We start from the raw sequence: 1153433 nt of genomic DNA, 5'->3' as shown, positions 1-1153433 counted from the left end.
TAAATATGATTTACATTGGGACTCCTCCTTCGTCTGCTTTTTTTTTTTTTTTTTTAATTGCTGCTACTGGACATTTGACTACACTTATAATCCAAACTCCACAAGCTTATGTAGGCTTATATTCATAGAGTAACTCTCATAATTTGACCACACAGATAGATAAATATTTTTTAAAAATCTTCTTTCTATATTAGATCATCAAATAACATTCAGATTTAATAAATCCCATGTTGATTTCAAAACTTAGAAAATCATAATCCTAGTATATATACTTTAATTTGTATGTAGTAATTTGTATAAAGTAATAGAACTTAGATGTACAAATTTTCAGTAATGATGACACAGAACTTTGTATATGTAGTTACAGTGAGAAGATATTTAGGCTGCTGCCAATTCCAGGTTTGCTGCACAACATTTGTAAATAGCTCAGGAAAGCACACTTAAGGCCTATGTATCCCTGAGGGGTCCTTTCCCACTAGGACACCATGAGCTATGTGGCATCAGGTACCTCGGGTTAGGTAGAAAGAGCAAATGTCTGCAAGTTCACTTCTTCTTAAAGTAAGGTTTGATATCAACTTGTGGTTGATATCAATGATATGAGAAATAGGATGTTTAATAAAGTTTGTTTTGATACTGTTTGATTAATATTAGAGTTTTGGGGTCACTCTGCTAGATTACTATAGAGTTTTGGGGTCACTCCTCTGCTAGATTACTATGGTCTGGTGCTCAGGTCACATCAGTTGGCAGGAGGGTGTCTTAATGTTCTTCACATGCAGTCTATAGATGGTTGAAGATTCACATTGGAATAGTGCATTTGTTTCTGGATAAAAGAGAAGCACAGCAACCTCTCAGGTTGAGAACAGGTACCAGGCAGCATTGAGAAGAATTCAGTCAATAGCTTTCATTTCAATAGAAACAGCCTGTTAGGTAGATGAAATGGCTAAGGGTTTTATGATAATGGTTATATTTTAAAAAACAAGTCTCAGACAATAGTTTTCTCTGTGCAGTCACATAGCCATACAATCTGGGTTAGTGACATTTGACTGAATTTATTTTGTGTGAATTTGACTCAGACTAATAATTTTTTTTAAATGGTCTCCAAAAGTAGTTAAAAAAAATCTTTACAAGTGACATTTGGGAAAGTGCCCCAAAAGATGCTCCACCAAAACTATCTTATTGTTTGTATTTGCTAATATTTGTCAACTAGAAGAAAATTGAACTAATTTTCAAACACTTTGCTATTTCTTATTACCAAATTTTATTCTCTTTGTTTTTAGGCCTAGCCAAAAGCCAGAAGAGATTAAACATATAATATAGCCCAAAGTTTCATAATACATGAAATGTACAGTTTATTACTTCCAAGGATCTGTAATATTGTTCCAGTTTTCTTAATAATGCCTGCAGCTGACCCTATTAAATAGTGCTGCACCTGCTAACATTCCTTCCCAACTCTGCCATCCCACTGGCCTTGGGGCCTTCTCAGGATTCCCATGAAACCTAAGATGTAATTACCTCTTCTTATAAACTCCCAGAAAGTTCATAGTGTTTATTCATTTATTGAACATATATTCATTGAGCCCCAGACATGGGGCATACAGCACTGACCAAGACGTCAAGTTCCCTGCCCTCCTGGAGCATTCATTCTAGAGGGAATTTAAATTAAACCAGTCCTCCAAAGACTGTGAACCTGAACAATATTCAATAATAGTCATATTCAATAATCTGCAAAACAGCTGATCCCAAATCCATCTCAGATCCTATTTTCTTAGAGTGTGGGGACTCAAAAGGGACTAGAGATTGGAAATCTTATCTTTTTTTTTTTTCAAGAGAGAAAAATAGAAGCTTTTATTAATTATGTTAATACAAACTGTCTCAAAGTAGCCACAGGACAAACAAACAACACAGTAAAAATATGCTTAATGTACATGTATACAAAATTTCTTCCAATATTAGAATTCATCAAGACAATAAGAAATACAAGTAGTCGATATAAGAGTTTTTATTCAGAAATACCAGGCTGGCTATTTGAATTTTAATATATGTCACCATGTTCATTTTAATATCTATCTATTTATCTATCTATCTATCTATCTATCTATCTATATCTATACACACACACACACACACACCACATGCATATATAGTAAAAACTTGTTTACAAAATCACAATAGTTAAAAAAGGGAAAGTGTTCAGTATCGAACTTAATGGAAATACATTTACTATCCACCTATGATGCTCTTGTGGCTAATTTATGGTGCATTTGTACAATGAAATACCAATTAGTTAATACAATAAAAAGTGCTTTCCTGTGTGTACTGATACAAGGTACATTGTTGAGTCAAAAAGAAAATTCAGAGCAGCAGATATATTTGTGAACATACTGCCTTTGTGCATGTTACATTGACTTGTAAACAACTAAAAATGAATTAAGTTTTAAGCTTGAAAGAGAATATTTGCATAAGAGTCCAGAAAACTCACAATGGTTGGGATATAATAATCGAGAAAATATATACTTTTCATTGCACATTCTCTACTATCTTCTAACTTTGATAGCAATTGTGAGTATTGTATATTAAAAAATAAATCAAATACAAAGATTGGAAGAAATACTAGTTTTCTCACAATATAGAGAAAAAGAATAAGGCATGTTGACTCCCAGGTAGGAGCAACACTGAAAATTAAGTAAAGGAAACAGTAATCATGATCATATTGAAATCATCCACTTTTTTATGATACCCAGCCTCAATAACACAGGTTCCAATGAGCCCGACTTAAAGCCTTAACATGAACAAATGCACATTTCTTCTATAAATCATAGCCCTATTTAGACTTGTCTTTTACTCCACACTTTGTACTGTAGCAATTGGTTTCCATACTTATTCTCATATTTTAACACCTTTCTCCTGCTATTGATTTCTACATTAATATTTCTTTTTTTTTTAATTTTTATTGTTGGCTGTTCAAAACATTACATAGTTCTTGATATATCATATTTCACACATTGATTCAAGTGGGTTATGAGCTCCCATTTTTACCCCATATAAAGATTGCAGAATCACATCAGTTACACATCCATTGATTTACATATTGCCATACTAGTGTCTGTTGTGTTCTGCTGCCTTTCCTATCCTCTACTATCCCCCCTCCCCTCCCCTCCCCTCCCCTCTTCTCTCTCTGCCCCCTGTACTGACATTCATTTGTTCCCCTTGTATTATTTTTCCCTTTCCCCTCACTTCCTCTTGTATGTACCTTTGTATAACTCTGAGGGTCTCCTTCCATTTCCATGCAATTTCCCTTCTCTCTCCCTTTCCCTCCCACCTCTCATCCCTGTTTAATGTTAATCTTCTTCTCATGCTCTTCAACCCTACTCTGTTCTTAGTTACTCTCCTTATATCAAAGAAGACATTTGGCATTTGTTTTTTAGGGATTGGCTAGCTTCACTTAGCATAATCTGCTCTAATGCCATCCATTTCCCTGTAAATTCTATGATTTTGTCATTTTTTAATGCAGAGTAATACTCCATTGTGTATAAATGCCACATTTTTTTTTTTATCCATTCATCTATTGAAGGGCATCTAGGTTGGTTCCACAGTCTTGCTATTGTGAATTGTGCTGCTATGAACATCGATGTAGCAGTGTCCCCGTAGCATGCTCTTTTTAGGTCTTTAGGGAATAGACTGAGAAGGGGAATAGCTGGGTCAAATGGTGGCTCCATTCCCAGCTTTCCAAGAAATCTCCATACTGCTTTCCAAATTGTCTGCACCAATTTGCAGTCCCACCAGCAATGTACAAGTGTACCCTTTTCCCCACATCCTCGCCAGCACTGGTTGTTGTTTGACTTCATAATGGCTGCCAATCTAACTGGAGTGAGATGGTATCTTAGGGTGGTTTTGATTTGCATTTCTCTGACTGCTAGAGATGGTGAGCATTTTTTCATGTACTTGTTGATTGATTGTATGTCCTCCTCTGAGAAGTGTCTGTTCAGGTCCTTGGCCAATTTGTTGATTGGGTTGTTTGTTCTCTTATTGTCTAATTTTTTGAGTTCTTTGTATACTCTGGATATTAGGGCTCTATCTGAAGTGTGAGGAGTAAAGATTTGTTCCCAGGATGTAGGCTCTCTATTTACCTCTCTTATTGTTTCTTTTGCTCAGAAAAAAATTTTAGTTTGAGTAAGTCCCATTTGTTGATTCTAGTTATTAACTTTTGTGCTATGGGTGTCCTATTGAGGAATTTGGAGCCCGACCCCACAGTATGTAGATCGTAGCCAACTTTTCCTTCTATCAGAAGGCGTGTCTCTGAATTGATATCAAGCTCCTTGATCCATTTTGAATTCACTTTTGTGCATGGCGAGAGAAAGGGATTCAGTTTCATTTTGTTGCATATGGATTTCCAGTTTTCCCAGCACCATTTGTTGAAGATGCTATCCTTCCTCCATTGCATGCTTTTAGCCCCTTTATCAAATATAAGATAGTTGTAGTTTTGTGGATTGGTTTCTGTGTCCTCTATTCTGTACCATTGGTCCACCCGCCTGTTTTGGTACCAGTACCATGCTGTTTTTGTTACTATTGCTCTGTAGTATAGTTTGAAGTCTGGTATCACTATACCGCCTGATTCACACTTCCTGCTTAGCATTGTTTTTGCTATTCTGGGTCGTTTATTTTTCCATATGAATTTCATAATTGCTTTCTCTATTTCTACAAGAAATGCCGTTGGGATTTTGATTGGCATTGCATTAAACCTATAGAGAACTTTTGGTAATATCGCCATTTTGATGATGTTAGTTCTGCCTCTCCATGAACAGGGTATATTTTTCCATCTTCTAAGATCTTCTTCTATTTCTCTCTTTAGGGTTCTGTAGTTTTCATTGTATAAGTCTTTCACCTCTTTTGTTAGGTTGATTCCCAAGTATTTTATTTTTTTTGAAGATATTGTGAATGGAGTGGTTGTCTTCATTTCCATTTCAGAGGATTTGTCGCTGATATACAGGAATGCCTTTGATTTATGCATGTTGATTTTATATCCTGCCACTTTGCTGAATTCATTTATTAGCTCTAATAGTTTCTTTGTAGACCCTTTTGGGTCTGCTAGGTATAGAATCATGTCATCTGCAAATAGTGATAATTTAAGTTCTTTTTTCACTATTTTTATGCCTTTAATTTCTTTCGTCTGTCTAATTGCTCTGGCCAGTGTTTCGAGAACTATGTTGAACAGAAGTAGTGAGAGAGGGCATCCCTGTCTTGTTCCAGATTTTAGAGGGAATGCCTTCAATTTTTCTCCATTCAGAATGATGCTAGCCTGAGGCTTAGCATAGATTGCTTTTACAATATTGAGGTATGTTCCTGTTATCCCTAGTTTTTCTAGAGTTTTGAACATAAAGGGATGCTGTACTTTGTCGAATGCTTTTTCCGCATCTATCGAGATGATCATATGGTTCTTATTTTTAAGTCTATTGATGTGGTGAATAACATTTATTGATTTCCGTATATTGAACCAGCCTTGCATCCCAGGGATGAATCCTACTTGATCATGGTGCACAATTTTTTTGATATGTTTTTGTATCCTATTCGCCAGAATTTTATTGAGGATTTTTGCATCTAGGTTCAATAGAGATATTGGTCTGTAGTTTTCTTTCTTTGAAGTGTCTTTGTCTGGTTTAGGTATCAGGGTGATGTTGGCCTCGTAGAATGAATTTGGAAGTTCTCCCTCTTTTTCTATTTCCTGAAGTAGCTTGAAAAGTATTGGTATTATTTCCTCTTCAAAGGTTTTGTAAAACTCTGCTGTATACCCATCCGGTCCTGGGCTTTTCTTAGTTGGTAGTCTTTTGATGGTTTCTTCTATTTCCTCAATTGATATTGGTCTGTTTAGGTTGTCTATATCCTCCTGACTCAATCTGGGCAGATCATATGATTTAAGAAATTTATCGATGCCTTCACTATCTTCTAATTTATTGGAGTATAAGGATTCAAAATAATTTTTGATTATCTTCTGTATATCTGAATGTCTGTTGTGATATTGCCTTTTTCATCCCGTATGCTAGTAATTTGAGTTCTCTCTCTTCTTCTCTTCGCTAGCATGGCTAAGGGTCTGTCAATTTTGTTTATTTTTTCAAAGAACCAACTTTTAGTTTTGTCAATTTTTTCAATTGTTTCTTTTGTTTCGATTTCATTAATTTCAGCTCTGATTTTAATTATTTCTTGCCTTCTACTTCTTTTGCTGTTGTTTTGCTCTTCTTTTTCTAGGATTTTGAGATGAAGTATGAGATCATTTATTTGTTGGTTTTTTCTTTTTTTAAGGAATGAACTCCAAGCAATGAATTTTCCTCTTAGAACTGCTTTCAATGTGTCCCATATATTCCGATATGTTGTGTCTGTGTTTTCATTAATCTCTAAGAATTTTTTAATTTCCTCCTTGATGTCTTCTATAACCCATTGATCATTCAGTAACCTATTGTTCATTCTCCAAGTGATGTATGCTTTTTCCTTCCTTCTAATATCGTTGATTTTCAGTTCCATTCCATTATGATCAGATAAGATGCATGGTATTATCTCTACTCCTTTATATTGTCTAAGAGTTGCCCTGTGACATAATATATGATCTATTTTTGAGAAGGATCCATGTGCTGCTGAGAAAAAAGTGTAATTGCTTGATGTTGGGTGGTATATTCTATATATGTCAATTAAGTCTAGGTTATTAATTGTGTTATTGAGTTCTACAGTTTCCTTATTCAACTTTTGTTTGGAAGATCTGTCCAGTGGCGAGAGAGGTGTATTGAAGTCTCCCATGATTATTGTATGGTGGTCTATTAGACTCTTGAACTTGAGAAGAGTTTGTTTGATGAACATAGCTGCACCATTGTTTGGGGCATATATATTTATGATTGTTATGTCTTGTTGGTGTATGGTTCCCTTAAGCAGTATGTAGTGTCCCTCTTTATCCCTTTTGATTAACTTTGGCTTGAAATCTATTTTATTTGATATGAGTATGGACACTCCTGCTTGTTTCCGAAGTCCATATGAGTGATATGATTTTTCCCAACCTTTCACCTTCAGCCTATGCATGTCTTTTCCTATCAAATGAGTCTCCTGTAGGCAGCATATTGTTGGGTCTTGTTTTCTGATCCATTCTACTAGCCTGTGTCTCTTGATTGGTGAGTTTAAGCCATTAACATTTAGGGTTATTATTGAGATATGGGTTGTTCTTCCAGCCATATTTGTTTATTTATGTTACTAAACATGGTTTGTTTTTCTCTTTGATTATTTTCCCCCCTTTACTGTCCTACCTCCCACTGTTGGTTTTCATTGTTATTTTCCATTTCCTCTTCCTGTAATGTTTTGCCAAGGATGTTTTGAAGAGATGGTTTTCTAGCTGCAAATTCTTTTAACTTTTGTTTATCGTGGAAGGTTTTAATTTCATCTTCCATCCTGAAGCTTAATTTTGCTGGAAACACAATTCTTGGTTGGAACCCATTTTCTTTCAGTGTTTGAAATATGTTATTCCAGGATCTTCTAGCTTTCAGAGTCTGTGTTGAAAGATCAGCTGTTATCCTGATTGGCTTACCCCTAAATGTGATCTGCTGCCTTTCTCTTGTAGCTTTTAAAATTCTCTCCTTATTCTGTATGTTGGGCATCTTCATTATAATGTGTCTAGGTGTGGCTCTCTTATGATTTTGCACATTCGGCGTCCTGTAGGCTTCTAGGATTTGGGATTCTGTCTCATTCTTCAAGTCTGGGAAGTTTTCTCGTATTATTTCATTGAATAGATTGCTCATTCCTTTGGTTTGAAACTCTGTCCCTTCCTGTATCCCAATGACTCTTAAATTTGGTCTCTTGACGTTATCCCATATTTCTTGGATGTTCTGCTCATGGTTTCTTAACAGTCTTGCTGAGCTGTCTATGTTCTTTTCAAGTTGAAATACTTTGTCTTCATTGTCTGATGTTCTATCTTCTAAGTGTTCTACTCTGCTGGTAGTATTCTCAATTGAGTTTTTAAGTTGGTTTATTGCTTCCTGCATTTCTAGGATTTCTGTTTGTTTGTTTTTTATAACCTCTATCTCCCTGTATAGTTGATCCTTTGCTTCCTGGATTTGTTTATGTAATTCATTGTTGAAGTGATCTTTCATTGTCTGATTTTGCTTTCTGATGTCTTCCTTGAGACTCCAGATCATCTGAAGCATGTATATCCTGAATTCTTTATCTGACATTCCATCTGCTGCAGCTATTACCTCTTCTAACGTTGAGTTGACCTGCATTGCTTGTGGTCCTTTCTTTCCTTGTCTCTTCATACTGTTCGCGTTCCTTTCTACTTGGTGAAACTGTTGTGCTATTGAATTTTCCCCCTATATATTTATATTGGTCTTGTATAGTTGCAAAGTCTCCCTCACAGGCGCAGGCAGCGGCTCTGCCCCTCCTCCAATTGGGGCAATGTGCCTACCATGCTGGCAGTACGCTGGGCCTGCTCTGCCGGTTGGTAGCAGGTCCACCTACCTTGCAGGCGTGGGCGGCGGCTCTGTTCCTCTGCGGGCCGCTAGGCTTGTTCTGTCAGTGGTCGCAGTTCTGCCTACTTTGCAGGCGCAGGCAGCGGCATTGCCCCTCTGCAGGCCTCTGGGGCTGTTCTGCCAGTGGGTCGCAGGTCCGCCTACCTTGCAGGCACGGGGGGGGGGGGGGGGGGCGCGGCTCTACCCTTCCTCAGGCCACTGGGCCTCTTCTGTCTGTCGGTTGCAGGTCTGGCCTGTTCTGTTGGTGGTCACAGTTCCGTCTACCTTGCAGGCACGGGGGGAGGGGGCGGCTCTGCCTCTCAGCAGGCCGCTGCTCCTCTTCAGCCGGTGGGTCGCAGGCCCGCCTACCTTGCAGGAGTGATTGGAAGCTCTGCCCCTCCGCGGGCCACTGAGCCTTTTCTGTTGGTGGTCACAGTTCCGCCTACCTGGCAGGCGCGGGGGGTGGGGGGTGGCTCTGCCCCTCAGCAGGCCGCTGAGCCTGCTCTGTGGGTGGTCACAGTTCTGTCTACCTTGCGGGCGCAGGGGGAGGGGGCGGCTCTGCCTCTCAGCAGGCCGCTGCTCCTCTTCTGGAAATCTCATCTTGCTTGCAATGGGTAGAGGACACAATATAGTACTACTCTCCCTTTTAGTTTCACGTTAGTTGAGGGATATGGACGATTGTTCCCTAGATAAAATAAAATGAAATGCAACAAAACAAAAGACAGTATCAAAACAAACTTTATTAAACATCGTGTTTCTCATTACAGTTCTAGGTACAATACAGGCATACTGCATAGACTGTCTTCGCCTTCCAGGATCTTAACAACAATTAGTTTATCTGAAAACACAACCCAATTATGCTTGATTGTGAGTCCTGGCAACGCTGAAGAGATCTGAGTATGGAATACAATGACTTTTACAGTTTATTTGTGCAACATTTGTCCCTGCACAGATCAAATTACCTGAAATTGACCATTGGCTATAGCACCCTTGTCAGATGTTTTTATAGTAACATCAAATATGGCTTCTGTATAGACTTCCCTCTGCAACTGTCTCTAGATTGAATTCATAACTTAAACTAATACAAAGAGTTTCTTTCTTTTAGCTTAGTTTTAATTCCCTGTAAAACAGACTGTCAGATAATTTGAGATTTTATAATGTTGTTTTCAATTTTTTTTTTAATAAATTCCTGGCAGTTACATAAAATCTTAAAGCAAAAGTTGCTTTTTTGGTTCTGAATTTCCTACCTTTGTTAATACAATAATCTTTATCTATCAAAATAGGAAAGAGAGGCATTTTAAGAGAGAGAAACAGCTTGAGATAAAGTTGTGAGCAATTTTGCTATATAAATGACAACAGGAAGATTTTGCCAATGGATAAATAGGTAAAGACACTGATCAAACTACAAACTTCTATGAAGATTCAGGTGTGGGAGTGGCCACTACTCACATATCTCCTAAAAGTTTTTGGGAAACTATAAAAGCCTTGTAAGTATATGTTGCTGGGCAAAAATGTAGGGACATTGGAAAGAATTTTTGAAGGTTGACAATATCTAAGTTTTAAATTTATGGCCCTTTGATCCACAACTTGAAATTTGCTCGTTTAGACATTTAAGTCTTAGAAGAACTGTCTTTTACCACTTCTAAGTCTAAACTCTACCTGCACTACCAGAGTACCACATTAGCTCCTGCCATTGGCAAGTGGTTGAAGGTTTTTCTTGGATGGTGATTTTGCAAAGAACTTTTCTTTATTGATCTGGCCGTGTGTAACACAAAGCCACATTAAGTCTCTCCTCTGGTCAGTCTTTGCTCTATTAATGTCTCCTCATTGGCGGTCTAGAAGACAGACATTACTTTACTGGTGCAAGAAAACTGTCTTACAGAGACAGCTGCCTTCCATAGAACTAGGCATCTGTGAGCTTGTGGTCAACCCAATTATAACACAGGCTAGACAGGGCACCTTAGGTTGGCTCTGGTGAATGGGCCAGGAAGAAAAACGATAAATCTTTATGATCAATCCTGTTTGTTGGACAGAAGGGAAAAAGACCCCTAACCCTATCCCAATTTTCTTTTTCATTAGCCTCTTGATACTATATCCTGAATAACATTGAAAGTAAGCAGGCTATAAATATTGTACAAGTCCCCAATACTAAAAGCTGATAAAGTTTATTGTACTTATAAAATAAATAGAAGGAAATGCTTTCAGTTTCCTCTTTACAGGTCTGTGGGGAGATCCCAGGTATAATTTATTGCTTCAATTTAAAAAATGTAGCCTCTCTTTCTTGCTCCTTTTCTCTGTCTTATATTTAATGTCTCAAACACAGCACATATGTAATCATGTACTCAGATATTACCAAGACTTCTATTTCAGACTCTTATTTTCATTGCATCTCTTTAATTACCTCTTTAAAGACAATTCTCTCATGACTTTTCATTTTTTCTCCATTTCTTTTCCTATTCTTTCATGACTCTTTTAGTCATTATAGAAACTGCTCTTTCATTGTGTCTAAGCTTCCCCCTATTCTGTTTCTACTCCTGAGTAATTGCCTACATACTCATGCTTTCATGAATTTATAAGATTAACCATGGCCAGTACTCTGAAACTACAAATAAAAACTGTTTATTCTGGTAATGCTAACCCAGACTTTGTTATTACTTTATATGAAGAGGAGTCTTCTGAGTATATGATGACTAGAATCTGACTTTCAAATGCATACAAAATGCAGAGGTGGGGTTAAGTCTCCACCCCCACCCCCGCCCTAAAAACTCTCCTTTTGGATTAGTCTGTATTGTTCATAGGTTCTGGAAATCTGGTCTTTCACTGGACATAAAAATGGCAAAAGCTGTGGGGATCATCTGGTATGATACCTTCTTTCATTTACACCATTTATGGGTCTATGATTTCTGAGGTGCTGCATTTTGAAAACAAGTTTAGACTTGAATTAACACCCTGTATTTTTGGAATCGATGTGCATTTAAACTTTCCTTAATTAATTACACTTCACACAATATCCTACCAGGAAGAGGTGGCAGCAGTATCTTAGTTTCAGGATGCAATGGGAGAGAATAATGCTGAGTTCCTTTATTTATCATAGAGACCAACTGAAAAGGAAGCCATCCAACATTAGACACTTCAGAAGTTCAAAGCTTTGCCAAGCAAGGCTAACAAAATGTAGAGGTGTCTTTTCAAGAAGGTTTTTATATTCATATATGGAAGGGCATATGCAAAATAATAAACACTTTAGAGCATTAAGGATTACCTTATTTACTATTATTTTAAAATAATAATACCTGATATTTATTGGGGCCTATTATGCCACAAAAGTTGAGATGCATTACAAATATTTTCTATTTTGAATTTCCTAATAAAGCTGCATAATAAACCATTACTTCCAGTTTACAGAAGAGAAACATGGTGTTGAGTAGGTAAAGTCACTCCCTCAAGGTCACCTAGGTAATGAATGGTGGAAACAAGTTTGTATCTCAGCTCGTCTTGACTCCAAATCTGTGCTTTAACCAAAAGTAACTTTAAAAGTTCTATTTTGAGTCAAAATACAGTCTTTCTGTGGTGACTGTTTTTAAGATAGATAAACATTGCAGAGTTGTTTGCTTTTTCATATTTTGGTTTTTGTTGCAGTAAGAAAAATCTAGATAACACCTTGCCATGCTTGGTCTTTCATTAAAAAGGCATTATACTCTCGCACAGCTTAGAGATGATATAAGCAGAAAATATTCATAACTAAACACATTATAAGCTGACTATATTAGTATGCAGAATTTTATTTTTATTTCTGAAACTTAAGAAGCAATTTTCCCCCCTTAACTTTGGAGGTAGAAAAATCTCTGTAATCTACATCAAAATATTTTGTTTATCTAGTCCAAGGGATAGCTCTGCTTAATGATGTTCTTATAGATGTATGAATTTAAGTGAAAAAAAAAGCTATTTAAATTTAAACTTTTGGTTTAAATAGTGTTGTTGGTCTCAAACAGCATTGTTGAGTACAATATAAGTACAATATTTCTTGATAAATTACCAAACTTCTAAAGTAGGCAGTCAGTGATTTGTGCAGTCTGGTCCAAATCTATTTTTCTTCCCTATAACACAGTATTATACTTCAGCCAAACTAGTTTCCAGAACAGTTTTCTTTCATTTGGAGTATCTTCTTTCTTGCTAATCTCTCTCTCTCTCTCTCTCTATTAATGAGAATTCTCTATGGAGAAAGAATGGAGAGAATAGACAGATGTAAATGTGTGTGTGTGTGTGTGTGTGTGTGTGTGTATTTGTAAGAGGGGATGTATTAGGGAAATTGACTCACATGATTATGGAGGCTAAAGATTTTCCCAACACATAACTTCAACATAGAGACCCTGGGATGCTGGTAGTCAAAGCGTGACTCAGTTGAAGTCTGTTTTTTAATGGGTCATGCTTTTGAGTTATATCTAACATTTCATTGCCAAGCCCAAGGTCTCCAAATTTTGCTCTAATATTTTTTTACAGAAATTTATAGTTATGGATTTCACATTTAAATGTATATTCCCTGTTGGATTAATTTTTCTTAAAAGCATACACTCTGCGTTTAAATTAAGGAATATGAAAATAAGCATCCAATTATCCAGCAATATTTGTTCAGGAGACTATATGTTCTCCATTGAACTGCCTTTTTGTCTTTATCAAAGACCAGATAACTGTGTGTGTATGTGGTGGTGATGGTGGGGGGGGGAGGGGTGTCTTTTTCTAAACTCTGTATTTTGTTTTATTGATCTATGTCCTTGCTCTTTCAAAAATCCCACACTGTATTGGTCACTATACCTTATGTTGAGTGTTGACATTGGGCAGCATCAGTCTTCTGACTTTGCTTTTCTTCAGTATTACAATGGCAATTCTGGGTCTCTTGCTTTTCTATATAATATGGTTTGAATGTATCTTCCAAAATTCAAATGTTGGAAACTTACTCCACAGTGCAACAATATTGAGAGGGATATTGACTCTCCAGCTAGGATAGTAGATTTGTCTTTTTCTACTTGTAGCTCAATCAAGTTTTTTCCTCGTGTGTTTGGATACCCAGGTACATAGACATTAAGAATTATTAGGTCTTCCTGGAGAACTGACCCAGTTACCACTTATAATATCTCTCTTTAGCTCTGTTATTTTCCCTTTTTCTGAAGTCTGCCTTATCTGAAATTAATATACCTACTTCTACTTTCTTATATCTTTCTCTACCCATTTATAGGTTAAAAAGCCAATTTGTGTGCTTATATTTAAAGTAGATTTTTTAATGACAACATATGTAATTGGGACTAGTTTTTAATTACTCTATCTTTAGTTGATGTGTTTGGGTCATTCACATTTTTTTTTTCATTTTTAAATTTGTTGCTTTTAGTTATACATAACAGAATTTTTTTTACATACCATACATACATGGAGTATAACTTATCATTCTTGTTGTTGTACATGATGTGGAGTAACACTCATGTATTCATATATGAACACAGGAAAGTTATGTCCAATTCACTCTACTGTCTTTCCCATTCTCATCCCCCTCTCCTTTCCCTCCATTTCCCCCTGTCCAATCTGGTGAATTTCTAATCCACCCACCAGCCCACCCATTGTGAGTCAACATCCACATATCAGAAAGAACATTAGCCTTTGGTTTTTTGAGACTGGCATATTTCACTTAGCATAATGGCCTTCAGTTCCATCCATTTACTAGCAAATGCCATAATTTCATTCTTCTTTATGGCTGAGTAATATTCCATTGTGTTTTTGTACCATATTTTCTTTATTCATTCATCTATTGAAGGGCAACTAGGTTGCTTCCATAGTCTAGCTATTGTGAACTGAACTGCTATAAACATTTGATGTGGTTGTGTGACTACACTATGCTTATTTTAAGTGCTTTGGATAGGTACTGAAGAGTGGGATAACTGGGTGCAATTATGGTTCTGTTCCAAGGTTTCTGAAGACTCTATATATTGCTTTCCTGAGTGATTGCACCAATTTGCAATCCCACCAGCAATGTATGAACGTACTTTTCCCCATATCCTTGCCAACATTTATTGTTACTTGTATTCTTGGTAATTGCCATTCTGACTGGAGTGAGATGAATTGACAGTATCGATTATGCTTATCCAGTGTAGTTCTAATTTGCATTTCTCAAATTGCTAGTGATGTTGAACATTTTTTTTATATTTGTTGACTGATAGTATTTCTTCTACTCTGAAGTGTCTGTTCAGTTTCTTTTCCCAATTATTGATTGTGTTATTTGTTATTTTGATGATAAGGTTTTGAGTTCTTTATATATCCTAGAGATTAATTCTCTGAGTTGCAGGTGGCAAAGATTTCTCCCATTCTATAGGCTATCTCTTCACATTCTTGATTTGAAGAATTCTTGATGTGAAGATTCTTTGCTTTGAAGAAACTTTTTAGTTTGATAATGTCCCATTTATTCTTTTTAAAAATTTTTTAGTTATTGATAGACCTCTATTTTATTTATTTATATGCGGTGCTGAGAATCAAACCCAGTGCGTCACACATGACAGGTAAGTGCACTACTACTGAGCCATATCCCCAGCCTCCCATTTATTCATTTTTTAATTTTACTTTTTGCACTTTAGGAGCCTTGTTGAGAAATTTGGTTCCTAAGTAAACATGATGGAGATTTGGACCTACTTTTCCTTCCAGTAGGCATAGGGTCTCTGGTCTAATGACTAGGTCCTTGATCCACTTTGAATTTTATGCAGGGTGAGAGAGAGTGGTCTAATTTCATTTGGTTACATATGGATTTCCAGGTTTTCCAGTATCATATGTTGAAGAGGCTATCTTTTCTACTATGTATGTTTATGGAAACTTCATTTAGTATGAGATAACTGTATTTATGTTGATATGACTCTGTGTCTTCTATTCTGTTCCATTGGTCTTCATGTCTGTTTTGGTGCCAATACCATGCTGTTTTTGTTATTAAAGCTCTGTAGTATAATTTAACATCTGGTATTGTGATGCCTCCAGCTTCACTTTTCTCACTAGAGATTGCTTTGGCTATTCTGGGCCTCTTATTTTTCCAAATGAATTTCATGACTGCTTTTTCTATTTCTATAAATATCATCATTGAAATTTTAATAGGAGTTGCATTAAATCTGTATAGCACTTTTGATAGTATGGCCATTTTGACAATATTGATTCTGCTTATCCAAGAACATGAAAGATCTTTCCATCTTCTGAGGTCTTCAATTTCTTTCTTTAGTGTTCTGTAATTTTTAATTGTAGAGGTTTTTCACCTCTTTTGTTAGATTGATTCCCAATTCTTTTTTTTTTTTTTTTTGTGAATGTGATAGTTTTCCTAATTTCTCTTTCAGTTGATTCTTCATTAATATATAGGAATGCATTTGACTTGTGGGTGTTAATTTTATATCCTGCTATTTTGCTGAATTTGTTTATAGTTCTAGAAATTCCAGGGTTTTTTTCCCCAGTCTTCTAAATATAGAATCATGTCATAGACAAATAGAGTTCTTCTTTTCCTATTTGTATCCCTTTAATTTCTTTCCTCTGTCTAATTGCTCTGGCTAGAGTTTCCAGGACTATTCTGAATAGAAATGATAAAAGAGGGCATCCTTGTCTTGTTCAAGTTTTCAGAGGGAATGCTTCCAATTTTTCTCCATTTAGAATTATGCTGGCCTTGGGTTTAGCATATATAGCTTTTATAATGTTGAGGTATGTTCCTACTATCCCTAGTTTTTCTAGTGTTTTGAACATGAAGGAATGATGAATTTTGTCAAATGCTTTTTCTGCATCTATTGACATAACCATGTGATTCTTTAAAAAAAAAAAACCCAACACATTAGGGGTTGGGGATATAGCTCAGTTAGTAGAGTGCTGCCTCACACGCACGCACAAAGCCCTGGGTTCAATCCCCAGCACCAAATAAATAAATAAAACATTAAATTGTATGTTTTATTTATTTATTTGTTTTTTATGTGGTGCTGAGAATTGAACCCAGTGCCTTGCAGGTGTCAGGCAAGTACTCTACCACTGAGCCACAACCCCAGCCTGTGATTCTTGTCTTTAAGTCTATTGATGTGATGAATTATGTATATTCATTTCCGTATATTGAACCAAAGTTGCATCCCTGAGATATAAACCCCACTTGATCATGATTAATATGTTTTTATGTTATTTGCCAGGATTTTATTAAATTTTTTTTCATCTATGTTCATCAGGGTTATGGGCCTAAAATTTTCCTTCCTTGATGTGTATTTGTCTAGTTTTGGTATCAGGGTGATACTTGATTCATAGAATGAGTTTGAAAGTGTTTCCTCCTTTACTACTTCATGGAGTAATTTGAGAAGGATTGGTGTTAGTTCTTCTTTGAAGGTCTTGTAGAACTCAGATGAAAATTCATCTGGTCCTGGGCTTTTCTTTGGAGGCAGTTGATGGTGTCTTCAATTTCATTGCTTGAAATTGATCTGTTTCAATTTTCTTTGTCCTCCTGATTCAATTTGGGTAGGTCACATGTCTCTAGAAATTTGTTGACGTCTTCAAGGTTTTCTATTTTATTAGACTATAAATTTTCAAAATAGTTTCTGATTATTGTATTTCTGTAGTATCCATTATTATATTTACTTTTTCATTGTGAGTTTTAGTAATCTGAGTTTTCTCTCTTTCTCTTCATTAGTATGACTAAGGGTTTATCAATTTTATTTATTTTTCAAAGAACCAACTTTTTATTTTGTCCATTTTATTAGGATTGTGTTTTTTGTTTCAATTTCATTGATTTCTGCTCAAATTTTAATTATTTCCTGTTTTCTACTGCTTTTGGTGTTGATTTGTTCTTCTTTATCTAGGGCATTGAGTTGTAGAGTAAGGTTATTTATTTGTTGACTTTCTATTCTTTTAATGAATGAGCTCAATGTAATGGACTTTTCTCTTAGCACTGCTTTCATGGTGTTTGAGAGATTTTGATATGTTGTATCACTGTTCTCATTTACCTCTAAGTATTTTTTTTTTGTTTCATCCCTGATTTCTTCTTCTATACATTGGTCATTCAATAGCATATTATTTAGTCTCCAAGTGTTATATTAACTTCTTTTAAAAATTTTATCATTGATTTCTAATTTTGTTCCATTATGCTCTGATAAAATGCAAGGTATTATCTCTATTTTTTGTATTTGCTAAGAGTTTCTTTGTGCCCTAAGATATGATCTATTTTAGAGAAGGATTCATGTGCTGCTGAAATATACAGTGTATACAGTCATTGGTCTATGAAATATTTTATATATATATATATATATATATATATATATATATAATCTAAATTATTAATTGTATTTTTTATTTCTATAGCTTCTTTATTTACTTTTTGTTTGGAAGATCTATCCAGTGATGAGAAGGTGTGTTAAAGTCACTCCGTAGTATTGTGTTGTCTATTTGATTCTGAAAGTTGAGAAGAATTTGTTTGATGTATGCAGATGCTCCATTATTTGTGCCATAAATATTTATAATTGTTATATCTTTTGATATATAATTACTTTTAGGAAGTTTGAACTTTGTTCCCTCTGACTAACTATGGCTTGAAACCTACTTTATTTGGTATGAAGATAGAAACCTCTGCTTGTTTATGAGATCCATGTGAGTGGTATGTTTTTTTTCCCATTCTTTTACGTTTAGTATGTAAATGTCTTTGCCTATAAGGTGAGTCTCTTGGAGACAGCATATTGTTAGGTTTTGTTTTTTAATCTAGTCTGCCATCTTATTTCTTTTGATTGATGAGTTTAGGCCATTTACATTCAATGTTTTTATTGAGATATGATTTTTATTCCCTGTCATTTTTATTTATTTATTATTTTAAATTTGAATTTGTTTCTCTTTGGTTGACTATTCTCCTAGTCAACCTTTTGCAGGTTTTCACTTTTACTTTTCATTCCTTCTTCATAAAATATTTTATCAAGTATGTTTTGTAAAGCAGGCTTTTTAGTTGTTTATCATGGAAGATTTTTATTTCATCATCAATTTTGAAGCTTTATTTTGTTGGGTATGGTATTCTTGGCTGGCATCCATTTTCTTTTAGAGTTTAATATATATTATTCCAAGTCCCCCAAGCTTTGAGTGTCTGGGTTGAGAAATCAGCTGAGATACAAATTGGTTTCTTTCTAAATGTGTCTTGTTGTCTTTCTCTGGCAGCCTTTAAAAATTGTATCCTTATCCTGTATATTAGGCATTTTCTTAATGATATGCCTTGGTGTGGGTCTGTTGTAATTTTGTATATTTGATGTCCTGTAAGCCTCCTGTATCTGATTTTTATTTTATTCTTTAGTTTTGGGAAATTTTCTGAAATTATTTCATTGAAAAGATTGTGCATTCCTTTCATTTGTATTTCTAAGCTTTCATCTATCCCAATAAATCTAAAATTTTGTCTCCTCATGTTATACCCTATTTCTTGAAATTTTGGTTCATGGTATCTTAACATCTTTTCTCCATGGTCAACTTTAGTTTCAAGATTATATATTTTGTCTTCATTGCCTGAAACTCTGTCTTGCCAGTCGTGTAGTGTGTTGGTGATGCTTATCATTGACTTTTCAATTTCCTTTATTGATTCCTTCATTTTGAGGGTTTCTGCTTGATTTTTTTTTTTTCAGAATCTCTATCTCCTTATTGAAGTGATCTTTCACTTCCTGTTTTTTCTCTCTGATATTACTCCTTATATTGCTCTTTACCTTGCAGTTTAGTTTAACTATGTACAATCTAAAATTCTTCTCTGACATTTCTTCCACTGGGGTAGTGATGAATTCTGTTATTGAAGTATCTTGGTTTGTTTGAGTTGATTTGTTCCCTTCTTTTTTCATGTTGTTTGTGTGTCTACCCATCTAACAGTATGGATGTGAAGCAGTAGAGTTTCTACCCTGTAGACTTATAGTGTCCTTGAAGGTTTCAAGTGTCTTACCATTTAGGGAGAGACAAATAATAACAACCAATGCCAACATTATACAACATTAAACCAAATAATTCCTGCTATGATGTCTACAACATTGTCACAATAAACAGAAATGATATGATCAGTTATTGCCTACAATAAAAACAGTAAGTTTGAGAAATGATTTACAATTTAAAATGGTAGACAAGAAGAAAATAGAAGTGATGTAGGATGTAATGATTATGAGGGAAGAGGAGAGAGAATAGGAGTAAAAAATTAAAGAGTTAAAGAGAGAACAACAGAGATTGGTTGTTACCAGAATAAAAGAAAGAAAGAGATTCAAGGGAAACAAATAAGTGAGATCAAATAATATATGAAGTAAAAACATAAAAAATTAAAAATTAAAAAAAAATACAAAACAAGACTGAAATATACTAATCAAACTTCCTGGTCCTCAAAAAAAAATACTGATCCATGAAAAATAACCATTTGAAAAATGCTGGCAATGAGAAAAGATAAATAAAATAAAATAGATTAGTATGTATAAATATCCATGAACCATTAAGGTCACAATTAAGCAGAGAAAAGGAAAAGTTGGAGTTCAAAAGATTCTCAGCTTCCTTTCTCCATAGTTAGGTGGGGTTCTCTGGAGTTGATACTTGTTTGACCCTCAGGGTGGGGTTGCTATGGTGAGAGAGGTATTCTTGAAAACAGAACTTTTAGAGTGAGGGGTTAAGCTTAGGTAGGCTCCAGGCTCTTCACTGATGCAAATTGGTCTTGATATTTTAAATCAGTGCACCTCTAGAGCCCAGCAATTGCCCATCCATGCTGGAAGATTGCACCCAGGATTTCCTCTGGGTTCCACTTGTGTGGTGGAGGAGCCAATTCTTAGTCCACTATGTCACCTTTAGCTCAAGTTTTGTGGTCTTGGGTTTGGACTCCAGTCTTTTCCACCCACTGCCCTTTCAAATTCCTGGCCAGGCACATTTCTCCCAGCTAGTCCTGCAAGCAGATGGATTAGAGGGAGAGCTGGGTGGGTGTCTGCAACCAGTTGTCCCCTGTGTAACCCTGTTTCCATGTTTAATTTTCTCCAACACTCGGTCACACTCTATGTCATGCAGTGTGCATTTGCCAGGCCTGTATTTCAGGCCAGATTTGAGTTTTCTAGGGCTTGGCTCCCTCAGCTGCTTGTCCCTGTGCTGTGTCTGCAGAATGGTTTCTTCTTCTGTCCTCTGAAGGCTGCTGAGAGTGATGTGGTTTCATTTTCACACAAGGCTTTTGTGCAGTGCACCTTTCAGTTTAGTTGGGCAGTGTCTCAGATTTCTAAATTCTATGTACCCGGACACACCTTAGTTCTCCTAAAAACGCAGTTTCCTTTAATTCCCTTTTCCCTCCACTATGCTCACTGAGGGACCACTCTAGCTAATGCCTCCGGCTATGGCAGCAGCTATGATGCTGGAGATTTCATCCTCATTTTACTATATCTAAACTCCTGAATCCCTGATCTGCTGTGAGTGTCCAGTATTAAATTCCAGTAAAGTCCCCCCCCCCCCCCCCCGCCACACACATACCCTTTTTTTTCACTCACCACCTTGCTGAGAAGCTGCCTGTCTGCTATCTTGGTATCATGCCACAAAGCAGCCAGGAAAGCAAAAACCTGCTCTATTCCACCATTTTGAAACATCCTGGGTTATTCACATTTAAATTGTTTATTGATATATCTAGATTAACATCTGACATGTTTATAACTGTTTTCTATTCTTTGTTCTTTTATTTTCTTCCTGTTTTGTGCCTTTTTATTTCAATTGATCATTTTATATGATTCTAATCTCTTATTGTATTTAACTTCATATAATTTTTTATTATAAGTTTCCTTTGAGTTTACAACATATATTTACAACTACTCTAGATATACCTTAAAGCAACACTACACTGCTTCACAGATTATGCAAGTAACTTTTAACAGTGTATTCTCAGTTTTTCCTTCACATTTCTTATGAAAACCATTTCTGTATTAATTTCATATGCCATGGTTGTGTAAAACATTCTTCTTATTATTACTTAACAGTTATCAAAGTAATTAAGAATATATAAGAAAGCTTTTATTCTATCTTTATTTCATCTCCAATGTTCTTTTTCCCTTTATGTTGATTGAGCTTTCTGACTTATACCATTTTCCTTCTCTTTAAAGAACTTTTAATAGTTCATGTAGAACAGGCCTGCTGTCAATAAACTCTTTAAGTTTTTGTTTGTCTGAGAAAATATTTTTCCTTCATTTTTATAGGACATGTTCACTGTACAGAGAAATCTATATTGCAATTATTTCTTGTAATACTTTAAATTCATTCCTCTTTTATCTTTCTTGCTTGGTTTCTGATATAAAGTAATAATTTTTACTTTTTTCTCTATAAGTATGGTGTTCCCTTTATATCTTTGACTTGCTCAAAATATTATTTTTCTTTGGTTTTATGCAATCTGAATATATGTCTGGGTGTAGGTTTTTTTTATACATATTCTGTGTGGTCTGAATTTCTTGATGGGTGGTTTGTTGTCTGTCATTAACGTTTTTAAAGTTTTATGCCATTGTTAATTCAAATATTTGTTCTATTACATTCTTTTTCTTCTCCTTTAGTATTCCAATTATGTATTTTTATACCTGTTGAAATTATCCAGTGGATCTTGGATTTTGCAAAATCATTTTGTCACTTTGTACTTTAGTTTGGATAGTTTTTATCAACATGTCTTTGGAAGTTCTTTGATTCTTTCTGCTTTAGTCAGCTTTTTCACTGCTGTGACTAAAAGACCTGACCAGCACAATTGTAGAGGAGGAAGTTTATTTGAGTGCTCATAGTTTCAGAGGTCTTAGTCCATAGAGGCCAGCTCCATTCTTCAGGGCTTGAGGTGAGGCAGAACATCATGGCAAAAGAGTGTAGCAGAGGCAAGCCAGCTCACATAATGATTAGAAAGCAGAGAAAGAGAGGTCTCCACTCTCCAGATACAAATATAGACTCCAAAGCCATGCCCCCAATTCCCATCTCCTCCAGCCATACCTTACTACTTCATTTACCACTTGATAAATCCCTATCAGTGGATTAATTCACTGAATGGGTTAAGACTCTCACAACCCAATCATTTCTCCTCTGAACCGTCTTGTATTATTTCACACATGAGTTTTTGGGGGATACCACATGTAAACCATAACAGTCTCCTCAACTGTCCAGTCTTCTAGTGATCTCATTTTCATTTCTGTTATACTATTTTGTTTTTAATCCTTAAAGTTTTCCTCTCTGCTGGCATACCAATCTGTTCTTATATGTTTTCTACTTTTTCCATTTGAGTCCTTAATTACATTAATCATACATATGTTAAATTCCCCATCTGTCTGGTATTTCCAAAATATGCATGGTGTCTGAGTCTTGTTGTTATGCTTGCTTTTTCTCTTCAGTTGGTATTTTTACTTGCCTTTTAATATGGTATGCATTTTTTTTTTGGATGTTGAAAGCAGACATAATATTTTAGGTAACATATTGAAAACTAAGGTGAATAGACCTTTGAAGTTAATTAGGCTAGTGATTATTATTATCTGCTATGGCTACAGGTGTTAAGGGTTTCACATGCTTCTAGTGTGATTATGTCTTTCTCCCTGTTGTCTTTAGGTATGCCTAAACACTCCTTAAATAGAACATAAATTTTATAGCTGTAGAACTGTAAGATTCCATTGTTACCATACTGTAACCCTGTGGGGTTCTCTTTAAAACTGTAGCTTTTGGAAGTTTCTTACTTTCATAAAAGTTTACACTCTTCTTCTGGAAATTCATCAAAATCATCTGTTAAACATTCCAACCAGTTATAGCTTTAATGGCTTCCACTCCAGGTAAAATAAATTTGGTTGTAATTCTTCATATTTACCTCCAGACTTCAGGGTAACACTTCACCCTATGACTTCAATATTTTGATGGGTCCATTTTAAGAAAAAAACATCAATTTTTAGTTTTTAGCATTTTTTTTCCTATTGTGAGGATGGAAGTAACCACATCCAAGTCATTTAAATACTGAAACTCTAATCTCTATTTTTATCCCTCGAAGAGTCCAGTATGATGTATTGTGTCAGCAAGTGTTTGTTAAGTATTTGAGTTAGAGAATAAACAATCCCAGTTTAGGTAAAGATGAGCAAATTTTCACATTTTTCTTGAGAACTGCTTACTAGAAATAAAATTTGAAAACACTGGAAAAATGTAAAATAACTGTGGTTCTCTGTGTTTTTTAAGACTTATTTTGGGTGATTTGGATTAGTAAAAGGCAGAAACTGGGAAATTTCTTAGAAACACAGTTTTCTAAATTGGGAAACCAACATACAATTACATTCCTGTTTTCAAAACTTGAAGCAATGCATAAGCATATAGATTAAAATATAAAATATCCCCTCCACCAAAGTTTGCACTTTTACTTGACTATTAAGAATGCTGTTTGGGGGCTGGGGTTGTAGCTCAGTGGTAGAGCACTCATCTAGCACGTGCGAGGCCCTGAGTTCAATCCTCAGCACCACATAAAAATAAATGTCTACCTTAATCACTCTTTCATTTGAGAGATAGTTATTGTGTTATTATTGTGTATTAGTACTTTTCTAAGTGTTAGGAATGTAGCAGTGGGCAAAACAAAATTCCTACACTTGTAGATCTTCTCAATTAGTAGAAGAAACAGATAATAAACATGAAGAAAATTAATATATAATGTATATCAGGAATGATATGTTTAATGAATATTTGCAGTTATAGAATATATTCAATAGCCATTCATATAAAGTCTCAGAAAAATAGGAATACAAGAACCTTTCTCAATTAATAAAGAAAATTCCACAACTATAATCGTATTTTGTGGTAAAAGACAAAATGCTCTACACCTAAGATTAGGAACAAGGCAAGGAAATAAATTCTCACTGTTGTTATGCAAAGGTGTGTTAGAAGTTCTATTGGAGTGTAACATGAAGAAAGAGAGAGAGAGAGAGAGAGAGAGAGAGAGAGAGAGAGAGAGATCAGAAAGAGGCAAAATGGTCTCTTCTGAAAAATGATAAGATTTTCTATGAAGAAAATCTCAAGAAATGTAGAAAAACAAAAATAACAGTCTTTGCAACTAATAAAAGGGTTCAGCAAGGTCACAGAATCCAACATTAGATTGTACTTTTGTGTGCTAACAATGAATATAGTAACACTAAAATTAAAAGTACAATACTGTATATATCAGCTCAAAAGATGATAAGTTTAGGTGAAAATCTAAGCAAACATAAGCAGGGCCTATATGATGAAAACTATACAACACTGATCAAACCAAAGGAGATGAAGTAAATGGAGATGTACCATGTTCATGAATTAGAAGAAAACATAGTAAATACATCAATTTTTTCTATGACATATACACCATTGATTTTATTTTAATCCCAATAAGATATTTTTGTAGATATAGACAAGATTATTCTAAAATTTACAGGGAAAGGCAATGATGTAAAGTAAGAAAAAGAAGCATAAAGAGTAATCACTCTAATTTTAAGACTTATAGCTACAGTGATCCAGACAGTGTGGTGGTGGTGGAGGGATAGACACATGAATTATTCAAACAGAATAGGAATTCTAGAAATACATGTACAAACATTTTAAAACAGGGCTGTGTATATAGCTCAATTGGTAGAGTACTTGCCTTGCAAGAACAAGGGCCTGGGTTCAATCTCTAGCACCACAAAAAAAAAAAAAAAAAAAAAAAAACCAAGAACATTTTAAAACAATCAAAAAGCAAGAAAAGTACCTTTTCAACAAATATTTTGGAGCAAGGTTAAAAAATAACAACACAACAACAAACTGGACCTAAGTGTCACATCTAACAAAACTTAAAAATGAATCAGAGACTTAAATGTTAAATGCAAAAGTATAAAACCTTTAGAAATAAGCATATGAGAAAATCTTTTCAGAATGTAGAACTACGCAAAGACTTCCCAGACTTCACACAACAGCACCATTTTAAAAAATGATGAATTTTATTTCATTAAAATGTAACTTTTTTCTCTATGCAAGATCATATTAAGTAGATGAAAAAACACTAGAGACTAGAAGAAAATCTTTTAAACCACGTATTTAACATGTGCTTCCTAACATATATAAGGAACTCTCAAAATTCAAGTCTAAAAATAAATAGTATAATTGGAGCACAGGCAAAAAGCACAAAAAGGTATTTCATCAAAAAAAGATTTTCATAAGTTAATAGTACATGAAAAAATGCACATCATTGAACATTATGGAAATGTAAATTAGAGCCACAATGAGACATCAACACATACTTATCAGAATGGCTAAACTAAAATATAGAGGCAAGACCAAATGCAGCAAGAGACTGGAAAGTTTGGATTTCTCATTCATTGCTGGTAGAAATATAAAGAGGTACAGTCACTAAATTTTGAAGTCCTAAAAAACTAGCAACTAATGTATGACCCAACACTTGCTCACTTGGGCATTTACAGATAAATGAAGAGATGTTTACATAAAAACCTTTATAATGATATTTATTGTAACTTCATTCATAATAACCTAAACCGAAAACAACCCTGATGGTGAGTGGTGAGCAAATTGTATTAAATTCATCCCATGGACTACTTTGCTCAACAATAGAAATAAATGGAAATGCATCATATTTTAATTATATGAATATCAATATATTCTCATTGTGATAATTTACTGCAATTTTTAAAGAAACTAACATTTGGGCAGGGGAACAAGTAAAGAACCCACAGAATCTTTTTATATTCTTTTTTGCAATTGCTTTTGAATCTACAAGTATCACAAATTTTTAAAAATTGTCTTAAAAATGATGCAACTTTTATAAAATGGATTCTTTCTTCCTTCCCTCCCTTCCTTCCTTCTGCCTTCCTTCCTTTCTCCCTCTCTCTTTCTCTCTCTCTCCAACTCTAAAATGTTAAGTAGTCATAAATTAACTTTATTGTAATTCTATCCAATATCATCTGTCCTACCCAAGGGTAACACATACTCCTTGAGGAGATGAATGAAATTTCAGGTAATATGTAGTACTGAATACATGGATACATTCAGTACACATTTTATTAAATCATCTGGATATTTGGGACAGTGGTCCTTCTTGGTTTACCAGCATAGATAAACTTCAATTGCAAAATCCAACTCAGTTCCTTTATCCTCTGCAGTTCTGCAGCATTTCACACTATTGGCCTCTTCCTCCTCCTTAAAACTCTTTTTATTGACTTCTGTGACACAATAATCTTTTGATTCTCTATTTCTTTTATCTTATGACTCATTCTCTAACATTTCAACTTTCCAAACTCTAAATATAAATGTTACTTAAATTATTTTATTTGGCTTCTTTTTCCTCTCTTTAATTTCATTTATAATTCCAAACATATTTTTGACTTTTTTATTAAAATATATTTGCAGATGGCATCATAATTTTCAGTTCCAGGTCACACCTAAATTCTCAAGCTTTTATTTATAGCTGTTTGATGAACACTGCCATCTTAACTTTCCTTCTAACTCAACAATTCTTGAGTAGAACATAAAACCTTTTCTCGTTGTGTTACCCATACATCTTTGTACTTTGTGCTCCCGCTTTGATAAGGATCCCACCAGCTTCAATAACAGGAACTCCCTATGTTCAGTCTTGACAATGACCAAGAAAACTTTTTGCCCAAGTTTTGCCCTAGGAAAGTGGCTATCTCTTTTCTCTTGAGAAAAAAGAAATCTCTTCCAGTGGATTCTGTGATCTCTGTGCAGATTATGGAACATGCTTTAGAGATACTATCTCTGACTTCAAGACAATGCCTGTACACCTTCCCACTTGTTTTGAACATCAGGAAAGTCCCTAATGTCCCACCTCATACCATGTTGGTCCATTTGTTTACTCATTGCCATGGTAACCCACTGCGCAAAGGTGTATCCTGACAGCACCTCAAGTCAGTTGCTCCAGAGATCTCTAACTTGCTGACCTGGGGCTCCTATATAACATGTGATTTTTCTGCAGAACCTGCTTAGTTGATCTGACACAACTATCTGGGAGACCTTATGGATAAAATCATCAATTTTATCCCATCAGGTAGACGTTTCTAAAGACTGCTCTCCATGGATCCTTGGAGTTCCCAAGAGAACTGCTGCCCACAGCAGTAACCTGCTCAGTAACACTTCCTTAAATTGACATTTCCACTTTTCTGGTTTCATTCTTCTCATATGTTCTTTTAAGCGCTCTTTGAAAAATAGGATTCATGAATTCTCTACTTATCTCAGGCTTTGCTGTTTAGGGGAGATTAGGCTATGAACCACTGTCTGAAATACAAAGGTAAGTTACTTGCATTTTATTTACAGATAATGAAGAATTACTGAAAAATTTACCAGCTTAATTTGGAAGAACTGATAAATTTTCAGGGTTTAGGATGAATTGAATAGTGAAAATAGAAGACTTTTGTACACCTTTTGTACTACTTTTGTAGTAGTGCAGGGGTGGGTAAAGAGAACCTTAACTATTGCATAAAAAGGTGGTGATGGTAATAGGATGTTGTATAGGCCTTGGCATGATTTGATACTGCTGGGGTTTGGAAGGTTGGAGGAACAGGCCACAAAAATAGTTTTACAGCTTCATGCCTGAGTGTTATTAATTGAATTATGTTCCTACCACACCCCAAATTCTAACCTCCAGTACCTCAGAATGTGATTGTTTTTTTAATAGAGATAGTAGGTGTACTTTGTTAAGATGAGATGATTCTGGAGAAGTGTTAACCCCTAATCTGGTATGATTGTTGTCCTTATGTAAAGAGAAAATGTTGACATAGATGGCACAGAGGGAGAATATGTGAAGGTGATGATAGAGCATAGAGTGATACCCCCACAGGCTTAAGAATGCCAAAGCTCATCACCCCATCACTAGAAGCTAGGAGACAAGCATGGGATAGATTCTGCCTCATGTCACTCAGATGAACTGACCCTATTAAAATCTTGATTTTAAGCTTCTAATCTCTGGAACTGTGAGACAATAAAATTTTGTTGTTTAAGCTATATGATTTATGACACTTTTTTATAGTGGCCTTAGGAAACTCATAAACTTATAGTTAGATGACATTAATACAAGTAAGAAAATGAAGAGAGAGGGAACTCACTGAAACGAAGAGAAAAGTGGAAACAGGTCTATGCTTCAATTTTTGGCATACCTGATTCATTTAAAGATAAATGTAAAAGACGTGATTACAAATGGAAATTGCTGTGTGAAAGGGTAGGAAACATGATCCCTATTTAGTTGGAATGGAAAGCATTATGTGAAAAGGGCAGAACTCATCTTCTGCATGTAACTAATGAATCTGCACTTGAAAAAGCATGCTCACTCCTTTAAGCCTTAGGTGGATAGAGAGGAACCAATTAGGAAAATTGAGTGAAATTCAGATAAGGAATTTGTGAGAACGAAGACTAGCTTTGAGAAAAGATGAAAGGAAAGAAATGTACTTAGCTAGACTAAGTGATGATTAAGTGGAATTTGATGATAAGGGACGCATATTTTAAAGGTAAAGCTTCAAAGAAGAAATAAAATGATATAAAGAGAAAGATGAATGCATTGTACTAATTTTACTATAAAAACAGGAAATTGTATTTCTAACATGGAGGTGAGAGAGACCTGCTTAACATGACAACAAAGAGAACTCATGAGTTGTAAAATGAACAAATTAGGTAGAAACAATTTAAAGTTTGGAATAGAAAAACAAATTTACATTAAACAAACTAAAGGAGAAATAAAAGGAAAAATATGACTGATAATTAATATTCAAAATTTATACAGTTACCTATTAGGAAAAACATGTTTAATTTTAATCATTAAAATGTAGTTTACTAAAGTATAGTTGACAAGATGCTCCATGACACTGATTATCAAAACATGTAAAATAAAACTATATTTTATTAGATTGGTAAAATTTTTAGTGATGTAAGATACTTTATGTTAGTGAAGGTATATGGATACTGGTATTCTTGTATATTACTGAGAGAATTAAAATATGTCCAACCTCTTTTGAGCCAATTTCAAAATTATTTTCAAATTTAAATATACCTATACTTTGACCAGCCAATCAACTTGTAGGAACTTATTCTACAGTAAGCTTTCATGAGTTCATAAAGAAATATTACCATATTTTACTGTGTAATTGGGTAGAAAAATTAGAAACAACTAAATGCCACTATTAATAGAGAAATAATTAAATGAATGATGATAGTCTTGAATAGAATACTATGTGATCATATAACAATGAGGTAGATTTCTGTGTAATTTTTATGACTTAAGAAGATACTTATAATATATTTTTAAAGCATAAATAGTGAAGGATGAAATGTTGTCAGTTGTAAGCAAATAGAAATATATTCATTAAAAAGCCATAACTCTGGTAAGTTCAAGTATGGATGATTTATTTTTATTTTGAACATCTTTGGATCTTTTGAAATGCTTTCAAGGTGAGTGCATTACTTTCATAATCAGACCTTTTCACAATAAGATAAAAGAAATCCTGGTTAAGAAAAAAGAATAAAGAAAAAGCAATGGTGTTATGGTTTGGATATCAGATGGCCCCCAAAAGCTCCCATGTGAGATAATGCAAGAAGGTTTGGAGGAGAAATGAATAGATTGTGGGAGTCTTCACCAAATCAGTGAATTAAATCCTGATGGGATTAACTGAGTGGTAACTAGAGGCAGGTGGGGTGTGGCTGGAGGAAGTGGTTAATTGGGGGCGTGGCTATGGGTATACATTTTGTAACTGGAGCTAGACTCTTTCTCTTTGCTTCTTGACCACCATGATGTAAGCTGATTCCCTCTGCCACACACTCTACCATGATGTTCTGCCTTATCTCAAACCCTGAGGAATGGAGCCGGCCTTCTCTGGACTAAGATGTCTGAAACCGTGAGCCCTCAAATAAATTTTCCTCCCCTACAATTGTGCTGGTCATATCCTTTAGTCACAGCAGCAACAAAGCTGACTAAAACAAATGGATTCCCAAGTGCATAAGAGAAATTTATACTGATAAATTTCTTAGAGAAAAAAAAAAAGAACAAGAAAGGCAGATAGACAGTTTCAAACTTCTTTGGAGTTTTCATTGAAATTTTGCAACAAACTAATTTTTCATTTTTTCCAGGCACAAGCTCAAATTAGATGCTGAAAAGCTGGAAGCAAGTCACTTAACCATTAGCAAGACTTGCAAAAGGATGAGCTTCTTCGTTTCAATACTACTTTCATGTTTTTCTGATTTATAAACTGCAGTCATGTGATAATAAAATCTTGCTTTATAAAAAATGTTCAACAAGTGGCTGGGGATATAGCTTAGCTGGTATCATTGGTAGAGTGCTTGCCTTGCATGCACAAGGCCCTGGGTTCAATCCCCAGCACCACACACACAAAAAAAGGCCAATAAGAAGAAAGGCATTTTCAGGTGAGCCTGTTCCCTCAAAACTATTTTTCACAAGGCTATCAGTCTTTATATCTTAGAAAAAGATTCATATTATCTGTAATTAAGCTATGATTTGTGTGTCTGGCACTTGCCCTCCACCCCCTTAGTCATGGCGAAAAGTTGTTTTCTTCCTGGCTACAGATATGAGCACATGTCCAGGGTCTGAGCTTTAATTGCACCTCATTTTCCTGATCACAGTACTTATTTAGGGATTGCACTGAAAAAATCTTAGACTGGGCTCCCCACAAATGGACCTTGAATGGGGAGGAGGAAAAAGTGATTTTTTAGGAAATATTTCCAAGAAAAATTAGAGAAAAGAAGGGAGGAAGAAAATCAATGGATGTGTAACTGATGTGATTCTGCAATCTGTATATGGGGTAAAAATGGGAGCTCATAACCCACTTGAATCAAATTGTGAAATATGATATATCAAGAACTATGTAATGTTTTGAACAGCCAACAATAAAAAATTAAAAAAAAAAAAAAAATAAAGAAAGAGAGAAAGTCATGCAAGGCTGCAGTATGGAGAAGAGCACTGTGAAGGTGCTATGCCAGGGTTCCAGTGTTCACTAGGAGGACTCAGTACACCATTGTATTGAAGGACGGTGCTTTTTTTTTTTTTTTTCCCAGAGAAAAGATACAAAGCAACATCAGCATAGAGAAAAGGAACCTAGAGTGAAGTCCAAAGAACATGAGGATTAAGCTTTTGAGGGTCATCTCCCAGAAGAGTCATGTAAATATTTAATTCCTACAGTAAATGAATTCTGACAGTTTATGCAATCTTGCCAAATCAGAAAAACTCACTAGAGGCTCAGTGCTCAGGGCTTTTACTGGAGGCTGGTCACGTTGGCATACTCAGTCTATCATATCCTCAAATTCCAAGCTACCTAAAGGAAAGCAGGTGTTCAGCATAAACCCCATTGTTTGTACAAACAGGTTAGGTACAATGACTTTTTTATCAGCAAATGATGGAAAACCTTCCAAAATCCACATTCCCAAAAGCCAGCCAGGGGCAAACCTTTAGCCAGTCTTTTTAAGACTAGGTTTCAGTCTTGCTGTTAACTCCTTTTTCCACAGGTACTTTGACTCCATCCCATAGGAAAGCTGTAAAAACTGGACCACAATTCACTTTTGGGTAAGCCAACTCGGATGCATTTCCACACCTGTCAGTCATTGATTAAAGGATACCTGCCAGGAACACAGATTTCCAGGCACTTAGTGATCTGTGTGTATAGCTAAGCTGGCTCCAGCTTGCCTGAAGGCAAGTCCTCTAACAAAGAGATGCAGGTGCTGGCTGGAGTGAAAGCTCCCTGGGAGATTCATGCATGAAAAATGGCCCTGGCCCAGAGAGGATATAGGTGAAGTGCTAACAGCATCTATTACAGATATCCATCCTGAGATTTTATATACTGAACCAAGGATAGAGAAACCATCCTCTTAACACGTTGGCATATGTGAGCCTCAGCTGCTTGTAGTTGTATTCTCCACCATGTGCAGAAGACTTTTTGCAGTGACTGACAATGAAATCTGCACTGAGAGAAAAGCTGAGAGAAGACAGAGACAAAATTCTGACCTTGCATCTGGTTTTGCTTGAAACCACAGCTCCATTTTTTTTTTGAGCCAATATACACTCCCTTCTTATTTTTTTCTTCTGCTGATTTAATTTTTAGTTTATTTTTTTTATGACATGCAAACACTTGAGAGCCTTTTTTCCATATACAATATAACCTTTATATTATCTAATGAAGCTAGCAGGTCATAGGTACCCAATTCAAAGATGTTTGATGTTGATTTCCTTTTGAAGGTAGAAATGTGAATTAATAAATTTGGGATAACTAAGTTATTTCTGAATATAAATTTTGAAAAACTACAATCAAATTCATCATTCTCACCTCTATCCCCATCCCTCCCTCCCAGTTTTGGAAGACTCATAAGCTAAGAATGGTTTTTACATTTTTAAATGATTGAGAGAAAAATTAAAAATATTTTGTGATAAATAAAAATTGTTTGAAATTCAAATTTCTGTGTTTGTAAATAAGTTTTTAAATTTCATGAATCAAATATGTATGAAAATTTGTTTTCTCTTATGTAATAAGTACCCACACAATATCCTTGATTTTGCCTCTTGGCCAGCAAAACCTGAAATATTTATAATTTGGACCTTTTCAAAAAGTGTTTGCTAATCCTCACCCCAGAAAACAATCAGAGTAGAAAACTGGCACTTCTGAGGGGAGGAACTGTGTCTTCTTATGATTATTTTAATAATCTTATATAACAGTACTCGGACAAGTTATCTGTAAATAAAACATCTAGGAGATTGAAGTGACAAAACAAGATGGCACATAAGAGGAGGGGGCTTAATGATGGGACTGCCCATCACTAAATGGAGCACTACAATGGCTGTTTGAAACAATTCATGCTAATATCTGCTTGCCATTTGAAGCATAATAAGTGATAAACCTCCTCCTCATGATAAAGTGTAGAAGAGCTTTTTGACTATTGAGGACACGCATGAGCTGTCCAAATTTGATTCTGACAGCTCAAAAGTTAGAGATTTAATTGCATTAATTAGCCAACATTTCAAGGTATGTTTGAGAATACTAAGCTTCTGAACTATTCATACTCCAGTATGCATAGTTTTTCTGTGATAATCAGATGATGTTTTTGTTCAGCTATTACAGGGAACGGGAAAAGCAAGCAAAGAGAAAGCAGGGGCATAAACTAGAAATTGTGACTACAGAGTCTGAAAAACTTTGGAAGAAGGTGGCCTGTGTGAGATACTCTATTGGGTGGGCTTCCTGGGAGCTGGGCTTAAGAGTGAGATAAAGGAAAGATGTGGTCACTTGTAAGATGTGGTAGAAGAACTCAGGAAGATATGTAGAGGGTACCATGAAAATTTGTTTCATTTTACAATTTTATCTAGGTACCAGATCTTTTCATATAGCTATGAAATACTTGTTGTCTACATATAATTAGGAAAGCAATGAAAATATATTATTAATGTCAATGTTGAAGATGCTTTGATGGACAAGTATTGTGAAATCGTTTAAGTTGTATCATAAACATTTTTGTAATTGTTATGTCCTTTCTTAAAGGACTACATGGAACTAATCATTTGTAAAGCATTACTGCTGGACTATTTTAAGGAAAACCTCTTATTATGTGATAGAGAATAGAAACAAGCTAGTAAATGATGATACCAAACAACTAAGCCAAAGATTCCTCCTCTCTGCTCTGTCACACGCTGCAAGGACCTCTTTGTGATCCGTAATGAGGAAGGACCCTAGGCCAGCTTTTCAAGAGGCTTTCTTTGGCTTAGCAAAAACTTACTGTTTAGAAACCTTAAATTGAGAAATTCACTAAGTCTTAGATTCAAACTTCAGATTTGAGGATTCTGTATAGTTCATTCAACACATACACAAAACACACACATATTTGTACATAATGTGAGTGTATGTACATATTCCCAGTCATTTTCTAATTACTGTACTCCAGTTTGGATATAATAACGAGCAAAATAGACTACCCTGTGTTACCATCAGTCTACCTGCCATCATGTTCCTGTATGTCCCTTCAGTCCCCAACAATTCATTAATTTCTAGTCATCAATGTATGCTTATTATTTTGTTTATTCCCACCATTTTCTTATTCCCATCCATTAAAAGAAACTATGAAATTGGGTTCAGTATAGTGAAGATAGATACATTTAAAACAATCATTTCTAACATAAGTAACTTCCCCAAATTCGCCCTGGATTTTATTATCATAGCAAGGGTTTCAGCACAGCCCTCATTCTCAAGGCTGTTCTTAACCACTGGGAACAAGGACTTCCTATAAAATCACTGATTATTGTCAGGCAATATTCAATTATCACACAATTATTTGTCCTCAAAGACAGTTAATAGATATAGTGACTAGGCAAAGTAGTTCCACCTAAAACACAGTACTAACTCTGGAGAGGTAGAACTGATGTGAAGGTTGGTGGAGTTGCATATCCAGAATGAAAGAGATTTTCTTGAGCAGCAGGGATGACCCACATTGAAGAGTCATGAAAACCAAGAATAAACAGATTAATGCCATATGTGGAAAGTCCTGAAAGTCATGCAAAAGAATTTGAATTTAATGCAGTACACACTCAAGTGTCTGAGGTCCTTAAACTTATATGGTAGTTTGTAGAATGCATTCAAGTTGTGAGATCTTTTGATAGACTGGCTTTGGGGTATTGCATTTGGTAGATTCAACTCCCAATTCAAGTCCTATGAGCCAGGAACCAGAACTGCTAATGTCTAAGGGCAGAAAATGAATGCCTCAGCTCCAGATGATGAAAATTCACCCTTCCTAACTTTTTGTTCTATTTAGACCCTCAACCACTTAGAGGCTATCCACTCATATTGGTGAGAGAGAACTTTTTTTATTCAGTCTACTGATTTAAATGCTAATCTCTTTACAAACCTTCACAGACTTACCCTAAATTAATGTTTTATCAGCTACTTGGGTGTCCTTTAGCCCGATCAAGGTAACATTAAAAATTAACCATCACCATCACAGTGTACCAAATGGGAGGAGAGAAGGAAAAATAAACAGATAAACTTTGAGTACATACACACACACACACGATGTATGGATGCATATTGAAAGTAAGATGATGGGACAAATGAATACATGTAGATGAAGACAAGCAGAAGGCTAAGATAATAGCCTTGGTGAAACCCACAGCTTGGTTGTGGAAGGAGGGAAAAGATCCATCAGTGAAAACAAAAGAATCCTTCACAAAGGTTATAGAGCAAAGAACAGTACCATGGAAACCAAAAGAAGACTAAGAAGGAGCAGGTGCTCAACAGTGTCAATGCTATAAAGAGGAGGATAAAAACTGAGGAGAGACTGGAGCTATGTCAGAGGTTACTCATGACATTTAAAAGAACCAAAATGAATGAAAGGGATAGGAGCAGACTGCAGGGAGGACTTAGGCAGGAATGTGCAGGCAATTAACATAGGTCCTTAGCACAAGAGGTTTGGCACCCAAAGAAGAGAATTTGTAGTGTTACAGTACAATGCATCTCTATTTCATAAGACAATAGAAAAGTAAAATTCATCCAAGAGAATTTCACTTTTCAAATATTACTGGAAACCTCTATAATCTTTGGTGGAAGATATATCAGTGGTAGGAATGTGACTTTTTACTCCTGCAAACTGAATTGTATAATTCTCCATTGCCTTTCCATCAGCATTAACTTTACATTTTCCTTTTCTTGACATCTTTCTGTACTGACAGTAGGAAGAGAGAGAGAGAGAAAAAAAAAAACATGCTAATCAACTAAGATAAAAGTGGAATTTCTGAGTCTGCTGATCTACATGATTTTTCTGGCAGCTTTTCATTGGTAACAGAGTGTCTAATGTTCAAGGACAAGAGGATTCAGACCGTAGGGTGCCTGCCAACTCCCCAGAGGACAAAAACTCCACTTTTGCATACATATAAATAAGCCCAGAAATGGGTTGAAAGATAAGAAATGGTGTGATATGATAGAGCTCCACAGTATGCAAGAGATCCTGGGCTCTCCAGACAGAAGGGAAGTTTGGACAGCTTATGGCTGGAGTAGATTATGACATTAGAAAGAAACCACAAGGAGGCATGGTATATTTTCTGGTGTGCTGGGCTGAGAGCAGGTTGCTTAATTGTGTAAAATGTAAGACCAAATAGGTCTTTCTTCTCACCTTTCCTAAATGTTCATGCTTGCAACGGGAAAGTTTGGCACCAGTTTCTGATCATTTCAAAAGGAAAAAAAAAAAAAAAGGATAATGTGAAGATGTATTGATCTTTTGAAAGGTCAGGAGCAGATTCATAGGTCAAGGTACTACTTCGGAATAGCTAAGATGAGTGAGGGGAAGATCCACAGGAAGAATAAGAAAATAAAACAAAGGGATGTCCCGTACATAAAAGCAACTACATTTTGTTGTCTTTGCTTCTATAGAATAACATAACATTTTATATGTATGTATATGTGTGTACATGTATGTGTAAAATATAAGTTCATGTATGTACATATGTACACACATATGTGACCTTATCTTCATTTACTTTTAAAAGCCAAGTTCAGAAAATAAATTCAGTCATTCCAATGACTGAAATAATTACAAATATATTTCATCTTCATTGTGAAGCTTTGAAGTCAGAAAAAGACAAAGATGTACAGAGAAGGGCAAAGGGGATGGAAAGGGGGGGCTAAGAACAGAAGTGAGACAGACGGGATGGTGGGGCTATAAAAAGAAAATAGGAATGGAAAAGGAAAAGGAGGGGGATAGAGAGAGGGGAAGTGGGTGTGGAGGGAAATGCCAGAGCCTAAGTTAAACACATGTTCAGTGGGCATCTATGTTTCTAGAATAGTCTGAAGAACTAAAAGAGAAGAGAAGCAAAGGAATGGAAAAGAAGACCTGACAAATCAAGTCTCACAGGTTCTGAGATGAGTCTGCTAGTTGGGAAACCATTGCTCTTTTACATCCCAGTCTCCCTTGGTTGAAGCATTAGAATAAGCCTGCTTCTACATAATTCACCTTTAAAATGAGGACTAACTAGCAGTTCAAGACAGTCCTTTCAGAGTTTGAAATACATTTTCTTTTTTTTTTTATTTTCAAAGTTGAAAGCAAATATTTCAAATATTTGTTGGGATATTTGAAGTTTCTTTTGAAGAGTGGAAGAATTGGCTGCATGTTAGAAAATGATCCTGGAATCTTAGTGAATCCAGATATCATCAGAGGAGTTAACTGCAGTTATGTTGACCTCTTCCCCCTCTTGGTATATTCAAGTGCTGCCACTCTTTTTGTGCTTTATGTATGTGTCAGTGGGATTAAGATCAAACGAGATCCATCCTCCCTATAGTAAAACTTGCCCTACAGCCCATACCTTTGTGTGTGTGTGTGTGTGTGTGTGTGTGTTCCAAATTTGATGTGGTTCCATAATTTGGCCACTGCGAATTGTGCTCCTATAGATATGGCATGCATCTATTTTTATAGTATAATGGCTTTAATGCTTTAGGATAAATACTGAAGAATGTTATAAGCTATAGCTAAATCTCTGTCATTGCTTTTCTTGAACAGTCCAACAAGATTCTAGAGAAAGCATTGTGATCTCTGGCCTACCTCACCTAATTCACCTCATCTGAAACTTGGACAAAAATCTACTAGTATGCTGCATGCCATATTTCAACTCTGCTCCTTACTAAAATAGATGTAGGTATTAGTCTATGCATTACCTGGTTCTTTCTAAAATGGTTACATTCAGGCTGGCTATAAACTTCTGAAGTATTAAATGTACATTTTTACATATATTTAAATATATTCTCTTCATTTTAAAAGCTATTGTATTACCAATTCCATGGATATAAAGTTTTTTTTCTCTAATAGAATAGATGACTTTCACAAAATGTAATAAACATGTGCCCCTTTTATTTTTGCACAATTCTGATCTAATACTATACATCTCCAAAATAATATCTAAGAAAATTGGATACATATATAACAGTCCATTCAGAAAACTGCATATATTTATATGTACATTTGTTCTTTATTGCTCAATTCTCTCTTGGCTACCGGGAGCCAGCACAGCAGTCTTGTAATGTCACTCTTGGCTAATGGAGTTAGCACATTGTATTGCAAATATTCTCAATCAATGAAGACTCTTCTATAATGCCCTATGGTGAATTTATTCTAAAACACGGCTGTTTTCTCAGCTGTGGCTTCTCTTCTTGCAACTGTATTGCCTTCTGGGCAATCGTTTGTGACTTTGATCTACACTTGAGGGTCTTCTTTAGAGGGACTTTAGTACTATTATGTGAATTGTAATACACAGGTTTCCCAGAGGCTGTCCTAGTCACCTTCAAGGAAATGATAAAAAATAACAAGTAAAAGACAACGGGAATTTGACATTGTTAGGAGAACTTTAGTATTATAAAGATATCATACATTATCTTTTAGCTTATAGGATTGACCAACAATTTTTCATTATATACGGAAGGAACCATGAAAAGGCCTAAAATGATATCAGACACAGTTTTTAAAGAAAAATGAAGACACACTATCTTCTTAGGGACTAAGTTACAATGATGTGCTCTACTTTGGTGAATGCTGACTAAGCGCTTCCACTGTGGAAAGGCATTCCCCATCCTCCATAGATTATGTTTCTAAGCAGATGTTGAAAAACTGTGGCCTGCCAGGCAAATGCAGCCCACCACAAGATTTTGACAAATGAAGTTCTAAACCTGGACCATTTCTTTATGTCTTTTCTATGGCTACTTTTCCACCAAACCAGTAAAACTGAGTAGTTGTGGCAAAGACCACCTGGCCCACAAAACCTGTAATATTTACCACCTGGCTCTTTATTTAAAACATTTGCTAACCCCTGCTCTAAAGGGTGCTGATTAGTGCTAAAGAAATTATTTAGTGAAGGGAAATAGAGAACGATGTTGTAGCTCACATTCTGAGTGCCAGTGGAAATTCAAGCTTTGGGGAGCCTTACCTAACATGCCCCAGTATGAGTTGGGATTTTCAAAGTTACTAAGTTCAACTCCCTACTAACTGGAATATAGGTAGGGAATTTTGACTTTCCTCTTCACGAAGAGGTCAAGCTGGTGAGCAGAGTGAAGACTGTAAACACTTAGCTGAGGTAATGATCTGTCCATTTACAAGAACCAAGGAAGAGCTTACTTATAAATAAGTGTAATTGAGACATAAAGAAAAACATCACTGCTTATGCGGGGGTTTGATATGTTAATTGTAAAGCATTCTTCAGTCCTAATTTATTCATTTCAGCAGGGCCAGCACTTGGCAATATGTTCCCAGAGCTTCTCTGGACAATTGAAAGCAGTAAAACTTAGCTTCTTTTATGTCTTATAACTTATGTTAATTGATGTTTTCCTTCCCCCAGACACTGAGTCACTAAGAATGTACTTGTGTTCTATTTTAACAAAAAGATGAAGTTCTCTTGGCTGTCTTGTGTCACCCTGTAATTCTACAGTGTAAAGTTTTCATTGGTTTAGAAGTTAAGAAGACTCATGGAACAATTCGGTCTCAATTGCTGAAGATAGCAACACGTTGAGACATGTATAGAACCCTGACAGTGTTATGCTGGGCAACAGCTCCTGGTCAGCCATGAACTCACAAGGGTAAACCACTGGGCCTCTACCGTGTGGGTGTTGATGAAGCACAGTGCTTGGTAGGTCAAGTGAAGTGCATGAGATGCACTTTTGACTTTTCAATTTTATTGACTATTTTTCAATTTTATTGACTATTCAATTTTAATTAAAATTCAATATTTTCAATTTATGATCAGTTTATTTAACCTAATCATAAATCTAGGAGCATTTCTATATACAAACACACACACACACACACACACACAGATACCCGTTAAATGGTGCCTAGAATATTTTTAGCATTTTAACTTTAAGAAAAAAAATGTTATTTTTGATAGTAATTACAAATTCACTAATTGAGTTCATTTTAGAGAGTTTTTAATTTTAATTACAAATGAATTATAAAAGTAACAATCTCTAAATTAATGAGTGTTTCCTTTTTTTTTTTTTTGTGCTGGGGACTGAACCCAGGGCCTATGTGCATGCAAGGCAAGCACTCTACCAACTGAGTTATACCCTCAGCCCAATGAGCATCTCAGTAGGGTTTTAAGTCATTCACAGAAAAAAAGTTTGAAAAAATAAAAGAAAGAAAATAAAATGCCTACATCATTGACTCATGATGTATACAGCATTCAGTCTTTCTGGGGTCAGTCAGTATCTTTAGTTACTGATTCTGTCCATTCTTTATTGGGTCACCTTATTGTGTTTTTAATCATGCAACATATATTTTTGGCTTCAGGTCTTACCACAAAACAGACCAGTTTCTTCCACAGGCTAACTGAGATGAAAGACTCCAATACAGATGAGGAACAGAAAAAAAAAGGTAAACCTAGATAATACAGTCATCTTCAAATACTTGTCTGGTAAATAATTATTGGTGTCTCTAGTATGTCAGTCATTGTGCTAAGTTCTGGGAGTCCAAAGGTAAATGAGAAAAATAGGCTCTGATGGAGCATTTGGTCTGGCAGGACATTATATGTGATAAAGAAATGAACAATCAGACAAATAAAAATAATTGAAAATTAAAGTGAATGCCAAGAAATAGAGCAGCATTATGCTAATATTAAATATGAATGAATGCTGGGCTGCCACTTCAGATAGATTAGTATGGAAAATCTTTCTGAGAAAGTGAGATTTAAAAGACCTCGTCACAGGAAAGGTAGGCGGGGACAAGTGTGCCAGACTAAAGGAACAGTATGCGCCAAAGACCAAGGGTGGGAGGTATTGAGGTACTGAAAGAAGGCCAGTATAGTTGGAGTTTTGTGAGCCAAGGTCAAGAGAGATGAAAGATGCGGCTGTAGCATGGGACAGTGTTGGAAAATTCTGAAGTAGAAGACCATAGAAAGATTTCAAACAGATGGTCTATACGATCTGATATACATCTTAGGGAGACAGATCTTTCTGCTACTGAAATGGAATGTGAGGGCACAACAGCACGGGAAACAAGGAGATGGTTAGGAAGCTTTTGTTGTGTTCCAAGTGAACTTCTTGGGGTCCTAGACCAAGATGAAGAAGAAGAGATAAAGAGAAGTAGAAATATGCGTTTTGCAGTATAAAGTGGACTTATGACATCTATGGAGGGCCTGTCTGTCGAACCTTTGAGGACCTTCCAAAGCTCCTGAAGAGTTTGTATGTGTTGTGGCAGGGGAAGGGTGGTGGGTTGCTCTTTATTCAGCCCTTCTTGTTGTTGTTACTCTGTTTCTTTTTTTTAAGTCTTGGTTTTGATGAATCAAGGTCTATTAGAGACAGAAGTCCTCTGTTTCATTAATTTACTTCCCTAATTGAAGAAAGTATGACTGTATGAGCATATTGATTGGGGGAGGGAGTTAATATATTTGTATTTTTAAAACTGTTTGATTGCATGGCATCATTTAAAGGAATTGCACATTCTATCTGAATAATGTGAAGGCTTTGTTCATGGTGGTCTGCTTTCATCTGAATTGTCTATTCAGAAAACTACTCAGACACTTTGCATCTCTTCTTTATCTTTTATATTCACTTCATATGCTATACAACTGCAGTGCATCTATTTTTTCTTGTCTCACATTCTTCTGGGAAAAAAAAATTGGGCAAATAGTACAAGGTTCATGGACATTTATTTTCACCTTCTTGTATCTATCCATTTGCAGGAACTATAAGATAAAGTGATTGATCAACCATACCTGTGAGACTTCTTTCTCTTGCTCATACTTTAGGAAATTTTTGCTTAAAGAATCTGGTATAATATTTGCATCAATTTGAAGACTTGTTTAAACTATATGCTTGCAGGTATAAAGAATAAAAGTTCTGCAGCATATGTTATGGGTAAAAGTATGAGATGTTCAGAATATTTGTGTGTATTCTGCTTCTAATATCCCTGCCTTGATAAAAGTGGGTGCCTGGTGCTGTGCTTGACATTTTGCTGATGTTGATGTTTGATAAATGTTCATTGAATCAGTGTTTCTTACAGTAATGATCACATGAGGATACTTACTAGCTATCTTTTCATGGTAATGCTAATACTATAAAAGGCCTTCTAATTTAAAAAGGCTAGAAACAGAAAATAAAATGTAGTCTATCATGTAATGGAGTAGTAATCTTCAAAAAAGAAATGAAGAAACCAGACATTTTTCAAGCTCAACAACTACAAAACAACGTAACTTAAGAGTAGACAAAGAACTTACACAGAAATTTCTCACAGACAATAAACAAATGGCCAATAAGCACATGAAAAGGCGCTCACTATCTCTAACCATTTAGAAAATGCAAAAGAAATCCATAACGAGATTCCAACTCATACCTATTAGTATGGCTACTGTTTAAAAAGTTAAAACAAAGAATAACAAAGATTGGCAAAGATGTGGAGAAATTGGATCCTTTGTTCAGCTTTGATGGAATGTAAAAGGGTGCAGCCACTGTGAAAAATAGATTTGTAGCACCTCAAAAAATAAAAAATATAATAGTCATGTGATTCAGCAATTTCATTTCTGGGTATATATTCAAAGGAATTAAAAGTTGAGTCTCAGAGAATATCCATATATCCCAATATTCATGTTTGTTATAGTATTATTAACAATAGCTAGGTTGTAGAGGCAATTCAGATGTCCACTGATGAATGAACTGATAAGCAAAATGTGGTATGTACATTTAATGAAATATTAGCCTTAAAAATGAAGGAAATTCTGACATATGCTACATCATGGGAGAATCTTACTATGTAAAGTGAAAGAAACTAGTCAGGAAAGGACAGACACTATATTATTCTATTTTATGAAGTACCCAGAGTGGTCATATTCATAGGGAAAGAAAGAAGAATAGTATTGGGTAATGGGGGAGGTCAGAATAGGGAGCTACTTCTTAATGTGTACTTGAGTTCAGTTTTGCAAGATGAGAAGTTTCTGGAGCTAGTGTTGACAGTTTCACAACAGTATGGATGCACTTGATTCTGTTGAACTATATGCTTAAATATGGCTTAGATGTTAAATTTTATATCATCTGTATTTTACTACAACTAACAAGTTGAAGAAACAAAAAGGAATGAAGTACTGATGTATGCCAAAACATGGACAGACTTCAAAATCACTATACTCAGTAAAGGGAGCCAGTGACAGAAGAACATGGATTATAGGAGAGGTACAGTATCCAGACAGAAAGTACATTACTTGTGGCGAGGAGCTGGAGGTGGGAAGGTGTAACTAGGAAGCTGCCAAAAATAGGTATGGGGCATCTTGGGGAGAGGGTAGTGAAAATTCCTAAAATTAGAGTATGTTGATAATTTTACTTTTATAAAAAAGTGAGTGGATTTAAGAAGTAAATTAGTACTCAAGAAAGCTGTTTTTTTTTAAAAAAAGATTGGGAAGAATGACTTGCACTATTTTATCATGCTACTCACCTCTTAGTAATCCTAATTTGTTCTATGTGAGTTTTATAGTCTCTCACACACAGCACTTAGGAGTCTAGAGAGCATGTTCATATAATTTATTTTTATATTTTCAGATAAAGAGGTGTAAACTCTTATCTTTAGCCCCATGATGAAACAAAGGCTAAGAAAAAAAAAATATATATATATATATAGCTAAACCAGGATCTTGTAGTAGATGACTCAACCTAGATTGAAATCCATTTGACTCCAAAGCCACTACATGCTGCTTCTCAATGGAGGATGGTTTTGATCTGTGGGACACATAAAATATATAAAATAAAATACAAGAACAATTTCTTGTTAAACCAGAAGAAATTTGGATTAATGTGTTTTGGATGGTGTTGCAAAATCAATTGTTCTTTTATTCTTATTCACAGAATGTGTGAATTTTCCCATATCATAGACATTTGGTGATTTCTTAGAGAGCCAGTGGAGGTAGAACTTTAGTCAGAGAGAACAGGAGATGCAGATGGTTAGTGATCGAACAGTTGACAGTAGGAGGAGGCACTGGCAGGGCAGAATTCATTTGAAAGCACCAGCACTGAGGACTGGGGATTTTGTATGCATGAAGAGAGTCCAGGGGAAGGATTCCAACCTCAAAAATGTACTCTGGGAGCTAACAGGGTCATTTCTTTTCCAGAAGCTTAAGGTGGGAACTTTGTAATAAAGACACTGATTTCCTAGAATATGCATAAAAAGGAGGGTCTGGGTCACAACAGAACAAGTCATCCTCATTGGTGGAAACTGTGGTTGAGATTCAGATATGGTACTGAGATAAAACTGATTTCATGTTCATATGCAGATGTGGGGCATGATAATTGCAGCACAATTAATAGTGGTTTTTCCTCAGAGATAGTGGTAATTTTTACCTATAATGACTTCCTTAAATTAGGAAAAGAGGAAAGCAGAGCTAAATATTGTTTGCTATCCTTTATTTGTACTTTCTAAATTTATTACCTTAATAAAGAGGGTTTTTCTGTTTTGCTTTGTTTTTTGTTTTTGTTTTTGTCATCCAGTTCTTTGGAGGAGATTCCAGATTCCTGGGAATAAGAAGTAACTGGAATTCAGTTTCTTTTAAACTTATTTTTCTCTACCCTGAAGCTTATATAAAGACAAGAGGTGATAGGCACTTTGTTTCTCCTCTCCATATGGGAAGAAACTATTTCATTTTTATTGACTACTTCTTATCCAATCTTTTGAGTCTTGGTAAAAAGATCAGAAACATTGCCAACTAGCAGATCTCAAGATTTAATAAGAGAAAGACAAGCTGCAAGAGAGATCCTGAATCTTTTTTCTTTTGTGAAAATGGCAGTACCTTGCTGGTGGCAGAATTCATTTCCTGATGAGCTGGAGTGGTGAAAACATTGCTTGTCATAGGGAGTGCAGGGTTTATAAGGTACAGACAGAACCAGAGTCAAGTTTATGAAATAACACATAGACAGGAAGACTATAGAGAAAAAATAAAGAAAAGAAAGGAAGGAGTCTATCAACCAGGAATCGGCCATGTGAAAAAATATTTAAAGCGGCAAATTCTTGCAAATACATTACCACACAATTAACTAACTCTTTAAACCTGACATGCATTTTTAAATGTTTTTATTAGTGCATTATACTTAACGACATAGTTGGATTCATTCTGACATAATCATACATGCATGGAATTGAATTTGCTCCATTTCAGTCCCCAGTGCCTTCTCTTTCCCTCTCTTCCTCCCATTCATTATTCCCCTTCCGCTACTCTACTGGTCTTCCTTTATTTATTCATTCAGTTATTTGTTTGTTTGTTTATAATTTGTGCCTTACAGATATACAAAAAGGTAGGATTCATTGTGGTGTATTTATACATGCACATACTGTAACTTTGTCACTTGTTTCATATTTCCCATTTTCCTCCTTCCCCCGCTTCTCCTTCTTCTACTCTACAGATCATCACTCTATCCTTATGACATCTGTCCTCCACCCCTTTTTCTCTTATTTCGCTGTAATCTTTGCATATAAGAGAAAACATTTGACCCTTGATTTTCTGAGTCTAGGTTATTCCACTTAGCATGATGTTCTCCAGTTCCATCTATTCATCAATTAAATTCATAACTTCATTCTTGTTTATCACTGAGGAAAATGCCCTTGTGTATATACATCACCTTTTCTTTATCCATTTGTCTGTTGACAGCATCTAGCCTGGTTCCATAACTTGGGAATTATGAGTTGTGCTGCTATAAACATTGATGCTGTAATCATTGATTACAGTATGCTGATTTTATTTTTTTATTTTTTGGATAAAGACTGAGGAATGGGATAGCTACATCATCTAATGGTTTCATTACTAGTTTTTTGAGGAATCTTCATGCTACTTTCCAGAGTGGTTGTACTAATTTTCAGTCCCAACAACAATGTAGGAGTATACATTTTCCCCACATCCTCACCAGCATTTATTATCGTTTGTATAATCATTGCTATTCTGACTGGAATGACATGAAATCTCAGTGTAGTTTTGATTTGTATTTCCCTGATTTCTAGGGATGTTGAATATTTTTTCATATGTTTGTTGGCCTTTTGTATTTCTTCCTTTGAAAAATATCTGTTTAGTTCTTTTGCCCATTTATTGATTGGCTTATTTTATTTTTTTGGTGTTGAGATTTTCAAGTTTTTTTATATATTCTAGATATTAATCCCTGTGAGAGAAGTAGTTGGCAAAGATTTTTTTCCATTCTGTAGGTTTTCTGTTTATACTCATAATCACTTTTTTTTTTTTTTGTAGTCCAGAAGCTTTTTAATTTAATGTGGTACTGCTTACTGATTCTTGGTTTTACTTCTTGGGTGTTATGGGTCTTATTAAGAAAGTTGGTGCCTCTACCAATATAATGGAGTGTTGAGCCTATTTTTTTCTTCTAGCAGTTGCAAATTTTCTAATAAAATTCTTACGTCTTTGATCCACTTTGATTTGACTTTTACGCAGGATGAGAGATAGGGAACTAATTTCATTCTTCTACATATAGATATCCAGTTTTCCCAGCACCATTGGTTAAAAAGTATATTTTTTCTCCACCATATACTTTTAGCACTTTTGTCAAGCATCAGATAATTGTATGTGGGTTTGTGTGTCTTCTAGTCTATTTCATTGGTCTTATGTCTGTTATGATGTCTATATCATACTGGTTTTGTTGCTGCAGCTCTGTAGTATAATTTGAAATCAGATATCTTCTTGTTTAGAATTCTGGGTCTCATATTCTTCAAAATGCATTTTAGGACTATTTTTATTTTTTCTAGTTCTGTAAGGATGTCATGGTGGCTTTGTTGTTGTTGTTGTTGTTATTGTTTGTACCAGAGATTGAACTCAGGGGAACTTGACCCTAAGCCACATTCCCAGATATTTTTTATATTTTTATTTAGAGACAGGATATCACTAAGTTGTTTAGGGCCTTGCTAAGTTGCTGAGGCTGGCTTTGAATGAGGATGACATTAAATCTGTATAATGCTTTTGGTAATATGGCCATTTGACAATATTAATTCTGCCTATTCAAGAACATAGAAGGTCTTTCCATCTTTGAATTTCATCAATTCCTTTCTTCAGTATTCTATAGTTTTCATGGTAGAGATCTTTCACCCCTTGGTTAGAGTAATTCCCAAGTATTTTACAGTTTTGAGTTTATTGTTCACACATTTTAATTGTACAATGTATATGTGTGTTGTCAAAGCACATTTATAAACTCTTGAAAATTCTCACTATTAAGCTATTCTAAAATTTTTAATCAAAATTAGACAACTTGCAGTTTTTATTTTTTTCATTATTTACTTGTTACTTGTTCTCTTCTTCTATATTTTGTAATGAAAAACACCCACTAGCTAGGCTTATGACTTTTTTTAAGCATTCATGCTTCTGCTCTGTTGGAAAATTATCTAAGTTTACCCAAGATTATTCATTGTATCTCACCTTCTCAGAGGGAACTTTTATAAATGGGTAAATTCTATGTGGTAAATGAATACAAGGATGCATTTATAAGTCAGTCATATCAGTAGTAAAAGATCTATCTAAAAACTCCTATAAAAGTCTAGACCAATCAAGGCTAGAATATGGTATAATTGTCTGTCTGGCAAAGTTATAGTTTAGTCTCCTAGAATTATCTAGTTTTCCTGTGCCTCCTTCATCTGAAGAGTGTCAAGCTGGCTGTATTATTTACTTATGGTTACAACAAATTTACCACCTAAAACAACATACTTTTGTTATCTCACAGATTCTGTGGATTAGGACTCCAGATGTGTTTTAGCTGGATTATCTGCAAGGTAGCAATTAAGGTATCAGTTGGGCTGTGGTCTCATCTAAGACTCATCTTGGGATGGATCCACTTGTTGGCTTATGTGGTTGTAGATGTTCAGTTGCTTGTGGACTGCTAGGCTGAAGGTCTCAATTTCTTGCTGGCTAGAGGCAGGAGGCCATTGTGACATTTTTGCTCCATAGCTGTCCAAATTCAGTTCACAACATGGCAGCTTGCTTCTTCAAAGCCAGCAAGGTAAAAAGAGTCTTCTAGCAAAAAAGACATTAAAATATTATATAATGCAACCATGTGCATCCCATTACCTTTGCTGTATTCTATAGATTGTAATAAAGTCACTGATCCCACCCCCACTCAAGGAACAGGGGACTCTATACAAAGTCATGAATTTCATGCTATCACATGGGCCACTCTAGTTTACCCTTTTCCTGAAAGTAACAGTGCTGCCTAATTTCTTTTCAGTTGTTTTCTCTCACAGAATGACGTTCAATGCAGTTAGAAATATTTTCTTACACTCTGAAACTTAAAAGTAGACCATTTATCACATGAATCATGACAATGATAGCTTGATTTTAGCTTCAATGCATCATATTCATTATGCTCATTATGTGTTGTCCTATTTCTTCAATTGATTTGTATTTTTTATCCTTTTAAAAAATATCCAAAAGTTATCTACAGCTTCCTTTCTTCTAATTTATAAGAATATCACTTTTTCATGTGTTTTGTTATAATTTCTCTTCATTTGGAAATTGACTCAGCCTTCAGCTTCCTCTCTTTCCATTGGGTGTCTTTCCTAGTTCTCCCTTTCAAAGTTAGGTCTACCTGAAAAATCACTTCACAATCCTTTCTCATAACTGACAGCCCCATCACTTTGCTATTTTGCCCTGACTTCTCTCTCCAAGGTTGTTCAGGTTGTTCCCCTCAAAAAGAAGGATTGTGATTATTCTATGTAGCTCCATAAGGCAGAATGAAGATTAATAGTGGGAAGTAAAAGGAAGAAAAATTGTAACTCAGTTTGTGGAGGGACCTTTCTAATAACTATAACTTGTGACAGTCCCTGGAAGTGCCCAGGTAGGAGCTGGCCATTTGTCAATGTTCCTTGAGAGAGAACGCCAGCATTGCAGTGTCATAACTTAGAAAACTGATTTCTTTCACATCCCTCCCAACCATCATCTAAAAAGGGCATTTTTTTCAACTGTTTCTCACACCCCCCATCTTCTCCAAAGTCTAAGAAAAAAAAGTGAAATAAAATAAAATAAAATAAAAACTTCCATGGCAGAGCTACCAAATCACCATCTTCAGGATGACTGCATTTCTCTCCTCTCCTCCACCCACTTTGACTTTGCAATATTAGACTGTCTTTCCAGTGTACATGGACCTTTCTGCTGTTACTAGTAGTGCCGTTCTCAGTACTATAATTAGTCCTAGCTGCATCTCTAAATCTCATTTTATTTTCTACCATTTTCTCTATCTAGCATGAACTGGCATGAAAAAATAAAGCACCACATTGACATTAAAGAAACTGAAGGGAAGCCTCATCTTATTCCCATGATTTCTCCAATTTCCCATCTACCATTTCATCAAGTTCAAATACACTTTTTTGCATATCTCTACAATTTAGTTGAAAGATGACATTGTGTCATGACTTTGCACTGGGAAAAATAACCCTAATTTATTGGGTTAAAGGTTTTTTCCTTGATTTAAACCATTTGACTGTATTCCTCTCTCTCTCTCTCTCTCTCTCTCTCTCTCTCTCTTTGCTATAACCAGTATCTACATGTCTGTCATGTTTTATTCCTTTGATAATGCTCCACGATGCTCAATGTCTTAACATAAACTCAGCTGTTCTAGCCACCTTTTGTACTCTGTATGATTAAGTTCAGAATTTGATATCTAATATCATATAACAAGAAAACAGTAGAAATTTTTCCAAAATAGTAGAAGACACGAGAATAAGATTGGAGCAGGTTTAATATTGTCTACCTTTGAGAGAAACATTGATACTATGTTTATCTTAAATAAATGTGAAGATTTCAAAGGTGGAAATTATGTGCTCTTGCAAAGATTTAATACATGGTATGAAAGACATATATGACCTAGAATAATCCCGATGAGCTGTGAGAAGGTACTTGCCCACACAGTGTCAGAATGACCTCAGTTGTTAATTAGCCACACAGGACCTGCCCTGGATGTTAAATGTTAGACTCATAAAGGTTTTCATGGCTAATGTCACATCCAGATTGTTATTGCTAGTACATTCATGCTCTTTATCAGCCTAATAATTCTAGGATAAAGGATATCAGGCATGAAATATACAAATGCAGTAACTGGCATACCATTGGCATTCAAGACAAATTAAATTCTTCTCTCTCTCAATCCCCAAACCACTCACTATCTTTCTATTTTTTGCTTAAGCTCTTTAGCAATAAATAATAAACATGAGATAAAATAGAAATGACAATCCTATCATTTGCATTCTTTAAAGATGGAAATAGGAACTGAACTACTTTTGATAGGTTTATATCCTGCATTATGTATTTGAATGTAGAGGCTCTGAAAGGGACCTACAAGACAAAAATATTATAGCAGCCTTTTTATGATTTTACAAAATCATTAAAGCTGAAAAAATCTGTTTGGCTTATCAAATTTAATTTATCTTGCTCCCATTTTTTCAGAGTTCTTTTCTTTCCCAGGAGTCAAATTTACTTTCCTGTATTCGCTTAATGTTTCTGTTAAGTGAACAAAACAACAAACATACACAGCATCCTCCATGACACCTACCACACACATACCCCAGACACACATTTGCTCACCTATCTGTAGATCTATGATTATTTCATACTTGATTTCTTTTATACCCCTGGTAAATCAGCATATTAATTTATTTTCAAGGCTACTTATATGATTGAATAGGTGAAAGCTTAAGAAAAAGTTGTGATTTATGTATGTGTGTTAGCAGGGGGTAGGGAGGTGGAATGGAAGCAGGAGTGATGCTATAATCAGCCTTGAAGAAAGCTAATGTCATGGGGCATACTAGCCCCCACAAGCTCCAATAACCATTACATTTCTATTCTCCTGGTGGCTGCAAATCTTGGTGAAGCTTTATCTTTTTTTTTTTTCTTTTCCTAGCAGGCAGAAGATTTGAAAGTGAACTCCTGAGCTGAGAGAATAAATGTCTTAGGCAATGAAGAAATATAACAACATGTGCCTACTGCTCAATTATTTTGAATAAGTTGTTTTCTCCTCACTTTAATCTGGTGCCATAGGAGTTTAACATCTTGGAATGGAGAAAGATAAAGTTATTTTATCGAATAAAGTGAATGGTGTAGTCTGGGAGGATAACAATGAACCAAAATAATAAGTGGGAATAGTTGCTAAGGGGGAGCCAAGGTCAATAGCAAGTGGGTGTCTAACGCTAGCAGGTGCCTGTGCATGTCAGCACCTCCACTTCTTTTTGCCTTCACTCTTGTTTGCAGTGAGAAGACTGAGTGTCAGAAGGATGGCCACAAGGTCGTTGGGGTGATGGGAGAATGAATGAGAGACTGAAATCTCAGTGTTCTACTCTAGTCTTGGTATCTAGGGATCTTTTTAAACCTTGAGTATCAGGGACTCTGAGTCTATAAGTCAAAGAACTTGGAGAGGAAGCTTCCACTGTTTTATAAAAGAGAGAAATTTTTGTACATCTATTCTATCTCATTTCTTTCCCCCGATTCCTTTCCATTTTTCCATTTTTTGAACCCTTACATAGTATTTATCTATCCCAAGGCCCTCCATTGGGATACTGCACCCAGGTATACTACCACCGCTCTAATGCCCAAAATTCCAAATGGCCCCTCCCTTTCAGAGCTAATTTCAACTAACACCCAGATTCAGAATGCAATTCATTTCATTTGTGCAGGCATTCAATTACACTAATTCTCATTAAATTATTTAAAAAGGGATTTAACTGTTCTTGGGATTATTTGCACTTTTGAACTTAAGTGAAATGCCTGTTGATGGTCTGGTTCTGGAATAGATATTGGAGGGAAGGCTTTTTGCTAGGTTATGGGTTCTGCCCACTGCTCCTCTTCCTTTAATGAATCATCTTTAGAATGGCTTAGCTTTGCTTCATCTGACTACCTTTTTGAGTCCTTATAAATTTCTGCATTCCATGGAATACAAACAACTGTGGGTGTAGGTTCATGATCAAATACACAAATGACATTGTGAAAATGGGTAATTTTCTCTTTTTATAGACTACCTATTAATTTACTCACACATTACTTCAACTTTTAGAGATAGTGGGAACTCTACCTATACCTATTGAGTAAATACTCTATGCTGATAATAAAAATGCAGGAAAGATCTTCTCAGAAGACTATTAAATTACAGTTAAATAAAAGGAACCAGAAACTATTATCTTTTCACTGTTATTGTTTTTTAACAAATGTCTCATTTTATTTTCATTCTTTAATGTATTTTATTATTATCACTGAAAGTTTATAGTAAATATAACTAAACACGCTCAAATATGTTATATATAATTATCTATTGGACATCACATGCATAATGTGGGATAAGCTGAGGTTTACGTAATCCTCAAAAAAAATGTTTTCTGGTCCTTATTCTGTATATATTTGCCCTTAGGTAATGTGTCATTGATTATAAAAAGCTAACTATATATTAGTCTTCTAGAAAACAATTCCATACCTGCACATCTCTATAAAACAGGTCTACAGAGCTCATTTAAAGATGAAGCAAGGCTTAGGCACATATTTGGTGCATGTCTTACCACTGGTTTAGAAATCACTAACATACAAATTAAGTATGGAAAGTGATATGTACTATTTGTAGATTCAGAAATCATTATAGCAAAGATCTTCATAAACTAGTCATCACGGCACACAACTGTAATTCTACCTACCCAGGACACTGAGGCAGGAATACCACAAGTTCAAGGTAAACCTGGACAATTTAGTGAGACCTGTTTCAAAATAAAACTTAAAAAGGTTTGGGGATGTAGCTAAGGAGTAAAGTACTCCTGGATTCAATCCTCAATATCTCAGAAAATTCTTTGTATATAGTGAGATGTTAAAATCAATCTCTTTTAAATTCACTCTTTATACCGAGTCCCCAAAAAGTCAGGGACAGCTGGTTATGGTGTCTCACACCTATAATCCCAGTGGTTGGGAGGCTGAGGTAGGAGAATTACAAGTTCAAAGCCAGCCTCAGCAATTTAGTGGGGCCCTAAGCAACTTAGTGATACCCTGTCTCAAAAATAAAAAATACACAAAGGGACTTGCGATGTGCTCATTGGGTAAGTGCCCCTGGGTTCAAACTCCATTACCAATAAATAAATAAATAAAAACAAAAGGTCAGGAACAGAGCAAATTTGGCAAATTCCTATTTCATAGTCCAAAGTGAGGTAATAAGCCACCTTTTCAGGGTTTGCAAAGTAGGCTTGAAAATACTGGTTTTATGATCTTTTGTTGACCATATAAAGGGAGACAGAGAGACCAAAAGAAGGAAAACTGGGTTGGTTGAGAAAGGTTTTTCCTAGAAAAATGTTCAAATTAAGTGAATTTACTAACTTCGGCTCACCCAAGGTAGAGTATGGAGCTTCATCCACAGTTCAAAGGTGTGAGGTGAGGAACTTCATTAGACCAGAATTTAAGTGTTTTTCTGTAGTTTGAGAAACAGTGAACTTGTGTCTGAGACTCAGGCAGAAAGCTCTGCCTCTAGTTGATTGTTCTTATCAGAAGCAAAGAAGGGTAATGGTGGCAGGGTCAGTCTGCATGTGCCCAGTGTGGGTAAGTGCCAAAGATTCAGGAATATTTCCCATGAATTTGGTATGGACTCTCTAGGAGAATTTGCATAAGATACCTTAGATCCTGCTTAGAGTTGTCTGAAGAGTCGGGAGCTCTCAGCCAATAAGGCATAGAACTGATGGAGGGAAAACAGATCAGTTTTGGGGAGATGCATCTGTACTCTTAAAGGAACTTCAGGTGGAAAGCCTCAGCAATTTAGAGGAGGAGTTATCTGAGCAATCTGCTGTATACCTGAAGCAATCCACAGTGTCAGCACAACTATGGCCTCATGAAACCAAGGGCAGGTTGCAAGAGCAAAGATAAAGCAATGCCTTTCCTATACAACCTCAGACCCACACATGTGTGTACACACAGATATAAACACCTTGGCAGTATACACTTTTACCCCCAGAGGAGCCAGCAGCCACAAATGACTTTTCAAATCATAAGATAGTAGTAGACATGAAGTATAGTAATGAATTAGCGAATTTTGAAAACAATGTGTTTTAGAAGATTGGTAATTTAATATAAAAGCAAATCATCAAATTGATTAGATAAATAAGAGAACTGTTGTCCTTTCACATCCATCACAAATAGGTAGGATTTTTGAAAATAGAAAACTTCATGCAATACCCTAAACAATTAATAATGGGAATATAATGTAACAGGATTTTTCCTGCTAATCAAGTCTGCTGCCAAAAATCTGAATTTGCAATTCCCATTTATTTCCTTAATCATTACAAGAAGTAGCAGGCAGTAAATTTTTAATAGAATTTCTATTTGCTGAAAAATCCCCTGGTCTATATACAGGAGTACAGCAGAACCATTTACACTGAGATCTGTTTTTATACCCTCAGCAGAAGAGGATGATGTAAAAGCCCTTTGAAAAAGGTCAGATGTTGCATATAACGTTCTTGTTCTTGCACTAGCTTTCCTTGTGGTGTCAAACTTTTAGTACCACAGGAGCACTGTCTCCTTCCCAGCAGGAAATGATTTTTGTTCCATGAAATGCAAGTGATTTTCACTGACTCCGAGAAAGTACTTTTTTGATTCAACCATTACCAATTTGAATTGATCTGATTCAATTATGTTTGCTTGGGCACTGCTTACTGATGGGTCAATTGCAGACTCATATCCTAAATATGTGTCACAAATTTTAGCAAATATTGTTTTAAGTTGTTATAAGAGTAGGATTACCAAATGAATAATCATTTAAATTATTTTAGTATAATCCTAGAGTTTTGATATTTTGAGGGTTTATACTCCTGAATAAAGATTTTCTATTCTGCTCCCTTTTTAGGTTTCTGGATGAGCTTGATACACACACACACACACACACACACACACACACACACACATATATATATATACAACACCATATATAATTATATATAATTACATTATTTACATATAGTACATGCAATTATGTATATAATTTTACACATAGTTATATTAATAGTTATAGTTATTTGTTACTTCTTAGCCTTGTTAGGTTTATTTTACTACTATATGCTCAAAAATAAAATACAGAAATGAAATTTATTGTTGAGACTAAGATGATTTTATAGTTACTAATTTAAATGGCCTGTGTTCATAAAAGTCTTCATTATTGAATTAATTAGTTGTTTTAAATTAGATTTAATGAAATTATTAATAGAAAACATTTATCAATTCTATTTCAAAGTTTTGTATAAATATATCATTTTTAGAAGCTCCCACTGCTTTCAAAAACTGAAAATTACTGATCTAATTAAAAGTCGAATAAACACCTTTTTGCCATTCATACTTTAACACTCTGGGCTTATGATCAAATTAATTATCTGTATTTTAATAAAAAGATAGTTAATTCTCGAATTGCTGATTTATAACTTATTAACATAAACACATGGATTTAGGAACTTATTAATAATACCTGCAAAAATATGTTGGTTAAATATTTTGATAAAATAAGCAATGTTACAGAAGGCAAAATATTTTCATGTGTGTGTGTTATTTATTGTCAGTTGACATACAAATAGGAAATGTTCATTAGAAATGATATCACCTGTTCACTTAAACAATTCCATAAGTTTGATATTCAGACACAATAATGAATGAACAATTCAAATTAAGGAGTCACCAAAGTGATAACAGAATTTCTGGGTTGTTAGATAACTCACAGGTCATCCAATCTAAGCTCTCATTGAGCAATAGAACATCTGTCACTGCTAGTTCTAGAGTTCTTGGTGCAATACAAATAAGTAAGTGACTTTGCTGTCAATGAACTTCGATGTAGGAAATGAGGTCTAAACATGTGAAATTTAAGTCAAGATTTAAGTCACATTTGAAAAAGCTACTAAAAACAATGGTCCAAGAGGGTATATCATCAACCGTCAAAATAATTAAACAATCTAAAAGTTCTTTTCAGAGGAGGCCATCTGATCTATCCTATAGATACTTATATGGAGGAGAGTTCCATATAGATTCTTTAAAACCTGCAGTACATCTTTTTGATAATTCATTTTAGCTTTGCTTACCTTAGGTGTTTTTGTGGCATATCTAGGTGTCTTGGTGGCACTGTATTCCCAGTGATTCAACACATATTTCAGTATATCGTAAGAATTTGTGTGTTGTTCAGAATAACATTAAACTCAGCTAAAAGATCTTTTTTGGTTTATTTGAAAAGAGGAGTCAGGAAAATGTGACTAATTACAGTTTAGATCTGTTTTTGAAGCATGATGTTGTAGTAAATAAGTAGTTGGCAATGACACTGTGAACGGTGATGGTGTTGCAGTGGGGCATGATCAGGTTCTTGTGGTCAAGGGTTTTGAGCACAGACTCTTCTTCCCGCCTCTTTGCTCTCTTTTCCTAATTAATGAATTATGATAAAACAACCTCTCTTTCCCTCTTTTTCTTCCTCTTTTCCCATCATTCACCTCAACAGAAGGAGATTTTGCTGGATTTTTGCAATGTTTCTTCTATTGCCTCTACTTTCTCTTCTTATCTAGTGCTGTTTCATGCAGTATCTATTGCAATTTGATATCTATTGTTCCTTGCATATCTATTGTAATGGACATGACTATTTTACTGCAGTGTAAAGGAATCTGGGAGTTGAAACTATAACTGGATCTCTTAAGGCACAGTTGTGTATCAGTATACTAAGAATATCTTTCTGAGCTTTGCAAGCTGAACTTCCAGTCACAACCACGTCCCCCTTCCTTATTTTGTTCACGAAATAACTGTTTTGTAAATCCACTTTTACTTCCAACATTGCAGTGCTCTGTATTAAGAGATTAAGAAATTATTCTTCAAAATATACAAATTACCATGTAGTCTTAAAAAAGTAAAGAATAGTAGAGGTTGTCTAATCTATCCCTCTAAGTATAAAATGGGATGAGAAAATTCAAACCCAGAGCCAATGATCATAAAGAAGAGTGTCGGTACCAAGATTAGGCAAAGCCACCTGGCTCCAGTTTAGTGTTTATGCTTTGTCATCAAGATACTAGCATTTTTCTTTCCTAGTGGTGTTACATTGTACAAACTCCAACAATAGCTGTAGAAACACTCCAGCACTCCAACACAGAATAAGATTTTCAGTATCTCCATCACCCATTCATGTTAAAAACACTGGAGGATCTAGGGATTGAAGGCACTTACCTCAACATCATCAAGGTCATTTATGACAAACCCATAGCCAACATCATGCTGAATGGAGAAAAAATAAAAGCATTTCCTCAAAAATTAAGAACAAGGCAGTCCACTCTCACCACTCATATTCAATGTAGTCCTCGAAACATTAGTCAGAGTAGTCAGACAAAAAAATCTATTTTGAAGAAAAGATGTTCTAGCAAATCATGCTGGGAAAACTGCATAGCTATATATAGAAAAATGAAACCAGACCCTCTCTCTCTCACCCTGTATAAAATTAAAATCAAAATGGATCAAAGGCTTAGGAATTAGACCAGAAACTTTACAACTGAAGAAAACATAGGGTCAACATTCCATCATAATAGATGCTCGCTCCTGCTGCTTAACAAGACCCCCAAGTGCAAGAAATCAAGCCAAGAATCAATAAGTGGTATGCCATCAAATTTCTGTACAGCAAAGGAAATGATTAAGAGCTGAGGAGAGAGACTAGAGAAAGAGAGAAAATGTTGGCCAGCTACTCCTCAGATCAGAGATTAATATCCAGAATATACAAAGAACTCAAAAAGCTTAACACCAAAGAAACAAATAACACAATCAATAAATAGGAAAAATAACTATGCAGCAACTTCTCAAAAAAAGAAACATGAATGGCCAACAAATATGTGAAAAAATGTTCAACATCTCTAGCAGTCAGGGAAAAAATGCAATTAAAACTACACTGAGAGTTCATATCACTCCAGTCAAAATGGCAATGATCAAGAACACAAACAATTAGAATGCTGGTGAGGTTGTTGGGGAAAAGGTATACTTGTACATTTTTCTTGGGACTGCAGACCAGAAAAACCACCCTGGAAAGCAGTATGGAGATTCCTCGAAAAACTAGGGATGGAACTACCATATGACCCAGCTATCCCACTCCTTGGTATTTTTAATATCTAAAATTAGCATAGTACAGTGATACAGTCACATCAATGTTTACAGCAGCATAATTCACAATAGCTAAATTATGATGCCTGTCACTAGATACATGGATTAAGAAATTGTGATATATGTATATGTGTGTGCATGTGTGTATATATATATATATATATATATATATATATATATATATACATGCACACACATATACATATATACTCACTCATAAAAAGAATGAAATTATGGGTTTTGCTGGTAAATGGATAGAAATGGAGAATATCATACTAAGTGAAATAAGTCAAACTTAGAAACTCAAAGGATGAATGTTTTCTCTTATATGTGGAAGCTAGAGTAAAATAAAGGAAAAAGGAATGGAAGGATAGGATAACATAAAGAACAAAAGAGATTAATAGATGAGCCAAAGAAAGTCAGGTAAAGTAGAGGAGAGTGGGAGAGGAGAGGGAGGATGGAAGAGGGGAAGGAAAGGGGGGATCATAAACTGAAATTGAATTCCATGCATGCATGAGTTTGTTGGAATGAACCCAAATACTATGTTTAACTACAAAACTCTAATAATAATAATAATAATAATAATAATAATAATAATAATAATATGATTCTGGTACAAACTCAGATAATTTGATATACATATATTTTAATTGGGAATAGAAAATTAAAACCAGATGTAAATAGGTATTCTTTAACTGTTACAAACAGACTTGTTTGAGCCCACAGTAGGTAACTCTGAAATAAATCTCAAAACTTGTGAATCATTAATGACTAAGAGCAGGAATAAATTTTTTTTTCCCTAAAATTTCCATATGCTTGTTCCCCTGAGTTGGGGATGTAGGTAGGAACTTGCTCCCTCTGATTCGGGATGTAGGTAGGAACTTGGTGAACATAAACAGATTCTTGGTGTAGTCATCATTGTAGACAAGCCAGGAACATTTTTTTCCTCATTCATTTTCCATAGCACATCATGGTGGTTTAGGATAAAAACCTTCCTTTCTTTTTCTTCCTTTCTTATAGCTTCCATTTTCCATCAGCTTTTGCACCTGCCTGCCATTTCCTAAATGCCAGTGTGATTAATGAGTGCCAAAGGTAGCAGATGAGGAGGTAAACTTTCCCTGTCTGCACTTGCACATTAGCCAGTAGGATTTGCTTATTCCTTTCCATAACACTCCACTCAGTTGATCACTAAACAGTCAGACACAATGAGATAGGCTTTTGGTACTTATTCAATATAAGGATCTGATTCAGAGATTACTCAAATCTCAGCTGAAAATATTGTCTGTGAATTCATTTACTAATCTCACCTAAATCTCAATCATGAAAGCATTTTTGAATCCCACCTGTGACACAAAGCTTCCATAGCTCATCTTTTATGTTTTTGTCCCAGACCTGGTCATTGGAACTCTATTAGAGATGATGAAATTTTACAATAGATCTTCCCTAACACCATAACATAAAAATTGGCTTCATTGTGCTATAGACCAGGTTAAATTCCTACCAGATTTGTAAAGGAATACATCCACCCAATTGTGTGAAGGAGCTTTGAATTGTGGTGGGCATACAGTCCCTGAAAGAGTTCCCAATTATTCAGGGTCTTGTTTTTCAAATCAGAAAATCAGTGAGATATTTAGATTGTTCTTTTCTTCCCATCTTAGCTTTCCCTTTAGTCATTTTGCTTTTCATTAGAACCCAGTAGGTGATCAGGGGGAAAAGAGTAAAAATCAATTCTGTCTATTCTGGTGGTAATAGATAACAAAATAAGCCATTGCATCAATGGGGAGAGTGTGGAAGTTTCTGGTTATGATAAGACTGATCTGTGCATCCTTTGTCAAGGCTTACCCTATAGCTGTGGAAAACTGGGAACAGTGTATAAACAAAGAAATTTTCATATTTGCAAAAACATTTTTTATTTTGATTTCTACTTTTCAAATCATAAAATCAGTACGAATAAAAATCCAAGCATTATAGGTAGTTATGAAATAAAAACAAATCATTTCCCTCTTCCATAGTCCCACTATCCAGAAGTAACCCCATTTTAGGATATTTTTATTTTTTAGATCTCTGATTGAGAAGATATATTGCTTCAAATAATGTACTTATATACCTACTATTTTTTTTAGCAATTTTAGATAGTCATCTCTTATCTCTCCATCATGAAACATAAAACATTTGGACTGTTTATATTATTCTATTCTCTTCTCCTTTTGTGCTTATTGAATTTTTTAAGCTCTCTTAATGGTTACTTTTATAAAAGTATTTATTTAAACTTTGCATTTAAAGCTATACATAAAATTTTCTATAAATACATGTTTAGTGTGTGTACACATGTATCAATTAAATAGCTATCATTTACCTACCTACTTATATCTACTATAGTTTTTTTTTACCATCTGAGGTAAAAAACAAAAATGGGTGTTCATTATCTGTTTTGTTTATGGAGTCAATTACAATAATTGAAATTCCATAATTGTATAAATATTATTCATTAAATATGAAATAGCATGAATGGACCTATGGACAAGGCAATGTTTTCTTTGGATCAAAAAAAAGGAGCTTCTTGAAGAATATTTATAAAAAATTTTTAGTCTCTACCAATTGTTCAAAATCATGCCATATTTTGGTTTGTTTCACATGTATATTATGACTTCTGCACTTTCACATGCAGTTTTTTAAAATTTAAAATTTATTTATTCTAATTTGTTATATGTGACAGCAGAATGCATTTCAATTCATTGTACACATATAGAGCATAATTTTTCATGTCTCTGGTTGTACACAAAGTAGAGTTACACCATTCGTGTCTTCATACATGTACTTAGGGTACTGATGTTCATCTCATCTTTCCTACCCCCATGCCCCTCCTTTCTCCGCCCTTCCCTTTGCCTTATATAAAGTTTCTCCATTCCTCCCATGTTCCACCCCCACCACCCCCATTATGGATCAGCATCCACATATTAGAGAAAACATTTGGCGTTTGGTCTTGTGGGATTGGCTAACTTCACTTAGCATGATATTCTCTAACTCCATCCATTTAACTACAAATGCCATGATTTTATTCTCTTTTTATGCTGAATAATATTCCATTGTATGTATGTATATATATATATATATATATATATATATATATATATATATATATACACCACATTTTCTTTATCCATTCATCTCCTGAAGGGCATCTATGTTGGTTCCACAGTTTAGCTATCATATGCAGTTTTTTAAAAATTTTAGTTGTTTTTCATGTTTTTACTGTTGTTAAATGAGTCATACAATTTCACTTTCATTACAGATTACTATTTATACTGGTTGCTACAGGGAATCCATTTTCTTATTGAAAACATCTGTCTTAAGATCCTTTTACACCTGTTCTGATTTAGCTTACCTCCTTTGTTTCTCAGTAGGCATGCCAGGATTTTCCCCCTTTTGTACCCCTGGTTTAATCCCAAGGTTCTAGAAGTCCACATACTGTTCTTAGATTTTTCTTTCAATTTTCTCCAGTACTTCCACAAGCAATACTTGTCAGAAATGTTGAATAAAGGTTAGGAGTATTTGCATGCCTTAAAAATGTCGTGACTTTTGCCTTCTACTTTGCTGATGTTTTCACTAAGTATAGCACTTATACAAGTTTATAGAATATATACGTTTTAAAGCAAATTGCTTTTGGTATCCAGTGTTGTTATAGTTTAGATGGGGTATCCCCCAGAAGCTCACATGTGAGACAATGCAAGAAGGTTTGAAAGAGAAATGATTGGGCTATCTCATTCACCTAATCAGTTAATTAATCCCTGGTGGGATTAACTGAGTGGTAACTGGAGGCAGGTGGGGTGTGGATGGAGGAAGAAGTTGGCTGGGGATGGGGCTCTGGGGTATATATTTTGTACCTGGAGACTGGAGACTCTCTCTCTCTCTCTGCTTTCTTATTGCGTTGTGAGCTGCTCTGCCACATTCTTCCACCATGATGTTCTGCCTCACCTCAGTCCCTGAGGAATGGAGCCAGCTGTTTTTGGATTGAGACCTCTGAAACCGTAAGCCCTTGAATAAACTTTTCCTCTTCTACAATTGTTCTGGTCAGATCTTTTAGTCACAGCAGTGAAAAAGCTGACTAAAACAAGTGTTATTGATTAGGAGTTGGATGATAATGAATTTATTATTTATTTATTAATAACACTCTCCCTTCTTTTCTTCTTGAAAGTTTTATAAAAAGTTTTCTCCATCTTTAAATCTGAATTTTTTATTTGTCTTACTAATCACTGGGCCAGTCCTGGATCTGAAGACTTGGATCCTACTTTAGCTCTAAATTAGTTTGAAACATGTTCGTCTCTTCCATATTCTCTGTTCCTTCTTTTTAAAACATGCATTAGGTGTGTGCTGGATGCCCTGCAGTGATTGCCTACCTTACAACTTTTCTTTAATTATTTTTAGTCCATTATAATTATACATAATAGTGGGGTTCAGTGTGACATATTTATACATGCAGATAATATCATTTTCTCCATATCATTCCTCAGTACTTTCTCTTTTCTTCCCCTCCTTTCTCCCTGGATCCCATCCTCTACTGCTCTCCCTTCTGTTTATTTTTTTAAACTGGTACTGTATAATTATAAATAACAGTGGGATTCACTGTGCTATATTCACACATGCACATAGAATAATTTAGTCAATATCATTCCCTAGTGCCTCTTCTTTCCCTCCCCTCTTCCCTCCCTTAGATCCCTCTCCTCAACTCTTCTATTCCCTTCCTATTTTCATGACATCTTTTGTTTTTGTAATTCCTTCTTTTAACCTAGCTTCTGCATATGAGAGAAAATATTTGATGCTTGAGGTTCTTCAGTTTTAGCCATTTACCATCAAAAGACATCATTTCTTTCTTCTTAATGGCTAAGTAGAACTCCATTGTATATAGACACCACATTTTCTTTATCCATTGATATCTAGGTTGGTTCCACAACTTGGTTATTGTGCATTGAAAGCAAGTACCACTGTAGTATGCTCTGCCTTCCAAACTGCTGGGATTACAGGCCTGTGCCACCACCCTGGTGGTTTCATTTCTAGTCTTTTGAGGAATCGCCATACTGATTTTCGTATAGGCTGTACTAATTTGCAGTTCCACCAACAGTGTGTGAATGTCCCTTTTCTGCCATATCCTCACCAGCAATTACTTCATTTCCATTCTTGATGATTGCCATTCTTAGAGTGAGATTAAAATCTTAGTGTAGTTTTTGATTTGCATTTCCCTGATTGCTAACGACATTGGACATTTTTTTTTCATATATTGGTCATTTTTGTTTCTTCCATCCATGATGTTTGTTTTGATCATTTGCTCATTTATTGATTGGTTTATTTGGGACTTTTTTGGTGCTAAGGTTTTTGAATATTTTATTTCTGGATATTAATCCCCTGACAGAATAGTACCTCCCAAAGTTTCTCCCATCCTGTAGATTTTCTTTTCACACTTTCACTTACTTTGCTGTCCAGAAGCTTTTTAATTTGATGCCATCCCACTCATTGAGTCTTGATTTTATTTCCTGTGCTTCAGGAGTCGTTAAGGAAATTGATGCCTGCACTTGTATGTTGGGGTGTTGCTCCCACATTTACTTCTAACAGTTGCAGATTTTCTAGTCAAATTCCTAGATTGTCAGTTCATTTTGAGTTGATTCTTGTGAATCAGAGAGAGAAAAATCTAGTTTTCATTCTACAAATGGTTATCTGGTTTTCCCAATGCCATTTACTCAAAAGGCTTTCTTTTCTCCAACACATATTTTCAGTGCTTTGTCAAGGATCAGACAACTGTCTCTGCGTTTATCTCTGTGCCTTTATGTCTGTTTTTTAAAATATTTTTTATTTGTTCTAATTAATTGTATATGACAGTAGAATGCATTTTCACATCATACATAAATGGAGTACAACTTCTCATTCTTGTGGTTGAACATAATGTAGAGTTATACTGGTCATGGAATCATATTTTCACATAGGGTAATAATATCCAATTCATTCTACTATCCTTCCTACCCCAATACCCCTCCCTTCACTCCCCTCTGTATAATCCAAAGTACTTCTATTTTCCCCTAGTCACCCCTCCCCTTATTGTGAATTAGCATTCACATATCAGAGAAAACATTCAGCATTTGGCTCTTTGGAATTGGCTTATTTCACTTAGCATAATATTCTACAGCTCCATCCATTTACTGGCAAGTGCCATTTCATTTTTCTTCATGGCTGAGTAATATTCCATTGTGTATATGTACCACATTTTCTTTATCCATTTATCTGTCAAAGGCACCTTGGTTGGTTCCATAGTTTAACTATTGTGAATTGGGCTGCTATAAACATTGATGTGGTTTTATTACTATAATATGCTGATTTTAAGTCCTTTAGATATAAACCAAGGAGTGGGATAACTGAGTCAAATGGTGGTTTCAATTCAAGTTTTCTGAGGAATCTCCACACTGTTTTCCTGAGTGGTTGCACCAATTTGTAGTTCCACCAGCAATGTATGAGTATACATTTTTCCCCACATTCTGGCCAACATTTATTGTTGCTTGTATTCTTGATAATTGCCATTCTGACTGGAGTGAGAGGAAATCTCAGTGTAGTTTGATTTGCAATTCTCTAATTGCTAGATATGTTGAACATTTTTCATATATTTGCTGATTTATTTCTTCTATGCAGTATCTGTTTAGATCTTTAACCCATTTATTGATTGGGTTATTTGTTTTTTGGTGTTTTTTCAATTCTTTATATATCCTAGAGATTAATGCTGTGTATGAGGTGCAGGTGGTAAACATTTTCTCCCATTCTGTAGGCTCTTTCTTCACATTATCAATTGTTTCCTTTCCTGTGAAGAAGCTTTTTAGTTTGATTCCATGCTATTTATTGATTCTTGATTTTACTACTTATGCTTTAGAGGTCTTGTTAAGAAAGTCAGTTCCTAAGCCAACATGGTGAAGATTTAGGCCCACTTTTTCTTCTATTAGTTTCAGGGTTTGTGTTCTAGCGTCTAAGTCCTTGATCCACTTTGAGTTGTGTTTTCTGCAGGGTGAGCAATAGGGGTTTAATTTCATTTTGCTACATATGGATTTCCAGTTTTCCCAGTACCATTTTTTGAAGATGCTATCTTCAGATGTAACTTTGTCTAGTATGAGATAACTATATTTAAATGGGTTTGTCTCTTTGTCTTCTATTTTGTACCATTGGTTTATGTGTCTGTTTTGATGCCAATACCATGTCATTTTTGTTACTATGGCTCTGTAGTATGGTTCTGGTATTTTGACGACTCCTGCTTCATTTTTCTTATTGAGTGTTGCTTTGACTATTCTGGGTCTCTTATTTTTCCAAAAAAATTCTTGATGGTTTTTTCTAGTTCTATGAAGAATGTCATTGGAATTTTGATAGAAATTGCATTACATCTGTATAACACTTTTGTTATTATGGCCATTTGGACAATATTAATTCTGCCTATCCAAGAGCATGAGATATCTTTTCATCTTCTAAGCTCTTCTTCAGTTTCCTTCTGTTCTGTAGTTTTCGTTGTAGAAGTTTCACGTCTTTTGTCAGGTGAAACTTCCATAATGAAAACTACAGAACAGAAAGAAATACTTTTTTTTTTTTTAGGCTATTTTGAATGAGGTTGTTTTCCTAATTTCTCTTTCCATGGATTCATCACTGATGTATAGGAACACATTTCATCTTTGGTGTTAATTTTATATCCTGCTACTTTCATGTCTGTTTTTATGCCAATACCATGCTGCTTTTGTTACTAGAGCTCTGAAGTATAATTTGAGATTGAGTATTATGATACTTATAGCCTTCTTTATTGCTCAATATTTTTTTGGCTATTTGGATCTTTTATTCTTCCATGTGAATTCCATATGTGTCTTTCCTAGTTTTATAAAGAATGTTATTGGTATTTTGATGGGTATCACATTGAATCTGTGGATCACTTTTGGTAATATGGTCATTTAAACAACATTAATTCTTCCTTTGCAAGAACATATCTTTCACCTTTTCTATGAAATTTTCTATCCTTTTGTATGTTGCTTTACATTTGGGGAAAATTTTTAAACTCTTTAATACTGCCTTGTCTTTGTCTGTTTCCTGTTGCTATTTTAAAAAATACTCAAGGCTGGGTGATTTATGAAGATAATGAGGTTTATTTAGCTCACAGCTCTGAAGGCCCAAGAGCATGGTGAGGGCCTGATGGCAGATGACACCCCATGTTGAGAGCATATGCAAAGAGAGCATAAGAGAGATTCAGGAAGGCTTACCTGCTTTACAACTACTTACTCTGCAGTCAATAATCCAGTCCTGAGAAACCTGACAACGTCCTGTGAGACATGACCCAGTCTCTTGAGAAAGACATGAATCCATTCCTGAGAGTGGTACTAATGGCCTCCCACTAAGCCCCACCTTTTAAAGGTTTCCTCACCTCTCAGTAGCTTTACATTGGAGGCCAATCTTGTAGTACATGAGCCTTTAAGGGACAACTTATATCTAAACCATGGTAAGTCCTTTATATAAAAAAATTTTGGCAATCACATTTTGCATTTTCAAAATCTTTTTCTTATACTCAGAGTCTTTATTATGACATAGCAGTCTATTTTTACTTTATGTAATTAATAACTTCTTGAATCCCTCTGAGAATGCAAAATAAAATATTTTTTAAGTTCTGAACTAGTCCTGCATATTTTGGGGTCAGTGATTTTATTTTAATTATCTTATGCATATATGTGTGCTATTTATTTTACTCAAAATCTAAATTCCATCAATACTAAGCCACATTCTTTTTCTTCACCACATTAAATATCTCTAATATCAGGATTAATAGTACCTCATAGCTTAATTGGTAGTGCTTTTTTTTTCCTTTATTGTTATAAAATATGTGTTCTACAATTGATAATATCTTAGTTATAAACAAATTAATTGGCAATCTGTGGCTGATTATTATTAGTCATAGATGTTTCATTAGCTGCCCTGGGCTGCTTAGAGAGAGATTTAGGTTTTCTCATTTAGGGATTTGAACTCTTTGCACCTTTCATTTTAGACTGCACAAGTAGAGCAGGCCACAGGTATATGTGTCCCTGACAAACACATACCTAGTGCCAGCTGAAGAGAGCTTTACTCTGGGATGTAAGGCTCACACAAAAAAAGCCTGGTGGATCACTTAATTTTAATTTTTTTTTTGAATTTTTTTAAATGCGGTTTTGATCCTGAGAATAAATGCTTCTAATACTGAAGAACAGAGGTGGTAAATTGGGCATTAATTTTCATTACTATTCTCCAGAGAGATTATCTTGATTTTTGCTTTACTTCCTATTCTTAATCTGGATACCAATTAATTGTCCTTATGGGTGCCAAATTCTACTAGATCCGATCTAAACTACAACATTTTCTTACTAGTGCTTAGACTCTTGTTTCCTCCACGTTGACTTACCCATCAGGATAATCATATTATCCTGTGCTCCTTCTTCACTTAGGTCTCTGTCCTGGCTCTTAACCTTGTCTGTTCAGATCAATCATGTGGGGAGCTTTAAAAACACTGTTTCCTGGATTCTGGTTTTTCACTTCCAGAGATTTGTATTTTTGGGCCAAACTGGCTAAATCTAAAATGCAGCAAAGATTGAAAGCTATTTGCTTTAGAGCGGCTTTGAAACCTAAAACATTAATAGGAAGCAGCATAAAGTATTAGTTACAACTTCTGTTGCCAAAGTGCCTGATTTTAATTCCAAGTTCCACCACTTAATATTGTGTGACCATAGGCCACTACATTTCTCTGTACCTCATATTTAAAATGGGACTATCACTGTTGTTGTCTGCAAATTAGGCCACAACTGTGTTATGACTCATAGGGTTACATGGGTTAAATAAGTTAATTTTAAACGATACCTAGATCATAATGTTCCAAGGATGTAAAATTAATATACAAACTACTGAACATTATTCCTGTCTCTTAAAGTCTTACCTTCCCATTCTTCAAAACTTCAAACCTTACCTTTTCTGTGTTCGATGTTCCGTTCATCACTTTCTTCACTTACATACATATCCTAGAATCCATAGTCCACCACTTAGCTCCTCTCTTTTTGGCATCCTTCATTCCCTAACCATTTTGTCACTTTGACACAAATCATCTACTGAATCATCCTTCAATTCTGCTTCTGCACTCCTCATGTGGACTATTGAACGCTGATGAGAAAAATGGTGTCATTACAAATTTATGGTCTGGTACCCTACCTACTTAGATTCTCAGCATCACTCTGTGACTTTGTTTTTCACACATCCTTAGTGGACTCTTCCATTCCCCACAGTGATTCTTCCAAACCTCATCACTCTCTATAAACAACCTAGTAGATCTACTTTCCATTTTTGCAAATATCTTTGCCCCTGGTTTCATCAAAAAGTTGGAGACATCATCTTTCTACAGATGTTTGTCCACTCAGCCTTTCTTCTTTTCCTTCCAGTCTCAAGTAAGTCTTCCAGTCTCCTGCTCAAAGAGAATTTATTTATCTGTATTCCTGGTCTCTTCCCCACCAGCCCCCATGACGTTTTAACATCTCTTTTTATTGGATTCTTCCTCTTAATGTATAAGCATGTTAAAGACTCTAGAGAAGGAACTCTTTGTCCCTCCAAAAAAGGATTAATATCCAGATTATATAAAGATCTTGAAACACTTAACACTAATAAACAACCCAATCAATAAATAGGCAAATGAACTGAAAAGATAGTTGGATTATTAAATGCTGTTGATAAAAATAGTGTCAATACAAATTTATGGTTAAAAGAAGTAGTATGAATGGCCAATATTATATAAAAAAATGTTCAATATCAGGGAAATGCAATTCAAAACTACATTGAGATTCCATCCCACCCTACAAAAATAAACAAACAAAATAAATGCTGGTGAGGATGTAAGGTAAATGGAAACTTTATAAGCTGTTGGTGGGAATGTAAATTAGTACAACCACTATGAAAACCAATATGGAGATTCTTCAAATTGAACTACCATATGATCCAGCTAAACACACCAGGCTATACGCCTAAAATCAAGTCAGCACACTATACAGATGCCTGAATACCCATGTTTTCCATGGCACAGTTCACAATAGCTAAGTCATAGAATCGGCCTAGATGCCTGTCATTAGATAAATGGGTATAGAAATATGGCATATATACATATGGCCTATTATTCAGCCATAAAGAGTAGAATCATGTCATAGGAAAATGGCATTGGAGATCATAATATTGAGTGAGATAAGTCAGTCTCAGTCAAATATTGCATGTATTTCCTCGTGTGGAGTCTAGGAGGATTATGAAAATATGAAAGTAAAAGGGTGACTATTAGAGAAGAGGACAGGGATCAGGGAGAGGGAAAGAAGGAGTCAATGAGAATAATGGAGGAGGTGGGCATGATTAAAGTATGTTATTTGCATGAATAAGTATGCCACAATGAAACCATTAGTCTGTGTGATCATGTGTATGCATTTTAATATATATTAGGCACATATACACCCCAAATTTTACCATGAATATTCAACAAAGTATAATTGTGACCAATATATTAACTCTTTTTCTGAAAAAATTCAGACCTTCGAAGAAAAAGGAGAAAGAAATCCTCATCTAGAAATCATGATTTTTGTGGCCTTCACTTCATAGCCAAATCACTCAAAAGAACAGTACAAATTTACCTCCTTTCCTGTCTTAGTTCCTTTCACTCATCATTCCACTGAAATTACATGTCTGTGGTCACACTTCAGCAAATTTCTCTGATGACAGAACTGTCAATTCCAATGAATTGCTTGCAATTCCAGTCTTATTGGGATTCTCTGTGGCAGTAAACAGGTCGTCCACTTCCCTCTTAAAACTGTTTTCTTCTTTGGCTTCTGAAACTTCTTTTCCTTCTGGTTTACCTTCTTGGATATTACTTTTCAGTTTTCTCTGTCAGTTTCTCCCCCCCCCCCCCATTTCTGTTAGTATGTCATGGTTTGTGGAGTTTCCTCCCAGGTCTCTCAATTCTGTTTGGGACTCTATTGCCAACAGAGTGGTTTAGGAGAACAGAAACTTTCTAAATGCTTGGGAGGCAGGGTAATCTGCAATCTGGGATTAACAGTGGATGATAGCAGACATCACCAGGTCTGGATCAGAATCAACAAAAATATATGTGTCTTGTGGCTAATACAATAGCAGAGTAATGATTCTGCTATGATATATTTTGGTAACTGGTTTCCTTAAGAGGGCCATGAAACATTATCTACAATTCCATCCCTCATTTTCCAACTTTCTGTAAAAAGGAGGACACTGTTTATGAAGGGAGAGGCTCCGACTCTGGGTGACATAGTAAATATAGTTGGGAGAGCCCTATTTGCATTTAAAAATCACTCCTTAACACTGCTCTTACAGAAAGTTTTCCTTCTGTTTCTGAGGGATATGATGGTGAAAAGTTGAGATTTGGGAAGCAGTGCTTACTAGTGTAGTGAGTAAGCATGTAAACCTCAACTAGAGAATTCCATTATGACCCTACTGGAATACCAGGTTAATTAGCCAAAGAAATACTGAAGGCAAATGAGATGTCTCTGAGCCCCTACTTCTACCTACAAGGGTCAAGGTTTTCAGGATCCCAACATTAATTGACTTTTCAGTCTTTGTTCCTAATGCCTAAACATTGTTGAGCAAGTCTTTGGACAGGAAGAGAAATGAAGAGCTGGGTGACTCACCCCTTCAACATTTGCAAAGTTAGTGAGAGGGATCTACAGATATCCTGATGCTGGAGAACTGGTTCATTGAAGCTTTAATCAAGAGTTGTTACTTGTATCCATTTGGGTTTGATGTGAGCTGGGGTTTCTCAGTGAACTTTTCATTTTAAACTCACTCAGCTAAAAGCTGAAAAATCTCCTCAAATCTGACTAACATTGGTCAGGGTAGGGAAAAAAAAAAAAATTAAGTGTGACAATTTCCTGCCCCTGACTACAGGCCACTGGAGAGCTGCTGAGGCAAATGGATCCCAACAGCCCAAAAAGGCAGCAAACTCAGCCTGTTCACACGTGCATGGTCAGAACATCCTCATGGGACTGTGATAAAGAATGTCCCCCAGGCCTGTTGGGAGTCCACCCAGCTCCAAAGACTAACTTCCCCATCCCCCAAGAGAGCCGCCCAATGGTGAGCCCTGCTGACTCTCATGATCCTTACCCACCAATCAGACTACTAACTTCCCCATCCCCCGAGAAGAGCCATCCAATGGTGAGCCCTGCTGACTCCCAGGATCCTTATCCACCAATCAGAAAGCACCCCATGCCAACTGTCAATCCGTTAAACCGTTAAACTGTCATAACTGTCAAACCATCCCCAGCTCTATAAATATGCAGAGCTATTCCTCAATAAACGGCATTTTCTCCAAAGGCGAGCGTTGTTCGTTCTTTCAAGGCCCAGTGGGAATGTAGTAGAAGATCTGCATCTTTCCTGGACAATTTCCGAGAAGGTCCATGCTGGGCAGTCTTTCAAGTTTAAATTTCTCCCAGGACCTACTGGGACCTCTGAGTGGAGGTAGCAGGACAGGGAGAAGGAAGTGGCTTTTTTTTAGTGAGTCATTGGAGATAATCATTTTCAAATTGTTCATATACATCCTGGAGACTAACTTGCCTAGACTAGGGTTAGGTGACTATTTTTTAAAAAATATTTTTTAGTTGTAGATGGACACAATATCTTTATTTCTTTTTATGTGGTGCTGAGGATCAAACCCAGTGCCTCACACATGCAAGGCGGGCACTCTACCACTGAGCTACAGCCCCAGCCCAAGAGTTATGTGACTATTGAGACAGAATTTTCTGAAATGAGAGCGGTTAGTGATCAGTGGTTAGACATCAGTGGGATAGCTGTGGTCAGAAATTGAAAGCAAGCAGGGAGTTCTACTGTGAATTGGAACAAAGTGTAACCTGTTCAAACAAAGTGTTAGCCTCACACTCTTAGAAGCATGAAAACTGGGGCCTTCCATGTATTTCTTCATTATGGTCGGTCTTCTGATGTTTACAGAGAATCCAAGGCATACACTATGACATTCTGACTCTTTTCTAGAGGTTATATCTCCTAGACTGCTCAAATGAGCTCCAAGATTCTTTACTCACAGTCTTCTGATAGGAAAGTCAAATCCATGCACAGTACGTAAGGCCTTTTAAAATCAAAACCCTGAGATTCTCTGCAGCCTTAGGTCGCATCACATTTGTAGTTTCCCAAACAGTGCCCAGGCAATGATGAGCGTGCCATACAAAGGTTTTGAAGATAAAGTCTTCTGACTGAATAATACCTGTCTTTGAAGAGCTAGCCAGGGCTACAAAAACTCTTCTTCCCCAGACATAACAGTTACTATTTATATTTCTATAATAACATCCATGAGACTTTGAGCTCCTTATGCAAGAACCATGTAATTCTACTCTGTATCTACAAAACCTAGCATAGTCCCAGGTATTCATGAAGTACACAATATCTGTTAAATGCATGAGTGAATGGATGAATAAACAAGAAGCTAACAAGCTTGTGTAGGGCCTAAACCAAGAGCATTTTGCAGAACCAAGACCAGGACTGATAATTAAATATAGAAAGGTTTAGCCCCTTCTTGCCTCAAAACCCTGCCACAAATTCTGTTACATGAATCCTGCTTTTCTTTGTTTTGCATTGAATATCTATAGCTATATATAAAGTGAACGCCTGGTGAGTGGGTGGATGGTGGTTTTCACTCTTATTTAGTGGAATGTGAATATGTCAGAATCACAGAAAATAGAAAGAATGAGGTTTATGCAAAGCTGTCAGTTCTCATGCCTGCTTTTTAAAATCGGAGATGGTGCCGAGATGGTTCCAACTTAATATTCACATCCATTTTATCACATCAAATATGATCATTAGCAAATAGTGTTTGAATGGTAGCTATTTCCTGACTGACAATAGCCATCCTGTGGTACCCACTTCCCCATATGCTTGGGACTGATACAATTCTGATAGTCTAGAAAACAGTGGGAGGAAGGAAGTAATTAAAAGTGAAGGGGAAACTGGGCGCAGGGGGATAGCAACCAATTTTATCTCACACAAGAATATCCTACATTTATTCTTTTGAAAGTTATGGGTGGGGACAGAAATACTATTTTTAGATCAATTTTATATCCTCAAGTTGGCATGTAGTCTTGCCCATAGAATGATTGTCAGGAAACCCTGAGGGTGGGCACTAGTATTTAAAATAAGCTTAGGTTGTAAACTAAGAAAACAGGAAGACATTAGCTCTGAATACTGTGGCTGCAGAGGAAACTGGAAAAAACAGACAGTGGTAAAATTGTAAGTTCAGTATCCCAAGCCTATTATAGATTACCTACCTCCCACCTACCCCAAGCAACACTTCCCCGTCACCAGCAAATTGCTTTACTATATGGAGCAGGATGGGCATGAGTGGGTGGGAGGGAGGCCTGGCTTTCAGAATCCTTAAGCACTGCAGAATCTTCTCTGGCAGCAATATCACCCACAAATAGAGACTAAAAGAAGGTTTTCAGCAATAGTTTGTGAATACTGGAAATTCAAAATAAGAAGACTTTAATTGCATTCTTAATTTTAGGACTGTCCAGTTTCAAAAAGTGAGTGTTCATCAAATTCCTGTCCTGTTCTTTGTGAGCATTTGGTTAAATTGAATTTCCCAGCTTCCAGTTAGGTACAATCATATGATGGGTTGTAACCAATGGAATATGAGCAGAAGCAATTGATTCCATCATCCAGAACTTGGCAGGGTCTACTAGTCTCTCTTTCCTCATCTGCACACTAAATGAAGAGGAATCTGAGCCTCTTTAGGAGGAAAGTGTCAGGAAAGATAGGGACAGGGTCCCTGTATGAGGTATTCATAAGGTGGTCTAGCAAATCCTTTCCTCGTAAGTCATTTGGGGTTTGTATCTTTCTATAAAGCCATAGAGACTTGGGAGTTTATCTGTTATAGCAGAGATACAGCTATTGCTTCCAACCATGTTACAAAAATGATTTATACTGTTTCATATATCTTGTCTTTCCATGTTCTCTGTCTCTCTCAGAAGCATCTTGTTGGCATCTCCCTCCCATTTGGGACATGCAAGCAAACTTTCATTGGGAATGTAAAAAACTTACTTGTGGCTAGAATAGTGATGACATTTAAATAGCCAAGAAATCAACAGAGTACTTTTTATTTTTTTAGAAAAAGGCAAAAAAAATATTGAAGGAACATGATGAGCAATGCATTTAGTCATTGTGGCACTCTTTTTCATAGATGTGCACCTGTAATTTCAATTAAATTTCCAGATCCAAATGCATGCAGCCATCGCCATGGTTGCTGAAAGCTCTGGAATTTAACTAGCATAACAGGGCAATTTAAACAGCTTTTGACTCTCAATTTAAAGCTGGGATGTTGAAGTAAGGTATTAGGCAAATACATAGACAAATAATGAAAGTTATATATCTGGAGTATTATTATGGAAGTTGGAAGTTGGATAAAGACTGGAGAAAACACAGCGAGTGAATCTCCTCAAGATTCTATTGAATATTTGAATATTAATGTAGCTATGTAGCCCTCTTATTTACCCAGGTGCTAAGTTAGGACACAGCAAGAGTCACCTCTGAAAAGCCTAAGGGCTCCCACAGGAGCCCATCACTTGCTGTCAGTATAACTTTTCTTCTGCTTGTACCCAAGGATAAAAGGGAAATTCCTTGGTCACCTGGCTCACTGAAAAATTTCCTTACATTTCTGCTTCCCATGTAGCAACTCTGGCTATGTTATAAAAATAAAGACAAAAATCCACTTAAAAAAGAGTTAATCAGGAATATAGAGTGAATGAAATAGGTGTACTTGCCCATGTAGTTTTAGAATCCAGAATGTTGGACTTCAGGAATGTAGCCACTAAGAGATTCCACCGGCCAGCTGGGGTAGCAAAAAGGAAACTCTGTTGACTCATCCTTGCCTGGGATGGCTGGTGACTTCTTAGGGACAGAATAAACAAATTTCAGGTGCTACTCTCTGACCATATTTTCAGGAAGATTTCCTCTGAGCCTTCTGAATGACCCAACCTCAGGACATGGTGGCCATGGTAAACAATTACTAAACCGTGACTTTGACCTATATCTCTTTCCTCCCTTAAATTTTTAAAACTTGCTTTTGGTTTAAGACCTTCCATTTCCTCATAAACACATTCTTTTCTATTGTTTTCTAATAAATTTTCTATTATCTGCTTTTTTTCTCCACCTTGGAGAGACCCTAGACAATGATTCTACCACAGGTTGAAGGAAACATCTCTTGAGTGATGATTTGAAGAAAAGGTTTTCCAAGAAAACTGCCACCCATCATAAATTATACTATTGTTCACAAGTACATTCTCTTCCTTCTAAGAACCCCTGCCTGTTGATGTTAAGCTTGCCCATGTGATGTGCTTAAGCTAAGGGAATATGAGCATGTATTATGTTTCTACCTTCCAGAAGCTTTGGGAGGCATTGTGAGGTTCTTCCAATTATTTTGCTTCTTGTTTCTGCTATAAAAATGGTACAAACCACACAGAGATTTTATCTTTATTCTAGACTAAGGATTATAAAGACACATGGAGCAGTGCCAAATGGAATCAAGCAGAGATGAAGCATCTGCAGCCATCACTATATAGTGTGGTCTGTTGCCACTACAATTTGGGTTAGTTTGTGGTTGCAGCAAAGCTGATTAAAATGCCACTCAGGACAATTAGGAATAGATTTTTTGAATGATTGGTGAACTTTATTGGCCCAAATACTTCATATTTTGAGTTAGTTGTTACAACTGCACTCACTCTAATATACTAATCTCTGCCACCCCTTTAATAGCCTAGGACACTTATTAGTTCCTGGAAAAGAAGGATGATGATGATAATGATGATGTAGAGGAAAAAGTCCTTGCATTCTCAAACTGGCTAGGATTAAAAGGAACTGGCTTGAGACTTCTCCAAAAATCTGGAAAATGGTGAACACCCAGCAGCCTCATTTCTATAAGTCAGCACATCATAGGTAGAGTAGGGTAGTTGTAACGTGTATCATTGTAACAGCCACTTAAATAAACGTTATTCTTCTTTTTGCTTTTATCCTAATTGGCTCCCAGATTGGCTATGTACTGCTTCCTTTTTTTTCTTCTTAGAAGCATAATTCATAAGCAACTACATCCTTGCAAGTTGGCACAGCGACCTGAATATGCTCCTTCCAATGACCTCCATATTCTCTAAGAAGCTTCTTAGATTTTCTAGGTCTCACTGAAAATTTTTGAATTATTCTCTAAGAATTAAGCATTGGTTAATTTTTCTACCTGCTTTTTTCTAGCTTCTGCTGCTGTTTAATTAGACTTAGGATAAGTTACCCTAAGTATGTGAGCATTATTTTTTGGTATCTGTTTTTATTAATTACTTTTAAAAAATCTTTCTCCTTCTTATGTATCCAAGTTAAACCTTACCTGTACCATTATGATACTGGAAGACAATTCTCCACAAATGCTTTGTGTTTTTAGCACACCTTGTGAGCATGAGAATTGATAGCTTTTTGTTCTAGACTGTTTTCAGGAATGTTTGTATAATAAGCAGGCTTGGAAAAAAGAGATGGTGTTTTGCTTCAAAGCAAAGGAAATGCCTGCTTGCTGTCCATTGTGATAATTTCTCCTCTAGGGCAGAAGTTGGGTGGACTTGCTCATAGCCCACTGAAAAAGACTGAAGTTTCCTAGGTTCAATGTTCCTCATATGTGACAAAAGCCAATTTTGTCTGCCCTACAGCATTCATCTGTAACTACCTGTGTCAGTCTAGGGATCTTAGAAGAAGGACACTGAGGACTGGCACAAACATGAATCTCATACTACCTGTTGTGCTGTAAGAGTTCTATGTCTTCTGCCAGCATCTATAAAATTATGCAAGCTAACTTGTTAGTTTGCAAATAGGGCAAAAGCTTGCACACTTCACAATACTTAACACATACCATCTTCAATAGACAATAATTAATTTATCACAAATTAATACCGATAAGTATACTCATTTATATTTATCATATATAAAATATTTCTTTAAAATGGTTCTAAGACACAATATATTTATAACATGAACAAATGATACTGTGAATTCCTTGTTCAATAAAATGTTAATCAATTACTACTTGAAGTAAAAAAGGATTGTATATTATTTGCTATAAAATCTTCAACATGTTTATACATCTAGTTACTTCTGATACTCTCAGTAGAATGGAGGAAAGTCAATATTGGCCTCAGGTTCCCCCCAAAGCAACCCAAGTCTAGTAGGTATTTCCCAGAAGCAGACATGCTAGTTTTACTAAGAGTATGTCATTTCTACCTCTCGAGGATTAGGGATGGGGCTTTGTTATTCTCAGCAAATATTGTGACCTGTAGTCTTGACTGCACTTCATGAATAACCCCATAATACTCATTCTTTAATATCTCATTCAAAAATGTTTTGTTATAACCTCCTCTTTATAATGAAGAATGAGTCCCTTGGAGGGCAAATTTATAAATGAGAAAATTACAGTCAAAATGTAGTAAATGATATAATACAATTAAAACCTATAAAATCACAAAGAGGGGCAACCAAGTCTAAGCACTAGAGTATGAGGTATGTATAACACCAATACTAATATTCCAACAAGATTTGGGAGATTTATCCACTATTATTTTACTTCTTTTTGACTCTTTATTCCTTGATTTTTACCACGTTAATTAATATAGCAATCCATTCCTTTTTTCTTCATCCTGACACCCGACTTCAGTTTTTCACATCATCCTTGTACTCCTATAAAAACTCTCATTTTTGGCTTATGTCTCATAAAATTTAATTCCACACATTTTAGTTATATTCTCTGTCCTAACTTTCCTGGTGCTGCACACAGATTCACTCCATTTAGCTAGGACAGTCTGGGGCAAGGCATCTGTATTTCCCAAATCTCCCTATCTGGGCTCTAATGTGAGTACATTAAAGAACCCTTGCTCTGGGTTTTCCACCACTCTCCAAATATGAATTGCAATGTATTATGCAAATCTGTCAACACATCCTTATAACTGACTTGCCCAGTTAGTTTTTCTCCACCTTAGCCCAGATTCCATTTTCTCCTAGTTTGCATTTTGATTTTCTAGAAAATAGAGGAACCCTGATCAGGACTATGTGTTATTCTGACTAAGAGTTAACACTGTAATTTCAAAGATAGAATTGTAATCCAGGTGCTTCATGTCTTTGAAAGAGAGACTCAAACAGACTCACAAGGCATGGGCAATCAAAAGCAGTGCTAACCTCTGTCTGTACTAGTCTCAGTGGAGAAGAAAAACAGAGTGGGAAGGAAAGAGGGAAAGATTACAGCTGTCTACCCCTTCTAGTAGAGTAGCACACAGAGAGTAAAGAAAGGACTGGGAGTTGCCATGGCAGCCTGAAACCCCCCACAGAATCTAAGTCCTGCCTGTCCAGCGATGGGAGCAAGAGTTCCTTTCTCAGTCTTAGCAAATATTATGGTGACTTTATAGGCTGGAGATATACCTTTGTAACAGAGTCACAGGTGTAGAGATGGGCCCTCTTCATTTATGTAAGAAACAGAACATTTCTACTGAGTACAATGAAGCATCCAGTAGCTAGGATGCTCCAGCACAAGAAATCTACCACTTTCTTAAAAACATGTAACTATAAATCAACCATGCTCTTATGTTTCAAACATTTTTACATGTAAAATCAAGCAGATGAGTTATAGTCAGATTTGCATTTAAGTCCTTTACTTTTTTTCTTAACATTTTTAAAAATTTTATTTGTTTTAATTATTTATATAAGTCCTTTATTCTTCAAGCTAATTTAGGAAATGATCCCCAAACCAGAGAAAGTATCATAATTCAATGTTATTTGTGGTATTTATTTGGATATTTAGGTGCCCTTCCAAGCACTGGCTAGAAGATCCCTTTCATTTTAAGTTGCTGATGGAGTCCTGAGTGGGCTGGGCATTTCCAAGGATTTCTACCTTCATACTGCTGGAACCTGAGACCTGAGGACTGCTGTTTGATTAATTGATTAACTGATTTAATTCATAAAATATTTATTTGGTGCCTTTTATGTGCTAATAGTTATGCAAAATGGTAGTGATATAGAGACACCATCTCAGTGAGCTTTTGATGTTGATGAGAAGACATGTAGTTACAATTTTGAAACATGTTAAGTGTCGTAACCATTGCAGAAGCAGAATCGGTATGTGCAGAGGAGAGAATAGAAATGTCTGTAGAGGTTAGGGGAGATTGGAGTCAGCAAAAAGGATATGGAGTCTCAGCTCAGTTCTGAAGGATCTAGTAACATTTTTGTCAGTTTGAAATGTTTGGGAGCTTGTGTCAAGCAGCAGAAATTACACAAGCTAAAGTATAAAGTCACGGGGTACACATGATGCATACATTTCTAAAGACACATTGGGGAGGAGGCTGCTGGTATAAAAGACTAGAAAGAGTCAAGGGCCAAATTAAGGGGTTGGGGGGGGCTTATGATTATACTGAAGAGTTGGAACATTACTCTGCACATGATAGTCAAGTTTTAAAACAATAAACTGCTTTGATCAAGTGGTGTGTGTGTGTGTGTGTGTGTGTGTGTGTGTGTGTGTGTTTAGAAACATTTCAGGTGCTTGGAAATGGAAATAGTGGAGGGGCTCTGGCATAATTGCGGACAAAGTGACCAGTTAAGAGGTTAGAGATGATGGCATCCTAACATAGATTATTGCTGGGTGTTGGAGATAGAAGAAAATATTTTTGTAAATTGATACGTCTAGAACATTTTGTAAATATGACAGCAAGAAAGAAGGGGGTTTTATGTTTTGGGTGGAGTACTGGTGTGAAGAAGATCCCCCAACAAAACATGGGAAATTGGAAATGATGTGTTAATTTTGAATGGATTGAGTTTTTGAAGTACTTTGGAACATCTGGAGAAATGTCTGATTGAAAGCTCTGCATACAAGTCATACCTCAAAAAGTGAGATGGTATGAAGACATAAATTTGGGGTTTGTGGCTGGAGATAGAGTTATAGATCAGATCTTTCAGGGGGTATATTGAAAGGTCAGGTACAAAATTCTGGACTTGGGTTTCTCAAACTTAAGTGTATGTAAAAGTCTCTGAAGGATCCTGGTAAAATATAGGTTCTGATTCAGTAGCTCTGCAGTGGGGACGGATGTTTATCATGTCTAACAAGCTTTCAGGTGATGCTTCTTCTGTGGCCTTTCAGACCTGGCCATGAGAAGCAAGTCTAGAAAACATTAATGTTTAAGGATAGACAGACACTTAAACAATGAAGAAGTAGTGAGAGTTATGGGGGGCGGGGCTGGCAGGGAGGAGGAGAATTATCATGGAATAAAAGTGAAAAGAATTTCCTAAAGAAGAAAATGTACAACAAACTCAAACTGCTGACAAATAAGGTAATAACGGACTGATAAACATCAACTGAAACTAGTAATTTGAAGGTAATTATGAACTTTTGACAGAACAGCTTTTGTACCAGGAAGGGGACAGAAGCAAATTGTAGCAGGTAGCTAAGTAAATGTTAGGTAAAGAAATAGAGATAGTGAGTATGAACTGCTTTTTGTAAACAAAACTTGGCTGTCAATAGAAAGAGACAAATTTAAGGATAATTTAAGGACAAAAGGTTGAAAAAAACATCATTATTTTTAGAGCATTAGAATTATACACAGTAGTTGAGTTCCTCTTGACAAAATCATGCATGCATGGAATTTGATTTCAGTTCACATTCCTCCAATCCCCCCCCATTCTGACAGCATCATTTTTAAGATGTAAAAGGCATGAAGTTTGTGGTAGGCAAAATCATTTCCAAAGGTACTTAGTTGAGCAATTAGATTAAGGATCTTGAGATGGAGAGATTATCCTGGACCCTCCAGGTATGACTTATGTATCACAAGGGTCCTTAAAAGTAGGTAGAAGGGTCAGGGCCAGAGAAGGGGATATGGCAACAAAGGTTACAGTAGCTAATTTTGAAAAGGGACTAAGTACTAGAGAACATGGGCACCCTTTAAGAACTGGAAAAGGCAAGAAAGGCATACTTGTCTTAGAACCTCTGAAAGGAACACAGCATCATTGATACCTTGGATTTAGTCCAGTGAAACTTCTGTCATCCTTCCAGAATTGTAGGAGAATAAATTCATGCTGTTTTAAGCCAATGTGGTAACTTATTGCAACAGAATAGGAAACCAATGCAAGTATATTTCACATGCTTAGGAAAAGAACTTTGGAGAAAAGAAAGCAATGTCTTTTCCTGGCCCTCACAAGGTTCCTAACTGACATCCCTGTAACAAAGAGACTAACAAGACAAAAGCATAATGGAATATATTTAACTGAAGTTTTATGTGATGTGACAGTCTTCAGAAATGAAGACCCAAAGATGCAGAGAAAACTATATTTTTTTTATTGGTTGTTCAAACATTACAAAGCTCTTGACATATCATATTTCATACATTAGATTCAAGTGGGTTATGAACTCCCATTTTTACCCCAAATACAGATTGCAGAATCACATTGGTTACACATCCACATTTTTACATAATGCCATATTAGTAACTGTTGTATTCTGCTACCTTTCCTATCCTCTACTATCCCCCCTCCCCTCCCCTCCCATCTTCTCTCTCTACCCCATCTACTGTAATTCATTTCTCTCCTTGTTTATTTTCCTGTTCCCCTCACAACCTCTTATATGTAATTTTGTATAACAATGAGGGTCTCCTTCCATTTCCATGCAATTTCCCTTTTCTCTCCCTTTCCCTCCCACCTCATGTCTCTGTTTAATGTTAATCTTTTCCTCCTTCTCTTCCTCCCTGCTCTGTTCTTAGTTGCTCTCATTATATCAAAGAAGACATTTGGCATTTGTGAGAAAACTATATTTTAATGGACACTCATGCAGAAGTATGGCTGCAGGACACAAAGGGTGTGATCCAGTGGTGGTGGGCTGGGGGAACTCTGCAAGTCTAGTTTGTTCAGGTTCTTCTTGGCCTCCAGACCTATGGCAGAACCTTTTGGGGATTAGGGCCTTATGACCTTATAAGATAGGTCAGAAATCCTTTTTATGGCCATGTTTCAGGAGAGAAAGAGTGATTTCCAAAGTGCCATATTTTAGGGTAGGATGTTCTGTGCCCTAACAGAACCATATAAGAATGAAAGTGTATTCAAAAAGGATAAGTGGTAATAGAGGCCCCTTCTACTATGGAGGTGTGAAGAGTTTTCTCCAAGACTTCCCATCAGGTGTAAGACTATAGACAGAATAACTACATTACCCTCTCACATACATCCTTGTCTGTAAAAGGGATGCCAAATGCCAGGTTCAAGAAGATAAAATGAGGTAACATTTGTAGACTGTCTAGGCCACAGGAAGAGGGTGGAGTGTTAGTTCTCTATCATTTAAGTGCTTTCAGGAGGAATGTTTTGCTCTGAGTAGGATGTGACAGCTGCTTCCTGGTAACTAAACACCAAAAACAGGACCCCCTCAGTGATTTCCACATTAAATTGAGTTTTGCTGGGAACATGAGAAATTGAGGGTGAGATGATCCCAACCCTGGGACTTCTCTGTTTCTTCCCCAAGCAGTTCCTAGGATGAACAAAATTGAAGATAATCTGGTCACTTAGCTCCTTTCTTTTTGCCTCATCTCCCTCTGCCTAAATGCTCATTCTTCCTCATTGGGTTCATGTTAATAAGAGGACTATCTACTCGCAGCTTCCCAAGACCTTTGCCTCACCTATACCAGAGAATCTGGTACTGGTATGCAGGAGACCGCCCTGCGCCTCTAGTTTCCATGGAGACCCTATTTGATGTCAATGGCGGCTCCAGAGCCTAGGGAAACCTGAGCGTGTATTTAAACGAGTGAAAGTGGGGGAAGGGGACTTAAGACAGGAGAGGAAAAAATAGGAGTGAGGAGGATGGAGGAGGTGAACCCCCATGATTCAAGGGATCGGGGAATAGAAAAATCTAGTTAGATTATTCAATCACCTCACGCTTAGAGGAGAAATCGAAAAGAAGGCAGCAGGGGGCAGAGGGGTGTTTATTTCACGCAGGAGAAATATATTCCAAAGACTCTTTTCTGATATCAGGGCAGGGGAGTGAATTACCCAAGCATCTGGGAACCCCCTTTTTTTAGGGGTGGTTCCTGGCTGATAGTGCCCCTCGCTTTCGTTTCCAAGAAGCAACTGAGGACTTCCACTTCGCTGAGTATCAAAGCTTAAAGATTCTTTGCTGCTGTAGGAGGGACCGCACCTCTTATCTTTCACTCTCTACCCCTCCCCCTACAACGGAACTAAATAAAAGCCCTGAAAAACACGAGTTCCAAAGCTTTGGGCTCTGGAGAACTGCTACTTATCAGCTGACTCTCCAGCAGGAGGATGGGGGTTGGGCAGAATATATGCTAAGATTGAATTGCTCTGGGATTCAGATGACGTCAGCCTGGATAAAGGTCTGACCCAGTGAATGTTAAATGTGGCTGAATGACTGAATCCTCAGAGGGGATCGATGGCAGCAACCTCCATGAAAGGATCATGTGGCTTCTTTTTTCTTTAAAAAGGAGTCTGCGGCTCTGCTGATCTCCTGCTGTAACTCCCAGAGCCCTGGTGGAATCTCAGCTTTCTGCTATAATCACTTGAACATTACTTACTGCCCTAGATAACTTCGAGTCACGTGGAGTTTGCACCAAAAAAAAAAAAAAGGCAATCTTTTGCGGCGGGCGGGGTGGGGGTGGGAGAGATTGAAGCCATCTGAGTGTCTGCCAGTCTTGCAAAGTAAAACCTATTCAATTTAATACATTTTCTGAGGTTTACTATGAGCCGTTGTGTGCAAAATGTCTTTCCTTCAAGGTGCATACAGTCTGATGAGATAGGCAGATAGCTTATAAATATTTGATAGTGCCAGGGACAGCAGTAATAGATGTTGTGGAAACTCCAAGGAAAGTGAAATTAATAAAAAACACAAAGAAAAGAGCAGTTTATATTAGATGCCTCTGAGGTCTAGCCTTTCATAAATAGACACAGAAGACAGAAATACAGGGGAAAGCTCTGTAGAGGTAGAATAAAAAAGAATTTTAACGCATTGCCTGTTTGATATAAAATGTCAATTCTGTGAAATAGACTATCAAATGATATTTTGAGCTAATTTTCCAATGCTCTCTATGATGATGTTTTCTATTGTACTTATGAGGGACTTTGCTTGTCCTTTATTTTATTTTTGCCATTTGTCTAACCTACCCCACATTTTGGTATTGGACATTTAAGTCTTAATTATCTCATTGTAAAATAAACCCAGAAGATAGATTTCTGAAGAAGAATGCTTTAAAAAATATTCAGGCCACGTAAGAACCATATGAATATGAAGGGCCTTTCGAATATTTTTAGTTGAGACAAGACTGAAATAAAGGAGATATTCGTGCCAGTCAGAACTCATTTTTCAAGTCATGACATTTACAAATGGAGAAGTACTAGCTAGCATCACAAATGTTGGAGAAATTTTGAAATACTTATTGCTTATGGTCTGTATTCAGCCCTTCTAGTTTTCATTACACAATTAGGAAAAGTTCAGGGAAAAATTAAATGACATAGAAGTCAAAGGCTAATTCTTGACATTAGCCTTCAGACAGAAGAGATTTGGGGTAATGGAAATAAAGGCAGTTATTTCTAAAAAGCAGAAGAAAAGAAAGACATATATATGTGCTCAAACTAGTGGTAGTTTCTTTGTCATGATATTATTTACTAATGTTTTGAACTCTCACTTTGCTAAGGAACATACATACCTATAACGAAAACATTTCCCCAGAGATTTGGCAGTAGAAGGATATTAGCAATTTTTAGATTTAAAAAAATAATTATAAAAACACAGAATGCCAAGAGTTGACTCATTTTCATTTTTAAACTTTCTTCATCACATGATTTACCACAAATCCTTTGGCCTCCTAATTCACTTCCTTTAAGTCAATTCTGCAAAGCTTTTAAATAATTAAAAATAATTTAAATATTTTAAGAATAATTTTTAAAACCCTCTGGGTTTTTAACTTCAAATAAACACCCCCCACTCACAGGTACCCCATTCACCATAACCCAATTAAATGTACTTATATAATAAATTTATGTAATAGTAGTCAATATTGCATGACAACTGCTAGAAATGAGTTCTGCAATGATGGTCACTTGACATCATTAATAGCTTGAAGAAGAGAAAGAGAAAACAAAATCAAAATATAAAAAGAAGATGTCTCCTAAATAATAGAAGATGGAGAGGGAAGAAAAAGAGTAGCGAAAGAGGTTAAAGGGAAAAACTAAATAGAACAGAGTGTTTTAAGCACTAGATAAGTAGGCTTGGACTTTCCAGCTGACTCTCTTCTTGATTTAGGATGGCACTTTTCAGAGACAGAAGGAATCTGGTGATCATTCAGTCCCCCTTCAATTCACAGAGAAGACAGTGGTCAGAAGACAAATGACTTGTCTGGTATCAAAGTTGATTAGAGATGAAGCCAATATTCGAACCCAGGTTTCCTGACTCTGGCCCAGTGGAAGGTCTGGTGTCTCATTTCTTCCATCCATCAAGGCTGCCTGAATCCAAAGTTTCTCTGAAATTTAAATGCCTTTTCATATTTTCTTTAATATTTAACAGTTTTTTTTCTTTGTGTGTGTTGCTTCTTTACAGTTTATAAAGTGCTTTATTGGATTTAACCTTGGTACTAATTCTGAGAGAAGTACATATCAGCTATAACATGGCCCACATGGGACTTACCTAATTTTGATTTAAGATGTATTTTTTTTCCCTCACAAACACTTATCCAATTCTTATCTGAGAGTACTAAGGTAAATTATAGGTAAAAAAGACTGCATTGTTCCTACTCTTCTCTCTACCATAGCACCAAGGAAGAACTCATTGTATCCTTAGAAAATACAGAAGGAGGAGGATGGATGGCCTGACAGTGGAGGCAAGTAAGAGGAAAGTACTGCTGTGGGTGGGGAAAAAATGCAATTTGGTGCTGTGGCTGATGGGTAAATGTGTTCACAATAGTAGATACTTAGGATAGAAGAGACACTACCTCTGGTTGCTCCTGCGATGATAATCCTAATTACTTCAGGAAAGTTCTACTTGAATCTGATGAATTCAGTTCCCAGAAAAAGAACCAGATCTAATGTTGGGGAAAGGAGCACCTCCTCCCCACCATGAACTCACTTTCAGAGGCCCGGCCATCCAAGGCAGGATGGTTTCAATCACTCTGCCATCCAGTCATTGCTGACACTTCTTGGCAGCCAGCCTGCCTCTAATGGAATGTGTCCTGCAGCTGGGAATTAGGTCATCAGTAATTCACTTAATAGCATTTTATGAGTTGGGCTCCGACACAGGAGAGCGATCTGGCCTTACCAGCAGGAGCTTTCCTTGATGTTAGGGGAAGGAGGGAGGAAAAGATACCATGGCGAATAATGAAACACTATATTTCCAGAAAGTAATGGGTGAGGGTAAGAAAACCTGCGTGTTTCTTTAGACTTTCTATATGACCAGACCAGACACATGATCTTGGGCAGTCATTTCTTATTATGGACTTCAGTTCTTCCACAGTCTCATTCAACTTTAACATTGTATGGAAAGTGCAGGATTTGTCAGGTTGCTGCCTTTTTCCCTGATGGTCCTCTAAAGAAAAGAAGATAGGTAATCTTTCTTGTCTGCTACTAGTGTGCTCTAAAAAAGGAAACTCCAATTAGTAAAGTTTACTAATTATCTTGGTGTAAGTATTCTCAACATGGCTGCTCCCAAGATACCAATAGTTTAACAACTGGATAGTAAAATTTCTGACAATTAAACAATTGTCAATCATGAGCTGGTGAGCTGTTCCAATACTCCACTAGTTCTCCCCACCTAGAGAAAGCTACATCCATGAATAGTCTGTCATATGTAGACACAAAGCTGGATTGTCTATATACTACAATGTGTAGTGTGTGTGTGTGTGTGTGTGTATGTGTGTGTTCTTGTTTAAGTTTTAATGATAGTAATAACTTCTCTTCTTTGATTCTATCCTAGCTGCTATTCTTAATGTATTTGAAGCCCTATTAGGCATATGTGGAGAATTTTCATTAGAAAGATGTCCAAAGACTAGGAATGGAACCCTCACGTGACCTGGCTATTCTATTCCTCAGTATGTATTCTACAGAAATAGTCACCATACTATAGCAATACATGCACAGCCATGTTTATAACATCATAATTTTTAAAACCAAACTATGAACCAGCCTAGGTGCCCATCAGTGAATGAAAAGATAAAGAAAAAGTGGTGTATACACATATGGTGTTTTATTCAGGCATTAAGAAGAATGAAATTTTGTCACTTGCAGGAAAATGGACAGAACTTGAAAACATTATGTTAAGCAAAAAAAAAAAAAAAACTTGGAAAGTCAAGGGTCATATATTTTCTCTCATATATGGAAGCTAGAGAGGAAAAGGAAAAGAAAGGTGAAGGGGATCTCATGGAAATCAAAGGGAGATCAGAAGAGTAGAGGAAAGGGATTAGAGGGAGGAAAGACAAGAGGTGAAGGGGAAATATTAGGGAATGATATGAACTAAATTATCTGTTATATTGTGTGCATGTATGAATATGTAACAATGAATCCCACCATTATACACAATATAATGCACCAATAAAAATATGGAAAACAAAAATGTCTGTACTCATACAACTTCTCTTGAATTCCCATTTTTGCCACCACTACTCTAACTGTTCCCAGGGATGTTCAGACAGCCATTGAACTCTTTATTTTTGTCTGACCCCAGGACCCCATAACTTTTCTGTTAAAAAAACCAATGTGTACCTCAAGAATTGTTCAGAAGTTTCACTACTATACAGGGCTTGCAAGCTGAAAAATAATCAGAGTTCTTTCTTCTTTTCACCTTTTCACTTGATGTGAGAGAAGCCTTTCTTCTGGGTCCTTGAACTTTAATGTGCAAAATCTGCAAATTCCAAGAAAATTGGGATGATTATGGCTAAAATTAGCACCTAGAGTGATGGCTGATTTAAAAAAAATGAGTCAGTTCCATTTTATTCTCTTAACTGAATAGGGCATTTAGAAAATATTCAATTAACAACTATCTACTGAATATTTCCTACATGGTCTTAGCACTGAAAACTATTATGATATGTAAGAGAAAACATAAGCTATGATACCAACCTTCAAATTTACAATCTGGCTGGGGAGATAAGATTAACATGCACAAATTAATGAAAATCAGTTAAAAATATTTTATAATTAAGTGTTTAATGATGTGGCACAGACTGTAAGGGAAACAGGAGTTTGGAGAAAAGTAAAATTACTTGAAGCAAGCATTGTCCAAGAAAACCTAGTAACTAATGAGGCTAAAGCTGCTGGTGGTGTGAGGGTGGTGCCTGCATAACCAAGTGAAGGTACAGGACAAGCCAGGGTGGGGGAACTGCACTTACAAGGCTGGTGACAAGTAGGAGGAGGTGGAAACAGGAAATTGTAAAAGGTGAAGAAAGAAGTGAAACCTCTGGACTAAAACTGGCAGGATATGTGTGGGAGTGGGAGGGGTATGGAAGAAGGATGAAGAGCATGTGCACATGGACAATGGCCGGATGTATAGCCATTGAAATCTGACCTACAACCTCTCCAGTCACCATCCCAGGAAACAAAACCACAACCTCTGCAGCAAGTTTCCAGAACAGTCAGGACTCCCCCACTCCCACCCTCACTGCTTCCAACTCAGGACCAGTGAGAAAATCCATGCATACTCCCCAAACCAAGCACCCTACCTCCAGTCAGTCTGCATCCAGCTTGCATTGCCAGCACCTTCCAATAAGAGCCTACTTGAAGCCCTTTCTTTTTCTTTCTTTCTTTTTTTTTATGATAAAGCCTTCTCATTCCCCTGTCTCCCTTTGAGATGCTATCAAACACAAGTGATGGTGCTTGAACCTCTTGCTATGTAGCATACTGTGCATAAATAGCCTTTGTTCATTTTCATTTGGGTGGTCTTTGTTTATTTTCACAGTGGCAAAGATCACACCCATAATAGTTCTGCTTTCTCCAGTTTTTAGCATGAGTATGCAAACTCTCTTTCTCTCTCTCTCTTTCCCCACACCACCCATCTTCCTCCTTTGCACCCACTATTTACACTTTATGTAGGCTTCTTTACTAATCTTCTTAGAAAGCCCATAAAAAAGACAGATGTCAAGGGCTATTTCCTCCATTTCAGAGATGTCAAGAAGCGTCTGCCAAGGTAGCCTATGTTGAGGACATTTGTATGCATTTCCTTTGGATCTAAAGTGGTGGTCTAACGACTCAATCCTATTCTGATTTGATTCTGATTAAACTTTTTCTCAGCAAAAGACCTTTTATTATCAATCTTTAATAATGCTCCCATATTTTAAAAGATTTGGGTGAGCATTTTTAGATAATGATTAATGCTTTTCTAGTATATTTTAATTTGAGATAAAAATAGTTGATCAGATTTTCTTATCAACACAAAATAACCTGCATTGCTGTCATGATAGACAACTTATTTCCCGTCAAATCAAAGAACATAGGCATTTAGTCAGTTCTATATGATCTAATACAAACATGGATTCTATTCCAATGTTCTGAACTTCTGAACCCATCAGATTCCATCTGTATTAATACTTTTTGTTTGTTTGGTACTAGGAATTGAACTCAGGGGCACTCAACCACTGAGCCACATTCCCAGCCCTGTTTTGTATTTTATGTAGAGACAGGGTCTCACTGAGTTGCTCAGCACCTTGCCATTGCTGAAGCTGGCTTTGAACTTGCAATCCTCCTGTCTCAGCCTCCTGAGCTACTGGGATTATAGGCGTGCACCACTGCACCTGGCTCCATTAATACTTTTGATAATTTATTATAATGCTGGGAATCCCAAATTGGGAAAGATCCTTAGATGACATTATTATAATTTTGTTTGATTTTACAAATTCCTTAAGTCCAACCCTTTACTACATACTCCAAAAGCCAAACTTTTGAGGCTTTACTGGTAGAAGATGATTATTTTGGATGTATAAAACCATTTGATACCTCTACCTACATTACATTAATGGGCCAGAAATTAACAGACTGCTCTACCAATTAATTCTTTCAACTTAACATCCTCTTCTTCTCATGATCACCATATGAGCAAAGACATACCAGAGACAGGTGAGCAGAAAGACTCAGCAAATCACTCTCCAAATCGCTCTTAGGAAGAGGTGATAGGACTTGATACAAAGTCTTCTGTTGTGGTGACTTTTTCACAGCATGTATGATCATGTTAACTGCAATCACAGGAGTTGGGACTTCCTCACAAAGATCTTCTTATTGAAATTTGCTTAGTCATCTAAGTCTGTGGAGTGTATTTAGGGGTGTATATAGTAAGGTGATCTAGTCTGTTGAAACAAATACATCTGTTGTCATCAGCTTTTTTGCTGCTGTGACCAAAAGACCTGACAAGAACAATTTTAAGGAGGAAAAGTTAATTTGAGGGTTCATGGTTTCAGAGTTCCCAGTCACAGACAGCCACTCCATTTCTCCGGGCCTGAGGTGAGGTAAAATGCCATGGAGGAATTGTGTAGTAGAGGAAAGCAGCTAGGAATGTGGCACCAGGAAGCTAAGAGAGAGCTCTCCTCACCACAACAAAATATAAACCCCAAAGGCACACCCCCAATGACCCAGGTCCTCCAACCACATGTTACCTGCTTTTGGTTACCACTCAGTTAATCCCTCTCAGGGGATTGATTTACTGATTGGGTTAAGGCTCTCATAATTCAATCATTTATCTCTTCACATTCTTGCCTTGTCTCACATATGAGCATTTGAGGGATACCGCCTATCTAAACTAAAACATCCAAATTGCACATGGGCTCTACACAGTGAAAGTTTATATCTTGCTCAGCCAACAGCCCAAGGTTGGTATTCCGTGTTAGCAAAAGGCCTTCTCCATGTGGTAACGGAGGAACTCAGGCTTCAGCCATTTTGTGGCTCCTCCATCATCTAGGGTTTTGCTGTCTTCCATGCTGAGTACGGATGGGGGAGAGAGTATGGAGGAAGTACATCTCCTTCTTAAAATGCCTTTGCTCTGAAATAGCACATACCCCTTCCATTCATATTCTATTTGTGGGACAAATGCAAGGAAGGCTAACTTAGTTTGTCTATGGGCCAACAACGAGAAGAAAATAAAAATTGAGTGAACAGTTAACAATCTCTGCCTCGGGTATTTGTGGCCTCTGCCTGCTTCTTGATATTATTTAAAGAAATTAAACCATGAGTGGAGTTACAAAGAAACCACTTCCTTTCCCCTATCTTGTGGATTTATTCCACCCTTCACTGTCATTATCTTTTGGGGGATGACCATGGAAGTTGGTGAATGATCTCTAATTTTCTCTAGTGTGCTAGGTTTGATAAAAAGAGGATTGATAACTCTGATGTAAAATGACCGCCGTCCATTCTCTCCTGGGGGACCTCTCAGTGACTGCTGTCTGCTACTGTGACAGCTGTTCTTGGCAGAAACGCTTTCTGGATCAATTTTTAATTTTTTTTTATTTTTAATTTTTTTCCCTGAGACCCCTCCACAGTGTAACAGTTCAGGATTCTGATTGCAATTCTGCCTCTTGAGGGCTAGCTCATGGCCCCTGGACTTTTAAATTCTCCCAAAACCTAAAGTACATTTAGCTTAGGGCTCCACTTTAGTGAAATAATAATGTAATGGTGCAGGAAACTGTCCTTGACTTTTGTAATCATAGACTCACAGGCCAATCCCCAGGACTGCTTTGAACTTGCTGTGGTTAGTCATTCCATAGTTAGCAGTCTGCGCAGAAAAAGGATTGGATAACTGGATTGTCTCTTTCTAAGTTCTAAATGATTGTCAAGAGCCTAATATGCCTTTGCTAGTAAGGGAGACATGATTCTATTTAAAAATAGACACTCTCATGATGGGATACAAATGATGTGAAAGATGGATAGCATGCTATCCTTGGACAAAAGTCACATCTCTTTATTCCTCAGATCAATAGCTTTAGATACCTCTCATGTTTTCTATATATGAGGAAGACCTTGTATGTAATAATGTATTTAAAGATTCATTTATCAATTCTACACAGATTTTGAGCTTCTACTGTGCTTCAGGTACTGGGAATATAATAGTAAACAAGTCAGATTCAGTCCCACCTGTTATGTAGGATGTTATTCACAGGGGTCCTGGAGAATAAAACAAGTGTGTCAGTCATGTGTGGATTGTCTGGGGCTTTGGAAAGCTCCAGCTCTAAGCTGTGCAGGTCATCTCCATCTTCCTCCTTTGAATCCCTTTATGTTTCATTGCCTAGACTTTAGAGTAACCCAGAGAATCGTTTTCCTGAGGAAATTGGTTTCAGTTTTAAATAAGGCAACTTATTTAAAGCACTTAGCAAGCTCTCAAAATAGTATATAAGACAATTAAATGGTAGCTATTAATGTTAGCATTATGCTCTTTAGGAAATCATGGGGACAAAATTGGTCCAGCTGTACTGTTTCAAATTGCTTTTGTTCTTGGATAAGCCTATCAGGCATCAATAACTCTCATGTGTTTCTCTTGATCTCTTCAAATCATTTTTCTAATTTCCTACCTCAGGCTGCAGTCATCTGTCCTTCTGGACAGAGGCAGGAGATGAGCAGACTTGATGTAGTTCCATAGCTAGGTTATTTAATGAATTACATAGGAAAGCATATCTGGGGTTAGAATGCTGACGACACTATGTAACAGTATCCCTGGCCTCTGGCGACCAGGGCAAATACTGCTGCTTGGCATTCCCCTTAATGACTTGTAGAACATACAAAGGTTCAGAGTCTGGGAGATGGAAAATTGTGACTAAAACTGATTATTTTGCTGCTATTTCTGCATGCTCCATCTTTTTCTGTGTTGTACCTGCTGCTATACCCAGGAAAGGAAGGCCTCTAAATAAATAATTCATGAGGATTACAACCTCAACATGAAGATGCTATGCAATTATCACCAGGGACCAAGATCATTGATCAATCTAAATATTCAGTGAGGCTTCTTCTGTGTCCAGCGCTGCACAGAGTTATTGCAGAAGGAAGCAAGAGAAATTTATAATGTTGTCTCTATCCTTAAAGAATTTATACCTTTCATGTGGAAACAAGACAAATACACACAAAGAATTTGCAGAACAATTCAATTCTAAAGTGTTTGGCATGATGAGAATGGCAATTTTAAGCTCCATCTTGGCCTTCTAGCTGCCTGCAGGGAGGCCCTGTAGGGCAATCCAGGTGCACAGGTATACAGGCCAGGAGACCTACATACAAATTCTCTCTGCACTGTTTAATGAACCATATGACCTTGAGCAATTTACTTCATTTCAACATTTCAGAGACTTCATCTGTAAAATGAAGAAAATGTTTTAGCCCCGGGTTTGGGTGATCATTGAATGAGTTAAAATATATTACCTGCCTGGTTGTAGTAGATTCTCAAAAAATATAGTTTTCTTTCCTAAACTCACATGACTGCTTATCCCAAGAGAATCGCAGAGACAATGTATTTAAAACGAGGTGCATCATCCTCTCCCCACCTGTCTACATGCTAAGACTTGGTTTTCTATTTGACTTCCAGTTTCTCTCCTGTTTGTGTTTGTGGCAACATTTCTTTTCTAGTTATCAGGTTTGAAACCTGCATGTCATCTTTGGCTTGAACTCCCTCATCTCCCCATCTATTCTGTTTCAAAGCTCTATCTATTTTTTCCCCCTGATGTCTTTCTAATCCAGAGTTCCTAGGGTCATAAATGGGCTACAAGAAATCTACAAACTGATAGTCTATGAGGAGAATGACTATAATTATTATAAATTCTTAAATGGGTCTCTATTCAAAAATTTTAGAGACACAATCATTCTTACTATTTTCCTATTTCTATTCTATTTCTTTTGTTACCATGTAGTTGCAAGCTTTTTTAAAAAATCATTTCTGACCCAAATACAATAGCCTCCTAACTCATAATCTTCCAGTCTAATTCATTTATAACACTACTATAGATATCTCAAAACATGTTTCCAATCAGTCCATTGCCCAAATCAACAATTTTCAACATTTCCCAATTTCTTTTGAACACACTAAGAGCTCTTAAATTACCTCTCTATACTATCTTTGGAATTTTTATATTCTGCTACTCCCTCTCATACTCCATGTTCCAGAAAATCAATTGCTCACTATTCTTTGAATATACTATAAAAATTAGTTAGAACTTTTGTAATGCAGAACACTAGGGGAAATGATCAATAACTCATCAGTGGACAGAAAATGTAGATTTTCAAAAGATTAATTACAAAGTTTCCCTCCAAGTTTCTCTCACTCTCACACATATATTTGTACCCTTGACTCCTTTGCAAACCCATAACTCATAATATGCATTAGAGAGGGAATGCTCAGGGAAAACCTGCCCTGGTCCCACTCATGCTTAAAGAAAAAGACCACTTCTGGTGCTGTTTCAACATAATATCACCCCAGAATTTCTTTAAAACCCAAGTTTGTTGACCCAAACTCTCCTGCTTGTAGCAGTTCCCTGCATTCTTTGGCAGATTTGACAGTCTATAGTAGATAGTGTTTGCGTGTCTGCTCCCTGCTGAAGCCACTTCCACTTCCCTGAGGCCACCCTCTCCTATCCCAGCTTGCAGGATAGAGGGTCCACTGGCAGCCATATTTGCACCATGCTCCTCCCTGCTTCCTGATCTCAAGGGCCTGGAGAGTGGGTGATACCTGACTGGACCTGGGCCAATCAGCTTCCTACTTAGACATTTGGAATTGAAACAGCACTCATGATACACAACTGGCACTCCAAGATGTAAGTGGAAGAGCTATTATACAGATAAAAATTACTCTACACTGAGAAAAAAGAACAATGCAGATGACCTGAAAAAAAAATAAAAATAAGAGTGGAATTCTCCTAATGTCTTTTTATTACCTTATCTCAGAACTTTGGAGGGTCTGGTGCTCCCCTTTCTTGGTTTCTTTGGGAGATATTCCTGTCACTCAACAGAGCCATGCCCTTTACACCTTTTTATCCTTAGACTATCTTGAGTTGGTTTCTCATACTGGCAATCAAAGAGTACTAAGTAATGCAATAACCTGGTTCCAGAAAGGATATTTTATATTCCTTCCTTCATTCACTGAGGACATGGCAATGGAGCATCTATTATATGCCAAATGCTTCTCTGTTATACTTTCTGAGGAGTTTATAAAGAGAAACAATGAGGTAATTATGATATAATAAGAAATGTTCTATCAGACACCTTCACAAAATAATAGATATGATAAATAAATGGAGGTTGAAGGGAGGGAACGTAGCCCAATGGTGTCTTAACTAACCTGAGCTATAGGTTCAACAAGTGAGGAAAGGAAGGGTTGTCTGGGCAGAGGGAACGAAGTGTGCAAGCAGAGCATGATGTATTTTGTCATCTGCAGTCATCTTCTTACAGCGTATGTATATTACATGGTTTCATGCAGGGAAGGGTGAAAGATTTTAAGTCCTGAGCCAGATGTAGAAAGAATAATCTGCCATAATATGGATTCTCTCTTTAAGTGATAGAGGAATCATTGAAAAATTTAAGCAGTAGCTTTAAGACCTTATTCACTGTAGCTTAACTATGTCAACTTGGAATGGCATGTTCCAATATCTAACCAAGTAGGATCATGTAAAATATCTCAGAATTTAGGTGAAATTATACCCATGTCTTTCTGGAGCAATTACTTTTGATATGTAGGGAAAATTCTTATTCCTCTGTTTAACCAATGGCTTAGTTATGATTTCCCTTTGACATGCTCTTCTCTCTCTCTATCTCTTTCATTTTCTCTTTATGTCCACCCATATTTTTTGGTCACTTTAATAATTCTGCATTTTAATATCTTTTATGATTTATCTTTTCATATAAATCTATTTCTAATTATTTTACAGTAATTATTATAATTAAACTTTCATAGTAACTACATAGAAACTAATCTCATTACAATTAGAATTGATATACAGCTGAAAGGGATATAAAATATTTTATATGGCAAGTCAAGGCCCAAAAGATCTCCACAAAATAGAGTGCTTACTGGGCTCTACGATAATTCAGGTTAGTAGTGATAAAGGGTAAATTCTCATACTTAGGTTCTAAAAAAATCAAATACTCAACAATAATAGGAAAGACAGTCCAAGCAGGAAAATTGTTAGTTAAAGGTCAGGTCAATGGAAGTCAGCACCACGTGGTCCACCTTCTCCAAAAGCAACCATAGCATCACGATCCATTAAAAGACATTTATCTGCTTAGAAGCAAGAACCAATGGTCCCACCCATATTGTTCCTTGCCTGATGATATGAAACATGGAACCTCATTTAGGCTCACCACATTTTAAGAAAGATAAAGAAAAAAAAATATCTTTACATGTTCAGACAACTATGACTGAAAGGAGTCAAAAAAAAAAAAAGTGAGACTTCGCGATATTTGCTTGGAGAAAATTCAGTTGTTTTAAAATGTTCAGAGAACTGTCATGTGGAAGAGCAAGAGGGGTCAGCTTGTTCTTCATGGCCCTAAAGGGAAACTGTGTGGCCTATTGATCTGGAGGGGGAGAATATAGGTGCATAGGTTTTGGTTGAGGATAAGGGACAATTTTCTAAAGACAAATCTGTGTGATAATACTATGAACTTCCTTGGACAGCGTCAGAGTTTCTCTGTTTGTAGAGGTATTCAAGCTCAGGATGTGTGACTACCTATGAGATGACTACAACAGGAATCTGAGTTTCACTATTTTCTTTTGGCTTAGATTCCTGGTTTTTCTTCTTCTTTTATTTTCCTGACATTTCTTTAGGTATACTATTTTCACAAAGAAGAATACCTTTCACACCATCTTCATTTTCCTGTCCTTTGAGGAAAGAGACAAAATCCTCCAAATAATCTTTCTCTCCATGAAATAATGAGTTATACTTTATATAAATCCATATTGTACTTATTGCCCTTTTAATATGAGTTCTTTTTTTTTTAACCCTGGAAGACAATTTACAAGCAGTATTTCCTATCCCTCCTAACTTCTCCAATTTACAAAAAACAGGGACAGTCTCATCCCCTCTAAGGCAGGAAATAATGAAGCCATGCTTTGGTCCAGAACACAGACCCAATTCAATTTTGCAAACTGTCCCAACAATGACTCTTTTCTCTTCTGGTCCAGGATAGCATCCAGGGACTTACTGCATTCAGTTCTTCTTTCGCTTTAGTCTCTTCCAGGCTGGGTTCTCTAATGCAATAGCCAAAAAGCACATGTGAACATTTTAAATAAAATATCTTAAAGTTTTATTTCTCAAACCAGCCACATTTAAGTGTTCAACAGCCAACAGCCACACATGACTCATGGCTACTGAATTGAGGGAAAAGTTATCCAATAGAGGTCATTGCTAACAATACAGAAATTGGATACTGATTGTCTTCAGAGTGACCCTCAAGCTGGATCAACCAGATGATTCCTCATGATTGGCCTCAGGTCATGCATTCTTTGCAGGAGTATCACAGAAACAATGCTCAGTTTTTCTCAGCGATTCACATAAGGGCATATTATTGCTCATTAATAACTCTGTCAACAATGCTTATTAATTTCTGCTCTGTATATGACATTATGACATTATAACAAAGCTTTTGATTATATATATGTCTATATATATATATATATTATATATATGTATATATATGTCTATATATATATATATATTATATATATGTATATATATATATAAATATACATATATATGTATATATATAAATTCTTACATACTTGCTTTTAGAAAATGTAAAGACAACTTGCTGACTTACATCTAAAAACTCAATTTGGTTTTTGTTTAGGATAATATTGCATTTACATTCATTTGGGAATTTTGTCATCTATAAAATCTAATCTCCTAGCCAAGCATGGTGATGTATGCTTCTAATCCTAACAGCTTGGGAGGCTAAGGCAGGATCACAAGGTCAAAACAACCCTAGCAACTTATGAAGGCCCTAAGCAACTCAGCAAGACCCTGTCTCAAGATAAAATATATATATGTATGTTTAAGGGCTTAAAATATATGCATATAATATGCATAGCTATGACTATGAAGGCAGACTCACCTGGGTTAGAAATCAGCTCTAAAAGGGCTGAGGATGTGGCTCAGAGGTTGAGTGATTCTGGATTCGATCCCTAGTACAAAAAAAAAAAAAAAAATCTAATCTCCTTTTTCAGGAATTTAGCATGCTTGTCCTTACTCAAGCCTTATTTTATTTTGTTGATAAAATTCTTCTGTTTTTCCACTCAAGTCTTTTCCACTCATGTTCCTTAATTTCATTGATTAGTACATGTTCAATGTTTTTATTATTATGACTCTATAGATACAGCTTATGGTTTACTAATGAGTTCTCATCACATTTTTATCCACTTGCAACTTTCTTTTGTTCTGAAGTTATCAACGGCTTTATATAATTCTTTGCATGTTAAGATACCCACTAGCTAAGTCTTCCCACATTCTCTAGCAGCTGTAGTGAACATCTCTCAAATGACAACACGGGGGTGTAACTCAACAGTAGACACCTGCTTAGCATATATGAGACCTTGGGCTCAGTTTCTAACACCAGCGAAAAAGAAAAAAAAAAAAAAAAAAAGAAAAGAAAAAACTTCATGTTCAAACCTGTCATGTACCCAGGAGTTCTATTTTTTTTCCTTCCTTGAGATAATTCTTTTTTTTAAAAATATTTATTTATTTATTTTTCGGTGGACACAACATCTTTGTTTGTATGTGGTGCTGAGGATCGAACCCGGGCCGCACGCATGCCAGGCGAGCACGCTACCACTTGAGCCACATCCCCAGCCCCATTGAGATAATTCTTGAGATAATGCTTTCTAGAGTCCCACTCTATTTAGACTTGCTGCTCCACCATCCTGGGCTCTCCCTTCCCAGTTACCCTGGGGTGGTCATTGCCTTAGCACTGTGGGTCCCCTGTCTCCTGGATTTCTTGTCTTCTTGGTTTTAACTCCTGTTTTTATAGAGAACACTCTCTAGTACTTTCATGACAAAAACTTTTATTCTGCTCCTGCACTTCATGTGAGGAAACTTTGTAAAGGAAAAGCTTAGTAAAGAATTCTAAACCAAACATGTTTCACTGAAAACATCAAAGGTAGGTTTCTAACGTCTTCTGGATTCTTGCATGTGGTTGCTAAGGAGATTGAAACTTCTCTTTTCTATGTGATATGTTTTTCTCCTTAGAAACTTTAAGAATTTTGTTTTTACTCTTACTGTACAGAATTTCCATGATAGGAGTATCTTTTTTTTTTCCCCCCTATTACTGTGCTGGGGATTCAGTGGACCCAAGACCCTTGTCTTTTTGCTCCAGAAACTATTCTTGTATTGTTTCTTCAAGAAATTGTCCCTCATCATATCCCTTTTTTTGTTTTCTGAGGCATTTACTAATTAAAGTTTAGATATGGTGTGATAAAATAAATGTGGGTTCATTCAACAAATGCTAACCTAGATTATTGAATTTGAAAGTATTCTTTTTAACACAGAGAATCAGTGTGTTCTATAGTAATAACATGGAGTTAACACCAAGAGGTAGTTTAAACTGAAATTATTAACATGTATGTTTAAGGGTTTTAAATATATGCATATAATATGTGTAGCTATGGCTATGAAGGCAGACTGGCCTGGGTTAGAAATCAGCTCTACCATTCTGTCTCTGCTTGTTTGCACATCTATAAGGTTGAGATGATTATGGTGCTTGTGATTACTAACCAAAAATTAAATGAGAAAAAGCACTTAAGAACTTTACTCAATGTCTGACATATATAGGTACTTAGTAAACATTATGTGTTGTTACTGATGGAATGATAGTTATTAGGAAGAAATTGATGATGCTCAGAATACTTTGCATTAGATTTTGGTTACACAGAGTGCTTCCATGTATTTCAAGACATCTTGGTGTTACTCTATAAGACAAGAACACTGCATAAAATGGGCTATTTGTTTAAATTTAGAATAGCATGTCTTATATTCTTATATTCAAGAAAGCCTTTTTTGCTGCCATGTTGATGAATAGTTTAAGAAGTTCCTTACCAAACTATGTGATATAGTAGTTGTCACAGTTAAATACTCATTTAACCTGTGAAGGAAGATAAGTAACTGAATAAAGCAAGGCAGATGAACCCAACCCCCCCCCCACCAAAAAAAAGGTGATATTAGAAGCAGGATAACAGATAAAGAGGGAACCAAAACCAAGAGCAGGAAACTAGGAAAGACCATAAAGAACCATTGGGTTGAGATGCTGTTTTAGTGAAAAGTTCTGTCAAAGTGACAAGAGATCTTCCCTGGAATATTCTCTTAAGCAGTCTCATGGGTCAGTGTCATTAGAGATAAAAACGAGTAAGCTGATGGTAGGTAGGAGCACAAAACTGTCAAAAGAGCTTTGGTTTCCGAGGTCATTTTATAGTGCAGCTAAAACCAAGAGGGAGATGCATACGTTGTCACTGGATGCTGCCTCCACAGTGTGTGGAACGATGGATTTTCCAGGAAAGCATCTTGTTAATAGCAAACGATGTTGTTCTTTATGCTTATGAAACATTCACTGAGTAATAACAGAAGATCTCTAACTATAACCATATCTGTCTAAGATCTTGTGGATCCTGGGTACCTTGATTCTGTTATCCAGTTGTCTAGGTGCCTTGGTTTATCCTGTTCCTTCTGAAACCAAGATTAGAAAGAAAGGATGACACAAACCATGGAATGACTTCTGACTCCAGATTTTGAGTAGTGTGATATTGATATTAGGTTATCTAATCATCCCACAAGCCCCTAAAGTATTAGTTTCTATTAGAGTTTATGAACTGGAAAGGGACAAAATCATTTACTAACTGTAATTCTGCCAAGAGTACTGGGTTACATCTTCTAACCTCTCCAAGATTCAACTTTCCAGATCTGTAAAACCATTTTATTTCTCTAGATGAGTGGTTCTTAAGCCCTTTAGGTCAAGTATCTGATGAGAATCTAATAAAAGGCACAAATTCTATCCATAGAATTATGCTACTACAATATTATGCAATAACAAGAAATACCCCCCACACACACACACACAGGAGACCTCCTCTTCAAAGCTATATTAGCTTACTAATTGATTGATCCAAAAGTACAAAATATTTTAAAAATGGAGTGGCCACATAGAGCACGGGCAGGCACAATCCATCATTGTGTAGTTTCTCTTGGGCCCAGACGTCTAACCATGGGAATGATCACATTATGTGTGCAAGTGAGGACATTACTTAATCCAAAAGGGGAAATTCTTGCTGTGTCACTTTCCTTTGCATTTGGGACTGGAACCACTACCGATAGACTCACACTAAAAGTCTGTGAGCTTCCACTCAAGGATGTTTTCACGAAGAGTTGATCCTTCATTCTTGAATCAGATAGCATCAGCTTAGCCACATTCTTATCCAGGGAAAAGGTAAAATCAGTGCTATTATTTTCACATTCAGCTTTCAAGTATTCCAGTAGTTATTTCCCTACACACACACACACACACTTGGCACATAGTTATTTATTTATTTATTTTGGTAGCAGAGATTGAACCCAGAGATATATAACCACTGAGCCACATCCAATCCTTTTTTTTTTTTTAATTTTTTATTTTGAGACAGGATCTCACTGGTTTCTTTACAGTCTTGATAAATTGCTGAGGCTGGCTTTGAACCTGCAGTTCTCCTGCCTCAGCTTCCCAAGCCACCGAGATTACAGGCATATGCCACTGGGATTACAGGCATGTGCCACTGAGCCTGGCTTGGCACGTGATTCTAAAGGGTTCACAGACACTCCCCTCAAATTTACCCCATGTGCTCCAGGTTAAGAAGTCCTGAACAAAGTGACCTTTAGGATGTTTCTGACCTCTAACATGTTATTAACTTAATATGCTATTACACGCAATACTAGCATTCCTTTAGACCATAGTGACAGGACTTGGTGATGGAATGAGTGACTTTCATCTTTATAGCTTTCAGGCCAGCAATATAACATTTTCCTTTAAATCCATTTTTTTCTCTGTTTTAATGGAAGAGTTGACAGAATCTTGCAGCTCTCATGAAAAGTTCAGAACAATTTCACCTTTCCCTCTTGTTCACATTAGAGATCACTATGTTCCAGAATAATATTTCTGAAATTCAAGGTGAAAGACTTGGGGGAGTCATTGTAAGCTGATATCAGCTAAGAGCTAAATAAATGTCTGTATTGTGGCTTATATCTCCACTTAATTTAACCTACCACTCTGTCTTGAGAAAAGTGAAGTATCCTATCCTTTATGTTTCATCTGAAATTTTATCTCTGCAAATTCCTGTTAAATCAGAAATTGGTTTCATGTTCATGGTCACCATCATTATCAGTTCATTTAATACTGTTCAACTAAGGATCCAGTAGTGCCCTCATGGACCTGTTTAGCCATTCGTTCCAAAAATAATTTATGGGAATGTATAACATTCTCTGAGCATTTACTGTGTGCAAGGCACTGTGCTAAGACTCTGCAAATACCATCTCCTATAATCCAATTTTTATTGCTTCTTTTCAGGAGTTGGAAAATCATCTTCTGCTTTACTGTGATGTGGAACCAGCAGATCATAACTGTTTGTGAGACAGAAGTGAGTTTTATTTCTTTGAAGTCTTGAGGTCACTCCTGTTGCCACTGCAGTGGACAATTAGGACAGAGGAGTTAAGGATAAAGGCCATGCAGCAACTGTGTGGCAGGAAGGATTACTGGTGTCTCAGTAGAACCAGGAGGTGACTACTTGAGCCTCCAACAGAGGATACATGAAAACCTTATGAGTGGAGAAAGATCCAGGAAATAAAATTCATGAGTGCCTACCAAGTATCATGCTTAGTGATATATGCTTTCCTATATCTCATTCTCACTTCACCATATGGAATGAGTGTTGGTACCTCTGCAGAGAACATGAGGCTCAGACAGGTTATGTGGCTAATGCATATGCAGCAGAGGTTCTAACTAGGTATGTTTGTCTTCAGATCTAACCCTTTCCCATGCCCCACAATGAAGAAGAGAGAGGAGGAGGAATGCATAGTGGAGAGGGGAACCAGGCCTTCACAAAAGCAAGTGGACAACAGCAGTTGAAAACATGGGCCGAATATGATCCACTGCTCAGAACTCTTGACTTGGATACTAGGTTGAAAGGAGGCTGGGCTAAAAACTTAAGTGAGGACATTACTTGATCCAAAAGGGGAAATTCTTGCTGTGTCACTTTCCTTTGCATTTGGGACTGGAACCACTACGGACAGACTCACACTAAACATCTGTGAGCTTCCACTCAAGGATGTTTTCACAAAGAGTTGATCAATTTTAACATAAGCTGACCTGTTTCTACATTTGCTTTGAACAAATTTATTATTTGAGCATTAGCACTGGCTTAATGGGCATCCTTTTAATGACAGTTTTTTGTTGAGCAAAAAAGAAGCTAATTAAAAATAATGCAAATATTCAATGTATGCACAGAAGCATTTGTATTTCAGTGGATTTAGACTGTAAGCCACATTCTTTCATGATATATTCTATACAACTTTTTGATCAGTTAATCATTTTTTAAAATGCACTTGAGTCTTCTCTTAGTATTTTAAATACTAAGAGTTTTTAAATACTAAAAGTTAATATTTTAAATACTAAATAGTTAATAATATATATATATATTTTTTTTTTTTTTTCAAGGGATGATAAAACCTAAGGAAGCTAGTTTCTGAAAATCCCTTCATCCTTTGCAAAGGAAGTCTTTCCAAAGAGGGAGATTCTTCCTATTATAATTTAGAGTCTTTAAATCAAAGTAATGAGAAATCATTTTAATTAAGGAAAACCCCCAAGTCTTCCCCAACAGCTGGTTTGCTTACAAATAGGAAAAACTAAAAATGAATCAGAGAAAAAGGGTTTACACAATTTCTAAAATAACTTGATATATTTAGAAGTGTGACTCTGTGTGTGTGTGTGTGTGTGTGTGCATGTTCTTGTGCAAATGTAGGAAACCAGAAAACCTTTGTGAGAGAATTTTTGGCTATGTTATAGTTTTCACAGTCATCAAATGTCACACGAAATAAGCAGCACAGTAGTATAGTTCTACATGCAGTATTCTAGCATGTCTGGTTGTGAGCTCCATGTTGGCATGCATAACAGTGTGTGAAAGTAAGGATTTAATATTTTTAAAGTCATGACTGTATGCACAGATATGGTAAGATATACAATAGTGTTTTAGGTATTTGAGGTATATGATAGTGGGTGACTAGTCATCACTGAACTAGTATATTAGGGAAGTGCAATTTTAGGCAGGAATATGCAACCTTTCTTCCACTCTATAATCAGTGGTGTTATCTGGAGGTTTGTCCACAGAACAACAGGTGGTACCTAATGTTCAAAGTCAAAAAACAGTTACTATGGAGACCAGATGCAAATTTAGATCTCCACATCCACTCTGTGCTACATATTTTTTTAAATGTGTTATAATAGAAATGAGAGAACTGAAATATGATTCACATTAATGTCTCTGAGCCCTAAAATATTAGCTGATAGTGTGAGATATTGAATAAGTTACAACTTCTCAGCCTCTTCTTCCAGTCAACTTTGCAAAGATGATGAAATCAGAGAACGTTTCTAAGAATTTTTACGTTTTCTAATTATTCTAAATTCCTTTTTATTAGCATGTGTTAAAATCATAGCAAATCTGTTTTTTTGGAGCATGTAAAATTCTACAAATGTATAGGTAATGAAAAATCAATTTAAAACACTAAGTGCTTATGATACATAACACAAAATACAGTGAAAGAAAAAAATTCAAGTCACTCATCATTTCAAGACACAGAGAAAATAAGCATTAATATCTTTGTGTTTTTCCTTCCATTCTTCTTTCTATAGAACACTATTTAATGTATGCAAAATCATACTATATGTACATTGTTATAAATAAGCCAATAGATTTAAAATACTTAATGGGCATCCTGCTTTTGTGTGTGTGTGTGTGTGTGTGTGGTCGTTGTTTGGTTATTTATTTATTTATTTATTTTGGTAATGCAGATTAAACCCAGAGGAGCTTAACCACTAATTCACATCCTCAGTTCTTTTTTTATATTTTATCTAGAGACAGGGCCTCACTGAGTTGCTTAGGGACTCACTAAATTGCTAAGGGTGGCTTTGAAAGTGGATCCTCCTGCCTCAGGCTCCCAAGCTGCTGGAATTACAGGTTGCAACACCATACCTGGCTTAATGGGCATCTTTTTAATGACAGTTTAATATATGAGTATATGGACAGAATTTAAGGTGCTTAACCTTTTTTTTAACAATCAGGTTTGATATTTTTTGGGGGGGGGATAGTATATAAGCCCTATAATGACTATATGTGTATATAAACTTCATTATATTTCAGATATGTGCTTATAAGTAGAATAGCTAGGTAAAGATTGCAAATTCTAGAGGGAAAATAATACCTTTGAGATAAACAGGAACAGAAACACACACACACACACACACACACAGAGAGAGAGAGAGAGAGAGAGAGAGACAGAGAGACAGAGACGAGACAGAAACTTTTTAAATTACAAATAACAGAAAATTGGGAGGAGGGATGGAAGAACCATTGTGGTCCATATAACTGAAAAGATCTGAGAAAAGGCTGGAGTTTAGGTATGGTCAAACCATTAATAATGATAATAATCACTAACACTTTTTTGAGCAGTGACTCTATGTCAAGCTCTGTTTAAGTACTTGAAAGAACTAATTCATTTTATTCTCATAAGATTTCATAACAAAAATAGTATAAGTCCTATTTTACAGCTCTATCTCATTTTCACTCTTTTCATCTCTATTAATTAATCCCTCAAAGATTTTCTTTCACTAGTTGCTCCAGATTCATTCTCTCAGGCCCAAGTCCAGAGTACAAATCTTGCCTCTTTTCTAGTTGCTCAGGAGAAAATTCCAAAATTAACTATTTGGCCCTGGCTTCTATATTGGCCTTGGCCTTTATTATTGACCCAGTCACCAGGAGAACATGAGGCACTGATTGGTCAGACCTAGACTGACCTCCTACTCAGCTGGAGCTGAGAAGGTGTTAGCTGTGCCAAGTACGTGGTCTCAGAAAAAAATGGAGATGGGATAATTCCCCTAAAGATCTAAAGATAAACCTGTGCTATTTTTAATAGTAGAGTGAATGGAAAGCAGATAGCCAGTTTTACCACAGAAGCCAATTTCACTATGATGAAGACTAAGAAATGTTTGATTGCATCTAGTGAAATAAACAGTGAAAAATAGCTATCTGTAATAAAAATATCTCCCTGGTTCAAGTTTCTGAGAGTAGTGATTACTGTTTTTCACATTTATAGTACACAACACTAGTTTTAGTCTGAAAGAACTGTTTGGATGTGAGCCATATTTAGATAAATTCTACATGCAAAAATTTGAGTATACATGTAAAAAAAAAAGAAATTTAGAGAAATGCTAGTGGATTAATTCATTCCGGTTTAAAGAAAACATGATTATTTTCCTAAGCCTACACTATCTATATAAAAATACTATTTAAATAAAAGTCATCTTTTCCCAACGATAGATCAAAATATAAGGCTTTTCCCTCCCTGCTTTGTCAGTAGTCAGGAGTGTGGTATAGACTGCAACTATTGTACAATTGGAATAATCAGCCACAACAAAAATGGTGAAGAACCAATTGTGTTTACGAAGCATGTCTGGTTATAAATCTGATGTTCTTTGCTATGCAATGGAGGTAATGCAGGATAGGAGAGAAAAAAAATATGTCTGAGCTGTACATGGATTGCTATGGAAACAGCAGCTGACCAATCAGTGGAGAGTAGTCAGAACATATGCCTCCTCTCCTCTGCAGACTTGATGAATTGATGTCCTGATATTATACTCCTTTTGGCTCTGATGCCACTTGTAGGGGTAGTTCTTCAATGTCTAAGTATATGACACACATCTGTTATTTTAAAAATCAGTTGTAAAAATTCTTAGTTTTAAAATTGCCACCCTTCATGTGCAGACCCTTACATAGGCAATTTGATATCCCTGTAAAACATTCACTCAAATTCTCACACATCCTCCACTCCTTAATTTTTTTTACTTATCATATTTCCTTATACCATCAACTTACTTATATCCCAAACTACCTCAGTCTAGCTGGCATATAGCAATTTCTACAACATCAAGAAATATATAAATGCAAGTCAAGTTAAAGCTCTATCTAATTTTAGGGATGATAAAAAGACCAGTTTAAAAACATGCTTTATTCAGAAGAACAAGAAGGTTCAATGACTAGAAACATGAAAAAGGAAATATTATATTTCCCTATTGAATTCAAGAAATAAAAACAACTCTGCTTCTCAGGAAAACTCAAGAAAAATGAATAATGAAATAAGTTAGAGCCTTTGGAAGCAAAGCCTGATTTCTAAAAATGAATGCATTATACATGTGCAATAATCTGCAGATGAGTCCTATTGGTTAGGAAAGGTGTTTGTAGATTTCTTTCAGGTGGTGAAGCCTGGATCTTCAGTAAATGTCAGGCTTTCTTGGCCTTAAATGAATTCCTCATGGGATGAATGTTCCCTGCCATAGCTTCAGTGAGTGGGAAGGGGTGTGGACTTTGATGAGACAGACAAAAAACGGGTCCTCTGGTCTTTGGTCCTATTGTTGCATGAAAAGATGTAAAAGACTGGCTTCTGTTGAGCAGACTGAATAAATAATGGCTACTGACATTTAAACCTATCTCCAGATCACACAGTAAATCTGTGGGGGTTGGGGGAATGATCTAGCACAAACCTTGAACTATATAATGTCCAAGGGATTCACTGGGAGAATAATGGATAGGTTTGATAACACAGTCCATGCTCTTATTGTATGGGCTCACTGAAGAAATAGACATCCCAAAAGACAATTCCTTGTGTACATAAACTGAGACTTCAAAAAAAAATCTGATACACATTTCCATGACTTTTTTTTAGGAATTATTCAGGGAAATGGGGATACATCAGTGCATAATGAAAGATTTCCTGACCTCATGTGGTACCCATTCTAGCAAGGGAGGTAAACAATAGAAGTAAACAAATTAAGCAAATTAATTGTTCAATATATTATAAAGTAATTTTTTTCTGTCATGGTGGCCAGTAGCCTCTTAATTATTATAAAACCTTATCTTCCTTGATTTCTTCAAGCCATTTGATATAATTGAACCCATTCCCCTTATTCTTTCGATTTTCACCCCAGAGATGGGCACATGTTGTTTGCCTACCGAACACCAGATATTGTGCTGGGTGCTGGGGAGCTAACCCAGGGCATGGTGAGCTTTACTACTACTCTGCTAGTAGTCCTGTCTTTCCTCAAGGCATTTATATCTTCCTCCACCTCTTTAGCAGGCCCTTCTCTTCTGCTCTATACCATAAATATTAAGGTATTTCTACGTTTTTGCCCACAGTCTACTGCTTGATCCACATGCATCTCTATGACCTCATTGATTTCTGAACCTTCAACTATTATTTATATGTTACTAACTCTACCTCTGATTTTTCTCACAGTTATCCATTCATTTAAAACTAGTGAGCATTTCCTCTTTCCCAAGCACTTTGCAGAAATTTGGAAATCCAGGCACACATAAATAGGACGTGGTCTAGTGGAGAAAGACAAGAAAGCAAGTAAACAAGCAAATGAATGAAAATAATTATGCATTAGAATGATTTACATACAGAAATCAAACAAGAAGATGAGAATGAGAGTATAGGAGACCTACTACCAAATAGGATTGGTAGGGTGGATTCTCTGAGGAAAAGGCATTTAGGAGGAAATTGAATGATGAAAAGAAAATAGCCTTGTGTGAGTCTTCAAAGGAAGATTGTTCCAGCTGAGTGGAATGGCATGAGTTAAGGTCCTGCCATGGGAAAATATTGCTTACTTTATGACTGGATGACAATTAACATGGGAGAGAATGACCTGAGATGAGTTCGGGGAGGTACATAGTTATAAGACAATGTAGGATCCTGAAGTCTCAGATTTTTATTCTAGGTAGATTTGAGAGTCACTGAATCATTTTAAACAGAAGATTGATGTAGTCTGATTCATTTTATGCTATTACTCTTGCTACTAAGAAAGTGGGATTAATTAAGAGGCTGTTGAAGTTCAAATGAGGGATGCTGGCAGCTGTGCTAACTGATGGAAGTAGATGTGGATGGAAGTGAATTGATTTGATAAATAGTCATCCCTCCAATTCACCTTGCTCTCAGTAGCATTTGTTATTCTGGATCTATTTCACAGTGACACTTATTTGTCTAGACTAGAAAGTTTGATATCATCTGCAACAATTTCTTCCCTCACAACCTTTGTCTTACCCCAGTGGTTCTACCTTGGGTATGGATTCCACATGGGTGTCACTTAAATCCCTGCAGTTCTTTCATCTGCTTCATGGATTTTTGTCCTAGCTACTAGATCTTTACTCTCCCATCCATCCTTTACCATGCAGATGGAAACATTTGACTCAAAAGCTTAATGTGATCATTTCTGTCTTCTGATTACAAATCTCTTTTGTTTTCCAGTGCCTACAGTTTTAAATATACAAACACTGCAGATTGGAATTCAGTCTATTTTCTGGTGTCATTCTATTACACACTAAATTGTTTCTTTCACAGTAAATCCCATGCCACTCTCTAGATCCCTCCATCTTCACATTTGAAACATTTTCTCTGCACAAGATCTGGAATTTCTTCTTCTTCTCTACCTGGCAAGCTCTGATTCCCTCCTTAAGGGACCCACCTGGACTTTTTCAGTCAGTGGCACTTGATGGGTCTCTACTACCATCCTTTGTTATAACATTTACTATCTTTTATAATTTGTCAGTTTATGTATCTATTTATCTTGTTAGATTTGTGTTTTGGTTTAGGTATGAAGTGTCCCCCAAAAGCTTACAGGTGAAACAATGCAAGAAACTTTTAGAGGTGAAATGATTAAGGTATGAGAACCTTAACCCAATGGGTGAATCAATCCCTGGTTAGCAATGTGGAGTGTGGCTGGAGAAGGTGGGTCATTAGGGGCCTGCCTTTGGGGTGTATATTTTGTACATGATGAGTGAAGTCTCTCTCTTTCTGCTTCTTGATCATGTCCTGAGGCCCTTTTCTCCACCAGACTCTTCTGCCATTATATTCTGCTTCAGAATATAATGAGGAATGAATTTGGAATGGATTTGGAATGGATTTGGCTATCTATGACGTTTTCAGTGTTTCCTATCATTTTTAGCCAATTTTTAATTTCCTATAATTTTTAACTTTTTCTCCTTTAAAATTATTATTGTTGGATATTTTAGTCATAGCAGGAAAACAGCTGACTAAAACAATATGCATTTGTCAAAACGTGGTCACAGGACACTTTCATTAGATTCACCTGAGACAACATATTCAAAATATAAGTTGCTTGTCTCTTTCCATTCTCTATACATCAGAATTTGTCTCAGTGGAACTTGAGAGTCTCTATTTCTATAAATCCCCAGGTGATTCTTACATATACTAAATTTTGAGAAGCAATGCAAAAAGCTGTGAGCTCCTCGAGGGCAGGACCGACCATATCTTATATTTCTCTCATCTCCACCACCTAATATACAGGCAGGCTCAGCAGATGTGGTTTTGAATAGATACTGATTTCCAACTAATATATATTATTTATCTGGCATACCATTATTCATTTAACACATAATTAACTCTGATTAGTACTGTGTTATTAGCAAGATTCTAACATTTTGGTTTTTTGTTCAGACCATGTGAAGATTAAAAACATAATATAGCATTGCAAGGAGAAAATTAGACTTTCGTTCTTTCACATAATGTTAAAAAGAAAAAGAAAATATTACTTAGCTTTTTCACCACTGTGACCAAAAGACCTGAAAAAGAAGAGTTAGAGAAGGAAAAGTTAATGTAGGGGTTCATGGTTTCAGTGATCTCAGTTCATAAATGGCTGACTCTATTTCTCTGGGTCCAAGGTGAGACAGAACATCATGGCAGAGGGTGTGGTAGAGGAAAGCAGTTTAGGACATGACAATTAGAAAGCAAAGAGAGAACTCCCCTCGCTGTGGACAAAATAGAAAACTCCAAAAGCCCCTCAATGACCCATCTCCTCCAAACAATTGCTACCTGCCTACAGTCACCATCCTGTTAATCTCTTATCAGGAGACTAACGCACTGATTAAGACTCTCATAACCCAATTATTTCATCTCTGAACTTTCTTGCATTGTATTACACATGAGCTTTGGGGGAACACCTAATATTTAAACCATAAAAAATACAGATCTCCATTTATAGTTAGGAATGATGTTTTCAGCGTTTCCTATAATTTTTAGCCAAGATATACACAAACAGAGATAAGAATAGTTAAAGTGTCTGTAACAAGTACCCATGTTCAAAAAGTTCCCTGAAGCCTAGCTCTCCCCTAGAAGCAGAGCACATTGCAGCCCTTGGAATTACTATTACTTGCAAATAAAATTCAGTTTACCTCTCTCACTTTGTTGGTGCTTATACATATAAGATGACTTTCTCTGAGACCATTCTTGCTTTATTCATTATTATATATATATATATATAATATATATATATATATAATATATATATATTATATATATATATTATATATATAAATTCATTATTTTATATATATATATGTGTGTATATATATATATATATATATATATATATATATATATATATTTCTCTGGGTCCAAGATGAGGCAGAACATCATGGCAGAGGGTGTGGTGGAGGAAAGCAGTTCAGGACATGACAATTAGAAAGCAAAGAGAGAATTCCCCTCACCATGGACAAAATAGAAAACCCCAAAGGCACACCCTCAATGAACCATCTCTCTCTCTCTCTCTCTCTCTCTCTCTCTCTCTCTCTATATATATATATATATATATATATATATATGATGTATATATATGTATCATGGTGTGTGTGTGTATGTATGTATATATATCATGACTTTCTTAAACTCTAAAGGTAGAAGTTTTTATTTTCTCTGAGATTACCTTTGGTTTGACTCAATTCTGTAATAGGATATTTTGCCCTAATCCTCATGTCCAGCCCAGTCTCTCATATATTCTCTACCTTTCTGTTCCTACTCAAGGTGTCTCTAGTTGCTATCTTCCACATCTAATTAACTAAATTCCCAAGTTTTACAGAGGGGTTAGTGAAGTTGAGGTTAGAGGCAATAGGGAAAGTCTGAGCTACAAAAAGTAGGGAATGGGAGACCCAGGTCTAGAAAGGCCTGGGAAAGGACACAGTAGGAATGTGGATATTCTTTGTCTTAGAACACACTGGGACAATGGTTAAGGCAGCAAGCTAGGGTAAGGGAGAGATGGAGAGGCAGGACTTGGGTATCACCAACATTAAAATTTGCTTTCAAGGCAACTGCACTGGAATAATCAAATCTACATCAAATAAAATACATAACAGTCACTAAAAATATAAATATGTTTAGTCCTTTAGGACAAGAAGTATCTGGAGGCTTACATTCTAGTGCATAAGAAGATAAATAGGATGGGTATCTCAACAAAATCCTTAGTGTGATAAAATTGTCCATCAGGACTCCAGTATCTTCTTTCCCTCATTCCCTCCCCTCATAATATATCCCATATGCTTCTCTATGAATCCAGGTCTTCCTGCTTTTTTTCCAACCTAAGCAGGGTAAAAAGGGGAATACAACTTTTTATTACTTTGAGCAAATCAAATATTCAAATCTTTTCAAGGCCAACAACATGATTATCCAAGTCTAACAGAGGCAAGAAGGTTCTCATTGAAACAAGCACAACCCAAAGTCTCTTCAGCCTGTTATTGCCTGAAACTCTAATAGGAACACAATTTTCTTCCATGGATAGCATTAAAATCATTGCAAAATATTCATGAAAGGAAGAAAATTAATCTACAACATTTCTGCCAGTATATTCCATATACTCTTAAATTATTCATGTATTATTTTTACAAATATGCAATTTGGGTATTTTATTCACAAATTTATGTAAAATAGGTGGTGAGCATATAGGTGGTGTTTGTCATGCAATAGTGAACATATTTATGTTATTAGTGACCACTGTGAATATTGCCTGATAGACTAAACTGATTATAATTGATAGATTTTACTGAAAGTGAATTTTTGTGTTGAATCCTATTTTCCATTGGTTCTGGTTTCTATATTATTTATTTATTTTTGCCATGCTGGGAATCAATCCCAGGGCCTCTCATATGATTTTCTATTTTTAAATGAAAGATTTAATTTATTTTTATTCTAATGGTTTTCCTACCTAAGTAGTAAAACAGTGACCCAGGCTTTGTCACCTGGAATCCAATCATCCTAAAACCTTCTTTTAGTAACTAAAAGAAGATATGAGAAATTTTGTATTATTTGGATAGATTCTTGTAGACAATTAAAACATCTGGATAACCAGCTGGATATTTCTTATTTAATTGTAGTGGTTTAGTGTTGAGTTAGATTAATGACTTCAGACTCTTCCTGCAAAACCACCTGGGTTTGAGATTTCCCTCTATATTATATGCTAGTCATGAAGAAAAACATGAATGTTATACTTCACTTATTCATTCAATAAATACTTATTGGCTGGCTACCTAAAAATTTAGCTGTGGTGTATACAATAGTGAAAAGAAAATTCCCACTTCTCATGTAACTTATATTTGAGTGAGGAGATAATAAGTAAAACACTAATAAATGGTATCAGATGACCAGACATACATGAAGAAAATAAAAAGAGGGGGAATGGGAATCTATGATTGCAATCTGAGAGGGGTCAGAGAAGGCCTGAGAAGGTAGGATAGAAAATAAGTCCAAAAGGAGGTGCAGAAGTAAATCCTGTGACTATCTGGAATGAAAGCTGCTCCATGCAGATGAAACAAACAGTACAACCGCTCTCAGATGAGATGTGCCTGGTATGTTCAAGGAATAGTTAAGTGAAGCAATGTGGAAAATAGTAAGAAAGTCAAAGAGGAACCAAGAGGCCTAGTATCCTTGTGGACTTTTTCCTTTTGTTTGCAATGATACCAGAAGTAATTGAAGGGTTATGAACAGGGTGATAGAATCTGACTTCTATTTTCCAATGATCAATCAGCTGTTAGGACATAGTGGGTAAAGAGCTAAAGCAGGGAGGTCAGAGTTAAAACTTCATCTTATTCTGTTCAGGCTGCTACAACAAAACACCATAAACCGGGTGGCTTACAAATGACAGAAAATTTATTTCCCCCAGTTCTTGAGACTGAGAACTCTAAAAGTATTGGTAGATTCGGTATCTGGTGAGAGCACACTTCTGGGTCAGACCCTATAGTCTTCTTTCTGAAACCTTACAGGGTGGAAGGAGCAAGGCAGGTCTCTGGGACTGTAGAGAGTTAATCTTTCTGGAATGAGTTCAGGGAGGAAGGTGGCTAGAGAGGAAAGTGGAGTCAAAAAAACTTTCAGCCTCCTTATATCAAAGAAAACATTCGGCAGTTGGTTTTTTGGGATTGGCTAACTTCACTTAGCATTATCTTCTCTAACTCCATCCATTTACCTGCAAATGACATGATTTTATTCTCTTTTATTGCTGAGTAATATTGTGTATATATGCCATTGTGTATATATGCCACATTTTTTTTATCCATTCACCTATTGAAGGGCATCTATGTTGGTTCCACAGTTTAGCTATTGTGATTGTGTTGCTATAAACATTGATGTGGCTGTGTCCCTGTAGTATGCTGTTTAGTGGGATAGGGAGGGGGAGCATGGGAGGAATAGAAGAACTCTATAAAGGGCAGAGGGGTTGGAGGGGAAGGGAGGAGGCATTGGGTTATAAATGATGGTGGTATGTGATGACCATTATTATCCAAAGTACATGTATGAAAACACAAATAGGTGTGAATATACTTTGTATACAACCAGAGATATGAAAAATTGTGCTCTATATGTGTAATAAGAATTTTAATGCATTCCACTCTCATAAATAAATAAATAAATAAAACTTTCAGTGCCATATGGGAAATAAACTCATTATTTATAAAATAACAATTTATAAAATAAACCCTTGAATTTGTCCTAGTATCAATACCTTTTTTTGTCTTAAAAGATGGAAAGAATAGAGGGGCGCTACAGATATAGCTCAGTTGGTAGAGTGCTGGCCTAGCAGGCATAAGGCCCTGGGTTCAATCCTCAGCATCACCACCACCACCCCTGCCAAAAAAAAAAGAATAATATCACCTTTATAAGATAGTAGGGATAACCTAATAGCAAGAAAAATTTCATCCTCCAGTAAAGAAAAATAATTCTTATCTAATGTGCAAATGGCAAGTTAGCATTAGGATGATATCCCATAGGAATAAAAAGAAAGGCAGAATTTCTTGACACAGGCTTTCAAATAGGCTGTTTAAATGGGGTTGTGGAACCTTGTGGAAGTTATTTTCTCATTATTTCTGTGTCTTTCAGTATACTGGGAACCAGTGTCATGAGATGAGACTGAAGACGGGGAAGGAGGTGGTAGAAGTTTTAAGAAAAGAAGATAAGAAAAACAGATGGTGAGCTGGGGCTGTAGCTCAGTGGCAGAGTGCTTGCCTTGCACACATGTGAGGCACTGGGTTCGATCCTCAGCATCATATAAAAATAAACATATAAAATAAAGACATGCTATCCTTCTACAACTACAAAAAAGAATTTAACAAAAAAAGAAAAACAGATGGTGTTCAACTTACAATGGTTTAATTTATGATTTTTTTTAATATTATAATTGAGTAAAGGAAATCACATTCAGTAGAAACCACACTTTGAATTTTGGATGTTAATTTTTTCCCAGGCTAAGCATATGCAGTATAATACTAGGCAGGGACAGTGAACTGTAGCTTTTGATAGGCCATGAGATCAACAGGGGAATCAAGAGTCCATAGTGTACTGTGCTGGTGCACTATGATGTTCAGTAGATTAGGTGCATTAAACACATGTTGGCTTTTTTTTTTTTTTTACTTACACAATTTTTTCAGCTTATGATGGGTTCACTGGGATACAATCCCATCATAACCAAGGAGCGTGTGTAACCATCTTGTAAAGTGAGAAACTAAACAGAGCAGAGACATAAGGGCTGTTTGAGGATAACAGTGAAACATTTCATGTGTTTTTCTCCAGTAATAGATAGCTGCAGGAGTGAGATTAGGAGTAAAAGGAGAATTAGAATTAAGCTAGGATGAAGTTCTGTTAAATTAAAATCATGACAGAGAGAGGGAAAGGAATTGAGAATGTGTGAAAGTATACATATTCTAACAAACCATGGGATTTAAGCTGTTTAAGGAGGGAAGTGAGGACCCAAGAGGGATGAAGTGCAGTGAGGAACTGGTGATCTGGTGATGTCCAAGGAATGTTTCAGTCATGGTTCTAGAGACAATGAGCTGCAAAGATAAAAGTGACAGTGACAGCAGTCTGTAGAGCTGAAAGGGGGTCATGCAACTGGGATGGCAAATTAGGCCTGTCTATGTGGACATGGAAACTGTAATGAATAGTGATAGGAATAAGGTCAATGATAATGACCATAATCTAAGAACTGAAATCTCCCAGGGACTTATTTTGAAAGTTAAAGTAAGTGAAAGAGAATGAAAGCTACCATTCTCTTTTGTTCACATTTTACTTACAAGTCTTTTTGAAACTTCTGAGGCTCATTAAGACAGATTTTACTTATCTTCCCTATGCAGGTTCCTTCCTTTCCCATGTCCTGATTTTCCAAAGTCAACCATATCCCTTCCTTGAATCCTTAGTTTCTCCACCTCTTGCTGCTGCTGCTGCTGCTGCTTCCTCTTCTTCTTCCTTTCCCCTTTCTCTTCTTCTTTTTCTCCCCCTCTTTATCTCCTCCTCACACCTCTTCCTTCTTATTTCCTCCTCTGCCTCTCTCCTTCCCCCTCCCCCCTCCTCCCCTTCTTCTTCTTCTCCTCCTCCTCCTCTCCTGTTAGAGTCTGTAAACAAGTCAGGATGGCTCCTGGCATTTTGCCAGAGGGAGTAATTTATGAAGTAACTCCAGCGAGCCATTAAGTGTGAAGATTCCTTATTGGTTGACTGCTGTATCTAGTTTATGCTAATTAAGATAAGCTGTGTGGAATGTATAAATACCTCTGTTGTCCTACAATAAACGGCTCCTACTCCTGCCATATCAATCTACACAAGTTGTTCGTCACCCCCTGGTTATTTTGCTGCAGCCGGACTGCAGCACTCTCCTCCTTCTTCTCCCCCCTTTCTGTATTGATAACACCTCTCCCAATACTCTAATGCTGTTTCCCCCTCTTTTTCTCCATAAACCCTCTGCCCATATCTCAAGAGTCATTGTGGGAGAGTGAAGTGTGGGTTATCAGGATCAGGAAAAAAGAGAGGAAAAGGGGGTTGACTGTCTAATTTGTATCATTTCCTGGAATCTGTTCTACTCAACTATCCTCTAAGATCCTTTCAGACATGGCCATGGTGTATTTTCATCTTGGACATGGTATAAAGTTGCATGTATGAGGCTCAGTATCAAAACATTACCTGAATAGATACAAAACGCTCCATGATATGCACAGGTAGTTAGAGTAAATTTGATTACTCATTCTAAAAAATGTACTCAAAGCTTCTAAAATGGATGCCTTTCTGCAGAATAACAGCAATAATGATGATTACTATGGCATCTACTGCAATAACAACAAATGAAAAATCAGTTCCTTTCACAACTGAATTGAGCTCTTAGGCTTTGACTACAACATAGCACTGCTTAATAATCAGTAGAAGCTGTTATTATCTACCCTACCCATGGTTTGTATAGCATGGAGCTTGCCAATTATCATTTTAAAGTATTTAGGGTGTAGACAGTGACCCTAATTGCAAAGTATTTGAGGAGAGATAGGAGGTGATTAAATGACAACTAACAAATACCCTTTCCTAACTCCTGAGTATGGTGGCCAGTAGCTTTTTTTTTGCCACTAGTCAACATTTTTTAAATTTGTTCTGCTTAGTTATACATGACAGTAGATTGTATTGACATATCACATGTACATGGAGTATAACTTCCTGCTCTTGTAGTTGTACATGATGGGGAGTTACACTGGTTGTATATTTATATATGAACACAGGAAAGTTATGTCTGACTCATTCTACTATCTTTCCCATTCCTATCCCCACCCCTTCCCCCATTCCCCCTGTCCAATCCTGAGAACTTCCACTCCTCTGTTCCCACCATCTATTGTGAGTCAGCACCCACATATCAGAAAGAATATTCAGCCTTTGGTATTTTGGGATTGACTTATTTCACTTAGCATAATTGTCTTTAGTTCCATACATTTACTGGCAAATTCTGAGTTTATGACTGAGTAGTATTCCATTGTGTGTATGTACCACGTTTTCTTCATCCATTCATCTATTGAAGGGCACCTAGATTGGTTCAATAGCTTAGCTATTGTGAATTGAGCTGCTATAAACTTTGATGTGGTCTTACCACTATACTATGCTGATTTTAAGTCCTTTGGGTATATACCACAGAGTGGCATAACTGGGTCAAATGGTGGTTCCATTCCATCTTTTCTGAGGAATTCCATATTGCTTTCCAGAATGTTTGCATGAACTTGCAGTCCCACCAGCAACATGTGAATGTACATTTTTCCCCACATCCTCACCAACATTTATTATTACTTGTATTCTTTTTTTAAAAAGTGTATTTATTTTTCAGTTTTTTTAGGTGGACACTATATCTTTATTTTACATTTATGTGGTGCTGAGAATCGAACCCAGTGCCCCACACATGCTAGGCGAGTGTACTCAAGTGGTAACTTGAGCCACATCCCCAGTCCTCACTTGTATTCTTGATAATTGCCATTCTGACTAGAGTGAGATGAAATCTCAGTGTAGTTTTAATTTGCATTTCTCTAGTTGCTAGTGATGTTGAACATTTTTTATATATTTGTTGACTGATTGTATTTCTTCTGTAGAATATCTGTTCAGTTCCTTTACCCATTTATTGATTGGGTTATTTGGTTTTTTGTTGTTAACTTTTTTGAGTTCTTTATAAATCCTGAAGATTAACACTCTATCTGAGGTGCAAGTGGCAAAGGTTTTCTCCTATTTTGTAGGCTCTCTCTTCGTGTTCTTGATTATTTCCTTTGCAGGTAGTAGCTCTTGATACCTGAAATATCTGGGAAAAAAAGATATTTCTTTAAATTATATCACAATCACAATCACAGTTAAGCATTTACATTGTTTTTTCCCCTTGTTCCTAAGACTTGAACTCACTACAGTTAGTTTGACATTCTTTGGTATCAGCTCATTAAAAACAAATAATAGGCTGATTGCTTATATGGTTTGAAAGCTTTTTTTTTTCTCTCTCTTTTCCAGGAACTAGAAATCTTCATTCCCATGGATAATCTTCCTTTATTTCTCCAGCATTGTTACTGCCTCTTTGTAATACACACACACACACCGCAACTCATTAGTCAGACTCTAATGTGAGCCATTCTTGGGTTCACCCTTTCATTTATGGTTTTATTCTCATCAGAACTAATACTGAGCAGAATTCTTTTTATCTTTTAAAAAATTTTATTAGTTCATTTTAGTTATACATACTATTGGGGTTCACTTTGACATAATTACACAAAGATGGAATATAATTTTCTCCAATTCATTCCCTGCTACTTCCTGAGCAGAATTATATTTGATCAATACTTATTTGGCAGATCTGGATGATTGACTATTGTTGGTGTTGTTCCAACAAGTATATAATCCTGATCTTGGCATGTACAGATTTAGTGTCCCAGGGCCTTTTCCCCAAGAGGTTGGAAAATGAAGATCTTCAAATACATTTTATGAAAGACTTGGGCTGATGTTCACTGATAGCATTCAATTTAAAAGTGGAATCCCTGAATCTTTTATGGGTTTATCTATATCTTTGCTACTGAAAATGTGATTTATAGACTACTTGTAAATCACCTAAGATCTAGTTAGAAATGCCCACTCACACCTTGGAAATCTGGCCCCATCCAAAATGTACAGAAGCAGAATCTGGATATTAACAAGATGCCCAGGTGATTCATAAGAATGTTAGAATTTGAGAAGTTTCAATCTATGCAATTTCCTTAGTATATATGGAGGAATGGAAGGAGAATCCATGGTAAATATACAATAAACATTCATAAAGCTAATTCATTTACTCAACATGTATTTATTGAGCACCTTCCATGGGACATTCACTGTGCTAGGAGCTAGGGACCCAACAAAGAATAATTCAGACTCTGTATATATGGGGATTGCAGTTACACATATACTTTGCTAGGAGCCTGCACTAGATCAGGCAATATAGGACTCTAAAGAAGCTGAATTCATTTGCCAAATATTTATAAGCAATAAGTACATACACAAGTGCTGTAGGAGCTGTGAGAGTCACAGAGGTGAAGGCCCTATGCTTAAGGAACTTACATATGGTGGCAAGATACTTTCCCATCTCTAACAATCCAATTAAGTCAACAAGATTTACATTCACAAAACAATTTTGGAAAAATGCAAATATAATAGCATGATATGAACTGGGAATAATATTGTAATTAGAAGAGGGAAAGAATAGTACTACTCATTGGGTTAGGTTGCAGGATGAAACTTGAGATATTCATGGCGAACTTCAGGAAAGATTTCCAAATGGATTGTTTAGAAAATAAAATTAAAAAAAAAAATAAAGCTAAATTTGAAAATTTAGGAGGATTGAGTTTCTTTATAGGAATAGGTGCAGGTAGATCTATTAGGAAGTCCCATGTGGTGCCTCTATTCAGATATTAGCTTCAAAGGTCAACCCAAAGGAATATGAAAGGTTTTAAAGTTTGAAGAGATATGATAGAGCCAATAGCCTACTTCTGACCCACATCTCCAGGTGTAGAAAGGCTATCCCAGTGAAAAGGCAGAGGTTTAGAGGTCAAGAAACCTAAGGTTTTTATTTATAATACTTTGTTCAAGTTATAATGTGAGAACAGCCTCCATATCCCTCATAGCCCTCCCTGGTATGGGATCAGATGATTTCATTTCTGCCTCCATTTCAGAAACCATATGATAATCTCCTGGCAGTGCCCCTTCCTCCTCCATTCATCTCAAAAGAACTTCACACACCCAGCATGACTACTTCTCTTGGAAGGAGAAAAACCAAACAATGTGTTTTTCTGGTGTGGTGGCTTATAAATTCCCACAAAGTACCTACAACAACCACAAGTCCTGAAATTTTCAGGATCATTTTGTGTTCATGCATTTTGTCACAAAGTTTTCCTAAGTACATTTTTTCCCCCTATGTAATGAGGTGGGAAGAAACTGAGCTTTGAAATCGGGTGGATATGAGTTCAAATTATCAGATCATTCACCTGTCTTCTGTGAGTCTTAATTTCCTGGACTGTAAGTGAAAATGTTCACTTTATAAGAATTGGAAAGATTATGAATAACATGTGAGAAATTCAATTATACTACACAAGGAATATGCCTATTATATGTATATAATATACCTACTATATGTATGTATATGCCATATATAGAAACATACAGTATGTGCTTCATGTATACATTTATATACATTTTCCCCTTAACCTCTTTATAATTTTCCATTCTGTTGTGCCCAGTACTGAATCACCTTCATATAATTCTCTACACACTTTCCAACACCGTTTTATTCACTCTTATTTTATTCTGTGTGATCAAGTTTCTTATGGAAATCAAATCCGTCATAGAAAGGTCACACATACCATGGAATGAAGGTAAAGATGCCTATGAAGCATATCTTTTCCCCTCCCCTTACCTATTACCATCTATGCCCTCAAAAAGAAACTAAAATCTAAGCATAGTTAAATTAGCTTTATTTTTGTTCTCCTTTCTTTTTTATGGGACAGGAAAGTGGAATAATACAGCAGGTGCTCTATAAATTGAACATGTGAATGACTGAATAATAATGCCATCTTTATTTACTAATTCATAAAGCAAACTTAATCTTGTACTGCATGTCAGCCACTGTAATATGCATGAGGTGACAAAAAATTTAAATTGTTCAAAGTTTACACGTAAAGGAAAATGCATTAAGTATAAAAAATACATTTCCTGCCAGGCACTGCATTAGGTGTTAATCAGAATTCACTGCTGTCTTCAGGGTATTTATGTTCTAGCATCTTGGACCAGCAAACTTGATACGACCTGGGAGATGACTAGTGACTAGACCTACTGAGAAAGAATCTGGGTGATTCAGATATACACGAAAGGTTGAAAAGCACTAGTCGAAGGCATTTCATAGGTACTTATCTTAGAAAACATTGTTCTGAGACTCAGGGATCTGAAAAAGCCTTAAATTCCACCAGGCACCAAGAGTGAGGGCAAAAGGTTGGCCAGCATGGAAAATTACTGCTGGAGAGATAGGAGGTGACTGGAAACCCAGGGCAGAACACTACATGACATCTTGATATAAATTATTTGTTTTCTTGTCCATGTTTCCTAGCTCCTAACTCTCTTACCCCAAGGCCCTAGAAACTAGAATTTCTCTTTTCCAAAGCAAATAATGGCATCTCTAAACTTCAACCAACTCTGTCTTGGAACTAGCCATAAACTGGAGAAAGAAAAAAAAAATTCTCTAACCTATCATTCCAGAAAGTTCTTGTCTCATACTCTGGAGGGAGGGATGCTCTATAAAGAGGCCAGAACAATTCTGAAACTGACAGGTCTCACACTGGGTTTCCCCTAAAATCATCCATGCTTCAGTCAGGGCTATGTGAATGAAGTCTCTTGGAAAACGACAAAGGGCAGGGTTTAGAGGCGTTCTGAAGAGCTGAACACATGGAAACTCATAAGAAGGTTAATAAGAACACATTCACATGCTGAAGAGTGGCACACACCAACTCCATGGGCACAGAAGCATCAGCACTCTGGATGCTTCTAGACTTTGTCCCCTGTACTCCTTCATCTGGCTGCTTATTGGTATTCCTTAAATTATTCTTTATTTGATTGTCATTAATGCATGTGATTTTTTTTATAATAAGCCAATAAATATAAGTACATTGTTTCTCTGAGTTCTGTGGTGGGCTTCAGCCAATTAATCAAACCTGAGGACAGGGTCATTGGAATCCAAATTTGTAGCCAGTTGATTATAATGAGTTCTGGAGGTCAGGACTGGTGCTGGTTTTGAAGTGTAGACCCAGTTGAGGACTGAACCCTCAACCTATGGGATCTGATGCTATCTCCAGGTTGATAGTGTCAGAACAGAAGTAAATTAGAGGATACTCAGCTGGTGTCCACTGCAGAATTGCTTGCTTGCTGGTAGAGAGAAACCTCTGCATCCTCTGGGATCATAGAAACATTCTGTGTTGATTGTGTGGGAGGGGGAAGCAGAAGAAAACCAGACACTCTCCTTTTTCTGATAAACAACTAAGGATAGGCAGCTGGGTGGTGTGGGGAGGTCAAGGCATCAATCAAGATCTCCTGCCTTCCACACTGGTGGACACATCAATATCCTCACAAGGGTGTGTGTTACATATCTACACCCTCTTCCACAGGATTACTTATGTGTCCCCAGACATAACATTATAGCTAAATCTTTACACACTTGAAACTAATAAATTAAGTCTAGTGTTTTCTGTATATGATTGGGTATAGAGGAAAGATGAACTAACTCAGGCAAAGCAGTTACTCATAAGGTCTGCTTCTGTGTTTTGTACCTTAATGAAAATCAAGAACACAAATGCTAGACCAAGTCTCATACTTTCTAATATATGCATGTATGTGTACAGAATTTTTCAATCTGCTCCCACCACAAACACACTTGCATATGCATTTTAAACCTTATAAATATAGACTAATATTTATGCCAGCACTGCTTAGGTTAGAAAGTATGACTTCAGTTGCCTTAGAAATGTGTTGTATTTTTAACTACTTCAACACTACCCATTCTCACCCCTAGCTGTTCTTTTCTCCCCTTGCTTCTTCCTCCCTCCAGGAAAGCTCTCTTGCTATCCCGACGTCTGGCATATATGCTTGATAAACAGAATGAATGAAAGACTGAGATCTAGACAGATAGAATACCTGGTGCAAAAGGAGATGGCTTAGAATTTATAATTAGAAGCCTATTTAAGCTTCCTTCATAGGACTGTTGAAATTCCTTTCAGGGGTGTCTTGACTTCCTTGAAATTGAATGTCATTGAGGATTTTTTTGCCCTCTTGTTTCCTTGGCAACAGGTTGGTGATGCAGCAGTGAAATCCACTGTCTCCCTGGAGATGCTGGTGTGGGCAGGTGGCAAACCACTGGTAATGGCTTCAATGGAGACTGAACTTGACCAAATATTTTCCTTTCAGCCCTTCTAAATGCATTATACAAATCAACCCAATGGAAGGGCTTTCCAATATAATTATTGACAAAACTATCAGTGAGAGAAGTATTCATCCTGCTTTCTAAAAATCACTTACCTTTGCACATATAATTTAATACTGAGTCTTTAAAATGTAGAAGTTTCAGGTAATTGTATACATCAATTGTATGTCAGAGAAGTACTTGGAAAAAAATGTTCTGTGTTAATAAAAATTCTGAGAGAAAGGGGCAAGGGATCATGGGTCAGGGCCCTTTTCTCTGGATTTATGTCAGGCATACGGTCTCTTTGGGCAGACACATCGACAGCCACTCTCTGCCTCTCCAGTGTTCTGAAACAAATCATGCCTGCAACCTGCAGAGAAAACGTGGAGAGACTGTAAACGGATCTCATTTGTCAGTGTTCTCTTCTGTTAGACAAGGGAAAGGGGGCAACTAGAGAAGAAAGGTCAGCTGGGGTGGGAGAATCACTTAGGAGAAAACATAGGGACAGACAGACATGGCTGTTGATGATGCAGATGAACAAGGCAGCTGAGATACAGATGGACCTACTGCCAAAGAAGGGAGGACTTAGATACTCAAGCACCCAAGCACTATGAGAAAAGCCTTTATGTAAACATGATAAGCAGAGGGAGATTTGGACAAAAAAACCATAAAGATGTTAGTGCCATAGGTAAGGAGGGGGGTCAGAATTAAACAAGGAAAAAAATTACAGTTGGACTTATTGAAAAAGTATATTTTAGAATGGAATTGATTTCTTTTAAAAAATTATTTAATCTGTTTGCAGAATATATGTTGATAATAAATTTAGGGCAAAAGAAAATGATAGTGTTTAATCTGAAGGGCATGCATGGGAAAAGATTGCTGAGAAAACATAGTGAGGGGAGGAGGTGGTGTCTGAGAGATAAATGGGTCCAATTATTCAAAGGAGAAACTGGAAAAAGAAAGATGAAGAAGTCAGATGGTCAGGAATGGGGATCATAAGCTTTCAAAGGAGAGTGTCTATTATGGACAATTCAGCTGAAGAAAAATACACTAAATGTGTACAGTAAATATGTAATAGCTATCATAAAACATCCTAAGTTGTATTATAAAAAATTATGAATTTCACATTGTCCATATTGTGGCTCATGAATGTTCTGGCTGTTGAGCTCCTTAGGAAGACCAGAAAAATGTGCTGTTAACTTGTATTTAATTCTTCCATTGCTGGTAGTCTGTTCAGGTACTGAGGAATAAATATCATGTGAAAAGACATTTTTATACAATATTATTTTTAAGAATGCATTCACTGACCTAACCTTTGATTCCTCCACTGACATAAGCAACACAGCTCAAATGAATCAAAATGGTAGTTTTCCTTCAAGAACATAGTGCAGAAATACGGAGAATAAAAAGGGACAATGTAAATTCTCTCACAGATGGACTTGTTGGTTGATTGTGCTGACTTTGGAGTCAGGTAGCCTAGGCTGGAATCAGTAATCCAAATTTTAACAAGTAAGTGACCTTGAGGGAGCTAGTTAATCTATCTAGGCCTCAGCATTTCTACCACTAAAATGGACTAATAATATCTACCTAGAAAGGTTCTTCTTAGGATTAAATTGAGAAATGCATCTAAAACTTTCAACACCATTCTTGGCACATAATGGAAACTTAGCTATTATATTTTGTGACAGTCAACATAATTGAATCTAATTTTGAAACCCAAATTAATTAGTTTAACTTTCAGTTCAAGCACCTATGTTGAGTAAGTTGAGTAAATGCCTCATTTCCAATTTTATATCTGATAGTATTTCTGATACCACCTCATATGTAAAACTGGGCTTGTTAAAGCCTTCAAATTTCAATTTTTTATATTAAAATGTTAGGCAATGATAGATTTAAATTACTTTTCTTCCACCCTCCTTTGAATATTTCCCTTTTAAAAATAATATGTAAATTTACTTAATTTAGTGAGTTTAAGTTATGCTAGATTTAGAGTAGCTCTATCTTTTTAATCAAATGATGGCTTTTTACCCAGATTCACTGACAATTTTCAAATCATCATTTTAAAATGTGGCCTGCAATATTCTTCCTGCTTTCTGTATTTTCCTTCCTCTCTCTCTACATCTCTCTCTATCTCTTTCTCTCTAGTAACCTATATGGATTTTGTTGAAATTAAATGGGAATAGAAAAGGGGATAGAATTAAACCCATGTTGGCCAAGAATCTTTTGATGCAGAGCAGAGGCTAGAAACTTGACGCCATAGGAGTAAATGTTCCAGGTCCTGCTGACCCCTCAGCAGCAGCAGAGCCTGTGGATGAAGTGGGGTACCTGAATCAGGAGAGCAAGGAGAGGCCCACACTGATCAATACACTGATAGAGTAGGAACAGGTCTACAAGGCAACAGGAATGGCGGCCATGGTGGGAAACGACTCAACACCAGAAAGGAAGGTCAGAGCCTAAGGACGGCTGGTGACATAAATGGATCCTTACCAGAAACCCAGGTAGGCAGGCAGGTGTGAGAACCCAAGAGGGGGCAGCCTAAGAAGGAGGGGAAGAAGCCAAGTAGACAGGAGCAACAGCAACCAGGGAACTGCTGGTCTCTTGGTTCTGCAGCAGAGCTCTGTCCTACACAGCAATTTCTTAGATACTTTTACTGGAAAAGTAGTAAGAACCGCTCAGGCCTTGAGGTTAGACGAGGGAAGTCAGTCACCTAACTGAAGAGAAGAAAAGAATAGGTAGTGGTTTAAGACAGACGCACCCAAAGCCTATTTGATGAGATAAAAGAGATGAATCACCAAGATCAAAGAGCATCCATCTAATCATATACAAGGCTGTGGCTTTAGGACTCATGTCTAAAAGGGCCACCAGTCTCTAGAAGTCATTGCTGTGGAACGAGTTTTGTTGTATTATGATGATGTTGACAGTGATGATGATGATGATAATCCAAGAAGTTTTCTACCTCTAGGCAAAATATCTTAAGGTTCTATTTGGCTATTTCAAAAAATTTTCAAACTTGTATTTTTTTAATCCTAAGGACATTCCCTGGGGAAGGGATGCTTGATAACTAGAAATGTGGGCCATGCTCAGGTGGCTCTGCGGACACTAACATTGACTTATGGTTGCAGGGGCACTGGTGTCTCAGGTAATAACAGTGCCTGAGAAACACAAGGACAAAGAGAGGTTAAAGGAGTGAGCCAGGTACTGTGGGAAGCACCCGAGAACAAAGCCTGTTGACACAAGAGGAACTCGGCTCACCTTCTTCAAGGTCTACCTCTATACATAGTCCTCGCACTTCCAGTTTCCTTCCATTGTAGCAGAGTTGGCTTTGCACTTTTAAGTGGATGGATAAGCAGGCCTTGTGTGGAAGGGATTCCATGGAGGAAGAGGAAAAAAATAAAGGACAGGCATCTTCTCCAAGGCAAAACTACTGAGCCTTCAGTGAGTGGGGAAAGAGTGGGGCAAAAATGTTGGACAGTGTTCAGTTTGGGGAGCCAGGAATGGTTAAATCACAAGTGAGATATTTGTTATGTTTTCATATGTGTCAACTCTTTGATACTTTGTTAGAGTGTTTTAGTCCTTTGGGGCACTGCATTTGACTTTAAACCCATTCAGCAAAATTTGTTTGTTTTGGCATTTTTATAATATGTTCAAGCTGAAAAAAAAATCAGTTGAATTTTAAATTACCTAAAGACTATTTCAGCTCAAAGTAAAATGTAAATCTAAAGAGGAATTCTCTTTAGAAGAAACAAACTTATATAGAGAATAAATTATTAAATGACCTTTTTCCCCCAAAACCTTGAAAGAGCTGAAGTGGTTTTCTGATATATAAGAAAGGGAGACTTGCTCTTTTAGGAAATATTTGTCCCTTGGTCAACAAAAAACACCAAAATAACTGCAGTTACAGAAATGCTAAACAAGTATCTACCCAGTGTTCTTTTAAAAAATAAATGCTGCCAAGAAAGCATTCATCTAAATGCAGATGCTTCTCAGTTAGAAACCAAGGGGTGAATTGTAATGTGATTCTGAGCCAGAGAAATCTTCCTTCAAAGGGCTGCTCTGGGGCAGGGCAGGGGTGGGGATTGGACAGATATATATATATTTCTCTATAGGGATTTGTGCCTGTACTGTGTATTCTTCCTTATAATACTGGTAAAATTTTATGCATGCAAACATGTGAATATGTGTCTTTGAAAGTGTGTGTGTGTGTGTGTGTGTGTGTGTGTCCTTGGATCTCCGGATCATTGAGCTGAGTCCTCCAATTGGTAAGAACTACCGACTGGATTTTCATTTCTCACAGTAAAAACATTTCAAAGAGGTAAATAACTAAAGAAAATCAGTGGAAATCCCTTCAAGGCTGTGCTTGTGATGACCTGTATTTTAAATAATTTAAAACTTCTAGTAGCTATATGCCCAAGAGAAGTGAAAAAATATAAGCCGGGCGTAGTGGTACACATCTGTAATCCCAGTGACTTCGGAAGCTGAGGCAGGAGGACTGCAAGTTCAAAGCCAGCCTCAGCAACTTAGTGAGACCCTGTCTCAAAATGAAAACTAAAAAATGGGGCTAGGGTTTTGGTTCAGTGGTTAAGGGCCCCTGAGTTCAATCCCAGAAAAGAATAAGAAAACATGGCCACACAAAATCTTGTACATGAACATTCATAATACCCCAAAGTGAAAACAATCCAAATGTCCATCAGCTGGTGAATGCCTAGAACCATATAGTATAGCCATAGAGTGGAGTGTAATTTGGCAATGAAAAATAAAGTTCTGATAAATATGAGTGAACCTTGAAGGTATTATGCTAATGAGTTAAGATAGTCACAGAGGACTATGGATTATTTGTTTCCATTTATATGAAAGGTTCAGAATAGAAAAATCTATAAAGAAGGAGTGGTCATAACCAGGGAATATACCAAGGTGGGAAACAACTGCTAATTAATATAAGGTTATTTGTAGGTGATGAAAAAATTCTAGCCTTAGAGTGTGGTGATGGTCATGCAACTTTCAAAATATACTGAAAACCTTGAACTGCACATTGTATTTTTAATTAATTAAATTATTATTATTAGTAGTAGTAGTAGTAGTAGTACAGGAATAGAACCCAGGGGTGCTTAACCACTGAGCCACATCTCCAACTCTTTTTATATTTTATTTAGAGACAGGATCTTGCTGAGTTGGTTAGATCCTTGCTAAATTACTGAGGCTGACCTTGAACTCAAGCCTGCCTCAACCTCCAGAGCTGCTGGGATTACAGGCATGTGCCACCTCGCCCAGCCTGAACTGCACATTTTAAATGGGTTGGTTATAAGGAATATAAATTAAATCAGAATTTTTAAAAAGTGAATGATTTAGGGTTTGGGAAATATAGTTCTCCTGGATGTAAGCTGGTATGATATAGTAGATAACAGTGTGGGCTCTGGAACCAGACTTCCTGAGTTAAAGTATCAACCCTGTCACTTAATAGCTATGTGATTTTGGACAAGTTGCTTCTTTACTCTGTGCTGCATACACTTCATGAGATATTTTTAACAATTAGATGAATTAATGTAGGTGCTCATAACACTACCTCTTAATTGGCACAATAAAACATTTACTATTATTTCATTATTATCTTTTCTGAAATTCTGCGACTTGGAATCTGAGAACAGGGTCACGTCAATGGGTAGGATGGGATAGTTGTCTAATAAAAAAGTTGTTATTTCATTGTACTCATTCTGGCAGGCTGCGACCTCTAGAGATACAATGGGATCTGGGAAAGTAGGACATCTATTCCTTCACCAAGTAGAACTTCTTCCCTTCTTGGATTCGTTGTGGCTTTTATTATTATAGTTCACAAAGGACCTTGGGTGTTGTAATCACAATTCTAGAGTTTTTAGGATTACTTGGACACATGTCAGTTTATAAGGTTATAAGGTTATAGTCCCCACTTCAGAGAAAGGCTTAGAAGCAGCCAGGAAGCTGTGTAGCTCACTAGGTACCAATCCAGTGAACCTGGAAATGTGCCCTGATTGGACCTTAGCTCTAAAAGTATTCACATCCAGATACAGCTGTGTTACTTGGTGGTCTGCAAGACTCTTCTGCTAACAAGGAACTTCAGTAAAGTTCTATTAACAACATAGCCCGTGCTCAACTGTGCCATGAAGGGTGAAGAGAAGTTGTCTTCTGTGATTTCAGTAGATTATTACTCAGGGAACAGTCTCTGCCCCACCCCAAGGCTAGTGGGATGTTCCAGAATTTACTAGAGAGATTAGAGTCTCAAATCACAGCAGGATATCTGCAGATATGTAATAAACCATATGATGAGATTAGTAAATCCAGAGCACTAAGAACTGGGGGAAGAGAAAGAGGCCCAGACTGACAAAGGAGCCTGGTTGGATACCACCATGCTGGTCTCCAGGGCAGGAGAGGACCAGGTCAATAAGGTAAGTGGAAGAAATCCTATCACACAGGCAAGTGTGACAGAACCATTACAATTGGGGTACTTAGGTTATTGTAATCTCACACTGTCACACTAATGGAGCCTAATACTTACTATATGCCAAAGTCTTTCAAAGTCCAAGAGTTTAGTTGAGGCTAAAGCTTCCCAAATCACCCCCACATCATCTTCCATGTAACGAAAACTTCCTAGATTCCTCAGGGTTCTATCTACCCCCAGTACCCTGCCTTTTCCTTGTTCTGTTTACTTGTTAGCTCCAAACACTGGGTCATGGGCTTCTTGAATACCAGGACTGTCATATTTAAATTTTTTCTTCTTTTTCTTTAAGATTCCCTGCCCCCGCCCTCTTTTTTTTCTTATTAATTCCTGGGTCACCCTTACTTAACTGAACTTCTTATTCTTCTACTAAGCATTCAGGAAATCCTTGCTGAACGAATGAATCACCAGTTGAGGATAATTTACGTATGAGAATCTTATTAATCAGATCACAAACAGACCCTGGTATTAAAGTGAGATCTACAGAGCTGTCTGTTCCAAAGCACCCATTTCCAATCAGTTCAGCCCTTCCCTTTGCCTGGCCTCCTGTTCTCTATTCCTTTGTACCCTCTATAACCCCTTTATACTTCCAAAAATGTTTCAGCTATGCTCAGATCTTAAAAAGAAAAAAAGTCCCTGGGGAAAAAAAAAAAAAGGGCAGAAAGAAAAATGTTGCTGCACATCATTGCTTAACTAATCCAGTACCTTTTACCTCAAGTTCTTCTCAGTTCCACTGACTGATTCGTCTTCTTTCAATCAACCTTTAAATATTGATGTTTCTAGAATTAGACTGTTTCATTTCTTCTCTTTCTAGATCTTCTCTCCTGGGATAAAGTGGAGACATTTCATTTTAGCCAAAGAATCATCATTCTTAAGAGTCTATTTTTAAATTTCAATTTAATGGAGTCAGAATAATATTTGGTTTACAACTAATTTTTGCTACTCTAGCTGTTTTAAACTATATTTCATTTGATCTTGCCCTGGAAATTACCACTTTTTCTTTCTTCTTACACTTTAAGTGTAAGGTAAAAGTTGGGAGAAAGAAGAAATAAAGACTGAAGTTGGAAGCTGGTTGGAAAAGGATATTAATGCCATAACATAGAGTCTAATTTTGGGAAAATGTCAAAAGGACTGGTGGGTGTAGGCTAAAGTTTCTTAAGAAGACAAGTCTCATAGTTAAAAAGTCTGATTCTAAAAAAAAATAATAATAATTGCTGGTGTGTTTTAAATGGATTAGTACCAGTAAAGCTTGAGTCAGGGGGACTGGATGATTTTGAGCTGACCCTGGTAATTTGGAATTGGTATAGGTGGGGGAGATGGATTTAAGATATTTCTAAGGAAAAACGTACAAGATCTATGACCTCTAAGATATTGGAGATAACAATGAAAAAAGTAAAAAATGACTGGGGTTTTGGGATTGGGTAATACATAAATGATGTTGGTGTACTGATAAGATGAAGAAAGAGGATGCTACATCTGACTTGGTGGTGTTACTGAAGCCATGGCTCTAGCTCTTTTTTGGTCAGTGTCTCACATGGACCAGTGGCAGCTAATTAGTGCCATTAAAAGTAGGTAGGGCTTCAGGTTACATATAATAGAAATATTTCAACTTTTCAACTTTTTTTTTAAACAAAAGAGTTATACCTCTTTCCACATTAACCAGGACCTCAAAGACAGCACAAGAGAAGTAACGTGAAAGTCAAAATATTTTTCTGAGTCCAAGTGAAAATATTCTCTTGAGTGAAATAGAAAGTATTCCATTTCTTTGAGCTCATTTTTTCCTAATCAATAATTGGAAAAAATAATACCTCACAGAGTGATGATGATAATTTAAATAAAATGTTGAATGTGAAATGGATTTGTAAGCCACCAAACAAAATAGTTGGCTAGAAGAAATATAGTGTCAGTCTTAGGAATTATTTAGGCTTAAGGTTTGAAAAGGCAATATCTAGAGTTAAAAGTATGTGCCCGACAATCTGTAATAACTGCATGTTGATAACCAGGATGAGATATAGAAAGAAAATTCATCCACTAATCCAAATAGGTCCAATGTGATGTTACATTCTTATAGTTCAAAGGCAGATGGTGTGTCCAAGATGGCAGAGGTCTTACAGATCATATAGTTTTCTTTACCATGGAGAGGTATGTGCAACTTATTCAAGGGCACAGAGACCAGTGGTAGCCTGAATGAGATCCATGCTTCTTAACTAATCCCCCAGTTCAGGATTCACAGCTACCCTTGCTCTTTTAGCCAAAGAATCATCATCCTTAAGAGTCTATTTTTAAGTTTCAATTTAATGGAGTCAGAATAATATTTGGTTTACAACTAATTTTTGCTACTCTAGTTGTTTTAAACTATATTTCATTTGATATTGCCCTGGAAATTACCACTTTTTCTTTCTTCTTAAAAAAAAAAAAAAAAGGAGAATAATGGAAAACTTCTAATGATGCTTCTGCACCTAAGTCTGTGGAGTGGGGGATGAGAGAAATAGCTTTGCCCTGACAAGGGATATTTGCCCATTCTTGTAGCAACTGAGAATTTACATCATGTAAAGTTTCAAATCCAAAGTGGCAGGGAATTTCCTTTCTCCACTTTTTATGCCATTTCTCCAAATTGTTAGTACAAATGTAGTAGTTGTATTATAAAATTCTGGTCTTTGCTATGATCCTTACCATTCCCAAAGTAACCATTTCCCAGTTCCTTCTAAACAGACTCTTGATAGGACCAAGGTCAGCCTGCCACCAGGCTGGGTGAGGAAGGCATGTGGAATGGAAAAGACCTCTCATGGGTCCCACATACCTTGAAGGTCTGTCAGGTGATTCACAGAGGGAGACCTCTTGTTCCATTCTCAACAATGATTCATTTAGGCCCATTCTACTTTGAGGGATGAAATCTGCTTTAGGAATGTGGGAGACGGTGAGTCAGGACATGAACTAAGTTCTGATTAGCTAATGTTCACATTCTGGGGGCAGGAGCCATGCTTGATTTATCTTGATCTATCTCAGTGCACTGCTTATAGGAGAGTACACAGTACAGTTGTGCATTGTTTAATTTATTGAGATGTAATTTATAGAATATGCGCAAAGTATAGTTATACAGAATGAATAAATGTGAAGAAAACCAGGACTTCCCGAGATATCCAGCAGCCAGACTATAAAAAGCCAGCAGAATTCTTTCAGGCTAGAACATTTATTGAGCACCCCATAAATTCTTGTGTGTTTGCTTGCTGATATTCTTGTTGAGGACTGTCCTTTATTTTTCTTAAAGTTCTAATACCAATGGAAATATAAGTGTTCCCAAGACTAATAAGTAATAGTAAAGTTTAACTTTTACTGAATACTTACTACGGTTCTATGCTATGCTAAGCATTTGTGTGCCTCTTTTTATGTGATCTTTACAACACCCCTTTTAAAGGAGGCACTATTATTAACTTTACTTTAGAGCTGAAGAAACTGAAGTTAAGAGAGGTCATACAATTGGCCCAAGGTCAAGAGCTAATAAGGAGAAGAGCAGGGTTCGAGTCAATGTCTATAGATTCCAAAATCTCACTTGTTTCACTGCACCAAGAGCTTTCTAATGCTCCTCAGAGAAAAAAAAAATAAGCATCTATATTTTCTTCAGAATTGAGGATACTGAATCTTGCATTAGACCAAAGGAATTGTTAATAATAAAGTATTTATAGCACTTAAAGAAGAGGAGCTGGAACCCAGGAGAATATTAGCGCTCCTCATGGTTTTACTATGAACCAGTTTTGAAATTTGAGATTATATAGAGTAGGATACTTATGGATTTTTTTTAAAGCCTTCCTTCCATTTTAGGATGCCTGACATGAGTTTGACATATCTGTCTACAAAGCATTTCCCTGAATTGGAGGATAGCCAGCAAATAAGTACTTACAGTTTGCATTAGAAATTGTTCTGATATAAACATCATATAATACTGGAAGTAGAAGGTGGTAGGTGGGGTTGAAAGGAAAGGACTGATGATGTATTTTCTTTTCAGATTTTCAAAATGCAAATCACCTATATATAGACACCTAAGATCCATTTAATATATGTGTATTTGTCTTACCTGTAATTTTCTGTACTCCTGAGAGGACCTATCAACACCAGCATAATTTAGATAACAGAATCTGCAGGCTTCAAACTGGAAATGAATGGACTTAGACAACTACAGATGGAAAAAAGACAAATGCTACTCCAAATAAACAGATGGAATTGTGCCCTGAGTGTTTTTGCAAGGGGAAATGGAAACAAGAAAATATTTGGGGGTAGGATTTCAGAGGAGAAGAAGAACAGACAAGATCACGAATTTGAATATGCTGAAATTGAACACTGCAATGGTGGTGAGATAGGCAGGTGGGAAGACTCGCCTCATCCTCTTCTGTACATTCTGCATATACCTCCTGGTTGCTGTGGTTGAAAGAAGCATCCCCACCTGGAAACCCAAAAGCTTCAGATTCCTGGGTCCCTTTCATGGCTTAGTGATCCTAAGGAAGTCAATCTGTTTCTTATTTATGCCTGTTGGATAATCAATGCACACAGGAGCTTGGGGACATCAATACATTATCTGAATGTGAAGAATCTTGTCTTGTTATGCTGCAAAGGTAGTGAGTCTTGTTAGAAACCTGAACTTGCAATGGCTTGATGTTTAATGTGTGGCAGATCAAGTGGTAGTTTTCAACTTCTGCGTCCCTAAAATAGACACACATGCTGATCCCCTCTGACAAAGGCCAGAGAGCTCAAGGAAAATAAAGCAATTTGATAAAATTTAGCTTGGTAAAACTAAACAATAAGGTACAACATAAATTCCACATTGTATTTAGAATAAGCCAACATATAGACCATGTTTTTCTATTGGTTTCCACAACTGTGTGGAAAAAAGAGGGAATGACATAAACTTGAAGTTTCTCTCTTATATCAATGTTTCTTAAAGTATCCACAGGGTCTCTCATATCAGTTTTCTGAGGTATCAAGAATACAGATTCTCAGGATCCATTTTACACAGATGGAATCATAATCTCAGTTACAGAACATTTGTATCTGGTTTTTAATAAGCTCCCCAGGTGATTTTTATGCACAATGAAGTGTAAGAACCATTGCCTGAGACTGTTAAGTCCTCTAAGATGGGAATGGAAATGCATCCATCACTGTAGCCCTCTCTGTGTATTAAATACAATACGTAGTCAAGTAACATCAGTTGAGTAAACAAAAGCATAAAGAGGGAAATTATTCCATCCTTAATCCTTCTCCTAGCATGTTTTCATAATCAGAGGCTTTGTTAAGCTATTGATGGGATGGATAGGCAAACTTTAAGCTATACCTCCTGATGGGAGAAGCTTTATATACAGGAAATACCCCTTTCAAAATGATCCAGAAGGACTTTCAAGAAAAGCCTCTAGGGAACTAATTAAGGAGCCACAATAGACAGTCTGCTGAATTAGATCTTCGGTAAGCCACTGAACTCGAGCAAGGAAACCTCATACCAGGAATTACCATGAAAACCCCCAAGTCAAAGGGTCAAACTAAAGACCATAGTCAGTAAACTGGTAGCTGGAAGGAATGAGGCAAACACCCAGTTTTTAAAAAGCATTAATTCCCTGTCCAGAGCAAGAGAGAAAGTAGGAACTTGAGACACTTCTGAGCCTTATGCACTTTGGGTGGTAGGGCTCAGGGTTCTGAGGGTCAGGTGTGTGTGTGTGTGTTAGGGGAGGATCTTAATTGAGCAGAATTGTCTGAACACTAAAATGCAAAGCTCCAGGCAGTTTTTAAAGACTTTTACAATTTGTGGATTTGGTCCTTTGGAATAAACACCTGAGGTTTGCTCAGGGCAAGATGGGAAGAGGCCTCCCTGAAGAGTTAATTGTTACAAATTGCTTTTTGTGATGATCATGTAATTACTTTTTTTTTTTTTGTTCTAATGTTATTTGTTTAAGCCACACTGTAGTGTAACCAGGAGTGAACTATGTTCCACGCTGTTATCCCACATGTTGCCATATGCTATAATATTTTCCAAACAATTCCTTTCTTTTTCAGCTCAGGTAGAACTTTTGGACAAACCAATTTAACAGGAGGAATTTAGGAGATTCTCCCAAGAGTTACACCTGTAGCTGCTAAAACTTTATAGGACAAGTGGTGTATAAATGGCAGGGGACCTGTGACAGTCTGATCACACCTTTGCTTCATCCACCACTGCACAATGACATTCTGGGAGATGTGCCAAAGTGAGTGATGTAATTGCTTTGAAATAAATTATAGAGTCCCAGCTTCCTTCTTCTGCACACTAATGGATCATCTTTGACATCAGTTCTCTAAAGCCTTGAAGAGCGTGAAAGAAACCCTAGAAAGCAGTAGGAAGTCCCCAGAATTTCTTTAAGAAGCAAACAATCTGACCTGGTCTTGCAGAAACCACACAGATCCGAGCCAACCACTGCCAAATAAAGGAGCAAATCTCTCTAGATAGAAAAGCCAATTAAGAATGCAAAGGGAAATGATGAGGCTCTTATCACCCAGGATCAAAGGTGTCTTTTTTGTTGTTGTTGTTAAAATGCTGACATCTCTATTGTGTTGTCTCAGCATAAGTACCTCTGCACTAGTGGCATTAGGACACAGAGAGAATCATCTGAGCGCAGAAAAAACTCAGTGAGACATGGCAATCCAAATTTGCTGAGTGTGTGTCCTTCTCTGCTTTTCTCTATCTGGGCTCAAAAATGTCTGTTCAGATTTCTGACCAATGAATGGGTCCTAGAAGTCATGGTTTTTCTGTAGATGGGAGTATAGTAGTTGAGAAGACAGATAATGGATTTGGCAAATGTGCTGGTTGCCAGTAAAATGGGAGATAGAAAACAGATACTATGAGCAGGTGCACTTGATCACTGTGGTGCATCTTCCTAATTTATATTCCTGACACATAAGAGATTCTTACATAGGAAAAAATAAATAAAAAGTACTAAATTATCTTATGAAGATGTACAAAGAAAAATATTCATTTGAGATACTGGAATGATGCTTAGCTGCATCTTGAACTACTTTTTATTAGCTACCATTGATCAAAGAGTTTACTGAGTACCAGGCACCAGTCTATGCATTTTTCCCTTAATTCTCACATTTCATCTTCACAATGACTTTTTGGGGTAGGTCTTCCTTTGGGATATTATTTTGCACTGACAAGTGGGAAAACTAAGGCCTAGAGAAGTCAAGTGAGTAAAAATCTAATAAACAGCAGAGACAGGACTTGTCCCAGGCAATCAGATCCCTAGGACGGATTTTTAATTAGTTAAAACACTATGCTACCCATTATAAGAGTGCCTTTGCAAAGTGTTTGTTAACTACAAAGTCATAACCATATGTAAAATATTCTTGCTGTTAAAATTATTAAGTTGTCTAGCCTGGCATGGTGGTGCATGCCTATAATCCCAATAACTCAGGAGGCTCAGGCAGGAGCATCACAATTTCGAGACCAGCCTCAACAACTTAGTGAGACCCCCCCCCCTCCCAGGAACTTAGTCAGACTTTTCGCAAAATAAAAAATTAAAAAAGACTGGGGGTGTGATTTAGTGTGAAAGCACCCCTAGATTTAATCCCCAGTACCCACAAAAAAAGAGAAAAAATCATTTATTTTTGTGATTCCTAGAAATTGTATGATAGACCTATTAAAACTTAGGCACATGAGAAAATATGGGAGAGATCAACATATTTATAGTGGTAACACATATTCTCTAACCTTAGTCAGTGAGAAATAGAAGATCTGGCTGTGATTTCTTCTCATCTATTATGTATTTGTAAAAAGTAAAATAGGCTCTAGGAGTGTATCTCAGTAGTAGAACTCTTGCCTTGCATCTGTAAGACCTTGGGTTCAATCTCCAGAACTACAGACAAAAAGAAAAAAAAAAAAAAAAAAAAGACTCCATTCAATCTGCCCCTTAAAGTTTTTTTACAACTTACTGAAAATAAAAGGATGTATAGTTATGGATAATGACAAATATGTTTATATTATTCAATGTTTTCCTTAAATCATTTGAATGATTCTGCATGAAGCCATAATGATAGGATCTTCTTTGAGAGAAATTGCTTATCTTCTTGATTTTAAGATGCAAATTTCCTGCATTTTGATGTTTTTTAAATTAGTGGATGCCTTCTAATCAATGTGAGCATTTAATGTTGAATCTTTACCCTCCTTCTACCTACAAGAAGCCATTATTAAAACTAGAGTATATCTTATGGTCTTAAAATAGAAGAAATGCTGTAGTATTTTACATTTTTGTTAAGATTTATAAGACTAGGTCTATCTATATAGGTGGCTCACTGTTTAAACTGTTAGATTTGCCCAACTAGCACTTAACCATGACAAAAAAAAAAAAAAATACTGAATATCACTTAAAATACATTTTTAAAAATCAAATTGTGTATCTAAATTTGAGTTTCTAAGTACTATTCCCCATTAAAATTGACCAGGGCTTATTATAGAGGTGGTCAGAGAAAATACAAGATGGAGTTAAAACACCTTGCTGGGCTTTAAACTAAGAATTTAAGAGAATATAAAAGAAAGCGATTGAAAAAATAATGAGAAACTATCAAAAGAATAAAATGGCCAACTGGAAAGGGCTCTCTTTGGTAAAATATGTGACATTTAGTGCCTGAAATATTATGATGATTCATTATAATCAATTGAATAAAATAAGAATGGATGAGTTTATATTGATGATAAGGAAAGACATAAATACAAAATAATAGAAAACAGTAGACGGTTATATCATAAAGGTACAAAGAATGATAGAATTTAAAAATCACCATTATGCAGTCATCCATAGTAATCAGGTAAGACTAATGATTTGTGAAAGTTTGATGAGAAAATTTCTATCCACAGAGTCTGACAGGAATAAATGGTAACTTCATAATGAAAAAATCTGACACATGCTGTCTCAACCCAGTGACCAAAATTAACATCATCAACAATGGGACAGCCGGATGTCTTGTGCTTCCTGATGTTATGCACATGGAAAAATAAGACATTTCTTACCCACTACATCTGCTGGAAATGCACAACCTGCCTGAAAACCAGGGGAAATATCAGATTAACTCCAAACAATTGACCTGTGTTCTAAACATGTTGATATCATAAACGATGATGAAAGACTGAAAAACTATTCCAGATTAAAGAAAACTAAAAGCACATTACAACTAAATAAAGTGTGTTATCCTGGACTGAATTCTGAATTGGACATGGTGGGACCAGGAGGGATTGTTATAAATGGACACTATTGTTAATAAGTGGCAAATTTTGATAATGAACCCTGTAACAGATAATGGTACTGAATAAATATCCCATTTCTCCAATTAAATAATTGTACTATGCTTTTGTAAGAGTATGTCCTTGTTTTTAGCAAATATTGAGATATTGAGGAGTAGAAGAACATGATTTCTAAACTTTTTTTTTCAAATGGTTTAGGAAAATGGTACCAATTGTATGGAAAAAGATATAAAGCAAATGTGGCAAAGCTTAACTGATAAATTTGTATTAAGAGAATATAAAAGTTACTTTTATTTTTCTGAAATATTTTCTCCAACCTTAAAGTCATTTCAAAATAATAAGTTGGGGGAAATTTTACTTCTTTTTATGTTCTGTTTGTTTTTTTAAAAAGCATTTTTTGTCATGGGCTTTTGATAGAAGACCAGCTGGAAATTTGAAGTAAAAATGTAATTAATCGCTGGATGTGGTGGCACAGGGATATAAATAATCCCAGCAGCTCGGGAGGCTGAGGCAGGAAGATGGCGAGTTCAAAGCCAGTCTCAGCAAAAGCCAGGTACTAAGCAAGTTAGAGAGACCCTGTCTCTAAATAAAATACATAAAAGGACTGGGGATGGGGCTCAGTGGTTGAGTGCCCCTGAGTTCAGTTCCCGTATCGACCCCCCCCACCAAATGTAATTAATAAAAAATTTAATTTGTATGTCAGTGTTCAGCCCTACGTTTTGAAAGACATTCTTGTGTAAAAGAAAGTTGTTAGGTAAAAATAAATCTATTGGAAAATAGGTTTTTACATAGGACTTTGAAATCTTGTAAGTCTGCTTTTGGAATCATGAACAATATGTATATAAAGGGGGGGGGGGAAGAAGGCAAGGAAGAAAGAAAGAGAAAGAGAGGAATAATGAAGGAAAAAAAGAAAAAAGGGCTAGGGCTGTAACTCAGTGGAAGTGCACTTGCCTTGCACGTGTGAGGCACTCGGTTGGATCCTCAGCGCCACATAAAAAATAAGCAAATAAAATAAAGGCATTCTGTCCATCTACAACTACAAATTTTTTTTTTTTAATTTTAAACAACAAAAAAAGAAATTAACCATTTTGAAATGTAAAAAATTTAAAGAGTAAGCAGAACAACTGGACTATCAGATGGTACATGTTCTAAGCAGAAGGATTAAAGTTTCCCGTGAGGGCCTTTGATGACAAGCCAATACAGAAAACCAGAAACTGAGTATAAATCTTGAGATGTTTTTGTCCATTAGAAAAATTTCTGGATGGTTGTTTGACAGATGTCCCATGCTAGAATCAGAATTAAATTAAACATGCATTTATAACAATTAAAAGTTATATATTGCTATAATATAATAATACATATTTGGATTTCTTTAACATTTGCCTGTTTATATTTTCCCAAATAGCCTATCAATTTTGTATATGGGTTGACTATTCAACTCTGATCTCATGATAAAGTTTAATTTTAAAGGAATGGCAAAGTTGGCTGTAGCATATACAATGACCTGGGCCCTCAGTTACTTATGATCATAGTCAAGGAAACCTTATAAAGACACAATCTTTAACTAAGTTAAAGTTACCAGATTTGCATAAAAGATGCAAAATGTTTTTCTTTCAAATTCCAATCTAAAAAACATGGGGAGAGGAAAGAATGTCATTGATGTAATTGCCTCTCTCTGTAAATGTGCTCCCTACATCAGAGAGAGCAAATAGATTTCATCTGACATCTTGGTTCCTGTTCATTTATTCTGGCTGCTTAAGACTCTGTGTTCCAGAGGATTTTGTGGCTACCTGGTGACTGTGCAGAAAGGGAACACTGATGGAGGGCAGCAGTGTGTGTGTCTGTATGTGTAATCCCTGCCCTCACATTTGCTGGACCATTATCTGTTACCCCAGGCAAGGGTCCTTCTCGCTCTCTTTGGTACATGTCTCAGGGGCACACTCACTTTCAAGCAAGATCTTGAAAGACTAATGCTGGTATACGCAAGAAGAGGTCTCTTTTAGTTCTTCACACTAACCTGTGATTATGGTGCGTGTCTCTGGGACCACTCAGCGTATCAATCCATTAAACAGATTCATCCACCCATGAGGCTAGATCCTTATGATCTAATTTCTTTCCAAAAGCCCCATCTCTGGATTTTTCTGCTTTGGGGGGGCATTCCAGATTCAAGCCATACCAGAAGATAATACATTCTCAGAAGTAGCTGTCACACAGCTCATCTGTTCTGAGGGTCATGTGAGAGGGAGAGGTGAGGACTGATGAGCTCTTGGCCATCTCTCCTTACTGCATATCTGTGGATCAAGCCTCATTGTTTCAGGAGAGCTGAAGACCACAGGTTATTAGCCCTCCAGTACCACAAGTGCAAACACAGTCTTAGGTGGGTTCATGGGTTCTACTCAGATCTCCTAATGTTTTTTAGTTGAATAGTGAACTTCTCCTAGTCTGGTTCCCCCCCACCCCACCCTGGGATTGAACCCAGGGCCTTATGCATGAGAGGAAAGCAATATACCACTGAACTACATTCCCTGCCCCCTAGTCTGATTTCTTAAAGCAACTATAGGTGGCAGAAAAGGTGTGAAGCAGCCTAAATTGGATTCTCATTAATTCTAGATGTAGCACTTTATCCTTTACTAATTCAGTTTTCTAATTGTAATAATGAGGACAATACTACATGCTTTGCATCTTACACCTGATGGGTTGGTTAGGAGAGTCATGTGAGCCTGTGTGAAAGTACTTTGAAAATAATTAACAGCTGTAAAAATGTAGAAAATTATTAATGGCATCTTATATTTATTAAGTACTTATTATGTGCCAGGTACTGTGCTGGCACTTTATGTTAATTAGCTCAGTTAACCCTTCTGTAAACCTTGGAAATAGGTCCTGCTATTCACATTTTATTGGGGAAGAAATTGAGTTTTACATTGATTCTGTGCATAAGAGTAAGCATGCCCCAGAGAGATTTCAGGCTTGAGCAACCTGATCCTACAGTCTCCATATAGACATTCTTGCCAGCTCTCAGTTATTATGGGAGATGCCAAATTAATGAATGAACACTGTATAGCTGGGCAGGAGCCCATCCTTACCTTACTAATGATGCTCAGGTTGAAGCTTGAGACAGCATGAAATTAAAATTAAGCACATTGGTAGTGCAAGTGGAAATGGGTGGAGAAAGTAAGTCTTGGAGAAAGAAGCAGTTCTCAGATGGCTCACCAAATCCCTTGTCTTTACATATGCATGAGCACACACACTACAGCCCTGAGTATTTAACCAAACTAATTTCTAACTCATATTCAAGGCTTACTACAATGGCACTGATTAATCTATTAGCTGCCCTTGATAATGACCTGAGGTATTATTGCTTCAACTGCTCTCTTTCTGCTCAGAAGCCCAGGGAGGCTCTCTCCCATGTTCTTTTTATTGCCAAGAGTTTACTGGAAGCCTGACAGTCAATGAACCAGGATGCATAAGGGCAAAGTTTGAGGCTGGCATAGAAACTGGAGAGATGGCAGCTGCCCTGGGAATCTGGGCTTTTGTTTATAAAAGTGAATCTGAATGCTACTTTCACCCTCCAATATTCCCTGGCAGAAGCCTGAGGATGAGAGCAAAAGGTAAAATGAGTTTTACAAACAGAATGAGAGGGGAAATGTGATTGTGTATATTGTGTGGAAGCAGGAAGAACAGAAGAGAGTGCCTGCCAATGGTGGGGGAAGGGCTTTACATTTATTGTTGATGTGGCAGCTCTCCCAGCTCCAAGAGGCTGGCACTAAGAGAGCTTCTCCTACACAATGCTATCCTGTAATGTCTCCTTCCAATATAGAGATCCAAAAGGAACTAGCCATCCTGCTGAATTGGGTGCTGGCTGGAGAAGCAGTAGCTAGAAATGAAAGTCACTGTGCAGTGAGATAAACACACACCTCTGTGTCATCTGGTTTGGAAAAAAAATCTCTGCAGAATCTGTCAGGCCAGCATGAACAGCACAGGTATAGCACCTATTCTTCCATGTCTCCTGGTCCTAATCTTTTCCAAAGGGATAAGACAACAGAGGTGACAAAAAGGGACTTGAGGTCCTCTGGCTTTTCTACTACAAGATGGGGAGACCTCCCCAAAACATCCTGAAGCTCAGGGCACATGGATTGGGTTTGTGATGTACTAGGCTCCATGCCAATCACTCAACATCCATCATGTTATATAATCCTCAGAACAATCTTAAGAAATAACTGTCATTATCCCTTTTTTTTACAGATAGGGATAATAAAGACTCAGAAAAAGTCAAGAACTGGCAATGGATCATAGAAAGATGCAGAAATAAGGTAGGCTTAGAACCTATTTTGTCCAAATCCAGAACTTGAGGACTTACTCATATAGCTTGCACTGGAACTTCCACACGTTGGGCATGTTCCAAGGAAGAGTAGCTAAGAAGTTGGACTTTTGTGGTTCCAGACTGTGTGCTTCTGTGTGTCTCTGTGTGTGAAAGCATGTTTATTTTTATTCCCTTTCATTTTCTTTCTCCCAGTCCCCCACCTCTTTTACCTACCCTAGCAGTTGGTATTTTATTCTCGGTTCTCTTGCTACCTACTTGAGAAACTATTTCACACACATGCACTGGGAATTCAGTAATTTAACTCTCCCTTGAATATTTGCATTTTAAAAGAAATAAAGAAAGATTGAGACACTGGTAAAATGTACCAGTCTCCAAACAGAAGTAGATCAATTTGTTTTCTAGAAAAAGAGAAAAAGATATTCCGAGGACCATGAATCCCACCCGTCCATGTCTAAGGATGGGTGAACACAAAAACCCACAGAATAAGCTTGCAAGCACATGCATTGAGCGAGGGAGGAAAGACCCTCCAGCTTCTCTATGACATTGCCAAAATAAATGTTTGAGTTCTCAGAAGGGAGAATCCTCTTAAGTCCTGGGGAACTAGGAACTTCCTGCGTTAGTGAGGCCCAGGCCCAGTGGGGCTGGTCCCAGGTGAGGGAGCAAGGTATGAAAGTGATCTTCCCAGTCAATGCCACCTGGTGCTGCCACAAGTCCAAGGTAAGCAGGCACAGTCTTTGTCTGCACACATCACTCACTTCATGTCAGCTTCTGATTCACAAGCTCAGGATTTCTGTAGAATTCAAAGTAGCAGACCCTGAACTACAAACTTCACAGTGAAGCTTAGGAACCACTACCTGCCCTCAGCCACCATGTAGAATACAACAAACTCTATGAAAGCTAGATTTTTTTCCTACTGCTGTGTTCTCAGTGCCTAGGACTGTGCCTGGTACCTAGCAGGTGCTCAATAAACATTTTTTTCATAAGAAAAAGCATGAATACCTAGGTTTGTTGGAAAATAGGCAGCTTTAATATGTACAGTCTCCCATTATCATTTGGCTGGATATTCATAGTGAAGTAAATGGATTCCTATTCCTTGACCACACAATGGGTCATAACCACAGTTTGTACCATACTAAGGTCAATGCAAAGGATAGGGTTGCCCCATCTAGGATCATGTTCAAATTTGTCCAGGAAGATCGCCACAGTGATGAGCCTCTGATTTCTTATTCCTTTGGGCTTCAACAGTGTGGTTTCTCCTGCCTGTGATGATGATGTATGGCTCACTCCAGGCTCACACCTTGAGCTGACACTTAAGCTATACTCTCAAATGGAGCAAAACTACCATGGGTTCCAACCTCCTGCCTTGACAGCTCTGCATAACTGGCCCATTAAATTCTTTATCTGACCACCTACAGTGACTCTTTGTGCTAATTGCACAGCATTCTGTAACCCTTCAGCAGCCTTACTCCATCTTAGTTTTCTGTGACCTATATATACCATTGTGTAAAGGTATGATGTGGAACCTTAGTGTTCATAGATAATAAAAATTAAGATTGTAATGGAATAAAAGGATTTTTGATATGACTATTAGGTGACCTCCCAGTTTTTGGTGAATGTCCACTATCCAAAGTAGTGTAACTTGTAAATTTATTGTTATTCAATATATCCTGGCATTGTAGGAAGACACAAATGTGTTTGGTCTATGTTAATGGCATAGCTCACTCACAACACCTTCCCAGAACTTTCAACCCAGATCTTAGTTATTCTACCTTCGGAGTTTCTGATGAGAGTCATAGCATTAAAATGGGGTTTCCTTTTCACTTATTTATGATTTAGTGGGTCCTGTTTACCGTGTGGTCTTCTTGGTGCTGCAGATTGGACAGTGATTGAAACAGATGTGGAGTTTGTGCTCTGCGATGTCACTCATGCAGAATAAAGGACTTCCGTAGTAAGTTCTGTATTCACTTTTCCCACTATGTTTGGCCAATCATGTAACCAGACACTTCATTTTACCCAATAACTAGCATTCCAGAGATGGCTGAGGTGGAGAGGGTACTGGCCATCCACTGCTGATCCTTTCTACAAGGAATTGGGAGAACTCCCCACTAAGGAAATTGGAGAGTGATTTAGAAATGAAGGAGAAAGATGCTTCTGAGAGGTGCTGGCATAAAAGGTTCTAAGAAACAGAGGAGGAACATTCAATAACACCTCTAATTCTGTGCTGTGAATTAGTTTGTCAAGTTCAAATCTCAGCTCTACCTTTTCTTAGCTCCTGGCTTCAACAAATTTCACAACCTCAATAGACCTCAACATCTTTACTTGCAAAAATATAGGGATGATACTTTTACTCACCCCACACGATTTTGTGAAACTCGAGGTCCAGTGTGAACTCGTAGTGGAAGCTGGACAAATGACAATTACTGTTCAGCTTTTAAAGAATGAGAAGGATCAGTAATGAAAGGGAGATGAGAAGGTCTCCAAAGACAAACCTCAGTTCTGAATTTTTCCAAAACCAGATCTTAGCCTTCTTCTTAGATGTCAAAATATGCCATTTAACTCAGCTTTGGGTCTCATGCCCCATTTTGATCTTTTCCATTAGATAATGCCTCTTGACATTCATGGTACATAAAAGCTGACATGAACACTTTAGAAATATGTATGTCTGAATTCCATCCTAAGAGATCTGATGTAGTGAATCTTAGGTAAGGCTCAGGGATCTATATTTTAAGATATAGATGACACTTTGAGTGACTTTTTATGCATGTTATAGGTGGATCCTACTTTGAAAACCCTGCAGAGAACTCCAGTGCCAAGATTATATAAACAAATGTGGGACACAGAAGTGGCAATGCATCATCAACTGAAGGTGTGACAGGGGTTAATGTACATAATGTGTATTTGGGAGATGCCTGACTCAAAACTATATCTGGAGTGAGTGGTCTGATGGGCTCAGGCTTGGCTATATTTTTAACTTCTCGATAAAGTACCTCTCAGTTTGGCTTTCTCTATCTACATGCTTTGAAAGCCCAAACATATTCTCAAATATCTAAATGTTCAATAGTTAGATTGTAGCCCGGATATTTCTTTCTTCATTTCAGTGTTTCACACTCACATAGATGACCATAATTGTCTAAGTCTGTACCACAATTCTAGGCTGAAGCAAGTTATTTCTGCAATCAAGTAACTATTCACAAATAGCCAATTTCACAAAATTAGCAAGACAGGAAACAAGCAAAAGCAGACTGCCATAAGTAGTAATGTTTCCACGTGGATAATTGCTAAGGACAATCTCTTCTCAGAATGTCAATGTAACCAGAGGAACCTCTGGAGAAAAAGGAAGAGGAACAGTAACAATGATTTTTTAAAAAAATTAAGTAAATGTAAAATCTTGTAATCTCACATAAAGTTAGCTGTACAAGGCCTATTGAATATCAATAGTATATCAATTTAAAGTATATTGGAAATGCAACACTATTTAAGCCAAACTGAAGATGTGTTCTAGGAAATGACCATTTGTGTCTCCAGAATACCAAAATGGCCAGTTGAATAGTAAAAATCAAGCCCATCAGGGTTGTTTGTTCTTTGTCGTTTTTTTCTTGGGCTTTTGTCTCTGACACAGCTCTACATGTGTACCTTCTACTATATATTCCATGGACTATTCCCCAGAGTAAAAAGAAACTTGGAATGGCAGCATGCATAATGGTGTCAGTGTGGTAGATTGTCAATCGCTGATCTCCAAGGGCCACACCTCTTTTTTTTTTTGGTACCAGGATTGAACTCAGGGCACTTGACCAATAAGCTACATCCCCAGCCCAATTTTGTGTTTTATTTAGGGACAGGGTCTCACTCAATTGCTTAGTGTCTCACTTTTTGCTGAGGCTGGCTTTGAACTCAGGATCCTCCTGCCTCAGCCTCCTGAGTTGCTGGGATTACAGGCCTGTACCACTGGGCCCAACAGACCACACCTCTTGATATTCTACTATTGTGCAGTCCCCTGCCACACAGAATTTGAACTAACCATTGGTTTGGCTAGTGAAATGTTGGTAAGCATGACTCCAGCAGAGTGAGACTTGATATTGGCACTTTGGGCTTGTCTTCTAGAACATTCACTTTCAGAAGCCACTTGGCAGATTATAAAGAAGCTCAGTGATGATGGTGGAATAATGAGAAGAGAAGTGGAGAAAGGCCTTCGAGGACCATCTGTGATACTCCAGCCCTAGCTGGGATCCTATATGAAGATAGCCAGTTGAGAGACCTCCCTTCCACAAGGAATACAGAATGGCACAGCTGAGCTGGCAAACCCAGAGAACTGTGAGGAATGACACATTGTTGATGTTTTAAGCCATTGGTTTCTGAAGTAACTGTTATATAGTAGCAAGTAATTAACATAACAATTGGTACCTAGAGGGAGGGTGTTTCTGTAACAAAAATCTAAACATATGGCATTGTTTAAAAAAAAAAATACCTGGGATTTTGTTTTTATTGAGGTATGATGAAACCAACAGAGTAAGAGACAATTCCCATCCAAAAGAAAATTTTTTATTCAAGGCTCTTAAGATCAGGTGGAATGCCATTTAATGCAAGGCCACATGAGAAAGTACCAGGGTCTCTTAGAAGGCAAAAGGAGTTGGCAGGGAGAAGGGACAAGAGCCTTTATTGTAGGAAGGAATGAGTGGGGCAGGCTGAGCAGAGTGAAGTCCTTGAGATTGTCTGCTTCGAATCACTGTAGTAGGCTCCAGGGTACTGACACTGTCCTGAGTGGAATGTTACCTGCCCCTCAGGTGATTAAGGCAGGGGGTGACAGGTGAGAGCTTGATAAAGCAGGTATCAGGAAGGTATGGGTATAGATTAATTGGTGTTATAGGCTGAATATCTGTGTCTCACCAAAATTCATATTTTGAAGCCCTGATCTCCAAGGTGATAATGACACTGGCCTTGGATATTAGGAATAGGTGCTTCTTCCCCAGAAACACTGAGGCAAACATAGAAAGCAAGTTTTATGTAAGAGACGGGGCTCCATGGCTGGGTGTCCATGGGAGAGGGTGCATCTTGCTCTTTTATAGACACCAGAAGCCCTCATTTAATTATTGCCTTCTCTTTCTTCTTAGTATATGTGCCTGGGAGCAGGGACGTGAAGGGACACGGAGGTTAATTGTTAGCAACCCCGGAGTACTCAGGAGCAGATAGCAAAGGTTAACAACACATTGTTCTTTCTTTAATAACCAGTCCCTATCCTTTCTCTACTGACCCCATCCTACACTGACTGCCTGACCTTTGTCCCTGCCTAGGCCAGGCAGAGCTGCAGGCAGATTGCTTTTTTGGCAAAGAAAGTATGTGGGTTGGAGGGGACGGATTGCGGTCAGCACAGTGGGACAATTTTATAGAATTATTCTCTTAACCTTGTGTTCCCATCATTCTCATCTATCCATCCCCTTACAATAGTATTTGGACTTTGGGCCTTAGGGAGGTAATGAGATTGAAATGAGATCATGAGGATATGACCCCAGAATAGGACCACTCATTAAAGGAAGGGACTAGAGCTTTCTCTCTCTGCCATGTGAGGACATGTGAGAGACCCCATGCCAGGAATTAGATGAGGCAAGCGTCTAGATTTTGGACTTCCCAGCCTCCAGAAATATAAGGAATTATAGCTGAAAACACAAAATCTGTGCTTTGTTATAGTAGCCGGATAGGACTGAGATAGTCGTTTTCATTTGAAAGGTGTGGCCTCAGGAGTTTCTTGCTATCTCTAGAAATTAGCAACCTCTGAAAGGGGCAGTCTCTCCAAGGTCCCTCAGGCCCCAAGATGTCAAATCATTATAACATTTAGAATTTTAAAAAAATAATAATTAATAAAACATTGGGAACTGGATGGAAACTGAAGAATGAGGGAACTATGAGTAGAGCCTGGAAGAACAATAAAATTTCTATAGAAAATTGGAGAAAAAGGGACCTGTGATATATATTATAGAAAAAATGAAGGGAATTTTCACTGATGGTAACTTAAAAGATAGAAAATATAACTAATAGAGTTGAGAATTTAGCTTAAGCGAGTTCCAGGCAGAATACTATATGTGCCAAATGGTGTTTTCGGTTATCTGTGATGAGATATTGAAAGTGAAATAGAAACTGAGGAGAGTACTCTTCAATTTTCAAGCAGAATTTAGAGGAACTATTTCCAACGCACAACTTTCTGGATTAGACAATAATAACTGCTTCTCATTTCTAGTATCTCCAGCTGGTAAAATATTCAAAGTAAGAACTGACCTCATTACCCCGTGTAGAAAAATAAAATTGCTAAGTCAATCAACTCACAGAATTGTGAAAAATGGGAAATCATTTTTTTGCTTGAAAATACATTCTTCAGGCCAAATTTTGTTCCACCAGCTCTTTGTAAGTAAAGTTTTATTGATACACTGTCACATTTATTTGTTCATATATCATATGTGGCCATTTTTGCAATACAAAGGCAGAGACTCTTTGATCCACCAAGCTGAAAATGTTCCTTATATACAACCTTTATAAGAAAAGTTTGCTGTCCCTGTTTTAAGCCAGTAACTTCATCAGTGGTTTGTTATACAGAAATAAAACAAGTGGTAAGTTCTCATTAAAAGTGAGTTACAATAGGACAGAGAAATGGAAGGAGAGAATTGGAGATAGAGGAGAGGGGAATGCCCAGGGAAGACAGACGAGAGAGGAAAGATTTGATGGAAAGAATGGGAAGAATAGAAGAAGGATAGAGAAGAGAGGAAGAGGTATAGATCTTCTGTGGAGTGTGTATTACAGTCAAGTAATGTCTGACCTGGAATTTTTTTGGTCAGTAGCTGTGACGTTATTTGTTTTGTGGGTGCTACTGTTTATACTACAGCCAGTGAAACCATCAGTGCTTCTTAGCACAACCATTTTCCCTGAATTGGTGCATCCAAACTACATTGTTGTTTTTACAAGTGTGTATTATGCTCAACTAAAATACTAATGACCCCAAACTATCTTCAGCAGGGAATGGACACACAATCAAGCAAAATCACCAATGAGGTCTTTATGAAAAGCCTTTTAAAAGGAGACAGACAACTAGTTTTTTAACCTCCATTTGTTTTTGTCATTCACTTGTTCTCCTGCCTGGAACATGGACATGATTTGCATAAATATGATGTTTATCTTGAAACCACAGCAATGGAAGTTCTGTGCTAGGGATGGTGAAGCAGGAAGAGAAAACAACCTTGGCTCCATAAGATGGTCATGTCAGCCTTGAAATTTATGCCATTCTTTTGTGGGTTTCTGTTATTTACAGCCTGAATAGATCCAAACTAATATAGGTAGCATCTTTCCTTTTCTGTGTTTTCTAGTCCAATCTTCAAAAGTTCATTATATTGAAAAGTGAAGAATAGGGTTAAACATGAATGCTGCTCTCTTTCTCTCTAACTGTAATTTAGTGTTGATCAAGCAGCTTGGGCTTTTATCATTTTGGAAGTAATACAAAGTAAGTTCATTCTTCTGATATTTTGGCTTTGGGGGAGTGAGATATAGAAATTAAACTTAATTACTGGAAAATTATATTAGGCTTCTTCAACTAATGTATCATAAATTGCCCTAAAATTACCCATCCTTCATCCTCCACTATCAGGGTAGATTAAAGATTTTTCCTTTTTTTTTTTTCATGGAAAGATATATGGTACCACTAAATCAAGAACCCTGTACCTGTTTTACCTCCCCCTCCCCAAACCTATAAACTGACTGATTGAATTCTGCAGTGACTTTCAAACTAATCTTTGCCTCTAGGGTATTTTCTCAACACCAACCAATTCTCTAACATCAACTTGGCCCCCAATGGTTCAAGTCAATTCTGATACTCATTATCTGGAGTTAGCCCAGACCCCACAGGTTAAAGGCTCAGTCACATAAGACTTCTATTATGGCAGACAGCAGTCTTAATGGCTACCCATACTTCTGATTGACAAGTCATTAATCAGAGGGTCCTACAACTTCCTCTTGCTTAATTTGCTAGAATGGCTCACAGAACTCAAGAAAGCACTTTGCTTATGTTTACTTGTGGCAAGAGGATGTGTTTCACCAACCTGAAAGCTCTTTAAACATCTTTATTCAGGAGTTTTTTTGCAGCTGGACATAGCACATACCTGTAACCCCAGTTACTCAGGAGACTGAGGCAAGAGGATAACAAGTTCGAGACCAGCCTTCTCAACTTAACAAGACCCTGTCTCAAAATAAAAACTTAAAAAAGGACTTGGGGGGTCTGGGGTTGTAGCTCAGCAGTAGAGCACTTGCCTAGTAAATGTGAGGCCCTGGGTTCGATCCTCAGCACCACATAAAAATAAATAAAATAAAGATATTGTGTCCAACTACAACTAAAAAATATTCTTAAAAAAGACTGGGGATGTGGTTCAATGGAAAGGATCCTTGGATTAGATCCCCAGCACCAGAAAAAAAAAAAAAAAGTTTTTGTAATACAATCTATAGCCCTCCTTTTCTTCCTCAGAGTTCAGGAGGTGTAGCTAAAAATTTCCATTCTCTAATCATGTGTTTTGTGTTTCTGGTGAACAGTCCTCATCTTGAGACTATCTAGAAGTCCCAAACTAAGTTGTCTTATTAAAATAAATTCAGGCACGATCAAAGGGACTCCTTATACATAGCAAAAGACACCTCTATCATCAAAAAATTCCAAGGGTTTTAGGACCTCTGTGCCAGGAACAGGGAACAAAGACCAAATATATTTCTTATTATACGACATTTCCCTATTTCTTTTTTCTCCATCTTGTTAGCCATAAATCCTGGAAATACAGATATGTGTTATGAAATCCTCATCTTGTCAAACTTTCTAGCCATTGTCATTTTTAAACAGCCCAATTTGCAGTAGAAAGGACAGATTTTCTGTCTAACATGAAAACTGTCAGTTCTTTACATTATGGAAATGATTCTTTAGGTTAAAGTAACTGTGGCCCATTTCACCTTTTGAACATAGCCCTGTCTGCTTATTTTAAAAGGGATATTTCTCCTTCTCCTTCTTCTCCTTCTCCTCCTCCTCCTCCTCCTCCTCCTCCTCCTCCTCCTCCTCCTCCTCCTCCTCCTTCTCCTTCCCCTCCCTAACCTGGGGTAAGGGAACAAGATTACCTTTTCCCATCCAAGGCTGTTATCTGTCCTTAAGCATACACCCTGCACAGGAAGTTGTTGCTGGAAGACCTTGGGGGGGTGGGGGTGGGTACTATATCTCAAATTAACAAATGAATATCAGCACACCATCAGGGTGCATCTGGGACCCCCTGTCAGGGCACACCTGGAAACATTCTTTGATGAGTTTCTTTAAAAACCCTCTGTTCTTCCTGATGGTCAGAAACACAGCCTCTGGGATTGGAGTTCCCTTTGCTAGCAAAGAAATAAGCCTGCTTTTTTCTTTTTCTCAAAACCCTGTCTTCCTTATTAAATTGGCATCAGGGACAAGGACTGAGCTTTTGGTCAGAGTAAAATAAGGATCAGAGGATATATACTCATGAGACAAAGGTTTGGGTCAACTAAGCTAACTGGAGTTGTGCTATCTGGATGAGACAATATAGAAATCTGAAACTTTGAAAACAAAAGGCCTTCCAAGGACGGTTATTTGTTAAAGCCACTTCCAGGGAGCTGTTTGGACCTCAGGTAGATTTTACTTGTAGTTCTCTCCTATATATCCAGAGTTACCCACACCTCTGTCTGGGCGGGAACTTTGTCTCTCTGCTTTCAAGCACCCTCAAGAACAGCTGCCCACCTTGACCCCTATCACCCTGTCATTAATCCTTATAATCAGTTCTTTGGTCCAATTGGTTAGCCATGACCTAATCTGACCTCAACCACCATCAACTCCTATAGCAGAGCATGAGAGAAATTCACACAGTGTCTGCACTCCAGTTATGGCAGTTATTGAATCTGCTACTACTAATATTCAACAGCAATACTGCCAAGAAAAACCAGCATGTGATCATATACATGCACTCATGCACTCAATTGCAGACACACACATGTCCACACCCAAACTGGCAACACTTAAATCTTATAGGTTTTTGTAAAACTAATTGATGGAAAGTAGAGATAATTTTTATCCTTTTTTAAAAGAAAGCTGTATTGCAGGGCACAATGATGCATTCCTTTAATCCCAGTGACTCAGGAAGCTAAGCAAAAGGATCACAAGTTAGGAAGATCCTGTCTTAAATAAAAACATAAAAGGTCTGGGGATGTAGCTCAGTGGCAGAGTGCCCCTGGGTTAATCCCATTACCAAAAATAAAATAAAACTGTATTGTTAATATACAGCATTCTCAGTCAAAAGTTTAGTTTTAGGAAACAAAGTTTTAAAAATTATTTCTGTGAACCAGGCATGGTGGTGCATACCTGTAAGTCCAGTAACTCAGGAGGCTGAGGCAGAAGAATCACAGGTTTGAGGTCAGCCTGGGCAATTTAGCAAGATCCTGTTTCAACATAAATTATAAGCTGGTCTGGAGATGTACATTCATAGTAGAGCATCTAGTGGTTCAATCCCTGTTATCACAAAAAATAAAATTAAATAAAAATTAAAAATTATTTTTGTGGGTACATCTACCAAAGCATTTAGTTCTGATAATTATAGAAATCAGTAAAAAAAAAAAAAAAAAAAAGAAAGAAAGAAAAGAAAAAAGTTGATTTTTTACCCAACTGCACAGAATGAACAGCTATTAGTTTACCAAATACTCAACTCCTGACTGATGAAGTGTTGTAGAGACCCAGCCTAGAAAAGCTAAGGAGAACAAAAGGTGATTAAAGCACTGCAATTTGTACACTATAAAAATATGAAATTTTAAAACTAGGTATATAGTTATGTAGAATTCAAGAAAGAGAAAATAGATTAATCTACTTGCAAGATACGAACATGACAAATTAAGAATAGACAGTCCAAGTATTTGGAAGTGGATTGTAGCTAATCCAAAAATTCACAGGTAGGTATATGTCTAAGCCAATATATAGGTGCAAAATAGAAAAACAACAACAACAACAACAAAAAAAAAAAACCCAGATGCTTTTATTATATCTTTGCTTATATGTAAAATATAATTTCTACTAGTGTTTTGCTTGCATTAATGTTTTTAACTAGAAGGCAAATTAAAAGGTTCATATAAATGAGGCAGAGAAAATGAAAATATAGGAGAAAACAGATTTTCTAATAAGGCAAAATAATTAAATAGGGTTATAAAATGAATGACAACTAAAAAAATGAAGACCAATTGCTTTAAAAATTTGTTGCTAATAAGATAAATTAAATAGACAGAAACTAATGGCAATGAGCAAACTTGTAGATAAAATCTCCAGGAGTTGAGTATTTCTAAGCAGTTGAAATGGAGTAAATGCATCTAAATCACAAAAAGATTTTTAAAAAGGAAGAACCAGCACCTATCTGGAAATCTTGTCATCTGTAGCTTTACTGAACTGATCAAATACTGACAATTTACTTTGTTTCATTTTCTGCCATCGTAATGTATAGTTACTGAGCAATTGATTGTATCATTGTGCAGTTGGTTGATTTGGTCATTAAGATGGATGAAATGATTGGACCAAGTGCTTCATGGTCTGGTGATCTTGGTCACCTTGATAATGTATTGACTATAGAGAAGCCTGGTCACCAGGCATTCTCCTCATCTTCAATTGATATATTCTTATCATCCATATACTGTCCTTATATCTGTTTCTATGCTGTCTCTATATTTTTTAAGTCTCAGAGAATGAATTGCTGCTAAAGGAATTCTAAAATTAACACAACCAACAATGTAACTATATTAAGACATACAAATCTGTAAACATATTGTAGATAATGAATTCATGAATACCACCTACAACTGAGAAGCTTTTTTAAAAACGGCTGCAAGATAAACTTTGCCTGTGGAATTGTTAGATTAAGGTTTGTAGATCTTGACATATTTTATGCCATTCCTCACTCCCAACTTAATTTTGGATCAAATTTTAAGTGTAAATCAGATTCCAGCAACTGCAGGGTGTGGTGGCCTATTTCTTTCTGCACTCAACAGTGCTGCAAACCTTTGGGCTTGGTCTCATCCCCCATCCCCAATCCATATAACTGACAAGGCCTTGAATCAATTCATATCCGTAGACCTAAGCTGTGAAGATGTAGCTATGGCGACTGGACTTCTTTCATGCCCTACAACTGCCTTTTCCTGTAGTCAGACCCAATCACTTAAATTCTAGGATGAGCCCTGGATGCTTATCTGGCCCATGTCTTGATACTACCACTGATATTGGCCCTATTGTATTACTTTTGCCTATCTTCCTCCTTTTTGGTTTATGACCAGTTGTCCTGAGATGGGCATCCCCTCTGGATGCCCATACCCACTTTCTTCTGAAGTACATCTGGCTAGGGCCTGAACCCCACCTGGAACCTGTCAGCTCTCCACCCCAGGAACTGGAATCTTGCCCAAATTGAGCCTTCTGGCAGAGATTCTGCAACATATGGGCATATCTCCCAGATCATGACTGCCACCTGCCTGGCTCCCAAGGGCTCACCCACTGCTGTGCTCTGTCCTTCCACATTGGACCTGATGCTCAAGATTGCCTGACCAGTGCCTGAGCTTACTCCATGTTTTCCAGCTGGACATTTTTCTTCTCTTTCAGGGACCAACTCTTTAGTTTCATCTTCTTGGCACCTGCTTCATGAGTCCTGTTTCTAACATCTAACACGTTTCTCATGTAAAAGCAGACACCTCAATCTAATGGAAGAAACATCAAAATGGGGACCATGAAACAAGCATTTCTAGCTTTGTCTCAAACACAAATCATTTTGACATTCTCCATCTCCGTTACGTAAACTATAAAATGAAGGGTGTTGGAGCATAATTCCCAAAGCTCCTTTTAGTTCTGATCTTATTTAACTTCACAGGAAGTCTTAAGTTTTGGGTTAGAGATATGAAAAAAATTGTAAAATGAACATACATATAATTGGTCAGAATTGTTTGCATTAGGAAGACTTAAAGGTCAATATTATACATTTCATTTTGGTTCCATTTAATACAAAATTCATGATCTAGAAGAGGAAGTAAGCAGCACACTAGTAAAATTTACAACTTTTAAAAATTTTTAGTTATTTTAGTCAAAATAATATAAATGGACTTAAAGAGCTTAGAAAGATAAATAGAAAAGATGAGAATTGTGAAAGATTTTAAACATTGAATGTATCAGAATAGAAAATTATTCAAAACAGATGCTATGTAGGCGAGAAAGACAGCAGGAACCAGGTCCAAACTATCTTAGGACAAGTTGGGTAAAATTTTTGAATTAAGAAAGCAATGGAGTAACATAAGTTAATAGCCAATACTAATTGGGAAAAATATAGCAGTAATTAGTCAGAGACACCTGATCTTATCCCCAAAGGTAGACCAGAGCTGTTTTTGAAATTCCCATACCACACCCTCACTTTTCAAATATGGACATCACACAAATACACACACACACACACACACACACACACAGAGCACAATACTTACTTTTCCAAACTCCCTGTTGTATAGGTATTATCACCCAACTGAGTTCTGACCATCTGACCAGTGTCACATGTGGTAAAGTCTTCTTGAGGGATAGGCTTGACTTTCTTATAAAAGAAACAGATATCAGTTCTGCTCTTTCCCCTCAAATCTACCCAGAAAGCTCAGCAGTCATTTATCATCTAATTAGGTGTATCACCAATAAGATTGGGGGTGAAGTAGGACCAAAGTTAAAAATAAATAAATAAATAAAAGCTAAAGATGTTAGAGCCATCCCAGAGTAGAGAGTCTGGTTTCTAATGATGCTACCTACAAGATAAACAAGTGCAAAAAAATCACTACTACACACTTTCTTTAATATAAAGAAGTTTAACTCTTATTTTTAAAGTCATTTTTTAAGTAAGCCTTTTTGTTGCTGTGACCAAAAGACTTGAACAGAACAACTTGGAAGGAGAAAATTTTATTTTATTTCATAGTTTCAGTGGTTCAGTCCATAGTCAGCCATCTCCATAGCTCTGGGCCTGAGGTGAGACAGAATATATCATGGCAGAAGGATGTGGCAAAGGGAACAGCTTTAGACATGACAACGAAGGAGCAGAGTGACCCCTGCTCACTAAGGACAAAATATGAAACTTAAACGCGTGCTCCCAGTGACCTACTTCCTCCTGTCCTACCTTACCTGCCTATAGTTACCACTCATTAATCAATACCAGCTAATTGGATTAATCTATTGATTAGGGTACGACTCATGATCATTTACCTCTGCATTGTCTCACATAAAAACTTTTGAAGGACACCTCAAATCTAAACCATAACAAAAATGATTAATTAGATTTACTTAATCACACCTCTAAAACCTTCGTGATATATCCTATTTGCTTCTGGTTTTATACTCACACTTACATAGTACAAAAATTTTGCCTTATAATGATCAATCCTATTTCAATGATAGAGTATCTACAGTTGCAGATCTGGGGCAGGAGAGCCATATTTGGGCAAATTGTATTTGTTTTAAAAAATTAAAACTAAGAGAAAAAAGTTTTCCCATGAACTAATGAGTTTAATATTAGTGCACTAATCTAGAAGTAAACACTATAATCCTTTTTGAAAATAGATGAAAAAGTGTTAATCTCAAAGAACCAGCATCTATTCACCAAGAACAAATCATGCTAGTTTCCACATTTCTTTCTTGGATTTAGGCATTAAATATTAAACAATGAAAATTCATCATTTAGTGATGATTTACTGGATTACCTACTGTGTACTGGGCCGTGTGCAAAGAACTGGAGATTCAAAGTTAAATAAAATTAAATTCCTTCCCTTGTTAATTTCTTAGTTTCTATTCATTGACTAAAATAAGAAGGCAAATAATGTATGATAAGTGCTGGACAGAAGGCTGCATGAGAAAGAATAGTAGCATATAAGACATGGTGTCCTGAGGAGACTGGTCATGTTTCACTTTACAGTCTGTTTGTGTTGTTACTTAGACAAAAAAGAATTTCATCACTAAACAATTATGGGAAATTATTCTGTGAATTGAAATCAGTGGGTATAAAGGTATGGAGATAATTAGGACACAGAGCTCTGTAGAAAGTGAGTAAATTACATGTTTAGGGATGTCATTGAAGAGGTAGGTAGGCAGGCTATATGAAGATCAGGCATTTGGATATTATCCTGCAGTGAATTGGGAATCACCATGGGGTAGTAAGTCAAGGAGGCCCATGATCTGGCAGGTGTTTCTAGAAAGATGATTCTGTTTGTAAGCAGAAGAAAGATTAAAGGAGGGTGAGACAGGTGAAGTAATTAGAAAGCTATCAAAAAATGTCAAGAAATCAAGAAATGAAAACTTGAAGTTTTGACATCTTGAGGGTTTTGAGAGTTTGTGAATGGAATTAAAGAGAAAGAGAGGGTTTTTTTTGTTTTGTTTTGTTTTCAAAGAATATTTCTATCCTGGGCAAGTGGGTGAGCTGTGGTCCTAAAAACCAGAATAGGAATTGCAGGAAGAGGTACATATTTTGGTGAGAGAACACAGGGGGGAAGATTAGATGTTCATTTTGGGAGAATGAATCATGCATATGGAGATCTGCATTTGAAGCAAGAGGTCTGGACTGAAAATAGAGAATTGACAGTCATACATAGAGATGGGGTGGTGGTGGAAGCTGTGGGCACTGCTGAGAATGCCCAGGCAAGTGGTGACTGAGAAAGATAAACCTGACAAGAAGAAGGAGAAGACATCCAGAGATAGAGAAGCAAAAGTATGAGAGTGAGAAGTCATTGAAACAAAGATGAGACTAAAGAAAAATGAAACAAAGCAAGAACGGTGAGTCTAAGACTTCTTCTCTTCAGAGAAGCCTTGTTAAGGTAAGAAATGAAGTGTGTGTGTGTGTGTGTGTGTGTGTGTGTGTGTGAGCAACTATGAAGTTCCTAGTAAAACTTCCTTATTAAACCCAGTGAAGTAGTAAATGTAAAAGGTAACTTGCTGCAATCGAAGAATTAGTGAAAAGGTAAAGATGGTGGGAAAAAGGTACAAAAAGAAAGCTAGGGTTGAAGGAGGATGTTTTACTAATGAAAAAAAAAAAATGGAAGAGTCTTTGAAAAGATTAAGCTAAAGATTCAGCTCAGAGGAACAGGGTGAATGATATAAGAAAGAGAATAAGAGAACCAAGGTCTCTGAGCAGTGATGAGAAGACGATAATTCCTTGTCCAGGTTCTCCTGCTTCCACATCCGAAGGAGGCAAATTAGCAAATGAGTGGAAAATGGGTGGAGTCTCTGCCTGTACACATCTACTTTGCAAGTAGGACTAAGGACGTGGTATCAGTCATCTAAAATGGAACGGCAAACCCAAGGAGGAGGCCGAAAAAATCGAAATCTGAAATATTCCAATTTGTAGAAAGAGCAGAGTAGGAAAAAGAAGGCACTGCTTTTATGTGTATAGGGCAGGGGGGTGGAAATAGAAGAGTCAAGTTGAAAAGAAGAAAGAAAGGAGGCATAACTGATGAACCTGGAGAAAGTGATCAGCTTTGCATAGTAGAAATATAATCTTTTTCTTTGACATGAGAAGGAAATAGTGACAATTTCTGGACTTAGTCATGCATTTCATTAATAATCTCTCCAGAGTATTATGGACAAGGTAGAGAAATTTGGATTGGATGCAAAGGCAATTCAGTAGACAAATACCTTATTGAATCAATGCTGATTAATGGTCTGAGGCTTGTATGGAAGGAGAATTCTATTTGCATGGCCAAGAATTCTGTCCTTGGCTCTGTCCCGTCAGGCATTTTCCTTTTAATTCAATGCCTTGAACAGAAAAATATAAGGCTAACTCATCAAATGTGTGGATGACATGAAGCCAGAAAGGTTAAAGCTGACAGAGATATGAGATGACAGAATTAGGATCTAAAGAGTTATTGACATGATGAAATGATTGGTTGAATCTAATAAGACGAAAATAAATAAGAACACATAGATAGTGTTTTACATAGTTAAGAAACACAAATCTTTTTTTTTTTTATTTCGTTGATTTATTTATTTATTTTTATTGGTTGTTCAAAACATTACAAAGCTCATGACGTATCATCTTTCATACATTTGATTCAAGAAGAAACACAAATCTTAACAATAGAATTAAACAACTTCAGAGTGCAGTAAAAGGTGTTTACTTCAGCAAAATCACATGTAAACAAGTGTTTCAAAATCCTGGCTAGAATAAATTACTGATATACTAGACATGGCCCTCCTGAACTTCTGTGAACCAACTGTTATGTTTTCAAAAATTTGAAAGTCAGTTGTTAAACAGAGCCCTTATTAAAAATTTCGAATTAGATAAACTCAAAATTAAATAATTTTAATACAAATGAAGGTAATTAAAACCCAAAGTACATTACTTCCAATTATTTTATTATATTTTTCTATTTTCTGTGCTCTTAGATGTCTATTGCATCTATATGGTGAAAATACTGTATAATGTCGCTTTGTTGTGCGTATCTTTCCAGCTCTGCATTTGGTGACACCACATTTGTGACTTGAAATATACCATGGTGGGAGTATTTACATCTTAGAGATTGGAAAATGCTACAAATCACATCTTCCCCCATCCCCTGAGAGCCAGTTGTTAAACGTTTACAGCACACCACTGAATAATTTTACAATTAACTGGTATGATGATGGGGCACACGCATGCGCGCACACACACACACACACACAGAAAGAGAGAGAGAGAGAGAGAGAGCTCTTGCAGTTCTGTGATGTATTAATACTTATTTTCTAAAATTATGGCAGTGGTATACTCACTCTTCCCATCAAATCCTTTCTTACCCCAAATATAATTATTAGTTATGGATGCTGCATTTTAAGGAATAGAGATGAATGGTAGTATGTTGAAAAGAGATAAGGTAACCTCCAAAGTAGAGGAATTCAATATCTTCTTAAATGAGCTCCAAAGTTGCTTACCATGCAGAAGACTCAGGGAAGAAGAATGAATTGTATTGAGAAACTTGCTGAGATAATGTGTGAAAGATTTTGTTTGTAGTGGCCCCAACGCATGCAAACTGGACTAACAAATGAACCAAGCAGGGACACAAATAGTTTCTATAGGAAAGAATATCCCGACAGTTGTCCAAAGTTAAAAATGAAAAACTTTGAAAGTAACACACTTTTCTTCAGCACAAGATGTTTTAACATTTGCTAACATCAAATGGGGAGCTGTGCCCAGGATCTTATAGATGTTGTCTAACCTGGAATCTTTGAAGTTCAATGGCATGCAATGCAAATGACTGAAGGCATGCAGGGACCAATTTCTGTGAAGCTAATTATTTCAAGGCTTATTAAGAGGAAGCCCACATCCTCATTGTCATTCAGACCATTAAACACATCCACTTTGATGGAAGCCCAAAGATGACAATTTACTAACTCCAGGGAAGGAGGATCCTGATACAACAGATATCAGGAATGAGATAGACAAAACTTTAATAAAAGTCTCCCTTGGTTTAAAAAAAAAGATAGAAGTAAAAAAGAAACTTTGGAGTGATTAGTTAGTGGCAGGAAGAGATAAAAAATATGACATTTTTGAAGTTCAATTAAAAACAAACTCTAACTTTTCAATGTTGTATAATCCATAGAAATGGACAAAGATAAACTAATATAAATACAGTATCACTTTCCAAAAACTCATCATTTATATGTGGATTAGGGAGACTATACTATGGACTGAAGAGTAGTGCAGTTGAAGATGGGAGAATGATCACATGCCTATTTTGCTTGGAAACTCAGAGAGAGGTACTCTAATCCACAAAGAATTTTAAGATGACTGAATGGTTGAATTTTAGAGAAGTTTGGGATTTTGAGATGAAGGAAGTAATAAAGAACTTGGTACATAGAGCTTGGCAGTAGAGAACTGAAAATTAAAAAAGGAATTTTGGAGGAATGATCAGATACTAGAAACAATTTAAAGGAAAATCAAATGAAGAATTGTTGGGAATATTTATCCCAGAGCCTTAAGAACTAAGAATGGAGAAGTTTGTTCATGAAAATTAGGTGGACAGTGTACATTAGCATCTCCAAGAGTGCTTCAAATAACTTCACCATAAAGAATATTTGTATAAAGAAAAAGGGTAGACTTGGATTTCAGACATAAAAGGACATAGGCTGTTAAGCAAAAAGGTCTTTTTTGGACTTGACATAATTAATCATAGTGGGTGAAACAAAGTATATGGGGAAAAATAACCCGAGAGACTGGATTATAGGACATACTGTCATCTTTGAAAACACTATCGAAGTCAGTAAATCTATCAGTGCTTCAAGTAAAGACAAGCAAATTAATATGAAACTATATATCTGAAATCTCTCTTATCCAACCACTACATATTGCTTAGTATATGAAATCTCCTAACCCTGCTGCAGTCTGTGGAAAATAGCGTATTTTAGAAGGAGGTATCAAAATTGAAGAATTACCATGAGACTCTAAAGAACATACAAGGTGACAGATGTAGGGATATAGTCATTGAACAGGACTCCTCCTTTAGTTGCCATGTGATGGCACCTGGCATTTAATGGAACCCCAATGAGGAGCTTTATGTTTGAGCCCACCAGGAAGGCTGCATTTCATTATTTCTCCAAGCCATGTGCACTCCAGAAGGAAGTTTAGAATGGCACAAGTTCAGGATATAAAGGAAATGGTAACAGCCTATGTCAAGGCTGTGTAGAACAAATAACTACTGCAGATTGAAATAATTGAGTACGCTGAAAATCAATGCTTAAAATTTGGTCCCATTTTCTACCTTTACTTTTTTCTCTTATTTCCTTTTTTTCTCTATAATCTCCCCATTGCTAGCTCATTCATTTTCTTTCCTAATTATTTACTGAAGACTTAATACTCTGTACTTGATCCTAGAAACCAGAGAAGATTAACCAAGAAGTAATGTAGCCTTTAGGGTTCCTCACTTGGATGGGCCATGTGCCACATGGGTGTGCATTTGTATAAAACTTGAAATGGTAAAGTAATACAAATCCATTAAGATTGCTAAGTTTCTCCACTAGGTTTTGCCCTTTGCAAAAACCTCATGTCAGGTTGTATTGAATGTCTGTTGGTAGTTTGAGGAACCAGCGCAAAGATGAGGAGTTACACTGGTGTTAGTGTAGGTTGTTTTCAATGGAATATATTTATATTTCTCCTAGGAGCTTTTATATGGAATGATCGATCACTCACCATCCTGGAATAGGAAAGGCATCAAGAAACAGTGTGACAACTTCCTAGGCATGTCAGTCAGAAGTGTAGAGCCAAAGGTTGAATTACAACATGAATATGTCCTATATCACCTGGCCCCCAAGTCACATGGTTAAGATGATAAACAAGGTGTGGAATGAATGAATCCAGAAACTAGTTGTAAGAAAAATTTCCAGTCATCTGCTGTGTAAAATTTTAAATGGGGGAGGCTGGGGTTGTGGCTCAGTGGTAGAGCGCTCACCTAGCGCGCGTGAGGCCCTGGGTTCGATCCTCAGCACCACATAAAAATAAATAAACAAAGATATTGTATTAAACTATAACTAAAAAATAAATATTTTTAAGAAATTTAAATGGGAGAATCAGGTCTCACTGAAACCTGATCAAAACCAAGGTTCTTTCCGTCAGAAATAAATTTGATAAGGTAACATATACAATTATAAATATTTCACGTGTATTTTTCTCTTTCAATAACAATTGTTCAAAATAGAATTTCTCAGAATTCCCATGTTTTTGTACTACTGCTCTTGCCCTACACAGCAAATACATCCGTTCATAAAGATTCATGTTTTAAACCTCCAATTCTGAGTAATAAAAGCAAATCAATCAACTATGTTAGAAGAAAGATGATATCATATTTCCATTTGCCTTTCAAAACTTATATTACAAAGCCAATGTCATAGAAAGAGGTGATCAAAGAGTCAGTAGCTAAAAAATTGTTATAGAGATGTGTTAGATTGTTATTATAAAATATTATATTTCTTGAATATTGTGATATCAGTTGTAGTTATTAATTTTTAAAAACATATAACTTGTGATTTCTTTCCTTGTTTAAATAAATATTCATTGTATGTTTAACTTATTCTTTCTCTTAAGGAAGTCCCTCTGAATCATATAAGCTTGAGATCCCACAAAACCCTTATATGCCCATGCTGGAAATTTCAAGAACAAATTTAAAAACTAAGACATGGTATTGCCACCCAGAAATATGCCTTCCAGGGAAGAAAGTAGATAAACTATGGTAAATAAATGATGACAATACTGAATGGGGACTAGAAAAGAGGCCTGTGAAAAGTTATGTTTCCTTCAGTGACCAAGCCAAATGCAATTTTGTGATTTCAGACTCTGATAGTGTGCTGGTGGGAGAAGTTGGTATAATGTAGTGTGGGATTTTTTTCACATCTTCTGCTTAATGAATAAGCTATCGAGTTAGATTTGTTCACCTGCGTAACCACAAACTTCCTCTATAGCAAGGTGTCAAGTCTTAGATTATGGGCTACATGCCTCTCATCTTATCACCTAGTGCTGCTAGCACATGGTTCCCTCTCTTTGCTCTGGAATATTAGCTACTCAGAGATTCAGATGGCCTTTAGGGTATGCTGGAAGGAGAAATTACGAGAGGACTTGACATGAATCTGGACATGAAACTGGAAAGATAAACACAGATTTAGAGGATCTTCAAAATTGTCCAGTTTCTGTCTTCAGAAATCTTTTCTGCCTAGAGGAAGTAGGGTGAATTCTGGCATCAAGGTCTCACTGAAGTGCTATCAGCTTAATTAAGATGGTGACATCATATCATAGAGGCAAAACTCTCCTTGGAACCAGAAGCAGCCATGTTTGCCTGGGAGCCTTTGGCAGGCTTTGTCTGGTAATAGTATCCCAGACTAGCCTTCCAGATCCAGACAGAAAATATTTACTGGATATCTATTATGTGCCAGCCACTGGGCCAGGTGCTAGGGGTATGAAGATGAATAAGAGAAGATCCCTGCAAACAAGGATTCACAGTTGAGTGGTAGGTACCAATAATAATCTATGCTCTGACTGGATGCCATGGTACCCAGGAGAATTAGAATTCCACTTCTGGGGTTCAAGGAAGGCTTTTAAGAGAAATTTATGATTTATCTGGTTAAAGCTTATTCCGTTTTCAACATTCATAAAGTAGGTGAGTTTTTTTAAGTATGTGAAATAGAATGGCCTAAAGAAATTGAAATAAGATGATTTGTTCGTTGGACTATTCACTATATTGTGAAATATAATGTGAGCTCAGGTTGACGACATAGTTGGAGTAGTAAAAGATGCTTTATAGGATTGAGCTTGAGCCTTATTCCTCAGACTATTCTTTCTCAAAATATGGCACAAGATTATTACTATCAAAATATCTGAGTGTAACTATACACACTGCAGATTTTAAACCCAATCTCACATCTATTGAGTTCAATTATTTGTTAAAGATGTCCAAAGGATCTGGATATTTAACAAGATCCTCAGGAGACTCTATGTGCAATAAAAATAAGATACTAATTATGACATAAGGATCCAGAGAGATTTTAAGTATAAGGAGGAATATTATTTTAAGTAGATCTATCTGGGTGGAAGGTAAAACTCAAAAATGTGGATATACACAAAATAGTGAATAAAAAGGCTATTGTATTAGTCTTGGCAAGGAATACTGAAAGTTTGAGAGAAGGGAATGGAATAAGAAACAGAAAAGAAAGATTTGAAACAAAATTTCAGAGATGAAGATGGAAAGAATATTTTGGAGATAGTGAACACTGGTTGGTAGTGGAATGTTGGTGGTGATGAAGAAGAAGGATGTGATGATGACTCAGTGAATGATGGATGAGGTAGCACTTTACTAACACTGAATCTACAGAAAGACAAGAAAGATGGCTTCTGTCAAGGTCAGCTTTAGTTTGAGATTATAGTATCTATCAGACATCTCTATGCATTTCAATTAAATACTCCAATTGAATTCAAGGAATTGAATACCCAGTTCTAAAGTTCCTACTGAGAGAGACTTCACCCTCCACTATACAGCTCACTACCAACCCAAGGGACATAGTATGCATGAGGAATCTATATTCATGGTTGGTTTGGTGCTAACAAATATAGAGAGTTGTGCTCCAAATAGAAGGCTCTGAGTGCTCTTTAAGAGTACTTATGTGTCTGCAGGAGAATTAAAAATTTCCCTGTACACTCTTAGTATCATTATTGTTGCATCTTGATTTATGTAGAGCAAGGATCTAATTTTGTGGTTTCTGCTGCCGTGCTTCTTCACCTTTTAGATGCCCACAAGGCATCCAGGTGTGGATGGTGCCCTGCTGTAATGGTGAAGGTGTGGAAACCATATGCTTTGTTAATTCAACAACTGAGAGCTAAGGATTTTTATTGGGGCTTTGTTTCTTGTTTTATTCCATTTTGGCAGAAAGATTTATTCAGTAATGTCTTCCATGGTGTCCTACTTTAAATCTTGGGTCTTGATGAGATATAATTTTCTGATGAACCATTGTCATGGATTTTGAATTATAATATGTCCATTCAGGATGTTTGAGAATAACATATTAAGAAAGCACAGAATAGAAAGTACCCTGCCCCTAGAAAGAGGTTTGCTATTCTGTGAACAGTTCTACCTATGAATACTTATGAAATCACTCTTAGCTGTCTTTAGTTGCAAAAGTATTTAAATAATGACCTGCCAGTTGAATTTAAAAATGCAATTTTAAGCAGATGACAATTACGATTTTTTTCTCAAGCATTTTGGAGAATAATTTTGCCTTTAGCTTTCCATCTGATTGCTTTTTTTTTTTTATCCTGTCTTTGGGTTACTTAATCTTTAACATTTTAAAAGTTTATTCCTTGGTCTTCTGATTTCAGTAGCACATGGTAGCTCAGAAAATGAATTATTTTGGATAGCTCCAACAATCACCCATGGAAAGACAATTCTGTGTCTTGTTTCTTATAATCTAATGCTGTCTCACACTTGGTCATTTCAATATTTCTATTAAATGCACAACTCATCACCTTCCTCATAAAACTACCTCCCTTTCTGAAACTCCTCACATCTGTTTTTTGAGTTCTTATTCTCCAGGCTACCTACGTTAAATCTCCATACAATTTTTGGTCCTTTCATTTTCCTTTTCTCCTAGGTATGTCCTGTGAAATAAAGGAAGCAAAATATACAAAACACACAATATGTGACACCTGGAACATACAAGGTCCTTGAATCTAATCTTTTGTACTGGGTTGATTTATGTCCCTCAAAAAGCTATATCCACTCCCTAATCCATAGTACTACTGAATGTGCCCTTATTTGGAAAAACTGACATCTTTGCAGGTGTAATTAATTTAAGAATCTTAAGAGGAGATCAGCCTAATGGAGGCTAGAAATACTAAGTCAGATAGAAAGACTTTTTTTTTTTTTTGTCATTTTAAGTCACCACATTTGTGGAAATTTGTCATGGAAATCCTAGGAAACCAGTATATCCCCTAAGCCTGTTTTTTTAAAATTGATTTTTAAAAACTGATACATAAACACATAAAAATTGTACATGTTAATAGAGTACTATGTGATGTTTCACTACATATATACATTGTGCAGTGTTTAAATCAGGTTAACTATATCTACACCGTCAGAGATATATATCATGTCTTTATGGTGAAAACTTCGGAATTTTTTTTTCTAGTTTTTGAAATGTACTGCACATTCTGTTTATCTACAGTCAGCCCGCTGTGCCATGACACACCAGTCTCTTGCTCCTCTCCAGCTGTAACCTAATACCTGTTGATCCTCTTTTTCCCATCCCTTCTTTCCCTTACCTCCTTGGGTAACCACCATTCTACTCTCAACTCATGAGATCAACTTTTTAAGATTTCACATAGAAGTGAGATCATGACATCTTTGTATTTCTGGACTTGGCTTATTTTACTTAACATACTGAGTTCCTATTTATCCGTGTTGTTACAAATGACAAGATTTTGGTTTTTTTCTTTTTTTTTTTTCTTGTCCAATCTTTAAGGTTCCTCTTAATCAAAACTTAATCCCCACCCCCAACCTTTTTTCCTACTACTGCCCTTCACAGCTGCCCCTCACTGGCACAGGGACTGTCCCTTTATCATGCAGGGATTATTTGTGTGGTTGGCCTTTTCAAATGGATCCCCTTTTCTTCTCTAAAACTCATGTGTCTTCCCTACTTGTTCTAATCATAAAATAAAAGGCCAGTCCTAGTAGGCCTGGTTTCTTTCCTGTTCTGAATTTTTATAGCGCACATTTGACACTGAATCATGTTTTGTTTAAATAGCATGTTTTGCTTTTCCCATAAATGTGTATCTCCTTGAGGGCAGGAGGGTTTTTCAAATTTACTAAAGGCTGAGTAAGTAAATGAAGTCAGCAAGTGTTGACAGAGGATGCAGGAGTTATGGTCAACTGTCTTGTCCAACCCCCAACCCCCATTTATATGCTGAAGCTCTAACCCCCAGCAATCTATGGCTGTATTTGTGATTAGGACCTTTAAAGAGATAATTAAGGTTAAATGGTCTTTTTCTTAGGGGTAGGTCCTAATTCAATCTGACTGTTGTCTCTATAAGAGGAATAGGACATTCAGAAACAGACACCAGAGGTGCACAGTGCTCCCAGGAATGGCCACAGCATGTAGGCAGCAAGAAGGCGACTGTAATCAAACTCAGGATAGATTTGGACACATACTTCCCTTCTAGCTCCCAGAGAAAACCAAGCCAAGTGGCACAGTTAGTCTTGGATTCCAGACTCCAGAACTGTGAGAAACTAAATTTCTGTTGTTTAAGCCACCCAGTCTCTAATGCTTTTTTATGGTAGCCCTAATAAACTAATACATCAGGTAAAAGTCTAAGGCTAAGAGTTTTAAAAATCGCAGAGTATGATGGTACACACCTGTAACCCCAGCAATTTGGAACACTGAGACACAACAGAAGGATAGCAAGTTCAAGGCTAATCTCAGCAATTTAACAAGGCCCTAAGCAATTTAACTGTAAGCAACCCCCCAAAATAGTTAAAAAATAAAGAAGAAACATATTTTCTATCTGAACCATTGACACTCTCTTTTCTTAAATGCTACTTCTTTATTTCTTGGAGATTAAACCCAGAGGCACTAAACCACTAAGCCACATCCCCAATCCTTTCTGTTTTGAAACAGGGTCTCCCTGAGGCTGGTCTCAAATTTGCAATCCTTTTGTTTCAGCCTCCTGAGTTGCTGGGATTTACAGGTGTGTGCCACTGCACCTGGCTCTTTCTTTCTTATTTCTGTTTGTTAGTCATTAGGAAAGCTGAATGACTTCTGGATTTTGAAAACACTATCAATTTAGTATGAAGTTCAAATAGATCCCAGAGTGGAACTGGAACCTGGCCTTCATCTTTTTCTAGAATGACATTATTGACATAGTCAGGAAAATAGCTGATAATCCCACTAATTAATCTGCCAATATAAAACTTTGTAATGTTCAGTCATGAGGCTTAAGAATATGTATTTTCTGAGACTGTTGGTAAAGACATAAACATTAGTGAATTCATTATGTAGTTGCCTGGTAGGGATTAATACAACCATGGCTGGTTTTATTTCCTTATTTTACATATAGTTATAAAAGATATATATCTTTTTTTCCAAGATCCGATCAATGTGTGCTTTACTCTTCCATATTCTTTTGCCATCCCATGATCTCCATTGCCTAGAGAAATACTTTGGAATTGATTTCATATTACTTGAAAAGAGTTTGGGATAGAATTATAGAAGTTCCCAATAGTATGTCTAGATGTTGAGGATCCTACACACTGAGGCAACTGAGAGTTTGAAGGAGTTGACCTTTGATTTGAAATAGATGGGAGCTCTCAATTGGATGAAGGTATCAGTTTGTTTATGAGGCTTGGGTGGTAAGGGTTGGGCCTAATCAGTAGACTTTGATTTCATTTCAACACAAAAACTTCTACTTGATATTTTAATCTCTTAAGGACCAGAAGTAATAAGGTACAGAAGCCTATTGAGTGGTGATGCAGTTTGAGTGGTAGAAAGGATATTAGAGTCCTAGTGTTACCTGTTATCAGTTGGGTGACCTCATCAAGGCACCTAAATTTTCTTTGCCTTCTACCCCATCAAAATTGAATAAATGTTTGCACCTCTTTCACAGCATGTTAGATGGTAAGGACACAGATAAGGAAACTGATGCCAAACTGCATGGTTTAAGGTACTTAGTCAAAAAAATCCATCAATGTTTGTGCCTGGTTTTGAGTCCAGTTTATCTGTCTTCATTATATCACATCATTTCCAAGGTTCCTTCCAATAAATAAAAGGGAAAGAAAGTATAGATGGGAAGGCTGAGATGAGTACAATGAAAGAGAAAGAAATTGACCCCACTCTTAAATTTGGCCACACAACTAATGAAATTATCTGATCAATCATGCTATATATGCCTGTTTAAACTCCAAAAGAAGCAATTTCTTCTCTTTTACCCACAGCCCCCACTCCTTTGCTCCTTCTTCACTTTCTAGCCATTAGCAGGAGGATCCTAATCCACAGCTGGAATGTCTCAGTTGGGAGCCATTTCTAATCCATCCTTTGCCCTCTTTTATCACTTAAATTCATGGAAGATTTCTTTTGAAAGCTCAGCTCTAACCAGGCAAATTGCAAAAATTAAACAACCATTCAACTCAGAATGGATTTCTAACTTTTATCATAAACTATGAAAACTTAGATGCAAACTGAAAAGAAAAGATCAACTGGTCTGAATCTGGGAGAGTCCTACAGAAAATTGATAATCATCAGCCTCTGTTTATACCCATCAACTCTGCATGTCTTTCTGAGTCTGTTCTGGGGTGGGGGGGAGGTGTATCTTGAATTTTGTTAAAATGCATTAAGCACCCATTGTGCTCAGTGATCCTGAAATATGCATGGTAACAAGCTGTCTGGTTGCCACCTATTAAACAGCCTTATGTCTAGAAGAGACTAAAAAGAATATGAGCTGTTTAATTAGAGGTGCTTGTCATCACTAATGAACAACGAGAAATAGTTTGAAAAGTTCTTTGAGATAGTCATTTGAAAACACCATCAAACTCCCAGGAAAATAGTCTGGGGTGAAGTTGCTATGCATTAAGAGAGGAGAGCTCTCTTGTGCTTTGCATACATTATATTATTGGGTTCTATAACATGTTGGCAAGGCTGACGTTATGATCCCCATTTTACAGATGAGAAAATTAGGTGCAAAGAGCTTCCAAAACCCAGACAGTACTAAATATCTAAAAATTGTGTTATATGAACTTTACCAATCATGTACCCCCCTCCCAAATTATGAGAAACCACAGAAGGAATTGAAGTTGGTTTCATGTTATGTCTCTTATTTTATTTTTGGTACTGGGGATTGAACTCAGGAATACTCAACCACTGAGCCACATCCCTAGCCCTATTTTTTTTTTTTTAATTTTATTTAGAGACAGTTTATGCCTCACCTTGCTGAGTCTGGCTTTGAACTCCCGATCCTCCTGTCTCAGTCTTCTGAGCTACTGCGCCCAGCCCCATGATGTGTCTCTTCTATTTTTCACAGGTGACTTTACTTTTATTCATCTTGCCCAAGTTGTAAAATATCACCATCAATATTACACAGAGCTGCTGTTCACATGTGCTCAGCTGTTTCAGTAAAGTAAGAAAAAACCCACAATTTTCAATTAAGTGTATCAACATTGAGGAAAAAAAATGTGATTTTAGATATAGATGTTGATTCCTAAACATTAGCTATTATTTCCAAATTTCAGTCCTTAGAATGTTTAAATGCTATATATTCGTGTGGAATTCTTCAGAATATTGAAGCATGTAGAAGGTGTAGTCATGTATACCTAGGATTATTACATGCTTGTATTTGTCTTAGTTTATGCATATACTGAGGAGAGTATACATATAGTGTATTTTTAAGGGAACTGAACACTAACAATTATTAACTGGGTATAAAATATAAGTAGCAGCTGATTAGCTGTTCTTTGCTTTTATGGTATTAGGAAAAAAAGGAGAAGAGATGGAGGGAAAAATACAAGCTTTCATGCACCAGGCCCCTATTCCCTAAAACATACTCCTTCCTATCTCTTGAACTGGCTGGAATATCCTGCACTGCTCTCTCCCTACCACCCTCCCAGTGCAGTGGGAAAGTCGGTGGGTAATTGGGTCCAGATTGGAGGTGTTTAAATATTCATGAGGCTGGCAGGGGACTGGGAGGGGGCGACTGTCTCGAATGGGGTAGGGGCTACAGGAAGTGATTAGTCATTGAAAGCTAGTGAACAATTCTGAGAAAGAGACCAGGAGAGAAGAAAAATCAGGGACCTGGGGCGGGTGGAGAAGAGGGAAAAGAAGAGAAGAGAGAAGAGGGAGGGAGGAAGAGAGAGAGAGAGAGAGAGAGAGAGAGAGAGAGAGAGAGAGAGAGAGAGAGAAATCGAGAGCGAGCATGTGCGATGAGCAATAGCTGTGGACCTTACAGTTGCTGCTAACTGCCCTGGTGTGTGTGAGGGAGAGAGAGAGAGAGAGGGAGGGAGGGAGAGAGAGCGCGCTAGCGCGAGAGAGCGAGTGAGCAAGCGAGCAGAAAAGAGGTGGAGAGGGGGGGAATAAGAAAGAGAGAGGAGGAAAGGAGAGAAGGCAGGAAGAAGGCAAGGGACGATACAACCATGCTGTGCTGTATGAGAAGAACCAAACAGGTAGAGCTAAAGATTTTTACTTCTTGCTGTTGTGAAATTACCACAGTACAGTATTTCCCTGTAAAGGCAGAAAAAAAAATATTTTAACTGCTTCTGCTCTGGCATGGTGCTCGCGTTTCCTTAGCATATGGTAACTGATGGTTGCATCCCAGCTTTTATTCTTTTCTGCCTTTCATGCTCTGGTTTTGGAATGCTGCTACTAATTAGGATAAATGTGGAAAAATATGCCCGTTTGGCTAGAAATACGATTGCTTTTTTGACTATTAGTAAATGCTCAGCGTTTTAGGTCTCTGGTTTCGAGGGTGTGGATGTAGAAAGGGGTGTGGGGAAGACGTGGGCTCTCCTACAAGATAGGAAGGCGATCCTTTATATTATTTGCAAAAAAGCAGGGTTGAGGGAATTATATTCAGGGTTGAGTATTGCCGGTTTGGTCGTTCAATTTTCTCACATGTGCTGCGGAAGATGCCTTATTTCCTGTGTGCATGAGCTTCAAAGGGGCTCAGGTATTCATGGAAAAAGCATGTGCACATTTTATTTATTTATTTTTCAATGAATGAATGAAACTATGATTTGGGATTTTAAAAAAGAGAACCTCAAGACCACTGGGGCTGGGGGAGAAATTGGTTGTGTAGAAGGGGAAAATCCCCTTACTAAGATCAGTAGCCGATTGTGCACCAGCTGGTCGGAGAAGAGGGTGGACCACGCCCCTAGGAGCTTTGAGCTCCGATGGGATGGGAAAGACAAGCCGAGCCTGGTATTACCTGTTGGAAACCAGGTCTTTTTCCTTTTCCCCTTCCCTTGCTTTTCTCCTTGGATTATCAGTGACCAGAGACATGCTAGCACCCTGGATAATAAGCATGGTGACTCATTTTCATCAGGAAGAGGGACACATCCAAGATTAGAAAGAATCCAAATCTCTTCCTTCCCTCCCCCACTGCCTAGATTTTTCTTCCATTTCCAATTGCTCACTTATTTCTTGAAAGACATTTTAGAAACTTGATTGGGGGTGAAGATGGGGAGGAATGACGAGTTCGGTATTCCGCAGTAACAGACAGTGCAGTGACATTCCCCCAAAGAAGCCTTCTAACATTTGTTGGAACACGTTTGAGTGATTTTGGCAAAGATTAAGGAGAAAAATGGGTGTGGGGTGTGGGTGTGTGCATGTGTGCGTGCGTGCCTGTGTGTGTGTGTGTGTGTGTGTGTGTGTAGTATACATGCCCATTGCCGGGGTGTGGGGTGGGGTGTGGGTGGGGGGCAGTCTTCCTTAAGGAAGCCCTTTGCAGATTCATTGCTTTAGGGCTGGGGTACAAGAGATGGGATTTGGGTATTATTCCTGAGCAGGTATTGGAAATTGGGCAATTTGTAATACACTCCTTGAATCCGAAGGGGGTGGAGGAGAGTGGAGAAAAAACAGCCTGCCAGCCTTGAATTTAGCCAGCGCCCTGGAAGGAGGGGTGGGGAGTGAGGATGAAGGAGAAGGTAGAGGAAGAGAGGAGCAGAATGTAAGAGCAGTGGGTGGAGAGGCAAGGCCAAAACGAATGAATGAATGAATGAATGAAGTAGAAGACATCCTTGGATGTTTGGAGAAAAGTCAGCTTGGGGGGTGGGGTGGCTATTTGCAGCATTTCTCTAAAGCACTCTTTGGTTCCAGAGACTGATGCTGCCATTGGATCATTTTAAAAACTAGGACATTTCCTTCCCTTGTCTTCCTTCATTTTAATATATAAATATAATAGACACAGGTGTCTGGGTTAAGCACACTGTCAAAAAAAGGTTCTAAGGTTACCCCACTGCTGAGCTGGGGAAATAAAATTTAGGAAGGCGGAGCCCTAAGGAAGCCAGTGCTGTTCATTAAAAAAGCTTTAATGCTGTGGAAGAAAAATATACTGGTTTACAACTTGTTCCCATCCTATTTATACATATGCAGGTATATGAATATCTTCTTTGATAAAGGAAAATAAGATTTTTAGAAAGGAAATTGGGGCTAATGGAATTCCCTTCCCAAAATGAGGGCAGCCACTTTCACTCAGGTTCTATCTTGTCAACAGCCCTAAGAATTCACTGATGTGCAAAGTGATGAAGATGAAATTGTGTGTTTAGGTAGTTGTAGAAATTTGCATGTAAATGTGTATAGTATCCGCATACTTCATATGTAACAGTCATGCATGTACTATGTGGTTTCCATGCCTTCCTATGTTTCAGCATCATTCATATGCAAAAGAGCAAATGAAAGGTATAGAAATGGTCCTTTTAATGCATACATTATATAAATGTGTACTTATGTGTGAAACGGTCACATCTCCTATATAACACCGTTAGGTATCATTCACATTTGTTAGTGTTTGAGATACTATTAAATCAGACCGAAGGAAATGGTGTATTCAGGGTGTGGGCTCACACTACACTGACTGACATTTTATATAGTGTGAATACTTAAGTCTCACGCAGGCTTCCTGCTTGTGGGTGAAATGATCTTCTATCATCATTCATGGCAGAATCCAGTGGTGTCCATCCTTCTTCTGACATCTGTTCATCATCCTAGTCCTTAACAGGGAATAAAACAAGGGCACAGACCTGCAAAGGTCTAAACTCTGCCACACCCATGAAATCCAGCAGAAACGTGGGAGGGGGCTGGAGGGCTTGCACTTCCTTCCTCTTCCACTTGAGCAGTATAAAGAAGCAGTCTCAGATTTCTAAGTTGTAATACATTGCCAATGGGTAAGGAGAAAGCAGAAGTGGTCTATATTAGCTATTAGTTAGCACTCTAGATTTTTATAGCAGAAGAAGAGAAAGGGAGTCGGATGGACATGAAAAGATAGTAAAGAAATGGGCAAAAGAGAAATAAAAGAATCCTGGGGATTTTTATTGGTTTATGATTTTCAAATATCTTGGGGCTTTCTTTAAATTTAGCTCAATTACCACACATATTGCAGATGATTGAAAACTTGTAAGGTGTGAAGTATGTCTATAAAGCAAGAAAACTGTGAAATTTTTCCTTTGTTTAAAAACAGTGACTTTAGTTTGTAACTGAAGTATAAAGAATACACTGCAAGCAAGGAACCCCTCTGTTCCCCAGTCCTTAACCCTGCTGATACCTGCTTTTTTCTCCATACAACAAATAATTCTTATTTTTGAGAGGGTGATGTGTAGTTGGAATTCAAACCTATCTGCAACCCTTGCAGGGTGGGGAAGGTGTAGAAGGACACAGTCTGGCTGCCTGGTGCAGACCTTCTTCCTAGTGATGAATTGGATTCCTCCTAAATCTCTCTGAGCCACACCCAGTGTCATCCAGGGACTTAGTGAATTAATTAAATGGAGGCATTCTACTTAATATAATTGAAGTTGCTCATTTTTAAAAATTGTGGTTTCCACCACACATTTCCAAATTTAAACAGAAGAAATTACTTAAAGAGCATTTTTTTTTTCTACCCAATTATTTGATCTCACAGAGAACCCTAGAAAATTTGTGGTGATTCTAGAAATGTGTTCATTTCTGTAATTCTTCCTAACCCATGCCAGGGTGAATACACAATGAGCCCTGATCTCTCCTGCTGAAAGAAATCTGTGGAACTCTGTTCCCTGTGCCTCTCTCCCCATACAGAAGCAACTGGAATGAGAAAACAGGGGGTTAATTTTCTTTCTTGCTGAGCTGGCGGAAAACTACAGAAACCTTCTTTGATGTTTCCTGCTAAAGGGAAGCTCCTGTTCACCAGGAGGGCTCAGGGTCTCCTTCCCCTCCATCATGGTGAAGTTGTCAGTGATATGCCTGAGGCTGAATTCATCCACAGACTGCAGTTTTACCTGGCCCATAAGGATAGGGTGGGGGTCTTTCAGAGAATAATAGAACATATATATTAACCCAATGTTCTCCTTGTTCAAATTGATAAAGCAAGACACATCGAAAGTCGCCCTCTATTAATAGTTCAAAGAATGCAGGTAGCCAGTTCATCTCAAGGGAAGGCACAGCATTTAACTCTTCACTTCCCTCCTCACTAGAATAGAGGCATTTGGACCCCCCAGCAGAGTCTGTTGTGAACCAAAGAAGTGGAACATGCACAAGAATTCTTCCTTTTGAATTTCTGTACCATTGTAATGAACTTTTCCTAATGTGCTTGGAGATGTTGGGAAGAGCACTTTGCTCTTGGGTGAGCCCTTAGTTGATGCCACACATTGATTCTGTGATCTTGAACAGATGAATCACGTGGTCCCCTTGGGTTTTTGTTTCCTCCTGACAAACGGAGACTAAAAAATAAACAACAAAACCCATCAAACCCACCCTGGTTATCTTAAAGGATTTTTATAAAGATTAAACATAATTTACGTGAAACCAAAGATCAACTGTAAGAAATTTTTCTCCAAGGTTTGTAATGGAAGGCTTGACAGAATCACCAGTTTTTTCAGACTCACGTGGTGCCTACTTAGTGTGACCTTTTCTGTTAGAGATTAGTTCCTCCTGATCCTGGGTGAAGCTCTGTGTACTCTTCTACTCCTCTTTTATCTGGGGCCTGACTCCCTCCTGCCCTCCTCCCAATTCCTTATCACAAGCTGTATTAACTCTTCTCCCCACAGCCCATGAATATGCTCATCTCTTTTATCTTTAAAGATCCTCTCCTGACTCTACATCTGGATCTGCACAGGGCTCCATCTCACCCTCCATGTAGAACAAAGTTCCTAAAAGTGCTCTACACCTTCTTTTTTTTTTTTTTTCATGGCTCCCTAATAACTCTTCCACCAGCTTTAATGAGGCTTCCCTGAATCCCACTGAGACATTCTGAAAGGGCACCACCCCAGGGCGACCTCTCAGGGGCATTCTTGTCCACTCCCCTTCCTGAAACTCTTCTCACTGCACTCTATTGAAAGTTCTCCTCTTTCTCCTCTCAGAGAGGACCTACAAAGACTGCTTTCCTGGTTTCTCTCACTCTCTTCTCCCCAAAATATTAATAATAACCTCCTAGACCATAATCTTGATCTACTACTTCTCTTATTTAACTAATATTAGAAGATCTCATCCATGTCCAGTTGTAACCCCCTGTGTGATTTCCAAATCCATAGATCAGACATCTGTCTTGAGCTCTTGATCCATATGAAGATACCTTGAAGTATTTCAAAGACACCCAAGTTCAGAATGTATGAAACCAAATGTGCTGTTCTCTGTTATGTACCCCTCCTGGTCTTCCTTACTCCACTTATTACTAAAACACTGTCCATCCAGCTTTAGCGCTCTAGGAACCTGGGGGAATCACAAATATACTTCTTTCTTTCAACCCACACATCCAGTTATTAATTCTTGACTCCAGTTAAAAAGATTTTCTAGTATTTTCTCTGCTTTTCAACCCTATCTGTTTATATAAACAATTTGATTCACAATTTCTTCTTTCTCATCAAGGCAATAGCTGTTTCTCCATGTTTTTGTCTTCCTATTCTCCTCGCACATAACTCTGGAGTTATCTTTACCTAATGGTGATCTGGTTATACTACTTTGGACATCCTGTGATTGTTCAATTTAAGTGCAAGCTAAAATACATGCTCTTCAGCATGGAGGCACAAGCTAGTCTTGTCCCACCTCCCAGGGCCCTCTTCGAAGTCCTTCTCCTACTCACCTGTGACACCACATCAATATTTCCGGCCTTTGCTCACACTTGACTGTCATCTGCCTACATGACACTTCCCTCTCAGCCTGGACAATTTCCATTTCTTCTGGAAGAGTTAGCTGTTTGAAACCACTCTTAACTTCCCAAATGGTTTTCTCCAACCTTGTTTGTGTCCATACTATATTTTGTACTATCTTGGTGGCCACTTATTTTACTATGTAGAATTAATTTTTTTCCCCACACTGTGAGCTACTTGAGGAAAAGGACAAAATCTTAATTCTTTTTCTATCCCTGGTCCCTATCATACTGCTTGATACCTAAAGTAAATGGTTTTAATGATGAATAATCTGTTTGCTGAATGAGTATAGAACCAGATTTATAGCCTTCCCCCAAGATATGGCATATTTAAACAGAATATTAAAACTAATAGTTTTTTGTTTTTTTTTAATCTATTGGCATGAAATTTTCAAGTGTAGCTGATCAGCCAATCAGGGTGGCACATACCTGTAATACCAGTGACTTGGGAGGCTGAGGCAGGATGATTCAAGTTGGAGATCAGCCTGGGAAATTTAGCTAGGTGCTGTCTCATGATAAAAATTTAAAAAGGCTAGGGGTGTAGCTCAAGGGAAGAACTCTGCCTGGCATGTGTGAGGCCCTGGATTCAACCCCCAATACTCCAAAATAAATAAATAAAGTGGAGCTGATCATCCTTGACTCTTGTTATTGACTTGTGACAACTATGAAAGCAGGCAGAACAATGAGCCCATTTGTTCACTGTAGTCCTCTAGACTGCCTTAACTGGTGTTATGTGGAAACCTTCCTTCCATGTCTTTGACCTTCATCAACTAGAGTGATAGGCCCACCCTTCCAAGCTTAATGGAATCCTCATTTAGATACAGGACTACTGCACTCTTGGATCCTCAGGTATCCTTCCTTTGGAGCCTCAATTGTTTTGCTCCAAAATTATTACACATGACCCTGAATCAATCTCTTGTTGCTTTTAGTTGATTTGTTTATTGATCTCAAAAACTTTTAAAAATGCACATAGGGGTGAGTGCTCAAGAATTAATTTTGCCTTTAGATATTTTTTCCTCCCACTGAAGTATCCACATAATAATACCCATAAACATCTTGCATAGGAAGTAGGGGAGGGTGAATGTTAAGCAGTCTCTCAAAAGTGTGCTAAATGCATGAGAATTAGATCAGTTTTGTCTTCCTTAGGATTGAATAAACTAAAGGGATTTGGATGCCAAAGTAGGCCTCTTGTGCCTATATATGGGGAAAATTGCAACAACAGGTTTCCATAAAATACCCTTTGCCAAACATTAAATAGTGTGTTTTCTCTGACTGACATGGCCATGTCCTTAAGAAGAGCAGCAAAACAAAGTGATGTAGAGGTGAAGTTCGTCTTTTAACTGCTAAAGTTGTGTAGTGTTCCTTAACTGCTATTCCTTTATTCTATATCTTGCTCAATGCTCCCAGTCTCTTTGGCACTGAGTTTTCTTTTCCTTCTTTCCTCCCCTCAGATCCCAGTGAAGTTTTTCTGATTAAATAATTCCATTTCATGCTAGTGTTTAGTGGATGGGGCTATAGAAGGAGAACTTTAAGAAAAGCGTGTTAGGAACAACTTTCAAAATAAGTGTTTAAATCAAAATGGGTACTGTAAGTTATGTCTAGTACATAGTAGATTCTCAACAAATATTTGTATGAGGGATAAGTGTAGGAAGAGAGGGGCCGTCATCATGGGTTATTAGAGGAGATGTCCTGGGACAGAAGACCATTCCTGTGTATTTATTCAGAGCAGGCTTTGTATAAATGTACACTCAAGTCTATTGGTCCTTTTCACAAAGTGATGTGGTTAAAATTATAATTCCCTCTCCTGCCTGCTTAGGTCACAGTGACATACCCGCAGTCTATTTGGGTTAGTATGGCAATATGATCTCCCAAATTTCCTATCCTTAATTACTTACAGTTCTTGTTTTCTTAGATGTTGTTTGTTTAATGTCCTGTTTCATGTCTTTGTAGTGGAATAAACCCTTCCCTTGGGTTCTAGACCTGGCTCTGCCAATTGCTTGTCCTGTGGTCTTGGGTAAGTAACTTAATCTTTCTGAGCCTCAGTTTATTCATCCATGTAGTAGGCACAAGAAACCCTCTAAATCTTGACTTGCCTTTTTTACTAGGTTGGTAGATGGCTTCATTATGAGGTAAAATGAAGTGATTAAAAAAAGTGTTTTGCAAACAATGTATTTTTCAAAAATAAGGTATTATTAATTTTACATAACAATTCCTAAGGTACGCTTAGCTTTATTCAAAGAAGAAGTCCCTTGACTCTCTGTAGAGGATGTTCTTCCTCTGTCCCCACCCCTCTCCTATTCTCTACAAAGTAAAACCACCATGCTGATGGGTGGGAGCGTAGTGCATTTTGATCATTTCCCTTCAGAAATTTCAGTGACAGAATTTAGATAAGAAAATATTCCAGTTGTCATTAGCTCCAAATTTCATTATGAATATCTATTGTTTTCCTTTTTACCCCTTTCTGTTTTACTCTTTCCTTTACATTCTGTTCTTCATTTGCTAAGTATGCTGCTTGTCCCCACCCCCCACCCGCACTTCACCTCCAAACTGGGTTCTCAGCACTAAGATTACCAGGCATGCTGTGCTCACATCCATCACATGAGGGCCCAGTCAGGCAGAAGAGTGGAGAGGGAAGGGAGAGCCTGTTGGGAGATTGAAAATGGAGATGCAGCCTGGTTGGAAGCATACTCCAGATTATTACCTGGGCACCTTTCATCACAGTTTCAGGGTTCCTCAATGCATTAGGAATAAACCTTTATCAGAAGAGGATAAAATCTTAAACCTTGTTAAATTTAACTCTAAAACTCATAAATAATTTTCTAAGTCCTCAGAATCTCCACAGAGGATATTTTAATTCTCCTGTATCTCTGCTTATTATTGGGATAAATTATCATCTTAATACAAATATTGTTTTTTCAAATTCTCATACAAGCAATGGAATTGTGCAATCCCAAGAAACTGAGTTTTAAATACACAGATAATATTTGGAAATATATTTAAATTATAATAGTTAGATCATTAGTGTGAGAGATTTTATTTGACATAACCAAACATCTCCCTTAAAATATTAGTATCATACTTGTTTCTCAAAAATACTATTATGTAGGGGACTCTTAAAGTCTGCAATAGAAAATTATGCTAACTGGAAATTTCTAGCTGGTGCCCAGAAGGAAATGATAATTTATATAATTATATTGGTAGTTAGAATGGTCTAATATATCACCTGCAAACCTTCACTGTAACCACCTCTCCCTCTTTTCCTCTCTTCATCTCTGTCTCTCTCTCCATACAGACACTTCTATTTTTTATATGTTCTTTGATTCAGGACAGGTTACAGAAATTGCCATTCAGGGTTCATAAAAAGAATCAACTGAAAGGAAACTAGAGATTATATAAAAGGAAGAAATTCAACAGCTAAGCCTGTGGGAAACAGGGTAGATCTGGGAACCCCAATGGCAGGAATTAAAAAACTGTCTGGGGCCTTGCAGTTAAAAGACTCAGTAACTAATAATCCTAGATTCTCTTCAAAACAATCAAAAAACAATTCAAAACTAACAATCCTAGATTCCTCACTTCAAAATTCTAAGTGAGATATAGATAGATAGATAATAGAATGAATAATAATAAGTGAATTTGAATGGTCCTGCTTGGGTTAGCTACTACCTCTGGGCCAGTCTTTCCTGATTGGAAGAAGAGCTAGGTCACATAGTTTCTGGAAACCCATACCTGTGAATCTATGAAAGGACAAATTGGCTGACAAAAAGTACCCTGTGGAATATTTCTATACATCCATCTCTGTTTTCAATTTGTTATTACATACTCTTACTATTGGTAGGGTTCAAAATGGAAGCAGTAATCACACAAATAACTGAGCTTATATACCTTAAAAAAAAGAAGTTTAGGAAAAATCTCTAAACCTGGAGATGGTAAACGCTAGATTTTTACTGTTTCCCAGAAACCTAATTCTGGAAGGTACCACCTGACTAAGAGAAGCTCTAGCTGTCATATACTCTTGCTCATTTGGCACAAAGTAGTTTTGTTCTTTTTTTTTATTTGTAAGATCAATTTCTGTAAAAAGATTGGGCAATAATTGGAGTAAAATAGCTCCACTCAATTTATATGAGAGAAATGCTACTCCTTGATATTAGTCATTTCATTTTGCATGTTCTTGAATTAATTCCAGCAATCATCACCATATTTATCTATTTTTAGCAAATTGGCACTTTGTAAAATTTTGAGCTGTTGTCTCCATATGCACCAGTTTGCTCTAAATGTAGAATGTTGGTAATTAGCCTTACATCCATTATTTGTAATCTCAGTTCCAATAACTATTTAAAATGCTATTTTTAAATGAAAACTGTAAAAACCCTAATATCTTCCCATTAATAACTACATGAAAGAGCCAGATGAGGTAAAGGAAAAAAAAAATAAATGGAATGATCTTCAAAGGCTAAGCAAACTCAGGAATTGGCTACTTTTAAGAGTGGATTTAGAATTTCTTAGTCCCTATAACTAGCTGAGGAACTAGGCTTGAGAAGAAGCTCTTAGGATGCACATCTTCTGCCCATTCTTACTTTGCCTTGGTTCAGAGACCAATTTTCCTGCTTTGAGTATAAGCTAAGAATTGAAAGTTCCTCTTAATGACCAAAGTAGATCTTAATGACAGCTGCTTCCGAAGAAATGTATTCTGTAGTTCTACTCAAATTCCTCCATTATTTACAGGAAGGAAGGAAGATTTCTCTTTAAAAGAAACTCCCAGTTTCTAAGTAGTTGAATGGCAGTTCAACTGCACATGTTGCATTAGTTAGGTGGCTTACTTTGATTATCCAAAGTGACTCTATTCAGGGTACTAATGTGGGAAGAAGAATAGGTGTTAGGTGTATTTGGGGTGCACATTACATTTTAAAGTTCTTTCTTTTAATCAATGAAGAAAATAAATACTTCATTGGAGAGATGAGAAAGATTAATGATTCATTGCAAAACCCCCTCCATTATATCTTCATCTCGACATTTGAAGAGATTTTTCCCCCAAGTTTTATTGGATAAATATTTCTAAAATATTTTGAGAATTTCAAAAAGAAGGGGAGAATGACATTGATCACTCAAAAAATTCACTATCTTTCTTTAGTTAAATCTGAGTTGGGGACTTGATTTATTCAAACATCCTTTTTTCTTGAGAGCATTGTTTGAAGTAACCCCAATGAAATAGAGGGAAATGTTTTCTTCATCATCTGGAAAATCTCCTCTGGAGACTTTAGGTAGGTATTGCATATTCACTTGACAAAGCCTTTCATACAAATCTTCTTAACGCAGTGTTCCTCAGGGTTAGGATAGCCTTTGATTGAAAGATACAAGGTGATGGTTTTTTGATAACTCAGCCAGACTTAATTTTCCATATTGTTGAACAATTATTTGGAGAGTTATATGGGAAATTTAAGAACAAGCTGGGTGCATGTCTCTAATCTCAGCAACGAGGGAGGCTGAGGCGGTTCACAGGTTCAAAGTTAGCCTCAGCAACTTAGCTGAGACCCTGTCTCAAAATAAAAAATAAAAAAAGGTGGGGTTGTGGCTAAGCACCCAGTACCCCACCCCTGCCCCCAACCCCCAGAAAAGAAGAAAACCTACCAAAAGACTTAGTTTTTTGTACATTCTTTCCTCCATCTAGAACTTCATACTTCATACCTCTTAGGTGAAACCAGTAGAGAAGATAAATTGAGGACTTCTCTAACTGGAAAAGGGAGGAAGCAGCTACAGATATAAAATAAAATCACTCAGTTTGGAATTGGGCCATAACCCTCTAGTAAAAACTGTCACAGGAACGTTAATGACCACAAATGGCTCAGACCCCACTTCTGAACACCATCTGGAAAACAAAATATGCCCAAGAGAAATATTATTCAGAAAAAAAATTCAAGAAGTTTGGGTGCTAGTATACTTAAATATACTTAACTGTAATTAGAACTAAATTCAATTTTTATCTTCATTTAGTGGGAAGACATTATTGATTCTTGGCCAAAAAAGAGAAATGCCAATTTTGTTGTCACAGCTATTGTTTCATCGTAAGCTAAATAATATCTTTCAGCAATTAAGAGTTTTTCTGCAATCCTCTACAATTTTACTACATTGACAGTCCAGTGTCACTGGAAACTGACTTTTTGTGTACATACTTAAGTTTATTTTATAAACATGTCTTACAAAAATTATAAATTTGAATCGCTTTGGGTGTATAATATGTATCTATCAGTAAAAATGAAAGGAAAATCAGTAGAAAATCAACTTTCCCATTATTCAAGTTTTCCAGATGTTAAAAATGTTATTTTTTTTCTATTCTTTATTGTCATCTCAAAAAAAATCACACTAATATCTTCTTTTTTAAAAATATTTTTATAGTAGATGGACACAATACCTTTATTATATTTTTATGTGGGAGCAAAGCCACACATGCTAGGCAAGCACTCTACCAACTGAGCTACAGTCCCAGCCCCCTATTATCTTTTTATTTTTTTGTAGATTAGATCTGACTTCCATACTCTTCACAATATCTTTTAGATCTAATAGCGCATTCCAAGTTTCCCAGCTTTTAACACAGAAATAATTAGTTTTTTTTTTCTCTTACTAAGACAACAATACCAGTTACCATATTCTTTTTTTTTTTGGTGCTGGGATTGAACCTACTGTCTCTAGCATAGCAGAGCTCCATCCCCACCTCCTTTGCAATGTCTTTTACACTAATCTTTTCTATCTTCTATAAACCTTTTCAGTCAATATTTCAGAAGATAATAGACCCCAAGTCCCTACAGTACTGATGCATAATTGTAATTAACTAATTAACCCTCTCTGTTACATCTGATTGATAATATTTATATACCATGCTTGGAAGAAGAGAGTATTATCATTTACTTTTTTGTGATCTGTGATTCAGATGAGAAACCCCTGGTGAAAAATGTGGTTAGTTACCCAAATTCCCTGTTTTCCATATCAAGTCTGCACATTGCCTATTGATTAATCTAATATTGAATTTGTCCCTTTTCCAAAATTTCAAGGGTTTTTCTTTGTTTACAGAGTTAATTTAAACTTGCACTTTCATAATTGTTTTTCAGAGTTACCAATAATCTATTTTTACTTTCTCTTCTACTGGGTCTGGCCTTGATTACCCTGTGAATTCAAACAAATTTAGTCTCTTTGGGTTGTCTTTTCCTTTTATGAATAACAAAGGTATTGAACAAAATTTTCTCCAAGGTTTCCAGCTCATAACATAACAGATTCTATAGAAAAAGTCATCTCTTTGTTTTTGGGCATTCTGCCCCAGGCAGACTTGGTAGGGATTTAAGTATGACTTTTTCCTATAGATCTGTACATTGTCATTGTCACTACCTTGGAAAGTCCTTTTTATTCTTAGCTCAATCCTATCCAAACCAAGATGCCTGAGAGAGAGCTTTCTCATTCATGAAGACTTTCCTGATTGCAGTGATCCTTTGTGACCTCTTTCCCTCCTAGATCTTCTGTAGTATGTACTCCCTGTCCCTTTCCCTTGCCATTTCATCAATCAGAGCCTTACCTAATCATCAGTTGTATTTATTTGTACCTGATTCCCACAACTAGTTTGCAAACTCTTTGAAGGTAAGGTATCCAGTACAGTGTCTACCTCAAGAAACATGACTGAAATATTGATTGATGTCTATTCTTTGATCAGCTCTGTATTAGACTCTGAGGGATTATCTGAGACAAATAGAAGGCTTAGTGAACTCTCAGAAAGACAAGTAGAACTATCTTGCTTGACTTCTCTAGAACATTGGGCATCATTAAAGATGGCTTCCCTCTTGAATTTATTTATTTCCCTGGTGTTCATACACCCATTTCTGTTGGATTGTTCATCCTAAATTGTAGGTTACATACTTTCTCTCAATCCCAATTTGGCTTTATTTATTTCTGCCAATCTCTGAAAAATTGGTATTACTAAGGCTTTTGCCATTATTCTCATGTTTGTAATAAGCAATCTCCATGAATAATCTAACCCATGGCCAAAACTCTCACATGGAATAGTGGGTCTCAAATTTTCTAGGTTCTCCAGCCAAATCTACTTCTGAGCTCTAGAGCTTTGTATATAACTATCCCCTGAAAATCTCTTCTGATGATCCACAGTAACCCCAATCTCAACATTTCCTAAACACAAGTCATGATTTCATATTTCCAGATCTCTTCTGTGTCATACAATCATCTAATTCAGAAATAGAACACTGGACTCATTTCCCATATCTTCCTTATATCGTTAGATGCTACTACTTTCCTCCTAGTTGCTATAAGAGAAAAAACAAACCCCAAACCTTCGTTTCTCCTTTTCTCTCATCATTCTTCTTTTCTAGTCATCTCGAATGTAATCTAATGTCATGGAAACTCATGTGATAGGCTCCCCTTTAGTATCCCTTCTTCTACCTTTAACCCCTTACTAATCAGTTTGCCCTCAGGAGCCAGAACAATTTTTTTTTAAGTGTCTATGATCTTGTGTCTCTTCCTATTTAAAAATCTCTAATGGCTTTCCATTTCACTTAGAAACAAAACCAAACTCATAATTACCAAGGCCTGTAAATTCCTACATGATCTAAGCCTTGCTCCTCTGACTTCTTCAAACCATACCCATCTTGGTCACTGAATGTCCTGTCCTTTTTAGTTTGTAAAACCTATCAAGCATATTTCTTGAGCACAGGATCCTCTTTCTGTAGCTCTTTACTTGAGAGGCCTACCCATCTCTGCAGTGTCCAAGCTACTTCCTGAGACATCACACTTTTAAAAAATTTTCTTTGTAGGACTGTTTACAATCTGATTAAAACAAAACGAAACATTTGTTAATCTATTCCCTACTTCCCTCTTCCAACTTCAAAGGCCCACCCCTCTTCACACCCTATTACAATTATGTTGCTTAATGGAATGACCCAAATTATTTCACAGTTTCTTTCCAAATACTGTTCATTTTACCTGATTACAGTCTTTCCTGCACTCCTTTTCTGCTTATTTCCAGTTGTTTCCATGACATGTCTACAGTTGTTTTCTTCTTTGTACCATCGTTGTGTCATACAGACTCTAGTATAAGTATCCCTGTATGTGCATTCTCCTTTAGAATAGGATTCATGTTTCACTTGTTCACTTGTTGCCTACATGCAGTTCTCATTTGGTGCTTAGCACACTATAGGCTGTCAATAAATAGTGGAATAAAGGGAGCTTACACAAATGAGTGTACCAGTGTCCAGTAAGTAGTATGTGCTAGCCAAATTTGATTAGAACTAAGGCAAAGGTTTTTTAACTCCCACAGTCAAATCATAGTAGGTGCCCATTTTTGGCACAGTCCATAATGGGGCACCTAATAGCTATCTCACCCAGAGCTAAGACCACACAGACTTGGATTTCACCCAAGCAGTGCCACCTGGGTGTTTCAACAAATAACAACCACCATTTTGTAGAATGATATTGATCATGGTCAGGAAGATAGCCATACTTGACACTATAAAGTACTAACTACCTGGGCTGAAGATAAGTAGTAACTTTAAATATGCAACATTGTCTTCATAGCCAATGATTCTGCCTCCTGAGCCAGGTGGTGGACATCCAGACGTCCACCCCTTTCCTCACATTTAAAACTGCTGTTATTATTATTTGTACTACTCTCTTGGGAATTCTGGTACAGTTTCCTTCTTGTTAATAATGTAGCTGCAGGTACACTGTGTCTTGATGTTCACTCTTTAATTTCTAGTTAGGAAAATTATGCACCATAATGCTCAGTTGTTGCTTTTCCTGACCCTTCTATGCTAAGGAGGCACCCTCTGTCTACTGTTGTTGTATTTACTCCAAACTGATAATAAGAAGAAAAGATACTAGAAGATTTTTCATAGCCATAGAGCAAATGGCCAGGAAATCAATGATTTGCCAACATCTACCCTATATCTGTTACACACAGTGATGTGATTCCTGGGAAGTAGAGCTGAGAAGGAATTTGGCTCTCCTTTGGAATTCTAGTGAGGGAAAAATATCCTAATTGAATTTGCTTTCTTTGTAAGAATAGTTGTGAGTATCAAAAAGGGAAAACAATGGTCTATGATCATTAGGTAGCTAGGTGCTATTGAATTAAAACATTAAATATGGCTTTTATTTGTTTTTTGGTCTGGATGGGAAACATACATTACTTTTTATTTATTTCTTCAAGAAATTATAGTGTAAGTTTCAAACTGATAACTTGAAAAGCAAACTTTGGAAACACATTTCATTTTTAGATTGTGATAGTGTTCAGTCCAAAATCAAATTTGGGAAGTACCAAAAGAATATAATTTTCCAGTTTAGGGATCAGATGATCATAAGGAAAGCAAAATGAAACAAGACTATCTAAAAAAATGTGAGTCACTTTTCTCAGTTGTACATTTATTTTTATTTTGGTAATTATGTGGGAGGTAGGGAAGATGCATGAGTAGTATGGGTTGTTGATAAAGTAGATTAGAGAGGCGGGTAATTGACACTGGAGAAATTGGTTTCAAGGGTATGGTAGAACTTTGTGAGACCCACCAGACATGAAACAACCAGTGCAGCCATTTCAGAAGAAAGTCCATTTGCCATCTTACTGATCTAGCTATACACTATTTTAATTTCAGTTTTCACACTTTCTATTTGTCTGCTTTCTCAACAGAACCCTTCTAGAGAGTGCAAAACCATTTCCACATCAAGACTCTGGAGTCCTTGGTGTACAACTATAGACATTGCAGTGTCAGGCCACCATAAATTTTAAGTTGCCAATAAGCACATGATCTTCCAGGAATAACCAGCAAATCTGGGTTATTCTAATTAAAGCACATTGAAGTCAAATTTTCTGGAACTAAGAAGAGAATATCCTTCTGATTCCAGTGAAATGTCAACAAGTTAGGTGTATTTTGGTATAAGAATATCAGATTAGACCAGGGGATGACAAAATATTCTAGCCATTTTTCCCGCATATGAGCTGTTACTACCTCTTAATATTAAAACCAGTACCATTGCCAGGTACTGGCGCATGCCTGTAATCCCAGCAGCTGGGGAGGCTGAGGTAAGAGGGTTTTTCTGGGTTTTCTTTACTGTTCTCAAGTTCAAAGCCAGCCTCAGCAAAAGCGAGGTGCTAAGCAACTCAGTGAGACCCTGTCCCTAAATAAAATATATGCCCCTGAGTTCAATCTCTAGTACTCCTCAAAAAACAAACAAAAAAATAGTATTATTTCCTCCACTGGAGATGTTTCTTACCTCCAATTTGCCAAACTATAGTCTAATTTCAAAAATTGTGTTGAAATATCACCTTTTTCATAAAATTATTCAGATATTTTCCCATTCCCTATTGTTTCATATTGCATTCACTATAGTAACCTCCCTTGAAACTTCCCCTCCTCAAGTTGTTTATGTGTTTCTCACTCTCTCTCACATACATATGCAAACAGATACATACATGTAAAACATATGTGTGTATATGCATATGTATGCTTGTGAATATATATATATATATATATATATATATATATATATATATATATATATATATATAATCTCACAAGGATATTTTTTATGTATTACCCTTTCCTGTTTTCTTAGAGATTGTGTAAGTTTCACTCCTGGGTTTTCTTTCCTATTCTAGACGGCACAAGGCACTGTACAAAGATTGTACTTATTGAGTCTACTGTTAAAACCACTATTATTTTATCTCCCGGGGATAGGTTGTCATCCTCTTTGCTGAATACATAGTGATAATTATCATTATTGAGTGGTAGTAGATAAAAAGATTTTAGGGATTATCTAGGATTTTTTAAAACTTCTTTTTGGCTACATAAACTTTTTGACCCAAGATGAAACATTTCTCAGAATCCAAATATATCAAATAAATAAAAGATGCTGCTATGGCTAAGGCAGACTTGATGGCCCAGAAATCTGTCTAATCAGCCATATCTTTACTCCTCTGAGACCCGCTGATGATGCCTGGAAAACAGTTTTTAAAACACTGATTTACATCCAATCCTTCATGGTGTGAATGTTGGGAAGTTCTGGGCTCAAGGTCATTCAACTCAAGGGCCAAACTAGAATTCCTTCCTGTATCTGTGAAAGAAGATCATGCTTTCATTTTCCGAATGTATGAATCCTTAAATTTTCTAAATTTAAGTAGGCATCAATGAGCACGGTTCTTTCATACATTAAGACTAGATGTTATTTTTCTCTTTTTCTCCTTTTGGCTCTTATATTAGTCTTTTTCATCAAGACTAATTACTGGAGAACATATTTTTCTTATAAAATATTGTATAGAAATCATTTATTCATGCAACAAACATTAATCATCTACTATAAGCTAAGAGCTATGTCAAGTGCTGAAAATATAGAGATAATATATTTTAAAAGAAACAATTTCTACCCTAATGTAGATTATAACATAGCATGGCAGACTATGTGTGGCACCTTAAAAGTCTGTATTTTAAAATGTGCTCTAAGTAATTTTATTACTCCCAGGTGTTATTTTCCTAATTATTCAAGGTTTTTTTCCCCAGGAATAACACAGTAGTGTTTCTTTTGTATTGATGGAATATGCAACCAGCCTTGGAGGTTGGAGGGTGAACTTTGTAAATAAAAAGACGTTCACAGGTCTAAAACCTTAAACACCACAACTCCAAAAGATTTTAGGTGATTAAATGTGTTAATACATGTTCAGTACTTCAAACTTAAAACTCTACCTGGCATGTGGTAAGCACTTCTTGTTAGCTATTGTTTATTATTGATTCTGTTGATGACCATGTTGTTGTATGCATGTTAAATGAATCATGTATCTCAATCTCTCTTTGTAGGAGTTCTTAAAGGACTAATTTGTGGATTGGGTGTAGTATGTGTGTTTTTGCATATCTTTGTATATGTGTGCATAGTTATCTGAAGTTCAATGAAATATTAACTGAGGAGTGAAAATTTAATGCAACTGACTTAAACCTCACATGCTCGGTGCTCTCAACACTCTGTAGGGCTAATATATATTGATTGTTGGGTCTGGAATTCAGGTATAATTAGTATTTCTTACAGACATGGCACTGCAGGAGAAATAGAAATTTGGTCCTGCATCAACTTAGAGCTGAAGAGGCTCATCCCTCCCAGGAAGCTGGAACGTGGGCATCTCAGCACCTACACTTGGCTGCTTTGAGTCGTCAAAGAATGATGCAAAGGCACAATGAAAATTGCAAATTATCCTTAGTGGTTGTGGCATCCAGTCCAAGGACCCTTATTCTAATCAGTGAGGGGACTCTCTTTGAAGCTTTCCTAGGCCCACCTTTACTTGGTTCCTGACTGTGTCTTTCTCATCAATGATGTGAATTCAGACATTATCCTAATTCAAGCTAGGTTCTCTGCCTGCACTCTAGAATATTACTAATACAATCCTATATTCAAAAATCTAGCCAAAGGTACTAACATTTCTTACTTGGATTATTGCAATTGACCAGGGGATATTGCACTTGTGTTTCCTCTGTAAGAAATGCTTCTTTGCAGCATATGCTCCCTTACCTTCTCAGATATTTATTCAAATCTCACCTGGTAAATTTCATCAAGAAGACTCTCTCATTGCCCTATATAAAACAGCACTTCACATCTTCAGTTCCTATATGCCCCATTTTATTCTCTTTCATTTATAGCCCTTGTATGTATCTACTTTAGATACTTATTTAATCTTTTCACATTTGGCATGTAAACTCCATGAGGTCTTCATATCTCTATTAATGACTTACATTTCTGAGAACTTAGTACAGTGCCTGTTACATATCAGCTGCTCAATAAATCTTTATTGAAAGATTGAATGCATGCACTTAAGTTCTGTTCAGAAGTATAAGGAATAAGCCAAATATATGCCGTAGCTTATGAATCATTCCATCTTTCCCCATGTCTATTCTTGACCAGCAGCATCTCATATATTTCTTTCAGTGTAGCTGTCAGTCTAAGATATGTGATGCAGTGGGTTTCCAAAGAGTAATAGAAGGGGAATTTTGTCCTGCCTTCCACTATAAAATGCTTATTTATTTCTCCTTTTAACATTTTAATTGTTTAAATATTCGGGGAGGATTTTCCTGCTGTGGTAAATTTATACTCATTAAATTGTCAAATGTGACTGTATTATTTATTTATTTATTGCAAGCACTCCTGGGGAAATGCTTGCTTTTGCCACTGGCACCATCTGGCTTTGACTGATTATTGCATTTTACCTGATAGTCTTTGGACAGGACTATCAGGGTGATAAATGGGTGAGAAGGAGGGGATTTCAAACACTGGTTGAAAAAGGATAACAAACCTGTAGCAATAAGTCAGACACTATGAGGCATTCTAAGCCCTGAATAAGATAGAACATCCAATCCATGTCCTATTTGCATTCCAGGTTAATCTTCAAAGAGTCGACATGGCAAAAAACATTCCAAGATAAAACGAGCAAGATCTTCTAGAAAAGATTTAAGTCTCAAAGCTAAAAGAAAAATCCTTTATGGTTACTGAATATGCTGCCTTTCCATGCCATTGTGGCTGTGCCTAGAATTCAGCATGTTTCTTAGCATCAGTGATTTATAGATGGAGATTAAACAAACAAACAAACAAAAACCCAACCCTTCAGAACAGTTTAAGACAGTCTAAGATGGGGCTGGGGATGTGGCTCAAGCGGTAACATGCTCGCCTGGCATGCTTGGGGCTCTGAGTTTGATCCTCAGCACCACATACAAATAAAATAAAGATGTTGTGTCCACCGAAAAAAAAAAAACCTAAAAAATAAATATTAAAAAATTCTCTCTCTCTTAAAAAAAAAAAAAAAAAGACTTTCTAAGAGAAAATTTGATTTGTGGGAACCAAAGGATAAAACTAATGATGGCAAGTAGCGCTAAGTCAGGCACCAGGTCCTGAGATTGTCACCGGAGCTCACATCAAAGCCCTGTCTCCACCAGAGGCTTCATTCCAGACAGAAGTCAGGCTTCAGGGTTTCTTAACATGTCTGATTCTAGTGAAGAGTCTTGTTGAGGCAGGAAGGCTAATGAAGCTATTCAATCTTTCATCTTTCCCCAGAGAGAGACATCTTTCAAGTATATGTATGGCCGGCCCCAGTGTTATCTTGGTTTATCAATAGATCACCTATCACTTTCACAGTATGTCTGAGTTAGCAGTGATTTTTAGAAGTCACCTTGCCTACGAATTACTCATTTATTCATCAAGAAATATTTATTTGGTGACTACTACAAGGGACATAGATTAAAACATGGACCAGACAGGGTACGTTCATTCCTCTTTATGACATCTTTCTTAGGTTGAAGTTCAGTCTTTGATGCAGTATCCTCAGTATTTTGTGTGATGCTGCTGTTCATCTGCTATAGCATTTCACTTAAAAGATTAGTGAGGCCTGGCCAAATTGTGTTTATTCCTTATTCAAAATGTCAAATAGAATCAGAGTAGAAGTGCTAAACAGTTAATTTGGTGAACTCTTTCAGCTTTCTCTTCTTTACCAACCCTTTTTTTCTTTTCTTTCTTTCTCTTACTGGAGATTGAATCCAGGGGTACAATATCACTAAGTTACATCCACAGTCATTATTTATTTATTTATTTTGAGACAGGGTCTTGTTAAGATGCTGATTCTGGCCTGGAACTTGGATCATCCTTCTGCCTCAAGTGTGCACCCCCATGCCTGTTTATCTTGTAGTTTTTGACCTTTCTCAAATTCACTCTACCTGATCATTCTCCATGCTTACGTGGAGATAGGACTTAAATACCAAATTTGGATATTTTTAACTCAATAAATATCAGATTATTAATGCCACAAAAATATCCCAAAACCTCAATATATTTCAAAATAATGTTCCTTGTTATTAAATGAAGCCTCATCAATTCACTTTATATTCATTTGTATAGAAAAATTCAAGCTTTGGAATAAATCCAAATGGTTTAAAATGAAATTCCTACATCTGTAAAACACTTAGAAGTAGCTTAAGGAAAATATTTCTTGAAGCTTTTCAGCATTGGTCTTAGCAATACTTAAGGTATTATGAAGTGTCACGAAATAAAAAAAAAAAGTCATGTAAACATGAAAAATGCAAATTATGAAATTTTGGGGATCTTTGAGACTTCTAGTTTGGGTCTAAGATAATGATCAATTGTCATTTATCAGAACTTTGGTTTAGTGAAAATTCATAAAAATTTAAATGTTATATTAACTTTCTTAATTTCAAAATATGTTACTAAAAACCATTGTATTATTTCTCTTGATAAGATTATTCTTAAACCATGATCTAAGAGTCTCCTATTATTCTCTCACCGTCAGGATCCAGAAACAGTGCCAAGGGTAAGTCAGCCTTAGATAAACAGATTGTCTGGCCTAGGCCACCAATCTGTCCAACATTTGTGACCTATAAAGATTTTTCCTGCAAGCAGCTCTGCTGGTGTCAACTGTTATATATGCACAGTGGAAACTTCCAAAGCTGTTATTTCCCAGGTTTGTTTTGCTTATAAAACTAATTGCTACTACTATGCTAGGAAATTCATTTTCTTTTTCCTCCTCCTCCTTCTTCTCCTTCTCCTTCTCCTTCTCTTCCCTATTTACTGGATCCTATAAAGGCTTAAAAAACCTGTGCCTTTTGTTCAGGGATAAAAGCTACAGGAGAAGACCTCAAGATTAGATAGAGCACACAAGCTTTGCACTATATACCTTGGTGATGTAACAAAGACTCAAGGATGGTTGTTATAGGTGGCCAAAGGAAGGGAAGTCCTACAGGATCCTGAATTAAACATAAACCCTCAGAGAAACAATTGCCTAATTAAGTAGACTATCATCTCTCATAGAGAACACATAATTAAGATGGGCCCTGAGTGAAAGATCTCTCCATTGAGAGTTGTTTGCAATTGAGTGCCATATTATATGTCAGAAACCCTCTTCTCACCCTGTTTTATAAATTAAGTATCTTCTCTCAAGAACCTAAAAAAACAATGTGTTTTTCTTGAATCCCTAAGATGGACTTAAGTCTATTAGGTGATATGGGACATATTGTGATGGGAGTAGGTCACTATCACCATGGAGGGTACTATGTTCTGAATGTTTATGTCCCCCAAACATTCATCTGCTGAAATCCTAACCCCAATGTGATGGTAATAAGAGGTGAGGCCTTTGGATGTTGATCTGGTCATAAAAACAGAGGCTTCATGAATGGGCTAAGTGCCTGTATAACAAAACCTCACACAGTTGTCTTGCCCCTTCCACTATATGAGAACACAAGAAGGCTCTGTCTGAGGGCAGAAAACAGATAAAGTTGACCAGACACCAAATCTGCTGACACTGTAGTCTTGGACATCCCAGTCTCTAGAACTATAAGGAATAATCTTTTTTTTTTTTTTTTTTTTTTTTAAAGAGAGAGGGGGGAGAGAGAAAGAATTTTTTTATATTTATTTTTTTCGTTTTTGGAGGACACAACATCTTTGCTTGCATGTGGTGCTGAGGATCGAACCCGGGCCACACGCATGCCAGGCGAGCGCGCTACCGCTTGAGCCACATCCCCAGCCCCAGGAATAATCTTTCTGTTGTTTATGAGCTACCCAGTTGTGGTGTTTTGTTATATCGGCACAAAGGGGTGGGGGGGGAAGGCTGGTATTTAGGAAATATGTACAAACTGAGAACTAATACTCAAAGCAAAACAAAAGCAAAGCAAAGCTGTCTATAATTAAAGGATACAGGAGCTGTGAGAGTCCGTGAGGACTCACTGGGGGAGGCAGAGGAACCTAAGAGCTCTAAAGATGAGGACACCAGGAGAGCATTCAATACAAGGAGAGAAGAGAGGGCACTTCAGTGTTGTGGGATGACAAGGAGAATGTTCATGGAGTGTTGGGGAGACCATCGTGAAAATAGTGAAGAATGCTCGATGGGAAGAACAAGGGTGGAAATGGGTGTGTAGGATTGGGTCTAACCCCACCCCACCAAAAAAAAAAAAAAAAAAATCGCCTGATGTGATAAGAGATTTTTGCCTTTGGTACTTTTGGCTAAGGGATGACATGATGAAAGGCATTGTGGTGGTTATGCACGCAGGATTGCACGGGGAGACTTGAAATGAGGATGCACGGATGAGGAAATGAAACCTTGGAGTAGGATCTTCATAATTGGAACTTAAATGGGAAGCAAACTGAAAATGCTTTGAAGAGAAATGGGTCATTTTCAGTATTAAGGAATGTGAAGAAGAGTCTCTGTGAATATGTCTGATGTGTGACCTTTCCAATTCGGCTAACCAATTGACATGTGCTATACGTGGTCTGATAAGGTGACTCATAGAAGCAGTCCTCATTTTTAGTTGGTTACTCGAGGCTCTTCTTCATATATCCTTCTTTTTCATTTTCATTTGATTCTTAGATTTGATTCTTAGATTGCTATTTCTATTACCTAACCTTATTTTCTGTTTCTGACTCCTTCAGGTGTACCCTATCAGATATCCCTCTTTTACCTCCGAGAGTGGGAATCCTCTGCTCACTGGCCTCTGCTCTCACTCTGGTTCTCTAACCTTGGACACCATCTCTATCTAGCATTGAACTCCATTACCCCATTACAAACCCACTGAACACTCTGAGTCAGGCCAGTCCCCCTTACTTGCTCTGTGATGGGTAGAGAAGTGAACATGATTCTAATATTTCTAACTTAGATTTTGTCAAGTGGAAACACTATTGGTGGGATGGACAAAATTGAAAGGAAGAATTGATTTGGTAAGGAAGACAATTGTTCACATTTCTAGCATGGTCAGTATGAGTGAAGCATTCAGAAAGGAATGCTTAATTGAAGGTTCAGAAGTAAAGGCATGGAGGACGGGTGCAAGTGACTCAGTGGGTTATAGGGACACACTCATGGCTTCGGTTGAGGGAGAGTTAGAGAAGAGCTTGGAAGGGCTTATTCTCTCTTCAGTGGCAGAAAATATTTCATTGAAAGAAACAGAAAGAACTCGGTATGGTGGCCCAAGCCTATAATACCAGAGACTCTGGAGCCTGAGGTAGGAGTTAAAGATCAGCCTTGGCAACTTAGGGAGACTGTGTCTCAAAAAAAAAAAAAAAGGCTGGGAATGAAGTTTCGTGGCAAAGTGGCCATGAATTCAGTCCCCATTCCAAGGAAAGAAGGGATGGAAGAAATGAATAGTTAAGGAAAGAACAAGTACAGGAATCAGAGAAGCACATTAGGAGAAAGCTTTAAATTAGAACGGTCAGTACGATTAAATCAGAGTAATCAAGATAGATGAGAATGAAGAAGAGGCCATTGACTATAGGAACAAGGGGTCCATTGAGATAGCCTCTGAATATGCAATTTAGTGGAGTGGCAAGGATGAAAGCCAAATTTTAGGGGTTTAGGAGATTGGGGTGGCAGGACTAGAGACAACTGGCATAGACCACTTATCTAGAAATTTGTTGTTTGTTTAGGTACTGCTGCTATTGCAAAATATCACAGATTGAGGAATTTATAAAGAATAGAAATTTATTTCGCTCCATTCTAGAGCCTGGGCATTCTGACCTTAAGATGCCAGTAGATTTGGTGTCTAGTGAGGATTCACTCTTTGTTTCCAAGCTGGCACCTTCTTGCTATGTACTAATGTGGCAGAAGGGTAAAAAGGGACAAATTCACTCTCCTATACTTTTTAAGAGCACTCATTCCATTCATGAGCGCCGAACCCCATGGGTTAACCATCTCCTTAAGGCCCCTTCTCTCAATATAGTTATATCTGGGAGTCCTACATTTTGGAGAGACACAAACTTTTGAACCATAGCAGTATTGAATGGAGGAAAAGAAACTAGATGGTCTAAAAAGAGCTGCTCCTGAATAACCTGGTCTTAGAGTATGAAACCTGGCCCCAAGGTGCTATGAGACTGAAGGAACAGACAGATCCAGATTGCAGAGAGCACTGTACTGTTGACTTACTGGAAAAAGTCTGGTCCTGAGAGGCAGCAAGACCAGGTGGATCCTTATGATTTGGGTAAGAAGAAGGGAACTTATAAAGTGGTCACACACAACATCCATGGTGGAGTGTCTGGTTTATCTTAAGCTGCTATCAAGGACATCGGGCACATTTCTGGCACTGATAGAACTAGAGTCAGGGTTGCAAAGCCATACCACTCTAAAGATTCTTTTGTAGGATGCTGGGGATCTACCTAAGGCATGGTGTGTAGGGGTATTCAGGAGCAATCATGGAGGTTACCACTCAAGATGGCTGTAGTCCTGTCAATCTGAATTCCTATAAGGGTGCTATTTTTCAAGCTATGGAGAAACCTGTGTTAAAGCAGAGGAAAGAAGAGTAGAAGGAAACCTGAACAAGGAGGAAGTCATTGTGGCATCAAAGAAGAGAGAGGTTCAAAAACTCAAGATTTCAAGAGGGTTCCTTGTGAAGTAACTATACACAAGCTTGAAACAGAAAGGAAAAAGAGCACAAAGATAACTGTGTTAGTTGGGGGTGGTATAATTCTAAGTGTCTTACTAAAAGGCTAAACCTTATTCACTTACTTATTTCAGTGAAGAGCTTTGATCAGTTGTTCAGAGTAAAAATGGGGAAACAGAAACATTCAAGGGAGGGTACTAAATGACAAAAATGGGGATAAGCAGGACTTTCCCAACTGTTTTATGGATACTTTGACTTGGCATCTTCTGGAGAAACTTTCAGAAATTATTTGTGGAGGACAGACTGCAGTTCTAAGGCCTCAGATCTTGCAAAGGTACCGGAGTCATCAGAGTCCTGCTGGGAGGTGGAGCCATCTTGAAAGCACTTCTTAATTTGGGAGCCTAATAGGAAGCTCCATTGCCTCTCATCCTGTGGTCATTTTAATCTTCACATCTTTCATAATATTACTTTTGCTAGGTATATTTCCAAGGCAAAGAGTAAAATTTACCCCATTATGCACTGGTGCAGGCTCTTGGTTCTGTAGTCTTTATGGTTCTATATGTCAACCTCTACCTTAGAGAGTCAGCATTAGAACCTTCAGATATTTAGTTCCTAGAGTTTTCAAACATGCACATAAATAGCCAGATGCTTGCTTGCTAACCTGACTTCTTGCATAACTTAGACATATTATGATTTTAATCTAGTCTCACACTTTAAAAAGACTAAAGGGGGAAAAAGTGTGAGAAAGAAAGTAAAATCCAATTCTGTCACACTGGGATACCTTTTGTCATTTGTAGCCCACATACAGGAGGCCCTCAGAGAAGGAAGCAGAGACACTAGTGGTGGGGTTCTGGGAATTATAGCATGATGAGCTTCTGTGAAGTTTCTCTCTCTTTCTCTCTTGTTTCTCTCTCTCTCTCTCTCTCTCTCTCTCTCTCTCTCTCTCTCTCTCTTATGCACACACTCACATGCAATCACTCACAAACCAAGAGAGAGGGAGCTGTTGTTTTATTTTGTTTGAAAAGTTACACTATTTCATTGACTGGTTGGTTAGTAGGTTAGCTGAGAACTTATTTTGTTTGGCAAGAAAAAAATTTATTACCGGTTACCTAGGGTGAGAAGTTCAATGCCACAATATTGAGTTGAACTCTGCCATTAAGAGTCAGCATTTCCAATTGGGCACGGTGGCTCACATCTGTAATCCCAGCAACTCTGGAGGCTGAGGCAGGAGGATCATCAGTTTAAAGCCAGCCTCAGTAGATTAGTGAGGCACCTAGACATTTAGAAACTCAGTGAGACCCTGTCTCAAAATCAAACATAAAAATGGGCTGAGGATGTGGCTCAGTGGTAAAGCGCCCTGGGTTCAATCTCCAGTAACAACAACAACAAAAAAGTAAACATTTCCTACACTCATTTCATATTACTTTTACTTATTCTTGCCTCTCTCTACATCCCATTTTACTTAGCAATGCAGAAAGAAGGCTTTGGTTCATCTGTTTTCTTCTCTGATAAACATCTGAAAAGAATATTGTAATTTCCTTTGTTTTTATCTGACCTATGCTTTTCATAAACACATGTAATCTATCCTTTCCTCCCTGCTGCGCTGTTCTAAAATTGTTCTCTGAGGTCCCTAGTGGCCTCTTTATTTCCTCCAAAAAGCATGTTTTTCAGCTTTCACCTAACGTTTCCACTTCAACATGTACACCTTCTTATACACCTTTTCCTGTTGCTCCTATTTTGTATTTTGACTCTTTCAATTCTTACTCTGTTTCATGAGGCTGACTTTCACACATCAACTTTCTTCTTTTAGTTTCTAAATATAAATATTTCCCAGAACAAGATCTTAGTCTTTCTGACCTTTTATTCCTAATTATCTCATCAGAAATCTTATCCACCTTCTCACATTTTCATAAATACTCTCAAGTTTATGTTTCCTGTACTAAGATGCTTCTAATTGCTTACTGGATGTGTACTTACATCTTACTGGATATCTTTTCCTTTGAAAAGCTTTATAATTGAAACCAAGTCCATAACCTTTTTCCAAAACCCTGCTTTTTCTTTGAATTTCCCCTCTTTCTTGAATTTCTTCTGGTCTGAGTGATGGTTCTGTTTTAAAATTCCAAGCCACATATTAACTGTACCATCCATTTAATTCCAAGTATAGCCTGCCTTGTGTTATTTAATTTTTTCATTTCATTTTTGTTTTTATCCACATATAAATGGTAACAATTCAGAAGGCAAGAACTGCATTTTCTACATCTCTGTATTCCTGATTCCAATCTAGTGTTCAATAAATGGTTATTATTAAGATCTTTAACTAAGTTGCTAATCTTTTTGTACATACAGGTCTCACAGATAATTTTTGAAAGGGTTAAAAGATTTAATGATAATTAGTACATAAGAAGATTTAACTTTGGTACAGACTACCATCTTGAGACAAAATGGGAGTTAATAAATTTGCTGATAGGATGATTTTTGAAATTTATTATTAATAGTAGATTCTGCACAATCTTGTGCAGAACACTGAATGTGTTCTGCTATTCAGAACCTCTGAAAGAAGAACTACTAGCTAAAAAATGTATGGGGCAAGTTGTAGGATCTTAGAGTTGGTTAGGCAAGCAGCTAAATGAGAGCTAAGGTTGAGCTAAAACTCTGCGACCAGGTTTCTACAAATCATGTGGAAGAATACTGAACATGAGGGAATATATTTGCTTTTATTTTTATAAACCAAAATATGGGGTAGTTTTTATACCTCTTAGAATTAAAGAGATGGGAACTCGATGGGCTCTTCCAAACCTCTTGTTTAAAGATAAGGTCCTCCCTCCTAATCATGTATGCTAGATTTTCCAACCTCACCTTTGAGCCTTATATCTAAAGCCCAGTTCTGTGCTGGCCCTAGAGTATGGTAATTTCTCATATATATATATATATATATATATATATATATATATATATATATATATTAACATTTGTCTTGTTCATGTTTAATAGATTTTCCCAGGAAAAATACCAGACATTTCTAACTTTTCAATTACTTAGTATTTGAAAAATTAAAAATTGACACCAAAGAATATTTTCTAAAATATATGAACAACACAGGGAGGAAATGTTGGTTTTCTTCTCTCTCCTGTACATTCTTCTTATTTTAAATCTACTGTATATAGGCATTTATGCATGACTTCTGTGATAAGATAATTTTGCCTTTTGCTAAAGCTGGAAAACTGTGCTCAATTGATTGTCTTGGGCTTGAAGTTTTCTGTTTTGGTGTAAAACATTCCATCTTTCAAGCATTGTATTGCCCTTATTTTAATTTATTAGTTGCCCTCTATATGTATAAAACAGAATTGGATGGCACTTAAGCATGTCATACATTTGGTCATCTAGCCACCTATAGTAGATGAAACAGCGATGTACAAGTCTGTGTGGAAAGTTTTTCTCTGGAGAAAGACACTTAAGAAATACAAACTGTCTTTATTGAAGAGCCTCACTCTGCCCAGGAAGATTGGAGAAAATGATGAGCAAACCCATTACTACTACAGCACACTTCTCTTACAGTCTGTTTTTTTAAAGCCCTATTTTACTTTGAACACTGTTTCTGAGTCAAAAGAGCGCTTCAGCAAAATCTGCCTTCCTGGGGGCAAGACCAATCTCACAGTCATACTTTCAGGAAGGCAGATACTGCTGAACATTGCCAGGACAAAAGATGCCTTTTTTTCCCCCTGCAGCAAAAATTGCTCAAATTGCTTGAGAAAGAGACACAATATGATGTTTATCCCTGTTTACAGATGTTTAACCAATGCCCCTTCAGAGGGTCATATGACTACAAACAACATCATGGTAATTATATCCATCGCTGCAAAGAACAGATGTGTAAATTGGTGGTTTCTTGGGGGGAAATAATACCAAGTCCACTTTCCAGAAATGTACACAGTGCCGTACAGCTGTAACATTCTGTGTAGAGGTCCCTTCAGCGTCTATAATTGAATGTGCTTGCACTTAAAGAATATAGAAACTCTGTGGGGCATGTAGCAAAAAAGTCCAGGGGCACCTAGAAAGTGAATTAGATGTTTTGATGTGTTCAAAAATTCCTGGTGATCTTGGACAAATCTCCACATCCAAAGAAGGTGGTAACAAATCTTCAATTCTAAAGTTTTGCAGGTAAGAAGTATGTAGTGAATAGAGATGGAACTAGGAACTTCTGATACCCCATTATGCTTCTGAGACTGGTGCTTCTTAGATGTAAACAAGACTTCAAGGGAGCTAGATTATATCAAATTGATTGTACTTTTGGTGTGTGAACACCAGAATATTCCTAAACTTACCACAGAAAGGTCTGGAAAGATAAGAGTTCCAGAAAACTAGAATCCAGTGTCTCCTATTTCAAAAGTCTGTGCTACTTTGGAGACAACAAAAATAATTAAATTAAATAATTTATATTAAAGAATTTATTGTACTGTGGATATTTGCTTTTCCAAGGATGTATGTTTATATGATTACATGGTAATCAGTGTTAACTCTGAAAATCAAAAGGAAACAACATCAACTAGCTTATTGCATTAGAATAGCTTATTGAACAGGGCTGTTTTCACAAATACGTATATCACTGAAAGTTTCACTGCCTTCTTTCTGTATAAATTTTCTTTTGCTCTTAAACAACATCCCCTTGTATGCAGAATATTATACAATGATCCAGTGTGTGCCTAAAGATGGGATTTCTTCAGGGCTATCTCTACTTCCAGGTGTACTGAATCTGCTAAAGAACAAAATGCATCCTATAATTTACTAAAATGTGATAAAACACTAAAAAGTGAATTTGCATTTACATTACATATTATAATATTCAATGACATTATGCAAAACTCTGGAGTTTTGCTTCTGGAGCAGAAAAAACATAATCTGTTCTTTTCAGGCTATATTCTTCCTCATCTTTTATGATCCCATACTAGCTACACAGAAGCACCAAATCATATCTCTATGATTGAAATGTAACAGAGGAGCAATCTAGTCTGCTAATCTGAATCTTTCAGGCCCAGAATGGAAGGATAATAAATTGAGACCTGCCAAATGCCTGAGGCTAAAGCATGCCTTTTGACACTAATGATCTAATTCAGTTATCTACTTTGTCCCAAATTCAGTCTTCTCATTCTCTGTGGTCCTGAGGACTCAAGGGAAAACAGAAGGTGATGAGGGCTAGTCCCAGCTATATCACTGATTGGTTCACACTCTAGGTGTGTTTCCATGGCTATGAAATAACATGATGTAATGGTCTTGTCTAGGCCTTGTGTCTGTGTTCAGTGGGGCTATGTATGCTGGAATTTAGCATAGAGTTTCTTGGTCATTTGTGTGTGACAGCTGCCTCTGGGTATCCATGACTTTAAAGTCAGGAGGCAGTGTGGCAAGAGTAGAAAATTCTGACTTACTCAATATAGACATTTTCAGTAAAATCAAGAAAGCTACATTGTGGCCCAAGGACCACTTATAACAAGAGCCCACTAGGTCACCAATTAAAATACATTTTGGATGCTTTACACTCCTCTCCCTCAATCAGCATCACTGGAGGGAGGGATCCAGTAGTCTATTTTGTAACCATGGAAATATTATCTATCTTCTCCCATTTCCCAAAAGTAAAATTGTTAGTATCTTAGCGGAACAACCTCTTAACAAATAGCTTCTTAGAAAAAAGCAGGCCATTTCCCAGGCACAAATGGATTGTATTTCAAAACTAAATTGTTAAACATGAAATGCAAAACTTTCCCCACAAAAACAGAAAAAAAAATGGTATTAAAATTTCTAGCTCTATTTGACACTAAATGTAGCAGAGATTCTGCATGTTTGCCATGGAAACATAGGAATAAATAATGTTACTGGGTTTTATAGAGTAATAGGGTCATTTCTTATATATAATTTCGTTTGAAAACACACACACACACACACACACACACACACATATATATATATATATATATATATATATAGAGAGAGAGAGAGAGAGAGAGATCACATACACATTTCTGTTTTTGGTTCTATCTGTGCAGTGAGAATGAAAATTATATCAACAGTCTTGTTCATTAGGTTCCTTTGTGTCATAATGAGATTCTTAAGAGGGATAGACTGAAAAGGAAATTTCCCATGTTGATTTGGCAACATGGAGAAGACACACTATTGGGAGGGAAGGAAGAAGGGCAAGGAGAAAACAAAAAGGAGGAAATTGGTGCATTAGTGGAGCAGGTGATGAGTTGAAGTGTATGTGTAACAGGTCTAGGGAGAAAAGCTTATTGGGTGTCTGTCACCCCCAGGGAAAGAAAGGAATACTGGGTAAGAGATTTTTAATGATCCATGGTTACCACCAGACTATGAAATTGACCTCAGGCCTCTTGGTTACTGGTCATTTGTGGGGTAGGAGGAAAGAAGAATGTGCAAATCACTTGGCAGTTCATTCACTTCCTCCATAACAGTTCATTGAGTGCCCTCTGTCTTTTGAACTATGCTAGGGATAGATGCTAAAATGGCAGATCAGACAAAATTTCTGTCCTCAATCAAGTTAAATCTGAGTGAGAAGCTAATAGGTCCAAGGATGACTCCAGATACAAATTAAAGTCTTCAGTAGTTAATATTCTTCTTATGTAATGAGGTTTGCAAAGTTGTTCTTTGGTTTCCTTGTCTAAAGGCCAAATCAGGCAAAACCAAAAGACAGCCCCAGCATTTGTTTTTCTCCATTAGCTACCCATACCTTGATGTTTCAACCTGGCTGGCATGCCTCATAGGCTGCTCTTCTCTCCTACCTCTTGGTCTTCCATGATCTAGTCTGCAGTCTTCCTTCAAATAAAAACACATTTGCTTTTGGCCCTGTCTTCAAATTGTTCATCTTAACCAAAAAGAGATGTTACTAAATTTCTCTCCACTGGTACCATTTGCATTTCATGTTTTTTCTTCTTCTTATTTTTTCTTTTCCACAAGCTTGGAGTCTATTTAACCTTTGGTGGGTGGTAGTGTACACCTCTTGTCATGGGAGAAGAGGTGTCTCTAAAGAGTCCAATAAGTTTCTGGAGAGAAGGGGGAAGTCAACTCAGGACCAGCAGGGCAGGGTTCTTGGGATACTTGAGGTAAAAGAATTTTAGCACACAGCAGATGCACAGAAGTTTATAAATGTTCAAGGGAGAATGGGGGCAATCTCTCTCTGTCTCTGGGGGTGAAATAAGAAAAGTATTCAAGGGAGAATGTGGGCCATCTTAAGAGTGAGAGTCCTGATTTGGGGGTTCGTTGCCATTCTTTTAAAGGAAACTTTATGAGGGGCGGGTATGGAAAGGATTGTAGGAATGGTATCTGTCCTATAATCCCAAACCTGTTTTTTGTGGTCTGGTCAGTCTCAGGATCCTTAGCTGATGTGCTCCTCATTATCTGATTGGTAGTGCTGAAAAGTCCCCTAAATTATTGGCTCCTCAAGATATCGTATCTCTCTTGACTTAATTGATTTATTGGGAGGTTAATTAACAGTACACAGGTAGATTTACGACTGGAAGGAGACAGGCTTAGGGGGTGACAGACCTAGAAAAGTATGCAAAACTTCTGAATTAAAATCTTATTTTCTTGTCCTTTATGTCTCCTTTTTACCTATGTCTTCCATCTTACCTCACGCTGACATTTTTCTCTGACAGTCTTGGACATTCAACAAAATGTAATTATAAACTAAAAGCTCTGCCTGCTGCTTCAGATTCAGGGACACCCTGAAGTCCATTCTTAAACTTCAGCCTTAGAAAACTTATGCATATAATTTAAAACAACTGACACGAACGTGGGTGTTTGGGGGAAACAACATGATAGGAAGCAGAGGATAGGATTTAAGCAAATTTTCTTCTTTTTTCCAAAGCAGGGCTAGTTTTGACTGGTCCCTCTCCCCACTGTTTCCGCTCTCGTGCGCCCCACCAGACTTCTTGGTCTCTCTGCCCCAACCCCAGTATTTTTAATTCCTGTTTCAGTCCAGCAGCCCCTTTTCGTTTTCTCTTTCACAATCCTTCTGGCCCCTCTTCGCGGTGATCTCATCCCTTTGTTTCTTCTCTGCGACTCTCGGCGCCCCCACCTCCAGCTAGCCTGTGGGCTGCAGGAGTGGCGGGCGTGGTCTGAGAGGCTGGGACCTTAGGGACGTGGAGTGGCGCACACAGCGCATCGGGCGGGCCCTCCACCAGCTGCGTCAGTTCCTCCCGCAGGCAGCGCTGGACCTGCTACCTGCAGAGCCCCTCCTCCAACTCTTCAAGTGCAGGGGGAGGTCTCTTGTTCCTCCAGAGCAATCGGGAGTTTGGTTTTATTTTCGCAACCTCCACAAACTCTTGTTTGGGAGATAATTGCTCCTTCCTGTGGCTTGGAGAACAAAAGCTTCAGTCTATGCCCCAAGCCGCCCCTTGGTAGAAGAGCAGCGAGGGACAAGGAGCAGGCGCCTACTTTGGCCCTTCATTAGGTGGTTCGCCTGCATCAGCAGTAGCCTGCTTCCGCGGACTGAGTCCTGGGCGGTGTCAAGGTTACACAGTGGGAGGAGAAAAAAGAGAGAAGCTGGGTCACTTGCAAATTGGCTTGTCTCTCCAATTTTTCCTTGCCTTGGAGGCTGCAAAGTGCACATTAGCATTCCTGGGCTGGGGCTGTTTGCATCATTTCTCCTGTGCAGCGAGATCAGAGCAGCAGGCAGGAAGGTTTCTTTATGTCAGCAGAAGCAGATCTTTGAAAAATAAACAGGAATGCCTTGTCATTAGAGAATAGCATAGGAGAGAAAACTAGCTAAGGAGTCAAGGCTAGAGGATCCATTTGGAAAACGATGATCCTTCGTAATTATTATTTTAGGTTTTCTAGGCTTCTTCCTTTGAGAATTCCATTCCCCATTATGAAATGCAGGCTCTATAGACAATTGCAAACTATTTCTTTTTTTCCGGGGAGGGCAGTAAATGAAGCAGGTGGAAAGAAGTGCTATGACTCTACATGTAACCAAATTTAGACTTGGTGTGAGATTTCTGCTTAGTCTGGAAACGCGTGGCACCAGCATGCATTTGTTCATTCACTCAGTAATATGAATGAGCATTGAACATTCACAATGTGATGGGCTGAAATGACTTCACGTCCACGTGAGAAGGAAGCCAAAAGGAAGAAATAAGAGCCAAGATGTCAGGCAGCCAGCTTCAATGGCTCTCAGTCCTGGATGCTGGTGACTGCAAGGGGATCTGGGGTCTCCAAGGAGCTGTAGAGCAAGACAATACTGCATTTGCCAGGTATGAGAGTAGAAAGCTGATGGGAGTTAGAATTATCTTTCCCGGTTTTCTTGCTGAAATAAAAGCGAGTGTGGCAGAGGATAACAGTGATTTATATATCTTATTTACTTATTTAGCAGTTTCCTTCTTCCCCTCCAACTAGAACAGTATATTTCATTCAGATTTTCTACACATACTGACAACATGGCTTTACAAATTGTCAAGTAGGACATTCCTTTAGAATCCTTCACTCTTTCATCATAGAGGCTTAGGGGCAAATGTCGCTTTTTACAGACTAATGAATCATGCAATCCTGCATTCGGACAGGGTTGGATTTAGGTGTCTAAAAGATAGTAACGTCTTTATGATGAGATGGGTCATTTGCCAGTTCATAGGAGCATGAAAGTAGAGGCATCCTGAACTGTACAGACTCAAGTGTCTTGCCAGCATGGGAGCCTGGCTTATAGACAAGATTTTGTTCTTTTGGTTTGGTGATCCATTTGGAACTGGCCCATTCTCTCTCTCTCTCCCTCTCTCTCTCATACACACATACATATCTTTATATATGTACACGCATGTATGTATATAACTAGTTCTACATGCAAATATATTGTGTATAATACTAATTATATATTTACATATGTAATTGGGACATGTATGTGTGTGTGTGTGTGTGTGTGTGTGTGTGTGTATATATATATATATATATATATATATATATATATATATATATGATATTAAAATGTAAGTGACAGTTGAGGCCAAAGTCCATAGAGGAGACCCTGTCTATTCCAGATTCTAGGATTAGATCACAAATAACTTCTTAGATGCTTTCTTTTTCTAGGAAATAGGAAATCAGAACATACATATGCACACAATCTAAACTTCTATATTTTGAATGTTTGAGCCCTAAATCATCTAGTCAACTCTCTTAGAGTACAGTGGAACAAACTGAGGCCCTGAGAAGTGAGGAGATATCACAGGTTGCAGTCAGTTTGGGATGAATCAGGGATACAGTCAGGGTCCAGGACTTTTACTACTTACTTGCAGCTTCTTGTTTCTCCAAATTTCATGGAGAGGAACCTTTGAATTTGTTCTTTCATTTATAGAACCATTCAAAAGAAGCTGTGGATTTCCCACAACAGGTATGGTTAGTGATGTGGCCAGCATATTTCACATACTAATGTGCAAAGGATTTGCTAAAGACTGATCCTAATTCAGTTGACTTTGAACTGAGTGAGAATTTAGATTGCCAGCCCGCCCTGCCTTACCCAGCCTGTATAGGTGCTGCTGGTCCACACAGGGAGCAGCAAGGCTGCAGAGGGCATCTTTTCTCCTCAGCTTTCTCTTCTCACTGATACAACAGCCCTGGGGATTTAAGAATCTTTTGTTATTCCTGTTGCCAGGTCACTGTGTGCCCTTAGCTGATCTGGATGCTGTTCACTGCCTGTCCTCATCTAGACTTAGATTGTTAGAAATAGTCTCTAGAGATAGGTGTCTTGAGCTGGAGGGTGTGATCTTTTGTCTAGTGACATAGCACCATTTAGCTTGGTTCCACAAAACCTTCCACACATAAGCAATTTGCTCAAATCTGGTGGTTAAGAAAAAAGAAGAAAAAGAAAAAGTCGTTTTCTGTTGCACAAGTGTCCTCCCAGCTGCACTCATTTCTCTCCTTCTGGGAGAGCAGCTGGCATGCTTGCTGCTCGCTCATAGGCCTGGCCCTTCCACTGGGGCTCAGCAACGATTTTGTGCATTTCCCACCACTCAGTTCTGTCTGCATGTCTGTATGTTGCATCAGGATTTGTGCATCATCTGAGTTGAACACATTATTATCCAACTACAACTAAAAAATAAATATTAAAAAAAAAAGAGAGAGCGATAACAGGGCAAAGGCTCTTCTAAGGCAGGCACACTTCAGTGTCATCGTCTTCTCATTTAGTTCTTTGCAGCTTGCCCTCCCCCAAAATGCCTCTGCTGTGGTTCTTTAAGTTTCTCTGTGAGCTTGTTTTGAGGCTTTGAAATTGTCACCTTATCTCAGAAGTTTATTCCAAAATTAAATGCTCATTTCCCATGCATGTATTAAGTTGTGGTTTTTTTTTTTTTTGGGGGGGGGGGGTTAAATTTTTTAAATAATTTTTAAAAATTGTTCTAATTAGTTATACATGAGAGTAGAATATATAAAACAGTGATAGAGATGTTGGGCTCTGGAGTGAGTCTGCTGAGACAGTCAGCTCATAGCTTTACCATTTATTAATTTCAGAAACTCCTCAAGTATTTATTCCTTATCAGTAATAATAAAAATAATAATACCTACATTAATCCAGGCAATTTGGCCCACACCTGTAATCCCAGAAATTCAAGAGGCTGTGGAAGGTAGATGGCAAGTTCAAGGACAGCCTCAGCAATTTAAGAAGACACGTCTTCCCCCAAAAATATAATAAAATAAAAGGACTAGGGATGTAGCTCAGTGGTAAAACACCCCTGGATTTACTACCCAGTATCAAAATACAATAAAAATACCTACCTTATACATTCTTGTGAGATTTTATATGCAAAGCTCAGTGTCTTTTACAAGGTGATCAATAAAAACTAGCCCCTATTATTATTATTAAGACAGTCTTGGGGCTGGGGATGTGGCTCAAGTGGTAGCGCGCTCGCCTGGCATGCGTGCGACCCGGGTTCGATCCTCAGCACCACATACAAACAAAGATGTTGTGTCTGCCGATAACTAAAAAATAAATATTAAAAAAAAAAAAAAAGACAGTCTTCTTTCCCTCAAAGAATTTATAGACCAGTAGAGTGTTTGGGAACTAATGACATCATGAACTATAATACAAAAAGAAGAATATTTTAGAGTGCACTTGGAATTTAACATCAAGGTACACTCTGTCCCAGAGGTTGGCAAACTATGGTCTGAAAGAACAGATTTTATCATTTTTAAATGGTGAAACAAAATTTTAAAAAATAATATTTTGTGGTACCTCAAAATTATCTGAAATTTAAATTTTACTATTTATAAAGTTTTATTGGAACACAGCCATGGTCATTCATTAAGTATTGTCCATGGCTTATTTCACACTACCACCATAGTTGAATGGTAGTGATAGAGACCATATGGCTCAAGACATTCGCAGTTTGGCCCTTTGCAGAAAAAGGTTGTTCATTTCTGCTCTCTTCAATTGAGACAGAGCAAAAAAAACCTCTCCAAACAAAGAGATGAGGACTGGGAAAAGTCATGAAGTTTGTATAGTCTTTAAACAACACATAAGCTAGATAGCTGCATGAGGAGGCCATGTTGTCAGTGAGGACACAGAACCAGGCCAGTGGGGAGCACATGAATGGTGTATTTTTACTTGGCTGAAGTTCAGGGCATATTCATACGAAAAGTAAAAAAGACATATTGGGTCCATCCATGAATTTCTTAAATGCCAAAGCAATTAAAATCTTCTTAGCTTGCTTAACAATAAGAACTGAAAGTTTTTTTTTTTTTTTTAAGTAAAGGAGGGATATGTATATTATGATAAATCATAACTATTTTAACTTAGTATGGAAAAATATACAGCATTGAGTGAAAGACAGATAAAATAAGAGAGCTTCTTTAATTGAATAGTATACTATTAATTTTTAGTGTCAATTTTAAGCCTTAGAATATGGAAATAATGCTCCAAGGCAGAATTTCAGCATTTGGTGAAAGACATGTCTTTGTCTAGGTCTTTCCTGCACAACTGCTCCATCAGGACCATCAGCCACTCTAATATTGCCTTGATTCTCCACAGTGATTTACAGCTTCTGTTGCATATTTCTAGACTTCTTCTGTTTCATGACATGAACTATTGCACACATTAACCAGAAGCTGCAGAGCAGCTTTGGTTTGTTAAACTTACTGGACTCTGATAGGATTTTTAACTGTTAATTTGACTTGGGGAGAAACTAGTGAATTCTTTTAGCTACAAGTCAGTATGTTGCTTCAACCATCTGTGGTTGAAGATGATTAATGGAACCCTCTGGCAATCTTTTATTCCTAGTTTTGAGCTGAAACAGAAATGGGAGGAACCACTAGTTTCTGGAGAGTAAACCATAATCATGGTGAGAGTGTGGCATCATCCTGACTTCCCTCATCTTGGGCACCCAGGAGAGCCTTCAGGCTTTCCGCGTGCAATACATCAATGTGCAAACACATTGTGCCAGGGACAGATTGGTGCCTTGTGTGTCCCTTTGAGTCATGTGACATTGCATATGAGATTATGGAGCATCTCATAGTTATTTAGACATCAGAGGAAGGAAAATAGCTTTCGCTGACATCAAGACCCCAGGATCAGACAATATCACCCTATTTTACCTAATTCAGCCTAAGTGTTCTGCCCAAAGACTGGGTTATCATAAATCCCTGGAAGGCTGCTTCAGATGAATTAATTCAGAAGTTGTAAAATATGCTTATGTAATCTCAGAAAAGGATAAGAGGGAATTTTCTCTTGTTGATGGCTTCAAAGGATGCAGAGTTTTCCCCTGTAGGACCACAAAATGGGAGGTGTTCCAGTGTTGGTGCCACAACGAGCAGTTACTAAACAAACAGTACTTTCCTCCAAGGAGCTATGTGGCATAACTGCTATGAGCTGGCATCACATCCTTGGAATAGTTCTCAGTGAATTTCCCTATCTGCCTCACTACAGTTGTGAGAAAACAGAGATAGCTGGTTCAAGGGTAAGGACATGTTTAATTCAGGAACTTGGGCTGAATGTAAATCCTCAGACTCAGGAATAGATCACAGAACCTGCCCTTTACCACCTGCTCAAACCCTTCCTTGTGATAAGAACACATAAGGGTAACTAACGACTTCATCTGTTTGCTTTCCTCATTTAATTAAATAGCCATAATTCCTGACCTAAGACCCCCTCCCTCCCTCTTCTCCCAGTATTGCATTCTCCATTCTCTGATAATTTCTCTCTCCTGCTTCCAGAATTAATAGGAAAGTTGGTCTCTGGGCTGTTCTCAACATCTCAAGTGTGAATCTTCCCCATCAAAACCTTCACAAGGAAAATAAATCACGGCCTCATCTGGTGATGAGGTCGTGATGCCACAGCCTCTGCTTTGGAAATTTATTTCTACTTTTCTTTTGTGAATAGATTTTGAAGAAGAAGAGGAGATTGGGGTGACAGCTCTGTGTGTTTCATCCTTTACACACTCTGAATTAGCATTGGCGGGCACTGGCAGTGACAAAGTTCCACTCTGAATTGTCCCATTCTTTGCTCTTCACCTGGCCCGGGAGCTTTGAGGAAAAACTTGCAGAGATTACATCTGTCTCAGCCTAACTTGGCTTCTTGACTTCTTGGCTTCTAAGACTCATCCTACTTCACGCATAACCCATTTAAGCATTTTGCACTCAAATCCGGGCTCTGCCACTTACTAGCTGTGTGATTTAGAACAAGTTATTTAATGCCCCATGCTCTTTTTCCTCTGAATAATAATTATATCCATCATAAAACAATGTTTTCATGGGGCTGGAATTGTGGTTCAGCGGTAGAGCGCCCCCTTAGCATGGGCAGGACCCAGGTTCAATTCTCAGCACCACATAAAAATAAAGGCATTGTGTTGTGTCCATCTACACCTAAAAAATAAATATTTAAACAAAGAGTTAAAAAATATTGTTAGAATTAAACCAGTTAATATATAAAAATATAACTAGTAAATATGTTTTGGCATAAATATATAAATCATAATAAAGTACTTAGAAGAGTGCTTGATACTTAGTGTGATATAATGTTTCAATTTGTTATTAGTAGTATGTTCACCAAGGATATGGGGGTATTTTGCAATCATTACTTCTAATGTTGTTTTAAGGGGGGGGGTATATTGTTTTTCAGATGTACAAACCCTTGAAACATCTCTTCATGGAGCTGTCAAAGAGAGAAAACTAAAATATTTATCAAATAATTCATCCAATTCCTAGTCTCCAGAAAGTAGTAATTTTTACTTAATTTGTATTATCTCATTACATGCATTTTACAAATTTTATTTTCTCTCAAGAAAATTTTGCCCAATAGATGTTAGTATACTAATATGAAGGATGAAGAAATTGAATTCCTAAAGAAAATAAGTAATTTGCCATTGGCTCTCTCTTCCTCCCTCTGCCATATATATATATACTGTGTACCTGAGCCAAGATTCAAACTCAAATTGTTTAACTCCCATGTCATGTCAGGAAACATGTAACTGATGAATGTCCATGACTGATGATGAAGAGAAAACTGAATTCCAGAAACAAAGGGAGTGGCAAGAAAGAAAGAATAAGCACAGTATCAACGTGAGCAACTAGAACAAACTTAGAAGAGTTTTTTTCCTTTTGGGTACTGAACCCAGGGATCCTTTAGCACTCAGCTACATCCTCAGCCCTTTTGATTTTTATTTTGAGACAGGGTCTTGGTAAGTTGCTTAGGGCCTCACTAAGTTGCTGAGACTGGTCTTGAACTTGAGCTTCTCCTGCCTCAGCCTCCCAGGCACTGGGATTACAGGCATAAGCCACTGCGCCTGGATGATTTACAGATTTTTGTAGGTTCTTGTGTATTTACATTAAATAATTCAGCTGCGTGGGGATGAAGATTCAATTAAAATTATAGTGTATTCATACTCAGAATTATATGACCTGTACCCAACATCCCACTTCACTCCCTCACCTGCCCTCTGTCCTCTGCCTCAGCCTAACAAAGAAAAATTTTAATTGATTTTTTTTTCACATATGGAAGAATCTAACAATGTATCTTCTCAAATTGGGGAGAAACATACTTGCTCTTTTTTTTTTTTTTTTTTTTTTTTTTTTGGTGAGATTTCCCAAGTATTGTTCTAAAAGGAAAACCACCTGGTGTCTGATATAGAACATTAAGGTATGTGTAAAATTATTTCTGACAGATGGCAGAGCCCTATAAGATCATCCTACCAGCCACTTCAAATACAAAGGTTTATTTTAAAAGATTTCTGAAGGTACTTCTTTCCTAAGGCCTGAAATAAAGACTGGTTCTGTTCTGTTAATTCTTCCAGCAAGGCACTAGGGCACCTCTGTAATCCCAGCAGCTTGGGAGGCTGAGACAGGAGGATCTTGAGTTCAAAGCCTCAGCAAAAAGCCAGGCGCCAAGCAACTCGGTGAGACCCTATCTGTAAATAAAATACAAAATAGGGATGGGGATGTGACTCAGTGGTGGAATGCCCCTGAGTTCAATCCCTGGTACCCCCCCCCCCCAAAACAAACAAACAAACAAAAGTACTTCCAGTAGTCTCAGAGTTTATGTTAGTAATGCTATTTATTCTATGATACTTCCTGAATATTTAGCACTGAATTTTTAGTTTGATTTTGTTAGGTTCTCTAAAATGTAAGAGATTAGAGACTTAAATTTAAGACATATTCTCCTAACTATAGAGCTTTCCACCAATCTGTTTCCTCATTTTGCAAATATGATAGCACATTTACTCAGTCTACTTCACTGTAATTCCTTGAGGAAAAAAATTAACTTGAAAGTACATCATAGTGTGTAATTCACGGGTTTAAGCCCTTGTCATTTTTTCTTTTTTGGAGTCGCAAGTTCTTCTCCATTTCTCTCACCAGAAGACATTATAATAACTTGCACTCTGAAGATAGCATATATTTATTTTTACTAGATATTAGATACATGACACTTAGGTACTATTAACTAGCATGTGGGGGAGCACTGGCCATAGAGTTGGGAATCTGAGATTATAATGCTCTTTCTCCTTAAGAACAGATGCTTCTAAGCTAGTCCCCCACAAATGTCTGCATTCATAACTCTTACCAGATATGAGGATTACCAGACATAAATATATAGAGTAGCTTTTAGAAACTATATAGGCAATTGTTTTACTGGATGTGTAAGGGATATATCTGGGTCAGCGCTGGGTTGATAAATAAAACAGTAGCTAAATGAGGGTTGTTTTTTTTTTTTGTGGAATGAGTTGAGTGTCAGGTGAAGTTCATATTTTGAAAATAAATAGACTTTATCACTAAGCTGGTGGAACATGTGGAGGTTTGAGGGTTGGATAAAGGTAAAGATTGAGAGGAAATCAGTTGGCAGAAGAAAGGACTGTGATTTAACCTTGACAATGTAATCAGATCACCACACTTCGTAGGGATAGGAACAAACTTATTCGAATATTGTGGCATATTTTAAGATAGTTTTCTGCTTATCTCTTTGAGGAGAGATTGCTCAGTATGACCATAGAGTTAAAGAACATCTCCCCTCCCAGGTGAGGATGTCAGTTGATTACGGGGTGAGTGAGGTATAATGACCAAACTTCCTTTGGTATTTATCTTACTCACATGTCTTAGCTTAGTCTCTTGATGATGTAGAAGATACTCTGAGAAGGATAATCATAATGACAATGATGATGATGATAAAAATAGTAGCATGTACTCCTTTTCCAGCATATACTATGTGTCAGGGACTGTGCAAGTATACTAATTTGTTTACTCTTTACAACAACCCAATAGGATCTTCCTGTTATTCTTCTACTTTACAAATAAGGAACCGGAGGATGACTTGTTCAAGGTCAAGAGTTGGTGAGTGGTAGAGTTGGGTTTCACACCTCCACATGTCTAACTTCATAACCCATGCTCTTAAAGAGCAAGCACTATTGGCTTTCTACCTTGTACTTTAAAAGGCACTGATAAGGAGTAGGACAGAAGACGGGCCTGTCATTTGGAAACTGGATAGCACTAGATCTTCTGTTTTCTTAGGTGGCTTGATTATGAAAAACAGAGTGATGTGTTCCACTCTCACAATTATTTCAAGGATTGAATTTAAATGCCAAATGCATATACTATCCACTCATAAATGTAAGAGGTTAGAGAAAGATGACTGCTAGAGAGAGTCTTGATGAAATTTCCCAGCACCACAGCAGAACAGAGCAGAGATACCCAGTTTACTGAAAGCCTCCCGCTTATAGGCTCTGTGATCACCAATGCCATGTGGCATGTAGTCTCTTAACAACTACCAATAAGTACTTTTCAAGGGTCAACTGGGTCCTGGAGGTGTTTTAGCAATTAAAGTTTTGAGGATTGTACAAAACTGACAGGGTTTTTTTTCTCAGAGTTTAATAATTAAAACTTTCATGGAAAGTTTTAATTATTAATGAAATAAAAACATATGACAGATGATTGGAAATACCAAAAAGGAAAAGCAAGGCAAGTTGTGTTGGTCAGGTTTTCATCACTGTGGGCAAAATACTTGACAGGAACAACTTTGAGAGGAAAAATTTATTTGGGCTCACTTTTGGAAGTTTGGTCCATGGGTGACCTACTCCATAGTTCTGCACCTGAGGTGAGGAAGAACTGTGGCAGAGGAGCATGATATGGCCGAGAAAAGCTGCCATCAGCTGATGGCAGTCCAGAAGCAAGACAGCAAGGAGCCAGGGACAAGATATAATCCCCAAAGGCATACCCCCCAGGGACCTACTTTCTCCTATCATGCCCCATCTGTTACAATTACCAGCAGGAATCCACTCAAATTATTAATCCACTAAACAGCTTGATCCATTGATTAGATTATGGCTTGCATAATCTGATAGATTTGTCTCAACATTCCTGCATTAACAACTTTTGGGGAGACACCTCAAAAACTATAGCAAACTATAACATAAGCAGACCAAGGGTGGTAATATCTGGGGAAAGGTGTATGTTAGAGAGGGTGAGGAAGGACTCTTACTCATTGAACAAAATGTACCAAGCAAGCACTTGCTGACTCAGAATATAATTTACAAAGGGGCTTAATTACCGAAAGATAGATCAATGGTCATGTTTCATATAATAGAAGGAACATAGTGATTTAAATAAATATTTATCTCATTGTATCTTGTATTCGTGATTGTCCAATAAGAGACATTTTGTTGGGTCTTATCTGGAAAGAAGTTTGTTTTATTAACTTCCACAGGCTTAGGGGCTCCCTTCCTGCTGATTGGCTCTGACCGTCTCTAGCACTTAGTATGTGTTTTGCTCTTGGTGTCTCATGGGGAAGGATTCACCTCTGGTGATGGTACAGGGGGCTGTCTGCTGGTAGGATGCTTTTCTGTTTTTTTTTTTTTTTCCCCCAGATGTATTGGCTGCCTGCTATTCTAGTCTTCCTCCAGTTGTCAGCCGAAGCCTCACAGTACCTCTCATGGCCTGGTCTGTGATGTCAGCCTTTTTAGCAGCCTGATGGGGAGTCCCTCCCTTTTGTTTCAACCTCAGTAGCCACTACAGGCAAAGTGATCTGAGAGCTGAGTTTAGTGTCTCCCTCACCTCCCCTGCCCTTCTCTCCTTTGAGTGTGCCACCTCTAGAGGTTGTCAACATAAGCTTCTGGCAGCAGGAAACATCAGAAGAGTGGTTTCCATTGCTCAAGAGCAGAAGATCCCTTTCTCCAAGGGCAGATTCTCACCAGGTTTTTACCTGAGTGTCAGTGACTTTGGTCCTTGCTTTAGTTAGACACCTTGTAACTATGCCTACCATACCCAAAGGTTATCTGGAAGAGCTCAGTCAGATTCTGTCCAGAATGTGCCCTGACAGATGACCAGCATAAATATCTCAACTCTAGGCTCTTCCCAACCCCAGTTTGAGGAAATGGGTCTTTTTTTTTTTTTTTAATAACTAAAGGACCAGACTCCCCAATCTATTTTTCTTAGACCTTGGAGAATACACAGATTAAGTATTAATAGAGGGAAATAGAGATTCTTCAATAATTCCCCATGAAAACTAATTTTATTGATATGAGTCTATCTAATACATAGAAAGATGAATGTCAGTTGTCTTTATCTTTGTTGTTTATATCTTTGCTATTTCTAACTGCTTGTTACTGTTATTATTAATGGCATGTCAACAGTTTTGTTAAGTCTCTCCTGTTGGACCCCTCGAATTCACATCTATAATTGGAAAAACATTTGTTTTAATCAGATGCTCTTGAAGTTTATCATTGGGAAGTGAAGAATTTTAATAAAAGTTAACAAAATTAAATCTCAGTGCATGCTTCGGCAGCACATATACTAAAATTGAATGATACAGAGAAGATTAGCATGGCCCCTGTGCAAGGATGACATGAAACTTCCTGAAATGTTCCATATTAAAAAATCAATCAATCAATCAAAGAAATCCCAACTTCTTTGCCTGTCCTGTCTGTTTTGTTTTTTTTTTTTTTTGTAGTAGGGATTGAATCCGGGGCACTTAACCACTCAGCCACATCCTCAGCCCATTTTATTTTTTATTTAGAAATAGGATCTCACTAATTTGCTTAGGCCTTGCTAAGTGGCAGAGGCTGGCTTTGAACTTGCAATCCTCAGCCTCCTGTTCCATTTTTGTGAAGTGATGCTACTTTAGAAGCTGAAATTTTTGATTCATTAAGCAAATATTAATTGAGCACCTGCTGTGTGTCAGTTACCATTCTAGAAAATGGGGAATCAGCAGCAAAATAGATATCTTTCTTATATACTGAGTTTTATATGTTAGAAGATGTCCATTGTAATGTGCTTTTTACCTTTCTCTTTTTGTCTCTGTGGAAAATAGGTTTGCAAATATACAAAATAAACTGAAAGAAAACTTTTCTGAATGGAAACTGAATTTTTCTCCAATAGTGTTTTATAATGTGCTGAATATACTGTCTCATATTATTTTGGAAGTATGTGAGCCATACAGGTTAAATAAGAAATATATGAAAATGGACCAAAGACTTATCTTTTAATCACTAGCTATTTCCTGAAAAATTAACATTACAATTACATAGGATATTTGGTTTTCTTATGTAGTCAGTCAATCAATGAACATTGCTTGTCCACTATTATGACTCTGAAGCTGTAATATGATGCTATACATTTATTTAAAGGGGATAAGGATGGGGTGCTGTGGGGCACATCTGTAATCCCGACTACTTGGGAGGCTGAGATAGGAGAATCACAAGTTTGAGGCCAGCCTCAGCAACTCAGAGAAACCCTGTTTCACAATAAAAAATAAAAAGGGCTGGGAATGTGGCTCAGTGTCCCCTGGGAGTTCCTTCACTACCCCTCTGTCATCATTTTCAAGTTTCCTTTTCTGCTTCTCATTCCATTCATAGTTAGACCTTCAAATCAGACTTGGTGTTGAGGGATCCCTATGTATCCCAGATGTGACTATTCATCTTTTTAAATAACACCTGCTTTCCTACATTGCCCAGAAACATGCAAAGATATTTCATCTATAGAACTGGAGGAAGTTTATCCATCCTCCATTTTTTTCTTTCATTTATTAGGGACACTCTACTGTATTTCTGGTCTTTGACTAGGTTCAAACAAAGTATAAAATCTCTACTGTACTTGGATATTTTCTCTAAAGTATATAGAAAGAGTATCAATGATGCTTAAAAACAGAGTGAAATTATGTGGATTTTAACACACTAAATTATTAACAAAAAGTAGAATGAGCCATAACTAGATGCTGGCCAGATTTCATGTATATCCACCAACACTTTATTCTGCTTCTCAGGGTACGTAAAAATCGGATGAGCATGAAAATGAAAACATGCTTAAGAAAGCATTCTTAGGATATCTTTGCCTCTTTAATTTTGCATCTCAAAAATGTCTTGGGTTCAATTTGACAACAATTTGGTTTACTAAAGATATTCTTAGAAGAATTGGTATTTGTCAATAATTTTAAAGGCATTTAAAAATCAATACTTAAAAAAAAACATTGGAAGTGCTATAATAGTATTATTTTTAGTAACAGCAGAAGAGAGAGCGCCAAGTTTTTCTTTGCTTGGAAGGTCGAGGTATTCCTATGATAATTGGAAAAATTTAAACGGATTGAGGTATCCCAGGAAGATGAATGATGTTATTTTTAGTTCTGAAAGTCATGGGGTTTTGCCTACTGCTCTTTGTAACATAATGGATGCAAATGTTTGGACATTTTAGAATAAAACTTAAGTTGTCTATTCCTTCTTTCTGCCCAAAGAGAAAGGAAACATTAACCAGAGCAACAAAACTGCATATTCAAACGGATTTTTCTGGATTTCTCATCTGTGATTATTAAATGTCAATAAAAATTATCATTCTTTTGTCTAATCAATTTAGAAATTTAACTAGGTTCCAAAATGTTAGGATAATGGTACTACTTCATCAGACCAATGTTCACCCAAGATCTTAATGTTTTTCTGAAAAATCAAGTGCTCATGTAGTTGGGTTTCCTATAAATTTCACAAATTACACAGCTTGTAAATACAACATTCATTAAAAAAATTAAACCTTAGCAATAAAGATTCGTGAAATGATCATGGCAATTCATAATGATACTCTTTCTACATATGATGTACTACATCTAATGTCCCCTTCAGGGGACATTCACAGATAGCGAGAATTCCATGTAAAATCAAAGAATCTTGAAATTCCCTCAGAAAACATCGGAGCTTAGCACAAAGTTTATCTGTGGCAAGACTGAGTTAAAAAAGAAATCAATATTTACTGAAACTTATGAGCTGAATCTCTAGTCATTCAACACTGATCCCTTTTCTGAACATCTTCCATTTGGAACTCATAATTTTGGACTATTGGTCTTATTTTACAAGTTGAGAGTAAGATCAGACATCTACTATGAATTTCTGGAAAATTATCGATACATTACTATGAAGTTATTTAAGTGTACTTAAGAAAGAATCCTGCATGGGTAGAGACAGCATCCATCTCCTCACATGTGAATGTGTGTTTGTGTGCGTGTGTGTATTGCATGTGCATTCCTGTAGTGCTTAGCATAAAAATTCAGAATTGTCAAATGAATAAATGAATGAGAATGTTGATATGATGCTTTATGGATTTTCTGCTACAGGAAATTCCAAACTATTCTAGGTGCAATAAAGTTGAACTTGGAAGGTAGGTGAACTTAGAGAAGAGAACCTGAGTTCAAATAAAAGTTAGGCCACTGACTCACTCACTCTATGAATTTTGGAAGTCATTTAACTTTTGAGAGCTATGTATTCCCCTTTTAGAAATTGAAAGCATTGTGCTGAATTTTCTGGTGATCTCTGGTTCTCTGGGCTTAAATGTCCCTTTTCTTCTCTTTCTTGAGGGGAGAAGTTTTAAGTATCCCCATACCTTGCACTACCCCAGCAACCAATCTAGGGAAATGCTCTTTTTCTCCTTGACTCCTCCCTTAACAAAATACACTTCCGGACCAGTTACTTTAAGTACGACAAAAAGATCTTTACCAGAAGAATAGCCTATAATTTAAGCCTTATTAACATAATCAATTACAAATGCAAAAGAGACACACACATACCCAACCCAGTCTTGTCTGCTTTACATCCACATTTTATACCCATCTCCCCTTTCTACTCTGTTCCCACCACTCCTTTCCCCTTTCCTCTTTTTTTTCAATCTATCTGGAAAATATTTAGAGTGTTGGTTGTCTTTTTCCCAATCAGCCCCTAATATCTAGTTTCTTTAAATCTCTAATGAAGTTGAGATCCTCCAGGAGAAGCTGCATGTCTGTGGAGTACTTGGAACATCTCCTTGAGTGGACCTACCTACCTACCTTTTTGGGTACCTGGATCTTATGGAATTGGCTTCACTTCTCCCTCCTGACTGTAGTTGGTCTTTCCTGATTTTCTCATCTTCTTCTCTTGTTTTCTTTATATTCCTGATTAGCAGTCAAATTATTGGATAAGCATCCAAGTCTAGTCTGAACTTTTCTAGATAGTCATTTTAACAGAGATGCTATAGACACCAACTTAAATCCTGATCATCTGTAAAGTCAAAGTAGCAGATGCTCTGTGAAAGAGGAAAATTGAGAAGAGCTTTTGCTTTCTCTGTGTAGTTTTTAAATTATATGCAGATTCTCAGCTTTCTTATTTTTGTATTTTCCAGCTTTTTAAAGTGCTTCATCCTCTTCATGTTTTTATAGGGAAAACAAGGCTCTAAGAATTCTTGAGTTACTAGAGGGTCTTTTCTGTACACCTGCTGACTCTGAAATAATCTTTTTTTTTTTAACCTTTATGAGGAGCAGCATTTGTATTGGAGAACCACTTGGCATCAGTGCCCAAGTACAGATGTCCTAACGTATAAGATAGTGTCTCATTCAGAAAACTCAAGATAGAATAAAATAAATAACAGCATCTTGGCTCCGTGCTCCATTCACAACTGTTAATTTTACAGGGTTATGATTCCATCTCTGAGCAGAGAGCTCCTGGCAGAGACAGCTGCTCCTATGCCCCAGATTGTGCTGTGTGCATCCCAGTAGGAATCATCAAGAACAGCAGGATGGCGGCAAGGTGGTAGTGTAGCAGAGGGAGAAGCAGTTGCATCATGGGGCTGGGAGGAGGGGGATAGGAGGGGCTTTTCCAAAGTGCTTTCCCCCTACCTTTCCCTTCTTTGTGTGGATACATGTATGTTTAACTGAAGAAGAAGGAAAACCTATCTTGAATTTTACTGAGAAAATCATCAATCCTGTACCTTGTTTTAAACAATAACAGTCCTGTGTGCTTGTCCAAAGAATGTCGAACAGGACTACATCATGATTAGCAGGATCTGGGTCACTGGGGCACAGCTGGTATGGCAGGTGGAAAACATACTGTGTTTTGGCTACTGTGGTTTACCTCCTTAACTGCAGCTAAGGCCAAGTTCAAGGCCAAGGCCAAGTTTGGGACTAAGCACAGGACATTATACATGATAAACACTCTTTTACTAGTGGCCTTTTGGAGGAAAGATACTGGTAATTGCTATATATCTCAGTAGCTAGAAGAGTGTTCACAAACCAAGAAAAAGTTAAATGTTTAAAAGTTAAAGGAAGGAATTAATGGGTACTGTCATTAGCTAGCTGGATCACCAAGATAAGCAATGGAGCTATAGAGAAATTTGTGTACTTGTGCAGACTTTTCTTCCCCACTACTATTAGATTGTACCTTATTTACCTTATATTATTATCTTCTGATTTATTTTCCAAGTGGAAAACATCATTTGCAGCACATGTAAGGCTGCAAATATTGCCATCCAAAAATTTTGCATTCTATACATCCACAGTGAGCACCTATAATCCAGGGACTTAGTAGGCTGAGGCAGGAGGATCATAAGTTCAAGGAGAGCCTCCGCAACTTAGTGAGACCTTGTTACAAAATTTGAAAATAGAAGGGTCTGAGTATGAAGCTCAGTGGTAGAGCAACCCTGGATTCAATCTCCAACATTACACACACACACACACACACACACACACACACAGAAACACACACAAGCACACAATATTGCATTCTAGTCTCTTGTCTTTCATACTAGGTTGATTTTATTATGATAATGAAAGCTAATTTTAGGTTTAACATTGCTTTGGGGATAAGAAATTGTGGTTTAGTAAATCTCTACTGCTTTTTGAAAAATGGAAAAAGCAGCTCTCACTTTTTAATTTAAAAAATAACAACAGTTTTCTATATTCAAATTTCAAAGGTTTGATATGTTTATTACTGATGTTGGACCACACATAGAAGAAAGTTAGATATCATTTTATGACCAGTATTATGAATTGTCACATTCTGCACAAAACCTTCAAAGTCCTGGAATTCATTTGTATTTTGTATAAAATCCTGATGGGATTTACTACGTAAACCTTTACTGTACTATTTTTAAAAAATATTAATTTCCTTATTAAGTTTGAACTCTTGAGGTGAATATAGACTTTTACTTAATTTTTTAAAAAGTTTTACAATTTTAGTATCTCCGAGAGCAAAAAGAGTTGCTCTCAGAGATACTAAAATCCTAATCTTTCAGAGCTCTTTGGTGAGCCTACGGTGAATGAGATTTGAATCTTGAAGGTACATCTAAAGCCAAAGTGTTAGTTTGGCAGTGGAGTAACATTGAGCTGGAGAAAGGAAGTAAGTATGAAATAATGCCAGTGATTCTGGAAGGTCAAGGGAATCCCCATAAAATACTGTGGGAGAGAGGAGCCTTGACTTGAACATCAGAGTGTTGTTGATTCCCTAACTCCCAGTATGGTGCCTGGCACAGGATAAATGACTCAATACAGATTTGTCGAATGTTGTGACTTGAAGGAAAAGCACATTACTCGAACTTCTTTTTTTTCTCCCCCCCCCCCCCCCTTCTTTTCTCCACGAAGGTGGAAAAAAATGATGAGGACCAAAAGATTGAACAAGATGGAATCAAACCAGAAGACAAAGCTCATAAGGCCGCGACCAAAATTCAGGCTAGCTTCCGTGGACACATAACAAGGAAAAAGCTCAAAGGAGAGAAGAAGGGCGATGCCCAAGCTGCTGAGGCCGAAGCTAATGAGAAGAAGGAGGAAGCCCCCGCTGCCGACGGGGTGGGGAAGAAGGAGGGAGAAGGCCCGGCTGCCGAAGGGGCCCCAGCCAAGGCTGACGAGGCCGGCAAAGCAGGAGACACCCCTTCCGAGGAGAAGAAAGCGGAGGGCGCCCCCGATGCTGCCCCCGAGCAGGCGGCCCCCCAGGCGCCTGCCCCCTCGGAGGAGAAGGCCGGCTCTGCTGAGACAGAAAGTGCCGCTAAAGCTTCCACTGACAACTCGCCGTCCTCCAAGGCCGAAGACGTGCCCGCCAAGGAGGAGCCTAAACAAGCCGATGTGCCTGCTGCTGTCACTGCTGCTGCTGCCACCACCCCTGCTGCAGAGGATGCTGCCGTCAAGGCAACAGCCCAGCCTCCGACGGAGACTGCCGAGAGCAGCCAAGCCGAAGAGAAGATAGGTGAGCTATGCAGTGGGCGGATGCTCCAGGGCATCCATTCAGATGGCCAGGCCCCCCTGACTGTCAGGAGAGAGGGGAAACTTCTAGATAGAATTAACTGGGAAGCAAGGGAGTTGTTTAATTTCCCCCCCAAATTTCTTCTCCAAGGCTGAGATAAAACTCAGAAAGATCTGTATAGCAGCCAGGGCTAGAGAGAGCTTAATTGGATTGATATAAACAGTCAAGCTAGATAATTCTGGTGAAAAGAAAATATTCTGTGTGCTGATAGACTTAGTTTAATAAGTAATTACTGAGGCTACATATATTTTTTATGGATGGGGATTAGCTAATGTGATTAATTGGCTCCAGGAAGAGAGAGAGAGAGGTGTGAATATAGCCAACACTATTGAACCAGATTATCTAGTGTGTGAATTGCCCACAGCAAAAACATAATCTCAGACCACTTTTCCCTATCCTACAATATGTTTCTGGGCATTCCACCCACCATCAATTGGTAAGTAACGTGTATTAGTGTGTGTAGGCTCAGAGAATGTTAATTGTGACATTAATTGAGGTCAAACATAATTACGCAAATAAGTCTGTTGATATTGCCAAAAGCAAAAGCAAAAAAAAAAAAAAAACAACTCCAAATACGTGTTGCGAAGTCAAACGTAAATTATTATTTTCCTTTTGAAGACACTATTTTCTTTCATATGCATAAATAATTCAATGTTGACTATGATTATTGGATTCTCTTTGGTTTGGAGCTGTAACTCAAGTTTGAGGGTTTCCACTATTACTGCACAAAAAGCCATTGCAGAATTGGAATAGAATGGAACTTTCTTCTCTGGAGACTAGATTTGTCCCTCACCCTAACAAATTCACAGTGATGAAGGATGTCAACAGTCTCCAAGGTCTTTCTCTAGTTGGCCTTTCAACCCCAAAGATCCTTAGAGGTAAAGTTTTTTTCTGTACCAACTTAAAAGTTTGGATTTACCGCTTTAGAGCCTCAGAGGTTTAATCAACCATGTGACCAAGGGTCCAAATATAGACTAGACCACAGTATGCCCTTGGGAGAGGAACTACTTTATGAGATTGGTCTGGGATATATTTTGGCATTTTGCTATCAGATGGATCAGGAAATTAACCACTGACCATTTGCTTTGATAGCCATTTCTCCAAATTAGATACTACAGGATGGCAGATAATCAATCATTCTAGATATTTTCAGTTCTATTTATTTTATCTTACCCCTAAAATCCTGTAAGAATCTATAATGTATTAGTTATCATTGTTATTGGCATACTCTCATACTCTAGCTCCAGAACTATCTCATGCTTCTTTTTACCAGTACTTATTTTAAATCTTTATTGTAACTATGTACCTGCCCCAGGGGCCTGACCTTGTGGTTAAGAAGATGGGAATTTTTCCCCAGAAAAGGTAAGGTATGTGATAAAGAATGGGTTGTTCGTTTTAATCTACTCAGCAAAATAAGTGGTGTTAATTCCTTTTCTTTAAGGGTTGAGCTTCTTGTCTGGAAAACATTCTGCATAGGGACAATTATGTGTCATGTCATTATATAAACCTTGGAAATTAATTATGCCTTTAAATGCACAACATAGTTGGCATTGCTCAGACCATATTTTCACCAGGATTTCTAAAGTTTTGAGTATATATACAAAGACATGATGTGATTTTAGGAATCTATCCTTGACTGAGACTGATAGCAAGAAGGACCTCTTGAATCAATGAAAAGTCTAATATGTAATGTAAGGAAATTTCATTTTGCTATTTTTCAAGTAATGATTATTGTAAATGGACTATTTTACGGGTAAGTGCTTAATAAATGTCAAAAGTTGAATCAATGAAAATTAATTAGATTTAATTTATAGAAAATAATTTTTGTTCACCATTCATATATTTCTCCTATACCTTTTAAAAATTTTATTCAGTTATTTGATTTACAATGTGTCTGATCACTGTAAGTAAATAGAGATAATACCGTGTTCTAAATTATACAAATTCCATTTGAAAATTATCTCAACTAATGGGATTGTGTAACACTCATTGTAAGATGATCGGAAGTGTAGCTGAAGTTCAACTTGAAGGCAATCAGCAAGGGCAGTTTATTTATATTGTTTCTTAGCTTTGGGTAGATATTGTCCTCCTGGTTAGATTCCAACATGCTGTCTATAGTTTCTTTCTGGACTGAGTTATCTATTAGCGTTGCCTGCTATATATGACAAGCACAAATTGCTTAGTTGTGGTGAATAGCACAGAATCACAGAAATTAAATCTGACAAGGAGATCTATCACTTCATATCAGTCCCAAATTTCCAGAGGCTCTGTGTCACATTTCCTCCATCTCCCATTCAGCTTCATTCTCACCCAGGTTAAAACAGCAATGCTTGCAATTGGGCTATCCTGTTTGGAAATGGATGGTTACCATGGGTTGATTTAGAATTCTATGGCTACCTAGAGGGGCACACAGAGAGAGGCTAAGAGTGTACAGTGGAGGTGGCAGCAAAATAATTCAAAAGAAAGAATCTAAGAAAATAATTTCTACCAGTAAGAGGATCAAACAGTTTGAATCAAATCTGATCACTGCTTTAATTCATATGGAAATGATTTGTAAATTATAAATATGTCATGTATTTTTCTTCTTTTAGTATTTGTGGTCTAGTTATAACTGATGGATGCCATTTGCACTGAGGACCTTTGGAATTAGTTCATTTTCTTCTTTTTTAATATTTTTGGTTTTAATATAAACAAACATATCTCCCCTTCCTGTTTTCACCACTCTGCCCGCCCAGCTTTATATGTGCCTATCACCAAAAGATTTCAGTGTGTTCATTTTTTTGGTATTGGGGATTGAACTGAGGGGTGCTTAACCACTGAGCCTCATCCCCATCCCTTTTTTATATTTTATTTAGAGACAGAGAGGGTCTCACTGACTTGCTTAGGACCTTGCTAAGTTGCTGAGGCTGTCTTTGAACTTGTGATCCTCCTGCCTCAGCCTCCTAAGCCACTGGTATTACAGGTGTGTGCCACTAGCTCAGTGTGTTTCTGATGATGATTCCTTTATAGAAAGAGAAGCATTTAGAGTATCTGTAGGACACTGCCCCCTTCATCCATGAGGAAAGAATTTTTGAGCCCCTTTTAGTGATTATGTCCTTTGAGTCTCCTGCTGAGCAGTGTGCTCATTGGCTCTCCATGAAGGAGTTCTCTACTGTGTCTTCTCTAAGACAGCCTATTGACTTTCCCCCGTAGAGGACTCCAAAATGGATGCTGTGGCCATATTCAGGGATATAGTATTCCAAGGTAACCCTTCCATGTGGCTGTCAACAAGTGATGGTGATTGGGTATTTGATAGGTGCTAGTTGGAAGTATAACTCTGAGTTACTCTAGATGTCCTGTGGGTTGATATTAGCTGCATTTTTTATTTTCATGGTCTCATTACATCTTTCAAATAGGGCTCATTAGTAATGATCTGGGGAGGAGGAAATTTTCTGTTTGCCATTCTCTATTGTAATAGAAAAATTAGTATCTTCCTCCTTCCTCCTTTTCTTTTTCTTCCTTCCCTCTCTTCTTCTCCTTTTGTTTATGGTCCTTCTCCCTTCTATTTTTCTTTCCTTTTTTTCCCTTCCATTTGTAGTAACTTTCTGCTGTGCTAGGTATTGTTGTCACAAAAATGAATATGATGTGATCCTTTGATCTTAGAGGTTTCTCATTTGGTTGTGGAAATTAAAGAGATAGCTTTTAAAACTATCCTTGATAACCTCAATTAAATTATGCAAATAGGTGTGGAATACCTCTGTATGCTAATATACTTCAGGACAAAATATGAATGAGTGCTTCAGTGGCCAAGGTGCAGTTTTGATCTATGCTATTAAATAAGTTTTATGTAATGTGTATCACAGTAGCCAAATTACTAGCATAAAGAAGATATGCAAAATCTAGAATGATAATTATGTGTAAAAAAAATGAAATACCCAGCCCACATTTTTGGGTCTAGGGAAATTCTTTATGTTTCCCAGAACAACATTTTTCTAATACCCAAAGGAACTATTCACCTCTTAGCTTTCCAGAAAAACAGCTCCATTTCTACTGAGCTGTGTGTTTGATGTGAGATTTCCCAGGGATATTTACACTTATTTGGCAGGGTGCCTCATAAACGGTTTTGATTTGAAATGTGGTTTCAACCACTTCCCAAATTTATACGCAACTCATAAAGAGAGAACATTTGAGTTGTGAAAGTCCATAAATGCTGTTTATAAAACATGGGCATCCTGTCAGATACTCAGTGGTATGCTGCTTAAATACTGTTGATTATTAAGCTTTTACGGAACACTTCTATATTGCTAATCATTTTTATTGGCTTTTCTTGAGAATAATCCAGTGTCATTTGATAATATTTTCCTTACTATTTTTACATTCTGAAGGCAAAGTCATTGGGTGTTCTTTCCAAAGACACAGTCCATGACAAACCAGAGGTCAAATTGATGGACTTCTAAATCCTTACCTTAACTTTTGCCTTGATTTAAGTTGTTGTTTTATCTCAATTGCTGCATTTTTCTTTCCTTATCTTGGTAATTGCAACAATTTCCAATTATTTCAGGGAGATACCAATAGGGACATTTATAGGGCGTTCTCCATTCTATAATGTTCTATAAGGTATGTAGGGGAAGAACACTAGACAGGAATAAGGAGATCAGGATTCTGGGTATAATATTTCTGCCATCCAATTGGGACCTTAGGCAATGTATTGCTTCTCTGGGTGTCATCAAATGGCAGGATAAGATAGTTAATTTTAAAAGTATTTTAAGGATTAAAATGTAAAAGTCCAACTAGAGGTAGCATTTAATGAGCTCTTTATTAGGTGCTAGGAATTATCCCATTTCATTGTCATAACCACTCTGTGGTATAAATAATGTAATTTCCCCTTCTCCACTTAAAGATGAGGAAGTTGAGGATTATGGATGATGTGGCACTTAATCATTCTCCATGGCTAAGATGTGTTGAACCAGAAAACAAATAACAACAGTCTAGTGGCTGAGTCACATGCTGATCTGTGACAAGTGCTGTTCTGGAAGGAACAAAAAGAAAAGAAATGTCTGAAGACCGCAATGTCATGTTTTAATCCCAACTCTTATCTGTGAATTATTAGCGTTCATATTTACAGATAGGTATCCAATAACTACCATCATCCTGGATCATAATTCACTCACAGTTCCATCATCTCAGAATTAAAAGGAATATTAAACTAGTTCTGATTCTTAGGTTATCATTTCAGAAGTGCTTCCAGTGCTGTTTTATTAGACCTAAAAGAGCTATAAAGACCAGATGAAATTGATTGTTCTTAACAGAAATATTACTGATTTTGCCAACTGTGCCTGGAGGAACTGAAAATTAGAAATTGAAAACTTAATACCTCAAATGGATGAAAGTAATTTTATTTATTCTACACAATTTCTACCCTAAATTCAGCTTATTAGAATTAGTATCTTTTTTATTTTCTTAGTCAGACCTACCTACCCCTCTTTGGCACATTTCCAAAGGATCTGGAAAAGCTTATGATATGCGTAACTAAAATATTAAAGAATAGTAGAAAAGATAATTTGGAGAACAGTCTTTATTTCTTTAGTTAAGAAAGGAAGCAAGCACAGAGAGAATGAAGAAATTGGTTTTAGAGTCATGAAATGCATTTTCCTGTCTTTTTTTCTTTTTTTTTTCTTTTGGGGGCACTCAACCATTGAGCCACATCCCCAGGCCTTTTTGTATTTTATTTAGAGACAGGATCTCACTGAGTTACTTAGCCCCTCACTTTTGCTGAGGCTGGCGTTGAACTTGTGAGCCTCTTGCCTCAGCCTCCCGAGCTGCTGGGATTACAGGCATGTGCCACTGTGCCCAGCAAAACTCACATTGTTGAGGGTTTCTGTTTATTCTTTCATTATTCATTAAATTATTTCTATCACCCCATAAAAGAAGCTAATAAACAGAAGGGCATGTAAGTAGCCTCCCCGATTTTAAAGTTGTGAAATTATATTTGGCACTGAGAATCAAACAATATTTCTTTAACACATAGAATGTTTTTCAGACATAATTGGTACTCATAAGTATTTTACTTTTTTCTCTACATGTACATGCAACTTCTCTCTCTCTCTCTCTCTCTCTCTCTCTCTCTCTCACACACACACACACACACACACACACACACAATTCTAGACATATTTTTAAAAAACAGAGAAAAGGAAGAAAAAAGAGCCCAAGAGTTGCACAATAAGCCTGTGGCTAACCGTGGAGCAAGAGCAGAGCCCTGAACCTAATGGACTAGAGAGTGTTGAGTGGTCATTGCTCTTGTTTTGTTCTCAGTCACAATTTCATTAAATGAAGAATGAACACTTCCTGGAGCCAGAGAGAGTGGAAGAGAAGAAGGAAACCAATCGTGTTGCTTAAAGCTACTAGAACTATGTCCTTGAAGATTTCCTCAAATTATCTGGTTTAAAGCATAAAGAAGTGGGGGATTTGAAAGGCTGTGTACCTTTTGCCATCATTCTTAGTCATGTTTTAATTTTATGTTGAAAGAAAATGGGTAGCTGGGCTGAGCATGGGGCAAATGCCTGTAAACCCAGTGGCTTGGGAGTCTGAGGCAGGAGGATCACAAGTTCAAAAAACAGGCTCAGCAACTTAGCATAGCCCTAAGCAACTTAGTGAGACCTTATCTCTAAATAAAATATTTTAAAAGGGTGTCCCTGGGCTCAAAAGACAAGGGAAAAAAATAAGAAGAAAGAAAGAAAGAAAATGACTAGGTAGGTGTGGTGGCACACACCTTTAATCCCAGCAGCAACTCGGGAGGCTGGGATAGGAGGATCTCAAGTTTGAGGCTCAGCCTTAGCAATTTACAGAGTTCCTAAACAATCAGTGAGATCCTGTTTTAAAGGGAAAAAGGAAAAAAGGACTGGGAATGTAGCTCAGTGGTAAAATTCCTCTGGGTTTAATCTCCAATCCTACCCCCATACAACAAAATAACTAAATCAGGCACTGAACCTCATTTCAATTCATGTGGTCAAGAAACTTTGAACTATGATTTTCTTCATAAAAGCTTTTACCAATTATCGGTCTTACAACAACAAACCTTGGCTCTCTAAGAAATATCTATTTGGGGGTTTATTTGAAAGAGCTTTCATAGTTGTTTTCATAATGTTGATGGATAGTATGTTTTTAATAGATCCAATATCTTGCAGAATATGTATGGAGCCATAGCTCTGTATTTTTAGCATAACAGAGTAATGTCACCTAAAATCAAGAGATTTGGGTTCTTGATGAGAGTCTGCTGATTTCAGGTCAGGCTTTCTCTTTCTTGGCCTTAGTTCAGATACTGTAAAGAAAGTGTGTTTGCCTAGTTCTTCTCTGCCTTCCTAGTCCAAGAGGCAAGCTTGCTATGGAGACCAAGTAGGCATCTTTGCAGAGTGGGGTATTTGGTGTCTCAACCACCTCACTTACTGTAGTTTCTTATTTTCTTATTTATTACACAGTGGGTTTGGGAGAAGGGGTTGATAGTAGAGAAGTTGGGATAGAGTGGAAAATAATCTAAGAAAAGTCAGCTCTAAGAAAGCAAATAGTTTCACGGGAGGCCCAACAGACAACAAGGAAATCTGAATGGCGTTCCTTGAGACATTCATTTTACACTAGCAATGAAAATAAAGAATTGAAAGTTATATTTTCTGATATGGTTGTTCTCCTGCTTATATTCTTCTTAATCCTGTTTCTGAAATGCAAGTCCACAGCTATGTTGACCATAATTGGCCATTAGAATTTTCACTTTCCTCTTAGACTTAATGTTATTAATTTACTTTTATTAAAGTAAATGAATTTACTTTTATATTCACCTAATTTCATTAAGTAATTAAAACATGAAGTAATTAAAACATCTTCAGGAGCTTATAAAAACTTAGATTCTTGTGGAGCAAAGGAAGCATCTGGAAGTCATCTGATAAGCTTTTAAAAATCTTGTCCCTAGACTGTCATTAAAACATAAACACTATATGAATAGGTATAATGCAACTTTCTTCTAATTCTTTTTTTTTTTTTTTTTAACTTATATTCACAGTAATAGTATCCTCAACCAGTTGTGAAACTGGATAGCAGGCCTAAGTGTTTCGAATTGGGCTTCCATACATCCTGAGAAGAGATAGCACAGGTGATAGACAAGCTACATGTGGCTGCTCATCTTTTTTTTTTTTTTTCTTTTTTTTTCTGGATGGTGGAAGTGGGGTTATCAGGGATTGAACTCAGGGGCACTCAATCACTGAGACACATCCCCAGCCCTATTTTGTATTTTTTTATTTAGAGACAGGGTCTCACTGAGTAGCTTAATGCCTCACTATTGCTGAGGCTGGCTTTGAACTTGTGATCTTCCTGTCTCAGCCTCTCAAGCTGCTGGAATTATAGGTGTGATCCACCATGCCCAGCCTCATCATTTCTAATACTTATTTTTAGTTTTCAAGTTGCAAAATCAGGGATGGCAGAAGATAAAATATTTCAGTTTGATCATCTCACATCATGTGGCCAAGAAGGGGAAATGGAGTTCTAAAAGTATTTTTAGGGAGGAAAACATACACAACGAAGGCTATTTACCTTCCTTAGAAATCATGTTCAATACAAGGGTACTTCTCTTGTAGCAAGGCTTCCCAAGGCTTTAGGATATCGGAGAAAATCTAGAAGAACAATGAGCTACACATTTTCTTCACCTTTTGGGCAATAAGAAATGGGAATGGGAATGAGAATGGCTCCAGGAATATCTTTCTGTTTGAGAGTGTTTGGAGGGTGTCTGTGGAGAATAATTGTTCTTTCTCTGCTGGTTCAATCTACAATGGGATAGGGAAGACCAGAAGTTGTGACTAAGACCATCAATGATGAAATTTATGGTGTTGAACAATTAAAATTCTATTTAAGCTAATTAGAGGGAGATGTCTTGGTATAAAGGTTTCATCATCTGAGTCTTGAAGGACAAAATGTAAGTAATGAAAAGGGATATCATTTATCACAAAACTTGAGAAGCCACGTTTTATTTGAATTAATAAAAAAATACAAATAATTTAAAAGTCATAGTTTAGCAGGAAATATTTAAAATTAACACTCTGTGGAAAAAAAATGGCTCCATGATCTGTTTTGTTGAATATTGAATCTCTTGCATCTATTTCAATGACTCGGAGATAGGATACAATCAATAAGTATTTGATGAATGATTTAAGAAGGAATACGTAGTATCATTCAGTAGAGAAAGTCCTAAACTTACCCAAAGACTGGATTCTAACCTTAAAATTTTGTGCAGACAAATTCTTTAGGTTCTCTGAGTGTGAGTTTACCCTTTCATAAAACAACAAAAAATATTTGACAGATAATATCTCAAAATCACCTCTACTTCTAAGAGTTTGACAAAGCCTGAGTTATAATATCTCACTTCGTATGCAGATGCTAAGTAGCAAAGGGAAGCAGACACTTGCTCAAACAAAAAGGTCCAGTGCCACCAACCTTTCTGCTAGTTTGGATGCTGAGAACAGAAGCTCTCTGGAAACTCTGAGCCATAAGTCTTCCCTGTGGTTGCCAGAATTCAAACCAATTTGGGCTTCATAGACCAATGTGAGCATTTTGCATCATGTTTAGAAACATATTGAGAACTAGAGGAAAGCAAGGCTGCTCCCTTCTAAAAGCAGGTAATTAATTTCATTCCCGCCCCATGAGTGACCTGTGGGTGGCTCTTGTCAGTGTGTGACAGGTACACCCAGGGAAGGAATAATCTGCCAGTTTCCTTGGCTCCTTTCCCTCATCTGACACATTCAAGTAATCTTTACAAGGTGTGTCAGAGTCTACCCAACCTGCTGCTGCCCACTATAGGATGAATTTCCCAATCAACAGTGTTGATTCAGAATGCAGGCTTTCTTTCTCACCCCCATTGTCTATTCCCCTTTTCTGCAGTAATGCAAATATAATTTGTGTACAGCCTGTGAGCCATTCAGATTATAGACCACAGCAGAGTGGAAGATTGATAAGATTCTTCCACATGCCTATACTGCAACTTGAAATAACTCATGTAATTGGTAAAAAGACAAAAAGAGCTGAGCGCTGTGGCATAAGCCTATAATCCCAGCGGCTTGGGAGGCTGAGGCAGGAGGATCATGAGTTCAAAGCCAGCCTCAGCAATTTAGTGAGGTCCCAAGCAACTCAGTAAGACCCTGTCTCTTAAAATAAAATGAAACAAAACAAAACAAAAAAAGGGCTGTGGAGTGAAACTCTATTCTGACTTAAAGCGTTAAGAGAGCATAGAGTTTAGCAGTGTGGCTGCAGCATTCACTCCATGGGGGTAATTATATTTTTCTAGGATGAAAACCAAGTGGAAGAAAAACTTTTAAAGGCCCTGATTTTATTGTCTGCCAATATCTGTGGTGTAAATACTCCCGTCGTGGCTGATTTCAGGCCACTGATATGTTGCCACTGAACAAGAAGTTAGAATGTGATGTTAGCAATTTTTCCTTAGAAGTCAACGATTGGGCTAAGTGTTTAGAATTGGGCTTCCACACATCCTGAGAAGAGATAGCGCAGGTGATAGACAAGCTACATGTGGCTTCTCATCATTTTTTTTTTTTCTGGATGGGGTGGTGGGGTTACTGGTAATTGAACTGAGGAGCAACTCAGTGAGACCCTGTCTCTAAATAAAAAATACAAAATAGACAATGATGATACATGAACAAGCTCTGGCATATCTGAAATCAATATATTTTAATGATTTAATTAATTTTACATTTGGTAACTCATAAAATACTAAAATAGCAATCATCAACTCCCAAATAATGTTTTGGTATAGAAGCACATAAATATCCATCTATGAACTGCATAATTATGTACATAGGTGTGTGATACCATGAAAACTAGCTTTAACATTTGCAATCATTTATATTGAGCATCGTTCACTTGTTCAAATGATTAAGGAAAAGGGTAAAATTTAGAATTACACCTGGTATTCAGCAAGAAAAATAATTGCTTCTGGAGCCTGGACACATTGTCCTCAAAAGTGTGAGCTAAGTTGCATCTTTCGAATTGGATTGAAAGTTTCTCCCCCACCTTTTTTTATACCTTTATTTTATTTTTATGTGGTGCTGAGGATTGAACCCAGTGCCTCACGTGCACTAAGCAAGCACTCTACCACTGAGCCACAACCCCTGCCCTGAAAGTTGCTTTATTTTAATTTTTTCAGAGGTGAATTCAGGATTCAGTTTGAATTGCAACCATTGCTGACTTTTCTAATTTCTAATGCAGACAAAGAATTACCTCTTTTCTTTCCTTATACTGATTTTAATGGTAGGAGAAACATTGTAAAATATTCACAGAGGGTGGGATAAGATTAGTCAGCAATTACTGAGGGCAGAAGTCTTCCAAATTGTTAGTCTGATTGGCCACCATTAGATTGAGTTAATTATCTATCTATCTATCTATCTATCTATCTATCTATCTATCTATCTATCTAATCCATATATCTATATTTCCATCCCTAAAGCAGAGATGCTCTGATGTTATGGTTGAAGAAGACATGGGGGTAGTAGAGTAGGCTAGAGATGTCCAAAGCCCCTTTTCCTTTGCTTCTGCCCCTCCCCTCTAAATGAATCATCTCTGAGCTCTAAGTTACATTTTGAAAACACAAATTTAAGAAATTTCTCTGATACTCTCTGTCTACATATGGCCAGAAAGATGATTAATGTCAGTTAATCTTATTTTATATAAACTGATCTTCACAATAAGTATTACATAGATTATGTGTCTTATTTAGGCCCACAGAAAACTGACCTGTATTATAATCCTATTGTTCAGTCATGGATAGGATTGGTCTCAGTCACCTCCAAATGTTGTATTAAGTAATAAGACAATATCCTATGTTATTTTAGTTCTAATAGTATGAAATCCATGCAAACTTTACTTTCTAAATATTTTACAAATAAAGTAACAGGATAATGTACTTTCTAAAATCTTATTTTAAAGCCATAAACCAGTGAGTTTTGAATTCTGTTCCTGGAGCCCTTGAGTTCCATGGTGTAGGATTTTGGGAACTGGGTTGTTCTACAGAGGCCAGGTTGGCAGGAATCTGGGTCCTCCACCATCTCACAATCCTCTATACCCTGTCTAAACTATTTCTGGATCTTGATAAAACTTTTACATTTTTAACCAGTACTGTTAAAAATTAACTGCTCTAAACTCAAGGCCAAATTCAAAAGATCTTAAATTTTGGAATGACTCATTTCAGCTAAGCTATTCAGAACTCATCTTTTCATGTAGCCATCTTCTCTGTCCTTAGTTTGAATTGCTTATTTTCCAAACAAATGGTCTTCCCAGATACAGTATAGAAATTGTTCAGATTCTAAGAATTTGTTTACAGTGCAAATCATATGCAAATGGAATTTAGGGGATTCACCCTGGGTTACTAACCAAGACTGAGTAAATTACTATATCCATGACTTCTGGATCTTTAAGAAAAAGAAACAGATTAATGATACAATAATATTTTTAGCTGTATTCCAATTCACAATATAATTACATAAACAAAATATTATTTCTTATAGTATATTATTTAAGGAATTCTACAGTATAATTTTAAAATACAAAAAAAAAAAAGATTTCTAGAAATTTAAAGCCCAAATCTATCTGAAAAAAAATTAAAAAAAATAATCTGTCATCTGTTTTCCTCTCACTCTTTGGTCCCAGTAGACTCTAGGTGTTTGTGTCTGTCTGAGAAGCTGCCCCAAAGGAAAAGACTCATAGGCAATGGGGCCAGTTCCTGTTTAACTCCAAGTATTGACATCCTAAATGTCACTTCAGTGATTCACATCACTATGTGACACAACCCAAATGGACAAAAATAGTTCCAATAACTTTAGCTCTGTGTTTAAGGATCTCCATATTCTTAGGATTTCTGGTAGACTTCTCTGAAGACCACTCATCCAAAGCCACAAATCTGTACCCATATGAATAAAACCTACTAAAGTTTACCTCTGAACTGAATAAGATCTAAATTTTCACCATTGCTGATGAGGCACCTTGTGATCTGACTTCTTCTTTCTGATTTTAGGTTCTTCTGCTCTTCCCATCTGCTCTCCTCACTAGCATTATTAGCTTCCTTAATATCTCGGAAGCACTCAGTTCATTCCTATCCCAGGACCTTTGCACTTGCTTCCTCCCTTGCTCTCCTCATGACTGCCTCTTTGCATGTAGGGTTCCATTTGAATGTCACCTGATCTGAGATGACTTTCCTGACCTTTTGGTCAGAACAGAGCCATGCCTGCCCACCTTATGAAGTCTACCACAATAACCAATTTATTTTCTCTGTAGCATTTTTTAAGTCTAGAATGACTGTTTATCTCTGTGAAGTGTTTATTGTCTCTCTGTCACAGACTTTCTGTTCCTTAAAGGTAGGAGCTTGACATCTTTTAGCACAGTGCTCTGAATAGAGCTTAGCACATAGAAGATCCTCAATGAACACCCACTGATTGACTGGTCGTATCAGTTTCTCCAGTGGAGAGATTTCTCTTCATAAATAGCTTTGAAGGGAAGGAACAACTTCATTTTTCGAATGTGAAACCTGACTTAAAGGAAGGGTTGTCTATTTTTATTTGCTTATGGCCCATTTCTTTTAAATGTTATAAATCAGCAACTTCCTTCTCATGACCTATTTCTAGATATTTCCCAGGCACCCAGACACTCTGAGTATAAAGGAGGGTATTTGACTCAGAAGAAAAATTGGTCAGAATAAATAAGTGTGGGTTCCTAGGAAGAAGCAGGCAGGGTGCGGATGGGGACTGTTAATGAATTAAAGAGGAATGGGGTACAACAGGGGAGGAAGAAGAGGGAGGAGAAAAATGGGAGGAACCAGAAATGGAAGTATCAGAGGAAGTAAAAAGAATAACAAAGGAGCAAAAGGAGAAAGAAGGCTAGTAAAGAGAAAGTGGAGGTGAGAGGGAAGAAGTTTGAGGCATGGGAGAAGCAGGGCCAGAGGGGCAGTGAAGAGCAGGAACAGGCAGGTGGACGAGATGCACGCAGGATCCCCCAGAGCTCTGCTGCAACAAGCTCCCTGGCCACCAGCAGGGCAAATTTACCTTCCTCGGTGGTAACAGCTGATAGTTTTTAAGAGATCTTCCATCACTAGCACTCGCTCTTCTTGGCTTCTCAAACAGCAGGCCCTGAAGGGCTCCTGGCAAATGGATTTTCTGTCTTTGAGCAGATCTAAGTGGCAGATGGGGCCCGGCTCCCCAAGGAGAGACCCCCGCCCCCCAACCAACACCACACACACACACACACACACACACACACACACACACACACATTTGAGCCCTCTGCAGCATCAGTGCCCAGCCAGCCCCGCCTCACAATCCAAGAGCCACTGCCTCTGCTTGCTTCCAGGCAGGAAAAGAGGAGTCGAGCTTCATTATCCCCATATTTATAAGCCTGTGTTTTTACTAATGTATTGTGGATTCCAAGGAATATTTGAGAAATACTTTTTTACTTAGAATGCCTCTTGGAGAAGCCGTCTTGGAATTGCACAGTCCTGGGTTCAGTTCCAGGTTTCTCGCTGCAAGTTCGAATGATTTGTTCAAACCCCAGTCTCTTTATCTATAAGATGAAAATAAGGAAGTCTGCCTTGTGCAGTTGTTAGGATTTAATGGTGTAATACATCTGAAGAATTGGGTACAGAGTAAGCCCTCGACTAACATCATTTAGTCTCACTTTTCCTCTGCTGATCTGAAATAATTACTCCTCATACTGCTATTACCTCTTTCCATACAGGATCGTCTGATCAGATCTTCAAAATGGAGATGGTAAAAGCAAGCGTTGTCTCTCTTCCACCCATAGATAAAATAGTTAGTCAAAAAGCTTCTCTCATCCAGTAAATAAAGAGATCCTGAGTGAAGTATTTCAAAAAGTATAAAGTACTACAAAAGAAAATTTATTATTCAATGAATACTGTAATAATAGAATTACAGCAGCCCTGGGTTTAGTCAAATCTCTTCTTTGGCAGCAATGCAAGAGAAAAATCACAGGTGTTAGAATTAAAACTATAAGTATGAAGCAAAGGCACTGTCCCTAACCAGCTCTATGTCACTAGCTGAAACATTAGTTTTATCATCCTGAAGTAATAGAATACCCTCATTGCTGAACCTAATGGTTGTTGGTATTAAATAGATTACATGTAAAGTGCCTGCTATGGTGTTTTATTGAGCACATAGTAAGTGCCTAATAGAAAAATCACTATTGTTTCTCTTCCTTTCAACTGAAGCTATTGGAAAACTTTCTTTCCTCCTTGACTACATCTCTGATTTCATAACAGAAACTAATGTGCAAATATGACTTGATTTATGACCGGCAAGAGAGACACATAATGATTTGCAGTCTCTTCTGGGAGTCAGAGACGATTCTATTTGGCCTGCTTTGTAGCTCAGCAACATTCCCAACTCCTTACATTATCAGTAATGATTGAACCTGGATGTTAGCCAAGGCCACCAGGTAGTGATGTTAAGATTAATTTAGGCTTCATATAATTGGTCCCTCAGAAACTGCAGTCCAAGGATTCGATAAAAAATGTCGGGAACCCTTAGGGGATACAGCTAATATACTCTTTCTAGGTAAATACTGGCATAAACTGTCATTGGCATAAACTGTCATATCTTGGATTTTAATCTTACAGTCTTACAACTGAAAGGAAAGTTATAATTGCCTAAACCTGGAAATTGGAGGGTTTCAGAAAGGTTTCATCTCCTGAAATAATTTGCAACATGTTATACTGTGTGTGTGCCTAGAGAGGATCTTCTTAGGAGAATGTCCCTGTCTTTCATCAGACACCCAGCTGGGACCATTACTCATGAAGATTAGATCAACTGTATTTGAACAATCTCTAGGAGAGGTTGTATATGTGTGTGTTTGTGTGAAAGATGAAGCTTGTTCCAGGATTCAGGATGCATGGTCTGTCCATGGTCACATATTAATTTAGAATCAGAGTAGAGAAGATGAATCCAGATGTCCCAAGGATTTTATTTGACTGTCATTGAAATAATTTGTATTAATTAATCTGTATCATTCCCTTTGTGCACTAGGCATTAAGCAGGATGTAGCTGTATAAAAGTGATGAATATCTTTTATCATAGATGTTACAACCTGGTTGGAGAAAAAAAGTAAGTCTCTTAAGACTAAAAGAGAAAGAACTCAGGGCTAGTCAAGATCAATGTAAGTTTGTGCCTGCTTGCAAGCTGCAGTCTGTAATTGGGGAAAAGTGATTCAGAGGCCAGGATGGCAGGTGGGGCCTGAAGGAAAGAAATGGACATCATTATGGAACAGTGGTGAGCGGGGCAGCCTCAATAGCTTGTGTCAGTGAGGGGAGGTGTGATACGTTGCACCTTGATGTGATTAGAGCCTTCAAAGAGGAGGTGGTTGAAGTTATTATATTTGCTCCTAAAATGATTTTGATGTCTTTATAAGGTCTCTACAAATGACCATCCACACTAAATTCAGTCCAAAGATTAATAATAATTGTACTTTATTTATTCAGCTGATTTTAACAGCATTTCTAGACTTACTTTCTGATAAATTTACAGACCAAAAAAAGTAAGAATTAAACTGCAAGACAACGTTATAGTAGGAACCAGTCGCAGTAAGTTGTTCCTACCCTATCACACATTGTCTCTGGGAGTCCTTCCTGGAGAGATTGCTGGTGTGTGCCTGCCACCCAGGCTCCGCAGCTGGGAATGGTATTACACTGGTGCCCTCTGCTGGCAGGAGATGGGAAGTTCAGCAAGAAACAATGGTACCCTGGTCTTTTCAGAATCAGGGACTCTAGGCCCACAGCAGCCTCCAGGCAGGATTCATTTAGTACTATTTATTGTCCTCCCCGTCAGGTATGCTCTGGCATCGTGCCTGAATTCATTAACTGAAAGGAATAATTGGATTTTTATGGTAAGGAGGTTGTCTGCCGATTTTTAAAGGTAATGCAGAAAACAGCCCCCCTTTACGCTGACAGTTTGCAAGTTGGACTCCCCTTCCTTGAACTCACTACCAATGCTCAATGTAGGGGGTGCCATCTTGATACTGCACAATTGTCTTGAGAGACTTGGGGGAAACTCTGAAGTCATTTCTTAATTCTGTTCAATTATCATTTTTTTTTTAATGGTGAAGAAAGCACATTGATATTCATTACTGATTTTCTTGGCTCAAATAATTAGAATTAATGCCATGGTGTTAAATTAGATTTAGAGTGTCTGCTCTGGTGTTCCTTTGGTTCCTTGCTCAGCTGATTTTTCTGCCAGAGGTGAAAAAAACATTCATTTGTAATTAAGAAAGAGATGGGAGAGTGCTGAGAAAGAAACCAAAGGAGAAGAGTTGTGAATTCTCATGTGTGTAAATTGGTGGTAAACTTCTAAAATAACATGATGGGAGCAGGCGTGAGGTGGAAGAGGATGGATTGAAATGGTCCTCCCCAGTTCTTCATTTTTATTTTATTTTTTTTAAGGATCAATAATATGGACATGGAGGTCTGCTTCTGGTTTCCATAACAACCTGGCTTATTGAAAGGCTGCAGGCACCACAAATCCCCAATTATCAGCCTTCCAGGGCTTATTAATGGGGCTGAGGATCCCAGTGAGGCAGGGAGCTCATTGTTGGCACGTGCCTGGCGGCCTGGTGGGAGGGTAGAGGCTATGGGAAGCTAAGCTGCGTGGAGAGACAGTGGCCATTTGTCCCCTGTCACTTCAGGGGGGTGCAGTCATTCAGAAGGCATTCTCAAGAATGTCTCCTGAAGCCCCAGTGGCTGCTGCCTCTGTTGCAAGCATCCCAGAAGTACAAGTGGAGACTGTTTTTTCCAGTACCACCCTAAAAGCCATCCATCTGGAATAAATCCATGTGAATATATTGCATACCCTGAATGTTTATTGAGCTCCTATAATTAATTGAGTCTTCCTCACAAAAACAATGGTGACTCTATATTTCTAATATTAACTCGAGCCTTAATTAAAATGTTAAGCCAACCTAATACATATTTGATAGCTTCGAATTACTCAGTCTTTGATCTGGTGTTTGCTTATTAGGTCCTCACATAGAGTAATTAAAATGGCAATAATTATACTGATGAGGAGAAAAGGGCAGATAGTTTTTATTTGTGCCAGTCTCTGTGCTAAATACTCTACAGGAAGTTTTTTGTTGACTTCTCACAATGATTCTAGGATAAGGGGTATCCTGGACTCATTTTTACAGATGAGGAAACAGGAGCAGGAGAACTCAAATGGCATATTGTAGGCCACAGAGCTAGCATGAACGAACACAATAGGGATTCATGTTTGTTTCCTCTTTATAATTACTTTCATTCTCCCTTTGTTGTTTAACATGAGTGTCCTTGAAATAGAAAAAAACAAAACAAAACAAAACATTTTTACAGTAAATCCTATGTGATCCACCGTAATTGGGGAAATGGAACATCCTGCTTAATAGAACATTTTGATTCATAATTGCCATCTATATCATTATTGAATTTCCAGTTGGGAAAGATTTGGGATATGATAAACCATACACTAGATTAGAAATACAGCAATCACAGTAATAAAACGTTTCAGGACCATTATACAAATGTCAATTTTTATTATAAATCAGAAGGGTTTGTTGATAAAGACTTCTTTTTGACAGAATGCTAGATGCACTGTTTTTATAACATGGAAATATCTGCCTTACCATTTTGAATATTATGCATTTCAAAGTACTTTCTATGTAAACTGCCACTGAGGTTCAATGTGATCAGAAAAGAAGTCTTTGAGATCTTTCAGAGTAAAGAATATTAGTGCTGGGAAAATCTTAAATTCACTGCTTCTCAACCAGTCTTCATTAATCCTCTGGATATCACTAGACTATGCTCGTTAAAATTTGAACCTGTACTGTGTGAAGAATGGAAGATGACATCTCTTTGAGGTGGTTCAATCCAAATGTGTCATAAAGCACAGTGGAAGTAGATCTGCATTGGCAGAATTTTCATCATAGTTGCTCAAGCATCAATTTTTATGATTTTAGTCTCCAGAATTGATAATAGAATTGGTTTACAAGAACCCCCACCTTTTTAAGGATTAGGAGAAGTGACAATAAAGACAGTTTTAGTTAACACTGAGTATATCATTTCAGCAGTTTACATGTGTCATCCTTTACCACAACACTATGAGATGAGTACGATACCTGCAATTTTTATAGATGAAGAAATCAAGGTATAGAGAGGTCACCTAACATGCCTAAGGTATCACATGGGAAATGGTAGGTTTCAGATTCAAACTCGGTAGTCTAGCTCCCAAGTCTGGACTAGGGTCTGTAATCCCCACTAGGGTTGTCCATATGCACATCTCCAGCTTGCTTCTTCCTCTTCTCTCCTGTTCCCACAACAAGTCCATCTACACTTCCACCTTCAAGGGAAACAACTCCTGCCAAGGTCACAAATGAGATTGCTAAACTCCAGTGGATAGCCCTAAGGCCTCCTCTCCTCTGCCCAGCATTGGATGGTTGGTCACTTGGTTCTCTCTGAAACACTTTCATTACTGCTCTTCCTGTACATTAGCTATTCTTGATTTTTTTTTTCCTTACCAACTGAATAGTCTCTTCACTTTCTTTCATCCTTCCTTCTTACCTCCCTGCTTTCTAAATTTTTGAGTTCCCTACAATGTTGTTCTTGGATATCCCCTCTCTGTGTACATTTATGTCTTTGGTGACCATACCCAGTTCATGGCTTTAAATATCACAGCATGAAAAACCCAGGGTTCTATCTGTAGCCCAGAACTCTCCCCCGACTCCAGAGAACTGCCCCTTTTACATGTCAGCCTGTATGTATGACAGACATCTCAAACTAACCATTTTGAAAACCAAACTCCAATTTTTTCTCTAACCCTGCTCCTCTACCAGTCTTCCTCATCTCAGAAAAGGTCGAATCATCTTTTCCTTGTGCTTAGGCCCCATAGGGCTTAGAATTATCCCTGATTCATATTTTTCCTTTTATAAGAAAATCTTTTTTGCCTCAGACTGTTTCTAGAATCTCAGCACATCTTGCTTTATCTAGCACCCATAAGACTTCAATAACAGCCAAGTCCTTAAAATGTCATGACCCTCTTTCCACTAGGGGACCTCTCATATTTTTATCTATCTATCTATCTATCTGTCTATCTATCTACCTACCTACCTACCTACCTACTGTCTATTTATGGTATAATATAAGCTCCATGAGGATCCCGCATTTGGGGCTTTAGTATTGTCTGGCACACTGCTGTATCCCCAGGAACCTGAACAGGTAGACAAATGTCAGTAGACATTTGTTCATTTAATAGGCAAAGAAGTTACCTAGCAGATAAATATGTCAGGCAGCACTGTTGGTTGTGACTATTTAGAATCAAAGTAGTTGATTCTGATGTGGCAAAGGTGGCAAAGGTGACCCTGAATCACTCACATTCGATTGGTTTCTTCTTTATCACCACTGAAAAAACTTCCTCTCAGCCACCTGGGCAGATGTTGCCCGATTGCCCTTTGCCCCTACAAGTTCTCTGGTGACCCACAGAGTTCTCATCCCTCCTAATGATGGGAAGAAGTTGGCAGTGCGCAGTGACAACAACTGGAGTTTTGTCTGTGGCACTAGGGTATCCAATCTGTGAGGCACTAGCCTCACTGCTTTGCAATCTCACCTGCACAGAGGACAAGCCATGGGGAGGAAATAGTTTCATCTCTTAATCCAAACCACTGGTAGTTCTGCCCTGGTTATTAATAGATAGCAGAACACACCTCTGCTTGCAAATGAGCTGCCTTTCTTCATGGTGAATCACTCAGTCAAAGCTTCAATGTCTAATAAAGAGTCTGGTGTATTGAAAGTTTTGTGTTGTACTGTAAATTGCAGTTAATTCAGCATTTACCTCTAGCCATTTTTATTTAGTATGTTGAAATTGCTCACATGTTGATTATAGCTTAATGTTATGGGGACATGTTTTCATATGGGAGCTATTTATAAAACTATAACTAACACATAAGAACATGTTAATATATTAAAAGCAACATAGATAGATAGGTAGATAGATTGATTGACTCAGGCTCTGTTGGTCATGATCAATCAGAGTCTAAGAATTAAATTTCATGCCATCTACTTGCTTGGCCCATTTAGAAGATTTTTGTGACCCAGAATAAAGCTGTTGGGTCTTGGATTCTCACCATGATTTGTAAAGCATTGAGAGACAAACAATAAATCTAGTCTGTGTAACTATAGACAAGCTTTGGTGAAGAAGGGCTGCTCATTATTCCCAAATGGCCTGGAGGTCTCTGTGGGGTGTGTTTATGTGTGGTAACCCTTAGGAAGTGGAGTGGAAAGATGTGGGCAGTGGGTGGGGTGTGGTGGCACATGCCTGTAATCCCAGTGGCTGGGGAGGGTGAGGCAGGTGGATTGCAAGTTCAAAGCCAGCCTCAGAAAAAAGCAAGGCGTAAGGAACTCAGTGAGACCCTGTCTCTAAATCAAATACAAAAATAGGGCTGGGGATGTGGCTCAGTGTCTGAGTGCCCCTGAAATCAATCTCTGGTTACCCCCACCTCCAAAAAAAGGTGAGCAGGGAGGGGAGAATGGGAAGAAAACTAGGTGAGTGAGAAGATGGGGGTGCCTATGTCACCTGAAAATCCCAACCAAAAGGAAGGTCCGGTAGTAGAGGACCAGGACACCAGCAAGCCACTGTAAAGTTCTCCACTATGGATTGGAGGACTCTAACAACAAGAGTCTATATATGAATAAGGTAACAATTTATATTTGTATACCCAGTGATTTAACCCTAAACCAGTAACCCTTCATTTCTTATTCACCCCTTCAACGTTCCCACTACCATCTTCCTTCTTCAAATGACTGCCCACTGTCACAGATGGCATGGGATAATGGGAGGAACAAGAAGGGAGGAAAGTGCTGTGATGAATCTGCTGAGTGCTTGTAATAGTGGCAGTCATTCTTGGAGACTAGAATTTCCTTCTGAGACTTGGGTGGACAATTGCTGATTGTGTCTGTTTACCGTGGTATGCTTTGGTTTACTGTGGGCAGGAGATTAGAATGGGAATGTAATTGTTCCAGCTCAGCTATTCATCTTTAGCAACCTGTGTCCTGACACCTGCTGAGTGTGGCAGATTTGTACCTTGTCTCCACGTGTAGATGCGCATGGGCGGACATGCTACCCTTTCACAGAGACAATTTTGTTTTCTCTTATTGCGTCCCACATTACTCTAACGCCCTCTGTGCCACCACCCCAACCTTCCTTCCTCTTCCGCCACCACTATGCTCCCACCCAGATCTCCTGAGAGTCGTTACCACTCAGCCCATCAGCCAAAGTTAGTGGGTTTCCATGGTAACCAGGCAGCTGGTGTCTAGACACTCTGAGAGATGCCTTGCAATTGAGCTGCAAATCTAACTTCTATCACACACCCTGCTCTCTTCCCTCCTCCTCTTTCCCTCCATTTCCTTTTTATTTACAGCAGGCATTAATGCCAACACTGGATGGAGTTTCCTTTTGACAGGCCATTAAAGGAAGGAGGGGAAGAGAGAGAGGATAAAAAAAACCCAAATTTACTGTCTTGTCAGATCAGTGCAATGAGAAGACAACTGAGGTGACAGACTCTGATCTGGCTTGTTATTTCTTCCTCATGAAGGATTTTATTTAATTAAAATATTTTAAATTAGAATATAGTGCCATTAGTCTACTGGGAGTCTTAAGCATCTTTAAGAGCCAGTAAATACATTTTCAGGAGAGGGCTTCAGCTGATGGCACGGAGTTCAGGTAGAGTTTTTTCACTGTTTCCAGGCAATCAATGTAATTTCCATTTCTATGTTGCTCAGGGGAATTGCTCGTTTTCAGTTATTACTAGATGGGAAACTATGGAGGGGAATATAGTTGAACATGAGTAAGGCCCTTTAGTGACATCTCAGATCTGATAAAGTCAAGTTTAAAGCTCCTTTATTTCTCCAGAGAGAGAACAGCCATCTGACATTCAGATGTGGCCTGGTGCTCACAAGTCTGCAATAGCGTTCTCCTGTGGATGTAAACAGTTTTATGAAATACCAACATCAGACAAGGGTGCTTTGTGTGGTGCATCATGACAAAACATGACCACCAATATCATTTCTGAGCACAGACTAAATATGAATATTATCCAAACACAACATGGCCAAATATTTCCTTCGTCTGGCTAATAGGAATAAAAATGCTTTCTTCATGATGGCTTCTTTTTAGATGATATTTATTGGAATGATCAATTGTAAAATTACTCATTTCATGACAGTATTCCAATGTAGTACTGTGTTCTGCTCCCTTGAATTCATCTCCCAACCACCTAACACTCACACCAAGTCCTTCCTAATCCTTTCTGAGAAGTCTTGTGGTTCTCCATGGTATATGTTCATCCTGGCTACAGACTATCAATAAACCCAGTCGTGTTCTACTACATATGTGCTCCTGGTGGTCTCTGACTAGAAGGTGTTAACACTCCATATAATGTCTTTCTATATTTTGTACACTAAAGTTTACGTCAATAATAAAAAAATTTTCCTCACTTTCTCTCACATCTGAGTATGTGCTATATTATCTTTACCCCCACATTTATTATGATACCTCCCTGAATTCACTGATTTGCCTTCTAAGATCTCATAAGACCTTAAAAACAAAATTAACTCATTTTTTTCTGTGTTTATTATTTATCCATCTTTGATCTCAATAATTAGACAAGGTAACTTGGGGGAACTGGATGATTTGGAAAGCTTTCTTATTACTCTTTTATGACCCAAGTCTGCATCGATAATGACATATGAATCAGACAGCAGACCTTAAACATGCCCAGGCAAAATTATAGTGCTAGTATGACACAAATTTTAAATTTAGTATACTTTCATTTAAATTACAAGGAAAATTATATCCTGTTTCATAATCAGTCGTATCAGAGAATTTGTTTGGGCAGCAACATCTCCTTCCTTTTTTATCATCCATTAACATTAATTAAGTATTTTAGCTCTCATTATTCATAGCGGAGAAGTTTTGAAGAGGGCCACCTTGGGAGCAGAAAGAAATGTTAAGAAATGACTGAGTTGGTCAGTTACTGGTGTCTTCTCACATCCTGAAGTGTCAAGTTGGTGTAATATGGTCATGCATCCCTCTAGGTCCTACTGAAGAGGTCACTCATCACCTCTTTTTCAAGTTTAGTTCTATACCTGGCTTTGGAATCAGTATCATCTTCATTCCTAGGCAAGGGCAATTTAAAGACCCTCACTCAGTTGTCTCAGCATCATGTCAACTTGTGCCCATTAATAATTGGTCTCTTAATTGAGAACAGTTCCACAAACTAGACTTCTGCTTAGTTTGCATTACCTAAATCCCTATTTCATTCATTTCTTTATGAGATTCTGCTTTCTCTGAGACTAAGGTCTATCTTATTTTCACTCATCCTATTACAGACAGAAATATTGTTCTTAGATCTGGGATTAGGAACCCTTTTTTTCTTACTGGTAGGTTTCCCTAAATGCCCATAGTCGTCTGCATTGGCCCCTTCCTATTTGCTGTCATCTGCCAGGCTCCAATGCTTGTTGCTTATGGACTACCACTGCAATTTACCTCCTGCTGGACTATTGACCTTAACCATGTACTTCTGATGTACAAACCCCAGCCACTGCCACCTCTTCCCATTGCTTACTACTGTCTCCATGCCAAGCAGTAGTTTTATAGCAAACCTCTATTCCCTGTGAATCTGGCATGTTTTTCATTGGCTTTATCAGTACATTTCTTATTTATTTATCTACTTATTTTCTATTTTATGGCCTCATTCAGAGAGATGTGCCTTGGAGAAAGAAGAATCAACAGATACAGATGCATATGGAGAAAGGGGATTTTAAACTTGGATCTTTGGGAGAATGATAAGGTCAATCTTGTTATATTTGCAGTGATAGTGATCAGATGATGATCAGTAGAGATTAAAATATAGTATTGAAGCTAGGAGTGGAGCCAAGGATATAGAGACATATTTGACAATGGCATCTGGAACTTGATGCATCTGACAGAAGGAATCATTAAAACTTTGTGACCAAAAAAAGTAATATGCTTATAGTGGTGTCTAAGGATTAAGAATATGACAGTGATAAATTTACTTGCTATCTGGGTAGAATTTAGGACTGACGTTATTAGGGATTATAAGTTTTTTTGATAAAAAATCTATAAAGATAATGTAGAATTAAATCTTGGATTATGGTTGTATTAGGAGACAGGGAGAGAAAAATCTAGCTTCACAATGGCTACATAAATGAATGAATGAATGAATAAATAAATAAATACATAAATTCCAGAAAATAGCAGAAATAAACCCAGAAAATAGTCTTCACTGAAATCAAGAAAGAATAATATTTTAAGAAGATGTCAAAACCAAAGTACATCAATAAGTAAAATGATTGTGTTCAAGCTCTTTCCTCTTGTGTTTCAAGAGGAACCCCAGGTCCCAATATCATAGTGTCTGAACAGGGTGGTTTATTGTTACACTTTTATAGGGAGAAAAGACAAATTACAGGTGGTATGCTTTATAACTAGTACTGTTTTGCAATCCAGGGAAACCTCATCAACTGAACAGGATTATTCTATATATCTAGATCATTTCAAAAGGACAAATAATTCTAATTTCAAATGAATATTCAAGAGACAAAAAATGAGAATGTGGAGAATCTCTGTCTGTTTTTGTAAGTTTAGGCAAAAGGGGACAGGTCAATTTTTCATCTTATTATAAGTAAAAAAGGATGTCATCCCTGAGTCTTATGGGAGTCCTGAGAAAGGGTAGGTAGCAGATTGTATGGAGAAGATGTTCTCTACAGTAAGCCAGTTCATGGAGTACCCTTAAGAAAGAACAGGCAAAGAAAGATGCAGAAATATGGTAAATGAGGGTTTGGAATAGAATTTTGTTTTGGAAAGCATTGTTTGAAAAATTGTATGTTAAAGTCAGCTGACAGAGAAATAAGGAAGGTGAGGTAAAGATGGCATAATTGTTTATTCTTTCATGAAATTTCAAAAAGAAAAACAATGGGTCTAAAGGCTTCATGAGGAAAGAGGCTATCTTTGGATTTTTGAAAGGCAATCTTGGGCAAGAGGAACTATATTGATATATTTGCTCTTTTGTTACAGAAACAACTCTGCAAGGCTTCAGGAAGGTAAATTTCAGTAGGATATCTGGAATAACTTACATTCCAGCTAGAGCTGGAATGCCCTGTTGCAGTGGCCAGTGTCCATCCACTAGGGTGTCATGGGGGATTCCTGAGTGGATAGCAGTGGCTGGAGGATCTCCAAGATGTCTTTTTACTCTAAGGTTTCTGTATATATTAGGTTTACTTTTAAATAAACAGAGTTTTGAAAAAAGGAAGATAATAGTAGGTTGTTTCTAGGCATGAGGTATATTTTGGAAAATGGTTTTATTAAAAAAAATAGCGGGTGAAGAACAAAAGACAAGGATGATTTTGCAAATGGCAGTTTTATATGGTGGATAGGGTATTTACAAACCTGTAGTTCTAGCCCAGATAAGACACAGACTCAGACTCCCCATGAATCTTTATTCTTTCCTACTTATTGTCCCAATATACCCAAAGAGCCAAAGCTATAACATTTTTTGTCACTGAATATAAGTAAGAACTTGGAGATCTTGACTAAAAAAAGAAAAATCGGTACAAATATTAATAGTACTTTTCCAATATAGTCTGGGTTGTGTTCCAGTGAGTGCTATTGATTCTTAAAGCTTACTCAATGGCAGCCCCATAATTTGATAGGCCCTAGGAAGTCAAAGCACACAATGAGTAGAAAATGAATTGTCCCAGTAAGAGATGGAGATTGCATTTATTTACCCACATGAAAACATATAATACACACATCCTTTATAAGGCTTTCTTGTTACAATAATATTTTTAAAATTATCTTCAAAACCCTTTATAGTTAAACCTTATTGTTGGCTTTTTAACTGTCTGCCAGCACAGTGATGCCGAGGGTAGAATGGGGAAATTATATACATGTATATATATACAGGTATATATGTATGATTTTATTATGTATATAAATTATATATATATCCTTTTATATATGTATACTTTTATTTCTTCTACTTTAGGATATAGAAGTGATTTCTTATCAATTCTTAAACATGACAGCATTTGTAATAATTTTAGCTACTTACGTACTTTTATTATCCAATAATTTTTTGCCATTTTATTTATGAAGCCTGTCATAATTAGTGATAACTATTCAGGCTAAATTACTAATTCCAGAGGTCCTTTTTTTCTATTTTTTTTTTGTGTGTGTAGAATACAAAAAATTGCCTCCCACAATTTGAACATAACATAGTGAAATTTGATAAAGCAATAATCTTCAACTCTGGTTTTGCAAGCCTCCAGAGTAACTAAAGTGACTTTTGGTGACCCTTGAAGAAAAATTGTATTGAGTTACCTTGTATTTCACAAAGAAAAATCAGAATGGAAGAAGGGAGGAAGGGTCAGAAAGGAAAGAGGGAGTAAAGTCACGCAGTGTATTTAGGACCGCTGGGGAGAGATTCAAGTTTAAGTCAGGGGAACCCGCTCATCCCCAGAGGTCGTGAAAGGCAGTCTGGTCTTAGGGAAGGATTGCTGAATTCCAATTTGCTGTGTGACTTTGGGCAAGTCACAAAAAATGCTCTGTCTTCGGTTTTTCTCATAGGGAATGGGGGCTGAGATCAGAGATGATCTAAAAGGGCTCCTTCAGCTTCCACTAATTACAGGAACAATTTTATGTAATTTTATGAACAATTACAAGCCAAGTCTGTGACAATGTATACAGATTCAGGATTTTTGTCCTGAATTATGTAGTTTATCCATTTGCATTGATAAAATTAGCAAGACAACTGCCAAGTCTCTGGTTTTCTTTGTGTTGTGTAGAAAAAGCTGTAAGAGAAAATTAAACAACAAAGATAAATAATTGTCTGCCTAATCTCAAGTTCTACCCAAACACATCATGGCTGGGCATGGCAAGGCATGAGTAGAATATGACTAATGAATGCAGAGTTTTTATTTTAAAAATTTAAATGTTACCCAGACAATAGATATTCTCAAGTAGGAAATACTTTTAGGCAGCCATAGCCTAAAAATATGGGTAGGACTTTGTAGAGTTAGAGTTATGTCCAGCTTTGTCTTTGTGACTTTTAACATGAAAACAGATAATAAAAGGATTTTATCCAATATTAAATTATAGGATTTAACAAAACCACATTTACTTTTGCTCCAGAGATGAATATTGGAACTATCAGCTTTGCAATAAGGAATGTTAACTCACTGTATATTAAAACAGTACAAATGATTAACTGAATATTTAAATGGAATTAGTACAACTATTAAAGTTCTTTCAGATTCAAATTTCTACACTGAAACTTTTATAAATGATCACTAGATAGGTCAAGAGTGACTCTTTGAAATGGCCTAATGCCTAAACAATCTACTTCAATAAATGTGAAAAACTGTGAGAAAGAAAATTAAGAGAGAAGGTTTAATGAAAAATAACAAGAAACATAATTAGCCTGTTTAATTTTTCCTCTTCTCCTAAGTATGAAACTAAATAATAAGGCTAAACCACATGATATCTGAAATTTTAGCTTCCTCCTAAATGCAGCTCTAGATTTATAGAACATTCTTTTGGAAGTTAGGTGAGACAGAGTGAGATGCTAACTTCAATCATGTCTGAAAAAAAGAGTCCAAAAGGAATTTGAAATTTCTTTCCCAGAAACCTTTTTAAGAGGACAGCTACATCCTTAAATTATCCTAACTTGATTCTTCATATTCTCCAGGGATCCCTTTTCGAGACAACCCAGAAATGAGCGAGTATTGTGTATAAGTAGAGACAAAAACCTCACCAGAGCAGTCTTCCCCAGGGATGTCTCCCTTGACAGATGCCCTGTCCACAGATGCTGCAAGATTTCCTGGAAATGGAAAAACCTTCCCCATAAAAAGCTGAACAATCTCACTGAACATACTTTTTTTTTTTTTTTTAATTTAAGGGACTAATTATCAACAGGAAGTCTTAGTCTTTTTCAAATGAAGAATTCTATAATAAAGGAATTTTTCTTAAAATTGGATGTGATATCTTAAGCCTGGAGAATTGCCATTCCCTGAGTAACTTGCCTACTGAGTGGATGCAAGATTTACTACACAGCTGGGGGTAGGCGGTAATTTGGCTCTTGCCTTCAGTATGGTAAGCATAATTTTCTACAAATGGAGCTAAGCCAAGGGATAAGGTTATTTCCTTTTGAAATCAACTGACTGCTGTTGTTTGGGTGTGAAGTAGAAATTGTTCTGTCTTTAAGTGGAGGCAGTAGCAGAAGAGACTTCGCCTTTTTCACATTACTGTTTAGCAGCCTTGGTTCTTGTATGACAGGAATGCTGACTCTTTTTTTGGTGGGGGGGGTGGTACCAGGAATTGAACTCAGGGACACTCAACCAATGAGACACATCCCCATTCTTATTTTGTATTTTATTTAGAGACAGGCTCTCACTGAGTTGCTTAGTGTCTTGCTTTTTGCTGAGGCTGGCTTTGAACTTGTGATCCTCCTGCCTCAGCCTCCTGAGCCACTGGGATTACAGGCATGTACCACGGCTCCTGCTGACTTTTCTTCTTTGCTACTCTTAAAGTCTGGCCAGTGAAATCATTGCCTTTGAAATCATTTCTGGTCTTTGGACCCTAACTTCATCATAGCCTTCTCCAAAAAGTTTTTTTTTTTTTTTTGGGGGGGGGGGTTGTTGTTGTTCTTTTTTTCACTCTACAAGCAAAACCTTTATAAGCCCAGACTTTTGTGTCTTTAACATGAGAGACTCCTTAGTGCAATGCTTGACACATGGTAAACATTAAACCAATATTAGTTCCCTTAGAGACCCCCCAATAAGAGCCAGTACATTTGGCCATTTACTTAAACATGTTACTTGAACATTCCTTGTTTAGTACTTTTAAATCAACACATTTAATTCTCATAACAATCCCATGAAGCCAGGCATGGTGGTTCATGCCTGAAATCCCAGGGACTCTGAAGTCTTGAGGCAGGAGGACCACAAGTTCAAAACCAGCCTCAGCAATTTAGCAAGGCCCTAAGCAACTTAGTGAGACTCTGCCTCAAAGTAAAAAAATAAAAAGGTCTGGGGATGTGGCTTAGTGGTAAAAATCCCCCGAGCTCAATTCTAAGTACCAAAACAAAACAAAACAAAAAACCCTCAAAAACAAAAACAAAACAACAACCCCATGAAGAAGATACCCATATTACTACCAATTATATCTAAGGAAAATGAGTAGTAAGAGATTTAGTAACTTATCCAAAGCCATGGTGTCAGAATTAAATGCAAAGTCTTGCTCTAGAATCAATTCCTTTAACCACTGTCCTCTGATCTAAAAAGAGTTATGCTTCAAGTAGATATCTATTTTTACCTTCTTTTGTAGCTAAACAATTTTTTATAAAATTAGTAGTTATGAAATCAAAATTAGCAAAGAAATGGAGGATTGTAAGCAGATGCTTCCATGACCATGAACCAGAATAATCTTGGGATTTATTTTTCTAATTCAAAATTTTGAAATGTAGACCAACTTTTGCTATTTCCTTCAGTCATAATAACTAGTCATCACTTTTTCTGCTTGGGATATATATATCCCAAGAGTGCTTTTGATATATAAATAAATCTTAAATATAATATATATATATATATATATATATATATATATATATTTAAGTCCTTAGTATAAACCCGGGGCCTCACGTGTTAGGCAAGCACTTTACCACTGAACTACATCCAGAACACTTTTTTCAATATTTTTATGGGTGAAAACATTAAATGTCCATCATCTGATATGTATGATACTGGGAGTCAGGGGTATTATAGATGCCTCTAGATATCCCCAACCCCAGGCATGTTTTAGGCACTTGGAATTTGTTAGTGAAAAAAGTTGAAAAATCTCTGCTTACATGGAGTTTAAATTCCAGTGTCTCCTTTTGCAACATTAGTTCATAATCAAAGAAGAATTTCAAAAACTAGCATATAATGCAAGAAACATAATTTCTGTATGAAGAGAAGGAAGTGATTAGTTTTGCCTAAAGTACGTTTGATGTTGGAAACATCATTTGAGCTGGGTTTTGAGGGATGATAAGCAAAAATCCAAATGATTCAACTTTAGAGATTTACTATATAGTAAAGTAGTAGGCTGGCTGGTCTGCCTCTCAACTACAGTCCTTAAACTTGGTTTAAGGGATTTCTTTGGTCTAAATCCCTAGAATCAGACCCTAAGGTGGAAATTCCTGTGCAAGTAATACGTTGGTGGAGCCTTTTAAAGGAGTAAGCAAAGAGGATAGCACAGAGGAAGAATCCAGGCAAAGGTGAGAGTTCAGGAGAAGGGTAGTCCTGCCTCATCCTACAGAGAGCCCTGAAGCATGAATTCTATCATAGAAGTTGTTTAGCTCAAAAGCAAAAGGAGTCAGAGGGGACATGATCTCTCACACCTAACATTGAAGCGGTTCTCAATTCACCTCCCCTACCAAAGGAGGCAGATGTGAATTGTTGGAAGGCAAACCTCCAGCAGCTGGGGAATGGGTGCCTGAGCCTGGTAAACTAAGATCTGAGAGGATCACCAGTAGCATTGGCTACATCTAGAAGGGAGGGTGACGAGATATAGAAAATATTTGAATAGCAAATGAGAAAAGAGATAATATTGAATTGATTTTTGGGGGAGGCCATTTATAAAGTCTGGGATAGTATTTATTTTTTACTCATTCACTAAAAAGTCTAGAATGAAGGTAATTTAAATTTAGCAAAATAAGAAAGGTAACACTATGATCTAGAGACTCTGACTTGAAATTAGTTCTTAAAGACAAAATCTGCACTGTGGAATTCCTCATAGACCCCACAATCAATTTTACCCATGGTCAAGTATTCATATTAATGTTACTTATTGACCTATTAGACAATTGAGTTATAAAGCCAGAGAGGTACAGCTAAGATTTTCTCCCAGCTAGGACCCTCATCTAGGACCTTATGAAGTGGAAAAGAGATAGAGAGTTGAAATTATACCTCTGTTTGTTGTAAACTTGTCTTCTGGATGTTAAACATATTTAAGCGTGTAGAATTTACATTGACTCCCCCAGAATTAAATATAAGTAAATTCATCGTTTCCTAAACCAACAACATAAATTGACTATATAATTTGATTATTTCACCCTAAGTCCTTGGTCAAAGAATACATGGTAATGAATCAAATCATAAACCTTTTTTCATGTTCAAAGTGATGTACAGATATTAACTTCTTTACCATGCTAATATGAAAAAAAAAAAGCTGTTACTGGATAATCACTTATTTTAACCATCCTAACAATGAACTAAAGTCCCATATAAGTCTCAATTTTTACTTTATTTTGCAAGTGTATGTGAAGATATATATATATATATATGTCAGCAACTTACTTATATATTAATTTTAAACAAAGGTTTTCATGGTTTATGATGTCCTTGGTTTATGACTAAGCAATTTATTTTATGGCATCCTTTGGACAAAAGAAATACTTAACAATTCTGCTTACCAGGTAGTCTCAACTTTCTCATCAAAAAAATTGGACATATTTAGAATATCTCTTACATCTTTTTAAGCCTCAGGATTCTGTGTTTCTACCATATCTGAAAGTTTTTTTTTTTTTAAAGTAAATCTATAAAATATTCCCACATGTGCCTGTATGCATACGTTGTGTGCACGTGTTTAAAATTCCCTCCCTCTCTCGTTTCAAAAGAAATTTTCAAATCATTGGAAGGCAAAATGCTACAGGCCAACATTCCTAATGTGGTACTGACCATTTGCAATCAACTATTGGCAAGCTCACGAGAATTTGCAGAGACTAAGAAAACAGATCTCCTGGAACTTAAATCTGTAGAAGTCTGTGATGAATTTTGAGCACATACTTCTGTCCTGTCAGATAGGATTTTGAACTTTATTTAAAAATATATAAATGGTCCACAGGAAAGATGAAAGCAAAAATTCCTAGGTTAAATTGTTTCTGATCAACACTATTAGTGATACTTGATATGGCAATGTTATCTTTCTATTTTTGATGTGACATTTCTCAAAATTTCTGTCACAGGTGCCATGATTGTTTATCATTGTGTTGACTCCACATTATTCCTTTCATCTCATATACTAACAGAAGTAATGCTTGATACAACCAGATCCAGCTACACCTTGGCATGTAATTTATCCAGGAAGAAGAATGTGGGATAAGTCTATTAACAGTTATGCTGGAATGACAATACCTCCAAATTTTTGTTTTGATTTTAACTTTTAGTAGTTGACTTATTCATTGTGATTATGGTAAGAAACATGGTAAATTAATAGGCTAAGAGTATAGTTAAGTGACAGAGCACTTGGGTAACTTATGTGAGTCTCTGGGTTTAATCCCCATCATTGAAATAAATAAAAAGATAAAGTTAACATAATTTAATTTTATATATTTACTTAATCTTATTCAAAAAATTATTGATGGCTACAATGTAAGTCACATAAATTGTAGTTATTGATCTTTCTGTGGGTCTCAAATGGGAGAAGAAGATAGAACACTAACTTTTGACGATTTGGTAGAAACTCTGAATAGATAATGTTTAAGAAGTTTCCAAGGATATCTGTCAATCTGTGCCTTCTTTGGCTTTTGTTTGGATGGCTTTTAAAGCTGTGGTTCTCATCTTTCAAATAAAACCATTAATTTTTGTTATGTGAAATGAAACCCCCACATTGTCTTAAATTCTATAAGAATAGCTTTCTTTAATTAATAATCAATTATATCCTTATTTTCTGAGTCAGAGACTTTACAGAAATATTCTGGGGTAAAGAATGATTAAGAAACTCTTAATCATTTGTCTGGGAAATAAGATCTTTTCTCCTTCGGGAAATTGCTTTTTTCCTCCTGACACAAAAATGTTAAATATAATAATTCAAATTAGGCTGAGTGGATTTCCCAAATCCATAGGTTGGACGATAATCCAACAAACTCTGAATCCCACAGATTGGATTAAAATCTCAGTACACTACATCCTGTAGTTTGAATTTTACAAAGTATTTTCTAATGTCTTTCTACAAATTCCAAATAACCTGCAATAAATGATACGGCCATTAAAGAACAGACTTTAATAACCATATTATTTAAATATGAAAAAACTGAAGCAAACAAAGGAAAACTAACCTGTCTGGGTCCATATGCTTAGTTGCTGGGAGACTCAAGGCTACAATATAAGTTAGCTTGATTATCCTAAGCATTTGACAAGAGAAGTCAAAATACAAAAATATGTTTCAGATATCACTTGGGACCCCATTATTCATCCTCTGAGTTTTCTTCTGGGTTAAAATTTGTTTTAATTATTCTTTGAAATTCTTAAGTGTTTTGTGATGTAAGTGATAAGTTTATTATCTTCCCAAGGCTCAGAAAGCAAGAGTGGAGGCACAGGGGTTATTTGGGCCATTATCTCAACATCAAAATTATATATGTATGGGCCCAGGATTTTGAATGTGATTTAAAACATGAAATTAGTGATGATATAAGAGTAAATGTGGATCCCAGTATAGATAACAGTGGTCATCAAAGACCATGACTTGGGTTCCAGTCTGATATCTGGTACATGACTCAAGAGAAAGATCATGTAAGTAACAAAAGGGCTGTATGTGAGTCAACTACCAAATGGCTTTTTGTTTTCCTCTAAGCTTTTGAGGTGATGATACTTAATATTCAGGAAAGATGAAAATAAAAAGGGAAAGGAAGCAAACAAGCAAACTCTCAATCCCAGTGGTGATTGGTGGAGGATTGTGGGCATGGCCCCAGGATGATAGCAGCTTCTATTTAATCAATGTTGACAAGACTGGGGAGAGCTGGGCAGGTCCCAAGAGGTAATGTTTTACTCGGAAATCCACTCAACCTAATTTCAGTAATGTAGGGCTGTGAAGGGGCCTGGACCCAAGCCAGGAAACAGGGCCATTAGAGCTCAGTGTGGGCGATGGCAGCTGGGAACACCGCCATCCCTCCAGCAACACTGCAACCAGGCTGCTGCATATGCTCTTGGTATTTGCTCCCCAACAGAATGCACAGACATGCTATTCTCACCCTTTCGAGGAAATGAATGGAATGCATAAAGGCAAGAGCTGCTTCCAGAATCTGTTTCAGCAAGAATCAGAGATTGAATGTGACATAACTTTAAAGGACCACTGTGAAGTTGTCTACCCAAATCTCTTTGTCTTTTAAGAATGTAATTGAGCTGTGTCAAATGCATATAAAAATAACTTAGCATCTTTATGGACATCTTAATATGTCTTTATTTTTCTTAACAATGATAGTTGTGGATCAAGAATGTGAAACTGCTAGGGTTTTCCACTTTTCAAAATATATAAGATTCATTTATAACTCAACTTTGCAAATTCAGGAGAATGATTATAACCCAACTTTGCAAATCCAGGAGAAACTATACCCCTTTGGGCTGAGTTCTTTTTTTCTAGCTATTCTTTTTTTCCTTTGCCACTCTTTCTCCAAAAAACAGGGCATCATTATAGTAATATTAGCATGGAAAATCCAAGAAGGTAGAGATTTTGATTTCATATTTTCATACACCACCACTGTATTTTTCAGTTTGTAGAACAATATGTGGCACACAGGAAGGCTCCATTCTTTTCATTAGAAGAATAAATAAATGAATGAATGAAGATATTTTTCCTTCTGTTTTTAAGCATCCTTCAACTCTCAAGCATGAGGAATACATGATTTTAATAAGATGTGAACACTCCCTTTTTATGTTAACAATTGATAAAATTTACAGGGCTTCCAGCAAACATGGTGATTTCTAAGAGGTCTTTGGGCTTGGAAGAGTGATGTTTTCCCAAAGCTAAGATGTCATAACATGGTCAGGTCATACCTATTTGTCATACTCTACCATCATCTGTCCAAATTGACTAAATATACTTTTTGAGGCCAAATGAAATTTGTATCATTTAAATCATGGCACATCAAGAAGGCAAATTAAACAAGTTTTTGACCCCGTAGCTTAAACTTCTACTATTAATAAAGTTATTTTCTCCTGAAAATATGATCATGTTTCATGTGAAAAAATACCCAATTTCTTATATTTAAAAAAAAAATGATTTTCTTCCTGGGCGAGGTGGTGCACGCCTGTAATCCCAGCAGCTAGGGAGGCTGAGACAAGAGGATCGCAAGTTCAAAGCCAGCCTCAGCAATAGTGAGGCACTAAGCAACTCAGTGAGACTCTAAATAAAATAGACCCCAAAATAAAATACTAAATAAGGCTGGGGATGTGGCTCAGTAGTTGAATGCCCCTGAGTTCAATACTGAGTTCAATACCTGGTACCCCCACCCCCCCGAAAATGTTTTTCTTTTTAGTGTAAATCACTAAAACACATCAGCACTTTCTGTTTTGGATACAGTGTGCCTCAGAATTAGATTTTGAAGGATTGACTTTGCCCTGGTGAAAACTGATTGGGGGAAGCCATCATTAGGTCCATGACAGTAATGACTCTTAACAGTCACGTGGCATATATGGGTACAAATTACATATTTATATATATTGTGTGTCAGAGCCTTGCTGCTGTAACAAAATACTATAAACTGGATGGCTTTTGAACAATAAAAAATGTACTCCTCATGGTTCTGGAGGCTGGGAAGTCCAAAGCCAAGATGGCAGCTGAATCAGTTTGTCAGGTGAAGACCTGCTATCTCATGATGGATCCTATCTCATGTTCTCTATCTCTATCTCTCCAGGTCTCTATCTCTCCATGTCTCTTTTATAAGACACTAATCTCAAACATGGATGCTCCACCTTTATGATCTAATCCTCCTCTAAAGGCCCCATCCCCTAATACCATCACCTTGAGGATTAGAATTTTGACATATGGATTTTGAAGGGACACAAAACATTCATACCATAACACTGTGATTTACTTAATCTTGCATTTCCTGTAATGTCTTAGCCAAAATGACACTATTAATATTAGGTTTTCATGTTTACTAAAAGTAAAAGTACTATTCAGAGCTAACCTGAATAAGGAAGTTTAATCTACTCATGGACTTGCTGTTTTTTTGCAGTTACATCAGCAATTCCAGGTCTTTCTCACTTGCCAGCTTCAGGCCTGGTTACTTCTGCTCCCTTGTTCAATGTCCCTTGGCACGGAGAATCTCACTTCAGTCTCTTAGCTTCTACAGCCTCTTAAGTAACAACTGTCACAGAGGGAGGTTGATCCTCTAGATGAGGAATGTGGTTATTTACGCTAATTGGATAGTGGTAATTGGAGTGACAGCTGGCCTCAGACATTCATCTGTCTTTGACACTCACCATGATGATCAAAGTTTTTGCACAAAATACTGAAGATTACATATTAACCCATCTCTAACATTTGCAAATTATGCAATTAGTGCCAGAAAGTGCCAAGCCCAGATTTCATATTATGAAAGACTAATCAGGGCTCTTCCTTCCATTTAGAACTGCTTTTAACAAGGTCAGTTTTTAAACTAGGCTCCAGGTCTCTGTGTATTCCTTATGCTGGTTCCCACTCTGAGTCCATTTATCCTTGTTGGACTGATATAAGAGCAGGGGAAGCAATTTAAAGTAGAACCTGTCAGCATGGCTCTGCCCTAGGTTGGAATTGCTGCCACTTACTATCAGTGTGACCTGAGATAAATTATTTAATCTCCATGTACCTCAACTTCCCCAGATGTAAAACAGGGTGATTAAGAAAGCTTTGAGGATGAAATGAAATGGAATGATATAAACACACTTATAACTCTTCTGAGCACTCCACCCTTACGATCCAATCATCCCCCAAGTCCCCACCCACCTTTAGGTGAGGATGAAATGAAATGATACTAGTATACTTAGAACTGTTCTGAGCACATAATAGGGGCTTTACAATATTAGCTATAGTTATATACAAAGATCAGGAATGTCATGATTTACAGTTCTTTCCAGTCATTGAGGCTGCTAAAAAAGGACAGTTTAGAAAATATAGACATAGAGCCAGGTGTGGTAGTGCACACCTGTAATCTCAGTTACTTGAGAGGCTGAGGCAGGAGAATCAAAAGTTCAAGAACAGCCTGGGCAACTTACCAAGACCCCGTCTTGAAATAAAAATAAATAAATAAATAAAAGGACTGAGGGTGTAACTCAGAAGTAAAGCATCCCTGGATTCAATGCCAATATACCCTTCTCCTGCCCCCACCACACACAAATGTACACATACAGCTATATGGCCAACAGGATTTATTATCTATAATGACTTATTTAGAATTGACATCAATGAAAGAAGAAGCAAGTTAGCACCATGGAGAAGTTTTCTCCTTCATTCAAACTCATATGAATCTATATATACACAAATAGGATTCTATTTATAACAAGTTCTCCTTTGTCTGAGTCTAAACCTTTCCCAAACTCATATTTAGTTTCCCATTGAGTAGTTGTAGCTGGAATAAGTATAAGTTCACACGTAACGATCGTTTCCTTCATTTATATGTAGGGTTTTTTATAAACATCATTATGAGTTCTTACCTGACCTCACCTTTTTGGTTGTGAAAGATTAGTCCTTTGGTCCTTTGAGTGTTTTGCTTTTCTCCCCATAAATTCTTGGTGGCCTACCTATAAAAATTTCACCGAATCCACTGACTTAACCCACTTTATTTTCGCCAACTAGTCAACCCTTCATCTAAAACAAAGACAACCCCTCTGCTTAATGTTCAATAATATCAAGTAAAAAAAAATTGCTCTCAACTCATACAAAATAAAATGTATACATAGTTATAGGTTCAGTTGAATTGAGTTTCATATGAATGATTGACATTTCCTTTTTTAATCATCTAATTGAATTTCATTGATTTTAATTTTATGGTTTTTATATTTTAGAACCATTTTTTTAAATCTCAGAAGTTTTATATGTCTCTAAAAGCTCATAGATTTCAACTATTTGGAATCTGGGTGCTAAATTGCTGAAATAGGTTTGTCCTTGACCCTTGCTGCTTGAATTTGCCCACCTGCTCTAATGAGACAACTTGAACAAGTAGACAATCTGAGCATTAGTTCTGGCTGAGCCCTGAGCAAACCAAAAGATTTATGTATCTGGACTTTAATTTCCTCATCTATAAAGTGAGGATGTGTCTTCTATCCGTTAACAAATATTTATTGAGGCTTTTCCCTGTATTAAGTCTGTCTGCACACTGGGGATTCAAAGTGAACAAAAGTAGATAATGTTGTTGCCTTACAGAGTTTATGGTTTAGTGAGTGGATGATTTTAAAGAGCCCTTTCATTGACAACACTTTATGATTATGAATTTTATTATCTGTTAAAGATATATTATGGAAGATCTCAGAAGAGAAATACTTCCTATCTTTTCCTACTGCCTCTCCTCCACACAGAGAAGAATGCCTAGCATGTGGCAGGTGCCCAACGACAAATTGAACAAATAAACAAATAACCATATGAAAAACACTTCAAAGCATTAAAGGGAAAGCATATGTAGCTATTGAAGCTCTTTTAATAGGGAACAGACAGCCATGACTTTCTGTCCTAATGGAAGAGATTTGTACCAAATTTTACCTTTATCCTAGGCCCAGGCAAAAGATAACAAGAGAAAGTGAGGGCATGTGGAAGGATCTGACCTGATTCCATTTGAACAGGGACAAAAGCATGGCTTTATCTCAGAATCATCTGAATTTCTGCTCTTCTGTTTCTCCCCTGTGGATTTTCTTCCTTCTTATTCCACAAATATAAACCCAATACACTTTCCTTTTATTCTTCAGTTTCCCAATCTTCCCTCACATCATACAAAATGGTTCCCAAGTTTTTGTTTTAGTCAGAGAGATGTGACTCCTTGTCCTGCTCCTACAATGGATTCTTCTAAATGCTTCAGGACAGTTTAATTCAATATTATGTTCCTCTTTTGGTTTGGAAAATGGCTCTAAAAATGTTGTTGTTGTTGTTGTTGTTTTGGAGCTGATAAAGATATTAAACTACCTTGGGAATACTTGTGGTATCCAAACCTTTGGGTAGGGCAGAGGAACAACTCGGATTCTCTGAAAGAACTTCAGATTGCTAGAGAAGGACCTCACTGAAATAAATCTAGAAGCTTTCTTCTGGCAAAAATATATGATTGATGAGCACACCAATGTTCTATGATCCCTGACGAGTACTGCTGATACGTAGATATTATGATGTTTAGAAAGAAGTTTTAACCTAGAACTTGTATTGGCACTTTGTTGTTCAAGAGTTAATAATTATTAATTTGGAAAGCTACAGATTTAAAAAAAAAAAATTGCTCTAAGCAGTAGTAGTTATCATCACTAGAATAGCTACATGTTGAAGATAGCTCAGAGTGAGTTATGATCCCTACAAGATAAATAAAACTTTAGTGACAAATGAATCACTGTGAGGTGAAATTGCCTGTCATAGCTTCTTACATTTTTCACTAGACCAGACCAGCCTGGTGTGAGCCTAGAAACTAAATATATTTTCACGAAAGTAAGCATTTCCTTCTCCTGAAGATATTTAAAAGATAAAGGTGTTCCAAAAATGTGTCTAACAGTGGTGGTCTTATTCGAATATAAATTTTTATCTTCACTTGAATATAAACATATAGCTGACTGATTTGAGGAGTAAAACTTTTTTTTTTTTTTTATGAAGTCCTCTATGGGGCCCCATTTCTGTAATCACAACATTGTCTCCCAAATATATTTTATTTGGTACTCCTAGCTTAATCTTTGAGCATATCTGTATTATATGTCTTTGTTTAGTTGGCTATAACTGATTACAGTGAAAGGGCACAAAGCAATAGAAGCAAAGGAAAAGTTACCTGGGGTAAAGATTGGCAGAAGGCAGATACAAGCTTCCAAGGGTTTTCAAAGCCTATCCATTATCTTCAATTAAATACAAACTTGTTAGCCTAACAAGATTCCATCGACTCCAGTTTATCTTTCTAAGAAAAACTGAAATCATTGAGCCTTCAATGTGGTTTACACTGAATAGTTTTTCTCCTTCTGAGGTGCTGGATTTGTTGTATTAAGTAAAGGGTACCTACATGACCAGTTCCCAGTATGAATTCTGGACCTGTAGGCTCAAGGGGTTTTTTTTGCAAAAGAAAAAACCAACTCAGCCCACTCCATTTGATCTCTATGTGACCAGCACTGCCTATTGGCCACCCCCAGCTCCAACAGAAGCTGGAAATTCAAGTATTTTACTTTGGGGTCATTATAGTACTAGAAACAAGGGGGCAAAATAGTTAGAATGAATTCTCAGTGCTCCATATAAATTATTTGTCACCACTGTCTGACACTTATGGAGCAAGAAAAAAGATTGTTTTTGATTTCCCATGTGAATATCACATATGTTGGTACTTTTATTGTAAGACTAAGAGGTTAAAAACACAATAATTTTTTTCTGAGCGGACCACTTGTCCCTAACATTATGCTTTTTGTTCCTGAGCACTTCTGTATGTGCCACTGAACAGCTTCCTAGAAGTAAACTCTTCCAAACATGGAAATTGTATTGATGAATAACAATGATCTCTTTTTTATCCTAAAGTTCTTATATAATGGTATAGGAAAGACAGTGGAGTGAATCTGATATAACTTTCATGTGTACATATATGAATATACCACATGTAGAACCTCAAGACTGAGATCCTAGTTAGAATAAGATGAACTCCATGTTTGTATAAATCTGTCAAAATATACTCTACTGTCATGTGTAACTAAAAAGAACAAATTAAAAAAAAAAAAAAAAAGAAATGCACTGTGCCAATGTACAATCCAATGAGACAAAATACTAACTCTTTTTTCTCTCGCCCCATCTTGCTTTCTTCCTCAGAAGCTGTAGATGAAACCAAACCTAAGGAAAGTGCCCGGCAGGATGAGGGTAAAGAAGAAGAACGTGAGGCTGACCAGGAACATGCCTGAACTTTAAGAAATGGCTTTCCACGTCCCCACCCTCCCCTCTCCTGAGCCCTGTCTCTCCTGCCCTCTCTCAACTCCACTCTGAAGTTTCCCTTCCTGTCCTGCTCACGTCTGTGAGTCTGTCCTCTCCCGCCCACTAGCCCTCTTTCTCTCTGTGTGGCAAACATTTAAAAAAAAAAAAAAGCAGGAAAGATCCCAAGTCAAACAGTGTGGCTTAAAAATTTTTTGTTTCTTGGTGTTGTTATGGCGAGTTTTTGGTAATGATGATCCAATCATTTTGGGAAATTCTTGCACTGTATCCCAGTTTTTTGATCTGGTGCGTGTGGCCCTGTGGGAGTCCACTTTCCTCTCTATCTCTCTGTTCCAAGTGTGTGTGCAATGTTCCGTTCATCTGAGGAGTCCAAAATATTGAGTGAATTCAAAACCATTTTGTTTTTCTCCTTTTCAATGTGATGGAATGAACAAAAAGGAAAAAAATTCAAAAACCCAGTTTGTTTTAAAAATAAATAAATAAAGCAAATGTGCCAATTAGCGTAACTTGCGGCTCTAAGGCTCCTTTTTCAATCTGAATATTAATAAATCATGAGAGTAATCAAACTCCAGTGGCTCCGTGTTTCTGTTCCATCTCCCTTAGTTGCTGTAGTAAATTGGGATCTTACATTTCATCTTTTCTCTGGTGTCTCCATCTGACCCCAGCAACCTTGATAAGGAAAACACAGATGAAGCCCAACGTTCTGGTTAGTACTGATGACTTCAGGCCTGGATGAAATAGCTGGGCGCTGCAGTAGCTTGCTAAGGCTGCTATAACAAAGTCCCACAGACTGGGTGGCTTTAACAACAGGTATTGATTGTCTGAGAGTGCTGACGGCTGGAAGTCTCAAATCAAGTTGTTGGCAGTGTTGGTTCCTTCTGAGGCCTGTAAGGAAATGATTGGTTGTAGGCCTCTCTCCATAGTTTATAGATGTGTATCTTCTCCCTGTGTCACCTTGCAACTTCTCTCTATGTATGTCTCTGGGTTCAAATTTTCCCTTTTTCTAAGGATACCAATCATATTAAATTAGGATCCACTCTCATGGCCTCACTTTTACTTCATTACCTCTATAAGACCCTGCCTGTAAATAAGGTCACAGTCTAAGGTGCAAGGGTGAAGAATATCAACATATGAATTAGGGGAGGAGTTAAGGAAGTTCAGCCCCCATGAGACACACTAAGACTTGATTTTCATAAAGTAACCACAGAGTATTTTCAGGGTTCAGAAAAAGTTTGTCTTATCCAATGAAGACTATTCTAGGTTTTGCTAGGTTAAATATTACAGCTATATACATAACTCTTAGACATCCCCAACTTTTGTTTACATGTCTTGTTTTAACCCAAACGTTGCGCCAGTCTTTTCTATCTTTTTCAGTTTATGAATTTCTACTGGCATTATAACCCCATGCCAGGCATGTGTCAGATTCTTGACTGGTCATAATCATTGCACCTGCTGATGGTGGTGGTCCATAAAGAAAAGAGTACCTGTAGTACATCCACTGTTAGTTCTTTTCAAATTTCCCTCCATTTCCAGTTTTTTAAATACCTTCTGTTAGAAGGTAAATAGTTCACCTGAGAAACACAACAATGTTCCTAAATCCAGAAGAATCCATGCTGTTCATTCCTCCCTAATTTCCTAATTCTATCCTGGTGCATAAACAGGTCATGTTCTGCCCTGGCCCTGGTCTCCTCCCATGGACATAAATGACCAAGAAATTCCCTTCAGCTTCCTACACTCATCTGCACTTAGGATTTCTAAGCAAGGAAGAGAAAACCAAGTGAAACAAAAGTCCTCAAAATCGCAATGACAGGAGGTAAAACTTATAGCTTGATGTCTCTGATCAGCTCTGATGTCCTCTGAAACATGAGTCTTCCCTGGGTCAAGTTCTCTCCTTGGCTACCAACACAAAGTGAAGTTTTCATTGGGGGAAGTCACTATAAAGAAAAGTGTCAGGAAGCATCAATACCATATATTAAAGCAACAGTTTGACTTCATTCTGAGTTGGTAAGATTTCCATGGGAGTCTTTGGAGCAAGTGTCAGAGGCTCAAATTTCATCTAATGAAAGTCTCACAAGATGTGAGTCAAGGTGTGGGAAAAGGGCATCCCTTGGTGTGGCTGGCAAGTAACCTACTGCTTTAGGAATTTTATTTTACCTCAATATTGATATACATATGTATGTAAATACATACATATATGGGACATATAAATGTTTAATGTCCCAAATCTTTACCTTAAAGCAGCCTTTCTAAACTTTTTCCAATGAATTCACCTTCACACCAAAAACATGAGCATACGGTTTTAAAGCATGTATTAACATACACTATTTAGTGGCTTTCCTTCTTGTGTCAGAGTTGAGATTTTATTTTTCCTTTTGTGTGTCTATTTTTTTTTTCATTTGTATAGTCTCAATTTCTTAATAGAATCTAAAATGTGGGAAGTAGACATTATAATAATAACATTATAATAATCATACCAAAAAAGATGTCAGTTCACTTTGAGGCAAAATAATGTGACTCAAACTTATACCCAACACGTTTAAAATCGGGGTATATCTGAAAAGTATAAACCACTCAAGACATGGAAGTAAAGATTCTAAATTCTGCAGCAATGTAGGTTGTTGATACTGAAACATCTGCATCTGGATTACTTTGAAAAGTAAAACTAGGTTGAGGACAAGTACAAAGGGCCTCAACATAGACAGGTGATGCTTTTGAATGGAAATAAGATCACATCCTGAGCATCAGACCCAATATCTTATTGGTAGCAAAAACATGCCCTTGTCTGCAGGAAACAAGGTCTTTTGACCAAGTAGCAGTATTTGGATCTAAAATGTTCAGCCATGATGCAATACAATTTGAGTCTTTTTGAAGATAAAGGGATTTCTAAAATAGAATTCTTTATTCCCATCACCCTACCATACCCACTTTGCTGATCCTCCAATTATTTCCATCCTCTCTACTCAGTGGTTTAGGTCAGAAATCCGGAATGTAGCCTGATTTTTCTTTTCTTTACATAACATTTGATTCATGAGCAAACCTGCTTCCATGAATGCTAGAAGAGAATGATAATGAAACTTGGGCCTACTGCTCTGGACACTCCTGCCCTTCCCTTGACTAGTGTAAGGTGTTCTAAGTGTTCTTCCTCAGAAGTTGCTTCCCATACATGTCTCCTAAGAGGAGTTAGGAAAGGATTGGTAAATACCCTCTCCCAAAAACCTGGGTTAAAACACTTGGAGGTCTCAAAAATGCATTATTCTCAACAAGGGCAGCACCACAAAAACCAATAGTACAGTTGGCAAGGAAGCCTGGAACAATAGAAAAACCAGCTTTCTGAAAGATTTCCATAGAGCCTTATCAAGATCACCATAGGTTCCATTAACTTTTTATTTTTTTTCCTTCATCTTGCCATACATTGTCTCTTTTCATGGAACCACAGCTTCTGTTTAGTTGGATATAAAAAAAACTTGGTTGGTGACCTTTCTAGCAAAATGCAGCAAATGAGCATAAGAAAGGAGGGTTTCTTGACATGACCCTGTAATCAACAGAGATTAGGGAGGTTGAGGCAGGAGAAGGACAGCAAAGCAACTTTAAAATGTTGCCATTTAATCTCCTATCACATAAGACTAGGCTATGGAACACATGGCCTTAACACAAGAATTTTTAAAAATAGTTTTATTGTTTAACTACTCAAATAATGCTATGTTGTTGTAGAAAGGTAGAAAATATAAATAAGAAAAATGAAGATAAAAATAATACATCTTACCACTGAAAATTAAGAGATAAAGATGTAGCCTTATATAGTGTGCCTGCTTATCTTTGTCTCTTGCCATATATCATTCACTTATTTATTTATCTATATTCATATATATATATATATATATATATATATATATAGACATCTGTTTATTTCAGACAACATTGTATGTTTCAGACAAAAATTGGTTCATGCTGTGCATTTTATTTTGTAAACTGTTTTAGACATTCAACAGCAAATTGCAGGAATCTTACATCAATAGATACACATTTACAACAATGCATTTTAATAGCTTCACTGGTTTTATAATGTATTTATAAGAGAATTTATTTAACCAGACCCCTAAAAAATGGAAATATTGGATCAAAGGGCAAGTGCTTTAAAGATTTTCACATAGCTTGCCATATCAGAGGGAGAGGTCTTTAAAATTCCTGGTTACCAGTGCTGCATCCTAGTGTCATGCTGAGCCCTGTTGAAGCCTGAGACAAAAGAAAACTGTGCGACACAATGTATATGACCAAAGTATTACCCCATAGTTTGAACCCAGTGGGAAAGTTATAAAAGCTCTACATTCAAAAGCAAAACTATATATAAAATCTTGTGTTGCTCAATCTATTGACATGCCACTGTCAATGCCCACAAATCTGCCAGCTGATGGACACAGGGCTGCATTACTTTGCAAGGCCCTGGAAATGGAGGCTGACTAGAAAGGACTGGTCCCGTTACACAATAAAGCAGAAAAAAAAAAAAAAAAAAAAAACAGACAACAAATGATCTTCATTTAAAAAAGTTTTCTAATAGGGTCTTTTCGCATTGATTTTGATTTTGAAAACATTGCATTCAAATACTATCTTGATTACTAACTTTTTTGGTATAACCTTCAATTTTGCACTTGAGGCAAGTGTTTCTCTTGCTTCCTCTTAATCCTACTCCAGCTGCTTGTGAAAGAAACGCCAGAATCATTGGTTTTCAGATGTCAAGGTTTTGATATGGTTTGATGTCCCCCTAGTGTCCATTGTACTTAAAGACTCATTCTCCAGGGTGGTGATGTTGAAAGTTGGGTCTAGTAAAAGTTTCAGGAGTGAAAGGCAGTTCCCATGGAATCCCTTGATAGTTCTCAATTGGTCCTTTGATTTCTATTGTTATGAAGGGATCAAGTCTGGTCCCACCCAGCTCTCTGCTCCTTGTTAAAGATGTGGTCATTTACTCCTCCTACATGGGTTTCCATCATTGCTATCTGCACCATGAGGTGATGCAGTCACCCATGGTGTATATAGATCAGCACTGTGTCCTTTGAATTTTCAGCTCCACAAACTGTTATCTAAATAAGCCTCTCTTTACCTCATAGTAACCTATTTGTGATAGAGATGAAAAGCTGACTCGACAAACATTTTTTTGATAGTTTTTAGGCAGCTGCGATTATGTGAGGTCTTGGTGATACCAGGAATCATAGAGCTTGAGATTGAATGAGGATATCAGAATCTGGGAATTAAATTGCTAATATCCCTAGAAAGTTAAAAGGATGAAAGTAAGAAGTTTCCCTGCTTTCTAGAGAAGATATTGCTATGGAATGAGTGTTCATACCCTGGTAATTCAAATGGTGATGCCTGATTCCAAAATGAGGGTATTGGGAGGTGGGCCTTTGGGAGGTAATGAGGTCAGGAGGGTGGAGCCTTTGTGATGGGATTAGTGCCCTTGTTAAAAGAGGAGATGTGCCTCCTATCTGCTTTCTGCCAAGTTAGAAGTCAGAAGGTAGATTCTGAAACTTGTAAAAGAAGCTTCAATAGAACCTGACCATGCTGGCACCCAGATGGCAGGCTTCCAGCCTTCAGAACTGTAAAAAGCATATTTCTGTACTCATTTGCAGCCCCACCAACAATGTGTAAATGCACCTTTTTCCCTACTTCCTCACTATCATTTATTATTATTTGTATTCTTGATAATTGCCATTCTGACAGGAGTGAGATCAGATCTCAATGTAGTTCTGATTTGCATTTCCCTGGTTGCTAGAGATGTGGAACAGTTTTTTCCTGTGTTTTCTGACTATTTGCATTTTTTCTTTTGAGAAATCTATGTTTAGTTCTTTTATCCATGCATTACTTGGGTTTTTGGGTTTTATTTTATTATTTATTTATTTAGGTTCTTCGTATATTCTGGGTATTATATTAATTCCCTATCTGAGCAGCAGTTGGCCAGGATCTTCCATTCTCTAGGTTCTGTCTTCATACACTTGTTTCATTTGGGGTGCAGAAGCTTTTAAATTGGATGCTTATTGACTGGATCCACTTATTGATTCTTAGTTTTATTTCTTGTGCTATAAAAGTCATCATAAGGAAGTGGGTGTCTGTGCTAATATCTTGGAGTGTTGAGCCTATATTTTCTTCTAGAAGTTACATAGTTTCTGGTCTAATTTCTAGGTCTTTGCTCCACTTTGAGTTGACTTTTGTGCAGTTGAGAGAGATACAGATCAAGTTTCATTCTTCTACATACTGATATCCAGTTCTCCCAGCACCATTTATTTAAATGGCTATCTTTTCTCCAATGTATGTTTTTGGCTCTGAAAAGCAGTAGGGAGATTCCTCAAAACCCATTAGGAATGCAACCACCATATGACCCAGCTCCATCTATCTCATTCCTTGGGATGTATACAAAAGATCTAAATTCAACATACTATAGGGATACAACAAAATTCACAATAGACAGTGTGAATGTCCCATCAACAGATGAATGGATAAAGAAAACATTATATGTGTGTGTATATACACACACACATACACAAAGGAATTTTACTTGGTCATAAAGAACAATGAAATTATGGTATCTCCTGGCAGATGAATGGAAGTGGGGAGCACCATGCTAAGTGAAATAAGCCAAATCCAGAAAGTCAAGGGTCAAATGTTTTCTCTCGCTTGTGGAAGCTAGACCAAAATAAGGGGGAAAATAAGTGGGACTTGCAGGGGATAGGGATAGCTCATGAAAATAGAAGAGAGATCAATGAAGTAAAAAAGAGGATTGAGAGAGAGGAGAGATGGGTATTGTAGTTTAGGTATGAGATATCCCACAAAAGCTCATGTGTGAAACAATGAAAGAAAGTTTAGAGGTGAAACAATTTGGTTTGAGAACCATAATCAGACCAATAATCAAACCATTAATCTCCTGACAGGGATTAATTTGGTGGTAACTATAGACACATAGGGTATAGCTGGAGGAGTCTGTCTCTGAGGGCAGGCCTTTGGGGTATATATTTTGTACCTGGTGAGCAGAACCCTCTCTCTGCTTCCCAATTCTTATGTCCTGAGCTGTCATCCTACCCCATGCCCTTCTGCCTTGATGTACTACCTCACCTCATGACCAGAGCAATGGAGTTGACTATCTAGGGACTGAGACCTCTGAAACTGTGAGCTGAAAATAAACTTTTCCTCCATTAAAATTGTTCTTGTTAGCTCTTTTGGTCACAGCAGTGAAAAATCTGATTTAAACAATGGGAAAAGGAAGGAATGGTGGAAAGAAAATAACCAAACTATCCTATGTACATATATGAATATACCACAGTGAATTTTACCTCTCTTCTCTCATATATATGTATATATATATATATATATATATATATGCACGTATATAGTATATATATAAATATTATATATATCTATATATAATATAGCATTATTTTAACAAAATTAATATTTAATATATATAGCACTAATTTTTTTAAAAAAAATAAATAAGCTGGACATGGTGGTGCATGCCTATAATCCCAGAGACTCAGGAGGCTGAGGCAGGAGGATTGCAAGTTCAAGACCAGCCTCAGCAATTTTGTGTGGCCCTAAGCAAAATAAAGAATAAAAAAGATTAAGGATGTGACTCAGTGTTTAAGCATCCCTGGGTTCAATCCCCAGCAACAAACAAACAAAAAACCCTGTAAATAAATAGAACTAAGACTATTTATTTAGTATTTATATTTAGTAGAGTATAGGAAAGGGAATGGGGGAGGGAGAAAAAAGAGGGAAAGAGGAAGTATTGGGGATTGAACTGGAGCAAATTACATTTCAGGCTTTCATAATTATTTTAAAACAAATGCCAATATTATGTATAACTATAAAGCACTAATAAAAAAGAAGAAATATATTGCTGTTGTGTATAAGCTGCTAAATCTGTGGTACTTTTGTTATAGCAGCTCAAACTGACTAAGAAAATAGAGACTATGAAACAACTGAATACAGACAACTCAGAGTAGTTAGAAACTGGTTTGGACGGTGGAGGCATGAAGAATAAGTTCTTCCTAAGTGCTCTAAAAATAAATTACAAACAAGAACAACACAGGCATAACAAACCCAACCACCAATTTATGATGCCTGATAGTTATTTTACCACCAATCAGGGTTGCATTTGTCTGGGAAGAACTTGGTTATGAAACTGATCTTGGTCACTTGAAGAATCATGTTCCTGAAGAAGGTGATTAACTTGGGCCTCTTATAAATCTGAAGATTAGTAGGTATTGTGGAGGCTAAGTATTCATTAGCTCACCTTGAAAGCAAATTTATATTTAAGCTACAGATCAGAAGAAGACTGATATTTCATTTTGTACTGAGAAATAAAAATATGTCTCTGTGTCTTTCTGTCTCTCTCTAAATAATATCAAAAGAAAAGCATGGGAGGAAAATAATACTTAACACTATTTTTAACAGCCAGAATGTAAACAAAAGGAGGAACATTTATGTCTTTCTCTGTTTGTCTACCTCCCCCTACTCCTTTCCTCTTCTTCCTTTAGCAAAAAAATGAAGGAGATGAGGGAGTCTTGGTCTGGAGGCACTGGGGTCAGGGCTCCTTAAGCAAGGACAAACATGGAGATGCAGCCTGACAGAGGCAGCACCTGTGTACCAGCTTTAAGATTGGCAAAATTCGGTGAAATCTGTAACCGTCTCCTCTACCTGGGGAGGGCTCAGCAGCCTCCTACTTCATATCAGAGATCACCAATAGTGTTCTGCTGTGCTGCTCCCTTCTGACCTGCCTCTGGACACCCTGCTAGCTTACCCCTGTGCATCTCCTCTTCTCCTCCATGATGTAGTCAACCTTGTCTGCTTAGAGGTCTCCTGCTAGACTTTAAAGTCCTTAAGCATTAGAATTTTGTCCTGTATGGTTTTATAATCTAGTTACCTGTGAGGATCTGAAAATAGCAGACATATCCAGAAGAAATGCACAAATGAACAACTGAGCAAACAAACTTCTAATTCCTACCAACCTCTCTCCTTTTGTCTCCCTTTGACTTCACAAACTCCCATAGGAGTACCAAGATACAACTCAGGCCCTTTGGGAGAAGTTTTTCACTGAAAGTTCAGAACCCTCACATATCACACCTGATGATGAACTTGGAGCAAGTGAATCTGATATATTTCATTCACCCCCTACATGGCAGCTGAACAATCCAGTCACAGTGGCTTTCTCACTGTCCTTGTTTGCTCTACTCCTGATGCACTGTGGGGCCTCCATGACTTCTTTTCACATTTGCACTTGCTGTTTCCTCTCCTTGGAAGGCCTTTCTTCCAATATCCAAGTGGCATTTTTCAGGTTGTTCCACAAATACTGCCTTCTCATTGAAGCCTTACATGCCCAACTCACTCAATATTTTCTCTCACCTTTTCCAGTGGAAATATTTCAAATAGAAATAAGCCTTGTCTCCATTTACAATACTATACTTCTTACTCAATTATTTTATGTGCCTGTCTTCCATCCTTTTAATATAAGCTTCATGAAGGTAAGAACTTTCCTGTTTTGTTTGTGTCTCCAACTCTTAAGGCATGGAATGCAGAGGATTTCAAGAAATAGCATCTGAATGAATTTTCCTCAAAAATGCAACCACAAATTTCTTTTTTAATTTGATCTTTGAATTTGGCACACATTTTTTGATGTTCTCACTTTTAAAATTAGTTTCTCCCAACTATAGCCTTCATTCAGGGATCACATCCTTCTACATTTCTTAGCAGGGAACATCCTGGTTCCCCACTCAACACCTTTTCCCATTCCTCTGATAAGAGGATTTTTTTTTGTGTGTGTATGTGTGGTGCTGGGATCAAACCCAGGGACTTGTGCATGTGAGGCAAGCACTCTACCAACTAAGCTATATCCCCAGCCCTGAGAATATTCTTATTCTATTTAGTTTTGATAAAGCTTATCTTAATTCTCCTTTCACCTTCAGGATAAAGCAGACCTAAGAACCATGCCTGGAAAATTGGACCATCACATATCTTTGCTACAGTGATTGCTTTAAGCATGGGCATATGATTTAAATCATGTCCTCACCTGGAGTTTTCTGACAGACCTGGCAGGAAAACAAAAATAAAAACCGAACCATTTCATCCTGGTAAATTTCTAAACAAATAAATGTGATTCTTCCACAAATAGGGGCTGTTTGCTTACCATGTGGAAATAAAGGGAAAAAGACAAAATTCTGCTAATATCCTTGGTCCTAAAGACTTAACGGTGCCTAAAGCAAGTATAATTCTTTGGCTTCTTAGTTATATGTGTTAATATCATTTTTGATTAAGCTTGCTTAAATTGTGCTTAAATGATCCTTAACATTATAAGCCCCTTGTTTCAGCTCCAATATCCACACACTCTTGAGTGGACCTCCTCTGTGTGATATGCCTATTCACCTGGTCCTGGTTTCTTGACTCCTGGACAGGTTCACAGTGTGACATAAACATGATGTGTCTTTTTTGCCTTAATGTGTGTACATGTCATCACCCTCCGAGTGGTTAATAAGATTTTTTCAATATTTAGTCTACAACTGATGAGAGCATGGACAATCATTGTGTTCACAGAGGACAGAACATATAGTAACATACACTTAAGGTTCAAAATAAGGTGAAAAATTACCAATAACACAGTTTGGATTTTCAAACTTAGAGTGGAAATCATAAGGCACATTTAGTTTTAGAAGGACAGGATATGGAATACAATCTAATCTTAAAATCATAGGTGTTTTATTAAAAAACATAACCTTAATTTACATCAGAAAAGCATATGGTATAAAAATAATTATACATTTTAATAAACATGAATCCTTTTTTATTAGAAAATTATGTTGAGCAAATATTTTAAAATATTTACTCTGGATATAGTACTGTTATGCTACAATAGAGTGGGTGTTGAACAAATTGAAAATTAGTATGATTTTATTGCCTAGGGTAGAAAATACTATCTATGTACATATATATACACATATAAGTGTGCATATTTATACATATATGGATATATATGTTTACTTTTTATATACATGGATATAATTTGATAAGATGTAGAAAAATTAGATAATAAATATGAAATTGAAAACAAAATTAAAACAAAAATACTAAAGCCTCACTTTAACATTAGTAGCACAGAATCCAGTGTCTTTTGTACCCATCCTGGATCCAAAGGAATTAGGAAACAGAAAGAGCTTATTTTAGCAGGATAGCTCTTAAAATCAAGATCATTAGCCAGTGCCAAGTCTTGCCCTGGAAGGGTGCTTGGTTGTGTTCTTGAGCAGGCAGTCATAGTGTGTGTTCCTGTCCTGTTCCTGGCGTTTTCTCCTAGTAGTCTGTGAGCTGGTTGGAACCACTGCATCAAGCTCTGTGCTGTTGAGTCCAAGTCCTCATCTGGACTGTCAAGTCATGACCAGGACAACCAATGGGCTCACTTCTTTATACATACTCAATTTTTGTTTTTATGGCTACTTCAGAGGAGTCTAAAAGCTACTATAGGTTCAAGATGTCATCAGCTGATTCCACAAAAATGAGTTACACATTTGTACTGCTGTAGACAGGAGATAACAAAAGAAATCATACATCAAACAAGACAGAACAAGGTCGTGATGGCTATGTAGAGGACTACACTGAGCTGGGAAGCAAGCAAAGATGAACCTTAACTCTGTAGCCATTAAGGAAAGCTTTCTAGAGGAGAAGAAATCAGAAAAACTTAGTCTTCAATGATATAGAAGAGTTTATCAGAGGAAGAAATATGAAAAAGATATTCCAGCTGCAGAGACCTAAGGACTCCAAAGAGCTGGGTTTGACTGGAAATGGCAGGAGGTCTATATGTCCAGCAGTTAGAATACTTATGTTCTCAGCTTTGTATATGGAGGAGGCTAGAAAAAAAATGTTACAGATACCTGTAAATCATTTAGAAAACCAACTAAGGACTTTAGACTACTGCATACATAACCAGTGGTGTTCAGGGACTCAACTGCTAGATATATCTGTGTTAGATTTCCAGGGGCTGGTAAACATGTATGGAAAATAAAATTTATGTCCATTTTTACTGATTGAAGGAATTCAGCAATTCCTTCAATTACTGGTGTAGCTATCAAATCAGAAGTACTAGTAGTACCTGTGATCACCCAAATAAATCAGGCATTTTTGTTTCATATTATAGTTATTGCAGATATCTAGAAATAATATTTTGATATTTACTTCTCCAAAATTTGGGTACTTAGAAGATCTACTGCTGTTACCTTCTTATTTAATGGGTTCTTGAAATCTTTCACTGTGGTAATTGTTCTTCACACAAAAAAAATTTATATTAGAACAAATATGAGAATAAATGCACATGATTTTGTGATTTTAAAAAAAAAATTCTGAGAAGGATGATATGTTTTTTCTAGTGTAAAAGAATCTGCAGTTTTTCTAGTGTTGGAGATATTTTAGAGACTGGATTTGTGCATGAGGAGGAAAACTGTAACACGGTAGAGTACAAAGAAGCTGGGAAGATGGAGGCCTTCGTTAGCAGGCTATAGTTATTGTTTAGCTGAGAGATGATGGGGGAGGAACAGTGTACTGGGAATAGAGCTTAAAGAAGAAAACTGGAGGAAGTGGGGAAAACAAGAGGAGTGTTGAGAGCCACAGACAAGTCAAGATGGCGCCTGGCACTCTGCCAAGAGGAGTGGTTTGAGAAGTAACGCCAGCGAGCCATTAAGATGATAGAGATTCCTTAATGACTGACTGCTGTGTCTAGATTATGTCAATTAAGTTAAGCTGTGTGTAATCATTAAGATGATGATTCCTTATTGGTTGACTGCTGTATCTAGCTTGTGTTAATTAAGATAAGCTGTGTGTAATTAGTTAAGTATATATACCTCTGCCGTCCTGCAATAAAGCGGCTCCCGCTGTGTCAATCTTCACAAGTTGCTTGTCAACCCCCCCCCCCCCCCCCCCCGTTAGTTTGCCCAGCCAGACTGCAGCAGAGGAGGCAGTGGACATAATAGTTGCCAATCCCTGAAGTGGGCACCTTTGTTCTAGGAAAAAGAAACACAGCAGTATGCTAGAAATTGGTGAGCTGAGGGGAGAGCAGGGCAGTGTGAACTATCAGGGCAGGAGGGGCCAGTCCTCTGGTCATTGTAGCCCTGGTGAGACAATATATTATCCTAAAGGGACAAAGAAGACACTTAAAAACTTTAAGCTAAGAAGGCAATGTCACTTGATGTGTCATGTATAAAGAGAAGAATTAAGGAATAAAGAAATGCAACTGGGAGGCCAACAGAAGGATGGTGGTGGAGAAAGAAGGAAGAAGTTAAAAATGGGATGATGATTAATTCTGTCAATTTGATTAGGCTACCATATGCAAATAAACAGTTTAACGTTATGGGTGTTTCTGTGAGTGTTTTGGATAAGATTTACATTCAACTCCATGAACTATGAGTAAAGTAGATTTCAGTCTGAGATTTCCTTAGAATAACTTTTAATGTCTGCATTTATACCAATATTCTGATAATGACCATTTAGGTAATTGCTAAGAAGATAAGGCTTTTTCTACAGCTTTTCTCTTCTTCTGAGCCCTCACCAGAATATCCCTTTACAGTCTATTCATGTCAATATAGGTTTTCTCTAGTGTATACTTTAAAAACTCTTCCAAAACTCTTTCCCTCTGCTATGGTTTAAATGGGTTTCTCCCTAGAGGATTCACACATGGGGGCTTGGTCCTCAACATGGTCCTCTGAAGGAATTACATAGTTCTGTGGGACACCAGTTACATCCTGAGAGAATGAGTTGTCACAAAAGGGCAAAACTGGCCCCTCTTGGTTCTCTCTAGCTTCCTGAAATCTGGCCATGTGCTCTCTTTTTTCACATGTGCCCCCACCATGGTGCTATCTGCTGTGCAGTCCTCTTCAGAGGTGAGTCATACCATGGGTGTGGACTTGGCCACACCATTGGTGTTCTTTCCATCTTTGCAACATGGCCAGGCTGAGAATTTCTTTTAAAAAATTAATTTCTGCTTCCCTTTCATTTATAAATTCTGTCTTAAAATTGTTTCTCCCTTCTTGCAATTTATTATAAGCAAGCAAGAGAAGCCATATCACACTCTGCATACTTTTTATCTAGATATCAGTTTTCTTCCATCAAATATTCAGTTTTATCACACATAATCTCCACCTTCCATAAAACACTAGGACACAAACAAAACTCAGGCAAGTTCTTCATCTTCAAAAAATATTGCCTTTCATCCAGTTTCCAGTAACATGTTCTTCATTTCAGTCTGAGATTTCCTTAGAATAACTTTTAATGTCTGCATTTATACCAATATTCTGATAATGACGACTTAGGTAATTGCTAAGAAGATAAGGCTTTTTCTACAGCTTTTCTCTTCTTCTGAGCCCTCACCAGAATATCCCTTTACAGTCTATTCATGTCAATATAGGTTTTCTCTAGTGTATACTTTAAAAACTCTTCCAGCATCTACCCATTACACAGTTCCAAAGTCACTTCCACATTTTTAGGTATTTTTTATAGTAGTACTTTTATGCCTGGTCCCAATTTCTGTCCTAGTCCATTTGGACTGCTATAAGAAAATAAGTTAGGCAGGATAATTTCTAAATAGTAAAATTTCCTACAGTTCTACAATTTGAGAAATCCAAGATCAAGGTGCCAACAGATTTGGTGTCTAGTGAGGGACCATTCTCATCAAAGGCATTTTCTTGCTGCATTCTCACATAACAGAAGAGCAAACAAGATCTTTTAGATTTTTTAATCATTTTTAAAATTTTTAATTTAAATTTGTTATATATGACAACAGAATGCATTACAATTCATATTATAATCCTTTAGACTTTTTATAAGAGCACTAATCCCATTCATGTGGGTGGAGCCCTCATGACCTTATCATCTCTCAAAGGCCCAACCTGTTAATACCACTGCACTGGGGATTAGTTCTCAACATATGAATTTTGTGGGTACACACATATTCAGACCGTAGCAGATAAGTTAATTTGGAGATTCCTATAATACATTTAATTGGAGATGTCAGGTAGAAGGATGTTTTGTGAATCTCACAAAAGAAAGATCAGAACTGGAGTTATAGAATTTGAGAGGCATTGATACACACATAGTATTTAAATTGACTTAAAGAAAGGAGAGAAGAAAGGGCTCAGGACCAAACTCTGGGGTATTCCTGCTGAGGAACCCCAAGGAAAACATAGACGCAATAAAAAGAAAGAAAGAAGACCACAAATGTGTGAAATTTTTGAGAAAAAGAGTTTTTCCAAAAGGAAATAATGGTCAACTTTATGAAAATAAAATAAAACTCTACTTTATCGATGTATAGTTTACATGAAGTTAAGTGATCATATTTTAACTATCCTGTTCAGTATATTTTACAAATGTATATATACCTTTTGCAACCCTTATCACAGTTCAAGTGTAGAAAACTCCCATTACTCTCCAAGTTTTTTCTCTTTCTACCCTTTCTCATATCTTTCTTACATTTATTGGAGAGGACCTGTTTTTCTTCATTCTTTATTTGGATTCAGAACTGACACTGTTTATTCCATTTCTCAAGACTCTCAAAAATCTTTTATGTTTGTCAGCTTTCTGTCACTGGGACAAACACCTGAGATAAACAACTTAAAAGGAGGAAAGGTTTATTTTGGCTCACAGTTTCTAAGGTTTCAGTCCATGAAACCTCTGTTGTTTGGGGCCTGTGGTAAGAGAGAACAGCATGACAGAAAGTGCATGGTAGAGCTAAGCTGTGTAATTCACGGTGTCCAGGAGTCAAGGAGAGAGGAAGTGTCCAGTTTCCAACATTTCCTTCAAGGGCACCCCCAATGACCTAACTTCCTTCCACTAGGCCCTTCTTCCTAAAGACTGCACCAACTCCAAATAGTGCAATAGGTTGGCAACAAAGACTTCAACAATTGAGGATTTCGGAGACAATCCGGATCCAAACTATAGCATCTCTCCTTGCAGAATATTTTAGACACACCCAATCTAGTTTAGAGGTCATCTCCCAGGTTTAGTGGAGGATGACCATAATATATGGTTCAAATGCAATTACTGAGAAGACTTAAGTGTGTATCAGTCCACCTGAAGAATGGCACTACTGCCCTCTTTGTTCTTGGCATCCTGTCTGCTAAATCTTCCTTAGCACAGGTCAGCCCTTAACTGAGAGCATTCCCAAGCTGAATCATGTATCTCTGACAAAATTTCTGGATCATTTGCAAATGGCTTGGTCTTTATTTAATATAAGAAAAATAAAGGATATTTGGATTTCCCAAAGATGGATAAAATTTATAATGCTGCTCACAGAGAAAAGAAAAGAACATGTTCTGGTGGGCCTGATCATGTTGAGTACTTAAGAGAGAGTAAAGAATAAACCCAGAGTATCATTAATGTTAATATTTTCACTTTTTCTTTTTGAAACCTGTTTTGATAAGTAAGCTCATTTATCAAATAAAAGCAAAAGGGTTTTTTTTTAAAGACAAAAATATCTTTCTTTACATTTTTGTAAGGAGCTAAAGAAGGGAACATCTGCAGGGATGTGCGAATGCATTCTTATTGTAAGTAGGGTAGCTTCTTCTGCTATGCCAGCTTCAACTTTACCACTGCTGAAGCAATCACATTGCCCTTTCCCTTCTTCCCTTGCCAGAACCAGGCAGAGCTAAAGCTGCCAGTTGCTGAAATTGTGTGAGACAAGAGCTCTGTCCAGCTCAGCTGCTGATGAGGAAACAAGAGCAGATGGAAGGCTCATGATAACAACTACCAACCTTCCTCTCCTCCAGAAAAACACTCTCTTTGGGATTTGGTCATGTTGAGGACTCCTAAGAATTAATGCTGGGAGAATTTGTCAGAATTTGAAAGAGTGGAAGACACAGGAAATGGCTGTAGGATTATAAGACTGAGATTTTAGAGAAATGCCAGTGGCAAGGAAGATGGATGGGAATGTGTGATTGCAGTTATATTTGACATTAGATAAACAACTTGGCTGTTTGCCTCTTTAAGCCCCATTTATTACTACTTAGACTGAATCGATTTCTGCATGGCAAATATTGACTCATCTTTCAAAAGCCCCCACTAAAATGTCACCTCCATGGAGAAGCCTTTCAGACACTCCCCAGGCATTAAGTTGCCTCTCCAGAGCCCACAGAGTACACAGTGCAGACACTGTTCATGCTGCTATGATAATATTTCTCGTGCTGTAATTTGCTGGTTATATATTCTCTCTCTTTGACCACTGGATCACTGAGAAGAAAAAAGCAGTGCTTTTGAAGTAGTGTTTTTGAAGACCGGATTCCAGGTCCAGCTCTGTCACTGTAACACTGTGACTCTAGCAATGACTTGGTTATACTTAACATAGGGACAAGAATAATCTTGTTGGATTGTGCAGGAATTAAATAGAAAACATACCTCAGAGCTTGGTACACAGGTAGTACACATGGTTTTCTCTCTTTATCTTGTTAAGAACATGTGCTCCTTGAGGGCAGGAGAGTGGGTTCTTGGAATCTCTGGTTCCTGGTATCATGTAGGTCCTCAATAAATGTTTCTTAAGCTAATGAATAGTCTCACCATCTATATCCCTTAGCTGTATGAATTCACTTCTTATTGCTGTCATTTTTTGAAATTATTACTCATCTCTTTTCTATAGGCTATGGGCTGCTCATAGGCAGTGGGCAATTCATACATTGTACCACCAGAACTTTCTTTTTTTTTTGGGTGGGGAATACCAAGTATTGAACTCAGGGAAGCTTGACCACTGAGCCACAACCCCAGCCCTTTTGTTTTTTGTTTTTTGGTTTTTGTTTTGGTATGTTTTAATTTAGAGACAGAGTCTCACTGAGTTGCTTAGTGCCTTGCCATTGCTGAGGCTGGCTTTGAACTCGTAATCCTCCTGCCTCAGTCTCCCTAGCCACTGGGATTATAGGTGTGCCAGCACACTGGCACACCAGAACATACTTACTATTCAGAATCTTTACAGCTTTTTGTCTTCTGGTCCCATAGTGGGATTATACTTGATCTCTTTTTCATCTCTGTGGAGTAATGTGACTAGTCCTAGGTACTGAATTATAAGTAGCAGTGACTTCCTGGCATGAGCATGTATGTGCCCAGGTGAGACACCCAGATTCTCTTTTTGTCTGTCATTGCAACTGAATGTGCTCAAGGTGGCAGCTGGCCAATGGTTGGTGTCCTTGAGTGACTACAATGAGCAGAGTGCTCAGGCCCTAACTACAATCCAGAAGGGATGAGTGGAATAAATAAGAATAACACTTGACTGATTTAAGTCACGAGATTTGGGGGATGTTCATTATCCCAGTCTACTCTTACCTATCTTGACTGATATAGGCAGCAATGAGTAAAATTTCTAGCATTAAATTCAACAAAGGACATTATTGGAAACATATTCGTTAAATGAATTTTATGATATTTTACTACATTTTTCAAACTTAGTGCTAACAGAATGTGGTGACTGGAAGAAAATATTATACCAGTTTAGAGATGAGACAAGCAACTGGCAATTGCTCTGCATGAGAATTTTAGCAAGTCATGTAAACACTTTCATATCAGAAACAGAACCCACTGGTTTTTCCCTCCCAATAAGCCAACTTTCTACAAAACCACACAGGAAATATTGGGAATTTAAAATTCACATTAATAAAAACTGTAAACTTAGGAATTCCACGATTTATTTAGAAGTAAAAAGATTTGCACTGGTTTTGAAAAAGCAATTCAAGGTTTGTTAGTTTCTGACAGAGATCTAATGAGTTATAGAAGATCAAAAACAGGTGAGATTAATTTGTGATAAAACAGTTGTGGAGTCTTCATACAAAAATGAGATTTCAGAGCAATTATATAGCATTATATTTGAAAAATTTGCTTTGATGAGACAGAAATTGTGCATTATACAGAACAATTAGTTAATTCCTACCAACATTTCCCAGCATTCTGTTCAGATATCACCATTGCTCAGAGCTAACTCTTCAGTCTGCTTTAGGGCTGTTGCACATGGATCTTGCCCTGGCATTGAACTTCCATGTTAGCCTTTCACTGTGTTATAATCGCCCATTTTATTCATTTTATTCCTTCTGTATCAAACACTAGGACACTAAAGGTAGGGACAAAATCTTCTTTGCACAGACAGAATCTAGCATCGTGGCTGACAAATAGACATGAAATAATACTTGTGAGTGGAACGCAGTGTTGTTCAATGGCTCAGGGAAAAATTCTGTGATGTATAGAATACAGATGAACTGATTCAAAACACCTTGGTAAATACCTATGCCACTTCTGCCTTCAAGGGGTTTATACAGAGATGAGATCGTGAAGGAAAAACATTTCTCACTTTCCTACTCTACCAATGGCAGAGTTCCAAAGAGATGCCCCATTGAGCTTTGTCTTAATAATGTAAAACATGGATGGTCTGAAACTCAAACATGATTTTTGTATTTTTGTGAAGGTAGCTAAAGAAAGGGAAAGTAAAGAGCACGAATTTTTCTGCTAGGCCAGAGGGCAGAAGGTATCACAAGCTACACACCAACTGACTTAACTGATCCTGACAGCACGTGGGCCATTAATAAAGGCTCCTAGCCTGTCGCATGCATGTTCAGGCTTAAAAGCCCTATTCCCCCAGGGCCATTATAAGGAGGACAGGTCTGCTGCAACATATGTGTCTGTTGAGCCGACTTTGGCTGATCAGCACTAGAAATGCCAGGGCTGGCCAATGACCTGAATGCAGGGGCAGGGGCCTTGAACAGCTATACTTTAGAAAGAATAGAAGAACATTTCTATATAGGAAAAAAAAAAAAAAACAGTGTGAAAGAAGAATACATAATAAGACATATTTAATAAGAGATTAGTCTATCTCTGAGATTTATGTGTTTTGCCACATTAAATTACAAGCTGAAGTGAGCACTATAAATTTAGATAATCAATGCAAGAAATGAGACTTCAACAAGGACCCTTGAACTAGAAAGTTCTTGTTTTCAACCACTGTATTATTTGTCTTCCTGTGCCATTTGTGGTGATATACAAGAGGTTAGAGGTCTGAAAAGAACTGGCAGAGAGAGAAGACTGGGGAAGAAATTTGAGATTTATTTGTGGTGAGAGGCATTTTATTTTATATCTGCCTGTTTTACTCTGAAATTGCCTCAGTACCTCTGAGCATTTCATTATTCAGCCTCTTTGTCCATTTATAGAAGAGTGTACAAGGTTTAATGGAGTCCCTTGGCTTTTTCCTTTGAAATATTCATAGGCCTTTAGCAGTTTCTTTCATGTTCACCTTCTCCTCCATTGGGAAAGAAAGAAACCTTGAAGGAATTAGAGGAGAGGACGCTGGTGCAGCAGATAGATGTTGGAGTGCTTACTCCAACTCAGGGAGGAGAGACGAGAAAGATAATGGTTATCCACCAAGGAACATATCTACTGTTATGTTTTGAATATGAGATGTCCTCCTAATATTCCTGTGTTAATGCAAGAACTTTCAGAGGTAAAATGATTAGATTGTGAGAGTTATAATCTAATCAGTCCATTTTATTTTGAATGGAATGAGTGGTAACTTAGGCAGGTGGGTTGTGGCTGGAGGAGATGGGTCACTGTGGGCATGCCCTAGAAGAGTTCAATATCTCTGAAGCCACTGTCCCTTTCTCTGCTTCTCAACCATCATGAGGCAAGCAGAGCTCCTCTGTTATGCTCTTCCACCATGATGTTCTGTCTCGCCTTTGGCCTAAAGCAATGGAGTCAGCTGACCATGGACTGAACCTCTAAATCTTTGAGCCCAAATAAACTTGTGCCTCTAAGTAGATCTTGTTGGGTATTTTGGTCACAGGGATGCAAAGCTGACTAGCACAGAAATTGGCACTGAGAGTGGGGTCTTGCTGTGACTAACCTAATCATGTAGATCAGAAGACTTTGAAACAGATTTGTGGGAGGAATTTGGAAACATTTGGAAATGCAGTCTGGAGAAACAGAAATTAGAAGCTTAGAGGACCAGGGACTTGAATCCTGTATACTAAAATAATTACACACATAGACACACACACACACACACACACACGCACACACACACTCTTAACTCCCTTATATAAAATGGCATATTATTTGCATACAACCTATGTATATCCTTCCTATACTTTAAATAATCTCTGTATTACTCATAATACCAAAGGCAAGGAACATGCTATGTAAATGTAAATATTTGTTGTACTATATTGCATAAGGAATTATAACAAAAACAAAATTCTGTACCTGTTCAGTATAAGCAAAATTATGATTTTTTGTGTATTCTTGACCAATGCTTGGTTGAATACACAGAAGTGGAATCCATTAACTAAAAGCCTTTTACTTGATAACTATATACCCAGTATGAATCCCTTTCTAGTGCAGTCTGTTTCTTCTAATAGCTACACTTTACTAAGTACCTACTATGTGCCAGTTACCATGATAATCTTCTCGTGTAAATATAATTATCTCTAAAAGATATAGAAATTGAGCCTCCTAGACATCAAAGCACTTTAAGTCTTTATTAGAAGACCTGAGAGTTTGAAATATACTCTGACATCAAAGCCCAAACTCTTTTGCCTTTTCTGGCTGTCTTATTAAAGGAAATTTGAGAGTTCCAAACTTTAATACCATTAAAAAATTGATAAACAAAAATTATTTTTGAACCAGAATGAGCTACTCTAATTTTAAACATGGGGGGATCTTTGCATAATACCAATTAGATGAATACATTAAAAATAAATTGAGCATAAACTGAATAAAATCATAATTGTTCTTTGTTTGCTTATATAAATACTGTATCATGTAATTGGATTATATATCATGTTAAATGGGATAATTCCTAGGGGAAGGAGCTATGAAACTGCACTGACATCTACAATGAAAAAGCTAGACAAAACTGAGAGATGCAATAAACAAACAAGATAGGAAAAGAGTGGCTAAAAAATGAGATTAGTCACTAATGCTACTTCTTTGGATCTTAAATATTGTCCACTCTTTGCCTGAGAGTTCTTTCATTTAAAATAATGAAAATCTATGTCAGATTATAGGACATTAATATAACATCTATTTCTACTTACTGAATGTATATTTATTGAGCAGTGACATCCAACGTTTATTAACTACTTATTATGTTCTAGGCACTGATCTAAATATTTCATTTGTATTATCACAGTTGATCCTCAGAGTGATATGAAGTAGATGTTATTTTATTACCACTTAAAGATGAGCAACAAAGCACAGAGAGGTTACATAGTTTGTTGAAGGTCACTGAGCAAGAGACAGAAATAGAAGAATAGACTCAAGAATAAACTCATTGGGCACATGGCACCCACCTGTAATCCCAGAGGCTCTGGAGGCTGAGGCAGAGGATCACAAGTTCAAAACCAACCTTAGCAAAGGCACAGTGCTAAGCAACTCAATGAGACCTTGTCTCTAAATAAAACACAAAATAGGGCAGGGGATGTGGCTCAGTGATTGAATGCCCCTGAGTTCAATCCCTGATTACCCCACCTCCACCCCCCAATAAAAAAGAATAGACTCAGGAAGTCTGTTTCCAGATCTTAATCTTTAATCCACCATGGAACTACTTCTGGGTATGAACTAGGCCTCAAGATGACAAAAATACCTGAAAAATTCTCCCATGGATCTCATAGTCTCTTAAGAAAATAAAGCTTGGCCCCAGACCTCTCACCTCTGATCTCTTACCCAAGCTCCCAAATATTCAGTTTTATTTTCACATTTCAGTGAAGATAGGCCCCAGAAGCCCAGAAAAAAATGAACTCATTCCTTATAAGGGGCTAATGTTAAATGACTATAGAATTTCTTAAGTATAATATGTTAATTAATTAAATATAAAAGCTCATTAAATTATTTTACACCCTTCTCTTATAACTCAATTTCTAAGCTAAAAGGTAAAAATCAACATTAAGTCTAAAAATGAGCTCTGGTTTTATCTGAAAAACCATTTGACTTTCTTGGCCTGATAGGGTGAAAAGACAGTAGTAAAAATAAAGCTCAGTTCTGTCAGAAGGGTGGAGGGTTCCTGCTCACTGAGATAAGAAAAGCAGAGCTGATAAATGGTGCAGCAGATTAAGGGGCTTGATCATAAAATATTTCTATTCCTTGTTGATATGTATTTTTTTCTCTGTATGCAAGGTAACTTTTCTTGCAGAGGCTTTAAAACACAAAATGGTATTACAAAATCATCCTAGCTGATTTCATAATCTTCCTTGTGACCTCAATCAACTAGATCACCAGGCAATTTCTCCCCAAAGGTCAAATAAATATAATCCTCCAGTTTTCACTCTCTAAAGTCTGAAACAGAGCTGAACATAAGCATCAGCCATCAACTGCATATACCCCACTGCGTCAGAATCTGATAAAACATATCAGGATTAGGGTCTAAAAGGAAGCTTTGAGATCTAAATGAAACTGAAACTTGAATGTCATCCCTTCTTTCATAAAATATTTTCATCTCACATAATCAGCACCTTTACACTTGTAACATACTCTCACTGCCAAACTGTGTTGATCTCATCTTTTGCTGCTCTTTAAGTTAAAATATTTATCTGCAAAGAGTACCCAAAGCCTGTTCTTACACATCATTAGCAACTATCTCACCATACTCTGGGAGCTCTGTAGTCCTTTGTCTCCAGTAAAAGGGAGCTAATACACAGTACATCAGATTATTGTAAAGATCACGTGAAATAATTTATGCAAGAATGTTAATAAAAATGCCTGGTATATTTATGGATAAAAAATGGCTGCTGCTCTTGATCACCTCCTTGTGTTCAAGTCCTCTGCAGCATGATTATGGAACACCTCCCCATGATGATGCAATCTTATTCCCTGTCTAGGTACCCTAGACTGGCCTTGTACCTGCTTTGTCCAATAGAATGTGACAGAAGTGATGGCTTGACTTTCAGGTTTTTGCTCTCTGTTGCTCTGCTGCCCTTTTCATGAATCAACTTGGGCTATCCTACTAGAGGAATATAGGAGAAACATGGAAAAGAACCAAGGTTGTCCTGGGACATATCTCAATAGCTATCCAGTACCCAACATGAGAGAATCCCGCCAACTTCAGCATAGCCAGTACCCATCTTACTAGGCATGCATGAGTTAAGCCAGTTGTTGGCAGAAGAATCAGGAAATGGTTGCTATTTTAAGTTCTTAAATTTTGGGTGATTCATTGTGAGGTAAGAGCTTACTGATACATTGAAGACTCAGGGGTGTAGCCCAGGCTTCTACAACTTCATAATCTCCTAAACTCAAACCTAGGATATTTGTTTAAAATTTCACATTTCTTGGCTCTATCGCAGACTGAATCAGAACTTAAGGGTAAAAGCATCAGAATCTGTATACTTAACAAATTTCTTAAGTCATTCTTAATTATAGATAAAAACCAATATTATAGGGAAACTTTCTCAAACTTTAAAGTACATACCACAATTTGAGTGAATTTATGTCATACCTTTACAAATAAAAGTCCTGAATCAAATAGCAAGATTGAATAGTAAAGTTCTCAGACTTTGGTTCTCTAGCTTGGCTGCACACTAGAATCATCTGGGACTCTTAAAAATAAAAAAGCTAAGCTTGGGTCCAAGCCCCAGAATCTCTCATTTAATTGGTATATGGTGTGGGCTGGGCATTGGGATTTTAAAAAAATCTCCCCAGATGATTCTAATGTGTAGCCAACTTTGAGAACCACAACTCTAAATTTTGCTCTGCAGTACAATTTCCTATTTAGAAGAGAAAAAATAAAATTTGAAAATCAAACAAAACAGGTGTGTGTGGCATGGTCATTAAGATTCCCTATGATGGTCCAAATTACCTGCTCTTCAGGAAGCCTTGTAGCCCAGTTGACAACAATTATAAGCACACTGCTTTCATCCTGATTTAGATTTAAAATTGAATCATGGAACACAGAAATTTGGCCAAGTCTTTCTTAATTGCAAGTACATTATATTCTCCCATAAGGTTGATTTGGCAGATATGCTACACACATATATGTATTTAGATGTGCTTACTATGAAAGTATATTTCACAGTCCAGATGCTTAAACTTACTGTTATTAACTGGCTGGAATATGCATTTAATGACAAATGTTATTGATTGAATGAAGAACAATCATACCATTGTCCTGAGTGATTTTAGTCTGGGTTGACCTTGGTCCAACTTTTCAAACACCATCATGAGTAGAAGCCTGGACCAAACTGCCAACAGTAACATTAATGCAATGTGTTGATGCAACATATGGGCCGTCACTTCCCCTTCCCTCCATTATTTGAAATTAGATTAACACAATTTCCCAGCGTAAGCAAGAATCAGAGGAAAAAACATAGCATAAAAGTTTGATGCTTAAAATTTTTGCTGATTATTTGGCTATTAACCAAACACTTTTAAAGCTATGATTTTAATTGCTCAATCAAGCAAAGTCTGAAACAATCCCTCTTCTACTAGACTGGTTGTTTCCTGCTGAGTTTTGATTGTGAAATCAGAATTTTAAAATATCAAAGCTTATAATTTCCTTACCTGGGATGGGTATAGCAATATCACCACCACTAAGTACAAAACCATTATTGAGCACTTACTATGTTCCAGGAACTAATGTCTTTATAAGTATTGGATTATGTAATTTATTATTATAATCATCTAGTATGGTATGGAACTATTATTTTTGGTATTTTATACATGAGGAAACTAAAGCACAGAAAAGCTGAATAATCTCCCTCAACAAATAGATAAACAAATGCAATGGAGCTGAAAACTTAGGTGATGGACTCCAGAGGTCTTGCTTTTAACCACCATCTTACAGGGCTCTACTCAGCATGCAGGATACTTTTAGGACACTTTCCAGAATCAGTAAAAAGCATTGAATAGAAACTTGGATAGGTTTCCAATTCTGCCTCATTTTATGAATAAAAAACTAAATTCCAAAAGTAGCAGATTTTATTCCAGGTTACTGTTGAATGAATCTGGCAGGCATGAAATTAGGATCCATAATTCCTTAAAATGCACTTGAGGAATGGAGAAAAGTTGGTGTATAGGCACTAAAGTTATAGCTGTTCTATTTTGCAGTGGACTGGATTTAGATAACAGTAATGTTCTGTATATTTCCAAAAAGCTAGAGAAAAGGATTTTTGAATGTTTTCAGCACAAAGAAATGTAAATGTTTGAAGAAACTAGCATGATATTCCTAATTTGAAAATTACTCAATGTATATATATAAAGAAATGTCAAATGGCACCCCATAAATATATGAAATTTTATGTATTCTTTTAAAATATTATTTTAAAAATAAATTGTCAGGTTACTTATCAAGACAAATCTAATTATTCCTTCTAATTATACTAAGCTACATATTGCTTGTGTGAAGATATATACATATCAAGGCATACAAGCCATACATAGTAAGAAATTCCTGTTTAAATATATGTTAGTACAATTTAAATTCAAGATTGCTTTTGAAAAGATTCATCTTTACGTACTTACATCAAAGTTCTAAATTAGAATGAATACTTCATAGGAAAAGATCTTTAGAAATATGACTTATTTTGTAGCTTTCAATTATGTTAGAATTTGGACAAATATAAGAGAAAAAATTCACAATTTAGCTTATAAACATTAATGAAGAATATAAAGAATTATTCTTATAAGAAATACAAAACTGTATTCTCTCTTCTTTTACAAAAACATAGCATGATGAGCACACGTTGCTATTTTTTCCAGTAGGCTTATCTCAGGTAGAATTATTTTCCATTCTTACATCATTACAAAACCCAATACAATGCAAAGGGTCTAATTTTTAAAATACTACCTTTTTATTTCACCCATCAAATTATTTTAAGTACCTCTTCCTAAAAACCCTACTAAATGAATGTATTCCTTTTCCATCATTATATTATTCTAGTATTGCTTGGTTAACAAAATAACAGAAATCTAAATGAAATAAGGCAAATCAGAAAAAAAATATGTGTTTCCTTGTTGCAGAACACAGGGGTGAACCACTGGAAGTCATCAGAATTATGGGCCATGCCTGAGAATATTCCAACACTGCTTTCTCTTGTCATAAGCCGCATCTTCTCAAGGTTATTTTTTCACATGGCACTAGACCAAAATGCTAGAAGTAGCATCAGATTGTAAGTTTTACCAATGTGTCAGACACAGAATGGCAAATACTATGTGATCTCACATGTCTGTGGAATCAAAAAAGTCAAACTCATAGTAATAAGGAGTGGAATGATGGTTATTAGGGACTAGGGGGATTGAGGAGACATTGTTCACAAGATAAAAAAAGTTCAGCCTTGGCATTCAGGTAGTTCTAATTGGATTCAACAGGAGGTATAAGTTCAAGAGATCTACTGTACATCATGGCAACTATAAGTAATTAAAATATTGTATATTGGAAAATTGCTAAGACAATAAATGTTAAGTGTTCTCTCTATAAAAGAAATGATAAGTATATGAGATAATGCATATAATGAACTCAATTTCAAAATGTTTTAAAATACTAGAACTTTTGAGTTCTAGTATCGAGTAAAGCACGATCAGTGGGCACTCAAATAATATTAGTATTAATAATACCTACCTTGACATTTTTGCTAAGATACTTCCTCTATTTATTATTCAGAAGGATTAAAAACTACACTTGATCTCTTCAGTACAACTCCTTAAAACCATTTCTTCTTGGCTTCTCCTAAAACCATCTCCTCTTAGCTTTTACTGCTGAAAAGAACACATTCCATCTTCTTTAAGACTTCTCCTTCTCCTGTTCTTTAATGTGAATGTGACCAGCCATTGGCCTCAGTTTTCATCCCCACCCAGGCTGTACCTCCTCCCTGAGCACTCTTCTCCTTCTCTCTTGGTTCATCTACACCCTGGGGACCCATGATTCAAAACTGCACCATGAGATTAGACTCTCTCCTGACCTATATCTCTGTGTTTAAAACCACCCAATATGTACCTGGATGATGTTCTTTCTTCTGGTTTGGAAAAAATAGGATTCAAACTAGAACTTTTGAGTAGGCAATAGTGGCAGGTGTTTTTTGTTAGGGACAACTAAAGCTTCAACCTGAGTTGTCTAAAATTAATCACCTGCTCTCCCTCACATTTATCTGAAAACCAGACTATTTCAGATCCCCAGAGTGATGTCCAGTGGATTCACTGGTCCTACCTGCTTGTAGGGACCCAGATTCCTTGTTTCAAAGATTTAAAGATTTAATACATCCATTTTAGGATACATGCTTTTTTACTTTTTCCCAGGCACAACAATACATTTATATGGAACTGTGTTTGTAAATTTACACAAATGGACACACACACACACACACAAATTCATACACACATGGTTGGAAGGTAGGATGGCAGAAGGGTGGAACGGCGACAGGGGCACAATATTCACATATTTATTTAAATGTGAAAATACTCCTCTGACCACCTTCACACTCTCTAAGAATGATGTGTTTATGTAAGTGTTCACAGATTGTGCTGCTGTGTCATGAAATCATACTAATGTGCCAGAATTCTTCCAATTACCAGGTAGTCACACATCTTCTGCAGATTGTTCTACAAAGGTATATCACTGAGAGAGGAAGGGTGCTACTATCCAACTGCCTTCTGGAGACACAGAGCCATCTGCAAACTAAATTATTGGAGCAGTTATCTAGAGGAAGCGAAAACCAGGGTGCACTTTGCTGGTGAATACCATAGTAAATTCTAGAGGCCAGCCCTGCAGAAATCCTCAGCCTTGGGGAAGGAAATGTCCACTCCAGGGGGCATGTAGCAAATAGATTTAATTTTATATTTTATACAACTATTATTTCTGAGCCAAGGTTTGTTTTCTCTCTGTGGAGGTGCATATTTCCTAAATTTAATTTCTTATAAGCAGAAATATATTGCCTTTGTTTTGCCATCCCCCTTAGATACAGAAAAAACATAAAGGAGGGAGGCAATTTTTATTCATACTTCCCACCCTAAAATGCAATTGTCCTAATATTAGTAGCATTTCAAATTCCTCTAGAACATGGATCATTGCCTATACAATTGAATGCCTAATTATTGCTATTATGTTATGAAATTCAAAAAACCTGCAAGTATATATTCTGTAATAAAAAGTCCCCATGAATTAGCATATGTTCTATGTTTAAAGTTAAAACTTTTCACCAGGCTTTCCACTTTACATATAAAATTTTACATTAACTTTAGAAGCCTGAAGTTAGTGTGGCATAGTAGAAAGCCTGGGAGTCAGCACTTGCCTTTTATATTTCTTTCAAACTTGGTGCTTCTAGCCTTGGCCAGGTTACCTCTCTCACTTTTAGCTTCTGTTGCCTGTCTGTAAATTGTGATGGCAATCCTTTCATATCAGGTCACTTCTAGGGTTAAATTAGACACCTGCTAGAGGAGAAATGGGGAAGTGACTCCTGCTGGTGTGGCTGGCTGAAATCAAACAGGCTGAGATGGCTTTTGTGCTGGCACAGCAGGGGCGCCTCGAGTGCTTTTTGCAGCACAGGTAATGGTCACCTGATTTACCCTCAACTTTTAATGTCTGAGCCTTGCTCAAAGTTTTTTCATTTTCTCATCTCTGAAATTCTCACATCTGCAAACTCCTCTGTTATTGCTGTTCCCAACTCCTCTCTAACCCCCGTGATCGCAAATTTTTACAAACACCCACGGATGACAGTGCAGAGCCCCAATACACACACACACACACACACACACACACACACACACACACATTCTCTCCTCTCTCTCTCTCTCTCTCTCTCTCTCTCTCTCTCTCTCTCTCTCTCTCATGCTGACAGATGACTCCTCCACCCCTACCAACTGGTCATGGTTTGATGTTTTCAAATTAAGCAGAAAACATAAAAAGACAGGAAAGGTGAGGCCCTCTTAACTCACAGAAGAGATTTGGGGGTTGACCGGAAGGGGCCAGGATCTCAGTGAATCCTTTTTCTCACGGTGGTCACTCATATTCTCATGGAGTACTGAGACCACAGAGCAGACAGATTGGAACTGTGATTTCTCATCCCACTCTATTCAGCATTAATGGCATAAAATCCCATTAGTGCACTCTAGGGGTTCATTTCAAAACAGACAATGGCTTCTGAATCAGCCTTCCATGCATAATCATCTGGCGATGGGGAAATTACACAATCAAAAATTTAGCAAAGGCCCATGAAAAGCAGCTGTGTGAGGTCATGCCCATATCTTGTTTTGTAGGAAAGAGGGGAGCACTTAAAGGCTAGAAAGATCAATTTTTGTTTCAAAACCATAGCTGAATTCTCAGGATCAGATCAGGAAAGAGAGTCTAAATTTTTTATTTTATTTTATTTTATTTTTTTGAAGAGGGAGTAAGAGGAAGAAATCTTATTATTATAACAATTTTATAAGTAGGTAAAAAATCTTATCTCCTTTAGAAATTCTTTCATTCCCTACCATCCCTTATAAAAGGAAACCCACCCAGATTTCCTTTTATTTTGATCAAGATTCAAGTCCAGGAAGAGTCACCCACATCCCTGTCTTCAGTCTGTACCCTCTGCTCAGCTCTGGATTTGCTTTTCCAATAGTTGTCAGACATTATCACATGGTTTTCCTTTAAATCTGTGTCTGGTATCCAAATATCACTAAGCTCCTCATCCTTCACTTCCTGACACATTTATTGGTACATTACAGAGGACTCTTATGCTTATAACATGTATTCACATACATTATCTTGATCCCTACAACAGAGTGTAACCAATTCTCAGTGGGATGACTCTCAAATCCTTCTATTTCTGTTTTCTCTGTCACCACCCAGCTTAAAATCTTATCATGCTAAAATGAGGTTATTGCAATCTTTATTCTGGTCTTTGTGTCTTCCATCATTCTGTTCTTCAGTTTCTCCTGCTGCTAGAGTAATCTTATAATAGTAATGCTTTGTTTAGCTCTCTTTTGATTAAATGGTTTAAATTATTGGAATATGAATAGATTGAATTATTTACCATACAAAATTAAAAGCCCTTCCACCTAACAGCTAAGGATCTCAATTAAAAAAATAAAATAAAAGGCTTAAGTTACTTTGTTTTTTAATTTTGATTTTGTTCATCATTTCTCACCTGTGTCTATACTTCTGGCTGTAAGGAAAAAACGTTCTCTAAAAAGTTCACTTGTCCCCTCTTCCTGAGTAGCCTATGACCCTACAAATCTGACCACAGCTTTTTGGACAAGGAGTAGATCTCTGGCCCAGTTAGACCAATGAGATCATCTATCCAAGGAATTTTAATTAATTAATTGTTTTTTAAAATTTTGTTTTAATTAGTTATATATGGCAGTAGAAAGCACTTATATACTTTGATGTTTCATACATAGATGGGATATAATGTCTCATTTTTCTGAGTATACATATTGTGGAATTACATGGGTCATACAGTCACATACATACATACAGTAATAATGTCTGTTTCATTCTACTATTTTTCTTATCCCCACATCCTCTGCCTTCCTTTTCACTTCCCTATACCTAATCTAAGGAGAATTTCAAGAATTGACTTCTGATCTACTGGATATTTTTACAAATTGTTCAGGAAAGAAGAACCAGGACAACTTTCTATTTTGTTTCAGAAGAAGAAAGAAAATACCTGCTTTCACCCATACAAACCAACTCAACAAATTAAGAGGAGTTTAGGGACATTGTACTAAATCCTCAATTTCCATTTGGAAGTACCTTGCCTCTCCATTGACTCTTCAAAAACCTAATTTTCAAGTTATTTTAATGATGCAATCCCATGACCCCATTTTAGTGGTTCTAGAGGTCTAGAGTGAAACACACATTCCAGATACAGTTCCCTGAGAAGCTTGGGAAGGATAACTATGCTACCTCTCCTCCTGCATCTTGTATCCCAAATTGGCCACTTCTGACTGCCAGCTCACACAAAGAGTGCTGTCCATGGTCTCCTCAAGATCTCTCTCAATCTCATTTCACATTTCAGTGTGCTCCTGCTTATTTAATATGTGGCGCTTTGGATATTTTCCCCAGATGATTTAGTTTGTATTGATTCAGACCAAAACTCATTTTCTCCTTATTTTCATGTATCCTTTTCTGTGCTGCAGAACAATTCCATTTTCTTTTTTATCTTGCACACTAGAGAAAACCTGCTGAATTATGTCTATCAAGTGTTTGGCCCCTGGACATACCTGTAGTTATACCTTGGACCAGTTTTGAAGTTGGCTTATGTAATCACTTCTTCATCAGATGCCTCAGGAAGATACCTAACAAATCCTGTTCTGATTCTGAGATTCATTACTTGTTGGGTTTTTTTGTTTGTTTGTTTCTTTGCTTGTTTGTTTTTTTTGGTACTGGGGATTGAACTCAGGGGCACTTGGCCACTGAGCCACATCCCCAGCCTTAATCTGTATTTTGTTTAGAGAGGTCTTGCTGAGTTGCTTAGCACCTCGCCTTTCTTGAGGCTGGCTTTGAATTTAGGATCCTTCTGCCTCAGGCTCCAGAGCTGCTGGGATTACAGACATGTGCCACTTCACCTGGCTAGATTCATTATTTTTGAAACTTTAAAAGACACTTCTATATTTGTTAATTCAAGTTGATCACACAGTAGCCAGAGATTTATTCAGTGATAGAGGTGATGGGAGAAGACTCGGAGTAGTAAATAATAATTCTTGTAACTTTCCCTTCTAAATGTCTTTATTTCTGTAAAGATCATGTTATAATTTCTGATGTGGTCAACCACTTGTTCTGCTAAAGGCAGTTCCCAGCTCTTACAGACCCTGACCCTTGCTGTAGAGTCTGGAATTGAAATATTATTCCTAAATATTTCCTGACTTCTTGGATATAGGGGCTTGCCTTTCTAGTCTAGTGGTACCTGTTAGGTCCTCCTAATCATGAATGTTCTTCCTACTTTTTTCTTAATCTGTTCATAAACTTTTAATGAGCTGATGTAGTGGTGCATGCCTGTACTGCCAGTGACTCAAGAGGCTGAAGCAGGAGGATTACAAGCTCAAGGAAGCCTCACCAACTTAGCAAGACCCTAAGCAACTCAGTGTGACTATGTCTCAAAATAACAAAATAAAAAGGGCTGGGGATGTGGCTCAGTGGTAAATCACCTCTGGTTCAATTCCCAGTACATGCCCCATCCCCCACAAAAGTCTTATGCTCTTTTGTGACCAAAAGCTTTCTGAAAAGTAGTCATGCAATAAATATATTGGTGTATTTTTGCAAACCCTTGTCTTTAGTCTCTGGAAATCAGATTTCTACTCCATGCCTTTGCTATGTTAGCCACAGTTGGACAGCAAATCCAAGCTCAACTGCTTATCCTTTATTTTATGAATGGGGAAAATAAATTTGAACTGAAATATAGGGAGTAGCAGGTATGTGTGGATTATGATAGTGGTAGACTTTCTTAGGGAAAGTCTTGAGCTTCTGTGTCTGAATCTTGTGAGCTACTCTAGTGAGTTCCTGTTGGGACCTTGTTGCTTAAACCTTTCTTGGAGTTTATGGGATTTCAATTTCAGGTATTTGAAATAATCTTAAAAATATTTTAATATTATGATCACAAATTTTATTTCCTTTGCCCATAAGGGCTGACAAATGATTATGGAAAAACCTCCTTCAGGAGAGCACAAAACTTAAATAACAACAAGTATAGTCAGATATCCAGGATGGAATTCTGGTTATCTCACTTATTAGATTTGTGACCCTTGGAGGAAAATAAAATAAAACTTGCATGTTCTTTCTAGAGTTGTGGAGATGATCAGATTAATGGATACAGTGTGTCAGGTTATTAACACATAATAAGTGTCACCTGTATTTATTACTATTACTGTATTAGAATTATTATATACTACTCTGCATCTTCTTCCATCACTCCATCACTGAATAAATCTCTGGATAATGTATGATCATCTTCCTAAGTGTAGGTGCTACTGTTGCTTTAAGGGCATCACGTGCCCTGATAAAATTCTATAACTTATCTTAGGACATCATTCTGGTTAATATTTAGTTCCACTTGTCTGATCCAAAAGAGTCTACATTTTTGTTAAATTCTAGTAAATCAATTAGCAGATGACTTTATTAAAGTCCTTTGGAAGACTTTGTCAGTTTTTTACAATGATTTGAGTTAATAATATATTTTTTATCTTATATATTTTATGAGTCCATTAAATAAGAGAGAAAGAGGGGAAAAATTAGGGAAGGATGTATCCTGTTCTGTGCTGAACAAATTTGGTAGTTGAAAGAGACATTATAAGAAAGGGGTAAGGGAGCATCATAAACAAGTTTGATATGGATACTTTTACTAATAATGATAATGGAATTCCAGGGGAACTCAAAGAAAATATTTTGGAAGATTTTGGTTGGAAGGTTGTAGTGATTGCTGATTCTTTCTATCAATTTGGATCATATTTTGGGGAAAAATTAGCATTTAATTTGATAAACTTCAAGTACAGCTGATTGCCCTTAATGATGTTCAGAGGCCTTATCCAGTCAGACGAAGGTCAATAGAACTAAATGACTTGCCTCTGTACACAAGTAGACTTCATTTACACCGTGGTGTCTCCTGTATCTCCAGCTGCTGGCCCACACTACAAATTTTGGGCTTTCCAATCTCCCATAATCGCATGAGCCATTTCCTTATATTAAATCTCCGTACATACACAGTTGTCCCTCAGCTTCCATGGGGATTGATTCCAGGACACCCCACAGATACTCATGTTCCTTACATACAATGGCCTATGTTTGCATAGAGCCTAGAGACCTTCTCAATTTACTTTAAATCATCTCTAGATTACTTATAATACCTGATATAGTGTAAATTGCATGAAAATAATTATTATACTATATTGCTAAGAGAATAATAACAAGAAAATATTTGTGTGTCTTTAATACAGAAGCAGTTTTTTTTTTTCCCCTGGAATATTTTCTATCCACTCTTGATAGACTCAAGGATGCAGAACCCACAGATATGGAAGGCTGACTGTGTGTGTGTGTGTGTGTGTGTATGTGTGTGTGTGTTTGCTTCCTATTGGTTCTGTTTTCTCTGTAGAACTAAGACTGAAACAGGTGAGAATGGAGGGAAAATTACTGAGTAGGAATGTAAAGAGCTTTACGTGAATTAATACTTAAGAGTTGAGGGGTGATATGATTAATTCCAGGGATGACGGGGCTGTGTTTTGTGGACTGGAAAAGAATATGATTCTGAGGCTCCCTCTTCACCCACGATAATGGAGTCAAAAGAGCTGCAGGAGTCATAAGCTCAGTCTCAGTTCATAATTCTCCTATTGACTTAAAAGATACAGGATCTCCTGTTTGGATTCACACTTGACCTCTCGTTGGTGCAGAGATGATTTTCTTTGAGTGTACATGCCTAATAATGAACCCTGGAGGTGAGCTGGAGAAATTCTGAGAAAGCTGTATATAATACCGACAGCACATGTCTCCTTTCATTTGATAAGGGGGTAAAGGGTCATGGCCTCAGACCTGATGCACAGCCAGTCTCCTAAGTGCAGGGAGAAGAATAAGGTTGGCAAGATACCTGCCCTCATGCAGCTTGCATCTTCTTGGAGGGAAATAAAAAATAAACAAGTAAAACTTATAAATATTAAGAAAATTTCTGATGATACTCAAAATTATGAAGTAAATAAAATAGGCTGATTTGTTAGTGAAAGGGATGATGAGAAAGGATTCTTTGAATATGATATTTGATCTAAGACTTTTGAGGGATTTGAACATATATTATGCCCCTCTGTGCAGAGAAGTGTAAATGTTAAGTAGAAGGAAAATATAACGAAGTTGAGAATTTTATTCAGTACATATTTCTTGTAAGAAAATTATCTAGAGAAACTAAATTTATCAGGGGTTCAAGTTGCCTTTCTCCTCAGGAAGCAAAGGAGGAATGGCTGAATGGAGCCATTGTGTCCTGTAACCTTCCTAGATTGGCTTGGTATAGGAAGGAACAGAATGCCTCAAAGTGACTTCTAACAAGGATATGGAGTAGCCAATAGCAGCAGAAAAAGAAAAATAAAGGGATGAGAGGCAGCTCTCTGGAGTAGAAAGAGCAATGTTTGGAGGGAGCTGGACATTGGAAAATTTAGAAGAAAAAAAAAATCACTGAACAGAATATTTGAGAAGGGTCCTTGTGTTGAATGGCACAGATCTAGGATAACCATATGTCTACATTTGCTTGGTTTGTTTTGATTTTTGCTGGTTGGCCTATTATGATTTATTTTTTAAAATAAGTTTCACTCTTTCAAGACCCATCCAGATTGGGTAATGGATTATAAACTTACATTGCTATATAAAACCTTTCAACTATCTATATAAAAATCCAAAGTGAAAGTCTATATCTGTTTTCAAGTTTTGTAGAGCTAAATGTATGGTTCCTTTGAATACTACTATATGTGAGATTGGACTATTTGGGGGCCTAACTAATACTGTGGCTTGTAAAGTTGGAATTTGTCTAAGTTTATTTGATTTTTTTAATAGAAATGGTTTATGGTCTTCCTGCTAGAAATAAATAAGAGCAATTTTATAAAATGAAAGTTAGCTATATAGAGAAATTTATTTCTCTTGCTTTTATCTTATCTAAGATTTTATATAACAAAGAACTGAAGCTCACTCAACTTAAGCAAGTAAGGGAAGTCTTTTGGCTTTCATTATATTTCCCCACAGTCTTCCAAGTACAGAATGTGCCAGCCTTTACCATAGTTATCTACTAAGAACTATGCAAGTTCACACATGTGCCTCCGTGTGTGATATCAATGTGCTATGTATATTGTGTGTCATGGACATGTATATTGCAATTGAAGGTCTTAGGGGGAATAAACTCTACTAAGATGACAAAAAATGTATTTAGAGGTTATTGGAAGAAGGGAAAGTGGAAATGTTGCTAACACTTATTGAATACTTACTGTGAGGCATGGAGCTTTGCTAGGCATTTCACATACATTAATTAATCTCATAAAGCAATCTGGCATTCTATTAATATTTATTTTTATAAGTGAAAAGTAGTTTAGAAGTTTAAGTAACTTGCCTAAGCTCATGTGTGAGCACAAAGCTGAACTTGTTTTGAAAGCCTGGAAACGTCTACAATATAAGGCCAACTATGAATAATATGATATGATGAAGACCAAGTAAATTAGGTGCCTGTAATCCCAGTGTTGAAGATGTAGCTCTGTGGTAGAGTACCCGGGTTCCATCACCAGTCCCTAAAAAGAAAGAAAGTATGGAAGAATAGAAGAAAAATTAGTAGAACAGAGAAATGATAAAACTATCCAATATACGTTGAGTTTATTAAGTGTCAGACACTGCCTGAACACACAAGTTTGAAGTCATTTCATCCTCATAACCATTCAATGAGGTGAATACTATTTTTATCCCTGTTTTTTGGTTTGTTTTGGTACTAGAAATTGAACCAAGGGGTACTGTATGTCTATGCTACATGCCCAGTCCTATTTATTTATTCATTTATTTGTTTATTTATTTATTTATTTATTTAATTTTGAGATAGTATCTCTCTAAGTTGTTGAGAGCTGGTCTTGAACTTGAAATCTTCCTACCTTATCCTTCCAAGTTGCTGGGATCACAGGGGTGGTAGTGTCACATCACCTGGCTATTATCTCTGTTTAAGGATGAAAAAACATAGAAGTGTAATTTGCCAAAGGCCATCCAAATAACCAGTAGTGAACCAAGATTTGAACACAGGAAAACTGGCTTATAGGGAATGTACTATAAAAAAGCAAAGGCAGAGTTCCTTCAATATTCCCTATTCTTGTCTTACATTCATGTTAACATCTTGCATAGCCATAGTACACTTACACAAAACAGTAAATAAATGCTTTCAAAAGATTATTAACTAATATATTAAGTTTATTTGGATACCACCAATTTTTACCCTCTCAATCTAGGAGGCCATCTTGCATTTAATTGTTTTTATTGTCTTCTTAGTCTCTTCCAATCTGTGACAACTTGTTATTTTATATTTTTTTCAAAAACATGACATTTTAAACACTCATTTGCCGCAGTCTGGCTGGGCACAAAATCACGAGCCACTCAAGCAGGAACAAAGTTTATTTTTTGAAACTGCCGCCAATGTCCGGTACCGCCCGGGAAGATTTTTTCCACCCACGCGGCCTCCTCTCGGACCAGCGAGCGAGCTCCTCCCCCGGAACTCCCTCCTACTGTACTTCCCCAACCAATGGGAACTCTCCAGGAGTCCCGTAGCCAGCCTAGGTGAACAGCAGGAGTCCAATATCCATATGAATGCAAATCTTAACATAATCATATCATCTCAATGGCTAGCTGGCGTCACCTTTCAACCAAAAATGCCATGCATCATATACTTGGCTCTTAGCATCTCCCCCCTTCTGTTTAAGTAACAAGCAATCTGGCTAGGGACCGTGCCTGTTAGGTTTGTCCAATTCAACATATGGTTCTTACCCGTCATCGGAAAACTGACTTTTAGGCGTCAGCCTCCTGTCTTAGGTTGATACCACTGCAATTGGATCATACCCGTCACTGACTACCGGTCCAGCATATAGCCATACTTGTGGATAGGCCTATGTACCAGTGGGGGGGTGAGGTTCTTTGCCTCACCTCTGTTGGCCCCCAAAATTGGCCTTGGTGCTGGTGGGGGGATGAGGTTCTTTACCTCACCTCTGTTGGCCCCCAAAATTAGACCATCACTAGTAGAAGGGAGGAGGATACAGAAATGTCATGACACCAAGTCAATTAACGGCTCCTAGGAAAAATTACATCACTGGTGACACATCAGCAAAGATACGCTAGCACTACCATAATTCTCTGCATCAACAAATAGATCACAAAGCATACAAGTGATACATAGTCCAGGCAAGTTCTGTAAGCAGTTCAAAGCAGAGGAATCTATCAATATGTCCATATCCTCCCAAAATAAAGCATACAAGTGATACATAGTCCAGGCAAGTTCTGTAAGCAGTTCAAAGCAGAGGAATCTATCAATATGTCCATATCCTTCCAAAATAAATCGACTCATTGATTGAGCATTACTTGTTGAGTTATAAATCATTGATGTATCAGCTTACACGGTTTGTTGTGATAACTCTCAAAGAAGTTGTAGTTTTGGTTTTATCTTTGTCTTCACCGGCACTGGGATGAAAATAGGAATTTTGACAATGATGCTAAAAAAAAAATATGTAACATTTCAACAGGTACTAAGAAAACAATATTTAGAACAATTTACATTATCCTGAACAGAATTATTAAATATAATGAAAAGGAAAGGTGAAAGTAAACAAACAGATTTGTTAACCTTCTATTTGTTCATATATTAGAACAATCCTCAACAGCTGTTTACCCAGATTAAATTAAACTATTAAAATCACGTGAATAATAAAATAAAAAAAAAATTTTTTTTTTTTTTTTTTTTTTTTTTTTTTTTTTTTTGGATCCATGTGCATGAGCGCCCCTCATATGTGAAATATGGACATACGCACATACAGACATACAACACAAAACAGAAGTGTGCACACATAACATATAACACATAAGACAATAGTAAAGGCCTTGTAGCTTTACCTAGGTGAAATCTCCATTGCAATGTTCAAAAACTCCACAGTCAAAATATAAAACTGATCAGAAAAAACATTAACCTAGGTCTGTATGAGCTCAAAAATAAAATAGAACTTTATGATGTGGGAAAAAGCAATAATAAAATAGATATTGAAAAAAACATCCTGGTTAATCACTGTCACAGATGTAAGAATAGCCAAGCTGGAGATCTGGATATCAGCTGTTATGGATTTGAGTGGAATCATCTTCCTTTTGATCTGTAGGAGCTGTTTTAGTTAGTCTTTCTGGAATCCAAATCGGCTGCTGTTCTTCCTGTGGAAAAACACAAACAGAGCCCCGACTCCAGACTATCACTGGGTCAGGACCTTTCCATTGTCCTGTTAGAATATCTTTCCAAAGTACCTTAGGCTTATGTACATTTTTTGGATACAAATGTCTTTCCGCAGCACTAAGCCCTGATGAATCCAAATTTAAAAAGTTTAGAGTAAAAAGGGTTATTTTAAGTTTATCTTTGGGGGATATATACCCCTTTCCAATTCCCTCCTTTTGTTTCAATAAGTACATTTTAATAGTTTGATGAGCTCTTTCAACTATGCCTTGTCCTTGTGGATTGTATGGAATTCCTGTTATGTGAGTAATGCCAAATGATGAGCAAAATTGTTTAAAAGAGGTGGACGTATAACCAGGACCATTATCGGTTTTTAACTGTTTTGGAACGCCCACAGTGGCAAAATTTTGTAAGCAATGAGCTATAACATCTTTAGTTTTTTCTCCAGCATGAAGGGAGCCCATCAGAAATCCGGAAGAAGTATCAACTGTAACATGTAAATATTTTAATTTTCCAAATTCTGGCAAGTGTGTGACGTCCATCTGCCAAATATGGTTAGGTATCAGTCCTCTAGGATTGACTCCAAGATTAACTTGTGGTAAAAATGTCACACAATTTTGACATTGTTTTATTATATGTCGGGCTTGTTCTTTAGTTATTTTAAAACGCTTTTGTAAAGTATTAGCATTGACATGGAACCTTTTATGAAAATTTATAGCTTCTTCTATTGTGGAGAAAATATGTATGTCATGTGTAGTTTTATCTGCTAACTCATTGCCCAAACTAAGGGCTCCAGGCAATCCTGTATGTGCCCTGATATGTCCTATAAAGAATGGATCTTTTCTGTCCCAGATTAGACTTTGTATAGTAGAAAACAAAGAGAAAACAGTAGAAGAAGGGGAAATCCTACCAGCATCTTCAAGGGATACTATAGCATTAACTACATACTGACTATCAGAAAATAAATTAAATACAGAATTTTTAAACATCATAAAAGCTTGTAATACTGCATTAAGCTCTACCTTTTGAGCTGATTGTTTGGGTACTAAAAATGTAAAAGTTTGATCAGGGGTAACTACTGCTGCTGTACCATTATTTGACCCATCAGTGAATATATTTGGAGCATTCATGATAGGGGTTTTTTTTGTCATCTTTGGAAAAACTACAGGATGTTTAGACCAAAAAGACAACAAAGGATTAGACGGTAAGTGATTATCAAATGAAACATTAGATTTACACATGATTATTGCCCAAGTATTTAACTCATTAGCTAACTCATCAATTTGATCTATAGTATATGGAGTAATAATTTTATTGGGAGAAATCCCAAACACTCCCTTGGCTGCTTTTATTCCTTTGAGTATTAATTGTCCTACAGCCTCAGGATACCTAGTAAGAATAGTGTTAGGAGAATAAGATAAATGTATCCACAATAATGGGCCTTCTTGCCAGAATACTCCTGTAGGAATATTTTTTGTTGGCAGTACAATAAATAATAAAGGCAAACTTATATCAATTCTATCCAAATGCATATTTTCCATATATGTTTCAATGATTTTTAATGCCTTTCTTGCTTCAGGCGTCAACATGCGGGGTGAATTTGGATCTGATGGACCTTTTAGAATATCAAATAAAGGTCCCAACTCTCCTGTTGGTATGCCTAGATAAGGCCTTATCCAATTTATGTCTCCTAATAACTTTTGAAAGTCGTTAAGTGATTTGAGTTGATCTACTCGTATTTGAATTTTGGGTGGACGGACCATGGTTGAGGATAATAAAACCCCTAAATAATTAATTGGAAGATTTAATTGTACTTTATCTATTGCTATCTCTAGATTATAATTTTTTAATAAATTTGTAAGTGTGGCATAACATTCTAGCAATGTGTTTTTATCTTTATGTGCCAATAACACATCATCCATATAGTGAAATATTTGTAGTTCAGGATTTTGATTTCTAAGTGGCTGGATTGCTTTGTTAACATAAATTTGACACATAGTTGGACTATTAGCCATCCCTTGAGGGAGTACTTTCCATTCATATCTCTGATCAGGACCTTCATGATTTAGTGCAGGGATAGTAAATGCAAAATGTGGACTATCCTCGGGATGAATTGGAATTGAAAAAAAACAATCTTTAATATCTATAGCTAAAACATACCAGGTTTTTGGTAAAGCAGACAATTGGGGAATCCCTGATTGAGCAGGTCCCATAATAACCATCTCATTATTAATGGCTCTTAAATCTTGTAATAATCTCCATTTACCAGATTTCTTTTTAATGACAAAAATGGGAGTATTATGGGGAGATACGGAAGGTTGTATATGTCCCTCCGCTAATTGTTGTTTGACCAGGTCATGGGCTATTTGTATCTTTTCTTTAGTCAGGGGCCACTGAGGAACCCACACTGGTCTTTCTGATTTCCAAGTAATTTTGATTGTCTCAGTGGCCCTTTCTGAAAACCCAATCCATGTCTATTTGTTTTTTGATCTATTTGAATTGGTGCTGTCATACCTTGTTCTTGTTCTCTTAATCTTTCTTCTTTCCTAAAGCCTTGTCTAGCCCTAGTAGTGGGCGCATTAGGATTGATGTTATTTGTTAATGTCAAACCTAATTGATCTAGGACATCTCGTCCCCATAAATTTATAGGAAGATGATCCAATACATAGGGCTGTATAGTTCCTTCACATCCTTCAGGATCCTTCCAATCTAATACCATTGCACTTCTATGGGGATTAGTTGCCACTCCTAGGCCTCGAAGCGTTTGAGTGGCTTGTTGTAATGGCCAGTGTTTTGGCCATTCTTGACGAGATATTATGCTAAGGTCTGCACCTGTATCAAGTAGCCCATTAAAGTCATGTCCTTGAATATTTAGTTTTAGCATTGGGCGAGAATCTAGATTTAAAGACAGCATAGCCCAATCTACACCTGTGGAGCCTAATCCCCTGGAACCTCTTTCTACAGTACGACTGGAAAATTTATCATGTAGGCTGGGTATTATTAATAACTGTGCTATTCTATCTCCTGGTGAAATTACTGATATACCTCTTGGAGAACTAGCTATAATTTTTATTTCACCTTCATAATCGGGATCAATTACCCCAGGACTTATCATAAGTCCTTTTAGTGTTGAAGAACTGCGTCCCAATAATAAGCCTACTGTTCCTTGGGGAAGAGGTCCTTTTACTCCTGTGGGAATGATTTGAACTCCCATCTCTGGAGTTAGTACTGCTCTGGCAGAGGCGCAGATGTCCAACCCTGCGCTCCCTCTAGTTTGTCTGATGAGGGATTTAATGGATAATGCGTCCTGGGCACTACCTTGATGGTGTTGCTGGGTTCCTCCACTGCCCCGTATATTTGTGGTTTTGGGCCCCGGAGCATTGGGCCCTCCAGCCCGTTTTTTGGCAATGGAGCCTGATGTCTTTCTCCACGATATCGTGGGTAAACACTTGGTCCTTGTCTGTTTTTTGATAACGGAATACCTTCTATGGTGGTTTGAGAACGGCATTCATTAGCCCAATGTTTCCCTCTACGGCATCGTGGGCAAATACCCGGTATTCTATTCCTTTGATACCTAGCCTTGTTAAACCCTCCTCCTATGGGGCAACTCCTTTTAAAATGTCCTGTTTGATCACAATTATAGCATGTTTTTGGCCTGGCATCTAAAGCCTGTTGTACTGCTGCTAAGACTTGCCCTTGTTCATTAATGTCTCTACATAATTTAATATATGTGTTTAAATCTTCATGTTTCCATGGTCTGATGACCTCTCTGCAGCAACGATTTGCTTGGTCATAAGCCAGTTGTTTTATAAATGGCATTGCCTGTTCTGTATCTCCAAATACTCTAGATGCTGTCTGAATAAGCCTATCTACAAATTCAGCGTAAGGTTCATTAGCTCCTTGTATTACCTTAGATAATTGTCCTTGTAAATCTCCATGCCCCTGTAAAGTTTTCCATGCCCTAACTGCGTCTGCAGCAATTTGTGCGTATACGCCAGGATCATATTCAATTTGTTGCCGTTGACCCTCATAAGGTCCTTTTCCTAATAACATCTCTAGATTTCTTTGAGGGTAACCGGCTGTTGCATTTCGCCTAGCTGTCTCCATGCAAAATTCCTCATTGGCAACCTTCCATAACAAATATTGTCCTCCATTTAGCACAGATCGACACATGTTAGCCCAATCTGCTGGCGTCATGTCTAAGTTGGTAATGGATTCGACCATGCTCACAGTGAAGGGTGCTTGCGGCCCGTAGGTTGTTACAGCCTCCTTTAATTGCTTCACTGTTTTGAAATCTAAAGCACGGTGAATTCGTTGCCCTCCTGCCTGCTCAAGTACAGGGCATGCTAATCTTTGGGGTCCTGCCTCAGGATTCCGTCCATCAACTACGGGAGTTGAGGGCCGCTCAGCTGTAGATGGAGCTGTTGGTTGAATTACGCCCTCTGGTGATAGAACGGGGTTAGTAGCAGCCTCCTGTTGTAATTCCCCGCCTGATGGTTGTTTTTCCTCTAAGCTTTCTTTCTTCAAATCTTCCTCTGTCTGACTAGCTTGAGAGACCTTCTCTTTCGCTTGACCTAACATGTTTTCTACCATAGTCTGGACCTCTAACAATTTACTTAACAGTCTTTCGGTTTGTTTTTTACTAGTTTCTAATCTACTATAAAGGTAACGCAACCCAATAAGATAGCATAAAACAAAACCGAAACAGAATGAAACAAAAACCGAACAAAGAATAGTTGTATCAATTTTCTCTTTCTCAGGGCCGAACAACTTCAAACCTTGAGCCAACCAATTTTCCCAGTTTGCCTGAGAAAATTCTAGGGATAGGCAGCTTGAAACAAAAACAAGATAAATCAAAACGAGAACACATTGTTTTTTGAAATGGTCACCCATTTTGTTGCCTTCCCTCAGGGGCGAGCAATTTTACTCACCTCCAAACTTCAGGCGTTCCCCGTGCGGGCCACCAGTTGCCGCAGTCTGGCTGGGCACAAAATCACGAGCCACTCAAGCAGGAACAAAGTTTATTTTTTGAAACTGCCGCCAATGTCCGGTACCGCCCGGGAAGATTTTTTCCACCCACGCGGCCTCCTCTCGGACCAGCGAGCGAGCTCCTCCCCCGGAACTCCCTCCTACTGTACTTCCCCAACCAATGGGAACTCTCCAGGAGTCCCGTAGCCAGCCTAGGTGAACAGCAGGAGTCCAATATCCATATGAATGCAAATCTTAACATAATCATATCATCTCAATGGCTAGCTGGCGTCACCTTTCAACCAAAAATGCCATGCATCATATACTTGGCTCTTAGCACTCATTAGTCAGTTATCCTGTAAAATATGTCTCAATTTTGACCTGACTGCTGTTTTCACAAATATTCACTCAATAGCAAAAACTCCACCACTTTCATGATATTTATGCCCCAGATGCATAACATTTGGTTGATATCTTAGATTTCTCTACTGTAAAATTGTGTTCCTTTAAAATTGATAAATATTTGGGGCATATGCTTTCAGACTATATTCTCAATAAAGAATCTGCTTTTCGCCACTATTCTACAGTTCTTCCAATCAGAATAATTCTTATTGGGGAATTCAGAGACATTCCCACAGAAAAGAAGGCATTGGCCAGGCAGCTTAGGAAACTGAGGAAGGAGGTTCACAATTTAAAAGCCAGCCTCAACATTTAGCAAGTGCTAAGCAACTTAGTGACACCTTGTCTCAAAATAAAAAATAAAAAGGACTGGGGATGTGGCTCAGTGATTAAGCACCCATGGGTTCAATACCTGGTACAAAAAAAAGTTATTAGACCTGAAAATAAATCAGATTTTTAAAAAAATTTATTTGTTCTTTTTAGTTATACATGACAGTAGAATACATTTTGATATTCCATTGTGTATATATACCACATGTTTATCCATTCATCTGCTGAAGGGCATCTAGGTTGGTTTCATAGCTTAGCTATTGTGAATTGAGCTGCCATGAAGTTTGATGTGGCTGTGTCACTATTGTATACTGATTTTAAGTGCTTTGGGTATATACCAAGGAGTAGGATAACTGGGTCAAATGGTTGTTCCATTCCAAGTTTTCTGAGGAATCTCCACACTGCTTTCCAGAGTGGTTGCACCAATTTGCAGTCTCACCAGCAATAAATGAGTGAACCTTTTCCTCCACGTCCTCACCCACATTTGTTGTTACTTGGATTCTCGATAATTGCCATTCTGACTAGAGTAAGATGAAATCTTAAGAGTAGTTTGATTTGCATTTCTCTAATTGCAGAGATGTTGAACATTTTTTTTCATATATATGTTGACCAATTGTATTTCTTCTTCTGTGAAGTGTCTGCTCAGTTCCTTTGCCCATTTATTTATTGGGTTATTTATTTTTCTGGTGTTAAGTTTTTTTGAGTTTTTTTATAAATCATGGAGATTGATGCTCTGAGGTGTAGGTAGTAAAGATTTTCTTACATTCTGTAGGCTTTCTCTTCACATTCTTGATTGTTTGCTTGAAGAAGATTTTTTTGTTTCATATCATCCCATTTATTGATTTTTTAAATCTTACTTCTTGAGCTTTAGGAATCTTGTTGAGGAATTCAGTTAAAAATAGATTTTAATAGGCAGAAATGAGGTAGGAGAGTTTCCTGGCTAGAGAAACAGAATAAGTAAATGCTCAGGTCTGAGTATGACATTGCAGTGCCATATGGGGGAACAGGAAATGTGGGTCAGAAGATGCAGAGGCATGAATTAATTTTCTGATGGAGCCATATGACCTTTTCCATAGCCTCATGTTCCTCAGGTTCCAAAAGAATGTGATTCAGGGAAGAGTCAGTCATACTTCTTAGAGCCCGTACCTTCATCTGTAAAAGAACATCAGATTATCTCTAAAGTCCTCACACATGAAATGTTATGTTTTTGTGTGAATTGGCAACATATTGATTCTTTCCATTCCGGTTCCCATGGAGACCTCCAAAGTCCATAGCTTAGTGTTTTCAAAAATTGATCCCATAAAGCCACTTTATCTTTTCCTTTCATGAAATAAATTATCTGATCTTCTTATGCTGAAGAGGAAGCAGGAAACTGATGAACAAGATCCTCCCTCTCCTGAACCCTCACCCGAGTCTCCTATTCAAAACAGGCAGAATATGGGAAGGAAGTTGGTTTATCAGGGAGAAAGATGGGCTCAAATTTGGAATGGCTCCATTGAAAGGTGTATTCTTTAATCAAATGAAAAGTAAAGGATTAGATGTCAGGACTGAATCACTTTATGTATAGTCTACCATGGGTAGAATGCAGTAAAGCCAAGGACCAGGAACTGCATCTTTCTCCTTGTGCAGTGAATTCAAATAAATTGAAGGTAGTAGTATATAGAAAAGAAGAGAAAGCTTATGGGAGGGAAATAGGAAAATTGGGAAGGGGCAGCAATAAACTGAAGGGAGCATAGAAAAAGCATTACTTTTGCCATGAATGCAAAGAGCTTTTAGAAAGAGCAGCTAGATCCCTCTTCTAGGCATTGCAAAGAAAAGTAAAGGGAGGGTCAGATGGGCAGTTAACAGGGCTTCTTAAAGTCACTCAGTCCTATTAGAAAATGGAGCTTTGTAGACAGGCCATATTGATAACAACAATTTTATATTGCCTTCTTCTTATTACTGAATGCCACTATACTTTATTAGAGGTTCCTAGACTGATGTCAAAAATTCAGATCAATGCAAGACAAACTGTAATGGATGGTCTCTGGGTTCTTGATTTTCCCCCCAAGCTTATATTGCAATCATTATCTGTGTATAGTGATTGGTATTTTTAACTCCCTAACGTAGAAATATACAACTTTGAAAACTAGCTAATTCTCTGAACTTGTTATCTTAGAAAGGCTTGTTTTATTTTGAAAACTAGTTAACAGTTTGTGAGTATAACCCTTTTGATTTTTAAAACTCTGTTGTCATAAATAATGTCACAATTTTTTGTGTCCTCTGGGTTATTGGTATTGGAGATATTTTATTTTATATCTGAATTACTTCAGAAAGGATTTAAGATAGCTTCAAAGATATGTGTCACACAACAAGATAATATAAATTAGAAGCAAATGAGAAAGAGACATTAAACAGTAGGTCAGAACATAAATTAGAATCAGAAGTGTAGGTAATTCAAAATAGCTTCCTATTCTGGTCTAACATACATTTATATAAATTCTAAGACTAAAAGATGCTAGCAAAAATGACTTTTTCTAGGTGAGGAATAGGTTTATTTGTTTATTTATTTATTTAATAGAAAGACATTTCTCTGAGACATTTTATTGCAAAGTATGCCACAATATTATAAATGAATTCTTTAACAATATTCTTATATTTAAGCAATGCATTTCCTAAGGCTGCTTCCTAGAGAAATCCACAAGAAAAGTCTGGTAGAAACACATAAGACACAATGGAGAAGAAACTGACCGGTGGGGTCTGGAGAAGGGTTGCTGATACTAAGTTCATCCACTTTTCAGCTTTCTGCTGACTTGCCTTCATCCAGAGGCAGATTCTTATGTTTCTGGACAGGTGAGTGTACGGTGCCCTCAGGCTTCACCTGCTCTCTCAACCGGGCTTTTGATAGATATTGGGTAGCAATAATGCTTTAGTCAGAGACATTTGTAATTGTAGAGTACGGAGACCTATATAAGTCACAAGGAAAGAATGCAGACATACAGAGAGTGCTGTCATAATTCAAACTGAGAAACAAAAAATAGCCCGACCCTATGGGAAATACATCCGGGAACTGCAAACAAACAAGGCAGCTGCTTTATCTTTCTCCCTCTGGACTTATCCGATCATTTCCACCCATTGTTTATTTAGGGTCTGATATTTGCTTCTCTTTATAGAGGCGTCACTACCAATGGCCCAAAGCAACCTCTCCAGCTCTCAGAATTAACAATCCCAGCACCCACAAATAATCAACCTCATTCACTTGAATTGTACAAACCCAAATCCCAGTAAAGGAAGATGGCCCAGCACTTCTTTCTGACATCTGTAGGAAGCTGGATACCCAAGGTTAAAGAGATAGTCTCTGAATTAGGTGTTCTTTGGTCCAAAGAATGTTGTGGGGGTTTCAAAACATTTGGTACAGATCTCAGGTATGAACCTTTCACACAAGAGCTATAAATGATGAGAGGTTCTGAATGTGAACATACTACCACTCCCAATGTGGGAAGTTACCAAGTGAGCCCCATGTCATAAAAACAAAACAAAACAAGCAAACAACAACAACAAAACAAAACAAAAAAAACAGGTGTTTGAAATGTTTTCTAGATAAAGTAACTTGGACCAAACTAATACAGAGTAGTTTTTGAGGGCAGGAAGAAAGAAGGGTTTGTCTGATAGGCCCTTTTCTTTTTCTTAGACAAAATCAGTCCCAGAGAGTGGTAATTGCCCCACTCTTTTAATTCATGTTACCCAGGTGCTTGGTGGAACTGATTACATGCTCTGTAACTTCATTTAAGCTCAAAAGCAATGGGAGTGACCATAGTCCTAATTTGTACAAATTGTGATTGCAATTCAATCCTTGACTCATTTTTGCAAAATGGACCAATATCTAATGCGTAGTTATTTAAAGAGAAAATCCTTGTGTCTGGGGGGAATTGGTGTGTGCATGTGTGTGCATGAGCACGTCCATGGTCCCTGTGGTGTCCTCCTTTCTCTTATCTTTTTGCAGTTCTTTCTCTATGTAGCAACTGGGGGAGGTGATAAGGGTGAGGGTGGCGAGAAAGGTCATAGATTGACCTTTTCTTTCTAATCCCACCCCGTTGGTCATGTGGCAAACACAGGACAATTTACTTGTGCAAACTGTAAGATTTAGGATTAGCTTTTCAATCCATTAAAATATTTAAAAATAAATGGATCTATAATTTAATCAGAGGTTTTTCTAAAGTAGGTTATGTGCAAGCTCATCCAGTAGAGCACAAAAAAAATTATAATTTCTCTTTGTGTATTTTTAAATCAGCCTTTTAATGAGCTTAAAATTGTACATGTTTTGAATTATGTACGATTTATTAATACAGAAAGACGGCCACATTCTTTATGATTAAGTACATGTTTCAAGACACATCCTCAAATTATATATATATATATATTTTTTTTTTTTCCAGATTGGCTATGTGATCAAAAATTTGGAGACCACTAGAATTGAGATCTCAGTGGACAAGTATTATATTTTTTTTTATTTCTATAGAAAGGTGAACATTTCCCCTTTAGGGCCTGCAGCCAATTCTGACTCTAACTTCCTCATAGGGCCTGTTCCCATAGCACATTACATTATTCAGCACATTGTGCTTTCAAACCACTCACCCTTTATTTAAATATTTAATTTAGTATGGAACAGTAGGAGACAGATTGGACCATGGTAATTTATTTATGTGTTTAATTTTGAATCAGAAAGTATGGAACAAGAAGGCTATGATCACCACGGGGTGGAGATCAGCCTCTGATGTCAGTGTACCTCTTTATACAGCCCTTTGGAGTCCTTGCTAAAACAGAGAAGCTTTGAACAGGGAACCAGAAAGGCAGGTGTCTGCTTCCTGCAGACATTGCATTTGGTCAAGTGTACTCATGCCCTGGAGTTGTCATCTAGGTCTTCCATGTGTAGTAGAAGTCCTTCCTTTGTAGATAATCAGTGGCTGATGAACTGTAGGGCTGGGCATCAAAGAGGACTCAAAGGTGACACTGAGTGAGTGCAAAGGCTGGGAAGGGAAGGGCACGATACTAAAGTGAACATTTCACTCTTTATTCTTACAAAGATCCCACAAAGCGGGTGTTGTTATTTATGCCCATTAGACAAGCCACTGCCCCAGATTGCTCATCCTTAGAAGGGCATATTGCAAGTAAGTGTTAGAATTGGGATTTGACCTTCTAACTTTCTGATTCAAAGCCCATGAGCTTCCTATTGTGGCATCTTTTCTTGGATAAATTAGCCCACATGGGATCATTTGGTATACCTCTAAACTGGCTCTGTATGCAGCTCAGAAGGCTGAGTGAGCCTGAGTGATCCAGGCAGACCCTACTGGACTCAGTGAAGTATGTGTTCAGGCCGTTAGCACACATTTTTTGAACATTTATGATGTGCCAGATACTACTATGTGCTTTAGTGACAAGGTGGTAAACAGAAAAAAGTCCTTACTCTCAGTCTAGTTGAAAAGAAAACCATAAAGAAGCAAATAATTCTATAAGTAAGGTGTTTTTTCCCTATCATCTTAACTGAAATGAAAGGAATGAAATAAGATGGTATAATAAGGATGCCAAGATGCTGTGCATTGAGTGTAGTCAGGGACGACCTGCCTGAGGAAGTCATATTTGAACTCAATTCTTAATGATAAGAAGAAACAGGCTTTGCAAAAAGCTACAGAACAACAAACCCAAAGCACCTAAGAAAGGAACAACCTTGTGTGATTTAGAAGAAACAGCAGTGTGAGTAGAGCACAGAGGGAACAACAGGTGAGAGAAAAAAACAGACAAGGTCTTGAGTAATGGGGAGATTTATCTCCTGAACTTAACCGTTTATCTTCCTAGTGGGGAGAAGATCCCTGACCGGGCGATAAGCCACCTCTGGGTTGAAAAGCCAGACATGGGGGCACAGCAGCCTCTCTTTTTTTCTATATAAATTCCCAGCTTCCTGTTTCTGGGCTCCTCGCCAATAGTCTACTTCCTGACATGTACGATGACATCTAGTTTTCACCATGTCACCCCAGGGGTAAGAACTAGGGCAAAGAGGAGGTAGTATGTTATTTGTGTAAGTAAAGAAGAATCCATTCTGCTCCAGAAACTTCACGTTGACATCTAGGATAATATAGTGGATACAGACCTTATAAACTTTAATACATAGTGTGATTCATCTTTTTTTTTTACTAACATTCTGGCTGCCATTTGGAGAATGGGTTCGAAGGAAGAAAACAACAGTAGGAAAACAGAAAGCTGTGACAGCAGAACAGGCATATGTTTTGGTGGTGGCAGCAGAGTTTAAAATATTCAAGACCTATTTGGGTGATCCAGGTGACATAGCTAGTTAATGAAATGAGGGAAAGAAGGAAGGCAAAGTTGACTCTGACTGTTGAATTGAGAAATTTTGTGGAAGGTGGGTCATTTCAGAGATGGAGAAGCCTAGGTAGGTGGTGAGGGATTAAGCTGAGGGACACAATGAAAATTATCATTTTTATTTTTATTTTGAATTTTTTTTAAAAAAAATATTTATTTTACTTATTTTTATGTGGTGCTGAGGATTGAACCCAGGGTCTCACACGTGCGAGGCAAGCGCTCTACCACTGAGCCACAGCCCCAGCAAAAAATTATCATTTTTAATATATTAAGCCTTATTCAACAACATCCTTGGTACAGGACCTCTGTTAGTATTATAAATATTTGCATGCTTTGGGGAAAAGTCGCATTTCTTTATTTGCCAAAGTCAAATGGAAAGATGGTTCATTTCCCACGTATCAGAACTTTTTGAGGTTCTGTCTATCTCCTTTGGGATTATGCATGGATCTCGGGGGACTTAAAGGCATTCACAAAGTGTTTTTTTAGTGAGTGATCTCTATTCATCTCCTTGACCAAACCCACATGGGAGTTATACCAAGGCAGGGAACTCTATAAATAATGGGCCCTCCTTTGCCATCACACTAACCAGTAGGGCCTACACTGCTCTCATAGCTCAGGCTCCACGTAACTCAACACTCCTTTGTTCCTGAGGTTTAGCCATCCCTAGGGCATTGTGTGGAATAAGAGTACAGGTCTATCAGTGACACCTTTATCAGTCTATTCTTCCCTATCCTGTGTCTAGTTCTTTCCTCAGAACAGCCACCTCTTCCTATCCAATATTTGGAGACAACCTCTTCTCAGTTCCCTGTCTCCATGGTCCCAAGTAGACCAGGGGTTTCAGGCTCTAATGCCTAATATGGCCACGCAGGTGAAAAAGTTGTTTATGGTACAGTAGGGCTAGGTGAGTATGGCAGAAATCACACAGCCATTTGCCCCTTCTAATGGTAGTAACAGCTCCTCAACTCCCACCAGTGGTTGCTGTTTAGATCCAGTGTCTCCAAATATTCTACTTGTTCTGGGGGAGCTATAAGTTTGGACAGCTACATAAAAATTTCCTGTTGTGGGGCGGGGAGGGATAGTCCAGAGGCTAAATTCTGCCCAAAGTACTTGAATAATTCTAGATTTTCTAAACCAAATAAATAAGGCCTCTTGCTTCTCTAGAGATGGGGATAATCAGACCCAGCTACTTTCTTTGTGGGAGGGGGGCAACAAACAAACAAAACTTCTGCATTCTGTCCACCTAAAATCAAGGAAATAAGATATTGCTATTTTCTCAATCAATATTGTTTTGTCGTATTGTCATTAATTATCATTATTTTACTATCCATCAAATAAAAGCAGTTTATGCCTGGCGCATAGCTCTCAATACATGATTGCAATTACAATATTATTAATGTTGTCACCCATCTGTATTCTATTACAGAGTATGTTAGAGGGAGTGGAATCCCAGCGGGATACCAGGACCCTGTGTGTGTGTGTGTGTGTGTGTGTGTGTGTGTGTGTCTGACATTTGCAGAACTCTGATCTCCAACCGCTTTGAGGCTGTAGATTGACAGAAGCGTTACTGCCACCTGCAGTTGAGTTCACCAGGCAGCTCGAAGCCACACCCTCAGGGTAGGGATGCGATGCTAATCAACCTTCTCTCCCCAAACATGCACATAACCTATGGGTCGGTTCCATCACGGTCTGACCCCCAGGTGACCAAATAACCCTGCCTTTTAGATTCCTCTTGACCTGGCGACAGGGTGACTGATCTAGCTACCAGAGAGAGAGAATAGGGATGAGTGTGAGCGAGCGCGGGGACCACAGGACGACCACAGGGGTTAGGAAGGAGGAGAGGGGAGCAGGGGAGATGCAAGGGCTGCCGGGTTCCCAGGGACTCGCCCAGCTTTGCCTCGTTTCCTTCTCTAATCAGAAGCAGCATGACTCACTCCTTTGTTTCTGGAAAAGATCTATCTGTATTGGCCTGAGGCGGAATTCACCCCTCCCGCACTCATCAGGGATCGTCTGCTTATTTGCTGCGCTCATCCGAGGCCGCCCGGGACGCGGTCAGAATCTTTACGCAGGCTGTCAACCGCTGTGATGGGTGACACGGAATAAGCGGCCGTCGCCTTCCAAGCACGTTCCAGTGTGTCTGACAGGAGCGCTTGCCCATTGGAGCGCTCCTCCGCCCCCTCGTGGCAGGTGCGAGCATCTCAGCAGCGGCTACACCACCGCCCACCCGCAGCCTAGGAGCGTCACTCCTGGGCGTTTTTCAAAAGGAATGTTTTTACAGCTTCATTCAACCTCTGGGGTTAGGAGATATGGTTCCCAGTGTTATTATTAATGAATGAGAATGTGTGTGTGTGTGTGTGTGTGTGTGTGTGTGTGTGTGTTTGAGAGAGAAAGAGGGAAGGGGAGAACAAGTATAAAAGAATGTTGTTTGTGGTGACAGGATAATGGGGAGGAAAAAAAAGGAATAGGAAAAATGAAAGATTAAAAAGCAAAGGAGGAAGTGACAGTGATGAGGGACTAGAGTGACAGCGGAGGACGCAGAAAGAATGCAGGGAGCAACAGTTTGATGGGAAATGGGAGGGGACTTAACGCTTGCAAGAGAGGGGAGGATTTGACATCTGTGAGAGGTAAAGTTTCATTTTGGTGAAGTGAACCTTGTGAACATTTCAATATACCTCTCTCCTATTTTACATCCCATTTTGTTTGGCAGCTGCTAGAAATGAGTTTCCATTTTTCTGTCTTGTTTTAATATTCTCTTGTCTCCCACATCACCAAGATCATTAGAGGCAGAAACAATTATGCCGTAGATTTCCCCGCGTCTGACAGAAGCCTCCGTGCATGCTGGCATATTAACTCCCACCTTGCCCAGCCGCCATCAGCTACATCTGCTTTTGTTATTCTGATTCATATTTCACGTGCCTACTTTCTCTCTCTCTCCACTGACCTCTATGGACTCTCTTGTCCTCTGGGAAATAGACTAGTAGCTGCTCAGAATCCAAATGTATGTGACAAACATTTTTGCAAATGCTTCTGCCACTTTCTCATCAACAAACAAGCAAAACCAAGTCCCAAACAGCAACAAATAGACACAAAATTTTGTTAGTTGAATCACATCTGTAACTCCTGACCTAATCTCTTTAATCTTCTCTAAAAGAACAAAAGCAGAGAGATTTTGCAGGGTATGTGTTAGTTTCAGCTCCCTGCAAGCTGTGAAAAGGTTGAAAGGAATTTTCTATACCCCATCCTTAGTTACTATTTTGCCAACATTACCCAGTCTTGTTCCAGATTTGGGGAGGCGGGGTCACATTTAGAAAGCCTGGGCAGGATGATAAAAACTGTTTTGGCAGAAGATGAATCATTGCATATGGGCGTGGGCAGTAATGCCCAAACTCATTTGCCACAACAAATGGTTTCATGAAAATGTTTTGGTCAATACAGTTTATTTTGCCATATTGAGCAGTGTTGCCTATCTGTATGATTGTGTGGGGGAATTGGACATCTCCCTGGTCAGTTTTATTTAGTTTACTCAGAGGAAGCTCTCAGGGGAGTGGCCATCTTTGTATTTGATTTTCATTCTGGGACATGCTAGGGATATTTGAAGATAGGAATTCAGTTGGAAATAGACTATTTTTCATTTTGGTCAATGGATTGTGATGCAGATAAGCAATGGGAAGAAAAAAATGCTTTCAGACCTTGAAATACAAAACCTTTCTGTAAAATGGTTATTATCAAATGAGGGGAATTATATTATTCTTGTTTGATAAGTTGTCATGAGGTTCAAAAGATTTGATATATATGGAACATGCTTTGGAAACTTAAAAGATGTTCCCCAGAGCTAAGGCAAAATGGTGCCACAGGGAAAAATATATTTTCCACTGGTGTTAACCAGTTACCTATGTTCTCTATCTCCCAATCATTAAATACTTGTTTATGGGACTGGGGATGTAGCTCAGGGGTAGAGTGCTTGCTTAGCATGCACAAGGCCCTGGGTTTGATTCCCCAGTATCACCAATAAATAAACAAATAAACAGTTTTTTAAAATTTATTTATTTATTCTAATTTATTATACATGACAGAAGAATGCATTTCAATTCATAGTACAAATTTAGAGCACATTTTTTCATGTCTCTGGTTGTACACAAAGTAGAGTCACATCATTCATGTCTTCATACGTGTACTTAGGGTAATGACGTCCATCTCAAAAGAGAGGGCATCACAAAGCATGCATACATTCTGTGAACCTATGTCCTTATGATAACCTCTCTAGCTGTATTTTCTATTGATAGTAGAAATGTGATGATAAGTATGTGTGTGTCTGTAAAATCTCATAATGTCTACCTTCATCCCTCTCACACATCCACCATTGCTTCTTCACCTACACACAGAATTTATCACATTATAGGACTCGGTGAATTTCCCACAAATTTGGATTGAGGGTAGAGATGTATGTTTGTACAGTAACTATCATCCTAGGATTAAAAAAATGTAATACCTCAGATGGACCCACAGTCTGGGTGGTTTAAACAGAAATTATATTTCTCACATTATGAAGGCTGGAAGTTGGAGTTGGATATGTGGGTGGATGCAGTATCTCCTGAGGCTTTTCTCCTTGGTTTCTGGACAGCCACCTTCACATGTCTTCACATAGCCTTCCCTTTGTGCATTTCCAATCTTAACCCATTTTCTGCTATTTCAAACTTATAGTGAAGAGCAATTTATAATACACACACACACACACACACATATGTATGTATGTATGTTTGGCTTATAATTCTGGAGGATGAGAAGTCCAAAATTGTGGGGCTGGAGTCTGTCAAGGTCCTTTTTTGTATACCATCCCTCTTTCATAAGGAACCCACTCTTATGAAAACAGCATTAATCTATTCACTCTGCCCTCATGTCCTAATCACATCTGATTAGGCTCCTATGCCCAATTTTATGCATTCAGAATTAAGTGTTCAACATATATTTATTAAAGAATACATTTTAACCATAATACTTCTGTTCAACATATATTTATTAAAGAATACATTTTAACCATAATACTTCTTTTGGATCATCATTTAGTTCTGAAAGATTCAGTTTCCTCTTCTGTAAAGTATACCTAGTAATAGAAACAACCACACAGAACACATATGAAAATTAGGGTAAATAATAGAGGTAAAGCTTGAAAATAATTTATCTTCATCACCAACATCATCATCATTAATTGTTTCTTTAAACTCTTTCCCTTGCTTCTTCCCATATACTAATTGACCTCTAAATGAAGTTCAGCTCTACTCCTGATTTGGGTATCTGAATGATGTTTGTCGTATTCTTTTGTGCTAATGAGAACAATTTTTTCTTCAGTGTGGTTTTTCCTCTTCTTCTTGTCCCCACCCAGCTTTCAATGATGGTGAAACTGTGCACCTTTGTGAAGATGCAAAAAGCATTCTTGTATGCACCTTGGCAGATCTATCATCTCCTCTCCATTAGAGTCACTGTTGGCGTAACACATACATGAGTCATAGCCATTTCTTTCAATAGGAAATGTTTATAAGTAGCCATGATTCATCCCACTTACACCTTTTTAAACATAACATCTCAGCCTGAAGTGTAAATAGGAGAAGAGGATAAAACCTTGGTCACCTGCATTCATCTGCATTTCCAGCACCTAGCATAGTACTTGGCAAATGATGACTCAGAAATATATATTAATGAATGACTAAATGAACCATGTGTAACCAAGATACTACTGAAAAAATACTAAGCCTATTTTTCAGCGACAGGAAGTAAGTGGGAGAAATTTCTGGTAAAGATAATGAGGGAGAATAGCATGGAACCTGAAGCCAAAAAACATGATAAGGAGGAAGGTATATATGTGTGTGAGTGTGTGTGTGTGAGAGGGACATTCTGAAAGGGAGGGCAGGAAGTAGAGATCAGAATCAGAAACAAATCCTTTAAAAGGAAAAGGAAGGATTATCTGGGTGTGGTGGCACACACCTGGAATTCCAGCAACTCTAATGGCTGCAGTAAGAGGATCTCATGTTGGAGGCCAGTGGCCAGACTTGGCAATTTAGCAAGATCCTGCCTCAAAGTACAATTTAAAAAGGCTGGGTGTGTAATTCAGTGGTAGAACACCTCTGAGTTCAATCCCCATATCTGCAAAATATAAAATAAAATAAATGGAAAAGGAGGGATTAGGATATTGCATATGGCAGAGGGCTTCTAGTAGTTGCCTTTTCCATTCATAGAGGGTGTTCTTAGCTCCAATGTTTTACTGATCCCAATTCTACCTAGACCCGGCTCCAGGCAAATCTGTTTGAGCAAAGGGCAGCACCGTGAAAGTGTTATTAAAGTATTTTATTTGCATCATGAAAGGACTGACTTACCAGATCTTTGTTAAATGTCTGTGTGAGCCCAGAAGACAAGAGGCCTGGAGCTTGCCCTGAGGAAGCAAGTGGCTCAGCATGGTGCCCAGCACTAGGCTTTTCTTCCTGGGGATTTGACACCAGCTCAGACATTTGCAGCTCCATAGTCACACCTCTCCAGAGTCTTTTCACTGCTCAGGTAGATCATCTTGTTCACTACCACATAGTGACCTTATATCTGACCTTACATCCTCATCTACCTCACACTTTTCTGGTCAACCCTCCCTTTTTAAGCTGAATTTCACACCTTGCCAACAACAAGTGGTGCTTTTCCATCGTCAAATTGTCAGTATAGGGTTATCAGCAATACTTTCTTTAGTCCTCATCACTGTATATACAAGCACACCATGAATTAGTTCTATTGTTAAGTACATGATAATATTTTAGGGTGTATTTTTTTGCAAAAAGGATAATGTATTCAGAAACTGTTCCAGATACAGGAGGTTTTAAGTGGGACTAAATGCAGCAATTAATGCTAATGAGTCTGCTGTTTGCATGCAGTATTCTTGGTGTTGGAATCATGCATCACAGAGTGTAGAGCCTCAGTTTGTTCAACAGATGCTGATCTTAATGGCCACATTCTCTTCTCATGGATAAGTTAGCTTTAGTTAAATGTACCATTAAAAATAACCATTTAAAATGGTAATGAAAACTAATTGCAACCACCAGGAATTTTTGTTTTAACCTCTGCTTATTTTCAAAAGGTCTTTGGGAAGATGAGGAGCCTATTGCCTATGTATGGTGCTTCAAACCGTGGAAGTAGATCTAATTTCTGTGCACAGCAGCCCAGGAACTGTAGGCCTACACTATTAACCCTAACCATACTTGAAGACTAACTCTTATTTTTTTTTAATCTTTTTTTCCTTCACAATTATTTAGGATGTGAGACAAGAAGTGGGCAATTAGGATACCTGAGAGTCCAACTAGTTCATAAGCAAATTTATTGTTTTCCTGATAGTACTATTATTCTACCACAAATTGGAATTAAAAAGAGAAAAGTACCAAGATGTTGCTATTTAGGAATAAGAAATCTTCTTCCAGAACGAGAACACTGACTTAGACGTGGGTTCTCACTTGGAAGATGGAACTCGTAACACAAAGTATTAATAGATGCATATAAGAGTCTTGTGTTTTTCTTGTTTGTACCACTAGTTATACTCTGAGACAGATTCTCCAAATCTAGAACATGCGTGCATGGTGAAACTGCAGGGTAGACAGAAGGGACTTGGCATCTTGGCAGATCCCTGTGTATTTAATGGATATGACCCATGCCTTTTCTTGACCCATGTGTTTCTTGGCTGAGCTACATGACTCACTTGTCCTGGCTAATAGGTTCAGGACAGTTGACTAGCTAGGGCTGGGGAAGGGCTTAATGGGGAGAAGCTGACCAGACCTGGGAAGCATATTTATAAGGAGCTTTGTTAAGTGTACAATGCAACTATCTTGCACTTAGGAAACATCTCCATCTAGAAAAAGTTCTCAGTCATTTTCCCTGGTGAATCCTCCTGATTCTGAGAATTTTACTTTTGTTTGCTTAGCTTTCCTTTGAGGATTTGCTCAAATATTAATGCTATCTGAAGACTCTACAATCCCCCGATTGCTAGTAAAGGCTATGGGTTTGTATATTAAGATTAAGGAGGAAAACTCTCCAGTGTAGTTTGGGCTAGTTGTCTAAAAGTCATAATATAATGAAAGAACTGGGAAGTTTGTTCATGTGCTAGGGATTTGGAGTGTTCATAGTTTCTGGATGGAACTTGTGGTTACAGAAGATTTTCTAGTGATAATTGCCTGACAGCTTCTAAAGACTCAAACTGGAATTGCTCAGAGCCGTAACTTAACCTGAGCAGTATTTTTCTCCATTCTTGAGTTTCTGATCAGGGTCTGCCTCCTGTGTTTGCTACCACTAATTTGAACTTTTTTTTTTTTTTTTTTTTTGGTGGTGGGGAGGGGACAGAACCTGAAGAACTATACAATTAGTGGATTTCTTATTTGATCTGGGGATGGGGGAATTAGATAGGGAAAAAAGCAGGTAGAATGATGCAAAGTAAAGATGGCACAGTTGGTCAAAATTTTATGGTCTTGTACAATAAAAACTGAAGTTTTATTCTGAAAGCAAATGACTAGTCAGCAGTGCCTCCTCGTTGAGAACAGCTACATCTATAAAATCAGATTAAGTTAGATGTTCTCTTCCAATGTGTGTCCTTAGAAACAGTTCCCAGGGTTCACAAGAAATCCTGGACAAAGGCTAGGACACAGATAACATGTTACGCCAGTTGGCCAGTAGCTAGTGTAGAAAGTAGAAAAGAAGAATTCAAAAAGGAAAGTGAAGAGGTCTTTTCCTATCCATGACCATTAATACTCCAGTCTTGGGTTTCCAGGCAACTAAGTTAAGTTTTTCATGTTTGAGTGACAGGTTTCAGATCGGTTTTTTTTTTTTTTTTTATGTGAGGCAAGGATCCATCTTTTTGTTTCACAGGCTTGGCTTCAGAAATCCTCCATAACTATGATCAAATCAGAGTGATTGATAGATAAGAATTCCACATCCAGTAGATTCATTGGAGGAATTGAACACAACTCAATTTTATTGTGACAAATGTTGGCTAAGGCTGTGGTATGCCCTGTGCTAGCTCCAAAAGAATCACAAAGGTGAAAAAGAACAGGTTCCTTCCATAACAAATTAGAGTCAAAGACTCACCTCATTTTCAGTCTTCACAAGCTGCTTCAGACATACTAATAGAGAGAGATGTAAAGGGAGTAGAAAATGGGGATGTAATAGAAAATTTATTTTGAAGCACTATTGATAGGGAAGCCCAAGGATGTGCTGACTTTCTAATCCTGGATCTACTGTGACTTAAAGGAAATAAAATCTCAGGCCATCTGGAAAGAGGTTTCAATTTTTTTTTTGTAATGAAAAATACATCATAAAGATCTTGGTTGGCTTTTGTTCACAAGCAAATTAACTCTAATTCTCTGAAATTTTCCAAGAGATAGCTGTTCCTCTGTTATTCATGTTGGACACCTGATAATTTATGTTTAAGAGCAGACTCGCGGTGTGCCTCTAGGTAGTTTATGACTCAGCATGGTGGCTGGCAGCACTAGAAAGTTGGCCCAAGTGATTAGCAGGTTGGGGCTTTGAATCTCATGATGTCTTCCTAACCTCTGGGCAAAGGAGAGGAGTTAGAGATTATATTCAAGCATGTGGCTGATTCATTCTGTCATGCCTCTGTAAGGTTTCAAAAGGAGCCTTGAACAACAAAACTCAACTTTCCTAGTTAACAATACACTGATGTCACACATTAGAGTGCTAGGAGGGCTTGTGTCCTAACTCCCTGGGGAGAAGACAATGGAAACTTCCCATTTGTAACTCTCCCTGACCTTGCCTGTGAGTTTTTCCCACTGGCTGCTTCTAATGTGTTTTGTTTTTTGCTATACTAGAATTAAAATTCTAAGTATACTACTTTCCTTAGTTCTGTGTCATTCTAGCAAACTCCTGAACCTGCAGGGGTAGTAAGAAACTTTTGAGTTTGTAGTCAGCTGGTCAAAAACCAGGGTTATCTAATCCAGAAATGCAGCTGGTGTCTGAAGTGAGGGAAGTTTTGTTTGATGATTGTGACTTTAACCTTGAGTTTGAGTCGGGTAACCATGTTACAGAAAGGCATTTTCAAATTTTTTAATAAAATTCAAAAGTGGGGAGACTGGGCTCTTCATCTGTCTCTTTGAACCAGAGGGGACAGTTTGCTTTTGAGATGCTTTTCTCCTTATGGAAGCTGAGTATGATTCCTCCCCTCCCTCCTCCCCATCACCCCAAATTGAGATCCATTCTCTTAGAGGTGTTTCAGACTTGCTTTGACTTGGAGGAGTAAAACCTCAGATTCTTCAGTCTCTTCTGATATACAATTAGCCAACCTCACCTCTTTCAAACATAGATTGCTTGTTTCTTGTTTTTCTCTTGCCATCTCCTGTCTAATGCTATAGGGATTCTATGAAGATTCTAGAAACATTATGTGAAGATAGTAGCTCACAGCAAGAGTAGAAAACAAACTGTTTTTTTACAAGTAGAAATAATAGGTGGTTTAGGGAGGTAAATTAATTCCTCCTGCCACTATCGCATAGGAGCTCATTAAAACTAACCCTTAAATTATATTGTTATATAATGTATTGTGAGCATGTACGAATATATAACAAGAAATCCCATCAGTATGCATGCACCAATAAAAAAAAGTTGGAAAAAAAAAAAAAAAGCTAAACCTTAACAGTGACTCCTGTAATGGATACTTTAAAGAAAGGGTGTACTCCCTAATGTTTTGTTGTTGCTGGATTTCATATTTCAAGTTCTCAGTCAAATTCTCACTCACAAACTTCTTTAATGTTTTAATGAAGCTTCCCTGTGGTAATTTGTTATAATCTCTTAAGGAAGAGGGAAAAGGGGGAATTCAGAGAATCTCTTTGCTGAGCTGAAGACAATTATTGTAAATAGTGTGTTTACTTCTGGGTAGAAGAAATGTTAGAAAGCCTCCAAGTGATTTTTCAGTATTTTGTTTACCCCTCCCTGACTAGATGCTCACTATCATTTCCTAACTTGCTCATGAAAAACCTTCAAGAAGCAGTGTAGCCAACCCCAAGATCACTGACACAGGCCAATGCAGACACATCTCCTTTTCACGTTTATTTCATTTTGTTTTAAGTTCACAGAAGAGCAGAGCATTCATACGTGTAAAGTAACAGAAGAGAGAAACAGAATTTAAATACATTTAAAAAGAAAAGAAAAAAAAAAGCTTTTTTTTAATTTTGATTTTTTTTTAACACACACTGCGCTTTTTATTTTCCTTCAGAGCTAGTATCCAGGGAAAAAAATCCACCCAATAAACAAAAATAAAATACCTTGAGCAACAAAAAACCCAAACCAAAAAATGGCCATGTGTTTGTATCATCAAGGGAAGATCAGTTCATGTCTACAGGGCTGAAAAAAGGAATATATTTATATATATATATTTATATGTATATAACACTGTTAATAAGGAGAATTCTAACCAAGGGCAGGATTTTTACACCCTTCAGTAGAGCAGAGAGAAGGAAAGGATGAAGCAGGGTGGGGAGAAGAGGCTGGAGGTATCCTCTGCTTCTCTCCCCCTGCAACCTCCTCCCTTCAGCCTCCTCCCTCCCAGTGAATACTTAGGGAGCAGAACTTGGCCACAACTTGCCAGGAAGAAACCATTCACATTCTCAAGACTTAGAGAAGTGGGTTCATAAAAGACTCCTGATATCCTGGGATCAGTTCCTGAAGCTAGTGGTTCCAAATGTTTTCTTCATTTGCAAGAAGCAGATTTTTACTGTGCCTGGCTTTACATAGAGAGGGCTTATTCAAAGAAGAGTATAGCTGTAGGAGTGGATTCAGGAGCACCACCCAAAAGAGGTAAATGTGACATAACTGTGGAAATGGGGAGTTGTCCTGTGGGCCAAGGGATGGGAGCAGGGGTGGGGGATGGGGGTTATTCCCACTTCAAGAGAGCTTCATGAGTACCTTAAGCCCCAATACATCCTTAGCTACACCAAGTGATGCTAGTGCATCACTTGGAAAATCATGAATAAATCCTGCTCTTCAGTGCCGGGACACTCAAATTCCTTCAGTTCTTTCAGGCATTAAATGAAAAGATCACTTTGGACAGATGCTAAGCTGAGCGTCTAGGATAGTTTGGGATAAGTGAGGCTATGCTCAGTCCACCCCACAACATGGCATAAGAAAATAATTCCTCCTTCACTGCCTCAAAAACCATCCTTCCTGTAAAACCTCTTCTCAGAGAGCTTGACTTTCACATTTGATTTCCGCTTTTACGACAGCTTTTTGTGTCTTCAACCGTGGCCTTTCAAAATGTGTTTATTTTGGTCTTATTTTCAGTTTATCTTCTTTAAACAGCACAGACCTGTACTTTTTAAAAAAACGAGGCCTGTTTGCTCTCCATCCACCTGCCTGATTTCACAGCTTGTAACTCAAGTTCAGGAAACTCATCCCATGAGAAATTCTCTCCCAAACAAAATGTATTGTCTTGTCTGTTTCTCACAGACCAGCCTATTGAACTTGCCTCAGACCACATGCTTACTGCCATCAGCACAAGCCAAGAGTTTCCAAGGACACACGTTTACTATAATGAGGCGCTTGGCCCAGGATGAAAGAAAACCGATGTTTCCTTTCATATGCACAACTTCCTCATTTGTTACATGCATAATGCCCAATCTGGCTATTTTCCTTCCTATGAAAGGTCATTAGGATATAGTTCAACAGTTAGATTTTATAATATTATAAACAAGGAAACAGCCCTAGATATTTCAAAGCCCTCAGTTTATTCTGAATATATCACCTCTCTAGATCACTAAGAAGTTTTGGTCAGAAGAGGATTATAGAGTCAGTCCCGAGACCCTGTTCCCTAGAAAGTTTTAGATTTTGAAATGGAGATGCTAGGATGAAGGTTATGAGATCAAACTGGAGATGACAAACAGCAGCTTAGAACGAACGGTTAGGTGAGCACAGCACTGAGTATTAAATTCTTATTCAGGATCCAAGTTTAGAGGCAAAAGGGATTCTAAAGATGTCATTCAAATACCTCACTTTCAGGGTGAGAAGACCAAGATTCAGGAAAGTTAAATGGCTTGCTAGTGTCATACAGCTCTTTTATGACTAGACCTCGGTTTACAGAGCAATTTTCCTGACTCCCAATCCAATACACCTCCACTTTCAAGTTATCACTTATCTTAGGAGGCAGAGAGCACTTTAAGTCTCATGTTAATGTGACCTAAATTTCTTTCAAGAACAGTTCTGGTAGAACATTCATGTGGTTCCTGAAGTCATTTTTTTTTTTTTTTAGGGATCTGTAATCTACCAATTGTTCAGATTATAGGAAAGGGATATATATATATATATATATATTTCTGTTAAACACATCAGGCACATCAGAAAGACTGTAAGAGATAATGCCTGAGAGAGAGACTCCAAAACGAAGTGATTCTGTCCTTTATTTGTAGAATTCAGTATAGATGTGTTGGAACACAAGAGTATTAGATAAAGCAAAGGCAGTTATTTTTTCGAAGATGACTCACCAAGATATTTCTCAAGGATGTCACCTATTTCTTCTACCTAACAATTTATTAGAATTCAGATGACAGAGAAGCTTTCCCAATGCTTTTATTGAGTGGGTAACAGAAACTGGGTAGTATTGTGCTCACCAAGGTATGGCTGACTTCCTTGGATTTGGGGTGAGGGAGAAATAACCAGATGCCTGAGAGCTGATGAAATAGGCCCAGGAGCCCTCAAACACTCTCTTACTCTTTACTCCCTTGCTGGGGGATCCCGTGAGAAAATGATGGTGACAGCTGGGAGAATCTGCACTTATGTCTTGAAGGAACAAGAAGGTAACCCTTAACTGTGACTGCATCATCATGGAAACCTGTAGGTGCCCCTGTCCTCTACTTCCTTTGGCTGAGACAACCTTGCGTTTGGGCATTCTGTTCCTACTTCTTCCCATTTTGACCTGTGACTTGCTTTGGTTTTACTTTATTTGATTTTTTTTCCTTTAAGATTTATGGGTTTAGCTGAACTTGGCCTCTGCATGAAAAATGAAGTTTACATCGTTTGTATTATGTACATAAACTAGTGATTTACATTGATTTACACATGATTGGTCCCTAATTTATTAATCAGCACACAGTATGTAAATGCGCTGAAAAGAAATCAAGATTTTAAAATACGTTTCCCACAATATCCATAAACATTCGCTGGTGTAAATGTTAAACCTAAACCTAATGTTAACACCAGCTTCCTTGCCAAGAGGAAAGTGATGTACTTTGCTGGGTGAAAACAAATTCTTTTTTGAATTTCAGTTGGCGACATTTGAACAGCATAGCTAAATGCAAATGAGAATAGTTTACTTCTCCTCCACTAGTATGCACATAAATGTAAACTCCATTTTGCATTTAGTGAGATGTTTATGGATAGGGTGCCAACCATGATGGGAAATTTACATTACTGGGGCAATTGGTCTTTGGAGGAGAAATATTTTAAATACTGAAGAAAGAATGGGGTTTCCTAAACTAGATTTGTGCTTCTTAACTCAGGGTCTTATCTCACTATTTTTGTGGTCTGCTTATTTGTCTTAAAATGTTTAATAGTTTTTAGGCCAGATACAGCATTACACTCGCTGTAGAAATTGATACTTACTGGGGACCAAGACTAAATCCAGGCTAAAAGCTTACAAAGATGAAGAAAAAAATGAGGACATGGTTATTCCCATAGTATTTGATCTGTCAGCAAACAATTTAAAAGTGGGAAAAAAATGGGGCTCCATGCCTTTCCTTATGAAACATAGCTCTTTTTTTCTTTAAATAAACCAAATTCTGCACTTTCTTCTTTTAAGTTTAAGCTGTTATTCTAAATTTTTCTTATAATACATACATTATTGTAAATATAGCATCTGTAAAGATAAGATTAAAAAAAATACATACACACATATATTATTTTTCCACAAATAATTCAAAGCCTGCAAAGAACAAAATGAGGAATTCAGGGAGACGAACCCAGAGAAATGGTGGAGCCCTAATCAGTTCAGGATTGTGCCTGCAACTCTAGATAAGAAGGTTAACAACTTGGTGGGTAACAACTCAAATCATTTTATGCTGAGGAGTTTTGTCTTTATGTGCAAAGGAGGTAAGTCCATTTTTGGAGGGGAAACAGATTTTTATTTCTGCCCTCCAAGAACATGAAAATCACGAGTACTTTTACAAGGTCTCTATAAATAGCCCCAGTTGTCTGATCACATAATAATAATAATAATAATAATAATAATAATTATTATTATTATTATTATAATTATTATTATTATTATTATTTTTAAAAAGCCCATAGCAAGGGAGAGTTCAAGTTCAAGAATTCTTCTGGAAAAGGCCAATAGAACAATCCTTCCCAACAGAAAACACATCCACTTTTCCATATGCCTTAGTTCTTTTAGGACAGAGGGATTTTATATCTTAAACAAACAAAAACAAAAAAGTCCTCCAATAAAGCAAGGACTCTTGATGAAGAATTGAACAGAGAGTCTAATTACAATTCTGCAGTTGTGAAACCTAGGCTAGTTCTCATCCTTCAAGAAGTCCCTGGGTCAAGGTAATTTCCACATCACTGAAAGTTGGGGCTAAGGATCTTATTTTGTGAATGGTAGAGTTTCACTTTGTATGAAAAGCATGCAAAATGTATTAGCCATTAACATTATTAGATGCTTTCCACTTCTCTCAATATGGTATTTCCAAATAATTGGTGTTTTTCAGTGCTTTGATTATCAAAGGACAAGATGCTGGGGGTTGGGGGAGGAAGTTATGGCAATATGATGAACTCAATTCCAAGAAATCTTGTGTTGAGACTTTCTCCAATCTATCTTTCCCTCCATTCCCCAAGTTACTTAGAGACATTGTTAAACTTATGAGATTTCTAGGGCCAATGATGAAAGAGGAGCAAGTAGCAAAGTTTTGCAAATCCCAGATCCTGCTAGATATAGGCAAATACCATATTTTGAAAATGTATGTTTAATTTATGGTCCACCATGTTAAAAACCAAGAGAGCAATGGCCAAGACATTTCTTCCAATGGACATGCTCCTTCCACTAACCTGGTCCTTATGATAAGGTAGAAACAGTAAAAAGGCCTGCTGGGCATTAAAGCTTGTAATATGCCACAGGCTCTGTTCCTGAAACTGATAATGAATGGTACTGAAATCAATTCCTGCTCTTTTTCTCTTCCTGTATCTTTCAATCACCATGTGCTCTCTTGGTTTCTACTTAAGGGTATGACAGCTTCTTCAACCATCAAAGGTAATAACCTTTGTTCCTGTACAAAGAAGACCAAATTGTTAGAGAAATCCCTGATTGTCAATAAATTGATGCTGCATAGGAGTATGGCTCACTTTCCCTGTATTTGACTAGCTGCCTTCTTGGATAAGAATTTCTGCCCTATCTCACGATCTGCCATAAGTACTCTTACTGCCATGTCCAATTTGTCCTCTGTTTTCAATTCTAAACAGCAAAATCCTAAAAGAAGAATGTGATATGCATCCAAAACAAACCATAGAACCACCTAGAAGAGATTTTTAAATATTCTCAGATCTGTCCCTCCCTCCCTTCTTTTCTTCCTTCCTTCTCTCTCCCTACTTCTCTCTTTCTTTCCTTCCTTCCTCTTTCTGCTAATGAAGTTTTTCATTTAATATCATGTCTCAGCTATTATCAAGATTTGAAAACTTGATGAGCTGCCACATTTGTTCTGTGGGACTGCTTTCAATAATGACCTCAACAATAATCCTCTTCCCCATCATGAGCTGACCATTTCCAGTGCATCCTATAGTCTAACAGCAGTTGGTTTCATGTAGACAAAGAAGTCTATATGCAGAGTGCCAGCTCTCCCTGTAAGACCTATGGTGATGCGGTAATGCCAAGCTTTGTGGTATTCAGACACTTTCTGCCTAAATTAATTACAAGTTGCTCAGATCTTCTGGTGAAGAAATGAGCTCTTATTTCAGTGTGAATATCCAGATGATTCTCAGAGACATAAATTTAAATAGAGCAGGAGAGGTGAATATAATGCAATTTCTAGTGGTCTGGTCTAGGATAATGATGAATCATCAAGAAGAGTGGTGCTACAGCCAGGCACAGTGGCACACACCTGTAATCCCAGCGGCTTGGGACGCTGATGCAGGAGGATTGGGGGTTCAAAGCCAGCCTCAGCAACTCAGTGAGACCCTGTCTCTAAATAAAATATAATAAAAGGGCTGGGGATGTGGCTCAGGGTTAAGTGCCTCTGGGTTCAATCCTTGGTACCAAAAAAAAAAAAAAAAAGTGTGGTCCTACAGATATCAGTGGAACAGCAGCAGGGGGATGACATGCATGGCTAAATCAAGAGTTAGCCAAGAACATCAGAACAAAAATCTGCAAAGGATCTTAAGGAGTGAATTCCCTTTTGGTATAGCCAATGTTTTTTCTTAATGCTCTGACAGTATCTTCAGAACATGGGATGGGATTTGGGCATCTGTCTACTTTGCCTGTCTTGCTCACTCTCACTGTATTGATCTGAAAGAGGAAACAATCTCTGCTCAGGGGGATCCATGGGGCAAATTCATGTTATTTGAAGGTTAGGGAGGAGGCAAAACAGGATTGCTTAGGATCTCCATGTGGCTCATCATTTTCCAGATGGGAGATAACACTTTCTGTTTCTGGGGATTTGTTCAATATATGTTGATCAGCCCTGCAGCAGAGCAGGGCTCAGCCTGTTAAACACCGGAAAACATATGAATCCCTCAAACTCATGAAATAAGAGTGAAATCAGAAACCTTCTCTCCTAGGCCATTTCATCCCCATCACTAATTTTTTTTTCCCCACTGTTTGCTCACCCCATCAATGGTAGGCACTTTCATTTACAGTGATATTCTGAGTGACTCCTGACTAGATTCTGATGATGGGATTGGGAGGAATATGGGGTCCTGCCCTTGGAAGGGGCACAACTTGGTTTGAATACACACTGATGTCATGTGACAGGCGTGGACAGGGGAGGCCTCTGCTCCTTGCCTCCCTCCCTGCCATCTCCCCCAGCAACTGGTTACAGCCGCATCTCACAATTACAATGCAGGACAGTATCTACAGCACGATGAGTCTATGTACACATGGACCATTCCCTTGGCATGCTTTAGAGAGAGACACACACACGCTCACACACATGTACACCCACGTGAGAGGGAGAGACTTGAGCACACGCACACAGTGGAGAAAATTAAAATGGCACTTCCTAGCATTTGCGGCGTGATTGGTGCTCAGGGGGCGGTTGGAGGGGGTGAAGAGAGTTGGGGTGGGTGGGCAAAAAGGGACTATTTGGAATGAGCATGGGAGATAGAACACTCTGGAGGGAGAGGGGATGATCTCAAAAGTTGGAGAGATAGCAGAGGCAAGAGAGTCCGATAAAAGGCTGAACATAAGACTCTATGGAGAGTCTGAAATGGCTACAGGTCAGCTTGAATGGAAAACACAATAGAAAGTTATGGAAGTATAACACCAAAGGCAAGACCTTATTTTTTTCCCCACAGATGACGAAAGATGAAGGAAGGAAGGATAAGTGTGCGTGGGGGAGTCAGTCTCCATCTGGTACTTCTTTACTTGTCCTGTTTTTACAACATCTGGATGTCCTTAGCACGGCATTCATTTCCTTAGTAGATATACACACATCCTGATAGAGCTTTTCCCACCCTGATCATACCAAATTTTTATTGATGGACTTTAAAATTGTTTCCAATGTTGTATTTTCGTCTTCATTTTCATATTTCCCCCCTTCATTTATAAACACACAAAGTTGTGAAATAAACAGTCTCCCCCCATCGCGCGCTCTCTCTCTCTCTCTCCCACTCTCTCTCTGTATCCTGTGTGACGCATTTTTGTGTGTTTTTTAAATTATTTTTAAATTTTTATTCTATTAACATTTGCTGAGAAGGCAGAGCAGAGATGCTGCCAGCAGCCACAGTGGTACGGCCAGACTGATGGATCCATTTATTCCTCTCACCGACCCAGGTCCTGCAGAACAATAAAAGGAGAGAGAGAAAAGAGAAGTTACATCTTGACCAATCCAGGTCACAGCTGACTGTTGATGTTGTCGGAGGTGAGGCCTAGCCAGGACTGAGGCCACAATGTCAGTGCTCTTACATGCAGCCCGGGAAGGGCTGAAAACCTTTCCTATATCCTTGTCCTCCTTGAGGTCCAAGTAAGTTAAGAGGTATCATTTGTTGAATTGCCTCTACATACAAAGTGCTCTTGCTGAAGCAGTCCTTAAGCTGGCTGTCACTGCTGTCTGGCGGTGCTACAGGCTCTTGTTCACCCAGCCTCCTCCTGCATGCTCTGCCCCAGGTGATGCATTGGCGAAGGTACTTCACCAGCCCGTGTGGGCTGTTCCTGTCAATTTTTCACAGCATCAATAAAACCTGGAGCTGCCCCCTGACTCCCTTGTTCCTTGGGGGAGAAGCACTAATTATTTGTCAGTTGGGAGGGGCATTGTAACCAAGAAACTTTATGGATGGGTGGCATCTTATCAAGGCAGAAACACTGTATAGTCTTACGAGGAAGCAGGGATCATCTTGCCCAGATTCTTCACTGATCTTTTAAAAATCAAAACCTACAAACAACCCACCCAAACCTGGGGGGTTTAGAAGCAGGTTCAAACCTGGAGCAGAACTGATTTGAACTCACCCAGGATTGAGCCTGGCATGGCAGCTGTATTCCCTGCTGCCACCCGAGTGTAACTGGGGATGTGACTGTGGGTCTGAGAGGGAAAGCGGGAGGAAAGGAAGGAGGAGAAGGGGTTTGTGTTATGGTGGCAAGAATAGGATTGGGGCAGAATTTGTGGATTCAACTTAGGAGTGTGTCTCCTAAGCTTTGTGTGTCCATCTTCTCCTTTTGTGTTGTTCTGTTCATATTCCAATAAAGGAAATAAAAACACTTTCACTGCAGAGACTGGCTTTAAAAGCCACATAGCTCCACAATGATATTCAAAAAAGAAACTGGTAGGACTGTAATTTTAAGTTTTTAGAATACATATGCAGATCAATGTGTGTGGTAATGTGTGTAAATCTGTGATTTGCAAGTGCAATGGAAGCATCTTCTGGTATGTGAATTTCCCCAAACTGTTTACAAACATACCAGATTGAAGGTAGGCTAACAGGAAAATGCTGAATTCAAGAATGGCCTCCTAATCTATGTTTTATGCAAATAATAAAAGCAATAGCAATAAAACAAACCCAGCAAATGATTATGCAGCACTCACTACAAGGTATTGTTATAAATTCTTAATAAATAAAAGCACACAGCTGTGCTATGGGATGGGCATTAGAATAAAACACACTTTCCAGTGAAATAATGGAGGCAGAGAGAGATTAAGTCCATGGTAAAAGTTGATACCACTTGTCAGCAGAGAAGCTGAGGTTTCTAACCTGCATCTGGTTCCGAGGTGTTGCCTGACACCAGGACACTGTGTGGCTCAATGGCCATGTACTCTGGTGAGTCTCTGTCAAACATTTGAGAAATGAAACTTGGGCTTGATTAAAATGACAGCCAGCACAAACAGAAACTAAAGGGGGAACATCCATTATTTTTGCAAAAAATGATTTTGAAAGAATATTTTTGGCTAAAATGCCTTCTTGAAAATATTGACAATATTATTTAATTTAAAAATATGAACATGTACAAATTTGGAACAGCATAAGTACTATGTAAAATGAGCTTATCACATATAAAGCTATGAAGGCACAACAAAAACAAATTAATCAACCAACTAATTGTCTGATTTTCTGATTAGCTGTGGGATCATATTATCAAAAGGTCTATTTCAGGTTCAAGATTATATATGCTGCATAAGGCACCTGATTAGCATTTGTGGACTAGTGCTGGAGTCCAGGTGTCCTGAGGCTCAGCTCATTGTCCTTCCCTATCCACCTTCTCCATGTCTTCCCCCCTACACCTGATGGACTTTGAGAACCTTCAAACTCTCTTCAAGAAAACTCCCCAGTCTCCTGGCCTGGCAGCAATGTTTTAAACCCTCTGCATACACAGGGCGAGATGAGATTATTGGCACATTTGTTTGCAGTATTGCATCCGTGAGGCTTTCAAAACAGAAAAAAAAAAAAAAAAAAAAAAAAAAAAAAACAACAAAACCAAAACAAACAAACAAACAAACAAAAAAACTACACACACATTAAGGTCCTACAGATTAAAGCAAAAGCAATTTCTGTTTTGCCTCAGGGATAGTGTGAAAAGGGTTTTCAGAAAAAGTCCAATTTTGCTTATTTCCATAATCTAATTTGTAGCATTAAGTCAGGCTCAATTGTTTTCCTGACATCTGGGAACTGAATGGTATCTGGGGAAAGCTAACAAGACTAGTCTTATCATTTTATTCAAATGGGAGTAAATATTTAAGAAAGCAAAAATTACAGCGTGGGAGACCGAGGTAGGAGCATCGAAAGTTTGAGGCCAGCCTCAGCAAATTTAGCAAGACTCTCAGCAAGTTATCAATCTGAATAAGCATGCTCAAACGTAACATTCTTACTAATGAATCTATATATACATATATGTACATCTATATATATACACACAGAGAAATATCTACATTATAGTTATATATACACTTATATTATTGGTCTTTTAGTACATATAATACATAATTACTTGTTACCTTCATATTTTATTCTGTATTATAATAGGAAATTCCAATGTGATTATGTTAATAATCTTTCATTTTATCCTTCATAATGTCATTATATATTTGAAATGCACCGTGTGAATTTGTTTAAAGTATCTTCATTTCTATCAATTATTATTCATTAAGTGCCTTCATATAGCTATTTGATGGCTTATGTGACTTGCTCTTGTGATAATTGATTTTGAGAGTAAACAGACTTGAGAAATACCAGGGTAAGCGCGTGATAGTTGGGGAATCATCACAAGTGCGTATGCAATTATGGATATATATGACTGCATAGGAGACTACTTCAGTTAATGGCTATTTCAGGGAAGAATAATCAGCAAAATCATTAATTATGTTTTAGTTCATAGTTACAAAATTTCTGCTTATTTGTGGAAATGCAAATGATAAATCTTATTTCCCATGCCAGATGGCCAAGCTCAGCAAGTGCTTTCATATACTGACAGATATAATGAAAGCAAGAGTCTGCAAACATAAATTAGCCTTAAGAATAGATGGGCAAATAGAACCACAATATAAAAACTTGCTACATGTTTTTCACATAACAGACAAATATCATGTCTTGATAGTTAACCACATTGTACATATGTGTTATATGTTTGCATGTACACGAAATGTGTGGTTTCTGATAAATATTCATTACATGGTAGCATTATTATTATTATTGACACAGATGTTCAAGCTACAAAAATGAATAAAATACCAACCTGAATTAAAGGTATTGTTTTGTGAATGGGGTCAAGGCTTTAATGTTTGACCATCAGGGCCACAATGCAGCTGCAGCAACACTGTAAGCCATGAGTCAACACACTAGGTCAAGATTCTCAACCTGGTAAGGTAAGTGAGACTGTGCCAAGATGAATACTGGATTGTGCTTTGCCACATCAATGCTTAAAAAAGGGCAAAATTTGTAATTCAGGGCAAGATTGATAAAACATCCAGAAATTGAGGGTTATGAGAATTTTTTTTTTTGACCAGTCTCTACACTACAAATCTGATGTAGGATACTCAGTCAATTCATTTGTCTTTCAGCAAAATCTCAAAGAAAGGACAGGTGGTTTTTCACCACCTGTTTTGTAGTGTGTGTGCTTGCAGATACTTTGTAATTCAAATTGGACCAACAGTTTTTTGTTGCTTCTTCTGAGTCCTTAGGGCCCATTTCCTGGATTTAGGACTAGATTTATTCAAAGTGGTCTTCAACATGCCATCAATGATCCTTGGGAATTCTTTTCAGCCATGAAGGAGTCAGAATTAGGCATATTTTATTCCTACACACACATACGCACACACGCACACACACACGTGTGTGTGTGTATATATATATGTGACTGAAAATAAAATAAAAGTATAAACAACTTATAAAACAATTGTTAAACGAAGGAGAGCAATAATCTACAGAATCTCCCAAGTATGGATCTTTGATATTATCTAGGTGTGCAAATTAAGGCACGCTGGGGTCCTGGGAAGCCATGTCGATAGGGAAGAATGAGAAGACGGACTTTGGCGCCACCTGCTGTCCATTTTCTGCCAGTACCACTTCATCTGGGTGATTGAATTTTGGATTAAAGTCTATAATCACCAGGGTGGAGCAAATTAGAGGAAGGAAAATACTGATTTTCTCTTTGAGCCCTGGGTTTTAGGATTAAATCTGGGCCATTCATGCACTTTCTCCACCCTCTATAAAGTGAGATTTTGGTGGACTGAACTAGTCTCATAGTAAATCTGGAATCATAACATCTTTCCCATCAAAATGGCATCATATATATGGCACACCCAGTTTAAAAACTTTCAGGTCCTACTTTTGGTGACATTGGAAGTTTATCTTTTTTTTTTTGTCATACTAGGGATTGAACTCAGAGGCATTCAACCACTGAGCCACATCCCCAGCCCTATTTTGTATTTTATCTAGAGACAGGGTCTCACTGAGTTGCTTAGCCCCTCACTTTTGCTGAGGATGACCTTGAACTCCCAATCCTCCTGCCTCAGCCTCCAAAGCTGCTGGGATTACAGGCATGTGCCACCACCCCTGGCTGGCAGTTTATCTTGATGATCTTTGAAATTAAGAGAAAAATACTATGCCTATGTCATCATCCACATCAAAGCCCTAAGGTATCACATAACAGCACTAGGCAAGTTAGATTCAAATGTAAATGGTAATTTGGTAATCATAGCACTGGGGAGAGAAGAGCAGAAGAAGACAATAGTTTGTGCCTTTTTGCCTCAGATAATGCTCTTCCCAAGTATATATTCCTGGCTGCCTCTTTCCTGCTGCCTTCTGTGAGAACAGGCTAGAACTGGCCATAAACAAGGTGCTGGACCTTTTGTGGGAGTAAGCACCACAGTCCTTATAATCTCTGTGGCTTCTGGAGGCTGGGAAGGCCTGGAGCCCACAAAAATGATTTCTCACTATTGTAAGTGATCTTGGTTGTCTCATTCCTTTTTGAGATTCAGAGAGGAGGACACCTTCCTATGAGACAATTACCAATCAAGTGTGTGACCACAGGACTCGAGGAGTGTGGTGCCCGGCCACATATGTGCCTCTGTGGCTCTGGTCTGGGGTTACAAACTTTTGGGGATTATCCATTGTGCAGGGGGCACTGCAGACATAGTAATTGTTTGCATTTTGGATCCATTTATGCAGCTTTGATCTGCTTGCCCTGTCCTTGTAGAGATGAGTATGTGCATGATATGTCACATGGCTGGTGGCCATGGGACAGTAGGAGGGCATCACAAGGCTTTCCTGGGAGGACCCACTAGCCCAGGTGTACTGCAGCATCATGAGGCTTTATAAAGACCTGGGAAAATGATGAGAGAGGAGGAAATATTCACCGCTCACGTGTTTCATTTTAAGAGATATCTGGATATCTACTTGATATCTAGATGTTATATTTAGCAACATATTTACTTGAATATCTGACAGACAGGTGACTGTAAAATAGACTTTGGGTGTCTTCTAAGAGCACTTGTCATTAAGCAGCTACTATTAAAAAAAATCAGCTCTGCAAGAGCTAACCATGGACAGTAAGGGACAAGGGGAGAGCAGGGTATAGAATAACTAGCTGGGTTTCAGGTATTTAAAAGTGAATGAGTATCAAAAGCAATACAGGGGTTATGGGTTGGACCAGGGAATTTTTGTAAAGAAGAAAACTTACTACTTGGAAAAACAAATAGTGCTAAATGTGCTATGGAAATTATTATTGCAAATTACTGAAGTGAAATAAACTCAAGTATATAAGACCACAATATATTCCTGTGAAATCTTAATTTTAACATTTAGAAGGTAATTTGAAATAAAAACCATACCTTTTTGCTTGAAGTGCACGGTGGTGCCAATTTCTAAAAAAGAAACATTTTAGCGAAACAAAACCAAAAAGTTTTATCAATTGAAATGAACGTAATGGTAGTCTCGTACTCTCCACTGAAAGGAGAATGAGAGAAGACAGAAAGAACACTTTAGTGGAAATAGAGATTGGTAGAAATTGAATAAAAGGCAAATAGAGACTGCTATGTTAAAACAAATGTTGTGCAGTTGGACGTGGCAAAAGTAGTTTGCCAATATGTATTCTTGATGCTACATGTTGTGCAGGTAGACAAATGTGAGGACCCTGGAGTATGGAATGTAAAAGTACCCTTGACTGCAATTTAATGCAACCATAGACTGTCTGGTCCCCAGCCTCATCCTACCATTTTGCTCTCGGTTCATGCCACTCAAGTCGATTGGCCTCTTGCTCTTTTAACAGGAAAGTCTATTCCAACCTTGAACCCTTTGCACTCATTGTTTTTTCTGCCTGAAATGCTTTTTCCTCAGGTCTCACAGTCACTTCATTTAGATTTCTGCTGAAATCTCACCAACTAGGGAGGGATTTTCCCATCACTTTTTCAAAACTTGTATCCTCTGTTATTTCTCTATTTCTTCAAGGTGCTTGACTCATCTAAGGACAGTGATCTCTACCTGGCATCACATTCCACATTTCCTTCTCTGCTGGTTTATGGTATGTCTCCTCTGTTAGGATACATGCTCCCCGAGGGCAGCACAGTGTATGTCTTGTTAGCCACTGAATCCATAATGCTTAGACTAGACCCTGGTGTGCAGTAGGTTTCAATAAATATTTGTAGCATGTGTCAATAAATGTCAAGGTTAAATCAGATCATATGGATAAAATATTTGGATTCCCTTTTAAGTATCTTTATCAAATAACCCCAAATAATCTTGCATCATTAGAAATAAATATGTAACCTTTCCTTATCCCTTTGAATCTGAGGACCGACTCAATGATTAGTTAACTATAGTAGCCCAAACTGGCTGTAGGGCCCAGACATTGTTCTCTGTGAACCTTAGGAGATAGCCCTGTACAACCGAGTAACATGATTTCACTAAAGATGAAAAGTGATGGGCTCCTCAGCCAGAGAAAGATGTTTTAATTGGACATCTGGTCACCCTACAGTGCTGCTTGAAATTTGTTCAAGCTTTCTTGTGGCTTCAAGGGTAAAGATCAAAATCCTTATCATGGCTCCTATGGCTCTCCCTAGCACCCCTGTCTTCCAGCCTCATCCACATCTATCATTTTTCCAACTCTCTCCTGTGTTCTCTCTGGCACGATATTTTCTCTGCCATCGGGCTTATGGCCCAGTGATATCTCCACTAGTAATCTCACGCCTCCTTCAGAACTGGGTTCTCACTTCCACAGGGAAATCTTCCCTTACCTCCCTGATAAAACTTTATTATAAGTTCTGCTTCCTATCATAGTATGCACTTCACTTAACTTCAAATGTGCTTGTCTAATGCTTTGATTAATGTCTGTCTTCCCCACTGGACATGGAGTCCCTGGAGGCAGGGGCTGTGTCTGCTATTGTGGGCTGTTGTAATCAAGCCAGTGCATGATGGACACTCTGAATGCACAGTGGTCCAAAAACAGAAGATCTAGAATCCCTGAAGCATGAGAAGAACAAATTTATGCCAAACATCCTTCTAACCTAAAAACATGGGAATCTGAGGAGCTAAATTATTTATACTGATTTAGCACTGAGAGACCAGGTCTGTAAAGACTCCAAGGTTCAGTGCAACCTATGAATCCCCTTCCTCATACATTTTTCATCTGTCCATCCAAAGTAGGTCACAGAAGTATAATATTTTCTGGCATTCTTATGATAACTATAAAGAACAGAAAGATTGTCCTAGTGTCTCAAGTCTGAAAGTGTTTGGCTACAGTGTAGCATTAGCAAAACTAGTGCCAGTCAGACTCACAGTTCCTAAGAGCTGGTGGTGTCTGCAGGTAAGGACAGTTTCCCTAAACTGACCAGATGTGGAAGAGGATGTTTTTCTGTATTGTGATTACTGGTGGAGCTTTGAGGATGTTCAAATATGTTAGCACCTGCTTTTCTGTCCTTGAACTATGCTACTTGAAGATATTCCAGTTGACAGATGCAACACAAGGCAAGTTCATACAGGACTGAGTAAGAATTGTCCTTCCCTGGCAGAAGCCAGCAATGGTTGCCATAAGTACCCTGAAATGGGAAGCCAGGATCTCTCAATATATAGAATACTGATGTCTGATATTGACAGCCTTCTCTGTAGGTCTCATCATCCAACCACAAACGTTTCAACTGTATTTCAAACATACTCCCACTAATTTTCTTTCTTCATACCTTTTTGACACCTTTACTTTGAAATTAACATATTTCCTTCAAAATTGTTGGAAAGGCACAGCTGAGAATGTGCTCATGTTTGTATGAAGAAATTGAGGCCCAGATCACACAGATAGCAAAAGGCAGAACTGGGACTGAAATTCACTATTCCCAGTTCTCTAACTAGAACCTAGTACATTTTTCTCTCATACCCTCTGGCATTTTTTTGTATAAAAGCGAGGCCTCAGCTGGGAGTGGTGTTACAAGCCTGTAATCCCAGCATCTCCGGAGGCTGAGGCAGGAGGATCCTGAGTTCAAAGCCAGCCTCAGCAAAAAGCCAGGCGCTAAGCAACTCAGTGAGACTCTGTCTCTAAATAAAATACAAAACAGGGCCGTGGATGTGGTTCAGTGATTGCATGTCCCTGAGTTCATTCCCAGGTACCAAAAAAAAAAAAAAAAAAAAAAAAAAAGCAAGTCCTCTATAACTCTAGCAGTATTGCTGGGACATTTGAATGATGCAATACTGGACAAAAAGGGTCTGCTCTTGTGCAAAGTGCAGCTCTCCTTTCTTGGGCCAAAACTCTTGTCTTAGTATCCTTGAGAATTTATAGGGACCATTCAGGCAACAGATTGATAATCTTTACTCAAAGGGGTCTAAATCCTCAATGGAACCTTTTTCAGATAAAGACCACCAAGTTCCCCATGCTCTCTATTAGCTCCACAGGCTTCAGTGGAAACAATATTGCTTTAGTCAGCTTTTAAGAGCTAACCAGAACAATTCAGAGGAGGGAAAGTTTATTTAGGCTCACAATTTCAGAGGTTCAGTCCATGGTGGGTCAAATCCATAGCTCTTAGGCCCAGGTGAGGCAGAACTTTATGGTGGAAGGGTCTGACAGAGGAAAGCAGCTCAGGCCATGGTAATTAGAAAGCAGAGAGAACTCTGCTCACCAGGGACAAACTAAAAACCCCCAAGTCACACCCCTAGGGACTTACTTCCTCCAGCCATACCCTACCTGCCTACTCTTAACCAACCAGTTCATGAATATCAGTGAATTGATCCACTGATAAGTCAGAATTCCCCTGATCTAATAATTTTACATCTGAAAATTCTTGCTCTGTCTCACACATGAGCTTTTGGGAGACACCTCATATCTAAACAGAACAAATGTCAAGGGATTATGCAGGAACTGGGTCAGGCAGGGAGGCCAATGATTCTGCTTAAGCTAGAAAGCATCTCTTACCCTCTTTTTTTCCTCAGTTTCATTTTCTGTAAAATTAGTTTAGTAAAGCTAACCCTTAGAAATCTGTGCCGTGGATTAGATAAATTAATCTATATGCTCTTCTTGGAATGGTGCCAGACACCTAGTAAGTGCTTACATAGAGGTATTATTGCCAGTTCTATGGTAAAATATCTTCTACAGAGGATTATTAGTGCAATTTCTGTGGCAAGAGAAAAAGATATCCCAATAAATTAAGCCATGATAGTGCAATTCTAAAACATCAAGAGCATGCACATAAAAATAAATCTGTTGTGGCACTAGGATACACAAAACACTAGGGACACACACAAAAAAGTGATAAAAAGCAGATAGCTCAGGCAGAACTTTGTTCAGAATAGAAGTGGCAATGTGCCCCGATGACCCAGTCACTGGAATGGGTTGTAATCTCTAGATGATATGTTAGAGGCAGATATTTCACAATTGAATACAAAGACCTACATAAAATAAAGATTTAAAAACATTCTCAACTACTTCACTCTATAGAGAAATTATTATCAGAAAAAAATTCAGGGAGAATTCAATTTCTCCTTGAAATATTTTAGAAATACAAATAAGTTATAAGTTAAATTTTTGGCACTTCTTGGTTATGTGCTGCCATCTTGTGGCAATACTAAGACATGTTCCTATGTGCTCTCTGAAGATATCATCTCTGTCCACAAGATGGCAGTAAGGAGAGAATTTTTTTTTTTTTTTTTAAGTGTCAGACCTAAAATATTCTTCAAGGAGAGGTATTTCCTGTTATTATAAACAAACAACAACAACAACAACAAATATTTTGGTCCTTAACAACTGAAAATTCTTCAAATGAAAAGGCAATTTTATGTACTTGAAGAAAACTGCATTGCCAGGGATGTGATTTGGAAGGAATTCCCTGGACAAATTCATTAGAACATACCTGGAGCCTATGATTTTTATGCCTTTCATGAAAACTTTTCCCTACATATTGATCTAGCTTTAGTAAATACACTTAACAAGCCATCCTGGTACTGCAGTTTTGAAGTATAATATAAACAGAAAAGTCTGCTGCAGCATCAATGGACAAAAACATTAGGGATTCTTATCAGCTTAGATATTAGCTCCTGATGAGGGGGTATGAAGAAGAGAAATTAATACTAGAAAGGGAAAATATCTTGCTGGATTTGTTTACATTAATATTTGACTTTTGACAGTCATATCAAACAAACCTGCATCACCAAAAACAGTTAGGGGGTATAGCTTGGTGGTAGAGTGCTTGCCAAGCATGGGTGAAGTCCTGGGTTCAATTCCCAGAACTGAAAAAAACAAAAACAAAATAAAAACCAGTTGATTCAACCCCTCACTAGCACAGACAATATGTCTCTCCTGTTACTGTGTCCTCAGCTTATCTCTCTAGTTGAGGGTGTATCTGATAGATTTGCTGAACAAATATATGAGTACATGAATGAACAATGGAATCTGTTACTACTTCAGGAGCTGCCCTAGGTAAGGTTCTAGGAAGGGTAGATTGTCCTCCTCCTCCTCCTCGTCGTCCTCCTCGTCGTCCTCCTCCTCCTCCTCCTCCTCCTCCTCCTCTTCTTCTTCTTCTTCTTCTTCTTCTTTCTTTTTTCTTCTTTCTTCTTTTTTTTTTTGGGGGGGGGAATCTTAGTGCCTTAACCCAAAAGCAAGACTATTGTTGGAAATTCAGACATTTGAAGAATCACATGGAGCCAGAAGTTCCTATCATCATGGTCCCCTTACTTCCTTACACTTTCATTCTGTTATATTTCTTTCTCTTTAACTCTCTCTTTCTCCTTCTCTCTCTCTTTTTCTTTCTTGCTCAAAATTTATGCCGGTGTTGCAAAGGTGAGAGATGCTTCATTGGAAGCTCCAGAGTTTATATTTTGGGAATTTTCTCATTGTCTTGTGAAACTTTCATATCTTTGGACATGGGAAATTTTGGGATGTTTTTTCTTCTCCTCTCTTGGAGAGGAGGCAAGGATTGGTTTTCAGTGTTTTGACTCTAGATAATGACTCTGGTCCTACTTACAAGCACTCATTCTTATCCATGGGTAGAATATTAGAGTTTTGGGTCTTACCTTGGTTGCAGTTGTTCTAATTCCAGGGTGTGTACTTTAACATAAATCTCTCTCTCTCTCTCTCTCTCTCTCTCTCTCTCTCTCTCTCTCTCTCTCTCTCTCTCTTTTACTGGCCATAGCCATTTAAATAAGGAAATGTTCTCTCTTTGTGTGTAATAGACACACTCTGTCTATAAGGTCAGTCCTCTGACAGGTTTGAATGACATATTAGTTAGAGGACTTAAAATATTTAATGGTGCTTTTTTTTTTTTTCTCTGAGCCAGAGCAAGTCAGAGTGTGTGCTTGTGGGACAGGTGTGTGTATGGGGGTATGCTAAATCCAATAAAGATCCCATCCTCTAGTTACCTGGAAATTGTGTGTGTGTGTGTGTGTGTGTGTGTGTGTTAGAGAGAGAGAGAGAGAGAGAGAGAGAGAGAGAGAGAGAGAAAGACTGAGTTAAACTCATTAAGACATTTAATAAAAGAAACAAAGGAGGTTATTTGATCTGCTACTGTTTCTTGCCTCACTGTTACTGAGGACCTGAAACATAATCAGTATGAAGTTCTTCCATGGAAATTTATGATTTTTTGTCCTCTGACTTGATTTTGTGGGGGGCAAGGTTTTGAAAAATAAGACCTTTATTACTATGTATTATTATAGAGGCTTAAAAGGGGGACAATTTTATTAATTCAATTTTCAAAATCATACTTTGAAAGTTATTAATTTTTTTCCCAAGGGTTTCTCGGCTCTACTCAGAGGCTTTACGGATTAGCAGCTTCTACTTACAAGTATGATTACTTTTTTATTTTTCCATAGAAAAAGATATGGCCTGTGATTCCTATTTGTAGCATTAAAGCTTTTGATTTTCTCCCATGTATGATACATTTTGAATAAATCCTAATGCCTAACATTTCTAGAATAATGTTCTCTGAGAACCACAGTCATCATGGTGGGTGTAAAAGTCAAAACAGAGAAATGAATCTACATCTCCACATAAAGTTATACGGGTGTGCCTATTACGTAGGTGGACAATTGTCCTTGTGACTGAGAGATTGTATCACACTGGCTGAGAAAAACCAGAACTCCTAGCATTCTCTCCATATTTGAGGAAAGAAATTGGCTTCCCTTAACTAGACTTGGGCCAAAAAGGAATCCCACACTTGACTTTCAAATCTTCAAAGGGATTTTCCTCATATAGTCGACTGACCAAAAATAGACTTCAGCTGATTGATGCTGTTTTAGAGCAAATGATGACACAGATATAAGTAGAAGTATCAGAACCTTGAAACCATGGACACATATGCTCATTGTTGAATGAATAAATGAATGACCTTGAGCAAAAAATTAATGATGGTATAATTTCTTGTTATAAAATGTGAATAAAATATTTGAGCCTCACTTCCTCTCACCTATTGGATGACCCAAGCTGTATAAACCAAAGTTCTATAATGGAGAGAATGAGGGAAAAAAATGATTTTAGATTTTAAAACCCATTGTATTAAAAAGCAAAAAAAAAAAAAAAAATCTACAAAAGGGAAACTATTATTATTTAAATTTTGAGAAAGAATATCAGCACTCACACACCTGAAAGAGGGATCCTTCTTGGGAATCCTAGAGGTGATCCAGAAAGGCTTTTGTGAAGTGAGTCAGGCGTAAGTTAGGATCTGAAAGAGCTGGAAGGGGCCTGTCACTGTGGAGAGAGCCCTGGGCCCAGGAGGGCTGCCCCTGGGCCTGCCTCTGCTACAACCTTGAGCGAGTCACAGAAACAGGCCCAGCCTCAGAGAGGGCGAAACGCATGGAACACTCTACAGTACACCCACGTTCAGACCTTCAGACAAAACATTCATGCTAATGATGTTATCTCTGCGGAAAGGGATTGCATATGATCTTTATTTTCTTCTTTATAGTTTCATACATTTTCAGATCTCCTGTAATGAGAATGTATTACATTCATTATCAGAATAGAAGACAAAACAAAACAAAATTTAAGACCCTCTGCATCTCAGGAAAAGCAAATAACCTCTTTCTGATTGGACAACATTCCAAGGAAACTGAAGTTTCTTTCTCATGTTTTAGCTGGCCAGTATCATACAGTAAAATTAAAAGAAGCTAAAAGATGGGGTGAGGTCTAATTTCTATGAGGAACAGGGACTTAAGAGCATGAAATATCAATGCAATAAAAATGTGTTATATAGGTTTATGAGGTCCTTCCGACCATAAGCTTGGCGTATTTGTTAATTGTCCTATAGAATACCAGAATTACATGGCTTGACTTTACCGGCCGTGGGCTCTGCACGGTGGTGCTATGGACTGTTAGAGAAGATGCAGCCTCACTAAGCACCCTCAAGTGGACCCAGGACTTCATCAACTCTCTTACACCAAACCAGCTGAGTGTTTCCTATTCAGCCTGAGAGGTTTAATTTTTAATAACCAATGAATTAAAAGTGTTTAAGAATGCCCAAAGGGTTAAAGTTTAACAAAGGAATTCCTCTGGACTACACTATCTGAAAGTATGTATAAGATTAGGGGAAAAAAACCCCCCACAACTCTAGAAGTTAAATTCATTTGAAGCAGTTGTCAGTATAGCACTCAGGACCAGGTGTGCATTTTCTGTCTTAAAGAAGAAGTAAATGTTGAGTCCCTTGGGCCTACAATGTACCCATTACGCCTGCAGGTACATTCCCGGTCCTCTGCCCTTGCTGCAATTAAATAAGACATCAGCTAATTCACTTAATAAAGAACTACCTTCCAGTTCCAAACTTTGTTGTTGTTTCTTAGCTCTTAAAACAGAAAGCAGATTATATTTTCTGTTTTAAAATATACACTTTATCTATATTCCACACTTTATCTATATTCTAAAATATAGATAAAGTGTATATTTTAAAGCTTTTCTACCTATTTGACTTGCTAAAAAGGATTAAAAGCACAGGTTTAGGTAAGTCTCTAGAGATTTTTGTCTTTTTCGGTTTCACTCCTCACTTCCTGTTCCTGAGCTCTAAATTGTGAATTTCTCAGATCCATTTTAAAATACATCATGGATTCAAAATCCTAAGGGACTCAGGACCGTCTTTAATCCATGTAATGTGTGTTTTCATTTTGTATGTTTCAAAAAATCAAAAACATTCAAATACCATGAAACTAGGTAACTGGCCTGCGGAATTTGAATGCAGAGATAATAAGTGAATTTGTGAGATTTCCTAGGGTTTTAAAGCTCCTGGAAATAGGAAGATAAGGGATTAAAGAATGTTGGTATGCTCCCAGTGACCCTCGCATGTCCTCTGTGGCATCAACTACCACCGTGCTGCACTTGGTAAAGGCATCTGCCTGGGGCCCTTTGCAGTGACTTTGTTCCTTAGAGTTCTGGGATGCCTCAATGACAAGACTGGTTTATCTATAGCTGCTACCGCGTCACTGGCTCCAAACCTAGCGCTGCCGCCTGGTTCTGGTGCAACGCTCTGAGAGTGCTGATGGCTCTTTGCAGCTGACCATTCCTGCCACGAAAATAAAACCTACCTGAAACTTCTCTGTTGAAAGACTGTAAATTTTCTCTAGATATTCTGCTAGATAACACACTTTCAGTACAATCCAGCAAGCTAACCCTGCATAGTGCCACCTACCACACAACACTTGGTATGGACAAGTGTCTATACATTAAACCAACACCTGCTCTTCCTCCTCCTGAGGTGTAACAGAGGTGGTATGCCTGACCCCTCACTCCTGCCTGCCTGCCTGCCCTCCATTACCTCCCTCCCTCTTTCTTCCTTCCTTCCTTTTATTTTATTTTATTTTTTTCTTCCACAGACAAAATGTAAAAGAACAGAGTAAGAAACTTAGGGCAAAGTCATTTTTTCTAGATTTCAGACATTAATTAGATTTTATATTGAATCCCTATAAGTTAGGCTCTTTCTGGATTCTACACTTTTGTATATACTAGAATATTCTGCTCCTCTTTCCCTTCTCCCCTTCCTGCCTTGTACACTTCACTTTCTCCTAGAAGCTTTCACTGAATCCTGCTCTGTTTCCCTCAAATATCTTGCAGGTACCCTAACAAGGATGTAGCAAAGCTTGTTGTGGTGGCTTGTCCATCTTGGCGGTGAACTCTGTTAGTACAGAGTTTTCCTGTGAGTACAGTCATCCCTGAGACCCCGATCAGAGCAAATTCTAGGATAACATTTGTTAGACTGAATGCATGGTGTCCTCACAATATTGTGCTTTGCCAAATAAATGTAACCTGCGCCCCAAATTAGTTTTAACTCCATTCAGAATGAAAGCTCTTTCTTGTGTTCCTAATGTTAGAAATCATAAGGAAAAGAAAACGTCAACTCTAAAAGAAACTCTACAAAGCACAGGGAAAAGCCAGTGGAGAGTACACCTAAGAAGTCACATTATTAATGAGTTAGCGTGGGAGGGTTGAATCCCCAAGGGACACCAACCTCCAATGAATGAACCACTCTCTTTTGCGACACTGCTACTCTTAGCAGCTGTCAATAATGAACTTACCTGTGGTCTGGAACTCCAGGTTTTACATATATGTATACAAATTCCCAAGGTACACTAGCTTGCAATTCAACAGAGAGGTGCAAGGTACTGCTTGGTTTTTGTTCTCCAAACAATTGCTGCTTCCAATTCTTACAAAATCCACACATCTAGTTGAGAAAGTATGGTAAAATGGCCAAGTGACTTTTCAACATAGAACATGGCTGGGGATGCTTGGAGCTCTGTGATCTAAAGAGTATGGAGATTTGAAGCTCAGCCATCTTTTCTGCCTCTACTCCCTGCAACCACAGGTTGTCACTCTTGCCCCAAGGTGTTCTTGAGCAGTTAAAAGTGTCCTCCTAGAAATGCAAGGCCTACAAGGTAGGGGATCTAGTCAGAATCTTTGTATGGGGCAGATGAAAAATAGGATGCACAGATGATACTGAGGATACGTTAGTGGTAATGTCTAGGTGCTAAATGTGCGTATGTGTTACAGGAGATGTGGGAAGCATTTTCTTTTACCATTAGCACAGTGATAAACAAAATAGTGTAGTAAACTATGGCAGTGTGTGGGTCCCCAGCGTCCAATTAGGAAGCATGATAAATGACTTGTAAGGTCTCTCCCCCCACTGATTTGTGGTGGATGTAAGCTGACAATTCTCAGTGGAGTCCTGGTGGAGTAGTCTGCCTACTCCCCTCGTGCATCTGGTGCATACGGACACCTTAAATTGGAATTCCAATCTCATTATGTCATGCTGTGTTCTGACTTGGCAGGTGTGTTTCCTCACAGCAGTGTACAAGGGGAGATGTAAGGTGGCTCCATTTACGCTGATTCTTTTCCCCCATTGAGGTGCTCCTTTAATTTAATACCTACAAATAACTTGTGATGATGAAAGAGCGTAGTGAGGGACAGAGTGACTGTGTAAGGGAAGTTGTTACTAAGGTTAATTTGTATCTTGCCTCTTTAGAAGTCGATATTTCCTCCCGATAGATGAGACAATGACTTTGTGGTGCCTGCATGGCTGGTAACCAGTGTTTAGCAGTGCATGTTAACACGATCCAAACTTTTTCCTTGATTTTGTTGGAAGGATGTCAGAAGGAGATGTATATGGAATGCAGGGTAAATGTGTAAGAAAATGTAGAAAAAAGAAAAATCAAGAATCAGAATTATAGCTGACAGAGAAAGAGGGTGCCAAGGGACAGTTTAAACTTGAGGCTTGTATTTTGAGAGGTTATGATATGATATTTGTCAGGGGCTGGGACTGCAGTGATGACTTAATACTTGGTAAACATGTATTCCTTTTATCTTTTTGACTCTAAGTAGTACCACTTCCTCTAAGGTCTCTCGATCTTCCTACCTTGTTCCTGAACCCAGAAATAAGCTCCCAAAGAAAGGATCTATCCTTGCTATAACCAGAATGCTTCTCACAGCAGACTTCAACCTTCATGCTAAATAGCATATGGTGCAAGCACCAAGTCAAGCTCCATTGGGGGTGCGCTCTAAAGACCAGAGGAGCCTGAGTCAGCTTTTTCTGTCCATGGAAGATCTCAAGTCTTCTTACCCTTTGGGGCAGTGTGCCAACATTTTCCATTGCAAATCTCATTGAGCTCTTCTTAGGCAGCTTTATTCCTTCTAATTAAAAAGACAAGACTGCCAATTACTTAAACTTAATCCCCAAATGTAATTGTTACTTTGAAAAAATTTTTCCATAAAGCTCATAGAAGAGCAATATTTCCATCAAATTAAAATTTAGTAGAAGCTCAGATTTTTTTTTTTAAATTCATTTTCAAATCCCTGCTGGCTCTAGAAGTCTAAATAGCATAGCAAGGCAATGAACACAGGAAGATCACCAGGAAAGTCTCACTGGGGTAGGCAGATCCAGACAAGGAAAAGGCACTAGAAAAGAATCCCATTACTAAAATTTCTCCAACCTTAAAATTGACACTACAGGATTTTTTTTTTTTTTTTGCCATTTTGCTTGAAGCTAAATGTAAATTCAGAGAAATAACACTTCCAAGCCTGTCGAACTTTTAAAAAATGGTGTGAATACATTTCAGATGGATTCTTATTAACAAATTTTAACAAAAACAGTTCAGGAAACAGAGCAGAAGGAGGAGTAGGAAGGTTTGGAAGAGTTAAGACCTAGAAATGGGAATGACCTATTACAGTTGGGTCTAAATCATTGGATCTACAATGAGTGTACTACTGATTCGATGTGAAATACTGGTACAGCCACTTGATTTCCCCTACTAACAAAAACCAGGAGGAATTCAGACTACTGTTCTCAGTGAAGGAGCAGTGGACCAAGTATTAAGTCCGACTTTTCATCATTTTCGTGTGTATTAATCAGGGAAATGACACTGCTGTAAATTTGTGTTGATATGGCTGTATCAGGTATACATAAGACAGATAAGATATACTTATCTATCTATAAGTGGAAAGAAGATCCTTATTTCTGTTGGCAATGGGAAAGGAGAGTTACAATTAAAAACTGAAACTGTTCCCAAGATATGCTTTCTATCTTCGACCAGAAAAAAGGGCAGATTCTTTGAGTTGAATACTATGGATTACTGACATGTGGTGATGTGCATGATGGGCAGTTGCTAAAAATGTGTACATGCCACACAATGAAGAATGCTGAAATTTTACTGCTCCTTTTATGTGCAATATTATGATACTTGGTGAAAACAATGAAAAAAATTTTTTTATTTGTCTTTTGAATTCTAAACTTCATAGAAATGTGAGCCTTTCAGACATTCTTAGACTCCATAATATATCAAACTACAATGAAAACACACTGAATTTATATCTAGCTAATGTCCATGCAAAGTGGCACAGGAATATCTCTAAATACAGTATTTTTAAAAATTAAAAGAAATATGTGTATCTGAATATGATTATTTTAAATTCAATGCACTTTTTTTTTCTAGGAACTTAAAGTTCTCTTTTGTATTTTATTTAAAATACCACTTTGAGCTTGTAGGCATGGAAAATATAATTTCTTTCCCATTTCACAGTTGGAAAAACTGAATTAGAGAGAACAATGCTAGTAATTATCCATGATTAATAGAGGTGTGTATGCAAATCAGTCTGAATAAGTGTGTGAAATTAGATGTGCTGATGCCAGATAGCTCTGCTCATGTTTTTAAAAAGATGAATGCTTTCATATAAATTTCTGGGAGTCAGGCATACATCTCTCTCTGTTGAGCATATTTGAAAATGGACTTTGTAAAAACACATGGACATTAAAGTAACTGTTATGTATTATGAATATTGTAATATATAAAATAAATTAGATGGATGTTTAAAATTCATTATATAGATGCGTATCTAATGAACATTATGAATGCATACATAATGGTTATTTATAATGTAGTATAGATTTATGTGTGTGCCTGGGTATAGCAAGTTGTGGATTGGAATCTGGATATACTTTGATCTTTAAAAAGTGTGGCAGAAAGTTCATGTTATTTTTTGAGGGTTGTAGGAGTCAATTGAGTTATACATGCAAAAGACCTTAGAACTCTATTGGTACATGAGAAGCCAACTAAGCGGGTTAACTATTGTTATTACTGCGAATATGACCATTGTTGGGCAAGATGAAACTCCTGTTATATTAAAGGGCTGAGAAGAGGCATTTTCTCATTGATTCCCAGGATGATATCCTACAGAAAATAAATGAAACTGTAGAAATTATCCAGTGATCTTTTTGGCATGAGATAGGTAGGCTGTCCTATCCATTTTCCCTTCCATCCCTTTGGAATATGGGCTTTAGAACCCATTCCTGGGAGTGCTGAGTGAGGACAGGGCTCTCCCCTCCTCTGACTGTAGATAGAATCTGGCTGTTCTGATGCTAGACCTGTCCATAAGAACACCTGTCTCCCTTTAGGAGGAAACATACGGGACTGCAGATTTATGCAAGCCTGGTTTGTTTGTGGGTTGGATTTGAATTTTTTTTTAAACTTTAATTTTGGGGGGTTTTGTTTGTTTTCAGAGAGAGCTTTAGACAGCTGTATTAATCATGCAAACCCAGCCATGTGCAATGTGTTTTATCAATGGAAAAACAGGGACTGAATGGCAAGCAGCTGAGAACAAACCTGGTGCAAAGCCTGAACCTGGAAGATAATCTCAACATTTCCCAGATCCATTCGCCACACGGGGTTAGTGATTGGAAAGGCTGTTCACTTGGGATAAATAATCAGATGGGAGGCAAACAAGTGAGACACATTCCAGGGTTTTTTTGTTTTGTTTCAAGAGGCAGTGATTGGAGAAGGATGGGCTGATAGAGCCCAGAGAGCCACCAGCTCAAGGGAGTTTTTTGGATTGATAATTGTGAAAACAAAACAATGGTGATTTGTCCTTGTCCTTTTCCCTTCTTTCACTTGATTTTTAACTTTCTAAGGTTGGTTTCATCGCTTCACCTGAATTCGTGGTCTTCCTCAACATGAGGACATTGCTAGGTGCACTTCTGTTATGAAGACGGGCTATGCGCCAGTAGGTTGATGGGGAGGAACATTATCATTGCCCAGTATTCAGAGCCCCAGGAAATGATTTGAGTCAAACAAAGCGAGAAAAGTTCCCTCAGACATTAGAGTCGACTCTTTCCTCATTTTACAATTCAGTGGGTTTTCTGCAGCGATATAGTCAGGGGTATTTATGCAAATATATGCAATTCAGCACTCATTTTAGAATAAGTAAACCTGAATTAAAATTAATGGGGAAAAACACCTATCAGAAACAGATCAGGAACAGAACGCTACTTATTTTGCTTGCTTATTTTTATATGTATCTTTTAAATTAAGGAGCAGGGAAGCACACTGTTTTTGTTGTGTTGTTGTTGTTGTCATTTTGTTTTGTTTGGGTTTTGGCACAGGGGAAAGGACATTTGAAGATTTCTAATTGGCCACAGCCGATACACATTACCCTTTGGTATAATTCCAGTATTATTATTATCGCTGCAGAAAATCAAGCAATATGATGAAGGAAACCCAAGGGAAATGCATTTGATTTATTGAGCCTGGTTTTTGTTTAATCACAGCTTGAAGGGGTTTAGGACTGCATTCTGGCTGTGACTCTACAGCACATTCCCAGCCAGCTTGAAGAGCCACAGAGAGTGGGGATGAGGGAGGTTACTCTCCAATGAAAGATGATAGTAATGAAGCAGCTGCAATGTAATATATATTTCTTTTAGGTTGGAAATGAAGAGAGAGGATTCTCTTTTTATCACGGGTGGGCAGAAAAGGATCTTTGTGACTTTCTACTTTCAAAACTTTCTACTTTCTACTTTCAAATTAGTTGGTTCAAAATTCTTCAGGCCATTTCTGTTAACCAACTGCTTTGAGGATGACACTTAGTGCTCCATGTAGATGATGACAACATATGATATTTGATCCAATGAAGGAGTCTGCACTGTAGTGGTAAACACCATAAGGCATGCTTTTCATAGCTATTTGGGTATAAATTGACACCCTAAAGAATTAAGCATTATATTTTTAGCTTTTATTTAAATGGAAAACTGGGTTTCCCTTGGGTTGCCGTCTTGATTGGAAACAGGAGGAAAAAAGTGATTATATTCCTGGGAAGTTAGAGTCCCTGTAACGAAGAGAGGGGGACATCTTCAATAGCAACCTCTCACATCTGCTATCCCAAGTCTTAATGAACAGCTTTTCAATTTCCACTAGCAGAAGCCCAAAGTATTAGTAGTAAGAAAACTAAGTTCTCTAAAATCTATCAAATCTAAGAAAGCTAACTACAGTCTACCTACAACATAAAATCAAACTAGGGTCATTCTCCAATCAACAATGCAGTTTGTGGGAAATAAAAAGTTCAACAAAATCCCACATGCTCCATCCCTAAACAAGACTGTTTTTCAATATCTGACAGCTGCCCTTTGAGAGCAACATCTGGCCTCACTTTGTTCAGTGTTACATATATCATAATGTATGATCAGATAAATATTTGAGTTTGTAGCTGCAGAACTGCTCTCACAAAGGACACCTAGAGTCATCGTGACACTGTACAAAGCTCAACGTGGATGGGGCATGACCTCTTTGAAAAACGTTATCCATTGGGACAAATGTGTATGTGTGTGTTTTCCATATCAAGATACTTGCACGATGGCAACATGATAAAATGGTGTCAATCTTGGCAGCAACACCAGAAGACAAATGTCTTAAAATAATTGTGGAATGTCAGGAATTCAAAGATGGGATATTTTCCACGAATACTAAGTTTCATGTCAAGTCTAAAAAAACAGACACAATTTTAACAGTTTTATTTTTAGGAGCTGGGATAAGACATAGATTTCATTAATGTTTTAGAAATTTTTGTTTTTTTTAAAAAGAGCTCTTCCAAGCTTGTATACTGAAAAATGTTTGGACTCTTCTCACAATTTAGGAATCATTGTTTTATTAAGCTATGTTTTGGATCCTGTAAACCTTGCAATACTTACTTCAAATATAATTAAAGTTAGTTTTCATATATGCGAGTGCACACATATGCAAAACATCGTATTATTGACACTAAATATCTGTACCCAGTTTTGCTCTAATTTTTAGGCTGGACAAATGTTTAATGAAATATGATCCATCTTCAAACTTACAAAACAGTAGCTTTTTACCTTTAATTCTGAGCACATTTTCTTTATAGTGTGTATGATAATCTTGTTTAATTGGATTTATTTTTTCCACACTAGGCCCGGCATGGCCTAGTTTCCATTTTTTTCTCAGGTCTTTGAGTGCTATTTGCAAATCACTTTTCTGGAATTTAATTTCAATGGTAGGTTGGTTTCATTTCAGATTTTTTTTTTGTATTATTTTAATTTTATTTGCCAATTTGCCTTTAAATAGCCTTAAGCTAGAAAGTCGTGGCTGCAACTTGCATCTAAATGTGATGTAGAAGGCAAAATTTAATTTGGGTACATAGAAAGTCTTATGAAAAGGAATACAGAATGACTACTTTAGTGTGTGTGTGTGTGTGTGTGTGTGTGTGTTTTCTAAAGTAGTTATGTTTAAAAGGAAAAACCCGTGAGTTGGCCAAGAGTTTAAGAAAAAGTAGTGTCCTAATATTCTGGTTGAGTGTAACCTTTGTTAGTATATAAGTTCATTTTTATAAGTAGTATCAGTGACTTAAAATTCAGATAGTATAAATCTCCAAATGTGAGTTTGGATGGTGGGAGGATTTGTATTTCTGTGGGCTAAAGAGCTACAGAATTTAAGTGGCTGTGTTCCAAATTATGAGAGTTCATGGTTACCTGTAATCAATTCTGACTGAAGAAAAAAATCTCTCTCTGACATTTTCTTCCCAGTTACTGAAGTTTAGGCAGGTGGCATACCTGTTACAAACCTGTCAACTGGTGTGGGACAATGGATTAACTTTATTTGCAATGGTTAAGGAAAAAAATAATATCTATTGGATGCACATTTTGGAAACATATAATTCTCCTTTATGTCTTTTTCTCATTATAGATGTTGGAGAATGACCCAGCAACAGAGCTACAGTGATAAAAATCATACTGACCTTGAATGGGGTGGGGGATTGTGGGTAAAACACGCTCTGAAGGGGAAAAAATAGTAAACATCATGGAGAGTTTAAAAATATCGATCTTATCTATTTCTTTCTCATGTTAAGCTACTCAAACAATTAGAAACCAGATGAATTTCCTTGCCTGTAGGATCATCTCTCTCATGAAATATTTATTTGTTCTTTCTGTAACACTAAAGTATCATAGACACGTATTAATAAAATTAAAATTACAAAAACATTAAAAAATATGTCTACAATAGGGAGACAACATCATATTATGGTAATTTTGCATTCTGGATCCTTCTGTCCACTGGCAACACCCACGACCAAGATTTTAGCTATTTTAGAGAATTGGAATAGAAAGCATTCATTGAAGTAATCAAATCCAAGTACTTGGTCCTGAGTCCCCACTCTTTAGCTCCTAACAGATGGACCTCTGGGAGCTACAGACTTCTTTGGATCAGCTCTATAGCCCATATCAGCATTAGTCAAGCATATGGAAACTTTATTTTGTGAAATACTAATTCAAGTTTTCTCTCAGGTTTTAACTTCCATATCAATGACATCAGTGCAAGAGTATACCTGAGCAAGTATACATTTCTTGGAATTATATCACTTTATTTTTAGACTTTCTTAATCCCAACCTCCTGTTATAATATAATTTCATCTGAAATTTGTTCAGCCAATCAAACTTCCTTGATCACACACCCTGTTGAGGAATAAGGAGTACTTTTCTATTGAAAACTTGGTTCCTAAGCTTATGGGACTCTCACAGTCCCATATTGGAGCTACCAGTGCAAACTGAATGTGCAGACAAGAGTTCAGGCTTTCAGGTACCCTTTGCATAGCTCACTAAAATCCTAGGCTTAACTCTAAATCCTCCCTGAGGTTCTTGCAGAAAGAATAAATGGCACCTAGGGATAGGATGCAGTACTTGCTACCCCTGAACACTGCAATGTAACAAAGTAGCACAAACTTTCTGCATCCTTCCTAGAAGTTTGTTTAAATAATGACCAATGAAAAATGAAAATTAACAAAAACCCAAACCATATCAAGATAAGCATAGGTACATATTCAAATTTGATCTGCATGCCATCATATACCATAAACCAAAAAATACTCAATTTTAGCAAGGTCTTTGGACATTGATACATCTGGACACTGAGCCAAGTCAGTGACCTCTCTCTAGCTGAAAGTTGTAGCTTAAATGTGAAAGTTTCCTAAGTGCATTAAGATGGAGCAAGTCAATAATCGCCCAGTGAACAATTGTGTCTTAGTTACACGAGTGTCAAGTAGAAAAATGGTTTAAACCTTCACTGGTTATTTGGTATTAAGTTTCCAGCTTTGAAAATAAATAGCTAAACTGCTTTCAGCATTTATGTAGCAGTTGGAGACCGCTGTCCCATATTATACTCTTTCTACTGTATTTTATTTTTATTATTACTATTATTATTTGGACTGTTTAAAGGACTCAGCTTCATATTTTCTCATCAGACTCTTCACAGCTGGGTAAATGCACTCTGCCCTCATTTCCACAAGACCATTTATATTGCTAAACCATCTCACCCACTCGACTTTCATCGCCTTTCAACTGCTTCCCAGCTTGTTATCACTCTCTTAGCTCCACCCTGTTATCATCATTTCGGGCTTATCACACCCCATTAATTAGCCTTATTCTCTTAATTCTCTCCTTCTGACTTCTCTTTCTTTAGGTGCTCCCCCATTCCCACTTTTTATCCTTAATCTTCCACCATGGTTCTTGCTGTTTTATAGTTTAGGTCAGGGTTTATGGGTTTCTGTAAGAGTATAAAGTGAAGTAAATACCATTTAACATGAAAAATTTTCAACTTTTGATTTTCAAAAGCAAGGGAGGGCAGGAATCTTGGTGGAACATGCTTCTCCTTGGGCTGTGAACACCTGAGGAGGTGTCAGGAGCAGAACTCCTTTAGCAAGTCTCTGAATGCTTAGTTGTTTTTTTTTTTTTTTTTAACAGAAAAATGGTGGCAGGAGTGTGGGGTGGGGTGTGACTGGCTGATTCTGCTGAATATCATAAGAAACAGCCAGAAGGGGATTAACACTTCATAAGGAAACACTTGAATTAAGACAATAAATGACCAAAGAGGGGAAAAAAAAAGCTGCAGTCAAGGGAAGGTCGGTGTTTATATCAAGGTAATTTACTAGCTCAAACAAGATTTTCTTTTCTTTTCCAATGGGCATAACAAAGGTACAGTGGTCTTTCAGGAAGTTAACCTATTTGGTGCCTATGCTTGAAATGAAAAGTAGTGCAACTAAGTGCCCACCCTTTTCCTTTTATCCACAGAGAGCCTTTTTACGAGGGACTTTGCAGCTAGTCCTTCAAACAACGTGGGGTTAGTGTTCAAATAGCAGCTCAGATTGTTGTATTATGTGCCATCTAAAAGAATCTGGTTAAGAGGCCTCCCGAGTCTTAACTAGCATCATTGAGTGGTGTATGTTTATCACCAAGCCCCTGGAATAATAACTAAGAATGGTTTCCGAAGAAGAAGGGGAGGCCCGTAGTGTAAAGACTTACTATAGTGTTGGGTTGCTGAGGTGGCATTTAAAATCTAGTCAATTATAGGTTTACAAGTTCATGATATTTTAAAATTAAAAAGAAAATGAAAAAAATACCTCCTACACACTGATGTGGAATGGTCCAGTAGAAACCAATATAGTAGGTTGCTTTGTATTTTTATTCCTTTGTTTTGATCAGTAGGACTATCCTTTACCATGTGGAAATAACCCCCTGCTCAAGCAACTAGGCTGGAATATTAGTTGAAATACTTAGCAAGCCAAAAATAAAATGAGTCTGATAATCTCAACCTGCAGATGAGAGTTAATGGGAATGGAAGTGGGAGGTGGCCGAAGCAGTGCTCTTGGATCTGAAGGGACCACAGTAGTATTAGGCCAGTTAGAAAGGTCTCATGAAGGGAAAGAAGACATTAGATGTCTCCTCCCTTCTAAACTGCAAGCCGTATCTCCTAACATTTTTGCCTACATACATAAATAGCTTTGGTCTTCTAGCATCATTGAATGGTGTGTGTTTATTACCAAGCCCCTGGAATAATAACTAAGAATGGTTTATAAAGAAGAAGAAGAAGTCCAGTTTCTAACTGGACTCTGGAAACAGATTACCCAAATTTAAATCCCAAGCTCAACCTTGCGTAGTTGCACTAATGACATAACCTCTTTGTGTAATGGAGAAACATGAGTGCATAGCAAGGTTGCCATGATTAAATGAGGTCATGTATGCAAAGTACAGCACATACTGCAGGGTACCTTGTAAGAACTCGATAAGAAATGATGACATATTAGTCATCATCTTTATTCTTCCTCCCTATTTGTAACTCAACATAAGCAGTGAAACAGATAAATCTATCACCTTTGTGGGTTACAACTTGGTCATCAGTGTGGGAACATGGAACTTGTTATGTTACATAAGCAGGCAATAGAACTTTTCTTGCCATCACCAGCCGTCCTAGTCTTCATCTACATTATGCACATTCCCCTATCTGACAAAGACCAAGCTGAATCCTTACCCATACGCATTGCACCACTGGATTAATGCATTAAAAAAAATATATATATAAGGTAACATTCTGGGAATGAAGACAGAACTAAAAGGCACTACTGAAGTAGTCTTTAACAGAATGCTAGAATGTGAGAAGAACAATTGAGAAATGCTTCCGCTAGTTGAGGATGAAATTACTATGATTGCAATGTATTCTTACATTCTCATTCAATTATTCTGACCCCTTTGGAGACTGGTGTTTGATTAGAGTAGAGTGGTACACATATGAGTTGCTGAGGACAAGTGGTCACAAATGACACTGCAAAAAGTCAGCATGTCACTGGGACCGACAGGGCTGAAAATGTGCTGACCACCAACAAGGATGAAGAATCGCAGACTCTTCAGGGTACTGGCTCTGAGTCTACCTGCTGCTGCCTCTGGCTGTCAGGAGCTCACCAGCTGCCCCATCTGCTGCAGACTGCCTTGGTCAGCAGAGTTCCCTGCTGCCCGCACAGTGCTTCCGCCAGGGTCCCCGCTACAGACAGCTTCTCATGCCCCTGCTCATGGAACAGTCGCAGCAGGAACGCTTGCTCACTGTGCTCCTTCCGTGAACCCCGTTTACTCTGACACCAGGCAAAGGGCCACCACACGTACATTTACCCTGATGTTTTCTTTCTTCCCATCCCTTCCCTTGTGCTCTCCTTTCCTTCCTTCCTTCTTTCCTATCTCATTCTCTCCCTTCCTCTCCTTTCTTTCTCTCTCTCTCTCTGAACAGTGCTCCCATAGAGCCTCATCTTCAAAGGCTCCAGCTACACAGCAGACTGTAACAACGTGCTTTCCACAACTGACTGGTGGCTGTAGGACTGGCAGGGAGTGCCATATTTGTTACAAGAGAAGCAGCTGCTTCCCCCTAAAAACATCCACAATTAGGCTTTGGGTCTAAGAAACAGGTCAGATGATTGACTAATTTTCTGTGATTCTCTTAAGCTCCTTTTCACCTCAAAGTCTAATGACCTTTCATATTGTATTCTTCAGCAAGTATAACACCATAAGGTGGGAAATCAATTCTGAACTAAATGCTGATCACGAGCTGCCTATGCATGCTTCTAAATGCAGAACTGATACCCCTGTGGGCTGTGGTGTAGAGGGCAGCGTGGGCCCGTGAGGGGTGGAACATCATTAAACAGGGCACCGTGCACTTCTCAAATGTATAACTGAGGGTGATTTCTTCCAAATCACCAAGGGCATTATGATACAATTGCCTTATTCCCTGCTTATCAAATTATAATCAGAAGTTATGTAAGTTTCTATTCTTAATTTTAATAGTTTAAGTCCTTCAAATGGACTTTTGTGTTAGGTCAATTACTTCTACTAATATTTTCATTATCTTTGACCCCACCCATTCTCTTTCTCTACCTTCCCCAACTATTCCATTATTCTACCTCACTTCGTCTCTCTCTCCATATACAGGCAATATTTTGTTATTTGAAATATATTGTTATCATACTTCATATTCTCAGTGATGAGAAGAAAGCATTTTAATGCAAATGTATCATCGCTCACTCTCTGCAGTCCATTTTCTCTTTTTCAATCCCTATAAAACTTTTCGTTAAGTATATATTATTCGACTTAACTAGGTCACCTTAGATATGTCAGTACCTTGAATTTATAGATGAGGCTAGGTTTTTGCCCCTATTTTTGAAATCCCTAATATCAGGAATGAATGGGTAACTACATTTCTTAATACTTATCTTCCCAAGTGTCTTGTGGATATTGATGTTCCTGCTGAAGCAAAGAACACTGATGCTTGGTCTTTGGAGACAAGCAAACAGGGATATGAATTTTAAACTTCATATTGAGGCAACATTTGTATAGCTATATCCTATCAAACTGTCATAGACTGACGTCAATTGGAGTTATGAATGAGAAAGTGAAGGCTGAATTTTGGGTAGTTTGTGGTTGTTGTTTTTCATAAGTGGAGCTGTATCTGGAGCAGTTTTAAAATGGCTTTAGCTCTGCATTTCAAGAGAACTCTCACTTAAATTGATTTTCTTCTAAGATTTTTTTTTTTCCACGAAGGCTCATCTAAACGGAATAAAATAAGATGAAGACATCTCTCCTGGCCATAGTATTTCTAGTTTTTCCCAACTGAACTTGTGCAGAAAAAAAAAAAAATTAGCAGTTTGTTATTCCAAAAGAATAATAGTACATTCTTTGGTCCAAATGAACTTTGTTTCTCAGTATGTGCTAACTTTTTTGATTGCTTTACTTATTCTGATGAACCTGTTCCTATTCTAAATATATTAATTTCCCATCCATCATCTTTCTGTTTCTCAGGGGGCATTTGCTTCTATACTCGTAGCTTCCTGACCAACAAGACAGGGATTTAGAGTCTTCACTACAGCATGCTGCTCAAAAGTAAGACTCGAAGGTGGAGCTTCCTACTAATATTAATAACTTGGAAATGGCTGATTCCTCCTTAGTCTACTCTCAAGATCTTTTCTGCTCTTCATAAATGTTTCCTTGCCTACACTTCTCATCTCTGTTAGGAAAAACATTGGACAAGTAATGTCTTTTGCTGTCATATTGAATCCTTTATGCAACCATTTTCCTCCTTTGCATTTTATATTATGCTTTAATCATTAATACCACCCTTCCTTTTGAGTTGTTAAAAATATACTTCCTTTTCCAGCTTCTCCCTTCTCTCAACTGCTTGTCCATCCTCACTGAATATTTTGTCTTCAACCACTCTCATCACTGATTTTTTGTAACAACCATCAATTTTCAGTCTCGTACAGCACCTCTGTTTCTTAAAGAGGCTACCACCAAAGAAATATGTGCTCTCTGAATATACTAGCAGTTTAGCCAACCAGGAAGAAACAAAACTAAGGGGGAGGGGAAGAGAAAAAAAAAAACAAAAAACAGGACACCTACCAAAAGTAAGAGAATACAGACAGAAATTCTTCCATTTGAAAATCTTGTGTCCAGGAATTGAGAAAACTGTGCTTTTGTTTTGGTGAGTATATTCTTATTTTTATAATGTTTGCCTTTAATAACAAAGGGGTTGAACTCCAAATTTCCACAAGAAAACTCTACCCATGTAATTATGTCAAGCTGGACCCTGCTTTGGCATACTTACTGAAAAGGACTAGGCTGGCATTGGTGACCCCCAGCTTGTTGGCAGCCACGCAGGTATAGTTGCCATAATGCTCCTCAGTGACATTGGTCACCGTCAGGGAGGACTGGCCCTCCGTGCTCTTGATCTCAAGGCCATTGGCGCTGTTTATCCTAAGAATTCAAATACAGGAGAGTTAAAAGGAACACCGATGAAGGTTTTAACTTTCTTCCCCATCTTTATATTGGAGGAAGAAGAGAAAAGAAACAAAATTTGTTATGCCTAGCTCAATTCCTCATCTTAATTGTGCAATCCCTATTGTCAAGATCAATGTCCCTCAAGAGAAGACTCTGGAATGGTTGACTTTCATTAGGCTTAAATTTCTGCTATCTGAGAGAAAGGCATGCAGGTGGAAATGATCCTTTAAACCAGCTACTTAACTTTTTATATTTTAACTGAGTGCTTTTGGGCTTCAGTTGAAGGGTTACAGGCCCTAAAGCACTTGATAAAGAGATACTGAAAAGGAAGAGCCAAACAGAATAGGTCTTCATAATTACAACTGAGCTGTTTTGTTGTTGGGCTTCTGAGGCCTCCAGCACCACCAGGTGGGGCACTGGGGGCGTGGCAGATTTGGTACATACCTGGTGTCGTCCCGGTACCACTCAAAGTCAGGCGCGGGTACTGCAGAAGCCTCGCATTTGAGTGAAGCTTGTCGGCCTGTGGTGGCTTCATTGCTCTTGGACTCTGTGATGGTGGGAGGATCTGTAGGAAGGACAGGCACATGTGTTTACAGGAGAACCAAAGGGGGACAGGGAGCTCCAGAATTTCCATCCAGGGAGGAATCAGAAAGGACCCTCTGATTGGAGCAAGGTAGAAAGGGATTGTCTGAAAGCTCCACTGATATGAATCATGTGATCAGCTAAGTGGGTCTGACCACTACAGAACTCAACAAAAATAAGAGATGATTAAAGAAAATAGACCTGGTTTTCCTAAATGAGGCACTCAGCAGGGTGCTATGGAAATGGAACCTGGGATCTCTTTCTCTCTCATCTAATCAATTCTTAATTATTCTAACCATGGATTATAATATTCATATTGTATTTTTGTACATAAATCAAGAAGTGAGACTGAAAAACATGGGATATTAAACATATGATTTTACCATTTTTCTTTTTTTTTTCTGCCATCATCCTCATTATTATCACTGTGGTTTGAGATGGTCTGAGTTTGAGGAGTCTGATGAAAACAATAGAGGCCTAAAGTCTGTTCAATCCAAGGCTAACCTGGTATTTTTGAAGCAATTAAAAAACTAACAAACAAACAAAAATCTAAGATTATGTGATTTCTTCTTTTTTCCTATGTGTGTCCTGATTTCTGTGACCCAGGTAAAATTTGCTTTTGTTTATGGGGTTTATCCTAATGCATAAAGGACTTCTTGGTGTATCAGTTATATAATTGCTGTTCTATTCTTGAGTTTTTCTGCCTATGACTGGGCCTGTGACAGTCTTGACATGAACTCAGAAGTGCATCTGAAATTCTGGTTTGCCATGATTCTTTCAAACATTCCTATGAAGGTAGAGCAACTGTTTACAGGCCCATTCGAGGAAGACAGTGTGTGAGGGGAGAGATCCTGGGCCTGGTGATGCTTTGTGGATCTTCAAGGAGAAAAGTACTTTTCTGCTCAAAGGTCATTAGCCAGAAAATAACATATGGGAAAAAACAGACCCAAACAATCAGTTTAGACTTTGTGAAAGAAAAACTTATTTAAGGCACTTTACAGTCAACTTCAGTGTATCAATTTCATTGAAACTATATTTTGGCACCTGGTCCATCTTATTTTTGGAAACTATTTCTGAAGTTTTGTGACTATAGAAGACCGAGTTAAAAAGGATTGTACAAAAGCATCAGGTTCATCTATGATTTCCAACCCCATGTCATTTCCTGTCAGCTTGGAAGTCTTTAAATCACCATCAGAGAGAGGCATGAGAGTCTGTTTGGGTCAACACTGTCAGCCTGAATGTAAACCGGAGTGTCAGAGTAGGGGTTTTTTTGTTGTTGTTTCACTTTGAATTTAATCTGTTCATTTTTTCATATAGGCACAAAATGGGAAGATGATGTAAAAAAAGAAGCCTAGACAGGAAAAGAGGAGTCCTGGAATGTCTCTTGGCTGTGTGGACCTCCCTCTACACCCTTGATTTTTGGGGCCTTGGTCTTATTACCTTTAAAATGAGGGAACCATGCTTTAATGATCTGTAGTAACCTTCCCAGACACAAAATATCTCAACTCCAGTAGAAACAGCCTCTCCTTATAATTGGACTGTTGGTATCATTACCACATGTTTTCATAGCCTTAATTCATTTAACCTTTAAATTACTAACTTTCCAAATTATAATCCATTAATGTGTTCTAATGGGTTAAGAGTCAGTATTAGCAGTCAGGAACATTAAACCTGAAATCTGAATTTTGACTCTACCCTTAGCCAGAACTTGGTCTGGGTAACTGTCTGTACTGATTTAAGCCTTTTTTTTCCCTCATCATTTTTTTTTTTAATTTGTTTTATTTTTTGCAGTGCTGGGAATTGGGCCTTAGGGCCATGTGCATCCTAGGCAAGTTTTCTACCATTGAGCCTCACCTCCAGCTTTATGTTTTAAAAGATGAAACTACTTAAAAGGATCACAACAGTTACATGTGAAAGTCATTCTGTGATTGGTTATAGAGGTCATTAGAGCACATAGGCTCAAAGGCTAATGCAAGAATTGCAGGTAGTTACACTGGTGGGGAAAGGAGGGCTAAAGCATATTAGTAGAGGTCATGAGCTCAGATTGAAATTTGATAGACTTGAGCTCAAATCTAGACTCTCTCCCTCATGTTCTTCCTCATTTTCAAAAAGTTTAGCACTTTTCTCAGAGTTGCTTTAATACCCTCATCAATAAATTGTTGGAAACAGGAGCAAGGAGGACCATTTGGAAGCTGCTGAAGGAATGCAGAGCTATTTTGCATTAGATTTGGGAAGATGCTGAATGGAGGGAAAGATCGGAGATATATGAGGCCTCAGAATTGATTTTTTCACTATATGAGCTGCCTCTGATGTCAAAATTTGTAGCACAGTGATCCATTAATGTTGACTGAAGAGAGTTTTTTATTAGTGATTCTATAGGTTTGCTCAATTTTCCCATTTCAAAATGGGCATTCAATAGTGCTTGCAAGTTTCTATAGTTACGTGGTTATAACTGATAAATTCATAATGGTGACTATGGCTTCACTAAACCAGCCCTGAACCTGGGTAAGACTCCACACTTCCTACCACCACCACAACTCCTACCACATTCAAATGGTCCTCCTTGTGCCTGGTTCCAACAATTTATTGATGAGGGTATTAAAGTGACTCTGAGCAAAGTGCTAAACTTTTTGAAATGTGGAATGTGGAATGCAGGTACCAGAGGTATAGTTTGTGGAGAGTTCTTTCATGTTCTGGGTCCCAGAGCAGTATGTGAACAGGGACTCAGGGGAAATGATTTTTTTTTTCCAATTGAAATATTTGGGAGGAATAAATTGGGCCTGTTTGGCTCATGGCTTCTCCTTTGTCCTTTAGAGCCAAGTTCTAGCAGGAACAGAGGCTTTCCTCTGTTTCTCTAAGCTAGAAGTCTGTCTGGGCCCCTTCTTCCTGTTTGCAGGTGGGTGGGCTTCCCCAGCCCAGGGCAGCCAGATCTAGGGGGGTGGATAAGTCAAACCCACTAAGCTACTACCTCTAAACATGGGGCATTTGTGTCTCACATATTCCTTTACTTATTTCCCAATTTGTTGTGAACCTGAATGGGTAAGTGGCATTCATTAGCCCATCAGAGGTTCCAGCATGCTGTGGCTGGCAAGAAACTAGGTTGAACACTTTTAAGGGCATTAATCTTGAGAAAGGATGACACTGGTCAATTATCAAGGCCAACCACTTGCTTCTCTCTTTCAAAACCTAGGAAGTTTCTTGTGCTAAAGTAAATTCATGAATACTGATAGGCGTGTAAAGAGCTCATTGTTCCTAATATTTCTCAAATGACACTATGGTGCAGGTCTGTTCTTTCATGGCTTATTGGAATGAACATTTCAAAATTCATTTGTAATGAATTCTGTATAGATGAGGCTAAGAAAGATTATTACAAATCATATTGCAGCATGCCTACTGTAGTTAAAATAATAGATGTCCTTGCTCCAAATATGGTTATAATAAAAATGAGGCTTCATAAAAATGCTGCACAGAGATCCATTGTTATTCTTTACGTGACTTTGGAATAGCTTACAATTGTCAGAGGACTCTTCCAGTTTTTATTACTTCAAAATTCCAGGTTCTGAAAATATTAATAAGGGCTTTCTTATTCTTACATCACCAATAACAAGATTCTTTGAATTAGAATGAATATGATAACAATAACAGTGGCTTAAGAAATAAAATGTCACTCACTTAATCTTCTTAATTTTGGGAATAATCGTGTAAAAGAACAAAATTTGAATGAAGGATATAATTTACAGCATTCACAGGCATGAACAGCACTGTACTAGGCTTTAGAAATCCTCTTTATTCAAATAATTGCCACAGCGCTGTCTCATTAACCCCATTTGACAAATGAGAAGACAAGCATACAGAGGGTTAAATTTTTCCAAATTCATAAGGCCAGTGTTTGGAGCAGTATGGATTTGGACCCATCTATCATGTTCTGGAACCCATGCTCTGAACCTCTCTGCTCTAAGTCCATTTGAATGAGCTTTTTTAGTCAGCAATGAATTCCTAAAAAGGAAAAAAAATGCCATTTAAGAGAGGACACTGATAGCTTGAAAGGTAAGTGTTACATATTTCTACTATTCACAGGAAACAAAAAAAATGTCATAACATGGACTGACATAGTAGATACAATGCCACTTTAGAATTTAGGAGATTCAGGCTCCATTCTGCACCTCCCTGTGCCACTTAGGTGGTTACCATAGACATGTTTTCCTGCAGTCCCTCACCTGTGAATAACAGCACCTGCCTACTTATCTCACATACAGGTTTTAAGGTAAATATCAAATGATATAAAGGTAAATATCAAATGCCATACCCAGGAAAGCACTTTCAACATTGAAGTTCTTCCTTCCTTCCTTCCTTCCTTCCTAACTTCCTTCCTAACTTCCTTCCTTCCTTCCTAACTTCCTTCCTTCCTTCCTTCCTTCCTTCCTTCCTTCCTTCCTTCCTTCCTTCCTTCCTTCCTTCCTTCCCTTCTTTCTTTCCTCCTTTCTTTCTCTCTTTCTTTCTTTCAACTACTGTTACTCAGGTATTTTCATGAAAGGTGGGAGGGCTTGGGAGTTAGACCTGGGTTAGAGTCCCAGGTCTGCCTCTCACAAGTTCTTTGATTGTGTGGCAGAGAATGCTTACATTTTCTGAACTTTGTTTTTGTCCTGTCTATATGGAAATGATATCGATTATCTTCCAAGGTTAGTGTGCAGTAGTGTAAGAAGGCGGCAGAAGTAGAGGGTGCAGGCAATAATAAAGGCTCTGTCCTGCAGAAAATTTAGAAACAGTAAGACTAACAGTAAGACTGATTCAAGTTGTCATTTTTTTAATTACTTACTATGTACCAGCAATACTAAATTTATTAAAAGGTCTATAATAAAGTTGCTATTCCTCCTCTCTGAGGCAGACCAGGCCCATTACACCTCTTCACTTGGTTGGCTTCTGTCAGTGTGATGATTATAGTAAATGTATGTGGAATCTCAGGATTGTCTTGGTCCTCTGAAAGTTCTCAGAAAAATCATGGTTCTTCTCCACAAAGTAAAATTATGGTGGAAATTTATAACACACTGGATGAATTTTTTTTTTTTTTTTTGCTGAATATTTCCTCTGAAGATCTCATAATAGATTTTAGGATGTGTCTTTCCTGTCACCTTCCAAAATGCAAGAATAAACTAAAGGTCAGCATGGGGACTGGATAGGTATAGTTATGACTACCTAGAGAAGGTGACTATTCCACATTATCATGTTCAATAGTGAAGAACTATTTTCCTAAAGTTTCCTCATTAGGTGATTTTGGAATCAAAGCCCTGAAGAGTCCAGTTAAAGTATCTATCTACTATCTGGAGACAACTGGTATCTCCAGGCTTACCTGTGGATTCAGTAGTGAATACTCTGCTTCCTCTAAATAAGCAGCTATCAAATACAAGCTTGGGCTGTAGAAGCTCCTACGTCTCATGTCTCCCACCATCTGTGCTCATTGGCTTGGTTAACTCTGGACAGCGGAATGAAGCAGAGTTGTGTGAAAAGGGAGATAAGAACAGAAAAAAGAAATTGTGAAGAGTGATAGTGTGGACCTACGTGGAGCGTTATGAAAAGGCAGAAGAGGGGGGAAAAGATGAGCAGACCAATGGGGGAGGGAATAGACTTGAGAGCTGGAAGAAGCTTTTAGGAAGAATTTCTCTGGAAATAGGAAAAAGGTCCATTAAAGGGAGAGTCCAAATAAAACTAATAGCCTGTATTTATTGAGCATTTGCTATGTGCTAGATATTATCCGAGGGATAGTGGGCACTGGGGTGAGACAGACTCATAAGTAGAAATTTTTAATGCACTGTGGGAACTGAAATTGAGGGATTATACCTGGAATCTGCAATGAAAGGACAGACTCTTCCCTAGGGCAGGTAACTGGAAAAAATCAGCAGTCATGCTCTGGGGAAGATACAGAAAGCCAGGAGTCCTGTCTATTTCATAAATTTTACTAAGCTTATTTAATTGAAGAGATTTTGAGCCAATAATTTAGCTTTCCATAAATTCCAAGACCTCCTACCACTTAGAAAATAGATTTTGCCTGTAAAATGGCTATGTGCTATGCTGTAGACCTACCACAGAGAAGGGTTATCACAGAGAAGTAAAAAGAAGAAACTGTAGGATCCAGCTTGTGAGCTCAACAGGCGGAACTGTTATGTCTCTCTGGTTTACGGCGCTGGCCTCTCAGTGCCCTGGAACAAACATCTGTTGGCAACTGAGCAAATGAATCAATGGAGTGGTGGCAGGAGAAAGTTACCAGTGTGGGATTTTAAGTGGTATTTGGGGGTCTGTTCTTTCTAATAATCTCTTTAGCCAGTAGTTATCTTAGCCGTCCTGATCCCTTCACTCTATGCCTAAGCCTGTGTTTTGAAAAGGAAGAGGAATCAGGAAGCTTAACTGAAGCCTCAGTAGTGATCCTGGATACATCTCTGGATATGCAAGGGTTTTACCAGGCAGTCTGCCTCCATAATTTAATCTTGGGGACTTCCTCTACTTAATACAATAATGTTTAGATGAGCTGTTTGAACATGACAACTGGTGCAATGCCTTGCTCCAATATAATGTAGATGTGGTTTATGAAGTTTTGGTAAAAAGGTGATTCCAAAAGAAATTGATATTAGAATGTTCTTCCTGAATTATAAACAGTATCATTTGTGAAGTTTGGAGAGATGTTAGGGGTGCAGCGTTTACTGTGTGTTTTTGCTACCTCTTTGGTAAATATCTACTGAGCAATTTTTATAAGATCAGGTATGTGCTGTGTCCTGCTGGCTAGGGCATATTGGATGTTTGATTAGACTCATTATAGCTTTCCATATAATGTGTTATGATGTGTCCTTTTAGAATTTTCAGGTTCTGTCCTTATTCTTCTGTGGTTCACTCCTCACTAGCAAAAGCTCACATTTTCATAAAAGTCTTTTCTTGAAAATTATCAGTATTTTCTTCTGTCCTAAATTACACTTTGGGGACAGTGAAGAAGGAGCAATGTCAGACTAATTGCTCCAATAATAATAGGGCCCAGACGGCTAGCTTTGATCTTGGGAACCATCTGCAATCCAGACCACTTTGATGTTTCATACAATGGAAGCATAAATATTTTCTATTTACTCCGTGATTGGACTTTCAGAAATCTAATTAAGTTGAAGGTCAATTAAGAGAAAATGAAATCTTCACTCCAAAAGTCAGGAAAGAGGTGGAAGATGATGGCATGGTTATGTGTACATAAAAGAAGCTAACTAACCTAATTATAAACTTATATAAACACCCAGAGAAATTGCCTTTCATGTGAAAAAAGGACCTAAAGCATTTTATAACATTGAGATCATTAATGTGTCTTTGAAACACACCCAGTACTAGAAAAGAATAATAATACTGGCATTTCAAAACTCTATTACTAAAAAAATTGGAGACAGCTAGGAATAAAAGCACATCATAGATCATCAAATGCCGCCTCTTGCTCTTGGAAATGAAGACCATAAATGTGCATAGCACAGCTGTATCTACTGGATTCTTCCATCTATAGTATAAAGATTTCACTATTTTAGAAAGCTAAAAGGCTGGAGCAAGACCCTGGGTATTAGAACACCCCAAGTGTAGGCTCAGTGTTATGATTGGATCTGGAATGTCTCCTAAAAACTTACATTTTGAATATATGATCCCCCAGTGTAGCAAGGCTCAGAGATGGAGATTTTGGGTAACCACTAGGGCTGTGACCTGATCACTGGCTTTATCCATTTGCTGGATCAATCCTTTGATAGTTAAATAGGCTAATGGATGATAACTGTAGGTGTAGGTATGGTTAGAGTAAGTAGGTCACTGCAGTAGATTACTGGAAGTGTGGCCTTGGACTATTTGTCTCTATCGCTCTCTCTCCTACCTGGCTGCTGTGAACTGAGTAGCTTTCCTCCACCATGCCCTTTTGCCATGATGTTCTGCCCAGAGCAAAGGAGTCAGCTGACCATGGACATCTGAAATCATGAGCCCAAAATAAATTTTTCATCCTGAGTTGTTCTTATCAGGCATTTTGGTCACAGTGACAGAAGGGTGACTAACATACTGAGTCATCTCATGCAGGGCTCATCAGCTCTCTAGCCTCAGTTTCCTAATTTTGTTTTTGGGTGTGTGTATGATGAGTCACCTTTTATTTTATTGTTTTTTTTCCACAAGCATTTCCTAATTTCCAAATTAAGACTAATAATTTTTATCTCATAGGTTTATTATGAAGTTTAAATAAAAAGTAAATCCTTTAATTCTAAGATGTTCATAGTAGGTAAAAAGAATTGATAATTCCTCCCCTTTCTCTCTTCTTCTTGAGAGCATGTTTTGTTTTTTTTTTTTTTAATTAAATGGACCTGAGGCTCATTCCCTATTCTTATATTTGCTTTCCATGTTCTTTTTCCATGTTGCATTTCAACTCCTTAGGTTTCAGTTTCTCAAATTTTAAAGTGGAGTCAAGTATACCTATCTTGCCAGGTTTTTGGGGAAGAATGCATAGAATTTATACAGATGATGGCACAGAGGTGATTGTTATGGAGGACGTGAGATGACAGAATGCAACTCAACATAGTCTAAAGCACACTTTCAAAGGTGGGTTTAAATGCTTGTGCCTGTGTGTACATGTGCCTTTGTGTGTTATGTGTGAATATGTGTGCATATGTGTGTAGGTAGGGTATATGAGGGGGGGTATGTATATATGTGAAATTCCTAGAAGGGAAGACCTGTCAGGATATCTCTTCATCCCTGTCACTAACCACAATTGTGTGATGTAGAAATGTAAATTTGAATGATACAGAAAGATACTCCTAACTGAATAAGGCAAACAAATTCTCTTTATTCCTTTGCTGGTGACACACATCTTATAGATCCTCCCTCTCTCCCTCCCCCTTTTGAACTACATCTAAGGATTCTTTCATCTAAGAAGTTCAAAGTATGCTCACTTACCTATGCATCTTAGTGAAATCTTCTTTTCTAATGCCTGTACTTTGGGACAAATAGATAACTAAAATTAACTTATCAGGCATCCCTGATAGCCATCAGGAACACATGGCATCTGACCACAGTGGCTTGAATTTGTTTTCAAGAAGGTCAATTAGTTAAATAGCAGAGGATAAAATATAATCTTGGCCTATTACCTTTTGACAAACAATGCATTAATATAGAAATTCTAGCTAAAGCAGACACAAATGGTTGGTTTTTCCAAAGTAATATGACCTTGGTGTCCACAAAGGCCAGAATAATGAGTGCCAGAAATGCTAGTGTTGTCTGATCATGTTTTCTTAATTCTGCAGCCCGAGTAAAAGACAAAGGCTATTGTTAAATGTATTATGGGTTATATTTAGAATTGGTAGAGTTGATTTATCAAATTCAAAGGCCAAATCCTGCCCTTGGATGTGTCCGATGTACAAATGTGTATCCCTGACCAAAAGAGCATCCGCTTGAACTGTGACGCTCTTTAGCTAATGGAATCTTTCGAGTTTGCTGGAGGTGGAGGTGCATGTCCTGGGCATGTAGCACCTGCTGCTGTGGCCACCATACTCACAGTTCACAGTGACCTTGACTTGTTTGACATCCGCTGAGGAGACCTCATTGGCAGCTTTGCACTCATATTTGCCTGACTGCTCCCTGGTGATGCCAAGAATCTCCAGATATTCTTCTTCTCCTTCAAATTCTCTTCCTGAAAAAAAAAAAGTTTGCATGATTTATTTTTTTAAAGTTGAAATCACAGCAGACTGTCTCATTTTTCTTTTTAAAAGCAATAAACTGACATGACTTTTCAATACTTTGACAATATGCTTTTTCTGAGGTTATATTTGACAGACACAAACCCTAAGACAAAAATCTTGTAAAAAGTGATTAAATGGGAACTGTTGTTGTAAGATGCTGATAAAGGAGTGGAAAAAGGGAATCTGGAAGAGAAGGAAACCAAACAAGAGTGTGATACCAAGCTGAGTCCCCCCAAAAGCAACCTTGAGTCGATCTTTCAGGAAGCTCTGGGGACAACACATGTCCCACTTAAAGACATCTTGATCATGAGGTACAAAGCTGGAGTGTTTATATATTCATATGCACCAGTCATTATTTAAGGGTTTGGTATAAAGTAGTAGTTGCGGGGAGGTCCATACAAGTTGTCAAGCACTCTGAAGGGTGTGGGTGAAGCACTGACATCATCAATTATACTTTTAAACTTCAAAGTAGCTATTAGAAGGAGAAGTGGCTTCCTTTTGTGAAATCACCACTCTGCCACTTTATATGCAATTTTTTTTTTCACAAGGATCAAGTGCTAAAGCCTGTCTTGTTATTATGGGTTCCTTGTTTTGTATAAAATAATATCATCATTGAGACTTTCAGGCCATGAGTTAGATCCATGAGAATGTGCTATTGATGGTACGTTTTGCAACAGATTGTGGCACCTGGGGCTGGGGACATAGCAGCTCTAAAAAGATCTACAAAATTGGCTATGTCCATTTTAGTAAAGAAATTTCAAGACAAGAAAGTTTGTTTAAATTTTCCTCACATGGATCATAACTGATTAAATAAAATTTCTGAGTAGATTGAGAGAAAGAGGGATGAGGAAGTGGAAGGAGAGAGAATGAAAAAAGGGAAAGAGAAGGTGGAGAAAAGAGAGATTGCACAGCAGGAAGAGCTTAGCCAGAGCTTGGCTAAAAAGGCCTGTGGACTTCAGTTGAATTGAAATCCCTTCACCTCCAGATTTCAAGACTCCACTGCTTATTGGGTTAAGATAGAGCAACTGGAGAGGGTGTTCAAGAATACAGTCCATCACCATGATGGAATCTTGCTCCTGGTCATCCTACATTAAATGTTACCAATTAATAGCTCTGCTGAAATGTCACAAGCTGTTTTCCTTTTCTAGAAATTCCCTGATGGCCAAATCAACATAACAGCCAGCCAGCATGGACATGAATTCACTGTCTAAATACGTCAGCTAAGCTTGTTAACTAGGCTCCCAACAGAACATAGGACCCCTTTGATAACGTTCTATAACTCAACTGTCAGGAATACTCTAAGCATTAAGTCTCTGTCAACGTCAGTACCACTAGTTTTGAGGAAACTTGGCAATTCCAACAACTAACAGGCAATCGTTACATACAATTATTTGGTTCTGAAATTCTGGACAATCTCTAGTACATTCTTCAAATGAAAATGTTACAGAATTGGCCTATGGTATAGAGCTGAATATTATTTATAAAAGGTTTAGTTATTTTTCCTATCTGTGTTCTTTTTATTTTTCCATTTTCAAGCAAGAAGTCAGATCTAATTTCATGTTATAGGAGTGAAATGCATTTGGAAAGAAAACAGAAATCTTGGAGTAATAAGCCCTTTTATTAAATTAACTGGGCAGGATTTGGGCTTGGAGGGAAAAAAATCTTGTGTGTTTACATACATTTATGGACTAAGTCATGCTATTTGTTCGATGCCACCGGTCTTCTAGCTGAACATCAGTACTCTGAAGACTAATGGCAATGTTGACCATCAGTTTTTATTTAACAGGCTGAAATAGGTATAAGCTAATTAGAAACCTGGAGTGCAGAAGTGGAATAGATAGTAAAGTAGCACTATTGATTTTGAGAGTAATGCTAGATTATAATGAGAAGATGTAAAGATGATTCAGAGTATTTTAGGATTTCTTCCTTGCCCTCCTCCATATCCATAAACCTTATTTGTAGGTATATAGTAATTTTGGTATGGCAACCTTGATGAAGTAATACACGGATGACTTGAATTAAGATACATAGCAGATAGGAGTCAGATCCAACAATTCATACAGCTTAAGAGAATGGAGCTAGATAACCAAAGGTGGTCGGCATTTCTGGGAGAGATGCTGTCATAAAAGCCCATTCCCTTTAAATGATTCTAATAGAGCCCCACTTCGTTGGGAGAAGAAAGGGTATGTAGGAGCACTCTGCTGTTAGGGAAGAGGCTCACTGGCCATGTCCTGAGGTTGTGACTGTGGTGTATAGTTATCAGTTCAGAAATCAGCAGAGGCCCCTGTGGACACAGGCCTGATAAGATGCCATCTTTTTCCTCTCAGCAATGGCAGTTCTTATTTTAAGGCCTGGAATAGATCACATTAATTTTGAGACAGAAAATTCTAAAATGCACTCAGATTCTCCTGCTTTTTTCCCCTTTGCCCCAGTGTGCCTGTGCCCATAGTTGTACCTATTCTCCAGTTCTTTCAAGTAACTTTGACTAGGATCTGGCCACCATTTCCTGGACTCTCTAAACTTAAAAATTTCAGGCCAGAAACACATAACCTGTTGTGGAAGTTCTCTGATGACTTGCCCTCTGACTACAACTCAGGTCCTTTCTGATTTCTATTATTTCCTAACCTTGTTTAAATATTGACTTGAAATGCAAATTTCATTATTTTGGTATTTTAAACATCTCAACCAGTTTCCACCAGCTTGCTCATGTAGTGGAATGTTATATTTATTCTGGGATCTAGTGTTTAGTTTAAATCTCCCTTTGCTTAATGTGCTTGGGTGTCTCCTGGCAATATTCAGCTACCAGCCTAAAGAACTTCTCATCCTCCCCCGTGTCTGCACCTTTCAAACTCTTGTGCATAATTAGCGTATGCCCTCTTAGTCACCGTTTACTCAAGTTGTACATATTAGTTCCTTTAATATTTCTTTATAAGTCAGAAAGAAGTGCCTAGAGCTCATGGCAAGAGAAAAATGCTCTCTTTGGCATTCCCTAATGTGGAGAAAAGTCAGCCAGGGTAACCCCAATTAAAGTCTGCCAGGTGTTGCCTTCTGAGTACTATGCCTCAGAGGAACACATTTTGGTGAAATCTGTAGTTTGAATCCAAAATGTTCATTTATTGAGATTCCAAGGTCAACCAGGCATTCCTAAGCAAGCATTTATTTGGAATTAAATTCATTTCCATGGTGCTTCTTTTTCTCTTTCTTTTCTCTTTCCTCTCTTTCCCTCTTTTCTTCCCACTGTCTTCCTGTTTCTCCTCTTCTCTTTCTGCTGCCCCACCCCCGCAGCTACTTATTTATGTATAAGCTTTCTGCTCTTAACTTTTAGGAAACACCATGCAAATTCATTAACCTACTAATATTTGCTCCCCAAACAGAGCACTATTCTTGAAAACTCCCCAGGACATGAAAACTTCTCTTTTATTTGCATTAAAAAGATTTGTAAAACAATACTATTACCCTAATAATCATTAAGATATCTGTCTTTCTTTCCCTTTGTTTGAGATGCAAGAAATACAATTGAGGGAACTTGCTTAATTTGAGTATTTCATTTATAAATGTAGAAATCTAAGGACATCAGGAAACGGATACATTTTTCCCCCCACTATTCTGAGTTGAGACTTGTAACATCTCAGTACATCAATGTTTTGCTAAAGGAAAGATGTGTTTGGAATGGCACTGACATTCCCTTAACTCAACTAAATTTGAATATTTATGTGTAAGCAAGTGGCTGTAAACACATTAGCTATCAACACAAACACACGTAATTTAAAGAAAAGCAAGAACTGAAATTCATCCTGCAGGGTATGTGGGTGTGTATTTGTGTGTTGTATGAGTCTGTGTTTGGAATAGAGAGTCAAGAAAGTGAGCACAAGCAAGCTATGAACTTCTGCCTATAAAAATAAAAGAAAAACAGAATCACAAAATCAATGATGCCATTTGAAGTTTCCTGGGCAAATTTCAAATGCTGTAACAAGTGTCTGTTCTTACAATATGTTTTATGTTCTTTTCTTTCCTTTCTTCCTAAGGACATGCTCACCTATTTCTGGTTTTGTTCCCTTGCCACTTTTCTGCATAGCATGGTCTACACGCAAATCCTAAGAAGAAGAAGAAGAGGGAAAGAACAGAGAGAAGACTCTAGAAAGGAGAGCTGTGATAGGGTTCTGTTTGTATCTCTAGCCAGGTCTCCCTCCAGATCCTTTGAAGATTTTGTTTCTCAGCTTTATATTTCACCTGAGACATCCTTTAGTGTTTGACAAGGTTGCTGTCCAAAGGTGGAACCCACTTCTCATCCCCGCTTTTCATCACTGAAAGGGAGGGGTGAGAAGTGGTAAGTGATCCTGATAAAAAGAAGGTGGAAAGGGAGCAGCCACCTTTGCCAGAGCAACAATCATAGAAGAATAAGGAAAAACAGCGCATTAAGGGAGTAAAGGAAGAAAAACACAGAGGTGGTGCAATGAGGGTGATTTTTAAGCCAGAGGAATGGAAATGAAAGGAGGGAGAGTTCCCTAGAGAGAGAGGCATTGAACTATTAAGATATTTGAGGTGCAAGAGGAAAGTCACTCAGATAGAGCAATATTCCTTATGGAAACAATAAGATGCAGCAGGATGTGAATTTGGTATATTGACCCATGCCTTCTGTAGCCTGGAAGGGTGTAGTTATTACCTAAAAAACAGTGATAAGCCAGAGAAAATTCGTAACTTCTTTGGCTCAATGGATGTGCATGGGCAAAAAATGAAAAACACTCTGGCATTATTTTTTCCTGGCCTCTAGAAAGACCCAGTTCACTATGATTTGCAGTTTTGCTTCATAGGTATTTTTTTTTTTTTTTTGCTAGCTGACATAGTTTTAGTTCAGCATCTGACCTGGGACTGCCATCTGCACATTATTTCAGTCTTGGCATTCTTTAATAATACTAAACCTTTACTCTATACTTGTTATCAATGATTATATATTGTTCTGCCCTTCTAAATGCAATGCTTGAAGTTTAGGTCCACTATGTTTAGTTCTTTGAGGGAAACTGCACAAAGAATAGCTATGATTACATTGTAAGACTTTCCCACTGTAGGGACCTCATCTGGTTTTGCCCATCACTGTATCCCCAGGATGCAGGACAATGTTAGAAACCACTGAAAATTCAAGAAAACAGTGTAGAGTCAGTGTTGCATGAGCTACCACTTAAACACTTCCCAGGAACTGTGCTAATTCACTGAGTAATAACACTCAAGATACATTATCTTATTTAATTCATGATGCTTGGGGGTTTGCTTACAGATGTGGAACACAAGGAAACACACATTTATAGTAGACAAGGAACTTTCCCAAGTTTATAATGATAGTCAGGGAGATTTGAGGTTTAAACCAGGTCTGTGGACATTTGGAGTCCATATTCCTAACTAGGCATGCTGTCCTTATCATTGAATTGCTGGGAAAGGCTAGAGTTTGCTGAATTCTAACTTCTTTGCATCTGTTCTATTTCTTTCTACAGAGTATAAAGTGGGAAGCTGAGAATGGGGGCACTTGGGGAATTTCCAAAGCATTGCAACTCAGTTACAGATAAAGGAGGTAAAAAAGAAAGACTTTATCTTTTTTTTGTGGATTGTCCACTTCATTGAACATCCTTATTGAGAGAATCAAATAAAGCAATAAATGAGAAAAAATTGGTATTTAAAAATTTAAGTCTCCACTCATTTTTTTAGGAGCTCCTCCATTAGCAATATAAACCCATTGTTGCACAAAAATGCTGACATTCTCGAGTATGAAGAAATATATTCTATTTTTTTTAAAGTGAGAGAGAATTCTAATATTTACTTTTTTTAGTTATCAGCGGACACAACATCTTTGTTTGTATGTGGTGCTGAGGTTCGAACCCGGGCCGCACACATGCCAGGCGAGCGCGTTACCGCTTGAGCCACATCCCCAGCCAGAGAAATATATTCTAAATGTGGTGTGTTGGTTGGGAGCTAGTGACTTCCTGGTGCAAATGCAGTTGGTATTACTTGGGAAATTAAGAAGTGCTTTTGTTTTGTTTTGTTTTTTTTTTTTTTTTTGAGTGAATTAATGACTGTCATTCTGGACATGTTTGGTATCAGGATTTCCTGGAGATATTTTGTTGAGTACTTTCAATAGAAATATGGGGTTGATAAGAGATTCAGGTTGAATGTGGATTTGAATGTATTTTCTGCACATCAGTGGTAATTCAAACCACTAGATATAGCATTGTCAGGTGTTGGATATGATTTGAGTGTGTCCCCTAAGGATTGGAAGATTGGTCTCCAAAGTGGTGATGTTAGGGAAGGTAATGTGGTACTTTTTTTTTTTTTTGCACCAGGGATTGAATTCAGGGGTGCTTGACCACTGAACCACTTCCCCAGCCCTATTTTGTATTTTATTTAGAGATAGGGTTTCACTGAGTTGCTTAGTGCCTCACTTTTGCTGAGGCTGGCTTTGAACTTGTGATTCTCCTGTCTCAGCCTCTGGAGCTGCTGGGATTACAGGCATGTACCACTGTGCCTGTCTGGCATAATGTGAAATCTTGAAAAGGGGGAGCCTCATGGGAAGTGATTGGGTCATTGTAGGTACTGTCCTTAGAAGGACATGTATTTATATGGGACCCAGATTAGTTCTCAGATTAGTTCTGGATGAAGGGTTGTTGTAGGAGAGGAGCCTCTCCCCCCCCTTCTGTTGCCATGTGATCCCTCCCTTTTGCTCATGCTCCTGCCATGATGCCATCTACCAGGATCTGTTATAACCTGGGGGCCCTTAGCAGAGTGGTTGCAATGCTGTTTGGACTTCCAGCCTCCACAATTATGAGCTAAATAAACCTCTTTTCTTTATACATAAGCTAGCCTCAGGTATTTTTGGTAGCAGTGGAAAATGGACAAATACAAGCACTATGTCATAAAGCAAGCACTCACTGTCTTATTTCACTTTGACTACCCAAAGGGCATGGGGTAGAAGATGCAAAGAGGTAAAACTGAAAAAGAGAAAAAGAAAATATACCAAAAATACTCAAAAGAGTTTTGGGAGAATAAAAGAGAAATAAGGATTCCTGCAGTTGTTGGTTGTTTTCCAGCCTACCTCTTAATAGGGGAGGTAGGGAAAGATTTGAATTGCTGGACAGAGGTAGCAACAACCAAGATCTTTTGCTATTGTCATCAGAACTGCGGGGTAACACCTGACTTGTCATTAGTGATTTTGCAATGGCTGAGGATTAAATATCAAGAGAGATGAGAGCAGCGATTGCTGTTTTCGAGAGTCACATAAATCTATTGGCATTTTGTAAGTGAGTGTGTTAAACTCAGCAGGGCAATTGCATTGTGGAAGGATTGCTAGGCAGGGTTTTGTGGCTGCCAGAGAGGCCTTTGAAATGTAATTAAAACACAGTAGAAGATGATAACCCCATTTGGTCCTCTACTCTTTCTTTACCGGTCCTGATGTTGTTGTGATCTCATTTGGGCTCACCCCAAAATCCCAGTTCCGCTTCTTCAGGTAGGCCGTGCTGAATGAGCTGTTTGATCCAATTTAGAGAACTGCTCTTGCTTAAAGTCAATACATAAGTAATGAAGAGAAAAATAAGGGTGAGTGTTGGGAGCAGAACAGGAAAAGAAATGGTTTAAGCATGAACTAAAGGGATGTTCTTAAAACATTTCTATTTAACACGAGGTGGGCAGCCTTTGGTGACCAGTCAGGGTCGACACAACCATAATAAGGGGTCTGGCAATTGGCTTCTTGATTTAAGTCCAAAATGCATGAGCTAGGAATTGCCTTCTCGATGTTCATTTTGGATTGCAGGCCTTTGCTTACCAGCACCCCCCCCCCCCCCCCCGCCCTCCCTGGTCTTGGCCCAGGTTTTTCAGCCTTTCTGGGAAGCTGATGGATCCCAGTGGGGTGGGGCCCAGCTGCAGTGTCAGGAGCACACCTCCAGGGGGAGTGGGAGCCAACCCGAGAGCTCCTGCCTGCTCTTGAAAGCAGCTGCTCTCCCAGGCTGGGCCCACAAGCTCCTGAAAGGCTATGAGGCCAGTGGGCCAAAGCTTAATAGGAAAACAGCAGCGATTTGTCTCCACTGCTATTTATGTTTCAAGAGCTCGACAGGCTGTCAGTGCAAGTGAGGGTCGCTAAATTTACTGCCTTTCAGATTACTGCTACAGTCTCGGACTTGACAAGTCACTTCATTTAAAAAGCGCTGCATGAGGATGTTTCCTCTACTTCTTTTTAAATAAAAACAAAAGGAGAAGAAAAGGCCACCACAGAGGTTTGAATGGCTGAAATGAAGAGAGTTCACAAGAGGGTCTTAGCCTGACCTGTGGACAGATGTTGGAGGGAAGGGGCTGCTTGCACCAACTCCTCACTAATTAAAGAGGCGCTGGGTGATATTTTAATGCCCCGTGCCATGGTATTTTAATGGAGAAGATTGGGGGAGGAATAAATTCAGATTTTTTTTTTAATCTGTTGGATTTGAATGTTTAAAGGACATTCAAATGGAGATTCCTTCTAAACAATGACACAGAAATGAGGTATAAAACACCTTCCTCTGCACTTCATTTCTTTACCTATTAATTCATTTTTTTGAGAACTTTAAAATCAGGAGAAGATAACTGTAGGCAAAAAGAAGAAATTAGTCATCAAGCAGGTGAAGGGGATGGAGACAGAGTATTTCTGACCATTGAGTAAGATATTATCTTTCAATATAAAAAGGCCTGAATACTTTAAGATGTATATGCAAGTTGATTGTGATATGAATAGTAGAACAGAGATTCCTAGTATAATTATAAAAACTCATTTGGCAAATATCTACTGCAACCACGTCCCAGCCAGCAGGACCAACCAGGAAGTGAAAGAAACAGGAAGGGGCAGAAAGATGTAAACTCTCAGGGAACTTATGTTCTCATCAGGGATAAACATTACAGACAGCTCTGGAAGCCTTTGACTTCATTTCAGATGGAAGTGAAGGAAACAGATTGAATGCTTTGAGAACAATATTTGAATTTTGTCTGCTAGTTTTAAGACTATTAATCATATTTTCCTCAGCCATTTAAAATGCTTATGTTATTTAAAACCTGATTTTTTTTTCTGACTCTCTTTTTTTTAAAATTCTTTTTATCTGTTCCTGGGTCAGTATGTTACTGTTTTAATTATCACAACTTCATAATGCATTTTAATTACTGATATGAATAGTTATTTCTCAGGATCTTCCTGATTTGTTCTACATATGTATTTCCTATGAATTTTGGAATTATTTCACAAATGAAACAAATGTAAATAATTGTTATCTGTGATCGTGTTTATTTTGAACTTATAGATTAATGTAGTGAGATGAGATATATCTTCACAATCCTGATGTTTTTCTCTTCAGGAATAATCAATCACATTTGCATCGTATTTACTTACCCATGAGTGATTTTTCCCCTTGTAGTTTTATGTTAAGTTTATTATGATAGATGTTATATTTTCTTATTTCTAGTTAATAGGGTCCCTTTTGCTGTAATTTAACTGATATTAGTCATATTTAGAAAAAACATAGTTGTATGTTATTGTAACTGGCTACCTATTCAATTATGTTTTTCTCTTATTGTGGCTGAAATGATGTTAGAATATTGTTTTTGAAAAAAAATAATACCCTCCTGTCATTCACAAAAGCACATTCAGATAAATCAAAGGACACAAGATTAAATATTAAGCCATAATACTACTAAAAGTCAAAGTCGTGTTTTAGCTTTGCTATAGCTGAGCTGAAATACCTGACAAGAACGATTTAGAGGAGGAAAAGTTTATTTGGGGCTCATGGTTTCACGGATGTCAGTTCACAGAGGGCCAACTCTACTGCTCTGGGCCTAAGGTGAGACAGCACACTATGGTGGAAGGATGCAGTGGAGGAAAGCTACCCAGTTCATGTCTGGGTCAGGAAAGGGCAGGGGAGGCAGGGAAGATGTATCTTTCTAGGGCACAACCCCAGTGACCCATCTCTTCCGGCCACATCCCACTGGACTATAGTTACCACCTACTCATTCAAAATAGGATGAACCTCTTATGTTATAATACAATAAAATCACAGACACCTCTGAATATTCCTGCATTAACAGGAGCTTTGGGGACACTCCATACTCATAAGAGTTTGATAACATCAAGGAAAAGAACCTTTTTAAGCAACCCATGAACAAACCACAAAAAAAGAGATTGATCATTATGATGGTGAAAAAGTAAAAATTTCTCCACAGCACAAAACTCTGGCCATCAAAGTTAACATATAAATAACAAGACCAAAAAAACTGCATTTATGGTTTATATGGAACAAAAGGAACAAATTTCTTAAAAAAGTTGAATTTTTGAAGCCAATAGGATGATCTACCCTTTTGGGAGATAGTTTGGTCATATCTACTAAATTGGAAATATGCATATTATCTAGCAATTCCATTATTGTGTGCAGTGATATTCACTACAGCATTGGAAGCAGTCACATCAGAGCTAATAAATTTTTGTACTTTCACACAGTGGAATATTATACAGAAAAGAAAATGAATAAATGACAGCTATCAGAGGCAACATGAACAACAGTATGACTACTATCACATGAAAATTATAGATAGGTGAAACTAATCTGTATTTTCCAGGGAGGCTATGTAGTTGAAAAAAAATCACAAAGCAAAGCAAGAAGAGGATTTTCTTTAAAAAAATAGTATTGTTATACATAGCACTCATTAGATGTTTACTATGAGTCATGATGTTTATATAAATTAATTCACTTAAGACAATTTAATTCATATAATGTCACATTACGTTATCTAGTCATAAAAACATGGAATGCTCTGTATAATATGTTCTTTGTGTTAGAAAAGTTATAGGTACACAATAATGCACATATATGTATTTATATATATGACATTTAGTACACTTGGTTGTCTATGTATGATGTCTATACAATGTCATTAAAAGTTCTACTATTGGGTTATAGGATCAGTAATATCAGAAGCGAATAGTTCGGGAATTGCCCTCATATTGTGCTACCTTACCCTGCTTGAATTTTTGACACAGATCATATATAACCTTTATAATGAGAGATTTTTAAAAAGTGGAATTGAATACAACAATTTTGGTATAGGAAAAAGATATACCTGCCCGAGTAGCTATATCCCAAGGGAAAGTTTCTCACAATGAAAAAGAAAATCTTTGAGATTTTTCTATTGCTGGCATAAGAAAGACAAATTAAGGGAAATAAGACAGCAATTCCAAATGACAGGAAGAATACTGGCAAGCAAGCTGATATTTTATAAAATTAGAACAATTTTCTAATTAAATGGACATTCAAGGGTTTTAGTGACTGCACACAGGCATTGTGCTCTAGCCTACCTCCTGTGCTGCCCTCCTGTAGCTATTCAAGAACAGAAACTGCAGGCTTGGTTCACTTAGCCCCAAGCAGGGAGACTTGATCTGGCCAACTGTTAGAAGCCCTTTCTCCACTGTTGAGAGAGGTCTGGATCTTAGAGGTGGCAGTACCTGTATGTACTCAAATCCATTTTTCTTACCCCTTCTTCACCCTATAGCATCAATTTACCTGATAGCGCTTTGGTCCTTGCCACTGGCAGTCAAATTGCACTCCTGTTCCCGGCAAGGGCTAAAGTTGGGCTGAACCATGAACTTGACCCTCATCTGGTGGTTACTATACCTTTCCTACAAGGCTGGACCCTTTTTACCATGCTTTATTCCTGACTAATGGACTGTAAACCTTGATGTAGCACAAAAAATCACAGTGCCCTGCTATTGTCATGTCCCTTTAAATACAGATATTTGGGGAATGATCCCAAACTGAGTTTCCTTAATGATACAAACTATGAGTCCTACAAGAAATGGGAAGAGGTCTGTGGTGGAGGTAGCAATAAACAATTCACCCTCTGTTCTAGTTCATTTCTTCTTTTACACTCCCTCGGCCCAAGAAAAGTCAGCTTATCTTTCTGTCTCATTGGGAAAGTTTAGTTTCCTAGTGGCTTAGCACCTCTCCCCTCAGTAGGAGTTGCTAAGAGGAATAAATCACAAAAAAATATTCTCTCAAACAGCCTGGGGGATTGAACCCAGGGCCTCGCACATGCTAGGCAAGTGCTCTATCACTGAGCTACATCCTCAGTGCTCAAATGCATATAATTAATAGAGTCTATATGGAGAACTTTTACGGGTGGAGAGAGTAGGTGATAACTAATACCTGCCATGTGAAAATATCAGACTCAGTACTTATTTTTCCTTGTTACATGGAGCAGAACTTTTTGGATCTCAACCAAGCACTTAAATGTACTCAATCATTTATTTATATCAGAGAAAAAGGTTGTGTAACTTCTCAGCTGTGTACTGAAGCCATTTCATCGTACTCTGGGTAGCTGGCCAGTGTGCTTGGGAGGTTTCGCCCCCGCCTCCCATCTCTGTCACATAAGCCTTCAGTGCAACCACATAGCACAACTGTCCAGAGATTCAGTCGCTAATGGATTTCAACCCAGGACCTGTCAAATGCTTGTTTAAGACGCTTGATAATTGCAAGGCATATCTACTCACATACTACTATCCATTTATTTAAGAGTCCCTGGATTCCATCCAAGGATCACGTATTTAGAATGCAAGCCATTTGGACCATAATTATTTCAGCACTTCCTAGAAATGGCTTCACTGAAGTGAGACCACAGCTTTTCTATAAGGACTATCAAAAATATTACCCTTTTAAACACATTTTCTATGAATTTCATAAATTTCAGTGAAATATATTGTCTAGCACACTGATCAATCTTTTTTTTTTTTTTTTTTAAAGGACTCTATACACCAGATATTTTTCAGGGAAAAAAAAAAAGACTCTTCAACTGACTTTTTAAACTTTTTTTTTTGTTTCCAAAGAATAGCTATGTAAATCAATGTATTTTCCCTTTTGCTTTCACTTTAGAAAAATTATGCAAATATATTGCTCATATGTAGTGATTAACTCATATCAGGATCTGGTCAGCACCTTTTCTAGTGTTTCTTAAAGTGTGATCCATAAATCCTCTATATAGGAATCACAATGGGAGCTGCTATCCATGCAGATCACAGACTGTGACCTTCATAGACTTGACGAATCAAAATATCTAGTGTTAAGATGTAGGAATCCATGTTCATAAAGTCCCCAAGGTGATGGTCAGGGACTCCTACATTTGGTATCCATCTATCTGATTTTTAGAAGTCTGACATTCAGATGAACATCCCTTTTCTTTTATCAGAGAAGTTCAATTCACTCCAGCTTGCAGGAGTCAACTTGGCCTGGGGTCAGGTGAGACTGAAGGAAGAAAGTTAAATTATATTGAGGGGAATGCACAAAATTCTGTATTGAGCTAAATTTCCATTCCTGAACTGACAATTCAGCCTGTGTTTGTTGGGTACTACTTTGTATCACATGGCTGCTTACCTATGTTAGTTCATTCTTCTGTATAAGTTTACTTTCTCTTTCTTTACAAGTGAAACAAATGAAGTTCAGTAAAGTTAAGTAAGTTCCTAATATCATATAGATAGTACATGGTCTAATGTTTTAGCCAGGCCAGCATGCCTGTAATCCTAGTGACTCAGGAGCATGAGGCAGGAGAATTATAGATTCAAGGCCAGTCTAAGCAACTTAGCAAGACCCTTTCTCAAAAAAAAAAAAAAAAAAAAAAAAGTAATAAGGGCTGGGATGTGACTCAGTGGTAAAGGGTCCTTGGGTTCAATTTCCAGTAATAAATAAATAAATAAATAAATAAATAAGGGGGGCAGTCTAATGTTTTAATCCATTATCCTATATTTTCAAAGATTCAATTATGTTCCTGTGATTGACTACCATCATACCTACAAATTCTAAACAGTTCCTGACAAATTCTAAAAGTTCTTGACAAAAGCCTGTGCAGACTATCTTCTTGCCTGCTTAGAACTCCAAAGAAAGCCTTGGTCTGAACTCCCAAATGTTAGCTGTTCTTTACTTTCCTTCCCATCCTATGATCTCCTCTGTATTGCCTGGTATGATCACTAGACTTTCATATTATAGAAGTCATTGAGAATAGGTCATTTACATGAAAAGTTGACCATGGAAGAAAGTGCACATCACCTTTCCTTGCTCTATTATACATGAGTTTTGTCATAGAGCACTTTTAATGGTTGTTTAATCTATTAATGTACTTGAAGAACGATAGGTGGATGGTGGCTGACCTTGAAGAGTTGGAAGATTCCCAAAGAGTAAATTAATTTATAACAAATGAGAGATTTAAAATTTCTTTAGATCATGTCATGTAGGATTCAGAGATATCCCACCGCATATTTTTGTTGTGTTGTTGCAGAATTACATTGAGATTATCTGTGGCAACCCGAAGTGTGGGTAGGGAAGGGGATGCAAAGCACAGGCTCTGTGTGAAGAGATTTGACAGGTTGCCAGGAAGGATAAATTGCCTCACAGATATCAATCTTTAAAGCTTAATTATTTTTCCATTAAGACTCCTTTTACAATGCAAATATTAATGCAAGTGGCTCTACCTTTTATCAGCTAATGTCTTAATTCTCGATTAAAACCTACGGGATTTCTCAGGCTGCAAGCAATCAGAATGGGTAGTTGTGGGAATTGGTTTTTGAAAACCTGGCAGACTAGAATGGAAGTGGAGGACACTGTGAGGGGAAGGTGGAGGTGACAAATTCAGATGTCACATTTTGCACAGCTCTGACTTAATTTGTATAAATGTTTGGGGTAACTAGGAAGTGAGTAAATACTGTGACAGAAAATCATTGTCACTAATATGTGAGCCTTGATGTGAAATTAAATGCAGGTATAGATAAATAATTTATATAAATCTTATGTGCATTTTATACACACACACAGACACACACACACACACACACACATACACACACCAATCCTAGAATGAGTACAAGGCAAACTATAAGTCTTTGGGTGCATTTGAGGTAAAGCTAAGTGGACTTTTAAACTTGCTGATCCAATTCTTGATGAGGACAATAATGACCCACTTTTTCAGATGATAATTGGGAAAGTTCTAAGCAGGAGGTCTTGAAATATGTTCAATAAATTGCTAGGTTTTCAAAACTCATCTTTCCCTTCCTTGTGTACTAATTTAAAATAATGTTGGTTTCTGGAAGGCCAAATCTAATTATATCAATATCTTAACATATCATGTGCTCAAGCAGTTTTAGTTTCCTGGTTGTTTAAAAAAAAACTTTCAATTTCAAGGTGAATGAAGTTAAAACTCTTAAATCATCTCCTTTTGGCATGTGATTTCACAAACAGGCAAACTTAGAAGTGGTCCTTGGCAGAGCTGCCTGACCCAATGTGTTGAGGGGCAGAGGAGACCACAGAGAAGATGTGAAGGATGGACAGCATGAGGGAGAAGTCCTGAAGCAAAGGAGAAGGTAACAGAGCAGGGCATAGGGAGATCATAGAAGCCAGGCACATCACTCCACGGGGAAGAATAAAAACAGAAAGTAAAAGCTACCAGGATTGCAATAGCCTAAAGTAGAGTCACACACCTCTCCACCCCGCAAAAAAGAAAGAAAGAAGCCTTGCTGGTACTCAGGATGGGCACACAGTTTGTTTAGGCTGGTGGATCCTGAAGTGTCTTCACTTTATAAAAGGCTGCATTTTGATATGATACGGGATGATCTTTCTGAGAGGTGGTGACCGGGCATTCCACAGATCTGAGAATAAGTGAGTAGACAAAAACAAATGATTGCAAAGGTGGCTGGGTATAGAAAAGCTTCAGATTCCCTGAAGTCTGGAGCTGTCACTCCTGAAAACGGAGTAATAAGCTTTAGTCCTCTTTAAAGAACTGGAGACCCAAACACATTTCAGGGTTTTTAAAACCAGTATTTGTGTTCTGAAATAATTCCAGGTGGCCTATGGGCTTTAGATTCAGATGTGGGCAGGTGATCAAGGTACTTTGATTAGAGATAATGAAAGACGTTTTGTCTCTAATTTCAACTCTTATCTAGTGGAATGTCTACCTAGAGACAGAGCAGAGCCATGGACCATTGCTGTGGGAAATGGGCCACACCCTAACTGCATGGCTATGATGGTGCTAGGTAAATGGTGGAAGGAGCATGACTAAGTTGGATGCATATTAATCAAAACAGATGGAATTTCAAGAGTAAAAGGCTTGAGCTCTCCCTCCACCAATTCAAGCCATTGGGAAATCTTTCTTCTACATCAAAGTAGTCAAAGTCAGAATTCATAAAGCAATGTAAGAATGAGAAGTACTTGAAAGAAAAAAGGAATGTGAGTGGTGTATGTATGTGTGGTGCATGTGAACATGTGAGTGAAAGATACGTTCAGGAATAATTGGAGAAAAGTGCGTGGCTGGGTTTAGGTTAGTAGGAACATGCAATTATTCCCTAAGCTAGTGGAAATACATTTTCTCTAGGGTTGAAGACACTTGAGACAAGCATTTAAAATGATATTTGGTTGAAGGAAATTTCTAAAGTAATTTCATCAGATTTAAACAAAACCACGCAGATTTCATCTCTCTTTTCTGGAGTAGATACTACTAAATTTTCCAAATGATAATCCGGGACACAGATTCCCAAAACTGTTTGAATGGCAAATCTAAATTCAGAAAGCAAAATATTTGATTATGTGATTTTGTGCTTATCCTTCAGTGGATTGTTAGATTTTAATTTAGAAAAATGGTGCAGACACCAAAAATAATTTAAGAATATTTTATGGGACAACCTTCAATCAACAAAATCTTACTAGGCAATATAAATATCTCCATATAAACTAGGAAAAGATTACCAGCATTCCATTTTAGTGTCTTAACAGCTAATGTCAGTTTCAGGAACATCAGTGTTCCTTAACACATAGTTTAAAAGTCATTCAAATAATTTCTAGAAGGGCAAATCAATGCAACTAAACTCAAGGAATAAACTAAAATCAAGTACTTTAAAGGGATGATTAGAGCGTGGCTGTTGCATAGATCCACTGCCAACTGTCCAAATTTGATAGTGAAAAGCCAAATAAAGGGCTGAATCCATCGTGTGTGTGTTTGTGTGTGTGTGTGTGTGTGTGTGTGTGTGTGTGTGTGTGTGTGGAGAGAGAGAGAGAGAGAAAGAGAGAGAAAGAGAGAGAGAGATTACAAAAATAGGAAGGATGGTTCTCCTTTTGTAGATTTCTTTTTAATGTATATGTACCAGTTGCCCAGTTGCTTTTGAGTAAAAAGCAAAATAAAGAATTTAATTTGATAGCAGGTATATGTCCAACACTGCACAGGAAAGATACAACAAAAGAGAACAATATAAAACTAAGAGTAAAGGTGATGTGATAGTTTAGGAAATGATTATTACATTGATAAAAATAAATAATGACTTAAATTTGCTCCTACTGTTAACACTCATTACTTTTAGATAATCTAGTTCCATACTTTTGACTTTTGAACAGTGTGCAGAAATGTTATATATTCATTAAATGTTAATTTCTTTTAGCCCTTCTCTTTCTGTTATATCTGTGTCTGAGAGATTTACTTGTAAAATGTAAGATTTGAAATTTAACACAGATGTCTTCTCTGAACAAAAATTTTAGATTATGTCACATATGTATATATACAATTATACTGTCCATATAATTATGTCCCAAGGCTGCTGTTTATTCTTTTCCAAATTTAAATTGGAACCAGCAGAACTAGAGAATAGGGGCTGGAATCTATGTCACAGGGGCCAAATTTGACCTGCTGCTTGATTTTGTACAGCTCATAGGTAAGAACGAGTTCTGCATTTTTAAGTGATTAAAAAATTTCAACAAAATAAGTATTATATTGCACATGAAATTTATATAAAATTCAAATTTCAGTATTTATAAATGACATTTAATTGGGACATATGCCTGAGTACTTACTTCTTGTCTGTGACTGCTTTCTACTGCAATCTAGTTAGCTGTAATGGGTGTTATATGACTTCAAATTTTAAAATATTTACTACCTTTTTGCTCTATAGAAAAATTTTGCTTATCCCTGGTATGAAGGGACAACTGCTAACTTATAAATCTGACAAACTATTTTTCATTGAATTGTTATTTTTAAAATTGGGGATTATAGTAGAGGATAAGAAAAGCATATTTCAGAAGTAACAGTCTATGAGCTAAGTATCATTTAATTATTTTCCAATAATTATAATATTAACATCTATCTGTTCAGTTATACCTTTTGTCATCCTAGATACCCTTCTAAAACTGTGGCTCCAAAACCAGGAAAAATCTCAGGGGGAATTCCTTAAAGAGGCAGCCTCTCAGGCCTATTTGCAGAAGTCCTCAGGCAACAGGTCCCAGACAATCCCAGGAGTCTTCAACACTCCAGGGTTGATTCCAATGTACATGTACACTGTTGGAGCTTTGCAAAGGCAGCTCAGTTCACCAATTCCTTCACCCTGGCCTTAGGAAACCAGCCATGCTGTAAAAAAAAAGCTTTAAAAGCCCTCAGTGCTGGTATGAACTGAACTATTTTATCTTGCATCCTGAGACTTTCTAGGGAAGAGATTGCTGCTCTTGCTGTGGAGTTATTCTCAGGAGAAATGCAGTAAAAGTTAGAATCAGACTAACAGCCTTACACTTGTTTCTCTCTAAAAAAGCTGAAAAGGCCCCAGGCATTTCTTTTGCCTGTGGGAGAGAAGGTGATCACAGCCCTGTAAGTTGTGCTGTGTTTCAGGTCCCCCCAGAAAAAGCCATTATGTAAACTCACACATAAATGCCCAACAAGATGGGAGAGAAATGCATAAGAATCAGTCAATGAGGTTTCAAATTAATAAACTAGAAATTATATTTCCAATAGCTGAAATGTTTCCCCTCTGAGAGCCATATTACCCCAAATTCACAATAAACCTCTTTCTCATTTTATTCTGGCTGGGAGTTCTTAAAATTGATAGACCATGGAATGCATGATATTCTCACAGGGACTGGCGACCTGGGATGGCCACGTGGTTTAGACCCTGAAACATGGAGGGATTCATTTCCCCCTGTTTTTAAATTGGCCTCTTTGCCCTGGTCAAGGCTCAAGATGCAGCTTAAATCTATTCAGCAGGCATTGAGAAACCATGGCTTTGGGGAATCAGAAGACAATCATTCTTAGAAAAGTGTGGTTCTCAGAAATCAGCCTTTCACTGGAAATTCTAGAAGTCTGAGAGACACTAGAAGGTCTCAGGAAAGACAAGAGACTCACTCAAAGGGAAAAAACATTAGCTGAAGTAGTGCTGAAATAAAGAGGAATACAAAGATAAGATGGCTTGTTTATATTGTTTTGGTGCACAGAGAACAACTCCATCCAAAGAAAACCAAAGTGTATCTGTGTGTGTGTGTGTGTGTGTGTGTGTGTGTGTGTGAGAGAGAGAGAGAGAGAGAGAGAGAGAGAGAGAGAGAGAGAGAGAGAGAGAGAGACCAGTGTGAGAGAGAGAGGGATCTCCAACTTTTTGTTCCTTATTGTTTTTCTCTAACCCGAGGGTGCCCCATTGCCTGACTTTCCTGGGGTATGGTTTGTAAGATTCTAGGAAGAATTAAACATTTATGTGACAGAGCAGAGCAGGAATAGCCTCTGCATTATACAACCTAGGAAAAGCATGGCACACACCATCAATCCTTGTGCCTCAGGCTATAAAGTGATCACCAGCTGGACTCAGAAACATCTCTACACCATGTAGCAGGGGCCCTGGCGGGAAAGAAGAGAGAGTTACAAACTGCTTAGAACAAGTGGACGGCTTGGCTAGTACAGTTGAGAGAGTGCTGGGTCTAAGAGAGTTAAATGGTTCGTGTCTAGCTGACAGATCTCAGCAACTCCCTTTTTATGTTCTTTTTCTCTCTTAGATTTCTGTTGATTTACACACTCAATTATTTTTGAGGCTCTGAAAATGAGTGAAGAATTAAATATAAATACAAAGATAAAAGAGCCCACAGACTGGGTGAAGAAATGATCGGATGCATAATTCTTGGGTAGGCTTGTGCGTGTGTGTGTGTGTGTTTATATGTGTTGCACACATGTGCACACAAATGAGGAAGGGGAGGAATCAAGAGGCAGGCACCCCTCATTTCACTGATGAAAAGTTTACTACATTAAGAGATCGCTGGCATTCTGGATTCACAAAAACCCTTTTGTAGGTGTTGTTCAGAACATAAGGCAGCCAGGGTTCAAAAAGGGGGAACAACAGAAGGAGTACAGGAGAAAACAGGAAGTGGAGGTCCAGAAAGGAGAGGTCTAAGAGCCAAGAGAAGCAGAGCAACAGCAGGTGGAAAAGAGGACAGACTGAGATCCCGAGAACCGAAAGGTGGATAGGAAAGTTTAAACGCTGTGTAAAAAGAAAATAAAGAAGAAGGAACACAAGGACTTATTCGGTGAAAGCTATATGCTTAGAATTCTCACAGGAATTATATTATGTAACCATCTTGAAAACTCTGCAATACAAGTATTTTTATCCCAACAGATGAGGTAACTGAGGCTAAGAGTTATGAAGTATTTGGTCTAAGATCACACAGACAGTGAGTCAGGAGAAGAGAATTAATATTCATTCACTAAATAAATATTTGAGAGCTCATTGTGAACCAGTCATCTGCTAGGGAATTCCACACATACTACTTTGATCAAGGGAAAATAACATTGTGATATATATGATATCCATCCATCACTTTCTGTATACAACCATTCCTAGTTATGGATGTAGGTGAGAAACAGATATCTGAATTAGTTTTTTAAGCTTATAAAACTAGTAAGTGGTGGAATTAGGATTTGAATTCAGCTCTGCCTAGCTCCAAAGTCCATACCTTGTTGTTTGTGTTCTGTGCTGGACAATCAAACCTAGTGCCCCATACATGCCAAGTATTTGCTCTAACACTGAGCTACAACCCAGCCCCAGTCTGTGCTTTTTAAATAACAAGAGCAGAAGTTCTATTTTAGAAACAACAAAAAGGATTAGAATTAAATGAGACCTATGTCCTGAGGTAGCACAAGTATACACAGTATGAGAAAGGAGAAAGGAAGTATCTTAAATACAAACTATTTGGTGATTAGATTTAAAAACTTTTGATAAACCAAGAGATCTAGAGAATTTATTTTAACATTTCGATTATATTTTTTGTATTATTTTATTGTTTTTATTTTACAAAATAATCAAGCTTGGAGAGTGTAACAGAGTACTGGCTCTGGATTCAGGGAACTGGAATTCATAGTCTGTCGTTAACTTTGGGCAAGTCATTCAAAAATCTCCAAATTTCATTTTCTTCATCTATAAAAGACATAACACCTGTCTTCATAAGATTGACCTCATAAGGTTGCTAAAAAGTTCAAAAGCAGAAATATATGCAAATTACCAAGTATTATACATATGTAAGTAAATGCACATAGTTAAGTTTAATAGCTCTCTTGTTGTAGGCTGCTGGAGAGCCTCCAGCTTGCTTCCCCTCTGTCCTTTCTGCAGAGCATCCCAGGATTTGACCTTCCACTTAGGAATCAGACCATGAAGGTGCATGCCTGAAGGAGCTGACCTCTACCAATTTACAGGATGTCAGGGTCCCCATGCTCTTAGAAATATTTTACACTCTGAGCTTCCGCAATTTTGTAGGTTTATTTTTCCCTCTTGGAGCCTTTCCATATTTTTTTATTGTATATTTAAATCTAATCAAGCTTTGAATATTGCTTCTGAATATGGCAAAACATTGACTTATTTTGTTTGATGCAACTGAGTTGGAACTTTAAGATTTTAGTGCAAAGATTATTGCAAAGAGCTCATGCTAATCCCCATTGTCCAGAAATATATTCCTTAGTTTGTCTGGGCTCCTTCTATGTGACCCTTAAGAACCAGCCCAAATGCCATTGGCTTCATGAAGTCTTTGTTAGCATCTTTCCTTCTCCTGTCTCCTTTTCCTAACCTCTTGTTCAAAGTACCTGTATTCCCAACCCCCAGGTCTTTTAGGTCTCCCTACACTCTCAAAGCATTGTGTGCTTAAGTGGTCGTGACCTAGATTCAGGTTGAACTGTCATCATTGGTACACATTAAGGTCTTCCCAACTACACTAAGATTTGTAAGGTCAGTACTCCAAGTCTATTTATTTTTATATTCCCCCCATTCATTCACTGATTTGGATGTGTCTGTACATTCAATCCAATATATTATTGAATGCCCACAACACACCACACACTGTAAGAGGTGCTGATGGAACTTGGTGGTGAAAAAACCAATCCATTTTCACTTTCATGAAGTTTCCATGTCAAACGTATGTATGTGTGATTATTCGATTAAGTATAATTTAAAACTGTTCAGTGCTGAGAAGGCAAGATATCTGGTAGACAAATTTCATCTGGTTATCAAGGTGATTCAGGTCATTTGAGAAAAAGTCACTCGCAGTGAGATCTGAAGGATAAGTAGTTTGTTACTTAAAGAGAGGTTTCTAGAACATAGTAGGCACGTAAGAAAATAATAGTTGTTGTTAAATAAAAACAGATAAATTTAATGAAATAGATTTTTTTTTTAATTTAAGGCTTTGTTATGGTTTAGATATGAGTTATTACTCAGAAACTTATGTGTGAGACAATGCAAGAAAGCTTAGAGGTGAAATGTTTGGGTAATGAGAGTCTTAACCTAATCAGTGCATTAATCCTTTAGTAGGGATGAAGTGGGCAGTAACTGTAAGCAGATATGTGGCTGAGGAGGTGAGTCACTGGGGGCATGCTGTTGGGATCTGTATTTTGTTCTTGGTGAGCTCAGCTTTATCTTCTCTTCCTGGTCTAATGTCCTAGGCTGCTTTCCTGTGCCATGCCCTTATGCCACGATGTTCTCCCTCAGCTTGGGCACAGAGCAATGAACCAGCTGTCTATGGACTGAGATCTCCGAAACTCTGAGCCTCAAATAAACTTTTTCTCCTCTAAAATTATTTCTGTCAGGTCTTTTGTTCATAGTCGCAAAAAAGCTGACTAAAACCGGCTTTCTACCTCAGGTTCTTCTTGCAACAACCATGTGAGAGAATATTGTTCCTTTAATTTCTTTTTATGACAACTTCAAAAAGGATAGATTAGGAATTGGACACGAAGTGAAAGGTCACACTAAGTGTCTACTGCTTTCAGACCTAATCACAAACTATTCTAAAGATCCTCTCCCAAATATTCTTCTGAGGAAAAATGTTGTCTCTTTTCCTTTTTGTCAGAGAAAGCAAGCCAAATAAAGCTAATCTCACATTTGAATTTTATTCCAGTTCAATTCTTTTTTTGTCTGTGGTGCTGGGGATTGAACCCACGCCTCACACATACAAAACACACACTCTACTACTGAGGTACATTGTCAACTCTAGCATTATTTGTTCTATCTTCACCTCCAAAACAGATTTTCTTCATTTTTTTTTTCTATTTCAGTACTGAAATATTTAACTGAGTGAGATATCAGAATTGGGGTTGGATAAGTGGTAGCTGAACTTCATTTTCACAAAAGAGTGGGTTATCAAAATTGCTGTACTCTAGTCATGTCTCTACAAATAGAAATCTATAACTTCAGGTTATAGAATAATTATACTATTATCCCAAATATCACTGTGCACTGTGCCTGTCACATAGTAGATGCTCAATAAATGATGACTTGTTAATGGTGAACTTCAAATGACTTTCCTCTGACAGGCTACTGTTGCTGTGACTGAAGATTCATTAGGGATGGGGTCACTGCCGGGGTTAAATACTGTAACCAAGGACAAAAGCAAAGCTTATCAGATTATGGGAGACTGTCTTTGTTGTTCTGACCCCATCAGCATTATTTCCAGGGTTCTGGGGCTTAACAACAAAATAGGCCTTTTGATTGCATTAAGGAAAATCCTGGCTTCTTTCTATATGAAAACAAACATGGAAGAGTGCAAATATGTATATATTTTGAAATAACTTTGCAAAATATGATCCTGGATGAGATGTACATGGCCATGTTTTTCAATTGAAACTTCAGAACAACATCCCCAGTGCTGTAACAACCACAGGCTGACAGTACGTTTATATAAAGGCAAAATCCTTCCCTAACTTCCACAAACAGGTAATTGATTTCTTTCTTTCATTTTAATTCTTAGAGCACTGAGGAATTCCTTTCTGTTCCCAAATATAATGAGAGCTCTGTTCAGGAGATTTGCCTCGGTAGCTAATTTTTTATGCTAATCAGTCATATGGTTATCTCCATTTTAACACCCCTACTGCTCCAGATCTTTTGCATGAATTATCTCCATTAGCCCTGTAGAGGATTTCAAACTTACTCAGTAATGCCTCAAGTTTCTCATTCACTTTTGCTAACAGAAATTGTTCTGATAAAGAAAGCTAATTGATTTTTTTTTTTTTTAGGCAACAAATGATACCCATGGTTTGCGTAGGTCTCATTAACTTTACCTTGATGGAGGTTTAATTTCCTTCAGATATTTTACACATGCTGACCATACATTCAGACTTACCAACCAGTACTGTTGAGAAATGAGCGTGTGTTGGGAGTGTTTAACTGTACAGGGGACCAAGAAGCCAAGGGCTCCTGCCACAGGGTATGAAGTTACTATTGATTTCTCTTTTACCCCTTTGCTCTGTGATTTGATTTTGTTGAAATTCTGCCACATGTTCATTCTCTGGATCAAGTCTCCTCATCACAACTGAGTGCTGTGACATTACGCTGGTTTCTGCCATCATGATCTCACTCTTCAGATCTCCTCATCCAGAACCTCATGACTGTTCTATGTACTTCTACCCCTTGGCAAATTTATCTGCCCCTCTTCCATCCCATTTTTTTTTTTCTTTTAACTCCATTAGGATCATAAGTGTGTGAGCGAAAACATACTGGGATTCTATAACACCAGATAAGTCCCTGAGTTAGGATTCGGAGGAGAAATGGATCCTTCCCTACCATCAGGAGAGCGATTTTAATGAATCTTTTCATATACATATTCCTCCTGAGAACTGTCCGCACTCTCCCCTCCCCAACTCACCCTTCCAATCTGGAAGCTCCCCAGCAATAAAGCAGAAGGAGGCAGTCTGAGAAAGGTTAGGCAAACACGACAATATTACTGGAATAAGTAACATATTGCTCATTAAACATTTAAAATCAACAGTTGCTTGCTCGATCTGCCAATATTTTGAGAAATGCCAGTTTTACTGCTAGGTGCCACTTGGCTTGAGCTGCTTAATTCATGATTTGTGAACTGACATCCGGAATAACAAAACCGTATTCCAGTTAGAATTTGCCATCAAGAGGAAAGCTGAAATATCACAACACAAAGCTCCCTGACTGTTTCCTTCTCCTTCCTGACTCCTCTCCTTCCTCCCACCCTCGTGCCTCTGCCTTCATCCAGAAACAAATGGATGTGTTAAAACAGTGAAATGTGTTTGCGAAAGATAAATAGTTTATCTTAAATATACTGTTGTAGTGTCAAACTGAGTCTCAAATACATGTACATATTTTATTCACAGACATAACATTTCAAAATGAGTAGGTTTTTTTTTTCCTTTTTCAAACATTTATACATGAATGCAATGCTTACAAAAAATAAAAACAGAACGACTACGTAGCTCAGATCTTATCAGCATTATGTGCCGATCTCATCAGGAACACGAGCCCAGAGTGTAGTGTTTTGTTCCATAAAAGACATCAGTTCCTGACTGGCGACAGAGAGAAGTCTCTGGATTTTCAACACATCTCTCCCCTTTTCTCCTATTTTAATGTTTCGCTCTATTTTTTGTTTGCTGCCACAAATGTGTGATATTCTGGCTAAGACTTCCAATCATGTGCTTATGCTCCCTCTGTGAACTTCAGCAAAGAAATCTTTTGGTCAGTAGAGGCATTAGTAGCTATGTGTCAGGTGCTCTTCCATTTGGAACTGCAAAAATAAAGAAAATGTGGTTCTCATCCTTCCATCCTTAAGCATATGGAAAGCTACTGGAGAGATAGCAAAGCAAACAAATAAATGATGGTTTGCAGTAATATGCACTGTAATGGGTGTTTTGATCTTCTACCACAACTCAGGATTTTAAACTCAACAGAAAAGAATGTGTGCCATCAGGCCAATGTGCTTGGTCTCCCTGAGCTGTAGCGACAGAATATTTCTGTCGCATGTATGAGGTATGAGAATGCCAATGATGGCATGCTAAAATGAAGATTCTCAGCATCCACAGGGTCGTGGAAAGATAATCAAGACTTAGAAGGGTAATCTCATAGAGAAGTGAGACTCAAAAGACTGTCCTCAGAACAATAATGTTGCCAGCATGAAGCAGCCTGGATAGAAGTGGAGCAAAGAAAAGGAGATGCAAGATATTTTGTATCAAACTAATATCTTTGTTCATGGGATATAACATTGTAAAACAAAGCACATTGATGAAACGCTTTTGTTCTGGTTATAAAAAGTAATAAATGAGGGAGGAACAAAGAATGCATCCACCTTAGACATTAGGAATTGATGAAAGATTTACTTGAGATTTTGAAAACAGGTTGTTCTAATAAAATCAATAACAATGTGTACCAATTTCAGAAGTGAGAATGACTTGGGAAGGGATCTACATGTGGGGCGGCTACAAAAGATTTGGTGAATCCAATTCATTTTTGATGAAGTACAGGGTCAACATGAGTTGTCAAAACCTGCTTCTAAGTGTTGGCATTTGCACCATCTGCAAGTTGAATGTTTCTCCAACTCTGCAGTATCCACGTCTCAAAATTTTGATGAAAGTTACATGACAGCAAATTTATGATAGGCTCTACATAATCACTTTCATGCTTTTGGGGCTGCAAGTTCATTCAAGTTTGTGTCATTATTACCATTCTTGGGCTCACAGAGGACAAATTTTATGATCCAAGAAGTACAAGTCCAGCCAAGCAAGTAAATGGGTTCAGATTTATTGTGAAGATACACTAATCTACCCTTTTCTGTTGCCCAAGACACAGATCTACAAATGTGTGTCTTTAACAAAATTAATGGAAATTGTCAATTTCAAATTACTCAAGCCATTGCATACTTGAAATATCATAAATACACAAGTGAAACTCAAAGCTATAGCTCAAAATTTATATTGTTAACTAATTTTAAATCCCTCTTTTATCACTGAAGCATCTATTACTTACTATCAGATGGGAAAACTAACAATCTGGGTCTTATATGTTTATTCAGAGCTTGTACACACCATTATATTGTTAATCATAAATGAAAAGCTGACATAAGGATGTAGGAAGTGGAAATGTAGTCATTCACTCACCCATTCCACTAACATATCATCAGTGCCTATAATATGCTCCACTAAGCATGGGCTCTACAAATGGAGGGCAGTGTTCCTGCCCTTCAGGGGACCACATTTGAGTGACAATTTTGAGACTACACAGCAATCCCTGAACAATTGAAAATTGGCTGATTGGTTAAGCCAATGTGCAGATGAGAAAAAAATGGCATCTTATTAAGAAAGAAAATAACTTTTCAAAAAAGTAAAATTATAAATCATGAAATAAACACTTATTACCACAGATATAGGCTTTCTTTTCTGATTTTTCATTAAGAGTTTTTATGGCAATCCATTTATTATGATCAAAATCCTGTATTTGACTTAAAAATGTTAACATAAAACATTAAGCATGGTGCCTATGAAATGCATTCATTTCACATTTTAAAAATGCTCTCATTGGAACCAAGAGCCACCAAAGAAGCACATAAATAAAAATAACTAAAAGTTCTGACAAATTTGAAAATTGTTACTACCCAAGGGAAAAACTCTAATACTCCAGTCAATAAAAACTGGGAGAGGTGCATGCATGGACACCAGTGATTACTCTGGTAACCATTTTTGTGTCACTCATCTGTAGACAGCTCCACTGACCCAGAGGGAACAATGTCTTAAGCCTGTCTAACAAAACTCTCCCCTGGAAGTGTGAAACCTGAATGGAGACTCTCAAAGAATGAGATGAGTTTCAGTAATGGCATCATGCCCTATAGAAAATCCCTACGCAACTCCTGCTGAAGACTTCTGCCTTACCGAGGACACATTATTCAGTTTTTCCTTTTAATCTGTGACCTGTCCTGCAAATTCCCAATACACTTTCTATTTCTTATCTTAGGTAACTTGGTTTCTGTCGCTTACAACCAAGAGACATTAACAGAAATAAATGTTTGACAACTAACTTTCCCTCCTGAAATGCTCTTGAGAACAGCTTTTATTTCTCAAGATCTATTTATAGCCTCTTTTTTGATAAAAATTACACCAAAAATTGTGTTTAATTACCAAAACTTCTATATCATTGGGAAAATCTAAGGTCAGAATTATTAATGAAATATATTTAATCACTTACTAGCTATTATGGGATGGATCTGAAATGTTCCTCCAAAGCTCATGTGTTGGAAGCATGGTCCTCAATGCAGAGAATGGACTTTTAGGTAATGATTAGATCTTGAGGGTTTTGACCTCATAGATGGATGGACTACTGGGAGGTGGGAACTTGTTGGTGGAAGTATGACATAGGAGCCTGCCTTGGAAGAGTTTATGTTCTCCTTGGCCCCTTCCCTTCTTTTTTTCTCCGCTTTCTGGCCACCACAAGGTGAGCAGCCTTCCTCTACCATTCCCTTGTGCCCTGATGTTTTGCCTCACCTTAGGCTCAAAGAAGTGAAGCCAGCTGACCATAGACTGAAAAACTCAGAAATCACAAGCCAAAAAAATTTTCTTTCTCTTAAGTAGTTCTTTTTAGGTATTTTGGTCAAAATGACCCAAAGATGATGAATACACTGTCAAATGGAGAATGTTTTTAATGAGTTGAAAATTGGATCAAATGATCATTGTTGTATTAAAGCCTAAAATTTGAAGTCACTTTATTAAAATGTTGATAATGCTTCATGTAACATTTCCAGTGAGATTCTATCACCATTACACCCATGTTATTTTTTTTTAAATTGGTTGTTCAAAACATTACAAAGCTCATGATATATCATCTTTCATACATTTGACTCAATTGGGTTATGAACTCCATGTTATTTTTTTTTTAAATTTATTTTTGTGTGTGGTTATGTATGGACAGAATGCCTTTATTTAACTTTTTTTTTTTTTTTTAGGTGGTGCTGAGGATTGAACCCAGTGCCTCACACATGCTAGGCAAGTGCTCGCCACTGAACCAAAAGCCCCAGCCCCCTCACACCCATGTTATTAGTGTTGTATTTGAACTATTGACATTTTAATAGTTTCCCCACTTGTATTCATAAATGCTGCTGCTACAACAGCTGTATGCCTGTGTTCACTTAAAGAATTATGCTTGTAGCCATTGTTGTTTGACAAACTGTAAATTCTTGAAAAGTTCCCCAGCATCAGTAAATAAAATTGTTACTCCTGTGCCTTCTTCCATTGCAGACCTAAGACCTACTTCAGTGTCTTCTTTCATTGAAGAATGGGTCTGTTTGGAAAAAGCAATCCATGTTTGGATTTACTTGGGTGTTACTTGTCTACCTTATATTTTTAATATTCCTTTTGCCAATGATTGTGAGCCATTCTGCATTGTTTTGGGCAGGCCTTGATTTAATGTGCATTGCTATCATTTATTTTATCTAGTTTGTTAATGGTCTCAACCTATCCATCTGTCTATGAATCTGTTGAAATATCTTGCTTTTATTCTGTCAATAGAGCTAAGCACAAATATCCTTTGCTGAGCCTTGACTGGTTGTGTTCTTCGGCTTGGTAGTTGTTGATATTCACTTATAACTTAAATGTGGGTTCCAAAATAACACTGCTTCAGCCAGATGGGACGTGCGGAGCATGCTGAATAAAATTTATTGCCATAAAAAAGTAGAAAATATTGGTCCTCCTATAAAATGTGAGATTTGATTGTATCACATGCATCCCTACATTCACCTAACAAACATGTATTTCTTACCACAGTGGATGGCACAGTCAAAATTTCCTTTCCAGAAGGTGCCCTTGTCTTTCAGCTATTTGAGAACTATGGTTAGCTGGTTGGATTTGAAGCTTCTTCTGTTGGGGGATGGAATCCAAGATGTGTAGAAATTCCTGGCTGGTTACAATTTCTTTGTTCCCAATTGATTAATGATTGACAGATTCCAGGTTTTAAAAGCTCAGTCTATTTGGTTTTTCTGACGGTGGGACAACTCTGCAGTCATGCCACAATCCAGAGTCTTAACATGTACCAGGGTAAGTTAAGAGTTTTCCTAAGGCAATATCTTTTTTGGGTCTTTCTCCTTTCCTATCCTACTTTCCCACTTACAGAATTTTCTTAAGCAATACTCCTCAATAAATTGTGTATGCCTAAATCCTCATCTCAGGTTTTGTGAACTAAGGAATATAACCAATGATAATTATCTATTTTATGCTGGGTACTAGACAAAGGCTAAAAATTTGAATAAAACATTTTCCTTTTCCCCAATGACTCAATGTTTTCGCCTTTGTGGATTTATCCAAATGGATTCTGATACAATAGTTGCTGAATAATAAATGATTTGCTTAATTCACAATTTCCGATTTCTCTGAATCCATACATTGTTACATTTGATACACTTATTTTTATTCAAAAGGCTGTTATATAATAGAGTTTCTGTAAATAGAGTCATATTTGAAATGGCATAAGGGAGATGCTATTAAAAGCACTATTTTAATACTTTTGTAAACAGAATAATTAACAACTAAAATTATCAATTTTGAAATATGAATTTTCATAAACCTCACTACTATAAAGAAGATGCTGCTTTACTTGGTACTGTATTGATATCAAAGAAATTTACAGGAACCTTCTCTCCCTTGCCTTCCCCCATTCTTATTTTTGGACTTTCATCCTATTTTTATAGTTATAACATTTTGACCTCATCCTGCTGAGTTTACTTCATGCTGATCAAATTCAGCTCTTTTCACTTGTTTCTTTATGCTGGATGTGAGGGTGGATTGCTACAAGGAAGAGTTTATATATGCAAATATGTGTGTGTGTATTATATTTAATTCCATAAATCATTCCATCTATTTTCACCAGAATGAGTAGGCAACTAGCAGGGGATTCAGAATATCTTGATGGAATGGAGATTTTTTTTATCAGTCTTTATTTGATTGGAACAGATTTGAGTTAAAAAAGAAACAAATTATTAAAAGAGAAGAAGAGCATGAAGGTAAGGACGTGAAAGGATATGTACAAAGGCAAATAGAAGAAAAAGTAATGGGGAACAGAGAGTGGGAACCAATATAATACACAAGAGGAGCCTTCTCACTGTCCAGTGTAACTGCTTTACTAAAAGTTTGCCCTTTGCTTGGGATGGTCTTCAGGGAGGTTGAAACCATAGCCCTGGTGGGCATGTACTTTGTTGAACTAGGGATAGGAAATATTCAACATTCAGGCTGAATAGGTGGATTCTCCATGGGCTTGAGGTCCTGGGTATGGTAGTGGGCCTACAGTTTATATGGTATAGATAAAGTCTACAGATAGAGTATATATGAAAACAGGTTCAAGGAGTAGCTGACTGGGTTTCCAAGCAAGCACTGAAACTCCCTCTGGGGTTGCAGAAATCTGAATCTGAATCTAGTATGCCATAGTAACCCTGACTGTCTTCCATTAATGTACTAGTATAGTGTCAATGGTAGGGTATTATAATGTAGAATTTTTTTTTTTAAAGAATAGTACAAAAGAAGGATGAGTCAGGGCTGACTCACGTGTTCAAAGGTATTTTAAAACCTCAGGTGATGCCATGAAAGATGAAAGAATTGAATAAACAGAATGAAAAAATGGGACACATGACATTAATAAGTCCAAATCTGAGAGATTCAGATAATTTCTTAAATTTTGCTTTAATAAAATAAGATTACTCTGTATGATTGTGATATAATTAAAATTCTACAAAAACAGTTCTGAATAACAGAGAATGGAATAATTGGAAAATTGACTTAATGGTTGGGTGTCAGAGTGATTAAATTTGATTTTTGCAAAGGTATGGAAAAAAGAGAGAGCTCTATGTATATCTAAAAGATGTAGTAATAATGGGTGAATGGAACTAATCTTCATAATAGGTAAAGAGAATGATTTTGGAGGCTGACATAAGCAGTTTTTAAAAGGAACAGATGTTCTTAGAGAACAATCATAAACATCAAGATGACAGATAAGCAATATTATCTTGAGAAGAACAAATGGTGGACATCATTTCCGATAGTTTTATAGTGGATGAAATCATAAGCAAGTAATAAAGACCACTGTTACAGTTGAGTTTCAATTAATATAAAATAGATGTTAAAATTCTAATTCAATTCTAATTTAATCTGAAATTAATACTATTGATTTGGCAATTAGTGAAGACTGATCATTAATGATTGGAGATCTACTCTTGGCAAACTCTTAGTGAGGCTATTAAAAGGTTCATCACTGTATGGAAGCTGACTATGGAGAGGTTGCAGATGGCCCTAGATTTAAAGATATTGCAAATGTCAGTGAACTGCAAATAATGTAAGGATTGCTAACACATTTACAAATGTGAGCAGAAAACAACTAAAATAAGATTGAGCTTGGAAAAGATACATGCTTTAGCATAGGATAAAACAATCTAACAGACACTCATATTCACTAAGAAGATGAGCCTAGAGATAAACAACACTGAAAAAAGAATAAGCATGAATGATGATAAGAAACACAAATATATTCTGCATACAGCAAATGTAAACAAAAGATCTGCTGTTTTAGATGTTGACTGTAAGGAAGCACTCTGTAAAGGTCAGGCAAATAGATTTTAAAAAAGAAATGTTATTTTACAGCATATGCAAAATACTAAGTAAGGCATTCACAGAAGAAACTATATTAAACATGTAAAATTTAATTAAATATATTTACTATCCAAATATAAAAATTGAGTAGATTCAAAAAAGAGAAGAGCAAAAACTAATGAATAGGAGAAGCTATAAGAATGTTGCAACTTCATTTAACGAGTACTTAAATTTAACATCTTCAGTGTACAAAGCAATGTGGTTGATATTCTAAGGGAAGTAGAAAAACAGATTTGCATTTGTCCATTACTGTCTTTCAGTGTTTTATTCTTCTTTGGGAGAGAGACTTACAAACAACAGATTCTGCCTTGTGTTCAAGAATTTTGAGAATAGCAAATGTGGTGATTTTCAAAAGGACAGTGAAGTAAGTAGAGATCAAAGATTCATTATGATTATGAAATTTTTTTAAGTGCTTGGGAGACATGATCTCAATTCCTTTCAGTATATTACAATTCCATGGTTTTCAATTCTAAAGAAAAACTAGAATACTAGAGGAGAAGCTATGTCATATTGACTGAGGTCATATTGACTAAGAAAAGTATTTTACAAGATAGATTAAAGGAGGTAGGTTTAATATTAACTCTTGGCTTGGGCAGCTTGTCTGAATCCAAGCTGGACTCATGCATGCTATGACCAACAGAGGTCGATTGGAAAGAAGAACATATTTTTAGGTGGATAACTCTCTACAGTATAATTAAAAGTATTTTCTTATCTGATTTAGATACTTTGTTTAACCAAACAGGATATTAGAAACAACTTAGAAAAGCAAGGCTTGAGTTACAGCCAAAACTTAATACTGCTGCTAGGGTCTGAAACAGTGATTCCCATTGTGCTGGAGGGTCTGAAGACCTAGCTGCTCTATAATCTCAACATGAGATGAGCATGTAAAGTGTTTTTTTTTTTTTTTTAACTCTCCAGTGCTGGGGATTGAAACCAGGACCTTGGGCATGCTAGGCAAATACTTTAACACCAGCTGTAGCATGTAAGTTCTTATAGCACTTGATGAAGAGCTATTTTGGAATTTCCATCTGCAACAGGGCTTTGTCCAGATTTTACTTTAATGGAAAATTAATTTTGCTAAGTCTTTGACAGAGACTTCTTCTTTGAGAGCACAGATTCTTCTGTGATTTAGAGAATCAGGAGTTCTAATACCTAAGGGCAATGAAAGATTCCCAGCTCAAGAAGAGAGACAATTTGCCCTTCCACTGCACTTTTGTTCTAATTGAGTTCTCAAAAGTTTGGATGATGCCCACCCATATAGGTGAGAACAGATGTTCTTTACTCAGTCTACTGATTTAGATGCTATTTTCTTCTCCAAATACACACACATAAAGAAATTAATAATGTTTATTAGTTTATTAGTTATCTTGGCATTGTTAATCCAGTCAAACTTACATATAAAATTAACCATCATACCAGGTAAGTATGCTTACTCAAACATTCCTTCTCAATTTTTATGTTCATCTCAGTGTGGTTCATTTCAGTTTACCAGTTAGCCCTGGATCAGTCTATGGGCCACACTTTTGAGTAGCAGTGACATAAGGGACAACACACAACATTAGAAATTAGAACAGTTAAAATGTTTACAGAGGAAGAAGATGACACGCCAAGTCAGTAAAGGTCCCAAATTCAACTCTAAAGTCTTCATTGTTTCCTTTGATTTGAAATTTTGTTAGCATTTTTATTGCTGGATTTTGCCTAAACAAAATTGTTAATACTACTTTCAGTTCTGACCTTTTGTTCCTTTAGCTAACCTGGTCCCAATCCTTTTTTTCAGAGGTTATCAGAAACAGAGGGGGATGATGGAGCTTCTAGTATAGACTAAAGCCACATTACTACAAACCCATTTCACTTGTGATTCAAGAAGAAAGGGAGCAGTTGCTTCTAAGGATGGAATGTTTGAAGATTAAGAATGCATCATCATTCCTTCTATATTTTGGAAATCAGAAACCACCTTTAGATATTACTATCAAATATTTCTGTTCTAATGGTTGAATGTTTCATTGCTATCTTATGAAAATAAAGTTTAGCAATAATGTTCCCTTGGATAAATATGCTTAGCTTTAATTATTTTTTAAAACCATTCTCCTGTGACAGAGGTCAAATGCAAAATGCCATATCAGCATCAGTAAAAACTAACATGTAAGGCATTTTACATATTTTGATATTAGAACAACAAGTGTTCTTTGACCCCTTCTTGACCTTAAAACATGGTACAAAGGAACGGTCTACAGAAACTGGCATGGCCTCCATAAAAGACCCATTTTTTTTTCAATCAAGATGTTAGCAGATTCAATTAGTTTTAAGACACTCTTGATATTTTCTAATATTAAATGTGTAGACTACAATGGGATGGATTATGACTTTAGGGATGAATACACAAGAGATACTCCTATCTTTTCTATGATGTATATTGTTTGTATAATTTTATACATCTACATATTTTTTCAAATATCAGGGCCTGTAAGAAAAACTTGTAATTTTTACCTTGGAAGATAAAATCAAAGTAAAGATAGAATTTATTCTAATAAATAGCAACAAACAAAATTCTATACATATTAAAACCACTTCACAGTACTTGATAAAATGAATGCAATGCTTTAACGAGTGTCTGCCATTTAGTAATTTTATTCAACTCAGATGTTGCTCTTTGGTTTTGAATTAAGTAGAACAACTATATTAAATGAATGAATGTTGGAAGGTAAATATTTTAGATACGTTTAACCCATTGTCCAAGTTGCAGTCAATTTTGAGAAATAGGGATAGGATATGGGTTAAATATTTTCTGAAATTTTTTTATTTTTTACAGAAAATAGGGTTTTAATGAATTATCAAGTCATCAAGCATTTGGTATTCTTACACAGCAACAATATTTTAAATGACATCATGGGTGGATAGGAAATAGGAATTTATAGCAGGTGATCTAGGGGAGACAAGTGAATTACATATTCTGCTTTACAAGTCACAGATCTACTTTACCTGGTTACAGTGATCATAATTATGCCTGGAAGCCACAGAGTAAAGCATGCATTGCTATTTCTAAAGTAATAAGTGCTTTATGAGTGTATTTTCCTCACTGAATCTAAAATATTAACCTATTTAATGAGGAGTAATGGCAACCATAGTCTCCATATCTCAAGGTTCTTCACATTGCAAAGGCGAAAGAACTGAAGTCTCGATGCCCCATGGATCAGAATTTTTATATTACTCTTTGTTCTTATAGCTGTAATCATTAAAATCTAAAGGTTTGTGGTAAAATAAGGGATGGAGGGTTTTAGTCATTTTTTGTTGTTGTTGCTGTTGTTGTTTCTGAGACCCAAAGACCTAACAAGAACAATTAGAGGAAGAAAAGTTTATTTTGGGGCTCATGGTTTCAGAAGTCTTAGTCCATAGGCTGCCAACTCCATTCTTTGGGACCTGAGGCAAGTCAGAATATCATGGTGGAAGAGTATTGCAGAAGAAAGTGGCTTCAGACATGGCCACCATGAAGCAGAGAGACTAATGTCAACACACAAAATATATACCCCAAAGACATGCCCTCAGTGACCCACCTCGTCCAACAACACCCTATCTGCTTTTAGTCACTACTCAAGCTAATCCCATTAGGGGAACAACCAATTCAATGATTGGATTAAGGCTTTTATGACCCAAATCATTTGATTTCTAAACCTCCTTGCATTATGACACACATGAGCTTTGGGGGAATACCTCACATCCAAACCATAACATAGAATGAAATTCTCTTAATCATTACTGAAAATTTTATCTTAGATGAAGGGCCATGCACCAGACGTATGGTTTATAAGTGGATTGTACCAAACCCAAAGAAAATTATATCAGACTGGATACTAGGATGGTATCTACTTGGTGATTCCTGGACTAAAGAAATTCTATACTTCTTTGTTTTGACTGCAAAGTGTAAATATGAAATATATAAGTCAGTCTAAGATCTAATAACAAGCACCAAATACATAGTGAATGTTGGTTTTCTCTGTAATGAAACTATATTTGTATGGTATTTTGGCTCACTCGACTGAGCTCATTTAATTTGCCAGGAGAAGAACATGCCTTGCTTCTGAAGCCCGGGTTCCAGCATGAATATATGTGAAGTTCAACGAAACCTAAACTGCAGGCTGGTGGCAAGCCCATCTGACCTGCAACCTGCAACACAGTCACATAGCTGAGCCTTGTCTAGGTCAGTCAAGACAAAGTTAGCTGGCAAATCTATGAAGATGAGAGGAAATGCATATTTTTGAAGGGGGTTTGTTACACAACATTATCATGGAAAGAGATGCCAGAAGCAAGTACTGGCTAAGTAGTAGATTTTTTTTTTTTTTGAGTTGGTGCTGGGGTTTGAACCCAGGACCTTGTGCATTCAAGGCAAGCACTCTACCAACTGAGCTATGTCCCCAGCCCAATAGTAGATATTTTTAAGGAAAAAAAATAATCTAGTTATGTAATTGGATTTAGGTCAGGCATTGACAAGTAAGAAAGATTTGTCCTTATAAATGCTCACTCAAAAATCGTATGCATATACATGTAAATGTAGATGTGTGTGTAGCTATTTATTTACACAATTTTGTTGATTAGGAAAGCTGCATAAAAATCATTATTTCATTTTCTTGTCATAAGCCATGCAATACTATGGCAAGGTTTAAAGAAGTAAAACTTCTGAAGTACTAATTAATTATCTTGTCATTGACATAAATATAGTAAGAGCTCCTTGTATTAATACATTTGTGATTATCTTCCTATCACCACCCTCAGCTTTTTCTGCTGTTTGTAGTCCCATCTGTTCCAAAACCCAGATTTCATTTAGAAAGTACTCAATTACTTCTTTCACACTTTGCTATTCTACAATGCATCTAACCTCAATCATGCTCAGTGTCTTTACCATAAATCATCCCTCCTGTTATTCAGAGTTGCAAGTATCCCCATTTTTCTCTCTAAAATAAACATCTTCCCAACACATTTGAAAACAAAGATGGGGAATATACATAAACTGACCCTAATCCAATCCAACATATGGTCCATGATTTCTGAGAGAACTAGACTTTCACAATTACTGCTGGATCTCTTGAAATTTCTAACCCTTCTTTTTGGAGTTTTGAAAAATCCACATAAAGAATGCTTAGTTTGAACGAATCCAACCTATTCCTATCTATCTCTTCACACCTCTTTTCCCCCTGTTCTGCCCTGATCTCAGAATGGAGGTATGGTAATGTAGAAAAGAAGAAAGTCAACTATGTGGCAAAATTGGATGGGTGCGATTATTTAGAATGAAATCCTGTCTATTCTAAGTCTGTGGCTAGGAAAAAAAAAAGTGAGCTCTGAGGAAAGACACTCCATACTGATCCTTTGATCTCTAAAGATTTTAGTCCCTTTTAAGGTAAGTCTCTGTCTTACACCAAACAGAGGACAGACAGGAAGAAAAAGAAAGGCAATAGGGCAGCAGTATGACTCATTTATACCCTTTGCCGAGACAGCTGGCTCCTCTGAATAATCTCATTTCCCCTGAAGCACTCCCACCCTATGCCGGCTGGGTAGGAATTTATTTAGGATTTTCCCATCCACTCTGGATACAGCCAACTGAAACTGAAGGACTGAACCTGAGGATGGCCAAGTCTTCTTGTGTCGAAAACCCTCAGTGCAGTTACCTAATATTCTACTTGAAGACCATGTTACTTGTTTGAAAATACATGTAAAATTGGAGGTTGAATATCTGTGTAATATCAATACATTTAATGCTGGCTATTGTGTTGGTGAATTTTCTCAGTCCTATGCACTGCTAGGGATGTGTGTATTCACACCTGTGTATAGGGGTTACTAAAGATGAAACTTAGACTCTGAGGCCCAAACTAGAGTTATATTTACATAATCTCAGAGACTTAAGAAGGTATCAAACTATAAAATCTGTGAGTAGATCCAAATCCAGGCAAAGATGATATTTCTAAATGAAAAAAATCACTAAATTAAATCTCAGAAGGTTTTCAGTTTTGGCCCTCAAATAAACACAGCCTTGGAGTGTCAATGAAATGGCCTTAGAGAGTGAAATTTAGTACAAATGGCAATGACCTCAGAGATTAATATTCTATAATGACACATGAAAATCTTACAAGAATAATTTACTTCCTTACTAAATATGAACTCTCTAAATATGAACAACATGGCACTAGTAATTCGTTTAAAGCATCCCTACCAAGCTATTGTCTAAGACATAGTTCTAAAAATTGAATAGTATGAAAGAAATTCTGTCCATGCTTCCATCAACTACTAACAAAATGTGAAAAACACACCAATCATATGAAGAACATCTTATATTACATTTAAATATAGCTGCAGCGGAAAGGATAATTGTAGGTACTCCTTGGGAACTGGCAGGAATATACTCTTTTGCAACTCTTCCATTTGTTATTGTTTGCAGACACAGTGCATACCTAACATTTGTTTTATGGAAACAAATAAAAAACTCAATAAACAATATATCCCTTCATCCTCCACAGCAATAAACTTCCATTTTAATGAGATTTCTATTCAATACTGCAATTCTGATTTCTCTTCAAGTTGACTAAAATAAGTTTTTACCTTAATTCTTAAATCTCAAAAGCATTTGTAACTCTACATACAGATTCAATACAGAAAATGTTAATGTGTTTTCTCTAGGACATTTCATGAACTATTTCTTCAATGTATATAGAGGATATCAGGACATCAACCAACTAAAATAGTCAATGACCTAACAGATTAACAGTTATATAACTCTATTTGGTAATGCAAAAAGAATGCCTAACTTCCCTACTATATCTAAACTTTCTACAAAACAACATCATCCTGGTAGTTCAGGTTGGGCATCTCTTTCATAATACATTAGTAGTTTGGGATGAAGATATTTCTTACTTTTCTAGTCAAGAATAAGATGTTCTCAAAGTGAGTGGAATGATTAATAATAGAATATTAATGCCAGTCCCCAAATTGGAAAGGGGAATGTCTACTCTTTTTTTCCCTCTGAATTTCCAAAGCACATCTTTTCCTATTCTTTCCTGCTTCAATTTTCACACTTCTCCCTTTTCTTTTTCCCAGAAAATAACACCAAACAAATGACAATGAAACCTCAGTAAAAGAGAGACACGGTTAACCTTTCTGTACTCACATGTGAGTGACTGATAAAACTTACATTATGTCATTCTTGAAGGGCTTCTATATGAAAAGCAATTCATACACCCAAGGCAGGATTACCTAGTGGTGAAAACCTGAGCAGCCTCAGGCTTAATTTAAAATGAAGACTTTGCAAACTAGTTCTCTGAATTGCAAAGATCTGACAGGAATTAGTTCCAGGCTTATAAAGATAGGAAGCATCACAGACCTTAGGGAACTCACCCAGTTTGGCCCTCACCAGAAGCAGCCCAGTACAGTATGCTATAAAGGTATCATTGTTTTCCATGTAGCCCTAGAAAATGTGAAAATTTCCCTTGCTCTTTTCTATGTGAAAAGAATTTATGGAAGGCTTAGGTAGCAAGAAAGCAGACATTTTGAATGGGGAATATTTCCTTTAAGACAAAAATTATACAATAGCTGTGTCTTCTATCTACTTTGCTCTTCCAACCCTCTTACCCCAAATGGTACTTCTGGTATGAATGGAAGGAAGATTGGGATGACCAGAGGCAGATTTCCTAGGTATCCAATTGTCACATTTTGATGGCATGATTTTAATCTTCCTCCTCCTTTTTATCAATGCTTGTTGCTACAGAATTTTGTAGCCCAATCCCACTTTTCACTTTGGAATTACCCATATGGTTTTCCATGACAATCAAGAAATTAGTAAATGTGAAGAATAGAAGGTCAGTGGGTTTAGACAAAGGGGAATGAAGGGAAGGGAGGAAGGATAGGAATAGGAAAGACAGTGGAATGAATCAGACATAATTTTCCTACGTTCATATATGAATATACCACCAGTGAAACTCCACATCACGTACAATCACAAGAATAGAATCCTAATTAGAATGTTATGCACCATGTATATGTAATATGTCAAAATATACTCTACTGTCACATATATCTAAAAAAAAAATAATAAAATACCAAAAAGTTACATGTTCAAATCACAGCATTTTATGATAGTTCTTATTTTTCCTTTTATTTACTGAGTCATTCTAAAAATAATTATTCTAGAATCATCTAATGGAGGTTCCCACTCCCTCAGAGATTTTGGTGATATGTTGGATGATTGAACAGTTTTTGATGGTCAGTTGCAAAAAAAGAAAAAAGAAAAAGAAATTGGTAAATGTGATGCAACTGAGATTTAAAATGGTTTTGCACATTGGAGCTTGTTCTGTTCATGCTCCCAGTTCCTGCCAAGAGAAGAGACAAACCTTGGACTGGCTTCATGGAAGAACTTGAAAAGATCTGAAGCATGCCAAATCCTCCTGGTAAAAGTTTCCTTAGATCAGTTGACCTCCCCCAACATCCAAGTGATCTTAGATAAAATTAGCAGAACTACTTGGTCAACCACATTTGACACAGAACAAAATATGCTTAATGTTGAATGTCAAATTAATTTTTGTAATTTTTTTTACCTCAAAGTGACAACATTCAAGCAACAGGTAATGGATAATCTAGTGCTTCAGGACCACTCCCTGACAAGGCCCTTTTGCAAATTCCAGAGGAAGATTTTAGTAATTTGTTCAATTTAGTCATATGATTTTTAAAATTTGCAAAAATCTTGGTATTCTAGTTACAATAGAGTACAACTGTTGCCTCCTTCCAACTGTCTTTTCTTCAATAATACTTCTTCTAGTAGTAGGTGGCATTTTAGTGGCTCCAGTTATTTTGTGAATTGTCCTAAACTATTAGTTGAGTTGGTACTGCATATAGTGAGGTAGAATAGAATTTAATTGAGATTATGATTCATTTCTTGAAAATTATTAGCACCTAGTAGGAATATCCTTTCTTCCCAGGTGTTATTTTGCTTAGCATTGAAGAGACAAAGGTAGTAATATTATATGAACATTATTTTATATCATCCAGCACCAGATTTAAATGAACAGTAAAGGTCAAAGTTGGATATGTACAAAGCCAGAAGTCAATAGAAAATTGTTCCAAACATCAAACATGTAAAAGTTATGCAGATTAGCTCAATAACTTGGGAAAACTATTTGAAAGAATCTGTGTACTTAAGGATCTAGTAATATCAGTTCCAAAAACATAACTCACAGAAGTGGTTTCATTTGTTCACTAAATGACATTCAAAGAATGTTCTTCACAGCATTATTTATAGTAGCCCCAAACTAAAAAACACTCAATATCTATAAATAATAGAAAAAGATTTTTAAATTGAGATGTGTTTGCATACTGAAAAACTACAGCACAGGAATAAACCATATAAACTACATGTATATCACAAACACAAAATTGAGTGAAAGAAGCCAGGCACAAAATGGATTTCTACAGGTATGATTCAGATAGTGATTCCTCCTATGGGAGTGGTAACCAAGAGGCACGGGGGAGACTCTCCAGTTCTTGATCATGATGTCAATTTCATGAATGTGCATTTGTGAGAATGTATTGAGCCACACATAGTCACATTTCAGTATGTATGTGTCTTACAAAGATATCTGAAAAATTATAAACAGAGGATTCCACTGTCACCCAAATGGAAATTCTTTCCTATAGGAAAGAATAGGAGTCTGTCAGAGTACTACAGTCTTCATGTATGATGGTTGTGAAGTTAAACGTGAAATTTCACTCATTTGAGAAATTTTTAAGTTTCTTGTTAACTTTATACAAATTAAGAAAATCAACAAAGATAGTTACTCTTAATTTGCCACTAGAATGGGAATGTTGGCCATAAACAAATTAATGAGTGCTGTCAACTCAAATAGTAGTTAAAAATAATCACTGTGCAAGAAAATTCTCAGTGTTCTTACATCTTAAAGCTCATAAATAAAAGAATGTCAGTAGACATTTCCTTTTCCCTAAGTTGATAACAATTCTAAACATTTGCATGATATTACCAATAAGAGTTGCAAAAATCAAAGGACTTTTAAAATAATCAATATGAAAATACAATTTTTGATTAATAGTAGTAGAGGAAAATTAAATTCTCTTTCATTTCCTCTATAGAAATTATTATAGAGGCATAGTCTTATGAAGAAGCAATCAAAATATATTCAACAAAAGAGTAAGGTTTAAAATATTAATTATATTTTGGACAGTTAATTCATAAAATAATGATCATATTCTCTTGATTTTATGTTTATTCTATAAACCAGTTCTTAAAGTTTATAATTTATTGCAACTTGTATTTTTACTGTAAATAAAAATTGATTTTTATATCTGATTCAATTCTTCTTTTTTAGAAGTCTTGCAAGATGTAAGGTTAGATTGCAGAAAACATAGATGCCCACACAGGGAATGGACATGTGTACTTCACAGCTATGTGTACCAATTATAATGCTGTCTCTTGGTAAGTGGGCTATCATCATATCAAATTCCTTCCAACCTTCTGACTGCTCTCCTATACCAAGACCAGGCCTTTTTTCCCCTCATTTTCTTTGTTTTTGTTTTTTTCCCTCTACTACCTTTCTTTGTTCTTTCTCACTCCTAATTTAGACAATCCTGTATAAGATATAATTTAAATTAGGGAAATAAGCATGGATAACTTAGATGCTAAATTCTTCTCCACAAATTTAAACTATTTTTCTTCTAGTCCAATTGAACAAGGTTCTATGTTATACCTACCTTCATCCAGGACTCTTGCCTGGGTCTTGGCTCAAACCAAATATTTCCCCATCACCTACAATTCCTCACCTAGTACCTGGTTCTGCTCCCATTTTATCTATTTCCATGAAGCATCTATGGGCAAAGGAGAGAAGCAGGCAAATGAGGTATTTGCTGACCATTCATGAGCTTGTTTAAGACCTTCAAGGTTTTCTAAATGAAGGAGTAACCTCAAATTGAAATTCTATATGAGTGCAAAAAAAAATGAGTTTATTCTGAGCTCTCTACCTTCATGCTAGAATTCGAGGAGAGAAGAAACACAATTAAGTTAAAAGTAAAGGCCTTCTTTGATAAGCTATTTTATTTAAACTACCTTCTTCTGAGTTAAGACCACTAACTCAGCATTCAGACAACTCACTGTTTGTGAAAAATGAGAAGCATCTGTACATATTTTTTTCCTACGAGGTGCTCAGAAAAAAAAGTCTCAAGTCACTGAAAGGAGGATTAATTTGGTTGTAATGAAACTGACACACAGGAAAAAATTTAAAATCAATCTCATGCTTAAAAGCAGAACAACAGTGCTGGTGCCTCCATATTTTCTCCCTCTTCCCACTGCTAGCTTGTGACCAGTGAACACATAATATGCATATTACCCACAAATCTCTCCTCTATTTAAACTGAAGAAAAGAAATATCATGTTTTTAATCAATCTATTTGCACTTGGTTGTCAAATCTGACAAAGGCACTTTGATTTCCTTTCATTATTCTCAAAACAGCTAAATGCATATGAGCAAAGAAGGAGAATGAAAGGAAGGAAAATTAAGGGTTAATCTACCTTCCTAAATTCAGACAGAAGTAAAAAAGGGAGTACTGTGTTTATTCATGGCCTATAAAAATAATCTGTGCTATGCTTCCTTCCCACTGACAATTGCCAGAATCATCAGGTATAAATACAGGCTTTTGTCCTTTCTCATAGAATCCATTGTTTTTCTGTGATTCTTTATTTTTTTCTGTTTTATTAGCCTAGTTCTTGTCATCAAAGCAGGCCAGTCTCTTGACTGAATTGTGGGGTCTTTGAGGCTTCGTAGAAACATCACTAAGGACATCAGGGGTATAGCATTTTGATATTGTGGGTCAGCACTCTTCTACTGACAGTGGAGAGACCAAATCCTCATCAAGGAACCAGGCCAATGGGTCAGCTGATTATAAGTTTCAGGCAACAAGGGTGCTCATCTGGGAGTGTAGGTCTCTACAGGAAAGCAGAACCCCCATTAGTTCCACAGGTTGGCTGATCATTGGAACTTCCTGAGTATGATTTCTAGAGGGAATGAATAGTGGTACAGAATTCCCAGCTTATCTTGAATTTCATATAAACAACAAAATTTTCAGTGTAAGTTCCCCTTTGGGGGTAGTACATCAAGAGATGATATATTTCTTTTGAATGATTGTACAGAATGTAAAGGAATTATATAACAAGTGTGTGTGTGGGGGGGGGGGGGCTGGGCTGTAGCTCAGTGGTTGAGCACTTGCCTTGAACGCGTGAGGCACTGGGTTCGATCCTCAGCATCACATATAAAAATAAATAAATAAACAAAATAAAGATTTAAAAAAAATATATAACAAGGCGTATGTGTGCTTAATCCATAAAAAATGAGGCAAATTTGTAATTCCCTTCCAGTGTACTTATTCCCGGAAGAATACAAAATATATCCCTAAGACCACATTTATCATTCTGTAAAACCCTCAGTATTTTTTAATTCATTTGTTTTTTTTTTTAATATCTAAAGGGTTACCTCTTTAAACACCAATTTTACATTTGACTTCTTGGAATGGAAATCTTTCTTAAATACCTAGCATATACATTCTAGTCATTTCCAAAGAAAAACTCCTATTAATTCAACTTGTTTCCTTAAAGAACCAGCAGGAGTATTTAGTATTGTATAATACATTGATCTCTTTAAAATTCATTGAATAATATTTTGGGCTCTTTGACTTTTACTTAGTATCTTTACACTGCTATGAGTTTTAAGTTTTTGCATTTAAATTTTTTTCCTTTTTTTCCCCCTGGTCAGGCTGTTAACTATTATTCTTGGCCATTTCTCATTTTTCTAAGATTCTTTACCTCTTTAATTTATTTCATCTTATCTGCTAAAACTTAAAACTAAGTCACCAATGCATTAAATCTAGTTCTTGGGAATGTACAAAACTTTTAAATAAAAGGCCCCATAATAAAGGTCCTAACAGAGTCTTTCTATGAAAAAGTGCATTCGTACCAAAATTAATGGCCTTAGCTGCTACAATAGATGTCACAAAAGTACTTTTCTGAAATTGACTGATACCTGGTTCTAGGTAGGTGTAGTTATAAGGTAGCCTGTACCTAGGAAGATAGATGAAGAGTAATATGTTCTTTCTGCGGCTACACTACACAGTAATTCCTGAGATAAAAATGGCGTGAGGGAAGAAAAAAATGGAACTAGTAGCTGCAAGGCAAGTGGCTCTGGATTCAAGAGACAGAAGACACTGGGGCATTGTGAACTGTTAGAGGGCTTCATCTGGTCTACCTGTCACTGCCTGGTATGACCTTGTACCATTCATTCAAACACCTGTGACTTGTTTTTTCATTTGTAAAATAGTTTTGATAATTAATAACACCTGTGAGAAGGAAAAAAACATGGCTTCTGCTCTCCTCATTTTTTCTAAACTGGTCACATGTGAAGCTGCTTCCACTATTTTTCCATGGAGTCCACACTTCACTACCCTTCATGGAGGGACTTTCTAATTCAATGGAACAGAACCTCAGCTTTTATCTTCACAGTTAATCAGTGTGGGATTTCTATGCCTTGAAAATATGTTTCTAAGTTCCATGTCTCCCTGAATTCTGTGCTCATTCAGGGAAGACCTTTTGCCCTACCTGGAAAGTCCCTGAATAAAACCTGCTCTCGGGTTTCTATATGGTCACTTCATGACTGCTTCTATATTGTCACTCCCTGTCCCTGCCACTGCTAGGTAGGGAAGTGCAGACCCTGGCATTTAGATGTGGAAGGAGGATGAGAAGGGATAAAAACCTTACTGTATGACTACAAATCTAGGCTTCCCACTGGCGCCCCCTGACAGACACTCCACACTGGGCGGGGTTGAGCTCTAGAAGTGTAAGAGTGTGCATTGGTGATGGGGGAGCACAACCTCCTCAGATACTTGCCCAGGTATTATCATCATCATCATCATTGTTATTTTTTGGTTGTGGGGATTGATCCCAGAGGTTCTTTATCCTGAGCTACATCCTCAGTCTTTTTAACTTTTTTTTTTTTTTTATTTTGAAACAGCTATTATTAAAGCTGATCATTTGTCCTTTCAGTTGGCCAGGGCTGTTGTTGTATATAATTTTCTCCATAGCAATCTTGTAGGGAGGAAGGCAGAACAGCATGAATCTCACTACACCCCATCCAGAAATCATATTATTCTTAGAGGATTATGGTGATTACATGATAAAAAAGTGCTTGACACACAGTAGGCCCTTATTATTTAGTTATTTACCTGTCACTTCTCTCCACCAAAAGAAGAGGGAAGGAACTGAATGAAATGGTAGGAGATGAAATGGTAAAAGTGGTAAATCACTGTGTTCGACCCAATAGGGAAGCTGGGACAAATAACTAATAAATTATTGTAAAGGCTTTTGGAAAGATAAAGTCTATATAAATGCAAAATAATAATATCAAGGAAGGAGAGACGTCAGTTGAATATAAAGGAGACAGCTTTTATTCCCTTACAAATATCTTGGTCACCATCAGCAGCAGTGGAGAAGAAAACAGAAAGAAGGGTATGTGACAGTTTAATAGTGTTTTGTTAAAAATAGAACATGCTTTAAGAATGTCTGGACTTCCTTTAAAATGAAAAGATGAGCACTGACTCACTGCCTGCTAGAATAAATTCAGAAGTGCCTCTAGCAAAACTCACTGGCTTTCCCACCTCCAAGCTCTAATGTTAATTAACTTGGGAGGGTAGATTTTATGTATGAAAGGAACAATGTCAGGAATCCATGCTGGCAGGCAGAGTGCCACTTCACGTGAAGCAGTGTGCACATGTGGCCAGCATAGCCTTCCACTCTGAATTCAAATCCCACTCCAGATCCAAAATACTAGTCCATAATATTCTCCTTGAGGAAGCCCAGGGGTTTAAATAAGCTCAAGGGAGATCTTGCTTAAGGATTTAGAAATCTGGAACAACAAGGAGCTTCTGGATTTTTCTGTGACTGTTTGGGGGTTTAGTGTTTCTCTAGAGTTTGGATAATAAATACTATTAAAAAAAGAAAGAAAGAAGGAAAAGAAAAGAAAGTTTTTATTGAAAAATGCAAGAGAATATAAAAAAGAATCAACACATTTTCAACAATAGGAGTTCTTAAAACCTTTAAAATGTTAATGTGTACTATGAATTTCCCAATGATAAAGCAGTGGTTTCCCAAATATATTTTATCATGGGACTGTTTTCCAGAGCATTTAGCAGGACAAGTCATAGTTACACTTTGGGAAACACTGTTCTGGGGACATTTACAGATATTTTCTTTTTGGGTTTCCTCAGGATTTTCTGGAGAGTTAAATCCAGAGAAGAGCCAAAAAAGTTGCAGTCTGCACTAGCTATTTAGGTTGCATGTCAGAACATGTTGGTAGCAATATGATTCTCTAAATTTGTCCTAGGGTCTGCATGCAATGAGTACATACAGTTACCTGAAAGAGATTTTTCTGAGTTTAACAAGCATAATTAGAATGATATTCACCTGGGATTCAGCCAACTACCATCCTCCCTTGCTGTGCTGGCACCATGCATGCCTCACTTAGTGGAAAACTCAGACATGGAAATGGGGAACTCAGTGCTTCCCTGTTTGAAGGCTGTGGGAACTGGCCATGGTGACCACCCCACCAAATAACTAGAGCCAGGCAAGGGAGGAGCTAGTGCATGGTGAGTTCTTTTTAACCCCTGTGAACAAACACCCTTCAAGTATGTGCTGCAGGAACCGAGGACCTGTCAGGCAATGGTCATTTGGAGCTGTGCATCAACGTGTATAGCACGGGAGTCTCAGATGACACCACAATATAAATTGAAGCAAATCAGTTCAGTATCCAGAACCCAAAGGAGAGAATTATGCTGAAATCGTGGAAAAGGATAAAGAAGCCTCATTTTAATATGTTAAACACACACACATAACTAAGGCAGCCAATCTGAAACAGAAGCAGATGTATTCAGGGTACAAAGAATAACATTTTTAGCTTGCTTGGGTTCCTTTCAAACAGTTATTCTCAACACTGAGAGCTTTCTGAGAAATGCATTTATATAGGTACAAAGCATGTGTCTCTGTGGCAGCAGGAGTCCTTATTTGCATCAGATTTTCTTTAGCACCTGTTTGTTTCAGAGGGTACTGCCTTCCTAGGATACACACCAGAAAAGGAATTATATGAAAAACGATGCCTTACTTTGGAGAGAAGAGGCACAGCAGAGCATTCACAATTCCTATCAATAATGAGTCTGCTTTCCTTGAAGAATAATAAAAAGGTACTTTAAAAAAATTATTATTATGAGAGTTGTGATTACTCTTTTATGCACAATGGCATGATGTCTATTTTTAAGCCTTGTCCTTGGAACACAATAAGCATTCAATAAAAGATGTAGCCTGAACTCTTCCAATAACTCAATCCTGCACATCCACTAAATCTTTTGTGTCAGATTGCCATGAAATCTAAATGTGATGCTGTTTTACTCTGTTGATTAGAATGATTTTGTATCTATCTCTATACATAGTCCAAACATGAACTTTGCACAATCAGCAACAATCTAGATTCTTAAATATCCTGGGAAGGGGACATGGCATCTGGCTCCACTTTAAATTGTGCTTACTTTTGACAACAGAACTCTCTAAAAATGACATTTGAGTCTATATTTATTCACATCTAATTTATTTCAGAGGGACAGACCCAGTTTCCAAACTGAAAGATGGTCTTCCTGATGACCATTAGGAATAGCCTGCTTTCTTAAGATGTGAAAACAGAGAGAACAGGAATGGCCTCTGTGTATTATAATCCATCCTGTCCTCAGTTGGTTGATCTAAGCATAATACATAGTTTGGATGTGGAATTGTACCTAAAGATTTAATCCTAGAATGTCTATTTCTTTACATATCTTCTTAAACTCAACAAATCAGAATGTTCCAGTGTGGGTTGTGATCTCAAAGATACCACTTTCTGTCTAAGTGCAATTTTTTCAGGTGAAGAAACTGAGGCAGGATAAGAAGAGCTTCACCTAAACTCAAATTACCATTAGATATGAAAGCCAGATTTTCCTAGGAATTCTAATGCTGAAGCTTAGCAACTGCAGATTTGGAGCTCATCTATGTTTGCTACTGTTCTGCATCATGGAAGGATAGAAGGATAAATGGGTAGGTATGCGTTTAAAAGGAGAGATGTTTGCTGCTCCCATTTATTTGATTCTTGTCTCTTGTCTTCTGCATTAAAGCAGAAACAGTAAGCAAAAGAATGAGGGTGAACTGGACAAAATATAATATTTTTCTAGTTGCCTTCCTGGGCCTTGGTGTTGATATGTGGATTCTGCATCTGGATGAACAGAGCTGATTGGGGCTCATGAACTTGGAGTCAGATACGTCTGGAACAGCCTGAAACATTATTTTTTATTTATTTAGAAATATTCTTTGCTGAAAAGTTTTGCTTTCTCCCCTATCAATTGTGACAAAACAAAACAAAACAAAAATTTCCATTTCTTCCACCCACTCATGTTCTCCTCATCCCTTCTGTATTATCCCTCTTTGCTTTACTTGTGAATAGCAGGCACTCTGTAAGCCTGGTAAGAAAAGCTAAAGCAGCAGGAGCATGATAGTGGGAAGAGACTCTGTCCAGCTGCTCTGGATAAGCCTTGGGAGGTTTTGCCACTGGAAACAATCTGGGTCTGAGAGCGTGAGCTTAACCTGTCAGAAATGGCAGCCAAGAACAACTTACATAATCACTGCCTTTTGCCAATTTTGCAGCAAAATACCAAAGAGGAAGGCATGTGAGGCAGTAATATATATTATAATACATTTTTATAGGTTTCAAAGTGTGTCCTTGGCTGCCTTTTCTTCTCATTCTACCTACTTTGCTTGTGCTGTAATTACTCCCTTGATGTGGATGCGTCCCAAAATAGTGTTTCCAGACTAGGTCTCTTTGCTGAGCTGCACATACCTATTTTCAACTATCTCCTACACATATTAACCTGATGTCACACCAGCATTTCTAAAAGCAACATGTCAAAATCCAGACTTTCATCCCATTTCTGCAAACCAGCTTGTCCCCCTGTATTTTCTGCTTCAATGTGTACCTAACTTCACTCAACAATCTAAGCCAAAATATTATTAAATTTTCCTGGATTTTCACTTGCCATAGTAGCCAACATTCAACTAATTACCAAATAAGATCTTCTACATGTCACTCCAACAAATCTACCTCTTCCATTTTCCATTATCATGGCTTTGCTCAACATTTTATGTTATCTCAGGGGCAATGAAATTTAATCCATGGGCATATATAGAATACTGTGCCTTATATAAGGAGTATAAAAATCTCTTAAATGAATATGGGTTGTTTGCAAAAGTTGTATATATTTAGGAAAAAATAAATTCTCAATAATTAGGATTGTGATCTATAGACCACAGTCTCTAGCAAAGTCAATTAAATTATAAATCAGTAACAAGATTTAACTCGGAAAAATTCTGTCCATTTAGAAACTCTAAATAATCAACAGAAAAATATCAAAATGTGAATAAGCAATAATACACATCAGTTTTGTGACTTTTAGTGGGTAATCTAAGTCCTTAAGTATCATCATCATCATCATCATCATTATTTTGATACCAAGGATTGAACCCACGAGCACTTAACCACCGAGGCACATCCCCAGTCTTATTTTTGTATTTTATTTAGAGACAGGGTCTCACTGAGTTTCTTAGGGCCTTGCTAAGTTGCTGAGGCTGGCTTTGAACTCCCAGTCCTCCTGCCTCAGCCTCCTGTGCACTGGGATTACAAGCATGCCCCACCATGCCTGGCTTTAACTATTATTTTATAAAGAAATAAATGTTATTATTTATAAATAAATAAAATCAGCATGTAGTTTTAGAACTTATATAAAGAACAATTTGTAAAAATCTCCTTCTTCTGTAAAAAACTCCAGAAAGAGAAAAGAAAATGATAATAAAAACTTGAGCTCAAATTAGTGGAGAACAACAGGCAACTAACAATAAAAAACCAACAAAACTATTTTGTTCTTTAAAAAGATTAAGAATTACCTGTTAGGAGTACTCAGGAAAAAAAGAAAGAAAAGGAGAGAAGGAAAAAAGTAGAAAAGACTACGCAGATGCTAGTCAAAAAGTGGATGTCATCCCATTGGAAAATTGGATGTTATTTTAAAAATGAAGCACCATCGTATATATTTGAGAAATTACTTATTGGAAATTTAGAAATATTTATGTCAAATACTTTTTCTTTTCACTTTTTTTAAATAAAAAATATACAACATTATAGTTGTACACAATGATGGGATTTATGTTATATATTCATACATGCTTACAATGTAATCATATAATTTGGTCGATATCAAAACCCCTCAGCACTTCTTCCCTCCTTCTTCTTATCATCCCCTGCTCCCTTTCTTTCCCCTACTGATTTTCTTTGATTTTTAAAATGAGATTCTCACCTTCTACTTTTCTTTTCCTTTTTCCTCTCTACCTTCTACATTTAAGAGAAATGTATGTCAATACTTTTTAAAATACAGATAAAAATTTCAAATGCCTAAAACCATATAATTTAGAAAAATGGATTCAAAAGGAAATAGAAAATATTCATAGTTTTATTGCCCCTTAAGAAATTTACATGTTGGCAAAAGAAACATCACGCTCAGATAATGATAACAAAGTTCTACTAAATATTGATGAAAATAATAATAGAAACAATCCAAATTCACCACACCCTTCTTACATTCTTATCACAATTCATTTTTTTTTTAGGCTGGCAAAACCTTAAAATTCTCTCCTAGCTTGAGTCCTTGTCTTCTGTCTCATCTATCCCAGATCTACCCCTCACTTTCAGTGTGATCTTTCTCAGATGTACATCTGATCATGCCAATTTCTTAGGGACATCCTTTCCGCGGCTCTTCATCAACACCAGGGCAAATGCTGCTGTTCCTTCCTATGGTGTCCTGTCTCCCTCTTTGTCTCATCTCATACCTGCCTTTCCAACCTCAGCCCCATTGTTCTGTTCTTGCTCTTTTCCAAATGGTTCACTTACTGGTTCTCCGCCTTCACAATCTCATCTTTTAAAATAAGATTTAGTTGGTACCTTTTATGAACCACTACCAAATTTTTGCTATGTTCTTCACAGACCTATCAAACCACATTGAGCTATGATTTCTAGAAATGTTTGTCTTTCTCAAGATACTGTGAATTCCTTGAGGAATCTGTGGGTTTGCATGACGTTGTACATGTCTGGGCTGTTGTGGGTCATAGTTTACTTCACGGCATATCACAGATGAAATGCCTTTTGAACAACTTGTCCTAATCATCAAGCAAAAATCCTCTTTCTATAGGAAAATATATTCTAGGGTACAAAGAACATCCCAAATTACACTTCTGGAATACAGCCTACATCTAGGTTAGCCTATGTCTTTATTAGTTATGAAAATTTTTTCATAAGTTTGGAATTTATAATAGAAGAATCACCTTTCTCTCATAAGTACCTCAAAAATAGGAAGCTCACAGTTGGTCTAATAGAGATGATTCTGGGAAGTATTCTTTAGTGCACACACTTATAGTATCCTGAAAAAAAATCAATGTTTTACCTCCTCCCTGCTGAGTTTCATTTCACCATACAGACCTATCATTATAAACCCCCAAATATACCTGTTCGGTTTTTCATCTGTGAACAACATAACACTGATTTCAATTAAATTCCAAAATAGGTACCCCAGAGTCCTCCCTAGAATTTTTAATATTTGGCCTTTAATATAAATTGATCCTTTGCTATTGAGTCAGTAACACAAAACCAGGAAAAGGCTTTGAGAGTTATTAAAGTCACAGGCTGCTCAGCTGCATGGGGCATACTTGGGAACATGTGCTGTAGAAAATATAGACTTACATAGAAAAGTCACTGATCTACAAAACATGGGAGGCTCAGCACATGAACCTGGCCAAAGATGCCAACGTATTCATTCCCCGCACCTGCATCAATACCTTCAGTTCTCCCCAAATGAGGAGGTCTCATCTTGTTTGCTCCTCAGGGGCATCTTCTATTCTAAAATGTCAAGGAACTAAAAAAAAAAACCTTAGGACATTTTGGTAGTTGGAAATTACTGGGCATTTGTTTTTGCAAAATGTTGGAGAGATGGCATGAGGTTTCAGAACACCAGAATGCCAAGGTCATAAGGCTAGGGCAGAACTAGAAATAGCAAACATGACTTTTGGCATTCATCTGACCACTGGACCTTGGAAACAGGTGCTGGAACCTTATGGAGAGCCGTTAGAGTTCCCATTCAGATTACAGGCTTTTGCCAATGTGAAAGGGAAGAAAAAGAGATGAGATTACTAACCCAGGGAATTTCACTATGTGGCTCTCTCTTTCAATCTTATGCCAGCAGTGTGTTTAGTGGTGGAGTTCTGTGACTTATAACATGTGTCACTTTGTCTCTGGGAAAACAGAGGTAACTAAAAGAAGTTACTTGTATTTATGTGGTTTCATCTATACAAGACCAGCGTTTATTAAACATGGTACTGAGATCACACTTGATTTCCCCTCAGTTTTCTTTTATTGTTTTTGCATGTAAGTCTTGGGGAAAATGATATTGCTCTAGAGAGCAAATGACTTAAATGAATCAGATGTTGTCTAAGTGTAGGTATTGCTAGGAGACCAACTTTATTATTAGTTGTTATCGTAGGTATTGCACCATCTAGTTTTCTGCAAACTAGACTTCAAAGAGCAGGCAGTTCACAGCTCTGTAATCCAAAGGGAGTGACTGCATGGAAGAGCAGAAGGAGCTTTAACTTTGGAATCCCATTTCTCTCCTACTAGCTGCATATCCAGGAGCAAGTTACTTCAACCATCAAAGCTTTAATTTATTCATCTGTAAAGTAAAGCTTATAACTTTGTTTGCTGAAGGCTTTAAATAAATTACTATGTTTAAAGAGTCTGGCACAATTTTTGGCACACAGCAGGTGCCCATTGCATGTTAAGTTCTATTCCTTACTTTATACACATATTCTCTGAGAGCTCAGAGATAAGATGTGGTCCAATAAACAGGTATTACAAATTAAACTGAATTAAGGACAGCTAATTATACCTTTGCTGCTTTGATTTCAGAGAATGTGCAACAAAACTTTGGGGACTTATTTGAATTCTTAGTCAGGTTTTAGAAAGACAATCCAAATAAAAAGGTAAACAAAAATCTTAATACTTTAATGTTAGCACCATTAAAGTATCAAAATAATTTGAATATTTAAAACAAACTCCACTTCCTTTAAAAACAAACAAAACAAAAAACTACACACAAGAAAGCCAAATTAGCACAAAGTGGACCCCAAATAGTTGAGAAACAGCTTGTGAGTATACTATACACTCAATAGTAAAACTTTTTCACCGAAATGACTTAGTTTATAATCAAAGCAAAAATCAAAGCTTATGTGAAGTATGTTGCTGAAGAAAAAGAAAGCATATTTACTAATTAGTACTCAGTTAAGTTGGGGGCTTCTCAAAGCCTTTGTAGCCTGAAGATCACCATGGCACGTCCTAGACAGTTTCCAAACAGATAATATCATCTAGTCTTATGTCACAGATAAATTCAAGTACATAAAAAAAGGGATATTTAATGTTAAGAGGTTAATACCCTATATTTAATTCATGGGGAAATATTAAATGTTGGTGTTTAACTGTAAGTGGGAGATAAGACAGCTTGTAAAATATTTTCTTAGGAAAAACATCACCTGAATAATATTCAAAACCTATCCTCCAATATCCAACTGAATAATTTTAGTGCACCTTATATCTTACGAAAGTAAGTGGTAGCAGGTTTATTTAATTGTAAACTTACCATTTCTAATCTTGCAGTTACCTTGCTGACACAAATTCTCTGGCATGTCTATCTACCTGCTAGCCTCAGAAGAGAACACTGCAGACGGCCAGATCTGTGAAAACGGGAGCACAAGAACCTACCTTGGTGTTTAACAAAGGAAAGGATGAGGCTGACTCCTGTTCTGATCCTCTGAAAGCATAATTCTGAAGTTGCTTATAGCCTGACCTTTTTTCCCCATGATTTTTCAGATATGCAGGCTCTGATATTTATACAGAACTTATTTCTGCTGTGATCAGAGCACAAAAGAAGAAGGTAGGAGGAAAATCACAAGGGGTAGAATTATTATTCTGGTTGCTGTTAATATTGTATCTCTTTTAGTACAAAAAAAAATCACTTTTGAGTCATTTAGACAGGGAATTTTCAAGAAATAAAGTACCTGTGTCAGGCCTTTACTGCTTTCTTACAGCTTGCCTGCCTTCACCTTCAACCTGCCTAATGATCACCCTTGCCCCCAGGCACTGAATCCCTCCAGTCCAGGAAAAGAGTGACATAAGGTACTGTAGTTCACTCTTTAGGATACCAAACCATGTCAGCCTTGTTGTTTGTTTTGCAAATGATGACCTTCTTTTTAAATTTAAATAGCATAACTTTTGCCTTTTTCTCAAAGACTCCACTTTGACTCTAATCCTGAAAATACCTAAATTTTAATGTTGTACCTACTACCTCCTCTGTCCCAATTGCCTGTTCTGGTTCAATATCTACTTAGGCCTTGTTATAAAGTCTTTTCCTCTCTTCATTCCCATCTTAGCTTTGATCCCCTTTTGGCCATCCCAATGACACAGATTTTTGATGCCAATTGTTTTCTAGAATTCTAATTCGTTGTCTTGGGTTTAGGGCTCTGATTCTCTGTCTACCAGCCCAAATAACACATGGTTGCTAGGTCCCCATCTGGCTTCTTTGATTCTGTGCAATCCTACAAGTGGTCCTTTCATGTTTGTCCTTGTCACAAGATACAGTGTAAGAACAAGGTGAAAGACCTCCAAGTGAATGTCAGATGCCTCGGTATAAACCAATGTCAAACATCCAGGTGTTTATTTCTGTGTTACAGTCATTCATGTAGCTTGCAACAATACATGTCTCCTCTTTAGCAGTAATATAAGATCACTCACTGCCTCATCCCACCCTTTAGTACATCTATTTAGGTTCTCTTTGTAGGCGATGGCTGGATTATTATTTTTTTAAATCACGAAATGCATCACCTCTTTAATAATTTGAAGATCTTCTTTTCCTATTTGATTTTTAAGAAATGGTATCACAAAGATGAAGCTCAAAATATTCTAAATAGCTGAATTGTATCTGTGTTTCATCAATTTTTGGGGTGGAGGGAGGATGCGGGAGTAGCAAGAAACCAAAGATAAATATATTTTAATGGGAAGTTTATTTCTTAGAAAGGAAGTGAGTTTATTCGAGTCTAGCTGTTTACATAAGTTTAAAGCACCTGTGTTTTACTCTTCTAAAACAATAAAAATCTTTGTTCTGTTTGCATGAATATGTTTATATAGTTACTTTTTGCTTGTCTTTATTATTCCTGGTTTACAGTGGAGGGGGCAAAAGCTTGGAGAAATTAAGTGAAATGTTTAAAGTCCCAAAGGCAATAAGAAGCAGGATCTAGGTATTTCATAAAATCCTCTCTTCTTTCCACCAAACATTCCTCATGATTGCTCCCCGTCCCCCAACACATATACCTAGGAAAGAGAGTTATATGAATTCTTGTTCCTAGGAGTCTGAAATATAGCTCAAAAATTCTGTTATTAATGTGAAATTTCTCAGTGTTTCATGGTTTATAAAAAATAATCAGACAAATTTTGCCTTATATCCATAATATATTAGTGTTTATTAGAAGATGTGCAATGTCTTCTCTACCCCCCATTTGATTTCTGATTTTTTAAATTTTTGAGATAATAAAAAAGAGACTCACAGTTGTAAGAAATAATACACAAATCCCTGTATGCCCTCTACCCAGTTTTCCACAATGGTAACATCTTGCAAAATCATAGCACAATATCAAAACCAGGATATTGACACTGACAGAGTTAAGAAACAGAATTCCCATCACTATAGGGATCCTACATGTTACTCTTCTATATTGAACTTGTCCCAATTCTCTTCTTTACTCTGGAAACCAGTTTTAAAGGTATTATTTTGTTTGTTTCGGTTTTGTCTTGCTTTGATGGGGTTGTTTTTGAGATGGGGTCTTACTGTATTGCTCAGTCTGGTCTTGGACTTTGGGGCTCAAGTGATCCTTCTGCCTCAGACTCTGGAACTATAGGCTTGGATCACTAGGCCCAGCCCTAATTTGTTCATTTCTATAATTTTGTCCTTTAAAGAGTGTTATATAAATGAAATTATAGAATAGGTTTTTTTTTTCAATTCAACAAGTCACTGGAGAATCATTCTGCTTATTGACATATCAATCATTTTTTTTCCTTCTATTGCTGTGTAATATTCTGTTGAAGGGATATACCACAGTTTATTCACTACTAAGTTGTTTCTGGTTTTTACCTATTATGAATAAAACTGCAATAAACACTTGAATATTTGGTTTTGTGTGAATATAACTCTTTTATTATTCCGGGATATTTGAAATATTTTCCAGAGTAATCAAGTCATTTTACACTCCCACAAGTAATGTATGAGTGATTCACTTTGTCCTCATTCCTGTCATCTTTTGCCACTGCAATATTTTTAATTTTAGCCATTTTGGTAAGGTATGTAGTATTATTGTGGCTTTAATTTGCATTCTCCTAAAGGCTGGAGATGTTCACCATGTCTTAATGGGCTTATTTAAGTTCTCTATGTCCTTGTTAGTGAAGTGTTTCTTCACTTCTTTTGCCCATATTCTAATTGGATTATTTTTTTTTTTTTTTACTGTTGAGAGTTCTTTATACACTCTAGATATCAGCCCTTTGCCTAATATACAGTTTCTCCCTCTCTGTAACTCTCATTTCATTCTTTTTACAGGGTCTTATATAAAGCTGAATTTTATTTTATTTATTCTTTTATTTTGATGAAATTTAATTTGTTAATTTTTCCTTTTATGAATCATGCTTTTGGAATTAACTCTGCAAACTGTGTCTGGCCCCAGATTATGAAGATTTTTTTTCTCAAAGTTTTATAGTTTTTACATTTAAATCTGTGATCCATTTTGAGTTAATTTTGCATAAGGTGTTAGATCTAAATCAATGTTTGTTTATCTATTTATTGCTACACATAAATTTGTAGATGTCCACCCATCCAGGAGGGAGAGGAGCTTGATGCAGCTGGGTGGGTGCTGAGAGCCATAGCCAAGTAGGAATGACACATGGCAATTTCCTTGCCAGCCTACCCAATGTTGCTTAGAGGGAGGACTCTCCATTGTGGAAATGGGCTTGTCTTGGACCCAGGTCATTTGCAGTGACATTGCATGAATGTTTGAGAGTTTTGATTTGAAAGGTGACCTTGCTCAGGGATTAAGGCGGATCCGGGTTTAGGGTGGATCCAGGTTTAGGGTGTGGATCCTGCTGGGAATAGGGCCTATCCTGCTGCCTCAGGCACCCGCTCCTTGAGTTCCTGTTGAGTTCTCCGGGATTCAGAGGGTATTTGGTATGCAGAGCCTGGTGGAGTGTGTGGATTTTCCCAGAACGTGCGTGTAGAGTGCTGGTGACAGTTCGAGAATAAAGAGTTGCTGTTTGAATCTACAAGGTGTGTGGTGGCTCGGTTATTTTGTGCCCAGCCAGACTGCGGCAGGTGGGTGAGGAAGTCCAGGCAGTCCATATGGAGTACACTGATACCCAGTGCCAGGGGTGGGGTGCTATTCTTAGCCAGGAAATATGAAAGTCCCAGCTTCTTACGTGGCCTGCTCTGGCACCACCTTGGCAAGGTATTGCAGTGCCTCATCACAGCCAATTAGTGTAGAAACCTAGGTTCTGTTCTGTTCTTGACATTTCTGGGCATGAACAGAGTAGTAGCCAGGTATTGCTATGGTATCAGGTTACTGGCTGAAAGTTTTTTTTTCTGTTTTTGTTTGCCACTTTCTTTATTCTTTAGCTATAGAGAGCAGGCTTCAGTTAGGACTTTCTTTGTCAGTGTCTATTGGCACTTTGAATTTCAGCTTCTTCAGCTCCAACTCTGGGATATATAACACACACACAAAATAGCTGGGATTCAGCTCAATGCTACACCATGTACTCAGCAAGTACAAGGCCCTGGGTTAGATTCCCAGCAAAGCAAGAAAAAGCTCCTAAATAAAATAAACAAAATTACAAATAAATAAACATCACTCCCCTTCAGGGGTTTATGACCATGTGGTTCCTTGCATTCCAAGGTCTTACCTAGTTTTCTTTTCAATCTTTAGTGTTTGGTTTTATATGTAAAATCCAGGGTCTTCATTCATATTTATTTGGAAGAATCAAGAAAAATATGTCTGCTTAAGCTTCACAGAAATGGATTTCCCCTAATTTTATTTTTAAGTAAAACTTGATGGTCTTGAAAATATATCATGTTTATTCAGGCAAGCTAGCTATGTTATTTTAATATGCTCTTCAAAGTCCATAACACAAGGCTATAGGGAGGACAGATGCTTGAATAAATTACAGGATTTTTATATTGATGATTAAAAAAGAGAGGAGAAAACAAACAATAAACAAACAAAACCCAACCAAATCAGATCTTCATCAGTTGTATAATCTGCCCACACGATGACCCCTAGTGGAGAGAATATAATTGGTACCATTTCCACCCCCCGCTGATTTCATATTCTTCTCTACTTGTAGTAACTCATTTTCCAGTGTCTTTTCTCTAACTCACTCAGACATATTTGCATCTCCAGCTCACCTGATGGTGTGACAAAGCCATACCCTTCTGACCTGCAGGCTGCTGTCAGTCAAATAGCTATAAATGCCTTGTGGGAGTGACTTGTGCTGCAAGTGTAGCTGACTAGCAGTATCTTGCATTCAATGGCCTTCAGCATCCCCAAGGAAGGGACTGCAGACAGCAGAAGAATGCACAGGTGCTTTAGGTGCTATATAAAAAAAATGCCCTGGAAATGTCTTTCTTTAACAAAGCTCCTTTGAAGCTTGGTCTGAGTTCTATATTAAGAAAAGAAAAATACATAAATACAAGAACTTTACTCTCTGTTGATGAGGAATTTGTATTTGACATGAAAGTGGAATAGAAAGCAGGGTAATGCATAGTTTAGGTGGGCTCTGCCACAACACATCAGTTTTTCCATAAGGACAGATGCTGCCTTTTCATTTATGTTTTCTTTGTGCCTAGCACGGTGCCTTGCACAAAGTAAGGGCTGAAATTTGTTTAAAGTCATACTAAGTGATAATCACACTTTAAACCCTGTGTGGATGTTGAAAAGAGAATATCCAGGGAACCAAATTTTGCCTATCCAAAAGCATAGTTGAGACAAAGAAAGAAAGAAAGAAAGAAGGAAAGAAAGAAAGAAAGAAAGAAAAGATGAGAAGATAAAGAGTCCAAAAACTGTTAAGACCAGCAAATTTCATGAGACAATTATGTGACTGAGGCAGCTCAGGAAATACAAAAGAATAATATGAATTTATTTACAGAATGAAATCCCTGAAAGACACTGAAGATTCAGAGAGTCACAAAGACTATTTCCTTGATCAACTTAAGTCAATCTCCTGTGACTTTGACCTTGCTTTACTGCCTTCCTTCTCCCAATTTTGTTGGGTCTGGACAGCCTGGGTTTAGCATGCATCCTGCTAAGTCAGTTTAGAAGGAATCCCCTAACTCCCCATTTCTGATCAAATTTGTCATCCTTCACCATCCCAACCTTGATACCTGATTCCCTTGGCCTCACCTTCACCAAGAATTCTCTTAGCTCTGTTTAGCAAGAATCCCCAGATCCTTGATGCTTCCTTTAAGTAAATTTGCATCCATCCACTGTCTTCCCCATCCTGCGAACTGGACCTTAACCTGGTCCCTAGCTATCAATCCCCATTTGTTCTTGTATTCAGAGTTGAGTTCAATTTGTTTCCCAGATTGCAGTGTCTTGACACTGTTTTAATAGGCATATATATATATATATATATATATATATATATATTAAACAAATCTAAATTCAGAAGGCTAGGGAGGCAAACTCTTTACTCCTCCTTCTCTGTTATTATATTTCTTTCTTTTACTTCTAAAACTGAAGAAATAGCATATTTTTCACTGGCAGATAAGACAAGTCCTTGCTTTACTCTGACATGTCCTTTTTAACTGCAAACCACATAAAAACCAATCTATTGTGCTAAAAGAATGGTATATTAAGTACTGTCAGGCACCTAGATTTCTGAGCCTTCTACATTCTTCCAAACTTCTCAGGATTTCTATTGCACTGCTGGTAAGATGGAATTGGGAAGTACATTTTTAAACTTGAAAAGTCTGTATCTTGGGTTAGACTCCAAAGAGAAAGAGCGAAATCACCTCCTTGAATTCATAGTTGTATTCAAGAGGAATGGGGAGGGGCATAAAAGGAGGGGGGGTATTTACTTCTTTTATTTACCTGGAAGGCAAAGGCAGTGAAAGGCTGGGGTCTTGCTGTGATATAGAAACTGGCTGAAAGAGATGCCCTCTTCTCCTTTCTTTGCTGAAAGTCATGTAAGTTAAACTGCAATTGGGGCACCAGGATGCTAAGCCCTTCCATTTCCTTTGCTTTTCTTCGACTGACTGTGACCAAATACTCTGGAGGAGTTTGACATTCCTCACTTGGCTGGGACAACTGCCTTGTTATTAAATATGGCCAACTCAGCTCACTTATATTGGGCAATGTCTTGTTGATGACTGAAGTGATAAATTTAGAAGTGGAGAAATGAGATGGGGTTTCTATAGTGTCTGCTTGCCTAGTTGTAAAAAGTTTTGCTGACTTCAGAATTTTGCTGCTGGAAGAGACCTTAGAGATCAACTAGGTCAACTCCTCCCTTATTTTATAGGTAGGAAAAAAGGACTTTAGGAAGGTGAGGCAATGTGACTTAGACCTCCCAGCTAATTAATGGCTAATGTGGTTGTGGATCTGCATCTTCTTGCTTCTGGCTCTTTCTTCTCCATCACTGTGTGTAAAGCTTCTCATGATGCAGCCTTTAATGCCAGTCTCAGGGAAGAGATCACGGAATGGGAAGATATTACACTAGGTACAAGCCCTAGACTTTTATGCTAACTCTGGCCCGGAGAGAGGGCAGTCAACGTTCAAGTAACCACAAATACCTCATGATGACCACCCTGTTTTAAGTCATTATTTGGCAGGGTATGAGTGAGATTTTGTTATTTTCCAGATGAATGAACCACATCTGGTAGAATGTTAAACCACAGTGTAGAATATTAAAGCTTAAGGTCCAACATCAATCATCCAACAGAGAAGTAGACATGAGCAGGCACTGGAGGCATAGAGGATGCTCAGCCCTGCTTTAGGAGTATTTCCAACCTGCCTCATCTCTTCAAAGCCTACTGCTTAATGGGCTAGATCAGCCGTAGTGTGAACAGTAGAGGAATTCATAATGAAAAAGCAGCAAAGCAAAGCAAAGCAAAGCAAAAGCAATGGAATGCACAAGAGATTCTGCACCCAAAACATGAACTATTTATGTAATAGAGTATGAAAGTTAACACATCTGAAATATACAATAGGCAAGAAGAAATTTAATCTTCTATAAAATATCCATCAAATATCACCTCTTCATCTCAAGTGTAAATTCCCATTAACAAAGATATTGTAATTGTCCTATAGCTCAGACCAAGAGAATAAAGACCCATTCAATCATTTATAATATTTTCCTATAAGTAAATCAAACTCAGAAAAATATCCATTATGAATCTCCTTTATCTTCTTTTTTGTTTACTAATTTTATTTATTCATTATTTCATTGAGGAATTCTACTTTGAAATCCAACATTCCAGGTATTATAACCAATAGACACTTAAAAATAATTCTAGGGTAAGAAAAAGGGTGAATGTAATTTCATATATTTCTTGGGTCAACAATCCAATGAAGCAGACACTAGCCTCATATTGCAGATAGGAAAGCTAGGGTATTTTAAGTCACTTCCTCAGAATTAAAACCAAGTCTGTCGGTCTGTCATGAAAGCATTTTGTATGCATGCCATTATAATTTTAGAGCCTTGGGGGTATACGAATAGAAAGTAAATGTCAATATTTTCTTTGTAAAAAGTAATTTCACTTTTCTATGAATCAGATCTCCAATGTGTTTATTATTAAAACTCTAAATAAGAGGCCAGTAGTTGTGCAAAATTCCAAGCAGAGGAACAAGGGCCACTGCTAATGATTTTCTGAAACTTGCCTGGGGCTTACAGCTGGGAAGAAGGAAATGATTGCATCCCTAGGCACATACTGACTCACTGCAGATGGTTTCAGATATTTCCTGGGTTGGTAAACTTAAGGGAAAAATAAAATATTAAGGTGAAGATTGAATTAGGACATTAAAAAATGCTCAATAGCCTTGAGCAATCCACGGACACTTGCTTCCCTACTTCTGACTTGCAACCAACCTTTCCTTTCTACCACTTTAGCTGATTGTTTATTACTTGCCTTTGCTCCTATATTGTTGCTGACTTCTGAAATAAAATGTTTCAATCTAGGGATCATAGAACCTCGGCAGCAATAGGCCCCATCTTTCAGTGATTTTCTTTTTATTACTTTCCCCGAAGTCATTCCCAAGTATTGCTATTACCACCTCATCTTCTATCCTGAAACTAAAACATATTTCCCTTTACTTTTTTCCATTCTCAAAACTCACATAACCCATGCCTCTTTGTTTTGTACCATCCCAAAAGGTCACTATATATTCACACATTCTCTTATCAATTTATTACATTGCTCCCTGCTATAATTTGGGTCTTGAATGTCTCCCAAGAACCATGTGTTGAAGGCTTGTTCCCCTGCCTTTGGAGTTATTGGGAGATGTCAGAACCTTTTGGAGGTGGGACCTAATGGAAGGAAGTTAAGTTCCTGGGGATATACTCTTGAATGGGATATTGGGCCACTGATCCCTTCCTGTTTCTCTCTCTTTGCTTCTCAGCTGCCATGAGGTAAGCAGCTCTACCCATCACACCATGAAGTACTGTGCTGCTATAGGCCCAAAGCAACAAAGAACCATGGATTGAACCCTCTGAAACCATGATTCAAAATAAGCCTTTCCTCTTGGTAAGATGATTATTTCTGGTATATGTTACGGTATTGGAAAACTGACAGATATTTTCCATTGCATCACTTTTTAAAAAGAATATTTACTTTCAAGTTCATCATAACTATTAGGTATCTGAATGCTTGCTTCGGAGAAGAATTAAACCTTCAGTAGGGAGATGGGTTAATTTGTTGCCTCAGATACTCAAAATGGAATGGAATTTCCTTCACTTTTTCCATTTATACAATTTGCCTAAGAAATTATAAATCACTTTATTTATTTTATTAAGTACAGTACATTAACCTTGCAAATATGCTAATGACTAAAAATCTGCTGCCTCGGCAACTTCCCTGAATATAAAAATTTTCTTTGTTCATCAGAGAGATTTTAATGATATATTATTATTTCCTAACAGCACCTCCTTTTCCAAATTGAGGCAATCTTCAAAATGTAAGTACTCTTCAATAAAAGCGGCATAAGAAGCAGAGCAGAACCCCAACCAATGGTGTGGCTATGGGCAGGGGTCAGGTTCAGCTGCACTTTTCTATCTACTGACCTCTTTGGCTTTATGATCCTTTAGGTCAGTGGGCATTGACTCTTAGTGAGGGACAAAGAAGTTTTACTCTTTCAAGGGCCATTAAGACCCCTGAGCTATTGGTTACCAAGAGAGATTACTAGCATGTGTCCAGGATAAGATCACGTTATTTTGAGCAATGCAAAGGTTAAGGATTATTCTTTCTGGCTGAGGTAGAAAACACCCAAGTGTAATCAAATGCTCAAAGATTTCTCCCAAAGCTGAGAAATAAATGATGTTATCTGGTATGATATTACATGTTTTCAGTAAAAACAAATCCAGATTCAATCATTCTAGCAAGACTTCACAAAATCATGATAACGTCTTAGATTAGCCTGCTAAATTTTGAGGTGGGGGAAGAACATTCTACTTTCTCTCTGGCCAAGACTCCTTCCTACTTTCATTTCCCCTAGCACAGCTGTGATGGAAGGCACAGGGACCTACCCTAAAGTCAGCTCAATTATTCTGGCCCTGACTATGGCTTTGGCTGAATGATGATGAACTGCTTGCTCTCTGTGGTTGCTTTGCTCAGGGTAAATCCCCAGACAGCTTTATTTTAAAATTAGAGACAAGTTGTTAAAAGAAAGAGTTTGCCCTCATTTCTATGGTGCTTATAGATCAGACAGATGAGAGCTACTCTTACATACCTACAAAGGATTGTGAAATGAGTTAAAATTGAGGAGATTAGATAATAGATACGATTTATTTAGTGCTTTCTATGTACCAGCCATGGTAACAGACTACTTGCATGCATTATCTCATTTAATCCCATACCAATCCAATGAGGAAGAGGTTAAATGATTGCCTAAAACGATCGCTATAAAACGAGCAGAGGGAAAACTCAGATCCAATTCACTCAAGCATCTAATCTTAACACTATCTACAACATCTGTGGAGATGCATAGGGACAGGTGAATTACCTGCTACAGAAGAGCCCAGGCTTCCCTAATTCCTGTAGGATAGACCCACAGCACTTGAAAAGTTCTGATCTCCCTCCCTCTGTCCTGCTAGATGCGAGGTTGTCAATAGGACATTCTAAATTTAGCTTCCTGGATCTAGAAATTAAATGCCAACAGGATCTACTCAGACTCTGTATACCTGGGTTTGTTTGGACCTAAGGGAAAAGGTCACAGGTGACTTTTCTTTTTTGTGCCTGCTACATTCATAAATACATGGTCTATAGTTAAGTGTCTCAGCCACACCAGCTGAGAGGGAAAGAGGGGTATAAATGCCTCATAATAGGCTCAGAGTTTTGCTGGTCAGTGCTTTGTTTCCCACTGTACTTCTCGAGTGCTATTTTGGTGTGTGTGTGTGTGTGTGTGTGTGTGTGTGTGTGTGTGAGAGAGAGAGAGAGAGAGAGAGAGAATATAGGTGTTGACATATTGTGTGTGTATCATTGGAGTTCTGGGATGTGAATAGGCAGCATTGCCTTTGCTTATTTCTTTCTTTCCTGCTCTTGAAAGTGCTACAAAACAGGTTCAAACACTCACATATATGTATGTTTGCTAAAGATTCAATGATTCTTGAAAAATGCAAACTCCTTAGCAAGGTATGTGTAATGTTTCATTACTTATCTTTATAAAATCATTTAAAAGAAGGAGAATAGCATAGTGTTCTAAAATATGGGTCCTGGATATAAGCATTTTACATTCCAGCTTCCCTACTTGGTAGCTGTGAGACCTTATAAAATTAAGCCCCTGCCTCAAGACCCTTATTTTCAAATTAGAGTAGCAGTTATTGGCAGGGTTGTCATAATATTTTATTATTATTATTAAGGTTAGAAATCCTCCACATAGTGGCTGGGGTTGTGGCTCAGTGGTAGAGCACTTGCCTTGCACTTGTGAGGCAGTGGGTTCGATCCTCAGCGCCACATAAAAATAAATAAACAAAATAAAGCTATTGTGTCTATCTGCAACTAAAAAAAAAGTTCCCCATATAACATATTATCTACCCTCTTAACAAAGTTTAAGTGTACAATACAGTACTATTAATTATTGGCATGTTATAGGGCAGATCTCTAGAAAATTTTCATCTTGCATGACTAAAATTCTACACTCACTTAAAAATAAATCCCCATTTCCACCTCTCCACTGCTCCCATTAATGTTCATTTTACTTTTTCATTTCTATGAATTTGATTACTTTAGATATCTCATATCCGTGGAATGATTTAGCATTTGTCTTCTGTAACTATCACTTAGGCCTCAAGGGCCAATCCTAATGTAGCATCAAACAAATTTAAATTTCTCTCTCTCTCTCTCTTTATGGACTAATACTGTCCTACTGCCTTTACAGTCCATATTTTCTTTATCCATTCATCCATCAGTGGACATTTTAGTAGTTTCTACCTCTTGCATATTATGCATAATGCTTCAGTGTACATGGCAGCATAGATATCCGTTTAAGAATCTGCTTTAATTCTTTTGAATAAATACTCAGAAGTAGGATTTCTAGATCATATAATAGGTTTGTTTAAGAAGTTTTAAGGATCCTTCTTACTGTTTCTTGTAGTAGGCATACCATTTTACTTTCTCACCAATAGTGCAAAAAGGTCCCAATTTCTCCACATCCTCCCTAATACTTGTTATTTTCTTATTTTTTAATATACAAAAGCCAATTAATTTTCCTTGCTGGTTAGTGATGTTGCTCATCTTTTATATACCCATGGGATATTTGTGTGTCTAATTTATAAAACATGTCTATTCAAGTTCTGTGCCGATTTTTAATTGCTTTTATTTTTACTATTGAGTTAAATATTCTTAATTTTTAAAAGGCTAGTATTGTGACCTAACATAACATATTCTGAATAATATTCCATATGTACTTTACTTGTCTGGAATGTTCTGTACATGTCTGTTTTATTTGAACTATAGTGTTGTTCAAGTTCTCTCTTTATTGATCTGCTATCTGAATGTTCTATCCTTTATTGTAAGCAAGGTATAGAGATCCGTATTATGTTGCTATCTATTTCTCTGTTCAGTTTTATTAATGTTTGTTTCATGTATTTAGGTGCTGATACTGGGTGCTTATATATTTACAATTGTCACATCTTGCTGTGACTTGACATTTTTATCATTATACAATGTCCTTTTTCTCTTGCCAGTTTTTGACTTTAAGTCTATTTGATTGACAGAAGTATGACAACCCTGCTTTCTTTTAGTTATCATTGGCATGCAATATCTTTTTTCATCCTTTCACTTTTAGATTGCATATGTCCATAAACCTAATCTCTTGCAGATTTCATGTTGTTGGGTCTTTTTTCACTCTGTTTTTTTTAAATTGGTGAATTTAATTTATTAACTTTTAAAGTAATCATTGACAGGAAAGAATTATTGCCACTTTATTATTTTCTGTCTTGTAACTGTTTTGTCCCTATTTCTTTCTCTTACGTTTTCCTTTGTGTTTTGTTGACTTTTTTGTTGTTATATTGACATGCACTGATTCCTTTATCATCTTGGGACTTACATCTGACAACTTATAGTTACAGCAATCTACTTTATGATGATAACAATTTATTTCAATTGTATATGAATCTTTATACTTTTTCTTTTCCTTATGTATGTTATTTTATTGATGCCACAAATTATATCTTTAATATTATGTATCCATTAATGTATTTTACAGCTTACTTTTATACATTTAAAAGTTCTATACCAGAATAAAGGTGATTTATGCACTATCAATATGGCATTAGAGTATTTTTTTGTCAAAAATATATATTTTTAGTTGTAGGTGGACACAATACCTTTATTTTATTTTTATGTGGTGTTGAGGATCAAGCCCAGTGCCTCATGCATGCTAGGTGAGCATTCTACCACTAAGCCACAACCCCAACCCCAGCATTAGAGTATTTTATATTTTATTTTATATGCTGCTTTAATCTGAATTTAGGAATCTGAGTCAGAACACACATTCACATGTGTGTTCATTTACAAGTGAGCTTTCCTATACTTTAATGGTTGTTTTTTGTAGCTATTATTTTTACAGTGTGGTATTTTTAATTTGTTCTAATTAGTTATACATGATAGCAGAATGCATTTTGACATATCATACATAAATGGAGAACAATTTCTCATTCTTCTGATTGTACATAATGTAGAATCACACCAATCATTGTACATAGGATAATAATGTATGATTTATTCTAATATCCTCCCTACTCCTATATCCCCCTCCCCTTCCTTCACTCCCCTCTGCGTAATACAAAATGCCTCTATTTTTCCCTACCACCCCTCATTGTGAATTAGCATCCACATATCAGAGAAAACATTTGGCCCCTTTGTTGTTTTGGGATAGGCTTATTTCACTTAGCATGCTATTCTCCAGCTACATCCATGTACCTGTAAATGCCATAATTTCATTCTTCTTTAAGGCTGAATAATATTTCATTGTGTATATATATATCACATTTTCTTTATCCATTTACCTGTTAAAGGACATCTAGGTTGGTTCCATAGTTTGGCTATTGTGATTTGGGATGCTATAAACATTGATGTGTGTATTATGATGACTTTAGGTCCTCTGGATATAAACTGAGGAGTGAGTGGGATAGCTGGGTCAAATGTTGGTTCCATTACATGTTTTCTGAGGAATCTCCATGTTGCTTTTCATAATGGTTCATATGTTTTAATCTGTTTAGCATTCTTTTAATTCAATTTTAAGTAGTAGTGATGAACTCCCTCAGGTTTGGCTAATATGGGCAATAATTTATTTCTTTTTAGTTTTTGCAGGATAGTTTTGCTGGATATAATATTTCATTTCTTATATAGGCTTTTCTGATAGGAATGGCTTTTCTTCTCCATTATGCCCAGTGAACTCCTACTCAGCTTTACAGAACAATTCTCAATGTCATCTTCACTGTTAGTTACCAGAGAAAAAGTTTTTCTTCTATAATTTTCAGAGTACTTTTTAAAAATTTTATAATAGGAATCATATAAAGTTACATTTTAATAGATTTTAGCATCATGTTATCACTAAACTTCTTCAGGAGAGTAATCATACCTGTTTATTTGTATTTCCATTCATGATTCCTGTACTTTCTGTTATTTGTCCAGCACCTAGCAAGGTGACCAGCATGAACTGCTCATTAAGATTTTACAAATTCAATTATATAGGACCATCATGCTGCTTTAATCTGAATTTAGGAGTCTGAGTCAGATTCACATTAGCAGGGCATACTGAGGTTTGCTGGTATGTCCTGCTTATTTCCTAATCAGAAGTTTCTGGTCTTGATGAAAATTTTCACCTGAAATGAAATGGTGAGTTCCTTGCCTCTGTTATAACACTTTTTTTGTAGCATTATACTAATTACCTTATGCCCCTTCAGTAACTGACATCTAATTTTTATTTGGATCAGAACTTCATCAACACATAGGTTCCATTTTTCTCTTTTCTTCTGGTTCTCTTGTATTCCTTCTAAACATGGCTTTCATTAAATTTAACAAGTGTCAATGGACTTGTTTTCTAGGCCTCCAGGATAACAGTGAATGCATAGCGTAAGAGAAAATGTCGGACTGGAAGAGACCTTACAGACTCTCCAAATTATGTCTTCTTATTTCCCAGAGGGGTACAGTAACTTATCTGTAGTTCTTTGGTCATTCAGAGGCAAAGGAGATATTGCCTCATTGTGGGTTTGGGTTAAGTCACTTTTGAGATCATTCCAATTTACATAACCTAGGTTGATGAGGCAAAAACATCATTGTCCTCCAGAAATTCCTTTTACAGTCTGTTAGAAGATTCGGGAGGAAGATAGAATATCTTCTAAAAATGCTTGCATTAGAAATTATGCCTAAATAAATGTTGGTTAAATTAAAGTGAACCAGAAACCTATTTTATTTAGTCTTTGCAATTAAAAACCTTATAAAAAGAGCTCTACTTCTCCCTTAGTACTGTACTATGCTGAGATGGAGGTTAGAGAATCAGAAGGTCTTATTCTAGCCTTTCTCTTTGTGTGCTCCTTTTCATGAGACAAGGAATCCATGGAACCACTGGAGCATGTCCTCCAATAGCCAGTATCTATTCTGTAATCTTTGAAACCATGTAGTAGGTAAATGGGCTCCCGAAATTCTCTGCCCTCATCATTCCTAGTTTGCTTTCTGATTCTACCTGTACTTCATTCCTAGTCCATTCTTTGAGAGTGGGTCATTTCCCAGGTCTGTATGTTCCCAAGCCCAGGGGGTGAACAGATGACAGCTGTTGGCGGTGAGTGTGGATGGAAGTTGGAAACATGGACTAAGGTGCCCACATATGTGTTCACAAAGCTCCTTGTGCTGTGGGATGAAGCCAACTGTGAAAAGAGGAGAGTGATCAGCTATGAACCAGGATTGAGAATTTAGCTGTCACTATCATCGTATTCTGGTACTGAACTTGGAAGTATCTAGTAATTCTAAATTCAAACCTGGCTTCCCTGCCATTCTAAAAAAATTTTGTAAGTTAGATGATAGAATATTTTTAGTTTGGTTTATAGCTTTTAAATATATAGTTATAGATTATCAGCCTCCATTTTTACTTTTGCTCAAAGACTCACAGTGTTAGGATACAGCCCACTCTGCTTTGGTAAGTATTAAGTATTGTGAAAAAAACCCTACATTTGTTTTGATAATTGCAACCTGTATAACAATAAAAGCATTTGAGAATGATGAATCAGATACATTGCAAAGTTTTGGGATGTATTTAATTTGAATTAATCTGAAATATACCTTGAAGTTCTTTTTAATTGAACTCTGTTATTAGCTCTTTATGTAATATTTCCCTTTTTATTCTAAAGTGAAATGGCACAGATTGAGTGTTCCAATTAATTGGGCCAATCAACATTTTTCTGAATAATATTATTTGTGAATCTATAGAAGATGTTGACATGCTTAGTTCAGGAAAACAGGAAGATGATGGACTGAATCAATTAAATGGTTTTTAGAATGAAAAACAGAAGAATTCAATTAGTCTACCTGGGGAGATCTTGCTGTCAAAAGGGCAAAACTTTGAAAGAAAAATGATCAACATAAATGATAATTACATGAGATGTAAAGATATTAACAGACAAGGATCACAGTACATTCTAGAGTTCATTAAAAAAAAAACAGTGAGCAACTGCAGATTGAAGATGATCAAATTATGCTTTTCCATGTCTGAATACATCACGATGATTCCACTTTTATGTTTAACTACAATGTGCCAATTTAATAAATAAATAAATAAATACAAGGAAGACCAGTAGAGTAGAGAAGGGAACTAGGGGAAGGGAGGAGGAGATGGAAAGGGGATGTATGGGAGATTGAGAATAAGCAAACATATATGTATTTACAATTATGTCAAAATGAACCCCACTATTATGTATAAGAATAATGCACAAATAGAAACATAAAAATGGTTCAAATCTTTGATAAAATTAAAAGCAAAATCTAAAGAAATGTACTTGTGTTAAGATAGGTTCTTTGAATTTCAGCCATTTCTATAAGTATATTTTGTATAATAAATACAATTATTTTCTCAACGACATAAATATGTTTGCCTTTAAGCATGTTGAAAATTTGACTAGTTTATGCAATTGGCAGCATAGTTACTTGGAAAAAATAAGAATCAGTTTAAAAAAAAACATTAATAAAACTTAAGAACCTTCCTTCCCTTCAAAAAGAGAGAAAAACACTTGTAAGAGATCATGCTGAACTATTGTGAGGAATTGTGGGAAACAGGTGCCTGGAGATGAGCTGATACTACCTCCATGATTATAAAGAGGAATTTTCTGTTAATTCTGGGCACTGGATTTAAAAACAAATGTGAGCTTTGGAGTATACTTAGAATGGGATGGAAAAATTCTGATATTTCTAATGCAGAGATTGAGGAAAGTCATTAGATCAAATGCTATCCTCAAATACCTGATGGACTGCTATTGTGGTTTGTATCCAGGAATGTGTCCCCCAAAGCTTCTATGTTAATCAATACCTCAAAGTTTAGAGGTAAAAAAGATTGCTTTATGAGAGTTGTAACCTCATCAATGAATTAATTTCTTTCATGGATTAATAATTTGCATTTACTATTGGGCAGTAACTATTGGCAGGGCTGTGGCTAGAGGAGGTGAGTTGCTGGGGATATGCGCTTGGGGACTACATCTTGTTCCTGTCTGCTTTCTTTGCTTCCTAGCTGCCATGAACAGAGCATCATTCCTCCATCTCTCCTTTCCACCATGATGTTGCTAGAAGCCTTGGAGCTGCCCAACCATGTAGGGAAATTCTGAAACCATAAGCCAAAAAAACTTTTTTCCCTCTAAGTTGTTCTTGTTAGATATTTTATAGAAGTGATGAAAAGTTGACTAACAACTACCATATGCAAATGGAAGTAAACTTCTTTGTAGTTCAGAGGACATCTGGGCAAAGATAAGGAATTCACAGGGAGATGATTTTGGACTCGATATTCTTGAACAAGTTTCTAGCATTGAGAGTTCACCTACAAAGTTCCATGAGTACAGAGAAAATGTTCCATAGACAGACCTCTGTCTGTTCATAGTTAGATACCTAGTGTAGTGGTTCTCAAACCTCAATGAACATCTTGTGGAGACTTTTGAGAAAATAATCATGCTCAGCATCAAATCACCAGAGATTTGGATTTAGGAGGTCTTTTTAGTGTGTGCTGCTCTGGGGTCCTGAAAAATTCCATAAGGAGGCTGAAGTGCATCAGGAGGTGAGGACCAGTTATGCTGCAAAGAACATGTACATGCTAAAGGCTTGTTAAGTTCTTGAACCTGGAGTTTGAATTTGCTCTTCTCTCTGCCTAAAACACTATTCTCCAGACTTCTGAGAGTTTTGCTTCCTCACTTCACTCAGATCTTAAGTAGGCCCATCTTCCATATCTTCCTCTTGCCTTGCTTACTTTCTCTTCTTTTCTTTTCTTCATATTTACCCCTATCTGAAATTCTTTTCTGTTAGTTGTTCTCTTTGCCACTGTAGTATAGGTTACAGTCACTGTGAGAGAATAACTTTGTGCTATTCCCTGCTTCATGGTCAATGGTTGGAAGGAAGTCTGACATCATGTGTGATCAGCACATACTTGTTAAATCAGCCAATAGACAAGTGTGTGAATGAGCGCATATTTGTTGGTTGAGTGTTTGACAGATTGAATGATTCTCCTCACTGATGGGGAAGATGCTTGAACCCAGGCTTGATGACCATTATTTTTTTTAAAAGATGTTTTGAGAGATATCTTGCATCATGGACAGTATGCCATTTGATTGATCTCAAAAGTTTCTAATCATTCAGAGATCAGATAAGGAATAGTGAAGAAGAAGAAGAAGATGAGGAGAAAGTTGGCACAAAAGACAACAGAATTAAAAGGGATCCGGAGAGCACTGGAGTGAAGTAGCCTGCTGAGAAGTTGCCTATGGCAGCTGACTGTTGAAATAGTCACCACACTCTAAAATAACAGATGTGCACTGAGGGATCTGCTACCTTCTGCCTCCTACCTGCTTCCCTAACAGCAGCTTGCTACCTGGCCACCCACTCCCAGACAGTCCTTTCTCCTACTTCCCAAAGGGAGGGCTGGCTTGACTTCCACCTAACCAGGGTTGTATATTGTTTCATTTCTCATGGAAAAGACTTGCACTACTTCTTTTCATAGTTCTTTGGCTTTCCCTCTCTCCTACTCAGGCACTCCATTCTTACTCATTCCACTTCAGTCTCATGCAACTTCTTACTCTCCTTTAAGCCTAGCAGGCATACGCCTACCTTGGACTTTTGCACTGGCTGTAAAACTGTATGGAGAGGTCTTCCTCCAGAAGGCCACTTGGCTCTCTCCCAGCTCTGCATCAAGGCTTTCCTCAGATTTCACCTTCTCAGACTCTAAATTTGACAAGCATATTTAAAACAGCAAATCTTTTATTTCCACATACTTCTGTGGCCTTTATCCTGCTCTATGCTTTTCATTTTTCCATGTACTTGTTAATATCCTTTTGTAATTTATTATGTCTAATTGATTAGCATTTGCCTTTCTGAAATACTTTCTCCAGCTAGAATGCTTATGAAGGCAGGCAACTATCTATGGCTTGAAATTGCATTCTTATGTATAGAAACATGTCTAGTATATATACATGCTCAATAAATGGTCTCTGCATTACAAAGGAATAAATAGCAAAATTAAACAAAATCAAGGAAATGATTCACTAACGCACATAAAAGAACTTAGAAATGCCTTGACCTTTGGACTTCATCTTCCACCCTGTATTCCTGCTTGCTTCCATTCTTCAGTGATCATATTCAACAACACTCAGTTAAGACCAAGCTGCATTAGAACACTTCACTGAGCTCATGAAGGAGGCAAAAGCAAGAGAGGCAGTCCCAAGTAGCACAGGATGTGTCTACAAGGAAACACATTGACAAAAATATCCTCTTTGCAAGGAGTGTGGGTTAGCAAAAAGGCTTACACTACATTTCCTTTGCTAAAAATGTAAATGTGAGAAACTTAATAGCTTTAATTGCTTAATGGAAATCAGGGATTGTGAGAAAGATGGAAAGCTGCCTTTGAAATGTTAACTGCATATTGTGAATCTCTAGAGATGTTTTACAGGGTTTATTGAATTATAGCTAAGTGAGAAGACCCCTGGTAGAAAGGGCTGCAGAGTCCTGCAGAGGGAGTGCACAGGATAAAGATGAAAGGAGAGCATGGGTACAGAATACTTGGGGAACTTGACCCCTAGTGTAGGTACCATACTTGTAACTGTGAATGCAGGTTGCAGGCCAGGGTAAGGAAATGGAGATTCAAAAGGAATGATAAGGTATTTCCATTTGGTTAAGAGGGGTTCAGAGGCAAGGATACAGGGGAGAAGACCTGTATTATGCATGATGGAGTGTTGACATGCCTTCTTTTTCCTTTTTGACTTATGGTTTATAGTGTGAGTTTTTGATATCCACAGTTTTACACCACAGGAAGTTGAACATGGCTAGTTAGGGAGATCTTAGTTTTAAGAATAGTCTATAGAAATTTTGGCTGGTTTATCTGAGTGCTGAAAATAACAAGATAAAGGGGTGTCCCTAGAACCTACTAGGAGAAGCAAAGAATCTTAATCTTCTAGTGCAGCAAATGGGGATATAAATATAATACATTAACTCAGCAACAAGGAATAGAAAGCAGTGGAGACTAGTTGAAAATAAACCAAACAAACATCAAAGTCCCAAACAGTCAGGAGGAGCAGCATGACAAGTTCAAGAAACAGGAAGTGTCTTTAAGGATTGGTGAGAGCTCTAAATCAGGCAAAGCTAAAAACTATATCTAGAACTCTACTTGTAACACCATCTACCATCCTCAATCCACCATCCTCAAATAGATGGCTTTTGAACAAATCAAATATTTTGTACCGAAGTGGAATGAGTGAGAAAATAAAGGAATCTCTGTCTTAGTTTCTTAGTGGCAACTCTGAAGAGAAAAAAGTCTCCAGATCTACCAGGCAGGCGGATGAAAATATACACAGAAACAGGAGCTTGGTTTCTTTTATAAAGGTCCTGGAAGAGAGTCAGATAATTTGATGTTCAACATAAGCTCATACATTGAATCAGTTGCTTACCTTGAGAAAAGTAAATTTCATTTGTTGAATAGGCCATAAATATTTTCCTATTCAAAGATGCAATAAAATTCTTAATTGATTTTATAAGTACCCCTCCTGAGATGTCCAGGGGTAGTTCTAATAAAATTGGGAAACTTCAAGATGACTTGAAAGGACTAAGTGGTTCCCTTCCACCTTCCACCCTCTAGTTCTCTGAAATTCTGTTCTTTGTTTCAATCTTTCATGATCAAGCATAGTTTTATTCCAGTGGTCATCTCAAGAACACTAGAATTCCTAGAAGGGCTAATGTCCAAAGCATAACAACTGCTTATTATCCAGAGCTGTATATTTACAGATTTTTTTTTTTTCACTTTGTGCTTCCGGAGATTGAACCCAGGGCTGCTCCATTACTGGGCTACATCCCCAGCCCTTTTTATTTTTTTTATTTTGAGATAGAGTCTCTCGAAATTGCTGAGGTTGCTGGTATAACCATGTGCCATGTTGACTAGCCTACCAAATTGTTTTATTTTTGAGTGACCCATAAGGTAGGTTTGTGAGGTATTGAGACCTATGGGTACTTAGAATTTAGAGTGGGAAAAGGATTAACTTCATTACCAGCAGCTTGGGGTAGGACTCTACACCAATTTCATCCATTTTACTGTTTGGTATGTTGCTGTAAAAGAAAGGTAAAAGTAATCCTTTCTCAGCATTTTAAAATAAGAAAATAACCTCTGTTAGTCAAAATTACTGATTTGGTTCTGAGAGTCATAATATAGCCTTTTTGTGTTTCTAAGGCTAAAATAAAAAAAAAAAAAAAAAAAAAAAAGGACACATAAGAAAAACATGAGTCGTGGGCCAGGCACAACTTTTGCTCCTTTTGCTTTTATTGCCTGAGCACTTCCTTTGGAAAAAAATACTAAGAAATTTGATAGTAACCATATGGCTCTGTTGTGGCCAATTTGCTTCTAGGGAAAGGAACTTTTTTTTTTTTTTTTTTAAGTTAGAGTAGACTCGTGGTCAGTACATTCCCTGATAGATCCATTTGGGAAAACAATACCACAGTAAATCAAAAGATAGTTATGACAAGGAAGAAAACCTACTCTAGCAAAATGGTCCTAGCTTTCATTATCTTTATTTCTTGATGTTGGATCAGCCAACAGTTCACCATCCAAGCGCACCATGAGCCTCTGTGAACCTTAGGTAGAAATAGCTTTAAAGTGCAGCAAAGGTTACCGGATGCTAACTTTCCCATGTTCAACTCAGATAAGAGCAGATTCATAATAACTTCTGTTTTTCAAAGTTCTTTCACTTAACACTCTGAAACCAGGGTTTTTTCCCTGGATTGTTCTATGGAAGTCAGCTGGTCCTGCACATATATACACATGGAATGAGGAAGCAAGTTTAATAATCTTAATGAAGTGTCCTGTTGGCTTTTTTTTTTTTTTTTGTGTGTGTGTGTGTGTGCCATTATAGTTTATAAAGATGATAAGAAAATCTTACATAAATTGGCCGGAAAGAAATAGTCTTAAATTGAATTTAGTCCTAGGTTCCGTCTCTTCTCGTAGGAAATGTGATAAGGTCATTGTTGACTGCAAATGATGAGCAACCCATTTGGGTGTTTGTTCTAAATATATCACTGCCAGTATCACCCTTGGCAGCATCCTCTTCTTCTTTGCACCTGGGATTCCCTACCAGATGGGGAGGGAGATCATTACTAACTGGGAGGGGAGAATTGATGCTAACACCCACAGCAGCAATTCAGTCAACCCGTTCATTACTCTTCTTTCTGTCCAAACTCCCAGCAGCCTCCAGTGAAAAGCTTGGCCATGGCATGCTGCAAATCCCTGGGCCCCTCACTAATGCTTCACTTTTCACAGAGGTCATGATGAAGCCAAGCAAGACTTTCTTTGCCCGCCCCCAGCTGAGTGACCTGCTTTCTCAGCAGCACGATTTCTCTAATGAGATTGTTTCACAAAGAGAAGAATGAAATCAAGTTTCAGGGGGTTGGATCAAAGTGGTTCTTATTCTCTGAGGCATAGGGTCAGACTGCAGGTACAAGCCAGTGTGTGGACCAGAGAGGGTTCTATTGAGAGCACCATGTTTCCTTATCACAAACCACCTTTAAAATTATGGAAAGGATTTACTATGTAAATACTGGAACAAATTTCCAGGAAGATTCAGGGAATCTGACATATATCTACTCTTGAGCATTTAGCTCATTCTACATATATGTATTATATGTTGACTGACTTAATGACAAGCTTATGAGGTAAGCTATTATTAACCCAAGTTTATTTAAAAGAAAACTGAGGTTCAGAAACATCAAGCAACTTGCTTCAAAACAGAGTGATAGTATATAGCAGAGTGGAGATTTTAACCCAGTTTTATCTGTCTATAAATACATAAGCTCAAACCCTATGCTATATAGTAAGTCAGACGCTTAGCACAGAACTGAGCACTGCAGGGGATGAAAAGATGAAACAGGACAGGTCATGGCTTTAAGTAGCTTACAATGTAGTTGTTGAGACAGTCATGTACTAAATTATAGAAAGACAGTATGGGAAAAAATATGAAAACTTACTGTATCACATGGGTACAAAGGAAATGTTTTGATAATACCAAGGTGGGAGTAAGATAATAATAAAATAGTTTTCATTTATTATGTTATTATGAATCTGATAACAAATTATGAAGTTGATACTATGATTATTCCCATGTTATAGATTATGAAGTAGTACTTTACCCTAAATCAATGAGAAATGGGAGAAAGAGAATTTGGTCTGGAGCTTCTGACCATAGTGTCTATATTCTTGCCTTTTACATTATACTAATTGAGTGGCAGGGGACAACTTTACAGAGAAATGGTAATTTTAGTTGGGTATGCATTAATACATTTTTATAAGAAAAGTTTGTGTTAGAAAGTAGGTAGAAGTTATTCCAGGCAGGAAAAAATAAAAAGGTGTGCAAATGCAAAGAAGTGGATTAGGATAACAGAGTAGACTCCAGGATAGCAGGGTAGGCTCCAGAATCCCTGGATAGTCAATTGTGAATAGAGAGCAGAAAGTTCATTGCTAAACCTAAAGCCTAAAAAATGATCACATAGATCCTGTTTTATAACTTATCCATTATGAAAATCATAAAACAGTCAATTTTGAGGAAGAACTGTGACACATGAAATAGTCCTCTAGACCATTTCTTGATACTCTGTTTTTACTAGTATATAGTCTTTCCCAACACAGTAACCATTCTTAAAAATCATCTATCTCCACACTCATACATTGCTGGTGGAACGGCAAATTGGTGCAGCCAATATGGAAAGCAGTATGGAAATTCTTGGAACACTGGGAATGAAACCACCATTTGACCCAGCTATCCCACTCCTCAGTCTATACTCAAAGAACTTAAAAAGAACATACAACAGGGAAAAAGCCACATCAATGTTTATATCAGCACAATTCACAATAGTTAAACTGTGGAACCAACCTAGATGCCCTTCAGTAGATGAATGGATAAAGAAAATGTGGTATATGTACACAATGAAATATTATTCAGCATTAAAAGAGAATAAAATCATGGCATTTGCAGGTAAATGGATGGAGCTGGAGAATATAATGCTAAGTGAAATTAGCCCATCCTCCAAAAAACAAATGCTGAATGATTTTTGTGATTTAAGGATGCTGATTCATAATATGCTGCAGGGTGATGGGAGGATTAAATGAACTCTAGATAGGGCAAAGGAGAAAAGGGGAGGGAGTCCAAGGGAGGAGGCATAAGGGCTGGAAAGACAGTGGGAGGCAATGGCCATTATTACCCTAAGTATATGTATGAAGACACGAAGAATGTGACTCTACTTTGTGTACAACCAGACATATGAAAAAATGTGCTCTATATGTATAATATAAATTATAATGCATTCTGTTGTCAAATATAATAAAAAATTAAAAATTTTAAAAAATTTTAAAACTCATCAATCTCATGCTTCAGTTTTTTGAGAAATATTCATCTCACTAAAAATATTTTCAATTACTAATGTTCAAATCTCTGGATAAATAGGAGAGTGATGGGCAAGAAACATACACTTCAAATAAAGAGATAAAGTACCAGCAAAAATAGCTCCCCATGCTGAAGATTAGGCACACAATGGAGATAGGTGGTGGGCTGGCTGCTGGAGGAAGGAGTCAAAACTAACACTTGAACATTCCTTCAAAGGCTAATAACTCAAGGGTGCTATGGAATTGAATGTGTCCTCCCAAAGTTTATGTTTTAGAAACTTAATCCCCAATGCAACAGAGTTGATTGGTGGGAACTTTAAGAGGTGAGGAGGTCATGAAGAATCTGCTATTATGAGCAGATTAATGTCACTATTATGGGTGTGTGCTCTTTAGTTTTAGAAAGGATTTGTTATAAAGGTGAGTTTGGCCCTCACATTTGCTCATGCTCTCTTGCCCTTTTACTCCTACCATGGGACAGTGCTGCATAAAGGACCTTAACTAGATGTGGACCACTTCACCTTAGACTTCTCAGCACCCAGAATTATAAGAAATAAACTTTACTTTATAAATTACCTAGTCTGTGTTTTTCTGTTATAGCAACATGCAATGGACTAAGACAAAAGGGAAGAAGAAGAAAATACAGTTGGGAAATGGAGTGATTTTTGTCAAATTAAAATTAACAAATTAAAATTTAAAAAATTTTAAAATTCATCTATCTGTAAGTGAGAAGTAGATGAGGAAGCCAGAGCATGGAACTCACAGAAGACAGTAGTTTAAGTCTATATGATTATGGGGAGGCTCTGTCATGACCCTGCATGCCCAGATGAGTTGGGACTCTAACTAGGAAGTGGATGGAGAACCAATGAAGGTTGTTCATGGGATAGTGACAGCAGCAGAGAAGCAGAGCACAAGAATTTGACTCTAAAGTGCTAATTTTGAATGGCTGAAGGATCCAAAGACTCGTTGGAATTCTACAGCTCCAGCTCAAGTAAGTGATAATAACAGTGACAATGCAAATGACAGTATGGGCTGAGAAAGGTTACAGAAAGAAGATCAAAAGGCTTTTTTCAATGACTGAACTTAGGGACCAAAGTAGAAAAAGGAATCAAGATAATGCTGAATGAATAGAAAAATAATTATAACCATGAAGAGTGACCAACTATATAGAAGAGAAGAGCTATGTATCATGTTGACATTGAGGTATTTGCAAAATGTCCAAGTAGCATGATCAGCAAGCAGGAAAAAACAGGTCTGGAGCTCACCACAGCCTACTTTTAAGCTGTGGTCTACGTGTGCATGGGAGCAGCCTGGGAAGGGTGTGAAGAGAGATCAGTGGCAGAAACATGAAGACTATATTCAAATGTCATGGAGATGAGCGGCCATCTCAAGTGAAAGCAGACATTTAGTAAAGTGTGATGGGAACAAGGAGAGGAGAGTTAGCCTCAAAGCTGCAGTGATATCAATGAGGATGTGCCATTTGGTTTTGGTACTCTTACAGGGAGGAAATAGTAGACCATTTGGAACATTAGTCAGCATGTAGAATTAATATAGGCCAGGGACACAGAGGCAATAAATGTAATTCCTTCTTTTCACAATGTTGGCATTGAAAGGAAAGAGAAAGATGAAGCAGTAGTTTGAAGAACTAGCACTGTTAAAGGAAGCTATTTACTAGGAAAACATAATTCTAGCAATGACTTTTGAAAATGGCTTTGCAACTCAAAAGCATGAATCTATTTACCCTAACATGGTTCTCCAAAATGGTTTCTTGAACATATAACTTACACTGCCTTAATTATTAAACTAAATAAAATCCTGTACAAAACACAAGTATACTATATTTTATTTGAACCTCTGGACCTTGAGAAATTGGATGTTGTATTATGTAAGACAGCACTACTTGATGAACTAATGTTTTTAGCAAATAGACTGTGTGTTTTGACATTATGTCAGGAAATTTTGTTTTATTTTCTGACCAGATCACTATGTCTGGCTTTCCATCCATATGTAGAAGAATTACATAGAATTATGTTAATAATGGTTCTGGGTTTGTCACTGATCAACTTTGAAGCTTGGGGAAAATTAATTGATTTCTCTGGGCATCTATTCCATTTTCTAAAAATAAAGATTCCAGACTCAGAATTCTCTTAGGCATATTATAGCTAGAAAATGTTATGCTTCTCTTTCTTGCTATAGCTCTCTTGAAGGGAAGGTTTTAAGAATATTGTGTACCTGTGATGGGTAGGATTGGAATATTGGTAAAGGTTGAAGGGAAAAATAGTTTCAAGAACTGTGCCCTCAGTTGTTTATCTGGAAATAAAGACATGAATAGGTTCAAATATATAGAATTCACCAAATGAGAAAAAAAGAATGACAATCTCTGGAATGTTTTATATATAATCAGAGAGAGAGAGAGAGAGAGAGAGAGAGAGAGAGAGAGAGAGAGAGAGAGAAGATAATTTGATAAATAAAATTTGAGAGTACAGTGTTTTTTGTGGTCATATGGCAATCTCAGACATGATCTTCTTTTGGATTATAGAATAAGAATCCATGAAGTATTCTCCCAACTTACAATCATTTTGCCAGATACCTGACAGCCTCTTTAGCTATAACCTATCTGGGAAGTGGGATAGAAGAGGAGAGAGGGAGGAAAGGAACAGGTGAAGTAAAGCTCATTTGATATTTGCAGTTTGAACAGTGCACAATATCAAATGGAAGAAAGATTTGACTTTGAGGATGATGAATGAATTTGAGGCAAGAGAGATGCTGAGAGATGACTTCTTTGCTGAGAGTGATAATGAGCCTTTTGAGAAAGTTAAGTGGAAAGAACTACAGACAATGGCAAACTGTAATCTTGCCTTGGTGGTCCTCAAAAAGACAGTGGATAGAGCAAGTTCAAGCCCTTTTGGATTCAGCAGAATGGAAGTCCACTATGCATGGGAGGCTCTGCTGTTTTTCTGCCACTTGATCACCTACCTATCCCCTATCCTGCTGCTCCTGGCAAATGATTTTAGAAGTCCTCATTTCTGGGAGTTAATTGGGCAGTTGCTACTTTGTTTCTGGTTTTGAGACATAGCTTTGCACCTACTGTATTTTTTATGAGAAGAGACTCCCATATCAGAGTGGCAGAATAGGGGTATGTCTTTGGGGGAGGAGAACAGAAAGAGACAAAGATTTTTCTCATCATCATGACAATTTCAAGAAATAGAAAAACGTTTAGTACCTGTAAAAGCTAGCATGGTGTCATGACACTTCTTGGCTGTAAATAGCACTCTTTCAGAACCCGGAATGTAATTTGAGGTGTCCTGCTAACCCCCTCCCTCTTCCTGCCCACTACACATGCTGCGATACCTGTCCTGGGCAATCCTGTCAGCTGTGACTTTGTGATCTGACCAAACTTTCACTATTTTGGTATTAAATTGGATTTGAACTTGGGTCTCGATTCAATTCAGTTCAATTAACATTTATTGAACACCCACAAGGCGAGGTCATTAACCTTCACTGTGAGTCACATCCAAACCTCTTTCAACAAGCAAATTGAGCTGGAAGTCGGAGAGAACCACCTTTTCTTATAACACTTCCAGTGTCTCCCAGTATTTTGCTACTTAAAGCATCACAGGTTTGAGGTACAAACTCAGTATTACTTGTAGGCTGGGATGGCTAACTGACTACATTCACTTGGATCTTTATTTGAGTTGGGAGTGTGGGTTTTGCCGAAAATTCTGTAGGTCATATTTGAACTGTAAGTAAAAACCAGCATGCACAAAGAATTATTGGTATTACTGGCACAAAATTAAATGCATCTTCACTTTGAGCTCTGCATGCCTTTATTAATTTAGTGTTCTTTTTCCCCCCTATTTGTTAATCCATTCTGAAAATGCAGAACAAGTATGTAATCATGGGAAAAGCATCCTTATCTACTTTATAGTGGTCATGGGACTCTTAACTAATTATTGATCCTATATGAGTTTCTTACTTTAGTAGGAACTGTGTTCTGTCATCCTTTCTTTCCTTTACAGTTCTATGTTCGTCATTAAATGATGTTCTTTACATATGTTATGAGAAAGTTCTGAAATATAAAAAAATGATTTGGATGTGTTCATTCAAATGTGTTTTAAAGGTTTAGTTTGCTTAAGATCATGACTTAATAATATTATCAGCATAATAATATAATTGGGAAAATAATAAAATTTTCCTAATGGAGATCAGTGGTCAGGAAAACAACAGATGATAGTTTGACAGCCCCTTTGACAGAAGATAGGCAGTGATGATAGAAGGTCATTTTTGCTCTAATCTTTCAGGGAGTTGATGAAGATCTATCCCTATTCCCCAGAGTGAAGGAGGAAAAGTAAGACTTATAGGTGACAAGGGAAAGCACCAATATAAAATATTAGCCTTTAGGAGTCTGAAAGGAAGTTTTAAGCCAGAGAAGAGGTGAGATCCAAAATTCATTTTTTTGATTCATTCATTAAAAATTATCAGGTTAAGGCCATAAGATATTCTGGGCATATATATAACCAAGCACACAGCAGAGTTTCCAGACTAAGTTCAGCTAAATTGAAAGAATTCTGACTCCATGAAAGATAGTTGGGAAAATGTGCAAATTAAATCTGGGAAACCTCAGAAATTAGATATAGTCATATCACAATAGGTACTGTGAATACTAGCTACTCATAATAGTTGTCATTTAGTTAAGTATATATATATTTCATTAGTTTAAACTTTTCTTCACGTTGTATCATTTTCATACAATCACGAATTATACTAAAGGCATCATTAAACTAGTGTGCATCATTAAGAGTTTATTTTAAGAGCTGAAACATTATTTTACCTGAAAATATATTTGCCCTGTCATCTGTCTGTCTATCCATTCATCTATCATCCATCTGTCCTCTCATCTCTTTTCTCTGTTTTATGCACAAATTTTTTTGAGGAAAACCTATTATTTTATCTATCATATTATTAACAGCAGCACCTGGTGTCAGCTTGCTGGATTTCAAACACAATGAATGAAGTATATCTTTAATGCAGTGGATTTTTACATGAATTGCAGTTTTAAAAATTGAAATATGGTTGCACAAAAATGTAACATTCAGAATGATTAAGATATTTTACAATACAGTGGTTAATCTCCTAACCAGCCTCAAATTTATGCATTCTTGGATAACAACACCCTATCCCTCTATAAGAGGGATGCCCATATGATGCTGAATGGTATTGGCCAGTGCTATATGGCTACCTATTTCTTCCATAGTAAATTTGTATGCTTACTATGAAATGGTTCTGTATATTACCAAACTTCTTTCTTGCAGTTGTATTACAAACAAATAATTTCACTTCATATTATGTAGACTACTGAAATACCTGTGAAAGAAAGATGTCTATTTAAACTATATTGAATACTTTGCAATGTTTCATTAAAGGAAAGCTACTTTATGTTTTTTTTTTTTTTTTTTTTTTTTTTTTGTGTGTGTGTGTGTGTTACCTATGGACAAGATAACTGCAAAAGAATGAAAGCAACTAATTATAGAGAAAAATAGTGCATTCAGGTTACTTTACAAAATCCTTTAGGTTTTCATTGCACTTAAAAGAATCCAAAACAAGAAATTTAAGGTAATTTATGATGGGTATAGGTTATGAGAAAAAATGACACAGAACTCTAGTAAAACAGACCCATACTCACAAAATTCACTTGATTCTAAATCAATAGATGAGGGAATGAATATATACTCATTTGTGAACATTAAAAATTTAATTGTTTATAAAATATATTTTTTATGATTTTCATATTTGAATTGACTTTTCCAATAAGTTTCCTATTATACTCTTTCTATATGTTTCTTTCTATAGTGAGTATATCCCAAGTCCAGGACAAAATATCAAGAATCATATTTATCAGAGAAGGCATGTTGAATAAACTGTAAACTATGTTTAGGCTCATATAGCAGAGACATATGATTCTGGCTAAATAAAATATGAATCCAATCTTTCCACGGTAGAATTAATCCTAAATAATATAAATTTCATTTACAAAAGGTTTTAAGAAGGAGTTCCCTTACATAAAATGCAGACACAAAAGAAGATGCATAACACACACAAATTTAATTGTCTAGACACATCTTATTATATGTGAGCATGTCTATATAAAAGGATTAGTAGTGAGTTCCAGTAGGTTAACAACTGCAGTCACATAAGGCTAGCAAAATAAACCAAATTGTATAAATCTCCTTCAACTTAAAGTATATTTTATGCTTACGAAAATGTCTTTCTTATGAGATAGTAAATTAATCCATCTTAGTACTGGGTCATTTTTCTTTGGATGCCTAACACCAGAAATGCAAATATTTGGTAAATATTAATCAAAGAACACAGAACTAAATAGTGTTTATTCTAAATGCTTCAGTGGCTTTCAGATGCTGGATCTAAGACTTGGGATTTTTAGGAACAAAACAACAAAAGGAAGGCTCTTTGAAAACAGGAATTGAAGTTCACATAAATGACTTGATATCTGTCAAAAATTAATTTATTGAATAGGACTAGAAATGTTCCATTAATAAATAACTGTTTCTCACAGATAATAAATACATTCAGCATCGAGGTGTATGTTTTCAGTAAAGCCCTGGTCTTAGTTTCCTCATCCTAAGAAGACATAAATCAAAAAGTAGTGGTAGGGATGTATCCTAAATTAGAAAAGAACAAGCAAGCCATGACATGTTCAGGATTTAGCATTATGCTCCTTTAACTATATTGGATTGCTACCTCAAGGATAACGTTTTATTTTATTTTTAAAACTATTTTTTGTTTGATGTACTCCCATTATTAATTTTTGCTTTTTTAAAAATTGAAATGTTTATGGAATACATTTTTTATGATACAATAAAAATAATTGTCAAAATCAATGTCAAGGAGCTATTTCACTATGTTTTCTTCTAAGAGTTTTATGGTTTCAGATGTTATATTTAAGTTTTTAAGTCTTTTTGAGGACATTTTTGTATATGGTGTAAGACAAAAATGCAATTTCCTTTTTTTTTAAAAACAATATGGATATTCAATCTTCTCATTGCTATTTATTGAAGAGACTTTCCTTTCCCCATTGTGTATTCTTATTGCTTTGCCAAAGATTAGTTAGCCATATAAGTAAGGGTCCTTTCTAGGCTCTCTATTCTATTCTATTGGTCATGTGTCCATTTCTGTGTCAGTACCATGCTGCTCTGATTACTTTGTTTTAAAATATAATTTGAAATCAGGGCATATGTGCCTCCATTTGTTCTTTCTCAAGACTATTTTGGCTACTTAGTATTTTTTGTGGTTCCATAGGAATCTCTTTTATTAAATGTATTTTTAACTGGTACAAAAACCATAAAGGTGTACAGATTAATACACATTAGTGGGGTAATGTGATGTTTTCATACACATACACATTGTTTAATGTTTAAGTGAGGTTAAAAATATCTATTTCCTCAAACATTTATCATTTCTTTATAGTAAAACTTACACAATACTTTCTTCTAGTTTTTTTTTTTTTTTGAAATGTACAGTTCATTACTGTTATCTATGGCTACCTAACTGTGTAATAGCACATCAAAGCTTCTTGTTCCCATCAAACTTTCCCTTAGTTCAAACGGAACACATTTTCCTTATCCCTCCCTCTCTTCCTACTCTCCTCACCCTCTGGTAACCACAATTCTACTCTCAACTTCTATGAATGCAGACAAATTTTAGAATTATTCTTTCTAAAATGTTTCTGAACATTAAAAGAAACAACAAAATGAAAAAGGAAATCTATGAAATGAGAGGAAAAAATGACCAATCATATCTGACAAAGAGCGAATGATCAAAACATATTAGAGATCCACCAAACCCACCCAACTCAATAGAAAGAAAGCAAACCTTCAAAGACCAGGATAATGTACAGTGGACCTGAATAGACAGTTTTCCAAAGAAGATATACAAATAGTGAACAGATATATAAAAATATTCTCAACATTACTAATCATTAATGATTACAAACAAACTTACAATGAGATATCATCTTACACCTATTAGGATGGCTGTCATCAAAGAGACAACAGATAAGTGTCAAAAGTTTGTGTAAAAAAGAAAACCCTTGTACATTGTTGGTGAGAATGTAAATTGACATAGTTGTTACAAAAAAAACAGTATGACGATTTCTCAAAAAATTAAAAACAGGATCCTAATTAGAATAAGTTATACCCTATGTATGTGTAATATGTCAAAATATACTTCACTATCATTTATATCTAAAAAGAACAAATAAAAAAACAACAGCAGACTTCCAAAGATAAAAAAACAAAACAGGATTACTATATGAAATGGGAGGATGTTATGCTAAGTAAGCCATTAATATTAAGAAAGATAAATACTGTATGATATTACTTACATGTGGAGAAACAGAATACAATGGTGTCTGTGAGGGGCTGATGGGAGGTGAAAAAATGGGAAATAGTGCTCAAAGGTTATAAATGTTTAGCCATAGAATGAGCAAGTTCTGAGGACTTAATGTTCAGCTTGAATGGTGATATAATTAATTAAGCAGTATAACATGTATAGAGATCAAATCATTGCATAGTATGTCTTGAACACATACAAGCTTTATTTTGAATTAAATATTTTAAATTAAAATTGTTTTGTTGCATTTTTCCTAATGTGTAATAACTTGGTATTCAGTAAATTTTAGTAAGATAAATATATTTATCTTGTAAAAATATCTTTATCAAAGGAGAATAGTATTCTGTCTAGTTGATAAAATAAGAAATAATAGACACTATAAAAAGACAGGCATGGGAGGTTAAAAAAGGAAAACAAATAAATTTGCAAACAAATTTAGTGTCTCTTTTGAGTCCCATCATAAATGTTATCCAGCTTCAAGTGTGTCTTTATTACTTTCTCTTTTATAGGAAACCTGCATCCCATCATCATTGAGGGTCAAAAGTCTATCAGTATTCAAAGAAGCAAAAGTTGTCTACTTGGAAAACTTTGTCATCAGACAAAGTCAGACTACAATGATTGAGTCAGTTTCTCCCCTATCAGCTGATAACAATCCCCCATTGTTACAGAAGCAATTGTGGACAATCTGTGCTTAAAGAGAATATGAGAGTCAGAAAAAAAGTTATGTTCCCTTGTGTACAAAATTTGAACTTCAATGCTTACATTTTCATTCATATCTTAATTTTGTGCTTTATTTTACAACCATAAACATAATGAATCCATCATTTCAAGTTTTACTTTGACCTAGAAACCCCTGATGTGCTAAATTTGTTAAAATGCTTATTTCCAGGTTCCACTTCTGGAGTTTTGATTCAGTAGATCTGTGGTAAGGCTGAATGTGTGAATATTTTTAAAGATTTCCAATAAGTTTTCATGCTAGATATCTGCAGCCACACTTGGGAAACTAGACAGAAACTATCTTGAGTATTTACCATCCACAGCTTTAACAAACCATCCACATACAATCATCAACATTAGTGCTTTATTAGATCAATTTTATAGTCTGGTGGAAGGAGAGAAGCTCAAATAAGAACAATACAATGAAATAATTAAAAAAATACTTATTAAGTTTCATATGTGAATGATATAATTTAAGAAAAGCTGAGAGGAAGAAAATACCATTTTTAATTATAAGGTTCAAGAGATGAATTCATTTTGAAGTGAGATTTGAAAGGTGAGCATTTATGGGGGAGGATTTCAGTATTGGAAAAAGGTAGGAAAAAACACCTGGAAAAGAAGGATTGACCTGTGGTGCACAGGTGAGCCAGTTAGGTAGGAATAAAGGACCTATGTCGAGGAGTATTAGAAAGAGGACCTGGGGTGGTCTGCTGAGCTAAGAATTGGTTTATGAGCTTATTCCGACTGTCCCATGATTTGGTTCTGAATTTTCTTCAGAAAACTTCATGTGTACTGACTCTTCCTGTCCACCCACTGCACACACCTTTCTGGGGAGTTGGAGAACTGGCTATTCTTTCTTTTATAGGAAAGTCAAAATGAACCTCTCTATTCCCCTTCACTGAGGTTTGTGCCCTCATAGAAGAAGTTGGATACCTGTTTCTTGCTGCTGTGCTCCTGTTATTAGACTGACTGTCATCCTCTAAAATCAGTTAGACCCTGAGCATATGAGTAGCAGTGTCTGCTCTTAACTCTCTTGGATCTTACTTCTTTAAGCTCCCACCTTGGAAAATTTTCTTAAATAATAGGCATCTGTAAGTCCTCATTAAGCTGTTCTCACTTAAGTGGGCACTTACCCAAAATGCTGTGTCACCTTCTTAGGTCTAATATGAAGCTGGAACTAAACTGCACATACAGAAATTCAGAGCTTTCTGCTTTTCATCTGCCCTTACCTCTGCCCCTGGAGAGCTCTGGGCAGGATCTGGGGGTGTGGGTATCTCTTAGAAGAGCCCACTTCGACAAGAACATCTGAACCAGTCCTCAAACAAGTCTTTGGGGAAATTCCCAACTGCCTTCTAACTGCTTCTCTTTCTCCCTGAGGGAAGATACATCTCTTTGTAACAGGCTTGTTTAGGAACAATTTCCCAGCAGCTATCCTGGTGGCTCCAAATCCAGGGATTTCGAAGAAGGAAATGATATCTAACCAAACTTACAGATTTTCAGAGCAGTATTAAAAACAATCATTAATACAGTTTTCCCACGGTACTTAATGAGGATGACAGCTGGTGGTAATGATAAATTTCTGACTCTACAATCTTGCCAGAGGCTCTCCAGGGAAGGAAGCTGCTGCTGGCTGGAGGCATTGAGAGTTAGTGTTAAACTTATGTCCTTGCTTATGTTGCTGAAGAGATGAAGGACTGAAGGTGAGGTATTAGCTCTCATTGAAACTAAGAACATATCGACCCTAGGCAATTAAAGACAATCTCTTTGGATACATGCATTGTTATCAATAACTCCTCAGTTTTGCCTCTTTGAAATTCAGCCTCATGTTTCACAGTGAACCCTTGGGCGATTGTCAATTTGAAACTTTAAAGGGGACTTCATCCTCCAAATATTTAGCTCCCTTCAACTTCATCTCCTTATAATTTCCTTGCTCCTGATGGAAATAAAAATGGTGGATTAAAAAAACTCTGCTGTCCCAGTACACCTGGTTCTACCAAGCCTGAAGTAGTCTTAGCTACCTTTTCTGGAGAGTGGAACACAATGACAAATACATTGCAACTTATCTTGGTTATTAATTATAATTGCTCTTTGTGTCATTACTCACATTTTACAAATAAAGAAATTGAGACCCAGAGAGTTAAGATCCTGTTCAAGGTCAAATGTCTCGAAAACAGCAGAACCAGAATTGGAACCCAAGAATAACTCCAGAACCAGAGCTCTAGTGCCTCTCTCTGATCCACTGAACCCATGCATGTTCTTCACCACTGTGCATTTGCTCACACTGTCTGCACAACCTGAATAATTCCCCACGGACATTCCTTTCCTTCTCTATATTTTATAGAAGTCTATATATTTTTCAAGGTTGATATTAAATACCATTTTTTTCTATGAAGTTTATCCTAATTTTCCTTTTCTTTTCTCTACACACCTATAACCCCATATAGGTTCTGTGTTTGGGTACTCTCAGCACCTTCCTTACAATTTGTATGTTCTTACCTTATTTTTGCCTTCAATATTTGGCTATTCAATGTGAACTCTTCAATTGTGGTTCATCCATATACCTAAAAGGCTTCCTCCAATAGTTTTCACATAATGGGTTTTCTCAATGAATACTTATAGAATATAATTTGCTGAAAGAATTCCTAAGATTAGTCTGGGTCAGGGCTCAGAATAAGCATTTGTCCAAATCAGGTCTTCATTTATGGGGACCAAGGATCACATGCTTCTGTCTCCCCATTCAGAGGACTGAGAGTTGGGATGTGAGTGTCTGGGCCCTATAAGGCTTCTGATATTATCAAGTGGTGGGGGAGGATAGGCAGGAGAAACTAAATTACCAAAGGTCACACAACTCTGAAGCTTCAAAACCACTGAAGTGTGATTCAGATCACCTTCACACCAGAGCAGAATTATTTTTACTACATCATGCTGACACAAACAGAACGACTAGTGACATTTAAAATATCGTGCCATCAATTTTTCTCGTCCTGGAGTCCAACAATTTTCCTTTGTAATGTACCTGGAAACTTCAGAAGAAATCAGATCTTAGCTTTCAGAAATACAACGATTTAGCAGCTTTTTAAAAAATTTAATAGAGTCTGCACTATTATAGAGACTCTGCTCAAGTAGATACCTCTCAATTATTCACAGGTGGATCATCAAAAGCAAATTTTGCTTTTGAGTTCTTATTGACATCATTACCTATTCAATACAGTTAAATCTCTGTTAAGGCAACTTTGGTGTACTTGTCTTCTGAAGTTTTAAAATACAATAAGAGTTTGAAGGAAAGACTCTTTTAAAGTCAAACTTTTAAATAGAATATCCCCTGAAAAGTCTGCTTACAAATTTAACACATTTTGATTGTATAAAGCATATTAGTCAGTATAAAAATTAATGCCCTAAGAAAACTTCCCATTTCTAGGTATGACAAAGTAATTGACATTATGATAAACCTCCTGTTGAGAAAAATTATGCTAGGACTTAAAAAAAAACACAATAATGCATGATCCCACTTATATGTGGTATTAAAAGAAGTCCAACTCAGAGAAGCAGAAGATAGAATGGCGGTTCCCAGGGGCTCAGTGGAGAGAGTATGATAGACCTAGGGAGATATTAGTCAATAGGTATGGAATTTCAGTTAAATAAGAGGAGAATCTATTGTACAATTATTAACTATAGTTAATAATGATGTATTGTATGCTTAAGAATCCCTGAAAGACTTAATGTTTTTACCACATAAAATAAATATGTGAGGAAATACTATGTTAATTAGCTTCATTAATCATTCCACAAGTTATATCAAATATCAAAATATCATATTGTACACAATAAATATAAGCAACTACAGGAATAAATTTAATTTTTTTTTAAAGTTTAAAAACCTACAAAAATCATTGAATGTATCATTGAGCAACCAAAGTAGTTAGATTTGGGGGCCAAAGAGTCTGCAAGAAGGCAGCAGTCCCTAAACTGAAATGTGGTGCTATCAAAAGAGCCAGGGCTTGATAGGTCACAACCCTGGGATCTGCAAGAAATATTCCCCAAGGACCCATGTCCACTTTCAAGATGGGTATGTGAGGGCAAGATGCTGAGAAATCAAGCAGAAAACAGCTACTCGCAGCCTAGGAAATCTAAGCAGAGAGGGTACTAAGAGGTGAAAATTGAAATTAAGCTTGCTAAGGGGCCCTGTGAACTAATACCCCAAGTGAAGACATGAATTAAGAAAAATAAGAATGAAAATATAGGTCTAAGAAAGAGAAAATTAATAATATGATAGCATACAATGTCAACAATTGTATTAAGTACAAATAAACGAAACAGTGCAATTAGGATACTGATTTTCAAATTGGTTACCAAATTATTAAGGAGAATTAATTAATGCCAAATTATGTGCTAGTTCAAAGAGATACACCTTAAATATAAGGGTACAAAAAGATGGAAAGTTAAAAAAGAAAAAAAAAAAGAAGTTGAAAAAGCTACAACATGCAAATGTTGAACAAAAATGTTCAATATTTAACCTAGGATTAAAACCAAAAGAGAGCAGCGTTTACTATTAGAGGTAAAGAAGTACATTTTGTAATAATAAAATAATAAGCAGAAGATAACACAATGGAAAAGTAGGATACACCTAATTTCATACTTTCAGATTATATAAAGCAAAAATTTTCAGATACAAAGGGATAAATAGAAAAATTTACAATCACAGAAGAATAGTTTAAAACCTTTTTCAGTAGGTGGTAGAACAGCCGGAAAAAAAAAAAAAAAAAGATACAGAAGATTTGAAAAACTTAATTGAATAGTGACCTAATTGGCCTAAAAGCAGTGTACAGTATTGAAGAATAAAACATATTTTTTTAAAAGTGCACCTAGGACATTTACAGAAATTTATCATATCCTGGGCCATAAAGTAAGACTCAGTAATTTTGAAAGAGCTACAATCTTTCAGAGAGTATGTGATCTGACTGCAATTAAAAAAAAAAAAAAATCTAGGACTCAACAATGGAAAGGTAGCTAAGAAAACTCCAAATATTTCAAATAACGAACACTTTTCTAAATAAGTCACAGGTCAAAGAAAGAAATTACAATGGGAATTAGGACTATTTTGAACAGTGTAAAAATAAAGCAAGACATATAAAGTCTTGAAAGTGAAGCTAAACTAATAAAGTAAATTTATATCTTTAAATAAATGTATCAATAAAGAAAAGGCCAGAACTCAATAATACAATTTTAATTTTAAGTAATAATAAAATGAATGACAAATTAAATCAATAAAATAGAAAATATATAATTAGTAATAAAAAGAAAAGAAACAGTAAAAGGTAAAAATTAATTGAAGTCAGGTATACTATAAAGAAAATAAAGCCTATTATTAGTTCTATGGAAAGACAAATAAAATTGATAAACTACATGTAAGATAATTTACAGAAAGATAATCACCAAAACTGTCAGGAATGAATAGATAGACAATACTAAAAAAAAATAATGACATTAAGAATATACTATGTGAATGTTGTAAACAACATTGTGCAAATTAATTTGGAAAACTGAATGAAACTAAGATATATCTTGGAAAATGGTTAATCAAAATTTACAAGAAATGTCAGAAAATATTTACATTAGATTAGTCTAATATATGTTTAAGGAAGATGGTGCACAATTAAAATTTTCCTAAAAAGTGTGAAGGATCTAATTATAAGGTTATCTGCTGTCTTTTCTAGTAATATTATACTGACGCTCTCAGATAATGAAATAAGGCAAGAAAAGTAATTGAGGCTATGATAATTGTAAAGAAAGAAATAAAGAGTCATTATTTGCAGAAGGCATAATAATGCAAAAGAAGTACCTACAGTTCTGAGGGGGAAGATGTCAGAAATTGTTGTACTTCTTTCCTATCACATATAACCATATAAGAATATTTTGCTCATTTACCTTTTTATTTTTTATTTTTTTTGTACTAGGTTTTGAACCCAGGGTCAGTTTACCTTTTTTATGTTTTATTTAGAGATAGCATCTCACTAAGTTGCTTATGGTCTCATTAATTTGCTGAGGCTGAATTTGAACTTGCAATCCTTCTGCTTCAGCTTCCCAAGTTGCTGGAATTATAGGCATGCATCAGTTGTGCACCACTGAGCCTGTATCATTTGCTTTTTAACTGTTTTATTTTCTGCTTAATCTCTCATCCCGCTTCCTGATTCCCTGCTATCATATTATATCAATAAGAAACTTTATAAATATGTGTTAAAGATTTATTTATTTTATTTATTTGTATATTTTTTTATTTACTATTGTCTGAGCCTGTCTATTTGCAATACCTGTAAATTTTCCCAATCCATCTCTGGCATCTGGGCTGCCAGGTGCAGCTAGCCCAGAAGCATAGTTTGACTGTGGACAGCTCACATTGGGTGTGCTATTGCTGAAGGACAGTGCCCTACCTCCACTCCTTCACCCTCAGGCATTCATGTACTTAGCTCTGTGAGATTATGCTGATGGGATGAAACTGAACTGCAGGCTCATCTTGATAGACAGGTATGGGGATATTACCATAGGAAGCATGAAAAATCAAGTTCTGAATGTGCAGGGACTTTTTCAGTAAGAGGCTAGAGAAGTTGAAACAGATACGGCAAATAGAGAAAGAGCCCTAGGAAAATGCAAGGGTGTGATATGTTCCTCTTAGATGCATTAGCTGCAGCACCAAAATAGAGCCCTCATTTGTACTAAAGCCAAACTCTTTCAATGTTGAGGACAAATATAGATTAGAATAAAAGGGCAATGTGTTTTTAACCAAACATATGATTTTAAGATGGGTGGCAAATAAAAGGCATTCTCCTTCCGGAACTCAGCATTTATTAGATGCTACCTTTATGATAGTCTTTTATCAAAGAAGATACTGGTCCAGTCTTCTAAAATAGCTACGTAATTATTTCCTCCTCAGTGAACTAAATCCTGTTAGAAGATTTGTTTCTGTTGATTCCAGACTCCATGGGTCCACCTAGTCCTAGTATCTTATGCTAGGCAGTTTGTATTTGACTTTTGCATCACTCTTCCATTTTTCTGCTTAGTAATGTTTTGGTGGTAAGCCTTGATCTCACACCAGTACTTGTATCTGAATAGGATTTCTCTGGTTTCCTGTATCTCAAAAATTAAAACCTTTTCTACCCATGTTCCTGGGTTAGTCTTGATTCTCTTTTTACTAAAATATCCTGAAAGATCATGTTCACATCTCACTCAAGAAAACAAAACAAAACAAAACAAAACAAAAACAAACAACATAGTGGTTAATAGTTATATCAAACTTTATTAATTCTTTTACAAAAATATATTATGCACCCACTGTACATAGACACTCTACTAAGGACAGGGGATACAACTATAAACAAATGCAGCACAGTATTTGCTCTCAGGAAACTTATAAGTTGGTGTGAGCAACAGGAATTTTCAAAAGCTATTGTATTAACCCTCAATGGGAAAAGAAGAGGGATACTAGTAGGTAGGTAGCTGTGTGTGTGTGTGTGTGTGTGTGTGCATTCTGTGTGTGGATGAGGTAAAACTTTCTGGAGGAAATGCTATCTAAACTGAGATGTAAGGCATAGGTCAGAAGTTTCCTATAGTTGCTGCACTTATGGCACCACACTATTCTGGGCAAGGAGTGTGTGAGGTTTTGAAGTTACTGACAACATAAATCCCCGGCATGAATGCTAAGGGTCCTGAGAAGGTCACTGACCTCCTTCACTTAATTATGGGGCCTTTGCAAGGATTGAGATACTGTGTTAAAAACCCCACAGCACTTATTGAGCCAGTGTTAGACATTTTTTGTATGTGTGTTTTGGCAGAGAGCTGGGGAGGTAATTCAATGGTAGAGTGTTTATCTAGCATGTGCAAGGTCCTAAACTTGATCTCTAGTATCTCAAAAAAAAAAAAAAAAAAAAGACTAAAGGAGTTTTTGTAGAGAATTCAAACTGCTGCCAAAGATAAAAACTTAACCTGAGCTATGTAACAGGCTCAGCAGGTATATGACTCAGTTCATATATAAGCTACCCTGATCTTCCTTCTTGTCCAAAACTTTACCTGGAGACATACTGCCCTTTGGGAAGAGTTTGGGGCTGTTCCTGTTATTATTTTTTTCCACTTAGCTGTGCTGGGAAAATTACAGCTTAAAGGGGAAGACCTGGCAAAGTATTGGGGTATTGAGATCATTAGATTGGGACCTGCACATACAGAATATCCCGCAACTCTGTTCTTGGATATCCCTTCAACCTTAACCTCTCTTCATAGGTTTCTTGAAGAATAAGTATCCTTCAGCTTCCAGAGGCTATCTAGAATCTGAAAATCTGTTTCTCTGCAACAGGTATTTTCAAAAGCATTTTTGAAAGCCCATTTTATTTAAATATACCTCGAACAACCAGTTATGATCAGAATTAATACCCAAACCTCTTCATTTCTCCAAGTTTAAGGGTAACCTGATGCTGTCCCTGTGCTCATTTATGAATATTTTATTGAAGTTTAACTCAAGTTAACTAAATAATTTATGTGGGGGTAAAGATACCCATGACAAGTATGAGAATTCTGGTCTTTTTATGTGAAGAAGCCTAGAACTCATAAAAGGTCAAAGCATGTATCAGACAACCAGGGAGCTGCACTGATGATAGATGGGGGGGGGGGGTTCCTTCCATGTCACATGCATCCCCAAGGGCCACAAACACTATGCAAATGGCTTGTGTTGGAAAACAAAATCTATTTCCTTATGGAACTTTCATGAGTACTTTGTGAACATAGAGTATCTTACTATTCAGTGATGCTTGGTCAATACTGTATTGGGTTTAAATTAAATCCTGCAAATCCTAAGGTCATATAACCAATATATCTATTTTTATCTGTGTCCCTTGTTTGAGATGACTTAAACTCAAATACATTTGTGGTAACCCAATGAAACCACTTGATCCTCAAAGGGACCCTGAGAGCAATAATTAATTCATCAGTTTTCTTGCTATCACTATTGAGTTCAATACCAGGTCAAAATAGTTGGGGAATCTGTATTATACGTGTCAGCCTCAAATGCCTGCATAGTATAATTTCGATGAATGTGATGATTATTTTCCATCTCAAAGACCTACTGCTAATCTTATAGTTTGGTGTATACAGCAAGACCACTTTGTGCCATTTTATGGTAGCCATCATCTGCAGAAGAACTTTCAAAAATATGCTCTCCTGAACAATATGACTTCCATCTGTAACTAAATTTCCATCTTGTTATGGAGAGTCTTTATCAACTATCCCCATGTCCCCTTTATATTTTGTCCAACACTTTCAGATGTACACTGCTAGGTTTCTAAGAACTGGAGTGAAAGAGGGAGAAAGCTCTTCTGGTCCCTGAATGAGAGAAGATAGGAGAAAGTTCTCTTCTTACCAAGAGTGCAACATTAATTACTTCTGAGCCTGTTATATTTTTTGAAATGAACATAATTAAATTTTATCTCTTAATATAAATATATGTGTAGATGTATACATATATACCTTGGCTTATTTTTTAAAGAATATTTTGTTTTTTAGTTGTGGTTGGACACAATAGCTTTATTTTATTTTTATGTGGTGCTGAGGATCGAACCCAGCACCCTGCACGTGCTAGGGGAGCACTCTACTGCTAAACCACAACCCCAGCCCCTCTAGGCTCATTTTATGAAGAATTTGAATTGTTACATAAATGTATTGTTTTAGCAGTTGAAAAGTACCTTTCTTGATATCTTTTTAATTTTAATTTTAATTAATCTTTTTAATCATTGTAAGAATAATGTAACTTTAAGGGGGGGAATGATTATCTGTCAGTAATGTGATGTTGATTTTAACAAATTTTCACTCTGTTTTAATTTTCCACCTAGATTACAGATGATTAAGGTGTGAGGATCGTTTCTGTATGACACTTTGACAGTCTCAAAACAGTGTTTTTCAATGGTGGGCCTTAGAAAGTTTCAGAGAAACTCTATGCTGTCATCGTTAGTGCTTCTCTTCCAATTTGCTCAGACACTGTAAACCCTGGAGGAGAAGTGAAGAGGAAATGGAGGGAGCAGTGAGGTTGATATAATGTCCCTGAAGGTCAGCCAGCAAGCTAGAGGGAAGGACAGAATTAGAACTCACACCCCTCAATTTTCCAGACTGTTGCTTAGCCCACTGTACCCCACTGCCTCTGACGCAATGCATTAATATAGACTGTGGAACACAGATTGCTTGAACATATGGCAGCGAGGATGAGAAGATAATATTCTGTGTCAGGGTTCGTTTCTGCAGATGGGAGGCTGCAAAGGCTGTTTTTCTACCCAGGATTCAGCAAGTGAAGCGTTAAGCGCTTTTCTTATTTTCGTCTCCAAACGATACAACTTTTCCCCTTGAATGAGATCAATTTCTGGGCATTCCTATTGTTAGGGGAAGCTCATGGAAGTGAGGCCAGGAGAGCAGGTCTTCCCAGAGGCTCTGGTGAGGCATAAATAAGACCCCTGTGGAGCACACAGCATTGTCCCTAGAGGGGTGTCTAGTGATTGCCAGTTTCCTCTCTTTCCTCAGCAAATCACATCCTGAAGTTAGAACACAGATTTTGGAATTGTCTGCTGATACAGAAGTTTCCATTGTTCTTATCAGTAATCTATAATGTTCTATGTTCTGAATATGGCCACATTCTTTCATTACTATCACTAGATGCCACTAATAATCTAGTGCACTGGGAAATGCAATGGGCAAGTTATTGTGCATTTTAGCCCTAGATTTTTTCTGTGAGTGTTTGCAGAAGCAAAAGAAACCAGAGCACAGGAAAGATTATTCAACACATCCAGTCTGAAAGTGTGAGGGCTTCAGTTAAGATTTAGGGCTGTGCCCTTTCAAATTGTTGGGCATACCAAGAAGAGGAAATGGCAGGATTTAGTGTCCCTCTCCTCTACTTATGGGTAGTAAGTTGTGCAATATGATAGAGTTCAATGGAAGAGTTTGGCTGCAAAAAATAGAGGGTTTTGTAACTAAAAGATAGTTTTACAACTCTGATTTAGGAAATGGCTGGTTCATAAGATAAAATGTAGCAGTTCAGAACATGAGTGTCAGTTATAGGCAGAATATAGCTCTGCATCTAACTCACCCTTACTGGTCCTTACTTTCTGTATCTATGGCAATAAGGAAATAATTGTGCCTACCCCCACAGGCTCATAATGAGGTCTAAATCAGGTAATACATGGAAATACTCTATATTTCTACATAAGACAGTAAGCACTCACTACAAGGAAGTTGATATTATAATGTTAGTGTTGCTGTTTTTTTTCCCCCTATTAGCATTAGGTCTATTCCAATAGGGTGAATTGAGATTCCTATATTAAACCCTTACTCATTGAAAAGGAGCACAAAATATTCTGGTGGCAAAGAGAATAGAGAGAGAGAGAGATACGCCAAGGGCCGATGGTATCTGAGGATCTGAGTCATGGTGGCTGGCTCAATATGCCATATTTGTGTTCATTACTGATATGAGCTGGACTTTGCCCTCCCCTAAAATTCATATTTTGACGTTCAAATCCTTAGTACCTCAGAATGTGGCTGTATTTGGGAATGAGGTCTTTTAAGGGGTAATTAAGATTAAATGAAGTCATTAGGGTGAGCCCCAAGCCAATATGACTGGTGTTCTCCTAAGAGGAAATCTGGATCCAGAAGCCTACAGAGGAAAGGCAATGTGAAGAACCTGGGGAAGGCACTAGAGCAAGCTTAGCTCAGAACTGTGAGGAGCTGAGTTTCTGTTGTTAAGCAGCCCAGTCTGAGGCACTTTGTTAGGGTGCCACAGCAAGCACTGGAGAATTCATATTTTAGTTTAATTCAGATTGATGGCTTTTCTTCACCAATCACCCTCAGGGAAAAAAGATGAAGTCTGGTATTCCCCTGGAATTTCATCCATGCTTTTCCTTCTCCCTAAGTGAAGTGTTTCTGTCATATATTGGGATCTCTTAGGCACCCCCAAATCAGCATTTTTGCTTTCTTCACTGACATATTTCAGTCAGCTTTTCCCCCATCTCTTCTCCTTCCAGAGTAATTGTAATGGCATCTCCAATATGCTTCCGTTACGTTCAGCTGCCCCTGGGGCCTGGCATATTCACCGCCTACAGAAAGGATTTAGAGAGAGCTAGCAATCCAGGTTTCTACCAGACAAAATAATGCTGACTAAAATAATACCTCTGGAATAACCTGAAATCAACTGCTAAATAAAAGGCAAACAAACAAAATCATTAATTATTTTCCCTATGGAGGGTATGGTATTTTTTAATCCAGTGCACCCCAAATGAAACGGCTATCAAAGAAAGTTCCCCCATTAGTTGTCAATTCACAGCAACCTCAATCAGGCGGCAAACCTGAGCTGCCTCCCATGTACCAAACTTGACTGCTGTATGCCAGCCACATTAAACCTGTCTGCCATCAATCCCTGGGTCTCCTTTGCAGAAGCAGCTTAACGAGGTGAGGGAGCTGGCATCACCAAGAGACAAATGCTATTTCAGAGGAACTGGGAGAAGCTGAGGAAGGAGCAGTAGTGGAGAAAAGCTAGATATAGGCCATTAAGCAACAGGGTTTTTCTCATGAGCTCTTCTCATGTTGTCATTTCCATGCAGATGGGTTTTTCAACCTCCTGAAGTCAGAAGAGACAGTGGAAGATGAGTGACTAAGCACCTAAATCACAGCAAGCTGGCCACCCTCACACAAGTTTTATCTTATCGACAAATTGAAGGACACTGCCAATTCTCATTTTTCTCTTTGCAACTCCCAGGATGAGCTACAGTTTCAGGGTTGGGGATTCTTTTGGAAATCACAGTGAGAAACACGAAGAAAAGCACAAGTTGTTTTCCTCCTCTTAGACCAGTCTGGCTGGAAGCAAATTCACAATGTATGTCACCATGGGGGAGCTGCTGGAGCTGTCTACCCCATGCTGTCAAGGTGGGGGATCTCAGCCTCTGGCAACAGGACCAGAAGGAGAAGCCACTCTGTAACTAAACAGAAAACAACAGTTCTTCAACCAATACCCTGAGCTAGCAAGAAGAGCATCTTGTCACATGGGACAGGGTGACCTTCTCTTGCCTCTCTTTTCCTGGAAGCCAGGTTCAGAGATTGCATAAAGACTGCCAAAGTTCTGAATCTGGAGGGGCCCCTGGGAATACAAGCTAAACTTGGATTTGAAATGCTTCCCTCCTGCTGTTCTTAAATAACATTGACAACAATAACAGGTATTTATACCAAGAGAGTCCTTCAGAACTTTTATTAAATCCTTTCAAATATACCCTCTTGCTTCCATTCAGCAAAGATAATATGCTTTGTGACAAGTGCCTAGGAGATGACTACACAGCTTTTGGCTACTGGAACCACCTGTTGACTAAAATAACTCCCTTATTTATGTCCTGACTCTGACAGATGCCCAGCAGAGACACTGACCTGGAGATTTTTTGACCCCACAAAGCAGTTTGCTGTGTTTTTAAAAGAATAAACTTGACAAGAAGACCTTAGTGAACAACATGTTCGACCACACACCTGACATGTGAATTAGAATTGTAATCAAGTGGCCACGCATCTCTGTCCAAAAACCTGGGATGAAGAATTATAGAAGTGACTACATTCTGTTTATTGACTCTCACTGAACATGATTTCCCTTTATGTGCTAAATAAAGCTCTCTAAAATTAATTCCATTTAACCTACCTCTTAGCTCAAAAGCAATGAGTATAACATTGCTTGTACAGAACATGGCCAGTGTTGGAAGAGTAACATTTTCTTCTTGTCTTTTATTATACCATTTGGGATATTTCTCTAATGACTCAACAGGACATAGTGGTGCTATGAATGACCTTGGTGTAAGAAGATCCAGGTGTGTATCCCAGCTTGATCAATTACCACCTTGTAAATTGGGAGGCCTATCAATCATACCATCTATTGGTAAAATGGGAATAAAACTGTATGTCCTCAAGAGAGTTGTGAGAGTTAAACAGGATAATAGATGTGAAAGGAATTTGTAAATGGAACAGCTGCATATACATAAATTGTTTATTCATATTTTAACTTTTAGGTTACTCCTTGGAAAATTGTGCCAAAGTGGGTAGAAAAGGAAAGGGGCAAGAAGATAGTAATTTAATTAGATCCACAGGACATTGCCTTCACGTGGGTAGATGGGGCCCCCAGCCCTTCGGATTTCAGCACATTGATATGTGGTAACTTAATATGCAAATGTGAGCCTCAGAGGGTACCCAGTCTCCACATGTGCCAATTAATCAAAGGAAACAGTATCATCCTCTAATTCCACTAATTAGAGGATCATCCATAAGCTACCAGGATTCTAAGCTTCTGAGGTTTAATAAATTTGCAATAAATTATAAGTAATACATTAGCCAGGGACTAAATTACTATTGAGCAATCAGATGAGAGAAGGGCTCTGGTTATCTATTAAGTTTTTTTTTTTTCCCCTCTAATTTTCTTCTTCTTATTTTCCATCATAAAAAAAGTTCTGAACACCTTGATATGTGAGGTCACAGAATCCCCATGCATCTTTGTAACAAGTGATCTAGAAACACTATGTAAGTACAACTATTAAATAACATGACTGGGATTTTAACAAATGTACCATAGTCAATTCATCCAAATGGTGCTTGCTTTGAAAGAGTCACTTTGCAAATTTGTACACTTGTTCTAATGATACCACCATGGCTAAAAGTAGGATATCCTTTGACAGCTGCTTTTATGCACTCATTTATTATTCTGAATATTCTCAGAGGTGGCAAATTGTCCTCTGAGGGTATATTTGAATTTGGAGTTAACTAGAAGATGTTTGGATATACTTTGGTTATTATGGCAGGTGATCAAGCAGAAGAATCCTTCTTGTGGTTATTTGAAGGACCCATCTCGTTACTTATATGGCCCTATGAGAGGATAGAGCGTGATAGAACAAAACTGCAGCCATAGATTTTACACAAGCATAAAACTGAATTTGAAGCCAGGATCACTGGCACCTGCTTGCAATTCTAGCTACTCAGGAGGTTGAGGCAGGAGGATTGCAAATGTGAAGCCAGCCAGGGAAACTTATTGAGACCATCTCAAATTTTTTTAAAAAGCGGGGTGGGCTGGAGATGTAACCCAGGGGTAGAGTGCCCCTGGGTTCAATAACTAATAATGCAAAAAAAAAAAAAGATTTTGATTGAGGATTTAGTGGCTACATCTACCTATTTTAGATCTATTTTAAATTTGTGTAAGAGGCTTTTAGCTTCACTCAGAGCACATATATAAGAAATTGAGGCCTTTGTTCATACTGTTCCTATACCTAGAATGCTTTTTTTTTCCAATCCAAACTATGCCTATTTTTTAATGCTGGTTTAAATGGCATCATAACTATAAAGATTTTCCTGACGTCTATAATCAGCAGTGTTTGCTCTATTCTTTGAACTTTCATTTTACCTTATTTGAAAATAATTTAATGGTATTTCTTACTTTCTGTGTTTTATTGTGCTTAGTTTTACTTCATTCTCATCATTTCTTTTTTTAATATTTATTTTTTAGTTGTAGTTGGACACAATACCTTTACTTTTTATTTATTCATTTTTATGTGGTGCTGAAGATCAAACCCAGGGCCACGCATGTGTGAGGCAAGCACTGTACCGCTGAGCCATAACCCCTGCCCCTGTTCTCATCATTTCTTATAGGTAGTTAACTCTTTGGGTATGGGGCTTGTGTCAGATTCATCTTAGAATCTCACATAGCAGCTAGGCTAGGCTTTGGATATTATAACCATTTAATCAAAAAGATCAAGTTAATCAATTATGGTGCAGTGCATTTGTCATTTTATGTGTGTGTGTGTGTGTGTGTGTGTGTGTGTGTCTGAATATGTCTAAAAAGTACCTCCTTACATAAAATATTACTCTTTCATTCTTAATGGACAGGTGCTATTAAGTATTTCTTTTAAAATTAGAACAGTACAAGAAGGCTCTCTATCCACCACTTCTATTTTGTATTATGTTGGAGGTCCCACACAGTATTATAGGACAAGAATAAAAAGAAATATAAGGACAAAACAGAAAGAAACAAAACATTCATTATGCACACAGATGATAACATTTTCTATATACAAACTCAATCTATACATTTTTGGAATAGAGGGAGTTTAGAAAACCGGATGGTTGAAGAATGAAGAAACAAAATTAATTGCATTTCTATACAACAGTAAAAAATCAGCTTGAAAAAGAATATTTATTTCTATAAAGAAAACACTAGCAATATCAGCATTATCACACATGTAGGGATAAATGTAACACAGTATTTGCTGGACTGTTATAACTAAAATCATAAAACATAACTGAAAGCCATGAAAGAAAAACAAATGAAAAGAATAACATAGTGTTATGATTTGAATCTGGAATTTCCCCAAAGGCCCATGTGTTAAGGCTTGAACCCCCAAACAACAGTTTCCTGAGGTGGGATTTCTTGGAATGATTGGCTCATGATGGCTCTGACCTCATCAGTGTACTAATGCACTGATGATTAAAGTTTGATGGCATTATTGAGGAGGTGATAGAAAGTCTAGGAGGCAGGGCCCAGTTAGAGGATGCAGGTCATTAGGGGCATAACCTTAGGGTATTTCTTTTCCTTGTCCACCTTTCTCTCTCTCTCTCTCTCTCTCTCTCTCTCTCTCTCTCTCTCTCTCTCTGTCTCTCTTTGTAACTTCTCAACCCCTATATCATACTACTTACTGTTCTGTAGCACTCATTTCAAATCTGACTATTTGTCTCTCTCTCTCTCTCTTTCCTCTCTCTCTCTCTCTCAGCTGCTATAAGCTGATCAGTTTTCCTCTATCACATACTTCCATCATGATGCTCTGCCTCTCCACATGCCCAAAGCAACAGACCCATCCAACCATCAACAGAAACCTCTGAAACAAAGCAACAAAGAGCCAAAATAAATTATTCCTCTTAAATTGTTTTTCTCAGGTATTTATACAGTGATGAAAAGCTCAATAACCCAGATACTCATGAATAAGAATACCTCATGTCTACAGATGTCTGTTTTTTTTAATTGATAAATAGATTTACTATGCAACCTTTTTCTTGTTGTTGAACTTGATAAACTGGTTTTAAAATTTGTGAGTAAGAACAAAGGGCCTAGAGTAACTCAGAAATACCAAATGGGCAAAAGTAAGAATCCCTACTGGCAAAAAGATTCTGTGAAAGCTCATATTTATAATTGTCAGGTTCATAGCTGCCTCCACCACTGTTACCCTTTCCCTATCATCTTCATATCATTAGTTGGTACCATTAGTTTAGTGTTCCTGATATTTTATTAGGTATTTTATTTCATTATTTCAATTAATCCCCAATTATACAGTGAGCTAGATATTATTAATCCTTCATAAGATCTGTTGGAACTGAGGCTCAGCACAGGGAATGAGGTAGACTTGTCATAGCTACTAAATGGCAGTCAGTTCCTAGGTTCAAATGCAAACCCATGTGTTTCCAAAATGTAACTTCTCAACCCCTATATCATACTACTTACTGTTCTGTAGCACTCATTTCTAATCTGACTATTTTTACTGTCATTCATTCAGTTACAATAATAATGGGTACCATGACTTCTCTGAAGCAGTTTGTGGAGATGTTTTAAAGGAGTAACAGAAAAGGAAGAATAGAGTGAATATATATGTATAACTGATTACTGACAATACCTCTGAGAGGTTGGAAGATGAGACACAGAGAGAATATGAAGGACATACTGAAAAATTGAGGGCAAAAGGATAGCAATGAAGTAAGACAAATTAAAACCAGGGAAACAGGCTTGGGGGGGGAGGTGGGAGGAAGGATCAGGAGAATGAGCAGAAAATAATAAGACCATCCTTAAGAATTTATTTTTTCCTTTCCCCAGAAGCCTCTTTCCTCACCTTGGAATAGGTGTTTCATCTTTTGAAATGAGTTGGATAAATAAGAAGAAAAGGTTGAAAAGTAATTTCAAGTCCACGGAGCAAACCCTAGGATAGATTGTTTTTCCCTTGCAAGCCTTTCATCCAGAAAGCTTTAAGGTCTTGTGGTTTTGGCAACAATTATAGCAGTAATAATAACCCTGCCTCGCTGGTGCTTTCCTGTTGGCAGCATGTCTGTTCCAATCAGTTTGTCATGCTAGTATCTTCAGGATCACACACTAATTTGCATGAATCCATTTGTTAGTCTACATAAGTAAAGGCTCTTTCATGCCCTTGAACCTTAGTGTATTTGAGGCTGTCTATCTTGGACATCTGCACTAACCAGGTATTTTTAGGACAGAATAAAGAAGTTCTTAATTTGATTTTTTGTGTATATTTGAATATTTTAGCTGTGCATTTGAATGTATATATCACAGATATATGTAGACATTTCTATGGGGTGTGAAAATTCAGATTGTTAGGGCAGGAGCATGACACTTTTGTACTTGTAAAAATTCTTTAAAAATAGGATATTTACCTTCTTATTAGAAGAGATAATTTTGGTACTGCTGGTTAGCAGGTGAGATTGGTGAGAGAGCTCTTTCTTCTCTAAATTCAGTGATGTATGTGTTACCATAAGACCTATTATCTATATGTATCATGTGGTTTATATAATAATCCCTGTGCATTATGATTCCTTTAATCTTTTTTTTTTTTAATTTTAATGACATGTTATGAGTGTTGTGGATGGGAGAGAGAAGAAGAGTGGCGGGAACCATTCACTGAGCCTTCCAAGGCATGTTAGGGCCAGAAAATTCTAGTACCTATTCAGATCCTTGGAAGGCATGTGAATTAATGGTGAAGTAGACAGGTAGTACAGATGAGGCTGGGGGAGCAGCTATGAAGCAGTGATCCTGGAGTGAAGAAAGGGATATAAAACAGGCTCCTCACTTTTCATTTTAAAAGTTCAAAATGGTGCCTGTACAACTAATGAGGAATATATTATGATGAGGCAAGCCTGTACATGTATTTATCCATTTTCTCAAAAATTTCACAATAAAAAGAGAGGTCAAAAAAAGTTGACATGTTTATATTACAATGTCAGGAAAGACTATTGTTAGAACTTTCATGATAAAGCTGTTTCAAAGGGCTTTATCTTATCTTCAAAAGCCCTCAGAGGAATATTTTCTGATGCTTTCAAGATACTTGCTTTTATATGAAAACAAGTCCTCTTAATTTCAGTGAAAGGATGGACCTAGTACTAGTGAAGCTTTCAAATCACTTCTGGCTTCAAGTCTTGTCCTGTTAATTACTGGTATTTCACTTTTACTGAACTTCAAAAATATGCTACATATTACCTTGTTAGTTCTTCCTAAAAGTTAGCAAAAATCATAAAATTCTTCTTAGTCTTTTGGTGACTTCAACATTTAGTTAACTTGGCTATTATTAACGCTCATTAAAGTAAATATCACCCTGGAATTTTTTAAACCTATAATACATGGACTTTGTCAATCAGAAAATCTATATCTATAATATGCTTAATAAAAAGTTTCACAGTATTTTACATAGTAGGTACTCAATAAATATTAATTGAGTGAAGAACAAATTATTCATATAGGTTTAGCAGAAATGTGACTTCTGGAAAAGTAGTTTGCATTCCTACATTTTCCCTTGGGATTGCATTTGCAATTGAATTTGAGACTATCTGCAGTATCATTTGAGAAGGTATATTTTCTGAAATAGTTTTATGTCTGTACAACAATATATGTCTTAAACATTATATAAGTGGATTAGATAAAAATGAAGAAAATAAGTTCAGGAGTACAAATTTTATTTGGTTTAGAACACTAATAGGAAGGATCTAAAGGGAGAAAAATCTATGAATTTTTGGCATAACTATAGACTTACTTAGCTTCTCATTCTTTGAACAAACTTCAGTTCATAAATAAAATTCAGAGAATTACTAAAAACCATGTTGCCAGCATTCAGAACGTTCAAAGAAATAGTAAGTTGAAAGGAAAGTTAAAAAAAAAAAATTGAAACTAGACTAAACTACTAAGGGTAGCTGCAAAAATAAATCATTTCACTTTAAAAGAAGAGTGTAGGAAAAAGGAAAGTAGAAATAGCAAATTAATAAATCTGTATGCTAAATTTTCCCTATTACTATGGCTTCAGTGAAGCCACTGGACTTATTATTCTACCTGAAGGGATAATGATACATTTTAAAACATTTGCATTAAGATGAAGAGCACTGGCTTTGAGATCAGAGAATCATGTGATTTTGCACTAATCAACAAATTCATATAAACATCAGCTTACTTATTGGTAAAAATTTGAAAACAGATAAGTGATAAGATTATTTTGAGAAATTAGCAGGAGAATATATATAATACCCTTAACATATAGCACAATAAAATTTGAATTATGTGTTGTTTTCTGCCAGGGCAATTAACAAAAGCTTATCAGAGAAGGGTGAAAAGAAAGGGTATTACTTACTGGTAAAGAGGATAGAATGAAAAAAGGGATTGAGGCAGGAGAAGGACATGTTGTAGTCTGAATGAGGTATAGATCTTTGAAAGAGAGAAAGGGGAGATACATCTAGAAATATGGGATATCACCAGATGGTGGATGGTGTTAAATGTTATTTTAAGGAGTTTGGATCTTATTCAATGGATAATAAAAAGCGATTAAACATTTTGGAGTAGTAGAATGACATGATTTAAATTGTACTTTAGAAAGATTAATTTGGCAGCAATCTATAAGGGCAAATTAGAGATGAGAATGGCTAGATGTGGGAAGTCCCTCTAGGAGAATAAGACCACATGTTAAGGAACAATGGGGTCTTGAATTAGAATGGTGGTGGTGGTGAAAGGAATTATGCAGACAGTGTGAATTTGGCCTATGTTTTTTTAGGTGGAATTGATAGGATTTGGCTTTGGTGGAGGACAGTAAGAAGCCAGAGAGAAACAAGTCAGAGCTATTTTGAAAGTTACAACCTGGGCATCTTGGACGAGTATTTCTGGGTCACTAAAGGAATTTTATCATTGGATTGTGGGTTCTGTTTAGGATAGTTTTCTGTTTGTGATAAGAACATGAGAGCCACTCATGTGAATTTTATGATCAAACCATTGTAAATACAGGTGTGGAACTAATGAAAGAGGTTGAGATATAGTCTTAGCATTTTTCTGATTTACACAGATGATTGACACACAGGACTGAGGCACAGTTTTGGTGGATTCTTGCATTTAGGAGATAAAAGGGGATAGAACAAGTGGCTGAGAGCATAATATTTCCTGACCAATCAATTTCAGTAGATCTGTTAGGGTATGAACCTGATGAAATGAAATTCAAGAGTGACAGAGAAGGGAGATGATGGTTAGAGACAGTGAATAGACTCATTTTAAGAACAAATTCTTCTTCATTTCTCTATCTTCCTAGTTATCCTACTTTTCTGGCCACAGAGATTTCTAAACCAACAAACCACTGGCTTTTCTTTGGTCAGCATCCTAGACAAACTTTCTGCAATATGCTACATTATTGAGCTCTTGACATTCTTAAATAACATCTTCTGTGTAAATAAAACACAAGTATATATTTGTAATCCTTATATTTTTCATGAGCTCTAGCTATTATTTCTAACCCTCTATGTAGTCATTTTTACATATCTTCACTTGTCTACCTATCTCAGATGCAAACTAGGCAGGTCCTAAGTCCTCTCTTCCCAAAGCAAATTTTCTCCTTGGTTTTTATCATTTCACAATTCTGATCATTACAGGTCAAAACTTTTTTGAAAACTTTGATTTTCCTCTTTTTTTCCACATCAATAATTAATAAATTATTTGTCTTCTGTCACCATGTTTAACTCTCTTCATTTTCTTTGTCATTACTCTAGGGGCAATTGAAGTCTTCTCCAGACTATATTCCTGTCTCCCCTCATTTCAATCTGTCTTATTTGTGGCCATTATATTAGTCTCCTTAAAGAGAAATACGATCATGTCAAAATTGTTGGTGGCTTCTCACTGTCTACTTAATTAAGGGAAAATTTATAAGCCTTTCCATGAATACTCTCCATAAAATATCTCCAGTTTTTCAGAGAGAATAACAACTCTTTTATTTGGGTTCAAAACAATTAAGAGCACAAGGACAAGATAAAGAAAGACAGAAAGGTATGGAAGGAAGAACTGGTTTAGCAGCTGCAAAACTAAGGTGACTAATTTTATTGGAGACAATATATATATGGGATAATAAACTCAATCTGAATTAGAAGTAGCTGAGCATAAATAACCAACAAGAAGGGTTATCACCGTTGAAGGGTCTTCTATTTAAGGAAAAAAGATTTCAGAAACAAATGGAAGAGTATGATATAAACTTGAACTAAGCTTCCAAAGGAGATAGATCTATGACAGTGCAGTATTATTTTTTCATATTGGTTATGATTACTCAGTACTAGGTATTACCCTTTAAGATGCATATAGAAAAATTGCAAACTTAAGAGGAACTTGATGTTGAATGAAGAAAATGGAATACTTTCATATTATATAAAATATTGTTGAAGGAACTGATGATAATTGGCTTGAAAATAAGATTTACCATATTCTGAGATGTCTTTTAAAATATATGAAGAATGACTGAGAAGAAAGTTATTTTAACTTATTCAATATGGACAAGACCAGAACATTAAGACCAGTGGGTAGAGAGAAGAGAGATTTACATTCTTTTCTACACTCAGGGTAGAAAAGATGATGCTGTGGTTAGGAGAAGGTTTGTGTGTCCCACAGATCTTCATGGGTTGAAATTTCATGTTCACTGTGCAATATTAAGAGGTTAGAAACTTTGCTGATTGTTGTGTTTATAGGTCGGTCTTTGGGAAATGATTAGTTTTACATAGGTCATTGGAGTGGTGTCCTCATGATTGTATCCTAGTGCTTTTAGACGAAGAGGAAGTGAGATCACACACAGACACACACACACACACAACACACACACACACACAGGTGCTTTCTCTCACTATATCATGCATTGGACTGCCTCAGGACTCTGCCAGCAAGAAGGTTATCACCAGATTCAGGACCTTGCAGCTGTGATCCAAAATAAACTTCTTTTCTTTATCATTTACCTAGTCTATGGGACTTGTCATCCTTCACCAAGATCTTTTAACATTCTGATTTGTAATCTTCCAGCAATAATTTAATATGAAGTTTTGAAAAACAATAGTGCCTAGTAAGAAATTTCATTTCTTTTATAATAATGACAACTTATAGGGAGAAATTAAATTCAGAAGTGCAGGATTATTAACTATTTCTACTATGTAAATAAATTCTACGCTTTAGGAATTACCCCTAAGGCAACACAGAAAAAAAATGAGAGGGTGAAAAGAAGTTCTTAAAAAATGTGAAGAGTAGTTATAAAGAAAAAGGAAAATAAATAAAATGAAATATATATGGCAGGCTATCATTTATGACCTCACAATGGCCTTGCTGATGGAGACTTGGGTTGTCGAGAAGTTGAATTCTACCATGGTACAAGGAAAATTAAGATGTTGCCAAAACTGTTCTAATTTTTACAGTAAAGAAAAAACTGGTGATAGCCAAATTTAATTGGAAGCAAAGGAGACCAGTAAGGAGATGAAGTCAACTGTTTTTAGAAATTTGGCACAAAAGGAATAAGAAATTCATTTATTGATAGGACAGTATTTTAAAGTAGAAAAAAAAATCAATAAAACTGAGCTTTATGCATTTAAGGCAGAGAACTAATTATGAATAGAGAGAAATTGAAAAGGCAAAAGGAGATCAATACCTGGGGGCTGAAGAAGTAGAATATTTAAAAGATAGGAAAAGTACACACAGGTGGAGGATTTAGACTTGGGGAAGAAGGGTAAGGAAGAGAGAGAGGGAGGAGAAATGGCTAGGTTGGTTCTGTGGGAGCTTCTCCATTAATCCTAGAACAATGCTTAGCTTAGACCAGTCTTTGTTTTAGGAGGGCTAGTTTGAAGAGGAGCAAAGGGAAGTGAAAATGCTGATGTTCAACAACTCTAGCTGATGCGACAGAAAGAGGCTAGAGAAGCCAAGAATACTGTGGGATTTACAAATTTGAAGTGAATGGCAAATGCTTGTCATTTCTAATATGAAATGCATGTGAGATATTCAGAAAGAGTTAGGTACAAGTTCTTTCCAGCAGTGAGGATTCAGTTGATATTAGAAGCATGGCTGTGATGATTCTATGTTTTTCTCAGGAAGTATCATAAGACCCAGGAATATAAACAGAAATTACACAGTGGCTACTATCCAGATTGGAGGCTTAGAAAATAGTTTCTTGATATAACCTTGAACTAAGCTTCCAAAGGAGATAGATGAATTCTCATTCCCTAAAATCTCCAGAATAGAATAAACAAGGAAAGTCTTTTGAGACCTGTGATTCCATGAATAATTCTGATCATCATACATGAGGTTTCTCTACTCTAAATCATGGTGTATATTTCATCAGTGCAAATATTTAGCTTTGCATACAACAGGTGTTTAATAAATGTTTGCTAATTCTAAGTGTTAATAGGCTTTAGAGAGATTGAAATACAGTTAGCAAGGCTCGTGATTTTTCTGCTTAAAGATGTCTTTTTAATCATTAGTGTATTTATTTCACCATTTCCCTTACATAGACTATTGTTAGTCATATGTTGAGCTCTAAATTCAACTTGTATTTCAACTCACTTTAAAATTTAGAAATGCACTGTACTTCTTAGGTTTGCTGTACAAAATACATGAGATGGCTCATTAAACTCCTAAAGTTTACCATAAGATTGGGAGTAGTGTTGACATGTGGAAAAATACCCTTTCAAATTTTCAGACTGTTAATTCTTTGCCAATTCTTTTGTCCCTTAAATAACAATCTCTTTATATATATATATATATATATATATATATATATATATATATATATATATATATATATATTCATTTAAAGTTTCATAAAATACTAAAAAATAGATTGTGTGTTTTTTAAAATTAAAATTAGCTGTTGAAATCTTGTCTTTTTAATTTTGAAATTTTCCACAGTTCTCAGGACTTCCAAACAGATAATGTTTTGCAATGCCTCAATATTTTTTTTCCTGTATAAAAGAAAAAAAAAAATAAGACCTATAGTGATTCTTAGTTTGGAGTTTGCCTTTCTTTGAATGTAAAATGAAAAATAAAAAAAGAAAGAAAAGAGTCTCAATTTCCACTTTGAGATTACAGATAGTAGGAAACATTTCTCTATGAATTTTTATACACATTCCCTTCAGTTCTGGTTTTAAACAAGCACAAAGAAAAATATTGAAATACAGCAATTTGGCCGACCCACTTTGGAAGTCTCAGGTACTTTGCATATTATTGAGATCTTTGGGTTATTATCTGTACCAAGTCTTTTGAGGTTCATCCACCTCTATTTTCCATTTAAAGGAGACCTCAGTCCTTGTGACTTCAGAAAGGACAAGCCCCAAGGTCCCAGATGCATTCCCCTTTTATCCCCTAATCTGAGTCATCTCACTCACCTCCTAAGGCCATGTATCTTTTGCTGTTCTCTGTTGCATGAAGTGGCCTTTATGCTTCAGAAAATTTAAAGGTCATTTTCCTTTCTTTGAAACCTCACTACATTTTGTTACTTACAGTGTTGGTTTCAGTGAAAGAAAACAGAGAGGTGAATTGTTATTTCACTAGTGATAACCAGAGCTTTGAGGAGTACCTCCAAGAATTGTTTTTGACCCTGGGTCACAATGCCAGTATCCCAGACTGAGCTCTTCAAACTATAATCCAACAATGGCATGGTATTCTGATGTGAAATGAATGTTGTACCATAAGAAATCGCTGCATTATGAAAAATATATATAAAAGGAAGAAAGGAAGTAACCTCAGTGATCAAATAGAATGAAAATAAAAGGTCCTGCCCTCCAAAACTGTGTTTCCAGAAACATGTCAGGATCCAATAATATCTAATATCCAATAAGTCTTTATAGTAATATTCTTTCTTATAAGTTATTAGATATTTATATAAAGTTTGCAATCAAAAGAAAACAACATGTATTGCTATAAATCCCTTTTTGCTTGTTTTAGCTTCTGCTTGTTTTTATTTTTTGCCACCGTTAATAGTATGATCTCACAAAAATAAATAAATAGATAGATAGATAAATAAATAAACGGTATCTTTTCTAAAGCTACAAAATACATTCTCCCAAATCCATTAACCCTGTAGATTTTGTAGAATTGCACTCCAATCCATTATTTTATAATCATATTACATACTTCAGTGCTGCTTTTCATCCATTTTCTGACATCAGCATGTTGCTAGCCATGCAAAATGAATACTGATTGGATGACATCTACTTGCTATGAATTCTGATTGGCTCGTTGTTCAGAAGCATGAAGGTCACTTGAATTGTTTTGTGCCTCAGTCAATATTGTCCCATGTTCTCTTGCAGAACTGATTTCTGAGAGCATTATTTAAAAACAACAACAAAATCAGGCAACAAAAAAATAAATCTGCACATCAGAATTCTAACCAAGAACCCTGTTTCCTTCCAATTTCCAAGGCAGAACTCCAGCTATGAAAATTACATTATTCTTTTTATGGCACCTTCCTTTCAATGGTCCTGCAAAAAAACCTTTGCATAGACGCAGAAGGCGGCAAATCTATGTGGATTTATTTGGTGTCTAGCAATAAAGATGACAGAGTCACTAACAGTGGCAAAATGTGAACTGGAGGTTCAAAGCATACCTATCTTAATCACTTCCATGTTGTTGGTCAAATATTTTTTTCTTCAGAAAAGAAGGGCAATTTGGAGACATCAATGCTTCCACACTTTATTCATCTTTGAAGGAAGTAGAATCTATAGAATAAAACTTAATCATCACTATCCATCCATTTTACAGATAGAGAAGAGATAGAGTTGAAAAATTCAACTATTACTGATGAAGGATAGGCAAGAACACCTTTCTTCAGCTGAAGGATGTGCAAAGATGGATTTTTGTGTATAAAGAAATTTATCGACAGAAAGTCAGGAATGGGAGGCAACTGTAGAATCAGATAGCACAACTGTTCGGTAGGCGAGTCTGCCAAGTTCTCCAACTTCCTAGGTTAGCAACTGAGTTTCCAAATCATTTGGAGGCCTGTGATTAGTCCACACTTTGTTTCACACGACAGTGATTATTTATTTAAATATTTATTTACTTATTTTGAATAAAAGGGGAAAATTCTCCAAACTGCCCCTGATGCTTCTGGTTCAGAAGTCATCAAAACAGCTGAGAAGTGAGATCCAAGAGGGTTTCAGGCTCTCAAGTTCCCATCTTCCACACTGTTTGAATAGTTTTTTCGAGTTTCAAAATCTCTTCCTGTGTTTCTTTCCCCCTTATTATACATTCTCTCTCTTTGCCTGTCTGCCCCCTCTGAGTTGCCACCCCACTCATCCCTCCAGCCTCTCCAATTACCAGCAGTACTGATTGTATTTCTCCTTGTTCGCCTTTTATCTCTCTCACTGTCTCAGCCAGGGCTTTTCAGGTACCCAAGACTTTTTATTTTTAACTGCTTCCTTCTTTTCTGTTTATCTGCCTGTCACTGTATGCTTGTCTCAGCCTCCTCCCGTGGGTGTATCATTATCTCTTTTCTCTGTTTTAACCAATCATTGCCCAAAGAGACTTTTTTTTTTTCATTTTTCTAAATCCAGTCTAAGGCAAAGTATAAACAGCTTGCCAGAGAGGTCAGTTGCGATTCTATACAAAAGTGATACTATAGAAAGTCAAACTTTTCTATGTTCTACTTTGTCTTTGCTGCCGTAACACCAAAATACAATAAAAAAACAAATCCAAATTAGAACTTGGCTTTCTGAGACACAAAAGAGAAAATGGGGATGGAACATCTGGGTCACTATAGGAAAACTGTAATATCTAAGGTGGCATTTAGCAGTATCAATGAAGAAATCAATGGCCAAATTACAAAGTACATTCTCTTTTTAGGTTTTGTGCTCTGCAGTGCACAGAATTCTGGTCATCATGTGTCCAGTCAACAACTATTTACAGATGGGCCTCTATAAGAAATACTGCCTGGGATAAGGAGTTGACCTATAGTCAGGACAATGGACACATGGGGAAAAAGCAGATAGTAGAAGATTTTCATCAAAGAATTAGATTAGGGTACAGGTTGAAATGGATGTATGTTTAAAAGAGGTCAACAAAGGATAACAGGTACAGCATGAAAAAAGGATAGCACCTTATGGAAACTGCAAATTATTAGGTTAGTTAGGTATGGCTGCTCACCTTTCAGAAGGGGGACAGGTAAGAAATGTGATTCCACAGATAGGTGAGGGTAAAACCAGAGAATTCTCTGTGTTGGCACAGATGTGGTGATGTTAACACTGAGGCAATGGGAAACTATGGACCGTGTTTAAGCTGAGTTGACAGATGACAAATCTGTGCTGTAGAACAATCATTTGGGAGCAGTATGGAAAATAAACCAGAGGAATGTCAGACAGGAGAAAGGAGACCAGTTACGGGACTCTTGCAGTAACCTAGACAAGACTGAAATTGAAAACAAGCAGAGAAAAAAAAAAAAAAAACAGTTTAAGAGGCATTTAAACTACAAACTTAAGACATATGTTGGATAGGGAAGCAGATAAGTGGGGAGATTCTGGCCTGACACCCTCACTTCTGGCTGACTTATGTAAATATGGGAGTACAAATGTGTTCAAAGTGAAGTGGACAAATTCAATTTTGTGCATATTGAATTCGAGTTTATGTGGGAACTATAAATGAATATTTTCATCAAAGAATTATATTAGGGTACAGGTTGAAATGGATGTATGTTTAAAAGAGATCAACAAAGGAGAATAGGTACAGCATGAAGAACCAGTTATTTTCATGCATTTTACAATGGTTGGACACATATTAAGGGTCAACTATATGTAAAAGGAGATTTGGGAGTTAAATTATATTGTTAGAATAGGAAGAAGGAAAGATGCCTGTCAATTCATTTATGTATTCACTTATGCATTCAATAAATATTTATTATATGATTACTGCTAGGAATCCAGTAAGTTAGGAAGATTGATAAAGCCCTGCGGTAATGCAAATTAATTTCTGGTGTTGCTCCTCTGAGGAATAAACACTGTAGTGCAGGAGACATAATTCACTATAAAGAGTGCTACAGTAAAGGTGTGCGTGTATCACAGTGGCAGCATGGCGAAAGAGGGAGTGATGCGAGGGTTCTGACTGGTTTGGGGAGATGGCAAGGAAGCTTAGGGAAAGTGATCAGCATGTACAAAACAAAAGTGTGGACAAAAGTACCGAAGTCGGAGTAATTGGAAATGAAGCTAAAAATATAGACTAGGCTCAGATTATAAAAGGCCTTGTAAGCAACAGTAAGGAGATAAATTTTGTCCTAAAGGCACAAGACCAGAGAGTTTTCATTCATTCATAGACTGATTTTGGTCACTTTGGAGAGGAAGGATTGGTTATACAGAGATTGGTGATAAGAAATATGTAGGGTAATTTAGGGTTTATTGTAATAGCCATTCTTAAATACCCTGGCTTAAAAAAAAAAAGTCAGTACTGGAAATAGAATGTGCTAGGGCAAGAATATAAAATGTGTTACTGCCTTACTGGTTAATTGATGAGTAAACTGAAAGGTTGATGGCCAGTTAAGGACTACACATGTGATCTATGATATGAAGCAGGAAAACACAGCCATATCTCACTCAGTGATGGGATAAATTCAGAGAAACTTGCTGTTAGTTGATTTTGTCATTGGAGAGAGAGAGAGAGAGAGAGAGAGAGAGAGAGAGAGAGAACTTACACAAATGAAGACATATATCACATATAACTAAGCAATATCATCTTATGGGAGCACCTTCTTAAATAGGTTCTGCCATTGACTGAAACATGGCCATGTAGCATATGACTGTATATGACAAAATTTTCACCTGTGTTAATTTGTGAGATAGGATACATGCTTACTGGACCAGCAGATCAGAAAGCAACCCAAACCTTTATTTTTGCTACTATGGGCTTTCTTTGGTAACCAGCTTCTAAAATGGTCCCAATGACCTTTGAGTCCTGGTATTCACTCTTTGCAGCCATGTTGTACTAGGGTTGGTATGAGTCACCAATAGCTTAGGCAGAAATGATGGCATGTCACTTCCAAGATTAGGTTGTAAAAGACAATTTCAGTCTTAAGTGCTCTCTTGCTCATGTACTTACTTTTCTTGGAGTACACATGTCCGAGGGAGTCACATTATGATAGGCTCAATCGGAAGGCTTGTGTGGTGAAAAACAGAAGACTCCTGCCAAGCTTCAACAACCCTGAAGATTAATTTGGAAGTAGATTATCCAGTTCCTATCAGTTCTTCAGAGACTGTATTTTCAGCTGTTCGACTATAATCTCATGAGAGACTAATGCAAAACCCCACAGCTAAAGTGCTCCTGAATTTTCAGCCCACGGACATTGTGAGATAATAAATCTTTGCGGTTTTTAGCCACTAACTTTTGAATCATTTTGTTGCTCAGCAATATATAACTAATATGATTGCCTTTGGAAGATATGAGCAAAAGAGAGAATTGACAAGTCTGCAAAAAGAAACTAACAAAAATAGTGTCCAGAAATTTGGGGCTTTGAAAGCCATAAAAATGAACTGTTTCTTGATTCTAAATGGGATTTTAAATGACTTAGAATGACAAAGAGAAAAAAAATCTGTAACTTTATTGAAGAAACTCAGGGAAAAATTCATCTTATTGGAAGGGGCTCGATAGCTAGAATTAAGTTAGTTGGAGAGAGAATATAGGAATTAAAAAGTCAAACATGCTTCAGAACAATTTTCTAAAAGAACAGTGGGCATAGTTATTAGCACATGTTACTGACTACAAGGAGATGGGTCAGAAGTCTACTAGGTTTTGAGGGAAATGTGTCTACAAAACATTGTGACCTCAAACTAAAAAAATCAGAACTTTGGGGAAAAATACAATTTTTGAATTTGTATGTAGTTGAGAAATTGGCTGATGAATTTCACTGTTAGATATTTTGAAAAATATCTTGAGCCACTATGGGAAAGAGGTGAACTGTTAAAGTAGCGTAGCCTCTGAGAAGAGCATATTTCCAAATTCTCACTTCAGATGTGATCAGAGAAGTGATGAGTGAGTGATAATCCCTACCTGAAGATCTAGGAGCCACTGAGAAACAAGCGGGCAAGAACACAAAATCAGAGGATTAGCACCAATCATGCCTTACCATCTGATTGAAGGAGAGACTTTTAAAACATGCAGCGGAGTACTGGAATTGCTTTAGAACAAGAACCAAAATGTATCTTCCATTCATCTTTTTTCCCAGCAAAATAGTTTAGTGAAATAATCCCATCTCAATTCCATCAATATGTCTCTCTCTCTCTCTCTCTCTCTCTCTCTCTCACACACACACACACACACACACATGCACACACACGATTATGATGGTAGAAGGGAGAAAACAGACAAGTCCTATTTAATTTCCTTTTTTGCTGACAAGGAGGAATTATACCTGGATCTCATGGGTATGGCTGTGCATTTTGGGTATAGATGTGGAACTGGAGGTACATGTAGCTATTCGTTTTATTCCTTGAGGGAGAAGTCAATGGCATTCCATGTGTAAAAAGAAGTATATAGCTCTCTGGAGGCCAAAGGCTGACCAGAGCAGAGAAAACACTTTATAATTGCCATATATCATTTCATTTTCTGCATCCTGAGTATAATCAAGGCCACATTCCTGAGCGTCTTCTGCAGGTGGGTAGCACCATAAGGATAAGTTCTGGTTAATGAATTGTGAATAGAAGTAGAGTATTTATTTCTTCTGGCTGAGGTAGTTATGAGCTAGTGCATTCCCTGCCCTTTCCCTTTTCCTTCATCCCAGAGACCCTTGGGACCATGTTTTTAAAGAGGAAAACTACAGTGTGAAGAATGATATACATAGGATTATAATGTGAAGGAGGAATAGGTTTTTATTGTGTTGAAGCAATGCTTGCTTAACATTGAGCTATCCTGTTGATGTAGATATTCCCTTATCTTCTCCAACCTGCATAAGAACAGTAAAAACATCTACAATTGAATGTTGTGTTGGTAAACATTCTTAAAATATAGGAAGCATTAATTAGATAAAATTTAGTTTTACAATGTTTCATTTGTTGAGTGCTTTCTTGTATCATTTATAAATTCATGTACATGTTATTATATGACTATTAGGATCATTTTATCATATATGAGTTCTGTACTACACCTTCACATAATGCCTCTACTATGGGACCTTTAATCTAGGCATATTGTGAAATCAGAAAAAAAAAATGCTTGAAAACCAGAATTCTATCTAAATAATTGCTCAGAATAGCTGCCCTATCATTGCATTCATAAAAGCTTTCAAATTCTACAAATTCTTCCAACAAGTCTGTTATGGTTTGGATGTGGAATGTTTCCCAAATGTCCATGTTAGAGGTTTGGTCTCCAACACAGTACTGTTCTGGGAGGGATTGGATCATGAGGACTCTGACCTCATCAGTTAGCTAATCCATTGACAGCTGAGCAGACTCCTGGAAGTGGTGACAACTGGGAAGTGGGACCTGGTTAAAGAATGGGTCCTTGTATGTGTGCCTTTGGGAATGACATTTTGTCTCTGGGCCTTTCCTCTCTTTCTCCCTCTGCTTCCTGGCTGCCATGAGTTGAGCAGCTGTCCTATGGCATGTGCTTTTGCCATGATGTTCTGCCTCACTTTAGACCCAAAGCAATGGAGCTGGCCAACCTGGACTGAAACCTCTGAAACCAAGAGACAAAATAAACCTTTCTTCCTTTTAAGTTGTTTAGGTCAGGTATTTTGGTCACATCATGAAAAGGTGACTAATAGAAGGCCAGAAATTTTACTTTCCTTCTAAACTTTTCTCTATACAGGAGTGATTATAAACAACAACAACAAAACTCTCTGTGTGTGATTTGTCTGACGCTTAATATGCATGTCCTATCCAACCATACTCTAACTGAATGATTTTCTATACTGCCAATATATCCATTGTCCTTTCTCCTCTGCAAATATGAGGAGATGCACCTCATTCAAAAGCTTTCTCACTCCAAGGAAAACAGATAAAGACAAGCTACTAGAATGGGTAAACTCTTTATTCCTTAATGTTAATTGATAACAAGATTATATGAAATATTTTACTACAAATGCCCCCAAATATTATGTAAACAATTTATTTTCTTTCTGATCTACTGTATTTCACTTAAAATTATATAGTTCACTTTCCTTAAATGGTGTCCAATTTAGTTCCATATGTACATTGAATTAACCAACATGGGCATTTGGGAAAGAGTAGTACCAACGTAACAGTTGTTTCTCAAACTTTCTCTGGAACCAAATTTAAATATGATCTATCAAAGCAAGGTATAGAACATCTTCAGAGAAAGAGAGTTGTGGTATCAATTAATTGTGGGTAGAGATAGTCTGAGCCTTGAAGAGAGGGCATAGTCATGAAATGAGAGAACTAAAAGTTTAAACACATCAATATTTTATATACTTTTCTGATTATTTTCATTTTTCTTGGTAAAACAACATGGCCAGTATTTTATAAGTCATGATTTGATATGGGTTCTTGTAGTTGATTTACAAAAAATGTGGTCTGGACACCCTTTCTTATTTTCATCATCATCATCTATTGTGCTCTCTTTCCTATGTAGTTATGATAGTATTAAAAAATGTATTTGAAACCAATTAAAATCCTCCCATCCTTTGAGATGACTCCCCTTCTCCTGCTATTTTCCCTCTACTAAATAAAACCATAGCATTTCTCCAAAGAGAAGTACAGTGATATTAAACACTGACAATTCATTTCTTAAAGGGCATTCAATTTTCACACTAAATGAGTTGTTCAGAAGATGAGTTCAAGTTATGTGGCAAATATAACCCAGGAAAATGAAAAAAAAAATCATGGGAGAGAAGAAACAAAAAGGAAAAAGTGAAACACGACTAGCTTATGCTGTGCATACACTAAAACAGAATAAACGCTAATTGCATTCCCAGTGAATTTCTCTTTCAAGGAAACAAACACAAATATAGTTTGTGTTGTCCAAAATACCACATTCTTGGAAGGGACGTAGTTCCAAGAAGATATTGGTAATTAGACCAATATTAGAACTCAATAAATAGTACTTTAGTTTGTATTAATGATAAAGCTTTATACTGCAAATGAAGTGATACCACACTAGTGTTATATTTGATTGCTAACTTTCAAAAGAACAGGTAAGTCTTCATTAAATTCTTTGTCAATCTGTAATAATTAAAAAAGAGTTGAATCAAGTAATTGGATTCATCTGATTTATCTCCTCTGTATTGCTAAAGAAAAACATATTTGTCTATATGCTAGACTTTCCTGGTACAATCTAGTATGTCCTTAGTGTTAGTGATGCAGGCCTATTCCTTCTGCCTTGCCTTGCCTCCTCTTCTCTTGTCTTCTCTTTTCCTCTGCTCTCCCTTCCCTTTCCTTCTCTTCCCTCCCCTTCCCTTCCTCTGCCTCCCCCTTCCCTTTCTCCCTTTCTCCCCTTTCCCCCTGCTCCTTCCTTCCTTCCTTCCTTCCTTCCTTCCTTCCTAGTACTGGGTATTGATCCAGTAGTGGAATTACCACTGAATTACATCTCTAGTCCTTTTTATTGGTTTATTTGAGATAGTGTTTCCCTAAGTTGAAAAGCCTGGCCTTGAACTTGTGATCCTCCTGCCTCAACCTCCTGAGTTTCTGGGTTCATAGACCTACCTGTACCCCCATGCCTGACTTTTGTAAAAGTCCACTTTTTAAATCCTCATAATTTGTCATGATAAGTAAATCAATGAGGACATCCAGGCTGATGACTTGATGAAGAGCAAGTTAGAGTGACTCAGAATAAACTCAAGATCCTAGGAGAGGCACCTGATTCTAGGCAAATGATGAAATAGAGAATTCTATGAAAAAAGAGGGCTATAATGAAAATGGAAATAAGTTTTTGTGCAGGATTGACATTTAGGATAAGATCTGGAGAGGTTCCTGAACTAAGTGTGTTCAGATGCATGAAATGAGATTGGTATGAAGATCAGGAGAATCTAGTTCTTAACCAGCTTCTGCACAGCAGATAGTGGTTTTAAAAATATTTCTCCATTGATTCCTCCTTGAAATGTAATCCAGTCAGTGAGATAGAAATCTCCCTGCACTTGAGTCTTATTTGTCATAATTATGCATCTTTAGGGTTTCATAATGACCAATTTAATCACTTTGCCGTTTGGAGGGCTATAACAGCCAATCATGATAATAGGTTTGGTATTTGGTAGGAACCATTTAACACCCAAGAGCTCTTATTCTGAGCCTCTTGATGCTACTTCAACTTGACAGGCAGTTTCTGATTAGTGCACATTGCAAAACCTTTGGTAAAAATGCTCATTTCTTTTGAATAAACTCTGTGACCTAGTAGTAGGCATCTTAGCTTGCACACAAGGTCACCATGTAAAATAAGTTGTCTTCAAAACGCTTATGCTCCTCCCAGTCAGTCATCCATATTGACAGTCTGAATACACCAACCAGCTTCCACTTCCTCACGAATTTCAAATGTAGCCATTTGATGCACCTGATTTCCAAAACTAACATTACTATTCTCATTGGGTAATTTTGGGGAAAGTCTCTGACTATATCCACTGAAAACATACCATTTTTTCTATCATTAACTGCATTGGCCAACAACTGGTTACACTAAGGTGAGCACAACATAATATCTTACTGTAGTAGTTCTCAATCTTGAGTGGACATAAGGATCTTAGGAAGGCTATGCTTTCAAATGTAGATTCTTAGGGCTTGTTTTAGTCAGTTGCTTTTTTTCTATTTTTTTTTTTTTATTGCTGTGACTTGATCTTTAAGTCCAGAACAATTTTAAGCAGGAAGTTTATTTGAGTGCTCACGGTTTCAGAGGTCTTAATCTATAGAAGGTTGGCTCCATTCCTCAGGGCTCCAGGTAAGGCTGAACATGATGGCAGGAGAGGGTGGCAGAGGGAAGCAGCTCACATCATGGTGATCAGAAGGCAAAGAGAGAGACTCCACTTTCCAAATATAAATATATACCCCAAAGCCATGCCCCACTTCCCACCTCCTCCAGCCATACCCTACCACTTTAGTTACCATTCAGTAAATCATTGATTGGGTTAAGGCTCTTACAATCCAATCATTTCTCCCATGAACTGTCTTGCATGGTCTCTCATGTGAGCTTTTGGGGGGTATCTCACATCCAAACCATAACAGGGCTCATTCTCAAAATCTCTTATTATGTGTTGAGGGCTCCAGTAGGAAATGACATTTGGCAGGCTCTCAATCACTTTTTTTTTTGATACTAGAGATTGAACCCAAGGGCACTCAAGCACTGAGCCACATTCCTGGCCATTTTTTTTTTAAATTTTTTAAGACAATTGCTTGTTGAATTGCTTAGGGTCTTGCTAATTTGCTGAGGCTGTCTTTGAACTGGTGATCCTCCTGCCTCAGCCTCCCAACCCACTAGGATTACAGGTGTGAGCCACATGACCCAGCTCTGGATCACATTTTGAGAAACATTGCACAGGGTCAATTATTGGTGGATTGTGGATTGACCACTACAAACAACTCAGTATTTTACCTATAAGTATTGATAAGATGGTTTTCCTTTTATTTCTTTCTGCTGCTTTTCCACCATTTCCTCTAAACTAAACAATCACATTTTAAACAGTATTTTGTTAAAGAATGTTTGAGTGTGTTTATTTACTTGGAAAAACAGAAGGAGAAATACACAGGGCTTTTCTGCTTGCATAGCATAACTTTAAAAATGAAGAGAGATTAGGTTTTGCCAAGGCCATAACTCACAGTATAATAGTTTGAGCATGAGAAGTTTGGTTCAGATATTATCCATAGTACTTATTAGCACAAGTTGCAAAACCTTGGGTGAAATGCTTGTTTCTTTTAAATAAATTGTGTGACCCAGTAGTCAGCATCTTAGCTTGCACACAAGGTCACCATGTAAGAGAAGTTTTCTTCAAAATGATTTTAGAACTTAGCTATTTAACCCTCTAATTTGTAGTATCCTCATCTATAAAATAGGAATGGTAATATATAACTTATAGACTCCATAAAAGTTGTTATATATTATGAACACATATGTGTGAGTGTATGCACACACACACACACACACACATACACACATACACAAACACATGGTCTTAGTAAAGTAACTGACCCATAGTAATCTTATATTTTCATTCTAATCACTAAGCATTTATAAATAAATATTAATATTTTCAAATGTTTCTGTATCTATCTGGGAAAAATAAAACATAGCCTCTAGTCACTTTCTCTAACCTAGTCTGCCTTGTAGGTGGAGTAAGAGTAGTAATAAACCAAAGAAGGGAAAATGCCATTTAAAGACAGGCAGGCTGTTATTCTAAAAGCAATACCATGGGATTGTATTGCAGGTGGCTAAATATGCTGAGGTTGGTTCATGCCTGGCAACTTCATTGCAAGCTCAGATGGCAGGAATAAGTCAATGCCATGCTTTAGGGTAAAGCTCATCTGGTACTGTCTTCCCCACTTATATTGTTCTTATATATTTTACCTGAATGTTTTTTCCCCCACAAATATCTCAGTGAGTTGTTCTGCAAGGACACAGCAGATAATACAGCTGTGAGAACAAAGTTATTTTCTTTGCCTCCAGTATAGTTTGAGAATATAAAATGTGCAAAAACACAATTTCATTATGATACACTTTACAAAATATGTTAGCTAAAGAATAATACATTGGATTCTTTTTCCCACAGTAGATGTCCTTGGCCCCCAGCTCCAATGCTGCATCAGTGTCAGCCTAGTGTGACACTGACAGGCACCCAATCAGGATGGCACCTGCAGTTAATGAGAACCAGGGAGTGGGTGAGGGTGATGTGGTGACTATTTCCCTAACTGCAGCTGAGTGTAATGCGGTTTTTCCCTAACTGCAGCTCTCCCCAGGGTAAATTTGTTTGTTTGTTTGTTTGTTGTGATGCTATGGCTTCTTTTATTTTCTTGTTTTATAGTTCTGAAGATGCACATGTGTGTGCCTACAAATGAGCAAGATGATCAAAATCACTCTTCTTCCTCTATTATTGAATTAAAATCAGCATGCAAATCAGATAAAACTATTGAGTAGATTTGGCCATTTAAAACTTCAGAGTCAAATCTTCTCATATAATACAAATGAATATAAAAATGATTCATCTTACAAAATGTTTTTATAGAAACATTTAAAAATGAATTTATATTGTTTATTAAACAGCCTTTCTTCCCTTGTAGAGAACTGAGAGATAATGTTGACATAGTTTATAAGGATAACTAAAGAGTCATGATAGAGTATGTTATGGTTTGGATATAAGGTGTCCCCCAGAAGTTCTTTTTAATGCAGGAATATTCAGATGTAAATGATTGGACTACAAGAGCTGTAACCTAATCAGTCCATCCTACTTTGAATAGGTAGTAACTGAAGGAAGAGGGGTCATGACTGGGTGGGTCACTGGCCCTGTGCTATGGAAGGGTACAACTTCCCTTTGGCCCCTTTTCCCCATCCTTTTCTCTCTCTGCTTCCTGATCCCATCACAAACTAAGTATTTTCTGCTATTGGCTCCTCCCCCGTAATGTGTGGTCTCATCTTGGGCCCAGAGCAATGGAGTCAGCCATCTATGGACTGAGAGCTCTGAAAACTTGAACTGCAAATAAACTTCTCCTCCTCTAATTTGTTCTTGTTGGGTGTTCTGGCCACAGTGATGCAAAAGCTGACTGAAACAGACTGGACTGAAGAAAAGCAAACTTACAACAAAAACAAAGGTATCTTGAGATGGATAATGAACAGCTGCCTGATATGACTGCTTGCATATCTACCTGTAACTTTAATTAATACTGTGGGGATAACAGTGGCCTCTCTCAGCCAGCTAGTTCTCTCCCATTAGAACTTGAAGGACTTGGGAGAGCCCTCTCATCTGTTTCTCTTTCTGTCTTTACCTGGCTGATGCTAGATGTACGGGTGGTGGCGATTTTTCTTGCACTGTTTTCAGGTTTGTAAATCTTGATGTTGCACACAGACATCTGCCTTGAAAGCTATATATGCCTCATTTTTTTTATTCTGTAAACTAGGAATAATTTTATATGTCCCCTACATACTATAAGTGGTTTTTCATATTATCTACAAGTCGTATATTTAAGACCTGCACAGAGATTTTTTGGAGAAGGTGATAAACAAATTCTTGGAAAAAGAAACAGACAATAACCCCTCCTAAATTTTTCTAGTGACAGTTTGAATAAGCGTCACAACCCTGTGCTCATCCCTACTGTAAAATCCAACATGTCCTCTTGACAGGCTTGAAAAAAAAATATTTAGGGAAAATTCATCTTTTGTTTTCATTCCTACTGCTGTGTTATCGCAGTGGTGCTTTTCCCTGATCTTACTGCTTTTGGGGACAGAATTTAATATTTTGTAAAGGAACCAATTCCTCAAAATTTTTGATTACTTCACTTTTCCAACTGATTATCTGAATAAGGTTCAGATAATCTTATTAACATTTAATGACTAGGCAAACTAATTCACCTATTTCTTTTTGGAAATTTGTTCATAACTTGTCTCTTAAAAGATTCTAAATCATGACAGTTCATGCTAATGTGATTTCTATTATAATGATTATTTCCTCTGTGTTCTTAAAGAAACAGATTTCATGTCTTATCAGAGATGAACATACACTTTTTACCTTTTGTCCTCAAAATCATGACACTTCTGTAATGGTGGTTTACAAAAATTAATGTAGAAATTGAGTTATCTCTGTAAAATGTAAAATGATTGGGTTACTCCATTCTCCTTATATTCCTAATCTCTTTCCCTTCTTTTATTTGAAGGCAATATTTTTATTCCTGATAAATGAATGAATCAAGATATGAATGTTGATTTTTTCTCAGCAAACACAAGTTATATCTGAAAAGAATGGTGCTATTGTTTCATATCAGTGGATATTTTAGAAATAATTCAGAAATATCTTCCAGAGAATAGAAATGAGGTTTCAAGTCCTAGAGCTTCCAGATGGTGGAAGTTGGGATAAAGTGATTTCAGTTGCTATTTTGTTCTTCACCCTGTGATTTAAACCTGGCTTTTGGAAATGACCTGGGACTAGCCAGCATCACAGCAATGACAATAGCAATGAGGACAGTGACTTCCGGGATGGCAACATGATACCAGCTCCCCAGGTCTCCTGCTCTTAATGGAGGCACATTCAGAAAAAGAAGCAATAAACTTCAGGGCAAGAGGGAAGAAGCAGGATGGAATTTCATGAGCCTACTGTCTGGGGAATTAGGAGGAGTGACTCAAAGAACAGAAATGGACCTCACTATAAGCAAGAAGAGGGCTTTCACACTATGATAAATGCAACCACCACCCTCTGAAACACAACTTATTTGATAAAATCAGCTATAAAGTTATTCCATTATAAAAAGTCAGGGTCCTTCTGCCTCTTCCATAAAGCTTACTTTTTTTCCTAACGTGTTTTAGTATATGTCTGTCACTGATATATTGTGTGGCTGAGTAATCACTAGAGTGACCTGTTAAACCACTGAAAGATGGCTTCATTTTAGCATGTAGTAAGTCATTAGTGGAATGTATTGGAATTTCAATGGATAAGAGAAACAATTTCAGGTAGAGTCAATGAGATTGGGTCCTCCCTTTGGAAGGTGTGTTCATACAAGAATTAAAAATAAAATTTGACTAGGGGTGACCTTGGTCTTTCTTTAGCTTCAATATATGGTTCTGAAAGGAATGGCAGCCAATTTTAGTAATTATCTTTGCAGTCTACATGGATTGAGATTTGGTTGGTAATAGGTACTTGGAGACATTGGGAGAGAATCCAGCAGAGATAACTTTGCCTAACTCTTTCTGAAACAGATGTACCAAGTTTGATATGGGTGTAAGTGAGAATGTGGTTGCCTATATATGACACAAAGCCCATGTTTTCAGAGACAAGTGCAAATAATGGTTCATGTAACCTACCATCTTTGGTCTTGCTGGATTAATAGTTTTTCCATTCCACAGACTACTAGTGCCTTCTCTGATGAGGACATACCAAACTCTTAAATTATTGAGTTTACACTTTTGTTGTTAGTGAAGTAAAAGAACTATATACATTCCAAACTGCATTCAGAAGATGGTTAATTTTAGGCTTCCTACCCTGCAACTACCTATTTATCAATCAATGTGGCAGCAGATTTATGGAAGTGGGAGAAAATATAGGTTGAACATACCTAATGTAAAAATACAAAATCTGAACTTTCCTAGCATTGATGTAATGTCACAAGTAGGAAATTCCACACTTGACCTCATGTCACAGGTTGCAGTCACAACTTAGGTGAACTAAAAATATTGAATGAAATTATTTTTGGTCTATGTGTACAATGTACATATGAGAAAACATAAAATTATTTTCATATTTGGATTTGGCTCTCCTCCCTAAGATATCACATTATATATATGCAAATATCCTAAAGTTTGAAAAAGTGCAAAATCCAAACTAATTCTGGTACCAAGCATTTTGGATAAGGGATACTCAAGTAGGAAGTTGTATACTTTAGTGTACCTGACTTTATATGTTGTAGTAATGCAGAAGTACCATTCAGTATTAAATTGAGAGAAACTATAAATATTACAGTTGATCCCATTGTCTTATGTCCAAGATCAAATTTCCCCAGATAATGGGGAAAACTATGATGGGGAAAACTATGCATTTTAAATTTTTCCTTGGCAGCATCAATGATTTGTCTCTGGGGACACATGAATAATCATTAGAGAAAGCATAGCTTAAGACATAGTATATTAACAATCAGAACCCTAGACTGAAAAATACCTGGAACTAATTAACTATATTGCCAACCAACTGGTTAAAGGAACACTGCATGTTTAAATTTAAAGAAAGCATTTGCCGAACCATTCTCTGTAAGCAACATGGGATGCATGGCCTGTATCATGGAAGAGTGGATCTGTAACTGATTAAAAACTTTTCCTAAATAGTTCTGATTAAGGGATTGATATTAATTCAAGGGGCATAACCAATAATATAGCAATCAAATCTAATAATAATCTATTAAGCCAATTAAAATCAACAAACCAAGAATAGCAGAAATAATAAAGATCACATATTGGATATTGATTACATTTTAAGAATACTTAGATGGTAGAATAATATCCCAAAGGTGACTTTGACTTCTGAACTACATATGTACCATATTTCTTTCAATGGAGGTATTCAGGGAATTAGTGTTTTGTTTGGTCTGTCGTAACAAGACCTCACCATCACTGCCTTACCAAAAGACTCCAAGAGTGAAAACAATCTATTAAGATCACTTGTAACAATAAATATAAAGTTTTCCCCTTATATTGGTAGCCTGTATGTGAAGTTGACTGTGATATCATAGCCACTGGTATGGCTAGGGGGGAAAAAAAAACAGAAAAAAATCTAAAGTCCTCATGAAATTCATTATTTGAAGTTAAATTCGTATAATTTTTGCTCATCCTTTATTCATTTCTGACTTTATTACTATTTGCTCAGAAAAGGTCATTGCCTCCCCATCCCTCAGATTCCATTCAACTTTCAAGAAAAACATACCAGCTCTACTCCATGTCAAGGAAAGGATGGGTTAAGTTCCTGGGCGGTCGGGCTCCAGGCTTCCTACCCATTCTTCTTTCCCGGAAATAAAACCAAATTGGGATTCCTGGCTTTTTTTCCTGGCAGGAAAGAAGAAGAGCAGGTATGCCAGTAGGTCTATGTATAGGCTGGGGAGTGTGCACTTGGCTCTCTCCCCGTGAGCAACAGGGTTTGGTCATTTTTATCCAACTAAGCAGATGACTGACCCTAGAGTATGGAGAAACTACAAGGTGAAATTGTTAAAATGTAGATTCCTCTGAACAGGCACTTTACAGAAGAAGAAATACAAATGATCAACAAATACATTAAAAAATGGTCAACAAACACATTAAAAAATGTTCAACACCTCCAGAAATTAGAGAAATGCAAATTAAAACTACACTGAGATTCCGTCTCATTCCAGTCAGAATGGCAATCATCAAGAATACAAGAAATGATGAATGCTGGCAAGGATGTAGGGAAGAAGGTACACTCATTCATTGCTGGTAGGAATCCGGATTGGTGCAACAATTATGGAAAGCAGTATGGAGATTCCTCAGGAAACTTGCAATGAAACAACCATTTGACCCAGTTACCCCACTCTTTGGTCTATACCCAAAGGATTTTAAATCAGCATACTGCAGTAACACAACCATATCAATGTTTGTAGCAACTCAATTCACAATAGCTAAACTATGGAGCTAATCTTGGTGCCCTTTAATAGATGAATGGATCAAGAAAATGTGGTGTATATATACAAGGGAATATAACTCAGCCATAAGGAAGAATAATATTATGGCATTTGCTGGTGAATGAAGGGATCTGGAGACTATCATGCTAACAGGCCAATACCAAAAACCCAAAGGCTAAATGTTCTCTCAGACATGCAGGGGGGGTGGTGTAATAGCAGTTCATTGGATTAGACAAAGGGGAATGAAGGGAAGGGAGAGGGTATGGAAACAGGAAAGACAGTAGAATGAATCAGACATAACTTTCCTGTGTTCATGTATGAATGCACAACTAGTGAAACTCCACATCATGTACAACCACTAGAATGGAATCCTAATTAGAATAAGTTATAGTCCATGTATGTATAATATGTCAAATACAATATACTCTCCTGTATAGCTAAATAGAACAAATAAAAAACATGTAGAATCCTGGACCCTATGCTCAACAGATTATGTTTCAGTAAGTCCGGAGAAAGGCTTGGAATTCTATATTTAAAAAAAAAATATACACCTGAGTGGATTCAAGTGTATGTTCCTTCATTTGCTCATTAATTCAACATATATCTGTGGGCAGTAAACATGCTCTGGTCACCCTTCTAAGATAGAGGAATGTCACCAAGGGTACAGCAGTGGATTAGACGGCATAAGCAAATTCCATCATGGGATTATGGAATTTATATTATATTGTGGAGCTACAGATAAAAATGTCATAAATAAGCAAATAATAAACTTTCAAATAGTGACAGTGCTACAAGGAATTAAAATAGCACAGTGGAAAAAGAGTAGTTGGGAGTGTGTGAGCAAAGGTGATCATGGACAACTTTCTTTAGGGAATTAATATTTGAGCTGAAGATAGATGTGGGTGTATGTTTGTGTATGTGTGTGTGTGTGTGTGTGTGTGTGTGTGTGTAGGTATTTAGTAGTTTGAGCACAGCAGGCACAGAAGCTGTAACAAGAGCACAGGCCCTGAGGTAGGAAAGAACTTAGTAACCTTGAGTAATACAAATTAATATAGTGCAGCTACAGCAGAGTTTCTCAACAGTAGAACTATTGGCAATTTGGGCTAAATAAGTATTTGTAGGATGGGACTTTTCTGTGCATTGCAGGATTTTAGCAGTGTCCCTGGCCCCAACTCACCATATATTGGTTGTACCCTCCCAGTTGTAATAACCAGAATTTTCTCCAGCTGGTAGCAAGTGTTCCCTGGGAAGCAATACCATTCTCAGCTGTGAACCATTCCATTAGGGCACAGAGTGGGAGGGAGAATGATAGGTGACGGAGTGGATAGAGGTCCGCTAAATCATGGAAGGCCAGGATAATGCCTGGATTGTTTTCCTTGGGATTCTGGAAGCCCATTGGAATCATTCATTTGATCTGGGGGAGTGATATAACCTACTTTACATTTTTAAAAGGATGTTCTAGTGACTGGAAGGGAAATCGAGGGGCATGGAAAGTAGAAGCAGGGTACCAGTAGTAGCCCAGAATAGAGATGATGGGTTGAAATGGTGCTTAGCAGAAAAGATGGTGTCAATATGTGAGATTCAGGAAAGGGAAGGGAAGGAACCCTTGAAAGACATACGGTGGTCACTAGACAATGCTTAGGGAAACAACGTTCTTGATCCTCGAGGTTCAAATCATGATTCAAAGGACCAGCATCATCATTGTCACCTGAGAGCTTACCATCCCACACCCCCCAGAGAAATCAGAATCTGAATTTTAATAGGACCCCCCCCAGGTGACTGCTCTGCATAGAAAAGTTTAAGATACACAAATCTAGATTAAGTTATTGATATTATTCATAAGCAAGTCCATTGAGAGGAAGAGGGATCTGTCCAAGGTTGTACAGATAATCAGAGGCAGAGGCAGAACCAGAGACTCAATTCTTCCATCTCCTGGTTCAGTATCCTTTCCAGTAGCTGCTTGGTAGGTTAACATGTATCTCCTCTTAAGAGTCCTTAATTAGAGAGCTAGGAATTGTAAGCTTGTCCATGAATTCTCATAGGATAAAAAAAAAGTCACCCTTCAAAAAATAAAAGATTGACATTCCTCCAGGGAAGAAGAATGAAAGAACCATGGTATCAATTTAAAGCAAAAGAGCATTTAAAAACCAATTACCAAGCTGTGTTGCTGCTGCTCACAGGGCTGGCATCTTTTCCCAGCTCAGTGTGTTAACATTGAAAATACAAAACAAATCCCTTGAAAAATGATGCCAGGATTGGGGTGTGGGAAACAACGATGAGGTTTTGAGATCATCCCCTGCTCAGAGGGCTCCTCAGCTGCATATGCAGTGACAGAAATCTTCCAGATCACAAGCAGCAGGATTTGCAACTTGAATGATTTTCCCCCTTTATATAAAGAGAGATTTGGGGAAAATCGAGAGTCAATCTGTGTCCCCCTTGTTTTGATCATCCTCTTCTTTGGCTATTCCAGGCTTGCTGCTTTCTCATCCCCAGGGACGTGAACCATTTGTCAAATTCTCTTCGCCTCAAAACCTAAAGCAAAAAAACAGCTACTGCCCTTTTGGCAGCTCCTGGAGAGCTAATATGCTGTGCTTATCCCAATATGTGGGACCCATCATATCATAAACTAGAGAGGCTGGTTTGGAAGCTGAGCTTGAGGGGAAGAAGGATAAGCAAAGTGACTCAAATCCTCAAGGCTGCTTGTAATTTGACAAGACACCAATCTCTCTCTCTAAGCTTTGGAAGTGCCACGGCAGCCCTGTCTTCTTAGAAGCCTGGGAGTGATTTGGTGAACCACTTCTGCCAAAAGGTTTTTCCATTTTCCTGGAGTTGGTGGATTTATAAAGGGTAGATAAACCAACTGCCATATGATCACAGGGGTTGGGTGGGCAGAGAGACTGCCACAGGCTCACATGGGAAGGAGGATAAAGCTGAATGCCATTTTAGGGCTGAAGTGAAACTGCACCTCTCTGTAGGGGACTGGCCCCTGCAGCATACAGCTTCTGTCACTGCACAGCTGTCATCTGCCATTAGCAGGTTTCTGACAGGAACATGTGGAGTTCCCAGTGCTTCTCCCCAGCAACGGAAGCCAGGCAGCAATACAGGTGTGTGTGTGTGTGTGTGTGTGTGTGTGTGTGTGTGTGTGTGTGTACAACAATAAAAAAAGAAAAAGGTGAAATTATAGATTATAGATTCTGAATGCAGATGTTTACACAAAAGAGGGAAGAGGTCAGAATTTGAGCCAGATTTTCCCTTCTGGTATTAGGGACTTTGGCTAAGTCATTTTATGCCTCTGGTCTTCATTTCCCTTGTCTGTCAGCTGAAAGTGGCAACATCTGTGATTTACAGAATCCTTGATGTGTCTCAGGCACAGGGGGCTAAATCACACCATGGGGACTATCTCACTTCATTGTCATAAACCACTTGATGACATGGAAACTGTTCTTACCTACTGTATTTATTTGCTTATTTTATACACGCAAAACTGAGACTCAGTGAAAATTCAGTAAAATTTTGTTATAATGCCCAGGCAGGGCATGATGGAGCCAGTTTCCCATCCCTGTCTGTGTGACTCTGGAGTCACTATGCATCAGTACCATGCCTCTTCAAAGGCTGATGGCCACTCCATCATGCATCTGTGTGTTAACCAAAGTAACCCGGTGCTACCCCACTGTGAGCTATTGTCACCTGAAGAACTCACATTCACTTATTTATTCACCAAGTACCTGCTGCAGACCTGGTTCTGGAGCTGATTCTAGTCTATGAAGCTTAGTTAGCTACAACATAAGGATGGAGGGAGTGAGAAATAAAAGATATTGCTTCTTCCCTCAAATAAATGACATTTTTTTCAAACATTGGTAAGAAAATTAATGCATCTTTTTGCAGATTCACAACACTGAAGTTAAGGACATCCCACACACTTGCCAAGTGAGACTAAAACAAAACATGGATGCTGAGCTGTCCTGCCAACATTTCATAAGAGCCTCACTTAGTAGTAACCATGAGACCTCCTTTTATCTCACCTTGTCTCTCTCCCCATGAAATTTCAAGACAATACCTGAAATGATTAAGTTTAAATGCTGAAACAGTTATCTCAAATTACCACATTTTCCCCAAAGTTGTAATTTAATAGACATGGTCTAGGCACTATATCTTAGTAAATGATGGTTTGTCTAGTGTTCATCACCTGGAAATATTACTACTGGTGGCACTTCTGTGCTTCATTGGTACAATTATAATTGATGTTCACAACGATTACCCTGAGGCAGTGCAAGTTCCTGAAGTGCTTTGTGGATCATAAAAAAAAAAGCTTCTTTTGGCATATTTTTCACTATAATTTATAATAACACAATTCTTTGAATATTAGTCACAAGTGATAACGTATTTGCTGACATCATTGATCAGAGCACCTCAATTCCCCAGGTTTCCTCATTATGCCAGACAAGTAATTCAGTACAGACGTTATGTTCAGTATCCTCTTGTTTCTTCCCAAAAGCGCAAGCCAATTTTATAACACTTTCTGGCTATGAACAACTCTGAGGGGAAATTTCTTGTATTAGTTGCCTGTTGCTAATATAAAAAAATACCACAATTTAGTGGTTTAAAACAATACAAGTTTATTATTATATAATTCTAGAGGTGAGCAGGCAGAATGGATCTCCCTGGACTAAAAAAAAAAAAAAAAAAAGTGTCAGCACAGCTGAGATCCTCCTGGAGGCTATAGGGGAGAATCTGTTTTCTTATCATGTCCAGCTTCTAGCAACTGACTGCAGTCTTTGGCTTTTGGCCACCTCCTCTGCATTTATGCTACGAGTGTAGAATCTCCAAATCTCTCCACTAATTACGTTGCCTTTTTCACATTTCCTTCTTTGTTTGGACCTTCTTGCTTCCCTCTGATGTAAACCCTTGTGATTACACGGGGCCTATCCAAATAATCTAGAATAATCTGCTCGTCTAAAGATCTTGATCATATCTGCAAAGTTCATTGTGCCATGTAAGGTAAGGTATTCACAGGCCTTGAAGATTAGAATGTAGACATTTTAGGGGACTCATTATTCTGTCTTATGGGATTACCTATAGTTACTGGAATAAAGCTCATAAGAAGTTTTACTGTCAGATTCTTGCCTTCCCCTGGTCAAGGCCAGCAGGAAAGGGGCAAACCAGACAAGCACCCATCTGGCTGGAGGGGCCTGCCATTGCTTATGTTTGAAGATGGGAGTTGCTCAAACTTCTCTTTCTTAAAGCTTTGATTTAAAAATTGGAAGAATTTGGAGTTTAAACATGAAAAATGGAGAATATTTTCCTGGTGCTAGACAGTAGAGAGCACAAGTGGAGACTGGGCAGGAGAGATGAGGAGGCAGAAAGCCAGACTGAATGAACATTGGATGCCATCTGACAGGCCTTTGAGTATGCATATTTGGCCACCTTCCTAGCAGCAATGTGCACCTCTGCATCTCTCTGCACATTGCAAGAGGAGCGGGAGAGCATCCCTTGAAGTGAAAAAAAAAAAAAAAAAAGTGTACCAAGAGAACATGGGAAAGTCAAAACTAAGATTGTGAGAGAGAGACTAGCCAAGGGGCTGGGGAGGTTATAGCTCTGTGGACAAAATGTCCAGACAGGAAGAAAGTACACACAGGTCAAGCAAACCTGGGCTTCTGTTCTTCAGCCATAGACAAATGTCCTCTCTACTCACCTTTTGCCCTTAGCTCGCTTTGGCTGCTTGCCTCCGAATTATGTTGGATATTTCTCTTTTACCTCATATTTGGGTGCTTCAGAAGCCTTGTAATTTGCAAAACCATTAGAACTTATATAGGACACCTGACAAATATTTTATAAGCAATGTTTGAAAAAACAAGATCCATAATTTCACCATTTTCTGTTTCTTTATTTCATGCTGGGGATTGAACCCAGTGAACTTAAACACTGGGTCACATCCCCAGCCCCTGATCCCTTTTAAATTTTTTATTGTGGGACTGGGTCTCACTAAGTTGTTTAAGGCCTCACTAAATTGCTGAGGCTGGCTTTGAACTTGCAATCCTCCTGCCTCTGCCTCCTGAGCCACTACGATAACAGGTATGTGCCACCATGCCTGGTGATTTCACTGTTTTCAAGCCTGGTTAAGACATAAAAACAGGGCTGGGGATATAGCTCAGTTGGTAGAGTACTTGTCTTGCATGCACAAGGCCTTGGGTTCAACCCCCAGTATCTAGAAACAATTTGCTACAACTCAAATACTCTAGATACTCTTGGAGGCACAGTCACTGGGAGTTAGTGATTTGTACATAGACCACATATTTTTTTCTTTAGAAATTTTAATGGAACAAGAATAATAGCAACTATCTTTGAGAGTTTAACAGTCAGGTATTATGGGAAGTGCTTCATCAACATTATTTCTTTAATTTTTACAAGAGTAAGGAGAAGGTCCTATCATGCCTCCATTTTATAGGTCATTATTTGGCTGAAGGAAGTCATCTAACCATAGTCAGACAGCTAGGAAATCATGAATAAAATTCAAACCCAGGTTAGCTTACTTCCTAATTGTACCCTCTTAGATATAATGCATATTTCCTCTGTGTTTACCTAAAAAAGAACTTTGTCTTTATAGATAAACTCAGAAAATTACATATCACATAAAATGTCTTTTCCATAGACTATTTGAGTAGAAAGGCAAGATTTGATAACATTTGACTTAATTATGACAATCAATGTGACTCCCCAAACTTTGCCTTTCAATAGTCATTTGGGTTTATTCCACTCAAATCTTGTTATACTCCAACTTTCTCTGCAAAACAGATTTCAATAGGTTGAATAGTAGTCCTCAAAATGATATGTCCAATTCCTTAATTCTAGTGCCAGTGAACATTATTTAGAAAAAGGGTTTTTGCAGAGGTACTTAATTAAATAATATCAAGAGAGACCCTGAATCAATGACTGTTATAATAATGAAAGTAAGAAAAGGGAGATTTGAGACACAAAAGAGAAGTCCACGTGAAGACAGGCAGACAGGAGATCAGGTTCCACAGCTAAGGAAAGCCAAGAGCTTGAAGATGCAAGGAAAGGTTCTCCCCAGAACTGTTAGAGGGACCCATCAACTCCTAGATTTTGGACTCCTGGTCTCCAAAATAGCGAGAGAATACATTTGTATTGTTTAAGTCACCAAGCTTGTGATAATTTGTTGTGATAGTTCCAGGAAACAAATGCAGGTATCAAAATAGTTTGACAAATAATACTAAAGAAAACTGAGGGATTCCTGATTACAACTAGGTCTCAGAAATTTCTCATGATATAAACTGAGAATTCATGAGGCATTACAGTATTTATTAAAAAAATTTAAAAAGTTCAGTTGGCATGCAAGGTTTCAATATCACATACAATGTGGTCCTGAACGGTTTATTTTCCACTTCAGGAATGGAATGGAAACTCCCCATACTCTGAGAGTGAAAAATTAGGAAAAAAAAACCCAGCTAATATTTCATCATAATTAATGTTCATCATTGTAGTGACACAAGCAAAACATTTTAATTAAAATTGGTAACAAAAATAATATCAAGTTCAAATCATACCAATAATCTAACAAATGTGTCTGTGTGTATGTTTGTGTGTGAGTGTGTGCAATTATGTGTATACATCTTTATGCCACTTGTTGCATGTTTGGTTTCTTATGAAAGGTCAACAAGAAGAAAAGTGTATACAGAGGCCTTACTACTAACTGGTGAAGGAATTAAACCCTGGAAATTCCCTTGGCTATCTGGTCCTGATAAGTGATTCATATTGGGTCTCCTATAGAGCTATAATCTTGGGTTGGGAATAGGTCCTGAAAATTTAAGGAATTACTCAGGGTGAGTGGTTTGTAGTTTCTACAAAAATCAGTCATTATTAATGAGAGTACTTTAGACACGATGGGCATGGCATAGGCATCCCATCATTGACAAACTAATGAAGTTCTTTCTAGTTATAGTAGTAGTAGTAGTAGTAGCAGTAGTAGTAACAACAACAACAGTAAAGTTACTGGTGGTAATAGATACCATGGTGAGAAAAGACCTAAATAACCATTTGGATTTGTTCAAATCTCCTGGAAGTTCTCTTGTAGAAGAAAGAACCCCCCCCCAAAAAAAAAAAAAAAAAAAAAAAAACTGGCTCCTCGTGTTTCTGTATTTATTGAGAACCTGTTTGAACTCAGAAATGAACCACCTCAAGAGGCTAAGATCAAGAATGACTTTTCTGGATCTGCTAAAATACCTCTTAGCCTCTCTCTTCAGGAAGATCAGATCAGAAGCAAGATGCAGTACTTATGGGCTAGCCAGAGTCGTGGCTCTTCATCCCTCCCCAGTCACCAGTCTCCTACTCCTCCACAGCAGGATAGATAAGATTATGGGTTATCCCTGCTGCCAGACATTTCCTTGGCAGAACCACACCTTTGACAAGGAACAGAGCTGAGTGAAGATTCACATACATTCTCAAAGGCTTAGCAACATTGCACACTGCCTCAGCAGAGCCCCTGATCCACTCTGACATGCAGCAGCTGAGTCAGCCTGCTGTGAAGAGCTTAGAATACTTAAATGTTCCTGGGGGAATTATCTCCTCTAGCAATAATCAGTAACAGAACTGCCAAGGCTGGAGAGTTACAGCTATTCACACATGTGTAAAGCAAATTTTTCTTTCAGTCTGGCCTTGGTGTGTCACAGGAATAACTCAATGGCATGTGCTTTGGATCTCCTCCTGTTTCTTTGGCTGTATAGAGAAGACTTTCAGGATTGGCTCTACCGACAGGGCATTTGGAATTGGGGAAGGCAAAAAGCAATAGGGTACATTTGGTTTCTGGATTAAGACTGCATATTCTGCATTTTAGAGAGAATTTAACTCTAGGGTACACCTAATCCTCAAGGAAAAAAATGACAACAGGGCAAATCTGTGACTACAGAGCTCAAAGTAAAACAGATGTGTCATAAATTCAAGCGGCAAGAATTATGAGGGCAGATATAAGCTGTGGACTAAACTGTGTTCCCAAAAATCTGTATGTAGAATTCCTGATCTACAGTGTAATGGAATTTCTGGTGGGGCCTTTGGAAGATAATGGGAGGATCAGTGCTCTTTTAAGAAGGGATGCCAGATAATTTGCTTACTGACTCCACAAATATAAAAGAAGAAGGAATGGAAGCATCCAGGGAAATGGCAGCCATCTATAAGCCACTAAAGAGCTTCCCCAGTAACTGACCAAGTGGCCATACTGATCATGGACTTCTAGCCCACAGTACTGTGGGAATATAAATATCTGTACTTTAAACCCAAGTCTATGGTATTTTATTATGTTAGCTCAAGTTGATAATATCTTGAGTGACTTTTTTTTTAAATAAGTGTGCTTATTTTATTATTTTAAATAGGTTGGTTTATCGAGATCATTTCATGTGCAGTAAACATAATTACCACAATTAAATACTTTACTAGAAAAGAAATCTAACTCTGCTGGGAAATTCATTCATCTTCTCTTAGATGGCTCCAAAAGAAAGTCTGTCTAAATTGTAGAATTACCTAAAGAATTGCCCACTGACTACTTCTATGTCCACAGCAAGTGATCCTCAGTGATGGGCAGCTAAATCCTCAATTCCATGCTATCATTGAAATGATTTTTGTTTTAAGGTAAAATTCTGGACTACAAAATCTGTTGCAATTTCAAACAATTTCCCGCAGGTTTTTTGGTGGAATAGAAGAGAACGGAGTTCTTGTGAATAGAAAACATTTCTTAAATTGTTCTCTGAGGACTTAAGTTGCTGTGCCTATTTTCCCATCTGCCTTTCAAATCCCTCATGCTCTGATCTGGATCTATCTTCCACAGCCAAAGCAGCACAGAGCTTCAGTAACCAGGCCGGAAAAAAAAAATTATATATATATATATATGAGACTGATGTCATTCAAAGACTGACATTTCAGTTTTTATTACTAGAATACCTTGAAGAATTAGATCTTATTTGCATTGATATTTGCTAGCTGAATTATTAAAGTTTTTTTTTCTTCTTCCCTTCATGAGATTTTAACACTTCTGTCAACAGCAGACAGTCACAATTTAGCAATCATGTGACTTCAAGGAGCCTCCTGTGCTTTTGAATTGTTGACCAACTTGAGACAAATACCTAATTTGATTCATAAAGTGAATGCAAATGACACATAAAGGAAATGACAAAGTATTTCTTTCTTGTTTTTCCTTTTTTTCAAAGAAGTTTATTTTTCACAAAGTTTCTTAAGTGACATGGGGTGATTTTATTGGCATGTCTTTTGTGAGCAGTGTGACCCTATTTGAATCACCTATAGAGGTTTCTCTGTTTTATTAGGATGAATTGCAGCCTTAGTGTACTGGGAGACTTGCAAATGAATATGCCAAGAGAATGATGAGAATTTCAGAAATGTGTGCACATTTTAAGTGGTATGTTAGCCTTAAACATCATTAGAATGTAGATAGAAAAAGACAAAGTGGGAATTTTCTGTGTAGTTCTTTCTTTAAAACTCTTCATCTAAAGTGACAGAAATTCTAATCAAAGAAATGTGATAACATATTTGTATATCAAATCGTTTTATACACACACACACACACACACACACAGACACACCCGGTCTTTGAAAGAATCCCAGTTACTCTTACACTTGTGCTTGGTAGAAAGAGCACACAGCCCTCACTATCTCAGAAAGACACATTTTCTTTGGTGCAAAGGTTCTCTAGGTTGATTGTGCATCAAAGTAACCTGGAGAGCTTGTTAAAAAATACAAATTGTTTAGCTTCATGCCCAGAGTTTCTGATTTCAGTTAAGTCTGGTGTGCAGTTTGATAACATGCATTTCTAACAAGTTCCTAGGTGATGTGATGCTGCTGGTTTGTGGACCATTCTCTAAGATCAACTGTTGCAGACTATTGCGAGACTCTATAGTTTTACTCTTTTTTTGGTCAACCAGATGCTTTGCCTCTTGAAGTGAGTTCTTTCTATCATTTAACCAAAATGACTATTGTAATTTAGGTCTACATTTTGCTTTATGGAATCTAAGACAATGGTAACAATAAATAGCAGTTGAATATGCTTATTGACAGCAATTTTCTTATACCTTATCCTACTTGATTTTGGTAGATGAGTAGCCATTCCATTATTTATACTTTACAGATGAAAGGTAGAGAGTTCAAAGGATCTGCCCCAACAGTATAATATGGAGAGCAGGGGCTCGAACTCAGGTTTTCTAATCCCTAATTCTGCATTCTTTCTCCCTCTCAACGCTTTACATTTGTGGAGAGTTTTACACTTTTCAAACTATTTTCATATTCATTTTCTTATTTGATCTCTCAAAGCAGCAGCACGAGGCAGGCAAGCCACATATTATTGTCTACCTTTTGCAGATAAAGCTATTATAAAAGATGATGAGAAAAGTGCCTACTGTCATTCAGATTGCATCTCTTCATCCAGTAAGCTAAATTTTTCCTGAAATATTTAGCAGCGGCATATGATGTAGCAGGTAGAGCATTAGATGTTCTCTTTTCTGGTGATAAATATTCAGTGGCACAGTACAGTACCCAACCCCCATCTCTACAACATTGCTTTTTCTCTTTTCCTAGGAAGAATGCATTTGGAGGGAAGGAATGAAGATTAAGATTACTCCTTGATAGAAAAGTGGGAAATGTCTTCAATTTCTACACTTCAAATGCTAAGAGAAACGGCTTTCTCTTAACTCAAGATCCTTCCTTACTATCTCAAGGCTTTTCAAATTTCATCTTGCATACAAACCACCTGGGGGTCTTCACAGAGTGAAGAGTCTGATCTAGTAGGTCCATGCTGGGACCCATATTCTATATGTCTATAAAGTTCTAAGGTGATGACAAATTTGATGGTCAGGCAATAGGAAGAAAGAATCCTATTTCTCAAAACCATTTTATTTTTATTTTAATCTGTACTACTTCCTGATCTATTTCTAATAAGTTCCTAGGTGATGTGATGCTGAAATTAAAAATTAAAAAATTATAACATCACTTGGTGAATTCTACATACATTGTGAGACTTACCTAGTTGTTCTTTTTGCTAGGACATCTACATATCTCTGTATCTAGCAACTTATTTTGTCCAGCAGATCTTGAATGACGCTCAAACTATGGGACCAGCAGCACTCCCATTACCTGAGCGCATGCTATGAAAGCAGAATTGCAGGCTCCACCTCAATCTACTAAATCTGAATTTACATTTTAATAAGATTTTCCAGAAAAGTCTCCCGGCACATTCGAGTCCTTTCAATGTTTTGTCCTGTACTTACAGTCATCATTCTGCTCACCTGGCTGGCCATCTGATTGATGGGGAGGATTTACTTCTATAAGAAACTTGATTTCACCAAAAGAGATGATTTAGTGTGGCATGAGCAAGAAATCTGTATTTTTAGAAACTTTGCCTCTTCTCTGGATAAATCTGATGATCAGCCAATTTTGGAAATCCAGTTGACTAATTTTGGCAATGCCAGTTCCTTCACAGGTGGCTACCTTCAGAAAAGGTGTTTTATAAAGATGCATAGGAGGCTTTATAAACAGCTCTACAATGAATGTTTCTTTTCTTTTTATTTTTTTAGGTTAACTAAACCTGTGCACTATTACTACCTGCAAAAATCAGGTGGACTTGAAACTTTTTACTGTCACACAAACATCCATATTATAGCTCCCATTCACTGGAGTGACAGTGCTGACAGCTTTGTCAACACACATATAAAGAAAAGTCCTCTCCCAAATACAGAAACCTGCAGCAGACATGTCAGAAGGTCTTAAGGAAAAAAAATATCCTATATTTTAGAGACACATATGACATAATACAGCAAAACTATGGAGGCTCTGTTCTTTAAATGTAAACTTTACACAAGTTTTAACAAATATTACAATAAGTAATTTAGTATTCATACTACAAATATTTATTGGGCACTAGCTCTGTGCCTGGTACAAAGATGGAAACTGTCAACACGAAGATGTCTGCTTTCATGAACAAAATAGATTGCAAAAAATGTAAAGAAAATTTTAAGACTATAACTGAATGTGATAACTCCTGGGAAGGAAAGTAACAATTACTGATAACAAAAGATTCGTAAAAGAATGTCAAAAGTTTAGATAAAAGAATATGAAAGTTTCATAGCACCCCCATAGCTCAGTGGATAAAGATGCTAGATAGATGGGTATCAGCACTTCAAGGTAACTTTCTTTTGTACTATTTCTATTCACTTTTGCTTTATCAGTGTGTATTTCACTTATCCTTTGTGAGCTATTTCTCAGTAATACTTTCTTATTTTTATAAAGTTCTTAATTAACTCCATTAAGCACTTAAAAGACGCCAAGCAATGTCCTGAGAATATACATATGAATAAGGGAAAGTTTCTGCATATTTAGAGATCTTACAAACTAGAGAAAAGACAAATAAATGTAATTTCATTAATTGTATAATATTTCTTCCTGAAGGAAGACTCATTTTAAATTCTTGCAAGAAGTTATGCTGGCAAAATGATGACATGTGGAAGAATGAATCATGTTTCAAGTGGAAAACTAGGAGGTATGAACAAAGCACATTCTTAAAATATAAGTATTATAATCTATCTACTGCATAAAGTTGGGCAGTTAGAGATTTAGGGATAGGAGAATAGTTGAATAAGGGCTTTAATGCCTTGCTAAGTAGTTTGAACTTTATTCAAAAGGCATTGGGAAATTGGGAAATTAGGCAGGAAAATTAACTTGACTGTTTTTAATATTGAAAAATAGAAGAAAGGGGTCCAATTGGAAAATTAATGAAATACAGGTGAGAGAAAATATTGGCTGACCTATACTGTGACAGTGTAAATGAGGACAGGTGAATGGATTGACAGTTGTTAAAATAATCAAAACAATGTGTAAAACGAATCACTGCTGGGGAAAAGGAAGAGAAAGAAACTAGGATCACTCTCACATTTCTGGTTTGGACAACTTTTATCCATTACCATAAATCCCTCTTGGAATGAATCCTCTGGGCCCTCTGCTTCTGACAACCATGTCTTGATTCATGGGACCTGTGACTGTCCCTGTTGGTAGGGACCCAAATCAGATCTACTTTGGCATCTTCTGAAGTATATTAGGCTAGGTCCAAGCTAACATCCACAGTCAAGTTTCCAGGGCCAAATGTGGGCAATCCAGAAGAACTGTGCAACCTAACTCAACTTTCTCCATTTAGGTGAGCCATATCAATGTGATGTGAATCCTGTTATTTCTTCAGTGGCTTGTTTGAATCTCAAGTAACTCAACCTACACTTAACTTGATACATTTTAATAGGTATATATTTGCTCATTTCAACAATTTCATGATCACTTTGATCTTGTTAATACATTTGACTGTATATGTATAATATTATTATACATGTTATATGTATGTGTGTGTGTGTGTGTGTGTGTCTGTATGTATTTCTTTTCTGTGTAGAACCCCTCTGTTACTATTCAATGGCTCATTTCTGAACATTGCAGGTCTTTTTTTTTTTTTTTTTGGAAGATAGTACAATCTTCTTCATCAGTCTTGGAAAAAGATAACAAGTGCTGTAATTTACCCTCATAAGTTCTATAGCTATAGTTAATAGCCAGACTCTGGGAAAACTTCCCCAAGGAGAAGGATTGACACATAAACAAGCCACACCAGAAAATCTCTAACAAGTCACTGTTTTTATCATTTCCTTGTGAAAAAGACACACTGAAAAAAGAACAACTTGGGTGGGTGTGTTGATATGTGATACATTATAAGAAATAAAATATTAACATTAGCCTTGGTGATAACATTTTAAAATCCCCCTGGTTGTTGTGTTGGAATGGAGGGTAAACTTGAAGAAAGAAAAAATTGAGGTTGTTTTGTATCAAATTATCAATCTCCTTCAAAATTATCAATATTGGCATCTAAAGTGTAAATAACTAATAATTACAATAAATATGAACAATAATATCAATTATAATTAACTTTGCCATCATACTTTTATTTAATTATCATGAAAATTCTTTGATTTTAATAACTGTTTTAAAAACAAGCTACTTGGAATATTGGCAAAAACAAAGTTATGTGAGGTGTGGGCTTGTATTACTGCTATATTCAGTCATGTGTAAAGTTCTAATTAAGATACTCCCTTTCCTGTATCCAACATTTCCCAATAGCCTGCAGCGCTGAAGTCCAAGGTAGTCCTTCAAGAACACACTAGGCTAATTCATTTCTCTTTGGACAGAGTACTCTTGATATTTGGTGACATCTGGAAAAGGGTAGGAATGGGGCATGAGGGCATTGCTGGGGCATTTGCCAACCTTTGCGAGAAGAGTCAGCACATTAGGTTGTGGAGATCTCCACTGTTTAAAGGGTGATAGTATAAGTTTCTGTATTTCCAAGATGTTTTAGTTTGGGGTAGGGTCAGCCAGTAATCATGCAATTGAATTTGTAATCTTATTTTGTAAATTACACATTTGTTTTAATGAGAAGTTACTTGAAAAGAATTTGCATTTACTTAGTTGGACTTTATGGAGTCATCTGTATAGGGAAAGAATATGTGTTTGACCTAAATTTAAGATATACATACACAAAGTAGCTGTCCATATATTTGTTGCACAGAGAAACTATATAGCAGTATATAATGTTTATGTATGTACATCTATCTATAATGTAGTATATACATTATTACATATTGCCGTATATATAGTGATGCATATTGGTGTACTGAAAATCAATATACAAGCAAAAAAAAAAAAAAAAAAAAAGAAAGCATACATTTTACCTATATATATTTTTTTGCCCTTGGGAAAGAAAACATGGGAATATTAAAAAGCAGGAACAACTTTTTTGTGTGTTTAAAACAAGAGATTGAAACTTGAAAATTACCATAACAAAACAGTAGCTAATATCCTCATTTCCCATAAAGATGTCCATGCAAATTCTTAAATGAAGTATGTCTTTATATATGCTGTTTTTCCATTCCTAAGATATCCTTTCTTCTCCTATTTTCTTGGCCAGGTCCTATTCATTCTTGAGATCTCAGCATAACAGCCCCTCAGGGGACTCTGCTGGCCTTGCAGATTTTGCTATATGGCCCTGTTTTATGGTTTTATTGAATGCTATAATTTTCCTTTATAATGTATGAATCTAATTAAAGGGTTACTCATGCAATTATTAGTTTAATGCTCTGTTATCTTGTTGAACTATAAGCTCCATTTGTGCAGGGACCATGTCTGTCTTACTATTCAATGTGTCTTTTTACAGAATGTGATTTTGCAGACTCTGAGTTCTCTGAGTATATTCAAGAGCTAGCTTTTCTCTGGAAGATAGAGCTTGTCCTCTGTTCTTTTGTTGATTTGAACATCATAGAAAATCAGCTTATTCTGGGTGTGAATCAGAGGTTCATTATTGTGGGAAATAATTTCAACCAAATGAATGATCTGTGAGATGGAGATCAAGATTAATCTGAATATAATTTTGTATTGATGGATGACATATCTTGAAATCAACATACAAGCTGCTGAGGTAAAAACAATACATTTTCTTATTTTATCTACTTTTTAAAAAAGAAAATGGGAATAATAAATGGGAATATTAAAAATTTTAAATGCAAGGATAAAATGAAGGCAATTAATAGAACAAGTTGAACCATTATTCTCCTTTGAATTGTGACCATGTGGTCAATAGCCTTTATCAACAAAGTGCCTAGGTTTGACTCTTATTCATTCATATGCTACCAAGATGGACTCACAGAACCTGCTGGAAAGTTCATATGAGAAAACCCCAGAGAAATTATTTCCTAGAACTTAATGCGTAGATGATATGTTCTACATGTTAACATGATGTCCTAGATTCTAAAATGCTAAGTGGAAAGGCCAGGTAATAGGTACTTATAATTTGTAGTTTTGAATTTAACTAACATAAATGAATTCAGTTTCATGAAATATATTTGTCTCAAACCCGTGTAGCCAGAGACTATGCTAGTAAAATGAGATGAGCTATACAGATGGAAATAAGACAGAGCATGAATTGAGTTCAAGAGAACCATTAGTATAGGATTCAGATGTGAAAAGGAATTGAAAGGACAATCTCAGACCAAGCGATTAAAACCCAGGGTTTAATAAGAAAATGGAATTTCAGACTCCTTGGGTATTCTTGGCTTCTCCTAGTACAATGTTCTCCCACTCACTCCATCAAAATACAAAATATTTTCTAAGTAACACTGCTATACTCTTTGTGTTGATGTCAAATATGGCTTCTGGATAGAGAAAATTACACAATACTTCCTGAGTTGTTCTCAGTTTAAGGGGATAATCCTCACTATGCCTTTTGAGCTTTCCAGGTCTAAAATGCTACTGAGGTTGTAAACACTTTGTAGAAAAACTGTTTCTGTAAGCCTGAGCAAACCTGACATCACATGATGAACACTGGAGAAAGGGACTATCTTATGATGGTAAGAGAAAGATTTAGAAACAAAGTTAAATGAAAAGGGGAACAGCACTGCTCACAGAAGAGAGATCAAACACTCCATAGAAAATACATGTTATGGTGCAATTGCCCCCTGGGAGTCACAGGATTATGAAAGTCTAACTTAATTAAGGGAGAAAATAGGTCACATTTAATAACCACATGCATGACACATCATTTGGACTATGTAAAATAACTAACTAAGAGGAGAAAAAAATAAGAAATAAGAAGTATAAGAAAGACAAGCACAGAAAGTATCAATTTCTTCTAGTCCTGGTCAGGTAAGTGCATTGACTTTGTACATAGAAGAAGTTCACCAATCTTCTAATTTCTCTTTTCAGAAATACTTGCAATATACTTGAAAACAAACTGCAAGTATCAAAAGAAAGAAAAACAAAATAGCCTAGCCACAGTTCAAAAATTAAATAAATAAAAGAACAAAATTCAGAGATAATAAATATCCTTTTCCTTATTAAAATAAATAAAATATATCATGCATCTTTCTTCCTTTTCTCTTTCTCATGTCATCAAATGATATGGAATCCATGCATCAAATGTGTGGAATCTTTTCCCTTTCAGGGCTTGATGTCCCTGTGGGGTTGAGCTAATTACAGGTAGGTTTTTTTTCCCCCCTCTGGACCACAGTCCTACTCTGCACAGTGGAAGGCACAATTAATAATTGAACAAAGCTAGTTGGATTTTTCTTTTTCTCACATGACCACAGTTTGCAGTAGGCTTTGCTGTCACACAGGGACCAAGTATCTTCCTTGGGTGTCTCCAAGAAAAGGCTTTGCATGATAGACTGAAAAGGATCACCCAGTTTCCAAATTTTGAAAGGAATAAAAAACCCACACACAAAACATCCAAGTTTCCTTTATAGAATGGCACAGGCGAGTTCTCTCTCCTGTCACCAGGAATATGATTGTGATCATGTGGTTATTTAGGCCAGATGTGAAAGAGATGAAAGAATAAGCTTGGGAATTAATAGCCATTGTAATGGGAACAGTTTGTCTTTGAATCTGCAAATGCATCAGGATGCTAGTTTTGCATGTGCCAGAACAGAATTTGACCCACAGAGAGTGTCTAGATAGATAACTATAGAAAAAGAAAGTTCTTTTCTTCAGATGTCTGAAGGAACTTGATGGAAGGCATATGCAAGGCCCTATGGGACCAATGGCAAATGTAGCAAATACTCGTCCTGTGTCCCAAGCCATGGTTTTGAGCAAGGGTCTGTAAAATCTAATGGGCCAGACAGATATAATTTTAAGCTTTGCTGCAAACCTAAGTTTTGCTGTTTTAGTAAAAAATAAAGCCATAGACAAAATGTAAACAAATGGGTATGGCTGTGTTGGAATAAAACTTTGTTTGTACACTGAAATTTGAACTTCATATTTTTTTGCATGCTGAAAAATAGGATTTTTCCCCAACACTTACCAATTTAAAAACCTTTCTTATTTACAAGCAGTACATAAATAGGGCAGTTTGGCTTTGGCCTATAGGCTGTAGATTGCTGACCCCTGGTATTGACTATTGGCAATCCTTGAGAGTACATCAAATTTTCTAGTTGATTTTGCAGACTCTGAGTTCTCTGAGTATATTCAAGAGCTAGCTTTTCTCTGGAAGATAGAGCTTGTCCTCTGTTATTTTGTTGATTTGAACATGATAGAAAATCAGCTTATTCTGGGTGTGAATCAGAGGTTCATTATTGTGGGAAAGTTTATTAATCATGAATCCTAAACTCCTAGACAGGCTGGCAAAGGCCTTGAAGCACTGGTTCCGTCTAACATTTTTTTCTAAGTCAAGAGACAGGAAAGAATTCATAATTTGTTCTGGTAGCAACTGCGTTTTTGCCTGAAATTATTATTTACTACTCAATATTATACCAAAAGAAATAATATCCTTCTATTAATGTAGCTCATTACTTGACCATAACATGAATACAATTTATTTTCCTACTTTTTATTCCCTTTTTCCTGTTTTTGATCTATCACTTTGTTCCATAGAAAAGATTAAGAGATTATATATAATATATTTATATAACCTTTTAAATTAATTATAAATGGTAAGACAAAAATTAAAGTAATTCCAAGCAAATCAGGTGAAAATAGGAGTGTGGTCTGTATATGAATTTGATACCATAAATTACTATGTAGATTGTGTAAAAATCAATGTTATTAATATGCAATTTACATATAATAATTTACATTCTATTATAGATGGATCATAAATTTGACTCTGAGTTTGCTAACAGTCAATTCAATGAAGGACTCATGATCATTTATGAAAACTCATTGGATCTATTTATAAAAAAAAAAAACATTGTTTATGAAAAGAGTCATAAAGATATTTAAAACAAAGGGGAATTTTCTCAAAGGGACATTTCAAAATAAAATTACATAAGAATATTAATAATTTATCTTTAGCAACATCAAACACATTCATATTAGAAGTTATCTTTGATAAAACTGTAAAATATAGGCCATTTACATTTATCCCAAATTGGTAATCAGAGAAAGATGCTGCTTGGTGCAGTGGTAGGTGGAATAGATTTGGGGCTAATACAGTGACATCCAGGTACAATGTTCTCCAAAGGTTTTTAGTTCATTTCAGGGGAAAGATGGATGATATCTTCAATCTTTCATATGTGTCTTTTTCCCCGTGTGAGGTATAAAACAATTTTGACATTGATTTCCCAAATAAGTATGTCAAACATCGCTTGCATATATTATCAATAAATGCTGAGTTGCGAGTATTAACAAGAAAGAATTTTGAGTGACAATTTCAAGAATACTTGCCGAAATACATAAGTTGGTTCAATCTTCACCTGAGAAATTAGGTATAATGTCACAGGGGACCCCATGTTCTCAAATTATAAAATACAGAGATTTGTAGAGACATTAAAACAAAACACTACCCTGGCCTTTTAGAAATATCTCAATGGCAGATATATGCCGTTTTATGCCTAGCTTTACACGGTTTTAAGGTGTTTATTCCAAAACGAATAAATTATAAATTAAATTCTAGATATTTTATGAAGAAACCATAAGAGAACATGAGGCATAAACTGATTTAAATTTGGGGGCTATCTATCAAAATAAAAAGACATTTTATAGGAATAATTATCCATAGGTCTTCTTTCTGAAATAATGAAACAACAGGCACCATTCTATAATGACTACAATACTTGGAAAGGTAGTTTTCCATATAAGAAAATATAATTGGTAGAGTAGGGTAGTATACATGTAGTTAATCCCAAATAATTTGGTAAAATACTCAAATACTCTTCAAAACCCCAGAAGTTTTTTGAACCTAGTTGATGTGAATGTAGAAAGGAGGGGTGTTTTGTGGGGAGAGGATTCGGAGGACATTTCTGGGAAATCTTTTTCTGATGTTCCTGGATTAGTGTCAGTATCTGGCATCCATGATAAACTCATGCAGCTTGGTCCATGCTAGAGATGCATCACAGAACCCGATGCCAAAGACAGAGCAGCAGAAGTCACAAACAATATTATTTTATTCCTGGCTAATTTCTTCACAAAGTAATACATAGTAAAAACTATAGTTAAAAGCAAAGCAAAACAAACTTACAGAAAGCTCTGTAATTTTAATTCAAATAAAACATTGCCCCAAGACACTCAACCTCCAAACTGACATACATTTTAGATATAAAATCAAGTCACTTAATACTCCTATATTTTTTGCCTTGGAAGTATTCTATTAAAAATGAAATAAGATATATGTATATATACATGTGTATATGCATATTAAAATATGTATATATGTATGAATATGTATATACATGTATTTACATATATATATATATATATATATATATATATATATATCTGTATGAATATGCATACAGACACAAACATAAACACACATACACATTTTCAATTCTATGATTCTAAACTTATAGAAATGAACACATTAGCAGGTAACATAAGGACTGGAAATAAGACCTTGTTTTGATTTTCTTAGCATTTTAATAACAAGATGCATGCTTGTCCTTCTGATCTAACAGAATGTTAAATAGAATGTGGCATCTTGAAAACTGGAGGGTTGCTTACCGGTTGGTGTAAGGTGTCTCCAGGTGATAACAGGTTCAGGGCGGCCATTGGCCATACAGACCAGGGTCACATTGCTGCCCTCATTCACAGTGACATCCGAGGAGATGTTGGAGATCTTTGGTGGAACTGTAAAGACAAAATCAAATAGAATATTTAACTATGTCAATAAAACAGGCATGTGGCATTTTCTGTGTTACTGAAAAGGCAAATTTGAGCTTTAATTTCTTAATTTAAACTTATATGTTAAGTAGCCAGGGATCTTTTAAGATCCTTGTAGATGTGCTCACCAAGTCACCAAGGTGACTTTATAGTACTAAAGCTGTACTATAAGGTTGAGAATATCTCCCATTATGACCATCTGAATGCTGTAGAAAATACCCAGAGTCATACATTGAAAATGTTGTAGCTATTGTCTGATAAAAAAATATTTAAATATTAAAAGGTATATACATTTATATAAAATAACAATAATTTTTTTTCTTAGCACTATTGCTTAAATGTATTACCTATATATATATATAAATAATATAGTCCAATTTCTCCTCCAAATGCCAAGGAGAATAAGCATTATTTAGTATAAGATTGCATCACTTTTCTTTAGTAAAATGTGGTACTTATCACTTAGAAACAGAAGGAAGCCATGGGTTAATCAGTACATTAGAAATCTTGTAAATATTTTTTTAGAGTGTTAACAGACCACATGATATACTTTAGAACATAAAAATTAATTAATAAGGCATATGTCACAAACAAGTAGACACTGGAAAAAGTCTATACTACTACTATTCTTAATATTACCATCACCTCTACTACTAACAATTTAGTGATAGATAACTTTAATTAAAGTTATCTAAACCCCTAGGTTCTGTACATGTATCATCTTAATAAATTCTTAAAATAAAGACATGACATCCTATGAGGATTTTATTTACAGGAGGGGCACTGAGGCATAAATGAGATCTGGCAAAAAGCAGAACAGGAATTTGAATCCAGGCAGACTTTAGGACCCATCATGCTCTCAGGCACTTCCTGAATGAAATTCCATCTTGACAATCCAGGCCACCAGATGGCCGAAAATGACAGAAATTACTTTTTGGTGATGTGAGAGATGAGTCCCCAAGGGCAAACAGTACTGCTGTCTGATTCCTTCATTAGTGTTCAGGGTGGCAACATTAGGTTCCACGTTGCTAGGCTTAAGTGGCATGTGAATTATTCACAAATTTCATCTCAGAGGTTATGTGCTGATTACAAATAGAAAGGTTTGTGGTCGGACTGTGATCCCCGCCCCCTTTTTCCTTTTTACTCAGTTGCTCACACTGTCCCTGAGAGCATGTTTCTGAGAGAAGATGAGAAAACATGAAGGGGTTCAATAATAAAAAGAATCTTATTTTTCTAACTCTTTCTGGCCTCTATGGACTCTGTATTCCTGACCAACAAGACTTTTTTGTTGTTGTTGTTTAAAGAGGTAACTGCCCTGATAGCCATATGATCCCTGCAAATCCTTGAAGGGATATTGATGGTACTTGGGCAACTGACCAGTTCAGAATATCACTAGAAGGAAGTGAAAGGAAGACCCCCCCTTCTTTTAGCATTCTTTTCAGTGTTTTTTTTAATTAAAAATTTTAATTCTCAAAATTCACAATTACAAAAATGAAATAAGCAAGACACAGACTGGGAGAAAATATTTACAACACAGTGTTATTTTTTAAGACTTCTGAGCAGAAAAGAATGACTCCAAATCAAACCCAATGGCAGAATATTCCCATTATATAACAACCTCTATTTTAGAGTCTCCATTCCTTCTTTTGGCTATTGGGGTTAAGGATCATTTTTTTATATTGATACAATGACTTGCAACATATTCTGCAGACTTTTATAATGGGGACTTGAAAGTTCATACCCATTTTATAAGGAAGAACATGATATTCATAACAGCTTGTCTAGGGTGATTCCTTCAAGAACTATGGCAAGACTTATAATTCAGACTTCCTGAGTGTATATTTGTTCTATTGCTTAATAGTCACAGTTGCTAATATCCAGCTGAGTGAGCCAGTGTTATGGAAATCTCCAAATCAACTGCGATAAAATATAAATCTTTGATAATGTTCAAAGACTAAGGTTAAACATCTTAGGTGTCTTCTTTAGTAATCTAAAATCTGTAACAAGAAGATATATAGTGATTATAAGAGCCCATGTTAATGGTAATCACTGAATTGCACCAAAGATACAGTATAAAGAGAAAATATAGCTGTTTTCTGATCAAAAGGGGATTCCAAATCCCTAACATAAAAACATGCAAATTTATACAACAGAAAAAAGTCTATAGTTGACAGAATTATCCCCAGAGAATTCTTCTTTATTTTAAAATTTACTGTTACCTCTTTATTTTTTTAATCAAAGAAATATGAACTAAGGATTTTGCATGGACATGTCAAGCTAGTTAAGCCATTTGCTCAGTCTTACATAGATAGGTACTAGTAAAATTGGACATGAAATTTAGAATAATTGATGGCAGGGTTATTTTTAACTATATTGTTTCTCCTAATTTAGATCACTATACTCAGTCCTGAATCTCAGAGATTGGAGAGGCAGCAAATGTTGAACAGTTAGAAATGTAATCACATTGTCTCTTTAAATCCCTCTTGTCTCTGGGTCACTTCCATGGGTCTCACTTCTTCATTATTTTCCTACATTACTTTGTACTGACTTCTTCCCGTAAGCACTCATATGTAGTCTTTTTACTCTCAAAATAAATCTCTCTCCAACTCCACACCAACTTTCAACCTCTCTTTCCAAGTTTCATGAAGGAATTGTTCTGAACCACATCTTCATCTCCCATTAACACTTTAATCTCCAAAAATGTGGATTCTCTCTTAATGCTTCAAAGAGACTGCTCTAAAGTAGTTTACCAGTAGCCATACTGTTTCTAGGTCCATGGGCAATTTTTGTCTTTTTCCTATTTTTTTTTAAGTATTTAACTCTGCTGATCATCACCTCTTTCTTACAGTTCTTTCTTTTCTTGTTTTCTAGGACACCAAACTCAACTGCTTTTCCTCTACCCTTCTGGTCAGTCTTCCCAATTTAACTGTTGGGCTTATCTTATCCCTTTCCTTAAATATCTGCATATCCTCTTTCTTCATGTCAGTCTATATATTCATCGAGTGATCTTACCTACTTTAGAGCTTCAAACTAGTCATGTCAAGATGACTTCTAAATAAGTATTTTCAACCCAGATTTTTCTTATAATCTTTATCTCTATATTTCCAAGTGACTAGTCTATACCTTCATCAATGCCTCACAGATACTGAGTATCATCATCTATATTCCCATGAAACACTTGAGTTATTTTTTTAGTGAATGGTATCATTATGCACAGATTTACCCAAATAACAAACAACAATAACAACCCATAAGGTATCTCCCTGACTGCCCTCTCTCATTGCCCACACATAAAAATTAGTCCCCAAGTTCTGTGGTATATGTCTTTTAAATATCTCTCAGATTCATCCGTTATTCCCAGTGCTTACTCCCACCATGCCATGTTTTAGACATCAGCATTTTTCATTCATCCGTTTGTTCTTTTGGCCTTTCTTCCTTATTTTGCCTGAATTATTGCAAAGAATGAAAATGGTTCTTTTTCTCTAGCCTTCCTTTTCTCTTGTTCACCAACATACATTCACCACACTACAACCAAGTGTTTTTCCTGAGTTATAAATTTGAATATCTCTTGGTTAACCTCATTGCCTTTAAGATGAAATCCAAACTTCTTAGTATGGCTTAACAGGTCATTCATGGTGACTCCTGCTTACCACTCTTCTTCCCTTTCCATTACTTCATCCATATCTGAAGTCAGACCAAATAGTTACTAGTTCTTGAAATGATCTACTCACTTATACCTGGCATTTGACATTCTGTTTTGCCTATATGGAGTATCCTCTTTCAACTCTTCATGTGGGTATCCCCTTTCCCCACCCAGCTTTCAGTTAGTCAGCTGATCTTCTTACTTTCCTGTCACTCCACACCACCCAACATGACATGAGGAACAAGGTGCTGTGTTACATGTTCTAAATTTGGATCCTGTAGTTCTCTACCACCACACTGAATCATAGCTGCTGTACTACTTACTTGTGCCCTTTACTAAAGTTCAAGAGACAGAAGGAAGGGTCTCTGTTTTCCAAATGACTGAATCTTAGAGAATGTAGTGCTTGGAACATAGTAGTTGTTCAAAAAGAATTTGAAAAATTCCAATCCCCATGAATAACTAAAAAGAACAAATAAAAAGAAAAAAAGTAGCAAACTGAAAAGATTTTTCACAGCAAAGAAAACAATCAAGAACATGAACAAAGACCCTTCAGAATGGGAGAAAATCTTTGCCCAATCTTTGGGTTATTTATTTTTCTGGTGTACCTCAAATAAGGCATTAATTTCCAGGATATACAAAGAACTCAAAAAACTTAACACCAGAAAAACAAATAACCCAATCCAAACATGGACAAAGGAACTGAACAGACACTTCACAGAAGAAGAAATATGAATGGTCAAAAAATATACAAAAAAAAATGTTCAACATTTCTAGCAAATAGAGAAAGGCAAATTAAAACTACACTGAGATTCCAACTCACTCCAGTCAGAATAGCAATTATCTAGAATACAAGTAACAATACATGTTGGTCAGAATGTAGGGAAAAACCTACACTCATACATTGCTAGTGGGACTGCAAATTGTTGCAACCACTCTGGAGAACCACATGGAGATTCCCTAGGAAGCTTGGAACGGAACCACCATTTGACCCAGTTATCCCATTCTTCCATCTATACCCAAAGGAATTAAAAACAGCATACTGTAATGACACAGACAAATCAATGTTTGTAGTAGCTCAACTCACAATAGTCAAACTATGGAAACAAAGTAGGTGTTCTTAAGTAAATGAATGGGTAAATAAAATACATGTATACACAGTGAAATATTACTCATTCTAATAAGAATGAAATAATGGCATTTGCAGGCAAATGGATGGAACTAGAGAATATCATGTTAAGTGAAACAAGCCGATCCCAAAAAACTAAAGGCTGAATGCTCTCTCTGATTTATGGATTCTAACCCAAAACAAGTGAGGTTGGGGAGGGGAATAATAGAAATCCACTGGATTAGACAAAGGGAAATGAAGGGAAGGGAGGGGCAGGGGAATAGGAAAGAGAGTAAAATTAATTGGTTATAACTTTCCTAGCTTTGTATTTGAATACACAACCAAGGTAACTCTACATCATGTATAACAACAAGAGTCGGATACTAAATTGAAAAAGTAATATTCTATGTATGTATACTTTGCTAAAATACATTCTACTGTCATGTATAACTAAAAGAACAAATAAAAATAAAAAATATGTAATGGCAATATAACTATTTACAATGAAAGTATATGTCAGTTGATGAATGTACTCTAAAATATCCATTGTTTCTCAATTCTATAAAAATTAAATGGATGAAAAATATTTATGGAGAATAGCCTGAAGGTTATGCAGTTCATGAAGTCATTAAGTAACTATAGAATCTACTTTTGGAATAAATCACTGTTGGTAACTTCAAAAACAGAAAAAAAAGAGGAAAAAGAAAAATTCCAATCCCACCCCTCCTTCCCTGCACTGAAGATATCTCAATGAATTGTCAAAAAAGTACAAACTTTCTTTATGCTCAGTAAAATTCAGTTTTTATCAATATTTCTTTAGCTAACTCTCTAGTCATATATTTAACTATCAACTTCTGTGACTTAATGAAAAAAATAAACCATGGGGCAGAGATAAGTTTATATATTTCAGGCACATATGAAGCATGAAGCATTCGATGTCTAACTTCCTTAATGACAGATTTTTTTAAAAAAATTTAACTAGTTATTTCCTTTTCTATGAGGAGCCATATATGGATAGAGATAACTTCTTTATTCTAGTGGTTTACTAGTCCCTTCCTACTAGTTAGGAAATCATGATATTTAAATTTAAAACATCACTGGTAATATCAAGGTGACAATTTAAAAGTTTCCTCCTATCACTTCCTAAAATCTTTACAGAAAGTCTGGAAAGTAGAGGTTGTTGTTGTTGTTATAATTACCACTACTGCTGCTGCTACTACTACTACTACCGCCATTTTACATATGTGGTCAGAGAGGACAGAATGGGTAAAAATCACATTGCAAATTACAGCTAAGGTGAAAACATATACTTTGTATATTTCCCAAATTTGTTCTTTTTCTGTACCCCATTCATTTCTGCAAGAGTGACACAAATAGTATTTTTTCACTTTATGTAATTCTGAGCAAGAATAAATACCTAGAAAGTTACTATTTAATGTGATAATCTTATATGTATCAACAAATGTAAATTGTTTTTCAAAATCACTGTAATATTGATTTATGCTCCGTTCTCAGGTTATCCTAATATTTTGAGTACTTTTTCTTTCTGGGCTATCTCTTATAACTCTTATTAATAGGATGTTAGTATGATTTATAATATTTTCCTACATGCAATGTCATGAACCATTTTCTAATGTTTTCAACCTATTGGGTTTCAGTGATCTCTCCAATTTGTCTGGATGATTTTGTTTCCCTTAGTGACTAATAAGTGCTACATACACTTAATGGAATTGACCTTTGATTGTAATGTTGCAATTTTTCCAATTTGTTCTTTGGCTTTTAAATTTTGGGGGAATTGTTTTTCTTTTGCAAAAGTTTAAACCTTCCTTGTTGTTATATCTATTAATCTTTCTTTGTGTTTTCTTCTGTTGCTTTTGTGCATAGATATATACCTTTCTAACATACGAATAGATTAATACTTATCTCTATTTTTTCTTTTTCTTTGACTTGTTTCTTTTATATTGAACTCTTCAAATCACCTGAAATTTACTTGTGTATGAGAGATAATCAGACCCCCCCAAAAAATTATTAAGGAAATTTCCTCAATACCATTTGTTGAATAATTTGAAATACATACAATATCTTGATTTTCAAAAACCACCCTATAATGTGCTACCAACTAGCCAGTGGACTATTTCTGGGAAACCATAAAAAATTAACATGCCAAGCACTTTTAGCAACATAGCTTTAAAAATTAATCTTTTTAATTTTTTAAGTGATAGTCTGCCATTGAAATACATACAAATTCTGTGTTAAAGAAATTTGCATTTTCCTTAATTGAGTATGAATTTAATGGTGGTTTCTTAAATAATGCTATATTCAATGTGAACTTAAATACATGGATTACTTCAGCTGTGCAATGAACCAGCCTTAAGTAAGATTCTGCCACAGTCTGGCTCTGCCACCCATATTTTCACTTCCCTCTTCGTTTTGTAATTATATTTACCAATCCTGTACCATATTTCCAGGGTTTGTCTTGAGTTTGGGGGAGCCAGATCTGTGTTATATGTTTGTACTGTTCAACTCACTCCTTCTTTTTGTTAAGATTAAATATCTCTTATCTATGACAAGAGGTAGAAATGTAGGCAGAGTCAAGGACAAAAATAAAGTAGATACCTATTGTTCTACTACCCAGAACAGATGCTATTTCTTCTGGCAAAACACTTTTCCCACAGCCATTGGTTTATTGGGACTGTCAATCAAGTGACCCACTCTCCCTTTGCCAAAGGCTGGATGCATGGCCTAAGCTAGCCTGTTAAGTATCTCCTCCTCTGTAAAATGGTTTTTATTAGGAATGACTTGAGAGACATTGAAACAGATTCAACCTGTAGAAGACTGTACTAATTGTCCCAATTCTGTGCTCCTCCCTGGATCCTCATCCTTTGTCATGCCTATGCTCTCCTGCAGTAGGTGGCACATACTTCTCTATATGTGGAGCATGTAACTTGCTTTCATTAAAAAGTGAGCGTGTGGAATTGAAGAAGTTTTGTAAAGTGCTGGCACAACTGGATTCACTTACTCTTGTACCTCTGCAATTGCCATGAGAAGAACATGCTTAACTTAACCTCTTGGTACAGGAGGAGGAAAGGAGATTGCTAGATAAAATATAAGGTACATAGTTAAATATAATGAATATTCTTTTTAAATATAGGTATGTTCTAACTATTGTATGAATATTAGGAAAAGGAGTGAATATTCTCTTTAATACAGGTATGTTTCAACTATTGTGTGGGACATGATGACACTGAAATATTTGTTGATTATCTGGAACTCAAATTTAACGGGGCATATTATTTAGTAAATCTGATGACCACAGGAGCAGAGTCACTGCCAGTGAGATTGAGCCTAGATCATTTGAGTTTCACACTTAGGAGAAATAAAGAACAACTATGATTTTTATGCTCCTAAATTTGAGACATTTGTTCAGCATCAATAATTAGTAATATACATCATGAAATGGCAACCACTTTACTAAATTCTATAAATTGGATCTCTAGAGGTGCATGGCTTCTTTGATTCCCAAAGAAAGATTTTCTGTTTTTACTTTGATTCTATAAATTCTCCCATATTCTTTCAGTGAATCACTAATTTTTCCCATCCAATTAGCCAATCAATTTTTGTTGCTTAAACCAAAGAATTCTAATTGTGACAAATTGGGAAAGAGTCATTAAGGGAAAATGACAACTTTCCTTGGAATAAAATTGTAGACATCACTGCTTAGGTACCCCTTTGGCTTCCAACGACTAATTTAGTTGCTTGTTTATCATTGGTTCTTCTCTATCTGTACATGTTGCTTTAAAAATAATGCTAGGCCTGCAAAACCATCTAACCCCAGCTGTGTATGGTTTAATGCCTTTATCCTAGGTTCCTATCCTACTAACCAACAGAAGGAAACCAATAGGAAAGAAAAGTGGTCAGTTGGCTCCTTTTCCTAACCTTCAATAATCAGCAGCTATTGAATTTAATTCAAAATGCCATTTCTAATGGAACAAATTAGCAACAATTTGGTCCCATTAGTTACTGTTCTTTCAAATTTGGGGTAAGGTACTTCTTTTACTGTATGTGTGTGTGGTGACAGTAGGATGTTAAAAAAAACACTATTAGCTCCATAATATCTAACTTTCTCTTTGGTATAATGAAAGAAGCTTGAACCCGGTCATTTGCATATGTAACAGGCTTTGGAACAGTATGGCAAGTCTACATAAGTATTGGATTCAGAACTCCACAGGATGTTTCTTAAACAGTGTTTGGCTTTAATAATCATGATCCTAGAATTCAACACTAAATAAAATATATAATATAACACATAAATGCCATTTTGTGAAACATAAAACATCCATCCAGTCTGACATTTTACTTCTGAAAATGCCCCCAAAACATGATTTTGCTGTGTGGTTTGAGAATTTCCAAGGATGGTTGATAGGATTGAAAAAGGTAGCAGGAGTGCTACACTAGATTGAGTACTGGGAATTTTGATTCTTTCCTTCCCCTATCTCACAATGTAACAGAATGTTCTATGATATTTGTTTTTGAATCTCCATGATCAGGCATATTGTAAGTGCTTAACTGATTTGAAATGAACAAATTAATAACCAGTTATTTAAATCTCTCTGAATCTCAGTTTTCTCATCTGGAAATTGGAGGTAATGTACAAAGTTTATATTAGGCAATATTATAGGATTGATATTAGGGCCAAATAAAATAATGCATGTGAACTTCATCTGTAAATTCTATGAGATTCTACAAATGCAGCTATTAGATATCACATGTTAAAATTAGCTAATAAACCAGTGTTGGCTAAGCCCTTCATAAGATAACAGGATAAAATTTTTTATGCATTTCTATGCTAATGGCATTCTAGTTATATTTTTGCAGACCCTATTATTGCTAAGAGGTATAAGTAATTACTTTAATTCATAATTAATGATTAGTACTGGCATTAACAACAAGTTATCCCCCAAATAAGTATTGAATTCTTTTCTACTAATGGGTAGAACTATGCCAATATGTTCAGTCCTTTAGTCAACATTTATACATTTTATAACTATAATTAAAAAAGATTCAAAGATTTGAGAGTGTACAGCCATGAGTGAAATAATTTTCACCATAATTTTTAGAAACAACTGACTCCTGGGCTCCAAGAAATAGTTCTTTCTACAAAAATTGGTCATCATTACACAGTTATAGTAAAAGTATCAGTAAAATATAGGTTTTCTTTAATTTGTTGTTTTTGTACACATATGTGGCCAGGTGTTTCATGGCTATAATTTGAGTGTTTGAAGCTTTAGACCTTGTGGTAGAATTAAACAACTAGCAGGGATCATTTCTTTTCCACTAGTACTAGCTTTCACTACTATGAGGATCCATTTATAAACAAGAAGCATCAGCACCTGAAGTCAATATTTGAATCACGTTCTGTGGGAACCCATTTAGATACAAATATTATGGTGAGTAGGGAAGTATGGAAACTATAGGTTCCTTGGGTGTCAGGTGAGGCTGAGGTTAGAAAAAACTCATTGTACGTGACAGTTACTCAAATTTCTCTTCCAGGAATGATTATAAATGCCTTGTTTGTGCATGCATTAAAGCTGAACCAAATAAGTTAAGGTAATAGGGATAATATGCTAATTATTTGGAATAGATAAAATGTATGTATAAATCAAAGTGATGCTAGGTGCCATGTGTATGATAATGTTGTAAATACAAGGATATTGGAATGGAGGAGCTCATACAAATGACCTATTAGAACATTGCATTGTCAAAAAAAGTAGTCACCTTCTTCTAGTCCTCTTTTAATCAGACAGGCAACATTTCTGACCGGTACATGCAACTAAAGTTCATGCCTAAAGCTTCTTACCATAGTGCTCTAAGATGTAACCAACATTTTACTGTGCTGGACAAAGATCTAAGGTGGGCAAGTCATACTCTTTGGGGCCTTTGAGCCCTACCTAATCACATTCTCAAGTGGCCCTCTGAGTACTATTCCAGAACACCAGCTTTACAACACAATGGCCCCTAGAAACTCATCAGGACAGCAGCAACCATCAAAAAGGAGGGTCAATTTGGGTTCAACAGCTCTAACCTTGGTAATCAGGGGACAGAAAAACATTATGCAGCTCACTTATATACCACTGAGTATTGGATACATTCTTATGGTGATATATGTGTGGCATGGGTATCTAAAAAGAGTCCCTTTGTCTATCTAAAGAGAAGGTTTGTTAAGTTATAATTTTTCTATATTTATTAAATGTTCAGAATCACTTCAAATGTAAATGTGTGGGTTATTTTAGAAAGACGACAAATTATCCAAACACCAGGATGTGCATTCATGCCAGCTGAGGGTGTCCTTTAGTGCTGCTTCAGCAATAGGTACACTCTGTGGGATGTCAAGAGACTGTTCCTGAAGATGGGTCATTGCCTTGCTAAATAAGTGCAAATGGAGCCATTCTGACTCTGCTCATTGAGACTGCAACCCTGGAGCAAGTCAGCAGCTTCTTAGAGATCTCATATTCCCAGATCCCTATTCCAGCTGTTTGGATATTTGCTTTTGCTAATCTGGTTAAGCTTCCAGATGCTGATTTAACCAAGAGGTGGGCTGAATGGAATGGCTCTCTTCCCTTTACAAAACATCTTCTCATTTCTTGTACTTGCAGAACAGGCTTTAGCTACTGTCCAACCAGAGCAGATGGTTTTATTTGGCAGGAACAGGGGTATGGAACAGAGGGAGGTTCAAAAATATTAGGTTACCTTGGGTAGGTGGCAAAATAGCAACTGGATGAATTCCAAGGTCTGAAAGTGGAACCCTAAGAATTCATCAGAGAAAAGAGAAATGTGTCTTTCTCTCGTTTGCATTATAAAAGATGTATTTCTCTGTATTAAAGGCAGTTGTTTAGTATAATTCTTAGACTAGATGAAAATTCAAGTGGTATTTCTGGCATCTACTAAAAAAACCTACCTTACTCTAGGACAAACCTGCAAAATTTAGTTCAAAACCATGACATACCCTTAAAGGCTATAAAATATTTGGTGAGCAAACAAAATATTTTTTTATGTTCCATTAATTCTTTAAAAAAATTGAATATATGAAAATAGTGTTCATACCATATGGATGAATACCTTAGTTATGAGGAGAATATTATGAATGAGAAGGCTTAAATCAAAATCAGAGACTTGAAATCAAAGAGAAAAGAACTGTGAGAAAATAGAAAACAGAAGTATAAGTGTTCAAAGAGAGTATCTACTATCTACTCTATTATACTTAAGGATTATACAAAAATATGTTTTTTTCCTTTTCTTCTTCTTCTTCTTCTTTTTTTTTTTTTAGTTTTTAGTTTTTATAACAGTAAAGGGCCTGTGCTACTCTTGGGCAGAGGTAAGGAGGGGTGAAACAATGACAATTGTTTTAGATCTGCCAGTTTTATTATCTCAGCAGAAGTGCCAGTATGAAGTTATCATGAAAATAATAATAGTCACTCTAACATTTTCAAAATGCTTACCTTTCATCCCATTTCTTTATTTTATTCTGGGAACCAGAAATATGTAGGATAACCGTTGTGCTTGTAAGAACCCCTTAACTTAATGATTTCATGCCCACATTACTCACCTAAATTCTATTTTTCTAGTTGCTTAAGGCATGTAGTGTTCTTTGCATGCAGGGGAGGAGGTAGATTCTAACAGAAACCAACCAGGGTGAACTAAAGCATGCCTAGAATACAATGAAAATAATAAAAGTTGTTTCCTGCTACTGCTCGAGGGCCAGAAGATAGAATATTTAGACAAAAAAATGGGATTGACAGGAGGTTTTTAGAATTTCTTTCTTTGCAGTGCCCCTGTTCAAAGCTTACCATGAACCATTTTGAATAGAATATGGAACATTCACAAAATTTCCTTCTAAACAAATAGGGTTATTATTATGAATTAATTAATACATTCATGCCAATTATAATTTTTCCAAAATTACACATAATGGTAGAAAACAGAGTAGTTATTACAAAGGTTAAATGTAGCTAGGGGAGATAGAACACTTTCTGCAATTTTAAATAGGTTTGAAAATTCCAGAGAGGTAGACAGGTTGGTTGGGCAGGATTTGGGGTGAGTGAGGAATCAAAAATAAAACTTTGAATTGATGAGCAGGAGTTAGATTTATTCTTCTTATTTTTGCTTGCCCTCTTTTGGAGAGGCAAACGAGCATTAAAGAATGAAAAAAGACACAAACAAGTAGAGAGTCAAAATAAATAATAATAATGTTAATAATAATAATAATGTGTGTTAGGTGGCATAACATTATACGGTTTACAAAACACTGGGGCGTGTCTTGTCTTATTTGGTCCCTACGTGTCCCTGTGTGATAGCTGAGTCAGGTATTACTGTCACCCTCTCTGGACCACTCATTGTTTGGGTAACTGAGGCTCAGAAAGATTTATTTCTTGGCCAATGAAGAGTGAAAGTACTGAGTTTACAGCCAGTTCTTCTTGTTGTGTCTAGAAGGCTAGGATGTTTCACAGACTGACATGTGAGATGCCAAGATAACCAGGGCAAAGCCAGAAATAGGAAAGTCTGGGTGGGAGAGGTAAAAATGCTGCTGAGTATGTAGAGGATATGGGAGTTTTATTTATTGAAGTAAGGTTTTTCTGCAATATTCAATTCTAATATTATGGGGAATAATTGGCTTTTTGGTTTTGAGTATTTTTCTAAAAATATGGTGATAATATTCATATCTATAACCCGAAGAACATGAACAGTTCTCCTATGGTAACTAGATCCATCTCTGCAAGTCTGTTTCCTGCCTTTCATGTGTTCTTTCCCTCAGTTGGGCCATCAGGAAGTGGGATTTCTCTTTCTCCCTCCTCTTCTTGAAACTCACAAGGGGGAACACGGCGGTATTGGTGAGTAGGGATATTCCATTTCTGCTTCCATAAATGAATCCCAAATGGGGCAAATCTCTCATTAATCTTGAGCTAAATGTGAAGTTAGACATAGAGGGACTTCAGGTCCCACCTGTTTGTTTAGAGCCCTAGGCATGTTATGGAGAAAATGTCAAGGATTTCTCTTCTCTTGCTTCTGCACCCTGCCGTGATGTTTTATTCAAACCTCCATGTCCTAAGGAAACAAACACTGCCTATCAAAATCTTGCCCACCTGGCTCCCGGTCTCACACATAAACATGCACAACACCTGTGTTTAGGAGAGCTGATCAATTCTCAGGAAAAGCAGTCTCTTGATAACTTGCTGTGGGGGCCAGAGCACTCGAGCAAATGATTTCTGAGGCAGCAGTGACTGTGTTTGTATCCATCTCACAAGGCTGGTGCTTATACAACACGATGTGTTCACTGACCCTTCCAGCAAGAAATGGTTTTAACTACCACTGGAACTCTTGGCTCATATGGGGAAAAAAATCTGACTGCTGGGAAAATAAATCTGGGTGTGTTGGGGGTGGGGGAGCAGGAGTTGATACAAATGCCCCCACGGAGAACAGTTCAGAATCAGCAGCTCCTCCACTATGGGAGCAAGAAGAAATTTCTCTTGCTAGGTTCTGTTTCTACTCTGTATTTAGTATCACCCTGGTGGCCAGCAGGGATTGCAGCCTCTCCACAGGCAGAGACTGCAAATCTACAGAATGTGCATTCAAAATTCCTTGGAAACTGAGCCTTAGAGGAGGAAAGGGAGATGCTTCCACAGTCTGTTCATTAACCTGCCACAGCCACATGAGGCAGGGTTCAGAGCAGGATTGAAGACACAGGGTGACAGTGGTCATGCAATTGTACATATGTTGGCATAGTTTGTCCTCTTGTCTCCCTGGTTCAACTGACTAAGGTACCTGACAAGAAGTCTCCTTTGTTCTCAGTAAGTCACAAACTCCATGAGACAAAGACACATACTGCTGCAGGGAGTAGGATTCCTGTTTTTATAGGTAACAAGCAGCTCGAGGTGGACTGAACCAGACCTGATGGCTATCCAAGAGTATTCTTGATTTGAAGCTCACATCTCTCAATCTGTCACTCTACTTACCCTCCCTTGGGTTTTGGGTAAGTCATTTAACCTGACCTCTGGAGGAGAACTTGGCCATGGGAGACTTGGGCCATTGAGAGCATTTCATTTCCATGAGTCAGACTTCCACATACCTGTCACACTAGCATGAAAGCAGTGCCTAGCTTAATATGGCTTCTCATTAATGGTGTGATAAGGGAGTGAAGGAAAAACGTACTGAATCTCCAGTACCCTCCGTAAAATTACATGGAAACAGTAGTCAGGGCCACTCATGATGACTTTGCTCTCTTGGCCTTTTGCTAATGCCTTCTTCCATTAATTATACAGTCATTGAAATCTCCTAACAGTAAAATACCCCAAGTGGCTCAACTTCAAACTACAGATTTCTAGCTGTTTGCCCTTACTCTAATGATTAGAGGCTGTGGGAGAAGAAAATATCAGCCTCTTTCCATATCATGCAAATCAAATATATGCCCAGAGTAGACAAGTTTTAAATTTCAAAGAAAAACTTTTCCAACATAGTTAGCCTGCACACAATGTTATGAAAGAAAAGGAAAATAATGCAAAACATCACCGCTCTATTAAACTTTTCATAAAACTATACAATATAGTAGGCTCTACCTTCTCTGGCCCCTCTGAGAGCTTTGGGAGTCAGATCAGGTTTCAGCTATAAGCCAGCTGGTGCCATCCATTTAGGAAAACAGCAATGTAAGTGAGCAAGATTCTAATCACTAAGTCTAATTACAAAGTAGAGTAAATTATTATAAATGTTTTTTAAAGTGTCTTAAAACACTGTAAAAAAGAAAAATTAACAACCAAACAGAAATACACTATGCTGATAACATTATTTGGGATTAAGACATTCACGTGTGCAATGTTAGGTTATGTCTATCCCTGACACCTGAATCCAGCATTTGCACACTAAAAACTTTACAACCTTTCTCTTTTATTTAATCAGATGCTAAATGGTTTGACTCAGACACCTTAGTTTATAGGTCCTCATGGGACTATGAGAACATTCTACTTAACACTAGACTGAGAGTAACGTCAGATTGCTACAGTAAAGTGGTAACAGGGAAGGAATAGGGGATGAGAAAATGAAAAATATGACCCTTTATTTGGATGTGTTTCTATTTAACATCCTTCATTAAAATATTTCAAATGCTTTACATTCTCCAGATCAATGAAGAAAATGAAGACAAATACATTAACATTTAATCCTTGGCTTCCAAACTAGCTATCTGCCCTGACATTTCTTAAATTAGTCCTGTTTATACTCTGTCAGGGAATTGTGGGCCTCATCCTTTAGTCTGTCTGCTTCCTGGAGGGATGAATGTGTGCACTTTTAACTTTCAATGCACTTCAGAATGGCATTCTGAATTTATGATTATGTCCTTGGGGGTTATGAGGAAGGTTCTTAGTGTTCACCAAGTATCCATGTGAATCACTATATTTCCCAATCTCTTGGGGGTAAGTTTAGAACCATATAATTCTCTGCTCTGTCCAAGAAAATGTTGGGGAAAGTGAGGTCAGTCATATGCATACCTATCCCTTAAAAACCAAAATCAACAATAAACAGAAAAAAAAGTGCATTGCTCAGCCTTGTGTCACCTTGTCACGAAATAGTGGTGGATATGTGACCAGATGGCATAAATGCTATGTCACCCAGGGCTCTTTGACCAGGAGTGGGCATGATGAGCCACGAGAGCTAGGCAGTGCCTACTGGGCAGCCAATATTAATTACTGTAATCAACAAACATCATTAAAAGATCAAAGTATACAACCTTTATTTAGAATTGCACATTGGAAATGGGATTTGATGTCCTCTCAATGTCCTTCATATTTCATGATATTTGAATGAAAACTTTCTTCTCCACTTAATGGAGACTTTGATTGGTAGTTGTTAATGACTACAATAATTCATCTTCCAGTCTATTCACCTATTTCTTTTTAATTTTCTGATGAAGTGAAGCTTCTTACCTGACATCTGCCATCATCTATAAGGGGCACAGGAACTTTTCTGCTCTGTGATACTGAAACCACGGTGAAGAATCAGACATTGAGTCTTCGCCTAATGCTGTGTCTCACTTTTGTCTTTCTTTACCACCTGTTAGAAGTTTCCTATGTGTGCATGACTGGCCCTGACTATAAGCCTTTGGTGGTAAGAAACTGGAAGTGCTTCCTTTCAGATCCTTGATCTATAAGTCACATATCCTAGAAATTTGGTATTCTCAAGTTTGATTTTCATAATTGTTAGGACTGAGATACATAATGTGGAAAAAATTACCCTGTAAAATCCAAGCAAAGATGTGTAAAAGAATACTGTTTGAATTAACAAAACAGCATCTCTTATCAAGGGAGTCACAACCTATATTCACAAATGTAGAGATCATGAAACTGTATCAGGTATTTCTAGAAATTGTCTGAGGAAACATTCTACTAAACATGCTGATTTTGTAGTGTAGGTATTATAACAAAGTTTCTCTTCAATTGCATATGCTAGTAAATAGCACAGCTGCTGGAATAAATGAGCCCTAGGTTATATTTTTGGCTTTTCCTCTGTCTTGGTATCTTTTGTACCTGCAGGGCTTTTTTTCCTCCCCCCAGCTAGAAGAGGAAGATAATGCCTCAGGAATTATTTAGGGAAACTATGTTACATAATCAGTGCAAGGACTCAGGGACCACTGTATTTGTCTCTCTTACAGAAATACAAAATTACACTTTATCAGAACAAATACTGGTTCTCACATGGGTTGAGAACATCCTCAGCTTTCCCATAGTGAAATGGTTCTGTATTTGCATTCTGTAGGTCTCAGTATTACACAATCACTTCTTCATAAGAAAAACATAAAGGGAGTTCACTGAGTATATTTCCAGTACAGGAGTTATTTTTAAGGTCAACCAGGGAGAAGTGCAGGATAATAGTGAATGGGACAGTCTGAAAATGTGTGGCTCTGAATAGAAAATAAGATCTGACCCACATAAGCACACAGAGTTATGCAACAGCAGCTCCATTCACTACACACAAGGCTTCAGGAGACCTAGATTTTGAGCCCCACACTTCCTGTGCCTCTTAGTAGGGCTCCTTTAGGCTAGGGAAATCTCTCCACACCTCAGTGGCTTTACCATTAAAAAGATTAAAAATAACACACAACAATTTTTGCATTTTCCAGAGTGGATAAGAATATTAACTAAATCATTTAGGTAAAGTATATTTGGTTTATACACTTCGAATTAGCAAAGGAACAACTCAGCGATATCTGAAAGCATACCAAGGTGGGAACCATCTCTTTCCCCTATATATTTATGGTGAATAATTTAGTGGCTAGACACTAGGCTTCAGAGCTGGGCTTCAATTCTGGTTCCTCAGTTTACTAATGTTAATCTTTCTCTGACTCAGTTTTCTCATCTGCTGAATGGGAAAATTAGCATATCTCACAGGGTTTTAAATATTAAATAAGATGATGCACATGAAATATTCAACATAATGCCTGGAATACAGGAAGTACTTAGAACAAATGTGGCTGATCTCTGAATATGCTAGTGCCACCTGATCAGACAGGTGAGTTAAGTCATTTTTCTGGAACAAAAGAAGAAAAAAATAAATAAATGAATGAACTAATGAAGACCAGAAGAGTTCTTTCTGGAAATATCCTTTTGGGAGGTAAAAGGTTAAAAAACCCCAGCAACTTCTATTTAATTCAAAACATCTCTGTAGCATAGCCTAAAGCATTTAAACAGTAGTTATTTCTTCACAAGTGGAGTACCTGGAATGTTTTCTCTCTATATCTAACTCATTCTCTCTCTATTTAACTCACATTTTCAGGTGAGTTCAAGCCTGGCTCCCCTTCTCTCAAGTATACACTACAGCTGCTTAGCACTTCCACTTATAATGAAAGGCTATTCATTTGGCAAGCCTAAAAGTAAGAGGAGTGCAAGTCCAAAAGGCAAGGGATGGCAGATTAGAAATGTTGCTTAAATGCTTGTCATTTTCTCTGTACCTTAAGACTGAGAACGTTCTTCATACTGGGCAAGAGTTACAGTTGATTGGGAAATCACGGTTGAATAATTTCTCTTTTGTGCAATTAAAATACCAACCATAAGGCAGCATTAGAATATTTTGCATAACATTTACTTCAGGTTTTCATGAGACAGGAGGGAAAAAGCTACTTTGATGCAGTTCCAAGGTCTGTCTTTCTACCCTGCCAGTGTTTGAAACAGCCTATATTTAAATGTACAGAGGTGTCTTCTGAGAACCACAGGCAAGGAGAATTGTAAGTCTGTAACTGGAAGCATCTTTTGGGGCTGAGAAATGTAAGCTATTGTGAAAGCTCAACAATACATGTTGAAATAATTAAATCTTTTGGAAATGATTGAACTGGATGTTTTCCTATAAGCAAATCTACATTTGCACACCGAATTCTTTTTATGGAAACATGTTGTTTCTCCCTCCTGTTTAGGTAATTAAAAGTAGTCACCTGATGATCATTCATTATCAAACATTTTCGCACATAGAAAAAATGTTTGGGGGCTGAGACCTTTCTTACAAAATTCCATCCTTCAAAGGCAGCCTTCTTCCAAAAGCTATTATTCACTCTCAGAGAGTTGGTTTAAAAGCATTAATTCACACCTCAAAAACGTGTTCATAGCACAGAGATCCTCTCCCTTGGTGGCTAGGCTCCAGTGCCTGCGATTCATGGAGATGCCATGTACCATCTTGAAAAGCTGGACCATTGCCAGTAGCACTAGGGTTTGAAGGAAGAGCTGTTGCTCCTTAGAACTTTGCTTCTCTTATGAATATTATTGTCTCAATTTATTTTAATGCAAAAGTTAGAGAGAAGGAGGGAATGAAACACATACGGAGAAGTATCTAACAGCTCTGCTGGTTTGGGCTTCACAAAAAGAGGCACAGGAAAACCTTTGAGAGTTTGGAGCCTGCTGTGTGAGAGAGATAAAAGTAGAAACGGCAAATTGGCTGCAACACGAATGGCAGGTGCATTTGTTCACTGGAGGCAAGTTGGAAATTTAGTTTTCAATGACCAGCTTGCCTCTCTAAGGTTCACCTTTCAAAGTCCTCCCTTTAGCCCTCAGCTTACATCACCAAAGCCCTGTCTCATCTTGAGTCTCATGCTTCAGGTAACAACTACTCTTTACCTTGCTTCTTTTTGGAAAATTTGTCCTAGTCCTCTTCTCTACTTATTGGAAGTGGGATTTAGATTTAAAAGAAGTAAGTGGAAAGTTTGTGGAACAGTGGAATGACATATCTAAAGACAAAGAAAATCTGTGTTTTGTATGAATGATTTTGTCCTACCTATGTAAACACATGGAAGGGAGAGAAACTCTCAAGTAAAACACCTTGATTCTGACCTCACTCCAGGGTTTCTATAGATAGAAGAGAATTCAAAGTTTTTCTTTTTTTTTTTCTTCTTCTACTGTCAGGATAAGAATTAAGAGATGCAGGTCAGGGGAGAAAAGTTCAGAATGGGAAGGCTGATGAGAGCAATTTGTCTTCATTGAAAGGAGATGGAGGGAGGTGATAGTTGTCTGACTCCCTGTCTCAGACAAGCAAGGAGAAATGACTGCTATCAAGATAAAGCTCATCAGGACAAAAAGAAAAAAAAAAAAATCATTCCCTTCTATATAAGAACCTGAATAACCTGTAGATGCACATGACTACATGATCTACCTGCTAAACCTTGTTTATTTTTGTAATCTGCCATTTTTCTTCTTCTTTTATTGGGATGGGAGTGGGGGGAGGTACTGGGGACTGAACCCAAGGGTGCTTAACATTGAGCCACGCCCCAGTCCTTTTTAAAAATATATTTTATTTAGAGACAGGGTCTCCATAAGTTGCTTTAGGGCCTCACTAAGTTGCTGAGACTGGCTTTGGACTTGCGATCCTTCTGCCTCAGCCTCCTGAGCTACTGGGATTGCAGCTTGCGCCACTGTGCTCAGGGTATATTTTTATTCTCTTGGTTCCTCATCTCTGAATTCCATTATTATTAACTATGTTAGCAATTACACAAAAGATAATGATAACTCTTAGATCAAATAGTAATAATGCCCTTTTGAACATATTTGGTGTACATGGAATTAATCATAGAAGTATCTTCCATGATAACTTTATTTGGACTTTATAATGTGTCTAGAGTATACTAGGTACATGTTTTGAAGCTCTATTCTAGTCAATAAAATGACAAATTGATCCAGGAAAATAATCAAAAGAAGTGTTTATAAAAAAACTAATGATTTTTTTAATTTCACAGTTCCTTGCTAATGAGCAACAATATATCAAATATGTCCAAGGTTCATTTGAAGATGGGCAAAACACATCTGATCTCAGAACAGTCTCTCCCCTCATAGGAAATCAAAGGCCTAAGGCTTAGGTAAATATAATCCATATTCAAAATTTAGTCTTTTTGCAAATGAATGGCTGAATTTTGAATGTCCCCCTCTTATGCCTGTTCTTAGAGTGGGAAAAAGATGGCAAAACTTAGGTGTTGCACTTTTAAAATGACAATTGATTATGCCATAGAGATTTGTACCATAAGGAAGAAGCAGGAGAAAAGGCAGTAGAAGCTAATGCTTGATACCAACCCCACACCTCTTGATATTCTAGTTATGAAATGAAACATCATTTCATTTTAATTCAACCAAAAAAATGCAAAGTCACGCAGATATCATGGTGCCACAAAAATATATGAAAGTAAACTTTTGACTTTTAAGTGAAATACCTAACCTGATAGAATGAACTATTTGGAAAAATTCTTGAATGTCAGGTAATTTTTCTCTGTGGCTATTGTACTTGGATTTACATAGAGGATGAATTCATGCTTGAAGTAAACTATGTTCCTTATTTACCTTTGTCTTAACGTAGACCTCAGCATACTGCTATAGCAGAACCAACATTTTCTATCTTATATAATTAATTTAGATTGAAGTTAACTGAACATTAAGTTTATGTGATGAACAAGACTTTTAGTGCCTGAAAATTTCACCTACTATTCTGAAGTATTTATGACTCTATGAAAGATTAATATTACTTATTCTTAGGTCCCCACTCTGATAACAATACATAACACTGCTTTGTAAATATTAATTTATTTAATCTTATTTACTTCTTTAGGAGATAGGTACCATTCATATTCCCATTATATAGATGATTATATAGCCTGTGTTAGAATTCTAGGTCTGCTGTCTATTTTCCTATCAGCATATGCTAGTCTACTAATAAGCAGGTCTGAATCAGCTAACCTTGCTGCAGGCTCTCTTTCCTTCTTACCATTCTGTATGTGTCTCTCACCAACATGCATGCTTGGTAGCAAAGGATGACCTTGCATAACAAAGAGAATAATCTTTGACTTGAATTTGCATAAATACCAATGTCCTCCCACTATAAATTCTAGAAAAGTTAGGCACCAATACCTTTTATTCCCTTAATTTATCCCTGACCTTATTGTAAATTTTGTACATGTCTACATAAATTCCTCCTGGAGTATTTCTCAACCTTGGCTCTTTTGGCATTTTTGGACTGGATAATTCTTTGTATTGAGAATTGTCCTATGTATTTACATGATGTTAACCAAAATCACTGTCCTCTGTTCATTGGATACTGGTAGAATCCCCACAGATGGGACAACCAAAATCTTTTCAGACATTTCCAAATGTCTCTGGGGGACAAAACTTTGCCTATGTGAGAGTCACTGCTCTAGTGCTGGACAGTCTAAGGAAGGATATGCTGATCTACCAAGGCTACTGGTAAATGGAGATGGTGTGACCTGTCTTTCTCAAAGGTAATGACAGTTCGTACAATAGAGCTCTTTACCCTAAAATCTAATTACTCATTTGTCTCTGGTCCAATAGTAAAATTAACTATGGAATCAGGTTTTTAACAGCTGGAAGAATAATATTGAATTCATTCCTTGAGATGCTTCTTCATTTAATTAAAAGTGATAAATGATGGTTTCACCTAATATCATTAGTTTTTACTTATTAAACTTTCATTTCTGGTCACTGTGTTCTTTTTTTTTGAGTAATAAATTAATTTAAAACTTTGTATTTTATGTGCTTGTATACAAGTTTCTAAGACAAGCCTTCTGTTTACCTTCTACCTTGTAGAATATGAAACATGAAGATTCTGGCATGGTAATACAAAATTATTAAAGTCAATTTAGTCCAAGACATATGAAAAGTGTGCTCCTAATTCTCTCCTCTGCTTGAAGAAGGAACGAGTATCTACCTAAGTCAGATACCACCTTAAGACAAAGCAACAAAATGATATTTCCTGGGCCTGAAAGCAACATCACAGCATGAAATGCTGTCCAACAAAACTTACCAGAAGCACCACTATGTTAGCTTGCTGCTATGTGGAACTACCTGCAAGTACCTCCTGGCCTGTTGTGTTCAAATGGCTGTATGTGATTGGAAGAAAAATGGAGATAATCCATTCTTATTGTATTCCTTTGTATGCTTTCGAAAGTTCCTCGACTCATCCTGCCTGGGCTCTCTTTACCAACTGAAGGCAGAGGTAACATATCCCACTTTTAATTAAGGCATTACCGAGTAAGAATGCTATATAGATAGCTGGGCAGACAGACGTACTCACAGAAAATATTCAGGGTTGATTACCTGGCAGTGTGTTGTGTACCAAGAGAAACGCTGCTTTGCTTTCAGGATGGAAAGCAATGGGAATAATAATATGTAAATTGATGTATCAAGATTTCTGAAGGCTCAGCATTATTTCCCCTTGCCCAAAGATTTCACCTCGCTTTATTAACTATTCTAACAACCCTGCCTTTTTTTTTTTTTTGTTTGTGTAATTCTTGTTTCCTCCCATTTAGCACATAGAAAAAAGCATTAGTAACACTCTTGGTTTTAAATGAACCCTATTAATATTCGCTTCTGCAAGGGACTCTGGGATAATTTTGATAAATGTGGCCATGAAGCTGATCTGACAGAGCTGAGTGTGATGTTTGTGTGTTCATGGGGAACTGCTTCATACACAAAAGGGGGACAGACTGAAATAGGGAGTCTGGCAGGTCTCTATTTGTAAGCCACAGCTAGCAGCCTAAAATATAAATGTAATTTTACTTCAATAATGAATACAAAACAAAACAAGCAATTCTTATGAAGATGAAATAAACCCCACTAGTTTCTGATTGGGAGGTTACCCACATCTGATGGTCCTCAGTTCTCACAGTCCCACTTGGCCAGACCTGAAGACTGCCCCGGAAGGATGCGAACAAAACCTGTGCCTATGGGAAGAGGAGAGGTGAGTGTGGGGGCTCAGGCTGCAAGGAGACACCTCTGTTTCTCTCTTTGCCTACTGATTCCCCTTAGCAGTGGAAGTTGCCCGGGGAAACACTGGATGCCTTATGGTGCCGATTAAATTTCCAGAATGGAAAAGAAAAAAAGAAAAGAGAGAATAGACAGGCTGCCATTTCTGAAAATCCTTTATAGCAAATGTCAGAAGTTCTTGAAAATAGGATCATTTCATATACATGGGTTGCCTGAGGTGGGCCTCACCAAGGGTGTTAACTCTAAAATGGAATACATAAGTAAGCAGTGAGGTATTGAAGGATTATGAGCAGCATAAAGACAGCTGTTCTAAATGTTCAAAAGGATCTTCCACTCTAAGCAAGATAAAACTCTGAGTATGGGCACACAGAATAAAAGAGAAACAGATTAACATTTTACAACTGCCTTTAAATATTGCTCTTTTTCTCTGTGGTATTCTTTTATTAATTTTTATTATGAATGTTGGTCTATTGTGGGAACAAGGATTCATTTCCTCGACATAAACTTATACAGAGGATCACTGAGTGTGTTTGAAGAGGAGGTGTCATGAAACTAGTAGAGGAGGGAGTGAGGGAGGTAGTGGTGATGGTTGGAGGTTTGGTATGATATTCTGGGGAGCAATGGCAAACCTGGGAAAATGTGAGAGGGTGAAAACAAATAGTGCAAAACCAGACAGCTCGGAAAGATTTTTCTTGGTGGTGGTGGGGGTGTTAAGAAAGTATAAAGTGTGAAAATTCTTACTAAGTTGGGTGTTGAGAATTTCTGAGAAATGGAATGAAAAGGATCAAGACAAAATGACTATCATTTATTGAATATGTATTATATATCAGTCCTTGTTTTAAGACTATCTTACTCACTTACCCTTGAGATGTTTACGTAATGATACCTTCTTTACATGTAAACTGAGAATCAAAATGATTATGTTTCAAGGAAAATTGTCACCTCTCTTAAAGCAAAAACCCAGATTCAAGTTTATGTATCCTCAAAGCCTCACAGTTCACAGGGTTGAAGCCCACGTCTGCCCAAATTCAGAGTAGAAGCTCTTTACTCCACTTGATCATGCTGCATTTACTTTGACCCTCCTATTAGGAGTTGGGAAATAGAAATCCTGCTGTATGAGTTAAAGTCAGCATGCTGGCTACTCAAGCCTTCTCCATTCATACCACTGTCAGTCTTTTGCTAAAGAGCTATATAAGGCAACTTAGTTAACATAACATTCCTTAGAATTTGAAGCACACACCAAAGTGATATCTTGAAGCTAACATGACTTTTATTCTGGGCTACATTGCCTTTGGGGTGATGCAGCTCTCCTATTCAAAAATGGGTTCCTGGGGATACCTGGTAGAGGCATCTCCATCTGGGTGGTCCAATCAGATTCCAGTAAGCCCCATAGTAGACTGCCTGGAAGTAGAAAAATATGGAGTGGAATCTCAGCTTGGGCTATAGGACTTCACCTTTGGAAAAAGAGAAATAAGGCGGAAATAGAGCCCTTATAGTCTGTGGAGCAATTGTTCCTACACAGAACTCCAGTCTAATTGATTTAGACACCATGGCTAATTTTTGTTCAGACATCTGTTAGCACACATTAGTGGGTGTCATTAGGTAGGGCGGCACAGAGTAAATGGGAGCAGAGCTCAAAGGCCCTGGTTTGGGAGACTGCAGCAGACGGAGCAATTACAACAGACAGAATCTATCAACACCCCAGCAGTGTTAAATACTTCTGTTGGGGCAACTCTGAAAGGAACCAGTAATGGCAAAGGAGTCATGGAAGTTGTGCAGTGGAGTCCGATCCTTTTCTGCATTTGCTTAAATAATAAGTGTTTTCAGAACTTCCAAGGCCCAAACTAGGTTGCTATAGAGCAACAAAACCAAAACACACATGCAATAAAAGGAAACATTAGCAGTGACCTTTTTACTGCTCTCCCCAGATCTCATTCTTGTATATAGACAATATGCAGTGGCTATACTAGGGGCTCTCCTATACACAACTCGGGTAGTTAATAAATGTCTGGTTAGGTCAGAGTGGTCCAAATCATCTCTCACTGAAAATGACTGAGAAGTAACTCCTGTTTTATTTATTCTTTCTTATGCAGCCAGGCTCAGATACTTAACTAATGTTGGAATGCAGTTCCCATCCTTTGGGACATGTTTTTCAGTTGAGCAAGTCAGAAAAATCATCTGATGCCCTCAAGGAAATCCTCCCCGAGCTGGTCTATACTGATGACTACTCTCTCAAAGAATACATTTAAAAGATTATGATCCTCTTTCAGAAGCAGCACAACGTTATGCATTGCAAATAAGATGGAGAAAGAAAAGGCTGTGTCTAAGTCCAAAGCAAAAAAAAAAAAAAAAACAAACAACAACAACAAAAAAAAAAAACAGGCAAATATTTCTACAGGTGATATAGACTTAATCTTCCCCTCACTGCTCCTAGCAGCCTTTGTAAAATATGACTCTAATCATTTCACTCCCTTTTTGAAAATCTTTTTTTTTAAATTTTTTATTGTTGGCTGTTCAAAACATTACATAGTTCTTGATATATCATATTTCACAATTTGATTCAAGTGGGTTATGAGCTCCCATTTTTACCCCATATACAGATTGCAGAATCACATCAGTTTCACATCCATTGATTTACATATTGCCATACTAGTGTCTGTTGTATTCTGCTGTCTTTCCTATCCTCTACTATCCCCCCTCCCCTCCCCTCCCCTCCCCTCTTCTCTCTCTGCCCCCTCTACTGACATTCGTTTGTCCCCCTTGTATTATTTTTCCCCTTCCCCTCACTTCCTCTTGTATGTACTTTTGTATAACTCTGAGGGTCTCCTTCCATTTCCATGCATTTTCCCTTCTCTCTCCCTTTCCCTCCCACCTCTCATCCCTGTGCATTGCTGGTGGGACTGCAAATTGGTGCAGCCAATTTGGAAAGCAGTATGGAGATTTCTTGGAAAGCTGGGAATGGAGCCACCATTTGACCCAGCTATTCCCCTTCTCGGTCTATTCCCTAAAGACCTAAAAAGAGCATTCTACAGGGACACTGCTACATCGATGTTCATAGCAGCACAATTCACAATAGCTAGACTGTGGAACCAACCTAGATGCCCTTCAATGGATGAATGGATAAAAAAAATGTGGCATTTATACACAATGGAGTATTACTCTGCATTAAAAAAATGACAAAATCATAGAATTTACAGGGAAATGGATGGCATTAGAGCAGATTATGCTAAGTGAAGCTAGCCAATCCCTAAAAAACAAATGCCAAATGTCTTCTTTGATATAAGGAGAGTAACTAAGAACAGAGTAGGGTCGAAGAGCATGAGAAGAAGATTAACCTTTTTGAAAATCTTTACCTATCCTAGTCTGCAAGGTAAAGTCAAACATTCTTATCAGGATGTTCCAAGTCCATCATTCTGGTCTCAACTGATTATTCCAGGTTGATATCTTCAAATTGTTTTCCATGTTCCTTTTATTTCATTGGAAAATGAGATTATGTGCTCTTTCCTGAACATCCCAAGCATTTCTATACCTAAGCATTTGTTTCTTTTTTTCCCTTGCCTTCCCAAACAGCTTTGTCTTACAAGGCCCCACCCCATCTCCTCTTTAGAGAAATCTTTCATATTGCAGAGAAAGAACCGAACCGTTCCCTTTTTGCATATCAAATGGACTTAGTTCACATTTTCTTATTTGTTATTGAACGTTATAAGTTTTTGTCTACTTCTGTTCTTCCCTCCCCTCCACTTTCCTCCTCAGCATCCATGCGCATTGAGTCAATCATGTCAGGGTTATATTTTTAGTCATCTTTGAATTTCAAACTATGACACAGTGCTTGGCATATGGTAGGCCCTTAATAAATATCTGCTGAAGGGATGAATTCATGAATAAATTTGGCCACTGAATATAACTGTCTTGGTAGCAAATGATGTAGTGATTCATTGTTAGAGAAGAGGATCAATGATTGGACTTCTGAATGATCATGTGTCTTTCAACTTCCAAGTGGTGGCAAATGTACACTTTGGAAAAACTTTGTCAGGTATATTCATTCTTTGCATAAGATAGCAAAGAAACAACAACCAGAGTGTCCAGAAATATCACCAGTCTTACCACGAAAAGAATATTTGGTACAGTAAAGTTGTGAGAGCTAAATGATGGTGAATTATATCTGAGTCCTTGAAAAATGATGAATGAAAGTGGGGTGATAATGGATAATGTGTAAAGTACCACCAAAAGCAAAGCTCTGAAGAGTGTCACTTAGCCCTGGACTCTGAATTAGAAATACCAGAAGAAATAAACACAATCATCACAGGATTTCCTGTATGAATAAAATGAACAGATATGAATCTAGCCACAGCATTTCTATGAGCTGCTTTTATATCCACACTACCTTAATGAAAAAAGAGGGGAGAATCAAAGTGAAGAATTTATTTAGCACTTATGTATTAGAAAGTGTGAATGTCCTTTCATGTTGTATTATACAAGGTATTGTCATCATTTCCTTTTTAATGATAGTAACTGAGGTCTAGTGAGATGATATAAACCATCCAGGTCACAGAGCTAAAGATGCAGTAAAGAATCAAAGCAGGTTCCCCTTTCAAGGCCATGGCTTCTTTCACTATATAGTAACTTTGTGTTTCTTTTCTCCCTTACAATGGGAAGCAATATATGATGTAGAGAGGATATAGAAATTAAAAATAAAGAGGGCCACCACACTAGTGGAGAAGGTATAAAAGACAGTGCAGGAATGAGTGAGGGGAGCTTTGCTACTGTAGCTATTACAGGAGTTGATGCTATAAAATTCAGCTGAGCACAGAACCTTCTTCTGGTTTAGTATCAGACAATGTCTAGGAGACAGTAAATACAGTATCTGTATTATAGAGGATTGAAATGCTTTACTGGATCTTGTTGCCAGAGGTGTCCATCTGTCCTAGATTTAATGGGGTTGACCAGGCTTTGCTATCTCTGCTTTCTGCCAAACAGAATCAGAAGGCATCAGTGTTAGTAATCTGGGAGCAGTTTCTGGCTACATAAGTGGCTGTTAGTAGAATTTATGGATAGTAAAGCATGATTCGGGGCCAGCCTGTAGCAAATCCAGGGAGCAGGCAGTTCATCTTCAGTAGCATCTATGTTCTTAAGTGTTCCCTTTTCCCAGTTACCATTAGTTGGGAAAGAAAGTATCTGAACCATTCCAGTAATTTATAGTACATTTTTTGGTGGCACCTGCCCCCTGTCTTCTCCACCCTTAATAAATGGTATTTTCCTGTTAAACTCTGTCTTAAATGCTGTGTCCATTAGGTAGTTACACTGAGTTACTTAAATAATAGGATAGTTACTTTTGTTGACATTTATTAAGCTGCTAACTTACATTTTCTTTTGTTGAATGGGTATAAGAATTTATAGCTGCCTCACACATGACCAGACTTATATCTTCCTGTATCAATCAACCATTTATTTGTGATGATGGATAGTTCTGAATTTATAATAATACAATTATAAAATCCATTATCAGCCTTCAGAAATTAGGTAAAAAGATACAGAGGTTTTACTTTATATTTCTGTTTCGCATACATTTTAACCAACATCAATTGCTGAACCAAACAATTGAGTTAGGCACGACTCATGAATTTTCACTTGAAGAGAAGCCAAAGGTCTTATTCACTTACCCTCTTGGACAGGGTAGAGATTCTTTCTCTTTAAAGAACAGTTAAAGGTTCCATGAATCCCAGGATCATTATTTTGCAGGATGTCCTCCATTTATACACTGAACCCTATCCTCAGATTCCCCTGCATTGGGACTTGGAACCTGATGATATGGATTATATTGGGGCATCCTTTAGCTCTGGTTTTCAGTTGGGATGGATCAATGATGAACATAGCTGAAAGATTTGGAAGGGTGGGGGGGAAACCTCGGCATTTATTCCCATTTATTCCCCTGGCTTCCCACATCACAGCATCTGCTTGGGCTAGCTATGGGCTTCCACTACAAGCTCCAGTTCTTGTCAGAGGCTTTTTGCACACAGCTTCCTGCTTCTCTGGCTTCTAATAACTGCTCCCTCCCTTTTCCCTCTTCAGTGCTAGAAGTGCTAAATAACCCAGGGACACTGCACTGTCCCCTCTGACTTCTGTACACCTTGCTGCCTGCCCAAATATTTTTTTAAAGTCTCTTAAAAACTCCTTTGAAATTATCCAATTTAAGTTTGCCATCTGTTTTCTGCAGAGACCTCAACTGATAAAGCCCTATAGCTCAGACTTACCTTCATTCTGAAGCATGAATATGGTCATTGGAGAAATTAGGGGAAAAATGCAACCACTGAGTCAGAGGGTAGTAGATGAGTGGTTTAGCCTAGAAAATCACCAGGAAAGTAGATGAATTTCCCATGCCAGATACTAGCCGTTATGATGTAGCTCATATTCTCCCACTAAAACATGTTTCCCAGCCAAGGTTTTAATAGCAAAATAAAAGGTTTGGAGTCAGCTTTTCTCTCCCCAGGCCAAGGGCATATTTCCCAGTTACCTCTAAAGTGACTTATTTTTTAATAGATTCAAAATATGAGTTGCTATGAAATTCTTTTTTTCCAACAACCACACAATTCATTTGTATCAGAGTGTGATCAGTGACATCTTGTGAAAGATAAATTGAGCTTCACAAAGCTTAGGGCAGGGCTTATTAGCATGCAGCATTCCAAAAAGACTCCCAGAAACAACTCTAGAATTCCAGGAAAGAGTTAAATAATAAAAAAAAAAAAAACAAGCACAAAGTAATTGAAATAATGATATAATCAAAGTTTCTTCCATGTCTTCCTCCAACAGAAACCTGGTGGCAGTAGCAGTGAGGGACATATTTGAGAGTCTCATTTTCCCCTCCAGAGGTGCTAGAATCTGCAATTAACAAGAAGAATAGAGGGTAAAGAGAACTCTGGTACCTGGCAGAGCAAAGGGTTGTGAATCATCATGGCCAGCCCAAGAGCAGCAAGGTGAATGACGGTGACCTCCCTTGTCAGGTTTTAGCCTCCTATACATTTGGCACGCAAAACAGGGGTTTAAAATAGCTTTCCTGCAGGTTCCATGTGACTCATCACTGGACCCAGACAGCACAAAAGGGCTGATTAGTGAGGCAATAAAAAGAGGATCTTCTCCTGAGATGACTTCCAAAAGCTGCTTCTTGCAGCACAAATCTCCCTTTGAAAATGCAGAACTTGCTGGGAAAGGCAGTAGCATTCTCCCCTTCAAATAGTTGAGTTTTGCTTGGAAATCCTTTAAAAAAATGGAGAGGATTAACTCCCAGCTACAACACTTTTACGTTGGAGACATCAGTAAGTAAGAATTCAAAGAAGTATATCACCTTAAAGCCATCACCCTGTCCTTTCCAACAGCCTTGGAAAGACAGAATCTATTCCTCTCTATAGAAAGAAGAAAGTTTTGAGATATGGCTTCTTGACTAGCTCTGGTTGCCAGTAGAGTCACAGGAATATTACTTCTAGTTAGAGTGGCCATGTAGGATGTGGCTAAGGCCCCATTTGTATCAGGGATCCCAGTGGGAAGGCACTGGCAGGGGATGACTGCTGAAATGGTACAAGGAATCAAGGAAGGATTATTGAATTTTCCTGTCCTGATGGAGTAAAATTGCTCTCTGTGAGAATATAAGTGGAATAGCTGTTGTATCACCACCAACTGATTCAGAACCTCAACTGTTGAATAAAACAATGAGAAGTTTTAAGATGTGAAGTAGAAGAAAGAAAGTAGAGGAAGATAAGATCTAAAAGAAGATAATTAAGTACTAGAAAGAGGAGCAATGGGCTGGTGACTTGCTACTCAGGCCATAGTCTGTTGCTCATGGGTATCAAAAGGTCAGTTCAGGGGCTGGGGTTGTGGCTCAGTGGTAGAGCGCTCCCCTCACACATGCAAAACCCTGGGTTCGATCCTCAGCACCACATAAAAAATAAACAAGTGAAATAAAGGTGTTGTGTCCAACTACAAGTAAAAAATAAATTAAAAATAAAAAAGGTCAGTTCAAATACTTCAGCACCATTTACAGCAGTTCAACAGTGGATATTTCTCAAGGATCCCCTGATGAACAGCTTATGATTATGCACAAAATCCTTGGTGCATTTGCCAGTAAATGGATGGAACTGGAGAATATCATGATAAGTGAAATAAGTCAACGCCCCAAAACCCAAAGGCCAAATGTTTTCTCTGATACGTGGATGCTAATTCACAATAAAAGGGATAAGGTTAGGGAAGAATAGAGGTACTTTGGGTTAGACAAGGGGGAATAAAGGGAAGGAAGGGGGAATGGAAACAGGAAAGCTAATAGAATAAACTGGACATTGTTATCCTATCCTATGTGCATATATTATTACAAAACCAATGTAATACTACATCACGTATAACCAGAAGAATGAGAAGTTATACTTCCATATATGTACAATATGTCAAAATACATTCTACTATCATGTCTAACTAATAAGAACAAAAACAATTATTGCTGCATAGAGTCAGAAATAAGAAAGGAGAGGAAGAGGATGAGAAAAGAAGAAGAAAAGGACAAAGAAGAGAATGAAGAGGAGAGTGAGACAGTGAAAGGGGCAGGAAAATAAACAGGCCAATTAAAATTTTAGAGGAAAACATTAGAAACATTACATGTGGCCTTTCATTTCATTTTTTGTTCCATCAAACCACTAGGGCTATAGTTTTCACAAATATACATTTATTTTAAATGATGGAGACAATTCTATAAAATTTATATTCTGTATAAATTTATTATTGTTCCTCCCAGGATCTTATACAAAAACCCATAATGGTTTATGCTTTTAGGTTCCTAGTAAGCAGACACTGTCCCATGGAGGCCAAGAAGTTCAAAGTTAAAGCCTGATAGGGCAACAAGACAAGATTGTTTTGTGTGCTTAACCTCCACTAACAAGAAATTACTCACCTGCTAGTTTCTAGTTCCCAGGCATTCAGGCTCAATTACCCAGGAAACTTCTTTCTGAAAGGGCCTGCACTCAAGCATTCCCATAGCAAACAAGTCAGTGTGATGTCACTGAAGGTGCTCGTGTGCTCCCAAACCTATTTCACATCTCATTGCTTAGCTGGATGAGATTTGATTGTACATGCTCTCTGGTCTTTCTAACCTGGTGCAGAGAGTCAACCAGTTCTGAAGCAAAACTCAGTTTTATTAAAAGAAACAGAGTGTAATACAAAGTGAAAAGACTGGAGATGAAATCAGGGTAAAGCATCTCTATTTACAAGTCCTTCCTGCTCTGAGCTAATGGAGAGAAAAGGAGGACATCTGCTGTTAAGCACCTGGCACTGGCCATAGTCTGTTGCTCATTGTTATCAAAAGTAGAATTCTTAATTCACTCTTGAACTATAGATCTTTATATGATACCTGAGCACTGTATGTCCCAGTTCTGGATTTGCAACCTATGCTGAAAAGGTCAGTTTAAGTTCCATCATATCATGCTTATCAAGCTCCTGGCACAAGAAAGTATGGGTAAAGACGGCCCAATCTACTTAGGATTCTTTTCAGTGTTCTTATGATCTAGGCAAGGAGACATGCATGTGCACAATGATGGCACAATAAATAGACCACACAGTGGAATATAACAAAAGATTTTTGAGGAAGAAGGATGCTGGAACAATCTCTTTGATGACATAACATGATACCTTGCTTTAGGGATACATAAGGTGGACATAAATGCTTTAATGAAGAGGCTAACAGGAAATTCTAGGTTAAGGAATACCTTGTACAAAGGTTCAAAGGTATTGAAGTCAAATGAATTTTCAGATGAAATCAGGGTAAACCATCTCTATTTACAAGTCTACCCTGCTCTGAGCTAGTGTAGAGGAAAGGAAGAGGTCTGCTCTTAAGCAGCAGGGTTAAAGTTCTTTTCAAAGCAACAAACACACATAACTGAAACATGAAGAATGTAGGTACATATAATAAGAGATATAATATGAGGCTATAAGAAGTTCATGAATGTCAGGCCAAAGTGTGGTACTTAGTATATAAGGTGAAGTACTTAAATGGGAAGGGGGTATCAGCCATTGGTGTGTCTTAGAAAGACAGCAAAAATAATGAGTTGGTGTGTAGGCTGGAATGTTTTAGATTAAAAACAATTGGTAAGCCTCATTTTCTTTCAGTTCTCATTTAATTCAGTTTTTGAACATTGTATTCATCTCCTATTGCTATTATAACAAATTGACACAGACTTGGTAGCTCAAAGAGGCACAAATCTTATCTTATGTCTTTATAGATCAAAAGTTCAGAAGAGGTTTCCCTGGGCTAAAATCAAGGTACTGGCATGGCTGTGATCTTTCCTGAAGCTCTGAGAAAGAACCCATCCCTTGCCTTCCCCAGATTCTAAAGGCTGCCTGCATTCCTGAGCTCCTGGCCCCCTCCCACCTCCCACCTCCCAAGCCAACAGTGTAGCATCATCAAATCTCTCTCTGACACTCACTTGTTGCCATATATCTCCTTCACAGATTCTTTTAATGACTCTCATGCTTACATCAAATCTGATTATATTGATTGTGATTACATAATCTGGGATAGTCTCCTCATATCAAAGTCATTAGTGTAATCACAACTGGAAAGTCCTTTTTGCCATGAAGGTTAATGTATTTTAAGTTTTCTAAGATTAGGACATGGACATCTTCAGCATAGGGAGCATCATTCTGCTTACAATAGACATACTTAGGTCAAAGAATAAAATACAAAAGGAGAGGGTAAGTTGGAAGCCACAAATATGGGCTCTGGGACCTGTCCCAGATGTCAGTTATCACGCTGACCCTTACCTTATCTCATAGGTGAATCAAAATAGAGAGGAAGGGCTTTCATCAGAACTTTATTGTCCTACCTATATACTCAACCATTTTGTAGTGCTTCTGGTCAACAATGAATAAAGATTTAACAAAAATATTAAAGGTTACAAGAACTTAATGACAAAAATACTAAATATTATAAGAACTTAAGGTAAAAAATAACTTTTGCAAAAGAATGGATTGAACATTTGAAAAGTTGAAATAATTCTTCTGTCCTTGAGAGAAAAATTATCAACATATATGCTGTAATTTATAGTCACATTTACCACTGTGTGGTAATGTCCTGCTAGGAGATCACAGAACAATACTGCCCTGTGTTTAGGGTACTCCCTTCTACTGCTTGACACTCTGAAAGACTTGCATTTTTTTCTCATTCTCTTTTGTATTTTTCATGCTTCCAGTACATGGAGATATATTGTGAAATCTGAATATGGATGGTAAAAGAATGCAATACAGTGATTCTTGCCCTGGCATGCAGGCAAACACCACATTTATTCCTGATTTGCTGTGCAATTAGGACCAGATTAAAAAACATTATCACACCTCAGTTCCCCTGTGTGTCAATCAGGGACTAAATAGTATTCATTCTCTATATGCTATTGACACATTGTTTTATGAAAAGAAATCATATGCATGCAAATATTTTGAACAAAGTTAAAAACTGATGGAGGTTACTGTCTATTCATTGATCATGTGGTATTTGTCAGGCATGACGGAACTGTGTCCCCAGTAACAATATGGAGCCTGAAGCCAAGAATAGGCAGAAGTGACCTGGAAATAAGAACAGTGAGTTGTGATCATTGCATGAGAAAGGTGCATGAATTGTGTATTCACTTTACCTTATTTAGCAGTTGATTGATTATGAACAAGTGTGAAGATTTGAAAAGTCTCTTTAAAATGACATAGAAACCTTTTCTGTACAAGTCAGACTTAAGGGGTGAGGTTCTCCTCCCCAGCTTTTGTAATACACTATGCTCTAACACCCTCACAAAAATGGAGATAACTACATTTGACAGTTCCCTCAGATCACAGTAACGTATGGAGAGGAACAGAGCTCTTCAAAGCTCAGGCAGACCTCATTTCTCAGTCCTGGCTAACCCTGGGCCCTAGTCCAGAATGTCACATTTGTAATTCTTCAAATGTATGTGGAGAAAGTAAAAACTGATTGGAGAAAAAGTGATATCAAATCCCATATGCTTCCTTTCTAAATCACTTATATCACAAATCTGCTTTGTCTATATGTCAAGAGAGGATTTTTTGAGCTGTTTGCAAATTCCTTGTAGATTCTGAAAAATTTTTTCGCCTGTTCTTACATCATCACTATTTTCAAATAGTTTGCAAATTGGTGTATAACTAACATTATAACTAAGCGAAAGATGAAAAAGGACACTCTTTCTCTCTCTCTCTCTCTCTCTCTCTCTCTCTCTCTCTCTCTCTCTCTCTTTCTTTCACAGTTCTTTAGATTCAATAGGACTATTGAGGCTGCAGCTTTGCCAAGCTTGGGGGCTTGCTTTTTATAAAAAAAAAAAAAATGTTTTTTGTTCCATGATTATAAAGAAAGATATTGGGTCTTAATCTGCATTGTGATACTGATTTTCTTTACTTATTTTCATCTGTGGTATGTATTCCTTCCACAGAAGAAGAGCATAAACTAGGAGACGAATTGTCTTGTAATAATAATATAATGTTCTTCAGATCAAAACACAGCTGATCTACTTGACTGTGCTACAGTTATTAGGCCCTGTCTTTCTCATGTTAGTGACAGGTCAAATAGGGTCAGCCACATTCCTGCCTATACTCTTCTGTGAACAAATATATATCTTGAAAATCTCATTTGGGCTAAAAGTGAAATCGGGTTTAAATCTGGAGCTAAAAATCTTATTTAGAATAGTACCCACAACTAAAGAATATAATTCAGACAGAAAAGCTGGACTAACTAACCCAAATACAACATACTTGTACTTTTTATTAACAAAAAGCAGAAAACACAAAATGTTATACAGTGATACAGTCAAAAGCAGATAATCTAGGTATACGAATAAGTCTAATGAACTCTCTAAGCATAGAAGGTATTTTGTAAAAACTTCCTCTATTTTCTGTATTTGTGTTTTTGTTTTGTTTTGTTTTGCTGTGTCATTGTCTGCTTCAACACTCAGAGACTCAGAGTGCTCACAGATACATTTCTTTCTGTTATGGGAGGAAAGGTAACCACGAAAAAAAATCCTCATTAAGATTTTGATATAGATACAACATCCCCTGAGAAATTTTTTATTCTTTGATTTGCGTAATCATGAACAAATCCTTAGAACCTACTGTGTTGTGAGCTTTATACCAGACATGGCACCTATAAAGTGAATGGCAGAGAAATGACCTTCTGTGCACTATAAAGGAATGTGTAGTAAACAGAGCCATGAAGAATTATGGGTACAGCCTCTGTGAAGTCAGCCCACATCATTTGTACTAAAACCTGGCCCTCCCTTTCTGTTGCACCTCTCATGACTGCTTCTTCGCAGCTTTGCCACTGAAAGTCAAGATCCACTGTAGACTATTCTAATTGTGATTGTTGCAGAGCCACTGGTCCCAAGGGACCTTCACTTTGGATATTGCTTTTTCTTATTGATGCTTTAAGATGAAACAACCAACCAATCAACCAACCATCCAACCAACAAAAAACTCTGATGAGTCAGCCAGGTAGTAGATTACAGGTAAAATCATTTTGATGTATGAAATCTTATTTTGGCATTTTAGCTATACATGTATGGGCAATTTGTCTTCATGTAGTGTTGTATTTTGCTTTTATCTGCCTGGAGTCTTTTCTTTAAAGAATTGTACTCATCTGATGGGGCAGTCTGTCACACAACCCTGCCCTTCCACCTGTGCTCTCTAAACTACAGGAGGCCTCAATATATGTTTAATCTACTGAACATGAAATTCGGCTTTCATCTGAAGGGGTTCTGTGCTGCAAACTTTGAAAAAAAGAAAGTTTAAAGACATTGGATTTGATGATCCCTAAGTCCCTTCCATTTTTAACAGTCTTCAAAGTTAATCCCTAAATCAAATTTTATACCAGAAATACAGTAACTTACTCACAGAAAATAACCGTCTTCTGTGATTGCTTTTACTTAATCCAAGCCTGTTGGTCAAATTTGAACACTGGGAATCTTTTACCTTTACATAAAAATGGAAATAAGAAAACTTAATTTGGGAGTCTGTGTTAATGTTTTAGATATTCAGATTCAAAACAAGGACCAGAAAAAGCACAAACCAAATTATGTCACTGCAACATAAAAGGTAAACAGAGAGGCATGATAAAAATGACTGAAGAAAATGTGTTCCCATGACACATATAAATCTTCAGCTTCTTAACTACTAAGAAAGGAACTAAACACCAACTTATATTGTTCATCAACAAGCAAAGGGTTTTCTGTGGGCTTTGTTGTCATAATTTCCAACAAACATTGGCTCCATGCCTATGCTGAGTTGGACACCATGGTAGATACCTGTGATATATAAAGCACTATGACACATCCCCTATCTAGTTCAAAATAGACATGAGCTTACACATAAATATATCTGTAAAGCTGCAAGTGATGAGCCTCCACAGATGAAAATATCTATGTCCAAACAGGAGGGCAATTCATTTAGAAATGGCCCACTGACGCTTTGAATGATTTAGATTCCATCCTAAAATCTTATTTTACTTCTAGGTGGATTAGAGAGGTAAATATGTTTCATAGAGTCTGGTTAGCATGCTGCAGAGATAAAATATCAAACCTCTTGCCTTACTCCACTCTTATCAGCCATTCATAGTTTCAGATGAATTAAAATCAAGAAAAATACAATTAGGCAAAGATGTGCTCCTTCAAGCGGGCTTCACTTATATCCCTCTTGGTATTTTGCTTATTGAATAGGAAGAGTTGTGAGAAAAGGTATCTAACTCCTGAGAATTCTGAAGATGACATTGTTATCAACTTTGTTCTATTTTTCTGAGCTATCTTCCTTCTTCCTTCAGCATTTCCCACACCAAACACCACAGTTCACCTCGGGACGGAAACAGCATAGTGCCACCTCAGAGGTCATGGGCTGGGACTCCTTCACAAGGCAGAGCAAGTGTCTTCTAATAGAGGAGTTTTCACTGAAAGCTCAGCTTATTTAACCTCAAGGTCTTATACACACAATTAGTTAAACAAATGTAAATGAGGTCTTTTAACTAGGTGTCTGGATTTCTACTGCTGGACTTGGCTGTATCTCAACTGTAGATGATGAAAAATTATCTGCTCCCTCTGTAATGAAATGCCCCTTGCCCTGTCATGTGGGTGCTGGTGTGACTCACTGGCAGGGTAATAAGGAGCCCTCACCCATTTAGCCCAGCATGCAGCCTTCCTGCTGGAGGAATGGCTGGCTTACCATGGCCATTCTGTGATTTATGTGACATAGCAAAGTCTTCAGGCAGAGAATGCTGCCAATAATTACTGGCTGTGGAGGACTGGGAACATGCAAAGAAAGGCCTTTGGGGGGTTTTCCTTTGCCTCTCTTCTCTCTTCTCTTTTCTCCCTTCCTGACCTTATGCTTTCCTTAACTCCCTTGACTTTCTTTCCCTCTCTCCCTCTCTTTTGCCTAAGTCTTTACAGCAATGTACTTGTTTACTAGCTGAGTTGTAAAGGTAACCAAATAAAAGCTGAATATGAATTTTTTTTCTCCTTCCTTCCTCTCAAAGTACAGAGTTGGGAGAAAACAAAGATACATCACATTTTGAAGAGGCAAGGCAAATACTCAGTGAAACTTTAATAGCTAAGAAAACGTAAATGCTAGTGAATAGATAGTTTCCAAATCTACAAGACAGGATGGGGTCTCTTGAAAGAAGAAATATTAAAAAAAAAAATCATACTTTTTTAAACCATTCATTGCATAAAAAATGTAAACACATAAAATACCTCAATAGGAAATAAATTTATTTATTTAAATGTTTACTTTCTAGTGGACAGAATTAAATCAGGAGACAAGGCTGCATGGCCGTAAGTTGCTGGGTAAATGTAAATGTATAGAATAAGAGGTGGCTTGGACACTATGTAGTATATCTTATTTTATTTGGAAGCACACAATGCATTCTCACAACAACTATTTAATATTATGGTTTTTTTTGTTTGTGTGTGTTGGGGGGGCGGGTGGGTGTGTGTGAGAATGGGAGCTGCTTTGTTCCCAGGATGGCCTCAAATTCCTGGGCTCTACCAGCAATCCTTCTGTCTCAGCTTCCTAAGCAGATAAATATTATAGTATGTACCACCATATCTGGCTGATATTATTATTTCTATTTTGCAAGTGAGATGACAGAAGCTTTTCTGGTTTAAGAACATAGCTAATTAATGGAGTTAGGATCTTAACCAGGTATCTCTGCTCCAAAGCCCATGTTCTTTCTAGCAAATCACATAAAACAGAGAATTGGGTACAGGTCCCTTAAGGGAATATAATTTTAAATGAAAATTATGTGACTAACTATGATAAATTATTTAGGTCCCTTTTCTTGAAAGGGTGAGGGAAGCAGCCTGCCTGGTCAGGCCTTAATCATCCCCCATGCCCGAACTATTACTAATCTCATCCTCTTCAGTCTAAGTATAAACAGCATCTCAGCAGAGAGGATTTCTATGACACACTATTGAAAACTGCAAACTGCTCCCATTCCAAAACTCCAACTCCCCTGACCTTCTTTTCTTCCTTTTTCTGCATAGCACTGTCACCATAGATATATTGTGCATCTTTCCTGTATAACTTCTCCACTGGTTGGTTCCTTGTCTGGAATCTAAGTTCTATTGGTGACAGTGTTCAGTTCCCTAATCGTTCATACCCACTGCTTTGCCCTGGCATCTAGAAGGCACACAGAAGATGCTAAACCAATGCTCACTGAAAATATTAATCTTTACTAATTTGAGGGCAGCAAAATTGTAAGTAGAAGGCTATTCTACCAATATCCATAATGTATTTCATTTGTTCTGGAGAGATGGGGTGACTATATGCAAAAAGGAAACTGAGTTAAATCTAATGACCATAGTCCTCCTGGGGAGGAAACCAGGATTGAAATAGTGGTAAGGGAGATTTCAGTTTATCTGTGTTATCTGGATGTAAGAAAAATGTGCTCATGAACTACTTATAAGATCAAAAACAAGGTAAATACAAAGGTGTTAAGAAGGAATTACTTCATTATGTCATTGTTACTCTTATTTTCCCCAATGAAATTTGCTTTTAACAGGCTTTACATGTGATTGGCACATTCCTAATTAACAGACAACTGATTTTTTAAGACAAAAATAGTGTGGTAAGCAGAAAGCTACAATATAATTAAAGATAGAGCAAGAAACATTGATATAAGGTGTGTGTTGGGAATACTCTTTTATGTCCTTTCAGCAAATTCAACCAACCAATATAGTTTCATTTGTTCTCCAAATCCTACGATATATAAAAAGCTTTGTGTTACAACTTTCTCTTTTTAGAGTGTAATAAAATAATAGTAATAGTGATAATACTAAAGTATAACTGTTAAACAGATATATGAGTCACACAAATCACATATACCTGATGTGTGCAAGTGAATGTGGATAAAATTTAATCTCAAAATGAACCTACATTTCTTGGATCTGAGATTTGTGTAATTTTACTGATTTTGGAAAAATGTTGACAATTGTCACATTAAATATTTCTTTTGCCTTATTCTCTTTTTTCCTTGTGAATTTTATCATTTCACTTTCTCACATAGATCTAGAATGTTTTCTTCCATGTTTTTACCTATATATTTTCTGTGTTTGTGGTCATTTGGAATAATTTATACTGACCTATCTTATTGTTCATTGATTCACTTCTCCATTGTATCTCTCTGCTGAGAAGGTCATCAGATTAATTCTATCTTGATTAATTCTAAACATTCTCCTTTGTTTTTTTTTAATACTTTCCATCTTTCTCTTGAAATTCTTTCTCTTCATATATGTTGCTGATATTTCCCACTAAATCCTTTAACATAATTATCATAGTAACTGCACTGATATTTATGACATTCAAATTGTCTCTGGGCCTTTTTCTATTGACTATGGTATCTTTTAAGATGCATCCTATTTTGGGGGGGGCTTGGTAAGCAATATCATGCTTACTATAATATTTTATCACATGCTAGAAACTACATATTACAGAATAACATAACTGAAATAATGTATTTGTTCCTAGACAAAGGCCTATGTTATCTATTTTTGGACTTCCAAGATCAAAAGTTGGATCAAGTTAATCTGCAGTTAATCTGAATCTGGGCTTTATTGTTTTACTTTCCTACACTATACTTCTGCTATAAATTTCCCAAATTATAGACTGATAATGCTTTGATCTTTTTTTTTTTTTGAGTCATAGATTTATATCAGAAAGTGGATACATACTTAAGGGAGAATGTGGGCTATCTCAGGCAAGAGACATTTGGAGGAGTAAAGTAAGAAATACACATTCAAGGGAGAATGTTGGTTATCTTGAAAGTGATAAGCTCTGGGGGTAAAGCAAGGAATACCCATTTAAGGGAAAATGTGGGTCATCTCCAGAGGGACAAACAGCCTACTACTTTGATCTGAATGCAAGATCTACAGTGCAAGAAGGCTCCACCCATACACAGGACTCATCTCTGATGCAGGGAGATGGAACACAGATCTCCTGCTCATCCTACCATTATAGATGGCCACCCATTTATACTTAGTGTGAAGCACAAAGTGAAGAAGTGACCTTTCTTTTCTTATTGTTCCTCTTGTGTTTCTTTCTTTCTTCTTTCTTATTCAGACATAGATTTGTCCTGTCTCAGTTGGATAAGTATAACCTAACACATATGATTTTTATAAAATTTATTTCAAAAAATATACTCTTATTTAAATAATGTACTAATTACTTAAATTACCTTTAGAACCCTTTGTGTGTGTGTGTGTGCATGTGTGTGCAGTTTTCGGGAGTGAACCTAGACGTGCTATGCCACTGAACTACATCCCTAAAACTTTTTATTTTTTTTTAATTTTGAGACAGGGTCTCATTAAATTGCCAAATCTGGTCTTAAACTTGCAATCTTTCCTCAGCCTCCTGAATCACTGGGATTAGAGGTGTGTGCCAGCACCCCCAACTTCTAGAACTTATTTTATTGATTTTTAAGATCTTGATAACATGGTACTCAAGGCAGTAGACATTTATTCACTAAGCCTTCTTCAGATATTAATAATTAAAGTATGTAATTAAGTTGGGTAACACTTTGTTCTGAAAAGAAAACAAGCATTCACAAAATAGTAAAATTATTTTCTTAATATTCATAAATGTATCAGTGAATGAATAGTTCTTCAAATGGTGAAAGACTTTAACAATAGAGGAAGAGATTCTATTCATGTACTGTGAAGTATTTTTAAGGTTAAAAATAATTTAAATTCATTAACAATTCTTATATTGTTTATAAATTTATTTTGTTATTTATTATGTTTCCTTGTGTCCATAACTATTTGTGTGTGTGCACACATAATCACTTGCATTCAGAGAGTAAGTTTTTTTTTTTGTCTAATTTAATCTAACTACTAAATCTGAATAACTGTTTATGGTGCCCTGATCCTTAGATTTGACAGACCTCATTAAGAATTTTACAACAGAAATTGCTGCAGTTTCTAGTATCCATTTGAATTAGGCACAGAACAATTCTAGAGATACTTTAGCAATTAAGCTGTTGGAACACACTTAAGAAGCAAAACACACAAAATACAGCCTAAGCCTTTTTTTTTCTTTTTTCTGTATGTAGGGGGAGTTATCTCATCCATTGTCAAAAGCAACTCAATTCTTGTTTCCAAGTAATTGGCTCTTTAATACTATAGCATAAATAAGCAGAATAGCTGTATATCTATCTTTAAGAAAGCTCAATATTGCATAGAAAACAAACACAAATTAGAAAACAATGTTATTATATTGAAATTAAAACTACACGTTTTACTCTGAAAGATATTAACTTATAGAATTAATACTGAAAATTGTTTCAATGTATTAATATGTTTAAAATTAACTACTTGATCAGAGTAAATAAAGTACAGTAATTCTTAACAATTACTCTCAAATATCAATTAGGAAATAAAATATATACATATCATTTCATTAAAAAGAGCTTATAAAGCTTTAAGAAGGCGTCTATTGTTAAAAAAAAAAAAAAGGACAATTTTCTCTTCAAAAATCTGGACACTCTATCAAAACTTTTGTTTTAAAATCTTTTTTTCTCCAAACGTCTGTTTTTTTTAACCCTACTCTTCGATGCATCCTTTAATCTGCTATTATTTCCTTTGCTGTCTCTCTGGTGAAGTTCTGCATAAACACAACAGATTAGCAGTGCTGTAAAGGTGTGAATTACTGGATTCTAGTCTTTTGGGGGCGAGGGGATTACTGGGGATTTGAACTCAGAGGCATTCAGCCACTAAGCCATATTCCCAGCCCTATATTTTATTTTATTTAGAGACAAGAGTCTCACTGAGTTGCTTAGCACCTGAGGCTGGCTTTGAACTCACAATCCTCCTGCTTCATTCTCCCAAGCTGCACCTGGTGGCTTCTAGTCATCCCCCTACCTCCCATACCCCATTGTCTCTTCTAGGGACTTAGTCTCAGATGAATAGGGTTCTAATGAGAATCAGAAATTGGTAAAATAAAATGTCATTAATAATTCCTAGAGGGTTAACCTCTTTCTCTTCAGTGTCATAAGTGTTTGGAGTTTCCTCTAGAAGATAAATACAAAAACTTTCCTAAGCACAGATTATGGATTTGTACCATTTTCCCCTCTGTGGCAAGCCAGGCTGATGACTTATTGAAAATATTATTCTTAGTTTTAAAAAAGAAGGAAAGCCATACCTCAGATATAGTAACTTAATGTGTTTTTAAAATAGATAAAATAAAAATAAAAATAATCCCTAATATTCATCTTAACTGAGCACCTACTAAACATCAGACAACAGAGTACAGACTTGAAAATATATTTTTTTTTCTGAACGTCCACACATGCGCACATCACAACTATAATAGTTCTACTATTGGATCTTTTTTGTTTTTTTTTTTTTTTTTAATAAAACTTGCAGTAGTAAATCAGTCAGACAGGAATATAATTTATACCAAGTGTCCCCAGTACCTCTGGTCATAAACCACTGTGTACTAATCCTTAAGGCCAGTTTTGTGATTTTTAGAGATCCATTGCCTAATATACTAAATGTAAAGTGAAAAGTAAAAAGTAGTGTAAATTAAGAATGATAGTTTTTAAATCATTTACCATGTATGAGCTCATTTTTTGGGTCAACATTTACCTGATGTTTAAGAGTGGGATTCAGCAATAGCACTTTGTCAGATATTACTCAGAATACATGGCCAAATATGAAATGGCTTCTACTAGACATGTGGATAGCATTTTGTTGATTTTGTGACTGGGCCCGTAAAAGATTCTGTGAACAGCTGTTCGCTCAGGCTACATGAGCAGTATGCTGAAAGCTGTTCTGAGCCAGGCCCATGCCAGACTGAATAAAGGAGATAATGATGAGTTTTAAAAATTAGACTTTTTATACTTTATGATATTTATCATTTCATGAGATAGTAATATTCAAACAGCTATATCTCTATGTTTTATAACTATGCATTTAAGTTTCTATTCTTTATCTCATCAATAGTTATAATAATTATTATTTGCTATAACTGTCTAGTTATAGCAAATCAAAATGATTTTCAGCTGAATGGTACAGTACAGTTGAAGAGAACCATACATCCATTCATTGGATTATTCTTGGAATACATGCAAACTAGCCCTGGGCATTACCCTCACTTTAAGCACTTTTAGCACAAACAAGTCTTGTTATTATCAAGTTATCTATCCACTCTATTTCTCAAGGTTTTAAATTATAAAATAAGGACAACCGCAGCACCTACATCACATATTTCACAGGTACATAGAGAGCAAATCCAGCAAGTACTTTGTCAAAGTAACATATCCAGACAGTTATTTCTCTGCCAACTCAAATTAAATACACCCAGGAGAACTGTTCACTATCTTATTTATAATCCCCTGTGTCCAAAGAAGTAGCATGTTAGGAAAATAAGCAAACAAACCAAAATAACTTCTGGAACATGACAGACCTGAGTTTGAATCATACCCTTTCATATATGTGTTGTGTAAATATGGCTGAGTGATTAATTCTTCTGTCTCCATTACAACATCTGTAATAGAGCTGATAATATTCACTCTAGAGGTTTCATGTGAGGTTCATTGTTATGAATGTGTATCTGGAACATATTGCAGTGTCTCAGTCTGTTCAGGAAACTATAACAAAATACTATCGATTTGGAAACTTATAAACAACAGAAATTTATTTCTCACAGTTCTGGATCTGGGAAGTTCATGGTCAAAGTTTTGGCAGGTTTGGCATTTGGTGAGGTTTGCTATTTGTTTCATAGATGTCGTCACATGGGGGAAGTAGGAAGAGATCTCTCTGAACCTCCTTATGAAGACCCTAGTCCCATTCATGGGGGAGAGCCTAATCACCTTCTAAAGACCGTATCTCTAAATACTAGCCAACTGGGAATAACATTTCAACATTAATTAGGTGGGCAGAGCACAAACACTCAGTCTGTAATAAGTAAGTTATTTAAAGCAGGAACTACGCATTAGACTACACTCTGTGCTGCTAAGATTGCAACACACTGGAGACATACCTTCAGTTCACCCCCTCCTCTCTTTTTAAAAAATATTTTCCCCCATTTTTTAATTGCTGCATTATAGCCATACATAGTGGTGGGATTTGTTATTTATTTGTAGATGCACAAAATATAATGAATTTATTTGGCCAATATTACTCCCCAGAACTTCTTCAGTTCACTTTTAAACTCTTCATTATTCTTCACATAGAATTTGAATATTTTTGCCAGATAATATACATTTTAATCTTTCACAAAAAATATGCCCCATTCCATTAAAATTTCAGTCTGGTTATCTTTTTCTTGATGCCACTCCTTTGACTGCCTTTGAAAGCAACCTACTTCAGATTATCTTTTCCATCAAAGACCCCACCCACCATTTATACCAACACCCTGATAACCTTATTTTTAAAAAAATCTCATAGCAAATGATGATTTACATTCTATCAATTACCTAAAAATTATTTATCTCATACACCTACCCTAATATCTCCTCCTAATCATTTCATTTCCACCTATTCATTGTTGTTTATCTAACTTCTGTTTCCTTCAAGCTGCATTCCTCTCAGTTTTTCATCCAACACACCTCCCCCTTTCTTTCTACACAATAATTATTTTCTACTTGATGTTTCTAAAACTTTGGCAATTGTCCTCACAGATCCCACTCTGTTCCAGAATCCCTGTTCTCTTACTATTTAGAAAGAGAAGCTGCAGCAGAGTTCATATGTCTGGTTTAGTATGGCAGTTCCTACCCTCATATGTCCTCTACAGTTCAACTAGAAACATCGGGATCTCTGTTCACTGTGCAAATCCCACAATTTGTGTCAGTCTTCTACTTGACTAGATCTATTTCTTTAATGTCATTTTTTCTAGCATTGTCTGATGATGTCTTAATGTCGGAGCTTGGACCTGCCTGGCGATCATGCCATCTAACTGCCTCCCATGGTAGCCCATCATAGAGATGCCTCAGAAATATTACCGAAGTCGATGAAGACAGAGAAACAAAAACGTGATGTTACTGGCTACCCTGCAAAACACAAAAACCTACAATTTTCCTTTTATCCAAATCAATTCACCATCTCATGCCCACAGGCACTCAAGCAGCAAGGCTACACAGCTTATATGCACTGCTGTGAAATGTAGCCCTCATACAGCAGCCAGAGGTATATAAATATGCAAATCATAGATGTATACAGAAACAGCCTTCCAGTCGAGAATACCAGCTGTCACCGGCCACAAAATTACTCCAAGGACTTGGCATTGGTGAACTGGCAAATATCCCCTGGTTATTGCTGCCTCATCAATCCTGGGCCTTTTGGCAGGGCAACATTCTTGAACAGGTTTATTCCCCTCTTAACTCAGTTAAAGAACTTTCTTTTTTTTTTTTTTTTAAGATGATAAAATAAGCTGCTATAAAATTTGATCTTAGTTTCTGATATAGGAAGTTTATTGTTCATCTTTGGACATATAGTTTGCTGTATCTTGCCATTGCTTTAAAAAAAAAATTTAAAATTATACCCCAAACCTGAATAAAACAAAATGAAAACATCGAGCTAATCTTTCTTTCTTTTTATTAAAGAAGAGTTAGGGAACATTCTGCTGAGAAATGGGTGATGAGCAATAAGCAATATGCAGAATTTAGTAGTCAATTTTATACTTCAGAGATTGTTGAGGACTATTGACCCTCAAGTTATCTCAAGTGATTATGAAGTGAAAATGGAAGAGGGAGTATAATAAAAAGATAGACTCAATGCTGACAAAACTGGGGTACCCCAAAGTCTAAGAAACCCTAGTTAAACAGGAAAATGAATAAGAAATTTACTTCTCAACAAACAACAAAGAATGGTTTACAACCATGGAGGCATTCCGAGAGAAGTAAATATGTCATCGATTTTAAATAGCAGTATTATCCAGCAGAGAGCAGATCAATGAAAGTTGCATAGGTTTTCAGATGCTTCAGGATATTAAAGAACAATCCCATTTCCCCCCTCCATAAACCATTCCATCCAGAAGAGTAATTTAAAATGTGCCATAAATCATTATCTGCTCACCAACCAATCAGCATTCGGGAAAGTTACATCTCCCCACATTTTTCTTCCTTGGAACAATCTGAAATGCTCTCATTTTTGCTAACTTATAGGCCTGCCTGGTCCAGCTTTTCTGACTGGATATGTGATAGAAAATAATAAGTTTTCTTTCAGATTTAATATAGCAAATATTAGGAGAAAAAATGAAGCATTTTCTTTAGAAAAAGTATTCAGTGATTATGAGTTGGATGATGTTCATTACATCCTGGTAAATGATTTGATAATACTTATTGCTATTTCAAGCAGAGTGAGCAGGTATAGATAATTACAAAGATTTGCTCCATCCATACAAAGGAAGCGGGATAAAAAATCACAATGTATAAAAACTAAGATTGTCATCCACAGTCTGAACATTCTTATGTGATCCCACTCTGCCTTGTGAGCCTGGATATCACTCTTAGAAAATGAGACTCATCATCCATTGCCAGGTATTCTATGAAGTTTCCATTTTCTGAAGCTTTGTGTGGTTTCAAGATAATCAGTCCCATTCTATGTACTATGGGAACTTTGTGCTGGTGGAGGAAAGGTGTAATCAAATACTTGTGTTAAAAAGTAGTATACAACATGTTTTAAGGTAGAGATAAATGTGTTTATGAGCTAGAGAAGGAAGAATTTGCCTTTGGATGGTAAAATCAAGTAAGACATGACAGAGAAACTACATATAGTATGCTGGGTGACATTTTATAAATATCTCACTGGGTATTTCTTTCTGTGTTCAGCTTATTTCACATAATGTCATCTAGGTCCATCTATTTACTTCTAGGACAGAATTTTTTTCTTCTTTGTGGTTGTGGAATATAATATTCCATTGTGCATATATATATATATATATATATATATATATATATATATGCCACATTTTTATGCACTCAAGGGTTGATGGGCAAATAGACTGATTCCATAGCTTAGCAATTATGAATAGTGCTGTAGTAAACACAAGCATGCATATTTCTCTTTAGTATGCTGAAAATTTCCTTTGGCTATATAAACAGAAGTGAGATTACTGGATCATATGGTAGCTCCATCTTTAGTTTTTTGAGGAACCTCCATACTTCTCCATAATGGTTGTGCTAATTTACATTTCTACCAACTATGTATAACAGTTCCTTTTCCCTTTTCATATGTGGCACCTAAACAAAGTCAACCTGAATATAGAGTAGTTATTACTAGTGACTGGGAAGGATATTGAGGGGGAAAGGGTGGATAAAGAGAGGTTGAATTTGATTAATACATGGTATGTATACATGTATGGAAGGAAATATCACATTGAACTCATTAATATGTACAATTAATACATGTTCATGTATTAATTAAAATACATGTACATGTATTAATTGTACTTGAAATTAAAATAATTACCTAAAGGAAAAAAAAAAAGAACTTCCAATTGAAATTCATTGTTACTCCTCTGCTTAAAATCTTTAGTCAATTTCTGTTAATTTAGGAACCCTATACACCTTCACTGAAAAAGAAGACAAACCAAAACCAAACTCCACCATATTTGTAGGGCTCTTTGTATCTCAGCAGCCTGCCTCTGTTTCTCATCCCTCATCGCTCACCATGTTCTACCATGTTCTAGCCTTTACACAGTCTCTGGTTCTGCCAGGAGTACACTTTCTCATATTCTGTGCCTGATTGACTCAATTTTCATAATTTTGGGGAGGAGTTTGATCATACAGGACCTAGTATATACACATTGGAAGAAGTAAGTTTAGAACAATATGTTGGGGGAGAACCACGTTAAATTAGACTATTCTGTCACTATTGTGAACTATAAAGAATTGAGATAAGAGAGTATCAGAGCTACATCTCACAAATATCTAGAAGTTGTGTTCAGGGCAGTTTAGAATGCAAAAAGGTAAAAGCAATAGATTGCACTTTTTTTGAAAAAAAAAATCTGGGAAAGAGGTACTGAGGGTCTAATTTAGAGAATGTAAGAAAGCATGCTTCACAAAAATGTAATCATTGATTGAAAAAAAAAAGATATAGGTGAAATGGAGAATTTAGAAGTAACCTGTTTCAGGAAGATAAATCATGTCATTACCAGAAATAAGGATATCAGAAAAAAATGAAGAAATTCTTTGGAGGTAAAAATTAATTTTGACCTGAGCACAATAAACATGAAGTGGCTGACGAGATAGAAAGAAATGTTTAATAGTTCTTTCTGGGCTAGAATTCAGAACATAAAGGGCGAGGTTGACAATGGATACTTGGAATTAAAACATAAAGATGTTATAGTCAAAGATGAGGTCATTAGTGGAAGATCTCAAAAATAAGGAGAAGCATGTACAGCTCTGGTGAAATGCAGAAATATGAAGATCACAGAACTCAAGATGAGTGAGTTTAAGAGGTAAAAAATAGGGATAGTACATTATTTCAGAAATAAAGGGAAAAGAGATTGCAGGAAAAGAGGGACTTTTTAAATAGTGTAATTAAATAGGGGTCAAAGAGAATAACATAAGACTGACAGGCAGGGGCAGTGGGAGGATGAAAATAGGGAATATGGAAAAAGAAAAGTAAAGTTATTTTAGGCAATTGAATTGAAAACAAATGATGAATGAAAAGATGTACAGAAAACATGAGGATTCAAATGAGGTTAGCATGAGTTCGTAGGATCCTCAATAAAATGTCATGGTATCCAATTTCCTAGCATAATTTAATACTCTGTAAAGTAGAGAAGAAAAAGAATTATAGGAGTCACTCATGGATGAGAGTCTGGAGAGTTCAGAACAAGATAAGATCAAATAAACTTGAAGTTTTGGTGCTGTGAAGGGGATCACTGAAATGTCACATTACAGGCTCCAGCTTAGGAAGACAAGGAAGTAAAGCCAGCAGATGGTTATAGGAGCATCCACAAGGTCCTGATTAAGGTTTTTTTTTTTTTGAGGTGTTTAAAAATTTAAATTGGAAACTTTATACATAAAAATGCTTCTTCTACAGTTTTACTTGAATTGAGGAGATTGGCAGAGTCTTACTGACACAAAATCTCTGACTTCATTCCTTCTCCCCAAGACTTTGTAGTGTGTATGTACCCAGGTGCATGCAACATTATCTTTATACTATGTCTTTTAAAAAGAATATATCCTTGTAAGGCATGATAACTTAATAACTTAAGGCCTACTTGCCTTTGATGACTTTATCAGTTTGCTTCCTCCATTAAAAAAGAAAAGAAATGAGAAAAGAATATGAAAGCTCAGTAGAAGTACTTTGGATTAGACAGAGTGGAGTAAAGAGAGGGGAGGTGATAAGGGGGTAGGAATGATAGTAGAAGGAATCAGACATTATTACCCTATGTGCATATATGACCATACAACCTGTGTAACTCCACATGATGTACAACCAGAAGAAGGAGAAGTTATACTCCATTTATGTATGATGTGCCAAAATGCGTTCTACTGTCATGTATACCTAATTAGAACAATTTTTTTAAAAAAGAAAAAGAATATGAATGCTCATTTTAGAGTATGATGGAGGGCTGAAGGAAAAATAAATTAAAAGGAAAAAGGAGGAAGAAAGCATAAAAGAAATTTAAAAGAAGTGTTTTTTCTTATAGTTTGTCCATTCAATAATCATATTTGTTATTTTTTAAAAAAATATTGCACTTTATCTAGCTATAGTATATGCACACAATGTACACATAAGATTAGAAGCAAAATAATATAAAATTTTATCTATGAAGCCAAAACCCCCCAAAGCATTGTAAAATTATTTGGTGTATTTCATTCTACCTTCATTTTTTTCTAATGGATATGTGAGTGCATATGATGTGAGTGTGTATTGACTACAGTTTGCAGAATGAATGCTGGAGGTTATGCTGTTTAGAAAACTGTCACTTCATTTGACCATAAGTTGCATAGATTTTTATCATTTAATAAAATATTTTCTAAAATATACTGGTTAATGGCTGTTTAGCTGCATATCTCAAGAGCTTTTATTTGGAAGAAACAGAGAAATATCTCTGGCTGTCTAGTATAGAAAGGAACTCATTGTAGCTCACACCTTTGGGAAAGAGGCACAGTGAAAATTGTGCCTGAGCATCTTGTTTGTTATAGGGGCAGGACCACTGGTGAATAGAACATAAGATGCTGCAGTTCCCACTAGCAGCAATACAGATCCAAGAATGGATCCAGCCTTACTGGAGTATCAGTGACCCAAACACTCCCACATTAACCCACTGCTCCAGTTGCCACCAGTTACATGCATAGATTTTCTTTGATTCTCAGTTTCTTATATTAATAATGTTGATTAATAATTCTGAATCTGGGACATTGAAATTTTAAAGACTGCATTTCATGGCTGAGCCCTAGTTTCAGGATATGTAAACTTTATTTCAGCTTTTACACCTAGCAGTGATGCCTGTATCCTGACAATGTCGACAAGGAGATAAATTTCCTAATGTAAGGAAGAGGTTTAGATTCTGAGCAGCCACTATAATGTTCACATTAATAGTAGTTCTTAGGAAATATCCCCAATGTAACTTCTCAAGTCCTTCTTCTCAATATTTTGAACATCTTCCTTTAATATTTTAAAAATAATTCTGCATTGGCCACTTGGTACAAAAATCTATTTTTCTTTTTACATATTCATGGAAGACAAATTACTGGGTCAAATGATGGATATATATTTAAAAACTTTGATAGACATCCCTACTTTCGCCTAGGGAAAGTTTCTACTAATTTACACTCTCGACAGGGAGATAAAAAAGTGTCAGTTTTCCTATTGATTTGCCACTTCTGGATATCCTCTTTTTGTTAACCCTTTCCCAGTATTGCTAGCTTAAAAAATAACATTTTGTTACTATTTTTCTTTTTATTTCTTTGATTATTGCTGAGATTTTAATAATTTCCTATGTTTTTCTATTTCCATGTGTTCTTTTTACAGATTGGCAATCAATGTCCTTTGACGAATTTTAGCTATATTTTCTTTATTGATTTTTCTTTATTTTCTGTATTAATTGCAATCTGCTCATATATCAAAGGTATGAAAACTTTATCTGTTACCTATTTTGTGTTTCAGTAACTTTGCTACTTCTCTTAACTTTATATATTTTATGTACATACATATACTCAAATTTATTCAGGACTTTTGTTTGCCGTTTCATTTACTTTTATGCCAAGCAAGCCTTCCTCACTCTGTTGAAATATATATTTATTGAATCTTTTAGTCTTTGGCTTTATTTCTATAAAAATTTTAAGAAATGGGGTATCAATTTTTATGAGTAAAAAATAATAATTCGTTAAATAATAATAATAACTTTATTTTTTTCTTCAATTAATATATTCAAAACCATTTCTGAATCATACTTTCTTCATGATTTAAAAAAATCTTGTATTATATGTGACATTATTAAATGTGGTAGCTTTGGGCCTTTCATTGGTATCTACTGAGGTGATCATTCTTAAATCAAAAACATACTGTTTTGACATATATGTATTTTATTTTTCTTTTTGTTGTTATTACTGGGGATTGAATCCAGGAGCACTTAACTACTGAGCCACATCCACAGCCCTCTTTTATTTTTTTATTTTGAGACAGAGTTTTGCTTACAGCTTTGCTAAATTGCTGAGCCTGGCTTTGAACTTTCAATCCACTTGCCTCAGCCTCTGGAGTCACTGGGTTACAGGGAGATATATATAGGCCTGGCTTCATAAATATTTTGGCATCTAGTAGAAATCATCATCCCTAATAAAGCAAATACATTTCTAAAAAGTTTGCTTTTTGTGACCACCTATTCTTCATCAGTAATGTGATATATTTAAAATAATTTCAACAAAGTCTCCCAAGTAATTTTTAAGCACATGAAAAATCCCATTTATCTTAAGGAAAATTACCATGTGTATATTTTAACATCCTTACATCTTTAATTTTATTTGTGTTGCCATTAAAAAATTATTTTGTTCCATTAAAAAAAATCTAAAAACTTTTTCCTTTATTCTCTAATTTCTGCATTTAGGTTTTCTACCTTGCTTATTTAATTCTTCCTTTCTTTTTTATTTTTATTTTTTTTAAGTAATGGGGATTGAACCCAGGGGCACTTTACTGCTGAGCTACATTCCCAGTCTTTTTTGGTTTTTATTTTGAAACATGCTAAGTTGCTGAGGTTATTGTTCAACTGCTGAGCCTGACTTCAAAATTGTAATCCTGCTGTCTCAGCCTCTCAAATTCCTGGGATTATAGGCATATACTACTGCACCCTAATTTATTTGTAAATTTTTTAATTTTTCAGTTTTGTGAGTGTACATTTTAAGTTGATTTTATGTGTTTATTATAACTAAATTAAATATTATTAATTTTATGTATTTCTTCAGATAACCAGACAACATACATATTAAACATTTTTTAGTGACAATATTTTTCTCGCTAATTTATAAGCATTTGTTTAGTTATTAATCATAATTGCCTAGAGATATTGATAAGTTTATTTCGTCCTTCAACTTAACTGAATCTTTTCATTTTTATTTTCTTTCGACTGCATTGAGCAGAATCTTCAAGCTTATGTCAAATAAAAATAATAATTGTTGGTATTCCTTTTCCTAACTTTTATTACTATGAGTTTAATTGTCCTTTTCATGTTAAGAAAAATATGGTCCATACTTACCAGACTAAATTTATTGAATATTTAAATATTGAGAGGTAGAGTTATGTTACAAGTATTTTATTAGTTATTGGTATTATCTCATGTTTTTCCATTTGACTTTTAATGTAATATTTAAAATATATTTTTATTTTATCAGTTCTTTTTAGTTATACATGAAAGTACAGTCCATTTTGATATAATTACAGAAGCATCAAATATATCTTATTCTAATTAAGACCCTACTCTTATGGATGTCTATGATGGTGGCATTCAGGGTGGTATATTTAGATATGTACTTAGGAAAATTATGTCAGAAGCATTCTACTGTCTTTCCTTCTCCTATTCCCCTTTGCTTTCCTTCATTCTTTTTTGTCTACTACAGTGAACTTCCACTCTTCTTCTCTTCCTGCTTATTTTGGGTTTGCCTCCATAAATCAGAGAAAACATGTGACCATTGTTATTTTGGGATTGTATTTGTACATATTTTTATAGTATATTAAGCTTGAAAATTCCATTTAATTATGCTATAAATAATATTATTTTGGATTCTGTTCACTAATTTTATTACTAATACTTGCCTTAATTATTAGAGTTTGTTTCATTTTATTTTGAAATAATTTATATTTACAGAAAAATTACAAGAATTTTACAAAGAATTCCCATGTACCCAGTGACTCCACCCAAGTTTTATTATTGCTCCATCATATCTTTTTAGCATAAAGATCCCATGTAGAATCATGTATTATACCTAACTGTAGTACCTTTCCAGTGTCTTTCAATCTTTACGCAGTTCCGTTATCTCTCCTGACTTTCAATGGCACTGATATTTATGAAGATTGGAGGACAGAGAGTTCTGCTCTAAAATGTCAGCTTGGATATGCCTAATGTCCTGTCATACTTAGACTAAGCATTTGAAAGAAATATTACAGAAGTAATGCTGTGTTTGGATTGCTTGCTCTCTTCTGGCACATGATGCCAGTTAGCATTAATGATGGTAGTGTATACACTTTGATCACTTGATTGGTAAAGTCTCAGCTAGGTTTCTCTACTTTTCTTACTATTCTTTTCACCCTTTGTTTGAATAAATACTTTGTGGGGAGTTACTTTAAGATTATTTAAAAATTGCATTCCTTATTTTTCTTTTACTTGCAACTTTTAGAATCCATTGATATTTTTTGTCTGCATAAATTACTTCTGTGATGATTGACAAATGATAATTTTCAATTTTCATCATTTCTTCTACATTTATTAGTCACCATTCTAACAAAGAAATTTATATTATTTTTATTTAATATCTAGCATATAATTTATTACATATATATATATATATTACATGTATATGCTATCATGTAATATATGTATCATATTATATTATAATCATTATTTTGATACCCAAATCATCCTGGACTTAGCTGGTAGAAATCTCTTTGGTACTTAAATATGCAACATTATATTTTAAGTACTTTTTATTTTCCTGTGTAAAATATGCTCTATACTCATATTATTCCCACCTTCATCCAGCCCTGAATCACCTATTTCTCCAACTAATCTTTGTTCCTTTTCATAGATAGTGAACCACATCTGGGTGCTAGGTCCTAGGAACACTCGTGCTACTAGGGTGTCAGTGTTCCTTGGCCTCTCAATGGTAGGGCTATGAAGTACATACACATATTTCTCTCTATCATCCCCATTAAAATAATAAGCACCTCAAGAATGAGCACTGATAACTCTAATTTCAATCCCAAACCACAGGGTTTCAGATTCCTCATTCTTCATAGTTATGCATTTCTTCTCAACAATAAGAACTTATTCCAAAACATATTTATTTACTTACTTACTCCTTTTGAATGTAGCCAAAGTCCTAACCTTACTTGACTTCCTCTCCACTCAGCCACTTTCTTGTTTGGGACCTGGGTCTTTCAGAGATACCAGCACTCAGAATTCCTCCTTGTATAGTCCCTGACACATGTTGGGCTGTTTTTCCAAAACAATCTAGCCTGCCTAAAAGCTTTTTGAATAAAAAGAAAAAAGGAGACTTATTGTGTTTTGTATATTTAAGTTGATTGTCATTCACGTAGACCTAAGACTGGAAAAATTTTAGAGAGCCCATCGATTATATAATTGTCCAAAATAAATGCTACTTATTTATAGCAAACTGATATAATTAAAATGCGCATGTTTGTGTGTACAGTATATTTGTATATATGCTCATATATATGTGTGTGTGTACATATATGCATATATGTATTATGGTAAGTATGTGTATATATATATATATATATATGTATACATATATATGGAAATATATATAGTGTGAGTATATATATGAGTACAGATAATGAACTCTTTCTTGAGCTTTTAAATGTGTCAAAATGCATTCTATCATCATTTATAACTAATTAGAAAAAATTTACATTCCCACCAAAAATGTTGCCTTTCATAGTTTTATAGTATCCTACTAATATGAAAAATATAAATGTTCTATATATAATTATGATTTACAGTGGCTTATGATGCTATTTTTTAAATATTTGAAAGTATAGATATATTTATTTCAATGTTCAGGTAAACTTTGTAAAAATGAGCAGATCTCTGAGTTGCCATGTATGATATAAAGAAAATGTAAGTAAAAATAATTTGTCATTTGTACTATACATTGTTATAATATCTAGCAGATTCAAACCCAATATGGAATAAATATCTATCTCCAAATCTGTCTAATAACCCTCAAAATTCTAACCATAGGTATTAAAATCTCTAGTGCAGCAATGATTAAAGATTGGAGTACTTTGCTGAATGTTCATTAGTCTCTGTCTTCAAGTAGATTTCTTTTTCACATAAGTCCACAGTTTCTTTCTGAGACCTCTCTGGTGCCACTACTGGAATACAATAACTTTTTCTCTCTTATTTTTTCTCATCTTTGAGATGACAGTTGTCTTCAAGAAAGACAAATGTAGTTTGAATTGTACAGTGTGTGGATATAAACTCTTAAAAATGGGCTACAGATACATAGAGAAAGCTTTGAAATGAAAAAAATAATTAGGAATAGATGGGATTGACTTGGATAAAACTTGAATTCCTTCCTCAAGGAGAATGTCAAGTTTAGGTCAAGGAGAGGTCTCAGCATGAGAAAATATTCCCAAATATTTTCTCCTCAAACATCACTTCTTCTTATTAACTATCGTTTTACTGTGATGGATAGTGATGTCTTTTAAGACTAAACCTGATCTATTAACAGCCAATCAAGAGGCTATTGTCTGAAAAATTAAGCTCTAGAGTAGGAAAATTAGTATACTTTAGCACATAAAGTCCAATGATAATTCCAGCTAATTACTAGGAATCTCATTAATCAAGAGAAATTACCTTAAGAACAAATAAAATTAATGAAGATTTCAAATTCTTATTTTATTAGAATACTTAAAAATGAGAAGAGCTACAGGCTAAATTTAATAACAATGCAGTGGAAAAACTTGTATGGAATTTTATAGGCAATGATCAATTATTTAATTAATAATCAATGCAACATGATGTTTATTAAGGAAGGAAAGAATAGGAGGGAAGGGAGAAAGAATGAAATAACAACAACAACAACAAAAGAAATAAAGAAAGGGATTGAGAGAGGAAAAAAATACCTGCTTAAAGCTCTGTGTAATAGATTTTGGTATTAGCATCAGAACTTCTTAACAGAATTGTAAAACTGGCTTCTAAAAATTTGATCCTAGAAATACTAGGTTGTAGACTATTCCTCATGAAAAAATTAATTCATGCTTATTTGAGTTTTAAATTAGTAAATTAAAAGAGCATTTATAGGGGCTGGGGTTGTGGTTCAGCAGTAGAGCGTTTGCCTAGCACATTCGAGGCGCAAGGTGCTGGGTTTGATCTTCAGCACCACATAAAAAACAAATAAATTAAATAAAGGAATTGTGTCGTAAAGATATTGTGTCCAACTACAACAACAACAAAAATATTAAAAGGAAAGAGAAGCTATAGGCATTGCAACTGTATTTCGATATAAATGTTCTATGATTAATGAGATTCAGGAAATGTCACTTTTTAAGGGTGGGAATTTGAAAAGAAAAACAAAGCATGTTGGTTCTAAAAGAAGTTTCACTCTCACATCATTTCACAATTACATTGTTTTAATGATGGCGATTATGCAACAAATATCCTGACAAATAATCAATATATTTCCACTAGCAATGTGTATGATTTGATTCATAGTGTGAGAAAAAATTCTGGGTTATTATTAATCCTAAGTGAATTTATTTGTAAAACATTTTAAAATTCTAAAATGTTAAAAAAAAACCCTCCAATATTAGTTTTTTCTACATTAGACCATTTTGAAAAAAAAAAAAAAAGCTAATAAATTAGAATGGCATAAGAATAAGGCCAAATTCTCAACAGGGATATGATCATTTCCATATTATATTTATTTATGTGTGTGTGTCCATATCTAGTATTGATACCAATCCATGAATTATATAGTGCAAGTCACATACATTTAAGGTAGGATAAAAGTTAGTATAATGAATGGAATATTTAAAAATAAGATTCACATTTTAAAATAATCCTCATATCATAATTTTCTTGGTATTTATATATACATGGAAGTTGTAGAATTATACTTATTTTGAGGGCTACTATTCTCAGGGCTAAAGCAACCTGATTGATTACTTTTTTTTAATGAATTCACAGGTTTATTTATAATATTATTATTGTAATCCTCTATTACCTGCTGTACATACTTTTAAATACAATTTGATGCAGTGTCATATGGGAAAATGAGCAGTCAGTCAGCAGTAAATCCCTTTCATTGATTGCTTAGATCCTTAGAATAGTAGTTCTCGATTTTTTTGTGTTTGTCTGAATCACCTACAAAGCGCAAGTTTTGCTCCCATCCACAAGGATTCTACTTCAGTTGTTCTGGATGTGGTTCTCAGGCATCTGCATTTTAACAAGTATAAAAAACTATAATGTTGACTTGGCTGCAGGTTATCAAGGATCCTATCTAGAGAAACATTGCCTTAATACATATGCTTCCATATCAGCATGATCAGAAAGATCAAAATCACAGGACAGTAACATTTGAAGAAAAAAAATGAATAAATTATTATTGAAAATAATGCCATTGATATTCATTTGTTTATTTTACTGAAGTTAAGGGTGGTGTTTTTTTAATCTTTGATCTTGGACTCCATAAAGCTGCTGGCATGGGAACCAAAAAAATCTGGCTTCAGATAAGGGTCTCTCAATTTATTAAGTATATCAAATACATGTTTGTATTTAGGTACCCTTGACTTACACAGATGGAATATTTAATATCAAGAAATTAGAATGGATCTCAAAGGCAACTATAAATTTTGTTGACGCAAAGCTTTCTTTAGTTAACCTTATGAGGAAAGTGTGTATAGCTATCATTTAGACAAACACAGAGTCTAGCAAAAATCTCAGCATATTTATTTCAACAAGGATATTCTATGTGTGGTGACCCTCATGAACCAGTATGACACAATAATTTTGTTTTCTGCTTCAACACCTGAAAAGGGACAGTTTAGGGAGAGAGAGAAGATTTTCATTCCAGAGGGCTAAGTTATGTAAGCATCTTTGAGGGCCTAAAAGGGAGTGTGAAAGTTAAGGTACCTATTGTTCTATCTGTTCTCTGTCTCATGTCTTCATGTCTAAAAAGATGAATTTTAGGAATATTTGGAGTGGTACCACTATCTGAAAATGAGTAAAATTATGCAGTATGGCTTCCCACATATATTTTTTTCTTTCTTTTCCTCCATGTGATATTAAAGAATACAAATCTTTTGGTACAGTGGTTCCCAAAATCTGGTCCTTACATCAGCAGTATCAGCATCACCTGGGAACTTGTTATAAATGCAAATTCTCAGACACTACCCAGATCTACTGAATCAGCAATCCTATGGAGATTTCACCCATCTAAAATTGAACAAACACTCTAAATGCTGTTGGTATGAACTTTATTTTTGACTCAAACATCTTTAATAAATATAGGTAAGAACTTCAAAGGGATATAGGTCTACAAAGCCTTCTAGAGTGCCAAAGAAGTAAACCTGAGCCCACTCCAATCCTAAGAGAGTCAAAACAGCTGTTTGACTCTGGGCGCACTCCAGCACAAGGGTGAGCCTTACAGAAACATGGGAGCAGCAACAGCACTGTCTTGTTCTCCAGCATCACCAACATCATCACCATCTATTGGGTTACAATACATGGTCTCCAGACATTAAGCTAGGTGGTCTACCTAACTTTTTCTTATGATAAATTTAGGAGGATTTAAAATTCCTAATTTTAATCTCCACTTCACATATGGCACAATCGGGCTTTAAGGAAATCAAGTTATTTATCCCAACATTTACATATTTAATATGAAGGAAAAAAGATCTGAATCAAGCAGTGTAACTGCGGAGTCATGATTCTGTAATGCTATCTCAGAGCTCCTTTGAGTTAAGGGTGTCCTCATCATTGATTAAAGAAAAGAAATTACATGGATTTGCAGAAACCATGGAGGGTGATCAAGGAAGGACATTAAAGGTTCTTAGAGTTTGAAGGAAAGGGCTGTGGATCTGGGAAAAAGAATGATGTCAGTCATACATAGAAGTAGAATCTTGGATGGGGTAAAAACCATATATAGATGATTCACAGAGTAAGAATCAGGGGGAATAAATAATGTGAATGGATGAGTCCTCTGACAATTTCAAAGCTGAATATAAAAGATAAGTGGCAGACATCGGGTGCTAGGGGTCACACATGCCAATATCTATACAATTGTCTAAAAGTTTCCTTTCAATGACACTGGCTCCAGGAAAAGACAATCCTGTCTTCATACCCCTTATAAATACAGGTTTTGTTCCTCATTGCTTCTCTCAAAGCAAGAAACTGTAGTATATTTATACAATGGAATATTACTCAGCCTCAAAGAAGAATGAAATTATGGCATTGGCAGGAAATGAAGAATATCATGCTAAGTAAAGTAAGCCAATCCCCCAAAACCAAAGGCCAAATTTTTTCTCTGATAAGTGGATGCTGATCCATAATTTGGGGGGCAAGGGAAGAATGGAGGAACTTTGGATTGGACAGAGGAGAGGGGGAGAAAGGGAAGGGGTGTGTGTCAGGGAAAGTTGGTGGAATGAGATGGACATTATTACCCTATGTATGAGTATGACTCTACATAATGTACAACCAGAGAAATGAAAAGTTGCATCCCATTTGTGCAAAAACAAAAATAAATTATTTTTTTTAAAAAAAGCAATATGTTAAAAGAAGAAAAAAATATATTATCTTGAATCAGATAGATGTGGGTTTGAAACTCTGTCCTAAGCCAATAGGGAACTTTGGATATTTTTTATTGTCTCTGAACTTTAACTGTTTGAATATATGTGTGTGTATAAAAGTTTTAATATACATATAAAATTATTTATATCTACTTAATAGTAATATGATAATTAAACAAGACAATAAATAGCACTTGACAATGTAGCTCTTTTCCAACCCTTAATATTATGTTAACTTAATTTTCACTAGCACTTCCATGGTATGAAGGTAGGTATAATAAGATCTAACTGAGCTCTGGTTTTAACCTTATTGCAAAGGCCATGTTTTGTAGCTTAAAAGTACACAGGTAAATAAGAAAATAAATAAAATAAAAGAAGAAACTCTGTGTATCAGCTCAGACTTAAATAAAAAACCCTTATAGTAGTTCTTAAAAAATTATAAGGGAAGATTCCTTTCTATTAGAAAGTGCTTTAAATTTGACTTCATATCTGCTTGGCTCTCAACTGCTCCCTGAATTATGTGTGATCTTGAGCAAAAAACTTACACTTAATGGTTTCTTTTCTCATCTCTTCCTCACCAAGAAATATAATAGTCAGATCATTGAATTTTATTTAGTATAGGACAATACAAAATATCTATTGTGGTCTCTCTAGGATCCTTCTAATGACAATAAAAGCTATAAAGATACTAAAATTGTATTAAAAAAATCTCAGAGTTAAGCAGGATTTTTAAAGCATAGAACATTATAAATAAATATATGAATGAAATACAATAAATACTAAGAAAGAAAAATCACAAGATAGTATTAATAACAGGCCATTAGATAAAATTTGTTCTGAAGAGCCTTAGTTATCACTTCTCCCTTTACCACTTAATCAGGTTAAAAAAATTCTCCTTTTGAGGTAGGAGTGTGTGTGTTTGTACATGTGTGTACCTGTACGTGCTCCAAGGGAGCTGATAAATTAACACCTCGATGTGTTTACATATTTCTAGTTACATATCTTATTAAATGTTGTCCCAGAGATCTAAACCCTGGTGTCTCTCATTACAGAGCTCATGCACTCTTCACTAAAGTACAAGGAAAGTGTGCTATGCTTTGACTGTGATTGGGACTTTGCAAACCAGTAGACACACCTTTTATTAGGAATAAAATGAAGTTGTCAGCCATTGAAAATGGACCAAGATAGCAGCCACCTGACTAAACCACTCTTGCATCAGCCAGTCTCTGATGTATTTTATTCTAGTTTCAATCTATTAATCAGACAATCTGGAAGAGCAATAATTTAAACACGGCAATAATCAATTCCATAACACATTAATAGAAGCTACAGTCAAACTTTGCCACACCACTGACTGCACTGGAATCCTGACAGGAGCCCTAGGGCCATGCCTAATTTGCATTAAATTTACATAAAATTGTAAATCAGGAATACACAAACACAGCCCTAATATTTGTTAGCGTTTAGATCTTTCCTGATAGATGGATTGAAACTGCTGGTGGTTTGACTTTACTTTGCAAAAAAATTTTGCAGCTGATCAGCTTTGTTTTCATTTTGCAATTATGAGAAAAGGGACTCAAGGGAGCTATCCTTAAGGAGCATGCATATGCCATTTAGAGTTTGCATTCTGTAAAACCCCGACTCAGATGTGCCTGTGGAAACCCCAGTCTCAAAGCAAATTGTCCCTAATGACTTTGAAGTTCCTTGTCAGTGGACTTGGTCACAAGTAACTTGTTATTTAGTGAAGATACAAATCACACAAAGCTGGACCGCTGATATCAAGGCCTGTGGGGACCATTATTGTTCTAAAATATTTCTTTCTTTTTTTTTTTTTTGTTTTCTTTTCTTTTTTTTTAAATTTTTTATTGTTGGCTGTTCAAAACATTACATAGTTCTTGATATATCATATTTCACACTTTGATTCAAGTGGGTTATTTTCTGTCATAAAAACAGATAATTAATGAAAAATTTTAATTAGGATAAGGAGAGGTAAAACCCAACTCTCTTAAGTTTGGTGAAACACAGGTACCTGGTAGGGTAGTAAAATGAACTTCCTGTGGTTCTAAGCACTCTGTATGTTCCTACGTTCCTATTTTACCTTTTTTTTTTAATAGCTGTAAGTTTTGCTGTATGTTTTTATATTCTGAACTAGGAGAAACCCTTCTTGTCAAAGGTACTGGCTCACAGTGGCAAGGGTACTCTCTCTATTCTCTTTAGCCCTCTCACTTAAAATCCATTTTGTAGAAGGAAACCAGATACTTAAGGGCAATCCTGCATTTGGAAGTTTTTCTTTTTTAGAAAGAATTTTGTAAATATTTTATATATCATGCTTATTATCCAACTGCATCTCTTCCTTACCACCTTATATCCCACTCTTATCTTACCTTGCACGATCAAGTAAACTTGGGAGGTCTTGGGCTCATGCTGTGTCTGAACGGAGCATGTGTAGGAACCCTCATCATAGACATCCACCTTCTGTATGCGGAGGCTGTATTCCAGAGAGTGGCGTTTCTCCAGCTCAACCCGGGGATCCAGAGACCACTTGTCATGTCCAGCAAAAATGATACCAGAACGGTTCAACCAGGCCACCTTCGAGTTCTTGTCTTCTACAACACATCTGACAGAGCAGAGTAATAATGTTAGTGGCTTAACCATAACTGTAACTGCTTTCATTCTCTGCATGATTTGACTCAACAAGATCAATCAAGAAAAATAATTATATGCATAATGAATCACTACCATGACATTTCTTGGGGTCCTTAGTAACTTCACTGTTTCCTTTAAGATCTAATTACCATCCAACGGACGAATGTCATTATATTAGATTCAGCTCAGCAATAAACAATCTGAGTATTAGTAATTCAGGCCAATAACATTAAATGAGTATTGACTTCCCACTGGATTACCTTCAACTTGTTTATGAAAAGGTCATTCATTCACACAGAACTCCATTTGCTCAAGTATTTTTGAGAATTATACAATGATATCATGTCACTTTTGCTCCATCTTGTATTCTTTCCTAAGTAGTTCATAAAGTCTTGCATGATAGTAGTCTCAAGTTATGCTCCACTGCTGCAAGAACAAGACTAGATTTCAGAGTTCACTACTGACCCTTAGGAATTTGCAATACACTCCAAGAAATAAGAAGTGTGTAAGTCCAAGGACAAGTGCATTCGTGTTGTATCAAGAAAATCAACGCAAGCATCATCTGGCCCAAGTCTAGTTCTAGCTGCTGAGAACAGCAGGTTATCTAATGACAAGGTACTTTTCTCCCAGCATTTCTGGTCGTATTGAATGAATGCAGTTTTTCATGGGAGATGAAGAAACAATTTTGTAAGTCATTCCAGAAAAGATGAAGGATAAATGTTTGTCAAAATGATTTTTTTTTAGTAAACTGAAATTATCCCTTTCTGAAACTCCAAAGAAGGGGGCAAAGAACACAGGTTAGCAGAGAAGGGATAATTACTTCATGGTGAATAAAGTTCTTTCTTTCAATTTTCCAGCAGAAAATCTGACAATGAAAAAAAAAATCAAACAAGCAATAAATAAATTAAAAAAAAAGTGAGGAAGAAAGAAAAAGTCTCTCTGTGTACCCCTTGGCAAGATTTATGATTGTCCCACAGAAAGATGGTTCCAGACCCTGTTCACAGCTACACAGCCAACTTCTTGACACTCTGGGTGTGAGGGAATGGACAGAAAGAGTCAAGAGTATGATGGCAGAACAATTAAAACACCATATTCCCCTGTGTTTCCCAAATTGAGTCAAATTCAGATTCTTTTCTCAGGTGAAAACAGTCAGGCATAGAGATTCCTCACCCATGCATAGAAAGGAAATCTGTACATAATCCACAGACTGACCACAGAGAGACTTAGAGGCCAATTTGTGTCTCTCATATGGAGGAAAACTGTTGAGTCTTTTTAAATAACTCATCTATGGTCCAAGACTATTTTTTCCCACTATTTTCAGGTGAATCCTTTTTTTTTTTTTAATTTCAAATAAGAATTTGACATAAGTTGTGTGTCAAGATACACACATCTTCCTTCTCTGCTTTATCTATTTGTTTTATTAACATAGCTAGATTTAAGTATCATTTAGTATCTCCACCTCCCAGAATGTGTTTCTCAGCCATGTCAATATTTTTGTGAATAATTAAATGTGTTTGATAATTTGGAGGTCCTAGGAGGAGAAGAGAGCTCACTTTGCAGATGCTTACTGCTTCTTTTCAGGCTTGATTTTACCTTTTTTGCTCTGCTCTTTTGAGATATCACTTCTCTATCCTTGGTGGTGTTCCCAGCACCTCTCAACTTAAGGGCACTTCTGAATTAATCAACAGACTGCTTCCTGTCTTTTAGACCATTAATGACATTTTTGAATGTAAAATTATGATATTTTTCTTTTCTATTGAGGACAAAAATATACCTGTGCAAATGTATTTTAAATCACCAGCAGGTTTTCCTTTGTGCTTTCTTACCTACACAGCTCAACACAGCAATGACCAGACTTGCTACATCACAGAGAAGTACCCTGAATATCCTTAGCTCAGAATATGGCCTTGATATGGTCATTTAAAAAAAAACCAACATCTAATATATTTGACACAAATATGGTCTATAAATTAAACAAAGACATAGATTTTTATGTTATTTACCTGAATATATGAAAAATGTAATCTGCAATAATATAGGTTCTAGGTAAATACCTGTCATGTCAACTAACAGGGTCACACATGCAGATAAAGAATATAGGGTATCTTATATTCCATGTTCCCATCTTAAAAACTACCCTACAATATACACAAATCAATTGGGTGAATTTCTTTATCAGCACAAGGTAGTTTCAGTCAGGCTTTTAAGTTCCTTTGACATTTTAGCAATTATTATCAATGGAAAAGTTAAAATTGCATAGATCATTATTCCAAATTATTCTCTGAGACTGTTCAGATTTATCTTACCTAAGAAAGTAATTGACTATTTCAGAAAAATTGCCAGACCCATAAAAATGCATCTACTGCAACAATGCATTATGTGCAAATTTTGTCATGACAATCTACAAAACACCTTATTTTTACTTTTCCTTTTATCCTTATTTAATTTTTAAGTCTATCTTTTACTTACAAACAAATGGAATATACTTTTTATTGATTTGTATTTTGCTAAACTCTAACCACCAGAGCACAATATAATGCTTAAAATATCACTTCTCCAGATATTTTAGGGTTCTTTTTTACGTGGTGAAAAGTTCCAAAGTAAATGTGTTGTCCTTATAAACTAGAGAATAAATCCCTCTACAATATTAACTAAAACTTATTGAAAAATGAGCAAAAGAACAATGTGATTTCAGAACTATTCTATTATTAGTTTTACCTTTTTAAAATCTTGATTTAAAGTGGTAACTTTTTAAACTATAGGAAGTATTTAATCCATAATAGAAAGATGATAAAAGTCAAAGTAGTCTCAATTTGAAGGAGCCTATGTTTCTCTTTTTTTAATTAAGAAAAAATAATAAGTCACACAGGTTAATCACAGATCGCCAGGCTGTAGGGAAAAAAAGAATGGTTGATCTAAATGCAGACCCAGGCTCCCAGCAATCACCAACTCAACAAAAAGTATCATGGGCTTGCATTAAGAGGTGAGTTTGCTCCCAGGTGTTAGGCAGGCCTGCAAAGTAAATGAGGACTCTAGGGCCATGCTAGAATAGTACCAAGATAATAACGAAGCATCATCCACATGGAATGCTACTCCAAGACTGGGTAGTGCAGTTCAGAATTGTATAACTACTGATTTTTATCTCCCAAATCAGTCTGGGCTAAAGCAGGAAAAGTGTAAAGAAATGTATTTTTAAAATCTGTAGGTATAGCCAGGAGCAGTGGTGCATGCCTGTAATTCCAGTGGTTCAGTAGTCTGAGACAGGAGCATTGCAAGTTCAAGACCAGCCTCAGCAACTTAGCAAGACCTTAAGCAACTTAGTGAGATCCTGTCTCAATAAAATAAAATAAAAGGCCTGGGGATGTGGTTCAGTGGTAATGGGCCCCTGATTTCAATCCCCAGTACCAAAAGTAAAATAAAATAGAATAAAATGTTTGTGTTATGTGTTGCATGACTTAATAGATTGTTTGTTCAAGGAGTTCACAATGTTGTAAATTATTCTAAAATTTAGAACAGACTACACCCTGAAGAGGGTGGGTGCTTGTGCCCCACAGAAAGGATCAGAGAATTTCCTCTCACTTTGGATGGGATTTCTTGCAGGTAGCTGAGGATGTAGGATTATAATAGAGACTGCCTCCTCTACAGAAAATCTTGTATGCCCTCCTTTTCCTTGGCTCCTTGTCATTCCCTTATAATACTCTGTATTACACTGGTTATTTCTATTCAACTTTACTTGTAGGTTTATTAAAGACAGTGATCTTCTTATTATTAACCTATGGAGCCCTCACTGATTAGTGGCCTAAACATCATCTGTGCAATAGATACTTGCAGAAATGTGGAACAACTACACCAAATTTAACAAATTGCTATTAGGTCATATATCAGATATTCACCACTTGTCTAATAGGTAAAAACTATATTGACACTTATTTTAAAATTGTTAAGAAATCATTAAAATTATCTGATATGAAGAAAATTTTAAGAGAATTATTAAGTGTGGTATTGAAGTGAAAATGAAGAAGGAATAAATGTGCTCCTTGTCATTACAAAGGAAGTTTATCTCTGGAATGTGAGAAACCAAGAAAAGGAAGATAAAGCACTAAATAAGTGTGCAGAAGGTTGCCCACTTTGACTATGAACCCTCAAGTACCAGGTGGGTTGCCTACCTTAACTATAAAACTATGTTGTTGTTGTTATTGTGTGTGTGTGTGTGTGTGTGTTTAATCAGCTTTAAAAATAACAGGAAAGGTAAGCAGACAAAATTTTAACTTCTCAATTCAGTATATCTGAATCCATAAAAGTGTCATGAAAAATTGATGCACTCGTAAAAATCTTGAGCATTGGATCTCTGCAAACACTTAACACCAAGTATATTATGCAGAATTGTATGAACAGGTACATTGACAATTCCACTCACACTGCATAAGACTGGGGATTATAATTCTAAAATGATGAATATAATTGGAGGTAAAAAAGAAATACTAAATTCAGTTTGCACTAATAGATTACTTAATAGCATATTTACCATCAGGGTCCATAAGGAAAGTAATACACATCGACTAGATATTAAGCCTGTTCAATTGCTACTAGACAGCTCTTCACATTTAACAAGCATTATTGGCTAAAAACATACTAACTTAGCATTAGTATTTATCCAGACTTATCTTTGTACAAATTTTCTGTTTTTCTCAAGAGTAGAATCTTGTATGTATTGATTGGTAAAAAAAACAAAAACAACAAATATATTTGACTTAATCTCTTACCAGTTAACTATATTCCTTCTTTTAAATTATAGGTTCTAGGGGTAGTGTGCCTGGATGGGTAGAAGAGATTTTTTTTTTTGTTTCTTAAATTAAGAAAGGATGGTTAGGTAAGAGATCCCAAGTGCATGTAGTTTGTGCCTCCACTGACATTAGCAAGGCGTGGTGGCATTTATCGTTTGTCAAAACTAAGGAAAGAGGTGGTGCTACTGTTATCTAGGGGGTATAGGCCAGGGATGTTACCAAACATCCATGTCTTTTTGTGGAGACAAAAATAGATTTAAAATTTTGACATCCAGGGATGTTACCAAACATCCATGTCTTTTTGTGGAGACAAAAATTTTGACAAGGTCAAGGTTGAAAAATTGAGGTAGGTCTTGATCTCTTGGTTTAAATATCCAGAGTCACAGGACAAACATCTATTATGCAAAGGCATTTTTTTCATAAGCATGTGCTTCTTGCTGTATGAGATCTTTGATTGCCAATAGCAAAGTCTCTGAACTGTTAAGTCAGGTTCATGATAAAGGCACTGAGGCCTAGGGATGCTTTGGTTCTAAGTTCATATTCTATTTGAATATGTAAAATAGCTAATAGGATTTTAGATATTTCCAACACACACACACACACACACACGCACACACACACACACAATTATGTATGATTAAGGTGATATACCAATTACCCTGATATGGTCATTATGTGTTGTATGTATGTACTTAAATCTCCCACTGTACCTCATGAATATATACAATTATTATGTGTCAGTTAAAACTAAAAGTGTATTAAAATAAGTCAGTAGTTAAGGAATCATGCCCCTTTTGCTATTTAATTTTAGCATCATAATTTTAAGATAATATACACTTGTACAGTGTTGATAGTGAAAGGTAAGTTATAACTTGCTTGGTTCCTAATTTAATGCCTGAGAAATCATTTAACCTTAATGTTTCATTTTACTCCCTCTATAAATATGGATCAGTAAAATCCAGGACAGGTAAGGGAAAATTGATTCAGTTGTGGAAAATTTTGATTTTTTTAGAAATTATTAACTTTTTTGTTCACAAGAAAACTTTTTTAAAATTAAGCTTTATTATTTTTTCCACGTTTGCAAATCTCTCTCTTTTGTAAAATGTGGAAGATTCAAGATGTGGATGGGAAGGAAGTCTTCAAGAATGTGTTGGCCCTTTATTTTTATACTGTTTGCTTTGAAACTTCAATTCTACAAATAAAACCCTTAGTGAATCAGCAAAACTATCATAGAATCATTTCATTCTAGAGGGAAAGATAATTGGTCTGGGAAGTGATGCTATATATTACCAGCATTAAAGTGTGGAATCAGGAAAATTTCTAAGAAGAGGATGGCATAAACTGTCATGAAAATATCCCAGGCTCAGATTCTGAGTTAGAAGTCCTTTGTCTGGCTTTGCAACATTATTTTAAGTATAATGAATTCCAAGAACTATGCAAACACTTTCAAAAATACCAAGTTAGCTAAGTACCAAATTTATGGGATTTTGAATTATCAATCATTCTGAATCATCTCTGCTTCATTACCATGTCCTAAGATTAGACTCAGTAAGAAAAAAAAAAGAAAGAAAAAACTCTGGGGATTCACTGCTGACCCTCAGGAAGTCCTACTGGTCTTTGCTGCAATAGGCAGTTTCAGCTCCCTGGCTCCCTGACTCCCACCTTTACTTTTATATTTTGAGGAATAAAGTATTTTAAAATTAAGATACATACTTTTTTAAGACAGAAAGTTATTATACACTTAATGAACTATTAGTATAGTGTAAAAATAACTTCTGTGAACCAGGAAATCAAAAAATTCATGACACTTGCTTTTTGTGATGGGCTAGAATTAAACCTGCAAATCCTCTGAGATATGCCTGTATTAATGATATCTAACATTTACCTAATGTTTTATTATAATGAAAAGCTCAGAAATATCACATTGTGATATTACAAGACTGTAAAAGAATAGGGTAGCATTTTTTTAAATTTTGGTACTTAGAATAGCTGTGGCTTTGAGAGTTAAGGAATTATATTATATGATGTGTGGGTTAATTTTAGACATACAGAGCAGTAACTGGCCTGATGATGTCTGATATTGTTGAAGAGACTCTAGTTTTCTACTGCAACATGGAAATAATAACTATTTTGTAAGATAGTTGTGATTATTGAATAGGCTAATATATTTAGAGAACCTAGTGAGCTTTAGAAGAGTCTAACATTTTTCCCCCATGTCCCTCCTTACTTAGAAATTTGAATATTCATTCTGTAGAAACTCCAATTTTGAGCTAAATTTAGCAACCTCTATATATTATAGTTAAAACCAACCCTTGCTTATCACATCTCTAGGGAAATCTTTTAGGGGTCTGGTGTTCATATACCTGATTCCTCCTTCATCCCTTCCTATAAGCAATAGATCTCATAAAGCTCAATAATATTTAACTTGAATCCAGTATGATGTGGACTGGTTATATAGCATAGCAGTTTAAACTGAGGCTCAAATTCCAACTCTGGAACATCTTAAAAGGGGCATTGGGATACCTGTGCATAGACAAGACTCTAAATGCTTCATGTCTTTCATCAGATGCAGTTTGTTTCATAAAAGGCAGAGCCTACACATGAATGTCTCTCAAGGACAGTCTGAATGCAGGACAACATCCAGTCTGTGTTGTGCTTTGTGATCTTCAGAGATCTGCTGACAGAATTGTGGTGCCACCTGGATTGAATATGGCATACTCTATGCTTTGTATGTTTTGTGGACCCTCAGGTTGCAAGAATAGGCCTATCTATTCCTTCTCACGAGTGCCAATTATACTCTCAATGAAGTAGGAATAATCCCCAAACCTTTCCTCTCCACTGAACTACAGATTCTCCTCTTTCCACCCCATCTGGTTGAGAGAAGATGAGCAGTAATTTTAATCTTGCTTTTGTGTTGATTCTCCCTATGAGTCTCCATTCTCTGAAAAATCCCTTTATTTAGAAGGAAAAAATGCTGCCTTTAGTTGTATCTTTGAAAGAGTAAAATTAGTCTTAGGATCCTGGCTCTGATATGTAGTTTAAATACTCACTCACTATGTAATTAAAAACAATTCCACAGCTATTTGAAGAAAACTCTGTTACCTTTTGAGTCATTACAAAGTAAATATCAAAAGTATGCTAAGTTCTAGAAGGGAAAAAATGTGGTCTGTACTATGGTTGGGTTTATTCTTTATCTCATTCCAGCAGTAAGGAGAAATAAAAGTGCTCACAATAAATTATAAAGCACTTAGGATGAACATTCTGATGTATGAAACTTGGTTATAAAGTCTGAAGACTGTTTTCCATAAGCCTCACTTGAAAACCTAGCCCCTTACTTTATAGTCTTATCATATAGAGCATTATGCAAATGGTATCATTGGAGCAGAACCATATTATAATATGACTCATCATTACATTACGTGCATTTAGATATAATTTAGATCAAATTGTGCCTCTAAGACATGGACAACTCCTAGATACAGCAGGCATACTATTTCACAGTCAACATATAGAAAGTATGTATATGAGAAAATAAATAAGTAATGGTACTGCCATCAGAGCTACCATTAGAAAAGGGCTTTGATGTCTAGTTTTCCTTGACTGTTAAAGATACAGGTAAAAGAGATAAATTTAAAGGCAGATAAATATAAAGAGCAAAAAAGTATTCACTTTTTAACATGCATTTTGTATCCACAAGTATGAAATAGGAGATTCCAGCAACTGCAAATTGAAGGAGATATTATCAAACAGATCCATCATAGGTGAAGGAAATACAGTGGTCCTCTCCCCCAGCTGACAAGCAGCTGATAGATCACTGATGATTGCATATAAATCACAAGGACACAGCTCACATGGAGAATTATAAGGATTTTTCTTACTTCCATGTTTGATTTTTCTATCACCCACTTTCTACTCCACCTCACTTCCTACTTTTCCTGTCTTCAAAATCTTTTTTTCCCCCGGGGTATTGCCTTCTAAAGGATAGTGGTCTGAGAAGGCCTTCACCCTGTGCGACAACCTATTTTAGTGTTGTTTTGTTTTTCTCCTTTCTCTTTTTCTCCTATCTCTCCCCATCACATCCTCCTACCCCAATGTAAACCTTTTTCTAAAAACATGTTACTCTTGAATAGACCAACAATCAGTTCATAAATGGGAGTTGGAGCCAGATGATCAAAAAGAGCTTTAGAAGTTACTGAAAGAATTGGAATAAAAGCAAGAGGTGGTGAGTTTGAATGAAAGCCTATCTGGGAGAGCTCTTGTAACAACCTTGGTCTACTCAAACTGTAGAAGGATAGAAGTGCCCAGAGTCCCCAACCTACATAAAGCACTGACCCTGTAGCATAATAGAGTTGAAGAGAGAGAGATTTGAGAGAGTGAGAGAAGAAGTCAAAGGCCATTGCTCCCGGTCATGCTACATGTAAGTTAACTCTGACATTTCATAGCCAGTCTGAGTTCAAGAGAGAGCTGTGGATGCTTAAGGTTCAGTTCAAGGTATGAGTGATCCCTAAGAGGACCCCTATGACTCAAAAGCCTTTCTAGCCTAAGGGGATTCATACTCTGCCTCTGACTCTTTGTCCTAAGGCCAAACTAGCTTTGAAAATTTATTACACAGAGGCATCTTCCCTCACAGTGATTCCCCAAAGATGGTGGTTAAGTGAAAAGACAGGGAGATGAGAGCAAGAGCTGAATCTAAATGGTAATTAATAAGGTATTGTTTTAAAATTGTTCCTCATTTCTTCTGGATTACTCATCAATACTTATGGTCAAGACCTATTGACACAGTACCAGAAACTCTACTGAAATCTCAATATGTGCTTTAGGAATCTGACCTGCCTAGCAGCATGATTTATATCGACTAATTAATAATGTCCACTTTCCGTCATAGATGTCACATTTGCCTGATTCTGTTGGGACCACTCTTAGAAGCACATTGGTTATCAACTAATTGCCAAATCCAATGGGCTTATCTTAAGTATTTAATCTCTTCAAAGCTTTGTGTATCATTTAACCTTTCTTCATTTTCTTGTCTCTCCTCCTAACTCCCATCACTTCTCAATTTCCATAATGTTCACCTCTTTCTTTACTCACCTTTTATATACTGTTGCCCTGCAGGATTGTACATTTCTTCTCTCCTGACCTCATGGAGTATTCTATTATATTTCTTCAGTATTGTGGCTTTAATTACACTTCATCTGACTTGAATTTAAAACAACATACCCACCTTTTTCATGTAAGTCTCTGAAGGTACCTCAAATTCAACACATTCTGAGCTGAAACTTACGATATTCCACTTTTTTTCTTCTAATACATGCATATATTTCAGTTAATGGAATTAAAATTCATCTGTGCCCCTATTTTAGTAGCCACTGAGTTATTCCTGTTTCCTTGTCCTTTTTATTTCACTTATGCAATCAAATCTTACTTTACAATTTTGGTCCTAAGATTGATCTCTACAATCCATCATCATGTCTACAGCTATGGATCAGTGCCTTGTCATCTGTTATCAGTATCACTGCATAACTCTCCACCTGGTGTTCTGGCCTGCAGCGTTGTTCTCCTGCCCACAGCTACTTCATCCATCCTTTATATTGAGCAGAACATACATGATGCTGACCACACAATCCTCTTGTTTAAATGGTCATGGTCTTTTTACCTGTTAAAAGTTCCAAAAGATCTGTAAAAATATAAATCAGCTCAACCTACTTTTCCAGCCTCATCTCTTGACATTATATTCTCTCTACTTTAACTTTGTTGAGGTTCCAATCTCACTGTTTCTGCCTCTTTTTTTTCTTTTCTCTAAAATGTGTTTTGCATCTGTTGACAAGTTCCTGCTTATGATACAAAAATCTACCTCAGATGTGTCTTCTGTCGTGAAGCATTCTCCAAGTTCCCTAGTTGTTTTCAGCTTATGCTAGCATTTATATTCAGTGTTTTTCTGCCTTTCATTGCTTTTTTAGAGTGAGCAAAGACCATGTCTTCTCAATCTTTTGCATCTCTGTTGCCTGTAAAAAAAAAAGTCTGACGCAAAAAGTCGCTCAATAATTATTCAATGGATGAATAAATGTACCAAGAATCTTTCACCTCTCAGCTCACATTCTTAGGGATGTTCTCTTCCTAATAAAACTTTGAAGGCTGAAAAATTCCATGTGGTTCTGAAAGCGGTGATATGGTGACCAAATGAAAATATTTTCCCCTTATCCAAACCAGGCATCTCATTTCCTTTTATTTGAAGCTATCATTTTTTTTAACTTCTCTTTGCCTGGAAAGAAAATGATGACATCTTTTATACATCTATGATATAATAAATGTGTAAAAATAAATTTTAAAAATGTGCAGTGGAAAGTGTATAACTCAAAAATTTCTAAAAATGTGCTATGGAATAAAAAGAAAAATTGTTTCAAATACACCAGTGCCCCTCTTTGAGTTTGGTTGATTCTACTAGGGACCTTGATATTATTACCTTGTGGTGTCTCTTGCCCTAGTGACTCATATTTACGGAACAGAATGAACACTTTTTAATCCATACTGAGTCACATTAAAGAATAACCACCTTGACAATATAACCTACTCTGAATTTACAGAGGATTTGAGATTAAATTATAATCAATTTTCTCACTGCTCATCTTTAGTGAAATAGATCAATTTGGTCTCATAGAACACTTAAAATTTTTCTTTCTTCATTTCATTTGACTGTGAAATTAGCAATTATTTTCTGCTTCAAGATAATAATACAATCAAGAAGAAAAACCAAAAAAGGTAATAAAGAGGTACATCAAGTGGAATTTTCTCCACAGATCTTTGTTGTCTGGGAGTCAACTGAAATTTAGGCATATAGAGTCGCCCAGTTGTAGGAGGCACTGTACTTATTCAGTAAAAACTGTTTCATTTTTTTTTACTATTGGTAAATTTTGTCCTACATTTATTATATTATTATTATTATTATTATTATTATTATTGGACAAACTCACCATCCTGGATATCAGTGTCTAACCTGCAATCAGGATTGAATAAAACTTCCCCAAAATAAGAATGAGAGTAATTTTGTGTGTCTACCTGATGGGGCTAGCCAGTGCTCAATGCATGATTAACCTCAAACATAGTATCTTACAAAAGAAAATACACTCTTTTATACACTCTTCTAGCTCCAGAATGTAGCCACTACAGCTCACCAAGATATATTCTAATATTAAAATCTCAGCAATATTGATTCATGTAGCTTTAGTCAAAGGTAGATGACCTAGTTTCTGTACTGTATTAGTTATATATATTCTATCTTAAGACTAGGATATAATAATCTAGTAGTATATAAATAATTTATTTTGTTAATATTTTCTGTATCACTTATTCTCATTCCATCTTTTTTTTTCCAATATTCTTTGTTTTCAGGACACAAATCAACGTGAGCAAATGGATTCTTCAGATAACTTTCCCTTTTTGCTCTTATACAATAGAGATCCTTAATCTTTATGAACAATCACCTGTCTGGAAAACCATGTGCCATGTCACATGATGTTTCATACAAAAATTACATTTCTTTTAGACTATAAAATTAAGGAAGTCAGAGTTCCTAACTTCCCTGTTCTAAGTATATCAGTGCAGTACTGACTTGAGTGCACAAAAATCTTGCAGGCATTTAATAAAACATTCTCTAATAATAAAGGTAATTTCAAAAACACCATTTTTGATGGGTATTTGTCTGTAACCCCCAAATCATCATTGATAGTGAATGAGGGTAACAAAAGAGGAATTTAGGAAATCCACCCTGAGAGGTCAGAATCTGAGAATAAGAAGTAAAAGAATGTATTGTTCACTAAGTACAAGACTTCCTATCCAAGAGCCCAAGCTGATTTCTTTCCTAATAATTGAGTTCTATATAAGAGTTCTGGGTCCACAGAACTCTGTGTGAGCACTGGCCAGAGAGTCCAATCTGAATATTTCAAAAATTTTTGGCAGTTTTCACTTATGGATTTCTCCTAATTAGCAGCCCTTAGCAACAAAATGGCAAGAGGAACATAAAGCAAGATCAAAAGATACATATTCAGTGCAAAACAGCTCATTCTATTAGCCCCAAGCAACATATAAGTGAAGAAAAGTCTCCATTGTGTAGTAAAGTATGTTTCTAGGAGGCTAATGTTGTTAGATGCAAATCTGCCCAGGGCAATGTTAAAATAAATCTCAACAAGCCAAAAATAAAAGCAAAGCAGTCTTGCATTTTATGTTCCTCCCTGCAATTCACTGAGTCTTTGCCTGTGATTGGGGGTATGAGGCAGTGGCTAGGGAATCTACTATTATGGTGCAAAAAAGAGTAGAATAGATTGACAATTTTACATCAAATACTAGCCCTTTCTATCACTTTATTTTCTCCCAAACCCATTTTTTTAAATAATAGAGAAACTCAGATATTGAGGTTGCACAGGACTGAGATATTATAGGTAACATTGTATTTATTAGAGTGTGATTGTTTCTAAACCACATTGAAATAAAATTCTCTACGTGTCTCCAAATTTGGTAATAGAATTAACTCTCTTACATTATTCCACAACTCTAAACCTGTGCACTGTTCCTTTTTAGGAGGTGCTGCTGGTAGGTGACTACGATAACATCTCCCCAAAAGATATCATAGCTACACATCATTCCTGCTTGATGTGATGAAAAGCTGAAATGGACATACTATAAGCCAAAATCTGCCTTAATTATCAAATACACTTTTACTTGCCATCCTCAAAAAACATACTTACAGTCATACTAATAGTACAACATTCAAAAAGAACTGCTTTCTGGGTATCCATCCAGTACTTAAAAACATATGCCTGTTATAAATAGGGCAGCAAATGTGCTTGACCATCAGCTGTATGAGCTTAGAAGAACCAACTGTTCCCTGAAGTCTTTTGAAAGTTTGGAGTGCAGGATAGTAAGTAAGATGGAGATATTTATGGAGCTCTTGACTTGGGAAGAGATATTTTTCAGTTTGACTAGAAAAATAAGTTGTGGCACAGCTGGTGATGTACAGTCCAGAATAAAGGGACAAGTATTGCCAGACAATCCTTTGAGACTGGTATAGACACAGCAGAAACATGATGTGAATGAACTAACTGCCACAAAGACCTTGCAGCTTCTCATGTAGTCAGCTGAGTGCCAGGCACAGTCCCTGTTAGTAGGAACAGTTTTGAGGTCAACTGTGGGACAGCCAGATCTGGAGTGCTGTAGACCCAAGCAGGCACTATCATTGAGAAATGTTAGTACAGTTAGTAAATGTGTTCCTTTGATCAATTGTAAGTTTTATTTCTTTTGAATGGGGACTAACAGAAGGCATTTCCTTGTGGGTTCATGAATTTTCACTAAGACAGAAGCTCATCCTTCATTTTCATCAAAGCAATAAGAATGTTCCATAGGTTTACTTAGAATAACTATTGATTTCAAAATGCCCTTATTTTGGAGCTTGGGCCTGTAACACCTATGTAAAAGTAGATTATGTAAAAGTAGTATAGTTTACAACCTTAGAAGTTAATTGTTTCTCTTCCTTTCTTCTTTTCCTTTAAGCACTCAATTTTTTAATTTATTTTATTTTTATTGATTTTTTAAATATATGACAGCAGAATGCATTACAATTCATATTACATATACAGAGCACATTTTTTCATATCTCTTGTTGTATATAAATTATATTCACACCAATTCATGTCTTCATACATGTACTTTGGATAATGATGTTCATCACATTCCACCATCATTTCTAACCCCATGCCCTCTCCCTTTCCCTCCCACCCCTCTGCCCTATCTAGGCTTCCTCTATTCCTCCATGCTCCCCCTACATACCCCACTATCAATCAGCCTCCTTATATCAGAGAAAACATTCCACGTTTGTTTTTTGGGGGATTGTCTAACTTCACTTAGCATTATCTTCTCCAAAGCCATCCATTTACCTACAAATGCCATGATTTTATTCTGTTATTGCTGAGTAAAATTCTATTGTGCATATATGCCTCATTTTTAGAATCTATTCATCTACTGAAGGACATCTAGGTTGGTTCCACAATTTAGCTACTGTGAATTGTGCTGCTATAAGCATTGACGTGGCTGTGTCCCTGTGGTATGCTGTTTTTAAGTCCTTTGGGTACAGACAAGGGAGAGGGATAGCTGGGTCAAATGGTGATTCCATTTCCAGTTTTCCAAGGAATCTCCATACTGCTTTCTAAATTGGCTGCACCAATTTTCAGTCCCACCAGCAGTGTGTATGAGTGTAACTTTCCCCCACATCCTCGCCAACACTTATTGTTATTTGTCTTCATAATAGCTGACATTCTGACAGGAGTGAGATGAAATCTTACAGTAGTTTTGATTTGCATTTATCTAATTAATAAAGATGTTGAACATTTTTTCATATTATTGATTGATTGTATATCCTCTTCTGATAAGTGTCTGTTCAAGTCCTTGGCCCATTTATTGATTGGGTTATTTGTTTTTTTGGTGTTTAACTTTTTGAGTTCTTTATACACTCTAGAGATTAGTGCTCTATCTGATGTGTTAGCACTCAATTTTTGCCATATGTTATGAAATTTTTTAGTACATTATTGCCCATACATGAAGACTGTTTCTTTTCTGTTTCATTAATTCTGCTAATTTATCAATTAATTTGGCTAATGACATTCATTCCCTTTTCACTACTCTCCCGATAAGTCTTTTCAATTAACAAGATACATTGGTTGGCTGCTTTAGAATGTGTTTTCAGCAAGATTAAGGTGGTACCTGTAATGGATGTTGGCATAGAATCAAGAGGACTCTAGCAACAAGTTGGTAGCATGTGAAAACTACTCTGCTTCTGCGGGCCAGTGCTGATGAACAGAAGGGATTTGTTAACAGAGCCAGCTCCTCCTCCAGTATGTGAACTATAATTACTCAATGGGATTTACCTGGACAGATGCCATCAGCTTTTGATGAAGCCTATTTTCTTCCTGAGATAAGACTTCCTAGCTGAATAATAAAACAGAGAATTTCATTCTAATCTGGAATGTGGAATAGCTATGGCAGAGATAGTGAAATTATTCAAGTATTCGAGATAGGTACAGGGATTCCCCCTTAGAGATGTGGATCATGGGGCCACACATGATCAAAACTATCTACTATTTTAATGTTAGAGAGCATGTGGTTATGCCCTACCAAAAGGACACATAGTATGAGGGAGAGCAAGATGTGAGAGAAGAAAAAATTCAGCTTAGCTACCTGGTCTAAACCAGCCACATGGTAAATCCTTTTCCTGAAACTCAATGAAAGTATATGGAGATGGACATTGAGCTTCCAAATTATTATAATAAGAAAACTAAAAACAATCTTGGAATTAGAATGACTTATAAGCTGAAAGAAGTTATTCTTTTAATTATTATATTTAAAATCTCTATACTATAATTTTTAAAAATATATTTATTTATTTATTTATTTACTTTATGTGGTGCTGAGGATCAAACCCAGTGCCTCACATGTGCTAGGCAAGTGCTCTACCATTGAGCTATAGCCCCAGCCCTATACTTTAGTTTTTAAATAGATGGTTATTATGATTAACCAAATCAGCCTGGGAAGTTTGCAGTTGTTAGAGCTGGATATTAAAGAAGCTCTAGCACAGGTTTAGGATCTCCTGGGAAATAGTAGAAAATGGAGAAGATAAAGAGGAGAAAGTTGATTGGAAAAGAGAACAATTAAGGGAGTTAACTATGCTGTCCCTTTATGGAAGTTTCTCACAGTCCCTGGGTACCTAGAGCTGCCATAAATTGAGACTTTGGTATTCAAACTTTGGCTTTTTGTGTTTAGTAGATTCAGATAGATGGAGAAGACAATGAGTAGTATGTAGAAAAAAGTAAAAGAGACAATCTGAAGCAGAAATGCACAAAGACTCAGTGTGAGAGAGTGAGAAAGAAGGAAATAGAGAAAGAGAGAGACTGACTACAGAACAATTATTAGAGAATCAGAGAGACAGAGGTGATATAAAATGTCAGAGGAAATTCTCTAGTAGACATTCAGAATAGCTTTTTGTTTTAAGTAAAAGATACAGAAAAGAGACATAATAATGCTTGTATTCAGATGCTGTGATTCCTGCCCCCCTCCTGCCCAACTTCATCTCAAGCTGCACCCTTTCTCCCACCTTCTGTAAAATATCAAACCTGAAGGATCAGTCAACAATGAGTCTAGAGATATAAGGGTATTTACATTGTATGTTTTTTGGCCATAAAATAACATCTGCTCTGCATCAAATATTTAGAAAGGACAGAGAAGGATTGATAAATAAAACCAATCATAACATTAACAATGATTATCTCTGGCAATTTATCTTCAATTCATACTCATAAGTACATTTCATTGGAATCAAACTGACATTTCAATTCATGTTTTTTAAACTCTGTCTGTAAATTATTGTATTTAAGGCATGTTAATCATAGAATATTATAATTTCCTGCTTACCTATGTACCTTTAGTTCTTAAATACATTCCCTTGAAAAACAGAAACTTGGGACAACCCATGTTAATGCCTGTGTAGTAAACCATGGATGAGCCTAGACTTTGATGTCCACTCACTCTTCTCAGTAAAATTAAATTTAGCTGGGTTGTTTTCCTAAGCTAGCAATGACTATCCCTCATTACCATTCTCAGGATTCATAAGGGATTCTGAGGCTGTTCCTAACTAATGCTTGGCTAGGTTCCCAAGGTACATTAGCCACTGTATGGAAAGATTCAGAAGTTGGTATAGTGTAATGTCCAAGAATACATTAAGGAAGTTCAAATCTCAGCTACACAATACATCAGCTATAATAATTTATGCAAACTATTTGAACTCTCTCAGTTTCTCCTTTGGATTGTTTTGGAGCTTAATAAATTATTACATTTAAATGTCTTTAATTATGTGGCATCAAAATATATTATTGATGACATTATCATTATTATATTTACTAGTCACAAAAATAGGATGAGGAAAAATTGGATATGAAATTTGTGTTTTGAAACAGGTAGGTTAATATTTGCAAAATATAAGGAGCAATGGGTAGGGTCTCAGGAATGTTAAATCTTAGGAAAACCCTGATTAAGATGTAATTTGATAAGTTGAACTTCTAAATGAAGAAAGAAAGTAAAAGACCACATTGAAAATGCTGAATTTATCTAAGCTCTGTGCTCCAGAAAGCAAGAATGATTAGGAAATCTCCAATGCTTTTGTATTCCAGGAAATGGTCAGCCCCAAAGGACTCAATGCCCTCATATAATGAGAGGAGACCCACCTTTATCTTTCCTCATGACTCCCATCTACTCTGATGACTCCCTGCTCCACAGCTCCCAAGACTCCCTTCCGTTCCTTTGACGTTTTCTTCATTAATGAATATTCTTTTTATTGCAATAGCTTGGGTAATATAATTCCTGTAATTGTCTGGTGCCCTTTGATTTTTACGTGTGTCACCAAGTTTGCATGCCAGGTTACTTTTGGGAACCTTGGTCTGGGAGCAGTGCCCATAGCAGTCTTGGGTGTTCACTGATTAGGTGAAGGAAGATAGAGAGGGGAACTTTCATTCCTTTTTGACTAAGGGCTTGCTCATTATGTTATCTCTGAGTTCACAAAGTATATGTACTTCAGAAATGCATTTTTTCTGGTGCCTTAGGGACTGCTATTAGAAAACCAGAGATCCCTGAGTATAATAAAATCCTGGGTTGTAATAAAATTAGACACTTAAAGAAAGCTATAGTACCACTTTTTACACTCACATAGTTAAGAGAAATTGTAACTTTGCTTTTATAAAACACTAAAAATAATATCCTCAACATTTATAATCTGTGATACCCACCAAATAAATCACGATGAAAATAGTGAAAGTGAACCCCTTGGGTAGATTTTAGACTCTAATCGGTTTGCCTACACTGTGGATCATTCCTCCATGTGGGTCATAAAGTTAGGAATTGTGCATTCCTTGTCTATTCAGTTTAGTTATTATGTCAGCAGGATGCAGAGTCCCCTGCATTTTATTATGTTTTCATTTTATTTTATGCTACTGGGTTAACAGTCAAGTACCACAGCTCTTAGTATCTAGGATGACTTGCAAATGTAGATGCTTTTCAGTCGTATTTTATGAAGTGGAAGGAACTGTTTTGCTTATTATTCATCTCTTTATAATTGTGTGCAGGTTTTGTGGGATTTGGGAAGAACTTTAAAAAGAATTTTTAGTTTAGCTTAGTTAGATTCATGAAATGACAAAATGAAAAGAAAATGTGGGTATGTCATTATTTTAAAAAAATGAACCAATGCATTTGTATTATTTTTATTTTTGTTGAATTTATTTATCAAAGATATGCTATGCATGAACATCATGACTGAGCTACATAGCCAGCCCTTTTTATTTCTTTATTTATTTTTGAGACAGGGTCTTGCTAAATTGCTGGGGTTGGTCTTGAACTTGTGATCCTTTTGCCTTAGGTTTCCTAGTAACTGAGAATACAGGCATATACCACCTGCCCAGCAATATTACTTTTAATTCAGATTCAATGCATACCAAAGCTGGAAGGGCCCTAGTAATAAATAGTAAAGGCCAATATTAGTGGAGAATATATTTTGAGCCAGGTACTACTCAAATGTATTTACATGTTTTACCACATTGTGTATTCTGATAACCACATTTCCCAGAAGAGGAAAGGGAGTTACATAGATCAATTACTCAGGAATTGCTCACAAATCATAGTTAACAAATGGCATCACTGAGAGTAGAATCTGGCCCACTGTGAACTGTTTGCTCTCTTTATCTGTGTAGGACTATGATGCTGGAACTTTTCTTTCTTCATGTTTTTTTCTTTTTGCCTCTGTACTGTGGTCAGTTTCCTTTTGTTCTCTAGTACATTTTTCTCTTTTTATTTAGTCATTTTTATGGAAAATATCATCCAGTAACTTCTTAACTAAGATGTATGAGATTTAAATTATTTTGTGAATTTTATGTCTATTTTTTAAATATGAGAATAAGACAAAGCAGAGCTTTATTTTGTAGGGAAATCTACATTGAAAATTCTTTTCCTCCAGATTTTTGACAATATTTTCCCTTTGAAATTTAAATCCCAGTGTTGCTATTGACAAATCCAAAATGACTACTGATGCCTTCAATGTGATTTGTTTTTCTATTCTTTTCCCTAGTTGGATGCTTTTTGGTTCTTCTCTTGATCCCAGTATTATGAAACTTCATGCCTAAAAGCCTTGGGGTGCAGTTACTTTTCTTTGATTATATTTTTCACTCTCTCAACCTGAAAACATATTCCTTTCAGTTCAGGAAATTTTTATTACTATTTCATTTTCCTCCCTTCATTTTTCTCTTCAATCTCTTTCTGTAATCACTATTACTTGGATGGTAAATCTCCTAAACTACTGTTCTCTCTCTCTCTCCCTCTATCTCTCCTTCCTCCGTCTCTCTCTTTTTCCCTATCTCCAGTTCTTTTGTCTTTTGTCTCTATTTACTGGTTTTCTCAGCAGTTAATACCAATGAGTCTACTGAGTTTTTCACTTCTACCATCATATTTTTAATTCCCATTACCTCTTTGTCTAAGAATATTAATAATAATTAAAAGCTTTCTCCTGCTCAAATCCTCTCTGTTTTCTTCAAGTTGCTTTTATCTGTTTTTTAGTTCCTCTCTTGACTATTAGAGGCATTTCTTAGGTTTCTGAAAATCTTCATAAGCTATGGGGAGGCAGAGACAGGAGGATCAGAGCCAGACTCAGCAATGGTGAGGTGCTAAGCAACTCAGTGAGACCCTATCTCTAAATAAATTACAAAATAGGGCTAGGGATGTGGCTCAGTGGTTGAAGTGTCCCTGAGATCAATCCCTGGTGCCTGTCCCCCCAAAAAAATATTAAAATGGGGAATAGAAAATGTAAGTGCATTGGGCTGGGGATGTGGCTCAAGCAGTAACGAGCTCGCCTGGTATGCGTGGGGCTCTGGGTTCGATCCTCAGGACCACATAAAATAAAAAATAAAGATGTTGTGTCCACCGAAAAACTGAAAAATAAATATTAAAAAAAATTATTAAAAAAAGAAAATGTAAGTGCATTCTGTGACAAATCTTTCCAGGAGCTATGACAGAAGTTTGAGTACTGTGAGGCCAACTTGCTAGAGATGCCATGCATAAGTTCACTAACAGTCCTGGCCAAGTTCAGTCTTCTAGCCATCCTTGCCAAAGTACATGACAAGTGATGAAGCCTCCCGAACCCTTCAGAACAGCCTACTGTGGGCTGAACAGTATGGAGCAACCTCAGTCAATACCACTCAGACCAACAGATTCACTTAGTCAAGTCCTGTCTAAATTTATGGATTTAGATATAGAACAAAGGATTGTTGTTTGAAGCTGCTAAGATATGACTATTTTTATGTAACAAAAGTTAACTGAAACATTAGACTCATAAAGGAGCTATCATAGAAAACTGATCTATAAATTCCTTGTAAATGAAAAATAAATGTAACTTGCACGATGATTTTAAAAATGGTGATTGGATCAATCAACAAATATATGAAAAAAATGCTCAACACCTCTAGTAATTAGAGAAAAGCAAAAGATTTTATCTCACATCAGTCAGAATGGCAGTTATCAAGAATAAAAATAACAATAATTGTTGGTGAGGATGTGGGGGAAAAGGCACACTCACACATTGCTGGTGGGACTGCAAATTAGTGAAACCAATCTGGAAAGCAGTGTGGACATTCCTTAGAAAACTTGGAATGGAATCACCATTTTGCCCAGCTATCCTACTCCTATGCCCTGAAGACTTAAAAAACAGCATACTACAGTAATACAGCCCTTTCTGTGTTTATGGCAGCACAATTCAGGTTGCTAAACTGTAGAAGTAACCTAGATGCCCTTCAATAGATGAATGGATAAAAGAAACTGTGGTATATATACACAATAGAATATCACTCAGCATTAAAAGATAAAAAAAAAAATTATGACATTTGCAGGTAAATGGATGGAGTTGGGGAATATTATGCTAAGCCAATCTCAAGAAAAAACAGGGCCTGAATATTTTCTCTGATAAGTGCACTCTAATCCTTATGGGGGGCAATGGGATAAGTGGGGGGACTTTGGCAAAGGGGTTAGGGGGAGGAGGCAAAGGGGTAGGAAAGATGGTAGAATGAGATGGACATCATTACCCTAGGTACATGTATGATTGCACAAATTGTGTGACTCTACTTCATACACAACCAGAAAAGTGAAAAGTTCTGCTCCATTTGTATACAATGAATCAAAGAGCTTTCTACTGTCATATATAACTGATTAGAATTAATAAATTTTTTAAAATGGTGATTTGGATGTTCTGGGTGTGTGGATGGAACTCCGTGACTTGGGTGGTCACTGCAGCGGAACTTGGGTCTGCACTTTATAAAAGAGCCACTCATGCCTCTTTTTTCCCCCACTTTCTTTCTCCCTTTCTATCTCATTCTTATTTTAAAAATAAACTTTATTTTTTAATATCAGTTTTAGATTTGTAGCAAAATTGAAAAGACTATACAGAGTTTCCATAAACAGCACATCTTACATTGGTGTGGTGGTATTTGTCAAAATCAATAGGCTAATAGCAATGCAATATTATTAACTAAAGTCCATACAGTACTTGTATTTCTTTTGTTTTTATGTAGAACCTTTTTACTACTCCAGGTTCCTACCCAGGATACCACATTAGCTGCTATGTCCCCTTAGATTCTTCTATGCTGTGACAATTCTCAGACTTTCTTTGTGTTTGAGGACTGATAGTTTTGAGGAGTAATGATCAGGTGTTTTGCTGATTGTCCTTCTACTGAACCTTGTTCAATGTTTTTCTCATGATTACACTGTACTAGGGTTTTGATTAGGAAAACCACAGAGGTCAAGTACCATTTTTGCTATATCCATTAAGTAGGACACATCCCATCCCTGTGGTTGCTGAGCTTAATCACATGGCTGAGGTGGTAGTCAGGATTTTCCAGTATCAAGGTACTCTTCTTCCTTCCATGCTATACTTCCTGTAAGAAAGGCACCTTGTGCAGCCCACACAGAACAAGGGAATTATACTCCAGTTCCTTGAAAGTGCAATAGCTAAATAGATTATTTGGAATTCTTCTGCATGGGAGATTAACCTCTCCTCAACATTAATCTATTTATTTATTTATTTATTCATTTTTATCAGCATGTACTCATGAATATTTATTTTATGGTGTCTGGTTTTTTAGAGATTTTTCTTTGGAGTTAGTCATATTCCTCAAGAGATTTGCAGTTTTCTACAGATCAGATATTTGGCTGCCTATATTCCAGAGATTTGGTGGAAAGTTCAGACTGTGTTCAGTGATATCTTAGTATTTAAAGTAGAAATATCATGTACTCACTTTCACCAATATCTAGAAATCCCGAAGTACAGAAAGCCTATGTGCCCATCTCCAGAGAATGAACTTAAATTCTTCTGCTTTGATTAGCAAGACAGAGTCGCCTACAAGTATAGGGAAAGGGTGGGATCACAGATTTCACTGACTTTTAAAAATCATTCAAATAATCTTCCTTATCTGTTGCTCATCCCAACCCCAATTTTCCCCCACTTCCAATTACATGTGGTGCTGCCAGTTCCTGAGATATTTGGAGTTTTGGGGAGATGAATTGCTTTGGTTCTCAGTTTTCCCCATTACTGACCTAGGCTTCAATATTTTTACATCTGCTAAATGAGTTTCACTCATCCATCTGACTCACAGCTTCCAAACTCGCTGGGCTCCTCTGTCTTGTTCTCCCCATCTTTGTATGTTCCTCTTTACAGAATATTGAGCAAAATTGGACATTTTTCCAATCATCTTTTCACAGATTTGCTCAGGTTTGTAAGCTAGCTCCACAAGACCAGAGGCTGTGACTCACTTTTGCACACCCATCACCCACATACATCCTGATAAAAGTAGTTGATAAGTACCAATTGAGTCTCATTTAAAGGCAATGAAGAGGCCCGTTAGGACTCAAATACCACTCTAAATCCAAGTTATTTTTTAGTTTTTACATTATATTAAACTTCCATCCTTCATCAATTATAAAGTTTGTATTTTCAACATTTAAAATAAATGGAACTTATCATCCATCAGATCATGCAGACCATTGCTTGTCAAAAATTGTATGTGCTTTCAAATGCCCTGAAGATCTCTTAAAATGCAGATTCTTGTTCAGTAAGCTTGGGTGGGATTGAGACTGTGTTAGTCCAAGAACTGCAAATTTGTATAGCAAGGTTGTAGATCACTGAAATGCTTAGTAGTGAATTTACAGTACTATATTTTCTGGCTTTATAAAATGCCATTTCATATTTCATTTCTGTTGCAGAGGTACTATTTGCATAAAAAAATATGTCAATTCAGGGCTTGGATAGCCACAGGTTAAGTTGGTCTAGAGAAAGGAAAGACTAGAGAGACTAGAGGCTTAGGTCAAACTATGAGGTGAGTAAAAATATAGTCTTAAATGTGAGAGTGGAACCAGCTTTAAAATATATATTGTTAATAAAACTTGATTCTACTAAAGCATAAGATTATTATCAGCATGAACACAGCTGGGACAAAGAATTATTACATGATGATATATATGTATGTATGTATATCTACATTATACCATAACTTTATCAAGCTGATTTAAGGTGGCTTAATTATGTATGTAAATAATATTTATGAAAAGAGAAAAGGAAACCAAAATAAAAAGAAAGTTCTCATAAGAAAGATGATATAAAACAAATATTGAGATTAGTGTACAAAATAAATGCCATAATTTCTATAGTTAATAGCAAGATTTTATAATATATACCTCTGAGCTGTCAGCACAAAGATGAATACATAATCATTTACATAAGTCACTAAGGCTAAAAAGGCAATTTTTTTGTTTACTTTTACAAAGGAGGAAGTCATGTGATGTTCCATATAATATTTTAAAAAATAATTTAAAGGACAGGACTTATAAGACAATCTAGTTAATATACATTTGTTCAGGCATATATTTAGATGCTAGTGATAAAGGGATAAAGACAAACTGTCAAGGGGCTCACAATCTTAGAGCTAAGAAGGAGAGTGGAAACAGCTTAAAATATATATTCTTAGGAGCTAAGAAACTTGAAGATTCATTTAAATAGACATGCAGGGTAAAAGGAGGAAGAGATCTACTCAGTAAAATGGCAGAAGGGCATGGGCTGTGTTCCAGAGTAAGAAATAAAACCATGACTGTTCCTCTTTTTCTTTCTTTTCCTTTCACTTCCCTCCCTCCCTTCCTTCCTTCTTTTCTTCCTTCCTTTTCTTTATTTCTTCTTGTTTCTTTTTCTCCTACTGACCATAATGCAGAGTCCACTTAGATTAAGATCTTGTATTCTTTTGATGGGGGAAAGAGGATTGATTAGAAAGTTCTAACAACACACGTGTGGAAACTAGTCTCTTTGGGAGACTGAGGTTCAGGGATGAAGGATGGGACTGGAGACCCTGGAGCCCAGCTCTCCTCACTTGAAGTGGAGTCAGAGAAATAGGCTTCTGTAGCGCCAATGTGAGGACAGTCCCTAAAGCAAAGATCCCAGAAGGCTGGCCCTAGGTTCTACAGCAGTGAAGAAGTTAGATGAGTGGTCCTTAAACCTGTTTTTTGATTCCCAGATACCTTTGAAAATATGACTGAATTTATTTACCATCTGCATAGAAAAACTTCTAAATATTCACTCATGCAAAGATGGGGTTTGGGCTCAGAGCTTTAAGGATATCACAGACTTTTTAAAGCTTTCTCTAAAATATAAGTAAAACAATCTAAATTTGATGTATGTGTCAGACTATCATCATAATATGAGTCTGGAAACTATTTGCATACTCTTATTAACTCCCTTTACTTTACTTCCATGCACATCCAGTAACCTTCTGATTATAGAAGGTCAACATGTTCAGGTGAATGACAGACTTGGTTCCATTACAGGAACCCTGGGTTAAGAACACTGTGGCGAGGGGCAATCCAATGGCGCAGAGTCCAGGAGGTCACAGCCTCTTCTATTTGTTTATCCCAATCACGTTTTATTTGCGTGCACTTTTCTCATTACTTGAACTTACTGGCCTTTCTACACACCTTTTCACCCCCAAATAGTTGCTTAGAGTAAAATACAAAACTGAAATCGGAAATGCTGCATTCTTGCTTAGCATTGAGACCCCCATTTAGCCAAGGATAAGCACATTATCAATGTTCAACTATTGGGCCCAGCAACAAGTTTGCAACTTTTCTGACCTTGCCAAAAAAGTACAATTATGAACCTCATAGATTGTAAAAATATGTTTATTCTTGAGTCAGTGCCTAGGGTAGAAAATTTAATTTACTACTCAATTTTAACTTTATCTTAAAACTTTCTTAAATATTAAGAAGAAATAACAAACTTCTCCCACAGTTATGAGAATGACTGGCAACGTTTGGTTAGCAAAGTATATTTCATTCTCTTCCAACTTCTTCAGAACCTAAAAATTGTAGAACACATTTATTGAGATGCTCGGATAGCAGCAAGCATTCCTTTACATGCAATGCAAGTATCAACTTGGTGAAACATCCTTCCAACAACTCTGTGAGGTATGTACTATTATTATGTCCACTTTAAAGGTAAAAAAAAAAAAAAAAAAAAAAAAAAAAAAAAAAACTAAAGCACAGATTAGTTAAGCAATCCACCTGTGATCACACAGCTAGCAAATAATAGAGCCAGGTTAAAACTCAGGTGGATTGGCTCCAGAGATTGCACTGTTCATTATTTCAGATGAGCACATTATCAGAGGCTATATTTCTTCCAGAGGCTGTTGCTACATAAAAATAAAAATATGGGTATTAAAATATTGGAAACAAGATAAATGTGGGAACAAAAATAGGAAGCTGATAAAATATTATTTCCATTCAATGGAATTCTACTCCATTTTAAAAATGTAGTTCATATAAATAAAATTAGTGAGTTTATAAAATATTCACAAATACTGCTGAATCAAAAGGCAAATAAGCTGTATAGTAAAACTCATTTATACATCCCCCCCCACACACAGAAACACACTCACAAATAATATACACATCAAAATATTAATGATGGTAATTATAACATCATTTTTAAATAGGTGATTTTCATTTATTTTCTCAAGAACACTCTTCCCATTTGTTCTAGATCTCAATTTAAATGTCACCTTATCTAGAAGATCTTTTTGGCTTCTTATCTCAAGTAGATACCCAGTCACTCTTTTTATATTCCTGTAGACTACATATTACATTTTGATGTTAATTATCATTATTGTTTGTATGCCTTTAATTTCCCGTCATTTGCAAGTAATCTTCATGAGTGTAAAAACTATGTCTATCTTATTAATTTCTGTATTCACATAACAGAAAGTCATGTAGGTGCAGTTATTTATTGAATGAATGACAATGAATGCATGGTATCTCTCAAAGGTAACACACATTTAGAACACGTGACTCTACTATAGTATACTACACCTCTCAACGTCAGTTATACCAAAGGAGGCTTGTGGATTCTCTCTTTCTGCTCATGCTCACATTCCCTGGTGTTATCCTAGTTAATTGTCCCATGGGACACATGGATGAGATGCTCCCTGTGCTGGGAAGGTTAAACCTAGTAGATTTGACAAACTTTAAAACAAATAACTGTGCAGTGATAAAGGATACACAATGATAGAAATTGAAGGCAGTCAGAGAAAAGACAAACTTTCCTAAGTAAATTTCTAATCAATAGAAGCCAAATGGCTCAATTAAAACAATATCAATAAATTATAAGAAACCATTCTCATGATAAAATTAATCATAGGAAAAAAGCAGTAAGTTATTGACATTTAATCTTGTCTGTCCACTTATAAATAGCTATAACCCAAGGTAGAGGGACCCCCTTATCTTTTGGATGACAGTGATCCATGTCTTTATAGAAGCTTTGAGAAAGTGACCCAAATATCTTTTCCAGGTGTGGGCCACAGCTGAAATGATTTTTTTTTTCCACAGAGAAATAGTTTATCATTTGTACTTATTCTGAACTTGTCTTGTGCCTTTGATGTTGTATATGGCAAGAGAAGTCTAGGTCTTCAACTTTGATGACATTTGAACAATAGGCAAAGCTGTGCTACATGGGAAACTCTATGATGGGAGGGAAGTTGGAGGATGAAGCCAATTATGAATTGACCATGGAAGTTCAAGTTTAAGCCCATCTGCTTCAATCACTACACTATCTCCTTTATCTCTTTCATTGAAAAGATTGTGCTTCAAAAGTGATATAATTTTACTGGGGTGACTACAGAAAACAATGATATATTGCATTTTCAAAAAGCTAGAAGAATGAAGGCTGAATGCTCTTATCATAAATAAGTAAAAAAATGTTTGGGGAAATAGATGTGTTGAGCCTGATTTAAACATCACACCTATACAAACATGTATTGAAAAATCACATGATACCACATAAATATGTTCAATTTTTATGTTTTTTTTTTGTATCAGTAAAAAAAAAAATAAGGGGTTGGGGGTGTAGCTCATTGGTAGAGCACTTTCCCTGGGTTTGATCCTAAGTATAGAAAAAAAAAGTTTCAATAAAATAACAAATAATTTCACAAAAAATGTGATGTTTTACAGTATTCTAATAAACAAATTAAGGGAACAATTTCTATTTTAAATTACTAACTGTGTCCTTGATATTGGGTTTGATATAGCCAAACCTAAAAGGAAAAATAGAGCCACTATCTCCTTTAAGATACAGTAGATATTAGTAAAATTTTGCAACCATCATATAGCGTATATTCCTTGCCTTTGATGCTCTGCAGTAGTCCCATAAATGTTGAGATCACTTTATTCATTGGATTCCAGATAATATAAGGTATGATACTAAGGAACTATGGGAATATAACACTGGAACAAAAGGTCAATCCCTTTCATATCACCAAGATAAAATATGGAGAAAGAGATCAAATCACCAAGGAACTGTAAGAACACAGTTTTAGAGAAAGAAGTTCTTTATCACCTAACATGGTTAACCTTCCAGGCATAAAAGTAGCACATATGAAATTCTATTCATACACGTGACGCATGATGATCTTCTCATCTAGAAAATGCAATGAGATCTCTTGGCGTTGTTCCACTGATGTGCAAGAATGAGAAGTACTTGAACAGCTATGACAGACTAAGATCCTCAAAAGTTTCTAAACCTTTATCCATTGAAACCTGCTCAGTTTGAATAGAAGATCTATCTATTCCATATCCTCAGAGAACTAAATAAATTGTTGCTTCTCACTGTTGAAAATTATCTGTGGGCTCTGAGGCCTTGTGAGATGCTTCAGAAATACACCACCCAATCACATTTTTGTTTTAGACTGATACAATCCTCAGGAAATTATGCAGAGTATGGTCTTTGTTTCAAACCTTGTGAGGTTTATTTGCATTAAATCATTTGGGAAAAACCAAATCTAAATATATATCCTTAGCATTTAAGCATTTAAAATTCATTAAAATGTAAATAACTTTGAAAACATTTTAGAGACTGATTTTTACCACCAACCGTATTTATAAAAGTAAATTACAGTTGGGAACATGTTTCTGGCCAGGAGAGATTTAAAAACGCAAAGTGAAAATGTAAAAGTGTAGGGAAAATATTCTCCAATAAACTTTAAAACTGTAGAATGGTGGTGGTAGGGTAAGATGCAGTTAAAGAAATAAAGCTGTTGATAGCAGTCATACACTGCTACAGACAAGGATATGGTCAAGGAAGAAAACACAATTGGGTCATAAATACTTAGAGGTTTAAAAAAGTACTCATTTTCCACATGCTAAGGGTTATTGTTTTCACTTGAAAACTCTATCTGCTAAACTTACACAGGAAAAAAGAAATGACTGTTTTTTTTTTTTTTTTTTTTGGTGTTGTTTTTTTTGAGAGTGCAAATCCTATAACAGTGTCTGGAAGGATGTGTAAATATTGAGGTTTTTTTAAAACTATTTTTAGATATTGATGGGCCTTTATTTTATTCATTTATTTATATGTGGTGCTGAGAATTGAACCCAGTGTCTCACACATGCTAGGCAAGTACTCTTACTACACTGTACCACAACTCCAGCCCCAAATTTTGAGTTTTTAAGGAAGAAGAGTTAGAAAATAAATTCCTCCCTCTTGCATTTCAGGGTCTCCCCCCCCCTTAAGAATGTCTGTCTCCTAGCCCCTACTTTTTTCTCTCCCACTGGAACGTGGAAATAGCTTCTCTCATAGGAAGCAAAACAGAGACAATCTCTTTTCCATGTCTTAAGTTATCACTGAAATGTTGTCATGTAAAGGAGTTTTAACAAGAAGAAAATATGAATATTTTTTCATATATTTATTGACCGAACATATATCTTCTTCCGAAAAGTGTCTGTTTGGCTCCTTAGCCCATTTATTGATTGGGCTGTTTGTTTTTTTTGCTGTCAAGTTTTTTGAGTCCTTTATATATCCTGGAGATTAGTGTTCTATCTGATGTACGTGTGGCAAAAATTTGTTCCCCAAATGTAGGTTCTCTCTTCATCTCATTGATTATTTCTTTTGCTGAAAAGAAGCTTTTTAGTTTGAGTCCATTCCATTTATTAATTCTTGATTTTATTTCTTGTGCTTTAGGAGTCATTAAAAGAGAATAAAATTATGGCATTTGCAGGTAAATGGATGGAGTTGGAGATATCATGCTCCAATCCCAAAAAACAAAGGCTAAATGTTCTCTCTGATAAGTGGATGCTGATCCATAATGGGAGGGATATTGGAAAAATGGAGAAATTTTGATAGGAAAAAAGGGAGGTAGGGGTGGGGAGGGGGCATGGGGGCAGGAAAGACGGTGGAATGGTATGGACATCATTACCCTCAGTACAAGTATGCGTACATATGGTGTGATGCTTCATTGTGTTCAACCATAGAAATGTAAAGTTGTGCTGCAATTGTGTTCAATGAATCAAAATGCATTCTATTATCTTATATACCTAATTATATATGATATACACACATATACAAACAGTTGGTCATAAATAAATATATTGATCACATTAAAAAATAATAATTAATCTCTTTTGGTCTATTTTTCCCAAGAATAAACCAATAGGGAATATTTTTTGGAATATCTTGTTTGCTTTCTCTTTCTCTAATATTCATAGGCTTTACCCCTCCATCGCCCCCCCACCCCACCCCCACATTATTTTCCCTTATATCTTCAGTATGCTGTCTCTTTTTGGTGTCTTCATTCATTTCTTGCAATCCTTTCCTGGATAAGAGTTTTCATCCAGATTCAATTTCCTTCTTTTGTTGTCTTTCACCACATTGTCTACTCCTGTTTTCCAATACACCTTTCTTTGACTTTCCTCAACTTCACTTCTCTAAACTCAATAGGAATTGTTTTTCTACAGGTTGCCTGTATTTGCTGCCCTATTTCAGCTAGAAAAGCAATGAAGTGGAAGAACACTGTGTACTAGTTCCCAGAAATTTTGATCTGAACTCACCTTCAATCTACTACTCATAATGGGCTTTATAAACTAGGGCAGTCCAATAAATAAAGAAAGAAAAAAAAACTTAGCAAATTGTACTTTGATGGTATTTGTTTTGGCAACAACAAAAACCAGAAATTATTTATAATTAGTAACTGAAAGAGAAAAGACAATGAAGGTTCGGGAATTAGGATCAGTGGCTGCACTTGTTGTCCTTTCAGGGCCAATAATATCTCTTCACACACCAAGAAATGTACAGGTATGGAGAAAATGTGGCAATAAAATCTGGGCTCTGTGTCTTTACTCCTAAGCTGCAGCATTTTATAGCCATTTGTAGTTCCTAAGGATGAGGGAAAAGGTTTGTTCTTTGGGAGTTTGGGGTAAATGAGACTTTGGACTCTGAATACATTCAACTGAAGCTTTTAAACTTTTGTGTATGTTTAAAAGAAAAATCGTGACACAAGTTGGGGAGCTCAAACATGCAGCTCACACATCTGAAATTCAGACTGAATTTTCTGCTTGGCAATGTGTAAACTCAACCTGAATCTCAGCCACTTCAATATGATTCATGACCCACCATAGCTGACGCAATGTAGGTGGGGAGATTTGAGGGCCTGAAGAAACAAAAACCCAGGGAAGACAAGCCCCTCACAGATGATCTATCAGTGTGACAAGCCCAGAGGATGTGAATCCTTCTTCGAAATTTTGGTTAGAAAGAGATCTGATGGATGAGAGAAAATAGCACCATGGGTTATGTCATGTGTGTTAAGTGCCTAAACCAGTGTGTGAGCACTATGCTGGGTATTTGAAGACATGAATAGGAGGAGCTTGATCCCATGAAAGGTTAGGGATCTATCCAGGAAGATGAGGAAAGTAGGCTAATAAATTCTACTACTTGCACATGATATTTGTCTGGTTCCTAAATCTTTCTTGCTCTGAGAATATTTAAAGATTTTTTTTTTTTTTTGGTGAAATAGAAATCTAGCTAGGATGAAAATTGTTGGTTTCAATCTTAATTTATTTGTTTCTTCAAAATTCTCAGGTGTCTGGATTGATCTGATTTATTTACAGGAAGTACAGTGATATAGGAAGCATCTCCAGAATTGTCTAGGGATACCTACGAATAGAATGTTAACTGTAGAGTTCTATTATCAAACTTACTGTATGACAGTTCTATTAATTTGAATATGAAACAGGTATGGTTTATATGCTAAATTATGCAGTGGCTCATCTGATTATTTTGAAATTTTTTTGTGGATTTGGGTAATTATATCCGAGTGACATGTATGTGCCTTGGTCCAGAGATGTGAATACAATCTTCCCACCTCTTTTCAATTGATAGACACCCTCCCCACATCAGTCAGGTAGCAGAATTCAACTATTATCATTTCTTTAATGAAGATAAGACATTTTGAGTAAATCAAAAGAGCCCCCAACAAGTGGGAGAGAAGGCAGGAAAATGTTATTCTTCCCTAGCCATTGCTCCCTTACTGAGAATTTAACATCCACATATCAGAGAAAATATTTGGCCTTTGGTTTTGGGGGAGTGGCTTATTTCAATTAGCATGATATTCTTCAGCTTCATCCATTTACCTGTAAATGACATAATTTTATTCTTCATTAAGGCTGAGTAATATCCCATTGTGTATAAATACCACAGTTTCTTTTTTTCATTCATCTGTTGAAGGACTCCTAGATTGGATCATCCATAGTTTAGCTATTGTGAGTTGAGCTGCTATAAACATTGATGTGGCTGCATCACTGTAGTATGCTGATTTTAAGTCCTTTGGGTATAAACCAAGACTAAGATAGCTGGGTCAAATGGTGGTTCCATTTCAACTTTTCGGAGGAATCTCCATACAGCTTTCCATAAGTATGGCACCAATTTGTAGTCCCATCAGCAATGTATATCTTTTTCCCCCACATCCTCACCAACATTTATTATTGTATGTATTCTTGATGATTGACATTCTGACTGATGAAATCTTAAAGTAGTTTTGATTTGCATTTCTCTAATTGCTAGAGATATTGAACATTTCTTAACATATTTGGGGTATGAGGGTAGGAAGGATAGTAGAACAAATCAGACAATATATATATATATATATATATATATATATATATATATATATATATATATATATATACATATATACACACACACACACACACACACACACACACGACTGGTGTGATTCTACATCATGTACAACCAGAAGAATCAGAAATTATAGACCATTTATGTATAATGTGTCCAAGTGCATTCTCCTGCCAGGTCTAACTGATTAGAACAAATAAAACAATAAATAATTTTTTAAAAAAAGAAGGCAGGAGAAAAGGAGAGCAACACATGTTCAAATTATTACTACCAGAATACATTTGCAAGCTTTAAGTCATCTCCAAGAGATTTGCAAATTCACAAGTACCAAAATACTCACATTTAAAAATAAAATCTGAGAAACAAACTTCCTTTAAAATACACCTTCCCTCATGGTAAGAATTAGTGTCTCTAGAAAGACTGAAAACTGAGTAGGCAAGTGTTTTCTTTTCACTGTTTGTGGATGTTTATTGTACAGATGTTGGCTCATGAAGAAAGAGTAGTGAAACAACATTTTGATGTCTCTTTCTTCATAATGGAGATACATTTTTAAAAATGGAATATTTCTATATTTCTGCTTTTTATTCATTAGGAGAGTTAATTTAATTTTTAGCAACATACATTTCCTCTAAAACCAGTATTTTTAAAGATTAGCTTTATACATCACTCTAGATGTTTTAAAACTTCACTGATAATTGTTCATTAAGTTCCTCAAGACTTAGTCATATTTTCATGATTATAGCTGGACCCATGGAGGGGATCCAGATCCTTGGAGTGTTTTTATTGTTTTTTTTAGTTTTTAATTTGAATCTCTAGTGTGATTGGTTGTCGTTGCCAAATGTTAACATTTACTCATTCATTGAATTGAGATTTTTTGAACATTTTCTGTGTTTGAGAAAACGTAGTATATTTGGGGATACCAGTGGTAAGGTTATAATTGTTACCCCAACAAGATCATAGCATAGTGCAGGAAGAATTACAGTGAGTGAACAGGTATTGTGTTCTATTCTCCATATAGACATAGCTTTATTTTTTCCAAGAAAACAATGAAGATACTAAGAGTACTTCACCAGTTTTATAGAGGTGGAGAGAAAGAGCAGCAGGATTCAAACACAGGAGTTCCTGACTACAAAAGCCATACTTTTTTTGTTACTGAATGATGTTACCAAGAATTGGCAGATCAGTTTCTCCGCTTTCTTCTTAGCGAACAGATTAGTGAACAGATTAGCACACATTCCCACATGTCCATGGGTGAGAGAATAATTGTATTTGTTCATGTTATTCACCCTCAAAACAAATGTTGATTGCCATAGCTCCTATATTTGCATTGCAGTATGTATCATGTGATATAAAGCACAAAATTTAGGAAACAGCTGTGTGGCTACCCATTTTGATTATATGGTGGGACATCACTTCAGTATGGCAAAAAACAATATCATTTAAGTGATCATTGTCACTATATTTAAGGTCTTCCCCATCATCTTAATTTCATGAAGCATTTTTCCCACTGTGTGCTATGAAAACAGAGATAAGATACAGAAAACATGCTTTTTCAAAAAAGATGAAGAATTAGAATAAGAACACAATGCAGAAAAAGGGGGAAATTTTTAATTCTCACTTTCCTGTGACCTCTGCAAAGAAAAAGAACATTAAAACAACATGTCACTAATATTTTTGCTCGATGCCATTCATATGTCACCTGAGTTAACTAAAAACCTTTCAGCAATATGACAACATTGCTGGATATTTGTCAAAAATAAATGTTCAAGGTAGTGAAAAATATAAAATCAGAAATAGACTGAATTTGGTGGGTTCATAGATGTACACGCTACAGAAAGAGTGTGTAAAACTAACTATAGACAATTCATGATACTCCTTGAAAAACTTAACAAAATGTGAATTCATGGGACCTTGATATTTGTTTATGGGGAGTGTTAATAAAAATTTATTTGACAATAGAAAGGACTGTCCGATAATAGGCTAGTTACACAATATAATTAGAAATACTGAACTTTCTTTTGCATACATAACAGTGTGTGATAAAGCTCTGGGTAAATCACGAACATAAGAGTGCTCTGCTTTGCACTTCATAGAACATCCTCAGGCCAAAGAAGACAAATAGGAGGGATTCTGATTAAATATTTGCTCAGAAAATACCCTCTGATAATATACTGCCAATTTCCTACCTTGTGTAAATAGCATCCCCCTCTCCCAAGGTAAGTAGGTCTCTGCTATACTAGATTTTATTTACAGAAAGGAACTCTGGCCACAAAACACACAGCAGTAAGTGAAGGGTATGTCCCAGCTTGTCTCAAAACATCATCAATGTGACCTTTGGCAAGGACCCAGTAGAAAAGCACTTTGCCTAAAGGAAATCAAAAACCCTTTCCCTATAATCCTGCTATGGTGTTAATGCACCAAGCCTTGCTTCCAGCGGCCATAGCACAAATCACATCATTTGGCTTGGTCACTAGAAGGATGGATGCCAGGTATGTCTGTGCACACATAAGTATATGCAGTGTTTCCATGGAAATGCTGCTTGTTCTGTCTGAATGGCCTTGGGGATGCTTCCAACCCTGCTGGGATGTGCCATCTCTTTCTGGAGGTCTGCCCAGTGGAAAGTAAAGCCTTAAGAAATGAACTGGACTCTGGATTCTATGTGTTCATCTGGAGGGTGATTAGAGGGACTGTGTTATTAATCCTGCTTAAAATGTTCATGGCATTCTAGATGCCAACTCCAGAAACATCAGCCCAGTGTTCTTGTTTTGCAGAGTCCAAACATAAAGATGACAAGCTTTCCCAAGCATATCAGAGAGCATTCTCAGTAGTTTCAAGGACAATATTTTAAGGAGATAAATGTTCTGGGTAATTGTGCTGAAAACTACACTTTCTAGCCCATTTCATGGCTGCCCTACCTAGCTGACTTTCTTCCTTCTTCTACTTCATATATCTGTCATAGCTTCCAGTCCCTCATTACTTTTCTCCCTTACTTGTTCCCTGGAATCCTTTGGAAGGTTATTTGACTGATCAAGAGTCCTCTTAGCTGGGTGATTTAGTAGACAGAGGCCAAGATCGCAAGCATAATAATGGAAAGCTTAAATTGATTAAATCTCAAATGAGCACACATGTACAGATATAGGTAATGGAAAAGCTTGTCCTTTCAAACATAGTGCTGTTGTCTCTTGGTTGGAAAAAAAACTATATAAACATGGATATAGATGCTGCCATTTAAAAAAAAATAAGTCCCCCGAAATGCAATGAGAGACCCTTGCAATTTTTCTTTATTTTACTGAGTGTATGGAAAATATAATTTGAATAGAGGTGTTTCCTTATGCTAATGATGGGACTAAAATAATTTAATATTATTTTTATAATTATTTTTATATTCTATTCTTACTGTTCTTTTTAAACATTTTGTTAATATAATTTTAATGACTTATAGAAAGTACATGTTTTTATATACAGTTACAGATTTTTAAATATTAATTTCAAAAAATCATACACTAACCTAGAAACTCTAAGTATTTATCCAGATACAGGTCATGTTGATTTAGATACTTTTCTTCTTCTCCTTTCATCCTGTCCCTCTCTAGCCCCTCCCAATCCTTCAGCTTCTTTAATTGAGTCTTGCTCTAATGAATGTGTATAGCTTTTTAGTCATTTGGGATCAGCTTACTTTAGGTGACAACCCTTTAAAGACCCATACTTTTACCACTTTCAGACTTTATAGGTTGTAAAGACCCATGTGGTGACTGCAAAGATGGTGCCCAGAGATAAGCCACGTGGTACATCTATTATGGGTTTAGGGACAAACATGTGACCCAATCAGAGGCAGTGAAGAGGAATGAGACAATTGAAAACTTTTTTTTGACTTTTGAGAAAGAGATATTTTTCTCTTCCCCAAGGGATTTAAATCACAGAAGATGAAAGGTCTGGAGCTGTTCCAGGCTTCTTGTGACTATGAGTAGAGTCTAGTGGGAAAAATGTAACAGAGGAGCAAGTAAAAGAGGGCATAGAGAAAAGGGTCAAGCTACACTTGGAACTAGTCTGACCACTGTGATCTTCATATACTTGAAACAAGAGGCTTCCCCATTGCCCAGCAGGGGGGGAAACTGTCCAAATGGCTCTGAATTAGTGTCCTGTGGGAGCTTTGAAAAGAAGCATCTTTAACCTGGTAGCACATATCATTTTCCACAGGACATTTAGCAGCTGTTATAAGCCTCACTGGCACCACTTGGCAGCAGGGACCAGGAAGAACAGAACGCCGAAGGTCAGATTGTTTTACCTCACTGATGCGCGCCTGCTGGATTATTTGTAATAAGACAAGGTTGTTCATCTTTTCTTCATGAAATAGGGACAAAGACTTGAACACAAATAGAGTAGTCTAATTTTCCAGTATATAATGTGATCCACATGAACTTCTTATGAATATAAAGTCTCCAAATCTTTAAGGGGTTGGTGAGCTGTGTGTGTGTTGCGGGGTGTGGAGCAGTGTTCTCTATCATTTCATTTCTCTGTGAATATCCCTTTTTTCCTTTTTTTCTCTCCCTTTAGTTCTCTCCTCTACATCTCTCATGAAAGTGTACCAATTTGTTTTTAAGTAGAATAATTTAAAAATTTTCAATCAATTAGTAAGTAATGCTTTGGTAGGAGTCAGTGAACTAATTCATAGTTTATATTGACCTTTACATGGATAGAGATACACACACACACACATACACATATGTACATATATGTCTCCAGATACACTTGCTTCAATCACCCTATAATCTTCACCTAAGCAAAATTTCAATGCTTCCTATCAATGTATTCTCTATTCCTCCACAACATCTCTTCATTCCCCTTCTATGTGGCTATAAATGTACCATAGAAAAGAACTTGACAAAACAGAATGAGATCTCCATGGTAAGTGGTTCCTCAGATCACTTAGCCAAAATTTGCAACATAACCAAGCCTCTTCTCTGTATTTGAATAAGGCATGGGCATTTTTATAACAGGAAGCTTCTGGATGGAGGTTTGGAAGAGCAGCAATTGCCTTCTTGTTCACCTGCTACAGACCACACAGAAGATGAATTCAAATTCCGGCTCATTTCCACAGCCCATGGGACTTTGGGTAGTTGGCTTAAACTTAATAGGTCTGGTTCCACATTTAAATTGAGTAAATAATGCCTATCAATCAGTTAAACATATATTTTGAAAGGATAGGCATTATTCCAAGGGCCCACGATTTACTTTGATTAAAATAGCCAAAATCCTAATTTCATGAAGTTCATATTTTACTTAATAACACAGTTGAATGAACTAAATGGTATAATTTAAATAAACCCAAATCATAGTAACTACCACATGCTAAAATTCAGTATGTGGTATCCAAGGTGAGCTCTCTTTCTTAATTGGGGCATTTCCAACTCTTTTTTTTTTTTTTTTCTGTTATAAATCGCTCAGGTCTTTTACAGGCTTTTGAAAAAGGTGGGTAGGAGATTAGACTTTGGAGTGAGCCAGAACATGATCTGAACAAGACAGAACATCACCTAGAAGAAAAGACTGGGACTAATTTGAGTTAATTAGTTCCAAGCCAAATAAAAGGGGAATCAATATAGTTTTTTTTTTAAAGAAGATAAGAATTTTCTTAAATAAACTATTTTCAAGCCACCTTGCCTCTTCTTTTTTAAAGTCCTCTTTATGAGATTTACTAGCACATGCTACAACCAAAATACATTCTATGCCCATCCACTTTCTTTCATTCCACTATCCTAGTATACATTTCTACTATCCTAGTATAAACTACCACTAGTTCTTCCTTTCCAGCAGTCAGAATTACCCTTTAAAAGTGGGAATCAGATCCCCAATTCACCAACTCCAAAAATCTTCCCATGACTGACAGTAAGCTTAGAATAAATCTAAATCTTACCATGGTCTACAAACCTTGACATAATCTGGCCTTAAACTCAGTCAGGCCTTATATTCTGCCCATTCGCAGCCTTACTTACAAGCACCCTGGCCCTCCTCATCAGGCTTGTCTCTGCCTTAGAGCTTTTGCACTTACAGTTCTCTTTCCTTACCAGACTTACCCATCCCAGTCCCCTGCCTTGATATTTTCATTGTTTGCTCTTTCGAAGTTCAAATTACATCATTTCAGAGGTGCCTCTGCCTGTCCAATTGCTGTCTTCACATCACCTTATGATTTAGTTCCTTTGTGATAATAAATGCCCATCTTTCTTGTCTTTATCATAAGATGAATGAGCAGACATCTTATTGGTCTTGCTCTTCAATGCATTCCCAGTAGACACTAGAGGATATACTCAGTACACATTTGCTGAGTACATGTATAAAGTTCACTAAATTAATAATTTCTGGACATACTCATTGATACTTCTCTCTTAAAAATTTGAGAGCTCTCAATAATTATACAAGAATGCTATGAATGTACTGTTCATGATGTCTGAGGCTCTCCAGGCATCCAGAAAGCACTTACATATTGCAAACATGGATGTTTCACTTGGTCTTCATAAGAGCCTTGAAGGGGCAAAATTCTCATCAGATAACTATTTGAAGGTTAGGTAAGAAATCTTCAGAAGAAGTAAATTAATTACTCAATAACTCACAGTTCATAAGTGGCAAGGGGGATTCAAATCCAGTCATTCATAGCTACCCAACTATAAGTGAAAACCTGCCAAAACTGGTAATATTAAGAGAGGATTCAGTGAGTACTTACTATGCACTATGTATTACCTATGTTACTTTTTCAAATCAGTGCTATGATGTAGGACTCTTATTTTTCAAATGAAAAAAAATTCCAACTGAGAAGGGTCAGGTAGAATTTGAACCTAATCTTGTCTGACTCTGGAGACTGAACTGTTAACTAGCATGGAATAACATTTCCCTCACCCAGAGAAAGACAGTATTGCATGCCAAGTCACAGATGACAGGAACCACCAGTCCAGGCCTTTGCTACAAGCTGGGTGCAGCCCTACTGCATGGCCAGTACATTCATCTTGGTCAAATGACAGTTGTATTGTGTCTTAACTATGGAAACCAGGAATCACTCTGCTGGCTGACCACCAAATCTCTGTCAAGTAGGGAAAAAACAACCAGAAGCCTAAACTTTCATTATTGCATTAGTGGTACCTCCCTCATTTATTTTATAAGCAATAAACTGTGCTTGTCCGTTGTTTCATTTAGGAAGTTTCAAATGAGATTGAAGATAATGCATCCCATAATTTCTCACCCTTCCATGTTCCAGAGGCTCAGGCAGACTGATTTCAGGGTGAAATTTGCACTCTCTTGATTGATGATGCTAATAAAGCGCCTTTATTGTGATATAAATAGCCTTAAAAATGTCCTAGAGAGTCAATATTGGTGCTTGATGGCCTCGCACAAGCAAGGTCCTTGTCTTAAGCAGCACTGAAGCTTAATGAGTTATGTTTTTCAAAAAGTTTGTCATTGCATTTGGATGTTGATTTGTGGGGCTACAAGGTGGCGAGAACCACATTAGTGACACAGATGGAGAAAATTATTTTAAACCAACCCATTTCTTTCACATACCTAATATATCAATAATTTTAATACCCTGCTGGATGAAGCAGCTTTGGGAGGGATTGGAGCATGTGTAGAACAAAGTGCATAGGTATTCATTCAACCAGACCAGTGACCTTGTCCCCACCCACACTTTGGTTGTATAGGAGATAGCAGACACTTCTTGGAAGGTAAGCCTGTGTTTTCAAAGACCTTCTCTGGGCACAGAGACACATGCACATGGATCAGACCTTCCTACACTCACAGAGGTCAGTACAGGTAAAATAGGAGAACACAGTACTATAACTCAGGAGACTTCAAAGCCCTTGGGTTAAACTGTGATTGTTGAATTAAATTAACCAATTTTTTTGTGTATTGGGAATAACATAAACCCAAGGTTATGGCCTTTTGTAAACACATCTATTGTACATCTTTGTTTTCCCTCAAACCCCTGCCCTTCCAGTTTCAAAAGGTGCTTTAAAAAAATTTTTTTTAATCACTTTGCTTTTTATTGTTTTTGCCAGTTTTCCCATTGTAGGCAAGATCATCTCTTCTTGTCCACTTTTTCTGGCCTTCTTGGCCTTTATCCACCTGTGTGCATGTGGTTGGCCCTCATGTGCTTCTGTGCTTATGGAGACAGGATCAGAAGATGACACATGAAGTAAGGTGAGGTCTTAAGATCAAACTTTGGGTTTGCTTACCTCATTCTATTAGTTTGTAGAAGCAGCCATAACAAATAACCATGAACTTGGCAGCTAGAAACAATAGAATTTTTTTTCTCAAAGATCTAGAGGCCAGAAATCTAAAATCTAAGTGGTTTCCAAGGTCCCAAAGGTTCAAGGGGCAAATCCTTGCCTCTTCTAACTCCTGTGTTCCTTCTAGCAATCCCTGGTGTTCCTTGGTCTACAGAAACAGCCCTCTGACCTCTGCTTCCTAGTTCATAGAACTTTTCTCCCCTATTCAGGGGAGAAAAAGACTTCCTTGTCTTCTCTTTTGTCTCTTATTGAAATGTCTGTCATTAGATTTAGGGCACATCCTAATTTAGGAAGACTTCATATTGAGATCCCTATCTTAATTACATTGACTAAAAATCTTTTTCCAGATAAAGTTACATTTTGAGGATCCAGGTGAGCATTTTTTTTGGGGGTAGGAATTATCATTTAAACTCACTACACCATTTATAGATTTGGATTATAATTAACTAAAATACATTAATAACTTTATTAAATCAATGAATAAACATTTCATTTGGCAATGATATAAATATTAAGACTAAAAAAGTATAAAGATTTAGCTATTTGCTAAATTTGATAATCTAGAATCTACCTAAACTAATTTCCTCTTTATTCTTTTGAAAAAATTACCAATAACATATGTTCTTTTAGAAATAGGTGTAGTCTTCCATGCTGGAAGAAAAATTCAGCAAAGTTTAAACTGATTTTTTTATGACTATGCCAGCTAATCAATGTATTCTAGAATTGATTGATCTTCATAGAGTGTGAATCAGGACAGATAAATCTTGAATACTCATAAAGTCTTGTATATTCTGGAGAGGAGGCCATAGAGCTTTGTGTTAGAGAAGATCAAGCAGATACAGCAGATATTAACTTAGATAATGATGTCTCTTTGAAAAGAAAATGAAAACTTTCAAAAGCAGGGATGGTACATTGTTGCCTATTGATAATGAATATAAACAGATCCAATGAGCCCCCTTTAATCAAGGCTCTCACAGGAATAAACATAAAACTAAGAAATAAATTTGTAGAGAAAGAGTTTAGGAAAATAAAGCCAGACTATTTTAATAAGGGAATCGGACATATAGAGAAACACTGCTTTTCACATGAATCCTCTGAGGGTCTTGTTAAATAGCAGATTCTAGTGCAATAGGTCAGTGGTAGGTCCTAAGATTTCATATTTCTAACAGACTGTCAAGTAATGACCAAAGAACACGCTGAGTAACGAAATGGAGAGGATCAACGGGGTTGGCAAATAAGTATAGAGTCACACAGGCTACACATTATATGCCTTTTAGTCATTCAACATCCCCTCATTGTGCTCCTGTTCTGTACCAGTCACTGTGGTAAGTACCAAAATAAGTGAAACATAATTCATGCCCTCCAATGTATCTCTCTCAGTCAATTGTAGTTTTATTTTATTTTTTTTTTCAGTTATAACATTATTCAGCATCAACCTTGTTTCAAACGATATCAGGGAAATAACATAAATGCACTATTTTATAAATACAAAAAAACATGAATTACCTTTAGAAACGTTTAAAAACCAGGTGCAGTGTTGCACACTTGTAATTCCAGCAACACAGGAGGCTGAGACAGGAGGACTGCAAGTTCAAAGCCAACCTCAGCAACTTAGTGAGGCCCTAAGCAACTTAGTGAGGCCCTGTCTCAAAAAAAAGGGGGGGGGGCTAAGGATGTGGCTCTGTGGCTAAGCAGCCCTGGTTTCAACCCCTGGTACCAAAAGAAAAAAATGTTTTTCCAAAACTTTTAATTTGGCTCTCTCTTAAAGGATAAACCCATCATCGGTGAGATGAGTGTCTTCAGGCACTGTTCTCAAAGAGATGCCATGGAAATACAACTCTTGCTTGGATCTAGAAGCATCAGAAAGAACAGCACTGTGGGTTACAACCTGCAAATCTTGGCAGATGTAGTGATGAACAGGAATGACTCATAAAGAAAAGATGATACTCCCAGAATATATTCAATTCATAGAAAAATGATAACTTCTTGTTTTTTTGTTCAATTTAATTTCATGCATTGCCAAAGAGATATGCTAGAGTAATAATTCTAAATGTTCAAATCATAACTAGTACAAGTGCCTCTTTTTTATTTATTTATTTTTTGGCCTGGGTTAAGGCTGGTGAGTTTATGGGCAAGGCAAAGTATTCATGGTTGCTGTTGAATTGTTTTGAATGAGAATCCACTGGAGACTTTTTTGATTATGACAGTGGTCCACATGTCTATACTCTCCACTAAAAATGAACACAGAGCATTATATGCACATGTATAAATTACATACATTATCAGAAGAGTCTTTAACGAGCTGTCTAAGGAATCTGATATATTTTCTTTGCATTGGAAGATTGTTATGGCTTCTAGATGTTTCTTTTTGTTGTTGTTGTTTGTTGGTTGGTCTGAAGGTTCAAACAAAGTTGTAGCATCATGAATTCTACCTAGTAAATTTTCAATTCTCACAAAAGGGCAACTATTATGCACCATGGCAAGCATGTTTCTAGATACAAACAATCAATTTTGAAAGGGTAACTGTTCATATTCAAACTACTTGTTCAGAAGCATTCAAGACCACAAAATATTTAGTCTTCTGCTAGGTACAAATCTTCCTGAATTGGTAACTTAGGGTTTTAAGGCCAACCTGGAGTCAGTCCTTCATTGTGATGTTAATACAGAGGAAAAATGCATATTTTAATGCCACAACCAAATCTCCCAATCTAAAGTAACAACTAAATTCTGTCTTTAGAATTTCAATTGCATCGCTTCACCTCAAAAGTAGACATAGTGGTCTGAAATGTTAAGATTTGCTATATTTTCAATAGTCAAATGAATTAGTTAATTGCCACATAAATGCTACAGGATTTAATATACAGCTTTATTGCCAGATAAATTATCTGTCAACCTATAGACCTTTATTTTCCTTCTTAAAGGCCTATTCAGATCAATATATTACAGCACATATGGAACGTATTTTTAGATCTACAATGCTTCTGATGGCTCTTGCATTAGGAAATGGGAAAGATGTGGCTAGAGACAACAAGCTCACTGCTTTCTGTTCTCCCTGTAGCAAAGTATTCTATGACTCATTTCAGTATAGAGAGGACAGCCTTGTCCCTGTGGACAGAGTTTCTATGGGGATACAGTATCTTGCCTGTGGTTCTGATAGTCTGTGCCCTACTTTTCACACACTAGAAAAAGAGCACAATAGCAGAAGGATAGCTTTATCTATCCAAAATATCACCAACATTCCTTCAAGTTTCTGCAAATTACAAATGCATGTGATGAAACATGCCGAAGAGACAAAATATTTCTAAGCGCTAGCTTGGACTTCTCAGAATGAGAAATGATCTTAGATCATAATGGCTTAAAGTATCAGATATGATGGAAAGGGTTTGTGTAGTTCTGACTCTGAACAACACTTGGCAAATTAGGATGTGCTGTTTAATTTCTTTGAGGTTGATTTATTTCTACTACAGACCTGGACATTGAAACAACTTGTGGAAAAGCCAAGTGTAATAACTCTGATGCACCACCAGGTGACAGTGTTTCTAAAATTAATCTGATTCTAGGGAACTCAAGACTGGTTTTTGTATGTGGGGCCACATTTTAACAAGCCAGTGAATGGACAATCACATGATTGCTTTTAAACAGTAAATCAAATCAGGAACTAAATTTATTTTCATTACAATTATTTCAAAGTGAAGAGATCACACACCCAACTATCAGAGGAGAAAACTTAATCTTGCCCTGAATCTACCACAATTAGTGGATCATGCTATCTATCATCAAAGTGATTAAACAGTTTGCAGAGTTGATATTCAGAAACCCCACTGAAATTCTGTATCAGATAAACTGAATTAGGGAAGGCAAAAGACAATTCATATTTGTTATATGATGGCAACACAAGAATAACATTGAGATTTTAAGACAATAGGTAGAGATCAATTTATAGCAACATATACATTCATAATATTTCATCCAGAAGATGCATCTGCTCAAGAGTATACATTAACTAATACAGATAAAATGAGTATTTTTGATCCATTTGCCAAAGTGGTCATAATTTTAAGAACGTAAAACTAGAGAAGGGAATGATCCCAAATAAAATAGGAAATTCAAGTTACTGAAAAAAAAAAAAAGTAGGAAGAAAAGGAAAGGAGAAAGGAAACAGGCTTAGGGCTTAATAACTAAAATGAATTTACCTGGTCTGAATTGAGGAGTCATACAAATGAATCCCACTGAGCTAAAAAGCCAGGAGGTGTCCCTGCATCTACAAGGAAAATGCTATTCACTGCCCATCAGGTCAGAGCTGGTTGCTGAAGTTCTGTTTATTTCCAGTAAAAATGTCTCATCTGTGTTGATTGCCAAGGTGACTGAATTTCATTATGTGATATGAAAATTAATTTAGAGTACAGTGGCAGAGCTGAGATGTACATTCAGATCCTCTGATTATAATAAACAGGGCTGTCTCCATGATATGCCAACCACCAATTGCATTCTACTTACATTCTGGGGCAGGTTGAAGAGAAAAGCATAGAACGGTGCTGGGAGAAGAGTGAGAAGAAACAGAATGAGGGAGCTTTAGAAAAGGCTGTATTAGTAAAAGAAGGTGGAAATGTATTTAGAGATGGAAAAGGAAGGAAGATTCTCAGCCTCTTACTTCATTTCTATCCCACTCCTTCATTTCCTTGACACACTTCTCTGCTCTGTTCATTTCTACTCCCCCCGCCCAACCCAATCCCAAGTTAAGTCACAAAACGTGGCAGGAAAGATGAGTCCTCAATATTGCTTACTATTGCTGAGAGGCAATACAGCCATGGCACCACGGCTGATCATGAGATCAGCCTAGTTCACACATGTGTAAAAAGACCTAAGAGTTCACCCCATGTCTTAGATTCTGTTCCCCAGGACAGTCAGTGAGACGCTAATGTTTGGCTATAGAAGTCCTGGAACTAGAATGGTCCTTGATATTTGAACAGCCGATAGGAGTCTAAAGGGAGCCTGTAGGCAAGGGATACCACTTACCAACCAATCATTGGAAGTGGACTGTCTTCAGGGAGAGGCCATGATTTGGTAAGTAGGTGTCTCTAGCTGAAGGTAATTCCCAGACAAGAAATCACCTGAGTAGTCAGCATCCGCAACAGCTGGGAATGAGTTCCTTATCCAGAAGAGGGCATGAGAGCAGTGGTCTGTGACACTCACTACTGCAACCTGGATTCCCTCAGTGAGGCAAAGTGCCCTCACTGGTATAATCGCACCTGGTTGGTTAGGACTGAATTAATTCTTTGGGACTTAAGCACATTATCAGAGGCACTAATGACTGCAGGAGTTCAGTGCATCCATTCCAGACATTTAAGACTTGTTAATCTCAGAGTGTAGCTAAGGATTTATTTTACATTTGCTTATAACAAATCATAAATTAACATGGGAGGAATGAAAATGGTTACTAGGAATGTTCTACTTAAGCAAACCCAGAAACTACATATAGATTTTAGGTTCATAAAATTAAACCCAGTCAGGAGAAGTGATGTATACCAGAGATCCCAGAGACTCTGGACACTAAGGCAGGAGAATTGCAGGTTCAAGGCCAGCCTGAGCAACTTAGTGAGATATTGTCTTAAAATTAAATAAATAAATAAGGGCTTGGGATGTATGTCAATGGTAAAGCACCCCTGGGTTCATTCCTCAGTACTTCAAATAAGTAAACCCAGAAGGTCATTTGTTCCAGTCTCTGTTCTGAAGCCTTGGTCCCCTCCCTCACATAGTAGGTAACCGCACATTCCTTGCCTGTGTCCCTCCAAGAAAAGAAGGTATCTCTACCAATAAGGCATTCCACATTCTGAAAATTCCAATTGCTAGAATCTCAATTTAACATAAAAAAGAGCATTTCTCTCCACCTATGATGCTTATGCATCCATCTTAGTTCTCCTTTTAGGGATGATGATACCCACATTTAATTTTTCTGCATATTATCCCATCAGAGAGATGAAGACAGCTTATAATTCATAAAATGGTTTAAAGCCTTCTCATGAGCTTAGTCTTTCTTCTTAGAATATTTTGCAGTTTGACTAAGGTCACAGAACAAAACTACTTTCCCTCTGAAGGACATTGGATTCAGATGTCACCCTTTTTGGAAGGAAGCTTGAAGGTGGCATCAGCTCATTGGGCTACTACATCATGGTGAGTGGCCCACAATCTCTTCACCCAGTTTGTGTGTTCCCTCTAGCCTTCTGCTTCTGCTTCAGGTTGGGATCCCCCTGACCAGCAATATTTCATTTAATTCTACATAACTTTAACCCTAGATAATTATAATCTATAAAATAAAATTTATTGCTTTGCAGCATGATATGGCATTGATTGTGCTTCTGTACTTTCTGTTTTGCCTCTTCAATAAGTTGTGAAATTCTTGCAGGCATGGCCCTCAAAGGGCACATGGAATACAATGAGTAAAAAAAATGGTAATAATAGTTTCTCATTTCCTTAGAAATTAGTAATGTCATTTATTTTTCTATAGGAAAGAACCATTTTATGCCAGTTTTTGAATATATTAGCATGCAATAATTTATTTGATGCTCTTACATTTAAAAATTTCTACTATAATATAATTATGGCCACTTTTTTACCTATTAGTGATTTATTTTTTGCCATGTCCATTGTATTTGATCAACCATTGCACAGGCTTTCTATTTTATTAGGTTTTATAAATAAAATAAAATAAAAAACTTAGCTTTTCAATTTGAATATCTTCTCTATTATTTTCTTATTTATTTCATAAATGTGTTGCCTTATTCTTTATTTCCTTCCATTTTCTTTGAATAAACATTTTTTTCTCCATCCCAACCTTTATAACTTAATACTTAAGCTCATGAATTTTTACTCTTATTTCTTTAAAAACATATTTATTCATAATATATGCCAAAACTTCCTTCAAAACTCACTTTGGCTGAATCTTAAAACATGTAGTATCTTCATGAAGTTCTGGAATTCCCATTATGAACTCTGCTTTGATAAAATATTTATTTGGAAGTTTGTTTTTTAGTTTCCATTCACATCAATTTTGGAAGTGAGGAAGCATTGCATTGTTATCAGAGCTACTTTTTGATACTTATTATGTGGTTGATTTTTTACATGAACCATTTATGCTTCAAAAGAATATATATTTTTCAAATGTTCTGTGTGGGGATCTATAGGTTTTCACACTTAAGGTGATTGATGGCATTGTTTAAATCCTCTTTATCATCAATGTCGTAGACTTTCTCATCTACATGTTTTAAGTGAGACTATATTAAATTTTCCAGTATGTTTATATTTGCAAATTATTTGTAAGATGGTCAAATTTGTCTGAATATAATTTAATTTTTTTTAATTTTCTTACATGCTAGTTCAGATGAATTCTATACTGTTGAAAAAAAGCCTATATAGACACATTTCATATCATATTTATTCTTATTTGAATTTTGTTTGTTTTTTGTCTGTTTTTTTTTGTTTCAACCTTTCTGTATCCTAAGAACATCTGTAGTTTAAAAAATGTCTATAGCTATATCTATATATAGTCACTCAAATATAGATGCCCAGTTGAACTAAATATGTATAAAAGTATAGTTGGGTTTAGAAATATGAAAAATGGTTTATCTTCTTTCAGCAATTTGAAGATGATACTCCATTGTCCTCTCATCCACTTTGTTACTGATGTTGGCTTCAACTGAATTGATGGATCTTTTTAGATACTTTATCCTCTTCTGTTTGGTTTCTTTTTAGATTATCTGTTTCTTTGGTGGTCTTTAGTTTCACTATAAGATCCCTTAGTGTAAACTACTTTTGTTTAATTTGCTTGGACTTTGGCTATTTATATCTTAAGATCTAGTCCATCATCCATTTGCTTTCTTATTTCCAATTTTATGTACTCTTTAAAAAAAAATTCCTATTAGAACAATTTTCATTCTGTATTAGTCAAGATTATTCACTGAATTAAAGAGAGAGAGAGATTTAGACTGTCTCACATCATTGTGAGGGGCCTGGAAAGCAAAAATTAACAGGGCACATCAGTAGTTTCCAAATTCTGTCAGCATCAGTGTTGTAGTCATGAGTATGAAAGAATTCTGTTTCCAGAATCTCTTGTCAGATGTCCATTTTCACATCATGGCCTCGGCAATTTCTGAAGACCCTAGTCATTTCTCTTATGACCTCAAGTAATTGGATGAAGCCCAAACATGTTATGGAGGTGAGTCTGTTTTATTCAAAGTCTACTGATTTCAATGTTAATCATATCTAAAAAACACCTTACAACAACATCTATAAGGTGCTGAACCAAACAACTAGGCACAAAGCCTACTCAAATTAACACCATAAAATTAATCATCACATAATCTATCCTTTGTAGAAAGTATAAAAAGTTTATAAAGTGATTGATATTTAATATTGGATATCTCTTTGTTTTGATATTATAGCTGATTTTTTCTGATATAACTTCCAATGCATTAGTTCTACCTTTAACTATATTTGTCTAATCTGTAATTTAATCTAAGCATCAATTTTTTTTTCAACTGTAATTTTTCTTTCAACAAATTGTGATTGTGTCTTTTTCAGATAAACATCTTCTTTTATTATGACATATTCTTTTACATCACCATAATCATTTAAATATATTTGTAAACTTTTCAATTACACTATTTTCTCTAACTTTTACTATGACTAATTTAACATGGTCCAGTCTAGGGGTCTAATTTTTAAAGCAGATTTTTTTTTTAAAAAATTGACATGGCGATAAGAATTAGTGTTTCAGTTCAGTTAACAGAGCTTTAAAAAACCCTTTTCATAGGGAGTAGACTGTTTTAACATCCAACTTAATTCAACAGTGACTCTTCTGGCTTCCTAATTGCCAATAAAGCCTGACTCCATATGACTATGCTATAGATAATTCATCTCTTGTCAGATATCCTTTGTCATATTATAACCTCAATTCAAGTTATTCTCAGGCTTTGAAGGTCCTCCTTATATTTCTTACCTGAAGATTATAATTTCTTTCTTTTGACTCAACTACTTTTTACTATTAATACTGGATTGGGAACCTAACTTTTTGTGTAAGTAAATTAGGTGCAACATGGCTTAGCAGCTAGTATTACTTGCCAAAGTGAAAAAGAACATAGAGATTTTAGCTGCCAAAAAAATGCCACTATGAGCTAATACTATCCATTGCCTTTTGGAGAAAGTGGCTCCTTAAAGGCAGGGAAAAAGTCTTAATCTTGCTGTCTCCAATAGTACCACATCAGTTGGAAATCTGTGTTGCATGAATGAATAAATAGCAATATGAACAAAAGAGAAGAGTTGGCATGATGGCATATATTTTTCAGGGTAATATAATCTGAGAAGAGTAATGATGGTGGTTCTCAGATACCCAAAGAGTTGTCAAATGGAAGATATTAGAACTTTATATTAGAACTTTTCCAAGTGGGTCAAGTGAGCAGAATCATATCCATTTAATGTTATAGGCAAATCAATTTAGGCCTAAAGGAAGACATTTCTCATAATTTTTATTATGTAAAAATGAAATGGCCTGTTCTTGAAGCATTGAAGAGACTGAAATACTACTTATTTGAAGTCTTGGTGGTCACATGAATCATAAAAAATGTTAGAGGAATATGACTTTCAAGAGTCTCACCAAACTTGGGATTCTAGGGTTTCTTGGTAAAGAAAGGTCAAATTGGATCATTATCTCCCTCAATTTTAACACAACTTGTTTCCTTTACTTCTGATGTAACTGATTTAAGTTGAAAATATGTCCCCTCAACACACAATTATTTTTGCACATACTTAAATGTTAACCTTGATATATGTTCTTACTATCTTATTTTCTGAGATTGGTACCATTATTTCAGATTTTTGAAAACTTAAAATTCTAGGTCTGACATTTGGTATGTTACGTGCTCATATACATTCCTGTTGCATACCCCAGCTGTGATTTATGTCCTTGTATAATCTCTTGGCAGAATTGGTTCTTATACCTAAAGAAATTTCCTTCAGGTGAACTCAGTTTTATTAAAATTATATTCATTTTCCTCCATTCTGTCACCAGTGTTGTCATGTTTTATTACCATCTGTCTATGCTACATATATTCCATTTTTCTAATCAATAGTTTTATAAGGTAGTCAGAAAATTTGAGTTCAGTCTGACCTAACTTTGTTTTTAGTGACTCTCTCTTGAGTTGTAGAGATCACCACTCTCTTTTCTCATAATTGAGTTAGCAATTTGTTCATAACTTTTAAGTACTGACAACAGGCCTATATTATATGGTTTGGGCATCTGTTTCCTTACTCTTTAAAAAAAGTGAGGACCCAGTTTTCCCATCTGATCCATTATTCTTGATTTTTCAAAAATCCCAAATAAGTCTCTATGATTTTATTAATAGGCACTGGTGCATATTTCTCCTGGACAAGGGTAATTGAACTCACTTAATTCTTTTTTAAAAATATTTATTTTTTAGTTTTCAGTGGAAACAACATCTTTATTTTATTTTTATGTGGTGCTGAGGATCGAACCCAGCGACCCGCGCATGCCAGGTGAGCACGCTACCACTTGAGCCACATCCCCAGCCCGAACTCACTTAATTCTCACTTCCAAGCACTACAAATTTCTAATATTTTAAGGCATTTTTCTTTGATATGTCTAATTTTTGATATTTTTTATACAGAAACGTGAGGTTTTTCTATTAATTAAGAATGGTATCCAATTGGAATTTGTGCACTCAGGGCACAACAACAGAAAACAATAACAACAAAAAGCAAAGAATGGGAAATTGTGTTTAATTCATTGATTACCACACAAATCCATTATTCAGTCTATGTCCTTTTAAATGGAATAGGGAGTCACTTTCTAGATTTGCAATACTACTTAGATAATGTCATACAGGTGATCCCTGTTCACTTATTCTGGCTTGTGATTACCACTAAAGAGCTCAAGTCAGTAGAATCTACAGCTAGTAAAATAAACAAACTCCCCCCCCCCTTTAGTCTGTTTTTAAGCCCAAACTGTACATGTTGCTACACATCAAAGACATTGGTCATATTAATTTTATAGTCATTCCTAATTTCAAATAAAAGAAGCAGTTTGGGGCACAAATCAACGCTCAAGAAGATGAAAACTTTAATAAATTCCAGGCAGTTCCTAACTCCATGGGATGTCATGGATATATAAACCCTAGAGAGTTAATGACACTAGAAGCAATGATCAGCCATCCAATATCTTTGTTCCACATTGTCTCAAAGATTGAATTTACTTGCCTTTTAAAATGCATCTGTCAGAGTAATTTAACATGTGGTTGGTAAACAGAGAGGGGTCTATTCTAGACTCAGAATAAATGAGTAATGATATTGGACAATAGTACGCACTATGTTTTCAAAAAATGTAGCAAACTACTGATTTTGGACAACAGCGCCTACTCTCTGCTATCTGCAATCACAAAAGTCAATAGAGAAAATGGCACAGGCTATGAAAAGAATAGTTATAATAGGAGGCCCACTGCTATGCTGGGACATAGCCATGGAGCAACTGATTGCATAAGATCATCTATTCAACCCTTAATGAGCTGTTCTTAGTGCTCCCTCCAGTTCAACCTTCCACTAGTCACCAATTATATATACAGTTAGCAGTTCGAGTACATATTTACTTCTCCAGAGAGTGGGTTCATGGGCAGAATTGCGGTGAACAGATCGCAGTATGGCAACTCATGCCCTCCACGTGAAACCTCCAGGAGACCATGCAGCACAATTAGATTTTCTATGAAAGAAAATGGGGGAAATAAAAAAAAAAAGAGGATTGGAAAACAGTATGGGGAAGGGAGCTGGAAAGCAGGGTAGGTTAGGAGTGGCAGGTGCGTTCTATCTTTGCTGTCCCTCACAGGAAATTACAACAAATCCAAAAGGCTTGCCCTGTGACTAAAGAAGCATTTGTTCCCGACCATTAAACCTGGCTTGCTCACTAGAAGGATTTTACAGTCCCTTTGACCATGCCGAAAATCTGAGGATGGAGATAATCCCTTTCACTCCTCTTTTTGTTGGTCTGCAAAACCATTTGAGAGATTGAACTTGGGCATTTGTCAGTGAGGCCTAATGCACATTTTGCTCTCTTTCAATGGGTATTCAGCAGATTTCAGATCTATAAAAATTCTACTTAGTTGTTGCCTATTTCTGATCTAGGGGGGCTGGGAGGTTCAGCGTTATCTGAGAGGTGCCAGCTGTTGCTATTACAGACAGCATTCAATGGTTCATTTATCTGAATATGTACTGTTACTTGGCAAGATCTTGGACAGGAGACTTTGTTGTAATGGTGATGCACTTCTCTTTTGATGGGGCTTTTAAATAAATATCCTTTAAAAAAATCTCAGAGTTACTGGAAGCATTTCTTATACAGACTTCAGCAGCTGAGAGATACAAAAATTCCTCACATATCCACATCCCTACTAATATTCACATACTGTAGAATGAGCAAATATCTTCCTAACCATAACATTGAACATTATTCATGATTATGTAAGTTAAAAGCATCAACCACTTTCATTAATCTGATTGCAATTAATATGTTCAATTATTCAATGACTTGTGAAATGTTGGAACGGAATGTATGAAGCAGATTCAAAAGTATACAGACTTCATTAAAGTCATTTAGTGTGTTTTAATTAGTAAATTATACTCTTCTGACCTCATGAGTGTGTTAGAATTTCACACACTTACTTTTCACAGCAGGAGTCTGAGTTTAGTCATCTTTCATTTAAACTAACACAAGGAATCAAGGCCTAGGGTTTACTTAAGTAAACAAATTATTTTTGCTTTAATTTCTAATGTATAAATAGATCTCTAGTTTGTAAAATAGCTAACTATCTTTCCCTATTGTGGATCCTAGCCATTGACTAATAATTGGTTTCAACATCTGTACCTGTTGACTTAAAAATTCTTAGGTATTTTGTTTAAAGGAACCCTTTGAATCCTCAGAATAGGGAGCTATTTTGAGCAAAACTATTGTAGAAATTTTAATGAATGAATGCTGTAGATGTAATAATTCAAGTATCAGTTACTTAGGGGCAGAATTGAACATGAAAATGGTGTTTCTAATATCCATTAAAAAAAAGAAAAAAAAGGAATATGCCTGGCCAAAGAAAGTCTAAAGATGAAGAAAAGGGGTCAAAGTCTTCATGGGGCTGAGGAGCAAGCAAAGGAGTTTGAAGTAAGTGAATAGCAATAGAGGTCAGAATTATCAAGGATGCAATGAGACAAGACATACAGCTATCTACTTAAATGGTTGGAAAGTGCCCTTAGAGAGGGGACAAGTAGTTTTAATTTGATCCAAGAATGGTAGACTCAAGTTTTAAAACATAGAGGAAAAAATATGAGGATGTAATGGTATAATAAAAACTACTAATTTGGAGAGAAGAGAAACCTGCTGAATAGGTAAAAATCTAAATTGCAAAATATATTAAAGAAATGTACTTTTACTACTTTTGCATATGTAAAGTAAACTATAGCTAATCACACATTTCCAGGTGGTGTCTTGCTAGAACAGATGAGTCATTGCACAGAACCTCTGATTTGGGGTTGGGGAAAATTGCCACTGCCTAATTTCCATCCTTAACTAGTGGTTATAGAACTGCTTGCCATGGATGGTCCATTTTAAATCCTATTATTTAGAAATCCTTCCTTACATTAAGTAAAGGTAGGCCTCCAGGATACAGAGCTGAAATTCAAAGTTATTGGCATCAAGAATCTAACAATTTAGTAAGGCAGAAATTACCAATTCTGTTTAGACCACACAAGAAATGTGCATGGGGTGCTTTTCTGTTGCAAAGGAGGGGTATTTATTTACCTTCATCTGAGTAGGGATGAAGAGGGTGGAGTGAGCTGGGTGCCCTGAGTTAAAGATATGTAGGGGCTAACTTAGTACATGAAGTAGGAATGAGTATTTCAAACTAAGGAAATAATATGTTCAAATACCCAGAGAGACCTGAGATATGGTTGTGGTCAGGGACCACATGTAGTTTGGTATGGCTCTAAAGAGAAAAGCTTTTCTGTTCTTTAAATCTTCTTTTTAAATACAAAAATGTCTATGATTATGCATTAATTATATGCATTAGTTCATTCTCTTTCATACATAGATTAAATCCTAATGGTGGTCATTGAAATGACAGATCCTGTGAATTAGAGCCTCTAGAACATCCAGAGATCAAATCCAATGTATGCGTTTGAAAATAGGAAAATAAGACACAAAACAAAATTTATTGTAAATATGTATACACACAACTTATCTAAAGTTATAAGCATGTCAGTCAAAAGACAAGGACTAAAAACCAGTTTCTACATTCTATTATTTATATGCTATGGAGAACAAACAATATCATTATTTAAAAAAGAGCTTCTTGGTATGACCTTAGTTCTGCAAATAAATAATAAGTATTTAGGAGATAAGAAATAGTATCAGTGTTTACTTTTCTGTGATATGATTTTTTAAAAATTATCTTTTCTATTGTACAAAAGGTCTACATTAAGCATATACAAGTAGTCAGAAAAATATTAAAACCAGAGAAAGAATTTTTCCCTCAAAAAAAGTAAACTTGGACTTGGAGTCCAGCTCAGTGATAGAGTGCTCACCTAGCATGCACAAGAACATGGTTTTGATATTTGGGATCACACACACACACACACACACAAATCGATTGTTTAATCATTAAACTAAGTTAAATAGAATTAAGAGCAAAACTGAATGCTTGAACCCCCTTAAATGCCTTTGCAAAATTCCTTGGAATTTGATTCCAAGCTCTGGTTGAGCTCCTCCAAAGCAGAAGCCCCTGTAATCTTTCAGTCCACTCCCACACCATCTGACATCTGCAAAGGATTTCTCAGTCTATACCTACATGACATGGCTAATGACTCAACCCAACTATAGGAAAATAAGAGAGCTTCCATATTCAGGAGCACGGCTCTGCAGGGTTTCTCCTGAATAATGGCTCTAAATTATGCCACAGGCTATGGAGAGCTTGTTTTTTTCCTAAGAAAAGATGACTTATCAAACTGTGCTATCTCTCTAGTAAATTGACTAGGAAAAAGAACTCAACGAGATGAAAATAGTTTTGATGCTGGCAAGGCCACACACATACCCAAGCATGGTTCCAGTGATTAAGGAGAAAGAATAAGACCAATCTGGAACCTTCAAATTGTCCACTCACCTTAACACAACAGTGCAGTTTTTCAACTTTGGTACATTAGTGTAACTTATTGTTTTGTCTCTTTTGCATAGAATTATGAATATATAAAAAAACTAATAGTTGACTTATTACAGAACAATAAAACCTTTTGTAGGATGGCAACTATAATGTGTTTACCAGTTCATAGAAAACTATGTGAATGCTATTATATTATTTAAAGGAGAATCAGCATTGGATCTATCAGATTATGTGTCTTTTACTTTTTGTGTAGGGCTGAAAACTAATACCAGGAGTCAAAGGGCACCCTAACTCGAAACCTCTTAATTAAACCTTTTGAAATTTCCTTAATCATAGTTATAACTCTTTAACTAAAACCTACTCTAAATTATAATATGTATGGTAGTGAGCAACTACAAAGTTAGCACTTTGGCTAATGACATTTGTTGTGTAAATAAAAGAAAAGAAAAGAAATAGATTTTTTAATGAAATTGTTTCAAATAAAATTTTGGTAATAGCTTTTAATTTTGTAGCATTAAAATAAATCAAGGAACTAGAGGTCTAGTAAACTAAGTATTCTAAATCAGTGTCCACTTATTCAAACAAAATCTCCAATTTGGACAAATAATCAAAATATGGACTAACTTACAACAATAACCTATGAAATAGCAACCTAAGGGTTTTCCTGAGCCTATGTACCTTGTATAGTGGTTATGAGAATGAACAATATCATTGAGAGTAAGGTAATTACTTGTTGGTTTATTATGTATTTTCAGACAATAACAAAACATGCCAAGAGCAATGTGACTGAGATAAATGACAACAATGAGCTTTGTCAGGATAAGTATCAACCACAAATATATACTAGCCCACCTTGAGGAACTGCAGTACCAAAGATTCAATTATGTTTGTTATGCTATTTGATGCATATGTAGCTTGTCTAATTTAGAAAAGCATTTTTAATAAGAAAGCTTGGAACATACAAAAAAAAATATGTCATTATCTTTAATTTATCTTAAGCCATCCATTCACTGCCAAAATCTGTTGCCTGTGGTTTAAGATGCATTCTTCACATTCATTTTCCAAGATTAAATAAATTGATCTTTTCAAACCCAATCTTCTCACTGAGTAAACTTCGATATTTCCTATTGGTCCTACTGACTGTAATGGTTCCACAATGCCTGATTGGTCCAGAGCCTAACTGTTTAGCTTCACCTAATGTCAGTCCTTTTCCAAACTCCTACCCACACTCAGCCCCACTGGGCTTCTTTCAATTCCTCAAAAGTACCTGGTTCCCTCTTTCTTTAAGGCCTTGACACACACCCTTCTCATCATCCCTATTCATTTTGCTTAGTCAGCTATCCTCATCTTCATTAAAGTCTCCAAAGTCACTGCCTAACAAAGTACAGAAATGCAGCTTAATGTGCTGACACATGCCTCTAATTCCACCAATTCAGGAGGTTGAGGCAGGAAGACGCAAGTTCAAAGCCAGCCTCAGCAAAAGGGGGGCTAAGCAACTCGGTGAGACCCTGTCTCTAAATAAAATACAAAATAGGGCTGGGGATGTGGTTCAGTGGCCAAGATTGCCTCTGTGTTTGATCCTGGGTACCCTCCACCAAAAAAAAAATAAATAAAATAGAGGAAAGCAAGACACCCCACTGGAGACTGGGGAAGAAAAACAAAATCATAGCTTTTATTTCTACTTAGTTTATCTAAACTTCAAAGTAAATTATGCTTTAAAAATATTGAAATATCCCAACAGTAGGAGTTGGGATAGTAGGAGTTTAGGCAATTTATACACAAATATAATGAATATTTGGAGTCTATTGTACCAAAAAATGTTTCAGTCCACTGCCTCAGATCTAAGCTTAACTATCTTCATAAATGCCTTCCTTTACCCATCAAACTAAGACAAAACCTCATTCTGTTAATATCCATAGCACCACATATTTCTAAGTGAAGCATTATGGTAGATATAATTTCCCATTTATTTCCCAGGATGTTTGATTAATATCTATTTTCAGTCACTAGACTAAGGGCAGACACTGAGGTCTATTTTTATTATTTTTCCCTTCATAATGCCTAGCATGCTGCCTGATTTATTGTAAGCAATTGATAAATATTTAATGACTATAGAGTTGTATATGGGCACAGCTGTATATATATTTGAAACATACATGTATGTACAGACACATATACATTTATATTTTAGTCAAGATAAAAGCTCTTCAAATGGAAGCTGTAATTTTTTTTCTTCTATATTTGCAACCAATAAACCCTTCTTACATTTCTCTAGTTCCCTTTCCATTGATTTTTGTCAACTAGCTGTGTGTCATATGTTTATTTACTACAGACTTGTCAGGACAAAGCTCAAATATCAGCTGGGTCTATGATGCCCACAGTAATTGCAAAATTGTTTGCTGTAAAACAGATTAAGAGGCCCTACTCAGCAAGTATGGAGCCAAGTTCTTCCCTGGTCGCTTCAGGAACATGTGGCAGGGCTCTGTAATGTGATGGATAACATATGAAGTGCAGAGGGCTGCCCATATGCTGCTGCGATTTTCCTGTACAGGATGTGCTCTTTGGACTTAATAATGGTGATTTAGGACACTGGTGAAAATTCCAGCTCTCTTTAGGTCTCATTCAGAGTCCCCAGGCAGGGGATGGCCAACCTATAATCCCACACTGCAGGAAAGAAAATGAAAGAAGGGAATAGAGACCTCCATGACAGACTTGTATTAAAGCTGATCAGATTAGTTTGTACAACTTGTTACAGTAAGGAATAGATATCACTGCTGAAATCTTGAAAGTTGGGTAAAGGAATGTAGAATGTCACATAAAGCCCTTCTAATTTGGGATGGGGTTGCAGAAAGGAGTGCTGGTTATATCTATTTTCTATTTGAGCACTTATTGATACAAGTAACAGTGAAACGAACAGTACACACATTGGGATTTAGGCAGGATGGCACAGGGAACAGCAATGCACACATGGGGACGCCTGGATTTTGGGGGGGGGGGTGCTGGAACTGTGATGTTATGGGGATAGTGCCACTAAATATTACAAGTTACCAGGTATTACTGATAGAAAACAAATGATTCAGAATGGCACTTTTTAAAACAATATAAGTAAAATAGCAGCTTTTTGGAAGCAGAGGCAAGTATGATGAGATGACACAATTCCATACCTAAATGGAATGGTTAACAAAGAAAGCAAATCACAATTCAGATATAACCAAAGGAAAGGAAGCCTCTGGAAAAATATGATCAGTAGTCTCAAGTGGAAAAAGGCATTGTGTGAAAGGTGGAAAATTAGGTACCCTGTGGAGCCTTAAAGAGAGGTACTGAGACCTGTGCATAGATGTTTCAAAAGTCAAATTCAACTTCTTCTAAGGAAGGACTGTTTCAGGATTTGGTGATAATTGGGCGGGCAGCCTGAGGAAGAAGGTTAAATATTGTCCACTGGAGGTGGTCAGTCATAGCCCAGATAAGTGGTTTCTGAATCTTTCAGATTATCAGAATCATTTGGGGATCTTTTTGACTGCCCAGACCCAAGATCCAAGGTGATTCTTATGACAAGGCAGGTATGCAACTTCAGGGCTAGGTGATCATTCTGTGATGGTACAAACAAAATTCTAGCAGGAAGGGAAGGTCATTTCTAAAACTCCCTTCATCCCTGAAACTGAGATTCTACCTATCTTTATAACGTCGAGTGACAGAAATAGTCAAAGAACTGACAAAAGAGAAAAGGGCATCACGGAAGATTTGAGGAGCTTCATGATTTATGAGGCTTTCAGAGGAAATTTTATTGATACATATAACCAGCAGTGAAGCTTGCTTCCTTGGGTCCTCCCGGGTTCAGCACTTTATTCCCTAGTTATGTTTGCTGATGCCCCAGTCATTGGCAATAGCGGGGATAAAGATTCTTGCTGATCACTTCAACCAATTCACTTGGTAATTACTGTCCTGATGGCAATTAGTTCATGATCTAAAAACAAAAAGGGAAAACATATCTCAAAGGAGAAGGACATAAAAGGTAACAAAGTAGAAATAAACAATGGAAAGGACTATTTTAAATAAAATATGTTTGGCAATATTTTGGTGATTGGTATGAGTGTATTGGACATGAAGACATACTCCACGAAGCACTGTCAAATGTCATTGCTCATTAGGAATATTGGAGAGGTTTGTTAACATGCATATTTCAAGGCTACACCCAAGAGATTCTGATTAGTAAGACTTTGAACGAGGCCAGAAATTTGTATTTTTAATAAGCGGGAGCTGCTTCACAAGCCACATTTGGAGAAATAATTCTTCACAGAGATTTCCAGTGGAATTTTCTGCAATGATGAAAATGTTCATTATATGTGCTATTTGGTGATGTAGTGGCTAACCCTATTTGGTTCTTGAGAACTTGAAAAGTAACTACTGCAGATGACAAACTGATTTTAAATTTTATTTAGTTTTAATTACTAAATGTCTGAATAGCCACATGTGCCTGGTAGCTGCCATATGAGTTCAATTTAGAATATACTTTATTTTGGGACAAGGAGCCTGCAAGTTTTTTGTTTATCTTTCATGATGATAGTAAGTAAGCAAGAAATACTGTACACATCTCCATAAGAATAACATCAATGCCATTTTTGGCAGACTACTTCTATCTAAATCATGAGTAAGTATAGCAGTATTATTTTATATTAACACTCAGAATTATCAGAGTAAACATTTTTTATTTCTATACCAGTCTGTAAATGGCAAGTAAAGCCATAGTCAAAGGGTAAACTAAAAGGACTGTCTGTGGTTACCTCTACTTATTTATACTTACAACTCACCAAACACCTGGCAGTGGGTATGCCATTAGACAATGTGCCACCTCATCATTATGACTGCTCTGCCTATGGTTGACCAGGTTGCTGGGAGCCATTAGCCAAGTAGGTATGACAATTTCCTTGCCAGCGTACCCCATGTTGCAGTGACATTGAATGTAGGTGACCTTGTTCAAGGACCAAGGCGGATTAGGGCGTTCCCGGTTTAGGTTCCAGGTTTAAGGTTTAAGATTATTCCTGCTGGGAATAGGGCGTATCCTGCTGCCTGAGTTCCCCTTGAGTTCTCACGGGATTTAGACAGTATATTTTGGAGATAGAAGCCCAGTGGATGTGGATTTGGGCAGAGAACGTGGATTTCCCCAGAACGTGATTGTAGACGGCTGGTGTGAGTTCGGGAATAAAGAGTTGCTGTTTGAATCTACAAGCTGTGTGGTGGCTCGTGATTGTGTGCCCAGCCAGACTGCGGCATTTGTGCCCAGCCAGACTGCGGCACCAGGTCAAGTGTGTAAACCCGGACCCATGTTTAAAATGCCCCTGTCATGGGCTTACATAATTCCCCAAACCCTTAGATCTCCCCTTCCTAATCAAATACTAGGAATGCTGACTGCCAAGAAAGCCATGACAGAAGAAATTGAGATTATATACTGTCTCATGGATGGGATTAGTGCCAAGAAATATTCTAAATCAAAGAGTCATTGCACAGTGTCCACCTACCAAGAAGACATGACACAGCAATTCCTTTTCAAAAAGTAGTTGAATTCCTATGTCAGCCTTCACAGGGATGGAAAGCTTTGTCTTTATTGGACCTGTTTTGGGGAAGCATTTACATAGAAAAACTATGAAATGCACGTGTGCGCATTTCACACAGACACACACACACACACACACAAACACATACATACACACAGCCTAAATAGATGGAGATTGGCAGGCAAGGGTAGGGAATAGTGGATTTGGATGGGGGGATGAGAGTGCATAATCATGTCAAAATAACTCACCCCCAAGCAGAAAAGAAAATGAAGGGGAAGTAGGGCAGAAAAGAAAGAACATTAATGGATCCTCTGCCTCCTTTGCCCCTAGAGACAAAGGTTCTTTCTGCACATTCACATTAGCATTTTGGCATATGAAAATGAATTCTAGTGCTAGTCTATAATAAATTACAGCTTTTCTAACTAAAATCCTAGACAACCTCATGTGGCTGGTAATAAGCGGTCTTAGAGAATTGTTTTTAGAAATTCTGTGACTGGCTGTATACATGTTCTTGCGCCCGGGCTGGTACTGACAATGTTCCATGACCTGTGTGGCTTGGGGAAGTTGCCTGGATCCTAGGAGAGCCTCCCCTAGAACACTGGTCCTGGCCTGAAAACAGGGAGAGAAAGAAATGGTGGAACCAACAACTTTAAATCTTTCCCTGATGATGGTTGGGTATGGTGAGGGCTCTGTTAGCTCACAACTTTGTTCTTAAAGATTCACTTTGCAACCAGAGCTGGGAAATTATTCCCTATTATAATGTTTTCTAAAGCTCTCTTCTACATTGCATATCTCAGTTTATGAGCTTTTGATGGCCTAACTATTTTGATTGTCGCATGTTATTGGTGCAGAAATGGAAGTTCCTATTGTTAAAGTCATATAATGTATCAGTAGTAGATTCAGAATTAAAATTTTGGCTTTTCTAATGCCTAAGTCCAGGCACATTTTACTACACCACACTATACCTTGTTTATAATACCATCTTTCTAAGGAATTGCTCAAGAGAGGTTTACCAATTTCATTAAAAATAAAATAAAATAAACACTAGTATTTTCTGGCTTGTGTGTTAATTCTGCTCATGGAACTTTACCTTTCTGTTTATTTTCTTTCTGTCTATAAAGTTTAAAATATTTATCTATTTATTTATTTATTTGCATTGCAAGGGTATAATTTTGCTGGATGCCTCAGCTTTGGTAAATCTCTGTGCCCTCTAGTTCTGGAAAGACTTCTAGGTTTTATTTTCCCTCTCAAGACGCTCCCTGGACAGGATCAATTGTGGCTGCTATGAGTTGGCCATCATCCTACATGTTCCCCCATCCTTGAACCTGCTGCTTGCTGTGGGAACAACCGGTGATTAGAAATTTCCAGTCTCTGTAAAAAAAGGAGGAGTTTAGAGACAGAGGGATAACATCAAAATGGAAAGAAAAGGAACAGCAAAAAAAAGAGCCATGCACATATACTTTACAGTCTTCACCATAGTCTCACGTTTGGAAATAAGAATAACACATGCAACCCAGGGAGTCTCTGAGTTATCTAGATAGACCCATAGCTAAGGTACAAGTCTGTTAGGAAAGGTTTCTAAGCATTACTGTGTTTATTTTGTATTTTAACATTGTGCCCGCTAACTTCTCAGCTTGAGTTGAGTCTTTTGAATCATGCATATGCCAAATATTCATATGTAAGTTAGATAATAGTGTTTTTTAACCCAACTATGCACTGTGCTTCTTAAATCCCTTCTTAAATCATCTGGTTTTCACAGATTTTTTAACATCCACTAATTCCCTCTCAGGATGGATACAGCAACTGTGTGCTTTAAGCCTTTGAAACTTAGTCCTTTCTCCTTCCCTTTCACTCCTGACTCCATCACATAAGAATTGTGCAAAATACTAAATAAAATAAGTGAGGACAAAGAAGAGGTTTCAAGGTGATGATCTGGGTGTGGGAAAGATAATTTTATAAAGTCTGATCTAATATGAAATTGACATGTGGTCTCTATTTCAACCAATACATACAGTGGGGGCTTTGTGTGTCAGAACCTCTCCTTGTCACTTCAGATACTAGTATGAACATAATCATTCTCTGTCCTCAAGGAATACCTACCTTCATGAGGGTGATATGGAGAATAGCCTCAGTGTCAAGCACATGATATTAGGAAGCATGCAGGAAGCTGTCCTCAACCAGTAGTTAGGTATCAGGGAAGGCTTCCTATAGGAAGAGAACTAACCTATTACTTTTGAATTAGATGACCTGCAACAATCTACCTGCCTCTCTGCTATAATCCTCAGTTGTAACTTTATAAAAGATACCAAGTAGCTTTAAGATGTAAGCATTTCCTGAATGGACTACCTTCCTTCCACATCTTGGTCACTCAAAGCTTTGTCCAGGCAGAAAGTTCACAGGGATGGTCCTGGTTGAAATTCTGCATGCACCACATGCAGACCAATCTAGCCTCCTTGCCACTTTGGCTGGGGGCAGGTGCTCTTCTCTGATGCCTGGGTGGAGGTTGTCAGCAGTCCCCGCTGACCTCTTCCTAGTCAGAACCCAGCTCTGCTTTGCAGTTGTGCCCCATCATTGCAGCTTTCTCCTCTCGTGTTAAATCAATAGTTTATGACATGTACAAGGGAAAGCTGTAAATTTAATTTTGTCCCCTGCAGTGCGATTTCTATCTTGTTTGCTGGCAGCATAATGAATGTGTTTGCCCTCCAGACCCCCCACCCAGTGGAGCAATTGGAGGATAAAGAAAAAGAAAATAGAAAAGCACAATTAGGTAGATGGATTAAAACCAGAATAATCAGAAGTTGAGATAAAGATAGGCAGATGTCATAAATATATGTGTGTGTGTGTGTGTGTGTGTGTGTGTGTGTGTGTATATATATATATATATATATATATATATATATTTTTTTTTTTTTTCTTCCAGAAATCCATCAAAGAGCAGAGCAGATGATACTCAAGGAAAAATTGGGCTTTATCTGTGCCTAGCAAAATGAAAGTAGTACCTGATAGGTTGGTTTTGATGAGGAGGGAAGTGTGAACAGAGCAGGCTGGACTTAGTGAGCTGTACTACTCTACCCCACGGGTCTCATCTGTTTTCCTTTCTTTTCTCCCACATTCTCAAGCTACAATATGCCAAGTTCGTTATCACTAGAAGCCTGCAGTGTTGATCCTTGGAATATCTTCCTCTGGCCCTGTGCATGATTGGCTTCTTATCTTTGAGCTCTCAGCTCCCTTCCCACCCCACACAGGTGCTTCCAATTCTTTTAGCTCTATTGTAAAATTGCTAAGCCTTTAAAATTATCTCAAACATCTTGTGAGATACACACACACACACACACACGCATATATACCATATATACCACATATACATACATGTACACATATGTGCATTTAAGTATGTAAATGCACACAAATTTCCATATATGTATGTTTGTGTGTGTGTGTGTGTGTGTGTGTGTACACACACAATTATTAAAGGCAGGGAACTTTTGTGTTTTACCCTCTATCCATCCCTAGTGATTGTCATCATAGTACCTATCATATGCCATTGCTCAATGACATGCTGAATTAATGAATGAATGATGTATTGAAGTAGTAGTAAGTACTTACTTAGGAGGGAAAAAAACACTTGCAGAAGCCTTCAGTCATTGGAAAGCCCCCAGGTATCTTATCATATCTGCCCTTAATACAGCACATGCCCTGAGTCAGGCACTGTTCTAAATTCTAATACTCACCTTCTTAACCCTTACAAAAAACTTAGGAGGTAGGTTCTATTATCATTCCTATTTCTTAGATGAGGAAACAGAGGCCCAGAGACATTCAGTTGTAAGTGGCAGAAGTAGTATTTGCACCCAGTTTGACTCAGTCTATGTTCTTAGAAGCTATGCTGTACTGGCTTTCAGCTTACAGTATTGTCCTAAGCAATTACAGATACTCAGCACAAATAAAATACCACCAACATATGGCTGTGTGTGACTGTGTTTATGTATGTATGTATTATGCATGCATCTTTTTGCAATTACATTTGACCAGAGGCTCCAATGACACACAGTCATTGCTACTAGAGAAAAAGTCTATAGACATTTAGAGTCCATTTGCTGAGTCCTGTGACCTGATGTCACATCACTGAATCTATTCAGTTCCACCTGTAATTTATGCAGTTGTATTGCTTGCAAAAGAAGACATCTTTTTTAATAACATCATCTGGGCTGAGAGGTTATTATACAAATCCACTTCTTAAAAAGGGTAGAGAGAAAGATGTGTCCATGTGCAAACATATGAAGATAAATTGAAATGAGAAAGGGTCCTGGATCATATGAAGAGGGTATCACCTTTGTACCTTGTCCATATTCCTCTCAATTTGTCCATCCATCCATCAATCCATTGAATACCTCTATGTACCGATCACTGTGTAAGTTATGTAAGTGAGAGATGTAAGTAGTGACCAACACACACACTGTCCCTGTCCCATAGAATACCTTGTGGAATGTTCTGTTCTCAACACTTCCTGGTCCTTATCCCTGCATACAGAGTGAGTATGCAGAGCCAGTATATATACAGGGCAGAGAGAAATCTGTGTGCATTTGTAAAGACCAAAAGCAGAGTAGGGATACAGGCAGGATCATCAGGAAAAGAAGCATGTAGCTTTGAGTGAAGGAGCATTGAGAGCAAGTGTGAAGCCAGGAGATGAAAACAAAGGGCTGTGGAAGGGTAGAATCAAAGAAAGAATGACAACTTTGTCCTGGCAGTCTTAGCAGGCTGAGCTCACATTCCTAGGATAAATACAACTATACACCCTCAAGTACTTTTATTTTTAAATTTTTATTTTAAAAATTTTTATACCTTTATTATATTCATTTTATATGTGGTGCTGCAGATGGGACCCAGGGCCTTGCATATGCCAGGCAAGTGCTCTACCGCTGAGCCACAACCCCAGCACCATCCTCAAGTATTTTTAAAAAGCCTTTTAGGGTATATTGTTGGAAATAAACAAAATTGTTCAAATTCTTCCTTTTTCTAAGAAATACAGAAGACTCCTCCAGTACTGTTTGATTCAGGGAATACATACTGAGAGCTGTTATGTTTTTACTGACCCATGGGTCTGTCAGGTATTAAGAGATGCTGCCCCTGGAGGGCATCTCTCTGTGCCATGGTGGGAGGCACAACTATGGCTGCATTTCCAGAGAATCAAAGGACCTTCATTTACATTTGAAATGAGAGAGAAAAACACCATCATCATCTCATTGTCAGTTATGCTCCAATCAACCCACCCCCTCTCCATGACTGCCAAGTTGTCCTTTGATAGAAATTCATCCCAGAGATAAGATGTAAAATTTTAATGAGATTATTTTGACATTTACAACCTCTAAGAATGTCCCCCAAAAGTCTTGTGAAGGAAGGCATTTTATTCTGCTTTTTCTCTGCACATATCTGATCCTTGAGCATTTAATTTATTGAGTCTGACACAGATTGATTGGGATACCCCTGGTTTTGCAATATATTTTGCCCCTATCCTATATGTTGACATGGAGTAGGGCAGCTTCAACTACATGGACCTCTCCCTACTGAAGCCTAAAATTTCATCATTAGTGATTAATGCTTAGGGGAAATCAAGAAGCCACTATGGATCAGATTTTTGTACAAAAAGTTCTTAACTAACAAAAAGCACACCATTCATTATATATCTCTAAACACTAAATCTAAGTCTGCTTTCTTACTATTGTCAGTTTTTCTAAAAAAATGGAAATTATTATTTTCTTATTTATTGGTTCTTTTTTTAGTTACATAGGACAGCAGAATCCATTTTTACATAATTATAAAATCATGGAATATATCTTGTTATAATTCAGTCCCCAGTACCTCTCTTTCCCCTCCTCTTCCCCAATCCCTACTCCCTTCCCTCACTCTACTTATCTTTTACTCACCTACCCATAGTTATTGTTTAAAACAAAGATTGTTTTGAAAACCACAGAGATGTGAGTCTGTAAACTAATTTGTTGATTGAACATTTTCAATCTCTAAACTTAGGTTGTGGATAAGGATGAGAAGAAAAGAAAAGTCATGAAACAACAAAACTTAAAATTGCTTTTCATCTTAACTGCCCCTAGTTACCTACAGGTGCAACAGTCATTCCTCAAGACATATTTTATTTTCCAGTTTACATCTGGACAAGTAGACAGAATATAAGAGGTGAACTTAGGCAAGGGCTCGCATGTGGGTGGAGGTGGTCACCACAAATTCAGTTCCCAAACCCTCTTCCTAAGGAGGAGCCTGTCACTGACATAGCCAGCTCCACTTTGTCCCTTTCTGATGCCATTTGCTTTTTTGGGGGGGTGGGGTTGGGGTTGGGAGCTGTCTTTAATTTTATTGATTTTTTAAAAAAATAAATGACAGTAGAATGCATTACAATTCTTATTACACATATACAGCACAATTTTTCATATCTCTGGTTGTATATAAAGTATGTTGATACCAATTCATGTCTTCATTCATGTACTTTGGATAATGATGTCTATCACATTCTACCATCCTTGCTAATCCCTTGCCCCCTCCTTTTCCCTCCCACACCTCTGCCCTATCTAGAATTCATCTATTCCTCCCATGCTCCCCCTCCCTACCCTATTATGAGTCAGCCTCCTTATATCAGAGAAAACATTCAGCATCTGTTTTTGTGGATTGGCTAACTTCACTTAGCATTATCTTCTCCAATGCCATCCATTTACCTGCAAATGCCATGATTTTATTCTCTTTTATTGCTGAGTAAAATTCCATTGTGTATATATGCCACAATTTTTTTATCCATTCATCCACTGAAGAGCATCTAGGTTGGCTCCACAGTTTAGCTATTGTGAATGTGCTGCTATAAACATTGATGTGGCTATAGTATGCTGTTTTTAAGACTTTTTGGTATAGACCGAGGAGAGAGACTATACTACAGAGCAATAGTAACAAAAACAGCATGGTATTGGCACCAAAACAGACTAGGTAGACCAATGGTACAGAATAGAGGACACAGAGACTAACCCACAAAATTACAATTATCTTATATTAGACAAAGGTGCCAAAAACATGCATTGGACAAAAGATAGCCTCTTCAACAAATGATGCTGGGAAAACTGGAAATCCATATGCAACAAATTAAACCCCTATCTCTCACCATGCACAAAACTTAAAGTAGATCAAGGACCTAGGAATTAAACCAGAGACTCTGTGTCTAATAGAAGAAAAAGTAGGCCCTAATCTCCAACATGTGGGATTAGGCCCCAACTTCCTTAATAAGATTCCTATAGTGCAAGAATTCAAACCAAGAATCAATAAATGGGATGGAATCAAACTAAAAAGTTTCTTCTCAGCAAAAGAAACAATCTGTGAGGTGAACAAACAGCTTACATACTGGGAGTAAATTTTTACACCTCCCAGATAGAGCACTAATCTCTAGAGTATATAGAGAACTCAAAAAAGCTAAGCACAAAATAAATAAATAAATAAAATAACCCAATCAATTAATGGGCCAAGGACATGAACAGAGACTTCTCAGAAGAGCATATACAATCAATCAACAAATATAAAATATATATATATATATATATATATATATATATATATATATATATATATGCAAAAAGCTCATCATCTCTACCAATTAGAGAAATGCAAATCAAAACTACTCTAAGATATCATCTTACTCCAATCAGAATGGCAGCTATTATTAAGACAAACAACAATAAGTGTTGGTGAGGATGTGGGGGAAATGGTACACTCATACATTGTTGGTGGGACTGCAAATTGGTGCAGCCAATATGGAAAGCAGTATGGAGATTCCTTGGAAATCTGGGAATGGAACCACCATTTGCTTTTTAAACATTTTGTCTTCTGTCTCAATCTTCAGCAATAACCTTGGATTCCAGGAACTACATGGTTGATAACCATCTTTGTGACAAAAATGGAAAGTACCCCTAAACAATGACAAGGCTTGCAGAATTAGATCACCCCATGATGAGGTTCCAAACCCTAATCAGGAGCAATTACCCCAGGATGGAAATAAGGTTGTCCCTTAAATATGAGCAAATGATCTCACAATGGGATCCAAATTATCTCTTCAAGAAATGATGACCTTCCCAGAACTTCACAGAACCATTCCTGAGATAATGATCAACCAGACCATGTTGGATAAGGATGATCCACTCTCCCAGCTATACAAACCTGCTGGCATGAAAGCCTCCAGCCTGTGCCTTTGTCCTCCTTTTCTGTAAATCCTCAAAGTTTCATTCAGTCCCTTACAGACATATCTTTGGTCACTATACCCTATATATGTTCTTCCCAGCATGATCATGCTGATCAAAGTTCCTTTCCTGCTTTTCACCAGTGTTCGTCATTTTGATTGGCATACTGGGATGGATGTTATAGCTTGGTCTGTAAGGACCATTGGGGCCTGGGCCTTTGTCTCCAGTAACACCAGCAACATTTCCTTTTCCTTCCTTCCTGGCCAGTATGAAGGATGTATCAATGACCAGCACAGCTCTTATGAGTACACTCAAGAAGTCCAGAGGCTAGGAATGCCACCAGAATGATCCCTACTGCTAAAGCCTTCACTGTTGATGACAAAGTCTCTTCAAAAATTAAACTCACCTTTATAACCTTCAAAAGAAGCCCATCTTAAAAGAACATTCTCCAAAGACAATTCTATTTCTTTAAACCTATTTCATTCTTTTATAGGACCAGAAGAATCACTGAAGTTTTCATCTGAAAAGATTTTAAAAATCTAATTTATTTTTTCCCCCACTCAGGCTATTGATTACTGTGGGTACTGTGAAACTAGACTCATCCATTTTTAACCTACCATTCAGTACACTTAAAACATTGAATGTGAGTATGTGTAAGGCCAGTGCCCCAATAACAGGCTGTGAATGCTACTGATAGCAGACACTGCCACTGATAACTGGTGCGATTAACCCTCATCTGTGAGAAATCATAATCACATGGCCAACTTCCTTGGTAATCTTTAATCCATTTGTTGTGTTTGTGTGCTTTACCACAGTGCTTACATTTGGAAGGAATTAATGTTTTTAAGTTCCTTATTAATAAGTCAATATAATAAAAGTATGCATATACTTAATAGTATGCAAAACTAAATAACATTCAGTTTGGATTTTTTTTTCTCAATCTGCAAAAGTCAAAAATAAAGTAACAGAAAAGTCAAAATGCTAGCTATGTTTTGTTTTGGTTTTAATTAATCAGAAGAAATTAATTGGAGATAGGGTCACATTTCATTGAATTGTGTGAGAAAATGAAAACCATATAACAAAATTGAATTGTATTAAGTAGGCAAGCAAGGCTGATCCTCAAAAAATGCTTACTCTTATCACTGCTTTTATTATTTTAATAACATCATCCCATCGCTTTTCTCCACAAGTCAAAATCAATTAACTAATCAGTAGATGAGCCTGACCTGATGGCTTCATTTTTACCTGTAAGTTTGGACTAGGAACATGTTTCATTGGGGAGTATTTAGTAAATTGCAAAACTTCTTGTTATACTTGATCATGGATATAAGATTTTCACTTTATCTCAGAGTCATACCTGAGCCCAAAGAACCAGAACCCATGGGAAATCCTGCCCTCTGAGGAACCATGATCCAGTAAAGGTCCCAACAAAAGGAACTATAAGAGGTGGGACTATAAGGAGCAGGCAGAGAAGAGAGAACCAACTCCTATAGAAGATAAACGGAGATCATTTATTTATCCGTGTCTCTTTGGAATTTAACACAGTATCTACCCAGTTCATTTTAATTTCCAGAAAAAAAAAAAAAAAAGACTGCATGGAATGTAGTAAAAAGGAATACATGATTTTTTTTCTTTATATACAATAAAATTTATTCTTTCAGTGCACAATTCTATTAGTTTTGACAAATGCATACAGTCATGTAACTACAAGACTACAAGCGCGAGTCAGACAGAATAAAGTTGTCATACCCTAACTCCAAGTAGGTTCAACAAATATCAGTTGCACTGCTACCTCCTGGTGAGTCACTGGGCAAATATCTAGGTACAAGCCAGTGACAAAAGAAAATATGGCCTCTGACCCTGCACCCTTTACAGCTGGTTGTTCATATGTTCACAATCTCTCCAAATTTGCCCACAAAATTTTATACCAGAGACAACTGGTGAGAAGTAAAGCTGACATTTGGCAATTTTTTTTTTTTTTTATTTTACATTTTTCTTTCTACTTACATTTTCTAGTTGCAAGGTTTGGGCTCCTTTAACCTAAAACATCCATGACTGACTTCTGCTAGAGATAAGAATATCCATAGGAACTGAATACAAATATCTGGAATGTTTTTTTTTTTTATATTGTTTCTCTCCAAACAACTGATATTTTTTACTTTAGCTTGTGATAGAGAGTTGAAAATACAGTAAGGATAAAAACAACTTCAAACCCAGGCTTAAGAGCATTTGAAAACTCCCAAGGAAGATGGTAGCAATATTGTTAAGAGGATCTGGGATAGAAATGTAAGCACCTTGTTGCTCTCAATTATTCTCTCAAGAAGGCTTGCTTCCAGAATCATTAGTGTTATCGATGTTGTGTGTCATGATTCAAGCTTTGCTCAATAACCTAAGAGCGAGGATCGGTTTACTTATATTGGCATTGCTGAGTGAAGTGTTTCATCCCCCTCCTCATGACAGGAAACAGAACAAAGTCTCCACATACTGAAAAATAGGAAGGGAAATGATTGAAAGTAGGGAAAAGAGTCCCCCCTTCTCAAATAAGACACAGAGTCAAGCAAATTGTAAAGAACACTCCTGACTAACTACTCACAATGCTTAGGGTCCACTTATCTCAACATACGTGAATATTATGCTGTCTGAAAGTGCAGGTGAGTATTCTTCTTTCTATGATGAAAGTTCTTTGAGGTTATGAGTATTGTATTCATCATGGGAATCCTAGCACAAAAATAGAGCTAGGTATAGACTGGCATTCAATAAATATTGAATGAATAAAAGAAAACGGACCTCTTCTTGTAGCACAGGCAACCTCTATTTGGGTAAATCCCACTACATTTCCCTTAATTGCTTCTCCCAAACCTCAGTACAGCAGAGCATGATATATGCTGTGGCCTTTTTAGTTCATCAATTAAATGGCTGAATAGCTGACCAAATTGCAGATAACAAAGATCTGTTAGTTAAAACATTAATAGTAACTCTAGAATTTATAGTCCAAGTTCAAATGCCCACTAATACTTTAGAAGCTAAAAGATGTGTAAATTATCATTTGCTACTTTCTGTTACCACTGTCTTTATAGCAGGGATAGATGTAGTTAAACCCAAAGACAGAACATGCACACTGGTGTGCAAATACACCCCCCACACACACACACACACACTAGATTTCTATAATGTATATGCCTTTGGAATCAAAGACTTTGAAGCACCAAGAATTTGGATCAGTGGTTTACAGAAGCATTTAAAAGGCTAATGTTTTAGATGAAAGTTAAAATATAGTTTATTTAACAGTTGATATTATGTCTGGCATAACAGATCAAATGGAAAAGGGGAGAAGCGTTGCTTTTCATTTACAATTGGGGAAGCAATCTGCAGCGTCTTTTGCCTTCTTCCTCATCTTCCATCTCTCATTGTTCCGAAGATGCATTTCACACAGTTACATTGTTATTGGACAATCTATTTCCTACCCCTTTTGAAAAAGTACCCAGCACTTTGATTAAACAGTTTTTGGTCCTCACATTCCCATACTTTTCAACTGTGACAGTTTAATTTCCAGACTCAGAACTTTTCCAAATCAGAAAATGCCAGATTTGTGCATTGTCACAGGTGAAAATCAAAGCAGTCTCATTTATTTCCAAAAGCTGTTTAGTTGCCTTTGGACATTTTTAATATTACAACTCAAAAGATTATTTCTTACAGCTTATGACTACAGTATGAACTACCTTTGCAATTAGTTCTTATAAACAACCTAACTCAACAATAACAAACAGCCCTGTTAGGACTCTTGATAGTGACAACTTGCTTTCATAGGGTGCCTTTTGTTTGAGCTGAATCTAAATACACTTACAAGCCATACTCTTGGGTATCACCTCATCCATCTTTGGGAATGTAGCTACCTTAGGATAAAAAGTAATAGTTGTTCAACATAGTACCGGACTATAGAAAACCACATTAGCACTATTATTCTCTCTTCACATCTCAAAAGGGATATTATAAAAATAGCAATTATAACTACTGTGTCTTTTATTGTACTCACTCTTTTGCCTTACTCATAGACCAGATGAATTATTCAGTAAAGAAAATATGACAACTTCACTGAAAAGCACCCAAAGAATTAGCCTATACAACTATTGGCCATCAAATTCAGTCATAAGTCATATTTGCCCCTCCTCCTTCACTTCTATAACCATGATAATGAGAAAGTTTTCACATCATAAGGAGAATTTTGTGACTACCTTTTAGATAACTTTCTTATGTCTTTGCTTCTCCTCTACATAGACCTTAGTGAATCTCAAAAGAGGATTCACTCCGTCCACATCACATTGAGTGGCTCCTTGCTGCCTGTCACATCATATAAGCTCAATCATCTTCCTTTCGAAATCACCATCATTTTGCTCATATGTTACTCTTTTCTATCCTTGTCTTTGAACTTGACTGCATGTATGAGACTTTTGCTTTAACCCACTTGTCATCACCTAGATCCTTTTTTTTTGGCACCAGAGATAGAACCAAGGAGTCTTAACTACTGAATCATATCCTCAACCCTTTTTAATTTTCAGACATGATCACACTAGGTTGCTTACAGCTTCACTAAGTTGTTGAGGCTGGCTTTGAAATTGTAATCTTCCTTCCTTAGCCTCCCAAGCCACAGGGATTACAGGCATGTGCCACCACACCCAAATACCAGATTATGTATTTGTTATCTGCTTTCTGCATTTTTTTTCCTTTGGTATGGGGATTGAACTCAAGGGCATTTGACCCTGAGCCACATCCCCACCCTTGTTTTGTATTTTATTTAGAGATAGGGTCTCACTGAGTTGCTTAGAGCCTCAAAATTGCTGAGTCTGGCTCTGAACTCAGGATTCTCCTGTCTCAGCCACCCAAGCCACTGGGATTACAGGCATGTGCCATGGCGCCTGGCTCTGCATTGGTTTATGCCAACCTGTCTACAGCCTATATTCTCAGATGGCCCTGCCATCTATAAAAGGACATATCTAAATTCCAAGAATTCTTCACTAACCAGTATGTTCTCCACTGGAACTGTCTGTCATTTAACCTACATGATCAAGCTTTTCTCACAGTAGGTCAGCATTAGTCTCAGGACAGGAAGGATTATGATTCTGTAGTTACTTTTTAACTTTCATTATTTAGGCTATTTTCTGAAAAGCCAAAGACATGCCTACTAATTTATTTCACTCTATGAAAGCAATGCTGGGAAGTGAGAAACCGATGTGATTCTGCAATCTGTATTTGGGGTAAAAATGGGAGTTCATAACCCACTTGAATCAAATGTATGAAATATGATATGTCAAGAGCTTTGTAATGTTTTGAACAACCAATAAAAATTAAAAAAAAATTGATCAAGTGATCATATGAGAGGTGTATGCCCATGGAAAATAAAGAGGGAACATCTGTGCAGTGCATATGCATACCCATATAGAATTGTACACACAAATACTCTCTCTGTTGCGCTCTCTCTCTCTCTCTCTCTCTCTCTCTCTCTGATACACACACATACACACACACACACACACACATTTTAGAGCTGTTCTCTTAATGATTTTAGAATAAAATAGACTGGGTCAAAGTTGGTGTCCTATTGATGCAAGCTGACGTATTTGCAGGGTGGCTCATGATACAGACATTTTGTGCTAGGAGGCAAGCCAGGGTTCCTTGTACTTCTGGTACCATGCAAAGAACATTGTGCTAATACTTACAGTAACTCCAGTGAAAAATCTCACTGAAGGGTATGAAAGCCTAACACCTAAACCCAAACTTGTTTTTCTGCACCTTTGTGCAACAACATAGCATTATAAAAGTTAAAAGGGAGAATGTTTGGAGGTCACCCAATTTAACCCTTTACTTGGTGCACACACCCTTGATAGACTTTTTTTCTGGTAAGATTAATCCTCTATCTTGAGAGAGCATGGTAAGAGGCTCAAAAATACCTGCAATACTTTAAACATTATCCTCACCAGCAGAGCCAGAATAGAGTGACTGGCATTTTCAGACATTTTATTGAGTACCATATATGTGCAAAAATTGTACTAGAAGCAGTAGTGATTGGAGCAATTCATAGATGGGTGAGAAATAAACTTTGCTTTCAAAAAAGGTAAGAATGTATTAATACACAGAAAAATTATGAAGAGAATAAATGGAAGGTAAGGTTAACCATAGTACTATATAAAAGTAGACAGCCATGTTTAAAATTGGAACCCAATGCAGCATTAACAAAGACTATTGCTTACTAAAGAACAATTAGCACTATTGCATTACCTTGTCCAGCATCAACTGCTGCCATAATTTTAATTGTCAAAGTAATGAAATGATGGACCAACTAAATAAGCAGACAACTAACTAATCAATCAAGCCACCAAAGGTTCTTTGTTAATTTTAGAAATTATTGTCATCAAAATTATATCTCTACCAGATAATAAACTACATGATGTTGGAAACCATATCTAATTTTTGCTTGTTTGTTTTAATCAGCTGTTATAACTAGCAACATATGTAATATCTGGCACATAGAGGGAGTCAGTAAATACTCAGAGGAAGAATAAATCTAGTGCCCTTTTTTTAAAGGAGAAGTAGGTGTGATGATTTTACCAAAAAGAGCAGAGAGTAAAAACATCTCATGTCTATAAGTCACCTTCAGATAGTATGGATACTAAAGAAAAATCAGAAATGAATGTTAGAAATCTCCAATGATCCCATGAATAGCTTAAGTTTAGTACCAGGTTTCCATAATTTTGTATTCATATTCCTAACCCAATTATTTCATTAAAAAAGCTTTGGAAATGTTATTGTTGTGCATGATATTTCTTATATAAAATCATACTTGGAATCCAAGTTATTTAAAAGAGATAAAAGCAAATATGGCAAAAATTGTAGCTCTTTTCATAGGAAGCATCTTGAGATCTCTGTAACACTCAAGGTCCTTGGGACAGTTTATAGCCATTGTCCGGAAAGAGTCAGTGAGTGCTTTAGTCCAGTTCTAAAGTACAGTATTTATATTCTCATGTTTCAGCTTTGTGTAAACAGTGATTATAGAAAGGAGCAATAATTGCCACAGCTGACATTTCTGGATGGTAATATGTCCTGAAGATTTAGGATAAGGATTGTTTGGATTCCACACTTTATAAGTAATAAGGGGAACAAGTGAAAAATCAAAGGAGTGAGATGGAAGGTAAAGGAGGGGACATGAATCTATACACAAGAATGTCTCACAAGGCAGGCAAGACACAGGCCACTAGAGATCCAATAAATGTAAAATAGGTCTAAGATTTCTAACAATGTGGACAAAGGAGTGTTGTTTGCAATTGACAAAGTGAAATGTCACAATGTGAATAAGACCAGGTGAGTACAAATAAAACAAAGTAAAATAGAATACCACTTCTCAGAATTATCCAGTGATGAGAAGTTTAGAAAATCTCATGAAAGTTTATATAAAAATTAATCTCATGGGAGAAAAAAGAGAAGGAAGCACTTTTATCAGATTTTCTTGCAACCTAGATGAGATTGGCCTCAAAAATATCACTGAAAACCATCCATCCATCCATTTATTTAGCAAGTATTCAATGAGCATTTACTATGTGAAAATAATATCCTAGTTACTAAGGGGATGTAAGAGGCAATAAAATATTGTCTCTGACTGGTAGAAGTTCAAAATCTAGATTTAGAAGATCACACTTCTATAGTTAGATACTAGAATAGCAGACGACCAAAAGGATTTATCAGAGATACTAAAGTTAGATCAATGGGCCATCTTGAACATTGGATTGAGGAGTTTACATTTTAAATGTGAAAACACTGAAAATATGCATGTAAAAGAGAAAAGATTTGAAGCAGGCAGATCAGTTAGGAGGCAATGATAAGTTTAGATCTTTTTACCTAAACCAGGGAAGTTGGAGAGAAAGAATGAAAGACAGGATGCATTAGAGGGAGGATACTATGAATGCTAAGAAGGAAGAGGATGGGATAAGACATGTAGATAACTGATATTCTGCTCCCCTAATGATGGCTTACCAAAGGGGGAGGGAACATTCTTGTCACTTGGCAGCCCAAGATAAGCCAACTTTCTCATCTCTTTCTCTATCCTAGACTCCAAAACAGACAATCACAAAAATAAATAAATTTTAAAATTAAATAACTAGAAGATAGTAAGGTGCAGTTTTAGACAAAACTGCAGTGCCATCTTGATAAAATCTTCTATCCTAAGCTCATTCAAGTGCAATTTACTCTCACTGTCTTTTCTTTCCACTGTTTCTCTCCTATAGCAGTCTCTGTCTTCGGGATTTTATCATATTGGATTTTAATCACTTTACCTTCTATAAGAATGTGTTCTATTCCAGTGCTTCAGAAGGGTCTCAGCCACCCAACTTTGATTATTAAAAAATAAAAATAAAAAAAAGTCTGTGGACATTAGTGGCCATGTTTTCCTGAAGAATGACCCCTATGATCATACAATGGTTAAAGTTTCTACAAGTGTTTAATCAGGCAGGTGAAAACAAGGACTGCCAGAGGAAGACTTCTTTCTGCCTGCTTATGCAACTCCCTGCTGCCACCGCAATCCCCACAAACCACAAAAACCTTTACAGACATCTCTGGGAATTAGTTTGATCTAGCTCTGCTTCCTTGAGAAGTCCCCCTGCTGAAATGCACTAGTACTAAAGCTGGGGCATATAACTTTTGTACTCCAACACTCCCATGGGAAAACACTGTCTAAACTGAATACCTGACTGTTAGAAGATGAGTTTAAGAAGAAGGAAAGGGTTCAAAAGGATGTAATTGATTAGGTGAACATGTTGACACTTCCCAAGGATATTAATGTCAGAAAATTGTACCCAACTAATTGCCACTAGAAAGAAATACTTTTGAATTCCTAGCCTCTTTATATAATTAAAAAAAATAGCTAGCTTAAACTTGACCAAAGGAATATTATTTACTCTAAGTACATCTAACATATTTTTAATATTATATCAAACAGCATAGGCTCAAATGATCTGGAGATCATGTTTTCAAATGACAAATATTTTTAAGATCATAACAGCATTCTCAGTCTCTAGAATGTCAGAGATGATATGCACAATGAATATATAGGTGCCATTCGCAGTGAGACATTATACAGATGTGACTCTGTCATGGAAAATATAGTGCACTTAGAGCAACAGGCATTATACAAATAATTACTCAAGTGAACATATGACTCTAACTACAAAGCAAAGACAAGAAAAATATAGAATGGTATGAAAGTACATTATCCAAATGTAGGAATATGAAGATTTGAAGGTTTAGCTTTCTTGTCCAAGGTGTTTCATTTTTTAAAATTTAATTTTTTTTTTGTAGATGAACACAATATCTTTATTTATTTTTATGTGGTGCTGAGGATCAAACCCAGTGCCTCACACGTGCAAAGCAAGCACTCTACCACTGAGCTACAGCCCCAGCCCCTCCAAGGTGTTTTATATTATCATTTTTTTCTTTTAAAAGTTACCATTAGAAATTAGTTAAACATGTTGAATACTGATTATGGTTAAGAAAATAACTATTCCATAGAAAAATTTCAGGGAGGGTGAAGAACATGGGTAGTGCAATTGAAGACTGTTCTTGGTTATAATAGAAGAGAAAATTTTATATATGACTGCAAATGGATAGGCAACCAAAGAAAAATTGACAGATATCAGTTTATAGAAACTGAAATACTTGGGAGTGGAAAATGAGAGTGATGAAACAATCTATGGAATGGGAGAAAATATTTACAAATTACACATTTGATAAGGAATAATACTGAAAATATATAAGAAATACAAAATACTCAATAGCAAGAAAACAAATGATCAGATGTAAAAATGGGCAAGAAACATGAATATATATTTCTCAAAATAAGGCATGCAAATGTCTAACAGATGCATGACAAATTCTTGGTATCAGTAATCATCCGGGAAAAGAAACCAAAACCACAACAAGATATCACATCGCCTCTGTTAGGATGGCTATTATCAAAAGACAAAGGATAACAAGTGTTGGTGAGGATGAGGAGAAAAGGGAACCCTTTCATACATACTGTTGGGCAGGAATGTAAATTGGTGTAGTCATTATGGGAAATAGTAAAGAAGTTCCTCAAGAAATTAAAATTTTCACTATTTTATAATCCAGCAATCCTATTCATCCCAATGAAATGGAATCAGCATGTTGAAGATGCACCCCCATGTTTCTGACAGCATTATCCAACATAGCTAATGTATGGAATGAATTTAAGTGTACATAAATAAATAAATAGTGAAGAAACTATGGTATGTGTCACCAATGAAATGCTATTCAGTCATAAAAATGAATCCAATCCTGAAATTTATGACAATAAATTTATGACAATAAATTAATGGATCTGGTGGACATTAGGCTAAGTGAAATAAGCCAGAAACAAAAGGATAATTACTGAGTGAACTCACTTATAGGAGAAACCGAGAATCAGAGAGGAAAATGGTGATTATCAGAGGCCAGGAAAGTTGGGGGGTGGAGCAATTGGCAAGTTGACCAAAGAATATAAAATTACTGTCAGATAGGAAAATAAAGTCATGAGATCGATTATATAGCATGGTAACTATAACTAATGATGATATATTCTTTAAAACTTCTAAAAGACTAAGGTTAAATGTTCTCACCACAAAAATGACAAAACATATGCAATATGCAGATGTTAGTTACCTATATTTAACAATTCCACTGTGTATCATTAATCCATAAAAGTTTTTCTGCAATTGAAGAAAATAAACAGTGAAAGAAAAAAAAATTAAAAAGGTATATAGCCACACAAATCATTTTATGATGCAATAAGTTTATTGTCCTCATAGTTGAGGAAGGAGAAGGAGTAAATACAAGATATGACTGAATTTGACAACTAATAATTTTATAGGATAATTATTTTAGCACATACAAAAGTGATCATGGTTTTTTTATTGAATCATATCTTTAGCATTTAAACTCCCTTGATCAACTAACATCACAAAAACATAACTATTATTATTATTATTATAAACCTCCTCTAAAGATTTGAAGAGAGTATAATAGTTTCAATTTGGTATTGTTTGGGCCAGTGCTATGTTAAAAAGCTATTTCTTTTTACATCAAAAATGGTCACATCCCTAGGATGAGAGAAGTGACTCATTGACCTTATTTGTAGAATACTAAGAGATCTATTCAAATAAAAGACAGCAGATGAGTGCTGTTAAAGATCAGCCAAGAACAGTCCAAGTTAATTTTCATAGTATTTTTGCTCTAAAGAATTATTTTAACTAATGGTCTGTCATTTGTGTAAAAATTTCCCAGTTACCCTACTTCATCCACTATAATTTATCTGTAAAATTTAGAAATACCTCCTTATAATAATTCAAACACACTTACTCAAATCATTGCATTAAAACTCCCTTGATCCTTCCTTCACTGGTGGTGTGTTAATATAGGACAGACCTCTAACTCAAAGAGAAAGTTGCTACTCAATACATAATGCACCACTTCTCAGCCCCAAGTGAGACAGTGATGATGAGTTTTGAACTGGTATAATTATTTTTTTAATTCAAATCTACATAGAGTATTTACATCTGTGATGACTTAAGGTACACAAAATGCATCTAAGTATGCCTTTCACAGACAGTAACAGAGACCCTTGCAAAGGTCGCATGCTGATAACATTAGTCTGATGGATGCAAAAAGTAAAATCTTTTACATAGTCCTAAATACCTGACAGCCATACTTTCACAAGGCATTTTCAAACAAATCATTTTTATTGCTCTACACAATATACTAGGGCAGATAGCCATTACTGCTCAAGTACCAGGCTCCCCTTTCCTCTCCTCAACCACTGTGGCTGAAGAGCATGATTTCCCAACTGGGTACACATCTGATTTCCTTAGGTTACAAATTTAGATTTGCAGATCCTACCAGACTTTTTGAATGAAAAGCTCCTTGTGTAGGACTCCTGAATCTGTATTTTTATAAGATTCCCTGGGTGACTGTGTTTCAATCTAGCCAATGATTGCATTTAGGAACCATTGTTGTGGAGCAATCCTGGAAGAAAATTTAAAAATGAAAAGATACACGTTTTATTAAAAATGAATAGAACATGTTGTGTTTCAGTCTCCATGGGAATTACTAGCCTGATCTGTGCAGGTATGCCTCAAAAGTGTTATGTTTAAAAAGTTATTTTAAATTAATGGAACTGGAAATCTTTCTCCCATAGAAATATATTTGTAGATGCTGTTTGAGTCCAAGAGCATTCATGAACCCCCCTCTAGGAAATGATGCTTTCTAATACCACTGCCACAAGGCACTATTTCAGTGATTCCTAAGGTTCTTTTCATAAAATATATTCTCTACAGGCAAATAGATATCACATTCTAGAAATTAATTGCCTCATTTATTTGCTCATTAAAACAATCAATTTTTCATTAAAAATATATCGAACTTCATATGTGTTAGGCAGGCATGAGAAACAGGGCAGTGAACAAAACAAATAGTCCAGGCTGTGTAAAACTTACAGTCTAACAGAAGAGCCAGAAAATCAAAGCAAGCAATGAAAGTATCAGAAGTGCTGTGACAGTATGCTCTGGAGATGGTGATGGCACCTGAACCTGTGGAAAGATGTGTGCATATGCATATGAAGAGGGAGTAGAGGAAAGGTTAAGGAAGCTAAGGATGCTATAAAGTCTTCCCTAATGTCATTCTGAAATAGAATGGGAATAAAATGCACTAAAATTATTCACCTGTATTTTTGTGGTTATTCTTTGCTTGTTTGTTTTTTAATTGTAATGTCTGAGTTCCAACTAAATCTGAGATAGAGGAAGGGTGTTGAGCCGGGTCAATATATATGTTTATATATGCTGACAACAATATATATCACTTGAGCTTTTATTTTATACTAGGCACACTGCTACACATTGATAATACAGAGAGGAAAGGCTCATGTCTTCACATCACAGTGACTGTTGTAAATTTACTGAGCGAGATCTACAAATGAAGAACATGGGGATTGGGGAAGTAACAACATAAATCTAATAGTGATCAGCATATTTATATTACCATAAAATAAAATACCTTTTATCAGCAGCACCTTTGAGTAACCAAACTTGGTGTTATCAATGGATTTTGGATTTAAGTAGATGTGAGTTATAATATATACTATATGTTATGTAATATATATATATATATATATATATAATATATGGCTAATATATATTATATATGATATAGATAATATAATATATATTATATAGAGATACATATGACTATCTTATGTGATGTCTAGGGACAGAATGATTAAATAGTAAAAGTAAAACTAAACTAAACTCATAGACAATATTCTTTTAAGGAGACTCCCCATATTTAATATAAAGAAACAAAATATGCTTGCATCTCATGCCCAGCATGGCCAAACATACATTGGGCAGTGCTTTTTTTTTTTTGGTCAGAAAGTCAATTATTCAAATGGTTGTATGGAAGGCACAGCATGAATTATTGCAAGATATGTACAAGGAGGACCTTGAACTTGAAGAGCATTTTGCTTGTGGGAACAGAGGAGAGTATCAGGAGAAATAAATATGTACACAGGTTTTAATGTAGTGTAATGGGTTAGTGAGAACATATGGGCCCTGGAATGCAATGGAATTGGGTACACCTAACAGTCTCAACTTTTTGATTGGGTCATTTTAATGCCTAGGTTTCCTTATCTTTAAACTGATGAAAATGACAGCATTGACCTCTGAGGCTAGAATTTCCCATATGCTGTTTTTATCCAAATAATAAATGACAGTTGCTATTTTAGTATTATTATTGGTATCATTGTTATAGTTTAGTGATGAGAAAAATTTGTGCCTAGAAGACATAGAAAGAATTGTAACATTAAAAAAAATTAAAAATAAATAAAAGAATTGTAAAGCTGGCCATGGTGTTGCACGCCTGTAATCCCAGTAGCTCAGGAGGCTGAGGCAGGAGGATTGTGAATTCAAAGCCAGACTCAGTAACTTAGAGAGGCCAAAATCAACTCAGTGAGACCCTTTCACTAAATAAAATACTAAAAAGGACTCAGGTATGTCTCTGCGGATATAGTGCCCCTGGGTTCAATACACCGTACCCCCCCCCCTAAAAATTATAATATCAAAGGTGGATGAAAGAGCATTATTAATAAGAACAGCAAAAAAGAAAAATATACACCAAAATCTAGAATACACTCAGGAAAGAACTAGTAGAACACATGAGAGGTGGAAAGGGAAATAGGTCTCTGAGCAGAAGGCAAGTAATAGGGGGCTGGGTTGATTGAATCTCTGTATTAGAGGCTCTTAAAATACTTGTTTATGGACATATGAGCCATTCTGTACAGTAAATCCTTGACAGGAGGAAAACATTATCAGATGATCTTTTGAGTATAAACTTTGTAGAAGTACAAAGGTTAAACCTGAAAGAATAGAATGTAGAATCTGGGAGACCCCTTATAAGACTGGGTGAGCCTCAGAAATGATTAGAAGGCAATAAAGTCTCCTTCCTCATAATCATCATCACAATTATCTTCATCATAACCATCATCATCATTATCACCATCAGTAGCAGCTGCAGTAGCTAAATTTATCAAGTATTGCATGCTTCAACTAATTTAAACTCTACTATTGTTTACTACTATTATTTTCAGATTACATATGAGAAAACAGAGACAAAAAGAGGTTAATTACTTGACAAATCTTAGTCGAAACATAAGAATTTAAACCTTGGCAATCAACTCTAGAGCTTACACTCTTGTTTTTTGTTTGTTTGTTTGTTTGTTTTCCTTTTGAATTAGTGTTGAAACCAGGGGGAACTACCACTTAGCTATATCCACTGTTCTTTTAAAACAATTAATCATTTAAAATAAATTTTTATAAACTATGTTGAGTCAGGGTTTCCCTAAGTTATCCAGACTGGCCTCAAATTTGTGATCCTTCTCCTGCTTCAGCTTCCCAAATCACTGGGATTACAGGAGAATCTGTATCCCACTAAACCTGGCTAGAGCTTGCACTCTTGATTGCTGTGTTAAACTGAACCTCAGAGGAAAATTGAAAAGTATAGTTTCAAATGATAATTCATAGGATTAGGTAAGAAAATTAGAAAGTAAGGGGAGACAAGAGTCAATCAGACACTTTGAACTAAAGTAACTGAAATTTAGAGGTGACTTTAAAATGTGAAATTTGAGACAGTAGTGTTCATTTAATAGCAGAGAGGTTTGGGAATTATGTTTGCAGATATTGACAGATGCATCCATATAAATGTAAAGGTAAAGCAAGTAGAAGAAGAGTGGAAGACAGAGAAAAAGAGAGAAAATATGAATGCTTTAGTCACCTTGTTACTGCTGTGAACAAAAGACCTAATAAGAATAATTAGAGAAGGAAAAGTTTATTTGGGGGCTCATGATTTCAGAGGATTCAGTCCATAGATAACTAGCTTCAATTCTTAGGGCCCAAGGTGAGGAATAGCATCATGGCAAAAGAGTGTGTTGGAGGGAAGTGGCTCAAAAATAATTAGAAAAAAGAGAGATATTTCACTCACTAGATACAGAATATATACCCCAAATACAAGCCCCCAAGGACCCACCTTTTTCAGCCACACCCTATGTGCCTTCAGTTACTGCCAAATTATTTCCTGGGATTAATTCACTGATTGGGTTAAGGCTCTCATACCCCAATCTTTGCACCCCTATACCTTACATTGTCTCATACATTAGCTTTTCGGAGACACCACACATTCAACTATAATAATAAATGTACCAAATAAAATTTAGTCTTGAAGAGATGAATCAACAGACTCCTGGTTTCCAAATCTTTTATATGAGTTATCCATCAACATTATCTGGAATACAACCTCTTAACCATGTAACTTTATAATGGATCAATCTATCTATCTACCCACCTACTTATCATCTATCTTTCTATGTCTATTATATATCTTTATCCTATCAAACATTTATTACAATACCACATATATCATATCTATTAAGCTATGGAAAAACACTATATCACCCTTTTATGTTTCAGTAGATTATGTTGTTACTACACAGCTGGAGATAAGTCTAAAATCATTGGCTAATTTTGGACTTCATAGCATAATTTAAAGGCTGGCGATTAGTTAAGAAGATGAATTGCAGAGGAGGATATATGTATAAATTAGTCTTATTTATTAATAAAGTCCTCATCACCTTCACTAAATAATATTTTTGACATTTCATAGTGTTAGTCATATCTTCTCTTGATAGTTTTCCCCTATTCCTCTGTGAATTTGAGCCCCCATAACAAAACTAAAGTAAAATTCTAAACCAGTTGTGAGAAGTTCTGGTTTTCAAACTTATGCTAAAGTTTGAACATTCACATTTTTCCACTTATCACTAAAAACCTATCATTGAACACATATGTCTTTTGTTACACTATTTATATATTTAGTGTCTACAATCTCTAGATAAAAATCTCTAACATTTAAAATCTACTATGAAAAGTGGAACTTCTTTGTATTTGTCCTAAATATTACATATTTTCTAATTTCCAGAGATATCCTATAATCCTCTTTTCTATTAACAAAAGGTATTATCATAGATCAAGAGAATAAAACATACAGAGACAAACCCACCCAGATACTGTCATCTGATCCTTGATAAAGGCACTAAAAAGAAGAGACAGCCTTTTAAGCAAATTGTTCTAGGGAAATTGAATATCCATATGTAGAAGAATGAAACTAGGCCATGCCCAAAATTCAACTGAAAATGAATCAAAGACATAGGAATTAGACCAGGATTCTTGCAACTACTATAAGAAAACATAGAGTTCACACTCCCACATACAGTCACAGGCAATAACTTCCTCAAGAGAATTCCCAAAGCTCAGGAAATAATATCAAGAACTAGTAAATGAGATGGCATCAAATTAAAAAGTTTCTGCACAGCGAAGAAAATTAGTATGAGGGGAGAGCCTACAGAATGGGAGAATTTTTTTCCCATCTGTGTAACAGAGGATTAATATTAAGAATACATAAAGAGGGCTGTGGTTGTAGCTCAGTGGTAGAGCACTTGCCTCGCTGCTTCTCTCTCAACAAAGGAAGGTTTTTAAACATTTTCTAAATTACATTCATTATGCACGCCACTAGTAGGACTAGTGTGAAAATAGGAAAGCCAGTGATTTTGTCATTATTTATCTAATTACTCTGAAGGAACATTGGTGCTACTCAGAGATTTATTGATCTATTTAATAAATAAAGGAAGCCAATGTTTTAATCAACCTCTCTGATTTTTCTTTTTTTTTTTTTTTTGTCCTAAGCTCACTGACCATCAAATTATTCATTAATGATGATTAAATGGTTCTTTAATTTCACTAAAGAATTCTCTCCCTTGAAATATGAACCTATTTGAGCTTCAGATACAATTGGTTTCTAACAGATTCAGTGACCTGAAAGATTGTTACTGGTACATTTTGAGTGCCTTCTTCCACAAATCTGGCATGGTTGAGGCTTTCTGTTGGTAGTTGATTTTTTTTCCTCTTTCTAACAAGAGATTCTTTGACTTTGTGGGTTATTCAGACAGCTAGCTTGTTTTACTTTTACAAGTCCTCTGTCTATTTCATCCTCAGAATATATTTATCCTGAATTTCTAGTGAGGTATTTTAAATGTTTCCAGATTCCTCATGGTTTGTTGAACTTTGCAGAATTTCCCTTCTTATTTTTATTTTTTTCAATTCCCACATTTTGGCACAATTTCCTTTCCTGAAGTTCAATAACTTGATGATAGGTTTCTTCATTTCCCCCCTCACTCGAGAATTTTGTGATTTTTTTTTTTAATAACACATTTACTCATATCCCCAGCACTAGTTCTGGTTCAAATCTAAGGATCATCTCCAGACATTTTCTTTTCTCTTGCGTCTAAACACCTGCTGTAGAGAATGTAGTCACTTATCCTATCTGGAAAACTCATTGATTCTTTTTTTTCCCCTGCATTAAGATATTCAGAACCTCCAGATAAGGCCAAGTGCCGCCCCTTCTTGTTACTGATGGTCTGGGGTCAAGTTCATTTTTTTTTTTTTTTTTTTTTGGAGTGATGGTGTCATGTGTATTCCCATGGCCACATTTTATTACTTGAGTATTTCCACATGTAGCAGTTCTATCCTCTAGTGTTTCTTAGGTGCTCTAAGGATTTTACCCTACTTTCATTTATAACCTCCTTCACACATGCTGCTTCAGACCCCTTTTACACATCCCTATAGATTCTGCAGGCCACACGCATTATGCTTGCATTATGCTTTATCTGCTAACTTCTCCCCTTAACATCACCTAGTTTTAAGAAGAGCTATTTCCACCAATGTTTTTAACAGATGTTGAATGTAGTGCAGTGCTTTAAAGCATTCTAATTATCCATTGTCATTGTTTAGCAGTAAATGAATGTTCGGGCTTTTTAATTCACTGTCATGGCAGAACAGTGTTCTAGGAGACAATTATTTCTGTAGCCCTTTCCTGCTCTACACTCAGTGCTATTACTTAGTGCAGAGAATGGGGAAGTTTGGGTGAAGGGTAAGAAGGAGAAAAAGGAAAAGGAAAAAAAAAATCTCTCTGGTTTCTCCTCTAAAGAAAAAGTAATGATTTTCTCCTGGAAGGAAATCAAAGGCTGCATGAAATGTCTGGCCCTTTAAAAAATGTAAGCTGATTTTTTTTAATGCCAGGCACTTTTATCCTTGTAGCTTAAAGGCAAAGAATGAATGAAATGTGGAAAATGAAGGACATGTGACAGCATCAAAGAGGCAGAGCAAAGCTTGAGAGTGAGTGCCTGGCTATGGTAGGCGAGGGTGGGCCTTTTTAGGCAGACCATTAAGGCAATCTGGCTGCCAGATGAAGTCTTTATAAAAGGGCAGAAAAGATGTATAAAGTCTTTTTGATGTTTCAAAGGGAACCCTCTTTTACACCTACCCCTCCCCTTTCCTCCATCATCTTATCCTGACCACTGCCATCCCATTCGCAAGACAAACCACAACCATCTGTGGAAATGTTTTGTGTTATAGAGTATTTGGATTTTGGCTTGATCTCTATCTCGGGGATACTGGGGCACTTTTCATTTCTGCTGGGAGAAAATGGTGAATTGGTAGAAACCTCTAGGACATTTTGAGAGGCTGTGGTTAATCAGAGTGGAATTAATCAAGTCCTATTTACCTAATCAAGATAAGGATTATTTCTTGAATAGACTTAATTATATCACATTGGCACTGTTAGGGCATCATGACATAACCCCTCATTTTTTAAAGAGGAAACTAAGCTTCAAGGACTCACAATTAGTTCAATGAAATTAGAAGACTGCAATCCATTTCTCTACACTGTTGCTTCTTACACCATATAATCTCTTTTTTACTTGGAGAAGACTTGAATTAGCATCTCCATTTGTGTTTTTTCGTCTTTGGTATTTGGTTGTATCCCTCCATGTAGCAAAAAAAACAAACAAACCTATCTGACCAGCAAATTTTGTAGCAGCTGGGCATCGCTCTCAGTATACTCTACTCTGTGGCTTTGAGCATAACTGGGACAGCATGAAAGACAGGCTTGTTAGTCAGGAATATATTTTGCATAGTGATGGTAGAGGGGGTAGCAGGGAAAAACCTGGGGGCTTGGATATGGTGTACATGTTCTCGGATACAATAATTGTTACCACAGGGTGTATATTGTGTCTTTATGTTCATTTTTTTCCTAAGTTAAATTTCTTGAACTCTCTTAGATTCTCCAGATCTAGATCAACTGTTTGGTTCCTTTCACACTCTTTCCATTTTGCACTTTGTATATAGGTAGTACTACATGAATTTGGCTGAAAAATCTAGCGGAGTACAATGGTAAATAGACCAGCTTAAGGAGAAACCAAATACCTCCTGGATTCAAGCCCTAACTGCCAATATCCATCTGTGCAGCTTAGAGCAAATCACAAATGGAATCCTGGCCCAAAAGAGGGGAGAAAAATGGAAGGTGCTTTTTGGTATCAACTTTCTCAAAGAAAGGGGGAAAAAGAAGATGGAAGAGGAGCAGGAGGAAGAAGAAGAAGGAAGAGAAGCAAAGAAAAAACAAAAAAAAACAGCCTTTTTTTTTTCCTTCCTTCTTTGCCTGGTCTTTGCTTTCCACTCTTCTTGGAACATTATAGTGATCTTTCTATTACCTCAAAATGTCAGCAGTACATTTTTTTCAAAGTGTCAAGGACTAAGAGAACATGAAAGCTTTGTGTTCTTCCTATTTCTTTCCCTCTTGAGAGAAAAACTCTTTCTTCATAGACACTGCACAGTAACTTATTGAATTACTTCCCTCTGCCTCTTCCACAGCATTCCTCTTTTCCTAGCATACACTTCTTCATGACACCTGCCCCAAAGGTACATGACACTCAGAATTGTTTTTTTTTTTTCCATACCGTAACCAGGGGTATACTCTTAAATTCCATGCAAATCATTCTAACACATAAAAAGAGCTGCATGTTTTCTGGGGGAATATCTTTACAAGTCTGTTGGTGTCCCTTGCTGATGTCAAAAGTCATACCTACTTGTCCTCAAGTATCTTCCCCATCTTGAACACTTGCTAATGGGAGTTCTTTGCCTCATTTTGTGATCCTGCCATATAAAAGGAGAAGCAGACATAGAAAATCTACTGCCTCAAAAGGAATTCCTGGTAGGATTGCACCTTTTCCTGACACTCTCTAAGAAAAGTTAACTTTGAGACTATCCTGGGCATCTCCATTGATTAGAAGTCTAATATACCCTATGACCTACTTAGGAATGCTTGGTATCCACCTCTTTCCTGGGGAAAGCCCCATAGAAGCCATTAATCTGTCAAGTCTCTGGGCTTCTTCCTCCTTGGTCTAACACCCCAGGCCTTCCAGAAGCTTCTCATTGAAAGCTACCCAAACTTATTTCATTCAGTGACTTTCTAGTCTTCCTCTAAAAGATCTGTGGAGTAAAATGCAGTCTCTCTCTTGGCTTGCAAGTTCTTAGTAACCCTGATGGATGCACATAGGCCCCTTTTATTCTAACTTAAGGATGTATTACAAATAATTTGTGGAAAGCAAGGGATAAGAAAAGAAGAAAATCAGCTGAGTTCATCCATTGAGCTTCTATGATATTCTAGGCCTGAAGAATTCAGGGATAAATGGTCAATAATACCTTTCTCTAAGAGGCACCTAGTCTAACAGACAAAACTCACATACATGCAACAGATGCTTCAACTCAAAGGTGAGTGAGAAATGAGTAAAGCATAACATAATAATTAGTGGATTCTTCTCACTAAAAGCTTAAAAATTTCAGAATAGTATGGTCTTTGCAGTCTGCATCTCATGGCTACTGTTTAATCATATATTTTATTCATTTGTTCAATAATTATTTCTGTGCACCTACTACATGCCAGCTTCATTTTAGATTCTGGAGGTGTAATAAGGAAGATATCTAATTTCTTAGCATATATTCTAGAAGGGGAAATGGATATCAAGCAAGTAAATATATAGTTCCAAGTCATTATATGTATGTTCAAGAAAACTTTCATAAAGATTCATCATGGGCAGTGAAGGCATCTCACTGGACATGCATTAAGCTGATATTTCCATGGAAGCCTAAATGAAGTAAAGTAGAGAGACATAAAACGTGGTCTAAAGAAAAATTTTTCCTACATAGAGAGGAACAACAGTCAATTTCTGTTGTTAAGAGTTAGGTTGAAATTTTGAGATCAGAGGAAATGCTGCACAGATATCGCAGAGCCTGTCAAATGACCACATTGGGCATATTGACACCATGATGAAACTGCCAAATGCTACACTTCAAGGCTTCCCTTGAGTCTGGGTGACATTCAGGAAATAATGTCTGAGCAATGCCACCATCCCAGAGAACAAGCCTATTTTTTTTTTTTTTTAGATCTCCAAAGGCAAAACCACTTTAGTACCAGAGAATGTCTTCAACAGAAATGGAATCACAGGACATGAGGCTTGTAACCAGAGCACCCAGAAACTTCTAAATCTGTTGGATCCAGAGTACAAGGTTTTCTTAGAATTTTTGGTGTGAGTTTTTAACTATCCTATATTTTTGTGAGGGGAGTCATGATTCCTTTTTTTTTTTTTTTTTCTTTTTGGAAATCAATACAGAATTTCAGTTTCCTTTTTCTACTTTGTGTCCTATGTGGTGACATCAGACACCCCATGTAAATGCTGAGTATAAGGGACATTGGCCTGTATAAGAAAGATGACAGGAAGAAGCAGAACAAAAAGAAGAAATAATTATTTTTTAACAGAGAACTATGGAGAAGGGTTTATATTTTGAATAAAAGAAATATGAAATTCAAAAGCCAAAACAGACATCAAGATGAGCCCCAGGTACAGTAGTAGAAACACATACAAAGATATACATATATACAGAGATGCATAAAGAAATTTCTTCACTTCTAAATCCTTATAAATCTGCTGGGTAATCTCCTCATCTCACTCCAAATCCTAGACTATGTAACTGGCACATAAGAGACTCAAACCATTATACGTGATACTTAATTAAGAATCTATACTTTCAGTGAATGACAGATTTACCTTCTTCTTCCCCCCTTTTTATTACAGGCAGTCCAGAGATAAAACCTTCAAGTTATGAGTAATTATACCCCGCTGAGAAAAGTGATAGAGTGCTCCACTCAGAAGGACTTATCAAGCCCTGAAAATGTGGAGTCAACACTTAAGACTTTTTTTTTATTATTATTTTCTCCAACACTAACAGTTTTCCAGAGGGAGATAAACAAACAGTATGTACCAGCATTTTAATGGGAATAAACAGGACTGCCTCATTCACATTTTACTATGCTGGCTTCATGTTTCCAAACCAGTGGGAGATGTGAAAAGTGTATGAGTCATGGACAGTGGAAAACTACAAGGAAGGTAATATTTTCTATTATTATGAGCAGAACTTTGTAATAAATGAGATCATAACATTTTGTGAACAGGACTTCTTTAGGGGTTTAGAATATTCTTTCAGATGATGCTAGGAATAGAGAACCACTCTTAGATGCCTTCTGAGGCTTATGATGAGTCAGATAGGTAGCCTATCTTGAACAAATTTGGTGGGGCAAAGCAGAAGAACAAAGAAATTTAGTCTCTGTAAGAATTAGCTACATTGCTTGCTATAAATGCAATTCATAGACTCTTTTCATATATATGGCTTTGACAGGTTTGGCATGAGAGTCAGGAATCTGCATTTAATAAGCAAGCAGCCTAGAAGATTCTAATGAAATAGTCTAAGGGACACTCTTTAAGAAACACAATTCTAAGGGATATGTAGATGGGTTTTAGGAATTTTATGAATTCCTGATATTGAATGAAGTATTTATTGTGTGAGTTCTTATGACTACACATTTCCCCTGCGCTTCTTAAATGGGTCTTCAGTCCAAAGAAGATTAAGAACCTTGGGGACGGAGGGACAAGACAATTTTGGAAAACTGAGAATTCCACTCAATTTTTGGATTATAGCCAGCCTCATTGAGTCCTAAGGCAATACAACAGTTGGCCCAGGAAATGGAAATCATTTTCACTGTTATTTTGATTTTCTGATATAGCTCTGCTAGCTTGAATGATTTTCTGTGCCATCCTAGTGACTTGACATTCCCGTGTGGTATTTCTGCAATTAGTCAATGATTTATTTCAGAACCTTAAAGGGACCTCTATAAGAACTTTTATGGGGAACAATGTGGAAGTTCCTCAAAATAAATAAGTAAATACAACTAAAAACAGACCTACTATCAGAACCAGTTATCCCAGTTTGGGGTATATAGCCAAAGGACGAGTAGAGATATTTGCACATCCATATTTATTACATTACAATTCCCAGTAGCTAAAATACTGAATCAACCTAGGTAGCCATCAACAGATGAATAAAGAAAATGGCATACATACTTCCTGCAATATTATTCAGCCATAAAAAATGAAACTCTGTCATTTGCAGTAAAATAGAACTGGAGGACATTAGGTTATGTGAAATATGACTGATAGAGAAAGACAATACCACATGTACTCTTTCTCATAGGGAAGTTTAAAAAATAATTCACATGAGTGTAGAATACTGATGACTGGAAGTTGGGGTGAGTAGCATAAAGGGAGGCTAGGTTTGATAAATGTATACCGCACACATGTGTGGAAAAATCAGACTGAACTGCATTAAAATGTACAGTTAATATATATTAATCAAAAATAAAAATAAAATCTAAGTGTTCCCAAATCGCCATGTTTTCTGAACTATGAAAGTTTTCATGATTAGTGAGTAACAAATGCCAAAAATAAACAAATAATATCCCTGGATCCTGTCCATCCATATTTTGATTACTGGGTTCAAGGACAAGATTTAACTCCTGCAGCACTTAAACATTAACTTGATGTATGATCTCCAGTAAAGTACATATTAGCCACAAACCTCAGCTTCTCTATGTCAGGGATACAAATATCTGTCTAAATTTATGAATTACAGGGTTGAAAATGAGATAATAGACCATGAACTAACCTTAAAAATAGTTTAAAATATCCTATTACAGCAAGGTATTATTTATGAAAGTCAAATATTAGTGTGGCTTAATGATTGTTAAACCCATGAGAGCACATGTCAGTGTACTGGAAATTAATACAATGATTCATGAGGCAAACAAAGGCTTACACACAGCTTTCTAATTGTTAACTATCTGTGAAGGGTGGTTTGGGAACCACCTCTCACTGTGGTGGTGAGACAGGAATAAACCTAAGAACTGGAATAAATGGAATAAGAGCAGATTTTTTTCTTTTATTTTTAATATTTCTTTTTTAGTTGTAGTTGGACACAACACCTTCATTTTATTTATTTATTTTTATGTGGTGCTGAGGATCAAACCTAGGGCCGCACACCTGCAAGGCAAGTGCTCTACCACTGAGCCACAACCTCAGCCCAGGAGCAGGTTTAAGAGGTGAAATCACATATCAATCAGCCCTAAACCCTGGTACTCCATTTTCTTAATCACTTGCTTCTGTGACCAGGCATCTTCACCAACTCTTGTATTCCATTAATCCCTCAATTTCTCCATCTTTTTCAGCAAACCTTTCCTTTTCCTTCTTTCTGCCAGGGTCTTTGTCTTTTCTACTTTCTCTCCTTTTATCCACCAATATGCTGGGGGAATGGGATTAGAGAAGGTGAATTAGAAGATCTTAAGGAATATGAAAATATTATCAATAAGTGAAGCCTAGAAAAACATAAAATTAAAGAAAGAATTAAATGGATGAGTCAACAAACATAGGAAAATGAATAGAGTTTCTGCCCCTCTGAAAATCATTTCTGCTAAAACTTTGTTCATGGTTAGTGCTATGCTATTCTCTCCTGGTTTCCAGTGGTTTCTCTTATGAAGCAATTAGGCTATTGGAATCCATGATCTCTAAGGACCTTTTCAGCTCTGAAAGGCTGGCTGATGAGCAGGGAGCTGTCCAAGCTGCAGACTAAATTTCCGGACTAATTTCCTTTACTTGGTAAATGTAATTGGATTACACTGGTACCAGAGGTGTTTCAACTACCACTTAATTAGATAACTTTTGTAGTGATATGCCAACCACTGCACTGTGATGAAACAATCCTATGGTAGACGAAGAGTTTCATATGCAATTAAAAATGAGGATGAGGGTAATGTTAATATCTTTATTTGTGTAATGTCTCTTTGTTTACAAGGCACTTTTGCATACATGAACTCATTAAATCCTCATTAAAAACATGAACTAAAGTCACTTTTCCTACATTTTGCAAGAGAGCATGCTGAACTTGGAATTGTTTGATTTGTTCAAAGATAAACAGGACACTCAGGGCAGTCAGACAGTCCTCTACCCAGCCCCAACACACACAAAAGAAAGTGAATCTACGCCTAATTTCCTCATTTTCTGTTTTTCAGGTAACTGGAGAACTTGAACTCAGGAAGGATCCTCCTCAGAGTTTCATCTATAGAGTCACATGTCACAATAGATATGTCACACAAGCCTCGGAATCTTTAATTTTATTAGAGAATTTTATATAAAAGCATTCCTTTGGGGAAAGTTTTGTAATGAGAAAAAAAATTCAGATTTAAATGAAATGGCTCCCATCTGAAAGACTTGGCGAACCTTGGAAAAAGAGGTCTATTTGCAAACAAACAAAAATACAATGTTTATTGTAATCCAGGTGCCATGCTAGATGACGGCTGATCCTATTTTGAAACAATATGCCTTATTTTGGGACTGGAACTAGCTCAAGTTCATGTTACAAACAGAAGCTGGAGAAGACTAGAAAGCCTAATCCCCAAATGTAAAAGATATTCTTAAAACTTTTTTGCCCATAACTTCTAAATATGTAAAATATCGAGGTGAAGTGACGGACAAAAAACAACAAAAGCAAACATTAAAACCCCAACTAAACCCACAAAATAGTAACTGTAAGACTTTAGTGGAACTGAATTAAATGCCACACTCTCATCTGCTCTACAGAGGTCTTCTCTTTGCTGACTATAGTTCAATCCCACACCCACTCTAAGTCTTGCAGGTGTTTGCCAAATCATGCTAAGTTTCAGACACAAGGCTCAAAACCATTTGTAGCTACTTCCAAGGTGTAATTGGACTGGCCATCCTAAAGCTTAGCAGTTCCCCTCTTACAGGACAGATGTAGGTCAGGGTAAAAACACATCACTTTGGGAAGAGGTGGGGAAAGTAGGAGAGGTAAGAGATGTGAAGTGTGATGGTCATTAGGAAATAGCTATAACATCATTCTGCCTAAATAGGATAAAAAAGATCAAAATGGCCAAATGCACATGACTCTCATGTGAGACCTAGAGAGAAACGCAGAGAAGAGTCTAGGACAATACAGATAGTGAAATAGGCATGCAGAGAAAAGCCATCTTCTTTTTCTACTTTCCTTGTGGAACTCAAGCACCATATTTCCATTGAATCAAACTGCAGTGCTAATGTAAGCCCATCCCCACCTTTTCTCTCCTCTCTAATCACTGCCTTAGACTCCAAATAAGTACTTGTTCAAGATACAGGTTTGGTAAGATAAAAAGATTACCAGAGATATGCAAAGCTAATTAGCTTGGCACTCAAGTACATTTGGGTAAATAATGAAAGCAGATCAGAGGGAATATATACCTCCATTGGCCCATCTCTCTAGGAGCCCTCTCAGCCCTCCCCTTCTCTGAATCCCTGTAGAACTCACTGGCACTGCTGCATTTCCAAGGCTCCCTATTAAGGGTGTTGGTTCACTGAGAAGCACTGAAGGAACATCAGAGGAAGGGCGAAGAAAAGCCAGTGTATTGTCTTCCTTTTATTTGGCCTTGGTCACTGCTTTGGCAGTGGCTATGTCTCCTCTGCAAATCAATGCCTTAGCTCCAGTCACCCTGATTCCTCTCACAGTCTTTCCAGTTGATGCTCATTCCTGGGTTGTCTCAGTACCCTCTGACTGGCTTATCAAAATTCCGTCACCTGTGTAACACATTTTTTTGTATTTAATTTTCTTTATTTAAAAGTGGAGTGATCTCTTTTCCTGGCTTTATCTTCACCTGACCCAATTGTCTTTTTTTTCAGGCTTTTTGTTATTTAAATCTGTTTCAATATTTCTAGTTAAATATTTTTGTCATAATAGTATTAATCAATATACCACAAATATAATTAGGTAGTCAATATGTACTATCCAACTATGTCTCTAAACAGTTTTGTTTAAATTTTTACCAAATTGAGATGACAATAAATCAATATCAGCATATAATCTACTACAATTGCTATTGTCTGGAACATGAACAAGGATCAAAATGAACAGGAAGAAAGATGAAATAGCAACCCTCTAATAGTACCTATTCATTTGTGGTAAAAGCAGAAGGAAAAACAAAAGATAACAGGAGGGAGGTCTTTAAAAATTGGGAGGGGGATACCTCTAAAATAGTGTTTCTCAATGTATTTTTCATAAATAATTATGCATGAATCACTGAGGTTGCTTGTCAACAATTTTAGATTGTTCCTTGTTCCTACTCTAGTTACACTGATCTTTGGTGTGTTGCTTCCAATAATCTATTTTATAAACAAATTCACTGTCACTTAGTTTATTTTAATACATATTAAGTTTTGAGAGCCATTGCCCTAATAAAGGAAACTAGAATGCTATTGACTGTTAGAAATGATGGCTGCAGGAATAGTTTGCTAGGTGGAACAAAGCCCATATTTCAGCAATATGAACATTTGCATAACAGATACAGCCACGATGTCAGTTCCTTTCACCCCATGTTCCCACTGCCTTCCAAGGACTTCCAAGAGTATTCAGTTACATCTTTATAGCCAGGGATCATTACCTAAATTTTGAGATGCTACTTTTAATGGAGGCTATTAGGAACTACTAAAGGGGACGAATTTTAATATTTAGTAATACTGGTGTTAGGCTTTATCTTATTATAGCAACTAGAATAATTCCTGGTTCTAGTAAGTTCTTCTCAATAATATTAATTATCTTATTCCTCTTTTTATACACAGAACCTAATACAATGCCACACTATCAATACATACATCCATATATATATATATATATATATATATATATATATATGGATGTATGTATTGATAGTGTGTACTGATATATATATATATATATATATATATATATATATATATATATATATATATAGTCAACAAGTCAGATGATGAGAATTCCACTAAACCCATTCATTTCATGCAAATATATCAGTGGTCAGAGGGAAATATTTGAGCATCCTCTTTCAAGTAGACAAGGCGAAGTAATGTATTGGTTTTAGATATATTGATTTTAGATAAACTATAAAAGCAATAATTTTCATGTTCCAGAGATTTTTATTAGTTCTTTTACTTGGATAAAAATTTCAATTTTCTATAAAAAGTGTAGGGAACGTGATGGCAGAGAAAGAATTTAGAAACAAAATCTTGCAGGAATTTTTCTCCTCTGGAAATCTATCTCGTCATTTATAGCCAAAATATAAAACTAGTGCTTTCCCTGGGTACAATGTTAAAGAGGCAAAGAGTATGGGTCTTTTATAGTCTCACCTTGCCACTCATTTTATTTCTTTTTTCCAGAATTCCTCTTTTTGGGAGTACCCTGAATGTAGGCACTGAAGATATCATATGCTTCTTGGGTTCCCTCATCTTCTCTGGATAGCTCCCTACTTTGCTGATTAACTCCTGAAAGTATCTCATTGCTAGGTTATTCACTGCCACTATTTCTCATTCTGTTATTCTCTTCACCTGGGGGGCCAATCTTTGTGCACCTATTTAAAGGTCCATTAAACAAAAAGGAGGCTAGAGTCCATTTAAAGTTCTCTTCCAAATGATAAATGCTGTTTAGCAGTAGTCTCTGATAAAAGGGGATCCCCTCCTCAGCTGTAAAACAAAAACAGAAACTCCCACTCATTTCTCACACACATGTATACACACACAGACACACACACACACACCATCTGGGTTCTATTGCCCACTCCCTGTTGCTACCCTTCTCTCTGTTCTTTGTTTTTTTCAGGATGGGTTTTGGGAGAGAAACAAAAGAACTGCATGAATGCAGCATCCAGATAAGACATTTATAACTTTGTCCTTGTCACACCTCCTCCAGACATCTCGCCTCCAAAGTTCACACAGAGCCAGCTGCTTCAAGATGCAGACATCATTAAAAAAAAAAAAAAATACAACACCAGGCAATCATAGGTTACAAACTAGTTTGAAGTATACAAACTTACCTTACTCAGCTTTATCGGAGAAGTTAGAACTCTCTCAACTCAGCATATTAAGTTAAAGATTGCTTAAAGCCCTGTGCCAACTCTTCAGAGTCTTCCCTATTCTACTTTCAAGGCAGGGCAGCAGATTTTGTAACCCAATCATTTGGATTGTTCTCTTTTCCTGTCATTATAGTCTTAATCCCTTTATTCTAGTGTCAAGCTATCTATTTCAAATTACTTTTAATAATGAGATCTCTGGTTCTTCAGAAGAACAGTGGAAAACAGAGCCAGAGTATGCAAACTGACCTTCTACAGATATGTTCTTTGGGAAGCTACTGAGCACTGATACAAGATCCAGTCCTTGTTCCCAGTGACATTTTGTCTAGTGGCAAATACATGAAAAGTTGTGTGATTATAATATGAAACATAGTTCGGTTTACATAGGTATAGATATAAACTGTATATGGCAATTAACTGGAACATGAAGGATAAGTTAAATTTCTCCAGTCGGAGAAAAGAGTACAGGTTATTGCAGGAGAAGAAAAAGTGTCATAAATGGCATAGGGATACAAACAGAAATTGTTCAAGTAAGTGGGAGCTGTTTTGTGTGGATAAAATGCATGAGATAAATAGAACAATGAGGAAAGATGAGGCTGAAAAGAAAACAGTCAAAATGAAATGCTAAAAATGAGCTGGGCCAAAAAAAAATATCACTTGAGAAAAGATAGCCTATTCAACAAATGCTGGCAAAACTGGAATTCCATATGTAGCAAAATGAAATTAAACCTTATCTCTCACCTTGCAACAAAAATCAACTCAAAGTGGATCAAATACTTAGGTATTAGAACAGCGATCCCATGCCTAATAGAAGAAAAAATAGGTCCAAATCTTCACCATATTAGCCTAGGATCAGAATCAATAAATGGGATGGATTCAGATTACAAAGCTTCTTCTCAGCAAAGGAAACAATTAATAACGTGAGGAGAGAGCCTACAGATTGGGAGAAAATCTTCACCACATGCACCTCCAATAAAGCATTAATCTCTAGGATATATAAAGAACTCAAAAAACTTAACACCATAAAACCAAATAACCCAATCAATAAATGGTCTGAGGAACTGACAGACACTTCACAAAAGAAGAAATACAATTGATCAATAAATATATCAAAATTGTTCAACATCTCTAGCAATTAGAGAAATGCAAATCAGAACTACTCTAAGATTTTATCTCACTCCTGTTAGTGTGTCAATCATCAAGAATACAGGGAACAAAAACTGTTGGTGAGGATGTGGTGAAAACTGTATACTCATGTGTTGCTGGTGGGACGGCAAATTGATGCAACCACTATGGAAAGCAGTATGGAAATTCCTCAGAAAATTGGAAATGGAACTACAATTTGACCCAGCTATCCCACTCCATGGTTTATACCCTGAGGACTTAAAATCAGCATTCTATAGTGACACAGCCACATCAATGTTTATAGCTCAATTCACAATAGCTAGACTATGGAACTAACCTAGGTGTCCCTCAATAGATGAATGGATAAAGAAAATGTGGTATATATACTCAATGGAATGTTAATCAGCTTCAAAGAAGAGTAAAACTATGGCATTTGCCAGTAAATGGTTGGAGTTGGAGAATATCATACTAAGCAAAATAAGCCAATCCCACAAAACCAAAGGCCAAATGTTTTCTCTAATATGTGGATGCTAATTCACAATAAGGGGGGGGGGGGCACTAGGGAAGAATAGTGTTACCTTAGATTAGGTAGAGGTAAGTTATGGGAGGGGATGTGGGGATAGGAAAGATAGTAGAATGAAACAGACATTATTATTACTGTATGTATATATGTGACTACATGACCAATATGATTCTGCAACATATACACTCAGAAAAATGGGAAATTATATCCATTTACGTATGATATATCAAAGTGCATAAATGTATTCTCCTGCTATGTATAACTAATTAAAGCAAATTTTAAAAAATGGGCTGGGGTTGTGGCTCAGTGGTAGAGTGGTTGCCTAGCATGTGTGAGGCACTGGGTATGATTCTCAGCACCATAAATAAACAAATAAATAAGTAAAGGTCCATCAAAAAGTAATACAAATTTTAAAAGAAATGCTAAAAATGCTTGCACTTACTTGACATGGTGGTGCCTGCCAGTAATTCCACCAACACTGGAGACTGAAGCAGGAGGATCACAAGGTTGAGGTCAGCCTCAGCAATTTAGCAAGGCCCTGAGCAACTTAGTGAGGAGTGGGAATACAGCTCAGGGGTGAAGCAGGCCTGGGTCCAATTCTCAGTACCAAAAAAAAAAAAAAAAAAAAGGCATGCATGTCTTTTATGAGCATTTCTGTGAGGCTAAATTCAGGGAGATGAGCAATGGTGAAGACCGCAGCTTACAGTTGTGAGATTAAAAGGGAGAAAACAGATCTGATGTTCCTTTGGGAGGCAGAACCTCCAGAAGTTGGTGACTAATGTGTAATGTTGGTTAAGGGAGAAGGATGAGAACCTCAGAATTCTTCCACAGTTTCAAGTGTTGGTGACTGAATGAAAGAGTTTATTATTAACCAAGATTGAGTACTCCAACAAAAAAGAGTTTTTCAGAAGAGATGATGTTTCAGTGTGCTATTTAGGGAAGGAGATTAAGAGAAATTTCCACCATGATGTTAGAAATCTTGGTGGAAATTTCTATAACAAAATTAGAGTGCTAGAAAAATTAGCTTTGAGATATTTGTGAATTATCAGTATTTTTTTCAGGGTAAAAACTACATGAAAGGTGAAGCCAAGTGGAAAATGGTTGACAGGAAAAGTTGGCCACGCTGACTTTTAAGTGCTCTATGATCAATTTGTTCTTAAAACTTCAAAACTTAGAGCCCATGTGGTGAGGCACACCTATAATGCCAGTGACTCACAAGGATAGCAAATTCAAGGTCAGCTTCAGTAATTTAGCAAGGCCCTAAGCAATTTACCAAGGCCCTGTCTCAAAGTAAAAAAATAAGAGGTGGGGGTGTGTGTGGCTCAGTGGTTTCAATCTTGGTTTGGCTCTCTTGGTTTCAATCCTCAGTACATCCTCCCCCACCAAAAAAAAAAAAAAAAACAAAACACCAACTTTAAAAGACAGTTCACTTGTCACTTCCTCCAAGATGCCTTCCTGATATCCCTCCCACCAGTTATGTGTCTTTTTTCTCTGCCTTTGTGCCTCATTTGCATTAGCATTACATAGAACTTGCTGTATTATGTCCATATGCATTTATTTTATCCCCACTGAAGTAAAGTCTTCTTAAGACTGGGACTGTATCTTATTTAATTTTGTGGTCCTAAAGCATCACGGTGTTCAGCACAGAGTAGACGTTAAATGCATGTCTACCAGAATAAATGAATGAACAAGTGAGAAAATGGATGAATGAGTAGAATGAGAAGAGAAATTTTTCAGACAGAGAGGTAGTCTAGGAACGGCCAGGGGAAGATGAACTTTCTAGGCTAGCAATATGGAGGGTCCTTCTCTAGTTGAGTAGAGTGAGAACTCTACTAAATTAGGCAAATATTATTTAATTGGAGACTTTAAAAAACAACAACGGTTATTTCAGGGGACATAGGTAAGAAATTGGTGCTTTGATGAGTTTATGGAAAGAAGAAAGTGGTTGCAGAAACCATTTCCTATACTCAGATAAATTTGGAAGTTAAGGGAATACTTATTGGTGTTTAGGTGTTGATATTGGGTGATTGAGCTTATATTTTGGGAAAAAAAGGAACTTGAATATGCTTGACAAATGATTGCACATGAGGGAATCTGAAAATTATGCAAGCATGTAGAAGAAATCAGGAGGTGAGGAGAGATACATTATTACTGTTGTGTACAACCTCACTTTTTCCAACACACACATACACACATACACATGATGGTACAAGCATAGCAGGTATTTCTTAACTACTTGTTGACCAATTAACAAAAGGCTGGGGAGTTAACATTAAATGCCAGACAAGAGAAAGGGTACCATTTTCTACGGACACCCTGACATTTTGAGAAGTTTCAATCACATAAGTGTTAGAAGGGGGATAATGTATGAACTGCTGCTGTAAGAGATGGGTTTTTAGCCCCAAGCCCAAATTGAAGGTAGCATCACGTGGGTATCATTCCTCGTACATAGAAATGTGAAATGTACTATTTCCAATTCAAAGTCCAATGCATTTTATCTGGTTTCCTTTCAACAGTAGATTTTTTTGGAAGTAAGTAGCTGTGTCATTCTCATGTACTGTACAATTCAGTTTGTCACAGACAAACTCTGGCTTTCTGGCCTGGCTTCTCTGCAGACAATCAGCTCATGACCCTAAGCAGGAGACACATAGCCCTGTGACTTCAAATGTTATTTATCATGAAATCACCCAGTTTGCTCGAAATTCCTGCCAGAGGAATTGATTCAGTGGCCTTCTGCAGCTGTGAATTCAACAGGTTAAAGCTGACATCTTGGGAAAAAGTGTTCATTTGTTCTAAATTTACCACCCACTAATGCCATAGAGTGACCCTTTGTTCTTCTCTGAAGCAACCAAGGAAAAGCAAGAGAAAGCAGCAGCTAGGCTCAGGTGAGCCTGGTGCTGCAGTGTTTTCCCTTTTCTTGTTCTCTTCTATTTGTAGGTAAATAAGCATCCAAGCTCCTGTCTGAGAAATTCAGCCCAAGCTCCCACCACCTTGTCAAACTCTTCAAGGGAAACATTATTGCCTTAATTGCTTAAGCCCAATTTGCATAACATGGAGTTCTGACAGCCACAAAAACAGGGATGCAAAAAGGAGATTAACAAGTGAGGTGCATGCTTAGCCAACCCTGTGCAGTTTGAAAGCGAGAGCAGAGAAGAATTCATCTCATCGGATGGGTGGGTTCTCTGTTTCATCAGCTCCCTGTCCCTCCCCCCTGTTCCTCCCTCTCTCCATCCCACCTTCAGGTTTGTTTGTTTTTCATTTGCATGCATTGGTTCCTAGCCTGTGCCCAGACTGTTAATTGCCATTCCAAAGCACAGCCTCCCTTTAGGCCCTGGTAATGCTCAGGCGGCACCAGCCAGTACAGATTTAAAAACAGCCTTGCCTCTTTACACCAAGCGCATCCAAACATTCAAAATGTTAACACTTCTCAGAAAGGCGGGGATGGTGTCTTACTCATCTTTGTGCCTTTAGTGTCTTTTCATAAAAGTAAATTGATTTCTCTTTGGAAGAGTCACAAATAGTCACCTCATCTCTGTGACTCTCATCAGGACCCTCCTGTGCTTGGCTGCCAGAGCGCCCTGGCCTGAGGCGACATCTGTCTGTGCCATGCTATTATGGAGCCCTTCAGTGAGTCCCTGTTGCCTACAGGGTAGCAGACCCCTTAAAAGGCCTTTGACATAGATCCAGTCACTCTTCTTTACTTTTCTAAAAGGAAACTGTTCAATTTACTAAGGCACTCACCCAGGAGATACAGAATTGAAATGCTGTGTTTCAATGCCACTCTACAACTAGCTGAAGCTGTTCAAGTTCCCTGAACTTGTAGTGACTCCTTTCCCCCACTCTCAGACCTTGACTGAAGCCTTCCCTGACTGGTAAAAAATGACTGTTAACCAAATGCAGGGAGACCAATAAGCTCATTCTGTCCTATACAGGGTGCTGGCTTTTCATCTTTAATTAGCATAAACACCAGGAGTTTCCATTCCATCCTTAGAGAACTTTAGAGCTCCCCCTTAGGAAGCTACTTAGTGTGTGACCTGACAAGCTAATAAACTCACCTCCTCCCCTCAGGTCTTCTATTCATTCTGTAGTTCTTGCAATTCAGTGTTTGCCCTAGCCCCCATGTCTTTATTACTTAGCACTTTAGCCAGAACTCCCCTTGTTCCGCCCAGCCACATTCTTTTCTTTGGCTCATTCCTGCACATATTCAATGCTAGTTCCAGTAATTCCTGTTCCAGAAAGCCTTTCCTACTCCCCTAATGCACTGCTCCAGAATACTGCTACTTTTGTCTTATGGCTGCAAGTCCCCTCACCTTCACCTACTCTGCAAGGTAAGCATCCAAGCCTCCAGTTAAGTACCACTCAAGGTACCAGAAGAGAAGATACATTGATGTGTGTTCTTTGTTGCTGAAATATACAAACACAATTGATTTTTGTGTATTGATTTTTGCAGCCAACCACTTTCCTAACTGTTTTGGTACTCTCTAATAGTTTATAAATCCTCTAATTTTATGTAGAGAACCATATTTTATAAAAATAGGAAGAGCTTTCCTATTCCTATTCTTGCTTTCCAGTCTTCAAGTCTTTTATTTCTTTTACTTGTTTTGTTGTGCTGAGTATGGGCTTTTCAGTGAGATGCTATGATATAGAACATCTTTGTATTATTACTGAATAAATTTCATCATTAAAGATCTTCTAAAATTTTGAGATTTTCTTTATGAGGTATGGAAATTTCCTTTGATCCTAATTTACAAAATGTTTTTATGATGAATAGATATATTTTATCAATTACCTTTTTGTTTATTTTTTAAATTAATTTATTCATTTTAATTAGGTATATATGACAGCCAAATGCATTTTGATTAATTGTACACAATTGCAGCACAACTTAAAAACATTTCTATGGTTGGACATGATGTAGCATCACACCATATGTGCAGTCATACATGTACCTAAGGTAATGATGTCCGTCTCATTTCACCATATTTCCTGTTCCATGCACCCTCCCTACCTTCTCCTTTGTCCAGTAAAAGTCCCTCCATTTATTCCCACACCTTCCTGCTCCCAGTTATGGATCAGCATCCACTTATCAGAGAGAAGAACATTTGGCCTTTGTTTTTTGGGGGATTGGCTTAATTGGCTTAGCTTGATATTCTCCAAATCCATCCATTTACCTGCAGATGCCATAATTTTATTCTCTTTTAATGCTGAGTAATATTCCATTGTGTATATATACCACAGTTTCTTTATCCATTCATCTATTGAAGGGCATCTATGTTGCCTTCGCAGTTTAGTTTTGTGAATTGAGCTGCTATGAACATGGATGTGGCTGCATTACTATAGTATGCTGATTTTAAGTCCTTTGGGTATAGATCAAGGAGTGGGATATTATCAATTATTTTTATATAAATACCCTCTCAATGTTCTACTCCACTGTAAAAATCTGTGCTGATTTTAAATTTCTTTTGGTCCTATGAATGCAGTTTTTTAATCATTTTGAATATGTAGGATTATTTAAGCCAGTAAGACTCAAATAGCAGTATCTTTTATGTTACTGTGCTTTTAGTAAGTGTGTACCAAGTTTATATGTGTGGGGAACAGAAGGAAGCTTTGATTTTGGAGAACTAAGATGAGTTAAGGTAAAGACCAGAGAAAAGCAAACAGTGATCAACCAGTTAGTTGGAATTTTTGTCTTTAGTTTGGGATCCTAAATTCAACAAATACATTTTGGGATTTTTACCTTTCTAAAACTGTTGTCCTGATGGGAAACTGTTTGAGAGTAAACATGTCCACATTTTATTTGTGATAATGATGATATTGTTGATGATGATGGTGGAGAAAAACAGGAGGAGAAAAAAGAGAAGGAGCAGGATTTGTAAGGTGTAAGGTAGTAGTAGTGGTAGTGGTGGTGGTGATTTATAAACATAAATTCAGTCATATAGACCAGCAATAGAAACAACATCTAATAGTCAATAATCAAATGAAAAATGGAAATAGATCATTAAAATGTCCTTTTTTTTTTTTTTTTTTTGCATGTGTATGGTGCTGGGGTTTGAGCTCAGGGCCTCATGCATGCCAGGCAAGTGCTCTACTAATAAACTACATCCCTAGTCCCAGATCATCAAAAAGTAATAATCACAAAGCAAATCAAATCAGTTTGTTAAAGAGATGTCCACAGTCTTATATGTTCTTTATAGCATTATTCACAAAATTCAAGGTATGAAATCAATTTAAGTGTCAACTGACAGGAGAATGTTTTTTTTTTTAAAAAAGATGGTTTTATAATATATGAGTTATATATATAAGATGAGTTAAGGTAAAGACCAGAGAAAAGCAAACAGTGATCAACCAGTTGGTTGGAATTTTTGTCTTCAGTTTGGGATCCTAAATTCAACAAATACATTTTGGGATTTTACCTTTCTAAAACTGTCCCCCTGATGGGAAACTGCTTGAGAGTAAACATGTCTACATTTTGTGATAATGATGATGTTGTTAATGAAGATGGTGGAGAAAAACAGGAGGAGAATGATATATTTTATTTATATATATATATATATATATATATATATATATATATATATATATATATATATATATATATATTGGAATACTGTTCCACCTTTAAAAAAAAAAAGGTTATTGGTGAGAACAAAATTAGTCCATCACAGAAAAATAGCAACATGTTCTCAGCCATACATGGAAGCTAAAAATTTATTTTATAGAAAATAGAGAGTAAAATAGTCATCATTAGAGGTTGGGGAGAGAAGGGAAGGAAAGGAGAAGAGGGTTGGATAATGGGCACCAAAATACAGTTGGGAATAATAAGATCTCATGTTCTACAGCACAGTAGGGTGCCTACAGCTTACAATTTATTCCATATTTTATAAAGAATTAAAAGGAAGAAATTGAAAGCTCTAAACACAAAGAAATTATGCAAGTTTAAATACAGGGAAATGAAAATTGTCTTGATTTTTATCATTATGTATCATATGCATGTATAGAATGATCATGCTCCACTCCATAAATATGTACAATTACTGTGTATATTTTTTAAAGTAATTTTTAGTCAGAGTTCATCTCAAAAAATAAAAAAAAAGAGACCCATATCACTTCTTTTTCGATGAGAGCTATGCTATCTTTCCCCATTTACTTTCAGAAATAAACAAAGGTGAGGATGGGCAGCAGAAACTTGATGGTTGGAAACCTTGGTTCCATGGGTTAAAACTTGTGTCCGTATTCTGATTGTGCTTCCCTGCATGTAATAGAAGAGAAGTCAGGTTACAATCAGCTTCTTATTGTGATAAAGACTATGAAAAGAATACTAAGGAAGAAGGCTTATACCCAATCCAATGACACAGGATTTTATTGCTTGACACAGTTTGTTGAGCAGCCATGAGGCAATTCACAGTCTACTACTTCTGGAAAATAATGAACCATGTGTGCTGTGATATCAAATAAATGGAGTTGGAATTGAGAGAATGCTTAAGATCAGCCAATTGGAAAAATGTACAAAGTTCACTCCTAGGTGCAAAACAACTCACGTTTGACTAGAGTTACCATCTCAACACATTTTAAATATGCTAAAAGTGAAGGGTTCCCCCACCCCTTTATGCTAATGCTACAATAATTCCTGACAAAGATCAGAATAACAGTAAAAGTCAATTCTGAACAGACTTAAGAAGGGATTGACAAACAAGTCTACACAGACTGACATTCTTCTGAGCATATTCACTTTATAATTTTGCTTTTGCCATTTATTCTATTAAGCTGAGATTTAATTTAAAGCACTTTATTTAAAGACACAATACAACTTCAAAGAAACTACAAAAGTAAAATGAGCTTCAAAAACACCATTCTGAGTTGATTAGATATGACAAATATTTATTTAAGCATTTAATGATCATCTAACTAATGTTTAAAGCTTACAAAAATCATCAACACAAGCTTTAGAGAAGTTTGCCTAATTGCTTGTTTCTTCTAGCATCCTTCCATGTATGTCAATTGGATGAGTGTAACCTGTGTGCAGGTGTTGGGGTAGCAGGTAATGGAGACAGCAGATTGCAAGGAAATGATTTATTGGCCTTTTACGGTACTGAGTTATGTTGCTTTACTGCAATAAAAGTATAACCTATATAAAGAATTTAGCTTGCTAGTCTTGTCATTAAGTGAGAAATCCCAGTACCATAAGAATTTGCAATGAATTACTTTTTAGTTTATACATTTAAAAACTATATTCAAGGATCCTGAAGCTTCACTATCCATTACCAAGTCTCCTTTTAAAAGATCTGTGGATATATAACCAAGAATTGGGATTGCTAGATCATATGGTTATTCCATTTTTAATTTTTTTTGTGAAAACTGCATGTTTTCCATAGCACCTATATTATTTTGAATTGAAATCAGGACTTCAAAGAGCTCTTAGCACTACTATGCTCACTGCAGCACTATTCACATCAGACAGGACTTAGAAATAAACTAAATGCCCAATAACAGGTGGATGGATGAAGAAAATGTGGAAATGCAGTATAAACATACAATTGAATATTACTCGGTGTTTTAAAAAGAGATCCCACAATATGGGACAAAATGGATGGACTTGGAGGACGTTATGCAAAGTGAAATAAACCAGCCATGAAAGACAAGTACTGCATGATTCCATTTCCATGAAGTATCTAAAATAATCAAATTCAGAGAATCAAAGAGGAGAATGGAGGTTGCCAAGGGCTGGGAGTGTGGGAATGAGGGTGGGGGGTTCTCATCAAAGAGCATAGAGTATCACTTAAGCAAGAGGAATAAGCTCTAGCTATGTGCTGTGCAGCACTGTACTTACAGTCAACCACACATTGTACATTTAAAAAATTGTCAGTGTCAGTGTTTTTACCAGAATAAATTTATTTTTACAAAAAGAATTGTGGGACATTTTAAAACATAGAGAATTCATATTGAAAAACCAGAGGATGATGAAATTATTAATAGATCAAGAGCCACAAATTTAAAACATACAAATTCATCCCTAAACTTTTAATGGAACTTGATGGAAAATTATGGTTCAAAATAAAACTTGAAAAAAAGGTTATAATTATCTCAACTAATGTGTGCATTAAGCTCAGCTCTGCAGATCAGGTCCTATTCAAACAACTGATCATACTACCAATTGCCCTATACCTCAACTCTAGCCCAGAGTGAAAGTGCATTGTTGATCTCCCTGTGAGAAAATGTTCCTCTGCAGAAAAGCCAAGAATCAGTTCTGTTGTGTGGCATAAGGCCCTGAGTTTCTATTTAGAAGGTGAGCTCTCGTTTAAAGGGTAAGCATGCGACTTTAAAAATATATGAAGGAGCTAGCAGGGAATAGACATGACAGAGTCATCCCCACACAGTAAAAAGAATAATGAAAAGAGGAGAAATATTGAATCTCAACAGACTGTGACTAAATATTTTTTAAAGTCTTAGAAGAAGTAGAGGGTAATAAAATAACCAAACTCTCCAAGAAATGCTAATGGGACTTTAAAATGACACTTTGGGTCATCCTTATTTATTTGTTCATCTGTTCATTCAGTGAAGACTTAACTAAGAACTCGGCATGTACAGGGTATTATACTGGACACACGGGGCATAGACGGATCAAAAATAAGGGTTATTATTCCTGCCCTGAAGAAGTTTATAACATTTGCTGTCATAAAATGTAACAAACAAAAAATAGTATAGGAACAAATAAGGAGAAAATTGCTGAGGGGTTGCTTTGGCCAACTGTTGGGATATTCTCCAATATCCATTCTCTCTCTCATCTATAATGGATTCTTAGTAGGTTCTTGGTCACTCAAGAGACTCTCTTCCTCAACTGTGTCTTCCTTGCAGTCGAGTGTAAACATGAGGCCAGTTTTCAGTGTAAGTGCCAGAGACATGCATCCACTTCAAGTTTGCTGTTTAAACTATCAAGCACTGACTTCCTAGGCACCTTTTTAGGCCCTGAGGCTATAAGGTGAGAAGGAGAACAATAGCTGATTTCCAGAGATGGAGATAATTAATCCAGATGCAAAACCACTTTCATTAGGCTGCCTACTTCTGAACCACTACTTGAGAGGAAATGGACTTCTATAGCATTTCGGTCCCTGTGTTTGTTTGATTGTTTTCTTTGTCTTCCTGGCATATTAGTTAGCCTGCACCCTAACTAATCCAACTACCATGCAATCTAAAAGGTAAGTTTACATAGAGAAGATTCCTTGAATTGACTTTGAGCAAGATGATGGGCAGGAACTGTCTAGACTGTGGCTATATATGTGCAATGGAACAGTAATCAGGATAAACCATGGTATATAAGAATAATGCAGTTGATTGATACAAAAAGGCTTCAGTAAGAAAGTGGTGAATCACAAGGCTTGAATGACTGTAGAATCAGATACACAGCATTGCAAAGGACTCCAGGGATCTTGTGGTTTATTCACCTTCCCTGTACATGAATATGACCTATGGAATCTGGAATAACTATGCATCAGTTGTTTAAACAGAAAAGTCACTACTTTCCCCAGGTGTGTACTCCTTTTTATATAACTTTGGACAATAGAAAATTATTTTTGAGATTAATCTAAAATCTACTTATCCATGTTCTCCAAGCAGTGGTTCAAGTTTTATCATGCAAAAGCCAGAAAAACAAGTGTAACTTCCCACTATATAACATCCCTTTATATCTAGGCTTGTCATGTCCTTTAACCTTTTTAGTTTCAAATAAACTTTCTCAGGATTTTAAGCTTACCCCTTACTTCCTATGACTTCAGGTCTGTAGTTATCCAGATTATTTTGCAATGGACCTTTTTCAGTTTGTTGCTGTCTTTTTGTATCCAGATACTCTAAGTATGTTCTGATAAGGACAGAGAAGAAAGTGACATTCACTGTCCTTGTTCTAAGTACTGTACATCTTGTAATAGAGCACATGATCAAATTAGTTTATTCTTTCTGGTAGCACTGCTTTAATACCTAAAGCCAATTACTCTTACATCTTGTATGAGATAATATGAACATAGGAGAATCTAGTGGGGAAAAATGTTGTAATAATATAATGCATGAAGTGAAGAGGAAGGGAGAGATACAAGAAACTGTTTAGGAAAAACAAAATTAGCAGGCAAAGTAATGAATTGGATGTGAATAGTAAAAAAAAAAAAAAAAAAAAAAATACTTCCCTGAAATAACCATGAGTTTAAAACAGGAAATTTAAAAAGTGTTGGAGAGGAGGTATTCAAAAGGGGTGGATATTATTTCAGTTCTGTTGAAATATTCACAGCTAGTTTCTGCTTTACTTGATGAGGAAAGGAGAGAAATAAACTACTTTGGAAATAGATCATGTTCGGATGCAAAATGGGACAGGAAGAGGAATGCTTGTTCTTATGTACTGTTCAAAACCATGATGGAAGAAGAACAGATGGTTTGTTGGTTAAGATAAGCACTTAGAGTGAGGCTGTTCTTATTCCAAACACCCAAGTTTCTTGAATCTGCAATATGACATTGGAAATATCACAATCAGGAAGCTTTCAAATGAGATTTCTGGCACTTCCTGAGGCAGTTGTATTCTCCAAAGACTGTTTTAATTAAGACTCAGGAGATTAATTCTCACTGCTGGTGGCTGTTGTGGTATGAGCCCACACCTTCACCAAACAGATAAATTCATGCAGGTAATTGAGCCAAAACAGTTTAATATCAAGTCCCAAGGATTTATAGCTGTTTTCATCACCAACCCCATACAGCTCAAGACAATCCGCTTGCAAAAGCAAGAGCTAACCTTTCATAAACTGAAGAAACTGATGAAAGCAGTCACATTATCAAAGAGAGAATGGCAACATCTAATCAAATATATCTGTGTCAAATTCTAGCTCTTCTAACAATGACTGCCTTTGAGCAATTTACCTAATCCCATGAGCTCCAGTTTTATAATTTGTTCACAAATGCATGGAATCTGGTATTTCTTTCAGATCAATTAAATGCCTACTATGTTCTACACTGACACAGAGCCAGTCCCTACCTTAAGCAATTTACAGTCTAATGAGAAAAGTACACTGGATCACAGTTTTATCTTCACTTATTTTGGAGTGCCACCATATGCCACGCACTATGATGAACATTTTACATTGTGCTTTCTTATTTATTTCACATAAAAGTTTTATGAAGGTATTAACATCTTCAATTACAAATGGTAAAACTGATGATTAGAAAGGGTAAGCCATTTGCTCAGATTAATGCTTGAAACTAAGCATTTCTAATCCTGGCACCTTTGTTCCAAACCTTCATACCACTTTGATTGCATCTGCATACTTGCTGGGATAGAGAATGCATTGGGGACCACAGGAACCCCTGAAAAGTTCCCAGGTCAGACCAAAACCTAGGGAGTCCTTCACAGGGCTTGAGGGAGGCTTCATTCCCAACTGTTGTTCCAGTGAAAGGATAGCGCATTTTAAAACTTGGCATAAAACATGTCTAGTTTTAAACTCTTTCAATATGTGAAATTGCTACTGTACAGCCAGGCAATAAAGAAAGGCAGTAGCTGTGAAGTCTGAAATGAAGAAGGGGGGGCAAAATGTGGGGAGTTGGGGAGGAGGAACATGTATGTAGTCATCTTCCAAGAATGGGAGGGCACAATAGACATTAGAAAAGGCAGATTCATAGACTGGAGCAAAAAGAATGAAGATACAAACTTATGATGGAATCAGAACAAGACAGAAATAACATGATTCAAAAGTCAACATCCTACCTGTAGAGACTACTTATAGAATGCAAAGATTATAGCATGCTCTACAAAATGAGCTCTATTTATAAGGTACAGAAAGTAGGTTTCTTCTGATTATTTACTACCAGAATATGTTCACAATTTTGCTATATATCTTAAAAGACTCCTTGCCTCTACCAAATCTCCCTTATCCTCTCTCCCCACTTGTCAACAGTTTAAATATAGATTTACCAAATTCATTTTCAGCATTTATGTACAGCACTGAGGTCTTCTCTGTGCCCAGCAGTCCTGTGTGAGTTTACTTATAAAATCTCATGACCAAGTTCTTCACTACTAAGTAGGCTGCATTTCCCCTCTGCATTCATTTGTGTGTGTGTGTGTGTGTGTGTGTGTGTGTGTGTTGCTGGGGATTAGAACCCAGGGCCTTGTGCCTGTAAGGCAAGCACTCTACCGACTGAGCTATATCCCCAGCCCTTGCATTCATTTTTAATTTACTCTGAATAGGTTCAGAGATTTTATCAGTAAAAATTTATGCTTCTGCCCTTGAGTTCTAGCATCAAAAACTATATACAGTCTAAAAAATTTAATTGTGGTAACAGAAATTAACATGAGTTCTACTTTTACCAGATTTTAAGTAGACAATGCATTATTGTTGTCTAAAGCATATTGTTCAGTAAAGCTCTAGAGCTTATTTATCTTGTTTAACTAAAATTCAAGCCCATTGATTAGTAACTCCCCATTACCCCTGTCCCTAGTCCCTGACAACCAACAGTCCACTCCTTGATTTTTATAAATTTGATTATTTTTGATATCTCATATAAATAGACTCATGAAGTACTTGCTTTTTTTGTATTTAATTAAATTTACCAGAATGTCCTCAGTGGCCATCCATGTTTTCTCATATTGCAGAATTTCTTTTTTTTTTAAAGTTGGATAGTATTCCCATTTTTTGTATGTTTAAGTCCTGTGTCTGTTCATCTGTTGATGGGCATTTAGTGGGTCCTCACACCTAGTAATTGTGAATAATCCTATAATAAACATGGGAGTGCTAATTTCTCTTTGAAATTCAGATTTGAATTCTTTTTCTTATGTACTCAGAAATAATAATAACTGGATCATATGGTACTTTATCTTTAACTTTTTGAGGAAACTCTATACTGTTTCCCATAGTGGATGTGCCATTTTACATTCCCACCAACAGTGTCCAAGAGGTCCAGGCAACAAACCAAAAATAGGCAAGTAAGACTATATTGAACTGAAAATTTTTCTGTATACAAAAGGAAACACTCTACAAAGTAAAAAGACAACCCATGGAATGGGAGAAAGTATTTGCAAACCTACACCAAAATACGTAAGGAATTCATTCAATTCAAAATAAACACACCCAATAACCAGATTTTTAAAAATGAACTATTGACTTGAATAGACATTTACTCTGAAGAAGATTTACTGCGGGCCCACAGATATAAAAAAAAATGTTCAGCATCACTACTCATCAGAGAAATTCAAATCAAAACTACAATGAGGTTCACCACACACCTGTCAGAGCAGCTATGCTCATAAGCTAAAAGACAATAAATGTTAATGAGGATGTGGGGAATTAGAACTACATACACTTTAATAACGTATCTTGTTATTTTGCCCTTCATTTGCATATGTATTATTGTGTATATATGTGTGTGTATGCATACATGTATATGTAATATATATAATATATGCAAATATATACAATATGAAATGTGCATTATGTGTGTATGATATGCACACTCACACACAAACACACAGAGAAAATACACCTTTAATAGGAACAAAAATCCAAAGGAAGAGTGACAAGTGACTGAGGGAGCTAAGATTAGAACTGAAGCTAAAGATGGGAAAATATATAATGGGGGATAATTTATCAGTCATTGGAAAAGGGAGTGTTGGGACTTTGGGGCATTTTGTGTTGCCAAGCATTAGAAAAGGTAGGCAGTTTGAGGCACCGATTCCTTATTCCAATCATGTGTCAGGATTTGTTGTATTACGGAGCAGCCATTATGGATTCTCGAACATCATACCTTTAGGAGTTTCAGGATTTGTATTTATCAAACTGGAACCGAGGAATGAGATAAGGGATTTGGGGGCCACTTATCTACTGCTGTAATCAAGCAGGATGGATAGGAAAACAATTCTGACATAGTCAGAATAAGCAGCCATTCTGTAGTCAAAAGAGCATTAAATGGGATTCAAGTAGCAAGGTTCCAGTCCTGGCTGTGAGACTAAGACAAAGGGAAACAATGAAAATAATGCAAGCATTTATTCCAAATACATAAGCTACTTGTTTATGTTATTTCATTTTATCATAAAAAGACCTATATAAAATATAATCCACCCCATTTTATACACAAGAAAATTGAGACTCTGAAAGTAAATACTTCCCTAAGTCAACACGTCTGATAAACTAATGGAGGCAAGTTTTGGCTCTCAAATGTCAGAATCTGAAATGACAGCCCTCCCTTCTCCCACCTCACTTCCTAACTAGCTAAGGAGAACATTCAGCCATTCCACTTATTTGAATTTCCACGTTTTTCTGTAGCATATGATAGCTTTGTTTCTATCAGCAATCTCCATATACATATGTGTACTTCATGCCCATGTGTGTCTTTATACCTGCTTGTATGAGAGAGGCAGAACCATCATGGGTACAAATGTCACACAAATTTTGGGTATGTGAGATCCATGACAGAGCTGTGACTACTGAGGCACCAGAAAAAGCTCTGCTTTCGTATTCCCTTCACCCCCACTCTGACCCTGGTCAGATTCCAAGGAAACATAACATTGCAGAAAGCATCTGAAAACCTCCACGTGTAACACTTTGTAATCTTAAGTGTGTGTATGTGTGTAGGGGGGTGTGTGAGCAGGTAGAGGGTGACTAAACATTGACATGATCTTTTTATACTGATCTTCCCTAAAGATTTCTTGATCACAGATTCACAGTGTGAGAGTCATTCTAGAGAGTTGGTGAGCATCTATTACTTATAGGTGTGAGAACACTACTCACCTCATGGCTTCACCTCCATCACCTGGTGTAGGTGGCTGCTTCTCTTTGCAGGAGCAAGAGAGAATCTACAGTTGGGGACTTACAAACCTACTGATCTGGGTTCAACTTCTGATTTCAACACTAACAGGTTGAGAATCACGTTGCCTCTCTGGACCTAGTTCATCATTTGTAAAATGAGGGTGATCCCTAAGACTTTTTCCAGCTTTGACTTTCTATAATGTTATGCCTATTCTTAATAAAAAAAACAATTAGATACATTCTTACTTCCACAGTGCTGGCATCCAATGGGCTGACAGTTCACCTGCCGTGGATGAAATTACTTTTTAATAACCACTTATTTGGTGCTCATTTAAAAAATTTTAAGTTTCCCCTTCAGGGTATAAATGCATTCCTATATCTAGCTATTTAAATGTGAGTAGGAAAAGGCTTAAACATAATTTTCCATCCTAATTTTGTTGGCTGCACTTTTGGTCTGGGTGTGAAGTCTGTTAAATAAGAGCTGTGCTTGAGAGTTTGGTGTTGTGAACAGAGTGTAGAGCCGGGAATGGGAAAGAAAGAGAAGAAAGGCCAATGTGCAGCACTTTAATGAGGCCAGGATGGGTGATGCGGAAGAGTTTAACATCTCTCATGTCTCTGATGCTCTTTTCTCTCACCTTTCATCCTCTCCCCATTTTTAAATAGCACTTAAATGTCTGTGGTTTTCCCATGAATATCCACTTTTTAAAATGCATAAAATTCACAAAGGGTAAAACATTCTTCTTTACTGTAGTAGACAAAATGCAAAGCAAGCTAAATAAAAACGATTAGCTCACATTAATGTTTAAATGCTTAACATAAAATGAATATTGGATTTGGTTGAGACTGAAACGTATTGATAAAATTTGGTGGCACTAAAAGTCTAAACTTTTAGTGGATAAGTAATAGAAATTCCAAAATCAGAATGACATCCCTAGTAATTCTAGCCAAGGAAGGATAAAAATAATGGTATTTTCTTTATCAAATAGTTTTTGAATACTTACTTATACCAGAAACTGTTTTTAAATAACCAGAAATCAATTGCAAATGTCTCTACAGTGATCAAAATTAGGAATCAATGTAAATGTCCAAAAATAAGACCCTGATCTTCTGTGGCTTATTAATTCATTAAAATATTATAAGCCATTTAAAGGTAGAATATTTAAGAATATAAAAAGTATTGAAAATATTTAGGATATCATTTTAAGTAGAAAATCAGGCTAGAAAATGGTTTGCATTTTAGTATTTCAACCATATAAAATATGAATTCATATTGAAAGAAATTTAAATAAAAAAGCAAAAGAGTTTTATTAAAGCAATGATATTATGAGTGATTCTTTTAGGATTGTATTTAATGTTGACACCATTGTACATGTGTTTCAAAATAAGACAGGCCAAGTTCCCTAATGATACCTGTTTGAATTTGACAGTATTTAATGACATGAGTGTCTTCTTAAGGTTCATGGTGATTCTAGTCCCACAATGTTGCTGCCTGAGGCCTGACCCTTTGTGCATACAAACTTTATAGAAGATTGTATAACCCTTTGGAAATGTCTGATGCTTTCACAGCTCTAATTCTTCCTCTAGGAGAATATTTTAAAGTGGTTCCTTCACAGATTTCATAAATTTTCATTTTCAAACTTTTCCCCTCCGTCTATTTCTAATGAACTTTTCTTAAAAAAGAAAAAGAAAAAAACCTTCCTAAAGTTCCATACTGCAGAACTACCTGTGGGTATGATTCCCCATGTGAGTATGTCAAATTTAATTAGATTGTGCTCTCTGTTACTTAATGACTCAACCAAGCTTACAAGTCCAAGATCATAACCTCCCTAGTAGGCTGCTGAGTTAGTTATTTCAAGGAACAACTATTCCTGTTATCCAGCCATAATTATTTTACACCATGCCCAGGAAATAATAAAAATAATAATGCTCACTTAATTAGACCCTTCACCCCAAGATCCACAAGCATTTTATAAGACTTCTTTACTTAGTCATTCGCATCACTCATCCAAGAAACAGTTCAGCAATATTAAAAAAATCACATTTCTATGGACATTTTTTAAAAGCATAGATTATTCCTCAGTTCCTTCCTTTTCTTCTTATAATAACTTTTCAACCCACTGGCTGTAATGTAATCTGGTAGAAGAATCTACAACTAGGTAACACAATAAATATTTGGTTAAAAAATAAATAAAGACAAACTGATAAAGGGGATATATTTTTCTGAGTCTAAAAAATGTTTTTCTTCTGAATCTTCATAGTCTGTTCACTTTCTAACTCACTAATGATTATTCTGGTCTATAATGTGCCTATTAACATGTAACCAAAGAAGTAACACATGACAAAAATTTTGTGACCCAAGAAAAAGGCTTCTTAGCTTTATATTAGTCAAAAGACCCACCCAATGGAATAGGCCTCTTCTACCCCTGAATGTGAGGTCCTTGAGCTCATCTATCTTGAAGCAGCATTAAGGTCTGTGATAGTACCAGCCTTGGGGTGAGCATGTGAGTGACTCTGTATTCTCACCACCATATAACCAGTCCCTAGGATACACTCTCTCTTGCCTACAGTAAGTGCTTAGTATTAATAAATGTGTGTTAAATCAATGAATCTATAGTATTTTTACTGTTCAGAAACAAAAAACATAGAAGATATAAATATTACACATAATCTCAGATTACAATTTACTTTGCCCAATAAATGAGTCTTTGTATTAATTTAAGCAAACAAGCTGTAAATGGTCCTTCTGGTGATATTTGAGGGAATTTGAATATTGAAAATTTCAACAGTGGCCCCTGAGAAGATTAGGTGCAAGTTCTAAGTTCCACTACTCTGAATGTGACCTTATTTGGAAGTAGGCTCTTTGAAGATGTAAGAAAGAATCTCCAGATGAGATCATCCTGGGTTTAGGGTGGTTTGTAAGTCCAATGACTGATTTCCTTATAATAGAGGCAGACAGAATTAACAAGAGACAGAGCTAACATGGCAGTATACTGTACCGCCACAAGCTGAAGATCTCTGCAAGTCACCAGAAGCTAGAAGAGGAAAGTGTGGATTCAGAGGAAGTATATCATCAACACAACTTGATTTCTCACTTTGGTCTCCCAATCTGCTGCTTTAATCCACCCAGTATGTGGTGATATTTTATGGCAACCCTAATAAACTGTTACAGACCTAATGGTAGATGGTATTAAGGAATATCAGAATTATTGCTATTTGTATCAGATGTGATAATGACACTGAGACTAGTTAGAAAAATATATTTAATTGGATGTCATTATATAGAGGTAAAATATGACATCTTTAATTGACTTTAAAACATATCATAAGAAGTAGGATTATATGGCAAAGTGATTATAACTGTTAAACCTCGGGTTGGATATTTGGAAATTTATCATAATATCGTCTCTATTCCATTTATTGGGAAAAAAATAAAATGCTGAAAGTAAATATTCATCTAAACTCTCTTAAATTGTGGTGTTTGGTTCTTTCACTAAAATAACAATCAGTTCTCCAAGTAGACACTTAATTTTACAAATCATCTTCTAGTGTCTAAAAGAAAAGCTCTAAACCTCATAATTTTCCTTTGCATGAGTGACTGACTTATTTAATCTTTTCACAACTATGCTCTATGCATCTCTCTTTCTGATTTTCAAAATCAAACTGAAAGCTCTTCACAGTACCTCCTCAAATTTTCCTTTTCCTCAGGTTAAAATTATTGATTTAACCAGTGTACAATCAATAGGTTTCTCTCAAATTCTACCTCTATTCTCTCCCAAACTGGATAAATTTCTACTTAGAACAGCAACCATGAACTTCCTAGTCCTCTCCCAACCTACTTTTATGCTTCTGGACTTTCGGCACCAGGCAGTGTCAATCTCAGGCTTTATGGTCAAGTCCGCATATGACAGCCTGTCTCCCCTCAGCTTCAGAAAAGAGCAAATTGTCTATCCCAGAGGAGCAAGAACAAAGTTTGACAAACTGCCATTTACTTCCCTTCTACAGGAAAATGATCCCAACAAATGAAATTTTCTTTTTGATGCTTCTTGGTTTCCTTTTATCCCATTGCTGATATTTGCTAAAAGACACAGAGCCATTAATGTGTTCCATTTATTAACAGAAGCTGTTGTCATAATAATCTCCCTGTGAAACCATCTCTCTGGCCTATAGAACTTACCTGTTGATTACTACAATATCACTGAAGACCCAGGAGTACAGAAACTCATGTTGTCTGGAGCCAGTGACATTTAGTATTGGTTTTTCTTCATCTGTTTATGGCCCATATACTCATAGAACTATGCATTAGCTGAATCCCTTCAAGGGTTATTGTTCATTCTCTCTCTCTCTCTCTCTCTCTCTCTCTCTCTCTCTCTCTCTGTGTGTGTGTGTGTGTGTAATGTAGACCAGATGGTCTTCAAGAAGCACATAGTCAACTTGTTATATCAGGAACATTCCCTCTTCTGACCTCTTCAACAGTGGATTCTGAAGAACTAGGTTCCACAAGTTCCCTCTTGACTGCCAATCCACATATAATCACTGAGTTGCCTTTTGCAGCTCTTCCTCTCTTCTCCCTTTACTCAAACAAATTCAAATTTACTCAAATAAGAGTACACCATTGTTTGTTTTGTCCCCAGAAAATGCAACTAGTGGTTTGTCTTGATTATGTCTATCAGTATCACACAAGGAATTAAAGGGGTTCTGCCTTAGGGTGAGCCATGGTTTTACCATGGTGTTCCAAATTTCTCTCAAACAAACCCCCCATTCATAGTGAAGCATCTAAATCATCAGAGCTACTTGTTAAGGATTCATGAAATTAATTTTCTGCATTATGAACATTTTCAAATATAACCTATTCATGTGCCTGTAAATCAGATCTACTAAGCTTCACTTGTATTACTCCTTACTTAAAAGAGTCTTCTCATTTTTCTGGTCTCAATTTATCCATTCTTTGTCTAGTCTTACCTGGCCACCAATCTCAGAAACATCTCCCAGTTACATTCTCACTATGGCACTAATCTGAATATGTACTTAAATATTTGTGTCCTAATATTTACTTTCCTTACATGGCTTCATGTTACATATCATTTTTTTCATTATTATATACCTACAACAGTACCAGATACCTATCAGGTGGTTAATAAATATATGTTAAATGGATGATATATAGCATATATAATTACAGGTTTACCTTACTTCACTGACATCTGATAACTATATTTCAGTCCAAACTATTTTTTCTCTGAGAAAAGAATTATTCTTCCTCTTCTCCATCTCTATTTTTATTTATCCTTCCATAACTCTTATTTTTCCTATTTTCACCACATTCCTTCTTTCTTATTTTTCTCTCTGTCCTCTGCCACTATATTGGATTTTATGGATTGCAGCTCACATAGGGAAGAGATGCCTCCATCTGGTGTCAATGAAGCATTCTATCATTTGACTAATCCATATTAATCATATATGTATTTCAATTAAACATGTTAATGTATGTTTGTATGTAGTAAGTACAAGCTGATTTATTTTTATTTTTTAAAAGGAAGTTTAAACTAGGCCATAAAGAAGTTGTCTTATAAATTAGATAAATCCTGTTGAGAGAGAGAGAGAGAGAGAGAGAGAGAGAGAGAGAGAGAGAGAGGACACCATTCTTGTTTTATTCTATAAAAATAATATTTAAAAATGTATCCCTATTGATATGGTCCATAATTATTCCTTAACTCACCAAAACTCTACCTGAAGAGGTTGCAAAGTGTTGGAACAGACCACCCTTCATAAAATCTCCTTTGATAGTACTACATGATAAGTCAATGGTGCTGAGACTAAACAATTCAGTAAACTTTCTTTACAGATATGCCAGTGTGGAAGAGAACCCCAAATGCACAATTCCCTCATTAGTACCACAAGAATAGTTACAATTTTGGTTCTAGAATAAGAGGCTAGACAATTCCAGGTTTCATCCCTACAAATCATATTATCTTTGATGAAGAACTTAATTCCCTGTATCTCTATCTCCTTATATCTAAAATGGGAGTAGTAAGAGTGTATACCTGATACAGGGGATCAATGGACCTGAAGACAGATTAATTTCAGCAGTAAGTATATAGAGGACATGCTCAGTACACCATAGCTATGGATATTGCTATGATCTCCATCAGTTGTTACATAGTGGTGGTCATTTTGTTCTTATTAAATGGTCAAAGAAGAGAGGGGACAATTTTAAGTACTGTCAAGTGGATAACATGTCAAATAAATCAAATGTGGGTACCAAAAGCAGCCTGCCTGAATTTATACAAGGAGATTAGCATTAATCCCCTCTTGACTCAGGAAGGAACCTGGAGGCATTAGGGAGAGCAGGTGGTATATTCAATATCTCATCCAGCATTCCCACAGGCTCCTTCAAATAACTTTAGGAACTACTTGGGGAACATATACTCATATCACATTGCTCTAGGGAATCAGTGAACCCACTTGGATTTTTAAAAAATGTAAAACAAAATTGACAAATTCAAAGCTAAATAATTGTCATATTTCGTAAACATTGAAATAAATTCAACAATTAATTTTCTCTGATTGTTGTTCATTATTATGGTTTGTAAGCTTTTTCATTGGAATTTTGCAAAACAACAGACACCAGAACTTCTCTTGAAAGTGTTTCTTTAGGGAGAATTATAGTCGTATTCTACCAAATTAAGATATTCAGAGAAAAATGAGCAGAAACACTAGGCTTTCTCTCAAATCCCCCAAATAAGAACACAAGATTCATTTACTTATTTAAGAAAAATAAAGGCAAATCTAGAAGTCATAATAGTACTAATGAATAAAATGTGAATTCAGTTCAACATAAAAGTCATAGAACTAAAATTAGCTGGAAATACCTGCTTATTTTAGATTTTGATTTACTATTAGATGTCATTCAGTTGAACTCCTGAACTAAATATGTACAGTTAAGTGCCAACATACAAAACTTGCATTCTAAAAGTACACTTATATTTCAGTCATTTGGACCTGGGAGCAGGTTTTCCCTGTTGAAACACATTTATAATTTGTTGTTAAGTTCATCTGTCAGACCACAAACACCTCTTTTACATAATATCACTATGACACAATTAATTAATATATCACAATTATTTAAAAAGCCATTTGGAATATATTATTATTTCACACATTGGAAAAGTAGGCAAAATTGAAAAGGGATCAGAGATATGACATCTTTGATAGTTTCTGAAAAAGATTGAAGTACCCTTTCAAGGCCTCTGTAAATTTTAAGCCAAGTTCTCTTTTACCATTAAATAATTTCAGATTCACAAGTGGCACAGGTATGTCTTCAGAAGCATTTTTAAAGATTATTAGGTACTGATTCAAAAATGCAATGGAGAGAAAGTCACTGAATTAGAGTGAAGTGGGTAGTAGGAGAGGAGGATCATAAACAATCTTATAGAAATGTTTGGAAAACAAGAAAAGTGATTGGGAGGAAATTATCAAAAGTTAGATGTGCAGATTTGTGCATAATTGTTTGGCAGAAGTATAAAGCAATGTTGGGGCAGAAACAGTGTACACCTTTTCTATGGGTTGTCTACAAGGTCACAGGGATATCTCCTGGTGACAGTTTGGTGGCCAAATACAAGTTGGGGGAATGCAGGTACTGAGCAGTGGCAGGCTGTCTTGTGATGCCTTATTAAGTCTTTCAAGCTTGTGTGCAGAACCCTTTCCTGTCATTGTCCAGTTAATATGCAAAATTTCTGGTGTCTAGAAAAACTCATCACTGGCCAATCCTCTCTAACCATGTATCAGGCACTGGGTTTCAGCTTCTTAGAACATCATGAGATTATTTCTTATAGAACAGCAAACACTATGTGGATGGTAAAAAGAAGGTGTTTGCTTTTATATTCAGACATACTATAGTGCTATGGTTCATAGAGTTCAAAACTTGTTTGATTTTTTTGGTTCCTGTCTGACAGTAGACCCAGCAGGGAGTCCAGAGAGATGCTCTCAGAGTAACCTTTTCACTGTAATGCAATAGTGCTGTCCCTCGTCCCTAGGCTATGTCACCTTCAATTAAACAGTGGCTCAATCAGTGTGAAGACAGCCTTCATATTGTTACCATAGAAAGGTTTCTCCTTTGTGACTAAGCCTTTCCAGCTGTTGAAATGTTCAGCAACTGCTGCCTCAGCTCCTTGGAACCCACTTGGCTTTGGTGCGCCGATGCATTTACTGTACTGGTAATTAATGCCGTTAGCTTTGTAATTAAAAAAAAAAAAAAAAAAAAAAAAAAAAAACTTTTTGCCTTTGCCTTTATACTCAGGGTGATAATGCTGCAAGTAAAAATTAATTAAAATGAGATGAATCGCCTTCAGTTCAACGAAACGGAAAGAGAAGTGGAGGGCGGGGGAGGAGGAACCTGAAGAGTTTGTAGCCTTATTAATGAAGCAAACTGAGGAGGTCGGGCTTTAAATTTCTCCTGACTCCATGCTTTGTGTTAGAGTCTGGGTTAATGAAGCCAAAAATGATCAGTTGGTGAAGGAAGAGACCGAAGCTACACTTTCCCTTGATTTGGCTATGGGTCACTGTGAAGACCACAAACATGAACGCCCATGTTTGTTTAAGACCCTCCCCTTTAATTTTCATGTACTAGACTGCTTGAAGTAATGGACTGTGAAATTGGCTTTTATATTATTATTAATTAGATCTGATGGCTATTATTTTAAGTTTGATTCAGTGAAAAGGTCTGCTTCTTTATACAGGAGATAGTCCTGACAAATTCAGTCATTGATTATAATAGAGTTTGAGTGAAAAAATCTGATTCCTTCCATTCCAAAGCCAAGGACTAGGAAGAGCCAAGTTCCTTGCCCTCTATTCCGATTTTTCTGAATTTAGCTTTCAACTTCTATTTGAGGGCTACAGCTTCTTTTAAAACAGTGTAATGTGCTAAATGTCACAAAGGAACTGTGATCCATTAATCAACAAACATGGGCTTAATGAGATCCTAGTACATACCTTAGGACTTCATTAGGATCTCCGGGAGGTCACAGAAACAGTGAAAATTATGACACTTTTCTCCAAAGAACTCATGCACTCAAATGCTAGAGAAATAATGCTAAGTAAAAACCACTTAGAAATGACTAACTAAGGACTAACATGTTTGGTAAGTCCAATTGAAATGAGAGACACCATGGGCCTAGGTCAGTAATGACCTCATGGAGAGAATGAACCAAAGAATAGGGGCAGTAGAAAGAACACAGTTATGGAGAAAAGAATTTTCACAACAGCTTAGAATATGCCATCTTTATATCTCTCAGTTGCCAGTAAAGGGTTTATACTGTGAGCAGGTAAATAATGATTGAATTTCTCTGGCTGTCTTTGGAATTCTAGCAATATCTGGAAGATTCTTCTGATTCTATTTAGGATTCTATCAATTCTTGCACTTCAGAAATTCTACCTGGTTAAGCCTTATGTCTCAGATATGCCTCCATTCCATTTGTAGCCAGAAACATGTTCTCACACCTTATAAAGGGGAATCATACATTTTACCTTTCAAAGTCAGAATTTTGTTGCATGTACCAAACAAATATACAGAAACACACATCACATTAACAGTATTCTGTATGGATTTTAATGGTATCAAAGAGGAGAAGCTGGTAGCTTTCAAATAATCTCTGATAAACATTAAAAATAGTCCTCCAAATTCCACAGCCATTCCATATTTGGGGGCTACTTCACCAGCATCACCAGGTGACAATTTTCCAAGAAATCGGTAAGTGTGATTATATGACTATTTCTTCTTTCCTCTCAATCTTACAGATGGTGAAAGTTAGATAACTTCACTTAAGGACAACATTGATTTCTTTCTTTCCTTCTTTTTAGTAAAATCATCCGTACAGTAGTTCCACCTTATCTGCACTTCACTTGCTATGATTTCCCTTACTCTGAGTTGACCAAGATGGTGTATATATATATATATATATCCTTACTCTGAGTTGACCAAGATGGTGTATATATATATATATATATATATATATACACACACACACACACATTACATATACCAAGACATTATATATACTGCTTAACCATTAGTTACATGGCAGCTTCCTTGGTTATTAAGATGAACTGCCCCAGCACTGTAGTGCATGTGTTCAAGCTCTTACGTAGTAGCCTAACACATGTCATTTTGCCTACATCATTCACATCCTGTCATCTCATATGACTGTCATCTCATGTCATTATAGTACAATGAGATATTTTGAAAGAGATCAATTGCATTAACATAACTTTTATTTATTACAGTATATTGTTATAATTGTTCTATTTTATTATTATATCTTGCTGTTAATCTCTTACTGTGCCTAGTTTATAGATTAAACTTTATCATAGGTATGTATAGGGAAAAAAAAAAACATGGTGTGATTAGAGTTTGGTGTTATCTGAGGTTTCAGGAATCCTCTGGAGGTCTCTGAATATATGGCCTGTGGATACAGGGCAACTGTTTTCTTTGTACAGAGGGTTTTGTAAAACTTCCCTTTGGCCTAAGATGATTAGACAAAATGTTCACCTGGTTCATGCAATATCAAGATGGGAAGCCTATGGACAGCCAGGTCAGCTCTATGGAGTTTGCCCAGATGTTTTATAAAGGTCTTGACTGAGGAGCATCTGCAATTTCCAAGTGAGAAAAATCAATCCTAGCTCCAACTAGTTCAGCCTGAGAAGGGACAGTTTGAGGAGTTTTTCTTTACCTTTTCTTCTTCTATTTTTTTTTTTTAAAAGCAGCTGGGTAGATTTGCTGCCAGAGGCAAGGAAGGACCTGGTCTCAGATGAGCACAGGTCTTAAAGACTGAGAAAGTAGAGCTATTAGGTTAAATGAACCTAGCTGGATTTTGAAGGATGTCAGATGGGTTTGTGAGCAGCCGTCAAAGTACTGAAACTAGAGAGAAGTCGCTACCAATTGGAAACATTCCTTTGACACTTTTGTAAGGAATTAGTAAGCAGGGGAAATTTATTTAATGACTCCCCCCGCCCTAACCTGCCTTTATGATGTGTGTCAATGTACTGTCATGTTTTGTGGCACTGACAAAACTAAAATGCACAGTTTATCTCTTTCTTAGCTGCTTTTAATCATTCCTTAGAATCCTGTAGAAGAGGAGGCTGTCATTAAGAACACTAAAAGCTTGCAAGAAAAAAAAAATGTGCAGCCACATTTTAATTAAGAAATGATGGACCAGATTATACTTATCATATAAGAAAAGATGGTCTTGAAGTGATGAAGCAATGTAGGAGAAAATGGGCCGGAATAAAAATGATAGTAAATTACCAGTTTAAGGAGATTTACCGATATCCTATGACCTCTATGAATTCCACATTGCAGTTCGATTTTGAACAGTCACATGGTTTACTTGTGTCTCCCCTCCTTGTTCCAGAAGGTATAACAACATGCTCTGTGAGCAGCAAAAAAAATTCTCCTGCTGACAGACTCTCTACTTGAAGTGCTGGACTTACAATCTGGTTCAAGCAAAGAACTGCTGACTGGCAGCTGGCACCTGCACAGCTACTGGCACAAAGACTTTCCGACTTGGCTCTGAGAAACAAATACAGTGATATCAGGGATCTTGGAGTTGCCTGCCCAGGACATATTCTGTCTCAATGCATATGCTTCCTGTAACAGTTCAGTCTTTTTCTAGTGTGTGTGTTGAATAGGGTCTTTTACTCAGTTTTCACAGGTATGATCACAGATCCTATGGATTGGAGAATACAGGCTCATTCATTTTTCATTTTAACTTCTCTTGGGATATGAATGTTAAAAGAAAGAAGAATGAACAGAAATACACAGAGAATAATTCATGAAATGACCAAATGCTGCCTAATAGATAATAAAGTGGAACTTGGCAAAAGAGAGACATGGTGAAGGACATTGGAACCAGCATGGGGACTTCATTCACTCGTTCATTCATCTATTTATTTATTTAAAAAATAAAAACTATTGGCACCAAAGGAAAATTATTCTTGCTTAAAATTCAATCAAACTTAGCATTAGAGCTGGCTACATTAGAACCTGATAGTTTCTAAACTAATTTTATTCTAAAATATTAGCTGAAAGATAACAAAAGCAAGTTCTTTTCAGAAAAAATGAAATGTATTTTGTCTTCCTCATTTGAAATTTTAATCCATGGCTATTGGATTGAGGATATGAGTACCTGGATTCTTGATCCTGCAGATGGAAACAGTTATTTTTCCATCAATTTTAATTTTAAAGTGCAATATACATTCCCAAATCATGTTTCATGCAACATGTGGACTCATTGGTATACTTTAAACAAAAATATGGTTTTAGAAAATGTAGAACATTTATAGAGATACTAAATACTCTGAGAGGCCCTGGAAGAAAGATTTTAAATCAGCATCCACCAAGCTTTTCAGCCATGAACATATAATTTTTAATGCGTCACAATTACATTTCTGCATAAAAAAAATATTCTAGGAGACTGAGATCGCACACACACATGCATGAGTACACAGAAATGTAGAACTCAGAAGAGAAAGGGAAGAAGAGATGAAAAGAAGGAAAGGGGTGGAGAGAGCAAGAAAGAGACCATTATCATGCCCTAAGCCTGAAATAATTTAGTCTCTAAAACTTTTTTAATACATTTTTTTAGTTATAGATAAATGCAATACCTTTATTTATTTTATGTGGTGCTGAGGATACAACCCAGTGTCTCACATACATGTAAGGCATGTGCTCCACCATTAAGCCACAACCCCATCTAAAACTTTCTTCATATGTAGTAGTGAAGTAATCCTATGTCAGTAAAGGAAAGGAAAATAGCATTTAAATACATACTATGTATCACGATTATTTTTGGTGTATTGTATGTTATTTGATGAAATTACCCAGAATAGTTATGTAAGAAAACAACATTTATTTTTCTCTGAAGAGATCAGAATAAATCCAAGATATGTCCTTACTATACAGAGAAAAGTGTACTCTTGCATAACTCCTGTGACTTCTATATTCTGTTCTTACACTTAAATAAAGACTGAAGGTTAAATCTTGTCTGCATGTCTTAACCTAGATACGATGGGATTTAGACTAAAATAACATGAGCTTTTACTTTTCAGTTTTCATTTCCAAACACCAGTCTTTCACACATGTGTTAAAATATGTGAACATATCAGCTAAGGTGTAGTAAGTGCTCAGTTAATGCTATTTGGTATCTTGCTTGATAGTACAGATTGATAGCACATTTACACCTGATTGTGTTCTTACACTTTATATTGATCATCATCAAAAGCAAAGGTACATACAAAAAAAAGCCTGATTTATGGATACAAAAAGAAAAGAAAATCTGTGTAGTGAAATTTTTGTTTTCATTCTATTCCTTTTCAAAATATATTTTTATAGTTCAAGAGGCCCATTTTGCTCAGAATTGGATTTTCTGAAAATTGTTCATTTATTTTTTAAATGGGCTATTTTCTATAAAACACATAAAACAAAAATGACCTGAGTTATACTTGTTAGAAAATTGGGCAAAGAATTTATTTCCAGTTCAGTAATGGCTAGCACAAAAGCTTGACTATATAGTTTTGAAATTCTGCTTTGAGATTCACATTAAACCTAAAAGAAAAGAATGCCAAATTAAAAAAAATAAATAAAGAAAACTATTCTCCATGCTTAGTTCATCCTTGGCCTTTATCTTGACTCACTGACAGCTGATGCCCACCTTCACTTCACTTCTGAGGTGTTAAATGACATAATGATGGGTACTGGCTTCTTACTAGTTCCAGGTTAAAATAGGTATAATGAAAAGGTCCCCCAGGATTGAAAAGGACAGCAATTGATGATTATAACTGGACAAGTAATTGTACACTATTTAATACTTACTTAACAGCTTTTGAGCCCATATATTGTCTGCAATACAATATTAGGGAAAAGTCCATTGTTTAGATCTCCTTATCTTGAAATATTTGAATGAGATGCAATATATGAATTCAAGAAATGTTAAGACAGATGTTGCTTTGAGCTAGACTGAATATGTCACTACATTTAGATGGGTCTTGGATTCTTTATCTGCAAAACAAAAGAGCTATACTAGAAGATTTATAAGGTCATTTCTTATTTCCAAAATGCTTTGCCTCTATAGTTTAAACAATATATATATATTCAGATATAATGTTTAAAATAAGCCATTTCAAAGTCTGGAAGATGAAACTGAATACATTAAGATGACTTTCTGATGATGACATTGAAAACATGTCCATACAGTTATAATTTAGTTGGATACAAGGCCTAGCCTATTTTAACATGCTAATAAACTTTACTACCCACTGTCTACTACAATACTGAAGCAAGACTAATGTGATTCTCACACCCTTATTAGTAATAGCACATATAGAACCCATAAACAGTATATTCCTTTAATCTTAGTATGTGCAACTCTGTTCAGTTTTCTGGAAAGTAGGCATATTATTTAAATCATTAGTAATTTGGTAAATTTCTTCTTTCCCTTTAAGGTGAGTGTGAAATTTTAGCAGTACATACAAAGTAAAGAAGCATAGAATGAAGGGCTGAGGATGTAGCTAAATGGTGCAGTATTTCCCTAGTACATATCAGGTTCTGGGTTCACTCCCCAATACTGAAAAATACTAAGAAGGAGAAGAGGAAGAATAAGCATGGAATCATATTCCTACCATGGTGCCAAGTACACAGAGATACTTTTATATTAAGATGCCCACTTCTTGGGCTGGGGATGTGGCTCAAGTGGTAGCGCGCTCGCCTGGTATGCGTGCGGCCGGGTTCGATCCTCAGCACCACATACAAAGATGTTGTGTCCGCCAAAAACTAAAAAATAAATATTAAAATTCTCAAAAAAAAAGATACCCACTTCTCTCCCTTTTATTTATTTTCACCACAATTTACTGAATGCTTATATTCATGCTAAATCTTCACCATAATACTTAAAGATGCTGCTGTCCTGTTTTATATATGAAGAAGCTGAGGTTTGGAAGGACAGTAAATGTCAAGATTTCATAGATCTTGTTAACTGGAAGGGAAACCAAGCCATTCACCTACAAAACACATGCTCTTAATTAGCAGAATTGAATGAGACCCCAAACCAAATTCTCCTGTATACTTCATAATTGAGAGAGAGAGGACAGGGGCCGTCAGATATCTAAAGGCCGGTATAAACAAACCTCTCAAGCCAGTTTTCTCAGCCCTGGCACTATTAATACTTTGAGATAAACAATTCTTTGTTGTGAGGAACAGTCCTATAAATTAACAACATCCTTGGCTTCTATTCACTAGATGAGCATAACATCCCTAAACAAGCTGTGATAACCACAAATGTCTGTAAAAATTTACAAATATCACCTGGGGTGAAGGAAGGGGCAAAGTCATCCCAGGTTGAGAATCTCTTCTAGAGGCATAATGTATTTACTATGATCACCTGAGCAGTCAGTCGCCAGTAGAATTCCCCTGCCCATCGCAAGGTCTTTGGCTTCCTCAAAGATGCACCAAACATTTGGTCCTTCAATAGGCTAATCAAGGATTTTCAGTCATTTCATCAAAATTTGATTGTACCTCACATTTTGGAAAAAATGTTGATTTTAGAACAGGAACATAAAATAGCTGTAATTTGAGGGGGGGGTGGTATTTGTCCCCCCCCTTTTTTTTTCCTTGGTGTTAGAGATTGAAGCCAAGAGTACTTAACCCACTAAGCCACATCCCTACCCTTCCTGCCTATTTTGAGACAGAGTCTCACTAAATTGCTTAAGACCTCACTAAATTGCTGAGACTAGTTTTGAACTTCCAATCCTCCTGCCCCAGCCTCCTGAGTTGCTGGGATTACAGGTATGTTCCACCACACCCTGCTTGCCCTTTTTAATATCCCTACATAAATATGATCCACTTTTGTACCCATCCTGATTACTGCAGAGAGTTAGTCATATGTGACTGTGGTTAGTCAGCATTTTCTGAGTTCATTTGTGTGGAGCACTTGCCCCGTGTTCACAGCTTGAGTGCTGTCTGCATGAAGGGGGACATTGGGTGCCGCAGTCCGGCTGCAGCAAAATAACCGGGGGGTGACGAACAACTTGTGTACGTTGATACAGCAGGAGTGGGAGCCGTTTATTGCAGGACAGGAGCAGTATTTATACATTCCACAGAGCTTATCTAATTAGCATAAACTAGATACATCAGTCAACCAATAAGAAACCTCCACACTTAATGGCTTGCTGGCCTTACTTTACAAACCACTCCCTCTGGCATTTTGCCAGGCGCCATCCAGACTTGTTTACGAACTCTAACATTCCCCTGGCAAAATGCCGGGTGTTATTTTGACTTGTTTACAGACTCTAACAATTGGGAAGAGAAAGAAGCTATTTAACACCTTCATATACATCCACTTAAAATGGAAGTATAACTCCTTGTCCATTTGTCATGTCAGTCTATTAACTCTTTTGCCTATAACTAACAAAATCAGAGCTTCCAGGAGATTCCAGTTCACCTGCCCTTCTTCTAAACTTAATTAAGATAAACCTGAAAAGACATTTAATATGTATTGGTATTTTCTGACTTCTGTGGGAAATGCCCTCAATATTAGAGTGAAATGATTATTTTTTCTTTCTGCCTTTCTTTTTTTTTCTTCAATTGAACTATGAAATAATTCTTCCTGTGATCTGAGCAGCAGACTGGGTTCTGTGCTTTTATTTTCCCATCATTCTATGCATCATCAAGACCACATCCTCTAACCATAATCCAACTGACAATGTTTTGATGATTCATGAGGCGAGAGTGAATTCAGCTTAGTTCCCTCCATGTGGCTAGGCACAGCTATGCCTTTAGAAATATCAGCAGCACATAAGCATTTGTGTCATGACACCAGTGATAGTAGAAGTATAGCATAAAGGGAATTTATTCCAGCTTTTCTTCTGTGAGGGTTGCTGACCTCACAATAGGACTGTGAATATATAGAGTCTCCCATGGGGAGAGTAAAGGGGATGACTTGGGGTCCCAATCAATATATGTTACTGAATGGTCAACTAGGGACACACTACACATATATACTCACTTAGCCATGTGTCTCTGTATTCATTAAGTTCTCTTAATAATCTATAGAAAACTGAAGTGACTTCATAGATCACAAGGCTTTGGAATTATAGCTTGAGTTTTAAAACTAGAATATACTATCTAGAACATACATTTTTAAAAAAAGGAAAGAAAAGATTGGTGAGTTAAAACAGAAAAATCAGGGATCCTATTCTTAAATTTATAATTAATCATAAAATAAATTACAATACTGGAAAATATATTAGTTGATACAATAAGTAAACATATTATACCCTAAGTAAAAATAACTTAAAATTTTAAATGAATGAAGCTTAACAGATAAATTAATTTGCAGGAAGCCTAGGAGTAACAAAAGGATCAAACAGCAAAAACTGACCTCATTCCTCCTCATTACTGGTGAGATAGTTACAGAATAGAATTATTTTAGAAGAGTCATACATTTTAGATTTAGGATGATTTTTAGAACTCATTTTTATTTTACCCAAATGCAGAATATATTTAACAGTCATCCTGACAAATGGTCATCTGACCTCTGCTTGATGTCTTCCAGAGGTAGAAGCTCACTATTTAAAAAATCCATCATAGTTCTGTTGGTCGTATCTACTTGTGTTATGGAATTCTGATCTTTCTACTCTACCCCTCCATTTATCTCATACTCTGTTTCTGACCTTTGTTATCAATACAGAACAAATATAGCCCGCTACCTGCAATGTCACTTCTACATGAATTTGGAGACAGTCTTATCTGAACTTCCGTTTCTAGGTGAAATTTAATTAGTTAAATTACATTCTAGCTTCTTTATGTAAACAAGTTTATGGTCCACAAACTACTATACAGATAACCCCTTTTTTTGGACATAGACTAGATAGATATCATTGATTCCTTGTACATTATTTTCATCTTTATTATCACAGTGTATGTGTATTAAGCTATATATGAACTACTTACCATATACCATAAGAAATTTTCATGTTCTTGTAAAATCTTTGTACATACAAAATATTCTCAAATTATATGATTGATGATTATTATAAAAAAGTATAGTTCTGAGAACCAGTCAAAATTTGTTAAGAGAAACAAATATTCTTTCACCTTTCCCTTGTGACCTAGACAATATGAAGCCTTTATTGGACAAAAAAATAAATATATCTCATGCATGTTATTAATATGATGTATGGAAACAAGGCTTCTTGGGGTTTCCAAAAAGTATCATGTCATTGGACCTTTATCTCCTGCTTTTTGGGAGCCAAAATAAAATGGTGGCAGATGAGGTCAAAGGGTCAAGAAGGGGAGGGAGTCAATTCAAACTATCAAGATGCAAGAAAAGACAGGAAGAAAGAATCGGTATTATTAATGTACAAGAAAACTAAACATTTATATGAAATATGATTGGCAAAATCTCACCCCTTTATTTAAAGGAGAAGAAAAACTTGAATTTAAAAGTTAATTTCAGGGGCTACTCTGACACCAAGGAGGGGGCGGTGAGCTGGCCGCTCCCAGGACCCGGCAAGAGCAGACTCCAAGGCAGCCTGGCTGGCCCGCAGAGATGGGGTCCCTCTGAGATCTGATGTCATCAGAAAGCAGCGGAGGAGAGAACTTCATTGATACCGAATCGGATACAAAAACATATCAAAAAAATTGTGCACCATGATCAAGTAGGATTCATCCCTGGGATGCAAGGCTGGTTCAATATACGGAAATCAATAAATGTTATTCACCACATCAATAGACTTAAAAATAAGAACCATATGATCATCTCGATAGATGCGGAAAAAGCATTCGACAAAGTACAGCATCCCTTTATGTTCAAAACTCTAGAAAAACTAGGGATAACAGGAACATACCTCAATATTGTAAAAGCAATCTATGCTAAGCCTCAGGCTAGCATCATTCTGAATGGAGAAAAATTGAAGGCATTTTCTCTAAAATCTGGAACCAGACAGGGATGCCCTCTCTCACCACTTCTGTTCAACATAGTTCTCGAAACACTGGCCAGAGCAATTAGACAGATGAAAGAAATTAAAGGCATAAAAATAGGAAAAGAAGAACTTAAATTATCACTATTTGCAGATGACATGATTCTATACCTAGCAGACCCAAAAGGCTCTACAAAGAAACTATTAGAGCTAATAAATGAATTCAGCAAAGTGGCAGGATATAAAATCAACACGCATAAATCAAAGGCATTCCTGTATATCAGCGACAACTCCTCTGAAATGGAAATGAGGACAACCACTCCATTCACAATATCCTCAAAAAAAATAAAATACTAGGGAATCAACCTAACAAAAGAGGTGAAAGACTTATACAATGAAAACTACAGAACCCTAAAGAGAGAAATAGAAGAAGATCTTAGAAGATGGAAAAATATACCCTGTTCATGGATAGGCAGAACTAACATCATCAAAATGGCGATATTACCAAAAGTTCTCTATAGGTTTAATGCAATGCCAATCAAAATCCCAACGGCATTTCTTGTAGAAATAGAGAAAGCAATCATGAAATTCATATGGAAAAATAAAAGACCCAGAATAGCAAAAACAATGCTAAGCAGGAAGTGTGAATCAGGCGGTATAGCGATACCAGACTTCAAACTATACTACAGAGCAATAGTAACAAAAACAGCATGGTACTGGTACCAAAACAGGCGGGTGGACCAATGGTACAGAATAGAGGACACAGAAACCAATCCACAAAACTACAACTACCTTATATTTGATAAAGGGGCTAAAAGCATGCGATGGAGGAAGGATAGCATCTTTAACAAATGGTGCTGGGAAAACTGGAAATCCATATGCAACAAAATGAAACTGAATCCCTTTCTCTCGCCATGCACAAAAGTTAATTCAAAATGGATCAAAGAGCTTGATATCAAATCAGAGACACGCCATCTGATAGAAGAAAAAGTTGGCTACGATCTACATACTGTGGGGTCGGGCTCCAAATTCCTCAATAGGACACCAATAGCACAAAAGTTAATAACTAGAATCAACAAATGGGACTTACTTAAACTAAAAAGTTTTTTCTCAGCAAAAGAAACAATAAGAGAGGTAAATAGGGAGCCTACATCCTGGGAACAAATCTTTACTCCTCACACTTCAGATAGAGCCCTAATATCCAGAGTATACAAAGAACTCAAAAAATTAGACAATAAGATAACAAATAACCCAATCAACAAATGGGCCAAGGACCTGAACAGACACTTCTCAGAGGAGGACATACAATCAATCAACAAGTACATGAAAAAATGCTCACCATCTCTAGCAGTCAGAGAAATGCAAATCAAAACCACCCTAAGATACCATCTCACTCCAGTAAGATTGGCAGCCATTATGAAGTCAAACAGCAACAAGTGCTGGTGAGGATGTGGGGAAAAGGGTACACTTGTACATTGCTGGTGGGACTGCAAATTGGTGCAGCCAATTTGGAAAGCAGTATGGAGATTTCCTGGAAAGCTGGGAATGGAACCACCATTTGACCCAGCTATTCCCCTTCTCGGTCTATTCCCTAAAGACCTAAAAAGAGCATGCTACAGGGACACTGCTACATCGATGTTCATAGCAGCACAATTCACAATAGCAAGACTGTGGAACCAACCTAGATGCCCTTCAATAGACGAATGGATAAAAAAAAAAATGTGGCATTTATACACAATGGAGTATTACTCTGCATTAAAAAATGACAAAATCATAGAATTTGCTAGGAAATGGATGGCATTAGAGCAGATTATACTAAGTGAAGCTAGCCAATCCCTAAAAAACAAATGCCAAATGTCTTCTTTGATATAAGGAGAGTAAGTGGGAACAGAGTAGGGACGAAGAGCATGAGAAGAAGATTAACATTAAACAGGGATGAGAGGTGGGAGGGAAAGGGAGAGAGAAGGGAAATTGCATGGAAATGGAAGGAGACCCTCAGGGTTATACAAAATTACATACAAGAGGAAGTGAGGGGAAAGGGAAAAATAGTACAAGGGGGAGAAATGAATGACAGTAGAGGGGGTAGAGAGAGAAGAGGGAAGGGGAGGGGAGGGGAGGGGCGGGGGGATAGTAGAGGATAGGAAAGGCAGCAGAATACAACAGACACTAGTATGGCAACATGTAAATCAATGGATGTGTAACTGATATGATTCTGTAATCTGTATACGGGGTAAAAATGGGAGTTCATAACCCACTTGAATCAAAGTGTGAAATATGATATGTCAAGAACTATGTAATGTTTTGAACAACCAACAATAAAAAATTTAAAAAAAAAGTTAATTTCATGAGCATAAGATCAGAATAAAGCCAAATGGGGAAAAACAACCCATTTGGTTGGCGGGATCAGTTACAGAAGTTGCACTGAGTACTGTCACTGTAGGTCCATAGATTCTTAGACTTTAAACAATCTGTAAGACCCAAATTATTGTAAGAAAAAAATATGGTTATATTTATTTTTCAGAAGTGAGAAGGCAATCATTTCATCAGTCTCAAAAGAGTCCATAAAACAAATAATGCTAAGCATTAAATAATACACCAGGCCTAGTGAACAAGAAATCTTATGTCATCTTTATAAAATTTGTTTTCCTTAACCTACACATATTTTTTTTCTTTTTTTCCCTTTAAATCATGCTTCATACAAACTACCTTTCCTTCAGTATTTCTTTATGCAAAAAATCTTAATGTATATATTTCTTTATATTAAAATAAATAAAGTTAGGACACAAATAACACCATTCTGGTCCCAATTACTTCTCAAGTTGCCTAGCCACAGACATAAGGACCATCTGTGATCAGTACCTATCACCACTATCACTTTGTGTTCTAGGGGTATCAGGAGAAGCTTCCAAATATGTCCTCTCACCACCATCACTATTATAGAAGGAACATTCCAAGGGAAACCTAAGGGAGTTGAAGATATCACACTAGGAAAGAAATAAGAGATTGGCATTCATCACCTTTCATCTTTATATATCACCTTTGGCAACTTGCAATCCCGGAAATTTGATTCAGCTACTATGAAAGTAGGATTTGTCTTTTGACTCAACCTTGTGGGTGGGTTTTCCACTGCTCCCTCAAACATTCAGATGGCACATTCCCTCTCGTGTGTTATTTTGTTCGATTGCTTCGATCTCTGAGGAATACAGGAACAGAAAACGACCAAAGGGAAGAAAGGCAAAATAAAACAAATTGTCAAGGAAAAATATCCAAAAACCCATCACAGAGAGAAGGGAAAAATCGAGGTCTCCACAGATGAGTGCTTTTAATTAGGAAGAGGGCTGAACAGCAAAGAGCTTATGCTAATAAGCAGCCTCTTTTAATCAGCTTATTAAAAAGAAACATTTTTAACAGCCAAAATAGTTTCAAAAATGGTAATTATTAGAAAAGCATTAGCAGGTTGATAGTGGGGGAAGGAAAAGGCTGGTCATGAACTGAAATTAAAAAGCTTTCTGGCTACTCTAGAAAGGCTCAGTGGTGCTAGGAAGTGGGACAGCATCCATGAGGGCATGTTCTTTTTCAGTTCCATCTCTTTTCTTCTATAAAAGACTCTGGCTTTTCTTTTCTAGATCCCCTGCTTTCGCATTATTCCTTCTTTCTTTTGGATTATTTTTTTTTCCTCTACCACCCTTTAATCATTATAACATATTCTTTCCAAATACTTATTCTCTTCCTGCCTCTTTGTTCTAAAGCTTTGGTTCTACGTATTTCCTCTAATAAATATGTTTTCCTTGTGTACTGCTCTTTGTAGCCTAAACATATTCAACCTATCTTACTAGAATTTTAATACACACACAAAAAAGAAATTATTCTAAGGTTGATTTCTAAGGAATATTTCTAGCACTTTCATTCTGTCCTGCCTCTCAGATATAAATAATTCTCCAAATGGTTATTGAATTCTATTCCAATTTAGATTAAAATGTCAGGATCCCATACTCTAAAGTAAGTAACTGAGTTTACTCAGTCAAGGTCAAATCAAGGAAACATAACACCCTGTGAGTTCTTAAAAGAAAAGACAATTAATGTATAAATTTGATGAACAGATGATGGGAGAAGATGAGAAGTCAACCAGGGGATGCAGTGATCAGTCACTGCAGGAAGCAACTCCAAGTCTGTAGTTGGAGATGCCAACAAAGGAAGCAGTATTGCCTCAATCCAGGACAAAACCAGGAACCATGAAAGCCTGCCCTGGGATCTGGAATCAGAGAAGAGATTCAGCAGCAGTCCAAAATACCATCTGAGACAAAAAGGACGGAGAAAGACTCCAGCTTGTCTCTTCCTCCTACTCTCTAATTTTCTACCATGCCTCCTAGATACCAGTAAAGGACCAGCTTATCCCTGGGATTCAAAGTCTGTGGGGTCAACCTCCCAATGCAAAGACAGAAGCAGGACAGTGTGAGGTTGAATATGAGGACCAACAATGCTTTGACCAGTTCTTTTGCATTGAAAGAAGCAGGTTATTCTCTCTCTCTCTCACTCTTTGTTTTTCCCCATTTTTCATCTTCCATATGTTAGCAAATTGTCAATACCTGAGTTGAAATAGGAGTCAATAACCTATAAGAGGTCCAAAATATAAAATATTTGGAAACTTCTAATTTCTCATAGTCTTAATCTCTTGATGCATGTTGTAGCTTTGAACTTGTACCCTGAAACAACCAGGGTTCAAGAATTCTTCTGCTTGTAGACACAATATATTTCCTCTGTATCCATATAGCTTGAAGATCATCAGCAATAAAAAAAGAGTACTTTGTACCTGCAACCCTTATTTATTTCACAAATAGCATTTTTACTGTATTAAATGTTTACAGGGATGTGGTAAGAAGATATAGAGGTGTACATGGAAATACCATCTAACATTCCATTACTTGGATATCTGTTTCTTATTTAAAAGCCAGACTTAATTTATTAAAGTTTTTAGAAAATTAATAATTATGAAATTTGTATTCTTAATTATAAACCTTGTGACAAGTAGAAAAGCAGAACAGGGTAACCTGATTTCAGTGTAACTGTCTATGTTGCTTGATAAATCATCTTTCTTTCTCCCTACTCAATTTTCTTACGCTTTTCCTCTGGAAGATTTCATAAATGTTTACCACTCTGCTTCAAAGTTCATATCCCCGTCACTTTCAAAGCAAAGGCTATAGGTAAAAATAAATAAGTAAGTAAGAAAATAAATAAAATCCTCTTCAACTTCCCTTCCTTCTACTCAAACTCTTAGAGGTTTATTCATCTTATGCTGGAGGAAGTACTCTATTCCTTCTCGCTGGAGTCCGGTGATAATCTGGGACTTAGGTCTTATCCTCTTTCAACTCTTCTGACAGTAGTTTTATATTAGTTAGGTTCTTTCCTTGAAATTTTCTACTTTATCTCTTTTTAAACTATAAGATCACTTCATTTTCCCTTTATAATATGGTTATTTCCAAATTTGTGTCCATTGACCCCATTCCTCCACATGTAGACAATTATATTTTCAGCTGCCTCCCAGGCAAGTGTGTGTCCTCCCACCACAGTGTCCTCAATAGAGACATCGTCCCCTCCAAACATCCTCTGCTTCTTTTCTCCTCACCAACTTAAGTTTCAAAATAAGAGCCTTTCCTTTTGTCTGGTATATTCTTTTATTTCTTTCTTTTTGAATATTCTTATTTTTAACCCTGGGTAGCTTAATCCTTCATGTCATTTACCCCTTTGCCTCAGTGACACTAACCTAACTATACCAACTAAAACTACTATACCATGGCAATGACACAGAATCCTGTATTAATAATCTGCAGAACATTATTATCACCAAGATGTTGTAATTCATTTGTTATCTATGTTTTCTATCCCCTCTCCATTACAATATAGGCTCCCCAAAATGAAAAATTTAGACTTACTTATTGCTGACAGAAAATTGGTATTTAATAAATATTTCTGAATGAATGAATAAACAATGAACACCTTATTTTATTAATATCCAACCAGTTAAATACATTTTGTTGATTTTATTTCAGAAATATACTTGCCCTGATTCACTTTTAGTTGAGGTCATTAACTTTTTTTTTTTTTCTTCCTGGACTCTTTCAAACAGTCTGAGCATTCAGCCTCTTTTTGGGTAAAACCTCTTTTATATTACCTTAAAATAATAGCTGTAGGTTATAAACTAAAGTGTGTCATTCAAATTCATATATTGAGGCTGTTACCTCAGAAGGTGACTATATTTGGGAATCAAGTTTTCAAAGAGGTCATTAAATTAAAATTAGGTCATTAGGATAGGACTTAATCAATATGACGGGTGTTCTTATAAGATAATCAGATTCAAACAGAAGCACACATACAGAGAAGGCAATGCAAAGACTCAGGGAGAAGATGGCCATTTATGAGTCACAAAGAGATGTCTCATAAGAAATCTACCCTGCCTTCACCTTGATCCTGGACATTTAGCCTATATAACTGTGAGACAATAAATTTCTGTTATTTAATTCACTCAGTCTGGTGATACTTTGTTATGACTATCCTAGCAACTTCATGCATATTATAAAACAAATAATCTGATCATGATATTTAGTTTTTCATGTTTTCTTGTTACCTAAAAGGTGAAATCAAATGTTTTTGACAGGAATGCAAAGCTGTTTGAAATCTTGTCCATTTTTCCCTGTAGCTGTTAATTCCTTTCTTTTTCCTCTATGCTCTGTATTCAAGCCATATATAAAATTTCTCACTTTTCTCCAAACACACCAGACCATTTTATGACCCTACATTCTAATGTGTACTGTTCCCTTAGCAAAAACGTGCTTTTCCTTCATTGGAGAAATTATAACAATTCCTCAAAACCCCCAACCTGCTATAACCTCATTTGTGACACCTTTTCTGTATCTCCTTAACAAAATTGTTTTTGTACCCTGTGCTTTATTGTAACACTACTGCATCACATTTCTTATATGTATAGTCTATATGCCTCCCACTGGACTCTCAATTCCTGTAGGGCAAGGAACATATCCTATCCATCACTATATCCCTGTAGCCTACCTCCTGCCTAGAACAGAATTTGTTGAATGAATAAGAAAAATAAGTTAGTTAATTCAAACACTTGAGACATTAGCCATTTTCCTGGAAGTTCTCCCATTTTCTCAAAGGAAATCAAAACTGAGGCACAGAAGTATTGATTCAAAGGGGAAAAAGGGGAGAAAAGAAAGAAAAATGGAATGTACTTCAGAAATGATATGCATACTGAGCCCTCTGGCCTTTTTCAATGTGTTCTTTCTTCTTTCATTCCATGATTCTTTAAACTAAAAAAAAAAAAAAAAAAAACCTCACAAAAGTAGGCCAAAACGTAGGTGGCCTGCATTGTTGCTTCACTTGTTCCCATAGAAAGAGCAAATCAAAGAATATTAGAATTGCAAGAAATGGCAGAAACCATCCAATCCAAATTCTTCACTTCCACCATGAGAAAAACTTTAAGTCATATAGGTTTGACTTGCTTAAAATCACCCAGTTAATAAGTAGTAGAACCTCAATTCAAGTTTTCTAAACAAGGCCAGTTCAATGTCCCATTTCCACATCATATTTCTTTTTCACACCTTTGTTAGCTTCCAGAGTTGAAAACATGTTCTTTCTACCATCATTTTTTTTTCTTTCTCTTTTTTCAAACATTCTCTACACGCTTAAATGTGATTTTATGATAAATCACTGCCCCAGTATATTTATGGGAGTACATGGCCACATGGATAGATATTTTTAAAAATATTCTGCATCTACAAAATTTTGCTTGATACAAAATGTCAGGAGTGCAACTCACAACACTTAAATGCCTGTACTTTAAAATCTCCATACCTTTTCTGCATAACAACCATATTTTCATTGTTATGTTTTAATGCGAATGACTATAGCAGGCAAATGCCAGTATTCACAGCCCTAGTCCTAGTTTGTCTGAGAAAATTATGCCAAGCGTGCAGTGCCATCTGCTCCTGTAGCGATGCCATCCTTCCATTTCTCAGCACCGTGATAAACAACCCAATTGCATGTCATTCTTTGAGCTTCATAAGCACCTTGGGGCAAGAAAGGAGGGGATGTGGTCTCCTGTGTCACATCCAAAGTGATACATAGAGCAGGGTGGGGCAGGAGAGGCACTGAGTGAACACTTGGACTAGTGACAAATGGAGGGCAGCTCTAAAGATCCAAAACACCCACAGGACAGAAAGATTTTCATGTGTTTTATAAATGTCCTGGTAGTGATGGTGATAGGACAGAAAAGAGGCCAGATAGAGGTGGGGATCATGTCCATCTCAGAACATTCTAAGAGTCAAAACAACTTTCCCATCCCCAGATTTTTTTGTTACTGTGGTCATCTTCCCACTAATAAATGGTCAAGAAATGGATATATGATTTGAAAACAAATTGGTGAAATTATAGAGAAAAGGTTGGTGTTAACAATTCATGATATTTTCACTTAGACACCCTATTTTCAGGTAGACATAACAAATTGGTCATGAAATTCTGATTTTGACAAAATAATATGAAAGTTGAGAGTATAATTCTGGGAGGGACCATTAACTAATATTTAAATTGCTTCTGTTAATGCCCCTCCTTCTGGTGAGTGAATAAAGCAAACTGTTATATCACACTGATATCCTCTGAGACACTAATAAATAGTTTTAAGAAATATTTTTAAATGTTAACATATCAAGAGGTATGTTGCTGACTTGGGAATGAGAATCTTGCCCAATATGGCATAGAAGAATATGATTATGAAGATATTAGAGATGCTTTGAAGAAATTGTGGAAATAAAGTAGATGACATAGAAATGAAAATGTTTGGGGACGAGTGTAAACTTATGAGTGGGTGAACTTCAGGGAAAAGTATTTTTGTGGATAGAAAACAAGGGGAAATATCAGGGCTGGGGTTGTGACTCAGTTGGTAGAGCACTTGCCTCTCATGTGTGAGGCACTGGGTTCGATTCTCAGCACCACATATAAGTAAATAAATAAAGGTCAATCAACAACTAAAAAAAAATTTAAAAAAAGGTTTAAAAAAAAAGAAAACAAGGGGAAATATCAAACCAAATTTTAGCCTGGAAACAAATATGGAATTAGAAACAAGAGACATTAGTAATTAAGGTCTATCTCTCATTTTTTGGTCTACTTAAAGTACAAATGAATTACAAAGTTAAATCTAAATGACAATAAAAACATGACCTATGGGAATTTTTGTCAGGCTAAATTGACCCAACTGAGAGAGCTTGATTTAATTTACTTCTTCCCTCAAGTTAAAACAAAACACTGAAATGCCTCTCACACAGGATGGGTTTGAGTTATACTGTCCAGTAAAGAAATGGCAGGAGAGTACATGACAAAGCAAGTTTCCTACCTAATCTTTGGGGCATACCATTCTCAGAAGCTTTTAGAAATTAGTAGATCCAGAAGCGTCCCAGAAAATCACTATATTTTAAGAAATAATATATAGTGGACAGTGACCTTGAAGACATTTTGCAGGACATATTCTTTAAAGGTGATGCTATTTATCTTCTGAGTGGTGGAAGTTATCAAGCTCTGTGCCAGGTCATATGCTACATAGTATAGCTGCAACATTATAGATAGGATCGATATCCTTCCACCAGAAGCTCAAAGATCAGAGAGAAAGCTTTATGCACATGTAACTAATTCACTTGGGAGCAGGGAAGGATTGCTATACTTTTGGGGAAAGTTATAAATGGCTTTAGAAAGGCAAGAGGTTGTCAGCGTAGAGGGCCTTTAAAGATAAGTGGGATTTCAACATCTAAAGAAGGAAAGGAGGGCATTCCAAGCTGCCATGATATCATCTGGACAAGAACTATGGGTCAGCATAAGCCTTTTAGTCCACAGGCCTCCATTTGCAGATACAAGCTTGACTTGGCAAAGTCCGGCTAAGGAGATATGGCTGAGCTCTATGTCCTAGTTAACCTGCTCATTTTTAAGCCTAGCCACTTGGAACTACTTAGGTAGGTCTTCAACCTTCCCCTGGTCCATGCCTCATGGGGGATCCTTGAGCAAGAAGCCAGGCCAAAGATACCTGTGAATACATATAGTCACGAGTCTGTGTGTATGTCTTTGGGGTTGAAATGTACACAATCCCCATCATGTCTTTTAAATGGACTAAAACTTAAATGACTTTGGATATTGAGAGAGTCAGGGGGATGTATTGATCCAACATGTATCTAAAGTAATATTCCATGACTTCAGGGTTAACAATTCATTTGTGTCCCTGTATCTGATATTGCTTTTACCTTGGTACCTACATGACAAAGCAAGTTGTCTACCTAATCTTTGGGACATAGCATTCTCAGAAGCTTCTAGAAATTAGTAAGTAGATCCAGAAGAGTCCCATAAAATCATTATGTTTTAAGAAAATCAGAACTGGCCCCTGTGGATCACACTTAACCAGAGATATGAACAAGTATAAATCCATAGCACAGGTTCACTGTGTTCACAGATATTATCATTGACAAAAAATCATACTATCAATAACTTCTATTAGCATTTATAACTTATAGAATGCTTCCAAGTACATTTTCTTATTTAATTTCCCCCATGAGCCCTATAAAACCCATACATAAACAATGGACTTGAGATCTAGAGAGGTAACTGACATGGCCAGGATCACTCAGCTGTTTTACAGCAATGCACAGAACAACCCAGATCTTCTAAATGCTATGCCTTTTATTGCCCCAGAATGATGACTTGTGCCATGTAGAATTCAATTCAGTAAAGTAAATGATAGAATGCTTGGCAGCAACATCTAGTCTGTATTTCCTCCCTAATCTTAGTTTAAATACAGATAATCACAGTCTTGCTATCTTCCCTATGAGCACTTATTTCAAGGCAACATCTTTGTTGCCTGAGATACAATGCCAAACCCAGAGTACCATGAGTTTCTGGGGCTTTCTAGCTACACAAGAAGAATGATTCCACAATGACTATGCATTTGCTTACACCTCCCTTATCAGGGGATTTTTTCACTGTATTCTGATTTCCACTCATTTTCAATTCATTCCTTCATACAACAAACAATCTAAGAAAGAACTGTTACTGTATAGAAATTAAACAAAAATTGTTACCAAGAGTGGAGCAACTAGTAATAAAACTATTTGAAAAAACAAAAGGAACAGCAAGCTCATTGCTTGTCCACATGCCTATCTAACTCAGAGATGAAACAAAATGTTCAGAGAATGGATGACTGACTCATTCCTTGGCTGGAATCCCTTGAAGGGGCAGAAGGTTAACTGTCCATGTGTCCACATCTGTTACTATAAGTTCCATCCCCTTCTGGTTAAGATATGTTCAGCATCGCTACTAAAATATATGGTCTCAAGAAAGTTTTCCCTTTTACAAAATATGTCCCTGCTATTTACACAGATTAGCTGAAACAATAAATGATTGGAATAAATTATTGTTAATTTAAGGTAGAAACATCTGACTTGAACAGCAATTTAATTTATGATTTATCTGATGAACACCTCATTCAAATTTCATAAACTCTGGAATCTGAATTGCTAATTCAGTCACAAAGTTTAGTGCTGATTTTGGGGGGAGGCCATGGTTAGTACAAAGCAACAGCAAATATCTCAATTTCACCTTTTGTTGGAAAAACTGTGTAACAAAAGTTGGTCACTGGTGCTAAAGTTACTCAGAAAATGGGTAAGCCATGAGGTTAGTCATATTAAAAGTAGGTGAATTAATTAGCAAGGACAGTACAAATACAGGAATAGGCAGGTGAGATAAGATAGTGCAGGTTGAGTGGTATAGGAATCAAATTTTCATTACTACAACAAAATATCTGTGGCTGGATTCTAAAAAGAAAAGAGGTTTATTTTGGCTTATGATTCTGGTGGTTCAAGGTAGAGGGGCACTGTCTGTTGATGGCCTTGTTGCTGTGAGAGTCCCAAGGTGGTACAGGCTATCACAGGCAAGTGACAGGGAGCAGGCTTGTGTCTATGTGTCTGTCTTGTGGTCTCTGCTCTTCTGATAAAGCCATCAGAAGTACAATCCTGGGGTCTCCTGCATGGTTACTTGATCTAGTCCTAATCACTACCCCAGGCCTCACCTCTAACACCAGAGCCAGATCAAACTCCCAGCCTCTTCATACCTCACAATAGGGCTTAGATTTTAACACATGGACCCCAGGGGGACACACTTAAAGTATATGCAAACTAGAGCAGTTGAGTCATTTCCTTTATGTCAAGACTGTGAGGGCAGCTCTTTAAAGGAACTGAGGGAGGCAAGGCAAAGAGCTCAAGCAACAATACATAAGTGACATATTACTCAGGAGGATTCTTATAAAGAGTGGGAACTTGGGCTGAATGACATATAAGAACAATTCCAGTGCTTAGATCCTGTGAAACATCTCAATTTGCTAAGATTTTAATTTCATCTTATGGTAGCTTTTTTTTTGTTTATACATACCAAATCTAGTACTTATCACTTAAAGCATGTTGTGCCTTTAACTTTGAATGAATGGTAAATAGCATTATTTGTTAAAACTTAAGTCGTCAAAGCTGAAAAACTCATTCTGCTTCTCATATATTTGACCAATAGTGACAAATCACCAGCTGTAGGCAGCCCAAGTGGCCAATGTTTATTAAATGTCTCAGTCAACCCTAAACCTCATGAATTGTTTAACATACAAGAGAGACAAAAAGCCAGTATTTCTCCTTGTGTCAGCCATCATTAGGAGTTTCTCTGCTCTTCTTGCTGCTAGCTAGGAACAACATTAACATTAATTGTTCTAAGCATACGGAGACTTTGGTGGCTCTGTATACACAGTCAATCCTGTGCCATGTCTACAAATGCATACCCAGTCTACAAGCACAAAGAGGGAAATGTGAGGGCCACACCAATGGTACATACTTGGGAGGGCAGGACAGTTGGCCGAGTATTCTGCACCACTGGGGACAATTCAGATGTGGTAGAGAAAAAACCCAGGAATCTCACACACTAAGAACAGAACCTTATTAAATCAACTGTGCAGATAAAGAGATACTTTTTAAGCCATATATTTTAAACTAGTCTTAAAGGAATTGGTTCCAGGTACCAGTGACCTGCAAAAACAGATGCTTATACAGGCTTTGAAGCTGTTAAAAAATTGTATCATAATTTTCTTTTTCATGATACCTCTCTCAATAGCTCATGGAAATACATCAAAAGGTGAGGGTAGTGATGTTCACCTGGAACATTTCTAGAGGCTCTTGCAATTGTATAAGTCCTTGTGATTCTAAGTGACCAGATATTTTAACAATTACTTTGGATTTTTTTTCCAAAGAAAATATTTTAGTATCATGAATAGAAATAACTCAAGGAAGACCTTTACTTCAGTAAATACCTACCTAACAGACTCTCCATTTCTGGCTCCACAAATATCACCCTCAATTTAACTTTAAGGATTTTTTTTTTCTGCTTTACAACAAACTCCGACTTTATAACACCCGTTGTCAAAGATTAGAGGCAGACTACAAGGTGTTGAAAGCATAAGTACTTCCTAACAAAGACAGAGGTCTATACTGTCCCACACCCTGACCATCTCAAAAAAAAAAAGGCCTTAAATATTGATCCAATCTATTTCTTTCCAGAGTTTTTTAATCAACATGACTTTGAGCTAAGCCATCAGACCCAAAGCTGTTCCAGTCTTGGAGAATTACCAGAGCTATGGAGCACAGGATATGGATCAGCCCTTCCCCTGCTTTCCTCCTAAAAGGAGGGCTAGAGATCTTCTTAATATGTTACTATTGCAAGAGGTCTAAGAAATGGATACATTTTCAAATTGAATAAATGCAGAAATAAAACACCCTTCACCATCTGCACATACAGACCAGCCATATAATGTGATTTATAGTAATCAGCTGTCACCCATGGAAATACAGAAAACGGGAGGTGGTATTTTCCATTAACAACATGCAATCTCCAAACAAAGAGTCCTGTGTTGGTTGTAAACATCAGCTAAACTCCCTAGAGAAACACATTTTTTTTTTCTAGAACATTGCATATATGTGATACATACAGCATAGTTTTATTACTATTATTTGTCTTTTATCTTTCACATCTTTGCAGATGACAATTTATAGCAACCCAAAATAAGACTGTAGAGGCAAGAGAAAAGAGCTCCAGATAATGTTAAGTGGAATAAACCTTAACAATTCTCTCTCACTTGTTCCCATAGCTGAAGCTATTTTGCAAGAGGGCCTACCTACATCCTATTTGCAGTTGTGAGATTTTTTCATTCGTTGTTTTATATCAGAAATCAGCAGTGGTTCTGCTTCAATTAACTTAGAAGTATCAAAATAGGAACAAAAATTAAATAAAACTACAAAAGTTGTAAATTTATAATTAAGGACGGGACAGGAAAACAGAACAGAGGCAGTTTGATTCAAGGTGTTAAAAGGTTAGAACAATAGCACTCCTCAAAAGGGCCCAGTAAGATCATTTCCGTTCCTCAATAACCCTAACATCCTATGAAATGCACACATATTTTCAGACCATCAAGTTCTTCTCAATTTAAATACTAGGTGCATCTTCACATTACCTCCTTTCTTTAGAACTCCATGTTCATCCTCCACTTTCTTTATTTTACCAGTATTGACTGCACATACCCTTTATGTAGAAATTTAATGTTAATCTAAAGGGTCATTTATCTTTTTTTGCAATTTTATTTATGTTACTGGTGCATAATTATGCACAATAGTGGGATTTGTTGTTATATATTCACATATGCACACAATAGTATAATTGAATAATTTATATCAATATATTTTGAATACACATGGTATATTCCCTGAGAATATGGGTCAGTATATGTCATATGGTATCTCAAGTCTCTCATACTTCCTAGCACAGAGGTGGTAAAAAATATATATACATATATAATATATATGTATTTATAGGCATATATATGTATATATATATATATATTTTACATAAGCCAATTAAATTTTTTTCCTCCCATTTATTAATACTATGGTGGCATGATATTATACCTACTGTTGCAATTTGCTACTCTTAGTTAAATCCCCAAACAGGGATTCCTACAACTAGATGCTGGAGAATGTAGGATGGGGAAGCTTTAAAACAAATAGAAAAGAAATCCGTCTAGGAATCCAAATCAATTTGGGCTTTAGAGGGAAAACGTGTATTTCTAGGAAAAGAAAATTTTGTATATTCCCTTGTCTGCATGTGTGTGTACTGATGATAAAACTTATGTATCCATTTTATAACATGTAGTCCATCCAGAAATTAGGACTATATTTAATTGTTCCTGTATTCATTCATGCAACACATAGATTTATATAGAATCTAACTCCACTACTGCCTACTTGCTTTTCAGAAAAAGAAAAGAACTATGACATAATGTGGTCAGAACAAAAATGGGAAGTGAATAGACTTTAATGGAGAAAAAATAAAATAAGAAGGTAGAAGGAGAAGGAAAAGGAGGAATGTTTAAAAAAAAAAAAAAAAGAAAAGAAAAGAAAGTGGCGGGAGTAGAAGCCAGAGAAGAAGGCCCAAAGTAAAAGTGGCATTTGGGTGTGTTTCTCTAGTCCTGCCTCTCCGGAATAAACAACCCCTGTTCCTGCTTATAATACCTTTTCCTTTCAGTTTCTATCATAATACAGTTCTGCTATGACTCAAGTTTTAAGCAAGCACCATTGATTTCATCAGAACTAGAAAATCCCATCTTCTACCAATGAGTTGATCGAAACCTCTGACTACAATGTGTTTAGTGGTTTTGCTTCTTAGTTTTAACTTTTTTGGGGAAAAAATTCAATACTCACACTATTTCCCCAAGAAGGTTGCCAGAATTCCAGTTCACCCATAATGTATATTTATATAATCTTACCTTTAAAAAAAACTCTTAACTTTGTCAAGAATATTGATTTTCTTTGATTTTCATAGTCAATGCTATCCAGTCTCCCAGACATCCCCTGTCTGTTTGCCTGGAGTGGACTTTTGATAATTGACTTATCCCTATGCTTCTTCAAATTGGAGAATTCTTTGAATTTGAATTCTTCAAATTCTCACAAATTACTGAAGCCAGATATCAGAAAAACATCTTTCTCTTTCACTCTTTTTTTTTTTTTTTTTGAGAGAGAGAATTTTTAATATTTATTTATTTATTTATTTTTTAAGCGATACAACATCTTTGTTTGTATGTGGTGCTGAGGATCGAACCCGGGCCGCACGCATGCCAGGCGAGCGCGCTACAGCTTGAGCCACATCCCCAGCCCTCTCTTTCACTCTTGCATCTAATGTATATGTCTGCATACAGTACTTCTACACGAGACAGGAGATACGTACTTGCTCTACATTTCCATGTTATTTTACAGAATACTTCTATACTTGAGTTTTTAAGCCAAGGCCTTCCTCTTCTTGACCCACCTACCATCCCAGGAATGATGTTTATTTCAGTAACATATTTATTTACTGACACAACTACTGAAATGGAAAAGAACTGAACAACTGAGTGCACTATTAACTAAAGAAGAAAGTCTAAAAGTGTGACTATATTTTACCATAAGTTACAAAAACAAATATTGGTCAGAGAGATGCAAAGAGAAAGGAGGAGCAGAATGCTTTAAAGATGAATTTGTTGATGAGTTAGTTACAGCATGAAAGTTTTTGGTTACAGCAGGCACAGTATAAGAGTCTACAAACTAGCACAATTTGATTATGTGCCAGAATTCTCTTTCAACAGTCATTTCCAAATATGTATATTTATAGACAAAAAACCATAAAATTTGCATATGGCCTTCCCAGTGTTTGAGCACTTAACTTTAACTAGAGAAGTGAACATGAAGCCAATTTAATTTTTTTTCTTCCTATTTTTAATACTATAGTGGCACAATATTATAACTACTGCTGCAATTTGCTACTCTTAGTTAAATCTCCAAAGGCCATGCAGAGATTCCTGGGACATTGGAGAATGTCTTAGAGTTGAGCTTCTAAGACAATTAGACAAGAAAGCCTTCTAGGAATCCAAATCAACTTGGGTTTTAGGGGGGAAATGTGTGCTTCTAAGAAAAAGAAAATTGTATTATTAACATGGCCCAGAGGTGAAACCACACTTAAATGAAAGGTACTGAGAGGTTTGGGTGTTTATTTTATTTATTTATTATTGATCTGTAACCATTGATTAATAATGGAAATAGTCAGACACCAATGGGTTGTTTATATTTGACAATTTTCCTTCTTTTCGGGTTTTCCTTTTTCTTGCTGGTCTTTCCCTGTTTATCCGATCTAATGCAATAAAATGCGTAATTAATTTCTAAACGCTTCCGTTGAGCGGTGCAATTTGTCAAGTCGAGTTGTTAATAGAATTAAGCTTTTTATCAGCGATTAGCAAAAGAAGGTAAAAAAAATTAATTACGGAATTGTATGCCTCCCTGGTTCAAAGCCAGGTTTTGGATTAAATGTTCGATAAAGGTTTCCTGACACGTTATAAAACATTTAGCAAAAGCTGCTTCCCCTAGTGCATTTAAAGCCTGTCTCTGTGCAAAACCTACCAGAAAGGTAAGTGTATTGGGGCTGACCTTTTTGCACCCCAGTGTGGAAAGATGAATATCACTTTTATAAAATACTAAGGTTTTCCTCAGTCTGTCTGGGAGAAGGGACAAGCTATGACCTTGCAGGTGGTTTTCATCTTTAATTTTTGATAGTGTGACTTGCAGCTTGAGTGAAGTTGAAGAATTGGTTGGAGGGAGTAATAGAACAATCCATTAATGACATGATTAATACATGATATAACATGCATCTACTTGAAATGACAAGCAGCATAACCACAAAGGTAGTGTGAAAAGGGTGGAGAGTAAAAAGTTCCAAATTTACTAAAACATCTAACCCAGATGAAATCTCAAATATAATCTGACCCTTTCTCCTATGGCTGATAGTCTCTTTCTTTCTTTTGTATGTCTTTGTCATCTCACTTTTCTCTAAAGTGGAATAATTGGATCCATTTCATCCATCACTTTCTCCACTCCGAGAGAGACAGGATGAGATGGAAGGGTCAGATTCTGACATCCATGGAGTCATTTTCACAAGTGGCAGGGGTTCCTCTTCCATAGCAGTAGGAACCAAGCCCTATCAAACATTTTTCAATGGCGGTACTCTAGAGCAGCAAGCACTTCTTGCCTACTTTTTATATCTGGAGTTACTGTAATTTGGGAGACCTGCTTTCCAACACCATGATGGTGGTGCTTCTGGTCAAGGTCCAGGGCATAATTTCCATGGAAAGCTTTGAACTCTTCACTGGAAGTACACATGGTGTGGGTTCTATGTTTTAAATAGAGACAGGAGTTTAGAAGCTGTCTACCAGTTTTAGAGTCATGTCTCCTGTCCCCTAGTTTCCTGGTCAGCAGAGAGGTCCCAGAAAACTTCTACAGACATACAGATGAAATCAGTACACATTTATGAATGTAGTGTACTATTTCTATGAACAGATTCCCTATCCCTCCTTCTGGGATAGGGAATCTCCTTCCTTCTGGGATAGGGAATCTTAAACGGCGAAGGACTGAGAGACCCCAAACACAATATATAAAGCTTTTTTTTCTATTATATATGCTTTTTGTTTTCTCTTATTCTTCTTAATCTTATTTCCTTTCTCTTCTGGCTTTTTTTGCTTTCCAAATTTCTTCAGATAATTTTCTTGAGTAGTCACACAGGGCTCAAATTTTAAAAAGCATTTAAAAAGCACTGTAGTATGACAATTTTATGCACTAGAATTTAATTTTAGGAAAAAAAGTGTTATTGCACTTTCTTATATAAAGATATAAACTTTTTCTAAATATTAACCATCAAATACAAAACAAATAATAGCAGCTAAACAGAATCAGCTTAGATTTGGTACAGAATTCATTCCAATTGTAGAATTGTAATGTGATGTCATTTTCCTAATTGTTTAAACACCATGACCCCTATGGAGAATTTTAGTCTCACTTATCTCTGTAACCTTATTACCCATAAAATTTCTGATAATAGTAGGTATGCTATAAATACTATTTAAATTGGTGAGAGGTTAAATGAATGTCAGTTATTCTTGGTGTCTTTTTTGCTTTTCCTCTTCTATTGAATTTTTTTGAAGAGTATTCTTTGCTTCCTTAGTAAACATGGAAACACATTTTAACTTTCCTTAATAACTCAAAATTTTGCAATACCTCATTAAGTCTGAGTAATATTAATTAACAATATGAAATGAATACCCTGGCAAATGACAGGTAAAATGGGAGGAATTTAAACTGATCCTTATTGACCCTAACTTGTCAACCTACTTGCTTTTGATCAATTCTCTGATTTCAGCTTGTTTTCCTGCCTTGTATTTCCTTCTAATAAAAGGATGAAGAATGTGTAATTCTATGGTCTCCCAAACTAAATTTAACATGGTTGCCTTCTATAAAACTAATGAGTGAACCTAAGGATAAATCCATCTTCTCTAAATAGTTTTCTAACCCTCATTATAATCTTTTCTACCATTTGTATCCATCTGCTTTGAATTTTCAAAATATCTTTTATTATCTGAGTATTATCAACAACATTTAAATATGGAAGTTCCATTCCTTTCTGTCTTTTTCGTTTGACTGGGTAAAAATCTTCATTAAGAAACTAATAATAATATTTGAGAACTCTAATCTTTAAAGGTACTAAACATAGTATAAGGGATAATTTTTCCCAAATTTCTTTTTAATTATATGATTTTTTTTTTACAGAATGCCAGAAGAAAGTGATGTTTTTAAAAATTATGTTTTATAATTGTGCAGTATAACCAAGTGATAGAAATCTCTTTCAAATAAATGCATCATATTCAAAGTAACAGGCAGGTCTATAGTTTGAATCAATGAAGAAGTAATGGCCAAGAGAATTTATAAGAAAAAATCATGTTACCTCTTCTTTCTGATGGTGAATACATAAGAGCAAAAAAAGAATTACTGTTTTCATTTGAGTATATGCATTTAAAAAGATCTTTTATTGCATGTGTTATATTGTACAGATCACTCAATAGGAAAAAAAAACAGAAATAAAATATCTCTGTATAAATTTGTACTTTCTTAGCAAAAGGTTATGTATTCATATTTTTGAAAACTATTAATAGAAATTTCTTTTTAAGAAACCTCAAACACAATTGCAGTTATTCTCTTCTTATTTCACTAAATATGTAGATATCAGATTTGGCTTTATTCTACTCAACAATTGTCTGTTTTACTAATACATATCAGTTCATTGGTACTATAATACTGTTCAACATATTCAGTTACTCAAACAACAAAATTTTTCAAAATTGTTTAGTTGCTCTGCAGTGAGCTGATAGATTTCACAACATACATTTATCTATCTGATGGCTTGTCAGACTTAAAATGCCAAAGCTATCTTTACCAACTAAGCACATGTCTCAATCAGTCGCATTTACTCAAAACACATTTTTTAGCTTACTTTTGAGACATTGGGCCAGATATAGTAGTTAAAACTCTCAGATAAAATGTGATTTGTATGTTCTTTTGTTCCCATGCCAGGCGTCTTCAATCTTCTTCTTTCCTTTTTTTCTATAGTCCTTTTTCTTCATCCTCCACTGGTGATTTCCCAGGTATGAGATGTTGCTTGAAAATTTATATTTCAGGTTTTCTTTTCTTTTTCTTTTTGCCTCACATGTAGGGTCAAATCTTCATTTACATTCAAGAAGATAGTCTTTGGTGGTTCTTTTTCCATGGAAAGGAATAACAAACTTTTTCTCCTCCTAACATTTTCGGTAGGCTCCTTCTTTACCTTGTATAGCATATTTAACTTTCCAAAGGGCATAAAAAAAAAAAAAAACTCACTTTATCTCAATAGATATTTTTTGAGACCACCTAGTGATAGGTGTCTTTAATATTAGGAGTCTTCTCTCCTCTATATTAAAACAGATTAAAGTTTTTTTTTTTTAATTGAACACATGATCTCTTATATGTATGTATATTTTCAAATAATATGTATGAACTGCTATACCAATATAGTATAAGTTATGCTAATATACTATAAGTGTAAGATATATAAAATACAAATAAAAGATCAAAATAAAAGTGAATGTTTTCTCTGCTATGTGGAAGCCAACTCACAATAAGGTGGTGGGGTGGGGAAAATAGAAGTTCGAAGGATTAGACAAAGGGGAATGAAGAGAAGGAAGTGGGGTTAGGAATAGGAAAGACAATAGAAAGAATCTAACATAACTTTCCTGTGTTCATATATGAGTACACCACAGTGAATCCCACCATCATGTATATCCACAAGGCTGGGACCCTAGTAAGAATAAGAAATATCCCATGCCTGTATAATTTTATCAAAATGGACTCTACTGTCATGTATAACTAAAATGAACCAATAAAAAATATAGAGAGTTTCTAATAATGTCTTCAAAATCTCAGTACATCATCTTTGGATCCTCTTTTAAACTGCAGCATGATCATCCAGGTCATTCGCAATGGCATTTAGACAGCTACAGGGATAGATGATCACTTGAGAGGCTGAGGATTTGCGTGGGGTAAGTCATTTTGATGGGTGTAGCAATATGTCTTCAGTTCCAAACTCTGTTCCCTTTTTCTCTAGCCTAAATGAGATCAACATAAGTAAGGCTCAGAGAGGTTAAAGGGAATCAGCATGCCTGTGTGGCTTGGAGTAGGAGAAAGAGAACCTGGGTCCAAAACTCAATATCCCAGGCATCCTTTCCCGAAGGAGATCTGGCCTTCAGTGAAGCACTTCTCCTTCAGCATTTGTTGATGGAGAAAGAGGAGCAAGATTATGCATCACCTGGGGGAGTATGCAGCTGATTAACATTCTGAGCATGGAAAACAGTTTGTGCACAATTAACTTTTCTAAAACATATTCCAACGCTTTCATATTATACTTTGTGAAGTGTAATTCTATCCTATTACCCTTAGCCACATACACCTTGGTATCAGAGTACTGTAAATTATTCCTTTGCCACCTTAGTGTTTATAACTTTCTGATATAGCACTTGTAGATAGTGATCATGCATATTCCTTCCTAGTTATCACAGGGAAACTAGAGCTATTTTATTCTTCTAATCTTTCTGCATGCATCCAAAAGTTCTTTAATCATTTTGTTGTTGGTTTTTTCTTTCATTTCTAGTTATCAGCATCTTTCTGATCCTGGGGCACTCAAACCTAGAAGGAGGATGGATGCTAGATAGCGTCTCACCTTACTGTATAAACAGGAGCTACAGGCTGCAGCCTCCCTGTTTGGTGATAGCATGTGTCTGTTTATGAGGCCAGTGCTCTTATGCATTTTTATTATCTTAGCATCACATTGAATTATCAGTATGTCACCCTGCTATTTAGAAAGCTGTCATCTGATGCTCTCTTCTTCATAGCATTCTTCCACTTTATCTCAGTCTTTCTCACTGCTTTGAATTCCATTTCTTTCCAGTCTTGCTATGTTCCAAGTTATCTGTGGTTTACACTATTTCCTGTTGAGGAAAAATTATTTATCTAGGAAATTAGAACAGTGCCGTATATCCAAGTTTTTTAAGGACTCCATTCTTTAGAAGTTTCTTGCTAATAGGGGTTCACAGAATTTAGAACTCTTCTTTTCCAAAATGCTCTAAGTTAGGTCAGTCTCTCTGTCACTTGAATAGGTTGCTATTCTCCATCTGGAAATATACATTAATAGATATTAATTTAGAAAGGAGTGAATGTATGCATTATATTTAGAGAGAGAGAAGACAGAGGGAGATCAGTTAAGAAAATAATACTCTATGAGAGTGATCTATATAACGCAAGAGTAATTTAAGAAGGTTACAAATACTAAATTACTTCCCCAATCAGTCTAATGGATCCCCTTCTTTATCATTTGCTTATCATTTTTCTGACCCCAATTCAGGAAGAAATACTCATATTTTATTTGTCATTTTAAATCAGTTAAGACTAAATGCAAGGACTACTGTGCTAAAAGAAAAGGCATTCTGGCCTCTCTTCCATTGCCTAGGCAAACAGAATCAATAGCAAACACCTGTTGTGCCTGCTGTTATTGTCTTGGTAATGCTGAGTCTCATACTGATTTTAAACATGAGGGAAGTAGAAAAAATAAAATCATAAATCCTCTATTGTGACATATAAAGAATCCAGCCTTCTTGGGGGGTGGGATAGCTTTTTGGTTTTAGGTAATAAATGATACAAATGCTGATATATTTTATCCCTGATATCTTATGGGAGGTGTTGAATCCTTACACAAAAGCATCTCTTTGTTTGAATGCTTTGTCCATTTTTGTCAGTACAAGATGTTCAAGCCCCTAGGATTCTGGGCTTCTGGGTTGGAAGCATACGAATCTCAGTTCACTCTGGTGTTCGCTGTGGTTTGCTGATAGATGGCAGGCACTTTTTTGGTGTACCAATATACAGCTACTAAAACTTTAAGACTCTTATATCAAGAAAGCAACATTGCACAGAAAAGGAGGCAGTAAATTCAGGGCATGAATCATTCAGCACCTGTTGCTGGGGGAACAGGAAAAGAGTTCAAGAGGATATCATGTGTGTCAGAACAAAGAGAAGTAAGGAAACAACATTCACAAGGGAAGCATGAAATCCTCAAAATCAAGGCAAGCTGCATAACTGGCAACTTTCTGTACTTAGAATAGTTTTCTAGGACCCTTGTAAGGAAGGTGCAGGGAGGGAAGATTTAAGATGGATGGATGGAAGATTTAAGATGTGTTCATGGAAACTGACCCTGTGAGAAGATTCAATGATCATGTTTTGTAGGCTTTTAAAGCAAATCTTTTTTAGGGAGAGATTTTCTGGGTTGAGCTCTGTCATTATACCCATCCTTACTGGGAAACTTGTCTACTCTGTGATGATCAAAGTGAAGATAACACTCTATAAGACAGGAAGAAAAATAATGTTGGTATAGGATCATTCATTTAAATTGTGATTGACAAAGACAACAGAGAATGTGATCAGGATAGAGATAGGAAAGTAGTCATGACAAACTACCTATGAACCCAATTGTACAAACAGATTAACCTACCAAAAGAAAGATGGACATGTTTATAGTGATGTATCCTTGGTAAGAAACTATATATTGAATGACAGGTTTACATAATAATTTCAGCTTCACACATATGAGACACATATCAAGATTGCACACACTTTTATATTGCTTCTATTGGAAAAACATTTTAAAGCCCAGATGTAAAACTGTGACCTTGCATTTATAAGGCTCAATCCAAACAATGATTGCAGCCACTAAGATTAACCTGCATAGAAAAACTTGTACTCTTGTTTTTGCATCCTTTGACTTCTAAGAAAATATGGCAGTGAGGTTGTGAGGTCAGGACTTTTGCTAAAAATTTTAGTGTCATCTGTGGGTTCTTTACTCAAAAGACAAAGGTGTACACTCAGCTGTTTCCAAGAATGAGAACCAAGAGCAAATAAAAATACAGATCATCTCTAAAAGGCTGCATCTGAAAACAATGGTGTGCCACACAGGCTGGCAGTGAAACAAGACTATGTATCAGCCTGTACTTGCACTTGGCTGTTGCCACTGTCTGTGCCATTTAAGGTTGAATAGAAGTATATCACCTGTTAATATTATGTTATCTGCTAAAGTATCACCTGTTAATATTAAGTTGTCTGCTAGTTCAGCAAATCCCTAATTAGGTGTACCAGCTCATCAACTAAAAGCAGAACCCTAATTAGGTATGTCAGCTTACCAAATAAAAGCAGAAGAATCTAAGTATATTCTGCTGACCCCCTGATCTCTTTTTCTGTCTCTGAGGGACTCATGAAAATGCGTCCTCTCCTGGGACAGGGATATCAGAAAGTCCTCCCTCGGTTTTTCTTTCAGATTACATTCTTAGTCTGGACATTATTTCAAGTTGGAGAATTGTCTGGATTTGATTGTTTGCCAGACTTGGGCAAAGAAGTAGCTTTGTGACACTCCCATATGCAGGAGGAGGTGGCATCCAGGACACCAAGTCATGGCTCTAGGGCAGCCCAATCAATTGCTTCACAGCTCACTTTCCAAGGCCAGGCTCTTCAGGAGGCTCACAGGAGCTAAGAGAGAGTGTTCAGTGTTTCTGCTTTGCTGTGTCTGTCAAGGAAACCAGACTAGGAAAGGATGGAGAGTTAGGAGAGAGAAGAAAATGGAAATAATGGCAGTGATGGGCAGCTAATGGACTCACCAGTCCTACTCTGTTTTCGGGCCATTCATTCTCCAGGTCTCTATTTTAGAATCACCCATTTCTTTGGCAATATTCCTGGAGCTTTAACAATAGTTTTCTAATGTCCATATATGCTATACCTGTATTGCTGCTTCTCTGTATATTGATTTTCAGTCAAAGAAGATTGGTTTGAGAATAGTGTCCCATTTTTAAATAGATTTATAATGTTGCACATATTTTACTAACAATCCTCTTTGACACGTCTGATGAAAAACATTCTTTTCCCTCTAAACTTACATAACGCTTCTGACACCAGATGTGTGTTTTTCCTCACCAAGCAATTCTGATCCTCCGGATACCAGCTGGGTGTCCTATAATTTAATTCAATTGTGACACTATCTACCTGGAGTTAGCATCAGACCCTGCAAGGTAAGGGCTCAGTCCCACAAGACTGGCTCCACCTCAGGTGCCAATTATAAGTCTGGGCCTCCTATAAGTTTGGCTGACTACTAAAAAGCCAGGAGTTCCCAGGATTCCTTTCTCAGATTCAATAATTTGCTAGAATAGCTTACACAAATCAGGCAAATGCTTCACATTTATTTGCCAGAATATGATAAACAACAACTCTGAGGGGCTGGAGTTGTGGCTCAGTGGTAGAGTGCTTGCCTGGCATTTGTGAGACCCTGGGTTCGATGCTCAGCACCACATATAAATAAATTAATAAAATAAAAGATCTACTGACAACTAAAAAAATATCAAAAAGCAACAAAACACAAACAAAAACTCTGAGACTGCCAGAGAAAAGATGTGAACAGGATAACTCAGAAAAGAGGTACAAAAAGCTCCCAAGACCTGTCCAAGTGAACTGCACTCCCAGAATCTCAACATGTATGTCAACCCCAACCTGGAAATTCATCAAACTTGCTAGTTCAAGAATTTTACAACAGCTTCTACTCTAGCACCAACGCCCCTCTTTTCCAGAGTTCCCTATGTTGGGGTGAAAAGTTCCAACTGCTTAATCACTTGGTCTTTCTGATGAGCCGCCCTATCCTGAGGCAGGGCTCAACCTAAATTACCTTATTAGCATAAACTAAGATATGATCAAAAGGGGCTTGTCATTCCTGGGCAAAAGACACTCTATTCCTCAGGAAATCCCAAGGGCTTGAGGAGCTGTGTGCCAGGAACAAGGGTGACAAAGACCATATACATTTTTTATAATACTACCTTGTGAAAAAGCATATTGTCAGAACAACAGAGCTGTGGACTTTACTCTTGCTCTTCTGAGGAAGGGCCTTTTAAAGAAAGGCCACCATGCATGTTGGATTTTTTTTTTAATTGGCCCTTATTGGAAGTACATATGGTTTTTGAGAGAATAAAGGACTCTATGGCCGTTAAGACTCAATGTGGTACTGCATTTGGTGCTTTATATCATAACAGGTTTACATCTGTCCTTTTGATGATGTAGTAACTTTTCAAAGCTGCGTATAGAAGGCTCATAACTGGCCATCTGCTTCCTCATCAGGAGACATTGGATCACATGTACCCTGCAGCACGTGGCTTTGGTTTATGTGTCCCGCTGCACTGACCACAGTAACCTAAACACTTGTTCCAGGATGACAGACTTCATCAGAAGGGCACTTTCTCCCTCACTGCCTTGCCTTAAACTAAAGTATGTCACCTGTCCAGAGAGGTGGCATATCATATTCCCAAGGGTGAGAAGAAAGGATAGGATTTAACTATATAATCATCTTGGGGCAGTTAGACTTGTAGGTTTCTAGAAATATTTCTGTGTTGAAACATCAGGATCCCATTAGGGTTCCTTAGTCGACTTATGATGTTGGCAGTTTTGTTCCCCTAATTTCTAGACCTGGACCAGTCTTCTAACAAAAGCTGTACTCTTCTACCAAAATGACAGAATAACAAAAGGCATTGTTGCGTTCTTATTTACATATTTTTTAATCCTTGGTTTAAATTTTAAATTTATTTTTCTTTAAATACCAGCAAGAATTAAAAGAGGAGGTCTTTTGTCTCCATTATTTTGTTTTACAGAACATAACCAAAGTATTTTATTTTCTGGACTTGAGAGCTCGCTGACTATTTTGTCCCCATGGTCAAAATTATTTAAAGCTTTATACTTACCTTTAACACCCATTCTCCTCTCTATCCAACCTGTTCCCTCTCTCTTTCCCCACACAGGAGAAATTGCAGGGAAATACTACTTAACTATCACACCACGTAACTAATTAAAAGCAAGATGCTTGTGTATGGTATGCTAATGAGCTATTAGAGATCTAGCATGCATTTGTGACAGGACATCGGCTTCTATTCTACCCTTCACCTGGTTGTGGATTTCCAGTTGTCAGTTAATGATGATGAGATGGGAATTGATTATGCCACTTGTGAGCCAAGAACTTTAAGAGAGGGCAGAAAGGTCAAGCAAGGGAATCACTCAGAGAAAGCAACACCTGAGCTGAAACAAAGAGCATAAAAACCTGAGTGATTTACAGGCAAGCACAGAGTGTGCAGAGTGCATGGTCAAGTATTGTCGATAAACAAGGAACTTTCATTATTATTTCTGGTGGGCCCAGCAATGGGAGGTGAGGATATGGGAAGTGAACTATTGATCAGCTACTTATATGTATGCCACTGTCCAGATTTGAGTATATTAGCTTAGAAGTCCCCAAAGATAGTCTGAAAAGATTGGCATTTCATATAGAAGTTGGGTCAGGGTCATACAGAGAAGTGTATATAGAGAAAAGCAAATTGATACAGAAAAAGAAGCAAAATGGAAACCACAAGTGTGTGTGTGTGTGTGTTTGTGTGTGTGTGTAATCATATAACATAGAATTACTAGCATCTGATTGTGGAAAAGATGACAAACAACAAACAGGAATGTTAGCATGAGGCAAGAAGATAACAATGCCAATGCTAATGCCAAGGATAGTGGTGACCAACTCTCACCAAATGTTCCTCTCCAGGGCAGCAGGCATCTGCTAGCACCTGGCACCTCACATGTGTTATCCCATTGTAGAGGGCATTATAATCATACCCATGTAGGCTGCTAGAACATAGTGTCTCTAACCACTGTCTCAGAGTAGAAAGTTAAAACTAAGGATTTGTGAAGCAGAGCAGGAAGAATATGCTCCCACTCCACGTACTGAGCCACTGCAAGGGAGGTATGGCAGCTTTTGCTATTGGTGCCTGCTGTATCCAGAATATGAAAGGTACTCATTAAAGAAAAAAACTAAAACAATGTCATATTAGCCGTCAAAGTGAATGGGAGAGTGCTTTACTTTTTGTAAAAATAGAAATGGAAGTCAAAGAAGGAGAAATGGTTCTGACGAATGGGAACCATGCATTTGGCATCTATTACTTAACTTGAACAGTCACTAGAACAGCCACTACCTTGGTTAATTGCTCATTATGTTAGTAAAATCTATTTTACAGTCATCATGTGATTTTTAATAATAAAAGTATAATCTTCATCTGAGCTGGACATAGTGGCAGAAGCCACTAAGCCCAACAACCCAGGAGGCTGATATAGGAGGATCACAAGTTCAATGCCAGTCTTAGCAATTTAGTGAGACACTATCACAAAAGTACTGGGTATAGCTCTGTGGTAAAGTGTGTGTGTATATGTGTGTGTGTGTGTGTGTGTGTGTGTGTATATATATATATATATATATATATATATATATATATATATATACTGAAATACATACACACACACTTCATCTGCAGAAGAGAACACTGTTTTTTAACTCAGTATTTATTTTTCCCTTCTTCCTATACAAGAGAATATCTATATTATGAAATGAAGCAATTAATCTACCAAAAAAATCTCCAGGCTGCAGCCTTCCTTGCAAATGGAATGGCCAATGAAATATAAATAAAAGTCAACATAAAGTGACTCCATGTAGGTGTGAGAGCCTCCATGTAGTTATGTTTGAATGTGAACATAATGGTAGGAACTCCAAAAGTTTCTTTAAACTATGAGGATGGAAATCATACAGTAAAGACGGCACAGTAAAACGATACACCAGGACAATTCTTATATAATTTCATCCACGGATATCTATTCTGCACTATTTCACACAAAAGGAAAATAACAATAATATTTTATGTGAGTCATTTTATTTGAGTTTTCTGTAATATGCATCTAACTCTATCTAAAACATCCATTTTTTCAGTTTCTTCTTACAATGCTGAGGTTAACAGTAGTGGTTATTTCAAAATGTGTGTGTGTGTGTGTGTGTGTGTGTGTGTGTGTGTGTGGTGTATCATTGGTAAGATATTGCCATCTTCTCTTATACTTGATGCTAAAGAGAAATCCTTGATAAGCAGAGTGGATACGAGAGCTATGAATGCCCCTCATGCCTGGCCACCAAAACTCTTTTTCTATGCTGTAATTCAAAGATGAAACATAAATTCATACACTACCCTTCCTGTAAGGCTTGACTTTGCTTTTTGTTTTGTTTCGGTTCTTCTTTCTCAGATATTACCTGAGGAGTAGGAGGGAGTCCAGAGGGCCACAACACTTCTTTAACGTCCTTAGAACTCTGCAATTTGCAAGGACATCAGACAGAACCCACTGCTTTTTGTGAAACATGGGAAACATAGAATATCTCCTTTGTGGATAGATCTCAATATTTTGTGTGTATTTAAGGATTTCTCAAGTTCTTTTTTTTCCTATTTCCTTTCTTTCATTTTTGTTTCTTTTGATTGTACTCTTAATTTTTAATAATTTTAGAAATGATTGCACATTTAAAGAAATAGTATACTTCTCTTGAAAGAGGCAGGACAAAGTTCTGCCTTCTTACCAGGAGGCAGAAATTTCTGTAGAGAATATAAATGGAAGGAATTTTTCTTGGGATGAGTCCAAACAGATGGGAGAATCTATGTAATATCAGATCAGCTGACTGGCCCAGGAGCCATGAGATTTTGGTTAGTATACCCACATGCTTATCATTTTCCTGGTAGGTCTAGAGAAGCCTTCCTAGTGTGGGGTCAAATAGCTCAGGAAACTGTTAGGTGAAGCAGTGGTCCACCCTTTCATCATCACCTTTGTTCAACCCTCCATCTTTCAAAGCCTGAGGTGGTTAAATGAGTCTATCAGTACTGCCTTCAAGATAACATACAAAAGGGATAAGCACAAGATTTTAATAACTGGTGACTTAAATTTCAGTGTTTCTATTGTACAAGCTATGTGGCAGTACGCTAGAAACGAAGCATCTGCAAGCCCTTTCCCTCACTTGTATAATGCTAATGGCAGTCTCTTTTATGAAGTGTTAAATATAGTGTGCAACACAGATATATTTTGTTCACATTTACAATCTATCCTTCTTTGGAAAGTACTTACGACTATACTCACTGTTGGATACTTGGCACAGTATATATTGCCTGGTGCACAATACCCAATGAACATTTTCTAAAGTTGAGCATAGCATAATGATCTAATGAATGAAAATCACTAACCCTAATGGCTTTGCTGTAAGTGCTGGCCAAATTTAATCTGTCCCGTGCCATTGTGCTCTCCGACTAACAGTGAGCTTATTGGATTGTGCAGCCACCATATCAATAAGTTGATCATATAATTTATCATCTAAACCAGAACACTTTGGAAAGTGAAGAGTGATGCTATTAACAGACTACTACTAATTACTATGGGATAACTGTTGTACATACTCAGGTTCATTACTCTCATTGTTTAAGGCAAGGAAATTGCTGACACATTGTACAAGTATACTTTAAAACGTGCAATGGATTATTTTCTGAACATCTCGAGTTGACATTGGTTAAGTTGATTCCAAGATAATGTACCCCCAGAAGCATCAGGGCAATTTAATTGCTGGACCCCTACAACTGGGTCTAGCTGAGGAATTTTTTAGTCTTTATAGAATATTGGAAGGTTCTGGAAATCTTTGAGCTGTGACTTTTATGAGGGCTCCCCATTTATCTCATTCAAGCTACAAATGCAGAGTGTCTTGTTGCAGGTGATTTTAAGGCAAATCCAGCCTTTCCACATACCACCAAACACCTCACTTGAATCATTACATATGATAAGCAGTAAAAATACAGCAGATTAAAGTCAGGGAAATTCCAAGTATAATTCAAGCTGTGTTGATACCAAGCTCTGATACCTAGAGAGAACCTACCTTCACAGACTTTAATTACTTCAAACATAAAATTAGAAGATTGAAATGGATACATTATATATTCCTTTCATAACTAACATTCAAGGAGTGTTTCCTTGAACTCTTAAAAAGAGAAATGTAGAGTGCCTAAGTACATTTAAGATAATGATGTTACTGTAGTTGTACTCTATAGGGCTGAGGGCCATGAAGGGAATGAACCCAAGAGTTAAAACAATGAAACCATAGAAGCCAACTTTTCTGACATATGACAAAGTTTACTTTCAGTATACAAATATAAGGTATCATACTATTCCCATATTTTTTAGCTGCAAAATTACTCTCTAAAGTATAAATTAACTGTAGGTTTTGTTGCTGTTGTTTTGTCTTTTTATTTTTTAATCTTTCAGAAGAGGAATCAGACTCGGAGGGGTTAAATCCTTAAGATTGCTAGGACTACATATAATTCGGTTCCTCTTATTAGTTTGTTTAAATTTTAGATTTCTTCAGTTGAAAAATAACAATAAACAGGATTATGTTACTAAACAGTCGGGGCCAGATGCTCTAGGAATACTGAACAAGAACACTCAAGTAGCAGTGGGAAACAAATGGAAACCCTTCTCTTGAAATTTCCCACATTATATCATAGAAGTATAATCTATTTCACGGACAGGGCATAAAACACAATTCGCTGAGGGACAATGTGCCAAGTTTTAGTTAGTCTAAAAGACAGGCTGCACTTTCATCACTGTTCTGTTGGAAGAGTAATCCAATGACATGCAAATTTATTCTTGGGCTCCTTTCTACTCCTTTCATTCTTGAGCTTTTAGAGAAGAATACTAGAAACTAAGGACAGAAGAAAGCAAAAAAGGAATGCTTATGTGTTCTATCTGAATTGTACATGGAGAAAAATGGGCTGGCATGCAATTTTGGAAGGGAGAATCAATGGTGATGATATGAGGATTGGACTTTAGGAATGTCGGTATAGGAAAAGGTCACAGATGTAAAGACAGCTGGAATTACGGAGCTCTTTTTCTTTGTTTCTTTGTATTTGGTAGCATTGACCACCTAGCTATGCATGTTTCTCATGACATTACAATCTCACAAACAAGTAAGTATGTATATAACAAAAACAAATAAAGGAATCTCATCTGTGTATAACCCTTCTGCCCAGTGAAGTACTTGTGTAAGGACAGAGACTTATTCAGAGTCCTGAGCCATGATAGAATGAGACCAGTAATTTAATATTTAGAGAAAGATGGGAAAAAAAGACAACAACAACAACAACAAAAACTATAGCACCTTGACTTTGAGTTGGTGTTCTGTCATCAGGCAAGATAAGTCTCATTGGTTGGTAGAAAGGCTACCTGGAATAATTTTATTGGACTTGTTTATCCTGAATAACAGCTCCAGGGTAGCAGCTGAGTATAGCTCCTCAAGGTAGTCTTATGGTGTCTATTGGCTAATGAGGAGTTACAATTTCTTAATTAAAAATTAACATAATTTATTTTGCTCTATAATTCTTAAACACAGACCTTGATATACATTGGTATTTTTTGTCTCTATTGATCATTATGTTTTCTTACCTTTGATTTGGTTTCATTATTAAAGATAGTAGATAAAGATAGAAATGTAGAGTGTATAAGTACACTATATATCACTTATATAATACTTTATTTTCTCTGATTATGGGTCGCACAGATTCAGAACACAAAAATAATGCCAAGCCGTATGTATAAGAATCTGTCCTAAATAAGTAGTTTTCTTTTTTTTTTTAAAGAAAAAAAAAAAGAGACTAACATAATTGTGGGGGGGTGGGGAACTAAAGTTTTGGTTGGTTGTTAGATTTAACTGTCTTAGCTTTATTAAAAAAAAATATGTTTAGTTTTTTACTTTGTCTCGGAAGCAACATTTTTTTTTTTATATATAAACAGCCTTGCAGAACAGGTGAGTTTATTTTGAGGTCTTTATGACATGCTAATATGTTCCCTTAGGTTCCCTGAGCCCTTTTTGGTGTTATTAACTGCTGTCATTCATTGTTTAAACACTATTTAGAATTGCTCATTGTTTCCCAAAAGGTCGTCAAAGCACTTAATAATTTCAAAAAGAGATAAGCAGGAGAGAAGAACTTATCTGTACATCAAAGGTGGGTTCCTGTGTGATCTGCTACACCAGCCAAGCTGCTGTCTTATCAATCCTCTCTCTACCTTACCCTATCCTTGACTAAGCAGCACTTCATAACGATGCCCATGATTTCCCATTCTCATCCTGGCTTCTGAATCGATTTTCTGCAAAACCTCTGACCAGTCACAGACACTATCTACTTCTTTTTTTTTCTTTTCTTTTCTTTCTTTCTTTTTTTTTTTTCTTCCATCAATTGGGGAAAACCCACCTCCACTTTGGAAAAAAGAAAGGCAAAAGGAGTAGAATATTCAGGTAAGATTCATCTCAAGAGACAGGGTAGGCATCCACCTTAAAAAGGGAAATATGAATGCCCAAATATTTGTAGGTTTGTAGTATCAGCCCAAGAACAAAAACATTAATTACTGATTTTCTGGAATGTGGAATATGGTCTTATTTTGAATATGTATATGTGTATGTTTCTCATTCTCTTTCTCCTGTCTTCTTCAGAGGGTCCTAACTATCTATTGTGGAATTGTAGGTGTCTGATCATGGACTGAGAGTCAGACAGATGGACATCAAGTGTCCTTCCAAGTTTAAGATTCTTCTCTATCTCCTTTCTGTTATTTTCTATGTCCTTTCTGCATTCTTATTAAACATCATTTCTTCATTACGAATGACTTTAAAAGGCTTATTTGCCTTACTTATCACATTTAAGAAATTATTTTCAAAATTCACATTTCCCCCTGTCCGCTTTTGAGCTTCTCTCAAATTTGCATACTTTGCTTACATGCCAGAATATAGAAAACATGAAGTTTTCATTTGAATATGATTAAAAATAATTGTTATTCTATTGTGTAGCTTGTAGTTGTATTTTTTCTAAATCATCTTGCTACTTCTGTTATTAGAACTTACATAAGGGAAGAATAAAGAAATGACAAGAGATCTCCAAAACTGAGAATACAAAGGGTGCAGTGTTCATAAAACCATTGCTTTTCTATGTATTAAACTCTACTTGAACAATACCACTGTGCTATTTGTCTACTTTGCTTGCTTTTTATACCAACCTTTCTATGCCTAAAATATGGTACACAAAAAAACAAAGATCTTAACCATGTACTAATATCAGATATTCATTTTAAACACTTACTGAGCACATACTAGGTGCTGAATTCATAGGTTTTTTCCTCTCCCTGACAACTCATAGCTGTGGTTTATATGTGGTTTAAAATGATGAAGCATTTCCATTAGTTCCCCAGTGAAAAAATTGGTGGAAGTTACAGTTAAGTGATAATATCATTCTAAACGGAATTAAATCAGGGAAAGATACAATGGGTGAAGTTATATAAACCTTAAGCTTTTGAACTACATATAAACACACATGTGAGGAGACAGAAAAACAAACTTGGACAAAAGGTTTTAGTGATAACCAGGCTTTGATGGGCTATTTCAATATTAGAGTTAAATGATTTCATGCATTCAAACAGACAATTTCTTGGATGACCTTAAGGACATATTTCTTTATATACTAACTGCTCTGTAATTTAAGACTTTTTAACTTGAGAGAAAAAGATGTAAACAGAGAATGATTTATAACTAGTAAATATCTGTGGATTGGAAAGAAGCAAATTATATAAACCTGCTCTCTTAATATTAGGGTTGAGTGTACCTCTTAAAACCCTCAAAAATAGACATCTGGAAAAAAAACCAATCTGTTTTATGCATGGTTTGGCAACATAGAGAACTTAAATATAACTTTTCCTTAGTTAAGGTTGAAAGGAATCATAGTTCAAAAATTTGGGAAGTCTCATGAATAAAGGATATACAAGTTATTACTATAGGAACAGGGTCTTTATGGCAGATTTAAACTTAAAGGATGAAGTTCGTAAAGAAAATCCATAAGAAACAGAGTCAGTCCAACCATGTGGAGTATTCCGAGTAGGGTGATTCTTATTGAAAGCATTCTAGATAATCTGCTAAGAGGCAGTCAAGTAGAATGTCCATGGCAGAATGGGTTCATGCCCAGCAGTTTCCAAGGAGGCGCTCTGAAATGGCTAGGACTCCAGTGCACCTGTGTTTACCAAGTTTTTGATGGTCAGGGTTTGACAGTTCATACTTACTTACAAGTTAGTACTCATGAAATGTTAGTAAAGGCAGTAGTAACTGAAGAATCTGCAGTTTGGGAAGCTTGTTCTGTGGTTCAATGAATATTTGAGGAATCATCAGAAACCTGGCCCCTCATAAGAGAAATCAAACAACATTAGACCTGTACACAGAAACATATTATCATGCACCAGTAGACTTTCATGTGACTTGCATGGACTGATACTATCTAATTATTTTTAGGCAATATATCTTGATTCAAATAATATATTGAACTTTCCATATATGTAGCACTACTCTAAGTAGGAGAATTTCTGGGGCTATTTTGTCTCATCTGTTCAACATTTGCTTTTCACTTAACAATTCATTTGCTCTCCTTGATTTTGTATATTTGCTAGAGCACAACCACAGTCTGCCTACTCACCTGAATATGTCAGAGGGGTAATGACAGCCTGGTATCATGGCAACAGCTCACCCTGTGCAAAGGCACCAATAGGTCATCATGATGGACCCAGTCAATTCTTATTTTTATCATTTAGAAGAAGAAAACTGTTTTCTGTTTAATATAATACATTGTCCTACCTTTTGGGCATTTGCATGGTATTAGTACTGTGATGTACAAGATGTCACTACAATGTTTAATAATCACTGTAATCCTGTTTAATGTTATTTATCTATATGAGATATTGTGCTGACAAAACTGCACATTTAGAGAGAGGGGCTGAAAGCAATAATCCTATAATAAAAGTGAAGTGTATTAAAGATGGAAAGCATTATTACCACAGGTAAAATCCTTGGAGAGTGCTGAACGTTTCTCTTATTTATAATTTAGTCCCAGCAGGACAACCTTCTGTGTGCTGATTATCAGAGCAATTCTAGCTTTGGGGAGCAAAAAAAGTCACAAACACACCCAGAAGCTGAAATAAGCTTTTCCTTTTGTGTGATTTGAGAGCTATTGTCACTCTGTGGAACTCTGCAAATTATTCCATTTGAAAATAATTCAGCAACTAGATTATATATTGTCTACATTTCCTCTTCCTGCTCTTTACTACTAAGGACATTTAAATGAAACTATTAACCATTTTTTTTACTGCTTATTCTCCACCTGAAGTTATTATCCTCAATTCATGATATCATACTCATCTGCAAAATACCCAAACAGGAACATGTATTCAGATGGGGGAAATAAACAAAAGAAATGGAGGAATTTGTAAAGCAGAAAGAATCAGGATGAGAGAGGTCTCTGGGGAGACATGGGCACACTTATGGCTGTTTTCACCTCTAAGTTGCAGATTTAACTTTAGCTGATTTGAATTACCTGAGGGTTACTGCTGTGGTGACATAATTGTGACCATGAATAAAGGAACCTCTGTACTGTTGCACAAATACTTAGCAAAATTAGCTCCTTCAATGACAAAATTACTCATATTTGGTTTGAATCAAGTTAAAACACAACACCTAACACCAAGCCTGGCACTTGGATGTTGTTCAATAGATTGTTTTTGAGTAGATATACAACAAATACAACTTTATTAAAGTAAAATGGATGTGTGTTCAATTAACTGTCTTTTGAAATACTTTTGTATTTAACCAAAGAACACTAACTCATCTGCCTCAAAGAATATAGGTGGCTGTTCCAAGCTACAGTCACCTGTTCCAGGGGCAGCCAAGGAAAACCCTGCTCTTTTGATGACCTGGGAGAATGTATGTGAGACTTCATTCTACAAAACGGTTTTGTAAAGCAGAAAGAAAGCAAATTATTTTTGGTTTATTTGTTTGTGGTTTCGCAGTACTGAGGATTGAACCGAGGGCCTCCTTCATAGGGCAAATGTTCTACCACTACATTACATCCCCAGTCCTCTCAACGATATTTTGTACCTGGTTTTTACTTTTGCCATAAGAGAATTTTCATTAAGATTCTTTTTTTGCTTTTGCCTGTCACTTGACAATTTGAACAGGAGTCACTTTTAAGCCTTCACCAATTTTTAATCCTTTTAAAATTATATCCAAGTTTATGTGTCCTTAAGAAAAAGAGGTAGAGAGGGAACATAGAAAGAGTGAGGGAGCCTACTGCCTGGTCCTCAGACAATAACTCTTAGGCCTTAATAAACTGTTGGTCACAAGTGTCTCTTCCAGTGGAGAAAGAATCCCAAGAGAGCACTATCTACAGCAGAATGATCTCCTTCTCACTAACAGTCTGATTTCTAATGAGCTCTTTTCAAAATGACAGCATGTCCTTAGACTAGCTTTCCTGGCTTCCCAGAACATGGACTTCTCTCCACATGTAAATATCATGTCTTTAGTTAACTATAGTCCGACTGAGACCCAGTGTAGAAGAGCAGAGAGCCTATTAGTAATTGCATCTGTCTCCTGTGAAACATTCTCTGCAGGGATTTTTGCTTCTGCTCGTCTCAAATCTTGGAAAGTGATATAAATTTTTCATGTTTTTTATAAAGAATTATGTGCTTGCCTAAAGAAATGATATTCTTGGTTATTATAGTTTATTGCTTGTAATTATTGTAGAAATAAAATTATGTTCAATAATACTGTTACATGTAGATTGCAGACTGCAGAATATATATTATCCATATTGAATTTTGGAAATCTGTTTTTATATGGTACATGAACATTTCATCTAAAATGGTAAGCATTTTCCCCCAAACTCCAAAGTTAATGATTATTGGATTCTGCTGCAAATGATTTCTGTATATACTTGATAGATCAGCTGCCCTTACCATTTTTCTAATGTCATCTGTTTTAATAAATGTCAGGAATGAATTCTAAGCATTTACCATTATTTATGGCTTATCCTGGTTAGGAAGTGGATCACTCAGAAATGTGTAATTACTCAGAATGATTAGTCAGAATATAGACATTCATTCATAGCAGATCTTTATTTTATTTATTTGTTTACCTATTTATTTATTATGCAATGATGAACATCAAATCCAGTGCTTCACATGTGCTTCACATGTACTCTACCACTGAGCTGCAACCCCAGCCCAGGATCTTTAATACTTAATAAAAAAATTAGTGTTATCAGTGATAATCCTAACCTTTTGTCATAGTATAACAACACAAAACACAGTCTACTAGAAACATCCACACCAAAAGAAAAAATAGTGATGACAGCATTAAAAGAATATATAATAGCAAATTAGCTATCATATTCCTCATCTAAACCATATTGCTTTTCAGCACGGCAGCTCTGTATGGAAAGCATGGCAGACATTTTTACGCCAGGGATAAAGACACGGAGGCTCTGAGAAGTGAAGTATTTCAGGATCATATGACCCATGAGTAGACCAGGTGGGAACTGGACCCAGTTTCCTTGAGTCCTATTCCTCTGCTTTCTTTTCTGTTCTTAAGTGGAGAAAGAGGGGCATTTTCAAGAGGTTGGTAACTGGAACTTTCAATTAATATGCACCACACTGTTCTCCTTTCCTAAAGTAGCTTGGCTGTAGGTCAGGATTCGATCAGCTGAAAAGAGACCCAGTATTGGCACCCATTTCCATGGTGCTAGCCAGGAATTTTTCAAAATGCTGTATTACTGGATGATACTTAGGCCTGGAGTGTCTAAATAAACTTGCATGGACTTGAAAATAAACATCTTTTGAGAATATGGCACACTTACAAGAGAAGGCAGCTGAGAGCATTTGCTAGGTGGCTGACTATTGCCCAGTGGCTTCTCTTTCTTTTCGATAGCCTTACTTCATTCTTTCACAATTCTTTTTGTTCCTCTCTAGCCAGTGGAAGTGATCACTCAAAACGCATTCAAGGAGTGAATTGGGAATGACACATGCCGCTTCTCATGAAAAGCCCTGAAAAATATAATATTTTTTTTTTTTTTTTGGACAAAATCCCCTACCTAATGAGTAAAAAGAAATGGCTCCGTTCTCACTAAACTGGAAGTCACTGAACACAGAAAAAAGAAAACACAAGAGAAAAGTAAAAGGAAGAGGTATAATAAAGACAAAGAAAGAAAGAAAAAAACAGATGTGGTAAAACTGTTGTTAGCTTTCAAATGGTTCAGGCATGAAACCTGGGGGACTCCTGAAGGAGGGAGAAGAGAAGGGAAGTAGACTAAGGGTATTTTGTGGAAGAGATTTTTGAGGAGGCTTGAAATGAGAAAAAAATTGATATTAAAGATGCATGGAAATTGAGTGAAACAGAAGCAGATGAGGGCAAGTTCTATCTCCTTTGAAATGCTTACAATCTATTTTTCAAGTTTCACATGGGCTGACATCTTGCTGATTTCAAAGAGAAGTGCTGGGCTGGGGTTGTGGCTCAGTAGCAGAGCGTTTGCCTCACCCATGTGAAGCACTGGGTTCAATCCTCAGCACCACATTAAAAAAAAAAGATATATAAACAAAATAAAAATTAAAAAAAGAGAAGTACTTATTAAGAAAGTTGGTGAAGTAGTCCATTTCCTCAATATTCATGACTAATATCATTTTGTAGTTAGATGAGAAAGAATGATAGCTATCATAGCTGATGAACGCAAACAGAGGAGTTACACTTTATCTCTTCAATTGTCAGATTCAGACATAGCAGAATGTACATTAAGCCATCATTTGAAAAAAATAGATGTAATAATACTAAATGTGAATATGGAAAAATTTTGTAAAATATAAAATGTTACCCCCCAAATAAGATGCTATTACTATTATTTTTAGCATGGATACATATCTAAGGCTGTGCCTCTTCATGGTGAATAACTTCTCTGTTAAATTAAAAGCCACTAATTATATCTTATGAGAGGAAGACAATTTTCTTTCGAGTATCACAGGACTCTGTCCTCCATATATTATCCCTTCTACATTTAACTTTGAATTTTTGTGACTACTAGGTATGTCTCCATATTGTCTAAGACATTGTTTAGAACTAACCAACAAGTGATAGTCACACTTAGGTCTTGAGAGGTGCCAATCTGAATACCTCCATCTTCACATTAACAACTTCCTTAATTAACCTTCTGACATTAGCAATGAGAAGCTTCACTGTCATTGTAGAAAGGCATGCTACTTAAGTGATTATGCATGTACTGCTACTTTGTTTATTTTCTATAAGAAAATCAAGATGCTCTTTAAAAACATCTTCACTTTTCACTAAAATGAGGATAATTTTGATAAAATTCCATGATCAGAAAACAGAGCTCATGCTGGGAAGGACTTAACTGAACTTCTGACACTCTGGGTTGATGTTAGGAGGAATAGAGGATCAGATGAACAGAGAAGTTAAGGAAGGGCAAGGATTAGAGTCTGTTTCCCCCATACTCAGTTTTACAAGGGCAAGAAAACCATGTGAATATCCAGAATATATCTTTGTAAGTCAACGCTTAATAGCCTATCATTTGGGGATTTGAAAAAAAAATCTGTTATTTTAACCAGTGGCAAATAGCTCTATTTTAAATGTAGTTTAATCAATATTTGTCTGTCGTTGTAACATTTCTTTTCTCTTAATATGTTCTTTCTTTATAAGTACCTCTTTGTGAAATCAGAAGTTAAAAGATATGACTTCCATCAATGTTGTGAGTAAAGCAGTAATGAGGGTACATTTTTCATGCTCCTTAATCTGTATCTCACAATATTTGTATACATATAGATGCCTTTAGTGACTGCAACTTAAATCTTGTGCCATGTGGGTTTTAACTGTATGCTAAGTAGACAATTCCAGAACAATAGCAACAACAATGTTCTCGTATATAGCTAAGCCAAGAATGTCGTGGTACCTCTTTTGATCAATAGAAGGCTCCCCAGTACTCAGGAATCCCAGTGGTGTTCCTATGAAATCTGAGAGGCATGTGGCCATTTTACAGTTGACACTGAGACCTAAATGGATACTAATGTCTTGCTTTCAGCCAAGACAGCCCATGGAAAACTCAATGGCAATGCTGGGTTTGGCTTCATGTCAAAGCCATTTTCAGTACATTTTTCCCTTGCTGCTTCTCTTCTAGCAAGGTGATTATTGCTGTCCTCCTGCTTGTGGCTACCCATGACCTCATCACTACTCTGTAATAGCTAGCCACCATCTAGATACATCCTTCTGCTCTCCTCCCTTAGCCAGACTGTGGTCCTGGTGGCTATAGTAATAATAATAGCAGTGGTTCTCATGACAACTTGGATTTGATGACCACTTTAAAACTTCTATTGCCCTTAAATGTTCATCTTATTTAATCAGTATGACAACCCCAAGTTTAACAAACAAGTAAATCAAAATTCAAAGAAGTTAGATCTTGTATTATAGGCAATAAACCCTAGAGGTGTTGAGTGAGGAAATAGAGATGGTAGAAGTTCAGGTTTTCTGATTCAGAGTAAATGTTCTGGACATCAAGAATCTTATATTAGTAGAAATGAGGGTATAAGAGGAGAGTGATTACAGGACAGAAATATCTTCAAAGCAATTAAATCATGAGACAGAGGCCAACTGCCTGTAGAGACAGCCAGGCATACTCCTTCTGAGGGTTATCTATCCAAATAAATTAGGTGAAGTAAAATAAACAGTTTACATTTTGGTAAAGCTTATAGCCTATTTAGATCATTTGCAAGGCTCCTCAATAAATGAAGCAATCTGAAGGACAATTTCCTTGGTCATTTTAACTGAGAAACAATATGTTATGTGTTATAGGGGATACTGAGAATGGATACTGACAATGGAAGATGGGGTGCAGAGAGACATCAAATACCAAAATAATGATTAATAATAAAATTAAATTTTAAAAAATCAAAGGCATTCATGACAAAATACGTTTAAAGCCTATCAGAAGACTGTGGAACCTATCACCAATAAGATAAAATAAATCAACAGCAATTAAATGGTTAGAAAACTGAGAGATATGTTAAGAAAACTCTTGAGAATAGGCTATGCCATGATCCTACTCCCAGGGGGAGATGGAGATGGCTCCAGTCATCCAAAGACAAGCTTCAACAAGACTCTTAAGAGAGCTTTATGCTCAGTTGGGGGATACACTGGATATTTACCTGACTTCAGCTTGAGCACTCAGAATAGCAAGGACTGAACTAAAGATGGAGTTAAGACAAGGTGATAACATTATGCATTCCACAGGATTACCAATGATCTTTGGGTATTTCCTATATATTAGACATATGTCTCACATGGCAGAGAGCCAAAATGAGGGACTCTTAGATCTTTGAAAAATAGATCAACCTGTAGAAGAAAGAAGGATTAAGAAAAAATCAGCTGAAATCATAGAACTGGATTACTAGGGCTTCAGAAGGAGCCAGACATCCCTGGAAGAGGGAATACATGCAGTATGCTAAAAAGACCTGCAGGTGAGTTTTCCTGAGAAGGAAGGGATCTCCTGAGAACCTCTGCAGGTTTCCATGAGAGAAAGAGTTAAGCATTTTCTGTAAATTTTTCTAAAAAAACTTTTTTTAACATATAGTCTTATGATAGTATCCATAAACTGTTTCCATCCCTCCTCACCTCTCTTCCCTCCTCCCAAATCTCCAAGTGAAAGATTCAACATATATATATTATCCATAAATATATATATATATATATATATATATATATATATAGAGAGAGAGAGAGAGAGAGAGAGACATAAAGTAATGTAAACATATAAATATAAAAATATACATATTCAAAATATTTATCATTGTATGTATTTGTGTGTATGTATATGTGTGAATATATATACATAGAACAATATATAAATATATATACAAATATTTACATATAATTATTATAATACACACACACACAAAAGATAAAAAGATAAAAGGGAAAAAAAGTAGCTATTTCCTGGGAAGGAGGGGAAAGGTGAAAGAAAGAAGCTGGTACCCTCTTTTCCTTGACTAAAGTAGACCTTAATGTGAGATAGAATAGAAACCTTTAAATAAAAAGAAAACTATTAACTAACTAATGGAGATTGACAATTTAAGTTTTAATCAAGTCTGTGCTTAGTGCTTAAAGTTACCTGAGAGGTTTTTATTACCTAACATTGTCCAGAAAATTCTGGGGCAGGACAGGGGAAAACTATCCCAGTGAATAAATTTTAAAGAGATTATGGAAATCAAAACAATAGAAAATAATAAGTAAGTAAATATGGCTTTTCTGAGGGCTAAATGTTGTAACAGTATTAACCTAATGAAAACTGGAACTTTCCTCCTCAATCCTCTCTGGTGTTGGTAACTTTTTTTTCACTATATAGACTCAATTTACTAAAGATTGTGTGTGTGTGTGTGTGTGTGTGTGAACATACATATACATAGGTACATCCATAAGTATATATGTATTTTCACTCAATATTTTATACATACACATGCCACTACATTCTGCATTTAATTCTCCATGGCTGTCACACTGCTGAATATAAACCAGCTCATCAGCAGGTCACTTCTATCTCATGGGTTCCAATGCAAAGAGCCCAGATGACCACTTCTTTGGAGTCCCTCTAAAATGATCAATACAATCTGACATCCAAATAATTTCAAAACTAATCAAGCCCATTCAGAATTGCACAACACCTAGTTATCTGTTCATCAGTACTATTTGAAGAAACATAAAATATGATAGTTATGAACATTTAATAAGCCATGACAAGTATGTATTCCAAATATTCTTTATGCTATAATAAAGTGTATTTGCTTAGTAAATGGCTCCACAGTCTAGCTATTTTCCAAAACAAATACCAGAAGAAATAAAGAAAGCAACAGTTTTTGTCTCAAAGTAAAGACCCACATTCTCTATTCCTGGATAGGGCCACTTCAAAGAAGGATCCTTAGGTTTGACTCAGCCCCAGATGGGCTGCATGGCTTGGGAACATCCTTCAACATCCTCATCTCTATCTGTACCAGATGATCTTTACAGATGTCAATCATTGCATCACTTTCTGGCAATGACCTCCCAGGCACATAGAATAAAACTCCAACTCCCATTAGTCTATACCTCTAGAGGAGAAAATGTGGACTATCTCAGCAGCCTTACCTACCACCAGCCTCCACCTTCGCCTTCCTCCTCTACATACATTGGTGAGCCTGCCAGTCCTCTCAGGAAACCCAAGCTAGTCTCTGCCCTGGGGCCTCTGTGATTGTTCTTTTCTTTCTCCTGGAATTCTTTGCCCCCAGATTTTTACATGGCTTATATTCTCTTTTCAGGACTCTGATCTAATATAATCTCCTGAGTAATGTGTATTTTTTTAAAATAGTACACACTTCCCCAAACAATTGCATCCCTAGAGCCCTTCTACTGCTTCAATTTTCTTCCTAGAATTTCTCTAAAAATCAGCTGATACTATGCCTTGTCTTCTCTCACTAGAATGTAAGTCATGAAAATAGTAACTTTGCTTCCATTCCATGACATTCCCTGTATTCTGAAACAGGTCAGATGTGTAGTACTTAACTAGATATCAATAGAAGGTAAATATAAATGGTTTCCCTTTTACTCTCACTCCCCTCCCCGACCCCATACTGCACATAAGTATTAGCTGTAAAATCCCACCACCAGCACCACCCCAGAAAAAGAAAGAAAGAAAGAAAAGGGCTGCACATTTATGTGAGTCTATCAATAGGAACTGGGAGATACAGCAGTGTATGTGCTATCCCATAGAAGCTCCACTGGGGAAAGGGATAGGAGGGGTAAAGTTCTTTTAAAGAGAAAAGGAAAGCAGGCTTCATCTCTGGAGCTTACAAAAAGGAGGGCAAGGACTGTGGGGGAGCCATTCTAGGTCTGAGACATGACCCAGAGGGCTTAGCTATAGAAGGCTTCCTGTGGTGCCCAGCAGTCCCAGCCTAACTTTGAAATTCCAAGAGGAGAAGAGGGGCATTTGAGGCAATGTCCTTTTCATGTCCTAGGAAACAGGGGAGCTTTGTGATGCATATGGAATGTACTCTGCAGCCCTGGCAGACATCCTGCCTTGGGAATGACTTTCTTACTTAAGCCAAAGACCTTGAAATGGAGACCTCATGTGTAAATATGTGCAAATGTTGAACTAAATTTATCCCATAAAATTTTTAGGAAACAACCTTGCCATGGATACAAGCTGTTGAATATATTATCTGCTGGGGTTAACAGGGTTTCCTTCTGCAGAAATAAATAAATTAAGAGGAAGCACTGAAGGGTTGACTACTCCAGATTTGTCTTTAATAACATTCCATTAAAAATGACGGAAAGCCGCAGCTCTCACAGTAATTCAGGCTCAGAGCGATGCTGTTCTCTTTCAGGCTCATGTCCTCAGTCAGATGAGGCCTCTGTGGTTTTAATCACTTCTCTCCCTCTAATTCACCATCCCCCAGCATTTTTTTTCCTTTTCTTTCATTTTTTTTTTTTTGGTCTGTATTTCCATCTATCTGACTATGGCTCATTTACCTTGATTAGCAGAGGAATTGGTATCACATTTTTCAATAAAGACTAGTGATTTTTAAACTATTTAGTTCAAAAGTAACATAAATCATCTGTACCATGCAAAAATAGGGAATTGGGATTAAAAAAAATTGATATCAAGTTTAGTATCTAACTAGTTTATTGCACAAGCACCTAAGGTTAAGTATTAATACCAGAGATTTTTCCCTGTTCTTTCTTCCTTACCTTGATACCAGGTTGATAATCTAGAAAGGTAACATAAAAAAAAAAGTAACTAAGGCTTAAAAGGTTTATAAAAAAGGCTGCCTCTACCAGCTGTGACTCCCTCATATCCTATCGCTGCCCAGCAAGGAATGAGATGGAACATTCCAGTCTCTCACTGTTTGCCTTGTAATAGCTACTCAGAACAAGAATTGAATGAAATTTGCAAGTTTTTTTTTAGATATTTATGTGCCATTTGCTTTTTTAAATAAATGGTAAGTTTACAATGTGTGTGTGTGTGTGTATTTGTGTGTGTTGTGTGTGTGTAGAATGAGAAAGGGGGAATAGTGTGTTGCACACAGGGAGGGTTATAAATTTGTGTTTGGAGATAACACCTTGGTGTGGGATTGTTTGCATTAAGGAGGTGAGGTCAGAACTGCTTAGTGCTCCTCTGTGATTTTCTCACCTAAAGCTCTACCAACATGACCCTGTAATAAGAGAAGATGCACTACCAAGCAGGAAGCCTTAATTTACAATCCACACAAATCCCTCTATCAAAGTGGGTTGAGGGCACAATAATTGGGCTCTCACATAGTATTGGTGCTGTGTATTGGTGAGGAGCAGCTATTTGTAAAAGGTTTATTCTTCTTTGTGTGCACTATATCTAGCTCTATCAATTACTATAGTTTGATGGATTTAACATTTTCCAAAGACAAAAAGTTCAAGACTTAAAATATTAAGGACTCTGAAAGTAAATCTACTAGAAAAATAAGCCTGAAAAAACAACAACAACAACAAAAAAAAACGAATGTAGCTTATGGAAGAGATTCTAAAACATCCCTTCCTTATCAGATGGAAAAGATAGCAACTGAAAGCAGTGGCCATTTATCTAACTGTACCATATTCATCACCCTCATATCTGAAAGTCCCACCTTCAGTGGGATCATTTCATGCTCCAGCCACTCACCTCACAATGCAGATTTCTCTGACTGCTCTTACAGAGCTCATAGTTTGCCCTCAACCACAGTGTTAATGGGAAGCCTCCCTAGCTAAGAAAACTACACAAGCCTCAGACTTTATGTAATTCCAGACCTGCTGGCTTAGACTCAGGAAGTGTGATATTTCCACTCCATTTCTAATAACTTTGACCTTGAGATAGAACAGATAGGGTTCCTCCCCAGAAGGAAGGCAGAATTATGTAGGCTACTATGACCAAGTAAAACAAGTAAAAGAAGCAGATATGTTTCTTCTCATCCTTTGAGGGTGAAGGTAGAGTCTATGGTCTTGGTGGTTTCATTTATTTTGTCTTTCTGGGGGTGGGGCAGGGGAAAACAATTTTTTTTTTTTTAATGCAATATTGGATGAGGTGCACATACTCTCTTTGGATTGGATGTACTTCCTGTCTTCCTGTCCTTTTGCGTCTTCTGCTTTCTCTGTTTTTCCCTCTGCAAGGAATTCTCAAAGAAACGACAGATGAAAGGAGGCATCTATTTGTGGGCAACACAGAACAGTTTTTGGAGAAATGGCAAAACTGCTGTTTAGCCTGTGCCCTACTCTGACCAGCATCATCACCAGCAATAAATTAAAATGTGTGCTCATCATTTCCCATGTGGTTATTTTCACGTTATTGATTCTCCACTACAGATCTGTAGAGTGAAGGTTGGTAAAACTTCTAAATCTTTAAAATCTTCTAAACTTTAAAAAGCAGATTGAAAACTTCACTCCATTATGCTATTCTCACCCTCACCAAGTCTGAAGGTTTCCTGTGATGAAGCCCCGAAAATACCAAGAGTTTCAATTTGCCAACTTCTCCAAACATGTGGTAGCTAATTTTTTTTTTTCCCAAGCTGCTCTGATCTTTTGGGTCTTCGGCACAGCAGGATTCTTCTTCCTGGCATAAGGCAGTGAGAAAGTTCTTTTTCTCCCAAACCACCTGGTAGAATATCTTTCATAAGAGAACCTTGAACCATAGCTGTACTCTTTCATAAGATGATCTAGTGTTTAAGGCATGTCAGGATCAAGAAGAGAAAAACAAATAAACAGTATGACAATTCATTTAAGTATAAATGAAGAGTAGTTCCAATTTTCTATGAACCTTTAAACATTTCACACATAGTAAAACCAAATCTGTGCTTTCCCAAGTCTTAAATCACATGGGCTTATTAGTTGGGGTTAAAACAACTTAGTTTAAAATATGGTGTGCACTAAGACAAACTAAACACAGAGAAGCGTGAGTTTTATTTGTTTATATTTTATAAGATTGTATGAGAGAAACAATCAGTATCATGGATAGCCATCTGAGACAGCTTAACAGAAAAGAGAACTCACCATCTTAGGAGAGAGAAAACAAAATCAGGCCTGCTATCTCCCTGTAATATGAATAAATGTTTCTCAAAAATTGAGGGAACTCTAAGATGAAAAAGTCAGAACTTCAGTAAAAGTCTTTGTTTTCAGGAAACTCACTTAATTTGGTTTACTTGTTCAAACTGCAATTCTTACCCATAATTAACTTAGAACAGATGTTATTTTTCAGGAAAACAGAATGTCCACTAACATTTATAGGATATCCTAGTTTGTCATGACACAATTAAGGAAATGTCCTTTTAAATCAATAGCCAAATGATGAAGCAAAAGCTGCTGAAGGAAGACCCACTGACTTAGTGATCAATTTCCTCGATCTTGCTACTTTGTTCCTTTCATTTTATTTTATTGATACTGGGGATTGAACCCAGGGCTGCATGCATGCTGGGACACACCCGACCACTGAGCTACATCCCCAGTCCTTTTTATTTATTTATTTATTTTTTTAGTTTGATTTTGTTTTATTCACTGATTTCCCGGGGGCCGGGGGGGGGGGGTGTTGATGCCCTGGGTACTCTCCCACTGAGCTACATTTCCAGCTCTTTGTACTTTTTCAAATTTTGAGACAGGTTCTCAGTGAGTTGCCTTAAATTTGAATTTCTCCTGCCTCAGCTTCACGAGTGCAGGGGACTATAAATGTGTGCCACTGCAACAAGCTTTTTATTTTATTTTTGAGACAAAGCCTCAGTAAGTTGCCCAGGCTGATCTCTAATTTGCAGTCCTTCTGCCTCAACCTCCTAAGTAGCTGGGATTGCAGATGCATACCACCATATAACCTCCCAAATGGCTGGAATTACAGAGTTGCACCCCAAAACCCAGCATTTTGTTCCTTTTAGTTCCTAACTTCAAGTCAGAAAAATCTTCTATTTGACGTTTTTGAAGTTCAAAGGATTCAATGGCAAAATCCTATGAGTGGAAAAATATCACCCAATATTCACTTGATGCACATTCTAACAGAAATATTACTTTCTAACTCAAACTTCACTGTTTTTAATTTTCCAATTGACAATATAAAAAAATTGATTCATTATACTTATCAGTTTGCTACAAAGAAGAGAGGTTCATTCTGGCTAATTTAAGAAAGGAAGATTTATCATCAAGACATGCAAAGACTGAAGCTAAACCTTGCCTAAAAATCTATTGAAGACTAGGCAGCTGTATAAACTAGTTACTTGATACATCTCTGTCTCCCTTCCTCTCTCTCTCTCTCTCTCTCTCTCTCTCTCTCTTTCTCTTGCTCTTGGTCTCTCCCTCTCTCTCCCCTCCTCTCTTGATCTCTGCATTTTTTTTTGAATCTTCTCTTTTCATTATAGCCTGTCCTCATATTTCCTAGAAAAATAACAGAGGCAATACTTTAATTGATTAGCAAGTCATGAGTTACCATAATATGTAGAGTTTTTCACATCACCTGATCTCATGGACACTAGAACAGCATCTTTGGGTTAGGTATATAACTCCTTCATTGAGACAAAAAATAAAAATAACCAATTCAAACAATCTATGGTGATTTTCATGGGAAGGGAAGAAATGAATAAATAGCATTTTACTTTGTAAAAAAATACTGTATGTGTCAGATTTTCTGAATCACATGTCCTTGTATACTGCCCCTTGCTACATGATATGATGGATATATTAAGTTTTTACTGCCTGTACTGTACCATATTTAAGAATGAGTAAACATAAATAATTGAAGCCTATGAGTTGAAAACTTCCTATCATGTTCCTGAAGATTTATGCAAAATTATCTGGACATAAAATACTTTCCTAATTGGTTCTTATGCCTTGAAATTCTCCATGATATAATCAAGCCTATTTTCTGCTATTGCAGAAATAATCTAAATAACAATAGGCCACTTCCCTTTTTAAAAAACTCTACTTGCACTCAGAGTCACATCTAAACTTTGCAATTTCATTGAAGATACCTTTTCTCCGACACTGAACTTTAAAAAAGAAAAGAGTTCTCTGTGTGTGTGTGTGTGTGTATGTGTGTGTGTACACTTGCACACATGTGTAATGCAAATCAAAAGCTCACACATTCTAAGCAGGCACCCTACAACTGAGATATATACCTAGCCCTCATATCTTGATTCTTTTTTATATCTCTAAATTCTTGCACCCATTTAGTCCAACAGGAAACTCTTAGTCTTTGCCCTGGATACTAAGGACACCCGCGAAATTATCATGTTTAATTCTTTTTTCAGGTCATTCTCCCTGCTAAGCATGTTTCTCTTTGCCTCTTTACTGAATCTAGCCTACTTACTCTTTTTACATATATGCTCTATATTAAAAGTCTGTACTTAAGTAATTAGTGTTGGCAGAAGGTATATTGGAAACAGAACTGGAAGGTAGATTGGAAATATAATTGTAAAGAAAACACTGAGCAACTTAGATTTTCTGGGGGCAGAGCTATGCCTTTGAGGACTCTTTCATATGGTTTCATCATATGGATAGATTATATTCAATTTGGCCAAAACTACTGGCCTAGGAGTTATATGATCTGGCTTTAATCCCACATAACCTTGGGCAAGGCACTAAACTTCCTGGGGTTTCATTATCTCCATCTGCAAAATAACTGCTTCTGCCTAGATGACATCTGAGGTGTCTTCAATTGCTCATTCTAGGAAGCCATGAGAGATGGTTCATTCTAATTATGAGTTGGTTTCAACTGATTAGTTACAACCAACATTAGGTTGAGAAATGACCTGAATTACACATGGGAATAGGGATCTAGACAAAGGCTTACTTCAGATCCATAAGAAGGCTTCAGTGTTCTTTCTTTTCTCCTTCATGGACCAGGTGTTTCAGATGCCTCTCTGTAACTTTCAGCACCCACCATGGATTAATACTTTTTCTAAGGTACTTGAAACATTGGCAGAGGCCTCCAGTTGTGAAGTAGACACATCCATTTGTAGACCACACTTCAGAAATTACATTCATCTAGTTTTCTTGGGAAAAATAGTCCTTGACTCACGTATGAAAGTGCCTGGCAGAGCTCCCATTATTGCAGAGCAGCTTCCAGGGAACAGCTCTTTTGACTACTTTTGCTCTTTATGGCTCTTCTTATTCTGTTCCTCATCCCTGCAAATTTTAAGGCTTTAAGTTCACCACTCAGTAATCTTTTTCAAAGTGAGTTCTGTAATGCAGACTCTAGTTTAAAAAAAAAATGGATAAATAAAATTCCTGAAAAGACCTATAGTTTGTCACCTTTTAAAATATACGATTTCTGTGAGCACTTTCCTTATAAAATGACATCACTCATAAAAGATATTCATACAAGAGAGGCCTTCTTTTCTTCTGACCTGCAGAGCAGTGAGTTAATTTAAAATTTATCTTTGATAATCTCCCCTACTTCTTTTATTTATTTCATTTCTGCAGTTTAAATAGAATATACAACTTATAATTAAATACAAGTAGGAAATAATATCATGCTGACAAAAGATCCTAATCTCCCTAAGATATTAATAGTCAGGGCATCAAGTCAACTCATCTTTAATCCTGAGTCTCACTATGAAACAGCAGTGTATTAGAAAGAAAAGAAGATGATGCAAACCATAAATCCTCAAAATGGTGATACCAGGACACAAACAGTGCATACCTATATAAATAAATCTTTAATGTCGATGAAAGACATTGTATGCATGTGTGTTCCTACCTCAGAAGGTGAGAAGAAAACCTTACTAGGAGACAGAAAAACAGGTTTCTAATCTCATCTCAGCTACTATTTAAATATAAGATCTTGGATAAATGCACCCATTGTGTTTCCCAGAGTTGTTCTGAGAAATCAATAGGGCAAGGAGACCGTTTGAGTTTATAATCTATAGCCGCCTTTACAAATGTAAGAATTTCTTTATAGCTCCTTTTTTCATCCTCAGTATTAATGGTTTAGGCTCCTGACTTCTGATCCACTGTATAAAATTTAACACCAAAAAAAATCATTTCACAAATTATCTTGTTCTCCACATTCATTTTCCAGGGAAGATAACTGAAGCTCACAAGTTTAAATGGTTTGCTCACGTAATTTCTCTGTTGACCTAAAAGTATTCATTCAAACTATAGCGAACCTAAGGGCAAGTAAGGCTAAAGCTTAGAATAATACAAATGTACAATTACCCAAAGGCTATCACATTAACCTTTTAAAGTCCATGTCCTATGGGAAGGTTACCTCTTAAACCCTTGTGTGTGTAAAACTTAACAAAAGGAGGCAGAAACTCTCCATTTTCTTTCTATGTCGTAAATGAATACCAGCCCATAGGTCCTCATTTGTAACATTCTCACCCTTTTGTAGGCACTATCATATCTCTAATGAATGCTCATTTACACCATTTTGTTTTATACTCTCTGAGGTCAGTATACCTCTTATGGATGGCCACTGTTACTGGTTCTGCCACCAAGATGATTTCTCTTTTGAGGTACTTATTACTGAATGCTGTCAGACTGCAGTCACATCAGGAAACAATATGAAGGATGTAGCTAATATCCATAGATAGATACTCCTTCATTTTTAATCTAATAGTGGCTATCAGTTGTTATGAAGACTGTGCCCCAACTGAAAAGCTTTTCAAACTATGATGATATATTCAAATGTGGAAAAATAATGCTTTATTTTCTTTTTGCATTAAAATACATTTTTAAGGTGAGATTCGAGCTAGAGAAACAATTAGAAATTTAAGTATTTTGAATTTGAGAAACAATGTCCCTGGTTCAATGGAATAAAACTGTAACAGAAGTTTAAATTTGGCTATAAGCTCTTCACACAGAGGTGACTATTAAGAGAATTCAAAATTATAATCATATTAGAAAAAATATGGGATGGTTTGATGAGCAAAATCATTACCTATTATTCCATGAAGAGAATAGATAATATATAAAGTTGATAAATCTATTAACAATAGTATAAGCATTATAGTGAGACATTGAATTAATCAGCATAATAAATGCAAAGAAAAATGGTTAAAAGTAAAAAGTAGGATTCTGAGATGGGAGTAAGACAGGAATCGTCCTATATTTTAATGTTTTGAGGTATGTCTCTGTATTATTTTGAATGGATGCACACACAAACACACTAGAAAGCACATCTTTTCTCTTCTTGGGTGATTTACAACATAAACTTGGAGCTAGACACATACACAACATCTTCAGTATATAATGACTGATTTCTTCATTGGTTATTTAGTTCTATAGTTTGGGGGATGAATAAATGAATGACTAAATATACAACAGAATAGAAAACAATCATCATCTTGAATCTATACATTTTGTCCATGTGCCTACTAAAACAATGTAAGAATGCAGACCCCATGGTAGGCAGTTGAGGTGCAACCACTTGACATTAAGCTGGACATTGTCCACAACAATTCCATGTAATGGATTATTCACATGAAGATTAGTGACTGTTATTGCTTGAATTTCATAAAATAGGCTGAAAGTACAATGTTCAGGGAAATAATATTTTTATGCAATTTTGAGTCCTGATTTTTCTGTAATTATTGCAAATGTTGATTGCTGAGTCTTACTACAGTTTGCTAAAGCATTTGAATATTCTAGAATTCAGAAATAAGAAGCACAATAAATAATCACTTCTATTTTAGAAAAGTCATTTTATAGGAAATGAATAAAAGCATATGAAAATCAATCTGCAGTAAAGAGAAATCCTCATTAAAAAAAGAAAGATTTTTTTCTTTGGTTACCATAGTGGCAGTGAATTTTAAATACTATTCATAACAGATTTTAGCATTATAGTAATCAGTGTTTCCTATTGTACTTCAAAGTATTAAAAGTAACATACAATGTTACAAGCTTAGATTTCCGTTTAAATTTAAATATTAAGAAATGTTATGAATCAGAGGTTAATTATTATGTTCTGTTGGTAATATCTAACATGAGATATTATGGGGTAGCCATTTCACCATTAACATCAAAAATCATAGGTAACCTGCACTTAAATTTCAAGCCTGCACTGGGAGTTAGTGAGGGAGGGGGACAGAGAATGTAAAAGTTCTATTTGTCACCAATAGAAATGATAGTATTTACACTGATTATAGGCCAGAGGAGTTATTGTAGTTGCACAGTTTTTCCAACCACCGTCTCCCAAAGCTCAATTATAACTCATTGTAATGAGTATCAGAAAGGTTAAACTAAACTAAGAGAGTTAGTTTTGTCCCCTGGTCTTAGGAGGTATAAGAATGTCATGTGTCAAACACAAAAGATTGATGGAATACTAGAAGAAGGAGGGTGATTAAATAGGACTTGAGATCATATTGCCACAGTTGAGGGAAAAGGAAAAAGTGACCAGAATTGATATTGTTCATTAGTCTATTCAGCGGGTCATACATCTGGCTAATGCTAAGGACAATTTTAATTCCCAGTAGAAGTATTCAGAGGGTCATACATCTGGCTAATGCTAAGGAAAACTTTAATTCCCAATGGAAGTAATTCCCAATAGAAGTAATACTAATGCCTCCTTTCCCTAGCTTCTATTTCTACTGGAAGAACTTCCTATATAGTAATACCTTGCTGATTTGACTGTCTGAGATTGAGTGTTTCAATATTGGATGATTTTCATGAACCCATATTTCCTGAAAAGACAGAGCTAATCTATTTTAAAACTGCAAGCTGCAGTAATGTATTTTTCCTACATCTTGAAATGCATTGTGAGATCATTCTAGGTAAGTGTTGATATTCTATAGAGTTGAACTTTTTATCATGTGGTCAGGCTCAAAATCTAGATACTAGGAAGAGAGAAAGGTAAAGGAATATAGAGGTGGTAGAAAGGGTCCTGCAATCTTTGTTCTTTATTTAATGTTGTTAAGAATAAAGAAATCATTGTCTCATCATATCAAAGGAGATACCTATTCATTGAGAAATGAATAAGGGTTATATATTGACCTTCCAAGCCCTCCCCGCAAAAAAAGAGGACTTTTGCTATGTAGGTGCACAAATGAAACACCATGTGAAAAAACATAACACACTCCCAAAGTTTCAGACGTCAGATTGACAAGGAGACCCAGAGCATCATTTGTGTATTTAAAATATCACATTAGGAAATCGACATATTTGCTCATGTAGATTCAGGTGGGACATTAAGATCCAGTGTAGAATAAAGCACATCATTCCTGCTAAGTTCTTTGTGTGCCAGAGGAAGTGAACCATTCAGGCCACATGATTCAATGAGTATGAGCATGAGTGTGATTATTGTAGCCAAATCCTGTGTGGAGGAGCCAAATCAGTTGGGCCTGAAATGAACAGATAATGCAGCTGCTTTCTACTCCCTTAGCTAATTTCCCATTATGTTTTTACAATCTAAATGTAAAAACTTTCCTCTTAGGTCCATCAGACAAGACAAATCTATTATATTTTGTGGAATATTTTAACCTTAAAGGCTTTGCTTTACTATGAAAACATCCTACAAACAATACAGCCTAAAAAGAATTTGAAAAGGGTAGTAAAGAACGACATTATTTGACTATAACAGTATTTGCTTTGTCTGAGTAAGTTAATACCCATAGTGTTCTTTAGATGTCAGAGGTATACCAGAATAAGAATTTCTTTTAATGAAATCCATAAATATCTACTGAGGTTCTATCATTAGACCCACTGGGAGATTCAAAAGTGTTGAAGACAGCCCTTATGCCAGGGAGATCCTTGTAATCCATTACCATGAGCAATCTGGAAAATAGTCAAAACCTTTTATTTTGCTGATCAGAAAATGGACCTAGAGAAGATAGTAACAACCCCAGATCACAGTCTCAGAGGCAGACTGGAAAGCCATGTCTTAGATGTCCTTGTAGGATTCTTTTGCTCATATGTATTGCATTCTTTGTGAGGTAAAACATATAATAAGAAAGATGTTGGGATTCTAACCAGAGTATGCCCTTCCCCCATTTTGTGCAAAGTCTACTTACATAACAAAATTCTGGGACTGAATGTCTTATGAATTTAGTGAAGGGACTGAATCCTGTATCTGAATTGAAAATGAGAGAGTTTAGATATGTGGATAGAAATATCTAGACAAAAGAAACTATGATGGGAAGACTGTGAGGAGTTATGAAATTATAAAACCAAGTCTGCAAGGATTATTAAAAATCTTCTAACAAGGGTCATTAGAATCCTGAGGATATCATTTCACTTCTTCAGGACTGGGTATCATTGGGAGGGGCAAAGAAATTTACCCTTGGTCACAAATGGTTGTGAGAACCTTAGCAGACATCAGAAGTATGTCACATTTTGTCCTACAGAAAATACTGCGTGAAAATTCAACTGCATATGATACATAAAATCTTTATGTTACTCCTTGGTAGATAAAATGACAATTTTTCTTTTATAGGTGATAATATGCAATACAATATTTTCTATTGATTTATTTTAAAATCTAAATGCTAAGTTTGGGTTTGATCATATATTATGCTACATTTTAATCTCTTTAACTTATTCTTTTCAGAATTATCCTAGAGGCATCTTTCTGGATAGATTAAATGGAAATACACACACACACACACACACACACACACGGGATTATCCTAAGATTCAGTACATACATTTATAAAAGTCAGTTAACTTCCCTTATACATTGTTTTCTTTACATATAGTAAGAATAAAATAATTAAAATCTAACTTTTCAGAAGTTAAGTATGTGTCCTTTGAGCTCACAAAGGGGGCTAGAAGCATGGCATTTTAGTTTTACTCATGCTTTCTAATGTTAAATTCATTATTTTTCTTCAGTGATAAAATGCCGACCACCACCTCCTCTTCCAGAATCCACAATTCTATGGTCATAATAGATTTCTTGCTTCTTGGCTCTCTCTCATTTATCTTCCTTATGTGTGGCGTGTCTGGCAGCAAATAATCTTCTAAAAGACATGCTTCTTCAACAATGCTTCGACTTATGTTCTATTTCTCTTTATCATCTACCTGGGAATCTATCTATAAATCCATCCAGCTATCCATTGTGCTTTTTTTTTTTTTTTCAGACACAGGTACCAAAAATATAATACAACAATTGACTTACTATCTCTTGGAAGCTAAGGAAGCCTTCTGTCTGATTCTTCTTTTCTGGTTCCAACAGAAATCCCTGCAGAGCCACCTGACAGAAGGGAGAGACCCACCTTCTGTTCTTTTCTCTGGTTTTCTGCCCAAAATCATGCCCAGTTTTAGCAAATAAATCATAGACTTAAAACCAGCAGTTTTTTTCAGCTGGTTCCAATATGTCTGAATATGTTTGAGGGATATATGTGATCTAAAGGGAAAGAACGTGAAGTTAGGAGACTTTTCTGTTTTCTGAGGAAGGGGGTGGTTGGGAGAGAATCCAGAGGCACAAGGGATCTTGAGCAGGACTGTTCAACGGGGAATGTATTTATGTGCTCTCTTCTCAATCCTTAAAGTTGTAGTCATTAATCTATGGCATTGGGAGAAAAATAGTTCCATAAAGTGTTCCTTTATCTACCCATTGAAATAGGCTTTATTTGTTTTGAAACTAATTTCAATGCAGAGTTTCACTTATTTTTTTTTTCTTGTTCTTCTTCATGTTGAAAATATAAGTAACTTTTAAGTTGGGCTTACTTAAACACTTACAATTTTTAAACCCAAAAGAGCCTATCTAAAAATATGAGCTTATTTCCTGATATACCTAGTTTCCCCCTCGTAGGCTAGGTTCTTGTGGGAAGGACCAAGAACAGACACAGTGTATCTTGATAGAGGTTCTCAACATTAAGCAGTGTCTATCCTTATAAATGGCTATCTGCCAATCACTATGACTTTGAAAAATAAAATGGCTATGAGGAGTAGGGAAAGAATGGAAGCAAAACATTAAAAAAAAAAATTAAATAGCAGAAGTGACAACCATATGCAAATGACTCAGAGCAGAGTCTTACTGAGTTATAGATGCAGGTTGTCTTCGGTCTCCATCGTCCAAATGTTCTGCCCTTTCAATATCCATAGGGAATGAGCACCCACAGACCTTGAGCTGAAGCACTGGGAGAAGCAGAAACACCAATGACTGAAATCTAAAACGCCAGCTGTGGATGGAGGAAGGATTAATACTGACATGCAAAAAGGTCACTTATGTATAATCTCTGACAGGTAGAGCCTATAGTAGACAGCATGTCACATACTGCAAATAGGATTGATGGAGAGCAAGTGCTTGGCAAATATTATGAAAACACTGCTAAAAGACAGCAGAACTACACAGGACCAGGGTCATTCTTTCCATATCCAATGATTGAGAAAGTACGTAGTGACAAAATGGTGCTATAAATTCAAAAGTATTTTAAATGAACTCAAATCTTACTCATTATAACTTTAGTAAATAATGGCAATACATCTATTAGTTTGGCTTGCTCTTTATTCTACCTACAGCTATTTCTACATATGTATATGATTTAGAAACTCTGACATATATTTTTAACTCTAGATATCAAAACCACTGAACCAGATCACTATTGGTCTCAGCCTAAAGGCAGAGATTCAGAGATCACGCACTCTGGCTGGTTGTGCATGAGGCATGTAGAGTCATGAGCAGCCTATAGCTCAGAAGAGAAACACATGATCTGTAGAGAAGTCCAGTCTAGCTCTGGGAAGGCACACAGGGCCCTTAGCATGTCTCGCAGAACCAAAAGCCAAGACAGAAACCAACAGCTTGCTGCAACTACAACCACAAGTCAAGAAAGCATTGAGCCTGACAGCTCAGGAAAATGACCCACTTCCTGCCGACTCAGACAAAAAGGCTTCACTTAGGCCTAGGGAAAGTGTCTCTAATAAGGCCATCCGTTAACCATGTCGCCTGAGTCCCTCGCAGCAATTCCTCATCCCCTCCCTTTCCACCTCCCACCCCGAAGCCAGCCATTAAGGCAGCAGGAACTGAGGAAAATGAAGCTGTTGGGCTCAGTAAATATTACTGAGCTCCACAAGGAAACACCGTCCCATTATTTAGACTCCTGTGTCCAAGGCACTATTTTGATCACATCCATTTAGTAGAGAGGTGAAGAAAGAAAGCAGACTGGTTGCTCAAGCAGTAGCTGTTGTTTCTCCATGCCCTTGCCCCTGCAAAACCATCACAGAGAGCAAAAGAGAGCTCCGTCTTGTTTCCAGGGGCTTGAACCTGGAGTGCATGCAACATAAGAAACCACAGAATAATTACACAAAGGAAGTACTGGAAAAGGGTTTGGGGATCTTAGAATTTATTATCTGCTCTCACATTGACTTGATCTGTAACATACATAGAGTCAATTAAACTTCAGCCAACGATCTGTCACATCTAAAATGAATATGATACTCTGCATCTCATCACATAAGTCTGTGTGTGATATTCACAAGACAAAAGACCAATCTAATCTCTGGAAAAAATATTCTCATTTTGGGAAAATTACTTAACTCTTTCAGGTCATGTGAACTCAACTTAAAAAGAAAAAGAAATAAAATAAATGAAAGAAATATATTTTAATACCTGATTATTCATCCAGTGCTTCAGAATATTATTGTATTCTAAAATGAGAAAAGTTAATATCTTGAGTACATTTTTCACATATTTGGGGAATTAAAATAACCTATTTAATATTTGAAAATGAAAGGGAAAATTTTGGTATCACCTATAATCAGGATCATTTCAATATAAATACATCTATTGAAATGAAAACCCAAGGATAGAAATATGCAATAAAAAGCTACACCCGTAAGCCTGAAACCTAAAGTACAATTTCACCAGAGTGGAAGGATAAACCATTAAATTACTTGTAGGCTATAGATGAAAATATGAACCTCTGACAACCAAACTGATTACTAATGATAATGGACAATGAACTTAAGAGAAACATTAACTCAATTCTCTGTACCTGAAGTCCAAAAACAAAGAAAAGGAAATAAAATAAAACTGACAACTGAGGCATAGAACATGTACTTATGATCCACTAAACAGGCTGGGGAAGATGATAGGAAATTGTGGCAATAACATTTTATCATATCCTTATGTCCTAGAAAGAGGTAGATTATCTACTGATTTTTAAGACTATACTTCTACCCTTAAACGGTTTCTTGAGAAAGCTGTCCACCTTGAAAGGAGTAGGTGTTTCCAATAATGGCCTGAGATTTATGCATTTCTTTGGATGAGTCAATGGAGATATAACTGGGTCCCATTCCTCATACATATATTCATAGCAAAAAGTATTCTTGCCAAACCATGAAATTAAGGCTTCAGAAGGTGAATGGAAAAAAAAAATAGAATAAAAGTATAAAGTTATGAGTTTAGAAATTATAAAGACAGATAGCAAGCAAGATTATTTCCGTGACACAAATCTATCATGACAGAACAGGCAATCTGATTTTAACATGCAGTTCTGCCCTCCTCCCCAGTCAGAAGTTCTCGCAAAGGAATGTGGTTGATTGCTACTGTGTAGACATTGTGAAAATTCAGCCACATTTGCATCACCCAGGTAGATCCTCTAGCTAAGTTCCCTTCTTTGAAGCAGACACTGCTTAGGGCTCCAAATATTAAATCAATACTTATTTATAGTAGAGACCATGGGTATCTGTCAAGAAAGAAGTGTTCTAAAATGAAGGTACTGATAATTATGACCTAATAATGTAATAGAAAAGGTCAATTTGCTTTGGTAATCATTCCAAGTACATTCATGCACAAGTAGTGGTCAGTTTGTTTATCACAGGACATTTTCAGAAAAACTTTCTTTCCAAAAAAACATGCCTGGGGTGGCCCTAGGCAAAATCATACACAAGTACCTATTTTTCACTGTGACTCACTGCACCTCTGCAAATATGCTCATTTTACCTGCTTCTCTTTCCATTTCCTAGTTTGCAGGTTTCATCACTCAAAGTCCCTAAATTTTTTTTTTGAATTGTTATTTATGGCAGCAATCACTTCTATAAAATCCTCCCTCTACAAACCAGTTTTTAAGCATGTAAAATATCTTTATTCTGCTAATTTTCTAAAGTCAGAATAGGAAGGACAGTGAGACGAATCAGACATAAATTTCCTAGTTCATATATGAATACACCACAGTGAATCTCCACATCATGCACAACCTCAAGAATGCCTAATCCCAATAAGATCTACTGCATGTATGTATAATATGTCAAAATACATTCTACTGTCATGTATAACTATAAAGAACAAATTTTTAAAAAGTAAATTGGGAAGGATAGCATGTGAATGCTTAACGTAGTGCCTGATATGTAGGAGATACTCCATAACATTTTGTAGACTGTCAAAAAAATACTTTTCACTAAAAAATATAAGTAGTTTTTTTTTTTTTTAATTTGGTCTGCTTGGCTATGTGTTTTACCATGTGTTTGCTTTGGTGAAATGTAATAGCCATTCAAACCTACTGTTTTCTTTTTAAACCATTCTTTTATAAAGCATTTTATAGAAGGATCACAGTAGGAGATCAACAACTAGTTGTTTAATAAAAAGAATATTTAGATGGGTGGATTGCTGGATGGAGAACTGACATCACTCTAGGGTGGAGACTGACATTTTTGTAGCACCACATTGGCAACATTCCCATGAGGGTATGCAAGATGGAAGGATGAGTCTACAAGCTCTTCATTTTGTCACCCTATCAAATAAATATGTTCTTTTTCTAAATCAGAAAATCTAGAATTTTAAACTAAATGTGTTCTATCAATGATCCTAAATTCTATGTGATATATATCCTGTGGAATTTTGTTTTTGATTTACATAAATTCTGGAATTAACGTGTGTCAATGAGCATAGAAAAATGAAACAACTAGAGATATCTTCTCAATCTCACACAAACGCCTGGCTTTATCCCGAAGGAGGGTAAATAGTAAGTGAAATGTCAAGTTTTCTTTGACTTGAATTAAGCAAACTACAAAAGTCACGCATCTTGTAGAAGACATCAGGGAGAAATAAAGATTTTAAGAAAAGTGCTATATGTCATTGAAGTTTAGAAAAGAAATTAAAGATGTGAATCATCTTGTTTGTTTTAAGTTGCAAACAATAAAGAAGTAGACTTTTAAAAGGCTGGTTAACCTGGCAACAAATAATAGAGTGTGTTGCCATGAGTAGAAAAATTTTGGCATGTAAGCATAATATAAGCAAATCTCAAATAAATGTTGTTTGTGATTTAGTATCCATTGTGTCTAGGAGAGGAACAAATAAAACAAGAAAAAAATGTTTTTTGACTCCCCTTAAATTGAAGAGTGTGTAACTATTCCACACTGGTAAAAACTATGTCAACAGATATTCAGCAACATCTCAGTGATTCAGAGCATCTTCATGATCTGAACATGGCCTAGCGTAAGTGCTTGTGAAGTACATGGAGAGGTTAATCAAAAATGTTACAGTCACTAACCCTGAGAGCAAATAATCTGTACGTGCAGATTGGCACGGGCATACTCAGAGCATAACAGATTTAACAACTGGATGCACAGAACAATTTCTTACATGGTGTGTGATATTTGGGCTGTTATCCCTTATATCATTGTGAAAAGCAAGTGTGAACTGATGGAAGTGTTCAAACAGCCAAGGAAGTTGGAGGAATGGTATCACCGAAATGCATGGCTTGGGTAATCTATGAGGTGTATGATAACAGAACAGAACTGGCATAAACCCTCCCAAAAAATAATTACAAAGAGGTCAGAAATGATTCTCACCTTAAAAAATGTGTCATGATGAGGGGTTGGGGCTGTGGCTCAGTGGTAGAGTGCTTGCCTAGCATTCACAAGGCACTGGGTTCGATCCTTAACATCACATAAATGTAAAATAAAGATATTGTATCCACCTAAAGCTTAAGAATATTTTATAAAATGTGACATGGCTGTGATCTGTTTATTTGGTTGAATATTCTAAGCAACTCAAAAAAGATTTTGAGTTACAACTATGAGCTACATCCTGAGGGCCAGCTCTACCCTAAAGAGCCAAGAGTTAATTAAGTGAGAAGCAGATGTGTTAAAGATTTAATATAACATACTTATATCACAGAAAAATGGATATGGGGTATGCAGAAGAGGGAAAACAAATGATATGGGTATTGGGGTTGAAAGTGAAGCTCATGCACATGGAGGTGTCTCCTGGTATCTGAAAGCATGATGAATGTGAAGCATCGCATTAGCATCATGGAGATGTGAAGAAGGTATTGGATTAGGCAAAGGAAACTACAGGGAGTATGTTGTGAAAGGACAGGGCATCCACCAGGAAACAAGTGAGGCAGATATGCCTGAGGTCAAAATATGAGGAATGAGTGTGGGGGTGAGAATGGGGAACTATGGGAGGGGAAGCTCTGCAGGAGGCATGGGCCAGTATGACACACACCATGTACTCATCCAAAATGAAGACAAAACAAAGCATTTGAAGCAGATGAGGTCAGGTGTGTATTTTAGAAAGATTTCTTTGGCAGTGGTAGGGGAAATGAATTTTGCTGTGAGCTGCAAACATGAAGAATATCAGGAATCCTGATCTAATAGCCCTAGTGACTGCTGAGCAAGACCCAAGAAAAGGCAATGGTGTTGATAGAATATGCATGTGATGCTGAGGTAGAGTGTATGGAAACTTATGCTGTGATATTTTTGGTGGGGAAGTTAAAAAATGGAAAGGAAACAGGGAAGTGTCACTTTTCTGATTCTGAATGAGTTCCTCGTAACAAAAGGAAGGTAATAAGCTGAGTTATAGGTTCTAGTATAATGAAAGAGGGAATACACCACTTAAAGTACTTTTAGAATTTAAAGATGGTACCAGATATTCAATGCTAATTTGATATAGTGATTTATCTTTTAAAGAAAGATCAAGACAGAACAGCCTCCTTTTTTAAAGCATGTAGCTTAAAGTTCCTTCTCAATTCCTATGGTAGGTCCAAAAACCCTGCAGACAGTGTTCTAATGTGCTTAAATACATTATAATTTATTCATAATATATCCTATTTATGGTTCATAGTAGTTACTGGAATATGAGTGAGATTTCATTTAAGGAACAGTGCATTTACACAAATGGGTTAATAAGAATGAATAGAAATGTGAATGAGAACAAGAGGACAAACATACACCTTCTAATGAATCTAAAATCTTGGACCACACATTGTCTTGTTTACTTTATTCCACCTCATTCATCTTGAATAAAGGATTGATGGAAGCTCCCACAGTCTGAGCCATAATGTTCTTGAATCAAAATGAAGATGACTCATGCACAAACTAACACTTCTAGTCTCATTTCCCATGTCCGCTATAATCTTTTATCTCCTTCAGGTTAAAGTAAATAATTGACCAGCATGCAAAGAAAAATGAGAGAACATTAATATGAAATTGCAAACATCTGAATGCAATAAAAACAAATACTTCTTAGTTTCACAAAAAAATATTATTTCTCTTCTTCATGATTTTGTATGTATTTCCAAACTGCCCTCATATTTTATATTATTTATACTGAAGAGTGGAATTATCTAACCTGGTGTAGACAACAGAAGGAAATGTCTTTCCAAGAAAAACAAAAGTTATAGTAGTTTGAAGTGTGATATAAAAACAAAACTTCTCTCACCACTCAGCTTATAGGAAGGGAGGGATGTAGGAATGGAGATGAGTGGAGTCAGATTACAATGTTTAGAATCAAGAGGTGGCCCCTGTTCCTTTCTACAAGATTCTACAAGGGATAGTCATTTACTGGAAGAGTTGGGAAGGGTAAGATTAGAATCCTGTATTCATGTCTGTGATCTTGGCAACTTGTAGCAAAATTCTGAGCACTTACCTAGTGCTTCTGAAATGTTGATTATTTAGATGGTTTTTAATGGGAATAAATGCATGAAGGATTCTTCACACTGGCACTTAGAGGACTTGATGCTGGTAAAAAGTTAACGAGAGTTTTAAAAGTGCTAGGTCTGTAACCTGAAAATCATCCCTGGGTTTAGTGGAAGAAACATCCAGAAGATTTTTGCTGTCCAAACTCTATAGCTTCAGGGAAAAGAGATGAGTTGGAAAAGGGAACTATAAAACAAAAGTCATAATATACGATAATAGGATCACTGTTTTCTGCATGTCTCTTGTCCTATTTTCTGAAAGCAGGCACATTTTGAGTGAAAACAGGTTTTATGTCCCTGCAATAAAGAGGTATAACTATAAAAATATATGTCATATCAGCAAGCATGTCTCTAAATAGAATGTTTTACCAAGTCTCCCAAGAGGCATCTGAGGCCCTTTAAATTATAGGGTATATGAGCTTCCCTGCAGGGTAGCCTTTGAACTACAACTCATTGTCAGTCCAAAACCAGAGTGGGAAATGAACCTCTCAGAAATGAAGGGTGTGTGTTCTTCGCTCTCAGCATTTCTTGGTTTCTCCCTTAAAATGGAAGCCATCACCAAGTATGAAAAGAGATGTACAAACAGTATGGGTCAAGTGAAGCTTGATAACTTAAATTGCATTTATTTAGGAGTGGGGGGAAACAAGAACCTTCTCTCATCTTAACCTAAAGCTTCACATTTCTTTCTGCCAAGTTTGACCTAGGGCAAAGCAATCAAAAACTGCCAAGAATCTCATAAATGGACAGAGCAATGTAATATGAAATTCAGAAAAGCAGATAATCTAAAGATCATCTCTATTTGGATTTTTAATAACATTTTCAGCTGATTTACTTTCTTAATTATATTTTTCTTAGGTTAATATTAAAACTAAATTGCAATCCTTCAGAATATACTACCTGGGTAACAGAGGCCTGGAAATATTCAGGCCTTCAGAAGGAGACAACTTGGGTATTCATTATGCTGGGGACAATTCCCAAAGTGAATAATACAAAATAGAGTGCATTTAGTATGTGTTCTTGCCTTCTGGGACTGCTCTTAAACTTGGTGATAGTAACAAGGAGATCTCATGGGACTTTCTGCTCTAGACTGGACTTCTGAGGAAAGTCCTGACTCACAGAAATAGTCATGCATTATTATTCAAAATAGGAAAACACTGGAGACAACTTAATATCCAACAATAAAGGACTAGTTAAACAAATTATAATACATCAATAAGATGAGTTCTTGTACTATTAAAATAGCATTTATAGAAAATTTTAATGACTTGGGAAATAGCTTATGATATACCATAAAAAGAAAAAAAAATCAGGTTATAAAATTGACTATACAGTATTATCACCATTATATGGTTAAAAGCATAGAATCTGGCTGTTATATTCAGAGAATGAGTGTGTCAGCTATTTGATATTAAATCTGGAGTGAATTTTATTAACTTTCAGAGACTCAGTCTCTCTATTTGTAAAGTGCATATCATATCCCACAGGGATGTTTTGAGGATGAATAGATTTTTGTTTTGTATTTTGTGTACTATTGATGGAACCCAGGATCATTCTACCACTGAGCAACATCCCTAAAACCACCTTTTTAAATTTTTTTTTTTAATATTTTGAAACAGTCTTGCTAATTTGCCAAGGCTGGTTATACCTACTGCCTCACCTCCTTCATAGTTGGGATTTATAAACATATGCCTCTGTGCCTAGAAATGATAAAGAGATGCTTAATGTATTTTTAAAATGACTGAAACACAGGAAGCACAATAAATGATGTCACTTTTACTTGTTTTAAATCAATAGAACCTTGCTCATACTATTTCTTCTACCTAAGAACCCTTCCCCTGTTCTAAAATTTACCTATGATCCAGCTTTTCCTCTAAGATCCAGCTCACATTATCACTAACACAAAGTACAAGCCTTTTTCTCATGATCATCCTTCTCTAGACAAAATTAATCATGTCTTTCTTTTTGTTGTAAAAGCACTTCATTAAAAATCCTATTCCTGCATCTATGCCTCATGATGTTAATCAATGTGTATCTCCTTCCCCATAAGAACATGGACCCTCAAGATGAGGGTTGGGCATGTCTTGTTCCTCTAGCACCCCTACAGACTAGCAAATAGAGTACACAAAAAGGGTTCAGTCCATGCTGGCTTGATGAGTGCAGGAATTCAAGCCAACCTGTATGAGTGAAGCAGGAAAGAATGAATGATGGAATAGTGATTTCTTTTCCTGTCATTTCCAAAGGTTCTGGCATACTAATTTGACCTAGAGGAAGACTATTCTCAGTCTATATTTCACGATTCCAAATACTCAAAAGTCTTTTTTGTTTGTTTGTTTATTGTTGCCTTTCCTAAAACATAATAACTTATCCTGATAACTGACACAGGGTAGTATAATAGAAGAAAATATGAACTTGAGTCCAAAGCTCAGATTCTCTTGTTAACAATACCACCATGACCTTAAACAAATAATTTCATCACCTTGAACACATAAAATGGGGATGATAATACACACTCTGCCTCCATCTATTTTGCAGGGTTATTTTAAGAATCAAATTAGAAAATGCATGTGAGAATATTTCCAAAAGGCAGCACAAAAATATAAGAAAACATCATTATTTTTTCTGGTAAAGCTTTGCTCATTTAGAATTTAGAAGTTTCTATTTATTAACAATCTATAATTCTTTTAAAATTCTAAGGGCAACCTTTCCATATTTCCTTTTGCTTCATTGTACAGAGAAATTGTTAGAAAGATGGAAATGCTTGAAATTATTGAACGTGTTCCTGTGAAAATCAGGAAAGTGAATCACATTAATATTTAAATATACAAACTCTCTTCACCGTTCTATTTATAAAGCATCAATTAGCAATTATATTAAGATGCCCACATAATTCCAGTTTTGTTGACAGCATCCTTCTACTTTATAGACAAGGTAAGACACAGCTAGGTCTAAGTATGTTATTGCAGATCATAAGTATGGTTTGAGAAAGGGATTGAAAATTACTTTCTAACCCAAAATTGTCCAAGAGAACTTTCTGTCAAAACAAAAGTGTTCAATAATCTGCACAGTTCAAGATAGGAACCTCAAGCCATATATGATTTTTAAATGCTTGGAATGGGGTTTGTGAGACTAAAGAAATTATTTTTAATGTAATTTATTTTTTTAAATATTTATTTTTTAGGTGTAGTTGGACACAATTTATCTACTTTTATGCGGTGCTGAGGATTGAACCCGGGGCCTCGCACGTGCTAGGCGAGCTCTACCGCTGAGCTAAAACCCCAGCCCCAATGTAATTTATTTTTAACAAATTTAACAAATTTGTAACCAGTCACAGTGTTTAGAGTGAAGATCCCTTCCACATGCAATTCAAATATAAACTAGATTTGCTCCTTAGCCAAATTAACACTTCAAAAAGAATAATAATTTATTATTTTATAATGGGAAAGAAAACTCCCACACAGACTCTTAGCATGCCCAGTCTCTTTTATCCCCCCAACCATGGGAAGAACATTGTGGCCACAGACTGCTTAAGGGAGCATAGAATCAGAACAAAGAACTTGATTGGATGATTCAAATGTATAATGACATCCAATTACAATAACCTGATCAAAGAAATGAACTGGTACTAATGCTACAATACTTAGTCCAGCAGGCAAATTCTTTCCTTAGGTATCTCTGCCTTTGCTTTGGTGACCTCCTTTGCCTGGTCATCCCCTTGTCTGTTAGACACATCCTTCCTTCTCCTTTCCTCTAAACTTAAACTTGATGTGCACTGGCAGAAAGAAAAGTTTGTCTCATTTCTTTGGATTTGCTTCCCATAACTCTCAGTCCAACACACACATCTCCCCTTTTATCAGCTAGAGAAATGCTAGGAAGGCACAGAAGGGAAAGAATATTTATTTTAACCCTTCTGATAAGGAAAGAACTCAACCTGTCTGGGAGCAGCCGTTCCTTCTTTTCCTTCAGACATACCGTCAAGAGCATCTTAAGGTCAGACTGTAAATCATGTAAAATATCTTTATCTTTTCAAGGCAGTTTTTCGCCTATATTATAATCAAGGACAAGAGAAGTCACAGAATTCTGGCAATGTAAGTCCTTTCAGTAGCAGGTGGGAGTGAAACTTTTAGCTACTAAAACTGGCTACTGAGACTGCTCCATAGAATGAAGCCAGCTTTTGGGAGGGGCTTGCTCTCAGTCAAGATGAGGCCCTTGGCTTCTCAATTTGGCGAATGGATAAGTTTGATATTCATTAAAATGACAGGCTGACAGAGTGAGGCACAGGCAACCTTTACCCACTCATCAGCTGTCCAGTTCTGAAATGCTCTGGACTATTTCGATCCTCTAGGCTTTCTGTATATATAGCTTTTCAGATGTAAGCCTCAAATCTGCCCAGCAAGATTCCAGTTATTCTAGAACTGGCCTTTTAAGTTGTGATTCTATATTTACTGAATTATGAAGAAGTTTCCCAGTTAAAGAAAAATGCCTCAAGACATCTGAGTAGCTAAAATGGATGAGGCCCAAAGATAATAAATTTATGGATTTTCATGATCTAAGGTCACTTAGTCCAACTTTCCATTTTATGCATGGGAAAATTTGGGTTCAGAAAGGTGAAGTGACTTGACAAAGAACATAAAAATACTGTTTAAGTGAACTGTTGACAGTTATAATTTAAAACAAAAATAATGATGATAAATTGTTTTTCTTTCTATGGATATAGTAACTAGATTACTAGAACAAGTTACCTGAAAGGCTGGATGATCAAATAAAAATGTAAATATAAGGAATTAGTAGTTGTCATTCCAAAGTTACTGACAATGATTATTTTTACAAATCATGATGCCATTTCTGAGACTGGAAAAAAATCATACAGATAGCTTTAAATGCCATTCCTCAACCCCCAGTATCTCTGGTTGAAATTATTAGACACTTTCATATATCACTACAACTATGCAAGATTAACAGCAGCTTTAGAAGTTGCCTGGACTTCAGAATAAGTAAAGAATTTCACATTATTATTATTTTTCAAATCACAGATTCCTTGGTGCCATTCCAGAGTTTCCTGGTTACAGTCTGGAAATCTGGTTTAAATAAATTCCCCAAATGATTCTGATACATTGTTTGAGAATCACTGTTCAGAATATTCAATACCATTATATCAATATCAATTAAAGTTATTTATACATGTGGTTTTTTATCCACTAAATTTTAAAATAGGGGGCAAGGCTTAATTTTATTCCTTTTCTTTTTCTAGTCAGACTTTATCCCTATTCCATGCACAATGATCTGTATGAAGGTTTAGATCCAAACAAACAGACAGTTTGAATTCCAGCCCTGCTACTACTAGCTACATGACCTGGAGGAAATTAGAAAACTTCTGTGAGCCTAGATGTTCATATAATTGTGTATACTTCAAAGGTTTGTTGTAAAATATAAATAAGCTTATACTTCAAGCAGACAGCTAAAAACACAATGAGTTTTTGATAAATCAAGTGATTGCTGTAGTAGAGATAGTAGTATTAACAGTGAAAGTAGTAGCAGTGGTAATTTTAATAGTGCTCATCCAATGAGTACCTCTTGGTTTAACTAGGCAGAATCTGAAATAATGTCTAAAACAACTCGCTACAATGATGTAGAAAAAAATTAGACTCTGAGCAATAATGAATGTCTATATGAAGAAAAATCAGTGCGTGCCAAGTTAATTTAATTTTCACCTTAGACAGAGTAGCAAGCCATTCAGGAAAGGGGAAAGCAATAAATGCAATCTATCAATCAATAATATTTTTTTTCAGTTCCATTTGGCATTCTCATTAATAAGCAAAAAAAAAAAAAAAAAAAAAAAGGTATAAATCTGGGCAGCTAAACCATTTGCTTAATTACTTTAAATTCCCCTGTACATCCAGATTTTCCTTTTCTCATGCCCTCAAAAAACAAACAATCAGGAGGAAAAAAATAAATTTCAAAAAAACCATCCTGGCTGGCTACACAAGATGTATTTATATTGAGAGTTTGGGTGCAGATGGCAGTAAAATAGGTAAATCAGGCAAAAGGGGCTGTTTAGAAATGTTCTTTAGTAGCCCTCACTCTTTTTGAACTTCTCTTGGACTTCTCTAGAGCCTATGACATAAAATATGAGCATCTGTTCACTAAGACCCAGTCTGGGGACTCTTAACAGAGCCAGTCACTGCCTAGAGCTAGAGGTGACTGCTGGTAGCATGCTCATTGTCTCTTGCTGCCTTTTTCACTCTGAATTCTTTACTCCCCCTGGCCCCTGCATTAACTCCATATTCCATTTAACTTTTACTTGTCTATGATTTCCTTTGTCTTTAACCTCCTCAAAATTTCACAAGCATTTTCCACTTACATCAGAGCATACAGGACTTGACGGCTATCTATCTGATTCTCAAGGAAAGGTATAAACTTGCCTCATATACACACCAGAGTATGCCTTTCAGGAAACCAAGGTCAGTTGAAGGTGTGCTATGGTCTGGACGTGGAGGGCCCCTGAATGCCCATGTGTTAAGACTTGGATCCCAAGGTGGTACTATTGGAAGGTGGTAGGACTTTTAGGAGATAGGGCCTAGTGGGAGATCATTAAGTCACTGGGGTGTGCAACTGAAAGGGATTGTAGGACCCCACATGTCCTCTCTCTTTCTCTGCTTCCTGCCTCATGATGTGAATACGTGTCCAGTCACATACTCCTGCCATAATATGGTGTCATCCACTGCCCCTACCCGAACTGAGCTGATCCAGGCAGGAGTCATGCTTCCAAACCTCCAAAACCCTGAGCTAAATAAACCTTTTCTATTTATAAGCTAATTGCCTCAGGTATTTCATTGTAGTAATAAGATGCTGAGATATGAAGGAAGCTGTGACTACCCAGCAATAAGATATTAATGAGGATTTTATTCAAATTATCTTTTTAAAAAACAAATTCAGTCTGTTTTTGCAAGGGTGTGTGTGTTGATCTGTAGAAACACATCTGACAGAATGCATGCATTCTACCATGACATTGCTCTCTGACAAAATTTTTTATCTGAAACATAATTTCCAGTGATAATCTTGACATCAAGAATTCAGTAACAAAAAATATTAACCTTCAATTCTTTGGAAGAAAAGCACATTCTGGTGAGAACCCAACAGTTAAAAACACCTGTGTGGGTATTTTCTTTCCGACAATCTCAGATGTGCTTCACCCATGGAGGCCTGACCATGGGGACAGCATATTACCCAGGACTTTCTAACTGGTTCTTCAGTTAATCACTATGGCTTTGTAATACTTGACACTATTCTGCTGGAGTTACATGAAACAAAATGTGTCCTTCTGCTGATAAACTTTGCTGCTGGTAGTTATATTTTGGACTATTGCCTGGATAATTACACGTGTAACTCACATTAGCAGCACAGAGAGGCCTGAGGAGAGTGCATCAGCTAGCATGGCCACATGGAGCCTGTTCCTATAGCCCTATGGCCCTGCCATCATAGGTCACTGAAGAGGCAGTTGCAATAACTCTCACCCAGTTCTTCTGCCCTCTCAAAAATCATCTGGCATTGCCTATGTTTTCCCTCCTTCAAGTGAGGGCAAGCATCTCCTGGCCCAGGGGTGTTGGGCATAGCTTGAGGCTGGATGTCTTATGTCTTAGAAAAGCCAACGTTGGATCATAGTCTTCTTAGGATAAAGAAGAGAAGAAAGGAAAACTAGCTTTTAGTAAAAATATAGGCTGTATCACAGATATCATAAAACTTAATTCTCACAATGATCCTATGCAGGAAGTTTCATAGTTGACATTTTATGAAGAAAGCATGAAGAAAAGCAGGCATACAGAAGTTAATGGAATAGTTTAATACCAATTGGCTAGTTTGTAGCTAACCTAGAACTAGAAATCAGTTGTCTTAGTTTCTATTTAATGTGTTTCTGAATTCAGGCTCTAGAATTAGCTTGAGTTCAAATTCTGGCTCCAATATCTCATTATATATTTTATTTTATTTTTAATTGATTTTATTATTTTTTAAATATATAACAACAGTGGAATGCATTACAATCCTTATTACACATATAGAGCACACTTTTTCATATCTCAGTATATAAAATATGTTCACGTCAATTTATGCCATTACACATGTACTTTTTTGCATTACAATTCTTAATACACATATAAACCACAACTTTTTCATATCTCTGTTTGTATATAAGGTATGTTGACACCCAATTCAAGTCTTCATACATGTACTTTATATAATGATGACCATCACATTCCACCATCCTTGCTAATCCTCTTCCCCTCCTTTTCCCTCCCACCCCTCTTCCATATCTAAAATTAATCTAATCCTCCCATGCTCTCCCTCCCTACTCCACTCTGAGTTACCCCCCTTATATCAGAGAAAACATTCGACATTTGTTTTTTGGGGGGTCGGTTGACTTCACTTAGCATATCTTCTCCAATGCCATCCATTTACCTGCAAATGCCATGATTTTGTTCTTTTTAAATGTTGAGTATTATTCCATTGTGTATAAATGCCACAGCATTTTTTATTCATTCATCCACTGAAGGACATCTAGTTTAGCTCCATAGTTTAGCTATTGTGAATTGTGCTGCTATAAACATTGATGTGCTGTTTTTAAGTCCTTTGGGTATAGTCTGAGAAGAGGAATAGCTGGGTCAAATGGTGGTTCCATTCCAAGATTTTCAAGGAATCTCCATACTGCTTTCCAAATTGGCTGTACCAACTCACAGTCCCACCAGCAATGTATGAGTGTAACTTTTTTCCCACATCCTTGCCAACACTTGTTGTTTGTCTTCATAATAGTGGCCATTCTAACTGGAGTGAGATGATATCTAAGAGTAGTTTTGACTTGCATTTCTCTGATTGCTAGAGATGATGAGCATTTTTTCATATATTTGTTGATTGATTTTATATCCATTTCTAAGAAGTGTCTGTTCAGGTCCTTGACCCATTTATTGATTGGGTTATTTTTATTTTTTTGGTGCTTAGCTTCTTGAGTTTTTTATATACCCTAGAGATTAGTGCTGTATCTGATGTGTGAAGGGTAAAATTTTGCTCCCAGGGATGTAGGCTTTCTGTTCACTTCACAGATTATTTATTTTGCTGAGAAAAAAACTTTTTAGTTTGAATCCATCCTATCTATTGATTCTTGTTTTTAATTCTTGTGCTATAGGAGTCTTATTAAGGAAGTTGGGGCCTAATCTCATATGATGAAGATTAAGACCTACTTTTTCTTCTATTAGATGCAGAGTCTCTGGTTTAATTCCTAGGTCTTCGTAACCCACAAAATTGCAATCATCTTATATTAGACAAAGGTGCCAAATACATGCACTGGAGAAAAAAACAGCATCTTCAACAAATGGTGCTGGGAAAACTGGAAATCCATATGCATCAAAATGAAATTGGATCCCTATCTCTCACCATGCACAAAACTTAACTCATTATATATTTTAGATTATTTGCATATTATGCATCAGCTCCTTATTGGTAAGATAAGATTAATAATAGTGCCAACCTCTTAGAAATATTATGAAGGTGAATAAATTCTCCATGTAAAAGTCTTAGCATAATGCCAGAAACACAGCAAAGATTTCAAGAAAGTTCTAATAGAGTTCCTAAGACAGTGAGGAAGGCAGATGCATAAACAGAAAAATTATAGTATGATATGATGTGCCAAATACTAAAATTAAGTTAAAAAGAAAATGGTGTGGCATCTCAGAGGGGAATTCTTGCAGAGTACCTCCCATTCTGTAAAACAGAAAATAATAGAAGGAAAACAAAACTCACAATGGTGTCTATGGAAACTGGCTGTGGTAGTATACAGTTATGGGTTTAACTGGTAAAGACAGATAAGATAGTTCCAGGAGCCATTTTTTGCTCAAAGCTCTCCTGCCTGCTTTTGGAAGCCCTTTGGGGTTGATATACACAGTGCTTAGCTTGACCATTAGTAATGCTGTTTTTAGAACTGTCAACATTTATATAAAACTGAACTCATCCAAAAATACCATATATGGAAATGAACAATGAATGATTTTTTTTTTCCTTGAAGAGAAAAGAAGATCCCCATAGTCCCCTGAAGTCAAAAAGCAATATTGATTTCTGGGTTTTGCTTTTCTATTTATCTAATAAACAAAAATGATACTGAAACAATATAAAGTAGATAAAAATATCACTGGCCCTTAAATAGAATGATACTCAATTTCAAAATAGAATGTCCCTTGAGTTTGGCATACATCCCAATTTCCAAGCTAGGTACAGTGGTAAATGCCTATAATCCCAGTGGCTTGGGAGGTTAAGGTAGGAGGATGGCAAGTTTAACACCATCCTTGGCAAATTAGTAAACCCTTAAGCAACTTGGTGAAATCCTGTATCAAAATAAAAAATAAAAAGGGCTAGGGATGTAGCTCAGGGATTTGTATGTGGGCCACCAGGTTTATTCCACAGTACCAACAAAACAAAAATCAAAACAACAAAAAACACATCCCAATTTTCTAAGTTTTCTTTCCAATAATGTGCCAAAAGGAACGCCGCTTTCTAGCTACACTAAATGACTTGCTATTTCCCTAAATATGGTTCCAAACTTGCTGGGCCCCAGACTTTTGCTCATTACATCCTCTGCATCTGTATTGGCCCTACTCATTTCTCAATATGTACCTCTCAGAGTCTATCTGCTAAACTCCCAAGATTCATGCAGGTCCTATTTTCTTCCCAAAGTCTCTTATAGAAATCAAAAATTTTCCCCAGGTGTAACAGTGGCCCAGTCTCTTCTGCATTATTCTTTTTCAAATCCCAGTATTCCAGTACCAGTTGCAGGTATTTTCTTAAGTTTGGACCCACAACTTGTTCAACTACAACATTCTTTTTTTTTTTTTTTTTGAAAGCATGTGAGGGGGATCCACATATCTGTGTTGGAAATAAGGGTGAGTCATACAGAAGAAAAATAGCTGTTAAACACTTCAATCAGTTAATTTAGTATTCTTTATAGGACAAGTACCCATAGTTCTCTATTGGCTACAGGAAAAAGATAGTTTTGCCTTTAAAGAATTTATGATACAAGAAATGATACATATACCCAGAGAACAGTTATTTCCAAATGTAAATATGAAATAATAATAGCATCTAACATTTTGTAGGGTGTCTGCTATGTTTCAAGGACTATTATAAATTATAAAAAGATATATTTACCTATCATCTACCTATTTATTTATCTTTTCATTTTATCATCTCAATTATTCTTGGAGGTGGGTACTATTATTATTTCCATTTTACCAAGAAGAAAATAGAAGCATGGGACCATAATTCATTTGGTAAATGATGAACACTGACTTCAGAATTCATATCTTGAACATATTGTCTTTGGTATATGACATATAGCTAAAGTTTGGAATTTCAATTGCATGTGCAGAAACTAATGGCATGCCGAGGGGGAAGAAGTGCTCCATTCAAATAAGAATCTAAGTGCTCAGAGCAAATGGGGTTCAAACAAAAAGTACAGCTTCACCAGTTAATACAGACCAAGTGCGTTATTTGCAATAGAGGAACAAACTTCAACAAAGTCACAGAGATTTTTCTAGAGAGACCCGGTGAGAAATAAGGACTGACAGGTGAAAAGAGGACATCTGATGCAGGACCATGAATAAACATTGAAGGGTTGAGATGTGATAATTCAAATAATCAGGAACCATCACAGGTTGCAGGAAGCAGTGGGTTGCTGAAGTGAAACTACTAATCATTTGGAATCACTGCTGGGCAGATGTCTCATGGCATCATTGAACCCTATATTCTCTACAGGGTTCTGTTCTCACTATGCTTTTTATGTTGTTTTAGGAGCCATTTTTTGTTCATTAACTTTCCCTCCATCCCTGAAAAGTGTCTGGGAAATAGTAGGTGATCATAAATGGCTGTTGAATGAATGAATATATGAAAAGAAAGTTGGGAGAAAATAGGATAGGGCAATGTGGAAAGGCAAAGAAAATAAGTATGCTTGAAACTATGAGGTGACAAGCATAGGGATTAAGGCCAAATTGAAGTAAAGGAGGATGAAAGCTGAGATGAGGCCATTCACTGTGGCTAAATGGATATTTGCGTGGTGTTCAAGAGTGCTGGTCTGTTGATAGGGCAAGAGTCTGTTCTTGTCTGCGCAATGTTAAGATGGAAAAAGAAGTCAGTAGATAGTCCGAGATGTTCGTTTTTAATGAGTAGCAGGAAAAGAGATTTGTATGTGAGGGATTGGATCAAGAATCTATTTATTTTAAGATATCACAAGTCTCTTTACTTAACCTTTTAATGCAAGTGTCTTCTACGAAATCAGTAATACGGCATTCACTCTTAAAGATGCAAAAGGTGCCAAGTCCTTTGAGCATCTTGGTCAACCTACATCCCATTAATGGAAAGAAGGAGGTCTTAATAATAGGCTATTGGAGCCAGACATTGAGAAATTAAGCTATTCTTCTCAAGGTTTCATGGAAAGTCATTGATAGTTGTAAAAATCTGTGCTCCATTCAGTCTCCACACAGGAGAAGGGGGTCAGACCATGGCTGACATTCTTCAAGTCCACACAGTGTGTACCCCACTGCCATTCTTTACTCAATAATCCCCTTTCTTCTCCCAAGCCAAATTTCAACCTGACCTTTACCAACTATCCTTGTCATTTAATTAAATCCAAGAGAGGTTTTGCTCTTCCTGTGGCTATGATTTAAACTAACTTAAAATTACATGAAAAGTTAAATAACAAAAGAAATTAAACATAAGTCAGTTACAATTTAATGTACACATCTATTTAATGCTAATACTCACAAGAAGACAAAATTTATTAAAACAAAAATCAGTGCAATATATTTTATTTGGATACTCTTTCTAAAGCTTCCTTATATATTTTCTCTGAAATCAAGGCATTTTAGATGATGAAGATAATTACATGCTATAAGAGCAGTGATCCATTTGACAGAATTAAAACTATAGATGATTTTTAATAGAAACATGAAATTCCTACCTTTATTCTATTAGGCTGACACTCTGTCCATTAGAAGCAGGTGGGGAGAGTGGGAAAAGTAAAAGGAGTGGAAGGCTAATTTCAAAAGACTAAACATTTTATGCCTACACTAGCTATGGGAGAGTTCCTTTGCTAAGACAAAACAGCTTGTAGAATTGTCAGTGGGGGAAGGTTGGGGGCTAATGCAAACAGTAATTAGTAAACTGAATTCATGGATCACAGACCATTTTTCTTTTAATAGTGGTATTCATTTAATGCCACAGGAATACACTTGTTTTACAGAAAAGTCAAATGCAAATTAGACTAAATTTACTATGCTTCCTTTCCTCCATTTAAAAAAAAAGAAAAAACTGAACAGATAAAAGAATGAGATCTTCCTGCAATTTGGGTATGTGTATTTCCAGTTGCAAGCAGCTAGAGTGATTAGTTTCACTATGTCAGGCACCACCCCAGATTCCCTGTTCAGGAGAACCTGGTATAGAAATGGTGGCATGGTTTCTTCTTTTCCACAACTTATGTCAGTACTATCTCCATGCACATTCCACAGCAGCCTATGCACCACTTGGAGGGACTCGTGTCTAATCCATGAGATGCAAACATTAATGAATAAAAACTTTCCAAAAATCAAAGAACTTTTCATTTAAATAAATATATTAGAAATAATATTAGCGGGAGAGTGTGTACATGAGAAAGAAAATGATGTGTGTTAAATTCCTCATCTCCCTCTGGATCGGCACCCTTCTAAAGGTCAGCCCACTAGCCTCAGGTTTAATTCCCTTTCTTGCTGCTACTGTTCAGAGGTAAATGCTCGCTTTTTATTAAAAATCAAAAGCACAGGCGCTTGTAATCCTCTAGACTCAAAGTTGTGTGTGTTTTTTTTTAATAAAAATGGAAAGTTTAGCTCAAAGCAATAGCAGCTAAAATTAGAGTGAAATCAGCAGCTGCTCCCCAGGGAAGATGGAAAACCAAACAACAGGTTTTTTTTTTTTCTTTGACTACAATTTATGCTATATTTTTTTCTACTTCAAATTTTTTTCTACTTCAAATTTTCAAACATTTGCATATGTCATAAAACAATATGTTATGTGTGTAACACCCCTGCTCTTACTTCTCCCAAATGATGTCAGACATGAGCCTTTCAGGTAAATGTAGAAGAAAACTGTTTACTGCATTTCCAGTGTCACAGCCTTTGGAAATAATGACAATAATTAATTGCATTAGTGAGGCATTAATCTGTGACACAAGAGAAACTTTCCTATAACTCTCCCTTTGTCTACTGATGTCAATATATGTGACAGTTGGCACAACCCAGAAGTATTGAATTTTCTCACACTACTGTGCCAGATAGTTGGTTGTGTTGCTCAGAAATAGTGGTCAGAAAAATATCAGGAAATGAACATTGAGACAAAATTGAAATGCCATTATTCTCACTTTTACCTGCCTCTCTACATCCTGTTGCCTGCTTCATCCATTCCCTGCACTCTTAACATATTTGAGGGTCTTTCCGGTCACCATTTATACCCAGTTCCCACCCTCATTCCAGCAGCAGCACTAGCCCACTGACTGGCACATCAGAAGCCCTGAACAGAATGCCAACCTGGAGGAAACTCACTCCACCTCCTCACCTGCCTTCAGAGTTCTCTCTTCTGCCTTTAGGATCATTGCAAGAGCATCAAGGCTGAACATTTTCCTTCCAACTTAGAGTCAATCATGCAAGAGATTCTTGCTCCAAACCTATCCCTGACTCCTTTCAATGACATCTTTGTGAAAATATCTTTGCATAGGAGCTATTAAGGAGAAGGTCCTTCTGCCCACTTATTTGAGTAGGCTGAATCACTTTGGCTGAATAAAGAACAGTCCTGACTGCTCTGTGGAGATCCACCTTTATATTTGCTAATTATGTGGCATGCACCACCTCAGGGACTTTTAGGCTATTTCTCACTTACTCCTCTCAACATCTGAGAAGATATACTATTAAACTTTTATTGCTTAGGAAACTGAGTTGAGGGGGATTAATTAGCCAGGATCAGACAGTTAATAATTTATGGAACCTGGGTTCAAAATTAAGTACTCTCTGAGTTTAACTTTTTTTTTTTCTGCCAGTTCTAATGTTTCATAAGTTCTTTTTGACACACACACATATGTGCATGCATGTGTGTGTGTGTGCGCGCACACACACACATTTATTCTTACGGCTAAGAGAGAAGAGGGGACTTCTTGATTTTCCCTTCTTTTCCAGTTCTCACCAACTAGGTTGGTTTAAGGACTACTTCTTGAGAGATGTTTAGACTTTTGAGTTTGGTACTAATAATTTTCAACATGCTTCCCTGGTGTGATGTGGGGTCACTTTTAACAATTCTCCAAACTTCATTTATTTTACATACAATTTAGCTGTGTTCAATATATAAAATAATAATGATGCTAGAAAATAATTTCAGAAAGACACACGATGAATACAATACCAGTTCAAGGAAAGACATGATATTTATAGGGCAATAAAAGAGATCTGTAGTTACATTAGCCACTGAAGCAGAACTATGTTGTAAGGGTCATCAACCCATATGGTTTATAACATAAACTGATCAACAGAAAGGGTCATGAGATGACTTCCCTTGGGTGAATAACTTGGGATAATTAGACACATTCCAGAGGTTTTACACCTTTCTCAGTTGCTTCCTATACTAGTCACTCTGAGAACTGATAAATTGTTGGTGACTTCTGGTATAGTAATTTTATGATCTAATATAAAAATAAATTTTATTATATTGTATTATTGAAGTGGCTATAACCATTCCATTGAGATGTTATATGGAAATAGGCCTCCTTTACATGAACTGAACCAGGGACTTGTAGACATTTTTACTTAATGTATTTTTGGGTCTGTAAGCAAGCTTCTGCCTTTTTCAATTTTTTTCATGTAAGAAAATATCAGCAGTAGATGAATTCTTGGAACACAAGTCACATACAAACATCATCCCTTTCTTAATACTATTTGAATATGTTTATTTTATGTTATACTTAGAGGCATATTGTTTACCCAGACATTTAGGCCTTATATATTTGGGCATGCAATATTATTGAAATTGATTAATATTTATTTTGATAATAATTTGAAAAGAATTACTATGAATGAGCATATTTTGCACCAAGTTAAAGGAATTTGCTAACCATTAATTGAATCATATTCTTTCTATTCAAATCTTTGAATCTTTTAATCTCTATTTCTTTCAGTCTTTTTTCCTCCTTTTCTCCCTCTAGGATTTTTTCCTTCCTTATCTGCTTCTCCACTTTCCTTCCTCCTTCCTTCTTTTTTCCTAACCCCTTTTCTGTAAACTATATTAAGCTAGCTAAGAGCATGGGATTCAAATTTTCCAAACCACAAATAGAACCAAATTTACTAGATGTGTGAAAATGAAGGGACAGAAGATCTACAATTGAGATTGTGCCAAGAAAAATTGGCTTAATTACCATACAGGTTTTAATCTGCTTCCTTGGGCTTTAAAGTAAGTTTATCATAAAGAAGAGAAATCTCTTGTAAGTGTGTGTGTGTGTGTGTGTGTGTGTGTATTTTTTTTCCTTAATAGTGATGGCTTGATCTTATAAAACTAGGAGAACCCAACTGCTACATCTCACATTTGGAAACATGTTTTGATATTATTTATCTTATTACATTTTTTTGTCATTTATCTGGTTGTAAATTGCTATTGGATAGTAAACATAATTAATAATGCTTCTTTCTGAAGTTCTTTATAAATAAAACTATTTTCTTTGTAGAGATATTGCAAGGTTATTTGTTCCAAGGTTATTTAATAACAAATCTGAGGATGTCGTGACATCTAATGCAGTCCTTACATTCTCCAATTCTTTGTATACCACTGATTGTAAAACAAAGTGCTATACTATTTCTTAACTCCCCACAAATCTCACAAAATCATGCATGATGTCCATTCATTCACCCATTTAATATACACTTAATGAATGCCTACTCCTGAGAGCCAGGAATAATGGATATGATTTAAATTTTTTTAATTATATATGGACACATATCTTTATTTTGTTTATCTATTTTTATGTGGTGCTGAGGATAAAACCCAATGCCTCACATGTGCAAGGCAAACACTCTGCCACTGAGCCACAACTCCAACCCGTGAGCCACAACCCTAGCCCACATGTGATTTTTTATTGGTTCTTTTTAGTTATATGTGACAGAAGAATCTATTCTGATATAATTATCCAAGCATGGAATACATTTTATTCTAATTAGAATCCCATTCTAATTAGTGATGGTGGGATTCACTGTGTTGTTTCCAATATATACATGGGAAAATTATATCAGATTCATTCTACCATCTTTCCTTTGGAAAGTCCCCACTCCTGACTTACACAGACATCTAAACAGTCGTAGTCAAAAATATTTTCATAATACTAAATTCATAGTCTGTTCTTTCTGGGCTCTTCAACACCTGAATTACAACAACAAAGCTTTGGTTTCTCTGAATTCATCATTTTGGAACAAGTCATGCTGGGTTTCCATAACCTCAGTGTGAATAGCATTTTCCCAAGAGGTGAGAGGATTTATTGTTCTCTTCAACAGCTTGTCTTATTTAAGACTGTCTACAACAACATGTGTGCTTTAGCATTATTGATTAACATTTAACATTTACAGTCAATTACATTCCCTGCAAATTCTCCCTTCTTCCTTTTCACAGGTCATAAGGACCATGATGACATTTTTAGCACTTCCTGGGTTAGACTGGGCTCTCAGCCCCTCCCATACCTTCCATGGCCCTCCATTACAGTTTTTTTATGCTTAGATAGTGTTGATAACATATTGCCATATGGAAAATTATAAAAATTTTATGCTTCTTGGTCATCTACAAGGTCTGACCAAAGAAATCTCTATTGCCACATACTTTCTTTTGCAGCTTCCTCTGCTCAGCTCCAATCTCACCCTAGTCATAAACACTTACCCTGTCTCACTGGTTTCTTGTGATTATGAGGGGAATGTCAAGGTGACCAGGGAGACTCACATAGTTCCCTTAAAAGCCAACATCCTTGATTTCAATGAGGGCACAGAGGTCCCTCAAACCTTGAAATAAATGAAGATTTTGATTTCTCACAGGAGGTAGAATTTCCAAAGCTGGAAGATATTTTATATATAAGAGCAAACAGAAGTCTCACCACCATATTTCCACTTTCTTAATCTCATCTCTTGAATATTTCCCTTTTCCTTCTGTGCTTTCTATTCTCTGAATTTATAGCAGATATTTTTTTTTCTCCCTATATATTTCAGATGGAGTGTTTCAGGGTATGATTAATACCATTTGCCTCTGAGCTGCTGGTGCTGAAGAACTGAGTATAGAACTATTTGGAACCCTCAATGATTGATGTCTTATTTGAGGACTACCATGTAAATAGCACCTATATTTTGATAATGAAAAAAATCTTTGCATTCTCTCTACCAACCAAAGAGATGTTTAGTATCCTAAACCTTTTAAGGAAATAGAGTGAAAAGAAAACAAGCATGTCCAAAACATTCAAGATTCCCCAAGCCTCAAAATCCCTTCTGTCCATTTTCAACTGATGATCAAAACCTGAATGATTCTACCTATTCACATTTGGACAAGATATTTCTTGGTCAAATCTTTATTTCCAACTCAATTATTTAAGAAATGACTGCTCTTACTTTAATCAATCAAATGATCTACATAGACATTTCAATGTGATTGTTAAGATGAGTTCTCTTAGAGTGGCCATGTTTAGTGGAATGGTTTTTGCCCTAACGGCATAATCTTTTGTGCTTCTGGGCAGCGGAAAAAGGAAATTAACGCAACTTTCATCAGAATTTGATCCCTATTCTCAATTATAATTAATCTAAAAATAATTTAATTTTTTTCCCGACTCTTCAGTTTCACTTTAGAACTGTTTAAGGAAAAAAAAAATCAAATTGCTTTAACATTTCACTGATTCCTTTGAACAGGTGGAACTCAACCATCCTCTGACTGAACTTTCCTCCATGTCTTTCTCAACTCCCATTATCCTTGGACCTTCTGTTCCATAAACATGCTAGAGTACATTGCAGTGTCAGGAAACACCTGGGCTAAAGCTAGGTAAACACTTAAGCTAGGAGGGCAACTTGAAGAAAATGATATGAGAAGTTATCATATTTAGCTACTTCCATAGCCATATGATTTTTCTACAATTGACATTACTTCTCTCAGTTTCCTCATCTGCAAAATGAGGAAATTAATCATGATTCCATAGGACTGATGTGAGGTAAATGTATCCAGAAAACAATGATAATCATCATGTAATAAAAGAATATTGATAGTTATCATTAACCCTAAGGATTTTCCAAAATGTCTTTGCTACCTTCCTTTAATTTAATACCCTAGCTCTTTTAATGCCAGGATTTTATCAGTATGGGGGATCATTGTCATTGAAATTAAGAGGCAGATGGCAGGAATTCAAAATCAAAACTGAATCTAAAGGTATTTTGGAAAGTCCAATCTTTGTCAGGAAAAGAGAGAGAGAGAGAGAGAGAGAGAGAGAGAAAAGTTGGAAACTGTAGTTGAGAGAAGCTTCTGCCTTCCAAGTTTTTTTTTTCTTAGATATGAAGGAAAATACTAGTAGCTACTACACCAGAATTTTTCACAATTTAACGTGCAAGTTGAATTACCTATATATCTTGCTAAAATTCATATTTTGATGTAGTAATTCTTGCCAGAGGATATGCATTTCCAAAAAGACCAAAGCTATGATTTGGATATAGCTTAAGTATGTCATTCAAAAGTTCATGTGTTGGGAGTTCATCTCCATTGTGATGGTATGGAAGCTTGAGAAACCTTGAAGAGTTAGTTGGGACCTAGTGGAAGGTGATTAGGACATTGTGGGTGCTGCCCTCTGAATGGAATACTGGTCTCCTGGAATGAGTTCTCTAAAGAATATGTTGTTATTAAAGCCTGAGCCTGACCCATGCATTTTTCTCTGGCTTCCTGTTTCGACATGTGATCTGTTCTCCCTACCTGCTCCTAACATTGTGATACCATCTGTTATGAGGTTTGTACTAGAGCTGAACCAATGCCAATGCACTGCCTGTGAATCTCCAGAACTGGGAGGCAAGTCAGCCTCTTCTCTCTATAAAATTTCCCAGTCTCAGTTATTTTGCTATAATACTGGAAAAAAAAAAAAAAAAACAAAAACTAATACACTTCATTAGAGGTCAGTGCTGAAGGATGTAAATAATGACATTTTGAGTAACATGGACCTACATGGCCCCCAACAGTAATTACCTATTATTCCTAATACTTGTTTCCCTTGTGTTTCTTCATTTTATCTTTTAAACAGATCAAAGTATTCACAAGTTATTAAGAATATTCTAGGTTTTTTTAGTTTATTCTAGTTTCTATGTTACATAACATTCTTTACACCTTTCTTTTGGACTCTGCCAAAATATTAACTTCTCCAGTATTTTATTATTGTCAGCTTCTAATCTTGGTGCCCTGTTCTCTTTTCTATGATACTTTCACTTATGTGATTACTTCACTTCAACAGACCTCAAAGCTATCACACACAAAAACTCCATCCAGTTCTCTACTTCTACATTAAAGTATCTTGCAAATATTTAACTTAATAAAGTGTAAAGAACACACTGAATTTTAGATCCAACCCTAACTGAAAAGTTGAGTATCAGGTGGAATGTCAGTCCCTAACGACATAACAGCTTATTATGTTTTCCACTAAGACATGACACTCAGTTGATAATGGAATGTGATTGTAAAAAAGATTAAAGGAAAAAAAAAAAGAAAGAACAGAAAATGATTCTTTAAACAATGTTAACAGGAAGAGTAGATTAGTCTGGAGTCTAGCTGATATGCCTTGAGGTCATCAGTAACTCTCTCTTGTCCTCGTCCTATTTTTGTGGAGACATTATAAGTGGTCAGGACTCCTGATGGATGACTGTCTATGAAGCTCCATCAGCTCCTCAACTTTGTTATTCTTTAGGAGGCACTGATTCCCTCACCTCCATTTCACTTGCATTTCTTTACCAGTGCTTTGTCCATGATCATTTCATGCTCATTAGCTGAGATCCCAAGGGTTCAGGCTGATTCCCCTACTTTCATCCTCCTTTCCCAAAGCCAGAGGAAAGAAAAAGTTATAATCCATCATGCAAACAAAGTGATTTTTCTCCTCTAGTCACTTGGGCACTAAAGAGATGCTAGGCCAAGAATATTTCCCTCCATCACCTTCTTCCCTTCCCATCAAGAATTGTAGCTATGCTCCTCTTCTCTGGACCACAGAGATCTCTTCTGCAAGTCTGACACTGAAATTGGAAAATTGAATCCAAAATTCTTCACTGATGTAAATTAATAGGGATAAGATTGAAAAGGAGAGGTGTAGAAATGCAAGTGTGTTCCTACTGTGATCTCTAAATACCACATTCTATTCCCAATGTACAAAAGAAACACAAATTAGTGATTAACATTACAGGTAATATATTTTGGCATTATGTGCCTAATATGCTTCTATAATCATTAATTATTAGAATTGTCATGTAAAATGAGAACCATTTGTTAACATTTAATGTACTGAACAAGGGGGAATCGGTTGTTATAAATGAAGGTTGTTAGGAGCTAATGAAAAGAGCTGAAAAGTAATAGGCATCATGGTTAGTGCCTCATCAACAAAGAAGTCCCATCTGCAAGTGGAAAAGGGTTGGCATGGTATTACAGGACCAGTGCTCTGAAAATAAGATGATTCTCATTCATCAAATATGAGCAACTTTCATTAAGATTTTTTTCTTTTAAAATGAATGTACATTTTCTACATGCTTATTGCAGAAAATTAGGACAAAAATATTCTTATTATTTAATATGTAATAAATCTCCAATAACTCTACAATGAAGGACTATGACATGATGTATGTGGGGGAAAAAATAAAAAACAAATGAGTTCGCATTTCTAGATTTTTTTTTTTTTTTTTTTTTTTTTTTTTTTTTTTGTGTGTGTGTGGTTCTGGGAATCAAACCTTGAGCCATATGCATGCTAGGCAGGTGCTCCACCACTAAGCCATGCCCCCAATCCATGAATTTCTAGATCTTTGAAGTACAGAATTTCATTGTCATCAGTATTTCATAATATTAATAATGTAAATGTTACACAGCTCGGAATAATGCAGGGTACGGTACTTTTGGTTTAGTAAAATATATGAATTACAGAGTAGTTTTAAATAAGAACAGACTATTGTATGTATGTGGAATTTAAAACACTTTATAAACTTACCTATTTAAATAATAGTTGGAAAGAGGTATTGAGCTTTAATAAGTTCTGTGCTAAATATTGAGTTTATATTTCTCATTTATTTACTACAACAAACAAATGAACTTGAGCCATCTTTTATTCACATTTAGGGTGAGAAAAATTAAAGCAGTGTTGTGGAAGACATCTCACCTGTAAATGGAGAAGGCCGAATGCAGCATCTTTTCAAATTTAGTGATAATTTTTTCTATGAACAATTTTAGTCAAAGGAATATCAGGTTTTTCTGGCTTAATGAAAGCCTTTGAAACTAAAGTAGATGTCCTTAATTAAGAATAAGAGTGAAAATTGTTAGCAGGGAAAATATTCCTTAATAAATATGAATTTTGGTTTCTTTACTCAAAAAGTGAGTATGTTAGCCAAATCTAAAATTCTCTAATGCTAGACATGTCAATTCACTAACATAAAAATGTAAATTGAATGTTATACAGAATTTCAAGATTCAGGGGTAATTCTGATGATACCAGGTATTCGTACATGTATCAAATATGTTGGAGGAGGATTTTATGATATGATGGTAAAGAATGGACTAGAACAAACATAGTACTTAATCACACCCCAAATGTTAAATGACAGAATACATAAATTATGGTTTTCCAATCACTTCCATTTTGTTTTCAAAGATTCAGTGGGAAAAATAGCATTGCATAGAATAAATAAACAAAAAGAATGTAGTTAACTTACACAACAATATGCTTTTTAAAAACAAATGTTAAGCTTACTTACATTGAATGAAAAGTTTTAGATTTAACAACCTAACACAGTGCTCGTAACATACCAATCACTGAATAATTACTACTTTGAATTTCTCTTTTCTACATAACCCTTCTGAGAAATTTAGTCTAAAAGACAATTAACTGACATGATCCATGCAGTGTTTGGTTATTAAAATACATCGCATAGGAGCGGATTCTGGGAAGAAGGCAGATCAGCAAGCACCAGGAATCTGTTTTCCCACCTAGACAACAATTGCCCTGAAAAATCTATCTATCTGGATATAAATATTTTGGAACTCTGAAGTCTATTGAAGGCTATGCCTTATGGAGGAAATCTTCGATAATGAAGTGTGGTTTATTTCAGTCAATTTCAGCCCTTTACACAGTAACAAGTACCCATCCCATATCCCTAGGCCTGTGGCGTGAGCTGTGCTGGCATATTTGGAGCAGATTGCACACAGATCATGGGAAATAGGGTGGACAATAAAGGATCCTGTCCTACAAACATAGGGGATTATTGGTTTGATGTCCGATTGATGCTTCTAATCACAGAGGCACAAAGAGACAGGTGGCAATTTAGCTACACCCTGTGTCCTTGATGCAAGTTCTATCTCCTCCCACTCAAAAAAATCCCAGAGCTTTAGAGGGCCAACATTTTGTTTCCCCAGTCCATGTTTCTCATTTCCCTTTTTGAGAGCCAGGCAATGCAAACAAGAACACTCAGAAATAATTGCATATATATAACCACAAACCTAAAAAGTGATCAAACATGCCTCAGAAAAGGTACAGGCTCAGAATAAAATCTAAGGCATGAATTTACACCTTAGGCTGATCCCTGTCATAGAAATAGTCCATAGTAATGAAAAATAACAAACGCAATGAATAGAATCAATATCAAGGAACAGCAAACCTTGTGAAAGAGGGAGCAGAGAATCTGTCTTCCACTATTACCACATTATGAGATTCAAATATCCAATTTTCAACAGCCACAACAACAACAATGAAAAAAATCAGAAGGAGAAATTATTTCTGGAGAAACTGTCTCTGAAAAAGAATTGATGACACATCTACTAAACAAAGATTAAGAAATGTCTTCACATACTGAAAAAACTAAGGAAAGATGTGAAGAAAGTCAAGAAAATCATGTGTGAATATAATTTAAATATTTTAAAAAATTGAAAACCTAAAAAATGAGGAAATTCCAAGGCTAGAAGGTACAATAATTGAAATTAATATTAAAACTGCACTACAGAGATTCAGAGAGAGATTTGAGCAAAAGACAGAAGAAAGAATTTTTGTGCTTAAAGAAATTGCAATGGAAATTATTAAGCCTAATTAACAAAAAGAGGGAAAAATGTTTTAAATACACAAAACCAAAGGGACCTGTGTGACAATAATAAGCCAACCAATATACACATTATGGGCATTACAGATGTAAATGAGAGGGAGAGAGGAAGGAAGAGAGAGAAAGAAAGAAACAGTCTATTTGAAGGAATAATGACCAAACACTTCCCAAACTTGCTACAAGACAGGAATATAAATAATCAAAAAGCTCACTAATTCCAAATAAGATGGACTCAAAAAGACCCATGATAAGATACAGTATAACCAAAGATAGGAAATCCAAGGACAAAAATTATCTTTAAAGGAAAAGAGAGAAGAAACTCATCACTAAATGAGATCCTCAATAAGGAAATTAGCATATTTATCATCAGACACTTTGGATGCCAAATAATGTATGCTGGAAAAATTGACATTCTCAGATAAGCAAAAGATAAAAACATTTATCCCACTAGACCTGCCCTACAAGAAATGGTCAAGAGAATCCTCAAAATTGAAGTTAAGTACACTGGATAGTAACATGAAGCAAGTAGAGAAATAAAAATCTCAATAAAAGCAATCTAAGGGAGGTTACAAAAGCTATTATTATTAAAACAATGGAATGTAACTTCACTTTTTTTATTGGATTTAAAAGTCTAACATATTTTAATAATATTATTAGTCTCAACACTGGTATCATTGTAACTTTGTTTAAAACATCACAATTTATGTCATATATAAGAGAAAATGCATCTTAAATAATTATTAAATTACCCACGAGGAAATACATTGTATAAAGACAGAACCATAAATTCAAGTTAAAGTGTTATAACTTTAGGATTTTAAATATAGTCCCCATAAAGAGGATGGATGTAAAATATGTATAAAAAGAAATGAGAAAGGAATTTAAGCAGTTCATTGTAGGAAATTAATTAATCATAAAAGAATAGTACAATACAAATATAAGGGTTGTAATACTCTATGAAATATAGAAAACAAATGACAAAAAAAGAAGTAAATCTGTCTTCATCTATAATCACTTTAAATGTAAATGGATTAACTTTTCCAATCAAAAGATAGATACTAGCAAAATCTGTAAAAATGTATGACCAAACTATATGTTGTCCAAAAGAGGCTCACTATAGATTGAAATGCATATATAGGTTGAAAGTGAAAGGATGAAAAAAAGTTCAAAAGTAACAAAAAATGAATTTTAAATCAAAAAGATTTATGAAAAAAAGCGAATTGCATGATAACAAAATGTTCAAGAAAGTAGGAAGAAAAAACAATTCTATATATTTGCACACCTAACAATAGACTTTCAAGATATGTTAAGCAAAACTGATAGACTTGAAAGAAGAAATAGTTCTCTTTTAACAGTTGGAAATGCTAACTTTTTTTTTTCCATTTATTTGTTGGCCATTTGTATTTCTTCTTTTGAGAGGTATCTGTTTAATTCATTTGTGCATTTATTAATTAGGATATTTGATTTTTTTGGTGTAAAGGTTTTTTGAGCTCCTTATGTATTCCAGATATTAATTTTTTGTTAGAAGAATAGTTAGCAAAGATTTTCTCCCATTTTTTATGTTTCCTCTTCACAGTCCTTATAATTTCCTTTGCTGTTCAGAAGCTGTTTAACTGGATGCCATCCCATTTATTAACTCTTGTTATTACTTCCTGAACTTTAGGGGTCCTATCCAGAAATTCTTGCCTGTGCTAAAGCTGAAATTTTCTTCTAGGAGTTACAGAGTTTCTGGTCTAATTCTGAGGTTTACCTCATTTTTTAGTTGATTTTTGTGCAAAGTGAGGGATAAGGGTCTAGTTTCATCCTTCTACATATAGAGAACCAGTTGTCCCTGCACCATTTTTTTAAAAAGCTATCTTTTCTCCAATGTATATTTTCGATACCTTTGTCAAGGATCAGATGACTGTAGATATTTTAGTTTTGTCTCTGAGTCTTCTATACCATTCTGTACCATTTGTCTATGTGATTGTTTTTGCCAGTATGTTTGCACATGATACAGTCTTATAGGTGGTAAACCCTAAATACTAATTTGAAAAAAGAATTAAAGAAACCGTTAGGACAAATAAATAAATTAAACAAACTAGGATAAATTCAACCTGCAAAATTCATTTGAATATGCTGTAACAATGATCCATCTAAAAAGAAATTTAAGAAAACCATTCAATTGTTTCTAGCATTCACACATCACATTTCTTGATTTCAAAACTTACCACAAAACTACAGCAATTAAAACACTGTGACACTGGCATAAAGACAGATACATAGACCAATTGAACACAATAGAAATTCCAGAAATTAACTGTCAGATAGTAAGGACAAATGATTTTGACAAGGGTGCCTTTGTACATCAGTTTTTGTTGTTTTATTTTGTTTTTTTGTTTTTGATTTTTTTGGGGGGAGGCACTCAGTGGCACTTGACCTCTGAGCCCCATCTCCAGCCCTATTTTGTGTTTTATTTAGAGTCAGGGTCTCACTGAGTTGCTTAGCACCTCACTTTTGCTGAGGCTGGCTTTGAACTCGCAATCCTCTTATCTCAGCCTCTCCAGTTACTGGGACCTAAGGTATGTACCACCATTCTTGGCATCGGTTTTTATTGTTAACAAAATTCCTAACATGAATAACTTAAAGGAGGAAAGATATATTTGGCTCATGGGTTCAGATGTTTCAGTCCATGATCAATTGGCTCCATTGCTTTGTGCCTGAGGTGAGGGAGAACATCTTAGCAGAAAGGCATGACAGAGGAAAGCTATTCACCTCATTGCAACCAGAAAGTGGGAAGAGATGAAGAAAATTGCTAGTGACAAAATATAGTCCCCAGGTAATGCACCCAGCAACCAAATTCCTCCAACCATGCTCCACCCGTCTACAGTTTGTTTACTTCCTAATAGTGCATTCAGCTATCAATATATCAATCAATTGATGAGATCTGAGTTCTCATGATTCAATCACTTCCCCAACACCCCACCTAAAAAACTTGTTGCATTGGGTAGCAAACTTTTAACATCTAAGACTTTGGAGAATATTCCAGATCCAAGCCATAACAGTGCCATCACCATTCAATGGGGAAATAACAGTCTTTTCAATAAACAGTTAGAAAACTGCACATCAACATAAAAAGAATGTGGTCAGATCCTTATCCAATATTATATACAAAAATTAACTCAAATTGAAAAAATGACTTAAATTATAAAAATCTTAGAAGAAAGCATATGGCAAAATGTTCACAACTTTAGATTTCACCATGATTTATTAGCAAAGACATAAGCAACAAAAGAAAATATAGATAAATTGGAGAGGATATGTGAGAAAAATAATTGTATATTGAAAGAAAATAACAACAAAACTAAAAGGCAACCCACAGAATGATATAAAATATTTGAAAATCATATGAGATCAAGGATTGATATCCAGAATAAATACAGAACCACCTCATCTCTAGAATAATATAAAAAATAAAAAAATGTTACAAGGACTTGAATAGATATTTATCCAAAACGATATACAAATGGATAATAACCACATGAAAAGATACTCAAAATTGTTAATCATTAAGGAAAAGCAAATTAGAACTATAAAACCACTTTTTACCTATTAGGATGACTACTATTTTAAAAAAAAAAGAAAGAAAAAGAAGTTAAAAACAAGTGTCAGTGCATTAAAGAGAAATCGGAACCCTTGGGGACTGGTAGTAGAAATGAAATCTGGAGAAAACAATATAGCAACTCCTCAATATAAAAATTAAATAACACATGCAGTCCAACAGTTCCAATTTTAGGTACATATTCAAAAGAATTGAAAGCAGGACCTCAAAAAGATACTTGTACACTAATGTTCCTAGTGAGGTAGAATAGAAGGAAAAAGAAATAAGTAGGAAGGAAACATAAAGAAAGGACAAGAAAATACTTTTACCTGCATGTCACCCCCCAAACTGTTACTCCAAAATTCCTTGGAGATCTGTATGTCTACCTGTGTACTATTAATTAACCCTCCCCCCAATAAACAGATTAAGCAAAGAGAGATATGATATCCTGAGGAACTTAAAATTTGGAGGACTTCCCAGCACTATCTAAGATTGGATAATGAAGACCACATCAGCCTAAGGATCCTGAGACTGACCAGACCACCAGAACCCATTTGACATCACTGTACTAACATCATTCTTACAAACCATTCCCTACCCACCCTTCACCAAGTTTCCTCTAAAAAAGAACTGGGAATCCCCAAACTACATCTCTTTCACTCTTGTGATGGCCCACATACCCTCTTAATTGTGTATTCTTTGCTTTACCCCCCAAAGGCATTTCTCTTTCTTGAAATTACCAGCATTCTCCCTTGAATGTGTACCTACTTTCCTAAATAAATGTCTGTCTATGCCTCTGACTGGTGTGTGCTGCAATTCTTTTCCATCACATATGCCAAGAATACTGCCAGTCTTATGTATAGTTTACCCTTCTCTCTAGGAACTTCTGGGACACTTCTTCAGAGATATCTCTTCTCTTGTGACAACAGTAGCATTAGTTACAATAGCTAAAATATGGAAGCAACCAAAGTGTCCATTGCTGTATGAATGATAAGCAAAGTGTTGTATATACACACACAATGGAATATTATTCAGCCTTAAAAAGAAAGGCAGTTCTGAGATATGCTACAAGATGGATGAGGTCATTATGGTAGGTGAAATAAGGCATTCACAAAATGATAAACATTGTGTGATTCCACTTACATTAGGTATTTATAAGTAGTTATAATCACAGAGAAAAATAATAATTTGGTGGGGAATTATTGTTTAATGAGTATTAGTTTTTGTGTCACCAGATGAAAACAGTTAGAAGAATGGTTAGCAGTGACAGTTCTAAAACATTAGCATATATTTAATACACTATTCTACACTCTCATAAATAGTCAAGGTAATAAATCTTGTTATTTGTATTTTCACACAATAGAAAATTTTAAAAAGAAACATAATAAAATTGTTATCTTTTTTGAATTCCACATTGATTAGAATTTCACAGTCTCCACTGCTACTTCCAGTGCTAGAGAAATGTAGCAGTCATTTGGACAAGCAATTTTACTGTGTTGAAATACAGCATGTAATCTCTAACATTTATCCAAAAAGCAAAGAGGTATTTTCACTATATCTTGCACTCCAGGTAGCTCTGTCCTTTAGAATGTTTGCTGACCTAACAACTAATTAATATCAAAGAAGACTCTAACTACCTTATAAAGGTCAACCATTTAACACTATGCAACTTCAAATGACCCTTTTAGTGCCCCTGGGTCCCCTTGTAGAGCAAGGACAGAGAAAAGGTGTGTGTATGTTAATAGAAACCTTTAGCAAGACCCTTCCCAGCTCCCCAACATCAGAAATAGCAGGAATGCTTCTTCAATCTGAGTGTTCATTTGTTACAAATTCTGATTCCAGGCCCATACACCCAGAGTTGCTGATTCAGTAGATAAAAGGTAGTTTCCAGACATCTTCATTTTCCATAAATCTCTTCAAGGAGTTTGTTGCATATGAATTAGATTTTTATTTATTTATTTTTGGGTCCTGGGGATTGAATTCTAGGGCACTAGGCTACTGAGCCACATCCCCAGTCCTATTTTATTTAAACAGAAGGTCCTACTGAGATGCTTAGCACCTCACTGTTGGTGGCTTTGAACTTCAGATCCTCCTGTCTCAGCCTCCTAAGCCTCTGGGATTGCAAAGAACTAGAGAGCTGTACCTAGTCTGAGATCACCCTAGTGGAAGGAAGGGAAGAAAAAATGCTACCTATTTGCATCCTGACCTCCACAACCTTGCCTCAGTCCTACAAATAATGTGACTTAGCTTTCAATGTTTTTTGCTTGTTTTATCTTCCTTTTCCCCCAAGACTCTCAACTTGAAGGAAGATTTGGGGAACATCATTCTTAATTATCATCACTTCTTATCCTCCTTCAGATATAATCCTGAGGAAGTGGCTGAAGTTTGGTCAGATGATGGTCCAGTGAGCTGAGCAAGCCAAGTTTAATTTTCTTGCCTCATGGATAAATGTAGTGGGGTGCCCATATACAGCCTTTTCTACTAAATCCCATGGCAATCTCCTTAATGACCTGCTCCTTGCTCAAGACAACTACCAGGTTCCAGACTCAAGGCTACAGAAATCTCTTTTTACAGTACTCTATCCTCAAAATTCTTCCTTCCTGTCTGTAAATTTATAGTTTCTTCTCTCCCATTCCATGTATGGAATCTAGACATCTCCACATGTAATCTTTAAAATTCCTGATAATGTCAACACTGGGAATCAGACAGGTAAAAAAGAAGTATCCTTCCTGTTTTAGTTTCAATTCAGGTAGTGCTCACATTTTCACTGAGGGGAGCAGCTCGGAGATGAGCATCTAAGGGGAGAAAGAGTTAATGGATTTCATCAGGGTTCCTCCTGAGCTGTGGACTGCCACCCTCCTCTGGTTCAAAACCTGAGAAGAATGCTGAAGGAAGCTGACAAGGCTCTTTGAAGATGTTTTCACTGGAGTGGAGCTGCTGCAGTGGCACCCTTAAGAGGCAGTTCTGTGAACACATCAAGTTATAAATATGCAAATTGAATCACTGGGTGCTACTAGCAGACCATTTACAGTAGAGTGATTGTCAACCAACAGCTTTAAGCTGGTATACCCCCAGCTGTGACAGCTTCAGTAGTCTTTGCTTAAAATCCTGTCATCCAATACCAAGAAGATGGGGAAGGAGCCTCTCAGGAGTCCTCCTGCAAATGTGGAGGGGGTGTTTGTAGTTTCAGGTGTTCTTCCTAGGCAGAAGGAAAAGGTAAGAAAACAAGCAACTTTACTAGCAGAGGACAGAGAGTTTTCTAGGTAGGCTTTTGAGAACTGCCCCATTTGTAGGATGCACTTTAATTAAATTCAGTTGCTAGGTAATACTAGCTGTCTAAGAAACACTTGGAGTTTGGTAAAACTACAGATTTCCATGTCCCCCTTCTACATGTTTTGTTTCAGTAAATTTGGAGAAAATTCCAGGACTGATAGGTCTATCATGCTTCTTCAGAGAGGAAGACTTGTAGCGATGGTTGACAACCACAGTTAAGTAAACCAAACAACCAATGAGAGGGTTCTTCAAGAACACACATCAAAATTTCAAAACAATGATCAGCACTGAATGACCATCACAGCCACTAAAAAGGTGATTTTGATACTGTATTAAAAGGATTTTAAACATGTCTGAAAATTGTTTGACACTTTCCATGGAGCAGGGTGGTCTACATCCCCTATCCTTGAATGTGAGGAAACTTGGAGAATGGCTGACTAATAGAGTACAGAGGATGTGACACTACATGACTTCCAAGGTAAGGTCAAAACAGGCAATGAAGCTTCAACCTGATTCCTTTAAGATACTTGTCTTCAGGTCCCTGAGTCACCAGCTAAATCTCAGGCTGCTATGGTTCACATGAAGAGGTTCCTTAAGTGAATCCCCCAGTGAGGTCCCAGCCAACAGCTGGCATAATCTAAGTGCAGATGCCTCCAGATGTTACTAGTTCTTATTCCCTATTCATTGAGTCACTATAAATCCTCAAGCCATCTTCAGATTTGAGTCTTCCCAGTTGAATTCCAGATATCATAGAACAGAAATAAGCTGTCCTCATAGCATTCTGCCCATGTTCCTTACTCACAGAGTCTAGAGCATAATAACATGGTTGTTGTACAGTTCCAACTTGTGGGGTAGGACAGGCAGCATGTCTAAAAAGCCTGAAAGGCATTGAGACTGAGCATGAATTGTAGAATACAATAGTTCTAGATTTTCCACCCAATTATCCTATCATTCAATAAATCACGAATGATTTTAGATGATTTAACTCTCATCTCTCAGAAAACCAAGTGTTTCTTTTTTGTTTATTCATTGTTTGTTTGTTTTGGTACTGGAGACTGAATCCAGGGTCACTTAACCACTGAGTCACATTTCCAGCCCTTTTAAATTTTTATTTGGAGACACTGTCTCCCTAAGTTGCTTAGATCCTCCCTAAGTTGCTTAGCCTGCCTCAAACTGCGATCCTCCTGCTTCAGCCTCCCAAGTTACTGGGATTACAGGCATGTGCCATGGCCTTTCAGACCAGTTTTCCAATGTATAAAATGGAGAGAAATGTTTATCTAAAGATTGTGGTAAAGAGTAAGAACATGCCTGGTGCAGAGCCTGTGGCATAGTTAGCAGTTAATAATTATTGCCTTTTGTTGTTGTTGATTTTGTCTACTATACTAAATTAAAAAAAAAAAAAAATCCTAAGATTTCCCAGTGGAGAAAAAAAAAAAAAAAACTATTATATTTGAGAAAAATCAGTAGAATGCATCCAAATCATGTCAAACCAATATCATAATGGGAAGGAAGACTCCAGATCCTGTCCTTTCGAACATAATCCTTACACAGAGACATACATTGAAATATTTATTCCAGATCAGTGAACCTAACATTTGCCCATACTAGGATTTCTTTTTTCTTTTGAAATATTAAAATAATCAGTGAGCTTTCATATGATAGTAGTATTCATGTTAGAAAAAAATACACGTTATTATTAACTATAGCATCTATACTGATAAAAATAAGTAGTGAATATCTGTCACACAGTCTATACAAACACAGATCCAAGCCTCTATTAGAATAGAATAGACTTTTATATAGTAAAATTAAAGCATTTCTATAGAATTAGACTACTTAATAAACCTCAGAACATAGGGATTCTTAGGATAAGTCAATGCCCCATTTTATTTCCCCATGTCTAGATTTCTGCATTAGACACATTCTTTGTAATTTTCTCTGGCTCTTTCAACTTAGGAGAATGGAGAGATTTCTGATAAGCTGTGTATGCATCCTCATCAGTTCTTGCAAGAGAGGTTGATGTGATTTCTTATGTGGCATATGGAGGAAAGAGAATCTAAATGATCCTTTTAGGGATCCAGATGGCCTCCACGTAACTAAGATAATAACATTTAAACACTTGCGGCACTGATATTGTTTTAACCACTCCAAGACATGCATAGGTAAATGGAGCCTCTATGAAAATATGTAAATATTAGTACACTTTCCAAACTGCTACTAAGGAAGTAATTCAAATGAATTCAGATAATTCAAAGTGGAAAGGAATAGAAAGAATGATCTTCATAGGTGTAAAAATAGCATTACAAAGTAGGGTTTTGTTTGGTTACTGAAGTGTTAGTGGAGGTCCTATTTAAATCTCTTTTTAAATGACCCATAGAAGAACAGTTAGCTTCATTATTTTAATGATTTCCTGGATAAGAAAACAGTGGAAATAACTCATTAATGAACTTTTCAGGTGATAATTGAAGATGTATGGCAGGCACCACTGAAGCTCTTAAGATGTCATATAAAGGGACCCCGAGAGGGTAGTGACATGAGTCAAAAATAACAAAATGAGATTCAGCTTAGAAAAATGAAAACAAATACATCTTGAGCAAAATAATTCAATGGACAGGAGAGACCTGGAGAATGGTGATGCTGAAAAGGGACCTGGAGCTGATAATGGAGGACAAATTAGATATCAGTTTACAATGTGATATGGCTGCCAAAGGAGCTGCTTCTATTCTGAACTAAATACAATGATCCATTATGTTGGAGTAGAGCAAAAATATAGAAAAATGACTTCCACCTTCCTTGATTCTGATAAGGCTAAAGTATAGCACCAGGCCCCTCGACACTCAAAATATGTTGAGAAATGGGACAGAGTTCAGAGGGTAGCTCTGAAATGATGAAAGAAATGGAATGATGTATTTATGGGGAAAGATTAAAGGAGTTAAATATGTATTGGCTGTATAAGCAATGACAAGCAGGGCCTGGATGGCACTGAGTTAGCATTTGAAGAATGCAATTTTCCTCACAGGAAAGTCTTGTATAAATGTAAAATAATAGCAATGGTATGAAAATGTCATGAGACAGTGTCTAAGAAGGGATGGGGTGGACTTAGTATAAATTTTTTTTTAGTACTTTACATTGTGCCTTTATTTTATTTATTTATTTATTTTTTAATTATTAGTTGTTCAAAGACAACTCCTGACATCAGCCACACTAGCCACCATCCTTTGTTTGCACACTGTCACTGGTAAGCAATGGTGAGGTCCTCTTTTCACTCTCAAGGTGGAGAAACTAGAGCAATTGGGAATTGTAACCAGAAAACACTGTGGTTGTATGCTGTGGTTTCAGGGCCTTTATAAATCCTGGTTTTTTGTTGTTGTTGTTGTTTTGTTTTTTATCACCCCACTCTTCAGTTTTAGTTTAATTCCTTCATCTCTGCTTCCAAAATCCACATCAAATTTTCCTTTTGATTATCCATCTCTAGTAACTTTCTCCTTCTAAGTAAAACAAGAGGGGAAAAGTAGAGCATCTGAACTGCTTTATAACAAGATGCTAATATGTGAGATAGTTTAATACGCACAAAATATATGCCAATATGTGATAATATCTTTTTTTTTCCACAGAGAAGTCTCTGTTTAGTAGATAAGACATGTTTTGATATGTCATCTCTGCGCCCTTCGAATCACATTTTCTAAGCTTTCTGGTAGAAAAGGCCTATATTTGGAAGTGCCCCCTCGCACCTCTTATAGCTGCCAAAATAGCTGCAGTATATTCTTAGAGATTGAATGGGGTCAATTTAATAGATGTTTGGGGCTTTTCATTAAAATCCTAAACGTCAAGAGCACGACATGCTTTATAACATATGAGGCTGCATAGGGAAAATTTTCATGCAGTTACAATAAGCCAAGACATGCTCTAGTGGAAGTATGGATACAAGAGAAATATAACTTAGCTCCTTTCCTAACATTTCCAGCTCTAACATTCTATGACTCTATAATTCATGACTGTGAGATCATTTTCATGATTCAAGAGTCAATATTGATGGATTCTTTCCAAAATGAAAATGTGAGAAAGGGAAGGAGAGAAGAAAAGTCATCTTATTTTAAGTATTTACAATACCAGAGAGATATAATTTGGAACATAGTGAGAGATGAAGTATGTAGGATTATTAAACAAAAGGGGAAAATCTTCAAAAGGAAAAAAAGAAGAAGAAGAAAAAATAACTTTACTAACCATCCATCACTGATCCCTGGGGTGGAAGGGAGAAAAATATGAAATTCCTGCACCTTTCCTAGTGATGAATTTGGAAAGACAGGATATCTTGCTCAGGGGGATCTTTAAAGAGTCAGACATCTGCTGTAGAGCACACACAGTGGAAACATAGGTCACTGAAGAGCCCCTAAGTTATAGAAAGGACAGGTTTGTGACCCTGAAAATAGGCAATGCAAACAGAGCAAAAATCCCACTCTAGAGCGGCCATGGACTGGCCTGAGGGATTGCTAGGGAAAGTGAGAGCAACATAATAATCACCAACATCCACTTGTTATTTATATTCTAATGGTAAAGAAAATAGGTTCTTGGGTTTCAGGTAATTTCCTAATATATGTGTTTTAATGGAAACAAGATAGTCACCTAGGGCATCCAGTTTAGCCAACATGGTCAGTAAAATGCATTATACCATGTATGAAATGACCTGTACTACTGGTCATAGACAGTCTTTATGATAGATTCAGGTCACTAAGGGTTTACTGATAGTATGGTTCTCTGTGCTGATTATTAGTGGCCAAACCTAAAAAATAAACAAACAAAAAACAACAACAAAAAAGTGCTTTATCCATGTCTCATAAATTCCTTCAGCCCTTCAGCTTCAAGTAAGCAGTCTGGGTCAACACAGTGTACCTATAAACAGAATGCAGTTCAGCTGAACTGCTTGGATATGCAGGATAAGCCAGACTGCATGCTCCGGCTTCTTTTCATATGCAGGTAGATAGTCTTCAGCTACTTGATTTTCTTCAAATAAACCTGGTGGTTGGTAATTTTCAAATTACAGCATGACTACACAGATATAATAAAAAATTCATTGTTCATGAACAAGAAAGAAGCTAGATAATATGGGAGAATTTATGTGCTACAATTTTAAGGTGATAGTCATGGACTATAGAGCAATAAGCTCGTCATGTACATCAAAAGCAAGCAAGACAAAAGTAAAAAGAAAAAAAAAATTACTTGACCAGTTCTTTTGCTAAATAGGTTTCCATAAATTCATTTAGGGCTTTGTGTAGTCCTGTATGCCTGTAATACTATCTACCCCAGAGTAGATGAGGCCAGAGAGCTGCAAGTTCAAGGCCAGCCTGGGCAACTTGTGGAGATCTTGTCTCAAAATAAAATAACAAAAAAGGATGGAGGTGTAGCTGTGCTTTATTTCATCCCTGTTTTCATTCCCTTAAAAAAAAAACTGTATTTAAACCCTGCTCTCTGATTTCTGTAACTTTCTGCAGGCATTCCATAGAACTTGATTTAATTTCTTTAGGCATAAGCAATTACAATGTGATGTGTGTGTGTGTGTGTGTGTGTGTGTGTATGAGTGTGTGTGTATGCATATTGCATATTTATTTAACTATAAATACAAATATTTATTGATTGCACAATTCTGCACGGGTTACTGTATTAAGTACCTTGGATTAAACAGATTGGCCTCTGTTCTCATGAAATTGTTGTCTTTATCTGTCAACTCTGCTTGATGAGTAAAGGATCTTTAAAACTAAACAGCAGCTAATGTATTCCAAAATAAAGAGATTTGATTTCTCATGATTTAGAAAAAGAAATGTATGGCCCTATAAGGGCTGAGCCATATGTAATATCAACCTGCTTATTCCATTGTCATAATTATTACTATTATAATTATAAAGTAACTTTAATATTGTAAAAAATGAAGAAATTAGAATTCTATGTGGCTGTCAACCTCAGAGGAGGGATCACCTGGAGAAATGAGAGGGGCTACATCCCCACTCCAGGGTTCAGGACTTAGGATAATCCAATCTTCTTTTATTTGTAAATGAACAGTGAACTAAGTACTATATTTGCATGACAATCATTGGAATAGGATGTCTCCAGTGATTTCCTGGAACTGCCAGGTGGATGGATATTTAGTTATATTAAATTGTAAAATGATATAAATTCATTGTTTTGTATAATTTTACTTTTTGGATTTTTATTTTTCAAAATTTCCAAATACTGTAATATTATTTTTTTTTAGAAATTTAATGTGTGTGTGTGTATTATGTGTGTGTATTTTAATGAGCTAAGGGAAAAAAAATATTTTGTTACTATTTAGCCCAGGAAGACAATCAAATTGTGTTTAAAATTATGTATGCATTTTTAGTTGCTAGTTCAGTTACTGAACCTAGAGAAACTTGGACCCTCATGTGATATAAACAACAACAACAAAAAAAAAAAAAAAAAAACAGAAAAAAGATTTAGAGGTAGCAATAACTACTGATTGCTTCTTATCAGCGTGTTTATTATGAATGCCATACTTGGTGAAGAAATAAATATGAAGTGCAATGCACATACACCTAAAGGAAGAATGCATTTTGAAATGAGATAAAATAAAAAACAAAATAAATATTCTATTCGTTAAAATATCAGGGTTATAAATTGTTAAAATTAATATGCATCCAAATTTGTTAGATCCAAAACCTCAACTAAAAATCTATGAAATGAGAAATGACCTTTTAATTGTAAATAACCATATCTCCATTGATAAGCATTTGAAGGGGTTGAGTGATACTTTGTATTATTACGTATTCCTATTAATGAGATTTTAAATTTTTATGTACACATATATACATGATGAGGTTCCTCTCCACTGAACTTCAGAATATGTGATTTGTTTTATAAAGGTTAGTTTTATCATATTAATGGGAGTTCTAATAGCAGTCTATGGTTTCTTAACATATGTGGACCTTTGCAACTGATTCTTGTCATCATTCTTACTGCTATCGATTGTCATTAAGAATCACAGAGCTTTAGAGAGGAAACAGTCCTTTTTGAATCAGGTGTCATTACTCATTCATAATTTGTTGTTTATAACATAAACCCCTTAAAGGTCCTTCTCCAAAGCTTACATTCTGCAGATAATCCTAATAACCAGAGGAGACACTGTATTGCTACATGCCACATAGGTGTGTCTTGCAGTTCTGGAAATTCATTTACTCAACAAACAAGTCATAAGAACCTACTATGCATCAATTTGGAATCTAAAATGTCCTACAACAGTGGTCTTCTGAAGAAGTGTCTCCTTTCTGCACTCAATGCTTTAATTCCTATGCTGACTTACCTATCATAGTAAGATTATATAACTCATTCCTCCACTCCTAAAATCAGTATCTAAACTTGGTAAATAAACTATAAAAAATATTTACTTATATTTTGGAAAATAGCCAAGAGATATTCCAAATAACTTATGATGAAATAATAATACATACAGAAAATCAACTTTCCCACAAAACTCAGAATTATTGCCAGAACATCTTCTAATTTTTCTTATTCCTGCAACTTGAACACTAAACTGCTAATTATTTTATATTTACAAAATAAAACAAAGTCCTGATAATAACATACCCTCCTTCTATTCACTCTCCATAAGATGAGCTTTGATGGCAGGGGTCAATTTTTTGCTGTGTGTACAGAACTTGCCTCTTCTTCCCCCTCCAACTGGTAATGTGAAGAGGAATTTTCACAGTTGATATGTCAGTCAAATAATTGCTTCAGAAAACAAATATTGGCTCTCTTCAGACTTATAGGCAAATTAATTTAGGTCTCATTTAACATGGTCAGGCGGTAACTTAATGTGTGCATGGAGAATTGATATTCCTATGGTTGACGAATTTGATCACTTGTATCAGGAAAGCCTTCTCATTCTTTCTTCCTTTTAGTATCTGATTCAGTCTCCCCCTCCCTCTCTCTGGTTGTCATCCTCTCCCCCTGCCTTTCCCTTTAAAATTTTTTCAGATATGATTCTTTTCCTGAATTTCAGGAGTTTGTATTTTATTTGTCTTTTTGTTGTTATTGTTGTTGTTGTTGCTGTTTGTTTGGCTTTTAGTACTGGGGATTAAACCCAGAGGTGCTTAATCACTGAACTGCACCCCCAGTCCTTTTTATTTTTTATTTTGAGACAGAGTCTCACTAAATTATTTAGGGCCTTGCTAAGTTACTGAGTCTGGCCTCAAAATTATGATCCTCCTGCCTCAACCTTCCAGGTTACTGGAATTATAGGCATGTGCTACTGTGCCCAGCATGGAGTTTGTATTTTAGTAATAACACATGCAATGGATTTTAATAGGCACAAGGTAGAATTATGACACACTGAAAAAGACCACACACAGGAACAAGTAAGAGGACAAGATCATTGTTCTATGGTCCATCCCACTAGAACCCAGGAAATGCATAGTAGACTTTAGGTCATCTTTTTCTATAGTTTATAATCTTAATAACCAGAAGTAAAAATAACATTTTGGGGCTGAAGGAATATGTTAGTGCAGAAAAATATCAGATGAGAGAAGGGAATAGAGACAAGAAAAGACAGATTTCAAGAATTGAATGAGATGGTATATACTATTGTCAATCATTTATCCAATATGTATTTACAAGTAGAGGTTGTTTTCGTCAGGTTTTGTATCAGACAAATACAATATACAAATATCAGACAAGAACACCTTAGAGAAAGGAAAGTTTATTTGGGGCTCATGGATTCAAAGATTCCAGTCCAGAGAAAACAGATTCCCATGTTCTGGGAAATCCTAGGGGAAGGACCCAGTAGAGGAAAGCTATTGTTCTGCTCATGGCAGCAAGGGAGCAGAGTAAGGGAGGTGGGAGCGGCCAGAGGGAAAAGGAATCCTTCCAGTGATCCTCCTCCTCCAGTCACACCCCTCCTGCCTACAGTTACCAATCAGTCCATTCAAACCAGGTTGGACTGATTAGGTCACAGCTCTCATAATACAATCACTTTAACTCCAAACATTTCTGCATTAACACAGGAACTTTTGGGAGACACCTCACATCCAGAGTATAAAAGACTTTGAGGCATGTGTGTGGGAAAAGTAGAAATGGATGTCTAGGATATGTAGAGAAATCATATATCTCACTTTTTTGGAAACATGTCTATATCTGCTACCCCAGAATAATTAGTGATAGCAATCCTTTTACTGGAAGTTTCACTTTGTTAGAACAATGTTGGTCACTCTAAGGGTAGAAATTATGCACAATAGTTAGGTAATTTTTATAAGTGAATATATTATTTCTCCTTTCTCCTTCAGAGCTTGTACATAATGTAGATCCTTTTGCTAAAGATCTTGTGCTTCTTGCACCTTCACACAATTTGAGTCCAGTCAAAATAAACTGAGTTTCAACAATTTTGTTCTTAGAAACCTTTAGTATAGTAGAATAAGGAAATTTCTAACCCAATACTAAAACACCAACAGCCCATGTGTTCTTGGCAGTATAATTCTGCTGTCGTGCATGCCCCTTCCTTTCTTTTTAAAAAGGCACCCTGGAATTCAACATTTATCCATTCTTTCTTTGTAAAGGCAAGGACAGTGGCAGTTAGAATCAGCTTCATTACTAGAAATATGCATTTCTTCTTCTCTGTGTCCTTAGCTGTAAATTAGAGGCCCAAGACTACAACTACTAGCAATTAGCTTTCACTCCTATTTCACTGAAGGTACAATGATAGGCATTTTCTATTAGTAAAGCAATACACTAGTATGAATTCCCAACACATGATAAATCTTCACTGATGCTGTATTCAAAACAGCTCTTCTTTTAACTTGTTACTTCTGTAATTTTCTGAAGACTCATAAAATAAATAAAAACACCAAATTTTTGAAGAGGATAAAGGGAAACATATTTCTTTATTGGTAACAAGATAAACTCTAAAATCTTTATTGGTAGTAACTATTACACTTAAAATATGTGCTACCTTAACAAGCAGATCCCAGTTTCCAAATCAGCATAATAGATGAAAGCAGTCTCTGGATGCAAACACTGGAATTTGAATCTTGGCTAAGCCTTTCAGTAGACATGTAACTTGGATACATTCTTTAGACTCCTTATACCCCTCAGTTTCCTCTATGGTATCCCACTGAATGAGGATAAAAACTATACCTATTTCACAGAACTATTGGGAAAAATAAAAGAGTTAATGTTGTAAGTATATTATATACAAATATGCCACAATGAACCATATATATATATATATATATATATATATATATATATATATATATATATTCAACATATATAATTATATTTTGCTAATTAAAATAACAATAACAATTATAGAAGGGAGATTAGTGGATTAAGTAGATGGGGCCAGGAGAATAGGAGGGAAAGGGAAGGTACTTAAGGAATGAAAGCAATCAAATTATATGAAATGTACAATATGGCACAGTGAATTCCACTACTACGTATAAATATAATGCACCAATGAAATTTTTTCAAAAGTCTGTTATATTTTTTCAATAGAAAATATGGAAATACTATTTCTTTTACTATCAGAATAGTAAAACATAACATGAAATCTATATTGTGGAATATTATATATCTTTTTTGGTGCTAGAGATTGAATCTAGGGCTCACACATGCTAAGCACTGTATCACTAAACTATATGTTGAGCCCCACATACATGCAATTTAAAAAAAATGAGTTAGATACATGAGTATTCTCCCTGTGGGATTATTTTGCATGCCAGTAAATTTATTTACTCAATATCATTCCACTTTAAAAAAAAAATCAAAATAACTACCCCAAGATACATACATATATACATGAGCATATATTACAATATGTTTATATTCATTTTACAAATAGTTTTTGAGCACTTTCTCTTAGGCATGGTTATAACACAGTTATAGCAGCAAACCAAACAGATATAATTATTGGCCCTCATGAAATTTATATTCTAGTGGGCAGGGAAACACACCCACACACAACAAGTAAATAAAATATATAGTATATCTATAAATGATAAATGTCACAGGAAAAAAATAAAGCAGTGTACTTGCACATGCAGAATTTCTGATAAGTCATGGTGGCTGGGTAAAGAGTGGGGAAAAATATTTTAGAAGGGCTGGGTGGAGATCAGTGGTTGAGTGCTTAGCATGTAGGAGACCCTGGTTTCAATGAATGCCCAGTTCCACAAAACAAACCAAATCAGAAATAGTTGAGGAAAATCCTGAAAGAGATGATGAAGAAAAATATGTTTGTATCTTTTCTGACCACAGGGTTATGCTCATATGTTTTGAATTCGAAGGAAAACATGAAAAAGAATATACCAAGTTATTATATTTAATTATTTTAGGAAGGCTAACAGTTGGGAAGGGGTGAGACTGAAGTAGGTTAAAGATGTTTTCTTAAACATTCTTATTGGTTCAAATGTTACTTTTGATATTAAAATGATCAATTAAGAAAATTAGTACAAATTAAAAAGAAAAAGGAAAAAAAGCAAAGAAAAGTAATTGAAGAATGAAAGTTAACCAGAAAATCAGATTAGTTTTCTGTGACAGCACAGAATAAATGCTCAATAAACACTGGTCGAGCTGAATCTCCTATGTATTCTTTTACCATTCAAGTTCTCTCCTGGGATAGCAGAAAAGGCAACTGAGGATTACAAAGGTCAAAATGTTGGTTAAGGACAAACAAATCTTAATCTCTGGTGCTGTGTTCTCCATGCCAATTCACATCAGGAAATTTACTTGTAAAACATCCTGAGAATTTCTGGGAAGAAGTTGCGTCTTGCAGCCCTGAAGAATGCCTGAGAATTTGTTGAAAGAGTCTGCATAAAGGAAGGATGATTTTTGAAGTTGAAGTTTGGGGAAAGAGAATAGGAAGAAAGTGCTGCGTTGCATTCCTGGGCGTGAAGGCAGTGCACCTGCTGTACCCTACACACAATGCAAGTGATTTGTCTGAATTTTACCTTTGTTTCTTTCCTGTACCCAGCCTTCCAGTGGAGGTGCTACTAAGCAGGAAAAGGATCAAAAGCTAGACATCTGAAGAGAGGAGAAACAGAAAAGGACACTCCAGCAGGATGCAGCAGGATATGTCCTTAAATAATTGAAAAGTACCTTGAGCACCTGACACAGGAAATGTAGGAAAGGCTGACCCTGTCCATGTGGGCAAGGGGTTCCAAGGAAGTTTCCAGAAATGGCAGTGTATTCTGATACATGTCTGTCCATCCTTGGCTCTCATGTCATGTGTAATTATGTTACTTTTCTACTGAGAGCAGTCTGAGCTCATCAGCCTGGACTAGACAGACACTTTTCAATAATTGTAAGAATATTGCACGTGAAACCGAAGAATGAATGGCAGTGGCAAACTAATTAAATAAATAAAATCAGAGCCCTGAGGGCTGCTTTCTGTTTATCTGGACTGCTGTGGAAATGCAAAAGGCATTTTCTTTATGCAGTATCATTTCCTCCAAACTGGCTCTTCTGACTTACACATGACTTAAGTAAATATATATGGAGCTCTCGAAATGTCCCAAAAAGTTCAAGAAAATATTCAAGTCAAAGCCTGGCTAAGACATAACTCCTTTCTTCCCAGGGGTGCTCACCAATGAGCACCCTACATATCAATATCAGAACATGTGGAAATACGTTCTTTCAGGTAACCGAGTGGGGAATATCAACAAGGATGTCAAGTGGAATTTCAGCTAATCCTTCAGATATTGTGGCATGATCTTTCAATAAGTCTGTTATTTGGCTGAAAGTTTCATCAGTCTTCGCCATTGGTCTGAGTAGTGGAAGCAGACATCAACTCTAGATATTTAAGCAGAAAGTTCCACTTGTTTTAAAAACACTCCCCGACTTCTCTGACATTTCCACCATTAGGGCAAATTGTCAACACAGTGAGATCCTTTAGAATCCACATATACTCACTATATCTGCTTAACGTTAATGTGGGGTTAGTTTATCATGATAGCAGAGAGCAAGGTTCTGACATGCAAACAATGACAAGAGCTGGGCTGAAGATTGTGAGACAGATCCAGAGTGTGAGGACTTGCCAGTCAATGCTGACCTGCACAGCAACTAAAGACCTAACTAGGAGAGTAGTGCAAAGAGAAACCCAAGGGCAGCAAGAGCAGTCACAGACAGAGATGGAAGAAAGGGGGAAAGCAAATCAACTTTGTTTACAGTTCAGTGTCAGCTAGGGACAGCATTGAGACTGATGATGGGTCACTAAATAAATCTCCTTTGAAGTTCAGTGCTCTAATATGGAAATAGTCCCTGTTAGATACACAGTAACAGCTCCAGAGAATATGATGTGCCGCAAAGTAAAGCACTCAATATTTGAAAGTTATGTCTTTAGTCTTCAAAATATGCTTTCATTTTAAGTTTTTCTTGAAACTAATTATAAAATATATCAATCACCATCTCTAATTTACATGTATGTCATTCCAAGAAGCACCATTGTTTTCCTGCATTCTCTAATAATTGCTTCCTTAGAATCTTCTGGTCTACATACATAGAGATATTTGCACTAAAATGGAAGGGCTCAAACAGTGTCCTAAATTTCTAGCAGTTTGGTTTCTTTACTTAGTCATTAGTCGCCTGTACATAGAAATGCCTGCTTCTTTTTATAGGATTTGGAATTTCATATCCAACCTGGTTAAGATTCCAAATATAGGTCACCTTTTTCTATAACCCATTCAGCTGGGCTCTACACCTTAGAGTTTTCTACATTTGTTCTTATGTTCCATGGTACATTCTGGATGCTGGTGTTTAGTTATATTGTCTGACCTCTGGTTAATCAGGGAGCTACAGCTAAGCAAAAACACAAGGATCATTGAGACAGAAATATAGCTGCGGGGAAACTAAGAATAAATGAGGGTTAATCATACCACATGCCTAGGAATGGGTCTAAGTTATAAAAAAGGTTTGGTGATCTAAGTGGGAAAATTAAAGATAAATTACATTCCTCTACTCTTTTAGTAAATTATTCAAGATGATCAATTAACTCTGGCTAGTTCTGCCCACAGGAATTACAGTTTGAAATGTATAATTATGGTCCTTGATGATATTTAATATGTTATTTGAAACTCTCTTGATATTATTATTTAATTGCTTCATAAAATAAGTTTTATTTCTTAACAGGACTGTACACTCCTTGAAGGCAGTGATTGTGTCTTCGCACCTAATTTAGATTCTTCTCCATATCCCCACATATCCTAATTATCCTAATTTTAGATTTCTCTATATATCCATATATATCTATATATTCTACCCCATAATTAAAATAGTGAATGCATTAATTATATAAATTTCCACTAAAAGTTTACATAAATGAGTGTTATGGTTTTGATCTTGGGTATTCCACAAAAAACTCATGTTTTGAAAACATGATCACCAATGCCGAAAGGTTCAGAGGTGGGTCATTTAAACATTGATTAGGGCTCTGACCTTATCATTAGATTAAACCATTTGCTTGATAAATCCTTTGACAGCTGTGTTAGAGTCTATAAACAAGTCAGGATGGCGCCTGGCATTTTGCCAGAGAAATGTTAGAGTCTGTAAACAAGTCTGGATGGCGCCTGGCAAAATTCCAGAGGGAGTGGTTTGTGAAGTAACACCAGCGAGCCATTAAGTGTGGAGATTCCTTATTGGTTTACTGCTGTATGGAGTTTATGTTAATTAAGATAAACTGTGTGGAATGTATAAATACCTCTTATGTCCTACAATAAATGGCTTCCACTCCTGCTGTATCAATCTACACAAGTTGCTCATCACCCCCCGGTTATTTTGCCCGTCCATAGATAGGACGGGAGCAATCTGCTCGTCCCTAGGCAGATAGGACGAGAGGAAAAATGGCCATTTCAAGAAAATGGAGAAGATTGATACAGTATGTTTGTGTCTTGTTTTGTCTCAGTGTATTGTATTGTCTTTGTGACAAAAATATGGAAGGGGTGAGAAGTAAATTACTAAGGAAAGAAGGCACCCCAATGGAACCAAGAATAGTTAGGGCATGTGTTGATAGAAGCCCAGGAACTCTAGTCAGAAAGAAGAAAAAAGTTCAGAGGAGGAAGGATTATCAAGAAAGAAATTGCAAAAGGCTACTACTAAATACTTTTCGTTACCGGAGGGTGCATGAATTGCTGCGGTGGCTGCCACGTGCGCAAGGCGGTCATGGCACAGCAAGGACTTTCTAAGCAGCCTGACCCGGAGGCACAGTCTCACAGGCTCTTGCTCCCTGTGCCCAGTAGCAGTTTGAGTCGGGGACACTCCCCAGGGCCATCTGGGGCTGCCCAGGACACTACAGCCAGCAGAAGATGCTACTGGTGTCCCTGATGTTTGGTCATTTTCAATGCCAATAACTAAGCTACAATGGTTCTCCCACACCTGGAAGCTAATGAGTAATAGCACTATTAATGCTTATTTCAAATGTAAAAAACATTGAGATAATGTACTAAATTATTCAGAAGGTTGTTTTCTTAGTAGAATGCTACAGGATTTTCTTTAGCCATCCGGAGTTCCTGCCTTTGTCCCAGTGCTGGTAAAGACCAAGGTGGAAGAATTTCCAGTGTTGCTGAAAAACGGACGAGACTTCGGATTAAGCTAGCTGCCTACAGAACTTACCTGGACTGCGATTTAAGCTAGCTGCCTGCAGAACTTACCTGGACTGTGATTTACCTGAACTGTGAGTTAATCTATTGAGACACTGCTTTACCTGGACTGAGACAACAAACTGTAATCTACAACAAATTGTAACTCGGTACCTTTGCTAACAGTGTCATGGCTGGTATAATTTTTCAGAGGGCTTCTTGCATGGAGCCATCAATTGGCTTGGTATTGTGGCATTTTGTATCCTCCCCTTCTGCTTGTAGCAGATTATTTATAGTGTTTGTGTAAAAACCACTATGGTCATTATTTAAATTAAACAAAAGGGGAAATTATTAGAGTCTATAAACAAGTCAGGATGGCGCCTGGCATTTTGCCAGAGAAATGTTAGAGTCTGTAAACAAGTCTGGATGGCGCCTGGCAAAATTCCAGAGGGAGTGGTTTGTGAAGTAACACCAGCGAGCCATTAAGTGTGGAGATTCCTTATTGGTTGACTGTGAGCCATTAAGTGTGGAGATTCCTTATTGGTTGACTGCTGTATCGAGTTTATGTTAATTAAGATAAGCTGTGTGGAATGTATAAATACCACTCCTGTCCTACAATAAAGGGCTCCCTCTCCTGCTGTATCAACATACACAAGTTGTTCGTCACCCCCCGGTTATTTTGCTGCAGCCGGACTGCTGCACATCTGAATGAACAACTGGATGGTAACTGTAGGCATGTAAGGTATGGCAAAAGGAAATAGGTTAATGGGGGGCATGGCCTTGGACTATATCTCTCCCTTCCCACACAAGATCTCTCTCTGCTTCCTGGATGCCATAGGCTAAGCAGGTGTCTTCCACACAAAATCTTCTGCCATTCTGCCATGTTGTTCTACCTTACCTCAGCCCCAGGGCAATGGAGTAGACTGACTGTGAACTGAGACCTCTGAAACTGTGAGCCCAAAATAAAGTTTTATCCTACTAAGTTGTTCTTCTCCAGTATTTGGTCACAGCAACAAAAAATTTGACTAAGACAATGAGAATATTCACATAAACACTGAATTATACATTATTACATCCACTTCAGAAAAAAATCACTTGATTCTATTATCTTAAAGATTCAATTGAGAGAAAATTCATGAAAACCATTACAAGAGTACTTCTAAGATTTCTCAAATGCACAATAATTCAATATTTTTTAAAAATTTAATCCCGAACTTGACAACCAGAGCATCACTAATAAATCAAGTTTGACTCAATATTATCAGGATTGTTAGAACCCATTCTTACTTTCATTTTCACCAGTGAACTAGAGCCACACAATACCAAAATCTACCTTTAATCTCAGTTGAGATTTCCACAGCTGTAAATTAGTAGGATCATTAGCCTTGCTTTACCTTTATACACAAGTCCTGAAATTAAGTAATTGTCCTGTCCCTTCCAGTGTTCCAGGCATTCATCCCTGATTTCTTCCAGGACTATCCCTGAATTAAAATCCAAAGCAGGTATTCCCAAATTTACTTCTATGCAAACTCCAGATCACAAAACTTTTGAACACAGAGGAACTGAAGACATCCTCTAAGTTTAAAGTGGACTGCAATGTTGCATGTAAATACAGTGTTTATGGTAAGTTGCTTTAGAGTCTGCCAAGGGAAGGACCAAACATATCTAGTCCCCCATTCATTGTCAAAGAAAGGGAACAGAGCCCAGATAAGTGCTGGACATCATCATTTGTTTTGTAATTCCATGAAGAAATATAGAGAAAGTCATGGAAATTACTTCAAAGCTGCAGAAAAAGCTCTCACCGTGTGTGTTTGTATGTGTGTGTGTGTGTGTGTGTGCACAAGTACTATATTTTTTAGAACTAGAGGGGAATCAGAAAACTGGGTAGATGAACACACTAATGTCAAAATGAATAAGTGATTCTCCAGCATGCCATTATAAATGCTGTTGTTTCTTATTTAATAATATACAATTGGGTTTCAATATTGACTCAAATAAGTAGCTGATTCTATTAGCTATTGATTCCTTAAAATGAAATCTACTACATAAAAATGATTTGGCTTTCATAATATATATTTGTTTTCACATTTATATGTGCATAAGTATTCTGAATCCTAAGATTTGTATAAGAACTACAGCAAAATTTATTTAGAATGCTTTTCATTTTTCTTCTAAAATAATTATTTTTCTAAACAAATATGCTCTTCTACTAACTAAAAATTACTACTATATGAAAATATCTAAATTCAAAATTTTACCATAGGAAGTCAATTTCTTATAGCTACAGACCCAAACAAGATTTCGGCCCTACTCTACCTGATAAGAACAATAGGTCTAACTACCACAAGAATGTTTTTTAAAGTCCATGCTGAGAACTACAGTTTAAAATGAGAAGAGTAGAATTCAATCACTATGTAATTAAATTAAAAGTAGGTTATGGTATACTAAAAAGCAATTATTTTTTACATTTTTCCTATAAATTACCATAACTTTCTAACACATAAATCTTTTGTGAAATTACAGAATACTATGGAATCTGAATCTTCATGTTCAAGAAAGACAATTAGTAATCTTTGTGAGATGAGTCCAAATATTGACAAGAGATCATACCTATAGATTTAAAAATTAATTAATTAAGATTATTCTAAATCATGCACATAACTAACTCATTGCCAGAAGACTGGGTTTAGATTTCAAAGTATAATTTACCTGGTATGTTACAAGACCATAAAATAAATATTCATACATAGATTACACTTCTTAAAATGATGGTCCAGTATGCAACTAAAATTTGCATTTTAAGAGAAATTTTATGTGTATGCTTTATGGGTTCTAGGAAACGTTTTCAACCACATGCCCAATTATTTGTTTCCAAAATTAATAATCAATAATACATAAACTCTGAAAACAAGAGTCTAAAAATAATTTATATCATTTTTTCCACAATAAAATCAACAGAAAAGTTCCACTGGGACTAATGCAAGGAAAATAGTGAAACTGACTGGTTTAAAAGGACTTAAAAACAGCATACTACAGGGACACAGCTACATCAATGTTTATAGTAGAACAATTCACAATAGTTAAACTGTGAAACCAACCTAGATGCCCTTCAATAGATGAATGGATAAAAAAGAAATGTGGCATGTATACACAATGGAGTATTACTCAGCAATAAAAGGGAATAAAATTATAGCATATGCAGGCAAATATGTAGAGTTAGAGAATATAATGCTAAGTGTACTTAGCCAATCCCAAAAAAACAAATGCCAAGTGTTTTCTCTGATATAAGGAGGCTGATTCATAGTGGGGTAGTGAGGGGGAGCATGGGAGGAATAGATGAACTCTAGATAAGGTAGAGGGGTTGGAGGAAAAGAGATGGGGCATGGAGTTAGAAATGATGGTGGAATGCGATGGACATTATTATTCAAAGTACATGTATGAAGACACAAATTGATGTGAATATACATTGTATACAACCAGAGATATGAAAAATTTGTGCATTATATATATCATAAGAATTGTAATGCATTCCATTGTCATATATAAATAAAAGAAATTAATAAAAAAGAAAATAAACAAATAAAATGTAAGACACCTAGCCAAAAAAAAAAAAAAAAAGAAAGAAAAGAAAGAAAGAAAGTTGAATATCCATTCTTTAGGAAAATAAGCTTCAGAGAGTTGGAAGAAGGACTAATGGAGGGGTCTCTCCAGGATTGTTGCTTAGGATGAAAGAGTTCCAATAACTTTTCATCTTTTCATGGGAATGTTCCAAATTCAAACTGCTTAGAAAGAGTTGCTTAGTCCACTTGCCTAATGTGGGTGGAGAAGGCTTCCTGGCTGACAGTCTGAAAGACACTAGGTAGCATGCTGGATGACAATTCCCTTAAGGAAAATCTATTTGCTTATATGGGAATGAGGGTAAGGGATTCTGAGAGGTCAAGATATTAAAGCCCTCTTAGAATTGCACAAGTATTTATCTTTCATCTACTCTCAGTGTAGTCATTTGCTGGTCCTTGGGGGTGAGGATACATGAATCTAAGAAAATTGTTGGATGATGATAATCTAGAGGCCTTGAGAACAAGGCCCTAGCCTCATCTACCAGGGCATATAAGACTGGAGAGTGCAGAAGGTTAACTACCCCTTACTTGGAAAGAAGAAAAAAATTTGTTACACTAGGATACATCTGATAGGAGAATTAAAAACGAAGAAGAAGAAGAAGAGGAGGAGGAGGAAGAGGAGGAGGAGGAAGCCCATTAGGTAGAATCATTATTAAAATTTAGTAATAAATTCATTGTTTGGAATTTTTTTTATTTGAATACAAATAATATATCACATGAAAGGCATTCTATTTTTAGTTAGACCTGTTTCTATACAAAAAAATGTTGTCTGAGTAAAATTCCTTACTACAAAATATAAACTATCAGACTTTTAAATATTCTATCTTAAGGACAGGTGCTACTGGTTATAATAACATTTCAAATATAGCAATATAATAAGTACAAATAAAAAGTTTAGATTGCTAACAGAGGAGATATGAATGTGAATATATACTTGATAATTATTCTTTTCTATTAAAAGGTATTTTGGGGATAATATAGGATGTAAATAAGTGGTTATTTTTAGTATAACTTAGGATCACATTTTAATATCTCTTTAGCTGAATTTAATATGCTGACCACATATAAAATCTCTAGGTTATTTTTGTCTTACTAAATTAAAATATGGAAAATCTTGTTTTCTTGAAAGAAAGTTTGGTTGTTTAAGCTTTCTAAATGTCAAATATTATATTGTAAATTATATATTGAACTTACTGAGAAAATATGATATATATATCCTTTTTGTGTTGAGATGTCTTCTAAGTTGAGATACAATTATATAATATGTGTATAATACATTTATAATTAAAGAATCAGTCCATCAATATGAAAAGATTATTTTCCCATCAATTAGCAGGTGCTAAAGAAACAGAAATTTTAGTGTGATATAAACCCCAAATCCTAAAATTGTCCAAATAAGATTGAGAAGCTGAAGCTTTTTATGTTGAGGATAATAAATGCATAGACTTGGCCTCTCTTCTACAAATCCCTGTAGAATCTTTCTGTATCAGACCAATCATGGTTGTCTTGGTAAAACAGAAGAGATGTCAGAGCCTAACTCCTGCCAGTGTAAATGTTGCATGGCCTATGCCCTTCAGCTTCTTTTCAGGGAATTGACTCTTGTTATTCTGGATAGCAAACTACAGTTTAATTGAAGGAAACTTTTTCTGTTTGTTTTCCTAGTGAAGTAGGCATGGAGAGACTAGATTGCCTGAGGCCAATATCCTACTTCCATCAAAACCACCTCTAAGACTCATCAACTTTTCATAAAGTCCAAGACCAAGAACAATAAGTAACAGAGTGAGTTAATGTATTTTCCACCCACAGAAGTCATCTTCTGCCACTGATTATTCAGATTATTTTTCATTCTTTATGTCTTTCAATGGCTATCCATATTTGTCTTGAGTGATAGAACTGTTATTCAGGGTCCTCCTCACACCTATTTTTATGAAAGTGAATTAAAGGTCTCAAGTATAGTATATAGGCAAAAACTCCAGATTCAAAGAAGTCCTGGTATATGATCACCAAGGAGGTTGACAGGAAGAACCTGAGAAGTACTGCATTTATTGATTTATAAAATAATCTACTGAATAGTTACTTTGTGAGAGGCAATGGAAATTCATAAAATGTAGATAATCCTGAGCTCTTTAGGGTCATCCTCTGCTTTGACTCAATAACATGGCCAAAGATTAGAGAATGATTATAGATACAAAAGCCAAAAGACAATTTATTTTGATTTAATAATCTCTTCTAATCTTCCTTATCAATGACACATACATGCCCTACCTTGTCTTCCTGAGCTACTTCCAACCATCTGTATTTTCTAGTCCTTCATGGAATGTAGGTGGTATGGAGGAGTGAATCGATTTGGTATTCCACACTTTCAGAATAAGACAGCTTACATATCTAATATGTGAAACACTCCTATACCCTAACTAAAAACTTTCCAATTGGCATATTAGACATGACCAAGCAGATTAACAACCGGATCGATGGCAACTGATGAGATTAATGCTAAAGTAATTGAATCCATTCATTACAAGACTCAAAGTTAGGGACATAGCCCAATGAGATCCTATATTTCTTGAATATGTGTTTCTGAGGTCTTAAATTAGAAAAATCACAGCTACCATCATCTTCAAAATAGTGTCATTGTTCTGTTTCTTAAAGTGGGTCATGGAGTACGTGTATGCTAAATACTTGGTAAAATGTAAAAAGAGCAATCAGGCAGCCATCCATTACAGAGGCAGTAAGATTTAAATAAATTTCATAAAATGTTGATGTTTATGCATCCCTCTTATTGCCTCATCTCCTGTGAAGTATACTTCTTACCTCATCTGTGCTTCTTCATTTCTTAATAAGGTATGCTGCCTTCTCTTCTCTCCATTGATTTTTTTTCCTATCCTTTTATTTCACATAAAATCCACAGCTTAAAAAGTGAGAGTAATTATTCACTGCTTCTCTTATCTTCGTTTCCCCACACATTTCTTTCAGGCCTAATGACTGTGACTATGTGCCATCTCGGAATATGCTGGTCTGCAAGCACAAATGAACATTCTCTTAACCTAAGGATATGAGTGGCAGGTGGGTGAGTGGGAGCAAAATTGCTTCTGCTAAATGTGGGTGGGCGGAAAATGTTAGCTGCCTGATAGGTTTTTTAAAATGCTGTAATAATATTTCTCATTTAATTAATAGTGTAAGAAGAGCACTGGTAAAGGCTCAGGGGGAGGCCCACAGAGCTCTTCTGCGGTTGTGCACAGAGGAGGTGGAGAATGTTCCCTGACAGGTGAAAACTAGGCTAACATACAGGGACTTGGGACTGAAGCTACCCTTGTACTCACAGCTCCAAAAGAGTCAATTACCAAAAGTGGGGCAGGACTCATGTTGACTCTTCAATAAGCCCACCAAAACAATTTTGTTATATGTATATAGCCCATCTGCACCTCTGTATACATAATTTTTTTTAAATACAGAAGGAAGGGGAATTTATTAATAAATCTATAGTAATGACAGAGATTGTCTAGATGGTAGAAAAAGTAAAGAACCAATTGAAGACAAAAGAACTTAGATTTATTTTGTTAAGTATTCACAAAGCTACACATATAGTATTTGGTTGGAAAAGTCTGGATCTGAATATATTTCATAAGTTTCCTCTAAAAGATGGCTGCTTTGAATAAACTGTTGTAGTCAAATAGGCTTCTTAGCCCCCAAACCCAAGAAAAAACAATGCTGACAGCTTTGCCATTCTTTTAATGGATTCATTCTGTGAATTTGTCATAATGAGGGGATACTTAGTGACTGCATGGTGTATTAAGACAAGCTATAATACAGTAATATGATTTAACAACAAAAACCTTATGCAGAGTTGGTTGTAAGTTTTTCACCTTTTTGAAAACAGAAAACATTTTAAAAGATGGAACATAAACTCATGAGCAAATAAATAGAATTTTACTTCTCTGAAAGAGAAAACTTATTTTATTTTGTGTGTTTTTACAGTGTTGGGAATGGATTCCAGAACCTTGTGCATGCATGCTAGGCAAGCACTCTACCTCTGAGCTATAGTTCCAGCCTCAGAAACCTTATTTTTGATAAGGAGCAATGAGATTAACAAATATTCTAGAACAGGTTTGTGGTATTATTTTGCCATATGAACCTATAGGTAGGTTTTAAGGACAATTTATGAACAAATATGAAGAACTAATATGTAACAATTTAGCTTGAAATTTAAAAAAAATATTAAGCATATTGAAGGAAGTTCTGTTTTCCATAAATATAAAAAAGCAACAAAAATAAGGATATAGATCTTATGATATGAAGGTTTCAACTAGGGCTTGTAAGAATATAAAAATAAATAAGACATACCTAATGCCTGGAAAGGCCTTACAACCTACTGGTTGATGCTGACAGATACATCAAATAATTTTAATGAAAGGCCAAATTTCATACACATAGAATTGTCAGAGAAAAGAAAAACATTATTTGAAACACTGGCAGTGGTTTGAGCCATGATGATAGAAGTATTGGTTCCAAATAGGACTTCATTCTTACCTTTCAAAAAATGTCTGCTAGTAACTCTCTTGGTTGTGGCCCCTCCCTCTACCATACTGATTCTATCAAAGACAAGGGACACAAAGATCTAAAAAGTAAGGAAATATGGATTTGCTCTAGAAGAAAGAAGTTAAGAAGAGGGCATAGTGATACGGAGAAAGGAAGGTGAAGGGTCACTTGAAAAATATAAGGTAGGAGAAATAGAGGTTGTAGGTGAAAATGAATGTTATAGACTGACTTGATCCTCTTCCACCAAATACATACATTAAAGTTCCAACCACTTAATCATATTTAAAACTAATGTCTTTAAAGAGGTGATTACATTAAAATGAAAACTTTGGTATTGAACCATTATCCAACATGACTAGCATCCTTAAGAGAACAGGAAGACACATGGAGTGGGGGAGGGGGTGTATGCCCAGGGAGCTCAGTGAAGAGGCAGTAGGAAGGCAGCCATCTGCAAGCAAACTAAGGGAGGGCTTGGGGAATTCCATCCCAACCGATGCCTTCATTTTAGAATTTCCATCATGCACAGAACTGTGAGAAAATAATTTTATCTTCTTTAAGTCATCAAATATCAGCCACAATCCTAGTAAACTATACACAGAACTGGCAATGTTAGGATGAAAACAGAGTAATAAAATGGACAGAATATTGTTGTAATTTATTATGTTCTATCTTCTTTTATTATCAAGCCTTTAAAAACTTCCCCCATATAGTAATTCTGTCATTGTATGTTTGGGGTAATAGAAGAGAGAAGTGTACAAAGAAACACAAGGCAGAGAGAAGACACTGGCTGTAAGAAAGGAGTTTAAATGCTCAATTAAGAATTCAGCAAGATCAAGAATTTAGTATAAAAGTTATCAGGAACATTGAAAGGTTCTGAGGAGATAGTAGAGAAACACCAGAAATCTGTCCCTCCACTTAAATAAAAATTGTACTGGCAAAATCTGTTTAACCATGTTGGAAAGTTTGAGTCTACTGAAGGCTTATCACAACTAAGAGAAGACCTAGAAAGTAAACAGTGGCTAATTTCAGTCAATATTAGTATTTAGAGAGTAGATACCTAACATCCACCTCTAAATCCGTTGGCAGGCAGATGTCCATGTATTAGAGCAGTTTGCATGTAGGTTGGGGGAACGAGGGGACAAAAGTGACCCTGTCTTTCAAATATCAGGAATCAGAGCTCTGATTACTCATTACTGGTTTTGATCATACATGTGCAGATGAAGAGGTGCTATGAATCATTTTTGCTCCTCCCATTGGGGCAAGTTGAAATAAAGAATAGAAAAAGTGAACTGTGATTGTAGCTCAGTCATAGAGCACTTAACTAGCAGACAAGTGGCCCTACGGTAAATCATCAGAACTACAAAAAAAAGAAGAAAAAAAAAAAAAAAGAGAAATTTTTAAAAGCTGATTTTTTCAAGAAGATCAACAACATTGACAAGTTTTAGCTATTGGTGAGTTAAGAAAAAAAGAGAAAACAAAAATCATGGAACTCGGAAACAGAAGCAGGAACATTATTACAGATCCTACATAAATAAGTATTTTAAGAGAGTAATATGAACGATTGTAATTCAACAAATTGAACAATCTGGATGAAATGTATTAATCCTAGAAATGCAAAACCTGTAGGGACTAAGCCATTAATAAATAAGAAATCTGAACAGATCTTAACAGAAAGAAGATTGAATCATTAATTTAAAAAAAAACCAAAAACTTATGGAAAGAAAAATCCTGGGCTTTATGGATTTATTGTTAAACTCTACAAAAAATGAACAAAAATTAATATCAATCCTTTTAAAACTGTTACCCAAAAAAATAAAAAAGAGGAAATAATCTTTAATTCACTTATGAGATCAGCTGATATCAGAGACAAAGGCACTACAATTAAACTACCCCTATGAATACTGATGCAAAACCCCTCAACAAAATATTATAAAATCATAATCAGCAGCAATTGAAAAAATTTAACATCATGACAAAGTGGGATTTATTTCTGAACTATAGGATCTTTTAACACAAAAACCTATCGATATCATACACATTAATAGAACACATGGGGAAAAGTACATGATCATCTCAATTAATGCAAAAATGTAATTTAACATTCAACATCCATTTATAACAAATACAATGGACAAAGTAGGACCAGAAGTTAAGAAAAGACATGTATGAAAAAATCAACAGGAAATATAATCAGTGGTGAAAAACTGAAACTTTTTCTTCTAAGATTAGGAAGAAGACAAGGACACCTGCTTTAACTTTTTCCAATTTGAAATAGTACTGGAAGCCCCAGCCAAGAGCAATTAGACAAGAGAATGAAATTAAGGCCACCCAAATCTGAGAGGAAAAAATAGAATTATCTTTTTGCAGATGATGTGATCCTAATTTGTAGAATACCCTAATGATTTCAAAAATATACATGTACACACAAAGTTTAAGAGTGAATAAAGAAAACCAGCAAAATATCAACATGCAAACTAAACGCATAAAATCATTTGCAATTTATACCTTAACAATGAACAATCTGAGAAGAAAATTATGAAAAAATCCAATTTACAACAGTATGAGAGAGAATAAAACACTTAGAAATTAAACTTAACTAAGGAGAAAAAAAGAACTATGTAACAAAAACTATAAAACATTGTTGAAGGAAAAGAAAGAGACATAAGAAATAGAAACACATTCAATGTTCATGGATGAGAAGAAAATCTTTTTAAGATATAATAGTACTTAAAAGAATCTACAAATCATTGCAACCTCTATCAAAATACTGATTATTTTTTGTGGCATAAATAGAAATTTTCATTTAGAATTTCATATGGAATATGAATGGATCACTGAATAGCCAAAATAATTTTAACAAGAGGAAAGCTAGAGAAACTCACACTACCTGATTTTTAAAATTACCACAAAACTACCAAATCAACAGTGTATTACTGATATAACAACAGATATACAGACACATGGAATAGAAGACAAGTCCAGAAATCAACCTTCACAAATCTGGTCACATTATTATTATTATTATTTTTTTTTTATGTGAGTTCCAACACCATTCAGTTCCTTCAACAAAGGTTCTGGGAAAATTAGATACCACATACAAAGAATAAAGTTGAAGCCCTGCATGGTGGCACACACCTGTAATCCCATCATCCCCACGGGCTGCAGTAGGATCATGGGTTCAAAGCCAGCTTCAGCATTGGTAAGGCACTAAGCAATTCAGTGAGACCCTGTCTCTAAACAAAACACAAAAAGGAGCTGGGGATGTGGCTCAGTGGTTGAGTGCTTCGGTGCCCCTCCCCCAAAATAATAACCTAATATCATATACAAATATTAATTCAAATGAATAAAATGCTTTAATATCTAAAATTATACAAAGAAAGACCAAATGATTCACAACACAGGTGACAATGATTTCTTGGATGTGACACAAAAGCACAGGCAACAAAAGAATAGCAAAACAGAAAAGTTGGAGCTCATGACAGTCAAAAAATTGCACATCAAAAAGGCCCTAGCTGCAGCGTAAAAAGGCAACCCATGGAACAGTAAAAAATATTTGCAAATCATATCTGATAAAGAATTAACATTGAGAATATAGAGAGAAAAATCTAAAAAAAAATAATTAAAAATAACCCAATTCAAAATAAGGAAAGGACTTGAAAAGAAATTTGTCCAAAGTTATAAAAAACAGCCAGTGAGCACATGAAAAAAATAGTTAAATATCACAACTAATTAGAAAAAATGAAATCAAAACTATAAAGTAATGCCAATCACAACCACTGGCATGGACACTATTTCAAAAAGAAAAGAATAAATTTTGTTTAGCATTAATCTCCAGGATATATAAAGAACTCAAAAAAGTTAACAACCCAAAAAATAAATGACACAATTGAAATCTTTGTACACTGTTGGTGGTAATGCAAAATCCTGTGGAAAATAATCAGACAATAACTCAATAAATGAAAAATAGAAATACAATGTGAATTTGCATACAAAAACTCATTAAATAGATAGGGCACAAGATCGAGTTGGTTTCATTCTAGGATGCAAGGTTGGTTCAACATATGGAAATCAATAAATGCAACTGACCACATCAATAGACTTAAAGACAAGAATCACATGATTATCTCAATAGATGCAGAAAAGGCATCTGACAAAATACAGCATCCATTCATGTTCAAAATATGGTAGTAGGAGAATACCTCAACATTGTAAAAGCTGTATATATTAAACCCAAGGCCAACATCATTCTAAATGGAGAAAAACTGAAAGCATTCCCTCTAAAAATTGGAACAAAACAGGGATGCCCTGTTTGACCACTTCTATTCAACATAGTCCTTGAAACACTAGTCAGAGCAATTAGGCAAAAGAAAGAAATTAAGGGATATGCATAGGAAAATAAGAACTTAAACTATTCCTATTTGCTGAGGATGTGATCCAGTATTTAGAAGACCCTCCCCCAACAAAATTCACCAGAAAACTTCTAGAACTCATAAACACATTCAGCAAAGTAGCAGGATTAGACAAGAGCAATTAGACAAGAGAAAGAAATTAAGGCCACACAAATCTGAGAGGAAAAAATAGAATTATCTTTCTGCAGATGATGTGATTAATACCTCTAAATCAATTGCATTCCTGTACATCAATGATGAATCAACTGAAAGAGTAGTTAGGAAAACTAACTACTCTTTAATAGACTCAAAAAGGGGGGGGGGGAATCAATCAATCAATCTAACAAAAGAGGTGAAAGACCATTACAATGAAAACTACACAACACTAATGGAAAACATTGAGGAAGACCTTAGAAGATGGAAAATCTCCTATGTTCTTGGATAGGCCAAATTAATATTATCAAAATGGTCATACTACCAAAAGCACTATACAGACTTAATGCAATTCCTATTAGAAGTCCAATGATGTTTTTTCATAGAAATGGAAAAAGTAATCATGAAATTCATTTTACAAAAATAAGAGGCGTAAAATATCCTAAGCAATACTTAGCAAGAAAAGTAAAGCTGGAGTTATCACACTAACAGACCTTAAATTATACTACAGAGCTATAGTAACAAAAAAGCCTTGTATTGGGACCAAAACAGACATGAAGACAAATGGAAGAGAATAGAATACACATAAAAAAACTCACATAAATACAGTTATCTCATACAAGACAATAAACATACATTGGAGAAAATATACCTCTTCGACAAATAGGGCTGGGGAACTGGAAATCCATATGTAGCAGAATAAAATTAAACCCCTATCTCACCCTGCACGAAACTCAACTCAAAGTGCATCAAAGACTAGACATTAGACTATATATCCTTATCTACTAGATGAAAATATTCATCATCTTGGCTTAGGAACTGACTAACTCAACAAGACTCCTAAAGCACAAGAAATAAAATCAAGAATCAATAAAGGGGATTGTATTAAACTAAAAACTTCTTTACAACAAAGGAAACAATCAAGAGTTTGAAGAGAGTCTACAGAATGGAAGAAAATCTTTGCCACCTGCACTTCAGAGCATTAATCTCCAGGATATATAAAAAACTCAAAAATGTTAACACCCAAAAAAACAATTGACACAATCAATAAATGTGTGTGGAACTAAACAGGCACTTCAAGGAGAAGAAATATGAATGGTCAACAAATACATGAAGTAATGTTTGACACCTCTAGCAATAAGAGAAATGCAAATTAAAACCACACTGAGCCAGGTGCATTAGCACATGCCTGAAATTCCAGTGGATCTGGAGGCTGAGGCAGGAGGATGGAAAGTTCAAAGCCAGCCTCAGCAATGGCGAGATGCTAAGCAACTCAGTGAGACTCTGTCTCTAAATAAAATACAAAATTGGGCTAGGGATGTGGCTCAGTGGTCAATGGCTGAGGGCCCAAGTGCAATCCCTAGAACCCCCCAACACCCCCCCCCCAAAAAAAAAAAAAAACACTGAGATTCCATTTCACTCCAGTCAGAATGGCAACAATCAAGAATACAAGTGACAATAAATGTTGGTGAGGATGTGGGGGGAAAGGGTATACTAATACATTGCTTGTAAGGCTTCAAATTGGTCCAACCACTCTGGAAGGCAGTATGGAGATTCCTTGGAAAACTTGGAATGGAACCAACATTTGATCCAGTTATACCACTCCTCAGGATATATCCAAAGGACTTAAAAACAGCATACTACAGTGACACAGCCACATCAATATTTATAGCAGCTCAATTCACAATAGCTAAGTTATAAAACCAAACCTAGGTACCCTAAAACAGATGAATGACTAAGGAAAATGTGCCAAATATACACAATGGAGTATTACTCAGCCATAAAAAGAATGACTTTATACATTTGCCAGAAAATGGATGGATATAGACACTACTATCCTAAGCAAAATAAGCCAATCCCCCAAAACCAAAGGTTGAATATTCTCTCTGATATATGGATGCTAACACACAACAAGGGAAGGGGACAGAATTGAAGTTCAATAGATTATACAAAGGAGAATGAAGGGAAGGGAGGGAGAACAGGAATAGGAAAGACAGTGGAATGAATCTGGCTTAACTTTCATACACACACACACACACACACACACACACACCACAGTGAATCTCCATCTCATATACAACCACAAGACTGGTATCCTAATGATAATAACATGTATTCCATATTTGTATATCAAAGTATACTCTACTGTCATATATAAATAAAAATAACAATTTTTTTTCTTTTAAAAAAGTGAGACAATGTTGTTTAGCAATTTCTCTTCTAGGTATATACTCAAAAGAACTGAAAGCAATGTTTCAAAGAGACATTAGTGTGTCCATGTTTGTAGCAGTATTATTCACAATAGCTAAAATGTGAGAGCAACGTAAGTGTGTACTGACAGAGCAATGTGATATATACTTACAAAGACTATTAATCAGCTTTACAAAGGAAGGAAAATCTGACATGCTACATCATGGATGAACCTGGAGGGCATTTCGCTGAGTGAAATTAACTATTAAGTATTGCATGATTCCATTTATATGAAAAACTTAGAGAAATGAACAGAAAGTAGAGGTGGTTTCTAGGGTTTGTGAAGGGAAGAAGGAAGGAACAGTTATTGTTTCAGTGATAGTTTATATTTGGGAACATGAAAAGAATTATGGAGATGGTTGTTGGTGATGGTTGCAAAATAATATGGGTACCCTTAATACCACTGCACTATACATTTTAAAATGGCTTAACCACAATAACAACAACAACAACAACAAAACGAGTACAAAAAAAGTTGGCAAAGTATATAATGTCCCTAACTCCATCCATTTCCTGCCCCTAATAATATCCTATAGTTTCAGTAATAATAAAGAAGATTCTTAATATTTTGCATTCTACATAATCGGGACCACTATTTTGTTGTTGTTGTTTTTAAAGAAAAAGGAATTCAAATAGTCTGGGTGATTTGGGATAACTTGAATTCTCACACAATCTAAAGTGAGAATCTGTAATCAATATAGAGGTTTTATGGGACAGTTAACTTTTGAGTTTATTTCTCATATATTAAACCAATGAAGAACATTCTAAATTGATCAGTATGACTAAACACAGTATTTGTAAATCTCAGAGTCTGGTGACACAAAGCAAGTAGAATTCTCCAACTTTATTATAATGACCTCTTCAGAGTTCTTCATTTAATGTCTAGTACAATATTCCATCATTAATGTCCTATATAAAGGAAAATGTGATACATATAGTATTCAAATGACATGGTGAGAAAGGTTACCAGTAAAGAGAAGACTACAGAATTCATTTGAAATTACCTTTTGGGAAAAAAAAAAACAAAACATGATTATTGCCTTGTAGAACACTGAAATTTTCTCTATTTTGCCGAGGATAGCAGTGGTTCCAAAAACCATTTTTTAATATTACATTCAGTTAATATATAGTAAGAAACTGTGCCTGTGCCTGTACTACATTCAAGAGAAGACTTAACATTTTGCACAGGAACATTCAGTTTTCATGCAAAGCTTTATGGAAACTGGTAGGCATTTGCCATTGCAAGGCTATGGAGACACTTAAGACCTGTGTGTGTGTGTGTGTGTGTGTGTGTGTGTGTGTGTGTGTGTGTGTTTTAATGAGATTAGCAGGTATCATTACAACATTAAGTGCATTTAACTAGAGATAAATTGATAAACTAAAAGGTTAAGTGTCTGACCCAAGTTAACCATAAAGATAAAAACCAAAGTCTGGTTATCTGCACTTTAGTTACTAGATTCCTTGTTGTATTTTGCTCTGTTATTCCTGAGTAACACAAAATTTTAATTAAAAATAACAAAACACAACACAAGATGACCAGCAAATTCTTACTGTTAGCACTCACTCTTTTCCAAAATGACTATAATTTTTAATACTTCATTTCTAGATATGCTTTGGTGTTACTCAAACTCTACAACCAGCCTACAAATTTCACTAGAGGCTACTCATCTGACTGTAGACTAGAGAACAGGAAGGTTATAAATTGAGCTCTACTGGACCAAAAGCATGAACTTCTAACTTTGAAGTTTCTGAGAATGAGGAGGTGGTGATGAATAATTTCCCTTAGGTGAGTAAAACAGAGTTCAGTCAAGAGTTAAGATGTCTTCTCTGCCAGCTGTCAATCTCCTGTAATCCTTCTCCTGCCTTGGGCCAGCCAGAGGAAAGAGCTGATTCTATTTTGTCCATTTGCCATCTACTTCTCAGAGTTGATATTATGAGGGACAAATGAGTAAACATAAATGAAAACTGCTTTGAAATGCATGCCTTCTCCTCAAATGGAGGTTGCTTTCTTCTTTATCATCACTATTATGATTATCATTGTATTCTTAGAGAAGAAAGGGAGGCTATTTTAACAATCGTTGGGGAATGGACTCAGGGTTCCATGCTGAACATTTTTGGGCTATTGTTTGTTACTGGGTGTTTTTTTTTTTTTTTAAATCAACATGTGAAAACCAAAAAAAAAAAAAAATGCTTTTAGAGTAAATGTATTTGTTAAAGGTAGGAAATTTAGAAAACACCTACAAATAAAAATAAAAATAAAAAAAGTAAATATCATAGCTCCATCATCTAATGCCAAACAGTACTAAAATTTAGTAATTTGTTGTCTATTATGACTTTTTCTATGCATATGGGTTTGTTTTTAGACTAGACATATTATAGTATATATATAAAATGTTGCATTTTCATTGTTTTAAAATTTTTAAACATAATTTTTTGGGGATTGTTAATAAAAACAGTTCTAGGTAAATTTCATCTGTAAGAGTCAAATAAAGCCTTGTCTTAACTTTCACAGTTGAGGATCATAAAATCATCCTGAAATCAATGTTGAATAGAAACTTGACATAATCAATAAATTTGAATAATTCTAGATTATTACATTAATCATGGAATTCTCTTTAACATTTTCAATATTAAAATCCTAATAAACTTTCCTATGGTCTAAAGGCTTGTTTTGTACAAAAATACTTCAAAATGTAGACTTTTATGTGAACTGCTTATCATTTATGACAACTTTCTTTGTAGGATAATAACTATTGTGCATATTTTTACTATGTATATAATTAACTTTTTATAATTTTTATTTGACTTCAACAATACACTAAGTTCATTAATATTCAGAGAGGCTTGCTACTAATATAGCATGATTGACTGTTCAGAACTTTAAAATAATTAGCTAGAATAATACCTGCCAACAAACTTTCAGAAGACAATCTATTTGCAAGTTGGAGAGGTACTGCAATTAAATGTTGTGTATCTTATCAATTCCTTATAAGGAATATTCTTTGAATTCTGACAAATACTACCATAATAAGTTAAAACACCCACTGGGTAGATTAATTTTAAACACTGATGATGAGGTATTTTTGCATCTAATTACCTATTTCTCAAATACAAAAGCTTTCCATCTCTTATTTTGTATAAAATATATAATGAAAAAGGTTTATCTTATTACAGTAACAACATATTTTATTTTTATATGCCACACCAATGCTTGACATGATGTCTCAAAAACAAAAGACAAAAACAAACAATACCTCCTAATATCAGGGGATTATATATAGTAGGATTGAGGTTTATCCCTGAAGCCCTAAAATACTTCAAGTAAGATATACTTTAATTTTGCTGTTGATGGTATTTTGGGTTCATCCAAAGAAATAATATTTCTGTACTATTAATCAATCTGCTGTTAAGCACTTTTTAATGCACATTTTACATTTAATTAGTAAGACCAGTTTTTGATTTATGCATCTGGCTATCTCCTGGTTAGGTATTTTTACTGATGCCAAAACAAAACTTAAAGAAAGCTGAAAAAGGAGAACACATTTCAAAGGCACCCCTGTGGGGTCAATTGGCACCTGTAAATATTTATATAAGTTGTCACTTAATGCCAAGTTAATCTTTCTAAAATATTATTTGTCAAATAAGTTCTTTGTTCACTAACCTGCCCATGGATATTATTTAATATCTAATAATGTTAAATAAAACACAACTTTTTAGCTCTCTATTTTAAAACAGTCATCAAAATAACCTGTCTTATATTAAGACAAATATGTTCAATTATTTTACCTTTTATTCCCACCTTTCTTCAGTCTACCAGTTCAAATATTACTTCTCAGAATATGCATGGTCTCATTATTGAACTTACTGTCCAATATTTGACATTTTCTTCAATGTCAATCCATTCATTTTTTTTATTGTCATGCTTTTTATGATTTTTTATAATATTGCAATTCAATAGTCTTTTATATTTTATAAAGTATATTTTTGTGTATTACACACAAACACATGTGTAAAATACTGATAGTTTTATTAGAAAAATATTGTTGGTCCCCTTTAACCAACAGAGAGACAGGGATATTAATTGGGTCTGAAAACAACCAATTAATTGGAAGCCAGAGTTAGAGCCAGCAATTCCATTTAGCACATCTCCTAACACCATGCCCCAGGCATCAGCAATGCCATTACTCCTCACACTCAGGGCCTCACCTCTATGTCTCTTGGGATGTGGGTGTTGGAGGTAAGGACTGATCTTTGGTAAGATTTTTATCTAACTTTCTGTCTCCCCATTGGGCTTAAAGCCAGCCAAAGTTGTCTCTACTCTCTTCAGTTCAAACCTCTAGGCTTAAAGCACCTGTAGGGCTGATAGATGTCCACAGGTGGTATAAGGCTCAGAACTATGGAGAAAACCTGGGGTCCGGTGACTTATACTTTGTCTGCTCATTTTTTATTAGTAATTGCTCAAAACAACAACAACAAAAATGAGTACTATCATAATAGAAAAAATCATGTTCTTATTGAGAAGAGCATTTGTGTGTTCAAAGGCATTTGAATGCTGTTGATGCATAGGTCGATTTGAAATACCATAACAGTCACCATAAGTGACCAATTTAATTATATCACATTGTTAGATTGTTCATATCAAAGTCATTTATGATCAAGTGGGCATGTGGAATGTAAATAACAGGCCAGATGCAAGTGATAATGAAAATCCTTTATAGGAACTCAGAGGGTACAGCAGAAAATACATGTATGTATATAACAGGCCAGAGGTGGAAACCAGCATCAGACTCACAAAGGTTGTGGTAAGCAGGAAACTAGAGATTAAGAGAAGTTTCAATAAGCAAGAAAATAGCCATTCATGGGCAGCCTGATGCAGTGTCAGTAAGGGGCTCACTTGTTGGCAAATGTAGGATTAAAAGATAGAAACTCAGTCACTACTATAAATCCTGGGTCTTAGCCAGATTCCTTCTTTACAGAATCATCAACTCAGCAATCTATAATCAATGGCTTTCTTAAGATTAAAACTCTATATTCTGAAAGTTTTCTTAGGGCACTAACAAAAATGTCATCAATGGCAATACTTTTCTGAGAGGGTTTCAAACTTCATACTTACTCTTTCAAGCCATAATTTTTATAGTAAAGACAATGTGGATTACATTCTTGTGACTGATAAGATTAATTCATCAAAATATATTTTGAGCTAAGGGTATAGCTCAGTGAAAGTGTGCATATTAAGCCATGGGTGCAAATTTCAGTACAAAAATTAATAAATAAAAATACATATATATTCTTTATTATATACAAGTATAATTTATGCATATTGAACTGCAATGTGACAAAATAATGCAATTATCCTTCTTTATCCACTGACTTGTTCCAAGATGTTCTGCAAATTCTATAAACCATGAGTAGTATCAAACTCTATAGACAAAGGGTTGTTTTTGTTTCCTATGCAAACCTACCTACAATAAAGTTTAATTTATAAACTAGGCACAGTAAGAGATTAATAATAATAATTAATAATAAAATAGAATATTATAACAATATACTCTAATGAAAGTTATATAAATATGGCATCTCTCTATCTTTCTCCATATATCTGTTTTGTAATTTACTATATTTTCAAACCACAGTTGACCAATGGTAACCAAACTCATAGAAAGTGAAATAGTATCCTAATATGGGAAGGATGTTTGCTTTGTTTTCAAAAAGATATTTACTTCTTTCTTTGTTGGTTATTGCCTTTTGGTTTCATCACAGATCAGTGAGTTACAGATTTAGATTTAATTAAGATTTAATAAATTTGTAGGCTCTGTTCTAGAAAGCATTTCCATTTGTCCCCCTCAACTAAGAAATCTTTTACTGCAGATACATGATGAAACAAGTACTAACTGCTCCATTTTTAGAATTGTGTATTTGTGCATGTCCACATATGCCTGCATGTCCACATGTGTACATTGTAATGTGTATGAAAGAACATTCAGATTATCTCTTGACATTTCTCATTAAGGGTTGTATAGGGAATAGAGTGCATATTGTTAATTGCTAAAAATTAAGGGGATATTATTATTACTCTATTATGTCTTACAATAAAATATTTTATTCAGGGGAAGTTATCACCGAATTTATATTGGAAAGACAAGAGAAAAGAGACTTGCTCAGAAAATATTCAATTTTAGCATTACTTTTCAGTGGTATAAACTGAAGACATTCTACACAATAACCTGTATCTTGAGCCCTAATGAATTTTTGACATAATTTAGAACTCTACTATTCAGGATTTTGTGTTAGTCATTAAGGGCTTATAACTTCCATGAAATAGATTCGTTTTCAATACTTATCAGGTTGACTGCATAGAGACCACCTCTTAGATGTGCATTTCATGCATCAGTATATACTATCATCCCCTCTTATGAACAAGATGCTCATGAACTTCACTCTTCCTCTTGGCCTAAATTTCTAGGGACCGTGAAAGATCATCCTGATGCTCAGGGAGGAGTTGGCAAACTATAGCCCAGGAGTTAAATCTGGCAGATGGCCTGCTTTTGTACAGTTTGAGATAAAATTGATTTTTACATTTGTAGTGTGTTTCAAAAAAAAATTTACTATGTTGAGTTCCATTTACTGAAAATAGTCAACACACAGAGGAAAAAGAGCAATCTATAGGAGAGGATTGTTCAGAAAAAAATGTGCAACGTATATCTATTCTGTTGGTAATTGTTCACTTCCCATGGCCTGCTTTCCATCAACAAAGTAGGGATAATTATTATCTGCACCAGTTATCTCACAGGAACATTAAAAACTGATGATAAGGAGTCTGAGCCATTCAGTGGTTGCTATATTGATCCAAAACAGGGCTATGGTAATTTAGTAAGAGATTCTAAATAAGAAATCTTCTGCAAGAATAACTGCTGTAGGAGAAAGTTTTTTGGAGGTAGCAGTGTTACCTTGTTATGTACTTGGAAGTAGTATTCAAATGTAAAGGTCCTATTTTCTCCTTTTTCTCAGTCTCTCCAGCACTTGAGCCCCATTTCTTGTTCCATTGACTAATAGTAGGCACCTCGCCTGCCTGCTCTCTTTCTTGCTGTATGTACCCTGGATCAAAAATAAGTTGCCATGGTAATAAACTTAAGGGAAAAATTGTACTATGGCCACATTGAGCACATTCAGCAGAAGTGGAGAGTTCTATTATTTTAAAGCAAAAGAAACCTATGACTTATCCATTCCTTATTCATAAAAGGAAAGAGACAGAGAAAGAGGAAATAACATAACTTCACAATAGAACCAAGACTAGATACCCTACGGCTTCAGAGTTCCCATCCAGTATTCTCATCATGACCTTTTCTAATAAAAAGAAAAAAGAAATAGTGAGAACAGATGCAGCATAAGGTCAGAAAACAAGATAATGAAAGAAAAATGAGGTATGTAAGTTCACATTTAAAAGTATACAGAAAATGACACGCACACTCCCTAGGGGAGGAAAAACAGAACAGAAAAATCAAAGTGACAACCCGGCAATGCATATTGTTGTTCACCAATGCTGGGATTATCCCAGTGAACCTGGGTCAACCTTGCTTTGCCAGCCATTAGCTCTAGTACTTTGACAGATCATTATGAGAACATTAACAGGGAATTAGTGAGAACTGCCCATTTTTCACACATTGATTAGATGCCATAGTTGGCTCATTAGGGTATTGGTGTCTAATAGCTGCAGTCTAGGACATTCCTCCTTCAGATGAGATCTAAACCTGTTAACCTTGCTCAAACCAAGGCATGTAAAGGTATTTTGTTAAACTAAATAAGTGTAAACCCATTTCACTTGTGTGGGAAGAGTTTCATTAATCATGCCAGAGAATTATTTGGTCCATCTGTGATGACAATGTGCAGCAATCTACCATCTTCCTCTGATTAAAATGTAATGTCAAGTAATTTAGAAAAAAGACCACAGCAGTATTCTTCAGACTTCTTCAGTTATTTCCTCATCTGCTGCTGCCTCACATCTCAACCCAGAATGAAGTTAACTCTTATTATCTTTATTGTGAAGAGAACTCTTTTATTTCATCCATCTTAGTTATGAATCACCATGGATTCTGGAAACACTAGATTAGTTTTTCTCAACAATCTTTACATTAGAGTCACTTCAAAAGACACACCAACTCATAGACCACATTCCAGACCACTTGAATCAGTATTTCTAGACATTGGACTTGGAAATCTGTGTTGGTTTATTTGTCTTGAGCTCATAAGGTGAGTCGGATACATAGTGGGAATTTGAGATTTACTGCATTCTCCAACATATATTCATTAATGTACGGAACACAGTGAGGTGAACTATATGTTTTTCACCACATACATGGTTAAAAAAATTAACAAATCGTTTGGATTACTCCCAATATTGATGACATATGGTGCATTGTTCTCAGTACATGTGAACAATCTAAAATTCCTAAGTAGAGAAGAGGTAAATTGGAGGAGATGTTTTGTGATTTTCCCCCTTTTCTTAATATCACCTCCTGTCCACCCACACAGAAAACACATTTCATTTTGAGTCACATATTTTAGAAGGAATAATTATTTCACATTATTTTATAAGTGCTTACATTTTCCTAATCAATAGAGGTCCAGCATGAATAGCCATGCAAAGCTCTCCCTGGCCTTTCACTTTCAAACCTGTATATCAAAACCCGCCAAGTAGGATATGGGGAGTGAATTATGGATGTGCTGGGTAAGCAGTCATATGGCTGATTGGATTTTAGGATAAAGCAGAAAGTGTGTTAGTCACTGAGCTATACTGGGCCACACAGTCCGAATCTTGCTTCTGTTACTTCCACAAGAAACTCATAAATAAGGAATAATAAAAGAAAACCAGAGAAAGAAGTAAATGGGAAATACCAGGTTCATATCTCTGTTCCTGAGTTTCAAAGGAAAGATTGAAATTAGGGAAAACTGAAATTAGCTGTAAAAGCTTGGCCACATATTCACTGTCTTGCAGATTTGGTTTCAACAACTGTCACATGAGAATGTTAGTTAAAATCCTTTAAATTTTCTGCAAGGTGGAAAGTATTATGATTCTATGAGACACTTTCATGTAATGCAGAGTAAGGTGCACATAAATTGCTTTTAGCAAGTAAGAGAGATTCTTGCCATTAAGGATTTTTTTAAATTATCACTACTTGAGAACACTCAAATATGCAAGAATATAATAAATTTTAACTTCACCAGGGCCAAGCTGAACTTCAGGGCCATGGAAGCTGCAATGTAGGGAATTCTTAGATATCCCAATCTCTGCCTCAGTGGGATGTTACCATTATCTGCTATTCCTTGCAAATTGAAGGATTCATAAATCTCTGGCTTTGTCTCGCATAATTGTTTAAGGACTCTTATATAATTATCCCTGAATTTTATAAGAATGTATTTCTTAAATATGACTATGTGTCTACATATAAATATCTAGACTGCATAGATATTTGAGAAAACAAATAGAGCACATAATCTAAAAAATAATGAATGCCTTGGGTACTGTTTAGGGTAGTATTTTTATATAAGCAAAGGAAGATTAGCTTGGTGGTTTTAATAGGTATGTGTCACTAAAACTTTTGAAATGTGAATAAAATGAAGAATAAAACTTTCTACTGCAAGTTTATATAATCGGTTGTTATTAACTATATGTTATAGTAGTTATCATTATTGATATCACTACTAGTAGTACAAATAGTCATCATTTACTGAGCATTTACCATGGGTCAGAGTCTGTGATAACTACCTTATGTGTATTATCACAGACTCTGAATTAAGCCTCAAAAATTTTTTTGGAAATTCTTGCTATAATTACCTCATTGTATGTATGAAGAAACTAACTTTGAAAGAGGCCCAAGGATACATGATTAGTAAAGCAGTGGAGGAAGATTTGTAACCCAAATCTGTTTAGACGACTAGCATGCATTATCTTCAACAACAGAGTAGGTAGTGTGGCAAACTGGTTAGGATCCTGGGATATGTATGCTAAGAGTCAGAGTGGTATCTGAGAAGCTTTTTTTCTCTCTAATAGATCCTATATGCAATGAAAGGCCTAATTTTCCTATAATTCCGTTCTAATTAAAGAAAAAAAAAAACACCTTCAAGCCGTTATATCTTACCTTCAAGTTACCCAACCATCTGGTCATAATCTATGTTGCCAGTCTTATTGCCCACTAATTCTCTGTAGTATTCCCAGCACAGTCATATGGTACACATTCTTTTTCATTTAATGCTATTTTCCATCCTGGAGCCCCCAGCTAATGTGATCAGGGAAGTTTTAATGGAAGAAGTGACATTTAAACTGGATCCTGAAAGATGACTAGGTATCTGACAGGCAGAGCTTGGAACTTTGGAGAAGGATAGATGAGTTTGTGAGAAGATTTGTCTGGTCAAGTAAAGCCATGGGACAAGATAAAGTAGAATTAGAGAATATCTCAGACACAATATTTATCCAATATGTAGAATAGAGAAGGAAAGCAGTGACAAATAAATTCAAAAAGAAAATTTGAGGACACATGATGGAGGATATGACACCAGAATAAGGAGAAACAGCTTTCTACTGCAAGTTTATATAATCAGTTGTTATAACTATATGTTATTAATTGTTATATAATATCAATAAAGCACTGACAGGAATACCATTAGGATAGAAATACTAGTCAGGCAATGGCAGGCAGACTAGAAAGGTGAAAATATGGAGCTAGAGTAACTAAGGGACTCTGGAGAGTTATGAGGAATAAACGTGTAGAAACAGATAGTAACTGAGCAGGTGACATTATAAATAATGAATTATAATTAGATAATTAATTAGTGATGTTTGGGTAAATGAATATGCATTCAAGAAACACAGTCCAAAATTTCCAAACATAAAATACAGAAGTAACAACAGAAAAGCAGTCTTTTATTTTTCCCCCATCCAGCACTGGGAAAAAAGAAAGTAAATTGGGTATTAAATGTGAGTATCTAAATGAGAAGGCAAACAATATTGGGATTTCCCAATGGAAATATAAAAATAACATAGAAACTGAGACTGAATACTGACACATTATAAATAGATATAGCTGTAGATATGGAAATATATATAGGCTTGATGTGTTTGGAAATAGGATCTACTTCCATATTTTGAAATAAAAATAAAAGACAAAAGTTGAAAAACACAGGAACATACTCACATTTGGATTCATAGTGGGAGGGTGAGAGTAAGAAGCATAGTAGCCAAGGAGGAAATAGGTATGACAAAGTGTGTGTAGTATTAAAGCAAATACTGCAGAAGTGTAGAGAAAAAACATTGAGGCCACTTGACTAAGAAATCAGGAAGTCATTAGGAAGAAATTTACATTGATTCTATTTTTCCAAGATTTTAAGAAGCCTTTTATCAGTTCCCCTGAAGGTAAAGGTGAAGACACCAATTTTCAGTATTTTTTCATTTAGCTTTTGATTCTCAATTACCTCCACCATTTCATAGTGTTGGATAATTTATACCAACAGCTGCTTCCATAACTCAAAGGCACATTGTTCTGTAATTGGCTGGAACTAACTAAAGGACTCTTCTACTTTTTAAAATCCTTTTTAATAAAAATAAGTGCTCTAAAACATACATAAAAATTATTTTACTAGATGCCAAGAGAAAACTTTGGACAAGGGGAGGTGGATAGCTCATACATGATGTCTTCTCTTTACCTATCTTCCAAAGAGGTAACCCCACAATTTGGTAAGACTTTTAATTTTCAACTTCACTGTATTCTCTCTTCCTCTACTCCTGATCCCCAACAGGCAAAGCAAAGAGACTGAAATACCCAAAACTTTCCTTTGAAGATGATGCCAACGTAATCTGCCAAAGGACAACAGCTCTTTCCACTAACCGTGATGTACATTGGGACCACACTTCTGAAAGTTCTGAGTACAAGCAAATTTAAAGGTAAATTGAGATTGACAAGAGACTTCTTCTTCTCCTTCATCTTAGTTTCCCTCTCCTTCTCCTACTTTTTTTTAAATAAGAGATGCATCCAACAGAAAATACATTTAGATAAAGAAATAGAAGGCCAACCTAGAGAAAGAAGGGGTGCATTAGCCAATTTTCAGTAGTAGGTCCCTGATCAAAAGCAAAAGAGGATAGTTGAAGAACCCAGGTTCTATTTGCAGGTGTTATTATTTGTATCTTTGAGGAATGGGAAAGAGGGTTTTAGTAGTCAGAATTCTGAGACTTTTCCCCCGACCTTTGGCTAATGCAATCTGCTTTTTAACTGGAGGCAACTGTAATCCATTCTGTGAACAGATGGCTTTGAGGAAAAAATGCAAACACAAGGGCTCTCAAGTGTCTCTTCCAAAATCTAGCCAATTTCCAGCTGTGGTAGGATAGGCAAGGGATGATACAAGTTCCAATAAGTCTGAGAGAGTTGGAATAAGAGTAGAAAAGACACTTACTAATAGTTAGGCTAATGAGCAGAGAGAAAGATTGCTTTGACTACAGTGATGTTGGATGATTTTGCATTGCAATAATGTTTATATAAGTTCTGTCTTTTAAGTCTCCTAGATATTCATAATTTCCCCCTTCTGAAATAGACCTGTACCTTGTCCAAATTGTACATATGTCATTCCTCCAATAACAAAATGCTTTGGAATATTTATTTCCTATTCTTCCTTATAAAGACTACTTGAAAGCCAGAACTGCACTGATACATTTGGTCACATGATGATCTAATGCATGGAAGAGTTTCAGAAAAAAAAAGTAGCAAGAGGAAACCCTTTTCTGCACATAAACCAAGAGGAAAACATATGCACAAGTGTGAATGCCCATGAAATGTCTAGCAGTAGATATTGTCAGCTTTGAATATGATATTAATTTATCTTCTACGTTGGTATTCTCTACTGCTTCCTCAAAGTAGTAAGCATTGACTGTTGATACAAATAATTTTGATTTAGAAAACTGAAAAGGAATTTTACATATAATCCAAGTTCTAATTACTAAGAGAAGTGTGTGGAGCTTTTGGTGCAAGGAGCAAGCACCACCACACTTGGTTATTACCACCACATCCTCTCTAATTAAACAAAAAGTGGCAGTTTAAGCTGGACTGTTATTTAGACTAACCAGAGGAAACATCAAGTATTTGTGGATGCTGTAGAGTTTTCTACATTGGGTGGGAACTTGTATCTGATTACTTTCCAAGGAAACTTCAAGTAAAAATTTCATTGTTTCCTACCTTCAAATTTTAAAGATACACATTTATTACATCCAGTAACACTCACTGATCTAAACCTTGTGTCAGACATAGTTTGACGATTTGGAGTTTTCAAAAATAAATAAATAACCAAAGGAAGGAGTCACAGAAATTTAAAAAAAATACAATATAATGGGATATGTTTTGTGTTGGACATGAAAGATCTCATAGTTCCATAATGAAAAGAGTGGTAATTCTTCCTGGTGCTGCCAGAGAAATCCTCACAGAGGAAGCAGAGCTTGAGTAGGGCTTTCAATGCCAGGGCAAGAGTTTATCAATCAGGGAGAGAGAAGGGAAATTGCATGGAAATGGAAGGAGACCCTCTCGTTATACAAAATTACATATAAGAGGAAATGAGGGGAAAGGGAAAAAAAACAAGGGAGAGAAATGAATTACAGTAGATGGGGTAGAGAGAGAAGATGGGAGGGGAGGGGAGGGAAAGGGGGATAGTAGAGGATAGGAAAGACAGCAGAATACAACAGACACTAGTATGGCAGTATGTAAAAACGTGGATGTGTAACCGATGTGATTCTGCAATCTGTATATGGGGTAAAAATGGGAGTTCATAACCCATTTGAATCAAATGTATAAAATATGATATGTCAAGAACTATGTAATGTTTTGAACAACTAATTAAAAAATAAAATTAAATTAAAAATAAAAAAATAAATTAAGAAAAGAGTTTATCAATCAAAGAAAAGGAGGAAGTTAAGAGCATTCTAGATAGAGAAAGCCATATATAAAGGAAAGGAAACCTAATAAAATGGTGCATTTGAGAGACGGAAGCAGTTCTATAAAGCTGGAAGGAAATGGGTGAGGGCAACAGAAGGAAAACAAGGACCAACTAAGGAGCAGTACATTTAGCAGGCAATCTGGAGCCAATAAAGGGCCACTCCTCTGTAGCAGATTTTGTCTTTGGTCTGTTTAGAATCTATAATTATCTTGAATATTGTCTCCTTGTGAGTTTTGCTCAGAACAGTGGTTCATGAAGGTCTTCGTCAGAGGATTGTCCATGGCCTGCTACTTTGTTTTGCCTACAATATGGCACTCTTGAAGTGAGTAGGCTTTTCACTGCCCTTAGAACTTGCCTGGGGGATGAGCCAATATTACAAACAGTGTAGTTTTTCATGATATCGCACTCACTCCTCTCACTCCATTTTTTCTCCTCCTATAATCATTTACTTGCTTCTCTAGTGGTTTTTCCTAGGAAGGATGCCTGATACATTTTTTTGATGCACTTCTCCATCTCAGGGTCTACTTTCCAATCTAAGGTATCTTTTCAACTTATAGCTGTGCACTGTTAAAGTGAGTCTGTGGAGATAGTATTTTATTGATAAACTAAATATAATGCCTTGATTAAATGGAAAATCTCTTTCTAATTAGCTTTTGTTGTATTGCAAGGTTGGTGGCATTAAGAATAGATGAGATTATAAGATCGTACATTTGTGTGCAATGGCAAGGAAGTGAAGCTTTTGTTTATCATTTCCACAGGAGTCCTGTTTCATGAACATGTCCTGGGTTGGAACTGATTATATTATAGATGGAAAACTGGGAAATCTGATCTGCTAACTCCAGTGCCTCAAACTCCACCATGTATCTAAGGCACCTGTTATACAAAAGTTTTTGTTTTCTTTCCATGTTCCTTTTTTTTAACTGGAGATTGTTTATTTTAATCCTATATATGTCAAATTAGAAGATAATTAAATAATGGACTCTTACTACATTGGCTGACATCCAGATTATGTATATAGCAATATTACCCCAGTCTCAACCCAAACTGAACTTATGGGTATTTTGCTATAAACCAGAAGTCTCAAATTCCTCAAAGAGGGAAAGGCAACTAAATGATTAGTTTTTGATATATGTACATAACATTATCCACAATTATAGTAATAACATTGAGAATAACATTCACAGAAGCCATGTACGTAAATTCTGCCCTAATGGTCCCTCTGCTACTACTAGCCTAGGCCCATGAAGAATTCTGTCAATAAACCTTGAGCCAGAGGAAAGCTTCAGTAATGTTCTCCCCTGAAAAATGACACCTTGTCCTCCCACTCCACACACACTAGTGCTTCCGTGTAACAGATGCCAGCCTGCTGCAATTTTTGACTCATTAAATCATGACTCAGACCAGCCCCCTCATTATGCTCACGTCCTAATTGCCAAGAGTGGACAATTTTAGACAGAAAGAAAAAAACACACTGAGATCTTTGATGCGTGATATACAGTGATTCTTTATTCTGTGATTCTTTTTTCCTCCCAACTCTTTACCCCATTCCCGCTCGCCTGATTTATTGAGCTAATATGTATTTTTCTTCCCAAAGCCATTGCAAGAGGACACAATCTCTCAACAAGTTTTAATATGTAATCTTTCCCCCTCCTTCTTTATCCTTCTCTTGCCTATCAGCTTTTATAAGTCCAGTCACTGGCAACAGACAGGTGCATTTATATCAACCAATAATGACTTAGTGATGAGGTTTCAAATCCACTCTCAAATGTTATCAAGAATCATGCCTTTTCAACTATACAAGAGCAATATAAATATATAGGGGGGGAAAAATTTCAAAAACACAACAGTTTCACCAAGAAGAAAGAAACGCAAGCAGTATGAAAAGACAAGGAAAGAAAGGACTACAAGCAATGCAGGTCAGCTCAACTTTAGAAGAGGTAACAGCTGCAGCAGATGGAATGTCAGATAAAGAATTCAGGATATATATGCTTCAGATGATCTGGAGTATCAAGGAAGAAATTAGACAGCAAAATCAGACAATGAAAGATCACTTCGACAAGGAATTACACAAACAAATCCAGGAAGCAAAGGATCAACTATACAGGGAGATAGAGGTAATAAAAAACAAACAAACAGAAATCCTAGAAATGCAGGAAGCAATAAACCAAATTAAAAATTCAATTGAGAGTACTACCAGCAGAGTAGAACACTTAGAAGATAGAACATCAGACAATGAAGACAAAGTATTTCAACTTGAAAAGAACATAGACAGCCCAGCAAGACTGTTAAGAAACCATGAGCAGAACATCCAAGAAATATGGGATAACATTAAGAGACCAAACTTAAGAGTCATTGGGATACAGGAAGGTATAGAACTCCATACCAAAGGAATGAGCAATTTATTCAATGAAATAATACGAGAAAACTTCCCAGACTTGAAGAATGAGACAGAATCCCAAATTCTAGAAGCCTACAGGACGCCAAATGTGCAAAATTATAAGAGATCCACACCTAGACACATTATAATGAAGATGCCCAACATACAGAATAAGGAGAGAATTTTAAAAGCTACAAGAGAAAGGAAGCAGATTACATTTAGGGGCAAACCAATCAGGATAACAGCTGATCTTTCAACACAGACTCTGAAAGCTAGAAGATCCTGGAATAACATATTTCAAACACTGAAAGAAAATGGGTTCCAACCAAGAATTGTGTATCCAGCGAAATTAAGCTTCAGGATGGAAGATGAAATTAAAACCTTCCACGACAAACAAAAGTTAAAAGAATATGCAGCTAGAAAACCATCTCTTCAAAACATCCTCGGCAAAACATTACAGGAAGAGGAAATGGAAAATAACAATGAAAACCAACAGTGGGAGGTAGGACAGTAAAGGGGGGGGGGGAATAATCAAAGAGGAAAACAAACCATGTTTAGTAACATAAATAAACAAATATGGCTGGAACAACAACCCATATTTCAATAATAACCCTAAATGTTAATGGCTTAAACTCACCAATTAAGAGACACAGGCTAGTAGAATGGATCTCAAAACAAGACCCAACAATATGCTGCCTACAGGAGACGCAATTGATAGGAAAAGACATGCATAGGATGAAGGTGAAAGGTTGGGAAAAATCATATCACTCATATGGACTTCGGAAACAAGCAGGAGTGTCCATACTCATATCAAATAAAATAGATTTCAAGCCAAAGTTAATCAAAAGGGATAAAGAGGGACACTACATACTGCTTAAGGGAACCATACACCAACAAGACATAACAATCATAAATATATATGCCCCAAACAATGGTGCAGGTATGTTCATCAAACAAACTCTTCTCAAGTTCAAGAGTCTAATAGACCACCATACAATAATCATGGGAGACTTCAACACACCTCTCTCACCACTGGACAGATCTTCCAAACAAAAGTTGAATAAGGAAACTATAGAACTCAATAACACAATTAATAACCTAGACTTAATTGACATATATAGAATATACCACCCAACATCAAGCAGTTACACTTTTTTCTCAGCAGCACATGGATCCTTCTCAAAAATAGATCATATATTATGTCACAGAGCAACTCTTAGACAATATAAAGGAGTAGAGATAATACCATGCATCCTATCTGATCATAATGGAATGAAACTGAAAATCAACGATAAAAGAAGGAAGGAAAAAGCATACATCACTTGGAGAATGAACAATAGGTTACTGAATGATCAATGGGTTATAGAAGACATCAAGGAGGAAATTAAAAAATTCTTAGAGATTAATGAAAACACAGACACAACATATCGGAATCTATGGGACACACTGAAAGCAGTTCTAAGAGGAAAATTCATTGCTTGGAGTTCATTCCTTAAAAAAATAAAAAACCAACAAATAAATGATCTCATACTTCATCTCAAAATCCTAGAAAAAGAAGAGCAAAACAACAGCAAAAGAAGTAGAAGGCAAGAAATCATTAAAATCAGAGCTGAAATTAATGAAATCGAAACAAAAGAAACAATTGAAAAAATTGACAAAACTAAAAGTTGGTTCTTTGAACAAATAAACAAAATCGACAGACCCTTAGCCATGCTAGCGAAGAGAAGAAGAGAGAGAACTCAAATTACTAGCATACGGGATGAAAAAGGCAATATCACAACAGACACTTCAGAAATACAGAAGATAATCAAAAATTATTTTGAATCCTTATACTCCAATAAATTAGAAGATAGTGAAGGCATCGATAAATTTCTGAAGTCATATGATCTGCCCAGATTGAGTCAGGAGGATATAGACAACCTAAACAGACCAATATCAATCGAGGAAATAGAAGAAACCATCAAAAGACTACCAACTAAGAAAAGCCCAGGACCGGATGGGTATATAGCAGAATTTTACAAAACCTTTAAAGAGGAACTAATACCAATACTTTTCAAGCTACTTCAGGAAATAGAAAAAGAGGGAGAACTTCCAAATTCATTCTACGAGGCCAACATCACCCTGATACCTAAACCAGACAAAGACACTTCAAAGAAAGAAAACTTCAGACCAATATCTCTAATGGACTTAGATGCAAAAATCCTCAATAAAATTCTGGCCACTCGGATACAAAAACATATCAAAAAAATTGTGCACCATGATCAAGTAGGATTCATCCCTGGGATGCAAGGCTGGTTCAATATACGGAAATCAATAAATGTTATTCACCACATCAATAGACTTAAAAATAAGAACCATATGATCATCTCGATAGATGCGGAAAAAGCATTCGACAAAGTACAGCATCCCTTTATGTTCAAAACTCTAGAAAAACTAGGGATAACAGGAACATACTTCAATATTGTAAAAGCAATCTATGCTAAGCCTCAGGCTAGCATCATTCTGAATGGAGAAAAATTGAAGGCATTCCCTCTAAAATCTGGAACAAGACAGGGATGCCCTCTCTCACCACTTCTGTTCAACATAGTTCTCGAAACACTGGCCAGAGCAATTAGACAGATTAAAGAAATTAAAGGCATAAAAATAGGAAAAGAAGAACTTAAATTATCACTATTTGCAGATGATATGATTCTATACCTAGCAGACCCAAAAGGCTCTACAAAGAAACTATTAGAGCTAATAAATGAATTCAGCAAAGTGGCAGGATATAAAATCAACACGCATAAATCAAAGGCATTCCTGTATATCAGCGACAAATCCTCTGAAATGGAAATGAGGACAACCACTCCATTCACAATATCTTCAAAAAAAATAAAATACTTGGGAATCAACCTAACAAAAGAGGTGAAAGACTTATACAATGAAAACTACAGAACCCTAAAGAGAGAAATAGAAGAAGATCTTAGAAGATGGAAAAATATACCCTGTTCATGGATAGGCAGAACTAACATCATCAAAATGGCGGTATTACCAAAAGTTCTCTATAGGTTTAATGCAATGCCAATCAAAATCCCAACGGCATTTCTTGTAGAAATAGAGAAAGCAATCATGAAATTCATATGGAAAAATAAAAGACCCAGAATAGCAAAAACAATGCTAAGCAGGAAGTGTGAATCAGGCGGTATAGCGATACCAGACTTCAAACTATACTACAGAGCAATAGTAACAAAAACAGCATGGTACTGGTACCAAAACAGGCGGGTGGACCAATGGTACAGAATAGAGGACACAGAAACCAATCCACAAAACTACAACTATCTTATATTTGATAAAGGGGCTAAAAGCATGCAATGGAGGAAGGATAGCATCTTCAACAAATGGTGCTGGGAAAACTGGAAATCCATATGCAACAAAATGAAACTGAATCCCTTTCTCTCGCCATGCACAAAAGTTAATTCAAAATGGATCAAGGAGCTTGATATCCAATCAGAGACACGCCGTCTGATAGAAGAAAAAGTTGGCTACGATCTACATACTGTGGGGTCGGGCTCCAAATTCCTCAATAGGACACCCATAGCACAAAAGTTAATAACTAGAATCAACAAATGGGACTTACTCAAACTAAAAAGTTTTTTCTCAGCTAAAGAAACAATAAGAGAGGTAAATAGAGAGCCTACATCCTGGGAACAAATCTTTACTCCTCACACTTCAGATAGAGCCCTAATATCCAGAGTATACAAAGAACTCCAAAAATTAGACAATAAGATAACAAACAACCCAATCAACAAATGGGCCAAGGACCTGAACAGACACTTCTCAGAGGAGGACATACAATCAATCAACAAGTACATGAAAAAATGCTCACCATCTCTAGCAGTCAGAGAAATGCAAATCAAAACCACCCTAAGATACCATCTCACTCCAGTAAGATTGGCAGCCATTATGAAGTCAAACAACAAGTGCTGGCGAGGATGTGGGGAAAAGGGTACACTTGTACATTGCTGGTGGGACTGCAGATTGGTGCAGCCAATTTGGAAAGCAGTATGGAGATTTCTTGGAAAGCTGGGAATGGAGCCACCATTTGACCCAGCTATTCCCCTTCTTGGTCTATTCCCTAAAGACCTAAAAAGAGCATGCTACAGGGACACTGCTACATCGATGTTCATAGCAGCTCAATTCACAATAGCAAAACTGTGGAACCAACCCAGATGCCCTTCAATAGACGAATGGATTAAAAAAATGTGGCATTTATACACAATGGAGTATTACTCTGCATTAAAAAATGACAAAATCATAGAATTTGCAGGGAAATGGATGGCACTAGAGCAGATTATGCTAAGTGAAGCTAGCCAATCCCTAAAAAACAAATGCCAAATGTCTTCTTTGATATAAGGAGAGTAACTAAAAACAGAGTAGGGACGAAGAGCATGAGAAGAAGATTAACATTAAACAGAGATGAGAGGTGGGAGGGAAAGGGAGAGAAAAGGGAAATTGCGTGGAAATGGAAGGAGACCCTCAGGGTTATACAAAAGAACATACAAGAGGAAATGAGGGGAAAGGGAAAAATAATACAAGGGGGAGAAATGAAGGTCAGTAGAGGGGGTAGAGAGAGAAGAGGGGTGGGGAGGGGAGGGGAGGGAGGATAGTAGAGGATAGGAAAGGTAGCAGAACATGACAGTCACTAGTATGGCAATATGTAAATCAATGGATGTGTAATTGATGTGATTCTGCATTCTGTATATGGGCTAAAAATGGGAGTTCATAACCCACTTGAAGCAAAGTGTGAAAGATGATATATCAAGAACTATGTAATGTTTTGAACAACCAACAATAAAAAAAAAGAAAAAAATAGAAAAAAAAAAAGAATCATGCACCAGCTTCCTACTGGGCAGGACACCCCTGTCTTTTGTTCTCACTTTCTACAGTTCCTTTCCTCTATGTTATCACTATTCCCCTCCATTTCCCATTTCTCCTATCATTCTGCTCCTTTTTTTTTTCTTTTTACTATCACTATCTACTCTGCTTCACATGCAGCAACCTGTACATTCCTTTTCTGAAAATAAAATAAGAACTTCAAAGAGCCATGAATGATCTCTGCTGTTTTAATAATTAAAGATGAATTCAACACAAAGATCACTCCTCCATTGCCAATGTTCACATTAGATCAGAAATGGCATTTGCAGTTCCAAAAGAAATATATCAGAGTAGTTCCCAACCTGAAACGCATGGCATACAGCCTGCTTTTCCTTGGAACCAGCCTGTTACCAATGGGTCTATTTCAAAGTAAGTATAGCCAGAATATGGGAAGGGAGGATTTGATAGTGTTTGATAATTCACAATTTAACAGCCAAGGAAAGACGGCTTATTATTAAATGCAAATAAAACGAAATGAAGTCCGGCTGTCTGGGTGCAGATAGAAATTACACAAAGCCCATAAGCCACTCTGCAGATCTTAACTACTAGACAGAACAGAGCTCTGGGAGCTGCCAGCAAGCACAAATCCCTTCTTTGAAGAGGCTTGCACCCTGTATTATCTTTAGAGAAAGACTCAGATTATACAGTCGGCTTGGAAGACTAAGGTAGGACTAGAAACAGGGCAAGTACAACCACTTCATGGAAGGGGAACATGTTTTGATTTTTAAAGTATTTTCAAGCACTTTAGTTCCTATTGTTACTTTTCTCTTTTGCAGGATGACTTTTACTGGCCACAGGAAAATTGCCTATTTTCTTATAGGGCTGATAGACAGCCTGCCTAGAGCAAAAAGATATATACTGCCTTGGACTGCCCAAATCCATAGCATTAATATTACTGTTTCATAATGGTCACGAAAATGAACTCAGGAACATACTAGTCATTTTATATAAACAGTACTTATATATCTTTTTTAGGTCTACTTACATATTTTCAAAAAATAAAAAGTTTTCAAAATCAATTAAATCCTTTTTAAAAAAAATTATTAATTAGGCCCCAGAGCTCTCTAATGAACAATATTTCAGAGGAGGTACTAAAGCTGGATTTGTAAAACTGAATATGTAAAATGTTGCCACCAAATTCATTTACTGAAAATAATGTATTTATTATCTTGACCCAAAATCACCAGTGATACCCTTTACCAAAACAAGTTCACCTAGCTTCTAGTGCAATTTTATCCTTAGTAATGTAATTTGAGGTTTCCAAACACACATATTTTCAGACAGATAGGAAGACCTATTCTGTGTTTTAACAGTTTTGTATTGTTCTCATTCACCATTGTCTGGAGTTGGGATTTCTCTTGCCTTTGTAATTACTGAAATTCAACACAACATCAATGCCATTTCAAATCCTATCTTCACTATTAAACTCTTCTTAAGGGTACATCTCCTTCCTATGAGGGGTCTTGTATCTATCATCCTCAGCATTCTTTACTACTGACATTCTTATTAAAAATGCCACTTCTATTGTTTTGCATTGTTGCTAATCACTTTTAGGTATCTATCAAGTTCAGTCAGTAGATGTATATTTCTTGAAAGCACATGTAATATTTTAGAGCAACTTTTTTATTTCCTGTGAAACCTAACATACCCATCCTATCTCATTTCTGCACATTTTTCTTGGATGCTAGATTTGTTCAACCATTGGTTTCCTCAAAATCTTCCTTTGGGATTTTAACGGACATATTAAAAATCTTTTATCTGAAACATAATTTTCAGTTTTCTTGCATATGCCCAATGTTTTTTGTATATCAGTTTTTCAAAGATCCTTCTTTCTAATTGCTCATGCAATTAAGCTTCCCATCATAGTCTATCTCAAATATCATGAGATAATCTTATTTATATCAGCAAAAAAACCCAAAATATGATAATTTCTTCCACTGTTATTACTTTTGTCCGAGCCACAATCATTGCAATACCATTACAATACCCTCCTGTTGGTCTTCTTACTTCTGCCCTGCATCCTGAAATCTATTTTTAACATAGCAGTCAGATGGTTTTTGAAAACATAAGTCAAACCATGTTATTCTCCTTCTCAAACGTCACCGATAGCAAACTGAAGTGAGTGTTATTTTAACAGTGATCTATAAATCCCTGTAGACCTCACATTCCATTCTCTAATTGATTATATTTTATTTCTTCATCACTCATTCTACTCCAGTCTAGTATCCTGCTAGTTTTTGAATCCCTATGCAAGCTCCTTCCTCTAGAGCTCTTTACTTGCTCTTCCTTTAATCTGGAGTGCTTTCTGTCTGGCTATACATGTTAAAATGCACCCTCTACAGACAGACAGACACACACACACACACACACACACACACACACACACACACTACTCTTTGGAAACTATTTCCCTACTACTTAATTTTTGTTTTTCATAGTATTTATTGCCAGTTAATATACTAAAATTTTCACTTTTTTATTTCAATTATTTTCTAACTATTTCCTTATACTACATATAGACCTTAAGGATAAGAATCTCTTGGGCTAGGGTGGTGGCTCAATGGTAGAGCTTTGTTAGAATTGACCCAGAGTCTCTTACAAGCTAAACAAATATTCTACCTAGCATGTGTGAGGCACTGGGTTTGATTCTCAGCACCACATATAAATGAATGAATAAAATAAAGGTCCATCAACATCTAAAAAAATAAAATAATTTTTTTTTTTAAAAGAATCTCTTTTTTTTTTTTTCCACTAATCTAGGGTCCAATGTTAATATGTTACTAGACAAAAAGTAGTTGCTCAACAATTATTTTGATGAATGCAAAAATGAATGAATGCATGAACACACACCACAATATATACTTGCTAAAGTCCTTGTTGAATTTAAATAACAACAACAACAACAAAAAAAAAAAAAAAAAACAACTATGTAGGCAAAAGTGCATTTCTCTTGTGACATGGATAGCTGTATATGTCCCATATGGCTGAGGTGATAGGCTCCAGGCCCAGCTCAGCTGCTGGTTACTTCATAACCCCAGGGAAGGCCTGGAACTCTTTTTGTCTTAGACACACAACTGTAAATTTATTAGAATTGACCTAGAGTCTCTTACAAGCTAAACAAATATTCTACCACTGAGCTATAGCCATAACCCTTTTTAAAACTTAATTTTGAGACAGGGTCTTGCTAAATCACCCAGGCTGACATCTAACTTGCTATCCAATCCTGCTGCCTCAGCTGGGATTACAGGTGTGTGCCATACAGTCTGGGTGCTTTGAAAACTTTATGTAACATTTTGTAATTTTTTTCTCATTTTGTAATTTTTTTTATGTGGATATTTAACTTCTAAAGCAGAGTTGAATAGCTTTTACATAGCATTATGTATCCAGTAGTAGACTTATGATACAGGGCTGATAAATAAGATGATTTCCACCATCCAAAAGTTTATACTATGTTGCAGAAAAAAAAATGAAGAATTGTGAATCATGGATTTAAAACACAGGAAAAAGATATAATTAAGCTTTATAATATATCATAATCCTGAGCTGCAGAGTCCTCAATATGTAACACTGCCTAGTTCATACTATCTGCCCAATACATGTTCAAGGAGTGAACATTTTAGAAAATAATATACACACTAAAATTTATGCTTGAGAATTAATCCTTCTTGAGGAGGGGAGAATTGAGGAAAGAGAAGATTCTGAGATGATCATATGTGATCAGAGATATCGTTTTTATTGCTAATTCCCCTAGAAGAATGTCTAGCTCCTCAGGCATTCAAATAGTTGTGAATGGATAATTTTAATAATATAGACTCATTACGTGATAAAGCTACATGAATGATAGAGGGATTTAAGGATTTGTGTTTATTTAAAGGAAAAAGAAAACAATGGCCTAGACTATACAGAAAATCATTCAAAGAATGAATGTTTGGGAAATATTTAGGAAAGTATATTCAGGAAAGGTGAAGTATTGGGAGTATAGCTCAGTAGTATAGCACATTCTCAGCCTCGTAAGGTTCTGGGTTTAATTCCCAACACCAAAGAAGAAAGCATGGAAGAGGTCTTCAATATAGAAGACAAAGGAACTGTTCAGATTCAAAGAACATATACATTTGTACTAGATGCTGAAAATGACTATGAAATCAGGGTTCTCAAGGAGTTGGCAGTATAGTGAGGCAGAAGCATAACCAAGAAAATAAAAATAAGAATAATAACCCAACAAGATGGTCTTGAACAGAAAAGAGGTTTTTTTGTTGTTGTTGTTGTTATTGTTGTTGTTGTTCTTTTGTTTTTCTGTGGTGCTGGGGATTGAACCCCAGGCCTTGTGCATTTGAGGCAAGAACTCTACCAAGTGAGCTATAACCCCAGCCCCAGGAAAAGAATTCTTAACTAAGATCCTGGTGGGTCATCAAGTTTTCCTAATGGAGGTGAAAACTGAGATAAGAATCAAAGGAGAAGTTGGAGTCAGGAAAAAGAAAGTCTAGAAGAATTGGGAAAGAGAATGACACAGTAGAAGATGTGCCCATACCATATGGTTACATTTTGAATAAACTGGAAAATAAGAGGAAGGTGAGTTAGGAAAAGAAAGTAGGCAGAAAATAATTTAAATGTTATTCTCAAGAAGAATGGGGAGCAATTGAAACATAATAAGAAAGGCAATGATATTATTAGAGTAGAATCAGCATTTAGAAAGTTCTGCCTACAATGTGTTGAATAGATTGAAGGGGCAACAGAAAACACTGAAGCAGGCTGCAGGCTCTTTCAAAGATCCAAGGCAGACATAACAATGGCCGCAGTAGAGATTATGGGATGGGCAGGCCCAGAAATGCTAAAGAAGAGAGATGTTAAGTAAGTGAACTAGGCAAAACCAGCAGTGTAGAAAACACTGGGAAAGAGCAAAGCAGTTAGGAGTAGTGCCAGTAATGAGCAATCCTGAACCAGGATTGACTGATGACAGTACAGGGACTGGGTGGGTGAGCAGTGGGAAGGTTGGTGGGGGCGGGGAAGCAAATAGTGAGAATCTGGGTCTTCTGACTCTGCAGGATGAAATCAGATGCTCTGTGGAAGCATGGAGAGAAAAACTTTCTTTTGATCCACAAGTTTATAATATACCGAGCAAAAGCTACTGCCCACCTGTCCGGAGCCTATGAGAACTACCAACTCTGGCACACATGTGCAAACTACCTTGGGCTCACTTGTATATAAAGAACTGGTAAAAGATTGTACATTTGGAGTGCTGTGTGTATGTGTTCCCTGAGCTTGATGTGCAGAAGTGAAGAAAGAAAATAGAAGAGCAAAGAAAAGCTGCAAAGTTAAAGTAAAACAGCTGAATTCTGACTTAAATTGTCTCTTTGCTTCATTCCTTCTGAACTAAGGAAAATCTGCAGACAAAGATTAAAGCTAAACTAATACCCTCTACAAATTTTTAAAAAGCTCCTGGATGTCTTTGCTTCTCTCATATATTCCTAGAGAAACTAGCTGGCCAATTTCTTTTGTTGTTAATTTGCATTTCTAGGGTACAATCCTCTATTGAGGTTTTCCTTTGCTCTAACAGCTTTTGTCCTCCAGATGTGCAGATGTGTCAACATTTGGTATTGTCATTAAGCATCCCAAAAGTCAGGTGCCTTCCATGGCTGGCTTCACCACATCAGCACCACTCTCAGTCACTTCAGATCTTGTTCTTCTTAGACACCACAGTTTCTTACACAGCACATCTTTCCTTATTCTTGGTTTTTTTTGTTTTAATTTCTTCTTTAGTATTAACTTTTCTTTATATCTCTACACTGGTTTGATCACACAGGTATAGTCACCTGGGCATATGCAGCAAATGCTATGGAATGGATTCACTAGCAAATACTGCATTATCCCTTCACCCTGACCTTTGGAATGGAATTGCTTAAGTGAAGATGTTCACAAGGGAAGACCCACCAATAGCATGATGTTGATCTGCTTTAACCATGCATTTTCTTCAGAAAATTCTGGTGTCAAGGACATCTGGGAAATGAACAAGGTAAGGGCTTACAGTAAATTATTGGTCATTCAATATCCACTTGTACTTTGTTAGGTAGTAATAGCTCAAAGCTTCCACATAACATCCAGCAGTCTATCAAGGAAAAAGCTTGTTGCCCAGGATCTAATGCACCTGAGGTGTGATTTACTGATATCAACCTACATACTCCTTTGCTGACTCAATCATCGTTTCTAAACCTCTAAGATTCATGTTGAAATTTCTCTCTCAAGTCATATGTAACCGACCCCTGAATTCTTCTTTATGAGGAATTAGTTTCACTATTTCAATTCCCACAGGAAAATCACTCTAATAATTAGTTCACTATCTATAGACTATAGACCAAGTTAGGATACAAATGTCCTGTCAACAAGTATAATTAGGAATATACAGATATAGCTACATATAGACGTTTATTAAATTGTCCAAGTTTGTTCCATCTTCAGATTGTGATCTCTTTGAGATGAGAGGCTTGGTCTTGATATTTTTATGTCCCACTGTCTAGTAGTATATAGTAGTACAGTAGTCTACTATGTATGGTATACCTGTTTATATTATATATACTATATATGGTATACCTGTTTATATTACTGTATAAACAATCTTATTTCATGAGTCCATTGCTCAAAATAGCAACCCAAAACAGAAAATTTAACCACAGTAATTTTTTCAATAATATATTTCACTCTAACATAACATAGTGAAAGACATTTGGTGATGAACATCCTAAATATACTGTAAACAGCTGATATGATGATATTTTTAAGTGATAATTATATATTTTCATTGTGACTTCACATGTTAAGGCTAAAGATCGAATTTAAACTAATACATATCTAAATATTGAACAGACATTAGTGAATTGCTTCATTAAGGTACTATTTGCAATTCTGTTGTGATGAATAATCACTGTTCACTTCAGAAAGATCTCCACTCTTCCTGAAAAGTGTCATACTGTGAAACTGCTGACTGAGGATCAGCCTAGCTAGGAAAGCAAAGTGTACACATGTTACTTACACTGCTCTAATTTAAACATATCACCATGTCTGGTAGGAAGAAAAATATCTTTAAAAATACAAACAAAAACATCCCTAAGATATTTGTTTAAGCAAAGAAAAAAAAAGTCATTTTGCTTGCATATAAACAATTGTGAGCCTATATTATTATTCTAATAATTAACTTGGTATTTATTGGCATTTAGCCAAATTTAGGCTGCATGTGAGTATATATACATTCATATAGATTACATATATATTTACACACACATATGTCATGAACCATACATATGTGAATATATGTGCTCATTGAATGCATTGACTTATTCATGGTATGTGCTATGACTATCTTCAGTTTTAAAGTAAACATCAAGTGCATAATACTCAATGATTATATACTCCATCCAATGTTGGCAGTGCCTGAATGCATTCCTTGTACATACCTTAGACAAATAGTAGACAAACATGTGTTTAACCTTGACAAAAAGTATACCTTTACTCTTTCTGTCTGGTAGAAAATGCTCTTGCCTTTGGGGAATGCTCTTTTCTAATCTCCTTATGTTTCAGAAGCCCCAAGTCTCTGGCCTCAAGTGTTAGCATATGATCCAGCTATAGCCAATCACTGTATTCAATTTCCCTGATAAATTAATTAGCCCAGAAAAGGCACCAAATCTAAACTATATTAATCAGTTTCTTCTAAGGTAGGGTAATAAAATAATTCATCATCCAAAGTGGATTTTTTAGATAAAAGGGAAAGTTATTAGTAATTATATTGGGAGAAAAGGCTTGCAAACATGATTTTGGATAATAAACAGAAATGAATGATCTCTTTAGAAAGTTCCCATGAGTTAGGAAACCTCAGGTTCCACTGTATCCTAAGGAACATTCTGATTCACAATCTTAGAGAAAATTACATTTTTCTAGAACTATTAAGATGTGGTTTTGTACAGCCTGCAGAACTCTGAAGAAAAGGGTTTGTGTATATCACCTAATTTAATTTGCTCATTTTAAAGATAAGGAGACTGAGTGCTACAGAGAGGTTAAAAGGCCTATCAAAGTTTCTAAAATATTTACAAGTAGGTAAATAATTCATTATGTTATTTTTATTTCCATCTGTATTTATATTATGCATTTGTCTATCCTAAATTATGTTCTTGTTGTTTCATATCATGCATACACTCGATATTCTTAAGAAAACGTGTATCTTCTTTCAGAAAAACATTTTGATTATTATTATGGTTTAGATATAAAATATCCCACAGGAGTTCATGTGTGAAACAATGCAAGAATGTCTAGAGGTGAAATGATTAAATCACGACAGTTGTAACCTAATCGGTGGATTAATCTACTGATATTGGTTAACTGAGTGGTAACTATAGGCAGGTAGGGTGTGGCTGGAGAAAGTAGGTCACTGGGAGTACGACTTTGGGGTTTATATTTTGCCCCTGATGAGTGGATCACTCTCTCATGCTCTTGTGCTCTTTCCCTCCCTTTATTTCTCTCTCTCTTTCCTAGTTGTCATTTCCTCAATTGTTTCCTTTGCCATGCCCTTCCACCATGATGTTCTGCCTCATGGTGGCTCCGAAGCTAGGAATTTGGCTGACCATGGACTGAACCTCTGAAACTATAAGCCAAAATAAACTTTCCTACTCTAAATTGTTCTTGTCAAGGACTTTAGTCACAGTGATGAAAACTAACTAAAAGAAATACACTTCCTACATGTCTCACTCAAATGAAAATTTAATAAATGCTTCTAGAATTAATAACAGGTAAATGGAATTCAGTATTCATCATTTGCCTCTAATGAGCTTTCTCTTTAATGACAACAAAATTAACATCAAAAATTAATTTCTATACTTGAATATCAAAGGGTAAATTTTCATTATAAAATATTTAATGCCTCTAAGTACCCATATTTCTTTGAAGAATAAGAATGTGTGTATGTGAGTGATTGTACAACTATCACAAGAATAACTAGTTTTCATAGGGATAATGTACTCATTTGAGAAATGAAAGAAATTTTTCTAAGGGACAGAAAGTTTTAGTGACTTAAAATATCTACTAGAATAAAATGTCCATGAAGATAGACACCATTTACATTGTTATTACTGAAGCAGGAAATGGGACTGAAAAACTATCTTTTTATGAATAGAAATAACCAGAGCAAGGAAGTAAATTATCTGGAAGGTGACAAAAAAAAAAAAAAAAAAAGACTCACTAAAGAGTGAGGGTGGTAACATGGGGAGAGTAGGCAGTGAGGTAGAGAGAGGAAACTAGTAAATAAGATACTGAAGTGTTGAAAACAATTAACAATGGATTTATACTTCCATAAAAGTAACTATAAATGTGTTTAGGTATCTGGATAAGAATCTTATAATTCATTTTTGAATCTGTTTATTGAACACTTAACTCTCCACCATTGATGGTAAATGCTTTTATTTGCTTTCAAAGTCTATTCTTTAAAAAAGAAAAAAAAAAAAAAAAAGAAACCTTGATGAAAATCTAATCAATTCACAACATGGAGAGAGCATGCATTAAACAATCCACAGAAATAAAAATTAGCTAAAAGTCTAAGTGAAATGATTTCTGTGTGCTCTCAAAACTGTAAGGATTGAAACACATAAAGTTTTACTACTATGCATTTTGTTTTCAAGATTGATGTGGTAAATATCTCTCATAAATGATTAAGGAAATGAAAAAGTTATGAAATACAGGCTTAGAATCTTTTGCAGGTCAAAAATAAGAAATTTAAGGAAAAACTATTTTCTCCCAAAATTTTATTCACAGTTAAAGGGAAAAAAGAGAAAAAATTGTATTAAAAGAGTTCACCATTTGAAATGTTGCATGGATTTTTAATAACAAGAAAGGGTATTTATATTCTATTGATTCCATGATTATATTGATTGCAAGTTTCTGATTCAGCTACAAATACAAAATCAAGTTTAAGTGTCTAGTTCTTATGATCTAATGGTGAAAGCTGGGATTTTCACTGTTTTTAAAGCCTCAGGAAATGTTCATTTCTGTCTGCTTTGGGGAGTTTCTAATAAAGTAAAAATTCACTATGTTAGCATCAGATGAAATTGCCTTGAATAGCTAGACATCATAAACACCATGAAGATAGTTTCTAGTTCTTTGCTGGTTCCTGGCATAGTGTCTTAAATAGTATATACACATAAACAAGTGTGAAATTAATGAATGGATTGATGGGGGTTAATGGATGGGTACATGGGAGGCTGGATGGATGTAATGGAGAGATGAAATAATAAATGGATTAGGATGAGAAAATGGGTGGATGATTGTAGAAACTTTGTATAGTTAAAAGAAGTACTCTCATTATTATTACAATGATGACAATGACAACTACTTTGTAACTATATTAGTCACAAAATCACTCTAATAAGTTTAATAAAATAGATGATTTTCTTCTCTTTAGTCCACATGCGTACAAGGTGGGGAACAAAATTCTGTTTATTTGGGCACATATCGAAAGCAATGCTCAGAACATACTAGAGAAATGAGTCATTTTTTTTTCTCTAGAAATGTTCTTGTCTTCTACATAGGAATTTAAATGTATAGCAATTCTGCTTCTCTCCCTTTTAAACATCCCAATTTACAATGCAGGAAGTAGGTGTAATTATCCAATTCAGGACTGTAGGTATGTTAACATTGGACAAAACAATAGAATTTAGTGAAAAGAGGCAAATCACTGGGATGTGGGGATGAAAAGATCACAAAGCCATTGAATTCAGAGGCTAAGAATTTCTATTCAAATTTGAATGTGTATCAGATTGGTCGTCCAAAAGTAATCTTTCTTTCCTAGAGGTAGATGGCTCAAAAAGACTCAAAGAACAAGTAGAGGTGAGTAGTACTAACACAGTATTTCAGTGAGTAGGAGGTCAGAGCAATTTACCACTCTTAACAGGGCTGTCTGGGTTGCACTTTGGGGGTGCCTCATGTCATATTATATTACACTGTTAAAGCTGCATTTCAGGAATTATGGATGCTATGCCATTACCATCTAGACAAACTACTAAATTATTTGTATGGGGAACATGAGCCACTTACTTATCTTCCTGATAAGGACAGAAGACAGGAGGGGAATGTCTGGGAGATAGACAGTGGTGGGGACTCCTCTGTCTGGGTTGCAAAAACGCCATTCTTTGACATGTTGTGTCTGACTGACACACTGATAGTAACAGACACATCTAAAATATTAAATGTTTCCAGTATGATAAATAGTTGGAGAGGGGGTGCAGCATCCTGACTTTAAATGAACAAGTAAACAACATGCAAAACTCCATGCAAATGAGGGCATTCTGTGATCAATAGGAGAAGTAAGTATAAAATAACAAAGAAGAAAACATTTTAATGACTTTCATAAATATTTAGATATATAAGATTTATAGGAGGAAGCATAAACCAATTTTTGCAGGTTAATATATTGGATCAACAGAGGGTGAAACCTACCCAAGACCATGCAATTAGTTAATAATGGAGAAGGAGGAGAATTCATTCTTTTGATCGATTGGGAAGCACATATATGTGAACTTTAGCAGGCAAACAAGAAACAAACAACAAGACAGAACCACATGAGGTGAATAAACTAGAAACAAGTATAATTTTATTACTGGTGCATGAGCCTAGGAAACTACTGGTCTTTATGTATATTGCTTGAAGCAGTATAGACCACAAATATCAATGCTGAATAAATTAATGTACAGAGATATATCCAAACACAAACTCTTCCTATGCCCTAGAATGATACTATAGATGTAAGTTAGGCTTATAATATGAACTATATCCTATAATTGATAAAGGAATCCAAAATTTATTATCAAAGATTTTAAATTCCTGGAGGTGGCTCTTTTTTCAGGAGGAACACTATTATTATGAATTCTTTCTTGGTGATTTCCCTCTTAATTATGTCTCTCTGAGGCTCATTTTATTTCATTCTATAATACATTTTTTTCCTGCCTTTCCTATTTTTAATTGATACCTAAATAATTTTACTTTAAACTCCAAACTCCAAATTCTATTTACATCTTTCTCAGTTTTTTATTAAGACCTGGGTTGAAAATGATGGCTATTGCAATATAGGAAAATGGCTAATTCAGAGCAGCACGCATATTTCTTCTTGAAAGGCCTATCCCCTCTTGATCTCCTTCTGCTTTGAACCATCATCATATAAAGAAAAATCTACAATAAGTGCTTGGTCATTTTTGACAGAAGGTAGACAGAACCATAAAAAGAAAAACAGGGCAATTGTGAACAAAGATTTGCAAATAGAACTGTAGAAAAGTGTTAAGTGTAAAGAAAAGAAAGATGAAGCCTAGGAAGAAGTAAAAAGAAGAAGTGCAAAGGAAGAAATTATGACAAAGAAAGGGAGGTAGAAAATGAAAAAGACAAGTGATGGCTCTTTTTAGTACTTCTTAAGCCACCTGTCTTTGATTCTCATAGCATCTGCTGTGAGAGTATGAAGAAAATTTAACTTTCTGCTTTCACTAATTGAATTTTTTAAATTTAAATTTCAGGTTCTTTTAGAAGACTGATTAAAAAAAAAATAGCCAAGAATAACTGTCTATGAAGGGAACACACCATACATTATACTCAGTTCATAATCATTTGCATATCCATCTATTTATCTTCTATTGATGTGTCTATACTAGTATATTATTTATGCATGTGTCTTTCTAACCAGACATCCATCAAACACCTCTGTGAAGCAGATACACAGAAAAATTTAAAAAGGTTCTTTGTAATAAAGCAGAAATCTTTTTTTTTTTTTTAAATTAAGTACAGGTAATTAAAACAAAAGTCAAATTTAAATGACCTCAGGGAATGATGGCCTTTAGTTGATTGTCAATATTTATTATGGCAAATCTTAAATCATATTCATTCTCAATAGTAGTAAGCCTTTGAGGAATCTCTATGCCACCTTCCAACCCCAGAAAGTATACTGCAAGATTATATTTCCTATCTTCATTCCTTAAAAACAATTGCTTATTTTAGGAGAAAGGTCCAAGTGTAGCCTAAGAATTTGCACAAAGGTAACTTATGGAGGTAAGCTCAGGGTTGTTCAATCTTAGGATATTGTTGTTTATTGTTTCATATAGTACTTTCATGACTATGGTGTATAATTTGCATGCCCGATTTACACTGTCCTGTAAAATGATGAATTTGCATTCTAGGGTTTATAAATTGAGCATGACAGGAGCTATCCAGAGGCCAGTACCTGCCCAAGCCCAGATTCCCAGGTGGTCACTGATGATATTGGTTCTTACCTCAAGGCCCAGCTATCATTAGGCAGGGTAACCCATTATACTGACAATCTGCCAAGACATATGTTTCTATAAACACTATTAGGTTCCAGTTTCATTTAATTTTATAAAGTATTAAAATACACTATTGTACATGAACCATTGTTGGTAAGAAGGTACATTAGAGCCTAAAGTAAATAAATTTAAGAGTAGCCCTTAAGTTGACCATCACACAAACTTTTGTCATAATATTTCCTATCCAATAATTATGGATAAAACATGGACTCTGTGAAAAACATTCTTAGAAAAAGTCTTAAACACAACTCAAACTATTTTTTCCTTCTTTACACATGTTTGTGTCATTGAAATTTTATATAATGTGCACACATTGCTTATAATTGGAAAATGTGATTTAAGGTCATAGTCACAAAGTGATGAATGTTATTGTAAGTAAATAAATATACAGATACCTGAATCATTTATCAATATGGTGTGTTTGTTCCACATGTATAGAAAGAATATTTTCTTTCTTTGGAGAAATTCACTAAAAAGAGAGTTTTTTTGGTGAATCTGCAGTACGTAACTTCTGAAAATAAAATCTGAATGTAGAATTATCTTTAGCATTCTTCTACTTTTATTATTTTATCTGGGGACAAAGCAGTACATATTGAGTTTTCCTGCCTAGGAACATGATCACACCTCAAAAACTGGCACAAACTTTTCATTTATGTTCAACACACTGAGAAACATACAGTCCTGACTATGGCCATAGTAAAAATATGCATGTAATTCTCTTAGGCATCATGCATGATAGTTGTTATTTTCCCCATTTTCAGGATCAAAGAGGTTGGAGATTACACAACATCTTACAATGAGTTAAATGGTCAAGCCTATCTGATTTCAGTCAATGATCGGTCATACCAAAAACATAATAACTACATAAGAGCATAATAATTGATAATTTGAAAATTGGTTACCTTGCTGATCCTCAGATACACAATGAGTATAAAGCATAAATCCTTCTTTCCTTTAGTTGTACAATCTTTCTCATGGAGAATTCATCATTAAATATGTGACCCAGTGCCTACCCAGCTGGACTGTAATCAGAAGATATGCATTTTATTTCCAGGACTGCTGCTGAGTCTTTGTATAGTAATGGACAAAGAGATTTGCCCTTCTTCTACACTGGTTTTCCCATCTGTATACCAGTGTTCACATTTGCCTCCTGGTTACCTGGGAGGGATGTTGGGAGTGCTAATGAGTTATGGTGCATAAAGCTCTTCAAGTTTCTTGGATGAGAGATGCTTTTAAGTACAAAGTGTTAGGTTATCATTGACATTGTTATGAGACACAGTAAAAGCTTAACCACCAGCTGTTTGTTCAAGCATTTTCCTCCTGGATCCCTCAGGCACAATGTAAGTGAGGTGTGGACAAAGCATAATTTTCAGGCCGAATTTGGTGCTGAGGCACTTTAAGATGACATGGGCTGTCTTGCTCTTTACTGCTGAGGGGACTTCTCAGGGAGATGAAACGTCTCTTTATGTAAAGTCTTTTTCTCATCAGTCATAGGAAGTTGCTTTGCAAGCTGGAATTTGTAGTTTTCAGTCATCACACCTTCCTTTTAAAGATGAAAGTAAGGTAATCTTTCCCAATTTATACCTATGGGAAACTGCCCTGTGACTCAAGGAAGTCAGGACAAATTGTGGAATCAGCCCCCTCCATTCTTTCTTTAGAAATAGCACCAGTGTAGACTGGAAAGGTGAGCAATAGATCTATTATAATGCAGATGACAAGAGCCAGCCCAGATGCACTTTTCCTGCCATCACTTAATTGCTCCATATTAATATATAAATACAGGGAGACCCAACAGAAGATGAGGTAAGTAGAGAAGGAGCTGTGCTTATTTAGTTAATAATTAATTACCAGGAATTTTCAACAGTGGGACATTAACCACTTGCCCTTTTAAATGGTAATAAATAGCAGACATATGTCTAATTAAGAAGCTGTAAATGCTTTGGAGGAGCTAAATGGAAGGAGAAAGATGCATATTTATGGAGCTATACTGAAGGAAAAGTAAGAATCATTGGCATGTTTAAAGCAGGCTCTCCCAGTGGGAGTCTGTTCAGATTCCAAACTCCCTGCCTCTTCTGCCAGGGCATTTCACAGAGGCTGGTGCCAGGCTGAGGGGGACTCAAAGATTCCTTCAGTGATTTCTTTCGAATACTGTTCCTTAATGGATCTCCAGAGAACCTCACACTCCTATCCTTTCTGAGTTTTCATAATTAAGGTACAATTTCCATCACATTAAGACCATCTCTGTGTTTTTGCAAAATCTCTATGTAACACCTAAATCATAACTCTAATAAGATTCTCAGCACTCTTAATAGACAGTTACATTGAATAGGAAAACCAGAATTTTGTTTATAAGACCCAATTTTTGGCCCCCAAACATTGGAGGTTTAGTTAAATATCGAAATGCCAAGAATTTTGAATGCTCAAAAAAGGGTTTTAAACAAAGACCTCCAGTGCAGGGTGATTCTAAAGGACTCCAGTGAAGCTGAACTACAAAGAAAGTAGAAAGTTTGGCATTGGAGAAAACTCAGAATTTTTCTCTGCCATCTGCTAGAATCCACCTCTAAAAGTAATTGCTGATTTGTAAACTCTGTGTAGGACTACCGAATCAGTCATTTTTTTCCTTGATTTTTCTTGATCTTGGCACAAACTGCTTTTGCTTCTGTTGCTAGCTTGTGTTTTGAAACACTCCTTAACTGCTTTTCTTCCCAAAATTTTCATAGCAAAATTCAGGTCACAGAAAATGACACTTGATCAGAATGGTACAAGCTGCTGTCATTTGGTCCTTCCTGGGAATTCTATGCAAACTCCCATCTATGTCCCCTCTCCTCTTACCCTCTAGCCCCATGTTTAGTAACCTGCTGGAAAAGATGGGTTTCCTCTACTCTTCATCTCTTAGATCTAACTTAGACTTCTCAAGCATGAGCAGCAAATGTTTTTTAATTACTTCCTCAATTTATCATAGGGTTTTGCTTCTTGCAGGGATCATGCCTCCCATATAGCAACACTATTTCTCCAAGTCTCAGGTGGTTGTCTGTAACACTGTACTGTTACAGTGACCATTATATAACCTCTCTCTGCTCTCCAGAAGAGACTCCAACTGAGGAATTTGGAAGGGCAGCTAGAAATTCTAAGTGCTCATACACAATTATGTTACCCAACCAACTAGAATGAAGACGGAAACATGAATGAACAAGAAGACAAAGCAATTGACAAGGTTGAGTTTAAAGGATGACTCTGCAAAGAGTCACAGAGGATTGTTTCAGCTGCCTGCCTGAAACTCCCTAAGAACACATAGTCCTAATCCTGGAGGTCTCCACATCAAGGGTTTCAAATGCTTATTTAACTGATAAGTGTTTTTACATCTTTGGCAACTCATTAGAACTCTCTTCCTCCTTGATAAGTAATGTTTTGAGAAACCAAGGACCTAGATCAATGAGAAAAAGGTTCTTAATAAGAACATGAGCTATCTACCAAACAAAAATTAAACAAGCACTGCCAGCAAGTTCCTAGTTCAGAAGCATCCTCCCGAAATCACTAATTACACAGTAAATTGGGCTTGGGTCAAAAGAAGCAGTCACATCAATAATCTTAGGAAAAAAAACTCCCAAAATTTGAAAATAAAGTGCATAGGGGACTTTATTGTTTCATATTATTATTTAACATTTTTACAGTTTGGTGACTTTCTAAGCCTCACAGAAATAACATAAACTTAAGGATAAATGAGAAAATAAAAGTTCAGTATTATTTTTCCTATATGAAGGAACATATAGGAGGTATAGGCACTTAAATATAGTATTGATGTAGAAGTAAAATTTTACACCTTGAAGTCAGTACTTTTCCCCCCTTTAACCAGGTAGGAAAAATTGAAGAAGCTGAAGAGTCATAGTTGTTCACCATCAGTATTTGACTTCAAGAGTGATTTTCAAAATGTGTCCCTAAACCAACCACATCAACTTCACCTGGGAATTTGGTGGACAAGCTACTTGTTGAGCTCCACCCAAAAACACTTTTGAATATACCCTCTACATGATTCTAACGCAGGCTAATTTCCAAGAACTACTGGTCTATAATGATTTCAGTAGCTATAATTACCCTCTTAAAATTACTCATTCCTTAAAAAAATAAAAAATAAAAAACCTCAAATCTCAAATTAATCATGGTTTTTTGGGGAAAAAGCATAATTTTGTGGCATTATAAATATAATTATGTATAAGGTATATTATATATGATTATATGTTTATACTATATAAATATCATTATGCATTATATATAATCATATTACATATTAGATATGATAGGTAATCATATAATAATATAATATTAGAGATAATTAAAATCACATATCTATATTTTCTTAAAATAAGTTCTCCCAAGGGATAAATGACTTGGGGATATCCTGAAACTACTCAAATGCTTTTAAATATCATTAGAAAGCAAAGAAACACTTCCTCATTTCTTGAGCACCTGCTTTATTTTAGGCACTATCCTAGATTTTACAGGCACTGTTGTAGACTTTACAGATAGTTTAATCCTTAAATTATTCATGAAGTTATCAGATGCTCTCCTCATATGTGCCATATGTGTATGTCTTCGTACTTATTTGCCATGAAAGAGAGAGAGGTGTAGTCCAATTACTCCTAGCCCAGATATTCACTGAACCATATGATTCAGTCACCAAGAGCAAGGTCACTATACTTAAAACTGAATAAGAACTAACACCTGCACTTTCTCTGCCCCTGGTTTCCATACTCATATAATGAACAGAGAGAGGCCACTCTGCACCCAAGGGTGCTAGTACAAATTATCCATGGAAAAAGTTCCAGGCAACAACTGTAGCTCAGCAAATCCTGGGTAGAGTAAATAGAGAGAAACATTCTAGTGAAATGATGTTTAGCAAAAGAGGCAGAGGCCTCCTCAGCAAACTGGTGACCTGGTGAGCCTGCAGAAAAAGTAAGCTGGAAATGGCCACTTGCTAATCTCAAAAAGTATATAAATAAATAGACAAAGGAAACTGCTTTGGGAAAGCAGTCCTTCTGGCTCCTTTACACTCTGTGCCTGTCTTTTACTGTTAATCAGCTCCAATGAGGTGGAGAGGAAGGAGGTAGGAAAAGGTGCTGGGTTAACAATGTCTGCCTGAAGGACTAGGCACTATTCCTTTTTAAGAGCACTTCTTTTGATTTAAACGGACTATTGTAGTCAGATTGCCTACCAACTTCCACTTTGGGAATTTTCTATATTTTGGAGGGCAATTTTTTTTACCTCATCCAGGGATTATTAACACTGTTAGATATAGACACTGTGGGAGCAGAAATAGCAGAAGTCTTCACTACAGGAGGGGAAAACAACAGCAAAACCTTTATCTTTCCCCAAAATACCCCATAATATTTCAGTAGCAGGTTTCTCAAAATGAACTATACACCTACCCTGTGAGGTTTGCTGTACAAATTACTCAGCCTCTCACTATCCTGCCCAGCCTGGGCCTTCCAGTTCACTTGTTTCTTCATTCATCTACTCATTCACTCTTTCTCCATCCAACACATAACGAAAACGTATTTTCTGACCTCAAAGATCTTGCATGTCATCAGCTTGAAGCAGACAGAGAAATCACCCACCTTGGGCTCCTCTCATCTCAGTGGGAAGCGTATTTCAGCTAAAACTCATCTCACTCACAAGAAAGACTCGCTTGATTCTTTCATGTGTCTTGAGGTGCCCAGAGGAATTAGAGTCTGGGAGAAATCAAACTAGTGTCATTGAATCTTTTTTCTATTGATTCATGGAACTTCAGTGACTTCTACCATGTGGTCACCATAACTTACTCTTTTCCCCCCCCCACATTGTTTAATTCATGCATTATAGTTGTACCTACTGATGGGATGTGTTACATGTTAGGACATGCTCTTTACATGGAAACTGTCATTAATCTCCCATAGTAATCATAAACAGTAGTACTGAGTGGTCACAATTATCTTCTGCTTTGTCTTGTCCAAACTTTACCCAGGCTTTACCCTTTCATACAGACTCCTAAACTCTGCTTGCTCCCAAGCTTGATCAAGCACAAAAAAAGTGGAACAATTCCCCCATCTGTTTTTCCTGGCAATTGTCTGGCCACAGCAAGGTGTTGTGTCATTTCCCATTGCTGGTTCAGCTTTCCTTCCAAAGATTCTGCTCATCTCTGTTTCAACCCCATTTATGGTATGAAAGAAAAAAAAAAAAAAAACTTTTCTCCGCTTGATTTGAAGATGCTTATAGATTTTTGATGTCAGAACATTCTCCCTATTGTAACTCTTTCATTCTGATTAAAGCTCTTCTCCTTATCTAAGTTTGCTTTCATTTGACAATAGTTATTATTATGACCATTATATAGATGAGAAAGTAAAGCCCATAGGATGAAATGAAATCACATGTGGTCATCAAAGGTGAAGTAGGGATTTGTAGGTAGATTTATTTTTAAAAAAAATCCTGGACAAGGTATATGTATGACCTGCTTTAATATATTTTTGAGACAAGGCTATAGGTATGGTAGCCTCAAATGACAAGGATCAGAGTATGGTCATTTGGGGCTGCCATTAGATCTGCACTAATATGTATTCATTGAACATTAGGCTTGAAATCAATGAATAAATTCCTTAAAGCTCTAGGAACTATTATCTTTGGTACTCTGGCAGATGGTCTTGGTTTTGTTGTACTATCTTGGAGGGCTTCAATACCCTCAAGTTAGGTATATAGATGATTACTGCTGACTGGCATGATGCAGGCATTTGAAACTTCTCACAGGTAATGTGTAAACTCAAAGTATTATCATAAATAATAATAGTGCCTTACCCTTCATGCTGCATTGTAATGATGCTGATATTGAATTAACATAGGCCCTTGCAGGGAATGCAAATGAAAGAACTCTGGAATATGTCAACAGGGTTCTCGGTGAAGGATTAGGTGTGAAGCTGCCAGGGAGGAAGACAGGTGATACAGTTGGAAAAAGCGGTGAAAGGAGCAAGGCTAGTGCAAATGTATTCTGTAAGTTTTATAAATTTTAAAAGAAAAAAAATGTTTATTCCAATTCAAACATTCCTCTTAAAGCAATGGCATTCACAAAGGCTTTACTATGCATTCTTGCATATGAAACATTGGAATCATACATAAATACAAAGAAGAAGAGAGATAATTCACATTGGTTTTATTTCCATACATTTAAAACTTCATTCTGCAAAACTGAGGTACTATGGGAAATGGTTCTGGGCCATTTGCCTTCAATTAGCATTATTGAAATAAATGATTCTACAAGCACTAATTGAGCTTCCGTGTGGCAGTGAAGCCAAACTTAACTGCTCACTCTTCAAGCCATGTACCAACCCTAATCCTTATTCAGTGACTATATGTGTTTTGTCCCAAGACCAGGAAAGTAATAAGGTGTCTGTACTCAGTTTTAGTGACATGTAAATGCAAAACAGAGTTTAAGGGAGTGCCAAGTTAGAGTAAAGTAAATTGAAAAACTAGACCACCGGTTTGTGATACTACATTGAGAAGGAGAATGAGGTACAGAAACAAAATGGGGATCAGAACACATAGAGTTAGAAAGTTAAGGGATGACTCAGGGTGCCTTAGGGTGAGCCAAAGTGAACCTGCTGCAGTTTTTAAGCTACCTCCACCAAGTTCCTCCTGCATAGGTTTACCTCTGCTAGGAATGTTCCTCTCCTTGCCCTTTTAGTGAATATCTCACCATCCCTCAAGAGCCAGGGCAGACCTCATCTCTTACACAGAACTTCCCTTGGTATCTGCCTTTTCCCAAAGCACACAGCACTGTCATAGAGCTTAACACACTGCTGTTTTTTGTTTGTTTGTTTTTTGTTTGTTTGTTTTGTTTTGTTTTTAATTTATCTACCTCCTGCTAAGTAAAAGGTATATACATGAGGATAGGACAAAGGCCTCCTCTTTGTTGTTGTTGTTTTGTACTTTGTAGCCTCCACATGGAAGCAGTGCCTTAATAAAAACCAATATATATCATTCAATGGAATGATAAAAATCAAGGAATTTAGAGGGAAGAGAGAAAATGGAAGAAGGAGGCAAGAAGGAAAAGTGAAAGAAGGAAGCAAACTTTTCTTCTCTCAGTTATATTTGGATACTGTCTTGTAATTTATTTACTTTTCTCCTTTTGTTTTAAAAAGGTATTTGTTCTAATCTCCCATATTTTTCTCACAACCAAAATATGCATCCTTTAATTCTTTAAGTATAAGAGGCAAAAGTGTGTGTATGTGTGTGTGTGTGTGTGTATGTGTGTGTGTGTGTGTGTGTTGGCTCAGCCAAAAAACTTACAGGAAAGACATCTTTATTCTGAGCATCATACAGTAAGCCCAGAATCAGGTCTTCTACTAGAGCAAATTGCAAAGCAGAGGTAACCAAGTTGATTTTTATTTTCCTTCTCTTCAAAAAGAAGGGATTCTATAGCACATTTAACAGGGCTATTCCTTTGGGCCAACCCCAGCCATGCAGAAACCCATTTGGGATGAGGCCAAGGGTCTGTGCTGTCCATGTTGGAGGATGGCTACCAGAGTGAGAGGAGAGATTAATCAATCCAAGACAACATCTGTCAGGATATTGAGTTTGGCTCTTGTTATCAGCTGCCTTCACTTCAGGGGCTGTGTAATATTCAATTTGATTATCTTTCACCTGCAAAGAGTAAGTTTCTTCCTTTGCTTAAAAATCAGTACTAGCTGAAGAGGAATCGATCCACTGGAGAAAATGCTGACAAGAAAACGCAAAGCAGAAATAGGACAAGGGGATAAGAAAGGAAGGGAAAGTGAGTTTGGCTTATGTCCTGACCTTATTTTTTTTTTAAATCAACTGGCTTGGTTTCCTGTGCCTTTTAGGAAATGAATTTCTTTGTTTCACTTGTCAGTCTTGATTATGATAAATAAATGATGATAGGAGGACAGCACAACTCTTCTGTGTTTCTTTGAAATTCTGTTAGTTTAAAAAAAATTTTTTTTAAGTGTTTTTCTGTGTCTGTGTCAGTGTCAGTGTCCAGGTCCTGTAGGTCTTGTGAATTTAGTGCTGGAAGGATCCCAGAAAGGGCCTGCACCACTTTCATATATTGAAAAGGAAAATTTTATATTCTGGAGAAACAGAGGTTACAGATTTTAATGGCTTTCATAACCTAAACTTCCTTGAGTTAGCATGGATGAAAATTGACAAGTTCTGCCATCTTTAGAGCATTCATTTCATAAATATGTTTGTTCTCTTTCTTTCCTTGCGCTGTTATATGGATTTCTACTTAATCATTTTTCTACTCAGCCATAGTGGATTCAATATATTTTTATATTTTATGCCATTTATGTTTATTTTAAAGTACCACTCTTTCATCTCCTACTTTGAAAAACTTCCCAATCCCATCTTTGGCACTATGTCACTCATGAGATATCTGAGTCACCAAGCAGAAAATATTTATTAGATGTTTCAGTGTTTTCCTAGATTCAGCAGGACCAGTCACCCAATTCATCACATTTTCCTTACCCTGAATTCTCCTTTTTCTTAATTCTCAATTATATTCAATTAGGTTGAAACATCAGGGGATCTCTAACTCTTCACTTGTTATGCTAAGCCACCCAACCAAAAATTCTTGCTGACCATTTCTTCGGAACTGTTCTCATGTCTTCTTATTTATTTTCAGTACCACACTACGATTCTAGCTTCATGTCAACAAATGCATACTTCAGAAGAAGCTTCTAGATATTGTCTCTGCTGCCAGTCTTCCATCACTTTAAAATTCTCATTGGCCACAACTATATCAGTGTGAACTACTGAATCATCTTGTCTGATGAAATTAAATTCAAACATCAATATGGGTTTCAAGATGGCTCACAACTAATCCTTGTTTATATTTCCAGTTATAACTCTTTGATTTCCTCATCCAGGTGAAATGAACCTTTTCTTCAAAATCACTTGAACTTTCCCAAGTGTACTCTTTTGCTCACACCCACATGCATATTATCATCCCTATCAACTCATTCCCAGTTTCCTGAATTCTCTACATATATTTATGTGCTTTTCCTTTACATATTTCCTTTCCTCTTCTCAAAACATCTGTCATTCTTTATAACTAACATGAATAAAACCTTACCAAAATGTTATAAATTGATATTTAATGTCTCCTTTTCTAGAAGTACTCCCTTTGTCTCTCAATCTGTGTGGTGACTCACATTCTCCAAAAGCTTTCTTCTACTGTAGCATGATAGCTGGACATAAATTAATGGATAAATGAAACTATACTGTCTGGGTTCCCAACTTTTCTATTCTTGTCACATCTATACAAAATCTATCCACACTCCTTCAAGAGTCTTCATTTGAAGTCATCTCTGATCCTCCCAGTTAATAATTTCTCTTTCTTTTTTTTTAATTCCCAAAATGATATCCAATACATAATATGCTGTTTTAATTTGGATATCCTAATAATTAAATAATTTCCTGTTTCTACAAAGTTTAGGAATAAATAGGTTATTAAAAATTTTAAATCATATTGGTTTTAGAATTATTTAAATTTTCTTTTTTAGAAAATGGGTGCTCTGGGTGTTAGATTTAAAGGGTAGTACTAGCAACCCAGGAGAAGAGAAAGATAAGACAGAGTGGGTAAAGATTTAAAGCATGATATGATAACGAAGATCTAAAAGGAATTTATTTGGAGATAAAGTAATAATCTCTAAAAAGAAAAGCCAAAAAAAGGAAAAGATACTGAAAAATGATATTGGCCAAATTATATTGTGTGCATGCACAGATAGGTACTAACACAAATCTCACCATTAAAAAAAATGGGGGAAAAACGCAGAAACAGGCAACAATAGGGGCACCACAAGGAAGCCCAGGTGTGATAATTTGATTATTGTGTAACACAGAGATGGGTATATCCCCTAGTATGCATTCACTTATATAGGCCATATAAAAAAATATAGCAAAGCATTTTGGACATAAGATCAAATCACTAGTAATATATTTATCATATTCTTTTATGAAATTAACTCTTATAGGTCAGTTTCTTTTGGCTTAGAAAATTCTAACATTGTTTCATTTTTCTCTTATATATCTAAAAGCAGTACTATTCCTACTCTTTGTATGGTAAGGCTGAGTCTTATTCGCACGTTAAAAACTTTTCAAAGAAGAAAAAGGCTTCAGAGCTATCTGTGCCTAGTACAGAGCTGCTTGTCCTAAGCATATACTCAATGAAAAAAAAAAAAAAAAAAAAAACGCTGTTTACCTTTTAGAAAGCCATGCAGAAACCATAAATGAGCACTATAAATACCCAACATCAGATGGCAATGACTGATCCAAGGTTATACTAATAGATTTCAGTTTTTATCAGCCATTGTTCCCTCCTAAAATGGAGCAGTTTAGAAATAGTAAATAGTGTAGAGTGCCAAAGAAATTCTTTAGAGAAAGTATAGTCTTTTAACAAGTGGTACAGGTCTAATGGGATATCCACATTTGAAAAATATAAATTTAGAATCTACCTCATAGCATACAGAGAAATTAATGAGAAATAAATCATAGATGCAAATATAATAGCTAATACTAAAAAATTTAGAAAAAAAAATTACGAGCAAATATTTATAACATTTGATTGGGTGAAGAGTTGTTAGATTACAAAAAAGCACAATTCATGAAAGAAAAATTGATAAACTCATTTCTAAAACTAAAAACTTTCATACTTCATAAGTAAATGAGAAGAGGTTGGAGTATAGCTCAGAGGTAGAACTCTTGTCTAGCATATGCAAAACCCTGAATTTGATGCCCAGAACCACAAAAAAGAAAAAGAAAATAAAGTTATATATTAAAAGGCATGCAAAATACATAAAGAATTCTTGCAATTCAATAAGAGACAAGCATTACAATCAAAAAGAAGTAAAATATTTTAATAACATGTTGCCAAAAAGTTAAATAAATTACTGATGAGCACAAGAAAAGATATTCAGCATCAGGAATTGGGTAAGTACGCCAGATGTGGTGGTGCATACCTGTAATCCCAATAGCTCAGGAGGCTGAGGCAAGAGAATTACAAGTTCAAAGTCAGCCTCAGCAACTTAGCTACACCCTGTCTCAAAATAAAAAATAATAGTAATTAAAAAATAAAAACTGAGAATGTGGCTCAGTGGGTTCAATCCTTGGTATCAAAAAAAAAAAAAAAAAAAAAAAAAAAAAGGAATTAGGTAAATGTAAACTAAAATCACAATGAAAATGGCTATACCAAAAGAAGACAGACAATAGTAAGTGTTGACAAAGGTATTAAGAAAGTTAAACTGTCATGTTTTGCTAGTGAGAGTGCAAAAATGGTATAACTAGTTTGGGAAAGAATATATTAATTTCTTAAAGATAAATTTATGATCCAATTCCAAGTATCTACTAAAGACAAAGAAAAATACATGTTTATGCAAAGTATTGAACTCAAATACCCATAGCAACTTGGTTCATAATGAACACAGGGTGAACATAATTAATATGTTCAGTAACTGGTGGATAGTTAAACATAATAAGACATGCATATAAAATGGAATACTATTCATCATAAAAGGAAAAAAAAACTGCTGATGCATGCCATGGTATGGATGGACCTGAAGAATATTACACTAAATGAAAGAACCCAGATGCAAAAGACCACATATTCTATGGTATCATTTGTATGAAATATCTGGGAAATGCAAATGTATAGAAAAAGAAAGCCAACTGATGGTTGGCCTGGGTCAGGGATGGAATCAGGATTTTACTGAAAATGAGCACAGGGATATCTGGGGGCTGATGGAAATGTTCTAAAACTAGAGTATGATTATGGTTGCACAACAGTATGTATTTTATAGTAATCATTGATATAAATATTTATGGGTTAAATTTTATGATATATGTTATACATCATTAAAATTGCTAAAATAAATGGTGCTAATAAATTTGCATAGGTCTCAGCTGTAGTATCACCCCTTTAGAGTCCTTTCCTGCATAATTTATCCAAAGTAATGCCTTGGTAGTTTTTATTATTATATCCTATTTAGTTCTAATTTTATCACTGTCCACAAGCTGTAACTACTTTATTTTGTATTGACACATGTTTACTGTATTTTTCCTTAATTAGAATGTAGGTCCCAGGAGAATCATTATTTTATTTCTTTCACTTAACATTTTATTTCTACAACTTAACACAGTGCCTGGCACAAAAGCATGTTCAGCAGCCATTTGCCAAATGCATGAAAAAATAAATGAATGAATGGTTAGATAAATGCCTGAGTAAATGCATGCATCATATTTGCTAAACAAATTAATTTCATGTACCTTTAGAAGAAACAGGACATAAACTTCCATTTTGACAGGGAAAGAAAGAAAAAAAAAATCCATAACAGAAGGAAATGGTATTTCCTCATGATCACGAAAGTGGAATCCCTTTCCCAGATCAGGCAACTGAGAATTTTATTCCCAAAGAGGGTAAATTGCCAGAACTGAACACAGCCAACTTCCACCTCTCATTTTCTTTAACCATCCCATTAACAAAGTTGTTTTCTCTAGGGTCTAGATCCAATTAAGAGCAAGGGCAGCCGAGAGGAGAACACAGAGTGAAGCAATGGTAAAGACGTTTGCACACATTCCTCTGGGGGATAGAGAGAGCTTTATTGACATTCCTACCCCTCCTCCTCCTCCCCCTTCCACCTCCCACCTCCTAAACTCCTTTGCAGAAGGCATCAGGACAAAGAAGCACCCAGCATTCAGCTCAGGAGCAGAAAATAAATACACTGGGAATACTCCACGGTCCCTGGCTGTATACAAAGCAGTAATTCAGCAGACAAACTGCAGCCTCCAGGAGAACAGAGAGCTGCACTGAGCACAGCACCAGAGCGAGAGCAAGACAGCCAGAGCCAGAGAGAGGGACTGTCCACACAGGCTTTCCCTTCTCTGCTGCCTCCCACAACAACAGCTTAAACGCAGCCATAAGTATAAGAGAAAAGGGGAAGAGGGTATGGGCTGCTCAACAATTCTGCACAAAGGGAAGAAGAATAAATATAGCAGAATCACAAAGAAAACAATTGGGATAAACACATAATTCAAAAGGGGGAAAGGAAGAGAAAAATAAGCAATGTCCTTTAATAGTTAGTGCAGAAAGAATCAGAGTATGTCTCATTCTTGTCTTATGGTCCTTTCACTTCAATTATCTGGTTAAAAATTCTGAGCTTTATTTCCAGTGCAGGGTAATGGCATGTTCCCCTTTCCTTCTTCAGGAAGGTCTGGTGAAAACTAATTAAGCAATGTATGTGACTTGTCTTTAGAACTTTAGAGTGGTAGGTAAACAGAATGCTTTTTTTTTTTAAGGGGCTATACATTGTTGGTGCTGAATAAAACATTAAATCTCACTCAACTTTTTGAGGCTCAGCAAGGGAGAAGAATTTGTAGTTCATTGGGGAAAGATTTAAATTTCACTCTAGTATTCCTAAGCTAGTGACAAAACACTACTAATTTTCCATAGGTGTACTTTCTTCAAAGGGCAATTATGGGTTGAAAAGAAATCATAAAAAGCTCTAGTAGAAAGCTGAATATTTTGTAATCAAGTGAGCGTCATAGAACAATGCAGAGTAGAACATAGTGGTACATGGATAAAGACTGGAATTCAGATAAGTTTAGGATAGAAAACATAAAGAACATTTCTAAGTTTTACATAGATACTCAGGTTTACATGGAGCAACAGAGGAGACACTATGGATTAAATATCCATACCATCCTATTTACCCAGTAAAATTGACAGAATCTAGTAAGTCAAATGCCTTAGTAAGGGTTTTTTGGAAAGCCAAGCTTTCCATTCTTTTGATTGATGGAGCTTTGAATGCCACAAATAAGGCTGGGTGCCAGGATAACACTCTGCATATTGGGAAAACTTTGGGTAGTGTGCCATATTATTATAATTTCATTTCTTCTGTATGCAGACTTCTATTTTTCCTTCCTTTCAACTAGATTAAATACTGTAAATCACAATTTATTGATAGGGAAGGAAGTATCTGCATTACTCTTGAAAATGTTATCCCCAAGAAGCCAACTTCAACAATGAAAAAGAAGAGTGGTCTCCACAAAGCCAAATAAATTGCCTACTGGAGGAGGGGGGTGCTGAGCTTTTAGCCCTGGTGGTGACTCTCAATGTCTAAGTCACAAAGCTTTTGACAAGTCTTCAACTCTACAAATGTGATTATCACCCAAAATCAGTATGAACATAATTTTAAAATAAGTGTTTGCCTTTGTTATTTTCTTTGACCATACAAGTTTTCCACCCTATATATACTTATGACAAGGGAAAAATAGATGTTCTATTATCATCTCTTATCTTTGGCCACATATGATCCACAGAAAAGAAAACAGCAACAAATAGACTTGATTCTGTACTTACCATTAGAAGAAATTATTAAGAACCTACCCCCTGTCCAGCCTGGGCTCAAATGATATGTGGGGCATGAAAGATATGGACTCAGTGGAAATAGAACTGATCTGAAGAGGTCTCCACTTGGGCTAGTTATCAGACCATAGGAAAATCATTGACTTTCCCTGGAGTTTTATTTCTTCTTCTCTAAATGTAGAGAATGTGCTATACTTGCATGAGTCTATCAATACAAGTATTAATGGAGAGGTTCCTCAGATCAAGGTACTAAGTATTCTCTAGCCTTCCCTGAGTCTATGATGTAGGGAGTTTGCAATCTTGCTGAGGATACAGAGCTAAAGGGCAGGAAACTGTAAGCTAAAAACACTGCCTCATCCATAATTAAATGAATCAAAGAGGGACATAATGAAACAAAGATGGAATAATTAAAGAGAAATATAGGCTTAGGTTGAGTAAAATTTAGGTAAAAGGAGGAAGAAAAAGTAACCACACACCTTGAAGGAAAACAAAATCTCAATATACACAAAGGGGAAGATGAGCATGGACAAAAAGAAAGGATAAAACTGACACAGTAATGTAATCTGTAGTCCCAGCTACTCAGAAGGCTGAGGCAGGAGGATCTCTCCAGCCCAGTTCCAGCCTGGCCAACGTATTGAGACACTGTCTGTACAAAACAAACAAACAAACAAACAAAAACAGAGAGAGGATGAGTAATACAGAAAGACCTTCTCCGATTGTTAGAGCTCTGAAATTGAGACTGATATGATATAGACTGGAGGACAATTTTAGTTTATTGAGCAAGGAAAAGACTTACTGAAAACCCATCTGAAGAAAAATCCAAAATGTAGTGAAAATCTAAAAGGCTAGACTATATACTCTCTTGTAGTCACTACTCATTGCCAGTACTCAGCCTTGAGTCTAGTAAAAAGTAAGAACTCAACATATGAAAAGACTGAAGTTAGTAATACTGTCATGCACTGATGAAGATTTGGAATAGTGATAGCGGTGGGAATAGAGAAGCCTCATTACTTAGAGACAGCCCATTAAATTTACCAAGAATAAGGAAAAATAAAAGCAAAATAATAGTAATAATAAAACCCTAACAGTACTGCAGCACAATTGGGAAAACAAATCTGAAATGTGAATACATCTTCTGTGACTGCCTGTGTCTTCTTTCTGTGGCCATCATCTTACTTTGTTTCCAAACTGTGGAACAACGCAATGCTGTGAACTGCACAATGAGGCTGTATCTCACGGTAATGAAATTCAGACTACTTTGGGAGCCAAAGTAGTCTACAGTAAAATGAGGTGTCATTATTATTAGTTATCTTCGTTTAGGTAGAAAAGTGTGCCAAGGAACTTGAAAGCAAAGGTTTCCTGGAATTTTTAATAGTAGCATGCAACCTGAGATTGGTTTATTTTGTCCTCTTTTTTATTGAAATATCTGCCTTCCTATCCATTTTCTGTCCCCATTAAGGTTACAACCCTTAAGACTGATCTCATTGAAAATGTTCACAGTAACACATTGACCCACAGCAATTTTTAATAGCCATCTGAACCACAATTAGGAGCATTCTAAAAAAAAAAAAATGTTATTTAGTTTTTCATTTAGTTCCTTGAGGGGCTAGAACAAGAATGGTTCTAGGCTGCTTGTGGGCCCTGAAATTTATAAAGTGCAGAGTCTTTCTTTTAAAAAATATAAAATGATAAATTAAAAATGACATATCCAGACATAAAGCTTTGGAATGGACCATGCAAGTAATGAGCCCCAAGAGTGAAGCTTGAGTTATAAATCTACTGATGTTGAACATAGATTTAATCCCCAATACAGGATCACACATACCAACTGCCCATGTTGAACTGCTTCTCTTGGCAATTTTTTCTAAACCCATGGTCTATAAACTATTCTATAATAGGAAAACAGTTGATACTCCCTTGTAACTCAGCTTTTCCTGAACCCCAATTCGCAAGTTTCATGTTAACGGTCAACTCTGCTACAACACCTAATGGGACTTCAAATTCCATTCAGCCACTTAATTTTACTTTGCAAACCTACTATTTTGTTTCATATCCTTTTTAATTGTTGTTCTCTGTTTTTCACACATTTGTACCTTCATTCATACTTTATCTTATGACTGAAGATTCTTCCTCACTCTATAGCACTTTCTCATCTTTCTCACCTCCTATTCATCCTATTCATCTAGATTGTATACAAACTTCTTTTTATGGTACCAGTAATTGAACCCAGGGGCACTTAATCACTGAGCCACATCCGCTGCCCTTTTTTGTATTGTATTTAGAGACAGTGTCTTGCTGAGTTGCTTAGGGCCTCACTAAGTTTGCTGAGGCTGGCTTTGAACTTGAGATCTTTCTGCCTCAGTTTCCTGAACAGCTGGGATGATAGGTGTGCACCACTGCACAGAACTAATCTGCAAACTTTTTGATTAAGACCTTTTGTCATAAAACCAATTTTCCAACCTCTTTATAATTAAAGAAATTTCTAATTTTTTCCAAAGACTACCATATTTAGAAAAATTTTTTAATGAATTTTTCATTATAATAGAGATTGTTTTTACACAAATTTGAAAAACTAATTAATTTATATTTGAGATACATAATGTCTGTAATACTTTGAGTTTGTATGGAAGTTTGAAATCTTTACAATAATTCTAGAATTCCCCAGGAGGCAGTGGCTTGAGAACTGACTACCTTTTCTTTTGAGACTAAAATTCAATGAAATTCAGACTTTAGTTTTAAGGAGTTAACTCTGATTGATTTAGGACTTTGTTCTTAGGATTCCCTATCATATTTTAATAGGCCCAATTTTAATTTTAATATCCTCAGATATTCTACTAGGAAATTATGATGTTCTTGGGAACATTCTCAGCTTTGCACAGGTGACCCACTTTGAAATGGGTGCATTTGTGCTTTACTGAAATCCTGACACCTGATCCTTCCTTAATCTGCTTGTCTTTATCTTTTAATTCTTCTTTTAAATCTCCACTTTTGTTTATTTGAACTTTGAGTTTTTTTCAAAACTATTTCCCCAAATGCCACTTTGTGCACTTTAAAGTCCCCTGGTTCCACAGACAAAGCCATGCCTCAGTGCTTCTTTCACTGTAAACACTACTAAGGGATGAAGAAGCAATTAGCTGAGTGCCTGTCAGTGTGACAGGAAAGAAATGATTCCATACTCTGATGATTGCTGTTTATAAGTTTTTAACAGTTGCACATTTAGATAAATTAAAGTCATTTTACAAAAAGAGAAAACATAAGGGAATGTGCATATAAAAAGTAAACAAGAAAAAACGATCATGTTGGTGAAAGAACTGAGTTGAGTAGGAGGTGGAGCCATGGTTACTACTATGGATGCTGTTGGTTGCTTGACCTCATATTTAGTACCAGTAGAGATTATTCAAATTATAAAAATAGAAAATCAGAAATTCAATTTCTTTTGCTTTATCACCTGTGAGTTTGCACTTGATGCAAAGAATAAAAGAATGATACAATGAAAGTACTCGAAGTACTCCTTTGTTCAGGAACAGCAGATTAACCCATGGCAAGTAGTCTAGCAAAGCTGCAACTGCATTCCTTTTCTACTGGAAACCTTCTCTGTTGACAGTGTGGAATCACCACAGGGAAGGGTTATATCACAGAGCAGGGAGATGGCTGAATGCTCTCAGGGTCCAGGAGGAGCCAAGATTGCAGCGGTTCAAGAGCTGGGATATCTGAGTCCTCAGGGTAGGAGGGGAGCTGATGTGAAACACAGATTTGGAGGTCACAGCCTATCTCACTCTTTGGAAAAGTAAAGGGTCCAAGCCATATTGACTAAGAGATTGACAAAGGGTACATATTTGAGGGGTAAGTTGGAAATCCCATTTCCATAATTTCTGAATTCAGACAACATCAAAATATTCAATTGGAGATGTCATATCCAGTGCGATCTAGAACTTTGGGGTGGACATCAGGCAAAATTGTATTAACATGTGTGACAAAGTAACAGAGGTCATTAGAAAGGACAGATGAGGTTACCATTTGACCTGAATAATCTTATCTATGTTTATGGAATAGGATGACAATAACTTTCTAAAATCATATTTGTTTTAATATTGCTCTACACAGTAAGATGAAAGTCTAAATAGACCTTCAATTATAATGAATATAGACCCTGACTTTTGAAATGTTTGCAGATTCTCTGGTGGGACGAAAATAATAGACTTGTGAATATTAAAACTGAAAGTTATTAAAGAACATATTTCCAAATAAAATTCTTCATAAGCAATTAAAATTGTAAGGGAATGCCAATGAAAATTAAAAATAAATAACTACAAAACAAACTAGAGTGGAATTTTAGAATATCAGAATTGTAGAATATTGAGTGCTAGCAGAGATGTTTAAAATCACCCATTTCAACTTTCTACTAAATAAAAGTTCTTTTTTAAAAAATAATAAAAATACTTCCTAAATGTGGTCACTTGGCCTCTGCTCAAATACAAAATGATTATAAAATTATTTCCTCACAAGGAAAAACCCATTTCATTAGGTGAAGAGAAACTTCAAGGAAACATTCAAGGGGAAAAACAAAACAAAACAAAACAAACAAACAAAAAACACCTCTACCCCAAGATCTACAATTGTTGGTCCACATTCTTAGAATGACCTTCTGAGGTGAGAGGGTAAATATCAGGATTATCTTTTCCATTTTATAAAAAGGACCCAGAGGTCCAGCAGGGGTATGTGATTAATCTGTGTTTACAAAGCCAGTAATTGGTAGATGTAATCCTTAGAACTGGATTTTGTGGATTAAAAGCTCTGCTATTTTCATTATGCATTTTGTTTAATTTTCTTCTCTCTTTCCCTCCTCCCCACTCCCTGCAGTGCTGGGGATGGAACCCAGAACCACATACAAGCTAGGAAAGCCTCTACCACTAAGCAATATCCCAGCCCTCATTATATCTTTGTAATGGTAATTCTTGAAGTCATTCAGACTCATTTATTTATTCAACTAAATTATGTTCTATTTAAATTATAAACTATTATAAATTATTTTTCTGACTTTTGTTTTTATTTTTTGATAAGATGCAGTATAATTTGGCATTCACACAAATAGACTTCATTTTTTAGCAGAGCTACAACTGGCCTCCTATAGTTTTCATGCATATTTATTTTAAAGTACTGTTAACAAACACCTTAGTACTCCTCTTATCTTTATGTCATACATATTGTTGAAAGTTTGTTCCCTATGTTTTTACCCAAATATTGAACACAGTCCAAGATAGACAGAATTATCTACAACTATCCATCAGTATTTCTTTGGCATGACTGATCAACTGAGGAAAAAAAATAGTATACTACTTCATTTTGGACACATAATCTGTTCATAAATCTACCAGAAGAAGATGGTTGAAATACAGATACTCAAAGCAAATGGCATTTCCCTGATTCACCAATTTGGAATTTAAGGTGTTCATTTTAAGGTAACCTATTGACCATATTATGCTTTATTCTGGGGAAATCCCAGGTTGGTTTATAGTGATCATGCCTCCTTTTCAAAATCTGATACATTCCCCTACTTAGGTTTTTTTTTTTTTTTTTCTTTTCTTCTTTCTTTCTGATTGATTTAATATTAATCCCATTTCCCTTTTTATTTATAACTAGGACAATGTTTTATGTCATGAATATTGTGCAACTGTTTCTGTTTTCAAATGTTAGCAATAATCTTTCTACACTTATGTTCTTAAATTATTTTAATGCCCTAGACATAATGTTTGTGGGGCTCAGAACTGAACCTATTTAAATTATTCTAATAATTTTTTCATTATTCCTTGGATTTTTAAAATTAAAAGGATATAGTAACATAATTTTATTATTCTACTTGCAAAAAAAATAAAAAATAAAATTATTTATCTTAAATACAAAAGACTTGAACAAATATGTTTGTTAACAGGTTACTGCATCTCTTTGTAACTTAGAATAAAAAAAAAATTCAGTCTGAACTTGAGATTAAAAAAATACAAGGAATTAAAGTTACATTGAATTAATTATAAGTTATTTCTCCTTTAGCTAATAGAGCATTAATATCTGTCCTATATGAGCAAATAGGAGGAAAAAAAATTTAGAAGATTGTATTTTACTCTTTGAGAACTATAAAATAGCCTGGATATAATAAAAAGAAAAAAGAAATTTTATTTCCCTTACAAAATAAATTTAACAACTTGCATAATGATTAATTAAAAATAAAACATTAATCAAAACAAATTAAAACAGCCATTATGTGCAATATTTCTTATATATTGTTCACATCCTTGATGACCTAAAAAATTTGGTTTTATGCAATAAACATCCCCATCATTGATGCATCAAATTAGTTAGGTTCTTATTAAAGTGTGCTGTAATCCAAGTTCACAATGATGTTCACATCCATATTTTGTGTATGTAAATTTTATGCATATATAAAAAGCACACTTATGGTTTTACTTTTACATGTAATTATAAATATATGCAGACATAAATTAAAAATAAGGATCTTGTGTTCAAACATATCCACACAATATAGCTCAAGCATATTCATGACAGATTGTTTACACATCCTAACAGATTCTGTATAAATACACACTCTCATTTTTAAAAAAAAGTAGATTTTGAAATCTGCTTTATTTTTATGCAACAATTAAGGCAATAGTCTTAAAACATTTTCATGTTTCTCATACTAGGACACTTATAAATTTAAGATTTTATTATTTTTTAAAAATTTGACTAAATTATCATCATTGACAACATCTTGTATTTTTTCTTCTAATAAACTTGACTATATTAAAAATCATAATGTTACTTCTCCAGACTAACATCGTTAAGAGGCAAATAAGAATCACTTTGGAGATGAAATAATGGAAGCTAAGTTTACACAGTTAATGGTTTGTACAAAACCAAAGCTTAAAGTCCTGGATGCTCAGACTAGGGGTATGTGTAATCTAGAACACATAGGCAGCTCATTATTGTGGTGATGATCCATTCATCATTAGAGCCACAAAAGACATACAGAAGAGCAGAGGTCAAAAAGAGTGAATGAAAAATCCATTCATTTGCTAAATTAATGATTCAGCCATATTAACAGCTGATTTTAAGATATGTTCATATATATCTTATACATATACATATCCTTATCACACCAGAAGTGACAACAATATTCATTTATCTGAAGACAAAGATCAGGCACAAATTGGCCACCATATGTGGCTCAAACTTCATAAGAAGAGCTCTGATATATGCATGTTAGGGTGAAGTATGATTAAAGACACACATGAAAAACTATTATTTTTCCCAGTCAGTGTTTTCACACACAGGTACATTTATGACTGAGTATTGACTGCATCATTTTTATTCTTTTTAATCTTCTGTTGCTAACAGAGTAGTGTGGGAAATAGCAGCATGACTAAAGCACAACTTTAGAAAGGATATAATTAACTTTAGACAATATACAGAGGTTTAATATAGAAATGCATTACCAGTATATTACAATAAAACAAATATAATGCATTATTGTATGGGATGCTGTGCTGAATTCTTCCTCAATGTTATAGTCTTTTCCTCTGACCTCGAATAAATAATGTCCTTCTGCATTATGCTAAGACATACAGAAGGGAATTCGGGATTATTACAAAGTCCACTGTACATTCAGGTTTCAATTTCTCCAGGCATGAGTAATGAGCTCTAAACTGCAAAACCCAGGTTGGCATCATTATGCAGTATGAGTAATTACTTTTAGTAAAAAGTATGTGAGTGATATGTACCTTGCCTCATTTCACAAGAAAGTAGAATGGATGGCAGTGAATATACCTGTTGCACATAATCCTGCTACCTTAAATAACCCCTGGTCCCTAATTTAGTCCCTGAAAGTGCTTGGCCACCACTAGAGGGAGAAAGCCCTTGCAGCTCAACTCAGGGAAGGTACATTCTTGTCTCAAAGCTACCTGGATGATGAGCAGCTCTTCACAGACTGTGGATCTACTTAATTCCAGGGCTACTGGGTGACTCTTTGTTCTATCAGAAGCTGCAATTCTATCAGGAAAAGGGACACACTTTGAGTCTCTACCTCCGAAGCTCCAGGATTTCCTCCCAATACCCCCATATTTTAATAACAATATTTTGCCCTTTGCATTTCAAGAAAACTCTGCTTGAAGAGAGAAGCAGATAGGAATTGTTGAAGGTGTTCCTGACCAAATCCTGTTATCCACTCCCCAATGATCAGAGAATGACTGACCTCTGGTTTTACTATGTTACCCTCCTCCATTGATCATCCACAATTCATCTAGTGGTAATTGACTTCACTACCAAAATGTCTTCCTTCAGACTGTCCCTTTATGTTTTGACTTTCATAAATCAAGATCTAGTGGGCTTGATTGATAGTGTGGCCACCCCTCTCTGTTCAATTCAGTAGGCAAATACTTATTTGAGTATCTACAGATACTAAGCTAAATTCTGTGGAAAAAAATGTAAAGTAAATGTGATGTCTGTATTTGAGGCAAGATACAATGAGCAGAATGTATTTTTAAAGTAGAGTAAATGCTAATTGCAAGGTAGAAAGAGAGGCTATCAGTGATAATAAATAGGGCACTGATTGAGTCTGGTAGAATTAGGGAGGATTTTCTGAATAAGACAGCACCACTATTGAACCTTGAGGAGGTACAAGTAGGTAACTTGGTAAGGAAGTGTGAAAGGGTAGTAGGGTAGAGGGAAGAGGGGAAGCTCCAAGGGTAGGAAGTAGCACTGTGTATGTGCACAGTTCCCACAAACCTGTTTGTGATCAGAAACTACAGATGGCTCTGGATTGGTGAGGGCAGTGAGGTAAGAGGATATATAGATTTATCTGACCTAAGGTCCCTCATCAGGGACCTGTGAAGGGTCTGGTGACACTTTCAGACTAATATCAGAAAACAATTGCCTTGGGATAGTCAAGAGGTGAATTCACACTCCAGATTTGGCCAACCACATAGAATCTGGAAGTTTTAAGTAAATTGAAGATGTATGTAACTCAGTAAATTTAACTGTCAGAGAGAAAAAAAATGGCTTCAGTTATTACTTCATTTCTTAACTTTGTTTCTGTCTTCTCCCCATAGGGCTGAACTAGATTTTGTGATCCTGAACTTTACCAGTGAAAGACATTTTTGTCTGTGTTTTGTTTTGTCTGGTACTGGGATTGAACCCAGGAATACTGTATTACTGAGATACATCCATGAACCTTTGTATTTCGAGACAGGGTCTTGCTAAGTTGCTGAGGCTAGTCTTGATCTTGTGATCCTCCTACCTCTGACATCTGGCTCAGATTACATATGTGTGCCACCACACAATAAGAGTTTTAAAAGGCAGACCTCCAAGCTATGAAATTCACTTTTATGTTATCCTGTGTTACTAAAGGTTTTAAACAGGGCTTCAGTTCTGTGGAGTGGGGCCCCCTCTTTTACACCTTGACTAAGTTACCTGTCTTGGTAATCTGTAAGATCCAAGTCATTTACTCTCAGGACCTCTTCCTACTCAAATCAACATTTGTCCCCAAAATACTACTCCTTCTCTGAACTCAACACTTTTGACTTATGAGTCTTTATAACCAGCTGACAGACCTCCCTGTGATCTCCCTTTGGCTCACTGGAACTTGCTGATTTGTTATTTTACCCTTCCTGTGCTTTGCCTTTCTCTTGGTAAACCATGTCGGACCTTTCCAGTCTACTTCTTACCAGGTAAAGCTTCAAGAGATGGTGTTTTGAGTGCCACACCAGAAATCCCAGGTTCCTGTTGCAGGGTTCATCGTATGGTGTCTTCACCACCCAACAACCAGAGCTAGATCCTGTGTCCTGTTCCTCCCAGTTTACCAACAATTATCCCATTTTTAGCCCAAACTAAAATGTGTATAAATTCAGAAAAATACAGTTGGATCTCTCAAAGGATTTTAACTAAGGAGTTTATGATGATTACAGTGTATACAGCATCCCTGGAAGCTGTTCAAAGGACAGCCTACCTACCAACTGAAAGCCGAGACCTTGATCCTCCTGCAGCTGTCCTTGTCAGAAAGCAGTATAGTTTCGTTGGAGTTTAGGAACACAACTGAAGTCATTAAGATAAAGGGCTTGAAATCAAGAAAGGCTGATGAACAGGCAGAGGTACCAGAAGCAAGAAGGAAGGGGAGTTTTCTAAAAGTAGGGTGGGGGAGTTATTTAGACTATGGGTCTTGCCAAATACAGAAATAGCTGTGGGAATATAAACCAGAGGAGGAGACTGGAAGAAAGAAAATTTACTTCATTTACACAGATAGGGATCATATCAAAGATGGGACATTTTCCAAAAAACTCTCTTTGACCAGCCCTAGATGTATGATTCTCTATAAGTCAATGCAGATTCAATTGCAGAAATGAGATAAAGGAGAGAGCAAAGGGAGAAAGAAGAGAGAAGGGAAAGGGAGAATAGGGTAGAGGAAGGAGGAGAAGACAGGGATGGACATTTTAGCAGAATTTGGGTATAATAAAAAAATGACATATCATGAGATAAAAATGAGAACCACAAAGATAATCTCCATTATATTGTGGAATAAGAATTACAAGACATTAATTCCAGTTCTCAAATAGTAACTCGAGTTTTTGAGCAACCAACTAAATTTATGTCTTCTCAGTTAAATTACTTTAAAATGATTAGGTAGACTTCCTAATCTCCAAGGTCTTTCCTACTTGAAACTTCTATGTGTTTTTCTGGCAGCAATTAACAAAGTCTGAAGTAAAGGGTTTTATTTTCTGGAGGTCAATCACACATTAACTTGAGATTATGTTTTGATTGCAGGCGACTACAAAAGAGTGTTCACTTCTCTCCTAATAAGAAATGCAACTGTATTCTTATATACTTGCCACTTTAAAGGATTTGAAATGAAATAGTTAAAAAAACCTTGGAGCAAATGACCAGCGTGAGCCATAGAAAGAAGAATAAAAATCATTTTGCTAAATTTTCTAAAAGTTATTTCTTATGGTAAATATAAATAATAATACTTTTTTTAAAAGAGGTTATATTTTATGCTATTATACAGTTTATAAAACATTTTGTATACATTATCTCATTTGATCATAAAAACAGCTTTGTTGCAGGCCAAATAGAGGTCCGTTTTCCTCCTTTCATAGATTAAAAGAGTTCATGCCTTTAAGTCTTGATCTTCTGGCTTCTTATTGAGCATTCACAACTTATTACATCCTTCATGAAAAGTCTTGACCTAGATGCAAAGACTTGTCTATAAATTCTACCTGAAAATTGATCATCATGTAAAGGTGAGTTGACTTCTACAACTGTAATTATTTTTCAAATTATATATTTATGTACATGCAAACATAAGGGCATAGAATTTAGCCCGTTCAAATAAGTTAATCTGGAAGACATTTTCCTTGTATATTATCTTTTGCCTCCCTTACATATAGTACAAAAAAGGAAAATAACAGAACCAACCAACCTAGAACTAACTCCTTTGTGTTTTACCTAATCAAGAAAAGTAAGAAAACAGAGTTCAACAGTTTTTTAAAAATCAAGTTTTAATGCTATTGCAGTAGATATTGTGTAAATCAGATCCATATTAAAGTCACCGCATTTCCCATGACAATGTAGTGATGACATCATGTGGTAAATAAATGGATCTATGGCAGTCTCTTTCCTTTCTTTCCTCTTTCTCAATTGAGTTTGGATGGACCTCTTTGGCTTTTGACATATTTATCAAACAATACAACAAGACCTTAACATTTTTATTGCATTTCTATTAAGTGTTGTCCTCAGTATTTTATAAAAGATTTCTCACACAGTAATGTGCTCCCTTCAGTGCATATCTCAGAACCTTTAAATCAAGAAGCAAGAACCAGGTCGTTCCCCAAACTAATGAAATGAGAATTTCTGAGAGTAAGAAATATGCAGCTTCTCTACTTTAAAAAGTTCTCCAGTCAACAGTAACATATTGCCATGGCTATGAACCACCTACAGTCATGGTTCTCCAACTAGAAAGTGTTCATGAACCACTTGAGGATCTTGTTAGAATGCAGATGCTGACATGCTCATTTTGGGATAGACTCTGAGATTAACAATGGACTGTGTGATACTTAGGATGCCCATCTGTGCACTTAAAAATAGCCAAAGTCAATAGTCCAAGTCAGTGTTTCTTGAATTGTGGCTGTAGCAACAGCATCTCCTGAGAATATGTTAAAAAAAAGCAAATTTCCAGACCCTTCTAGAGACCTACTGCATCAGAAGCACTGCAGATGGGACCCAGAGTGTGTTTAAACAAGGCTTCCATGTAATTTAGACAACACACTCAAGTATGAGAAACACTGGCCTTAAAAAAGAGTTTCCTAAAATCTAAACAACTAGCTACATATGGATGGAAAACCACTGATACTTTCTGCTTATGTAGTACTTTGCATTTCAACAAACTTTTTTACTTTACCTCTTATTATCTTCTTAAAACAACTCTGTAGAGTAACTAAAATAGATAGTTTCAGCATTTTGTAAATGAAACTGCAGCTCAGAATAATTCAGGGATTTGCTCAAAGTCATAGCACACAAGGATAGATCCAAATTTAGAGCCTAGGTCTTGTGAATCTTGCAAACTAACAGGGAAAACATTCAGCAAAGAAGAGGGCACATAGCTATATACCACATAACCATGGCTAAAGGAGAGGTATCTCTCAAGCTCAGGTAATGACAGGGAGGAGACAAGCATATTCAGGTAACTTCCTATCAGGTGAGTCACAGCTGTTTGTATTTGGAGTTCACAAGCCACAACAAAATGCATTAATCCTTTTAGGCCTGAGTTTGCTGTTATGTGGAATCATCTTTGAGAAACACAATGCTCAGCCCTCATCCACAGACTCCATGGCTGAGTCATCGCCTTTGGTTGTTTTCTCCATATTTCTACAAACAAGTCATCTAAAGTCAAATGAAACAAAACACCAAAGCCACCTTTACTAGGTAGAGTGTTTATGTAAACATACTTACACATTTCATACTTATGGAAACATAAATAATCACAATTAGCATTTATCCCAGGAGATTTGTCTTCTATTGTTTCCTGGGACATAATGACAATAAGTGATCTAATTCACAGGCCCATAAACATTCTTTAAGAAAGTGTATATAAAATGCCATATTCCTAGATGATAAATACTATGTTATACCCCATTATTTACCACATGTATTCAATACAGGATTTTATGGGCAATGGATGACCCTTAAAATGTCAGTGATGACCAGTAAATTTTGTTTAGCTCTAGTGATTTAGCTACAGAAAAAGAAAATTTCATAATTGTTGCACACTTGCCCTGTAGACACACAAAGTTTGTTTTCAAATGCTAAACTATAAGTAGTAGAAAAATAATATATTGTGTCAGGAGTTTGTATGAATATTGATACATTTTTAGTAAATGTAGGCGTTCTATTCTATGATGCCTTATAGAAAAGAAACCATGTTTCCCTTGAAGTTTGCACAGAATCTTCACATTTAACTATCAAATGATCACATCCTTTTTGGTTGTTTCTTCTTTGCCCGCCTACTATGGAAACAAATAGGGAGCAAAGATCTAGAATTTGAAAAAAACTAAAAAATAGCTATATTTGCTAGGCATACTTAGTTTTGAAAGTTAAAATCATAAAAAAAAAAATTTAATACCCAGAAAACATTAAACAGGGGTCCAATTTGTGAAACAAAATCTCAATACCTCAAATTTAGAATATTTAAAATCACAATATTGTGAAATCCTTGCATTTTTTATCATATGTGCACTTATGCTCTATGTCCAGAAATATATGTATATGTGATATTTACAAACTACACTTTTGAACAGATGTTTGATAATATAACGCATTATGTGACTAGCATGTTCCTTGGGATCAAGTATTTCATGATTATCTTTTTAGACATATGGTGCTGATATTGAAAACAAAACCAAATAAAAATAAAACTTAAAGTGAGGTTTGGAATATTTCCTATTTCCTTTTAAGTTAAACTTATCAAGAGAACTATGTGGTTTCAATCCATCGAGATTAAGCAGGAGCCAAGTCTTTTTGGTTGCCTGTACACAAGGCTAGCGGCTTGGAAGGACCAGTGTTAGAAATTCACACAGTAACTGATGAACACCTTTGCTTGAGGGGGTGGCAGTGAGGTATATGTGCTCCGTTTGGAAAAATACCTAGGCTGCATCATGAGTAAAGTCCTGTGGAAAAATGTATTGGGAACTTTTCTGTGAATTATTAATGTAGACACTGGTTCATTCCATCTAGGAATGAGTCCTAGGTACTGCTGCTGCTTCTACTGGTCTGTGGATAACACTTTGACTATTTATTGTTGGGTAGGAGTTAGTATTGTTTTCATTAGCTCTTTATAAAATTTCTCTTAAAGATCTGGAATATCAACAAAGAAACCATCAGGTTAGCTGTGCATACATAACTATCAACCCTTCTTTTTTTCCCCCTCAAGTTTTGTCACCATAATTCTATAATCCTTTTTTCTCAAAAAGAAATTACAGAGCACTCTCCTATCACGATGCACAATTATTAATGTAATTATGGTTATATAAAAATGAGCATGCATTTCCTAAAGATTACTTGTTGCATGGAAGTAAGGCACTGAAGGTAAATGTTTTGAAGACAAGTTGGCCAAACTTCTGCCACTGGACCACCAGAATTACAAACCTCCTTTGTCATCTATTGCCATTGCACATTATTCAGGGCCACAGGCTCACTGAGAGAGGATTTTTTTGCCTCTCCTTGGCATTTCACTTTCTCAGTGCCAAACATCTACTGTGGCTTCCAAATGAATCAAGTTCTCCTTCCTCTCCTCCCCTGGAAACTCATACTCCCAGCAAAATGTCACAAATAAAGTGGAAGCATGCCCTTCCCAGCCTAGACTTGTAAACAGAAAGCAAGAACACCATTCTTCAGCAGGAAACTGACCCACAAAGCTTACTGGATCCAGTTAAAGAGATTGAGAAGAAGGTCAGCTAAAAAAAAAAAAAAAAAAAAAAGAACTCTCTTTATCTTCTGATAGAGCTCCACCAACCCAAAAATAAAGCCTTGTCTAAAGCAAAGGAAATTAAAAATAGAGAATGTTAGGGGAGACCTGGGAAGGCAATGGATTCTCACAGGTGACTTATTTGCATGCTCTGTTTATCTTCTCTTTGCCAAGGACTAACTGGTTCTGTTTTTATTCTCATTTCTCTCAACCCTCACTTCCACACTATAATACATACTAAAGTGTAATTTTTTTTAAAAATTTCATATCTTTGGGGCCATAGACATAAAGAACTTCTGTATCGTATATAGATATTTGTGTAGTGAGACTACATCTCCTAGATTTAAATTTCAATACCTTTTTTTTCTTTTGAATTATCATTTAGATATTTTTCTAACTCTAAGATAACTATAGCTTAAGATACAATGATGGTACTTAGAAAGTCCTTACAAAGTTCACCAACACTCAAAAACTTGTACATTTCAGGTATTCACTTTTCTCACATTCAATCTTGTAACATGAAAAAAAACAAATCCTAGATATAGCATAAATTTATGTAGAATTCTTCACTAATAAAGGGTTAATGATGTTAGGGAATATGGATATTAGGAGTTGAGAGGGCATGCCTGTGTGCCTGCAAAAACATTTTCTGCATTACGTCCGTCCAATCTCTTTGCAAACAGATGAATTACTCTATAAATCTTATTGCTCCATGTGGATAAATCATACATGCAGTTTTACCAGGATGGAGAGTTACATGGGAAAATCTGCTTTGGATAGTAGGATCTTTGGGATTCATAATCACCCAACACTCAGAAAGTGAAGAAAGGAGTACTTACACATTAGCATTTTCTTACTTTTTATAATCTGGAACAACACATATATAGACAACACACACACACACACACACACACACACACACATACACACCATTTTCTCCTCTAACAAGGCTAGAGATCCCAAAGCAGGACACTCTGTGACAGCCAACCAAATTTATTTCTGAGAAAAGAAAAGAAAACTTTGCTGCTGTAGGCAGCTCTGCCACAGAACTGCTCCCTTATGCCCCAGGGTTTATGCACTATCAGCTCCTTGCACACAGATTAGAGGTTTATTTTCTATTGCACACTGTTTTTTATTGCCACAACCAGCAATATTAGCTAGATAGATAGACTGACACTGGGTCATTTTATTTGGAGGAAATGGGATTTTAAAAGATCTCAAAGGAGAGCATTTTCTTTCTGTTTTCTTCATTTTCCCCCCTTTTTAAAAAATTATTATCTTCTAGAAATTCAAGTAAAGCTGGAAAAGCAAGGGTGGAGGGGGAAGAGATAAGAGGAAAAACAGGAAAAGCTGCTTGGAGCTTTTTAGAAATAGAATAAAGATGAGGTGCCATTTGAGTCTCTCTAGCTCACTGTCCCTTATAGGGGTCAAACTCCCAAGGACTTGGGACGATTCCTTTCCAAATTTCAATCTCAAATTATATTTCAGAGTTTGGCAGAGCTATACAAAGATAAGAGTTTTTAAGTCAATAATCATGTTGATTATGCTAGGTTAATTCTCTCACAGCCTTTAGGCTTAACACTTCTATTCTTAAATGCCAGCAACTGGACATAATGTTATTTTTTCTTCTCCTCATTCTTGTGGTGATTTCTATCCACAGTCCAAAAAAGGCTCAGTAACCAACCAAAGTTCTAAGATTGATTTATTTCCCTGGATGTCAATTAGAAGATCTTTACAGAAAGTCTTCTATCAGAACTACTGCTGGCAGAGTGAAAGCCTGGATGTACAACACACACACACACACACACACACACACACACACATACACTCACGGGAGAAGCAAGGAGAATGCAGTACCATGTACCACTCTTTTAGAGCCATAATTCAACAACTCTTCTTTCTGGATTAAGAAACGTCAACAAAACTCCAGAGGGCAAAGCATGAGCAATTAAAAAAAACCGTAATACTGCTGGAATTCCACTAATTCCATAGGTGAAGTTAGGCTTCCTTGATCAGAGAAACAACATCCAAAGAACCAAACATTTCACCAGCACCATTGGTTCTTGACAGGGACCAGAATTCCTTTGAATGTTGTTGGCAGTCTACTACCAGTCAGTGAAAGGGATACACACACACACACACACACACACACACACACACACTCCGGAGCCTGCAGCATCGGAACGAACACACACACACACACACACACACAGAAGCGCGCGGGAGAAAAGTTGCCCGAAAGCCCTACCTGAGGATGGCCGTGTCCCCCTGCCTCACGGTGATGTTGTCCGTGCCTCGGTTAAAATCCACGCTGCGAACGGGTAGTCCTGTGGGAAGAAGGCAGAGCAATCTCAGTAGGACCAGCGGCAACTGTTTCCGATCAGGCTGAACTCTCCCGACCATGGTGGCCAAGGCGAGGTGCGGGTCCGCGGGGTGCTCCGAGGGTTGTGCGCGCTGCTCGCCGCGGAGAGGGGCTTTACTAACACCGGGCTGTCATCAACCGCCCAGGCAGGTCGGGCTTCTCCAGTTTGTGGCCCCTTCCACTTTGCCACTCTTCACCTCGCTCAGTCTCTTTTCCCTCTAAGTCTTAACAAAGCCCTCATAAAATCCTAGCAGGGGTGAGGGGAAAAGTCCAAGGAACAAAATTTCAACAGAGAGTACAAATGCAAAACCCTCTAGAAAGGATGAGGAGAAGACTGCCAAAGGCAGAGGTGCTTCCCTGGTCTCTCTGTGGTTGGATGCTCCTGTGCCAGCGTCGGAGCTGAGCTCCTTCCCTGTGTAACCCACTTTCCCAGGCCGGCGAGGGAGCCGGCTCCAAGCTGCCAGGGAGTGTAAAGAAACTGCCACGCAGCAGCGGCAGAGGCAGCCCAGAGTCTCTCTCCCCCTCCTCCCTTCCTGTTTCTCCCTCCAGTCCCCGGCTGTCTCTCTATCAGCACCTCCCCCTACCCTGCTGGTTTTCAACAGCCCCTCCACGTCATCCCCTCCTCCCTCCCCTCGGAGTGGCCCCTCGCTTTGCACAACTGCCCCCTTCAGCAGCAGTCAGCCTCAATGAAAGCCCGGTGTGCCTTTAGGTTGTCAGGACAACAGCTCCATCCGAGGAGGCCTGGCTGATTTCCTTAAGAAGAGGGAATGGAGAGCATGGGGACTGTTCAAGACAGAGAAGAAGGAGAAGGACTTAAGCCATAAAAAGAGTCCAGGAAAGGAGAAGGAAAGGATGAAGGAAGAAGGAGAAAGAGAGGCAGGAAAGAGGCAAACCTTGCTAAATGGAGGGAGTGAAACGGAAGGATAGAAGGCATGGGGGTTGGGGTGCAAGTCCTGAAAGATGGGCTAAGGAATGTAAAACAGTGAAGAAACTTGACAGCAGACTCTCACATTAAAAGCCAAAGTTGATTTCAAAGTAAACATTCCTGGCCAATGGCTTTTCATACTCAAATCTTGTTCATTCTTTTCCTCTCTTCTGTACTTTCTATTATAGGATGAAAAAGTTTATTTTCTCTTCTTCCTTCATCCCCACCCCCTCTTAGAACCCCTTTATGAAAGATGTATTGGAGACAATGCTGGTATTGAGTGGTGTGGGGTGTGAATGCTTGGCTTGTCTTTTCCAAGTGCCAGCCTCAGCAGCTGATCCCTGATCCCTAAATCAACCTCACTCTCCAGGAAACCCTCACTCAGTCCCACACATGAGTGGTGGTTTTAAAGATTATTGTTCTAATGACACATTGCTATGACCACCACCCAAGCTCCTACTGGTACTTGCTTCTCAAAATGTTCATATACAAGGAAGAGGATTTGTATTTCAAGGCCTGTCATTTATAGGGAGACACTAAGGCTGCATGCAGCAGTCTAGTGAATGCCAGACAGGCTACCATCATTTCTCACTCCTTCTACTCCATGAGCCCAGGAAGTGATGAGGTTCATAAGGGACCAACACTGTTAGTCCTTCAAGTGAGAGTCCCATACTAGAGATGTCCCTTAGTACTGATGCTGGCAATTAAAATGGGGTTGGGCCAGCTAGGGACTCTTTTCCTCCTTTTAAATTTTACTTGAACAATTAAAGCATTCACATGATATAAAAACCAAATGGTATAAATTGCTATAGGATTAATTATAGTTGTTGTCCTATAGTTTAAAAATGGCAATAGGAACCTGCATGGGGGTGCACATCTGTGATCCCAGTGGCTCGGAAGGCTGAGACAGAAAGATCCGGAGGTCAAAGCCAGCCTCGGCAATGGTGAGGTGCTATGCAACTCAGTGAGACCCTGTTTCTTAATAAAATACAAATAGGGCTGGGGAGGTGGCTCAGTGATCAAGTGCCCCTGAGTTCAGTGCCCAGTACCAAAAAAAAAAAAAAAAAAAAAAGGATCAAAAAAAATGGCAATAGGAAGACAACTATAATTCCCCTATCTGGAGGCAACACATATTTCTAGTTCCATATATACAGAAGAAAGCCAGAAGAAGTGGGCAAAGGATGGGAGATGAGGATGAAGCATAGGGAAGTGAGGCTCCTTCAGGCTTGGAACTAGGTAACCTGTCCTCAGACCCTCAGAATAATCACACTTGATCTCCTTCAGGCTTCTGTATTCCAGCAAGGCCTTTGCTTGTAAGTCTTCCCTCTGTGATAGCATAGAAGGAGAGAAAATTTGCATAGACAGCTCTAAAGCTTCAACCAAAGTGATTGTGAGTCATTCCGATAACTTGCTGCCACTTCTGCTAATAGGGGAATCTCCAGGTTGGGAGTCCCCATTTTATGTCTCCCTGTTCTGGATCATTTCTAGCCATAAATATTCCATACATATAGAAGAAGTAAATACATAAATACAAACATATACAAACATACACAAAGGTATTTTCCTTACCCCTCTTATTTACACAAATGGTTAGCTGAGGACATTTGCAAATAAATACAAAGAAATAAATGCAAAGAAACATGTTTGGAAATCCCCACAAGCCCCAAGAAAGCACTAACTGTGCTGATACCTCCCTTTCCCCCAGACTGATCAGATTTCTCTACAGCATTTTATCAGTTAAAAGATATATGAACTCTTATATACTGTGTGAAAAAAGGAAGGCATTTTGATTTTATAAAAGATTTTGAAGGACTGGAATCCAAATTGTCACAAATCCAAGATTTATCAAGTCAATTAATTTTGTTGTGCTGAGCATTCATTTCCTATAAATCAAGGTGTCCTCTTTCAGGGTTTATAAGCAATCCACAGTTAAGAAACCAGTGATATTTCACCACTACTTTGTAACTCAGCTGTTGAAAACTTGGAGCCCAATTTGTGACAGAAAAAAAAATGGTTAGATCCAATGGTTAGTTGAATCACAAACCCCATAATCCTGTGCTTCTCAATATCAATGCTAAACTGAGTTTCAGTTGTCAACAGGAGGTGCAAAGATTTTATATAACTCTCTGTCAAGTTTGAAGAGAAAAGAGTACCCACTCTTTCCCCACCATTAGTTGACTTGACCATCCTTGATAATCTTCTTTGGAGCTCTGAAAAATGAGGGATGAGCTTAATAAGCAAAGGTTTAAAAGTAGCATGTGTTCTTCATCTGGGTGGTGTTCCACCAATGTCAGAACAAAGAAAAGAAAGATGCAAGGGACTGGGGGCTACTAGGATCATGGGTATCCCACTGATGGGATTATCCTTGGTAGGATCCTAGATGCTCTAGGGAAGGATTAGACAAATTGATATTATGAGTACTTCCTCTTATCAGTGACTGGATTTTGTGTAAAGAAAGGAAGAGGTTTTTTTCACGACAAAGTATAGTGGGGTGGTAGGATATTATTGGTTGAAGATATTTATACATGATTGTTAACTAATAGAAATCTAAAGTCACTGGTAGAACTTGAATGGTGGTGCTAGGAGGAAACAGACTAATATATAGAGCACAAAATAATTCACAACAAAGTAGTGGGAATTTGGAATTTTTGGTATATCAACCAAATCTGGAGTTTGTCTCCATAATTATTTGAAAAAAAAAAGTATATCTTAGGCTAATCAAGAATATAATCAGAATTGGAATGGAAATGCTTAACCAAAGAATATACAATTATAACTACATATTTGTGTAGAAAAAAAAAACATCAAAAACAGCAATTAAAGATTTTTAAAATATCTTCATTAAATAAAGTCCAGTTCCTGGCAACTTTTGTTAAACTAAATTGACTTACTGTAAGTACTTAATATAAAACACAGTTTTAAAAAGGACTTTATTTTAGAAATTCTTTAATTTAGACTGTTCAGTAATTCAGTCTAATTCAATAAGACTGACTTCCTGAACAATTAAAAATCATGAGTTTATGCCAGGCGTGGTAGTGCACGCCTATAATCCCATTGGCTTGGGAGGCTGAGGCAGGAGGATTACAAGTTTAAAGCCAGCCTCAGCAACTTAGCAAGTCCCTAAGCAACTCAGTGAGACCCTGTCTGTAAATAAAAGACAAAAAGGGCTGGGGATGTGGCTTGGTTGTTAAGCACCCCTGGGTTCAATCCCCATTACAAAAACAAAACAAAAGTCATGAGGTTTACTATATAAGATAATAATGTAATATTTGGTATTTACAGCCAAACAGTACTTCAAATACAATTGTTTAACCCAACACTTGGCCCAGAGGGTGAATGCTATAATGGATGAACATAAGACTGGAAACATGGTGGAATGCCCAACCCCACTCACCACGTGGTTCACTTCACCACTTAGAGTAAATAAATCTATTTATGGGTGTGCACAGTCTACTTTTGTGAAAAGTATGGTCTCTCAGAGAACTTCTCTTTTTTACTCCCCTTATGTTATCCTTTTTTTTTTTTTTCTTTCTCTCTTCTTTAAGAACTCCCACCTTCTAATAAATACAATACTCTATCAAATTGGATAATGTATCTCATCCTTTTGGTCATTGCCCCCAAACTATCCCAATATTAATTTCTCGGTGGAAAGTAAACAAATAGACAAGTTCATGAAATTTCTATAGGCTATTTTTTCTGTAATCTGCTATATGCATTCTTCCAAGAGGGTTGGCAAAAATGAACATACTTTTGGGTTATTTGTGAGGCAAGTATGGCTGTTAGCCATGTGAAACAGCCATCATCACCCAAGTAAGATGATCTTAACTACTACTTTAAAATAACATACTGCTTTCTAAAAGAGGCTTTGGAAGATGCTGGCACTCTCCAGGGACAAATGTTGCAGGAAAAACAAAGACTGGCTAGCTTCTGAGTACCGTAAGTAAGATGCATAAAAGGTTTATTCTTCTGTTTAGCTCCGTAAGATGATAAGCATACATGAAATCTAGGTGCAGCCTGAAATGTAGAATTAATTTAGCTACATTGCTTGCATTTTATGCTAATCATGTCTATAACATTATTAATATACCACTCTACATTTCTACAGTTGTAGGGTCTTAATCATAATAATGCCATGCCTGTACTTTACTTTCATAAGTGGAATTAGCATTTTTTCATATGAACTAGAAAGCCAGAATTGTTAATACTTCTCCTTACTATCTCTGCTATGACATTCACAATGATTTCATCATAATTTAGCAATGCTCAAGTATTTCAGTTAATGCTCATAAGCGTGGCACTATCTCATGTGAGTTTCTTTTGGAATGTGCCTCTTTTGAATACAACGACTTCATTCACATGTGTCTCACTGCCTAACAAAATCAGTCAGCTTTATGTCAGTTAAATAATGGCCAAATTCTTACTATAGACCCTCCAGTGATGTCAAACACTCCATCCAAACTCTGTCCAATTAAAATCACTCTTTTGTTTTCTTTTAGTGTGAGCCTTTGTGGTTCATTATGATTATATCACTTCTCTGCTTCTGAGTGTCTTTTGCTCGCTTGTTTCGTTTTTGTAGGCATCAATGCTTGGATCAGTCCCAATTTCCACAAGGTTTTTGACATTCTCAGGCTCCTATTTGCATCCTCACTTCTTGCTTCTGCTTCTCATTACCCATAAACATACATGTTATTTACATTTACTGCTGCATTTGCACACCAGTAAACTTATTCTCACATGCCTAACTTGTTCAAAGAAATATGTTCACCAGCCCTTGGGTCCATTTCTCATTTATGTTTTCCACTCTGCCATCCTGTACACAGAGTTGGCAATGGTGGTGTAATGCTGCATCTGCATTGCTGCTACTCTTCATGATCTACCCTTCACCTATGGAAAGAACAGTTCAACATCTAGAAAGATGGCAAGAGCAGCATCTTCAGGATCGCAAGCTCTTAGTCCAGGAGGGCAATCAGGTGATTCTGCTCTCTATTTGTGGATGTTGTCTTGACTCAATTTTTTATCATTAAAACATAGGGCAAGGAGCAATGAGGAATAGTCAAGACAGGTGTTCAGTTCCATCATCTGATATGATTAGTAGATTTATTACTCATTCAGTCATGCAGTATGCCTTCGTTAATATGACAGTGAATAAGGATAGACCAAGACTTTGCTCCCATTATTTTACGTCCTCTCATTATTTTATTGTCTCATTATTTTATGTCTTTAATACAGATACTAAACAAATAAATATATATCCAAATATTTGTAGAGAGTAAATACTATGGAAAAAAAATTGTATAATAGACCGTACATAACCTTAAGATATGGTGAGGGGAACATAAAGAGGCCAAGCAAAATCTCTTTGAAGAGCTAATAGTAAACTGAACTCTAAAACATGAGGAGGCAGTCATAGAAATATTAGCAAGAAGATCTTTCAAAGTAAAAGATATGGCATATTCAAAGGTCCTGAAGTAGGAAGGCATATACACAAGGAAACTGCCTGTTATTGTTCTAGACAATAAACCTGGAACACGGTTTGTGTCTAGGTTGAAGTAGGTAGTTGTCAAGTGTAGATGAAACTGGAAACTGGGGATTGGTCATAATGCAGAGTTTGCAATGTAAGGAATTTAGATTTTCTTCTAGTAACTCAAATGGTCAGTAAAATGATTTAGCTAGGGTTTGACCTGATCTGATTTACATTTTAGAAAGACTGCTACCATATGGAGAATGGAATGCAGAAGAATAATAGTGGAAGCAAGGACACAAATAGAAGGAAATCTTGGTCATCCAGTGGCAAGTGGGTTAGACTGTGGGGTAAAAATGAAGATAAAGGGAAGATCAAGTTGGTTTGACTGTCTTGTAACAGGGAGACTCTTCCCAACAGGTTATGTGGTCAGTGTTTTCTAGATGCCAGCTTTTCTTCTCATTGTAGTAGTTCAACTGTGGCATACCCTTGTAGAAAGCCATCACTCAGCAAATAAGAACTGACAGAATGCCAAGTAGACTGTCATTTATATTAGCTAGTAACAACAACAACAACAACAACAAAAACGATTTCATTGTTGCTGTTGTTCAACTATAAATATTGCTCAACCTTAGTATGATTATTATGTTAATTGAATATTACTGTAATGAAAGTATTTTGTTAAAGATTAAAAAAACTCACAACAAGATAAGCAGATGCTATTTAGCAGCTATACTTTACAAAATATTTTATACATATCTATATTTATCTTTCAGGCAGTAGCTATCCTGCTAAATCTAAATGGAATGCCTAGTTAAATATCTTGAGGCTATAAGTCATGTAAATAACACTAATATGTTTTCTCTAGAGTTTACTGACAATATTGAGCTTCAGGGAAAGTCTAGTGGTAGGTCATTATATTATTCAAAGTGTCCCAGAAGTCTGCTTGCTTCGAAGTATCTTCCTTTATATGTGTCCTGTCATTTACATCTTTAGCCCTTTTTGCTTTTAATACAGAAAAGCAGAGTACTTCCTGGGTGGGAGGAGCATTGCCTGCATGAGAGAAAGGAATTTATCAGACCTGCCTCACCAGCCATATTGCTGTGTATAAGAATATTCATTCAAATAATCAGTATTTTTTGAGACCTGCTATATAACAGGTACTTTGCTAAGTTCTGAGGAAACACTGAGGTGCAAAACTGACACCATGTCCTTGTGCCATTGTAATGAGGGAGGAACTTTAATAGTTCTTTTAGAGAGGGACTGAACATCATCGTTGTACAATTATGATGTAGCCTTTTAAATGAGCTCTCCAACATAGAGCAGGACCAAAATGAGCCAACACATATGCCAATCCTCTCTTTGGTGCTGTTCAGTGCTGCAAAATAATAAAAATCAGAGGCCTCCTCCTCCTCAGGAGTCCAGGAATTTGCAACCAAGCAGAGCATTAAGGGGAACACTCAGGAAGCAGAGAATTAGGTGGATTGGTGAGTAACTGAGGACTATAAAGAGGCACAGTCAAAACACAACAGGAGGTCAGAATAAGTAATCCAGAAGTGTTCTTGGAAAAAATGTATTTCAGGTCACTCTTGGAAGATATGTAAGACTAGAATGGAGGATGGTAACATCTTTTGCAAAGGATGGCCACAAGTACCAGCCTGAAGTGAAGAACAAAACAGCCAGATTTCTCTAATTGGGGGCGGGAGGTGGCTAATTAAGAATCCTGAATGCCTGAATAAAGAATCACATTTCATCTCACAGTTAGAAGGTGATTTTAAGTTTTGAAAGAGTGAAGTGAGATACTGATGTTTTAGGGAGATTATTTTGGCAAAGGGAAATTAGCAAGTAGAAAAATGTAAAGTAGACAAACTAGTTAGATGCCTAATAAACTTGTTGATGAAATAATAAGAAAGAGACAAATGTATTGATTATATAGATTTTTGCTTCCTAAAACAATGAAGGAATGAAGCCCTTCACTCAGGAACTTTCCATTAATGGGGAGGGTAAGTTGTAGGAGCTTAAAGTTAAAAATGGAAAATGACTCTTTTAATGTTGGGGTCATTGAGGGGCTTGACAGACATGTTGATGAGTTTGGCCTTTATTCTGTATGCAGTAAGGAACCATTAAAAACTTTGAGAAAGGGAGTAACATAATCAGATTCTGTGTTTTAAAAAGATAACTAACCGGCAGTGAAATGGGAGATAGCCTGAAACAAGTCAAAGTCAGGCAAGACCAGTTATAAAGTTTCTGAAACAGTCAGAAAAGAGATGATAAAAGCAATGACAATGGAAACAAAAGAGAGGTGAAAACTTTCAGGGAAATTTCACCAAAAAAAACCCTGATGTCTATGTCTCTCTGTCTCTGTCCCCCTGTTTCTTTCCCCCACCCCCCACCTCCTAGAAGTCCAGACTGATAAAAATGGGAAAGTTGATTTAAAAACTTAGCTTCAGAGGGAATTTGCAAATTCTACTTTTAGAATTCTGGGTTGGTTCCTAAATTGGTACCCAAATAGCTTGCACTTCCAGATGGACATATTCAGGAAGTTGTCATAGGAATATGACATTCTTCACAGAAGGGCTGTCTCTGAGTTCTGTAATAAACTAAGCCCAGAAAACTACATTCCTTCCCTCATAATTTTCCTGGTCCTTCTTATCTTTTCTCTTAGCCTCTCTCGTGTTTGTGTGACTTTAGTATGTTTATAGAGCATGTAAGCAAATTAACTATTTGCCAATTATGAATTTCATTTTGATTTTTAAAAAACAAATGTCCACATAGCAATTAACTGATTCTATGTTCCAAGAAGAAATATAATCTGAACTTGTCTCCCTCTGCTGGTTGCACATTGAGGTATCATAGTGCTTATTTAACCAGAATAATAGAAAAAAGAGAAATATCCAATACTAATTTGTTTTGTACAATTATAGGGCTTTGCAGTTCACAATGCACAGTGACACACACAATTTCATATGTTATCTTTACTTCAACTCTGTGAGATAAACAGTGCAAGTATTATCACCACACTTGTCAGAAAATTACTTCGAGACTCCAAGCCAGTAAGCTCTCATATGAAATTAGAGGGAAATCAGGAAGCATATGTAATTAGAAAAATTGCGCAATGTTAAAGCTGGAAAGGATCCAGAAATCGTCTTGCTTATTTCCCCTATTTTATAGCTGAGACATGGAAACATAGAGTTTATGCAGTTATTTAGGAACACTGAGATTAGTAGTTTGAGAGCCCAAATCTCCAAACAATGTTCTTTCCTATAGTTGCATGCCTCCTGCCTAACAACGCCAGGATATTAATCCTTTAGAGCATAACTGAAGCATTTACAAAGGTAGGCTGAGTTGCAGGATGGAAATTCCTATTCTCCAAGGCTAGGTCTGCATCGCATCAGAACTAACCATAGCTATTTAAAACTTATAAGTGAATGAGAAACCCAAGGAAGAACAAACACAAAGTAAAAGGAAAGTACGTCACTGCACCACAGTCTCTGTTTGAGTAGACCAGTGGTCTGCCAGCCCTGGGCTCTATAACTTCAGGAAAGCTTGAGATGACATTTAAGGATGCCTTAGTATCTTGGGATGTGTTATCCTTCCCCAGCCTACAGCCCTGTAGTTCCCATAGACTGTCTCCTGCAATTTTCTGGCTATTCATCCAGCATCCAACTCTCCAAAGTTATTCTCATTCTCATTGGATGCTCCTCTTATCTCTTGGCAAGAAATAAATGCTAATTAAAATAACTTATACTTCTGTATGAGTAACTCATAAGCTCTAATCTCTGTAGCAATATGAATTTTATGTAGTTTCCCAAACTCAGTACATTTTTAAAAGGTAAAATATAGAGAAAATATATTTTTGAATGGGAGAATCCTCTAGTAAAACTTCTTTCTTGCTTGCAGGAGATAAAAGACTTTTGGATCAACAACTGAAATGGTACTCTAGCGATCCAAAATTAAAGAATCTATCTGGTCTTAATCTATTAGATCATAATATCTACTCACACAAGAGAGAGCTTAGGATAAGCCATCAAACTTAACATAGCGTGCCTGTTAAAAAATAACTTTATAGTGATGAGGCGTAGGTCAGGAGAAGATAAATAAATTAGTAATAGTGAAATTTTATATACTATGTATATACGAATATAAATTAACAGACAATAGAGATATTTCATAAATATTAATACTTCACAATGTGTCTGGTAAATATTCCCAATATATTCACTATCAATTGGTCAGTTACAATTCTCACACCTTTTTTTCTTTTCAGTAGAAAAATTAGAGTCTTCGTTCTTGTATGGTGTTCTCTTTTCCTATTTCAAGAAAGCTTGACAGAGTATTGATCTTATGATACAATCAGACTGATAAAAGGCTTTAGAAGCCATTTGTGATGTTTGGAAGCAATGGGAATAAACTGAGACGGGGAATACTTGCTGTTTTAAGAGAATTAGGCTGTAGGGAGAGCTTTGATCTAGGAAATACCTAGCTTGGATATAAAGACTAGATAGTTTGGGGAAGAAGGAGAATAGGAAAAGGATAACAGGCTAGCAAATATGGATTGTGACACCACTAAGAAAATAAGAGGGAACATGAACTGAGCCAATATGCAAGGAAAGAGGGTGATGTAAGCCAGTAAAGGGGAACTTGTAGCATGATTAATTATTTCTTGAGCTAGAACATTTTTACTTATCAGCTAATATGAGTCAGTTCAATCCTGGCACCTGTTTTAATGTTTTATTTTCCTTTGACCAAATGATACCTTGCTACTAAGGAACAGTACTCCTTGACAATTCGTGACTTGTTTCTACTCCTAAGTGGTAGTTTCAGTATTTTTGGTTAATTATTAGAAATAGTGATTGGTTATTTAATTTAACAAGAACTGATTGAACAACTGCTGTGTAACTGGTACTTTGAAAGATCTATGGTAACTATTCACTGTGGTCTCTATGATAAAATTTCTCTGTCATAAGAAATGCTTTTTACCTCGTTAGAAAAAGAAGATTAACACAGATATTAGTGAATTGTTTGATTGTGGTATAAAATTGTCTTAAATTTTGAGAAATTTCCCTTAAATCTAAGAAATTCAAATAGAGATCACTTCGACCTTCTTGATGGTGGTTAGGGTTTTTCGCACAGAAGAAGCACAGGTTGCAGACCCCTGCATCCAGAGTGACCAGCCTAGAGAGAGAGGAAGATAAGTATTTGGGCAATGACTATACAGAACAGCATCAGCTATGCAAATATCCATGTGATATTGTGTTTCCCTAAAGGAGGCCATCCAACATAGACCAAAGGGATGTTTTCTAAAAGAGATGGCAATTGATCTGTGTCTTAATAGAGAAATAATCTGTGAAGGTGGCACTGAGACAGGGGCTCCTTAAGGATTTAATTGTTGACGGTTGCAAAAGAGCATGGACGAAAATCCAAGAGGCCCAGCAACAGAGGTAAATCCCTAGAATTAGGAGCTTATACACTTGAGCAGGCCAATGGGGAAAGGAAGAAAAGTCCTTAACCAGAAAAGAGGATCCCTGCTAGGGAGTACTAGGACACTCATTTAGATGAGGAGAATGGAGATGAACTAAGGGCCAAACAAATAAGATGTTGAAAATCTAAATTTAATGCATTAGGAAACAAGAAGTGTTTATTTTCTTGGAAAGTTTTTGAAAGTGGAATTTGGAATAGCAGCTCCATAAAATAGAGGGCCCAAGTAGGACACTGTCTCAGTAATTGAAGCAGGAGAGCTACTGACCTGACAGTGAGGGTAGAAAAGGATCAATGTAAAATTGAGATTATTAAAGAAGATTCAAAGTATTGTTGACTAACTGGGTATACGAAATGAGTTCTCTTTCTCATTTTTGGTAAATGAGATCCTAATGATAGAGATGGAGGGAGTTGAGAAAGTAGAGTGCAGTACAATAGGTATGGAGATGAGGAGAGCCATGTGTGGAGCAAATCTTGCATACTCATCAGGCCTGCCCTTCAGATGGGAGTGTGCCTGTTAGTGGGTGGGGTCAGGTTAGTCAATCAGCATTAATTTCCCTGCTGTGAATAATTTAGGAAAAAAATTTTAAAATGAAAAATAATCCATATACTCCTTTCAATGTTGATGCATATCTTTGTTAAAATGAATAAATAAAATATTATTCTCTAATATCTATATTCTAAAAATGTGATACACACTTCACAATATACTTAAAATATGAATAAAATCTGGACTTACATCAACCTTATTTACTGAAGTTTGATTATCATTGACTTTTGTTTCATATAACTCTAGATTTTACTTTTTAGGTCTCACTAGATCTCATCCTCAAACTCTTAGACCATCCAAAATATTCCAGGCTACGCTCACTGAATTTGATTGTTCTTCATCATCCTCTGCCCTTGAAAGTCTTATATCTTTCTTTATTCTAGTCTGTTTCAAACTGGGTCCAGAACATTCAATTTCAAGATGCATTTTGAATATCAAAGTTATGAAATAGTTTTATAAAGATAAATAAATAATAAGCTTTATGTTGGGAAGGTGAAATTTAAGTTTAAATATTAAACAAGAAATTTTAAAAAAGCATAGATATAAATATGGAAATGGGTTTTAAAAGTATATCATGGTGAAAGGCAGGTTTGGAAGTCATCAGGGTAAAAGTAAGAGTTAAAATGCAGGTATGTGTATGTTTGAGAGATTAAGAGAAGAAAAAGAGAGCAAAACCTAAGAACAGAACCTTAAGTAAGGTGTGCCATCTAGGAGGAAAAAAAAACAAGGAAAAAGCAAGAAAAGTTTTTCTTGGAGAGCAGCAGGGCCACAGTGTATCTCCTTTCATCTATGGAGCAGAAAGTACTTTCACATTCATTTGTCTTCAATTGACACCTTATAGCACTCCAGAGAGTTCTTTGGAAGAAAGATGTTATAACTGTCAGGTATTAAGATAATAAACATGAAAACAATAATAGATACTCAAGACCTTTAAATAGAAGGAGAATACCACCTGTATTCACGACTAAGTAGTTTGGATCAATACCAAAGGATGAGGGGCAGCCAGAGTAGGAGAGCCTAAAGAATCCCAATGTGTGCAACAAGGTGACAAACACCCTGAGGAAAAGAGTGGTCAACTCTTCCAGTGTACCATTCTCCCTTATCCAAAGTTCCTGGGACCTCCCCTAATTCAACAGATGTTTGCTACATATAGTGGGACTTCCAGCTTCCCAAGGAAATCTACTAGATCTCAAACCTTCACTTCACCATCATCATCAGTATTACCAAATGGCAGGTCATGGACACTTATGGTGGGAGTAGTTTAAATATGTGTTTAATTTTTTTCTAGTAAACAACTGAAATGGAATCTAGTCTTTAAAATGCCATTTTACAATGCAGTGGTAACTTTATTCTGCAAATACTGTTTCAGATTCTAATATTAACCATTAGAATCGTATAATAAGCATTTTATAAGTTTATATATATATATATATATATATATATATATATATATATATATATATATATATACACACACACACACATATACAGACATACATACACCTCTGGTTGCTAACACCAATTTATAATTAAAAAAAACTTTTAAATCCTATATGGAAAGAGAATATCACACATCTCCCCACATAAAGATATTTTCTCTATGCCCAACACAAACATACCAGCAACTAGAGAGTTGGTGACTTATTAGTTATTTGTCCAGTGACTCATTGTTAATTTAACTCAAGCCTACCTATATAAACTGGAAGAGTTTAATTTCCATGCCTGCTTCTTAGTGTGCTCATATTGCTTCTGTATGGGGCAAATGAGGTACTAGTGAATAAAAAACAGAAACCTTGGGTTCCAAGCCTTGGAGAGATGTTTGCAGAAGGAAGCATCTGTCTGGGTCATCTTTGGTATTATACATAGTTTTTGAGTTTGAGTTTTCATATTTGACAAATGAAAATCCTACAAATATCTAGATATGAGCAGATTTGATACAACTCCACTCTATTTCCAGCCATTCAATTCTTTGTCACCTGGAATTTGGTGTTGTGTACTGCCCTGATTCTTTATCATCCCTACTTGCCTAGGCAGATGAGATAGAGTATTATAATGTAGTATATATCATTGTCCTCATGCTAAGCAGTGCCTTTTCATATCTAAAATTTAGGAGGATAAGTATCCTTTATTTTTATAGGAAAATGTCAAATTGATAGCTAAGCTTTCTGTTTTACCAAGCAGCAAAAAAAAAAAAAAAAAAAAAATTTACAGGAAAGGCATATTTAATATGCAATTACTTTTTCTCTTGATGAGAGTTTAAAATGTTTTACTTTATATGAAATAAAACATAGGAGAGTTTAGATCTCTTCCCCCAAACTGTTCTTGTATCCCTATACTGTGAGTTTTAGATCAAACAAGTTTAATTGTATTTCTCAATGTTTTCATTGCACAAGGCCCTCTCCATTAAGAATCCAACTCTTTCATTTTACAATGGGGATAACTGAGACTCTAAGATTATACAGGTTTTGCTCAAGGTCACACAATAGATCACAGTAGAGCCAGAAAATGAGAAATCATTTCTTCTTTCTCTTGGTTCAGATCTCTGATTGAAATATGCTGACAGCCAGGCAAAGGGGATTATATATGACTGTCTGCACACATGTAAGTGCTTGTCTTTTTGCTTAGTCTATTTCCTTGGGTGGGGTGGGTAGAATTTTCCTACTTCTCTCCCTCCCCTACTTCCAGCCTTCAACTTTATGCAGCAAATTCCTCCTCCTTAATTATAACTCATCCCAAATACCATCTCTACCTCAGGCAATGCCCCTTGTTTTACCCTCTGAGATAGCACTTGAGTCATTTTGGTAGCATAGCTGTCAAACACATCAGAGTTCTTTGCAAGTAAGACAGCCTATTTCACTGTAGTGGATTCTGAACTATTATCACCACTTTATTAAGAGATAGTATTACCTATTATTATTATTACTTTATAAGCTCCATAAGAATTAGAACCATGGCCTATTTGCCTTTGAATGTATGGGTCCTAGTACAGCACTTCATGATGCTGACTATCCCATGACAGTTTGTAGAAATAGTTCAACTTCATCAAGAAAACTTGTGAAAAACCCTATTCTCATTTTGGGCATCACTTGGGGCTTTAATTTCTATGGAATGTTTAGAAAATATAAAACATAACTCTGTTGGAAAATTTTAGTGTTATTTCAGAGTGGGTTAATATTTGTATTTCAGAAGCAATGGTGGCACCTACATTTCCCATTAGGTCTTATTCTGAAACTCCTTGTGACCAGTTGAAATCTTCTACCTTCTCTCCCTTCGAAGATGATAATTTGAATTCATTCATAGCTATTTTTTCAAAGTCATCAGAGATAACCTGGAATTTCAGGACTCATTTTAAGCAGGTGATGCTGCAGCTAATGACCTGTCTACTAACTGATGGTTTGTTAACAGGGAATTTCTGAATTCTCACATCTCTTCCTATGTGACTAAAAAATATACTATTGAGAGAAAGCTACAATTTTAGAATGTGAGAATGACACCTTTAAGGACAAGACAAAGTAGGGACAGCCATGTAGTTCATTTGTTTCTCCTAAGACAGTTAATGGAGAATCATCTAAGCCTCATGTTCGGACCTCTCCAGATGAAAATGTGATAGATTTTGATGAGTGGGGAGATTAGGGGATCATTCACAGGGCATGTGCCTGTTTCAGGGTGCATGTCTTTTCTCTCTGTTTCCACTTTGTTTTCTCCCACCTTTCCTATAATTCTAACTCATATCTAGTTTCCATTTGCAAAACTCCCTTTCTCTGTACCCCTCTACGTTTTAACTATTTATTTTTTTCCCTTTCCCTCGTGACTATAACCCCATGTCACACAGTGGTCCATTGACAAAAAAGAGTTGGACGTTTTAAAATTATCTAATATATGTACTTAAATAGATACTGAAAAAATTTTCCAAGTTTTTGTTGTTCCTAATTTCCGAATTGGTTTTGAGTTACCAATCACTCTTGATTAGGAGTGCTTGAAGATGAAAACAGTAAATTAACCCAGAGTATTTACTTTTGACAAAATGAATGAAAAAGAAGCCAGAGACTGTGCTAACTTCTTAGAGAACAAATTGAAGAAGTCAGAGTCCTTGTCCTCAAGAGCATTATACTATTGTGGGGAAGGCACACACACAAATTGCTTTGGGCTTATGTGTGACCTTAGATTGAATTTCAAATTTTTGTTTTGTAAGTTATTGGTTCCTGGAAATTCAAGGATCTCTACTTTGCATTTTGATATATTTAAGTGAGACAAAGAAGAGAATATTAAACAGGAATAGTAAATGTGGGAACATAAGGTAATGCTCGTAGTCCTTCATTAAAACTGGCACAGGCTTTGAAGACTTGAGACTTTAGTGAGAAGGGGGAGATTTGGAGAGGTTCTAAAGCAAAGCCCCCAAAATGATTAAAGCAGTTAGAAAAATTAGCAGATGCTCATCAGTTTGGAGCCAAGCAGATATTGTTACTGGATCAAATTAGAATCTGCCCAGAGGCTTTAGGAAAACAGTTGCATAAAGTTAATGATTTTAACCCATGACTGTTGGCCACAGCTTCACTTTTCCTTAACACTACCTTAACCACCCCATGCTTCTCAAGCCCATCCAGCCCCCTTCTTGAAGTCAAGGCTGGCCTTGACTTCTACGCCCATATCAGCAGAGGCAGCTGTGATCACTAGTCTTGTGGCCATTCCTTCTCGATTCAGGCTTGGTGGTCAGTCACATGCTGGCCCTCTAGTGGGATCCTCTCCCCGTCTTGCCATGTCCTGCTAGCCCTGACCTTGACAGCCAACCAATCCTGAAATCCAGAATATCCAGCAAAACCCAAGTAACCAGCAAGGAAATAGATGTGTTGAGTATCCTGCAAGACTCTACATACACTAGAACATGTAATTAGTAATAGAGGAACATTACCAGGATAATGTACAGATTATTCATATATTATAGATATATAAAATTTCTGGGTTCCAGACACTTACTCAGATGCTAGGAATATAAGGTGTGATCAGACATATTCCTACTCTCATAATTTAGTTGAACAAGAAATATATTCAAGCCAACCAATCAACACATTGGGTGTATATATTATCTTAATTTTGGTAATGAGTTCTGGGCATGTGTACATGTTGAAAGTTACATAACTGTGTACTTCAAACATGAAGAGTTCATTGTATGTCATTTATACTTTAGTCAAGCTGTATTTTGTGTGTGTGTGTGTGTGTGTGTGTGTGTAAATAGCAGTATTCTGGTACTTCGGAGGACACTATTTTTTTTAAAAAAAAGAAATTTGACATATTGGGAAAGACATTTTCAAGAACAGCAAAAGCATGAATGTGGAACCGATTAAATGTTTTTGAAATTTTGGCACCAGGGATTGAACTCAGGGGCACCCAGCCACTGAGCCAAATCCCAGCCCTATTTTGTATTTTATTTAGAGGCAGGGTCACACTGAGTTGTTTAGTGCCTCACTTTTGCTGAGGCTGGCTTTGAACTCACAATCCTCCTGCCTCAGCCTCTCCAGCCACTGGGATTATAGGGTACACCATCTTGCCCAGCTGTTTTTAAAGTTTTTGAGTAGGACAAATAATTTTGCACAAGTTTATGGTAGACGGGATCCAAATCAAAATATTAAGGATTAAAAAGAGGAAGTAGTGGGAAGGAAATTATGCATTGTTTCATTTAATTGGTACCCCAAGCAGTTTAAGATGTCTAGAGTAGGGCTGTCAGTAGGAAAGGTAGACTAGAGAGATAGGCAGGAGCCAAATCAGAGAGCTTTTTCTGAATCTCACTAGCAACCAAATAGGAACAGGTTAGGGAACAAATCTGTAAGGTCATATGGGCCATGTTTCCTTTGAAGCTGTATTGAGACCTAGCGTGTGTACATGCACACACACACACACACACACAAACACACACACTTTGTCTTTCCTAATCAGTAAGGTACAGGATCACTTTTCTTATCCTGAGGGTATGGCTTAGTTCTGTCTCTAAGAAGAATTTGAAATAATGAAAAATAAAATTAAAATACTTCTGTCTTTTCTCTCCCAAACTCTAAGCCTAGTTTCTTCTGTAGCTCTACATGCACAGACACACACACACACACACACACACACACACACACACACACATACACACTCACACTAACAAGAAGATTTGGGAAAGGCAATAGAAGACCAAATAAATAAGCAAAAGGTGGGGAACAGGCAAAAGCAAAAACAAAACATAAAATTATGAGAGAAGAGAATAGGAGTAAGTCCTTCAACAGCTTGGAAAAGAAGGGCTAAAACTAAAGCCACTACTTTCTGTTACTCATACTTTGCCTCTTCAGATATTAACTACAAAATAGCTGACTTTCCAAGATTTTCAGGCATAAAAAGTGAGATTTCAGCCAAATGTCCAATTTATAATCCTTAGTGAGGAACATCTGATCTGAAAACCAACAAATGTGGGTGTTATGGAAACTTGAAACATTTATTAATAGACTTTTAAAAAATTCAGAATATTAAAGATTTCTTTTGAGATTAAATAACAATAGTTTAACATCAAGTTTCTGGGGCTTGTTACTGAATCAACCATATACAGATGGGAGCTGTCAGAAGACTACTGGATGAATGTGTTTTCCACCCAAGGCTGCCTTCTCCATTTCCTCTCTCAACTGCAGCCCATGGGGTGCTGAATGTACAGAATACTGGGAGACCTAGAACTTAGAAACTGAAATTTCAGTCATGAAAAAAAGATGAAAATATTTGGGATTTCCCAAAAGCTTTAAAAATAGTACTCCTGTTCTGAAGTTCGGGAATGAGTTGTGTGAGCTTTCTGTAAAGTCATTGCTGAGGAGCATTTTCCAAAAAACCTAAGGTAGAGATTGATGACTTCATTGGAAAGCCTGGCAGATCCTGTCCCCAGAAACCCTCTCTTTCCTTTTAGTTGCAAGAGATCGAATGAATCTGCTCAGAATTTGTCCAGCTGCCTCTTGTCAGATGACGGAAACTGAATTCAGTATTTCTCTGTGGAATTAATGGACAAAAAGTGAAAGAATAAAAAAAGTAGCCTATAGGGACAAGGCTGAGGTTACATCCCTAAAGAGGCCATACTGGGTCTTTTGAAGTGTTTAACCCATTGGGTTGCAAACTTGATCAGCTATAAAAGGTATCAATGACTATGAAGAGTTCAATTCAAGTGATTTTTATGGAGAACTTTCATGGCTCCTTTTCCTACTCTGCTCATATAAATGTTCTGAGGACAGTGTTCATTTGGGGGACACTGCTCCTGAATGAATACCTCTTTCCTTTATGGTGATCAATGTTTGATTTTCTAGATGTTTGATTTTGAATAAGTTTGTCAACAATAAGCTACTTTTTCCATCTGAATCATTCTTTAGCCTCAGTTTTAATTTCCTCCTCAAGAGAATTCAAATTTGGCTTAGGAGTATTTGAATTTCAGAAGTAAAAATAATACTGTTAGACCACCAGATGCTATCTGGTTCCCTAGTTTTTAAACTATGATTTTCCAAAATTTTATTTTTTTTTTAAAGTAGACAATTCAAGATCCCATTGTGAAGTGGTAGCAAAGGGCAGGCCCAGGAAGCTGTCCACCAAAGAAACAGAATGTTAGGCTGATTTTATACACTGAGGTTCCATTTTCAATTTCATTTAATAAAAATATCTTTTTATTAGTGGGTGACATATTCCACTTTGAGAGATTCAATAACTTGTTTCAGGTCACTTAGTCACAGAGCCGAGATTAGGACCAGGTCTCCAGTGTCTTCATCAACCAAGCATCTTTTCTGCCTTTCTACACCTACACTTCTACTATCTCTTTCTATCCTGTTGGCATCTGTTTATCCTCTCTTTAAAAAGTTCCCATTTTCCTTTCTTGTATCAGCAACTTTAAAGCTGTGTCTAGAACAGTATTGTTTTTGTTTCTCTCCCTCTTTTTTTTTCTTCAATATCCTTTTCTCATCAATTCTGAGAGTAGTAGTCTACTGCCAAAAGACAGGAGGGGTCAGGATTATTGTTATTAATGTTATCACTTTCCACACCGACAATATTTATTTAGAGACATGCAGCTTTCATAACACATTAATTATATGGGCATAAACTCATATATCCTTATGAAGTACACAGAGGGGTTATGAGATCTAAGGCCCTAAATTAAGAAATTACTTGTCTAAAGCTACACAGCCATTCGAAAGCACAAACAGGTCTATAGTCCTGTTTCCCAAGATCCACTCTTTCCACTTGACTACTCCAATTGAGAAAATTCAGAGTTGTGGGGAGGTCGGTCATATTCCCACCTACCCAAGAATTTAGTCTATCTGCTTACCCTTGACATTTCAAATTACTTCATTCCTTATTAAATCAGTCATACATACATTTAAAAATTACTAATTCACTTTTCCAACCTCAACACCAACCTGCTAGAACAAGACCAAAGGGCCATAAGTTCCTTTGTGAACATTCCTTAGGAATCCATATGATTGATTACCCCTCCATTATCAATGGCAATGTCTCCGTGTTCTTTATGTTCTTTACATTTTTATAAATTTATAGGACAACTGATCCTGTTTTGACCTCTAATGAGTCCTACACCTTTTCTACCACTGAATTTTTATTTGCACAGTCACTCTGCTCATGCCAATGTATCTACTTTAGAGAACAACCCTACCAAATATATATATATATATAAAAAATATACTACCAAAGACTTGACCTGATCATTGCCTCTTTGTGTTCACTGTAAATCCCTGAGTATTTGAGCTAATAAGGATAGATAATTGTAAGGAGGGCTGGTAGGAGCCAAATATAAAGTAGACTCTCTCCATGGAAATGACAGTAGTGGGGGGTACATTTTTCAAGACTGGCATATGCATCAATCACTCTAAAGAATGAAAGGTAGATATGGATATGTAGATATAAATATCTGTGAGTATATATTTTTTCCAGGATGGAGGGGGGAAATTTGCCCCCCAACTAGCATAAATTTCATCAAAATCTGAAGATTTGCAAAGAGCCTCATGCATTTCTTGTGTCTTCCAGCTAAGATGAAGAACATAAATGATAGTGATAGTAATAACTTCAGTGGGCAGGTTGAGAGATGAAAAGAATCAATTTGAATACATGTTGAAGGGTAGGAAACTTTGTGTTATCAGTAGTTTCCTATTGAAAACTGGTTTCCTTTAGCATCCATGGCAAAAGCCATTTCTGGATCAGTCATGGCAATATGATACAATCGCATTCCTCTATTGCTAGATTAGGTCACTATTCACTAATGCTCTGTGTCCCTCAACTTCTTTGAGCTGCCATCTCATACCTGATGCCACTTATGGTGAGCTTTTATATATCTAGTTTGGAAAACCAGTAGAAGGCAGAAGGTAGTTTTCTTTCTCTACTATAAAAAGAGTTTTTGGGTCACGGGTGGTTGCCTTCTCACTGAGCTTTTAAAAGAAGAGAGAAAATGCCTTCAGTTTGCTGGGAGCAAAAATATGTTCTTTTTCATCTGAAACCATTACTTGCATCTCACTAAATATTACTGAGCATCCCACAAGTAGCTTATCATCATATCTATTTGCAACAGCAAACTGAATCTATTAGAAAAACCTCTTCAGTCCAGTGGAGCCTAGCAGCCCAGGAAGCTTTGGGGAATAAAATATCTGACAGCAGGTGGCCTGGGCAGGCCAGCTGTGTGGCTGTACATAGGAACTGCCACTTAACAAGTTAGGGCAGCCTGTTCCCATAGCTCATGGGGAGCTGGACACAATTCTATCCCCTTTAGACACCCAGGGCTGCAGGGGAGGAAGCAGGCATTTCATCATGTCATATGCCTCCTTTTTCATGTAATTTGAGGTTATACTTGGACAGAACAGTTTCATGTGCAGGAATAAAAACGTCAGTGCCAGGAGATACTGGACCATTGACCCACAGTCCATATGTCAGTAGTCTCATTCTTTTTTCAGATGTGGTCAGTTTCCATGGTAACTGGCAGCCAAGGCTTATTAGTGCTTGTTAGTGTTTAAAAGGTGATTTATAAGCATATACATAATTGGCAGCTCGTTAACAGGTGGGGCTTCTGAACTCAGCTGCCTTTGGCAATTATCTACAGGATTCAAGAGTTGTGCTGCTGTCCTCTGCAGCTGCCTGGCTGGCTGGCTGGCTCAGAAAGCATCAACCTTGAAAACAAGGCAAAGAGGAAACCATCCATTAGTGGGGTGGGTGGAGCAGATCCTGTGACTGATGGTGGTCCTTCACCTAGTGCAGGGTCCAAGAACAGATGGGAACCAGTCTAGGTCGCACATTTTCATTTTTTTCCTTCAGGAAATGCACATTGTTTCTTGGCAAATTCATTAGGAAAGGAGCCAGACATCATATGAGTGGCTGTTTATACTGTAATAGCCCCTTGTCTAAAAGCACCTCCCTGAACCAGTAGTAGCAGAACCTGAAGGTGCATCAGAATAGATGGATCACATTATTTTCAGGTCAGTTGTGATTGTTCTCTTGCTCTCTCACTGTGTGTGTGTGTGTGTGTGTGTGTGTGTGTGTGTGTGTGAGAGGGGAGGGAGAGGAAAGGAAGTGACTTGTTTGAGGATGTGGGGAAGAATAAAGTTGAGAGAAAGAGGGAGGGAAGTTCAGTACTCCTATGAGTTAATGCCCTACCTTGCTATTGATTTTTTTTTTCCCCCTTATCATGGTGGTTGAATCCAGGAACTTACACAAACTAAGCAAATACTCTACCTGAAAACTGGTTGATCAGATTTTTTAATAACTGGAGAGAAACATGACAGCATGAAAAGATTTAAGACAGAGCTATGAATTTTTAAGGATTGCAAGAATTTTTGGTTGTGACCACAGTTTTGTCAGATTCCTATTTTGACTGGCTAGACCCAAGTTAGACAGTTCTGGCATTTATTTCTTGTTTCATTTGCTAATTATTAAAGACCTTTGACAATATCTAATATTTTTTACAGTTATTGAATTAAGAAAATGTATTCAGTGATGAATGTCATGAATTCATTACTTTCGTCTATAAGTGATACTATATTAGTTATTATTGTATTATCATTATTGTCACTTTGGCCTCAGGTACTTGAGAGGAAGAGAAAATGGGAAGTTAACTGGAAATACTGCAATGGCAATAGGAAGAAAGGGGAGAGACTTTTGAGAGAGGAACTAAGAAGAGGGAAAACCTAACAGCTAAAAAGATGTTCCAAGTGGTTTCTGTGGATTGTTTTTGTACATAATCTCAGGAACTTGTGACCAGGCAACATCATCCAGTGCTGCTTAGAGATGGCATAAAAGACAGGTGAATGTATCTGATATTCAGTTTCCTGGAGGGAGTCCAGGAAGGTGCACAGACAGTCAATGATGAAGTCTGTCTCAGAGCCAGAGGGGCTGCTTACCCCTTTGATCATTTTAACTTGCATATTGGTGTATTTTCCTGCTCATTATTGTGAGAACCTAATTTCACTCATGAAGCTCTGAGCTCACAAACAACTTGTAAGTTGTTATTCAGGTTGATTAAACATTAATCTATTTATGGAAACACCTTTTGTTTTAATAATTGTAGTAGTGTTAAATTCTACCCTCTACAAAGTTGGGGGTAATTATCTTTATTCTTTCTCTATCTTGCTAAGAGATTTTGAACACATTCTATCTTTCCAAAGAAAATACTATTTCATATAAAAATAGAAATAATGGTCATGTAATTCTTCCCATGTTATAAGCATCATTTTAAGTAGTTTAACATATAGTTCATATAGTTCTCACAAAAAGTTTATAAATCAGATGTAATTATTTCTACCTTTTTGTATTTAGGGAAACAAATGTGGAAAGCAAAATCCTGGTCAAGGATATAGCAAGGAGCAAATTAAGAATACACCTGATAACTTAATAACTTACTACAGCAGAGGATATTCTCCTGATTCCTTAAAACTACCAACAAATATATATCAAGTGATAATTCCACATCCAATTGTGATGTATAAAGCGATAAGAGAGTGCAATTTTACCCTAACAAAGAAAATAAATTCAGTGACATATAAAATCAGTTTTCCTAAACCCTTCAGAAAACAACAAAGCAAAGAAACTTTGAATAAATTATATTTTGCTGGAGAATACCTCTTGGTGAGAAGACGAACAAAGCCACTCTCCTCCTTGGCTAGTTTGGCAAGAAGAGAAAAAAAAAAAAAAATCCCATGAACAGAGCTAAAAAGAAACCAAGCAAATCTTTACCAAAATTTTAAGTCCTGTGTGTATGCTGCTGAGAAAGATTAGGATTCTGAGTTTCCCAGCTGCTGAGGAAACTTGCATTCACCTCTCTACTCTACAGAGGGCAGTTTTCCAAAGATCTTAAGGCTTGGAGAGAAGAGCTGAGAGGGAGAGATCAACTGGCAGAATACATTAGCTATTTAGGGCAATAAAACTATTTTTGGATGACATAGTACTATCGTTGACACATGTCATTATATATTTGTCAAAGCTCATAGAATGTACACCACCAAGAGGGAACTGTAATGTAAGCCATAAACTTTGAGTTATAATACATAGGCATACATGTTCATTACTTTGTAACAAGTTTATCACTGTGATGTGGTATGTCCATGGTGGGACATTGTGTGTGTTGAGGGACTTGAAAGGGGATGTATGGGAGCACTATACTTTTCATTAAATTTTGCTATGAACCTAAAACTTCTCTAAAAAAATAAAATTTGTTTAAGTGTGTGTTTATTTGTATGTGTGTCTGTATATACACACACTGTTGAAATATCTTTATTTGAAGGTGAATGTAATGAATTAAAGATATGTAATTTCTAATTTGTACTGTACTTACAAGCTACACGTTGCTCTATAAATTTAGATTGGAATTTAAATAAAAACTTAAAACCCAGTTCTTCATTTGTACCGAACAAATTTCCAGGGCTATAAGTGGCTACCATATTGAACTAAACAGATACAATATTTCCATCATTGCTGAAATTTCATTTAGAGATCCCTTTTCTAGATAGGCTACTCAAGGACAAAGGCACATTTCTAAATATTAAAATTGTCAGCTAAAATGGAATTCAAATATCTGTTATTTCTTCAAAGATGGTATTAAGGGGAAACAGAACAACAAATAACAAATGGGAAAAATATAAACCAATACAAAAAGAGAACATTTGAATCAGACTATATCAGTAATTACCATAAAGGTTAATAGATAAATATTCTATATAAATGTTAGAGATCTTAAGATATAAATTTCTGTATACTAATATGTGTGTGTGTGTGTGTGTGTGTGTGTGTGTGTGTATGGAAGAAACAAATCTATGTCATTTACAAATAACAAATTTTATATATAAATAAAAAAAGTAAATGTATGAAGAAACATACTTCTTAAACACTAAGATGAAGAAAACATACTGTTAAGATTAAGATTTGTTGGGTTAAATATGCTACTTAAAGAGTAAGATTAAGAAATTTCATATGGCTATGTTAACATCAGTAAAATTGACCTCCAGAGAAAGATCATTACTAGAGAAAAAGAGAAACGTTTCATAATTATGAAGGGATTGATTGATCAGGAAATCATAACAATTCCAAGTATGTATGCACCAGAAAAAATAGTATTGAAAAATACATGAAGCAAAACCTGACAGACTAACTGGAGTAGACAAATCCACATTTATGTTCAGATATTTTATTTAACACATTAGTAGAGAACAATGTATATGTAACATCCCACTAGTCTCTGTCCATGTGCACGGATCATTTACCCAAATGGAACATATACTAGGCCATAAAAAGCCCTCAAAAATTATTAAAATTATACAAAGAACATGTTCTGTACATATTTTTATCAAAATAGGAATTGAGAACCAAAAAGATATATAGAAAACTCTCAAATATTCAGAACTTAACAAAAAACTTTTAGCATGGGTCAGCTAAGATATCATAAAAAGAATTAGAAAATTTTATGAGAGGAATTATAGTAAAGAGTATATCAAAATTTGTAGGATTCCACTAAACCATCACCACAGGGAAGTTTATAGTTTAAATGTTTATATTGAAAAGAGGGATGGTTTAAAACAAATGATCAAATCTTCTACCTGAAGAAACTAGATAAAAAGACTAAATTAACCCCAGAGCAAATCAAAGAAATGAAATAATGAAGACTAAAGAAAAAATCAATGAGTTATAAAACAACCAATAACCAAAACATTGAAATTAATGTTATGAATAAGATTAACAAACTAGACACTATCAAGATTCATCAAGAAAAAAGAGAACACACATATTTATCAGCATGAAGAGCAATAAGGAGACATCATAGAGAGTATAGGAAATGTATGGAAAATAAACAACTTTAAGCTAAAATATTATACAAGGGAGATGAATGGACAAATTGAATAACATACTTATCTAAACTGACATAAAAAACATGACATACAAATGGCCTAGAAATTGCAAAAGATGTTAAGTTTCATAATGAAAAAAATCTGCCTATATAGGTACCCAAGCCTCAGATGGCTTAACTGAAATGTTATAAGATTTGAAGTAAGAAATTCTAATTCTATGTAAGTTCTTTTAAACATGCAATCTTTATTATGAGGTCAGAAAAACTCTAATACCAAAATCTGGCAAAGATATTACATAAAAATCGAGACCAAAAAATTACAGATGCAAAATTCTTAAAAAGAAAGAAAAACTGAGGACACGCCCACACATGCGTGCAGAATGATGGTTATGAACAGATGGATTTTATCTCAGGTAAGCAGATGTGGTTTAATGTTCTAAAAAGTCAATTGATATAATTTACCACACATCAAAATAAAAGAGAAAAACCATACAATTATCTCAATTCATGTATAAAATAACATTTGACAAAATTGTATGTATATTCTGAACTAAAACAGATTAAGTATGGAAGGAATCCTCCCCAAACTGATGAAAAAAAAATCTATAAAAAATTCTAAAGCTAACATCCCTAATTAGGAAATATTTGGACTTTTCTCCTATTCTACAAAACAAAGTGAAAATGTCCTCTCTCAACTAATATTTTCCCAGATTCTCCCTCTGTATAGAAAGGCAGGAAAATAAATAAAAAGCTAAAAAACTAATCGGAGTAATTAGAAGAGATAGTTGCAGAGAAAGTGATTATATATCCAGAATACCACATGAAATCTACAAAGAGACTGAGGTTACTATGTTAGAGTAATTTTAGGATTCAATGCCATCTCACAACAATCAAGCATACTTTTTTCTTTTTTAGTATAATCTGGGTTTTTTTACTCTTTCTTTTTTTTTTTTTTTAACTTGCTATGTTGCCCATGTTAGTCTCAAATTTGTGGGCTCCAGCATTCTTACCACCTCTGGCTCTCAAGTAGCTAGGACTAGAGGTGTATAATATCATGTCCAGCATTATCCCTCATTTCTAAAAGATAGTATTGCTAACTAGATACAGTATTCTTTGTTGGAAGTTTTCTTTTTCTCCCTCTTCAGTGCTGTGAAAATCTCATTCTACACCTATAAGTTATCTTCTGAGAAATCTAATGTGAGGTGAATTGGAACACCAATTCTTTTGTCATTTCTTTTCTCTTACTTGAGAATCTTAATTTCTCATCTTTCAGATTATATTAGAGTACATTTTGTTTAGTTAAATATAAGTGGTGGCCGTTGACCTTTCTGTACCTGGATATTTGTATCCTTCTCTAGAAGTAGGAATTTTTCTGTTATTATCTCTTTGAATTAACTTTCTATGCTTTTGGCATTATCAAGTCCTTTTTGAACCCCAATGTTCTGAATATTTGCTCTTTTCATACTATCCAAATTTCTTGTAAGCTTTCTTCTTCTTTTTATTAGAGTATTACAGTTGTACATAGTAGTTGGGTTCATTTTGACAGAATCATACATGCATGGAATTTAATATACTCCGTTTCATTTCCTGTTCCCCATCCCCCAGCTTGCTTCTTTCTTCATTCCTCTTCATTCTTTTGCCCTTTTTTTTCTTCCAAATTTGTGTTTTTTTTAAAAAAAGCCTAACTTCAAGATCATTATTTCTTTCTTTGGTTTGATCTATTTTACTACTAACGCCTTCCATTGTATTTTTTATTTTAACTTCATTTGGACGTTTCTCAACTCAAGATTTTTTTTAATTGTTTCCTTACCTCTGTTAAGTTGCTCCATTAAAATAATGAATCACTTCTCTGTTCTCTTGAAGCTCATCAAATGTCCTTAATACACCTCTTTTAAATTCTCTGTCCAAAATTTGTCCATTCTTGTGATTATATAGTCAGTTTCTGGCACCTCATTTTGACACTTAAGAAAGATCATAATTCCATGAAACTTTTGAGACTTGTGCAATACTGCAGAAGAATGAAACTGATCCCTATCTCTCATGATTTCCCAGAATCAACTCAAAATAAATCAAAGACTTGCCAGGTGTGGTGGCACACACCTGTAAACTCAGCAACTTGGGGCTGAGTCAGGAGGATTGTGAGTTCAAAGCCAGCATCAGCAATTTAGAGAGGCCCTGAGCAACTTAATGAGACCCTGTCTCAAAATAAATAAATAAATAAATAAATAAATAAATAACCTATTAAAATAAATAAATAAAAGGGGCTGGGGATTTGTCTCAGTAATTAAGTGCCCCTGAATTTAATTCCTTTTAAACCCCTCATAAAGAAAACACCAAAGAATTTTAAAAATAGATTAAAGATTTAAATATGAGACCTAAAATTACTAGAAGAAAACACGATGAAAATGATTTAGCACATTGGAATGAGTAAGGCTTTTTTTGGATAAAACCTGCAAAACACACAAAAAATAGACAAATGAGATTCAATGAACTAAAATGGCTCTGCTTAGCCAAGAAAATAATCAGAAGAATCAACACACAACCTACTGAATGGGAGAAAATATTTGCAAACTGTACATCTGACAAGGGATTAATATCCAAAATATATTTTTTAAAAACTTCCAAAATGCAATAACAAAAATAAATAAATAACATAACATAACATAACATTAAAAAGGGGGGGGGGAAATAGATCTATATAGACCTATATAGACATTTCTTAAAAGAAGACATAGAATTAGCCAGGTACATGAAAATATGTTCAATATCATTAATCATCTTAAAATGCTAATTACTACGACAATGAGATATCATTTCATGTTATTCAAAGTAACTACTATCCAAAAGACACAAAATAACAAATGCTAATGAAGATGTGGAAAAAAGGAAACTCTTAAATACTTTTGTTGAGAATATTATTACAGTCTTTATGACAAACAATATGGCAGTTTTTAGGATAACTGAAGGTAGAAATAATATATGATCCAATTATCCCACTACTGGGTATCATAGTGAAAGAAAGTGAGATCATTATGCCAAAAAGACATCTGTACTCTCACGTTCATTGCACAACTATTGGCAATAGCTAAAAAATATAAAAACCTAATATACATCAACTGATGAATTGATAAAGAAAATGTGATATATATATATATATATATATATATATATATATATATATACACACACACACACACATACATACACACACACATATATACATACATACACACATCATGGAATATCATTTAGCCATAAAAAATAATAAAATCTGGTCATTCACAACAACATTGATAGAACTAGAGATCATTATATTAATTAAAATGAGTCAGGCACAGAAAGACAAGTACTTCAAGAATTCACTCATATCGTTGACATCAAAATAAAATCACACAGAACTTGAGAATAGAATGGTAGTTACACCGAAGAGAGTTAGGGGGAGGGAAGAATGAAGAAAGATTTGTCAAAGAGCACTAAGTTATAGTTACACAGATGCAAGACATTCTAGTGGTCTATTTGCTCAGTAGAATTACTATAGAAAACAATAATGTACTGCATATTTCAAAAAGCTGGATAAAAGGAGTTTGAATGTTTTTACCATGAGGAAATGATAAATGTTTGAGGGGAGAGATATGTTTAACCTAATTTAAACATTATACAATATAAATGTGTATTGGAGTATTATTAAATATCTCATGCATATGCACAATTTTATTTATATATCATTCAAAAAAAACCAAAATTAAAATAAAACAATTGTATTTTTAGATTCTAAGACTGAAGATAGAAAAAATAGTGTACAATGTCATCAAAGACTATTAAATATATAGAAAAAGTCTATTGAAAATTCTGCAATATCTACACACTAAAAACTATAAAATACTGCTGAAAATTTTAAGATATTCAAATCAATGGAGAGTTATATCTGTGTTCATAGAGAAAATGTTTTAAAGATGTCTATTCTCCACAAATTGCCCTTTAAATTCAATATAATATCTATGGAATTGCCAGCAAACCATTTTAAAACTATTGGCAAGTTGATTTTAAAATTTGGGTGAAGATGCAAAGGATCTTGAATGGAAAAACAACAACAACAATATATATTTTTTTTAAAGTCAGAGGATTTGACCCAACTATACTATTCCCCAATGTCTATCCTAAATAATTAAAATATTACTACAGCTATACATGCAAATCCATGTTTGTAGCAGCACAATTCACAATATCAAAATTAAGGAACAAGCCTAGGTATCCACAAATGGATGAATGGATAAAGAAAAGAGGAATATATATGGAATGATGTTTTATTTGGCCATAAAGAAGAATTAAATTCTGTTAATTATAGGAAAATGGATGGAACTTAAGAGCAGTATGTCAAATGAAATAGACTAAACTCAGAAAGTCAAGAGTTGTATGTTTTCTGTCATATTGAGAAGATACAGGGGGGCGGGGAAGGAAAGAAAAAAAGTGTATGGGAGGATCTTCTGAAAATTAAAAGGGGACCAACAGTGTAAAGTAAAGTGGAAATACTGGGGAATGATAATGACCAAAAAACATTGTTGTATCATGTGAACATATGAACATATAATAAGAAATCCCACAATTATGCATAATTATAATGTACCAAAAATGTGAGTAAATTAAAATAAAAAAAAAACTAAAAGGACTTACTACTACTTAACTTTAAGACTTACTATAGTAAGTCTTACTAATTTTATAAAATTATATTAATCAAGACAATATAATAATTAGCTTAAAACTATAATATACAGTTTGATGGAACAAAACAAATTCCATAAATAGACCCACAAATATAGTGTCAATTAATCTTTGGACAAGGTACTATGTTGATTTGATAGGTGAAAGGAAATATTTTAGTGTAATAATGTAATACTTATATTCTCTGAACAACAAAAAATAATCTTTGTAACCTCGAAGTAGGCTAATTGTTTTCAACAGTGCACAAAAATTGGTAACTAAAAGAAACAGAAAGAGAAGTTGAAATTCATTAACATTTACTGCTCCTTAACAACAACTTTATTAGAAAACAAATAGCTAAGAAACATTTTGGGAAAAAGTTTTCACAGTACATAGATTTTTAAAAAAATATATACAGAATATGTGTAGAATTCCTATATGTTAAAATTAAAAGGCAAATTTCCCAGCCACGAAATGGGTAAAAGACTTAAGTCACTTATGAAGGAGAAACACAAGTAGCTAACAATGGGATGAAAATGCATTCAAAATGTCCCCCAAAAAGACATTTTATAAAAGAAGTTTACATCAATCTTTAACAGTCATAATCACCCCAAAGGGTAAGTATGATAAAGTTCATCAAAAGGAGGAATAAGCAAAATGTGCCATACTGGTTCAAAAATAGCGACTGTGTAATATATAGAGGGAACTACTGATGTAAGCAACAACAGGAATAAATTTCAGAAGACATTATGAATGTCTCAAAAACATTAGGACTGAAACAAACAGCCAACAACAAAAAAATCTATTCACTCACTTATTTTATTTATACAATTTCCAAGAATAGGCAAACATAAACTGTAGTGATATATTTCAGAAAGTGGTCACTTGGTGGGCATAATGAAGGGGAGACTGACCATAAAGGGGCAGGAGGGGGTTTTCTGGAGTAATGTAAATGACAGCATTAAGAAAAAGAACAGGCATGCCACAGACTGGGAAAACTTTTTCATAAAACATATGTCTGGCAAAGGACTCATATACAGAATATTTGTATTCTGTACATGGTTACACATATATAAAATTCCTGAAATTCAACAAACTGAATATTTAAGATCTGTGCATGGTATTGTATATAAATTATACCTCAATTAAAACACAGTGCACATGCTAGCACACGTGCACGCGTGCACACACACAGAGAGAACCTACCAAATGCCAAATTTCTGTAAGCGCATACGGACAGGTAGTGATGAACAAGATTTGCTCTTGTAAATTTAGAATATCCAATAAATGAACTTTTCTAGGCTCTCAAAGGTGTTAGACCACAATGTGTTCTCTTTGTCATTAACATAATCAACTATCTTTATTTTCAATATGTAATATAATGAAAATATGCTACATAAAGTATCAGAAATCCTGAGTTTTTCACATTTATGTCCTTGAACTAGGGTTACATATTTACATATTTCTCCTCATTATGTTTATCTGCAAAACAAAGATTATTAGTCCAAGAATAGCCTTTTAAGTCCCATCGCTTGTTGAGTTTTTATTCTCCTATTCACTAGTGATAAAAAAAAAAAAAATCTATTCACTATGAATCTATAAGCTTGGGGAGTAAACAGCCCTGACTCCTCGGGCTAACATGAACTGACATCACTCAATATTCTCTGCTGCTCCCACTGACCCATTTCCTCTGAGCTAAGTCAGAGTTGGACAAGAACACAGGATTTTGAAAACATCTGAGGTCTGACCACTCTTACCTTTATTGAAATATAATCATCATTGTTGTGGTTTTTTTTTTTTTTCAATTTCTATGTTAATTTTGAGACAAAATGACCAACCCAGAACTCAAATGTTCAAATGAAAAAGCTCTAGAAAGATCTTGGTAGTTTCCTAAGTGTTTCAAGTTTTTGTTTTTTAAGTGAATTAGTTAAGAATCAGAGATGGGAAGGGAATTTGAAATCAGTAAGCCCATAAAACATTCTCTCTTGTAAACATTTAGAGAACATGCAAGAGTAAATTGCTCTTTTATGAGGTCTGTGGAGAAACATAATACATACCTTGCTTTGTTGTGATTTTCAGATTTGTCTTTTTCCCAAATTGTTTAAACACTTTTTGGTTAGAGAAAATAAACCCAAACTCAATATAGCAAACCTTGACCCAAAGACCCCTTCTTACACCCCAGGCTGTTCATTCTTTTGGAATCTGTCACCCTTTTTTCATACCCTTCCTTCATATCCATTCAATGTCTTTCCTTTCTTTCTACGGAGCATTCAGTTCACTTTGTCAATCCTTTACTCTATCAGCATATACCCATAGCTCTTGTGCTTCATTCTTAACTTTCCTCTTTCTGATATCATTAATTCCTTCATAGACTTATTCACCAAAATCTTATTGAAGCATTAATAGTGTGCCAGAAGTTGCCAAGGGGCCAAAGATACAGGGGGCCAGATGTTGGCGAGGTGCCAGAGACAGTGATAAAGAATTTTCCTGTCCCTGCAGCTCTTAGCTTAAGAGTCCATAAAAAGGGAGAAATGCAAGTGTGATGGTTCTTGAGTAAGTTCTTTTGCAGCCTTTACATTCAACATGGGAATGTGTCCTCAGATTTGCTTTTCAGTGGCCTTTAGATTCAAAGGTTTCTCTCAAGGCTGCCAACGACCACTACAATCTTCTGATTGATGTAATATTTCGGGCTTTAAATGTTCCTCAGCATTCTCAAAAAATACCTCTTCAGGATCTCTTTGCCAAACTAGCAAAAGAACTTGTGGTAAGAAATGAGGGAATTTTGCCTTTAATTTTCATACCATGTGTTAACCGATCAATGATTTATCCATTCATTCATTCACTTGTGAATAAATATTTAGAGCTAGCTCTGAACAGGGAGTGGAATGGATGAAGAACAGCCTAGTCCTTTCCTTGAAGGAGCTCAGATTCAAAAACACTATCATAGACTGTTTCACCACAACAAGCAAAACTGCTTTTGCCCTTCAAAAGTTAATTCCCCACTCAGTTTAGATTTTTTAAAGACAGATACAACAGATTAAAAAAAATTAACAAATACGTTTTTTCGTGGTGAGATATCCTACTATATAATACTTGGTGTGCACATGAGTGTATGAATGCATTTTGGCATTGACTGATTCTGGATTTCTCCATGTTTTCTTCTTCTCTTTTAAAATGGAAAAGTTTTAAAGGACTGCTGAAAACCTCATCTGTATTCTGTAAGAACAGTTCATTCACTAAAGCATTTTAAACTTTAAGCCATTCCCTTGCATCTTGGGAGATATACAGCATGATGTACTTATTTGGTAACCAAAAAAAGTGATCACTTATTTACTTTTTGATAATTTAAAATAATCTTTAATCTTTTATTATCAATGGGATTTATAAAAATTTAAAACCATAATAATTCCAGCAGGTTTTCCATAAAGCCCCTTAGTGTCTCATTGTGCATTCCTCTGAGATTTCTGCTCTGTGCTGGCCTGTGGAGAATCTCTCTGCCCTTCATCACTGTTCCATGGTGTCCTTATCTACTTATGCTATGCAGTCATTTTCCCTAATCCTCTTCATACATCCATTATTTTTCAGTGTTATTAGTCTGGTTTCTTTTGACACAAAGTCTTAAAAGCCACTACCTATTTCTGTCTGTGTTGCCAACTTTTCATGTCCCTGTCATGGTGACACCTTAAATCTCTGACAGCAAATGTCAAAATCTCCCAAAGTGCATTATAGACCAACTTCAACCAAACTTAATAAAGAACAGGGTAACTCTAAATAAAACAATTGTTATTGGTTGGATAAATGGCAATTTATCCTGAATCCTAGATACTAGTTATCTCAAGAAATAGATGACTTTGTATATATCACGTTCACAAGTTAGTTAGTTTGATCTACTGGTGATGGTAAATAGGCTGAGTATGTTCTGAAAGTTTAAGTATTTTCCATAGTTTTATAGCAAATGATGGAACTGAGATATAAAGCATATATTTTATATATTTTTTTCTATAAACAAGAAAAGGTTAGAATTTAAAAAGTAGTTAAACATCTATTTAATCTTCATTCTCTGCCAATTACCTACAAACGTTTGACTTCTACTTTCTAATATTGGTATACTTACTCTGGAGGCAAAGTTATAATTTTCTTCTTTATTTTTCATTCGCTTGACATTTTAAAATATTCTCTCTATCCTTTTTAATTACTAGTAAATATTGAATGAACTTTCTTTTGGAATGGGATTACAGCACATTTGTACAACTTAGTTACAAACTTCAAAACAATCTTTTAAAATACTTCCTGAACCTTGGTTCAAAAATTGGTATTTCTCTTCTTAACCTTTAAATTTTTTCTAATTCATAAAATTGTAAAAGGACAAAATGATTCTTGAACAGAGTCCTGGAGACATATGCCAAAACTAAAAATATCTCATTGATGTAACAGTCCAGATTTGTAGACACCATGAAATCTTAATACTATTATGACTGCCCTGTCCTGAGTTATGTGGGTAAAGTAATGTGTTTGTAGAATTACATGGTAACTCAAAGTGACACTGATAAGCTATATTTTTGTATTTTTGTTCCAGATGCCAGAAGAGAACACCTAATCCATCTGATTTGACCAAAAATACTGATTTAATGATATTTGTAAGTATTTGATAATATTTTCCTTGGCTCCAGCTCTACTTTCAGCCATACTTAATCTTATATGAGCAGACTGTACCTGTGTGTAAACAAACCTAGCCAAAGTGCTCAAGGTGACAAGATCATCCTTAGAACACAAAACAGAAAGAAGTTGAATTTTACAAAGTACTCCTTTCCCAGGAACAGACTACAAATTCCCCTTCTGGTCCCTGCTGGTTCTTAATCTGTGAAGCAATAAGGTCGATAACAGCTATCAGACGTGACTTACTCTAGGATCTATTTTAACTGTTTTCATCTCCCAAATTTCTGTTATGATGCAGAGGTTACCAGATGTCACATAAAGTCACAAAGGCATTCAGATGTTTGATTCAGCATTTCCTAAGTAAATCAGAGAATACCATAAATAGAGCACTGGGTAAACAATGGGGCAATGTTGTGGGTTAAAATATGTCCCTTCCAATTTCAAATGATGAAGATCTACATTGGATGGGACTTTATTTGTGATAGGATCATTACAGATACAATTAGTTAAATTAGGGTGAGTCCTGACTCAAAGTGACTGATATTCTTAGAGAAATGGGGAATTGGCACAGGTGACTTCTTATAAAGATGTACACCATGGTCAAGGGGATGCTTCTACAAGCCAACGAATGCCAGTTTGCCCCAAAATGACCAGACGCTAGAGGAGAGTCAGAGAACAGACTCTTCAGCACAACCCTGTCAGTACATGGATTTCAGACGTCAAACCTCCGGAAGTGTACAAGACATTGCTATTTTTCAAAGCATGCACACTGAAGTAGTTTCCTAAACAGAAGTCCTAGGAAACTGCTCTGGGCAGACAACTGGGAAGAAGGCAGATACTGCTAATGGTGGACAACTGGTGCATGTCTGATTAACAGAGCAGGAGGAAAGCTCGGTATAGGCTAAACAAGAAGAGACTCAGCCAGGATAACTGGCCTTTCTTCTGTGCCAGGAAAGTTCACATCCCAATCACCTAGAAACTAACCAGTTCGTAAGTAGGGGAAATGGCTTAGGCATTGAAAAGTTAAAGTTATATGAGAAACAGCAAAAGAAGGCATATGCAGGTCAGTCCTATGAGAATAGAGGCCTAAAGAACAGAAAATTAGGCCTCTGATTCTAGGGTCTGAAATTCATCATGGGATATTTTTGTTTGTTTTTTGTTTTATGTAGCCAGTGGGGACCATTGAAACAAATCAGTAAGGAATTAAATACTGATGAAACAAGTATTTAAAATTTCTCTGACAGTTATCTACAAAGCACATAGAAATTTTAAAGAGAATGAGTGTATAAACTGTATGACCTTGAGCTCATACTTCACTCTAGCTCCCTCATCTATCACATGGAACTGGGCATATAATCATTACATTGGAGTTTTGTGAGAATTAGTTGCAATAATCCATGTACAATGCCTGATATAAAAGACGAAGTCAGATTATATGCAACTGTAATTCCCCGACTCCTTCAAACTGCATGTGCCATTCACATTTCTCCATGTCCCTTTCGGACTATAAGCTGTTCCTTGCAAGCATAACCTATAAAGCAGGCTTATTTTAATCCCAGGCAACACTTGTATAAGCATATCTGTATGGTACAAATGCAGGTATGTGAGGCATGGTGAAAGATAAATAAGGTAAAAAATGGTGCATTCCAATTTCCTTTTGCTGTCCCCAACCTCCACTTGTGTCACCCTCTCAACCTAACTCTCAGCTATATGAGTATGCATATGCATCACAAGAGAGTCAAAACGTGCTCTCTTATTAATTTGGCCTGATTTGCTTTAATGAGGTCTTGCTCTCCTCAGTTTCTAAGGGTGATTTAAAGCACTGAATGACATGATTCAGAAGGCAGATAACATAACTTTAATATCTCCCCACATGCTGACCTATTTCAATATGTACTGTGTACCTCTCAGGGATGAGAAGCTATGCAAGTCTGGAAGAAAAGTACCTGAGAGAATGCCTCCTTCTGGGAACATTTCAGCTTTTTGAGATTCTAGGTCATCCCTCTCCCTGATATTTGGAGTTCATTCCCACTGAGAGCAATCTGTTCACACAATCCTTATTATTTTCTTATACAATTATTATTTATTCATAGTATGATAGAAACCACATTTAAAAAATAAAACCTTATGTAGAGTTTTTCTTTTTAAACATCATTAAATAGAAAGGGGAAAATATTAATTTAAGGTAATGTGAGTAATTTTGGTGAAACAATTAACTACCACTTTTCATGAATGGCCAAATAAAGAAACTGTAGATGAGTGAAACTCCTCAAGGTTAGGTGAGTATGTTTAGGCACTGAGAGGTGGCCCAGGGAAGAGGCTGATCAGCCAAGTATTCCTGGCCTCTTGTGGCTTGGTGGCTTCTTGTAACAAAGACTGGTGCTCCTTGAACTGACAAGACAGGAAGTTCATCATGAACTGCCCTTAAGCATAAGCCAACTTCCTCTTTTAAAACATCAGCAAACAGATACAGGAAAATGTGAACTAATATTCATTAAATGCAAATGTACTTCCTTTTATGGAGTTGACATGTGTCTTCATGTGAGATAACTAATTAACCATGGATAAAGTTTCTGGAAACAGGAACATATTTCCTAAATTAGCTTATCTCACAGGTATCCTAAGTCATAATCCAAGCAAGTCTTCATAGTTCCCAGTCTTACTACACTTCCACAACAAATGTACATATTTCCTAGAGTGAGGGACAATGTTCTTAGGTTATAGTCTTGATTAAAACCATTCTCCAGGATACTTCTGCACAATTTAAAAAGTTTGGAAGAATGAAGGAGCTTCATAATGTGCTCTCAAGACTTACCCATAGAGCCTCTTCCTCTACTGATTTTTCTTTCTCATTTGCTTCTTTTTTTTTGATATAATTTTTTATTTATACATGACATCAGAATGCATTACAATTCTTATTACATATATAGAGCACAATTTTTCATATCTCTGGTTATATACATAGTATATTCACACCAATTCATGTCTTTATACATGTACTTTGGATAGTAATGATCATAATTGGCGTGTGTAGGTGTTTTGTCTTCCTATGTGGTGTGCATGTTTGTTGTTGATGAAAACATACTTCATGTACATTCAGTTTTATGAAAAATATCATTTGCTGTTTTATGACTTAATTTTCTGATTTTTTCTAAACCAGTATATGAAAAAAGTCATTCCTGATTGCTAGCTGCATCAATGGTTTTTTTTTTTTTCCATTTTTAATATCTACTTTGTATCTCTTGTTCTCTAATCACACAGTAATCAAAAGGAATTATCTTAAAAATTGAGATTAGTGGTAAATCCACTTGCTGCATTTTTAAAAAGACTTTGGATGATTTACATTTGGAGGGGCTTTCTTTTAAAATAAGGAAATTTGATTTTTGTGCAATTGACAAAACATATATCAATCAGCATGTGCAAATATACACAAATGTGAAAGACTATCTGTAACTTGATGGTAGTTGCTATGATTATCTTTGCATTCCCAGTGCTATGCAGAATGTTGGAAAAAGTGAGGGCACAATTGATGTTCAACTATTTTCTAACCATTACATATAAACTCCCCAATTTTTCCACTAGAACTGGAAAGCTAACTTCCTGAAAGGTCAAATGGCTCAGGAATATGGGAAATAACAGCTGAATCTAAATGGAAGCTGCTCTATTTCATAAAACCCCTTATGAATTTTATTCACAAAGAGATCTAGAAAGGAAAGCAACTGTCCATATGGAAGTGTTCTTCAGAGGTGAGAGGGACTGGAAAAGCACATTTACCTGAATGGCTTAGTAAAAAATATTTTGCAAAGAGAGTGGATAACAAAATAAGAAACATGAGTCAATGACAAGTGTTTGGAAATTATTTGATAATGACAAAATGAGTTGGGAAGATTTATGCAGTACAATTCGTGCTGAAGGCTTGCTTAAGTTTCCTGGCTCTAGGATAGTGTCTTTCCTAGCCTATTGGCTACTTGAATAAAAGCTGGATTTAAAATCTGAGGCCACAGTATAAAATTTTCTTCACTTATTACCTTTAACTATTTCCCACCTAATTTGCAACTATGCCTGGTGACTCCTCAAGTCATTTTATGAAAATAAGAGGAGGAAGTAAGATGTTAAGGTTAATATAGTTTGAAAAACAAGCTTGAAGCATGAGAATGTAGAAGCTATATTTGTTTTAATAAAATATATGCAATATGTATTTTAAAAAAACTTTACTTACAACATTACACATCACAAATCCCATAGATAATTGTGCAATTACAGTATTTTAGGGACAATGTTTACCTTCAGACTCGGTATATTTAGTCAGAAAGTTGTGTGTATATTTGTGTATTTGTGTCTTCTCTTTCCAAAGAGATTGGAGAGGAAGCGAGGAAGATAAGAAAACTTTTAATTGGTGCATTCAGCCAAGCAGTTCAGCAACAGAACATTAATTTTTATTTTAATAATGTGATTTTAATTGAATACTTTGCTGGTGCTGCACTAAATTGGGTCTGTTATTTAAAATTACATTAAGAAGGATCACCCCCTTCTACAACTAATGCCACCCACACTCCGAAATAACATGTTATTCATTTAGGAACAGGCAGAATTTAAATTATCATTCCTTGAGGGATTCTTCAGCAAAATGGGACAAGTATCAATAGACTAGCAAGTTATCATTTTAGAGTAAACAAAAATATGATTGAAATACAGCTTCCCTTTCATACACTGTGGCAGAAATCTCTCACTATCCACTGAACTCTATTTTGCATCTTCCTCTAGAAATAGGCTTGCAGCTAGGTCCCCTCTCTCTTTAGACAGGCCCCTTCCCCATAACTAGGTCCCTACCCCATAGCTAGGTATGTCTGTGTGACTGTTTTGGCAATGAATATAAGCACATACATTGTGGATCACTTCTAGACTGAGGCTACAATAAAATATGGTCTATCTCTTCCATGTTTTTTTTATTATTATTATTTCTCTGGCTGGATATTATGATGATATGGCTCTATGGGATAGTGAAACAATGATGGAAGAAACTCAAGTCCCTTAATGACCATTTGGAGTAGAATTTTTCTGCTGACCTGAATACCTACTGAGACATGGAATAAATGGTTTTTATGTTAAACTATTGAAAACTGGGTGTCTATTATTGCAGTTTAACATTTCCTGTCTACTACATATCTCCTTCTAATTGACTTACATTTCTTAATAAGTGTAGATAATAGAAAATATGTATTGGCAGATTGTCTATTTCTTCTGATATTTCTAAGAATGGTTATCTTTCATATACAGAGTATATACTTGAAACCAAATACTGTAAGAGTGACTGAAAGTCCCAAGATTTTGAAAATCAGAAACTTTTTCATACTCATAACTACTTTTTTAAAATGACAAAAAATGTTTTTGACAAAAATAAATGCTAAAGAAAAAAATATATAGTGCGGTTCAACCAATAGGATGTGAATGAATGAATGAATAGTTGAGTGCATAAATAAAGAAAAATAGGGAGAGAGCCCAGGACTTAGAAGTTACAAAAGGACTCTCTCTTTCCTCAACTCATGAGTATAAATGATGCCATAGTAGTGTAGATATATAGAGCACAGTCAAGAAGAGTATGGACTTAAACAGTAATGTATGTTTACATGTGTTGTTAAATTTCAAAGTGACTAACTAGTGTTTTTAATATAGTGAGTAAATTTTACTATAATTTAGGGACATCAGATATTCTGTTTCATATTTTAAATTAGGCAAAATTATTTGTAATTTAGGACGGGTAACAGTGTTAGAAAACAGGAAGGAAATTAAATCTGCACCCCAAATATGCTGGCCTTGAAGCAGTTCCTGAATAGGGATGCTATGCTACCTTCAAGTCCTGTTCTCTTGCATCCTCACTCCTTGTCTCTGAACTTTCTATGTCCTCCAACCTAATTTTTTAAAAACCAAAATTGTTTGGTGTTTGCTTGTTTTTTTTGGTTATTACTTTGTAGCATGTTTGAAACTTAGGTAAAACAGCTAATCTAGCCAACTAAATCACATTAATTGAATGATAGCGTATTACTATTTCCATAACTTTCTAAAGTTATTTCCATAACTTTCTAAACTTAAGTCTAAGGTTATTATTGAGGAGATGGTTCATGCAGTACAGATAGGGGATGTGTGCTTTTTGAGCATGATGCTGTGATTAGTAAATACAGTTATAATATATTGAGTGTCTAACATTTGCCAGGTGATGTGTTAAGTATTTTATAAACATTATCTCCTTTAATATCAACTGTTACCTTTGAGGGTTTGTGCTACTAAAAAAGAAACTGAGAGGTTAAGTAACTTGCCCAAGGTCAGACTTCATGTAAAAATTAATAGTGGGTTTTCAAATCAGTCTGCCTCCTATAACCACATTCTCAACCATCATGCATTATTGCATATTCTGTGATCAACTGAGATTTATTTTCTAGATGTTGGGAAGAAAAAAATGGGCTTTTAAAACACTTTGAACAGAGGAAAACATTAGTTATGGGTGGGGAAAGGGGTAGGAGACTTGATTACAAAATCTTAAATCTGATGAATGACCATGAAACGTAACAAAAAATTCAGTGCTAAAATATCTACATGCTAAGGACTTCTGTAGAATTTAATCAGATAGCCAAAAGATCTACAACAGGAAATGTTTGTGTTGATTCCTTAATGTAACTAAAGACTCACATGTCTTCAAACTGCAGATGTCAAAGTATAAGGGCAAACCTGTGTTCTGAAAGAATGCCACCTTGTGGTTTCTCTGTTAAACAGAGAGATACAACTGGACTACTTCTAAAGAAGGAAGATGTGGGTTGGAGTGAGGATGCCAACCAAGGAGAAGCAAGCCATGGTCAAAGAATGACACTGTTCAAACATTTGCATGTCATATGATTTTAAAGGAAGAAGCACATGTGAGTTAACTTTGGAAAATAAAAACAAACCAAATGCATTGTACATACTCAATTGATTTGCATAAAATACATGTTGGTGTCTTAAGTCCTCTCAGCATATATATGAAATAGAATTATAATATTGAGATTGAAATAAAAAATCAAGACAATTCATGAAAGGATAGAATAAAGGACTATCAATCTCTGAGTTAGAAATGACAAAAGAAAAATCTAACTTTTCATATTTCTAAGGGTACTTTGATGGGCAACGAGTGAAGGTTTTGACTGTATTTAAAAAAAAAAGGGAAAAATACTTTAAAACTTCCAGGAATAATAATGACTTTTTTATTATTGTTTTCATTTAATAGTATGACATTTTCCTCACCCCCTGCAAAAGTTACCAATATTTACTTTAAAATACAAGTGCATTGCAGTTCGGTTGTTAATTTCATAATTTCCCTTTTACTATTATTCTCTCCCTTCCCTGAAAAAAATTTTCAATTCTCATTATTCCTCTATGATATAGAGTCTCACTATAAAATTATTTTGACAGCATATATCTATAGTAATAGGACACTAGACCATCATATCACTAGAGATAATTAAGGGCAGATACAGTAAAGAGAACCAGAAAAAGTACTGGGAGGTGGTGACCTAAGCCAAATAAGACCTAAGGACTAACTGGACAAAAAATTTCAATCCATTATGCTTTGCAAACAGAGATATAGGGCTACTGAGATAGGATACTTAAACATGGTAGTCAGAGAAAAAAAAATGAATCAATAATATAAATGTATAATGACCCCTCCCAGTAGACCACAAACACATTGAGGGTGGGGACCACATGTTAATTATACATCTGGCTTTAGTATTTAGTTTTTACTGATCCAATAAATCAAATTCTTGTATTAAATAGATGACTGGGAAAGCAGGGAGAAATTACAGTAAGATGACATGAGGGGTACAAACCTTCAAGAAAGGATATCACTCCATCATGAAGACCACGGGGCTCTTATGGAGGAAACAGGGGTACCTACCACTTAGCAGCCCACAGAGAACCAGCCCTACCAGGAGGTTAGTGTGCATTTAGGAAGGTAAATCAAATGGAATAAAGGACAATAAGTCAGGAAATTAGGTAAAGTTTTGCATATAGAGATCCACAGGAGAGCAAATATTTTGGTGTTAAATAAATAAAGGTCAGTGAGGTCAAGGCCCAGTCAAGTGAATCAACTTCAACCTATTCTAGAGTGAAAAGGTTAACCCTGGATCTCTTCCTATAAATCAAAATTTAAAATAGGTTTGAGAGGGTCTGAAGATCAATGCCCTTTCTGGGAGACCAAATAAATTTTGGAGTATTTGTTTCAATATGTAGGTTAAGTGTGTTTTCCTTCATGAGAAATTCGCTTATATTTGCTGTAAGGGAAATTAACAGCATACTCTGCCAACCCAAGCCAAATCCATGTTTACCTAATCATTCATATCTGAAAACTCTGCTTTTTAAAATATACCCATTGCCCTTATTTTGTGTGTATTTAACCTAATTTTTCTATTTGGGTGAAGCTTATTCTTGTTTTAGTAAATTGCTAAGAAAATTTTATTTTCCTACATACTTCTTAGGACATGTGGAAGGATGAATGAACTCTAAAAGTCAAATATGGCCATGTCCAAGGGAAGGAAAGGATATTAATTTGGTAGAGTGCCTAAGGAATCAGGGTGAAAAAATGGCTACTTCTAATACCTACCTAAGGCAGTTAGGAGTCACCCAAGAAAAGGGTAAAAACTCCACGGGATAGCCTGTACAAATACAGAAACAACAACAACAACAACAACAAAAAAACATTGAGAGCAAGGACAAAGGAGCAATCCATTTTTCTCTACATTTAAAATCCTGGGACTGCGGATGGGCACTTTCTCTTTTTAGTATACGTTAAGATATGCTACAAATATATTTAAGATGGGCAGAGTGTCATATGGCTCCCAAAAGGAAAGATTCACTAGGATTGTAAGGTTGATGATAGAAGAGAAAGTTAGAGTAGAACAGTGTCATTTTTACCAAAAAAAGTAATATCTGGCAAACAATCAAGACTGATTCATAAGTTACTTGGCAAAGCCCAATGCCATTGTAACTAACACAGATCCACACTCCTTTATCAAACTCAAAGTCAGATCTCCGCCATTGTAATATGCAATGAACATTTAGATATTACAAAAAAACAGTTACAGAAAACAAATATTCCATTTTCCTCAAAAATTGCCAATTGATTATCTCTAAAACAGCAGTAGCTTAAAAAGTTTTCATAGTACATGCAAATTCTCTTAGATGCAAATTATGTATTACATATCAATTATATATTATATAATGATATATAGACATACACACAGTTGACAAACATTGAGTGTCAAACATTATAAAAAATTTTACTTAGAAAAAAAATTTTTTTTTGGCACAGTGGTTTTTAGTGAAGCAATAAACCCCCTAGCATCCTTGGATAAATGTTTTCTTATCTCTTTTTTTTGGTGGGGGGGAGATTTCCTCTCTACACACTTGGCATTACATTGAAATGAAATACAAAACTTATAAAATAATCACTTGCTTCACCCCACTCTTTTTGTGAATGTTTTTCTTTCTCTCACCATCTCTCCACTGACCTGAATGATGGTATTAGCTCAATTTCTTAACCCAGATGAAGTGCTACCTCCTTTACACTGCCTCTGATCCATCCACAAAGTTATAGGCAGTTTGTCTCTTTGAGTTTTTAAAATTTATTGATAGCAACTGAACAATGTTTTTCATCTGCTACTTTTTATCTACATTTTTTAAGGAATTTATTTCTTCAACTGGATTACAAAGTACTGAGAGCAATGATTTACATTTTTCATATTTAACCCTTGCAGATTATAGGAGCAATACTTAATAATCCTTTATTGAATTAACGAATGAATGAATACTGTGATGCCCAATTGGGCCTAAGACAGTGTCGGGAAAGTGATAGTAATTAGGTAGTTAACTGAAAGTTAAGGAGACTTGAGTGGGAACTGCTCCAGAAAATAAGAATCTATGTTCTTTCTTTTTTGTAGGATTGAGAACTAAGAAATTATACATTTTAAAACAGATATTTCCATTGATTATTAACAGATATACTTTCTCATACTGCCTTAGTGATTCTAACTTTGGATGTCCATGAAATGAATGCCAGATTATTCCTATGACAGAGCAGTGAAATGTAATTAGATTGTGATCACATAAACACTTATCTTCTAGCTTTTAATAGATGCTTGTTATGATTTCAAATATATTTCATATTCTCATCCTTTAGATTATGCATTTCATACTCCATAATTGATTTTTACCTATAATGGCAAATTTAAGATTGCTCAATTTCTTTAAGATTGTATCACTAAAGATCAGAAAAGTTAATGATTATTTACATTTTCTTGCAATGAAAGAGGCAAGACAATCACAGTGGTGAAAAAGGGATGAGAGAGTGTTCAACAACCCTTCCAAAGGACTTCAAATAACACTTTTAATTTTCTAATTTTTGAAAAAACTTCCTCCACTATTTCCATGGCACATTAGTCAACTCTTAGAGTTTATTTCATTCTTATTTGATGAACATAGTTGCAAATCAAGAGGAATTCAGGAGGAGTTTATATATAAGTTTCATGCCCTCAAGAAGCTTGCAATCCTGTAATTGGAACCTTTTTAAGTTTGTTTCCCTAATTGCTACTATAGATTCTCTATGCCATTTAACATATATTATACTGAACACAACTTCTTAATGCAGGAGATTGTATGATTGACAGGTCTGTTTGAAACTGTCTTGATATTAACAGTAATTAATATTATTGGGGTGGCCAATATTGCACTTTGTTCCTAGGAGTCTTTCCAAAAGAGAAAGCTTGTTAAAAACAATTAATAAAATTCAAGACTCCAGAGACCAATTAAGAGAAAAAAAGTCTCTAAACTCCAAGATAATTGCAGGACAATTTGCTCACAGTCATGAACTGCTGTGTTTTATCTCTTTTGCTCAAATGGAATTATGTATTCAAAGGCCATACCCTGTTGTATTGGGAAAGACCAAGTGTGGCATGGAAAATGAAAGTGGCTATGAATTGAAGAGATGAGTAAAATAAAGAACAATAACGCATAATAATAGCTGTGAAACTTTGAATGATGTCCTATTAATGTGTCCTACTAAGGATTAGAAATAAGGATAGTTTGCAGGATAAAGTGACCAATGCATTACAAGTTAATAAAAAAAAATGTTTCTTCCTGTTAAAGACAGTTTACAAACACACTCAAGCACAACAAATTTAAATATTATGGCAAGAAGAGAAAAGGGGAAGGTGAAAACAGCCATAGGTCAGTGATATAGACTCATGAAAATGAAGTTAAAATACATTATTAATTTTTTTAAAATATGTGCAAGTTGACTCTGCATAGAAATGTTGAATCCAAGGGAGAATACTTCCCTATATCTATATTATTGCACTCAGAAATTTTTTTGTTTGTTTGTTTGTTTTTTGTTTTTTACGATTTCAGAATTCCTCTCTTCCTGAAATAACAAGAATAATATTTGTTTTGTTTGTTTCTTTTGTTTTATTACCAAGGTATTTGACCAGAAAATAACTGGGGGATATATACAAGCTACCTCCTGTCAAATCACAACTAAGTAATGGGACAGAAAACATTTTTTTCATTTCAGAGAGCAAATAAATTTAAACAACTTTACAGTAGATGGTCAAATATTCAGCTCTGCTATGGGAGAACATACATAGCCATGGACAATATATAAATGAATAAACATGGCTGTGTTCCAAAAATCACTTTATATACAAAATTTAGGTGGTCACACAGATATAGTCCAAGAGGTGTACAATTTTCTGTCCCCTTTAATAAATGAATAATAATGAATATTGTTTCAACAAAATATCACAAGTTATTTAATTTCCCATGTTAACAGGCATCAAGAAAATGAATCTTTTTTTATCCCAATGAATCAACAACTAATTTAGTTCAGATAATATTTATCATACGACAAGAAATGGGTTATGATGTTTGATTTTGCAGCTCATGTGAAATAAAGCACTTTAAGTGACACATGTTCATGATAACATTGGCAAACATTAAAAAAAAAATAGGAAGGGAAGCAATCACAAATACTATTCCCTGAAGATATTTGAATTTTTACTGTTTCTTAATTTTCTAAAAAGTAATGATGAAAATATTTCATGACACTCAACAAACTTATAAAATCTATGCATTTTCTATACATCAAATAATGGGAGATTCTAAACAGTGCAGGCTGTTTTAGTTAACCAACTTGTGAAAAATAAATCAGGATAAAACTTAAAATTTGGTAGAAGGAAAGATTCTCATCTTTGATGGATGTAGAGAATAACATACAGAAGTGCGGTGTTGGAAGTGTGCTTAGTAAAGAAAACCAAGGTATAGAGGTCACTCTCCAGGAGTACCTTCCTCAAATTGTTTTCTTTTATATACAGTTCCACAAATATCCCCCCAGGAACCCAGAAGTACTGAGGCAGTCTGTCTGCTTAATGCTCTTGAAAGAACTAACTCCACTTTCCATAAGGAACCATGTTCTGCATTGAGCATGGCCTATGCAAGCACAATTTGTGAGTTAGGGATGAAGCTTCTCATTATTGCACCAAAAACAGTCATTCCACAATTATGACTCAGACATCAGCTAAATGGCGGTACTGCATTAGGCACTTCAGATGATTTTTCAACCTTGGTGAAAAGGAGACATAAATGAATGTAAAAGCAATTATATTTGTTTCTTAATCTAGGCTCAGGCAAATTTGTTTGCTAGTAGTTGACAAAAATACCATCTTCTCCATAATAAAGAAAAAATCAATCCCATCTTCCTATAGTAATTCTAAGTTCTCACATGCTTATTATAATCATTAAATTATAGATATTACTGCATTAATGTTAGTTGATTGATTCTTTCAACTACCTTTAAAATGACTCTCAATTTGTTCTCAAAATATTCTACTCTGATAGGCAAAAAATCCCATAGCTATTGATAAATAATATTAATTTATTAAACATATCACACTTGATATTTTACCTTGCTTTTCTACATAAGAGTTAAAATATTAAATATGAAAAATAAGCAAAACTTGAGGACTTTTAAACTGTTCTTGTACTTGACCTTCATTTTTCCTCTCTTTTAATAATCCTGAACTTTATAGTCATTTATATTTGATTTATGTTTCTCCTAATGAAGGAAGAATTTTAGATTTACAGTAGGTTGAAAAGAAAGGTTTGTGACTTATTGAAGATCAGGGAGAATGAGTACAGGGTGCAAGTTTGGCTGACAATGGGTAGTGCCACCTAAACTGTCCAGGTCCTGGATACTATAAATGTAAAAATATAGCCTCTCTAGGATATCTAGGGAGACTTATACCTCTGGTTTTGAAATTCTTTTTATATGAGAAGCCCTGAGGCTGCACTTAAGTGAAGATACTAAAGAAAAGCTAACAAAATCTCTCTCTTTATCTCTCTCTTACACACACTTACAGACAAATATGAACACACTCAAACACAATAGGGCAGGAATTCAGTTGCCCTCCTTGTATAGATCATGTCTCAAAAATAATGCCAAATTTTTTTAGTTCCTAACCTTACGTACATCCTACACACATAGATAGATATGTAAGTACATAGGTAGGTAGGTTGTTAGCTAGGTAGAAAAAGAAACAGAATATCAGTAGAAAATAGGGCAGGAAGAGAAACTGGGGAGAGTTTGGGTACAGGGCCTGGTTGATCGATGATGTTGCACAGATTCATCACCAAGATAGATCATCCTCTTGATGGTGACTCCTCTGATTCCAGAGGCTTTGCTGGGCAAATATTTTAGTTCAGGGCTTATGTAAGAATGGTAAACAAAGCTAAAAAACTAATTCCTTAATAAGACTTTTAATAGCTCTGCTCTATGTCCAGAATATATTCTGACTATGCTGTAAGTATATGGAAAAGAATGTAAAGACCATTCTTATGTCAGTTGATGTCAATGATTCACTTTAGGACAAACACTCAATTCCATGGTACATTTGCAAAGTCTGTGATATCAGTCTTGACCATAGGAGTATGGGATGATATGCCTAAACAACAACAGAAAAACTTAAATGAAACTAAAATCAGAATGTGGTGAAACAAACATAGTAAATCCTTGTTTTTTAAGTCCTTAGGGTAACGTGGATGCAACAAGTAATGAGCAGAAAAGGTACTTTTAGATACAGTGAATAAAGAATATTTAAAAAAGAAAAGGAAAGAATCACAGGGTTAGAAGACAAACCTAACCTAACTAAAGAAGTACCTACTTTACTTCATAAAGGTAGTTGAAAGAGTCAATCAACTAATAAATTAACTAATGCAACCATAAACGATGATGGAGATGAGCAACAATGGGAATCTGCCTTAGTGTGTATTTCTTTTGCAACCAAATTTCATAAATTTAAGGTGGATTCACAGTATCTAATAATCCTGGAAGAGAAACGTTCTTTATCCATTTGCATTCATCTCATATAATGAAATATTTTCTTCATAATAGAGATATTTCTCTGACAAGGTATACTTTCAGGACTCAGAATCAAATAGAAGAGTACTATTTCATTAGTGATGCACAGAGAGAATTCTGCCACATTGTGGCAAAATTAATTCCAGGGTTGCAATCTGTTGCTTTCACAGAGTTTGGATTCTAAGTACCCTTTAAGTTATAACTTTATTTTCCTTTTATACTGTAACAGACCAGTTTTAGTAGAGCTAACTGTGTTTAGATTTAGAAGATCAGGGAATAGGTAATATCCCACAGAGGTTTCTAACATCGCCACCTGCTATGATAGAGATGGGTGTTTGATTTTTTTTTTTTTACATGAAGATCTATTTGTTTAACTTGGTTTCTTCTGTTGTATACTGTTTTTTCCTTTTTATTGTTTATACCATGCACTCTTTAATGTTTGTTCATTCATCTAGAAAATAGGATGAAAGAGAGAAAATGACTCCACCAACCAAAGGTAAACAAAGCTAAGCTTCCCAAAGACACACAATCATATAATCATATGCTAGATGAGTCCTTTGGAAAATATTAATTTACAATGCCCACTGCCAATTCAGATCATACCTGTTTTGGTTTAGATGTGAGGTGTTCACCAAAAGCTCATGTGTGGACAGTATAAAAGGTCTAGAGGTTATGAAAGCCTTATAGGGATTAACTGAATGGCAACTGTAGGCCGGTAGGGTATGGCTGGAGGAGGTGAGTCCTTGGGGTCATAACTTTGGAGTATTAATTTTGTATCTGGCAAGTGGATATATTCATTCTCTCTCTCTCTCTCTCTCTCTCTCTCTCTCTCTCTCTCTCTCGCCCCCCCCCCCCCCCCCCGCCCCAAATCTGGTCCTGAGCTGCTTTCCTTCACCACACTCTTCCATCATGATGTTCTGCATCTTTGCAGACCCAAAGGAATGGAGTCAACCTCTATGGACTAAAACCTCTGCCCCCAAATAACTTTTCTTTCTCTAATTGTTCTTGTCAGGTCACAGAGGCAAAAAAAATAACTGACTAAAACAACCCCTAAAACACTTCTAGAATAGAAATACTTGTGAATTTGAAAGCCTAGTAGGAAAAAAAAAAAGCAATGAGTCCCACAACCTCTTCAAATGCCTAAAGTTTTTAGAAAATGATAATGTATTGCATTTCCAGTGATCACAACCTTTGTTTCAAGATAGACTTCCTCATGTTGAATTCAATTCCCACAGCCTGTTCTTTCATGTTCTTTCTTGATAATACCAGAGAATAATTAGAACATTGGGCAGTACGTGATTTTCACAATGTCTCTTTCCTATCCCCTTGATCACAGAGCCCTTATTACAGAGAAGCTGCCTAGATACCCAGTACCATAAAGATCCCATATCCAAATGATGGTATCCTATGGAATCAGAGGACGAAAGTTAGAGAGCTGTTTCTCCCTTTCAAAGATTTGAAGGAAGGTTTTTACTAGCCTACAAGGCAGAAGATGCTGTGAAGACGACAGGGGTTTCTTGTCTCTACCAGCAGTCAAGATTCTACTTCCTCAAGAGGAGGCTGAACAACCAAAGGCCATGTTCCTCAAGCTTAACCATGATTGACAGGCTGCATGCTAAGAGGCTACCGCAATTCTGATTTAGACTCTTTAGTATCTATGGCTGCAATATATCAAGAGAAGCTGAGATTTTAGCTTTTAACAATTCTTAGTCTCTAAGGTAGGAGAAAAATTTAAAAGGATCCTTTGTCAGTAAAACTTTCAAGGAAATAGATTAATACATTAATTATCTGGGTCAGACCTTAAAAGGTGATAGTTAATTCTAAAGCCTTACCTCTAAGGGAAAAATATAATGAAATAACGGTGTCTTAAATCTCAAAATACAAAGTATATATTTTGTTTCTCTAATGTTAATTTTGTTATAGTTCTAATTGTTTCATGTTAATTAAATCTGATCACTTTATGTATGAGAATTACTCTATGACCTAGGACCCAGTGTTGAACTACTTCTATTTTCTATCTATATTTAATTCCCAGGTAATGTCTTCTATTCCTTTAAAAATCACCTTTGCTGTATTTATATACGAGACTGCATGACCAAGGTGATTCTGCAACCTGTACACTCAGAAAAATGAGAAATTATATCCCATCTGATTCAATTGTATGATATGTCAAGGTCATTGTACTGTCATGAGTAACTAATTAAAACAAATAAATTTTTTTTAAAAATCGCCTTTGTTGATATATACTTGTTATAGGATTCAAATATATATAACTCCATGTAAGAGCTGTTACTTTGTCCAGAATTCTATAGCTGCCTAATCAACATCTCTGTTGATTCTATTATGAACAAATTTCAAAAGCAACATGTCCAAAAAAAAAAAAAAAGGCACTTCAACTCCCGCCATCACCAAATTTGATCCTTTCTGTTTTTTCACATCTCAATAAATAACAACATTTCCATTATCCTAATTACACAGATTAAAAGTAGTGATTCTAGACCTTTCTCTTTCTCTGATACCTTTGTTTAATCTATGCACATTGCATGCTGTCATTTCCACCAAAATATATCCTGAAACTGACCTCTTCTTAAAATTATCATCGCTATCAACACAGTCCAAGCCATTTGCTTATTTGTCTGGACTATTGCAGTAGCCCCTACTAGCATTCCTTCTTTCACAGAAGGTAGCAGAATCTACCTTTGCTTAACAAGCAGAATTATCTTTTAAAAATATGTCAGGTCTTGTTACTCTGTTTTAAACTACTTACTGGCTCCCAATTTCAAGTCCCACGTTACCCATTTCATGCTACCATTCTGACCTCATCTCAAAGTTCCTTTCAATTTTTCTTTCCCAGACACACCACCTCTTTGCTGGTCTTTGCCTCTAGCCTTAAGAAATCTTTATTAACTAGGACATAAAGGCTTACTTCTTCACTTTTTTTCAGGTCTCCACTTAAAAAAAAAAAATCAAAAGGCCCTTCGCTGAACATCTTATTTGAGATATGTTGCTCATTCATGCTCTCTCTTCCTTATCCCACTTTATTATTTTTATTTTTTTCATAGCACATTTTATTACCTGGTTTCTATTTAAAACTGCATAAAATCATTAAGGCAGGGAAACATTTATTCATTTATCTATTACTCTGCGGTGTGCACAGACCTAGAACTATGCTTAAATGAATGAAATTGTAGTTTGTTGGATACTCTCAGGCAGCACCTTTGGAATGGAAATGGCTATTTTGCAGTCTGTAATAATGAGCAAATATTATCAAAGTCACTGGCTACTTCTTTTCCACACCAAGAAATTCAAATGACGAATTAGTCTCATATCTTCAACATGTAATTCTGAACTCAGAGAAGTTTGGAGAAGAGTCACTGAAGTGGCCAGGATTCTCTATTATATTCATTAGCCAAATAACTTATATATTCAATTACTCATTTGACACATATTTATTAAATCTTTTTATGTAAAATCCATGACTCTTGAAGAGTATAATGGTGATTCAGGATTTATCCTCAGGAAGCTTATACATCTAATACAAAGACTCTGTTTAACAACAATCTGGTTTAACTTCACAACAGCTTCTCATCTTATAGAGAGTCTTTACATAAAATTCAGTGTTGTACAAATAGTGAAAGCCTTACAGTATTTCTTGTATAAAGTAATAATGACAATAAGATCTTTAATCAGATTCAAATTTGAGAACACTTAAGAACTCAAACTTAATATGACTCCTAGAATGATAACATTCCTTGAAATTCTTTAGTATTTTCATTTTACTAAATAAAACCTAGGAATTGTGTCAAACACATAATAAAAAATATTGCCATCTATTACATTTTTTCTAAATCATCGTTTGATATATTTACTTAGTACAATTATTCCAAAATTACTTCACTTTTAAGAACTTCCAGATCCAACAATAATTAATGCCGTGTCTGCTATTTGTTATTGCCCTATAGGACATCAATACCAAAATTATGTTATTCAGTAATGATTTAATTGTGAAAGCATAGGAATTTGTGTTTAAAATTGGAGATCAAAACATAATCTTAATTAAATCTCTCAGAAATAGGCAAAGTAAATTTGAATTATAAATATGAAATAAAGATGTATAAATCACTTTAGGAATGGAAGTCATATATCTAATAAATATTAAAGTGAGCCATTTCAAGAAATGAGACCACTGAAACACACTAAATGGCGATTAAAACAAGATAAATATTTATTAAATCCGACTATGATTTATTAAGATGTGCTGGGCTAAACAAATGTAATTTGATATTTGAATCATATCTTATTTTGATACAGCTTTCATTAAATTTCATGTCTCAGCTTTGAAGGGCTATCAAATGTTCCCTTCAGTTTTTAATCTCTGAAATATCAGTTTGATTCTTGGAAAGACTCTGAAAGTCACAGACTGAAGTCTCTTGATTATCAATGAGGTTGTTCTCTTTTGCAAGTACAGCTAAAGGGGACAACTTATCATCAGAATCATCAACCTCTATAGGGCGGGGATCTTTGCCTTTTATCAAGGACCTAGAATACTGCCTGGCATATGGTGAAGGCTCAATTAATTTTAATATTTATGTATATATTTATATTTACCTACATATTTATATTTATGTATATATTTATATTGTTTATAAAGAAACAATAAACTGTTTCCTTATTTCTTAATTTCTAAAGTGAAGGAATTTAACCATAGAAATCTTCCCCCAGTACATCAGATATAAAGATATTAATAGGGATTCTCTGGAGAGAAAAAGAGTTCTATTATCAAATATATTTGGGAAGTGGAATTAAACCAGATTGGTAAAAATTTTTTACTGCAAGACTTATAGATAGAATATGTATTATAAATATCCAAGACAGAGAAACACAGGTCATATTTTGCAAACTTTTTTCTATAAACTGTTTTTAAAAATAATAGTACATAAGCTAACTTAATACATAATTATTAAGAGTTATAATAGTAATACACAAACTAACCATCCAATGATTTATTATAATGGTTTCTTTTCTTCCAATTGTTCAATATCATTCCATTTAAAAATACTAATCATTTTCTCCCTCATTTCCATTCTTGTTTAAAAATTTTTTGAACTAATATAAAGCAAAACCCACATGAAAACCAATGGACTCACTATGTCGTATTTGTTAAGGTTGGTCTAAATAGTAGTAAGCCACCAATGTAAAAAGCACAGATCTTATCTCAATGAAGGAGATATTTTCAAGTTGTTAACATCTAGGAAATCCAGTCATAACACACCAAACTAGTATTCATATGTATTATTTGTTGACTTCATTTATATATAAGATTTTCTCAAATACCTGATTTTAATGCCTAGTACTAAGCCATTCCTGATCCACTACTCATCATCCTTGGGTTCCTAGAAAGTCTCTCTTAGGTATAGTTGGAAGTCTGGAAGTGTTGGAAACTAATATCTTTCTGTGTGTGTGGTCCCAGCTACATAGAATTCTGGATGCTTCTTGCTCTTTCCTCATTTTGAAATGAGATATTCATTAGCTCAAGTTACCTGGCTGCTTGAGTTTTGAGGCTTTTTGATGACTGTTAGTTCTGGAATCAATCTATTTTTCTGAATTTAAAGCTCAGTTATACCATTTACTGCCTGATAAGAGATAATTGTTTGGCCTTGATTCCCACATTTGTTACAAAAATAAATTACCTTAGAAATATCATATGAATTAAACTAGAATGGCTTAAAATGGGCTTGACAGAAAATTTATCACTGAGAGGTTTGCAGTTTTCAGTTTTTCTTGTTAGTAAATCCTCTATCACAGTCCATGTGTTTCCAACTCTGAACTGACCTCTATCTCAAGGCAACTATATTCTTTTGATCTACTCCTTTCCAGGACCTAGCATGATATAACCTTACTTAAATTACATAGAGGTCATTGTTATTTCTCCACCAATATAGCTATATTGTCTACCAGATATAAACAAACTAACAGCCTTGGTATCTATCAAGGATAGCACAGATTCAGACCTGTGAAATGCAAAATTGCCCGCAAGGAAAAGCTGAGAAGGGTGTAGGTGTTGAGAAAAGCTGAATTTTCCACACTAGTGGTTTGCCCTTATTAGTCACAACTTAATTATTCAGGAAGATATTTCATTTTGAGTCTATAAACTCAAGTTTTTGCTCTGTCTACATGAGCCACCTAATCTATAGAAGCATAGTTGATAATTTCTTGTTTTTTTTTTTTTTTTACCCTGCCATATTAGCAAGTGATAGCCAAACAATTAATCACAGCTAGCCTACAGAGCTCAGAACAAGCTGTCAAAGAAACTAAAATAACTAGACCAACCATGGCACAATCTGCTTATTTTCAGTTGTCTAAGCCTGGCCTGAATCTCTCACTTCATTCCATTTTTCTTTAACTCTCACTTTCCTGGAATTTCATTTTCCTATTTTTTCTTGAATAATTAGAGAATGGCAAAAGAAACAGGAATGAATATATATATATATATATATATATATATATATATATATATATATATATTTAAAATATATATATATATAAAGTTAAACACAGTTACTTGCCAGAATTATATGGAAGATGCTCAGGAGACATGACAACTAGCTGTGTCCAAGGGCAGCAAACACGGAAATGGACTAGCACTGTCCATCAGACTCATGATCAAAAACTTCCAGCTCCATTAATGAACTGTCTGGCTTAAGGATTCTGTGTGTCAGCACATCATCCTTTCCTTTATTATTTCTTTTCCTTCCCCAGGAGAAAACAAAGGAAAAGCTGCTCATCTCTACAGGGATCATGCATGACAAATTTTATTCTAAAAGGTAAATTTACAAGGAAACTGTGTGACACCAAATGTGTAGATAGACTTGGAAAGTGAGCAGCGTGACATCCAAAACTGTGACAACATAGCTAATGAACAGTAGCTTTCTAATGACTAGAACCAAAGTGACAAAAACAGATCATGATTGTGGCTGAAAATGGAATGGTAGTCAAGTGACCAATGACAGAATAGTCCTATTCCCAATTTATAAAGAATCCAGAATAAAGAGATGAAAGCTTTGTTTTCGACTTTATGCAGCTAGATGAAATAATGTTCTTTCCCTTTCCTGAAATTCTTCTCAGAGTGAGTGGCCACAATGACCATGTATGACAAAAACATTGCCTTATCAATTTCATCAAAAATATTGTCTTATCTATTATCCAGTGCCCAGGGATTCTGTAAAAATCTCTTTCACAGAATAATTTTATTCTTGTCAATATGGTTTGGAATCTCATTTTAATTTGTATGTCTATCCTATTTTTTTTTTTCTTCTCCCATAAACTCACTCTGAGACAAGGACTACAGTGAAGGTAGCTTATCTAGGAAGGGCAGGGGACACTAGCAAAGAAAGAATAAGGTAAAAGAGAGATGAGAAAGCTACCTGGGTTGAATAATGAAACATAATTCCATGAAGAGACTCTGGAAAATTACACAAACACATGGCTTAGAATAGTCACTCCTAATTAGTGGGGAAGTAAAGATAATTTTACACCAACTATTAAAAATCTGATTGAATTTGATTTTAGGGGTAACACTTCAGTCTTCTTTCTTTAGTTCTAAGGGAAAGTACCCTAGCCATGGATAAAGGTTTAGTCAGCTAAATGCTAGAGCACACAAAAAATCCTGGGCAATATGGAGGGGCACTGATAGTGTCAGCTACAGTGTCATTGTTTACTGTTTTTTTTTTTTTTTTTTTTTCCATGTGTTTTGCATCTATAAAGTACACAGTGAAAATAGACCCATATCAAACAACTAAACAGGAGCACATTCCATATATGATTGTTCCAACTTTGTATCCATCATTCTGTTACCCCCAGTGTTTTGATGTATATGTACTACTTGTGTCCAATTATGTAAGTTTCTCCATATCATTGTTAGAATGAGGCCAGGTGACAATTAATGAAAAACCTCAGTAAATAATTCAACCATTATATATTAAAAACTTATATGGCAGGCACCATTGTTAGCACTGAAAATAAGATGTCAAAATGCACATGGTAACAACATTTACTGAGACCACAGTCTAGTTTGTCAACTCAGAGTCCAGAGGAGGTGACATTATTCAATAAATACAATCTACAAAGGTTATATATAAACTCTCCATTATCTTCCAAGGAGAATTCCAAAAATCATTTTAATTTCATTTTCCCCTTAACAATTCTACTTAGCTGATATTTAAAAGTGCATTAAAATTTTAAATATGAAGAATGAATCAGATATCCACAGTTGATTCAGAATCACTCTTGGGAGTGTGCTGCTAGTTATATCTTGAATTGTAGTCTTTTTGGAATTGTTTTTGAGTATGTTAAAAAAAATAAGAGCCTGCTTTATATCAGTTACACAGGGTATATATATAGTTATATGTATATAACTATATATAATTATGTACATAATTCCTACCCTCAAGGAGCTTACAAAATAGCTGGAGGATTAACAAAGAGACAAAGACAAGAGGAGCATCAGAGCTAGAATGTGAAGCAAAATGCTGTGTGACCAACTTTGTTATTTCTGTAGCATCAGGTGTTATTTCTGTCAGCTTCATATTTGGTGATACAATATTTTAAAAGCAGAAATATTTACTACCTTAACTGCAGTTGAACTAGGCTAGTTGTGACTTCGTTCAAAATGATATGGTCCTGTCAGAACAGTAATTGATAACCCCCTTTCAACATCTATCTGGCTGGTACAAATACAACAATTCTTCCCTACCTTTTTTGCAAAAAAAAAAAAAAAAAAAAATGGATTCAAAACAACCAAAAGCCCTGCAGCCCCACAACAAATCATCCTCCGTAACAAGTCTCTGACACGGCACTTAGATGCACAAAGATCAGGGAAAGCTATTTGTTACACATTCAGTCAAAATGACCTTACAGTCTTTATTTAGAGAGTATTAGCCAGGGTCCAAGACAGATTATCACAAGAATGCAAAACCTGAGCATAGCATTTTAATGAGAAGGAACTCTCTACTTCATTAGAGTAATTCTGAGTATATAGGAAAAGACTACAAAAATAGGATTTATTACATTTCAGCAACTTAAATACATGTTCTGAATCTGATACTTTACAAAATACACAATGGAGTCAGGTTGTAGGTACACTGTCGGATTATTTTGAACAATTATTGAATATGCACACTGGGTGGAAACCTGTACTCTTAATTTATCACATTCATTTAACTTCTGGAGCCCCATGGGTGAAGTTTAATAAAGTTCTTTTAACATTTTTGTAGACATAAAGGGAAAATGGATTCTTCCATTAAAGAGTTCCAAGTGAGTACATAAATACTAGTTTCTAAAACAGTAGTCAGAGTAATCAGTACAAATTTGGCTAAGTTAAAAAAGTCTCTCTATGAAAATTAGAGTAAATGATTCCTAAGATCCCTTCTAAAGCTAATATTTTATGTCTTGCTGATTTTCAATATAAAGGTATAAAAATCAAGAGTAAGTATACTCATGTAGAAAAGAGCAGATAGGTTTCTCAAGTTTAGACCAGACCTGACTCAGAAAAGTGAAGGGTGATTTGGAACAAATATTAGCAGTTCAGTTCTCTGAAGGACTCAATCATATTTTTTTTAAGTTTAACTCAAGGAAATAGTCTTGCATACATCTAAAAATTAAATGAAACAGGAAAATTTTGATTCTATATCTATGGAGTACTTTCATGTCATACTTCATTTGATTCTCAGCAGTTAAATTTTTTATCCCTATTTTAAAAGTGACAAAATCAGCTCAGAGAGATTAGGTAATTTATATAACATCACAAGCTTGTTGGTCGTAAACCTGCTTGAACAATGGCACCTGTGGTTACTTAGTGTAATGTAATGAACCTACTGCCCATTCCTCCCACTTGTTGCAACCAAAACCTCTGTCACAACAAGACCCAAAACCTAACTTCTAAGGACTCAAAAATTAGACAAAAAATATACAAAATGTGAAGGAGAAACAAAATCTAGATAGGCATCCTGCATGGGGCATGAGTTCTCTGTTTATATATATATATATATATAATTTTTTTCCCTCAATGCTCTGCTTTAATAAGAGCCCTCATTCAGGGAGTGAGCATGTTGCCTACTACTTGGGAATCTGCTCTTCTCTGTCAGAGAAACCACAGATCCTGAGCAGTGGAAAGTAAGGAGGAAATCCTCAACATACTGGAGCAGGTAAAAGGGGCTTCATGTTTTGTGCATGTTTTAGTCAGCCTTTTCACTGCTGTGACCAAAGACCTGCTAAGAACAATATTAGAGGAGGAAAAGTTTATTTAAGGGCTCAAGGTTTCAGACATCTCAGTCTATAGACAGCCAGGTCCATTCCTTGGGGCTCAAGGTGAAGCAGAACATTATGGTGGGAGAGTGTGGGTGGAGGGAAGCAGTTCACATGATGATCAGAAAACGGAGAGAGATTAAGATCAGCTCACATTATCTACACTCTGAAGGCACACCTCCAAGGACCCATCCCACTCCAGCCACACCCTACCTGCCTTTAGTTACCACTCAGTTAATCCCATCAGGACATTAATTCATTGTGTTAAGTCTCTCATAACCCAACCATTTTGCCTCTAAGCCTTCTTGCATTGTCTTACACATGAGCTTCTAGGGGATGCCTCACATACAAACAATGACAGTGCAGGAAGCCACACAAGTCAGACTGTATCATCATCTGCATGTGTACACTAACACAAAACAACACAACTAAGGTAGATTTGAAGACAGGGCAAAAGTAATTATCTGCTATAAAGGACAGAGAAAAAGCATAATATATATATATATATATATATATATATATATATATATATATATATATATATATATATACACACACATATATATATATATATATATATATATATACATACATACATACATAAGAAAGGAGATATATGATTCAAAAGGTCAAAAAATGTAATTGGAGGGAATAAAGAGTTTGGGTAAAAATAATACATTGTAATTAATAATGGTCCATGCCTTTTCAATTTTGAAAACCTCTAAATTTATGGATTTAGTAAGCTTAGTTAACTCCACAAAATACAAAATCAAAGAGAAATATGTTTAGGTATATTATAAACAAACCAATGAAAGTCAAAACTAAAGAATAATATTTTAAAAGTAATTAGAAATAATTGACATATTGTATAGGAAAACAATATTTCCAATAAAATACAGAATTCATATGAAAAGTAATAGATGTCAGAAGAAAATGGAACATCTTTTAAATACTGAATAAATTTAAAAGAAAAAACAACTGTCCACCTAGACTTCTTCCAATGAAAATATCTTCCAGGAATGAAGACAAAATAAATATACTTAAGGCAAAGTATTAATAAGATAATTAAATACAAGTAGACTTGCTATTTAAGAAAAACTGAAGCAAGTTTGTAGAACTGAAAGAAAATGGTATGAGGGTAATTTTCTACTTCAGATACAGATGAAGAAGATGGAAAAGGTGAGTAAGCAGTGGATGTAGAGTGCAATTTCCTTTCAATCCTTTAAAATATATGTGATTGCTTAAAGCAAAAATTGTAACATTGTATGGTTGTGCTGTCAATGTATATAGTTGTATATTGTACATGACAATGACATGAAAGACAGTAGGGGAGAGCAATGGTATATTTATCGTTTATAGTGGCAAAGTTTCAACATTTTATCCAAACTGACAATATTAATTCTAAGTACAGTTTTTATACACACAACGTATGTGCATATATACACATATATGATTTTATACACACACAAAAGAATATATACAGATGTACATATTTTAGAAGGAAATGTATGCCCAATCAGTATTGCAATGAAATAATATCTATATATCCAAAGCAATAATACAGAAATATGGTCAATAGCCAATAGTTAAATTATAATCCAATGATAAAAGTATTCAAATCACCCGACAAAAAGGTAGTAAAGTTTGGGGAGAAAAAATTGAGGGGAGAGTCCAGAGAAGAGACTAATAAAATGGTTGAAATAAATTCAATAATAACAGTAATTATACTAAATGTTAATGACTTTATTACTTCTATAAAAAGCCATATATTAACAGAAGGAATAAAAACACAAGAACCAACTGGAAGTTTTCCATGAGACATGCTTCAAAAAAGGAAAGGAAAAATGAAGAAGTGTTTAAAAAATACTTACCATATCAATAGAAAATTAAAGAAGGCTAAAAGCTATATAGGGCGATATTAACATCAAAATAAAATGAGTAAATGCATAAGAGATCAAATAACAATAACAACCACTTTTATCTAAATGACACATAGAACAGTGAATACAATAGCCATGTAACACCAAACATTTTCAAGTTTACTTTGTTCTTCACTAAGATAGAAAAGATCCTTGAACATAAATAAGTCTGAGTACATTTTAAAGGATCAAAAATATATGAAGAATATTCTTTGAGCATATTAGAAGTAAATTACAGATCAATATGATATCTAGGAATCCCCAATTATCTGAAAATTAATAATGCTGTGGATCAAAGAAGTAATCACAAGATGTATTGAAAATATACTGAAATGTATGTTTACAAAAAATACAGCAGATAGCAATTTGTAAAAGACAGCCAATGCAGTGATTAAAAGGAAATTTGAATTTTATACCTATTTTAGGAAAAAAACCCAACGGAATAAATGATGTATATAATGATGTTAAAAAATCAAAAAAAAAAAAAAAAAAGAAAAAAAAATTATAGCAAGGTAAGTAGAAATAGAAAGTAATGTGAAAAATGTTAAAAAATAAGAGAAGCCAGGTTTGTGATGCCTGCCTGTAATCCCATGCTATCCAAGTCTAAGGCAGGAAGGTCTCACATTTAAATGGTTGAGGCAACTTAGCAAGACCCTGTATCAACATAAAAATAAAAAAAAAAGCTTGTGAATGTAGGGTTGTGGTAGAGCACCACTGGGTTCAATCCCCAGCCATACAATAATAATAATAATAGTAATATTGATATTAATTCTAAGGAAGAGAGGAGGAGGAGAAGAAGGGGCAGGACAGGAGGACAACTACAAGGACAGAGATCAGTGGAGGAGGGCAAGACAGATCACATAGAAAGTTTTTTAAACCTAAAATTAGTTATTTGAAAAGATAATGAAACTTGACATATATCTTGGGAGAGAGAGAGAGAGAGAGAGAGAGAGAGAGAGAGAGAGAGAGAGAGAGACAGACACAAATCACTAATGTCAAGAACAAAAAATCAATAAAGACCTTATAATATAAAAAGGATAGTAATAGCATAGTAGTTATGAACTTGAATGAATGGACAAGTGTTCTGATGAATACAATTTACCAAAGTTAACACAGGGGAAATGGAAAATTGAGTAGCCCTATCCATTTAAAGGAAATTCAATTTGTTAGAAAATTCTTTCCTAAAAGAAAACTTAATACTCAAGTAATTTCACAAGTGTATTCTTTCAAACACTCAGAAAGGAAAAATATCAGCCTTATATATACTTTATCAGATAACATATGGAATACACACCATCAACTAGTTGTATGAAGCCTGCATAAACTTAATACCAGAATCTGACAAGGACATAATCAACACTGAAACTTGAAGGTCAATACACTCATAAATAAAGTTATGAAGATCCTCAAAAGAATATTGGCAAGCTGAATTCAACTGTATATACAAAGGACAACACATGAGCAAGTGATATTTGTCCCAGGAAGGCAAGGTTGGGATAAGATTTGAAAGATCAATCAATGTAATGTGTTATATTAAAAATAGAAAAGATAGAAGTGATCATTTTAATTAAGTGCAAAGAAATTATTTCGCAAAATTCATTTCCCATCTGTGTAAAAGTCTCATTAAACAAGGAGAATTTCAAAGACTGATTTTTGTTTTGAAAAACATGAACACTGATACTATCTGAAGAAGATAGGTTTACATAGACAGCTCGCCCCCGATCCCCCCGCCACTCCTAAATCAATAGAACAGTTGCTGGAACAAATATATAAATTTAGCAGTATTACAGGGTTCAGAAATAATGTAAGAAATCAATCATATTCTTATATAGTAGGAACAGATAATTGGAAAATAATTTTCTTTAAAAATTTCATTTATAATAGTTCAGAAATGCATAATTAGGAATAAATATCCAAAAGGTGTCCAACCTTTCTCTACATAAAAAACAATAAAATGTTGCTTGGCTAAAATAAAGAAGATGCAAATGAGGGAGATATATATCATGTTCAGTGTTCACTGTCTGGAAAACTCAATATTTTTAAGATGCTAATTTTCCCCATATTCACCTTAGAGTCAACAAAATACTAATCAAAATGTCAGCAGTTTTTTTTTTTTTTTTTGTAATAACTAATGAGTCAATTCTAAAATTTATCTGGAAAAACAATGATTCCAGAAGAGTTAGAGCAGTTTTTAAAAAGAACAACCATGTCAAATACTTTCTGATTATAAAATCAATAGCAATTCAAAATCACAGAGAATGCAAAAAAAAAAAAAAAAGGCAAGTTGTAGCTAACTAAAGTTCTGCATGGCAAAGAATACAGAAAGGAAAGAAAATCTGTAGAATGGAAAAACATACTGCATACTGGAAATCCAAAAATGGGTTAATATTTCAAAATATATAAGAAATTCATGGAACTCAGTATCAAAACAAATAGCCCTATTAAAAATGGGCAAAGGATTTGAATAGATGTATTTCCAAAGAAAACATACAATTGGCCTACAGGTTTTAGAAAGGGTGTCAAAATCCATGAAATGAAGATCAAAATCATAATATGATATCACATCATATTACCAATTACTTCAAAAGATAAGAAGTTTGTTGAGGATTTAGAGAGAACTGAACCCTTGCACACTAATGGTATAGTTATTATGGAAAACAGGATGGAGTTTCCTTTAAAAAGGAAATCCAGTACTGAGTGTATGTGCAAAGCAAGTAAAAGTCACTATCTGGAAGAGAAAGCTATACTCCCACATCTATTGTAGCATTATTTATAATTGCAACATATGGAAACAACATAAGTAACTGTGGACAGATGGATGGATAAAAAAATGTGATACACACATGCACACACAAATACATACATATATAACTTTACTCAGCTTTAAAAAAAATAAGAAAATTCTGCCATTTTCAACATGCATGAGCTTTGGGGATGTATGCTAAGTGAAATATGTCAGACAGAGAAAGATAAATATTGTATGAACTCATTTATGTAGAATTTTAAAACAAGTAGAACTTTCAGGAACAGAATAGAAAGGGTTTGGTGGTGAGGTAGGGAAAAGGATACAAACCTTTAGGTATAATATTTGTAAGTACTGAAGAGCTAACGTAACATACACACACACACACACACACACACACACAAATAGCTATATGAGGTGATGGACATGTTAATTAACAGGACTATGGTAAACATTTTCCAAGTATGAATCAAAATATCAGATTGTACAGCCTGAATATATATATAATTTTTGTCAAGCAAAACTCAACAAGGCTGGAAAATGTAGATAGTAATCAAGACAGTTTGATATTTGCAAAAAAAATATATTATACATGTATTAGTGGAATTGACATGGACCACCACAGTTAGATTCAATTGTTGTTCACAAAGAAGCATGGAAGTGACATGATGGGTCTTGTCATCAGGTGTAGAAAGACACTAATTAAAAAAAATCTGTAAATGAATTGAAGATGGGTCTGTGGAGCATAGAGAGGGGGAGGGAGGAAAATGCTGGGGACTTAATTGGAGCAGGTTGTGTTCCATACTTTTGTGATTATGTGGGAGTGCATCCTAGTGTTGTACATAACTACAAAGAATTTAAAAGAAAAAATACATATAAAGAAAAAAAAAGATGCCAAAGCAATTCAGTAGAGAAAGAAATCATCTTTTCAACAAGAACAATGAAACAACTGAAAAGCAACTCACCCTTATTTTACATCATATACAAAACTTAACTGGAAATGAATCACAAAACTAAAACAACCATAAAATCATTAAACTTTTAAATGAAAATGTGGGTGATAAACTGTAATGTTGGTATAGTTAAAAGAGCATGAAAAATATGAAACAATATAAAAAATTGCTAAATTTGACTACATAGAAATTTGAAACTTTTACTCTTCAAAAGATTCTATTAAGAGAAAAATTCTGCAAGTGCCAGACAAGGAGAAAATATTTGAAACACATATATCAGTTAAAGGACTTACATACATAGAATGTACAAAGAATTAATATAATTCAGTGATAAGATGAAAAACATTGAAAGACCAAAGAGTTGAACAGAAAAATTTAAAAAGTAGATAAGCATGTGACCATTAACACATAAAAAATGTTCAATATCACTAAGCAGTGGAGAAACACAAATTAAAACCATGAATACACCACCAAATACCTATTGATTAGTCAGGAAGTGGAGCAAAGCTATTGAAAATATAAAATTAAACTCCACAGTTAGGCATTTTATCCAAAAGAAGGGAGACCACAGATACACATAAAGTCTTGCACATGAATGCTGATGGAAGCTATATTGGAAAAACTTATAATTAAAAACAACCCATATTTCCATAAATAGATGAATAAATAAATACATTATAATAAACCCACCCATATATTATTATGTAGAAATAAAAAGGAATAAGTTATTGATACATACAAAAATATGGATAGATCTCAAAATATAAAAAATTAGAAAAGAGTATTTGATGAGTCCATGTGATAAACTATAAAAATACAAATTCATCTATAGTAGCAGAACACATAAATAGTTGTGTAAGGAAGGGAATAAGCAAGAAGACATTACAAAGAATACCTCAGTAAATGTGTCCATGTGAATCTAGAATCAATATTATATTTCCATATTTATTTGCTGAAGTTAAAATATACTGTAATCAGGTTCTGATTAAGTTCCATGCTCTGGAGAAATAACATATCCAGTGGCCTACCCAAATGTTGTAACATTGTTTCCATTTTTAAGAAATCAAATATGTTTCATAAAAATAAAAACAATGCAAGGCAAACTTAGGTTTCCAAACAGATAATTTTTTATAGTCTCTTAAAGAGAATGCTAATAATTTAATAATAATCTATACCTCTTCTAATTACTTCTTAAAATACTTTTGGAACAACTTTGGCCATCCTATATCTCATAAGAATCATTGCAGTGTACCATTCTTTATAATATACCTATAAATGTGAATCTACACCAACCAGTACCTCCCAAATTCTAGGCTACAGATCTCAAAATTTTAAGTGGCTTTTCTTCTACTGTTGAATTTTACTTTGTTCTTATAGGGATTTTTTTCTGCTTATCCTCTGATCCATCAAGAGCCATGTAAGGAAAAAAAAGTCAGAAAAAAAAAGAGAAAGAAGGTAGAGAAATATGAACATGCTCAGAAAATTATTTAGCAAGAACTGGGAAATGTCAAAGAACTCTAAATCCTACGAATTTCGACCTGTGCCGTTGAGGTTTTTTGTGGTATTTTCCTTAGTATACTCCTGAGACAGTAATAGTATTATCAGGTTATTCAACCACATCCACTAGCTTAAAAAGCTTCTCCAAGCCCAAGTTGCTGCTCTTTTTATCTTTATTTACTTTGTGTTTTTCTGATTAAAAGATACACATATACAATGAAAAATAAACAGATATAAAATGTATGATGTGCAAATTTAGAGTCATCTAAAATTTCACAATTACATATACATTATCAGGTATATACATTATCACATATACATTATCAAGTATATACCTCTTCACTTTTTTTCCCTTATAAGTTTTCTGTTTCTGTTAAACTATGTATATAGCTAGACAAACTTTTCTTACTTAATTTTTATACAATCTTATGCTTCCTGTTTTTAGTTTGCTTTTTTCACATAATGTGTTTAAGATTTATCTGCGTCTGGATAAAAACCTTTTTTTATAATAGTTGTTCAATAGTCTATTATATTCATCTTCCAAAATTCATCTAGTTAATTTTTTATTAATTGGGATAACTTACAATTTTTTGGCCAGTATGATAAATGTTGTAATGAATATATTTATGAGTGTGCATGTACTTGTGTTCTTCATACAAGTACACCAAAATAAATATGTGTATACATTGTTTTATAAAGACAAAATTACAAGGCTATGGTTGTGGCTCAGTGGTTGAGCACTTGCCTTGCATGTGTGAGGCACTGGGTTCGATTCTCAGCACCACGTAAAAAAATAAATAAATAAAATAAATATATTGTGTCCAGATACAACTAAAAAAATGAAGAAAAGTGTGTATGCATACTTATATCTTTGTTTACACGTATGACTCTGCATGAACTTTATATATTATGAATAGAAGAAGATACATTTTATATTTTTGATTAATATATTTCAATAGCTTTCAAAAATGTTTGCACCAACTTACGTTTCTATCCACTGTAAAAGAAAGTTCTTATTTTTCCACATCACTGGATGTTTAGCTATATATTGAACAACTCAATAAAGCTAAGCCACTGTCTTCCTTTTGCTTTTCCCTCCAGTTTAAAGCAAACCTTTCATATGAAATGTCTTTTGCATTACATACCCGCACTCCACCAGATCGGCAGGTGGTTATGTTAATGTTCAAAGGCTACCACACATGGCTTGAGATGTAAGTGGGTCTCTGTACAATCAGTTCTAGAACACCAAATTACCTTTATCTTTTTCTTGCTTCTTTCTTTAAAAATCTATTTTATGTCCCAACATATAGAACCACCAAATTTCATATTTCGCATAAAAGTACAAGACCATTAAATCTTGCCTTAAACTTTCATCCTTCTACCTTTGACACACACTCAAAAAAAGAAAGGATTCAAGTAGTGTTATTTCATCAGCTTCTCTGCTGGACAAAGATGTCTTTGCTGATGGAGCGGAAACGCTTTGCCAGCCCATATTCCATTGTCTTCAGAAGTTATCTGAATGGGAGCCACTGCCATTATGTGAATAAGTCATGCATGATCCCTGGGTATATTATCAGCCCCTTGTGAAACATTTTTACCAATGATGAAATGTTATTGTTGTCAGTATGAGACATTCAGTCTTTATCAGTCTCCCTCATGACAGCCCTCGTTATTCAGGCAGACTTGGGACAACTTCAAGGTGAGAACTTTCTGTACAAGGTCAAGTGGACCAAATTTCTTTCCTATCCACTGTTCAACCCTTTCTTTTCCCTTTTATCATTACTCACAGAGCATCCCCTCTTCCTTGAGGACTGCAATAGGGGTCCTAGAACCATCTAAAGAAGGACATGGGGAAAAGGAGCAATTACCCTGGGGTGTTAGCTAGACCTCTGGGACCCTAGAACCATCTAAAAAAGGCATATTTACAGCTTCTCACTTATATTTTCCCTAGAGACTTGAATTATGTTCTTAAATAGAGACACCACATCCTTATCCACAAAATTCCTGGGAGGCTGTGCCATGTGTTAAGAACATTGTGGAGTTCAGGACCAGAAAGTTTATTTGGTTTTGTTTGCTATCAACCATAGAAACTTAGGCAAACTACTTAACATTTTTGAGGCAGAATTCTCATCCCCAAAATGGATCATATACTACATGCTCCACAAAATTGTTCTGAGATTCAAATGTAATATATACACATATATAAATGCCTTGATTATTGTCTGGATCATTATAGGAGCCCAACAAAGGTTTGCTCATGCCTCCACTCCATGCTTATGATATTTGGTGATGAATAATATCTCAACATTTTTATGATTATTTAAACCCAAAGCTTGTGTAATGTTTGGAAAAGGAAAAAAAGCATAACCTTTTCCCAGGTGATTCTTCTAGTTTCCTGAAACCTGAAACCTATAGCCTAAATATCAGAGCTAACACCCCAGGGTAATTGCTCCTTTTTCCCATGTCCTTGTTCTTTAGCCCCTGAATTCTGACTCATTCAGTTGCTGTTCTGAGATGTGCCGCAGGGTTTAGAGGACTGGCTGTAACACACACATGAGCATGCCAGAATGTCAGCTCTCCATATTTAGACTGGCAGATTGGACATATATTATGTGTAATTATGCAAGTGTTAGAGTGATGATGACAGCCCTTCAGTCTCAGAGGAGTGTGGTGGGGCGATGGCATTCACGGAGACAGTGGGGGATTGAATGGGAACAGATCCTCCATGGAGATGGATTCTTCATGGGAAAAAAACCTTTAAAATGTTTATTTTCTCTCGTATTGTATATATCCCTCCATTTTCTACTGTTAATTAAAAAACATAACATTCAAAAACCTGATGATACTCAGTACTGCATTTTCTGTAGGAAGTTTCTGATGGTTTAACAGATGTCTGTACCAACAAAAGGTAGTATATGAGAACATACTAAAGGTTAGCACCAGGCAAATTTAGTTAATAGAAATACATTAATGAATGTCAGTGTCTTGATCTCTGACTTCCCAGCCTCCAAAACTGTAAGAAATTAATTTCAATGATTTATAAAACTACCCAGTCTGTGGTATTTTGCTATAGTAGCTCAAAAGGGCTAAGACAATAGGTAGAGATAGAAATCAAAACAATCATTATACATTTTGGTGGAAAAATACAGAGGATCTACCTATTTATTTTGTTATGTCCTGTTTTAACTACTGTTATTAAGTTTTGGAAGATGAGTTAGACAGTACAAGATTAGGTTTATAAATAACTAAGAATTCTTTAATGCATATTGAAATGTGGGAAGATCTGAGACTATATTTTACATATATATTCATGTATACACACACACATACACACACACACACACACACACACACTGTATGACAAAGGACTCTTACCTGTCCATGTCCACATACCTTTGGTAAAGAATCTTCAGAAAAGTATGGGCCTTTCATTAAGTGAAGGCTTAACAAGTATAGTCTACAATGGGATGTTAGATCCTGTCTTCATTAATTTCTGAAAACTGTGAACTAGTGTTGCTTTTCTGAAGAACAAAAGGAAAAGCAGCAGGAAACTAGGCTTCATCAAAAAGAGAATTGGAAATAAAATCCAGATCTTAATTTTCCTTATGCTATAATTGCATGTTATTCTAACTAATAATGAAATACCTTATTTTTCTCATCTTTTTTGTCTTCAAAAATTAAATATCAACTTGGGTGATTAAAATTGTGATGGGCATTGATGTAAGCAGTGATATGCATTGCCAGGTGTTGACAGAGCAAAACCCCAAGCTCTTCATATTTCTTAGATATAACTGCTAAGGGAAGTGATCCCTAACTCAATGAAGCTATGGCTCTGATAAAAGGGACCTTACCCATGAAATTCCAAAATAATTAAACAGAAGCCTCCTTCTGAGGCTTGAAATAGTTTGTCTTTGAACTAGTTAAAGAACGTTCTGCCTTACAAAGGTAATAGTTCCAGCTTATTATCCTGGAAAGCACAAGATGGGGAAGAGTAGGTAAAATCATGAATGAAGTATACAGTCATGAAGTGTTTTCAATAGAGTTACAGGCATTTAGCATGCATTGCTCACAATTGTAATTAAAGACAATAATTATATTCTTCTACCTGAGTGTGTCACTCCCATTTTTTTAAAACTACAATTTAAGATAAGCACAGAGATAATAACAGCTTTACCCAGTAGGGTATTTCTTACCTTGCTTTCCTTGCTTGTTCACTCATCCACTAACCTATCTTAAATACCTTCTATACATACCGCTAGAGATGCTAAAATGAATTGGATAGATTCCTGTTCTCTAGAGCCATGTAGTTAGAGGAAAAAGAAAAACAAACTACAAAGTGAGAAGTAGCAACACAGAAGTATGACAAATGTAGTATAGAAATATAAAAACAATTGTCTTTTGATTACTTTATGAGTGTGGGAGTAGAATGGATGCCCAGCAAGAAGAATGTATAATCAAACTAGGGTTAATGAGACTGAAACATTAAAACCCAACACTCTAAAGAGAGTTCCCAGATTTTTTTCTTCAGCACTTCTCCTATTATCTTTTGGTTATTATGATTTTTTTGGTAATGGCTAATATATAATGAAAGGTCCATTCAGGTGAGTAAATAACCACTGTTCTGATTCTTCAAAGACCACTAGCACTCAGAGTGTGTGTGTGTTTGTGTGTGTGTGCGCGCGCACACACGTGCAATAGCAGAAGAACTTGATGATGGTGGACCATGTCTTTTCAGTGTTATTACTCAGCAAGAGAGCAGGAGCAAAATAACTCAGAGTTACTCTGTAAGGTCTCAGTGGAGAACCTATTTTAAGGCATAATTGAATTCAGGTGTAAATTACTAGACTATATTTTAATTACAGGAGTAAATGGCATCCATATTCATGATGAAAAAGTAGAAAGCAAATGAATGATATAGTACAGCATTTGCATACCATAAATACAGGCTACAACAATATCTTTCTACTTAAAAAACAAATAGAAACCAACCTAGGGTACTATGAAAAACCCAACACTCTAAAGAGAGTTCCCAGATTTTTTTCTTCAGCACTTCTCCTATTATCTTTTGGTTATTATGATTTTTTTGTAATGGTTAATATATAATGAAAGGTCCATTCAGGTGAGTAAATAACCACTGTTCTGATTCTTCAAAGACCACTAGTACTAGCTGAGGAGGCTTAGATGTGCACCTACAGGGAGTCACATTTGTTTTTGTTAATCATTCCTGTCCATCAGCCAGCCAGCTACTGCTGGAGTAAGAGTATTCCTAGAAGTGGCTTACATTCTAGTTGTACAAGGGTTTGTGCTCATCTGACCCCTTCTGAAGGACTGAAATCTGCAAAGGTCAAGAAAGGAGAGAGTATAGGTAAAAGGGAATAATGGGTTCTCCCACAGACACTAACCATGGTCTTTCATACTCTGATGAAAGTGACAACATTCCAGTGATAGGAAAGTAATTGAGATGGATAGATGGGACATGTGACAATATATTCCACTGAGGACCAGTGGATGTCTCATGTGGGAGTATCCATGCATCATATCTGTCGAGTGCAATAACCATAAGATGAGACATTTATCTATGTTTAATAGGACATTAAAGTGGACCATCTTATTCTTGCTAGATGTTGAGACAAATCTAGTAATTTTATTAATAGCTTTAGAGACAATCTTATATGCTTCATGCCAGACTCCTGTTTTAAAACATATTCACTATTTTAGTACTATAATTTGCGTCAACACTCCTGTATATAGACAAGGAAATTGAGGCACAGGTTCAGAATTTAAACCTTAAGAACTTACATAGCAGAGAAAGAACTTTTAGTAAAAGAAACCCAGAAATGGATCTCAGGTCTTATTGTTCAATTCTACCACTTCTTGTTTGAACTATCAAAACAGTTTCCATCTATTGAAATATATTTTTTGAAAAAAATATATTTATCATTCAGTCAATAATAAGGTATTTATAATATATTTTAAATGTCAGAAAATATGTAAAGAACAGAATATTTTTATTGTCATTTCCATTAGATGGACAGAAGCTGAGAGTGGATTAAGTACCCTTGGCTTTAAAATTGATGTTCAGAGAACTCGTGTAATTATTGGGGCCGCAATTACACAATGACTATTACTTAAAGGAAACATCATTGAGAGAGTTTGGTAAGATTTGTTATGTTAAATCATGATATAAATTGTAGAATCATTTCCTTGTTGGTAACAATATCAAATAGAAGATCATATCTGGGAGAGTAGAGGAAACCAGTTATCTCTAAAGATAAATCAATTTGGAAATTATTAAAATGAGTTAATAAAAAGTTTGCACTATGGCTTATATTGATTCTTGAGCAGATTTGTCATATATACAAATTAATATATTAAAAAATTTGGTAAAATTTGAAATGTTTGTTTTTAGATATTGATTAAAATATTAATTTATATTGTCACACTTATTGCTAAATACTTTGAATAGCACTGCTATAGATAAAAGGTATATAGATAAAAGGTGAGGCATGGTATGCCAAAATGTTAAACTTGGCTACATCTAGGTGTTAAGATAGATATATTTTATACACATATCAGTGAACATGCACTATTAGTATAAAGAAAAAATTTATATACAAAAGGTACATTTTTTGAAATATAGCTTCTGTCCAACCAGTAACTGAAAACTCAGATTTATGCTTGATTCTAAACTTATTCTTAAATAGCTTATAAGCCAGAGGATAACTTATGTTTCTTATAAACAAGTTCCTCAGCTCACTATATTAGGAAAGACCAGTTTTTGGAACACAACATTGATTCTGGTCTTAGTCTCCCTGGGATTTCCAACACAAGACTGGGATTCAACCCCAGTCTTAAGCCACTATTACTTATAGTGAACAGTGCCTGGTAAAGGGTCTAATTAATGTGGCAGAATTTAGATTCAGCCTGAACCCAGTGAATGACCCTTTCCCAGGTGGATTCTTCCCCAAAGCCTCTGGATGAAGCAATTGTAGTAAATTACAGCATCATGGAACAACTTAGACAAATTTTGTGAACACTTTTAATCAATCTGTTTTCCCTTATTTTGTTGCCTACCTCATTTCCCCTACACTACCCACTCAAGGAAACAAGGAGGTAAAGAAAGAGGTCTGTCTTGAGGATGCTTCTCACTTTGTTGAGCAGAATATTCTGCTATGAATGAAGTCTTGGGAGGACAGAGTTGTCAAGTTTGGGCGAGGGTCTCTTCAGAAGATTACCATGAAAGGGGGCACCTTGGGATTCTATTTTATAACTGATGGATAGAATGCTCTCATTCCATCCTATTAGAATCATAAGATATTCAAATGGTCTGAATTGTCATTTCCGTTTTCCTAGGAAATTGTGACTGACTTAAGGAGACTGGAGTGGAGCTTCAAGGTTATATATTATCTTTCCACTTCAACTTAGCAGAGCCTGGGGGCCTCCTCTGCTCTCATTTGAAGGTCTCTGCATATTCCCAATGGAGAAAATCCTCTTGAAGTCTCCAAATTTGCCCAGGATTTAACAAGAGTGAAGGTACTCAGATTAGCTGACACTTAACATAGCACTCTCCATATACCAGGTACTGCATTAGAAAGTCATTCATTCATGAATCCCCACAACAAATCTGTGACATGGCTACTATCACTCCACCCATGTTCAAGGCCAGCACATGGCATTACTGGGATTCAACCCCAGTCTTAAGCCATTATTACTATACTGAAGTGTGCCTGGTAAAGGGTCTAATTAATGTGGCAGAATTTAGATCCAGCCTGAACCCAGTGAATGACTCTTTCCCAGGTGGATTCTTCCCTAAAGCCTCTGGATGAAGCAATTGTAGTAAATCACAGCATCAACTCTCAGTTAATTGCTCTTATTTCTTCCTACTCCTAATCCCCGGTGCTTACTACCAAATCCAGGGCCTTGCACATGCTAGGCAAGTGCTTTGCCACTAACCTAAATCCCCAACCCCAATAGCTATTTTTGTGAACTGAAGTCTTAATCTCATAAATATTTAGAAACATATATATTAACATTAAGAAATTCCCTAAGACTTTAGCAACAAAACTTTCCCTATCAGAGTCAGTAAAATGAAAAAAATAAATAAAAATTTTTTCAGCGTTATAAAACTTACTAACATCTTAAAATATGTGTACTATTGTGGCTGACCTATAAGAGATATCTGTAAATGGTGGTCATACATAAACACGAATGAGTATGGATGTATGGATGATGGCTCAATGTGAGGCATTTAGGAGCTATGGAATGTGAAATATGGTTCCTGCCCTTAAGAAATTCATAGTCTCACAAATCTGAAGAAAGTCAGGCAGAGAGAACTAACCTTTTCAGAGCTAAAGAAATAATTGTCAAATAGAATTAAAATTATAGAGTAACTATCTTGAACTCAGGCTACTAACCACACTTCCAGATTATCTGTCTCTTCTTTATTGTGCATAGCCAAGGATCACATTATCCTATTGATTCTTTTTAGGTTATCATGACACTGAAATGCTATTTTCAGTTTTCTTTCTTTGGCAGGTATCCTAACTACCCTTGTGAGAGCTTATACCTCTCTCATTAGTCCAGAGCCATTTTCAGATGAATTTCTTTCACAGAATAAGTCAAATCCCTTTTAATTATGCTCAATTCACACTTAGAGCCTCTCATAAATTTACTCACATACAATGATGATTACTACTAGTAGCAGTTACAAGTATTGTGCTCTGAGGGTTCCAAATGGTTCAAATTGACAAACTCATCCACTTTTCTTATACAGTGTTCATATACAAATGAAAGTATTTTCTGTTGCTTTATTATTTTTTATTGTATATCATTTTCAGATTTCTAATTTGTTTTTCTTCCCTTCCAGTGTCTGGCACATCTGGCACATATATGACACTAGGAGTACCAGCACACTCAAATTTGAGGGAAAATAAGTATGTGTGTGTGTGTGTGTGTGTGTGTGTGTATACTCACAACATTAATACTTAAGGAATTTGCTACAGAGAAAGGTGCCCATTGAATTGCTTTCAATGAAAATCCACTTGCTTCCTCCAGGGATTTTCTGTAGATTTTTTAGAATAGGGAGTTCTTCGTCACTCCCCTTTGTGAACAATGTTGTATTTATAGATTTCTATGATCAATTCTTCCAATTCTGAGTTTCGGATGATTTCTAACCTTGTGATATGGAAACGAAGAAAGCCAGTGAGGAGGAATTTTGAGGAAAGGTTATGGAAATAGCTGGGAGTCTTCCTGCTGAGCCATCCTAGGATTAGAGTTTTGAATAATGCATGTTTCATAAATCTAAGTGTCCCACTATGCCACATTTTAGAACAGGGAGAGAAAATAATAGCTACTGTCCACACTTATCACCAATAATAAATTGCAGGGCTCCTGTGTGTGGCGACGATTAATGCAAAATGCAACCCAAAACACATAACTAAATAAATAGATAGTTTGACTTTCTTGGGGGTTATCTCTCTTCCTCCTCCTTTTTCTCCCTCTCCTCTCTAAGTAGAAAATACATTTTTAAAAAATCCTAGAATGCCTACCCTATTCTCTTTGAGACAGAAATATGGGCTCTTTATTCTCAGGCAACAGTAAGTAGAAGAGAGAGAGAGAGAGAGAGAGAGAGAGAGAGAGAGAGAGAGAGAGAGAGAGAGAGAGAGAAGAAGGGGAAAGAGAGATGGGAGAGGGAGAGGGAGAAGTAAGCGGGGGTGGGGAGAGAGGGGAGAATGTTTGTGTACACTTGCAGGTGTTTTTAAGAGACAGAAAGAGGGGCTGGGGTTGTGGCTCAGTGGTAGAGTGCTCACCTAGCATGCATAAGGCACTGGGTTCCATCCTCAGCACCACATAAATGTAAAATAAAGATATTGTGGGAAAAAAAGAGACAGAAACAGAAACAAACAGGCAGACAGATAAATAGAAAGAGACAAAGGAGACATCTTGCTGGCAGAGGTTGCAATACTGCAGAATTTCCTTCACCAGTGAGAGTGTGGCGACTGGCAGTGTAAAGGACAGCTTCGGGAATCAGGCACAGAGGCATACACGAGAAACTTTTTATAGGATAAATTTTCATAGGGAATGTAAACTCTAATAGCTTTCAGTTAGATTATGAAACACTTTATATAAAAACAACCCCAAAGCCCATTATAAATTAGAAATATATTGAAATTTACATGAAAATTAAATAATGATCACGTACCTATACAATGAAAACCTTTCAGTTAGAGAATTAAATTCTATCAACAGTAACTGTTGCCAGCTTTCATAGGATCCTCTGAATACTGCTGTGTCCCATATTTATTGAGTAGTTCAGTTTGGAGTTATTCTACTACATAGTTCATGTATTAGCTAATTTAATCCTCTCACCAACCTATGACTGATAGCTGTATAAACTTTATTGTTAAGGGGAGGAAAGAGACTTTGAGAGACTATGCAATTGTTCTAAAGGTACATATGTTAGTTATCAGAGCTGAGGTTTGAATTCCCATTGTGCAAAACACCAAGACCTGAGTTGGTTCTCTCTATCATATAAAGGGGTTAGCAGATAAAACATAAGACATCAAATTAAATTTGAATCACATATGCAAAATAAATATTTTAGCATAAGTTATGTCCCAAATATTACATGGGATATACTTACAACAAAAAGTGCATATCTTTTGAAATTCTGGTAGCCCTTGATGTTTGTGTTCCCTAGATTCAGCCATCTATCTTTGAGAAGGAACAAATCAATGAAATAAAAATTCTCCATGGAAAAGAAGAGGGTAAAATGAGACACCTAACCCATTAAGTGTCAGCATAATCCTGCAAGGTGCACTATGCTCTTGTAAAGATCCCCAGAGTTTGCATCTGGCAGTGGTGAGGTAATCAGCCCCATTGAGGACAACAAGACTTGTGGAGGTTATACCACAAATTGAAGAGAAGACTGAATTGACAAGAGTGACACTGAATCTCAAAGATGACCTTCACTGAAGAGAATTGAATAATGTCTAAGTGCCAACATTTTCTGGTCCTCTCTCCTATACTCATAATAAGTCAAAGAAGAAAAATAACTTTTTCTTTCCCATGAATGGGGAGCTCTAACAATACTCTGTATCCTGAAGGGGGATAGATGGAGATAGATAGATGAAAAAAAAAAAAACAAATTTGGACCCACCAATTTCTTTATTCCTCCTGGAAATATATTTCCAAGATCACCACATATACATATTTTAGTGCAATATTGGCAACACAAATAGGACCTTGATATTGCTCCTGATCACTGCCCTTGACCCAGCATATTACCTAATTGTGCACACTGTAGCCTCCAAGGTATTATCCAGACTTCCCAGTTTTATTCTCTGATTTCCACCAGTCATAACCTATTTGTTCACAGCCTCATTTACTTAGGCTTCAGCCACTTGGCTCTCTGCTGAGAACTGATAAAGGTCATGTAAGCTAATGTGTTAGTGACCATCAAAGGGCCATCCCTTCCAGATAATATCTGATCCCTTAAATGCAACAACACCAAGACATAACTAGAGTGGGAGTGATATTTTATATTTAGTGAATGCTTTCTGATCACCTCTATATTGCATCAAAACAATGATCCCCCACCCAAAATCTCCCCCATGCAATTGATTAAGCAGGGTGTGTGTTTCCTCCATTTATCACACTGGCCAACTCATTTCACCATGATATATTACCTTTTTGCTTATTTTTAATTGAAGTATAGCTGATTGAATGGAAGTAGCTAAATATATTATAAAACAAATAATCACTAACAAAAATGAATGAGAAAAAAGTAAGACCTTGATTATATTCCCTTAATTCTTGACCCTCATTCCCACATAGAATAAGGTCTGATTTATTTCTCACTATGCTACCCTTCCATCCCCCCCCAATAACTTCTCTTAATTGTGTTTCCATTGTGTCCAATGTTTTTCAATAGCACTGTGGGTAAAATTAAAAACCTAGGAGCTTACCTGCCTGGGTGCAAATCATGTTTCTATCATTTAATAGCTATGTGATGTTGAGCAAGTTAATTCAAGCTAGATGTATTTCTTATCTTGAAATGGGATAATAAAAATCCTCATAGGGATTTTCTGAGGAATGAATTCATTGCACATGTTTGCAGCATCCAGTATCCCATGCATAGTAAGAATTGAATGAACATTTGTGGAAAAGGTGTGTCTCCATATATAATCCCACAAACAATGTGAAAGAAGGCTTGGATCCTTACTTTGCTGTTAGAAGTACTAAGTAACTGATAAATCATAATTCAAATATTTTATATTTATGCACACACAAATACACACACACTTTTACAGGTTATTAAAGAACAATGTTTTTTTTTCCCCCAAGTTCCAAGCATGAAAGATGGCTATTGTGTTGATTGATTTGCTTATTCATCTATGTTTAAGTAGCATCTAGCTTGAAATGAGTTGTCTTGATTGTGAGTCATTTTGCTTCTGTATAAAAAAAATTCTTTTCTAATCAAGATTTGTTTCTGTATTATTGTTTAGTCTCAGTCAAAATCTCACCTATAGGGGGCTGGGGCTATAGCTCAGTGGTAGAGCACTTGCCTTGGATGTGAGAGGCACTGGGTATGATCCTCAGCACCACATAAAAAAATACACAAATAAAATAAAGGCATGCTGTCCATTTAAAAAAAAAATCTCACCTATAGCTGATGCATGTGTGTATATGTGGTCTGTACAAATATAGAAATGCGAATCATTTGTTAAAAAGGTTTTTTTTACAATAAATATTGGTGAGAAAGTAACTAAAAAAAAACATATAAAATTTGAAAACTAAGTCCCAAGGACAACTACCTCCAATGCAATTAAGAAGCAGGTCACATATGTTTTCCTTATTCCCTTCTAGCTAGGCTTTGAACCTACAGATACCATGGCTTGAATATTTCCCTTCTTTCTCCCTAACTTCTTTGCCTGCTAGCAGCCTCAGCTTCACAGCAAGAGCCCAAGATCATTGTCTTTTTTTTCTCCACTCTTTGGGGGCTTACCTTTTATCTGAAATCAAATCCAGTATTGTGAACTAACATGCTTATGTCTGGTACTAACTTAGTCTTCTCAGATAAGGGACACAATAAAGTTTACATAATATCCAATCATATTTCCATCACAAAATGTCAATATAATTTCACCCTGAGGTGGAATAAAAGAAAGGGGTAATAAGAGAGATTAAAGACCTCTTAAGTTTTCTTAAATTTCAGTAAATTAGTTTAAATTCAACAAACATGTTTGTGCTCTGCATGATGGGAAAGTAAAGATGCCTCCCAGCTAGCTTGCCTGGACTTGGGGACCTTAGGAGTCTCTGATCTTGGGCTTACTCAGGAAGTTATGGACACTAACACAAAGTGGATGACTCTATGTAGGTATGAAATTCAATAATTCACAGTTATAGGCATTACTTTCAATGGAAATTAGGAGGATGGCAGAAAACAAAGAGAATCTCTAACAAAGATGTTTACAATATGATATCAGGAGGTATTATTTTTGTGAATTCCAAGTGTGATCTGTACCAATATTGACTGTTTAATTCTACCTTCCCACATGTTAAAATGGAATAAAATACATTTTAAGTAAATATATAACCTCCCTAGAAAGGCATCTTATGGATTTATGATAAAAAGTTAATTTGCATAACCAGTCTGGTAGCAGTCACACCCCTGGACACTCCTCTTTGTGGGACAAAGTGATACACAGTGTTCTATGTTGCTCACCACTACAAGAATAATTTTGTTCTTTTGTAAAACACAATTGAACAGTATACTTGCCCCATCTTTTCAATGAATGAGAATGAAGAAGTAATTCACTTTTTGGGAGTTTGTGGGGCAGAGGTTTTTGGTGAAATAAAATGCAAAGAAAAAAATTCTTTCTCTTAAAATTATGAAGAATTTGCGACCATTATTTTCTCCCCAAAAATATCAGCAGAGGTTCTATAATTTTAAGTCTTACATTGAAGTCTTTGATCCATTTTGAGTTGATTCTGGTATATGGTGAAAGAGAGTGGTCTAGTTTCATTTTCCTCCATGTGTGCATATGATGTCACACCTGACTATGGTTACCATCCAGTAATCCATTCAAATTGCTAATCCTTCAAATGGTCTAATCCATATGATGTCACTTCTAACTAATCAAGATTTGTTTCTGTATTATTATTCACTCTCAGTCAAAATCTCACCTATAGCAGATGCATGTGTGTATATGTGGTATATACAAATATATCCATTGATTAAGTTTTAGCTCTCATAATCTAATAATTAAACCTCTAAATTTTCCTTTATTGTACAGCACTTCAGTTTATTTGGAACATCTCATACCCAAACTGTAACAGTCTACATGTCTATTTTATGCCAGGATCATACTGTTTTATTATTACAGCTTTGTAGTATGTTTGAGGCAAAATTTTATGACATTTCCAGGTACTTTTTTTGCTCAAGAATGGTTTGACTATTTGGGGCATTTTATGGTTCCACATGAATTTTAGAATTTTTTTCCTAGTTCTGTGAAGAATGTCCCTGGTATTTTGATGAGGATTCCACTGAACCTGATCTCAAATTGCTATTCATAGCATGGATATTTTAACAATATTAATCTCCTAGTACATGAATATGGGGATCTCTCCATGGTTTTGTGTTCTCAATTTCTTTTGTCCCTGTTTTGTGATTTTCATTGTAGAGATTATCCACTTCCTTGGCTAAAATTCTTTCTACATTTTGTTTTTGTTTTTGTAGCCATCATGAATTGATTTGCTACATTGATCTCTTCCACAGAAATATATTTTTGTTGTATAAAAATTCTACTGAAGTATTTATATATCCAAAGGAAAATCAATCACTATATCAAACTCCTGATACTATTTATGTGACATTAATTATAGTAGCTAAAATATAGAATAAACTGGAGTGTTCACTGATGGATGAATATAAAAAAGGTAATATAAATATAGAATAGAATATCATTCAGTCATAATATAATAAAATCCTGTCATTTATGACAATGTGGATGGAACTAGAAGATGTTATATACTTGAAATAAGCCAGGTATAAAAAGAAAATTACTAAATATTCCTGTTCATAAGTGAAAGTTACCAGTGTTGATTTTGTAGAAGTAGAGAGGAGAATAGTGGTCACTAGAGGTTAGGAAAGATAGGGGGTAGGAAGAATAGAGAAACATTGGATAAAGATTACCAAAACACAAGTACACAGGAGTTCTAATATCCTATAGCACAGCCAGGTGATCATAATTAATACCAACTTATTATATATTGTACAAGGAAGTAGAAGAGTTTGAAGCTCCCAAAACAAAGAAATAGTAAATGTTTGAGGAGATAGAAATGTTAATTTTCATGATTTGATCATTATACAATGTACTCATATATCATCACATTGTACCCCATAAATACAATTATTACATGTTAATAAAAATTTTCAGAGGGAGCAAATAAATTTTCAAAACTTTACAATAAGAAAAGGATAAAAAGAGGAAAGGTTCTATATAAAAAAGAGAGTGAATAACTCTCAACTGTTGGCATGTTTCTCAGTGAGCCAACTGGGGATAATTATGCTGGGTCTTGAACACATTTTATAACTTCCAAATTCATTTCAGTCTAGGCAAATTTTAGCAATTTTACTTATAATGATTATAGATACCTAGTATTCCTTAACCCTTCCCTTTGGAATTACAGGAGAAGGACTCCAACATTCCTCTCAATATTGAGATGTTTGAGCCATTTCGAGGTAACTGAGAAAACAACTCAAGAGTTATCAATGGAATTTTCTTTTCAGCAAGAGTCTATTCTTTTCTTCTGGTTCATGTGCTCTAATCAAAGACTCCACTCAACAGTGTATGATGTGTGGAGAAGGAGACAGAAGATGGAAGAAATATGAATATGGGCACTTAAAAACAATTGCTCAAGAGAAATATAAACTCCTTTGTCAGAATGGAGATTTTGCATTGTCATATGCCAAGAAATATACATGGTGACACACAGAGAAACACATATATGAAATCTTCCATCGTGAAGCATGTAAAAGAATCAGGAAGGATATGATTGAGGAATATGCATTTTCTAGCATAGCAGTTTCATTTACACTAACTAGTACATCCATATTATATCAATTCTCTCAAGAGTGAAGAGGGTGCTAGAACTTAGATACAAGACAGGGAAAGAAGCATGAACATTTATGCTGTGCATGCATATATATCTGTATATGGTCTATAAAAGTTTCTTCTGCAAACTGCATTTGTGAACAGGTCACTGTTTGATGCCCACTGTCATAGGTATACATTTTCTTCTATTTTTCATTTAAGAGATTCAGACCTACATAGATACTATCAGTGATACTAGTAATAAAAAATTAACATATAATCCACATGATGTATTTCTGTTGCACTTAATAAAACTTAGTTTTAAACTAGAAAATGGAAATTTTATTCAGAAATTCTTCTCCTCTGGTGTCCCAACATTTTCACTCCAAATTGGGTGGGTGACATGATGAGAACCACATCACTTGTAAGCTGTATTTTATAATAGTCACCAGAAAATGTCATTAACTTTAGTGGAAAATTAACAAAGTTAATCAGAACTTGGGGCTTTTTAAACATTTCCCTACACTAGAATCTGTTTTTAAGAGAAAGCCTCTGATAGTGGGAGGGGATGATTTGCAACTGATGACAGGTGGTGTTTACATTTAAATTTTCTTATTTTTTTTTTATGTTTGGGAATGAATTCAAAGGGAAGAAGGATCAGGCAATATTTGAAGCTCTGGATATATCATTTTATGGCCTTTACCTGAACAATATATACTTGTAGAATAATTATCCTATATATTAGTGAAAATGAGATAATTCACAAGCAAAATCTAAGAGAGGGTAATACTGTGTTTAGGTCATTCCCTGAAATAAAGGTTCTAAATTCTAAATATAAAGCTAACTAACAAAACTTCATGGAGAGGAGTTACAAAAATGTTATTGATACAATAATTTAAGTTGGACATTAATTCTATATGTCTAAGAAAGTTAATAAACTTTCATTTAGGGTGTTTCTGTCTTCCAAGTTTTATGCATCCATCACTCTAAACATTCAGTCAACTTCCAAATGATGTTTGACACATGTTTGACACTCAAATACTGTGCAGACTACATCTAGCTGGTGTTCTAAGAAAAGCAGGAATCTAAATATTTTTCTCCAGTATAACCTGAAGAATATATATGCACACATGGCCCTTTCTTACCTGCCTTGGACCTTCTTACAGATTTCCAATATTTCCTTTGACCTAGGCTGTAGCTCTCTGAGGACTCTTGGCTTTCTTGTTGTATTATGTGCTACGGGGACTTCATAGAAACTATAACTCTTAATGTAATCTTCTCATTGAAAATAGCTCTCCACTTTCTTTCCCAGGGAGCCAGAGTGTCAATAGGCAACATTACAAATTGTTGGTGGTGTTTAACTCCTCTAACATGTGTGAATGCATGCCTCTATGTAACTGGTCAATTATCTAAACAGAACTTGTTCTATGTTCCATTTAAATTAGCTTGTTTTGCATTCAAAAAAATAAATCCCATTCCATCCATTCATTGAAAGTATACAGTTTAATGGTTTTTAATATATGCATAGATATATGTAACCATCAACACAAATTTAGAACATATATTCATCACAAAGAAAAATACTGTACCCTTTAGCTCTACACTCTGTCCCTCATTTCCTGCATCCAACATTAAATAGACATTAATCTAATTTCTGTCTCTATAGATATGCCTATTCTGAATATTTCAATGAATATTTTCACAAAATATGTGGTCTTTTGGTGATTGGCATTTTCCACTTAGTCTAATGTATAAATCAGTATGTCAGTTTTTTTTTTTTTTTTTTGTGGCCAAAAAGCCTTAGGTTATATGGAAATACCATACTTTGCTTATTTATTCATCCATGAACAAATATTCAGGATGTTTCCATGTTTTGGATATTGTGAATGATGCTTCTATGACCATTCATATGCAAGGTTTTGTTTAAATATTTGTTTTCAATTCATTTGGTTACATATACCTAGCAGTGAAATTATTAGGTCACATATAATTGTATGTTTAACTTTTTGAGAAACCATTGTTACTGACAGTGGCTTTACCACAACATAGTCCTGTCATAAGCTCCATTTTTGAAATTGGAAATTTAATCTTTATTCCTATTAATGCAGGTAAGTTTAAAATAACAGCTTTTTCTTTTCCCAGCCAGGTGTTTGTGATCTTCAAGGATCCCAGTGTTTTCTTTGGCACAGAAAAATTTTATCTTTACACTTACAGGTTAAGTTATTGGCTTGCGAAGGTAAGTGAGGGTTTGGTTATTGTGGATTACATACTAGAGTGGAATAGAACATACTGCTATAGTAATTACTGAAGGAACATAAACTGATCAAACCAAAGTAGTGCAGAAATAGATTAAAGGAAATAAAAAAGTATTGATTATGGAGATCTGTTGATGGGAAGCTAAAATATAGTGTCACATTTACTAAATGATATTAACTTATAAGAAGGAAAAGGCAAATATGTGAACCAATATCATGTTTTTTTTTTATTACCTGTAAGCCCCAAACACCTATCTTTAAGAACTGACACGTGATTTTGATTTTTATAACATAAAAAATGAATACAGATTATTGGGGCTCTGTCTTAATGCTCCCCCAGCAATTTGGAAAAGCAAGAGAAATAACAAATTGAGGAAATTTTACTTTGGATGGTACTGAGAGGGAATACTTATATAATAATCCAAAGAAAATAACTGACAAATGAGTGGTAAACATATGAGATATGGAATTATTTTGAGATTCTGGTAGGTCAGCCTTCAAGGAAGACAAAGGAAAATAATATGGATTTATACTTAATGTTCATAAGTGAAAAGATAGATCCATGCAATCCAGGCTCTCAGCATACCATGATCAGAGTTCAGAAAGGCAGGAGGTAAGGATAGAATATTTAGTAGACAGTGTATAGAAGACTTCATCCAGAAAGAAGGACTCAGGTGGAAAATTAATATGATAAAAGACTTAGAAAGCCAGTTGTGGTCAGATAAATTTGGGCCTTAAATGTCAGATTAAAACATTTTACCAAAGGAAGGGATCTCCTGAAAGGTTTTAAGAGATGGTGATTATCATGAAAATAGTGTTTTAGAAATGTCATTTAATTGTGGGGAACAGGGTTGATTGAAGGCCACATTAAAAAAAGGAGAGACTTAGAGGCCACTTCTGTAATTCAGGTCTCTGGCAGTGAACCCTTGCTTTATGGAGACAGAAATGAACAAGATGGAAAGGGAGAGAAATGGCAGTAGTTAGTGTGTGGGTTAGATACACTGAGTAGAAAAAGGAAAAGTCAAAATAACTCAAATTTCAATAATGATTAATCAGAGCAGTATTTTAGTTATTTAAAAAGGTTCCAGACTAGGAAAAATTTGGTCACAAGTCATCATAGAGATAATATGACTCAAATAATATTTAATGAGCTAATGCTATGAAAATTTAGTTTCAAATGCATTTATCTGCTATTTACATCTGAAATATATAAAGCCAAAAGTTCAAAGAAGGAATGATAAAGTACAAATACATTCCAGATTAAATTTTCATGCAAAAAGCTAAATTACCCTTTATAACCTGAACATATAAAACATGTACATTTTTCTAAGACTCATGGCAAATAATAACTTCAGTATCCTGAAATCTTCAAACAAGTCACAGTTCTCTATAGTTCTGTTTAGAATAAAGTCAACATTCCCCAATAATTCTGTGGTGGTCAATGCTTTTTTAATGTTCATGTTCTTTTTAGAATTCTCCAGACAATAATGGCACTCCTGGAAGATTGAGAATTTTCCACAGTGGTAAGAGAGTGCCTGGATTATTGTTGATACATGGGCAATGAGCTGTAGTGATATCGTGATGTAGTGATAGAAGATCCATGCTCAAATCCACTTCAATTATGAAGCTAATAGAAAGAGCTAGATTAAGAAAAGGAGAAGTCTGTACCAAAAAGCTTTAAAAATAAAAAAAAAAAAGAAAAAGAAAAAAAAAATGAAGAAAATGAGGCTTGATGCTTGAGGACTTTCACCACTTTCGCTGTATCTTTAGATAGATGTTTCCTATGAATTCACCCACATTCAGTCTTAGATATGCTAAGAGAAGGGACAGTAGGTAGAATTCAAGGAGTAATAGGGACAAAATTTAAAGAGATACCTTGGAAAGCTACACAGTGGTGAATGCAATTATATTCAGTGCCTAGTTAAAGATAAAGCAGGTATGATCGTTGGAATACCTGGCAGGAGGTAGAAGTTTGCATTTTTCTCTTTATCAGAACCCTGGGAGAGGATTTTATTTTCCCCATTAAGGACAGACCTGGCTTAAATTGATATTTTACACATTCCTCCTGCCTATCAATGAATTCTTACCCCTGGCATAGTAACTGTGGTCATTTGGATACTTTGAATTAAATTCTATAATCCAAGAGCCATTTAAATGCTTAACCATAAAATATCAAAGTTTCTTCTCTTTCTTGTTCTGAATTCAGGCTAACAAACAGTGTAAAATCTGCACATCAATGAGTAAATAAAACTCTCCAATTTTCTAATTGACGTACTTCAAGTTTTAAGGATTTATATAGTATTTGTACTTTCTTCTTTATTTTTTACTTTAAAAATACTTTTATAAATTTAGAAACTAAAAAAAATAAATTTAGAAACTGACAGTGAATAGTGTATCCAACTGAGCATCTGTTCTAAGTGCATGTCAAATTAACCTGCTAAATTTATTTCTTTTGCATCTTCATGTACCTTTCTTTGCCATTCTCTGTTAGACACCTCTAAGCTAATTTGAAAAATTTACACCCTGTTACCGAATATGCAGTTGCAAACTTGTGATAGTTGTGAAAGGGGCGTTTGGTCTAATTACAGAAATCTAAACTTCATAGTTTAAACTGACTGGCTTTGCTTCAGGATCATGGATAGTGATGTAAAGTGTGATTTCCCTGGAGTCCTGAAGGGTAAAAATCAGAAAGGCTTCCAATCTGGTGAGGGTTTATTTGGCACAGTGCCAGAATAAGGCAAGCAGCTATTCAGATTGGTATTCATCTCTAAAATCATTGCTACCTCAAAAGTAAATATTATAAGCACCTGTCTAGCACACGTGAGGCAATGGGGTCCATCCTCAGCACCTCATAAAAATAAATAAATAAAACAAATATATTGTATCTATCTACAACTAAACAAAAATTTAAAAAAGAATACAAAAATACAGAATAAGCATGAATTATGAAGGCATTATTAAGATTCATATTTGCTTTTTGCTGCATTTGAGAGTATAGTTCATGTTGTGTCCAGTGAGCTGCCTAAGTTGCTCACTAAAATCCCCTATAGATTCACAACCATAACCCCATTTATTATGGAGGCATTCCGCTTTTATGGTAGGCTTCAGCATGGACTATCTCTGGCAGATTGATTCCAGCTTAAAGACATCCAGTACCTCTAACCATCTGGGGGCTTTCAAGATCTGCCCCCACCATCAGATACTGAAGAAAGTTGAAACTATCTCCTTAATAAGTTCTCATGGGAGAATTTATTTTTTTATTTTCAAAAAATGAAACTTGTCTTTGACCTATGAAGTAAGATAGCAACAATCTTAAGAAACAGAAAATGGTAAAGATAGGAACAAGTTCTATTTCAAAATCCAGATTCTCATATACTAATTAAAGTTATGTAGAAAAAGGAAAAGAATATTAGTATCTTTTTTTAAAACACTAAACGTATGTGTGTCATTTCAACATGTGCACTATATTAGATGGAAATAAAAGGCATTAATGCATCATTATATTTTAAGGTAGTTTGGCATTTATATGCCAATGAAAAATTTTAGTTAGAAATTTAGTACATTTGATTTATAAGTAAGGAAAGAGTAAATGCAAATAAAGTATTAATTTACTAAAACATGTTTTCTGTTTTTTCCTCTCTTCTATGTAATATTATTTCTTTTTTGTCTTCTGCCAAGTGAAAAGGTCCTCAGTTTTGATGCCAAGTAATGATTAATTGATTTAGTTGTCAAACTAAGACAGAAGGTATAGAACAAGTGAATGGTGTGAGGGGACATTTGTTTGGAAGCCTTTAGAGATAAAGAAAGGGGAGGGGAGGAACAGAAAGCAATGACTAGACAACAACTGTTCCCACAAAGAAGTTCATTATTAAAGGAATTTCAAACTCAAATATGTTCTAATCTTGTTCTGTGCAAATATAATTCTTCTGTATCTTTTAAAGTTTGCCTTTTGACTAAATGCTAAGAAGCATAAAATGTTTCAATGGCCATTCTGACACTATCCATTGAATCTTCTCTCTGCCTCACCTCACTTGTGACTTTAGAAAATCAGTAAATTTACTTTACCCTGATTTTTTGAAAAAGGAGGCAAAATCTACCACAGAGGGACACTATCAAGAAACATACAATTGGCTGAGGATATAGCTTCATCAGTAGAGTGCTTGCCTTGCATGCACAAAGTCCTGCGTTCAATCCTCAGTACCAAAAAAAAAAAAAAAAAAAGAAAAAGAAAAGAAAAAAAAAGTTAGGGGCTGGTGTTGTGGCTCAGTTGGTAGAACATTTGTCTTGCATGTGTGAGGCACTAGGTTTGATCCTAAGCACCACATAAAAACAAATAAATAACATAACTTATTGTATCTGTCTACAACTAAAAAAAATTTTTAAAAAGAAACATACAATTAAAAAATGTGATGTAAACATTATATATTACTGTGTAAGATTTTACTCTCACATTACATGGAAGATAATCCTCATGACAGAATGTGAACTGTTTCAGTTAGTTGAGTTTCCACAGTATTATCAGGGTTGGAGATGTTCAACTTTTCTGTTCTAATGAATATTTAAAATAAAGAAATATGAGAGTTTTGCTCTGTTTTCGTTAGATTGCTATTCCCTTGAACTTAAGGATGGTAAAACTATTAGTGAAAGTATAGTATAATAATAAATTCATTTTTTTAAAAAAATGTACTTGCTATTAAATTTTGAAATGCCAATTCTGTTTCTCCTGATACTGAAACTCTTAAGACTTTTTAAAGCAATTTTTTTTTTTTTGGAGAGAGAGAGAGAGAACTTTTAATATTTATTTATTTTTTTTAGTTATTGGCGGACACAACATCTTTGTTTGTATGTGGTGCTGAGGATCGAACCTGGGCCACAGGCATGCCAGGTGAGCACGCTACCACTTGAGCCACATCCCCAGCCCATCAAAGCACAATTCTTAATTCTTTACTTTTTACTTAATTCTTTACTTAATTCTTTTGCTTTTAGGTAGAGGAAGAAATGCAAATAGATCTTATGTTTAATTGTTCTAAAACTATGGTCATAATTCACTAGTTTCATCAATTTTAGGAGGAGCATTCAGTGAAGTTATATTGAGATGGTCTTCAAACTTTTAGCAATGTATACATCAGTACATAACAGTTATATGTGTCTGTGTCCACACATCAATTTGCTTATCATGTTTATCCACTAGCAATGTGTAAAGTATGACTTTATCTTTTGAAATACTGATGAGAAATGAACCTAGAACCTTATTTAATACTTAATGACTGAAAACCTAGAATAGATATCATCTACTCTTTATATTTAATTTCCTTAGAAATGTAGTTCATTATTATTTTATTTTACACTTAATTCACTGTACTAAAATTGTTTTTGGTAATCAAGAAACAACTTTCCTAAAAGTATAAATTATATACAATGATAAATTGTAATACAGTAAGAAAATTGGTGGTTCTGTAAAAAAAAAAAAAGTTACTATTAAGTAATAACACTTCTAGTAGTACCTCTATTTGGGTAATTTTTGACAAAATTCTATGGACTTAGTCTTCAAGAATTTTATTTAATGAAACTGCTAAGATAATCATTATATTATTACACTGCTTGCACTAATGAACCTGGATCTTATCTGCTCTAATGATAACAATTAACATATATTCAGCAGGTAATTATGTCAAACATTTAATTGGGGTATTTAAGTTTCATAGCAGCTTTCAGAGATAGGTCTTATTTTCTACATAAGGAAACTGATGTTAAGAAAAGATTAGTGTTCACCAACAGATGAAAGGATAAAGAAAATTTGGTACACATTGACCGTCTAGTTCTACTTAGCCATAAAGAAGAATGAAATTATGTCATTTGCTGGTAAAAGAATGGAACTGGAGTACATCATGGTAACTGAAATAAGGAAGACTCATAAAGTCAAGGGTTGAATGTTTTATTTTATATGTTGAAGTCAGAAAAAGGGGAAGTGAGGGGGATGAAAAAATATCAATGAAGTAGAGATAGGTGATAAAGAGGGAGGGAGGGAGGAAATGAGGGCATGAACAAGTACTGGGAAATGAAGCCTACCAAATTATGTCATATCCCTGTGCAAACATACCACATGTGTCCCATGTTTATAATGCACTAATTAAAATAGTAATAGAAGGGAGACCAGTGGAGTAGCACAAGGAAACCAAGGAAGAGAAGAGGGGAGGATGGGGGGAGGAACTGGAGAATGAAATTGATCAAACTATGTTATGTGTATGGATAAACATGGCATAAGGAATCACACTATTATGTATAAATATATTGTACTAATAAAATAAAGAGAATACAAGGAAAAAAAGAAAAGATTAGTTAGCTCCCTAAAACCATCTGATAAGTTGTTCAACTGGAATTAGAAGCCAAATCCATGTGACTCTTACAGTTCATTCTGAATCATCCCTTATCCACAAACACTCTTCCAATTCTATCTGAGTATCTGACTCTCTATGATTTATGTTTTTAAGGCTTTTGTTTATATGAACAAACATGGTTGAAGATTTTTCTGGTTTAGGTCCTTTTACCCCCATGCATAGGTAACAGATGTGAGTAAAAAAATCTCTACACGTCTCTTCAGGATAAAACCCTTATTTTAAGGGTCTTTGCTTTTTTATAGGTCTTTAGTTTCCTTTCTTATTTATTGTTAAGAGTTTCTTATCAATACTAGATTTATACCTTGGTGCTCTTTATTTTACTTTCCATTCAACAACTCTTCCACGGTTTTATAAATAACTTGAAAAATCAAATAAGTAGTAAAGAACCAAAACTTTGGACAGTTAAACTAGAAATGAGGCTGGAAACTTGGGATAGAGAACTTATCCATAAAGTAACTAAGTCAAAAGGAGACAAGCATGTAAGCAAATAAATTAGAACACAGGCAGTAAATAAAATGTTGGGATATAAGTTAGATGTGGTAGTAGCTTTGGGAACTGATTTATTTTGGGGGGGCGGAAGTAGTGGTGGAGGAACAAAGAATTAGAAAATGACACCTGAGTTGAGTTTTGAAATATGAATAAGAATTTGCCTTGTGAGTGAATTGGACATTTAAGATGGTTGTGGGGGGAGGAAGGGATTCTGAGCTAAGGTCAAATATATCATGTATGATCCAGCTACTCAGGGCAAAAGTTTAAATTCTGATTTTCCAGGGATAAACCTAAAAAGGTCCTTTTCGCAAAGCCATCATCCTGAAAAAGCCAATGTTTTTTTATACATCCTTCTTGTCAACAGCTCAGATTACTACAGTAACTATTAGAAATTAGTTATGCTTCTGCTTTGTAATTTTATGTTCTGTATTTTCTCTGAAGATTATATTTGACTGTACTATTCATTTTTTATATAATAGCATCCCTGAAAATTCATATATTAAGAGAATTAATTATTAATACCATTTTACTGGAGAAGAAATATAATTCTCTGTTAACCATTTATTTACAGGAAAAGTCCAAACAAAGTCTGATTATTCTAGCTATCAAAGATTAAAATCAAGTTGAAAACTATCCCCATGAATAATAATGCTTATAATAACAAATTTTGGCAATATTTGCTCACCACGTTTTTTGTCCCCTAATATGTGTCTCATATGTTAACTTACTTTCATTTTCACCACATTTTTGTGAAGTGGGCATTACTATAATTTTCACATTAGAAATGCTTGATGCAAGGCAAAGAAATGTCTGGTATCATGCTCAGTCACACTACTAAAGGAGTAAGTTCCAACATAGACTCAAACAGCTTGGCTCCAGAGGTACACTGCCAAGTGCTGTGATATATTGTTTACTGAACAGAAGAGAGTCTTGTTTCTTTTAAGGTTTTTCAGCAAATTATTACTTAGGACCTACCATGTTTTTAGTGCAACTTTTTAAGTGTCCTATACTACAAAGACACAGATATAAAAGTCAAAGTATCGGCTCTGAAGCAGTGTATGATGTTAAAGATAAAAAGATAACATTAATAGCCAAAACAATTGGAAAGTACAGCAACATCAGCAGAATAGAACAGACCAAAAAAAAAAAAAAGTGTTTCTGTTAGTGGAGACATTAAAATATTAAAAAGTAAATTTTATTATTTTATTTTAGTATGTCAAAACACATTTGGTTAGTTATTAGGTGCAGAACTCTATAAAAGGTAAAATTTATAGTTTGGGATTTTTAAAATCTACCTAGGAAAATTTTCCCAACTATATGAAAAGAAAAGAGTGATACAGGAACACACCAATAAAAAAGTAAGAAACTTGTTAGTTATGAAGCAGTTCTGTGCAACTATTATGTCTATTATGTTACACCAGATAAAGAGAAATTAAAAATATTTTATAAATAAGGTCAATGATAAACATCAGTATGTAATTTAATAACAAAAAGAAGACTTGTATAGAATGTCTTAATACTATCAAGTAATCAAAGCAAAAAAGAAAGCTGGTTGCTAGAAATGTTCATATCTAAAGGAAAATGATGCTAAGTAGAATACTCCTAAAGATATCTAATAATCTTCAGCAATACTTCCAGGTACTCAAGCAGCTGGACCCCCTCATAAGAAAATGAAGGCTGTGCTTTGGCTGGGTGCCCAGAAGACAACTTGTCCAAAGTGTTTACACCCAGGAAAGAAGCACATCCACATCTTGAGAGCTGCAGGGCAACCAGATGTGGCCAAAGTAAAGATATGTCGAGAGTTAGGGCAACCAGTGATGCTGCTGGGAAAGCTGGTGGGGGAAGTCGTCAAAGATCTTGAATTCTGGGCTTAGAAACAAGGTCTGACTCCTTAGGGTTTTAGGAAAAGTATTGGTAGACTGGGGTTGGAGGGGGAAAAGAAACAATGTCTGGAAGCTCTATGAAGGTTAAATTGTATATAGGAGAGGTTGAGAGCAGGTCAACAATTGGAATGAATGGACGTCTAATCTTAGGAAGAAAATGAGAAATTTGGAAATAGAGCTGAATGAGAGAGAGGTGGGGGAGAAAGGAGAGAGAGAGAAAGAGAAGAGAGAGAGAGAGAGAGAGAGAGAGAGAGAGAGAGAGAGAGAGAGAGAGAATTGCAGGAAGGCACTAATTAGAAGATAGTAAGAAAATTTTGGTTTCACCATTTGAAATAACATTATAAAAGAAATTGTAAGGGACCAGGGGAAAGAGAGCCATTAGGAAAGGAGATGAAGGAGCAAGAGGAGAAGGAATGATGGGAAGTACAAGTGGAAAGGGAAAATGTGATGCCTCTGAGTGTGTGTGTGTGTGTGTGTGTGTGTGTGTGTGTGTGTGTGGTGTATGTGCATTGTTTTGATGAAAAGAATCATCATGCTCATGATAAGTAGAGTCAATTCTACATAATTTCTTTTATATTTCAACTACTAGAGTTGTAGTAGTTTATTATGTATTGTACACACTTCTACATTTGGTACAGGTAGAAGTGTGTCTTTCTTATGACTGGCAGCATCATAGGATGCATATTGCATAGGTAGGACAAACAAATATTAGTCAATAATTGGACTTTATGGAACAAGATAACATTTTTACTTTATATATTTGCCATCATTGTATCAAGAACATGAATTTTTCACAGGTATTGCAGAGAATTTATTAAAATGTATGTTGCTTGCTCTTAGCATTTTTCATGAATATTTCTAATGCTCATTCACAATGCATGCAGGTGCTAACTCTACCCTAACAAATGCACAGGTGGGAATGAGCACAGTTTGTAAATTGTAGCTTTTGTAGAATGCCTACATTTTGCAAGGCCCTGTAACATTGAATGTGAAGCAGGGCCCACTCTAGTGTATCCATCTCTTGACAATGCATCTGAGGAAAATAGAAAATGATGGCCTCCCAAATCTGCACATTAGTGAACACAAACTCAGCCACAGAATGACATCTTTCTCCTTAAAAATAATGATGCAGGCTGTCTCCATTACTTAAGGAAGCCAGAGCTCATACTGAAAGGTGTCAAAAAACACTGTATTATCCCACTTTGCCTGGAGCTGCCTTGACAGCACCTTTCTTGCCATAAGAATGGATTACAGGCAGGGTGGTAATCAGCCAAGAAGTTAGTAAAAATAGGTTCTTTTAAGAGCAGACTGTGAACCTGTGAACATCTTAGAAGGAGTTTACCACCACAGTGAGGAAGGGAACAATTAGTTCCCTGCTGCCTTAAACTAACCAGGAACAGCATGGTGCCACACTACAGGTTGGTGAAGGGCAGCAGGGATTTAATTGGTCCTTTGATAGAAACACTGATGAGGGTTCTGCAAAGCCCACTGAGTAACAACTATGTTGAGCTTGGAGGATCTCCAGAGAAGGTGCCATAGGAATGTGTAGAGACAACCGATATGTGGAAAAGTGAGAGACAAACAGATGGAGAGAAAGGCAAGAGAGGAACTAGATGATGCTTTAGGCAGGCAACAGAAGGAAAAAGCAAGAGTCAAAGTCAGAAGAGAGGCACTGAATAGAATTCAAAGCATATAGTTCAACAAATTCAACACAGTCCAATTCAGCAGGGCCTCTTTGAGATGTCCATCCAAAGTGCACAATTACCACAAATGATGATACCCAGGTGAGCACAGAAGAGGTCCCCTAAGGGTTCCACAATAGCAAGTGTTTTATTATTCCTCTAGGTCTTCCACCTGCTCACCTAATTAACTCAGCAGACTCTCATGGCTAACACTGAGATTCTAATGAGCTCAGGGGACACACTGGATTAAGGGGATCCAATATTGCCATTGAAGTTAAGTGCATGGAAAGAGTTGTGTGGGGAAGAAAACCCAGGTGGGAAAAGAGTCATTATTTGAATAATAATAATTCTTCTTCTCCTCCTTCTTCTTCTTCTTCTTCTTCTTCTTCTTCTTCTTCTTCTTCTTCTTCTTCTTCTTCTCCTCCTTCTTCTTCTTCTTCTTCTTCTTCCTCCTCCTCCTCCTCCTCCTCCTCCTCCTCCTCCTCCTCCTCCTCCTCCTCTTCTTCTTCTTCTTCTTCTTCTTCTTCCTTTTTCCCCCTTTTGAATTAGATTTTTCTGTCTTTAGAAGACCAATAGACTTCCTTGATTTTTGGACTGGGAGCATGACTACTGACTGCCACTGTGTTGCTCTCCAGAGTATCATGTTCTCCCTCACATGCTTGAATGCTTTTAATGACAGCTATTTATTGAAAACATACCACATGCTACCTGTTGTGCTGAATGCCCAAACTATGAGTTTCCCCATAATTTTCAAAGATCTAAAGAGGAAGGTATTATTACTAGCAACATTTTTCAGAGACTCATGCTAAGAGTTCCAAGAAGTTAAGTAAACTTCCAAGGTCCAAGTAGGTATGTTGCAGCCTTAACATTCAATCCTAAGTTTGTGGACCTCAAAGCTAAAATCTGCTTCATTCATTTACTATTATACCTCACATTTCAGTAATGAAAAAATGGAATTTATTAAGCGCAATTATATTTATAGGAAGTACAAAAAAATAAATTGATTGGTTTACCAAGTAGAGAGTTCACAAAACAGAGTGTGGACTGAGATCATTGGCTTGTCTGGATGAAGTTCTAGATTCACAGATACTCAAAGCTTTTCCTTATCCAATTTTAACTAGTTCCATTTTTTTTTTTTTTTTTTTTTTACAGTGCATTCACTACTCGAACATTCAAGCTATTCTTACTCTCCAAGGAAATTCCACTTTCCAATTCATACTCCCTTGGAGTTCTTCTATCAGAGGTCCTGAACATTGACATTTTCTTACTTCTAAATTCTGCTATTTCATCAAAACTTTAAATAAACTTTATCTTTTTCTACCTAAAGAGTACCAGGTCAATTGCATAACAAATATGATCAGCAACACTTGAGAACAGGACAACCTTTTAATATTGGGTTATATATAGCTTCTTGCCCTCAAGGATTGTAACTTTGACATACAATAGGAATGTAACCATTTTCTATCAACTTCACTGCTAGAACCTAACCCATTAGTCAAAGCTACCATGGATTATTTCAATAGCTTCCAACCCTGTTGCTCTCCCTATTCTCTATGGAGTAGAGAACAGCCAGAGTGACTCCTTGACATTCTAAATCAGATTGCATCCCACTTTGCTCGTAGCCTTTACCAGCTTTCCTTCCCTCACAGAGTGGAATGTAAATTTTTTACCATGACCTGAAGAACCTACAGGGTCTTACCCTGGTCTACTCCCTTCTGGTCACCCCAGCTTGCTTGCCATTCTTCCAACATGAGCATTCAGATTATGCTTTCACTTCAGGACTTTGCACCTCTTGGTACCTGCATTCAAAAGGCTCTTCCTAAAAGAGTCTTATATCTTCCACACTGCTTTCCCTTGGTCTGTGCTTAAAAACCACTTTATCAGTAAAGTCTTCCTGACAACCCAATCTGTGCTATTTCTGTTTATTTAAGATTTTAAGATGACTTTAATTTTTTTCATTTTAGTATCTCTGAGAATTTGTATGCAGCTTACAATTTACTGCATGTTACAATTATAATTGTAAGCTCTTCTTTCCTTCTAATTGGTAGATAAACAGAGTTGCATGTTTCTCATTGTTGATTTCTTTGGTTTGATGAAGTATAGGAATATAACCCTATTACCTACCTTCCACACTATCACTTTCTATGCCTTACTTTTATTTTTCTTTAAGTCATCCTGTGGTGTGAAAGGTAGCAGATTAGGCCACCCCAGAATGTGCCTTTTGAGTATATGGATTATTTTGAAATACAAGTCACTGAGAAACAGCAGCCTGAGAAAGGTTTTCAGCCTGGAACAGGGTTTTCTCCTTATAAAGGAAGTTTATATTTACAAAAAAAAAAAAGTCCTACTTGTAGAGATGTCTCCCTTCCTCCCTTATACCAGGAAAAGGAAGACTTATCAGTGGAAAAAAAAACTTAAATTTGAATAACAAACTTTATAAAAAAAATAATTACCATACTTTTCCTGGTAACTGTCCTACAACTTGACTACCAGCCTAGAATCCCCAAATCTCTTTTTCCTTTGTTTAGTGTATAGCAACATATGCATAAAAGTTCTGATGACCTCTCGGAGTCATCTCTGAGCACTCCCATCTGTGAGTGTGATGCTCAGGTTAATACATTTTTATTTGTTTTCTTTTGTGAATCTGTCTTTGGCTATTCTTATTTACAGGCTCAGGCTAAAGAACCTAACACAAACAGGGGAAATGATACGGTTTCCTCCACAAGAGTTGTATTACATATTTATTAGTTTAATTACCTCGTTACTTCTTTGTGTAAAATGGAAGCCTGTGAGAGAAGAAATTTTGTCTATTGGATGAATCTTGTATTAGACATGCCATAAATACTTATAGAATGAGTGAATGAAAGACTCTCTCTGATATTTCACTCAGATCTGAACTACGCTGTTCCTCTCACTGCAGAGATAGTTAAAAGAAACACCAGACATTGTCCTGCAGATAATAACACGGAGAATATATTTTCTCCCAAAGCCTTAAACATAAAATGTTGGGAAAAAAAAACACTAATGCTTCAGTGAAATATCATAGGTATATTTTAAAAAATTAAGACCTTAAAATTTATCTCCACAGTCCTTATAAGGAACACAGGAAGAGTGAAAATCTTAACACTGTTGTCTTCACTAGACTCTGTTAGACTATAGCAAATCTGTAAAGAACCATTCTTAAAGTAATTAATTTATACATTTGGTAAACAGTGTAATTTTGTGGAGGTTCTATTTCAGTGTATTCCTGAAGATTTCCCAACTACCCAGGATGCCAATCACAGTACAGAACAATTCCTCCAGAGCAAGTGCAAACACCTAAAGGGAGGCAGGGTTGCTAAAACCCTAAAGTTGTACAAAGTACATCCATTAGCAGAGAATCAAGTCCATACCCAGATTTCCAAAAGGTGTAAACCTCTTTCCACTATTTATATTTTATAGGTTTTTAAGAGATTCTTGTAGTAAGCCATTTTAAATAAATGATTTACTGGTGTAGCCACTGATCCACAACATTATTCCTTTTGTTTTCATAACAGTGAAAACTTTAAAATTGTATGAGTGGGGATCCTAGGAAATAGCTCCAAATTTGTTCAAGTGCAGGAATCTATAGCAAATTCCATGAACTCATCTGCTAATAGCGTCCACAGTTTGATGCTTGGGTATTCTTTCATGGACACGGGCATTTCAGTGCTTTGTGCCTGTGGAAATGCAGTTGCTTTGAGTGGCAGATGTCCTTGTGAATGTATCTCCCTCACTAAGGTTATATTTTCTGTCTTCCACTTAATAGCTAGATCAATTTTAAGGAAAATTGGGTTGAGAGAAATGCTCTGGGACTAAAGCTTTCTGTGTCAAATACTGCACCCTGGGACCAATTTATACAGCTGGGAGAGAATGGGCATGGAATATGATGACTGACAGACCCAGGAGAATGAGAGGGACTTCAAGTGTCACAATCATCTTTATATATTTTGTTTTGGTTTCAGATACCCTTAAGTGGAAACTACCCCCACTAGAAATAATGCTCTCATATTAACTCCAGAAAAAATATTCTCCTTTGAAAATAAAAATAAAAACAGTGTTCTCTTTCAACTTAGGGTCCTAGCTTTTTGGCATTTGCACTTGAAAGTTTTCCAACACCTTTGAAGTGAGAGACCTACGATTTTTCTGGCTGCTTCGGGTATATGCTTCAGTAGACCTCAATGTTTCTAGGATGGATGATTTTTTTTCCCTGTACTTTCAGTCACAGAAAAAGCTCCTATATTACAACTCAGTACCGTGTCAGAGAAACATGGCTCCAATAACCCATTTCTTCCTGCTCACTGACTGCTTGGAGATCTGGTCAGTCTTATAGTAAGGCTTCTTTCATCTCAGGGGCTATCAGATGCCACACAGGAAAGGCATTGGAAATGGCTACTTAAAAAAAATCTACATTTATTAAGCCTTTTTTTTTTTCATGGAAAGTAGAATCATTTGAAACAATGTGGCAAGTAAATCAACTTTCTCCTTAAAATGCCGGTAAGTATGGTAGTTGGTTTTAACTTATTGGTTCATTCCTTATTGGTTCATGAAAGGTACTTTTTAAACCAAGACAAGAAATTGTTGTTTGATCCTCAAATAAGAAAAGAGTCTTTTTGATGAATAAATCATCTCTACAGATTATACAACTATTTTCATACAAGAGGCACATGGTTCTTTTCAGCTTGATATAATGCTCATCCTTGATAGTCCATATACTTCTGAGCAAAGTGGCCTAACACCCTTTACAAGAAACATCTGCTGGTATATTCAGTTTTCAGTAACAGTTGTAAAGTGGAACCTAGAAGAGCTCCAGAGAAGTGGGCATCAAACTATCATGGGCATAAGATTCAACCACCGGTTTTGTTAAAGCAGATGAATCAGAATCTTTCAGCAGAGCCTAGAAATCTGAATTTAGATTGTATATTCTGGATGAAACCTGATGCAAGTGGTACATAAGCCAGATCCTGAGAAGCCCTGGTTCACAGTGTCAACTTCCCCAGGAGAAACTGATAGAAGAGCACACTAACTTAAAGAGCCTCTTCCCCTTAGATTTATCATGTTATCTGTTAAAAACCATCTTTAACTGACATATTGGGTGCTATCAGGGAATCTCTCTTAAAATGCGAATATATTAATATAGAAATAAATGTATTTGGTATATTTGGTAACAGACTGAACATAGAAAACATCTTGATAGACTTCAATCAGAAACAATGAGGGATTCAAACAGGAAAAAAAAATCAATGGAAGAGAGATGGAAACATCTGGAATGAGAGTCAGTGCAATAGGATATCAGGAGAGCCAGGGAATAGCAGTCAGTCAATGAGGAAATAGGAGCAGCAAGACTTCCTGATTTAATGGAATGCAATACATTAACCATACTTCCATAATACCTTCCAGTATATATTCTCACATACAGCACTATATATGTATCCATGTTATGATTAAAAGAAAAAAATGCAAATGGATCAAGGACTTAGGAATACAATGAGAGACCCTGCATCTAATAGAAGAAAAAGTAAGCCCTAATCTCCATCATGTGGAATTAGGCCCCAACTTCCTTAATAAGACTTCTATGGCACAAGAATTAAAATTAAGAATCAATAAATGGGATGGACTCAAACTAAAAAGCTTCTTCTCAGAAAAAAAAAAAAATCTGTGAGGTGAATAGAGAGCCTACATCGTGGGAGCAAATCTTTACTCCTCACACATCAGAGAGAACACCAATCACTGAGGTATATAAAGAACTCAGAAAGCTAAGCACCCAAAAAATAAATAACCCAATCAATAAATGGGCCAAGGACTTGAAGAGACACTTCTCAGAAGATGATGTACAATCAGTCAACAAATACATGAAAAAAATGTTCATCATTACTAGTAATTAGAGAAATTCAAATCAAAACTACTCTTAAGATATCATTTTACTCCAGTTAGAATAGCAGCTATTATGCATACAAACAACAATAAGTGTTGGTGAGGATGTGGGGAAAAAGGTACACTCATACACTGCTGGTGGGACTGCAAATTGGTGCAGCCAATATGGAAAGCAGTATGGAGATTTATTAGAAAATTGGGAATGGAACCACCATTTGACCCAGCTATCCCTCTCCTTGGTCTATACACAAAAGACTTAAAAACAGCATACTACAGGGACATAGCCATATCAATGTTTATAGCATCACAATTCACAATAGCTAAACTGTGGAACCAACCTAGAGGCCCTTCAATAGATGAATGGATTAAAAAATGTAGCATATATACACAATGGAATATTACTCAGCAATAAAAGAGAATAAAATCATGGCATTTGCAGGTAAATGGATGGAGTTAGAGAATATAATGCTGAGTGAAGTTAGCCAATCCCTCAAAAAAACAAATTGTGAATGTTTTCTTTAATATAAGGAGGCTGATTCATAGTGGGATAGGGAGAAGGAACATAGGAGGAAAAGAGGAACTCTTGATAATGCAGAGAGGTTGAAGGGGAAGGGAGGGTACATGGGGTAATTAATGATGGTAGAATGGGATGATCATTATTATCCAAAGAACAGGTATGAAGACATTAATAAACTATGCATACAATCAGAGATATGAAAATTGTGTTCTATATATGTAATAAGAATTGTAATGCATTCTGCTGTCATATATAAATTAAAAAAGAAAAAAGTGGCAACAATTTGTTTATGGTATTTCAGAATGTATAGATCCTATGGCAATATGTGACTTAGAATAACATGACATCCTCTCTGGCCCTCACCACCAGCCCCACAACAATTGTGCAAAGCATGAAACTTTTTAATGTGTTGGCCAGTGACATCCACTGTTTTCCCCATGGGGAATAAACTATAATAGAAATAAACCATCTTTAGCCATTTCCTTCTAAGTAAAATGCATCAAAGGTGTGATCACAGTAAAGCTTTTAATCTAAGTGTTAAACAGTGGTGGTTAAAAAGTATAACGTGAGATTTTTCTTCTTTCATTCTTGTAAGTATTGGTTCTAAATTACCCAGTTAGGACTTAGAGTGTGTGCTCTGCATTATGTATGGAGGAGAAATATTGACAGTGAGTGCACTTAACTAAGTCACCCCAGGCTCTGAGGTTAAAAGTGGAGAGTATCTGTGATCAATTCCCTCATGGAGCTGTTAAAAAGCCAATGTGTACAAGATTCTTGTTTCCAGATGAGTCCTGCAACATGTTTATTAAGTTTAAAAAAAAAAAAAAAAAGCACTGAGCTAATTTATATTAAGTGGCCAGATGCAGAGGGAACCTAGTCTGGAAGAGTTTTAACTTCTGGTCCATAGTCCTCCTTTCCTTTTTGTCCTGTGGCTTTTTCATTAGTAGCTTCTATGATAAGCATTGCTAGTCATCTTTTTTTCAATTAAGTACATCGTTGTGTTTCTCCTTAGATTTTGTTTTGTAGTTTCAAATCAAGATTCCATTTATCACATGCTGTTTATACAAAAGTCTTTACATCCTGTACTGCATGTGGTTTAATAGTTGAAGGTACAGAAACAATGATATAAAATTAAATTTTAGGTCACCTATCAAAGCAAAACTCTTTAAAGGATCCACTGCCTCAACCTGTATAGTACTCTGAATAGAATCATTTTCTGCCTTAGACAAGGAAAACATTGCAAAATCTTAGCACATACTGAGAAGTAAGACAGGCTCATGGAAATTTTTTCTGCAATAGTAACTTCAACTCCTAGTGTTTCTAGCAAAAGTAATAGTAGCTTCCAGCTACAGATACAGCCCTGCTGACTACTGCTGAGTGTTTCTCTGGTATGTGTTACCACTACACTGGGCTGTGAGTTCAAATCACTATGAAAGTAGTCTCCTGTTGTCATCTGACAGCATGGATCTAATGAGATCAGAGACTGCTACAGATATGACCTACAATAACAGTGATGAGATCATGAAAGAGCCAGGCATGATAAATTTCTAGACCACAGCCAAGCTAGTGATTTGGCTTGCTATAGGATGACGTTTTGGTTATGCTTAAAAATTCTTGTAAAGGATAACCGAGTTTCTGGAATTCATTGTACTTTTAATTTTGTGTATTTGACAGTGAAGTAGGAAGATATATATCTCCCATAGGCATCCAGGATAAGGGCCTTGGAAAAGAACAGGAATGGAGGGGATCATCATGAAACTGGAAAGGAGACTTCAAAACTGAAAGACAAGCTGTAACTCTCTGCTCTCTGTCAGCATTAACCACAAGATTGTTTCTGTTCCTCACAGCTTCAATGACAGCAGTCCTTCTTTAATTACTCTTGCCTGTACCCCTAGATAATATGCACTTCTAATTGTCTTATTAAGCTTGGAGCTTGAAGAGTTTGATTAGTTCATGTTGGTATCCCTCAACCCACCAATTACCTGTGCTGGGCCATCCGATAGACCTTTAAAAATCTCTGGACAGCAGACACCACTTGGCGTCCGTCTCTTGGGGCCCCCTCCTCTTTGGGAACTCTGCTCACTTTCTATCACTCTAACAAATCCTATTACTTTGCTCTCACACTGTGTCTGTGGATTTCATTCCTCAAATTCACGAGACAAAGAACCCGCCTGCCTTGATCTGTGTTAAAATAGTATACTCATCATTCCAAGTGAGACAATCTCAAATCAAAATAGCTTAAGAAAAAAAAAAAATTATTGGCCTTAAAACTCCAAAGACAGATCTAGTCAGTTATGGCTGGGTGCAGGTTTCCCCGGTGGTTCTCTCTTCCTCCCTCTCCCTCTCCCTCCATCATCCAGACTTCTCTCCACCCTCCCTCCATCTCAGCTTTGCTTTTGGCTTCCATTGGCTTCATTCTCAAGCATATTTTCCTTCCACATAAAGGGAAATATGTTGCATGCAGCACCAGGAGGTATTTTCACTGACGCCTTTCACAAATGTGCTGGCAACAGCTCACAATAACTTGGGTTTGAGTGAAATATTCTCATTGGCTAGTTTTGAGTCAAATACCTACTTCTGTCCAAATATGCATAAGCAGAGATGAGAAAAGAAAGGTCAAGATGATTTCTCAAAGAAAGGGATGTTTGACCTGAAAAAATCATACTCTTCTTTATTGGCCAAAATCTGTCCATTTATCATTATCTAAGGTTCAGGCTGGTTCTTCATCCTTAACGGAAACTGCTTTGTGTAGAGTTCTCTTGAGTCATGTAAAGTATGAACTCCATGTTCTCCAGTTACACAGTGATGTTGTCTTCTTGTTTAATGTTATCATGCATGGCTATTATTAAGGATGTCTTTTGGCAACAGATACTCCTGGTTAAATGTCTTAAGAGTTTACAATGTCATTCATATTTTTCTTGAGCTCAAAATGTTCTTGACCACACACAGACTGTGTCCTCTGAGCTCCTGGTGGCTTGCAGCACAATGGTGTAAGTACTGGCATACTAATGGGGCCATTGTGTCAGTGCTCCACTTCACTAATTATGAGGACAGGCTGGGCTGAACATCAACAGTGCTGAAGGAAAACCTACCAAGTGGACTTGACAACTTTCTGGTTGCAACCCAGCCTTTATGAGAGCCACAGTTTTCTAGACCAATTAAAGATCTCCACTTTGAAAAGCAAAGTAATAGCATATATTAGTCTTCCATTTTCTTGCAGTTGGAGTTTATGAAAAATCACATATTAAGCTGTAGCCAAACCATTCCTTTTCACCCTATGATTTTCTGATGGATAATGTCCTACAGAATTCTAAAGGAAGTAAAAAAGGACACTAACCTGATATTCAGTGATATGATTTCCATAAAATCAATGTTCTAAACCAAAAAAAAAAAAAAAAAAATCAGGAACTGCTTTGTTGTTGGCAGTTAAAATGAACATGTAAATTTCTACCATTATTAAATGTTCTTAGCTTCTGAAACTTTTCACATTTTTTTTTTCCATTTTATGAAGCTGGCTGCTATGAGAGAATTCAATTTCCAAAGAGATAAACACCTAAGTATTCTAAGACTAGTAGGGCTAGGCATGCTTATGCTCCTTACCAAGACTCTAAAAGTGCCTATATCATAGTCTAACTTATTTGCAATCCACAAACTCAAGCTGTGTTTAGTGTTGCTCCCACCATTTATCTCAATGCCCAAGGAGATTCAGGAGAAGGCAACTCAAAGAAATACCTTCTAGGCACTTAACAATATAAATAGATTGTTTTTCCTGTTCCAAATATCTCTCTACATATTCCTCTCCCTGCACCTCTGGATGTCCTCTCCTTTGCATACTAGCTCTTCCTCAAAATCATCATTAAATCATATAACTGGGGCAGAATTCTTATTCTGCTAGCACTGTATACAGACCACATAGATGCTTCTGCATTTACTTCCATGAATACAGACAGAATTTTTCAAACTCATGCGTAAATGCAGTGAGATATGACTGGCATGACTCTATAACCCCCATCAAATGAGCAGAAAGTCTTCATGCACTTGTGTATCTCCAAACCTGTAAGAAATACAATGGTTCTTGTCATATTTGCAGATACAACTAAATTCAGCTTCCTATACCGGAGTCAAATTTGCTAATTTGTAGAGTTTTCATCATTTATAATTCATCCAGATACAATGACTCCAGTTGTATCTAAACTGATAAACTTAGCTGTATGATAAACTTAGTTGTGTGTACATGCAAATTTCATGCTAGAGTTCTTTTTATTTGCTGATTTCCATACTTACAGACATATCGGGGAGGAAAAAAATCATGGTTTCTCCTCTAAGAAGCTAAATGTTCCTTGAGTGGAATAAAAAATTAGAAAAGCCATTTTAACAACAACAAAAATGCAGTCCTGTTTAAAAACTAGCTTTGTTGGATAAATAGAAATGTTCCACACATCTGTATCTGTGCCACTGTATGTGAGTGAATTGAAGTATCACAGTAATGAAATATTGGGATCTGATTAGGAAAAATAGCTCAATTTTAAATTAATCCATTAAGACATTAATTTAAAGCAGTGGTTTTGAGACAACTCCTCAATTTTGCTTTCCTCCCACTTTCTTGCTAAAAAATCCCACATTACATTCAGAAGCATTTTGTTTAGTTAAAAACTCAATTTTTTTTTTTTCATTAATCTTTGTTCCTACTGGTAGCTCCAGTGTTTCTTTCTAGCCAATGGGAAGGAAGTGAAATCTGATGATGTTTTCCACTAGTTTTTGATTTTCCTATGAAAGAGGGCATTTGTGGCCATTATTCCCCTGCTCTTCTTTCTGCCTTGAATGGAATCTGATATTGAGAGTCAAGGTCAACATCTTACAATCATAAAGGAAACCCCCAAATATTACAGATATGTAACATCCACAGCAAGGAGATATTGAAGCAAGAATTATAGCCACTTACATCTAACCTTCCTGATTTATGGTAAAAATGAACCTTTATTTTAAAAATCACTGCAAAATGGGTATTCTGTTACGTGCAATTGAACATATTAAACTGACACGTGGAGTTCACACTACCATACTGTTCAAAAGCACAACTGAAGTCTTCATTCACCAAGTGAAAGAATCATTCATGATAAACATAAGAACTATCTCTAAATTCGGATCAACTTGAACCCAGTACAATTACATGAGCATCCAAGTTACATTTTCCAGGTTATATTTATCATATGTATTGTATACTTGGAAATGTTTATGCAACATTTGCAAGTTATAATTTTTCTCCCTTTTGATGTGAAGCAAAGTAAAAGTTTGAGAGGGCAAGCAGTGTTTTAAAGGGCATAGATAATGAGTGGCTAAGTCAAGACACAAACTCTACTGTTCTCATACAAACTAGTCTTCATAATGCATTGCACTGGAAGCAAAGAAGAATGACAAAATGTATTCCAGACTTCAATACAAATAGAAGATTTTTGCCTGTACCAAATCTATAGGTCAAATAAGTTGCATGGAAGGTAGGCTAAAATAAGAACTGGATCTAGGTGTGTGTTTGTGTGTGTATGCGTGTGTAAGAAGTCAGGACAGCCTTCTTAAATTAAAGCTCTGGGATGTCACCATGAGTCTTAGTGTTTTATACTGTAACATTTCAACAGTGTAACCTCGTCTATGTGTGAACTCCCTGCTCATTGGAGCACTACCGAAAACACTATTGACTCTCCATCTCATTTATAACTTGAGCTGAAAATGTACTCTGTATTTTCATATAGTGTCTATGTCATATCTCACTTTCTTTTCCTTTTGGCAATTTTTTATTATTGGGGAAGTTAACTACATTATTGAATTTTGTGAAACAGTTTGGAAAACCAGTTTATATAAATGTGATAAATAAATCAAGTGGAGGGCATGTTAGAATTTTCTAGCATTTGTGTCCAAAATCATCAATGAACATTACAGAGTATTTATTGTGAGCAGCAGTCAGGCGCTATAAAGTAGGTTCTTCAATTATGCCACGAAGTTGTTCAAATCATGATTCCTGATTTAAAATATCTGTACTTTACCCTAGAGATAAGGGGAGTTTAAATGTCAGTATGATATGTCAATCCAATGACTCTTCCAAAAACAAATCATTAGAGGTCATGGCACTTATGTCCATTTCTTTATTTTTTGTATACTTGTCTCACTCAAAGGCAGTTAGGTGCCCTCAGCTGCACACAATCTGGATAAAACCCTCATGACCTAAACTAGCCCTCCTTCTCAGGTGCTATCAGGTCACAAATGTCACCATAAACTATTTGGGTCATTAAATATCACCTTCTTCCTCTGGATAAGAACTGAACCATCTTATAAGTCTCTGTATTCTGGTGTAACTTTCCCCACAGTGTCTTGCTCTGTGTAAGCCCCAAGTAATAGTAAATGTCTAAGCAGGAAGAATGGAATACAGAAAGATAGAAATCAAAGATCCACGGCAGACTTGAACTATATTATAGCTTTGCCTAAGGTTAGCTCAGGCTAGGAAAAAACACAAAGGTGGTTCACTGAGCCACATCAGTCTTGTATTTTGCCGGAGGCAGAGCAAGATATAGTTCTTCTCTTTGTTATTCAGTGACCTTTGTATGTCTGGCATTGACCTGAAGGCATAACAAGTCTGTCAAGGATGTGCTTTCTCATGTGGAGTCCTATTCCTTGAGTAAAAAGGGAGAGTGCCTAAAGGTGGAGTGATGAGAATGAAGATAACAAAGCTACAACACAGGAAAACATCCTGGTGGAGGGCATTGTCCTATCAATCTAATTAGAGTTGTTTCTAGCCTGCTTGGCCAGAGAAAGCATTGTGCTGGAAGAGAAAGAGCACTCCAGAGCATTCGCCAAATCCCAGTTTGAATGCTTAACCACTTATGGGGGTTTATTAAGAGTGCCACATGCACTGCAAAGAAGCACTTTAACTGTACTTTTTTTTTTCTGGTGGTGTCACCCCCAATCTCTCTGTCATTTGAAGTAGACCGACGAGCCTTCTGCCACCCCTGGGTGACAAATTTATGTAGTTGCATATCTGTTGAAGAGGGGTCATACTGCTTCCCAGAATGAACCAGATGCCAAAGAAATCAGTCTAAATTAGAATATACTACATCATCTGCATTAAGAGTGGTGTATGTATTTAATTTAGAATACAATTTGAATCATTCTAACATGACTTCTCCAACAAAATGAAACTGATTGCATTAATGATATTTTAATTAATACACAAAATAGCTTGACCATTTCATTATCCATATAGGAAACTCTGGTTTGTAGATTACTTAGTTTAAAAAATGTTAACAGTAGACTGAATCATCTTACCACTCTGTTGACCCCTCTGTCATTATTTCTGCCTTCCCTGTCCCCTTCCTTCCACTCTTTAAGTGTAGGAATTTATTCTAAAATTAATTTTGACTACTTACAATTGCAGGAAGTTGTGCAAGGAATTTAGCCTTGTGGAATTATTATAAGCATCAAATGGCATTGTGTATGTGAGGTGTTTTGTAAAATGGAAGCATTATGCAAATGTGAGTGGTTATTATTGTTGCTAACTTCTGTAATAGTGTGGAGTGGTCATTAGGTAACAGGCATCGTGCTAAGTGCTTTGCATACGTTATCTTGTTTAATATAATTCATACAACCATCCTCTCAGGTGAGTACTCTTATTATCCTAGTTATGCAGAAGAGGAAAAGGAGACTTAGAGAGGTTGAGTAACTTGGCCAGTGTTATATAGCTACTAAATGGCGAGGAACTAAAACCTGATACCAAACCAATATAATACAATTAAGAACCAAATATAGATGACATTTTTCATTAGCTGCTGTTTGGGATTATAATTATCATTATTTCCTTCCAAAACCAGGGTGAGTGGAATTTTATTTAAAAAAAAAGAAAAAAAAACTCTTTAGTATAAGGAAGTTTAAGGAGAAGCAGTCTGTGCTGGTGTAGCAATTAATGATAGATGTGTCTTCTGCTTTCTAAGTAAAAGTAGAGACAACCAGCATATACCCCATGGGAGTGAGAGATGGGTAGGCTTTTGCCCCCAGACTGTTGAAAGATTACCTAAAGCTGAAAATGGAGACATGGCATCTCTAACCACAGAACATTCCCACCCCCAAAATGTCCAATGGTTCCTCATTCAGCAGTTCTAGAAATTTTGACTAAAAGGCTGAGCAAAATTTATATTTCCTGACGTTCACTGGCATAATTTTGACCAGCAACTTACTTTTTACCATCTGTTCTATGAAACTACTTCCTTTATTCTAATGCATATACTTGTAATAAATGCAAATATGCTTGAAATCACAAATGGTGAATTCCTCTTGTCAGCCTACTGTATCCAATACCTACTTGTCCCTCTACCTTTCTGACATCATCTACCATCTCCCTCACTGCTGTCTGTCCTTGGTATATGGCCTTCCTTATGTCCTTCAAATGCATTAATCTCTTTTGAACTTTAGGTCCTTTCTGTCCATACCCATAATATTGATGGCAGTCCCCTTATTACCCAGACCCCAATTCAGATGCTTCTCTGAGAGGCCATCTCTGAACACCAAAATCTAACCACTGACTTACCTGACCCCACATAATTTTTTTTCACATCACCATCTTTTTGTTGTTTTTCTTCATAGAATACATTACTACCTGAATCTACCCTATTCCGTGTCTGTTTGCTAGTGTATCATTTGTCTTTTCCTATAGAATATAAGATTCTTGAGAGCAGTGTTTCATTGACCACTATATCTTCCACAGTTAAGTTCCAGCTAAAACAATGTGTCATAATTTTAGTGCTCAATAAATATTTGTAAAATGAAGTAACAAGCTGGTTGAGCTTCCACACTAAAAGAGCAATAATTTCCCTGAATTATTGTAATATGAGATTGGCCATATGTAATATTGTATTATGTAGAGAAAATTAAGTGGGAAATTGCAGTAAATTCTGTCTCTCCATTATTTTCACCCACAAAAGGCCCTGAGCCAGGCTTCAGTCTGTACTGGGTGGAAGTGTGTTGCATTAAGGGGAGGTTATATTTGAAGCATTATCAGCAAACATTCCATAATCATTCCTTTAATAAATCTCAATGTAAAAATGCTGGACAACAAAATAAGTAAAAATTCGCAGCATCAATAAGGACCACAATGTTTAAGCCCTGTTCAAAGAACTATGCTTATTAACTTAAGAAGTAAGAGTCTGGAAATTACTCTTAGATCACAGCACTCTTGTTATGTCTGTCATTTTGTTGAGGAAGAGACTAGACTGTAGAGTCAGATTTGAGATTCAGTCTTAAATCTGAAGGAGGAATGGCACTGGTCAGCATGATATGGGGTTTCCAACAATAGAGGGTGAGAAAAAACAAACAAACATGTGACAACTGAATCAGGCTGAAGAGAAAGTAAAAGAAGAATGTCAGGTCAAAGTGGACACAAAGAAAACTCAACACTGTTAAATAGTTAGGATCGAAATGAAGAATGAATAATAGAGTAACAATACTTGAGACCCCCAGTGAGATATACAGAAAAAATGAAATTTGTTCAAACTAACTCTGCTAATTGATGTTGGTGATGACTCCCATTTTTACATTGTGTTCCCATTTTCTCTTCATTCATGAAAAAGAAAAATGTCATCTCCATGGATTATTTTTAAAAAGATCCTGTTAGATAGGAATGTCTTCAATGTGGCAGTGTCTCAAGTTCCTCTCAACCCTATGATTGCACAACTTTGGAAAAATCTTATTTCTGCAAAACCCAAAGCAAAAAGTATGCATTCCATAATCTCGTCATCTTTCTCTAGAAATAATCACATGAAAACCATTAACAGGGCAATGAAAACAAGATGAATGTATGTATATGCACCTGCACATGTGTACACGCATGCATGTTGCACACACATGTGCATATATATTCACACACACACACAGACTCACACCCTGGAAGTCATGTGTGCAAAGGAAGACTACAATAGTTGCTATAGATGGTGAACTGAGATTGGTGCAAGATACTAAAAATTCTAATCACTTTTTAAAAAATTATTATTTTCAAAAGAATTTTTCAAAGTAAAACTTTGCTGTCAAATATGGTAAAAATTATCTTGTCTGAGACACAGGCTTTTACCAAACTTCCGAGTAGTGCCCATAATTTATCTGGGTATCTGTTGTTGCTTTCGAAATGTGAGGCTTATGATACATGCCCCTTACCTTGCAACAACCATGAGAGTAAATGAAATGAAGTCCCTAAAGTTCTTTTCGGCTGCTGTCGGCATCACAAATGTTAGGCAATATGTAATTTGGCCATTTAAGACTGTTAATCCTCATCGCCTGTACAAGGTGTAAAATGAGTTCCCATTACATTGGAGGCCCCTTAGAGGCCCAGAGAGCCATCTGTTTACTTACCTTGAGTGAAAAATTGGATGTGGAGCTGAAAGGGAAAAGGGCCTCTGGAGGAAAAAATGACCTGGGAATCTGCCCAGACTGGGGAAGCATTTGCACCCAGGTACTCTCCTGAGAGCCTCCTCTGGATCACAACAATGCAAGTGAAGCAAATGAGGAGCCCACATTTCCCCTGACATCAGTATGCTGGAAGGAAAGCAGGATTGAGAGACAGGGTCTACAAAAGGCAGCTCATCTAATGTGAAAAGGAAAGATTTGAAAGGTTTCATTCAAACAAGTCTCTTTAAATTAATGGAAAGCAAAACAAAAACAAAACAAAAAATCTGCCTACCTTGCCATAAGCTAAGACATTTGGGGCTCATTCCCTAGAAATTTAGTTCTTTTTTTTTCTAGAATGTTTTCTGCAACAGTATACAATTTGTTAAAATCTATCTTTTTTTCAAATTCAAATTTGGAAATGATTTCAAACTTGTACCAAGTAGATACTTGTTATCCCCTTTTCTGGTTTATGACTTCACTACTTGGCCATCTTTGCTCTCTTTCTCATTCAATTATGAAATTTAATGTTGGTATATATTCTTACGTATATGTTAGACATATATATTCTTATACATACACACATTTCAAATTCAGGAAATTTAACATTGATACAACATTATCTGATCCAATTTTGTCAAGTGACCCAGTTACGCACTTCATAATATTTTTCCTCCAATAGTTCATAATCACTTGCTGCATTTAGTTGGCACATTTAATGTTTTCTTCTAATTCCATTCAGGTAATACACACCCAGCTGGATTATGACATGACTGATGGGTCCTCCTTAGGGGGTGCCCTATTCTGAAGGCGACTTGCCCAACTGACACTCATTCACTGGTAATATTAATTTGGATATCCAGGTCAAAATGTGGTCCAATTTCTTCACTGTATAATAATTACCTTCCCTGTTGTAACTAATAAGGAATCTGTGAGCAGTTTGGGATTATGCAAATATTCTGCTTCTCGTCATTTTTTTAAAAAATTTGGATTTAGTACCAACTGATAATTCTTGCCTAAAAATATTTGTTCTGGGATGATTGCAAAATAGTGTTTTTCCAAATCCATTGCTCTCTCTGCATTTTTTAACTTGTATTCTACAGTTGGGAAGACCTTATTCCTTCCTTATTTATCTGTTTGCTTGTTGTTTATCAGGATGCATCCACTGACTGCTATTTTATTCACAAAGTAAAATAAAATGAATGGGGAAGGGAAACTGAGGAATTTTATTAAATGTAAATGACATCTTGATAATTATATAATAATGAAATATTTGGATTAGTTCTTTGTCTTTTCCTCTGTCATTATGACATTCATTTAAAAGACAACTGGAATTGTTTCTATTGGTAGCTAGTTATCAGTTTTCATCTGATTCTGATTCATGTTTTTTTTTTTAATATGTAGAGCATAAGTTTCTAACAACCCCAATTATACAAAATGTTATAGAAGTTTCACTTTCTCCTCCATCTTTACACTCTGGCCAATTACTTGTAGATATAAACAATTCCTTTTGTTATGTGGGTTGTATCTAATGTGTCTTTGCGAAAATAAGTAGATACATGCATGTATTCATATTTCCTCCTTTGTGTTTCACAATATTTAGCCTAGAATCTGTATGCTTTCGTAGCAGACTTCCTGTGAATGGGATAAAAGATGTCCTGGTATGACGCCAGTTTTTAAGATTACTCATTCCTTATATTAGGCAGATGAAGACTCAAGATGTAGAAAGTTCTTATTGACCTCTTATTTAAATGCAGAGTATTCTATCCAGTTACTAAATTTCAGTATTGAGATTATCATTTTTCCTGAAATTCTAAGCAGAAAGCCCCTTTAATTTGTCTTGATTTTTTCCTCTACTCATCACCTTTTTCTCTTTATTAAGAAACTTGTCCTGATTCTCAAGCTCACTCCCTCACTTGAAGCAGGTCATAGTATATAAATGAAGTCACCAGGTATAAAATTAATAATCATACCACCATTGCCTTATACATTTTATATGAGACAGAGTATTCCACTGTAAAAGCTTCTGTGAAGTAGATTTCATATCCTAGTAATAATGTGGGGCTGTGGGATAAAGAAGTTCTAAACAGTGAATCAGGAGAGCTATTTGCCTGGATACAGTTCTTTCCTCTAACCTTTGAACTCCTTAAACAAAATCAACAATCTGAACTTTGCATATACATATATGTATAGTAAGAGATTTACTCTAACTGGAAGAACAAGCTAGCCACTGTCCTGTCTTTGGGAAGGTTGTTCTCTAAATTGGAATTTCCCTAGTGATAAGTGTGTCTTTGTTGTTGATGGTGTACCTCAATCATATTTAATAGTTCATGATAAAAAGGGTCTCATGGTGGATACCTAGGTAGTTTATAATAATATAGTTACTCAGAATAAGGGCTGGCCACATTTGAAAGAGCAGTCATGTGATTAAAGAATTGGAGCTCAGAGAATAGGAATAGGAGGCTGGAAATTTAATTTAGTCACATAGACAATAATCCAATGAATCATGCCCATGTAATGAAACTCCAATAAAAACTCTGGGTACCATGGCACACACCTGCAATCCCAGTGGCTGAGGAGGCTGAAGCAAGAGGATCACAAATTCAAAGCCAGTTTCATCAAAAGCAAGGCACTAAGCATCTCAGTGAGACCCTGTCTCTAAATAAAATACAAAATAGGGCTAAGGATGTGGCTCAGTAGTCAAGTGCCCCTGAGTTTAATCATTGGTAACAAAAAACAAACAAATAAACAAACAAAAAAACAACCCTCTGGAAACCAAAGCTCAGATGGCTATCCCTAATTGGCAATGCTACTTGAATATCACCACACAGCAGTGTCAGGAAGGTAGTATGTTCCTGAGTGCAATGTAAACTTGCATTGGGAATGGAATCAGTCCATTATCCCAAATTTCACCCTACACATATTTTTCTTTGACTTCTAAGTTATATTATTTTGTTACAATAAAACAAAAATAATAAATATAGCACTTCCCTGAGTTCTGTTATTCATTTTCATGAGTTACCAAACTAGAGGTTGATTGTGGGAATTCCTAAACAAGTAGCTAGCTTATTTGAAGGGAGGATGATCCTGAGGACCCATAGATTTTTAACTGTATTCTTAAGTGAGGGCGTTATAGTGAGATTGTAAAGTCTGCTTATTTTTGATGCATAAAAGTGATAAAATATAATCATGAGGGTCCTTTATAGCCCTGATATTTCAGTTCCATGATTCCATGCCACTTTCCATTAGAAGTCCCATTTTCTCAATTTCTTTGTTCATTTGGAAACCAAAGAAAACAACATCAGAACATATACATATATACATTTGCAAGTAAGCAAAGACAATAGAATGCCACAAAGCATAATATCTCATTCATGAGGATGGAATGTACCCCCAAAATGAAGCAAAGTTAGATAAGAGGGTCTTTGTTTCCAAATTATGCTGCCAGTTTATGAATGAACTGGGGGTAAAACACATGTCTTTCAAGGAGGCAATTCCCTGAAAGTGTATGTATCAAATGACATCACCTTTGATCTTCCAAGATGATGGGCCTTTAAATATTCCTAGCTTAAAAGAAAAAGTCCATTCTCTGTCTAGTTATGACCTGCCTATGTTAAACACAGCCCAAGACCACATTCTGTTCTGCATAATTAGCTCACAGTGAAAAGTTAGTAGATAAAAACAAAAATGATCTGCTTTTTCTCCAAGCAATTCAAAACCTGAAAATTAGATGTCAACATTCACTCAGATCCAGTTCTGTTTGCTGCAGTGAAGTAATTACTAAATAAAAAAAATTAATCCAATATATGTTTTTTATTCACTGTCTCATATCTTTTCTATACTAGTCCATCACCCAGGCAGAGAGATGAAGCACAAAGTGAGAATATAAATTAGATTGTGGGCAGTAGCTATACAAGAGAAATTCCCCTTGCTAACCACAGCCTTCCCATTTCAGTCCCTGCACAAAGCAAGCCTCACTGAGGTTCCTCCAGGTAGACTTTATGAGGTGGTGCACATATCAGGGCTTCTAGGATAGTAGAAACCAAGGAGAGTGAAGAAAGCAGCAAAATGTGGGAGAAACATTATTGAATTTTACAGAAGACCCTTCAAGATCAGTTTTCCTTAACAGGCTGTAATTACAGCAAGGTTCATGCAAATTTATTCTAATTACTAACCCTTTTCAGATTAATGGTATTTTCTAAGAATGAGGAATGAAGAAGACAAATGACCAACCAGCATATAACAGGTTCATTTTTCCTTTTATTTATTTTATAATTTTTATTGACTATTTACCATCTTCCAGGCACTGTTTTAGGAACAATTAATACATATCCATTAACCAGGTAGACAGGCTTCTATCTTCACAGCATACTTACAGCTTATGGACTATTGAGAGCATAAGCACTTCACAGGTGAATTGCCCTACTCAATGGAGTCCCTCTTCTTCTCCCCACCACCACCAAAAAAAAAAAAAAAAAAAAAAGGAAAGAAAACACTGGTTGACCCTCAAAATTAACACTGGCAACTTTAAAAGTGAAAAACTTTGGTTCAATTTACAGTCACAGGAATACATAAGGAACTCATCCTTTATGAGATATCCTATGTGTGGACCCAGTTTTTATCTACTAACTTTTCACTGTGAGGTAATTATGCAGAACAGAGTGTGGTCTTGGGCTGTGTTTAACATAGGCAGGTCATAACTAGACAGAGAATGGACTTTTTTCTTTTAGGCTAGGAATATTTAAAGGCCCATACAGCTGGAGAAGACAACAGTCTTGCTAGATGGTTCTGAGGAAAGAGACTTGAAGGGAGAGGCCAAGTCTGTTTGGTTTCACAATTTAGGCCCAGTGTCTCATAAAGTGGCAGGAACACACCTGGAGGTCAGCGATCCCTTGTGGTAGGAATGCACAAATACAGAGGACCTGACAAGGACAACAGAGAGAAATGATCTGTCTCACCTAACATAGAGCTAGTATAAGTGTCTTCCCAAAGTAGTCGAAGAAGCAGATACTTCACATGAGCCATATTATATCAGGAAGAATTTATAGGCACTAATAAATTCAAAGCATCTTATCAGAGACATCAGGAAGAAGATATGAAGATAGTCACTTATAGAAGTACCTTTATGTAGATAGGCAAGGCTGTTGGATAGGTTTGTTATTTTTCCAGAGCACTTATCAAGAATAAAGCTGACCCATTAAACCCACCTTTCAGGACCCACTTCTGTTGATTTAAATGGGACAATTGGTTGAGGCAGAAGAAACCTGGGATGTATCTTTAATGATTTTAACTTTGGACAGTGATTTCCTAATTCTGCTTCATTTCCTTTTTCTCAGAATGAGAGCACTGGTGTCAAAGATATTTGTGGTTCATTTAAGAACAGCAATTTTATGATTTTAGAAACTTGAATAGAAATTATAGGTGCAAATAGAATATTCATCCAAATTTAAGGATGATTGTTTTGGAAGATTGGGGGAGGGCATTCCAGGGATTGAACTCAGGGGCACTTGACCAGTGAGCCACATCTCCAGCCCTATTTTATATATTTTTTTAAGACACAGCGTCTCACCAAGTTGCTTAGCACCTCAATTTTGCTGAGGCTGGCTTTGAATTAGCAATCCTCCTGTCTCAGCTTCCCAAGCAGCTGGGATTATAGGCATGCACTACCGCAGCCACTCTAGAAGCTGTTTTTGAAACAAGTATTAAAAGCAAAGATTACTGTGTGGGTGTTTAAAATATATCACACAATATCTTTTAATAAAAGTGTTTTTAAAAGATCTAGAAAGAATAAAGAACTTCTCACAGAATTGGGGAAAAAAGGCTGACATAGGCCTTTGAAAATGACTAAGGGGTTCTACACGAAGGTCTTGAGGGATGAAGAAGACTGCTTAGGCAGTATAGACAGCATAGAGAACACAAACCTGACATACAAAAGAAAAAAGAACAGTGGTAGAGAAGACTTTTCACTATTATTCTCTAAAAACAAAAATTGATGAACAATACTTATGACAGTCTGTGGTAATAATATATAAAAACAAGAGAAAATTTCTGATCTGCTTCTAGAAGCATGGTAGAAAATACTTAAGCAAAAATAATCAAGATTATTAATAGAAGTTATATATATATATATATATATATATATATATATATATATATATCTGTTATAGTGAATATTACATTATTTAATACTTGCTGATCAATATCGGTTACCTTTATAGAATGTAAGTTTTATAAAACTATTCCTCAGGATTTCCTGTAGTTGCTTGAAACTAACAAACTCAATCTTTGTGGAATTACTGCCAAATTAGAAGTAGCTAATTATTAATGACTTAAATTAAAACACAACATTGACAAATTCCATTATGATTCCACTTGGCCATGGTCAAGACCTAGTTGAAAAGCAGTCTCAAAAGAGCCCAACCAAAGTTTAGTCTGAGAGTCACGCCATTCAATAGCAAAGGAAGAAAAATTGTCTCTATTCACAGACGACATGATCTCATATATAATAAGACTTGACGTACAGAAAAAAAAGAATGTGTTCATCATGGTTATAGGATATGTGATCAATACACCATCAACTCCGTTTCTCTAAGTTAGCAATAAATAATTGGAAAAATTAAAGTAAATTCCATTCTCAAAACATAAACAAGAATAAAACAGGATTACATTGAACAAAAGAAGTGCACGACACATACACTGAAAGTTACAAAGAATTTTTGAAAGAAATTAAAGACTTACATAAAGAGAAAAACATCTAATGTAAAAAAATAAAGATATCTAAAATAATTCAATTCATAGATACAAAAAGTTGAATGGTAGTTGCTGGAGGCTTCAGGGCAAGAGAAATGGGTATTGGTTGATCAATAGAGTTTTCAGTTCTCTGAGATGAAAAAGTCCTGGAGATCTGTTGTATAGCAATATGAATATACTTAATAATACTAAAATATACACTTAAAATAGGTAATATGGTAAATTCTATGTAATTTTTTTAATCACAATTAAAGATTTGTTCATTGTTTTTAAAAGCATGGAACATAATCTATAATAAAGTGACTTGAACATCTAAGTCTGTTAAGGATCCAGATGGACTACAGGTTTTTAGAAACCAAACAGGAAGCAGATCGTTATATTTTCTTCCCACAATCACTAAAGTGGAAGTGTTTAAAGAATGGTTAGCATTTGGCTGGCTGGACCATCAAATGCTTTCTGGAAACAGCTCCTGAGTCTCCCTTTTCAAGGACTCCTGCCATCTGACCCCTTCTAAGGAGGCATGGACAATCTCTGTGAATAATTCTCTTCTCATCCTCCACTCCAGTGGCCTCCACAGCCATGAAGGGCAATGTGTCCATTTATAATTCCCTTGTGACAAGGGACTCCCACGTGTGAAACAAGCCGAAACTCAATTAAAGAGGATGTGGCGCCTGCAATCTTTCATTAAGTCCTTCGGCAGCAAACACAGCTGTATGTATGACATTTCTTCTTTTCTGTTCCCTAAGAAGTACCTCCTGAGTTTCAATTCTAAATGAGGAGAGATTTAGGGCTTTGTCCAGGATCCTGTCCTGAAAAATAACTTTTTTTTTTAAAATTAAAATTTAGAGAATGTCAATAAGGAACCTCATACTTTTGCAAGAAAAGAAAGAAGACTATCTGATTGCATTTCCTATCAATACAATAAAAGATGAGGAGAGGAAAGAGGTGGTAAGTTTGATGGTAATCGTTTTCAGCAGCTTTGACAAGACAAGAAACTTCATCCGTTCATCACACTTTTCCCTACTGCTGATTTTAAATGCAAGCCCCTTTCTTCAAGCCTGACTGACTTTTCTCTTGATTCAGAATAATTGGGATCCTCAGAGGCTTCCCAAAAGGAAGCATGTGCTGGTTCTATCATTTGAGAGCTAACACTAGACCGTGGTGTGGTTTATATTCCATATCTTTGGGTATCATTTTGGGGACTGAGAGTGTTGGGCTGCTGAAACCCCAAAAGCTCACAACAGGGAAAAGAGTTACATTACTAGCTTCTCCTCTTGTACCTAGATCATCACCCATTTCAGTTATATTATATAATAGAAACAATGATAGAGTTTGAAATCCGGGAGTTCAAAACAATCCTGAAATATTTTCAGTGTCTCCAAACCATGCTACATGCATGTGTGTGTTGATAAATGGAAGTAGTAAGGGCACAGTGCAATCAATCACATTGATTATTTATTGTCATGATTACAGATAGCCTGGGAAAATGTAGGATTTTAATGACTCAGTTTGGGTTTCATTTTTCAGTTTTGGTTTGAGAAACAGGAGCTCCTTTTAGAGAAGATTGATTCCAAGAAAACTGAAATTTTAAGGTCAGTTCATTTCCCTTTGAACGGGACTCTTATTAAATGGACAATGCACAGGAATCCAGATTTTTAGAGTAGAGACAAATGAATAATTTTCTGGGGAATCATATTTTTGAGAGTTAGCATAGTTAATTCAGAATTTTCTCATCAACAGCTTTCAATATCCAACAGGTTCAGCTCTTCTCTTACATTGCTTGGAGAAAACATTGGAAGAAATATTACTTATAACAATCCTGTAGTTTTTAGAACATACTTTCTTTAATTTCAGGGAAATGTTTTTCATTTTTCTCTTCATCTGGCTGACCATGTAATTCAACAGTAATATTCATATTGATATCACTACATACATCTGATGAAGAAAATTTAGTAAGTATGAAAAATCATCACTTGTGTTTCACTAGTAACACTAAAAGTGAAAGCCCTGTGAATTGCCAGAGCTGTGTGGCTGTACTCTCTCACTACACCTCCTTCTCTTTTAAAGTAGTTTAATAGGACATAGTTTGACTTCTATGTCCTCATTCTTGGCAGTGACTCTATGTCTGAACCTTGAAAGTATTTCAGAGTCCAGGAGGGATTCTGTGATATGCTTAGCTCTTAGGTTGTGGTCATGTGACCACACAGACACAGGTTTGTGTCTCAAAGAAATGAGTGTACAGATGGGATGGTATAAATTACCATTGTTCAGGAGGCTGCAGGAGTTTACCATTGACCAGGTGCCAGCAATCCTCACATCATTTGCCTGTCCATAGTCCTACTGAGCCCTAATATGGGAACAAAGAGCTTTGCATTTGCAGTGCAATTATCACAACAATCTGTCTATCCATCAAGAGACTGCTCATTTTCTTTTAGGGGAATTTTTTGCAAAAGGATATGGAAACTTCTGAGTGTACACAAGGTAGCTAAGACTTGAAAACAGAAAACCTGTATCAGTGGCTTTTTCCTATACCTAGCTTATGGGCAAAGCTTACATACCTTTGTACTTTATTTCCTCTGGCTTTGCCAGTCACTATGTGTCCTGATTCTTACCTCTCTGGCTAAGTTGACTTCTCTAGATTTATTATTCAACTAAAATGAACTCTTCTTACCTTTTCCTTATTCTTCCTCCCATTTTCCAAGCACCATTTTCATTAAGGTAGAAATATATAGAAATATCATAACTGTTATAGAAACTATGGAAATAACAGATGAAAAAGAAAAGCCCTCAAGACATCAGTGTTCTTGTCAATAAGCTCTTGAGACTGTCAGGAAGGAAAAAAAAAAGATGAATTTATTTTGTCCTTCACCTATGAATCAAAATAGGAGAAAAAAAAATGTTTCGCTTAATTTTCAAGAGAATTTTCTCTCCCAACTGGTCAGTGAGCTTTTGGAACAGAGTGTGCAATAAAAGCTCAGCAGAAGAGCTGAGGAGAGAAGTAGTGAAGACAGAAGAGTAGCAATAATGTATATTTGTTGTCTGTATTCTGAAAGAGGATGTGTGCATATTTGGGAGTGCATGTGTGCACATGTATGACCTATGTGTGCTTATATCTGAGACACATAGAGAAAGATGGATAGAACTGACAGCTAGCTACAAAATTATCCCTCTCTCAGTAAATGTTGCCATCCTAACATCAGTGTATTTGTGGTTTATGATTCTAAAATTATTTCAGAATTCTGAAGTAAGCATATTCCTTCTTGCATTGTCCCTACACCTCTAGAAGCTCTTGCTTTCCCCCCATCATTACCCACAGAGCCCCATTTCAGCTTCTGATCAGACCCAATCTCTCCTAACAATATTATAAACTCTGGAGTTCTGAACCCTGGCATTAAAATTTGCCTTTCCAGTATTTTACACATGATGTTCCTGTTTTCTAAGGGAAGCTTGTCCAATAAACTAAGCTAGATTATAAAGTATAAAATGATGCAAGGAAATAAGATAGCTCTGGATGGAATTGCTTAAACAGACAATGCAGTTTTAACCACCTGCCCAGATCATTGTCAGAATTTCAGATTCTGTACTGAACAATAACAACCCTAATGGTAAGTTGTGTTGAATGCAGTGAATGTACAAATAGGCCAAGAATGTGTAGTGGCTTGCTAAGAAGTGCAATATTACTAATTTGCATATTTTGCAGGTTATCACTGAGATTTGATGATTTGCCCAAGTAAAGTGCTTAAAAATATACAAGTTTAATGGGTTCATAGTCCATTGCACTTTCTGACATTGCCTGTTGACACATCCTGGTATATTTTAATACTTTTTCACACTTGACATGGCACTACTGTACAGTAATTAAGTTCCCATGAATATGTTCAGTAATGATTGCTATTTAAACTGATTAGCCATTGATTTGTTCCTATGAATTCAATGACAACCCAGCTCTCCAAATTAAACAAGCCAACATGATTTTGACAGGCTTAAGTTACATCATGTAATTGCAAGTAGAAGAATAAGGACATATAGGACAATATGCTCAGCATTGATCACTGCAAATTCATTTTGAACCACTGTTGACTTTTATACAATGTGTGTACTTAAATTTTCTTGCATTACTAAGAAGAAAAATCAGGATTCATGTGCAAAGTACCCAACTTACAATTTACAAAGTACCCAATTTAGTGTCCGTAGCAATCCTAAATATATTGTAAAAAAAAATCTGAAGAGCATATCCTAGATTTAACTCATTTCAGAATTTTACCTAAGCTAAGCAGATCAGATTAATTTATGCTCTGTAACATGTATACAATTTTCCCAATAAAAAATAAAGGTAAACTCTTGCAATAAAAATAAAGGTAATTATTCGGTCTGAGGGCATGCTCTAACAGCTTTCTTTTACTCTTCTACATTCTCCTGAGCATGTTATAAACACTCAAGAGTCTACATAGCCCATGGATGATATGCAAGTTGTTTTATCTGGCATTCTGAGACCCACACATTTAGTTTTCCCAGTTTCTCATCTATGTGCTTCCAACTTGAGCTGTCTTTGAGAGAACCTGTTGTATTTATTTGCCTTCAAAAAAAAAAAAAAAAGAAAGAAAAGGAAAAAATAAAGTTGACCCTGATGATGTACACCTGTAATCTCAGTTACTTTACTAGGAAAGCTGAAGCAAGAGGATTGCAAGTTTGAGCCCTGCTTCACAACTTAGGAAGACCTATCTCAAGTAAAAAGGTCTGGGGATGTAGCTCAACGTTAGAGCATCCCTGGGTTCAAACCCCAGTACAAAACAAAAAACACAAACAAACAAACAAAAAGCAAGCTTCTCAAAATCTTTGCAGAACTTTTTCTATCACAGATTTTTTTTTTTTTTTTGCTTTATTTTTCTGTAAAATAAATGTTTTGGGCTTTGCCAATGGCTATGTTTTTCCTTTCCATCTAAATTACTGCAAGTGATTATGTATATTATATGGTGCACACATCTAGGGACACTATTCACAATGACTTTTGTAAACAGTGACCCTTGGATATCTGTCTATTCCAACTCTACAACAACTCCTAATCAACAAATGGCTGAGCAAACAATAAACACACATTCATTGTGAAGAAATTAAAAATTATGCATTATTTTGGAAAGGGAGAACAATATGAAGAAAATGTTGACTCTACACATGTGACTGCCTAAATAAGAGAATTCCTGTCTTCAGTCTTCAAATATCCAATTGCTTTGTTTCAAATGGTGCAATGGTGAGCCTGGCTGATTAGCTGAAACAGAGTTTCATGGTGAGATGGGGACCTTGATCCAGAGAAAGGATCCAGCAACTGGGAGCTCCTATTGCAATCATTACTGTTGTTTCCCTAATCTTTTAAGACTGCACTTTAACATTGCTGACAACCTCATGCAAATCTCTTTTGTTGCTCTTGTTGTTCCTTTGAAACATTATAATTTAATTTCTCTATTCAAATGTTGATATATATTAAAAAAAACCTCAGGAAATTGTTTTGAAACTCTTTCATATTTTTGCCTGTGTGACATACAACATTGAATTCCTGCCGTTGTCCAATTCCTGGATCACTTTCTTCTGCTCTTTATTTATCCTTTTGTGGTTTATTTTGTCTTTTTGTTCTTCCAGTGATTATCCTTTAAGACTATCATTATCTCCCCATAGTCTGTCTCAGATAATTCAACCAATTACTTGCCAATCATTTTTATGTGGAAGATGGACAAAAATATCTGTTTATTCATGTGTCTCTGGCCCTTTCTCAACATTTGAACACACATTTCCAATATTGTACTGAATATGATTGATAGAATACGCTGCCAACTACTCTATTTTAATGTGTCCAAACAAAATCTTACCCCAGAATGAATTCTTCCTTCCTTCTATATATGTTTAATGTATTGCTTCTCTCCCTCACACCAAGAATTGAAACTTTGAAACTTTGAAGCTATGTATTTTTTTTCTTTCTACTTATCTCCTCTAATTCCCAAATCCATCATTGATCAAAGTATGCTGCTAAATCATTCTACATTACTTCTCACATTTGGCACTTTTTTTTAACCTTCATAATATTACAATTGTGCATGTCCTTATTACCTTATATCTTGATTCAGTTTAGGATAAAGAAACTATTTGGTGAGTACCTACTAGATGTCAGACACTGGTAGCTGCTTTCCTAAACACTGAATTAAAACAAGCTGTCCACAACCTATATGTTAACACACACACACACACACACACACACACACACACATATACATATATATATATTTTTTTCAACATTAAATATGTATGTTTATATATAAATATATTTGTGCTATATATATTGTTTATAAATATATATACTATCTATATAATATATATAGTTTATAAATATATATATATATACTATATAAATATATATATTTTATATATACATGTATATATGTATATATAAACTATACTCCACTGAAGCTGTGTATCTTTGCTCACAGCTTTCTGTACAGTGACACATTGAAGAAAATGACCATATATTTTTTTTCCATCCTCACATAAAAGCTACTTTGCAAAGTTAATCTGTAGTTTGTCCAATCAAAATGTTGCATCTCATTTTCTACTCTCTTGTGATTAGTTTTCTAAAGGGGTAAGAGCAACATGATATAAGCAAAGACTTGAAAAGGAGTTTGTTATGTCATGCTAAGTGAAATAAGCCAACCCACCCACCCACAAACAAAACAAAACAAAACAACAACAACAAAAAACAAAGGAGGAATGTTCTCTCTGATACTTGAATAGTTACAATAGTAAGGGTTGGGGATGGAGAAGGTGAATTTCACTGGATTAGACAGGATGGAGTTGGGGGAAGAGAAGAGGGATGGAAATGGAAAATACAGTAAAATTAATTGGACATAGCTTTCCTACGTTTATATATGAATACATGACCAGTGTAACTCCACATCATATACAACCACAAAAATGGGAAGTTATACTCCATGTATGTATGAAATGTCAAAATAAATTCCACTGTCATGTATAACTAAAAAGGACAAATAAAAAATTTTTTAAAAAAGAAGAAAGAAAAAGCGTTTGGTAGTAGGACTTCATTTTTTTGTTGAGACCTTCATGTTCCTGAACTCTAGTTACTATGATGGAGAAGGTTTCCTCTTGACATCAGAAAACCACCAGACATTTGATTGAGGCCACCATCAATTGCTAGCTATCAGCCAACCACTAGCTACCTATACATGCAAGAGAGTTCCCTATAGAGATTAGCAGAGACATCCTGTATGAGTGTACCTTTTTCACCACATCCTTTCCAACATTTATTGTTGCCTGTATTCTTGAACAACCATCTAACCATCCACAAAAGCATGAACTAAATTAATTAGTTGTTTTAAACCACAAATTGTGGTGTGGTTTGTTTTGTAGCAAAAATTAATAGATATAGTTCAATTGCATTTTTTTTAAAATATGTTTTTTCTTAAATACTCTGATTCTAGCATGTTCTTTTAAGGTCTTATGGCATTCCAAAGATACCAGTAATCCCAGGAGATCCTGTTATCTTTTCCACAAAAATTCCACCAGTGCCACTTTCAGGGAAACATTTAATTGTATCCTGTATTAGTAATGTTTTCTGACTCTATTTTCTCCATATAGATAATAAATCTGATCTGTCTTCTTGGAAATGTTTTATCTCTTCAGAATTTATTAGCATTCCATGGCCAAATCAAGCTTTCAAAAAATGTTTTAATAAAGATCCATCCACAATGAAAAAATGAACTATTTTAGTACAAAAACAGTTTGATAATTTATATTAATGAAAAGATATGTATTTGCCAATGTAATCTATTTGAGCATATTTGCTCCCCTCCTCCTGTGCTCATCGAAGAAATCAGACTTAAGAACTCCCTGCCCAGAGAGATATGCAAGAACAAAACAGAGAAAAGAGTAAGAACCCAACTTGCTATGGATGTTTTTCTAATCCTTCATAGTAAGTAGTAGGATGAAAGTGGCTTATCTTATTTATCTTTCAGCTTTATGTCAAATGTACATTGTGATATGCATAGGATACACAATGAAGCTGAGCTTTTTCTTCTGCGGGACCATTAAGTTAGAAATGTGTAGCATTTAGTTTCTAAAGTGCCTACAGCATTTCTACTTCACTGCTGCATTAAAGTAATTTTTGCATTTAATATGGAATAAAGGCAAAGCTGTCTCACAATGCCTTAACCACAGGTATGTGGGCGAACAGTTGTCTATAGATTATAGCTTGGAAACAGATTCAAAGGAAAGCTAAGAAAGGCAAAACAATTCAATTTGGAATGTGAATCAGCTTGGAATTGGCATGCTTCAGTGAAGACGATGTGTTTTATTTCCTCCTTCAGAGATGGTACCCCAATATGAATTCTGCTTCCAAAATATAAGGGTGTTACTTTCCAATCTGGACAGATTTTGAGGATCTTTGCGCACTGAAATTAAAAAAAAAAAAAAAAAGTATCTTCATTTACCATAAACCTGCTGTTGAAGTTAAATGTTTACCATCAGGTATTTTATCATGTATCTACCTGTCAACTTTTATTCTTTAAAGTTCTAATACATGAGAGTCCAAAAATAAGGAATTCTGCAGAATGAGAATAAAAACACAATACTTGTAGATTGTGTGGGTGTGTGTGTGTGGGGGGGGGGGTTTCAAGACAACTGTATGTTTGGCTCATTTCCCCTTTTATTTCTCATAGGCTATATCCATTCATTCTTTTTCTTTAATTTTAAAATTTATTTTAATTAGTTATACATGACAGTAGAATACATTTATGCACTTTGATATATGACACATAGATGGGATATAGTTTCTCATTTTTCTGAGTGTACATGTTACAGAATCATACTGGTCATGCAGTCACATATATACATACAGTAATAATGTCTGTTTCATTCTACTGTCTTTCCTATCTCCACATCCCCTTCCCTAACCTACCATCACTTCTCTCTATCCAATCTAAGGTAATGCTATTCTTCCCTAGTGCCCCTTGCCTTATTGTGGATTAGTATCCTCATATTAGAGACAACATTTGGCCTTTGGTTTTGTGGGATTGGCTTATTTTGCTTTGCATGACATTCTCCAACTCCAAGCATTTACTGGCAAATGCCATAATTTTACTCTACTTTAAAGCTGAGTAATATTCCATTGAGTATATATATCACATTTTCTTTATCCAGTCATCTATGAGGGACACCTAGGTTGGTCCCATAGTCTAGTATTGTGAATTGAGCTACTATAAACATTGATGTGGCTGTGTCACTATAGTATGCTAATTTTAAGTCCTTTGGGTATAAACCAAGGAGTGGGATAGTTGGGTCAAATGGTGATTCCATTCCCAATTTTCTGAGGAATCTTCATACTGCTTTCCATAGTGGTTGCACTAACTTGCAGCAATGTATGAGTGTTCCTTTTTCACCACATCCTTTCCAGTGTTTATTATTGCCTGTATTCTTGATGATTGCCTTTCTGACAGGAGTGAGATGAAATCTTAGAATAGTTTTGATTTGCATTCTTTTAATTGATAGAAATGTTGAACAGTTTTCCATATATTTGTTGATCAATTGTAGTTCTTCTGTGAAGTGTCTGTTCAGTTCCTTAGCCCATTTATTGATTGAATTATTTGTTTTTTTTGGTGTTAAGTTTTTTGAGTTCTTTATATATCCTAAAGATTAATGCTTTATGGGAGATAAATTTGTAGGCTTTTTCCTCACTTTATTAATTGTTTTCTTTGCTGAGAAAACACTTTTTAATTTGAATCCATCCCATTTATTAATTCTTGATTTTACTTCTTGTGCTTTAGGGGTCTTGTTAAGGAAGTCAGATTCTAAGCCAATGTGGTGAAGATTTGGGCCTATTTTTTCTTCTATTAGGTGCAGGGTCTCTGTACTAGTGCCTAAGTCTTTGATGCACTTTGAGTTGATTTTTGTGCAGGGTGAGGGATAGAGGACTAATTTCATTTTGCTACATATGGATTTCCAGTTTTGCAAGCACCATTTGTTGAATAGGCTATCTCTTCTCCAGTGAATGTTTTTGGCATCTTTGTCGAGAATGACATAACCATGTTTATGTGGGTTTGTCTCCGTGTCCTCTATTTTGTACCATTGGTCTACAAGTCTATTTTGGTGCCAATAACAGGATGTTTTTATTACTATAGCTCTGTAGTATAGTTTAAGTTCTGGTATTATGATGCCCCCTACTTCACTTTTCGTTAATTTCAGCTCTGATTTTAATTATTTCCTATCTTCTACTGCTTCTTGTGTTCACAAATAAAAAATGACCTAATGCTATATCTCAAAGCCCTAAATATAAAAAATATTAAAAAAAGAACAAATCAACACAAGAAGCAGTAGAAGACAGGAAATCATTAAAATCAAAACTAAACTTAATGAAATTGAAACAAAAGAAACAATTCAAAAAACTGACAAAACAAAAAGTTGGTTCTTTGAAAAAATAAACAAAATACATAAACCCCTGGCCATGCTAATGAACAGAACAAGAAGAGAAAACTCAAATTACTAAAATACAAGATGAAGAAGGAAATATCACAACAGACACATCTGAAAAACAGAAGAAAATTAGAAACTATTTTTGAAAATTGATATCTCTAATAAAATAGAAAATATTGAAGACATCAGCAAATTTCTAGAGACATATGACCTACCCAAACTGAATTAAGAGGTCATACATGATTTAAATAGATCAATTTCAAGTAATGAAATTTAAAAAAAATGGCATCAAAAGTCTACTAACCAAGAAAAGCCCAGGACTGAATGGATTTTCAGCCGAGTTCTACAAGAATTTCAAAGAAGAATTAACACCAATACTCCTCAAAGTATTTCATGAAATTGAAAAGGAAAGAACCCTTCCAAACTCATTCTATTAAGCTAATATCACCCTGATACCAAAACCAGACAAAGACACAACAAGGAAAGAAAACTTCAGAGCAATATTCCTGATGAACATAGATGCAAAAATTCTCAATAAAATTCTGGCAAATCACATACAAAAAAACATATTAAAAATATTGTGCAGCATGATCAAGTGGGGTTCATCCCAGAGATGCAGGGATGGTTCAATATATGGAAATCAATAAACACAATTCATCATATTAATAGACTTAAAAACAAGAATCATATGATCATCTCAATAGATGCAGAAAAAGCATTTGCCAAATACCGCACACTTCATGAAAAACTAGGGATAGTAGGAACTATCAACATTGTAAAAGCTATATATGCTAAACCTAAGGACAGCATCATTCTAAATGGAGGAAAATTGAAAGCATTCCCACTAAAAACTGGAACAAGACAAGGATGTCCTCTTTCACCACTTGTATTCAACATCATCCTTAAAACTTCTACCCAGAACAATTAGACAAAAGAAAGAAATTAAAGGGATACAAATAGGTAAAGAAGAGCTCAAATTATCACTATTTGCTGATGATATGATTCTATATCTAGATGATCCAAAAAATTCCAGCAGAAAACTTCTAGAACTAATAAATGAATTCAGCAAAATAGCAGGATATAAAATCAACACCCATAAATCAATTGCATTCTTATATATACATCAGTGATGATTCCACTGAAAGAGAAATTAGGAAAACTACTCAATTCACAATAGCCTCAAAAAGAGTAAAATAAAATACCAATCAATCTAACAAAATAGGTGAAAGACCTCTACAATGAAAACTACAGAACACTAAAGAAAGAAATTGAAGAAAACCTCAAAAGATGGAAAGATCTACCATGCTCCTGGATAGGTAGAATTAATATTGTGAAAATGGCCATACTACCAAAAGTGTTATACAGATTAAATGCAGTTCCTATTAAAATCCCAATGATATTCTTCATAGAAATAGAAAAAGCAATCATGAAATTTATTTGGAAAAATAAGAGACCCAGAATAGCTAAAGCAATCCATTCATTCTTTAGGCAAAGAGACTGATGGTGCAGCTTTCCTCGTTCTTCCACTTCTGATTGAATTCAGTATATGCATAATAGTTGGGCAAAATGTTCATTTTGCTTCATACAGTACTTGTCTCACTGATGAGCAATGGAAATGAATTCTTAATTAAGGTTGGGGGGGTGGGCAAAAGAGGAAAAAGCATCAGAGAAGTCGAAGTTGAACTAAATGAAAGGACCTAGGTTTGTTCCCATTTCTAAATCTCCAGACTAAAGACAACATTTTGCTCATTGAATTCCATGCTTTATGATTTTATTGAGCAAAAACTTCCTGTTCCTCAAACTAAAAGCAATAGATTGCTTCAACGGGTGAATAGATAACAAAATTCAGGAATATTATTTAGTTTTAAAAAGAAATGAGTGATCAAGCCATGAAAAGACAGGGGTGAATCTTAAATATTGCTAAGTACAAAAAAGGAAATGAAAAGTTACATAGCACATGATTTCAATTATATGACATTCAAGAAAGTCAAAACTGTAGAAAAATTAAAAATACCAATGATTGCCAGCCTCTTCTGTTGTTTAGATATGAAATAAGGCTAAAAAAGTAATTATTTCACAGAAAAGTAAAAATTATTTTTTTTCTGCCTTAAAACAAAGCTTTGGACTATTTTCATTACAAATTATTTTTGTGGCTAAATTTCTTTTTAACCTAAGAATGTAGAAAATTGGTGTTGAATATTTGGGAAGAGCAAGAGATGTGTTAGTCTTGCATTTCATCCTCCTGAAAACACACACACACACACAAATACACACACAGTATAATTTTGCATTTACTGACAAAATATTAAGGTTTATCTTCCATGCATCAGGCCTAGTTCTTCTCATTATTATCTCATCTGCCTTTAGGGGAAAAAAATCCAGTGGAGAAACAGACACATGAAGAAACAAATACAGTAACAATCTATCATTGTATCAACTTTGTAATTGAGTAGATACCATGTTCCAAGTAGTGGTTTAGGCAATAGTGATATACTGATTGACAAAATTGACTCAATCTTTTTTTATGGAGGACACAGTTTAATAAAAACTAAAAAGAAAGAAAGAAAAAAGATACGCATGTTCGTACCAACACACACACACACACACACGCATACACCTATTATACAACAGCAAAGTATAATAGACTTTATACCACAGTTATTTATTTCAACACTATTAACATTCTGAGCTGAGTTATTTCTTATACATTATATGATTTTTAGCAACATTCTTGATCTCTACTCCTACTAGATGCTAATAGCACCCCTTTCCCCCAATTCCTTTCAGAGTCAACAATTAAAACTTTTCCAACCTTACTGGGTTCCCCTAGGAAGAAAAAATACTGCCCAGAGAACTCTGTAAGAGAGAATCAGCTTTCTTGAGGAAGAGACATTTAGACTGAGACCTGATGTGAGGGATTCAATCAGGTGAAGGAGTACTAGGAGAGCTTACAAGAGAAGGATACCTGCCCTGATGTAACTAACTAGGTTGTCAGCAAGAGCCTTCATGCCCTTGCTGTAAATATAGTGAACCTGAAACTTGCCCCAGCCTCCTCATCCATTTATCTGGGCTGTGTGTGTGTGTGTGTGTGTGTGTGTGTGTGTGTGTGAGAGAGAGAGAGAGAGAGAGAGAGAGAGAGAGAGAGAGAGCATGTGTGTGTGTGTGTATGTATGTGTGTGTTGTCTCTAATTCAAATGGAATTGTCCTGCTATGGAATTCAGTATTTCCTTAAATGTTCTTGAATTTCTTTCTATACATGCATGCACACACATGCACATACACCATGTACACAAAACTGCATGAGAAAAGTTTTCAAGATATGAAGGAGGTAGGGGAGAAGTTCAAGAAAAGCAAACATCTTTAAGCTGAGTATTGAGCAGTTCCCCTGTAGGAACTCATTTATGTTCCCATGCACAGGGATGTGTAATGTGTACCCTGGTTTATCACACATGAAGTTCCTAATCTCACACTGGCTACCTTTTCCTCTCATGAACCAATTTCAAACAAAACATCTGTTTTTCTCTATTTCTTACACATAAAAGCTTTACTTACATTTTGTTTCTTGGATGTTTATTGACATCTAGATACTCAATGTTCCTTCTTCTACTTTGGGCAAAATACTAAATTAATCTTATTTTCAAATAAGCAACATGAGCCAACAAACTGTGTAGCCAACTCCTAAGATAATAAAGAATTCACTTTTCTATGCTGTGGTACTAAAAAAGGAAAAAAGGATGGAAAGGGTACCCAGGGTTGGTTTCCTATAGAAAGAGAGGGCCTTTACAGAATGTTAAGAAGAAACACTATTCCCTCAGGACAAGGGGGAAGGAGCAGTCAACAGCCTCAGTGGGCATCTGCTATGTAGTGTGAACTGAGCATTATCTGTGGAGGAAGCAATAGAAATTGAGACTAGGAGGGATGAGTGAGGAGAGAGAGGATCATGTTATGAATGCCACGTATAAGCAATGTGGGAGTCATTACAGGAATTTTAACTAATAGAATAAATTGAAGAGGTTCTCATTTTAGGAGGAAAGCATTCACTGAAAAAGTTTCCACCGGATGTCAGGAGGCCATATAGGAGGTTAGTTCAGGGAATGATCCAAGTGGGAGATAATGAGGCTGACTCTCAAGGGGGAGTTCACCATGGGTAATGAAGCACTATGTGCTTTATAGCTATTAACTATGTTAATCTGATCACCAATTATATAAGGTCATTATGAAATTGTCATCTTACAGAGATGCTTCTTCACTTACCTGAGGCCATTCAACTACTAACAGGTACAACTCTAATACTAATCCAGGCCTGATTATAACCCAAGTCATTCAACATATAATGGAGTTGGATTTGTTTTTTCTTGTATTTTTTTTTTTTTTTTGAAGTGGGGGAAGCAAAAATATTAGAAGTTGGTGGGAATTTTTATAAATATGGTCTCAAAAATTCTTAAGCAAGACCAATAAAGGAGATATAAATGAAATGTCCTTTTTTGCTCTATTATTAATATATATGTTGTTAAGTCCCTATAAAAGATAAGACATAGATATAGCAAACAAAGAAGCATCTAGATTTACTACATAGTTTTTGTTTGACTGAAAACACCAACTGTGGAGAACAATGGTGGAGGGACAAAATATTTGGAAATATATTGCTATGTTCAGTTTTACAATAATGATCTTGAGGTGCTTGAGAGCATTCCATGTGGAAAGTTAAATTTATGAATCTAGATGTCCATAAAGATCCTTGAGTAAGTATAAATAAAATTAACTAATGGCCAAATCACAATATATTCAGAAAAATAAAAATGAATATTGTTCACATCTATAAACATCTCCTCTTGGAAACCAAGGGATTGAATATATATATTTCAATCAATTTCTATTTGGTTTCCACATACACACACACACACACATATATATATATATCATATCATCCTCCAATTTTTCTCTTTGATTCTATTTCTATGTTGTATTCCTCATCTCATCAGATGGCTATTCCCTTTCTACTGGTTATCCAGGCCAAAAAACTTGAAACTATCTTTGACATACATCTTATTCTCTCAAAAAAACATAAGGAATCTATTAGAAAATCTTCTTGATTTATCTTCAAATGTCCAGAATTAGATCTTTTGCCACTGTTGGTGCAACATATCATTTGAATTATTTAAGTAGGCTTTCAATAGTCATTTATGTTGTTTTCCTGGATATGCCTACCATAGTATGTATGTTGTTCAAACCAGTGACTATTTTACAATAAGTTATACACAGTCAATATGGATTTAACTAAGAAGTCAATACAATAGGGAAAACAAAACCTTTTTAGCATATTAATAACCACAAAGAATTAAATTTCTCAATCCTTTCTTCATTTAATATCCACATTTTAATTTGAGATCATAAAACTGAATGCAAAAGCTAATATCATAAATTTTATACTAGAAAATAGAGAACAGTTTTGCAAACTTGTAAAATATTTTATTAAAAAGAACACATAAAGTATTGACCTGAAAGAACAAAAATGATAAAATAGATTTCATTCAAAGTGAACTTTTCTACTCATCAAATGACTCCATTAAGAAAATGAAATGGGCAAACTAAATAAGGAGAAAATGTAATTTTTTTATGTGCATTTGGAAACACACATATATTCTTTATATATGTAGGAAATATAAAGAACTTCCACAAGTGAATAATTCAAAGACAAGCAACTAATTTACAAAGTTAGACAAAACATTTGAAGAGCCACATCACAAAGAGGTTATTGGAATGACCAGTAAGCTAAGGAAATATGCTCATCATTAGCTCCACAAATTAACACAGAAAAAAAAAAAAAAAAACTGGCCATTTCCCACCAAATTGTATGGCTAAAACAAACAAACAAAGAGAGAAGAAATATTGGTTGACAGAAATCACAATACTTATTCAATACTGGTAAGTGTACAAAATGACACAATTTGGGGAAGTGTTTGGCAGTTTACACTGAAATTGAGCATACATCTATTCTATGACCCAGCATAGAATATGACATATGACAGCTTGTAAAATACTTAAAAGAATTAGAAATATATGTCCTAAAGAAGAAATCATGACAGCTCACTGAAACCAGGAAATGACCTCTCCCTAGATAACAGATTTGCTGCCATCTTGATCTTAGTATCCCAGGCTCCAGAACATGAGACATGAATTTCTATTGTTTATAAGCCACTCATTCCATAATATTTTGTTATAACAGTCTGAACGAAGACTTAAATATGATAATCTCTTGATAAGTATTTGTTGAGTGATTTTTATTTCAATATAGATAACTCTTTTTAAATATTAAATAAGTCATGAAGTCTGAAAACATAGAATGTATTGCCAAGGAACAGAATAGATAAACAAAAATACAACAATAGAAATGTGAAATCCATAATAGGACAGCTATGGCTAAGATTATTAAAAGTTTAAATAAGCTAAATTCATACACATTTAGGACAATTCTAGTTAGAGAAACAAATTCCTTCACTGTAACTGTGCACGCGATTGTGTTCAGTGTCATTGAAAGACCTATTCGCCATGTTGTAATGAATGAAGTAGTAAAGTGTGGGCTCTTGAGAGATGTTTTATTTTTTAATCCATCCAAGTTTTATTCATGTTCATAAAATTATAATTCAATAATGCCAATTTTAGTGAAATAAACTATTTTAGATCTGAATAGAAAGTACACTTAAGTCTATTTAGAGCTTTACTTCATGTAATTATGTATTATTTTGATAATCCAAATAAAATTGTGACTGTTAGAGTATAGCTAATCCTCCATTTTTCTTTGATAATTTAGCAAGAAGTGAACTCCTATTGCCTGGTAGTGCTTCATATTGAGCAAAACAATGGGGCCAAGCAATGATATAGATTTATATTTAAAAAAGGCTCTTAGGAAGATGATACATATCATAGATGATGGGAAGCTAGAATTTAAGAAGGCAAAAGATATTGTGCAAATATTTTTGGAAAGACTGTAAAATCACCTCCAAAGCTTGAAATTCACAAAACCATAAGATGTGGCATACATTCTCAGATTTTCAAGAGAAATAACTATGACACCTCATCTGCAAATATTCAGGTTAGTATATTCAGAGAGAAAGAAGAAATATCAAAGCAAGAAAGAAAGCTTATACTTACTGAGTGCCTTTTATGTCCCAGGCCCTGTCCTGGATCTGTACTCCCATGATCTCATTTGATAAATACATTGATAAATTCAGGGCCATGCCTGGGATCCTTGCCTAGGGACTTCCTAACAAGTTAAACCATCTTTGCTTGAATTGCTGTTGATACATTTTTAATTAATCTACTTTATCCAGAGTGATTCCAAATTATTAATGCCAAATTATATTCATGTATATACAAAGGTAGGAAAAGTTCTAATACATGCATATCAGGCATCTTAAAAGAGTGTACTTGAAGTTCTGATGTGGTACCAGTCTTCTCAGTTTGCATTCTTCATATGCTTTTCTCCTGAGGAGTCCTGCTGTTCTAAAAACCATCCCACCCAGGATTTGTCTTCTTCACCAAGTGAGAGAGCAGCACAGATATGGCATGTGGAGAGTTACTTTGGCTTTTCCTGTCTTTCCCACCAGAATCAATGAACTGACAGGAAACCCTTGGCTTATGAATAGATTTAGGGCTCTGGGAAGCAGAGGAATTCTCATCAAATCCATGCCTGAGGAGAAACTTCATTTAAAAATAAACGAAAGGAGCATCGACCAATCAGAAGAAAAAGAAATGGAAAAGATCTGAAATAGGAACTTCTGAAATCATGGGCTTTTGAGTTTTGAGCTTAGACATCATTTGTCAAAAGCTAGAGACCCTGGAAAATTAACCAGGAAAGATGCAAATGCTTACAAGGAGAAAACATGTGCTCAGGCATGAGAGACACAGCCATACGAAGTTTCAAATGGTGTGGGGGTTAAGGAGGGAAGTCATGTAGTCAGGTGATAACTGTCTGAGTGGAAAGCAGTGTGTTGGTCAGGATATGAAAGAAGGCAAATAAATTCTTAGGGCACAAATGGAATGTGGCTGCAGAACCAAACAGCAGAATCCATGTACATATAATTTATCTGGAATTTAAAGAAATTTCTTTACTACTTTCTGAGTTGTCAAGCCAGGATCACTGTAGTATTAGAATGGGATGTCAGGAAGAGGATGATAGGAGTGTTTGGGAGGGAAATTGATCACAAATGTTATATGCATGTACCAGTATACCACAATGAAACCCACTATTTTGTACAATTAATATGTACAAAAAAGAAAAAAAAAGACATGTAATAATTACTTTTTTAAAGTGCTATCATTCAAAGTACTGGTTGGGGATGTGGCTTGGTTCAGCACCTTCTTAGCAACTCCAAAGCCTTGGGTTCCATCCTTGGTACTACCACAAAAAAATCAAAATAAACAAATGAAAAACAAAGAAAAATTGCTAAACAGAGCCCTTCACTTCTTTACTTATCTCATATTTAAGTACCATAACATGCAAAGACTATTTTGGATCTTTGCCTTTTTGCCTACTCAAACTTGCTAAATTACCAAGTCTTGTGGTTTACCAATTCCATAATATACACTAGATCTCAATCAATACCCAGATTTGATATCTAACTAATCACAAAAGTTTTATAATAGAGTAAAATTTTTCTTACTGACATAATTTAAAAGGTTTAATTTTCCCAAGTGAGCAGAACATACTAAGAAAAATCACTTGAGTTGAAGAAGAGTGCAAAGTTTATGCCAATTAGGGAAGCATTAAATATTAGCAAAAGCCTCAAAGATCTCAGGAGTCAATCCCGCTTTATTTGACTCTATCATTTTAAAATCCTATGTATATTCTTAGAGACAGAAAGGAAAGATTATCTGTCATGTAGGATACAAATCATGCTTACTCAGGAATGCTGTCTTAATGGTAAATCAGTAGAAATTACTGCCTAGTAGAAGATATTATTCATTTTCAACAAGCTATCAATTGCAGGTGAGAACATATTTATCTTATTAATATGTACAGTACAAGTGTAATTCACCTTACTGAAGTGTTTATGTCCTGCTCTTGACAAAATGTGTACTCTCATCACTCCCTTTCTGTCTGCACTACCATTTTGGTACCTCCTTTACTCTTCTGGTCAACAAACCCATCCATTCCCCATTTTAATCAGCTCCAATTGTGCATTTGCACAGTCAGGCCTGCCTCCACGTCTAAACCCCTGGTCCATGTGTGCCTAAATATGTTCTCTAATCTATGTTCTAATATGTCATCCCTCTAAAGTTTATGTCTCATTTCTCCTTTGGTAGAAAAGATAATCCCAAGGCATGATGATCAGACTCAGGCTAGACTGGTGAAATTATAACCATCTTTGTCACAGTAATGCATAAACTTATGTTGCAGAAATTAATGAAGGAACATGGGCTTTCTCAAAGAGATTACCTAGAGAAGCTGAAGGTCTATCTCAAAGAGAGTGAGAGCCTAATTATGAATATGGGCATTTTGTAATTTAAAGGAGTAATGAGTGCAATTGTAGTTGTTTTGAAATGTGAATTTTTATTCTATATTCACTTTTAAAGTAAACTCAATGGCCATTAGCAGTTTAACAATCTTGGTCTGAATTAGAGGGTTTCTTCTCAGTGTCTGTTCTTGCTCATTTACTAATGCATTAGTCAAATGCTTCTTCAACAAATGGTGCTGGGAAAACTGGAAATCCACATGTAACAAAATGAAACTAAATCTCTATCTCTCACCATGAGCAAAACTCAACTCAAAGTGGATCAAGGACCTAGGCATTTAACCTGGCGCCTAATGGAAGAAAAAGTAGGCACAAATCTCCATCATGTCAGGTTAGGCCCCAACTTCCTTAATAAGGCTCCTATAGCACAAGAATTGAAACCAAGAATCAATAAATGGGATGGATTTAAACTAAAAAGCTTCTTCTCAGCAAAAGAAACAATCAGTGAGGTGAATAGAGAGCCTAGAAATGGGAGCAAATCTTTACCACAAGCAAATCAGATAGAGCACTAATCTCTAGGATATATAAAGCACTCAAAAATCTTAATACCAAAAAAATCAAATAACCCAATCAATAAATGGGCAAAGGAACTGAACAGACATTTCGCAGAAGAGGATATACAATTGATCAACAAACATATGAAAAAACATTCAACATCTCTAACAATTAGAGAAATGCAAATCAAAACTACTCTAAGATTTCATTTCACTCCAGTCAGAATGGCAGCTATCAAGAATACTAACAACAATAAGGGTTGATGAGACTGTGGGGGGAAAGGCACACTCACAATTGCTGGTGAGAATGCAAATTGGCAGCCAATCTGGAAAAGCAGAATGGAGATGCCTTGGAAAACTTGGAATGGAACCACCATTTGACCCAGCTATCCTACTCCTTGATTTATATCCAAAGCATACAAAAACAGCATATGTAGAGGGACACAGCCATATCAATGTTTATTATATCAGCACAATTCACAATAGCTAAATTGTGAAACCAACCCAGATTCCCTTCAGTAGAGAATGGATAGGAAAACTTTGGTATATATACACAATGGAATATTACTCAGCATTAAAAGAGATAAAATTATGGTATTTTCAGGTAAATGGATGGAGTTGGAGAATATAATGCTAAGTGAAGTTAGTCAATCCCCAAAAATCAAAGGCCTAATGTTTTCTTTGATATGAGGATGCTGACTCATAATGGCAATAGAGGGGAACATGCGCAAAGGGGAGGGAGGAGAAGGGAGGGGGCTAGGGGGTAGGAATGATGGTGGGATGAGTTCGACATCATTACCCTAAGTACACGTATGAAGACATGAATCATGTGAAAATACTTTGTGTACAATCAGTGACTTGAAAAATTGTGCTCTATGTGTGTAATATTAAATAGATTGCATTCTGTCATCATGTATAACAAATTAGAATAAATAAATTTCAAAAAAATCTCTGATAATAAATCTCCTTCTATGTATCTCTATGTACACATCCTATGGTTCTATTTCTTTGGAGGACACCAACTGATACAGGAAAATATTCCTTTCCTAAGAGAAATTCTAAGTTAGAGATTCCAACTTCTGCATGTAAACTTTAGGGCAATGGGTTTTACCATGACTGATTATGGAATTTCTAAATATTCTACAGACATTAACATGGTTAGGGGTGATCCAACAATTCACTTGGAGCTATCCAAAATTCCTTGTTTATATATTCCATCGTTTGAGTTATCCTTTTTAACACAGTGGATTATTGCTATTGATTCTTATACACTAATACAGAACTATTATTTTTATTGGTTTTAGGGAAGGGAATGAGAGTCTGAAGGTGAGTAATAGAATAGTCAGGGTAAACTGTCAGTCAGTCAGGGGAATGCAGTGAATTCTAGAAGAAGAGAGATAAAGAACAATTTCTCAAGTATAAGTCCAAGGCTGAAAATGAAGCAGGAAGACCAACAGGACTAAGCTGTAATGACAAGTGACAAGTGATCACCATAACGATTTTCCTGGAATGGAGTCCTGCTAATCTCTCCTCTAAGTCTAACACCAACTGCTCTGGATCTTGTAATACTCTTTGAAGTGATATGTGTGTGAGCACAGGCAACCACATTGTCAGGAAGGATTTGCTTTTGAGGTCTTTAAAAAGCCAGAGCAAGTTTAGGTAAGCCACAATTAGTATTTAAAAAGAGCAATGTTTATATTTTCATTATTATTTTTATTTATGATTATACAAATGTATTAGCTGTAGGTAATGTAAACTTATGGGGGAGGGTGAATTGTGGAGAATCTCTAAAATGAAACCTCAAATGATCTTAGCTCTGACTCAGAAAAGTGTGCCTCTTGAAAGAAAATCCATTTCATTATGGGTTTTACAAATGCATTAAAACAAAAAAAAAAAAAATAAGAATTTAGCAGCTAGACCTCTTTTTGCTTACTTTGAAGTCTCTTCCAGAGTTAAAGGAAATATAATAAATGAATATTCATCAAATTATTATGGATAAATGTTTTTCTCATAGTCAGAGCCTCAGGGTTCTGAGCCATTTTTCCTATCTCACTCTTATCACCTGACAAATTATGGCAGATCAAATATATGTGAGTGTGATCAGACTTTCCGGCTTTCTCTTATTCCTTTATTCTTTAGTGTTAAGCAATCACTTTTAGTCATTCCATAGTCATCTCAGTGGTGAGGGCTGCAGCATAATGGTAGAGGCTGCCTAGCTTGGTGTATGTTCACCACCAAAAACAAATAAACAAACAAATAAGAAACAACTTAAATACTACCTCCTGCAAAGCTTTCCTTGACACCGCCTTCCTTACTCAGAATTCAGTTCTCCCTAAGAATTCCCATAATATTTGGTTGATATTCCTTTCTAACCTTAATTCCTTCCCATTCTCAGCAGCAGGATGTCATGATTGTATTAGTCATCCTTTTATTGCTGTGACCAAAATACCCAACAATAACAACTTAGGGGAGAAATCATTTATTTCATGTTCATGGTTTTAGAGGTTCAGTCCATGGTTGGTAAAGTTCAGGTCCATGGTAAGAGAGAACATCATGGGGGAAGAGTATTATGGTGGAGGAAGACAGGAAGATTGTTCAGTTCATGGCAGCCAGGAAGCAGAGAGAAAGAGAACAATAGATCAGGGACAAAATATAACCCCAAAGGCAAGCCTCCAGTAATCTACCTCTTCCAGCCACTCCTACCTACCTGTAGTTGGTACCCAGTACAATAGCCCTTTCAAGTTAATCCATGAAATAGATTAATCCAAAAATTAGATTATAGCTCTCATGATCTGAACATTCCTGCATTATCTCACACATGAACATTTGGAGGATACTCATATCTAAACCATACCACTGATGATCCATTATTCCATTATTCTATCCCAAAGAGCCTAGAAACGAGAGGGAGAGGATGTAGAAAGAACTGAGGGGGAAAAGAATGGGCCAAGAAGAAGCCAATATTTTTAAAGCTGAGATTTTGGTTTATTCATGCCAAAATATTTTAGTAAATAGTTTTTTTTTTTTTTTTTTTTTTTGCATATTCATCTCATTTACTCAGTTGAAAGCTATGTGTCAAGCACCTAACATGTCCTGTTGTTTTTAGACACAAGAGGAATTCCTTAAATTGATTTATAATATTATCACTTTCTGGGTAATAAATGGACTGCTCAGGATAAATTATCTGCCCAAGGTCACCCATCTGGTAAGTTAGAAAATGAACTGATTCCAAGGCCCATGGTCAAAACAGCCTTGTAACACTATTAATTTGTGAAGATGTGAGGAATTTAGCAGATGTATGTAACCTGTTAATACATTGGTATAGATGTTGGTGGTAGCAGGTAGGATAGACTCCATAGCCTGGGGACTGCAGAGATGAACTGCAGATATGAGAAAAATTAGAAAAATGTTACATACAGGGTGACAAGATGGAGAGTTATTCACACACATGATAATAGATAATAACTTCGGGCTTAAGAAGCATGACTCAGAGTTCATTTTGTTACATAGCTTAGTTCCAAGCCAGACATAATTTCACTTTCTCTAGACACCAATAAGAACAATGAGTAGCACTAGACACAGGCTTTTTCTCGTGTGGATGAGCAGGTATGAGGCAGTATCAGAATCCCCAGGACTAGCCTGTGAGATTCTTTTGGACATCATCAAGCCAAAGGAAAATACCCTGTTGACAATCCCTGGGAGGTCTTCTTGTGGTTTACTCTATGAATCCTGCCAACACCTGTCCAGACCAAAATTCCATCTTCCAGAAAGACTGTATGCTCAAAGATCACTAGATGGTTATACAAAATGGCTCATATTTGAGATGGGATTTCAGTTCTTCTCAAGAGACAGCATCAGAAATCGAGCTATCAAGATGAGCCTTTTGGAGTATAAAGTGCCAGTGTCTGAAGGTGCAGCCCTATTGGGGAAAAAAACAGAAGGGAGTACTTTTGGTGTGTGATGCACCAAGGTAAGACTAATCGTGCAGATTCCCGTCTTGATTGGAATCATGGTTCATACTTCCCCCAGAAAAGTAATTATTTCATATAATAACTACAACAAAACAACAAAGGTAACACAGTAACAACAACAGTGACAACTACTACTTATTGAGTAGTTACCATGGACCAAAACTCTTATATAATAGTGCTCTCTTATCCATGGGGAAATATTTATTTTTTAAAAACTTAAATTTTTTTTATTGGTGGTATTTTTTAGTAATACATGGCAGTAGAATCCATTTGACATAATTATAAAAGCATGGAATATATTTTGTTCTAATTCATTTGATAGGGAAGTATTTTAAGACCCCCTAGTGGATGCCTAAAGTTATAGAGTCAATCCTTATATATACTGCATTTTTCCTATACCTATGTTACTCTAGTAAAGTTAAATTTGTAAATTAGACACACACACAAACACACAAAAGACTAACAACAACAATAATAGAACAATTATAACAATATACTGGACTAAAATGTATGTGACTCTCTTTTTTTCTTAAAAATATCTTATTGTTCTGAAGTCACTCTTCTTCCTGTGATGAGTGAGATGATATAATGCCTATATGATGAGAGAAGTGAGATGAATGACACAGGTATTGTAACATAGTGTTATAAGTTGACCTTCTGATGATACATTGTAAGGAGGGCCGTCTGCTTCAGGTGGTCCTGGACCATCAAGCCTTGACAATATTAATGTTTGTATGTCACCAGCAAATAATGTAAAAGTTTGGTAGTCCTCATTAGCTAAATCTTGTTTCCTAAAAAATTTTGGAAGAACATTATAGCCAGTAGTTGACATCTCTTTCTTTTTAATTCATCTGTATTGCTGCAGAGGCTGTAGTCCTTTAGTAATCACATGGGTGACTTTAATGCTTCATTGTGTTCATGGATTTCATTTTATGATTTTTGTCCTTTAATATCTGTGAAATTTGGAACATCAACAAATTACTGTAATGTTCACATTGCCAGTTCTGTTTAAGTTTCTTCTTCATCTCCCTCTTACTCTGTGTAAGACACAACAATTTTTTCCAGCTCCACATTTATTAAAACTTTTCAATGGTCTTCAATGTGTTCTTCTATTTCTCCATCAAGTGTATCAGCAAATCATTCTCCACCAACTTGTCATAGAGCATGACTGATTTTTTTCTAAGTTCTCCATCGACGCCCAGAAAATCTTTACAATCATTCATGATTTCACTCCATAAGTTCTTCTAGAAGGTATTTACAGATTCTGGTTTCAATTAATCCACTGCAGATGTGATGAATGTTATTGCATCAGCAATAGCAAATGACTTTCAACATCATATTCTTTCCAGATTAGGGTCTACATCAATTGTTGATTAATGCAATCAAATACACAGTGGGTATATATGGCCTTGACTAAATAAATAATGACCTGGTCAAAGGGCTGAAGCAATGAGGTTTTATTTGGAGGTAAAAATACAACCTCACAAGTTTCATTTTCATAGCAAATATATTTAGGATGTCTAGGTGCATTTTTGCCTTTTCTATTATTAATAGAAGCATTGTAGGAACCATTAAATAAACAAGAAGGCCTCCATCACAATTTCTCTTTATGTTACTGTAATACAGGCACATCATTTTTTTTTTTTTTTTTTTTTTTTTGAGATTACATAGGTTCTTCTCTGTCCACACAATGCCTGACTTTATCAGATACCTGCAACATTGCCAGAGTACCAGAGGTAGTCCATCCTTCCATGTTTTATGCTCCGGTGCTGACTTTGTACTTTTATGAATATAGTTTCTGTTGGGTAACTTCTTCCAGGAGAACCCACCTTTACTGCAATTGAAAGCTTGATTTGGACAATATCCTTTCTCCTTAGTCAATTTCTTAAACTCTGCCAGAAATGCGGCAGCATTTTCTACATTGGCAAACAGCAAATGCAGCCTCTCCAGTAATTTTTATATTTTTCAATCCAAACCTGTTCCTGAGTAGGCATAACTGTCTCTGACTTGCAGTAAATGGCTTAGTGTCTCTCATTTTAAGTGATCTTTTGCTGAAGTCTTTGGATAGGCTCAATGCTTTCTGGAACAATATATTACTGTTAAATGGAACACATTTTCTCTACATGTCTTCCATCCACAAATTTAATGTGTTTTCCATCTTAACTAAGCAATGATCACATGTTGTGGCCATAACCTTTGCAGTTTTAAGTGAAACAGCAAAACCAATATGATTTTTTTTTGTATTCCCAATTTCACAGATAGAAGATTCTTTCTTACTGTAGATCTCAGCAACCTTAGAATACATTTTTTAATTCTTTCCTTATTAAGTCAAGAATTTTCACCTTTCCACTTAAAATAAGCACTTGAACATTTTTCTTTGGCACTTCAGAATTGTAAGTATCACTGCTCTTGCACTGTGAGGCTATTCTTGTTGTGTATTTTTATTAGTGCACTATAGTTATATATAACATGGGGATTCATTTGGACATCATCATATATTCATGGTGCATAATTTTCTTTAGTTCCCAGTAATTTCCTTCCCCTCCCCTCCTCCCTCTCCCTGCTCTTCTTCCTGTACTCTACTTGTCTTCCTTCAGTTTATATATAGTATTTTTTAAATTAGTGCTTTATAGATATACATAAAGGTGGAATTCACTGTAGTATATTCATACATGTACATAATATCATTTGGTTAATTTCATTCTACTGTTCCTTAGTAAAGAAACAGTTGTGTGAACATATGCACTAAGATATCATGAGAGCTGATAACCAAGATAGCTACTAAGTGACTAACAGGTATGGGGCTATGAGAATATGCTGGAAAAAGAGGTGACTCAAAGGGGTGATGAAATTTCATCATGATGTCATCATGCCATTTCAGAATGGCATACAATTTAAAGCTCATACATTGTTTATGTCTGGAATTTTCCATTTATATTTTCAGATCATGGTTGACCATGGGAAACTAAAACAGTGGCAAATAAAACTGTAGATAAGAGGGGTCTACTGTATGTGCTTTATGTCAATTAATTCATGTAATACAAACACCTATGTGGAGGTGTAGATAGGTAAACATAAACCATTTACAGTTCAAGCTCACCTTAATACACATATATTCAATGTTCAAACTGTCTGATCATCAGACAAAAATGAGGAAATCTGAAACCATGAGCCTATCATTAAAGGGGAGGGGTATTTATGCCTATAATCTTCTAAACAAACCTAATGTAGAATTCAGCAAATCTTTTAGCATTTTCCTAATGTTGGACTGATATGAATCAGTTCAATTGAAAGAATGGCATTCCACTTATAGAATTTGAGATTAAAAAAAAACTCAAGATCTTTTAAACAAAAGTACATTTTAGGGGAAATTAAGGATTTATTTTAAGGAAGATATTAGACTGAAATTTATCATTTTATGCTGGGTGGATACTTAGGATGACTTCTTAAAAATAAAAAAATTCTAATAAATGGGTTTACACATCAGGACTACAATTATTTGAGAAGCATGAAGAGTTTTTCTGGCAGTTAAGTGAAATATTTTATTGGTCTCTCATACATTCACCAACCAATATCTTTTTTATCTAACATCCCCCCACTTCCAAAGAAGCCATCTAAAAATATTTTTAATTTATATTCAAGTAGAAAAACCTGTTCCTTGTATTCAGACAGAAAGCATCCAATGCTCTAGCATGTAGCTCAGGAGGAAACTAAGCAACCCTTGCATGCTGCATTGGCAAGGCCTCTTTGCAACTTCAATAAAACTCATTTATGCTAATGGCAGTCTTTCAGTTTCACTGTACATGATAGAATATTGCACATTTTCACTCTCCTCCTCCAGAACTACTCTGATGTCTCATGGTGTCCTATTTATCTCATGCCTACAAAAGTCCTAATAAAATCTTTACCACCATCTATCTAATATCAATGTCATCTAGACACGCTGTCTAGTTCTGTGTGTACCTACTTGCAGTTTGGCCTCGGAAATACCGCTTGCTCAATATTTTTGAGAGGAAAATATTCCAAGGTAACAGTGAGATGAGTTAGACCATGAGTCCATGTGTACAGATGTCATGTTTTGCTGCTTTACCCAAACTACAAATACAGACAAGCCTTTAGCGAAGAAGGCTATGCTAGAAATATATTGACACAGGTTTGCATAGCACACAGGAGATCCCACCTACTTAGTCCTTACATCAAGATCTTAATAGCAATCGTTTTCCTTGCCTTATCATACACACACATCCATTATCTGATATCAATGTATACATATGTATGGACATTTATATAAACATCCACCAATAAGATAGATGTATGTATATATATATTTTAAATGACAAAACTGAATCTGGTGGATAATTTAGAAATTGCTGAAGAGGAAAGGAATACATAATTGATTGAAATCCCTATTCTTAAAGCTTGAATTTCATAAGAAAAAATATTTCAAAGTTTGACCTGAAAAGATGTCACCACTCTACAGGGATTTTTTTTAAGGTGTTGTATATTAGTTGGAGGAAAAGAGATCTTTAGTATCTGAATTCACAATGGCAACCTGTCTTTCTACATGTATAATAATTCAAGAAACTTAGGATATCACCTGAGATTTGAGGACTAGGGGACTCAGTTGACAGCTGTCATTTCCAGTTGTTTCAACCAAAACCCTATTTAAATCCCCAAATACAGCTTAGCTTTTCCACAGCCTAGTTTTTAATTTGTAAATCGGGATTTAAAGTGTTTAACCTCTTTGGGGCATATTTAACAATATCCAGTGACATTAGACCACAGTAATTAGTATTTGTAAAGAGATTTGAGATTCTGAATGAAAGCAGTTATAAAAGTGCAGAATACTAGTATTTCTGTATATCATGAGTCAACTTTAATCAAAACAAAGATAGAATAACCTAAAAGGAATCAAAAAATCATAGATACATAAAACTTTCATTTAACAACAATAATATTTCTTTTCTGGTTTAAAAACAGTTTTCTCTAGCAGACATATACAAAAATCAAATACATTAAGTCAACATTTTTGTAGATAGATACATGTCGGCTTTTTCTTTTCTTCCCTGAAAGATGGGATTAGGCTGAGCAGCAGTAGCTGTCGGAAGCTCAAACTCCCTGCCTCCCAGAATGGGTACTTGTAATTAAAAGCTTAGCTCACCTTATCCTTCCAGTTTCCCAGGCGAAAAGTCAAAGCCTGCATTTAATTGCATATATATGTGTGCATGTTTCTAAATCCAAAGCTCCAAAGAGAGCCAATGCTTCGGAGACAGGAGGGCAATGCACAGACAGATATTTGACACAGAATCAAAAATAAAGGAAAACAGAAAAGGGGGTGATAAAACAACAGAATGTGCCACTTAGTTCCCTTTTGGTTTGTTACCAACAAGAATAGGGAAGACTTGCTGTTTGGCATGTCTACTAAGATAAGCAGCAAAAATAAACTGACCCAAGAAGGCTGTGTTTGCCTGAAGATTTGCTATAAGCATATTCTATTTTTTGGTTGGTGTATTTAATCAGAGTGCTGTCAGAACTGGGATGAAAATGTGGCAGAATCATTCTGTTGAGGGAAAGCCAGCTCCAAGTATACTCAGTGGAGCTGATCCGTGGCCTGGAGGTAAGACTGGGTAGATTATTGCTAGGATGGCTGTTCAGGGATCATGGCCCTGACCAATCAACCTACAGGGAAGTCAGGATATAGACCATAAGAACCCAGGCCATAGGCCAGACCAAAGTATTTTTTGAAGCAGAGAAAGAACAGCAAGAAAGAGAGTCTCCAATAGCCGCTAATAAGCAAGGCTATAAGGTAGAGGCACAGCAGTATTGATTATGAGGAGACTGGCAATCACACAGAGAAAACTCCAGTCTCTGAGAGAATGGGAGATAGGAAAATAATCTTCTGGCTGAACACAGAGACCATATCATGATAATCAGCAGCAAATTGGACTTAGTAATGAACCCTGCCCTGGGCTAGGGCTGAAAAACAAAGCCAGAGGATTACAGATCAAAAAGGGAGTTAAGAATTATCTAGACTCACAGTACCCCATGCACAGTAGGTTTCTGAGTAAACTACTATTTGATAAGAATGAATGATTTTTTTTTTTCTTGTACAGATGGAGGAATTAAGTTAAAAAAAATAGAAGTGACCTGCAGAAGTTAAAATGTTAAAGCATTCACAAATGGAACTCGGTTTTCTCCCAAAGCTGAGACACCAAGTGCTGCTGTTTCCTCTCCCTGGAGATCAACCTGGAGATACTGAGGTTAAAGGAAGGCCTGGAACTGAGGTTACTGGGAGTCAGCAAGCTCAGGCAGGCTTTTCCAAATGGACACTAGATGCATATGCAATATGAATCCCTCTCCTCCTGTATGCAGGTGATCATGGAAAACACTTGGTTCATCATTATTTGTATAGTGATGAGATTTTCTACGCTGGAGATTTTAAGATCCTTTTTAAGACCCCAAACTACTGAACAAGAATAGAGTTTTTAAAACACTGATAACTAACTATCATGAAATGGAGTGTGCTTCTGGTGCCTCTGGCTACAGGGAACTAACTTTGTACTAGAACAAGGGAACAGCCTAAATTGAACTCCCAATTTGGATATTTTAATTTTCTAATGTGCCTCTCAAAGTTTATGTGATCCGGATATCTGGCTGGACTAACTTCTGGAAAAATTAATGAAATAAGTAATTAATACTTATCTCAGGATCTCAACCCTTCACATCTATCCATCCTGCTCAGATCCTAGCAAAGACCACAGCACCTAAGTTCTTATAGGTATCTGCTGATAAGCCTGAAGTTATTACCCTTTACCATGATTCATTCATTCTTCCTTCCTTCCTTTCTAGGCTGGGGGTGTGGTTCAATGAGAGCATGCTTCCATAGAATGCAGGTGGCCCTGGGGCTCAGCCTCCAATAGGGTTGGGGGGGGGGAACCTGTTTTTCTTCCTTCTTTCCAAATGCTGTGTGTGCCACATGTCACATCTATACTAGGTAAGGAAATGAGTCTGTAATTAAGAAAATTCCAGCCATGAAACAAAAAGTATATGAGAAATATACTTCTTTTATCTACCCTCAAATCACTCAATGAATTGAAGTCCTGATTTAGCTTAACCCTAAAATTATGGAACACTAAAAAGGGAACAGGGGCTGGGCACCAAGGCACATGCCTATAATCCCATGAATCAGGAGGCTTAGTCAAGAAGATTGCAAATTCAAGGCCACCTCAGCATATCAGTGAGATCCTATTTCAAGATAAAAAGGGTTGGGGATGCAGCTCAGTGGTAGAGTATCCCTGAGTTTAATTCCCAGTACCAAAAAAAAAAAAAAAAAACACCTGTTTGCGGGGACCAACATTCCAACATTCCAAGTCCTACTGAACAACTGGCTTATTCTGGGGGCCAAGAAAGGTGAACCAGCTTTCATTTGGGCTTAAAAATGAAGAAATTTGGGGTGGGCTTATCAACTAATTTACCAGAGGCATTTGTTCCGTCCAGTTCAGTCCAGTTCAGATAGCATACTATCTCAGTACAATGCCCTAGACCAAAACCTCACTCATCTCCTTCAGAAATTTTTACCTAGTTTTATAGAAATCCATTTCATTCTTTTAATATCAACTCTTATCTTAAGTTCTACATAAAATCCCAGTTTTCAATATCATCTCAGAAGTTCCTTTTTCAGAAAAATCATCTTTGTTATTCTGTTTTCTCTCATTCCCTCTCATCCTCTGCTAAGAACTGGGAGATCTTGTCTCTGAGTACTTTGCTCAGTTCTCTAGAGCATATTCCCTGTTGCAAAAGGACACACTATCCCTCTACTTTCAGGGAACATAAGATCACAGGTTTATTGATTTATGGTTGTTTAGTCAGCGTCTCCTAGCAACTGCTTTAAGATAGAAAGAGAAAGAGTTTTTCAAGTTATAAACTCTCTTAGAACACAAAATAATATAGAACTTTAAATTCTTTCTTTCAGCAAACAAAAAGGAAACAACATCAAACATTAGAAAAGAACTGAGGGAAATAGAAACCAAGAGTAGGGATGGAAGGTCTTCCTTACCTAAGCTCTCTACTGTTTTTCTCTTTCTATTGTTATGTGTGTTCAGATGGCTGTTGTATAGAAAGATAGCATTAAAAACAAAACAACACAAAACAAACCCTACTGACGTCTGTGTAGAACAGGGTATTGATTGATATGTGAGTTTGGCAAAGAAACTGGAAACTCTCGAGGTGGAGACCTGAAATTAGGTAATACTAAGTGTGTGTGTGTGTGTGTGTGTGTGTGTGTGTGTTGTTTTGTTTTTTTCTTCTTATTTCTACTTCACAAAATCTAGGAAAGTAGGGTTATATTGTTGGTTGCTAGTCACTAAGATGAGGAAAGATTCAAGGAAGAACAAATATTTTAAAGAAGTTGATGATAACCCAAGAGAGTCAGATACAGTTTTTTGAATCAGTTATCTCTAGTGGAGATTCCAAGATTGGTATTGTAAGGGTAAAAGAAATTGAAGTTAAAGCGTAAAAGTTAAAGGGTAAAAGACCGGGTGTTGTAAAGTTTCTAAGCTGCAAGGTCTGAGTTAAAATGTAAAGGATTAGGTATTGTTAGGTTTCTATGCTACCTGCAAAACCTGAAATTTCTGTACTGTTGAGACAATGCTTGGAACTGCCCAGTAAATATTTCCCCTGACTATTGGTTGTTTAATAAGGGCTCTGTGTGGTCGCACGTAGGCATTGCAGGGCCTGGACCAATCAGTTTAAATGTAACCCCCTCCTTAGGAATGACCTATCACTCCAGCCTGACCTGTTCCCGCCAATGAATGAACCAATCATGTTTAGGAGTTGTTATTCAATTTTCCCACGCCTCATGATGATTTGTTCTGATGTATACAAGGCCCTCCACCCTCCCCAAAAAGTGTACTTAAGCAGTGCTCAGCCCCTGCTCGGGGCTCTGGGCTGCTTTCTCTTCTTGAGTGGGCACGGAGCCCCAGCATGCTGGTTCAATAAATCCCCCTTCTGCCAATTGCATGAGTGGTCACTTGGTGGTCTCTTTCTCCGACATTTCGCGGGATCCTTACATTATCTTTAGGGAGTCAATGGATTTTATTGATATGCAAACCTTTTTGTATGACTCTTTTTGGATAGTTTAATCATAAGAGATTCTACAGTTTATATCCAGGTTATCAACTGTCTGTAACAGCACAACTACATGACATGCATCTTCTATTGATCTCCCTGCAGTGTATGGCTTAAATATTTCAAACTTGTCTTGGCGATGATATAGGTAGTTAGTAAAGGGCTATTTATCCAGTCTGTGGACAAGGTATTAAACAAGAAACCAGCTCTCATGGGCATTACTAAAAAGGAGCATTATTAGGAGGAAAATTTATAAGTGAGGAAGATCCTCACAGGCAGAGTGGCATTGCATAATTCAGATTCTCTTTCCCAATGTATCTTACCAGTGGCAGCCTTACAAGTTTGAGTGTTCATACATTGCTCGTGGTATTGCAAATTGGTGCAGCCACATGGAAAGCAGTATGGAGATTCCTCAGAAAACTGGAAATGGAACCAACATTTGACCCAGTTATCCCACTCCTCTGTTTATACCCAAAGGATTTAAAATCAGTATACTACAGTAATGTACCCACATCAATGTTTATAGCAGCACAATTCACAATAGCTAAACCATGGAACCAACCTAGTTGCCCTTCAACTAATGATTGGATAAAAATTTGTGGTATATTAGGCTGGGGTTGTGGCTCAGTGGTAGAGCACTTGCCTAGCATGTGTGAGGCCCTGGGTTCAATCCTCAGCACGGCATAAAGATAAATAAATAAAATAAAGGTATTATGTCCATCTACAACTACAAATTTTTTTTTTAAATTGTGGTATGGTATATAGACACAGCCTTAAGGAAGAATGACATTATGGCATTTGCTGGTAAATGGATGGAACTGGAGAATATCATGCTAAGCAAAATAAGTTAATCCAAAAGACCCAAAGTCTGAATGATTTCTCTTATATGGGGATGCTAATTCACAATGGAAAGGGTGGGAGGAAGAATAGAGGTACTTTGGATTAGATAGAAAGGAGTGAAGGGAAGGGAGAGAGTATGTGGTAGGAATGATAGTAGAATGAATTGGACATGTTTACCCTATGTGCTTATATGATTACATGACCCTTGTAACTCTACACTATGTACATCAAAAGAATGTGAAGTTATACTCCATTTATGTATGATGTATCAAAATGCATTCTATTGTCATAACTAATATAGATAACTGTAACTAACGTAGATAATATATATAACTAATGTAGAACAAATAAAAAAAGTTTGAGTGTTACTTTTATACACACACACACACAGTGACTTTTCAAAACAAAGGGCTAAGAGAATTTTCTAAACAATGACATCTGAAGAACTAGATGCAAATGATATGCATACATATGAAGGCCATGTAGCACTTTCTATTGTGTATTTTAAAAACAGACCTAAAGTTTAATTAATGATAAAACAGGGGCTAGAGTGGTGGCTCAGTGGTAGAGCACTTGCCAAGCATGTGTGAGTCAGTGGGTTTGATTCTTAGCACCAAATATAATAAAGGTCCATTGGCAACTAAAAAATATTTTTAAAAAATGATAAAACATCATCCTACCTTCATATATGGTTTGAATGTGTCCCCCCAAAAGCATGCATTAGAAACTTAATCCCCAATGCAAGTGTTGGGATGTGAGAACTAATGAGAGGTGATTAGGCCATGAAGGTGCAATATATGGATTAATGTATCTCAGGAGTGGTTTCATTATTGCAAGAGTGGGTTTGTCATAAAAAGGGAGAGTGATTCTCTTTCTCTCTCCCTCTTTTTCTCTCTTACTCTCTTTGAAGATTTCCCTTTCCCTTGTCTTTCTTCTGTCATGGGATGATGCAGTAAGAAGTCCATACCAAAAAATAGCCCCTCAATCTTGAACTGCACAGCCTCCAAGAGCAATAAACCTTAATTCTTTGTTACTTACCCAGTCTCAGGTATTCTGTTACGAAACAGAATAAGTCACTCCACAAAGACCTGATAAATAGCACTTGTTGGATCACCAAGGAAATACACATTACACCTTCTTTAGTTTACTTGGCTGTACACACTGGTTATTACACTCTTATCTACCTCCCAGGATTGTTATTGCTGAATGGTTCTGTAAATGTGACAGCATTTTACAAATACCAAATAGTGTTTGGTTATTACCTAGTGACTGGATTCATTAAAAATTCTCTTACTGGAAAGGAAAAATGACTCAAACATTTGAAGGGGCAATCTAGCAAAATGAATCATAACTCTAGATATGTACTCCCTTAGACTTAACAGATTGACAAAGAATATTAACCAAAATAGATATGAGGTGTTCCCCAGAACCTCACATGTGAGACAATGCAAGAAGTTTCAGAGGAGAAATGATTGGATTGTGAGAGCCTTAACCCAATCAGTGAATTAATCCCCTATATGATTAATTAACTGAGTAGTAGGAACTAGAGGCTGGTGGGGTGTCGCTGGAGAAAGTGGTTAATTGGGGACGTGGCTATGGGGTATATATTTTGTATCTGGAGCTGGAGTCTCCCTCTCTCTGCTTCTTGATCACCCTGATGTGAGTTGCTTTCCTCTCCTGCCATGATGTTGAGCCTCACCTTGAGCCCTGAGGAATGGAGACAGTCTTCTCTGGACTAAGACCTCTGAAACCGTGAGCACTCAAATAAAATTTTCCTAACTTACTGTTGTGCTGGTCAGATCCTTTAGTCACAGCAGCAAAAAAGCTGACTAAAATAGAGTATAAGCAGATTAAATATCAAAGTATGTTTAATGATGTCCATGAGTTGCTTGCAAAAAATGAAAAACTGAAAATAATTACAATGCACCTGATGAAGTAAATGAGGAAATAGTTAAACAAATTATATTAATATATCTGATGGTCTAAATATTTATGTCTCCTCAAAAGTCCTATATTGAAATCCTCATCCTTGGGATAATGTATTAGGAGATAGTTTAACAGTGGAGATGGAGCCTTTATAAGTGGGATTATTGTCTTTATTGTCTTTATATTAGAGGCTGTAAAGAGCCCCCTACCACCATGTGAGGACTCAGCAAGAAAGAGCTCATAAGAACCAGGAAGAAACCCTCACCAGATATGAATCTTTACTTCTAGAACTCTGAGAAATGAATTTTAATTTTTATAAGCTACCTCATTTATGGAATTTTGTTATTGCCCTTGAACATAGTAAGATAACATGCAGTAGAATTCTGTGCAGCCATTAAAAATGATTGTGTAGTTCCATCTTTATTGACATAGAAATCTCTACATAATATACTGTTTATTCAAAAAAAAAAAAAAAAAAAAAGAGAATAAGCTACCATGTGATTCCACTTTCTTTTATGTTAAGGAAAAAAGCCAAGAAAATATATGCTCCTTATTGTTGAGAGTGGAGATAAGGTCTTAAAAAGGATTCCTTGGCAAGGGATTCTTAATACCTTATCCATACTGGTATAATATGTGTAGATTACTCTAATGACCAGAAAAAGTAAATAAAGCTATTTTTGTTTTGAGTGAGAAAGAATGTTCTCTCTAGAGTTTTTCAGCTTCACTAAGGCCCAAACAGCTTCCAGGTAAGCACAGATAAGCACAAATATCGGTGGTTTTATGTGACCCAAGAAGCACTAGCCAAAAACTTTTCATTAAAAAAGTATGCCACATTTTCTAGAAATAATAATTTTGAAATCAAAATTTAATTTGATTAAATCCCTGCTTAAAAACTTTCTTAGAAGAAATGGGTAACTTACAAAAAGAATTTTTAAAGGTGAAAAACCAGCCTCTACCTCAGAGCAAAGCCTGTCCAAGGAAGGGACATGACCTTAGTCCTTGGAAAAACCCACAGAGCACTCCTAAGCACATTCCCACCCTGCTAAGTTGTTTATCTACAAATAACAGGAGAGATCTGCTGCGCCAGGTGTCCCTGACTCAGTCAGGCTAGGTGGGGATCCATAGCAGCCCCCTAGCAGCCACCAATCAGCATGAGACAGGGAAATACCTGGGATGCCAGATAACCCTTCCAGCAGTTTATGGTGGTTGATAACAAGTTGGGAAACCATGTAGTTCAGCACGTACACCCCTCCTGGCTTAAACCAATCAGTACAAATGAATACCCCTTTTGTACTGACCAATCACCCCTCCCCAACTTGTTCCCGCCAGTGAATGTGCTAATCATGTTTTAGAGTTGTTATTTGATTTTCCCGCGGTGTGTGATGATTTGCTATGATGTATGTGAAGTCCCTGCCCTCTCCAAAGAATGTATAAAACTGCTGCAAACCCTGGGCTCGGGGCCTCTCAGCATCACCAGTTGCTGTGTGTGCGTGCAGAGGACCGAGCTAGCTCGCAATAAACACCTCTTTGCTGCTTGCATCAATCTTGGGTCTCTGGTGGTCTTTGGGGGTCCCTAATTCGAGCATAACAAAGGAAATAGGGAAAGGAAGGGCTGAGCAGGATGCCCCTGGGTAAACTGCAAGTAGCCTATGGTTCCTTTAGGAAGTCAGGCAACAGACCAACAGAGGACTTGTAGTGCCAGAAGAAAACAGTGTAGTGCAGAGATGAATGTCTCTTGCCTCCAGCTTTGCCCAACAATGAGACTGATTACCAGTTAAAGCAAGCATCTCCCATATTCCATGAAATTTCCAAAAGCCAGTGAACATTTTTCCTTCTTTTTTTCTTCTTCAATCTCTGAATACTCACTCTTCCTGTTCCCAGGCAAATTCTTCTAACAATTTTATTTGAGAGAGAGATCATTTGGTGGAAAGATTAGAGAAAAATATATTAACATTTTTTTCTTACTTAGAACTTGAGTTCCAAAATGCATTGTATCAATATAGAGTGTGGGGAGTGGGTAAAGAAGTTATATGTGCTAGGCCTTTTTAATGTAAATTACTTTTATTCAAAGTTCACAATTACCCTAAAATATAGCTTTCCCTCTTTCTTTCTTCCTTTCTACTTTATGCTATAGCAAATGCTCAATGAGGCTGACTTATCAAGATGGCCTCAATCATGTAAGGTCTAACCAGTTTCTGATATTAGGTCTGCCTGAATAGGAAGACAAAGAGCTTCCATTCATTACAACAATCATTCTTATGGAGCACCTAATATGTGTCAATCACTATACTAATTGTGGGGACCATATAGCCATGTTCTTTGTCTTCAAGAACTTAACAGAGTAGAAGAAGAAACAGTGAGGATAGTGAAACAAAGTATTTGGAGCACTAATTTAGGCAAATTCATTACACAGTTTTCTACAAGTAAGGTGTGACAGTATTTGTGTTATTATCAGCTATTTAATTTACAAACAAAACGTCAAAGAACTTCCATGAGATCACAGTTTTGGCTTTGGGTTGGAAGGCCATGAATTATGACCCTTTATTTTCAGCTTTATTCTAGATAATATTCCATCTCGGTGCCATTTGTGAGTAATGTGCAAATTAGCAAATGCCTGGAAATCCAGATTATTTGAACAGTTTTATATTACATATGCAAATTCAGTTATGTCAATTTATTTTATAAAGTGAATGTTGATAAATTTTACATTAATATGCACTTATGTAAATGTACAACCTTATCTAAGGTTTGAAATATATGGCACTTTAAAAAAAGCCAATCTTTGTTTAGGCAAAAATTGAAAATCCAAGGAATGTATTTTAATTGAGAAAGTAAGCATAGTAAATGGCAATTAAAAATATACACACAAATTTTAGAGAGGGTCACTACAATATGATTAATGCTCACTGCACTGAATTGTAGGTCATCAGAATGTCCAAAATTGCAAATCTTAGATTTCATGATGTTCGTAACATTACAGAATAAAGATTATAGTTAGGTGTGGCTTCCTTAAACAATAGAGTAAAACAAAAGGAATGAAGAGTTGGGTCACATTTTGCTACCTTTCATATTGTGTGCTAATTTATTCCTTTTAGTTTTATGGTTGCTTTTTCATGTCATTGTTTTTGTTTTTGTGTTTTTTCATTCTCTGTCTGCCATCCTAGCAACCCTGAAGAGAAGATGTAAGATTTTCAAACAGGAGGACATCCATTTCCATCTCTGTAGAATGAGCAATAAACAGGAAAGACAACTAAGAAAATAAAAGCCTAAAGGTGCTTATCATTTTCTCTTAGGCAAGAACTAATGGACAGAGATGAAATATAAATGAAGGTGGGGACTAGGGTAGCATCCTCCTCTCCTGAATTCTTAGCTGCCCCACACATCTGTCTGTCTTGTTGGCCAGGGGTCCCCACTGTGAAATATTTTGACTGAATATTAATGGCACTCAAAGTCCAAGTCCAGTTCCTTTTCTTTCCTTCCAAATTATGAATTCATTAGCACCTCAGGCTGACTTGGTACCCAGGAGAAACAGCACAATGTATCCAAGGTAAAAATTAAATCATGCAAAAAGGTGCCCTTTGGGGATAAGTCAACAATGTAGCCCACATGAATGGGTTATTAGAAATTGCACCTAGAAATATTATTCACAATGTCAGATCCCCCTTAATTGTGGAACCTGCCAGAATGAAAGCCGCTAACTTTATCTTTGGCTTCTTACCACTCACCAAAGGCTATGTGCAACCTGCCTTAGGAATCACTGTAGACAGAAAGCACCAGAAAGGACAGGAGAGTTTCCTATCACGGAATACTCCATTTCTCAAATTCAAACTGCTAGTATGATGTCTTTAACTGGTCGGTATCAATACATGCTCAAAATGACTGCTACTACTTGACATCTTTTTAATTTGCTATTTGGGAATTGAAATACCTTTTTAAATTATGCAGCCATTTTCTCATTACAATCTTGTTTTAATTACATACAAGGAATGTGCAAAATATGCACAGGGGTCATATGCATTTTGGAGCTCACAGGCTGGAGAGTGACATCCTGCAGGATGGCAGTCTAACCACCACCCTCCAGTTCACGATTGTATCAGGCTGTGACATTCTAAGTTCTAACTATCTATTAGGCTGCACAACTTTTACAAAGGCAGAAAGAAAAAAAAGAGTACATGCTACAAAATGATTTATTAGAATTGTAATGCTATCATAGCACAAAAAAACCCTATAAATATTATTCTTAATGTTTTACTTTATATGACAGCCTTCAAGTGATATACTGTCTGACAATTTTCAAGATGGCTATATATAAACACTTTTTTTTTTCTGCAGCTTAATATATGATGAAGTCTCTGCAGGCTAATATATGGAGCCAGTATTCCAGTGTGCATGGTCCTGATAATAGAGATTTCTGTATCTAAAAAAAATCTATCTTGATTTCATACAGTGGATTTCTTTTAGGGAAGAGGAAAACAGTCAATGGAACTACACGTCATGGTTTTCCATTCTTCCCCCGCTAACTCCAATATATGCAGTTTTCTGTATAAACAGAACTCGACAACACTAAAATCTCTTTTCTCATTTTTATGAGATCTTATACTATAGCCAAAGTTTTGATAGTGCCTTTTAAACTAGATGATTAAAATTAGACAGATGCTTAATTTTTCTTTGTAAGGCAGCCATCAAAGATACTAAAAGTCTTATAACTTTGCAGAAAGAATCCTAGGGACCATTGAAATGAGATGCTATAGTATAATACAAACAAGTATTTCTTATTCTGCTTCTGAAAAATGGCCAGAATCTTATACACTGCGTAACTTCAGCCCAAGCCATGCTGTGCCCTGCAGAATGGTGGGGAAGAAAAAGCTAACTGGAAACTAAGGCTGACAGGAATAGATGTGGTAATACCAGGTAACAGGGATCTAATGGCCAAGTCACTACCATAACACAGTGAATCCTTTCGGGTTGGGGTAGGTTGCCAAAAGGTCTGATTTAAAGGAGAAACAAGGGAGACCGACAGGGATTGGTTTGGTACCTGACATTATGTGTGGAAATTGAGGCCTGCTACCAGGCAGTTACCACAAGTGTTTGATCAGGGATCCCAAAAAGAAAGGAATTGCAGGAGTTAGGAGGGAAGGTCAGAGCCCTAGACATCTGAGACCAGGGTTAAGTTTTGTTGCAAGGGACCCAGGAGGGCAGGCAGTTCAGTAGAGTGGAATGGAAATACAGAGCCAAGAGGGGGAAGGGTGGTTAGAGAGAGAAAGCTCAGCTTGATGCTGATGCAGTCCTTGGGAGAAAAGGGACACCTGGCATAGGGCTACAGACTAATTTTCTTATTCCTGCTGGTGGAGAATTAGTTTCTAATATATCACCAGGCCTGAATCTTAATGATTCAGGAATTAGGCAAAGCAGAGCAATCTGTTGGGAGCTCTTCAGTAGCCACAGCTGGGAGTACAGTGGCAGGAACTGACAAAGAAGACCATACATAGCAGGGATCTTTTTTATTTTAGGAAATTTAAAATAAATGGGAGAATCCATTTAAAGGGACACACTTGATGCTTCAAGAATACATAAACCTTGACTATTTAGAGGAAGAGAATCTGTGCAGAGTGATTTTTCATCAGTTGCAAATTTATAAAGCCACTTCTGCCAGAATTATTCTGCAGGGAACAGCACATATTAAATCTAGTTTGGCCACACTTTTAATGAAAATATTTTCTAGTGTTCTGGGGAAAGCCTTATGCCAGGTCTCAGTTCTGTTTTTAGTATCAGAAGAAGAATGCAATATTATGACCACTTCCTCACTTGTAAAATAAGAATTTGAGGATCAGAGAGTGTAGATATGCTAATAAGATGAACTTCAAGGTCCCTTCCATCTCTAACATTCTACAATTTCATGATTTATTCACTCATATAGCACAATGAAACAACCAAGGTTTATATCTCTAAGCAAAAACTATGATCTGTGCAAGGCCTGTCCATAGGAAAGCCTGATATCTATTTACTTCCAATGGTGAGTTTCTTCCAGCACCCCCAGATCTTCCACTAATCCAGATCATTCACCTGTCAGGCAGATGGTAGAGTTTGCTGAAAGGAAGACAGATTTCTCCAATACAAAATCAGATGAATTTTTTTTTATTAATTTATGCTCATTAAATAAAAATCTCTTCAAGAAAGACTCTGATAAGCTAACCTAGAGTCACTGACCATAACTTGATTAGGATGCCTCCTAATCCCATCCAGGTTGCTCAAATTGACATAGCATCATTTTTGTTTGTGAAAATGAACTAATTTTCCTAGAAGTCTAGAAGAAAGAAATGACTTTTCTATCATCTAAGCTGACCAATGTTTGGTAGGTTTTGCTAATTTTTAATTTATTGGCTCAATCATGTATGCTCTAAGAAAAATATTAAATGTTCTATCACTACTTTGGTAAGTGCTCTCATTTCATATGATTTTAATTCATTAACTATGAGCATAAGAGATTAAAAGTGAAGGGAAGTAAAATATCCACTTTCTGGTACTTACCATCTTTGTGCTCTACAGTAAGGTAGTCACTAGTTGAAGGTGACTAATCAGCATTTGAAATATGTTTGATCTGTATTAATATGTACTGTCAGTGATAAATACATATCAGGTTTGAAAAAAATCAAGATACCAAAAAGGAAAAAATAGTGCTTAATGTTGTTTTGATTTTATTTTGATTCTTAATGTTAATATGATAACATTCTGAGAATGTTAGTTAAATAAAATATTTTTTTAACTATCATTTCCTTTTTTTATTTCCTCTTTTTAATGTCTTAATGTAACTCTTGAAAATTTAAAACTACATATGGGACTCACATTTGTGGCTTACATTGTATTTTTATTGATAGCAAAGATCTAAATAGTCTGGTTAACATAAAAAAAATGTAAACTAAAAACAGATGACACAAGATAGTAAATGCTAAAAGAAATTACATGTAAAATACAATTGAAATCTGGAGAGAGTTTAAGTCAAGAGGTAGGAGTTAAGGAAACCCAAAGTTGTACATTATCCACACCTAACTTTCTGAACCTCTTGTTGCTACAAATATATAATTAGCTTTTGTCTAAGGCTAATTCCTCATGGTGCTTGGCTTTCTTCTAATGGACCTAGTAAGAGTTTTCTTTCTCTTCTGCATTTGCAAATGAACTTTCTACTGGATTTTTCCTCTGTGTTACTTAAAAGGCCTTCTGTCAACCCATATTTACCTTTAGCTACTAATGTTCATTATTTATCCCTTTACGGTCAATCTTCTTTGAATAGTGCTCTCCTGCAATGGCACAATGTTGGGATCCTGCATAGCACTGAGATCTCAGTCCAAGGGAGTCCATTGAAGATACCAGTGATTTCATGTATACTAAATTCATTCAGCATATCACATTTATCCTACATAGCTTCTTCAGAGCTTTTGACCCCATTGATCAGCCTCAGCTTGTTTCTTGTTGTATTATCAGACTTACTTGATTTTCTCCCATCTTTCTGGCTATTCCTTTTTAGATCAGTTGACCATTCCTTAAATACCAGTATATAATTCAGGGTTGTTCTAATTTTTCATTTCTGCATGCTCATCTTGAGTGATATCACACTGTTATTAAGTTAGTAACCACCAATATACTGAAGATTCTCTAATCTAAATCTTCATACTAATTTTCTCCTTTCTTGATCCATAAATCCAATTTTCTATTGGATAAACCTCCTTATTATACTTCAGCAACAACTGAAATAAGCTCTTACTTTCCTTCCAGTGTTGGTTTTCATTATTTCTATGATTTATTTCTAGGCTTGGATTATGTAGAAATTCTGTGCACTTCTCAAATATTATGTGGCTTTTCTCACCTTTGGGCTTTAACATGTTTTTCACCTGCATGGAACCCTCTTCCCTCTTCCTAATTCTTCATACTAAAGTGTGGTAAATTTTTACTCCAGGTTTGGCATAAACATCATTTTTTCCTAGAATCCTTTTTTTTTTTTTTTTTTTTTTTGTTTAAAACTAGGCCAAGTTCTCTTTGTATGTGTCCCTATAGAACTTTATACTTCCTCCATTATAACATCCTTATACTTTGTTGTACCTCTCTATCTCCTCTCCCTGGGCTTTAAAATTTTTAAAAGGCAGGAGGCTTTTATTGCTACTCTATTCACCATTGTATTTCCCACAACTGATGCTGTGCCTAACATATGGAGATTCATCAATAGAAGTCTGTTGTCCATGTGAAGAAGAAAGAAAGGTCAGATGGACAGAACGAATAGTTTTCTGGCAGAAGTGGCATTTAAGCTAGATCTTGAAGATGACAAAATTTTATCCGCTGAGGAGGAGGCATGATTTTAGACAGTAGGTATAACCAAATCAATTGAAGACACATGGACAAGGATAAAGGAAATGTCTCATAGGTACATTTGAAAGTAGATCTAATATATGAAAAGAATAATATTAGAAGGAACCTTGAATGCCAAGCTAATTTTGCATTTCATTTTAAGTTAATGGAAGATCATAACAGATTTTTAAGGTGAAAGACATGATTTGTTATGTCTCTAAAAACATTAAATCAACTATATTATATAGGATGAGTAGAAAATATGGATGATTAAATACTATCACAGCTGAGTGCAGTGGGGCATGCCTATAATTCCAGTGACTCAGAAGGCTGAGCAAGAGGATCACAAGTTTGATGCCAGCCTCAGCAATTTAGTGAGATCCTGTCTCAAAAAAAAAAAAAAAAAAAAAAAAAAAAGGTCTGGGGACATATCTCAGTGGTAAAGTGCCCCTGGGTTCAATTGCCAGTACCAAATAAATAAATAATAATAATAATATAAACTAAAATCGCTCACTATGCTTTAAATAGCTGGGATAAAGGAAGATAGAAGAAAAGGGGGAAATGAATGGGCAATAAATAGAAACAAGAAAGTTTAGTGTCTGTTTGAGGGCAGGCAAGAAGAAACAATTGAAATCAATCCAAAATAAGCCTAGAATATAAGCCACAATTATCTGTAAGCACAAAGATCACTAATGATTCCTATGTAAGAATTTGATATTCAAGAGGACAGGTGAATCAGCAGAGAAATATCTATTTTTTTTTAATTTAGGACAAGAAAGATAAGTCTAGAAATAACAAACTAAGTTTTATTTTCATCTAGGCATTTGAACTGTAGATTGATGAATTCTCAAAAAGTGGAAAGTTGATCTTTCTTCCTTTAATAAGGAGAAAAAAGAAATGACTCTGAAGAGTACATCATCAAGGACAAGTCATTTTCTATATGTTCTATTGTATGTGGTGCTGGGGATTGAACCCAGGGCCTTGTACATGTAAGGCAAGCACTCTACCAACTGAGCTATATCTCCAGCCCCGAGAATTATTGAAAATTTTAATTTTTCTCAATGAAAAATGGGAATATCCCCCCACCCAAAATACCACATCCATTAAATATTGCTTCAAAAGCCCTACTCCTTAAAATGCTTTATCCTTAAGAAACCATCTCTCCATTTTGATGAGATGCAAGTGCTTCCTCTTGCTACAAAGGAAGAGAGGAAGAGAGAAAGTTGAATTATTTTGTGTTTGAGCTTAAGTGGATCATCTCAAAATACAGGAGATGGGCCTGGCTCCAAGAGGGCACTATACCACAGGTAAGTGTGGTGAGAGTCACAGCGAGTGAGGACACAGCAGGCAACCAGGCAGCCTGTTCCCTGGTGCACTCTCAGTCTCTGCCATGCTGGTTTTGTGATCAAGGATGAGATGAACAGGACACCAGAGCCTCCATTTTCTCTTTTAAAACAACAACATTCTTATAATTGCATAATGTTTAAGACTCATCAGAGCTAACATTGCAGTATGATAAAAATTCTGCTTTTTTTTTTTTTTTGTCTCAGACTTGTTTATACTAATCAGATTCATAGTAGGTCCTTACAAAGTTTCAAAGTGGGGCCTTGTCAGCGCAAAGACAAAACACTCCATTAGTGGGGTTGGGAATTTGGACTACCCTGCATCTGAGGAGGCAATGGGGCTGGAGATTAAATTCAATTAATCATGTCTATGTAATGGAACCCCCAAAGAGCTTCTGGATGGATACTGAGGTTTTAGAGGAACTTCTCGATTGGTGAACACATTGATGTACTAGGAGTATGATGTTCCCTGAGTCTATAAGGAAAGGCACAAAAGCTCTGAAATTAGATTCTTCCAATCATCATCCTGTAGGCCTCTGCCTTTGACTGGTTCTGACTTCTATCTTTCATAATAAAACTCAAATGATATGTACAGCACGTTCCTGAGTTCTTTGCGTTGTTAAAGTAAATCATCAAACTTGAAGGGGTCCTGGTGATAGGTAACGGACAGATGTGACTGGTGAGAACATGAGGTTTTGGGGATAATTCTATAAACTGGATGTACTGTGCTGACCCCCACGAGCTTTCTGTTGAAGGGCAATCTGCCTGAGGCAACTCTGGCCATGGCTGGTGTTAAGTCAATAGAATATGCTCTATTCCTCAGCAAGTAGCCTGCTGTGGTTAGGAGAAATGTAGGCCCAAAAGACTCTTCCAAGAGGAAAAGAAGACCATAAGTTACCCTGAAAGAAGCGGGTACAAGCTTTTATGACATTTATGTAGAATAGATTCCAGAACTCAGGGAAACAGGATAATTAGAAGCAAAGCTCCCCAGCCAAAATATCTTTACGAGAAAATTCCAATTATAACCAGTCAGCATGGGCCAAAGTGACCTAGTGTTGCCTTGGCTCTTTAGCATGTCATATAGTAAAATCTCTTCTATATGGGGGTAGAACCATGTGCTGCAGGGACTTGGAATTCTGATGCAATCCTGCTGTCTGTCAAAAACAAGAGATGAACCTGCTCAGGATCTTCTAGAAACTTTCTGGGACCCCTAATAAAAAAGAAGGGCAGGGTGCCATCCCTTTCTCCTCAAAGAGGACTCACTCTCTCCCTTGAGAGTGTTCCCTTTTCTCTTTTCCTCTCTGAAATCTTTCCAACATGATCACAAGAACAGGTGAACAAGGACATCCACAGTCACTTCAGTACCACAGATGACCTTGCTCTGCAACACTGGGAACCACAATATTTGTAATCAGATGGTCAGAAGTAAAAGTAGCCTTGACTCTAGATGGCTGTCTCATGTCTAAAATAAAGGCCATCCTGTTGATGAGCATGTCCTTGAACCTGGACACTGACAATAACTTGAAATGTTTAGTGCCAGAGTTAGGTTCCAGTGTGCTAGTTCTTGTCAGAATAAACATTATTTACTGTGCAAAGTGAGAGAAAATGAAGCCCCAAACGCAGGTAAGGAGAACCATTCTTTCATTTAATGTTTAGCACGTGTGCTTGAAAGGATGCATGATTGACACAGGACTGGTGAATCCTAATGCATAAAGATTAAAAGCATGTGCACATATGAATCCAGTGATTTTTCTGACTTCTTGTAAATTTTAAGGAAAAAGAATGACCAAGCAGCCTTGACATGATCACCAGTCCTTATGATAAGCATTCAAAATATGTTGAGCAGATTCTGGGTTAGAGCATGTTGGATATAACATCTCACAGAGAAGGTAAGGCCTGTAACAAAAACTATGCTTCTTACAGGATGCTTACCTCCCTCTTCTCACTCAGAAACAACCTGCTGAATTATATTACAAATTCACAATGCCTCATTCTCATTCTTCTCATAAGGTTTGGGTGGAGGAAGAGAAAGAGCAAAGGGGAGGCAGGGGTGGACATAGTATCAGGTTCCTGGTCTCATGCTACCCACCTCTCAAAAGGCTCATAGATCAAACAGGAGTGAGTGATGAGAGAGGAAAAAAAAGAGAGAAAAGAAAAAAGGAAAAAAAAAAAAACACCATCAGGTCTCTCTCTTACTAAAAGGAGTTTAGACTTTCAACATGATGAATTCTCTTTGATAAAAGAATAAAGAGATGTGTTGTCTCTAGAGGAAGCTGCTGGGGTTCCCATGGTCTTCACCATAGGCAAAGTGCCAGCTATCCAAATCTCCTGTCCCCTCCTAGTTTCGTTTCTTCCACATGGATAAAATAAAAGACACAGATGTCCAATTCTACTCAAATATTTTCTTTTAAACTACAGAGGTAGACTGCAATGTCTCTCCATTTGAAGGAAGGAACATTTGTGAGAAAAGAGATCACAAAGACTGTTTCATCAGAAGTTGCAGCATAATGAAACCATGAGATACAAATGGGAATGTGGAGATTTAAACATTACCAGAAGTAGCAGTGCTGTAGTGATTGAGCTGTTTGTCCTAAAGAATACGCATTAGAACTTTGGCTACACCATGTGTTTTTCTTCCTACCTCTTTCTCTGAAGTTTTAATTAAATATTTACTCTTTAGGTAATATTGGGAGAGGGAGAAGCTTTAATTCTAAGTCAGTTAGCACAGATCCAATGTCCCTTACCTGAAATGCTTGGGACTAGCAATATTTCAATTTCAGATTTTTTTTTTTTTTTTTTAGGAATACTTGCATATACATAATAGGATGTCCTGTGGATGAAACTCAGGTCTAACCATGAAATTCCTGTATGTTTCATATTCACATTATACAGATAGACATGAAGGCAATTTTATTCAATAGTTTTAGTGCATCTGTGTTTTGACTGTGACTCATTATGGGAGGTCAGCTGTGGAATTTATTTTCCACTTGTTTCATGTTACACTCAAATTTTGGATTTTGGAGCATTTCAAATTTGGGGATCAGAGATTCTCAACCTAGATTAGCTTTCCTGATGAGAAAATGCATTCCCATGCCTCTTCTACTTATGGATCCAGTAGGGACTGTTTTTGGTATCAAGCCTTCAAAGGAACATTGCTTGTATCCTGGATCTGAACTGTTCTCAGAATCCTAGTCATTGTCACTTTAAATACAACCTAAAACTAGGAAATTGGAATTTGAGTTGTCTGTCTGCCTTTCACTCACTAAATCTATATATTGTTTGGAAAATTTTATCCATCCCAATTTTACAATCCTTCCATCAGCCTTTCTTTTTTTCCTCTGCAAAGAAACACACTCCTAGATACATGAAGACAGATCCACACATCATATCCAGTCAAGGTCTCCAGTAAACCTGCATTCACACTCTGCTCCTTTACCTGTTCAGCTTCAAAATATTCATAGCATTTGTATAGTCACAGTTCTTGGAACATATTTACACGAGAAACCCCGATTCCTGGGTTGCATCAGTTTATTGGATGACAAATTGACTGTGACTCTCAATGGTACACTATATCATGGAAATTGAAAGTTCAGATTTGAATTCTATAGAGTGGTTATAAGTGTCTCTATATATGCCAGTATGTTGCCTTCAGACCCTGTCCACATTCTTGCATTTTGTGGATAGCATCCATGTGGATGGTATGTTGCCTTCAGACCCTGTCCACATTCTTGCATTTTGTGGATAGCATCCATGTGGATTAATCTGAGTCATTATAACAGTCCCAACAATTCAGCTATGCTCAGAGACAAGCTCAGGCTCAAAGATGTTGGCCACTCTGTAGTTTCCACCCTGGGCACATCTATCTATTTTCTTGTTGGTGACAATCACTGTCAGGGGCTAGAAGGAAATTCGCCTTCAAAGAATAGCCTGACAGCCCCCTGGGAGACATCCTGCCTGGGAGACATCCTGCAGCTACCTATCTCCCTGGAACATCCTGTGGTTATGGTTATCAGGATCATCAGACATCTTGCAGCTGGCAGTTTTACCACCCACATCCAGCAATTGCTGATTAGAGAGCTTCCTCATCCCCAGCATATAAATACCCCTGTGTGAACAATAAAAGTTTGCAGCTTGATCAGAACTCCTGTCTTGCTGTCATCTCTCCTGTCTCTTGTCCCTTCATTCCTCTCCACCTAGGTTCGCTGCCCACATTGATGTGTCCTGCCAGACAGGACAAATCACAAGTAATTTATAATCAAACAGATCTAGTCCTGCCACCCTCACTTTCTGGTCAGTAATCTTAGATGTTGCATTCAAAACTTCCTATTGAAGCCAGATTTAAAGTTAGGTAGTCAGTGTAGTTAGATAAATCGGGTCTAATATCGAGTGAAATCTAAAATGGAGACCATGCAGAGAATGACTCAGGGAAAACACAGGACAACTCATGGAAGTCCCGAAAAGGCCCTAGGCCAAAGTCCACCTCAAAGAAATGTTAATGAACAGCCCCCAGCAAAAAGGTGCTGACTCAGAAGTCCTTCCTGACCAGATTACTTCTTTGGCCCACCTGTGTCCCACCCCTCGGTCCTTCCCACCTACATTCCATCACTGAAAGAACTATAAAAAGGGGAGACAACATCCCTTCCACGGATTCCACCTCTTGGGTCCCCTTCTTCCTCCGGGAGAAGTCTTTTCTGCTGTCCTTTAATAAACTTCTAATTTCTACTCTGACCTTGCCTCGGCGTGCTTCTTTGGTGTTATTCTTCAACATTGGGGAAGCAAGAACTCGTCACTGGTCAACAGCGGTAACACTATCACCACATTCAGTTTCTTTATGTGAAAAAATAAGGATAGGAGGATTATTCTATGAAATAAATGAAAAAAGTTATTTAAAAACCCAGGACAAAGGTTGCCCCATACCAAGTGCTCAAAACCTGTGATTCTTTTCTATGCAGAAAAGTCACAAAACCTAAAGTATCACCTGAACACAGGATGGACAACTTAGAATATTTGAACCAAGGTCAGGGATGTTTTCTCTCCCAGGTGGGGAACTGTGTGCAGGTGTGTGTGAGCTTTTCCTTAATCTTCAACTCCTCAATCAAGGAGTAATAAACTGCTCCCTATGTAGCCATACAAAAGAGAAAAGGTAGGGAAGAAAGGGAATAAATGGGTCCCTCCCTCTTCAACTACACTGTCATTTTGATTTAAATATCATCATTTGCATATTTTTTATCTGAACTGAGAAAGGCCACCTCACACCTAATCACCAGGAAGCAGCAGGCAGAATCCTTGGAAGCTTTTATCAATATGCCAATTTTTACTTTTAGTTTATAATTTAAAAAGTGAGAGTGAAGTGACAGAGATGGTATCATTTCAAAGGTTTTTTGTTTTTAAAACATATTAAAAAGCTCTGTCTTTTTTTTTTTTTTTTTTTTTGGACACTGAGTTGGAGTTGGAAAAACATGGAAATGATGTGGGAAAATAAAATGAGAAGCAATCAGGGCCCAGAGAAAAAAAAGTAGTAATACTGAAGCCAGATTTAAAATTAGGTAGTCAGTGTAGTTAGCTAAATCGGGTCTAATATAGAGTGAAATCTAAAATGGAGGCCATGCTGAGAATGAATTCCGGAAAAGTTGAGCAACTTTGTTAATGAAGTCCTGAGAAAAGCCCTAGGCCCAAAGTCCATCCCAAAGAAATGTTAATGAACAGCCCCAGCAGATTTGAAGATAGCCCATCCCAAAGAAGTGTTAATGAAGTCCTTCCTGCCCAGATTCCTTCTTTGGCCCACCTGTGTCCCACCCCTGGGGCCTTCCCACCTACATTCCATCACTGAAAGAACTATAAAAAGGGGAGACAACATCCCTTCCACGGATTCCACCTCTTGGGTCCCCTTCTTCCTCCGGGAGAAGTCTTTTCTGCTGTCCTTTAATAAACTTCTAATTTCTACTCTGACCTTGCCTCACTATGCTTCTCTGGTGTTATTCTTCAACATTGGGGAAGCAAGGACTCATCAATGGTCAACAGCGGTAACAATACCAGCTACGCCCACTTCCTCCCCACATAAAGAGAAACTTTCAAAATCACTAAGGAACACAAAGTTAGATGAAGCAAAAATGAAAAACAAGGGGAGTGATCTAAATCTGAAAAAAACAGAATAGTTTCAATATTGCCATTGCTATAGTTAAAATCATCATTGTGTAAAAGATTTCTTAACTTGAGTGCTTTTAATGATAAACTAGAAGATAGATGATGTACCTTTGAGAGCAAAATATCCAAGGTAAATATAATAATAGATTTAACTTAAAATGTAGCAGACTTAATATTTATTTAAAAGCAGAAATTGAACCAAGGGTTTCAAAATTAAATGAGATTTGATAGGAGTGTGATAACATTTGTGAGCTCTGCTGCTCATTTGTGTATAGAATGGGCACATTTCATCAGAATGTCCATTTCCTCTATAGTTTCTTCATATATATTTGGAATTTCAAGACAGAATTTTCTTTGTACTTAATCTCTTTTTATTCTCCTTCTTAACTCGTGGTGGGGCAAGTATGTTTGGTAAGGCAGAGGAACAACCCAGAAAATTTTTTGGCATAATAGCTTATAAAGAAAAGTTGTGTTACCTGAATGGGCCAATATCAACAGGAGAGAAATTCATCTTTTTTTTTTTTTTAATAGATGCACTGCTCTGAAGATTACATCTTGCAGATACATCTGTTAAAAACACACAATAAAGACTTGCCACCCCTTCCAGACTGATATCATCATCTCAAAGACCTAGAGGTGTACTATGTTAGATGGAGCCAGCAACTATTGGCAGAACTGGAGACAAAAACTAATGATTACGGAAACAGGAAGTGTGAAAAAGAGAAGGTTCAAAAAGAGATTATAGATGCCCCTTCAGCCAATGCAAAAAGTAAAGGAAAGGAATGTTTTTCAACATCTTGAGTCTCTGCCAAATTCAATGGCACTCAGCATTTTTAGTTCTTAATGGCTTCAGGTCTGAGATGAGAAACCTCTCCTTCCTGCTGCCATGGTTATCATCTTTCTTAAATCTCTTCTGCATTCTCTCCTCTCTCTGTTTATCTTTTAAATATCTGTTTCTCAAAGCCTGGTCCTGATTCTTCTACTCTTAAAAACTTCCCAGGGCAATTCTCTCTAGTACCATGGTATCCACTGCTAAATATATGCAGATCTCTAACACACACACACACACACACCTCTGGAGATCCAGGCCTGAGTTTCCAACTGCCTAATTAAATGCATGTCTATGGGCAACTCAAAAAATGGGCATGACCAAAGCTAAATTTCTTCTCCCCCAACAAATATATTTTTATGATCATCCCGATATATTCAAGTCTGATATTTAGTAGTAATCCTTGGCTCCACTCATTCTGTCATCCCCTAAGTCCAATCAATAACAATCAATAACAGATCCCATGGAATCTAATTCATAAAACTCTTGAATCTCTCTGCATGTCTCCACTGTTACTGTCAACACTGTCACTGAAGGCAATGTAATTTTCTCTTGGAGCACTACAACACCCTCCTAATTGGTCTCCTTATCACTGATGCCGCTCTTCTCAAATCCATTTTCTACTTTGCAGTCAGAGCAGTATTTCAAAATTACACAATTTTACATGGCAGTCCCCTGCATCAATAGCTTTTTATTTTATTTCCAAAGTAGCTCAATCTCTTCTGCCTTATGCATGTGCACATACACCACACTTATTGCACTGATGACTTTTCTAGCCCCATCTCTTGCTTTGCTCCCTCACAATGTAAGTAACTAATAAGAAGTACATTCTGTATCCTTAAAAACACATGTCCTTCCTCCCCCCACCATCCATCTCTTTGCCAGGAAGACTCTTCTTTCAATATCTGAAAGATATTGAAACTGTAACACTCAAAACTGTAAGATTCAGAGACAATGCTGACTCTGCCACCTGCTAAGTATGTACCTTCTGGAAATATACTGATCCTTTCTGAACCTTGGTTTCCTCTTGGTTATGTGGCATAATTAGTGGCTATCTTAATAATAGATTTTTACAACACGAAGATATAGATTAATCATGTAACATTATAAATGCTAATAAATATTACAGGGCTTCAATTTTATTATCAAAAAATAAAAAATGCTTATAGAATACTTGAAGATTAAAACACATAGTGCATATATGCAAAAGCATTTCTTAAACTTCTTTCATAAAATTTTACTGCTAAATATATGTGACAATTGTTATTTTTTATTTATATATGACAGAGGAATGCATTACAATTCTTATTACACATATAGATCACAATTTTTCGTATCTCTGGTTGTATACAAAGTATATTCACACCAATTCGTGTCTTTATACATGTACTTTGGATAATAACAATCCTTCCCCTCGAACCCAGTGCCCTATCTAGAGTTCCTCTATTCCTCCCATGCTCCCTCTCCCTATCCTACTATGAATCAGCCTCCTTATATCAAAGAAAACATTTGGAATTTTTTTGGGGGGATTGGCTAACTTCACTTAGCACTATCTTCTCTAACTCCATCCATTTACCTGCAAATGCCATGATTTTATTCTATTTTATTGCTGAGTAATATTTCATTGTGTATATATGCCACATTCTTTTTTTTATCCATTCATCTATTGAAGGGAGTCTAGGTTGGATCCATAGTTTAGCTACTGTGAATTGTGCTGCTATAAACATTGATGTGGTTGTGTCCCTGTAATATGCTGTCCTTTGGGTATAGACCTAGGAGAGGGATAGCTGGGTCAAATGGTGGTTCCATTCCCAATTTTCCAAGAAATCTCCATACTGCTTTCCATATTGGCTGCACCAGTTTGCAGTCCCAGCAGCAGTGTATGAGTGTACATTTTTTTCCACATCTTCGTCAACACTTTGCAATTGTTATTAAATTATTTACTTCCTATCAAGTAAATAATATGCCTCCATAAATATTCCCAAATATATTTGGGAATTAAATAAAAATATATTACCTATAAATATTTCATGGCCCAAACTTCAGAAACATCCTAGAAAAAAAAAAAATTGAGCTTTCTAGCTCATTGCAACAAAACCATGAGGAACTGTGGGCCATCTCAGTAAGAGGGTGTTAGAAAAAGAGTGAAAAAAAAGATCAGGCTTCCGTTAGATGCTTTGGGGAAAATTTTTAAACAAATAGTTTCCTTAGAATTGTATGCTGTCAGAAAGCATTCATTTGTCTAATCAAATGTTCTTTTATTGCTTCATTGACAGTATACACAGAAACACATATTGTACTGTGTTTGCACCTTGATTAGTAAAGAGTTGCAACCAGAGAAAGTGGGAGAGAGAACCTCACTAAATAAAAATATAACAGGTAGAAACATAAAGTTTCTTTTTAACATCATTCATTCAAAACTGTAATGGTTTGTTCCTTGATAAAAGCATTAGTAATAGAAATCACTTGTAAATTCTACGTGGTACACAGTCTGATTGAAGATGGCAGTTTAGAAATCATTATCTGTTCTCCTTAGAGCCAACTATAAGCTGTAAGTCCAATGAAAAGTGGAGCAGGGAACCCATGTTCTAGAAACAAGTGGACAGTCACAATATCAACCCCAAACTAATGAATAGTATTTCACAGATGCAGGTTTGGAAACTGCTATGGTTTAAATTCTTTTGTCCCCTTCAAAATACAGGTATTGAAGCTTAGTGGCTAATTTGAGAGCTCTGGTGGTAGATAGAGACTATAAAAGAAGCCAGTATTCAGGTGTTTGTTGCATGTCATCTCTTCAAGTGAGGATCTCACTTGTGGATTGGCTCAGGTACCCTTATAAAGAAGATTGTGGAGGCACCATGTTCTTTTTTTTTTTTTTTTTTTCAATTCCAATTTAGGCCTCCTAAGGACATAGCATTCACCCCTTCCAGAAGAAGCAGCAATGTAGTTAGTATCTTGTATGCAGAAACCGTCCCTCCTCAAACAACTTGCCTTGATCTTGAATTTCCAATATCCAGAGAGTGAAAAGATAAATTTGTATTCTTTATAAATTGCCCAACATGTTGTGACCTGTAATAGCAACACAGACTAAGATTAAGAACAAATCAAGAAAGGTTTACTACAGTGGATCCAGAACTTTTACAGACTCCATGTGAGAATCACCATAGGTGGTGGAATCATCTCAGGGTCCATTTTATTGAGGAGTGAGAAGATCAAAAAGAAGCCGGTATTCAGGTGTTTGCTGCAGGTCATCTCTTCAAGAAGCAGGTAAAATTAGTTTTAGGGTTAAAAATGGCTAGATAAAAGGTGGCTAAATGTTAAATTGCTATACACACTGGCTGTACATTTGCTGAATGTATTTGGAGCTATGTGTACTTCTTGGAAGAACCAAATGAACATTTGGTAATTTGAAGAAGAAGAATCTTCTGAGACAACATACATGAATTGAAAGATGTTTTCCAAAGTCATTCTTTCCATCCCACTATTTTACAACAAATAGTACTGTGCTTAAAATAATATTTGTATAATTAAATTTCTTCTTCTTAAAAGAAACAATAAAATACATAGATTAATTATTCAACAAAAGAAATTAGAGCAAAGGTACAATTAAGAGAAAATAATGTGTTAATAAAGATAAAAGTCAAAATTAAGATATTAAAAACTGCAAAACATATAAATCCAAAGACTAATTTGGGGCAGGCAAAAAAGATCCCTGCTAGAGTGTTACTTAACCTATCCTGCTTTTAAAATAAGAGAAAAAATGGAAAACTCAAAGTTAGAAATAAGGGGGACCTAATTTCTATACTATACTATATATATATATATATATATATATATATATATATATATATATATATAGTATAGAAAGCATAATGAGACAGTTTTGCTTAAATCTATCTTGATTCCTCAAACTTTAGATGAAATCCAAAACTGAACCAAAATAAAGGTAATAACAGGAAAAAAGAAGCCAATATATGGTACCACCAAAATAAGATAAAATGGCAATTCATAGCCTGGAAGAGTATGTTTGGAATAAATTTATAAAAAATATTAATAAATTAAAATCAAAATATATCAATATGAAAAAGGGACACAACTGCATAGAAAATCTGACCACATGTTTTAATTTCACAGAAAAAGCTATCCAAATGGCCAGTATATATATCATAAAATATTCTGTTTTATTAGTCATGCCAGAAATGCACATTAAAACTACAACAAATAGCAAGACCTTCAGCAACTTAACAATATCCTGTCTCAAAATAAGAAATTTGAAAGAGAGATGGGGCTGTAGCTCAGTGGTAAAACACCCCTGGATTCAATCCCCAGTATCTAATTAAATACTTGTCAAATAGTTCAAAAAAAGAGAGAAACTGTGGGTACATTATATGTATTTAGATGCAAAAATACAAACTAAAATGTTATCTAATAGCATGAATCAGAAAAGAAACTAGGTTTCATAGCAGTATTGCAAGTTTGGTTCAAATGAGTTAATCTATTAATACAATTCACCATACAAAGAGGGTAAATATGAAAACTTAGTAGAAAATATTAAACAGAGATTCAAAAATTACCCTCAAATTTTTCATTTGGAATTATCTAATAAAATACATGGGCCATTTATTTTATTTTGTTATGTGTGCTTCTTTTGCCGAGATAAAATTCCCATAACATAAAATTCATAATTTTATCCATTTTCCCAAGTTTGAGGCATAATTGACAAACATGATTGCATAAATTTAAGTGTACGACATGATGATTTTTAAAGTGTACAATTCAGCCATTTAGTGCATTCATAATGCTTTAGAACCATTACATCTACCTAGTTTCTAAATGTTTTCTTCAATCTGAAACAACATACTCATTAATCAGTCATTCCCATTTCCCCTCCTCTTTTCTGGCACCACTAATTTATAGTTTGAATGGATGTACCTATTCAGAATTTTGTATATAATTGGATTGAAATAATATGTGACCTTTCTTTCCAGCTTCTTTCACTTATCATCTTATTCTTGAGGGTCATCCATGTTGTAACAGGCCTTAGGCCTAGGCATCAGTACTTCATTTCTTTTTTTTTTTTTTAATTGATGATTAAACCCAGGGGTGCTTAACTATTGAGCCACATTTCCGACCTATTTTATTTGAGACAGGCCCTAATTCATTAGGGCCTAAGTTCCTGAGGCTGGCTTTGAACTTGTGGTCTTCCTATCTACGTCATCCTCCTGAGTCTCAGGGATTATAGGCTTGCACCACTGCACCCAGCTTCATTCTTTTTTTTTTTTTTTATGGATGAATAACATTCTACTATATAAAGATGCCACATTTTTCTTAACTATAGATTTGTGTTGTTTCTACATTTTAGCTATCGTGAGTAATTTTGCTATGAGAATCATGTGCAAGTTTTTGTACCAAGATCTTTATTAATCTATGAAGTCTGCCATAACTAAAAAAATCACAGACTGGTGATTTAAACAACAGAATTTATTTTCTCACAGTTCTAGTGGCTGGAAGTTCAAGACCAAGGTGCATGTGGGGTTGGTTTTCTCTGAGATCTTCTTCCTTGCTTTATAGACTGCTATCTCCTTGCTATGTGCTCACATGGCCTTTGCTCTATACACAGACATCCCTGTTATTTCCTCCTTTTGTAAGAACAACAATCATAATGAATTAGGACAAAGCATGATGACTGGTGACCTGATTTTAACCTTAATTGTTTCTTTAAATGCCTTATTTCTAAATACAATAGAACCATAAGAATTTTGAGGGGATAGAATTCAATCCATAACAACATCTATTTCCAGTTATTGAAGTGTACACCTAGAAGTGAAATTACTGAGGCACTTGTTAATTCTACACTTAGCTTTTTGAAGAAAGGCTGAATTGTTTCTCACTGTGGATGCACCATTTTACATTCCAACCAGTAATATGTGAGGATTCCAATTTCTCCACAACCTCATCCACACTTCTGATCATCCATTTTTGTATTACTTTGTTCTTAAGTTATAGCTATCCTAGTGGATTTCTAGAAGAGATATATCCACTAGATAAATCCACTAGAAGAGATTTCTTACTGTGCTCTTGATTCTGATTTCCTGATGACTACTATTGTTAGCATTTTTGATACATTCATTGGACGATATATCTTCTTTGGAGAAATGTCTATTCAAGTACTTCCCCACTTCTTAATATTTGTTTTGCCTTTTGGTGTAGAGTTCTATGAGTTGGATACTTGTTAATACTGCATTTTATATGTGTATATGTCTTACAAAGAAATATATAATAAACACACACATACAAAGAAATTTCTTTCTCAAACTAAAAGCCAAGGGGCATGTTTAGTGGTGAAATGTTAAGATACATTCCCATTAAAGTTAGCACCAAGCAAAAGATTTATGGTATTATAAGCATTGTTTAACATTGTTCTGAAATTAATAATTACTGGAAATACTCAAGATAACAAAATAAGCTCTATACTAGTAGTAACGTGGAAGCAACACTCATTAAAATATGCTTTGTCTGTGTGTCTGCAAACCTTGAAAGACCATTCAGAGAAGTACAAAAGTAGCCTAAGCCTAAAGCTAGCATATATAACCAATAGTTTTCCTATATATAGGAAAATGCCAGCATGAATACAGATATCCCAGCTACAGCAGCACTGGGCTACAGAAAGGGTAGAGTAGAATTGTACTTGAAAACCATTAAGTAACTTGAGACTCAGTTTCCTCATCTGTTAGATGGGTATAGCAATCCTTTCCTACCTACAGAGTTACAGTGAGGCTCCAAGGAAGAGGAGCTTACTTGGTAAAGTATAAGGACCACACAAACTCTGCTGGTACTAGCGTATAGAACTGTGCCTGCTGTGAACAATACTAATTTCACTGAAAGTGATCTTTTTCAAAGCCTTAAGAAGCCCCTGACAAAAGGCATTTTGAACTGATAATTGACTTATCAATTAACTGGTTTTCTTCCCAAGTGTCCATATAGTCATCCCAAAGAATTAAAGGTAAGATAACTGCTAAGGCAAGATTTAAAATAACTTCAAATTATAGCATTTGTTAGAAAAGAAAGGAAATGCAGCATAGAAATAATCTAACTGGGGTAGGTACCTAATTATATCTATCACTGAGTCACTTGAAACAAGATTTCTATAAGTATACTTGATTCTGACTATGATCTAGAATTCCCTAAGAATTTATTTTAAAATGTCAATTCTCAAGTTTCTCCCTCCCAAGATACCTGTTTAGATGCGGGGGGGGGGGGGTCTAAGAACAGGATATTGGTCTTTTTTAATGTATCACAGGTGATTCAAATGTTCAACAATTTGAGACATGTAGTCAATGGACCTAAATGACTCTTCACCCCATCTCCGTGACTTCCTTTCTACATCAAATCTAATTTGTTTTTTCACTTGAGGCAAAGTATTCAACTTTTACACCATCTTTCAACTAAAGGACTCAAACATCTTCCATAATATATATATATATATATATATATATATATATATATATATATATATATATTTTTTTTTTTTTTTTTTTTTTTTCTTTTCTAAAAACACTGTACCTGCGATTCCCAGAACTCTGATGAGGTAAGGGAGAAAGTGAAGTCATGTTTGCTCGCCCTTCAATGGGCTCTCTCAGATGTTTAATAGCAGTAAGAGAACCACCAGCCAGGGGCAGAGGAGCAGAGGAGAGACCTGTATTCCAGTGAAAGGGTTGGAGGGAATTCAGAAAAGCAGACAATAATTATCTTACATTTGGATTTGGCCATGGGACCATGAGTTAAGACCTGAAAATTATATGCCTAAAATAGATCTTTAATATTGGCAAGCCATCTGGATTTTGACTTCGTGTATTATCCTAAAATCATCACACTCTTGGTAGACAAAAATCCCTATAAATGAATCTCAAGTGTACTCCTTATGCTTGATCAACAATAAAATATAGATCCATATAGAGAACAGTTCAGTAATGGCCCTGGTTGCTGGGAAATCAGATATTCTTCGGTCATCTCCAAGCCAACTTTGGAAGGATTTCAATTTGATGTAATTACAAATGGAGACAAAATTATCACATACACACAATCTCTTCCACACACCTTTGTTTTGTCCCCAAACTAAAGCAAATCCAAGTCTGAAGTTCACCTTAATACTGCTAATTTTGAGATCCCCCTCCACCTTGGTGCTGAGGATTGAATCCAGGCCCTTGCACATACTAAGTGTGCTCTACCACTGAGTTATACTCCAATTCTTCATGGGATGAAAAAGTGAATTCCTTTGAACCTTTACTTCTTCCTTTTCTGTCTTACTCAGCATCTTGAACTTGATGATTTTCAAGGGTAAAGACTTATAATCTTTAATCCCAAATTCATAATAACCATTGTGCTAAAATGAAGCACGTTATCTCCTCTGGTACAGTCTTACCTGCCACATAGTAGTGCTAGAACAGGAACCTCTATTTCTCAACATCAGATGGGTTCCTCAGGATATTAAGAGGGTTTCAATTAGAATATATCTCCAAACTTCCTGGCACTCCAGGGTGACAAAGTCATAGCTATCTAATAAGACTCAGAAAACTCAGGAATTCCTCATATCATCTAAAACTGTCCCTTAAATCTTCTCTGGATCTGCATTACCTTTGAGTCAAGGGTCCCTGAAGTGAGATTGCTAGGCTTCTCAAGAGGACTGAAATATATGATGTCTCTAACATCATCCCTGGCCCCAACTCCATGGGACTGTCCATGGTCTAGTGCATTTAACCCATCTTGCCATGCTGGCCCCTGAGAGTAACCAGCTGAATCTTGTCTCACTAAGAGCCCATGGCAATCAGAATCCTGGAAACTTATAAGTGGCATTATATTAGTCTGAGTCTCTGGGTCATAAAACACAAAATTTTACTTTGGTATACTTTATTGAAAACAAAGTCTTTAGAGTAATTATTCTTTTTTTTTTTAAGAGAGAGAGAGAGAGAGAGAGAGAGAGAGAATTTTTTTTAATATTTATTTTTTAGTTCTCGGCAGACATAACATCTTTGTTTGTATGTGGTGCTGAGGATCGAACCCGGGCCGCACGCATGCCAGGCAAGTGCGCTACCGCTTGAGCCACATCTCCAGCCCCTAGAGTAATTATTCTGAGTAATTTGAATATACATGGCTCAGGAAAAACAGAAACATAGGCATCCCTTGGAACCTGATTTGAAGAAACTTTCAGGTAGTTTCATTAAGGCCTTATCATCTAAACCATTGACCTCAGCTATTTTTTGCCTTTGGGTCATTCACAGTGCCCAGGGATATTAGCAGATGGGAGCTCTGTGAGGTCTCATTTTAATCTCTTCACATCCCCAAGGTATCACATGTTATACATGACTTTACACTGGAATGAAATTTTCCTAGCACACCTGACGATTTAGTGTCCGAACTACATTCAAAACCAAATCTCCATAGTCCAAATTTTATATTTTATCTTTATTTTTCTATATTGCTTTCATGACTTATACTTAGAAGAAAATCGCTGGAAAGATGCTGGAGTGAATATTGTACTGCCATTCTCTTCTCTCAGGAGAGTGTGTGGGGAGATGCTGAGAGTACTAGAGTAAGGTTTGGAAGAATGAGGGAAATTCATCTCTTTCCCAAGAGATAGTATTAGAGATAACAAAGCATGGCCTTTAGAATCCTATAATCTCAAGTCAAATGCTGCTTTTTTTTTCTTATTCCCTGCCTGACCATGGGCAATCTTCTTACATTTATAATATAAGAAGAGAAATACAGATCTTGAAATAATTAAATACAGTTACATATGTAAATTTCCTAGTGGAGGGAATTTAACTTGAATAGAACAGGGGAAGAAAGAAAAGCAGAAAATAATAGAAACTAGAAAAATTGAAATAAGAAAAATATCAATTGGAAATAGGGAAAAAAAAAAAAAAAACATCTAGAGAATAGATACAACAAAACCAGAATCTGCTTTCTTGGGAGGATGCTACACAATAATCATCAAGTCCGTAAGGGTTTGTCTACAATGCCATCTTTTGACTGGCCTTCTAATAAAGGATACATAAGTTGGAGACCATTTCAAGAAGGAAAAGGTAGCACTTTGATTAGGCACAGTGATTATTCACCAAGGAAGAGATGAGATTCCATGCTACGCCAGAGATGGAAATATCACCTTAACAAGCATGGACAGCCCCCAATGGACTATAAAATTCATTTGGTGGCTGCAATAATTCAAAAGAGCCAGGTGGTACATCAGTAACAAGGGAAGACATAAATTTTAATTTATGAGGCTCATCAGTGTCCTGGTCAGAAAGGGACAAACCCTCCACTCTCTGGCTCAGTAATCCAATCTAATGGGAAGAGAAAGCATTTTGTAGTGACACTCATCAGAACTAGAGAATATTTTCTAAAAATTAGTTCATATGGATATATGCATGTGTGTGCATGTGGATATTCAATTGGTAGCTAAATTCTTGAAGGTGCTACATAGGTGGGAAAAAAATCAGAAAATTTTTGAATTATATATAAGCTCACACTTCTCATCCCCAAGGCAATTGTTTCCTTACTGAAAGTCTGATGGCTTTATTACTGCCTTCCGTAAAAGTAGGGCTGACCAGACTTTGTGGCCTGTGGGGAAAAGAAAACTAGCTTATGTAATACAAACATGACTCTAAAATGAAAACACATTTTCCTTTGCTAACACACTCTAAAAAGTAATTATCTTTTTTGAGGAAAATACATAAAATGTGGCAGGCACAATTCATGAATTTGCTAAGTATTCTCTGCAGCCAACCCAGTTCATGCTGTTTCCTGTATAACAGACTTTCCTATGTAAAATATTGTATACCTGCACACATGTACTGTGTGTCTGAGTGTCTAGCACATTGCCTCAATAGAGAATCTGCTCAGTGAATAGTTAAAGAATGTCTGAGTCCTGTCTATTCTGTTTTGTTTAAATGTGGTTTATACCTATTCTGTACTTTGTTTCCTATTCCTCCTCCACTTCTCCTCTTTCTTCTCCTCTAGACCTGTAATATATATGGAGAGTTATAGAGTATATTATAGATTATATATATATATATGTATATGTATATATACACTTTCTCAATATATATTCTGTATATAGAACACACACCCATATATAGATACTTTTCTCTAACCCACTGCTTTGCCCTTAGCCTAGCTATTGCAATCAATGCCCTACGCACCAGCAAAGGCACCTAACCATCAGGCCTCACTCTTATAAACTGATTTTATAGAGCTATTTTTTTCAAGTTTAAAATCACTAAGTATATTATTGCAATCTGTTTCCTCTCGACTCATCTCTATATTCTCATCCCTTGATTTATTCACAATTACCTGGCTCTAGTTTCCATCATGGCACTTGCCAGTACCTGGCAATATTTGTGTATTTGTTTTTGTTTTGGTTTCACTGCTTATTGTCATTCTCCCATTATATAATGTGAGCTCAGTAGAAGCAGAGACTTTGATGTTTTCACGTCTCCATCATTAGTCCTTGGAACAGGGCCTGGTACTAGGAGAGGTGCAAAGAATATATTTTTCTTTCTTTCTTTTATTTTTTTCAAATAACAAACACATCCATATTATCACCTAGCTAGAGCCTAGAGTGCCTGGCATGGAAAAAGAAATAAAAAAAAAAAAAAGGATTGTTGAATAGATTAATGAACCTATGAACATATTAAATTAAAAACATGTTTGAGAGTTTAGGGATTAGTTAGTGAGGAAGTTGAAGCTAATCTTTGGGTCTCTAAATCTCTATTCTTACTCCTCCTTTTATTCAGGCATATGGTTTTGCAGTTAATGATAACTCAAAATCTCCATGAATTTCCAGATTGAAGAAGATGCAGTAGGGATAAATGGAGGGGGTAGGGTATGGTTTTAGCTCATCCGGTTATAGAATGCCTTTACTATCCACTCCTTTGAAAAAGCTGGCATGTACCAGAAATTAGTGAGATAATATTATTCTACTTACATGAGCCATCAATTAACACTCTGACTATTAATTCATTTCTTTCTGGTCTTCCTCCAAAAGCTCTGAATCTATCAGATAATGGGGAACAACTATGAGATGATTTCCAAACAAAATGAGAATGAAAATCTTCCAAAAACAAAAGTAACATATTCACCAGACCTCCCTTCCCATTTTATGCTATTATACAATATATTGCCACGACATAATTCTCAAGAAATCTAAGACACTTTATGAAAATCCTTTAAAATTTTTAAAAGTCAAGAATCACAAAAGAAATACCTTAAATCTCTGCTGTTAGAAATAGATCCCTCTCATGCTCTCTTTTATAAGTATCAGTGGAGATCCTCTGGGATTAACTACTTATTTCTCATCTTTGCTTCAACAATAGCCATTCTGGTCATGATTTCAAGGTTATACAACATTTTTAAGTGCATAAAAATTAATGGAAATAAATTTCATAGGAAATATTGTTAAAATATGCAAATAGCTCCGTAATAGTTAACCATTGATTTCATTAGCTTATTCAGAAAATATTTATCTAATGTGTAGCATGGGCCCTAGACTGTTTTAGGGGTTGCAGATACAGAAGTAAGCAAAGGAGACACATGTGTATAGGATCTACCTTCTATCTATCCATATATTTATGTGGATATACACACACATATGCAGGTAAAGAGTATAGGCATACATATATTATAGCTGTGCAAGGAGAGATGGGCATAGACACAGAACATTTTTTTCAGAAAGTTCAATATATAATGTGTTAAATGAATTTAAAATTATGAAATCAAAGAAGGGGAAGAAGATAGGGAGTGTTGAATGGGAGATAGAATAATTTTGAATAAACTGAACAAGGGAAACTGACAGAATTTTTTATGTAAATAATGACTGCAAAGAGGTGAGTGGGGAAGACAAGTGGTTATCTGGAAAAGACATGGAGTATCAGATACCATACCCCTTCAGTGCACCTCAGAAGCACATCCATGCACGCTGTTATGCAGAGTTAGAACAGGGGTGTGTGTTTTTGTTAATTATGTTTTTTGTTTGTTGTTTTTCTTTTTTTTTAATTATTTTTTTTTTAATTTTTATTGTTGGTTGTTCAAAACATTACATAGTTCTTGATATATCATATTTCACACTTTGATTCAAGTGGGTTATTAACTCCCATTTTTACCCGGTATACAGATTGCAGAATCACATCAGTTACACATCCATTGATTTACATATTGCCATACTACTGTCTGTTGTATTCTGCTGCCTTTCCTATCCTCTACTATCCCCCCTCCCCTCCCCTCCCCTCCCCTCTTCTCTCTCTACCCCCTCTACTGTCATTTATTTCTCCCCCTTGTATTGTTTTTCCCTTTCCCCTCACTTCCTCTTGTATGTAATTTTGTATAACCCTGAGGGTCTCCTTCCATTTCCATGCAATTTCCCTTCTCTTTCCCTTTCCCTCCCATCCCTCATCCCTATTTAATGTTGTTTTTCTTAAGAGATGAGATTTATGTTGTCCAGTCTGACCTTAAAATCTAAAATTAGATTATCATAGCAGGACTTTTTGATACAGTGGAAATATGATCTGTCCTAAGATGTTCACTTGCATTTTTAAAGTTCATCTTCTCTTCTCAAACTTATCATCCCCCCCTTTTGTTTCTGGACAATTCACTTTCTTCATTGTATCTGAATTACTCCTTGTTTTTTTTAACATAATGAAATTATTAAAACTTTTGGACAGATCAGTCACAAAAATCCATTCCTTTGTGTAACAACCAAGACATTTGTTGCACAATTATTAGAAAATCATGACTTTTAGCAAAATTGGAAGTGCTCAAATTCCTCAGGTCTCAGAAATAAAGTGTTAAGTATGAAAATTAGCTGTTCTTTCTGTCCTAGAGCTCATTCAGTTCGGAATCTGTAGACAAGTATATGAGAAATTTATGGTGTACCAAAAAATACAAAGACAAAACTTGTTGCTAGTTATTAGTTATAGTCAACTCATTCAGGCTTAGATGGTCCCATGTGGGACCCTTCCAAAAATCTACTTGACATTGAAAAAGGCATACCAAAGCATTTGCAAAGAGAAGGTCTCATATGGGTATATGTATAAGCTGCATGTACACACACAAAAAAAAAACGCACAAAAAAAACAAAACAACAACAACAACAAAAAAAAAAAACCTCACAGAATGAGAGATGGAGTTGAAAGGGACTTAAGGTGAATCTAATGCTAAAATTCAACTATGTAACATAGATAGGAATGATAAGACACAGAGGTAACCAACAAACCAAAATTATACATGAGAGAAAAGCAGAAGAGTGGGCATTACAAAGAAGGGGAAAATGTGATAAAATTTTGAATGTGATTAGCTATCCCAGAAAAGGCATGTTTTTTAATGACATTGGAGGAGTGTAGATAAAGGAGATTTCATTTATAAAGGATGGAAGGGAGTGTCCTGCTGAAGGAGAGAGACAATGCATATGAGTATCTCTTTGCCATGGTGTTACTATGCACCATCCTCCTAACCCTGGGGACATTCTTCTGCTCTCAAATCTCTTTTTTCTCCAAGCACTACTTCTTCATGATCACCTCTCTTGGCAAACACCTTTGCATTTACTCAGCTGCCCAAGCAAGAAAGAAAACTTACCCCTGGCTCATCTTTTTCCTTTGCATCCCAGGTTTCCTCTAACCCTGCTCTAGGCTAGACACACTCAGCTCCTGGATTTCGAAACACCACTGATTGATCTCCTTCCTTCCAGTTTCATATCATTTTCCAGAGTCAATCTATTTTCTAGAATTCTGTCAGTCATCTTTCCAAACCCAAAGCAGATCATGTTCTACAAATTCTTAAAACTCTCCAACAACTACCTGTGAACTTTGGATAGAACTCAAACTTTCCAGTGTGCTTTTTCAGGTTTTCTTGACTGCTATTTTTCTCTGCTTAAAAAATCAACTTTTGCCACTCTCATTCCATGTACTCAACAATCCATTCTTGTTAAGCTTTCTCATTTCTCAGAATGGCCACCCCTTAGCCTAGGGAACTACCCTTCAAAATTAAATTCAAGAATCATCTCTTCAAGGAAGTCTTTTATCATTCTCTAGGCTAGATAAAATGACAGTCCTACATTGTCCCACAGAGCTTTCTATATATCTCTCCTTCAAAGAGGGAATTGTGATATTCATTTGTGATATTCATCTCCAGTCCCTAGAATACCTCTGGAACACAGCAGGTATAAATTAATATTTGTTGAATGAATAAATGTGTGCTAGACAATTGAGTGGGCAATGAAAAATCAAATGAGATGACTACCTTATGTCTTTAAAGAGCTAACTGTTCTTTATACTTGGTTGTGTGTTTCTCTAATAGTTTATAAAATGACTTAAGCCACTTGAATAAGATGCTTTTGAGTTACAATTTGAACATTCTAATGCTTCGTTTGTACTCACATTTTTAAGAAGCTTGTTTATTTCTGAGTTGAATTTGAACTCCATTTCATACTATATCATCAAATTCAAGCCATCCAGCCCTCTTTTCAATTAAGTGAAAGGAGAAATGACTTACAGGAACTATAAATGTATTAAAAGTGTCACAATTGCTTTATTTATAGAGCAACATAAAAATGTAATTCAGGTACTTTTTTTAAAAAAAAAAATTGACACAGATTAAGCAGAGAAGATGAGCCAGAGGGGATTACTTAGTGATCTAAAACTTAGCTCTGCAATATCTCGAACTTCAGCTTCAAATCCAGCGTGGGTCAAGACAACCTGTCATTCTCCGGAGACTGAGCACTGCCTATCTCATAGTTCACTGTGTGTGTGTGTGTGTGTGTGTGTGTGTGTGTGTGTTTCATATTGCTTGAGGACTCCATGTACTTAAAAAACCCCATGGAATTTTCTTATAAATGATAATTCTGTCCCTAATAAGCTTAGCCAAATTCTGAGAACTCCTTGATATATAACTGTCAGCTCTGGATAATGCCCTTGGGTTGTTAGCCATTCTATGAAAATCAAATTCAGTCAACAGAACTTGAGTTTGCCTGAAAGTTACCTCACGCCATTCTCTTTCCCTCGTCCAATGTCCCATAATAAAATGAGTGTCTAATCACTATTGACAGATTTTGCATGAATAACAATGTATTTCTTAAAATCACTGAGAAAAATATCTTTGACTTTTCAAGTATAGGGGGAAGTGACCCAATAATATTCTCACTTTTATGCTTCAAACTTATTTTTCTCACCCTCTGCAAATGGCAATACAAACAGAAAAGGAGACATCTGCATAACTTAGAAAATATATGATTGATAAGGCATTATCTTGTCACTTGCAGACACTTGCATGACAAGTATTTATGATATAAGGAGGATTCTAGTTATAGAGAAATAGAGTGTAGTCGGCTAAAGGACTTTTAAGATGCTAGCATTATTTTCTGCAGGGCAAGAGCATTAGTGCTGATATTTCAGAACACTATCTTATTACATTCAAAATCCAGTTATTAAATAGGAAAAAATGACATTTGGCTCTTATATAGAAACTCATGCACACTCACACACACTCGCACATGTGCACAAATATACACATATAAAGTAGTTACAGAGAGAATATAGGGAGGAGCTGCTGAATAGGTACAGGGAGGGTCAAGAAAATAGAAGCAGAAGAATTAAGCAGCATTTGACTGACTCACATGTGACTATCATTCAAGGCGATAAAGGTATTGCTACCATCTTGAAGAAGCTTTCAGCCCCACACAGACAAAAATGTATTTAAAGCCATGCCAAACAACATGTGACCTTAGCAGGGACAGGGGGGATTTTAAAAGGAGGCAATATCAATGGGAAAAATTGAATTTCCTGCCATGAGGGTGCCTGGAATCAATGTGACTGAGTTTTCCCAAGGCTTTTCAAAGGAATAACAAAGCAAGAAACTCTTTGGAAAAATTACAGCCACCTAAAACCAAAGATATTCACATTCCTCCTTCAAGTACTCCAACCAATTTCTGAAGGTGCTTTTCAAGAATAGAAATCTGAGTGTCACTTGTCATGCCTTGAAGACTGATGTAAATGTGCAGAAATAGAGCCCTTTAACATCTGGGTCTTTTTAGACAGGAGGTTGCTGAGTCAAATCACTCTGCCTTCCTTGGGCACCATAACACATGAAATCAAACTAAGCTTCATTTTCAGAAGATATCTTTTAGAAAAAGAACAAGGGCAATGTGGAGTCCAGAGAGTATTGTAGAAAACCTTGACCTGGAGATGAATCAGAACAGCTTTGTGAGTGCAGGTGCGCACACACACTTGCTGGGAGCACCTGCACACATACTCGTGCCTCAGCCTTGGGAATTTGCTGCAATGCTCAGGTGGTGTTTACATTTATGATTTTTAAGAAATGTATTTAGTGGTGGACATCTCCTCCCTGCTAAGTTACTTTTCACCTTACTTTCAATATAATAGGTCTGGCCAGTATTTGTAATATGTAAGCAATGACTTTATCCCAATGTAGTAGACAGAATAATGGCCCCCAAGAGAGATATCCCCATTCAAATCCTTGAATATGTTACTTTACATGACAACAGTGATTTTGCAGGTGTGATTAATTAAGAGTGGGGATAAAATAGGATTATTCTAGTTTATCCTGAATTACATTGGTGGGTATAATATAATCACAAGGGTTCTTAATCAGTAGAAGAGTGAGGTGGAAATGTCAGGGTAGGACATGTGACAACAAGCTGATGTCAGAGGGATGTGAGCCCATGGGCCAATAAGAGGGAGTAGACTCCAGAGCAGGAAAAAACAAGGAAACAGATCTTCCTCTAGAGCCTTCAGAAGGAATGCACTTCTGCTGACCAATTTTATAGTTCTCACTTGGAATGTGGGGTTATAAATTTGTATTGTTAGAAGCTACAAAGTTGGTGGTAAATTCATTTATCAACAACAGGAAATTAACATACTGGTTGACCCCATCTTGGGTATCATTCCATAGGCATATCACATTCTGGCCAAGATTTTTTATGCTCCTTGTTCATTTGTTCTTTCATTTGCCTTGTGATGAGTACCTGCTATATTTTACTCTCTGAAGAGATGGAGAGCATGAATGCCTGCATCCTGTCTTTGAGGAGCTGACAACTGAGTGGGGGTAGATACAATGTTGTAATTATGAGAATCAAGGTGTGCTCAGTGTATAGGATGGGACTAAAGAAGAGGAAGGTCCATCATACTTAGGAAGATGATTATAAGAACTTCTTTACATAGAAAATTGAAAGATGCTTTGTTGCTTTTTTAGGTGGAGAGAAGAGGGGGTATAAAGAGCAGGGAAGTAGTATCCAAGTGCTGGAACAGCTGGGTATGTTCTGCTGTGAGCACAAGAAATAAATGTCTGTGCATACACAGACAAATCTTAGGTTCTGGATCCTAGTTCTAGTGATGTGGCTCAGTGGTGGAGCACTTGCCTAGCAAGTGTTGAATCCCTGGGTTCAATCCTCAAAACCACAAAAAAAAAAAAAAAAGAAGGAATAGGGTCTGGACTTTGCTTTGTGAGTGATGAAGAAAATTAATAACTATGTTTTAGGAATCTGGCTAGGTAGAAAATCTGGGTCAGAGAGATGAGTCAAGAGCTAAAAGGATATTGCAATGGTCCAAACCAGAAGTAATGCAGGCCAATCTCAATCACCAGCATAACAAGTGAAGAAAAATATATCAGGAAATAGGACTGGACTTGATGATCTATTGGCTATAATGAGAGGGAGTACTTGGGATGAATCTGAACTTGAGGCTTGGGTAACTACTACTCAAAAGACAAGCTGCAAGAGGAGATTCAGTTGGGTAAAACATGACTTAATCTATATGTGCCATTCCCTGTTCTATTTCATGAAATAATATATATGTTATATATATATATATATATATATATATATATATATATATATATATATATATATATATATATGTTATATTTTCTATATCTTTAGCACTTCCCTTGCCTACAATAATGCGAGGCAAATGATAAAGTCTTACTGAATTAAAAAGAATATTGCTCTCAGCAAGAAAGATATGTATTTTTGTTCCAATTCAGATGTGGTGCTTAGGGTTTAAAATTACCCTGAAGGTCAATCAACATAGCTCTAGGCAAAGGCATATCTCTTAGAAATGGATTAAAGAACCATTGATGTTGGAATTTTTCTTCTAGCATGATGTATTATCTTCAATAATAGGTAAAAGAAACAAGTCCCCTTGTGTTCTATTTCTTTGATTTTAGGCATAATGGCTAAACAGAGTGGAATTTCAATATCTTTATCGATAATCTACAAAACAGAACAAGTATTTTTGAGCACCTACTGTGTTCATAGAGTTTCCCTGTGGTAGAGATAAAAGGTTTTTGTTTGTTTGTTTGTTTTTTTCCAGATTCTATTTAAAAAAAGATTCAAGGCTGGGGCTATAGCTCAGTGGTAGAGTGCTTGCCTAGCATGCATGAGGCCCTGGGTTAAATCTCCAACACTGTAAAAGAAAATGAAACAAAAACTAAACTAATTCAAATTTCTGCAAAGTTTATCAAGTCCTCTTCTGTAGAATTAGTGACTAAAAGTTAAAAATACCGAATTAGGGATGCCACAGCTAATTTAGTCACAGTGGTAGACATGACAGAATGAAAGAAATTTAATACCCCAGAGTTGAATCTACTTAGCCAAAATGGATTTTGATTTTGATTTGAATCATACACTTTCCTAATTTACCAGTTAATATCATGGTTCTGTAGTCAAGCATAGAGGGAAAAAGCATACATTTTTTTTTCCTATTCCAATTTTAAATAGGGCTAAAACGTTCAATAGGTTAGCACCTGTAACTGAATACCGAAACTATTTAGTATATGAGAAAAACCTTTCAGCATGAGGATACCCTTAGGAGCCAGCACAGGTTTGAATTTAATTACCTAGTAACATGTAGAACAAACCCATGCCATGGCACTTGAGGAGAACAGCTGGTGAGTATTTTCTGGCATTTTTTGTGGTGTTTTCTTGGCATAAAGCATAACAAACAATAGGTCAGATTGTAGGAGTTCATAATTAACCCATGGTAATTGGCAGAGAAAATGGTGATATTTCCTGGTGAAGAATGTATCAGCAAATATTTCCAAGGCTTAATCTTGTGGCCAAAGTCAATAATTGCTTCACTATTCCTTGGGCATAAAGAACTCAGAGAGTAAATGATTTCTTGTTCTGACAACATAGAACGAATTCTAGCATTTTCAAAAAATTGAGACCTATTAATCCTGGCATGTGTTACTTTTAAACCCATGGAAATGAAGAAACATTGATCTAATTTCTGCCTTACAAAAAATAAAATTATATATTAACCACAGAGTACCCAGCAGCATGCACGGCCAATACCCCCAAAGATAGCCTGACATCAGAATTGTGTTTTGCTAGCTAAAGACAGATTCCCTCTGGGGCATTATGCAATTTATTACAAGCAGGAAAGCTTGATCCAGCAGCCCAGAAGTCAGATCAAAATCCTCTGTAAAGACATGTTGAAATAAGGGGCGGGTAGAAACAAAGGGGCCAGACAGAAAAGGCAGAAACACATTTGGAAAGGAAGACAAGATTCCAAATGCCCTCGTTGGTACCAGTGAGTCACCTGGGATCTGGTCAAATGCAGGTTATTATACATGAAATCCAGGTGATGCTGCAAATTCTACATTTCTAACTAGCTCCCAGAGGATGCTGTATATCCCAGAACATCAGGGTACCAAAGAGCACTAACAGTACCAAGAGTAACACTTTTTTGCCTGGCCTGTGTGCTCTGATTGTCTTCATTTTCTTTTATGGAGTATAGCCTTGTTTTTCTTTAATGCTATTCCATTTGTTCTGTTTTCAGGCCTTGTATTATATATGCTACATTTCTCACTGATCTGGTTTTTGAACAAAGAATAAACTCTCTTCCCTGAAAGCATCCCTTCCTTTAACACTGTTTCCTAGTCAGACTGTGGAGCTGGCTTTTCTTATTTACTTATTTATTTATTTTTGCCACTGTTTTGTTTTAAAAGACACTGTGCATGATGACATAGAGCAGGATTCCTACTTATTCTCAAAAAGAAGACAAGAGAAAATAACAGAATTCTGAGAAATATAAGCTAGTGAGGAGAGAAAAAGTAATTCTCCAGACTGCTGGTAGTCTCTAAGGAAAAGAGTACTATGATTATTAAAAATAATTTTAAAACTTTTGAAAAACACCCTCATGCTTCATTTCTCTCATGTGAAAGACTGGATGGGACCAGAAGGTCTGGTGTGGGTGGGGGATTCAAGTCTGTCTCTGCTGCTGTCTAAATATTTCTTCAGCCGAGGAAGAAACATTTCCTGTAAATCTTGTGCATAAGAGCCAGACTCTCTTGCCAACTGGGAAGATGGGAAAAAATAAGGAGCAGAGTAAGGATCAGGAAGGGAAGAGGCCACTCTGACACCTGTTTCCTCCTTTAAGAGGTACTCTTCCTTCTGGAAGGAAAACATCCAGGCAAGCTCTTTCATCTCATACATTTCTTCCAGAGAGACACAGAAGTATTTTTTTAAATAAAGGAATTAAAAAATATTATATTGCACAGAAGGTTTGACTAGTGTAACACAATGGCATTCAGCCTGCCCAGATTTGTAAAGTGACATTCTATACATTTGATTTTGGTTTCAAAAATCTTATTTTTCTCTTGCATAAATACTTCCATGGTCGACATAGTTACTTCATTTGCATTCCAAAGGGGGCAGTGATCATGCCATTAACTGAGACAGGGCCTTATAGACAGTGGTGGGTTTGCTGCTCTCTATCTCATGGTTCATATCTGTGAAGAGGGAATTCTAAAGGATAAAATACCCTTAGTCATCACATAGGAACTAAGATGATGAGTTGATGAACAACAAGTCCTGCCATTGTCATCATTACAACTACCAGAAGAGGAAGAATGATTTTGCAACTCAGTCAAAAATATTAAGTATATATGACTTCAATACTTAGTAACTCAAAGAGAAACTAAGTACAATACAGAATTCCCACCTCTATGTGGTCAACAATCATGCTCGAATGAATAAACTAATGTATATGAAGTGATTTATGAAGTAATTTTAGAATACCTCTATACAGTATATAATTAAATATTAAATTACACAGAGTCAGTTATAAGGCCTAAGATAAATCAGTGAAGAGTAAGATCAATATAGGCAGAAATGGAAAGACAAGGCAACTATACACCAAGGACATATTATCAGGAATCAGAATACTTAGCTGTTCCATGGAATGTGTGGGCTCTGGGCTTTTTTTTTTTTTTTTTTTTTTTAATATGTACCTCATGGGTTTAAGAACTGAATAAAATGTGACAATGAAAAAAAAAACTTACCTTGTAAAACAGTACACAATTTATGTTTTAATATTATTGATAATTAGCAACATTTTATGAAATGAGGGAGATTTACATTCTTATTGAAAGAGATATTAAGAAGAGGGAGAATAGTTATCTAGAATAAAGAAATGATATGAAAAAAAAAAGTGGAGGATAAAATTGAGCATTGGGTGGCAGATAGGAAAAGACTCAGGGAGGAGGGATTACAGGAAGTTGGTACAGGAAAATGAAGTGATGCATTTTATGGAAATGGAAGAATACCCACAGCACTCACAAAAGCAGTGGTGGTCTCCTCCATATTCACAGGCCCCTTCCCTGTTTTCCTGCTTTCATATTATAGGTGCCTCACCTTTAAGCCCCTGATACTTAGTCTCCATAAGTTGACAGAAAGCAACACAAAATGAAGAAATGCAGGAGATGGGGTTGTCTGACTCTTGGTTCTTTGATATGAGAGAAAACAGAGGAGGGGCAGTGGGGAGAAGGAGGTTAGAGGATGTATTAAATTCTCACCTCATCACAGGTAGGATGTTTCTGCATATTAGGAAGCTCTCTTCTAAGCTAGAGAATATATTTAACCCCATGGTCACAAGCAAGGTAGGCTGGATAATAATGATATTAGGGGATGTAAATGGTTCAAAGCCAAAAAAAAAAAAAAAGGAATTAGAGAACATATAGGTATGGATAATAAAACAAGAAGCAGCAAGATCTAGAGAAAGATAAAAGAAAGGAGATGAGAAAATGGATCGTAGAACTAAAGCATGAGGTTAAAATCTAAAACATGGGTCCCAGGTTTCAAAGACTCCAAGGGAATTTTAAAAGAGGACAAGTTTTCTGGGGATCTGAGTAGATTATATAACATGTAGAGCTGAGCCGTGAAGTAAGAATGATAAGATCTACAATTTGTTTCACTCCTACTGTGTGCAAGACTTTCCATGTCACTTTATATTCATTGAAACTGTAGATGTTTATTTATTCCTGTCATCTATACAATGTGGCTTTGCAGAAAGTTTAAAATACTTGAAAGTATCTCTCCATCCTCTGTACCAAAACTTACTTCTGTAATCTGAAAGAAAATGAAAGTTGCTTTCTCCTATTACTACCTAAGACTGTAAAGTGTAATGCCACATTATTCAGAAATCATTTATCCTGGAATAGTAACTGGCTAGCTGAGGAGATCAGATGGACTGGGAGGGAAGGACAGTGAAAGGAGATGCCAGGGAATAGGCACTTTTCCATCTGTTCAGGATCCAGAGTTCTGAAGGAAGAGGTGCAGAACTGCAGGCACTGTTCTTTATTTCCTGTTCCCTATTCTACCACTGTGCCTGGGTCAGATGCCAATGAAAAGGCATGTATGGAGTGACTGAAAAGTTAATAGCAAATATACATCTCTGAGGAAAGGATAGTATCTTACTTTGTGTGATAAATTAGAGTATTTCCCATATTTTGAAAAGTGGGGCAGTCAGATACTTTATAGTAAAAATAATTTAATTTAAAGACACACACATGCACACACACACACACACAAAATATCCTTGAAGACCTGGCTTTACAGGTCATTTAGTTCAGCTTCTTCCTATTTTTCAGATGAGAAAACCAAGGCCATGAGATACCATGTGACATGTCTTGCATGTCATGCAACCAGTTAGGGCAGGGCTGTCAGAGATGTCTGATGACATCCCAATATTCTCTTCATTTACTGCATGATCTATCTTAGGGGAAGGATCACCACATCAAATAGCTCTACCCAATACTGGAAAAAAGTGTACTGTGGAATTAAATGGATGAGAGCTTAGGAAACACTTTCGGAGCCATGTGACAATGGCTAATGGGATAGGATGAGTCTTCTGATGTAGCAGAAGAACACAGACAATATATGCAAAACCCAAAACAATCCTTAGTTCATGTAACTTTTTTTGGTAATTTTTCTATTTACATTTTGTAGTATTCAATTATATACTGTAAAAATTAAATGAAATATCATATACAAGAAACATAGCATAGTGTTGAGATCTTCCATGTTTGTGATCTTGCTCCTATTCTTTGTAATTTATGTACTCTTTACCCTAAACTTGGGAGCAACAATTCTCCTGATTTTACATGCTTTCTTGGGAAAAGAATAGGATACGAAAGGAAAAATGAAAAAATTTGAAAATCATTGTGCATATTCTCTGTGGCAGAAGCCATTGGAGATATTCATTGCGTTCTTACAACTATCTGGCCCTTTTTAAGGTAGAAGTTTTTTTTCTGGCTCCTTATTAATACCAAGAACAATATATGGCACACAGTAGTGGTTTCATAGGTACTTGTCCAATAAACTGTTTTTAAGCTGGGTGGCATTATCTTCTTTGTATTGGTAACAGTGAGGATCAGAAATATTAATTATTTTTTGGTCAAAGTGTTAAATCTAGGCAGAGTCCGAATGTAAATCAGAGCTATCTACCTTCACTACCAGGCTCTGTTCTCTCTACTATGTTGCCTTGGTGAAATGAGCAATGAATTAAACACAGTTCATAAAGTCTCATGGCCTAGAGGTGCAGAAGTGAAGCATCCTATAGAAATGAAAACTATGTCAATTTGATTCTCTCTAGTCCGTGATGTGATTATCCTCCCTGTCCACTGACCAAGACTTATTGAAAAATAATAAAGGTACATCTTTCAGCTTGAGAACATAAAACACTGATGCCAATACCACAACCCAAGATAATTTCTAGGAATCCAGGGAAGCACCCCAGCTTGAAGATCCAGGGTTCCTGTCCTTTCAGTAGAGTGACTGGGGTGGTTCATTTAGCAGTGTCACTCCTTGGTTTCCTTACACTTAAATGATGGGTTGAGGAAGTGAAGTGTCAGTAAGGTCACTCCATCTCTCATAATCAAAGACTATTTCTCCTTCAAACACAATTAGGTAGTTAAAATTTTCAGAATTGGGAAAAATAAGAATTTGCTTTGTTTCTGCTCCCTCATAGATTTTGTGTTTATAATTTGTCATTTATCTCTGGTTACATATCTGATGTAGAGTTTATTCAAGGACATTCTGAATTGCAAACATATCAAATATACTTTGTTCTTTTCTTAGCACATGAACAGTTAAAATTGTTTCCAGTGGTTGTCATCTATCCAATAAATATATTCCTATACCGTTACCCCTTGTTTATTATTATAGTTATATTTTGATCAGAGAGAGACCTTCACAGCTTTATACTCTATTATTCTAATTTATGATCCCCAAATGAAAGTTTGCTATACATATATACATGACACATTTGAACTGCGGTTACTGCCAATGTGTGTGTGTGTGTGTGTAATTAATGTTCTAATTTCTTAATATATATATATATATATATATATATATATATATATATATAGAGAGAGAGAGAGAGAGAGAGAGAGAGAGTAAGAAATTAGAAATTAGAACATTAATTGGTTTTCCAAGCTCAGAATCTTGGGTTTTGACCAGAGTCTGTAAGAGTAAGGCATATGATGTTAGTAAGTTAAGAGATCAAGAATAAGAAAAATGCTGTCATAATGACTAGGAACTGTCTGACCTTCATTTTGGGAGAACAGCATCTAGTACAGACTGCTGGAATGAAGACCATAAGCCTTACCTCAAGGGGGCAGACCCTACTCAGTTTGATCGAATTCTGCCATGTAGAATTATAGGTTTAGTGTATTAAAATCTTATTATGTTTTTAAGAGAAGCTAGAAATCTAAATTTTTATATGAAATGTACAGTTTTTAATGTTGGCTCAATTTCCAAAAATAAACAAATGTTGTATGGGCCAAGTAACATATATCTGTGGGTTGGATTTGGCTAGGGGATTACTAATTCAAGAGCAAGCAGAATGTCTATCTATGTGCATATGTTTCTGTGTATGTGATATAGTAATTAACTATAAGATGCTAAATAAAGGAAGCATATTAACAAATTAACTATGGCCCCATGAGAATAAACACTGGTGTTGTCATGACACCCTAGATTGTTCTCTTAGACAAAGTCCACACTAGGCTGTTCTTTTGGAAATAGATTCCAGATTATTACAGATTAAAAGCTTGTAGAATTATCCTACTAGAGATAGGAAGGTGGTTAGGAAAGCTACTGCACTTCCAGGATGAAGTGTCTTAAAATGAGGATGCAGATATGTTTGGCAATATTTTGAACAAGAAAGGTGGAGAGATCAGGGAGCCCAGGAATAGTGCTACGAACAAGGCTAAACCCACAGATCATGCCCAAGTACACTCTAACTTCCTGAGCAAGTTTCCTTAAATAGTGAACACTTCAGTGTATAAATTCAATTTTTCTACACATTTCTAATTTTAAAATAGTTTTGCAGGTGCTCTGATATAGATGGTCATATAACTATTTGGAGTCCTATTCCCTCAAGAGCAAATTGAAAAAGAAACTACACTGCATTCCCCATTCTTTGTCAAGGTCATTTGGAAGTTCTCTGCTTTGGGAAAATGGGTCTGCCACCTTCCCTGACACACCAGCAACAGGTGTGTACAGGTGCAAAGTACATAATGATTGATGAGAGGAAACTTCCGGCAGAACACATTGTTGAGATGCAGATATGGTAGAGAAGGTGGGGCAAACCCCTTCAGATACCAAATATTTTAAGAGAAAGTGACTAGAAAAGTGATGGTAGCCATACACCTAGGTTATGACTGTACAATGGGATAACAGGGTCCCAGCTGCAGCTTGAATAACTTTCCATTCCTTAGTTATCTACAAAGTATTTTTAAATTCCAAATATAAAATCTAATTTAGAAAGAAAATTCTAAATATAAGTACGAGATTTCATGAAATGCAAGTTATTTTATCTTTCTCTATTCTGAAACATATTAGAAAACATATTTGCATTTTTTCTAACCCAACATTATTTTAGGAATGAACCAAGAAGTGAAGAGAAAGGAAAACTAAAGAAACACAAATACCTTTACTACACAAGTGAAAACCAAAAAGAAGCTAATGTGCCTTTACCTACAGCACTTCCTTCCCTATGATCTTGAAGTGTTATCCCCTCTGACATTCCTACTACACGGGGAGGTATAAATGTATGGATATTTCCAAAGGTCACATGGATTGATGAGCTGAACCCCCAAATATTATTACTCTGCACGCAATTATGGAGGTTCATATTATGCATATAAATATGGACCTTACTTTCCCATCTTCAAAATGTGCACGTTAGGACAAAGGCATCAAAGAGAAAATATGAATTCAAAATTAAGCAGCACTGTGGCTAGGCCTACATCTAAGAATTACCATCAGTATGTGGGTACTATGTAGACCAAAACAACTTCAGAAATGTTCTTGGGGTTCTAAGAAGTGAGGGTGTGTGTACTTATTTTTTCTGGCAGCTTTAATGCTAAAAAATCCACATGCATTGTAGTAACTCTCTTTTCTTCTTTCTCCTTACAACACAAAATAACAGATGGGCTATCTCAACTAAAAATGTCAGCACTTTATTGACTGAGCTTCTGCTGGATTCCATAATAGCAATATGTGAATTATGATTTCTCCTTTCAGGGACCAAGGGGATATGATTATTATTCATAAAAAAACCTGGTTTGTTTATTTTTTCATTCTCCCATTTCAAATGTTATTCCATTTTTAAGATACTCATAGTTTTCTCATTCTACAATGAAGTCCCATATAAGAAATATTTTCTTTCTGACTCATAATTCAATGCTCAGACTATTAGACCATACCACCTGCTAGAGGGTGACATGCATCTCATTAGATAGCTGCCATTATTAATGATCAAGCACAGTTCAATGAGTACTGTAAAACTTTAAACATAAGCATAAAGCAAAACGCTAAAGATAAATTAGGGCTGCAATGAAACTCAGCTTCAATAAAGCATCTGGATGAAATATCTATATTCAGCTTCAGTCTAATACACTAGAAAATACTGGATTCTGAATATTAACTATGGGCAGCCTAGATAACAAGTATTCACACTTTGATGCAAGTAAATCTAAACCTAAATCTTAAAACATAACCTAAATGTCTTTAATGGAAACACTACATAAATATAAATTTACAGAATTTATCTTTTTTGTGGCATACTTTATGAATTGTTTATTATGAGCATTAGCATGGTACAAGGAATATGTTAAATGTTTTAAATTACTTGATCCAAATTGCCTTTTCGATTTCCTATTGAGTAAAGTAACTAAAAGCATTTTTCGCAATAATTTTTTTTTCATAGTTTACCATTGTATCCTCAAATGTGAGAAAGGATCTGATTTATGCTAAAATGCTTTTGCATTTTCTTATCTTATTAAATAATGCCATTTCTGCCTTTCTCACCCAAATAGCATCTGTTTGCCAGTAACAAAGCTAGAAATACATCTTTTAATTAAATGCTTATTTTATTTTCCCTAGGGACAATGCATCATAGAACTGCTTTCTCAAGATTTACTGCTTCCTTTCCCTTTATCTCATCCCCCCAATATACATTCTGCCTGTCCTCTGAAGTAACAACCATCCCATCTGGCTGAGAAGTGATGGACGCGGCTCCTTAATCACACTGTACACTCCGTTCTTGGCACCTCCGCACCAGAAAGATATCAACAAATTGGATGGAATTCAGAGAACAGCAAGAAAAATGATTAAAGAGATGGAGGCAGTGACTTATGAAGAAAGATGAAAAGGACTAAATCTGTATAGCTTGGCAAAGCAACAACTGAGGTGGCGTATGATAACTGTCTACAAACGCTTGAAGAATGTAAACACCAAGAAAAGAGAGGGAACTTTTTAGAATGGTCTGGGAATAAGCTGAGAAAAAGGATGGGACTGAAGAAGGAGGAGAGAAAGGGAACGTTTGCTGGTTCAGTGTAGATGCTGGCTAATAACACAATGAAGTATAAAGAGAAGAAGTTGCAGCTCCTGGTTTTAGGTTACCATCAGGGTTGACCTACACAAGAAAATGGCATGTGAAAAATAAAATCTGGTTGTATGTGCACATATAATATGCATATATTTTATGTCTTTCAGTATTTTTCTGTTTACTAAGTGCTTCCATGTGAATTATATAATCAAATTGTTAAAATAATCTTATGCAGTTATTAAGATAATTGAGGCAAACAGGAAAGACACAAGAAAAACATCTCTGACCCTTTGTTCTTATAAGCATAGATACTCTAGAACTTCAGTACAACTTAGACTATACTTATCATATAGATAAAAATTCAAGGTTACATTTGAAACCCGTTTTCATTTCACCTGTTCTCCTGTTCTTCTTCTCCTGGGGTTGATAAGATATGAAATGCTTTTAGGACAAAATTATACCAATGACCCAAACTGAAAACGATTCTTTCTCCAGGTTTCTTGTTTCCACTGTCTCTGGGTGACTGATTCTAGCATGTTTTTACTCACTAACTCTATTAATTCAGTTCTCAGATTATCCACAAATACAAGGTATCACAATAAGATAACCTGCATTTGTAAGGATACTTACTATATATAATATAAATCAAAATCTTCAGAAATGCAGCTCAAATATACTAGGACATGTCATTTGTGTGTTTTTTTTTTCCAGGTTTCTGGCCCCTAAATTCTGTCAAACTCTTACCATACACTGTGCGTCAGGATAACTACAAGGAGTTAGTTTAAAACCAGGAGTTAATACTACTGTTTCAAACTAAAGCTTTGACCCCAAATTCATAGCTTTCTAACATTAACGTAATATGATGAAGAATATAGCAGGTAGCTTTTCTCAAGCTGGGTTTTTTCACTTAGTAAGACGTATTTAAGATTCCTCCATGTGTTTGCATGGTTTAATAACTCAATTCTTTTCAGCATTAACATTCTATTATTTATATGTACCACAATTTATTTATCCATTCTCCAAATAAAGGACATTTTGTGGCTACCAAGGTTTGGCAATGATGAATGTATTTACCATAGACATCTGTGTGTAGGTGTTTGTTCGTGTGAACTTAAGTTTTCCATTCCTTTTGGTACCATGGAGCATAACAGAAAGTATAATAAGTATGTCTGATTTTGTGCAAACAGCCAAATATATTTATTTGCTGCACAAAATGGCTGTACCATTTTTGCAATACCGCAATTCTGTAATACCATGAGTGAGGATTCCTGTTGTTTCATGTTCTCACCAGCATTCATTATGTCAGTATTCTGGATTTTGGCCATTCTAATAGGTGTCTAGTAGTATCTCATTATTATTTCAGTGTGCATATCCCTGATGACATATTTTGTGAGGTGCTTTTTCATAGGTTTATTTGCCATCTTTTATCTTCTCTGGTGAGGTGTCTCTTAAGGTCTTCTGCTCATTTTTAGTAAGACTGCTTCTTATTATTGAATTTTAAGTGTTCTTTGTATATTTTGAATTACAATCTTTTATCAGACATATCTTTGTGAATATTTTCTCTTAGTCCATGGCTTGTGTTTTCATTCCAAATAGCTAGATGGTTTTCAGGAAAAATTTACATTTGATTGAAATTCTTCATTTTATAGGCATTAACGAATGAATGAATTAGTATTGAATAAAGTAGCCCACAAGTATTTATACTTTATTTACATCAAGATTTTTATAGGCTTTTTTTCATTTAACTCAAGTTGTTTTAATCAATGTTTCTAAGTTCATGTCCTTATAATAATCCTGTTTTGGAAAAGGGCCCTACAAAAAAAGTCAAGACAGGTCAATTTGCCATGACCCTAAAATGCCAAAGGGTTTAAATGCAGTCATTCATGATCTTACCAAGTGAAGTTAATAGAGAATTGCTATATTTACTTTTGATAAAAGCATTGATTTCTTAAATATAAACTTAAATTAGCATTTTTATTATAGAAATCACCTTTAAAAAAAAAGAAAGAAAGAAAGAAATGAAAGTGGCTCTGGCCTGTCCTGGCCTCTGAGAGGTACTTCTTACAAAAAAAAAAAAATATTTTTAAGTTTTGTGCCAAAAAGTGATCTTTCATCCTGCTTTGTGGAGACCAAAATGCAAATCAGGATGAAGAAACCATCAGTGACTGTTTGTGGAGGTGGAGGAGGGACCATGCAGACTCACCAATCACCAAGGAAACATGAGGCCTATTTCTCTGTGAAGCTAAACTTCAAAAACCAAGCTAAGAGATACAAAGGGAAAAGTGTGACTGCTCTGACAGCAAAAACAAGCAAATATCTCCAGAGGGGATTAATCCCTCTGCTTCAAAGTAACCAAAACAAAGAAAGCTGAGCCAGCTTTGCTGGGTACCACACCTGTCCTGCAGACAAAGATGAGCTAATCAAAGAGAAAATAGTGTGTATGTGCACCACTGAGCCTGATCCATTTGCACCCTAAAGATTTAACTTCCAGCTCCAGCCCTGTCTCATGGAGCAGCAGGGTGAGAGTGAGCTTAGAGATCACCATATCCAGGACCAGCCACCCTGCTGCCAGTGGTGCCCTTCACGCCCACCCTACCAGGCTGTTTTTCAGACTGGGTTCTAGCAAGGTGTTCCCTGTGGCAAAAAAACAGTTTTAACTCTTGAATAGCTTCAAGTGTTGGAAAAGATTTCTTTAAATTTGAGCCCAATATTTAATCTCATTTATGAAGGAAGATTTGACCTTTGAACAACAAGTTGAATTTCACTTCCACACGGGAAACCTTCAAATAAAAGAATGGCTATCTCTATCCCTATGAAAATTCTCTTCAGTTTAATCGTCTCTTCTGGTGGGGTACAGATGTTTTTACCATCCTGTTACCATCTAGTCTTTAATGGTTCTTTTGAAATATATTGGCTAATGCTAAGCACAAGATTCCATAGATAATCTAGCCAGTGCAGAGTATGTTTGGATTTTTACCTTCCTTCAACTGCAGGTTAATTTCTGTTAACTCAGTGTAAGATCACTCTGCTTTTTGTCATAAATTGTACCAACAATCAATGTTTGTTTTACTATAAATTGCAGTTAAGTTACATTTCCCCCAACCTGTCTTGTGCAATTGATATTTTAATCTAAGCATTGGACTTCACATTCATTCCCAACAAATTTTAGCTTGTTAACTTTAGCTCACCATTGAAGTTGGCAGTCTTAGAGTTTTTACTTTGTTATTCAGAATATTAGATATCCCTCACAAAAGAGACTTTTGAAAATTTGATAAGCAGGACCTCAATTTTGTTATCCAAGTCACTGCTAAAAATACCAAACAGAACAGAGCCCAAAGCAAATATAAATGCTGCTTAAAAGAGACTTTCAGTGTATTGCATCAGCTAAATTCAGATTTGCTTAAATGCTCAATCTTCTTCTTCTTTTTTTTCTTTTATTTATGGCCTCAAGCTAGGCTTTTGTATCTGTGAGAAGGCATCAGACCTAAAAGAACATTTAATTTGAATATCTGCTTCTCACTCTTTCTCTCCATTTCTTTCATCCTTCTGATAAGATCACACTCAGGACTTAAGGTAATACTCAGGTTAAGACTCCAGCCTAAGTGAGACTTTCTCTGCATCCTGTGGTCTTAAGGACTACAAGATTCTGCTTCCTTGGATATGGAGAATTACATTCCCCAGTCAAAGGTCAGATGAGAGAGTTCAATGACTCACACTCAGGGAATTTAAACAACAATTTGAGACCAGCTTCCTCAGAGGAAAATACTCTTCATAGATGGAATTGTAGGTGTGATCCACAGCTAAACAAATAATTGAATCAAATCAAATTTACAGAGTTGGTAACTTTAAGAGAAAATATAGTATTGGAATTTGGATCTGGAATGTCCCTCGAAGGCTCATGTACTAATGACTTGGTCTCCAGCTGTACTATTGGAAGATGGTGAATACTTTATGAAGTGCATCCCAATTGGAGGAAGTAAATCACTGGGGTGTGCCCTTGAAGGATTTATTTTGTCCCAAGGCCCTACATCTCTTGCTTCCTCTCCACCATGAGATGAGCAGCTTTGTGCTACCACACGCTACCTGCCATGATGTTTTGTCTTGCTTTGAGAATAATGAGGCCAAGAGACCATGGACTGAAACCTCTAAAACCATGAGCCAAAAATAAATCACTCTTCCCTTAAGTGATCTTTTTTAAGGTATTTGTCACAGCAACAATAATCTGACAAACACACATAAGTCAGAAGTTTACTCTTTCAGTCTAACTACAGAGATAGACTTTGTTGAAGGCAAAATGCTCAGCATGGTAACTAATCAGCACACTCTCCAAACATCTCCTGCCTTTATTTTCAGTTGCTTGTTACTTCAATTTACACCGATTTATCCTCCCTCACAGTTCAACCCACAACTTTCTCATTGCCTGACCTGAGGCATGGATAGCAATTTTCAGTGTAATCAGCTAAAGGATGTAATCAGTGCAATTACCAGATGGATTGGGAATACTGCATGAAGCCTAAATTAAAATCCCACTAAAATTACTGTACTGTATCTGTAAATACTCACACTAAACTAATATTTCAGGATAAGTTTTGAGTGGTAGGGTAATAATTTTAATGTAAAACTTCTGAAATAATTCAGGTCCCATAACCTTCTCCAATTCATGGATTCAGTGTACTTTATTGAGCATCTACAGTATGCCTCTATGTATGATGAAAGAAAAGTAAAAGAGGGGGCTGGGATTATGGCTCAGTGGTACAGCACTTGCCTAGCATGTGTGAGGCACTGGGTTTGAGTCTCAGCACCACATATAAATAAATAAATAAAATAAAGATTCATCAACAAATATATACATATATATATATATATATATATATATATATATATATATATATATATATAAATTACATTAAAAGTAAGTAAAAGAGGATGTAGCATATTTCCTCAAGGAAGACTACTACATTCAAGAAATAAGTCTTAAAGTCGTAAAAAAAAAAAAAAAAAATCCCCAAACAGTAAAAGACAGTGCTGTGCTAAGACTGAAAATAAAAAGAATCTGAGACTGGGAAGAGAGTGAGCTGAGTTTTATGTTTGGCTGTGTTAATAATCTGCCTTAAGTTCCATGGGTCATCATTATAATCTCCCACAATTCCTGCACTTCTTATTTTCTCCTCATACTTGCTTCATCTCCACCATGTCTTGCGGGTGGATGTCCAAACAGGTAAGTGGTGCTGGCATGCGGGTAGGTGTCACCAGAATAACTGACTTCACTTCAGGTCATGACCTTAAACTCAGGGGACTCTGATCACTGCCAACATTCTGTTCTTTCCCTTCAGTAAATTTGTTTTCTCCCTCTCTGAATATATTTTTTTCATATTTTAAAATTTTCCTCTAATCTCCCATTACCATTCCTCTCCTCATTGTAAATTGATAACTGCCTCATACTTCATGAATAAAATGAGCTGTTAAAGGGAATTATTTTATACTCTAAGTAATAATTTGGGGAAAAAAAAACCACATTGCCTTTGTGGCTCTCCTCATTCTGTACAAAATCTTTTCTTCCCTCAGAAAAGGAAAAAAAAATTCTCCCTATCAGTGTAGTGAGGTCCAGTCCCTAGTGCTTTCTCAGGACTTTTGGTCCTTTATTTTTCCCGTCTGATAAATCTTCCCTTTATCACTAGATCATTCACAATTCCATAAAAATATTAAAAAATGACTCATGTACAAACACACTCTATATCTCCCATCTTTGACAAAACACTCTTGATTTTCTAGGCTTTTATATTATTATTATTATTTTTTTTGTTCTCCTTCATAACTTAAGAGCTTCACCTATATATCACTTTTTTGTCTACTTTGTCTGGTGTTCAATTGTACATTCTACCTAATTTTCACTAGGGAATTTCATGTTACATCATCTTATGCTATAGCATTCTTTGTAGTAAGTGACACTCTTTTTCTCAAACACCCTCCTCTTTCTACTTCCTTGATACTCTACACCACCTGGTTTCTCCCTAGTCTACTAGTCAATTATTAGACTCCTTTCTCCTCCACCAAATTTGTAGATGTGGAGATATTTCACTGTTCCTGCCAAGCCTACTTTCTCTAACAATAACTTCTGTCCATTGGTCTCATCCAGGCTCATGTTGTTAAGTGATATCTCAATGCTAAATATTCTTAAATTATGTTTCAAATCTAGATTGATCCTGGAAACTCTCAACTCTCTCTATAGACATATTACTATACATGAATTTCCAGTATGAATTTATCAGTATTGATATGTTGACATTAGAATTTGTGTTTTCTCACTGCCTTCCCCCAAAGTGGAAGAGAGCTATAAAGAAAAAAAACAGTAAAAGATTAGCAGGTAAAATGAAACAAAGGATAATGTGCTAGGATTAAATTATGAGAAAGTTGAAGAATTTTAACTGTTGCTATGGTTAGAAAATGGGATTTGGAGTTTAACCCAAGAATATGCAAGTGAACGTCATGTTATGATTTAGATATGAGGTATCCTCCAAAGCTTATGTATGAGGCAAGACAGGAATGTTAAGGGGTGACAATATTAGATTATAAGAGCTAGAACCTCATCAGTGGATTAATCTATTTGATGGATTAATAATTTTAAGGACTCCTATACTAGATGATGACTATAGGCCTGTAGAGTATGATTGGAGGATGTAGGCCAGTAGAGATGTGCCTTTAGGGTATATTTTGTCCTTGTTGGTTGGAGCTCACTCACTCATGTGCAATTGCTCTCACCCCTATCCCCACTACAGCTTTCTGGTTGTCATGAAGTGACCAGTGTTTCTGTGCCATGCTCTTCAACCATGATGCTCTGCCTCACTTCATGCCCAAAGCTATGGAGTCAGTTGACCATGGACTGAATCTGAAACCATGAACTCTTCCTCCTTTAAGTTATTCTTGTCAGGTCTTTTGTTCACAACAATGAAAAGCAGACTAACACACATTGTAAGAGATGAACAAATTGAATTCATCATCTATATATGAGTATTATTAATTAAAGTTGAATTTAAATTCTATGTGTCAAAAAAAAGTATTATTAAATCAGAATACTATGATAGTCAATCACATAGAACCTAAAGTCACATAGAATGGTGATAGTACCTGGGGTGGAACAGTGGAAAAGAGATTAGCTAAAGGGATGGAAACTAATAATAGTAAGAAATAGAAAAAGGCTTGATAAAATATTTTTGTTTGTATTTATGGTACAATGTTTTTGTTTGTTTTTATGATAACAGAAGAATATTGGTCTAGAATAAACAATTATGATCAGAGTCAATCTAGAAACAATTGCCAAATGACAATTATTCACTTCTTTTTGAATTTTTTCTTTCTTTCTTCCTTTCTTTTTTCTTTTTGTAAATATTGTCCTTAGAATTGAATCAGACTTATTTAAGTTAATTAATGGAGGAAAGAAGTTGAGGATGTATGAAAGTTAAATTGTCAGACATTGTAGAATACCCAGATAAAAATTGAGGGTGAGGATAAAATAGATTAGATTAGAGGAATTAGATCATCAGATCATTAGTTCAGAAATGAAAGCAGTGGAGAGAGCAGATGACATGAGAACTTGACCATTAGTGATGAAAGATGACAAGGATATGAGACAAAGTGTATTAAATTCACATAAAGTTTATAGATGGAACTTTAAAATCATTGTCTCTTATGATGTAAGTACAGACCTTTCCAATGGTTGTATGAGTAAAGTATTCAGAATTTAACAATAAAAATCATGTTGTTAATCTCTTTTCTTGTTTTAACTTAGTAAAAGAGTTTGAACAATATACACTCGGTGCACATAATCAGGTAGGTTCCATTCTCATCCTATCCTTTTAAAATATTTTTTGGGGGTGATAAGAAGATTAAGAAGTCTCTTGTATTATTGTATTTTATAGACTCATGGTAACTGTTGATAGAAAAGACATACATCGCATGTGTAACACTTGATCCACTACCTGGAATCTGGAGTATCATTTGAATTTATTTGCTAAACATGTCAATATTCTAAGACACACTTCTTCCTATCCCCCAATTTTTAAAACAGTCATGATAAAAACAATTGAGCCTTTCTGAGTGTAGCTGATTTGGAACATATAAAATACCCTTTTAACTAAAAAATTAAACATTTTAGAATTTCTTCTAGAATGTATTTTGCACTAAAAAAATGACTTCAGTTTTCCAAGTTCATAAGTGAAGTTAATTCTCTGTAGATTTGGGTGAGAGAGATGAAACATTCTTATACAAAATAAGAGATAGTTTCTGAAATTTCATGTCATTCCAGCAAGCATGACTGATTGAAATTTCTTCAAGAACTCAAAGCTATAAATTATGAATTAAATGAGGACTATATTGAGATAGACAACATCTTCTCTTCTTTCTTCCTGATTTGTCAGTCTTTTTACCAATATCAAGTGATTCCCTACCTCCAAGATCATCATAATATTGAGATATTTTTGGACTAGTGATTTTTTCTTTTATGATCTCTAAAGCATATATTGTGTTGTCCTTTTTATCATTGTATAAATGAAATATGATTCTAAAACATATATGAGGTCTTAGACATAGTATTGGGTAATTAGTTATAGTTGTATTGACAAATAACAATTATAAATGTAAAATCATTCTAGACAAATTTCAATAGGGAAAATGCAAAACAAAACAAAACAAAATGCACATTTTGGTTTTGCTTTGGAGGATGGAATTTGTTTTTCAACTAAAAACTGATATTAGTATTTTAGGAGAAAAGGCATATTACTCAGGATACAGGTTATGCTGTATGAAGAAATAAAAGCAGGTACTTTAAAAAACAGAGAAGTGAGTTTGTCTCTTATGTGAAAGTCCAGGTTGATGATTCAGGTATGGTGATTTAATGGCATTGGGCCTGTTGCCATTTTCAACATGTAACTTCTGGGTCATGATCCATGATGTTTTTATTTTCTGCCATTATTAACACACTGTAGCCAGAAGGAAAGAAGGGGAAGAGGACACATCTTTTCCTCTTAAGAAAATAGCCCCAAACTTGAACACAACTTTCCAGTTCATATTAGTCAGAACGTACTGGGAAATATATTTTTTTATCTGGGCACCCATGTGTCCAGTTAAAAAAAAAAAAAAAAAAAAAAAAAAAAAAATATATATATATATATAAATTTTTGGTCTAAAAAAAGAACTGTGAGAAAATTACTGGCGCACCTTAAAATTACATTATTATGTAACTGATTCAAATATAAACTTTTTATAGTTAATATGATTGATATTTGTGTTAATTTTATGTGTTGAGTTGTTTAATGTCTGTCTCTTTCACTAAACTCTGACACCCAAGAGAATGGAGCTTATATCTATTTTCTTAATAATTTTATAATTCTGTGTTAATCAGCTGTTTGTAAATATGAACAAAATGCCTGACAAGAACACCTTAGAGGAGGAAAAGATTATTTGTGCTCATGGTTTCAGAGGTTCAGTCCATTGTTCTGGGTCTAAGGTGAAGCAGAACCATATGGCAGAAGAGAATGCTAAATGAGTGTTACTCTGCTCATGCTGTCCAGTAAGGACAGAGAAGGAAAGGGGAAGGGGCTTCAGAGAAGATGAACCCTTCCAAGGCATTCTCACCCCAAAGTGACCTGTTACTGATAGCCATACCTCACCTGCCTACAGTTACCACACAGTTAGTGTATTCAAACTAGGATAGATTAATCAGGTTGCAGCTCTCATTATCCAATCATTTCATCTCTGAATATTCCTATATTAACACAGGAGCTTTGGGAATATACCTCATATCCAAACCATAAAATTTCACCCTTGGCCTCTAAAATCTCATGTCCATGTCACAAGGCAAAATGCATTTAGTCCATCTCCAAGAGTTCCCATTGCTAACAGTTAAAGAATTACCCAAGTCCAAAGTCACATCTGAGACTCAAGGCATGCTAGTGGTTGTGAGCCCCTGTAGTGATCAAATTTACATATATCCAATAGAAAATGGCCCAGATAAACATTCTCATTCCAAAAATGAGGCATGTGAGCATAGAAAGAATGGATGAGTCAAAAACAAGACTGAAACCCAGTTGGACATACCTATACCTCCACATTCATCATCTGGTACACATGGGAGTAAAATGTGATCTCCAAAGGGGCAGACCTGCCTAAGCTCTTTGGAGACAAGTTATTTGCCAGAATATATATATAAAAAAATACTGCCTCTAATTCAATTCCCAATAGGATCCTCACATCCCTCTGAAATCTCATAAGCATAGTCTTTACTATCTACATTCCTATCAGCATGCTGCTGTTCTGAGGTCCCACCAGAATTTCCCACTAAGCTTCCTTACAACATTCAAAGGCTTCTCCAGGCTGCGACTCCAAATATTTCTAAATTCCTCCCACAAACTAGTTCCAAAGGCTTCAGAACCTCATGGTCAGATTAGTCACAGCAAAGATACCATTTATTGGTACCCATTTCTGTTTTATTCAGCTTTTGCATTGTTGTGAAAAAATATCTGATAATAACAACATAGATGAGGGAAATAAATTGTTTCGGTTCATGGTTTTAGAGGTCTCAGTTCATGACTGGTTGACTCCATTGCTTTGGCTCCAGGATTTGGCAGAACGATATGGCAGAAGGGTGTGGTAGAGGAATTCTGTTCTGTTTATGGTGGCCACAAAGAAAAGAGGCAAAGGAGGAGGGTGGAATGCAGGGAAGATGAACCCTTCTAGGCCATTTTTCCATTGAGGAATGTGGAAGTTGCAATGTTTTATGAGTTCTTAAAAGCAGAAAATAAGACAACCATTTTATGCACATAAAGCTGTTTAACAGTCAAGCCCCTTTGCTTAGAGTGAGTTATGTATGTGGGGTCATCTTATGTAATAATTTTGTCATAAGTTTTCATTAAATAAATCAAGTGTCCACTGAAAGGGTGAGGAAAACCATAGGTGAGGAAATCATAGTGTGTTTGCTTTCTTCACTTTCAGTCATAGGATAATCTGCTCTAATTTAGAAATGATTCTGAGATTCCTCTTTGGCAGAGGCTAAATATTTCCAAGTGGAATAGAGAATGAATGGAGAACTGGCTTGTCATATGCAATGGGTCATGATTAGACCAACTCCCTCCCCCCCCTCCTTTTATTAATAAGGCCACTACCTTGTTCATCAGCCATTTCAGTGCTATGGGACATAGAAAAGTGAAGCATTGGACCCCCCCTCCCATTACCACCTCAACACAGGGGCAGTATTTCAGCCACTATTTCTTTGGCCTTGATATTTTTCTATTCTGCTTCCATGGCCATAAAGCTGAATATGCTTCTCAGTCCCTAGCATTCATTTGGTCCCTTCTCTGAGGACTCAGGTATGATGGCAGAAGCACTGAGTATTCATAGCCACAGCTGGCAGCTTGGTTTCTGGACCCATAATCACACCAATCAGCGCTTCCTACATAAAACCCTTTCAACAACCCTAGAGCCAAAGGCCCCTTATGATGCCACCAGATTTCTCTTTCAATTCAAGTCTTACAATTAGGCAGCTTTGTGTTTTTTTTTTTTTTTTCACACTTATGCATTATGATGGTTATTTAGGCTGTGCACAATAGTCTCCAAGAATATGCTTCCTTTAATCCATGCCTTCCTCCTACTCAGCAATGTTGCTAAAAAATGCAAAGGCATTCAGTGAAGGTCACAAGCAATGCTGGTCGTTAAGGCAACAGGCAACAGTTTCTTTCCCTTCAGCTCTCCACTCAAGAAGCACAATGCAGAAGCCTCCATGGAGTCTCTTGGCCTACTCTGCCTTTACAGTTTGACACTCTCATCCCAGTACACACACAAAATATCTTAGCAGGTCGCTCATCTAGCTGTGCCTTCATAGAAAGTGTGTGATCAAACCCACCCATAACAAGACACATACTCTACCCACCTCATATAGCTGAAAAAAAGTTTCAATAAAAGGAAGTGGTCATTTCTGTTGCAACTGTGAAAATAGAAGTTTTATTATAGCATCTGACAGCTATACAATAAACGGGTAAGAACATTTTTGAAATAACTAAAAGCTGTGATCATCTTTTTTTCCCATACAAAGCAGTTCTCAAAAGCACCAAATACCCAGTAGCCCCAATGAAAATAAAAACTCAAAATTGAGCATGAAATTATAAATCACTCACCCTTGATGGATGAACAACACCTAAAAATTTAATGCAGAAAGTATGTTTCTACTCTTTGAGAGTAGGTCATAGGTGTCAATGGAAGGAACTATATTTGTTTTACTCTCCAATTAAGAAATGAAAGGTGATTTTGTTTGCTTGTTTGCAGCAAGATAGAAATACAGGTAAGACGTCAGTACAAAGGCTGCCAGGAATCTTTAAGGAAAAACAAAAATAAGGCATTCTTACATCAAGTAATGCAAATAATCAACATTTTGCAGAATATGAAACCACACAAATGTCCATAAGATTAACAGTAAACAATCCTACTTAAAGTGAACATTGAGTATTTGAAGATACAGTGGTTAAGAATTTTCTTTATGTCATTAAAAAAAAAGCCTCATAAATGAAATTAGTACATCCAATACACAAAGACAGTTCAAGGACACATGGTACTCATGGGAAGGTATTAGAATCATCTACATTGGACCAGATTAGATTGGTTTCTTGAACATAATAATGAACTGTCCTCCCACTTGCTTTTGTAATCCAGTGCCTAATTTTCATGGTTTATTGTTTCTATAATCCAGTACTGAATTTATAATCCAAATAAGATTGGTTCAGAACCCATCCTATCATTTGTGGAAAGTTTTATTGATATTATTCAAGATTCCTCTTAATCCATGGGCCTTGTGTTCTGATGATCAGATCTTGCTCATTCTATGTCCTGCACTCTTGGTCTCATGCTCATCTTGCTGCCTTAACTCATCATTTATCTCAGTTCCACACTGAATTAAACATGGAACACGGACCCTTTTCCATGATACCTGAGATACCACTTTAATGAGATAGCCTAAGGTGACAGATCTAGGGAAAACAAGATGGGAGAAGATGTCAATTTCTGCATATTACAGCATATAACTTTACTCTTGCTGAAATGCTTCTTGGTGATAGTAACCACACTTAGTTTTTCATGGGGCAGTTTTGGTCCTGAGGCCACTTGTTCCTTCTATGAGGCTGTATTCCCCAGTCCACATTAAAGAGTATGGCTTGTATCTCTCTGGGTGGCTGCTTGATTCCAGAACAGTCCCCTGGTTTTCACTTGCAGTTACACCTACTGAAGATAGGAAGACTGGATAGATGTGAAAGTGGAAATCTTTCCAGTCAAGCTGCATATAAACAGTGGCAAGACAAGTTGTCTTTCTGTATCTTTGCTCTGTCCTGTCAGAAATGTATGGCGTGGAGAATTAAGAATGTCTATGAACTTTTAAAGTAACTCTTGCCCTTTCTTCTGGAGTATAGATAAAAAAGGAGCAATTCTGACTATACTGGGTGCACAGTTATGAACTCAGAAATTAAATAAATTATCTTTAAAAACCCTTCTGACAGAGTTTTGATCTTCTCAAGAGTAAGTAGAGTTAATGTAAAATGTTTCTAAGAATATGGAAATCGGTTTACCCACTGAGAGTGAAATTAGCAAGAAGCAGCACAGACTAGAAGAGATTAGTCATCTGTAGAAGTTCCAAAGAGATTTTATAAAACCTGAAGCTAAGCAGATTTGGAAATACCCAAGTTTAAGTAAAATGACTTGGGCAAAAACTTTCAGAAGCAGGACTAGAAAACGAAAGCTGAAACCTGTCACTTTAAACAATCTGAAGAAGAAGGAAAATAGTTTGCATAGGTTCACAAAGGAAACTCAAGGGCAATGAAATGTCATCAGTGTATCTTCAGCAAACTCCAGCCTAGAGGGTTTCTTGATGAGCAAACATGCACCTCTAGTTCACACATTTCTATCTATTGGTGGAATGAAGAACAGATCATACCATTCTATATTGATAGACTTTATCACCAAGAAAGCCTACCTGTATTGAATTGCTTTTGCTCCATGCTCACCAGGAAAACTTCTAATTATAATAACTGAATCCCCTTGTAGATTTGCTACAAGAGGAAAAAAAATTCAATAGCAAGGTGACATAAATTTTTGATTTAGCATAGGAATTCCTTTAATTTCACTGTGCCTTACTTTTCACATCTGTAAAGTGGAACTAATAACAGTTGTGTGAAAATTGAGTAAATTAATGTAAGTTCAATATTTAGAGCAGTGCTACAAATACTCTCCAATTTTAATTACATGATAAATTTTATCACGTTGTTGCAAATTGTTATGCTGGCAAAAATTTGAGTTAGAGAGATGTGTGTTAATCCTGTGGCTTCATCATTTTTTAGTATAGAGACAAAGTCAAGGATGTAGGAAGTTGGGGACCTGAGGTAATAACTTTTGCAAGATACTTCTACCTTGTGAAGCCCTAGCCAAGTGGTCTGCCATCTCCATCTTTCACCTGCTTGTCACCCACATCTCACCAAAACAGTCTGAATTTTGGAATTTATAGGATGTCATGGTTAAAAAAAAAAAAGAGGAACTGGAGGGGTGCAATACTTTTATAGTCACACTTGTGCTCTAAACCCATGGGACATATTCTGAATTATTTTGGTTTTCAAATGAGATGGAAATTAGTGTGGGGGAGTGCATGCAGGTAGAACTTACAGATCAGGAATCAGCAAACTTTCTCTGTACAGAAAAAGATAGTAAATATTTTCATCATTTTTTGAAACAATCTTCATCTTAACTAAGCATTGCTACTGCTATAGCATAAAAGCAGCCATTGGTGAAATGTAAACAAATGAGCATGGGTATGCTTCAGTGAAATTTTGACATAAACAGGATGTGATAAGTTTGTTTTGTTGTTGTTGTTGTTGTTCATGGGCTATAGTTTACTGATCTCTGTTATTGATTTAAAGATATTATGAACCAATTGCAATTTAAAATTTGAGTCAGAAAACCTTATATCTATATGTATACCTATCCAGCAATCTGTCAGTGAGGGAAATATGAGTAATGACTGAATATTTGTTATTAATGGATTATTGCTAATTTTCAGTGCCAATGATATTATAGATAGGTTTTTAAATATCCCAACTTTTAGAGATATGGACTGAAATAATTTCAGATGAAGTGACTCAGTGACATTCAATGCCATTCAATGCCAAGCTGATTAGAGGAGAGATGGTATGGGAATACCAATGAACAAAATTAGTCATGAATTGATAATTGCTGAGTTTTTTGATGAATATATAATGTTTAGTATACTTTTCTACTTTTGCATATATTTGAAATTGTCTAAAATAAAATGCTATTTAGTGTGAAAATATATGTTGCCAAATATCTTTACACTTTCTTCCCTCCCACTCCCAACACAGACAGGCAGGTTGACAGCTCTAAGAAAAGAAGCAGAAACAAAGCTCAAATGAATGGGACATATGATATAGGATGCCCTATGTTAATCTCACAACTTTTGTCTTAAAAGACATAAAACCATGGTTTAATGAGAGATGCAATGCAATACAATTATGCTAAGTAAAAAATTCTGATCACAGACATATTAGATGGGGTATTACTTCATAATTTGGAGCAAAAATATTCTATACAATACAGGAGCAATGGAATAATTTCCACTCAGAGACTTCAAGGTAGGGGTTCAACCCATGAAATGAAAACCAACAATTGGAAACAATTCTAGCTCTTTCCTCATGCTATTCACTCATTGGGAAATGTTTTCCTTCACCTGCCAAACTTCCTCTCAAAACTTAAGTCTTGTCTAAATGTCACCTCTAGATAGACTGTATTTGCACAATGTTCTAACCACTCTTATTGTCACACCTGTATGTATCATAATTTGTCTGTTTACTATGGCTCTACCCCCACTGTGCTTGGAACCCTTTAAAGCCGTTTAAAACATTTAACATCTTTTTTTTTTTTTTTTTTTTTTTAAGGGGGGGCGTCCTGAGGGGGCTATAAACAGCTTGCTATCTATCATAAAAAAAAATCTTGTGTGACTGCATGCTCATGAAAAGAATCGTAGAGACTGCCCTCAGATCCACAGGAGCACACCTGGTCTTCAACAGGTTGCATGAAACTTTTCCCTTCTCCCTGTAGAATTATCTCCATTTAGGCCCAGCCTAATGTTATCTCTGTTGTTATGCTTTTCCCAACCAACCTTTCTCCCTCTCTGCATTATCTTCCTCTCTCTCTCTCTCTCTCTCTCTCTCTCTCTCTCTCTCTCTCTCTCATTCTAACAGCAGTTTTATGCTGCTAGATAGGAACATGTCTCTTGTCCTCATAGCTCTGATCTTTGGAGGGTGAGAACAAACTCTACCATCTTATGTAGAATGAATTCCAAAGACATTTGTTCAAGTGAATGAGTAAATGAGTTGAGCTGCTTTATTTGTGAACCTCAAACATTAAAATGATGTCAAGCATGTTTCAGAAAATGTTTTAATCAACTTACCAAGTCTATTTTTTAAGCCCTGCCTGGTCTGCAACAAGTTCCTTGAGAATCTTATCTGCCCTTTAAAATGTTTACCATCTACCTAATTGGGCAGTTAATTTCTTACTCTGTTACTATCTCAACAATAATAAAATATTATTTTATTTTTCAAATTTTCCAGGCTTCCTAATTCTCTTTTTTGTAATAACTAGATTCTTTTTAAAAAATTGCTTCTCTCTCTGCTTTTTCCCCTAGAGCATATCTCTGTACTTACCACCCCCTGCCTTGGATAAAGCCAGTCCACTGTGACCCAGTAAACATATTTATGTTCCAAAAATCCGATGTGCTTTTTTTAATGTACTTGCCAAAAGCAGACTCACAAGGGCAAAATTATTTGGAAGAACATTTTACTTTTCCTAGTGTCAATGAAAGCTTTTTTTTTTTTTTACTTTTCTTTCCAGTGTCTCCATTCCCATGGTTTACCTTCATTTTCTCCATTAGCCATATACATATATATATATATATATATATATATATATATATATATATATATATATATATATATAATTACATTCTAGGATTTATGTAACACTTCTGTATCAAATTTACTTTCTTTTTCACTTTTTGTTTATCTGAAATTCAACTCTTTAGTTCCTAATATACCTTCCAGTCAATGCTTTTTACATTATTTTCTTTAAGATTAAAAACAACAACAACAACAAAGGTTAAGAAGACAAAAGGAGACGTAGAAAATTGACAGAAGTAAATGTAGAAATCCATATTGCCAGTAAGCAACCTGATAGCCTAGATATTGAATTGCCAGTTATTATTCCTATGATCTGCTCTGTTATAGCACATGACAGTGTCAGTTGGGTTTGAGTCACATGGAACAAATGTGGGAGCTCCGAGACATTCTTGTTCAGTTGCACAAATGAGAGTCCTACAAAAACTTTGGCAGAAAGAAACTGACTTCTGTGATAAATGCAGTTGAGATGCAAAATATGATTAAAACCAACAGTATAAATTCAACCAGGCCTAATTTTCAACTCTAAGGAGAGGCTTCTATAATATAGAGTTTAGAATTATAAACATAGAAGTTATGCATCCTTGGTGGAGAAACAGCCCTGCCACTTAGTGACCATGAGCCAGTTATTTAAATGACTATGCTCAGTGTCTTCATCTATGGAATGGAGTAGTGACAGGTGCCACATAGGGTTACTGTGAAAATCTAGGGTTCCTATCAGTCAAACCAGAATTATACCTGCCTGAGGGCAAATGTTTTTATACAATATGGACATCTGCAGATCCACATATGTGGATCATGTGCCAACAGTGGGGATCAGGTAGCTTATTGCTGTGGTAGTTTCCCTATGAGCTGCTGAGGGGTGCTGGCTGCAATCAGTAATAATTGTTACTTGCAGGTCTTTTGATCAAATTATTTCTTCCAAGGCAAGACTGTATAATTTACTGTAATTCAGTTGCATGACTTTCTCTCCCTAGCCAGCTATTGTTCTCAAATTATTCTCAGATTGGTTTAGAATAATCCGATTTGACCCTTATTTACTGTTGCCAGGAAGATTAAACTAAAGTCTTTGGCAGCCAAAAATGCAGGGCTCAGACCAGTAGTCCTGGACTAATCTTTGTCATTCACAGCCTTAGGGCAGAACTGTACCCTGCTCAAGGATCACCTTGGTAGGCACTTGGCCCAATTCCTTGAATGCTCTGTGACTAAGCTGTTAAAGGTCTTGCTCAGGAAGACAGAAGTTGACTGTGCCACTAAAGCTTCACTCCAAACAAATCCTTGGCAAGATGAGTTTATTTCTATTTTAACCCCCTGAAGTGTGCAAATGTCAAGGCTCTGAAAATCACAGCTATTAAAACATGGATTTTTAACCCTTAAAACCAGGATGGAGTCTCCAAAGAAAGCATAAAGCCATGGTACTTAAGAAAAAATGAGAGATTACAGAAGTTTTTTTTTTTTTTGTATAATATGGGGAATATAAAATGCTACAACTTTGCAGTTTGATATTTTAGGGCAAGCATTTGAAAAACATGCACACCTGTGAACTCTGAAGCATTCCATACCACACATGATGTTTGATTAATCATCAAAGTGATTACACTAAGTGGCATCCACAGTAATTTAAACAGATATATAAAT

The 1153433-nt window shown here is 36.2% G+C and overlaps 2 protein-coding genes, 1 long non-coding RNA gene and 2 other non-coding genes across 5 annotated transcripts; 3 read left to right on the top strand and 2 right to left on the bottom strand.

Annotated features, from left to right (window-relative positions):
• Positions 1-174527: 174527 nt before the first annotated feature.
• On the top strand, positions 174528-270078 carry Gap43 (growth associated protein 43). The gene is made up of 3 exons (XM_027936119.3): positions 174528-174588; positions 226953-227550; positions 269481-270078. Exons 1-3 carry the CDS (start codon positions 174559-174561, stop codon positions 269567-269569), a joined length of 717 nt encoding a protein of 238 aa, XP_027791920.1. The 5' UTR covers positions 174528-174558; the 3' UTR covers positions 269570-270078.
• On the top strand, positions 220859-220964 carry LOC114093403 (U6 spliceosomal RNA). Its single transcript, XR_003582887.1, has one exon. It is a non-coding gene; the product is annotated as a U6 spliceosomal RNA (small nuclear RNA).
• A 69998-nt stretch (positions 270079-340076) lies between the features above and the next one.
• On the bottom strand, positions 340077-932623 carry Lsamp (limbic system associated membrane protein). Its single transcript, XM_027936124.2, has 7 exons — positions 932198-932623; positions 601029-601261; positions 535975-536100; positions 381068-381202; positions 371392-371512; positions 370775-370923; positions 340077-340490 (listed from the first exon to the last, which is right to left on the bottom strand). The coding sequence occupies exons 1-7, from the start codon at positions 932350-932352 to the stop codon at positions 340393-340395; spliced, it is 1017 nt and encodes a 338-aa protein (XP_027791925.1). The 5' UTR covers positions 932353-932623; the 3' UTR covers positions 340077-340392.
• Trnas-uga (transfer RNA serine (anticodon UGA)) lies at positions 418294-418373 on the bottom strand. The gene has a single exon. It is a non-coding gene; the product is annotated as a tRNA-Ser (tRNA).
• Positions 932624-955124: 22501 nt separating the features above from the next.
• Positions 955125-984258, top strand: LOC139706780 (uncharacterized). The gene is made up of 4 exons (XR_011708430.1): positions 955125-955194; positions 968326-968386; positions 975174-975313; positions 984176-984258. It is a non-coding gene; the product is annotated as an uncharacterized lncRNA (long non-coding RNA).
• Positions 984259-1153433: the final 169175 nt, after the last annotated feature.

The sequence above is a fragment of the Marmota flaviventris genome, chromosome 8, assembly GCF_047511675.1.
Source record: "Marmota flaviventris isolate mMarFla1 chromosome 8, mMarFla1.hap1, whole genome shotgun sequence".
NCBI lineage: Eukaryota > Metazoa > Chordata > Mammalia > Rodentia > Sciuridae > Marmota > Marmota flaviventris.
Note: the sequence above shows the minus strand (reverse complement) of the source record. Positions and strands in the feature narration are given on the sequence as shown.

What these genes read in the sequence shown, in the direction of transcription:
- Gap43 (XM_027936119.3), top strand. Translation starts at nt 174,559, where the DNA reads ATGCTGTGCTGTATGAGAAGAACCAAACAG. An exon ending in GTATGAGAAGAACCAAACAG is followed by an intron (nt 174,589 to 226,952) that starts GTAGAGCTAAAG and finishes TTCTCCACGAAG; the next exon opens with GTGGAAAAAAATGATGAGGA. An exon ending in CCAAGCCGAAGAGAAGATAG is followed by an intron (nt 227,551 to 269,480) that starts GTGAGCTATGCA and finishes TTTCTTCCTCAG; the next exon opens with AAGCTGTAGATGAAACCAAA.
- Lsamp (XM_027936124.2), bottom strand. Translation starts at nt 932,352, where the DNA reads ATGGTCGGGAGAGTTCAGCCTGATCGGAAACAGTTGCCGCTGGTCCTA. An exon ending in GGGGACACGGCCATCCTCAG is followed by an intron (nt 601,262 to 932,197) that starts GTAGGGCTTTCG and finishes CTGCTCTGTCAG; the next exon opens with ATGTGTTGTAGAAGACAAGA. An exon ending in AGTTTACTTGATCGTGCAAG is followed by an intron (nt 536,101 to 601,028) that starts GTAAGATAAGAG and finishes TTGTCTTTACAG; the next exon opens with TTCCACCAAAGATCTCCAAC.